At 46.9% G+C, this 861993-nt stretch overlaps 8 protein-coding genes across 12 annotated transcripts in view; 4 read left to right on the top strand and 4 right to left on the bottom strand.

The window, feature by feature from the left end:
• pum1 (pumilio RNA-binding family member 1) overlaps window positions 1-21977 on the bottom strand; it is a 152607-nt gene extending 130630 nt beyond the window's left edge. For 2 of the 3 annotated variants that reach the window (XM_085962842.1, XM_085962843.1), the window contains exons 1-2: window positions 21773-21970; window positions 20204-20342 (exon numbers count right to left, since the gene is read on the bottom strand). The gene's annotated coding sequence lies outside the window, so the exon portion shown is untranslated. Of the gene's footprint in view, window positions 1-20203; window positions 20343-21772 lie in introns of all 3 variants that reach the window. The other variant, XM_085962833.1, reaches the window with a different exon arrangement.
• Window positions 7848-9344, top strand: LOC147103346 (ras-like GTP-binding protein RHO). The gene has a single exon (XM_085962831.1). It carries the CDS (start codon window positions 8062-8064, stop codon window positions 8644-8646), a length of 585 nt encoding a protein of 194 aa, XP_085818957.1. The 5' UTR covers window positions 7848-8061; the 3' UTR covers window positions 8647-9344.
• A 20688-nt stretch (window positions 21978-42665) lies between the features above and the next one.
• LOC147103344 (ras-like GTP-binding protein RHO) lies at window positions 42666-45318 on the top strand. Its single transcript, XM_085962830.1, has one exon. It carries the CDS (start codon window positions 42772-42774, stop codon window positions 43354-43356), a length of 585 nt encoding a protein of 194 aa, XP_085818956.1. The 5' UTR covers window positions 42666-42771; the 3' UTR covers window positions 43357-45318.
• A 60206-nt stretch (window positions 45319-105524) lies between these two features.
• nkain1 (sodium/potassium transporting ATPase interacting 1) lies at window positions 105525-727223 on the bottom strand. Its single transcript, XM_085962829.1, has 8 exons — window positions 723451-727223; window positions 330109-330246; window positions 298396-298476; window positions 181915-182112; window positions 150716-150776; window positions 134641-134722; window positions 120978-120997; window positions 105525-109390 (listed from the first exon to the last, which is right to left on the bottom strand). The coding sequence occupies exons 1-8, from the start codon at window positions 723502-723504 to the stop codon at window positions 109359-109361; spliced, it is 666 nt and encodes a 221-aa protein (XP_085818955.1). The 5' UTR covers window positions 723505-727223; the 3' UTR covers window positions 105525-109358.
• LOC147103342 (uncharacterized) lies at window positions 727114-782269 on the top strand. Of its 2 annotated transcripts, XM_085962825.1 has the most exons (5): window positions 727115-727594; window positions 730641-730841; window positions 763884-763988; window positions 779718-779793; window positions 781943-782269. In XM_085962825.1, exons 1-5 carry the CDS (start codon window positions 727244-727246, stop codon window positions 782218-782220), a joined length of 1011 nt encoding a protein of 336 aa, XP_085818951.1. In that variant the 5' UTR covers window positions 727115-727243; the 3' UTR covers window positions 782221-782269. The 2 variants fall into 2 exon arrangements, with proteins under 2 accessions (XP_085818954.1, XP_085818951.1); XM_085962828.1 differs by lacking the exon at window positions 730641-730841 and having other exon boundaries at window positions 727114-727594.
• A 10934-nt stretch (window positions 782270-793203) lies between these two features.
• snrnp40 (small nuclear ribonucleoprotein 40 (U5)) lies at window positions 793204-832670 on the bottom strand. The gene is made up of 10 exons (XM_085962822.1): window positions 832475-832670; window positions 824549-824678; window positions 818745-818838; window positions 809832-809997; window positions 803770-803892; window positions 799455-799575; window positions 797148-797230; window positions 796533-796594; window positions 795780-795883; window positions 793204-793865 (listed from the first exon to the last, which is right to left on the bottom strand). The coding sequence occupies exons 1-10, from the start codon at window positions 832586-832588 to the stop codon at window positions 793816-793818; spliced, it is 1047 nt and encodes a 348-aa protein (XP_085818948.1). The 5' UTR covers window positions 832589-832670; the 3' UTR covers window positions 793204-793815.
• A 129-nt stretch (window positions 832671-832799) lies between these two features.
• On the top strand, window positions 832800-847408 carry zcchc17 (zinc finger, CCHC domain containing 17). 2 transcript variants are annotated; one of them, XM_085962823.1, is made up of 8 exons: window positions 832800-832890; window positions 835366-835509; window positions 835615-835672; window positions 836186-836286; window positions 837397-837488; window positions 838085-838185; window positions 841428-841552; window positions 846241-847408. In XM_085962823.1, the coding sequence occupies exons 2-8, from the start codon at window positions 835468-835470 to the stop codon at window positions 846439-846441; spliced, it is 720 nt and encodes a 239-aa protein (XP_085818949.1). In that variant the 5' UTR covers window positions 832800-832890; window positions 835366-835467; the 3' UTR covers window positions 846442-847408. The 2 variants fall into 2 exon arrangements, with proteins under 2 accessions (XP_085818949.1, XP_085818950.1); XM_085962824.1 differs by lacking the exon at window positions 832800-832890 and adding an exon at window positions 832897-833154.
• Window positions 847409-851047: 3639 nt separating this feature from the next.
• On the bottom strand, window positions 851048-861293 carry LOC147103339 (fatty acid-binding protein, brain-like). Its single transcript, XM_085963191.1, has 4 exons — window positions 861277-861293; window positions 858294-858525; window positions 852357-852458; window positions 851048-851407 (listed from the first exon to the last, which is right to left on the bottom strand). The coding sequence occupies exons 1-4, from the start codon at window positions 861291-861293 to the stop codon at window positions 851351-851353; spliced, it is 408 nt and encodes a 135-aa protein (XP_085819317.1). The 3' UTR covers window positions 851048-851350.
• Between the last annotated feature and the right edge of the window lie 700 nt (window positions 861294-861993).

Raw genomic sequence — 861993 nt, 5'->3', positions numbered from 1 at the left:
GGCTTGACACAAACTCAAAATGTCCCCTAATCAGCAACTGTAAGTATCGCAAAGTGTCCTGTCACATTACTCCTTCATTCCTATGATCAGAGATGGGGGAGGGGGAGTGGGAGAGGAGGGGAGAGGGGAGTGGGAGAGGAGGGGAGAGGGGAGTGGGAGAGGAGGGGAGAGGCAGTGGGAGAGGAGGGGAGAGGCAGTGGGAGAGGAGGGGAGAGGCAGTGGGAGAGGAGAGGAGAGGCAGTGGGAGAGGAGGGGAGAGGCAGTGGAGAGGAGGGAGTGGGAGTGGAGAGGAGGGGAGGGGGAGTGGGGAGAGGAGGGGAGGGGGAGTGGAGAGGAGGGGGAGGGGAGGGGGGAGTGGGAGAGGAGGGGAGGGGGAGTGGGAGAGGAGGGGAGGGGGAGTGGGAGAGGAGGGGAGGGGGAGTGGGAGAGGAGGGAGGGGGAGTGGGAGAGGAGGGGAGGGGGAGTGGGAGAGGAGGGGAGGGGGAGTGGGAGAGGAGGGGAGGAGGAGTGGGAGAGGAGGGGAGGGGGAGTGGGAGAGGAGGGGAGGGGGAGAGGAGGGGAGGGGGAGTGGGAGAGGAGGGGGAGGGGGGAGTGGGAGAGGAGGGGAGGGGGAGTGGGAGAGGAGGGGAGTGGAGAGGAGGGGAGGGGGAGTGGGAGAGGAGGGGAGGGGGAGTGGGAGAGGAGGGGAGGGGGAGTGGGAGAGGAGGGGAGGGGGGAGTGGAGAGAGGGAGGGGAGGGGGAGTGGGAGAGGAGGGGAGGGGGAGTGGGAGAGGAGGGGAGGGGAGTGGGAGAGGAGGGGAGGGGGAGAGGGAGAGGAGGGGAGGGGGAGTGGGAGAGGAGGGGAGGGGGAGTGGGAGAGGAGGGGAGGGGGAGTGGGAGAGGAGGGGAGGGGGAGTGGGAGAGGAGGGGAGGGGGAGTGGGAGAGGAGGGGAGGGGGAGTGGGGGAGTGGAGAGGAGGGGAGGGGGAGTGGGAGAGGAGGGGAGGGGGAGTGGGAGAGGAGGGGAGGGGGAGTGGGAGAGGAGGGGAGGGGGAGTGGAGGAGGGAGGGGAGGGGAGAGGAGGGAGGGAGTGGAGAGGAGGGGAGGGGGAGTGGGAGAGGAGGGGAGGGGGAGTGGGAGAGGAGGGGAGGGGGAGTGGGAGAGGAGGGGAGGGGGAGTGGGAGAGGAGGGGAGGGGGAGTGGGAGAGGAGGGGAGGGGGAGTGGGAGAGGAGGGGAGGGGGAGTGGGAGAGGAGGGGAGGGGGAGTGGGAGAGGAGGGGGAGGGGGGAGTGGGAGAGGAGGGGAGGGGGAGTGGGAGAGGAGGGGAGGGGAGTGGGAGAGGAGGGGGGGAGTGGGAGAGGAGGGGAGGGGGAGTGGGAGAGGAGGGGAGGGGAGTGGGAGAGGAGGGGAGGGGGAGTGGGAGAGGAGGGGAGGGGGAGTGGGAGAGGAGGGGAGGGGAGTGGGAGAGGAGGGGAGGGGGAGTGGGAGAGGAGGGGAGGGGGAGTGGGAGAGGAGGGGAGGGGGAGTGGGAGAGGAGGGGAGGGGGGAGTGGGAGAGGAGGGGAGGGGAGTGGGAGAGGAGGGAGGGGGAGTGGGAGAGGAGGGGAGGGGGAGTGGGAGAGGAGGGGAGGGGGAGTGGGAGAGGAGGGGAGGGGGAGTGGGAGAGGAGGGGAGGGGGAGTGGGAGAGGAGGGGAGGGGGAGTGGGAGAGGAGGGGAGGGGGAGTGGGAGAGGAGGGGAGGGGGAGTGGGAGAGGAGGGGAGGGGGAGTGGGAGAGGAGGGGAGGGGGAGTGGAGAGGAGGGGAGGGGAGTGGAGGGAGGAGGGGAGGGGGAGTGGGAGAGGAGGGGAGGGGGAGTGGGAGAGGAGGGGAGGGGGAGTGGGAGAGGAGGGGAGGGGGAGTGGGAGAGGAGGGGAGGGGGAGTGGGAGAGGAGGGGAGGGGGAGTGGGAGAGGAGGGGAGGGGGAGTGGGAGAGGAGGGGAGGGGGAGTGGGAGAGGAGGGGAGGGGAGTGGGGAGGGGGAGTGAGGGAGGGGAGGGGGAGTGGGAGAGGAGGGGAGGGGGAGTGGGAGAGGAGGGGAGGGGGAGTGGGAGAGGAGGGGAGGGGGAGTGGGAGAGGAGGGGAGGGGGGAGTGGGAGAGGAGGGGAGGGGAGTGGGAGAGGAGGGGAGGGGGAGTGGGAGAGGAGGGGAGGGGGAGTGGGAGAGGAGGGGAGGGGGAGTGGGAGAGGAGGGAGGGGGAGTGGGAGAGGAGGGGAGGGGGAGTGGGAGAGGAGGGGAGCGGGAGTGGAGAGGAGGGAGGGGGAGTGGGAGAGGAGGGGAGGGGGAGTGGGAGAGGAGGGGAGGGGGAGTGGGAGAGGAGGGGAGGGGGAGTGGGAGAGGAGGGGAGGGGGAGTGGGAGAGGAGGGGAGGGGAGTGGGAGAGGAGGGGAGGGGGAGTGGGAGAGGAGGGGAGGGGGAGTGGGAGAGGGGGGAGGGGGAGTGGGAGAGGGAGGGAGGGGAGGGGAGTGGGAGAGGAGGGAGGGGGAGTGGGAGAGGGAGGGAGGGGAGGGGAGTGGGAGGAGGGAGGGGAGGGAGAGAGGGGAGGGGAGTGGGAGAGGAGGGGAGGGGGAGTGGGAGAGGAGGGGAGGGGGAGTGGGAGAGGAGGGGAGGGGAGTGGAGAGGAGGGAGGGAGTGGGAGAGGAGGGGAGGGGGAGTGGGAGGGGAGGGGAGGAGGGGAGTGGGAGGAGGGGAGTGGGAGGGGAGGGGAGGGGAGTGGAGGGGAGGGGAGTGGGAGTGGGAGGGGAGGGGAGTGAGGGGAGTGGGAGGGGGAGAGGAGGGGAGGGGAGGGGGAGAGGAGGGGAGGGGGAGTGGGAGAGGAGGGGAGGGGGAGTGGGAGAGGAGGGGAGGGGAGTGGGAGAGGAGGGGAGGGGAGTGGGAGAGGAGGGGAGGGGAGTGGGAGAGGAGGGGAGGGGGAGTGGGAGAGGAGGGGAGGGGGAGTGGGAGAGGAGGGAGGGGAGTGGGAGAGGAGGGGAGGGGAGTGGGAGAGGAGGGAGGGGGAGTGGAGAGGGGGAGGGGAGGGAGAGAGGAGGGGAGGGGGAGTGGGAGAGGAGGGGAGGGGGAGTGGGAGAGGAGGGGAGGGGGAGTGGGAGAGGAGGGGAGGGGGAGTGGGAGAGGAGGGGAGGGGGAGTGGGAGAGGAGGGGAGGGGAGTGGGAGAGGAGGGGAGGGGGAGTGGGAGAGGAGGGGAGGGGGAGTGGGAGAGGAGGGGAGGGGGAGTGGGAGAGGAGGGGAGGGGGAGTGGGAGAGGAGGGGAGGGGAGTGGGAGAGGAGGGGAGGGGAGTGGGAGGGAGGGGAGTGGGAGAGGAGGGGAGGGGGAGTGGGAGAGGAGGGGAGGGGGAGTGGGAGAGGAGGGAGGGGGAGTGGGAGAGGAGGGGAGGGGAGTGGGAGAGGAGGGGAGGGGGAGTGGGAGAGGAGGGGAGGGGGAGTGGGAGAGGAGGGGAGGGGGAGTGGGAGAGGAGGGGAGGGGGAGTGGGAGAGGAGGGGAGGGGGAGTGGGAGAGGAGAGGAGGGGAGGGGAGTGGGAGAGGAGGGAGTGGGAGAGGAGGGGAGTGGGAGAGGAGGGGAGGGGAGTGTGAGAGGAGGGGAGGGGAGTGGGAGAGGAGGGGAGGGGGAGTGGGAGGGGAGGGGGAGTGGGAGAGGAGGGGAGAGGGAGTGGGAGAGGAAGGGAGAGGGAGGGGGAGAGGAGGGGAGAGGAGGGGAGAGGAGGGCGAGAGGAGGGGAGAGGCAGTGGGAGAGGAGGGGAGAGGCAGTGGGAGAGTGGGAGAGGGTGGGAGAGGCGAGGGGAGAGGAGGGGAGAGGCAGTGGGAGAGGAGGGGAGAGGCAGTGGGAGAGGCAATGGGGGAGTGGGAGAGGCAGTGGGAGAGGAGGAGAGAGGAGGGAGGGGGAGTGGGGGAGGGGGGGTGGGGGAGGAGGGGTGGGGGAGGAGGGGTGGGGAGGAGGGGGAGTAGGGGAGGGGGAGGAGGGGAGGGGAGTGGGGGAGGAGGGAGGGGGAGTGGGGAGGAGGGGAGGGGGAGTGGGGGAGGAGGGGAGGGGGAGTGGGGGAGGAGGGGAGGGGGAGGAGGGGAGGGGGAGGGGGGGAGGGGGAGTGGGGGAGGAGGGGAGGGGGAGGAGGGAGGGGGAGTGGGGGAGGAGGGGAGGGGGAGTGGGGGAGGAGGGAGGGGGAGTGGGGAGGAGGAGTGGGGAGTGGGGAGGAGGTGGGGGAGGAGGAGTGGGGGAGGAGGAGTGGGGGAGGAGGAGTGGGGGAGGAGGGGAGGGGAGGGGGGGAGGAGGAGTGGGGGAGGAGGGGAGGGGGGAGGGGGGAGGGGGGAGGAGGAGTGGGGGAGGAGGAGTGGGGGAGGGGGGAGTGGGGGAGGGGGAGTGGGGGAGGGGGGAGTGGGGGAGGAGGGGAGGGGGAGTGGGGAGGAGGGGAGTGGGGGAGGAGGGGAGGGGGAGTGGGGGAGGAGGGGAGGGGGAGTGGGGGGAGTGGGAGTGGGGGAGTGGGGGAGGAGGGGAGGGGGAGTGGGGGAGGAGGGGAGGAGGGGAGTGGGGAGGAGGGGAGGGGGAGTGGGGAGGAGGAGTGGGGGAGGAGGGGAGGGGGAGTGGGGAGGAGGGGAGGGGGAGTGGGGGAGGAGGGGAGGGGGAGTGGGGAGGAGGGGAGGGGGAGTGGGGGAGGAGGGGAGGGGGAGTGGGGGAGGAGGGGAGGGGGAGTGGGGAGGAGGGGAGGGGGAGTGGGGGAGGAGGGGAGGGGGAGTGGGGTGGGGGAGGAGGGGAGGGGGAGTGGGGGAGGAGGGGGAGGGGGGAGTGGGGGAGGAGGGGAGGGGAGTGGGGGAGGAGGGGAGGGGAGTGGGGGAGGAGGGGAGGGGGAGTGGGGGAGGAGGGGAGGGGAGTGGGGGAGGAGGAGGCGGGGGGAGGGGAGTGGGGAGAGGGGAGGAGGGGGAGTGGGTGCGGAGGAGTGGGGAGGAGGAGTGGGGGAGGAGGAGTGGGGGAGGAGGGAGGGGGAGGGGGAGTGGGGCGGGAGGGGGAGTGGCGGAGGAGGGAGGGGCGAGTGGCGGGAGGAGGGTGGGGGAGGAGGGCAGGGGGATGTGGGGGAGGAGGGGAGGGGGAGTGGGGAGGAGGGCGGGGAGGGGAGTGGCGAGAGGAGGCGGAGGGGGAGTGGGAGAGGAGGGGAGTGGGAGAGGAGGGGAGGGGAGCTGGGGAGGAGGAGAGGCTGGGGTGGCGAGTGGGCGAGGAGCGGCGAGGCAGTGGGCGGAGGAGGGGCGAGGCAGTGGGGGAGTGGGAGAGGCGGGCGAGAGGCAGTGGTGGGCGGTGGGAGAGGAGGGGTAGGGGAGTGGGAGAGGAGGGGAGGGGGAGTGGGGAGGAGGGGTAGAGGCGGTGGGAGAGTGGGAGAGGAGGGGAGAGGCCAGTGGGGGAGGAGGGGAGAGGCAGTGGGGGAGTGGGAGAGGAGGGGAGAGGCAGTGGGGGAGTGGGCGAGGAGGGGTGGGGGAGTGGGAGCAGGAGGGGTGGCGGGCGAGGGAGAGGAGGGGTGGGGGAGTGGGAGAGGAGGGGTGGGGGAGTGGGAGAGGAGGGGTGGGGGAGTGGGACGAGGAGGGGTGGGGGAGTGGAGAGAGGAGGGGTGGGGGGAGTGGGCCGAGGAGGGGTGGGCGAGTGGGCGAGGAGGGGAGCAGTGGCAGTGGGAGCGGAGGCTGAGAGGCAGCTGGCGAGAGGAGGCGGGGAGAGGCGGCGGTGGTGGTGGTGGTGGGGGTTGAACTCCAATCAGACATTTCCTCCTCGGCGATTTTTTCTTTTCTCTCTCAGTTTTGTTTTTTTCGGCTACAACAGGGACAAGATCCTCGGCAAATTGCAACATCTGCCTGGCCCGAAAGTCCAGAAACAAGAGCTGCGATTGGAGGAGGTTCCGCAGCCGTGTGGCTGAATGGTGAAAAGGGAATCAAACTGAAAGGAAGAGTACACAATGGAAGCAGCTATGCGCTGCCTTTTGAAGCCCTGGTGGTTGTGTGTGTGTATGTGCATGTGTGTGCTTTTTTTTCCTGTTTGCAAGCAAGAAAATAGGCAAATGCAGAAGCACAAATCCATACCCTGGCTACCGTTAAGTTGTATCAAAGAGGGCAGCGTGGCAATCGTACAAGATGCCAAATCCTTTTTTTATTTCTGTAAAGGATTTGCCCTCCCCTCTTCCTGAAGACTGTCACTTATGCTGGGGGACTGGGCACCCTTTGGTACACAATAACAGCAAAATACAGCGCCTTTAATGTAGTAAACACGTCCCAAGGAGCTTCCCAGGAGCGATAGTCAAACAGAAATTTGACACCGAGCCACATAAGGCGGTATTAGGACAGGTGACCAAAAGCTTGGTCAAAGAGGTCGGTTGCACTGTCCAAGTGTGTGGGTGAACTGGGGGTTGTGGGGGATTGAACAAACATCCCTCTGCTTCATGGAGCTCAGGGCTGGTCTTCCCCGGTATAGTTAGATTATTAAAACTCTCCCGGCGGCTCAGCTCTAATTCCACCGCCTCGTACAGGAGTGAGAACTCACTGCCTGAAAGGGCGGTAGAGGCAGGAACCCTCGCAACATTCAAGAAAGCATTTGGATGAGCACTCGAAACGCCATAGCGTACAAGGCTACGGACCAAGCGCTGGAAAATGGGATTAGAATAGACGGGACTTGATGGCCGGCGCGGACACGATGGGCCTCTTTCTGTGCTGTGTAACTCTATGAGACATAAGGGAAAGAAAGAAAGGACTTGCATTTGTGTAGCGCCTTTCACAACCGCGGGACGTCACAAGACGCTTTGCAGCCAACGAAGTACTCGTCACAGTTGTAATGTAGAAACCGCGGCAGCCAGTTTGCACTCAGCCAGCACCCAGAAACAGCAATGCGATAAACGTCCAGATAATCCAAGTTTTTTTTTTTAAGTGATGTTGGTTGAGGGATTAAATGTTGGCCCCAGGAGATCTCCCCTGCTCTTCTTCGAAATGGTGCCGCGGGATCTTTTACGTCCACCCGAGGGGGGCAGACGGGGACGGGGACGGGGACGGGGGGGGGGCCTCGGTTTAACACCGCCTCCGAAAGACGGCAGCAACTGGGCTGCTTCGTCGGACTTCAGCACCCCGGGTAAGGGTGGCGCGAGTCAGCTGCGAGCCCTCGTCCTGATCACTCAATGAGTGACCACGGTTGTAAGGGCGAGGCCTACAGCTGGGCTTCTGTTTCCGCCCCTATTTCCTGGAGCAAAACTCTGAGGGAAGGAGGGATGGGGGGGGGAAAAGCCTGCGAACGGGCTAAAGATTATAATCTTGACCAGCAAATCCGGGTGCTCCGAGGCCTGGACAGGAGGCAGTACACTTGGGGCACGCTCTATCTTTCCCGTAGCCAGGCAAGGAAAACCAGTCCCATTCAGTCACCATAAGCCAGTGGGCCTAATTATAAACAGACGATCCCTAAAGTTTCAGTAGCAATAATCCTGGAATCCCATGCAGTAAAAAAAAATGCAGTTCGGCTTATTTCGGTCGTAGTTAAAAAAAAAGCTTGCCTGGCAACAAAGATTTCACAGTGTGTACCGCTGTAACTACGGGGGAGGGGCGAATACACACTACGTTTATGCTGTAATCCATTCCAGTACAGCAGAGCACGGGAAAAAGGTCTTATGAGAGCAACAATTATATTTTAAAAAAACATTAACTGTGCAAGTCATCTCAAAAGGGAGTCTGTGTACACAAAGTTAGATTACAGCCTGGGCCTAGCCCAGCTGTTCTTTCTCTTCACTATCGCTGGCCAATCATTTCACCTTTTGTTATTTATGTCATGCAAAGTGTTGGCTCGCTCCCACGACCAGCAAAACCTGATTGGGAGGTCAGCATTCCAGCTCGCCTATAAAACCCAGGCAGTTCCACCTTGCTGTCATACTTCCAACACAGCCACATATCCGGAGAGTAAATTATCTACAGGCGGGCAAATGCGTCTGCTCTTGCTCACTGCGGCTTCTCCCTGACCGACAATTCTACCTGTAACGCTTTCTCTCCTGGGCATTTAGGAAAGGGAGTACGGTGACATCTTTGGACGCCAAACCAACGGAAGATCATGACGATGATAAGGAAGAAGCTGGTGGTTGTCGGTGATGGTGGCTGTGGTAAAACAAGCCTGTTGTTTGTGTTGAGCAAGGACAAGTTTCCTGAAGGTTACGTCCCCACTGTCTTCGACACCTACGTGGCCGACATCGTCGTGGACGAGAAGCAGGTGGAGCTGGCGCTCTGGGACACGGCCGGCCAAGAGGACTACGACCGCCTGCGGCCCCTCTCCTATCCCGACACCGACATCATCCTGATCTGCTTCTCCGTGGACAGCCCCGACTCCCTGCGGAACATTCCGGACAAGTGGATGCCCGAGGTCAGGCACTTCTGCCCCGGCGTGCCTGTGGTGCTGGTGGGCAACAAGAAGGACCTGCGGAGCGACGAGCGGGTCCGCAAGGAGCTGGCGAGGGGCAAGAAGGAGCCGGTGAGGTGGGAAGAGGGCCGGGCCATGGCGGAGAAGATCGGGGCCTACGACTACCTGGAATGCTCGGCCAAGCACAAGGAAGGCGTCTGGGAGGTTTTCGAAACCGCCACCCGGGCTACCTTGAGCGCCGCGGAGCCGGGATGCTTCAGCTGCGCGTGTGCCGTGATGTAGGAGGGGCTGGACTGTGATGGGCGAAAGACGAAGACATCCACTTTACCAAAGAGGGAAAGGCCTTACCTGTCAGAGCAGGAAATTCTCGCACCAAGGGGGGGGAGAGGGGGGAAATCACATGGGGAACTAGGACACTCTGCAAACAAGACGTCAGCCGTGGGCTCAGGGAGCAGCACTCTCGCCTTGGAGTCACAAGGGTGTGGGTTCAAGTCCCGCTCCAGAGACTTGAGCCCACAATCCAAGGCTGACGCTCCCAGTGCCAGTAGTGAGGGAGCGCTGCACTGTCGGAAGGTGCCGCCTTTCAGATGAGACCTTAAACCGAGGCCCCGTCTGCTCCCTCGGGTGGATTAGCAATCAGCCCTTGGCACTATTTCAAAGAGGAGCAGGGGAGCGCTCCCCCGGCGTCCTGACCAATATTTATCCCTCCACTTAAAATAACCAGATTATCTGGCCATTATCACATTGCTGTTTGTGGGAGCTTGCTGTGCGCAATTTAGCTGCTGCGTTTCCTACTTTACAACAGTGACGACACTTCAAAAGTACTTCATTGGCTGTAAAATGCTTTGGGACGTCCTGATGTCGCGAAAGGCGCTATAGAAATGCAAGTCTGTCTTTTCCTTTTAACAAATGTTTCAAGTGGCTTAAAATCATTTAAATATCTTCTGTTATGAAATAAAAGGAAAGAATTTTGTAAGACACCAGGTGACTATGTTATAGTTCGGTTGGCGTATAAATTTATTCGTGAGCTTGTACAGAACGACTACATTTTCTGTTAAAGGGACAGGCCACGAAGGAAAGGGGGTGTATTTTCTGCTGTTTTGTAATTTTCTGCCTTTATACTCACATCGTCCTCTTTGCTAACATTTCAGGGGCAGAAAATATACCCCACAGTGTCTCATTGGATACTTCCCCTTGCTTATGAAGGGGCGAGTAAGGCTGTGACAATTAGATCACATGTACTGCTAATTATTAGCTCATAGAAAATCAGATTTAATCCTCCTCATTGCACAGCGGGTAAAGGCAGCGGTTGGTGTTGTACTAGTTCAGGCCAGTTCGTGGTTTGATCTCTGGTCTGTGAGGAGTTGACTGATTTCAGCCAGAGAAGCTGCTGAGCGACAGAATTGGACCTGTACCTGTCGGGATCGGGGGAGGGGGAGAGGGAGCGAGGGGTGTGGGTGGAAATTGGCCAGGGGAGCCGCCAGACGAGCGGGGGAGGGGAGCCGCCAGATGAGCGGGGGGGGAGGGGAGCCGCCAGACCCAGGGGGGTGCGGTTCTCACCAGCTACATTCGTTTGCTGGCCTGGTAGAAAAGTTAAGCGGCTCCGGCAGCGGTTGCTTCTACCACCTCAGGTGCCACCGCCCCCGGCGAGACTAACTTGTTTCCTGTAGCGCTCCCCACACAGCGCAAGGCAATCAATGGGCAAGAAACAGGAAAACAGAAGAGGTTGGTCGGGGGTGGGGGGGGGGGTGGTGAGAGGGTTAATTACCCCACCCACCCTCCTAGTTACTGCATTGGTATGTGGGGGGGTGCCAAAATGATTCATTTAAGTTGAGTGGGCACTTGACTCTTTTTCTTTGAAAAGAGGAGCGGCCAGGGTTAAACATTAGCCTGTTTATTTGGATTGGGTCAGTCGATAGCAATGTTCACAATAAACATTCATCAGATCAAACTGCAGGTTCGGCATGTATACCTGCACACGTTTCCTGGGAGCTTTTGGGGGATTTTCAAGGATCCTTCTGACCAGTCCCACTCCAGACATGTTAATGATGGAGGATTGTTGCGATCAGCTGGTGTGCTGCCGCGAAACACGCCGAATAAATGGGCTGCTGCCTTTAAGCAAACAGTGTAAAACTATTTCTTCTTCACGGATGTGGTTTTTGCCACAGATTTTCTTCACAGGAAAATGACGAAGTAAAATGATGCTGTAACAAACAGGAAGATTTGAAAGGTGGGGTCACCTTCAATGTTCCCTTTCGGTGGAGCTTTGAACGTCCCACCCAGCCGGTGAGCCAGCTTTTAAATTTAAAAAACCCGCATGCGAGGAATTTTGAATGGCCCGGGCAGCCCATTAAAGGGGCCGCGCGGGCCGAAAGAAAATTATAGGGAACATCGTCACCTTGTAGGGCAATTGCACTGGCCTTGCACCTCCCAAGTGGAGCTTCAAATCCAGCCCAAAACTACTGGAATTAAAATCTCCGAACCCTCTGTTGGCTACAAGAATCCAATTGTGGTCGAACAGCCACTCCTCAGTTCTTGAGAAGACAGAAGTATACAGCTGTGGCTTAATCAGTAGCACGCCAGAGATTGAGCACATAATCTAAGCTGACACGCCAGCGCAGTACTGAGGGAGTGCTGCACTGTCGGAGGGGCAGTACTGAGGGAGCGCTGCACTGTCGGAGGGGCAGTACTGAGGGAGCGCTGCACTGTCGGAGGGGCAGTACTGAGGGAGTGCTGCAGTGTCGGAGGGGCAGTACTGAGGGAGTGCTGCACTGTCGGAGGGGCAGTACTGAGGGAGTGCTACACTGTCAGAGGGGCAGTACTGAGGGAGTGCTGCAGTGTCGGAGGGGCAGTACTGAGGGAGTGCTGCACTGTCGGAGGGGCAGTACTGAGGGAGCGCCGCACTGTCAGGGGGCAGTACTGAGGGAGTGCTGCACTGTCAGAGGGGCAGTACTGAGGGAGTGCTACACTGTCAGAGGGGCAGTACTGAGGGAGTGCTGCAGTGTCGGAGGGGCAGTACTGAGGGAGTGCTGCACTGTCGGAGGGGCAGTACTGAGGGAGCGCTGCACTGTCGGAGGGGCAGTACTGAGGGAGCGCTGCACTGTCGGAGGGGCAGTACTGAGGGAGTGCTGCACTGAGGGAGTGCTGCACTGTCGGAGCGCCGCATTGTCGGAGGGACAGTACTGAGGGAGCGCCGCACTGTCGGAGGGGCTGTACTGAGGGAGCGCCGCACTGTCAGGGGGCAGTACTGAGGGAGTGCTGCACTGTCGGAGGTGCCGTCTTTCGGATGAGACGTTAAACTGAGACCCCGCCTGCCTGCTCAGGTGGATGTAAAAGATCCCGTGACACTATTTCAAAAGAAGAGCAGGGGAGTTCTCCCCGGTGTCCTGGCCAATATTTATATCTCAACCAACATATAAAAAAATCAGATTATCTGACCATTTGTGGGGGCTTGCTGTGCACAAATTGGCTGCCGTATTTCCTACTTTACAACAGTGACTACACTTCAAAAGTACTTAATTGGCTGTAAAGCGCTTTGGGACGTCCTGAGGTCGTGGAAGGCACTATATAAATGCAAATTCTTCTTTCTTCTAAACTGCTAGCATCACTAAGAGTGGCCAAAGCAATGGCTGATGTGGGAAACCAGGTAAGGTATTGTACCAGGGTCAGCGTGTACACTATCTGAAAAAGGGTTTCTTTGTCACAAAGTGCATGTTTGAAAAGTTCTTTGTGGTTGGTGAGGACAGTTAACTTGTTCCTCAATGGAAGCAGTCACATGTCAGAACACAGGAGCAGGTGGAGAGAGAGAGAGAAGCGATAAGGTCTGCTGATGGCTCTCGAATACGAGAGGACTCGAGGAACAGCACCTCATCTTCCGATTAGGCACGTTGCAGCCTTCCGGACTCAATATCGAGTTCAACAATTTCAGATCATAACCTCGGCCCCTATTACATTTTTACTTATATATTTTTTTCCCACCCCTTTGTTTTGGGTTTTCCCTCCCCCACCTTTCCATTTTTTCTCTCTCCCACATGGCAGCTGTCTCTCATCCTGCCAGTACACTTCACACCTAATCTGAGCCGTCTTTTGTCTCCACTGTCCTATCACCATCTCGTCTGGTTTTGAATACCTCTTAATGTCTCTTCACTTCTTTTGTTCTATCGCAGCCCTGCCTTCGATCTATTTCATTTCCTTTCCAGTTTTGAAAAAGGGTTTCGACCCGAAACGTCGACTCTAATTTCTCTCCACGGATGTTGCCTGGCCTGCTGAGTTTTTCCAGCATTTTCTGTTGCTCTCGAATACGAGATCCCCTCTCCCCACTCAGTGTTGAGCTAATCCACACTGATCACAAGATCCGAGATACAATCCCTGGTCAGTACGGAGTTGAGCCGATCTTCACATGGTCAAATTGGCCTTTGAATCCCTATCCTAGGGAGGAGGGGGAAAAACAAATCAGGCAGGGTCCCAACACCTGATGGCTATCGAGGGACTCTGGCTGAAAAGTGAATGATTGTTCAATGAGGACAGGACTGGACCTGACTATTTCTCCCAGATAAGTCTCCAACATCCACTGGCCAGGGTCACACATAACAAATGGCCACTTGCGCCTCGTACCACCATGGAACCATAGCCCGGTATAAATCACCACACCATTGGAACCATTCCCCTGTATAAATCACACCATGGAACCATTCCCCTGTATAAATCACCACACCATGGAACCATTCCCCTGTATAAATCACACCATGGAACCGTTCCCCAGTATAAATCACCACACCATGGAACCATTCCCCAGTATAAATCACCACACCATGGAACCATTCCCCAGTATAAATCACCACAACGCGGGGCTCCCCAGCTAGTCCAGTATAAATCACCACAAACCCTGGAACCGTTCCCCAGTATAAATCATCACAAACCCTGGAACCGTTCCCCAGTATAAATCACCACACCATGGAACCGTTCCCCAGTATAAATCACCACACCATGGAACCATTCCCCAGTATAAATCACCACACCATGGAACCGTTCCCCAGTATAAATCACCACACCATGGAACTGTTCCCCAGTATAAATCACCACACCATGGAACCATTCCCCAGTATAAATCACCACACCATGGAACCGTTCCCCAGTATAAATCACCACACCATGGAACCGTTCCCCAGTATAAATCACACCATGGAACCATTCCCCAGTATAAATCACCACACCATGGAACCGTTCCCCAGTATAAATCACCACACCATGGAACCATTCCCCAGTATAAATCACCACACCCTGGAACCATTCCCCAGAATAAATCACCACACCATGGAACCATTCCCCAGTATAAATCACCACAAAAATCACCCCTCCAAGTCACACACCATCCTGACTTAGAAATATATCGGCCGTTCCTTCATCGTCGCTGGGTCAAAATTTTGGAACTCCCTCCCTAACAGCACTGCGGGAGTAACTTCACCACACGGACTGCAGCGGTTCAAGGCGGTGGCTCATCACCACCTTCTCAAAGGCAATTAGGGTTGGGCAATAAATGCTGGCCTTGCCAGCGACGCCCACATCCCAATAACGAATAAAAAAAAACACAGAAACAAACTCCATCCAGTATAAATCACCACAACGCGGGGCTCCCCAGCTAGTCCAGTATAAATCACCACACCATGGAACCGTTCCCCAGTATAAATCACCACACCATGGAACCGTACCCCAGTATAAATCACCACACCATGGAACCATTCCCCAGTATAAATCACCACACCATGGAACCGTTCCCCAGTATAAATCACCACACCATGGAACCGTACCCCAGTATAAATCACCACACCATGGAACCGTTCCCCAGTATAAATCACCACACCATGGAACCGTACCCCAGTATAAATCACCACACCATGGAACCGTTCCCCAGTATAAATCACCACACCATGGAACCGTTCCCCAGTATAAATCACCACACCATGGAACCGTACCCCAGTATAAATCACCACACCATGGAACCGTACCCCAGTATAAATCACCACACCATGGAACCGTACCCCAGTATAAATCACCACACCATGGAACCATTCCCCAGTATAAATCACCACACCTTGGAACCATTCCCCAGTATAAATCACCACACCATGAAACCGTACCCCAGTATAAATCACCACACCATGGAACCGTTCCCCAGTATAAATCACCACACCATGGAACCGTACCCCAGTATAAATCACCACACCATGGAACCGTACCCCAGTATCAATCACCACACCATGGAACCGTTCCCCAGTATAAATCACCACACCATGGAACTGTTCCCCAGTATAAATCACCACACCATGGAACCGTACCCCAGTATCAATCACCACACCATGGAACTGTACCCCAGTATAATTCACCACACCATGGAACCATTCCCCAGTACGGTGGCATAGTGGTTAGCACTGTTGCCTCACAGCGCCTGAGACCCGGGTTCGAATCCGGCCTCGGGTGACTGTCTGTGTGGAGTTTGCACATTCTCCCCGTGTTTGCGTGGGTTTTCTCCGGGTGCTCCGGTTTCCTCCCACAGTCCAAAGATCTGCGGGTTAGGTTGATTGGCTATGATAAATTGACCCTTAGTGTTAGGGGGATTAAATACGTGGGGTTACAGGGATCGGGTGGGATATGTGTTGGTGTAGGGGTTACGGGGATCGGGTGGGATATGTGTCGGTGCAGGCTCGATGGGCCGAAATGGCCTCTATCTGCACTGTGGGGTTTCTGTGATTTCTGTGAAATCACCACACCATGGAACCATTCCCCAGTATAAATCACCACCATTGAACCGTACCCCAGTATAAATCACCACACCATGGAACCATTCCCCAGTATAAATCACCACACCATGGAACCGTGCCTCAGTATAAATCACCACACCATGGAACCATTCCCCAGTATAAATCACCACACCATGGAACCGTGCCTCAGTATAAATCACCACTCACTATGAAATCATAGCCCAATGTGGATCGTCACCTTCAGGAGAAGAGGAAAGAATATTTGCGAGACGGAGGGAATAACTGAATGTTTGTTTCTCCTGGTACGCTGCTTTTGAATGAAGCAGGTCACTTGATTCTCAGGTCACAAGATTCTGAAGCAGGCCAGGGAGCTGTAGTTCAGACTGAACGGCAAACAGCATTCGGAGTGGCCTGCTCCGACTGCACAATGCGATACAGACAGCAAGCTTCATCTTCGTACAATAATAATGGCTTCAAGAGACAATTAGCAGCATTTCTGCAGAGAGATGGTGTTGAGGCATATTGCGAGAGGCGAGGACAGGGAGGTGTGACTGATCACTGAAAATGGGGCATGTTTGCTGGGCCTATCTTTTGCTGCCCCAATAGTCTCGGGCAAGGCAAGGCTGGGGCACTGAACATTACAATATTTAAAAGTCATTCCACTTCAGTTTCAAGAAATGATCTGTTGAACCTTCCAGTTGAAATGAAATAAAGTGTAACTTATTCAGTCTCTGCAGGCACCAGAATGCGACGCTGATCTGTTGCGACAGGGAGAGCACTGGGGACACAGTGCGTCCACACACAGCTCCTGCGGACACTCTGGAAATCCCACAAACCTCCACATGGGACAATTAAGAAGTTAAAAGTGCCCTAGACCGACCACAGCGGGCCCGGATGCACTTGTTCACTCTCCTGCTTTTTCCAGTTTCCTTCCCTCATCTCCTGAAGATAGCAGCTCGTGATTGGCTATTTGGTGCCTCAACCAACTGGCCATTATTCATCAGTGACCTTGGCAGCAGGCTATTTGATCAAGGGGGGTTTATCCAGGATCCAGACACCGCCAGCAAGAGCAGGATGGCTGGTTATTACCCGTCCCATCCCGCCACCCTCCCCCTTTCACCACCTCCGCCTCCCTGGCCTGATATTGAAGTCAACTGTAACACTCCAGCACCGGGCCAGGTGCCTGAGAACAGGAACCCAACTTGGGACTTTCCTGCTCTGTATGGTACAGAAGCCATGTGGTACACATGGCCCTGAGCCAGATTTTATTTGTGGTGGGGGGGGGTGGAGCAGGGGAAGAGAAGGGGGTTCATCTACATCCATTTTAAAACCTCCTACTCAAGGTGGTTTGTACAGAAGCTTCCCGTAGGCATGAAAGTAGAGTGGATCTGAGCAGGTGTTGACATTGGCACCGGTTACGTGCTCCATCAGGGCCCGTGAATGCCAGTCACTTATCAATTGGTAACTCATAGAATCATAGACATTTACAGCACAGGAGGAGGCCATTCGGCCCCTCGTGTCTGTGCCGGCCGACAAAGAGCTATCCAGCCTAATCCCACTTTCCAGCTCTTGGTCCGTAGCCCTGCAGGTTCACTTCAAGTGCATATCCAAGTACTTCTTCAATGTGATGAGGGTTTCTGCCTCTACCACCCTTTCAGGCAGTGAGTTCCAGACCCCCACCACCCTCTGGGTGAAAAAAATTCTCAACTCCCCTTTAGACCTCCGACTAATTCCTTTAGATCTATGCCCCCTGGTTATCGACCCCTCTGCTCCACAGGACCACAGTTGGTTAGCAGTCCTGCGATTGCCCGTCCATTTAGTGAAGACCAGCAAAGGTCCGTAATTTCTGTAAGGCTTTTTAAACAGAAATAATGAATGTCTATTTCTTTTCTCCGCCATCCTCCACCCCCCCCGCAATCCATTTTCAATTTCTCCTCCCTCCTCCTGAAAACACCAAGTCTTGTTGGGGTACAGTCCCACGGGCAGCAGGGTACCGTGCCCATTCTTCATGCGTAAGCCTAGACAGCGAGCGCCAGGGACTTGAAGGGACTCGCAAGCCGAGACTTGACCCATTCCTAACCCAGTGTCTGCATCAATCTTCCCTCTAATTTTGTTTGGCCCCGTGCGACCCCGTTAAGGGGCTGCGCGCACGCGTGGTTTTTGTACTGAAAAGATGTGGTAAACCACTGTTTGTATTCCACTGTGTACATGCCTGTACATGTCTCGGCTGACTCCTCCCACGAGTCCAGGTATAAAGGTGACTGCTCCACAGTCCCTCTGTATTCTGGACCGGTCGAACACTCGAGGCACACCTTCATTCTCTTGTTAATAAAAGCCTGTTAATTACTCGCTTAATCTCAGTCTTTTAAGTTATTGATAGCGCATCAATTTTATTAACAAGATTTTTATAATGGAGAAGATCCTCAAACCAGCATGCCTGGACTTAGATCATCGGGAGGCGGACTCATCCACCAAGTTTACTCACTGGCTTAGGTGTTTTGAAAAATTTCTGATCGCCTCCGCTGAAACGGTCACATCGGACGAGGACAAACTGGACGTCCTGACCTCCAAAGTGAACCACCGAGTGTACTCGGTCATCCAGGACGCGACCTCATACGCGGATGCTATCAAGCTCCTCAAGGACCAGTACACGCGCCCAGTGAACGAGGTGTCTGCTAGGCACCTCCTGGGGAGTCGTAAACAACAACCTGGGGAATCGACCGAGGAATACCTTCAGGCACTGTCTGTGCTTGGCTGGGCCTGTGGTTGTAAGGATGTAAAGGCCGCCGTGTACACAGAGGAACTTATCCGGGACGCTTTTGTAGCGGGCCACAGGTCCAATTACACCCGACAGCGACTGTTGGAGCAGAGTGACCTCGATCTCAACAAGGCCTCTGAACTCGCACTATCATTGGACGCAGCCTACCGGGGCATGGACGCCTACTCCTCTGCACCGTGGACGCCGCGGGGAACGACAGCCTGGGACACGGTAGGACCGTCAGTACCTGCTCGCTAGGGGTATTGCCACAAGCAGGACCACCAGTTACAACCCCCGGGGGAACGGACAGGTGGAAAGAAAGAGAGAATGCGACAGTTTGGAAGGCCGCCCTGCTAGCCTTAAAGTCTAGGGGCCTTCCGACCTCCCGCTGGCAGGATGTGCTCCCCGATGCGCTCCACTCTATTCGGTCACTGCTCTGCACTGCCACTAACGCCACCCCTCATGAGAAAATGTTTGTCTTCCCAAGGAAGTCCACATCGGGGACATCGCTACCGCCATGGCTGACGTCCCCAGGGCCGGTCCTACTGAGAAGACACGTGAGGACCCATAAAACGGACCCCCTGGTCGAAAGGGTCGACCACCTCCACGCCAACCCCCAGTATGCTTACATTGCGTACCCGGACGGGCGGGAGGACACAGTCTCCATACGAGACCTCGCACCCTCGGGGGCCGCAGTAACCCACTACCCCCCCACCCCCCCCACGACCCGATATCCAGCCCCAGCAGACGGCGGGCCTGGGCCCTGCGACCCGCTCGACACCTACGAGGACTACACACCAGTGCCCCAGCCTACGCGGGACTCGACGCCGGAAGCTTCACTACCCCTGCCGTCGCCACGTCGATCACAGCGGCAGACAAGTCCTCCGGAGAGACTCCAATACACTAACTTTTAATACACTTCACCCCGCCGGACTCATTTTTAAACAAGGGGTGAATGTGGTAAACCACTGTTTGTATTCCACTGTGTACATGCCTGTACATGTCTCGGCTGACTCCTCCCACGAGTCCAGGTATAAAGGTGACTGCTCCACAGCCCCTTTGTATTCTGGACCGGTCGACCACTCGAGGCACACCTTCATTCTCTTGTTAATAAAAGCCTGTTAATTACTCGCTTAACCTCAGTCTTTTGAGTTATTGATAGCGCATCAAAAGACGGTAAGCCGGCCGCGCAGGTCCACCGGAGCGCCGCGCGGCCTACAAGAAACGTTGGTCCGCCTGCGAACACTTCATAGAATCAGTCAGCTCCAGGAGGCCATTCGGCCCATCGTACCCCTGCTGGCACTTTACAGAGCTATGAATTAGTCCCACTCCCCTGCTCTTTCTCTATAGCCCTGCAAATTTTTCCTTTCAGTATTTATCAAATTCCCTTTTAAAAGATACTGCTTCCACCACCCTTTCAGGCAGTGCCTTCCCGATCAGAACAACTTGCTGCGTAAAAAAAATTATCCTCATCTCCCCCATTGGCTTTTTTGCCAATTATCTTAAATCTGTGTCCTCTGGTTACCGATCCACCTACCAGTTTAAACAGTTTCTCCCTAGCTATTCTATCAAAACCCTTCATAATTTTGAACACCTCCATTAAAGGTCCCCTTAACCTTCTCTGCTCTAACGAGAACAACCCCAGCTTCTCCAGTCTCTTCACCTAATCCCTGGCACCATTCTGGTAAATCTCCTCCGCACCCTCTCCAAGGCCGTGACATCCTTTCTAAAGTGTGGTGCCCAGAATTGGATGCAATACTCCAGCTGAGGCCTAGCATGCGTCATTGGACAAGGATCTGGAGCGGGATTTTTCCCCCTAACTCACGGGGCCTCAGGCCATTGATGAGCCTGTAGCTCCGCCCCATCCCCCCCGTCTGAGATCAGCCAACTCGACGCAGAGCAGAGATGAATCTTGGAACCTGTATTCTGTCTCAGCTCTTCACTGCCACAGAAATGTAGATTCTACTGAGCAAGTATTCTCAGAGCTACAGATACAAGCTGATCAACAAGACTGGCTGATATTTCTCCAGGAAGTAGTACATCGGGAGAATAGGATTCGTGAAGTTTGTAATGGATTATTATTAGTAGATGGCAATCTGTCTCTAGGGCTACTCGAAGGACCTTTACAGTACACGGTGTGGAAGGAAATGATAGATAGACCTCATGGGCCCAAATGGCCAATGCTTTGGCATATCGCTAAGACACACTATTGATGCCCAGGATATCAACTGAGGCAATATAAATTTGAGTTGTATTTTATGAGACAACAATCTGTGTTTATACATCGTGGCAAAGCAAGGTTACGTATTGTACAAAAACTCACGCGCCCCGATGGCTTGTTGGGTAACGGCACCGCCAGTCACAGTTCTACGTCACACGGACCAGAAGGTCTTGGGTCTGGATCCCCGAGTTTATGTGGAGCTAGCTCAGCTCAGCCAGGGTTACCATTGGGCTCAGGGACTCTGAGAGGGAAAAGAAGAAGAAATATATATATTTTTATTTTTATAAAATAATCAGCCAGTGATTCCCCCCCTCCTGGTCGCGATCCAGTGGCCTCTCCTGGAAAAAGTCCGTGAGTAGATGTTGGGTGAGGATCTGGCCTGTCTGATAATGCCTCCACAGTTGAATAGCCTGCCAATACTCAATTCCTGGCCTCACACATGAGGAATTGCCACTTAGACAAGATCCCGGAGGGTAGCCAGCGGACGTGGAACTGTATTCAAGCAAGAGAAGACAACAGGACGATGGGGGGAGGGAGGGGAGACATTGATCAAAATAATTTCACCCTAATTATAATTGGAGATAAGCTACAAAAATGTGACCCATGTTCATCTGGCCACTCTGGCTCCTCACCAATGGTCGACGCTGTTTGCGCCCAGTTTGCCAAAGGAAGCCCGGTCGAGCTTTCTCCCCACCGTCCTCCCAAAGTGTTGTCTCCGGCTGGAGTGCGGGACCACAGCGCTGGCAACCCTACGGTCCACTGCCCCGCGTCCACTCTTTACCCGGGAGCCTCGACAGCGACACTAATCAAAACATTGAGGTAGCTGGGAGTCCGCCTGGAAGTCTCTCCTCCGGATCGTGGCTGGTGGCAGTTAATGGAGGTCACACCCGCCTAGTGAAAGAAAGGCTTGCATTTACACAGCGCCTCTCAAGCTCAGGACCTCCCAAAGTGCTTTACAGCCAATGAAGTACTTTTTGAAGTGTAGTCGCTGTTGTAATGTAGGAAACGCGGCAGTCAATTTACGCACAGCAAGATCCCACAAACAGCAATGTAACCAGATAATCTGTTTGTGACTTTTATTGAGGGATATTGTCCAGAGCATCAGGGAAAACGCCCCTCCTCCTCTTCAAAATAGTGCTGTGGGGGGGGGGGGGACGAGAGTGTGAGTGTGGGTGGGGGGAGGCGGTAGGGAGGGGGGTGGATGGGGAAGCGGGCAGTGGGGGGAGGGGGAATCGTGGCAGCCAATTTGCGCACAGCAAGCTCCCATAAACAGCAATGTGATAATGACCAGATAATTTTTTTTAGCAATGTTGGTTGAGGGATAAATATTGGCCAGGACACCGGGGAGAACTGCCCCGCTCTTCTTCAAAAAAGTGCCGTGGGATCTTTTATGTCCACCCGAGAGCTTAACGTCGCATCCGACAGTGAGTGCGTGCAGTATTGCAGCACTCCCTTGGTACTACACTGGGAGTGTCAGCCTGGGTCTTGTCTCTGGAGTGGGACTTGAACCCACAATGCTCTGATGCAGAGGTGAGAGTGCTATTCACAGGGGGGCTGCAAGTGCCCACCCAGAGCTGGCAAAGTTGGCACGCATTTACCTGAACCTGTCCCCCCATTCCCCCATCCACCCACAGAGAACAGGACTCCCTCATGAGCTGCCTTGCCACTTACCTGTATTCAGAGTTGCCTCAGATCCAGGTGGAATGACATCAGTGAGTGTGCAGGCAGTATTGCAGCCTTTGTGACCTAAGCAAGTGTGTGATATCAACCATGTGACTGATGGAAGGTCATCACAGAGCTTAAAGCGTGCAAGGCCAGGGATCTCTTTGCATCCTCCAGCACACAGACTTTATTTTGGCAGAAGCACAAACAAGACAGCTACACTGCAACTCAGACAACAAGTGGGGAAAGGCAGAACAATGCATGCAATCAGCTAAGAAAGAGAGAGAGGAAATGAGCTCACAGGAAGTGATGTTACAGAGAAGGCAGTGCTACAGCCTTAAAGGCACACACACTCCTTGAATAATGTTGCCATTCTGTTTATATATTTTTAAAGCTACAAACATAGCTCCATGCAAATAATGTTGGTGCATTTTATATTTTAAAATTATGCAATTTTGCAGCACGGTTGTTTCATTATTTTCCCTTTCATTTCCCCCCCTCCTCCCCCCCCATTCTCATGCAGGTATTGACTCTTGCTGGGGAATTATTCCACACATGCTAGGAGCCCAACAGTTCTCTCTCCCAATTGTCCATTCTTCCTGTGTGACACTGTCACTGGTTATTTGACTGTGTAGGCCATCACAGTGGAGCACCACTCTGTCCTCAACGGCCATCCACAAATTGCACTTGGCAGCAAGGGCCACTAGATGGAGATCAGGAGCAGGAACACGGGCTGATTTTACCCCCTCCCCGAGCCCAGGGATATATCAAATTCAATTCGAATGTCCCGAGTGGTACCTCAGCTGAAAGTTCCCAGCGCAGCACGGACTGGGAACCAAGCCTGGGATATTCAGGTGTGCATGACAATGACAAACTCCAGTGGAAATTAGTGGGCACCAGTAGGTTGTACTTAGAGTGCAGGTGTGTCGCTGCCCCAATGGGTTCAATGCGTCCGTTCAGTGAGGTTAGCTGGGCCATGCAAATCAGGAAGGTCCCAGGTTAGATTTCCAACCTGTACTGAGGTAACCAATAATCTTAGCTGGGACAGTGGAAAGGGTGCTATTACTGGCCACAGCCCCCCTGGGCTAGAGAGGGAGAAACTGGGCCGGGCTCCTGCTCTTGATCGTTATCTAGAGACGCCTACATGGATGGACATCAGGTGAGGGCAGGGTCAGGCTTGGTCTGTGACCGCCCCCCTCCCCTCCCTCCCGCACTCCTGCAGTTGAATAGCCTGCTGACACTCACTATCAAGACTCGCTCATGAAGAACAGTCACTTGGACGAGATACCAGAGGGTGCATCCCAGGGTAGAGACAATGCCTTCAGGAAGAGAGGAAAGAACCAGGGCGAGTCAAAAAAATCTGCCGACTGCCCCTGGAAGGAACAAAGTGAGTGACACAATCTCTTTTACCACCTGCTCGTTCAGCAAATGACGCTCTAATGTTATAGAGGAAGTACAAAAGATGTTGATATTTTTGAAGTGTAGTCACGCTTGTACTGTAGGAACGCGGCACCGAATCTGTGTACCGCAAGCTCCCACAAACAGCAATGTGATAACGACCAGATCCTCTCTTTGTAGTGATGTTGGTTGAGGGATAAATATTGGCCCCAGGATGCCGGGGAGAACTCCCCCTGCTCTTTTTCAAAATAGTGCGGTGGGATCTTTTAAGCCCACCTAAGAGAGCAGACGGGGCCTCGGTTTAGCGTCTCATCCGAAAGACGGCACCTCCGACAGTGCAGCCCTCCCTCAGTACTGCACTGGAGTGTCAGCCTGGATTTTGTGCTCAAGCGGACTATTCTGCGGGACTTGAACCCACAACCTTCTGACTCAGAGGCGAGAGTGAGCCAAGGATGAATGTGTAATGTGTTCATACAACATCTTATCCCAGGGCGTCATTTCTAGGCCGAAAGTTCATTCTTATCAGAAAGTTGTGTAATATTAGCTCAAATGGAATCAATTTTTAAGGCAGATAATACATGAGGTTAAATCGTGCAAACAGATGTTTTTAAGAATGTAAAGAGTCCAGGTTGTACACAACAACCATTAGGCTGTAGTGCGATACTGTTACGACTTGGAGGACTTTCCTCTCCTGAAGGTGTTGAACAAGGAGCCATTCTACACGTATGAGCCGAAATGGTGAGTGTCGGCAAGCTATTGAACTGTGGGAGTCTGACCATGTCAGCGCTTGAGGCCTGCACATTCATAGGTTTCCCAGCAGAGGTCACTGTGGCCACCGGTAGCATCCCCATTGCCACCCAGGCTATGATCAGCTGACACAACGCACTTGCAACCTCGGGCCTTCCTGGCTGACATGGGTCAGCTCCACACTCAGCCATGCACACACCCACTGGGCTGTCAAAGGACCTTTGATGCCTATTCTGTTTAATCCTATGGCTTATGCCCACTTATATTCCCCCCCCCCACCGCCCCTGCAAGACAAAGGGTTTCGACCCGAAACGTTGACTCTATTTCTCTCTCCACGGATGTTGCCTGGCCTGCTGAGTTTTTCCAGCATTTTCTGTTGTTATTTCGGATTTCCAGCATCTGCAGTATTTTGCTATCGTACTAACAAAACAAAGTTGCCCTTTCCCGGTGCTTTCCCCCTCCCTGGGCACAGAACCGCCCCTCGAGCATTTGGCCCCGATTAGCAGGAAGTGCACACCCCAAACTGGCCCACACTAGAACAGCAAAGACTGTTAGCACTTTGCCAGGAAGCGGAGTCACCCCTGAGTAAACACATCCTCATGGCAGTCTGCTAAAGGTAGAAGTTGCCTCACACAGTAGGTAATAATTAACACGCAGTTTCCATAGCAGCCATTACAAGGAGTCAGGTGACTCGAGCAGAGTGAGACAGACGAACACAGTCCATCAAACTTACTTTATTTTCAATTAACTCAACATTGCCCCATTTGAAAAGAAAATGCAACAATGTAGAACTGCTACCCCCCCCCTTGCACCCCCACACCCCTCGCACCCCCACACCCCATCCCTCATTCCAAGGCTACCACAGAGCTTTTTGGTTAATGTACATATTCTCGGATTTCCTACTGTGCGGCTAACATTTGGATCAAAGACAGGAAGAAAGAAAGAACTTGCATTTCTGTAGCGCCTTTCACGACCTCAGGATGTCCCAAAGCGCTTTACAGCCAATGAAGTACTTTCGAAGTGTAGTCACTGTTGTAATGTGGGAAACGCGGCAGCCAATTTGTGCACAGCAAGCTCCCACAAACAGCAATGTGATAATGGCCAGATAATCTGTTTTAGCGATGTTGGCGGTGGGATAAATATTGGCCAGGACACGGGGATAACTCCCCTGCTCTTCTTCGAAATAGTTCTGTCGGCTCTTTTACGTCCACCTGAGAGAGCAGACGGGGTCTCGGTTTAACGTCTCATCCAAAAGACGGCACCTCCGACAGTGCAGCACTCCCTCAGCACTGGCACTTGGAGTGTCGGCCTAGCCTTTTGTGCTCAAGTCACGACCTTGAACCCACGACCTTCGAACTCAAAGGTGAGAGGGCTACTCACTGAGCCACAGCTGACAAAATAATTATTATTGGTAAATGAAAGACAAGAACTTCAAAGGCATGATTTGAGAAGTGGAATTGAACATAAAAATAGGAAATCGTGATAAAGAAATTAAACAGGTCTGAAAGAGGGAGCCTACTGGTGTAGCAACGCATTAACCTCCAAACTGGTGCTCGCAGTACCTGAACGAGGGGGAGGAAAACCGGCTGGTGAGTCACCCAGCACCATTTTTATGGATATTCTAGTGGCTAGTTTCAGTGTTTTTTGTGTTGCCGGAATCTTGCGACCGGTTTTGGCGTGGACATAGACCTGTCTCCTCCGCATTGAATGAAGAAATGGTGTGTGGAAGAGAGAACCAAAATAGTCAGAGGCACAAATAAATCAAACACGCCAGTGGGGGTGTGGGAGGAATCGGAGTGTGTTATAATTAACCGAGATTTTCGACTTGTATAATCACCGGAACTCTTCGATGGGATTTATTTAGGTGACGGCTAGATGCTGCAATGGGCATAGTGTTCGAGTGGTTCTCTAGGAGGCTGGGAACAAATGGACCAAAAGGGCCTTCCCCATCACTCCAATCCTGGGCTCTTGTGATTGTGTTACAGCCTTGTAACACACTTCTGTCCACCTGTTATTGTCTCTGTCACAGTAATCACAAAGATATGAATGATCAGTTTACAGAGACGCAGCTTAAAGAAGGCGTGCGTCAGAAAATGAGGTTAACTTGATCGTTTACTAAAGTCATTGCGTTGAACCTTTTGATGAAAACCTGATGTGTTTAACTTCTGAGTAAAACCTCAGATCGTTCTGAATGGATGGTAATTGCTCAGGACGACTCACATTTTCTGCTGTCAGTTTGCCATTATCTTATGTGTCTCTTTGGCATAATTCATGTTTTTTTGCAGCTTTAGTTAACAATGTAATCTCAGCACCAGCCGTCCAGCTTTATCTAATGTGAATTTTAGACTCCCGGTGACTCAGTGGCTAGTTGCATTGCAAGATGTGGTACTGAACCATAAAGACCAAGGAAGCTGGATATTTTCTCTTGTGCTGAATGAACCTGACCAGTGGTGGTGGTCGGGTGGGGTTGGGTGCTGTGGTTGACCCTAACTTTAGTGGACTTGGGAGAGGGGGGGGGCCGGGGGGAATCAGGTGGGTTTCCTGCTCCTGATTGTAAACCAGTGATCCTTACTGGATGGTGCAGGTGTGCAGACAACAGGCAAGGATGGAATCAGCCTTGGCTGTGAAGCCCCACATCGGAACATCAGAAATAGGAGCAGGAGTCGGCCATTCGGCCCTTCGATGGCAGGAATGACGTATGAGGAGAGATTGGGTCAATTGGGCTTATATTTGCTAGAGTTTAGAAGAATGAGAGGGGATCTCATTGAAACTTATAAAATTCTAACAGGACTAGACAGACTAGATGCAGGAAGGATGTTCCCGGTGGCGGGGGAGTCCAGAACCAGGGGTCACAGTCTAAGGATAAGGGGTAAGCCATTTAGGACTGAGATGAGGAGGAATTTCTTCACCCAGAGAGTGATGAACCTGTGGAATTCTCTACCACACAAGGCAGTTGAGGCCAATTCATTAAATATATTCAAGAAGGAGTTAGATATATTTCTTAAGGCTAAAGGGATCAAGGGATATGGGGAGAAAGCAGGGACAGGGTACTGAATTTGGATGATCAGCCATGATTGCATTGAATGGCGGAGCAGGCTCGAGGGGCCGAATGGCCTACTCCTGCTCCTATCTTCTATGTTTCTATGTTTCGAGCCTGCTCCGCCATTCAATAAGATCATGGCTGATCTTCTACCTCAACTCCTCTTTCCTGCCCTATCCCCATATCCCTTAGCTTCCAACAATCTATTGATCTGTCTTGAATATACTCAACGACTGAGCCTCCACAGCCCTCTGGGGTAGAGAATTCCAAAGATTCACCACCCTCTGAGTGAAGAAATTTCTCCTCATCTCAGTCCCAAATGGTGACATGGTCAAACAGTCCGCCGTCACTCACTTTCAGTTCAACCATGGAGAACGCTGGTAGGGGAAATTACCAAAGGGTGCTTGCTATCTTTGAAATTGGCAATAAAAGCTGATAAAGCTGTTTAAAAAATAGTATACAGGATCCCGGGTTTCATAAATAGAGGCATAGAGTACAAAAAACAAGGAAGTTATGCTAATCCTTTATAAAATTACAGATTAAGCCTCAGCTGGAATGTTGCGTCCAATTCTGGGCACCACACTTTAGGAAGGGTGTCAAGACCTTGGAGAGGGTGCAGAGGTGATTTACTGGAATGGTACCAGGGATGGGGGACTTCAGTTATGTAGCGAGACTGGAGAAGCTGGGGTTGTTCTCCTTAGAGCAGAGAAGGTTAAGGGGAGATTTAATAGAGGTGTTCAAAATTATACAGGGATTTTACTAATCATAGAATCATACAGCACAGAAGGAGGCCATTCGGCTCGAGGGGCTGAATGGCCTACTCCTGCTCCTATCTTCTATGTTTCTATGTGTCCTCTGATTACTGCCAGTGGAAAGTGTTTCCCTATTTACTCTATCAAAACCCTTAATGATTCTGATCTGGAGTAAATAGGGAGAAACTGTCTCCACTGGCAGTTGTCATTCTATAGTTGTTGGTCGTCCTGAGGCACATTGTCTGACTGGCCATTGTTCATGTGTGAGACTTGACACAGTGTTGTTTAAGCTCTCAGGTGTCGGAGTCATGACTTCATTTTCTTCTCCTCAACCGTACAGCCTCCAGGCAAAAAAACCACACTGACGTGCTGCCCCTGCAGTCGAATAGCCTACAGAAGCTCACTTTCTGGGCTTGCATAATGAACATTAATCACTTGGAGGGGCGGGGGACGCGGGCATTTATAGAAGTATAATTGAGCAAGGAAACAACACCTTTGGGGCAGGAGGCAAGAATATTGAAGGGAAAAGAGAAAAAGAATGCAAAATTAAATATTGCGATTTCGCCGCAGGAGAAAGTTATAAAGCGAACTACAAGGGGCAGTCAACTCAGATTTGGCACACACCTTGCACTCAGTAATTCATCCCTGTCAGATTTAATTGCTTGAGTGCAATGGAATTGGAAGCCAGGAACTCCCTGGATTTCCCTCCTTTCTCCCAATGGATTTTTCTTTGTTGGAGATTTAAACAATGCAAATATTCCTTGTTGCTATTAATCTTGTTTTATGCCTGTTGTTGCGATTCATTTATCACAGATGATTTAAATAAACTGGTCCCGTGTTTACCAATGTTCCCTGTAAACTGCGCATTGTTCTGCGCGGCCTGGTTCCTTTAAGGCGCGCGGTCCCTTTAAATTTCTGCCCGTGCGCGGTATTTACCGTGTAAAAGCCGGTGAGCGGCCTGCGCGGGACCTTGCAGATGGCTGCACGTGCGTGACGCAGCTTAGCGGGAGCACTGGTGTTCATGCTCCCGCCTATTCCTACAGCTCCATGCATTTTGTGTTTCTTTGTTTGCCCTGCCCCTTGACTCACATTGGGGCATCGGTGAGTGGTGCCATGGGCCTGGCAATGTTAGCCCAAGCTGATGTCCTGTGCAAAGCGCACTGCTGCACCACCGTGCTTGCCTGCACACTCAGGTTTGTCCTTCAATGATTCGGTCCCCCCTGCGCACAGTACGTTGGAGGGCAGGCTGTGCTGCAATGTGGGGCCTTCAAGCCCCAGATTTTGTTTGCGGTCCCTGAGAGGCTCCTCTCCACCGCACTCGTAAAAGGCTCTGTCTCTCAATACAATACAATACAAATCGCTTTATTGGCATGATAAGGTACATCTTATGTTGCCAAAGCATCAAAATACATTTATGGTTGAACACATAAACGCGGTTTCATTCATACAGTGTATAAACAGGTATATCCCTGAGTTTATAAATATATTTTCGCCTTGTTTATATATACTCTTGTCTTAGTTTACTGGTTGTCCCTCTGTTCATGGCAAGCTGTAACATAGTGTGCCGCCAGTGTTACACAGCTTCTCTCCTCCCCCAGTAGGAATGGGAGTTTTTGGTTGTCAGTCAGATTTCTGAATTCAGGGCATATTTGTGAGAATTTTTGATAGAAATTCTCTCTGATGCCCTGATATTTTCCACAGGCTGTGAGGAAGTGCATCTCTGTCTCAACTACTCCCTGACTGCAGTGAGAGCATATCCTGTCTTCTCTTGGCAGCCTGGTCTGCCTGTGTCTGCCTTTTTCGATCGCTAGGCTATGTTCGCTAAGTCTGTACCTTGTCAAGGTTCTTCTCAGTTTGTTATCCTTTACCATGGTCAGGTAATCAGCTATGTTGTATTGTCTGTTTAGGGCCAAGTAGCAATTGAGTTTGCTTTGGGTTTTTGTTGTTTCTGCCCAATATGACAGATATTTTTCCTTTTGCTTAGCGACGATTGTGTTGGGTCGAATTCTTTGTGTTACCCTGTCACTGTCCTGGGGCTGGTTATTGTTAGTATTGTTATTAGTTACTTTATTGAGTCCCAGGACTAGTTGACTGAGGGTATTCTTCTTTATGGTCAGCTCTTGGCATTTCAGGGCGTCGTAGTGATAGCATTGGGGGTTGCTCATTTGTAGGTGATTCCAAAATTTGGTGGCTCTTTTTTGGATAGTGATTATTAATGGGTATTGGCCTAGTTCCGCCCTGCATGCGTTGTTTACTGTTTTCCTTTGAGTCCGGAGGATACTTTTACAGAATTCCGCATGTAGGATCTCAATTGGGTGTTTGTCCCATTTTGCAAAATCTTGTTGTGTTAGTGGTCCCCAGACCTCACTGCCATAGAGTGCAATTGGTTCAATTACTGATTTGAAAATTTTGAGCCAAATGCTAATTGGGATTTCTATTTGGATTGATTTTTTGATGGCATAGAAAGCCCTTCTTGCTTTCTCTTTCAGTTCATTCACAGCCAGTTTGAAGTTCCTCTCCCTCTCCCTTCCAACCGCCCCCCCCCCCCCCAACTCAATAAGGTCGCTCTGGTTCTCCTTGCTTCCCCTTCAAACAGCTCTTTGTACTTGTGTGCCCTTTGACCTTGTGTGCCCTTTGACCTTCCCCTCCCCGAGAGGGCCAATCTCTCTTTTCCTAACATGCCTACTTAAAGGGACATAATTGGTCACTTTTTTAGTGAATGGGATTTTTTTTGAGAAACAATGATGCAAGTGTTTAAATGTTTTTGATTGGTTGCTGGTTTCGTGAATGTGAAATTGAGCCAATCAGATTACACTGTGCTCTTCACACGTTGGACACTTCACCAGATGCAAAACTGTTAATTATATGGATACGTACGGACATACTACATACAGGCGACATACTAACAACATATATACAGACTATAGACACATACATGATGCGACAGACAGCGGCTTATTAACGTTGACTCTATTTCTTCCTCTCCTCCAACACGCAGGAGTGTCGTTCGATGGGTGCCAGCCACCCTGCTCGGTGTGAAGCCCTTTGGCTATTCTTCATTTGCAAAGTCTGGTAGTGAGCATGAACAGGCTATTGCACTGCAGGAGGCATCACATGTTTGGCCTGCTCTTGTCCGCCCCCACCCGCCCCGCCCCCCTCACCCCCCACAGTTCCCACATGGGCACACATTCCATGTGCAATTTTATACAGCGCCTTTCACGACCTCAGGATGTCCCAAAACCGCTTGACAGCCAATGAAGTCCTTTTGAAATGTAGTCGCTGTTGTAATGTAGGAAACGCAGCTGGCTAATTTGTACACAGCAAGCTCCCACAAACAGCAATGAGATAAACGACCAGATCATCTGTTTCAGTAATGCCGGTTGAGGGATGAATATAAACGCACCTCCGACACAGCGCCGCGTTCCCTCAGGGCCGGCGCTGGGAGCGTCCGCCGAGGATTTGTGCCGAGGGCCACGGGGTGGAACTTGACCCCTCGACCTCTGAGCCCTGGTGAACAAACTGAGAATCCTTCGTGTGACTGCAGACCCTGAGGCCCGTAGCAGTGTTGAAAATATCGGGCAGGAAAGGCGGGTAGAGGCCTGTGCCACGAAGGGAAGAGTCTGCGTTATAATTAGCAGCACCTTGGCACAGGAGAAGGAAGCGTCTGCTGTGATGGAAAAGGACCAGCTAGCACTGGCTTTCCCCTCGCAGTCAATGGCAGCAGCGCACACTGCCCTCGGTTAGCACCTGCAGGCAGACTGTGCCCATTATCATCACATGTCAAGCCCAGCACTTACTTTGAATGAAAGACTAAAGAATGGAAATAACAGACCAGGAAATGAGCACAAAATAGCCTCTGAAAGAAACATTGAGAGAGAAGATGGGAGAGGCGGTTGGATAGTACTGCTTCCTGTTGGGGAAGGACAGTGACTGCTTGTTTCACAGAACGGTTGGTCATTTCTGCTTTTTTCTAAGATTTCCCTTTTTGGACAAGCATTCACCAAATACGCAAAGCTGAAAAGAAATTTCAGAAAGGAGAAAAAGGCAACAAAGGAGGGGCAGCCTCACAGGAGGAAGAAATCATTCATGCAAAGAGACTCAAATGATTGGACAGTTGAACGTTTTTAAGCACTAAATTCCCAGTTATTTGCACTGCTGAATTCAAATTATTGGATCATTGAATTAATTTTTTTAAAGTGCAGCATTTGGAGTCATCCAGAACTCCCCGTAGCGTCGGAAAACTTGCAGGAAGCAGACGAGCCGCGGCACAACCTGCATCCCCACACCCATCAGCAAGATGTCTTCAGCCCCTTAAACAGAAAAAGTGCGCAACAGAGCGGAAAAAGAAAAAGCAGGAAGCAGCTTCCTCCGTCGGAATCCTCTGCCCTCTGCGCCTCAGCCGGCGAAGACACGGGAGAGTTCGGCACTCGGACACTGGACCTCCCCCAGCCCGAACCAAACTAGCGCCAAATGCAGAAAGTGCCTCCTGTTCTGGGCCTGGCTTCATCTCATTGTTCGCAGCGGGGAAAGGAGAGCCGTACCATGATTTGATCGCTTTGATTTTAGAAGATTAAGGGGTGATCCAATTGAGGTGTTTAAGGTGATTAAAGGAGTTGATCTGGTCGATAGAGAGAAACTACTTCCTCTGGCGGGAGAATCCAGAACAAAGGGGGCTTAACCTTACCTAGAAAGGATATACTTGCCATAGAGGGAGTGCAGCGAAGGTGCACCAGACTGGTTCCTGGGATGGCAGGACTGTCGTATGAGGAGAGATTGGGCCGACTAGGCCTGTATTCACTAGAGTTTAGAAGAATGAGGGGGGATCTCATTGAAACGTATAAAATTCTGACAGGGCTAGACAGACTGGATGCAGGGAGGATGTTTCCCCTGGCTGGGGGGGGGGGTTGTCTAGAACGAGGGGTCACAGTCTCAGGATACGGGGTAGGACATTTAGGACTGAGATGAGGAGAAATTTCTTCACTCAGAGGGTGGTGAACCTGTGGAGGCCAAGTCACTGAATATATTTAAGAAGGAGATAGATAGATTTCTAGACACATCAAGGGGCATGGGGAGAGAGCGGGAATATGGTATTGAGATAGAGGATCAGCCATGATCATATTGAATGGCGGAGCAGCCTCGAAGGGCCGAATGGCCTACACCCGCTCCTATTTTTCTATGTAAAATGAGAGCTAGGTCGTTCAGGGGTGGTGTAAGGAAGCACTTCCTTCACACAAAGGGTGGTGGAAATCTGGAACTCTCGCCCTCAAAAAGCTGTTGAGGCTGGGGGTCAATTGAAAATGTCAAAACTGAGACTGATAGGTTCTTGTTAGGCAAGGGTATTAAGGGTTATGGAACCAAGGCGGGTAAATGGAGTTAAGATACAGATCAGCCATGATCTAATTGAATGGCTCGAGGGGCTGAATGGCCTACTCTAGTTCCTGTGATTCAGCTCCCATTTGCTGCTAGTGAGAGGTGTCAAAACACTTAGCGTGTCACGTGAAAACAGTCAAAAGTCCCCGGCAAGCTGGTTCCTGCCCGTGGAGATGAGATCAGCTTGTGTGTTTTCATCTATGATGAAACTACCATTGTACAAACAGGATATCGTGAGTTACAATCAGGGCACTCCTTCCTGCGTGGCCATTGGTCGCTATATTTAGTCTGTCAGTTTGGAGTTGAAATAGAGCAGCTGATTCCCCTCTTCAGCCTTTTGGTGCTTTCTCTCTTGAACAAACCGGACCTGTGCCTACACTAGCCCAGTGGCGGCCTGGCGCTCTGGCCACGCTTCTTGAATATTACTGGCAACATTTCAAGAGCCATTGATAAAATGAATTAATCCGGACTTAAAGAGGCTGGTTAAAAAAAGTGACTGCCGCCCCACCCCAATCAATTAAAAAAATATAAATATATCCTCAAACAAACTTCTCACGCCTACAGACCCTGTGCCTACTGGCACGGCATCATCGGGCTGAAGATCACTTTGGGGAGGAAGGAATCTTCAGGCTGTTCGATCCTCTTTGTCTTCCTCCTTCATGAGGCACCACCCCCCCCCCGCCCGCCCGCCCCCCGCCATGTTAACCCCCCCGGTCTCTTCTCAGAAGCTGACGGACTTGCTCTGTCTTTGCCAGAATTCTCTTCGCTCCTTCGCTCAAATCGCCGCCGTTTTGCAGTTTTCTTTCTTTAACCCCGTGTGTGTGTCTGACTTCCTTTGCCCTCTGGTAAACTGGCACGGTGAGGGATTTGCCCCGAAATTGGCAGTGTTGCACCCTAATACTTGTCCCTCCACCAACATCGCTGAAACAGACTATCTGGTCATTATCAGGTCACTGTTTGTGGGAGCTTGCTGTGCACAAGTCGGCTGCTGCATTTCCCTATATTATTACACTTCAAAAAGTACCTCATTGGTTGTAAAACACGGTGGAACTTCCTGAGGTTGTGAATGGCGCTATAGAAATGCATGTCTTTCTTTTTAATGCGGAATAGGTTCGCGGGGCTGAATGGCCTATTCCAGTTGCTGTGAAAATACGTTCTCAGGTTGGTTGATTTGTACATTGGCCAAGTTTATTAGCGTAGTAACTCTAAATGACTTCTGGGAGGAGCAGATGATAGGTCTATACACTGGCGGGGTTTGGAGAGCGTATGATTGGCTCCTGATTACTGTGCTGTGACCTCTGCCCCCTACTCATTCCCCCCACCACTGGAAGTACGCGTGCATGCACGTTGGGTGTGGATAGCATTGCGGTCGACTGTGGCTCACCGCCGACGCCAAATAACCTGCTGGCACTGACTGCCCAGGTTCACATGTGCCAGAGACTGGGTGCCACCTGTTTTATGGAAAGCCATGCAGGAGACGGTGCTTTCGGGAGAGGCGAGGGAGGAAAAAAAAAACAGGCAATAAAAGAAAGTGTGCATGTGTGGACAGAATAGCCTTGTCAGCACTCCCAATGTAGGGCTCGCTGTGGATCAGTAGCCCAGGACAAACCTCCCCCTTCAGTAGAAGATCTGCCTCGCCAGATTACTGGCACAGACTCTGGGCGCAAATCTACCCCGGGGTCTCTTAACGTGAGGTGAAATATCCGCACCTGTGGATTGGCTCACCTCCAGTTTATATTACTATATAAATAGAGCTTCATCTCACGTCCCTGACCCAGAAGAGTTGCCGAGGAACCGAACCTGACTACGACCAGAAAACAAGTCACATGTCAGCAAACTGCTTGCACCCTATTCTTGCATTGGAGGCAGTTCAGAGATGATTCACTAGGTTAATTCCAGAGATGAGGGGGTTGACTTATGAGGAAAGGTTGAGCAGGTTGGGCCTATACTCATTGGAATTTAGAAGAATGAGAGGTGATCTTATTGAAACATGTAAGATACTGAGCGGGCTCGACAAGGTAGATGCAGAGAGGATGTTTCCCCTCGTGGGGAAATCTAGAACTCAGGGGTACAGTTTTAGAATAAAGGGTCGCCCTTTAGAACTGAGATGAGGTGGAATTTCTTCTCAGAGGGTCGTAAATCTGTGGAATTCTCTGCCCCAGAGAGCCGTGGAGGCTGGGTCATTAAATATATTTAAGGTGGAGATAGACAGATTTTTGCAAGATAAGGGAGTGAAGGGTTATGGGGAGCGGGCAGGGAAGTGGCTTTGAGCCCAAGATCAGCCATGATCTTATTGAATGGCGGAGCAGGCTCGAGGGGCCAAGTGGCCTATTCCTGCTCCTATTTCTTATGTTCTTTATGTTCTTATATTCGAAGGTTCAATAATCGCCCAGGTGACGGGGAGGTAAACAGCACCTTTCTGTATAAACAAAAGAGGGTGTGTTCAGTAATTGGGCCAAAGGTCCATTAATTCCATGGGCTGAGTGCCATCTGCAGCTGGCACCGCTTCCTCGAACTAACCAGAACCGAAAAGAATGGTAATTATGAGATTAAAAACATGGGTGTAATATCACAAATCATCAAGTTTGTAAAGCCAGCATTACTCTGGCACGATGGGCCGAATGGCTGTATCGCTGCGTACGCTAAAGAACAGCTAAACTTGAATCTAAACGTGTGGCCCTGCATTGAAACCGCCAGCCCCCCCCACCCCCGCCCCCGCCCCCTCTCCTCAACGCCTTGTCTCCTGCTGGGATCCAGTTCCGTGGGTGCCCCCAGCCTTCCAGTCCCTCACACAACTTGCCATTCCTCCTGTGTGAGTCTGGCCAGTGAATTGTGTCAGCTGTGGCTCAGTGCTCTCGCCTCTGGGTCAGAAGGTTGTGGGTTCAGGTCCCGCTCCAAGGACTTGAGCACATGAATCTAGGCATGCACTCCCAGTGCGGTGCTGAGGGAGTGCTGCACTGTCGGAGGTGCCGTCTTTCGGATGAGACGTTAAACCGAGGCCCCGTCTGCTCTCTCAGGTGGACATGAAAGATCCCACGGCACTATTTCGGAGCAGAGCAGGGGAGTTCTCCCCGGTGTCCTGGCCAATATTTATCCCTCAATCAACATCACTAAAAAACAGATTATCTGGTCATTATCACAGCGCTGTTTGTGGGATCTTGCTGTGCGCAGATTGGCTGCCCGTGTCCCACATTACAACAGTGACTACATGCCAGAAAAGTACTTCATTGGCTGTAAAGCGCTTTGGGATGTCCCGAGGACATGAAAGGCGCTATAGAAATGCAAGTCTTTCATTTTTTTTTAAGGTTGGCAGCCCATTTAACTACAAAGGCCATGATTTGCTTGATTTGCCAAACCCATCGGGAGGCCAATTTAACGACAAGTTCGGTGTCCTTTGAGATGGCATTAGTTGTGATCCAAGATCACGTAACGGGCTGGGCCGCAAACAGGCTGCCATCATCTGGGTCGCTGACGTCCTTTAGGGAAGGAAGCCTGCCGTCCTTACCCGGCCTGGGCCTGTCTGTGGCTCCAGTGACACGGTTGAGTCTGAGGTGGCCTCGCAAGTCTTCTCAGGGCAACACCTACTCAGGGCAACTAGGGATGGGCAATAAATTCCCGCCTTGCCAGCGACGCCCAGGTCACAAGAATTGTTTTTTTCAGTTCACAGATTTTGTTGATTTATTCTTCCATTATTGACTTCAGCAAAAGGTTAAGCTGTGCAGTTACGCAAAAAAATCGTTTTGTTCTTCAGATTGCCGTTAGATAGATGACATTCAAAACTTGGACTTTAATCACTTGACAGAGTGGTTTCCTCGCCCCACCTGGTGAAGCAAACGCGCTGTCAAGATCTTTTTTCCCTTTGAGATCTTAAACTGATTGTATGTTGCTGTCGCTGTGGTCTTGCGCCAAGGGGTTGCTGCAGCCGGTGGTATTCCCAAGGACACCTGCTGGATTCGCCAAGGACAGCATCCCAGCGGACTCACCAAGCAGGTGGGGGGATTGGGATTGGCGCTGACCATGTGGGGCCTACCTACACTTTGGGAGACTGACAGCACCAAACCCCTCGCTGACACCAGTGTCAACAAGCAGCTAAGGAAGGAGCGGAGCGAGACCCGCGGCCTGCGAAAGGAAATGCGGTTTATTTTTAGGAACAGGGAAAGTTCGCTGAGCTTAAAGAGCCCGTCCCACCGACCCGCCTTCTCACCATACCCTCCAACCATTTCCCTCGCCAGAAGCACTGACAGTCTTAACGGACTTTCCGGGTAACTTATTCCACTGCCCTCTCACCCACATAATGACAGGAACTGCACAGCGTAACCTAGCTTACATGAAGCCCTGTGGGACGGTTCTGAGAGGTGGGAAAGGCTGCTATATAAATGCAGGCTTTCCCTTTCTACCCTTTAGGCAGAAACAGTCTGCCTGACTTCCTGTGTCATGTCCGTGTGTATGTCTTTCATAGAAACTCCGTAGCCAAATAACTCAGAGACTGCGGGCCCACCGGCCGGATCTGTCCCCTCACGTTTCCCTCAACCACTGGTTTCATCGCGCTTGTGCTGGTTTTTTAATTTAGCAAAGCAAGTAGATTACAGATGTAACAAATCGATAGAAATAAGAAAGGACTGGCATTTCTGTAGCGCCTTTTTTAACCTCAGGATCTCCCAAAGCACTTTACAGCCAACTAAATACTTTTGAAGACCCGCCCCACCACAAGCCTTCCCCTTAAGTGGAATAAACTTAGGGGGAAAAATTTGGTTGCTTTGTGCCTCCCGTTCGGGGCGTTAACGGGGCGCAAAGCAACTAGTGCCCGGGCGCGGCGCTGCTAACGCCTCCCGTGAAATTCAGCGGGAGTTTAGCGGCGGTGGTAGCCGGTAGCGCCCTGCGATGTTGCACCTCCGGCGATTACATCATCACCGTGCGCAGCGCCCCGCTCATGCCCCGGCCGCAAACTTGGCTCGCGCCCCCTGACCTGCCACCGGACGCCATGCCCGACAGGGTCAGGGGGGCGTTTTGCGGCGGCAGCGGCGATAATTAAAGGGCAGGTGCCGGGCGGCCATTTTTTTGGGGGGGGCCGCCTGCCAGCACCTGCCCCCTCTGGCCTCCTTCTGTTGGGTGCTGTCCGCGATCGGGCAGCCCGGCACTCCTCTTGAGCGCCGGGCTCTTTAGCTGGCACCCCGCTCCCCAATGGTCCAGCAGGGTCCCGGTGCGTGCTGCGCAAGGCCCCTCCCCTTTAATCAGGGAAGGGGGGCCTGCAGTACCACTTGTAGTAGCGCCCCGCCTCCTGCGGGGGCGCTGATAGTGCCCCGGAAAAGTTACTGCCCCAAAGGGGGCGAGAGTCAATGTTTCCCCCTTAGGATCTTATGAGGAGGAGACCTAATAAGATGAAGTGAGTCCGATTATTGTTTGGCTGATCACGCACTGATTATTGTGAGTTGCCCCACCTCGGGCTCTCGTATGCTCCCACTGACTCAGTACTGGCAGTCGGTCGGGGCCCCTGAGCTACGTGCAGCCTAAGAGCAGGCGTTCATCACCCGCCCCCACCATTTATATTGTGCTGGTTCCTGATTCGCCCGCGTCTGCCCCATTTACACTGCGGCGTGGATTCCGCAGGTATCGCTGGTACGGTGCTGTGCCTGGGGGTTTGTGGTTGGGGTGGCGGTGTGTGCCGGTGCTGCCCGGTGTCGGGGAGATGAGAGCAGAGAGCAGCGATGGTGAAAGCGCGGATACAGGCAGCCAGGGCAAAGATGGCACAGCTAACGCCAAGTCTCCCGCCACCAGCCGTTTACCTTCCCTATAAGTTCATCCCTTCTCGGGGAGAGCCCAGTGGCACTGGTGCTGGGTTGGTTATGTTACAGGGTTGTCTCCAATGGTGCAGTCACTATTGGGGGTCCACTCTTTAAAGTAAATGGAGTTAGCGGAGCATTTGGCAAATGTCGACATTTGTGTGTCAGTTAACAGCAACAACTTGCATTTATACAGCGTCTTTAACATAGTAAAACATCCCAAGGCGCTTCACAGGAGCGATTATCAAACTAAATTTGACACCGAGCCACATAAGGAGATATTAGGACAGGCGACCAAAAGCTTGGTCAAAGAGGTAGGTTTTAAGGAGCAACTTTAAAAGGAGGAGAGAGGCGGAGAGGTTTATGGAGGGAATTCCAGAGCGTGGGCCTAGGCAGCTAACAACACAGCCGCCAATGGTGGAGCGATTAAAATCGGGGATGTGCAAAAGGCCAGAATTGGAGGAGCGCAGAGGGTTCGGGCTGGTGGAGGTTACAGAGACAGGGAGGGGCGAGGCCATTGAGGGATTTGAAAACAAGGATGACAAAAAGATGAAAACAAAGGCAATAAACACATTAAACAGGCCTTTGGTTTCTGAATTATTTTAAAAAGTCACTTTTAACTGCACTCAAACTGTTAAAACATCAAACGGAGATGAGCTGTTCTGTCAGATTCTGAGGGAGATTTTGTGGCATCAAATGTAATAATGACTCAACTCTGCCACCTTGTGGTGTAAGCCTGGAGACCATCTGGCATCTTAACCCAGGATATGGAAGCATCTCTTTGCGTTACACTCTGATTGACAGTTTAATGAAACGTTGAAGAGTGAAAAAGAAAGAAATTAAACGCCAAAAAAAACATAATCATCGTAGGAATGGACAAAAGATCTATTGATTATTGTGAAATTCGGTGCTAGAGATTTATTTATCCTTGAGGACTCCGTGCTGCACCTTCCCTGTGAGAGGTGGTCACACAAAACATCAAGAACATTCAGGTGATAAAGGATTGATGAAGGCCTCATTTCGACCGTTTCTGTCTGCAATCAGAAACATTACTGTCTAGCTGCCCCTCACAACTCTTCACTGCCACAATAGAAAGAACAAACCTGCATTTATATATCGCCTTATCACGTAACCTCCCAAAGTGCTGTACAGGCAAGGAATTCATTTTGTTTTTTAAAAAAAAGTATAGTCACTTTTGTTACATAGGCAAAGACAGCAGGCGATTCCCACACAGCATGATCCCACAAACAGCAAATCACCAGTTAGCCTGTTTGTTTGGCGGTGTTGGTTGAAGGGAGGACTCTGGGACTGCTCCCTGCTCTCTGTTAGATAGTGCCATGGAATCCTTCATGCCCACCCGAGTAGGCAAGTACATGCTTGTCAAACGTGTTCTCAGAGACTTTTTTTGCCCTTCCTCATCTCAGAAATACTGAGCGGGCACTTCACCCGAAATAAGGTGTGTCAGCCTCGGCAGTCAGTGCCAACTGACTATTCGACCGCGGTGGCCACGACCCCATCCTCGCTCCGCGGACACCCACAAACACATCCGGTTCTGGCGAGAGGTCATCAGCCTGAAACATTGGGGGTAATTCTAACCTCCCAAAACGGGTGGGTTTGGCTACGGGTGGGAGGTTAAAATGCTAAAAATCTCAAACAGGAGCCCAACCCACCTCGAAGCTGCCCACTTCCGGCCTTAATGGAGGCAGGACGAGGGGAGAGCGACCAATCCGCTCTCAGGAGGCGGGTCGGTCATTGAAACCTTTTAAGGAGGCTGCGAGCCTCCATTTTAACAAGGTTTCTATTTTTAACTCACGTCGACCATGTTTCCCGGGCCTCAGGAAACCTGGTAAAATGTAAAAGGAGACGAGAAGGGCTGGATCCATCAGTTAAATTCCTTTACAGCACTGCTTGTGGGTCAGGAGGAGCAGGAGTATTTGCCCCAGGACCAACAAGGTAACCCTGTAAACACCCACCCCACCTCCACAATCTCGCCCCCCGCATCCCCGCGATCTCCCACTCTCCCCGATCCCTCGCGATCACCATCTCGCCCCCCCCTCCCGGGATCTTCCCCAACCGCCCTACGATCTTTGACCGCCCCATGATCTTTGAACCCCTCCCCCCACGACCTTCCCCGACCGCCCCACGATCTTTGACCCCCCCTGCGATCATTGACCGCCCCACAATCTTTGACCCCCCTACGATCTTTGACCGCCCCACAATCTTTGACCCCCCTCTGCGATCATTGAACCCCTCCCCCCACGATCTTCCCCAAACCCCCCAACCATTCTCTGCCCACCCACCGGGCCCCGATCTCTACCCCCAGCAACCACTAAACCTACCTGCTACTGGCCTGCGGCCTTTTCTGGAACCTTCCTCGCCCGACTGGCACCCAAGCCTGCCAATCAGACTGGCTTTCGGGTGGGGTATCTGTTTAAAAAAATCCCCGCACGCCATTGAGTTAAAACTGCACAGCGTTCGGGGAAACGCACACCTCCAGGTTTCTAGACCATAACCCCTTCCCCCCCCGCTCCGAAACCCCGTCCCATGGATATCGTGGCCGTTAACTCTGAGTTTCTCTCTCTCCACAGATGCTGCCTGACCTGCAGAGTGTTTCCAGCAGTTTCTGTTTTAATCCACAAACACATAAGGGTAGAAATCCGCCTTGGGCAGGAGTGTAAAACGGACGGTATTGAATCATCTGCCTGTTATACCTGCCGGCCGATACCCATTGACTGCGATAGTATTGGCCAGGGCGTAGAACAGGCGGCTGAAGAGATAACGCCCGATTAGCGCAATCACCTACTTTCCAGTCAAGAACCGGAACCAGCACTTGCTGTGTGGTGCAGTCCCTAACCACACAGCGCATTCACCAAATCAGCCCTCAGGGCGCATGACAGTAGTTTTATCATCTTACCAGGTGAAGGCTGTTTTCTATTCATTCTCAGCAAGGCCGGCATTTATTGCCCATTCCATAGTTGCCCTCGAGAAGGTGGTGGTGGGCCTCCTTCTTGAGCCGCTGCAGTCCATGTGGTGAAAGTGCTCCCACAGTGCTGTCAGGGAGGGAGTTCCAGGATTTTGACCCAGCGACGATGAAGGAATGGCCGATAAATGTCCAAGCCGGCATGGTGTGTGACATGGAGGGGAACTTGCAGGTGGTGGTGTTCCCATGCGCCTGCTGCCCTTGTCCTTCTAGGTGGTAGAAGTCACGGGTTTGGGAGGATTATTGTTTTTCGTCACGGTTTGGTACAACTGAGTGGCTTGCTGGATCATTTCTAAGGGCAGTTAAGAGTCAACCACAGGAAACAGATTTAAGGTATTTGCCAAAAAGCCATGGGATAATAATATGATATATATTTTTAATGCAGCGAGTTGTTATGATCTGGAACGCGCTGCCTGAAAGGGTGGTGGAAGCAGATTCAATAATAACTTTCAAAAGGGAAACTGGATAAACACTGTCCTTACAAAAGGGGGGAAAAATATGCAGGGCTACGGGGAAAGAGCAGGGGAGTGGGACTAAGTGGATAGTTCCTTCAGAGAGCCGGCACAGGCACGATGGGCCCAATGGCCTCCTCTTGTGCTGTGTGATTCTACAAATTACCTCAGGAAAAAAAGCTGTGCGGAAGAACAAAAGCAAGCTCCCGGTCATTTTAAAACCCAGTTCCTGGGCTCTGTGAGGGGGAGGGCGGGGTTTCACTGCTGTCAATCAGCGACTTGAAAGTGGCCCAATCCCTCTGCTCGGAGGGTTGAGTCAGAGAACCAGACAATCCTGATTGGGCAGCCGAGCCTCGTGCTGATTCATAAAAGCTGCCCTCCTTGTTGCTGAGGCTTGTAACACGTAGCACACTCGGGCCATTGAACAAAGAGTGCTGAGCTGTGCTGTGCTGACATTAGGAATCGGAGCAGATAAACCTAGAAGAGAGCATGGCCATGATAAGGAGGAAGCTGGTGGTTGTCGGTGATGGTGGCTGTGGTAAAACAAGCCTGTTGTTTGTGTTAAGCAAGGACGAGTTCCCCGAAGACTACGTCCCCACTGTCTTCGAGACCTACGTGGCCGATATAGAAGTGGACGAGAAGCAGGTGGAGCTGGCGCTCTGGGACACGGCCGGCCAAGAGGACTACGACCGCCTGCGGCCCCTCTCCTATCCCGACACCGACGTCATCCTGATCTGCTTCTCGGTGGACAGCCCCGACTCCGTCAGGAACATTCCGGACAAGTGGATGCCCGAGGTCAGGCACTTCTGCCCCGGCGTGCCCGTGGTGCTGGTGGGCAACAAGAAGGACCTGCGGAGCGACGAGCGGGTCCGCAAGGAGCTGGCGAGGGGCAAGAAGGAGCCGGTGAGGTGGGAAGAGGGCCGGGCTATGGCGGAGAAGATCGGGGCCTACGACTACCTGGAATGCTCGGCTAAGACGAAAGAAGGCGTCTGGGAGGTTTTCGAAACCGCCACCCGGGCTACCTTGAAGGTATCAAAGCCGGGATGCTTCAGCTGTCAGTGCGCGCTGTTGTAAAGGCGCGTCGAAACAAGTCGGAGCAGGGAAACGAAACTCCTGATTACTGAAGACAACTTGCCTCATGAGAACAAAACAATATCGGGGAGAAAGAACATTGTGGAGGTCTTTTCGGAAACTGATCTCGAGAAACAATGAGACTTACAAGAGATTGGATTGTTCTGCTGTGAAAGGAAGGATTTAACTTTAGACGCTCTGCAGATTGTGTGTGTCAATCAATCTGACGAGTTTAATAGCGCCTGGTCTTTTTTTTTAAACAAGGTGCCAGTATTGGAAGCTGCTGTATTGTGTCGGTACAAGCTGTTAATGTTCCTGAGTTCTGGGGCAGATTGTGTTATAAAAATAGATGACCTCGGTAAATGATCTGTATCCCCCCAGGCTGGATGTCGTTATGAATGGATGTGCAGCCAGGGGAGGACAGGGTGGTGGTGGGGTGTTCGTGCAGGGTTCAATGCACGTCCTGTACTGACCCTCGGAATGGGCTCTTGGTTTTTTTTGGGGTTCAGCCTGTTCTATCCAGGTGTGCAGTTTCTAGTCACACGATCTTCTATCCACTGACGTGGTTTCATTGCGTGCCGGGGCGCTCCGAGATGGGGGTGGCTAATTGCTGTTGGTGACGAGCGTGTGAGGGGGGGGGGGCGGCGGACAATATAACACCCAGTGTGAGGGCGGGCCAGGCCGGGCTCTCCGGGAGGAGAGCTGCTGTCCCATGTACAATTTTCAGCCTTTTACAGAATGTGGTTTTTTTTATTGTGAGAGAGATGAGCAGAAGATTTCTGTCGGTTCGTCTGTGTGAGAAGGTGAAATTATATTTATTGATGGGGGCCCAAGACATCGGATGAGAAAAGTTTATTAATGGGACACGGGTAGATGGTGGCACTGAATCGCAGAATCTGGCTGGACTAATGTTGCAACTTCAAACGGAAAGAAAGAAACTTCTAACTTCAAACAGCCCCAACTGGTTTTTGTTTTCAAGCATGAGATATTTAACCCCTTCCTTCCCTTCTCCCAACCACGGCTCAGTGAGTGGCAGCGTGTAACTGAGATCCCAGACGCAATCCATCAAGCCCTAGTCTGTACTAAATCGGCTGATTCTCACCGGCCAATGGTTGGGAGTGCTGCACTTGGCCTCAGAGCCTTTGGACGGGGTGGTGGGGGAAGGAACCAGCCGGTGGAAGGGGAGGGAGTGGTGGGGGTCAGAGAGTGCTAAGACCATTTGGACAAGGTACCAAGGGGCACCCAAAATTTGTGTGAACCCCACCCCCCGCCCCCACTCCACCACACCCCAGCAAAGCCTTTGGGAGAGGAGGGGAGAAAGTGGCAGGAGAATAAAAAATATATCGATCGTAGAAAAAAGACTTTCAGCAATTTGGAGGAAGACCATGTGTAAAGGCCCTTCAGGGCCCAGCTTTCAGCCAAGTTCAGGCTGAATCTTGACGTGACTTACTTGAGAACCGATTAACCTTTTTGCAGAAGGGCTTAGCCTGGATTTTCCGATCGGAGTCCTTGTAATAATATCCACATTTAAAATTAGTGGTGAACAGAAAATCCAGGCTAGGCCCAAGGTCTAACGGCTCGGACAAGGATACTGGAAAAAAAACCTTGGTTTTTGCCCATGAATGTGTTCTGATCGGCACCTCGGCATTATGGCTGACTTGAATTTATTATTTCCTGACTTGGATTTATGATTTTATTGGTTATTGATAAGTCTGTCTCCGCAGTCTGGCTCAGTGAGTAAATGCCCCCTGTGGTACAGGAAAGAAAGCCCTTGCGTTTATCCTAGGCCTTTATCCTATCCCTCAGGATGCTCCGAGCACTTCCCGGACCATGAATTTCTTTGAAGTGCAGCCTCTGTTGCTATGGAGGCACCGAGCCGCACAGGCCAGAACGCCTCCAGGTTCAACCCTTCATTTAATTTGTCTTGAGCTGTTTTTTTTTATATGGGTCTTCGAAGCAGGAAAGCCGGGGGGGGGTGGTGGCGGTGGGGGGGGTGGTGGCGGGAGGGGGGGGTGGTGACGGGGGGTGGGGGGTGGCGGGGGTGTGTAGCGTCGAAAGGGCCTCTGCCTACAACGCGGGTCTCGGGTAACCAACGGCAACCCCCGATGTAAAACTGTCTGATTTTTACAGCACAAACACCACACTTTGCGGCACCGATTGGCTTTAGTCTCCTGAGCTGGGAGAAGGGGAACGGGAGAGGGGTGAAGACCCAATCCTGATCACTACCCAGTGATCCCTGTGTGCAGATATACTTTGGATTGAGCCCAGCCTCAGCCTCCTACAGTCGAATAGCCTACGGACTCTCTCGGCCATGCATTACAGCAGTGACTACATGTCCAAAAATAGTATTTCATTGGCTGCGAAGTGCTTTGGGACGTCCTGAGGTCATGAAAGGCGCTTCTTTCAGTCTAACCAAAAAAAAACAGTGGTTACTTGGCCAAGGTACTGTAGGACTGCTGCTACTCGCGAGACTGGATCTCAGGGTGCACTGGGGAAAACACTCATCAATATATTCCTGTACAAAGGCCTCAAAACTATTTATTTCAAATGTTATTTAAGTTTTATTTGATTGTAAAAGTATGTAAACCACTGATTTTGTTTTGACACTGAATATAAAGGACCAAATTGAATGTCTTTCAAAAGCTGCTGAAAAGGAATATAAAAGACTTTATAACAATCTTTGTGTTCAGTGCAATCGTTTGTATTCTGTGTTTGAAATACGGCTGTTTTTAAAAAAAGAAAAGTGAATAAATGTGAAAAACACTGAATATAATTAAAAGCCCAGTGTGGTACAGTCCGAGTGAAGATGACTTTTGAATGGGAGATCGCTGAAGAGAACAAGTCTCACTATAGCTATGCGAGTTATTTACACACAACCCATGTGGGAAAAGAGACTGAGCAAGAACTGGCCTCCACATCCCTGAGCTAAAAGGAGAACTCGTCCACTCCTAATTATTGCCCAGTGACCCTGCAGGAAAGGCAGACGTTTGGCCATCCATTGAACACAGGTTTGGTTGTGACACCCTCCACGGTTGAATGTCCTGCCTATAATCATGGTCCAGGTTCACGCCCTGAAGAACGGTCACTTAATTGAGGTAGGCGGCGAATAGTTAATGGCCCACATCCAACCATAGCACAGCAAGAGGTTAATACCCCTCCACCCAACTGGAGCACAGCAAGAGGCCAGTGTTCTCAGGAAAGTCAGAAGTGAAATTGAGCAGGGGAAGAAACTTGCAACGCAACAACCATGAATTAGTGATACAGCAGTGAATGTATATAACCATATACACAGCCGACCATCAGAAATAAAATCAGAAAGCTTTTAGGTGTAGACCCTTAGTCAGAACTGGAATAGAAGTGACCCACTTATTAAGAATGGACAAGAGGCAAGAGTGTTTTATTCCAGACACAGACAGGCAGCAGCAGTTCAGAGAATGTTTGGCAGTGTGGTGTAATGTGTTTAAAATACACAAATATTCCCACCCACTCTGCAGCCTTCCGGACTCAATATCGAGTTCAACAATTTCAGATCATAACCTCGGCCCCTATTTCATTTTTTCTTGTAATTTTTCCACTCCTTTCCCCCCCCCCCTTTCCTTTTGTTTCGCTCTCACACCTGGCAGCTATCCCTTGCCCTGCCAGTACACTTTACACCCAATCTCAGCCTATTACCATCTCGTCTAGCTTCTAACACCTTTCATTGTCTCTTTTTTACTTCTTTTGTTTCTTTTATTCTTTTGTCCGATCGCAGCCCTGCCTCCGATCCATCTTTTCTTTCCAGTTTTGAAGAAGGGTTCGACCCGAAACGTCAACTCAAATTTCTGTCCACGGATGTTGCCTGATCTGCTGAGTTTTTCCAGCATTTTCTGTTATAAAAGGATGTTGTGTTTGATGACCCGATGGCCATCCTAATCCAGCGTCTTATGGTGGTTTTACTGTTGGTGCTCCCTCGTGAGGAGCCCCCGTTTGGACAAGGCTTTCTGACAAAGGCCGAATTGCATCTCAGCAGGGGTTGGCGCTTTGCGGATGTAAATGAGCTGATATGGAGATGCTGAACACTGTAATTATGCAGCAGGGAGACAATGATATCCCAGGAAGGAGAGCTGAGGAAAGATGGGAGATGCCGATAACAGAAAGAGCAGATGGTTACAAACAGTTCCGTTATAGTAAAGGGGTATTTATTTGATTTACCGTCCTTCATTTCTGGGGACAGTCTGTGTAAACCAGCAGAGAGCCCTGGTGTCTCGGAAGTGAAGCCCCTTCAATAAGCAGGGTTATGGGGAAGGAGCAGGGGAGTGGGACGTGTCGGATGGGCTCCACCACAGAGTCAGCGCAGACACGTAGAATCTTAGAACGGTTACAGCACAGAAGGAGGCCATTCGGCCCATCGAGCCCGTGCCAGCTCTCTGCAAGAGCGCTTCAGCTAGTCCCACTCCCCTGCCCTGCAAATTTTTTTCCTTTAGGAATTTATCTAATTTCCTTTTGAAAGCCATGATTAAATCTGCCTCCATCACCCTTTCAAGCAGTGAATTCCAGATCCTAACCACTCGCTGAGTAAAAAAGTTTTCCCTCATGTCGCCTTTGATTCTTTTGCCAATCACCTTAAATCTGTGTCCTCTGGTTCTCGACCCTTCCGCCAATGGGAACAGTTTCTCTCTATCTACTCTGTCTAGACCCCTCATGATTTTGAACACCTCTATCAAATCTCCTCTCCACCTTCTCTGCTCTAAGGAGAACAACCCCAGCTTCTCCAGTCTACCCATGTAACTGAAGTCCCTCATCCCTGGAACCATTCTTGTAAATCTTTTCTGCACCCTCTCTAAGACCTTCACATCATTCCTAAAGTGCGGTGCCCAGAATTGGACACAATGCTCCAGTTGAGGCCGAACCAGTGTTTTATAAATGTTCATCATAACTTCCTTGCTTTTGTACTCTATGCCTCTATTTATGAAGCCCACGATCCCGTAAGCTTTTTTAACCGCTTTCTCAGCCTGCCCTGCCACCTTCAATGACTTGTGCACATATACCCCCAGGTCTCTCTGTTCACGCACCCCCTTTAGAATTGTACCCTTTAGTTTATATTGCCTCTCCTTGTTCTTCCTACCAAAATGTATCACTTCGCACTTTCCTGCGTTAAATTTCATCTGCCACATGTCCGCCCATTCCACCAGCCTGTCTATGTCCTCTTGAAGTCTATCCCTATCCTCCTCACTGTTCACTGTACTTCCAAGTTTTGTGTCATTTGCAGATTTTGAAATTGTACCCTGTACTCCCAAGTCCAAGTCATTAATATATATCAAGAAAAGCAGTGGTCCTAGTACCGACCCCTAGGGAGCACCACTGTGTACTATCTCAAATCCTCTTGTAATTTGATTTGAAATTCTCAGCCTCGTGTTTAAAATCCTCATTGGCCTCGCCTCTCCCTATCTCGGTAACCTCCTCCAGCCCTACGACTCTGCGATCTTTGCACTCCTCCAATTCTGGCCTCTTGCGCATCCGCGATTTTAATCGCTCCACCATTGGCGGCTGTGCCTTCAGCTGCCAAGGCCCTAAGCTCTGGAATTCCCTCCCTAAACCTCTCCGCCTCTCCACCACACTCTCCTCCTTTAAGTCACTCCTTAAAACCAACCTCTTCAACCAAGTTTTTGGTCACCTGTCCTAATACAGGAAACTCTTTTAACCGGCACCTAAATAACCGGAAATCTCTCTTAACCAGCAAAATTCAGGAGTAGGTTCAGGTAAGTTTTACTTTATATTAGTGGCCGTGTAACCAGGGTTCCTGCACCTGTTGTCATGTAACAGGGACTCCTGGATCTGTGGCCGTGTAACCGGGGCTCCTGCACCTGTTGCCATGTAACAGGGACTCCTGGATCTGTGGCCGTGTAACCGGGACTCCTGCACAAGTGCCGTGTAACCGGGGCTCCTGCACCTGTGGCCGTGTATGGGGCTCTCGTACCTTGGTAAGTATACCTCTCTGTAATCCGGACTTTTTGATCAACCGGCACCACGCCGGTTCTGTCGGTGCCAGATAAAAAAGAGTTTCCTGTATCTCGTTATGTAGCTCGGTGTCAAACTTTGGCTGATTACGCTCCTGTGAGCTGTTTTGTGACATGTTCCTACATTAAAGGTGCTAGATAAATGCAAGTTGTTATTGTCAGAGCCCTGCATTGCCGCTTGTGTGTGGACCTGCTCAAGGCCAAAGAAAGGTCACCAGTGATGACCATTTAACCTTACCCGCTGGGCAGAATAGGGGCGGGTGGGCAGTTAAAATGCCCCCGGATTCTGACGAAAAGGCATTGACCTGGTATGTTAACCCTGTCTTCCTCTCTCCACAGGTTCTGCTTGACCTGCTGAGTGTTTCCAGCATTTTGTGGCTTTAATTTCACGCGTCACTACTGCAGGTTTCAATGGTTTTTGGAAAGGCCAGCAAGTATTTGGGGAGAATCGTCGATCTAAAGACTGGTTGAGCAGGTTGTTACTGTGGACAGTGACAGGCGTAGCATTGGCAGAAATACACCTGGCTCTGATCCAACCATTACAGGTAGGGGACTTTCCAACGCACGTTCACGGCCACTGGAGTTAGTTACAACATGGTGAAAGAATGCAGTTAATACTTAATAGTGTAACATATATGGGCCCAGAAGACACTCTGTGAATTGCTCCTTCCATTTGGTTAATTCTTCTCCTCCCATTCGCTCCCAAAATCTTTGCCTCCTTGCTGGCTACAACCTCACAGATGCCATTTGCCTTCCCCTCCCCACACCACTACCTTGCCGAAATGGCCATTCTTCCGTGTCAAATTATCTTTCTGAGAAGCGCCTTGGGGTTAAAAGGTGAGATTGAGTCAACTAGGCCTATATTCTCTAGAGCTTAGAAGAATGAGAGGTGATCTCATTGAAACATACAAAATTCTGACAGGGCTCGATGGGGTAGAGGCAGGGAGGATGTTTCCACTGGCTGGGGAATCTAGAACCAGGGGTCACAGTCTCAGAATAAGGGGTCGGCCATTTGGGACTGAGATGAGGAGAAATTTCTTCACTCAGAGGGTGGTGAATCTTTGGAATTCTCTACCCCAGAGGGCTGTGGCGGCTCAGTCATTGAGTATATTCAAGACAGAGATCGAAAGATTTTTGAATATTAAGGGAATCGAGGGATATGGGGATAGTGCAGGAAAGTGGAGATGAGGTAGAAGATCGGCCATGATCTTATTGAATGGTGGAGCAGGCTCGAGGGGCCGAATGGCCGACTCCTGCTCCTATTTCTCATGTTCTTATGTTCTTAAAAGGCATGATATATAAATGCAAGATGTTGTTGAAAAGGTTCACATCACATATGAAGAATGGCCCCTTGGGTCAGAGAGCAGAGCACTGCCAGCCTCTGTGGAACTGCACTCACCTTCAGGAATGATCGTCAGGTCATTATGGATGAAGAAGGCCATTTGTCCCATCTTGGATCATCCACTCACAATGACCCTATAGTACCCCCATTGCAGCAACCAATTGGTTTTGAAACCATTCCAGTGTTTCGTCCCTCTCTGGAGACTTGAGCATATTAATCCAGGCTGACATTATTGCAGTTTGTGGGAGCTTGCTGTGCGCAAATAGGCTGCCGTGTTTCCTATATTACAACAGTGACTACAATTCAACCTTATTTTCCTCATTGGCTGTGAAGCGCTTTGGGACATCCTGAGGTCAGAAAGGGGCAGTGTAAATGCAAGTTCTTTCTTTATTATTCTCCAGCAATTTTAGTTTTTATTTCAGATTTCCAGCTTTTGTGGTTTTTCTTTGTAAGGGAAAAGTCCCAGAGATTGAGTGGTAAAGTGTGCAGTGCGTCGGTGGAACACTGACTCAGAAAAGCTCAGTGTGAATGGATTGTGCCTGAGCTGCTTTCCTGCTGGGGGAGAACCTCCTTTATGAGTTAAATGCAAGGCAATTATTTGTAAAGCTGGAAAATTAGAATCATAATGAGGCTAAACCAAATTCCGCTCAGGAATTTTAACACAGGCAGTACCCCATTTATTTTAAATGAGTTAAAATTTACATTAAAATACAGAGAGGCATTTGTTAAATCTTCCTGTGAGACAAGCTCGAATCATAATGGCTATCCTTAAACCTCCACCACCAGTCAATTGACATTAAGAGCTTTATTTTAAACTGCAGTTTATTTGTAGTTCGCTTGGCCGGCCTCCCACCTTGCACCCTCCGTAAACTTGAGCGCATCCATCCAAAACTCTGCTGCCCGTGTCCTAACTTGCATCATTCACCCATCACCCCTGTGCTCGTTGACCTACGTTGGCTCCCGGTTAAGCAACGCCATGATTTTAGAATTCTCATTCTTGTTTTCAAATCCCTCCTTGGCCTCGCCCCTCCCTATCTCTGTAGTCTCCTCCAGCCCCACAACCCCTCCGAGATCTCTGCGCTCCTCCAATGCTGGCCTCTTGCGCATCTCCGTTTTCAAATCGCTCCATCATTGACGGCCGTGCCTTCAGCTGCCTGGGCCCTAAGCTCTGGAATTCCTCCCTAAACCTCTCCGCCTCTCTACCTCTCTCCTCCTTTAAGATGCCTACTTTTTTGACCAAGCTTTTGATCATCTCTCCTAATATCTTGTTATGTGGCTTGGTGTTAAATTTTGTTTGATAACGCTCCTGTGAAATGCCTTGGGCTGTTTTACTACATTAAAGGCGCTATATAAATGCAAGTTGTTGTTGTTGTGAAGGGTTTTAAAAAAGCATATTACATGCAAATCAGCCAGGGTTGGAACTCCTGATCCTTCAGTGACTCTTGATGGGGGTTGTCTTGACATAATAATAATAATAATAATCATAATCAACTTTATTGTCATTGTTAGTGCACAAGTGCAGTACAACGAAATGTAGGCTTGCGGCTCCTGAGAGTGTACATTTAGATTAAGACATTTAAACATTCAACATTCATTTGGCTTGTAATACATTAACATAGACATAATAAAGTGCATTGGCAGATGTGCAGGCTTTAGATATCAGGTGAAGATTGGGTTGGGCATGGCTTTAAAGATCCTGCTTTACCGCCTCACCTAGGAACATAGGAATTGCTAGACAAGTAAAGACCATAGAATAGACTAGTACAGCACAGAAGGAGGCCATTCAGCCCATCGAGTCTTTCGAAGAATCCAGTTAGTCCCACTTCCCCTCTCTTTCCCCATATCTCTGCAATTTTTTCTCCTTCAAGTATTTATCCAATTCCCTTTTGAAAGCTACTATTGAATCTGCCTCCACCGCCCTTTCAGGCAGTGCATTCTGAATCCTAACCACTCGCTGCGTAAAAAAGTTTTTCCTCATGTCGCCTCTGGTTCTTTTGCCAATCACCTTAAATTTGTGCCCTCTGGTTAGCGACCATTCAGCCACTGGAAACAGTTTCTCTTTATTTACTCTAGCTAAACTCTTTCATGATTTTAAACACCTCTATCAAATCTCCCCTTGGCCTTCTCTGCTCTAAGGAGCACAACCCCAGCTTCTCCAGTCTATCCACGTAACTGTAATCCCTCATCCCTGGAACCATTCTAGTGAATTTCTTCTGTACCCTCTCCAAAGCCTTCACGTCCTTCCTAAAGTGTGGTGCCCGGAATTGGACACAATACTCCAGCTGGGGCCGAACTTCACCCGACTCGTTCACCCACCTTTGCGTTTCACCGGGACTTTCTTCCGTTCCATGATCAGGACGTACTGAACCACCTCACTCACCTGAGACGTGCCGAGACCAGGGTCCATCTCGTTCGTCTTCTACATTCCCAGTATCGCATCATACACCGACAAAGGAGTTGTTGACTAATCGTGGCAATCAATCTCTATCAATGAGTCTACAACAGACCCAGATACTAGGTGAGGAAAGCCCCAGTAGTGGAGAGGATTGGGAACCACCGCTCTAAAGTCACCTGTTCCTCCCAAACACGCTACACTAACCACATGTCATGTCTCAAATTGCTTGTATACTGTATCCCCAAAATATCACGTCATAAAGGGATTCGGTTAAGCAATGAGATGAGATGAAGGTGGCAAGAGCAGCAGTCTGATTAGTTCAGAAAGTCGGCAGCTTTGGTATTAAGTGAACTGGGGTCATTACTTTTGTAAAACCTCTGATATTGTGGTTAGAGGAAGGAAGTGTAGAGCGTTGTTGTAGGAGGTCTAAGTGGACTCCAACAGGTATTTAATCAACCTCTATCACTGAGTCTACAACAGACTCAGATACAAGGTGAGGAAAACGACCAGTGGTGGAGAGCTTACAGAACCACAGGCCTAAAGTCACCTGTTCCTCCCGAGCATACTACACTCACCATGTCAGGTCTCAAATTACTCAGATCCCATACCGTCTCCTTTCAAATATTGCAAACTTGTGCACGATGCAATAAATCAATGACATCAGGAGCATCGTTACGTACTCCAGTCCACAATACATATTTCAGAAACGCAACCAGCTCTTGCCATACTGTAGCCAGATGCAAACCCAGACCAACACTGATTCACGGGAGCCCGAATGGAACTGCACTTGGTGCCAACTCGAGCTAGCTTCTGCTCTTTCCCCTTCTCAAGGTAGAGATGACGGAGGCTATCTGGCTTTCTAGCTCATTAAATGCCACTTGAATGACTCCATTACCCTACCTGGAAAACCATTCCAGATATAATTACACTGAGTGAAGAAATGTTTCCCGATACCAGGCCTGGACTTGCCATTTCCCCAAGCAATTCTTTTTATCTTCCTTTTTTCCTCCAGTTTAACTCCCTTCCTCAAGGTGTTGATTCCTTCCCGGGGTACGGGTCCGTAGGAACCTCTCCCAAAGGCTCATTCTTGATGCAGGAGCCTTGAGAGAGACTGTCAGCAGACTATTTGTTCACGAGCTGCATCACGGCCGAACGTGGTCCTGTCTCAACCAACGACCACGCACGCACACGTCACATGCACACATCACATGCGCACTCACACGCATGCCATATTCTCGCACGTCACACATGTACACTCAGGCAAGCAAACTCAGTCACAGACTCTCTTCCAAAAGCAGTTGTTGAACAGCAATCAGTAGCAGCTAATTTTATCCCCTTTCTCTAGCCCAGGTGCACTGGAGTCAGTTCTCCTGGCCTAACTGCCACTGTGGCTGAGATCAACTAAATCAGCAAGAACCAAGTACCAAACCTGGGATCCTCCTGGTCTGTGTGGTTCAGCTACTCATTTCCTTAACCAGCCTTTACTTCAGGTTGCTGGCTGACTGTGACAATGTGTAGAGAGGGCTCTGTGGGATCCATGGTGTGGCTTTCTTTCAATAACCACAGTCTGGCTCAAGTATTTCCGCTCCTGCCCCCACCCCCACATGTGGCTCGATATTCCTGGAGCATTTTCTATGTCTTGGCCACTGACTCATACCCTGAATATGTGCCTGAAAACAGGGCCCAAATAATTTGTGTCAACAGCACTCGTTTGGTTGAGTTACACAGAAACAGCTGGCATCACCAGTCAAGTACCCTGGGGAGCTGTCTTGATCGGACGTGGTTCTCAAAACAGTTTGTGTCTGGGGACTGGAGAAAGGCAGATGTTACTCTTAAAGGAGGAGAGGTTTAGGGAGGGAATTCCAGAGCTTAGGGCTTAGGCTGAAGGCTCGACCGCCAAAATCTAGAATTTGCAAGAGGCCAGGATTGGAGGAGCGCAGAGATCTCAAAGGGTTGTAGATCTGGAGGAGGTTACAGAGATAGTGAGGGGTGAGGCCATGGAGGGATTTGAAAACCAGGATGAGAATTTTTAAATCGAGGCGTTGCCAGACCAGGTGCCAATGTAGGTCAGCGAGCACATCTGTAACCTCATTGCCCGGTATATCCCTCACTCCCATTACCATCAAGCCAGGGGACCAACCCTGGTTCAATAAGGAGTGTAGAAGAGCATGCCAGGAGCAGCACCAGGCATACCTAAAAATGAGTTGCCAACCTGGGGAAGCTGCAACACAGGACTACATGCATGCAAAAAAGCAGAAGCAGCATGCTATAGACAGGGCTAAGCGATCCCACAATCAATGGATCAGATCAAAGCTCTGCAGTCCTGCCACATCCAGTCGTGAATCGTGGTGGACCATTAAACAACTAACAGGAGGAGGAGGCTCCATGAATATCCCCATCCTCAATTATGGTGGAGCCCAACACGTGAGAGTAAAAGACAAGGCTGAAGCGTTTGCAACCATCTTCAGCCAGAAGTGCCGAGTAGATTATCCATATCAGCCTACTCCTGAGGCCCTCACCATCACAGAAGCCAGTCTTCAGCCATTCACTCCACGTGATATCAAGAAACGGCTGAGCGCACTGGATACAGCAAAGGCTATGGGCCCCGACAACATCCCAGTTATCGTGCTGAAGACTTGTGCCCCAGAACTAGCCGCGCCTCTAGCCAAGCTGTTCCAGTACAGCTACAACACTGGCATCAATCCGACAATTTGGAAAACTGCCCAGGTATGTCCTGTCCACAAAAAGCAGGACAAATCCAATCCAGCCAATTACCGCCCCATCAGTCTACTCTCAATCATCAGCAAAGTGATGGAAGGGGTCATCGACAGTGCTATCAAGCGGCACTTACTCACCAATAACCTGCTCACTGATGCCCAGTTTGGGTTCCGCCAAGACCACTCTGCTCCTGACCTCATTATAGCCTTGGTCCAAACATGGACAAAGGAGCTGAATTCCAGAGGTGAAGCGAGAGTGACTGCCCTTGACATCAAGGCAGCATTTGACCGAGTGTGGCATCAAGGAGCCCGAGTAAAACTGAAGTCAATGGGAATCGAGGGGAAAACGCTCCACTGGCTGGAGTCATACCTAGCACAAAGGAAGATGGTTGTGGTGGTTGAAGGTCAATCATCACAGCCCCAGGACATCGCTGCAGGAATTTCTCAGGGCAGTGTCCTAGGCCCAACCATCTTCATCAATGACCTTCCCTCCAACATAAAGTCAGAAATGGGGATGTTCGCTGATGACTGCACAGTGTTCAGTGCCATTCACAACTCCTCAGATAATGAAGCAGTCCATGCCCGCATGCAACAAGACCTGGACGACGTTCAGGCTTGGGCTGATAAGTGGCAGGTAACATTCGCACCACAGAAGTGCCAGGCAATGACTATCTCCAACAAGCGAGAGTCTAACCACCTCCCCTTGACATTCAATGGCATTACCATTGCCGAATCCTCACTATTAACATCCTGGGGGTCACCATTGACCAGAAACATAACTGGACCAGCCACATAATACTGTGGCAACAAGAGCAGGTCGGAGGCTAGGTATTCTGCGGCGAGTGTCTCACCTCCTGACTCCCCAAAGCCTTTCTACCATCTACAAGGCACAAGTAAGGAGTGTGATGGAATACTCTCCATTTGCCTGGATGCATGCAGCTCCAACAACACTCAAGAAGCTCGACACCATCCAGGACAAAGCAGCCCGCTTGATTGGCACCCCATCTATCACCTTAAGCATTCACTCCCTCCACCACCGGCGTACTGTGGCTGCAGTGTGTACCACCTACAAGATGCACTGCAGCAACTCACCAAGGCTTCTTCGGCAGCACCTCCCAAACCCACGACGTCTTCCACCTAGAAGGACAAGGGCAGCAGGCGCATGGGAATACCACCACCTCCAAGTTCCCCTCCAAGTCAAACACCATCCTGACTTAGAAATATATCGGCGATCCTTCATCATCGCTAGGTCAAAATCCTGGAACTCCCTCCCTAACAGCACTGTGGGAGTATCTTCACCACACGGACTGCAGTGGTTCAAGAAGGCAGCTCACCACCACCTTCTCAAGGGCAACTAGGGATGGGCAATAAAGGCTGGGCTTGCCAGCGATGCCCACATCCCATAAAAGAATTTTTAAAAACTTGCTTTCCCACCTATCTTTGTATCATCAGCAAATTTGGCTGCATTACACTCGGTCCCTTCATCCAAGTCATTAACATAGATTGTAAATAGTTGAGGCCCCAGCACTGATCCCTGCGGCACCCCACTAGTTACAGTTTGCCAATCTGAAAAAGACCCATTTTTTCCAACTCTCTGCTCTCTGTTAGTTAGCCAATCCTCTATCCAATCTAATATATTACCCCCAACACCATGAGCTCTTATCTTGTGCAGTAACCTTTCATGTGGTACCTTATCGAATCCCTTCTGGGAATCCAAATACACCACATCCACTGGCTCCCCTTTATCCATCCTGCTCGTTACATCCTGAAAGAACTCGAGTAAATTTGTCAAACACGATTTCCCTTTCATAAAACCATGTTGACTCTGCTTGATTGGTTCAGCCTCAGACAGTGGCCTGGGAGAGAAAGCATCCAGTCTATAAACGGCGGGATTGTACCAACGGTTGGGAGGGGCAGGGCGAGAGTGGGTAAAAGCTTCAACGTGCAGAACTATTTTCAAAAAGTGGCTCGCTGCTATTTACTAGGCCTGAGTCGTGGAGCCAGGCATGTACCAAACACATCCCACAGGGGGAAAAAAATCCCAGAAAAACAAAACAAAAGTTTGAGGTACCTCAGGCTGCTCTCACACAGCTATTGACCGATCCCCTGCAATAACCTGCACGTATTGTATTTACGCATGGGAAGATTCAATGTGCATGAAACTATGTCAACTCCCCTCCTGGATTCGAGGTGCCGAGCCTCGCTCGGGTAAGGCCCCACACACCTCCGGCCTCGGCCAAGTCACCATCTTAATGTGTGATCCTAGCTGGGCAGGCTATTTAATTGTGGTGGGGGGGGAGGCGGCGGGGGGGTGGGGGCATCACCAATATTCCCACTAATTTTTTATTGGGGTGCGCAGCGCCTTTAGCGGGCTGCACGGCCCAGTCATATATCCGCGCATGCGCGGTTTTTCCACTGTGAAGCCGCTGAGCGGCCTGCACGGGACCTCCAGAGCAGCTTAACGGGAACATTGGGCATCACACTGAACCCAAACCTGTCCTCGCTTTATATCTGAACTTGGGCTCTTTCCACAATGGTGTGGGAGTCCTGGCCAATTTTTTTAACCCCCCCCCACCCCTCCCTATACAAGAGGCACTGAGGCTAATTGTAGCACCTTCGCCACAGCCTCTGCCCTGACCAACGAGTGCAGAATAGAAATGAAACCTAATGGGGCCGGTTTTGGGGCAGCACTCCACGTGAACCAAGAGGCCCAGAGTCCGGCATGAAATTACGCCTCGGGCCTACTTAGCATTTTATGCGCGAGCCACCGGGGTCTGTAGCGCCTCCGCAGGCAGCTCGCGCATTGCGGGTCACGATTGTTGGATCACCTGCCTTGCCGGCAGGGGATTGGTAAAAGAAAGAAAGACTTGTATTTATATAGCGCCTTTCACGACCACCGAACGTCTCAAAGCGCTTTACAGCCAATGAAGTACTTTTTGAAGTGGAGTAACTGTTGTAATGTGGGAAACGCGGCAGCCAATTTGCGCACAGCAAGCTCCCACAAACAGTAATGTGTTAATGACCAAATAATCTGTTTGTGATGTTGGTTGAGAGATAAATATTGGCCAGGACACCGGGGAGAACTCCCCTGCTCTTCTTCGAGACAGTGCCATGGGATCTTTTATGTCCACCTGAGAGGCAGACGGGGCCTCAGTTTAACGTCTCATCCGAAAGACGGCACCTCTGACAGTGCAGCGCTCCCTCAGCACTGCACAGGAGTGTCAGCCTGGATTTATGTGCTCAAGTAACAACAGGAAACGCTGGAAAAACTCAGCAGGCCAGGCAGCATCGGTGGAGAGAGAAACAGAGTTAACGTTTCAGGTCGATGACCTTTCGTCGAAGGTCATCCCTCAGCCTTTACTTTTCTAGAGAAAAGAGCCCCAGCCTGTTCAAGCTTTCCCGATAGTTATAACCTCTCAGTTCTGGTGTCATCCTTGTAAATCTTTTATTGTACCTTCTCCAGTGCCTCTGGCCATACAGTACCGTTTCAGAAAATGCAGAGTGCGTAGACGCTCCAGTGCAATTTTTTGTTCTTCCAAAACATTTGTCTAAAATCGTTTCCAATTATCCTCTCCAATTGTGCCGAGCTGAAGATTGATTTTACAAAGTCCAGTCCCGTTCCTCGGAATGCCAACGCTCAGTGTCACAGCTCACACGTGAATTAAATCACTGGACGCTGCCCGTGGAACTGCTCCTCAGCAAAGAGGCAACTCCTTCAGGAGGTGAAACAAAAAGGGTGGCAAGCAAAAATAAACCTGTCAGGTAAAGAAAGAAATTACGTTTATATAGTGCCTTTCACAAACTCAGGATTACCCAAAGCGCTTTACAGCCAATTGAGTACTTTTAAAGTGTAGTCACTGTTTTAATGTCAGAAACGCAGCAGCCAATTTGTGCACAGCAAGCTCCCACAAACAGCAACATGATAATGACTGGCTCAACTTTTTTTTAAAGTGGTGTTGGTTGAGGGATAAATATTGGCCAGGACACCAGGGAGAACTCCCTGCTCTTCTTCAAAATAGTGCCATGGGGTCTTTTACGTCCACCTGAGAGAGCAGACGGGGCCTCGATTTAACGTCTCATCCGGAAGACGGCACCTCCGACAGTGCAGCGCTCCCTCAGCACTGCACTGGGAGTGTCAGCCTAGCTTTACATGCTCAAGTCTCTGGAGTGGGACTTGAACCCACATCCTCCTGACTCAGAGGTGAGAGTGCTCCTGACCGAGTCATGGCTGGCGCTATTCCACGCTGTGACTGAAAAGTTACTTTTTAAAGGTGGGAGTTTTGTTTATTTGGCCCGGTGTCATTCTCGCAGTATCAGTGAGGTAATCAGGACTTGTTCCTACGAGCCAGTGAGGGATTTCAGGTGCTTTTTAGATTGAAAGGCAAAACGCTGTCGTTATAAGGCTGCTTTCAGCCAATCTTGGCTCCTGCAACAGTGGGTAAATGATGTGTGGAATAGAGACCAACAAAATCTTGGGTTCAATCCCTGATCCGTCAACAACAACAGCAACTTACATTTATATCGCACCTTTAATGTAGTTAAAACATCCCGGCACTTCACAGGAGTGTAATCAAACAAAATTTGACACTGAGCCACATCAGGAGGTATTGGGACAGGTGAGAGGTAGATTTTAAGGAACAGCTTAAAGGAGGAGAGAGGGGCGGAGATTTTGGGGCGGGAATTCTTAAGGCCTAGGCAGCTGAAGGCACGGCCGCCAATGGTGGGGTGAAGTAATTTGGAGATGCGCAAGAGGCTGGCGAAGTCCGACACAGGGAAAACCAGTCTTGGAAGTGGAGGCCTTAAACATGTGTTAGGCCCCTTATTTGTAATATGCAAAGGGTTAGAAACATAGAAGATAGGAGCAGGAGTAGGCCATTCGGCCCCTCGAGCTTGCTCCGCCATTCAATGCGATCATGGCTGATCATCCAAATTCAGTACCCGGTCCCTGCTTTCTCCCCATACCCCTTGATCCCTTTAGCCTTACGAAATATATCCAACTCCTTCTTGAATATATTTAATGAATTGGCCTCTACTGCCTTCTGTAGTAGAGAATTCCACAGGTTCACCATTCTCTGGGTGAAGAAATTCCTCCTCATTTCTGTCCTAAATGGCTTACCCCTTATCCTTAGACTGTGACCCTGGTTCTGGACTCCCCCGCCATCGGGAGCATCCTTCCTGCATCTAGTCTGTCCAGTCCTGTCAGAATTTTATAAGTTTCAATGAGATCCCCAAAATTGGGAAGGGTCTGTTGGTGTTTCAGTAGGTATTATGGCCCGATAAATTCGGCACAGCACCCATTTACCTGGCATGGTGTTTCAGGCATGGGCCCTGGATGCCTATGTTACTCCTTTTCCAATACGGTGGGAGACGCACTTCCTGCCCGCCATCTTGGGAGCTTAGTAGGCCAGTTAGTGCCGGATAAATGGGTGCTGTGCCGAATTTATCGGGCCATAATACCGACTGAAACACCAACAGACCCTTCCCAATTTTGGGGATTTGCGCAAATGAAATTGAAATATCTATAAAAATGTAATATACATATCTTCTATATATATAAACCGGTACGTCTCTCTGTCTGTCTCTCTGTCTGTCTCTACAATCAAAAGTTATAGAGCGTACCTACACGTATGTTATATCGAAAGAAACCTTATCGTTAGGGGACTCTCGTAGGCATATTTACTTTTTCGTCAGACAAAAATTGTTTGGACAGTATACAAAAAACGTTCAAAAATCCTCAAAAATCCACTCATTAGCGGTTGACCAATCCTACCTCTCATTAGCGTTGAGTGACGTGCTGCTTGACCAATCCTACAGTTCACTCACCTGATGGTTGACCAATCAGTGCATCATGGGCGGGTCCTAATCCTCCAGTCTCCCTAAACTTCGCCACCATTTTTTCCATCCCCACAGGGACAGCAGCAGCAAAAGAAACCCCCACATTGCGGCTCCCGATCCCGCTCCCGCCCCGCTGGAGCGGCAGGTAAGTTGGGCTCACTCGGGCCGTGCCTCGCAACCGCTGGGCCCGACACACACAGCGGTCGGGGGAATGGCAGCGGCCGGCCGTCCTCGGCCCTGAAGCGCTAGGCCCTGCACGGCCGCTATCACAACGGCACCGGGCCTCAGGCACTAGGCAGGGAGAGGGGAGGGAGGGGGAGGGGAGGGAGGGAGAGGACAGCACAGGGAGAGGGAGAGAGAGGGGGGACAGACAGGGGCAGGGAGACCGCGCAGCCCAAAATTGCCTTGGCAACGCCGGGCACCCCCAGCTAGTATTATTATGTATATGTTATAGTTCTTCATTTAAATAATTTGCATTTCTTGTTACGTACATCCCAAAGCACTTCACAGTCAACGAATTACATGGAAGTGTGGTCACTATTTTGTTGATAAACATAGCAGCCAATTTGCAAACAGCAAAGCCCCACAAAAAGCAACTGAATAAATGATCTGATAATCTTTGGGATGAGACGTTAAACCAAGGCCCCGTCTGCCCTCTAAGGTGGGAGTAAAAGATCCCACGGCGCTATTTCAAAGAAGAGCAGGGGGAGTTCTCCCCAGCATCCTGGGGCCAATATTTATCCCTCAACCAACATCACTAAAAACAGATTACCTTGTTATTATCACATGGCTGTTTGAGGGAGCTTGCTGTGTGCAAATTACAACAGTGACTACACCTCAAAAGTACTTCATTGGCTGTAAAGGGCTTTGGGATGTCCTAAGGTTGTGAGAGGCGCTATATGAATGCAAGCTCTTTCTTTCCTCGGATAACACCCAGGTCCATGGGAAGGAGAGAACACAGTGCCTTTAAGGGAGTTGCTGTGATAATCCTCTCACAGTCTGTGTACCATCACACTGCAGAAATGACTATCGATTACATTACACTTGAATCCTGATTCCTTGAAAGGGAAGAAAATCCCACTATTGCACAAAAATTGTTTACTGGATGAAGCCGGCGGATTTGTACAGAGTGATTCACATATCTGTTGTAGATTACAGGCCAGAACAGGCCTGGCCTGTGTAATGAGTCATCAAATCTGAGGCCGGTGTAAGGATGAGCAGGATATGCAGATAAGAAACATCTTACCTGCTTAATGTAACAGGAGTAAGCCAAGAATATAGACTGGGGCGGTGGTGGGCCAATGAGCTATAGCAGCTTGAGACTGATAAAGGTTACTGCAGACTTCAATCTGTAGTCAGACATTTCCCAAAGCAGCAATGACTCCAAGGCTTCTTCAAAAGTACTTTGTCTGCTTTACTGTCTGCTTTACTGTCTGCTTTACTGTCCGCTGTGGCTCAGTTGGTAGCACACTTGCCTCTGAGTCCGAAGGTTGTGAGTTCAAGTTCCACTCCAGGGATTTGAGTACATAAAGCTAGGCTGTGACACTCCAGTGCTGAGGGAGTGCTGCACTGTCGGAGGTGCCGTCTTTCAGGTGAAACGTTAAACCGAGGCCCCGTCTGCTCTCTCAGGTGGACGTAAAAGATCCCGTGGCGCTATTTCAAAGATGAACCGGGAAGTTATCCCCGGTGTCCTGGCCAATATTTATCCCTCAACCAACATAACAAAATAAAACAGATTATCTGGTCATTATATCATGGCTGTTTGTGGGATCTTGCTGTGCGCAAATTGACCACCGCATTTCCTACATTACAACAGTGACGACACTTCAAATAGTACTTCATTGGCTGTAAAGCGCTTTGAGATGTCCGGTTGTCGTGAAAGGCGCTATATAAATGTAAGTCTTTCTTTCTTTAATGACGTATTACATATAGCCATGGTAGTCTTGAGCTCTTTGATACCCCAATGAGTAAACACACTTCCTGGGATAGTACTGAGGCATGGAAACAAGGAAGGTGTCAGGATCCATTCTTATCCTGTGCTGAGGTAACTGATCTCAAGTGCTCTCAGTGCCTTTGGAGTAAAGGGCTGGGGAACCATCGAGGGGGCCTGCTCCTGATCACTATCCACTGACTCCTCCTCCACAAACTTGAGCTCATCCAAAACTCGCACCAAGTCCCGTTCACCCATCTCCCCTGTGCTCGCTGACCCACATTGGTTCCCGGTTAAGCAGTGCCTCGATTTTAAAATTCTCATCCTTGTTTTCAAATCCCTCCATGGCCTCGCCCCTCCTGTAACCTCTCTGTAACCTCCTCCAGCCCTACAACACTCCGAGATCTCTGCGCTCCTCCAATTCTGGCCTCTCGCGCATCCCCGATTTTAATCGCTCCTCCATCGGTGGCCGTGCCTTCAGCTGCCTGGGCCCAACGCTCTGGAATTCCCTCCCTAAACCTCTCCGCCTCTCTACCTCTCTCTCCTCCTTTAAGTCGCTCCTTAAAACCTACCTAGCTTTTGGTCACCTGCCCTAATATCTCCTTATGTGACTCGGTGTGATATTTTGTTTGATAATCGCTCCGCTCCTTAACAACAACTTACATTTATATAGCACTTTAACACAGTAAAAATGTCCCAAAGCGGTATAAGTTGTTGTTGTTGTTGAGTGGGTGTACAGGAAGACGCCATTGGAGCAGTACCTCAGGAAGAAGGGAGTTGACAACATACTTGACACACAAAAAATCATGTGTAACATACTGGGCACAAGAAATTGCTTTTAAAAATGGCTGAGGGGAACAAATTGCCTCCTTCACAGATTTGCATAGCAGGTTGTGGTTGGATTAAGGAGTGAACCAGTTTTCAAAAATAATTGATCATCAACTTCTTCACTGATCAGACCTTCTGGTTTCTTACTCACTTCCTGCTTTGTTGCTAAAAGTTCCAGACTTTCCTCATCCCTATATTTAGAAAAAAGCCACAGAGCTTGAAGGATAGTCAATAGAAGGAGATACAACTGAGACCTGAAGATAGTCACAAGGTTCAGGCATCAGCATTGTAAATCGATTGAGGAAAAGGAAATACGTGCTCGGAATAAAGGATTGGACAAAGGTCTCCCCTCTTTTCTCTTGAAGTTGTTGACTTATGGCTCCTTGAGTAGTGGCCACCTCTGTTACCTCACTCAAATGGCTAGTGTGCGTGCGTGCGTGCGTGCGTGTGCGTGTGCGTGTGCGTGTGTGTGTGTACACACTTAGGCCAGGGTTGTAGTCCATGCCTCATTTTCACTGAGGAAAGATGTGTGGGTTAGGTTGATTGGCTATGATAAATTGACCCTTAGTGTTAGGGGGATTAAATACATGGGGTTACAGGGATAGGGTGGGATATGTGTTGGTGTAGGGGTTACGGGGATTGGGTGGGATATGTGTCGGTGCAGGCTCGATGGGCCGAAATGGCCTCTATCTGCACTGTGGGGTTTCTGTGATTTCTGTGATTCTGTGAAAATGAGGTCACTCTGCCCACAACAAACATGGCCGCTCTGCCCACAACAAATATGGCCACCCATACTTTTTGGGGGGTATTTTATTAAAATAATGCAACAACATACACTCATCTTAGCAAGTTCCTTTTATAATTACCTTCATTGCACACATGTAATAATATTTTTCATTCAATGGGGGTGAAAATCCATAGGGCATCATTCCAGTATAAGTGTACTCTGGTTGGCTGGGTCAGAGTATGTCACATCATTTAAATAATATGGACATGCACTGGTGACACTAAGGAGGTATCTCGGGTATGTGCCTGCCCGAGGAGGCCGATAATTTCAGTGTCAGTACCTCCTTCAGGGAGTGGTAGGGTCGAACCCTCTCCCCTATGCTGGAACGATGGGCGCTGCAACCCATTGGCCCCCTTTATAAGGGTTGGGGGGGGGACGGAAAAGTGCGGCCAAAATTTTTTAAGATCTTCAGGCCACGATTCAGGCCTGGGCCCCAAAGTGGGCCTCACTCCCCCATCAAAAGTTGGGCCTGTTCCCACTTGGCATACCAGCTCTGTTGGGTTAGGATCAAAGAAACCCGCCTGGGAGTCTCCTCCCTCGGCCACACCACCTGTGATGCGGGGGGGGGGGAATCATGTTTGTGGGGAGGGGGGTGGGGGGAAGGAATGTTATATAAACGCAGAGAGCTGGTCCCACGTGTTTGCTGCGGAGACTCTGTATAAAGGCGGCGCTAAACACGACCCTATGGAGGCCTGTTCCCAGACGGATGGGCGGACTTCTCCACACGGAAGCACTTTCCCAGAACAGAATGCAGTGTGAGGCAAGCGGATAAAAGCACATTCTGCTGAATGCACCAAGGGTGGAACAGCTGCCTCATTGCCCTTAGGGGAAAGGTGGGGCACATTGTTCCCAAAATAGACGCAACTGTGATGCCAAGCATAAAGGGTTAGCTCATATTTAATTATACTTGAATACCTGTGGAATTTCGACAATCTTTTTTTTACACCCGCTTTCAATTATCTCACTTCTCTTCTGATTGCACTGCCTCCTGAGAGAAAGAATGCAAAGAACTTGCATTTCTATAGCGTCTTTCATGACCTCAGGATGCCCCAAAGCACTTTACAGCCAATGAAGTACTTTGGAGTGTAGTCACTGTTGTAATGTAGGAAACGTGGCAGCCAATTTGCGCACAGCAAGGTCCCACAAACAGTAATGTGATAATGACCAGATAATGGGGGAGAAATTGGGTGAGTAGCGCCACTTGTTAGCGCCTAAAGAGGCAGGCAGTGGCTGTAGCGCCACTGGCTGCGCCTCCCGCGATATTGAGTTGGGGCAATAATGGTGGCGTTAGCCTTTTGCGCTGCGCCGCCACCGATGACGTCATTGGTGTGCGCAGCGCCCCATTCGCGCCCCGTTCGCGATATTTGGTAGCGAACACTGCAGTTGCGCCGTTCACTACCCGCGCCCGGTTCACGGGGCCTTACTGTGCCGGCAGCGGCGCAAGTTAGGGTGGAGGTGCGGGGCGGCCGCCTTTTTCGGTGGCTGCCTGCCAGCACCTCCGTCCCCCTAACCCCCGCGGCATTGCTGGCTGTTTTCGAGAGCCCGGCACTTCTCCTCTGTGCCGGGCTCGTTTGCCGGCACTCGCGAGCGGGGATCGCGCTGTTGCAGGCCCCTCCCCCTTAACAGTGGGAGGAAGGCCTGCAGTACCGCAGCGTGCCGTAGCGATATTCAGTTTCAGCGCCCTAAGAGGGACGGGGAACGCCTCGAGCCTCGCCCCGTGTCCCTCGAGGGGCAATGAAACTGAATATCTGACGATCGCTGAAGCCTCGAATGCTGCGCTAAATCCTGCGCTCAGGCAACTTTTGCGCCACTTTGGCGCCCCAACCCAATTTCTAGGCCAATCTGTTTTAGTGGAGTTGATTGAGGGATAAATATTGGTCCAGGACACACCGGGGAGAACTCCCTTGCACTTCTTCGAAATAGTGCCGTGGGGCCTGAGAGGTGGGCATAAAAGATCAGTTTAATATCCCACCCGAAAGACGGCACCTCCGACAGTGGGACGGCACTGGGATTTTTGTTGGGCTATGCTTTGTCCAATTTTTCACCTGCTTGCCTTGATAGTTAGGGTCAGCGGGATATTTGACTGGGGTGGGAGAGAGAGGGGTCACAGGTCACAGTTGAGTCTGGACTCTCACTCCTAATTGTTGTCTGGCGATCTCTGCTGCAAAGTGTGTGGGGTCGATCTTGTGTGTGTGTGTGTGTGTGTGTGACTTGAATAGAAATAAAAATCAGGGAGAGATATAAAACGGGCTGCCGATTCGCTACCATCCGTTGTACACTGGGCGACAAAGTCAAAAACCTACCCCCTGCTGTGTGTAAGTTGTACATGAGGAATGGCACTAATGCTCGTTACCGGAGAGCATCCAGCTCCTGTGGAACTATAGCTCAGCAGACATCAGGAACCTCAGAAGAGAAAATTCCACAACAGAAAAAAATTTCACAGACAAGTTGAATAAGAAACTCCCTCCATTCTTTTCGTAAAACCAATGCTGCAATGTAGCCCTTTCATGTTTTTTTCCATCAGGGTGAATTGCACTAAATAAATGTTCCAACGCACTTTCCAAACTGCTGTAACCCCACCACAAAGAGCCGGCACGGGCAAGATGGGCCGAATGGGCTCCTTCTGTGCCGTTTGATCCTGTGATTCTAGGATCATGGTTCAGTAATAAACAGCTTTCAAACTGTTTCTTCAGCCAACTGTTCCCATAAGGTGGAGATACTGAATATTATAAGCAACAAAAAAAAACACACCCTCCTACATTTCTCCAGGGAAAAACTATTAAAGGTGACAGCTTGGTATTTACACAAACATTTGGTATGATGTCACCATCTCACCACATAATAAGGTTGCTTCCAATTGGTCAAAACTGACAACTGTTGTCAAGTAAGAAGCGAGTGTTTCTATTTTTAGATGCTTTTATGGAATTTGGTGCCGCTGTGTTTCATTAATCATTGCACATCAAATATGAAAAATCTGATGTAATATTGCATGATTGTAATAGGGTTATGTGAACCTTTAATAATGATATCCAATGACCGTTAAAAAAAAATGACAGCCTATTTTCAGCCTTTATGATATTCCGCATTTCCCTCCTTCCTCCCCCTGCCCCGTTAATCCTCAGCCCCAGCTCCCCGGCATTTTCCCACCTGTTCTCTCCCGGGCTCCAGCTTTGGCTCAGCACCCTCACTGACACTTGAGAGGCCTGTTCTAAAACTTCAGCTCTGCTCCTTCCCTCCTTTGTAGTAGTTTTTAAGAGTGGCTCATTGGCCCGTGGTTCTGTCTGGTCCTGTGCCCCCCACTGTTCATCACCCCTGCTGTACTCCCTGGCCACAAGTCCCTCTCCCCAGCTCGGTGTGAGCCCACACAACCCGCTGTGACCCTGTGCTCTCTGCCACCCGCTGAAAAAATGCGTTACATTTAGAATGGCAACTACCTACGCCATAGGAATCTATGTAGAAATATAATAATGAATTTAAAAAGGGGACTGAATTACTCCCACGTGCCTTGGTCCAATTATCCCCTACTATCTAACCCCCACTTTACCTGATGACTCACTCGATCTTGTGCAACGCCATGGGAGTTGTCAGAGATTGAGAAAGAGGGATAGAGAGAGAGAGATTGAGAGAGAGAGATTGAGAGAGAGAGATTGAGAGAGAGATTGAGAGAGAGAGATTGAGAGAGAGAGAGGTAGAGATAGAGATAGAGAGAGAGACAGAGAGATTGAGAGAGAGATTGCGAGAGACAGAGATTGATAGAGAAGAGAGAGAGAGAGGTAGAGATGAGATAGAGAGAGAGACAGAGAGATTGAGAGAGAGATTGCGAGAGACAGAGATTGATAGAGAAGAGAGAGAGAGAGGTAGAGATGAGATAGAGAGAGAGACAGAGAGATTGAGAGAGAGAGATTGATAGAGAAGAGAGAGGTAGAGATAGAGAGACAAAGAGAGGTAGAGATAGAGAGAGATTGAGAGAGATAGAGAGATTGATAGAGAGAAAGCGATAAAGAGAGATAGAGAGAAAGAGACAGAGAGAAATAGAGAGAGAGAGAAAAATTGAGAGAGAAAAAAAGAATGAGAGCGGAATGTGGCAGAGAGACTGTAACTGGAAGAGGGAAAGACTATTTTCTTGTTGTCATTGAGTAATGCCACAGGCCGATCATTACTCAATAATTCCTAAATGGAGATACAATCATTTCATTTCAATCTTTAAGCAGGGTGAGATCTAATTAAATGGCTAATTGTATCCTGGCCATGCCAATCAAGCTCCTTCCAAGGGGACCCTTTCTTGATTTAATTCGAGACTATAAGCATGTCTCTTTATTAGATTTGCTTATCATCAGTACAAAAATCCCAAACCTTACGCTTCGAGCTGTCATGTTCTTGCTATGAAGCTGTTCACAGACTGATTGTAATCCAGGATTGAATGAAAAAGGACTAATTTTATGCATGTTTAAAGCAACCAGTCGTTTATATGAAATACAATTATCAGAGAGTCTATTGACACCACTGTGTCAGCCAATGAGATGGAGATGGGGCAGGACTTATTGCCACTGTCTATTTTACAGCAAATTCTGTTTACTCTGCAAACAGCGATGCAAACAAAGCCTATTTAAACTACAGCAAACAGTCTACAGAGTCTATTTAAGAAGAGACTCTACGAACTAGAGGAAACAGAACACATAACCAAAACTGCAGCAACGTCTCCCGATAAAAGCAAGGTGATTTCTCCAGCTAAATACGGAGGATAGTTACATAAACAGAAATTATGGCCATAAAGTCAATCCCAGTCACTTACAGCAGTGAGGTCTCCAGGCGTGATTGACAGGGGAGTTACCCAATCGTCTCCGTTCTGGCCGGGAGGAATGGTGTCACTATACGCAGCCGACAGATATGTGATTCTGTTTGCAGCAGCATTGAACAGCTCAACCTGTGCTTACAAATCCCATCTTGCAGACTTGCCTCCTTTGGATTTAACCAGCTGTTGAACTGATGCATTGTCAACTACTGATTGGTAAGGGAATATCAGTGAATCACTGGATGGGATAGACTGGTCCCTTCAGCCTGATTCATTTATTTTTAAGATAATCATCAGGACGTTATTAGTGGTGTCCTTTTTGAGGGTGGCGGGGGGGGGGCGGTGTGGGTTGCTTGTTTGATGTCGCCAGTTCCACTAATTGTTGGTTTGTACAACACAGGGCACTTAAGGGCTGCTTTTCTCAACGTGCACCATTTTACACGGACACAGAAAGCCACGGGAGTGCACCTGTGATTTGCCGATCTACCGTTCTGGAGGCTGAGACGCTGCACCAGGAAAAGACGGCCTTTTAAAAAAGAAAAGAAAGACTTGCATTTATGTCGCACCTTTCATGACCTCAGGACGTCCCAAAGCGCTTTACAGCCAACTTTTGAAGGAAATGAAGCAGCCAATTTGCGCACAGCAAGATCCCACAAACAGCAATGTGGTAATGACCAGATAATCAGTTTTTAGTGATGTGGGTGTTGGGATAAATATTGGCCCCAGGACACCGGGGAGAACTCCCCCTGCTCTTCTTCAAAATAGTGCCGTGGGATCTTTTATGTCCACCTGAGAGAGCAGATGGGGCCTCGGTTTAACGTCTCATCTAAAAGACAGCACCTTGAACAATGCAGCACTCCCTCAGCACTCCCCTGAAGTGTCAGCCTGGATTTTGTGCTCCGGGGTGGGACTCGAACCCACAACCTTCTGCCCTGGAGACGAGACTGGAGTGCTACCCACTGAGCCATGGCTAACACGCTTACTGAATACTAGAATCTCTATAAGTGCTCCTCATATAATCATTAAACCATCATAAATCTTTGAGATGTGATAAATTAACTGTAATTGTTAAGATTTTAAAGTGCTAAATGAAATAAATTGAATCCCGATAATTTTATTGCAAATTAAAAAAGAAGTTTTTTAGTCAGACCAGCAAATTGTCACAAGACAGTGATGGAATTGGACATTTCCAATGGCTCAGGGAACAAGCCATCACCCAGTGTGTTGCTCCGCCTGATGGGAAAGAATGGCTCCCGGTTTGAGCCCAGTTCTGTACTTAGCCAGGGTTGGCAGCACCACTCGTGGTCTCTGCTCCAGGTATAGACGGGGAAAGTCCTGCTGGTGGCTGTGACCAAGTGCCCCTACTGACAAGTACATGTGTGAGGTCAGTGTGAGACTCCTGCATGAAGTCTGGGCAGTGAATGGGTATCAGAGGGCAGTGGGTATCAGAGGGCAGTGAGTGGGTATCAGAGGGCAGTGGGTGGGGTATCAGAGGGCAGTGGGTGGGTATCAGAGGGCAGCGGGTGGGGTATCAGAGGGCAGTGGGGTATCAGAGGGCAGTGGGTGGGGTATCAGAGGGCAGTGGGTGGGGTATCAGAGGGCAGTGGGGTATCAGAGGGCAGTGAATGGGGTATCAGAGGGCAGTGAGTGGGGTATCAGAGGGCAGTGGGTGGGTATCAGAGGGCAGTGGGTGGGGTATCAGAGGGCAGTGGGGTATCAGAGGACAGTGAGTGGGGTATCAGAGGGCAGTGGGTGGGTATCAGAGGGCAGTGAGTGGGGTATCAGAGGGCGGTGGGTGGGTATCAGAGGGCAGTGAGTGGGGTATCAGAGAGCAGTGGGTGGGTATCAGAGGGCAGTGAGTGGGGTATCAGAGGGCAGTGGGTGGGGTATCAGAGGGCAGTTGGTGGGTATCAGAGGGCAGTGAGTGGGGTATCAGAGGACAGTGAGTGGGTATCAGAGAGCAGTGAGTGGGGTATCAGAGGGCAGTGGGTGGGTATCAGAGGGCAGTGAGTGGGGTATCAGAGAGCAGTGGGTGGGTATCAGAGAGCAGTGAGTGGGGTATCAGAGGGCAGTGAGTGGGTATCAGAGGGCAGTGGGTGGGTATCAGAGGGCAGTGAGTGGGGTATCAGAGGACAGTGAGTGGGTATCAGAGGGCAGTGGGTGGGGTATCAGAGGGCAGTGGGTGGGTATCAGAGGGCAGTGAGTGGGTATCAGAGGGCAGTGGGTGGGGTATCAGGGCGGTGGGTGGGTATCAGAGGGCAGTGAGTGGGGTATCAGAGAGCAGTGGGTGGGTATCAGAGGGCAGTGGGTGGGTATCAGAGGGCAGTGAGTGGGGTATCAGAGGACAGTGAGTGGGGTATCAGAGGACAGTGAGTGGGTATCAGAGAGCAGTGAGTGGGGTATCAGAGGGCAGTGAGTGGGGTATCAGAGGGCAGTGGGTGGGTATCAGAGGGCAGTGAGTGGGGTATCAGAGGGCGGTGGGTGGGTATCAGAGGGCAGTGAGTGGGGTATCAGAGAGCAGTGGGTGGGTATCAGAGGGCAGTGAGTGGGGTATCAGAGGACAGTGAGTGGGGTATCAGAGGACAGTGAGTGGGTATCAGAGGGCAGTGAGTGGGGTATCAGAGGACAGTGAGTGGGGTATCAGAGGGCAGTGGGTGGGTATCAGAGAGCAGTGAGTGGGGTATCAGAGAGCAGTGGGTGGGTATCAGAGGGCAGTGGGTGGGGTATCAGAGAGCAGTGGGTGGGTATCAGAGGGCAGTGAGTGGGGTATCAGAGAGCAGTGAGTGGGTATCAGAGGGCAGTGAGTGGGGTATCAGAGGACAGTGAGTGGGGTATCAGAGGACAGTGAGTGGGGTATCAGAGGGCAGTGGGTGGGTATCAGAGGACAGTGAGTGGGTATCAGAGAGCAGTGAGTGGGGTATCAGAGGACAGTGAGTGGGTATCAGAGGGCAGTGGGTGGGTATCAGAGGGCAGTGAGTGGGGTATCAGAGGACAGTGAGTGGGGTATCAGAGGGCAGTGAGTGGGGTATCAGAGGACAGTGAGTGGGTATCAGAGAGCAGTGAGTGAATATCAGAGGGCAGTGGGTGGGGTATCAGAGAGCAGTGGGTGGGTATCAGAGGGCAGTGAGTGGGGTATCACAGAGCAGTGGGTGGGTATCAGAGGGCAGTGAGTGGGGTATCAGAGGGCAGTGAGTGGGGTATCAGAGGACAGTGAGTGGGTATCAGAGGGCAGTGAGTGGGGTATCAGAGGACAGTGAGTGGGGTATCAGAGGACAGTGAGTGGGGTATCAGAGGGCAGTGTGTGGGGTATCAGAGGACAGTGAGTGGGTATCAGAGGACAGTGGGTGGGGTATCAGAGGGCAGTGAGTGGGGTATCAGAGGGCAGTGGGGTATCAGAGGGCAGTGAGTGGGGTATCAGAGTGCAGTGAGTGGGGTATCAGAGTGCAGTGAGTGGGGTATCAGAGGACAGTGAGTGGGGTATCAGAGGACAGTGAGTGGGTATCAGAGGGCAGTGAGTGGGGGATCAGAGGGCAGTGAGTGGGGTATCAGAGGGCAGTGAGTGGGGTATCAGAGGGCAGTGAGTGGGGTATCAGAGGACAGTGAGTGGGGTATCAGGACAGTGAGTGGGTATCAGAGGGCAGTGGGTGGGGTATCAGAGGGCAGTGGGTGAATATCAGAGGGCAGTGGGGTATCAGAGGGCAGTGGGGTATCAGAGGGCAGTGGGGTATCAGAGAGCAGTGAGTGGGTATCAGAGGACAGTGGGGTATCAGAGGGCAGTGAGTGGGGTATCAGAGAGCAGTGGGTGGGGTATCAGAGGGCAGTGGGTGGGGTATCAGAGGGCAGTGAGTGGGGTATCAGAGGGCAGTGAGTGGGGTATCAGAGGGCAGTGAGTGGGGTATCAGAGGACAGTGAGTGGGGTATCAGAGGGCAGTGGGTGGGTATCAGAGAGCAGTGAGTGGGGTATCAGAGGACAGTGAGTGGGTATCAGAGAGCAGTGGGTGGGGTATCAGAGGACAGTGAGTGGGTATCAGAGGGCAGTGGGTGGGTATCAGAGGGCAGTGAGTGGGGTATCAGAGGACAGTGAGTGGGTATCAGAGAGCAGTGGGTGGGGTATCAGAGGACAGTGAGTGGGTATCAGAGAGCAGTGAGTGGGTATCAGAGGGCAGTGAGTGGGGTATCAGAGGACAGTGGGTGGGTATCAGAGGACAGTGAGTGGGGTATCAGAGGGCAGTGAGTGGGGTATCAGAGGACAGTGAGTGGGGTATCAGAGAGCAGTGAGTGGGTATCAGAGGACAGTGAGTGGGTATCAGAGAGCAGTGACTGGGGTATCAGAGGGCAGTGGGTGGGGTATCAGAGGGCAGTGGGTGGGGTATCAGAGAGCAGTGAGTGGGGTATCAGAGGGCAGTGAGTGGGGTATCAGAGGACAGTGAGTGGGGTATCAGAGGGCAGTGAGTGGGGTATCAGAGGGCAGTGGGTGGGGTATCAGAGGGCAGTGGGTGGGGTATCAGAGGGCAGTGAGTGGGTATCAGAGAGCAGTGAGTGGGGTATCAGAGGGCAGTGGGTGGGGTATCAGAGGGCAGTGGGTGGGGTATCAGAGGGCAGTGGGTGGGGTATCAGAGGACAGTGAGTGGGGTATCACAGGGCAGTGGGTGGGGTATCAGAGGGCAGTGAGTGGGGTATCAGAGGGCAGTGAGTGGGGTATCAGAGGGCAGTGAGTGGGGTATCAGAGGACAGTGAGTGGGGTATCAGAGGGCAGTGGGTGGGTATCAGAGGACAGTGAGTGGGGTATCAGAGGGCAGTGAGTGGGTATCAGAGGGCAGTGAGTGGGGTATCAGAGGACAGTGAGTGGGTATCAGAGAGCAGTGGGTGGAGTATCAGAGGACAGTGAGTGGGTATCAGAGAGCAGTGAGTGGGTATCAGAGGGCAGTGAGTGGGGTATCAGAGGACAGTGAGTGGGGTATCAGAGGACAGTGAGTGGGGTATCAGAGGGCAGTGAGTGGGTATCAGAGGGCAGTGAGTGGGGTATCAGAGGACAGTGAGTGGGTATCAGAGAGCAGTGGGTGGGGTATCAGAGGACAGTGAGTGGGTATCAGAGAGCAGTGAGTGGGTATCAGAGGGCAGTGAGTGGGGTATCAGAGGACAGTGGGTGGGTATCAGAGGACAGTGAGTGGGGTATCAGAGGACAGTGAGTGGGGTATCAGAGAGCAGTGAGTGGGTATCAGAGGACAGTGAGTGGGTATCAGAGAGCAGTGAGTGGGGTATCAGAGGGCAGTGGGTGGGGTATCAGAGAGCAGTGAGTGGGTATCAGAGAGCAGTGAGTGGGGTATCAGAGGGCAGTGGGTGGGGTATCAGAGGGCAGTGGGTGGGGTATCAGAGAGCAGTGAGTGGGGTATCAGAGGGCAGTGAGTGGGGTATCAGAGGGCAGTGAGTGGGGTATCAGAGGGCAGTGGGTGGGGTATCAGAGGGCAGTGAGTGGGGTATCAGAGGGCAGTGGGTGGGTATCAGAGGGCAGTGGGTGGGTATCAGAGGACAGTGAGTGGGTATCAGAGGGCAGTGAGTGGGGTATCAGAGGGCAGTGAGTGGGTATCAGAGAGCAGTGGGTGGGCTATCAGAGGGCAGTGAGTGGGGTATCAGAGGGCAGTGGGGTATCAGAGGGCAGTGAGTGGGTATCAGAGGGCAGTGGGGTATCAGAGGGCAGTGGGGTATCAGAGGACAGTGGGTGGGGTATCAGAGGGCAGTGGGGTATCAGAGGGCAGTGAGTGGGGTATCAGAGAGCAGTGAGTGGGGTATCAGAGGGCAGTGGGTGGGTATCAGAGGGCAGTGAGTGGGTATCAGAGGACAGTGAGTGGGGTATCAGGGCAGTGAGTGGGTATCAGAGAGCAGTGAGTGGGGTATCAGAGGGCAGTGGGTGGGTATCAGAGGACAGTGAGTGGGTATCAGAGGGCAGTGAGTGGGGTATCAGAGGGCAGTGAGTGGGTATCAGAGAGCAGTGGGTGGGGTATCAGAGGGCAGTGAGGGGTATCAGAGGGCAGTGGGGTATCAGAGGGCAGTGAGTGGGTATCAGAGGGCAGTGGGGTATCAGAGGACAGTGGGTGGGGTATCAGAGGGCAGTGGGGTATCAGAGGGCAGTGAGTGGGTATCAGAGGGCAGTGGGGTATCAGAGGACAGTGGGTGGGGTATCAGGGCAGTGAGTGGGGTATCAGAGAGCAGTGAGTGGGGTATCAGAGGGCAGTGGGTGGGTATCAGAGGGCAGTGAGTGGGCATCAGAGAGCAGTGAGTGGGGTATCAGAGGACAGTGAGTGGGGTATCAGAGAGCAGTGGGTGGGGTATCAGAGGACAGTGAGTGGGGTATCAGAGGGCAGTGAGTGGGGTATCAGAGAGCAGTGAGTGGGGTATCAGAGGGCAGTGAGTGGGGTATCAGAGGACAGTGAGTGGGGTATCAGAGGGCAGTGGGGTATCAGAGGACAGTGAGTGGGGTATCAGAGAGCAGTGAGTGGGGTATCAGAGGGCGGTGGGTGGGGTATCAGAGGGCAGTGAGTGGGGCATCAGAGAGCAGTGAGTGGGGTATCAGAGGGCAGTGGGTGGGGTATCAGAGGGCAGTGGGTGGGTATCAGAGGGCAGTGGGTGGGGTATCAGAGGGCAGTGGGTGGGGTATCAGAGGGCAGTGAGTGGGGTATCAGAGGGCAGTGAGTGGGGTATCAGAGGGCAGTGGGTGGGTATCAGAGGGCAGTGAGTGGGGTATCAGAGGGCAGTGGGTGGGTATCAGAGGACAGTGAGTGGGGTATCAGAGAGCAGTGAGTGGGGTATCAGAGAGCAGTGAGTGGGGTATCAGAGGGCAGTGAGTGGGGTATCAGAGGGCAGTGGGTGGGTATCAGAGGGCAGTGAGTGGGGTATCAGAGGGCAGTGAGTGGGGTATCAGAGGACAGTGGGTGGGTATCAGAGGGCAGTGAGTGGGGTATCAGAGGGCAGTGGGTGGGTATCAGAGGGCAGTGAGTGGGGTATCAGAGGACAGTGGGTGGGTATCAGAGGGCAGTGAGTGCGTATCAGAGGGCAGTGAGTGGGGTATCAGAGGGCAGTGGGTGGGTATCAGAGGGCAGTGGGTGGGTATCAGAGGACAGTGAGTGGGTATCAGAGGGCAGTGGGGTATCAGAGGGCAGTGGGTGGGTATCAGAGGGCAGTGGGTGGGTATCAGAGGACAGTGAGTGGGTATCAGAGGGCAGTGGGGTATCAGAGGGCAGTGAGTGGGTATCAGAGGGCAGTGGGTGAATATCAGAGGGCAGTGGTTGAATATCAGAGGACAGTGAGTGGGGTATCAGAGAGCAGTGAGTGGGGTATCAGAGGGCGGTGGGTGGGGTATCAGAGAGCAGTGAGTGGGGTATCAGAGGACAGTGAGTGGGTATCAGAGGGCAGTGGGGTATCAGAGGGCAGTGAGTGGGTATCAGAGGGCAGTGGGTGAATATCAGAGGGCAGTGGGTGAATATCAGAGGACAGTGAGTGGGGTATCAGAGAGCAGTGAGTGGGGTATCAGAGGGCGGTGGGTGGGGTATCAGAGAGCAGTGAGTGGGGTATCAGAGGGCGGTGGGTGGGGTATCAGAGGGCAGTGGGTGGGGTATCAGAGGGCAGGGGTGGGTATCAGAGGGCAGTGAGTGGGGTATCAGAGAGCAGTGGGTGGGGTATCAGAGGGCAGTGGGTGGGGTATCAGAGGGCGGTGGGTGGGGTATCAGAGGGCAGTGGGTGGGTATCAGAGGGCAGGGGTGGGTATCAGAGAGCAGTGGGTGGGGTATCAGAGAGCAGTGGGTGGGTATCAGAGAGCAGTGAGTGGGGTATCAGGACAGTTGGTGGGGTATCAGAGGGCAGTGAGTGGGGTATCAGAGAGCAGTGGGTGGGGTATCAGAGGGCAGTGGGTGGGTATCAGAGGACAGTGAGTGGGTATCAGAGAGCAGTGAGTGGGGTATCAGAGGGCAGTGAGTGGGGTATCAGAGGGCAGTGAGTGGGGTATCAGAGGACAGTGGGTGGGGTATCAGAGGGCAGTGAGTGGGGTATCAGAGGACAGTGAGTGGGGTATCAGAGGGCAGTGAGTGGGGTATCAGAGGACAGTGGGTGGGGTATCAGAGGGCAGTGGGTGGGGTATCAGAGGGCAGTGGGTGGGGTATCAGAGGGCAGTGAGTGGGGTATCAGAGGGCAGTGGGTGGGGTATCAGAGGGCAGTGAGTGGGTATCAGAGAGCAGTGGGTGGGGTATCAGAGGGCAGTGGGTGGGGTATCAGAGGGCAGTGAGTGGGGTATCAGAGGACAGTGAGTGGGGTATCAGAGGACAGTGGGTGGGGTATCAGAGGGCAGTGAGTGGGTATCAGAGAGCAGTGGGTGGGGTATCAGAGGGCAGTGGGTGGGTATCAGAGAGCAGTGGGTGAATATCAGAGGACAGTGAGTGGGGTATCAGAGGGCAGTGAGTGGGGTATCAGAGGACAGTGAGTGGGGTATCAGAGGGCAGTGAGTGGGGTATCAGAGGGCAGTGGGTGGGGTATCAGAGGACAGTGAGTGGGGTATCAGAGGACAGTGGGTGGGGTATCAGAGGGCAGTGAGTGGGTATCAGAGAGCAGTGGGTGGGGTATCAGAGGGCAGTGGGTGGATATCAGAGAGCAGTGGGTGAATATCAGAGGACAGTGAGTGGGGTATCAGAGGGCAGTGAGTGGGGTATCAGAGGACAGTGAGTGGGGTATCAGAGGGCAGTGGGTGGGGTATCAGAGAGCAGTGGGTGGGGTATCAGAGGACAGTGAGTGGGGTATCAGAGGGCAGTGAGTGGGGTATCAGAGGGCAGTGAGTGGGGTATCAGAGGGCAGTGGGTGGGGTATCAGAGGACAGTGGGTGGGGTATCAGAGGGCAGTGAGTGGGGTATCAGAGGACAGTGGGTGGGTATCAGAGGGCAGTGGGTGGGTATCAGAGGGCAGTGGGTGGGTATCAGAGGGCAGTGAGTGGGGTATCAGAGGGCAGTGAGTGGGGTATCAGAGGGCAGTGAGTGGGGTATCAGAGGGCAGTGGGTGGGGTATCAGAGGGCAGTGAGTGGGGTATCAGAGGGCAGTGGGGTATCAGAGGGCAGTGGGTGGGGTATCAGAGAGCAGTGGGTGGGGTATCAGAGGGCAGTGGGTGGGGTATCAGAGGGCAGTGAGTGGGGTATCAGAGAGCAGTGAGTGGGGTATCAGAGGGCAGTGGGTGGGGTATCAGAGAGCAGTGGGTGAATATCAGAGGGCAGTGAGTGGGGTATCAGAGCAGTGAGTGGGGTATCAGAGGACAGTGAGTGGGGTATCAGAGGACAGTGAGTGGGGTATCAGAGGGCAGTGGGTGGGGTATCAGAGGACAGTGGGTGGGGTATCAGAGGGCAGTGGGTGGGGTATCAGAGGACAGTGGGTATCAGAGGGCAGTGGGTGGGGTATCAGAGGGCAGTGGGTGGGTATCAGATGGCAGTGGGTGGGTATCAGAGGACAGTGGGTGGGGTATCAGAGGGCAGTGAGTGGGGTATCAGAGGGCAGTGAGTGGGGTATCAGAGGGCAGTGAGTGGGGTATCAGAGGACAGTGGGTGGGGTATCAGAGGGCAGTGAGTGGGGTATCAGAGGGCAGTGAGTGGGGTATCAGAGGACAGTGGGTGGTGTATCAGAGGGCAATGAGTGGGGTATCAGAGGGCAGTGGGTGGGGTATCAGAGGGCAGTGAGTGGGGTATCAGAGGACAGTGAGTGGGGTATCAGAGGGCAGTGGGTGGGGTATCAGAGGGCAGTGAGTGGGGTATCAGAGGACAGTGGGGTATCAGAGGGCAGTGGGGTATCAGAGGGCAGTGGGTGAATATCAGAGCCAGCCGCTGCTGTCGATTGTTTTGACAAAAAGACAAGAGAGATTATTTAAGACCAGTCAATGCCACCCCAGACCACACTTGGGAGAACACATTGGGCTAGAAGTAACCTGATGATATTAGTGTACAAACACAGGACATTCCTCTGGCCATTATTTTTGTGGAGGTTTTTCACCCATTTAAAATAAATTGGTTAATGTCTGCGTTAAAGAAGCAAGGGATGATCGAACCAACTTAGCCTTTAATATCAGCGACAGTCAGTTCTGGGCAAATGAGAAAAGCTCGAGATGAGAAAACTTCATTTAGCCCAATGAAGCCTGTCCCTCCATCACTCATCATGGCATTGCATTGTGTTTTGAAAGCGGAACATTTTGCCTCTATTACCTGGCTTGGCAGATTATTCCAAACGTTTGTCACTGTTTGAGTAACTACGCTTTCCTGATATCATAGAATCATAGAGTGATACAGCACAGAAGGAGGCCATTAGGCCCATCGTGCCTGTGCCGGCTCCTTGAAAGTGCGATCCAATTAGTCCCACTCCCCTGCTCTCTCCCCATAGCCCTACAAATGTTTCTCCTTTAAGTATATATCCAATTCCCTATTGAAAGTTATTATTGAATCTCATTTCACCACCCTTTCAGGCAGTGCATTCCAGATCAGAACAACTCGCTGCGTAAATTTTTATTTTCCTCATGTCGCCTCTGGTTCTTTTGCCAATCTGTGTCCTCTGGTTACTGACCCATCTGCCACTGTGAACGGTCTCTCCTTATTTACCCCACCAAAACCATTCATCATTAAGAACACCGCCATCAAATCTCCTTTTAACCTTCTCTGCTCGAAGCAGAACCAGACCAGTTTCTCCAGTCTCACCCTGTAACTGAAGGCTTTCATCCCTGGGTAGCATTCTAGTAAATCTCCTCTGAACCCTCTCCAAGGCCTTGACATCCTTTCTAAAGTGTGGTGCCCAGAATTGGACACCATACTCCAGCTCAGGCTTAACTAGTGTTTTATAAAGGTTTAGCATAACTTCTTTGCTTTTGTACTCTGTTCCTCTATTTATAAAACCAAGGATCCCGTGTGCCTTTTTAACAGCCTTCGCAACTTGTCCTGCCACCTTCAAAGACTTGTGTACATACACCCCCGGGTCTCTCTGTTCCTGCACCCCATATCTGTTTGAAATCTACTTTCACAGATTTCCATTTCCGTCTTGTGGGCCTGTCCTTGTGTACCTTGAAGTAATGATCAGTACTATTCAATATTTTATATACTTCAGTGAAGTGGCCCCTTAACCACCTTCTCTCTAGACTGCGTTATGCTTGATTAATCTTTCTCCAAGGCTGGTTGCTCTTTCCTAGTCCTTTCTAACATATGTCGGTGCTTCAGTGTGTCTAGTTAGGATCGACTTCACTGAGATCATTGACCTTGGGAGAAAGTTAGAGTCCAACCTACACCATCACACGAGACGGACCAGAGCACTAAACTCCTATCCCTTTATCTGCATTCCAGACTTGGTGTCAAGAGAGGTTACGTTCCTCTGAATGAGACCAATACCACTGATCATTAGGACACGTTCGCCTTTCACTGGTTGCAGCACAGTGGAGTTTGGAAACTGAACCTGGCACTTTCTGATCTGTGCGTTATAGTGCTGCAGTAGGAGTGGGGGGGGGGTGGGAAGGGGTGGTGAACGAACCCACTGGCCTATCATAGAAGGGATCTGTTCCCATTAAGTTATCCCCATCTCCGTCCCTGCCTCACCTCATCGGCAGCTGAAACCCTCATCCTGCCCTTGTTAGATCTAGCCTCAATGACTCCAATTCTCTCCTGGCCGACTTCGCACCTTCTACCCTCCGTAAACTTCAGCTCATCCAAAGCCCTGCCACCCGTATCTTAACTTGCACCAAGTCTCATTCACCCATCACCGCTGTGACGTTGTGCTCGCTGACCTACACTGGCTCCCGGTTGAGCAATGCCTCAATTTTAAAATTCTCATCCTTGTTTTCAAATCCCTCCATGGCCTCACCCCTCTCTATCTCTGTAACCTCCTCCAGCCCTACAACATCTCCGAGATCTCTGCGCCCCTCCAATTCTGGCCTCTTGCGCATTCCCAATTTTCATCGCTCCACCATTGGTGGCCGCGCCTTCAGCTGCCTGGGCCTGAAGCTCTGGTTATCCCTCCCTAAACCTCTCCGCCTCTCTCTCCTCCTATAAGACGCTCCTGAAAACCTGACCAGGCCTTTGGTCACCTGTCCTTAATATCTCCTTATGGGGCTCAGTGTCAAATTTAGTTTGATAATGCTTCTGTGAAGTGCCTTGGGACGTTTTATTACATTAAAGGAGTTATATAAATGCAAGTTGTTATTATCTAACTGTGCCTGCTTCTAATTTGCCCAGACTCTGGGTGACACACACACTGGTGCAAAAGTGGCTTTGTTAAGGTAAATCATGCTTGACTAATCTACTGGAATTTTTTGAGGATGTAACTGGTAAAATAGATAAGGGAGAACTAGTGGATGTGGTGTATTTGGACTTTCAGAAGGCTTTTGATAAGGTCCCACATAAGAGATTAGCGTGTAAAGTTAAGGCACATGGGATTGGAGGCAAGGTACTGACTTGGATAGAGAACTGGTTGGCAGACAGAAAGCAAAGAGTTGGAATAAACGGGTCTTTTTCCGAGTGGCAGGCAGTGACTAGTGGGGTACCGCAGGGATCGGTCCTTGGACCCCAGCTATTCACAATATATATTAATGATCTAGACAAGGGAACTAGATGTAATATCTCCAAATTTGCAGACGACACAAAGCTGGGTGGGTGTGCGTGCTGTGAGGAGGATACCGAGAAGCTCCAGGATGATTTGGATAGGTTGGGTGATTGGGCAAAAGCATGGCAGATGCAATATAGCTTGGATAAATGTAAGGTTATCCACTTTGGTGGCAGAAACAGGAAGGCAGTTTATTATCTGAATGGCAATAGATTGGGAGAAGGGGAAGTGCAACGAGACCTGGGTGTCCTTGTGCACCAGTCGCTGAAGGTAAGCATGCAGGTGCAGCAGACGGTTAAGAAGGCAAATGGTATGTTGGCCTTCGTAGTGAAAGGGTTTGAGTACAGGAACAAGGATGTCTTGCTGCAGTTGTACAGGGCCTTGGTGAGGCCACATCTTGAGTATTGTGTGCAGTTTTGGTCGCCTTATCTGAGGAAGGATGTTCTTGCCATTGAAGGAGTTCAGCGAAGATTCACGAGGCTGATACCTGGGATGGCAGGAATGACGTATGAGGAGAGATTGGGACGATTGGGCTTATACTCGCTGGAGTTTAGAAGAATGAGAGGGGATCTTATTGAAACTTATAAAATTCTGACAGGACTGGACAGACTAGATGCAGGAAGGATGTTCCCGATGGTCAGGGAGTCCAGAACCAGGGGTCACAGTCTAAGGATAAGGGGTAGGCCATTTAGGACAGAAATGAGGAGGAATTTCTTCACCCAGAGAGTGGTGAACCTGTGGAATTCTCTACCACAGAAGGCAGTAGAGGCCAATTCATTAAATATATTCAAGAAGGAGTTGGATATATTTCTTAAGGCTAAAGGGATCAAGGTATGGGGAGAAAGCAGGGACAGGGTACTGAAATTGGATGATCAGCCATGATCACATTGAATGGCGGAGCAGGCTCGAGGGGCCGAATGGCCTACTCCTGCTCCTATCTTCTATGTTTCTATTCTCAAAGTGCGCTTAGTTCTTTGTGTGTTTTGGTTTGAATGCGCAAAACTCTAAGTTCTGTTATAGAGAGAAATTCCAAGTCCCCACCCCCAAATTTCCAAAGCCCCATTGCAGGAGAACACTGCCACATCTGGAATTGCTCCCACTTCCGCTATCTTTCAAATAGGTATTCCCAGTGGCTATGCGCAGATGTGCAGCATCAATAATACTCATCTCACTGCTGTTTGTGGGATCTTGCTGTGTGTGAATTGGATGCCGCATTTCCTACATTACAACAGCGGTCACACTTCGAAAAGGTTGTAAAGCGCTTTGGGACATCCTAAGGTCAAGAAACTCGCTATATAAATGCAAGTAAGTTAGTTAGTTCCTTCCTTTGTTTCACTCTCTTACTTTTTTCTTTCTCTCTCGCTTTTTTTTAACTTTTTTTGTAATTCTCTTTGTGTGAAGTGCTTTGAGGCATTCCTGAGAGATGTGGGAAGGCATTGTATAAACCCGTGTACAGGAAACTCTCTTTTTACCGGCACCTAAATAACGGAAATCTCTGTTAACCGGCAAAATTCAGGAGTAGGTTCAGGTACGTTTTACTTCATATTAGTGGCCGTGTAACCGGGGTTCCTGGATCCGTGGCCGTGTAACCGGGGTTCGTGCACCTGTTGCCATGCAACAGGGATGCCTGGATCTGTGACTGTGTACGGGGCTCTCGTACCTTAGTAAGTATACCTCTCTGTAATTCGGACTTTCTGATCAACCGGCACCACGCCGGTCCCGTCGGTGCCGGGTAAAAAGGAGTTTCCTGTATTCCTCTTACTTTACAACCGTGACTACACTTCAAAAGTACTGCATTGGTGGCGAAGCATTTTGTGTCATCCAGAGGTTGTGAAAGGTGCTATAGAAATGCTTCTTTTCTTTCTTTCTCTTCGCATTGATCTGCACTTTGGCAGAAGGGAAATAAAATGGAGAAAGGAGGAAAATACTCCATTCACACGTCAGCATCAACATCTATCAGCATCAACATCAGCATCAACATCAACATCAACGTCAGCATCAACAGTTTGCACAAGCAGACAGTGATGACATTGAATAGCTAACCCCCAGAGGGTGGGGCTGAAAAGGAACACAACTGGAAATGCAGTGACGTGGGATTCCAGGTGAAATGTTAACCTGCCTGTTCTCTGTTCAGATCTCGTCTGACCTGCTATGTGTTTCCAGCGATCTCTGTATTAATTTCCAGGTGGCATGAGTCAATGCAGCCTCATCTATCCACAGGTAAAACCCCTCAATGACACAGATGTGTTAAAATTTCCTGTGTTGTGTATGCCTCTGTACCCTCAGGCAGGTTTTGAAAAACAGAATTGAATATAACACGTGATTTCTCTTTCGCTGTCACCTCCTCCAGCCCTACAATTCTCCGAGATCTCGGCGCTCCTCCAATTCTGGTCTCATGCGCATCCTCGATTGCCATCACCCCACCATTGGCAGCCGTGCCTTCAGCTGCCTAGGCCCCAAGCTCTGGAATTCCCTTCCTAAACCTCTCCACCTCTCTCTCTCCTCCTCCAAGACGCTCCTTAAAAGCTACCTCTTTGACCAAGCATTTGGTCACCTGTCCTAATGTCTCCTTATGTGGCTCGATGTCTAAATACACTCCTGTTAAGCGCCTTGGGACATTTTACTACTTTCAAGGTGTTATATGATGCAAATTGTTGTTGCGCTTTATTTCCTTATTGACCGATTGACTGTATAGGAATAATTTGAGACATGACGTGTGGTAAGTGTAGCGTGCCTGTGTAAGGGGTTCTCCTCTTTGGATCGCAGAGGTTTCTCTCTCTAGAGGCCTCTCTCTCCCTCTTGCACAGTAAAACCTTGAGTGGTTCGACCCACTCACCCCTTAGGTTCTAGACACTGGACTTAGATGCAGGAACTACAATGCAGAGAATACTCTTATAGAACAAGTTTAATGAAACGAAATGAAATTTTATTGCATAAGGAAAAACAAATCAAATGCAAGCAAATAAGAGGGTACATGGGAGGGAAAAACAAATCAAAATACAGTACTAACTAAAATAGATACAGGCATATTATACTTTACAAACGTCATCATGAAATGGGGAAACACACGGAACATCGAGGGACAACAACTCATGTTAATTATACCCAAAATGCCCACCCCCTTAAACCTATCTAGATCCGATTATGAAGGGCCAGAAACATGCTCACCAATCCAGTTGGAAAATTATAGAGTTTTGAAACAAGTCTGCGTTTTGATCCCCTCAGGCTTCCTGTTTCCGCGTGGTCAGTGGAGCCAGAGCAAGCTGCGCTACACTTCTCTCTCTCTCTCTCTCTCTCGAGGTGAAGGTCACGGGCAGGCTGGACACTGGCAGGCCTGGACGTCGGCGGGGACGGAGACCATCTGTTTGACCACGGTTGGAGAGGTCTCTAGCTGGTTACCATTTTCATATGGGTTTCCTCTGTAGGGCTGCTGCCCTTTTGTCTCGTCAGCGGCCCGGGGTTTGTCGACGATCCCCCGATGGTTACCCCGGGGCGGGACGCAGACTCGAATCCCCTTCTTGGTCGATGTTTATCCACGGCTCTCACAAGGACAAGCTCAAAAGCGTGTCTGGCTGATCGCTTCTTCTCTCATCGCTCTCCATGGCTACCCCGGGACCCCAAATATACTTCTCAAGAGAAGCCTTTATCTCCCGCCAAATCAAGGTTAGTCTTTGTTTAACTTTTGGCAGGCTTGTATCACAACGGGTTAGTTATTATATTTAAACTGCTTTCGGGATGGCCGATGATGGCCATCTCTGGTCTGGAATGACCTCGTATTGTTTTGAATGTCTTCTTGATGTCTTTAATGGGTCTTTGATGCTCCCCTTATGAATATAAAACTGTTTCCCTTTGTCTGGGTAAACATTTAGATGGCCTTTATCTACAGGCCGATCTGACTGGATCTGCATCCAATCTGTAGTGTATGTACCTGTCTACCTTTAAGGGAACTATTGAATGTAACCGTTCACCTTTAAGAGAACTACTTTAGGTGTGGCACTACTTGTTTGGCTTCTGTATACTGTAATACCGACAGTGACCACACCAGTATATAAGTGTTGTGGCAGGATTGCTGGGGCAGATTCGCCCGGACCTTCGAATAGTAAAGACCTGTTTGTTTGTTACTTCTGAAGTCTGTGTATTTATTAACTGCACAACCCACAGACTTTACAGTGGCGACGAGTCCGATCGTACCCTGCGGCAAGACTACCAAAGCAACGAAGAGCGTCGAAGAGAGGCAACCGCCCTCGGCGTGCTGCTGAAAGAAAACACGAGGCTGCAGCAGGAGGAAGGAGGAAGACTTTAGCAACAAAAGCTTCCATCAGCAACAGGCACTGACTACCCTTCTACCACGGTGCGGAGTGAGCCGATCAGCTGGAAACAAGGCGGCCGCGGAGACTGTGAGTAGGGGAAAGTGTAAAGAATATCCGGAGGATAAGGGCTGTGCACTCGACCACGGTCGAGGGGGAACGGAGCCGGTCAGAAAGTCGGGTCCAACGGCGTCGTGAGACAGTTGGACCTCGATCGGCGGGAAAAGCCGGGCAGCGACCGCAGCCACGAAGCGCTGAGACTGGGAGTAGGCGCGGGAAGAGAAACCCAGCCGCAGCTGGGGAGGGAAACACCGGTCTGCGAGAGGGCTGGGAGGCGAACAGGAACCGTGCGGGTGGGAGAGAGAGACAGAGCCGAGCAAGGGGAGAGAGACTGCGCGAGAGCCAGTCCAGCGGCTGAGCTGTTCTCCACCAACGGGGTACCCAGAGCCGGTGGAACCGAACGTGCGGGAGAGAGAGCGACAGAGCCGGGTACGGAGAGAGAGACTGCGCGAGAGCCAGTCCAGCGGCTGAACTGTCCTCCGTTAACGGGGTGTACCCAGCGCCGGTAGAGCCGTGCGGGCGGGAGGAAAAGACAGAGCCGAGTAAGGGGCGCTGTGTGGAAGCCAGCCCAGCGGCTGAACCTGTCTGCTGTGGGGGAAGCGTACCCCTTCCACCAGGAAGAAACGCGGGAAGCCGCCATTAGGCGGAGAAGACGACAGAAGCGGGAAACCGCCATTGAAGTGGGCGGGGCGAGAAGGAAAGAGCGGGAAACTGCCATTTTCGCGGGAAACCCGCCATCTTAGAAATAAACAAATAAATAAGAATATTTAAAGAAATACTTGTGTTGTACCCAAGGAAAGGAAGATGCCTAAGCGGGCGGACATCAACGAGTTCAATTCGGAGATAGAAGACTGGGCCACGTACGTAGAACGTATTGAGATACATTGTAAGGCTAACAAAATAGCTAAGGATGAAAAAGCTTTAACCTTACTTAACATGATGGGTGCGAAAACATTCGGGTTGTTGAAGCATCTTCTCTCACCAGCTAAACCGGCAGATCAGACTTTCGATGATATGGTAGCAGTGCTGAAGGATCACTTGAACCCCACACCGTTGATGCTGGCTGAACGAGTCAAATTCTATGCAAGAACGCAGAGGAAAGACGAAAGCAATGCGGAATACTTGGTCGAACTGCGTAGGCTAGCGAAATACTGCCAGTTCGGAGGGAATCTGACAGAGGCATTGCGTGACAAGTTCGTATGCGGATTGTCCAAAGAAGGAACGCAGAAGCGACTACTGGAAGAAAATGACCTCATACTGGACAGGGCTGTCCTAATAGCTGCATCGCACGAAGCCGCAGCGAAAGGAACGGCGGAAATGCAGCTAAAGGCGGCGGCACTAGGGGTGGACCAAATTACTTCGAGCACAATAAAATGCTACCGTTGTGGGAAGACAACACACGACCAGAATCAATGCTGGTTTAAGAACCAAGAATGTAGGAAATGTGGCAAACTGGGTCACATCGCTAAGGTATGCCGGTCAGGGAAGAAGACCAACAACCAAAGGAAGCCACCACAAGAAAAGTACAACAAGGTACACAAGGTGGCTGAGAAGAATTCAGACTCAGACCCAAACAGCCAGGAGCTGGGTAGTCTGAGAATTCACAATGTGAGTAAGGAAGCTGACCTACAAACTATCTGGGTCATACTAAAAATAGCTGGAGTCCAAGTAAGAATGGAGTTGGACACTGGATCAGCTCTATCAGTCATAAATCGAAGGGACTACCACCGGCTATTCTCTCACATACCCTTAAGAAATACCAAGTTCGTATTGCAGACATACACGGGGCATAAGGTATACCCCATGGGGAAGATAAGAGTCAAGGTGAGAGATAGGGGTAAAGAACACCCAAGAATGAACTTGTACGTATTATCTGAGGGGGGACCACCACTTCTAGGACGGGAGTGGATCAAGAGAATAGACATGGAATGGCACTATCTAAAAGCCATAATGAGTGAGGACTCGGTGCAAGCTATCAACTCAGATTCTGAAACGGATGACGATAAGACCAACGCAAATATGGAAGACAAGGCTAAAATGGACTTGCCGTCTATGGTGGAGAAAACGAAGACATGCATAAAGGCTTATGCTACCGAGAAGAATAAAGCTTCAGAGCAGAACTTCATTTTGACAGAGAATTCTGAGCCTGTTCAAGTTAAGGACTTATCCACGACGGAAGAACACCGAACTCGGACTCAAACTTATTTCAAAGTACGACAACAATTAGAACAGTTGAGTTACCGTCTCGTACAAGAGATGAAAACAATGGAAAAGTTCTGGGACACCGAATGGGAGAACCTGGAAAGACAGCAGAGGCAGCTAGCTCAAGCAAAGAGCGTCCATAGAGCCATCGTGACAAATTACCAATCACATCTCCCTTATGATGTTCAGGAGTTAGAATATTTGCATGATCTAGAGATACAGCATAAAGGCAAATCACGCTACACTGAGGATTTTGTTCTGCAATTGGAGACGGAGCTAGTGCAGGCAAGATTAAGAGAAGCTGAATCGCAGTGTGCACTTAAAGAGATGCAGAAAAAAATCTTGGACATGGAAAAGAGAAACGCTTCTTTACCTGATGTGAATAATGTGGCCATGTTGCAAGAGGAGCTTATAGGGGCGAAACTGAAAGAAGCTAAGCAAAGGATGTTGGAACTTGAAACACAGAACCAAATCAGCAGTAACCAGCTATGTCGAGCAGAGAAGGAGTGCTATGGTCTACATGAGAGGGTGCAATATCTCTCAGCCCAGAATAAGGGACGACTCACTCAGTTAAATGAAAGTAAACGGAAAATGGCTGAGATAGACTGCAAGAATAAAGAAGATTTGATGGCAGTGAGACTTCGAGAGGCAGATAGCATAGCAGCCTTGGCTGAACTCCAACAGGAAATTGCGAAAGAAGCAAATGAAGAGGAATCTTCAGGAAGCCAGGATGTTATTCCAGTTCTTCTCTACGACTCCTTACAAGCAGAGTGTGAGAAGTCGAAAGAACAGTATGAACAGGCCCAGGCTACAATTCTGGAGGGGGTTAACTCGGCAACCTCCGGAAAGCTAGTTTCAGTAGAAGCATATGAACAACTAAAGGTTGAACATGAGCAAGAAGTCCAAAGGCTGCAGGAAATTCTTGATGAGCTCAAGGCCAAGACAGACTCATCGGTAGAAGTTCCATCCATAGATGAGAAATTAGAGGTGAAAAACATGGCAGAACATGAAAGACAGGATGTCCAAGAACTCATAAAAATATTGAAGGAAACCCAAGACAAATATGAGGCGGCAATGACCGAGGTTCAACAACTTGAAGAACAGATTCAACTGGGAATCCTTTCAGTGGAAGAAAAGGAAACTGTAAGAAACTCAGAGACTGTAAGAATGGTCCCTGAACATGAACTAGAGAGCATCAGGGCGCAACTTTTCCGAGCGCTGAAAGCCAAAGTACAAGAGGAACAGAAGGTGGAAGCATTGGAGGAAAAGGTGGATGAAATGGAGAAGACTCTGATCCACCGTGTTCCCAGGGAAGAGTTAATGGTCAGCCAACTCCTTCATATGCTGAAGGACAAGACTCTGCAAGGGGAACAATCTGAACACGAGCTTCAATCTTCAGGGGGAAGGAGTTCGGAGCTCTCAAAAGTCACGGAGATAGCTGAGGTGGCAACACAGATTTTACAAGGATGCCAAAAGTACGTTGAATCACGTCAAGGTGAACAGAAGAATGTGGAAACAGTTACTTCAGTAGAAGGATTAAATAGCCTGACAACGCAATTCCCGATGGAAGGGAAGGTATTGAACTCACAAATGAGGTCCGTCGTGAAGGAATGGCAGATAACCCAGGAAGAGCGGGATGAATATGAATGCATGAAGAAGTCTTTTCAAGAAAGATGTCTAGGGAAGGAACCACCGTCAGCTAACGTACAGATGGGTGAGGAGGAAGAAGAAGGCTCTCTCGCTGGCCTAACTCAGGACGAACCCGAATATTACCATGACCTGTTGAGTGACACTGAATATTACGAGGATGTGGTCTGCCCAGTTTGTGATGAAAACTCCCAAAGTGCTGAAATCCGGATGAAGCACTTAAGGTCTAAGGAACATAGAGAGTTGGTGGCGCTACAGCTGGCAGCCGAGAAAGGAGCTCCGAGAGTTTCAAAAAGGCAGAAAAGAAAAAGAAGAAGCAGAAGATAATAACTGTCTAAAATAGTATCACTTCTACCATCTCAGGCGGGACACTACGAAAGGAGCTAAATTAGTTGAAAAACCGGAAATTAGCAAGACAGCCAGTTGGTTGTAAAAGTCCGCACTGCTGGTTCTACAGGACGAAAGTTCAAGCTGTTACGTCAAGAAAAAGGCTATGGAGGAGTCACGCTAGCCATGTGAACCGGCTACACCAAAGAGATACTGTTTGGAACGAGTCAAGATCAGAGACTGAATCTATGAACTGTTTCCGCAGAGACTGAACCTGTGAACTGTTCCACCGAGATTATATCTGTAAATTGTTATATGAAGTTGAAGATATGTATGTTTAACGGGGACTCTGTAAGTAATAAGCTAAAAAGGGAGGATTGTAGTGTATGTACCCGTCTACCTTTAAGGGAACTATTGAATGTAACCGTTCACCTTTAAGAGAACTACTTTAGGTGTGGCACTACTTGTTTGGCTTCTGTATACTGTAATACCGACAGTGACCACACCAGTATATAAGTGTTGTGGCAGGATTGCTGGGGCAGATTCGCCCGGACCTTCGAATAGTAAAGACCTGTTTGTTTGTTACTTCTGAAGTCTGTGTATTTATTAACTGCACAACCCACAGACTTTACACAATCCATATGCATGTGGCTGTGTCTGGTTTCGTTTTCTCCGAAACGGCCTTCCAGATCTTACAGGCTGAATCCACAAAGGCTGTCTGGGGACTGCAGGAACCATTTTAAAGTGTCCAGAAAGCTAGTCACAGGGTCTGGTGGCCATTTTGTGTGTCCCTTTTCTGGGCTTCTTTTAAAACAGTCTTTTAAAAGTAAAGGCCTCTTCTGCCACAGGACCCTTATCTGACAATATTAATTTTGCGGATCTTACACCTGGAAGCAACAGATGACTTTGGACCTATGGTTCCCAAAGCTCTCCACCACTGGGGGTTTTCCTCATGTCATGTCTGGGTCTGTTGTAGACTAATTGATAAGAGATTGATTGCTATGGTTAGTCAACAACTCCCATTATCATTGTATCACGCGACTGCCAGGATGGTAGAGGGTGAACTAGATGGACCTTGAACTCTTTTTGTCTAGCAATTCCCATATTCCTACGATATCCTGCGGTGTGCTCCGGGTGAGTGGTGCTCCCAGCTGGAGCCAGTTTTTCATGGTCTACCATTGGGAGACTGGAGCCATATTTCGCAGTGCTGGCTCATGGACTCTTACCTCCCAGAATGCAATTCAAAGCAAGCAGAAGCACAAAGCGGCCTGAAGACATTGCGGTGCTGGTTTCAGGAGGCTGCCGCTGGACTTGCTAATTGGCACCGTTCTACCCTGTTTACATTTCATTCTTTCCCCAAGCAGGCTCCGGGCAGAAGCAGCGTCAACACATTCGGGGACTGCTCATTAGGCCCACGACAAGGTAACAGGAGGAGGCCATTCAGCCCCTCGAGCCTGTTCCGCCATTCAATTAGATCCTGGCTGATCACAGAATCAGAGAATGATACAGCACAGAAGGCGGCCATTCAGCCCATCTGTCCTGTGGTCTGAGGCAGTGTTGGGAAGGGGACAGCAGACCGCAATGCTCTGGGCCACATTATGTACAGAGGCAAACAAACTGTTCATGGAGAAAAGATATTGTACATCTGATGCATCATGAGACATGGGAGTAAGTATGAAAAATGGACTTCCATTTTAAAATCCTAACCTTTGGATTACATTTCAGACATTCCCAGACCCTCCAGCAAGACACAGACTGTCTGCTCCAAAACCACACGGGTGGAAACCTTAAAATCACAAAGCAGTTCCAGCAGCAAATGTTTTGGTTCAGGTTTTTAAAGCAGGAACACCAGGTGGTGAATAGTAACTTCATCACACACCAGCAACAAAGCCCCTGCCAGCACTATCCCTTTAAACAAAACATCAAACAATGTTTAGTCCTGATGAACACCTCTTAATGTTTCATAAGTGGGTTGATTCAGGATTTGCCAGCTGACAGCCCCAGACTTCACTGAGTGTTAGGTAAAGAGCTCACCGACCCAAAAGCCATCGCCGAATCCCCCACCATCAACATCCTGGGGGTCACCATTGACCAGAACCTTAACTGGACCAGCCACATAAATACTGTGGCAACAAGAGCAGGTCAGAGGTTAGGTATTCTGTGGCGAGTGTCTCACCTCCTGACTCCCCAAAGCCTTTCCACCATCTACTAGGCACAAGTAAGGAGTGTGATGGAATACTCTCTGCTTGCCTGGATGAGTGCAGCTCCAATAACACTCAAGAAGCTCGACTCCATCCAGGACAAAGCAGCCCATTTGATTGGCACCCCATCCACCACCTTAAGCATTCACTCCCTCCACCACCGGCGCACCGTGGCTGCAATGTGTACCATCTACAAGATGCACTGCAGCAACTCGCCAAGGCTTCTTCGGCAGCACCTCCCAAACCTGCAACCTCTTCCACCTAGAAGGACAAGGGCAGCAGGCGCATGGGAACACCACCACCTCCAAGTTCCCCTCCAAGTCACACACCATCCTGACTTAGAAGCATATCGCCGATCCCTTCATCATCGCTGGGTCAAAATCCTGGAACTCCCTCCCTAACAGCACTGTGGGAGTACTTTCACCACACGGACTGCAGCGGTTCAAGGTGGCGGCTCAAGGGCAACTAGGGATGGGCAATAAATGCTGGCCTTGCCAGCAACGCCCAGATCCAGTAAGCAAATTTTAAAAAAGCACATTCGCAGCCCCTGTGAACACATTTGTGACGGCACAGAGTGGGGGAAGAAGTCTTCCTTTTACACAGAATTATTTTTGTCTCCCCTGCTCTTCTCCTGCAGGTAGGATTGCCCTGGAGTCTCCAGGAATTGAAGATTAATCTCCTGGACACTCACTGCCAGCAAGACCCGGGCAGAAAAATTATGATGATTTGTTTCTTCACATTCTTTCAACACTTTTGTTTATTAATTGTAGCAATATTGGAAATGGGGGAAAAAAGCTGTTTGATTGGGTGGGGCCGGTTGGCGGCGTGAGGTGATGTGATGAGATCTCCAGGAATAGGTCCAACCAGAGTTGGTAACCCTAAAAGAAAAAAAGACTTACATTTCTATAGCACCTTTCATGACCTCAGGACGTCCCAAAGCGCTTTTCAGCCAATGAAGTACTTTTGAAGGGTAGTCACTGTTGTAATGTAGGAAACGCGGCTGCCAATTTGCACACGGCAAGGTCCCACAAACAGCAATGTGATAATGACCAGATAATCTGTTTCGAGTGATGTCGATTGAGGGATAAATATTGGTCCCAGGGCACCGGGGAGAATTCCTCTGCTCTTCTTCGAAATCATGCCATGGGATCTTTTATGTCCACCTGAGAGAGCAGACGGGGCCTCGGTTTAACATCTCACCTGAAAGACGGCACCTCCGACAGTGCAGCACTCCCTCAGCACTGCACTGGGAGTGTCAGTCTAGATTTTTGTGCTCAAGTCCCTGGAGTGGGACTATGAACCCGTAACCTTCTGTCTGAGAGGTGAGAGTGCTACCACTGAGCCACTGACCCTACCTGCAGGTTGTAGGATACAGCCCTTTGGTACGTCATCCAAGCAGCCATATTGATGTGCGAGATGCAGTGTGTGCCAGGCTATTTGACCATGGGCGTATCACAAAGTTTACAAATGTGCAATTTTGAGGAGGGGCCAATGCCTACCCATGGAAGCTCTGGTGCTGAGGCCAATTGTAGCTCACCAGTTGAGAGCAACCAACCCATACAGAATGGGGATTAAACCTGGACCCTTTTGGTTTGTATAGCTCAGAACCACACAGGGTGGTGCCTTTACCCATGAGACCAACAAGGGAGCTCCTCTAAACACAAATAAATTGTTTATTGAACCTACACTAATCACCACTGTGGAACTGTTTATGGAACCGCTTACTTTCTATCCAGGGTCCAAGGGACCTGGCAGACCATAAGATATTTTTGTTAGGTAAGGGTATCAAGGGATATGGAGCGAAGGCGGGTAAATGGAGTTGTGGTGCAGATCAGCCATGATGTGATAGAATGGCTGAGCAGGCTCGAGGGGCTGAATGGCCTCCTCCTGTTCCTATAACTCTATCAAGTCCCTGGGCTCCACAGAGGCTGTATAATTTGCCCCGTCGTGAAGCTAATCCAATTTGTTTAATGTCTGGAGGAAAAATTCTCCCTGAAAATAATTGTCCAAAAAACACCACAGTTTCGGTCCAACCTCACAGCCAGTAACGAAACTGTGCCAATGAAAACATTTCCATTGTTCCAGCAAGGCAGAGCCTGTGAGTTCCTATAACCTTGGCTCAGACACCTACATGTCTGGGAACAGACTGTCTTTAAAAACAAACATCTGATTTCCCCCTCCAACTTTCTCACCTTTCCAGAAGTGACAAATGAAACCCTGACATGGGGACATGTTCAAACCAGCAAAAGAAAACCAGCGGAAACACACAAATATCTCCATTCTGGCCGGCAGTAATGGTGTCACTATACAATGCCGTGAGTAAACTGCGATTTTTTTTGTTCCAAGCGGGGCTGAGTTATGCGCGGTAATGATGGATATAAAATTAGGAGAAGTACTATTCAGTTTGCATTGGCTGGGAATCAAACACCAGTCAAACACATAGAAGGCATGAATTCTACAACTTAACCAGCATTGCCCATGCAGCTGATAGCGGGTGATGCCCCCGATCTTCAGGAGCAGCGGTGACAGTTTCTATTGGAGCATCAGTTTTTCTCATGAGTGGAAAAGTATTGTTTATGATGGCCTTCCAAATGCAGCACTGCAGATCTAGAAATTGAAGAGGCACGAAATTTGTCGATAACAAAAGAAATAGCAGAAAGGGTACTTAAGGAACCCCTATTATGGGGCATGGGGAAGCAGCAACAGCAACAACAACAACTTGGATTTATATGGCACATTTAACGTCGTAAAACGTCCCAGGGCGCTTCACAGGAACGTTACCAAACTAAATTTGACACCGAGCCACATAAGGAGATACTGGGACAGGTGACCAAAAGCTTGGTCAAAGAGGTCGGTTTTAAGGAGCATCTTAAAGGAGCAGAGGCGGAGAGGTTTAGGGAGGGAATTCCAGAGCTTAGGGCCCGAGGCAGCTGAAGGCACGGCCGCCAATGGTGGAGCGATGAAAATCGGAGGATGCGCGAGAGGCCAGAATTGGAGGAGACCAGATATCGCGGAGGGGTTTGTGGGGCTGGAGGAAGTTACACAGGTAGGAAGGGGGCGAGGCCATGGAGCGATTTGAAAACAAGGATGAGAATTTTAAAATTGAGTTGTTGCCGAACCGAGAGCCAGTGTGGGCCAGCAAGCGCAGGGCACAAGTGAACGGGACTTGGGACGAGTTAGGATACGTTAGAACTGGTGTCAGGCAGCTCTTCAAAGATTAGTATAGTCGGGTTTTTGGGTAGGTCATAGAGCAGAAACTGGTAGATACAGTGATGGGAACAGAGGAACAGGAGGAGGCCATTCGGCCCCTCGAGCCTGTTCTGCTATTTAATTAGATCATGGCTGATGTATATCTTAACTCCATTTATCTGCCTTGGTTCCACATCCCATAATACTCTTACCTAACAAAAATCTATCAATCTCAGTTTCAAAATTTTCAATTGACCCCCCAGCCTCAACCTCTTTTTGGGGAAGGGAGTTCCTGATTTCCAATAGCCTGCAGGGTTTTTCTACAGGGATGAACTCAGACTCCATCTTGGGATCTTGTTGCTGATGCTGGTATCTTACTGAAGTGGCGAATCATCCCGTGAGTCTAGATAGTGAACAGTAGCAGGCTATTTGACCACAGAGGGCATCACAGCGGAGTCTGACCCTGTTCTCACCCAATGTTCACTAGTCAGCAGTGAACGGCGATCAGAAGTAGCATTCCGGGTTGGCTTTTTCCCTCCCTAACCCAATTTGTTTAACAGCTGTCGCTGTCTTTCGGATGAGATGTTAAACCGAGGTCCCCGTCTGCTCTCTCAGGTGGACGTAAAAGATCCCGTGGCACTATTTCGAAGAAGAGCAGGGGAGTTCTCCCCGATGTCCTGGCCAATATTTATCCCTCAACCAACACCTAAAAACAGTTAATCGGGTCATTATCACGTTGTTGCCTGTGGGATCTTGCTGTGTGCAACTCGGCCATCACGTTTCCTACCTTACAACAGTGACCGCATTTCAAAAAAAGCGCTGAATTGGCTGTAAAGTGCTTTGGGACGTTCTGAGGTTGTGAAAGGCGCTATATAAATGCAAGTCTTTTTCCCCAATCTTGCTGTTGCCAAGGCCAATTGCAGCACCCCAGACAGATAATCAGGGGACTGAGCACAGACTAGGAATTGAAGAGGAGACCCTCCTGGGTTGTCTTGCACAGTTGCACACAGGACAGTGTATTTACCAACTAGACACCATCAAGGAAGCTCAGACCATGGGCAGACAGACTGACAGCTTATCTGCTCTTAATTAAAGTACAGTTACTCTTTAAACAGTTGGGCAGAAACAGTTTGGGAATATTAATTATTTTGTTCAGTCAGACCAATATTGTGCTCATGCCTTATTTAAATATTCAAACAGCTGGTGCTTTAGTTAATAGTGTGAAAATTGAAATTCAGCCTTCCCAAGGACAATGATTGCAAAGGTTAAACATGGCTGCCTAACATCAACATCTGCTTTTCTCTATGAAGAATTTTTAATTCGATATTACTTTGTGGCATTTTTTATTATTATTTATGAGGATTTTTACCCAAGCTGCAGGGAGACATTAAGTGCGCTGATGCAGACTATTAACAGTTGGTGCACCAGATGGCACAAAGCTATTATGTTTTGCAAATGTCCTCACAAGTAACTTTCCATTAAAACCTCTATTTTGTCAAAAATATAAGTCGTTCTGTATTCTTAAGTGTTGTGTGGGAAAAGACCTCTTGTAGAAAATGCGGCATTTTTTTAAAGGAGAACTTGTGTTGTCGTCTCTGGAATTCTCTCCCTTAACCCGACACCTCAAGCTCCCCACCCTTTAACATCCTCTTTAAAACCTGCCTCTTTGACCAAGTTTTTGGTCACCTCACATAATCTCTCCTTCTTTGACTTGGGGTCCATTAGCATTACACTTCTGTAAAGCCCCTTGGGTCATATTTCTACATTAAAGGCACTTTATGAATGCAAGTTGACATGAATCTTGTCATTCATGTGAAAATGACTTATGTAATAATACTGGGCGGCCTGCTGGTGGCGCTGTCCAGGGAGAGTATAAATACTCGGGCATGGGCCCAACTTGCTCAGGACATTCTTTAACAGGAACTAGTGAAGGACACAACTAGATCTCCATGTTGAAAAACAGTTGATTAAAGCCTTGTTTAACGCTTAGACCAAGTGCCTAGTAGTTTTCTTATGTCACAAGTTGTCATCGTAACTTCGGCAGCACCTCCCAAACCTGCGACCTCGACCACCTAGAAGGACAAGGGCAGCAGGCGCGTGGGAACAACCCCACCTCCAAGTTTCCCTCCAAGTCACACACCAACACGACTTGGAAATATATCGCCAGAATAATTTATGGTTCAAATTTGGCGCAGTATTGCAATAATGGCATTGTGCTGCTTGTGTATAGCGCCATAGTGACAAAGATGATCTGTGGTGTTCTGGCTATTCTCTGGCAACTGAGATAGAATCATAGAATCTTACAGCGCAGGAGGAGGCCATTCGGCCCATCATGTCTGTGCCGGCTCTTTGAAAGAACTATCCAATTAGTCCCACTCCCCCGCTCTTTCCCCATAAGCCTGAAATTTTTTCCTTTTCAAGTATATATCCAATTCCCTTTTGAAAGTTACCATTAAATCTGCTTCTTCCACCTTCCAGATCATAACTCACTGAGTAAAAAAAAATTCTCATCTTCCCCCCTGGTTCTTTTGCTAATTATCTCAAATCTGTGTCCTCTGGTTACCGACCCTCCTGACAGTGGAAATCATAATCATCATCATCATAATCAACTTTATTGTCATTGTTAGTGCACAAGTGCAGTACAACGAAATGTAGGCTTGCGGCTCCCGAGAGTGTACATTTAGATTAAGACATTTAAACGTTCAACATACATTTGGCTTGTAATACATTAACATAAACATAACCATAATAAAGTGCATTGGCAGATGTGCAGGCTTTAGAGTTTATTTGTGGAGTTCAGTAGGATGACAGCCCTGGGAAAGAAGCTGTTCCTAAATCTGGTCGTACGGGTGCGAATGCATCTGTAGCGTCTCCCAGATGGCAGGAGGGTGAACAGACTGTGGCTGGGGTGGGTAGGGTCTTCGATGATGAACCGTGACCTCCGTAAACAGCGTTTCTGGTATATGTGCTCTATGGTCGGTTGCTGGGTGCCAGTAATGCGTTGGGCAGTTTTGACTACCCGCTGCAGGGCTTTCCGGTCATAGTAGCTACAGCTGCCATACCATACTGTGATACAGTTCGTCAGGGTGCTCTCTATTGTGCAGCGGTAAAAGTTAGAGGATCAGGGGTGACAGGTTTCTCCCTCTCTACTCTATCAAAACCCTTCATGCTTTTCAACATCTCTATTAAATCTCCCTGTAACCTTCTCTGCTCTAAGGAGAACAATCCCAGCTTCTCTAGTTGGCTTTTCCCTTCCTTAAAGCAGGAGCACGGAGGCTAATTGGCAGCCCCCTGCTGGGATCGGCTACCTCAGTACAGACTAGGGATCAATCTTGGGACATTCCCACTCTTTGTGGCTCAGTTACTGGGTAAATTCTGGGGAGCCCTCGATTCCCATCATTAAAGCATCATTAAAGGGTAGATTTTCGCAGCCCTTGCACACGGGGTAATCATGGGCGTGCTGCCAGCAATATTACATTCACTGAAATCAATTGGATGGAAAATCACGGGCAGCACGGATGTCCACTAGCATGGTTGAAGTACGGCATCGGATAGAGGACTCAGAAAAGATGCCCTTAAATGTTACCTTCTGACGGTTTATTCTGGATGACCCTCTCTCGATCCAATCGCGTTAGGCTGCGCGTTTCTGAATGCATTATTCTTGCTTACTGAGATGTGAAATGTAAGGACAATATCTGTGGCGTCGCAGTGACAAGTAATATACATCAAGCTACTCCTGCGAAATAAATGGGCATGGAAATCAAAATTTGTTGATTGAGGTTAAAGCCTCTCCTTTGTCTCATTGGGATGGTCGGCAGGCAATGCAATTTTACACACACGCTTTGTGTTGTCACAGATGGTGCTGTGTCTTGTGTAATCTTCACAAATAATCTTTTTTTCCCCCTCTTCTTAAAAGGCAGTGCCGAGGATAGCCATGAGGCTGATTGCTGTGTCAGGGGTCTGAGCCAGGAGAAAGAGCCGCAGACACTCTGGGGGAGAAATTGGGTGAGTAGCGCCACCTGTTAGCGCCTAAAGAGGCAGTCAGTGGCTGTAGCGCCACTGGCTGCGTCTCCCGCGATATTCAGTAGGGGCGCTAATGGTGGCGTTAGGCATTTGCGCTGTGCCGCCACCGATGACGTCATCGGTGTGCGCAGCGCCCCATTCGTGCCCCATTCGCGATATTTGGTAGCGAACGCCGCAGTTGCGCCGCTCGCTACCCGCGCCCGGTTCACGGGGCCTTACTGTGCCGGCAGCGGCGCAAGTTAAGGTGGAGGTGCGGGGCGGCTGCTTTTTCAGCGGCCGCCTGCCAGCACCTCCGTCCCCGGCCTCCTAACACCCCCACCCCCCCCGCGGCATTGCCGGCTGTTTCCCGAGAGCTCGGCACTTCTCCTTGGTGCCGGGCTCATTTGCCGGCACTTGCGAGCGGGGATCGCGCTGTTGCAGGCACCTCCCCCTTAACAGTGGGAGGAAGGCCTGCAGTACCGCAGCGTGCCGTGCCGCAGCGCCACACGTTGCGCTGCGATAATCAGTTTCAGCGCCCTAAGAGGGACGCGGAGTGCCTCGAGCCTCACCCCGTGTCCCTCGAGCGGCACTGAAACTGAATTTCTGGCGCTCGGTATCACTCCGATCGCTGCGCTAAATCCTGCGCTCAGGCGACTTTTGCGCCACTTTGGCGCCCCAACCCAATTTCTAGGCCTCGATCTTTTCAGCTTTGGAAAGAGGCATCAGAGAGATAATTTGGTGAAGCTCAAAGTATAGGAATGTCGGAACAGAAGTCAGCCATTCAGCCCCTCAAGCCTACTCCACCATTCAATAAGATAATGTCTGCTCTGCACCTCAAACTCCATTTACCCACCTTAGCTCCAGATCCCTCGATACCTTTACTCAACAAAAATCTAGCGATCTCAGTTTTGAAAGCTCCAATTGTCCCCAGCATCCACGGCCTTTTGAGGGAGAGAATTCCAACTTTCTGCTACTCTTTGTGTGATAGAGAGCCTCCTGATCTCACTCCTGAATGACCCGGCTCTAATTTTAAGATAGTGTTCCCACGCTCATGATTCCCCAGCCAGAGGAAACAGTTTCTTCGTATCTATCCTATCAAATCAAAATAGTCAAATGCCAATTTAGAATGGATGCCAGGAAGTTCATTGAAGAAACATTTGGATGTTGCAAATGGGATGACTTTCTGATGCTTTTGGATGAATGAATTAAGATATCCTTAATTATCTTGTGCTTGTCTTAAGGTGCCGACTCACTGTGGTCTACAGTTCCACAAGTTACAACAACTCTCCGGCACCTCATCTGAATGGCCATTACCTGGACAGTGAGTGTCAGCAGACAGTTTGATCATGGGGTGGTGTTGGAGTTGAGCCCATCATCCATACATGTGCTTTCCATGGTTACCAGGAGCAGGAACCCTGGTTGATATTTTCCACTCCCTAACCGAGAGACGCTGCGATAAAGTGAGATAGTCGGCTCAGGGCTGAAGCCTGGACAGTTCCATGCTAGGCAGCAAACTCACCAACTGAGCCACCGGGGCCTCATCCAGGCAACACGGTGTCAACTTCACCTGGTTCATGGACGTATGACGACATCATCTGTCAATGATCTCATAAATCTGCAGCATTGAGTATAAGTCAGCTGCAGGACAGATCTGTCCGTCCAATGGCAGATCGAAGGACGTTCGAGCTGGAAGGGGCGCTCTAGTGTCAGCCGTGGCTCAGGGGTCACACACTCGCCTCTGAGTCAGAAGGTTGTGGGTTAAAGTCCCGCTCCACTTGAGCACAAAATCTAGGCCGACACACCCAGTGACAGTACTGAGGGAGTGCTGCACTGTCAGCGGAGCCGTCTTTCAGATAAGACGTTAAACCGCGGTCCCATCTGCCCTCTCAGGTGGACGTAAAAGATGCCATGGCACTATTTCGAAGAACAGCAGGGGAGTTCCCCTCCGGTGTCCTGGCAAACATTTATTTCTCAACCAACATTACTTTAAAAAAAAAAACAGATTATCTGGTCATTATTGCACTGCTGTTTGTGGGGGCCCTGGTGAGACCACACCTGGAGTATTGTGGACAGTTTTGGTCTCCTTACCTAAGGAAGGATATACTTGCTATAGATGGAGTGCAACGAAGGTTCACCAGACTGATTCCTGGGATGAGGGGATTGTCCTATGAGGAGAGATTGAGTAGACTAGGCCTATATTCTCTAGAGTTTAGAAGAATGAGAGGTGATCTCATTGAAACATAAAAAATTCTTACAGGACTTGACAGGGTAGATGCAGGGAGGATGTTTCCCCTGGCTGGGGAGTCTAGAACCAGGGGTCACAGTCTCAGAATAAGGAGTCGGCCATTTAGGACTGAGATGAGGAGAAATTTCTTCATTCAGAGGGTGGTGAATCTTTGGAATTCTCTACCCCAGAGGAGCTGTGGAGGCTCAGTCGTTGAGTATATGCAAGACAGAGAGCGATAGATTTTTGAATATCAAGGGATATGGGGATAGTGCAGGAAAGTGGAAATGAGTTGGAAAATCAGCCATGATCTTATTGAATGGCGGAGCAGGCTCGAGAGGCCAAACGGCCTACTCCTGCTCCTATTTCTTATGTTCTTATGTCTTGGCAAAAATGTATTTCTCAATCAACATCACTGAAATAAACCAGATTATCTGGTCATTATTGCATTGCTGTTTGTGAGAGCTTGCTGTGCGCAAATTGGCTGCCGTGTTTCCTACATTACAACAGTGACAACACTTCAAAAATATTTAATTGGCTGTAAAGTGCTTTGGGACATCCTGAGGTCATGGATGTTGCTATGTAAATGCAAGTCTTTCTTTTGGATAGCTTATTGTTAATCAGACATGAAAGAAGTACATGGAAGCGCTTTCTCAAATCAACACACAGTCTACTATTAAAACTGGCTGCAGCCTTTTTATTTATTTTCCTTCTGCTTTACAAAAATTCAGAGTGATAATCTTGTACAGCAACATTTTCAAAGATAATGTGTGGCAGAAAAAGCTGTGATACACATTCAATAGGTTCTCAAAAAAAAAAGGTTTTAAGGCGTCTGGACCAGTGGCTGTATTCACAAAACAGGTCCGAGCCTTGGGAAAGTGCTCAAACTGCTGCTTACTTACCCCCACCTTCCAGGAGCACCTCTGCTCTTTAGGAACACTGGACTGCTGACTTCAGTGGTCCGCTCTGGGGATGTACGGAGCGGAGACCTGGCCTTTCTCCACGGTGAGACTTCTGGTCGCCAGTGTATCTCCTGCGAGGTTTCAGGGCAGCACTGGTGGATGTAGGTCACCTACCTTTCTCCCCTCAGCTGGGACGGTGCATACTATAGGGAGGCCCAAGCCAAGGGGAACGGGCTCAACCACCCCAAAAAAGCAGTCCGCCACCGTTAAAAGACCAAGAACTAAAAGATCTCTTTTTGAGGACTTTCCTTTAGAGTCTGTTCAATTTAGCAACCTCTAAGGGAGATGACTACAGGTACTCACTGTTGGAATCCCACCCAACAAGCCCCTACAGTTACCTCAATATGCAAGCCAATACAAGACAAACATCACTTTTTTTTTAACCAGACCCAGCTTTCTTTTTAGAAGAGGGGGGAATAGAGGGTTCAACTTCAGTAACACTAACATTCAGGAAAGTCAAAGAATAATCCTGACAATTAAAGCTCGATGTGTCAACCTCCCGGTACCAACAGGGATCACAGACACTTATCCCTCTCCCCCCCCGCAAGAATAAAGACGCCTATTCACCAGTAAACAACCAGAGACTACTCTCTGAATCACCCACCTCAGCAGAACTGCTGGATTAAACAGATAGGCACACCCGCCACTAGACCGTCATGGTTATACAGATACATCCAACCCAGCCCGCCCCCCACCCCCCCGCCAACCACCCCACCACCCCCACCCCGATAGTCTATAAATGTCAAACAGCACAAAGACCACTAGACCTAAAGAACTGGATACAGACCACTGCCAGAATATCAAGAATGGGATGCCCCCCCACCCCATCCCCACTGGACAGAGAAGGATCAAACACTCCATATAACAGACCAGAAAGTCAACTTGGTTACTCTCACTCCTGACACAGATGGCAGTCGCTCGCCCACCAAATGCAATGAGGAAAGACAGGCACCAGGAAAGTTGTGGGATGCATAATAAAAGGTGCCCCGGATGCCTAGAAGAACATTTGTCTCCGCGTAATGTCTTTTCCCCTTAGACGACAAGTACCTCTGAACAGTGAGGGCATTTGACCAACTGGTCTTGAATGTGAAACCTTATATATTTTTTTATATAGACTTACAGCTACATTAGTAACCAAGACATTATGATGCAATGGGGAGTAAGAGTCAAACCAAAGTCACTAAGTGTACCAAGGTTGGGTCTACCTAAATATAGAAGCCTACGTAAGTTTGAACGTCACTTTTTCCACTAGGAGCAACTTCTGTGGTATCTCCTTGGGTGGCACCAAAATGCATTCATTTGTGGAATGGAATCTGATGAATGGCAGGCTGTTCCCAAAATCAAGGAACAGGGACACCATCACCAGCAACTACACCATCAGCACCAACCAGATAACACGGGGAATCCACAAAACTGCCAGATGTTAGATACAGAAAGATGACTTCCCTCTTATCCTTTTCAAACACTCACCAAAAGAATGGCCAGAGACCATGGCCGGACATCCACCAATAGGCAATTAAACAGCGGACCAGCTCATGCTTCTCAATGTACAACAGGCCTGTTATTTACATCACAGCGATCAAGCTATCGAGTCTATCTTCAGCTCTGTAATTGTCAAGACACGTTTTCCTTCTTCCTCATTGGTTAAGGAACAGAGGAACAGGAGGAGGCCATTCAGCCCCTCGAGCCTGTTCCGCCATTCATTGAGATCATGGCTGCTCTCTGCCTCAACTCCATCTGCCCGCCTTGGTTCTGTAACCAAAAATTTATCAATCTCAGTTTTGAAATTTTCAACTGACCCCCGGCCTCAGCAGCTTTTTTTTTGGGGGGGGGGGGGGGGGAAAGAGTTCCAGATTTCCACTCCCCTTTGTGTAAAGAAGTGCTTCCTGACATCACCCCTGAACGGCCTGGCTCTAATTTTAAGGTGATGCCCCCTTGTTCCGGACTCTCCCGCCAGAGGAACTAGTTTCTATCGACCCGATCAACCCCTTTGATCATCTTAAACACCTCGATTAGATCACCCCTTAAGAGTATTTCATTCTCTGTGCTTTTCCCCTTTTTGATTGCCTCTTTTCTACTTCAGTTGCTCACCGGTCATACTGCGCACAACCTTTCTTCCCAGTGTCAATTTTCTTCCCAATCTCACTCCAGCCAACAAAAAAACTCTAAGATGCAGCTGCCATGACAGTTCCTCGCCTACCTCGCCAATATACCCCTAAAAATAAAACGTATCACATGACAAACACATAGACAAAATTCACAGGATTACTCATAAAAACAATGGTAAATCATACAGTCACATGCAAAAGCACAAGCTGGTCGCACTGAAAATGTGTAGCGGAGACGTCCTCCATATATTGAGTCCACTCATTACCATATTGGTGCCTTGTTCCCTGTGTGGATTGGGCACCGTTAGCTGGGCTTGATTATTGTAAGGGTGAGACAACCAATGGAGCAGGCGATAGAAAGGGCTGCGGCTAAGGCATAAAGAGGTTCTGACCAGTTTTTGATCTGGAGGATGAACGTTTGGTGAAAATGTTTCAACACTCCGAAGGAAGGTGCAGGAGCCGAGGCAGCAGGAGGGCTTCCCCCTTTGATGAGGGAGTCATGGTGGTGATGCTCAAGGAGGTCCAGCAAAGGAGGATTGCCATCTTTGTGTCTACAATGGGGAGGGGGGCTCCTTCTCAAAATACTACTGTACGGTCTTCATACGAGGGGGTTGCAGAGAAGTGTCCTGTGGGGAGAGCAGATGAGGTAGAAATCCTCTACCGTCAGGAAGTTTACCAAGGTCAGTGTGCCCTGCATCGAGTGAAATGGTGTGATACACACGCAAGAAACAACTTTTTCATAAGCAGACGCATGGCAGACCTTCCAAACTGCCAAAGGAAACGTTAACTGATTGGATATGTGTATCTGAAACCCTTGGCACACTACCATGGCTTCTGACAACATGCTGTGCGTGTGTATTGTCTTGAACATAGCTTGGGAGGCAAGGTGACCACATGCATTGTGATGTCTGCGCTTTTCAAACTTTACCGATATGGTTCTGCTCGCAGGCATGAGGCACATACTAGACGGGAGAGAAAGGGACTGGTTATGGTCCCCTTCAGGGAAGGGAATCTAACACCCCTTACCCAGTTTTGGTCTACACGTAACTCCAGTCCTACTCAGTTGACTCATGCACTGGCAATTTCCTCGGGGACCTCCCGGTTGGTTGCCATAACTGTGGCTTGTGTGTGTATCTGGGGCTTCCGCCGATCTTCCACTGAATTTAATGCAGCCGATCAGGAGAACGCCCCAGGAAATTCCCGGTGTTAATGTTCATAGAAGCAGCCTTGCAAGCCACTCAGTTGTAAAGACAATTGCTACGAAACCCTACCTGACACCATATTCTAAGTACTTTCACTACAAGGAGTGCAACGGTTCAAGCAGGGAGGCCCAGGACCAACTTCTCAGGGCCACTAGGACATGACAATAAATGCAGCCTTGTCTACATCCTAAGAACAAATAAGAGCTGAAGCCCCTTATCTCTGGTGGAGGAAATGACCCTAAATTGGGCGGACACAGACTCCCATGGAGGAAATAGGTCAGGGTCCTGCAGAAGCCTGCGGGCTGGTACCCATCACTGAGGCGTATTCTTCCTTCCCTTGCCTGCTCCCGTGCTCAGTCACTCTCTCCTTCCCAATCTTTGCATGTGCTGCTACATCGTAACATAAGAACATAAGAAATAGGAGCAGGAGTCGACCATACGGCCCCTCGAGCCTGCTCCGCCATTCAATGAGATCATGGCTGATCGTCGACCTCATCGCGACCTCATCGCCGCTTTCCCGCCTGATCCCCATATCACTTCCAGTTCTGGTATCTTGTGAATCTTTGCCGAAAAAACTAACTGATGTCCTTCAGGGAAGGGAACCTGCCGTCCCTACCTGGTCACACATAACACACCATGCATTGCCACATCGCCTGCGTTAGCAGGTGTGTTGCTGGCACCATTGTAAAACTCGATCTACTCGCGTTTCCCAGAACGTTTCCCCAAGAAGCCAGGATGTCAGCTCCAGATAAAACCCGGCCCAGCCACTGACAGCAAGCAGCACCACTGAGTCCAGTCGTCTCGAACATCAGCACAAGATGCATCCTCTCTCGGGGATTTGGCCAGCGAGGATCAAGAAAGCACCACCTGGTGAAGGACTCAACACAGATGAGAAGGAACAAGAGGTTGAGGGAGGGAATTCCAGAGCTTAGGGCCTGGGCAGCTGAAGGCACGGCCACCAGTGGCGAGCGATGGAAATCGGGGATGCAGAAGAAGCCAGAGTTGGAGCAACGTAGAGATCTCAGAAGGTTGTAGGGCTGGAGGAGGTTACAGAGATATGATTCCTACTCAACCTCTCACTGACCACTTTGGAATGAATTTTCATTTGATGCCTGTAAAGACGATCACATTTTAGTAATGAAAATAGATTTGTGCGATTTGGTTATGGTTCGTTTGGTACTAATTTTAACAGGGCTGAAAATGCTCATCATTAAAGCTGGGTATCACTGGTCTTGGAGTGGGAAAAACACAAGCCTTACTAACAGTCCATCACACCATCTCATGAAAGGTTCCTCCTGTCTCTGGATCATCTGATCTAACCTAAGATGTAATGCTCACATTCTACCCCTAGAACTCCCCACAACTATCAATCTCACAGCACCCATATTAAACCACACTAATGGCTTTCTAGGCCAACATAAACAAACAAGCTGTAGGACCACGTGTGATGGCTGGGGTCCTCTTCACTGATTGGGTCTACAATTCGACTCATACTTTCGTACAATCGCAGTATGTTCCATGACTGAATCAATGCACCCCTTCAAAAGACCAACATAATATAAAAGCAGCCCACAATCACCACTCTCCAGGAAAGCAAGTACAGAACTCCAACCACTGACGTAACTAGCTTGTTGTGTTCTGGCGCCTGAGAATGCTATCACGCAATCTCGTGCCTCTTGGCGCTAGAGCAGGCTTGATGGGCTCCTCCTGTTCCTATGTCATCCTGCTCACCACATTAACACTGTGAAGCACCAGTTGTAATTGGAAGAACTGCAAAACAACTGTAAGGTTTCAGTGTGGACGAAAGCTTTTCACAAAGAGACTGAAATCACAAATGATTCTTTCCACTTGGACAACCTTCCCTCAAACCATTGGCCCCAATTTGCCTACTTGACTGGACAAGAAGGATTGTAGAACTAATGGGACTCTGCTTCAACACCCCACCCCACCCCTCTCCCCACCTGACCTTAACTAACCGTGACACCATCTTCATGGAAACAGGTCTAGTTAGACATTCGCCTTTCAAAGAGTGGTCTTGAAGAACTGCTTTGTGAATACAGCCAGTCATTGTGGACATCGAACAGCAGAGGGCGCCAGTGTACTTCTGTCTAATCCTATAAAATAGCAGATTCTCTGGGTTCTGTGAAGTATCTATGAAATTTACAACCGGTTACCGCTGAACTGTTTTCGTCTGAATTCCCTACAATCCTTCTGTTCTTTGACTCTCTCTCTCCGCCTCTTTTCCCTGTGCCTCTTGGAGCATTTCTTATTCTTTGACAAAATCCCCGAACAGTGTCTGCTTTTGACAGTTGCTGCAGACGATCTCCGTGTCTCACGATTTCAGCTCCTGCCTCGTTAAGACCAGGACGTCCCCTGTTTACCCTGACCTGGAAATTAAAAACAAACTGCAGTGGATTAAGCTCGCAAAAAGAAAATGGTCAGTTCAACTCCGAAACATCCCCTTAAAACTCGCAAAGGCTCATTGGGTAAGGGTTGCCAACTCGGACTGGACGTATTCCTGGAGGCTCACCAGACTGATTCCTGGGATGGGGGGATTGTCCTATGAGGAGAGACTGAGTAGGCTAGGCCTAAAACTCCAGTACAATTTGGACAGGTTGGGTGATTAGGCAGATGTATGGCAGATGCAGTATAATGTAGATAAATGCGAGGTTATCCACCTTGGTGGCAAAAACAGGAAGGCAGATTATTATCTGAACAACAATAGATTGGGAGAAGGGGAAGTGCAACGAGACCTGGGTGTCCTTGTGCACCAGTTGCTGAAGGTAAGTATGCAGGTGCAGCAGGCGGTTAAGAAGGCAAATGGTATGTTGGCCTTCGTAGCGAGAGGATTCGAGTACAGGAGCAAGGATGTCTTGCTGCAGTTGTACAGGGCCTTGGTGAGACCACACCTTGAGTATTGTGTGCAGTTTTGGTCGCCTTATCTGAGGAAGGATGTTTTTACCATGGAGGGAGTGCAGTGAAGATTCACCAGGCTGATACCTGAGATGGCAGGAATGACATATGAGGAGAGATTGGGACGATTAGGCTTATATTCGCTGGAGTTTAGAAGAATGAGAGGGGATCTCATTGAAACTTATAAAATTCTAACATGACTAGACAGACTAGATGCAGGAAGGATGTTCCCGATGGTCGGGGAGTCCAGAACCAGGGGTCACAGTCTAAGGATAAGGGGTAAGCCATTTAGGACAGAGATGAGGAGGAATTTCTTCACCCAGAGAGTGGTGAACCTGTGGAATTCTCTACCACAGAAGACAGTTGAGGCCAATACTTTAAATATATTCAAGAAGGAGTTAGATATATTTCTTAAGGCTAAAGGGATCAAGGGATATGGGGAGAAAGCAGGGACAGGGTACTGAATTTGGACGATCAGCCATGATCTCATTAAATGGCGGAACAGGCTCGAGGGGCCAAATGGCCTACTCCTGCTCCTATCTTCTATATTCTCTGGAGTTTAGAAGAATGAGAGGTGATCTCATTGAAACTTACAAAATTCTTACAGGGCCTGACAGGGTAGATGCAGGGAGGGTGTTTCCTCTGGCTGGGGAGTGTAGAACCAGGGGTCACAGTCACAGAATAAGGGGTCGGCCATTTGGGACCGAGATGAGGAGAAATGTCTTCACTCAGAGGGTGGTGAATCTTTGGAATTCTCTACCCCAGAGGGCTGTGGAGGCTCAGTCGTTGAGTATATTCAAGACTGAGATCGATAGATTTTTGGATATTAAGGGGAATCGAAGGGCTATGGGGATAGTGCAGGAAAGTGGAGTTGAGGTAGAAGATCAGCCATGATCTTATTGAATGACGGAGCAGGCTCGAGGGGCCGAATGGCCGACTCCTGCTCCTATTATGTTCTTACGTCAATCACATGAGCTCCCATCCGGTTAAACAACCTCCACCCCCCCACCGCCAGCTCCAATCGTTTAAAGACTAATAAACAAAAGTCTTCAAAGAAAATGAAAACACACAAGTTTTCTTAACGACCCTGTGATTTTTCTCCCGGGCGTTGCTTGCGGCAGTGTCCTGGAGATTAATCATTCATTCCTGGAGACTCCAGGGCAATCCTGGAGAGGGTTGGCAACCCCTAGTGAGCCGCACAGACCTGGAATTCCCAGGTTCAATCTCCCGTCTGTGCTGAGTCCTCAGCCAAGCCAGTAGTCGAAAGAACGACCGCTGCGCTGAGGACAGGAAAATAATCAGCCCGGTTTCCCAGTCCTGCTCGCTGTCTAGTGGCCCTCGTGTGGATATCAGGAGATAAGATCGAACTAGAATGTGATACCCCCATTGGCGAATAGCCCGTCAACATTCACGGTCTTGGGTCACTTATGGAAAAAAAAAGGCCCTTGGGCGATATACCAGAGGGCAGCCCAGGCTTCTGTAATTGTACCCGGAATGAATTAGCACCTTCAGGAGAGGAGGCGATAATAACCAGAGCACACAATCCATTCAGAGGCTGCAGCCCAGTTATTTGCTCGTGTATGCTGCCGGTGAAGGTGGGGCTGTAAAGAGCACTCAAATAGCAACAATGATTTTAGAACCGTCACTGGTCAGATCACAACGCTGGGCAAAGTGTGTGAGTTTAGTGTGTGGCGGATAGCGAGAATTCCTCCTCCCCTGTGTACACACACAAACACTCATACACACTCACTCACACACACACACACTCATACACACTCACACACACACACACACACACTCACACACTCATACACACACATACACATTCACACACTCATGCACACTCACACAAACACACACAAACAAACACGCACTCATACACAAACACACACACTCATACACAAACACACACTCATACATAAACATGCATTATCACACACCACCCACACACAAAACCACATGTCATGCATGCATAAATGAGCATTAAGACATACACACTGGCATTACCACACACGTAATGCACACACTAACGGACATTAACGCAAGGCCCTGTGAAAACCACACATGGGCATTCACATTCACACGTCCTTTCAACACACAGTTATACAGACATCCACACTCACACACATAAACACAGTCACGCACAGCCCACACACATATAATGTTATTTGAATTAGATTAAACAAGTGTGTAGCAAAGGCAGAGTGGTTTTAACAGGGGATTTTAACTTTCATATAGATTGGGATAAGTAGATTAGCACCTGTCAGAAAGGCAGTGAATTTCTTGAGTGTGTCCGGGATAGTTTTCTACAACAATGGCCCAGAAATTCGGGTCCCAACGCGTGAGTACGCATGGGGTACTCACGCGTAGGCCCAACGAAAGCGCCGGTTTTGTGCATGCACTGTGCATGCGCGGGAAACCGGCACTTCCGTTCCCCTGAAAGAAGGGGTTCAGAGGTCGAACGCGTGCGCCGGAGAGGCTGCGCGTGCACATTGAACTTACGTTTTTTTTGCAGGTTTCTCCGGGAGGGTAAGTCTCCAGCAGTTACACATTTAAAAAGCAGGCGTAAGGCCTGCTTTTAACAAGGTAAGTGGTGAATTAATTAAAATTAAAACATTTTTTCCACAGGTTTATTATTTTTAAATACTTTAAAGAAAGGTAAGTTTATTTTTAGCCCCATTAGAAAATGTAATTAATTTTTTCAAAAATTAAATTATTGTTTAAAATAGTTATTTCATGTAATTTATAGTTATTTTAAAAATGTGATTAAAAAAAAATGTATTTGAAGTTTTAGTGATGTTTTGGGGCTTATAGTATTTATAGGTTTGACAGCTCTTCCTGTCAAAATTATGAATGAAGCATTCCCTGCTATCATTGGCTCTCCATGGCCCATGTGATCCCAGGGGACGCATCGAACTAACTGCGCCCCTGGGATACACAAGCACTGTGCGCCAGCAGTTAGAAGAGGCCCAGGATCGGAATCCCACGCGGGCCCACAGCTCAACGGCCGGCGCGGTAGGTAAGTGCAGGTCGGGGGCTTGCACCCGCGGGAAGCCCCCGACCCGAATTCTGGGCCATTATGTCCTAGAGGCAACAAGGGGGTATGCCATATTAGATTTAGTAATGAGCCAGACTGAGTGAACAGCCGAACTGTGCATGAACATTTATCCAATAGCGGTCATAACGTGATAGAGTTCAACGTAGTGTTTGAAAGGGAGAAACGCGAAACAGCTGCTAAGATTCTATTAGGTAAGGCTGACTTCAACGGGATGAGGCAGAGACTGTCCACAGTAAACTGGGCAAATCTGTTAATGGGTAAAACGGCAGATGTTCAAAAAGGAATTTAATGTAATACAGAACCAGTTTATACCCCTGAGGGGCAAGAGCCCTACTTGCCAATAAAAAGCAGCCATGGATGACTAAAGGGGTAATGGACAGCATAAAACTAAAGGAAAAAGCACACAAAAATACAAAAAATAGCAGAGATCCTGGCGAATGGGAAAGATACAAAGAAGCAAAGGGTCACAAAACAGACAGTAAGAGCTACAAAAAAGGAGTATGAAAAGAAACTTGCAAGGGATATCAAAATCAAAATGAATTTTTACAATTACATTTGGAAAAGGAGGGAAGTCAGGAGCAATGTTGGCCCCTTAAAAACTGAAAGTGGTGATCTTGTCAATGATAATAAGGAAATGGCGGACATGTTGAATAATTACTTTGCGTCAGTGTTTACAGTAGAAGAGGATAGCATGCCGGAAATCCCAAGGAAACTAATATTGAAATCGGGGACAGGGACTCAATAAAATTAATGTAGGTAAAATAACAGTATTGAAGAAAATAATGGCACTAAAGTGTGACAAATCCCCAGGACCAGATGGCTTCCATCCCAGAGTTTTAAAGGAAGTCAGTGAGCCCATTGCAGATGCCCTAATCATAAACTTCCAAAGTTCTCTAGATTCAGGAACCGTTCCTTTAGATTGGAAAATTGCGCATGTCACTCCTGTTGTCGGGAAATTGCTACAGTCTATAATGAAGGATAGGGTGACTAAATACTTGAAAATTTTCAGTTGATTGGAGAGAGCCGGCATGGATTTGTGAAAGGTAGGTCATGCCTGACAAATCTGATTGAATTTTTTGAAGAGGTGACTAAAGTAGTGGACAGGGGAATTTTAAAAAAAATTTGTTTATGGGATGTAGGCGTCACTGGCAAGGCCAGCATTTATTGCCCATCCCTAATTGCTCTTGAGCAGGTGGTGGTGAGCCGCCTTCTTGAACCGCTGCAGTCCGTGTGGTGAAGGTACTCCCACAGTGCTGTTAGGAAGGGAGTTCCAGGATTTTGACCCAGCGACGATGAAGGAACGGCGATATACCTTCAAGTCAGGATGGTGTGTGACTTGGAGGGGAACTTGGAGGTGGTGGTGTTCCCATGCGCCTGCTGCCCTTGTCCTTCTAGGTGGAAGAGGTCACCACCATGCCACCACCCCCGGTGGGACAGGACATACCCAGGTAGGGTAATGGTAATGGAGGAGTTTGGGACATTGGCTAAAAGGTATGATTCTGTGAGTATGACGACGTCAGGCTGTTGCTTGACTAGTCTGTGGGACAGCTCTCCCAATTTTGGCACAAGTCCCCCAGATGTTGGTGAGGAGGACTTTGCAGGTTTGCCTGGGCTGGGTGTGGCGTTGCCGTTGATGTGTCCATAGCCGGTGCCGGTTTCATTTTTATTATTTTGTTTCGTAGCAGTTTTGTTACAACTGAGTGGCTTGCTAGGCCATTTAAGAGTTAAGAGTCAACTACATTGCTGTGGGTCTGGAGTCACATATAGGCCGGTTTCCTGCCCTAAATGAAGAAAATTAGTGAACCAGATGGGTTTGTACGACAATCCGATAGTTTCAGGGTTATCATTACTGATACTAGCTTATTTAATTAACTGAATTTAAATTCCCCAGCTGCCGTGGTGGGATTTAAACTCACGTCTCTGGATCATTAGGCCAGGCCTCTGGATTACTAGCCCGGTGACATTACCACTATGCTACCGTTGTCTACGGATGCTAATAATATGGATTCCAGAAGGCATTTGATATAGTCCCACATAACAGACTGTTATCTAAGGTAGAAGCCCACGGAATTGAGGGCAAATTATTGACCTGGTTAGGAAATTGGCTGAGCGGCAGGAGACAGGCAGTCGGGATAATGGGCAGGTACTCAAATTGACAGTATGTGGCTAGTGGTGTCCCGCAGGGATCTGTGTTGGGGCCGCAACTATTCACAATATTTATTAACGACTTAGATGATGGCATAGAAAGTCATATATCCAAATTTGACGATGACACAAAGATAGGCGGCATTGTAGGCAGTGTAGATGGAAGCTTAAAATTACAAAGGGATACTGATAGATTAAGTGAATGGGCAAAACTGTGGCAAATGGATTTCAATGTAGGCAAATGTGAGGTCATCCACTTTGGACCTAAAAAGGATAGAGCAGGGTACTTTCTAAATGGTGAAAGGCTAAAAACAGTGGAGGTCCAAAGAGATCATTAAAATGTCAGGAACAGGTACAGAAAATAATCAAAAAGGCTAATGAAATGCTGGCCTTTATATCTCAAGGACTAGAATACAAGGGGGTAGAAGTTATGCTGCAGCTATACAAAATCCTGGTTAGACCACACCTGGAGCACTGAGCAGTTCTGGGCACCACGCCTTAGGAAGGATATATTGGCCTTGGAGGGAGTGCAGCGTAGGTTTACCAGAATGATACCCGGACTTCAAGGGTTAAGTTACGAGGAGAGATTACACAAATTAGGGTCGTACTCCCTAGAATTTAGAAGGTTAAGGGGTGATCTGATTGAAGTTTTCAGGATATTAAGGGGAACAGATAGGGTCGATAGAGAGAAACTACTTCCGCTGGTTGGGGATTCTAGGACTAGGGGCATAGTCTAAAAATTAGAGCCAGATCTTTCAGGAGTGAAATTAGGAAACACTTCTACACACAAAGGGTGGTAGAAGTTTGGAACTCTCTTCCACAAACAGCAATTGATGTTGGATCAATTGTTAATTTTAAATCGGAGATTGATAGATTTCTGTTAACCAAAGGTATTAAGGGATATGGGGCTAAGGTGGGTAAATGGAGTTAGGTCGCAGATCAGCCATGATCTCACTGAATGGCGGAACAGGCTCGAGGGGCTCGATGGCCGACTCCTGTTCCGATGTTCCCACTCCCCTGCTCTTTCCCCATAGCCCTGCAAATTTTTCCTTTTAAAGTAGAGATCCAATTCCCTTTTGAAAGTTACAATTGAATCTGCTTCCACCGCCCTTTCAGGCAGGGTATTCTCGATCATAGCAACTCGCTGCGTAAAAAAGTTTCTCCTGCTCTACTTCCGACTTTTTTGCCAATTATTTTAAAACTGTGTCCTCTGGTTACTGACTGTCCTGCCATTGGAGCAGTTTCTCCTTATTTACTCTATCAAAACTCCTCATCATTTTGAACACCTCTATTAAATCTCCGCTTAATCTTCTCTGCTCTCGGCCCAGCTCCAATCCCAGCTTCTCCAGTCTCTCCACGTCCCCCATCCCTGGTACCATTCCAGTAAATCTCTTCTGCACACTCTCCAAGACTGTGTCAACCAATGGTATTAAGGGATATGGGCCAAAGGTTGGAGTTGGGTCGCAGATCAGCCATGATCTCATTGAAAGGTGGAACAGGCTCGAGGGACTGAATGGCCTCCTCCTGTTCCTATGTTTCTTCATAGTCGCTGGGTCAAAATCCTGGAACTCCCTCCCTAACAGCACTGTGGGAGTACCCTCACCACACGGACTGCAGCGGTTCAAGAAGGCGGCTCACCACCACCTTCTCGAGGGCAATTAGGGATGGGCAATAAATGCTGGCCTTGCCAGCGACGCCCACATCCCATAAACAAATATAAAAAATATCTATTGAGTAATTTAAGAATATAAGTAAAAGGCAAAAAGTTGCAAACATTGGAAATCAGAAACAAGAGCAGAAAAAGCTGTAAACAGACAGCAAATCAGTCAGTCTCTGCAGAGGAAACAGAGGGGTCGATGTTTCAGGCAGAGTCATTTGTCAGAACCCATTCCTCTCCAGGTCGCAGACTCACCTGCTGAGTGTTTCCAGCAATCTTGTGATTGATTTGTGAAGTCATTCCCCAGTCAGTAAATATCAGAGGGCGGTGAAATCAGAAATAAAAATGGGGAGCGATGTAAAATGGACCGCTGACTCGCTACCACTGGTTATACATTATCGCACAAAGTCAAAATGACCGCACCCCCCCCACGCCATCAAAATACTCCGCACATAAAACATAACCTAGTAAAATTTCACATTTTCACTATAAACCATACCAATTACCTGAACCAAAGCACAAGCACCATCTTAGATACCATCAGTAACACAGCAGGAGGCAAACATTAATCCATTTGTTTACTCTTGACTGTAACAATGGAACCCACTCAATGTTAAATTGATTATAATTATTATCTGTAGCCTGTTACTTAATGAGAATTCACAGTGATTTTACTGCAATTCCTTTTTTTTTTAAATGTTCTGCTTCCTCTCCTGAGTTTCAGGTCCTTGACTGCTGGCTGCTCTCGCCCAGCCAGGTACATTTCAATAGCAAGTATTGGCAGGCTATTTGACTGTGGGGGCATCATAGCCGAACCTGATCCAGACTTCAGCTGATGTCCATAGGTGCACTCTATGAGAGATGTTGATCCTCGTCCCCCCCTCCCCATTCCGTACTGTATGTACTTTTAGACCCACCTTGCAACCTTTAGGATTTCATAAATAATGCAGCTAATTTTGCAAGTTGAACTCTGGTACTGGAACCCAAACCACGGATTGGACTGTGGTACTGGAACCCAAACCACGGATTGGAATGTGGTACTGGAACCCAAACCACGGATTGGACTGTGGTACTGGAACCCAAACCACGGATTGGAATGTGGTACTGGAACCCAAACCACGGATTGGAATGTGGTACTGGAACCCAAACCACGGATTGGACTGTGGTACTGGAACCCAAACCACTGATTGGACTGTGGTACTGGAACCCAAACCACGGATTGGAATGTGGTACTGGAACCCAAACCAAAGATTGGACTGTGGTACTGGAACCCAAACCACGGATTGGATTGTGGTACTGGAACCCAAACCACGGATTGGACTGTGGTACGGGAACCCAAAGCACGGATTGGACTGTGGTACTGGAACCCAAACCACGGATTGGACTGTGGTACTGGAACCCAAACCACGGATTGGACTGTGGTACGGGAACCCAAACCACGGATTGGACTGTGGTACTAGAACCCAAACCAAGGATTGGACTGTGGTACTAGAACCCAAACCAAGGATTGGACTGTGGTACTGGAACCCAAACCAAGGATTGGACTGTGGTACTAGAACCCAAACCAAGGATTGGACTGTGGTACTGGAACCCAAACCACGGATTGGACTGTGGTACTGGAACCCAAACCACGGATTGGACTGTGGTACTGGAACCTAAACCACGGATTGGACTGTGGTACTAGAACCCAAACCAAGGATTGGACTGTGGTACTGGAACCCAAACCAAGGATTGGACTGTGGTACTGGAACCCAAACCAAGGATTGGACTGTGGTACTGGAACCCAAACCACGGATTGGACTGTGGTACTGGAACCCAAACCACGGATTGGACTGTGGTACTGGAACCTAAACCACGGATTGGACTGTGGTACTGGAACCCAAACCACGGATTGGACTCTGGTACTGGAACCCAAACCACGGATTGGATTGTGGTACTGGAACCCAAACCACGGATTGGACTGTGGTACTGGAACCCAAACCACGGATTGGATTGTGGTACTGGAACCCAAACCACGGATTGGACTGTGGTACTGGAACCTAAACCACGGATTGGACTGTGGTACTGGAACCCAAACCACGGATTGGACTCTGGTACTGGAACCCAAACCACGGATTGGATTGTGGTACTGGAACCCAAACCACGGATTGGACTGTGGTACTGGAACCCAAACCAAGGATTGGACTGTGGTACTGGAACCCAAACCAAGGATTGGACTGTGGTACTAGAACCCCAACCAAGGATTGGACTGTGGTACTGGAACCCAAACCAAGGATTGGACTCTGGTACTGGAACCCAAACCACGGATTGGATTGTGGTACTGGAACCCAAACCACGGATTGGACTGTGGTACTGGAACCCAAACCACGGATTGGATTGTGGTACTGGAACCCAAACCACGGATTGGACTGTGGTACTGGAACCCAAACCACGAATTGGTCTGTGGTACTGGAACCCAAACCACGGATTGGACTGTGGTACTGGAACCCAAACCATGGATTGGACTGTGGTACTGGAACCCAAACCACGGATTGGACTGTGGTACGGGAACCCAAACCACGGATTGGACTGTGGTACTGGAACCCAAACCACGGATTGGACTGTGGTACTGGAACCCAAACCACGGATTGGATTGTGGTACTAGAACCCAAACCACGGATTGTACTGTGGTACTGGAACCCAAACCAAAGATTGGACTGTGGTACTGGAACCCAAACCACGGATTGGACTGTGGTACGGGAACCCAAACCACGGATTGGACTGTGGTACGGGAACCCAAACCATGGATTGGACTATGGTACGGGAACCCAAACCACGGATTGGACTGTGGTACTGGAACCCAAACCACGGATTGGACTATGGTACGGGAATCCAAAGCACGGATTGTACTGTGGTACTGGAACCCAAACCACGGATTGTACTGTGGTACTGGAACCCAAACCAAAGATTGGACTGTGGTACTGGAACCCAAACCACGAATTGGATTGTGGTACGGGAACCCAAACCACAGATTGGACTGTGGTACTGGAACCCAAACCACAGATTGGATTGTGGTACTAGAACCCAAACCACAGATTGGACTGTGGTACTGGAACCCAAACCACGGATTGGACTGTGGTACTGGAACCCAAACCACGGATTGGACTGTGGTACTGGAACCCAAACCACGGATTGGACTGTGGTACTGGAACCCAAACCAAGGATTGGACTGTGGCACTGGAACCCAAACCACGGGTTGGACTGTGGTACTGGAACCCAAACCACGGATTGGACTGTGGTACTGGAACCCAAACCACGGATTGGACTGTGGTACTGGAACCCAAACCACGGATTGGACTGTGGTACTGGAACCCAAACCACGGATTGGACTGTGGTACGGGAACCCAAATAACGGATTGGACTGTGGTACTGGAACCCAAACCACGGATTGGACTGTGGTACTGGAACCCAAACCACGGATTGGACTGTGGTACGGGAACCCAAAGCACGGATTGGACTGTGGTACAGGAACCCAAACCACGGATTGGACTGTGGTACTAGAACCCAAACCAAGGATTGGACTGTGGTACTGGAACCCAAACTAAGGATTGGACTGTGGTACTAGAACCCAAACCAAGGATTGGACTGTGGTACTGGAACCCAAACCACGGATTGGACTGTGGTACTGGAACCCAAACCACGGATTGGACTCTGGTACTGGAACCCAAACCACGGATTGGATTGTGGTACTGGAACCCAAACCACGGATTGGACTGTGATACTGGAACCCAAACCACGGATTGGACTGTGGTACTGGAACCCAAACCACGGATTGGACTGTGGTACTGGAACCCAAACCACGGATTGGACTGTGGTACTGGAACCCAAACCACGGATTGGACTGTGGTACTGGAACCCAAACCACAGATTGGACTGTGGTACTGGAACCCAAAGCCCTTTTCCATGCACAATACATGAGGACCTTGGTGAAATAACACCTTGGGATGGGAGGGGGACTCAACAATCAGACCAATATATTTTCATGTATTATTTACTTCGGCAATAGAAAAGACTGCAGACAACTCCTGCTATCAAATGATACGAATGCTACCCGGAAGTGACATGAAGCATCTGTTTACTGATGGACCCAAAAGATAGCTTTGCCACTGCCTGACCAATCAACACAGAGAAAGCGTAAAGCTTTGAACGGAGGGTTACTGACCTGTGTTCCTGGATGGAATCCTGAAAGAGAAATACAATCGTTTAGTAACACCGTAAGTCAGTCAACCTGCCATGAACATTCTCAAAATTAACATCTATGTTATTTTTTCAGTTACCGTCAGAGCTTAATGTTAGGGATAAGTAATAGGTTTCCAGCCATCGTGCTCTTTAAAAGGTCACTGTCTTCATAAAGAACTGTTTGGCAAATCTGTTTATATTTGTAAAGGTAATGGAAGAACGCAAATAGTTTCAAATCCATTGTGAGGTCATTTACATGCGACAATATTGCAATGAAATCTCGCCCCATTTTGGCTCTCTGACAAAGAGGGAAAATAGTTTGTTGAGTAAATTTTCAAGATATCAGAATCCCTTTCAGGAGCCTTGTGGGAACTTTATGATTTAATGTTTCACTTCAGTAAACACTACAATGAACGTGATGTCATAACACACAAGATGCACCATCGAGGGACAGGGGACTGCACAGAGAATGACTCGGGATGTTTTCCACTTTTAGAAGCAGACACGTGAATCGCTCCATCTTAGCGGCAACAAATAGAAACGCTAATTCCTCTTGCCTGTCGATGGGTGAGTGTATTCCATTCGATTTCAACAGCAACAAAGGCAGAAAGTTGCCCAATTATCTGCAATAATCCTCACTTTGTGCATCGCAAGTCATTGAAAAACCAGTTAACTGGTCAAATAATGGACCGGAGAGCAGGAAGCAGCTCAATTAACTGACGTCTTCATTTCCTGATGGTCCTTGCTGGTGTTTATGCTCCACGCGAGCCTCCCCCTACCCCTCTTCATCTCACCCTATCAGCATATCCTTCCTCCCTCATGTGTTTATCTAGCTTCTCCTTAAATGCATCTATGTTATTCGCCTCAACCACCCCCTGTGGCAGCGAGTTCCACATTCTCACCAATCTCTGGGTAAAGAAGTTTCTCCTGAATTTCCCATTGGATTCAGTAGTGACTATCTTATATTTATGGCCCCTGATGTAAGAAAACTACTAGGCACTTGGTCTAAGCGTTAAACAAAGCTTTAATCAACTGTTTTACAACATGGAGGTCTAGTTGTGTCCTTAGTTCCTGTTAAGAATGTCCTGCGCAAGCTGGGCCCGTGCCCGAGTATTTATACTCTCCCTGGACAGCGCCACCCGCAGGCCGCTCAGTTGATTCATGTCAGCCCCTAGTTTAGGTCTCCCCCACAAGTGGAAACATCTCTGCGTCCACCCTATCCAATGTAATCAACCTCTGGGCTGTGAAGTCCAGAAAAAAGACTAAACTACAGTGGCCATTTCGTACCTGCCAGGAGTGCAGTGGGGTTAAAACTGCCCCTCACAAATCGAGGTTTAAGAACTGTGCGTCATTCGTATTGTGTAGTTTTGCATTGAAAATTCGACTGAAATCGATTTCTGGCTTAGGTCTGGCCTGATTTGTCCTTGTGGTGATTTAGGTAAACATCCAAACTGTGAGACTTGTGATTTGCCCATGGGGGGGGGCGGGGGGGGGGAATGTGCAGCTACGCAGCGCACTGGGGCTTTCCCACAGTTTACCACTCATCTCTTTCAAGCGCCCCCTCAGCTGATTCTGCTCAAAGTTCTTTAAAATCCTGCACGGTAGTGAGTGGTCCGGATGATTAGTCTTCAGCGGGAGTCCCCATTCACAGCCTTTGCTCGCCAACCAATGCCAACACTGACCAGTTAATGTAATAATTGAAACAAAATCCACATTGAATTAACTGGAGCTGAGCGGGTGAGCCAATTCAACAACAACAACAACTTATATTTATATAGCGCCTTTAACCTACCGGGCAGAAAACTGAATATCTTCCTCTCAAAGCTCATAAACAAAAGGGAATTGGATAAATCCTTGAGGGGGAAAGAAATTGCCGGGCTATGGGGGAACGAGCAGGGGAGTGGGACTAATTGGATCACTCTTTCAAAGAGCCGGCACGGGCATGATGGGCCGAATGGCCTCCTTCTGTGCCGAATGATTCTAACAAGCCTTTAACAGACTTTAACAAGAGGCACAACATTGAAAAAAGACAACAAAATGTCATTCCTTTTTATTGATAATGGCAAAAGGAATATGGAAGTTAGCTGCTGCGTTTCCTACATTACAACAGTGACTACACCTCAAGAGTACTTCATTGGCTGTAAAGCACTTTGCCACGTCCTGAGGTCGTGAAAGGCGCTATAGAAATATAAAGTCTTTGTTTTAGAAAATAAAGAAAATGATCGTTTCAGCTGATTTGATACCAATTTAATTTTAATTATTTTGTTGTGCTCCTCAAGTTGAGGGATATTATGTGCTGAGGGATGGAACTCTTGTACTTCAGAAAGCCAGTGTCAGAGTCGAGCTCTCCCAGGTAAGGTATAGCACAGTTAGACGCAGAATAAAGCAACCACTTCTCTGTCCCCTAAAATATGCCTCAGCCCCAGCCTGAGGAGAGCACCTCCCTCCTGCACCAGTGTGGCACTATCCCCAAGTTGCACACCAACCAACGTTAGGCCTGTCTGAGTGGCGATGATCAGTGCCGAATTGGAGCCCTTTCGCGCCATCAGCCCGTGCCAGCTAAGGACTGGGTTGAGATTGGCCAAACTGAATTCACATAGGACCCTTACAGCAAGAGAAGACTTTTCATCGCCTCAGTCTGACCTACGAACAAAACCAAACCCAAGAGGTGAAAGGTCGTTTTCTAACCACTGAGTCCCAGTACCCCCTTTCCCTCCTCTCTTCTCTTGGGGACATTTGCATCATCGTGGATGCAGTTCCAAAGGTGCTGGTAACTCTCGAGTGGCCACTTTTCTTTTGTGAGCCAGTGAGAGCGGAGAGCAGCACAGCCAAGAACAATTTTGTTGTCAGCCACCAATCACACACAAGAACTCGCATTTATATAGCGTCTTTAACGTAGTTAAACATCCCAAGGCGTTTCACAGGAGCAATTATCAGATATGATTTGACACTGAGCCACAAAAGGAGATACAGTATTAGGATAGGTGGCCAAAAGCTTGGTCAAAGAGTTAGGTTTCAAGGAGCATCTTAAAGGATGAGAGAGAGGTAGAAAGGCAGAGAGGTTTAGGGATGGAATTCCAGAGCTTTGGGCCTTGACAGCCGAAGGCACGACCGCCAATGGTGGGGCGAAGGAAATCGCGGATGCACAAGAGGTCAGAATTGGAGGAGCGCAGGGTTCCTGGCGGGTTGTAGGACTGGAGGAGGCAACAGAGATAGGGAGGGGTGAGACCGTGGAGGGATTTGAACACAAGGACTTCCCAGCAAGTCATGGGATTTGGATCAGGAAACCTGGCTGATTTTTCCCTCGCCCTGAATCAGGGGCGCCGATGCCAATTCTACTACCCATGGGTGAGATCAGCCAACTCACCTCAGACCAGAGATTCCTGGTCCACGTGATTCAGTGCCACACTAGGTAGTGTAAACTTAATTTCTTCTGGTTCCAGGGAGAGGGAGCATCTGTGAAATGCGGACCTGATGGGTGACTGATTTCCATAAAACAGCAAACATATAGGGGGAAAAAATTCGGTTGCTTTGCGCCTCCTGTTAGCCTAAGAGGGCGCTAATAGGGTGCAAAGCAACGAGCGCCCGGGCGTGGCGATATTTGCGCCGCTCGCAAAATTGACCAGACATTTTGCGGTGGCGCTAAACACTACCGCCACGATCTCCTGCGCCCACAGATCGTGATGTCAGTCGAGTGTGCAATGCCCTAGACCGGATATTGAGTGGCGCCCCCTGCCTTACCGCTTGCCGCTAGCAATGACAGGTTGAGGGGAGCGTTTTGCAGTCGGGAAGGGACTAGGGGAGCGCTATTTAAAGGCGACAGCTTCCTGCCTTTTTTTGTCGGCGACATTTTTGCACCACACATTCTGAGAGAGAGAGAGAGAGAGACTTCCGGAGAGATTCAACGCTGTGTGAAGGAGTTTTGGGTACTGAGCAGCACTTTGCAGGTTCATTTTGATTTGACCTTCCTTGCATCGATTTAGAAGAGACTATGGGGGCTGCACTCTGGGCTCTTTCCCTGGGTCTCTCCACTGTTCTTTCCAGCAGAATTGATGTACAGGTCACTCCAGGCCGAGATTCAAGGCTGCAATGAGCAGGGTGTGGATGGAGAGCAAGATCGACCCTCCCCTTTAAAAACTGGCCGGTGCCAGTGTGTCTGTGTTTCATTGCTGACTGACATCACATGAGCTTCGCTGCGCTCTGAGGTAGCGCCTCGCTCCTCGGCGTTAGCACCTTAAGAGAGGTGTGTAGTGCCTGATTTAGCGCTCCAATCACCTCATGGGGCGATAGAAGCCAAGTTTGCAGTCGGAGGTAATAATTTGCGGCAGGCGCTAAACTTTGCGCCCGGCCGATAATTGCGCCCCAAACGGGGCGATACCGAATTTCTCCCCCTAATAGAATCATCGAATCTTACAGCATAGAAGGAGGCCGTTCAGCCCATCGTACCTGTGCTGGCTCTTTGAAAGAGCTAATCTAATTAGCTCCCCTGCTCTTTCCCCATAGCCCTGCAAATTTTTCCTGTATGTATCCAATTTCCTTTGGGAAGTTACTATTGAATCTGCTTCCACCACCCTTTCAGACAGTGCATTCCAGATCAGAACAGCTCGCTGCATTATTTTATCCCCTCATCTCACCTCTGGCTCTTTTGTCAATTACCTTAAATCTGTGTCCTGGGTTACTGACCCTCCTGTCAGTTTCTCCTTATTTACTCTATCAAAACCCTTCATGATTTTGAACGCCTCTATTAAAACTCCCCTTAACCTTCTCTGCTCTAAGGAGAACAGTCCCAGTTTCTCTAGTCTCCCCACATATGTAGCAGAGAGTGGGAAATCTATCTGATCAAAGAGAAATAGTTTCTTTGCAAGTTTTCAGACCTAATATTAGTTTGACAGGAATAATAAAGGAGACAATTGTACAAAAAAAGGTCAAGAGTTCCACAGCTCTAAATACATCCCTCCCAACAATCTCCCACACTGTTTTGCCTCGACTTTAAATACTCTGCAGGTTACACATTAATTATATGCTATTTTCAAACATACTGAGCCGTGTGATAAACGAACCTCCTATCAGTAAAATATTGTGTTAGTAAATAACACTGAAAATATTAATTAAAATATAATTAGTGAGATTGCACTTTATTGCATATTTTGCTCTCCCTCACCCAGTACATAATTAATCAGAGCTGTCAACTCACACTTTCCCTGCTTGAACTCACAATCCATAGTGTTCCAACCCAGGGATCTCTCCCTCTCTCTCGTTGATATTAGAAAGACATATTATTGTTCACCCTAATCGCTTTGTGAAGTGTCAACTTGCATTAAAAGTGTCGTGGGTTAACCCCCAAAAATTGCTTTGTACATTTTTTAAAACGCTTTTTATGTTGGACAATCTGGAGATTTAATAACCCGTAAGTGGAAATCGGTTGCAAAATAGTGGATCCAGCGGAGGCCTATAAATTAAACTTGTGTTTGGTGGGACGTCACCTAAAATCACATCGAATGTCCAGCACAGAAACAGGCCATTCGGCCCAACTGCTCTGTGCCGGCGTTTCTGCTCCACACCAGCCTCTTCCCACCCTACTTCGTCTCACCCCATCAGCATAACCTTCTATTCCTTTCTCCCTCATGTACTTATCCAGCTTCCTTTTAAATATATCTGTGCTATTCGCCTCAACCACTCCCTGTGGCAGCGAGTTCCACATTCTCACCACTCTCTGGGTAAAGAAGCTTCTCCTGAATCCCCTATTGGATTTATTATTGGTGGCTATCTTCTATTTACGGCCCTTGGTTTTGGACTCCCCCCACAAGTGGAAACATCCACTGATGCTTCAGCTCCCCTCTGCTATCGAGTGTTGAGAGACAGGTCTTGGTGTTGGAACCTATCATCAGCGAGTTGGTGCTGACTGGGGTGAAGGATGGAGAGGACATCAACCCTTCTCTGTACAGCTCTTGCGCATCCCCTGGTGGCTACCTCTAGAACTAGCACAGGCAAAGGCCAGGCATGTCCACCCTCCCAGCTGAAGAGAAGCAAAGAAAGATATGGCGAGGAGATAATGTGAAACTAAGTATTTCCCTTCGTTTCCTTGAGGTGCTGACGCTTGCTGATATACAATTAGACGGTGACAGCCATGTCCTCGGACCTCACTCACCTGTCCGTTCCACTCCAGGGACTTGAGCACACAATCTAGGCTGACACTCCCAGTGCAGTGCTGAGGGAGCACTGCACTGTCGGAGGTGCCGTCTTTCAGATGAGACATTAAACCGAGGCCCCGTCTGCTCTCTCAGGTGGACGTGAAAGATCCCACGGCACTATTTGGAAGAAGAGCAGGGGAGTTCTCCCCGGTGTCCTGGGTCAATATTTATCCCTCACTCAACATCACTAAAACAGATGAACCAGCCATTGTCTCATTGCTGTCTGTGGGAGCTTGCTGTGCGCAAATTGGCTACTGCGTTTCCTACATTACAACAATGACCACACTTCAAAGGTACTTAATTGGCTGTAAAGCACTTTGGGACGTCCTGAATTTGTGAAAGATGCTGGTTTTGGTTGAAAAAGGAATGTTCGCCAGGACACCGAGAGAACTCTCTGCTCCTCTCCAACTAGTGCCATGGGATATTCAACCTCCGCCTGAACTGCTGGAACAGGCACACGGTCCCTCAGTCTGATATCTCATCCGAAGGATAGAGTTCCAACAACGCAGCACTTCCTCCATATTGCACTGTAATTGCTGTCTAGATTATGTGCTCAAGTCCCGGAGCGGGGCTTGAACCACCAACCTTCTCCGACTCACAGGCGAGAGCTCCGCCAACTGAACCAGACTGAGTAGAAGTTACGTGGAATTTACAGCTCGGAGACAGGCCACTTGGCCCAACTGGTCCATGCTCCCCACGAGCCTTCTCCCACCTCTCTTCATCTAACCCTATCAGCATATTCTATTCCTTTCTCCCTCATGTGTTTATCCAGCTTCCCCTTAAATGCCTCTATGCTATTCGCCTCAGCCACTCCCTGTGGTAGCGAGTTCCACATTCTCACCACTCTCTGAGTAACGAGGTTTCTCTTGAATTCCCCATTGGATTTATTAGTGACTATCTTATATTTATGGCCTCTAGTTTTGGTCTTCCCCCACACGTGGAACGATTTTCTCTATGTCCGGCCTATCAAACCTATCATAATTTTAAAGACCTCTATCCGGTCACCCCTCAGCCTTCCCTTTTCGAGAGAAAAGAGCCCCAGCCTGGTAAGTATAACCCCTCAGTTCTGGCATCATCCTTGTAAATCAATTTTGCACCATCTCCAGTGCCTCTATATCCTTTTTGTAATCTGGAGACCAAAACTCTGCACCGTACTCCAAGTGTGGTCTAACCAAGGTTCTATACAAGTTGAACATAACTTCCCTGCTTTTCAATTCTATCCCACTAGAAATAAACCCCAGTGCTTTGCTCCTTATTGCGCAAGCGTTTTTGGTTTTTTAATCCCTTCACCATTGGTGGCCGTGCTTTCAGCTGCCTGGGCCCTAAACTCTGAAATTCCCTCCTAAAGCCCGCCGCCTCGCTGACTCTCTCTCCTCCTTTAAGACGCTCCTTAAAACCTACTTCTTTGATCAAGCCATCCTAATATCCGCTTATGTGGCTCGGTGTCAAATTTTGTTTGAAAACGCTCCTGTGAAACGCCGCAGGAGGTTTTACGATGTTACGGCGCTATCTAAATACAAGTGGAAGTTGTACACAAACCGCACAAAGCCCTGGACATTTGTTGTGTCGTACATGGTGGTTTTTGAAACACAGCGCAAATGGGTTAGGAAGCTGTACTGTACGATGACCCGTGATGTTGACCTGTGCCATTTTCAGAGGGTACAGCCCCATGGTCATTGCAGACTGATCCTCAAGAGTGGACATCACAAAAAGAGCCAGGAGGGAGGCAGGCTGGAACAACAGGTCCATTGGGTTAAATGGAAGGGAGCCATTTTTAGTTCCTGGCAGATGGAAGAAGGGAGGAGAGCAGTCTGCTGAGGAAGGGGAATCTGCAAAGGAGCCAGAATGAGAAGCTGCCAGCACAAGAAGGATGAATCCGGAAGTGAGACTGGAACTGAGGGGGAAACGATAAAAGAAGTGAGAGTGAGAGTCAGAGAGACACACACACACAAAGTGAGCAAGGCAGCAAGGGTGGCGGTGCGGGGGGGGGAGAGAGACAGATAGAACAGAGCGAGAGAGAGCGAGGGATTGACAGAGAGAGGGAATGAGAGAGAGGTTAATATAAAATAAAGATGAGGGAAGAATAGGGAGTGAATCGTTGCATTTTACAGCACGGGAGGCAGTCAGTCCAGCCACTGCACCCGTGCCATCTCTCTGAAAGAGTTATCCACTTAATCCCATGCCCAGGGGCGGACTGGCCATCTAGGAGATTGGGAGATTTCTCGAGTGCCCCTGTGAATGGTTCCATAGCGCTGCATTATCAGTATCCCCCTTTTCCCGTGAGAATCCTGAAAAATCCCGTGCTCTTTCGGGAAAGCCAGCCCTCTCCTGCTCATTCCCCTACCCTTTCTTCAAACTCTTTCCAATGTTATTTTTCAAATATTTATCCACTTCCCTTTGAGAAGCTGTTCTGGAGTCTGTTGCCACCACTGTTTCTGGTCAGGCTTCCCATGTCCTAACAATCCTCTCTGATAAGGAAATTCTTCTAGCCTCTCAACAACAACTCTTTGCATTTAAATAGCGCCTTAAATGTAAATAAGTCCCAAGGTGCTTCACAGAAGGCCTCTGGTAACCGACGCCTGCCCCCTTCAACCTTTTGGTGATGATCTGACATTTATACCCTCTAATTATCAGCTCAGAGACCAGGAGAAATAGTCCTTCGCTACTGCGAGCACTTTTATCACAGAATCATAGAAATTTACAGCACAGAAGGAGGCCATTCGGCCCATCGTGTCTGTGCCGCCCGAAAAAGAGCTCTCCAGCCTAATCCCACTTTCCAGTTCTCGGTCTGTAGCCTTGCAGGTTACGGCACTTCACGCGCATACCCAAGTGCTTTTTAAATGTGATGAAGGTTTCTGACTCTACCACCCTTTCAGGCAGTGAGTTCCAGACCTCCACCACCCTCTGGGTGAAAATAAATTCTCCCCAACTCCCCTCTAAACCTTCTACCAATTACGATAAATCTCTGCCCCCTGGTTATTGACCCTCTGCTAAGGGAAATGGGTCCTTCCTATCCACTCTATCTAGGCCCCTCATCATTTTATACACCTCAGTCAAGTCTCCCCTCAGCCTCCTCTGTTCCAATCAGATCTCCTTTCAACCTTCTCTGTTCTAATGAAAAAAGCCCCAGTTTCTCCTCATCACTACACCCTTGGTATTCTTATGGTAAATCGCTTCCGCACCCTCTCCAGGGCTTTGACACCCTTCCTATAGTAAGGAGGCTATAAAACTGGACACAATATTCTAACTGTGGTCTAACCAATGATATGTACAGGGTTAGTGCTCCCTCTTTGCTGTTGACATCTACGCCCCCATTTATATAACCAAGGACCCCATTCACTTATTTTTATCACTTTATCTAATGAGTGAGAGAGAAATCCGACCAGGAAAATGAGAGGGAGAAGAGGAGAAGGAGAAAAAAAAGAGAGGGAGAAAGAGAATGGGGCAGTGGAGAAGAGAGATGAAAAACTAACTGGGTAAGAGAGAGAGAGCAAGGGAAAAATATAGCTTGGGATATAAGAAAAAACCATTTAACATTCATATTCAAGAACTAATTTCATGTTATTGTTAGTTTGAAATGATATTTATTATTCCAGTTTTAGTGTGCGAGTTCAAATATGGAAATTTATGCAGAAACATTGATATACAACCTGACACTGTTATTCATTCTTCAAAAGATTATACATTTCTTAGTGTCTTTCCCGATCTGGCCCAGTCTTTTTTAGAAATCTAGTCCAGGGCTCAAAGGCTTTGCAACGTGTTATTAGAAATATCCAGCAAAATTATATATTTTACGCAGCCGTCATATGAAAGAAAAGATGTGCCGATCTTACAAGTTGAAAGGGCCTTTCAAAGCTCAAAAGGATTAAACATGCGAACTGAATTTTAATTCATCAGAGTGCTGCAACAGGTGGGGGCTTCAATAGGTATTCAATGGACAGGATAAATATTAATAAATGGTACTTGTAATAAATGGCCAGGTGGGCTGTATATTAGTAATAGTGAGCTGTGAGTCCAACTCGCACATTTAATTGAGCTTGCCATGTTGCACACTACGGCAGAACATGATGAGGGAATTCAGCTATGTGGAGAGACTGGAGAAGCTGGGATTGTTCTCCTTAGAGCAGAGAAGGTTAAGGGGAGATTTATTACAGGTGTTCAAAACTGTGAGCGGTTTTGATAGAGTAGATCGGGAGAAACTGTTTCCACTGGCAGCAGGGTCGGTAACCAGAGGACACAGATTTAAGATCATTAGCAAAAAAGCCAGAGAGGAGATGAAGAGAATTTTTTTTTCACGCAGCGAGTTGTTGCAATCTGGAATGCGCTGATTTGAAAGGGTGTTGAAAGCTGCTTCAATAGTAACTTTCAAAAGGAAATTGGATATATACTTAAAAAGGGAACATTTGCTGGGCTACGGGGAAAGAGCAGGGGAATGAACACAGGACGAGAAAGGGGCTCTTCAGCAGGCAGCACAAGAACAGAGAGGGAACTATGAAGAGCTCCTCTGAGCCCCAGGGGCAGGCAGCAAGGAGCTCCCGGTGGTCATGTCCGCAGAACAGCTGCTTCTATCTGGGGCGGTGCGAAGGTGCAACTGTCCACAACGCAGAAGTAGACTTTCCAGATGTGCTGAGGCTGGCGGCTGGGAGGACCGGGTAAGTTTTTGCACGCCAGAGGCTTGAGCCCATAATCTTGGCTGACACTTCCAGTTCCAGCACTGAGGGAGTGGCTGCACTGTCGGAGGTGCCGTCTTTCAGTTGAGATGTTAAACTGAGGCCCCGTCTGCCCTCTCAGGTGGACGTAAAAGTTCCTACGGCGCTATTTGAAGAGGAGCAGGGAAGTTCCCCCCCGGTGTCCTGGCAGATGTTTATCCCTCAACCAATATCACTGAAACAGATTATCTGGTCATTATCTCATTGCTGTTTGTGGGAGCTTGCTGTGTGCAAATTGGCTGCCGCGTTTCCTACATTATAACAGTGACTACACTTCAAAAAGTACTTCACTGGTTGTAAAGACCTTTGGGACGTCCTGAGATTGTGAAAGGTGCTATAGAAATGTAAGTTCTTTCTTTTAACTATGCCAACTCTCCCGCTTTCACCTGATTGACGTTGGGATACGGTTACACAAGGACCTCCGGCCCTCCCTTGGGTAGATAGTCCTTGGCCTGACCCCAGCCATTGAGTGTTGGCGATCTATAGGGTAAATGTAGCCAGGCCCTGTGCCCTCACTGCACATCGATACACGTACATTTTCCAAGCGAGCTCGGGTGATTTTTACCCCCAACCGCACCCCCCCCGACCCCCGCACCTTCATGAACCCAGAAGTTATTGAGGCCAAGTGTGACACCCCCACCCCCACCCCGACAACTGATTTCCCAGCTGCGACCAGTCTTCTTAACTGATCAGACTGATCTGCAGGCCTTTAGTGCATCTTCCATGGTCGACTTCAGCATGGAGAGAAGCTTAGCGCTGAAATTTTAAATGACCCACGCTCAGCCGTGATCTAACTGAACGGCGGAACAGGCTCGAGGGGCTGACGGGCCTTCTCCTGTTTCCATTCTACAAGTCGGGGGCTCAAAAAGGCTTTAAAAGCTCCATTTTCATTCCAGGGGTTGCGCGACGGAACATGAATTATTTTGTTTGAAAAGCTGCACAGCAGATCTTTTCGATCCAGGGCCCTCTCTCGCCCCCACCCCACCTGCCTCCCAGTTTTTGGCCTTGGAAGTAGAGGGAATAAAACAACATTTTGCTGACGATGTGCAGTACGTTTCAACTTGGCCCCATTTATTTTTATTTTTTTTACGCGGTTCCTTGTTTTGCCAGCAGTGATCTTCTGGGAACTAATTTAGTAAACCAACGGGCGAGGAAGCAAATGAAGTGGCACTCGGAGCTGGTGATGCGGAGTCGGGCCCTCAGCACACTCGAGGAGTTAAAAGCCTCATTTAAGTGACAGCCAACTCACCATCAAGACCCTCTTCAGGCTGATGCGCGCCTCTGGGGATTAGCTTCAAATGAGACCTCTCTATTAAATTATACGGAAGGTATAAGTCACTCAGGCAGGCTAAACTGATTTCTTTCCGAAGCAAAGCAATTTGTAAGGATAGCGTGCTTAGATAAGGGAGGGGAGGGGGTCAAAGGGTGAGGAAGACGTGAGGCTGGTTGGAAGGATGAACAAAAATATGAGGTTATGCTTTTTTTAAAAAGCCCTAAATGATGTATTGTGATCATTAATTCAGAAATCACTTAACTCTATTACATCTGAGACCCCAAGCAATTGCCTACCCTCGTCTCTTTCGAAAGTACTGATTGGTGCCCGAGTTCGGTTCGACCCTGGATCTCAGCCAAGCGGTCACACTTCGTGCCTGAATTTCCCTTACCAAAGGGGAATTGGATGAATACTTGAAGGGGAAAACATTTGCAGGGCTATTGAGAAAGAGCAGGGGGACTGCAGTTAAGGGGAAGCAAGGCAAGCACATGAGGGAGAAAGGAATCGAAGGATCTGCAGATGTGGTTCGATGAAGTAGGGGTGGGAGGAGGCTCATGTGGAGCATAACCACCGGCATAGACCAGACGGGCCGAATAAAAACATAAAAACATAGAAGATAGGAGCAGGAGTAGGCCATTCGGCCCCTCGAGCCTGCTCCGCCATTCAATGCGAATGGCCTGTTTCTGCGCTATAGACTTGATGTAATAAATTAAAGTGTTTACGGAAAATGTTATAAAACACACAGTTGTTTTTTTAGTGCCCCTATGATTGTTCTCCCGGGTTGCTCGCGACAAGTGCCCAGGAAATTATTCTTTCCTTCCTGGAGACTCCAAGACAAGCCAGGAGGGTTGGTGACCCCATACACAACATGCACCTGAGCGAGGGACAAGCCCCTGTTTGCTGCTCGGTGCTTCCCTCGAACGGATCATTGCCATGTCGACACACATTCTGTCACCTCCCCTCCGCCACCCCCCCCCCATCCCACCGCGCAGACCGAGAACTGCGCCTGGACCCCCCATGGTTTGCATGGGATTGGAGGGCGATTTCCCCGTCGATATGCAGGTGGGGTGGGGGGTAGGGGGTGAACGTAACCCTTGAAGATCCAGCTCCTTCACAATGCCGATCTAATCGGTCACGGGAGCTGTGAGCAGAATACCTGCAAACACTTCTCCACGCCGGCACTTGTGTTTACGGTGTTCGACGTGCCACCAGCTCCGAGCTTTTTCTTTTCCCCTGTGAATGCCAATTAGCAACAGCTGCCACAGTGGAGAGAGTAATAACATTAAAAGATGTTCTCACAGACAGGCATTAAAAATAAAAAATGGATTATTATCCTTGGACAACATTCCCCGGAGTATCTGAGCAAGGTTTAAATGCTGAAATGAAGTGGTGGGGAGGAAAGCAACACAGCAGATTTTATTGAATCTGTAGGGACCATTGGAAATGTCCTTTTTTAATGTGTAAAGCACTTACGTGTACAGAGGCTGCAGCTGTAAGTGAGAAGTCTTCTGAGGGGCCTGATACCCATAGGAATCAAATCCTCCTATGAAATCAACTGGAAACACAGGAGAAACAATTAATATTTTGCAGACTGTGAATAATTAATATTTTTCAGAGCGTTGAGATGAGAGACATTCTCCTTTGTACCTTTCAGTTACGTCTTGTAAATTTCTACTTTTCTGCTATTGCCACACCTTCAACCAACACCTAAAAAAACCAATTTACCGGCACCGAAATAACCAGAAATCTCTGTTAACCGGCAAAATTCAGGAGTGGGTTCAGGTAAGTTTTACTTCATATTAGTGGCAGTTCCTGGATCTGTGGCTGTGTAACTGGGGTTCCTGCACTTGTTGCTAAGCAACAGGGATGCTTGGTCTGTGGCCGGAGTTCCTGCACATGTTGCTAAGCAACAGGGAAGCCTGGATTTGTTGCTGTGTACGGAGCTCTCGTACCTTTTAACTATACCTCTCTGCAATCCGGACTTTTTGATAAAGCGGCACCACGCCGGTCTCATTGGTGCCGGATAATAAAGAGTTTCCTGTATTCTGGGCATCATCTTATTGCTGTTTGTGGGAGCTTGCTGTGCACAAATTGGATGTCGCTTTTCCCTACAGTACAACAGTGACTACCTTTCAAAAGGTACTTCATTGGTTGTAAAGTGCTTTGGAACGTCCACAGGCCATGAAAGTGCCTTCCTTCATCACACGCCATTGCCAAAGAGACCGTAAGAGACCTAGGCCTAGAAATTCACTATGGCCCCGCCAGCTGGCTAGCGCCCAAAAGTTAGCGCTGGGCGGGAAGCCTATAGCGATCGTCAGATATTCATTGTTAGCGCCCCAATTCGGAACCGGGCGCTATACCAGGGTGTGCCCGCCTCCGCTTGGGGCGCTGACACTGAATATCAGCGCTCTTGGCGCCACTGCGCCAGGCGCTGCGGAGCGGCAGGCTGCGGTACTGCAGGCCTCCTCCTTCTCTTAAGGGGGAGGTGCCTGCAACAGGGAGATCGCCGCTGGATAGTGCCGGCAAATGAGCCCGGCACCACGGAGAAGTGCCGGGCTCGCGGAAAGCAGCCGGCAATGCCGCGGGGGGGGGGGGGTGTGGAGGAGGCCGGGGAAGGAGGTGCGGGCAGGCGGCCGCCGAAAAAGCGGCCGGACGCACCTTCCGCTTTAAAGCGCCCCACTAAGGCAGCAGGACGGCCCCGTTTTCTGGTCGCTGTTTGCGGCCGCTTCGGAGGAGGCGGCCGCAACTAAATATGGGGATCGGGCCGGTTTCGGGGCGGAACCGGGGCACTGCGCACACCGATGACGTCATCGGTGCCGGCGCAGCGCTAACGGCTACCGCCGCCAATACTGCTGCGCTGAATATCTGCGCAAACTCATTTCTGGCGCAAAATCACTCTTTAGGCGTTAACTGGGCGCAAAGCTGGCAGCGCCTTAATGAATTTCTAGGCCCTACTGTTCCAATTCTTTCTCGGGACGTGGGCATTGTTGGCAAGGCCAGCATTTGTTGCCCATCCCTGGTTCCCTGAGGTGGTGGTGGACGGGCCTTGTTCCAGCGGTTTGATACAACTGAGTGGCATAGCTGGGCCACTTCTGAGGGCAGCGAAGAGCCACCCACGTTGGTGTGGGACTGGAGTCACGTGTAGGCCCAGACTGGGTAAGGCCGGCAGGTTTCCTTGCCTGAAGGACATTCGTGAACCAGTTGGGGTTTTACAAGAATCTGACAGCTTCATGGTCACTTTTACTGACACCAGCTTTATATTTCCAGATTTTTTTCAACTGAATTCAAATTCTCCAGCTGCCACGTGGGATTTGAAATCACGTTCTCTGGATAATTAGCCCAAGCCTCTTGATTACTAGTCCAATAACAATTGGCAAAAACTTCAGAGGGGAAATGAGAAGAAATATTTTTATGCAATGATTTGTTATGATCCAGCCTGGAAGGGCGGTGGCAGCAGATTCAATGGTAACTTTCAAAAGGGAATCGGATATATATTTGAAAAAGAAAAAAAATTGCAGGGCTATGGGGAAAGAGCAGGGGGAGTGGGGCTAATTGGATCGCTCTTTCAAAGAGCCGGCACAGGCACGATGGGCCGAATGGCCTCCTCCTGTGCTGTAAGATTCTATTATCTGTTAGTTTTAAAAGTTGTTTCTGTCTTGATTAGTGTTCCAAACCCTGGGTACTCGACATGTTTTCACTCTCGGCTGAGTGAAGTGACACGGACCATGTGGTGTTTTACTCCAAGTCTCTCTACCTTTAGTTACCATACCTGGCGGAGAGTCTCACTCCTGCTTCATCAGTCAAACTTGCCTGGAAATAGGATTGGACATAAATGTCGCCGGAATGTTGTCACATTCAGGGTGGCTGACAGTGAATTGTTCATTCACTTTGTAATTCCTATCTGTTTAATTCAGGAGCTGTCCACTGAGCGGGAAGTACCTGCGGTATTGTCTTTCAGACGGGAGACAGGAATTCTATCAGGGCCTTGTAAATTGACACTGCCTGTTCTCCCTGGGCTGAGCATCTTCTTCTCACGCTCTGCATCTCCTGTTGTACAAGGTATTGGTGAGACCGCACCTGGAATACTGCGTACAGTTTTGGTGTCCATACTTAAGAAAGGACATACTTGCTCTCGAGTCAGTACAAAGAAGGTTCACTCGGTTAATCCCGGGGATGAGGGGATGGACATATGAGGAGAGGTTGAGTAGATTGGGACTCTACTCATTGGAGTTCAGAAGAATGAGAGGCGATCTTATTGAAACATATAAGATTGTGAAGGGGTTGGATCGGGTGGATGCGGGGAGGATGTTCCCGATGATGGGTGAAACTAGAACTAGGGGGCATAGTCTTAGAATAAGGGGCTGCTCTTTCAAAACTGAGATGAGGAGGAACTACTTCACTCAGAGGGTGGTAGGTCCATGGAATATGCTGCCCCAAAAAGCTGTAGAAGCTACATCATTACATAAATTTAAAACAGAAATAGACAGTTTCCTAGAAGTAAAGGGAATTAAAGGTTACGGGGAGCGGGCAGGAAATTGGACATGAGTCTAGGTTCGGATCGGTCATGGCCCTGTGGGTAGTGGAGTGGGCCCAGGGGCCGTGTAGCCTGATCCTGCTCCTATTTCGTGTGTCTAATTCTGTTAGATTCAGGAGATGGTTCTGGGATAGTGGATTGGCGGTTAGGATCAGATCAGCCATGATCTTATGGAATGGCGGAGCAGGCTCGAGGGGCCGATTGGCCTACTCCTGCTCCTATTTCTTATGTTCTTATGTTCTTATGTTACCTGGGTTGCTTATGCTTCCGACAGGCCAGTTTCGTAACAACAACTTGCATTTATATAGCACCTATAATGGAGTGAAACGTCCCTGGGTGCTTCACGGGAGCGACTATCAAACAAAACTTGACACCGAGCCACCCAAGGAGATATTAGGACAGGTGACCTAAAGCTTGGTCAAAGAGGCAGGTTTTACGGAGCGTCTCAAAGGAGGGTAGAGAGGCGGAGAGGTTTAGGGAGAGAATTCCAGAGAGGGCCCCGGCAGCTGAAGGCACGGCCGCCAATGTTGGAGCGATTAAAATTGGGGATGTACAAGAGGCCAGAATTGGAGGAGCGCAGAGATCCCGGAGGGTTGTCGGGCTGGAGCAGGTTACAGAGATAGGGAGGGGCGAGGCCATGGAGGGATTTGAACACAAGGATGGGAATTTTATATTTGAGGTCATAGAACCAAAGAATGATACAGCACAGGAGGAGGCCATTCGGCTCACCGTGCCTGTGCCAGCTCTTTGGTAAGGCTCTCCAATTAATCCCACTCCCTAATCTTTCCCCAGTAGCCCCGTAAATATTGAAATTTAAATTTAAAATGGTGCTGTCAGTCTGTCTTGGGTTTTTGTCTTTCAGCAAGGCGTGTCTTTGTGCTGAAGCGACCAGTACTTGGGGAAAGGTCCCGCTTACATCGCGGCCTGGATTTCTGAGCACTGGCAGCGAGCGAAGTACTGCACACCCGCACACGTCTCCACGTTGCATTCACGAGTTTACCTTCATTTCACATCACTTTGCACTGGGTGCCCTGATGGCAAAGTGTACGACTCAGCCACACAGACCTGAGGGCACAGGTTCGATTCCCGATCTATGCTGCTTTCTCAGTTAGAATGACGGTTAGGGACACTACAATCGGTGCTTCAGTGCGCGAGGAAGGGGAAAAATATCAGCCCGGCTTCCTGCTGTTAAATGCTGTCCACTGCCCATGTTGCAGAAGCGCACAGAGGACAGGACTGGCCCCGGCTGTGACCTCCTCCATAACTTAGCGAGGATCACAGCTGAAGAATGACGCCTTGGATTCCCTTGCGTTTAGAAGGTGGAAGGGGTGATCTAATCGAGGCATTAAAAGGATGCGATAGGCAATGTTCCCTCTAATTTTTTTTTGGGGTGCGCGGCCCCTTTAACTTTCCATTCAAATTTCCGGGCACGCACGGTTTAAAACCACGTGAGCGGCCTACGCGGAACCTCGGGGCCGCTGCGAGGCCACGCAGCTCAATGGGAACATTGGCGATAGGGTAGATACAGGGCAACTGTGGCAGGGGGAACTAGGCCAGTCAGGAGTGAGATCAGGAAGCATTCTTTCACGCAGAGCAGTGGAAATCTGCAAGCAGCGCCATCAAAAGGCTGCACATGCTGGGGATGAATTCAAATTTTCAAGACTGGGATTGATAGATTTTTTTGTTGGGTAAGGCTATCAAGGGATAGTGATCAAAGGCGGACAACTAGGAGTTGAAGTACAGAGCAGCCATGATGTAATTGAATGGTGGAGCAGGGTCGAGGGGCTGCATTGGATTGCTCCTGCTCTTCCTTCGTTACTATGGATGAAAAGAAAGAAAGAACTTGCATTTCTATAGCGCCTTTCACGGCCTCAGGACGTCCCAAAGCGCTTTACAGCCAAAGATGTTCTTTTGAAGTGTGGTCGCTGTTGTTACTTGCTACTTGATGCAGTGTTTCCATTCTTAGATACCACTGTTTTAGCACATTAGCCAATGCCTTCATCCATTAGGGGTTTGAGGGACCTCTCTGGAATGGAACTGAATCCCAGGCCTACAGCTCAAAGGTCTTCTTGAGATTTTAGATCGAGAAAGAGAGAGAGATAGATACACAGATAGATAAAACTTCATTTCACAAGAGTTCCTTTCATGTCCCAGGATGCCCCAAAGCACTTCACAAACAATGAAGCACTTTCTGAAGCTTAGTCACGGTTGTCATGTGGGCAAGCGTGGCAGCCAGTGTGCGCACAGCAAGATCCCACAAACAGCAGTGCGAGCAAAGACCGATTTGATCTGTTTTAGTGATGTAGGTTGAGGGATAAATGTTGGCCAAGACACTGGGGAGAACTCCCTGCTCTTCCTTGAATGGGGACATGGGATCTTTTATGTTCATCCGAGCAGACGGACTATGTCAATTATTCAGGAGGAATATTCATAACTGAGCAAAGCAGATGCATTGAAGGCAGTTCAGCTGGAAGTTCAATGTTTCTGTTTGAAGAATGTTCACAACCTCAAAGTTTACAGAAGGCAGCTGCTGCAGCCCACAGCAAAAAAACATAACTTTGTATTTCTACGTATGCAAGTTATTCCATGTAGGCAGCTAATCTGCCATGGATCTGGCACATACCTGGGCCATCTGTACCCATTAGAGATATTCATTAACATCTATTTGTGTGTTGATGGGATTCATTTTTAATGTTCGGAAAGAACAGCATCTGCCTCCGAACCGTATCTTGGTGAAATAATTGTATTCTGGGAGGGGAGGCGTGCTAGAAATATATTGGGAGAAGATCCAGCTTTGATTCCCAGCCTCTGCTGGGTTTGTTTTTCGATTCCCAGTCTCTGCTGGGTTCATGTTTTGATTCCCAGTCTCTGCTGAGTTCACTTTTTGATTCCCAGCGTCTGCGGGGCTAGTTTTTCAATTCCCAGTCTCTGCTGGGTTTGCTTATCGATTCCCAGTCTCTGCTGGGTTCACTTTTTGATTTCCAGTCTCTGCTGGGCAAGTTTTTAGATTCCCAGTCTCTGTTGGGTTTGTTTTTTGATTCCCAGTCTCTGCTGGGCTAGTTTTTAGATTCCCAATCTCTGTTGGGTTTGTTTTTTGATTTCCAGTCTTTGCTGGGCTAGTTTTTAGATTCCCAATCTCTGTTGGGTTTGTTTTTAGATTCCCAGTCTCTGTTGGGTTTGTTTTTTGATTCCCAGTCTCTGCTGGGCTAGTTTTTAGATTCCCAATCTCTGTTGGGTTTGTTTTTTGATTTCCAGTCTTTGCTGGGCTAGTTTTTAGATTCCCAATCTCTGTTGGGTTTGTTTTTAGATTCCCAGTCTCTGTTGGGTTTGTTTTTTGATTCCCAGTCTCTGCTGGGCTAGTTTTTAGATTCCCAATCTCTGTTGGGTTTGTTTTTTGATTTCCAGTCTCTGCTGGGCTAGTTTTTAGATTCCCAATCTCTGTTGGGTTTGTTTTTTGATTGCCAGTCTCTGCTGGGTTCGTTTTTTGATTCCCAGTCTCTGCTGGGTTTGTTTTTCAATTCCCAGTCTCTGCTGGGTTTGTTTTTCCATTCCCAGTCTCTGCTGGGTTCACTTTTTGATTTCCAGTGTCTGCTGGGCAAGTTTTTCGATTCCCAGTCTCTGCTGGGTTCGTTTTTCAATCCCCAGTCTCTGCTGGGTTAGTTTTCCAATTCCCAGTCTCTGCTGGGTTAGCTTTTCGATTCTCAGTCTCTGCTGGATTAGTTGGGGCACCAGTGGACATTTCAGCATCCCTGAATTGAGAGAGGAACTATCACCCGGGATTGCTGCTCCTGATTGCAATCTGGTGAACTCTGCTGGAAGGCGAGTGCGTGTGCGTGTCAGTGCGAGCGCGTGCGTGAGTGAATTAGTGCACGTGTGAGAAAAGTCTGCGTAGAAGTGAGCGTGCATATGAGTGCACGTATGGGTGTATGTGTGAGTCTGAGTGCGTGTGCGAGCGTGAGCGCAGGTGTGAGTGTGAGCACAGGTGTGAGCGTGAGCGCAGGTGTGAGCGTGAGCGCAGGTGTGAGCGTGCCTGTGTGGCGCATGTACACATCGAGTAAAACTAGCATGGGGCTCAGCTGCAATGTGCAGCTCATGGTCAAATCCCCTGCTGACACTCAGTGCCTGGCCTCACAGATAATCAATAGCCATTTTGCAAAAGGTACTGAAGGTCTTTTGGTGGCCGTGAGGTCAGTGATTTCACGAACAGACTGAAGCTGTTTTCTGGGTGGCTGGGCTAAGGTGGACATTATGGCCTTCCTCTGTATTAACCTTATGATCTCACACCTAGGAGAAGGGGAGAAAACTGGGAAACCACGACAACAACAAAAAAGATTCTATTACAGGTCGGTGTTTTTCATGAGAAAACGCAAAAGATCAAGAGCCTTATCCTGAAATAACCTTCAATAGAGATATGAGGATTCTAGGTTTTTCATTGGACGGCGTCCCTGTTGATGCAGGTCATATTGATTCAGGATTAAAGTCAGATACACAACAGGCACAGAGGAGGATGCAGACCTGACTCAGAGGTCTCTCTGAGCTGTGCTGATCAATATCTATTCAATACAGGGTTTATCCCATAATCTCTCTGTTGACAATGCCTGGAGATCGTTCCGTATCATTCAGCTTCATTAACAAAATGAGACAATCGAAGGAAATAGTTGTGTTGCCATCACCTTTGCAGCTGCTAATTGCGGGTGCGGGAGTGCCGTGGTTATGTTACTCGATTACTAATCCAGTGATGTTCAAATCCCACTGTGGCAGTTTGAGAATTTGAATTCAGATTTTAGAAATCTGGAAATAAAAAGGTGGTCGCAGTAAAAGTGACCACGAAGCTGTCGGATGGTCAGAAAACCCCAATTGGCTCACTAATGTCCTTTAGGGAAGGAAAGCTGCTGTCTGTACCCGGTCTGGGCCTATTTCTGACTCCAGTCCCACACCAACGTAGTTGAGTCTTCACCGCTCTCAGGTGTATCAAACTGCTACAAACACCAGTCAACAATAAATGCCGGTCTTGCCTGCGACATCCATATCCCGAGGATGAATGTAAATATTGCTCTGCGTTACTAGATGTGCTGACCTGAAGATGTCATATGGATTGCGAACAGAGCGAATCTTCCTCCTTAGTTCTGCTGCTGACGAGATGGTTATGTGACAAGTGGCTTCAGAATATGGCAATTCTTACAACTTTTCCTGGGCCAACATAATAACAATGGCTGCACTTCCAAAAGCAATTCATTGTGAACGAAGCACTTTGGGCCATTTCTGAGCGATGCGGTGAGGTACTATTTGAACATAATTTCTTCCTCTCATTATCTCCGCACTTTAATGAAATAAATCCGTAACTTCCATAAACAAAAATGAAAGTATGGTCAGGATGAATTACAGCAGTGTCGCTGCAAACTGATCAAAGTCTAGGATCTGTATGTTTGGCATCACTTCCATGCACACACGCACACACACACACACATACACACACACATACATATATATATACAACTTGTATTTATATAGCGCCTTTAACGTAGTAAAACGTCCCAAGGTGCTTCACAGGAGTGTTATAAGACACAAAAATTTGACACTGAGCCACATAAGGAGAAATTAGGACAGGTGACCAAAAGCTTGGTCAAAGAGGTAGGTTTTAAGGAGCGTCTTAAAGGAGGAGAGAGAGGTAGCGAGGTGGAGAGATTTAGGCAGGGAATTCCAGAGCTTAGGGCCTAGGCAACAGAAGGCACGGCCACCAATGGTTGATCGATTATAATTAGGGATGCTCAAGAGGGCAGAATTAGAGGAACGCAGATATCTCGTCGGGTTGTGAGGCTGGAGAAGATTACAAAGATACGGAGATAGAGATAGGTATACAAACACACACACATACATACATACATGTGTATATATACACACAAATATATACATCAATACTGACATAAATACACATTTATTCACACACACACACAAACACAAACAAACATGAAAAACAAACATACATAATGGCCCAGTAATTCGGGTCCCAACGCGTGAGTACAGACGGGGTACTCACGCGTGGGCCCGATGGAAGTGGCGGTTTTCAGCATGCACGGAAAACCGGCATTTCCTTTCCTCTGAACGCGTGTGCGCAGGAGTCTGGGCGTGCGCGCTGAAATTCCTGCTTTTTTTAAGCTTTGTCCGTGCGTGAAGGCCTCCGGTTTTTACACGTGAAAAAAGCAGACGTAAGGACTTAGTTTTAAAAGGTAAGTGGTCTATTAATTAAAGTTAGAATTTTTTTTCCACAGGTTTATTATTTTTAAAGAATTTACAGTAAGGTAAGTGTATTTTTAGACCCGATTTGTTAAAAAATTATTTTTTTCAAAAATTTGAATAATTGTTTAAAATAGTTCTTTACAGTTATTAATAGTTCATTTAGTTAGTGGGATTTTTTTAAACTTTTATTTGAAGTTTAAGTACTGTTTTGGGCGCCCGGAGTGTTCATGAGTTTGACAGTTCTTACTATCAAACTCATGAATGAACTTTTGCAACCTCCGATTGGTTGCCCAGTGCTCACGTGATCCCAGCCGGCTCATCGAACTAACTACGCCACTGGATCACACAAGCACAGCGCGCCGGGAGCTGAACCGGGCCACTGACAGGAAATCCATGCAGGGCCAGGCTTCAACTGTCGGCGCGCTATGTAAGTGTAGGTCGGGGGCTTGCACCCGCGGGAAGCCACCGACACCAATTTCTGGGCCATAAACATTTACACACACATGCACATAAACACACACACATACAAGCACACACAACCGCGCTCAAAAATACTTGAACAGATCATTCGCCAGTGACCTACCTACTTCTAAGACTGGTCCAGTTGCTGACACAGGGTCAGGGTGGAACGACAACACAAGTGAGGAGTTAAGCGGCCAATTAATGATAAAGAACAACGGCTTCACATCTTGAGAGAGGAAGGACCACGGTGAGGTTGCAGGAGCAAAGTCACAAGAAGATAGTCTATGTTATATTTTATGAAGGGTAGAGACAGACACAGAAAATAACAGGAGCGGGTTTATCGAATGTTGTGGTAATCAGTTGGAAATAATCTGTCAGGAATCTTGTAACAAGGCCGTTGCAATCTTTCGACCCCAACCTTCCAGTTTTATCCCCTCTCCTGCTTTATACCGGGTAGAAACATAGACATAGAAGATAGGAGCAGGAGTAGGCCATTCGGCCCCTCGAGCCTGCTCCGCCATTCAATGAGATCATGGCTGATCATCCAAATTCAGTACCCTGTCCCTGCTTTCTCCCCATACCCCTTGATCCCTTTAGCCTTAAGAAATATATCCAACTCCTTCTTGGATATATTTAATGTATTGGCCTCTACTGCCTTCTGTGGTAGAGAATTCCACAGGTTCACCACTCTCTGGGTGAAGATATTCCTCCTCATTCCTCCTCATTTCTGTCCTAAATGGCTTACCTCTTATCCTTAGACTGTGACCCCTGGTTCTGGACTCCCTGACCATCGGGAACATCCTTCCTGCATCTAGTCTGTCCAGTCCACAAGAGCCACGCTCGCCGGCTATGCTCCACGAGTCAACCTGGACGATAAATGTCAGGAAGCCTTTCCACTGTGGAGGGAGCGTCACAGTGGAGCCCAATATGTTTCCTCACCTGATGTGGACACACTCGCTCACAGACACTCGGATCTTTCCAGCAAGGGTCCTGGATAGTCACGAGGCCAAATAATCAGCCGGGGTTCCCAGCCCGAAGGCACCGAGTCCTATTAGAACACCATTACCCACTGCCTGGGCTGACACCACTCTGTAAATACTGTGACTACAGGAAGATAAAGCACACCCTATAAATTTAATGGTGTTTGACTGAAGGTACCATATAATTAGTTATAAAAAGAAATGTAGCAAGTATACAACTGTTCAAAGCCCGTCACAACCTGCACAGGACTGCAGGTGTTAACCATGCCATCACACCAGCAGATTTGTTACCTTTTTTTTAAAATGACGTTAGCCTGGAAATTGCGGTTCGGAGGCTTGCCGCCCACGTACGCCTCCGACCCGCAAGGAAACTATGTACAGGAAACTCTTTTAACCGGCACCTAAATAATCGGAAATCTCTGTTAACCGGCAAAATTCAGGAGTAGGTTCAGTTAAGTTTTACTTCATATTAGTGGCAGTTCCTGGATCTGTGGCTGTGTAACTGGGGTTTGTGCACTTGTTGCTAAGCAACAGGGATGCTTGGTCTGTGGCCGGAGTTCCTGCACATGTTGCTAAGCAACAGGGAAGCCTGGATTTGTTGCTGTGTACGGAACTCTCCTACCTTTTAAACTATACTTCTCTGTAATCCGGACTTTTTGATAAACCGGCACCACGCCGGTCCCGTTGGTGCCAGATAATAAAGAGTTTCCTGTACTTACCTGGTATCTCCGGAGCTCCGGACTCTTGCGGTCCTTGGCCTGCAGGCGCGCACCTGCGTAAAGGCCCGCGCATCCCAGGGGCGCACGCAGTTCGCAAGCGTCCCTGGGATCACATGGGCTGGGCCAGGCCAACCAATGACAAAGGAGGATTCCTATTATACTTCTGGAGATTCCATTTACCTACGGAATCCCCATAAGCTTAATAGAAATCAGCTAACAAATAAAATTTCACAACGCTGAAATAAAAATAAACGATCACAGGTTCAAAATTAATTAAAATACCCTTTAATTAAACATGTAAAATAACAATTTAATTTTTTGAAAAATAAATGTAAACAAAATTGACCTAAACTAATTTTAAATATAAGTGAATGTTTAAATCGTTTAAAGAAATGGATTTTAACATTTATTTAAACCCTTACGCTGGTAAAAGAAGGCCTTACGCCTGTTTTTACCAGGCATAAGGGTTTGGTGGGTATTTGTTGGGCAGTAGTTGGGCAAATAGCCCCAACCCAGCGCCAGCGAAAGTCAACTTCCAGCGCATGCGTACGATCTGTCATGGAGAAACTTGATAGAGCGCAAGTTCCGGGTTTTCGTGCACACGGAATCCCGGAACTCGCGGGGCACTTACGATGGCAAAATCCGGGCCAACATGATCCAACAAATAACAACAGAAATTGCTGGAAAAACTCAGCAGGCCAGGCAACATCCGTGGAGAGAGAAATAGAGTCAACGTTTCAGGTCGAAACTCTTCGTCAGGACAAATATTCTACGCCCCATTGCTTTGCGGTACTGTTTTGCTTTTATTCTTTGACTCTTTATTTCCTCTCCTCCTCTGCATGCACAATTCTTCAATCAAAGGAAAAGCCAGTAACCTGCTCCTGACTTCCTCCCACGCTGCTTTGTTCAAGCAGCTGTCCGAAGTCACAGGGTCATCCAGGATGATTAATCAATGGATGTTAAGCGCACGGCCCAGTTTTGGCCACCCACACACGAGGGAGAGTCAAAGCCATGAGGGAAGTGCAGAAAAGAGCCGCCACCAGCCTGATCTATCTTGTGAAACTCTCCAAGGGCTGGAGTTTTACAAGCCCTATATCCTGCCAAAACAGGTGGCATAGCATGTTATCATAGAATCAAAGTATGATACAGCACAGAAGGAGGCCATTTGGCCCATCGTGCTGGTGCCGGCTCTTTGAAAGAGCAAGTACATTGCACTGAGGCAATATACCATTGCAATATTTTATTGCTTCAGCTGCCTAGGCCCTAAGCTCTGGAATTCCCCCCCTTAAACCGCCATTCCATTTCTCCCTCCTCCTTTAAGTCGCTTCATAAAACCTACCTCTTTGACCAAGCTTTTGGTCACCTGTCCTGATATCTCCTTATGTGGCTCGGTGTCAAGTTTTGTTTGGTAACCCTCCTGTGCAGCGCCTTGGGACGTTTTACTACGTTAAAGGCGCTATATAAATGCAAGTTGTTGTTGTTGAGTGAAAGTGCCAAGAGACAATTTCATTGCAACTTACAAATACCAAGTCCGAAACAGCACAGAGGCAGCATAGCAGCGGGGGTAGGGCAGGAAGACCAGGATATTTGACTTGCTGGTGAGCAGAAACCTTAAGAACCTCAATAATTAATGTCTCCACATTGTGGGGCACAGAGGCGAGTGGAAAAAATGGACTTCTTTTATTAATTGGACTGTTTGGCACAGAGCCCGAGGGGCAGAGGTCAAAGGTCAGTATGGGATGGTAACATACAGTGACTTCTCAGGGCTGCAGTAGAGAATTCAGTAAATAGTCTTGCCATTTAAATGCTGGAGTCTGTTATATCTATTATATCGAATGATACATTCTGGCATTCACCTCCCAACATATTACCATATCAATGGGTTTCATCTGTAATATAGCACCAGATGCTGCCTTAAGTGACATTAAATGATTTTAAAGTGGTTTTAAATGTTAGCGTGGCTCAGTTGGTCGCACTTTTGTCTCTGAGTCAGAAGGTTCTGGGTTTGTCTCCTGCCAGTACTTGAGCAGGTAATCTAGGCTGACTCTTCAGTACTGTACACTGAGTGAGTGCTGCAGTGATCTTCTGGCAAGATGCTCAAGTGGTTCCCATGGATCACCTGACATTGCTCCGAACAAAAAAGCAGGGAGTTCTCGCGGCGGATAACATTCCTCCCGCAACCAACACCGCCAAAAGCAAATAACATCCGTCTTTCGGATGAGACGTTAAAGCGAGGCCCCGTCTGCTCTTTCAGATGGGTGTCAAAGATCCCATGGCACTATTTCGAGGAAGAGCAGAGGAATTCTCCCCAGTGCCTTGGCCAATATTTATCCCTCAATCAACATCACTAAAAACAGATTAGCTGGTCATTATCCCATTGCTGTTTGTGGGAGCTTGCTGTGCGCAGATTGCCTGCCGCGTTTCCTACATTACAACAGTGACTGCACTTCAAAAGTGCTTCGTTGGCTGTAAAGTGCTTTGGGACGTCCCAAGGTCGTGAAAGGCGCTATAGAAATGCAAGTCTGCCTTTCTTTATCTTGTGTTGTGCGTGTGGGACCTCACTATGAGCAAAATGGCTGCATTACAACAGTACCTGTACTTCAAAAGTAATTCATTGAAATGCTTCCAAGAGATAGAAACATAGAAATATGAGGAACAGGAGCAGGCCATTCAGCCCCTCGAGCCTGATCCGACATTCAATTAGCTCCTGGCTGATCTGAGCCTCAGCTCCATTATCCCACCTCTGTAAATTCCATCTGAAGGCCTCGACCAGATCACCCCCTCAGTCTCCCAAACTCAAACAAATACAATCCAAGTTTATGCAACCTGTTCTCATTATTTAACTTTCTAAGCTCCTGTTCTTTATATTTCTATGTCCCTAACCCTCGGAAACATTTCAGTCGAAACAATTGAAGTTGTTGAATGAAAATGTCGCCCTCTGTTGAAAGGCTCTGAAAGTCTGTGCCCAACAACAACTACTACTACTTGCATTTATATAGCGCCTTTAACGTAGTAAAACATCCCAAGGCACTTCACAGGAGCGTTATCGGACAAAATTTGACATCGAGGCACATAAGGAGATATTGGGACAGGGAAACTGGTAGGTTTTAAGGAGCGTCTTAAAGGGGTAGAGCGAAGTGGAGAAGTTTGGGAAGGCAAGTCCAGATCTTGGGGCTTGGGCGGCTGAAAGAAATGCGCAAGAGGCCAGAATTGGAGGTAAGTAGAGCTCTTGGAGGGTTGAAGGGCTGGAGGAGGTTACAGAGATAGGGAGGGGCGAGCCATGGAGGGATTTGAGCATGTTTGGAACTCCTTTCAATTCTCTATTCAGCTTCCCTGTGTAGTGCAAGTTATTTTCTGTCGCAGTTTCCCTCACCTGCTCCCAGGTTTCCACCACTCCAGAAGAGGCTGGAATGAACTCTGGCCAACGGAGCCTTTGCCAGTTTTTCTCTCTCCCTATGGGAACGTACCTCACGTCCACTTCGCTGCTCCTTTGATGACCAGGTGTACTGGGGACTTGGGCCTTTATAACGGTTCCAAAGGAGTCTGCCTGAACCCGAGTCCTGATGTTGTGCTGCCGCTGCCACCACCGCCCCCGTCAATTCCTGCATCGACTAACTTTACTGACTGAATGCCAAGATCAAAATGGTGTCAGCTACCAGTACAAAAAGTTCGGGGTTATGGGACAGGCTCACTGTTACTCCACGGCCAGGGGGCTGGGGGAGGGACAGAGGTTCAACAACAGTACAACACCAGACTGCCAAACCGATACCTCATGCTACGACTCGCGCACGTGGCTGGGTGTGTGTCTGGAAAAACATTAGTAACACAGCAGAACTTGGAGAGTACCGAGGGAGTGCTGCACTGTCGGAGGTGCCGTCTTTCGGATGAGACGTTAAACCGAAGCCCCGTCTGCTCTCTCTGGTGAATGTAAAAGATCCCATGGCACTAATTCGAAGAAGAGCAGGGGGAGTTCTCCCCGGTGTCCTGGCCAATATTTCTCCCTCAACCCACATCACCAAAAAGCGATGATCTGTTCATTATCCCATTGCAGTTTGTGGGACCTTGCTGTGCACAAAATTGGCTGCCGCATTTCCCACATTACAACAGTGGCTACACTTCAAAAGTACTTAATTGGCTGTAAAGTGCTTTGGGATGCCCTGAGGTCGTGAAAGGCGCTATAGAAATGCAAGTCTGTCTTTCTTTCTGTGATTGGGAACGAACAGCAAATTTCGGCTTTTATATCTCCCAACAAGAACCCGGTCTCATTCTGAAGCCTGGCGGCGGGAGCAGGAGCGGTTCAGACATTTTATTACTTCTTTCTCTGATCACTTTTGAGAGGATTGCTTCCGTTGAAGTGTTGCTTGTGCGCAAGACATCGGGGAGCAATTTTAAGTGGACCCGCCCACTGGGAAGCCGACAGCTCGGGAGCAACGCTGGTTTTACACCCCCACCCGAGAATACTCTCCACTGAATCAACGGTGGGGGGGGGCGGGGAAACCAGCGTTCCACCCGATCCCGTGGGTTTCCCGCCCGGAAAGTTGGGTTAAAATTGCCTCCCTTCCAGTGTTACTAAAGAATAAGGTGCATCCTGTGAGAGGAATACTTCAGGCACTTACAGCTGTCTTCCTCTTCCATAAAGACTTTGCTGATGTAGCAAGCGTAGACAAACCCGCAGAGCTGCAAAAGAACAAAAAATAGCAGAATTCATTATTTGCCACAATTTCAATTTACTCCCCCTCCCACTTGGCTGAAGGCACTGACTCATAGCTGGGGTACGAGCCCCGGCGGCCCTCCAATCCATTACCCCGACCCGAGCGGCCATTCTTCATCAGCGAGCCTGGAAAGCCAGTTTCGGCCTGCTATTTGACCACGGGGTGCGTCGCAGCCAAGCCTCACTGGGTCCCACCCGATGCCTGCGTGCAAGTGAACTTTCCAGCGGGGCGGGGGGTTGGGCGGTGGGGGGGTCAACGGATAGCAATCCAAGACCCTCGCTGACTTTGTTCCTTCCCCAAGAGCGGGAGGCCACTCACGCTAAGTGCTGTTCGTGGCTCCCTTACCTGTGGTCTGGCCGAGACCAGCTAACTCAGCATCTCATTGAAACTTATAAAATTCTAACAGGACTAGACAGACTAGATGCAGGAAGAATGTTCCCGATGGCGGGGGAGTCCAGAACCAGGGGTCACAGTCTAAGGATAAGGGGTAAGATATTTAGGATAGAGATGAGGAGGAATTTCTTCACCCAGAGAGTGGTGAACCTGTGGAATTCTCTACCACAAAAGGCAGTTGAGGCCAATTTATTAAATATATTCAAGAAAGAGTTGGATATATTTCTTAAGGCTAAAGGGATCAAGGGATATGGGGAGAAGGCAGGGACAGGGTACTGAATTTGGATGATCAGCCATGATCTCATTAAATGGCGGAGCAGGCTCGAGGGGCCGAATGGCCTACTCCTGCTCCTATCTTCTATGTTTCTATGTTTCAAGCAGCAATCAAACCTGGGACCTTATCACCCGAGGGAAAAATTTTAAAATGAATCAATCCGAAGTAACGCACGTCGAGTTATAAGCTGAATTTCAAATCAGCTGAGTGACGGTTACTGAACAGAGCAATTTATGCAACCAATGTCATATCGAAAGACCAGCAGCACATCACAAAGGCTCATTGTTACAACTAACTGTCATTAACCATCACACAATATAATGGGATGCTCCTTAAGGTTTGCCTGTGGCATGTTTAATAAGCCAAAAGACTTGAAGCAGAATAATGGATTTTCGCAGTATGCTGAATAATAAGCAACCCCCCTTTTCTCTTCTTTGTTTATTAATCTCTTTCTGTACACTAGTGAATTCTGTTCTATTGTTCAAATTTTAGGAGAGTAGGAGCCAATATATCTGTTGTTTAATGTATGTGGCACTAATACTTGCAGGCATATGTATTGAGTGCTGTTAGTGAAATTAGGGCATCCCGTCGACAGCTTTATTGCACTGAATTCACATTGATGCTTTAGACTGGCAGAATAATAACCGCAGAGGGTTCTACAGCTCAGTAATGTTTCCATCATCTGACCAAATATCTCATCTGTTAGGTGACACACAGCACTTGGCTCAGTTTGTAGCACCCTTGTCTCTGAGTTGCGAAGATTATTGGTTCAGGTCCCACTCTACAGCTTTGAGCACATAATACAAGCTGATACGCTAGCTCCTTACTGAGAAAGGCCCTGTATTGTCGGCGACATCCTTCTTCATTAGAGATGTCTCTGGAGTCCCCTCTTTTTTTTTGCCTGATCAGGTGGATGTTAAAGATCCCAGGTCACTATTCAGAGGCGGGCAGGGTGTCCTCCCAGTGTCCCGGCCATTAATTCTTCCACCACCAAAACAGATCAACTAGTCATATATTTCACTGCTGTTTATGGGTGCAAAATGGCTACCCTGCTCACGACACTTTAAAATGAAATTAATTGTGAAGTACTTTGAGTTTTTGAGAGTCACAGTAAGGAGCTGTATAAATGCAGCTCTTTCTAAATAATTTTAAAGGGGGTGCAGGATCAGAGAGACCTAGGGGTGTATTTGTACAAATCCTTGAAGGTGACAAAACAATTTGAGAAGATCTGTTAAAAAAAGCAGATGGTGTGGCGGAGCCACCAAGGGTCTCAGAACAATTAGTAATAATCCCTTTAACTACAGTGTAGTGCAGCCGTGGACTGCACCTTTAAACTGCCTGTTAACTGTACTGTATTGTGTTTTCCTGCACTCCACGTGACCACCAGTGGCGCGAAGAACGTGATGACGTCAGCTTCCAGAATCTTCCAGTAGTCGTCGAGTGCCCAGCAAGCTGATTAGACCTGTGTACCGTTTCTCCTGTAGTTTCCCTGTTAACTTCGTTGTTCATTAAAACCTGTTGATTTGATTCATCGAGTCGAATACCTTATTCAGATAGGAACCTCCGTTCCTACATTGGTGACCCCGATCTTGTCGGACAACTTTAGTCGAGGATGAACACGAACGCTGTCGCCCTTAAACTGCCGCAGCTCTGGGAACAGCAGCCAGCAGCATGGTTTTTCCAGGCAGAAGCACAGTTCGCTCTCCGGGAGGTCACAGCGGATTCGACCCGTTATTATTATGTGGTTGCCGCTCTCGACAGTGCCATGGCCTCGCGGGTCGTCAGCATCCTTGGCAGCCCACCGGAGGAGGGCAAGTATGAAGCGCTTAAAGCCCGTTTGCTACAGGTATTTGATCTTAATAAGTCGGAGCGGGCACGCAAGCTTATTTCCATGCCCGGCCTTGGGGACTCAAAACCGTCAGAGCTGATGAGTCAAATGCTCACGCTGTTGGGCGCGGAACCCCAATGTTTTTTATTCCGTGAGCTTTTCGTCTGCCAGCTACCCGATCCGGTTCAGGCGGCCTTGGCCAACACTGCCATCACAGACGGTGCTGAACTCGCTGCAGAGGCAGACAAGATATTTACTGTTACTCAGCAATGTTGTGCAGCCACGAGGCGCCTTTCCCCCACGCGAGCGAAGCCCAGCCCTCCCCCAGCAGGATGGTGCGCGTACCACGCCTGTTTTGGCGCCAAAGCTCGATGTTGCCGGCCTCCTTGCAGTTTCCCTCAGGAAAAAAAAAACTCCAACAAGCTCGCGTCCTCCCGGACGGACGACAAGGTCTGAAAAGCACGGCAAGTTAGCTATGGCGGCGGGCTCAGCGGGCAAACTCATTTACGTTACGGATTCCGTTACGGGCCGACGATTCCTGTGCGACACTAGTTCACAGTGCAGCATCCTGCCAGCTTCAAAGCTGGACCTACTTTCCGGCGGCCAGGGGCCTTCCCTCGTGGCAATAAACGGCGCTGCCATGCGTATGTTCGGTAAATGGACGGTAAACTTAACCTTCGCCGGTCAGCGTTTTGTCTGCGACTTTATTACAGCTAAGGTCTCACAGGCCATCCTGGGGGCTGATTTTTTCTGTGCCAACGGTCTGCTGGTCGACGTCCAACACTGCCGACTCATTAATGCGTCCACTTTCCACGCAGTGCCCTGCCACCGCAGCACCGCCGTGTCCTGGTCGGTGGCCTGTGCGGTTCCGTCGCAAGACGGGTTTACGCGCCTGCTCGGCGAATTCCCGGAGCTCACCAGGCCTACTTTTTCGGCTGCAGGCACACGGCACGGGGTGGAGCACCATATCTCCACGACCGGAGCACCTGTTTACGCTCGGGTGTGGCGATTAGAAGCCGGCAAGCTGGCAGCCGCAAAGGCTGAGTTCCAGAACATGGAGCGCCTCGGGATCATCCGGCGTTCGGACAGCCCTTGGTCCTCCCCACTGCATATAGTACCCAAACCAGACGGCGGATGGCGACCTTGCAGGGATTACAGATGCTTAAACGACGCCACGACACCGGACAGGTATCCTATTCCCCACATCCAAGATTTTTCGGCACATCTGGCTGGCAACTCTATATTTTCTAAAGTGGATCTCGTTCGTGGATATCACCAAGTTCCGGTGCACCCTCCAGACGTCCCCAAAACGGCAGTCATCACTCCGTTCGGCCTTTTTGAGTTCCTCCGCATGCCATTCGGTCTGAAAAACGCAGCTCAAGCATTCCAGCGGTTGATGGACTCTGTCTTACGGGACCTGCCCTTCATTTTTGTATATTTGGATGACATCCTAATAGCCAGCAAGGATACGACAGCTCACATGGCCCATTTACGTACACTTTTCGCCCGGCTCAGCCAACACGGCCTTATTGTCAATCCGGCCAAATGCAAGTTTGGAGTATCCAGTATTGATTTCCTGGGACACAGGATTACCCCAGAAGGCGCCGTCCCACAAGCCACCAAGGTAGAGGCAGTTACCGCATTCCTGCGGCCTCACACAGTCAAACCCCTGCATGAGTTCTTGGGGATGGTAAATTTTTATCATCGTTTCGTCCCCAAGGCGGCCCGGTTAATGCAACCTCTGTACGAAGCAGCCGTTAGCCTTTTTCAGCCGCCAACTGCGCAAGAACGAGCGAAAGTATAGCACTTTTGACAGAGAGTTGCTAGCCCTGTTTTTGGCCATCCGGCATTTCCGTTTCCTTCTAGAAGGCCATCCGTTCACTGCATTCGTGGACCACAAGCCGCTCACCTTCGCCATGGCCAAAACGGCGGAACCTTGGTCAGCTCGGCAGCAGCGCCACCTCACGTTTATATCCGAATTCACAACGGATTTGCGGCACGTGTCAGGCAAGGATAATCTCGTGGCGGATTGCCTTTCCCGGGTTCCAGTCCAGGCAGTCCACCTGGGCATCGATTTCGTCAGACTGGCAGAGGATCAACTGGCAGACCCAGAGGTACAAGCGTTTAGGACCATGCCTTCCAGTTGGCAGGTTGCAGATGTGCCGTTTCAAGCGGCAGGAACCACGCTCTTGTGCGACACATCCATGGGAGTGCCCCGGCCCATTGTGCCGGTCGAATGGCACAAGAAAGTATTCCAGGCAATCCACGGGTTATCTCACCCAGGGATGCGGGCTTCTCAACGGCTAATGTCCCGCAAATTTGTTTGGAAAGGCATGCATTTGGACGTCCGGGACTGGACAAACAATTGCGTCGATTGTCAAAAATCCAAAGTCCACCGTCACGTCAAGGCTCCGGTGGCCAACTTCCCGGTGCCTGAGCGCCGTTTCAACCACGTTCACGTGGATTTAGTAGGTCCCCTTCCCGGGTCACGTGGATTCACACATCTCCTGACGGTGGTAGACCGGACCACCAGGTGGCCAGAGGCGATTCCCTTGGCCGCTACCACCGCAGCAGACGTCGCCAGGGCGTTTCTTTCGTCGTGGGTGGCTCGGTTCGGGGTGCCATCGGACATCTCCTCGGACCGCGGTCCGCAATTCACATCAGAGCTGTGGAACGCAGTGGCACAAGGCCTGGGTACCAAACTGCACCGTACCACCGCGTACCATCCGCAGGCGAATGGTCTGTGCGAAAGGTTCCATCGGTCTCTCAAAGCGTCCCTCCGTGCCAGCTTGAGGGGACCCAACTGGGTGGACAGGCTCCCATGGGTGATGCTGGGCCTCCGGACAGCCCCAAAGGAGGATCTTCAGTCTTCATCGGCTGAGCTGGTTTATGGCCAGACACTCAGAGTGCCCGGTGACTTTCTCCCTCCACACACCGAACCATGGTCTGCAGCTCAACAGCTCCTGCTACATCAGGAGGCGGCTAGGAATTTCCTACCCATCCCAACCTCGCAGCATGACCCGCAGAGGGCTCACGTCCCGACAGAGCTCATGAGTTTGGACTATGTCTTTATTAGACAGGGCGGTCAAAGAGACCCGCTCAAGCCGCTGTATACCGGACCTTTTCGTGTCATCTCATCAGGGGAAAAGTTTTTCACAGTCGAAGTCGGTGGAAAGTCCGATACCATCTCTATCGACCGGCTAAAACCAGCCCACCTAGATCGGAGTGAGCCTGTCGTGGCTGCCCAACCGCCTCGCCGCGGCCGACTGCCATTGGCCGCCAGACCAGCCGTGCACCAGACCACCATCGAACAGCCCGATTCGGCCTCAGACGCGCCTGCACCTCTGACTACCGTTTCTGCCTCGCCCGAGACGCCGCTTCTGCCGCAATCCGGCACTGGTTCGTCTACTAACGCCCGTTTCCACTGCCTGAGTTTCATCGCCGTTCGGCCAGGATCATTAAACCTCCTACTTGGTTGACAATGTGCGTTAAAGTGGATTCTGGGGGGGCGCCTGTGGCAGAGCCACCAAGGGTCTCAGAGCAATTAGTAATAATCCCTTTAACTACAGTGTAGTGCAGCCGCGGACTGCACCTTTAAACTGCCTGTTAACTACTGTATTGTGTTTTCCTGCACTCCACGTGATGACGTCATGACGCCGATCACGTGACCACCAGTGGCGCGAAGAACGCGATGACGTCATGACGTCAGCTTCCAGAATCTTCCAGTAGTCGTCGAGTGCCCAGCAAGCTGATTAGACCTGTGTACCGTTTCTCCTGTAGTTTCCCTGTTAACTTCGTTGTTCATTAAAACCTGTTGATTTGATTCATCGAGTCGAATACCTTATTCAGATAGGAACCTCCGTTCCTACAATGGGATCCTTGGCTTTATTAATAGAGGAACAGAGTACAAAAGCTAAACCATTATAAAGCACTGGTTAGACCTCAGCTGGAGAATTGTGTCCAATTCTGGGCACCACACTTTAGGAAGGAAATCAAGGCCTTGGAGAGGATGTAGAGGAGATTTACTAGAATGGTACCAGGGATGAGGGACTTCAGTTATGCGGAGAGACTGGAGAAGCTGGGGATGTTCTCCTTAGAGCAGAGAAGGTTGAGAGAGATTTACTAGAGGTGTTCAAAATCATGAATGGTTTTGATGGAGTAAATAAGGAGAAACTGTTTCCAATGGCAGAAGGGTCAGTAACCAGAGGACACAGATTTAAGGTGATTGGCAAAAGAACCAGAGGCGACATGAAGAAACATTTTTTTATGCAGCGAGTTATGATCTGGAACGCGCTGCCTGAAAGGGCGGTGGAAGCAGATTCAATAGTAACTTTCAAAAAGGAAATACAGGTTGAGCGTCCCGAATCTGGACTCCGGGGCGATTGGTGGCAGGGGTCCGGAATCCATAAAATGTTCCGGAATCTGGACACCCTGAGGGAGGCTTACCAAAAGCGCAACCTGGGCCCAGGCATTTCTGGACTTGGCACGTGTTTCTGATGTCCGAAGTCCGGAAATATCGCAACCTGGGCTCGGGCGTTTCTGGACTTCGGACATCAGAAACACGTTCCGAAGTCCGGAAAAACCCGAAAACCGGCTTGGCCTCGGTCCCGAGGTTGCCGGATTCGGGACGTTCTACCTGTACTTGAAGGAAAAAAATTTATAGGGCTATGGGGAAAGAGCAGGGGACTGGGACTAATTGAATAGCTCTACCAAAGAGCCGGCACAGGCACGCTGGGCCAAATGTCCTTCTGTGCTGCAACATTCTATGATTCCATGATGATTCTACCTACTCTAATCCCACTTCCCTGTCATTTCCCCATATCCTTTTATACCCTTCCTTTCAATTACGTATGCAATTCATCTTTTAAGCATGAGAGCACTGAAGGAGGCAATTTGGCCCATCGTCTCTGCGCCGGCTTTTTTGCTCGAGCGATCTAAAGCTAATCCCCCATGTCCCGCTCCCTCCCCATAGCTTTGTATCTTCTTCTACTTTACTGTACCATTAAATTTGTCAATCATAACTGGCTTTCAACAAATCCGTGCTGGCTGTCGGTGATTAACCCCTGCATTTCCAAGTACTTACTATTGCAACATTATTCTGGACTCTGCCTCAATAGCTACTTGTGGCAAAACATTCCAAATTCAAATTACCCTCTCTGGGGAATAAAAATATTTCCCCCTTTATAGTTCCTGTGATAATCCTAAGTCTGTACCCCCTTTATACTAATTCACTATCCCGTGGAAGCAATCTTTTACTGTTTACTCTCCCAAAACCTTTCATGATTATCTATTTCATAATCTCTATTAGTTCTCCCCTTAACCTTCATTGTTCCAGTGAAAAAGCAACAATTTTTCAAGCATTTCTTCATACCTGGAACTTCTCATTCCTGGTATCATTCCAGTGAATGTTCACTATCTCCTTCCCACGAGTCTAATATCCTTCCCATAATGGGGTGCCCGGAACTGCCTACAATACTCCACCTGTGACCTAAGCAATGATTGGTGGAAACTTTACACCGCTTCTTATATATTCAAAATGCCCCTACGTATAAAACCCAGCCTCCTGTTTGTAAAGTTGTTTATTTTAGAAAAAAGAACAGTGAAAGGAAGCATGATCTAAATGGTAAAATTAACAGACTGGAGGAACAGAGAGATTGATGGGTGAAGATGTATAGATCATTAAAGAAGGGACCTCAGATAGAAGAGGTGATAGATGTGTGCACACACAAATACACACACGCACATACAAATACACATGCATACACAAATACACACGCACACACACAAATACACATGCGCACACACACACAAATACACACGCACACACACAAATACACACGCACACACACACACAAATACACACGCGCACACACAAATACACACGCACACACACACACAAATACACACGCGCACACACACAAATCTTCTTAGGCAGTCCCTCGGAACCGAGGATGACTTGCTTCCACATTAAAAATGAGTTCTCAGGTGACTGATGAGTCCAATGCGGGACCTACAGTCTCTGTCACAGGTGGGGCAGACGGTGGTTGAAGGGATGGGTGGGTGGGGTGCTTGGGTTGACGTGCGCTCCTTCCGCTGCCTGCGCTTGGCTTCCGCTTGCTCCCGGCGAAGAGACTCGAGGTGTTCGGCGCCTTCCCGGATGCTTCTCCTCCACTTTGTGCGGTCTTGGGCCAGGGATTCCCAGGTGTCGGTGGGGATGTTACACTTTTTCAAGGAGGCTTTGAGGGTGGTCCTTGAAGCGTTTCCTCTGCCCACCTGGGCTCTCTTGCCGTGCCGGAGCTCCGAGTAGAGCGCTTGTTTTGGGAGTCTCGTATCGGGCATGCGGATAATGTGACCCGTCCATCGGAGCTGATTGAGCGTGGTCAGAGCGTCGATGCTGGGGATGTTGGCCTGAGCAAGAACACTGACGTTGGTGCGCCTATCCTGCCAATGGATTTGCAGGATCTTGCGGAGGTAGCGTTGCTGGTACCTCTCCAGTGCTTTGAGGTGACTGCTGTACATGGTCCATGTCTCTGAGGCATACAGCAGGGCAGGTATCACTGCTGCTCTGTAGACCATGAGCTTAGTGCCGGGTTTGAGGTCCTGGTCTTCAAACTCAGGCGACCGAAGGCTGCACTAGCACACTGAAGGCGGCGTTGGACTTCGTCGTCGACGTCTGCCCTTGTTGACAGTAGGCTCCCGAGGTATGGAAAGTGGTCCACGTTGTCCAAGGCCTTGTCATGGATTTTGATAATCGGGGGGGCAGCACTGTGTGGCGGGGCAGGTTGGTAGAGGACCTTTATCTTACGGATGTTTAGTGTAAGGCCCATGTTCTCGTACGCTTCAGTGAAGGTGTTTACGATGGTTTGGAGTTCGACCTCCGAGTGAGCGCAGACGCAAGCGTTGTCTGCATACTGTAATTCGATGACACAGTCTGTCATCGAATTACACACACACGCGCACACACAAATACACACGCGCACACACAAATACACACGCACACACAAATACACACACAAATACACACGTGCACACACACTCAAATACACACGCACACACACATACGCGCACACACAAATACACACGCACGCACACAAATACACATGCGCACACACACAAATATACACGCGCACACACACATACACATGCGCACACACATACACACGCGCACACACACATACACACGCGCACACATACACACGTGCACACACACAAATACACACGTGCACACACACAAATACACACGCACACACAAATACACACGCGCACACAAATACACACGCACACACAAATACACACGCACACACACAAATACACACGCGCGCACACAAATACACACGCGCACACACAAATACACACGCGCACACACACATACAAGTACACACGCGCACACACAAATACACACACAAATGCACGTAAATGCACATGCACACACATGCATACGCACACATACATGTACAGATACACACGTGTGCGCACACAAACGTTCTTTGAAGGAAGATCTCAGGCTCTAACTACCTTTTATTTAACGCACACAGCGATCTTCCAATATTCAGCTTCAAGCACCAATTAATTTTTATCATTAAAGCCACAGTCTCAAAGCAGTTGTTTTCCACTTCAGGAGAACAGTCAATGATGGGTGTTGAAAGGCCTTTAGTTATCAGGTCGAGGTATCACACTTACTGCTGGCAGCAATAATCTGCAATCTGACGAACACAGTGGATTTCAAATTAATTTTATTTTTCTCCCTTTCTCGCTCAGGAACGTGCTGACTCCTTGTTGGGGTGCAGTTCCTTGAGTGGTGATTGTCCTCTGGTCACTTGTTCAAGTTCTCATGATTCACGAGCAATATTTGACAGTGAGGTCAACAATTTTTGGCTTTTTGGTGTAGTTTAGACTGAAAACTGGCAGGTCCTAAAACAGACTAAAATGAGAGTATACGGCTTGCAGCCAAATTTCCATCATTAGCTCATTCGTATAGCTTTAGGAAAAGCATTAGTAATGGAAGCAGAAAATTGCCTGCAAGTCTAATTTAAAGCTGTGGGGACAATTAAAGGGGAATGTCATACCTAGGTGACAAAAATTTTGAAAGGCTTTGGAGTGGATCTCAATCGATCCATCTGCCTTCACCAAGAATGAAGCGGAAAAGGACTAAGAAGAGACAGGCAAAAATAAAAGGAAAAGAACCTCGAGGCAAAGCTTTGTATCTGCAGGCAAGTGAGGGAGTTGGCCCCTGTCTGATGGCTGCTGGTTGTGAGGTCGATTGTGTTATGTATTGTGTGTTCTCCTCCCACCTGTGGTGGCGCTGTCACAGCAGATAAATGGTTGGGTGTTCTCTTGGTTAAGTTTAGCTCTCTTTGTTCGGAACTCTCCAGAACTTCCCTTTCCCTTCGAATAAAGCACTTCATGTTTGAATCTCTGAGTTCTGAGTTCTAATTGTGTCTAGGTAAAAAGGTACCGACACAATAAAGTGGCAACGAGGAGCGGACGAATCTGCGTATGTTACGGGTGCAGTGAGTAAACAGAAATTTAAATTTGAAACGTGAGATGGCTACTATAATAGGAAGCATCGGTGATTTTGATGAAAATGTGGCGCAGTGGAGCGCTTATATGGAACGTTTTGACTATTTTGTCTTGGCGAATGCGGTGGCAAACGAAAAGGTCGTGCCTACCTTTTTGAGTGTAATGGAGCCAAAGACATTCAATTTACTTCGCAGCCTTGTGCAGCCAGATAAGCCAGGAACTAAAACATATAAGCAACTAGTGGAAATTCTTGGAGCACATTTTTCACCAAAACCTCTGGTTATTGCTGAGAGATTTAGATTTCACAAACGGAATCAAGAGGAGGGGGAATCAGTGATGATGTTTACTGCTGCTTTAAAAAGGTTGTTGGAACACTGCGAGTTCAAGGAGGTGCTGAATGACACCATTAGAGACAGACTTGTGTGTGGTCTGCAAAGTGCAGCCACACAGAAGCGCCTTCTTACTGAGGACAACCTTACTCTTGAAAAGGCCACTGAAGTTAGTGTCTCCATGGAGATGGCAGAAAAGGAGGCTCACCAGTTGAGTTCAACAGGGAGAGTTCACAAGGTGTCGTCTGAGCCGAAAGGTGCGCGGAACGGCACGTTACCATTGTGGGAAAACGGGCCATCACGCTAATGACTGCTGGTGTACGGAGCTGGAATGCCGAAATTGTGGCAAAAAGGGTCACATTGAACGCGCCTGTAGAGGTAAAAAAAGAACAGACAGAGCTGGGAAGCGTGGAAGCAAAATGTCTGTATTTGGACAAGAGAGGAAAAAGAGTGTTCATTCAGTGCAGTATGATGGAACAAGCAAAACAGAGGGGAGCGACACCTCTGAGGAGGAAGAGGTGCACATACTGACGGTTGCAGGTGGTTCAAATGGCTACTGGGTGTCACCACTGGTGGAGGGACAATCAGTGCGGATGGAGGTGAACACAGGCGCGGCTGTGTCCCTTGTTTCAGACACTGTCTGCAACAAAATGCTAAAGCATCTTACCCTTCAGCCAACAAACATTGTGCTAAAGACGTATACCGGCGAACCTGTGGCCATGAGAGGTGCCACTGAGGTGACAGTTGAATTGAACGGACAGACTGCAAAACTGCCACTATATGTGGTAAAGGGAAATTACCCATCGCTACTGGGACGTGCGTGGCTAGAGAAAATCACACTGGACTGGCCTGCAGTCCGCATGATGTCAAAAGGGGAGTCAGGTCTGACTGCAGTGTTAAACAAACATGCAGTACTCTTCAATGGGGAACTTGGGAGCATGAAAAAGATCAGCGTGAGACTGGACATTAAACCTGACAGCAAGCCGAAGTTTCACAAAGCCCGACCTGTACCCTATGCAATTAGGCCAAAAGTTGAGGTTAACATGGAGGCCTTAGTCGAGAATGGAGTCCTGGAGCCTGTGAGCGTGAGCAAATGGGCCACACCCATTGTTCCTGTCCTGAAAAAGGATGGATCTGTTCGAATCTGCGGGGATTTTAAAGTGACTATTAACCTGGTGCTGTCTGCGGAACAGTACCCTCTTCCCCTCATTGATGATCTTTTTACGGGCCTGGCCGGAGGGCAAAAGTTCAGCAAAATAGAATTATGCCAGGCTTATCTAAAAATGCATGTCGATGACGAATCAAAGGAGCTGCTGACAATTGTGACACACAAGGGGCTATACAGGTACTGCAGCCTTCCGTTTGGAATTATGTCGGCCCCTGCTCTATTCCAAAGGGCAATGGATCAGATTTTGAGTGGACTGCCAGGAGTCCAGTGCTACCTGGACGACATCCTTGTCACTGGGACAAATGAGGAGGATCATCTTCTGAACTTGGATGCGACACTACAACGACTGAAAGAGTACGGACTCAGAGTTCGTAAAGACAAATGTGAATTCTTTCAGTCTTCAGTTGAGTACCTGGGGCATGTGATTGACACTACTGGCCTGCATAAGGCGCCGTCAAAGGTCAAGGCGATCGTGGAGGCCCCAGCACCCCAGAATGTGAGCCAGTTACGTTCATTTCTGGGGCTACTTAACTACTATGGGAAGTTTATTCCAGACTTAGCAACATTGCTGAAGCCGTTACATCAGTTGCTATGTCAAGGCAAAACATGGAAATGGACTGAACTGTGCAACGAAGCTTTCGCCCAAGCAAAGAAAGCATTGCTGAAATCGGAGGTCCTGACACACTTCGACCCAAAGCTACCCGTGCAGCTAGCATGTGATGCATCACCATATGGTGTGGGAGCAGTCATATCCCACATCATGCCTTCGGGTGAAGAGAAACCTATCGCCTTCGCATCACGCACCTTGAACAAGGCCGAGAGTAACTATGCGCAGATCGAGCGCGAGGCCTTGGGAATCGTTTTTGGAATTCAAAAATTTCATCAGTACCTGTTTGGGAGAAGGTTCACACTCCTGACGGACCACCATCCATTGACTTCAATCTTCGGGCCCCACACCGGAATTCCGTCTCTCGCTGAAAGCAGGATGCAAAGGTGGGCTTTAATGTTGTCAGGACACACATACGACATCAAATATCGCAAATCAGACTTGCACGGCAACGCAGATGGTCTCTCGAGGCTACCCTTGCCTGTTACTCCCCCAGAGCCTCGTCAGATAGACATCTTCTACTTTAGACAAGTGGAGGGAGCACCTGTCACTGCAGTTCAGGTGCGAAGGTACACCCGCAACGATCCAGTCCTGTCTGAGGTAATGGACGATGTCATTCGAGGGAGAGCTATAGGAGATTCTCCTAGTTTGAAACCTTACGTTTCAAAAAGAAATGAGCTCTCCGTCCAGGCAGGTTGTCTTCTTTGGGGACGCCGTGTCATCATTCCGCCACCTCTGAGGGAACCTATACTGCAACAACTTCATACAGGCCACAGTGGGATGGTTCGGATGAAGGAAATGGCAAGAAGCTACTTCTGGTGGCCAGGTCTCGATGGGAATATTGAGGAGAAAGCCAAAACATGTTCCCCATGTCAAAGGGTCCGGAATGTTCCACAGCTGGCAACCCTACACCCCTGGGATTGGCCTGCAGAAGTGTGGCAGCAAGTACATGTGGACTTCGCCGGTCCTTTCGAAGAGAAGATGTTTATGGTGGTTGTGGACGCTCGTAGCAAGTGGCCGGAGGTCGCTGTGATGAGGTCTACCACGGCAGAGAAAACAATTGAGAAACTTGGTGAGATGTTCAGCCGTTATGGCTCACCGGAACAACTCGTAAGTGACAACGGTCCACAATTTGTATCACAGGAGTTTGCAACCTTCCTGCATGTGAATGGTGTCCAACACATCAGGTCTGCGCCTTATCATCCCTCTACTAACGACCAGGCAGAAAGGTTCGTGCAAACTTTGAAGCACGCCTTGAAGGCATCGCAAGGTCAGGGCTCAATCCACCAACGTCTGAACAGCTTCCTGTTGTCCTACAGGAACGAGCCGCATGCCACAACCAAAACTTCCCCCACTTCGCTCATGATGAAGAGGCAGTTGCGGACAAGTTTTGACTTACTCAAACCTCCAAGGGCAGAGCAGGCTGTCCATCGTCAACAACAAGCTCAAGTTGAAAAGAGAGAGAAAAGAGCCAAGGAGAGACGGTTTCATCCGGGAGAGCACGTCCTAGCTCGAATCTACAACACTGAACCGAAATGGGTTCCTGCTACGGTGATTGCACAGACGGGCCCTGTGTCTTACACGGTTGAGACTGCTGAGGACGTCGTCTGGAGAAGACACACAGATCAACTGTTGTTAGGAGCAGAGACAGCCACAGAGGCTCCAACGGCTGGTTGGCCTGAATTGTTTCCGGATGATACCGCAAACCAGCATCCTTTGCCACAGTGCTCTTCTCCAACACAGGAAGTCAAAGAGACTGTTCCACCTGTGCAAACTCCTGACTTTCGACTGACACAGGCACCTTCTCCATCTAGGCCTGTGTCAATGCCTACTGCTGTGGAAGCCAGCGATGACCGGCGGTATCGTGTCAGAGAGCGGCGGCCTCCAAGACGCTTGGATCTGTAGGCTTAGCGACTTACCCACAAGACTGGGGCAGAATAAACCCCAGGGTAAAGTCAGGGGTTGAGGCAGTCTACCTCTACCCTAGGTTAGTTGAGTGCATTGAAAGTAACTTACCTGCTGAGGAATAGTGTGGACCTTCCATTTAAGAGGGGAGGAATATGTTATGTATTGTGTGTTCTCCTCCCACCTGTGGTGGCGCTGTCACAGCAGATAAATGGTTGGGTGTTCTCTTGGTTAAGTTTAGCTCTCTTTGTTCGGAACTCTCCAGAACTTCCCTTTCCCTTCGAATAAAGCACTTCATGTTTGAAGTTCTGAGTTCTAATTGTGTCATTCCATGGTCCCATCCCCATAGGACAGCATTGTGGTAAGCTGGAAAAGGGTGGAGCCAAGTTTTAGACCACGGCATCCCATAACTGTCACTGGATGTGCCAGGCCTGTGTTTCCCATTGCTGAGTTGTCTGCCCAGTAATGATAGTGCTGTGGAATTGGTGGCACAGTATAAATGGAATGATTCCAAAGTATCCCAGAATTGATTACACACACACAAACACAACATGCACAAACACGCAGATACACGCACACACAACATAAACACACACATACACAAACACACGCACACACCTACATAAACACGCACACAAACACAACATACCACACGCACAAATACACACACACACACACACAGATACATACATACACACAACATACACACAAAACACACGTGTGCACACAAGACACAGACACAAACACACGTATATATGCAAACACACATCACGCGCACACAAAACGCACATACTTTTAATTGAGATCTACCCGTTTGAAAACTGCATAATGTTAACATTTGGAGCCTTGCTGTGCACTTCACTGCTCAGTCACGAGGCTAGGCATTGTCAATCAGATAAGTCTGCAAATGACCTTTGCAGAGCAGGAAGTGGCTGCTTTCAATGAGCAGAAAACATTCACTTTGAAACATCTTACTCCAACACAGATGAAATAATGAAAATCCGTGACAGCCAATGCCCTCACGGATAGGGAGGTCATGACTGGCCAACTGTGTTTGTACTGGTAAACTGCCTGCTTTATGCCTGTTAAACCTCAGCAGCACCGCTTTACACATTTGGTGCTCCCTTAGCCTTGGTTCGCCCAACTTGCACCTAAGTTCTCTGGATCAGCTAAGTGGGATGTGTCCCTACGGGAAGAGAGTGCACTATGTATTGGGCAAATGGAAATTCTACACATGAAGCTTGGTTTGTACACTCAAAGATGGTGGTGGGTTTTCACGTGTTAAGATTCAGTTCAGTACAGTTGTAGTCCCCACATTGACATTGAAACTGGATAAAACACATTTGCTTTTTCAATTACACTTCACATATGATGGAATTTATATGTGGGTGCCATTGGCAAAGATGCATGTGCTGGCCATCTCCCACCCATACTTGTCCTTGGAAGGTGATGATGGGCCTTCTTCTTGAAATAGCTTTACAACTTTGTTTTAATTCATTCTCGGCCGTTGGATGTCTTTATTTATTGCCCATCCCTAATGCCCAATCTTAGTAACAGTTTGATACAACTGAGTGGCTCGCTGGGCCACTTCAGAGAGCAGTTAAGAGTCAACCACTTTGCTGTGGGTCTGCAGTCACCTATAGGCCAGGTAAGGATGGCAGGTTTCCTTCCCTAAAGAACATTAATGAACCAGTTGAGTCTTTATGACAATCCAACAGCTTCATGGTCACTTTCATTAATACCAGTTTAAAAAAAAATCAAATTCACAACTACCAGGGATTTCAGCTCACGCTCTCTGGATTATTAGTCCAGTAACATAACCACCACTCGACCTGTGTGATTAAGAGTCAATCTATTTAGTGAGGGTGCAGAATCACACGCAGGCTACACCACTTAGGAGTGAGAGGTTCCCTTTCCTGAAGGACATGAGTGAACTGGTGGGATTTTTATGCTTTCATGGTCAAAAATTATCAGGTTTATTCAATTCAATAAGTTGTCATAAGAACATAAGAAATAGGAGCAGGAGTAGGCCAATCGGCCCCTCGAGCCTGCTCCGTCATTCAATAAGATCATGGCTGATCTGATCCTAACCGACAATCTACAATCACAGAACCATCTCCTGACTCTAACAGAATTAGACACATGAAATAGGAGCAGGATCAGGCTACACGGCCCCTGGGCCCGCTCCGCTACCCACAGGGCCATGACCGATCCGAACCTAGACTCATGTCCAAATTCCTGCCCGCTCCCCGTAACCCTTAATTCCCTTTACTTCTAGGAAACTGTCTATTTCTGTTTTAAATTGATGTAATGATGTATCTTCTACAGCTTTTTGGGGCAGCATATTCCATGGACCTACCACCCTCGGAGTGAAGTAGTTCCTCCTCATCTCAGTTTTGAAAGAGCAGCCCCTTATTCTAAGACTATGCCCCCTAGTTCTAGTTTCACCCATCATTGGGAACATCCTCCCCGCATCCACCCGATCCAACCCCTTCACAATCTTATATGTTTCAATAAGATCGCCTCTCATTCTTCTGAACTCCAATGAGTAGAGTCCCAATCTACTCAACCTCTCCTCATATGTCCATCCCCTCATCCCCGGGATTAACCGAGTGAACCTTCTTTGTACTGACTCGAGAGCAAGTATGTCTTTTCTTAAATATGGACACCAAAACTGTATGCAGTATTCCAGGTGCGGTCTCACCAATACCTTGTACAACTGAAGCAATACCTCCCTATTTTTATATTCTATCCCCCTAGCAATGAAAGCCAACATTCCATTGGCCTTCTTAATCACTTGCTGCACCTGCATACTAACCTTTTGAGTTTCGTGCACCAGGACCCCCAGATCCCTTTGTACTTCAGTACTTTCCAGTTTCTTGCCATTAAGATAATAACTTGCTCTACGATTTTTCCTGCCAAAGTGCATAACCTCATACTTTCCAGTATTGTATTCCATCTGCCAAATCTCTGCCCACTTACTTAGCCTGTCTATGTCCCCTTGCAGGTTTTTTATGTCCTCCTCACTCACTGCTTTCCCTCCCATCTTAGTATCATCTGCAAACTTTGATATGTTACACTCGGTCCCCTCCTCCAAATCGTTAATATAGATTGTAAAGAGTTGGGGACCCAGCACTGACCCCTGCGGAACACCACTAGTTACTGATTGCCAGTCTGAGAATGAACCATTTATCCCAACTCTCTGCCTTCTGTTAGATAGCCAATCCTCTATCCATGCCAGAATATTACCCCCAATCCCGTGATTTTTTATCTTAAGCAATAATCTTTTGTGTGGCACCTTGTCAAATGCCTTTTGGAAGTCTAAATACACTACGTCCACTGGTTCCCCTTTATCCACCCTATATGTTACTTCCTCAAAGAACTCCAGCAAATTTGTCAAACATGACTTCCCCTTCATAAAACCATGCTGACTTTGTCCTATTAAATTATGATTATCCAAATGTCCTGTTACTGTCTCCTTAATAATGGACTCCAAAATTTTATCTACCACAGATGTTAGGCTAACCGGTCTATAGTTTCCAGCCTTCTGTCTACTGCCCTTTTTAAATAAGGGTGTTACATTAGCAGTTTTCCAGTCTGCCGGGACCTTTGCTGAGTCCAGGGAGTTTTGGAAAATTATTACCAATGCATCCACAATCCCTACCGCCACTTCCCTCAAGACCCTAGGATGTAAGCCATCAGGTCCAGGTGATTTATCCGCCTTGAGTCCCATTATTTTACCGAGTACCACTTCCTTAGTGATTTTGATCGTGTTTAGCTCCTCCCCCCCTATAGCCCCCTGTTTGTCCAGTGTTGGGATATTCTTAGTGTCTTCTACTGTAAAGACTGATACAAAATATTCACTCAGTGTTTTTGCCATCTCCATATTTCCCACCATTAATTTCCCGGTCTCATCCTCTAAGGGACCAACATTTACTTTAGCCACCCTTTTTCTTTTTATATAACTATAAAAACTCTTACTATCTGTTTTTTATATTTTTTGCTAATTTACTTTCATAATCTATCTTCCCTTTCTTAATCAATCTTTTTGTTATTTTTTGCTGTCTTTTAAAGTTTTCCCAATCCTCCCACTAGATTTGGCTACCTTATATGCTCTTGTTTTTAGTCGAATACTATCCTTAATTTCTTTACTTAGCCACGGATGGCTGTCTTTTCTTTTACACCCTTTTCTTCTCAGTGGAATATATATTTTTTGGAAGTTGTAAAATAACTCCTTAAATGTACACCACTGATCATGTATCATCTTACCCTTTAATCTATTTTCCCAATCCACTCTACTCAATTCCGCTCTCATACCTTCATAGTCTCCTTTATTCAAGCTTAGCACGCTTGTTTGAGATCCAACCTTCTCACCCTCTAATTGAATATGGAATTCAACCATGTTATGGTCACTCATTCCAAGGGGATCCTTTACTAGGACATTTTTAATTAATCCTGTCTCGTTACACAGGACCAGATCCAAGGTTGCTTGCCCCCTGGTCGGTTCAGTTACATACTGCTCAAGAAACCCATCCCTAATACACTCAATGAACTCATCCTCAAGGCAGCCCTGCCCAATTTGATTTGTCCAATTAATATGATAGTTAAAATCCCCCATAATTATAGATGTTCCCTTATTACAAGCCTCAACTATTTCCTGATTGATACTCCGTCCAACAGAGTTGCAACTGTTCGGAGGCCTATTGACTACGCCCACTAATGTTTTTTTCCCCTTATTATTCCTTACCTCCACCCAAACTGTTTCATTATCCTGATCTTCTAACCCAATATCATTTCTCTGTATTACAGTGATTCCTTCCTTTATTAACATAGCCACCCCACCTCCCCTTCCTTCCTGCCTGTCCTTCCTGATTGTTAAATAACCTGGTATGTTTAATTCCCAGGCATTGTCACCCTGCAGCCATGTTTCTGTAATAGCCACAAGATCATACCCATATGTAGTTATTTGTGCCATTAACTCATCTATTTTGTTACGAATGCTACGTGCATTCAGATAGAGAACTTTCAAATATGTTTTGTGACACTTAGTTCCTGCTTTTGCCCTTTTTATTACTTTACCTTTTACTCCATACCTTCTGCCCCTTCCTGACACGCTCTGGTTTTTAATTTCCCCACTGCTACCTAAGTCTATGACCTTCTCTGTTGTCATTTGTATTATTTGCTCTCTAGGAACCTCCCCCCAACTAGTTAGTTTAAAGCCCTCTCTACAGCCCTAGTTATATGATCGAGGTTTAAAATTGCAACTGCTGGTTCCTAATGCAGTTCAATAAATCATTTGGCTACCACACCCAATACCTATATAAGCAAGAAAGGTACCCTATCAGCAGCATGTCTGGGTCACGGTAAAGCAAGAAAAAGAAAAGTTTACTGCTAACATTACTCAGGGGCTTAGCCTATGCGTATGACTGACTTCTTATCCTGGCCAATATTTATCCCTCAACCAACATTACTAAAAACAGATTATCTGGTCATTATAAATGGAATTCTTTACAACAATTCTACTGAGATGGGCACAAGATGCCAACAGTGAGCATGTAGAATATTATTTTGATATTCCATTCTTCACTCCCTTTGCTGAAGCACCTATTTATCCGACACTGATGCAAGTGAAAATTACATTAATATTAAGTTAAATATGAAAGAGTTAAGAAATTGTCCACGGCGGAGACGGATGATTAGAATCTTTCACCAGTCCAATTCTATGGCTTTCCGAGATCTATTGAAATGATTAAAAATGTCAAACGAAAACTACTGAGTAAGGAGATCAGCCAAGCAATATTCATCATGTCAATCTGAATGAGGAAAGGGACTGGACACCCTGCATCATAAAGACGCAGTGATGTGGATTAGCCAGAGAAACCGTGCTTGGAAAGCAAAAATAGACATCTTGATTAAGAGAGCAGGAGTCGCAATTAATTTATTCGAGTTCTAACAGAATTAGCCTCTTATCATTTAATAATATCTGCCAGTGCCTCCAGCACATCTCTCTGCCAATGTGGTTGATCACAAATAATCCTCTTTACCACCTTGAATATGCAGAGGTCAGTGGCAGTGAACGATCATCACTATATCTGTAAAGAGGTGTCCTTCCACACACAAAAAAATTGGAGAAAATGTTTACAATCCGTCTTCCAGATGACACGTTACCTCACCCGGTCCTCTGTAATGACCATGACACTGGATAGAACTGACCTGCTCTTCTTTGAAATAATGCCATGGGCTCTTTACGTCCACCTGAGAGGGCAGCCGGGGCCTCAGTTTAACATCTCGTCCGAAAGACGGCCTCTCCAACAGTGCAGCGCTCCCTCAGCACTCCACTGGAGTGTCAGCCTGGATGGTACGATCAAGTCTCTGTGATTCAGAGGCACGAGTACTACCCACTGAGCCATGGCTGACACACGAAGGAATCAACTTATGTTATAAGCCTCTGTCTCGGAGGACTGCTGCAATATGAGACACCCAAACCCAGCATGAATCAGCACCTTTAGCACAGGAGGGGAGGAGAAAATTGGAGGTGGCTGGAAATGGGGGAGAGACAGACATTTGTGGAATAGGAGTAGATAAATCTCAATTGATATCTAAACGGTATCTATTCTATTTGCAGACAGGATGATTTATTCCAATACTGACAGCGGTTCCATGGAGATTCTATTTCTTCTCTGTAAACTTTCCACCATTTATGATATTGGTTGATGAATTCATAACATAATTCATTGTTAAAGTGTTCTGACTATAACCATCAGAAACTAGGGCCAATTTTCCTTTTAGCAAAATTTATGCTGCTTTTAATATTCCAGGGTATTTGACAATTTGGAAGGATAGACAGAAAGGAAAGGGAGGTGGGGTGGCTTTGTTGGTAAAGGATGGGATCAGTGCAGTGGTGAGAAGTGAGATTGGATCAGAAGATCAAGATGTAGAATCGGTTTAGGTGGAGATAAAAAATAAAAGGGAAAAAGTCTCTAGTTGGCGTAGTCTACAGGCCCCCGAACAGTAGCAATACTGTTGGACAGAATATAAATCAACAAATAATGGAGGCCTGTAAAAAAGGTACGGTAATAATCATGGGTGAATTTAATCTCCATATTGATTGGACAACTCAAATTGGCCATGGTAGCCTTGAGGAGGAGTTCATAGAGTGCATCGGGATGGTTTCCCAGAACAGTATGTAATGGAACCAACTAGGGAGCAGGCTATCTTGGATCTGGTACTGTGTAATGAGACAGAACTAATAAATAATCTCATAGTAAAGGATCCTCTAGGAAAGAGTGATCATAGCATGGTTGAATTTCAAATTCAGTTGGAGGGTGAGAAAGTTGTATCTCAAACCAGTGTCCTGAACTTAATCAAAGGCAATTACAATGGCATGAGGGCAGAACTGGCTAAAGTAGACTGGAAAAATAAATTAAAGGGTAAGACAGTTGAAATGCCGTGGCAGACGTTTAAGGAGATATTTCATAACTCTCAGCAAAAATAAATTCCAGTGAGAAAGAAAGATTTAAACAGAAGGGAGCACAAACTAAGAAAGTAAAGGATGGTATCAAATTGAAAACGAAGGCATACAATGTTGCTAAGATTGGTGGGAGACCAGAGGATTGGGAAATTTTTAGAAACCAGCAAAGGATGACTGAAAAAATAATAAAGAGAGAGAAGATGAATTATGAGAGTAAACAGGCAAGAAACATTAAAACAGATAGGAAGAGCTTCGACAGGTATATAAAAAGGAAGAGGGTAGTTAAAGTAAATGTTGCACCTTAGAGGATGAGACTGGGGAATTAATAATGGGAAATGGGGAAATGGCAGAGACTCTGAACAAATATTTTGCATCTATCTTCACTGTAGAAGACACTAACAACATCCCAATAATGGATAATCAAGGGGCCACAGGGAGTGGGGAACTAAAGACAATCACTATCACTAAGGAAGTAGTATTCGGTAAAATAATGGGACTAAAAGACGACAAGTCTCCTGGACCAGATGGCCTGCATCCCAGGGTCTTAAAAGAAGTGGCTGCAGAGATAGTGGATGCATTGGTTGCAATATACCAAAATTCCCTGGACTCTGGAGAGGTCCCAGCGGATTGGAAAACCGCAAATGTAACACCCCTATTTAAGAAAGGAAGGAAGCAGAAAGCAGGAAACTATAGACCAGTTAGCCTAACATCTGTCATTGGGAAAATGCTGGAGTCCTTCATTAAGAAAGCAGTAGCAGGGCATTTGGAAAATCATAATGCAGTCAAGCAGAGTCAGCATGGTTTTATGAAAGGGAAATCATGTTTAACAAATTTGCTGGAGTTCTTTGAGGAGGTAATGAGCAGGGTGGACAAAGGTGAACCAGTGGATGTGGTGTTTTTGGATTTCCAGAAGGTATTTGATAAGGTGCCACATAAAAGGTTACTGCATAAGGTAAGAGCTCACGGAATTGGGGGTAATATATTAGCATGGATAGAGAATTGGCTAACTAACAAAAAGCAGAGAGTCAGGATAAATGGGTCATTTTCCGGTTGGCAAACGGTAACTAGTGGGGTGCCACAGGGATCGGTGCTGGGGCCTCAACTATTTACAATCTACATTAATGACTTGGATGAAGGGACCGAGTGTAATGTAGCCAAGTTTGTGGATGATACAAAGATGGGTGGGAAAGCAAGTGTGCAGAGGACGCAAAGAACCTGCAAAGGGATATAGACAGGCTAAGTGAGTGGGCAAACATTTGGCAGATGGAGTATAATGTGGGAAAGTGCAAAGTTATACACTTTGGCAGGTAAAATAAAAAAGCAAATTATTATTTAAATGGAGAGAGATTACAAAATGCTACAGTTCAGAGGGACCTGGGGGTCCTTGTGCATGAAACACAAAAAGTTAGCATGCAGGTACAGCATATGGAATGTTAGCCTTTATTTCAAAGGGGTTGGAGTATAAAAGCAGGGAAGTCCTGCTACAACTGTACAGGGTATTGGTGAGACGACACCTTGAGTACTGCGTACAGTTTTGGTCTCCTTATTTAAGGAAGGATATACGTGCATTGGAGGCAGTTCAGAGACGATTCACTAGGTTAATTCCAGAGATGAGGAGGTTGACTTATGAGGAAAGGTTGAGCAGGCTGGGCCTATACTCATTGGAATTTAGAAGAATGAGAGGTGATCTTATTGAAACACATAAGATACTGAGGGGGCTGGACAAGGTAGATGCAGAGAGGATGTTTCCCCTCGTGGGGAAATCTAGAACTCGGGGGGCACAGTCTCAGAATAAAGGGTCGCCCTTTTAGAACTGAGATGAAGTAGAATTTCTTCTCTCAGAAGGTCGTAAATCTGTGGAATTCTCTGCCCCAGAGAGCCGTGGTGGCTGGGTCATTAAATACATTTAAGGTGGAGATAAGACAGATTTTTGCAAGATAAGGGATTGAAGGGTTATGGGGAGCGGGCGGGGAAGTGGCTGAAGATCAGCCATGATCTTATTGAATGGCGGAGCAGGCTCGAGGGGCCAAGTGGCCTATTCCTGCTCCTATTTCTTATGTTCTTATGTTTAAACAAATCAAACTGAGAATTATCGGCAGCTTTTATGATTTTCTCGCCAGCCCCCACCCTTGCTTGTCCAAGTCTGTTGAATTTTTTTGGTGATAAGAATACACTGTGCCGATGGCGCCAGTGAGGAACTGGCATCGGGTAGGTGTCAAGTTCAACAGAGCAAGTTAACTGAAGTTACACTGAAATGGTCACTGAAGTGTCTTGGATTAATAATTAGCTCTGCTTATTCAATCACACTGCTGGTTTCGGTCAGTCCTGCAATTCAATATCACGATAAAGCAACAGAAAAATAAATAAAACAACAACATCCCAGTTCTTCCTAAATCTTTTAAGGCATCCCATTGGTGGGACTCTTAGGAAATGGGGTTGTGGGCAAATCAGGTTAACGACGGGGCCTGAATTTCCTCGGACTTTCTGTCGCCGTAACCTCGGGACTTCTCGTTCCTGATGCAAGACCAATCATCTTCTTCTTCTTCTTAGGCAATCCCTCGGAACCGATGATGACTTGCTTCCACATTAAAAATGAGTTCTCAGGTGACTGATGAGTCCAACGCGGGACCTACAGTCTCTGTCACAGGCGGGGCAGACGGTGGTTGAAGGGGCAGGTGGATGGGGTGCTTGGGTTGACGTGGGGTGCTTGGGTTGACGTGCGCTCCTTGCGCTGCCTGCGCTTGGCTTCTGCTTGCTCCCGGCGAAGAGACTCGAGGTGTTCGGCGCCTTCCCGGATGCTTCTCCTCCACTTTGTGCGGTCTTGGGCCAGGGATTCCCAGGTGTTGGTGGGGATATTGCACTTTTTCAAGGAGGCTTTGAGGGTGTCCTTGAAGCGTTTCCTCTGCCCACCTGGGGCTCTCTTGCCGTGCTCTCTTGCAATCCCTAGGCCTGTGGCACACTGGATATCGAGGCTGCAAACTGGGCGGCGACCAGGAGAGAAGCGGGGAGGGTGACAGCAATCGAGAGGGAGGGAGGGAGGAGGAGGTCTTCGGAACCGCAGTGGAGCTGGGAGGAGCATTCCTGCACCTCCCAGCTCCACATTCAGGTTAAGTATTTTTTGGTAAGAAACTTACCTTTTTGGTACCTTTTAAGGACTGCTGGTTAAAAAGAAAGATCTTGCATTTATATAGCGCCTTTCACAACCTCAGGCTGTCCCAAAGCACTTTACAGCCAATGAAGTACTTTTTAAGTGTTGTAACGTAGGAAACGCGACAGCCAAGTTGCACACAGCAAGCTCCCACAAACTGCAATGTGATAATGACCAGATAATCTGTTTAAGTGATGTTGGTTGAGGGATAAATATTGGCCAGGACACCAGGGAGAACTCCTCTCCTCTTCTTAGCATCGTGCCATTGGATCTTTTAGGTCCACCTGAGAGGGCAGACAGGGCCTTCCGTTTAACGTCTCATCTGAAAGACAACACTGCCAAGAGTGCAGCTCTCCCTCAGCACGGCACTGGGAGGGTCAGCCTAGATCTTGTGCTCAAGTCTCTGGAGTGGGACTTGAACCCACAACCTTCTGACTCAGAGGCGAGAGTGCTACCCACTGAGCCATGGCTGACACCGGTGAGCTCAGGCTTCCTGTAGATCACCTTTCCCAGCACCGTGTTGTTCACGGCAGCCCATTTTTGCATAGGGGGCCTCAAACAGGTGAGAGCACCACCCCCGCTATGGCACGGGCCATGGACAACTCTTTTTCTGCCTTTACCAATATGGAGGGCGGCTCGCCCCTCCCCTTGTTTCCTCTCCACAAACCTCCCCCTGCAGATTCTGAAATACTGGAAGCTTCAACAAATAAAATTCCCGAAATGAATATTTTCTGGGAGGGAATGCCGCCAGACTCCGTGCCCCCAGAAAATAAATCTTAGTCCTTTAACACTTGAATTCTGTCGTAAAAGTGAAGGAATCAGCTTATCATACAGCACAGAAGGAGGCCATTCGGCTCATCGTGCCTGTGCCATTATAAGCCCGTGTCCTACTGCACTTTCAGTGTAGTTACTTGCTTTCATATGTTATGGACTTTTATTAGGTGTTCAGCTTTTCTGAAGGTGTTAGCTAGCTTTGGCTAGTTTTCCAGCTTGGCATGCATGCAACAGAGTTGTCCCGTCTGACATGCAGCCTTTGGGCCCTGGCAATCTGGCCTTCAAAGCACAGTATTACTTTCATTTATATTTATCATTCATTGATTTGTCCTGTTTGAATTTCATGGACGTTGAGGTTCAAAAAGGGCTGTGTTTGGTGCTGTTGCCTCGTTGGTAAATCTAAATCAGAACCCCCAAACCCGTCAGCATCAGCAACTGGAGATATATGTAAATTAATGGGAATCTGTATGTGGCCCAGGAGGGTCTACGGTACATATCTAAATGGCACACAAAGTCAAAAGGCTTGGGCAGCACAGGAGGAGGCCATTCGGCCCATTGTGCCTGTGCCGGCTCTCCGATAGAGCCATCCACAGTTAGTCCCACTCCCCCGCTCTTTCCCCATAGCCCTGCAATTTTTTTGTAAGGAGAGATCTAATTCCCTTTCGAATGTTACGATTGAATCTGCTTCCACCGCCCTTTCAGGCAACGGATCCCAGATCATAACAACTCGCTGTGTAAAAAAAAAACATTCCCCTCATCTCCCCCCTGGTTTTTGTTGCCAATTATTTTAAATTTATGTCCTCTGCTTACTGACCCTCCTGCCATTGGAAACATGACTGCGACACAAGAACTTTACCGCCTTCCTGTTATACAATAGGGAACAAACCCATTCTGTAAGATCTCCAACCAGTTGCATTCTCATTAGAAATAAATGGGAATGGAATCCGAGACAAAATTGATACACACAAGGTCACGATTAGACTTAATCTAAAGGTTCCTGGGAGAGTGGGCAAGCATGGACTGCAAATCTTATTTCCATATGATTCCCTCGCTGTTTAAATGTTCTATTTGCAATTGGTGCTAAAAGACTGAAAGCGATTGGCTTCTTTTTTTCATTTCCATTTGTGACACACACCTTTTGCTTATTGCCATGGCTACCCTTTGAAGGTCAATGTCTGCACTGAGTGGTGGAAAAATATAGACAGAAGATGGAAGAATATGTGCAGTGAATACCAGGGCTTCCTCCTGACTGCTGTTAATGTCAAAGGCGCAATCTCCCATCCACATTCTCGCTGGTTGATGGGGGCACATTTTCAATAGATTTTTTTGAGCAATTGTTCATAAATCATAATGTGCTCTCAAATATCTGCATAAAAATTAGCAGAGTGTCTGATTAAATTCACGTTGTCACAACTGACTCATCCGTTCACTGTGACAGTGATATTTTTAAACTATACTTTTTATAAATGTCCTCACATATTTGATGAAACGTAATTTTAGACGCAATAATAGGCATAACAGTAGGGCAGAGGGCAGAAAGGCTCTTGTGTATTTTATATACACAGCATAGGGGCAGCTTTGTTAAGGGTCCAGTTCCAGTGTGGCGCTTCACCAGCAAGTGGACAGGTCACAGAATCGGCCTTATACGGCCCCATCTCCGATACACGCTCCCTTCTAGCGAGGCTCCATGTGACGAGCAGAGCTTTGTATTGCCCCTTATACATCTTGTTGGGTTGTGCCTTTTTCCGTTCTCTCTTTTTTTCCCCCGTTCTCTCCCGTAGGCACTGTGGAAGCATTCCACCCACACGCACCAGCAGGTCCTCTGGGACCTCACCCGAGCGGCCATTCGTCGCTTATCCTTGCCGGGGTGAGTGTCAGCAAGGCCATTCCGCCACGAAGGGCATCCCGGCCGAGCTTGATGCTGGTCCTCCTCCGATCCTCGCCTCACATCCGCATGTGAAAGCGTCATTGGAAAGCAATCAGGCCCAGAACCCTGGGCTGGTTCCCGTCCCCTCCCTGTCCCAGGGTAACTGTAGCACCATGGTCTGAACCAGATGAAAGCCACTCAATCAGCAAAGTCCACGGGTGGAACTTTCAACTTTGGAGGGGGCGTAAAATGGGCAGTAGAGGATCGGCCACCTGTTATACACCTCGCTGGATTTTCCTTTCCATTGAGTTGAAAGTTCTGGCCTATGGCTGTTTCTGGTCCGTAAGGCTCAGTGCCACGTCAGACAGTACATTTACCCAATAAGCAATCTTAACTTCTATGGTGCATTGGATTTAAGTCACACAAAGCTATGTAAAACCGGTTGTCATGACTCTTACCATTCATGTAGAAATGACTCATGAGATAACACCGGGCGGCCAGCTGGTGGCACCGTCCAAGGAAAGTATAAATACTCGGGCGTGGGCCCAGCTTGCTCAGGATGTTTCTGTAACCAGGAACTAGTGATGTAGCTAGAGTTCATGGTTGTGAAACAGTTGATTAAAGCCTTGTGTTATACTCAAACCAAGTGCCTAGTAGTTTTCTTATGTCACCGGTAATAAAGGATAGCTGGAAATCTACTGAGATTTCATCCATTCTGGATACGCTACCCCTCAAAATGTAAGAAGTACTTTTTTTGTACTGTGTGTTTGCGTAGAGAAACAGGGTTTATGTGAACAGTGCTAAGTTTCAATCCTTGCTGACTTTTTGAAACATGACTCTTCTGATTTTGAACTTTTAAATCAAGTTTCATGCTATGTCCGGTACCCAGCACATCACACAAGTAGTTTCGCTGCAAAGTATTTTTTCTGGAGTTGGCCCAAACGCCCATTACAGTCACTGCTGTTCGGAGTCTGACTGGCAGCTCAATGCTCGTCCTTTTTTAAAATTTGTTCTCAGGATTTGGGTTGAACTTAAATCCTCTTTGTTGCTAGTTCAGGACCATAACCACTGTACAACTGTGTCCTTGATAGTCTGGATTGGTCCTCTGCACTATCCGTTACAATGATCCTGTTACCATAATCTTGAATCACGAGAAAATAGAGATGACCACATCCCACCGGGCAGCAACAATCAACTCAACACCTTTCTCCAACTTAGACACCAACAGTGGCAGCTTGTTTCTAGAAATAGTGGGCTGGATTTTGCCAATGGGGAGCTTTTGGAGGTGGGACTCCCACTTGTCGGGTTTCAGTCCCGCCTCCATCAACTTCCGGCCAACCCACGCTATTTTCCCTTGATTGACCTTGTTAAGCCCGTCCAGCGGGTTTAGCAGGCCAATTAAGGGAAAGCCGGTGACAGAGAACATCAACGTGTGACGTTTCATCTGTCAAATATTTTTGACAGATGAATTGTCATCGTTTGACAGCTCTGTGAAGCTGTCAAACACTGACATTCTCTGTAGTTTGATGAGTTCTTGAATTCAAGACCTCATCAAACCTCTTTTGCAGAAATTAGACGGTTGCTGCATTGGAGAATGCAACGGCCATCTGTCATCTCTGCCGCGGAGGCGTGAGACTCTCCACATACCCACCGATTGAAGCCTACAGGAAGAAACAAAGGTAAGTACACTTTTTCTAATACTTTGCACTTACCTCAGATACTCACCTCTCCACACTTGCACCCATCACTCACCTCCACGGCACACTTTTGGACCCCTCTGACCCCCGCAGACCCACTACTCGCCTCGCTGACCCTGGCGGGTTTCGGAGCCTTCGGGAAGCCCGCACTTGTGTGGGCAAAGCGGGGATAATCCTCGTATCTGCCCGTTAACTACCTGTTCACAGGCAGTTAAGTGGCTGTAATCCCTTCCCGCCTCCAAGGACACGGGACCCGGTGCGGGACGGCTACCCGTCTCCTGGCAAGATGGCACGAAGGCGGGTTGGGCACCCGTCCCCAGATTCTGCCATTTTCCCGGCAGTCCTGCCTCCAAACCTGCCTCCCCGGGGCTGGCATAATCGCCCCCAGTGTTTAAGTTAATTAAGGTTCCATTGGTTTCTTGAGCTGATGGCTTTTACAGCCAAAGCCAAAACTGGCTTCATAACTCTAATTTGTCCATTTTAAAATTTATATTTGAGATATTTTAGTATTTTCTTCCCTTCTCTACAGTCCCAACTAAAAGGGCAGGTTGGCAACTTTCTACAATTGCCCTGACCTATGCTTCTCTACTATTGGTTGGTAGGGAGCGAGGGAGAGTAGGCGGGGTGCAATGTTCCCCGTAAGCTCCGGGGGTCTCGCGCACCGGCTTTTAAATAGAAAAAAAACGCGCATGCACGGTATTTTGAGTGGGCCGCGCAGCCCCTTAAAGGAGCCACGCGGGCCCAAAACAAATTACAGGGAACACTGGCTGGGTGATTCGCCCTCTTTTCAAGTGAGGATGGGATGCACATTCTTGGCACTTTCCTCTGACAACGCAATCAAGACACGTCACATCAACTCCTACTTGACTTCAGATTTTCCTAGGGTCTCAAAACTGTAACTCCTGATGTCCGTCAATCTTTCAAAACCCGAAACACTGATCCTGATTTACCTCATCGTCTGTCCTGGTCTTCTCAACCTTGGTGGTTGCCTGCACTATGAGCCTTGGCCCTTCTCCAAAGCTTCTCAATTTGTAAAACAAAAGCTAAGATTGGTGTGTTCACACTCGACAACATCTATTGCTTTGAATTTCTTTGTGAATGGAAACTAAGGTCAACACCTACCGCAAGGAGGATCTGTAAGGAACTGCTGGTGACTTCAATATATTGGTAGTCAAGCAGGCACCCTGTCACTGTGATAACGTGGTGGTCTTCTGGGGCCTGGTCAGCGGGAGTCACTGGGGTCACTACACAGCCTGGTCCGTTCTCCATCCACCACGAGCGGTGCAGTGAGGTGTTGAAAGTCATGACAAAGTCTCTGTCCTACAGAAAAAAAACACAACAAAATCCATTCATCATTAAAATGTCGTTGGAAACACTTTGGGGGGAAAATTCATTTGGTTTGCGCCTCCCGTTAGCGCCTTAAGAGGGCGCTAATGGGGTGCAAAGCAACTAGTGCCCGGGCGCGGCGATGTTTGCGCCGCTCGCGAAATTAATTAGACATTTTGCGGCGGCGCTAAACACTACTGCCACAATCTCCTGCGCTGGCAGATCGTGACGTCAGACGAGTGCGCAACGCCCCGGTAGCGCCCCGGACCAGATATTGAGTGGCGCCCCCTGCCTTACCGCCTGCCGCTAGCAACGACAGGTTGAGGGGAGCGTTTTGCAGTCAGAAAGGGACTGGGGGAGCGCTATTTAAAGGCGACCGCTTCCTGCCTTTTTTTGTTGGTGACATTTTTGCACCACGCAGTCAGAGAGAGAGAGAGAGAGAGAGAGAGACTTCTGGAGAGATTCAACGCTGTGTGAAGGAGTTTTGGGTACTGAGCAGCACTTTGCAGGTTCATTTTGATTTGCCCTTCCTTGTATTGATTTAGAAGAGACTATGGGGCTGCACTCTGAGCTCTTTCCCTGGATCTCTCCATTGTTCTTTCCAGCAGATTTGATGTACAGGTCTCTCCAGGCCGAGATTCAAGGCTGCAATGAGCAGGGTGTGGATGGAGAGCAAAATCAACCCTCCCCTTTAAGATAAAAACAGAAAATGCTGGACAAACTCAGCAGGTCAGGCAGCATCTGTGAAAAGAGAAACAGAGTTAACGTTTCAGGTCGATGACCTTTCGTCAGAACTCCCCTTTAAGAACATGGCCGGCGTTCCAGTGTGTCTGTGTTCCATTGCTGACTGACATCACATGAGCTTCACCAGCGCTCTGAGGTAGCGCCTCGCTCCTCAGCCTTTGCGCCTTAAGACAGGTGTGAAGCGCCTGATTTAGCGCTCCAATCACCTCTAGGGGGCGATAAAAACCAAGTTTGCCGTCGGAGGCGATAATTAGCGCCAGGCGCTAAACTTTGCGCACGGCCGATAATGGCGCCCCAAACGGGGCGATACTGAATTTTTCCCCCACTATGTGGTATCAAATAACTCCCATCAATAATGTTCGCAAAAAAGTTGAGATTTTTCCTGTTGTACTCATGCTTTCTCACTAAAGTCATTGACAGGAGGAATTTCACCTGTGTGTGTCTCAACTGCATTAACTGGTAAATTGTCCAGAAAACAATACTTGCGATATCAGTGTGCGAGCACTTAACGTCACAATCCTCTGGTGCTATTTTAACAAAGGCATTAACTCCATTTACTTGAAATGGGTTAATCTCCCCATACTTCCAATCCCTGCCCGTCCACAGGCAGTACTCCTGTTGGTGTAGTGAGCTCCAGTGATAGTTGCATCTGATGGTGGTGTTGTTGTATTATGGTATGGGCTTAATAAAAAGGCTGCATATAGTGACACCACAAGTCCCGGCCAGAATGAAAATGATTGGGTAATTCCCCCGTCAATCACACCTGGACACCGCACTGCTGTGAGTGACTGGGATTGATTTTATGCACATAATTTATATTATATAACTATCCTTCACTCACTGCATTTTGCTGGAGAAATAATCTTGCATTCATCAGGAGCTTCTGCTGTAGTTTCAGTCATGAGTTCTGTTTGCTGTAGTTTGTAGACTCTGTTTGCCGTAAAATAGACTGCTGTAAACTAGACTTTGTTTGCTTTAAATTAGACTGTTTGCTGTAAAATAGACTCTGTTTGCTGCAAAATAGACTGTTTGCTGCAAATTAGACTCCATTTGCTGCAAAATAGACACCATTTGCTGCAAAATAGACACCGTTTGTTGCAAAATAGACTCTGTTTGCTGCGAAATAGACTCTGCTGTAAAATAGACTCTGTTTGCTGTAAAATAGACTGTTTGCTGCAAAATAGACTCTGCTGTAAAATAGACTCTGTTTGCTGTAAAATAGACTCTGTTTGCTGCAAAATAGTCTCTGTTTGCTGAGTAAATAGTCTCTGTTTGCTCTAAGTCCAGCAGTAAGTACCGACCCACCTCCAACTCAATAATTACTCTGTAATAAAAAGCCAAATTTAAGGCCAGCTGAACCCTACTTAACACAGAGTGTTCATTCACAATAAGCAAATGTAGACATGGAAGACATTAAAGGTAGGCAGCTAATCTTGCTTTTGGATAGGCTTTTTCTTTTCAGTAAAAAAAAAGCTTGTTACAGAACTGTGCGCTTGTAATTGACAGTTTCAGGAAGATTCTGGGGTGTTGTATGCTGTTTTTCCCTAGAGCCAGTGATTAGGGCATTAGCAAGTACTGGTTCTTAATAACATCGGGGGCGGGCGGAGGGGGTGGGTAAGGTGACTTATCTCAAAGTTTGTTTCTTAGTCTTTGATCTGTCTGAGTGTACCTCACAGTATTTCCGCAAGAACTCTAATTGGCTCCCAAAAGTCCAACAGGAATGACTACAAATATGTTGAGGTAAATTGCTGCAGTGTGGAGTTTGCTCAGCAAATTGGACCATGCTTTGTCAAACCTCATTATAGCGCAGTACCTCGGAGCCAAACATTATAACCAGCTATGTGCTGTAGGGAACTGATCATGCCAAATATATTGTGAAAACTTCGGATTGGATCGGCCATTCAGTGTTCATATAGGATATGAAACAGCCCCGCCCCACAATATTCCACCACTATCTGCGCACTACCAATAGTCCTTCACGAGTGTGAGAAGGCTACAACCTATGAGCGACACATACAGTTATGAAAGCCCTTCACAGGAGCGACTGAAGGACTATACTTTACTCACCTGCCTGTGGGCATTGTTAGGCCTGGATTCAAAATTACTCCAAAACATTACAAACGACACACACTAACAAAGGAGATTTCACACTCGCTCAATACAGTCCACTCCTGATAATTCAAATACATTTCTCGCGCTTAAAAAAATTTGGGTTATCCAATAATTCTGGAACCCACCACCTAATAGCGCCGTGGGAGCACCTTCACCACACGGACTGCAGCGGTTCAAGAAGACAGCCCACCAACACTCAAGAAGCTCGACACCATTCAGGACAAAGCAGCCCGCTTGATTGGCACTCCATCCACCACCTTCAACATTCACTCCCTCCACCACTGGCGCACTGTGGCTGCAGTGTGTACCATCTACAAGATGCACTGTAGCAACTCGCCAAAGCTCCTTCAACAGCACCTTCCAAACCCGCGACCTTTACCACTTAGAAGGACAAGGGCAGCAGACGCATGGGAACATCACCACCTACAAGTTCCCCTCCAAGCCACACACCATCCTGACTTGGACCTGTATCGCAGTTCCTTCACTGTCGCTGGGCCAAAATCCTGGAACTCCCTTCCTAACAGCATTGTGGGTGTACCTACACCATATGGACTGCAGCGGTTCAAGAAGGCGGCTCACCACCATCTTCTCAAGGGCAATTAGGGATGGGCACTAAATGCAGGCCTAGCCAGTGACGCCCACATCCCATCAATGAATAAAAAAAAATTAAGAAAATGATCTCATTAAATGGCGGAACAGGCTCGAGGGGCCGAATGGCCTACTCCTGCTCCTATCTTCTATGCTTCTATGCTTTACATGCCTTGCACTGGATATACTCCACATGTGCTCTTGGAGCTCTTAAAAAACCTGCATTACTAACATAACTGCAGTCTGACTCAGTGTTTGTACAGTGTAAACTGTTTAGAACAAAGTTGCTGCAGCCACAAGCACGGGTACTTTATATATATTTGTTAAACCAGTTTTGCATTCTTTCTCACACTTTGCTCTTGTCTCTAACCCACCCACGTGAATCTACTGCATTCACCTGTATCCCAGCTGCGACCGTCACCTGTTGTACATTAAACACAAGCACCACACACTGGAACTTTAATAACCCTTTTCAACAACAACAACAACTTGTATTTATATAGCGCCTTTAACGTAGTAAAACGTCCCAAGGTGCTTCACAGGGGCGTTATAAGACAAAAAATCTGACACCAAGCCACATAAGCAGAAATTAGGGCAGGTGACCAAAAGCTTGGTAAAAGAGGTAGGTTTTAAGGAGTGTCTTAAAGGAGGAAAGAGAGGTAGCGAGGCGGAGAGGTTTAGGCAGGGAATTCCAGAGCTTAGGGCCCAGGCAACAGAAGGCATGGACACCAAAGGTTGAGGGATTAAAATCAGGGATGCTCAAGAGGGCAGAATTAGAGGAGCGCAGATATCTCGGGGGGTAGTGGGGCTGCCAGTGCCACCCTGGGCTGCAGTTAACGGCTGCCCAAAATAATAGCACTGGCAGCACAAGTATATTGGTGCTGTTTACTAATTTAAATTAGCGCAGCGCTAAACTTACTGTGTAAGACTGGTTTTCTGGTGCTACTTTCAGCAGCAGGCCCAATGTGGCATTGGCGTAGCGTCCTTACAGCAAGAACAACCTTCTCTTAAAGCAAGGCTGTCATTTTAAAATGCAGTGTTGGTCCCTTAAAGAGGCACTGCCTTCTAAAATAAAAAACATAAAAATCATTTAAAAATAGGCAGTTTTATAGCCCTTAGAGCGCAACTGCCTTCTAAAAAATATATATATTTTTTAAATTCCCAAATGCCAGTCTTCAGCTCTTAGGGTTGAATTGCCTTCCGCACCTAAAAAAAAAGGGAAAAGTGCTTCAGCACTAACACAAATGGCTCAGCAAGCCAGGGAAGGGGCACCCAGGGTCTCGCACGCAGTACTCCAGCTTTGTGCAGGGGGTCAACACTGCAAGAGAGGTCTCTAACCACAGGGGCCAGGAGGCCCTACAGAAAAAAGGATGTGGGACCAGATCACTGAGGCCGTCACTGCCAGCAGTGTCACCCCCACGACCTGGCTCCAGTGCTCAAAGAAGCTTCATGACCTCAGACCAGTGGTCAAGGTCAGTGAATGCATTTTCAAAAACCGTCTCCTACCAACTGGATCACTAGCCTCACACACTGCTCAATGCACAACGCCCACCCCACCCCCACAGCCAATCACTCACCTACCAACAATCTGTACCAAACACGAGGCACACCTCCCATTCCTAACTTCACCTCACCCCCTTGGAGGAGACGGCGTTGGCCATTCTTGGCAGGGGCATGGCTGAGCCCTTGGCCAGCGGCGGGGCTGAAAGGATACAATATGCTGGTAGCCTCATGCGTTATCCTCCTTCTCGCATGCACCTCTTGCTTTCCGGCCCTCCCCTCACCAATACTCCACCCTTGTGCCTGCCTCATTTCACACACCCAAGAAATGCAGCCTGCCCAGCCAGTGGTTGACCAAGAAGAGGGAGAGGAGAGTGAAGAAGAAGAAGAAACACTGTCACTTAATTTCACACTCCCAGCCACCAGCTCCTCAAGGTCGACCTACAAGACCATTTGTGGTGTCCCCCACTGAAAGTCAGCAGCCTTCCACCAACCATACTGCAGCCACTGGGGTAGCACTGCGTGACATCCGTAGGATAGGTAAAGGTACACACAAGTCATTAAGGGAAAGCATAAGGGTGATTAGTTGATTTCTTGATGTCATATTGGACAGATAGATATATAAAGCTGGATTAGAAAGTTAGCTTTGTGGTGGTTTTTATTTCAGCATTGTGGCCAAGAGGACGCTGTGATGGTCAGTAACAGAGGGAAGGTAAGGTGTGGGACAAATGTTGAAAGGGGAATTTGGGTTGTGGTTACTGGTACCGTAGGCGGATGATTTCATCCCGGATATCCCGGCCAGAAAAGGGCTGTCTGGGTTGCATCCTTCCTTCTGCGTCTTCCTCTTCTGCGTCTTCCTCTTCTGCGTCTTCCTCTTCTGCGTCTTCCTCTTCTGCGTCTTCCTCTTCTGCGTCTTCCTCTTCCCTCTGTAAGTGGATGCTGGAATTCTGAAATAAAAGCAGAAAATGCTGGAAATACTCAGCAGGTCAGGCAGCATCTCGACCTGAAACCTTAACTCTGTTTCTCTCTCCACGGATGCTGCCTGACCTACTGAGTATTTCCAGAATTTTCTGTCTTCTCAGAGGCCTTCCTTTACCATCCGAGGCCTTGCAAGCATCCAGTAGCACTCCCCGCACACTTTAAAAACTATCTATTGCACCAAGCCACTACTTCAATAAAATATAAAAAATCCAGTCCACAAGCTTAAATGCAAACTTACCTGAAAGATGTGTGTGTCCCTTTAAGAAGCGCTGACAGCATCTCTGTCAGTCTGCTGAACGCTCGCTTTTCAGAGTGAGCTTAGGACCCAGCGTTAAACTCAGCGCAAAGGTCCAAGTTCGCAGAGCGTGGCGTCAAGTCGGCGTTGCACGATTTGCATGTCGGCAGATTTGCATGTCTAGGGCCAGTGCTGCTCACGGCAGCGCTATGGCCCTCACCAAAATGGCAGCTGCCGAATCCCACCCCAGAGGTGGGCGGAAGTGAGGCAGCTGCCATTTTGGTTCATGAAATGGGCCTTACCGGGTGGCGGTAAGTACCCGAATTTCTAGCCCATAGTCTCTAAGTGACTGAGAAGAGTTCACTGGATGGGGCATGAAAGCGGACTTTTATCCCATCAACTGGTCTTTAATATTTAATACCCTGCTCCAGATGGCCACAGACTCGGGTTGCCAACTCTGGTTGGACATATTCCTGGCGGTTTCACCACATGACATCTTGTCTCCAACTACCTTACCCCATCCTTCTGCCATTGGTCGCCTGACATGCCCATCCTCATGTGCCCCGCCTTCCCACGGCCAACTGGAAAGTGAACAGGCTCTTCAAAAGGCGTTTGATACAGTACCACATATTAGTCTTGTTCGCAAAATTGAAGCCCATGGGATAAAAGGGACAGTAGCAGCATGGATACAAAATTGGCTAAGGGATGGAAAACAGAGTTGTGGTGAGTGGCTGTTTTTAGGACTGGAGGGAGGTATACAGTGGAGTTCCCCAAGGTTCAATAATAGGAACACTGCTGTTTATGATATACATTATGACTTGGACTTGGAGGTACAGGGCACAATTTCAAAATTTGCAGATGACACGAAACTTGGGCGTGCAGTAAACAGCGAGAAAGATAGTGATAGACTTCAGGAGGACATAGACAGGCTGGTAGAAGGGGCAGACACATGGCAGATTAAATTCAAAGCAGGGAAGTGTGAGGTGATACATTTTGGTATGAAGAATGAGGAGAGACAATACAGGCTGAATGGTCCAATGTTAAAGGGGGTGCAAGAACAGAGAGACCCGGGGGTGTTTGTGCACAAATCTTTGAAGGTGGCAGGACAGGTTAAGAAAGCAGTTAATAAAGCATATGAGATCCTGGGCTTTATAAATAGAGGCACAGAGTACAAAAGCCAGGAAGTTATGATAAACCTATATAAAACATTAATTCGGTCCAATTCTGGGCACCACACTTTAGGAAGGACACGAAGACTTTGGAGAGGGTACAGAAGAGATTTACTGGAGTGGTTCCAGGGATGAGGGATTACAGTTACGTGGATAGACTGGAGACGCTGAGGGTTGTTCTTCTCAGAGCAGAGAAGGCCAAGAGCAGATTTGATAGAGGTGTTTAAAATCATGGAGAGTTCAGAATAAATAAAGAGAAACTGTTTTGAATGTCTGAAGGGTCGATAACCAGAGGGCACAGATTTAAGGCGATTGGCAAAAGAACCAGAGGCGACATGAGGAGAAACCTTTTTACGCAGCGAGTGGTGAGAATGCAGTATCAAAATACTGCGGATACTGGAAATCTGAAATAACAACAGAAAGTGCTGGAAACACTCAGCAGGTCAGGCAGCTTCGAGGAGAGAGAAAACAGAGTCAACGTTTTGGGTCGAGGACCCTTCGTCCGAGTGGTTAGAATGCACAGTCTGATCGGGTGGTGGATACAGATTCAATAGCAGCCTTCTAAAGGGAATTGGATAACTACCTGAAGGAGAAAAAAATTGCAGGGATGTGGGGAAAGAGCGGGAGGGGGGGGGAGGGGGAGTGGGACTAACGGGATTGCTCTTCAAAAGAGCCGGCGCAGACTCGATGGGCCGAATGGCCTCCTTCTGTGCTGTACCATTCTATGATTCATTACCCAATTGGCTGAGTCTTGGCTATCAGCCCAATAGCTTTTTTTCCTAAGTTCAATATTTTTGTGCAAAGTATGCAAAGATTTTTTTTTTTTTTTTTAAACACTTTTTTTTAATGCCCCTGTGACTTTTCTCCCGGCGTTACTGGCAGCGGCGTTCTGGAGATTAGTCTTTCATTCCTGGAGACTCCAGGCCAATCCGGGAGGGTTGGAAACCCTCCCATGGACAGAATTGATTGAGGTGTTAAATACCTGGGTAGAAAGGGCATTTGGGATAATGGAGAGTGGGCAGGGCATTGGGATGAAAAAGATGAAGAGCTGCCATGGTTAACAAAATGGTGGAAGACACTCGCCGGGTTGAATGACCTACTCCAGTGCCCAGTGTTCCTTAACCAATTTTGTTTTAAAGCATTTTTCCTGGAAAAATATGAGAGAAAATTTTTGCAGGCAGGAATGACTTCTCAAACTATTTTCTGCCGGGATCTATTTTAAAAGCATGGTACCCCACATTTAAAAAAAAGCTTTAGATTGAAAAATACATTCTCAAAGGCTCAAGGTTAAGGAGCAGAACAAAGTCATATTTGAAAAAGAAATCCAAACAGTCCCCCAGGAAAAAGCAGAACAATAACGTTTGCATAAGAATTAGGAGCAGAAGTAGGCCATTCGCCCCTCGAGCCTGCTCCGCCATTCAATAAGATCATGGCTGATCTTCTACCTCAACTCCACTTTCCCGCCCTATCCCCATATCCTTTATTTTACCTGAGATAAATTGTGAAATTGCTTATTAATCACTGTATTGAATGATCCAGCAGGTTTCAGTTCTGGGACAGGGAACGCTGGACTTGTTAAAGAGCTCAGGACCCTCCTCATAACTAAATCAACATATACTGTCTTTTATTACACTACTTGCTGATGTTCACTATGAGCTTAATTGCCCCACTGTGGGCTGTAGAAGCCCAAGAATGTCCATTCAATATTGTTTTTCCATCTCTTTTTATTAATGAAGTCTTTCGAGGGCAGCTGCGGTATCTTTGCACCAGGCCCACCGATGACAGAGTGCCAGTGTGAACCGACTGAATGCGCATTAACAGGTTTGCCACACTACGAGAAAAAACTTCACATATGCAAACACTTGCTGTCCTTCTGTCGGCACCTCACACTCACACTCTGTCTGACGCAAATGTCATGAAAAAAGGTGTAAACAGAATAAAGGCTCTTACTTGATATGTACAGAGAAACTCTTTTGGTATGGAACACACCCGAGCCAGAAATTCTGGTAACTATCCAGTCTCTGTGGGGAGACTGGAGAAGCTGGGTTAAACATCGAAACATAACAAAGCAGTTTATAAAGCATATGAGATCCTGGGCTTTATAAATAGTGGAAAAGAGTACAAAAGCAAGGAAGTTATGATAAACCTTTATAAAATACTAATTCAGCTGCAGCTGGAGAGTGGTGTCCAATTCGGGGCACCACACTTTAGGAAGGACGTGAAGACTTTGGAGGGGGTGCAGAAGAGATTGACTAGAATGGTTCCTGGGATGAGGGATTACAGTTACGTGGATAGACTGGAGAAGCTGGGGGTTGTTCTCCTTAGAGCAGAGAAGGTTAAGGTTTGATTTGATAGAGGTGTTCAAAATTATGAAGGGTTTTGGTAAGAGTAAATAAAGAGAAATTGTTTCCAATGGCAGAAGGGTCGGTAACCAGAGGACACACAGATCAAAGGTGATTGGCTAAAGAACCAGAGGCGACATGAGGAAACTTTTTTTTCACACAGCGAGTTGTTATGATCTGGAATGTACAGCCTGGTGGAAGCAGATTCAATAGTAACATTCAAAAGAGAATTGGTTAAATACTTGAAGGGGAAGAAATGACAGGTAAGGAGCAGGGGAGTGGGATTAATTGGATAGCTGTGCTGAAGAGCCAGCACAGGGACAATGGGCCGAATGGCCTCCCCCCTGTGCTGTGTCATTCCATGATTCTATTAACAGACCTACCCACTATTCAATCCAGGGTTCTGATTTCCAGATGGAAATAACAAGTAACCTTTGAATTTACTCAAGCCAATGTTTACTTAACATAATTAGGCGTTATACCCCTAAAGGGACACACACCGGCACTTTGACAGAATCATAGAATCACACAGCACAGACGCAGCCCATTCGGCCCATCATGCCTATGCTGGCTTTTCGAAAGAACTACCAAGTAGTCCCACTCCCCCACTTTTTCTCCATAGTCCTGCAAATCGTTCTTTTTCATGTATTTATCCAATTCCCTTTTGAAAGTTACTATTGAATCTGCTTCCACCACCCTTCCAGGCAGCGCATTCCCGATCATAACAATTTGTTGCGTAAAAAAAATGTTTCCTCATCTCCCCCCGGGTTCTTTTGCCCATTACCTTAAATCTGTGTCCTCTGGTTACCGACCCGACTGCCAGTGGAAACAGTTTCTCCTGATCTACTCTATCAAAACCTCCCATAACTTTGAACACCTCCTTTAAATCTCCCCGTAACCTTCTCTGCTCTAAGGAGAACAATCGCAGCTTCTCTAGTCTCTCCACATAGTAGAAGTCCCTCATCCCTGGCACCAGTAAATCTCCTTTCATAGAGAATAATATTGTGTTTTACGTGATATAATATTCCCGCCCTTGCACCCTGCAGTTCTAAGGGAGATGATAGACAGACAGGCCTGTCACAACCCACGGTGAGAATCTGATTGTCTCTCGATGCTGCTATCAGTTGGTTGAATCACAACATCTCAGATCCTGCTTAGAGCCAGCTGGGAAAGTCTTCAATTGTATTTTTAATACACATGTTAAAATGCAAATGACAGATTTTGCAGAACTATTACTTTTGACAATGATAGAAACAGAGTGGGCTGGATTTTCATTGAGGAGGCGGGTAGGAGGCGGGACTACAACTTTCGGGGTTGTAGTCCTGCCTCCAGCGAGTTCTAGCCAACCCACGCGATTTTGACTTGATTGACCTTGTTGAGCCCGCCCAGCGGGCTCAGCAGGCCAATCAAGGGCCACCCGGCAACAGGTGACGTCACAGATTGACATTTCATCTGTCAAGACCTTTTGACAGATGAAATATCAGCATGTCACATCTGGTTTGGACAATAAATTGAAGCTTATTGACTACCATATTTATTTATAATATATAACCAGAAAATGCTGGAAATACTCAGCAGGTCAGGCAGCATCAGTGGAGAGAGAAACAGAGTTAACGTTTCAGGTCGATGACCTTCTGTCACCGGCATGAAACCTTAACTTTGTTTCTCTCTCCACAGAGGCTGCCTGACCTGCTGAGTATTTCCCGCACTTTCTGTTTAAATTTCAGATTTCCAGCATCCGCTGTATTTTGCCCTTATTGACTACTAGTCTGAATGCCCGCAGATAAGACACGGATTTCTGCATTGGAAGAACAAATGTAGGAACGATGCATTAAACTGCCAGAGATACAGTAACAACAGCGTATGTCTCAATGGAAGATCACAGCGCAAATACCTGCACTTAAATTAAACATCGTAAATACATACTCTTGGTACAATGCACTTTTCAGTGGGTTGTTGTGAAAGATCTGACACAATTGCCACTTCCCAGAGTCAGTCTCCGAAGTCATTTGCAGCCCAGACCTCTCAGTAAAGCTCACTCACCATCTCTTTGTATAAAAGCGGTACCCTGTATGCCTTATACTGTGAATGCAATGTATCACAACGGTAGGTTAACAAAGAATAACCACATCTCCTATAAAATGCTGCCCTTCGTTACCTTTCTTCAGCTTTTAATGATCTGCCCACCTCAGGGCATTGCTTATATTACCAGTGTGATTAGACTGTGAAAGAATCATGAAGAGGAACTGTTTGATATGTAGTAACAAATCTGTGAACTTATCAAATTTATGGACAAGAAAGGACGCACTGGTCCATCTAGCCTGTCCTGTATATGTGATACCTCAGGCATCACGATACAGAAACTCCACACCCACCTGGAGCCATAGTACTAATACTACTGATACTATTACAATAGCAAAATACTGCGGATGCTGAAAATCTGAAATAACAACAGAAAATGCTGGAAATACTCAGCAGGCCAGGCAGCATCGAGGAGAGAGAAACAGAGTTAACATTTCAGGTCTGGGACCCTTCATCAGAACTGGAAAAAGCTGGAGATGTAACAGATATTAAGCAGGTGCAGAGACAGAGGCGGGGGCGGGTGGTTTAGGAGGGGAGGAAGGAATTGAAAGAACATACTGTACTTTTGTAAGAGGCAGGAAAGATAAAATGTTGCAAATGGGAATGGCAAAAATCATACAGCATGAAAAATGAAAAATACTGATACTATTACAGCTGATACGATGCGACTGCTGTTGTTGCTGCTGCTACAACAACAACCGGTACCACCACCACTGTTGCCACTGCAGCAGCGACACCAACGTGCTGTACAGAGCACCTTTAATGCGGAGAAAATGTCCCACGCTGCTTTCCAGGGAATGGAGACATAAATGAAGAGGGAATGAAAACAGACAGAAGATGACGGGCCCCCGAGACCGGGGTACCACGGGCGTATTGGACCAGCACCCCTCACCCTGGGACTGCAGGACCAGTGGCCGCTTTCATGGAGGAGGGGGAAACGGGAGGGGGAAAAAAATAACAGCTTGCAATTCTATATTTATTCATAAGAGGGGAAAGAAATGTCATGAGAATGTAAACACATCACTGGAACAAAATAATGAACAGTCTGACCTTAAAAAAAAGCTTAATTTGACTGACAAATAGACTCCAGTATTTTGCTATCGATCGCGGGTTTGCTGTTACCGTGTGAGAGGCAATTATGGGTGCATTAGAGGCAACCGAATAGTAAAAAGAAGAAATCAATGCAGAGCAATGTTGTCCTTACGTAACTTGGAAATTAATTTCCAAGATCTCGCACAACTGCGTGAAGGTTTGTTCAAAATGCTGCAGCATTGACGGTGTAAAACAATGAAGAGCAGCGTGGTACCCAGACCCTCACTGCAGCTTCCAACATGGTGCCTTGGCTTGAACAGCGAATTCTATCATATTGCCCATGGTGACACGAGACTTTGAACACTGGACCATTTAGTCATTAGCATGGCCTAATCAATAGCCAGCCACTATTTGGCCACTGTTGTAAATCATGGTGCTCCCAGCAAACAGTTTAAATGTAATTATTTGTAAAAAAATCAATAAACTCTCAGGCCGTCCACAAATTATACTTTTCGCCCTTCGTAGTTCTTGTAACATTACTGGCAAAGTCAACACGTATCGGGGGGGCAATTTGAACCAAACTCCCCAGGCGAGAGTTCCACGAGATTGGGTGGAAAGCCAGTTTTACCGTCCCCCCCCCAGCCCAACAATGTTGGCTCTTATTTTTTTTTGGGTGTGCGGCCCCTTTAAGGGGCTGCATGGCCCATTCACAGTTTCGTGCACACGCGAAACTTTACAATGAAAAAAAGCCGGTCCCGCGCAGAGAGGGCACCTTACCGGGAACGTTGCCGCCCAATATTACTCGCCGCTGATTTCAATGGAGAGTAAAATCGGCGTTGCACTCAATCCCGTCAGTCTTCCGATGGGGCGGGTTAGGTTAAAATTTCCCCCCATTGAGTTTCTTGGTGTTTTCTCTGTGACTTACTGCCCATTGAGAGCTGCTTCCCAGTTACGTTAACATTGTGAACCAATTCCGTGTGGCAGCAGTCAAGGCTGGCCCGAGCTAACCTGAGGCCACGTGCAAGACTCGCCACTGGGGGCTCCCACCACCCAACCGAAAGAGAGAAAATGACTTGCATTTATCACTTGCCTGATCACTTCTCTGAGATTTGAGCCAAGGGTGGAGCGATGAAAAATCGGCGAATGCGCAAGAGGCCAGAATTGGAAGAGCGCAGAGATTTCGGAGGGTTGTAGGGCTGGAGGAGGTTACAGGGATGTATGCCAGCAAGAGACAGCAACTTCAAGAGAGGAGGGAGAAGATTGTCCGGTGAGGGAGTGGGGGGAGGGGGAAATACTTCCAGGTTGAGAAAGAGCCGGGCAATTGAGTTGAGACTCTGCCGACTGAATCAATCGTCTCAACTCATTCCTCATCTCCACTTCCCTTTTCTCTTCTTTCTGCTTCCCATTCATTATTTTTCTGTTCAAGTCTCTCAGCCATTTGATTTCTTTCTTTCTTCATGCAGTGTCACTGTCATTTATTCCCATTTTTGTCTATGAAAGCTTCGTCTTTACTTTCCTCCCATTGTGTTTAATTATCTCTCTTCCTGGCTGTGCTTTACATCAGTTCATTGTATTTATTGCTGCTCTGGTTGTAAGAAGCTTGTCCTTTGGTTGGTTTCCGTTCTTTCCAACCATTGCCATATCTTCTCTAAAACCCCTTTTTTCCAGTTTGTGTTAATTTTTTTTCTTTCCTGTAATGCCCTCTACCACTTGATTCCTCACCCCCTCGCTCTGTTTTCCCCCCTCTGCCTATTCTTCACTTTCCCGCTAACTCTAGTCCCAATCTGAGCCGAACCACCCGGTGAGAACAAGGCGGGTTTAAGTCAATGCCCATTTTAAACTCCACTGTGAGGCTGCTCTGTAATAACAACAACAGCAACAACTACTTGCATTTATATAACGCCTTTAACGTACTAAAATGTCCCAAGTGCTGCACAGGAGTTTTAAAAGAGAAAAAATGTGACAATGAGCCACATTAGGATAAATTAGGGCAGGTGAACAAAAGCTTGGTCAAAGAGGTAGGTTTTAAGGAGCGTCTTAAAGGAGGAAAGAGAGGTAGCGAGGCGGAGAGGTTTAGGCAGGGAATTCCAGAGCTTAGGGCCTAGGCAACAGAAGGCACGGCCACCAATGGTTGAACGTTTATAATCAGGGATGCTCAAGAGGCCAGAATTAGAGGAGCACAGATATCTCGGGCGGTTGTGGGGTTGAAGGAGATTACAGAGATAGGGAGGGGCGAGGTCATGGAGGGCTTTGAAAACAAGGATGAGAATTTTGAAATCGAGGCGCTGCTTAACGGGTAGCCAATGTAGGTCCGTGATACTAGGGGTGATGGGTGAATGGGACTTGGTGCAAGTTAGGACACGGGCAGCCGAGTTTTGGGTGATCTCAAGTTTACATAGGGTGGAATGTGGGAGGCCAGCCAGGAGTGCGTTGGAATAGTCAAGTCTAGAGGTAACAAAGGCATGGATGAGGGTTTCAGCAGCAGATGAGCTGAGGCAAGGGCGGAGACGGGCGATGTAACCGAGGTGGAAATAGGTGGTCTTAGTTATGCTGCGGATATGTGGTTGGAAGCTCATTTCAGGGTCAGATATGACACCAAGGTTGCGAACAGTGTGGTTCAGCCTCAGACAGATGTAAGGGAGAGGGATGGAGTCAGTGACTAGGGAATGGAGTTTGTGGCGGGGACCGAAAACAATGGCTTCGGTCTTCCCAATATTTAATTGGAGAAAATTTCTGCTCATCCAGAACTGGATGTCAGACAAGCAGTCTGACAATTTAGAGACCGTGGAGGGCTCAAGAGAAGTGGTGGTGAGGTAGAGCTGGGTGTCATCAGCGTACATGTGGAAACTGACGCTGTGTTTTCGGATGATGTTGCCAAGGGGCAGCATGTAGACGAGAAATAGGAGGGGGCCAAGGATAGATCCTTGGGGGACACCAGAGGTAACGATGTAGGAGCGGGAAGAGAAGACATTGCAGGTGATTCTCTGGCAATGATTAGATAGATGAGAATGGAACCAGGCGAGTGCAGTCCCACCCAGCTGGACAACGGTGGAGAGGCATTGGAGAGGTATGGAGTGGTCAACCGTGTCAAAGGCTGCAGACAAGTCAAGAAGGATAAGGAGGGATAGTTTACCTTTGTCACAATCACAAAAGATGTCATTTATGACTTTGATGAGAGTTGTTTCAGTACCGTGGCAAGGGTGGAAACCTGATTGGAGGGATTCAAACATGGAGTTGCAGGAAAGATGGGCATGGATTTGGGAGGCAACAACACATTCAAGGACTTGAGAGGAAAGGGAGGTTGGAGATGGGGTGGTGTTTTGCAAGGGCGGAGGGGGTCAAGGGTTGTTTTTTTGAGAGGGGTGATGACGGCAGATTTAAGGGAGAGGGGAACAGTACCTGAGGAGAGAGAACCGTTAACAATCTCAGCTAACATGGGAGCCAGAAAAGGAAGTTGGGTGGTCAGCAGTTTGATGGGAATAGGGTCGAGGGAGCAGGAAGTGGGTCTCATGGACAAGATGAGCGTGGAGAGGTCAGGAGGGGAGACTGGAGAGAAACTGGAGAAAGATGTGAGTTCAAGGTTAAGGTGGGGGGAACCTTAGAGGAAGTTTGGCTCGGTGGGCATGGGGAAGGAAGGGAAGTGGCAGAGGCAGCTGAACAGATGGTCTCAATCTTAGAGATAAAGAAATCCATGAGCTCCACACACTTGTTGTCGGAGGTGAGGGTGGAGGAGACAGGGGAGAGGGGTTTAAGAAGACGGTTAGCAGTGGAGAATAGAAGCCGGGGTTTATTGCATTCCAGAATGATTCTGGAATAGTGAGCAATTTTGGCAGGCAAGAGCAGGACCCCATAATGCTTTCTGTGGTCCAGCCAGGTCTGGCGGTGAATGGCTAAACCAGTTGTCCGCCATATCCGTTCAAGTCTGCGTCCCTTGGACTTAAGTCAGTAATGATGAGGGCTGTACCAGGGGTAATGGTCAGGGTGAGAGAGTGTAAGGCCTAGAAATTCGGTTGGTAGCGCCGGCGCTGAGCGCCTAAAGAGACCTAGAATTGGGGCGATGCTCTATGTTGGGGCGGACGCTATGAAGATAGCGACAACTCAGATATTGACTATACATTTAGCGCCTGCGCTAAGTGTTTGCGCGCGCCCGCGAGCGCAAGCAGTTCATGACGTCATTTCAGTGTGCAACGCCTTTTAGGAGCGCCTGAGCGCATATTGGGTGGCACCCGGAGCCTTAGCGCCCAGCGCTATTAGTGACAGTTCGAGGGAGGGCTAACAGGCCCTTCTCGGAGTAGGGGGGCGCTATTTAAAGGGGACAGCTCTAGTGCAGAATCTTCTGCCACTTGGCCTGCTCATTGCGATCGTTGCTAGAGAGAGTTGGCGAGCTAATGTGGAGCGGAGTCCTGGGAATTTAGCTTTACAGGACTTGGGACCTTCAAACCTGTCCGAAGCACTTGCAGCACTACACCTAAAAGCCTTTTGACCAACTGGCATCGGAATGAGAGCTTGTTTGGAGGGCGACGGCCTCATCGCCCAACACTGTGAAGGGGCAGAGAGACGGCGGGAGAGAGGGCCGGGATTGGCCAGAAGGAGGAGGGGCAATGGAGGTCGGCCAGTCCGACGGGAAGCTGCGAGGGTCTTTAGGCAGCAGGTGACAAGCCTTGACATGTCGGAGGAGCAGTGTTAGTGAAGGCTCCGATTCTGGAGGGACATTGTTACTGATCTGTGCCACCTGCTTGGTCAGGATCTGCAGCCGCGTGAACGCTGCAGAACCTCTCTGTCCGTGATGGCTAAACTGACTGATGGCCTCCATTTTTATGCCAACGGATCCTTTCAGTCAGCCATTGGGGACATTGCGACTGTCGCTCAGGTTGCAGTCCACTGTTGCATCCGGCAAGTGAAAGATGCCCTTTATAGGCGAAGGCGTCAATTCATTACCTTCCCTCGGACCCTGCACAAGCAGGCGGAGGGCGCGCAGGGTGTTGGTTCTATTGCGGACTTCCCCATGGTGCAGGGGGCGAGTGACAGCACACACGTGGCTTTGAGGGCGCCATGCCATCATCCTTAGGACTTCCGCAACCGCAAGGGGTTCCACTCCCTCAACATGCAGCTGGTCTGTGACCACCGCCAAATCATCATGGCAGTCACCGCGCATTTCCCAGGGTGCAGCCACGATGCCTTTATCCTGCGGTTGACCTCAGTTTGTTACCTTTTTGAGGGGCTGCCTCGAAGACGAGGCTGGCTTACTGGGGACAAGGGCTATCCTCTCTGGCCATGGCTGATGACAACACTCCATGTGGCCGACACCCCAGCAGAAGAGCTGATCAGCAGCGGCCATCAGGCGACCAGGCACAGTAAACAGCACACTATTGGTGTTGTCAAAAAGCGTTTCCAATGTCTGGAACATTCAGGGGGATCCCTGCAGTACTCGCCGCAGCAAGTGGGACACGTCATCGTCGTCTGCTGCATGCTCCACAACTTGGCGATTCGACGCACCCAGCCAATTCCAGCTGTCCCTCAACGACCAGCAGAGCAGGCGGAGGAGGAGGAGTATGAGGAGGAGGAGGAGGAGGAGGAGGAGGAAGAGCAGGCGGAGGAGGAGGAGGAAGATGGAAGGGCTGCTGAAAGTGGAAGGGCCATACGTCAGAGGCTCATCTGGACTCGTGTCGACACCCCTGTGGCGGAATGATGAGAGTCTTAACTCATGCGCACTTTGGATGTTTGAGGGCCTCTGAATGCCAGCATCACTGAAACTAGTCACATGCACCATGCCACATTGAAACTTCTGTTTATTGGCACAAAAGTCTTTCATTACAGCTAAAAAACATAATGTCAACAGAAACCATAACTTTCAAAATAACTGTGAACTGTTCGGCAAAGCCGCAAAACTCAACAAACCTTCTGCAAATATAACAACAGGTGAGGGTGTCCTTGAATTTGGACAAACAAATGTCTCAGCACCTCCCTCTACAACTGGCCCCTTGAGGGAGAATGACTTCTCTTTCGCGCCCGGCCCCTTCCCTCCCTGCTGCTCCTACGTAATTGGACCCCAGTGGCGGGCTCAAGGCTGGGGGACGCCTGCTGACTGTCTGGAAGTGCAGAAGCCCCTGAGGGACGGCCTGGCCGACCTCTGGGCTTGGAGGGTGTGGACGCAGGATGCTTGATGTGACCATGGCTGGAAGCAGTGTGGCCTGCAGGTGGTGGCAGCTGCAATGCAGGCGTCCCAGCGCTGGCATGTGCAATGGTCTCCTGCCGAGAGAGGACACCTGCACCATGGTCGGACGACACACTGGCTATCTGAGGGGAGCGGCTCGGCTCATCCGCCACAATCGCAGGCTCCACTGATTCCTGGCCTTGTATGGGACTGGAAGGACCGGGGTGATCCTAACTGATGCAGAGAGGGTGGCTACAGTGAGAGATCGCGTTGCGTCAATCTGGCTGTGGAGGAGCCCAGCAAGTGACTGCGTGGCAACAGTGAGGACCTGTGTGCCAGGTGCCAGTGCTTCGGAGAAGGCCTGGACAGTTCTTCCCATTGCTTCGGACAAGGCAGGTGCCGACCGCTCCACTGCCTCGGACAAGCCCTGCACAGACCTTTCCAGGGATTGTCCGAAGCCCTGAACAGTCCTTTCCATAGCCGACTCAAAGCCGTGGACAGTCCTCTCCATTGTTGGGCCGAAGCCCTGGATAGTCCTGTCCATTGTTGCCCCGAAGCCCTGGATAGGCCTGTCCATTGTTGCCCCGAACACCTGGAGAGTCCTGTCCATTGTTGCCCCAAAGCCCTGGAGAGTCCTCTCCATTGTTGCCCCGAAGTCCAACATACTCTTAGCCAATGAATCTATTGACTCAGGCATCTTCTCGACTGCAGCCATCAGCTCTGTGTGTCTGACCCGGGCCTGTTTGCTCATCTCAGCCAGGCGACGCACCTCATCTGCACTCTGTGCAGCAGTCATCACGACCTGCCTTGCCCTCCGGGGAGACGGTGGCCGAACTTGCCTATCCCCCGTGCGTTGCTGCATGCCGCTTGGTCCGGCAACTGGTTCATCCTCAGAGTCCCCCCCCCCTCCCCTCCAGGGGACTACTATCCCCAGTCTGTAGATGTATCAGCTCCCCGGATTCTGCAACGGCTGGTCCGGATTCCTCCTGGTCCTCGCCTCCGGTGGCACTGGCACTGGCAGCTTCAGCGCATTGAGCCCGAGTTGGTGCTGCTTCATCTGAAAGTGGGAGGTGGAAGAGTGGCTTTAGCAAAAGGACAGCTTTGCTGAAAGGCATGCCAGATTGCGGCAAGGCTCTGACATGGCTGCACACTGAGGATGCATGCTGGCGGGGGGACCAAGTGGAAGGCAACAGGTGGAAAAGGTGAGAGTCTTACCCTCACTGTCGGTAATGGGGTCGGCAGATGCAGTGGTCACAGGACCAGACAGACGTCCTCCAAGTATCTGGTGCACTCTCTCCTCCAGATCCGTGAGAGTGACCACTTGTGGAGGTCCGCCACCGGTTCGACGCTGCTCCTTTCGGATCATCGCCAGCTTGGACTGCAGGGGAAAGAAGGGGAAGTTCTGTAACATGATGCCTTGAGACCTCATCGCATGCCCCCCATGGTGCAAGAGCCCTTACATGAGGCCTTGAGACATCATTGCATGCCCCCCATGGTGCAAGAGCCCTTACATGAGGCCTTGAGACATCATCGCATGCCCCCCATGGTGCAAGAGCCCTTACATGAGGCCTTGAGACATCTGTCCATGTGTGTGCCCAGAAAGGGCCATGGGTGCATGCTGACAGATGGCCATTGGGGCATCATTGCAGCAGGGTGCCCGAAGTCAGCTGCAGATGGAGGGAATCAGAAGTTTGCTAAACCATCACTCACCCTAACGATCCGTGTGAGGTCGTTGAATTTCTTCCTGCACTGAACAGGGGTCCTGGTTGCCATGCTGCTGGAGTTGACCCTCACAGCAACCTCCCTCCAAGATCGTCGGTAAGCCTTCTGATTCGGCCTCTTGCCATTATCCGGATACAGGACCTCTCGACGGCGTTCAACTGCAGCCACCAAGTGGTCCAGAGCCTCAGTGCTGAAGCGCTCTGCTCTCTGTCTAACCTTCTCCATGCTGAACAAGTTTGTAACGCCAGACAAGGGCGAGCGCCGATTCTGAGGCCTACAGGGCGTTGGGTGTTGAAGCTCAGGCTGACTGACCCACCCCTTTAAGAGCCGGCCGGCGCCTGGAGGTCTCGTGGTTTCCCGTAATTGAGATCACCTGCGCTGCGCCCGTCCACGTCGATATTGAGTAGCGCCTGAACTTTTGCGCCTTAAGAGCACCGTGCAACGGCTGAATTAGCGCCTCAATCCCCTTTGGGGGCGATGCAACCCAATATCGCGCCAGGTGGCGATAAGTTTTGTCTGGCTATAAACTTAGCGCAGCGCCAGTTCTAACGCCTCAAGCGGGGCTATACCCAATTTCTAGGCCTAATTGTTTTAATAGGGACTAGGACATCAAAGGTGGTGGTGAGGGTGTGGTTGAGCAGATCGGCAGCTGCAGAAATGTCATGGTGAATGGAGGGCCAAAGGCTGGACAGTTGGGATTTCATAAGTGCAGTTGTAAGAGAGTTGGGAGAGAGTTTTTTCCAGGGGCGGACACGGAAGGAAGTGGGGTTGGGGGAGGGTGGAAGGGGGATGTGGGTGGAGCGCGATATGAGGAAATGGTCAGAGATGCCCTTATCTGCGATTGTCATGATGGGAGCAGCGAGGCCATGAGAGATGAGGTCGAGGGGGTGACTGTGAATATGGGTTGAGGAATTTACATGGAGGGAGAGATTAAGGGATATAGGGGGCTAGTGAACTCAGAGGAGAGAGCGCATGATGAATTGAGAAGGAGGTTGAAATCACCGAGTTTTAGAAGTCGTTCGGTGCAGAGGCTGAGGGAGGAAAGCAGTGAAGATATGTCGGTAATAACATTTTAATGGTACTTGGGTGCGCGGTAGAGAACGAGAATTTTAAAGAAGAGGTGAGGGGTGGAATAAGGTGAGATGCTCAAAGGAGGAGAAAGTGCCGGAGGAGTAGGGGGACAGACCAAGGTGTGATTTGGTGATGAGAGCCACACCACCGCCACAGCGGTCTGAGCGGGGCAAGTGGTGGAAGGTATAGCCAGGCGGGGAGGCTTCATTTAAGGGTAAGGTGTCATCACCCCTCAACCAAGTTTCCGTCAGGGCCATGACGTCGATGCAATCATCCACGATAAGCTCATGGATGGCAAGGGCCTTGCTCGCATAATACTAGTATGTTAAACTTATATCGAATCTTGGTCAGACCACACTTGGAGCACTGTGCACAGTTCTGGTCTCCATATTACAAAAAGGATATTGAGGGTATTGGAGAAGGTGCAAAAAAAGATTCACAAGGATGATACCAGAACTGAGAGGATATACTTATCAGGAAAGATTGAACAGACTGGGGCTCTTTTCTGTAGAAAAGAGAAGGCTGAGGGGTGACCTAATGGAGGTCTTACATAGAAACATAGAAAAATAGGAGCAGGAGTCAGCCATTCAGCCCTTCGAGCCTGCTCCGCCATTCAATATGATCATGGCTGATCCTCTATCTCAATACCATATTCCCGCTCTCTCCCCATACCCCTTGATGCCTTTTGTGTTTAGAAATCTATCTCTCTCCTCCTTAAATATATTCAGTGAATAGCCTCCACAGCCTTCTGTGGTAGAGAATTCCACAGGTTCACCACCCTCTGAGTGAAGAAATTTCTCCTCATCTCAGTCCTAAATGTCCTACCCCGTATCCTGAGACTGTGACCCCTCGTTCTAGACCCCCCCAGCCAGGGGAAACATCCTCCCTGCATCCAGTCTGTCTAGCCCTGTCAGAATTTTATACATTTCAATGAGATCCCCTCTCATTCTTCTAAACTCTAGTGAATACAGGCCTAGTCGACCCAATCTCTCCTCATACAACAGTCCTGCCATCCCAGGAATCAGTTTGGTGAACCTTCGCTGCACTCCCTCTATGACAAGTATATCCTTTCTTAGGTAAGGAGAACAAAACTGCACACAGTACTCCAGGTGTGGTCTCACCAAGGTCCTGTACAACTGTAGTAAGACATCCTTGCTCCTGTACTCAAATCCTCTTGCAATGAAGGTCAACATACCATTTGCCTTCCTAACTGCTTGCTGCACCTGCATGTTTGCTTTCAGTGACTGGTGTACAAGGACACCCAGGTCCCTTTGTACATCAGCATTTCCCAATCTATCACCATTTAAATAATACTCTACCTTTCTGTTTTTCCTACCAAAGTGGATAACTTCACATTTATCCATGTTATACTGCATCTGCCATGTATTTGCCCGCTCACTCAACTTGTCTAAATCGCCTTGAAGCCTCTTTGCATCCTCCTCACAACTCACAATCCCACCTAGTTTTGTATCGTCAGCAAACTTGGCAATATTACATTTGGTTCCCTCATCCAAATCATTGATATATATTGTGACTAGCTGGGGCCCAAGCACTGATCCCTGCAGTACCCCACTAGTCACCGCCTGCCACTCAAAAAAGACCCATTTATTCCTACTCTTTGTTTGCTGTCTGTTAACCAATTTTCAATCCATGCCAGTATATTACCCCCAATCCCATGTGCTTTAATTTTGCACACTAACCTCTTATGTGGGACTTTATCAAAGGCCTTCTGAAAATCCAAATACACCACATCCACTGGTTCTCCCTTATCTATTATACCAGTTAAATCCTCAAAAAACTCCAGTCGGTTTGTCAAACACAATTTCCCTTTCATAAATCCATGTTGACTTTGTCTGATCCCGTTGATATTTTCTAAGTGTCCTGTTATCACATCCTTTATAATAGACTCTAGCATTTTCCCTGTTACCGACACCTTTAAAATTATGAAAGGGTTTGATAGAGTGGATACAGAGAGAGTGTTTCCACTTGTGGGGAAGAGCAAAACTAGGGGCCATCAATATAAGATAGTCACAAATAAATCAAAGAGGGAATTCAGAATAAATTTCTTTACCCAGAGAGTGGTGAGAATGTGGAAATCGCTACCACAAGGAGTGGTTGAGGCGAATAGTATAGAAGCATTTAAGGGGAAGCTAGATAAGCACATGAGAGAGAAAGAAATAGAAGGTTATGTTGATGGGGTGAGATGAAGTAGGGTGGGAGGAGGCTCGTGTGGAGCAGAAACGCCGGCACAGACCAGTTGGGCCAAATGACCTGTACACTCGATCTAACTCAATGTAGTACCCACACTAAGGCTGCTGTGTAATAACAGGGCCTGTTGTAAGGCTGCTGTGTAATACAGGGCCTGTTGTAAGGCTGCTCTGTAATAGCAGAGCCTGTAGTAAGGCTGCTCTGTAATAGCAAGGCCTGTAGTAAGGCTGCTCTGTAATAGCAAGGCCTGTAGTAAGGCTGCTCTGTAATAACAGGGCCTGTAGTAAGGCTGCTGTGTAATACAGGGCCTGTTGTAAGGCTGCTCTGTAATAGCAGAGCCTGTAGTAAGGCTGCTCTGTAATAGCAAGGCCTGTAGTAAGGCTGCTCTGTAATAGCAGGGCCTGTAGTAAGGCTGCTCTGTAATAGCAAGGCCTGTAGTAAGGCTGCTCTGTAATAGCAAGGCCTGTAGTAAGGCTGCTCTGTAATAGCAGGGCCTGTAGTAAGGCTGCTCTGTGATAGCAGGGCCTGTAGTAAGGCTGCTCTGTAATAACAGGGCCTGTAGTAAGGCTGCTCTGTAATAGCAAGGCCTGTAGTAAGGCTGCTCTGTAATAACAGGGCCTGTAGTAAGGCTGCTCTGTAATAACAGGGCCTGTTGTAAGGCTGCTCTGTAATAACAGGGCCTGTAGTAAGGCTGCTCTGTAATAATAGGGTCTGTAGTAAGGCTGCTCTGTAATAGCAGGGCCTGTAGTAAGGCTGCTCTGTAATAACAGGGCCTGTAGTAAGGCTGCTCTGTAATAATAGGGTCTGTAGTAAGGCTGCTCTGTAATAGCAGGGCCTGTAGTAAGGCTGCTCTGTAATAGCAGGGCCTGTAGTAAGGCTGCTCTGTAATAACAGGGCCTGTAGTAAGGCTGCTCTGTAATAGCAGGGCCTGTAGTAAGGCTGCTCTGTAATAGCAGGGCCTGTAGTAAGGCTGCTCTGTAATAGCAGGGCCTGTAGTAAGGCTGCTCTGTAATAACAGGGCCTGTAGTAAGGCTGCTCTGTAATAGCAGGGCCTGTAGTAAGGCTGCTCTGTAATAGCAGGGCCTGTAGTAAGGCTGCTCTGTAATAACAGGGCCTGTAGTAAGGCTGCTCTGTAATAGCAGGGCCTGTTGTAAGGCTGCTCTATAATGCTAATGCCGACAGGTGAAGTTATTCTACTGGAGGTGTCAAACCATCCCACGGGGCAGCTGAAGGATCAGCATGATCTTGGCTTAAGGCTCAATACAGCCAAACCATTGTTGCTATGGCAACTGAACAGTCTCGCTTCCAAGTAGCAAGACATTTCAAAAATATAGACCGGCTGCTCAAAGGCTTTCAGAATATTTATGTCTTCATTTTTTCCACGCGCTTCAGTGATCTTTGCTGGTGAATCTTATTAATGGTGTTGAAGAATTTTCACCAGCAGCGAAGCAAATGTCAGAACTCAGTCCATGATTCCCTCTTCCATCCCTGACCTGCCCCCTGCTTGGGTGTGGAGTTGGGGAAAAGGTGGAAACCCTGGGTTTAAACCATTGTTAAATGGTGATTCTTCAGTTAAAATTAAAATGGCAACATTTACTTTTGAAACTGTCCAAACATTTTGAAACTGTCCAAACATTTTGAAACTGTCCCTTCTCGGGATAAGGGGTCGGCCATTTAGGGCTGAGATGAGGAGACATTTCTTCACTCAGAGGGTTGTGAATCTTTGGAATTTTCTACCTCAGAGGGTTGTGGATGCCGAGTCATTGAATGTATTCAAGACTGAGATCGATAGATTGTTGGGCACAATGGGAATCAAGGGATATGGCAGGAAAATGGAGTTGAGGTAGAAGATCAGCCATGATCTTACTGAATGGCGGAGCAGGCGTGATAATAAGAACATAAGAAGTAGGAGCAGGAGTAGGCCATATGGCCCCTCGGGCCTGCTCCGCCATTCAATAGGATCATGGCTGATCCGAACCTAGACTCACGTCCACTTCCCTGCCCGCTCCCCGTAACCCCTAATTCCCTTATCAGCTAGGAAACTGTCTATCTCCGTTTTAAATTTATTTAATGTCGCAGCTTCCACAGCTCTCTGAGGTAGCAAATTCCATAGATTTACTACCCTCTGAGTGAAGAAGTCTCTCCTCATCTCAGTTTTGAAAGGGCAGCCCCTTATTCTAAGATTATGCCCCCTAGTTCTAGTCTCACCCATCAGTGGAAACATCCTCCCCGCATCCACCCGATCAAGCCCCCTCACAATCTTATATGTTTCGATAAGATCGCCTCTCATTCTTCTGAATTCCAATGAGTAGAGGCCCAACCTACTCAACCTTTCCTCATACGTCAACCCCCTCATCTCCGGAATCAACCGAGTGAACCTTCTCTGAACTGCCTCGAGAGCAAGTATATCTTTTCTTAAATAAGGAAACCAAAACTCCACGCAGTATTCCAGGTGTGGCCTCACCAGTACCCTGTATAACTGAAGCAAGACTTCCCTGCTTTTACACTCCATCCCCCTTATGGACCTTATGGCCTACTCCTGCTCCTATATTTTATGTTCTTAAAATGACTCCTACTGAAGAATGTCTGAGTCGCACTCAAATTCTCCCCCCATGCTCGGTATTCCACAATGAAGCAAATCAAAACAAAAGAAACAGATTGAAGTTTTTAAAAAAAAGCAACGTTTTGGATTTTTACACAAGAATGTGCTTTGAAACTACTAGCAATGTTGTAACTTAAACACAGCGAGGCCTTGAAAGTTCCTTCAATCCACAGCGCAGCAGAACAAAGCTATCAGCGTTCTTGTCGGAAACACTTGCAATCCAGTGACCTTCCAGCACCTGCTCGGGGAGCAGGGAAGCGGGGAATTGTGCTCAGAATCCTTCCGAAGCTCTGGAGTTCCCTCCCTAAACCTCCCCGCCTCTCTACCTGTCTGTCCTTTAAGACGCTTCTTAAAACCTACCTCCTTGACCAAGCTTTTGGTCGCCTGTCCTAATAGCTCCGTATGTGGCTCGGTGTCAAATTTTGTCCGATTACGCTCCTGTGTAGCGCCTTGTGACGGTTTTACCACGGTAAAGGCGCTATACAAATGCAAGTTGTTGTTCATGAGATTTTAAAATAAATGTATATATAATTATTGGTAAAAGACTGAGATGTTCAGTGCAGGACACCCATCAAGGTTGAAAAGAGTAAGAGAGAGGTTGAAGTAAGTCAGGGAGTGGTGACTCGGTGACGGCAAGCCTGGATTTTGAAAAGTCTGTGGCGTGCAGGCGACTGAGGGAGATGGGGGTCCCACTACTCTGAGAAAGTGAGCAGCCCACAATTTAGTTGGTTTGGCTAAATGCCAAGAATGATATTCTCTCTTTCCAGAAAATTAAGGAATGAATTCCAGCAGCTCTGGTGTGGAAGCTCGGCTGCAATTCCATTTAATTTTATTTTCCCCCTTGAATAAATTATTACATAGAAGAAGCAGACAATCATTTAGCCACAAAGCCCGAGTCTGTTGAACTCAGTAGACCTTCCCTCAGGCACTGAGTCATTCTTGTACCGTTCTACGTTTCTGCATCACATGGCTTGTTGTTAATCTATCCACAGAGGCTGCACACAAAGCTTGGCCCAAGCTCATTGAGCTTGTCAGTTAATGTGAATATATACAGAAATTAAAAGACCAAATGGGTTTCAATCTGTGCCCACCATGAAAGGGAAAAACCTGCAGGGCTCTGGGGAAGAGCAGGGAGAATGAGATTAATTGGCTAATTCGGTCAAAGAGCCGGCGCAGGCATGATGGGCCAAATGGCCTCCTGTCTGTGCTGTATGATTCTACCCTTCCATGATATCCCGCGCTGAATTCCTGTGTTTTCTCTTCTTCACATTCCCCCTTCTTCACATTCCTCTCTTCCTCTTCACGTTCCTCTCTTCCTCTTCACGTTCCCCCCTTCCTCTTCACGTTCCTCTCTTCCTCTTCACGTTCCTCTCTTCCTCTTCACGTTCCCCTCTTCACATTCCCCCCTTCCTCTTCACGTTCCCCCCTTCCTCTTCACGTTCCCCCCTTCCTCTTCACGTTCCCCCCTTCCTCTTCACATTCCCCCCTTCCTCTTCACGTTCCCCCTTCCTCTTCACGTTCCTCTCTTCCTCTTCACATTCCTCTCTTCCTCTTCATGTTCCCCCTTCCTCTTCACATTCCCCTCTTCCTCTTCACATTCCCCTCTTCACGTTCCTCTCTTCCTCTTCATGTTCCTCTTCCTCTTCACGTTCCTCTCTTCCTCTTCACATTCCTCTCTTCCTCTTCACGTTCCTCTCTTCCTCTTCACGTTCCTCTCTTCCTCTTCACTTAGAGATGTTGGATTACAGAGTCGCAGGTGCTAAAAGACTCTACTATTGTACCAAAATGGGCGATCTTCATGTGTGAGCCGAGATATGGAGTGTGGACAGGAAAATGCAGGCTCAGAAAAACAAAGGAGACTGCAGGGAGTGACGCTTTGGTCTGGGACTGCAGGACTGAACTCAGAAGAGCTAGTCTGTTTAAGTTAAGTAAGATGACCCACTGAAGTGGGGTAGTGTAGCGCGTTCATTATTTTACATTATTGTGTGAAGACAAGTGAAACCACTCAAAATGTTGCTCACCTGATGTGCTTAACTTTTTGCATCAAGCCTCATTTCACCACGTGTTCAGTCAGTCTGCCTTCAGCGAGATTGAAGCGATGCACATGTGGAAGACACAGATATCCGGTTCAAGGTACGGGGGAATAGTATTGTTACATCTCCGGGTCCCACTATCGTATAAGTAGATGTAGGATAGTCTAACTCAACTCCCACAAATATATGATGCTCAGACCACTTACGAGAGCGACTGATGTCACTGAACCTGAGAGGGTGTCAACGTCAGACCCGAATTCATAACTTCCCCCCATGGTGGAATAGCCCACCGACACATGGGGAAAATTCAGTTGTTTGCGCCTCCCATTAGCGCCTTAAGAGGGCGCTAATGGGGCGCAAAGCAGCTAGCGCCCGGGCGTGGCGATGTTTGCGCCGCTCGCGAAATTAACTAGACATTTTGCGGCGGCGCTAAACACTACCGCCACGATCTCCTGCGCCGGCAGATTGTGACATCAGTCGAGTGTGCAATGCCCCGTTAGTGCCCTGGACTGGATATTGAGTGGCACCCCTTGCATTACCGCCTGCCGCTAGCAACGACAGGTTGAGGGGAGCGTTATGCTGTCAGAAAGGGACTGGGGGAGCGCTATTTAAAGGCGACCGCTTCCTGCCTTTTTTTGTCAGTGACATTTTTGCACCATGCATTCTGAGAGAGAGAGAGAGACTTCTGGAGAGATTCAACGCTGTGAGAAGGAGTTTTGAGTACTGATGGTGTGGAGATGCCGGTGTTGGACTGGGGTGGACAAATGTAAGAAGTCACACAACACCAGGTTATAGTCCAACAGCTTTATTTGAAATCACAAGCTTTCGGAGCGCTGCTCCTTCTTCAGGTGAAGTGGAGAGATGTATAAAGACACAGCTTATATAATCAGAGAATAATGCCAGATGATTACAGGTAATCTTTCTAACTGCCATTTATCACACCTCGACAGAGAGATAATCACAGCAATCAAAGGTGTGAATGGTGTCCAAACAGGTCAGTCAGGAAAACATTACATCAAAGAACAATGAGGTGGGGTCATAAGGGGTCAAATGTTGCAGATGCTGGGGTCTGTATGAAAAACAATTGCTGGAAATCACAGCAGGTCCGGCCGCATCTGTGTAGAGAGAACCAGCCAATGACGACTCGAGTCTGGATGATCCTATGTCAGGTGGGGTTACATGTAGCGTGACATGAACCCAAGATCCCGGTTGAGGCCGTCCTCATGAGTGCGGAACTTGGCTATCAGTTTCTGCTCTACGATTTTGCGTTGTCGTGTGTCTCATAGGCCGCCTTGGAGAATGCTTACCCGAAGATCGGAGGCTGAATGTCCTTGACTGCTGAAGTGTTCCCCGACTGGGAGGGAACACTCCTGCCTGGCGATTGTTGCGCGGTGTCCGTTCATCCGTTGTCGCAGTGTCTGCATGGTCTCGCCGATGTACCATGCTCCGGGGCATCCTTTCCTGCAACGTATGAGGTAGACAACGTTGGCCGAGTCACATGAGTATGCACCATGTACCTGGTGGGTGGTGTCCTCACGTGTGATGATGGTATCTGTGTTGATGATCTGGCATGTCTTGCAGAGGTTGCTGTGGCAGGGTTGTGTGGTGTCGTGGTCGCTGTTCTCCTGAAAGCTGGGTAATTTGCTGCGAACGATGGTCTGTTTGAGGTTAGGCAGCTGTTTGAAGGCGAGTAGTGGAGGCGTGGGGATGACCTTAGCGAGGTGTTCGTCGTCATCGATGACATGTTGAAGGCTGCGAAGAACATGGCGTAGTTTCTCCGCTCCGGGGAAGCACTGGACAACGAAGGGTACTCTGTTGGTTGTGTCCCATGTTTGTCTTCTGAGGAGGTCTATGCGATTTTTTGCTGTGGCCCGTCGGAACTGGACACACGAATCTCCATCAAAGACGGACACCTCAGCACTTCACTCTACCGCAAGCCCACAGACAACCTCAGGATGCTCCACTTATCCAGCTTCCACCCTAACCACGTTAAAGAAGCCATCCCCTATGGACAAGCCCTGCGAATACACAGGATCTGCTCAGACAAGGAGGAACGCGATGGACACCTACAGACGCTGAAAGACGCCCTCGTAAGAACAGGATATGACATCAGTGAGACCATGCAGACACTGCGACAATGGATGAACGGACACCGCGCAACAATCGCCAGGCAGGAGTGTTCCCTCCCAGTCGGGGAACACTTCAGCAGTCAAGGACATTCAGCCTCCGATCTTCGGATAAGCATTCTCCAAGGCGGCCTACGAGACACACGACAACGCAAAATCGTAGAGCAGAAACTGATAGCCAAGTTCCGCACTCATGAGGACGGCCTCAACCGGGATCTTGGGTTCATGTCACGCTACATGTAACCCCACCTGACGTAGGGTCATCCAGGCTTGAGTCGTCGTTGGCTGGTTCTCTCTACACAGATGCGGCTGGACCTGCTGTGATTTCCAGCAAAAAAATGTTTTTTGTTTTTCATACAGACCCCAGCATCTGCAACATTTGACCCCTTGTGACCCCACCTCATTGTTCTTTGATGTAATGTTTTCCTGACTGACCTGTTTGGACACCATTCACACCTTTGATTGCTGTGATTATCTCTCTGCCGAGGTGTGATAAATGGCAGTTAGAAAGATTATTCTCTGACTATATAAGCTGTGTCTTTATGCATCTCTCCACTTCACCTGACGAAGGAGCAGCGCTCCGAAAGCTTGTGATTTCAAATAAAACTGTTGGACTGTAACCTGGTGTTGTGTGACTTCTTACATTTTGAGCACTGAGCAGCACTTTGCAGGTTCATTTTGATATGCCCTTCCTTGCTTTGCCAGCGCTCTGAGGTAGCGCCTCGCTCCTCGGCCTTTGCGCCTTAAGACAGGTGTGAAGCACCTGATTTAGCGCTCCAATCACCTCCAGGAGTGATAAAAGCCAAGTTTGCCGTCAGAGGCGATAATTAGCGCCAGGTGCTAAACTTTGCGCACGGCCGATAATGGTGCCCCAAACAGGGCGATACTGAATTTTCCCGCCATGGTGCGCGCGTGAATAATGGCCATGCCAGAGGGTGGCCCCATCTGTGGAAACACAGCCCAGCAAGGAGATGGGGAGAAAAGTGCTCACTCCCCAGTGCACGAAACCAGTTGCCAACCGGGTGGTGGTTTGTTTTTGGATCAGGCTGTTTCAGGAACTGAATCAAGCCTCGAATCTCCCCAGAGAAAAAAAACAGCATCACACCCCGTTAAACTGGTGCGTCCTCAAGCAGCCACGTTGCTGGGTTCTTCTGCAAACAGTGCAGCAACAATCATCATCTGACTGAGGCACAAGAATGTAAAGTTCAGGCACCATCCATAGATCTGGGTACCAATTGCAGGAGCATCAAGAGGGAAGTTATTGCAGCGGATGTACATTTTAAATCAAATTCTTGCTGTGCAAATACTCCATTACAGGTAAATAAATCATGGTGTAAACAGGTTAATCAATTGACGGTATCTCCAAGTTATTGGGAAGTACCATTCGGACACGGCCTCTACGTTTTGCTTTATCAAAATCAGCTGGAAACCCTCGGCTTCAGAAACATAAATGCAGATTCCCTTAAACAGCACAAAAGATACACTTCTCATCAGCATTAACGTCATGGCACTCAAAAAGCATCAATAAAGCTCTGGCAGTGAATACGTGTTTTTCAAGATTAACTTGGTGCTGTATATTCGTTGAATTTTCAATCAGTTTTGTTCTCAAAGCGACGTTGATGATGATGATATAACGGTGGAATTGCTATGCTTTGAGCATGTGCTGGAGCTGAATTAACCTCAGTACCGGCCCTTGTTTAAGCTCGGAGTCCGGGGAGACTGGCATCTATCTATTAGCTGTCTGTTGGCGTTTTCACAGCTATATCGGGCTCCCTTGTCCCGGTGGACCCTCTGATCCGATCCGTTGTGCGCCATCGCTGGGATAAAGGAATGAACTTTGGCCGTTCGTTCAACGCCCCACACCCCTGAGCCCAGATCTTCATCAAAGGTGATGCCATTATCACTTAGGAAGATGATTAATTAATGTACATATTTTTGAATTTGACTTGGGATTCTTTCTAATCCAAGATGAATTGTTAAGGAATCCATTTATTACGTGGCAGCATTCTGCAGTCTGTTAATAAATTCCATCTTCAGTGCTATAGCTGGGGCAGGTTCTGCCACAAACTGTTAACTAGTTGAGACAAGGTCAGAGACTGACCGTTAAGGGATTGTCTCTAACTTACATAGAAACAATAGAAGATAGGAGCAGGAGTAGGCCATTCGGCCCCTCGAGCCTGCTCCGCCATTCAATGAGACCATGGCTGATCATCCAAATTCAGTACCCCGTTCCTGCCTTCTCCCCATATCCCTTGATCCCTTTAGCCTTAAGAAATATATCTAACTCCTTCTTGAATATATTTAATGAATTGGCCTCCACTGCCTTCTGTGGTAGAGAATTCCACAGGTTCACCACTCTCTGGGTGAAGAAATTCCTCCACATCTCTGTCCTAAATGGCTTACCCCTTATCCTTAGACTGCGACCCCTGGTTCTGGACTCCCCGGCCATCGGGAACATCCTTCCTGCATCTAGTCTGTCTAGTCCTGTTAGAATTTTATAAGTTTCAATGAGATTCCCCTCTCATATGCAAATGCATATGCAAACTGATAAGAAAGCTTTCCACCGCACAGAGGGCTCTCTGTACATCTTGCTGCAGATTCTCCTCTTCCGTACCGTTCTCATACACAAACTGGAAGGCTATGTATTTGGGGATCATGCCCGACAGCGCCGGAGACGTGGGCTGGAGATTGCTGAAATGATTACTTGTGTCACTTTACAGATATTAATGCTGCGTGCCCAAGATGAGACGACCTTGTAGATCTCCAGCAGTGCCCGAGGCTGCAGTCTCGACTGCACTCTCAAAGGAAGCTCATTCTCAACATTTTAGCAATACTTTACAATAACTTGGTCACCAGATACACCAGGGTCTGCTTGTGGGCTTGGTGAAACTCGGGCTACACAAGGTCACCGAGAGAGGCGGCTTGCCTTTGTTCCGATCTCCTCCACTTGCCTAGGTGACATAGGAACAGGAGTCGTCCATTCAGCCCCATGAGTCTGTTTTATCATTCAATTAGATCGTGGCTGTTCTGTATCTTAACTCCATCTACCTGCCTTGGCTCCATAACCCTTAATACCCTTACCTAACAAAAATCTATCAATCTTAGTTTTGAACTTTTCAATTCACCCCCCACCCTCAACAACTTTTTCGAGGGAGAGTTCCAGATTTCCACTACCCTATGTGTGAAGAAGTGCTTCCTGACATCACCCCTAGCTCTAATTTTAAGGTTATGCCCCCTTGTTCTGGACTCCCCCCACCAGAGGATCGCTGGTACCACATGGACCCAGTTCATGATGTAATCGAGGTGTTTAAGATGATTGAAGGATTTGATAGGGTAAACTATTTCCTCTGGTGGGGGGAGTCCAGAACAAGGGGGCATAACATTAAAATTTCCGTGACTAGCAGGAACTGCAGGACGTCAAATGTTTCATTGAGTCCATCTTCAAATTGTTGTGTAACAAATTACTGATACGCACTTTGCCGGGTGAAATTCAACTTGGACAGGAACCCAAAATGGGCGGTATGCCATCTGCCGCCAGCTATACATCAATAATGTCATTGAAGTCAATGGAACTGAATATTGGACGGGACGTAAGACGGGCCCATTCTGCACCTCTGCCCCAGGCGAATTTCACCTTTTAGTTTAACTCGCAATGTATTGATAGTTTGCATCTCACTCGCTTGAAGCTGTTTTGGTGGCATTGGTCTCTCAGCCTGTACAAAACAGAACACTTCACGAAGTAAAGGAATATCGGTAAAGTCACATTATGGAATAGAGTATCAAAATAAAGTTAATCAGAATATTTTCTCTCCAAATTTCCTTCATCTCTGGCTGGGATGCTGTTCCGTGGACACCAGCCTCCCTTGCCCAAGTGGTCAATCTTTGTGTCTGAACCGGGACAGTGAGTGAAAGAAAGAAAGACTGGCATTTATATAGCGCCTATCACAATCTCAGGACGTCCCAAAGTGCTTCACAGCCAATGAAATTCTTTTGAAGGGTAGTCACAGTTGTAATGTAGGGAATGCGGGCAGCCAATTTGCCCACAGCGAGCTCCCACAAACAGCAATGAGATAAATGACCAGACCATCGGTTTTAGGTGTTGGTTGAGGGATAGATGTTACCCAGGAAACTGGTAGAACTCTCCTGCTCTTCTTTGAATAGTGGCCGTGGGATCTTTTACGTCCACCTGAGAGGGCAGACGGGGCTTCGGTTTAACGTCTCCTCCAAAAGACGGCACCTCCGACAGTGCCGCACTCCCTCAGCACTGCACTGGGAAGCGTCAGCCTAGAACCTGTGCTCAAGTCTCTGGAGTGGGACTTGAACCCACATGTGCTATCAACTGAGCCATCGAGTGTTGGTGGGTAATCTTAAAGAAGTGAACACAGCTCGAGCTTGATCCTGTCCATTCGCAGCAAAGATCACTGGACTGTGTTCAGAAACAGGAGCCCTGGCCTTCTGCCCCCATTTTCTTGATTGGGGAACACGGAGGCCAATCACATTGCCTGTAAGCTGCTCTGGTGGACGGCAGCTAACTGAGCACAGATGGGGGGAATCAAACCTGGGGCCCCCTCAGCCTGTGTGTGATTAAACTGGTCCCTGTTTGTGATCCAGCCCCACGACCTCCCCCCCCCCACCCCGAGATATCTGCGCTCCTCTAATTCTGTCCCCTTGAGCATCCCTGATTGTAATCGCTCTACCATTGGCGGCTGTGCCTTCAACTGCCCAGGCCCTAAGCTCTGGAATTCCCTCCCTAAACCTCTCCGCCTCTCTCTCCTCCTTTAAGACGCTCCTTTAAACCTACCACTTTGACCAAGCTTTTGGTCAGCTGCCCTAATTTCTCCTTATGTGGCTCGGTGTCAAATTTTTCTTGTCTTATAACACCCCTGTGAAGCTCCTTGGGAAGTATTACTATGTTAAAGGTGCTATATAAATACAAGTTGTTGTTGACATCAGTAAACCCCAATCAGTGCTCATAGACCAATTGCCCCAAATGAACATCCATTCATTAAAAGGCCTGAATCAGCTATCTTTTCATATTTAAAGGGAATTTTTTTTTTAGCATTCCCAATAACCTTTTACCCGCAAAAAAAAACTGGAGTTGACTAAAACTTGGATAAACCAAGATTTCTGAAAACTGGTTAAACTTGTATATTGTCGACAGAAGCTTTGCTGTTTCACTGAATAGTCAAACGAGAAATGTGATAAAATGACTGCAGGGAATTCATATTTCAGCTGCATGGGGCCAATTTGTGGCTGGATAATTCACTGGGGGCATTGTTATAGACAACCTGTGATATTGCCAGTTGGTATGAGATTCCAAGACATAACTGTGACTCAGGGTATCATGATATTGCTTGAGGAATCTTTCCCATCCAACAGTCGCATCACCACCTCTGTGGACAAATCCCTCAAGGCTAAAAACCTAACTCAGACTCCGAGATTGCAGGCAGCGGAATGACAAGCTGTAAAACTGATTTCTTGTCAGTGACAGAATGATTAGACTTTAATCTGTGTGTTGGTAACAAGAAATCGTTTCCACGTCTTCATTTGCTGTCTGCACTGTTTAAAAGTGACTTTGCTTTCTCAGTTTAGCCCTGGTGTGCTGTGGGTTTAAAAGCGCCTCTCTCCCTTTTTTGAAATTATCTCCACTCCTTCGCATCCTTTACACCTCAAACCTTTTGAAGCCTCTGACGGCCCAGTTCCTGTGCTGATTCCGACGTGATTTTCATGCTGCATCAGCGCGAGAACTACAGTGGAACTTGGAAGCTGTCTCGCACTGCTTTGGTTTGCTGCTGCCTGCAGGGCTCCTACATTCCCTGGTCCTCAGCCATACAGACTTGCACTCTCACCTGTCAGTCAGAGGTTGTGGGTTCAAGTCCCACTCTGCACTGTCGGAGGTGCCGTTAAACCGAGGCCCCGTCTGCTCTCTCAGGTGGACGTAAAAGATCCCATGGCACTATCTCAAAGAGCAGGGGAGTTATCCCCGGTGTCCTGGCCAATATTTATCCCTCAATCAGCATCACTAAAAACAGATTATCTGGTCATTATCCCATTGCTATTTGTGGGAGCTTGCTGTGTACAAATTGGCTGCCGCATTTCCTACATTACAACAGTGACTACACTTCAAAAAGTACTTTATTGGCTGTGAAGTGCTTTGGGACGTCCTGAGGTTGTGAAAGGTGCTATATAAATGCAAGTCTTTCTTTGTCTTTAGAAGGTCCCAGATTTGATCCTTGGACTGTGCAGTTAGCTCATCACAGCCACGCTTCCGTCACCTCCAGGCTTGACTTCTCAAATGTCCTCCTCGTTGGAGGACAACCCACACCCTACAACTTAGTCCAACACGTTACCACTCGCATCCTGCCCTGCGAGTCTCTCTCGCTCATCACCCCTGTCTCCCAACACATTGAACTTGACATCTCCATTTACAAATCCTTCTGCTGACTCGCGCCATCCTACCTCTGCAACCTTCTCCAACCCTACATTCCAGTTCAAGTCTTCCAACTCTGGCTTTCTGTGCACTCTCTCCTCCTTCTGCTCCACTGTCAGCTCTCCCTTCCCTACTCCTTGAGAATTCCCTCCCTAAACCCTTGCTACCTCTTGCTCCACCTTTGTAAGCATTCTCCAAGGCGGCCTACGAGACACATGACAACGCAAAATCGTAGAGCAGAAACTGATAGCCAAGTTCCGCACTCATGAGGACGGGGTGGACAAACGTAAGAAGAATCCTGAGATTGTGATAGGCGCTATATAAATGCCAGTCTTTCTTTCTTTCACTCACTGTCCCGGTTCAGACACAAAGATTGACCACTTGGGCAAGGGAGGCTGGTGTCCACGGAACAGCATCCCAGCCAGAGATGAAGGAAATTTGGAGAGAAAATATTCTGATTAACTTTATTTTGATACTCTATTCCATAATGTGACTTTACCGATATTCCTTTACTTCGTGAAGTGTTCTGTTTTGTACAGGCTGAGAGACCAATGCCACCAAAACAGCTTCAAGCGAGTGAGATGCCTCCGTGTTCCCCAATCAAGAAAATGGGGGCAGAAGGCCAGGGCTCCTGTTTCTGAACACAGTCCACTGATCTTTGCTGGGAGTGGACAGGATCAAGCTCGAGCTGTGTTCACTTCTTTTAAGATTACCCACCAACACTCGATGGCTCAGTTGATAGCACGTGTGGGTTCAAGTCCCCCTCCAGAGACTTGACCACGCTTGCGGTCACCTCCTCCCCCGACTCTGCTGCGACCGCTCAGCGCCATTTCTCCTCCATGGAGTGCCTTGGGACATTTACGACGGTAAAAGATGTTGTGGAACTACAAGTTGTTGCTGTTGAAAGGGGGCTGCAATTGTCCCTGGCTAGGGGTGGGGAGGAGGAAATCAGCCAGAATCCCTGCTTCTGACTGCTACCTGGGTGGAGAGTGCCTGCACATGGACCCAGGCCAAGGGCAGGGCAGGGTCAGGCATGGCTGTGATGCACTCCACAGTCAAATAGCATCACCCACATGAAGAATGACTGCTCGGGGAAGGTAGCGGAGGCCCAACAAGAGTTAACACCTTTGGGTGGGGGGGAAAGAAAATAGATGTCCAAAAATAAAATGCTCCATTTGAACCACAGATTCAGTGCCAAAACATGCTGTGTAAGCAATGTGTGTATCAAAGGCAGTAAGGATGAGTGCTCCCTCTGTCCCAGCGTTCATTGAATATAAAGTCTCTCACATCCAAGGAGAAAAAGAAAATAACCGTGCACGTGACCAAATACAGCTTTATTTTCGATGCAGTACAGTGCATTAAGTAATGGCAGCACACACTGTACGCTTTAATCTTATACTGCTGCTGAAAGTCTATTAACTCGCATTAATGGTGAATGTGGACGCTGTAAGTACATTTCGATACAGTCACTGCCGCACTATCTGCCCAGCCCAGACACAAGCTGCTGCTGTCACCCACATCTCACACAAGGGGGGGTGGGGGGGGGAAAAACCTCTTTAATCCCATTGGAACAGTGTCTGCACTTGTGCGATAATGGAGCATGCAGGCAGCAAGCTAATACTTAATACATTCGGCCAAAAAAAAACAGAATGCAGAAACTCATCCAGGTATTGCCAACTTCTCTACACCTTAACAAATCAGTCATCACAAGCCTGTAACTGAGACGTAAGCACAGGAGAAAGTTTCATTATCACAACCATGCATGCGGATTTGCTTTTTCCCCATGAATTTCACCCCAGGGTACATTAGTTCTGTAAAGTTCTACGTTGTGTATATTTCCTCAAGGCGATTTGCGGGATCTGCTCCTGGGTCAGTGCTGCAGTGCCGCCGATAGCTGCCAGTGTGATGGCATTGAGTTAAAGAGAGTCCCTCGCGCTGTCTTTACGCTCCACCTTTGTGAAGTATTTGCACGTTAATTATTCACCTCGTGAGGCGCAGTGAACTCTGGTGGTATATTTTCCACCTGCTTCCTTATTTTTCCTGAAGGTACTGTAGTCTTCATGGGATTGAAGGGGCAGTGACAGCGTGGATATGAAATGAGCTGAGAGACAGGAGGCAGAGAGTAGTGGTGAATGGTTGTTTATCGGACTGGAGGGAACAATACAGTGGTGTTCCCCAGGGGTCGGTGTCGGTACCACTGCCCTTTTTGAAATATACCAATGACCTGGACTTGGGTATAGGGGCCATCATTTCAAAGTTTGCAGATGACACAAAGCTTGGAAATGTAGTAACCAGTGAGGAGGATAGTAGCAGACTTCAGGAGGACATAGACAGACTGGTGAAATGGGCAGACCCATGGCAGTTGAAATGTAATGCAGAGAATTGTGTCGGTAACCAGAGAACACAGATTTAAAATAATTTGCAGAGGTGAGATGGCACATTTTTTTATGCAGAGAGTCATGATGATCTGGAACGCACTGCCTGAAAGGCTGGTGGAGGCAGATTCAATAGTAACTTTCAAAATACATACTTGAAAAAGATAAATTTACAGGGCTATGGGGAAAGAGCAGGGGAGTGGGACTAGTTGGATAGCTCTATCAAAGAGCCAACACAGGCACGATGGGCCAAATGGCCTCCTTCTGTGTTGTATGACTCTATGATTTAATGTTGAGTCAAATGTAGTTCTGCTTCAGTTAGCTGAGGGAGACCTTATTCTCATCTGATGGATGTACGTATGTGCATGTGTTCACACATATATGTACACACTGATCCAGGGATGTCAACATATATGTACACACACACATTCGAGCATGGATAATCAAATGCAATCAGGAGTTGGATCCCTGACATCCCTTCCTAGCTCGGTGAGGGGAGGGAGGGTTAAGGCCAAGTGTGACACCATATGTCCGCCTTGGCTCAGTGGGTAGCACTCTCATCTCTGAGTCAGAGGTTGTGAGTTCAAGCTCCACTCCAGAAACTTGAGCAGATTAACTAGGCTGACACGCCAGTGCAATAAGAACATAAGAAATAGGAGCAGGAGTAGGCCAATCGGCCCCTCGAGCCTGCTCCGCCATTCAATAAGATCATGGCTGATCTGATCCTAACCGCCAATCTACTATCACAGAACCATCTCCTGAATCTAACAGAATTAGACACACGAAATAAGAGCAGGATCAGGCTACACGGCCCCTGAGCCCGCTCCGCTACCCACAGGGCCATGACCGATCCGAACCTAGACTCATGTCCAAATTCCTGCCCTCTCCCCATAACCCTTTATTCCCTTTACTTCTAGGAAACTGTCTATTTCTGTTTTAAATTTATGTAATGATGTAGCTTCTACAGCTTTTTGGGGCAGCATATTCCATGGACCTACCACCCTCTGAGTGAAGTAGTTCCTCCTCATCTCAGTTTTGAAAGAGCAGCCCCTTATTCTAAGACTATGCCCCCTAGTTCTAGTTTCACCCATCATCGGGAGCATCCTCCCCGCATCCACCCGATCCAACCCCTTCACAATCTTATATGTTTCAATAAGATCGCCTCTCATTCTTCTGAACTCCAATGAGTAGAGTCCCAATCTACTCAACCTCTCCTCATATGTCCATCCCCTCATCCCCGGGATTAACCGAGTGAACCTTCTTTGTACTGACTCGAGAGCAAGTATGTCTTTTCTTAAGTATGGACACCAAAACTGTATGCAGTATTCCAGGTGCGGTCTCACCAATACCTTGTACAACTGAAGCAATACCTCCCTATTTTTATATTCTATCCCCCTAGCAATGAAAGCCAACATTCCATTGGCCTTCTTAATCACTTGCTGCACCTGCATACTAACCTTTTGAGTTTCGTGCACCAGGACCCCCAGATCCCTTTGTACTTCAGTACTTTCCAGTTTCTTGCCATTAAGATAATAACTTGCTCTACGATTTTTCCTGCCAAAGTGCATAACCTCACACTTTCCAGTATTGTATTCCATCTGCCAAATCTCTGCCCACTTACTTAGCCTGTCTATGTCCTCTTGCAGGTTTTTTATGTCCTCCTCACTCACTACTTTCCCTCCCATCTTAGTATCATCTGCAAACTTTGATATGTTACACTCGGTCCCCTCCTCCAAATCGTTAATATAGATTGTAAAGAGTTGGGGACCCAGCACTGACCCCTGTGGAACACCACTAGTTACTGATTGCCAGTCCGAGAATGAACCATTTATCCCAACTCTCTGCCTTCTGTTAGAGAGCCAATCCTCTATCCATGCCAGAATACACTGTCAGAGGTGCCGTCTTTTGGATGAGACATTGAACCAAGTGCCCTCTCAGTGGATGTAAAACATCCCATTGCACTAATTTAACAAGAGCAGGGGAGTTCACCCGCTGTCCTGCCCAACATTTAACCCTCAACCAACATCATTAAACAGAACAGATTATCTGGTCATTTACCTCACTGCTGTTGGTGGGATCTTGCTGTGTGCAAATTGGCTGCTGCCTACATTACAACAGTGACTACACTTCAAAAGTACTGCATTGGCTGTGATGTGCTCTGGGATGTGTAAAGCGTTACTGTCGAGAAATGCACGTTCTTCCTTCATTTAACAGCCACCCTGACACAAATGAGGGATCAAATTTAGGATCTTTGTAAGTTCTGTGGCCCAGTTCTACACCTTTTGGTCTCAGCTCATTAATGACAGGAGCATGGCTTCAGCTGGTACTATCAGTGAGGACTCTTCTGTTCGGCCTCAGGAGATAGGCTCAGTTTGCGAATTAGTGGCATGAACTAACTGGGACTCGAAGTCTTGAGAAAACAAATGGGTTCTTTTTTCACTTGATCAAAAAACAAAACAGAACTTTAAAGATTTCAGATGAGATGTGTCAAAGTTTGCATATGACATAGAATAACTGAGTAGTCTGGAAACCAGCTTAAAACTTTAAACAATCTGGAGAAGGTTGCCAGAAGGGTCAATTGACTGAAAAAGCATGGAATAGCCTCCTGGTTAGAACAGTAAGATCCATTTTCTACATTCCTGTCTCATTACATTTAGATTGCTGTTCCATCATTTGGTCAAACACTAAAGTCAACCCTGCCGCAGTAACGAGCAGCTTGCAGCCGACTCTCAGGTTCAATAGCCCTAAGGGAGAGGTGTGGTGTGTCACGACCTTCGTAACGTGGTATAACTGGGGCTGACTTTGTACAGCTGCCTGTATCCTAACTTGCACTAAGTCCCGGTGCTCACTGACCTACATTGGCTCCCGATCCGGCAACGCCTCCATTTAAAAATTCCCATCCTTGCGTTCAAATCCCTCCATGGCCTCGCCCCTCCCTATCGCTCTAATCTCCTCCAGCCCCAGAAACCTCCGAGATCTCTGCACTCCTCCAATTCCAGCCTCTTGCGCATCTCCAATTTCCACTGGCGGCTGGGCGGGGTGTAATAGGGGCGGCCAATAGGAACATAGGAACGGGTGGAGGCCATTCAGCCCCTTGAGCCTGTTCCGCCATTCAATGAGATCATGGCTGATCTGTATCTTAACTCCATCCTCCTGCCTTGTCTCCATATCCTGTTATACCCTTGGCCAGCAAAAATCCATCGATCTCAGATTTAAATTTATTAATTGTGCTCCAATCTACTGCTTTTCGTGGGCGAGAGTTCCACACTTCTACCACCCTTTGTGTGAAGAAGTGTTTCCTAACATCTCTCCTAGCTCTGATTTTAAGGTTATTTCCCTTTGTCCTAGACTCACCCCACCCAGGACTGCCATCGTTGAGCCCCCGCCAACATTGTGTTTTACCCTCCTCCCCGCCTCCCCCAACGTCTGACTCCGAGGCAAGAGAATACCAACTGCGCCAAGCAGAGGCATGGTGGCATCCTGCACGGTAGGCCTTGATTGTTTTACCTTGAGTTCTCAATAGAAAAATAATACACTGCCACAAATTCAACATCAGACTTTGCGATACATATAGGCAGGAAGTCTCAAGTGATGAAACATCGGTGTAAAAACATGACAACCGGCCTGGTTACTGGCTGGAAAAGGGTTTGTTGTGATTAGAGAAAGCAGTCACATTTGAGCTTTTGGGAGCTTTCCGGATAATAAGCTTATATTTACATTGTAAAATCTGGGTTTTCTCTTTCCCTTCTGTAAGCCACTTTAAAGTGAGCCAAGGGATTTCACAAATGATCTGCTTAAACTGATATTGCTTATCTTTCTCTGTCAGCCTCAAGATCCCATGAGATCAGAGACACATTTTCTAATGCCGCATTAGTCTGCTCTTAACAACATTAGCATTTTTAAATATTTAATTTTTGGTCTTTTTTTCCTCTCAGATAATACAGCCAAGAACATCTGGAAACCAAGGCAGTCAACGTTTAGCTCGCTGGGTCAAAGTCATTTATCATGGCCGCACGAAAAATAAAACCCAACTTTTGTCAGTTGCTGGGGCTTTTAACAGGGATGCCAACCCTCCAGGATTGTCCTGGAGTCTTCAGGAATTAAAGATCGATCTCCTGGACACTGCTGTGAGCAACTCCCGGGAGAAAAATCATAGGTGTGTTTAAAAATAATGGTGTGTTTTTTATTCCTTTTCTGTGTGTTAATTATAAAACTCTTGGAGATGGGGAAAAAGGCCGTTTGATTGGGTGGGGCGGTCGGAGGTCATGTGATGAAACCTCCAGTACGTCCAACCAGAGTTGGCAACCCTCGGCTTTAATGGGTTACTGAAGTTTTTATTGCCCTGTTAAGGTCACTGAAATGAAACAAGATGGAGCAGCCACCAGGCAAGACCCCACAAACATCAATGGGATGAATGACCAGCTATTTACTTCCGGTGCTATTGGTTGAGGGAAGATTGATGGCCAAGACACCAGGAGAACGCCCCCTGATCTTCTTCAAATGGTGCCAGAGGATTTTAAACATCTAACGGAACCCCAGAACAGGGCAGGGTCTGGCTCAATGTCTCATCCAAAGGTTGGAGCCTCTGACAATGCAGCACTCCCTCAGCACTGCATCACCAGTCTATATAACATGCTACAGGCCTGGGGTGGGGCTTGAATCCATGGGTGGCGGGGGGGGGGGCAAAATCCAAATGTGGCAGGGGCACAAAACGGGCTGTAGTAGATTTGCCGTCTGTTATACACCCCACCCGTTCTGTTCTCATTTGTATGTGAGCAACACAAACAAGACAGCATTCAGTGCCCATTTAATTCGCCTTGAGGACATTAAAAGTCAACCACATTGGGTGGGACTGGAGTCACACGTAGGCCAGACTGCATAGGCGTGAGAGGTTCCCTTCCCTGAAGAAGCTTAGTGGACCAGTTGGGTTTTTACAACAATCTGCCATTTCATGGTCATTTTCTGGTGCCAGCCCACAAATTAATAAGTCTTATTGAATTTAATTTTCATAACTTGCCATGCTGGGGATTTGAACTTGCAACTTTTGGGTTGTTAATGCCAGCACCATAACCACTAGACTACCATACCGCTCCTCTCCTTCTGGCACTCCTCTCACTGACATACAGTTCAATGGGCGTCGATTACGTGGGCCTGTATATTGACAGGCTATTCCATCATGGGAAGCACCACAATTCTGTCCCGATCCATTCCTTATAGAAATTGGTGGGATTGTTCACAGGCTGTCACATTACAGCAGAACACTTACCCGAGACATGGGCAAACTTGCACCCAGCTAAGATTTCTTTTTGATTGCAATTGCCCTTTGGTTTCAACATGTTGAAAAAAGTTCATGGAGTACAGTGTACCCAGCACAGTATACATGGTACCTCTGGTAGTGAGTGATCTTTACTGAGTGGCCAGGATTATGGACAACCCTGGGAACTGAGTGTGGGGAGTGCTAGTGATACTCGACCGTATTGCTGTGCTCACTAATTGCGACAGTGCCTGGTCACCGTTGGTTGTGCCAATAGGTCTTAACAGTTACCCTATTTTGGTGAGACAAAGCATGCTTCAGGTGCTTGGTAGGTGACTTATGTGGTGGCTGCTTTTGATGAAAGAAAGAAAAATATAGCCTTTGTGAAGGTTTTTAATGGCTTGATAACCTGGGATATACTGCAACCAAATACAGCAGATTTTATGACTTGTATAACTTCACTATACCTGTATACATAGGCATTAAAGATTCATATTTATGGGTGCATTGTTCCACTCATGAAACAAGGTTCTTCTTCTTAGGCAGTCCCTCGGAACCGAGGATGACTTGCTTCCACATTAAAAATGAGTTCGCAGGTGACTGATTAGTCCAATGTGGGACCTACAGTCTCTGTCACAGGTGGGGCAGACGGTGGTTGAAGGGGCGGGTGGGTGGGGTGCTTGGGTTGACGTGCACTTCTTGTGTTGCCTGCGCTTGGCTTCCGCTTGCTCTCGGCGAAGAGACTCGAGGTGTTCGGCGCCTTCCCGGATGCTTCTCCTCCACTTTGTGCGGTCTTGGGCCAGGGATTCCCAGGTGTCGGTGGGGATGTTACACATTTTCAAGGAGGCTTTGAGGATGTCCTTGAAGCATTTCCTCTGCCCACCTGGGGCTCTCTTGCGTGTCGGAGCTCCGAGTAGAGCGCTTGTTTTGGGAGTCTCGTATCGGGCATGTGGATAATGTGACCCGTCCATCGGAGCTGATCGAGCGTGGTCAAAGCTTCGATGCTGGGGATGTTGGCCTGAGCAAGAACATTGACGTTGGTGCGCCTATCCTGCCAATGGATTTGCAGGATCTTGCAGAGGCAGCGTTGGTGGTACCTCTCCAGTGCTTTGAGGTGCCTGCTGTACATGGTCCATGTCTCTGAGGCATACAGCAGGGCGGGTATCACTGCTGTTCTGTAGACCATGAGCTTAGTGCCGGGTTTGAGGTCCTGGTCTTCAAACACTCTCTTCCTCAGGCGACCGAAGGCTGCACTGGCACACTGAAGGCGGTGTTGGACTTCGTCGTCGACACCTGCCCTTGTTGACAGTAGGCTCCCGAGGTATGGAAAGTGGTCCACGTTGTCCAAAGCCTTGTCATTGATAATCGGGGGGCAGTACTCATTAAACAAGGTATGCCAGTGCTTAAAACATGAGTGAATACTTTATTTCTCATGTTGAGTCGACTAAGATTGCCAATCTAATGCAAACTGTGTGTAGTTATGGACAATGAGGAATAGGACTGAGACTTTCCAAACACATTGCACCTGGGACTCTTACATCCAGCACAGAAAGGGGACCTTTATCCTGTTGGTATGGGCTGAATTCAAACTCAGTATCCAGAGGTGGAAGGGCCATTCTAACCCACTGCACTATCCAGTTTCCGATAGAAACATGAGATAGAAAAGAGTAGGAGTTAGGAGTATTGGTTAGGCAGTACCAAACTTTGGTTTTAAAAGCTGGCAGATTGCGTGTGAAAGGTCAGAATCTGGGAAAGGCAGAGTAGGAAGCAGTGTGATGAGTATTGATTTTAACACAGTGAGGGGGTAGGGAGCAAGAAGAGCGTGTGGGATGAAATACTTGTGGCTGGCACGGAAGAAGAGAAGAGAGGTCAATGACGTACAGGACTCAGAAAAGAGAGAGGCAGGAAAGGTTATGATGGCGAGGACGAGGTTGAAAGTTCAAGGTGAGAAAAGAATCAGCTATCGGATGACAACCTTTTCTGCTGGATTCTGTCCAGGAGTGCGATGGGAGAGAACCTCCCAGATATGGGAGTAGGAATCAAGTTTTAGGCTTTAAGAGTTGTAGAGGGAGTACAGCACAGTGGTAAATGGAGTTGACAAATTACCCAATACAACAAAACCTCCTCATAAAAAAGAACATTGTATTTTATATATATATATGTAACAAATGCGCTGGAGTGATTTCAAGGCACTAATGTAATCCTGGGTTGGGATGACAGCCTATGAACCGATCAAGCTTCACTGTCACAATTTATAACATCATGTAAATCCTTTGAACAGATTAACTTCTCGTAATCACTTCCAAATGCCCCTTATTGTCTAGATATTATCTTAGACAAGCACACAGTAAACATAGAAACACAGACTGGATGGTCACAAAAGGCAGATTTCTTTCTTTTAAAAAAAAAAGCTACTGCAATACTGATTATAGCAAGAATGTTACTGACTGGCAAACAGATTGGATTTTCGTTACAGGCACTTGACGTTAGAATAAATCAACTTTGCCTTCGCTGTAGTGATGACCAGAGTTTAGAAATAGATTTCTTTTGTTACACTTAATTAGTTCTGAGCATTGGCAACATACATCGACTGAGCGGAGCCATGAATCAAATCGACAGCATCTCTCTGACTGTTCCCAACCACTGAGCTTACCCAGCTAAGCACATCTGATTGTCAATCAATCTTTCCTATGAATTTCTGGAAAAAAAGAAAAAACTATATACTCTATGTATACAGGCAGCTTTAATTTTCACTTCTGATTACTTTTTTTTATGGCGTGTACGGGTTGACAGGATCAGTCTGCTGTCAGTAATTCGAAGTCACTTTTAGTAAAATATAGCCTCATCGTACTGGAAATTACAACAAGCTTCGACATGCTCTGTTATTCAGTTGGCTTGAATTGGTCTCCACTGGTATCAGTAGAAGGAAGCCCCGGGGAGGGAGTCGGATTGAATTGAGAAGTGGCAACTGGGTTGGAGTCCGCCATTTGAATGCATTCAAAGCTGTCTGAGGTAAAGGCCGCCCCCGTTCCCAGTCACCAACAAAGGAGTTGGATATATTTCTTAAGGCTAAAGGGATCAAGGGATATGGGGAGAAGGCAGGGACAGGATACTGAGTTTGGATGATCAGCCATGATCTCATTGAATGGCGGAGCAGGCTCGAGGGGCCGAATGGCCTACTCCTGCTTCTATCTTCCATGTTTCTATGTTTCCCCCTTCTGCTCCTGACCCGTGCTGGGGTGCAGCTCCGGTCACCACCAGCAGTCTGCCCATGCCTTGCTCCCAGTTCGTTCTTCACGTTTTAGCTTGGGCAGTAAGCATCGGCAGGCTACGGGGGGAAGTGGGGGGGGGGGGGGGGAAGAAAGAAAGAGAGAAAGAGAAAGAAAGATAGATAGAGAATAAGAGAGAATAAAAGGGAGAAAGAAAAAAAGAAAGAAAGAGAAGGAAAGAAAGTGAGAGAGAGAGAGAGAGAAAGAGAGAAAAAAAAGAAAAAACGAGAGAAAGAATGAAAGAGAAACAAAGAAGGACAGAAAGACAGACGAAAGAAAAAGAGCAAGCGAGTATTTATATTGCACCTTTCATGGTGTCCCAAAGCGTTTTACAGTTTGATTCTGGCTGCAGTACGGTTCCATGAGTACTGGTTGCTCGGTTGTGCTCGCTGAAGTGGCATTCTGTGTATGTACGCGTTTGGACAGCCAGTGTGGCAGACCATCGGACTATGTGTAGGGGTCAGGGGTGGGGGTCAGGGGGAGAGAGTTAACACGGCCAGCCCAATCCTGCCCTCATCTGACACCCAGGAGTCAATGAGTGGCAATTAAGAGCGGGGAATCCAGCCGATTGTCCCTTGCCCTTGTTCCTAGTGAGCACTGGGGCTAACTGTAGCGCACTAACCACTATCCGACTGGTAACCCAGGAAGGAGCAGGCAATTAACCAGGCATTCTGGCCTGTATATCTCAGTTTCATTTACTGTTGTGTGATCTTCAGTAGGACCCTCTTCCCAAATATTTAAAGAGGAATCACCATGACCAAAGAGTTTAGCAAACCATGTTTGGTTTAAAGGTAGAATTGATGTGTGTATCTGATGAAATACAAATAAACAAAACAAAGGCTATTTTTTCACTTCGACAATACCTCACACGAGAAAGAAAATATTCGCTCCCATGTTTTTTTTAATCTCAATTGTTTGGTAACTTTTTGAGTTGATCAAGGTAGCACTGGGGATGAAAACACATCCTCATGCCCGGAGCCCAGTGTCAGCATCACACTCACACGTTCGATACAGAGTAAAGCTCCCTCTCCTCTGCCCCACCAGTGTATGCGTCAACACCAACCTCAGAAAAGCCCCCCTCCGACTACACCAGCCTGATTGGCTGGTTGACATGGAAAATGGGAAACATTTGGCTTTCTGAGTGCGCTCGCCAGTGAGCGCTGAATTAGGGACAAATTTGTGCCGAAGGCCAAGTGACAACCAGCAGGTAGGGGGGTTGGATTTGAGCCCAGCCCCCAGATTTGAAGGATCAATCTCTGGCTGCCGGTGCCATCCAGTCACCAATGATGTCTCTTTGGTGCAAATTTTCCTCTGTTTATCTTGAACCTCTCCGCTCCCTAAATACACCAACCCTTCGACAGGAGGTAGGGATTCTGCCACCATAAGTCTTCGGAATAATAAAATTTATTTCCTTCGCACCGCAATTTGTTAAACAGTCTTTAGGGGGACACAAATGACTGCCCGCCCCCCGGCCACTTATACAAATGTTTAAACTGAAAGTAACTTTATGCGTTGTGCTGCTCAGAATAAGTTTCTGAACTGATTTATTTATTGCCTGTGGATATGTTCATTAAAGTGAGAGCTGGCCATGCTGGGGAATTAAATGTCATCCATGCTGATCGTAGGTAAAGGATGCAGCGGTCAAACACAACGCAAAGCTTTTCTGTGTTACCCAGACATCGCTCCTCAGAACCAGCAGAACGGAGAGGGTTCAGAGGCGCTCCTACATGGAGGTGTTCAAAATGATGAGAGGTTTTGATACAGTAAATTGGGAAAACATCAGCCGGTCAGTCAGTAACTAGACGGTGATGTAAGAAAACTACTAGGCACTTGGTCTAAGCATTAAACAAAGCTTTAATCAACTGTTTTACAACATGGAGGTCTAGTTGTGTCCTTCACTAGTTCCTGTTAAGAATGTCCTGCGCAAGCTGGGCCCGTGCCCGAGTATTTATACTCTCCCCGGACAGCGCCACCTGCAGGCCGCTCAGTATTATTTCATAAGTCATTTCTTTCATGAATGACTGATTCATGTCAGACGGTATAAATATAAGAGCATCATCCAAACAACAACAACAACTTGCATTTATATAGTGCTTTTAACACAATAAAACGTGCCAAGGCACTTCACCGGAGCGTTGTCAGACAGAAATTGACACCGAGCCGAAGAAAGAGATATCAGGACAGGTGACCAAAAGCTTGCTCAAAGAGTTAGGTTTTAAGCAGCTACTTGAAGGAGGAGAGAGAGGTGGAGAGGCAAAGAGGTTTTGGGGAGGGAGTTCCAGAGCTTAAGGCCATCAATGCGGGGGGGGGGGGGATGAAGGTACCGGGGGGTGCACAAGAGGCCGGAGTTGGAGGAGCGCAGAGATCTCGGAGGGTTGTAGGACGGGAGGAGGTTACAGAGATAGGAAGTGGGTGAGCCCGTGGAGGGATTTGAAAACAGGATGAGAATTTTAAAATCGAGGCATTGCCGGACCGGGAGCCAATACAGGTCGAGCACGGAGTGGGGGGTGAGAGGTGAACGGGATTTGATGCGAATTGGGATATGGGCAGCAGAGCGTTGTCTGTTCAGTCTGGGTTGCCGTCGACTACATGAGACCTGATGCATCAGGAGCGAGTGGCACTCCATTAAACGCAACATTAAAGCAGGTTAGTACTTGGGGCTCTCAATCTACCATTGCAGGCCTTTCCTGTCACATTTCTCTTGGGCAACAAATCAAAATGGATGTGACAGCATTTCCACTGTGGACTTGCTGAGTTTCACATGGGAGGAACTGATCTATGTGTATGATTTTAGTGAAAATTGTGTGTGTTATTTTCTTTTGTCTCCAAAGCTATATTGGGCTGTCATTTTTCATTTTGGTTGTAAGTTTTGCATCTGAAAATAAAAAAATCGCTCCCATTTTAAAGGAAACATAAAAAGGCTAAAGCCAAGCTGGGATTGTTCTCTTTAGAGCAGAGACGATCACGGGGAGATTTAATAGAGGTGTTCAAAACTATGCGGGGTTTTAACAAATAAGGAGAAACTGTTTCTACTGCGGAAGGGTCGGTAACCATGGACACAGATTTAAGGTAATTTGCAAACAAAGCAGAGGGGAAGAGAAGGAAAATCTTTTTTATGCAGCGAGTTGTTGTGATCTGGAACACGCCGCCTGAAAGGGCGGTGGAAACAGATTCAATTGTAACTTTCAAAAGGGAATACTTGAAAAGGAAAAATGTGCAGGGCTATGGGGAAAGAGCAGGGGAGTGGGACTAATTGGATAGTTCTACCAAAGAGCCGGCACAGGCACAATGGGCCTATCTACTCTATTAAAACCCTGCATGATTTTGAACACCTCTACTAAATCTCCCCTTAACCTGCTCAGCTCTAAGGAGAACAACCCCAGCTTCTCTCGTCTCTCCACATAACTGAAGTCACTCATCCCTGGTATCATTCTGGTAAACCTCCTCTGTCCCCTCTCCAAGGCCTCAGCCCAGGGGACACAGTGGGTAATTGTAGCGCTTCAATCATTAATTGAGATTCTACGAAGGCCCGGACAATCTTGTCTATAGAGGTGACGGAACAAGACGGTTTTCTGCACTCTTTTAAAGAGACACCAGATAAAGGCACCCACTGGATAAGCCGCTCTTGCATTTAGACTTGTCAAATCACAGCACTTTATAAAACAGACGCATTGCTGCCCCATATGTGATAACCCAGTGATTTACTCCCCTGCCGTTAATGCTGCGACTGTGTATAAAGCTGCTTAAAGTTTGAGCTGACAGTTTATTTCCATTTTAATTAGTATGATGAATGCCGTACTTTGCAACTAAACGTGTAAATCAGTTTTATGTCAAGATTTGCACCTGTTTACAGATTTGTAAGCAACAGTAAAGCATGAAAGTAAATTGCTTCTTTAATACTGCACAATAAACTCTGTAAATCTTTGCTTATTAAGGGAGTGGCTCTTGTTAGCTGAATATAACACAATTCCAGTATTCATGCTTCTGTTCTATTATCCACCTGCTGACTATCTTCCCTGCGGAGGGGAGAGGTAGAAGGAGTTTCCTTGGGGGTGAAAGTCGCTCTAAGATAACACGCCTGGTGTTTGGAGTTAAGACAACCCTGCCTTGTGAGCTCGACAATCCACTATCTGAAGCAGACAGGTCCGCTCTGCAGTACCTCTGGGCTCTGTTGACATTCACCAGCCAGTATGGCTCACTCGTAGATCCTGTTATTAGGGGAGGGGCTAGGGGTTATTCCCACTCGGCCCTGGATAACCCTTCAAGCCACTGGCCTAACAGGCCATGTGCTCTTCGCTGGACCGGCACTGGGAAGCTTGCCAGTGCTCTGTGCTGGTACGCTGCCCAGTTTGACTTGGTGAAACCACAGTCTGCCAACCTGCACCTCAGGGGAGAGAGTCTGCACTCGGAGTGGGCAAACAGAAAATTATGCAAATGTAGCTTTGGTTCTCTTAATGGTGATGGGTTCCCCATGTGTCAGATACCCGACTGACCAAAATATGTTATTTTACAGACAGAAAATCACTTACCATGTGATTTATAATCCAGTCTTCTCAGCTAGTCTGACCCTCACTCATGTATATCATCCAATGTTACCAGTGAGTCTAGGCAGTGAGTGGCTTAGGCTGATTGACCATGGAGGGCATCACAGCTGATCTTGATCCTATCCTTACCTGAAGTCCACGCACACACACACACACATGTACATGCACACACAACACGCACACACACAGGAGTAGGCCATTTGGCCCTTCAAGCCTGCTCTGCCATTCAATGAGATCATGGCTGATCATCCAAATTCAGTACCCTGTCCCTGCCTTCTCCCCATATCCCTTGATCCCTTTAGCCTCAAGAAATATATTTAACTCCTTCTTGAATATATTTAATGAATTGGCCTCAACTGCCTTCTGTGGTAGAGAATTCCACAGGTTCACCACTCTCTAGGTGAAGAAATTCCTCCTCATCTCAGTCCTAAATGGCTTACCCCTTATCCTTAGACTGTGACCCCTGGTTCTGGACTCACCTGCCATCGGGAACATCCTTCCTGCATCCAGTCTGTCTAGTCCTGTTAGAATTTTATGTTTCAATGAGATCCCCTCTCATTCTTCTAAACTCTAGTGAATATAAGCCTAATCGACCCAATCTCTCTTCACACATCATCCCTGCCATAGAAACATAGAAGATAGGAGCAGGAGTAGGCCATTCGGCCCTTCGAGCCTGCTCCGCCATTCAATGAGATCATGTTTGATCATCCAAATTCAGTACCCTGTCCCTGCCTTCTCCCCATATCCCTTTAGCCTTAAGAAATATATCCAACTCTTTCTTGAATATATTTAATGAACTGGCCTCCACCGCCCTCTGTGGCAGAGAATTCCACAGGTTCACCACTCTCTGGGTGAAGAAATTCCTCCTCATTTCAGTCCTAAATGGCGTACCCCTTATCCTTAGACTATGACCCCTGGTTCTGGACTCCCCGGCCATCCGAAACATCCTTCCTGCATCTAGTCTGTCCAGACCTGACAGAATTTTATAGGTTTCGATGAGATCCCCTCTCAATCTTCTAAACTCCAGTGATTATAAGCCCAATCGACACAATCTCTCCTCATACGTCATTCCTGCCATCCCAGGTATCAGCCTGGTGAATCTTCGCTGCACTCCCTCCATGGCAAGAACGTCCTTCCTCAGGTATGGTGACCAAAACTGCACACAATACTCAAGGTGCGGTCTCACCAAGGCCCTGTACAACTGTAGCAAGACATCCTTGTTCCTGTACTCGAACCCTCTTGCTACGAAGGCCAACATACTGTTAAATCTGTGAATCTTAAGGTATGGTGTTCTTCAATAAATAAATAGACGGAGACTGCAGATTAACAATCAACAGGTGTTTACTGGATGAGGGTAGTCTAAAAACTAACAGTACAGATCCCTACACAGGGTTTATATACAGGTGTGGTCACTGCCGGTACTACAGTATACAGGAGCTGTAAAAAGTAGTTCTCCCCTTAAAAGGTACATACACTACAATTCCTCCCCTTTTAGATTAACAGTACCATAACATTCATTTAACAGTTAACACTTTTAACATGCACATTATCTGAAATAGTCCATTTATAAATTCAGTCTTTGGGGCGGCTTCCTGATCCTTTCTGGATAGCGCCTTTCCTGAGTATCTTGCTCTTGGTGTGGAGGCGATTCTGGCCCCCTGTCGTCGGTTAGTTCATCAGCTTCCGATGCTACTGTTTCTGGGGTAGATGCTACCGGTATGTCGGGTTCATCACCAGGTACGCGAGACATGGGGTTGACTCGTTCCTGTGACGCTAGGATCTGGTCGACATGGCGTCTCACAATGTTCTCTCCAACATCCACTGTGTACATTAGTGGCCCCTGCCGTGTGCATATCGTTCCGGGTTGCCATTTCTCTGTTCGGTAGTCGCGGGCCAAGACTGGTTGTCCTACATTGAAGCTCCTTGTCGGCTTCTCATTGATGTGCTGGAATTGCTTATCCTCAACATTTCTTCGCACATTTGGTCTCAGCAAATCCAGACGAGATCTCAACCTTCGGTTAAAGAACATCATGGCCGGGGTCTGGTTGTTAACTGCATGTGTCGCATTTCTGTAGGCTGACAGGAAATTGTCCACCTTATGCTGCAGTGGAATGTCGTCATCGCACATGGCCTTTACTGCCTTTTTAAAAGTTTGTACGAACTTCTCAGCCAATCCATTTGTGGCTGGATGATACGGGGCGGATGTGTAATGCCTTACCCCATTCCTTCTCATAAATTTCCGAAACTCTTCGGACACAAACTGTGGTCCGTTATCAGAGCAAATCTGCTCTGGCAAGCCGTTCCTGGCAAATATGGTCCGTAGGACTGCAATTGTTTTCTCCGTAGTGGTGGAGGACATTTTGATCACCTCAGGCCATTTCGAGCGCGCATCCACTGCTATTAAGAACATTGAGTCCATGAATGGACCAGCAAAATCAATATGCACCTGTTGCCATGGAGAGGAGGGCCACTCCCATGGGTGTAGAGGGGCATGTGGTGGTGCATTTTGGACCTTCTGGCATCCTGAGCAGCTCTTGGTCAGGTCCTCGATTTGCTGATCGATCCCCGGCCACCACACAAGCCCTAGCAAGGCTTTTCATTTTCACCCCTCCCAGATGGCCTTCGTGAAGCTCATTGAGCACTCTCTCCCTTAACTTGGGTGGAATTACCACTAGGGATCCACACATCACTGTCCCCTGGCATACTGACAGCTGTTCTCTTCTGGATGAGAATGCTGGCAACAGTGAGTCGCCATGTGTTGGCCATCCCTTCACCATCAAATCATATACCCGAGACAGTGTCGGATCATTTTGGGTCTCCTTCTCTATATCCGCGTTAGTTACTGGCAAGCGTTCAATTGTGGTTGAATAAAATATTTCGACAGGGTCCACTGCTGGTACTTCCTCCGCAGTAGGCAGTGGCAGGCGTGATAGCCCATCAGCGTTTCCATGCTGTTTCGTGCCCTTATACTCGATTTCATATTGGTTCGCCCCTAGAAAAAGGGACCATCTTTGTAGCCGTTGCGCAGTCATCACCGGAACGCCCTTCTTTGGATTAAAGATGGAGACAAGTGGTTGGTGGTCAGTCAGCAAGGTGAACTTCTGCCCGTGCAGATAGTGGTTGAACTTTTACACTCCCCATACTAGGCTGAGGGCCTCCCTGTCAATCTGGGCGTAGTTGCGCTCGGCTGAGGTTAGTGACCGAGACGCAAAGGCTACTGGCCTCTCCAACCCGTCCGGGAATTTGTGCGACAGCACCGCTCCAATACCATAGGGTGATGCATCACACGCCAACCGAATTGGTAGTGCTGGGTTGAAATGAGCCAACATCTCTCTTGATGTGATCAATTCTTTGCACTTCTGGAAAGCTCGTTTACATTCGTCATTCCACTTCCATGGTACCCCCATTTGCAGTAGGGTGTTCAGTGGGTGTAATACTGTAGACAAATTTGGTAAGAACTTATGGTAGTAGTTTACCAGCCCGAGGAACGACCTCAGTTGTGACACATTTTCCGGTGCTGGAGCCTGGACTACTGCCTCAATCTTTTCAGGGGACTTATGTAACCCCCCTTCATCAATAACGTGGCCACAATACGAGATCTGCTTCTGGAAAAACTCGCATTTGTGGTGATTAGCTCGTAGCCCAGATTCCTTCAATCTAGTGAGCACCTGCTCCAGATTGGCGAGGTGATCACTGTCATTTTCGCCCATGACCAGGATGTCGGCCAAATAACACTGGGTCCCTGGAATCCCTTGCAGGACTTGATCCATTGCCTTTTGCCAAATAGTCAGAGCTGATGCTACCCCGAACACCAGCCGATTGTATTGGTAGAGACCTTTGTGAGTGTTGATCGTGAGGTACTGTTGAGGCTTCTTCTACCTCCATTTGCAGGTGCGCCTGGGCCAGATCAATCTTAGTGAAGCGTTTTCCTCCAGATAGCGAGGCGAAAATATCTTCAATCCGCGGAAGTGGATATTGTACTGTGTGAAGAACTGGGTTCACTGTCACCTTAAAGTCCCCACAGATGCGAACCTTCTTTGGTTCCCCAGGCGTATTACTCAATGACCTCTTCATTACAGGAACGATGGGTGTAGCCCACTTTGGACAGTACTCCTGAACATTCCAAACCTTCCAGCTCTGCTTCGACGGCTGGGCGGATCGTATAAGGCGCCGGTCTGGCCTTAAGAAACTTTGGGCTTGCATTTTCCTCTATTTTAATTGTCGCTGTTATGCCTTTTAGTGTTCCGAGTCCCTCCTGGAACACTTCTTGTGCGTCAGTTAGCATTTTTGACAGTCGTCCAGGTGTGACGTCGTCATCCTTTTTGGCCTCTACCGTCAGTGCCTGTATGGAATGCCAGTCTAACTGTATCTTCCGGATCCATTCACGCCCTAGTAGTGGTGGTCCTCCATCTGGCAATACATATAGGTCCATTTTTGGTGTTTCCTGGCCGTTGTATATCACGTTCACCCTTAATTTTCCTTTGGGGTAGACTTTTTGCCCCGTGTACGTCTTCAAGACAATCTCTGTATCTCTCAAGGGTATATGTGAGAATAGCCGCTTGTAGTCCCTTCGGTTTATGACTGTTAGGGCTGATCCTGTGTCCAATTCCATTTTCACTTGGACTCCGTCTATCTTGAGCGTGACCCAGATAGTTTGGCGATCCTCCATTTTGATTACATTATGTAGTTTCAGACAACCCAGCTCCTTGCTTCCGGAGTCTGTATCACTTTTCTGTTCGTCTGAACTACTCTCCGTCACCTTATGTACCTTTTTGTACTTCTGCTGTGGAGATTTCTTGCTACTGGTTTTCTTCCCCGACCTGCAGACTCTTGCTATGTGTCCTGCTTTTCCACACTGTCTGCACACTTGGTCCTTGAACCAACAATCCTTCTGGTCGTGTGTTGTTCTGCTGCAGCGATAACACTTCCCTGCTCCATATGACATTTCATTGGTGCCATAATCTTGTGGTCTCCGTTGTATCTCTGCAGCGCCCCGTGCGGCTGCTTCGTGTGATACTGCCATGCTGAAAGCCTTGTCCAGCGTAAGATCCTTTTCTGATAGAAGCCGTTTCTGTGTTCCTTCACTTTGAAGCCCACACACAAACTTGTCCCTTAATGTATCTGCTAGTCCCATTCCAAACTGGCAGTGTTTCGATAGCTTGCGCAGTTCCGTTCAATACTCAGCATTACTTTCGTCTTTATGCTGGTTCCTTTTGTGAAACTTAAATCTTTCTGCTATCAGCAGCGGTGTGGGGTTTAAGTGGTCCTGTAGGATTTCCACTATGCTTTCGAAATCCTTATCCACTGGCTTCTCTGGGGTTACTAGGTTTCGCAGTAAGCCATACGTTTTTGCACCCATGGAATTCAACAAAACCAGTGCTTTCCTGGCATCTGGCACTTCATTCGCCTTGCAGTACACCTCAATGCGTTCCACATATGTCGCCGAATCTTTGACTTCATTGTCGAACGCTGTGACACTGCCACTCTTCGGCATCCCTGGGTGTGGTTAGACTGGCTAAAATGGCGTCTCCCGCACTTCCCTTTCTTCCCGCGCTCGCCCCTCTTCTCCGCTGCGGCTTCAAAAATGGCGTCTCCCGCGCTCTCCCTTCTCCGCGGCTCAAATGGCGTCTCCCGCGCTTCCTTTCTTCCCCCGTGGACGCTGCTCAGCCCTGGTGCCCTGGCTGTGCTCTGCGCGTTCCCCTGTGCGCCTCTCTCGTTGCCGCCGCTCGGTCCTGAACCCCGGCTGTGCTTTACCCTCTCTCTCTTTTTGTTTTCAGTCGACGCCGCTCGGTCTTCAACCCCCGGCTGTGCCCTGTGCGCTTTACCCTCTCTCTTACCCAGTCGACGCTGCTCGGCCTTTTCTGTGCCATCGGTTGGCTCCAGCCGCCGCTGTCCGGGAAGGGTCTGCGCTGTACCTGTTGCCAACCTGTTGTTGGATCGTCGTGGCTGGAGAACCAAGCCCAGCTCTCAACAGCCTCCCCTGCGATGCTCACTCTCTGCCGGATGACTGGGCGGTTGCTCGTGGTCGACGCCCGTGCTTCTGGCCTCGACTTTCTTCCACTGTCCTCCAGGAGCGAATCCCTGGGAGGAAATGCAGAGTTGCAGATAGGTTCAAATCGACCTCGTCGCCACTGTTAAATCCGTGAATCTTAAGGTATGGTGTTCTTCAATAAATAGACGGAGACTGCAGATTAACAATCAACAGGTGTTTACTGGATGAGGGTAGTCTAAAAACTAACAGTGCAGATCCCTACACAGGGTTTATATACAGGTGTGGTCACTGCCGGTACTATAGTATACAGGAGCTGTAAAAGTAGTTCTCCTCTTAAAAGGTACATACACTACACATACCATTTGCCTTCTTAACCGCCTGCTGCACCTGCATGCTTACCTTCAGCGACTGGTGCACAATAACACCGAGGTCTCGTTGCACTTCCCCTTCTCCCAATCTATTGCCATTCAAATAATAATCTGCCTTCCTGTTTTTGCCACCAAAGTGGATAACCTCACATTTATCCACATTATAGTGCATTTGCCATGTTTCTGCCCAATCACCCAACCTGTCCAAATCGTACTGGAGTTTCACGACATCCTCCTCACAGCTTACCCTCCCACCCAGCTTTGTGTCATCTGCAAATTTGGAAATATTACATCCAATTCCCTCGTCCAGATCATTAATATATACTGTGAACAGCTGGGGTCCTAGGACCGATCCTTGCGGTACCCCACTAGTCACTGCCTGCCACTCGGAAAACGACCCGTTTATTCCAATTCTTTGCTTTCTGTCCGCCAACCAGTTCTCTATCCAAGTCAATACCTTGCCCCCAATCCCATGTGCCTTAATTTTGCACGCTAATCTCTTATGTGGGACCTTATCGAAAGCCTTCTGAAAGTCCAAATACACCACATCCACTGGTTCTCCCTTATCTATTTTACCAATTACATCCTCAAAAAATTCCAGTAGATTAGTCAAGCATGATTTACCTTTTGTAAATCCATGTTGACTTTGTCCGATCCTGTCACTGCTTTCCAAGTGCTCTGCTATTACATCTTTTATAATAGACTCTAGCATTTTCCCCACTACCGATGTCAGGCTTACCGGTCTATAATTCCCCGCTTTTTCTCTACCACCTTTTTTGAATAGTGGGGTAACATTAGCTACCCTCCAATCCATGGGTACCGTTCCAGAGTCTATCGAGTTCTGGAAGATGACCAGCAATGCATCTACTATCTCTAGGGCCACTTCCTTAAGTACCCTGGGATGTAGACCATCAGGCCCTGGGGATTTATCGGCCTTCAGTCCCATCAATTTTCCTAACACCATTTCCCTACAAATACTGATTTCTTTCAGTTCCTCCCTTTCATCAGACCCTATGTTCCCCGACATCTCTGGGAGGTTATTTGTGTCCTCCTTTGTGAAGACAGAACCAAAGTATGTATTTAGTTGTTTCGCCATTTCCTTGTTTCCCATTATAAATTCCCCTGATTCTGACGGTAGGGGCCTACGCTTGACTTCACCAATCTTTTTATCTTCACATATCTGTAAAAGCTTTTACAGTCAGTTTTTATGTTCCCTGCTAGCTTACTCTCATATTCTATTTTCCCTTTCTTAATTAATCCCTTTGTCCTCCTTTGTTGACTCCTAAACTGCTCCCAATCCTCAGGATTATTGCTTTTTCTGGCCAATTTATATGTCCTCTCCTTGGATCTTATGCTATCCCTAATTTCCCTTGTTAGCCATGGTTGAGTCGCCTTTTTTGTTTTATTTTTATGCCAAACTGGGATGAACAAATTCTGTAGCTGATCCATTCGGTCTTTGAATGTTTGCCATTGCCTATCCACTGTCAACCCTTTGAGTGCCATTCCCCAATCAATCCTACCCAACTCGCTCCTCAGACCATCGTAGTTTCCTTTATTTAAATTGAGAACCCTTGTCTCTGAGTCAACTACTTCATTCTCCATCTTAATGAAGAATTCGATCATATTATGATCGCTCCGACCCAAGGGGCCTCGTACAACAAGATTGCTAATTAATCCTTTCTCGTTACATAATACCCAGTCTAAGATGGCCTGATCTCTGGTTGGTTCCTCGACATATTGGTCCAGGAAACCATCCCGTAAACACTCCAGGAATTCCTCCTCCACAGTATTGTTACTAATTTGGTTGGCCCAATCTATATGTAGATTAAAGTCACCCATGATGACTGCTGTGCACGCTTCTTTAATTTCCCTTTTAATGCCATCCCCAACCTCCGCCTTACTGTTTGGAAGTCTATATACCACTCCCACTAATGTTTTTTTCCCCTTAGTATTTCTCAATTCTACCCATGCAGATTCCACATCATCAGAGCTAATATCCTTCATTACAATTGTATTAATCCCTTCTTTAACCAGTAATGCTACCCCACCTCCCTTTCCTTTTTGCCTATCTTTCCTGAATATCAAATACCACTGAATGTTGAGTTCCCAGTCTTGGCCATCCTTGAGCCACGTTTCCGTAATCCCAACCAAATCATATTCGTTTACCTCTACCAGGTATCAGTCTGGCGAATCTTCACTGCACTCCCTCCATGGCAAGAACATCCTTCCTCAGATAAGGCAACCAAAACTGCACACAATACTCGCTGGTTATAATCGCCTTTTTCTCCTCCTGACCTCAGAGGTCATGTGTAACACCCCCAACCAATTCCCTTGCTGAGATCACCGAACTCAACATAGTGTGCGAGTTGAACCCGATTTCTGATTTGTACACCTTAGTGGAACCCTGTTATGGTGATCACTACTCAATGATCACAAACAAAGAAACAAAAGGCCCGAAAGTCTGCAGCTGTTCAGGGGGACTTTGCCCTAACTTTGGTCAGTTATGTTGGGTCCTGATCACGCACCAAAGATTCTGGATGGCCTTGTGGGGGCGGAGTGTCTGCCTGCCCCTTACAAGGCCAACAAAATAAGGGGCCAGGGCCATGCTGGTGGGGGGAGGGGGGGAACCTTCGAGCATCTGACCCTACTTAGGGACCCGGCATGTGGTTGGCGCTGATTCACCTGATGAGCGCCTTCCTTTCCTTGTGATCATTCAATACTAAATGAACTGGGAATGGAACCATTTCCAATTCAGGCGCCCAGTGTCGACATCAAACATTTCAAGAGTTGTAGCACAGCCAACTGCAAGGTAAAGTTCCCTCCATCCTGTGCCAGCAACACGCCCAAGCTCTGACCTCAGAGAGTACACTCTACTGCAATCATGCTACACTTCCATTTCCCGCACCAGCAACCCTTGTGATGGCTCAGAGTTAATTACCACTTGGTGTCAATGTAGCGCTAATTCTGTGTTCCACTCTCTTGCCTAAAGTCATTTTTGCACAGGAACCTTCCTGTGAGCAGAGAGAGGAGAATTTCAAGCCTAGATTGCACCGGTGACAGCTTCCCAGCCTCGCTCTCCCATCAAACTAATTCAAGAAGCCTTTCTCATCCCTGCCAGGACTGCACAAATCATGAGAACGGAACCAAGTTACTGGAGGGGCTCCGGGTGTGACACATCAGAAGGATGTCGTGCCCTTTTGTAAGATGATTAATTCATTGTTGGGGGAATGACTCTTCAGTGTAAGATTGATAGTGTAACCTCACAGCCCTCGCAAACCATGAATTTAAGCCAGATTGACACAGGAAGTTTCTTGTATGCAACCACTGAATCTGAAAATGGCAGGCCAGGGACCCATCTAACTAGATGCCATGACTTGGTGTAACTTAATCACGAGTTCCTCACTTACATTCTCTTCTCTTTTACTCTTTTTAACCTTAGGCATCCCACACTAAGGATCTCAACGCTTAACCTAGGGGGCTTCTCAATTGTAAGAAAATCTGAAGTGCAAGTCTGGCGGTCACATTGAAAGGATTTCCTTCAATCCACCTCCAAACCACTGGATGGCAGTAAATAGTTATGGATCATGATACATCTGCATATACATATAACACACACACGCACAAATATATATATAAAATACATGCACATATATACATAAACGTATACCCACACATATATACATACATATACACACACACATACATATGACAACATATACACATACATACACACACACACACACACACACACAAACACAGACATATATACACACAAGCATAAATAGACGCACACACACTCACACACTAACATACATATACAATGACACAGTATTGTTAGCGAGCCACTGGCTGCTCTCAGGCTATCCTACACTGCAACCAATCCCAGAAGATGTACTCCTGGACTTTCCTCATCATTTCCACTTGATGTCAGTTGATACCAGGGAAGGAGGGGGCAGCACGTTGCCCGACAAGCCATTCTCCTGTCTGCCTGTTGATTGTCGCCACTTCTGGGATGTCCCACCACAGATGACAGCAAACGTTGGATATAAGTAGGCAGAGAGTGACGCCACATCACATCTTCTGTCGTTGCTGCCATAGCAAGGCTGGACGCTTCGTCATGCTGGCAAGTTACGGGTATCCAGTGTTGCTAAGGACGGGCAGGAGGCCCTTTCCATCAAGGAGCCATTAAGTCATTTCTTCCACTTGTGATTTTGATATTTTACCCTCGAAAGGCCCCTCCACACATACTGCCCCACAAGCAGATGGGCTTACTCCACAACTGCAGCCCCTTGTCCCTCCAACCCCTGCCCTCAGGTGGGCTCCCCAGCGCAGTTGGGAATACCGCCAGGAGGAGCCTGCCTGAAAAATGCTAATGAGACTGATCCCAGGAAATTCTGCAGGGGTCAGCGTTGAGTTAAATGAGAGGGCCCCTCTCACCATGGTTTCCATAGTAATGGGCAGATGCACCTGAAGGCCTAGAAGGCTGTTGATGAGGTAACCATAGGAACAGGAATAGGCCTTTCAGCCCCTCGAGCCTGCTCCGCCATTCAATGAGATCATGGCTGATCATCCAAACTCAGTACCCTGTCCCTGTGATCTCCCCATATCCCTTGATCCCTTTAGCCTCAAGAAATATATCTAACTCCTTCTTGAATATATTTAATGAATTGGCCTCAACTGTCTTCTGTGGTAGAGAATTCCACAGGTTCACCACTCTCTGGGTGAAGAAATTCCTCCTCATCTCTGTCCTAAATGGCTTACCCCTTATCCTTAGACTGTGACCCCTGGTTCTGCACTCCCCCGCCATCGGGAACATCCTTCCTGCATCTAGTCCTGTTAGAATTTTATAAGTTTCGATGAGATCCCCTCTCATTCTTCTAAACTCCAGCGAGTATAAGCCCAATTGACCCAATCTCTCCTCATACGTCATTCCTGCCATCCCAGGTATCAGTCTGGTGAATCTTCGCTGCACTCCCTCCATGGCAAGAACATCCTTCCTTAGATAAGGCGACCAAAACGGCACACGATACCCAAGGTGTGGTCTCACCAAGGCCCTGTACAACTACAGCAAGACATAACAGAAAATGATGGAAAAACTCAGCAGGCCAGGCAACATCCGTGGAGAGAAAATAGAGTCGACGTTTCGGGTCGAAACCCTTTTTCAAAACTGGAAAGGAAATGAAATCGATCGAAAGGCAGGGCTGCGAGAGAACAAGAGAAGTGAAGAGACATTAAGAGGTATTCAAAACGAGACGAGATGGTGATAGGACTAGTGGAGACAAAAGACAGCTCTAGATTAGGTGTGAAATGTTCTGGCAGAATGGGAGACAGCTGCCATGTGGGAGAGAAAAAAGGGGGGGGTGGGGGGAATGGGCCAAAGCAAAGATGTGGATAAAATATAAGCAAAAATGTAATGGGGGCCGAGGTTATGATCTGAAATTGTTGAACTCGATGTTGAGTCCGGAAGGCTGTAAAGTGCCTAATCGGAAGATGAGGTGCTGTTCCTCGAGTTTACATTGAGTTTCCGTGGAACAATGCAAGAGCCCGAGTACAGTGAGGTCTGAGTGGGAATGGGGCGGTGAATTGAAATGACAGGCGACCGGAAGCTCGGGGTCCCCCTTACGGACTGAACGGAGGTGTTCCGCAAAGTGGTCACTCAATCTGCATTTGGTCTCCCCAATGTAGAGGAGACCACATCGTGAGCAGCGAATACAGTATACTAGATTGCAAGAAGTACAAGTAAATCACTGTTTCACCTGGAAGGGGTGTTTGGGGCCCTGGACAGTGGGAAGGGGGGAGGTATAAGGGCAGGTGTTGCATCTCCTGCGCTTGCACGGGAAGGTGCCGGGCGAAGGGGAAGGGGTGCTGGGCGTGATAGAGGAGTGGACTAGGGTGTCTCAGAGGGAGCGGTCCCTACGGAATGCTGAAAGGGGAGGGAAAGATGCGTTTGGTGGTGGAATCACTTTGGAGGTGGCGGAAATGGCAGAGGATGATCCGTTGAATGTGGAGGCTGGTGGGGTGAAAGGTGAGGACAAGTGAGCAGCAAGACATCCTTGTTCCTGTACTCAAACCCTCTCGCTACGAAGGCCACCATACCATTTGCCTTCTTAACCGCCTGCTGCACCTGCATGCTTACCTTCAGTGACTGGTGCACAAGGACACCCAGGTCTCGTTGCACTTCCCCTTCTCCCAATCTATTGCCGTTCAGATAATAATCTGCCTTCCTGTTTTTGCCACCAAAGTGGATAACCTCGCATTTATTCACATTATACTGCATCTGCCATGCATCTGCCCAATCACCCAACCTGTCCAAGTCATACTGGAGTTTCTCGGCATCCTGCTCACAGCACACGCGCCCACCCAGCTTTGTGTCGTCTGCAAACTTGGAGATATTACATCTAGTTCCCTCGTCTAGATCATTAATATATATTGTGAATAGCTGGGGTCCTAGGACTGATCCCTGCAGTATCCCACTAGTCACTGCCTGCCACTCGGAAAAAGACCCGTTTATTCCAACTCTTTGCTTTCTGTCTGCCAACCAGTTCTCTATCCAAGTCAGGACCTTGCCCCCAATCCCATGTGCCTTAACTTTACACACTAATCTCTTATGCGGGACCTTATCAAAAGCCTTCTGAAAGTCCAAATACACCACATCCACTGGTTCTCCCTTATCTATTCTACCAGTTACATCCTCAAAAAATTCCAGTAGATTAGTCAAGCACGATTTACCTTTTGTAAATCCATGTTGACTTTGTCTGATCCTGTCACTGTTTTCCAAGTGCTCTGCTATTACATCTTTTATAATGGACTCTAGCATTTTCCTCACTACCGATGTCAGGCTTACCGGTCTATAATTCCCCGTTTTCTCTCTACCACCTTTTTTGAACAGTGGGGTAACATTAGCTACCCTCCAATCCATGGGAACTGTTCCAGAGTCTATAGAATTTTGGAAGATGACCAGCAATGCATCTACTATTTCTAGGGCCACTTCCTTAAGTACCCTAGGATGTAGATTATCAGGCCCTGGGGATTTATCGGCCTTCAATCCCATCAATTTCCCTAACACCATTTCCCTACAAATACTGATTTCATTCAGTTCCTCCCTCTCATTAGAGCCTATGTTCCCCGACATCGCTGGGAGGTTATTTGTGACCTCCTTTGTGAAGACAGAACCAAAATATGTATTTAATTGGTCTGCCATTTCTTTGTTCCCCATTATAAATTCCCCTGATTCTGACTGCAAGCGACCTACGCTTGACTTCACCAATCTTTTTCTCTTCACATATCTATAAAAGCTTTTACAGTCAGTTTTTATGTTCCCTGAAAGCTTACTCTCATACTCTATTTTCCCCCTCTTAATTAATCCCTTTGTCCTCCTTTGCTGAATCCTAAACTGCTCCCAATCCTCAGGTTCACAGAAGAGAATGAGCTGATCTGCACCTCAACTCCATTTAACCATCTTTTCTCCATATCTCTTGATACCCTTACCAAACAAAAATCTATCCATTTCTTTCTTGAAACTCATCCTTGACATGAGGGAGAACAAATAATGCTGGCACCCCAACAATGATGAGTCAGCAAGGGGAAAAATTTGGACACAGGGTTCCTGGGAACCATATAAACTTTCCTCAAATAACTCTGGAATTAGCTCTTTCCCCCCCAAATCAAAATGCAAACACTACCCATGGGCAGGGCCACCGAACAAATCACATTATGGGATTTTTGTGTGTTTCGGGGATTGATCCATGATTTCAGGCATTTTTCTGTTAAAAACCAGTAGTTAGTTAGTTAGTGGTTAGTTGCCTGAACTGCTCAAATTGGGGATGACAATTTTGAGACATCTTGCAGTTGACTCAGTTTCTCCTCCCTTTGAAAAATGCTGCAGTGACGGAAATGCTCCTTAATGTTTAGGCACTGTGAAAGGTTACTGTGGTGCCCGTCACATCTCTGGGATGCCTGCGAGGCTTTGCCATCGAAAGGTCAGATAATCTAATAACGCTGGAAATTGAAGGATTGGCTGAGATGGGACACTGGGACTCGGCTTTTATTAAAGTACTGATGAATATTAAGGGGCACTGTTTCTGCAGTGTTATGTCTGTCAGGAGGATTTGGAGATCTGAATGTTTTTTTTTTGAACGATGTGGTGATGCTCAGGTGGCAAAGGTTGACTGTGTCAGAGAGTGAAACAGAGCGAATTGTTTGAAATTTCCTGCTGCCTTTAAGTCCCATTTCTTTGATGGACCTTTCTTCCCTCTCATTATCTCCACAATCAATCTCAACCAGCGATCTCCATCCGTTTTCACAGCCTAAAGATACGAGTTAATGGGCGAGCTCTTAATATGTATGCAAGAAATTCCTTTGTGCCCAACTTTAATGGGTATGCTTAGCTGTTTATCTTGAACGAGTTGGCGCCTGGGCCAGAGGAATTCCATACGAAGATGTTAATTGTCTGCCTGTTAATTTCATAAACAATCATTTCTAGGCTTTCCCCACAATCCCCAAAGAACATTATTAAAAAATGTAAAAAAAAAAATGAATGGATTGAAGAGTCGAGCTGATTGTTGCAGTGTCTCAGAGCAGGCGAAACAAGCTGAAAATAATAGGAGTAAAGAAGGGAGGAAGGCAGCAAGAAAGCCAGCAGAGAGAGAGAAAGCAAAAATAACATGGAAACAGCAACAAAGGAGAGGGAACAAAGGGAAATGAGAGGGGAGTGAGGCAAGGGGAAGACCGAAGATACTAATGAGGTTAGCTGCCCTTTACTGAAACCAGTGAAGCTGTACTGCAAAGCAAGAAGCCCCAAGTGCAGGGAAATAAAACATGACATGAACTTGAAAGACAAGGAAATTGTCATTGAAAGATTAACAATTGCAGAACAGTTGAGGAACAAGAACTTGTAATAAGCACATCACTGGCAAAAAGCAAAGAAAACCATTCATGTCATATAAAGTATTTAAACATTGCTGTTATATGCATCTTATTCCTGTTGTAATCAACCACCACCTAAACTGAAGGGTGTGTTGATGCGGTTGTGAAGGACACAAGCACAGTCACAAGATTGGTAAATGAAAAACCAGCAATTAGCTGTGTTTTATTTTTAGAAAACGGGGAAAATGGTTCACGTCTGGCAACATCTAAAAAACAAATGACGTTCAAAAAGAAAACAACGAAGAACAAAACCATTACCCGCCCCGGGTGGTTAGGAAGGCAGTCCTTAAATCAATTTTCTCCAAAAAACAATAAGCCAGGGTTACTTTACCACTGGATCTTTCTCAGCCGGTCCAGCGATCATATCAGGCTCTCAGAACTAAACAATATTCCACCCGGGTTCCATAGCAGACCTCTCTGTGGCAGCCGTAAGCTGGTCCTCAACAGCAGGGCCTGGCCTTTGCCTTTGCCTTTCCCTTTCCCTTTCTTTTTCTTTTTCTTTTTCTTTCTCTTTCTCTTTCTCTTTCTCTTTCTCTTTCTCTTCTCCTCAGGCACTGGCCTTCTCCTCAGGTACTGGCCCTAAAGGGATGCACCAGTTTGCCTTTTGAACTCCTGAGCTAATAGGTAGATTTGCCTCAGGTGTGTTGGAGGTGGGTGTGGCCTTCCTCTGAATTGGTGTGAGAGGGGGACTTTGTCTCCATCTGGTGGCCACATACCATCCATCCACCACAAACTGCCCCCATAGCTCACACTGTGTAACACACATGCAATGCACACATACGACACGCACGCGCATCACACACATCATACACATGTACATACACACACGCACACACACACATGCAGCACCTACACAGGCACCAACACCTGTGTTAACAATGTCCTGTAGTTAGATCGTTTAAGAGATTCTCTATGGCTATGTTTTTGAGCCAAGTGGGGACAGGGTGTGCTGTCACGTAGCAACACAAGCCACTTTCTAAAAGACAGTGAAAGAAGTCTGCAGGCTCGATTGAATTTGCAGGAATGGTGTAATTATTACAAGAATATCCCATGGGTGATTCTCCAACAGATGAGGGGCATCATTATCTGGTTATACTACATCTAAGCCAGGAAATTTCATCCTTCATTTATGCTCCTGACTGCTTGAAGCCCCGAAATTCTGGTACAACTCATTTTGTGCAATGCTTCTGATTGCAGGAATTCTTTTGCAAACTGTAGCTACATGAATACTCCAATTCTGGCCCCTTGCACATCCCCAGTTTCCTTTGCTCCACCATCGATGGCCGTGCCTTCAGCTGCCTAGGCCCTAAGCTCTGGAATTTCCTCCCTAAACCTCTCCACCTCCCTCTCCTCCTTTGAGTCCTCTTTGACCAAGCTTTTGGTCACCTGTCCGAATATCTCCTTATGTGGCTCAGTGTCAAATTTTGCTTGATAATCGCTCCTGTGAAGCACCTTGGGACATTTTACTGCGTTAAAGGCAAGTTGTTGTTGAAGAGCAAGTCCTGGGTAAAAGTCATAGTTCCAGTTAAAAATGAGAATGGGGTGGGGGGGAGCGGGGGGGCGGTGGAAGTTGAAGGACACAAGGGCACAAACACAGGTGCGATACCAAAGAACGATCTCAAAGATTGAGAATGTACAGGCACTTCAAAGGTGGGGTGTGGGCTGCAGGACAACAGAACAGATGCCAGTACTAAAACCTAAGCTGCTGGGAGACCAGCAGAGGAGCCGGCACGAGGCTACCGACTGGATGGAGGCCTAAACCTTCACAGCTTATTGTCGACAAGAGGTAAAAGGGAATTCCCATGGAAAATGATGCATGTAAGGGGAAGCTAGATAAGCACATGAGGAAGAAAGGAATAGAGGGATATGCTGATGGGGTTCGATGAAGTAGGGTGGGAGGAGGCTCGTGTGGAGCATAAACACCGGCACAGACCATTTGGGCTGAATGTCCTGTTTCAGTGCTGTAAATACTTTGTAATACTTTGTAAATGTTGACTTGAAATGTTAACAGAAAAGCATTGCTCAAAAATGTCAAGAGGAAGTGTACACATTAACAAGATATTAAATATTGCACAAGTGGACCTTCTGTGGCCAGGATAAGGCAGGTGCATTAGTGATGCTGTCTGTATAGGTTCTGGGGATCTGAAGCCACTGGAGATGTCAGCTGTGGCTCAGTGGGTAGCACTCTCGCCTCTGAGTCAGTGGGTTGTGAGCTCAAGCATCACCATCCTGTGACACACAGTCACTGGTGCAGATATACACTTCTCCAACTTATTGGTAGCTTCATAATCCCCAGCAGCTGCAGATCCCCCCCACCTCCTAGATAACCGTAGGTTGTATCATTCATAGAACAGTAGCCAAGGTGAATGCGCACATTCGGGGGGGCAAATTACGAATCGCAAGGCACATTTGTTGCATCGATCTCAAAGCTGGACCAGAAATGCACACTTTCAGTGCGTTGAAAATTTGGCTGTAAATATTTATGTAACCCACTCACGTAGAATGATCAGGATGAACTCACATTTAATACCAATGTATGACATTATCTCAGCTCAAATTTTTTTAAAGCCAATTTTGGCTCGAGTTGAAAGCGAATCAGCTTTTTGATGTTAGAATGTCACATACAGAACTCAAGATTGATCGGCTGAACACTGTCAGAGTTTCTAAAGACAGACATCGTGACTTGTCATCTGACTGATTTTCATGTGATGCATCTGCACCAGATCTTACTTCAATAAACTCTGTCAGCCTTGGCTCAGTGATAGCACTCTCACATCAAGTCCCACTCCAGAGACTTGAGCAGATAATCCAAGCTAACATTGCAGTGCAGTACTGGGGAGCGCTGCACAGTCAGGGGTGCTGTCTTTTGGATGAGATGTTAAACCGAGGCCCCATCTTCCCTCTCAGGTGGACGTAAAAGATCCCATGGCACTATTCAAAGAAGAGCAGGGAAGTTCTTCTGATGTCCTGGCCAACATTTATCCATCAACCAATGCCTAAAACAGGTTATCTAGTCATTTATTTAATTGATGTTTGTGGGACCTTGCTGTGCGCAAATTGGCTGCTGCATTTCCTACATTACAACACTTCAAAAAGTACTTTATTGGCTGTAAAGCGCTTTGGGATGTCCTGAGGTTGTGAAAGGCGCTATAGAAATGCAAGTCTTTCTTTTTTTTTAGCTAAAAGTAAAACAGTTACAATTTCTTGCCCTGTTGCAAGAAAACCTTCATCTTTCATCTGATTAGGTTCAATTTCCAAAGGAATCAAGATTTGAAAGTGGTGAGAAGCCACATATAAAACCCAACAATCACCCACTCAATGGTTTCAAAGACATTACGATCACAAGTTCCAAGAACAGATATAAGTAACCATCAATATCATTACTACACCCCCTTTTAGATCCCAGAGCTGATTATCAAAAAACTATCTACAGTAATAGAGGCAGGACAGGAATTTCTCAATCTTGGGGCCGATTACAAAGAGCAGAGCAGGATATTATAGAATGGTGTCTTTTGCATCCTCGGGATGTCCCAAAGGGCTTCATTGCCAATGAATTGAATGAAGTGAAGTCACTGCTGAGTAGGTAAATGCAGCAACCAACTTGCACATAGCAAGCTCTCGACAATGAGATAAATGTCAGTTCAGGATAAATGGCAGTGAGGACATTAAGGAAATTCCTCTGCTCTTTTCTGAATAATGACCACAAATTTTATGTCACCTCAACAGACAAACAGGGCCTCAGTTTAGCATCTTACCTGAAAGACGGCACCACCTGACAGTGCAGGGCTCCTTCAATGCTGCACTAAAGTGCCAGCCCAGATTATGTGCTCGAGTCTCTGGAGTGGAGCTTGAACCCACAGCCCTCTGACTCAAAGGTGAGGCTGCGACCCACTGAGGCAAGCTGACACTCCAAATTATAAAGACTTCTTTCTATTTTGAACAGTACACGAGTTGCCGCATTATCAACTAATATTCCACGTGAGATGGACATCTAACAGCAAACCCCACTGGCAGAGGAAACTTTCAGAGCCGAAAAAGACTTTGCTTAATTGCAGATCATTTTGTTTATACGTACTGCAATGTAGCTAGTTAGGAGAAGCAATTGAACAAAATCAGTGAGGTTGCATTTAAAGGGCAAACTTCATCAATAACAACACAATTTGTATCTGTATAGCACCCCTCGGATAGACCTTGCAGCACACGGCTAGCTGTGTGTAGTTCATCATCATCAGTGGTCAGACCAAGTCAGCTTCTGGCTCAATTCTCCCTCCTCCAAACTATTCTGCCCTGTGCTTCCCTCTTTAATTCTCCATACGATCTCCCATTCCTTAGGTGGCCCAGAAGCATCTTTCTCTTCCTCCCTCTTGGTCTTTATCGTTCCATTCGTCCTTCTAACACCTCTTTCAACAGCCCACCCCCTCTCAGCACATGCCCGATCCAATTCATTTGTCTTTTTCGTAGCCAGCCCTAACAACCTCAATCTGTATGTAATTTGAGTCATTCTGTGCGATAGTCTCATCCATTCCATTTGTTTTGGTAGGCTCCACTTCATGGTCTATGACAGATTGAGTCAGAACCCACATTGAGATGGAAAGGAGGTAAGAGAGGGTATGATCCACAGTGCATGGCTGAGGAAGATGGTGCAATGAAGAGCATGCACAACCTACTTGAGCATGCACCATGCCTTTTATTCGTGAGCTTTGCATTTCAACCCGTACTGTCATTTGAATTTGACAAGATTTTCTGGGCAAGTTTCTCCTCAAGCAAGGTCATGGGGTGGGGTGGGGGAGGGGAAGAATACTGACTGACCTTCTACAAATGATCACTCCCAGCACATATTGATTTGTCCAAAAGTTTCTGTTAAGTAAACTGACCACGTATCTCTTATGTTATTATGCCTTATGTTATTAAAGTTTCCAATTAATTGTCATCTCCCAACAAAGCAAATTTCAGATCTTAAGTCATGATTACGATTTGGAATGCACTGCCTGATAGGGTGGTGGATACAGATTCAATCTTAGCCTTCAAAAGGGAATTGGATAAATACTTGAAGGAGAAAAAAAATTGTAGGGTCAACTGTATTAAATGATGCAGAAAGATAAACTAGAATAATGCACCATGGTCACAGTCACAATGGCGATGTTGTCACTCACAGAATACCGTAATTCCTCATTTTTGAACAGACTCATTTTGGTGTTGTGAGAAGGGAAGAAGACTGGCGGGAGTTGAACAAAGAGTTTCAGGAAAGATGGGCAAACGGCTGGGAGGCGTCCTTCCGAGAGGAAAGGGAGGGTGGAGATGGGCTGGCAGAGAAGACGGTTGGGACGAAGGCGAAGGCTGGGTTTGGCAAAAGGTGGCAATTCCAAGTCTGCGTGAAGCATTCGCCATGGAAAAGAAACGTGCACGCATGCACACGTACTCACTGGCCCCTTCCCAATCTTCTCCCCCCCACCTCATGACACTGTGGTTGGCAGATATTGGGATAAAAAGGTCAGAGAGCAGAACCAAACCTGCATTTCTGGTTATCAAGCTCTGCTATAAAAGACCCAGGTCTTTTCCCCATCCCCATAGGCAAGCTGCTTTTCCTACAGAGGTAATGAAAGGATTAGCAACACAGAGAGCAATCTACCGTGTAAAAACTAGCATTCATTTTAAAACATTGTTTGAAATGATAACACCCACTGATCATTAAAGACAGTCTTAAAAAAATGCAAATTGTCGCACATACAAAGCTGATATTATTAATTGCTACTTGCTGATTGACCTCACCTTCTCTCCCACTCTTTCTCACCTTGGCGCTGACCTACACTATGGGCCTTGACCTGTCACCTAGATTCCTCAGAGCCCTCATTTGTCTTCATTGCTCGACAAGAGTCAGTAGATGCGAGGAGTGCGGCTGTGCAGATATAATAATAACATCCATTAATGGCAGCGATTAGGCTGTGCGACCTGTCTCTACCAGACGTGGTTGACTTGCAGCTTGAGTGCTTCCTTTAATTAGGATGGGGACATTCTCTTCAGCCTTGTGTTTCTCTTTTCTAGAGTGAAGAGCTGAAAGTAATGAATTGTTGACTGAAATTCTGCCGCTGTCAGCACGGATCGAAGATAGAAATTCAGGAATTTGTTCATCGAACGATTCCCAGACTGCCTTGTGAAAGAGTTGGAAGCATACTTGTACACCTCAGCTCAATCTTACCCCCCCCCCCCCGCCACCACCCGTTTTCTCTCATCCTCTCCAGAAAGCACTGACCCATTCTGGCATGGAGTTCCACATGCACAAGCAGTGAGCAGCAGCTGGATATTCAACCATGGGAGGAGTCACGCCCAAGCCCAACCGTGCCCTTACTCAACGTCCACACATGCACACTCTACAGCAGGAGTCACTGGATGGTGAGCAGGAATGGGAAATCTGGCTGATTTTTCCCCCCTCAGTGGCCCACAGGCACCGAGGTAAGGTTTCTACCCCTGCTTGGCTGAGACCAGCCAACTGATCAAAGGTCGGAGACCGAGCCCAGGACTGCCCTGGTGTGCATGGGCTCAGCTGTTTGTTGTCTTGACTAGTTGAGCCAATGGGAGAAAACAGAACGTTTGATCTTCTTGGACTCCCCGCCTTCCACACCTTGTGCTACTCTCCAAACGACAGGGAACGCTGACAACCTGCGAGCAGGCCTTGCCGGCACTGATCTTGAATGTGAGCGTGAGTCCAAGACGAGATGCCCTTTGACACTTTTCCCCTGGCTGATGGGAAAAGCCTGGCCTCTGCTCAGCACTGCCCCCTTGAGGTCACGGTGGGGGGGGGGGCGGTGGTGAGCACACAGTCACATGGTCAATTGTGCACATACAGCTGATCCCAATTGGCTGTGCATCGCTGAGGCAATTTGGTCACTCACCACACCACCCCACGAAGACCTGTTAAAATATCACACAAACCTTGTTGGTAAGGGAGCAGTTTTCAAGTGTTAATGCTCCTTTTCTGTAACTTATGATCTAAAAAGACAGCATTTTCAGACTTCACTTTCAAGACTAGTTAATTTTTGAAAACCAATATTCCCAAGGCAGAGATCAGCTCACCCCAAATCTGCTTTCAATTGATCTTTCAAAAGAAAACAAAAACACTACACTTTGCTCCTTAATCCTTCCACTAACCTGAAAAAGAGGATCCTTTGCTGATCAAACACTGGCCTCTCCTTGCTTTCCTTCACACAACTACCCATTTTCTTTTTCTCCCTTCTGACAATTTAGCATTGTATTTTGTTTAAAGAAAGATATTTTCACCTTGAATCTCCGCACAACAGAATGGAGCGACTGCAAATTACACAGGAGTGATTTTTTACATCAATGAACTGAACAATATAAATGGACTTTCAACAACCTTGCATGTCTCCCATTGTTACTTCAGTAATTAAATATTGGAAGCCATTTTCTCAAGTTAAATTGGCTTAGGAAATATTGGCACACTGGGTTAGACACTGTGCTCTCACCTCTGGAATTTGTGTACAAGTTCAGTCCAAGCTGTTGAGATGACCATCTCCACTGTCTCCTGACTGTATGACTGTAGGATTTTGACCCTTCATCGTCGCTGGGTCAAAATCCTGGAACTCCCTCCCTAACAGCACTGTGGGAGTACCTTCACCACACGGACTGCAGTGGTTCAAGAAGATGGCTCACCACCACCTTCTCAAGGGCAACTAGGGATGGGTAATAAATGCTGGCCTTGCCAGCGACGCTCACATCCCATGAACGAATTTAAAAGAAGAAATGGATTTGGGCAATTTCAATATCCTAGTGGGCACAAAACTGCCCCTAATTTGGCAATCTCATAGAGAGAGACTAAGTTGTTGGAAACAATGTCGTATTGGAGCTGTGTGAGGAACATTGCTGGGGGAGTGCTTGATGCTGATACTGGGTGGCTGAAATAGGAATGCATTCCATCTCCCAATTCTAACATCCCCCACCTTGATGAGCCCAAAAATTGACCAACAGAACGGCACTGTCGATTTGACCTTTGATGCACGAATGTTCATTGATCTCCACCTTCTCCATCTGCCTTTATTCTATGTCGGTCTCGCCTGCCGCACATATTTTCAATGCAATTCAATTAAAAAAAAGAACTTGCATTTATATAGCGCCTTCCACTACCCCAGGACGTCCCAAAGGGCTGTACAGCCAATGAAGTACTCTTAGAAGCGAAGTCACTGTTGTAATTAGCCAGCTCTCAATATAATGAGATGCCTGATATAGTGAAATGTTACCGCAGCAAGATGCAATTAGAGACTGCTTGATGGTATACACTATCTGTTGAGTATTTATTGGCTTGCAACGTAAAAAAAAGTCAGTATAATTGCAGCGGAAGAGGCCATAGGCGAATGGCAAAGTGCAGTACTGACTGATTAATAGATCTTTGATTGTGGTTTCTGAATATATAAATCATTTAAAAGCTGGACCCACTCACATTTTTCTAATTTGTGCTTTTATAAATGCTGATGAATTCACGCTAGGCAACAAGAGACTGTTTGAACCATCGGCCTTTTTCATGCCAACGGAAGCCAATGAAAACATTGTTGAGCCTGCCCAATATGGCAGCAAAACGCTCGCTGTGAAAGAAACTGGAAAATAACGCAAGTAAGTTCCTCCACATGAGGACACTGTTCTTAACGGAGTGGTGAGGATCGAAAGCTCAGTCACTTAGCATCAGAAATGGTGCCATCACTGGGCACCACAGAGTAAGGGAGGAACGCGCAAGTGAATTACAGGGGGTGGGGGGAACAACAGCCCCAAGACACAATAATATTATTGTACATCAAGCCCATAATTACAGAGCTGTTGTACTGTGATCTCATATAATCTGCATTATTTATCACATTCTCAATGTTGGAGGAATCATGTATAAGATCTTCGCGATAATATGGATTTTGTTCAGATCTACAGCCTGAAAAGCAATTAACCTGTGACCTCATCCAGTTCTGAGTTAACAGCAATTAGACTTTGTAGCTTTAAAAGGACCTTATATGTAGCCTTATAGGTCCCACCAACAGTGCTATAGAAAGTACAGAGTACTCTGGTTTCTGCGCTCCAATCACTAATTGGATGAAGGATAAATAGATTTTCTTTGGCAATCCTGTAGGCTTAGTATCTGGTGTGGTCATACTGTCACAGGCTCGAGCTATGGACCAAATGACCTAATCTCAGCTGAAAACCTCATTCATGATCGTTACCTCCTGACTCGACTATTCCAACACTCTCCTGGCTGACCTCCCTTCTTCCATCTTCCACAAACTTGGGCCCATCCCAAGCTCTGCTGCCTGTATCCTAACTCGCACCATGTCCCATTCACCCATCACCCCTGTGCTCGCTGACCTACATTGGCTTCCGGTCCACCAACGCCTTGATTTTAAAATTCTCATCCTTGTGTTCAAATCCCTCCCTGGCCTCACCCCTCCCTATCTCTGTAACCTCCTCCAGCCCTACAACCCTCCAAGAACTCTGCATTCCTCCAATTCTGGCCTTTTGCATCCCCCACTCCCTTTGCCCGACCAGTGGCGGCTGTGCCTTTAGCCGTCTAGGCCCTAAGCTCTGGAATTCCCTCCCTAAAACTCTCCGTCTCTCCACCTCTCTCTCCTCCTTTGACGCTCTTTAAAACCTACCTTTTCGGCCAAGTTTTTGGTCACCTGCCCTAATATCTCCTTATGTGGCTCGGTGTCAAATATTGTTTGATAGTCGCTCCTGTGAAGCGCCTTGGGATGTTTTACGATATTAAAGGTGCTATATAAATGCAAGTTAGTGTTGCTGTTGTGACTGTAAAGCACTTACAATCCAGCATTTCTGGCTTGCATATAAATAAAATGCTACCTTTTAATCATACCTCAAGATCATACTTTTGAAAACTCTTGCGAATAACAATATTAAAAAGATAATTATCCTGCATCGTGCTATTGCTATTTGAAGTTGCTTCCAGCTGTACTGAGCCGTTATGATAATCAGTAACCTTCTTACCCTCCCCAGAGGCACGATGATAGTGCTTTAATCAAAAGCCTTCCAATATTAATGACATACCCTAAGGTGGTCCTCTCTTGGGATCAGACTGCAGGTAAGTTAAAATATCTCTCGGCTCTTTAGGTCTGACTTAAGCTCAATGTCGTGCGCCAGGCAGCGACGAGTTTCTTTAACTCTTTCTGCTGTGGTTTAAGTGAGATATAAACACATCAGAACGTTCACTTCAAACCTCTCCTCTTGATAATTAATGCTGTGGTACTTTTTGCAACAACAAGTTCGTGCCTGACTGAGTGGGCGAGATATTCAAAGAACGCAATGAGTAGTCATTGGGCACAACAGACGCAGTGCGGGCAGGGCAGAATGACCTCCACGTGGAGCACTCTGCAAATCTGTACACTTCCCACATGTGGTGTGATTTGCACGCAACTTTACGCAGAAACTGAAAAAGTTAATAATGGGCCAGAAATTCGGGTCCCCACGGGTGAGTACGCGCTGGGTACTCTCGCGTAGGCCCAACGAAAGTGCCGGTTTTGTGCATGCACTGCGCATGCGCGGGAAACCGGAACTTCTGTTCCCTTAAAGGAAGGGGTTCACAGGTCGAACGCGTGCGCCGGAGAGGCAGCGCGTACGCCTGGAAGTTCCGTTTTTTTTGCAGGTTTCTTCGGGAGGGTAAGTCTCCAGGAGCTACACTTTTAAAAAGCAGTCACAAGGCCTGCTTTTAACAAGGTAAGTGGTGAATTAAGTTAAATTAAAACATTTTTTCCACGAGTTTATTATTTTTAAATACTTTAAAGAAATTTATTTTTAGCCCCATTAGAAAATGTAATTAATTTTTTCAAAAATTTAAATTATTGTTTAAAATAGTTATTTTATGTAATTTATAGTTACTTTAAAAATGTGATTTAAAAAAAAAATTATTTGAAGTTTTAGTGATGTTTTGGGGCTGAATTGTATTTATAAATTTGACAGCTCTTCCTGTCAAATCTATGAATACAGATTCCCTGCTACCATTGGCTCTCCATGGCCCACGTGATCCCAGGGGATGCATCGAACTAACTGCGCCCCTGGGATATGCAAGCACTGCGCGCCGGCAGTTGGAGGAGGCCGAGGATCGGAATCCCACGCAGGCCCACAGCTCAACGGCCAGCGCGCTAGGTAAGTGCAGGTCGGAGGCTTGCACCCGCGGGAAGCCCCCGACCCGAATTTCTGGGCCATTATCAGTTACTGGGTGGGTTGCTCTGGCAGTGCCGGCTCAGGCACAATGGTCCAAATGGTCTCGTTCTGTGTTGTTAATTTCCACAGTTTTTGTATGGTTCTATAGATTTCACCAGTAACAGGACCTCTACCATAAGAGCAACAACAACAACAACTTGCATTTATACAGCGCCTTTAAAGTCGTAAAACGTCCCAAGGCGCTTCACAGGAACGTTAACAAACAAAATTTGACATCGAGCCACATAAAGAGATATTAAGACACGTGACCAAAAGCTTGGGCAAAGAGGTAGGTTTTATGGAGCGTCTTAAAGGAAGAGAGAGAGGCGGAGAGGTTTAGGGAGCGAATTCCAGAGCTTAGGGCCTTGGCAGCTGAAGGCATGGCCACAATGGTGGAGCGATGAAAACCAGGGATGTGCAAGAGGCCAGAATTGGAGGAGCGCAGAGATCTCAGAGGGTTGTAGGGCTGGAGGAGATAGAGAGCAATGCAAATATAACAACTTGCATTTATTTAGTGCCTTTAACATAGTAAAACATCCCAAGACGCTTCACAGGAGCGTTATTAAACAAAATTTGACACCGAGCCACATAAGGAGATATTAAGGCAGGTGAAGTAGGTTTTAAGGAGCGTCTTAAAGGAGGAACGAGAGGTAGAGAGGCGGAGAGGTTTAGGGAGGAATTTGCACAGCTTAGGGCCTGGGTAGCTGAAGGCACAGCCGCCAATGGTAGAGCAATTAAAATCGGGAATGCATAAAAGGCCAGAATTGGAGGAGTGCAGATGTCCCGGAGGGTTGTAAGGTTAGAGGAGGTTACAGAGATAGGGAGTGTAGTAACCTGGGAGGTTATGAGTAACCTGATCCACCAGGTGGTGCTGTGTCAATTGCTCTCCTGAGTTAAGTCTGATCTGTACTGTTGTACTCTTTGTTTATGCTGCCTCATGGCAGAAGCTTTTATGTGCAAGGGTTGATTAAACCATGTTACGGAGTTAACCTGTGTCTGTCTCCATCTATGGCCAGCTCAAGATACCACATATGGCGACGAGAATAAAGGACGGAAGAGTTTTGGAGTATTCGGAAGAGGTGCTCGGGTTGGTTAGCAAGCTAGTCGGAAAAGCACGAGGCTAGGCCGCGGGAGTCGAAACGGAGTTTGATTTTTTGGCTGAAGTGACCGGACTCCAAGGATGGCAGGAACGGTAGGCTCCGTGGTACCTTTTGACAGCAAGTCGCAGTCTTGGGAGGAGTATATTGAAATACTGAGCCATTTCTTTATGGCAAACGAGGTGGACAGTGCTGAAAAGAAAAGGGCCATTTTACTGAGTTGTGTGGGAGCGCAAACCTATACACGGATGAGGAATCTGCTGAGCCCGGAGCGGCCAGGAGAAAAATCTTTTGACGAGTTGGTGAGTCTACTAAAGAATCATTTCAATCCGAAACCTAGTGAAATAGTACAGAGATGGAAATTCAATTTGAGGATTAGAAGGCCGGAAGAAAGCGTTACCGAGTATGTGGAGGAGCTTCGGAAGCTCGCACAGGACTGTAATTTTGGAAATGCGCTCACAGTCATGTTAAGGGACAGACTAGTATGCGGAGTTAACGACGACAGTATACAGCAAAGGTTGCTGTCAGAAGAAGGATTAACGTTTGAGACGGCACTTAAAAAAGCACAAGCCATGGAGATGGCTAACAAGGACATTAAGGACTTAAACAGTATGAGCAAGGAGAAATGGAGTAAACCAGGGGGAGGAGCTGTTTTCAAGATGGAAGCTGGCGCGAAAAGTCCACCAGTCGGGGTTGGGGATTGCTACCGATGTGGCGGGACGAGCCATTATGCAAAGGACTGCAGGTTTGCAAAGGCAAAGTGCCACAATTGTGGAAAAATAGGGCACTTAAAGAAAGTCTGTAAAAGGGCAGTGAGTGAGAGAAGCAGTGCTAAAGGGGCAAAGCATGCTAAAGGGAGGAGGGAGAAGTACACAAAGCGGGCAAATTACATACAAGAGGAGGAAGAGTCTAGTGAGTCGGTTTTCACTGTATACAGTATAGACACTTCAAGGCCCAACGTACCCCCTCTCACTCAGTATTTGATAGTGAACGGAGGTCAAGTAAAGTTTGAGATTGACACCGGATGTAGTGTAACCATAATGTCGCAGACTGAGTACGCCAAGCTATGGGGGGAAGCAAAAGTACCAGAGCTAGGTACATGCCCCATTAGTCTCAAAACCTACACAGGACAGAAGGTGGACATTTTGGGGGCGGCCGAAGTACAAGTGGAACACAAAGGAGTCACCAAAGAGCTTACGGTGGTAGTGGTAGCAGGGTCAGGGCCAAACCTGTTAGGGCAAGAGTGGATCAGTGAGTTGAGTGTGTACTGGCAGGCAATGAATAAAATAGAGGACAGTAGAGAGGCACTGCAAGGAGTGCTGATGAAGCATGAGTTAGTGTTCAAGGACGAACTGGGCACCTTAAGGGGAGCCACAGCCAAGATTCATGTAGCCAGTGATGCCACGCCTCGTTTCTTTAAACCAAGGTCAGTACCTTTTGCAATGAAAACCAAGGTTGAGGCAGAACTAGATCGCCTGCTAAGGGACAAAGTAATAGAACCAGTGAAATTTTCAGACTGGGCGGCACCAATAGTCTCGGTATTGAAGCCCGACGGTAACGTAAGGGTGTGTGGTGACTATAAGTTAACAGTGAACAGAGTATCATCACTGGAACAGTACCCCATTCTGAGAATGGAGGACATGTTAACATCGCTCGCTGGGGGAGAAAGATTCAGCAAACTGGACATGAGTCATGCGTATCAGCAGATATTGCTAGATGAAGAATCAAAAAAGTTTGTCACAGTGAACACGCACAAGGGGCTGTTCACGTATGCCAGGTTACCATTTGGTGTCAGTTCTAGCCCAGCAATATTCCAACGGACTATGGAGGGCATTCTGCAGGGCATTCCAAAGGTGGCCGTGTACTTAGATGATATTCTGCTAACAGGAAGTGACGATCAGGATCACTTAAAAACACTGGACAAAGTGCTACAGCAGCTGGAAGAGGCAGGGCTACGCCTGAAACGGAGTAAATGTAGTTTCATGGAGAAGGAAGTTACATTCCTGGGACATTGGGTGGATGCCACAGGCCTCCATCCATTACCAGGGAAAGTGCGGGCAGTGCAGGATGCACCTGCACCCACCTCAGTGACTGAACTGAAAGCCTATCTAGGGCTCCTGAATTATTATAACCGGTTTCTTCCAAACTTATCGATGCTGCTGGCACCCCTGCACAAACTGCTGAGAAAGGAGGAGCCATGGCGTTGGGGGCCAGAGCAAGCGAATGCGTTTCAGCAGTCAAAGGAGCTACTTCAGTCCAGTAGGGTGCTGGTGCATTACGACGAGAAGAAGGAGCTGATAATGTCCTGCGACGCATCACCCTATGGAGTGGGGGCAGTGTTGGCCCACCGCATGCCAGATGGTGCAGAAAAGCCCATCGGGTTTGTTTCACGCACGCTCACAGCTGTGGAAAAGAACTATTCACAGCTTGATAAAGAGGGGTTGGCCATTATATTTGGAGTAAAGAAATTCCATAAGTACATATATGGGAGGAAGTTTGTAATAAGTACTGACCACAAGCCTCTTATTAGCTTACTGAATGAGATGAAAGCAGTGCCTCAAATGGCATCACAGAGAATAATGAGATGGGCAGTAATACTAAGAGCCTATGAATATGTGATCACGTACAGAGCCGACAAGGAAAACGGAAATGCGGATGCTCTCAGCCGCCTGCCCCTCTCAAAATCTCCTCGCAGTACTTCCCCTGAGGAGCACGTCCTGATGCTGGATCAGGAGATCAGTCCCCTGATGACTTCAGCGCAAATCCAGTGCTGGACAGCCAAGGACCCCGTTCTGTCAAGGGTCCGTGAGTATGTGTTGAAAGGCTGGCCAGATCACCGTGAGGGACCGGAGTTCGCGCTGTACAGACAGAGACAGCACAAGCTCAGTGTCCAATATGGATGTGTGCTATGGGGAGCACGCATCATAGTCCCAGAGCGGGGACGCTCTACTTTGATGGAACAGTTGCATCAATCGCACCCAGGAATGACTAGAATGAAAGGACTGGCTAGGAGCTACCTGTGGTGGCCTAACTTGGATGCTGAAATTGAGTCAAAGGTAAAGTCATGCACTATATGCCAGGCCACAGCGGGACAGAGTAAAACCAACATCAGAGACTACTCCAATCTCAAGTGCGAATGAATCTGAGAATCCACCACAAGTGGAATTAAGACGTTCACAAAGGGTTCGCAAGCAACCAGAAAGACTTATACAAACCTGTTAAATTAGTCAGGGGTTAACCATGGTTAGAGCATACTGGTTAATTAAAACGTAGTACCTAGTAAGGGATATTGTTTAAGAATTGCATACGGCAATCTTAAGGGGGGAGGAGTGTAGTAACCTGGGAGGTTATGAGTAACCTGATCCACCAGGTGGTGCTGTGGCAATTGCTCTCCTGAGTTAAGTCTGATCTGTACTGTTGTACTCTTTGTTTATGCTGCCTCATGGCAGAAGCTTTTATGTGCAAGGGTTGATTAAACCATGTTACGGAGTTAACCTGTGTCTGTCTCCATCTATGGCCAGCTCAAGATACCACAGGGAGGGAGGAGGGATGAAGCCATGGAGGGATTTGAAAACAAGGATGAGAATTTTTAAAAGTGAGGCATTGCTCAAGCGGGAGCCAATGTTGGTCAGTGAGCACATAGATGATGGATGAACAGGTCTCGGTGCGAGTTAGGACACAGGCAGCAGAGTTTTAGATGAGTTTACGTTTATGGAGAGTGGAAGATGGGAGGCCGGCCAGGAATGCGTTGGAATTTTTTTTTTTATTCGGCCGTGAGCGTCGCTGGCAAGGCCAGCATTTATTGCCCATCCCGAATTGCCCTTGGGAAGGTGGTGGTGAGCCGCCTTCTTGAACCGCTGCAGTCCGTGTGGTGAAGACATTCCCTTGAATAGTCAAGTCTAAAGGTAACAAAGGCATGGTTCAGGGTTTCAGCAGCAGATGAGCTGAGGCAGGGGCGGAGTCTGGCGATATTACGGAGATGGAAGTAGGCGGTCTTGCTGATGGTGCGGATGTGTGGTCAGAAGCTGATCTCGGGGTCAAGTACAACACCACGGTTGCCAACAGTCTGGTTGAGCCTCAGACAATTGTCAGGGAGAGGGATGGATTCAGTGGCGAGGGAACTGAGCTTGTGGATATAGTAAGCCCTCATTATAATACCATTTTGGGTAACATAAAAGACTATTATAAGACTATTATTAGCGTGCAAAGTTAAAGCACATGGGATTGGGGGGTTTTTGAGGATGTAACTGGTAAAATAGATAAAGGAGAACCAGTGGATGTGGTGTATTTGGACTTTCAGAAGGCTTTCGATAAGGTCCCGCATAAGAGATTAGCGTGCAAAATTAAGGCACAAGGGATTGGGGGCAAGGTATTGACTTGGATAGAGAACTGGTTGGCGGACAGAAAGCAAAGAGTTGGAATAAACGGGTCGTTTTCCGAGTGGCAGGCAGTGACTAGTGGGGTACCGCAAGGATCGGTCCTAGGACCCCAGCTGTTCACAATATATATTAATGATCTGGACGAGGGAATTGGATGTAATATCTCCAAATTTGCAGACGACACAAAGCTGGGTGGGAGGGTATGCTGTGAGGAGGATGTCGTGAAACTCCAGTATGATTTGGACAGGTTGGGTGATTGGGCAGAAACATGGCAAATGCACTATAATGTGGATAAATGTGAGGTTATCCACTTTGATGGCAAAAACAGGAAGGCAGATTATTATTTGAATGGCAATAGATTGGGAGAAGGGGAAGTGAAAAGAGACCTAGGTGTTCTTGTGCACCAGTCGCTGAAGGTAAGCATGCAGGTGCAGCAGGTGGTTAAGAAGGCAAATGGAATGTTGGCCTTTGTAGCAAGAGGGTTCGAGTACAAGAACAAGGATGGCTTGCTGCAGTTATACAGGGCCTTGGTGAGACCACACCTTGAGTATTGTGTGCAGTTTTGGTCGCCTTACCTGAGGAAGGATGTTCTTGCCATGGAAGGAGTGCAGCGAAGATTCACCAGGCTGATACCTGGGATGGCAGGAATGACGTATGAGGAGAGATTGTGTCGATTGGGCTTATACTCACTGGAGTTTAGAAGATTGAGAGGGGATCTCATCGAAACCTATAAAATTCTGTCAGGCCTGGACAGACTAGATGCAGGAAGGATGTTTCTGATGGCCGGGGAGTCCAGAACCAGGGGTCATAGTCTAAGGATAAGGGGTAAGCCATTTAGGACTGGAATGAGGAGGAATTTCTTCACCCAGAGAGTGGTGAACCTGTGGAATTCTCTGCCACAGAGGGCGGTGGAGGCCAGTTCATTAAGTATATTCAAGAAAGAGTTGGATATATTTCTTAAGGCTAAAGGGATCAAGGGATATGGGGAGAAGGCAGGGACAGGGTACTGAATTTGGATGATCAGCCATGATCTCATCGAATGGCGGAGCAGGCTCGAAGGGCCGCATGGCCTACTCCTGCTCCTATCTTCTATGTTTCTATGTTTCTATATTAATGATGTAGACAAGGGAACTAGATGTAATATCTCCAAGTTTGCAGACAACACAAAGCTGGGTGGGGGTGTGTGCTGTGAGGAGGATGCAGAGAAACTCCAGTATGATTTGGACAGGTTGGGTGTTTGGGCAGATGCATGGCAGATGCAGTATAAAGTGGATAAATGTGAGGTTATCCACTTTGGTGGCAAAAACAGGAAGACAGATTATTATCTGAATGGCAATAGATTGGGAACAGGGGAAGTGCAATGAGACCTGGGTGTCCTTGTGCACCAGTCGCTGAAGGTAAGCATGCAGGTGCAGCAGGCGGTTAAGAAGGCAAATGGTATGTTGGCCTTCATAGCAAGAGGATTCGAGTAGAGGAGCAAGGATGCCTTGCTGCAGTTGTACAGGGCCTTGGTGAGACCACACCTTGAGTATTGTGTGTAGTTTTGGTTGCCTTATCTGAGGAAGGATGTTATTGCCATGGAGGGAGTGCAGCGAAGATTCACCAGACTGATACCTGGGATGGCAGGAATGACGTATGAAGAGAGATTGGGACGATTAGGCTTATATTTGCTGGAGTTTAGAAGAATGCGAGGGGATCTCATTGAAACTTATAAAATTCTAACAGGACTAGACAGACTAGATGCTGGGAGGATGTTCCCGATGGCGGGGGAGTCCAGGACCAGGGGTCACAGTCTAAGGGTAAAGGGTAAGCCATTTAGGACTGAGATGAGGAGGAATTTCTTCACCCAGAGAGTGGTGAACCTGTGGAATTCTCTACCACAAAAGGCAGTTGAGGCCAATTCATTAAATATATTCAAGAAGGAGTTAGATATATTTCTTAAGGCTAAAGGGATCAAGGGATATGGGGAGAAAGCAGGGACAGGGTACTGAATTTGGATGATCAGCCATGATCTCATTAAATGACGGAACAGGCCTACTCCTGCTCCTATCTTCTATGTTTGTATGCAAGAAACTCGTAGCACAAGCTGCTTCTATATTGGTTTCAGTCGAGTGTTTGTGAAACTCGGATTTCATGCAGCTGGCCGCAAAACCAGTGTAGATTTGCCAATTTTATGACGGCCAGGAAAAAGCTAACAACAAAAAAATAACAATTTGCATTTATATAGCGCCTTTAATGCAGTAAAACATCCCAAGGCTCTTACCAGGAGCGTCATCAAACTAAAATAGACACAGCCAAAGAAGGAGACAATAGGATAGGTAAAAAAACCTGTCTTCCTGGGACCAGAATAACAAGCCCAACAAGTTTGTGTTGGGGTTCTGGTTGGCTTCATGAGACCTGCACTTCGAGAACTGTGAACGGAACATCCCATTGCAACCAATAAAAGAGCATGTTGTGTCTCCTTGTGTTCTTACTGCTATATATAATAGACACTTTTAACTCATTTTTAGTTTACAGCTTTTACTGAGTGCTTTCATGATGTTGCTGCCGCATGGTGCGGAGTGATACAAGATGTCCGACCTTGCACTGTGCACTGCCTGACACAGTGTGCCGCATCTATATATATAAATGGATCGTTCTTTCTGTCTGTCTGTCCTTCTGTCTGTCCTCGGGTGTGCGTCTGTCCGGCTATGCGCTCGAAAGTTACAGAGCGTACCTACGCGTGCGTTACGTCGGAAGAAAGCTCACCGTTCCAAAACGATGATAAGCGTATTTACGTTTCGGCCGGACAAAAATTGCGCCTGCGGTATCCGAAAAACCTTCAAAATTCTGCTCATTAGCATCTCATTATCCGCTCATTAGCGACAGAGTGACCTCGAGGTCAACCAATCGTACGCCAGGTTCCTGGCGCGTGCAGCCGGGCCCTCCTACGGTCGAGTGACGGGACGATTGACCAATCCTACGCTTTGGTGACTTGACGGTCGACCAATCGGTGCGTGTGTGGGCGGGCCTTATCGTTCTGAACCGAGGTGAGTAGCCGCCATCTTGCTTCCATTCTTTTTCCTGCTTTCTGCGTCTTTCTTTTCAAATATACATTTCCAGCAAAATAAAATTGCTTTTATTAAATTGTTTTAAAAAAAACTTCATTCATTGGTAAATATTTTCTCTAACCTGAAGATTCTTTTTCCTACCTTTCCCCGTTTTTGTTAGGCCTCAATGCCTGGGCCTTTCTTGCCCAGCCAGGCCCGAGCTAGGTAATTGTCCCACGGCTTCTGCAAAGCTCCTCACCCCCCCCGGTGTCACGTTACCCGGGGCAACGGCGTCAGCCACGAGAGTCACGGTCCGCGCGCAGCAGGAGCAGCTGAGACGCGGCGTCTCTCTCTGTTCCCCGCTCGGCTCGGGCGGCTCCCCCCCCCCCGGTGTCATGTTACCCGGGGCAACGGCATCAGCCACGAGGGCCAGGGTGCGCGCGCAGCAGGAGCAGCTGAGACGCGGCGTCTCTCTCTGTTCCCCGCTCGGCTCGGGCGGGGGGGTGCGGGGCTCTCGGGAGTGCGGATCTCAGGCGGGGCTTGGAGAGCGGGAAGGGTTACCCCGGCAACTGGGCCTGCCGGCCGTCTCTCACAGCCACAATCGGCGGACTTGAAGCCAGCTCGGGAGGGCGGGGGGCCGGTGCTCGGGAGATCGGGCCTGCGGAGTGCGGTGCTTGGTTGGGGGGGGGGGGGGGCGGGAGATCGGGGGGGTGGGAGATCGGGGGGGGGGGAGCCTCGGGGGGGGGGCGAGCCTCGGGAGATCGGGGGGGGTAGGGGGGCGAGCCTCGGGAGATCGGGGGTGGCGGGGCTCGGGAGATCGGGGGGGGCGCTCAGGGACTCCCCCCCTCCCCCCTCCCCTCCCCCTTCCCCCACCCCTCCCCACGTGTAAGAGGAAGCTAACACAAATAGTCACAAGGGTAGTCACTTGGGTGTTTTGTTCTGCTGTATATTTGCCATTGTCACCCTTTTGTGATTTTATTAGACAAAAGTGATGGCAAACAGTTGAATTTCTGGCCTATGTGTTCTGGAAATGGATGTTGCACATTGAGGGCTCAGGGCGACTTGCATTTGTAATGATAATGCTGAGAGTGATAGGAAAGCACAGTTTATTGGAGAGATGATGTATGGCGTTTTAAGAAGGTCGTCCACACATTCATAGCCATATGCTAGCCACCTGTGGTTGAAGCGTAAGCTTACGCGAATCTGATGAGTGCATCCCTTGTATGACGGCCAGCAATGTGCTCGAGTGCTGCTGCATTGGCCACATCCGGCCCCGCAAGGCGTGCCTCCTCCTCGTCCTCATCCTCCCCCTTCTCCTCGTCCTCTTCTTCTGAGGATGCTCTGCACTGAGCCACTTGTTCCTCAGGGAGCGCTAAGCCACGCTGCTGTGCAATGTTGTGCAGGGTACGGCAGACGATGATGATTCTGGACACTGTGACTGGTGCATACTGCAGGGCACCGCCACATCTGTCGAGGCATCTGAATCGCATTTTGAGAAAGCCAATGGTTTGCTCTATGATGCTTCTGGTGGAAATGTGGCTCACATTGTAGCGCTCCTCAGCCTCGTTTGATGGCCTCCTCATCGGTGTCATTAGCCACTTTTTCAGGGCATAGCCTTTGTCACCAAGTAGCCATCCGGAAAGTTGGTTTGGCGGATTGAAGAGCTGAGGCACAGTTGACTGCCACAGGATGAAGGAGTCATAACAGCTGCCAGGGTATTTGGCACAAACATGCATGATGATATTCCTGTGGTTACACACCAGCTGGACGTCAAGGGAGTGGAAGCCCTTGTGGTTCACAAATACAGCTGGATTATGATGGGGTGCCCTAATGGCCACGTGTGCAGTCTACGATGCCCTGCACCCTTGGGAAGCCTGCCATATTAGCAAAGTCAACCGCACGCGCGGTTACACTTGCTTCATCCGTGGAGAAGTGGATGTAATTGTGCGCCTTTGCAAAGAGGGCATCGGTGGCCTGCGTGATGCAAGTGCGTGTGCGGCTGACTGGGAGATGCCGCTGATGTTTGCAGATGATCCCTGGAAAGAGCCCAAAGCATAGAAGTTGAGAGCGGTGGTGACTTTGACAGCTACAGGTAAGGAGTGTCCACATGCTCCTCTGGGCTCCAGGTGTTGGTGCAGCATTGCGCAGATGTCAGCGACGATGTCTCGCGAAAATCTCAGCCTCCTTTGGCATTGCTGCTCACTTATGTTGAGGAAGCTCATCCTCGGCCTGTAAAGCCGGTGTTGGGGATTTCTCCTGCGGCGAGGTGCGCTGACGCCCTCTGCCCTGTGTATCATCAGGTGGCTGAGGAGAAGGTTGGCGATCCTGCTGTTGCTGCTGCTGTTGTACCAGGTCCTCTCTCAACCTGGCTCGATTCACCTGGCATGTTTTTATGAAGGCGGGCAGCATGGTGAAAAAGCTCCAAAATCCGATCAGGCCTTTAAAATAGGATTATCCAGACAGTTAACAAGCTGTAACTGCCTTAACTGCCTCTCCCGCCATTTGGTGTCGGGTCAGTTCGGGAGCGGCTGAACCGACACTTGTCAAAGTCGCGTGGAGGCGGGATGGAGGCGGTTTTGCAGCCCGCCCACAGTTTTTCAGATTTTCGCAACAGACCCCACCTCCAAACCCGCCCTCTGAGGTCAATTAAATTTGCGGCCCTAGGTTCAGGTGCAAGTTACCAATCTCATGGGGGAGGGATAGCTTAAAACAAACATTGAACTGCATCTGGCATGGTTAAAAGATAAGAGGAGACACTGGGACACAAATCATTTGACAAGATGATATAGAACAGAACGCAAAAAAGAACAGAAAGCATCAGAAAACTGTAACGTCTGTGTGTAATTGAGACACGGACTGCAGAAGTTGGTTATAACAGGTGTTTACTGAATGGAGACAAAACTGGAACTACTATACAAAGTTACTGCACAGGCTTATATACCGGGGTGGTCACTACTGGTACTGCAGTATACAGGGGCTGCAGAATATAGTTCCTTCTTCAAGGTACATACACTACAATTCCTCCCCTTTTAGCTAAACAGTACATAACATTCGATTAATAATTAAATAACATATTTACAATTACAGTTGCTGTATACATTAGCTGAAGTTAATCAATTATAAATTCAGTCTTTGAGGAGGCTTCCTGATTCTGTCCGGATAACGCCTCTTTGGGGTATCAGGTTCTTCTGGCAAAGTTGATTCGGGATCAACGTCGTTGTTTGGTTCGTCTACTTCCAATATCACCGATTCTGAGGTAGATGCAATTGGTACTTCGGTTTCATCACCAGGTGTATAGGATCATGGTGTAGATTTGACGTTTTCCAGTGACTCTAGAATCTGGTCAGCATGGCGTCTTACAATGCTCTCTCCAACGTCCACGGTATACATTAGAGGTCCTTGCCGTGTGCAGATCGTTCCTGGCTGCCATTTCTCTGTGCGGTAGTCCTGGGCCAAAACCGGTTAACCTATCTTGAAACTCCTGGTTGGCCTTTCATTCATATTCTGAAACTGCCTGTTCTCCACATCTCTTCTGATGTTTGGCTTAACCAAATCCAAGCGGCATCTTAGTCTTCGATTGAAGAACATCATGGCTGGAGTTTGGTTGGTAACCGCATGTGTCACATTCCGGTAGGCAAACAAGAAGTTATCCACCTTGTGTTGTAGGGGTATGTCTTCATTACACATTGCCTTGATAGCCTTTTTGAATGTTTGAACGAACCTCTCAGCCAATCCATTGGTGGCTGGATGATATGGGGTGGATGTGTAATGCTTAACACCATTGTTCTTTAAGAACCTCCGGAACTCTTCAGACACAAACTGTGGTCCATTGTCGGAGCAAATCTGTTCAGGCAGCCCATTTCTGGCGAATATGGTTCGTAAGACTGTGATAGTTTTTTCTGTGGTGGTTGAGGACATTTTTATTACCTCTGGCCACTTTGAATGTGCATCCACCGCAATTAAAAACATCGAGTCCATAAATGGACCAGCAAAATCAATGTGTACCCTTTGCCATGGAGATGAGGGCCACTCCCATGGATGTAGAGGGGCTTGTGGTGGGGCGTTTTGGACCTTCTGGCATCCTGTACAGCTCTTGGTCATCTCTTCGATTTCTCTATCGATTCCCGGCCACCACACAAACGCTCTGGCTAAGTTCTTCATTTTTACCCCTCCCAGATGACCCTCATGAAGCTCATTGAGCACTCTATCCTTCAATTTGGGTGGAATTACTACTCTGGATCCACACATCAAGGTTCCTCGGCACACTGACAGCTGTTCTCTTCTCGGCGAGAATGCTGGCAACAGTGGTTCGCCATGTGCTGGCCATCCCTTCACCGTTAAATCATAGACCCTGGAGAGTGTCGGGTCATTTCGTGTTTCCTTTTCTATGTTTGCATTCGTCACAGGTAGACATTCGACTATGGTCGAGTGGAATATCTCCACAGGTGCTTCTTCCACCGTCGGCAACGGTAGGCGTGACAATCCATCAGCATTCCCATGCTGTTTAGTTCCTTTGTACTCGATGTCATATTGGTGTGCCCCTAGGAAAAGGGACCACCTCTGTAGCCGTTGTGCTGTCATTATCGGGACGCCCTTCTTAGGGTTGAAAATGGAGACAAGAGGTTGATGATCAGTTAGTAGAGTAAATTTCTGTCCGTGCAGGTAGTGATTGAACTTCTTCACCCCCCACACCAGGCTGAGGGCCTCTCTGTCAATCTGGGCGTAGTTACGCTCGGCTGCAGTTAACGAGCGTGACGCAAAAGCTATCGGCCTCTCTGAACCATCAAGGGATTTATGTGACAGTACCGCTCCAACGCCGTAGGGAGACACATCACACGCCAGTCTTATTGGTAGTGCTGGGTTGTAGTGAGCCAATACTTCTCTTGAAGTGATCAGGCCTTTACACTTCTGAAAGGCCCGCTTACATTCATCGCTCCATTTCCATGCTACTCCAGTTTGTAGCAGGGCGTTCAGTGGGTGCAGAATTGTGGACAAATTCGGCAAAAACTTATGGTAGTAATTCACCAATCCAAGGAATGACCTCAGTTGCGACACATTTTCAGGCGTTGGAGCCTTAACTACCGCTTCAATTTTGTCAGGGGACTTATGTAACCCCTCTTCATCAATCACGTGGCCACAATACGATATTTGTTTCTTAAAAAACTCGCACTTGGGGCGATTGGCTCGTAGCCCATGTTCTCTTAGTCTAGTGAGCACCTGCTCTAGGTTGGCAAGGTGTTCACTGTCATTTTCACCTGTCACTAGGATGTCGTCCAAGTAACACTGAGTCCCCGGAATCCCTTGCAGGACTTGTTCCATCGCTCTTTGCCATATAGCCGGAGCTGATGCAACTCCGAATACCAGTCGATTATACTGGTAAAGACCTTTGTGAGTGTTTATCGTGAGATATTTCCTAGAGGATTCTTCAACCTCCATCTGCAAATATGCTTGCGCTAGGTCAATTTTTGTAAAACGTTTCCCTCCAGATAGTGAGGCGAAAATATCTTCTATCCTCGGAAGAGGATACTATACTGTGTGAAGGACTGGGTTCACAGTCACCTTGAAGTCCCCACAGATGCGAACCTTCCTTGGCTCCTCAGACTTATTGTTTAACGTTTTCTTCATGACAGGAACGATGGGTGTCGCCCACTCGCTCCAGTCTACCTTAGTTAACACGCCTGCATTCTCCAGATTCTCCAGCTCTGCCTCGACGGCTGGGCAAATTGCATATGGTACCGGTCTTGCTTTGAAAAACTTGGGAATTGCATTCTCTTCTATTTTTATCGAGGCGGTTACGCCTTTAAGAGTTCCCAGTTCTTGTTGAAATACCTCTTTAGCGTTAGCCAAGATTTTTGACAATCGTCCAGGTGTGACGTCGTCATCCTTTTTACCAGCCACCGTCAGTGCCTGAATGGAGTGCCAGTCTAAACTTATCTTTCTGATCCATTCACGTCCCAATAACGGTGGTCCACCATCTTGCAGTATGTACAGATACAATTTCTGTATTTCCTTGCCGTTGTATTCGACAGGCACCCTTATTTTCCCTCTGGGGTATACTTTCTGCCCCGTATATGTCTTCAAGACAATGGATGTGTCTTTCAAGGGTATGTGTGAGAATAGCCGCTCATAGTCTCGTCGATTCATGACGGTCAGGGCTGATCCTGTACCCAATTCCATTTTGACTTGGGACCCTGCTATTGTGAGGGTGACCCAAATGGTTCAGTGATCCTCTTTTGTGATTATGTTGTGTAGTTTGAGACAGCTTAGTCTCTTGTTCCCGGATTCACTATCGCTCTTCTGGTCTTCGGAACTACTGTCCGTCATCTTTTGTACTTTCCTGTAGTTTTCCTTAGTAGTCTTTTTGTTGTCGTTAGTCTTCTTCCCGGACCTGCAAACTCGTGCAATGTGTCCCATCTTTCCGCATTGCCTGCATGTTTTGTCCTTGGACCAGCAGTCCTTCTGGTCATGGGTTGTTCTGCCGCAGTGATAACATTTTTCAAATCCCCGTGTCATTTCATGGGTGCCGTATTCCTGTGGCTTTTGCTGTATTTCCGCAGCTCCCCTTGCTGCTGCTTCATACGATACTGCCACGCTGAAAGCCTTATCTAGCGTCAGCTCTTTCTCTGAGAGTAACCTCTTCTGGGTTCCTGCACTCAGGAGTCCACAGACAAATTTGTCCCGTAGGGTATCTGCCAGTCCTGCTCCGAACTGGCAGTGCTTTGATAGCTTGCGTAGTTCCGTAAGGTAATCAGCATTGCTCTCATCTTTATGCTGATTTCTCTTGTGGAATTTAAATCTTTCTGCTATCAGCAGCGGTGTAGGATTTAGGTGTTCCTGTAGGATATCAACAATTTCGTTAAAACTCTTCGCCATCGGTTTGACTGGAGTGATCAGGTTCCGCAATAGGCCGTACGTTCTTGCGCCCATTAAGTTTAGTAGTACCGATGCCTTTTTCTCATCGGCTACTTCATTTGCCTTGCAATATACTTCGACTCTTTCCACATACATGGTCCAGTCTTCTATTGCATTATCGAAGGCAGTGATATTGCCAGTCTTCGGCATCTTGGAGATCTAAGATGGCGCCTCCCGTGCTTTGCCTTCTTCCCCGATTGAACAAAATGGCACCTCCCGCGCTTTGCCTTCTTCCCCGCTGGATTAAGATGGCGCCTCCCGCGCTTTCTGTCTTTTCCGCTGCTGCTAGCGCTGTTGCTGGCGTTTTTATGCCTTGATGGCGACGCCCTATGGTCTTCGCGCACTTCCCCCCCGCGCTGCTGCCAACGCCGCTCTCCGCGGTCCCCGTGGCAAACTGCAGCTCCTCGCGGCTTTCTGCGCTTCTAATTTCTTTTATTTTAATTACTGTTCCCGTCGTCAGAGCAGACCCTATGGGACACTTTCCTCCCTCTTCTAGTGTCTGTACGCTGCCCGGCTTCGTAGCACCGGCCGCGCCCTGTGTGCTCCACCCTCTCTCTCTCTCTCTCCTCTTCCCGACAACGCTGCTCGGCCCAGTTGAAAAGCCACCCGATCGAGCTCTAGCCCGCCGCAGCCCAGGAAGGATCAGTGTACTACCTGCCACCAGCCCGATTAGCTGGAACACCATAGACTGGATAACCAAGCCCAGCTCTCGACAGCCTCTCCTGCAAATCTTCGAATGCGATGAATCAGAGGGCGGTTGCCCACGGTCGACGCCCGTTTCTTCTGTTTGGTTTTTTTTCTTTTTGGATTTCTTCCTTCTGGCCTCGACCTCGAACAACTTCGCTTCAGGGATGGATCCCCGTGAGGTGGTGCAGAACTGTAGGTAAGTTCGGATCTGTTCGTCGCCAGTGTAACGTCCGTGTGTAATTGAGACACGGACTGCAGAAGTTGGTTATAACAGGTGTTTCCTGAATGGAGACAAAACTGGAACTACTATACAAAGTTACTACACAGGCTTATATACAGGGGTGGTCACTACTGGTACTGCAGTATACAGGGGCTGCAGAATATAGTTCCTTCTTCAAGGTACATACACTACAAAAACCACTATGGCACTGGGTCAGAATGTGGAAGAGATGAGACACAAAGGGCTCGATTTTCATTGTGCCGTGGAGTCGGGATTGGAGGCGTGCGGGGGGTTAAATTCCCGAAATCGGGGGTCCCGACCCCATCCCGCCCCCAACCCACCTCCATGCCAGTTTCAAATCAAGAGTTTCCAATTTTTCAAAAGCAATTTTAGATCACTTTCTATTTACACATCAAAGTTAACACGACATTGATTCCAGAGTGTCACGAGAATGCACATCTCCTCCAATGACCTCAGGAGTACATGGAGCATTTTGTTTCTTCATGTTTCAATTCCTTCTATATTCTCTGTATCCATGTCAGTTTCAAAGGAGGCGGGTATCCGCCCCCGCACTGGGACCCGCCTACCCGAGCTGGGAAGGGATTAGTGCCAATTAACAGGTAGTTAACAAGCAGTTTTTAGCCTAATCCCTATTTTTAAGCTTGAACTGTGGGATTCCCGACGGCTCCAAACCACACCAAGTTGGAGGAGTCGGGCCGTCGGGTTGAAGGACTTGGAGGGGTCGAGATGTCGGTGTTCAGGTGAGTGATGTGTGCATGAGTGCAAAGGTAAGTGTGTTTGGTGTGTCTAAAGTGATTAAATAAGTTTTACATACATTTTCTTACCTTTACAGCCTTCCTTCCTTTAGGTTCGGGGAGTCCCTCATCTCACCGGCACAGAAAGCAGAATGGCTGCGAACTGTCAAAAGTGACAGCCTTCAGCTTTCTGTGCAGGAGAGATTTCTAACTGAGTCTGTGGAGAAGGACTCATGTTTGAAGTAAGACTGTCAGTGTTTGACAGCTTCAAACAGCTGTGAAACGCTAATATTTCATCTGTCAAAAGGTCTTGACAGATGAAATTTCAGTCTATGACATCACCTGTTGCCGGGTGGCCCTTAATTGGCCTGCTGAGCCCGCTGGGCGGGCTCAACAAGGTCAATCAAGTTAAAATCGCGTGGATTGGCCGCATCTCGATGGAGGCGGGACTACAACCCTGAAAGTTGTAGTCCTGCCTCCAACCCAACTCCTGAATGAAAATCCAGCCCAAACACTTTTACAGCCATTCGTTTAAAAGCTGCTAAAATTCAAATAAGCCCTTTCATCTTCAGGTCAATGGCCATCGAATTCTGAGGAATATCCACTTTCCATAATTTTTTTTTGGATCAAATGTTCTTTTCCTCTGTGGGAATTTTACAAGTGCAAGTGCTAACATCATGTAATGAAACATTTATCAATTCAAATAACCAAGGGAATTATATAGGAACAGGAGTAGGCCATTCAGCCCCTCTAACCTGTTTCACCATTCAATCAGATCATGGCTGATCTGTACATCAACCCCATTTACCTGCCTTTAATCCATCCCCTGATACACTTACCTAACAAAAATCTATCGGTCTCAGTCTTGAAAATTCCAATTGACCCCAGCATCCACAGCCGCTTGGGGGGAGAGTTCCAGATTTCCACTGCCCTTTAAGTGGAAAAAATGCTTCCTGATTTCATTCCTGAATGACCTAGCTCTAATTTTAAGATGGTGTCCCCTTGTTCTGGATTTCCCAACCAGAGAAAACGATCAATTTTAGAGAGAGAGATGGGGAGAAAATGCACAGGGATCACCCCAGGAGGTCCAGGCTCCAGGGTCATTGATTAGTGAAAAAAATGGGGTAATTTTTCAATTAAATTAACGTGAGAAAAACCGAACAGGGCTAATTCCACACTCCCAGGGACAGTGGGAGTGTGGAATCATGGCCTGATGTCTCCTCTTGTGCTTTCTGCCCTGATGTCTGATCTTATGATTCTTGCCCTGTTGTTTCCCTACACTTCCTCGTGCTTTGTGTCCTGATGTTTTCCCTTGCTCTTCCGGTCTTGACTTTCTCTAATAGTTCTTTGTGTTTTCTGTCAAGGACAAGAACAAGGACAAGAAAATATTATTCGGCCCACTGAAGCTCAGCCCTTCAGTGCTCCAACTCCTGCATTACAGCATCAGCTGAATTTTGAATGTCCCTAGCGTTTACCTCAACTACTCTGAATTAGAAAGTTCTTACATTGAATTAGATCGAGTGTACGGCACAGAAACAGGCCATTTGGCCCAACTGGTCCATGCCGGTGTTTATGCTCTACACAAGCCTCCTCCCACCCCTCTTCATCTCACCCTATCACCATATCCTTCTCTTCCTTTCTCCCTCGTGTTGCTTAGCTAGCTTCCCCTTAAAGGCAACTATACTATTCGCCTCAAACACTCCATGTGGTAGCGAGTTCCACATTCTCGCCACTCTCTAGATAAAGATAGAAACATAGAAACATAGAAGATGGGAGCAGGAGTAGGCCATTCGGCCCTTCGAGCCTGCTCCGCCATTCAACGAGGTCATGGCTGATCATCCAAACCCTAGCACCTGGTCCCTACACCGACAGCCATCCCACCCAAGCCCTATCCCCATTACCCCGTAACCCCACGTATTTAATCCCCCCTAACACTAAGGGCCAATTTTTTATCATGGCCAATCAACCTAACCCGCACATCTTTGGACTGTGGGAGGACACCGGAGCACCCGGAGGAAACCCACGCAAACACGGGGAGAATGTGCAAACTCCACACAGACAGTCACCCGAGGCCGGATTTGAACCCGGGTCCCTGGCGCTGTGAGGCAACAGTGCTAACCACTATGCCACCGTGCTGCCCATTGGCCTTCTTGATCACCTGCTGCACCTGCATACTAACTTTTTGTGTTTCGTGCACCAGGACCCCCAGATCCCTTTGTACTGCAGTACTTTCCAGTTTCTTGCCATTAAGAAATAACTTGCTCTATGATTTTTCCTGCCAAAGTGCATAACCTCACACTTTCCAGTATTATATTCCATCTGCCAAATCTCTGCCCACTTACTTAGCCTTTCTATGTCCCTTTGCAGATTTTTTATGTCCTCCTCATTCACTACTCTCCCTCCCATCTTTGTATCATCTGCAAACTTTGATATGTTACACTCAGTCCCTTCCTCCAAATCATTAATATAGATTGTAAAGAGTTGGGGTCCCAGCACTGACCCCTGCGGAACACCACTAGTTACTGATTGCCAGTCTGAGAATGAACTATTTATCCCAACTCTCTGCTTTCTGTTAGATAGCCAATCCTCCACCCATGCCAGAATATTACCCCCAATCCCATGATTTTTTATCTTGAGCAATAATCTTTTGTGTGGCATCCCCAGCATCGAAGCTTTGACCACGCTCAATCAGCTCCGGTGGACGGGCCACATCGTCCGCATGCCCGATACGAGTCTCCCAAAACAAGCGCTCTACTCGGAGCTCCGGCACGGCAAGAGAGCCCCAGGTGGGCAGAGAAAACGCTTCAAGGACACCCTCAAAGCCTCCTTGGAAAGAGTGCAACATCCCCACCGACACCTGGGAATCCCTGGGCCCAAGACCGCACAAAGTGGAGGAGAAGCATCCAGGAAGGCGCTGAACACCTCGAGTCTCTTCGCCGGGAGCAAGCGGAAGCCAAGCGCAGGCAGCGCAAGGAGCAGACGTCAACCCAAGCACCCCACCCACCCGCCCCTTCAACCACCGTCTGCCCCACCTGTGACAGAGACTGTAGGTCCCGCATTGGACTCATCGGTCACCTGAGAACTCATTTTTAATGTGGAAGCAAGTCATCCTCGGTTCCGAGGGACTGCCTAAGAAGAAGAACAGCTGGCACCATGAGAAACACTGACATGTAGTGAGAAAGGCATTGCCAACTATGTATTTATTTAAATGACAAGTTCATTGGATAATGCGATGTGATGGCAGCGGATGGTTTACTCACAGTCTAATCAGCATTTTGGAATGTCAATCTGTCAGTGCATCCCGAAAACTAGTTGATAAACTGGGTGTTTGCATTTACAGTGTCAACAAACCAGGAAACTAGTGTGTAAATAAAGCAAGAGATTCTGTTTGTGGCAGACTTTATTTATGAGGTGCTGTACCTTCAGGTTATGATACTAGACTAATAATCCAGAGAATGTGAATTCAAATCACGTCCTTACCCAGTCTGGGCCTATATGTGACTCCAGTCCCACATCAACATGGTTGACTCTTAACTGCCCCTTTGAAGTGACCTCGCAAGACATAGTTGTCAGGGCAACTGGGGATGGTCAACACATGCAGGCCTTGCCAGTGCCGCCCACATCCCGAGAATGAATCAAACAAAAAGCTCAGAACCATTTGGTAAAACGCTATTTTCACATAAACATCAGGGAGCAATAGATCCTCCCTGTTTCCCAAATGAATTGACAAGGAAATATTGTCACACGGGATGAATATGGATAAGGAAGGTTATTCAGCCCATCTTAGCCTATCAATGCTAAAGGCCTACAAGCCCCCACCATCACAACAGCCACCTGTCTCTTGAATGTAAGGCAGGTCAATGAAGTCATTGATTGTCATGGACAGCAGAGGTCACTGAATTAATTCACGGGTGCATTAATGAGCAACAGCGACCTATCAGAACAATTGCCATTAAAATTGACTTTCTGCTTTCCATCTAGTTCTGTATTATCTATCTAGTTCATTATCATTTTACAATTTCACAGTCTGTTATCGATTTGAATGCAGCTAATCATTGGAAAGCATTTCAAGGATTCCTGAAAAAGGCCAACCCCAATTTTCAATGAACTCTATTCTGTTCTCCTTACACCATCTCTCCAAATTAGAACAGGAGCCAGTTATCCTGCCCAGCTTTGCATCACCACATGCCAAATTGGGAAGGAGCTCGTATCTAATTACTTTGGCACTTCTGTCTTGTGACACCACCATGCCACTTCTTTGTTTATGCCTTCTGAGTGGCTGCCACTGTATCCCGATAACACAGAGACCTACAGAAGACTCTTCGCCAAACCCTTCAACGTACAGTGAAAACACTCCACAACATCATTCACCGTAGCCCTTGGTGAACATAAAACTGCCCAATTAACCTTATCTTCCCTACACATCTCTCTCGACTCAACAGTGAATTACCATAATTACTTGCCTTGTACTGGGCACTTTTGATGCTACATCACTCAAAGCCTTGTACGCTGCGTGCGTCTCAAAGCAACTTATTTCTGCTCTTATTTTCCCTGCTGTCCTTCCCTCCCAATAACCTTCCAAAGTTTTAACTATATTTGGCGTAAATGACTCCTGGTTATGTTGCTCCCCGCATAATTTATTTCCTCTCCCTCCAACCACCCCTCGTAACCTTTCACTCGCCCTCATTTTACCTCTGTGAGCTTTGATAGCTTTTGACTTTCTAACTCTGAATACAATCAGGCCTGTGGGCCTTAATTAGACAGCAAAGGTTTCTAGTGTTATTTGGTGAAGCAAACATGCTATTTCAAGGTAATAGGTCTCCAATTGGGAGCCATAAAAATTGTGCGTTGTATGTGAAATTGTGATGTGGAAGATAGCTCTGTTATGAGGGAGATCTGCTTCATCCTTCCAGGCAGGAAGGTAATCTCTCTCCTTTTGTTGATGGTAATCAATCCCATAACTTGTTTTTTTTTAAAACTGCAAATTAACAGCTTAATGCTGAGTAGAGATGGATTTTCTCTGCTTCGGAACACGAGTAAAGGACTTGCTAAGCTCTAGCCACAATGCTGCTCCTGCAGGCTGCCCTCGAAATCTTCACAGTCTGCTGGGGAAAACAGGGATGTGGGAAAACTCTGTCCCTTCCCCACGTAACCCTGGGTCGACGCTCCCCGCAATGCTCTGCCCCCCTCTGAACAAATGACACGCTATTCCCATCTGCAAAGACAACGCGCACCCCATCTGGCTCTTGATTTCTCAGTGGGAGAGATGGTGGGAATGTTACTGAGGGAGGGGCTATCGCAACAACAACAACCACCTGCATTTGTATAGCGCCTTTAACGTAGTAAAGCACCCCAAGGCGCGTCACAGGAGCGATTATCAAACAACATTTGACACTGAGCCACGGAAGGAAATATTGCGACAGCTTGGTCAACGAGGTAGGTTTTAAGGAGCGTCTTAAAAGGAGAAAAAAGCTTAGGGCCTAGGCAGCTAAAGTCACGGCAGCCCACGGTGGAGCGATCAAAATCGGAGATGTGCAAGAGGTCAGAATTGGAGGAGCTGAGAGATCTTGGAGGGTTGTAGGGATGGAGGAGGGCAGCAATCATTCCTCAAAGCTTCTTCAGCCTGCAGGTTCCAAAGTAAAGTACTTCTACCAGTCTCGGCTGGCAACAGGTCTGCCTCTTTAAATTCACTAATTACCCTTGGTGCTACCCACTGAGTCAGAAGGTTGTAGGTTCAAGTCCCACGACTTGAGCACAAAAATCTAGGCTGACACTCCAGTGCAGTGCTGAGGCGCTTGTGTGGCACGAATGTTGCCTGCCACTTATCAGCCCAAGCCTGAATGTTGTCCAGGTCTTGCTGCATGCGGGCATGGACTGATTCATTATCTGAGGAGTTGCGAATGGAACTGAACACTGTGCAATCATCAGCGAACATCCCCACTTCTGATCTTATGATGGAGGGAAGGTCATTAATGAAGCAGCTGAAGATGGTTGGGCCTAGGACACTGCCCTGAGGAACTCCTGCAGCGATGTCCTGGGGCTGTGATGATTGACCTCCAAGCACCACAACCATCTTCCTTTGTGCTAGGTATGACTCCAGCCACTGGAGAGACTTTCCCCTGATTCCCATTGACTTCAGTTTTACTAGGGCTCTTTGATGCCACACTTGGTCAAATGCTGCCTTGATGTCAAGGGCAGTCACTCTCACCTCATCTCTTCAATTCAGCTCCTTTGTCCATGTTTGGACGAAGGCTGTAATGAAATCTGGAGCCGAGTGGGTGATAGGGTGAAATGAAGTAAGGTGGGAGGAGGCTCGTGTGGAGCATAAACACCAGTATAGACCTGTTGGGCCGAATGGCCTGTTTCTGTGCTGTAAATTCTATAAATGGTAGGTCACATTTTTTGGTCACCCACTGCTTTAACTGAATTAGTGCCACCTTCTGGCAGGAAGCAGGCACTGCACCAGTTTCAAGTAGAAAAAACCCACTTGGAGAGAATCAAATCCTTCAATCAATGTTTCCCTGGTAATAGTTTTTTTTGCCTAGTGGGCCTGTCATATAAAGCTGTACAAAAGCAGCAAGGTGCTAAATTGCAGTGAGCATCATATTTATTCGAGCACAGAAAACCTTGATGACATTGATACACCAACATGCGTAGGGAATATTCTGCCGGAAAAGCAAATCTGCTGCCTGTAAATTGGGCTTTGCACTGAACGCCTTGTGTATTGCGTTTCCCGGGACAATGAGTTCAACAGACTCTCACCTGTTCTGCAGTTTTTGCCAACAGTGCACTTCCACTGAACTCCCTTCAGGTCGAGTTCTGGCACAGGACCAGCTGAAAGAAAGCGTTCCTCAGCGGGTTTTACTTGAACAGATACCAGGTTAACAGCAATAAAGTTAACCCATGTCACAGAGTGTGTCGCTGAATATGCAAAGGCAGCATAAATGTCATAGGTGCAAGTTATTAGGAAGATAGGAAGGAACATTGGAACAGAGGTAGGCCATTCAGCCCCTCGAGCCTGTTCCCCCCATTCAATGAGATCATGGGTGATCTGTATCTTAACTCCCTCTACCCACCTTGGTTCTGTAACCTTTAATAACCTTGCCTAACAAAAATCTATCAATCTCAGTTATGATATTTTCAATTGATCCCCAGCCTCAACGGCTTTGTGAGGGAGAGAGTTTCAGATTTCCACTACCCTTTGTATGAAGGAGTGCTTCCTGACTTCCGGAATGACCTGGCTCTAATTGTACCTGAGGCAACATATTTTTTGTGGTCACTTTGCCATCCTATCAGCTCCTGGCATAATAATTGATTTCATTTCTGGATCTGCAGTGAAGCATTTCTAAGATGGATGCATTTACGTAATCTCAAATTTTCCCCTCTCCTGGTTTTCTCTCCTCCTCTTCTGAGGGGCTGGCTCATCCTGTGGTACGGTGTCTTCGCCCCCAAGTGGTCATTTTTCACGCGGGAGCCTGGACAGTGTGTGTCGGCACGTTACTAGACCATGGAAGGTGTGCCTGCTGAGCCTGATCTTCTGTTTACCCTACATCCACCCAGACACTCTACCCAGCAGGGGTTCAGTGGTATAGCAGGAGTAAGAACCCTGGCTGATTTCACCCTCTATAGCCCATGGACACTGAGGCCAAGTGCAGCTAACTCAGTACAGATTAAGATTGAATCTGGTCCTCTTTGGCTCATTAACACACCTTGTGGGGCAACTAGCCACTAAGCCAAGTTTCAAACTGTTGGTAGGATAGTGCCTAAGCTTGAGGTCATACTGACCTGTGTGCATGCCTAGAATCCTATTCTGAGGAGCAGAGTGGTGGAAATTTGGGCCCAACTCCCATGATAGCTTAGAGGCAACATCAGAAGGACATTAATGGCACATGGAATTTTTTAAAATATTCATTCATGGGATGTGGGCATCGCTGGCAAGGCCAGTATTTATTGCCCATCCCTAGTTGCCCTTGAGAAGGTGGTGGTGAGCCGCCTTCTTGAACCACTGCAGTGCGTGTGGTGAGGGTATTCCCACAGTGCTGTTAGGGAGGGAGTTCCAGGGTTTTGACCCAGCGACGATAAAGGAACAGCGATATACTTCCAAGTCAGGATGGTGTGTGTCTTGGAGGGGAACTTGGAGGTGGTGGTGTTCCCATGCGCCTGCTGCCCTTGTCCTTCTAGGTGGTAGAGGTCGCGGGTTTGGGAGGTGCTGCCGAAGAAGCCTTGGCGAGTTGCTGCATTGCATCTTGTAGAGGGTACACACTGTAGCCACGGTACACCGGTGGTGGAGGGAGTGAATGTTTAAGGTGGTGGATGGGGTGCCAATCAAGTGGGCTGCTTTGTCTTGGATGGTGTTGAGGTTCTTGAGTGTTGCTGGAGCTGCACTCATCCAGGCAAGTGGAGAGTATTCCATCACACTCCTGACTTGTGCCCTGTAGATGGTGGAAAGGCTTTGGGGGGTCAGGAGGTGAGACACTCGCCGTAGAATACCCAGCCTCTGACCTGCTCTTGTTGCCACAGTATTTATGTGGCTGGTCCAGTTAAGTTTCTGGTCAATGGTGACCCCCAGGATTTTGATGGTGGGTGATTCGGTGATGGTAATTGTAGTGTCCGAGTATCAATAATACACGGACTGCAGGAGAACAATAAAACAGGTATTTACTGAACAAAGGGTAAACGTCAGACTGAAGTACAGAAGCCTGCTAGGGCTTTTTATACAGGTGTGGTCACTGCCGGTACTGCAGTATAAAATCAGTTCTTCTCTTAAAGGTACATACACAACAATTCCTCCCCTTTTAGATAAACAGTACATAACATTCATTTAACAACTAAATAATAACTAATTACAATTACAATTTTCTCTGTACTATATACATCAACTGAAATAATTATTTATAAGTTCAGTCTTTGAGGAGGCTTCCTGATCCTGACTGGATAGCGCCTTTCTCGAGTATCCTGTTCTTGTGGTGGAGTTGATTCTGGCTCATTGTCATTGGTTGGTTCGTCAGCTTCCAATACCACTGCTTCTGAGGTAGACGCAATCTGTACTTCGGGTTCATTACCAGGTGCACATGCTCGTGGTATAGGTTTGCTTTGTTCCTGTGACTCTAGAATCTGGTCAGCATGGCGTCTCACGATGCTCTCTCCAACGTCCACTGTGTACATTAGTGGTCCCTGCTGTGTGCATATCGTTCCTGGCTGCCATTTTTCTGTTCGGTAGTCGCGGGCCAAGACTGGTTGCCCTATCTTGAAGCTCCGGGTTGGCTTCTCATTGATGTGCTGGAATTGCTTATCCTCAACATCTCGTCTTATGTTTGGTTTGAGCAAATCCAGGCGACATCTTAGCCTTCAGTTGAAGAACATTATGGCTGGAGCTTGGTTGGTGACTGCATGTGTCGCATTCCGGTAAGCAAACAAGAAATTATCTACCTTGTGTTGTAGTGGTATGTCGTCATTATACATCGCCTTTATTGCCTTTTTAAAGGTCTGAACAAACCTCTCAGCCAATCCATTTGTGGCTGGATGATATGGGGCAGATGTGTAATGTTTCACCCCATTATTCCTCAGAAACCTCCGGAAATCCTCGGACACAAACTTTGGCCCATTGTCGGAGCAAATCTGTTCTGGCAAGCCATTCCTGGCGAAGATGGTCCGTAGGACTGCAATAGTTTTCTCCGTGGTGGTGGAGGACATTTTGATGACCTCTTGCCATTTCGAATGTGCATCCACGGCGATTAGAAACATTGAGTCCATAAATGGACCAGCAAAATCAATGTGTACCCGTTGCCATGGAGATGAGGGCCACTCCCATGGGTGTAGAGGGGCCTGTGGTGGTGCATTTTGGACTTTCTGGCATCCTGAGCAGCTCTTGGTCAGGTCCTCGATTTGTTTATCGATTCCCGGCCACCACACATAAGCCCTGGCTAGGCTTTTCATTTTTACCCCTCCCAGATGACCCTCATGAAGCTCATTGAGCACTCTGTCTCTCAACTTGGTTGGAATTACCACTCGGGATCCACACATCAAGGTCCCCCGGCACACTGACAGCTGTTCTCTCCTTGGCGAGAATGCTGGCAACAGTGAGTCGCCATGTGCTGGCCATCCCTTCACCGTCAAATCATAGACCCGAGAGTGTGTCGGGTCATTTCAGGTTTCCTTCTCTATACTCGAGTTTGTAACAGGCAGACATTCGACTATGGTCACATGGAATATCTCAACAGGGTCCACTGCTGGTGCTTCCTCTACCGTAGGCAACGGTAGGCGCGACAGCCCATCAGCATTTCCATGCTGTTTCGTACCCTTGTACTGTATGTCGTACTGATGTGCCCCTAGAAAAAGTGACCATCTTTGCAGCCGTTGCGCCGTCATCACCGGAACGCCCTTCTTTGGGTTAAAAATGGAGACCAGGGGCTGATAATCAGTCAGTAGGGTGAATTTCTGCCCGTGCAGATAGTGATTGAACTTCTTCAACCCCCACACCAGGCTGAGGGCCTCCCTGTCAATCTGGGCGTAGTTACGCTCGGCTGAGGTTAACGAGCACGACGCAAAGGCTATTGGCCTCTCTGAACCGTCAAGGAATTTGTGTGACAGCACCGCTCCAATGCCGTAGGGAGACGCATCACATGCCAACCGAATCGGTAGTGTTGGGTTGTAGTGGGCCAATACTTCTTTTGAAGTGATTAGGCATTTACATTTCTGAAAGGCACGCTTACACTCATCACTCCATTTCCATGTTACTCCAGTTTGCAGCAGGGCGTTCAGTGGGTGCAGAATTGTAGATAAATTCGGCAAGAACTTATGGTAGTAGTTCACCAACCCAAGAAACGACCTCAGTTGCGACACATTTTCCGGTGCTGGAGCCTTGACTACTGCCTCAATCTTGTCTGGCGACTTAAGCAACCCTTCCTCATCAATCATGTGGCCACAATACGAGATTTGTCTCCTGAAGAACTCGCATTTGGGGCGGTTGGCTCGTAGCCCATATTCCTGCAATCTAGTGAGCACCTGCTCCAGGTTGGCAAGGTGTTCACTGTCATTTTCGCCTGTAACCAGGATGTCGTCCAAATAACACTGGGTCCCCGGGATCCCTTGCAGGACTTGTTCCATCGCCCTCTGCCAAATAGCCGGGGCTGATGCTACCCAGAATACCAGTCGATTGTACTGGTAAAGACCTTTGTGAGTGTTTATCGTGAGGTATTTCCTAGATGCTTCTTCCACCTCCATTTGTAGATACGCTTGGGCCAGATCAATCTTCGTAAAGCGTTTCCCTCCAGATAGTGAGGCGAAAATATCTTCTATCCGTGGAAGTGGATATTGTACTGTGTGCAGGACTGGGTTCACAGTTACCTTGAAGTCCCCACAGATGCGAACCATCTTCGGCTCCCCAGGCGTGCTGCTCAATGATTTCTTCATTACAGGAACGATGGGTGTGGCCCACTCGCTCCAGTCCACCTTGGACAGCACACCCGAACGCTCCAGACTCTCCAGTTCTGCTTCAACGGTTGGGCGGATCGCGTACGGTACCGGTCTGGCCTTAAAAAATTTTGGGTTTGCGTTATCTTCGAATTTTATCATTGCCTTTACTCCTTTTAGAGTCCCAAGTCCTTGTTGGAACACCTCTTTCGCGTCAGTTAGAATTTTTGACAGTCGTCCAGGTGTGACGTCATCATCCTTTTTGTCAGTCACAGTTAGTGCCTGAATGGAATGCCAATCCAATTGTATTTTTCGGATCCATTCACATCCCAATAATGGTGGTCCTCCATCTTGTATAGATACAGTTTCTGTGTTTCCTTGCCGTTGTATTTAACTGGCACCCTTATTTTTCCTCTGGGGTAGACTTTTTGCCCCGTGTATGTCTTCAATACAATGGACGTGTCCTTTAAGGGTATGTGTGAGAATAGCCGCTCATAGTCTCGTCGATTCATGACAGTTAGGGCTGATCCTGTATCCAATTCCATCTTTACTTGGGACCCTGCTATCATGAGGGTGACCCAAATGGTTCGGTGATCCTCCTTTGTGATCACGTTGTGTAACTTTAGACAACTTAGTCTCCTGCTCCCGGAGTCATTATCACTTTCCTGACCTGAACTACTGTCTGTCATTTTTTTTACTTTCTTGTACTTTTCCTTAGTAGTTCTTGTAGTGTTGGCTTTCTTTCCCGACCTGCAGACTCTTGCTATATGTCCCATTTTCCCGCATTGCCTGCATACTTTGTCCTTAAACCAGCAGTCCTTCTGATCATGGGTTGTTCTGCCGCAGCGATAGCACTTTTCTGCTCTATACGCCATTTCGTTAGCGCTGTATTCTTCTGGTTTCTGTTGTATTTCCACAGCTCCCTGTGCTGCTGCTTCGTAGGATACTGCCACGCTGAAAGCCTGTTCTAGCGTCAGGTCCTTTTCCGAAAGTAGTCGTTTCTGGGTTCCTTCACTCTGGAGCCCGCAGACAAACTTATCCCGTAAGGTGTCTGCCAGTCCTGCTCCAAACTGGCAGTGCTTCGATAACTTGCGTAGTTCCGTAAGATAGTCAGCATTGTTCTCATCTTTGTGCTGGTTTCTTTTATGGAACTTGAATCTTTCTGCTATCAGCAGCGGTGTAGGGTTTAGGTGTTCCTGTAAGATATTAACAATCTCTCAAAACTTTTCTCCATTAGTTTAGCTGGGGTAATTAAATTTCGCAATAGGCCGTACGTTCTCGCACCCATCAAATTTAATAATACCGACGCCTTCTTTTCATTGGCCATCTCATTGGCATTGCAGTACACTTCAATTCTTTCCACATACGTGGTCCAGTCTTCTACCTCGTTGTCGAAAGCAGTGATACTGCCACTCTTCGGCATCTTGGGTGATTTAAAATGGCGCCTCCCGCGCTTTTTCTTCTTCCCCAATGGAATAAAATGGCACCTCCCGCGCTTTTCCTTCTTCCCCTTGCTGCCACGCTGCTCCTAGCGTTTACAGGGTAATGGCGGCGACCCGTGGCTTCGGCGCGTCTCACTTTTCCTTCCTCTCGTTTTATTTTCTCTACGCTGCCCGGTTCTTGAGCACCGACTGCGCCCTGTGCGTTCCACCCTCTCTCTCTCTCTTTCCTCCTGACAACGCTGCGCAGCCCCTTTGCAGAGCCGCTCGATCGAGCTCGAGCCCGCCGCAGTCCGCGCACTACCTGCTACCAGCACGATTTGCTGAAACACCTTGACTGGGGAGCGAAGCCCAGCTCTCCACAGCCTCTCCCGCAATTCTCCATATACCGATGGATCCTTGGGCGGTTGCCCGCGGTCGACGCCCGTTGACCTGACTTCGACCTCCAAGAAGCTTCTTCTCAGGTAAAGATCCCCGTGAGGTGATGCAGTACTGCAGGTGAGTTCGAACCTGCCCGTCGCCAGTGTAGTGTCCGAGTATCAATAATACACGGACTGCAGGAGAACAATAAAACAGGTATTTACTGAACAGAGGGTAAACGTCAGACTGAAGTACAGAAGCCTGCTAGGGCTTTTTATACAGGTGTGGTCACTGCCGGTACTGCAGTATAAAATCAGTTCTTCTCTTAAAGGTACATGCACAACAGTAATGCCGTTGAATGTCAAGGGGTGGTAGTAAGACTCTTGCTTGTTGGAAATAGTCATTGCCTGGTACTTGTGTGGCACAAATTTTACCTGCCACTTATCAGCCCAAGCCTGAATGTTGTCCAGGTCTTGCTGCATGCGGGCATGGACTGCTTCATTATCTGAGGAGTTGCGAATGGCACTGAACACTGTGCAGTCATCAGCGAACATCCCCACTTCTGACTTTATGATAGAGGGAAGATAATTGATGAAGCAGTTGAAGATGGTTGGGCCTAGGACACTGCCCTGAGGAACTCCTGCAGCGATGCCCTGGGGCTGTGATGATTAACCTCCAACCACCACAACCATCTTCCTTTGTGCTAGGTATGATTCCAGCCAGTGAAGAGTTTCCCCCTGATTCCCATTGACTCCAGTTTTACTAGGGCTCTTTGGTGCCACACTCGGTCAAATGCTGCCTTGATGTCAAGGGCAGTCACTCTCACCTCACCTCTGGAATTCAGCTCTTTTGTCCATGTTTGGACCAAGGTTGTAATGAGGTCTGGAGCAGAGTGGTCCTGGCAGAACCCAAACTGGGCATCAGTGAGCAGGTTATTGGTGAGTAAGTGCCGCTTGATAGCACTGTCGACAACACCTTCTATCACATTGCTGATGAGTGAGAGTAGACTGATGGGGCGGTAATTGGCCGGGTTGGATTTGTCCTGCTTTTTGTGGACTTGGCAGTTTTCCACTTTGTCAGATAGATGCCAGTGCTGTAGCTGTACTGGAACAGCTTGGCTCGAGGCACGGCTAGTTCTGAAGCACGAGTCTTCAGCACGACAGTCGGGATGTTGTCGGGGCCCACAGCCTTTGCTGTATCTGGAGCGCTCAGCTATTTCTTGATATCACGTGGAGTGAATCGAATTGGCTGAAAACTGGCTTCTGTGGTGGTGGAGACCTCAGGAGTAGGCCAATATGGATCATCCACTCGGCACTTCTGGCTGAAGATGGTTGCAAATGCTTCAGCTTTGTCTCTTGCACGAGCGTGCTGGGCTCTGTCATCATTCAGGATGGGGATATTCATGGAGCCTCCTCCTTCCGTTAGTTGTTCAATGGTCCACCACCATTCATGACTGGATGCACTGCACAACATAAATGGGCTGGCAGGAGAGCCAGCATATCAGAGACCTACCTCAGCATAGAGGTGATGCTGAAAAAATAGACTTACGACAGAAAAACAGGTTAAAAATCACACTGTAACTTTAATACTGTCCAAGCTGAGAGGTTAACTATACCTTGCATTGATGCAAGTTCCATTCCCATTTGCACAGGTCAGAAAACTCCACGAAAAGGCACAATTTGCACACTGGATTCTGCGATATATATTGAAACCTATTGGAAAGAGTTCCTCCATGGTCTTGCCCCTCACCATCTCTGTAACATCCTCCAGCCCTACAAGCCTCCGAGATCTCTGCGCTCCTTCAATTCTGGCCTCTTGCGCAATCCCGATTTTCATTGCTCCACCATTGGCGGCTGCGCCTTCAGCTGCCTAGGCCCACGCTCTGGAGTTCCCTTCCTGAACCTCTCCGCCTCTCTCTCCTCCTTTAAGATGCTCCTTAAAACCTACCTCTTTGACCAAGCTTTTGGTCACCTGTCCTAGTATCTCCTTATGTGGCTCAGTGTTAAATTTTTTTTGATGACGCTCCTGTGAAGCGCCTTGGGACGTTTTACTACATTAAAGGCACTATATAAATGCAAGTTGTTGTTGGGATAGCCCTCCCCCCCCAGTCACATTCCCACAATCTCTCCCACTGCGAGAACAAAAGCCAGATGGGGTATGTGTGTTTTTGCAGATGGGAATGGGGTGTCATTTTACAGAGGGGGGCGGAGCCTGCGGGAGCGTCAATGTTTTAGTACATTAAGGGTGCTATATAAATGCAAATTGTAGTTGAGCTGACGAATATGGTGAATTGGGTTTCCGTTTACTCCGGTCTCCATGTTGTACGAGGCAGGGTCTGTTTGGCGATTGATGGCTCATGGATGTCAAACCAGAAGCATCGATCTGTGCTTCTCCACTTCCTGGGTCGTGCGGTTTGAGTGGAACCATGGGTCCAGGCAGGGAATATTTCCATCTTCCGTTTCACATGAAGTTTTGGGGTATCCTATTAAGTGGTGTGAAGAAATCTCAGAATTGTGCTTTATTTTGTCCGACATCCTTCGTGATTTGGGTTTGATGCTTACCTTCACCAACCTGTAAGACTTCTGGGTCAGCAGGTGACACCAGGTACTCAGTGCAAGGTCACCCGTTTTTCTCAGTTGTCGCAGGTCTTCCACATACAGTATTCAGAAAGCAGACAAGCAACAACAGATTGATATCTACATTTTAACAGCCATGGACCCTTCAGCACCAACACCCCTGATCTGAAGCTCAGCAGCTGAACCTGTGAACTGATGGCACACAGAAAGCTCACTACACCGTTTGTGTTGATGTCAGTGATTGATGGCTGGTGCCATCACCAATAAAAAAGGAAGCAACCAATAAACCGCAAATTAAACTGAATTTAAATGAAACTTAACAAAGCAAATTAGAATTTTGTTTCTGGGGGTGATGAAGCACTCCAGTCCCTTCAGCGTCCACCCGGTCGTGGAAGGCCTCCAGCGTACCAGTGGACACCACGTGCTCCATCTCCAGGGACACCCGGGCGCGAACGTAACCGTGGAACAGAGGCAAGCGGTTGGGCCAAACAACCCCCCCTACCGCCCGCTGCCTGGACCGGTTAATGGCCACCTTGGCCAGGCCCAGGAGCAGTCCAACGAGGAGGTCCTCTGATCTGCCCGCTCCCCTCCGCATCGGGTGCCCAAGGATGAGGAGCGTGGGACTGAAGTGCAACCAAAAATTGAGGAGCAGCCCCTTCAAAAATTGGAATAGGGGCTGCAACCACTCGCACTCTGTGTCTACACGGAACACAGACTCCTCTAGGCCGCAGAAATTGCAGGCAGCCTGGGAAGGAAGTTCACTCCAGGATGAGCTGGACATGGTAAAGGTTTGCTCCATGCTGCAGGGAGGCCGTTATAAATAGCGATTGTAGAATATGATGAGGAATCTAAACCAATCCACATACTGTGCGCATCCTGTGTCACAGGCATTATCCAATCATGGGAGAGAACTTAATTTCAAACGCCTCTGGTTACTGACCCTCCTGCCAGTGGAAACAGTTTCTCTCTATCTACTCTCATCAAAACCCCATATACAGGAAACTTTCGATTTACCGGCACCTAAATAACCGGAAATCTCGGTTAACCGGCAAAATTCAGGGGTAGGTTCAAGTAAGTTTTACTTCATATTGTCCTTGCCTTCCTCGATCTGTTGCTGTGCAAGGGTGTGGTTGCAGCTGTTGCTAAGCTACAGAGACGCTTGGAACTTGTGGCCATTGTTCTGCACTTATTGCTAAGCAACAGGGTTTGTTGCTTTATACAGAGCTGTCAGCTCTCCGTATCTTTTACTATAGCTTTCGGTTATCTGGAATTTTTGATGAACCGGCACCACGTCGGTCCCGTCGGTGCAGGATAAAAAAAAGTTTCCTGTAATTTTGAACACCTCTATTAAATCTCCCCTTAACCTTCTTTGCTCTAAGGAGAACAATCCCAGGTTTGCGGTCAGCTGTGTGCACAAGAGCCCCTTGTGCCAAGGTACTGAAGCTTGTAATATCGGGATAGCACAGGAATTCCATTGCGGAATGGACTCACAGGATGCCCTGCTAATCTCAGCAAGGAAAATGGGCACAGCTTACACTAGAAGTATTGTAAAGCCAGCTTTCTTGTAAAGGATAAAATACCAGAGACAAGGTGACGGAGACATTCATGAACAGAAATGCAGCAATAACACTGGGACTGTTCAAAATACAATGGATGCTGTGCAATGCTCCATTTAAGCTGTGTGGCCACGTGGGGTCCCGCGCAGTCGGTGAGCTGGCTTTTAAACTGAAAAAAACACACATGAACGGAATGTTGAATGGGCCGCGCAGCCCAAAATAAAATGACAGGGAACATTGATGCTGTAATAAGAACATAAGAAATAGGAGCAGGAGTAGGTCATGTGGCCCCCTCGAACCTGCTCCAGCATTCAATAAGATCATGGCTAATCTACTACATCAACTCCACTTTCCCGCCCGATCCCCATATCCCTTGATTCCCTTAATGTCCAAAAATCTATTGCTCTCAACCTTGAATATGCTCAATGACTGAGCCTCCACGGCCCTCTGGGGTAGAGAATTCCAAAGATTCACCAACCTCTGAGTAAAGAAATTTCTCCTCATCTCAGTCCTAAATGGCCGACCCCTTATTCTGAGACTGTTACCCCTGGTTCTAGACTCTCCAGTCAGGGGAAACAGCCTCTCAAGAATGTTACATGTTTTAATGAGATGACCTCTCATTCTTCTAAACTCCAGGGAATATCGGCCCATTCTATTCAATAGAAAGATTTCTTTTGGTGGGGCGATGTGAGATTTAGGAGAATCGAGAAATGAGCTTGGTTAGTTCGTTTGGCTTTTCTCATCCTTGACTTTTCTTATGTTTTATTTATTTACAAAATCATGGCTATCTGCTAAGTTGCATCTGCCTCCTCCTCTCCCCTGTCCCTCACTCATTCTACTCTCTCTGCTAATCCAACCCCACCCCACCCCACTACAGTTCTTGTCCTCTCCCCAAACCTTCTTCAGACTCACTCCCTCCAAGCAGCCCTGTGCCATTGACCCACTTCCAATAATTCAGCTCCTGACCACCCCTTCTTAGCCCCATGCTCATTAACATTGGCATCCTCTCATTTCTTCAGACATTTCTCCCACTCCTTTTAAAGTTCTTTAACATCTCATCACCCCACCTCAAAAAATGCAACCTAGACTTCTTTATCCCCACCAACGATCATCCCGTGTGTCGTCTGCTCTGTTTCCCCAAAGTCCTTGAATGTGTTACTGCTATCAAACAGTGTGCTCAGCACTCCCACCACTCCCTCTCGGCAGTCTTTGTGATGAAGAGGATATAGGGCCGGAAGGTCAGCTTGTGGTTGAAAGGCGGCTGAGGTTTTGAACAGTCTGGTTCAGCTTAAAATGCTGGTCGGGGAGGGGGATGGAATCAATGGTAAGGGTATGGAGTTTGTGGCAGGGACCAAAGACAATGGCTTAATTCTTCCGAATAAAAAAACTGGAGGAAATTTCTGCTCATCCATGACTGGATGTTAGAGAAGTAGTCTGACAACACAGAGACAGTGCAGGGGTTGAGAGAAGTGCTGGGTGTTGTCACTGTACATATGGAAGTGTACGTGTCTTCTGATGATATCGCCAAGGGGCAGCATGTAGATGAGGAAGAGGAGGGGGCCAAGGATAGATCCTTGGGGGACTCTAGCGGTAACGGTACGGGGGCTGGAAGAAAAACCATTTTGGAAGATGCTGTGACGACAATTGGATAGCTAACAGTGGAACCAAGTGACGGCAGCCCCGCTTAGCTGGACAGTGAAGGAGAAGCGTTGGAGGAGGATGGTGACATTGTGACTTTGATTAGGGCTGAAATCTAATTGGAGAAACAGAAACACAGAGTCACCAAGACATTGTGTAACTGTGATGGTGACTTGCAATCCCTTCCTGTCCTCCTTAACACTATTTACCATATAGAGGCTACACTATCTGCAAATGTGAGGGCAGTTTCCACATATACGCCAATGACACCCAACTCTGCCAGCACCACCAACTCCTGGGTTAATGCTGTACTATCTGATTGCTTGTCCAATATCAAGTACTGGATAATTCTTAACTTCCTGTGTATCAGCATGAGCAATGTCGCTCGGCTCTTGCCCACACTTTGGTGCCTCTGCCACAGGCTCCATTAAACCCATTGGCTGCTTGCTCAGGATGAGCCCAACAGAACAGATCTTTGATGTTCTGCTGAGCCTTGAGCTGTGTTTTCCACCCCTCATCCTGTCCACTGCCACCCGCCATTGTTATTTTCCCTGTTCTTGGGATGTGGGCACTGTTGGCAAGGTGGACATTTATTGCCCATCTCTGGCTGCCTTTGACAAGGTGATGGTGGGCCTTCTTCAACCGCTGCAGTCCGTATGGTGGAAGTGCTCCCACGGTGCTGTCAGGTTGGGGATTCCAGGATTTTGACCTAGCGACAATATCCTCCAGCATATTATCCGTTTAACCCATTCTTCACTCTCTCCACTGCCAAACCCTCATCCCCACGTTCACCTCCTCAAGAGCCGATTTCACTTACTGCCTCTGCTCCACCTCTAACCCGTGACAATTTCCAGCTAATCCAAAACTCTGCGGCCGAGTCCTCTGCCTCTGAAAGACCTGGTCCTTTCCCCAGCTTGAGGTCAGGCTTCTGAAAACTTATTTCATTTCTATTTTTTTTTCTCCCATTCACAGCAGAGTACCGGAGTTATGTAAAAATGAAAAGATAAAAGCTTCCTGACTCTAACTTCGTAACACTTCATCTCTATCAGTGCACAACTGAGGAAGATAGGAGCTGGTAAATGAGTGTTGGGTCGCGTGCTTTGATTAAGTACACTGTAAGAATCATCTCTTTGGCTCATAAGGTAGATAATTACCTGTGACAATTGCCCAACTTCTAGATAGAAGCAAATGATGAATGCGTTCCATGCCACCCACAGCACCAGCCATCCTGCATACTGCATAAAACAAAGGAGAAAAGACCACTTTAGATATTGAAAGCTCCATTCATATATAACGAATCTGATTAATTTCTAAATCTCTTGTTACAATTTCCACACAGTGTCAGCCGTGGCTCAGTCGGTAGCACCCTCAGCTCTGAGTCAGCAGACTGTGAGTTCAAGTCCCACTCCAGAGACTTGAGCACATAATCCAGGCTGACACTCTCAGTGCCAGTACTGAGGGAGTGCTGCACTGTCGCAGGTGCCGTCTTTCAGATGAGACGTTAAACCGAGGCCCCGCCTGCCCTCTCAAGTGGATGTAAAAGATCCCGCGGCACTATTTCAAAGAAGAGCTGGGGAGTTCTCCCCGGTGTCCTGGGGCCAATATTTATCCCTCAATCAATATCACTAAAACAGATGATCTGGTCATTATCACATTGCTGTTTGTGGGACCTTGCTGTGCGCAAAGTGGCTCCCGCATTTCCTACGTTATAACAGTGACCGCACTTCAAGAGTACTTCATTGGCTATAAATCACTTTGGATGTCATGAGGTTGTGAAAGGCGCTATATAAATGCAGGTCTTTCTATCTATATGTGACATGCTTCTTCTGGTAAATTGGGATGACAATCTGCAGGGAATTACCCGATAGTTTCAACTGCTCTAAAAGGCTAGAATTGTCACAAATTTGTTAGACACACGCTGACAGATATTAGCAGTGTAAAACCCTGGCTGCTTATTGCGCATCCTATTTAGTAACAGAGATTATGGCAGAAGACTTTTAACTCCGCTGAGATGCAGCATCCAATATTGTTCCATTCCTAATGGTGAAAACAGTTCACAGTAATGTTATTTGTAAAATCTCAGCAGGCTTGTTCTGTCTGCTGTCACAACTCCTAACAAAATGTATTGATCCCCTTGATGGCTCAGTAAGTAAATGCACCATGGGGCACAGCCTCATACAACCCAGCAAGGGCCCTGCCTGAGAGGTTTAACTTGGCATCAGTGCCCCTAGGCTTGGGTAGGGGAACAGAGAAATCAGTCGGCATTCCTGCATTTGATTGCTATCCAATGACCATAAGAACATAAGAAATAGGAGCAGGAGTCGGCCATTTGGCCCCTCGAGCCTGCTCCGCCATTCAATAAGATCATGGTTGATCATCGACCTCAACTCCATTTTCCTGCACTAGCCCCATATCCCTTGATTCCCTTAATATTCAAAATATCGATCTCTGTCTTGAATATACTCAATGACTGAGCCTGCACAGCTCTCTGGGGTAGAGAATTCCAAAGATTCACCACCCTCTGAATGAAGAAATTTCTCCTCATCTCAGTCCTAAATGGCTGACCCCTTATTCTGAGACTGCGATCCCTGGTTCTAGACTCCCCAGCCAGGGGAAACATGCTCCCTGCATCTACCCTGTCAAGCCCTGTAAGAATTTTGTATGTTTCAATGAGATCACCTCTCATTCTTCTAAACTCTAGCGAATATAGGGCTGGTCTACTCAATCTCTCCTCATAGGACAATCCCCCCATCCCAGGAATCAGTCTGTTAATTTCAGATCATAAGCTCGGCCCCCATTTCATTTTCTCTTGTAATTGTTCCACTCCTTTCACCCCCCCCCTTTCCTGTTGTTTCTCTCTCACACCTGGCAGCTATCTTTTGCCCTGCCAGTACACTTTACACCTAATCCCAGCCTATTACCATCTCGTCTAGCTTCTAATCTCTTTTACTTCTTTTGTTTCTTTTATTCTTTTGTCCGATCGCAGCCCTGCCTTCGATCTAGTTTCTTTTCTTTCCAGTTTTGAAGAAGGGTCCAACCCGAAACGTCAACTCAAATTTTTCTCCACGGATGTTGCCTGACCTGCTGAGTTTTTCCAGCATTTTCTGTTGTTATTTCTGGTAAACCTTCGTTGCACTCCCTCTATGGCAAGTGTATCCCTCCTTAGGTAAGGAGACCAAAACTATACACAATACTCCAGGTGTGGTCTCACGAGGGCCCTATATAATTGCAGTAAGACGTCTTTACTCATATATTCAAATCCTCTTGTAATAGAGGCCAACATACCATTTGCTTTCCTAATTGTTTGCTGTACCTGCATGTTAACTTTCAGTGATACGTGTACAAGGACACCTAGGTCCCTTTGAACAGCAACATTTTCCAAAAAACTCTGTGTGCATGTCCTCCAGAAAATATTGATTTTTGACGTCTTTATTTAGTACATTTTCCGGCATTTTGGAGTAGCTTTTTCATATATAAATACTTTATGGTTAGTGTGCACTACTTCATAACATGCAAAAAGAGCCCATACAATTAGAACACACAAAGCAGGCTCCACTGGTTCAGTGAACTCATCCACTGAGTAGGTGAGCTGTACAACTCAGGAGGTCACCAGTCTCCAACCAGGAACAAGAGGTCCAGTAGAAGTGGAACAGGCACCAGACCAGGAGAGGGAGAGATACCAGACCAGGAGAGGGTGAGATACCAGACAAGGAGAGGAAGAGATACCAGACCAGGAGTGGGAGAGATACCAGACCAGGAGTGGGAGAGATACCAGACCAGGAGCAGGATACCAGACCACGAGAGGGAGAGATACCAGACCAGGAGAAGGATACCAGACCAGGAGAGGGAGAGATACCAGACCAGGAGAGGGTGAGATACCAGACCAGGAGTGGGAGAGATACCAGACCAGGAGAAGGAGAGATACCAGACCAGGAGAGGAAGAGATACCAGACCAGGAGAAGGAGAGATACCAGATCAGGAGCAGGATACCAGACCAGGAGAGGGAGAGATACCAGACCAGGAGAGGGTGAGATACCAGACCAGGAGCAGGATACCAGACCAGGAGAAGGAGAGATACCAGACCAAGAGAGGGTGAGATACCAGACCAGGAGAGGGTGAGATACCAGACCAGGAGAGGGTGAGATACCAGACCAGGAGAGGGAGAGATACCAGACTAGGAGAGGGAGAGATACCAGACTAGGAGAGGGAGAGATACCAGACCAGGAGAGGGAGAGATACCAGACCAGGAGAGGGAGAGATACCAGACCAGGAGAGGGTGAGATACCAGACCAGGAGAGGGTGAGATACCAGACCAGGAGAGGGTGAGATACCAGACCAGGAGAGAGTGAGATACCAGACCAGGAGAGAGTGAGATAACAGACCAGGAGAGAGTGAGATACCAGACCAGGGGAGAGTGAGACACCAGACCAGGAGAGGGATGCCAGACCAGGAGAGGGAGAGATACCAGACCAGGAGAGGGTGAGACACCAGACCAGGAGAGGGATGCCAGACCAGGAGAGGGAGAGATACCAGACCAGGAGAGAGTGAGATACCAGACCAGGAGAGAGTGAGACACCAGACCAGGAGAGAGTGAGATACCAGACCAGGAGAGAGTGAGATACCAGACCAGGAGATAGTGAGATACCAGACCAGGAGAGAGTGAGATACCAGACCAGGAGAGAGTGAGATACCAGACCAGGAGAGAGTGAGATACCAGACCAGGAGAGAGTGAGATAACAGACCAGGAGAGAGTGAGATACCAGACCAGGAGAGAGTGAGACACCAGACCAGGAGAGGGATGCCAGACCAGGAGAGGGAGAGATACCAGACCAGGAGAGGGTGAGACACCAGACCAGGAGAGGGATGCCAGACCAGGAGAGGGAGAGATACCAGACCAGGAGAGAGTGAGATACCAGACCAGGAGAGAGTGAGACACCAGACCAGGAGAGAGTGAGATACCAGACCAGGAGAGAGTGAGATACCAGACCAGGAGAGAGTGAGATACCAGACCAGGAGAGAGTGAGATACCAGACCAGGAGAGAGTGAGATACCAGACCAGGAGAGAGTGAGATACCAGACCAGGAGAGAGTGAGATACCAGACCAGGAGAGAGTGAGATACCAGACCAGGAGAGGGTGAGACACCAGACCAGGAGAGGGTGAGATACCAGACCAGGAGAGGGTGAGATACCAGACCAGGAGAGAGTGAGATACCAGACCAGGAGAGGCTGAGACACCAGACCAGGAGAGGGTGAGATATCCGACCAGGAGAGGGTGAGATACCAGACCAGGAGAGGGTGAGATACCAGACCAGGAGAGGCTGAGATACCAGACCAGGAGAGTGCAAAATACCAGACCAGGAGAGGGTGAGATTCCTGACCAGGAGAGGCTGAGATACCAGACCAGGAGAGGCTGAGATACCAGACCAGGAGAGTGCAAAATACCAGACCAGGAGAGGGTGAGATACCAGACCAGGAGAGGGAGAGATACCAGGCCAGGAGAGGGTGAGATACCAGACCAGGAGAGGGTGAGATACCAGACCAGGAGAGGCTGAGACACCAGACCAGGAGAGGGTGAGATACCAGACCAGGAGGGTGAGATACCAGACCAGGAGAGGTAGTGGTAGAAATCTGAAACTAGGAGCCAGCCGCAAGAGCACAGGTTTCCATATTAACTAAGAACTTTACAATACTGCTAACTTGGTTCCGTTGTTAGCACTGTTCCCGCTGCATCAGAAGGCTGTGCGTTCAAGATCCACTCCAGAGCCTTCAGCACATAATCTAGGCCGAGACATCATTTCAACAATGAGGGAGCGTTTATTGGATGTGGACGAAAACTGAGCCCTCATCTGCTGTGCAGGTAGAATCATACGGGGGTGATTGCACTCAAGGTCAAATAACCTGCTGACATTCACTGTCCAGATTCACACATGTGGAAAAGCCAGTTTGCAGTCAGGGAACCATATCTCAACATGACACACGACCTTCAGTTCCACAGGTACTAGCCATGCTCTGGCATCTTGTTCAAGAGCCCATTATCATTTTATGTGCCTTGACAAAGCATTGCCAGATTGCTCTACTGTTGGGGCCAGCACTTCTCAGCCCAATCTGATCCTCACCCAAGTATCCAGCAGGAATCAATGGGGAGAAGAGAAACCGAGTGATATTCTTCCCTTTAGCCTAGGGGCACTGGGGCCAATTTATCCTGCTGTTGCCCGAGTCGTGATCACCTCACTCAGCATAGGCCAGGGATCAAGCTCGGGTCAACTACCATGGACCTAATTAGTAAGCATCGTAGAGGCAATTAGTAGTGGCTCATAGACAACAACAACAATAACTTGCATTTTTATAGCTCCTTTTAAAGTAGTAAAACGTCCCAAGGCGCTTCACAGGAGCGTCATCAAACAAAATTTGACACCGAGCCACATAAGGAGATATTAGGACAGGTGACCAAAAGCTTGGACAAAGAGGTGGGTTTTAGAGAGTGACTTAAAGGAGGAGAGAGAGGTGGAGAGACCAAGAAGCTGGGAGAGGTTTAGGGAGGGAGTTCCAGAGCTTAGGGCCGAAACAGCTGAAGGCACTGTTGCGTCCGTGTATAATAAAACACAGACTGCGGAGAACGGTACAACAGGTGTTTACTCAACGTGGCTCACAGTGGAGTTGATCTGTACAGATTACTAATCAGGGCTATATACAGGTGTGGTCACTGCCGGTACTGCAGTATACATGAGCTGTAAAAGATAGTTCCCCACTTAAAGGTATATACATTGCAATTCCTCCCCTTTTAGATTAACAGTACCATAACACTCATTTAACAATTAAATATCAAACTTATTACAATTAACACTTTTAACATGCAACATTAGCTGAAAATAGTCTATTTATATATTCAGTCTTTGGGGAGGCTTCCTGATCCTTTCTGGATAGCGCCTTTCCCAAGTGTCTTGCTCTTGGTGCGGAGGCGATTCTGGCCCCCTGTCGTCGGTTGGTTCATCAGCTTCCAATGCTACTGTTTCTGGGGTAGATGCGACCTGTACATCGGGTTCATCACCAGGTACGTATGGGCGAGGCATGGGGTTGAATTGTTCCTGTGACTCTAGGATCTGGTCAGCATGGCGTCTCACGATGCTCTCCCCAACGTCCACTGTGTACATTAGTGGGCCCTGCCGTGTGCATATCGTTCCTGGCTGCCATTTTTCTGTTCGGTAGTCGCGGGCCAAGACTGGTTGCCCTACATTGAAGCTCCTTGTTGGCTTCTCATGAATGTGCTGGAATTGCTTACTCTCAACATCTCTTCATACGTTTGGCCTGAGCAAATCCAGGTAAGATCTTAACCTTCGGTTAAAGAACATCATGGCTGGGGCCTGGTTGGTGACTGCATGTGTCCACCTTGTGCTGCAGCGGAATGTTGTCATTGTGCTGCAGCGGAATGTTGTTTGTACGAACCTCTCAGCCAATCCATTTGTGGCTGGATGATACGGGGCGGATGTGTAATGCCTTACCCCATTCTTTTTCAAGAACCTCCGGAACTCTTCTGACACAAACTGTGGTCCGTTGTCGGAGCAAATCTGTTCTGGCAAGCCATTCCTGGCAAAAATGGTCCGTAGGACTGCAATAGTTTTCTCCGTGGTGGTGGAGGACATTTTGATGACCTCAGGCCATTTCGAGTGCGCATCCACGGCTATTAAAAACATTGAGTCCATGAATGGACCAGCAAAATCAATATGCACCCGTTGCCATGGAGATGAGGGCCACTCCCATGGGTGTAGAGGGGCCTGTGCTGGTGCATTTTGGACTTTCTGGCATCCTGAGCAACTCTTGGTCAGGTCCTCAATTTGTTTATCGATTCCCGGCCACCACACATAAGCCCTGGCTAGGCTTTTCATTTTTACCCCTCCCAGATGACCCTCATGAAGCTCATTGAGCATTCTATCCCTTAACTTGGGTGGAATTACCACTCGGGATCCACACATCAAGGTCCCCCGGCACACTGACAGCTGTTCTCTCCTTGTCGAGAATGCTGGTAACAGTGAGTCGCCATGTGCTGGCCATCCCTTCACCGTCAAATCATATACCCGAGACAGTGTCGGGTCATTTCGGGTTTCCTTTTCGATACAAGCGTTAGTTACCGGTAGGTTTTCAACTATAGTCGAATGGAATATTTCGACAGGATCCACTGCTGGTGCTTCCTCCGCAGTAGGCAGTGGCAGGCGTGATAGCCCATCAGCATTTCCATGCTGTTTCGTGCCCTTATATTCAATCTCATAGTGGTGCGCCCCTAGAAAAAGTGACCATCTTTGTAGTCGTTGCGCAGTCATCACCGGAACGCCCTTCTTTGGATTAAAAATGGAGACAAGAGGCTGGTGATCAGTCAGCAAGGTGAATTTCTGCCCGTGCAGATAGTGATTGAACTTTTTCACTCCCCACACTAGGCTGAGGGCCTCCCTGTCAATCTGGGCGTAGTTACGCTCGGCTGAGGTTAGTGATCGTGACCCAAAGGCTATTGGCCTCTCTGAGCCGTCCGAGAATTTGTGCGACAGCACCGCTCCAATGTCGTAGGGTGACGCATCACATGCCAACCGAATTGGTAATACTGGGTTGTAATGGGCCAATACCTCTTTCGATGTGATTAGTGTTTTGCTCTTCTGGAAAGCTCATCTACATTCGTCACTCCACTTCCATGGCACCCCAGTTTGCAGTAGGGTGTTCAGTGGGCGTAGTATTGTAGACAAATTTGGCAAGAACTTATGGTAGTAGTTTACCAGCCCGAGGAACGAACTCAGTTGTGACACATTTTCCGGTGCTGGAGCCTTGACTACTGCCTCAATCTTCTCTGGGGACTTATGTTACCCCTCTTTATCGATAACGTGGCCACAATACGAGATCTGTTTTCTAAAAAACTCGCATTTGGGGCGGTTAGCTCGGAGCCCATATTCCTGCAATCTAGTGAGCACCTGCTCCAGGTTGGCAAGGTGATCACTGTCATTTTCGCCCGTGACCAGGATGTCGTCCAAATAACACTGGGTCCCTGGGATCCCTTGCAGGACTTGTTCCATTGCCCTCTGCCAAATAGCCGGAGCTGATGCTACCCCAAATACCAGCCGGTTGTATTGGTAGAAACCTTTATGGGTGTTGATTGTGTGGTTTTTTTTGATGCTTCTTCTACCTCCATTTGCAGATACGCCTGGGCCAGATCAATCTTAGTGAAGCGTTTCCCTCCAGATAGCGAGGCGAAAATATCTTCAATCCGCGGAAGTGGATATTGTACGGTGTGAAGGACCGGGTTCACTGCTACCTTAAAGTCCCCACAGATGCGAACCTTCCTTGGTTCCCCAGGCGTGCTGCTCAACGACTTTTTCATCACAGGGACGATGGGCGTAGCCCACTCGCTCCAGTCTACCTTGGACAGTACACCTGAACGTTCCAGACTCTCCAGCTTTGCTTCGACGGCTGGGCGGATCGCATAAGGTACCGGTCTGGCCTTAAAAAATTTTGGGCTTGCGTTTTCTTCAGTTTTAATCGTCGCCGTCATGCCTTTTAGTGTTCCGAGTCCTTGCTGGAACACTTCTTTCACGTCAGTTAGGATCTTTGACAATCGCCCAGGTGTGACGTCATCATCCTTTTTGTCAGCCACAGTCAGTGCCTGTATGGAATGCCAATCCAGTTGTATTTTCCGGATCCATTCACATCCCAGTAATGGTGGTCCTCCATCTTGCAATACATACAGGTCTAGTTTTGGTGTTTCCTTACCGTTATATATAACGGTCACCCTTATTTTTCCTTTGGGGTAGACTTTTTGCCCCGTGTACGTCTTCAAAATAATTTTTGTGTCTCTCAAGGGTATGTGTGAGAATAGCCGCTCGTAGTCCCGTCGGTTTATGACTGTTAGGGCTGATCCTGTGTCCAATTCCATCTTTACCTTGACTCCTGCTATCTTGAGAGTGACCCAAATGGTTCGGTGATCCTCCGTTGTGATCACATTATGTAGTTTCAGACAACTCAGTTCCCTGCTTTCGGAGTCGTTATCACTCTTTTGTTCGTCTGAACTATTCTCCGTTATCTTATGTACCTTCTTGTACTTTCCTTTGGTCGGTTTCTTATTGCTGGTTTTCTTTCCCGACCTGCAGACTCGTGCTATGTGTCCTACTTTTCCACACTGTCTGCGCATTTTGTCTTTGAACCAGCAATCATTCTGGTCGTGTGTTGTTCTGCCGCAGCGATAGCACTTCTCTGTTCCATATGACATTTCGTTTGTGCCATATTCTTGCGGTCTCTGTTGTATCTCTGTAGCGCCCCGTGCTGCTGCTTCGTATGATACCGCAATGCTGAAAGCTTTTTCCAGCGTAAGGTCCTTTTCAGATAAAAGCCGTTCCTGGGTTCCTTCACTTTGAAGCCCACACACAAACTTGTCCCTTAAGGTATCTGCCAGTCCCACTCCCAACTGGCAGTGTTTCAATAGTTTGTGCAGTTCTGTTAAATAATCAGCATTGCTTTCATCCTTATGCTGGTTCCGTTTGTGAAACGTGAATCTTTCTGCTATCAGCAGCGGTGTGGGGTTTAAATGTTCCTTTAGTATCATTACTGTGTTTCAAAACTCTTTTCCATTGGCTTCGTTGGGGTTACTAGATTTCGTAATAAACCATACGTCTTTGCACCCATTAAATTTAACAATACCGACGCTTTCTTGTCATCTGACACCCCATTTGCCTTGCAGTACACCTCTATTCGTTCGACATATGTAGTCCAATCTTCGACTTCATTGTCAAAGGCGGTGATACTGCCACTCTTCGGCATTTTGGGTGTGGTTTAAAATGGCGTCTCCCAATGGCTTAAAATGGCGTCTCCCGCGCTTTCCTTCCTCCCCCGCTGCTGCCGACGCCGCTCCCGGCGGTTCTCGTGTCAATGGCGGCGCCCTGTAGGTTTCGCGCGCTTCTCCTGCGCTGCTGCCAACGCCGCTCTCAGCGGTCCTCGTGGCAATGGCGGCGCCTCGTGGATTTCTGCGCGTCTCTCTCTCCCTCTTTCCGACGCTGCTCAGCCCCTGAACACCGGCTGCGCCCTGTGCGCTCTGCCCTCTCTCTCTCTCCCCCGTCGACGCTGCTCGGCCCTTTGCTGTGCCACTCGGTTGGGCTCCAGCCCGCCGCTGTCCGGGAAGGGTCTGCGCACTACCTGTTGCCAGCCCGTTTTGCTGGACCACCTCGACTGGAAAGCCAAGCCTGGCTCTCGACTGCCTCCCCCGCAATTCTCGAGTCTCTGCTGGATGACTGGGCGGTTGCCCGTGGTCGACGCCCGAGTCTCTGGCCTTGACCTCCAATCCACTGATCTCCAGGAACGAATCCCCAGGAGGTGATGCAGAGTTGCAGGTAGGTTCGAACCTGCCTCATCGCCAATGTTGCGTCCGTGTATAATAAGACACAGACTGCGGAGAACGGTACAACAGGTGTTTACTCAACGTGGCTCACAGTGGAACTGATCTGTACAGATTACTACTCAGGGCTATATACAGGTGTGGTCACTGCCGGTACTGCAGTATACATGAGCTGTAAAAGATAGTTCTCCACTTAAAGGTATATACATTACAGGCACGGCTGCCAATGGTGGAGCGAAGAAACTCGGGGATGTGCAAGAGCCCAGAATTGGAGGAGTGCAGAGATCTCAGAGGGTTGTAGGGCTGGAGGAGATTACAGAGACAGGGAGGTAGTGGAACAATTAAGTCCAATTGATCCAACAAATTTTACCCGTTGCATTTTTAAATTTTTTGCCTAGTGCGCTTGAAAAGGTAATTCGTCGCTACGAGGCATTCTGACATTATAAGGCGTGACATGAAAGAAAGAAAACTGTTAAGTATGGAAACAACTTTGACTCAGAGAAGTTGAGAAGCTTTTGGGCCATGCAGTCAGGCTGTGTCACAAGCGGAGGAGGGACAGTTACTTGATTTGTGAAGTATTGTGTGAAGCTCAAGTCTTTGGCCCCGAGTTCTAACTGAGTCTGTGCAGAATGACTCATGTCAGAACTCAGACTGTCAGTGTTTGACAGCTTCAAACAGCTGTAAAACACTGATATTTCATCTGTCAAACGCTCTTGACAGATGAAATTTCAGTCTGTGATGTCACCTGTTGCCGGGTGGCCCTTAAATGGCCTGCTGAGCCCGCTGGGTGGGCTCAACAAGGTCAATCAAGGGAAAATCGCACGGGTTTTAATGTTGATGCATGTTAATGTTGATATTAGACAGCTCTGTTTATATCTCAGCCAGACACAAAATTGGATTTGCCTCAAATTGACCTCAGGCTTCATTTTGGATTCCTTCACTGTTTACAGTGACAACTTGATTTAAATCCAGATTAACATGGAAATACATTCTCTTATGAAATATGCCTTCAGGAGGCTTATAAGTCTGTCATAAGTGACTAAATGATAAATCCAAGTAAGAATGGCCCTATTTATATATGTAACCAGGGGGCATAAGTTAACTGCAAAAAGACAGTTTGGGGTGCTGTGATTTAATGACTGATTGAGATTCATGGATGCAAACACTTTCTTAGCAGTCTTGATAGCTAATGTAAAAAGTAGAGAAAACCTTCCAACAAGGATTAGAAATGTATCCATGGTATGTCATAGCGAAGCACTACCTATTCATTGGATTGGGGTAAATTTTGCCGAACCTGTCAGGAAGAAGGCGGGACTTCCTCTTTCGGGTTTTTGACCCGCCTACTTCGACGTCCGGCCAATCCGTGCGATTTTCCCTTGATTGACCTTGTTGAGCCCACCCAGCGGGCTCAGCAGGCCAATTAAGGGCCACCCGGCAACAGGTGACATCACAGACTGAAATTTCATCTGTCAAGAGTGTTTGACAGATGAAATATCAGTGTTTTACAGCTGTTTGAAGCTGTCAAACACTGACAGTCTGAGTTCTGACATGAGTCATTCTGCACAGACTCAGTTAGAACTCGGGGCCAAAGACTTGCATTTGTTTAATATGTTGTGGGGATCCAATACATAGTTTATAGTGATTATTATTGGACCCACGTGTGACAGGATCGACTGCTGTTATCAGTAAGAATAATTAGAATACAAATGCAAAATGCTGCGGAGGCTGGAAATCTGAAATAAAAACAGAAAATGCTGGAAATACTCAGGAGGTCAGGCAGCATCTGTGGAGCGAGAAACAGAGTTAATGTTTCAGCTTGATGACCTTTCATCAGAACTAGTTAGAATTGTCATTTTGCTTAATAATTTATTCATATCCAAAATGTGATCCATTTCACTCAATATCAAAGTTTGAGGTATGAGTCATCAAAGAAGGCTATTTATCTCCTGCAATGTACTTTACCGTAACTGGTTAGTATATTACTACAGATTCTCAAACACAGAGTTTTTTTTTCATTCATTCATGGGATGTGGGCATCACTGGCAAGGCCAGCATTTATTGCCCATCCCTAGTTGCCCTTGAGAAGGTGGTGGTGAGCCACCTTCTTGAACCGCTGCAGTCCATGTGATGAAGGTACTCCCACAGTGCTGTTAGGGAGGGAGTTCCAGGATTTTGATCCATCGTGCTCAGTTCTAATCAGTCCTCAATGCTCTTAAACTATTCAATGAAACTCAGTTGAATGAAAATCTTATACTGCAAACATACTTATTAGAGTCAAGCTCTTTTGTGCGCAAATTTTCTAAAATATCATTATCACAGTAAGGATCCACACATAACACTGTGCACTGAATTTTATATATTTGAGATAAAGCAGACTCAAAGGGGTTGATTTTCATTCAGAAGTCGGGAAGGAGGCGGGATTACAACTTTCGGGGTTGTAGTCCCGCCTCCATCAAGATGCGGCCAATCCACGCGATTTTAACTTGATTGACCTTGTTGAGCCCACCCAGCAGGGAGCAGGTGACGTCACAGACTGAAATTTCATCTGTCAAGACGTTTTGACAGATGAAATATCAGTGTTTCACAGCTGTTTGAAGGTTGGGATGGGAATAGGGTCATTAAGGGATAGACAGGACATTAGCACAGGTAATGATAGAGAGATGGCAGAAATATTAAATAATTATTTTGCATCCGTATTTACCACGGAGATAGAACAGGTGAACATGACATTGGATGATGAGATTAGTAATGAGATAAGTGCATTTAAAATAAAACGAGGGGATGTACTAATCAAACTCAAAAGAGGATAAAACCCCTGGTCCGGATGGATTGCATCCACGCATTTTAAAAGAATCTAGGGAAAAGATAGTAGAGGCGTTAGAAAAAGGTGTAGTGCCAGAGGACTGGCGGATAGCTAACGTAATACCAATATTTAAGAAGGGGGATAGAACATGTCCAGGGAACTATAGACCAGTCAGCTTAACATCGGTGATAGGAAAAATAATAAAATTCCTACTAAAGGAGATAATAGAAGAACATCTAGAAACCAAAATATAGTAATGATGAGTAGTCAGCGTGGATTTCAAAAGGGAAAGTCTTGCTTGACCAACCTCATTGAATTTTTTGAAGAGGTAACAGAGAGAGTAGACAATGGAGGTGCCAGAGGATTGAAAAGTCGTAAATGTGACATCCTTGTTCCAGAAAGGGTGTAAGGACAATCCTAGTAATTACAGGCCGGTCAGTTTAACATCAGTGCTGGGTAAGGTTTTAGAAACAATAATCAGGAAAAAAATTAACAGGCACTTGGAGAGGTTTAAGTTAATTAAGGAGAGCCAGCATGGATTTGTAAAAGGCAGATTGTGTTTGACTAATCCAATTGAATTTTTTGATGAAGTAACAGAGAAGGTTGATGTAGGGAATGTAGCAGATGTTGTCTAAATGGGTTTTAAGAAGCTGGGGTTGTTCTCCTTGGAGCAAAGGAGATTGAGGGGTGGTTTGATAGAGGTGTACGAGATTATGACGTGTTTGGACAAGGTAGACAGAGAAAGACAGTCCTCATTAGCTGATGGTACAAGGACTAGGTGACACAGATTTAAGGTTTTGGGCAAGGGATACAGGGGGGATGTGAGGAAGAATTTTTTTTACACAGCGAGTGGTGAGGACCTGGAACTCGTTGCCGACGAGGGTGGTGGAAGCGGAGACGATCAATGATTTCAAAAGGAAATTGGATAGGCACTTGAGGGAAATAAGCTTGCAGGGCTACAGGGATAGAGCGAGGGAATGGGACTGACTGGATTGTTCTACCGAGAGCCGGCACGGACTCGATGTGCCCAATGACCTCCTTCTGTGCCGCAATGACTGTATATAGAGGCACTGGAGAGGGTTGTAAAGAAGATTTACAAGGATGATACCAGAAATGCGAGGGTATAACTATCAGGAAAGGATGAACAGGCTGGGTCTCTTTTGTCTTGAAAAAAGAAGGCTGAGGGGTGACCTAATAGAGGTCTTTAAAATGACGAACGGTTTTGATAGAGTGGAAACCGAGAGAATGTTTCCACTTGTGGGGAAGAGCATAACTAGAGGCCATCAATATAAGATAGTCACCAAGAAATCCAATAGGGAATTCAGAAGAACCTTCTTTACCCAAAGAGTGGTGAGAATATGGAACTCGCTACCACAGGGAGTGGTTGAAGCGAATAGTATAGATGCATTTAAGGGGAGGCTAGACAAGCATATGAGGGAGAAGGGAATAGAGGGTTATGTTGATAGAGTTGGATGAGGAAAGACTGGAGGAGTCTCAAATGGAGCATAAACGCCGGCATGGACTGGTTGGGCCGAATGGCCTGTTTCTGTTCCGTGTATCCTATGTAATCTTATGTATACTTGCATTTATATAGCACCTTTAACGTAGTAAAACAGCCCAAGGTGCTTCACAGAAGCGATTATCAAACAAAAGAAAATTGGCACCGAGCCACATAAGGAGATATTCGGACAGGTGATCAAAAGCTTGGTCAAAGAGGTAGGTTTTAAGAAGTGTCTTAAAGGAGGAGAGAATGGTGGAGAGGTTTAGGGAGGGAATTCCAGAGCTTAAGGCCCAGGCAGCTGAGGTCATGGCCTCCAATGGTGGGGTGAAGGAAGTCAGGATGCACAAGAGGTCAGAATTGGAGCACATAGCGACCAGAAGATTTCTTACTCACTTACACTTCAGGCAGATATTCAGATGCATTTTATAATATCCATTGGCATATTAATGTGTACACTTAGCTTTCACCACAATACCAGAGACATTAAATGTCGTGTGACAACATTCTGTGCAAAGGTTTCATTGCAAATCACAGCTTTTCAGGTTTTTCAATATTTATATGCAAATTAAACAATTTAAAGAATTTAATAATAAAAAAACACTTCAAGAAATGAAATGAGTCAGGCATTAGTGTGAAATAATAATTAGTGCATGCACACACACAGATGCAACCCCCATGTCTTCCTGCCTCGCACATTCTGTGATATATTCAGAACATGGCTCAAATTTAATTGAATTCAATTTAACTGTTTCACATCACCAACCATTGTTTTGTCAATGAGCTTTGATCGTTTCATAGCTGGTTTGTATTGTGAAATAGCTACAAATGAATCCAGTTCTTGTTTAACCGGATTGGCCCTGTTTATGTGACTGTGGCACATTTTCTGTAGCCTTTGACATGGTTGACCAAACCATCCTCTTCCAGTGCCTCTCCTCCGTTGCCCAGCTGAGTGGGACCGCTCTCACTTGGTTCCGCTCTTGCCTATCCAATCATAGCGCTCTCGCCTCTCAGTCAGAAGGTTGTGGGTTCAAGGCCCATTCCAGAGACTTGAGCACAAAATCCGGGCCACCACGCCCAGTGCAGTACTGAGGGAGTGCTGCACTCTCAGAGGTGCCGTCTTTCAGATGAGACGTTAAACCGAGGCCCCGTCTCTCCTCACAGGTGGATGTAAAAGATCCCATGGTACTATTCGAAGAACAGCGGAGGAGTTCGCCCTGGTATCCCTCAACCAATATCACTAAAAGCAGATTATCTGGTCATTATCACATTGCTATTTGTGGGACCTTGCTATGTGCAAATTGGCTGCCGCATTTCCTACATTACAACAGTGACTGAAGTTCAGAAGTACTTCATTGGTTGTAAAGCACTTTGGGATATCCTGGGGTTGTGAAAGGTGCTATATAAATGCAAGTTTGTTCTCTCTTTCTAAAATTGTAACCTGCATTCAGTGGTTATGTGACAGCGGCATATCACAAAATAGGTTTGGATGGAGAAAGCCCTCCAGACACGTGATCTCATCCTTCGAAAATACCAACCCTACTGACCTCCCATTGCAGGATTTAGCTGCTTCCTAAATCAGTTCTAGGTCTTGTCTTCAACCACCTCCCAGACAACCCGCTCCAGCTGTTCAGCATCGTCTGTGTAAAGAAATACTTCCTGGTGACTGAGCATAGTTCATCTCCCTAACACCATATCTGATGTTGGCGGGGTCAGAGAGAACTAACAAGGTAGTACTGTAATACAATCAAGAGGTTCCTGTGAGGTCATATATTTGGAGGAGAAATACAATATTGTCTTACTATCTACACAGCCTCAACATTTAACCTGTCACTAACCCAAAAGACTGACAACAAAAAACCCAGATTTGTTTCAAAGAAACTAAGAGGACTCAGATTATATTCTTTAAAGGGTTCAGGCTTGCCTATTTTGGTACCTGAACATTTGCTGTTTCTGAGGTTTGATGGTCAAAGAAGTAAGAAGACCTTGCATTTATATAACGCCTTTCATGACCTCAGGATGTCCCAAAGTGCTTTACAGTCAATGAAGTACTTTTTGAAGTGTAGTCACTGTTGTAATGTAGGAAACGCGGCAGCCAGAATTGAGCACAGCAAGCTCCCACAAACAACAACGTGATAATGACCAGAAAATCTGTCTTTAGTGATGTTGATAGAACGATAAATATTGGCCAGGATACTGGGGAGCAATGTTCCCTCTAAGGTGCGCAATCGCGAGGTCCCGCATCCGCTGCTCACCAGCTACTACCGCTGGAAGAGATACCGCAAAATTAAAGGGCCCGCACAGGAAACAAAAAAATTAAAGGGAACATTGCCGGGGTGAACTCCCCTCCTCTTCTTCGAAATAGTGCCATGGGATCTTTTGCGCCCACCTGACAGGGTAGACAGAGCCTCGGTTTAATGACTCATCTGACAGTGCAGCGCTCCCTCAGTACTACACTGGGAGTTTCAGCCTGGGTTTCTGTTAGGACAATAATCCTATTGTACTGCAGCTGAAAAAGATCACAGCAGTTGACAGCCAGACCTAGGTGGCTGCCCTCTGACATCCAGCAGTGGCCATTTACATTTGCTGCCACTGGCTCTTTGCCTCCGGAGGCAGGGAACCAACCCACCTTGTGAGGCGGCATTCGGGGCGAACTGTGGCTCTTTCGGAGACAAGGCGAGAAAACTGGCCAAAGGAAAACACATTAGGGCTCCAGGCAAACTCAAATCACTCACTCTACCATCAACATTGAAGGAGCAACGTTTAAAAATTGTGATTTTACCAGCAGCAACTAAAAATAAAAAGACTTTTCCTTTTCATAATAACATCTCAAACAAAAGATCACAAGGCACAGTCACAACTTGTAAAATTCATGCCATTTGATTTTTTGAAACTCTAACAGTATTCACCAGACAGGCATTGTAACTCCAAAAGAAGATCAATCACAACATCCTGAATTAACAGAATTGGCTAACGATGACTCAAGGCAGTGTGGAAATGTATTCCCTGTCACAACTCACAATTCCGAGCACCTGCAGTTTTGTTTACAAGATGTTGGTTGATGACAGGCATGAATGTATATATATATATTTTTCCCTTCTTCCCTCCCACATGGCAGCTGTCCCTCACTCTGCCAGTGCAATTCACACCCCATCTAGAGCCATCCTTTGTTCCTTAACCTGCCCCATTACCACCTCCTCTCACCTTGAATATCTCTTAATGTCTCTCAATGTCTCTTAATCTCTCCTGCTTTCTATCCTATCACTGACCTTCCCTTTTGTTCTTTCATCCCCTCCCCCTTTTCCCAGCCCCTAAACCTGTTCCATTTCCTGCTTTTTTCCAGTTCTGACGAAAAGGTCACCGACCTGAAACATTGACTCTGTTTCTATCTGGTTTGATTGACAGCCCTGCGTTCAAAAGATATGAAGGCTCTCAGCACTCAGCAGTTTTACATACCCCTACCTCAAAACTGAGATTGATAGAATTGTTAGGCAAGGGTGTTAAGGGTTATGGAGCCAAGGTGGATAGATGGAGTTAAGATACAGATCAGCCATGATCTAACTGAATGGCGGAACAGGCTCGAGGGGCTGAATGTCTACTCCTGTGCATGTATTCTTATGACAGTGTCGCACACAGCCCAGCTGCAAGTATGGAGTCCATGAGCCAGTTATCCATCATCAAATGGCTTCTACAGCCTCTGGAGGTGGGTGGGATGCAAACTATATAGTGAAAACCTTAGAATGGAAATCCTACCTGCGCCACTCAATTATGTGAAGGAATTAATGGATAATGTTACCAAATTTTCAATTTTTTTTAGCCAGCCAGCACAGGCATGATGGGCCAAATGGCCTCCTTCAATGCTGTATGATTCTAGCATTCTATGATTTAGCAGAAGTAAAGCAAATACTGGGGGTGGGGCGGGGGGGGGGGGGGAGCGGCGGATGGGTAAATTTAGCTCCAAGTAGCAAATAGACTACATCACTGCCCTGACCTCAAGCAAGGATTCCAACTTCTACCTCTTTCTGCTATTAGACTTGGCAAATTCTGATGCGCCTACATGTCAGCAGTAGAACTTACACCTTGCGATTAATAGTCAACATGTTAAAGTATAAGCCAACAGGTAAATGTATTGTTAAAATAGCAGACATAAGAATTTTATCCAAACATGCTAACGTGTTCACTTGCCAACAGTGCTCAGGGAGGTTTCACCCTCCGAGACTGCATCAGGTAAGACTGTGTCAGATAAACTGCTGTGGCTTCGGTTACGGAATTTTGTGTAAAATTACTCATTTAGAAGAGCAGAAAAACAATTAAAATCTGCCTCTGAACAGATTCACATCACTGACTGAAGAGGTGATTACTTCTAAACACTGTTCTCCTACACCGTCAACACCACAGTGCAGAATGGAACTAGTTGTAACTGTGGTTTGTCTACAATCACATGCATGGCAAACCTACACAAGTTCTACCAGGGGAGTCCAAACAAATTAATGTACCTACAGCTTCCTGCAGTGAGTGATTCTTTCAGGCTTTTGCCTATTCTCGGATGCCGTGCAACTCAAAGAGCATTTCTGTTTCAATTTATTACCCCCCCCCCCCAACGCACCTTTCCTCAAGGCAACACGTTCCCTGGGAAGTGGGAGCCGAGTGTTAGCTCATCCCGGTGGCCATGTTTCATACAGCTCGCCCCATTTTACTCTCCATTGAAGTTCCACCCAACCCCATGGGTTTCCCTCCTGGCGAGCTGAGTTAAAATTGCCCCCATCGTGTCCGCAGGCTATTCCATTGAGGCACCACAGCTTTACCAAATCCTCTCCGCACCCAACATCCACTCTTGCACTTTCCAGCAGGCTCGTGATGGATAATGATCAGGAGTGAGATGCCCGCTTGGGTTTGCCCTTCCCCAGAGTCGCTAAAAACCAGTTGAACCACCTCTGTGGCTATTCCGACTGGCATCAACTTTCTCAGCCCAGGCCGGGCACAAACGTGGGATCTCCCTGGTTCTATATGTCTCAGTATCACGCAGGGCAACACACTTTGCTGAGCCATCAGACGGCTCCTAAAGCTAATTAGAAACAATCTTGACCATGACAACATACTGAATCTCAATTTAACACACTGCCATCTACAATTTTCAGACCTGTTTCAGGCAGAAGTGGAAATGTGCAAGCATATGTAAGGGGCCCAACAGTTGTTTTAGGTGGCCATCTTGCCGGCTGAAAAATGGCCCAACCCAATATCAGGCTGGAATTCTTTCAGGCGTTCTTGGGACGCAGGATGTTGGTCTTCGAAATTAGCCTTCGTCGTGCCCGTTTTACACCCATAAAATGGGCGTGAGGTCCTATTTCTATCCCAGTAGTTTTGGATTCATTGGGCTGCTACATGGGACAGGGGAGAATAGAACTTCATAAGTGCGGCTTAAGTATGTACCACTGTGGCTTTCTGAGAGAAGCAGGAAGAACTACAGACCGATTCAATGCAGTCAACCTGACGTAAGAAAACTACTAGGCACTTGGTCTAAGCGTTAAACAAAGCTTTAATCAACTGTTTTACAACATGGAGGTCTAGTTGTGTCCTTCACTAGTTCCTGTTAAGAATGTCCTGCGCAAGCTGGGCCCGTGCCCGAGTATTTATACTCTCCCTGGACAGCGCCACCCGTAGGCCGCTCAGTATTATTTCATAAGTCTTTCTTTCATGAATGACTGATTCATGGCACAACCCACTTCGTATATAATGTAAACTTGATAATTGTGCTGGACAGTATCTTGCCTTATATCCTTTTGATTCTAAATATAATTTTATACTTCTCAATAAATCTGAACAGTGGTTAAGCCTGTACAAAATGATCTAGTAAATTCAAAGCTCCTGCCTTCTGAAGTGATCGGAGGTGTAGAGAGTTACTCTCCTGTGAGCAGTTTACTGGGATTTGAGTTCATTGTTAGATCTGAGCTGCACTAAAACAAATGTGACAGCGAATGGAGACATGGGTTTAAGTTCATAGAAGATTCGGCCTGTTTACTTCAGGAAATGCTTTGGGAAAAAGAGTCCGAATTGTTAAAAATTACCGTAATATCAAATGAGTATTAGGGTTACTCTATCCAATTGGCTGAGACAGCGGGCATTAACCACTCAATAAGAGCCTACATTTTATCAACTGCCAGAGCTCAATATGTGACTGTTCCACTAATGGTCATGAATAGCCTCCCAAGCATGTTTTACACTAGGACAGAGACCTTGAGCTGATTAAAGCGTTTGGCTTCAATTCACGCTTCAATCAGCTCTTTGTCCCCGGTCCATTGTAAGGCAGGTTCTCTGTAACCATAATGGTAATTCATCTAGCTGATGAAGGGCTTACGGTCACTTTTGGAAAGGGACGGTTACAGGAATCAAGTCAATATTCTATGCTGGATGTATCTTTGCTGAGACTGCACTGTTGGGCATCACTCCCAACAGATACCACCTGCATTGACTCCCGGTTGAGCAACACCTCGATTTAAAAATTCTCATCCTTGTTTTCAAATCCCTCCATGGCATCGTCCCTCCCCATCTCTGTAACCTCCTCCAGCCCTACAACCCTCCACGATCTCTGCGCTCCTCTAATTCTGGCCTTATGTGCATCTCCAACTTTAATCGCTCCTCCATTGGCGGCTGAGCCTTCAGCTGCCTAAGTCCTAAGCTCTGGAATTCCCTCCCTAAACCTCTCCGCCTCTCTTTCCTCCTTTAAGATGCTCCTTAAAACGCTACCTCGTTCTGCCCTTATCATCTCCTTATGTGGCTCTTGTGGTGTATGTAACCTGTTCCACCTTAAGAGATGTACTACTTTCTCTGGCTGCTGTATACGCAATACCGGTGGTGACCACCGGTATATAAGCACTGTGTAGTAAGATTGTATTTAGTATAGTCCTGACCTCCAACCAGTAAAGACCTGTTGAACTTTAATCTTGTAGTCTGTGTGTTATTAATTACAACTAGAACACACAGACTTTACAGTGGCGACGAGTCAGATTCTTACCCTGCGGCAGTTATATCCACGGCGGCTTCGTCCACAGAACGGACGTCGAAGAGAGGCTTCCACCCTCATCACCCTGCTGGAAGACACGTCGCGCGGCAGACATCGAGAAACCAGAGTGCAGAAGACATCCTGAACTCGAAGCCTCCATCAGCGGCTGTCAGCTATCTTCTTTCCACCTCGGTAGTGGGTAAGCCGGGCAGCGACGCGACCAGAAAGTCGGCCGCGTTGGCTGTACAGACGGGGAGGGAAGACGGAGGAATAAGGGCGGTGAGATCGATCGCGACCGGAGATAAGGGCCGGGCCGCATTCGGGCCGAAAGGCGCAGTGCGGGGACATCGATCGCGGCTGGTGATAAGGGCCGGGCCGCATTTGGGCTAAAAAGGCGCAGCGTCTGGGGGCAACTGAAGGCGCGAGAGCCGCGGTGAAGCGGAGACAGCGTCGGGGGATGGGTGAAGACCGCCAAGCGCGGGAAAACCGCCATTTTGTAGGCGGAGGACGAAGACAAGAGCGCAGAAACCGCCATCTTGGATAAAAATAAAAATAAATTAAATTGCAACGATGCCTAAACATGGGAACATTAATACCTTTGATAGCGACATCGAAGATTGGGCTATGTATGTAGAACGCATACAAAATTATTGTAAAGCAAATAAAATCCCAGATGAAGAGAAAGAACGCATACAAAATTATTGTAAAGCAAATAAAATCCCAGATGAAGAGAAAGCACTAACATTATTAAACTTAATGGGTGCGAAGACATACGGGCAATTGAAACACCTTTTATCACCAGATGAACCGGCGGATAAGACGGTCGAGGAGATTGTTACTGTCTTGAAAAATCACCTAAACCCCACGCCGCTGATGCTAGCGGAACGATTTAAATTTTACAGCAGAAGGCAGCTGAAGGATGAAAGCAATGCTGAATATTTAATGGAATTGCGTAAGCTAGCAAAGTACTGTCAATTCGGAATGAGACTGACAGAGGCGCTACGAGATAAATTTGTGTGTGGTTTATTAAAAGAAGATACACAAAAGCGATTGCTCGAGGAGAATGAGCTGACGCTTGAGAAAGCGGTCACTATGGCAGCAGCACACGAAGCCGCAGCGAGAGGCACGGCAGTAATGCAGCTACGGTCACCGGAACTCAGTACAAATAAATTGGGTTTGAGTACTGTAAAATGTTATCGTTGCGGAAAGACAACGCACGATCAGAACCAGTGTTGGTTTAAAAACCAAGAATGCAGAACGTGTGGCAGGCTTGGCCACATAGCTAAAGTATGCCGGTCAGGAAAGAAGACCAGCAACAAAAAGTCACCGCAAGGAAAATACATAAAGGTACACAAGGTGACAAAGAACAGTTCGACCGAACAGAAGTCAGATTCAGACGCTAGCAGTAATGAACTGGGTAGCTTAAGAGTACACAATGTTGGTAAGGATGCAGATCTCCAGACAATTTGGGTCACCCTTCAGATAGCAGGAGTCCAAGTAAAGATGGAATTGGACACTGGATCGGCATTGACGGTCATGAATAAGAAAGATTACAAAAGGTTATTCCAACATATTCCCCTACGGGATACGGAGATTATATTGAAAACATACACGGGGCAAAGAGTGTACCCTATCGGAAAGATAGAGGTAAAAGTGGTCCACAAGGGTGAAGAAAGCCAAGTAATGGACTTATATGTGCTACCTGAAGGAGGTCCACCACTACTGGGACGGGAGTGGATTAGGAAAATGAATATGGACTGGCACTCCTTGAAGGCACTAACGGTAGATTCCGGGGAAACAGATGTCAAACCTAAACGATTGTCCAGAATATTGGATGATGCTAAAGAGGTGTTCCAGCAGGGACTGGGAACACTGAGAGGAATTACGGCAAACATCAAGATTGATGAACATGCACACCCAAAATACGACCTACTGTAGAAGCGGAACTGGAAGCGCTAGAACGTTCAGGTGTACTGTCTAAGGTAGATTGGAGTGAGTGGGCTACGCCCATTGTTCCCGTTATGAAACGTCCTTCAAGCAACAAGCCAGGAGAACCAGGGAAGGTTCGCATCTGTGGAGATTTCAAAATCACCGTTAATCCGGTGCTTCACACGGTGCAGTATCCGCTTCCGCGGATTGAGGATATTTTTGCTTCATTGTCTGGCGGGAAACACTTCACCAAGATAGACCTGGCGCAGGCGTACTTGCAGATGGAGGTTGAAGAAGAGTCACGCCAATACCACACGATCAACACGCATCGAGGTTTGTACCGGTACAATAGGCTGGTTTTTGGAGTGGCATCGGCTCCAGCAATTTGGCAGAGGGCCATGGAGCAGGTATTACAGGGAATTCCAGGCACACAATGTTACCTGGATGATATTCTGATTACAGGTGATGGTGATGAAGAACACCTTGCAAACTTGGAACTGGTGCTCAACAGACTGAAAGAGTATGGACTTAGAGTTAATCGGCAGAAATGTGAGTTCTTCCAGAAGCGGATCTCGTACTGTGGTCATGTCATTGACCGGGAGGGGCTTCATAAGTCTCCTGACAAGATAGAGGCAGTTGTAAAGGCTCCCGCTCTGGATAATGTCTCTCAGTTGAGGTCGTTTCTAGGATTGATTAACTATTACCATAAATTTCTTCCAAATCTATCCACGGTACTGCACCCGCTAAACACTCTTTTACAGAAGGGGGTACCATGGGAATGGAGCGAAAACTGTAAGAAGGCATTTCGCAAAAGCAAAGAATTGATCACCTCAGAGGAAGTGTTGGCTCACTTCAACCCGACACTGCCTATTCGGTTGGCTTGTGATGCTTCTCCATATGGTATTAGGGCAGTACTCTCACACAAGTTGCCAAATGGCACGGAAAGGCCAGTCGCGTTTGCATCCAGATCATTGACCGCCGCTGAGCGCAACTATGCGCAGATTGATAGGGAGGCTCTCAGCCTTGTATGGGGAGTGAAGAAGTTTAATCATTACCTGCAGGGCCAAAAATTCACACTTCTGACAGACCATCAGCCGTTGGTATCCATTTTTAACCCTAAGAAGGGTGTTTCAGTGATGACAGCACAGCGTCTCCAGAGATGGTCCCTTTTCCTAGGGGCACATCAATATCAAATAGAATTCAAAGGTACGAAGCAGCATGGCAATGCTGATGGGCTGTCGCGCTTGCCACTACCTGAAGAAGAAGAAACGACGAAAGTTGACCCCGTTGAGTTATTTCATTCGACCATCGAGTGTTTACCAGTCACCAATGCAAGTATTGAAAGAGAAACCAGGAATGACCCGACACTGTCCAGAGTCTACGAGGTGACAGTGAAAGGATGGCCAACACGTGGTGATCCTCTGTTACCGGCATTCTCGGCAAGGCGAGACCAGCTGTCCGTCTGCCATGGTACTTTGATGTACGGGACAAGAGTGATTATTCCTCCCAAGTTAAGGGAAAGAGTTCTAAAAGAACTGCATGAAGGTCATCTGGGGGGAGTTAAGATGAAAAGTCTTGCTAGGGCTTATGTATGGTGGCCGGGTATTGACCAACAGATAGAGGAGTTGACGAAAAGCTGCGCTGGGTGCCAAAAAGTGCAAAATGCACCTCCGATCGCACCACTACACCCATGGGAATGGCCTTCAGCCCCATGGCAACGCGTACATATTGACTTTGCTGGTCCATTCATGGACTCCATGTTCCTAATTGCGGTGGACGCACATTCCAAATGGCCAGAAGTGATCAAGATGAATACCACTACTTCAGAAAAGACAATTGCGGTGTTAAGAACAATATTCGCAAGGAACGGATTGCCAGAACAGATCTGTTCAGACAACGGACCACAGTTCGTGTCGGAAGAATTCCAAAAATTCTTAAAGAAGAATGGGGTGAAACATTATACCTCTGCCCCATATCATCCGGCGACAAACGGGTTGGCCGAGAGATTTGTCCAAACATTCAAAAAGGCAATAAAGGCCATGAACGATGATCAGATTCCGCTACAGCACAAGGTGGACAATTTCCTAATGGCGTATCGAAACGCCGCTCATGCAGTGACTAACCAAAGTCCTGCCATGATGTTTTATAACAGGAGGTTGCGGTCCAGGTTGGACTTGTTAAAACCAAATGTGCGGAGGGAAGTGGAAAACAAACAGTTCCGGCATATTAATAACAAGTCCGCTCGAAGTTTCGAAGTAGGACAACCAGTGTTGGCAAGGGGCTATGGAAACGAAAAATGGCAGTCCGGAACAATTCGGGCCAGACAAGGACCTCTGATGTACACAGTAGATATTGGTAACAATGTGATAAGGCGTCATGCAGATCAACTGGTAGAATCAAGAGCAAGGGTCGAACCCATGGTTGCGACAGAGACAACTGTGGAAGACGTTAATGAACCTGAAGCATCGACCTCGGCAGGGACTGTACCTGATGATGACGTCCAATACATAGGAAACCAACAAGAAGAGTCACCTCAGCAACAAGAATCAGAGACCACTGAAAGGCGTTATCCAGACCGAATCAGAAGGCCTCCTGAGAGACTGAACCTTTGAACTGTTTATACCTGAAGTTATATATGTATATATGTTATGATGTTATGTTAAATGGGGATATGACTATTAAGCTAAAAAGGGAGGATTGTGGTGTATGTAACCTGTTCCACCTTAAGAGATGTACTACTTTCTCTGGCTGCTGTATACGTAATACCGGTGGTGACCACCGGTATATAAGCACTGTGTAGTAAGATTGTATTTAGTATAGTCCTGACCTCCAACCAGTAAAGACCTGTTGAACTTTAATCTTGTAGTCTGTGTGTTATTAATTACAACTAGAACACACAGACTTTACAGCTCTGTGTCAAATTTTGTTTGAAGCACCTTAGGACGTTTTACTACATCATATAAATGCAAGTTGTTGCTATTGTTGTATGTTCTCTTGCCCCTAAAAAAAACTGCCTTAATGCATTGACCTCTTTCAAGCATACTTTCCTGTCTGACCCAGGCCTACAACCCCCTGGAAACCTTTCTAATCTTTTCCTGCCCTTCTCTGGTCGATGTCTGCAGTTTTTTTCCTCTTATAAACAAGAGATATTACATAGAATTTACAGCACAGAAACAGGCCATTCGGCCCAACAGGTCCGTGCCAGTGTTTATGCTCCACACGAGCCTCCTCCCACCCTAAATTATCTAACCCTATCAGCATATCCTTCTATTCCTTTCACCCTCATGTACTTAATCTAGCTTCCCCTTAAATGCATCTATGCTATTATTCAGTTACTTGTGTTTCTAGCAAATAAATATTAGAAATTAACAAAAAGCAGCTTTTGATAACTCTACAATGTCTGGGATTGCCATTATCTTTGGCTAGGTCATTGACGTCAAAGCTCTTCTGACTCATTTAGTTGACCCCTGTTTCACTTTCCAGACATAAATTATTATTACTCCTCCAGGATGCATTCTCTCCTCTGTCGCTAGGACACCACTGAACCGTTACCACTGTGTGTGTGATTACCACAAATTGTGGCTGTTCATGTGTAATTGGACGTTAATGTAACGGGTGTTTCAGTTAATAAAAAAGAAACTTAAAATAGAAGTCATTTCAAAATCACACACAATTGCATCGACAGTTCACAATTATTTTCAAACTTGTTTCGAGCATTCAAGTTTAGGGTGTCTTATTTACTTCAACCAAGCACATTTATTAAACCAGGATCAGGAGTCTCATTCAGCATTAAGTTTCTTTGGTAGCACCTCCCAAACTCCACCGCCTAGAAGGACACGGGCAGCAGGCGCATGCGAGTTCCCCTCCAAGTCACACACCATCAAGACTTGGGCATATATCAGTCGCTGGGGCAAAATTCTGGAACTCCCTACCGAGCAGCACTGTGGGAGTACCTTCACCACACGGATGGTTCAAGAAGAAGGCTCACCACCACCTTCTCAAGGGCAATTAGGGATGGGCAATAAATGCCAGCCTTGTTAGCGATGCCCACATCTCGAGATGGAACAAAACAAATTAAGCCAAGGAGAACTGTTAACAGAAAGACCTATAGAGATGTGAAAATGGCAACCCAGATACCTCCAAGACTGAGTTATACAGCTCAGGCAATCAGAGGAGAGCAGCTTATTGTAGGCAAATCAGCTAGATCAAGTAAGATTTGCAATAACTATCAGCGAGCAGCACTTAGTCCTTTGACGGTTTTGATGGAGTGCGTCTATCCAAGTTGGGATTGCATTTAATTTGTTCAGATTAGGGAGGGTGAAACCCCCTCTGTCTTCAAGTTGTAAAACAGCAATTTATCATGTCTTTTAGAAACACTTCAGATATATTAAATCACTTTGAAGTTTAGTGACTGTGGCCACGGAGGGAAATGCAGCAGCCATTTTGCGCACCACAAGATTCCACAAACGGCACTGAGGTAGACGCACTCTGCCAAAACCGTCAATGCTGCCCGCTGATACCTATTGCAAATCTTATTAGATCTAGCTGATTTGCCTGCAATTATCTGCTCTCCTCTGATTGCCGGAGCTGTATAACTCAGTCTTGGAGGTATCTGAGTAAGCAACTGAGTTGAAACTAAAACCGTGAGCTGAGCTTTCAACTTCTGCGGGAGTGTAAGACGGGCGGTATCGGATCGCCCGCCTGTTATACGCTCCTGTCCGATCGTCCTTCCATTGAAGGCAACGGAAATGAAAAACCGGGCGGGGTGTATAACGGGCAGCCGATCCGATCCCGGCGGTTTTAGGTCCCCTCACAAGTTGAAAGTTCCGCCCAGTAAATACTGGAAACACGCAGCAAGTCAGTCAGCATCTGTGGAGGGAAGAGATAAGTGAAGGTTCAGACTTGCAGCCCTTCTACAAAAGAGTCTGCCCACAACAGTCTTTTCCATTTTTTAGTTGTTTTTAAGAAGCTTTTCGGCTGATCTCGAGCGACTCTGATTGCATTCACTCCAGCAGTGTTTTCTAATCATCAATAGTGTTGGCTTTGGTGCCATTTCGAAGAGTGAGCACACAGGGATCTATTCAGAAGTACAAGGCAGCTGGCTTCTAAATATTGAAGCCTTCCTTTGAATAGATTGACTGTATACACCACCCCAGCATATTTGAACAGGCAGTACCAGGGAGGAATGGGGTGCGTCCACTTGAGATAAGCTTCAACAATAGCCTATTTTCAACAATAGCCTATTTTCAACACTTGCACTGAAAAGTTGAACACAAATGCTTCTGGACTCTATTCCCATCTCCTCTCTTACCAATTCGATTATTGTTCTTGCCCCAATCATGAGGTATTGTCAAGTTGTGCCTTTTCTGTGCACTCCTGGATGCGGGGGGGGGGGGGGCGCGGGGTGGTAGATCTTGACTTTACGGGTTGATAGTGAATTGGTGGCCCGTTTTACATCCCTCCTGGTTTTTATTTCTATTGATTTCAATGTAAAAGGAGAGATGTAAAATGGGCTGCCGACTCACTAGCGCCCGTTTTACACTAGCGCACAAAGTCAAAATCTACCCTCCGGTGTGATGCCAAGGCTCCAATGGAACAATATTGCTGGTGTTTGTTGTGTCAATCGATGGTTAATGTGAATGTCCCCATCCCTTTTCCCATGGGCCAATGCTGAGCAGAGCCACTGAACAACACAGATGGGATAAGATGCTGTTTTGAGTCACCGCTTATTGGCGATGAATTGAAACAAAAACTTAGTAAAATAAAATCAAGGAAATCTTACAAAAATAAAATACAATAATATTCCTGCAAAATATTACAAGCCACTCATCTCAATCCTACCATCAGTTTGGCAGGTCAAGTATTGGAGTTAAGATGTTTTTATTTTTCTCCTTTGTTGCTGGGTCTTGTTGAACCACTCGCTGTCTTTGGCCAAGAGGGTGGTCATTTCCGGTTCTCAGGCCTCTGATGCTGCTCAATTTATTCACAAACTTTTCTGTCGAGGCCTGCACCCCAAGCGAGGTGTTGCTTTTCGTCTTCTCTCAGGAATGTCCCAACTGACTGCACTGTGGAAGGATGGGACGTTGGGCTTATACCAAAGATTCCTCACATACTGAGCTCTGGATTTCAAATTTGCCCGACTGAGAAGGTTCCTAATGGAGGACAGTCACTTCCCCACAGGTGGAGGGGGTGGCGGGGGGTGGGGGGGCGGACAGGTGGTGGGGAAGCAACCTACAGGAACAATATAAAATGCTGGAAACACTCAGCAGGTCAGGCAGCATCTGTGGAGAAGGAAGCAGAGTTAACGTTTCAGGTCGATGACCCTTTGACAGAACCTTCCATCACCGACCTGAAACGTTAATTCTGTTTCTCTCTCCACTGATGTTGCCTGAGCTGCTGAGTATTTCCAGCATTTTTTGATTTTAGTTCAGATTTTCAGCATCCGCAGTATTTTGCTTTTGTTTTACAGGACCAATAGTTCTATTAAACTGATGCTATACGATTAATTAGAGCCTTTCCAACTGCTCCACTTCCCAATAACTTTCTCTTCATTTCTTTGCCTAGAAAGTAAGAGGAGAGGCAACAATACTGAATCCCAGCATTGTCCCACAGTCAGGTGGGCTGAATGGAGGCCCAGGGACACATCAAACTGCAGGTCTGCTGTGGGCCACTGATGAAGGAGGTACAGACTGTAAGCGGTCCCTGAGCCATATTATGATTACTGTCACCCTACACTACAGGGCCCCCTTGGTGTGGTACAGTTCCACAGGGCAGTGAGTGCGTGGAATTGTACTTCAAAACAAGCCTGTAAGATTTTTCAAAACAACCATATTTATACTCCTGATGAAATAAAGTTTATGCATCAACGGATAGGTTGGCGCTTCCATCAAATTAGCAGACAAGCTATTGGTCAAATAATCAACTTCAGTGTCACTACACCGATATCACACACATTCATTTCTTGTAAAGTCAGCATTGAATGAGTTAAAAATACACACTGGTATTTATAGGATTGTATTTGCCTCCAGACTGTCTGCTGCACTCGATTGGCAGAACAAGCGGGCCTGAACTCTGGGCAGAGTGCACGGAGAATAGTGAGTCAGCTTCCTGAGATGCTGGTGTTGCCGGGACGATGACCTGAACAAATGTCAGGGGGCATATTCTAGTGGTAACGTCCAGCCCTCGGAGTGGCTGGGTTTCAATCCACGGTGCATTAATGTTGTGCTGGCATCCTTTCATAGAAACATAGAAGATAGGAGCAGGAGTAGGCCATTCGGCCCCTCGAGCCTGTTCCGCCATTTAATGAGATCATGGCTGATCATCCAAATTCAGTACCCTGTCCCTGCCTTCTCCCCATATCCCTTGATCCCTTTAGCTTTAAGAAATATATCTAACTCCTTCTTGAATATATTTAATGAATTGGCCTCAACTGCCTTCTGCGGTAGAGAATTCCACAGGTTCACCACTCTCTGGATGAAGAAATTCCTCCTCATCTCTGTCCTAAATGGCTTACCCCTTATCCTTAGACTGTGACCCCTGGTTCTGGACTCCCCCGCCATCGGGAACATCCTTCCTGCATCTAATCTGTCTAGTCCTGTTAGAATTTTATAAGTTTCAATGAGATCCCCTCTCATTCTTCTAAACTCCAGCGAATATAAGCCTAATCGACCCAATCTCTCCTCATACGTAATTCCTGCCATCCCAGGTATCAGTCTGGTGAATCTTCGCTGCACTCTCTCCATGGCAAGAACATCCTTCCTCAGATAAGGCGACCAAAGCTGCACACAATACTCAAGGTGTGGTCTTTCTTTCTTCCTCCACCCTGTTTCGTCCAATTTTCTTTTGTGCTGTAGTACTGATTTATTGACACAGGAAACCCTCCAATCCTTTATCCAAGCAGCCAATATGCCATTGCGGCTCCAGACAGCAAGTGTCGGGAGGCTTCTCGACTGTGGGAGATGCACAGTTGAACCTGATCCTCCTCTAGACCGAGTCCATGTGGACAAGCACCTTTTAGAAGGGGTGTGTAGGGGAGGTGGAGGTCACTGGATAGAGATTCGAAGTGGAACCCTGACCTATTGGCTTGGAGACACTTAGGGCAAGTTATGCACTCCACCATTGTCCATCTAATTCAACGCACACCAGGACACAACTTCTGGTCACAAGGTCCTGATCTGTACTGCACCAGAAGGGCCTCTCACTGATCATTCAGGTAGCATCTTTCAGTTTTTATTTCAATTCTAAATAGCAAATACAAGTCAAATGATGCACTTACCATAACTAAGTATTTTGGTCTGTACTGGATGGTTCCAAAGATACCCAGGATGATTGCCATAATGTATAAAAAGTTGGCCAGGATAGGGACCCACTGATAGCCCAGGAAATCAAAGATCTGTCTCTCCAAAGCCGCTACCTGAAACAAAATGAAAACAAATTGACTTCTCACACCGACATGTTGCACATTACAGCACCAACACATTGTACATTGACACACTGCATGTTACAGCACCAACACATTGTACATTGACACACTGCATGTTACAGCACCGTTGGCCTGGATTTTGCGGTGGTAGTGACGACGAAACTCTCAGTGTTTGCCATCATTACCCCTTTGAAACTGACTGTAACTTCAGGATTTAGCACATGCGCAGATAAATGTGGAAATCCTGAAGTTGCGGTCAGTCATTCCGTGCTCCATCACAGGCTGCGCTGTGGAACTCTCCACAGCCGGCACTCAGTGAAATCACTTGAACTGACCAAGAACTTTGCGGCTCTAATATCGCTATTAAACACCCCATAAAAAAATTACTTTGTTGAAATAGGTGCAACTGGGGTTTTAACGGCGTGTTGACTGCGGAACAACCGTTCTCGCCATGAAAAACTAATTTTATATTTGTGGAGTGTCAAATTTCACCATTATGATAGAAATTACAAGATTTTACAAGTAATAAAAAATATTTTTTTAAAGGTTGTTTACGATATTTCAGCTTTTAGCCTAAACCCATGTGTATGTCCCAATCTTTATTTCACTCGCTGTAACATTTAAAAAAAAGGAATGATAATCAGCGCTTTTTATTTCCTGGTTTGCTGTCTGTGCAAATTCTTCAATTAGACAGCTTGATGACATCACTGCTAATGTACACTGAGAATCCCCTTTTGACAGCGCTACAATCAAATTAAGGTCAAGAAAGCTAAAATTTTCGCCACAGAGATCGCAAGAACTTTGTGGGCAGCTTTCTTCCAATTCAATGGTGAACACGTTGCCTCACCGCTGACCGCAAAATCTGGGCCAATGTACATTACAGCACTGATACACTGTACATTACAGCACCGATACACTGTACATTACAGCACCGATACACTGTACATTACAGCACCGATACACTGTACATTACAGCACCGACACACTGTACATTACAGCACCGGCACATTGTACATTACAGCACCGACACATTGTACATTACAGCACCGACACATTGTACATTACAGCACCGACACATTGTACATTACAGCACCGACACATTGTACATTACAGCACCGACACATTGTACATTACAGCACCGATACACTACGCATTACAGCTCTGTCCTCCTGTATGTTGCACCTTCGACACACTGCCTGTTTTAGCTTCCACACATTGCGTATGACAGCTACAACATATGCTGGATTCACTGCTCTCAGAATGAGAACGGAAGAAAATCAAATGAGAAATTTCCATTTCCCTCTTCACGTCCCATATAATATCTAAGTATGCAGTTCTCCTCAGGTTTCACGCCAGTGAGATTAGACACGTCAGGGGAGAAATTTGACTTGTCGCCCAAATCAGGCACAATGTCGACAAAGCAACTGCTCCATGTGCCAATCTGTGCCCACCTGAGGCCCAAACCAAATTCACACAATTTGAATTAAAACAGCACAGCAATATTACACTAAAAGTTTCTAAAGCGAATCAATCAGGCCTGCAATATCCCTTACTAACCCCTTGTATCCTAGTCTCTGACATTCACCCAAGGTGTCATCCATCACCCTCGAAGCCTCTGTCCCTGCTCACATTCTCCATTCTTCCAACCCTGGCCTCCTGTGCAGTATGTCCACCCCTCGCTCATCCTTCAGCTGCCTTTGCCCTAAATTGCGGAGCACACCCCTTAAGCCCCTCCTCCTTGTTGGCTCTCTCTCTACCTTCAAAAGATTCCTCAAAACCTACCTCTTTGACCACACCTTCAGTCTTTTCCCCTAATTCTTTACCTACTACAGCAAGCAATAAATGTCACTAGGGAAGGAAGGGATGAGGAAACAAAGCGGTCACATAAATCACATAAGCCTCATTAAAACTTTAAGACTCAGCTCAAATCCCAAGGAAAATCTATGTTTCCATGGTGCTCCAGTGGGCACAAACTTATCCTAAATCCATTTCCATTTAAACAATGGATCGCAAGTAAATAATTCCTTGCACCAAATATAAGCAAGACATATTGCTGATTGTACCACTGCATGGAGGAATGGTAAATTGTCTCTGGTTCTTGCAAGGCACTTCACTGTCAGGTCTGAGCCTCAATACTGTACCACTCCTTCAATTTTGATACTCTCACTCAAAGTGCAGTGCTACCCTCCCATAGAATCATAGAATCTTACAGCGCAGAAAGAAAGAACAAACTTGCATTTCTATAGCGCCTTTTACAACCTCAGGACGTCCCAAAGCGCTTTACAGCTAATGAAGTACTTTTTTTTTTTGAAGTGCAGTCACAGTTGTAATGTGGGAAGGAGGCCATTCGGGCAGTCATGCCAGTGCTGGCTCTTTGAAAGAGCTGTCCAATTTAGTACCAACTTCTTCCCCATAACCCTGCAAATGAGTCCCGTTCAAGTACAAAGCCAATCCTGAAACAACAACTTGCATTTATACAGCACCTTCACCAGAGGCAGAATCAGACAAAAATGGATGCCAAGCCAAAGAAGGAGATATTAGAGGAGTGAGCAAAAGATTGGCCGAGGAGCTGAGTTTTAAGGAGAGTCTTAAAGGTGGAGGAGGAGGTTTAAAGATGTAATTCCAGAGCATCGGGCCGAGATGGCTGAAGGCATGGCCACCAATAGTGGAGCGGGGCGCACGGAGTGGAGCTGGGGAATGGGGCGATGCACAAAAGGCCAGAGTCAGTGAAACAGAGAGTCTGGGGAGGGGGGAGGAGGGAAATTGTAGGGCTGGAGGTCGTTACTGAGATGGGGAGGGGCCAGTTTCATGAAGGGATTTAAACACGAGAATGGGGATTTTAAATTGGGGGAGTTGGGGGGGACCAGGAGCCAATGGAGGTTAGCAAGGACAGGGGTGATGTTCAAGCAGTACCTAGTGCAGGATAGGACACGGGCAGCAGCGTTTTGGATAAACTGAAGGGGAACTTCTTCATGTGAAACCAAAAAGAAAAAAATAGCATGAAATCGATCCAAAGGGAAATCGGGTGGGGTGTATAACGGGCAGCCGATCTGCTACCACTGTGAAGCCCCCGCCAGCGTTAAAAGTTCTGCCCATAATTTCTTTGTAAATTAAAAAAAACTGCAAATTGTATCCAAAAACAGAAGTTACTGGAAAATATACAGCAGGTACATCAACATCTGAACTAGAAACAGCAGGAAGAAAGCTAATGGGGGAGAAATTCGTGTTTGCCAGTAAAGTTGCTGGTGTCACTGGCAACTGGAGTTAATGGCCGCAATGCCAATGGGGCAAGATTCATCTGGGGGCAGGAGATTGTTGGCGCAGTGCTTACCTTCCATGCAAAGCCGTTCTGGTGACATTGCTGGAGGCATCCGAGACCAAGTTCCTGTCCAGGAGCGGCGTTGCTACTTCCCACAGCCTCTGGAAGCGAGGCTGTGGAGCCCGCAAGGAATTGTGGGCAATGAAGAGGTCTGAGAATTAAAGGGGCCATGCACACTGAAGCAATACAAATTAAAATGAAGTGAAACAATATAGATTTCAGCCCTTCCTAACTTCAAAAAAAAAATTAGCATTAAAAAGTCCAAAATGTGAATATTCAGCTCTTACAGCAGAATTCCCTTCCGAACTTCAAAAATGAGAAAAATGCCTCAGCACCGACACAAATGGCTGAGCAAGCCAGGGAAGTGGTACCCAGGGTCTCGCACGCAGCACTCCAGCTTTGTGCAGGGGGTCAACACTGCAAGACTTGCACTCTACCCACAGGGGCCAGGAGGCCCTCCAGAAAGAACAATGTGGGAGTACATCACCGAGGCCGTCACTGCCAGCAGTATCGCCTCCCCACCACCTGGCTCCAGTGCCCAAAGAAGATTCATGACCTCAGACCACTGGTCACGGTCAGTGAATGCATCTGCAAAAGCCGTCTCCTACCAACTGCACCACGAGTCTCACACACTGCTCAATGCATGACCCCCAATCACTCACCTACCAACAATCTGCACCAATCACAAGGCACATAAGAACATACATAAGAACATAAGAAATAGGAGCAGGAGTAGGCCAATCGGCCCCTCGAGCCTGCTCCACCATTCAATAAGATCATGGCTGATCTGATCCTAACCTCAAATCTTCTATCACTCTGCATCCACCCGAACCCATGTGATCACCTGGGAGAGGCGAAAAACCAGATAAAGACCCAATGGCCAATTTGGGAGAAAAAAATCTGGGAAATTCCTCTCCGACCCATCTAGGCGATCGAAATTCTTCCAGGAGATTACTCTGTCCCTATATTTTCTACAGTACTTACCTTCTGTAAAGGCGATCTCCACCCCAGCCAGGAACAGGAATAAAACCATCTCCTGAAATCTAACAGAATTAGAACACAGTAGGAGCAGAACAAGGCTACACGGCCCCTGGGCCCACTCCACTACCCACAGGGCCATGACCATTCCGAACCCAGACCCATGTCCAATTTCCTGCCCGCTCCCCGTAACCCTTTATTCCCTTTACTTCTAGGAAACTATCTATTTCTGTTTTAAATTTATTTAATGATGTAGCTTCCACAGCTTTCTGGGGCAGCAAATTCCACAAACCTACCACCCTCTGAGTGAAGAAGTTTCTCCTCATCTCAGTTTTGAATGAGCAGCCCCTTATTTTAAGATTATGCCCCCTAGTTCTAGTTTCACCCATCATTGGGAACATCCTCACCGCATCCACCCGATCAAACCCCTTCACAATCTTATATGTTTCAATAAGATCGCCTCTCATTCTTCTGAACTCCAATGAGTAGAGTCCCAATCTACTCAACCTCTCCTCATATGACCACCCCCTCATCCCCGGGATTAACCGAGTGAACCTTCTTTGTACTGACTCGAGAGCAAGTATGTCTTTTCTTAAGTATGGACACCAAAACTGTATGCAGTATTCCAGGTGCGGCCTCACCAATACCTTGTACAACTGCAGCAATACCTCCCTGTTTTTATATTCCAACCCCCTAGCAATAAAAGCCAACATTCCATTGGCCTTCTTAATCACTTGCTGCACCTGCATACTAACTTTTTGAGTTTCGTGCACCAGGACCCCCAGATCCCTTTGTACTACAGTACTTTCCAGTTTCTTGCCATTAAGATAATAACTTGCTCTATGATTTTTCCTGCCAAAGTGCATAACCTCACACTTTCCAGTATTGTATTCCATCTGCCAAATCTCTGCCCACTTACTTAGCCTGTCTATGTCCCTTTGCAGGTTTTTTATGTCCTCCTCACTCACTACTTTCCCTCCCATCTTTGTATCATCTGCAAACTTTGATATGTTACACTCGGTCCCCTCCTCCAAATCGTTAATATAGATTGTAAAGAGTTGGGGACCCAGCACTGACCCCTGCGGAACACCACTAGTTACTGGTTGCCAATCTGAGAACGAACCATTTATCCCAACTCTCTGCTTTCTGTTAGAGAGCCAATCCTCCACCCACGCCAGAATATTACCCCCAATCCCGTGATTTTTTATCTTGAGCAATAATCTTTTGTGTGGCACCTTGTCAAATGCCTTTTGGAAGTCTAAATACACTACGTCCACTGGTTCCCCTTTATCCACCCTGTATGTTACTTCCTCAAAAAACTCAAGCAAATTTGTTAAACATGACTTCCCCTTCATGAAACCATGCTGAGTTTGCCCTATTAAATTATGTTTATCCAAATGTCCCGTTACTGTCTCCTTAATAATGGACTCTAACATTTTACCAACCACAGATGTTAGGCTAACAGGTCTATAGTTTCCAGCCTTCTGCCTACTACCCTTTTTAAATAAGGGTGTTACATTAGCAGTTTTCCAATCTGCCGGGACCTTTGCTGAGTCCAGTGAGTTTTGGAAAATTATTACCAATGCATCCACAATCCCTACCGCTACTTCCCTCAAGACCCTGGGATGCAAGCCATCAGGTCCAGGGGATTTATCCGCCTTGAGTCCCATTATTTTACCAAGTACCACTTCCTTAGTGATTTTAATCGTATTTAGTTCCTCCCCCCCTAGAGCCCCCTGTTTGTCCAGTGTTGGGATATTCTTAGTGTCCTCTACTGTAAAGACTGATACAAAATAATTGTTCAGTGTTTTTGCCATCTCCATGTTTCCCACCATTAATTTCCCGGTCTCATCCTCTAAGGCATCTCCCATTCCTAGCCTCACCTCACCCCCTTGGAGGAGACGGTGCTGGCCATTCTTGGCAGTGGCATGGCTGAGCCCTTGGCCAGCAGCGGAGCTGAAAGGATACAAGATGCGGGTATCCTCGTACGTTATCCTCCTTCTGGCATGTACCTCATGCTTTCCCACCCTCACATCACCACAACTCCATTCTTGTGCTTTCCTCATTTCACACACCCAAGAAATGCAGCCTGCCCAGCTAGTGGGTGACCAAGAAGAGGGAGAGGAGAGTGAAGAAGTACAAGAAGATGATTGATTTGACACTCCCAGTCTCCAGCTCCTCAAGGTCAACCAGCAAGGCCATGTGCAGTGTCCCCCACTGAAAGTCAGCAGCCTTCCACCAGCCATGCTGCAGCCACTGGGGTAGCACTGCATGACATCAGTAGGATAGGCAAAGGCACACACAAGACAGTCACTAAGAGAATGCATACGGGTGATTTCTTGATGTCACATTGGATGGATAGATGTATATAGATGGATTGGAAAGTTTGCTTTATGGTGGCTTTTATTTCAGCATAGTGGTCAAGAGAACACTGTGATGGTCAGTAACAGATGGAAGGCAAGGTGTGGGACTAATGTTGAAAGGGGAATTGGGGTTATGGTCACTGGGACCGGAGGTGGATGATTCCATCCTGGATATCCCGGCCACAAAGGGGCTGTCCAGGATGCATCCTTCTGTCTGATTCCTCCTCTTCTGCTTCCTCCTCTGCGGCTACCTCCCCTATGGCTTCCTCCTCTTCTGTGTCTTCCTCTTCCCTCTGCAAGCAGATGCTGTAAATCTGAAATGACAGCATAAAATGCTGGAAATGCTCAGCTGGTCAGGCAGCATCTTGACCTGAGACGTGAACTCTGTTTTTCCCTCCATGGATGTTGCATGACCTGCTGAGTATTCGCAGCATGTTCTGTCTTCTGAAAGGCTTTCATTTACCATCCGCGCCCTTGCAAACATCCAGCAGCACTCCCTACACATTTAAAAACTTTTCACATCCATTGCAGCAAGCTACCACTTCAATAAAATCAAACATTCCCAGTCCAAAACCTTAAATTTAAACTTATCTGAACAATGTGTGTGTCCCTTTAAGAGGCGCAGACATTGCCACTGTCAGCCTATTTGCACGCCAGGTTAATCAGCTGCACGCCGATTTCCGTCACAATGCAGTAATTTTGTTGGAGATGGCACTGCCAGTTACTGGCAGCGCAAAGGTAGGGACCAAAATGGCAGCTGCCACGGGACCCGCCAGCAGCTGGGAAAGAGCGGCGGCTGTCATTTTAGCGGCATTTAATGGCACTATGGAGTGGCGCTAAGGCCATGAATTTCTAGCCCAATGTTTCTGGTACAACCCTTCGTTAGAGCTGGAAAGTGAAAGATAAGGTAACCCCCACCAAACCAATATTGGGGGGGGGGGGCGGGGTGGGGAGAGAAAGAGAAGAGCAGGTAGGAGTGATGAACCAGGGATGTTGGTTCTCCTGTCACTGGGAGCAGTTGTTGGGTCGAATGTCCAGCAAACAGGTTTCTAGTAAGGTTGGAAAAAGTCAAAAACTTGAGAAGGCACGTGTGAACCTCCAAGAAGAGGCATCAGACTGCTTGGTCCTTCTCCAAATTCCAAACAGAAGTCCTTCTCCAAATTCCAAACAGAAGTCCTTGTGAGCTCCTGGACAGGTGTTCAGAATGGTTGAGTGCTGGAGCAAGATCAGGATACATACAGAAGGAGGTCTTTCCGGCTATGGCCTCTCCAGCAATCGTCCAGTTTGAGGGGGGGGGGGGCAGCGGGGGAAGCCGTGGAGCTTGTGTGAGGTGCAGTGTGTGAGTTGTATGATCTTGAGTTGGCCCTTGCACATTTTGATACGTGTGTGTGAAGCATTACTCCGCTCAGAGCCAATATCCCTCAAAGATTTCCTGTTGACTCACACCCGCTGGCTCAGTAGGATGGCCAAGCCCCATTCATTCAGTTGGGCGGGAGACTCAGCTCTGTGTGCAGGTCAGTAGAGCAGCTGAGTCCAACCGGCCACTGAAATGCCAGTGGGTGGGAGGAGATTGCAGCTGACGGTTGTGTTATCAGAGCTGACAGTCCTGTTTGCAATCTCCCAAGCATTCAGCCAACTGAGACACATCACAAACAGAATAGGCTGCAGTGACTTCTGTCAACGAATAAATCCAACAGAGAATCCAGGAGAAACCTTTTTACTCAGAGAGTAGTTAGAATGTGGAACTCGCTACCACAGGGAGTAGTTGAGGTGAATAGCATAGATGCATTTAAGGGGAAGCTGATAAGTACGTGAGGGAGAAAGGAATAGAGGGATATGCAGCCAATGGGTTAACCGGGACAACACGGTTTCAACTGAGGTGTCCCAGTTAAATAGCTTCTGCACTATTATCCAGTTCTGGCAGTGAACCTAAAGCAATAATTCATCTCCAGGTTCTGATGTTGGGCCTGAATAACTTGCACTTCATGTTACCATCCGGTCGTGGCCATCGCATTGTCACGTGATCCATTGGCATTCCTCGGCTACCCTATAAATAATATATATGCTGTGATATTACCCTGTAACGTATTACTGAAAAATAAGTTCCAATATCACTGCTGTCCTACTGTACAGGGCAGTACCGCTTCTATTGGCCATTGCTAATTCCAAAGGCAGTCCCACCGACAAAGAACCCAACAGAAAACTACAAATGATAGCAAAATACTGCGGATGCTGGAAATCCGAAATAACAACAGAAAACGCTGGAAAAACTCAGCAGGCCAGGCAACATCCGTGGAGAGAGAAACAGAGTCAATGTTTCGGGTCGAAACCCTTCTTCAGAACTGAGAAAAAAAAGGCAGGAAATGAAACAGATTAAAAGGCAGTTTGGGGGCTGGGAAATGGGGGAGGGGATGAAAGAAGAGACATTAAGAGATATTCAAGGTGAGACGAGATAGTAATAGGACAGGTAAAGAGACAAACAATGGCTTGAGATGAAGTGTGAAATGCGCTGGCAGAGTGAAAGACAACTGCCATGTGGGGGAGAGAGAGAAAAAAGGAAAAGGCACAAAACTACAGAAAACTACAAACAGTGGCGAGTGCTGTTAAATCCGTAACTATCACAATAACGCACTTTGTGGTTTATTCCAAGTTAGCAACTATCTCAAGGTTGAGATGGCCTTGATAAACGGTTGCAGCTTTGGTTTTGCGGTTTCTCGATGCCATCGCAATCCACAGTGTGCTATTGCCTTGCAAGTTGCTTATAGCCGTCTGCCACCCTGTATTAATTCATCCGTCCGTGTCTCTGCTTACTAGAATGCTCCCCTCATCCTCAACGCACTGTTGAAATGTCATTACCCAAGGATGGTTCATGACTGCTATCTTGGATCTTAATCACCTGCGAAGTAAAATACTTCAAAGTGATTGCTTAGTACAGCAGAAACCTCTCAATGAAATCACCCACTTGGCAGCCTGCAAGCGTCCCTCTGGCAGGCAGTCCTGCAGACACTGTGGAGGCAAGCACACAGGGGTGAGGGTAAATTCCACACCCCAGGAATGCCCATTAGCTTTTGAGGTCTACACTGCTACCGTTGGAAGCGTGTCCCGGTCTCCATGAGCTCGCTCCCCCAACCAAGAATGCAGTTTAAACAAAGGGCTAAACGGTGTTTAATTTGAAAATAGCAGCTGCTGCAAGCGTTACAAAAACATGAGTGAGCAAGCTAAACTTGGGGAATGCATGTGCTTGTAGCGTGACTTGTCCTCATTAAGAGGAGGGCTTAAGCGTCCGTTTCTGAACGAACACAGATTTATTTGCAGCTCCTGTCTGCAGGAGTTGAACCTTCAGTGAATAATATCAGCGGACTGTGAAACAAGGCAGAGGCACAATCACTGATTGGGAATGTTGCCCTACTATATTGTAATGAACCTCGGGAAATTCAGCATGATAAACGCACCTCATTTAGTTAAAAGCAACCCATTCAGAGTCTTGTTTACCTCATGGCAACAAATCCTCCCAGCTGTTTGGCAGTATTGGCAATAAATCTGGGCTGAATCAATAAACTAGCAGCATCTTAAAAAATTACCAGCATAACATCGCTTGTAACATTTATTATTTATCCTACAAATATAAAAGATTTAAGGCACATTTGTTACTCTTTCTGATGCTTGTTCCCCAGAGTTTTGAGTAGTTTGCAAATACCTGGATAATGATTCAGTACAGTGGCACTCATAGGGATCCTTTGGGCAGGATTTTCATTGGGCCGTGGAGGCAGGATTGGAGGCGTGTGGGGGATTAAAATCCCAAAATCAGGGGTCCCGACCCCATCCCGCCCCCGCCCCGCACTGGGACCCGCCTCCCCGAGGCGGGAAGGGGATTAGTGCCAATTAACTGCCTGTTAACAGGTAGGTAACAGGCAGTTTTTAGCCTAATCCCGATTTTCGTTGGTGAAATGTGGGATTCCCGACGGCTCCAAACCACGCCACCACGCCAAGTTAGTGAAGCGGGCCGTCAGGATGAAGGGCTTGGAGGGGTCGAGATGTCCGGTGTTCAGGTGAGTGATGGGTGCATGAGTGCAGAGGTAAGTGTGTTTGGTGTGTGTAAAGTGTTTAAAGAAGTTTTACTTACATATACTTACCTTTATAGCCTTCCTTCCTTCAGGTCTCGGGAGTCCCTCATCTCACCGGCACAGAAAACAGAATGGCCACGAGCTGTCAAAAGTTCCAGCATTCAGCTTTCTGTTCTGGAGAGATCTCTAAATCATCCTGAGAGGAAGGAATTAACCTGGAGTACAGATTGTCAGTGTTTGACAGCTTCAAACAGCTGTGAAACGCTGATATTTCATCTGTCAAAAGGTCTTGACAGATGAAATGTCAATCTGTGACGTCACCTGTTGCCGGGTGGCCCTCAATCGGCCTGCAAGGTCAATCAAGTCAAAATCGCGTGGGTTGGCTAGAACTCGATGGAGGCAGGACTACAACCCCGAAAGTTGTAGTCCTGCCTCCTACCCGACTCCTCGATGAAAATCTAGCCCTTTGTGTTTTCTTCCCCCTTAACTTTTGTGCGGATTAAGGTGAAGGAGGTTAAGGTCGGGGAATTAAACTGTTTGTCATTCCAGGCTCCCATTGCCTCCATCAAGCATCGGCAGGTCAAGTGTAGAAATTACATCGAATTTTACAGAACACAAACAGGCCATTCAACTCAACCATGGTCTATGCCACAGGAGCCTCCTCACACTCTATTTATTTCATCTAACCCTATCAACATATCCTTCTATTCCTTTCTCCCTCATTTACTTATCTAGCTTCCCCTTGAATGCACCTGTGCAATTTGCCTCAACAGAGACTCAGCAACCACGCATATGAATCACAAATAGAATTTAATATTCCACACACTGGTCCTTAAAAAACAGCCAATGTGGCACAAAACTGAAGGACATAAGGTGAGTTAAAGAAAGAGACCTCAGTTCGGTGGATGACTAGACTTTAAAATTATTGTCAAGTCCCAGGACACCAGAGGAAAAAGACAAATGAATGGAGCTTTCTGAGTCTTTCTTCAAGGTCAGTGAGCTAAAACCTGGAATTGTTTTTTATTGCCCTTCTCTGAATCTTTCCCACTGTCTTATATCTTTACATGGGTTGAGCGGCCACAGCCTTGCCCTTGGTTCAGCCATAGCAAATCGCCCCCATGTTACACTCACCAGGTGAGCAGCCAGAGCTACAGCCAGCCACTGTACAACTTTAGATCATCCTATAATACCTTATATTAGATAAATTCCATTAATGGGAGAAAGGAATAGAAGGATGGGGTTAAATGAAATAGGATGGGAGGAGGCTCGTGTGGAGCACAAACACCGGCATAGACCAGTTGGGCTGAATGGCCTATTCCTGTGCTGTAAAGTTCATGTAATTCTATATTAAAATATGTGGAATGTATAAGCAAATACAACCCATAAAGCATTTTGTGAGACCACATGTGTGTTGTGTATGTACCTTTAAGAGAGAACTGACTTTATACTGTAGTACCAGCAGTGACCACACCTGTATATAAAGCCATAGCAGGCTTCTGTACTTTCAGTTTAAGCTTACCCTCTGTTCAGTAAATACCTGTTATTATTATTCTCCTGCAGTCCGTGTATTATTGATATGTGGACACTACACTGGCGACGAGCAGGTTCGAACTCACCTGCAGTACTGCATCACCTCACGGGGATCTTTCCCTGAAAAGAAGCTTCTTGGAGGTCAAAGTCAGAGCAATGGGCGTCGAGGGACCGCCCAGGGATCCATCGGAGTTCGAAGAATTGCAGGGGAGGCTGTGGAGAGCTGGGCTTGGCTCCCCAGCCAAGGCGTTCCAGCAAATCGTGCTGGTAGCAGGTAGTGCGCTGACCCTTCCAGACTGCGGCGGGCTCGAGCGGCTCTGCAAAGGGGCCATGCAGCGTCGTCGGGAGGAAAAGAGAGAGAGAGAGGGTGGAGCGCACAGGGCGCGGTTGGTGCTCAAGAACCGGGCAGCGCAGAGAAAATAAAACGAGGGGAAGGAAAAGTGAGATGCGCCGAAGCCGCGGGTCGCCGCCATTACCCTGTAGAACGCTAGGAGCAGCGTGGCAGCAAGGGGAAGAAGGAAAAGCACGGGAGGTGCCATTTTATTCCATTGGGGAAGAAGGAAAAGCGCAGGAGGCGCCATTTTAATCCATTGGGGAAGAAGAAAAAGCGCGGGAGGCGCCATTTTAAACCACCCAAGATGCCGAAAAGTGGCAGTATCACTGCTTTCGACAACGAGGTAGAAGACTGGACCACGTATGTGGAAAGAATTGAAGTGTACTGCAAGGCAAATGAGGGGGCCGATGGAAAGAAGGCGTCGGTATTATTAAATTTGATGGGCGCGAGAACGTACGGCCTATTGCGGAATTTAATTACCCCAGCTAAACCAATGAGAAAAGTTTTGAAGAGATTGTTAATATCTTACAGGAACACCTAAACCCTACACCGCTGCTGATAGCAGAAAGATTCAAGTTCCATAAAAGAAACCAGCACAAAGATGAGAGCAATGCTGACTATCTTACGGAACTACGCAAGTTATCGAAGCACTGCCAGTTCGGAGCAGGACTGGCAGACACCTTAAGGGATAAGTTTGTCTGCGGGCTCCAGAGTGAAGGAACCCAGAAACGACTACTTTCGGAAAAGGACCTGACGCCAGAACAGGCTTTCAGCGTGGCAGTATCCTACGAAGCAGCAGCACGGGGAGCTGCGGAAATACAACAGAAACCGCAAGAATACAGCGCTAACGAAATGGCGTATGGAGCAGAAAAGTGCTATCGCTGCGGCAGAACAACCCATGATCAGAAGGACTGCTGGTTTAAGGACAAAGTATGCAGGCAATGTGGGAAAATGGGACACATAGCAAGAGTCTGCAGGTCGGGAAAGAAAACCAACACTAAAAGAACTACTAAGGAAAAGTACAAGAAAGTAAAAAAAATGACAGACAGTAGTTCAGGTCAGGAGAGTGATAATGACTCCAGGAGCAGGAGACTAAGTTGTCTAAAGTTACACAACGTGATCGCAAAGGAGGATCACCAAACATTTGGGTCACCCTCATGATAGCAGGGTCCCAAGTAAAGATGGAATTGGACACAGGATCAGCCCTAACTGTCATGAATCGACGAGACTATGAGCGGCTATTCTCACACATACCCTTGAAGGACACGTCCATTGTATTGAAGACATACACGGGGCAAAAAGTCTACCCCAGAGGAAAAATAAGGGTGCCAGTTAAATACAACGGCAAGGAAACACAGAAACTGTATCTATATATACTACAAGATGGAGGACCACCATTATTGGGACGTGAATGGATCCGAAAAATACAATTGGATTGGCATTCCATTCAGGCGCTAACTGTGACTGACAAAAAGGATGACGACGTCACACCTGGACGACTGTCAAAAATTCTAACTGACGCGAAAGAGGTGTTCCAACAAGGACTTGGGACTCTAAAAGGAGTAACAGCAACAATAAAAATCGAAGATAACGCAAACCCAAAATTTTTTAAGGCCAGACCGGTACCGTACGTGATCTGCCCAGCCGTTGAAGCAGAGCTGGAGAGTCTGGAGCGTTCGGGTGTGCTGTCCAAGGTGGACTGGAGCGAGTGGGCCACGCCCATCATTCCTGAAATGAAGAAATCATTGAGCAGCACGCCTGGGGAGCCGAAGAAGGTTCGCATCTGTGGGGACTTCAAGGTAACTGTGAACCCAGTCCTGCACACAGTACAATATCCACTTCCACAGATAGAAGATATTTTCACCTCACTATCTGGAGGGAAACGCTTTACGAAGATTGATCTGGCCCAAGTGTATCTACAAATGGAGGTGGAAGAAGCATCTAGGAAATACCTCACGATAAACACTCACAAAGGTCTTTACCAGTACAACCGACTGGTATTCAGGGTAGCATCAGCCCCGGCTATTTGGCAGAGGGCGATGGAACAAGTCCTGCAAGGGATCCCGGGGACCCTGTGTTATTTGGACGACATCCTGGTTACGGACGAAAATGACAGTGAACACCATGCCAACCTGGAGCAGGTGCTCACTAGATTACAAGAATATGGGCTACAAGCCAACCGCCCCAAATGCGAGTTCTTCAGGAGACAAATCTCGTATTGTGGCCACATGATTGATGAGGAAGGGTTGCATAAGTCCCCAGACAAGATTGAGGCAGTAGTCAAGGCTCCAGCACCGGAAAATGTGTCGCAACTGAGGTCGTTCCTCGGGTTGGTGAACTACTACCATAAGTCCTTGCCGAATTTATCTACAATTCTGCACCCACTGAACACCCTGCTGCAAACTGGAGTAACATGGAAATGGAGTGATGAGTGTAAGCGTGCCTTTCAGAAATGTAAATGCCTAATCACTTCAAAAGAAGTATTGGCCCACTACAATCCAACACTACCGATTCGGTTGGCATGTGATGCGTCTCCCTACGGCATTGGAGCGGTGCTGTCACACAAATTCCTTGACGGTTCAGAGAGGCCAATAGCCTTTGCGTCGCGCTCATTAACCTCAGCCGAGCGTAACTATGCCCAGATTGACAGGGAGGCCCTCAGCCTGGTGTGGGGGGTGAAGAAGTTCAATCACTATCTGCACGGGCAGAAATTCATCCTACTGACTGATCATCAGCCTCTGGTCTCCATTTTTAACCCAAAGAAGGGCGTTCCGGTGATGACGGCGCAACGGCTGCAAAGATGGTCACTTTTTCTAGGGGCACATCAGTACGACATAGAGTACAAGGGTATGAAACAGCAGGGAAATGCTGATGGGCTGTCGCGCCTACCGTTGCCTACGGTGGAGGAAGCACCTGCAGTGGACCCTGTTGAGATACTCCATTCGACCATAGTCGAATGTCTACCTGTTACAAACTCAAGTATAGAGAAGGAAACCCGAAATGACCCGACACTCTCTCGGGTCTATGATTTGACGGTGAAGGGATGGCCAGCACATGGCGACTCACTGTTGCCAGCATTCTCGCCAAGGAGAGAACAGCTGTCAGTGTGCTGGGGGACCTTGATGTGTGGATCCCGAGTGGTAATTCCACCCAAGTTGAGAGATAGAGTGCTCAATGAGCTTCATGAGGGTCATCTGGGAGGGGTAAAAATGAAGAGCCTAGCCAGGGCGTTTGTGTGGTGGCCGGGAATCAATAAAGAAATCGAGGATATGACCAACAGATGCACAGGATGCCAGAAGGTCCAACACGCTCCACCACAGGGCCCGCTACACCCATGGGAGTGGCCCTCATCTCCATGGCAACGGGTACACCTTGATTTTGCTGGTCCATTTATGGACTCAATGGCCTAGAAATTCAGTATAGCCACTTTTGGGGCAGTAATGTCAGGCGGTCGCTAAAGTTAGCGCCCGCCGGAAAGTGCAGGTCAGTTCGCCGAAATTCAGTAGATTTGGCCAAGAGTTTGGGCGAGCGCTGAAACTGGCGTTGCACTCTTATCTTTAGGCGCTAAGCCGGCGGTGCGGACTGATAACGCCGAGGCCGGGCGCAGCGCAGGTGCGGTCATGTTTTGATTGACAGCAGACACCCTGACGCCGGCCAGCTCTTAAAGGGGGAAGGGTCGACTTGGTCTGCAGCCACGCCCTGGATAGTGGAGCCCTGCAGCTAGGCCTGAACACTGCTGGTGGACCCAAATAGCGCCTGAAGCCATGGAGAAGGCCCGTGAATGAGCGCAGCGCTTCTCCCAGCATGCTTTGAGGGTGCCGGTTAGGGGGTTGGAAAGGTACAAAGAGATCTTGTGCCCGGACAGTGGCAAGAAGGCTCCCAGGAGGCAGTACAGGAGAGCCTGGAGGAAAATCGCCCACAGGGTGTCAGTCAACAGCGATGTCCCCAGGACTGGTGACCAATGCCGCAAGAAGTACAACGACCTCACTCGGATGGTCAAGGTGAGTACCCTTTCCAGTGTCCTCCTCATCCTTGCATGTGCACCTCACATTATGGGCAAAGGGACCTCAAAGGCCTAATGGCCAGCCCTCCTCCCGCAGCTATGGCACTGGCATGATCCTCAATAGCACTTTCTGCACTTAACACACTGGCCAAGCTATTCGACCATGGGAGGCAGTGCACACAACAACAGGCCACCACACTGGCCAAGCTATTCGACCATGGGAGGCAGTGCACACAACAACAGGCCACCACACTGGCCAAGCTATTCGACCATGGGAGGCAGTGCACACAACAACAGGCCACCACACTGGCCAAGCTATTCGACCATGGGAGGCAGTGCACACAACAACAGGCCACCACACTGGCCAAGCTATTCCACCATGGGAGGCAGTGCACACAACAACAGGCCACCACAATGTACTTAGAGGCCGTCCTTTCTCTTGCAGGCCAAGATGGCCCGGAATTTGAAGAGCCAGAATGTCACCGGGGGAGGCCGTGCCCAGTTCCAGGAGCTCAGTGAGCTGGAGGAGAGCGTGGCTCGACTCATGCGTGGCCGGGTGACTGGCCCTGTTGCCATTGGAGATGCCGACCCTGTGCTGCGACCCAATGGTAAGGACATGACCGTTTGGACCTCTCTCGTTCCCCTAGCGCATCAGATCTACATCCTTTGCCACTGTCCGACCAATGCGCTGAATGCCACCACTCATGCCTCCCTCGCTGACGCCCTGTCCTCACTCTAAAGCTACTCTTGTGCCTTCCTGCTTTCAGCTGGTGAGGAGGAGGTCCTTGAAGCTGAGAGTGCCAGTCCCTCGGAAGAGGAGGACGACGAGGACCAACAGGAAGGCGGCACATCGGGCGAAGCCTCATCCGCGCCAGGGGATGGCAATGGAGGGGAGACGTCTTGCCTGGAGGAGAGCCAGGGGGAAGTGCTGCAGGGGGGTGTAGTTCCTGGGACCAGTGGCGTCCAGGCACGTGGGAAGGGTCGGGCAGAACGGCGGCCTTCTCCCCAGAGGGGGCAAGTGTTGCAGGGGAGGCCAGTTCCTGGGCCCAGTGGCGTCCAGGCACGTGGGAAGGGTCGGGCAGAACGGCGGCCTTCTCCCCAGAGGGAGAGTCCGGCCTCCAGTCCGGAGACAGTCCTCGCCCAGGAGGTGCACCTCCTAGATGAAATGTCCGCGGATTCTGAGCGCCGCCACAAGGAGTTCATGGGGGTTGTGGGACAGTTGCCTCAGGCCATTGAGTCCCTGGCTCATAGTGTGGCTGCTTTTGGGGACTCACAGGCCAGGGGTGTCGAACAACTCGCGGCAGCACAGGCCAGGGGTGTCGACCAACTCGCGGCAGCACAGGCCAGGGGTGTCCAGCAGCTCGCAGCAGCACAGGACAGGGGTGTCCAGCAACTCGCGGCAGCACAGGACAGGGGTGTCCAGCAACTCGCGGCAGCGCAGGACGCGAGTCGCGAGTTCATGAGTGGTGCTGTGCAGACACTCACTGATCTGATGCGGGCACAGACCAGGGCAGTTCGGGCACTCACTTCTGCCACACTCGCTGTGTCGCGGAAGCATCGCCAGGGCACCCGCCGCCCTGCTGCAGCACAGCGGTCTGGCCTCCACCAGATTGCTGCGCTTGCTGCACTGGCAGCCTGGCCGAGTGCCAGTGTCTCTGGCGACCAGCGAGCGCCTGGCATCAGCCAGCTTGCCCCCATTGCTGCAGCCGCCACTGCAACTCCCCCAGCCAAGGTGCGACGAGCTGCTGCAGAGACTGATGCTGCCCAGCCACAGCTGCAGCAGTCAGCAGCCGGCCCCTCCAGGGCCGGTCCTCGTCTAGGCCGACCCCCAAGGGCATCTGCCGTCACGCATTCTGCCCCTCAGGAGCCTTCCCCCAGCCTTGCAACACCCACAGGGCCCAGGTTGAGGTGGAGCAACAGGTCGGGCAGGGGCCGCACAAGGCTGCACAAGGACTCGCCCTCGCGGCACACCCAGTAGAGTGTGGTGGCAACGGTTTTTTTTATATGGGGGTGTTTGTGTTGTGGGGGGGCTTATTTTGGTAAGGCCGAGGATGAAGGCCAATTGGATGGGCAAGTTTTGTTATTCCTCCCCAGGTTGTGGGAGTGAGATATTTTTGTGACTGTTTTTTGGGGGTCTTGTCTGTTTTTGTGTTTCATGTGGGAAGGGCCCTGAGTTTGTTAAATAAAGCTTTTTATTTATTCAGCTTGTCCAGGTGTCATGTTTCCAGTGGTTGTTGCGTTAAGCGGCTGAGGGCTTGCGGAGCGGCTGCATTCAGGTGCGTTCATTGCCACAAGCCATTCCCTGACAGGGGGCCTAGAAGTGTCGTTCAATAAGCCGCCGGCGGACGGCCCTTGGACCTTGTGGCTCCCTCCTGGGCTGGTACTCCTCCTTCTCCTCCTCATGGTCCTCCTGCTCGTCCTCCTGAGGTGGTGGTCCAACGTGAGGTGGCAGTGCCTGAGTCCTGCGGATAGCCAGGTTGTGCAGCATGCAGCAAACGACGACGAACTGGGAGACTCTATCCGGCGAATACTGTAGAGATCCGCCGGAGCGATCCAGGCAGCGGAACCGTTGCTTGAGGACGCCAATCGTTTGCTCTATGATGTTCCTTGTGGCTTGATGGCTTTCGTTGTATGCCTCCTCCGCAGGGGTCCTGGGCGCGCGGAGTGGGGTCATGAGCCATGTACACAAAGGGTAGCCCTTGTCCCCAATAAGCCATCCCCTTGGTGGAGGCTGTGCCTCAAACATGTCAGCCACAGTAGTCTGGCGCAGGATAAATGCATCGTGGCTGCTTCCTGGAAAGCGGGCATTGACAGCTAGGATGCGCTGCCTGTGGTCACACACCAGCTGTACATTGAGGGAATGGTAGCCCTTCCGGTTGCGGTAATTCTCGGCATTGTCGATAGGTGCCCGCATAGCCACATGCGTGCAGTCAATGGCGCCCTGCACCATGGGGAAGTCCGCGATCCTGCCAAATCCGACTGCACGCTGCTCCTGCCTCTCTAGGGTCATGGGGAAGGAGATGAATTGGTGTCTCCTCGCGAAAAGGGCATCGGTGACCTGCCGGATGCAGCGATGCGCGGCGAACTGGGAGATGTTCGCTATGTCCCCAGCAGCGGATTGGAAGGAGCCGCTTGCATAAAAGTTCAGAGCCACCGTGACCTTCACTTCCACCGAGAGAGACGTCCTGCACATCAGCTGTGGACGCAGATCTCTGTGAAGCAGCTGGCAGATCTCTGCAACCACCTCCCTTCTGAAGCGCAGCCTCTTAACACAATGCGCGGCAGTCATGGTGAGATAGGACACCTGCTGCCAGTATTCCCTGAGTGGGTAAGGCCTACGTTGTCGACGCCTGATGGCCCCTCTGCGTCTAGGCATGGCTGGCCCTCTCACACAGCGTCTGCGAGCCCTTCGCACATAATGCTGGAACTGAGGGTTGGAACCCCATACAGCCCCCATAATAAACTTGCAAACAGTGAAATCACAATGATTCAAATTTCCAAGCTCTGGCCAGAAGCCAAAAATACCTCTCCTATGTTGTCCCAAATCAGTAAGCTCTGTTCCTTGGTCTCTGTCCAGAAATCCAAAGCACTGAAGTCATTGCAGCAAAATGGCTGGGCTTTATAGGTCAGTGTAAGTGCCCTTTAATTAGCGCTCCCCGAGGCCCACAGGGCCTCTGTTGCGTTCCACTTCACAGTTCTTAACAGCGCCACGCCCACATTGGCCGGGCGCCACTGAATTTCCGGTTTGGGGCGCACAAACAGCGTTGCACGACGAAATGACGTCATAAGCTGCGTGCGCAGCTGAGCGGGCGCAAACACTTTGCGCCGGCGCTAAATGTCAACTGAAGTTGGGCGTAGGCGCAGATCGTTCTGCGCCCGGGCGCTAAGTGCCTAGCGCTGCAAATCTACCCCTCTTATGGCGTTAGCGGCTGGCGAACGCAACTGAATTTCTAGGCCAATGTTCCTAATCGCTGTGGACGCCCATTCGAAATGGCCAGAGGTCATCAAAATGTCCTCCACCACCACGGAGAAAACTATTGCAGTCCTATGGACCATCTTCGCCAGGAATGGCTTGCCAGAACAGATTTGCTCCGACAATGGACCACAGTTTGTGTCCGAGGATTTCCGGAGGTTTCTGAGGAATAATGGGGTGAAACATTACACATCTGCCCCATATCATCCAGCCACAAATGGATTGGCTGAGAGGTTTGTTCAGACCTTTAAAAAGGCAATAAAGGCGATGTATAACGACGACATACCACTACAACACAAGGTGGATAATTTCTTGTTTGCTTACCGGAATGCGACACATGCAGTCACCAACCAAGCTCCAGCCATAATGTTCTTCAACCGAAGGCTAAGATGTCGCCTGGATTTGCTCAAACCAAACATAAGATGAGATGTTGAGGATAAGCAATTCCAGCACATCAATGAGAAGCCAACCAGGGGCTTCAAGATAGGGCAACCAGTCTTGGCCCGCGACTACCGAACAGAAAAATGGCAGCCAGGAACGATATGCACACAGCAGGGACCACTAATGTACACAGTGGACGTTGGAGAGAGCATCGTGAGACGCCATGCTGACCAGATTCTAGAGTCACAGGAACAAGCCAAACCCATACCACGAGCATGTGCACCTGGTAATGAACCCGAAGTACAGATTGCGTCTACCTCAGAATCAGTGGTATTGGAAGCTGACGAACCAACCAATGACAATGAGCCAGAATCAACTCCGCCGCAAGAACAGGATACTCGAGAAAGGCGCTATCCAGTCAGGATCAGGAAGCCTCCTCAAAGACTGAATGTATAAATGATTATTTCAGTTGATGTATATAGTACAGAGAAAATTGTAATTGTAATTAGTTATTATTTAATTGTTAAATGAATGTTATGTACTGTTTATCTAAAAGGGGAGGAATTGTTGTGTATGTACCTTTAAGAGAGAACTGACTTTATACTGTAGTACCGGCAGTGACCACACCTGTATATAAAGCCATAGCAGGCTCCTGTACTTTCAGTTTAAGCTTACCCTCTGTTCAGTAAATACCTGTTATTATTGTTCTCCTGCAGTCCGTGTATTATTGATACGCGGACACTACAATGTGGAGCACTGAATCCAGCTGTGGTCGCTCAACCCATGCAAAGATATAGACAGTGGGAAAGATTCAGAGAAGGGCAATAAAAAATGATTCCAGGTTTCAGCTCACTGGCCTTGAAGAAAGACTCAGAATGCTCCATTAATTCATCTTTTTCATCAATAATTTTAAAGTCTAGTCAACCATTGAACTGAGGTCTCTTTCCTTAACTCACCTTATCTCCTTCAGTTTTGTGCCACATTGGCTGTTTTTTCAGGACCGGTGTGTGGAATACTAAGTTCTATTTGTGATTGATATGCATAGTTACTGAGTCTCCGTTGATCTCACTGAATCTTTGTACCTCTCTTCTGATATCTGCCTTTTCTACACCGTGCCATATCATCGAAAAAAATGAGACACTCTACTTTTAACACCTCGGCCCGAATCGTTTTCTCTTTCCCCTTTCTCTTTTGAAAATTAAAAATGGTAAATGTGAGTGCATTTTGTGTCTGTCATGTCACTTTTCTATGTCACACTCGTTTGTCCCCTTTAATTCTGAACATATTTCTCGCAGTTAATTAACATGTGCCAATTTCTCCCAACAAGCTTTTTAGAAAAAGTAAAGCCAGTCTCTTGGAATGTCCAGAGAATCTTGTTCACCAACAGAAGCTATTTTATTAACACTGGAGCCAGAATGTCTGCAATGCATTACTTAAAACAAACTTAGCAAGACATTTCATCCTGTATTCATCCTGGATAATGAAGGTCAAGGGAGGCATATCATTCACAGTTTTGAAATAATGAAGGACATCAATAATGTGGCCACAAATGAGGAAGAGAGAACTACAAAATATTACAAACTAACCTTAACTTAAAGAACTATTAAACAGACCCGACCCTGTGACTCAGGTGAAGCACGTAACAGGGAGTTGGGTCAGTTCAATTTGTGCTTCAATGGGGTGGGTAATGGAAGGAAATGGGTTTGGGTAGAATGATGGGAGTGGTCAGGCAAGGTATTGAAAGAAGACTTTATGAAAGAAAAGACTCTTGAGTTTAATGGCGTTTTCTCATCTCTGCTTCTTGTGCCCTTGAATTGGGCTGAATTCACTTTGCGTTACTTGTTTGGATTCCATGCTCACCTTTAATAAACCTTGCAAATGTGCAACTACATAGAACCAAACCAAGAGAAAGACATTTGTTTCTATTTGGTTCTGCCTGGATCTACAGGTCCACATTCTGAACACGAGCAGCCAACTTCTATCTGCCTCAGTACTGAATGGGTATTCCCCAATCAATCAGTTCTCTCGCCATTCTACACAAAATATTAGGTTGGCTTCAGTGCTTAAATTTTGTTTTCATTCAGATACGTCTGCGGAATGGACAATTAGGCAGGTCAATTTATATTTACCCTGAGTTTCAAATACTTAGAACCTTGGGTCCGTCTCATCGATAAAAGCATTAAGTTTAGTTTTACAAGTTGTCCTGCAAGACAAACCCCATGCCATCAATGTCTCCAGAATGTCCTGTCAGATAAATGTTTGTCGCCAATGAAAACAATCCTGTATTGATTCTGAATGGAAGCTACAGCTCCTGTTGTGTATTAAAAGGTTACTGTTATATCGACCCACACAATACACAACATGTTCTTTATCTGAAAGTAAATCAACACAATTATTTCTCGTTAATGTAAACCCTTGACAACATACATCTAAGCACTGATTCCATTTGTGGAATCGTGAGCTTGACAGAATAAATGATGCTATGAACTATTTGCTTCCACAATACTCAAAAATGCACACAATGTTGTATAATGCTTAACCCACACAAGTGCCAGGCAATGACAATCGCCAAGAAGAGAGAGTCTAACCTTCTCCTCTTGACATTCAACGGCATTACCATTGCCGAATCCCCCAACATCAATATCCTGGGGGGTCACCATTGACCAGGAACTTAACTGGACCAGCCACATAAATACTTAGGCTACAACAGCAGGTCAGAGGCTGGGTACTCTGCGGCAAGTGTCTCATCTGCTGACACCCCAAAGCCTTTCCACCATCTACAAGGCATAAGTCAGGAGTGTGATGGAATACTCTCCACATGCCTGGATGAGTGCAGCTCCAACAACACTCATGAAGCTCGACACCATCCAGGACAAAGCAGCCCGTTTGATTGGTACCCCATCCGCCACCTTAAACATTCACTCCCTCCACCACCGGTGTACCATGGCTGCAGCGTGTACCATCTACAAGATGCACTGCAGCAACTCACCAAGGCTTCTTCGGCAGCACCTCCCAAAAGAAAAAATTGGGCCAGAAATTCGGGTTCCCATGGGTGAGTACGCGCTGGGTACTCACGCGTAGGGCCAACGAAAGTGCCGGTTTCGTGCATGCACTGCGCATGCACTGGAAACCAGAACTTCCGTTCCCTTCAAGGAAGGGGTTCACAGGTCAAACACGTGTGCCGGAGAGGCAGCGCGTACACCTGGAATTTCCGGGTTTTTTTTACAGGTTTCTCCGGGAGGGTAAGTCTCCAGCAGCTACGCTTTTAAAAAGCAGTCGCAAGGCCTGCTTTTAACAAGGTAAGTGGTGAATTAAGTAAAATTAAAACATTTTTTCCACAGGTTTATTATTTTTAAATACTTTAAAGGAAGGTAAGTTTATTTTTAGCCCTGTTAAAAACCGTAATTAATTTTTTCAAAAATTTAAATTATTGTTTAAAATAGTTATTTTATGTAATTTATAGTTATTTTAAAAATGTGATTTAAAAAAAAAATTATTTGAAGTTTTAGTTAGGTTTTGGGGCCGATCTCTATTCATAGATTTGACAGGTCTATGACTGTCAAATCTATGAAACCTAGAAACATAGAAGATAGGAGCAGGAGTAGGCCATTCGGCCCCTCAATCCTGCTCTGCCATTCAATGAGATCATGGCTGATCATCCAAATTCAGTTCCCTGTCCCTGCCTTCTCCCCATATCCCTTGATCCCTTTAGCCTTAAGAAATATATCCAACTCCTACTTGAATATATTTAATGAACTGGCCTCCACCACCCTCTGTGGCAGAGAATTCCACAGGTTCACCACTCTCTGGGTGAAGAAATTCCTCCTCATCTCAGTCCTAAATGGCTTACCCCTTATCCTTAGCCTATGACCCCTGGTTCTGGACTCCCCGGCCATCGGGAACATCCTTCCTGCATCTAATCTGTCCAGGCCTGACAGAATTTTATAGGTTTCGATGAGATCCCCTCTCAATCTTCTAAACTCCAGTGAGTATAAGCCCAATCGACACAATCTCTCCTCATACGTCATTCCTGCCATCCCAGGTATCAGCCTGGTGAACCTTTGCTGCACTCCTTCCATGGCAAGAACATCCTTCCTCAGATAAGGCGACCAAAACTGCACACAATACTCAAGGTGTGGTCTCACCAAGGCCCTGTACAACTGCAGCAAGACATCCTTGTTCCTGTACTCGAACCCTCTTGCTACGAAGGCCAACATACCATTTGCCTTCTTAACCGCCTGCTGCACCTGCATGCTTACCTTCAGCGACTGGTACACAAGAACACCCAGGTCTCTTTGCACTTCCCCTTCTCCCAATCTATTGCCATTCAAATAATAATCTGCCTTCCTGTTTTTGCCACCAAAGTGGATAACCTCACATTTATCCACATTATAGTGTATTTGCCATGTTTCTGCCCAATCACCCAACCTGTCCAAATCGTACTGGAGTTTCACGACATCCTCCTCACAGCATACCCTCCCACCCAGCTTTGTGTCGTCTGCAAATTTGGAGATATTACATCCAATTCCCTCGCCCAGATCATTAATATATATTGTGAACAGCTGGGGTCCTAGGACCGATCCCTGCGGTACCCCACTATTCATTGCCTACCACTCGGAAAACGACCCGTTTATTCCAACTCTTTGCTTTCTATCTGCCAACCAGTTCTCTATCCAAGTCCTTTTGTAAATCCATGTTGACTTTGTCCGATCCTGTCACTGCTTTCCAAGTGCTCTGCTATTACATCTTTTATAATGGACTCTAGCATTTTCCCCACTACCGATGTCAGGCTTACCAGTCTATAATTCCCTGCTTTTTCTCTACCACCTTTTTTGAATAGTGGGGTAACATTAGCTACCCTCCAATCCATGGGTACTGTTCCAGAGTCTATCGAGTTCTGGAAGATGACCAGCAATGCATCTACTATCTCCAGGGCCACTTCCTTAAGTACCCTAGGATGTAGATTATCAGGCCCTGGGGATTTATCGGCCTTCAATCCCGTCAACTTCCCCAACACCATTTCCCTACAAATACTGATTTCTTTCAGTTCCTCCCTCTCATTAGTCCCTATGATCCCCGACATCTCTGGGAGGTTATTTGTGTCCTTCTTTGTGAAGACAGAACCAAAATATGTATTTAATTGGTCTGCCATTTCTTTGTTCCCCATTATAAATTCCCCTGATTCTGACTGTAAGGGACCTACGCTTGACTTCACCAATCTTTTTCTCTTCACATATCTATAAAGGCTTTTACAGTCAGTTTTTATGTTCCCTGCAAGCTTACTTTCATAATCTATTTTCCCCCTCTTAATTAATCCCTTTGTCCTCCTTTGCTGAATCCTAAACTGCTCCCAATCCTCAGGTTTGCTGCTTTTTTTGGCCAATTTATATGTCCTCTCTTTGGACCTTATGTTATCCCTAATTTCCCTTGTTAGCCACGGTTGAGTCACCTTTTTTGTTTATGCCAAACTGGGATAAACAAATTCTGTAGTTCATCCATGTGATCTTTGAGTGTTTGCCATTGCCTATCCACCGTCAACCCTTTGAGTGACATTCCCCAATCACTCCTACCCAACTCGTGCCTCAGACCATCGTAGTTTCCTTTATTTAAATTCAGGACCCTAGTCTCTGAGTCAACAACTTCATTCTCCATCTTAATGAAGAATTCTATCATATTATGATCACTCCGACCCAAGGGGCCTCGTACAACAAGATTGTTAATTAATCCTTTCTCATTACATAATACCCAGTCTAAGATGGCCTGATCTCTGGTTGGTTCCTCAACATATTGGTCCAGGAAACCATCCTGTAAACACTCCAGGAATTCCTCCTCCACAATATTGTTACTAATTTGGTTAGCCCAATTTATATGTAGATTAAAGTCACCATGATGACTGCTGTGCCCTTATTGCACGCTTCTCTAATTTCCTTTTTAATGCCATCCCCAACCTCCGCATTACTGTTTGGAGGTCTATGTACCACTCCCACTAACGTTTTCTGCCCCTTGGTATTTCTCAGTTCTACCCATACAGATTCCACATCATCAGAGCTAATATCCTTCCTTACAATTGTGTCAATCCCTTCTTCAACCAGCAATGCTAACCCACCTCCCTTTCCTTTTTGCCTATCTTTCCTGAATATTGAATACCCCTGGATGTAAAGTTCCCAGCCTTGGCCACCCTGGAGCCATGTTTCCGTAATCCCAACCAAATCATAATTGTTTACCTCTATTTGCACTGCTAATTCATCTACCTTATTACGAATGTTCCTTGCATTAAGACACAAAGCCTTCAGGCTTGATTTTTTAACGCTTGTAGACCTATTAGAATTATTATTTACTGTGGCCATGTTTGAAATTGGGTGGAGCCGCAAACGGGGCGCCAAGCTTGCCTGGGTGCCAGATTTTGCGCTGCGATCGGAGCAGCAGCGATCGCCGGAAATTCAGCTTGAGCGCCCCAAGAGGGACACGGGGCGAGGCTCGAGGCGCTCCGCGTCCCTCTTAGGACGCTGAAACTGAATATCGCAGCGCAACGTGCCGCAGCGCCACACAGCGCGCTGCGGTACTGCAGGCCTTCCTCCCATTCTTAAGGGGGAGGGGCCTGCACCAGCGCGATGAGCGATCGCGAGTGCCGGCAAAAGAGCCCGGCACCGAGGAGAAGTGCCGGGCTCTCGGAAAACAGCCGGCAATGCCGCGGGGGGAGAACAGGAGGCCGGGGATGGAGGTGCTGGCAGGCAGCCGCCGAAAAAAACGGCCGCTCCGCACCTCCACCTTAATTTGCGCCACTGCCGCCACAGGTAGGCCCCGTGAACCGGGCGTGATTAGCGAGCGGCACTACAGAGGCGGTCGCTGCCAAATATCGCGATCGGGGTGGTAGCGGGGCACTGCGCACACCGATGACGTCATCGGTGGCGGTGCAGCGCAACAGGCTAATGCCGCCATTAGCGCCCCAGCTAAATATCACGGGAGGCGTGGCCAGTGGCGCTAAAGCCACTGAGTGCCCTCTTTAGGCGCTAACTGGTGACGCAGCCCACCGAATTTCTCCCCCTTGATTTCTCTGACTGCCACTTTTGTTTTTCTCCTTCCTATCTTTTTCTTTTATCCTTGTTTCCCTTTCCTCTGCCCCCCTGCTCAGGTTCCCAACCCCCTGCCATTTTAGTTTAAAATAGGATAGAGAGTCCCTGCTACGATTGGCTCTCCATGGCCCACGTGATCCCAGGGGACGCTTCGAACTAACTGTGCCCCTGGGATATGCAAGCACTGCGCGCCGGCAGCTGGAGGAGGCCCAGGATCGGAATCCCATGCAGACCCACACTGCAACGGCAGGTGCGCTAGGTAAGTGCAGGTCAGGGGCTTGCACCCACGGGAAGCCTCCGACACGAATTTCTGGCCCATTGTGTTTTTCCCATTTTCTTTGAACAGTAATATTTATTCCTCAACAAACATCAGTAAAACAGATTATCTGTTCATTATCTCAATGCTGTTTGTGGGACCTTGCTGTGTGTAAAATTGGCTGCCACCTTTTCTACATTACAACAGTGACTACACTTCAAATGTACTTCATTGGCTGTGAAGCACTTTGAGATGTCTTGAGGTTGTGAAAGGCGCTATATAAATGTACGTCTTTTCTTTATCTGGCCCAGGCAGCCCAAGAATAATGTAGTGCCCAATTATCTGCTCACTGAATTCTTGCCCTTCACTATAGCTTTCTATAAGAGATAAACAATCTCAGATTACAAAGATATTTGCGGATGATACCAAATTGGGGGTTATAGTTAATACTGAGGAAGACTGTGACAAAATACAAAAAAAAATAATAAACTTGCAGAATGGGTGTGCCTTTGGCAAATGAATTTCAATATAGATAACTGTGAGGTGGTGCATTTTGGTAGGAAGAATAAGGAGGCCACATACTCCTTGGAAAATAAGGGCTCGATTTTCGGGGAGCCGTCAGGCGGGGTTTCAGGCGTGTGGGGGGGGGGAAATCCCGACTTTGGGGGTTCCGACACCATCCCACCCAAAACCCCGCCCCACGTAAGTTTCACGGGCGGCGGGTACCTGCCCTGCACTGGGACCCGCCGAAACCAGGCGGGAAGAGATTAGTGCCAATTAACTGCCTGTTAACAGGTAGTTAACAGGCAGTTTTTAGCCTAATCCCTATTTTGAGGGGTTTCGTGTGGGATTCCCGACGGCTCCAAACCACGCCAGGTAGAGCAGGTGGGCCGTCGGATTGAATGAGTTGGAGGGGTCGCGATGTCGGCGCTCAGGTGAGTGATGGGTGCATGAGTGCAAAGGTAAGTGTGTTTGGTGTGTCTAAAGTGTGTAAAGAACTTTTACTTACCTTTACTTACCTTAACAGCCTTTCTTCCTGTAGCCGTCGGGAGCGCATCACTCAGCCGGAACTGAAAGCTGAACGGCTGCGATCTGTGAAAAGTGACAGCCTTCAGCTTTTAGTGCTGCTGAGATTTCTAAATGAGTCTGCGCAGAAGGACTCATCTTAGAAATCAGACTGTCAGTGTTCAAACAGCTGTGAAACACTGATCTTTCTGAAATTTCAGTCTGTGACATCACCTGTTGCCGGGTGGCCCTTAATTGGCCTGCTGAGCCCGCTGCAAAAAAGATTTACAAGGATGATACCAGATCTGTGAGGTTATAACTATCAGAAAAAAATTGAACAGGCCGTATCTCTTTTCTAGAGAAAAGAGAAGGTTGAGGGGTGACCTGGTAGAAGTTTTTAAGATTATGAAATGGTTTGCTAGGGTAGACGTAGAGAAGATGCTTTCACTTGTGGGGCAGACCCATCGGGAATTCAGGAGAAACAGCTTTACCGAGAGGGTGGTTAGAGAGTGGAGCTCACTGCCACAAGGAATGGTTGAGGCGAACAGTACAGATGCATTTAAGGGGAAGCTAGATAAGTACATCGGGGAGAATAGTGAGTTATGCTGAGCTGGTTAGATGAAGAGGGGTGGGAGGAGGTGCTTGTGGAGCATAAACACTGGCATGGCCCTAGAGGGCTGCAAGTCCTGTTTCTGTGCTGTACATTCTATGTAATTCTGTGCAATACAATGTCAAGATCATTTTTCCAGCAATCTCCTGTTGTCAAGGAAGCTTGCAGGTTAGTTATTTAGAATCACAAAATGCGGTGCTGGTGCTTTTCTCCACATGAACTACCCAGTCCAATCCCGCACTCCTCTTCGCTCCCCATATGTCCTTTAGCATTCCTCTTTTTCAAACAACAACAACTTGCATTTATATAGCACTTTTAAGGTAGTATAACATCTCAAGGCACTTCACAGGAACGTTATCAGGCAATATTTGACACCGAGCCAACATAGGACAGGTGAGCAAAAGCTTGGTCAAAGAGATAGGTTTTAAGGAGCATCTTAAAGGAGGAAAGAGAGGTGGAGAGGTGGAGAGGTTTAAGGGAGGGAATTCCAGAGTTTAGAGCTTCGGCAGCTGAAGGCACGGCCGCCAATGGTGGAGCGATGAATATCGGGGATGCGCAAGAGGCCAGAATTGGAGGAGCGCAGCGATCTCGGAGGGTTGTAGGGCTGGAGGAGGTTACAGAGACGGGGGGGGGGGGGGGGGGCGAGGCCATGGAAGGATTTGAAAACCAGGATGGTAATTTGAAAATCGAAACGATGACTTAATTAGCTTTTTAAAAGAATTTATGGACTCTGCTTCAACAATGATTTGAGGCAGAGGATTCTATTCTGTGTCCACCCTCAGCGCCAAGAATTTTTTCCTAACCTATCGTGTAATTCTTTTTTTTTGTAAAGTATTTAAAATTGAACAAAAAAATATTGCTCAAAATATTTTAAATGGTTTATGAACAATAAAATCAGCCTAAATTTGCTCAGTAAGATTTGAAAAATATCTTTCAAAAGTGGCCGGAAATGCTCCTTGGGATTTGTTTAAGCAGGAGCGCCCAGGCTATCTGGGCCATATATAGAATGTGCGCCATGTATAGAATTCACAATCAATATTCCTACTAATTCACATAAATCTCAAATAGTGGGCATTGACAGGTCTTGATGTTCTGACACGGCACTAAAATAGCCCTTATCAAATCTTCTGTCCATAAAATTCAAACAACTTAAACCAGCAAATAAGAAATACAAGTACAAATGAAAGAAAGTCTTGCATTTATATAGCGCCTTTCACACCTCAGGACCTCCCAAAGTGTGTCACAGCAAATTAAGTACTTTTTTGAAGTTGTAATGTAGGAAAATGCGGCAGCCAATTTGCGCAAAGCAAGGTTCGACAAACAGCAACATGATGATGACCAGATCGATCATCTGCTTTAGAGGTGTTGATTGAGGGATACATATTGGCCAGGACACCAGGGAGAAGTCCCCTGCTCTGCCTCCAAATAGTGTTGCGGGATCTTTTTCGTCCACTCGAGAGAGAGAGAGCTGACAGGGTCTCGGTTTAACGAGTTATCCGAAAGGCAGCACCTCTGACAGTGCAGCACTCCCTCAGTACTGCACTGGAGTGTCAACCTGGATTATGTGCTCAAGTACATATGGAGCAAAGGCAGGTAAATGGATTTCAGGTGCCGATCTGCCATGATCTAATTGAATGGCAGTGCAGGCCCGAGGGGCTGAATGGCCTCCTCCTGCTCCTAATGTTTCCATGTTGCTACATAAGAAAGCATGAAATGAGGAAATGCTATTCATCCAGCAAACCCATTGACATGAATCAGCCATTCATGTGGAAATGACATGAAATAATACTGGGCGGCCTGTTGGTGGCGCTGTCCAGGGAGAGTATAAATACTCGGGCATGGGCCCAGTGTAACATTTGCAAATTGAATTATCATTGGCCCGCAGGCATCTGTAAGGAATACCTATTATATTCACATGTGATCACATGCTGAGTTGTCATTGGCCTGCAGACATCTGTAAGGACTACTATTGTTTTGGAAGATCCAGGCTAGGGGTCCTAACTCCATCTTTTCCCCACTGTGCTGTTATGAGTAAGATCAGACCTAATGCTTCATAAAAGAGTTAAACTGTAATACTCCGTTGTCCTGCAATTTATTATTTTTGTACAAAGTGTGCAAAACAAGACATGGGCCCCAATTTTCCCCCAGCCGTTGGGCGGGGTTTCAGACGGGCGGGGGCTGAAAATCCCGAATTTGGGGGTCCCGACACCATCCCGCCCAAAACCCCGCCCCACGTAAGTTTCAGGGACGGCGGGTACCTGCCCCACACTGGGACCCGCCGAAACCAGGCAGGAAGGGATTAGTGCCAATTAACTGCCTGTTAACAGGCAGTTTTTAGCCTAATCCCTATTTTGAGGGGTTTTGTGTGGGTTTTCCCGACGGCTCCAAACCACGCCAGGTTAGAGCACGCGGGCCGTCGGGTTGAAGGAGGTGAGTGATGCGTGCATGAGTGTAAAGGTAAGTGTGTTTGGTGTGTCTAAAGTGTGTAAAGAACTTTTACTTACCTGTACTTACCTTCACAGCCTTTCTTCCTGTAGCCGTCGGGAGTCCATCACTCAGCCGGAACTGAAAGCTGAACGGCTGCGATCTGTCAAAAGTGACAGCCTTCAGCTTTGAGTGCCGGTAAGAGTTCTAACTGAGTCTGTGCAGAATGACTCATGTCAGAACTCAGACTGTCAGTGTTTGACAGCTTCAAACAGCTGTGAAACACTGATATTTTATCTGTCAAAAACTCTTGACAGATGAAATTTCAGTCTGTGACGTCACCTGTTGCCGGGTGGCCCTTAATTGGCCTACTGAGCCCGCTGGGCGGGCTCAACAAGGTCAATCAAGGGAAAATCGCGCGGATTGGTCGGACGTCAAAGTAGGTGGGTCAAAAACCCGAAAGGGGAAGTCCCGCCTTCTTCCCGACAGGTTCGGCAAAATCTATCCCATGGTGTCAGAACAGGGATTTGAAATGGACATCGTTGGAGCTCCCTTACCTCGAATGAATTGGGAATCTTTGAACTTAGAGAGAATGGCGCAAGTTCAAGCAACACGTGGAGTTAATGTTCTCGGGTCCGTTGAAAAGCAAAGGGGAGGAAGAAAGATGCAGCTACCTACTCCTGTGGATCGGAGAAAAAGCGAGAGACATTTTTAACACATGGTCTCTCACCGCGGATGAAGCAAAGTTACTGAAAAGTTATTTTGACCGTTTTGAATCATATGTGATGCCCAAGACAAATACGATATTCGCTAGGTACAAGTTTCAGGAGAAAGTACAAGGAGCTAGTGAGTCATTTGAACAGTTCGTGACTGAGTTAAAACTACTGGCAAAAGACTGTGAATATGCAGAAGATAAAGATGAGATGGTCAGAGACCGCATCGTGTTTGGAATACATTCAGCTAAAGTGAGAGAGAAACTTTTGAATGTTGGGTCCGGGCTAACGCTGGACAAAGCTATGGACATAGCTAGATCGCACGAGATAGCCCAAGCACAGCTGAAAACCATAACCGGCACCACGAACATCTCGCGTAAACAGACAGTGCACGCAGTTAATAGACACACACCAAAGAACACCGCCCAGAGAGTGTGTTTCAGAACAGAAAGAACAGAGAGAGTTCTAAAAATGAGCGACACAGACATAAAACGCTTCAAAAACTGTGGATATTGTGGAAACCAGATGCATGGGGAAAAGGAGTACTGCCCTGCCAAAGGAAGGCAATGTGCTAAATGTGGTAGACGGAACCACTTTGCTAAAGTTTGCAGGACTGCTTTTGGAAAAGCAGTACACACAGTGAGTGACAGCCAAATGCCAGATAGAGAGCCAAATGCAGAGGAACTGTTTATTGATTCTGTGTCACAGAAAAAACAGATTTCAGAGACTGAGCAAGCCTTTGCCAATATTGAGATAGGAAAACAGGGCACAGAGCTTAAGTTTAAACTAGACACTGGAGCTCAGGTTAATGTAATTCCCCTGAGTGAGTATCACAGCTTGAAGGATGAGTGTGAGCTACAGCCCACCTCACACAGACTGACCAGCTATGGGGTGAGCAGCTCATTGTAAAAGGCACGTGCGTGATGAAATGCAAGTACAAAAAAAGCGACATGATGTTGGACTTTTACATTGTTGACACTCGAGCACCTCCAGTGCTAGGTCTAAAGGCATGTTTAGACATGGACCTCATCAAGCTAGTGCTATCATTGACAGCACTGGTTGAGAAGCAGACAGTCATGGAGGAGTTTGCTGACGTTTTCAAAGGAATCGGACTATTCCCAGGTGAATGCACTATTCACCTTGACCCAGCAGCAACCCCTGTGGTTTGCCCACCGAGAAGGATACCCCTTGCTCTACATAGTGGCCTGAAGGAGGAGCTGCAGAGCATGGAGAATACAGAAATCATCGTCCGGGAAACAGAACCGACAGAGTGGGTCAACGCGTTAGTAGTGGTTGAGAAACCATGTACAAGCAAGCTCAGAGTCTGTCTCAACCCCAGAGATTTGAACAAGGCTATCAAACACCCTCACTACCCTTTACCAACGCTAGATGACATCACACCCAAGCTAGTGGAAGCACGTTACTTCAGTGTAATGGACGCACGATCAGGATACTGGACTATCAAGCTCACGGAAGAGTCATCTAAGCTAACAACGTTCAACACACCATTTGGACGCTACCGTTTTCTGAGTTTACCATTTGGTCTTATCTCAGCTCAGGATGAATTCCAGTGGAAGATTGACGAAACCTATGAAGGCCTCGACAGAGTAGTCGCAATCGTAGACGACATCCTCATCTATGACAGGAACCTCCATGCGATGCTACAAAGATCATGGGAGAAAGGTATCCGGCTCAACCCCGAGAAAAGCATAATCGGATCCACCGAGATCAGTTATTTCGGGCATCGCCTCTCAACTGATGGCATTAAGCCGGATCCAGAGAAAATCTCCGCCATCAAGAAGATGGAGCCGCCGAAGAACCGCGCAGAGCTAGAGACAGTACTAGGCATGGTTAACTACTTAGCCAAGTTTGCCCCGAGCCTCTCCGAAATCAATGCACCCATGCGTCAGTTGCTCAAACAATCCAATGAATTCCTGTGGGACAAACAACATGACACAGCATTTCAGAAAATGAAAGACCTAATCACCAGAGAACCAGGACCAGTTCTTGCCTACTTCGACCCCAACAAAGAGCTCAGACTACAAGTGGACGCATCAATGTACGGACTAGGTGCAGTATTACTGCAAGAAGGAAAGCCCATCGGCTACGCTTCCAGATCTCTCACAGACAGTGAAATCAACTATGCTCAAATCGAGAAAGAGCTATATGCAATTCTGTTTGGATGTAAGCGTTTCCACCAGTACGTCTATGGCCGACAAGTCATTGTGGAATCCGACCACAAGCCCCTCGAGTCAATCATGAGGAAACCACTAGCCGCAGCCCCACCAAGGCTACAGAGAATGATCCTTCAGCTACAGAAGTACGACTTCATAATCATTCACCGTCCAGGCAAAGACATTCCTGTCGCAGACATGCTCTCCAGAAAGTCTCTTAGCTACCAGGACAGCAGCCTTAGTGAAGGCATGGATGTGCAGGCGCACATGGCGTACAACAGCTCACCTGTGAGTGACTCAAAACTGAAGGAGATCCGAGCAGAAACAGAGAAAGATGCACAACTCACACTGCTGAGCAAAGTCATACATGAAGGATGGCCTGAGGAAAGGGGAAATGCCCTCAGAGCATATCTGAATTCTGGAACCACAGAGACGAACTGTCACAAATCAACGGAATCGTCTTCAAAGGGGAGAAAATCATCATTCCTACCAGTCTCAGAGAAGAGATGTTGACAAAAATTCATGCTGGACATATGGGCATGGAAAAATGCAAACAAAGAGCACGTGACATTGTGTTTTGGCCCGGAATGTGCAAACACATTGAGGACATTGTCGGAAAATGTTCCATTTGTCTAGAACGCCGCCCATCAAATGTCAAAGAGCCCATGATACCTCACCGTGTCCCAGACAGGCCCTGGCAGGTCACGACAACGGATCTGTTCACATGGAACAACGAGGACTACATAGTGACTATAGCAAAATACTGCAGATGTTGATTACTACAGCAGATTTTTTGAATTGGACAAGCTTCACAGCACCACATCTGCAGCTGTGATCCACAAGCTAAAGGCAGCCTTTGCCAGGCATGGCATGGTAGAGACTTTAGTGTCAGACAATGGCCCCCAATACAAATCAAACGAGTTCGAGTCGTTTGCCAAGGCATGGGATTTCACACATGTCACATCAAGCCCACATTACCCTCAAAGTAATGGCCTTGCTGAAAAAACTGTCCACATTGCAAAAACACTCATGGACAAAGCCAAAGCAGACAAAAGAGACCCCTACATCAGTCTCCTTGAGTACCGCAACACTCTGGTTGACAACTTCAAGTCACCAGCACAACTGTTGATGAGCCGCAGACTTCACTCAATCCTTCCAAGCACCAACCAGCAGCTGCAGCCAGAGGTCGTCAGCTGCAAGCAAGTACATGCAAAACGTGTACAGAGACAGCAACACCAAAAGAGATACAATGACAGGTCAGCTAGACTACTGCCGCTGCTGCACAATGGAGAATCCGTCAGAGTCCAGGAACATGACTACTGGAAGCCAGCAGTCATCATCCAGCCAGCTGACACTGAGCGATCGTATCACATCCGCACCCCAGAAGGACAGGTGTACCGCCGTGATCGCAGGCACCTCCTGAACACCAAGGAACAACACCGTCATTCCGACGAGAGGATCAGTTCAACAGAGTGTGATGAACAGAGCAATACACAAAACACATCATACTTACCTGAACCTAAACCTGAACCAGAATTGTTGACCGATTCATGAGTATGCTCAGTTTCATACCACACAAGGTCGGGACGAGAGGTCAAGCCTAGAGTTATCCTTGACTTGTGAACTGTCAAAGGGTGTAGGCGGATCGCTGCCCTAAAAAAAACTGTACATCATTATTGAAATGTTGAGATGTTTTCAGTGCTAGTTAAATGCTGAGTTTACTTATATGTTTATGCTACCGAGAACATTATGTAGAAGAAAGGTTTAAAAGTAATGCATAACATTTTTCTTTTAAAAGAAAGGGGGTGTAACATTTGCATATTGAATTATCATTGGCCCGCAGGCATCTGTAAGGAATACCTATTATATTCACATGTGATCACATGCTGAGTTGTCATTGGCCTGCAGGCATCTGTAAGGACTACTATTGTTTTGGAAGACCCAGGCTAGGGGTTCTAACTCCATCTTTTCCCCACTGTGCTGTTATAAGTAAGATCAGACCTAATTCTTCATAAAAGAGTTAAACTGTAATACTCCGTTGTCCTGCAATTTATTATTTTTGTACAAAGTGTGCAAAACAAGACACCCAGCTTGCTCAGGACATTCTTTTACAGGAACTAGTAAAGGACACAACTAGATCTCCATGTTGTAAAACAGTTGATTAAAGCTTTGTTTAACGCTTAGACCAAGTGCCTAGTAGTTTTCTTACATCAGCCATTCCTTGCACTGGCCGCATATAATCTGTCCTGTCCTTTATCCAACACATTTCACCTCCTGAATGAAGATTCTGCAAAATTCCTCTTCTCTCCCCTCACAAGGTAAATCAAGCAAGACTCCAGACTACCCAACGAACCGTACACCTTACAACATTTATCCTGAAACAATTCCCTTCCTTGGCATGTCATTTGTAGGAGACATTAATTGGGATTTAGTATATGGTCACAGTGATTTCTACACAAGGAAATAAAATCTATACAATAACCAGACAGAGAGAGAAAATGAGCACGGATAGCAGAGAGAGAATACAAGAGAGAGGCAACAGGACAAATAAGAGCAAAAGAAAATGAAATCAAAAAGAAAATTGAACTCAATTGAGAATCAACGTGGAAGTAGTGCCTCCATATCTATAGGGATTCCTGAATTTAATGGGAACGGCAGTGGGAATCCAGACAAGGGCAGGAAATGACAAAAGTCACTAATGTATGCGTGTATGTGCTGGATTTCAAATCGGCTCCCTGTTGCAAAATGTTGACATCCAGAGTTATTACTCTTGCCTTGTCTACAGAGACCAGCTCTGGGACAATTGCCTCTCAGACTCAGACAGAAGAGACCCGACATAAACTGGAAAGAAAAACTATGAGGCAAAGAAGTAGCAGGAAGAGAAAAAAATCCCACTCCAACACCGAAACCGAGGTACTTAATAAATAGTTTGCATCGATCTTTACTAAAGAGAAGGATATTGATGATTCTTGAATTGGTTGAGCGTGAGATGAGTGATAAAAAGGAATTTTAAAAATTAGTTAATTAGGCTAATCCCAAGTTTGTGTCGTCAGTGAGGGTTGGTTTTGTATTGCTGTGGGGTGCAATTTGCCCCCACAAGTATTCATGGCTCCCATTTTATTTGTGGCATAGACTGAGGGTTATCATGAGAAGAATGAAAGGGGAAGTTAGATAGAAAGACTTGCATTTATATAGCGCCTTTCACAACCTCAGGACGTCCCAAAGTGCTTCACAGCCGATGAAGTACTTTTGAAGTGTAGTCACTGTTGTAATGTAGGAAATGCAGCAGCGAAGTTATGCACAGCAAGGTCCCACAAACAGCAATGTGATAATGACCAGGTCACCTGTTTTTAAGGAATGTTGGTTGAGGGATAAATATTGGCCAAGACACCGAGGAGAAGTCCCCCTGCTCTTCTTCGAAATAGTGCCGTGGGATCTTTTACGTCCACCTGAGAGGGGAGACGGGGCCTCGGTTTACCGTCTCATCTGAAAGACGGCACCTCCGACAGTGCAGCATGCCATCAGTACTGTACTGGAGTGTCAGACTAGATTATGGGCTCAAATCTCTGGAGAAGATTTTTGTTCCCACACAGATAGTCATTAGGATATGTAATGCTTTAACCTCAAGTGGCTTTTGAGGCAGAGACCATTTGAAAAGGAAAACTATTAAAGGACAGGAGGAAAGGGCAAGGAAATAGGATTAGTCTGGATAGCTCCAGCCGAAGAACTAGCACCAGCACAGGTACAATAGGCTGAGCGTCCCTACTACTAATGCTAAGCTGTCTTTCTCTTTCAGATGTTAACTGGCCTGCGGTGAATTTCCAGTGATTTCTACTTTAATTTTCGATTTCCGGCCTTCACAGTTTTTGTTCGAGTTCTTAATTCATGTGATTCACCGAATCATCGCAGGCGTTCATTCTCGCCCTGCTTAAAGCAGGAGACATGAGGAGATGGGAACGTGATACATTCTGCCTCCTTGTCTCTTGGAAACAACACATGCAGTACTAATAGAGCATTGAGAATCCAGGCCCTGAGAGGAGGCCTGCTGCACAGCTAGCCAAACCTGAGCACATGCGCCAAGTCTGGAATCACAGAGAGCGTTTAATTGTCCATAAAGTATCATCGTCACAGAATTTAAAGAAAGGATCATCTGCCAGGTTAGGTGCTGTGTGTAAATAGAATGCTTGCTCCTATGGCAGCACTGCACTTGATTAGAACCTGAGCGAAGGATTATAATAAGCATTGGTGTTAAACAACCCATCTAGAATCCCTATTGCACAGAAGGTAATTTTTTAAAAATTCATTTTATGGGATGTGGGCGTCGCTGGCAAGGCCAGCATTTATTGCCCATCCCTAATTGCCCTTGAGAAGGTGGTGGTGAGCCGCCTTCTTGAACCGCTGCAGTCCGTGTGGTGAAGGTGCTCCCACAGTGCTGTTAGGGAGGGAGTTCCAGGATTTTAACCCAGCGATGATGAAGGATCGCCGATATACTTCTAAGTCAGGATGCTGTGTGACTTGGATGGGAACTCCTATGCGCCTGCTGCCCTTGTCCCTCCACGTGGAAGAGGTCGTGGGTTTGGGAGGTGCTGCCGAAGAAGCCTTGGCGAGTTGCTGCAGTGCATCTTGTAGATGGTACACACTGCAGCCACGGTATGCCGGTGGTGGAGGGAGTGAATGTTTAAGATGGTGGATGGGGTGCCAATCAAGCGGGCTGCTTTGTCCTGGATGGTGTCGAGCTTCTTGAGTGTTGCTGGAGCTGCACTCATCCAGGCAAGTGGAGAGTATTCCATCACACTCCTTACTTGTGCCTTGTAGATGGTGGAAAGGCTTTGGGGAGTCAGGAGATGAGACACTCGCCGCAGAATACCCAGCCTCTGACCTGCTCTTGTTGCCACAGTATTTATGTGGCTGGTCCAGTTAAGTTTCTGGTTAATGGTGACCCCCCCAAGATGTTGATAGTGGGGGATTCGGCGATGGTAATGCCATTGAATGTCAAGGGGAGGTGGTTAGACTCTTGCTTGTTGGAGATAGTCATTGCCTGGCACTTCTGTGGCGCGAATGTTACCTGCCACTTATCAGCCCAAGCCTGAACGTCTTCCAGGTCTCGTTGCATGCGGGCATGGACTGCTTCATTATCTGAGGAGCTGTGAATGGCGCTGAACACTGTGCAGTCATCAGCGAACATCCCCATTTCTGACCTTATGTTGGAGGGAAGGTCATTGATGCAGCAGCTGAAGATGGTTGGGCCTAGGACACTGCCCTGAGGAACTCCTGCAGCGATGTCCTGGGGCTGTGATGATTGACTTCCAACAACTACAACCATCTTCCTTTGTGCTAGGTCTGACTCCAGCCAGTGGAGGAATTACACCCCAGGCCAGTCCTGTCCTCACCCCACATGCACAAACTCTCCGTTTTTAGCATGAGTCACCAGACTGCAATTGGGAATGAGAACCCTGCCTGCTTTAGAATCTTACAGCACAGAAAGAGGCCATTCGGCCCATCGTGCCTGAGCTGGGTCTTTGAAAGAGCGATCCAATTAAACGCCATGCTACTTGCCCATAGCCCTGCAAATCTTTTCCTTTTCATGTATTTATCCAATTCCCTTTTGAAAGTTACTATTGAATCTGCTTCCACCACCCTTTCAGGCCTTGAATTCCAGGCCAGAACAACACGCGGCTTTTACCACCCATTTATTCATCTTCCCAGCCCAAAGGCACTGAGGTTGATTGTGGCGCTCACAGAGTCTCTCTGGCTGAGCTCAACCATCTCAACGTAGAGCAGGGGTGGAACCTGGGATCTTCCTGATTTGTGTGGATCAGTTCCATACAATATAATGCAATTAGCAACTGAGCCATCAAGGCAGCTTCGAGTGCTTTCATTAACCCAACACTTTGTGCCGGAGCTCCGGGACAATGAGCAGCTGGGAAGTGCTGTTGTCTCAATCACCGACACTGTCCACTGGATACTGATAAGTCACAGTGACCTTGAATTGGCACCGACAAGAATTTTTTTGTTTTCCAATTCAGAAATTCCTTTCACCTAAAAATTCCAACCAATTCGAAAACAAGTAGCACAAAATATACGAGAGAAAAAATTTGAAATATTTTTCACTTAAGAAACCGGCACCTTTGAAACCATCCAAAAGTTCTCCAATTTTAGAAAGGCCACAACAAGCACATCCGTCTATAGTCATTAGGGATACGCCTCGCTGGGTTACCAGGAGACATAGGTGCATCAAACTTCTTCTCATTACTGCCAGAGACTGTATGCATACACGCAGCAAAACTATCAGGCAACGCTGAATCTGTCCCACTCCCTTGGACCCCCAAGAGCCCAGCTATACTAATCACCGCAGAACATATACCTAACCAGCAAGAAAACTGCCAGGGATTGGATGCAGAACCAGCCTCCAATTCCTCTCTCTTTGGGCATCAGTGATGTAGGTTGGGGCAGGGGGTGACGGGGCGGGGCGGGGTGGGGCGGGGTGGGTGAGACAGGTAGCAGTCCGAGTCACACCATGTGACTGACGAACAGGTTTAGCGGGTGCGCCGCAAGTATTCAGGTTCATTTTGAGGAATACTTGCAATTCTGTCAACTCTCATCATTACTTCCCTGTGACAGCCACTGTTGCTATGAATGAAAAAACAAATGAACCTCTTTGTGTCTCACTGTGTTGTGGGGAGGTGGCAGGGATACACAATCATCTCAATGGGTTTCGAGCCTGTGTTATTCTTTTCAATGGGCTGGCCTTGGCAATAATGGCACTGTAGCTTTAAATGTTAATTGAGAGACATCCAATCACGCTATTAAATCAAAGATCACATTTCGAACATTGAGGAAATACATGGCTGGACTTGGTAATCACTTTGCTTTTACCACCTTTTCTCACTGTATAGCCATTTAAATTGCCGTGCCGCACCTCTGTAAATAAAGAGCCTTTCCTGGGCTGGCTATTCCAGGGTAAAATGATGGCATTGTGTAAGCCAGTTCCTTTGCTAATTGGTGCTGATTATACCCAAGTAAAACCTTCTGTGCCACAACACACACTTTCTCCTTCATTACTGCCTAATTAGTTTGCTCCATGGTACACTAATCTATAATTCTTTGAGCAAACAATTCTGCTTAATTGCAGTCTCTTTTGTACCTCGTTGTTTATGTACCTAATTGTGGTAACATCTAAAAAACAGCACCCTCTCTTCCAGTTTGTCTCTGAAATAAAAACACTAATTATGGGGAGGTCCTTCAAGTTGTTCACTGGAGCAGACAGCTTCAGAAAAAAAACTATTTTTCTGGAATGCGAAGATGCTATTTTGATTTTAACAGTGCACTGTTTGTTCTCCATTTGAAACCATAGATGGTTTGAACTTGGAGCGCTATCAAAGCTAAACTGACCAATTTCCAACCAGGCAGCATGATTGTTATTTTTGTTTTATTGGTGAGAGGAACTGGTGAACAACAGGTCTCCATAAACTTGAGCTCCTCCAAAACTCCTGTAACCTATCCGCTGTCTGTATCCTAACTTACACCAAGTCCCATTCACCCATCGTGCTCACTGACTTGCATTGGCTTCCAGTCCACCAATGCCTGGAATTTAAAATTCTCATTCTCATATTCAAATCCCTCCATGGCCTTGCCCCTCCCTAACTCTGTAACCTCCTCCAGCCCTACAACCCACCTAGAACTCTGCGCTCCTCCAATTCTGGCCACTTGGGCGTCCCCGACTTCCTTCGCCCCACCACTGGCGGCCGGGCCTTCAGCCGTCTCGGCCCCAAGCTCTGGAATTCCTTCCCTAAACCTCACCCCCCTCTGTGTCCTGCTTTAAGACGCTTCTTAAAACCTACCTCTTTGGCCAAGTTTCTAGTCACCCGTCCTGATATAGCTTTCTTTGGCTTGAAATCAATTTTTGACTGATTACGCTCCTGTGAAGCACCCTGGGACCTTTTCCCACATTAAAAGGTGCTATATAAGTGCAAGTTGTTGTTGTTTTTGAATAATAGTGAAGAAAGTCCAGATTAATTCAGGCTTTAGGTTTATGAGAGTATCTAGGCATAGGAAAATGGCAATTGGTCCAACAAGCCTATCCCTTTTTGGTAGATCAGCCTCACCCGCCCAGCTCCTCACCAAGACTTTCACTCCCTCCTCTACAAATACATCCAATTGCTTCCTCAACCAATGGTTGCTGTCTGCTTCAGCAGCTTCGCCTCATACCTTATTCCACAAACCTACTGCCCTTTGTATAAAAAAAAGCCAGGCCTGATTTCCCTGCGGATTCCAAACTTCGTCATTTTCACCTTCAGTACTCAAATCTTATATCAAATGTCATCTGCCATTCTTCTGTAAAATCAAAGCTTCTCTTTCATCGACCTCCATTTCCTCACGTCTCACTTCCCCATGCAATGGGTCGTACAACAACCTTGAGGTCAGCGATAAATATGGGCAGCAAATGATTCCAGGACCATCAATCAATGGTGAAGCCTGCTGACTAAACAGCTCAGTGAGAACCATCACCATTGATAGCTCCCCCATGATTCCTTCTTCAGGTTACAAACTCCTCTTCAAGACCACAAGATTTCACGTTAGCCGCAAATCTCTTGTGTGGTACCGAATCAAAAACTTTCTGGAAGTCAAGATATATAACACCAATTCTATTATCTTCATCCAGTCACTCTGATTCCACCCCCAGAGAAACCCAGCAGGTCTATTAGGTACAAATACCTTTCATAAAGCCACATTCACTTAGATTTATAACTTTTATTATAACCAGATGCTGTTGAATTGCTTTTTAAAGAAAATATAATTGACTTCAATGTTTTTCCCAACTATAGATGTCAGGCTAACAAGCTTAGAATTCCCAGACTGGTGGTTCTGATTCTGACGCTTTTACAAGATTGAAAGCATATTATTCATTTTTCAGTCTTCTAATATTACCTATGCATTAACTGAGCGCTACACAATTTCTATCATAGCTTTGCTTTAATATCTTTTAATGCTCCTTCTTTGCTGTGACTCCATTCTTATTCTAGAATCAATTAGTTACTGACCACTCATTCTATCACACTGTTGGTTGTTCCCCGTTTGGCAAAACCTTACACATTTTCAATAAATGGCACAGCGCATGATGGCTGCTGACCCATGTCTCATGGCTATTCCCATTGGTCTGTCATTCCTAAATTGCACAGAGTCACTGTGTCGTCCTCTTTCAAACAAGTGTGACAGCCAGGGACACTTTTCAACGTGCTTGAACTTTCAGGGGCTCTTCTAGGGCTGGAGGAGGTTACAGAGATAAGGAGGGGCGATGCCATGGAGGGATCTGAACATAAGGATGAGAATTAAAAATTGAGACATTGGTGGATCGGGAGCCAGTGTAGGTCAGCAAGCACAGGGGTGACGGGTGAGCAAGACTTGGCGTCGGTTAGGATACAGGCAGCAGAGTTTTGGATTATGCTTATGGAGGTAGAAGATGGGAGACCAGCCAGGAGAGAATGGAATAGTTGAGTCTGGAGTTAACAAAAGCATGGATGTGGGTATCAGCAGCAGATAGGCTGAGGCAGGAATGGAGACAGGCAATGTTGCGGAGGTGGAAGTAGGTGGTCTTTGTGATGGAGAGGATATGAGGTCGGAAGCTCAGCTCAGAGTCAAATAGGGCGCCATGGTTGCGAATGGTCTGTTTCAGCCTGAGACAGTGGCCAGGGAGGGGGATGGAATCCGCGGCTAGGAAACAGAGTTTGTGGCAGGGACCGTAGATGATGGTGGACAAGCAGTGTGACAACCAAGAGGCAGCAGGGGGTGTCGAGAAAGGTGGTGGTGAGGTCGAGCTGGGTGTCGTCGGCGTACATGTGGAACCTGACGTCATGTCTTCGGATGATATCGCGGCGAGGAAGCACGCAGATGAGAAATGGGAGGGGATGAAATCGTTAATCCTTGTTCATTTTCTAATGATTTTGTGCTGCAGCTGCACGGTGCTTCAACTGGTTAATCTCACATCTGCTTTTGTAATCACAGGAAGCAAAACCCCACCATAACTGCCTCTGGACCAGAAGGTCATCTCCTGCTGCTGATGCTCTGCAAAGTGGCCAAGTAATTGCTGCCTGGTTACAGACTATTCCGATGCTGTCCCGGCTGGTCTCCCACCTTGGGGGTGGTTAAAGAGGTGTTGTAGCGCTGGGGAGGGTCAGAGGTTACCAGAGAATCTTAGAGCTACTTACAACTGGTACTCTCCAGGGCCATTCGAATAGTTTTAATTTTGAGGTGTGCAAAGAGGGGGATTGAAATATACAATAGAAGCTTCCGGACAAAGATTGCTCTTGAAGTACAATTTATTCAGCGAACAACGCCACAGTAGTCTCACGATGTGGCAATCCATGAAACTGTCAAAGAAATATTGACATGTATAGTAAGTGGGACAGCAATGAGTGACTGAAACAAAGGCAGTTATTGATTGTTTCGGTGGAGGGGGTGGGGGGGGAAGGGAAGCAGAGGTAAACAGCCATTTCCAAGACATTCAAGTTAAGTCCTGTCTAAAGGAACATATTCCATCAATTGCCTTCATATTAACTCATCACAATTGCAGAAGAGAAGCGCATACATGGATTTACGTCCGTCAATTTGAAAGGCTGAATTGAATAAATCAAGACGTTGTATAAATCATTGCTGTGAAGTGGAGTGTAATAGGGCAAGAAACTGGAGGTCAGGACTGAGGCACAGCGGAATTCTGATCACCCCCCGCCCGTCGCATTTGTTGGCAAGTCTTATGCTGTCATCTGGAATGTTCTCACATTGGGATTCTGCATAACAGAACAACAACAACAACAACAACTGGCATCAACAACAACAACAGGTATTTATATAGCACCTTTAACATAGTAAAACGTCCCAAGGTGCTGCACAGGAGTATTTTAAGACAAAAAATTTGACACTGATCCACATAAGGATAAATTAGGGCAGGTGACCAAAAGCCTGGTCAAAGAGGTAGGTTTTAAGGAGCATCTTGAAGGAGGAAAGAGAGGTAGAGAAGCGGAGAGGTTTAGGCGGGGAATTCCAGAGCTTCGGGCCCAGGCAACAGACAAAGCGTCTTTAATGTAGAGAAACACCCCGAAGCACTCAGAGGCATAAAAATGGTCGCCGAGCCAAAGGAGGAGATTTTAGGAGGGATTGCCAAATGCTTGGTCAAAAAGTTGGGTTTTAAGGAGGGTCTTAAAAGGAGGAGAGGGAGGTGGAGAGTCAGAGGGGTTTAGGGAGGGAATTCCAAAGAGCGAGGCCCAGCCAGCTGAAGGCATGGCCGCCAATAGTACAGAATGGCAACAGACACTGGCATTTTACCATCCATGAGCAAGGTATTTTTGAACTACGTTTTACACCATTACAGAATATCATAGAAACATAGAAGATAGGAGCAGGAGTAGGCCATTCGGCCCCTCGAGCCTGCTCCGCCATTCAATGAGATCATGGCTGATCATCCAAACTCAGTACCCTGTCCCTGCCTTCTCCCCATATCCCTTGATCCCTTTAGCCTTAAGAAATATATCTAACTCCTTCTTGATCACTCATAGGATGTTCAGCTTCATTTTGGTTGTTTCATTTCTCTCTTCTTTCCCAAAGTCACTGGCTCATACAGATTACAGCTCGCTGAGGGTCAGCGAATCTTCACCGCCTCACTCAAGTGGCGGTTCTTCACACCTGGACCTAGACAATGTATTTCAGAAGACTATCCCAATATAGACGTATCACCGCACCGGTCGATCCTGTTCTTATCTGACACTGTCCAGCAGAGGTTACTGTACAGCAATAAGGAGTGGGAACTCTAGTTGACTTTTCCCATCCCTAAGCTCAGGGATACCGAAGATGATTGTAGCACCTACATTAGCACCCAGACTGAGATCAGCTTCACACCACGGGCTAGGGATCAAATCTGGAACCTTTCTGGTCTGTATGTCTCAGTTACATGGTGCATCCCATTCAGCCACTGGGAGAAAAGAACTTTGTTCATTGAAGTAGCTGCATGCCACAGTTAGAGTCACTAAAAGAATACTGGTAATGCTACCTTTAAAATCAGTGTAAAATAAAACTATTGGCCTGCTGTCTCTTGAATATTTCTAGAACCGCCATTTTGGAATCACGATTCCAAGCAATGTTCCCATAATGCATTTGATATAGCACTGAATGTATCTTACTGGTCAGAACTGCTATAGGGTAATCATTCTAGCAACTTCTTCAGGTAAAAATTTCTCTTTCAGGACACAAGAAAAGCATATAGCTCCTTTGATCTCCTTGTGGTTTTCCAGATGGGATTAAATCCCGGAGTCGCCAGGAACAGTCTTCCCAAAGTCTCAAACCAGGTTCAGCAGCTGAATAACAGATTGCACTGCACCAGCTGCCGAGCATATTTTTGCATTTTTAAAACACATCAGTGCTCCAACAACATAATCCTGCACTGACACTGAAGGTGTAATTGGAGTTGTGAGCGGTTACCAACTTGTTTTAAGCATCTTGCAAGACTTTTGTCCTAATGGGCACATACCCACAAACCTTCCCATGAAACTGCTTCAGCTTTACAAGAGAGTAAAAGGTAGCGGGTTTGTGAGATGGCATCTTCTGAGAGCCGTTGCCTGCATGCTTTGCTACATGGGCCGATTTGTCTCTCCCTCCAGGACCACACAAAACATGGTATCATTATATTCTTCCCCTGCTGCTGAGGTAAGATATGCCCTAGATGCCCTCCATCCCCACACCAAGGGTCAACAATAGTGAAATGTTGTGGTAATCAGAACAGAAGGTAAGCCAGTAGAAGTTAGTGTGGACTCTTGCCACAGATCGATAAACATTTGCCCTCACGTACCTGAAGCAAAACATAGCAAAAATAGGCCTGTGAAAAAATCGTGTTCTTCTTTGTGATATCTTGAGACACAGCATAAAAAGAAAAGAAAGACTTGCATTTATATATACAACAGCACAACATGGCTTCCAGTAAGAACTGTACTGCACATGGCTTTATTATTATATACATCAGTAGTCCACCAGGTGGCTCTATTACATTCTTAACAATTTAAAAATCAATTTCCATGTTAAAAAAAAATCACCTGCAATGGTTTTGAGAATGGCTAATATCCTGGGCACATGAAGGCCCATCAAACAACCTCAGTGTTATTTTTCCAGTCTTGATAAAATACCCCGTGAAAGAAGCTAAAAAACAAACAGAAGCTATCCCCAAACAGATCTTCAATGGCCCCAACTTGACCTGCATCCACAGAGGCAAACTACTGAGCAAAGCACCAAGTTGTTTGAAGGTAAAATGGAAACAGCAATGAACAGGGCCAAGTGGGCAGAGTTCTTTTGCATAACAGCCCAAACCCAACAACATTCTCTCTAGATGTGACATTTCCATCCTCCTACTGTCTCCATGCTGCAGCCTCTCAGAGCACAATTGTCAAATTAAGCACTAATTAGTCCTGAATCCATGTTCCGAGAGCTTTCACTGACAGGATTTGGACAACAGCAGAACCGAGGTCAGAGTTGGAACTTCAGCTTTCAGAGAGAGAAAAGACAATGCATCTCGGCTGGATTTTAATTCAAGTCCAATGGGAGGAAAGTAATTTGGGGTGACAATACCGTGCAGGACTAAGAGAATTCGGCATTGTTGGAGGGACTTTGCTCAGTTGAAATGTTAAACCAAGGCCCCATTTGCCTGTTTAGGTGTCAGCCCGTGGCTCAGTGGGCAGCACTTGAGCCTCTGAGTCAGACAGTTGGGGGTTCAAGTCCTTCTAGAGAATTAGTACAAAATCTAAGCTGGCACGTTTAGTGTGGTATTGAGGGAGTGCTGCATTGCCAGACGTGCCATCTTTCGGATGAGACCTTAAACCGAGGCACCGTTTTGCCCTCTCAGGTGGACGTAAAAGGTATTATTTTGAAGAGGAGCAGGGGAGTTATCCCCGGTGTCCTGGCCAATATTTATCCTTCAATCAACATCACTGAAACAGATTATCTGGTCATTATCACATTGCTGTTTGTGGGACTTTGTTGTGTGCAAATTAGCTGCCGGGTTTCCTACATTACAACACTTCAAAAGTACTTCATTGGCTGTAAAGCGCTTTGGGATGTCCTGAGGTCATGAAAGACGTTACATAAATGCAAGTCTGTCTTTCTTTTTCAGGTGGACATTAAAGATCCCATGCCACTTTCACCGAAGACTAGGGCGTTCTCCCAGTGTCTTGGCCAACATTCATCCCTCGACCAACATCAAAAAAATATATTGGAGGCTGGGTTCTGCTGGAATCTTGCCATAACATAGGTGTTATAAATCTCATCATCATCAAGAAACTACTCATGAAATAACGCTGGACGGCCAGCTGGTGGCGCCGTCCAAGGAGTATAAATACTCAGGCGTGGGCCCAGCTTGCCAGGGACATTTTGTAAGACAGGAACTAGTGAAGTACAACTAGACCTCCATGTTCTGAAACAAGTTGATTAAAGCCTTGCTTTATACTCAAACCAAGTGCGTAGTGAGTTTTATTATGTCAATAGGTGCAAATTGGCTGCTGCGTTTGTCGACATAACAAGTGATTGCATTTTATAAGTAATTTGTCTGAACTGCTTTGAAACATTTCTCAGAAACATGATACGGTGCTGCAGAATTGCAAGTCTTTTCCTGTCTTAAGTATGCCTGAAGTCTTCATTGTTCGGTGTCCAAAGCTTATACATGTCAACGTTACAATTTGGAAATTAAGTGGTTTCTTTGTCAGGACCAGGAATTGATTATGATTTTTGTTGATTGATTGGGTTACTTTGTGCGAGCAATGACCTGTTTTGCTAGATTGAGCGTCTTATGCACTAACTGCAAAAACAGAACTCCACGCAAATACTTGCCCTGGAACAGAAATACAAAAACAAAACATAAGGGGATGTCAGGATGGCTGAATGATTTGTTCTACAAACACAGCTTTTCTGGGCAGGAACAGCAAACGAGGATTCAAGAGGACCATTTCATTAATAATCTGAGCATGCCTGGTTAATGCAATACATCACTGAGCACCTTCTGAAGCAACAGCTAATGAGCAATGGAACCATCAAGTACAACGGAGGCCCAATACAAACATATTCCATGAGCTAATCAAAACTGTAATATATTTACAGCAGAATTGGGATCTAATGAGCGGTTTGAGAACCCCTGCTTTTGACTGTCACATCCATTTGATGATTGCATGCAAACTGTTGCCTCCCCCCTCCCTATCTCTGTAACGTCCTCCAGCCCTACAACCTTCCAAGATCTCTGCACTCCTCCAATTCTGGCCTCTTGTACACCCCTGATTTTAATCACTTCACCATTGGCGGCCGTGCCTTCAGCTGCCCGGGCCCCAAGCTCTGAAATTCCCTCCGTAAACCTCTCTGCCTCACTACCTTTCTCTCCTCCTTTAAGACCCTTCTTAAAACCTACCTCTTTCACCAAGCTTTTGGTCACCTCTCCTAATATCTCCTTATGTGGCTTGGAGGTAAACTTTGTTTGATAACGCTCCTGTGAAGCACCTTGGGGTGTTTTACTATGCAGGTGCTGTATAAATGTGAGTTGTTGTTGTTTTGTTCACTAAAGCACTGTACTAAATCAGACAGTGGACCAGGTCTGATTTTATGGTACAATGTTCAATAGCCGGTTCTTTATCATTAGATGGTTTGTGACCTTGGTTCTGGTTTGGCAGCCAATCACTTATCCTAATTTGCTACCAAGGTAGATGCCATGGTCCACAGATGGTTGAGTTGTTTTGCCACTTTGTTTTGGGTATTGTCAGCTGTGGCTCAGTGGGTAGCACTCTAGCTTCTGAGTCAGAAGGTTGTGGGTTCAAGTCCCACTCCAGGGACTTGAGCACATAAAGCTAGGCTGACACTCCAAGGGAGTGCTGCACTGTCGGAGGTGACATCTTTTGGATGAGACAGTAAATTGAGGCCCAGTCTTCACTCTCAGGTGGATGTAAAAGATCCCATGGCACTATTTTGAAGATGAGCACAGGAATTCTCTCTAATATTTATCCCTAAACCAACATCACTAAAAAACAGATTATCTGGTCATTATCACATTGCTGTTTGTGGGACTTTGCTGTGCGCAAATTGGTTGCTGCGTTTCCTACATTACAACAATGAATACACTTCAAAATGTAACTTATTGACTGTAAAGCGCTTGGGGACATCCTGAGGCCGTGAAGAACGCTATATAAATGCAAGTCTTTCATTCTTTTTGTCTCAACTTTGCTTCCCAAGGGTAGCACAGAAAGAGTTCCTCCTGGGTATTTTAAATTAGCAAAGCTTGGCCCCCAGCGAGAACAGTGAGCTGGGCATGTTTCCAAACAAAGGCAGCTCAGGACAGCACTAGTTGCTTTTAATAGGCATTCCCCTGAGTTGTGAATTTGTCCCCGGCTGTGAAACATCAAAGGTTCTAACTTCTCATTTGATCCTTGCAATCAAACGCCCATTGATCAGTATAGTGCAAGTAGGGTATGCTTCGGGAAAGTAAAATTTGATCCATAAAGCAGCCTAATTACTGCACCCTGTTATCATTCAATGCGGAGTTCATAAGATCATTTATCATACAGCACAGAAGGAGGTCCATCATGCCTGTGCCGGCTCTTTGAAAGTGCGATCCAATTAGTCCCACCCCTTCGCACTTTCTCCATAGCCCTGCAAAGTCTTCTTTTTCAAGTATATATCCAACTCCAATTCAAAAACCTTCAATAGTGTAAAAAACATTTTGCAGGCTAAGAGTACAATTAACAAGCATAGACTGGGCCTACAGCAGGCTCCTGTACTACCGGTTTAATTGACATTGGACTCACCACAGCTGTGCAGCTGCGATATACTCCTGCCCTTAGTCTCTTTGTGCACTAACTGTGCCATTTTGTTAAGTTTGCAATATTTTACAGACAGAATGAGAATATTAAATCTGCAGTTTCGGTGGTTTGACACTGAAAGCATCTTCCGGGCAGTTTGCAAATAGGCAGCACGGAGTGAAACTCTATCGATTGCACTGTTCTTTTTTCAGTCAAACCAGAATTTTGCAAATAGATACTTAAAACACATTCATCAGTGCCCAATTGCCAAGAGAGTTTCCTTTAAGAACGCATTATCTAAGCCTTGGGCAAAACGTACATGAACCTAAGTACAAGTTAACTGGCAAGGAGTACATCAATATTAAGCCAATCAACTGGAAAAAGTGTTAAGTTGAACAATGGTACTCCTTGCAAAATGGAGAATAAATGGAAATTTATGTTTATTCTAAGTTATAATAATCCTGTCTGCACTCAGGGTCCTGGTCAATACAATTATCCTGATGAAAAATCATCTACCTGAAACGTTAACTCTGTTTCTCTCTCCACAGATGCTGCCTGACCTGCTGAGTATTTCCAGCATTTTCTGTTTTTATTTCAGATTTCCAGCATCCGCAGTATTTTGCTGTTCTTTTTATACCATTGCCTGGAATGAGCTTTGTAATGATGGGGTATGAATGTTTATAAATGCTTCCTTAATTTGCTCATAATTTGCTAATAAGCTCATGGTCTACAGAGCAGCAGTGATACCTGCCCTGCTGTATGCCTCAGAGACATGGACTATGTACAGCAGGCACCTCAAAGCACTGGAGAGGTACCAGCAACGCTACCTCCGCAAGATCCTGCAAATCCATTGGCAGGATAGGCGCACCAACGTCAGTGTTCTTGCTCAGGCCAACATCCCCAGTATCGAAGCTTTGACCACGCTCAATCAGCTCTGACAGACGGGTCACATTGTCCGCTTGCCCGATACGAGACTCCCAAAATAAGCGCTCTACTCGGAGCTCCGACACGGCAAGAGAGCCCCAGGTGGGCAGAGGAAACACTTCAAGGACACCCTCAAAGCCTCCTTGAAAAAGTGTAACATCCCCACCGACACCTGAGAATCCCTGGCCCAAGACCGCACAAAGTGGAGGAGAAGCATCCGGGAAGGCGCCGAACACCTCGAGTCTCTTCGCCAGGAGCAAGTGGAAGCCAAGCGCTGGCAGCGCAAGGAGCGCACGTCAACCCAAGCACCCCACCCACCCGCCCCTTCAACCACCGTCTGCCCCACCTGTGACAGAGACTGTAGGTCCCGCATTGGACTCATCAGTCACCTGAGAACTCATTTTTAATGTGAAAGCAAGTCATCCTCGGTTCTGAGGGACTGCCTAAGAAGAAGAATTTGGTCACTATTCCATGTCAGTTTGAGTATGTAATTTAGAGACACTCCTTTTACAGTACTTTACGTTGCACTTAGGCAACTGGACTCTCCAGGCTAGACGAGCTAGGAGGCTGTAAGACGCAGTTTGTAAGCAGTGTCTGAACTGCTGTATATAAAGCTCTTCCAAATTACATTACCTTGTATTTACAGCACAGAAAAGGCCATTCAGCTCAACTGGTTTGTGCCAGTGTTTATGCACCACAAGAGGCTCCTCCCACCTTACGGCATATATACTTGAAAAGGAAGATTTTGCAGGATTATGGGGAAAGTGCGAAGGGGCGGGACTAATGTCCTTTAGTGAAGGAAATCTGCCACCCTTGCCTGGTCTGGCCTATATGTGACTCCAGACCCACAGCAATGTGGTTGACTCTTAACTGCCCTCTGAAATGGCCCAGCAAGTCACTCAGTTTACCAAACCAGTATAAAGAAGGACCACGGACTGCAGAGGTTCAAGAAGGCAGCTCACCACCACCTTCTCAAGGGCAATTAGGGATGGGCAATAAATGCTGGCCTTGCCAGCGATGCCCACATCCCAGAAACGAATTTTAAAAACTTCATCTCACCCTATTAACATATCCTTCTAATTCCTTTCTCCCTCATGTGTTGATCTAGCTTCCCCTTAAATGCTTCTATGCAATTCGTCTCAACCACTCCCTGTGGTAGCGAGTTCCACATTCTAACCAGGCTCTCAATAAAGAACTTTCTCCTGAAGTCCTTTTTGGATTTATTGGTGACCATCTGATATTTATGGCCCTTAGTTTTGGACTCTCCCCACAAATTTTATTAAAGCTATTCATTTATTATCGGATTACAATATAACGTAAAGCTAGCTCAACGTATGTTGCACCTCACTCTGGTCAACACTTGGCTGATGGAATTGCGATTTTAGAAAGGAGCGTCACTTTTTCCACGGACGCAATCCCCCTTTTAAGATCAGCGTGTGGTCTCATTCTGTGAAAACACACACACGCGTTCGCAAGTCCAGTGTGAAAAGGAAACGGGTTCTGTTCTGTTAACAGGCAGGCATGAAGCTGGCGTGAAAATAACAAACAGTTTGAATAGTTCACTCGTAAACACAACACTCCAGGGCTGGCCTTCTGTCTAAGTGGTTGCCGACTACTCCGTGGACAGTTTTTCTGGTGAAGAGTCCCAGGTGGTACATATTATTCACAAAGTACTTGACTGCAACAGTATTTTCGAATACATTACTCTGCATAATATGTCCCGCCGGGGGCCAGTGTAAGTGGGAAATAAGTCCACGGTAAAGAGTTGAGCAGATGCAGGGAGACAATGTAAAATCCCTCGGTGCCCACACGTGTGATCGACGGGGTGGGCTTTTTTTTTTATAAGCTGACTTTTCTGAAGTCTTTATTACAGAATTCAACCTAGATAACGGGCATTCTTGCATTTATGCTGCATTACAGGGGAAGGAGAGTATGAGAAGCAAGCACAGTCCCACATTGAATGTCCCCTTGTTAGCCTTTCACTAAAACAAATGATGAACATTTACTTCATAAAATGTAATCTTTTTATTCTCAGAAGTCCTTGGGTGCTGCAATCATTTTGGTGCCATCATGACGAAGATATCCATTATGAAGAAGCCAGTCTAAGGCCTTCTTGCAATGTACCAAAACTGTCCTGACAATCAGCTGTCTCTGCTGGAGTGTTTTTTTAACCGACTTTTAGAATATTATTTTTAGAAGGTAAATATTTATAATTGTTTCAATTATATATACCGAGACTAAGGCAGCAAATTTAATTCTGGAGGCAGGACAGCTGGTTCCCGGGTTCAGGTCCCGCCCCCAGCTGCCTCCGCTCTGCAGACGTGGTTTTCCCTTGATTGGCCTTGTTAAGCCCGTCCTGCATTGAGGTGCTGCAAACACTGACAATCACTGCACAAAGGTGAACACTTGCACCAGCATGCAGGGAGGTTCCCTTCCCTCCCCAGGACACCAACTAACCTTGCACCTCCACCCAACCCTCTCTATCTACTTTATCACTTCCCCATCTCACTAACAACCCCAATCCTACTGCAAGCACACCAACTAACAACACATAAGGGTAGGCACTTGAGCGGTTTAGTCAATGTCCAAGTGAAGTTCCTGGTAATGTGTTACCATACAGTGAAATTTCTTTTTCAAAAAATGCCCCTTATTGGACAGATCTGAGCAGACCCTGAGAAGTGTCTTAATGAGTTCCAGTGATTGTTCAGTCATAACTCCACCACCCCCGCTATAGCGAGGAGTGTGCATGGAATGGCTTGGACATTAAAGGGACGCTTCACGGTGCTGGTGTGGGATGGTGTCAACCCGGCACATCACGTGACAGCCAGGGTTTACAGCGTCAAGTGAAGAAAATCTGGCCATGGTGATGCCATCGCTGGCCTCCCGGCCAGCAATTTTGTCAGAAGCTGATGTCCTGTGTTCAGTGCAGCATCAGGTGATGGCGGAGAAGGTTGGTGATGATAGTGTTGGGGATGATTGTGGAAGGATTCGGAGGACCAAGGCCTGATTGTTTCATTGGCTCCAATGTTGCTGGAATAGATGGCAGCTGCAGGTGAGATGACAGAAGCGATCTGTCACTGGTGAGAGAGGTTCTCCTGATGAGGTGGCCCTGGACATACAGTTGGATCTAAAAACTTGTATGCTAAAGAAATCTCTATATGTATTAAAAATGCAGTAACCAACATTTTCTGTGGCATCCTTGACACCACTTCTGCAGCTGTCCAAAAAAAGCCCAAGCCTGTTCAATCTTTCAGGAGAGAAGGGGGAAAATTACAGAGGAGGAATTATAACACCTGAACACAATTGAAGGGAAGGGCCCTCACATGAACAATTGAGCCTAGGGTAATTAACTGTACAAACCTAAACCTGGTCCTTTCATTTTGAACATCGATGCTGACTGACAAAGACTCCACAGGTCAAACGCTATGGGAACACTCCTGAATGCTATTCAGCATGTATATCATATAATCAGAAACCATTAAATTGCCCCAAAATATGTGTACCTTAATATGTCTTTCGACGTTCTAGACTTTCACCAAAATGTATTAATTTAGCGAGAGAAGATTCCATAGAAAGGCAATTATACCTCTTAAACTCTATCACTTTCGCTGCCTTTGTGCGCTAATTTGTTAATTATTCAGCATTGTGGAGAACAGTCTAAAGCGGTTTAGCTTTTAATAATACTCCAATGAGCAATGCTGCCTCAGCTGGACATTTCCATATTCTCTGCCCATATGCCGTTAGCGCACAGGGGAGATTTTCTCATTTCATCAGGAAAGGTTTTCTACAGAAAGCTCTCCAGTGGTGCTCAAGAGGTCAGCGTTCAGCATGGTTTGAGCCTCCTCTGTCATGGATGGACGTGACATGTTTTGTAATTCGGTCAGCTGCTGTTTGTAAAGGTAACATCAGTCACTGCGTCATTGGGCTGCAGTTCGATTGCACGTCTTGCAATCGGGTGGCACTGGTAACACTGCACACAGCGCGTGATCTTCCCGCTACCCTCCACAGCAGCCGGGGGAATAAGGATTAACTGAAGAATATCAGTGTTCAGAGAAGATGGCACCAACTAGCATTGAGGCAAATGCACTGGGCAGGATGTCCATTGTTTGTCCACCAAAAAAGACTGAGGAGTGACCTGATAGAGGTCTTTAAGATTATGAAAGGGTTTGATCGTAGAGAAGATGTTTCCACTTGCGGGAGAGTCCAGAACTAGGGGCCATAAATATAAGACAGTCACTAATAAATCCAATAGGGAATTCAGGAGAAACTTCTTTACCCAGAGAGTGGTTAGAATGTGGAACTCACTACCACAAGGAGTGGTTGAGGCGAATAGCACAAATACATTCAAGGGGAAACTAGATAAGCACATGAGGGAGAAAGGAATAGAAGGATATGTTGATGGGGTGAGATGAAGTAGGGTGGGAGGAGGCTGGTGTGGAGCATAAATACCAGCATGGACCAGTTGGGCCGAATGGCCGGTTTCTGAGCTGTAAATACTTTGTAATCTGAATATTGGTCATATTCGCCTCCCCCATATTCACCCCTCCTCTCCTGAAGCTGCGGACCCATGGGAGAGGGCTCCACGGGTGCTACAAATGGTTCCGTACCTCACTGTGCTTGGAATAGTGATTCTGGCACTAATGCCGATTCAGCTGGGTTCTGCTCCTTTAAGAACAATGAACTGTAAAATACTGTTCACTTCTACTTTCTTTCCATGGGTGATTTTCTGAAGGTGTTGACTCTTCCCTGAGGCACAGCTCACCAAGCGCTGATGCTCTCCCAAGTGCCCATTATTTACGTGCAAACCTTTAAAGTGAGTGTCAGTAGGCTACACGAACACAGGGGACACCCCAGTGAGCCCCGCTCACCGAGTATTGATCAGGAATGGGAATCTTGGCTGGCATTTCCCTTCCTAGCCCAGAGATGGAATTACCAGCTGTAACGCCCCGACCTCTTTAGTTGAGCTGTGGCTCAGTGGGTAGCACACTGGCTTCCTTGTCAGAAGGTTGTGGGTTCAAGTCCCACTCCAGAGACCTGAGCACATCATCTCAGTTGGCACTCCCAGTGCAGTACTGAGGGAGCACTGCGCTGTCGGAGGTGCCGACTTTCGGATGAGACGTTAAACCAATCAGGTGGGTATAAAAGATCCCACGGCACTATTTGAAGATGAGCTGGAGAGTTCTCCCAATGCCCTGGACAACATTTATCCCTCAATCGGCACTACAAATAGATTATCTGGTCATTATCACATTGCTGTTTGCGGAACCTTGCTGTGCGCAAATTGGCTATCACGTTTCCTACATTACAACAGTTTTCAGAGCACTTTCTAGATGTTGACTGGGAACAGGCCCAGGCTTGAGTGTGCTGCTCTCCATGGTTAAATAGCTAGCTGACACTCATTGCTCAGGCTTCCACATGAAGAAAGAACTAGCAACAACAACATGCATTTATATAACGCCTTTAACATAGTATCCATGGAATTGTACCCCAGTGTGAATCAGTTGCGTTAGGAGAGGTAAAGGTAAAATCGGAAGTGGCGGGGGGGAAGTGAAGAAAATGGTGCTCGTTAAAGGGGAGAAAAGAACACAATAGGAGGGGGTTCCTGCACGGTACAGCACACAGATTCCTCACATCGCCATATAGCTTTATCTCAATACAAAAGGTGACAGGGTAAAAAACAAACTTCTGCTGTAATCTGTTCAAAATTGGCAGATTATAAAAAGTAACCTTTCTGCTACCACTTGGAGAAAAATCAGCTGTGTGTCCGTGTCATTGTTTTGACCATTAACAGTAAGGCTTCTTCCTGACTTTCAGTAGCCATCAGCAGCTGAAGCTTGATAAAGTAGCACTCTCCCAAACCTAATACCAGTGGCTATTGATCGCGATAGAAAGGGTTGGATTGGATAATTGGGAATTACGGTCTGTCTCCAAATTTCCCATTTAGAAAGTAATATTAGCGGGAAAAAAAATACAACTGCAGGTTCCTTAACTGCACACTGCTGTTTCAATCAAAAGATATCCTTCTCTTCTGATATATGAGTAACATCTCATCCTCAATATTGGGGAGAGGGACCTGCACCAATCAAAGCAGGGTAGGTGTCGCCAGGCCTCCCCCAGGGTTAGGTACCTTGCTCACTGTGCGTGTGTATCAGAAAATCCCGAGCAGAGTGCGGTCGTGTTCCCATGTGTTCGTGGGTAGGGGGAGTGAGAATGTTCCCCTTGGAATAGGGACCCAGAGAATCGACTCCAACTGTTGAAGCCCGGTCCCTGCTTCACGCTGAGGAAGGCTGCCCACCCTCTCTTTTTATTTTAGCTGAAGGGCCAAGGTCCATGTCACAAGGCATCATCAGGATTGAAGAGATGAGGTGAAGTTTCTACTTGTGGAAGGAGTCCAAAACTAGGGGCCATAAATATAAGATAGTCACTAATAAATCCAATACAGAATTCAGGAGAAACTTCTTTACCCAGAGAGTGGTTAGAATGTGGAACTCGCTACCACAAGGAGTAGTTGAGGTGAATAGCATCGATGCATTCAAGGGAAAGCTAGATAAGCACACGAGGGAGAAAGGAATAGAAGGTTATGCTGATGGGGTGAGATGAAGTAGGGTGGGAGGAGGCTGGTGTGGAGCAGAAACACCGGCACAGACCAGTTGTGTCGAATGGCCTGTTTCTGTGCTGTAGACTCTATGGGCAGGATTTTCATTGGGCCGTGGAGTCGGAATTGGAGGCGTGGGGGGGGGGGGGGGGGGGGGTTAAAATCCTGAAATCGGGGGTCCCGACCCCATCCCGCCCCAAACCTGCCTCCATGCCAGTTTCATAGGAGGTGGGTACCCGCCCCGCACTGGGACCCGCTTCCCCGAGGCGGAAAGAGATTAGTGCCAATTAACTGCCTGTTAACAGGTAGTTAGCAGGCAGTTTTTAGCCTAATCCCTATTTTAAAGCTTGAAGTGTGGGATTCCCGACGGCTCCAAACCACGCCAAGTTAGAGGAGTCGGGCCGTCGGGTTGAAGAACTTGGAGGGGTCGAGATGTCGGTGTTCAGGTGAGTGATGTGTGCATGAGTGCAAAGGTAAGTGTGTTTGGCATGATTAAAGTGATTAAAGAAGTTTAAATAACCTTTTCTTACCTTTTCAGCCTTCCTTCCTTTAGGCCCCGAGAGTCCGTCATCTCACCAGCACAGAAAGCAGAATGGCTGCGAACTGTCAAAAGTGACAGCCTTCAGCTTACTGTGCAGGAGAGATTTCTAACTGAGTCTGTGGAGAAGGACTCAGGTTAGAAGTAAGACTGTCAGTGTTTGACAGCTTCAAACAGCTGTGAAACGCTGATATTTCATCTGTCAAAACCTCTTGACAGATGAAATTTCAGTCTGTGATGTCATCTGTTGCCGGGTGGACTTTAATTGGCCTGCTGAGCCCGCTGGGTGGGCTCAACAAGGGCAATCAAGTTAAAATCGCGTGGATTGGCTGCATCCCTGAAAGTTGTAGTCCCGCCTCCAACCCGACTCCTGAATGAAAATCCTGCCTGATGTAAAGGTAGTGACTCGTAGGCCCATGTACTATAGGAAGGGGAAGCTGAGGGAGAGCGTTTTTTTTAAGATCCAGAGAAAGAATGAGTTAGGAATTGGAGATGTTGCCTTGGCAGGGGTGGGCATGTTTCTGGACTAACCATTGTCAGAGCAATAGTGGGTGGTCATTTACCCATTTCAGAGTGGTGAGAGGCAACAGAAGCAAATGCTTTAAAAATTGGTGGATTTGCTGGAGATTTGTAGATGTGGGTGAAAATGGCCAGGTAGATAGAATTTTGATATTTTTAAAATATGAAAATGCAAAACTGTTGTGCTGGAATAAAGTGACTTTTTTTTTTAATTCAAATTTAATTCAAATTTTTCTGTGCTAAATGTCCGACTGTCAGCACTTTATATGCCTAAAGTCCTTATCTAATGGAGTGGCAGGAAGAGAATAAAAAAGGATGAATAACAAAGGATTTTAATCGAGATACACAGTGAAACAGTGAATGGTGCGCACAGTGACATCAGGACAAGGAGACATACATACATAGAACAGGAGGAGGCCATTCAGCCCCTTGTGCCGGTTCCACCATTCAATTAGATCATGGCTGATCTGTATCTTAACGCCATCTACCCGCCTTGGTTCTGTAACCCTTAACACCCTTGCCTAACAAAAATCTATCAATCTCAGATTTGAAATCTTGAAATCTGAGAGTTCCAGATACAATTGGTAAAAGGCAAAATCATGGGTGAGGTCAGGAAACACTTCTTCACACACATAGAGGGATTTATACCTGGGATTGGGTTCTGGGTAGGGTGCTGGAGGCTGGATTTTCATTGAAGGGTCGGGTAGGAGGCGGGACTACAACTTTCGGGGTTGTAGTCCCGCCTCCATCGAGTTCTAGCCAACCCACGCGATTTTGACTTGATTGACCTTGTTGAGCCCGCCCAGCAGGCCAATTAAGGGCTACCCAGCAACAGGTGACGTCACAGATTGATATTTTATCTGTCAAGACCTTTTGACAGATGAAATATCAGCATTCGACAGCTGTTTGAAGCTGTCAAACACTGACAATCTGTACTCTAAGTTAATTCCTTCCTGTCAGGATGATTTAGAGATCTCCCCGGAACAGAAAGCTGAATGCTGGAACTTTTGACAGATTGCGGCCATTCTGCTTTCTGTGCCGGTGAGATGAGGACTCCCGAGACCTGAAGGAAGGAAGGCTGTAAAGGTAAGTAAATGTAAGTACAACTTCTTTAAACACTTTACACACACCAAACACACTTACCTCTGCACTCATGCACCCATCACTCACCTGAACACCGGACATCTCGACTCCTCCAAGTCCTTCAGCCCGACGGTCCGCCTCGCTAACTTGGCGTGGTTTGGAGCCGTCGGGAATGCCACATTTCAACAATGAAAATAGGGATTAGGCTAAAAACTGCCTGTTAACTACCTGTTAACAGGCAGTTAATTGGCACTAATCCCCTTCCCACCTCGGGGAGGCGGGTCGCAGTGTGGGGCGGGTATCCGCCTCCTTTGAAACTGGCATGGAGGCGGGTTGGTGGTGGGATGGGTTCGTGCCCCCCCCCCGATTTCGGGATTTTAACCCCCCACACGCCTCCAATCCCGCCTCCACGGCCCAATGAAAATCCTGCCCAAAACCTGTGGAGTCATTCAGGAGCAATTCGAAGCCATAAAGTGAGGTGATTGTCGAATGTGTTAGTTGGGCTGAACGGCCTCCCGCACCCATTATTCCGTTTGTGATCTCCCACTTCAGTGATCTCGCCAATCAGTAACCCTACTCAAGTGTGAAAAACTGTCTGACTGCATTTGGTAAGTATCTGCAAGGATTGTATAACTGGAAAAGCATCATGTCCTCTGTTACTCTACAAGAACCTGAAAAAGTGTATGGTAAAACTAAATAAGCATTTGAAAAAAATTGAGCATACTGAATTTAGACAATTGAGTGAGTGGGCAAATACATGGCAGATGCAGTATAACGTGGATAAATGTGAAATTATCCACTTCGGTAGGAAAAACAGAAAGGCAGAGTATTATTTAAATGGTGATAGATTGGGAAATGTTGAGGTAAAAAAGGGACCTGGGTGTCCTCGTACACCAGTCACTGAAAGCAAACATGCAGGTGCAGCAAGCAGTTAGGAAGGCAAATGGTATGTTGGCCTTCAGTGCAAGAGAATTTGAGTACAGGAGCAAGGATGTCTTACGACAGTTGTACAGGGCCTTGGAGTACTGTGTGCAGTTTTGGCCTCCTTACCTAAGAAAGGATATACTTGCCATAGAGGGAGTGCAGCGAAGGTTCACCAGAATGATTCCTGGGATGGCAGGACTGTCATATGAGGAGAGATTGGGTCGACTAGGCCTGTATTCACTATAGTTTAGAAGAATGAGGTGTGATCTCATTGAAACATATAAAATTCTGACAGGGCTAGACAGACTGGATGCAGGGAGGATATTTCCCCTGGCTGGGGGGGTCTAGAACAAGGGGTCACAGTCTCAGGATACGGGGTAGGACATTTAGGACTGAGATGAGGAGAAATTTTTTCACTCAGAGGGTGGTGAACCTGTGGAATTCTCTACCACAGAAGGCTGTGGAGGCTAAGTCACTGAATATATTTAAGAAGGAGATAGATAGATTTCTAGACACAAAAGGCATCAAGGGGTATGGGGAGAGAGCGGGAATATGGTATTGAGATAGAGGATCAGCCATGATCATATTGAATGGCGGAGCAGGCTTGAAGGGCCGAATGGCCTACTCCTGCTCCTATTTTTCTATGTTCTATGTCTATACTGAAGCAATATTGAGTTTGTAAAATTACAAACAATAAAAGATGGCAAGTATTTTTAAAGCACAATTCCAAAGGGATTGCTTAAATGTGCGAGATGATTCACAATCCTCTCAATCAGTTTATACACAAGAGATTGTGACACTGAGGATTAATACTGAGATGCTGAGATTTCCAGCAATAGTGCTGGGTGTTTGTCGAGTTCTACAGCTAAGCTCAACCCCTCACATTCTTAAAATCACCCATATTATTATTATTTCCTTTCCCTCAATAAATGCTTTACCTGACCATAAAATGCATTAGAATAATAGAATCACACAACACAGTAGGAGGCTATTCGGCCCATCGTGCCTGTGCCGGCTCTTTGGTAGAACTATCCAATTAATCCCACTCCCCTGCTCTTTTCCCCATAGCCCTGCAATTTTTTTTCTTTTCTGGTTAAAATCCAATTCCCTTTTGAAAATTAAATTACTATTGAATCTGCTTCCACCGCCCTTTCAGGCAGTGCATTCCAGATCAGAACAACACACTGCGTAAAAAAACTTCTCCCCTCTGGTTCTTTTGTCAATTATCTTAAGGCCGTGTCCTCTGGTTACCGGCCCCCTTGCCAGTGGAAACCGTTTCTCCTTATTTACTCTATCAAACCCCTCATAATTTTGAACATCTCTATTTAATCTCCCCTTAACCTTCTCTGCTCTAAGGAGAACAGCCCCAGCTTCTCTAGTCTCTCCACATAACTGAAGTTCCTCATCTCTGGTGTCATCCTAGTAAATCACCTCTGCAACCTCTCTGAGCCCGATCTCATTCAAATGTAGGGGTAAACATAGAAACATAGAAGATAGGAGCAGGAGTAGGCCATTCAGCCCCTCGAGCCTGCTCTGCCATTCAATGCGATCATGGCTGATCATCCAAACTCAGTACCCTGTCCCTGCCTTCTCCCCATATCCCTTGATCCCTTTAGCCTTAAGAAATATATCTAACTCCTTCTTGAATATATTTAATGAATTGGGTAGATTTTTGTCATTAGCAATTAGGCCATGTGCAGAAAGGAAAATCCAGCAGGGAGGATCGCACGTCCCTTACAGAACCAACCAGATTTCCCTTCCACTAATTTGAAAACTTCTGTCCCAACATGTGCTGCTCCCCACTAGACTTTCCTACGAACATACGAACAACGACGGACAGGTAAAGACCATCTGGTCCATCGAGCTGGTCCCACATAACTGCGATAACTTGTGTATCACAACATATACACTCCACCCCATCCGAAACCTCTCCGACCCATCTAGGCGATCGAAACTAGTCCAGATCATGGGGTAGATTTTCCTGAACCTGTCGGGAAGAAGGCGGGACTTCCCCTTTCGGGTTTTTGACCCGCCTACTTCGACGTCCGGCCAATCCGCGCGATTTTCCCTTGATTGACCTTGTTGAGCCCACCCAGCGGGCTCAGCAGGCCAATTAAGGGCCACCCGGCAACAGGTGACGTCAAAGACTGCAATTTCATCTGTCAAGAGTTCTTGACAGATGAAATATCAGTGTTTGACAGCTGTTTGAAGCTGTGAAACACTGACACTCTGAGTTCTACCATGAGTCATTCTGCACAGACTCAGTTAGAACTCTCACCGGCACTCAAAGCTGAAGGCTGTCACTTTTCACAGATCGCAGCCGTTCAGCTTTAAGTGCCGGGTGAGTGATGGGCTCCCGACGGCTACAGGAAGAAAGGCTATGAAGGTAAGTACAGGTAAGTAAAAGTTCTTTACCCACTTTAGACACAGCAAACACACTTACCTTTGCACTCATGCACCCATCACTCACCTGAGCGCCAACATCGCGACTCCTCCAACTCCTTCAACCCGACGGCCCGCCTGCTCTAACCTGGCGTGGTTTGGAGCCATCGGGGAACCCACACGAAACCCCTCAAAATAGGGATTAGGCTAAAAACTGCCTGTTCCAAGATTGATTATATGGGTCAGGAACCATGGCTGTTTTCCCTCTCCCTAGCCCAGAGCACCGAAGCCAACTGAAGTGCCCAATCTCTACCTTCGCTAACTCACCAGTATTTGAACATGGGACCTCTGAGCTTTGTTGAGATACCTGATCTGACCCAAGGGGGAGATGTGGAACTATAATTGAGCCAGTGAGCCTGATGCAGGGAGGGGGAAAATCAGCTAGTGTTCCCACTCCGGGTCAGCTCTTCAGTGGCTCCTGCTGGAATGTGCGTGTGTATGGGTTCAGATAAGGACAGGATGGGGCTCGGCAATACTGGCTTGGTGTCACATCAAGCAGAGCCTTTAACTACAGGGTACTGGGAGAACTCATAGAACATCTCTTAAATTGCAGTATTTTTAATATATATAAATAATATAAATATATAAAAAATAATAAACCTGTTTCAGACTGGCGCAGTTAGGAACACTCTTCCCTCTGAGTCAGAGGTTATAAGGTCAAGATGCACTCCAGGACTTGGGCACATTATCTAGGCCGACAGTCCAGTGCAGTACTGAGGGAACGATGCAGTGACAGAGGTGTTATCCTTTGATTAAGGCATTAAGCGGAAGCCCAGTCTGCCTGTTCTGGTGATTCAGGTGGACATTGGAGGTCCCCTCTTATGATTCAAAGAAGAGCGGAGAGTTCTCCTAGTTTCCTGATCAACAACTTTCCCTCAACCAGCATCACCAAAAACAGATTACCTGGTCATTCATCACATTTGCTGTTTGTGGGTTCTTGCTATGCGCAGAATGGCGGCCAAGCTGGCTTACATAATCACTGCACTTCAAAGCAATTAGAATCATACAGCACAGAAAGAGGCCATTTGGCCCATCATGCCTGTGCCAGCCCTTTGAAAGAGCTATCCAATTAGTTGCACTTTACAATGGTTCTGAGAGATACTGTAAGGGATTTGTTGCTGAAACATGATCCCTCAAATAGTTAAAGACTTTTAAACAAATCTATTGGTTCAAAAAAAAACTTGCTTCAACTTGGGGAAATGTAAGCACTGTTGAAATATTCATGAGAAATTGCACATCACTAAATTATTGGCAATTAGAGTCTTGCAGTAGAAAGCTGATGGAGTGGCTTTGCATCGATTTTCTGTTCTAATCTCTTTAAGCTGATGCACTGATGTTGGTGCGATGTAATACATCGGGACTAGTATGTTTATATGTCTATTATTTGTTTTCTTAGTGTGATCACTGTAAATACTAGCATGGAAAATCTTGGAAGTGAGCAGGAAGATACTCCCTGCTAATTAGGCCTTTGACAACGTTTACCTTCTGGGCTCACACCTCAAAAACGTCCACCTGGGTGAGGTCCCTGTGCTCATGGAACTGACCCCTGAGCATGGAGTCAGCACCTTCAGGGGAGGAGGAGAGAAAAGAGAAGGAAAAATATGTCCAGCGATCCGATGAGGAGTTTCCACTTAATTTGACCATTGTCGAGACGTTTCTACTTTGGGGCAAGGTGGTTTAATGGTTATGGCACTGGACTAGCAGTCCATAGATCATGAGCTCAAATCCCACCGTGGCAAGTTCTGAAATTGAATTCAATAAATTTCGTAATTTGTGAGATAATGCCGCAAAAAAGAATAATTCAGAAAGCTGCTGGATTGGTCTAAAAACTCTTCAGGGAAGGGAACCTGCCTCCCCTACTCAGTCTGGCCTACATTTGACTCCAATCCCACAGTGTGGTTGACCTTGAATGGCTTCTGAAGTGTTCTAACAAACCATTCAGTTGTAAAGATAATCACTACCAGTGGTTCAAGAGGAAGGCCAACCTTCAGAGGGCAACTCGGGATGGGCAATAAGATTCTGAAGTGGATTGACAGGGTTGAGAGATGATCAGAGGTTGTTTCCCCTGGCTGGAGACTTTAGGACTAGGAGGCATAGGACAGGATTTTCATTGGGCCGTGGAGGTGGGATTGGAGGCGTGTGGGGGGTTAAAATCCCGAAATCGGGGGGGGCACGAACCCATCTCGCCCCCAACCCACCTCCATGCCAGTTTCAAAGGAGGCGGGTATCCGACCCGCACTGGGACCCGCCTCCCTGAGGTGGGAAGGGGATTAGTGCCAATTAACTGCCTGTTAACAGGTAGTTAACAGGCAGTTTTTAGCCTAATCCCTATTTTCATTGGTGAAATGTGGGATTCCCAACGGCTCCAAACCACGCCAAGTTAGCGAGGCAGGCCGTCGGGCTGAAGGGCTTGGAGGGGTCGAGATGTCCGGTGTTCAGGTGAGTGATGGGTGCATGAGTGCAGAGGTAAGTGTGTTTGGTGTGTGTAAAGTGTTTAAAGAAGTTTTACTTACCTTTACAGCCTTCCTTCCTTCAGGTTTCGGGAGTCCCTCATCTCACCGGCACAGAAAGCAGAATGGCCGCAAGCTGTCAAAAGTTCCAGCATTCAGCTTTCTGTTCCGGGGAGATCTCTAAATCATCCTGAGAGGAAGGAATTAACCTGGAGTACAGATTGTCGAATGCTGATATTTCATCTGTCAAAAGGTCTTGACAGATGAAATATCAATCTGTGATGTCACCTGTTGCCGGGTGGCCCTTAATTGGCCTGCTGAGCCCACTGGGCGGGCTCAACAAGGTCAATCAAGTCAAAATCGTGTGGGTTGGCTAGAATTCGATGGAGGCGGGACGACAACCCCGAAAGTTGTAGTCCTGCCTCCTAAATGAAAATCCAGCCCATAGTCTCAAGATAAGGGGTCGGCCATTTAAGACTGAGATGAGGAGGAATTCCTTCACTCAGAGGGTTGTGAATTTTTGGAATTCTCTACTCCAAAGGGCTGTGGATGCTGATAGATGGAGATAGATAGATTTTTGGACTCTAGGGGAATCAAGGGATGTGGAGATCGGGCAGGAAAGTGGAGCTGAGGTTGAAGATCAGCCATGATGTTATTGAATGGTGGAGCAGGCTCAAGGGGCCAAATGGCCGACTCCTGCTCCTCATTCTTGTGTTCTAAGCAAAATGCAGACTTGCCAGTGTTACCCACTTCCCAAGAGCAATTTTTTTTTAAAGAAGCCTTGTTTCCCCTCCTTCCACCCACTAACCCTGAAGGTTTTCTCCTGAAGGTGCGGACTCTTTGCAGGGATATTGTTCCATGGGCACTGGAGTGGTAACCCTTCGGTACCTCACCCATATCACCAGTCTTCATGTCCATGCCTTGGCCGTCAGCGTTGGCAGATTATTCAAGCACAGAGGGTCATTAAATATATTCAAGAAGGAGTTGGATATATTTCTTAAGGCTAAAGGGACCAAGGGATATGGGGAGAAAGCAGGGACAGGGTACTGAGTTTGGATGATCAGCCATGATCGCATTGAATGGCGGAGCAGGCTCAAGGGGCCGAATGGCCTACTCCTGCTCCTATCTTCTATGTTTCTATGTATCAGACCCAGGCCTGATCATGAGCTATGGAATTGCAACATGTGGGTCACCACTGGGATAAGAAATTTAACACTTAAAAAAAAAGTCAAGGAATGTTTTTCTAAAGACTAGTGGATCTCTCATTGTAGCTGATAGGAAGCTGGAGGAAATGAGCCAAAGTCCTGAAAATGTATTGATGAAATAAAAGTAGTGCCCGTACCGCGAGACTGTGTTTAAAGGCATTCCCAGAGTGCATACATTGCAAGCAGTTCCTTCTTTTTAATGCTACAGGTCTGAAAATCAGTTATGTTGCACTTCCTTCAAGAGTCTCCAAGGTATCATTGCCATTTTGAACAGAAGATGGAGACAATTGCATGCAATACTCCAAAAGAGGCATTACCAATGGATTATACACAGAAAGAATAATCTGTTTGAAGTTAAACTATACAAAGCTCAAAACTGATTACTGGAACAACAACTTGCATGAATATAGAGTGCCTTTAATGTAAAAGGTATTCCAAGATACTTCACAGAGGTAGAAAGGAATGGATGGCGAGTTTTAGAAGAGACGGACGAAAAGCTTGATCAAAGAGATGGTTTCTGAGAATGCTATTAAACGTAAAGGGCGGCGGGGGTGGGGGGAAGTAGAGAGATAGTTCGGGGTCAGAAGTTCAGTAGGGCTGAGATAGGTATAAGCGGAAGAGAAAGAGTAGAGGGAATACAAAGGAAACCAGAGCTAGAGGATCAAAGGGAAAACAAAGAAAGAGATAGAGTATGGAAGCAGGTTGCAGAAGCAGTTTGGGATGAGCTCACTGAATTGGATGCATTGGAAGAAGTGTAGGTCAGTGAGGGTTGGAGTGATAGGTTAGTAGACTATAGTAGGAGAAGATGTGGGTAGCTGAGTCTTGAATGATTTGGGGTTTGTGTACAGCCTGGTTCATGGGGCAGAGAAATGGAGTTGGTGGCAACTGTGCATGGTTTTTGCAGGAAGCCAAAACCGATCGCCTCAGTCTTTCACACGTTCAATTGGAGAAAATTCTGGCTCATCCGTGAGTTAATACCAGGCCTGCAATCTAATAGTGCGTAGGCGGTCATGGAGTCAAGGGAAGTGGTGGCGAGGTAGAGCTGGGTGTCATGAGCATACACATGGAAGCTGACTTTGTGTCTAGGAATAATGTCATTGAGAGGCAGGATATAGACAACGGAAGACTGGGAAGGGCAAGGACAGATCCTTAGGGAACTTCAGAGAGGGAGAAGCCATTGATGAACCATTCACTGGCAGCATTAGGGTAGGTAGGCGTGGAACACAAGGGCAGTTCCATAGGGCATGGATCACGGGGGATGTCGGACACGGTGGAAAAGGAGGCCAAGGAGGGATAACACATTGCGATCACAGTCATAGAGGACATCATTGGTGACTAACCAGAAGGGTCTATCTATACTGCAGCATTATACCACCTAATAATGGTGGTAGTGTAGAAACAGGGTTATAATGACCTACAATTAAGAAAGAAATACTTACATTTATATAACGCCTTTCACAACCTCAGAACGTCCCAAAGCCCTTTACAGCCAATAAAATACTTTTGAAGTGTAGTCACTGTTGTAATGCAGGAAATGCAAAAACCAATTTGCGCACAGCAAGGCCCCACAAACAGCAATGAGATCAATGACCAGATAATCTGTTTCAGCGATATTGGCTGAGGGATAACTATTGGCCAGGACACAAGCAAAGTAGCTTTACTGGCAAGGCAGATTTCGTCTATTTGGACGACAAGCATTTTACGTTGATTTGATGACACTAATTTTCATACTGTAACACTGAAATGCAAAAGAAAACTCCATAGAATGTAAATATTTTATGAAAAAGATTTTTTTTTGTCCATAGTGTTGAAGGATAGGGAAGGGATAACAATAGTGGATTACCGAATGGTTTTTCATTACAACTCAGTGACAGATAGAATGTGGAACTCGTTACCACAAGGAGTAGCTGAGGTGAGCAGCAGAGATACATTTAAAGGGAAGCTAGATAAACACATGAGGGAGAAAGGACTAGAAGGATATGCTGATAGGGTGAGATGAAGAGGGGTGGAGGAGGCTCGTGTGGAGCATAAACATTGGCATAGACCTGTTTCTGGTGCTGTACATTCTATGTACAAAACTTTGGTTGGAGAAGCAAGCAACCTCTCCCCAGGCCTCTGTCATTCTTTTTTCCTCCTTCAATCTTTTTTCATTCCCCTAATTTCCTGAAGGCACTGACTCTTTGAAGGGGGGTTACTGTTCCACAGGGTGGTGCCTGGCCTCCCGTATCTCACCCAACTGGCTATTCTTCATGTGAGAGTTCGAACAGTGAGCACTGGAGGCATATTCAACTATGGATGGCATCACAGCCAATCCTGGTTCTGACCTGCAGTCCACAGATGTGCATTTCGAGCAGGGGTCGTGGTGTAGCGATAAGGAGTGGGAACACTGGCTAATTGTCTCTTCCCTAACCCACCGTGAGCAATTGTAGCACTTCCGTCACCACCCTGACTGAGGGCAGCTAGCTCAATGCAGACCAAGGATCCAAACAGGAACAGCCAATGGCATGTTGAACCAGCTATGTGGAGCGATAAACAATCCACATGCAATCCCGGTGGAGAAACAGCTGCCCTTCACGCAGCCCTTGTGCCACAATACCCTCTTGTCTGCCCTTCCCCCTTACCATTTGAGATGGGGAGTAAAAGCTCAACTTATTCAGGTCCAGCCTTGTCTGTGGCTTTTAGTTTTTAGCCTTTAACCGTAGGCTCCTGTTTAACAGGTTAAAGGTCAAATGTCACCATGTGGCGTACCAATCACAGAAAGGACACAATCCGCTTTCCGATCCGTAGACTATAAATCAGGCGTCATGCCTTTAAGAAGGGTCACACCTTTAAGAAACTCGATCTGCAACATAGTTAAGCCCAGAGCGGGGGAGGAGCAGTCGAAGCTGTGCACTGATGAAAGGCAGTTGTACTTTGTGTAGTCTCTGACTCCATTTTGTGTTCAGCATGCAGCCTCAACAATTAAACCTTTTCTGTTGAACCTCTCCGAGTTCAGTATTTTTTGCTAGGAGTACGTAGACTCCTACAACCAACTGAATTGGAAATTCTTCTATTTGCTAGATTCCAGAGAACAGCAGACAAACATTGTAAATGATTCTGGCAAACGAATTGGATGATCAGATGACCCTGGATCCTGGTCAGGCACCCATGCTTGGGCAAACTCAGAGCTGAACTGGACTTATTAAAAAGTGGCAGCACTTCAAAGAAGTTCATTGTATGTGAAGGGCTTTGGGACATTTCTGAGGCATGTGATAAAGTGCAAAATCTTTCAATTTTTCTTTAATGTCATCAAGGAGAAAACATTAGAAATTTAAGAACAGGAGAAGGACATTAGACCAAAAAAATGTGTCTCTTCGTAACAGCTCAACTCCACCCACTCACCATGTGGCTCAGCTCCCCTCTCCAGAAACACATGGACCCAATTCCCCTGGTAACTCAGCCCACAGGTCTACTAGCCTCTTGGCAAAAAATGGTCTGCCTCATTTTCCAAAGAAGAAGCACATTTGCTTTCAGTGTCACTCCACTGGGAAGTGCCAAAGCAGGCAATGGCAGAAAGAGCTAGGGCAGGATTGAAGGTCGGCAACCGTCGAAGTTAATGTCAGGTGGAACGGTGTGAAGTCCTGGCCTTTAGTAAAGGATTGATGCCTTACTGAGTTGGAATAAGGCTTGCCTGTAACAGGTACTTGATGATTTAGAAAATGATAGACTCTGACAGGGCGCTGATGGGAACGGTATAAATGGAGCAAAGCTTTATGACTTCAGACACACAAGAAAAATAGCCATTTGGGAGAAATAATGAAGAGCAGAAGCTGATGCCTTTGGTAGTGTACCTAGCATGAGCTAGTACCGTCAGGAGAGGAGTCGAGAAAAGGGGCACAAAGTTAAGAGAAGTAAAACAAAACTTGCAGCCATTATATTGTATGATAAATGTGTAAGTATCCTACTTATTCAGAAGGCTGAGAGCTAACTGTACATGGGTTAACTATGCATGGATTTGTGTTAGTTCAAGTAAGTAACCTTTTTATTTCTGCATTTCGAGGAAGGAATAAAAAGAACATTTTTATTTTAGGTCACAGTTTGGCGCCTTCATTACAAAGAAGACCTACATTTTCATTAAAAATTTCAAGAGCTCTTGAAAGGTGGCTGAGGCCAGTATTCTATCTAACAAATCAAATTTCTTCCTTTTCACGGCCAGATGATACTCTATAGAATTGTTTTTCATTAGCTGTCGAAAGAGCCCGCTCTTAGTAAAGATACGATTCTTTTATCATTAAAATCCATCAGATGGGTGAGAAAATTAGCAATCTTTTTTTAATATATTCTAGCACTTCACCAAAATGTTTCAGATGTTTGGCTGGAAAATATAAAGGCCTCAATAAAAATTGGAACAGCAACTCTCAAGTTGAATTATTGTCGAAAGGTTTTTTTTATAAGGCTTCAGTATTTTAATACATGATATAAAATTCTTACTTTGAAATCGTTTCAAGGTTCTTAAGATAAGAAAGAGAATGAGGGGGAGTGAGAGAGTAAGAAAGAAACAAAAGGTATTAATACTGCACTGTATCGTGCCTCTTACAGCATCCCAATATGGTCACAGACAATGAATTATGCAGCTGCCATCTTGAGCACAGCAAGATTCCACAACCAGCAGTAAGAGGAATGACCAATGAATCTGTTTTTGATGGTATTGCGGAATGCTGGCCAGGACACTGGGTAACTCCCTGTACCTCTTTAAATATGCTCGGAGAATTTTCAGTGTCCACCTGAAGTAAGAATTGACATCTCACCCAAAGGATGACACCTCCAGCAATGCAGCAATCCCTCAGTACTGCGCTGAAGTGTCAGCCTTGGTTAAAACCAACATTATATACTGGTTAGTTATCTCATTGCTGTTGGTAGGACCAGGCTGTGTGCAAATTGGCTCCCACGTTTGCTTACATAACAATATTGACCACACTTCAGAACTAACCAATTGATTATGAAGCATTTGGAATGTCCTGAGGATGTGAAAGGTGCTATATAAATGCAAGTTCTTTCTTTCCCTGTAAGTGACATTTCTCGGTGGGGGAGCCCGATTGGGGAAGCAATTTCATGAAAGAAGTGCACTAAAATTGGAGTGGTCATTTGGCGTTAGTTGCACAGGGCCTTGTTCCATTTCAGCTGGAGACTAATATGGGAGTTCAGTTTTAAAATTTGATGCCCTAACCTAGTCAGAATAGGCTCAGCACGGCAGGAGCTGGATTTACTGTGCAGAGTGATACCTGCCGTTCTTGCTGGAGTCAGATTAAAGAACCCGATGAGCATCCCATCCACCTCTTCGGAGAAGCCCAATCTTCCTGTGTTGGCACAGATCTAGCTGTCTAGTGTGGCACTATCTGGGGGATACAAAACCCTTACATTTTTTAAATTAGAGCTAGGTCGTTCAAGGGTGACATCAGGAAGCACCTCTTCACACAAAGGGTAGTAGAATTCTGGAACTCTCTTCCCCTAAAAAGCTGTTAAGGTTGGGGGTCAATTGGAAATTACAAAACTGAGGTTGATAGACTTTTGTTAGGTAAGGGTATTAAGGGTTACGGAACTAAGGCGGATAGATGGAGTTATGGTATAGATCAGCCATGATCTAATTGAATGGCGGAACAGGTTCGAGGGGTTGAATGGCCTCCTCCTCGACCTATGTTCTGAGATGTGATTGTTGCTGCCACCTCTCCATTTTATGCCAGCTGCAAGGGGCACATTCTGTTGGTGCGATTCCATCAGGACAGAAATCTTTTCCACTTGGCGCAGAGAAGGTGATATTCCAATTCCCCCATCACCATCAGTCAACAGGGGCAATTATACCCAGTAACCCTTCTTCTGGTCTACTTAGATTATTGCTCATCAAAACCTAGAAAGCATAACCATTTTGGCACGTTATTTATGTCACTGTCAGTGCTACACATGAGCTTGCGTATGTGATTTAGAAACATTCCTTTAACAATCAGAATCTAACAATGTATCACCAGCAACTAGTTTCAGGCAGACTGAAGACTGAATTCGGTTAGGAGAGGATGAGTTGCATTTAAATAGCGCCCTTCATGTCCTTAAGACATTCCAAAGTGCTACATAGCTAATGGATTAGTTCTGAAGTGTAGTCATTGGGAGGAATATCAAAAGAAAGAACTTGCATTTGTATAGCGCCTTTCGCGACAGCAGTATGCCCCAACGCACTTTACAGCTCATTTTTTTTTTAGCAGTGTAGTCACTGTTGTAATGTGGGAAACGCGACAGCCAATCTGCACACAGCAAGCTCCCACAGACAGCAACGTGATAATGACCAGATAATCTGTTTGTTATTGATGTTGGTTGAGGGATAAATATTGACCAGGACAGTGAGAAGAACTTGCCTGCTCTTCTTCAGATAGTATCATGAGATCTTTTACATCCACCCGAGCAGTGGATTTAAAAGATGCACTCCCTCAGTACTGCACAGCACTGGTGCCATTCCAGTTGCTGCCATCATGCTGCACACTTGCAATAAAAGCCACAAATACAAACATGCAACACAACAGTCAATAGAATTTTAGTTTTGTAAAAGACTGAAGAGTTGATAATATATATTTGCATATACATATATTTACGTCCTATACTTTAGGCTGTGCACCTGTCAATAATAAGCTTTCTGTATGAACGGAAGGATCTATTGGAGTGAACACTGCATTAATTTACAGGGCAGCAAGGGCCTAGTTGATGTAATTTGTACTGATTAATTAAGTTGTTTTAATTAGCTGGCATCTCAACCTGTCACTGGGTTTGACAGTCAGCTGCTGAGATACACTGCTTCCCTCAGCATTCTACATTAGTAGCTTTCTTATAAATAACCTTAATTGAGCCTCATGTCTTTGAAGAATCTTTTAACCCTTATTCTCCTGATGGGTTCACAAGATCACAACCGAGTTGTGGATGAGGAAGATGAGGATGATCTTATTTTGACCATCCAAAAACGCCCTATAGTCCCCCTATTGCCGTATCTAATAGTTTCTTAAATGATTCCAAGGTTTTTTGCTTTCTCTCCACTATCTGGAAGACCATAGCATGTGTTCATCACACTTTGGAAGTGGATTTGGTCTTTGGCAGCAGTGCGAAACGGGTGACAGGGAATTGGCAGCACGTTATACACCCCATCTGATTCTCTTTTTGATTAAGATCAATTATAGCGTCACTACTGCCAGGGTAACTAAGACCACTGACCGCAGCGAAAACTGAGAATCAAAGCTGGGATCCTCGTGGCGTGTACGGGTTTAGTTCTCCAGCGGACAGTGCATTTACCCACCGAATCACTCAGGCAGCTCGTGATCTGCTATAAATGTAAAGAACACGAGGCAAGCTTACTGCCGGTAAAGGTGATGCAAGTGCAGTGATGTCATAGCAAGCATAATGTCATCTCTAGCTGGGTGAAGGCTGATGGTGCATGCATCAAAGTAACTGGTTGGATTGGGCTTTGTGTTTCCGAGATTCCAACTTGCTCGCTGCGTAAACGTACCCAACTCTTCCAGGTCTTCACCATCGTATTGTCCCACTGAAGTGTCAGTAACCCTTTAATGCTGACCCATCATGCACTCCCCAATAGTTTCAATTAGCAAAACAGAAAGGGTGGTGGAAATCTGGAACTCGCTCCCCCCAAAACGTTGTGGATGCTGGATCATTTGAAATTTTGAAGACTGAGACCGATAGATTTTTGTTGGGTTAGGGTATCAAGGGATACGGAGCAAAGGCGGGTAAATGGAGTTGAGATACAGATCAACCGTGATCCAATTGAATGGCGGAACAGGGTCAAGGGGCTGAATGGCCTCCTCCTGTTCCTATGTTTCGAAAACCAGTGAATAGCTGAATCAGACTGTGAAGATATCAGTACGATAGCAAAATACTGCAGATGTTGGAAATCCGAAATAACAACAGAAAATGCTGGAAAAACTCAGCAGGTCAGGCAACATCCGTGGAGAGAAATTTGAGTTGACGTTTCGGGTCGAACCCTTCTTCAAAACTGGAAGGAAAAGAAACTGGATCGAAGGCAGGGCTGCGATCAGACAAAAGAATAAAAGAAACAAAAGAAGTAAAAGAGATTAGAAGCTAGACGAGATGGTAATAGGCTGGGATTGGGTGTAAAGTGTACTGGCAGGGCAAAAGATAGCTGCCAGGTGTGAGAGAGAAACAAAAGGAAAGGGGGGGGGGGAAAGGAGTGGAACAATTACAAGAGAAAATGAAATGGGGGCCGAGCTTATGATCTGAAATTGTTGAACTCGATATTGAGTCCGGAAGGCTGCAGAGTGCCTAATCGGAAGAGGAGCTGCTGTTCCTCGAGTTTACGTTGAGCTTCCGTGGAACAATATAAGAGGCCAAGGACGGTGAGGTCCGAGTGGGAATGGAGCGGTGAATTAAAATGACAGGCGACCGGAAGCTCGGGGTCACCCTTACGGACTGAACGGAGGTGTTCCGCAAAGCGGTCACCCAATCTGCGTTTGGTCTCCCCAATTTGTGAAGATATCAGGTTTGAGTACCCCATGCCAATCAATCAGCTTTTTAAGCTGACAGTTGGCATTTTAAACCTGTTTTTGTATTTGACTGGGTTTGGAGATCAGTTAGACTGGATACCCTCAAATTCAGCACTGGGTGGCCAGGGCGGAGCCTGTCACAACCAATCAGATCAAGTGGAGGGTGTGAAGACCAATCAGGGTTGGTTGGAAAGCTGCAGGTGTAAGGAGCAGACTAGTGGTGGGAGTGGAAAATTGCACAAGTGAAATTTAAAGACACAGAGACAATTAAAAGGAAGCGCCACAATAGGGAAACAAATATTCTGAAAGTCTTTACAAGGCCAAAAGACAGCTCCACCCATGATTAGCCCTTGCTGTGCATGAAAGAGCCAGGTGATTAAGGAGTGTGAGACAAATGAAAGGAAAGGATCCCCAAAGTGCCAGTTTGAGTGACAGCTGACTGGTACTAATTAGTCTGCCATCCTTATGGTGCTCATTAGCAAATGAGACAGCTCCACATCTGGCTTTCTGCTGACTTGGACAGTTGTTGTCAGGCAGGTATGACAATGCCTGAAGGGATCTTGGTGGATGAGGTCAATCAGGCTTTGCTGGCTGATGATCACCCTGGTCTACCTTCTTTCACAGAATGGTACAGCACAGAGGGAGGCCATTCGGCCCATCGGTCTGTGCCAGCTCTTTTGAAGAGAAATCCCGTTAGTCCCACTCCCCCGCTCTTTCCCCATATCCCATGCACTGTTTTCTCCTTCAAGTGTTTATCCAATTTCCTTTTGAAGGCTGCTATTGAATCTGTATCCACCGCCCTATCAGCCAGCGCATTCCAAATTCTAACCACTCGCTGCGTAAAAAAGTTTTTCCTCATGTCGCCTCTGGTTCTTTTTCCAATGGCCTTAAATCTGTGCCCTCTGGTTAACGACCCTTCAGCCATTGGAAGCAGTTTCTCTTTATTTACTCTATCGAAACCCTTCATGATTTTAAACACCTCGATCAAATCTCCTCTTAGCCTCTCTGCTGCAAGGAGAACAACCCCAGCTTCTCCAGTCTATCCACATAACTGCAATCCCTCATCCCTGGAACCATTCTAGTCAATCTCTCCTGTATCCTCTCCAAAGTCTTCACGTCCTTCCTAAAGTGTGGTGCCCAGAATTGGACACAATACTCCAGCTAGGGCCGTTCTAGTGTTTATATAGGTTTAGCTTAACTTCCTGGCTTTTGTACTCTATGCCTCTATTTATAAAACCCAGGACCCCATGTGCTTTATCAACAGATTTTTTTAACCTGTCCTGCCACCTTCAAAGATTTGTGCACAAACACCCCCAGGTCGCTCTCTTCTGGTACCCACTTTAAAATTGTACCGTTTAACATGTATTGTCTCTCCTTATTCTTCCTACCCAAATCTATCACCTCACACTTTCCTGCTTTGAATTTCATCGGTCATGTGCCCACCCATTCCACTAGCCTGTCTATGTCCTCTTGAAGTCTATCACTATCATCCTCACTGTTTATTACCCTTCCAAGTTTCGTGTCATCTGCAAATTTTGAAATTGTGCCCTGTACCCTCAAGTTCAAGTCATTAATGTATATCATAAACAGCAGTGGTCCTGGTACTGATTTTGTATCCATGCTGCTACTGCCCCTTTATCCCATGGGCTTTAATTTTGCTAACAAGCCTAATATGTGGTACTTTATCAAATGTCTTTTGAATGTCCATGTAGACCACGTCATCAGCACTGCCCTCATCCACTCTCTCTGTTACCTCATCAAAAAACTCAAATCAAGTTAATCAAACACAATTTGCCCTTAACAAATCCATTTATTAGTCCATGCTTGTCCAAGTCGCTGTTCATTTTCTCTTCCTATGACACCACATCCTCTCAGCATCTACCCTGTCAAGCCCCCTCAGAATCTTATATGTTTTAATAAAATCACCTCTCATTCTTCTAAACTCCAATAAGTATAGGCCCAACCTGCTCAACCTTTCCTCATAAGACAACCCCTTCATCCCAGGAATCAACCTAAACTGCCTCCAATGCAAGTATATCCCTCCTTAAATAAGGAGACCAAAACTGCACACAGTACTCCAGGCGTGGTCTCACCAATGCCCTGTACAGTTGTAGCAAGACTTCCCTACTTTTATACTCCATCCCCTTGCAATAAAGGCTAACATTGCATTTGCCTTCCTAATCACTTGCTGTACCTGCATGCTAACTTTTTGTGTTTCATGTACGAGGACACCCAGATCCCTCTGTACCGCAGCATTGTGTAGTCTCTCTCCATTTAAACAATATTTTGCTCTTCTATTCTTCTTACCAAAGTGAATAACCTCACATTTTCCCACATTATACTCCATCTGTCAAATTTTTGCCCATTCACTTAACCTATCCATGTCCCTTTGCAGACTCTGTGTCCTCCTCACAACTTGCTTTCCCACCTATCTTTGTATCATCAGCAAATTTAGCTACACTACACTCGGTCCCTTCATCCAAGTCATTAATATAGATTGTAAATAGTTGAGGCCCCAGCACTGATCCCTGTGGCACCCCACTAGTTACAGTTTGCCAACCTGAAAATGACCCATTTATCCTGACTCTGTTTTCTGTTAGTTAGCCAATCCTCTATCCATGCTAATATATTACCCCCAACACCATGAGCTCTTATCTTGTGCAGTAACCTTTTATGTGGCACCTTATCGAATGTCTTCTGGAAATCCAAATACACTACATCTACTGGTTCCTCTTTATCCATCCTTCTCGTTACATCCTCAAAGAACTCTAACAAATTTGTCAAACACGATTTCCCTTTCATAAAACCATGTTGACTCTGCTTGATTGTATTATGATTTTCTAAATGTCCTGCTACTACTTCCTTAATAATGGACTCTGGCATTTTCCCAATGACAGACGTTAGGCTAACTGGCCTATAGTTTCCTGCTTTCTGTCTCCCTCCTTTCTTGAACAGGGGCGTTACATTTGGGGTTTTCCAATCCGCTGGGACCTTTTCCAGAATTCAGGGAATTTTGGAATTTGTTGCTGTGCCACGATCCATCTTGCGTTCCCCATCCTCAGTTACATTTCTGATTCCTCCTATTCGGAGCATAATGAAAGCAATGAATCAGGAACGTCCAGCCTCCCAGGACTCATTGTTCAGAGCACTTAATCTCTAATTCTGGTCCACAGTCCATTAGTGTTGATATTTTACAACCATAGTACACCTCTGTCTGCAGAACAGTGGCATACGGTTCAGAATACGTCTGAGGACACTTGTTGTGAGAAACCCATTGTCATTTGCCATTTTAAATGTGGTAGGGTTTGCAATTAAAAAAAAATCTATCAACAACATCCTCAGATTATGAGTGTTTTTTCAGAGCCATTGGTGCATCGGTCAAGGACGCAAACTAATTAGTAATCTAGCTGTTCCAACAAACAATTATTAGACAAAACCATTTATCTTATTGCTGTTTGCTCTGCTACTCAACCAGAACAGACCCAACTATCTGTGTGCATTGATTAATCTGGGCCTCGGACTCACCATTTGTCATGTGATCCTTGGCGTGCTCCTGTCTCCATATCAAATAAATTCAATATGGAGAAGCTTGTTAAATAGCGTAGGGCCAAACGTTCTTCGGTTACTGGGTTGATAGAAACCTTGAAGTCGCTGTTAAGAAATAACAGGGTCTTGAAATGTTTATACCGATGGATTAAATGTCAAATTTTTATTGTTGTGGCATAATTCCTGGTGCGTTTCTGTCAGAAAGTGATGGATGCACAAACCGCAACTGAAGTAAAATCTTTTCAAGCCTTGAAATTAATGAAAAGCTCTCCTGACAAGTTATGCTACAATTAACAAGCTTATTCGATACTGGATGGATTCAGCTTTGCGATCTGTAGGAAAGCCGTCCAGGAATTCAGTCATGTACAGGACACAGATGGCCCTTCTTATAAAAAAGGTCGATCTTGCATTTCTATAGCACTTTTCATGGCTTCACAGCCAATGGATTCATTTTGAAGTGCTGTCACTGTTGTAATGTAGGGAAATGTGGCAGCCAATTTGTGCACAGCAAGCTCCCAGCAACTGCATATGAGATAAATGACCAGATAATCTCTTATTTTAGTGATGTTGGTTAAGGGATAAATGTTGGCCTTCAAATAGTGCTGTGGGATCTTTTACATACACCCGAGAAGGCAGACGGGGCCTCGGTTTAACGTCACATCCAAAAGACGGCACCTCTGACAGTGCAGCACTCCCTCGGTACTGCACTGGAGTGTCAGGATAGAAATGATGGACTAGCACTCAATAGAAGCAGGTTCATAACTAAGTCAAGCATTATTAGCTGCCCACTCCGCCACCACATAGAATCTTGGTGTTATATGAGTTAAATGATGTTGTCAATCAATTCATGAAACCGTGTCAGCCGTGGCTCGCCTCAGAGTCAGAAGGTTGTAGGTTCAAGTCTCACTCCAGAGACTTGAGTACAAAAATCTAGGCTGACACTCCAGTGCAGTGCTGAGGGAGTGCTGCACTGTCGGAGGTGACGTCTTTCGGATGAGACATTAATCTGGTAGTTAGCAGGCAGTTAAGAAGATTATCCCCATTTTTCCAACAGAAGTGTGGGCTTCCCGAAGTCGGGGCGAGCAGTGGGTCTGCGGGGGTGAGAAGGGTCGAAAAGTGCGCTGTGGAGGTAAATGATGAGTGCAAGTGTGGAAAGGTAAGTATGTGAGGTGAGTGAAAAGTGTTAGAAAAGGTTTACTTACCTTTGTTTCTTCCTGCAGGCTTCAATCGTTCTGGATCCGGAGGCTCCGGCATCTCCACGGCAGAGATGACAGAATGGCTGCTGCATTCTCTGATCTGCTTTCTGCTCAGAAAAGAGGTTTGGTGAACCTTGAATACAAGAACTCACCAAACAACAGAGATTGTCAGTGTTTGACAGCTTCTCAAAGCTGTCAAACGATGACAATTCATCTGATGTTCTCTGTCACCGGCTTTCCCTTAATTAGCCTGCTCAGCCCGCTGGACGGGCTTAACAAGGTCAATCAAGGGAAAATAGCGTGGGTTGGCCGGACGCCGATGGGGGCGGGACTAAAACCCGACAAGCAGCAGTCCCGCCTCCATCACGTGCCCATTGGCAAAATCACCCCCATGATTTCAAAAAGTATTTCTTTGGCTGTAAAGCATTTTGGGGTGTCCCAAGGTCATGAAAGGCGCTATATAAATGCAAGTCTTTTTATATTTAAAAAAAAATATCTGTTGCTATAGCAACAGTTCCGTTGAGATCTCACTTGTGGCCCATATTGCCGAAACACGCAAACTGTGGCCGGGGTCTGCTCCCCTCTATTACGGGAGCTTCACCATAAGTGCAGCGGAAACCACATTCATGCATTTAAACAGAGTTCCCATCGCGTTACCAGTGCAGTTAAGGAGGTGTGGTAGGCACAACCATCCTTCTTTGTAGGACTCCAACCACTGGAGAGTTTTCACCCTGATCCCCAACTGACTTCAGTTTTACTAGGGCTTCTTGGTACCACACTCGCTGCCTTGATGTCAGGGACAGTCACTCTCACCTCAGGTAATGAGGTCTGGAGCAGAGTAGTCCTGGCAGAACCCAAACTGACCATTAACAAGCAGGTTATTGGTGAGTAACTGCTGCTCGATAGCAGTGTGGAATAATGGTGAACAAAAAGTTAATGCGTGGTCTGAAACTCTGTCCGGTATTTATCAGAAACGTCAACTCATTTATTTTAAAGGAATTTCAGATGAACACTTTAACTATTTGTACAGTAGTGCCCCATAGTGCTTGTTTAGCCCCGATGCTTATATTTAAAAAAATATTCACTTTATTTTTTTAAGTGGTCTCCACGGTAGTTATATTAAATTGGCAAAAAAACCTTCAAATTGCTTACTAGTTCTAATTAGAAATCACATTCCTCCATTTTATTGAGCCTTGGTCCTGTTAATCACTGGAAGCTGTTTGTGTTTTGCCTGTTTCATGCTCTGGGATTTTGGGCCCTTTTGCTAATTACTGGGTAGTCCCATGGAACCGCATATTTACATAAAGCTGCACGTACATCTCACTCAGCAGAAGCTCTCAGGAGGTTCCTAGGTATAATGTCATTGCCCCATTCACATAATTAACTGGTGATATATTGGTCCTGTCTTCAATCAATTATCAGAGGCCAAGCAATGGACTATGGAAGGCCCTCAAGGGGTATCTAAGGCCCTTTCAAGACACAGTTGCACACCAAGTGCAATTAATTTGTAAGCAGCGCATTTCAGAAGCTACTGTATAACTGGCATCTGGGCTCGGAGGGGGCAACAGGGGCTATCAGCCAGGGTTCATGCTCCTGGTCACTATCCAGTGCCCTCTGCTGGTATGTGGGCATAACCGTTAAGTGAAGATAAAATGGCCCAAAATTTACTGGGATGATATAACAGCGAGTTACATAAGAACATAAGAAGTAGGAGCAGGAGTAGGCCATACGGCCCCTCGGGCCTGCTCCGCCATTCAATAGGATCATGACTGATCCGAACCTAGACTCACGTCCACTTCCCTGCCCTCTCCCCGTAACCCCTAATTCCCTTATCTGCTAGGAAACTGTCTATCTCCGTTTTAAATCTATTTAATGTTGCAGCTTCCACAACTCTCTGGGGTAGCAAATTCCATAGATTTACTACCCTCTGAGTAAAGAAGTTTCTCCTCATCTCAGTTTTGAAAGGGCAGCCCCTTATTCTAAGATTATGCCCTCTAGTTCTAGTCTCGCCCATCAGTGGAAACATCCTCACCGCATCCACCTGATCAATCCCCCTCACAATCTTATATGTTTTGATAAGATCGCCTCTCATTCTTCTGAACTCCAATGAGTAGAGGCCCAACCTACTCAAACTTTCCTCATACGTCAACCCCCTCATCTCCGGAATCAACCGAGTGAACCTTCTCTGAGCCGCCTCGAGAGCAAGTATATCTTTTCTTAAACATGGAAACCAAAACTGCACGCAGTATTCCAGGTGTGGCCTCACCAATACCCTGTATAACTGCAGCAAGACTTCCCTGTTTTTACACTCCATCCCCCTTGCAATAAAAGCCAAGATTCCATTGGCCTTCCTGATCTCCTGCTGCACCTGCATACTAACTTTTTGTGTTTCATGCACCAGGACCCCCAGATCCCTTTGTACTGTAGCACTTTGCAGTTTCTCTCCATTTAGATAATAACTTGCTCTTTGATTTTTTCTGCCAAAGTGCATAACCTCACACTTTCCAATATTATATTCCATCTGCCAAATCTCTGCCCACTCACTTAGCCTGTCTATGTCCTTTTGCAGGTTTTTTATGTCCTCCTCACTCACTGCTTTCCCTCCCATCTTTGTATCGTCGGCAAACTTGGATATGTTGCACTTGGTCCCTTCCTCCAAATCATTAATATAGATTGTAAAGAGTTGGGGTCCCAGCACTGACCCCTGCGGAACACCACTAGTTACTGATTGCTAGCCCGAGAACGAACCATTTATCCCAACTCTTTGTTTTCTGTTAGATAGCCAATCTTCCACCCATGCCAGTATATTACCCCCAATCCCGTGATTTTTTATCTTGATCAGTAATCTTTTGTGTGGCACCTTGTCAAATGCCTTTTGGAAGTCCAAATGCACTACATCCACTGGTTCCCCTTTATCCACCCTGTCTGTTACGTCCTCAAAGAATTCGAGCAAATTTGTCAAACATGACTTCCCCTTCATAAAACCATGCTGACTCTGTCCTATTAAATTATGTTTATCCAAAGGCTCTGTTACTGTTTCCTTAATAATGGACTCCAACATTTTACCAACCACAGATGTTAGGCTAACTGGTCTATAGTTTCCAGCTTTTTGTCTACTTCCCTTCTTAAATAAGGGTGTTACATTAGCAGTTTTCCAATCTGCCGGGGCCTTTCCTGAGTCCAGGGAGTTTTGGAAAATAATCACCAATGCATCCACAATCCCTACCGCTACTTCTCTCAAGACCCTAGGATGTAGGCCATCAGGTCCGGGGGATTTATCCGCCTTAAGTCCCATTATTTTACCGAGTACCACCTCCTTAGTGATTTTAATCGTGTTTAGCTCCTCCCCCCTCCCCCCCCATTGCCCCCTGTTTGTCCAGTGTTGGGATATTTTTAGTGTCCTCTACTGTAAAGACTGATACAAAATATTTGTTCAGCGTCTTTGCCATCTCCATGTTCCCCACCACTAGTTTCCCGGTCTCATCCTCTAAGGGACCAACGTTCACTTTAGCCGCCCTTTTTCTTTTTATATAGCTGTAGAAACTCTTGCTATCTGTTTTTATATTTTTTGCTAGTTTACTTTCATAATCTACCTTCCCTTTCTTAATTAATCTTTTAGTTATTCTTTGCTGGCTTTTAAATGCTTCCCAATTTTCTATCCTCCCACTAGATTTGGCTACTTTATATGCCCTTGTTTTCAGTCGGATACTATCCTTTATTACGATAACAAAATACTGCGGATGTTGGAAATCCGAAATAACAACAGAAAATGCTGGAAAAACTCAGCAGGTCAGGCAACATCCGTGGACAGAAATTTGAGTTGACGTTTCGGGTCGAGCCCTTCTTCAAAACTGGAAAGAAAAGATAGATCGGAGGCAGGGCTGCGATCGGACAAAAGAATAAAAGAAACAAAAGAAGTAAAAAAAGACAATAAAAGGAATTAGAAGCTAGACGTGATGGTAATAGGCTGAGATTAGGTGTAAAGTGTACTGGCAGGGCAAGAGATAGCTGCCAGGTGTGAGAGAGAAACAAAAGGAAAGGGGGGCGGGGGGGAAAGGAGTGGAAAAATTACAAGAAAAAATAAAATAGGGGCCGAGGTTATGATCTGAAATTGTTGAACTCGATATTGAGTCCGGAAGGCTGCAGAGTGCCTAATCGGAAGATGAGGTGCTGTTCCTCGAGTTTACGTTGAGCTTCCGTGGAACAATATAAGAGGCCAAGGATGGTGAGGTCTGAGTGGGAATGGAGCGGTGAATTAAAATGACAGGCGACCGGAAGCTCGGGGTCACCCTTACGGACTGAACGGAGGTGTTCTGCAAAGCGGTCACCCAATCTGCGTTTGGTCTCCCCAATGTAGAGGAGACCGCATCGTGAGCAGCGAATACAGTATACTAGATTGCGAGAAGTACAAGTAAATCGCTGTTTCACCTGGAAGGGGTGTTTGGGGCCCTGGACAGTGGGAAGGGGGGAGGTATAGGGGCAGGTGTTACATCTCCTCCGCTTGCACGGGAAGGTGCCGGGTGAAGGGGAAGGGCTGTTTGGGGTGATAGAGGAGTGGACTGGGGTGTCTCGGAGGGAGCGGTCCCTGCGGAATGCTGAAAGGGGAGGGGAGGGGAAGATATGTTTGGTGGTGGGATCACTTTGGAGGTAGCGGAAATGCCGGAGGATGATCCGTTGAATGTGGAGGCTGGTGGGGTGAAAGGTGAGGACAAGGGGGAACCCTATCGTGGTTCCGGGAGGGAGGGGCAGGGGTGAGGGCAGAAGTGCGGGAGATAGAACTGACACGGTCGAGGGCAGTGTCAATCACGGTAGAAGGGAATCCTCGGTTGCGGAAAAAGGAAGACATGTCTGAAGCACTGGTGTGGAAGGTGGCATCATCGGAGCAGACACGGCGGAGACGTATTACTTTACTAAGCCACGGATGGTTGTCTTTTCTTTTACTCCCCTTTTTCCTCAGTGGAATATATTTTTCTTGAAAGATGTGAAATATCTCCTTGAATGTAGACCACTGCTCTTTTACCGTCTTACACTTTAATCTGTTTTCCCAGTCCACTTAAGTCAATTCTACTCTCATACCTTCATAGTCTCCTTTATTTAAGCTCAGTACACTGGTTTGAGTTCACGGTGCACGCCGTTAATAGTGCATAAAAACACACACACACACACACACACAGTATTTTGTGGCGAGGAAGAGACACGCCATGAGTTGCTAATGGCCACAAGTTGATGGACAATTTCCACCACTCCACCGTTGACCTTGTAAAAACTGGAGCTCGCCCTCAACCTCCACGTGAGTGTCAAGAAATTGCTGGATTTGCACCATAAATAAGAATTAAACTCCTGCAATGCCACTCAACCTCGGAGGCCCAGAGAGGGAACAATTGAAACTATCGAGTCTCACTCCTGCAGGTAGTAAATTGTTCCTAGAGGTTATTTAACTATGAACTTTTTTCAAAAAATGTCTTACTTTTCCTTTGCTTCTTTTTTCTCTCTTAATCCAATCTATCGTTCCCTCTCTTTATTTCTCTGTCTGTATCTAATTTGACTTTAATTCACCCTATTTCCTTCTCCGTTGTTCTCTCCGTTTCTTTCTCTATCCTTAAATCTCATTGGTTAAGGAGATAGACTGTTGGTCCCGTCGTTCACCGGTGTCCCAGATGCCCCGTTGCCCTTGCCGCCCCGTTATCAGCTCGCACGCCCAGCAAGTTACGGTGCAAAAAATAATTGGGCAAGGGGGGAAACCCAACTCACGGTACTCGCCGTGAGCTGCCCCGCTCCAGAAAATTTCAGGCTCTGCTCTGATGCTGTCCACAGTTGAACAACTCATCAGCAATGACCATCTAGGCTCACACGCGCAAGAGATAAAGGACCCAGCCAGCAAACCTAGGGAAACATTAATGGAATAACAGTGGCCTCCAGAAAAATCAGGGAGAAAAAGCGAGGGAGAAAATCAGGGAGAAAACTGAAGGAGAAAAAGACAAAAAGAAAAAGAAGAGGAATCCAGTCGGATAGTGAGAAACAATCCCAGAAGGAATGACTATTTTGTTCTTTGTACTGCCGAAGGTCTCACTTGAAACATGAACCTCGCTCCCCTGCTGTGCACGTCCAGCTCACAGTTTGCTTTAAGCCAAGAGATGTTGCTTCCCTCGTTAATCAATATATATCTGGTTTATTGTAGTGCAACGATGTACTGCTCCTGACAGATTCGGCACAGGCACAGTAGTTATTTTGAGTGTACATGATATCAAATGTGCTTTATTTTACCCATATTAATTAATGGATTTCTGCAAAAATGACTTGAGTGTAATTTGTAATTTGTACTGGATCATGAATATTTCCCCCCCCCCCACAACATATTGTCTATCGCTTTGGCAGCAAGACCCTTATTCCAGACATTCGGGGTATCTGCCAGCGAGACAGCTGAGCCTTACGTACAGAATAATTGACTATCCCTGTTGCGCAGCATTTTCAAACTCACTACGAACATTTGGTGGCATTTAATGGGGACCGTGCCAACACATATTAAAAAGTCAAGTCGCTGTGCAGATAAAGTGCCAACATGCAATTTTTTTTTATTCGCATTGTGTTGAGGCCGAAATGAATTGGTATTACAGCCCATAATGAGAGTCTCTGTCTAGTCATGTAGGCATGCATGGTCTTTGCCACTAATGAGAGAGCAAAAACATATTGGTGTCTCCACTTCTGAAGCAAGCAGAACATTTACTTTAAAATGATCTAATTAGCTCCCCAGTGGCCTGGGGTAAAGACACTGACTTTGCAGTACTAAGCCTAAGAACTTTGCAACGCAGGAGGTCCTTCGGCCCATCACGTCTGTGCTGACTCTTGGCCAGAACAATCCAAAACAAATACCATTGACCCTCTTTCTCCCCTTAGTCTTCTATCTTCCTCTACTTCTAATATTTATCCAATTTACTGTTTAAAAAAAAAATGCAACGGTCTCTGCCTCAACCACTCACCATAGCAGAGCATTCCGTGCTCCAATAAACCCAGTTAAAGAAATGTTTCCGAACACCAAAACAGATTACCGGCACAGATAATGGAACAAGAAATCGTAATGGGTTTCGAGAAGGAACCAGACAGGTTCTTGTCAACAAATGGGATTCAGGGTTATTAAAAATGCACCACAGGCATACTGTGGATAGGTGGGCTCGATGGACCAAAGGCCTTCTCCTGCCTGAAACTGGCACTTTGTTAATCTCGCAATGTTTCTTAGCGACAATTTTAAATGTGACATCCCTCATCATTGACCCCACCCTCGCTAAGGGTAACCTATTTTAGAAACTGCGATGAGGGTCGCACAATGGGCTAAATGTCCTCCCCCTCTGTGCTGTAGGATTCCACGTTTCTATAACTAATTCCTTTTCTATAGTTCTCTCTATCATGTGTTTCATAGCCTCCTCCAGTACACCTATATTCTCACTTCCACTATCATTTGAAAAGAAAAGGCACAATATTTATTTAATATCTGCACCATATTTTCATTATGTACAATTAGACCTTCACCCGTAAGCGGTTCTACCCTCTTCTCCTTAACTATTCTTTTACATTTGATATACTTAATAAAAGCCCTTAATATTTCTTTCACATTATCTGCTGGACCTTTTGCAATATTCCCTTTCTAATCTCCCTTTTCACCTCCTAATACACCTCTCTATATTCCTCATTATTACCGGCTGTATTATTAGTCCTATATTTTATCATATGCTTCCCTATTATATAGGAACATAGAAACAGGACTGGGCCGTTCAGCCCCTCGAGCCTGTTCCGCGATTCAATCAGATCATGGCTGATTTACATCTCAACTCTATTTGCCTGCCTTCAATCCTTTTTAAGTTTCAGTTTACCCTTTCAAGCTCTCTGTTTATCCACTGATCCCTATTCTCTGATGCTCCCCCTTTATGCCTTATAGGAATATATTTAGTTTATGCTCTAGCCAGCTCATATTTGAAGGTTTTTCACTGCTGAGCTGTCAAGCAGTTTACTAGAACTGTTTGCCCAGTTATCTGGGCCAGATTCCTTCTTATCTCGCTGAACTTTGACTTTTCCCAACCCATCACCCTTATTTTTGATTCTTCATTTTCCTTTCCCGTTGTTACGCTGAACCTAACGTAGTTTGGTCGCGAATCCCTAATTGTTCTCCAACCCTTATCAGGTATTTGCCCCACCTAATTTCCTGAAACTAAATCATGAAATGCTTTATTGCTTACGTCACACAGAATAAAGTCCCAGGTTCGACTGCCAGTCTGGGCTGAGTTGGCTGACTTCAGCTCGAGTAGATTTTTTGGAGCTACAATTGGTTTCAGGAAACCTGGGTTGGGTGTGAAACAGCAGCCTCTCTGGAAAGCACTGATGTACAGTGATTTAATTTTTTAATTAACTCCTGGGATGTGGGCATTGCTGGCAAGGCCAGCATTTATTGCCCATCCCTAGTCGCACTCGAGAAGGTGGTGGTGAGTGGCCTTCTTGAACCACTGCAGTCCATGTGGTGAAGGTACTCCCACTGTGCTGTTAGGGAGGGAGTTCCAGGATTTTGACCCAGCGACAATGAGGAAACGGCCATATACTACCAAGTCAGGATGGTGTGTGACTTGGAGGGGAACTTGGAGGTGGTGGAGATGACAGGTTTGGGAGGTGCTGTCGAAGAAGCCATGGCGAGTTGCTGCACTACATCTTGTAGATGGTACACACTGCAGCCACGGCGCGCCGGTGGTGGAGGGAGTGCCAATCAAGTGGGCTGCTTTGTCCTGGATGGTGTCGAGCTTCTTGAGTGTTGTTGAAGCTCCAGGCAAGTGGAGAGTATTCTGTCACACTCCTGACTTGTGCCTTGTAGATGGTGGAAAGGCTTTGGAGAGTCAGTAGGTGAGATACTCGCTGCAGAATACCCAGCCTCTGACCTCCTCTTGTAGCCACAGTATATATGTGGTTGGTCCAGTTAAGTTTATGGTCAATTGTGACCCCCAGGATGTTGATGGTGGGGGATTCGGTGATGATAATGCCATTGAATGTCCAGGGAGTGGTGGTTAGATGCTCTCTTGTTGGAGATGGTCATTGCCTGGCACTTGTGTGGTGCGAATGTTACCTGCCACTTATCAGCCCAAGCCTAAACATCATCCAGGTCTTGCTGCATGTGGGCATGAACTGCTTCATTATCTGAGGAGTTGTGAATGGAACTGAACACTGCGCAATCATCAGTGAACTTCCCCACTTCTGACCTTATGATGGAGGGAAGGTCATTGATGAAGCATCTGAAGATGGTTGGGCCTAGGACACTGCCCTGAAGAACTCCTGCAACAATGTCCTGGGGCTGTGATGATTGGTCTCCAACAACCACAACCATCTTCCTTTGTGCTAGGTATGACTCCATCTAGTGGAGAGTCTTTCCCCTGATTCCCATTGACTTCAATTTTACTAGGGCTCCTTGATGCCATACTCGGTCAAATGCTGCCTTGATGTTGAGGGCAGTCACTCTTGCCTCACCTCCGGAATTCAGCTCTTTTGTCCATGTTTGGATCAAGGCTGTAATGAGGTCTGGAGCCCACTGGTTCTGGTGGAACCCAAACTGAGCATCTGTAAGCAGGTTATTGGTGAATAAGTGTTGCTTGATAGCACTGTCGACAATACCTTCCATCACTTTGCTGATGATTGAGAGTAGACTGATGGGGCGGTAATTGGCCAGATTGGATTTGTCCTGTTTTTTGTGGACAGGATATACCTGGGCAGTTTTCCACATTGTCGGGTAGATGCCAGTGTTGTAGCTGTACTGGAACAGCTTGGTTAGAGGCGTGGCTAGTTCTGGAGCACAAGTCTTCAGCACGACAGCCGGGATGTTGTCAGGGCCCACAGCCTTTGCTGTATCCAGTGCGCTGAGCCGTTTCTTGATATCACGTGGAGTGAATCAAATTGGCTGAAGACTGGCTTCTGTGATGGTGGGGACCTCAGCAGGAGGCCAAGATGATTGGATGATAACTGGATCCAACTTACCTGTGATGTCTTCCAAGGCCAAAGAGATTGCCGACACTCACTGAAGAATGGCTACTTGATTGAAGCACTGGAGGGCTACTGCCATCCATGGACCCATACCCCAGAGAGGAGAAAATTGGGCTGGGGGTGGGGAGTGGAAGAAAGAACATCTCATACTACCATTAAAGATCCCACAACACAATTTAAAAAAGAGCAGGAGTTCTCTGGTGTCCTGGACAACATACATCCCTCAACCAACACCATCAGAAACATGTCATTCATCTCATTGCTGTTTGTTGGGTACTGTTGTGTCCAAGGTGGCTGTTGCATTAGCCTACACAATAACCACTGCTCTTCAAAGTAACTAATTGTATGTGAAGTGCTCTGAGCTGTTTATAAAATTCTAACAGGACTGGACAGACTAGATGCAGGAAGGATGGTCGGGGAGTCCAGAACCAGGGGTCACAGTCTAAGGATAAGGGGTAAGCCATTTAGGACTGAGATGAGGAGGAATTTCTTCACCCAGAGAGTGGTGAACCTGTGGAATTCTCTACCACAGAAGGCAGTTGAGGCCAATTCATTAAATATATTCAAGAAGGAGTTGGATATATTTCTTAAGGCTAAAGGGATCAAGGGATATAGGGAGAAGGCAGGTACAGGGTACTGAGTTTGGATGATCAGCCATGATCTCATTGAATGGCGGAGCAGGCTTGAGGGGCCGAATGGCCTACTCCTGCTCCTATCTTCTTTGTTTCTATGTTTAGGAGAGAGGTGATAAGGGTTTATATAAATGCAAACCTTTCTTCTGAGGGAGGGCAGGCAGTTCTCCCGCTGTCCTCGCCAAAGTTCCTCGTTCAAACCAAACCTACCAGAAATAGATTAACTGGTCATTCGTTCATTTGCTGTTATGGGGCCTTGCTGCGCACAATTTGGTTGCTGCGATTGTCTACATTACAACAATGACAACACTTCAAAAATAATTGACTGTCTGTGAATCACTGTGGGATGTTCTGAGGAGGTCATAAAACGCTATATAAATGTAAGCTCTCTATTCACCACAGAGACTGGCATACTCAGCCAACACATAAACTACTTGAACTCATTGCTCATGCTCTACAACATCACCTTAACCACATTACGGTTTCGCAACTCCTTCCTAACCTATTTACTACTTCACATGTGTTACTGGGAACTTCATTATCTGCTAAACGGAGGCACCAGAGACCCTGACTGTGTCGTACAGTTCAATAACAGAAAAATCTAATCCGACGACTATCTGTATTGCATTTGAAGGTAACGCAACGAGGCTAGGCTGTGATCCAATAGTTTCCTTTCAGGGTGCGTTAGTTGTGTTGCCGGTTTCCTCTCCGGAATGACTGATCGCAGCAGGGGCATTTGTCTTCTCTAACGCAGCAACAGATGTGGAATATGTCTCCCCATCCATTATCGTTGCCGTGCTATGTGTGCAGCGGCGTGTTGGAGCTTTGCCGAACGAGGGCATTTATCACTTGAACAGGTTGCTCAGTGACTGAGAAGAAGAGACCTGTCCTCATTAAACAACTGCTGTGCTTGGGCTCGGATGATGAAATCACTTCTCTGCCACCTGCCAGTTCCACCGATACCCTGAACACAACGTATATTTAACGTTCTCAGTCGGACAAATCTTTCGACATTAGCGTGCGCAACAATCTAATGTAAAAAGGCATTAAATCTCCAGCCCTTTCAGTTAATGGCCTTTCCATTCTCCCACTCACTGTATTCCACTCACAAGCTCTGATATACGGCCTGATTAAAAGCCACAATCCCTTTTTGTGCTAAATTGAACTAATGCATTTTAATCGAGTAACGGGTGTAAATAAAAAAAAGGTTGGCTGTAACTTTTCTGGAGGCTCTCATCAGGACGCTGTGCTCTGAAGCTGATAACGCTGTGTGTTACAAGGAGCAAGCTGCGGTAAATGTGCCATAACATAGCTTCAAATGTTGTGAGAAAAAGCCAGGAATCAGGAAAGACGAGGCAGCACTTAATTGATTTTAAGCACTTTTTTGTGTGTTCATCAAGATGAGAGATGTCAGTGTCAGAAACAGAAATATTTCCCCCATTTTTGGTATTCAGTGTCAACGTTGAACATTCTTTAGGTATATGTGGCAGATAGAGAGAGGCGTTAGCACAAAATCTAGGCTGACACTCCCAGTGCAGTACTGAGGGAGTGCTGCACTGTCGGAGGTGCCGTCTATGAGGCGAGAAGTTAAACCGAGGCCTTGTCTGCTCTCTCAGGTGGATATAAAAGATCCCAGGGCACTACTTTGAAGAAGAGCAGGGGGACAGGGGGAGTTCTCCCCGGTATCTTGGCCAATATTTATTCCTCAACCAACATCACTAAAACAGATATAACAACAGAAAATGCTGGAAAAACTCAGCAGGCCAGGCAACATCCGTGGAGAGAAAATAGAGTCGACGTTTCGGGTGAAAACCCTTTGTCAAGTTGTTGTTATAGATAACAGGCAGTGTCGGTCAACTCCCATAAAAGTAAATAAAAACAGAAAATGCTGGAGTTACTCAGCAGGTCAGGCAGCATCTGTGAAGAGAGAAACAGAGTTAATGTTTCAGGTCGATGAAAGGTCATCGACCTGAAACATTGGGCCAGAAATTCGAGTTGGAGGCTTCCCGCGGGTGCAAGCCCCCGACCTGCACTTACCTAGCGCGCTGGCCGTTGTGCTGTGGGTCCCCGTGGGATTCCGATCCTGGGCCTGCTACAACTGCCGGCGCGCAGTGCTCGCGTATCCCAGGGGCGCAGTTAGTTCGAAGCGTCCCCTGGGATCACGTGGGCCATGGAGAGCCAATGGTAGCAGGGAATCTGTATTCATAGATTTGACAGGAAGACCTGTCAAATCTATGAATACAATTCAGCCCCAAAACATAACTAAAACTTCAACAAAAAAAATTTTAAATCACATTTTTAAAATCACTATAAATTACATAAAATAACTATTTTAAACAATAATTAAAATTTTTGAAAAAATTAGTTAGTTTCTAATGGGGCTAAAAATAAACTTCCCTTTCTTTAAAGTATTTAAAAATAATAAACCTGTGGAAAAAATGTTTTAATTTAACTTAATTCACTACTTACCTTGTTAAAAGCAGGCTTTGTGACTGCTTTTTAAACGCATAGCTCCTGGAGACTTACCCTCCCGAAGAAACCTGCAAAAAAAACGGAAGTTCCAGGCGTACGCGCTGCCTCTCCGGCGCACGCGTTCGACCTGTGAACCCCTTCCTTTAAGGGAACGGTAGTTCCGGTTTACCGCGCATGCGCAGTGCATGCACGAAACCGGCACTTTCGTTGGGCCTATGCGTGAGTACCCAGCGCGCACTCACCCGTGGGGACCCGAATTTCTGGCCCAATATTAACTCTGTTTCTCTCTTCACAGATGCTGCCTGACCTGCTGAGTATCTCCAGCATTTTCGGTTTTAATTTCAGATTTCCAGCATCTGCAATATTTTCTTTTTCCCACAAAAGTAAGATGCTCAGACTACTTACTGAAGCTGAGATAGGATCTACAGCAGACCCGACGTCGTAACAGGGTCACCCCTTTGTAGCTCCGCTAACTCAGCTTCAAGCACCCTTACTGTGGCCATTGTCACCAAAACACCCTGGTCATGAGGCAGGCACCAAACACTATACTGGTTAGGGTTTCATGCATCATCATCCTGTGACTGCCACATTAGCAAAATGGGCAGCTGCCCCAACGGGTAAACCAGCATAAAATAACAAAAAAATAAAGAGCAAATTCATATGCAGCGCTACCAGTTCAGTGCTAATTGACAAGCAGTTTTGCTTTACTGGGCAGTCAAACCTACTGTGGAGGAAGATATGTGAAGATGAATGCGAAACTAATAAATGGAAGGGAGGAAGCAGTAAGTGCTGGGGTATACCACCAGCTGCTCAATGAATCAGAGCAGCAAGCACACATCTGTCGTGTCAGATCACAATGAATTTTAAATGTTATTGGGTCTTGGTGTGTCTGTGGCAAGTTCTCTCGGCAGGCAGTGATGGAATGAATGATGAAATAACTCTTCAAATGGTAGGTGGGGTCTGATTTTTGACTCAAGCCTGAAGCTTTACGTGCGCGCTTTGGAACCATTCCTTCCCTTTTATTTCTATTTATTAGATCTGTATTAAGCTTCAAACACGCTTCTCTGCAGTCGGTCCGAATCCACTGTAAAAAAAAAACGACTTGAAATTTGACACTAAATTGGTCGTGTCACTCAGAGCTTTGCTGTACATATTTCAGTGCTTTATGTTGGTTCACCTGTTGGTGCAGAAGCCCATCTTGATTATACGGCATTTCAAGACTGGTATAAATATTTTGGCACAACTGTAACCAATTCCCCGTCTATTATTTTGACAAAGGGGGACTGTTTAATGTCTTTGTTGAAGTGGCAGACAAAAGAATTGCTTGTGAACATATCAAGAGAGTGATACAGCACAGAGGGAGGCCATTTGGCCCATCGTGCCTGTGCTAGCTCTTTGAAAGAGCTCTCCAATTACTCCCACTCTTCCTCCCCTTTCCTCACGGATTTGCAAATTTTTCCTTTTCAAATATATTTCCAAATCGGCTTCCGCCACCATTTCAAGGCAGTGCGTTCCAGATCACAACAACTCGCGGGGAAAAATAAAAATCCTCGGGGGAGAAATTGGGTGAGTAGCACCACCTGTTAGCACCTAAAGAGGCAGTCAGTGGCTGTAGCGCCACTGGCTGCGTCTCCGGCAATATTCAGTAGGGGCGCTAATGGTGGCGTTAGGCATTTGCGCTGCGCCGCCACCGATGACGTCATCGGTGTGCGCAGCGCCCCATTCGTGCCCCGTTCGCGATATTTGGTAGCGAACGCCGCAGTTGCGCCACTCGCTACCCGCGCCCGGTTCACGGGGCCTTACTGTGCCAGCAGCGGCGCAAGTTAAGGTGGAGGTGCGGGGCGGCCGCTTTTTCGGCGGCCGCCTGCCAGCACCTCCGTCCCCGGCCTCCTAACCACCCCCCCCCCACGGCATTGCTGGCTGGTTCCCGAGAGCCCGGCACTTCTCCTTGGTGCCGGGCTAATTTGCCGGCACTCACGATCGGGGATCGCGCTGTTGCAGGCACCTCCCCCTTAACAGTGGGAGGAAGGCCTGCAGTACCGCAGCGTGCCGTGCCGCAGCATGTGGCGCTGCGGCATGTTGCGCTGCGATAATCAGTTTCAGCGCCCTAAGAGGGACGCGGAGCGCCTCGAGCCTCGCCCCGTGTCCCTCGAGGGGCAATGAAATTGAATATCTGGCAATCGGTATCACTCCGATCGCTGCGCTAAATCCCGCGCTCCGCCGACTTTTGCGCCACTTTGGCGCCCCAACCCAATTTCTAGGCCCTCATCTCTCCTCCTGGTTCTTTTGCCAATTACTTTAAATCTGTGTCCCGATTACCGACCCTCCTGCCAGTGGAAACAGCTTCAATGTGCCGACTCATTTGTTATTAATATCACACAGCACCACCTCGATCCTTCAGGGTAATAAAAGTTTGTTAACAGCAATGGCCATCAGAGTGAACAACACCAACAGTTTCAAAAGACAATTAATTAGGTGTGCTGGAGAGAGGGGGGATTGAGGATATGGCGAGAAGGTAGTGTCAGCCGTGGCTCAGTTGTCAGCAAGGTCTCCTTGAAGTTGTGCAGCCCACGTGGCCGCCCAGCGCTCTGGAGCTCCCGTGCAGCTGGCACACCGGTTTTTAAATGGGAGAAACCACGCGTGCGCGGTACAGGAAACTCTCGTTTAAACGGCACCTAAATATCCGGGATTTTCTATTAACCGGCAAAATTCTCACTCAGAAAACAACACCTCAATAACCGGCAATGTTGCCGAGTCCAAGTCCGAGTCTCCCGCGGTGGCCGAGTTAGTCAGTGGGGGTAGTTCTTCAAACTGCCACTACTCGGCTTCTTGGCGCTGTTGGAAGTCCGAACACCTCAATAACAGGAGTCTGACTCTCCCGCACTGCCAGTAGTCTCTTCTGATCCGCCATTTTACAGGGGTACTGTGTGTCTCCCACGCTGCTGGTAGTCATTGCATTGCATTACCCTCAACTGGCAGTACTGTACTTAATCAAGCATCTTCCACCATCCATTTAACACAACATTCTGTAGGTGAGTACCCAATTACTGTATACTGCACATTTCTTGATTTTAAAAAAATGTTTCTTTGTTTAAAAATAGCCTCGGTAGATAACCCTCTCCATCATCCGGAATTTTTGATCAACCGGCAACACGGCGGTCCCGTCGGTGCCTGATACCAAAGAGTTTCCGGTACTTTGAATGGGCCGCGCACCCAAAAATAAAAATCGAAGGGAACATTGGTTGGTCGCACCCTCGCCTCCAAGTCAGATGGTTGTGGTTTCAATTGCTGTATGTGGGATCTTGCTGTGTGCCAGTTGGCTGCCGCATTTCCTACATTGCAATGGGCAGCTGAAGGCACGGCCCACAATGGCGGAGCGATTAAAATCGGGGATGTGCAAAATAGAATAGAGTACTTAGATTTTTTGAATCGCATTTTAAAAATAGCAGGGGCTTCAGGTACTATACACGATGTTTGCCATAAGACTGTCTTCTGAGACTCCTGGCCATCAGCTATAGAAACCGAGATCAGCACTGCCTCGTGCTCCTATCTTGTGATTCTGAAACAAAACTCGCTCTGTCTCTGGTGAGGCTGAAACAAGACTCTCTATTTCACGTGCACATATATTTTATGTCCGCCAAGTTATTACAGCAATAAAGCTACTCCAGACATTTTAGTAGCTTTAATTTTGTATTGCTTAGATTAAATCATTTTGTAATTCATAGAATTTACAGCACAGAAACAGGCCATTCGGACCGACTGGTCCGTGCCGGTGTTCGTGCTCCACGCGAGCCTCCTCCAACCCTACTTCATCTCACCCCATCAGCATAATCTTCTATTCCTGTCTCCCTCATGTGCTTATCGAGCTTCCCCTTAAATGCGTCGATATAATATGAGTGTTTGTTTCAGTGTCACAGTGCTGTGAGCTCAAAACATTTTTTAAAAAGCCAATCAGGGAGACTGGAGCTTTTCTGGACTTGCCAGGACTCTATAGCCTGAGAATGCTGATCAGCTGAAAGGATGCATCATACAGGTAACTGGAAATTGAGAAGCCAGCGCTGTGAAAACAGCTCATGCTGACAGCTAACGTTTGTGTCGCAGCTATCTGGCAGAGAGGGCACAACTGTTGATATAAATAACTGCAGTTTAAAAATTGATCTGGCCTTCAAAACGGTAAAACACAGGAAATCAGACAAAGTGGGCAAGCAACAGGCAACCAGGGGTAGTTAGGAGAAAGTGAAGGATGTAAGAAGGAAAGAAAACAGTATCGGGGCAACAGGTGAAGCGACAGTGATGAAGAAGCAGCAAATATCAAGTACAGTAGTGGTAAAAATGCTAATTGCATAGAAGATAATTATGGGAGTGCCTCAATGGTGCAGTGAGTAAATATCCCACCCTGGATGATACTGATCCACCCAAACTGTGCAGTCTTGTTCAAGACCCACTGGAGGATTTGAGCTCGTAATCTGGGCTGACAATCCCGTGCAGGACTAAGAATCATAGAAGAGAATCATAGAATGGTTACAGCACAGCCATTCGGCCCGTCGAGCCCATGCCGGCTCTCTGCAAGAGCACTTCAGCTAGTCCCACTCCCCCGCACTTTCCCCGAAGCCAGGCAAATTTTTTCCCCTCAGGCACTTATCCAATTCCCTTTTGAAAGCCATGATTGAGTTTGCCTCCACCACCCTTTCAGGCAGTGCATTGCAGATCCTAACCAATTGCTGCGTAAAAAAGTTTTTCCTCATGTCACCTTTGGTTCTTCTGCCAATCACCTTAAATCTGTGCCCTCTGGTTCTCGATCCTTTCGCCAATGGGAACAGTTTCTCTCCATCTACTCTGTCCAGACCCCTCATGATTTTGAACACCTCTATCAAATCTCCTCTCAACCTTCTCTGCTCCAAGGAGAACAACCCCAGCTTCTCCAGTCTATCCAAGTAACTGAGGTCCCTCATCCCTGGAAACATTCTCGTAAATCTTTTCTGCACCCGCTCTAAGGCCTTCACATCCTTCCTAAAGTGCAATGCCCAGAATTGGACACAATACTCCAGTTGAGGCTGAACCAGTATTTTATAAAGGTTCATCATAACTTCCTTGCTTTTGTACTCTATGGGCAGGATTTTCATTGGGCCGTGGAGGCGGGATTAGAGGCGTGTGGGGGGTTAAAATCCCGAAATTGGGGGGGCACGAACCCATCTCGCCCCCAACCCGCCTCCATGCCAGTTTCAAAGGAGGCGGGTACCTGACCCGCACTGAGACCCGCCTCCCCGAGGCGGGAAGGGGATTAGTGCCAATTAACTGCCTGTTAACAGGTAGGTAACAGGCAGTTTTTAGCCTAATCCTGATTTTCATTCTTGAAGTGTGGGATTCCCGACGGCGCCAAACCACGCCAAGTTAGCAAGGCGGGCCGTTGGGCTGAAGGACTTGGAGGGGTCGAGATGTCCTGTGTTCAGGTGAGTGATGGGTGCATGAGTGCAGAGGTAAGTGTGTTTGGTGAGTTTAAAGTGTTTAAAGAAGTTTTACTTACCTTTACAGCCTGCCTTCCTTCAGGTCTCGGGAGTCCCTCATCTCACCGGCACAGAAAGCAGAATGGCCGCGATCTGTCAAAAATCTGCAGCATTCAGCTTTCTGTTCTGGAGAGATCTCTAAATCAGCCTGAGAGGAAGGAATTAACTTGGAGTACAGATTGTCAGTGTTTGACAGCTTCAAACAGCTGTCAAATGCTGATATTTCATCTGTCAAAAGGTCTTGACAGATGAAATATCAATCTGTGACGTCACCTGTTGTTGGGTGGCACTTAATTGGCCTGCTGAGCCTGCTGGGTGGGCTCAACAAGGTCAATCAAGTCAAAATCGCATGGGTTGGCTACAACTCGATGGAGGCGGGACTACAACCCCGAAAGTTGTAGTCCTGCCTCCTTCCCTCCTCCTCAATGACAATCCAGCTCTATGCCTCTATTTATGAAGCCCAGGATTCCGTAAGCTTTTTAAACTGATTTCTCAACCTGCCCTGCCACCTTCAATGATTTGTACACATATACCCCTGGGTCTCTCTGTTCACGCACCCCCTTTAGAATTGTACCCTTTAGTTTATATGTCCTCTCCTTGTTCTTCCTACCAAAATGTATCACTTCGCACTTTTCTGCGTTAAATTTCATCTGCCACGTGTCCGCCCATTCCACCAGCCTGTCTATGTCTTCTTGAAGTCTATCACTATCCTCCTCACTGTTCACTGTACTTCCAAGTTCCAGAGAGTTCGGCATTGTTGGAGGTACTTTCCTCAGTTGAAATGTTAAGCCGAGGCCTCCGCTGCCTTGTTTAGGTGTTAGCCGTGGCTCAGAGTTAGCACTCTCGCATCTGATTTGGAAGGTTGTGGGTTCAAGTCCCACTCTCAAGATTTAGCACAAAATCTAGGCTGACACTCCAGTGCAGTAATGAGGGAGCGCTGCACTAGCGGAGGGGCTGTCTTTCGGATGAAACATTAAACCGAGGCTCCGTCTGTCCTGGTGGTCATAAAAGATCCCACAACACTATTTCGAAGAAGAGCAGTGGAGTTATTCCGTGTCCTGGCCAATACTTATCCCTCAACCAACATCATTAAAAAACAGATTATCTGGTCATTATCACATTGCTGTTTGTGGGACCTTGCTGTGTGCAAATTGGCTGCCGCATTTCCTACATTACAACAGTGACTACACTTCAAAAAATGTACTTCATTGGCTGTAAGGTGCTTTGGGGTGTCCTGAGGTTGTGATAGGCATTATATAAATGCAAGTCTTTTTTTTCCTTCTTTATTTTAACATAAGGGATTGAGAAGGAAGGTAATCCACCATAACAAACTGTAATTTAATCACAGGGACAATATTACACCTGCAAGGAAATATTGATACAACTAATTATTCAGATCAATTTATAAAATTAGAGAATTTATACCCATACTAACGAGTTAGATGATCAATTGAGGTTAAGTGTGGATTTAATAATATCCTTCTACTTTGCTGAGTTATCATATCCCAGTGCAATTGGCCCATCTGTGACACAGACAAAGAAAAAGGAAGACTTGCATTTCTATAGCGCCTTTCACAACCGCCGGACGTCTCAAAGCGCTTTACAGCCAATGAAGTACTTTATTTTTGAAGTGCAGTCACTGTTGTGATGTAGGAGACGGGATGATTTGTAACTCAGCAGCCCGTATCGATTTGTTGCACAGCAATATCGGTCTGTATCACATCAGCGGCCATGTCAGTTCTCAGAGTGCCGTCGCTCAATTGGCTGAAGGCTGGAGCCAGTTTTAAACTAATCAGGGGGGAAAAATTGGGTCGCGCCCCCTTTGGTGCGCTAACTTCGCCAGGGCACTGCCGTTAGCGCCCTGAAAAAGTTAGTGCCCCCGCCCCCAAAATTCACCGGTAACGCCCCAAGAGGGAGGCGGGGCACTACTGGAAGCACCCCGCCTCCCTCTTCGGGCGGTGAGAGTGAATATCACGGCGCTACGTGCCGCAGCACCATGCTCTGTGGCACGTCGCACCGCGGTACTGCAGGCCTTCCCTTATTAAAGGGGAGGGGCCTAGTGCAGCGCGACCCGGGGCGCAGCTGGGCCACCAGGGATCAGAGTGCCGGCCAAAGAGCCCGGCACTCAAGAGAAGTGCCGGGCTCACGGAACGCAGCCGGCACTCCACGGGGGGACTGCTGAGGAGGCCGGGGGTGGCAGAGGGGGCAGGTGCTGGCAGGCGGCCAGCAACAAAAATGGCCGCCCGGCCCCTCCCCTTTAATTTGCGCCACCCTGGCCGCAGGTAGGCCCCCCTGACCCCATCGGACATAGTGAATTTCGCGGGAGGCGTTGGCGGCGCCACGCCCAGCACTAGTTGCTTTGCGCCCCTCTTCGGGCGCTAACGGGAGGCGCAAAGCAACCGAATTTTTAGGCACAAAAATCTAACTACCTCAGCCTTGAATATACTCAATGATTCAGCATCCACAGTCCTTTCAGGTAGAGAATTCCAAAGATTCACAACCCTCTGAGTGAAGAAATGTTTCCTCCTCTCAGTCCTAAGTGGCTGACCCCTTATCCTGAGACTATGCCCCCCAGTTCTAGACTCTCCAGCCAGGGGAAACAACCTCTCGGCATCTACCCTGTCAAACCCCTCAGTATCTTGTATGTTTCGATGAGGTCACCTCTCATTCTTCTAAACTCCAGAGAGTATCGGCCCAATCTACTCAATCTCTCCTCATAGGACAACCTTCTCATCCCAGGGATCCTGGCCAATACTTATCCCTCATGTCCTTTCTCAGATAAGATGAATTAAAAACATTTGTGTACTCATTTTTGGAAATGAGGATTATTAGAGTAATAAAGTTGTACCAGAGAGTGGAGTGATTTTATTATAATAATATTTTTGTTTGCTTTCACCATCATAGTGCGGGAGCTGAAAACCTAAACACAAAGGCTACTAATATTTCTCACTGTAGTAGCTCATCCCATAACATACACAGCTTGTTCCAATCTATTGATTTCAGGAAGAGCTGCAGAAAATCGAGAAACTAAAATGTGGACATTTTTTCTTGCAGCTCGACTCCTCACACAGACATGTCCACAGTCTCTTACTGCAGGTCGGTTAACAAAAACCTGCAGTCAGCCAGGACCATCCGTTCCCTCCACCACCTGCGCACCGTGGCTGCAGTGTGTACCATCTACAAGATGCACTGCAGCAACTCGCCAAGGCTTCTTTGGCAGCACCTCCCAAACCCACGACCTCTTCCACCTAGAAGGACAAGGGCAGCAGCTACATTGAAACACCATCACCTCCAAGTTCCCCTGCAAGTCACACACACCATCCTGACTTGGGCATATATCGGCCGTTCCTTCGTCGTCACTGGATCAAAGTCCTGGAACTCCCTCCCTAACAGCGCTGTGGGAGCAACTTCACCACACAGACTGCAGTGGTTCAAGAAGAAGGCTCATTACCATCTTCTGCCGGCCTTGACATCGACATCCACATTTCGAGAATGATTTTTTTAAATGGTGTTGGAGAGGAATGGGGACCATTTCTGACCTATAGGGCTAGATTTTTGGGGAGCCATCAGGCGGGGCTTCAGGTGTGTTGGGGGGGGGGGGGAAATCCCGACTTTGGGGGTCCCGACACCATCCCACCCAAAACCCTGCCCCATGTAAGTTTCAGGGGCGGTGGGTACCTGCCCCGCACTGGGACCCGCCGAAACCAAGCGGGAAGGGATTAGTGGCAATTAACTACCTGTTAACAGGTAGTTAACAGGCAGTTTTTAGCCTAATCCCCATTTTGAGGGGTTTCGTGTGGGTTTCCCAACGGCTCCAAACCACGCCAGGTTAGAGCAGCGGGCCATTGGGTTGAAGGAGTTGGAGGGGTCGCGATGTCTGCGCTCAGGTGAGTGATGGGTGCATGAGTGTAAAGGTAAGTGTGTTTGGTGTGTCTAAAGTGTGTAAAGAACTTTTACTTACCTTAACAGCCTTTCTTCCTGTAGCCGTCGGGAGCGCAGCATTCAGCCAGAACTGAAAGCTGAACGGCTGCGATCTGTCAAAAGTGACAGCCTTCAGCTTTTAGTGCTGCTGAGATTTCTAAATGAGTCTGCGCAGAAGGACTCATCTTAGAAATCAGACTGTCAGTGTTTGACAGTCTTGACAGATGAAGTTTCAGTCTGTGACGTCACCTGTTGCTGGGTGGCCCTTAATTGGCCTGCTGAGCCCGCTGGGCGGGCTCAACAAGGTCAATCAAGGGAAAATCACGCGGATTGGCTGGACGTCGAAGTAGGCGGGTCAGAAACCCGAAAGGGGAAGTCCCGCCTTCTTCCCGTCAGGTTTGACAAAATCGACCCCGTAGCCTCTGCACCCTTGACCCTTAACAGATATGCTGGTCTATGAGCTTCCATTCAGAGCTTGCCCAGCTGTGGGATGTCGACTAAGCTCAAATTTAGTTCTATTTTCTCTCTCTTTCTTGCTTTCCAGCAAAAGAAAAGTAAGAGAATGTTATTCAGAGGCAGCATTATCAGCTCCCACACAGCAAGTGAAAGGCTCTATTACATAGGATATACAGCACAGAAACAGGCCATTCGGCCCAACCAGTCCATGCTGATGTTTATGCTGCACTCGAGCCTCCTCCCTTCTTTCCTCATCTAACCCTACAAATAAAATATGACTACTTTACTACAGTTTTTCCTGTAGGGAAGTATCTGTCTTTGGTTTGGTAACTACACACAACTTACGTTTATATAGCACCTTTTAACATAGTAAAACATCCCAAGGCGCTTCACAGGAGCGTTATCAGAAACAAAATTTGACACTGAGTCACATAAGGAGATATTAGGACAGGTGACGGGTCAAAGAGGTCGGTTTTAAGAAGCGTCTTAAAAGGAGGAAAGAGGGGTAGAGAGGCGGAGAAGTTTAGGGAGGGAATTCCAGAGCTTAGGGCCCAGGCAGCTGAAGGCACGGCCACCAATGGTGGAGCGATTGAAATCAGGGATGTTCAAGAGGCCAGAATAGGTGGAGCGCAGAGGTCTAGGGGGATTATAGGGGTTGGAAGAGATTACAGAGCTAAGGAGGGGCGAGGCCATGGAGGGATTTGAAAACAAGGATGAGAATTTTAAAATCAAGGCGTTGCTTAACTGGGAACCAATGTAGGTCAGCGAGCACAGGGGTGATGGGTGAATGGGACTTGGTGTGAGTTAGGACATGGGCAGCAGAGTTTTGGATGACCTCAAATTTATGGAGGGTAGAACTAGAGAGGCCAGCCAGGAGTGCGTTGGAATAGTCAAGTCTAGAGGTAACAAAAGCATGGATGAGGGTTTCAGCAGCAGATATGTTGAGGTAAGGGTGGAGACAGGCGATATTACAAAAGGTGGGAATGGGACACCTCGAAAGACAGATTACCTGGTTATTTATCGCATTGCTGTTTGTGGGAGCTTACTGTGCACAAATTGGCTGCCGCGTCTGCCTACATTGCAACAGTGACTACATGTCGAAAGTGATTCTTTGGCTGTGCAGAGCTTTGGGACGTCCTGAGGGTGTGAAAAGTGGTGTATAAATACAAGTGCTTTCTTTTCTTAGTCCGGGGATTTGAGGCCAATTGTTCTGCCACACTGGCTGAGATCAACTATCTCGGCACAGACTCGGAATCTCACCGGGGATTACTCCTCATGCAGTGCTTCAGACACTATGGGCTCGAATTTCATCGGGCCGTTGAGGCGGGATTGGAGGCGTGTGGGGGGGTTAAAATTGCAAAAACTGGCGGGCGGGCCCAACCCCGCCTCCAAGAGGTGGGATAGGCCGTTAAGGCCCTTAACAAGCACTAAATTGCCTCTATAATGCCATTTTGATAAACCTTGGTGATTTTAACTCTTCTGACGTGAAGCACGCCTGTTCTGAAACACGACGGTGAAACCTGGCGGGAGCACAATTGGATTGCTGACTATTAGCTGCAGCTCCACCATTATTTAGGATATTTGATCAGCCATCATTTGCAGGTGGCAGGACTTTGTTGTCTCAGGTCTGGGGGAACTTTTAGAAGGCATAACCACAGCTGTGGAAGTTTGGAGCCTGACACCCATCTCCAGTGTGACCTCCTGGGAAACCCCTCTCGCCACCTTCACTGAGCGCTTCCTCAACTGAGGCATATACCAAGTAATCCTAAGCCCTCAATGTGGAAGTGCCATTAGCGAAATGACACACGCCACAACTGCAGCAGTAGCCATCAGATTTTTTATTTACACTAATCATCTGATGGGTGAAATTTGATATTTTATGTTAAAAAGCCAAGTGACTACCCTTGTGACTATTTGTGCAGTATCTTTCTCTTACGCATGCTCCTACTTGGTGCTTCCCCTGTGGCTTCAGCAGATGTGGAGGCCCCTTGCTCACTTTCTTGCTGCTCCTGTCTCGACACCTTTGGCGGGCATCCTCTGGGGCTGCGAGGGCTCGCCAACAGTCTGCTGCTCCTGTGCAGGGATTGAGACGCCGATCTCAGTTGGGTGTGGACTCCGGCGGGACTCTGACCGAGGGCTCTGCAGTGGCATGGAAGTGTGAGTGCTTGGAGAGGAGCCCCCACTTCCTTGATGTCTGCCACCAACTTCCCTCTCATGGGTCAGGTCCCCCTCAGCGCTTGCAAGTGGCTTGAGAGCACCTTGCTGCACATCAGGGGGGCCATGGGGACCTGTATCTGCACTGGCAGTCCTACTCAGAAAGACTTCCATGAAGGTCTGGTTTCTCTGTTCAATAGATGACCATCGCTCCTCCAGAGATGACATTCTATTCAGAACACTCACCATGTTTTCTGCACTCTGGCGACTTATCACCTCCATGGAGGTTGCCATCCTTTCCATGGTGATGCATTCATGCACCAATGACTCCACAAAGGCTCTGCTCATGTTTGCAATGGACTCCTCCATTCGCTCCACACTCGCAGCGACCCTGGAGACAAAACCTGCCAGAAACTCCTGCATCTGTTCCTGGAGTTCCAGCACCGCTGATCTTGCGGATGGTCCCAGAGGCAAATGGTCGACATGCAGCTGAGCCGAGCTGGCAGAGTCCTGCGCCCTCCGACTAGGACTCTCCACTGCTGTCCCTGTCTCCACCATCTGCTGATGCTCACTTGTGAGCTGTGATACACCAGGTGGCAACACTACTCTATCTCGCGAAGGTCCCACCGAGGTGTGAGTGTCTGCGCTGGTGCTGGGTGCGCAGAATTCTGCTGACGCTGCGCCCTCAGAGGTTGCAGCTTCCTCTGAGGAGTCTGGATGCTCAGGCTCTCCCTCCTGGCTAGTGGGGACGGGTGCTTGCGATGGTCCTGTGGGGGAGTAAAGGAAAGAGTCAGAGATGTGATGCCAAGGTTACATGCACATTGCATATTGCAGATGATCATAAGTCCATCTGTTAGAGCTTCAGAATCATTATCAGCGACTCATGCAATGTCAATGAGAGAGATGGAAAACGATTCTGTCACCAGCTTGCTCTGATGCACCCGTCTGTCTGTCCCCCACTTGCGCATCGTCCTCCACTCCCACGATCTCCAGGACCGCCTCCTCACAGGTGGTGAGCTGGGCCACTGAGGGTGGCCCTCCTCCTGTCCTCACTCTTTCCCTTTTATTGTGAGCTCTCTTTTCCTGCAATGAGGGAGACAAGTGGAGTTTGAGTGAGAATGAAGGAGTGAGTGCTTAGCTTGGATGCTTAGAAGGAGACAAAGATGGAGTGAGTTGGCAAGGCCAAGGACCCTCCCTGTGTGTTGTAAGTTGTAATTGCATCACAGTGATAGGGAGTGTGAGGGCTGCATAGTCGAATAGTTAGGTGAATGTGACCATAGAGAGGGAATGGGTGAGGGTGCATGGATGTCAGTGTCAAGTGGGATGTGGAGGAAGAGATTGCTAAAGCTGAGTGCTGGTGAGGAGAGGCAATGGGGATCAGATTGAGGGTGATGGGAAATTCATACTCACTTTTCCAGTGCGCAGAAGGTCATGAAATCTCTTCCTGCACTGATGCCAGGTTCTGCGGGTTACTGACAAAGAGTTGACCTCCTCTTGTCACCTGGATCCACACAGCCTTGGTTTGCTGGGGAGGCTTCTACCTCCCTGAAAAAGGGAAGAGCACCTCTTTATGTCCTCTTGCTCCCTCTACTAAAGCCTGCAGGGCAATGTCATCAAAGCGGGGTACAGACCTAGGTCTCTGGCTGGCCATTCTTCCTGCAGGTGCCGCTAACATGCAAGGGCAAAAACTTGGCAGTCTGCAGAAGAAGCAAGGCTTGTTGCAGACCTTAAATGCAGCAGCAATGATGACGTCATCGGAGGTGACTTTCAGACTGGAAAAACTCAATGGCCATGGGTTCCCACACGTTGGAACTCAATTGGTCAATTAAGTTAAAATGGCATCATTTTCCCACATCGATTTAGAATCGGGTGGCTAACATGAAATGCGGATTACACGACTGTAGTGTATGTGCCTTTAAGTCAGAACTACTTTTTACAGTTCCTGTATACTGTAGTACCGGCAGTGACCACACCGGTATATAAGCTGTGCGCATGCCTCTGTACCCCAGTCTAGAGATTACCCTCCTCCAGTAAAGACCTGTTATTTGTTAATGTACAGCATCCGTGTGATTATTTATCCACTGAACCACGGATCTAACAGTGGCGACGAGTGTCGATTCGAATCTACCTGCAACATAAAAAGAAAAAAAATAGTCGAGTCCAGGAACACGGGCGTCGACCACGAGCAACCGCCCAGCAGCCAGGCAGAGATCCAACTTCGCTGGGGAGGCTGTGGAGAGCTGGGCTTGGTTCCCCAGCCACAACGAGCAGTAAGAGACCGACGACAGGTCCAGAGCAGACCCTTCCTGAGCAGCGGCGGCTGGAGCCAACCGACAGCAGAGAGAGAGAGCCGAGCAGCGTTGACGGGGTAAGAAAGAGGGTGAAGAGAGCAGGGCGCAGCCGGGGGGTGATCACCGAGCGGCGTCGAGGAAAAATACTGCAAACCGGAGAGAGAGAGAGGGTAAGAAACAGCTGGGTTCTAGACGGAGCGGCGTCGACAAATATCAAGAGAAGAACGCGCAGAGCACAGCCAGGGATCACGGGCTGATCAGGGTCCGCGGGGCGAAGCAAGGGGAGACGCCATTGAGCCGCGGAGAAGCAGGGAGAGCGCGGGAGACGCCATTTTGTGCCAGCGGAGAAGACGGGCGAGCGCGGGAAGGAAGGAAAGCGCGGGAGACGCCATTTTGTGCCAGCGGAGAAGAAGGGGAAGCGCGGGAGGCACCATTGGTGATAGTTAACGCACAACCAAGGATGCCGAAGAGTGGCAGTATCTCTACGTTCGACAATAAAGTCGAAGATTGGGCGACATATGTGGAACATATTGAGGTGTACTGCAGGGCGAATGAAGTGCCAGATGCTAATAAAGCACTGGTTCTGTTAAATTCCATGGGTGCAAAAACTTATGGGTTACTGCGAAATCTAATAACCCCAGAGAAGCCGGTAAACAAGAATTTTGAAAGCATAGTAGAAATCCTACAGGACCACTTAAACCCCACACCACTGCTGATAGCAGAACGATTTAAGTTCCATAAAAGGAACCAACACAAAGACGAAAGCAATGCTGAGTACCTAACGGAACTGCGCAAGCTATCGAAATACTGCCAGTTTGGAGCGGGACTAGCAGACACGTTAAGGGACAAGTTTGTGTTTGGGCTACAAAGTGAAGGAACCCAGAAACGGCTTCTATCAGAAAAGGACCTTACGCTGGACAAAGCTTTCAGTATGGCAGTATCACACGAAGCAGCCGCAAGGGGCGCTGCAGAGATACAACGGAGACCGCAAGAATATGGCACCAACGAAATGACCTATGGAACAGGGAAGTGCTATCGCTGCGGCAGAACAACACATGACCAGAAAGATTGTTGGTTCAAGGACCAAGTGTGCAGACAGTGTGGAAAAGCAGGACACATAGCAAGAGTCTGCAGGTCTGGGAAGAAAACCAACAGTAAGAAATCTCCACAGGAGAAGTACAAAAAGGTACACCAGGTGATGGACAGTGGTTCAGACGAACAAAAAAGTGACACAGACTCCGGAAGCAAGGAGCTGGGTTGTCTGAAACTACATAATGTAACCGAAATGGAGGATCACCAGACTATCTGGGTTACACTCAAGATAGATGGAGTCCAAGTGGAAATGGAATTGGACACAGGGTCAGCTCTAACAGTCATAAATCAAAGAGACTACAAGCGGCTATTTTCACACATACCCTTGAAAGCTACAGAGATTGTCTTGAAGACGTATACGGGGCAAAAAGTCTACCCCAAAGGGAAAATAAGGGTGAAAGTGACATATAAAGGTCAGGAAATAACTAAAATGGATATATATGTATTGCCAAATGGAGGACCACCACTGCTAGGACGTGAATGGATCCGAAAGATACAATTAGATTGGCATTCCATACAGGCACTGAAGGTTGAGGCCAAAAAGGATGACGACGTCACACCTGGACGACTGTCAAAAATGCTAACTGATGCAAAAGAAGTGTTCCAGGAGGGACTAGGAACACTAAAAGGAATAACAGCAACAATTAAAATAGAGGAAAATGCAAGCCCAAAGTTTCTGAAGGCCAGACCAGTGCCTTATGCGATCAGACCAGCGGTTGAAGCAGAGCTGGAAGGGTTGGAACGTTCAGGAGTACTGTCCAAAGTGGACTGGAGCGAGTGGGCTACACCCATTGTTCCTGTAATGAAGAGGTCGTTGAGTAATACGCCTGGGGAACCAAAGAAGGTCCGCATCTGTGGGGATTTTAAGGTGACAGTGAACCCAGTCCTTCACACGGTGCAATATCCGCTTCCACGAATTGAGGATATTTTCGCCTCGCTATCTGGTGGTAAACGCTTCACCAAAATTGATCTAGCCCAGGCGTACTTGCAAATGGAGGTAGAAGAAGCTTCGAAACATTACCTTACGATCAACACCCATAAAGGTCTCTATCAATACAACCGGCTGGTGTTTGGAGTAGCCTCGGCTCCGGCTATCTGGCAAAGGGCGATGGATCAGGTCCTGCAAGGGATTCCAGGGACCCAGTGTTATTTGGATGACATCTTGGTCACGGGCGAAAATGACGGTGATCACCTCGTTAACTTGGAGAAGGTGCTCGCCAGATTAAAGGAATATGGGCTACGAGCTAATCGCCACAAGTGCGAGTTTTTCCAGAAACAGATCTCGTATTGCAGCCATGTCATCGATGAAGAGGGGTTACATAAGTCCCCTGACAAGATTGAGGCAGTAGTCAAGGCTCCAGCACCGGAAAATGTGTCACAACTGAGGTCGTTCCTCGGGCTGGTAAACTATTACCACAAGTTCTTACCAAATTTGTCTACGGCATTACACCCGCTGAACACCCTACTGCAAACAGGGGTACCATGGAAGTGGGATGATGAACTTAGATGAGCTTTCCAGAAGTGTAAAGAATTGATCACATCAAAAGAGGTGTTAGCCCATTTCAACCCAGCACTACCAATTCGTTTGGCATGTGATGCATCACCCTATGGCATTGGAGCGGTGCTGTCGCACAAATTCCCAGACGGGTTGGAGAGGCCAGTAGCCTTTGCGTCTCGGTCACTAACCTCAGCCGAGCGCAACTACGCCCAGATTGACAGGGAGGCCCTCAGCCTAGTATGGGGAGTAAAAAAATTCAACCACTATCTGCATGGGCAGAAGTTCACCTTGCTGACTGACCACCAACCACTTGTTTCCATCTTTAATCCTAAGAAGGGCATGCCAGTAATGACTGCACAGCGGTTACAAAGATGGTCCCTGTTTCTAGGGGCGAATCAATATGAAATAGAATAAAGGCACGAAACAGCATGGGAACGCTGATGGGCTATCGCGCCTGCCACTGCCTACGGTGGAGGAAGCACCAGCAGTGGACCCTATCGAGATATTTTATTCGTCGATAATTGAACGATTGCCAGTAACAAACACGGATATGGAGAAGGAGACCCGCAATGATCCGACGCTGTCACGGGTATATGAATTGATGGTGAGGGGATGGCCAACACATGGCGACTCACTGTTGCCAGCATTCTCATCCAGAAGAGAACAGCTGTCAGTATGCCAGGGGACAGTGATGTGTGGAGCCAGAGTGGTGATTCCACCCAAGTTAAGGGAGAGAGTGCTAAATGAGCTACATGAAGGTCATCTGGGGGGAGTGAAAATGAAAAGCCTTGCTAGGGCTTATGTGTGGTGGCCGGGAATCGATCAACAAATCGAAGACCTAACGAAGAGCTGCTTAGGATGCCAGAAGGTCCAAAATGCACCACCACATGCCCCTCTACACCCATGGGAGTGGCCCTCCTCTCCATGGCAACGGGTGCACATTGATTTCGCTGGTCCATTCATGGACTCAATGTTCTTAATAGCAGTGGATGCTCATTCAAAGTGGCCTGAGGTGATAAAGATGTCTTCAACCACTACAGAGAAAACGATTGCAGTCCTACAGACCATATTTGCCAGAAACGGGTTGCCAGAGCAGATCTGCTCTGATAATGGACCACAGTTTGTGTCCGACGAGTTCCAAAAATTCATGAAAAGGAATGGGGTAAGGCATTACACATCCGCCCTGTATCATCCAGCCACCAATGGATTGGCTGAGAGGTTCGTACAAACCTTTAAGAAGGCGATAAAGGCCATGTGCGACGAGGAAATTCCACTACAGCATAAGCTGGACAATTTCTTATTAGCCTACCGAAACGCGACACATGCAGTTACCAACCAGACCCCGGCCATGATGTTCTTTAACCGAAGGTTGAGATCTCGTCTGGACTTGCTCAGACCAAATGTGCGAAGAAATGTTGAGGACAAACAATTCCAGCACATCAACGAGAAGCCGACAAGGAGCTTCAATGTAGGGTAACCAGTCTTGGCCCGGGACTATCGAACAGAGAAGTGGCAACCCGGAACGATATGTATAAGGCAGGGGCCATTAATGTACACCGTGGATGTCAGGGAGAACATTGTGAGACGCCACGTCTATCAGATCTTAGCATCACAGGAATGCGACAACCCCATGTCTCGAGTACCTGGGGATGAACCCGACATACCGGTAGCATCTACTTCAGACCCAGTAGCAGTGGAACCCGATGAACTACCCAATGAAAAGGGGTCAGAATCGCCTCTGCACCAAGAACAAGAACCTCTGGAAAGGTGCTATCCCGAAAGGGTCAGGAAGCCGCCCCAAAGACTGAATCTATAAATGGACTTTTGTTATTGAATGTACATGTAAAAATGGAATTGTTATTTGAATATTAAGGGGGTATTATTAATCTAAAAAGGGAGGAATTGTAGTGTATGTGCCTTTAAGTCAGAACTACTTTTTACAGCTCCTGTATACTGTAGTACCGGCAGTGACCACACCAGTATATAAGCTGTGCGCATGCCTCTGTACCCCAGTCTAGAGATTACCCTCCTCCAGTAAAGACCTGTTATTTGTTAATGAACAGCATCCGTGTGATTATTTATCCACTGAACCACGGATCTAACAACGACCCCAGCTCGCCCCAGTATCAAAATCCAGCCCTATACATCTCCCATCGAATGGAAACAACACCTACACTTTATTATGACTTACCAACGTGGTAGATCAACCCCCTTTGAGTGCAGTCTTTTGATAAGAGCTTTTTCCCAGTGACAAGCTGTGTTAATGATGGAGACAGGAGAATGGAGGGAAAGTGTAATGCAGGTTTGACCTTCCTTATTTGCAATCTCACAACAGGGATTCATATTATAAGTTCCTTTTTTTCCAGCACATATTGAATACGGTTCCTTGCTAGCAGAGGCAACACATGACATGTCTCAGGAAATGCAATCCCTCAGGGCCTGATGGCCTCAATCCTGCATTGGCCAAACTGAGCATGTGTCAATTACCAGGTCAACTTTGCGCTCTCTATTGAATGCTCAATAGTAAAATTAACTAATACACAAATATTTGTCCACATTGTAGACAAAGAGCTTTTACTTTGAAGCACAGCTTAAAGTCATAATTGCAGGATCCCTCTTACAACACAGGCGGTCTTGATTCTGCAGGCTGGTCATCTGAAGTTCCTGCAGCGCACTGATCAAAGCAAAGCAATTTGTCAACTTTCTCCTCTCCTCCTCACCTCCTGGAGGTTCTGAGTCTTGCTGGGCTGCAGACTGCTTCCCCACAATCTGCTTCAAACTCCATCAGTGACGGAGTCAGGAAGGAGCCGGTTACACATCTAGCTGCCATCTCACAACTTGGCTCGCATTTATTTTCCCCTTATGGCAATCACCAAAGCGTCGGCATAGAGAGTGAGCGTTGACAGGCAATTGTACCATGTGGGGCGTCACAGCCAAGTCCAATGTTGTCTTCAGTCGAAGTCCACACAAAAACGCACGCGAGGTGTTTAAGATGATTAAAGGATTTGATAGGGTATAGAGAGAGAACAATCTATTTCCGCTGGTGAGTGGGGGGGGGGGGGGCGGGAGTCCAGAACAAGGGGGCAAGTAACGTTAAAATCAGAGCTAGGCTGTTCAGGGATGATGTCAGGCAGCACTTCTTCACACAAAGGGTAGTGGAAATCTGTATCTCGCTCCCCCAAAAAGTTGTTGAGGTTTTTATTAGGCAAGGGTATTAATGGATACAGAACCAAGGCAGGTGGATGGAGTTGAGATGCAGATCATAGAATAATAAAGCATAGAAAGCCATTCGGTCAATCGAGTCTTTCAAAGAGCAACCCCGTTAGTTCCACGCCCAGGGGGGGTGGAATTTTAAGCTAAACAAATGGGTGTGTTTAGGCTGTGTGGGAAGCTAAAGTGTTAGAAATCTGAATCCTGACCAGAACCCGTCTCCAAGCCGCCCACTTCTGGTTTTAACGGAAGTGGGATGGGGGGCGGGCAGCCAAGCCGCTCCCAGGAGGTGGGTCGTCTATTTAAATATAATGAGGCTGGAAGCCTCTGCTTTAACCTCCATTTTGAATTTAACTTTAGCTGGTCGGGTTTTGCAAGCCTCGTGAAACCCGCCAGCTACCGCAAGGCGCAGACTGCTGGATCCAGGAGGGAAATGCCTTTACACTTACCTCCTGAATCCAGAGTCCCAACCCAACCCACCCCCGCGATCGGAGACTCCCCCCATCCCCGTCCCCCATCCTCTGCTCCAGCCGCTGATCTGATCCTCTGGCCCCCGATCGTTGCCGATCCCCCTGTCCCCTACTCCGCCGACACCCCCCCCCCCCACCCCCAGCCCTCCCCCTGCTCCTCCAGCCCCTGATCCTCTCCCTGCTTCTACAGACCCTCAACCTCACCCAACACGCCCCCCCCCCCCCGCCAATGCTGGTCCTGGCCACCGATCTTCACCTAACTGCCCGCACCCACCCCACCAAGCTCCTCCATCCGCCCTCCGGCCCCCAGCCTCTCAATCTGGCTGGCTGCAGGTAGGAAGCAGAGGTTTCAAATGCAAATCAGGCCCTGCTGTTTTTCTGGGTTTCCCGACCGCTTCGGGGCCCCACCACCCCCAACCCACCTTCCCCTTTAAAATTCAGCCCCTCCACCTCCCCCCGTGTTTTGCTTTCTGTAATTAGAGCAAGTTTTTAATCAACCATGACCTAATTGAATGGCAGAACAGGCTTGAGGAGCTGAATGGCCTCCTCTTGTTCCTATGTTCCTTCCTATGTTTTCCAGCAAGGGTCACTGACTGGCAATCAGGGTCGGGGACTCTGGCTGATGTATTGAAATTCTGGTGTCTTAACGGCTGCCATAACTAGAAAATCAGTTAACTTGGCACAGGCCTGGAATCCAACATGGGGCCTTCTATTCCAGGGTGACCATACGTCCCCATTTTCCAGGGACAGTCCCCGGATGAAGGACTGTGTCCCTGGTCAAACAACGTCCCTGGTTCAGGAAACTCATCCCCGAATACGCACGGGTTCAAATCAGGAGCCATGTAACCCCGAGCTGCCCTGCAATTGGTCAAAGAAGCGGGTGGGGCAGGTTCCGATTGGTGAGAGGGATGTCAAGCTCCTGTTTTCAATCAGTAGAGGGGGCGGATTCACTGAGGGTCTTTAATTTATGCAGAGATCGTGCCCTGTGGCCGCAGTATGTGTGCTCCGCCCCCACCCCCCCCAACCACCAATGAATCCCCGTATAGTCCTGTGGAACTCGGTTGAAGAGAAATCAGCCCTGGAGCCAAAATGTCTGGGTAACGGGGGCTGCTGGTAAGCGGACTAATGAGCGGCGGCTGGAGCTGAGCCGTGAGGATGTCCCGGGAGCCGGATCGGAGCGTGCTCAGCGGCCTCGGATGGTGTGGGTGGGCATCGGGCTGTGAGGAGGGGGAGGAGCCGGTGATTGCGGCCGACCGATGCTGTGAACAGCGGCCACATTATTCAGACGGAAAGTTCGGCTGCTGCTATTTGCAGATTCAGTCTGCATCAAAATAACAAAATCAACTTGATTTTGCATTCCAAATTCAATCGTGAAAATAATTGCCCAGAAATTCGGGTCGGGGGCTTCCCGTGGGTGCAAGCCTCCGCCCTGCACTTTCCTAGCACGCCGGCCGTTGAGCTGTGGGCCCACGTGGGATTCCGATCCTGGGCCTCCTCCAACTGCTGGCGCGCAGTGCTTGCGTATCCCAGGGGCGCAGTTAGTTCAAAGCGTCCCCTGGGATCACGTGGGCCATGGAGAGCCAATGGTAGCAGGGAATGCCCAATCATAAATTTGACAGGAAGAGCTGTCAAAACTATAAATACAAATCAGCCCCAAAACATAACTAAAACTTCAAATAAATTTTTTTTTAAATCACATTTTTTAAATAACTATAAATTACATAAAATAACTATTTTGAACAATAATTTAAATTTTTGAAAAAATTAATTACAGTTTCTAACCGGGCTAAAAATAAACTTACCTTTCTTTAAAGTATTTAAAAATAAGAATCCTGTGGAAAAAATGTTTTAATTTTACTTAATTCACCACTTACCTTGTTAAAAGCAGGCCTTGCACCTGCTTTTTACAAGTGTAGCTCCTGGAGACTTACCCTCCCGGAGAAAGCTGCAAAAAAACCGGAAGTTCCAGGCGTACGCGCTGCCTCTCCGGTGCACGCGTTCGACCTGTGAACCCCTTCCTTTAAGGGAACGGAAGTTCCGGTTTCCCGCACATGCGCAGTGCATGCACGAAACCGGCACTTTCGTTGGGCCTACACGCGAGTACCCAGCGCGCACTCACGTGTGGGGACCCGAATTTCTGGGCCAAATGCGAAAGGTCTCGAACTATTGAACAACGGAACGTATAATATATCTACTTTTGTAATGTTCTTCCATATTTTAATAAGCAATAGTCAAAATCTGAATGCATTAAACAATATTACTATTTAATACCAATATGGGTCCAACAGTAAGAATTTCACTACCACTTTATTTCGTAGTAATGCTTGTATTTTTTTCATGATGTTGCGCTCAGCGAGGGAAGAGGTGTCAGTATTAGACTTTCATTCATCGTCTGCATCAGGTAGATTCCAGTCAAGTGATTCATGGGCCAAATGCCAAGTAGGTCTCTCTATTTTTTTCAGCAGTGTACTTAACTGTAGTGTATGTAACCTGTACCACCTTAAGAGGATACCTTAAGGTGATGGACTACTTTTTGATGGCTCCTGTACATTGTAGTACCGGTGGTGACCACACCGGTATATAAACCCTGTGGAGCAAAGTGTATTGCAGTTCAGCCCTGACCCTCAATTACTAAAGACCTGTTTAATTATTTCTGTAGTCTGTGTCCAGTTATTCAGCATAACTACATTTGGAAACACAGACTCAACAGTGGCGACGAGTCTGATCTTACCTAGCGGCAGTTGCATCAAAGGAAGCTTCGCCTCTGAAACGGGCGTCGATCAAGGACATCCACCCTCAACATCCTGCTGGGCACTGCATAGCACGGGAGGCAATCGGGAACCCGGGTTGGTTTCTGGCCACGAAGTCAAACATCAGTGAACATCCCTTCGACGACAGCGGCGGGTAAGCCCGATCGAGCGGCACGGGGGGGAAGTCGGCCGAGTTGTCAGTAAGAGAAGGGGAGGGAAACGACAAAAAGGGCGGAGAACACGACCACAGCCGGTGTCAGGGGCCGGACTGCAATCGGGGCAGAGACGCGCAGCAGCCAGAAAAGCGTTTATGTCCACAAGGACCGCGGGAGCGGCGGGGAACAAGAGCAGCAGCGTAGGGGAAAATAAAGGACCGCTGGGAGGCGAGAACGGCAACAGCGCGGTAATTGCCATTTTGAGTCGGCGGGGGAAGAAGACAAGCGCGGGAAAAGCCGCCAAGCGCGGGAAGCCGCCATTTTGAAAAAAAATAAAATAAAATAATAATCATATCCGAAGGAAAGGAAACTCAACAAGGATGCCAAAAACGGGTAACATCACTGCTTTTGATAGCGATGTGGAAGATTGGGCCACTTATGTGGAACGCGTCGAAGTTTACTGTACAACGAATGAGGTACCGGAGGATAAGAAAGCACTAACCCTATTAAACTCGATGGGTGCGAAGACGTACGGGTTATTAAGGAACCTTGAAACACCAGATAAACCGGTAGGAAAGAGTTTCGCGGATATTGTTACTATCCTGCAAGAGCATTTAAACCCCACGCCGCTGCTGATAGCGGAACGATTTAAATTCTACAAAAGAATTCAACTTAAAGAGGAAAGCAACGCTGAATTCTTAATTGAACTGCGCAAGTTATCAAAGTACTGTCAGTTCGGTACAGGACTAGCAGACGCACTGAGAGATAAGTTTGTGTGTGGGCTCCTAAGGGAAGGAACCCAGAAGCGACTGCTAGAGGAAAAGGATCTTACGCTGGACAAAGCTTTCAGCATTGCAGCATCGCACGAGGCAGCAGCACGAGGCGCTGCAGAGATACAGCAAAGGCCATTGGAATTCAGCACCAATGAAATGGCATTGGGCGCAGTAAAGTGCTATCGTTGCGGAAGGACAACGCATGACCAGAACCAGTGCTGGTTCAAAGATAAAGAATGCAGGCAATGTGGCAAACTTGGTCACATAGCGAGAGTATGCCGGTCAGGAAAGAAGACCAGCAGCAAAAAGTCGCCGCAGGAGAAGTACAAAAAAATACACAAGGTGACAGAGAACAGTTCGGATGAACAGAAGACGGATTCAGACTCCAGCAGTAAGGAACTGGGTTGTCTAAAAATACATAATGTGGGTAACACAGCAGACCACCAAACTATCTGGGTCATGCTTCGGATAGCAGGAGTCCAAGTGAAGATGGAATTGGACACTGGATCGGCATTGACGGTCATGAATAAGCAAGATTGCAAAAGGTTATTCTCGCACATTCCCCTGAGGGATATGGAGATTGTATTGAAAACATACACGGGGCAAATAGTATACCCCATCGGAAAGATAAAAGTAAATGTGGTCTACAATGGTAAAGAAAGTCAGGAAATGGACTTGTATGTGTTACCTGATGGAGGTCCGCCACTACTGGGACGGGAATGGATCCGGAAAATAAATGTGGACTGGCATTCCATACAAGCACTGACTGTAGATTCCTGTAAAGAGGACGACGTCAAACCTAAACAACTGTCCAAAATATTGGACGATGCTAAGGAGGTGTTCCAACAGGGACTGGGAACACTGAAAGGAATTACGGCAAACATCAAGGTTGAAGAACATGCAAACCCAAAATTTTTCAAAGCCAGACCGGTACCTTATGCGATACGACCTGCTGTGGAAGCAGAGCTGGAAGGGCTAGAACGTTCAGGAGTACTGTCAAAGGTGGACTGGAGCGAATGGGCCACACCCATTGTTCCTGTCATGAAGCGTTCGTTGAGCAACAAGCCGGGGGAACCTGGGAAGGTTCGCATCTGTGGCGATTTCAAGATCACTGTTAATCCGGTTCTTCACACGGTGCAATATCCGCTTCCGCGGATTGAAGATATCTTCGCTTTGCTGTCTGGCGGGAAATACTTCACCAAGATAGACCTGGCGCAGGCGTACCTACAGATGGAAGTTGATGAAGTGTCACGCCAGTATCTCACGATCAACACACATAAGGGCTTATATCGGTATAATAGACTGGTTTTTGGAGTGGCATCGGCTCCAGCGATTTGGCAGAGGGCCATGGAGCAGGTATTGCAGGGAATTCCAGGCACACAATGCTACCTGGACGACATTCTGATTACAGGAGATGATGATAAGGATCACCTCGCGAATTTGGAGCAGGTGCTCACCAGATTGAAAGAATATGGGCTCAGAGTTAATCGCCAGAAATGTGAGTTCTTTCAAAAGCGAATCTCGTACTGCGGCCACGTCATTGACCAGGAGGGGCTCCATAAGTCACCTGACAAGATCGAAGCTGTTGTGAAAGCTCCCGCTCCGGAAAATGTATCCCAGTTGAGGTCGTTCCTTGGGTTGGTTAACTATTACCACAAGTTTCTTCCAAATTTATCCACGGTGTTACACCCGCTGAACACTCTTTTGCAAATGGGAATACCATGGAAGTGGAGCGATGATTGTAAGCGGGCTTTTCAAAAAAGCAAGGCACCGATCACCTCTAAGGAAGTGTTGGCTCACTTTAACCCAACGCTGCCTATTCGCTTAGCTTGTGATGCTTCTCCATATGGTATCGGGGCAGTGCTCTCACATAAGTTTCCAAATGGCTTGGAAAGGCCAGTCGCGTTCGCATCCAGATCATTGACCTCCACAGAGCGCAACTATGCTCAGATAGATAGGGAGGCTCTCAGCCTCGTGTGAGGAGTTAAGAAATTTAACCATTACCTGCAAGGCCAAAAGTTTACGCTGCTGACAGATCACCAGCCGTTGGTTTCCATTTTTAACCCTAAGAAGGGTGTTCCGGTTATGACGGCGCAGAGGCTTCAGAGATGGTCCCTTTTCCTAGGGGCACATCAATATGATATCGAATTCAAAGGTACAAAGCAACATGGTAATGCTGATGGGCTGTCACGCCTGCCACTACCTACAGCGGAAGAGGCACCGGCAGTTGACCCTGTCGAGATATTTCACTCGACCATCATCGAATGCTTACCAGTCACCAATGCGGGTATTGAGAGAGAGACCCGAAACGACCCGACACTGTCTCGGGTCTACGATTTGACAGTGAAGGGATGGCCAGCACATGGCGACCCACTGTTACCAGCATTCTCAGCCAGACGAGAACAGCTGTCTGTCTGTCAAGGAACATTGATGTATGGAACAAGGGTGATTATTCCTCCTAAATTAAGGGAGAGAGTTCTGAAGGAATTGCATGAAGGTCATCTGGGGGGAGTCAAGATGAAAAGCCTTGCTAGGGCTTATGTGTGGTGGCCAGGTATCGACAAACAAATAGAGGATCTGACTAAAAGCTGCTCAGGGTGCCAAAAAGTTCAAAACGCACCTCCAATTGCACCGCTGCATCCGTGGGAATGGCCTTCAACCCCATGGCAACGTGTGCATATCGACTTTGCAGGTCCATTCATGGATTCCATGTTTTTGATAGCAGTAGACGCACATTCTAAATGGCCAGAAGTGATTAAGATGTCGACCACTACCTCTGAAAAGACGATCGCAGTTCTAAGAACCATATTTGCAAGGAATGGGTTGCCGGAACAAATATGTTCAGACAACGGACCACAGTTCGTGTCAGAAGAATTCCAGAAATTCATGAAAAAGAATGGGGTGAAACACTGTACATCTGCCCCATATCATCCGGCTACAAATGGGTTGGCCGAGAGATTTGTACAAACGTTCAAAAAGGCGATAAAGGCCATGAGCGAAGACCATATTCTACTACAACACAAGGTGGACAATTTCCTGATGGCATATCGAAACGCCACGCATGCAGTGACAAATCAAAGCCCTGCCATAATGTTCTATAACAGGAGGTTGCGGTTCCAGTTGGATTTGTTAAAACCCAATGTGCGTAGGGAAGTCGAAAACAAGCAATTCCAGCACGTAAATAACAAGGCCACTCGGAGTTTCGAAATAGGACAACCAGTGTTGGCCAGGGACTATAGGAATGATAAATGGCAATCCGGAACAATTCGTGCCCGACAAGGACCCTTGATGTACACGGTAGACGTTGGAAAGAACGTAATACGACGTCATGCTGACCAACTTGTGGAATCGAGAACAAGGGTCGACCCCATGTCTACGGCAGAGACACCAGTTGAAGAAGTTAGTGAGCCTGTAGCATCTACCTCAGACTCGAACGTACATGATGATGTTCAATCCATAGGAGATCAAATGGATGAGTCACCCCAGCAACGAGAACCAGAGACCCCTGAAAGGCGTTATCCGGCCCGGATCAGGAGGCCTCCTCAGAGACTGAATCTTTGAACAGTTTTGTGTGAAAGTTGTATATATGTTATCCATGTAATGTTTAAATTGGGGTGTACATTGTTAAGCTAAAGGGGGAGGAATTGTAGTGTATGTAACCTGTACCACCTTAAGAGGATACCTTAAGGTGATGGACTACTTTTTGATGGCTCCTGTACATTGTAGTACCGGTGGTGACCACACCGGTATATAAACCCTGTGGAGCAAAGTGTATTCCAGTTCAGCCCTGACCCTCAATTACTAAAGACCTGTTTAATTATTTCTGTAGTCTGTGTCCAGTTATTCAGCATAACTACATTTGGAAACACAGACTCAACATTAACCACATCACAAGCTAATCCCTGACTGCACCAGTGTGCACTTCCATTTCCCACACCGGCCATCCATGTAACTTCTTTGAGTGAACCTGGGAAATTAAAGCCAATTAGTGCCAAATTTGGGGCAAATTTATCCCCATTAGGAACTGGGTTGAGATGGTCACAAACTCGTCTTACTGAGGACCTTCACAGCTACCAGAGAGCGGAGATTTTCACCTTTTCAGTCTGGATTGAACTCGAGTCCCAGAACTGAAATGACAGTGTATTTACTCACTGCCGTCCATTTCTCCTTCTGTGCTTGCACCAGTTCAGCCAAACATCTGGAACTTAAAAAAAGATAAAAGAAGTCAAAAGGCCCTTCAGCCAGTGGAGCTTGGCCCTCTGGTACTGGAGCTCTCTCTGCCTCGGATCCAACTGCTCAGGGGAATGCTCAGAAGTTGGTGTCCTTGCTACCCTGCCCCGGAGAGCATTCCACACATCAATCATCCTTTGCCTGATGCAGTTCTTTCAGATATTTGACTTAAATTTACTTTTCTCTAGTAAAAGTCATGACTTCTGGTCCTACTAGCGTGGCTTACTTTAAAGTAATGTTCTGGATTTACCAAATGCGAGTTGTTTAATATTTTATGTACCGCACTGATATCCTCTCATCAACGGTCTTTCTATTGCCTGCAGAAGTTGAGCTGTGCTAATCTTTCAGAGCAGCTCACCCCCTTACACTTGGAATCATTCCCTCTGCATTCTTCCCAATGCTTGTCCTTTTGGGGAACGATGATGACGTTACACACAGTACTTGAAGTGTGGTCTGACCAGTGCAGTATATAATCTCAGCATGAGCTCAGTAGACCTGCATACCACTGTCCTGTTTGACATCAAGACATTGACAGAAATGCACCCAGTATTTCTCCTAGCTCCCTTTCAGAGTTTCTCCGTGCTGACTACATTCCAGGCACCGTGCACTTGTGTCACCAATGTTTTCACCTAATGTGTCATATTTTGGATTTGTTGGAATTACATAGCAGGTACAGCACAGAAAGAGGCCATTCTTATCTGAGGAAGGATGTTCTTGCCATGGAGGGAGTGCAGTGAAGATTCACCAGACTGATACCTGGGATGGCAGGAATGACGTATGAGGAGAGATTGGGTCGATTGGGCTTATACTCGCTGGAGTTTAGAAGAATGAGAGGGGATCTCATTGAAACTTATAACATTCTAACAGGACTGGACAGACTAGATGCTGGAAGGATGTTCCCGATGGCGGGGGAGTCCAGAATCAGGGGGTCACAGTCTAAGGATAAGGGGTAAGCCATTTAGGACAGAAATGAGGAGGAATTTCTTCACCCAGAGACTGGTGAACCTGTGGAATTCGCTACCACAGAAGACAGTTGAGGCCTATTCATTAAATATATTCAAGAAGGAGTTAGATATATTTCTTAAGGCTAAAGGGATCAAGGGATATGGAGAGAAAGCAGGGACAGGGTACTGAATTTGGATGATCAGCCATGATCTCATTAAATGGCGGAGCAGGCTCGAGGGGCCGAATGGCCTACTCCTGCTCCTATCTTCTATGTTTCTATGTTTCTATTCGGCCCAACTGGTATATGCCGGTGTTTATGCTCCACACGCGCCTCCTCCCACCCTACTTCATCTCACCCTATCAGCATATCCTTCTATTCCTTGCTCCTTCATGTAGTTATCTAGCTTCCCCTTAAATGCATCAATACTATTCGCCTCAACTACTCTTAGTGGTGGCGCATTCCACTCTCTGGGTAAAGAAATTTCTCCAGAATTCCCCAGTGGATTTATTAATGACTGACTATCTTATATTTATGGCTTCTAGTTTTGGTCGCTACCCTCCCCACAAAATTGAAGGTCAGCGAGGAGCAATTTAATTTCACATGGATCTTGGCATGGACATTTTGTACAACACTGGCTGTAGGCCTCAGTAGTCAAATCTGACTGGGCTGGTTCATAAAATGATGCCCTTCTCAAGGGCAACTAGGGATGGGCAATAAATGCTGGCATTGCCAGCGACGCCCTGATCCCACAAACGAATACAAAAAAAAAGTCGCAGTGATGACACCCAGTGGCCCGAAGCACGACTGGGCCTGGGCCTTAGATTAGATTTCACTTGGGCTTTAAAAGCTTGATAGTTATTTTAATTCATCGATTTAAAATTTCCAGTTTTGAAAGTGGAAGAGTAATGGCTCTTTTCTGTGTTTGATGTGGAGTCAGATTGGATTGGATTGGTCCCTGTTGGTCACGTGACTGATAATATCATGTGGCTCTCACACAGGCCAATCAGGCAGCAATTTAGAACATGGCAATCATACATTTATACAGACTGGAAAGTTATTAGAGATTTTCCTTCACTTAAAATGGTGTTCTGCCTAACCTCAGTTAAACTGGGTCATAAACGGACAATGCTCTTTTTCCGCCGCCTTCGTCTCCGTGCCCACTTCTTTGGCCAGGAGTCCTCCCCCCGCACAACTGACCCTTTCTCCCGCTTGCAGAATTCCCATTCTACCTGGACCCCTCCCCCTGGCCTCTTACCCTCTCTAGATCTTTTCATCGCTAACTGCCGCCGTGACATCGGCCGTCTCCATTTCTCTGCTCCCCTCACTCACTCCAACCTACCTCCCTCTGAACTTGCAGCACTCCATTCTCTTAGATCCAACCCTGACATTGTCATTAAACCCGCTGACAAGGGTGGTGCTGTTGTTGTTTGGCGTACTGACCTCTACCTAGCGGAAGCTGAACGCCAACTCTCCGACACCTGCTCCTACCTCCACCTGGACCATGACCCCACTACCGAACATCAAACCACCGTTTCCAAGACTGTCACTGACCTCATCTCCTCTGGAGATCTTCCCCCCGCTGCCACCAACCTCATAGTTCCCCAACCCCGCACAGCCCGCTTCTACCTCCTTCCCAAGATCCACAAACAGGACTGCCCTGGTAGACCCATCGTTTCAGCCTGTTCTTGCCCTACGGAACTTATCTCTTCCTATCTTGACTCTATCTTTTCTCCCCTTGTCCAGTCTCTTCCCACCTACATCCGCGACTCTTCGGACGCCCTCCGCCACTTTAACAGTTTCCAGTTTCCTGGCCCCAACCGCTTCCTTTTCACCATGGACGTACAATCCCTCTACACCTCCATCCCCCACCCGGATGGCCTGAGGGCACTCCGCTTCTTCCTCGAACAGAGGCCCGACCAGTCCCCATCCACCACGACCCTCCTCCGCCTGGCTGAACTTGTTCTCACATTGAACAACTTCTCCTTTAACTCCACTCATTTCCTCCAAATCAAAGGTGTTGCCATGGGTACCCGCATGGGTCCTAGCTATGCCTGCCTTTTCGTGGGCTATGTGGAACAATCTTTGTTCCAGTCCTACTCGGGTCCCCTCCCTCACCTCTTTTTCCGATACATTGATGACTGTATCGGTGCCGTTTCCTGCTCTCGCCCCGAACTTGACAATTTCATTCACTTTGCCTCCAATTTCCACCCTTCCCTCACCTTCACATGGTCCATCTCTGACTCTTCCCTTCCCTTCCTCGACTTCTCCATCTCCATCTCTGGGGATAGGTTATCGACCAATATTTACTACAAGCCCACTGACTCCCACAGCTACCTGGACTACACTTCCTCCCACCCCGCTTCCTGTAAGGACTCTATTCCATTCTCCCAGTTTCTCCGCCTCCGCCGTATCTGCTCCGACGATGCCACCTTCCACACCAGTGCTTCAGACATGTCTTCCTTTTTCCGCAACCGAGGATTCCCCTCTACCGTGGTTGACACTGCCCTCGACCGTGTCAGTTCTATCTCCCGCACCTCTGCCCTCACCCCTGCCCCTCCCTCCCGGAACCACGATAGGGTTCCCCTTGTCCTCACCTTTCACCCCACCAGCCTCCACATTCAACGGATCATCCTCCGGCATTTCCGCTACCTCCAAAGTGATCCCACCACCAAACGTATCTTCCCCTCCCCTCCCCTTTCAGCATTCCGCAGGGACCGCTCTCTCCGAGACACCCTAGTCCACTCCTCTATCACCCCAAACAGCCCTTCCCCTTCGCCTGGCACCTTCCCGTGCAAGCGGAGATGTAACACCTGCCCCTATACCTCCCCCCTCCCCACTGTCCAGGGCCCCAAACACCCCTTCCAGGTGAAACAGCGATTTACTTGTACTTCTCGCAATCTAGTATACTGTATTCGCTGCTCACGATGCGGTCTCCTCTACATTGGGGAGACCAAACGCAGATTGGGTGACCGCTTTGCGGAACACCTCCGTTCAGTCCGTAAGGGTGACCCCGAGCTTCCGGTCGCCTGTCATTTCAATTCACCGCTCCATTCCCACTCGGACCTCACCGTCCTTGGCCTCTTGTACTGTTCCACGGAAGCTCAACGTAAACTCGAGGAACAGCACCTCATCTTCCGATTAGGCAGTCTGCAGCCTTCCGGTCTCAATATCGAGTTCAACAATTTCAGATCATAACCTCGGCCCCTATTTCATTTTCACTTATATTTTTCCACTCCTTTCCTTTCCCCCCCCCCCCTTTCCTTTTGTTTCTCTCTCACACCTGGCAGCTATCTTTTGCCCTGCCAGTACACTTTACACCTAATCACAGCCTATTACCATCTCGTCTAGCTTCTAATCTCTTTTACTTCTTTTGGTTCTTTAATTCTTTTGTCCGATCGCAGCCCTGCCTTCGATCTAGTTCCTTTTCTCTCCAGTTTTGAAGAAGGGTCAAACCCGAAACGTCAACTCAAATTTCTCTCCACGGATGTTGCCTGACTTGCTGAGTTTTTCCAGCATTTTCTGTTGTTAATGCACAATAAATGCTTTGCAACGTGGACTTGTCAGCCTGTGCTTTGTTCTCCATCCGACAGACTGTAACTGCACTGTCTGTAACACTGTGATCAAACACCACACGCCTCCTCTCAAAAAGGCTTCATTCTTCTACTAAAATGCCACTCTCAGGCAGTTATCTTTCTGCAGAACATTCACAGAATAAACTTGCAGAAAAATGTGTACATTTTAAAGCTGAGTGAAGGCAGAGCTAAATCCTGATAAACGCACATTCTAAAACACGCTCCGTTATAATCAGGATGTGACCGATGTTTACTCGAAGAGCCCAGCACAACACAAATTTAGATTATTAACAATTACAAAAACTAAAATCAGCAAAAGAAACTGTGCAACACTTTTCATATTTTATTCATCATTCTTTCAGAATACTAAACAAAGGCAAAATCTAATAATTAAATCCATACACCCATCCTGATTAACAATTAACCAACTGATCAGTGTTTATTCAACTGGCTTCCATTCAACCCACATCATGGAAACGTGACCACATTACATCCAATTACAACCAATTATCATTATCTTCTGTTTGCAATTCTAATTGCAAAAACTGCCCAAATATTATAAATCCTTTCTAAATCAAAATGCAAAGTGATTTCATACACTGAAGACTTTCAGCTGCCAGTCACGGAAACTGGATGGAAGGAGCTTGCCGCCATCTTGGTCCCGCTCTCTCCCTCCCCAAACCATTCCACCTCAACCCCACCCCTTTGCGAACCCCTATCTTGTCAACCTTACACTCAAACACCTCTCCTAACTCTTCTGTTACCCGTCAGCATCCATTTCCCCCTTTTTGAAACATCTGGCGGGGGGCAGATGCTGTATAAATACAAGTTGTTGCTGTTGTTGAATGAGCTAAATTCTGTTTTCTTTGGGAGTTTCTACTCTGCCTGAAAGGGCGGTGGAAGCAGATTCAATAATAACTTTCAAAAGGGAACTGGATAAATACTTGAAAGGGAAAAAATTTGCAGGGCTATAGGGAAAGAGCAGGGGAGTGGAGCTAATTGGATCGCTCTTTCAGAGAGCCAGTACAGACATGATGGGTTGAATGGCCTCCTTCTGTGTTGTATGATTCTATGGTCACTGTGTGTCCTGTCAGTTGATGGGGAATAGAATCGTCCATACAAATAGGTGTTGGGTATATTTGGATTACCTAGGTTATTACCATGACCATGTCTCACAATTAAGACCAACAAGGATGTTTTGGGGTTCTGAAGTGGCTATCAGAGCCTGTTTACTCAATCCCAATCCCCCTTCTCTCTCATCCTTGTAATCACTCTCTTAAACTTTTTGTTCCTCCTCCATGTAGAGAGACAGAAGGGATCGAGAGATATGGCGAGAAGGCAGGTGGGCGGGATTGGGGTTTTCAATAAGGTTGGGTGGCGCAAATAGCTTTTCCTGTTGTGAAACACTTGTATGCTCCCAAATCTAAATAGAAAACCTACTTATTCAAAAGTAGCCCTCATATTGGTAGTTTAACAGTGACTGACGATGGAGGGATTTCAGCAGATATTATGCAAACATCAGTGGGTCTGAAGTGCAGGAGTCAATGATGGGAATGTCAGTTCACACTAATCTTTGGAATAAGTTATGCAGCACATCTGTGATTTTACTCCCCTTCCTATTAGATTGAAAATGATGATGACTGCCCCCAAGTAATGTCAATACTGTAGATGCAGGCACTGTGCTACAGGCGTACAGGAGTTATATGGTGGTAGGAATGAGGCAAATGTGGGGAGTGGCATCTCACCGTGTCAGCAAAGAGGGGTAAACCCTACCTGGAAATCCAAAGGATCCCAATAACACAGCCGCAAGAAGTAGAAAGTGGAGAAAGGCACATCTGCGCATTCTTAGTCTTATATACCAGTGTTACCTGACCACTTATTAAGTAATAAATCAATACGCTATGGTGAATTAGTTTAATTTAATGCTATTGCAATTATAGCTTTAGTCTGCCAAGAAAGCTATTGATGGAATAGACTTCCTGAAACTGCAGATACAATCAACAAGCTCTCACTGACAATCCACTGTTACTTTGTAACCTTCAATGTTTTTGTTCAATTCCTGCATTAATCGTTCATGATGCCACATCCAGTGTCTCTCTCCACAGCTGTCTAATCTAGTTTATGCTTGCTTTTCTTTACCAGCTGAACAAAATCACTTTCTATCCAATCCACAGACCCACCAGCAGACAGTAAATCACCTCAAATCCTTCAGTGAGTGAAAAGGGGGTGTTTAATTCTATTGCAGCACCAAATGGTATCGAACAGCTTTACAATGAGGCAGTCTCTCAGAGCATGACTTCCAAACAAGCCCGAATGCATTGAATTGAATTCTGCCCCATTCAAACTACTGGGAGCTAGATAAAGACTTTGAATATTAATTTGGCAATCTAATTAGGGTTGGATTTTGCCAATGGGGAGCTTTTGGAGGCGGGACTCCCACTTGTCGGGTTTCAGTCCCGCCTCCATCAACTTCTGGCCAACCCACGCTATTTTCCCTTGATTGACCTTGTTAAGCCCGTCCAGCGGGTTTAGCAGGCCAATTAAGGGAAAGCTGGTTGCAGAAAACGTCAACATATGACGTTTCATCTGTCAAAAATTTTTGACAGATGAATTGTCATCGTTTGACAGCTCTGTGAAGCTGTCAAACATTGACATTCTCTGTAGTTTGATGAGTTCTTGAATTCAAGACTCATCAAACCTCTTTATTTAGCAGAAATTAGACAGTTGCTGCATTGGAGAATGCAACGGCCATCTGTCATCTCTACCGCGGAGGTGCGAGACTCTCCGCATACCCACCGATTGAAGCCTGCAGGAAGAAACAAAGGTAAGTACACTTTTTCTAACACTTTCCACTACCTCACATACACACCTCTCCACACTTGCACCCATCACTTACCTCCACAGCACACTTTTGGACTCCTCCGACCCCCGCAGACCCACTACTTGCCTCAATGACCCTGGCGGGTTTCGGAGCCTTCGGGAAGCCCACACTTGTGAGGGCAAAACGGGGATAATCCTCGTATCTGCCTGTTCACAGGCAGTTAAGTGGCTGTAATCTCTTCCCGCCTCCAAGGAGATGGGACCCGGCGCGGGACGGCTACCCGCCTCCTGGCACGATGGCACGAAGGCGGGTTGGGCACCCGCCCCCAGATTCTGCCATTTTTCCGGCAGTCCCGCCTCCCCGGGGCTGGCAAAATCCAGCCATAGGTCTCCAAAGGTGTGGGAAATGTCTCACTAATCGAGAGATGGGCACCCTCCTGAGGATGGGTTTGGGGTTGCAGCTGAGGTATATTGTCGGAGCAGTTGGGGGAAGGGTTCAGTGCCATGTGATAGGTCTCTCAAGAGGGAATGACCCCCCCATGGTCAGTCACCAAAAAGCACACAATTTTCTCCTTCTTCCCCCCTCCCACCCCACAGAACTCTGGCGAAAGGTCATCGACCTGAAACGTTAACTCTGTTTCTCTCTCCACAGATGCTGCCTGACCGGCTGAGTATTTCCAGCATTTTCTGTTTTTATTTCAGATTTCCAGCATCCACAGTATTTGGCTTTTGTCTTCACGGAAGTGTTGGATTTATATAATATTGCAAAAATTCTGGATTTCCAAGAATAATGTAGTGTGAAGTCCTATTAAGTACCGAGTGAAAGGGATATTCGTATAACAGCCCGTTTTCTTACTGCCTGGAATAAATAGAGTAGTTTAACCATGCAATATTGCTGGATGCCTTGCTCAAATCCCACCACAATTGAGCAAGCAAGCATGAAAATCTACATACTACTGGCACATGGAATAAAGAATAGTTGTGGAATTTTAGCACAGCACCATCGAGCACCATGTTTGTCACCAATTACTGTGGGTTATTTTATTAGCTATGGAATTTTTATGGAGATTTTAACCTTTGACAAGTTGGCCCCTCCCATCAGCTGCCACCGTGCGTTAATCACTGTTTGTAATGATAGAAATAAAAGGGGGGTGCGGTCAAGCTGAATTGATGCCCTTTCCTGTAATGTGAAAAGCTGCAGGTTTGCTTCCCTCACCTTGATAATCAGTGTGCTTTGACTACCTCAGCAGAACAAGAAAAAGCGCTTTATGGAGGGCATATCGCTGAGCTTCAGCACTTGGTGAATACTTCAGCTGTGGTGGCAGTGAATAACGGCAGGGTTACCAGCTCCATTTGGCAGCCAGTTGCAATGTTTTAACGTGGAGTGTGACCAGCAGGTGACACCCCAACTGGGCAAACCCAGTGAAGTCAATCTTTTCCCCTGTCCATTCAATCCTTCACCGGAGTCTAGTAACATAGCCTGTACACTACTATACCTATTTTAACAGTGATTCCTCTTAAGAACTCATCAAAAAACTCTGCTGCCTGTATCCTAACTCACACCAAGTCCCGCTCACCCAATGTGCTCGCTGACCAACGTTGGCTCCCGGTCCGGCAGCGCCTCAATTTTAAGTTCTCATCCTTGTGTTCAAATCCCTCCATGGCCTCACCCCCCTCCCTATCTCTCTAACCTCCTTCAGCCCTACAACCCTCCGAGATCTCTGTGCTCCTCTAGTTCTGGTCACTTGCACATCCCTAATTTTAATCACACCACCATTGACAGCTGTACCTTCAGCTGCCTAGGCCCCAGGCTCTGGAATTCCCTCCATAAACCTCTCCGCCTCTCTCTCCTCCTTTAAAATGCTCCTTAAAACCTACTTCTTTGACCGAGCTTTTAGTCGCCTGTCCTAATATCGCCTTATGTGGCTCGGTGCCAAATTTTGTTTGATAATCGCTCCTGTGAAGCACCTTGGGACTATCTTACTATATTAAAGGCGCTACAGTATATAAATGCAAGATGTTGTTGTTGGTAAAATGAACTTGACTTTGAAGTTACGCAGGTTTCATTTCTGAAGTTCCACTGCTACAGCATCTTCACTTTATAAGATTGCCTTTGAACACACTTGTTTACCACAATCCGCTATATCCATTTACAGTAACTAAATAGAATTGCGCGCCTGAGGTTAACTGATTTAAACAATATCTTGTTTACGATTTGAGCTGCATTCCTGTGATCTGAATCTTTAGCTTGAGCTTTGCTCATTGGGTTCAACCTTGATTTAAATGTTGAGGGTGTGGCATTCCTACCTCCTGGCAAGTGTATTTCAATATAGGTAAGTGTGAGGTGGTGCATTTTGGTAGAAAGAATAAGGAAGTCACATACTGCTTAGATAATAAGGTGTAAAAATTGGGTGCTAATTTTAGTGCCCCAAAAAAGTTAGCGCCCCCGCAGCTGATTTTCCCAGGTAGCACCCCGAGAGGGAGGAGGGGCGCTACCGGAAGCGCCCCGCATCCCTCTTGGGGCGCTGCGAGCCAATATCGCCATGCTGCAGCACGTTGCGCCGCAGTACTGCAGGCCTTCCTCCCCTTATTAAAGGGGAAGGGCCTGGTGCCGCGCGTCCCGGCACCCAGCTGGGCCACCAAGGATCGCGAGTGCCGGCAAACGAGCCCGGCACCCAAAAATGGCCGCCCGCCACCTCCCTTTTAACTAGTGCCGCCCTGGCCGCAGGTAGGCCCCCCCTGACCCCGGCGGACATAGCGTCCGGCAGTAAGTCGGGGGGCGCCATCCAATATTACAGCCGGGGCGCAAGCGGGGCGCTGCGCACAGCGATGACGTCATTGCCAGCAGCGCTAACCGTTTGCGCCGCCGCTAACCTCCCACTGAATTTAGCGGAAGGAGCTAGTGGCGCCACATCCAGGCGCTAGTTGATTTGCGCCCCGTTAGCGCCCTCTAGGGTGCTAGCAGGAGGCGCAAATCAACCGAATTTAGCCCCCTAAGAGTCTAAATGGGGTAGAGGAGCAAAGGGACCGAGGGGTACAGATGCACAAATTACTAAAAGTAGCGACACAGTAGAGACATTGGAGAAGGTGCAAAAAAAGATTCACAAGGATGATACCAGAACTGTGAGGATATACTTACCAGGAACGGTGAACAGGCTGGGGCTCTTCTATCTGGAAAAGAGAAGGCTGAGGGGTGACCTGATAGAGGTCTTTAAGATAATGAAAGGGTTTGATAGGGTGGACATAGAGAAAATGTTTCCACTTGTGGGGCAGACCAAAACTAGGGACATAAATATAAGATAGTCACTAATAAATCCAATAGGGAATTCAGGAGAAACTTCTTTACCCAGAGAGTGGTTAGAATGTGGAATTCGCTACCACGAGGAGCAGTGGAGGCAAATACCATCGATGCATTTAAGGGGAAGCTAGATAAGCACATGAGGGAGAAAGTAATAGAAGGATATGCTGATAGGGTTAGCTGAAGTCGGGTGGGAGGAGGCTTGTGTGGAGCGTGGACCAGTTGGGCCAAATGCTATACCCTCTATATGTAACTCTATGTAACTGAAGCGAGTGAGAACCAGGCTTTGAGACCATTAAAAAAATTAATGCTAGCTTTTAAAGCTCCAAAGCTATAATTTGACAAGAATACATAGACATGGCCATCAGCTTTACTGGTTGCAACTCAATCTCAATCCAGTCTTGTTTTTACATTAGATGACAACAGAAAAATAAATCTGAGATCAACAGCAAGATGTTGAAGCTGAACAGAGCCATACAATCAAACTATTCCCATTAGTGACACTGGATCTGTCATGCACATTTTAAAATTCTGAAAGAGACGAGACATTTCAAAGTAATGATGTTCTAAAGGCTGTCACATCTGCAAACTTACTTCCCAAAGAGACACTTAGATAACTTGCCGAAGGCAAAGGAAAATCCTCACAACCAACAATTAAGGCTAAGAAGTCAATTGAATCCTTATTGGGAGAAGGCCATTTATGAAGCCATTTGGTGGGGGTTGTGGGGGGGGGGTGCCACCGTGCTGCCTCAATGAATAAAGTCCTTCTGATGGCATTGTGTTATGTAGTAGTCGTCGTAGGCCCTACTATCTGGTTGGGATGTCAGTGAGGAGACATCATCAGTTTAAAATAGTTGCTAAATGAATGAGGCAGGAGTTTGGGAGAAATGTCTTTCTGTAGCGGGTAATTGGAGCATGGAATGCTTTACCACGTGGAGTGGTTGAAGCAATGACCACTCCATCCTTTAAAGGAACGTTGGCTAAATATTTGAAGCAGGGGGAAATACATTGCCATGGAAAGAGTGGAGCAGTGGGCTTGACAAAGAGGACGCAGACACGATGGGCCAAATGGCCTCCTTCTGAAATAATAACCAAGAGTGAATTTGCCCACTATTTGGAGGGGACAGGCAATTGGGTCAGTAGTTTGAGGCCATTTGCAATTGACTCAACATAAAACATGATTGTTTGACAGCATCTTGCACTGAGTCTATACCTGTCTCATGAAAAGAGAAATAGTTCTGGCCAAGATATTAGACTCAGGAAGATAAAAATCAAGCGTATACAACAAATGTTAATCAATAGTGTCACACACTACAGCCATCGTATAAATGATAATCCATTTTCCAGCACCTTCCTTCCTCACCCATATAAAAAGCAAAAGAAAAATCATGGCACCACTCGGTGATCAATTTTGAGAGAGCCATCATCAATTTAACTATTTCTCACATGCCAAGTGAGACTCGAGGGCCATAAATGTTCACTAATGTATTAGTCAAAAGCAAGAAAGTAGGCATTTGGTAAACATTGGTGGTATAAGTACTTGGAACATTTTCTTTGTCCCACCATCTCCAGGCTTTTAAAACCCAAGCCTCGTGCCACCTAAGCACCACTTGTTGATGTACCTCATCGTCTCTCCTATCTCGGCTTTGCGGCGTGCCACTGTAAAGCCGCACAGGTGTTTCACCTGCATGTTTAGTAATAAATGTCTGGATAGATCAAATCCACTTGAGGTTCGAACAAATGTCACCTGGAATGGCCTCAGCAGGGAAATCCTCACCTCCATCGTGCTATGAAAATCATACTGAGTGCAGCCCATATTGTCAATTTAAATTGGAATTAAGTACATCATTCCGAATTTTTGGAGGGAAAGCATGGACTTGGGATAGGAGTTACAAACGAAACAGGCATATTTAAGAAAAGATATACTTGCTCTCGAGGCAGTTCAGAGAAGGTTCACTCGGTTGATTCCGGGGGTTGATTTATGAGGAACGGTTGAGTAGGTTGGGCTTCTACTCATTGGAATTCAGAAGAATGAGAGGCGATCTTATCGAAACATATAAGATTGTGAGGGGGTTGATCGGGTGGATGCGGGGAGGATGTTTCCACTGATGGGTGAGACTAGAACTAGGGGGCATAATCTTAGAATAAGGGGCTGCCCTTTCAAAACTGAGATGAGGAGAAACTTCTTCACTCAGAGGGTAGTAAATCTATGGAATTTGCTACCTCAGAGAGCTGTGGAAGCTGCGACATTAAATAAATTTAAAATGGAGATAGACAGTTTCTTAGCTGATAAGGGAATTAGGGGTTATGGGGAGCGGGCAGGGAAATGGACGTGAGTCTAGGTTCGGATCAGCCATGATCCTATTGAATGGCGGAGCAGGCCCGAGGGGCCGTATGGCCTACTCCTGCTCCTACTTCTTATGTTCTTATTATGTTCTAACCAATCTGTGTTGGTGTTTACTCTCCGCCTGCAGAGAATAAAGAAACAAGAAATATTTCCTCCCCCCTCCCCCCGACCCGTCAACATACAAAACCAAAAGTGTGAAGATAATCGGAATTATATGGTCATGGTTGTATAGAGGAAAGGTACTTCAATAAATTAACCATATGTATTTGGTAGATAGCCTACACCAAAACTTGATCAAAAAACTGGAAAATCTGTTGGTTGTTAGAAGATTAAGCTAATTGTAAGCTACAATAATATAGAGAAGTGGAACCAAAAATGTCTCCATTCTCTGCAGGATAAAACAGTAGGTCTGACCTTCTCTTAAGAACACTAGATTTGCACAAATCTACCAGGGTATTTTAATTTACAGATGGTGCATGAATCTTGAATATAGAGTTGATCAGGTTGGTTGGTGATGTGGGTCTAGGGTGAGCCTGGCTACTTAGCAAAATATATGGGTATCTAAAGGAAATGAGTAGAGCTTTCCTGTAGATGCTACCTTTTCCACTTCTAACCACAGTCTTTCACAAAAAGGCCAGATGAAAGGGTCAGCAAATTAAAAAGAAAACGGTCCAATTCATTCCTTCTACAGTGTCTGGGGGAGAAATTGGGTATGTAGCGCCATCTATTAGCGCCTAAAGAGGGCAGTCAGTGGCTGTAGCGCCACTGGCCACGCCTCCCGCGATATTCAGCGGGGGCGCTAATGGTGGTGTTAGCCTGTTGCGCTGCGCCACCACCGATGATGTCATCGGTGTGCGCAGCGCCCCATTAGCGCCCCAATCGCGATATTTGGTGGCGAACGCCGCTGTAGCGCCGTTCGCTACCCGCGCCCGGTTCACGGGGCCTTGCTGTGCCGGCAGTGGCGCAAGTTAAGGTGGAGGTGCGGGGCAGCCGGCTCTTTCGGCGGCCGCCTGCCAGCACCTCCGTCCCCGGCCTCCTGACCCCTCCCCCCCCCCCCCCACGGCATTGCCGGCTGTTTCCCGAGAGCCCAGCACTTCTCCTTGGTGCCGGGCTCTTTTGCCGGCACTCGCAATTGGGGATCGCGCTGTTGCAGGCCCCTCCCCCTTAACAATGGGAGGAAGGCCTGCAATACCGCAGCGTGCCGTGCCACAGCGTGTGGCGCTGCGGCACGTTGCGCTGCGATATTCAGTTTCAGTGCCCTAAGAGGGACGTGGAGCGCCTCGAGCCTCACCCCGTCTCCCTCTAGGGACGCTGAAACTGAATTTCTGACGTTCGTTAATGCTCCGAACGCTGTGCAAAAATCAGCGCCCAGGCGAACTTGGCGCCACTTTGGCGCCTCAACCCAATTTCTAGGCCTCTCTCTTTGCCTCAGTTACAAGACAAGATGAAGTCACACTGAAGCCTTTTCCAGTATTTATTCTTGATAAATAAAATGATTTACAGCCCACCGAGAGCTCTGCGCTCCACCAATTCTGGCCGCTTGTGCATCCCCGATTTTAATCACTCCACCGTCAGTGGCCGTGCCTTCAGTTACCTAGACCGTAAGCTCTGCAATTCCCTCTCTAAACCTCTCTGCCTTGCTTTGCTCCTTTAAGATGCTCCTTAAAACCTATGTTACCTTTTTTTTTATTCGCTTATGGGATCTGGGCGTCGCTGGCAAGGCCGGCATTTATTGCCCATCCCTAGTTACCCTCGAGAAGGTGGTGGTGAGCTGCCTTTTTGAACCGCTGCAGTCCATGTGGTGAGGGTACTCCCACAGTGCTGTTAAGTAGGGAGTTCCAGGATTTTGACCCAGCGACGATGAAGGATCGGCGATATACTTCTAAGTCAGGATGGTGTGTGACTTGGAGGGGAACTTGGAGGTGGTGGTGTTCCCATGCGCCTGCTGCCCTTGTCCTTCTAGGTGGAAGAGGTCGCGGGTTTGGGAGGTGCTGCCGAAGAAGCCTTGGCGAGTTGCTGCAGTGCATCTTGTAGAGGGTACACACTGCAGCCACGGTACGCTGGTGGTGGAGGGAGTGAATGTTTAAGGTGTTGGATGGGGTGCCAATCAAGCGGGCTGCTTTGTCCTGGATGGTGTCGAGCTTCTTGAGTGTTGTTGGAGCTGCACTCATCCAGGCAAGTGGAGAGTATTCCATCACACTCCTTACTTGTGCCTTGTAGATGGTGGAAAGGCTTTGGGGAGTCAGGAGGTGAGACACTCGCCGCAGAATACCTAACCTCTGACCTGCTCTTGTTGCCACAGTATTTCTAATATCTGCTTATGTGGCTCGGTGTCAAATTTTGTTTGATAACGCCTTGGGATGTTTTACGTCCAAAGCGCTATATGAGTGCAAGTTATATTAAATATCCACCTGGCAGAGTCGGACATCAGCTTGGTCCTTCTGATGGCGTGTTATTTTCTCCTGTTGACATGTCAAAGGTAGGGTAGTGAACCTTGGTTGGATGTATTCCTGGAGTTTCATCACATGATTTCCCACTTCCAACTGTCCCACCCAGTCAGACAGCCTTTTTTCCCCCCACCTCCAATACATTTACAACTTATAAACAAAAGTCTTCAAAGAAAATCAAAAAGTGCACAATTTCTTTTAGTGCCCCTAGCATTTCCTGCCACCCTCCCCGCCCACCCCACCCCAGGTTGCTTGCAGCAGTGACCTGGAGATTAATCTTTAATTCCTGGAGACTCCAGGGCAATCCTGGAGGGTTGACAACCCTAGTCAAAATGCATATTGAAATAGATGGCAATTTTCTGCAACTGTCTTGACTGTGCATAAAGTCAGATGCTTTTATGGGCAGCTCTTTTGATGTTGCCCATTTCACGGTGATGGTCAAGTGTGGACTAACCAGAGGGAGGCACAAGATAATTTGCTGATGAAATTCACAGAATCGTCCTCAGATATTACGACAAAGTGATCAAGCGATTTAATTTTTAGAAAAATGCGATTATTGGTTTCCTCCGTGGCAGTAACAACAGGGGAGGGAGGTGTGGAACAAGGAGGATCTGTTTCCTCCCTCCCCCCCACACACAATATTTATTCAGCCAAGGGTTCCTTTCTCCCTCTCCAAATGCCAGAATTACTCCTGCTAGCTCCCCAACTCTTCATGATTGTGTTTCTGATTTCCTCCTCAAAATTTGTAAAGATCGAACGCATGCTCAATAATACACGGATATTCAAGTTAAAAAACAGACACTAAGTACGATGAATGTATGTATAAGACTTGAGGTCTGTTTTTTTCTACATAGTACCTTTGAAGCAGACAAAATAATTGTTCAAATAGCTCATTTTTATCTTCCATATACTGGAATTAAAACAAAAACAATAAATCCAAGCAATACATTGGAAAAGTGATTATGAAGCCATTGGATTGTTGTAAAAACCCACCTAGTTCACTAACGCCCGTTAGAGAAGGAAACCAGTTGTCCTTCCCCACTCTGAGCTATACGCGACCCAGTCAACATGGTTGACTCTTAACTGCCCCCATGAAGTGGCCTCGCGAGCCACTCAGTTGTATCAAACCGCTAGAAGGTGGGAGCAGTTCAAGGAGAAGGCCCACCACCGCCTTCTTAGGGCAACGAGGGATGAACAATGAATGCCGACCTTGCCAGCAACGGCCACATTCCAAGATTGAATTAAAAAATAGAGCCGGTCAGTTAGATTCGGTAATGATAAAAGGCACGTTAATGTTTCACAAAACCGTTCCAACAAATGGCCTAATCCCAAATCGACAACCCAGCTTCTCTTGTTGCAGACAATGATGGCTCTACTGTGCATTTCCAACATTTTGTTAACATTTTGTATGCTATTGCTAAATTGGAAGTTGAAGGTTCTTGTAATTCATAACCCAGTTAAATTTGGCGTACTGTTATATTAGATTTTTAAAAATACAAATAGAAGCTTAAATGAAGTTAGCAACAGTGAAATTACACACTGCTGACTTTTGCATTAGTCAAGTGATGATATATTTGCAGATTCAGGTACTAGCCTATCAACTTACTGCTAAATTGTGCAAATACAATTGCCATTTTTTTCCCTGTAATCAGTCTGTACAATAACCAATCTCAGCTCAACAGGCACACGCCTGCCCCTGATTGGACCTTTGTGTTCACCCTACGGTGAGCAACCAGAAGAGAGTCAGTGCCAGGTAGATGCCAGCTTCAGATTCACACTGAATTCAACAGGCACTTTGGAACCAATTACTCGATCTGTTGTTGCTCAAAAGGTATTTTTTTCCCTCTAGGGTTCCGCTGCAGTGATTGGAATTTGATATAAATCTCATGCCACATGCAATTGGTTATTCATGCAATCAATCAGTCACAGAGGAAACACAGTGCCCGAGACTTTCAGGTCACCCGTAGCGAAGGTTAGATAGAATTCAGAGCTCCCTTACAACGTGATTCAACTACAATATTTCATGGACAACAAATTATATTTAAAGTTAGAATCTTGCACATTCCTGCCCACACATCTTCCTTTCTGTTGTCACAATTTTCTGTCAACCTTTTATGTAACATTTTCCATTTAAAATGGAAAATCCATAGGAACACTTTGACCAACATTTTACAATCGGGACAAAAAGTAAATTACAATATTTTGTCACACTTTGTTAATGCACCATTCAAATTACTCAATTTTCATTGAAAAAATGTTTATCCACCATTTTATTCTCAGTACTGAAATTATGAAGAGAAAAGAAAGAACAAACTTGTGTTTATATAATGTTTTTCACATCCTCAGGACATCCCAAAGCATTTGACAAGCAATAATAATATATATATATTTTTTAAAGTGTAGTCACTGTTGCAAGATAGGCAAATATAGCAGCCAAGTTCACACAGCGAGGTCCCACAAACAGCAATGCAATAAATGACCAGGTACTCTGTTTTGATGGTGTTGGTTTAGGGACGAATGTTGGCCAGAACACCGGGGAGAACTTCCCTGTTCTTTTTCGAATAGTGCAATGGGGTCTTTTACATCAACTGCAGGACAAGGGGACAAACTGGGAAAAGACAAGTTCTGGACCGATATCAGGAAGCGCTTCTTCGTAAAAAAATTGATCAATACTTGAAAAGATCTTCCAGAACTAAACATAAACACTCTAAAGAGTCTTTCAAGAGATAGTTGGACACTGTGATCGGGAGCGAGGGGGTGTTGGTGGAATTGAGGGTTCTAAACAAGCTAGATGGGCTGAATGGCTTTCTTTATCTGTACTTATCTTCATGATCCTTGTGAAGAGCTCAGTATTTTAAACACTGTCACCTCCAAGGTACCCGATAGTAATTTTTTTAAATGCGTGCTAAAGAAATTTGTCATAGTCATGGCTCTTCTGCCAAATTATAATGAATGAAAACAAAAATAATGAGAGAGAAACAGAGCAAACGAGATCAAAAGGAAAACAAAATAAAGTCATGAGGAGGAGCTCAGGGGATAGTGAGGATTGTAGAGGCCATTTTAAATAGAAGCATCCTTTTGATCAACTCGAGCATTACAGAGCAAACCCCACAAGAAAATTCCCAGATCATTCGATCAAACAGATACATGGGAGCTAAAGGAGCTTTGATGGTGGAAACCTGGCAGACCTGTATCTACAGAAACTGGAGATTGAATGCAACTGAACAAGTCACCAGATTTAATAATGAACTTTGATTAAAGCAAGCCCAGAGCTTATTGAAGTTAATGCTTGTGGGGGAGGACATGAATAAGCTGACAAGAATATTTATGGCAGATTTCATAAGTTTAATTACTCGAAGCAATTTTAATGATGCAGATTCGCTGTTGCTGAGAGAAGTACAGTGGTTCTTGGATTCCCTGAGATTCCCACCGATATTGATATTAACATGGTCTATTTGTCTCTTTTTTTTTGCTTTTACAACAATCCAACTAAATGTAATTGATATAACAGAGGACAAGTTAAAAGACTCGCCATGAGTTCACTAACTTATCACAAGCTTGTTTATTCCGAAACGTTTTGTAGTTATAAAATTCTCATCCTAAGGATAAGGGGTAAGCCATTTAGGACTGAGATGAGGAGGAATTTCTTCACCCAGAGAGTGGTGAACCTGTGGAATTCTCTACCACAGAAGGCGGTTGAGGCCAATTCATTAAATATATTCAAGAAGGAGTTGGATATATTTCTTAAGGCTAAAGGGATCAAGGGATATGGGGAGAAGGCAGGGACAGGGTACTGAATTTGGATGATCAGCCATGATCTCACTAAATGGCGGAGCAGGCTCGAGGGGCCGAATGACCTACTCCTGCTCCTATCTTCTATGTTTCTATATCTCTGTAGCCTCCTCCAGCCCTACATGAGAAGGTCTCAAACTTCTTTAATGTGTGCGTTTCAGGTGACCTCACACCCAACAACCTGGATCAATGTGAAGCCCACTTTACTTTGACTCCAACTGTGCAATGCTTATCTCTCTCAAATAATAAGATGCAACTGAGCCTGGTGAACCAAGAGCTCACTGATTAGATTTAACCTTCTGTATACAACTCAAGAGCACTCGCGTGTTGCAATCCGTGGGACCATTGCCCATTCCCTTGCTTATCTATTGGATATTTTTGGCACAATCATCAAATAGTACACTCAATAATACTTGTGTATTATTAATGTGCAACCTGCTCAGCCAGGAGTAGCTACACCAAGTCTTCTCTCAATAAAGTTGTGCGGAAGCAATGCAGCTAAGCAGGGCTTTTGTGAGGTAGCATGGAGTGAGTGATAGCTCTACGGAATGCTCCCACTTTATATACAAGTTGCGGTTAGGTTACGTAACAATACTTACATGAGGAGGACTAGCAATGGGAAGGATTTACATCCCATTGTTACGATTATAGTCAAGCCTACTTGAATGCAACTCAAACGTGCAAATCCTCAATATACATACAAGGCCAAGTCCATGTTCTGATCGTTATATATAGGTCCTTACTGCTAAAGTTGCCTTTGAATAAAGCTTAAATGTAAATCGTGAAATTAGCAGACATCAAGGGGTCAATTTTCTGGCAGCCGTCGGGCGGCTTTCCAGGAGGCTGGGGGCCGAAAATCGCCGAAAAAGCCCCCGCCCGCCTGATTCCCCGCCCCGTCCGACTTTCGGACCACCGTTTCTCTCCGACCCGCTTCAGTCCCGCCCGCCGCTGGCGGGACTGGCCGTCGGAACAGTAATGATCAATTATCACCTTGTTTAAGCCGATTTTAGGCTGCCCTTGCGACTTTCAGGGGTTCCCCACGCAAAACACGCCCGCGGGGAACCCCGCTGATGAGACCTGGCGTGAAGCTTGCCGGCTTGCTCGCTCTCAGCAGCAGGTCAATCGGAGAAGCTGCGATTTAAAGGGGCAGCACTTGTATGTTGAAGGACCTTGTTGTTGCAGGTTTGGGGCTACTTCTTCAAGGCTTAGGCACAGCTGTGGAAGGTTGGAGCCTCACACACTTCTCCAATGCGATCTCCTGTGAAGCCCCTCTCGCCACCCTCACTCAGCGCTTCCTCAGCGGAGGCATCTACGAGAAGCATGGGACGCCTTTTCTTCCTTCCCTTCTTGCCATTAGAGGATCTCCAGCAGCAGAGGTGGCAGCAGCAGAACCAGGAACAGCAGGATGAGCACCAGGAGCACCAGGTTGCTGCTCACTCACCTGAAGCTGCACAGGCCAGAAGAGGCCAGCGCTTGGAAGTGGCTTGAGAGCACCTTGCTGCGCTTTAGGGGGCCAGTGGGACCCGTTTCTGCACTGGCAGTCCTACTCAGAAGGACTTCCATGAAGATCTGGTTTCGCTGTTCAACAGATGGCCAACGCTCCTCAAGAGATGTCATTCTCTTATGAGCACTCACCATGTTTTCCGTACCCTGGCAAGTTATCTCCTCCATGGAGTTTGCCAACCTTTCCATGGTGATGCGTTCATGCGCCAATGACTCCACAAAGGCTCTGCTCATGGTCGCTATGGACTCCTCCATTCGCTCCACACTCGCAGCGACCCTGGAGACAAAACCTGCCAGAGACTCTTGCATCTGTGCATGGAGATCCATCACCTCTTCTCTTGCGGATGGACCCAGAGGCAGAGGGTCGACATGCAGCGCAGCTGAGCTGAGCTGGCAGAGTCCTGCGCCTTCCGACGAGGACTCTCCACTGCTGTCCCTGACTCCAGAATCTGCTGAGGCTCACTTGTGAGCTGTGAAACACCAGGTGACAACACTACTCTATGTCCCGAAGGTCCCCCCGAGGTGTGAGTGTCTGCGCTGGTGCTGGGTGCGCTTACTTCTGCTGATGCTGCGCCCTCAGAGGTTGGAGCTTCCTCTGAGGAGTCTGGCTGCACAGCCTCTTCCGCCTCCACAGTGGGGACGGGGGCTCTGGATGGTCCTGTGGGGGAGTAGAGGAAGGAGTTAGAGATGTAATGCCAAGGTTCTTCTGGTGACTCCCAGTGAGTTGGTATCTGCTGACACCTGCATCCATGCAGCATTGGTCTCAGTGGGAGGCCTCTTCCTCCCTGACCTAGGGAAGAGGACCTCCCTGTGGGCCCTAACCCCATCCAATAATGCCTGCAGTGAAGCCTCGTCGAATTTGAAGGCAGCTCGGCCTCTGCCGCTGTCAGCAGCTGGTGCAGGCTCCTCTGCCATTGTGCAAGAGTGGTTGAGAAGCCTGCAGAGGTGGAGAAGCTTGCTGGGCACTGTGAAAGCACCATGAATGATGACATCATACTGTGGGGATTTCTGACTCGAATTGGACAATTAGCAAGGCTTTCCACATGCTGGGAATTAATTGGCCACTTGAGGGAAAATTGCATGGAGCTGGCTGACACTTTTTTATGTGCGTCAGAAACCCCACATTCGGGGAAACCCGACCATTTCCCACACAAGCCGAAAATCGGGGCCCAAATATTTGTAAAGACTAATGTTATAAGGTTGTAGTGGGGCTTCACCTACACTATGGAGAGCGAGTATTCTGACTCACCTGCCCAGGCTTACGAACTCAGATTGGACATATTCCTGGAGGTTGCATCCAGCCTCCAACCGCCCCGCCCAGTAAAACATCCTTTTTCCCTATTTCCAATATTTCTATATTGGGAACCTCAGGAGGAGGCCAAGATGGATCATCCACTCGGCACTTCTGGCTGAAGATGGTTGCAAATGCCTCAGCCTTGTCTTTTGCACTCACGTGCTGGGCTCCGCCATCATTGAGGACGGTGCTGTTCATGGAGTCTCCTCTTCCCATTAGTTGTTTAATTGTCCACCAACATTCATGACTGGTTGTGGCAGGACTGCAGAGCTTTGACCTGATCCGTTGATTATGGGATCGCTTAGCTCTGCCTATAGCATGCTGCTTCCACTATTTAGCATGCATGTAGACCTGTGTTGTAGCTTCACCAGGCTGGCACCTCATTTTTAGCTACGCCTGGTGCTGCTCCTGGCATGCTCATCTACACTCCTCATTGAACCAGGGTTGGTCCCCCCTGGCTTGATGGTAATGGTAGGGTGAGGAATATGCCAGGCCATGAGGCTACAGATTGTGGTGGAATACAATTCTGCTGCTGCTGATGGCCCACAGCGCCTCATGGATGCCCAGTTTTGAGCTGCTAGATCTGTTCTTAATCTATTCCATTTAGCACAGTGGTAGTGCCACACAACACAATGGAGGGTGTCCTCAGTGTGAAGATGGGACTTCGTCTCCACAAGGACTGCGCGGTGGTCACTGCTACCAATACTGTCATGGACAGATGCATCTGCGACAGGTAGTTTGGAGAGGACGAGGTCAAGTATGTACCTTTAAGAGAGGAACTATCTTTTACAGCCCCTGTATACTGCAGTACCAGTAGTGACCACACCTGTATATAACACCGTGTAGTAATTTGTACAGTTAGTTCCAGCATACCCTCTGTTCAGTAAACACTTGTTATTACCGTTCTCCTGCAGTCCGTGTGTTATTTATACGTGGACACTACAGTGGCGACGAGCAGGTTCGAACTCACCTGCAGTACTGCATCACCTCACGGGGATCCATCCCTGAAAAGAAGCTTCTTGGAGGTCGAAGCCAGAGCAACGGGCGTCGACCGCGGGCAACCGCCCAGTGATCCATCGGAGTTCAGAGAATCACAGGGGAGGCTGTGGAGAGCTGGGCTTGGTTCTCCAGTCAAGGTGTTCCAGCAAATCGGGCTGGTAGCAGGTAGTGCGCTGACCCTTCCCGGACTGCGGCGGGCTAGAGCTCGATCGAGCGGCTCTGCAAGGGGGCCGAGCAGTGTCGTCGGGAAGAAAAAGAGAGAGAGAGGGTGGAGCGCACAGGACGCGGCCGGTGCTCAAGAGCCGGGCAGCGTTAAAGAAAATAAAAAAGGGGGAAGGAAGAATAAAACTAAGAAAATTAATTAACAAAAGAGAGACGCGCAGAAAGCCGCGAGGCGTCGCCATTACTATTTAGAACGCTAGATGCAGCGTTGGCAGCAGCGGGGGAAGAAGGAAAAGCGCGGGAGGTGCCATTTTAATCCACTGGGGAAGAAGGAAAAGCGCGGGAGGCGCCATTTTAAACCACCCAAGATGCCGAAGAGTGGCAGTATCACTGCTTTCGACAACGAAATAGACGACTGGACCACATATGTGGAAAGAATTGAAGTGTACTGCAAGGCAAATGAGGTGGCCGATGAAAAGAAGGCATCGGTGTTATTGAATTTGATGGGCGCGAGAACGTACGGCCTATTGCGGAATTTAATTACCCCAGCTAAACCAATGGAGAAGAGCTTTGAAGAGATTGTCAATATCTTACAGGAACATCTAAACCCTACACCGCTGCTGATAGCAGAAAGATTCAAGTTCCATAAAAGAAACCAGCACAAAGACGAAAGTAATGCTGACTATCTTATGGAACTACGCAAGTTATCGAAACACTGCCAGTTCGGAGCAGGACTGGCAGATACCTTAAGGGATAAGTTTGTCTGCGGGCTTCAGAGTGAAGGAACCCAGAAACGACTACTTTCGGAAAACGACCTTATGCTAGAAAAGGCTTTCAGCGTTGCAGTATCCTACGAAGCAGCAGCACGGGGAGCTGCGGAAATACAACAGAAACCGCAAGAATATAGCACCAATGAAATGGCATATGGAGCAGAAAAGTGCTATCGCTGCGGCAGAACAACCCATGACCAGAAGGATTGCTGGTTTAAGGACAAAGTATGCAGGCAATGTGGAAAAGTGGGACACATAGCACGAGTCTGCAGGTCGGGAAAGAAAACCAACATTAAAAGAACTACTGAGGAAAAGTACAAGAAAGTACAAAAGATGACGGACAGTAGTTCAGGAGTTCAGAAGAATGACTCCGGGAGCAGGAGACTAAGTTGTCTAAAGTTACACAACGTGATCGCAAAGGAGGATCACCGAACCATTTGGGTCACCCTCATGATAGCAGGGTCCAAAGTAAAGATGGAATTGGACACAGGATCAGCCCTAACAGTCATGAATCGACGAGACTACGAGCGGCTATTCTCACACATACCCTTGAAGGACACGTCCATTGTCTTGAAGACATATACGGGGCAAAAATCTACCCCAGAGGAAAAATAAGGGTGCCCGTTAAATACAACAACAAGGAAACACAGAAACTGTATCTATATATACTACAAGATGGAGGACCACCATTATTGGGACGTGAATGGATCCGAAAAATACAATTGGATTGGCATTCCATTCAGGCGCTAACTGTGGCTGACAAAAAGGATGACGACGTCACACCTGGACGACTGTCAAAAATTCTAACTGACGTGAAAGAAGTGTTCCAGCAAGGACTTGGGACTCTAAAAGGCGTAATGGCAATGATAAAAATTGAAGATAACGCAAACCCAAATTTTTTTTAAGGCCAGACCGGTACCGTATGCGATCCACCCAGCCGTCGAAGCAGAGCTGGAGAGTCTGGAACGTTCGGGTGTGCTGTCCAAGGTGGACTGGAGCGAGTGGGCCACACCCATCGTTCCTGTAATGAAGAAATCATTGAGCAGCACGCCTGGGGAGCCGAAGAAGGTTCGCATCTGTGGGGACTTCAAGGTAACTGTGAACCCAGTCCTTCACACAGTACAATATCCACTTCCGCGGATAGAAGATATTTTCGCCTCACTATCTGGAGGGAAACACTTTACGAAGATTGATCTGGCCCAAGCGTATCTACAAATGGAGGTAGAAGAAGCATCTAGAAAATACCTCACGATAAACACTCACAAAGGTCTTTACCAGTACAACCGACTGGTATTCGGGGTAGCATCAGCTCCGGCTATTTGGCAGAGGGCGATGGAACAAGTCCTGCAAGGGATCCCAGGGACCCAGTGTTATTTGGACGACATCCTGGTTACGGGCGAAAATGACAGTGAATACCTTGCCAACCTGGAACAGGTGCTCACTAGATTACAAGAATATGGGCTACGAGCCAACCGCCCCAAATGTGAGTTTTTCAGGAAACAAATCTTGTATTGTGGCCACGTGATTGATGAAGAGGGGTTACATAAGTCCCCAGACAAGATTGAGGCTGTAGTCAAGGCTCCAGCACCGGAAAATGTGTCGCAACTGAGGTCGTTCCTCGGGTTGGTGAACTACTACCATAAATTCTTGCCAAATTTGTCTACGATTCTGCACCCACTGAACGCCCTGCTGCAAACTGGAGTAGCATGGAAATGGAGTGATGAGTGTAAGCGTGCCTTTCAGAAATGTAAATGCCTAATCACTTCAAAAGAAGTATTGGCCCACTACAATCCAACACTACCGATTCGGTTGGCATGTGATGCGTCTCCCTACGGCATTGGAGCGGTGCTATCGCACAAATTCCTTGACGGTTCAGAGAGGCCAATAGCCTTTGTGTCACGCTCGTTAACCTCAGCCGAGCATAACTATGCCCAGATTGACAGGGAGGCCCTCAGCCTGGTGTGGGGGGTGAAGAAGTTCAATCACTATCTGCATGGGCAGAAATTCACCCTACTGACTGATCATCAGCCCCTGGTCTCCATTTTTAACCCAAAGAAGGGCATTCCGGTGATGACGGCGCAACGGCCGCAAAGATGGTCCCTTTTTCTAGGGGCACATCAATACGAAATAGAGTATAAGGGCACGAAACAGCATGGAAATGCTGATGGGCTGTCGCGCCTGCCGCTGCCTACGGTGGAGGAAGCACCTGCAGTGGACCCTGTTGAGATATTCCATTCGACCATAGTCGAATGTCTACCTGTTACAAACTCAAGTATAGAGAAGGAAACCCGAAATGACCCAACACTCTCTCTGGTCTATGATTTGACGGTGAAGGGATGGCCAGCACATGGCGACTCACTGTTGCCAGCATTCTCGCCAAGGAGAGAACAGCTGTCAGTGTGCCGGGGGACCTTGATGTGTGGATCCCGAGTGGTAATTCCACCCAAGTTGAGAGATAGAGTGCTTAATGAGCTTCATGAGGGTCATCTGGGAGGGGTAAAAATGAAGAATCTAGCCAGGGCGTTTGTGTGGTGGCCGGGAATTGATAAAGAGATCGAGGAAATGACCAAGAGCTGCACAGGATGCCAGAAAGTCCAAAATGCACCACCACAGGCCCCGCTACACCCATGGGAGTGGCCCTCATCTCCATGGCAACGGGTACACATTGATTTTGCTGGTCCATTTATGGACTCAATGTTTTTAATCGCCGTGGATGCACATTCGAAATGGCCAGAGGTCATCAAAATGTCCTCCACCACCACGGAGAAAACTATTGCAGTCCTACGGACCATCTTCGCCAGGAATGGCTTGCCAGAACAGATTTGCTCCGACAATGGACCACAGTTTGTGTCCGAGGATTTCCGGAGGTTTTTGAGGAATAATGGGGTAAAGCATTATACATCCGCCCCATATCATCCAGCCACAAATGGATTGGCTGAGAGGTTTGTTCAAACCTTTAAAAAAGCAATAAAGGCGATGTATAACGACAACATACCGCTGCAACACAAGGTGGATAATTTCTTGTTTGCTTACCGGAATGCGACACATGCAGTCACCAGCCAAGCTCCAGCCATGATGTTCTTTAACCGAAGGTTAAGATGTCGCCTGGATTTGCTCAAACCAAACATAAGACGAGATGTTGAGAATAAGCAATTCCAGCACATCAATGAGAAGCCAACCAGGAGCTTCAAGATAGAGCAACCAGTCTTGGCCCGCGACTACCGAACAGAAAAATGGCAGCCAGGAACGATATGCACACGGCAGGGACCACTAATGTACACAGTGGACGTTGGAGAGAGCATCGTGAGATGCCATGCTGACCAGATTCTAGAGTCACAGGAACAAGTCAAACCCATGCCACGATCATACGCACCTGGTGATGAACCCGAAGTACAGATTGCGTCTACCTCAGAATCAGTGGTATTGGAAGCTGACGAACCAACCAATGACAATGAGCCAGAATCGACTCCGCCACAAGAACAGGATACTCAAGAAAGGCGCTATCCAGACAGGATCAGGAAGTCTCCTCAAAGACTGAATTTATAAATGATTACTTTCAGCTGATGTATATAGTACAAAGAAAATTGTAATTGTAATTAGTTATTATTTAATTGTTAAATGAATGTTATGTACTGTTTATCTAAAAGGGGAGGAATTGTAGTGTATGTACCTTTAAGAGAGAACTATCTTTTACAGCCCCTGTATACTGCAGTACCAGTAGTGACCACACCTGTATATAACACCGTGTAGTAATTTGTACAGTTGGTTCCAGCATACCCTCTGTTCAGTAAACACCTGTTATTACCGTTCTCCTGCAGTCCGTGTGTTATTTATACGCGGACACTACAAAGTAGGTTTTTCCCTCGTGTTGGTTCTCTCACCAGCTGCCGCAGGCCCAGTCTGGCAGTTATATCCTTCAGGACTCAGTCAGCTCGGTCAGCAGTGGTGCTACCGAGCCTCTCTTGGTGATGAACATTGAAGTCCCTCACCCAGAGTACATTCTGTGCCCTTGCAGCCCTCAGTGCTTCTTCCAAGTGTTGTTCAACATGGAGGAGTACCGATTCCTCAGCTTAGGGAAGGCGGTAGGTGGTAATCAGCAGAAGGTTTCCTTGCCCGTGTTTGACCCGATGCCATGAGATTACATGGGATCGGAGTCAATGTTGAGGGCTCCCAGGGCCACTCCTGACTGACTGTATGCCACTGTGCTGCCATCTCTGGTAAATCTGTCCTGCCGGTGGGACAGGACATATTCACGGATGGTGGTGGAGGAGTTTGGGACATTGGCTGAAAGGTATGATTCTGTGAGTATGACTATATCAGGCTGTTGCTTGACTAGTCTGTGGGATAGCTCTCCCAATTTTGGCACAAGTCCCTGGATGTTAGTGAGGAGGACTTTGCAGTGTCGACTTTGCTGGCTGTGCCTTTGTCGTGTCCAAATCCAGTGCCTTGGTCGATGCCGGGTGCTCCATCTGTTTTTTTTCTTATTTTTGTTTTTCATAGCGGTTTGGTACAACTGAGTGGCTTGTTAAGGGCAGTTAAGAGTCAACCACATTGCTGTGGGAGTCACATATAGGCCAGACCAGGTAATGACGGCAGATTTCCTTCCCTAAAGGACATTAGTGAACCAGATGGGTCTTTTATGTCAATCCGGTAGTTTCATGGTTACCATTACTAAAGGCCTCTGTATTACTAATCCAGTAACAAAATCACAATGCTATCATACTCCACATCTTAGGATAAGCATGGATATGGACTGTTGGAGCCTATATTATGAATTAATATCAATGCGATCTTATCTGATACACAGCGTCATCATGCCTTGTTGCAGTGCTGTGCCTGTGTAAGTACTATTCAGGAACCTTGCTAGAACAACCATTGCACCCTCCTCCTCCTCAACTGTGTTACAGGTATTGCCTCCCTACACAATGGGGACAGTGGACATGTTTTTTTCCTTGCTGGTTATCACCCTTCCTCCCTTCTCCCAAGGACATTAGTAAGGGTCAGCTGTGGCTCAGTGGGTAGTGCTAGCGACTCTGAGTCAGAAGGTTGTGGGTTCAAATTCCACTCCAGAGACTTGAGCACAAAAGTTTCTCAACAGAAAAATAAATCTTAAAATATATATAACAATCACATTGAAAGTGATTCATTGTGCGAAGCATTTGGAGACACTTTGACATAATGAAGCATTATACAAACACAGCTTAAGTGTTCCAGTAGCAGTTGCCATCTGTTCTATGATCACATCATTACATCACCGATCACCTCCATCATTGTGCATTCCTTCATTAGCAAAGTGTTTTATAAAACAATTTGAGATTCGATTTGCATTAAATGACAGTGAAAGAGCAGGAAAAGCTAACCATTTTGTTTTAATCCCAAAGGCACAATGTCATCAGGTGGAAGTGACTCCGACAGAGAGTATTTTCTCTCAATACAAATTGGCCTGAGGTTATGAAAAGGTTCGCTTGCCCTGCTGCATGTTGGACAGTAGCAATGTCCTAGAACCATTTCAAAACGGTATAAGCATCCATCACAAATTTGAAACTGCCTCTTTTTATTTCCAATTAGAGGCAGACAGTGGCCCCGAAATTGGTTGGTGGTGCGCCCGTTTCACAGGCATACAATGGGCGTCTTAGCGTCCAATATGGCGGGTGGCAGTAGCGCGCACGAGTACCTTGCCGGTGGTGCGCCGGCCGCCACATTAGTAAAGGCTCCTGCAATAGGCATTAGGGCCTTTGCCTCTGCAAATAGGGGACCTAACACCGGTTTCAGGCCCCCTCTTACCAAATTCGTTAGCGACAGACCGCAGCAAGCTCCAAGCGTCATTGTTCTCAGGCACTCGGTAGCCACACCGACAGTACTTTAAAGAGACTGCAGGAAGCAGCCTCCCATAAGATGAGTTTTATTTACCTTATTGTGGAGCTGGGAGCAGCACTCACAGAATCATACAGCACAGAAGCAGGCCGTTCGGCCCATCGTGCCTGTGCCGGCTCTTGGAAAGAGCGATCCAGTTAGTCCCACTCCCCTGCCCTTTCCCTGTAGCCCTGCAAATATTATCCCCTTGTGTTCCACCCATCTCCGCATTAAATCAGCAGGCCGCCACTGGCCACCACTTGCCCCTTTCTGATTGCTTCCCAACCACCCCCTGCCCCCCACCCACCCCCCGCCTCCCTCACCACCCACCCCCCGCCTCCCTCACCACCACCACCCCCCGCCTCCCCAGCATCTGAGTCAGCCGATCTTCGTTCTCCCCGGGATCGACAAACTGCCTCTGGGGCCGCGACTGGCGCCCGCGATTTGCCGATAATAACCGAATGAGGTCAGTGGACCGACGTTTGCGTGATGCTGCTCTCAGCCACATTAGCCACGTACGTGCACTGCACCGGGATCACGTCCCAATTCAGGCGCGATCCTCCAATTTCTAGGCCAGGGTCTTTTGTACATAAGACGTAGGAGCTGGAGTAGGTCATTTGGCCCCTCGAGCCTGCACCGCCATTCAATAAGATCATGGCTGATCTGATCTTGGCCACTTCCCTGCCCGCTCCCCATCACCCTTGACTCCCTTTGTAACTTTATCACATCGGTTAACTGATTTAAATTGCTACTGGCTGCATCAGTGTAAATAACAGGTGTTTCCTGTAATCTGAAAGGAACGTATTATGAGTAAATTGTCAATGTCTGGAAACTTGTTAATGGAGTATGGGTCTCAGCAGGCACTAATGTGACTCCCTGCTGATTAGATCATAGGAATCATGTCGAACACTACACTCACATGTTTATTTGTATATTGTACAGAATAGTAGTTGTAATATTGGAATGCAATACTGACTTTGAAAGAATTGATAGGTTAAAAGTGTGCATTTGTTCATTTCAGCAGTATCTTGTAAATTCTGGTTTCTAGTCAGACAATACTCTGTTCAGCTCCATGTGCATGGGTTGTGATACACATATTACATTACAATTCAAAATGTTAAGCTAATAGAAAAAGTGGTTAAAAAAGTGTGAAGAGACACAAAATGTGATATTCCCAACACAACTTTTTCCAACAAGTATTAGTGATTTTCTTTTTACATCTGAAGACGATCTTTGAAAGGGCAACAATTCCATTGCAGACTTTTATACTGCACTTTGTAGTGTTTCATATAAGCTAGTCAAATCTGAGAGTTTAATATCGGTCATTCCAAAGTGAGATTGGAAGGTGTTAAATTTAGTAAGCAGATTGTTGGAAGTAAGGCCATTTGTTAATCCTTGGGCCATTCAGTTCTGCAAAGGCAGACTGCTGAAAAAGTGCAACGTCCCAAACATAGCAGATGAAATTCATGTATGGGAACAGTCCAGAGAGGAAAGGGTCTATAAAATACCAACATTTAAACTATTTTTGTTGTTTACATTGTCTTACAGATCAGCCATGATCTAACTGAATGACAGAACAGGTTCAAGGGGCTGAATGGCCTACTCCTGTTCCTATGTTCCTTACATTGCATGGCAGGCAAGGGTATTATGGGTTATGAAATCAAGGCGAGTAGATGGAGTTAAGATAGAGATCAACCATGATCTAAATGAATGGCGGAACAGGCTTGCGGGGCTGAATGGTTTTTTCCTGTTCCTACGTTGCTATGTACCGACATCAAATCTTAACCCGCAACCTTTTCCAACAAGCAAAACTATTCCACGTAAGTCATAACTCAATTTCTGTGGCACTCTTAACTTAATAGGCTGACGATTTCAAGGGTCCAAAGTTGTAAGATTCACCTCATGATCTTCTGGATTACATCCAAGTCAACAACAACAACTTGTATTTATATAGCGCCTTTAACATAGTAAAACGTCCCAAGGCATTTCACAGGAGTGTTATAAAACAAAATTTGACACCGAGCCACATAAGGAAAAATTAAGGCAAATGGCCAAAAGCTTGGTCAAAGAGGTGGGTTTTAAGGAGCATCTTAAAGGAGGAAAGAGAGGTAGCGAGGCAGAGAGGTTTAGGCAGGGAATTCCAGAGCTTATGGCCTTGGCAACAGAAGGCAAGGCCACCAAAGGTTGAGCGATTACAATCAGGGATGCTCAAGACGCCAGAATTAGAGGAACGCAGATATCTCGGGGGGTTGTGGGGCTGGAGGAGATTACAGAGATAGGGAGGGGCGAGGCCATGGAGGGATTTGAAAGCAAGGATGAGAATTTTAAAAATTGAGGTGTTGCTTAAACGGGAGCCAATGTTGAGTTTTGGATGACCTCAAATTTACATAGGGTAGAATGTGGGAGGCCAGCCAGGAGTGCGTTGGAATAGTCAAGTCTAGAGGTAACAAAAGCTTGGATGAGGGTTTCAGCAGCAGATGAGCTGAGGCAGGGGCAGAGTTGGGCGAAGTTACGGAGGTGGAAATAGGCATTCTTAGTTAGGGCGCAGATATGTGGTCGGAAGCTCTTTTCAGGGTCAAGTATGACACCAAGTCACTTGAGTTTCTGAATGTTGAATGAAAGAGCAATAGGTTGGACACATGGGCCTAGAAATTGACTATAGCCCCGTTTGGGGCGCCAGCCTCGCCAGGGCACTAAAAGTAGCGCCCCGGAAGCAGTTGCGGCTGCCCGCCGGAAATTCAGTTGGAGCGCCCCAAAGGGAAGCGCGGCGTTACTGGAGGCGCCCCGCATCCCTCTTGGGGTGCTGCAACTGAATATCGCTGCGCAACATGCCGCAGCGCCACACGCTGCGGCACGGCGCGCTGCGGTACTGCATGTGGTGTATGTGCCTTTAAGAGCCCCAGGTGTGCGTAATGCCGGTAATTGCCACTTGGGCTATATAAGCCTGTGTATTGTGTATATCCTTTAGAAACCCCCCCCAGACTTGCTTAGTAAATACCTATGAACCAACTCCTGTCTTCAGTGTCTTTATCTACACACGGACACTACAGTGGCGACGAAGTGGAAACGGACTTACCTGCAATTCGGCAGCACCTCAAGGACATGGATTCCTCCAGCGTCCAGAAGACTCAAGGAAGTAAGAGAAACTGTGGTTTCACCAGCTGGCCAAGCTGGTGACAGGTACTGCGCTAATCCTTCCTGGGCATCAGGCTGGAGCTCCAGCGGCGGGCTCTACAGCTGAGACAGGCAGCGAAATCGGAGGCAAGCAATAACGGACTGGGAGGGTGCACTCGAGAGACGGCCGGCGCGGCAAGCAGGTCAGCGTTTAGACCTCCGTCGGGAACGAGTCTCCAACAGTGAATAAACGGAAACCACAGTAAAACAGCGTTGTTATCGGCAGCAGCGGCGGGAAAGCGCGGGAAGCGCCATATCGTTGCTACAGAGAGAAAAAAAAAAGCGCAGGAAGCGCCATATCTTTTCTGAAATGCCTAAATCTGGTAATATTGAGGCTTTTGATGGCGAAATAGAAGATTGGACCACATACGTGGAAAGAGTAGAGGTTTATTGCACTGCAAATGGAATAACATGAAAAAAAAGCTTCAGTACTTCTGAACTTAATGGGCGCGAAGACATACGGGCTGTTACGAAATTTAATCACTCCAGCCAAACCAAAGGACAAGACTTTTAAAGAAATTGTTGATACCCTGCAGGAGCATTTAAACCCAACACCGCTGCTGATAGCGGAACGATTCAAGTTCTTCAAGAGAAATCAACACAAGAATGAAAGTAACGCTGGTTACCTAACCGAATTAAGAAAGCTATCAAAGTACTGCCAATTCGGAGCAGGACTATCGGATTATCTTCGAGGCAAATTTGTTTGCGGTCTCTTAAGTGAAGGAACACAAAAAAGAGTGCTTTCTGAAAAAGATTTAACATTGGACAAAGCTTTCAGTATGGCTGTATCATACGAAGCAGCAGCAAAAGGAGCTGCAGAGATACAACAAGAGACACAGGACTTCGGCACCCATAAAATGACACAGGAGTTCGGAAGATGTTATCGCTGCGGCAGATCCACCCATAACCAGAGGGACTGCTGGTTCAAGGGCAAAGCATGCAGGCAATGTGGTAAGATTGGACACATTGCATGGGTATGCCAATCTGGACAAAATAAATCCACTGACAGAAAACAAAAAAATCAATGAAGAAAAGTACAGGAAGGTACAAATGATGACGGACAATAGCTCCGAAGACCAGAATAGCGATAGCGACTCCGGAAACAAGAGACTAAGCTGTCTCAAATTACATAATGTACTTGCCAAAGAGGACTACCAAACCATTTGGGTTACCTTCACAATAGCAGGGTCCCCAGTTAAAATGGAGCTAGATACAGGATCAGCTCTAACCGTAATAAATCGACGAGATTACGAGAGGCTATTTTCGCATATACCTCTAAAAGACACATCCATTATCTTAAAAACATATACGGGGCAGAAAGTCTACCCCAAAGGAAAAATAAGGGTGCCTGTGGTATACAACGGCAAAGAAATACAAAAGTTGTATTTATACATTCTACAAGATGGTGGTCCACCGTTGTTGGGACGTGAATGGATAAGGAAGATACGTTTAGACTGGTACTCCATTCAGGCACTGACGGTGACCAGTAAGGAAAAAAACAATGATGACATCATACCTGAACGATTAAAAGACATCTTGGCCAACGCCAAAGAAGTGTTTCAAGAGAAACTAGGAACCTTGAAAGGCATCACCGCCTCAATAAAAGTGGAAGATACAGCAATTCCAAAATTTTTTAAGGCAAGACCGGTGCCATACGCAATACGTCCGGCAGTCGAGGCAGAGCTGAAGAATTTGGAAAATGCAGGCGTATTATCCAAAATAGATTGGAGCGAATGGGCAACACCCATCGTTCCAGTCATGAAAAAAACATTGAAAAATAACTCTGAGGAACAGAAAAAAATTCGCATCTGTGGGGACTTTAAGGTGACTGTAAACCCGGTCCTTCACACGGTACAGTATCCTCTTCCGAGGATAGAAGATATTTTCGCCTCACTATCCGGAGGGAAACGTTTCACAAAAATTGACTTGGCACAGGCATATCTACAGATGGAGGTTGAGGAGACCTCTAAAAAGTATCTCACAATAAACACACACAAAGGCCTGTACCAGTACAATCGACTGGTTTTTGGAATAGCATCAGCTCCAGCTATCTGGCAAAGAGCTATGGAGCAAGTCCTGCAAGGGATTCCGGGGACTCAATGCTACCTAGACGACATCCTTATAACAGGAGAAAACGACAACGAGCACCTTGCCAATCTGGAGCAGGTGCTCACTAGGCTGAAAGAACGGGGCCTACGAGCAAATCGCCCCAAGTGCGAATTTTTCCAAAATCAGATATCATATTGTGGCCACATAATTAATAAGGAAGGGTTGCATAAGTCACCTGAAAAAATTGAAGCAGTTATAAAAGCCCCAGCACCTGAAAATGTTTCACAATTAAGGTCATTCCTGGGATTAATAAATTACTATCATAAATTTTTACCGAACTTATCAACTATTCTACACCCTCTTAATGATCTTCTACACACAGGAGTGATTTGGAAATGGAACGAAGACTGTAAACGTGCCTTCCATAAATGTAAAGAACTTAATCACATCCGAGAAAATTTTGGCTCATTACAACCCATCACTACCAATCAGACTGGCGTGCGATGCATCCCCTTACGGCATAGGAGCGGTATTGTCCCATAGATTCCCTGATGGCTCGGAACGGCCGATAGCTTTTGCGTCACGCTCATTGAACTCAGCTGAGCGTAACTATGCCCAGATAGACAGGGAAGCACTCAGCCTGGTATGGGGAGTGAAGAAATTCAACCATTACCTACACGGACAAAAATTTACCTTGCTGACTGACCATCAACCCCTCATCTCCATATTCAACCCTAAAAAAGGTGTCCCCATTATGACGGCACAAAGACTACAGAGGTGGTCCCTTTTTCTAGGGGCACACCAATACAACATTGAATACAAAGGGTCAAAACAGCATGGGAATGCTGATGGTTTATCACGCCTACCGTTGCCAACGATAGAAGAGGCACCTACAGTAGACCCAGTAGAGATATTCCACTCTACCATAGTGGAATGTCTACCGGTGACAAATTCTGCCATTGAAAGGGAGACAAGAAATGACCCTACTCTCTCACGGGTCTACGATTTAACAGTGAAGGGATGGCCAGCACATGGCGACCACTGTTGCCAGCATTCTCGCAAAGAAGAGAACAGCTGTCAGTGTGCCGAGGAACCTTGATGTGTGGATCCAGAGTGGTGATTCCACCCAAACTCCAGGATAAAGTGCTAAAGGAGCTTCACGAGGGGCATCTGGGTGGAGTGAAAATGAAGAACCTAGCTAGGGCATTTGTATGGTGGCCAGGTATCGATGGAGACATCGAAGACATGACCAAGAGCTGCCTAGGATGCCAGAAGGTCCAAAATGCTCCGCCACAGGCCCCTCTACATCCATGGGAGTGGCCCTCATCTCCCTGGCAAAGGGTGCACATCGACTTTGCTGGTCCATTTATGGACTCAATGTTCTTAATCGCAGTTGATGCACACTCCAAGTGGCCGGAGGTAATAAAGATGTCCTCCACCACCACGGAAAAAACCATCACAGTATTAAGGACCATATTTGCCAGGAATGGGCTGCCGGAGCAGATATGTTCTGATAATGGACCGCAATTTGTGTCCGAAGAATTCAGAAAGTTCTTAAAGAACAATGGGGTAAAGCACTACACGTCCGCCCCATACCATCCCGCCACCAATGGATTGGCTGAAAGGTTTGTCCAGACCTTCAAGAAGGCCATCAAGGCCATGGGTAATGAAGACATAAAACTTCAGCACAAGGTGGATAACTTCTTATTTGCATATAGGAATGCAACGCATATGGTTACTAACCAAACTGCCGCCATGATGTTCTACAATAGAAACCTAAGATGCCGGCTGGATTTGGTCAAGCCCAACATCCGAAGGGACGTGGAGAACCGGCAGTTTCAGGGCATGAATGAAAGGCCAACTAGGGCCTTCCAGATAGGCCAACCGGTTTTGGCCCGGGACTACCGTACCGAGAAATGGCAGCCTGGAACTATCTGCGCACGATTAGGTCCACTGATGTATACCGTGGACATCGGAGACAGCATAATAAGGCGCCATGCTGACCAAATCATCAAGTCATCCGAAAAGGGACAACCTACACCACCACTCTATACATCTAACGATGAAGTAGAGATACCCATATCTACCTCCGATCCGGTGATACTGGAGCCCGATGAACCCGACACTGGCCTTCAAGCCGAATCAGCCTTGCCAGAAGAACCTACTACACCACCAGAAACTACTACACCCCCGAGGCGTTATCCGGACCGAGTCAGGAAGCCTCCTGAGAGACTAACTTATAATTAATTAATACAGCAATGTATATTATTTTGCATATAACATGTAATTAATAATTACTTAAAATATGATGTACTAGTTAGCTAGAAGGGGAGGAATTGTGGTGTATGTGCCTTTAAGAGCCCCAGGTGTGCGTAATGCCGGTAATTGCCACTTGGGCTATATAAGCCTGTGTATTGTGTATATCCTTTAGAAACCCCCCCCAGACTTGCTTAGTAAATACCTATGAACCAACTCCTGTCTTCAGTGTCTTTATCTACACACGGACACTACACTGCAGGCCTTCCTCCCCTTCTTAAAGGGGAGGGGCCTTGTGCAGCGCGATCTGGGGCCCAGCTGGGCCCCCGAGGACCGCGAGTGCCGGTAAAAGAGCCCAGCACCGAGGAGAAGTGCCGGGCTCTTGGAACGCAGTCGGCACTCCGCGGGGGGGGCTGCTCAGGAGGCCGGGGACGGCAGCGCGGAGAGGTGCTGGCAGGCGGCCAGCAACAAAAGTGGCCGCCCCGCACCTCTCCTTTAATTAGCGCCTCTACCGCCGCAGGTAGGCCCCCCTGAATCGGTCGCACATAGCGTCCAGCGTTAAATCAGGGGGCGCATCTAAATATCGTGATCGGGGCGTCAGCGGGGCGCTGCGCACACCGATGACGTCATCGGTAGCGGCGCAGCGCTAACGGCTAGCGCCACCATTAGCGTCCCACTAAATTTAGCGGGAGGCGTGGCCAGTGGCTTCCGACCCACTTAGCGCCCTCTTAAGGCGCTAACAGGTGGCACAGCCCACTGAATTTCTAGGCCATGGTTTCAGCAAAGGACAGGAGGCAATTTCTTTTCTTCAGGTAGAAAACAATTCCCTTCCAGTCTGCATTGCTTTAAGACCAGCCAGAATCCCAAGCACTCAATTTTCACATCTAACGTTCTTAGTATTAGTGAGTCACAAACCCAGGTGCAAATTCCGGTGGGATGACACCACTAGTAGAGAAATTAAAGCACAGCCTTAATGTGTACCAAGTTCAGCTAGCTGTTTGCTTATTGGAGTAAAATCAACAGGATGGATCACTAGTAGATTTATCTAGCACCTTTATAACATCGCTCAGAAACGTCTCAAAGCGCTTCACATACAATTATTGACTTTGAAGTGCAGTCGCTGTACTGTGGAGGCAAACACGGCAGCCGCTCGGCGCACAGCAAGATCCCACAAACAGCAATTCACTGAATGAAAGTTGATCTGTTTTTAGTGGTATTTGTTGATGGGGGAAATCACGGCAGCTTGAGAACGCCCTGATCTTCTTTGAATAATAGGCATAGGATCTTCAATGTGCGGCGGAGCCCCTGGAGACAGGCCGCCAGGGCTATGTCCTTTCTGAACAATGGAACCGCTGACAAAGCGGCACTCACTCAGCACTGCACTGGAGCGTTAACTTAGGTTGCTAGCTCAAACTCCTAATGAGGGGTTCATAACCCACGGTTGCTCAGGCCTAGAGGCAAATGTACTAACAACTGAGCCAAGTTGACCCATTTTAGGAGCGAATGGGAGGTAAAACCAAGCAGCTATCATTAGGTGATTCCTAACTTAGGTTTTAAAAGCCTGTAGATGGATTGTCCTGGCAGCAAGAGCTTAAGGAGTGTTGATTATCCAAGAGAAAGCTATTGGCAATCAAAAGGGAAATCTTCAGCCTAACATCTGTGCTAATTTTTTTTTAATATTCGTTTATGGGATGTGGGCATCCCTGGCAAGGCCAACATTTATTGCCCATCCCTAATTGCCCTCGAGAAGGTGATGATGAGCCGCCTTCTTGAACCACTGCAGTCCGTGTGGTGAAGATACTCCCATAGTGCTGTTGGGAGGGAGTTCCAGGATTTTGACCCAGCGACGATGAAGGAACGGCGATATACTCCTAAGTCAGGATGGTGTGTGACTTGGAGGGGTACTTGGAGGTGGTGCTGTTCCCATGCTCCTGCTGCCCTTGTCCTTCTAGGTGGAAGAGTTTGCAGGTTTGGGAGGTGCTGCCGAAGAAACCTTGGCGAGTTACTGAAGTGCATCTTGTAGACGGTACACACTGCAGCCACGGTACGCTGGTGGTGGAGGGAGTGAATGTTTAAGGTGGTGGATGAGGTGCCAATCGGGCTGCTTTGTCCTGGATGGTGTCGAGCTTCTTGAGTGTTACTGGAGCTGCACTCATCCAGGCAAGTGGAGAGTATTCCATCATACTCCTGACTTGTGCCTTGTAGATGGTGGAAAGGCTTTGGGGAGTCAGGAGGTGAGACACTCGTCGCAGAATGCCTAGCCTCTGACATGCACTTGTTGCCACAGTATTTATGTGGCTGGTCCAGTTAAGTTTCTGGTCAATGGTTACCCCCCCCAGGATGTTGATGGTGGGGGATTCGGCGATGGTAATGCCCTTGAATGCCAAGGGGCGGTGATTAGACTCTCGCTTGTTGGAGATAGCCATTGCCTGGCACTTGTGTGGTGCGAATGTTACCTGCCACTTATCAGCCCAAGCCTGAACGTCGTCCAGGTCTTGATGCATGCGGGCATGGACTGCTTCATTATCAGAGGAGTTGTGAATGGCGCTGAACATTGTGCAGTCATCAGCGAACATCCCCATTTCTGTCCTTATGTTGGAGGGAAGGTCATTGATGAAGCAGCTGAAGATGGTTGGGCCTCGGACACTGCCCTGAGGAACTCCTGCAGCGATGTCCTGGGGCTGAGATGATTGACCTCCAACAACCACCACCATCTTCCTTTGTGTTAGGTATGGCTCCAGCCAGTGGAGAGCTTTCCCCCCGAATGTAATTCTTCATCGGCAGAGGACTAGCTTGTTAAGCTCCTTTATAACACAGCTACACTGGGACGTGAGTACATCAGCCATTGTGTTATTAATAAAATCAGCAGGGGGGGGATCCATGACATTTTGTAAGAATACGTGGCCCATTTGCAGAAACCTCCGGCTTCCTCAAGTGCCACATGAATAACTTGTTTTATTCCAGCTATCCCACTGGCATCAAGCGCTCGGCAGGTAGGACTCTCGGCATTTTGACAATTTCATGACTCGAACTGCAGTTTGATTCACTGGTGCTCTTTTCACTCGGTTTAACTGCTAACCAATTAGCCTTCGGGAAATGCCACAGAAAGCTCACAAAAAGACAATGTAGCGTTCCCCAATCGTTGGCCATTGTTTTCCCCAGTTTTCTCTCTCTTCCTCACTCCACCATTGGTGGCCATGCCTCTGGCTGCCTAGTTATAGGTTAGTACTCCCAGAAAACCTTTTAAAAATCCCATAGTTTCACATATAGCTGTACAATGGGGATTGAGTTATATCTGTGCACCCAGGTCTAATTAAACCCATCGTCCAACCCCTCCCCACCCCATCACCTCAAGACTATACTTGGTCTTGACTCCTTCGGCTCGATTTTGTCAATGGGGAGCTTTTGGAGGCGGGACTCCCACTTTTTGGGTTGTAGTCCCGCCTCCATCGACTTGTGGCCAACCCACGCTATTTTCCCTTGATTGACCTTGTTAAGCCCGCCCAGTGGGCTCAGCAGGCCAATTAAGGGACACCCGGTTACTGGTGACGTCAGCGATTGACATTTCATATGTCAAGAGCTTTTGACAGATGAAAAATCAGCGTTTGACTGCTCTGTGAAGCTGTCAAACGCTGACAATCTGTCTTCTAACTCGAGTCCTTCTACTCAGACTCAGTTAGAGATCTCTCCAGACCAGAAAGCAGAGGCTGCAGCTTTTGACAGTTCAGCGGCCATTCTGCTTTCTGTGCCGGTGAGCTGAGGAACTCCCGGGAACTGAAGGAAGGAAGCCTGCAGGAGAAAGTAAAGGTAAGTAAAACTTATTAAAACACTTTAGACTTACCTCACACACTTACCTCTGCACACATGCATCCATCACTCACCTGCACAATGGACATCTCGACCCCTCCAACCCCTGCAGACCGACGGTCCGCCTCGCTAACTTGGCGTGGTTCGGAGCCGTCGGACAGCCCACACTTCAGGGCTAAAAATAGGGATTAGGCAAAAAACTGCCTGCTAACTACCTGTTAACTGGCAGTTAATTGGCACTAATCCCCTTCCCGCCTCGGGGAGGCGGCTCCCAGCACAGGTCGGGTACCCACCTCCTGGGACATTGGCACGGAGGCGGGTTGGGGGCGGGATGGGTTCCTGCCCCCGATTCTACAATTTTCCCACCACTCCCGCCTCCAAACCCGCCTCCTCGGGGCTTGGAAAATCGAGCCCCTTGTGTGCAACGCCATTGGGAGATTGCTTGTTTGTAATTTGCTTGTCATGCACTCCTCATTTAGGCATCCCCATTCCATGATATACAGTCCCCATTTGCCCGCTTTAAACAATAGCTGGTATAATGCGGTAGATATTAAGAAAATTACAAATCACACTGTCCTAAAGTAACATCCTCTAAAAGCCCTAACTGGAAACGATTGAGTTGCTGCTGCTTCCTCATCCAAATGTGTCTGTGACCCTCGTGGTATTTATGCTGGTCCAGACCACTGCATGAGTGACTACTGCCGCTCTTAATTCCACTCAGCGGAATCACTTTATATAATAAAAATGAAACCGACCTGTTCTGGTCAATTTGAAAGCTCCTCAACCGCTGCTGTCGAGTTTGTGAGTGTCTTTCAGAAATTAACATTTAATAAGGGGACGATTCAAATACACTTAAGTAGATAGTGGGCGGGAGCGGACAAAAAGGTGGCCTCGATCAGCAGCTTAAACTGCTTCAAATAGCCGGCCTGCTTAACACGGTTTGAGCAGCGCCATTGTACTTGACGCCTACGGTAATGTGAAATGGTTAGCAGCAATTGCCTGATGTAAGCGGCTGTCCAGGATGTGCAGGGATGGCGCAAGTGGTGGGGATTGTACTGTCACACCTTCAGCTGCACTCTTCTAATACTAGGTGGAGCTTCATCCCCAACAAGAGCTGGTTCCAGGGTCAAAAGGAAGTCACTGAATGGCTGCAGGGCATTCTGAGGATGAACAGCCAGAGGTCGTGGTCCATATCAGTACCAACGGCATAGGTAGGAAGAGGGATGAGGTCCTGTAGGCAGAATATAGGGAGCTAGGACAGAGGTTAAAAAGCAGGTCCTCAAAGGTAGTAATCTCCGGATTACTACCAGTGCCACGTGCTAGTGAGTTCAGAAATAGGAAGATAGACCAGATGAATGCGTGGCTGGAGAGATGGTGTAGGAGGGAGGGCTTTAGATTCCTGAGGAATTGGAACCGTTTCTGGGGGAGATGGGACCTCTACAAGCCAGACGGATTGCACCTCAACGGGAATGGGACCAATATCTTCGCAGGAAGGTTTGCTAGTGCTGTTGGGGAGGGTTTAAACTAGCTTAGCGGGGGGATGGAAATCTAAGTATAGAGTCAATAGGGAAGGAAAAAAAACTGGAATTGGAAAACAAAAACGTAGAAAGTAAATTGGAAGGACAGAGGAATCAAGGGCGAGATAGTAGTCAACAAGGAGGTTTGCCTGTACTAAATGGTATATACTTCAATGCAAGGAGTATAGCGAACAAAGCAGATGAGCTGAGGGCACAGGTAGATACTTGGGGCTATGATATTATAGCTATTACAGAGACGTGGCTGAAAGAGGGGCAGGTATGGCAGCTCAACATTCCTGGTTACAGGATTTTCAGACGGGATAGAGAGGGAGGTAAAAAGGGAGGGGGGGTCGCGGTATTGATTAAAGAAACTATTACAGCTGTGAGGAGGGATGATATATTGGAGGGATCATCAAACGAGGCCATATGGGTCGAATTGAAAAATGAAAAAGGGGCGATCACACTGCTGGGAGTGAACTACAGACCCCCAAACAGTCAGAGGGAGATAGAAGAACAAATATGTAGACAAATTTCTGAGAAGTGCAAAAACTATAGGGCAGTAATAGTAAGGGATTTCAACTACAGTACCCCAATATTAACTGGGATAAAATTAGTGTGAAGGGTATAGAAGGTGCGGAATTCCTAAAATGCATCCAGGAGAACTTTTTTAGCCACTGTGTAGCAAGCTCAACAAGGGAGGTGGTGGTTCTGGACTTAGTTTTAGGGAATGAAGCTCGGCAGGTAGAAGGCGTATCAGTGGGGGAGCATTTTGGTGCTAGTGACCATAATTCTGTTAGATTTAAGGTAGTTATGGAAAAGGGCAAGGATAGACCAGGAATAAAAATTCTAAATTGGGGAAAAGCAAATTTTGCTAAGCTCAGAGGAGATTTAGCCATTGTGGACTGGAAAATCAGTGTCAGAGCAGTGGGAGGCGTTCAAAGAGGAGATCCGAAGGGTTCAGACCAAACATGTGCCCTTAAAGAAAAATGGTGGGACTAACAAATCTAGAGCCCCCTGGATGTCTAGAGACATACAGGGTAGGATAAAGAAAAAAAGGGAGGCGTATGTCGGATACCGAGGGTTAAATACTCCAGAATCTTTAGAGGAGTACAGAAAGTGCAGGGGTGCAATTAAAAATGATATTAGGAAAGCAAAGAGAGCATGAAAAATTCTTGGCAAGTAAAATCAAGAAAAACCCAAAGATGTTTTATAAATATATTAAGAGTAAGAGGATAACTAAAGAAAGGGTAGGGCCTATTAGAGATCATGAGGGTAATGTGTGTGTGGAGGCGGGAGATGTCGGTAGGGTTCTTAATGAATACTTTGCATTTGTTTTCACAAAGGAGAGGGGCGAAGCAGACATTGCTATCAGGGAGGAGGAGTGTGAAATATTAGATGAAATAAACATAGTGAGAGAGGAAGTATTAAGGAGTTTAGCAGCTTTAAAAGTGGATAAATCCCCAGGCCAGGATGAAATGTATCCCAGGCTGTTAAGCAAAGCAAAAGAGGAAATAGCAGAGGCCCTGACCATCATTTTTCAATCCTCTCTGGCTTCAGGTGTGGTGCCGGAGGACTGGAGGACTGCTAATGTGGTACACTTGTTTAAAAAGGGAGAAAAGGATAGACCGAGTAATTACAGGCCAGTCAGCCTAACCTCGGTGGTGGGAAAATTATTGGAAAGAATTCTGAAGGACAGGATAAATCTTCATTTAGAAAGACACGGATTAATCAAGAATAGTCAGCATGGATTTGTTAAGGGAAGGTCGTGTCTGACAAACTTGATTACATTTTTTGAGGAGGTAACAAGGAGGGTAGATGAGGGTAGTGCGTTTGATGTAGTGTATATGAACTTTAGCAAGGTTTTTGATAAGGTTCCACATGGCAGACTGATCATGAAGTTAAAAGCCCATGGGATCTAGGGCAAAGTGTCAAATTAGATTCAAAACTGGCTCGGAGACAGGAAGCAGAGGGTAATGGTTGATGGGTGTTTTTGTGACTGGAAGGCTGTTTCCAGTGGGGTTCCGCAGGGCTCAGTACTGGGTCCCTTGCTTTTTGTGGTATATATCAACGATCTTGACTTGAATATAGGGGGTAAGATTAAGAAGTTTGCAGATGATACTAAAATTGGCTGTGTGGTTGATACTGAAGAAGGAAGCTGTAGACTGTAGGAAGATATCAATAAATTGGTCAGGTGGGCAGAACAGTGGCAAATGGAATTCAATCTGGAGAAGTGTGAGGTAATGCATTTGGGGAGGGCTAACAAGGAAAGGGAATACACATTAAATGGTAGGACACTGAGTAGCGTAGAGGAACAAAGGAACCTTGGAGTGCACAGATCCCTGAAGGTAGCAGGCCAAGTAGATAAGGTGGTTAAGAAGGCATACGGAATGCTTGCCTTTATTAGCCGTGGCATAGAATACAAGAGCAGAGGGGTTATGCTTCAACTGTATAAAACACTAGTTAGGCCTCAGCTAGAGTACTGCGTGCAGACCTGGTCACCACATTACAGGAAAGATGTGATTGCACTAGAGAGGGTACAGAGGAGATTTACAAGGATGTTGCCGGGAGTAGAGAATCTTAGCTATGAGGAAAGACTGGATAGGCTGGGTCTGTTTTACTTGGAACAGAGGAGACTGAGGGGAGACCTTATAGAGGTCTATAAAATTATGAGGGGCCTAGATAAAGTGGATAGAAAGGACCTATTTCCCTTAGCAGAGGGGTCAAAAACCAGGGGGCACAGATTTAAAGTAACTGGGGGAAGGTTTAGAGGGGATTTGAGGGAAAATTTCTTCACCCAGAGGGTTGTGGGGGTCTGGAACTCACTGCCTGAAAGGGTGGTAGAGGCAGGAACCCTAACCACATTTAAAAAGTACTTGGATGTGCACTTGGGATGCTCTAACCTGCAGGGCTACGGACCAAGAGCTGGGAAGTGGGATTAGGCTGGATAGCTCTTTGTTGGCTGGCGCGGATATGATGGGCCAAAATGGCCTCCTTCTGTGCTGTAACTTTCTATGATTCTATAAGAGAGCGTCTAGCCACCACCCTTTGATATTCAATGGCATTTTCATTGCTGAATCCCCCACCATCAACAACCTGGGGGTCACCACTGACCAGAAACTTAACTGGACCAGCTACATAAATACTGTGGCTACAAGAGCAGGTCAGAGGCTGGGTATTCTGCGGCGAGTGTCTCACCTCCTGACTCCCGAAAGCCTTTCCACCATCTACAAGGCACAAGTCAGGAGTGTGATGGAATGCTCTCCACTTACCTGAATGAGTGCAGCTCCAGCAACACTCAAGAAGCTCGACACCATCCAGCACAAAGCAACCCACTTGATTGACACCCCATCCACCACCTTAAACATTCACTCCCTCCATCACCGGCATACTGTGGCTGCAGTGTGTACCAGCTACAAGATGCACTGCAGCAACTCGGCAAGGCTTCTTCGACGCCACCTCCACCACCTAGACGGACAAGGGCAGCAGGCGCATGGAAACACTATCACCTCCAAGTTCCCCTCCAAGTCACACACCATCCTGACTTGGAAATATATCACCGATCCTTCATCATCGCTGGGTCAAAATCCTGGAACTCCCTACCTAACAGCGCTGTGGGAGTATCTTCACCACATGACTGCAGCGGTTCAAGGAGGCGGCTCATCACCACCTTCTCAAGGACAATTAGGGATGGGCAATAAATGCTGGCCTTGCCAGCGATGTCCACATCCCAGGAATGAATAAAATATAAATAGAGGCTGCAGATCCACATACCTATACCTACAGTATCACTAACACACTGTGAGGAAGAAACACCTTATCCTGACTTTCCACAGACAAAGCAATGGGAGATCCAGGAATGTAATCAGAAAGGTGGAATCGGACTTGCTCAACCACCATAGCCAGTGCCTATAATTTAACAATAATGACACCATGACTTTGCAATTCAATGCTCATGAGGTATTTAGGACCAACTGCACAATCTCAGCTGCAACAGTATTCAAGCAAACCTGTACTTAAGTTGTGCTCGAGACTGAATAAGCCATTTTAAATCCTGGCACAAGACGCTGCCGAGGGTGCCAAAATAAACTGCATGCAAAATCAATATGAACACAGCTGTGGCACTCACTCTCTCAGCTCTTGGCCCATCTCCTGTCTGGTCTAATTAACATCCAGGTATCCTCTGTGCTGTACTGTCTCCGCAAGATCTCTGCGCTCCTCCAATTCTGGCCTCTTGCGTATTCCCGATTTTCATCACACCACCATTGGTGGCCATGCCTTCAGCTGCCGAGGCCCTAAGCTCTGGAATTCCCTCCCTAAACCCCTCTGCCTCTCTCTCCTCCTTTAAGACGTTCCTTAAAACCTACCTCTTTGACCAAGCTTTTGGTCACGTATCCTAATATCTCTATGCGGCTTGATGTCAACTTTTGTTGGATAATGCTCCTGTGAAGCACCTTGGGATGTTTTTTACTATGTTAAAGGCACTAAATAAATGCAAGTTGTTGTTGTTGTCTCCTTCAGCTTTTACCTTCGCCTGTGAGATACATTCATACGGCCCACCCCCACCTTGGTTCTTGCAGCCCACATCCCTCAAACGCACCACAAAAGCCAGATGTGCCACAGCTTGTGTGGACACAAATATAGGCTCGGATTTTGGGTTACGAATAACGGTGAGGCTATCAGCGCTCACCGTTATTACGGAATAAATCAGACAGCAACTTCCGGCGTCCGCACTTGCGCAGTTAAATGTGCAAATCAGGAAGTTGCTGTCCGATTTGCCCTGCTCCTCCACAAGCTTTGCCACACAGGTACCTCGCCAAGAGACTCGGCATTACAACACATGAAGGGTGTGAAGTTGCGGTAGTTACCCACTGGTTACCCACCAAACACGCCAGAAAAACTTAGGTCTGGTGTATTCAGGTGTAAGTGAAATTTTACCGGTGTGATAAATCTTAATTACTGCCAAACAACCTCTCTGGCACTGAAAATTAACTTTTATAAGCGTGGAGTCTCATTTCTTCAGATTTCAATTATTGTTGCAGATTAAAAAAATATATATATATTTTTTTTAATTCCCTTTTTCTTTCTGTCTCTTATCTCTCTCTCTTAATCCCATCTTTCTTTCTGTCTCTTTATTTTGCATTCTGTACCTGATTTTATATTAAATTAAATATTCTAACTTTATACTTCCTGGTTCAGACTCTGCCTGTCTCAGTAAGGATTCTTCAAACTGACTGGCTGAAGAGACAGGCTGTTGCTTGCCCAGTTCACACACGCCACAGATCCCCTGAAGAGTGCGCCGTGCTGGAAAGGATCTCTAGAGACTGTAAGTTGACACTCAAAAGCCCACAAAAAGTCTGTCGGCAGCTGTACGTGTGATGAACAGCGAGTGCCGATCCTTCACCACTGACCGCAAAATCCGGGCCATAGTTTCTTTTAATAGGGTCCTGGGGGTGGGGGGTGGTGCCCATTACTCTGCACAGCACCCATATAGAGAGATTGATATCTGAGTTATTGGGCTGGATTTCCCTTTCCTTGTTGGAACAACCTTGGCTGTGATATTCACCGTAGCCAAACCTCTCCCTCTAAGCTCACACAAAGAATGGCCACTTGGTTAGGGAGCACAGGGTGGATTGGGCCTCTGGATCTGTACCGCAGCAGCAGTCACCACCTCCTGGGCAAGAGGAGAGAAAAACTAGAAAAATAAGAGACCATTTAGAATCATAGGAACAGGAATAGGCCATTCAGTCCCTCGAGCCTGTTCCGCCATTCAATGAGATCATGGCTGATCTGCGACCCAACTCCTTATACCTGCCAGCACAGAAGGAGGCCATTGGGCCCATCGTGCCTGTGCCGGCTCTTTGGAAGAGCGCTCCACTTAGTCCCACTCCCCTGCTCTTTCCCCATAGCCTCGCAAATTCATCCTTTTTAAGTGGAGATCCAATTCCCTTTTGAAAGTTACTATTAAATCTGCTTCCACCGCCCTTTCAAGCAGTGCATTCCAGATCATAACTCACTGCATAAATCAAAATTCTCATCTCCCCCTGGTATTTTTGCCAATTATTTCAAACCTGTGTCCTCTGGTTACCGACCCTTCGATAAAATAAAACTTGGTTAAATTAAATGTCTTTGAACCAGGTCATGGGAAAACCAGTCCAATTAAACTCAAAAGAAAAATAATTTCTGTTTTAACCAAATAAATTTGTAATGTTATATTTTCTCGTGGAAAAAATGGTAATGTCCCTTGCAAAGTACAGTGGAGCAAGAATCGAGAGATGGGGTAAAAAATCCTTTAGCCACAATTCAATATTTTCACACTGGCAGACAAACTGCAAAATGAGGTCCTTTTATACAGAGGGAGGGTGAAGGTCAGAAACCAAACACTGGTGGTTCAGTTAAAAAAAAACAAATGAACTTTAAAGGCTGATAATGTGACAGACAGACCCACTTGATTGACAGGTTATATTTAAATCAAAAGCTCAATTGACCTGCTGCTCACATATTCCACTGTCTGCCAGTTTGCTTATGCAATATAAATAGCTCCGTGAATCCCATACGGAGCCAAGTTCAAGATGTCACTGTCGTGTTGTTAAGTCGGTTGCTACGTGAGCTGCTTTCCCATGAGTCAAACCATGGAGGTGAATCGTGATATTCCTTCTCTCTTGCTGAGACATGCATTCTCCACCGTCAGTCCCTGAATGTTAACAGAGGGGTTACGATGTGATACTGCAATCTGACACCAGAGCCATCAGCAGCAGATTAAGGTGAGGTTTTCAGCGTTGGGTTATATACTCAACAATGTGTAATCTTGTACTCAAAAAATATAAGAACATAAGCAATAGGAGCAGGAGTAGGCCGTATGGCCCTTCAAGCCTGCCCCACCATTCAATAAGATCAGGATTGATCTTCTACATCAACTCCACTTTCCCACCCTATCCCTATATCCCTTGATTCCCTTAGTGCCCAAAAATCTATCGATCTCAGTCTTGAATATACTCAACGACTGAGTATCTACAGCCCTCTGGGGCAGTGAATTCCAAAGATTCACAACACTCTGAATGAAGAAATTCCTCCTTATCGCAGTCTTAAATGGCCGACCCCTTATCCTGAGACTATGACCCCTAGTTCTAGACTCTCCAGACAGGGGAAACAACCTCTCAGCATCTACCCTGTCAATCCCTCTAAGAATTTTATACATTTCAATGAGATCATCTCTCATTCTTCTAAACTTCAGAGAATAAACCTGGTGAGAAGCAGCAAACTGCCCAAGCCTGCAGGGAATGACCCAGTTGCAATAATTGACAGCATTCTTCTTGTAGTTCTTTATTTTCTCTCTCTCCCTTTTTCTGGTTTCTCTTGGTTTCTGCCTTCTTTGGCACTGCCTTCTCCAGATCCCTCTCACTGGAAGGTGAGCAAGAAATCTCTGTGCAACAGCCCAAAATCCATCGCAGCGGTGAAGTCCCTCTATTAAAACTATAGGGCCGAGAGGGCTCCCAACTATAAGAGTAGAGTTATGTTTCTACATTACTTTTATACAGAACATTAATTTTATACAGGATGGGCACATATAGATTATTAAATAAAATAAGCTAGGTGGATATTTGAACTAAAAGGGTTGTTAGGATTAAAACACACAGGCTTTTATAACAGGCTTTTGATCACAGCAGTGGGGAATACAAGAGAAGAGATTGTTGCAATATAAAAGGCAATAGGTCACTATAGAGCATACATCAAAGATTTTGTGCAATAAAGCTATGGCTCGGGGAAAGTAATGATAGGAAGTAACAGTATGGTACTGAGAGACACGAGGCCCTTCATCCCTGTCTGACAATCTGGAGGTGGGGGTGCATAAAACATCCAACAGGAAGCAGACCATATCGAAAATGGTATAAGAGATGCAATTTTTTTCCATAGTTAGGTTTTGCTACCTTCATGACCAGGTGGCATGAACACGCTTGGAAAAGCTATTTTCATGGTTCCTCACCTAATCCTACACACATGAGTGTTAGATGCAAGGCTGATGTGTGTTGCTCTATATGGGGTTTTATGATTAATGTTTTGTAACAATAAAAAAATGAAGTGAATCATGAGACATATTAGCATCTCTAGCTTTTCGAATCTGTTAAAAGGATAAGGAAGGAATTATCCAAACCCAACAAGCACCAACGAGTGGATGAAAGGCTAGCTCCATCTTCATGGTGATCTCTTGGTTTCTCTCACTCTCCAATTCGAGTAAGTAGGTTGGAAAAGATTATGGGCAAATGCAGGTGTGACATTGTAATCGCGGAACGATGGGCCGCGAGATCATGATCTGAAAGGCAAGAGTCCCACTGAGTACAATATTTTTCAATAGCAGCTAGCAACACTCCCACGTTTCATTGAAGCCCTGCGCATATTAACCCCAGCTGGACAAACTGGTTGTCTCACAATGCAGTCCCACTTGTGACCACCAAGAGCTATTTACCACGAGATGATGTCAGAAAGCACTGTCGGCCTTAGATGCGCTAAGCACAGTCAGAATAAAGTAATTCACATGGCAATAGCAGGCAGTAGTTTATCCAATGTCAACATAGATAGTGGAAATATGAATGCCCGACGATAAATTAATAAATCCTGAGGGAGAGATAAATAATTCATTGGCAAGGCAACTTGGATTGCCTGAGGTAGTCCCATTACAGGTGCTTAAAAGATACTGGATAAGGCCTCTAAGGCTGTTTCGGGCACACAATGGTTAACAGGCTTCTTTATTTGCTTTCTCTCTTCCCTCCCTCCACCGATCTCTCATATTCCTCGAGCTTTCACTTAGCTACTATTTCTCGATTTATCTGCTGCTCTTTTCTGCCCTGGTGGTGTCCTACACCATGAGCCTTGGCCTTAGCTTCTCAATCCAAATAAATAAAAACATGCACTACTGCTTCTTTCTATACTTCAGCTTGTGTGAAATACTGATCCAGATTAAGTGGGCTCAGAGAGCCTGTCAAAATGGAATCAATTAGTGCCTGTTGTGTACGTGTTGTCTATTCCCAATTACCAACCCAATTTCAATAAAGCAATCCAGCAAAAATCTAAGTGCCCTTTGCCAGAATTAATGGCTGATTGGGGAACAATTCATAGATTCTAATGGTCTCTTCCCAGCCATTATTCTTCTGATACAGATTTTCAATCCTGCGCATATAATAATTCTACCCGTGCCCACATCGTCATAGTATGAGATTTCAAACACTGAAAAGAGACTACTGCATTGCAATCACTCCCAGTTAATCCATTATTCTCTAGTGTAATCTCGTGCCAGTATTTTACCTCTCACCAGTAGTTGGGTGGGAGGACAGTGCGCGAGTTCACACTGCCTATTGGATGGGCCGATCCTAATGGTTTTATTCTTACTTTTCTTTTTTTGCCTATCCTAATTCTGTATTTGCTATATAATCCCTCGCCAGTATCCCATATTCTCTATATAATCTCACCAGTATCCTATAATCTCTATATAATCCCTCACCAGTATCCCATATTCTCTATATAATCTCACCAGTATCCTATAATCTCTATATAATCCCTCACCAGTATCCTATATTCTCTATATAATCTCTCACCAGTATCCTATATTCTCTATATAATCCCTCACCAGTATCCTATATTCTCTATATAATCTCTCACCAGTATCCTATATTCTCTATATAATCCCTCACCAGTATCCTATATTCTCTATATAATCCCTCACCAGTATCCTATATTCTCTATATAATTCGCTCCTCCACAGTTCCTAGTCTCTCGCCATTAGGGAAATATTCCAATTTGTCTTTCTTAGACTCAAAGTGGATGACCTCACACTTCCCCACATTGAACTCCATCTGGCACAGTTTCGACCACTCACTTCACCTGTCTCTGTCCTTTTGTAACTTCCTGCTCCCATCTGCACAACTTACTGTGTCTCCTAACTTTGGACCTTATTGTGCGTCTTAACCAGGTATCAAAGAGTATGCAAGACACATACTGAACATGGGTTTGATGCACAAAACCTATTTGATATTGTAAAACCCAGTGCCTCCTAGCTGTAGTACAAGAGTTAGAAAGAAGGAAGGAAGAATTTGCATTTATATAGCACCTTTCACAACATCCCAAAAGCCAAAGAAGTACTTTTGAAGCGTAGTTACCATTGTAACGTAAGGAAATGCGGCAGCTAATTTGCACACAGCAAGGTCCTACAAAGAGCAATGAGATAAATGACCAGCTAATCTGTTTCAGTGATGCTGGTTGAGGGATAAATTAGCCAGAAACTGGGACAAATCCCCTGCTCCTTTTTTGAAACATGCTATGTGACCTTCTATTTGCACCTGAGAGGGCAGACTGAGCCTCAGATTAGCATCTCAACTGAAAGGCAGCAGCTTGGACAGTGTAGCACTCCCTCAGTACTGCACTGATGTGTTAACTTAGATTAGAAAATGGCACAGCAGGACCTGCAAAAGCAGCAACAGAGGGCTCACCCAAGTAATACATCTGGTTAACCTGCTGCCTTCAAGACACTTCTACTTTGCTTTTCTTTGCCCTTCACTATGATCCTAATACAAAGCTGTCCTATTTAGCCATGATTGAATAACAACTTACATTTATATAGCGCCCGATGTAATAAAACTCACTACACACTTGGTTTGAGCTTAAAGCAAGGCTTTAATCAACTTGTTTCAGAACATGGAAGTCTAGTTGTACTTCACTAGTTCCTTGTCTTACAAAATGTCCCTGGCAAGCTGGGGCCCACGCCCGAGTATTTATACTCCTTGGACGGCGCCACCAGCTGGCCGTCCAGCGTTATTTCATAAGTAGTTTCTTGATGATGAGATTTATAACAGCGCCTTTAACAGGCGTCATTTGAGCTTTTGATTAACTAACTGCATCAAAACCACAGAGTTCCAAGTGTTCTGATGAAGGGCTAGACCCCAAGATATTAAACTACCTTTGCCCTTTCACATATTGTGTGTATTTCCAGCAACTTCTGTTTTTCTATCATTCTAGAATTAAGACTTTGTGCCTATTCCTTTTATTTTTTATTCCCATTTCCCAAACAAGGCAGAGTGTAAAACACCTTCTTGCGTTTCATGAGTGACAGCTCATGAATATCAAGCTCACTGGTTGTGTTATTAATCCAGATGGAGATTGCACCCCTCACTGCCATTGACTATGAGCGTGTCCAGCTTTAGAAAGAAATCATGATTCTTTCTTGGTATTCATTGTTTTAAAATTTTAAATATTTATCACAAATGAAACATGGATACTAAAGCCATTGCAATATCACTGACGAGAGTAATCCAATCTTGGGATTCAGCTAATGATCTCACAAGAACACAAATATCTGTAATGAAATGAGTTCTGGGCAGTCTCAATTCAACCTCCACATGCCGAGACAAAAATGTCCATATTTTGAGACAAAATGAGTGCACTTATTCAGATATACATGAGGACAAGTGATGCGAGACATTAAAATATTGCATCGTACAGTACTAGCTGCCTTTCCTAAATTGAGGTTGGGTTACAACAAAAGGATTTTTATCCTACATCTAACCCATACTACACGCAGCTTAATACTAAAACTGAAAGCAAAGAGTGGGGGAAATAGTTTAGTTCATGACATCTCAGGGCTTGATCGGAACAAAACTAGTTTTTTTTTTTAAAGATAAGGTACGATATTACTGGATGGTAACATTTTCTTCCGTTAAAGATTCTCTGGCTACAGCAAGCTCTTGCCCTGCATCAGCAGACAACCTATTTTTCAAACCCTGTGCAGAATAGTGTTGGTTATTCTTGGTTGCATATTATCCCATCTGTCATGACTGACTCTCCTTTGCAGTGTGACATTTTCTATCAATTTTTAATCTAAAAATCTAACACTTTTCTTTAGTTTCTGCAGGAGTGCAGGTCAGATGGGCTGCTGATTGCTGAATGACGTGTTTTATTTTATTTCACACCCGACAGCTTTACAACATTGAGCACGTAAAGTTGCAGGTTTAAACAAGAGACATTTCACCCCCACCCTTTGAAGAGCATTCCCATTTCATTTTGTGCTCTTTTAAAAAAAAAAAAAATCCAAAACAAACTTGTCCAATTATTTTTGCACAACTATTATTTTTGGGTGAATATACGTGTCCATGAAGGGCATCAGTAGGACACTGTTGCCACTAATGACAGCATCACGCATTCACAAAAGTTCCACTCACTGTACCCACCGGTCAGAAGCCCCGCCCCTGACCAACACTCCCCACCGCAGTCCTGTGATTCTGTCCACACCCAACAACTCTTACGACTTCTTTAAATGAGATTGCCGACTGACTTGCCAATTAGTCTCGATTTGTGGGCAGATTTGTTCTCTCGGCTCATGCCCACTTGGAATTGCGAGAAGGCCATCTGGTCCATCTCACAAAGGGGCCTTGCAGTCAATAGAGAGATACAGCTTCCATCCTATTAGTCTGGATTGGATGCAAACCCAGCTCCCAGAAATGAAAGGACAGTGTAGAATCTAGGGTGCCACCTCGATTTCTCACCCTCCTCACAAGTAGTCCTAGTCCTACATGCTCACTCCCACTGTTCCCATTTCAAAGTCAAAGAGCAACTTCCAAAACCCTTTATTCCCCTGCATGTTGGCATACACAAGGATATTTTCTTTAGAACAAAGGAGGTTAAGAGGCGATCTGACAGGGGTGTTCACAACTATGGGAGGTTTTGATGAATATGTTGGGGAAAACTATTTCCACTTGTCAGTGTATCAGTAACTAGAGGGCATAAATCAAAACTCACCCAAAAGAAAAATGAAAGGAGAGGTTAAGAATTTTTTTATTTAAACACAGAGGGTCATTAGGATATGGAATGCCCTATGAGAAACAGTAAATGGATAAACATTTGTAGAAGAACATTTTTTTAAATGCTACGGGGGAAAAGGACATGGCAATGTCACTAAGTGGATAACTCATTCCGAGATTCGGCACAGGTGTGACAGGCTGAATGGTTTCCTTCTGTGCTGTAACGTTCTGTGGGGTCGATTTTAACTTGCCGTAATCACAGTTAACAGTTATTGGCCCAGAAATTCAGGTCTCCACGGGTGAGTACGCATGGGGTACTCACCCGTAGACCCAATGGAAGTGCCGGTTTCGTGCATGCACTGCACATGCGCGGGAAACCGGAACTTCCGTTCCCTTGAAAGAAGGGGTTCAGAGGTGGAACGCGTGCACCGGAGAGGCAGCGCGTGTGCCTGGAACTTACATTTTTTTCCCAGGTTTTTCCAGGAGGGCAAGTCTCCAGGAGTTACACATATAAAAAGCAGGCGCAAGGCCTGCTTTTAACAAGGTAAGTGGTGAATTAATTAAAATTAAAACATTTTTTCCACAGGTTTATTATTTTTAAATACTTTAAAGAAAGGTAAGTTTATTTTTAGCCCCGTTAGAAAATGTAATTAATTTTTTCAAAAATTTAAATTATTGTTTAAAATAGTTATTATTTTATATAATTTACAGTTATTTTAAAAATGTGATGTTTTTTAAACATTTATTTGAAGTTTTAGTGATGTTTTGGGGCTTATAGTATTTATAGGTTTGACAGCTCTTCCTGTCAATTTTATGAATGGGCATTTCCCTGCTACCATTGGCTCTCCATGGCCCACGTGATCCCAGGGGACGCTTCGAACTAACTGCGCCCCTGGGATACGCAAGCACTGCGCGCCGGCAGTTGGAGGAGGCCCAGGATTGGAATCCCACGTGGGCCCACAGCTCAACGGCCGGCGCGCAAGGTAAGTGCAGGTCAGGAGCTTGCACCCGCGGGAAGCCCCTGACCCGAATTTCAGGGCCAATGTCCTCAAAATGGGGGTCTGTAAATTTACCATCCTGTTAAATGTCCGCACTCCGCCCAGTATCACTTTTACCGCTTGAAACAGCTCGGCACTGCGCACCCACCGCCTTCCCCCACCCTCAACCAGCGCGAAGCCCCTTTAAATATGCAAATCGGGGATCAGGGTCCTACAACCTAAAGCAAAAGTGAGATCTGCCAAATATTTTTTTTCCTTCGAGGCAGCGCCTCTGTTAACAGCCAATAAATTTATCAAGCGAGGAAAATTCAAACAAATCAGCTAGATCATTGTTGAAAAGTTAGTTAATTTCTTTCATACATTTTATATGGCATAAAAAGAAATCGAAAACCAACATGAACAATTCATGCCTAAAATTAAAAGATATATTGAGTGCGTTGATTGTTATCTGTGTGGCTGCCTTCTGAATTATCAACACTTGGAGACCCCAAGGGGAGCACATCCATTTATAACAGATTAGCAAAAAAACAACATAAGATATAGCAACAGGATTGTTTGATGCTCTGCACAAACTGCAGCCAATTTTGGTTTTGCTTCAGAGAAACAAAAGAACAAAAAAAGAGGCTTTGAATTTAAAATATAATAGAACCTTCAATTACCCAACATAATGGAGGTCCTCTGTCTCGGTGGATAATGGCCGACACGGTGGTGTCAATAGACACTCCAATTAAGGAGTCCTCACAAACCCTTTTAAAAGACGTATAGATGAGCTTTCTCAGTTTTATTTTAAATTGAAAGTTTTTTTTCCAAATGTTGGATAGATTCCGGCAGCTTCCTCTGGTCTCCCGATCCAAGATCCCAAATCCCACAAAAAAAAATTCTGTCACCCCCACCAGCTTCCATGAAGCCTCTGTCAGATGACAGTGTGGGGAGAATGGTTTGGTCAGCAATTGAAGTTCCCCTGTGGCTCCTGTATGTTAGATTAAAAATTCCATTAGATCGGACAGAAATTGAAAGTTAAGCAGCCGGGGTCAGGTTGGAGGGGTTAACAGAAGATAAAATCATTTGGCTGAGGTGGGAATGGAGAGAGTGGAACAGAGCTCCGCAGTGAAGCGAAGACAATACTTTTTCACCTCAGACCTGGGAGCATCAGGGTTGGGGATGAAAGGTCTCTCTGACGGTTATAAGAGTTCTAATTCAAATGAGTCTTGGCAATTGCCCCCAGCTCCTGCTGGCCTGAAGTCTACAGCACAAATCTGCCCAAAAAAATTCTGCACAAATTGGCAGTGCTCAAAAATATTGATGAAAAATGCCTCTTGTGAGAAATGGAAACATTGAACTCTTAACTGCGCTGTTGGGTTTTTTTCTGTGCATCGCTGTCGCAGTGAAACAGGAGCTTTAATCTATTATCAAGTCTGCGCTAGCCCAGGTCTGAGGGAGATTGACGCTGATGCTACAACAACTTGCATTTATACAGCGCCTTTAACGTAGTAAAACGGTAACAAAATTTGACGCCGAGCCACATATTTTGGCAGGTGACCAAAAGCTTGTTCAAAGAGGCAGGTTTTAAGGAGCACCTGAAAGGAGGTGATTGCGCTCCGTTCCCCAGCACCAATATCCTCACCATGGGTACAAAAATGAGGGCTAATTTCTCGATCCCTTGGACTCGACCTGTTCAATATTCTCTTTGCTGACCTCCCATTCTACACCTTCCCTTGTCTCACAATAAGTGTCCATCACCCCTGTCCCCGATGACCAAAAACTGGCTCCCTGGCCCTCGACATATTAATCAATATCCTCATCATCAAATCCCAGCATAGTCTTGCCCCACCCTATCCCTGCAACCTTCTCCAGGGTTCTGCACCCTTTGGTCCTCTGGACCTCCCTTTCTTAAATCCTGCACCTCACAATATTTCCCTCCTACTTTAAAATCCCTTTGTAACTGATGTGCCTCAATAAATCCGAGACTCAATGTTAGCGGAACAAAACAAGGCTTTTATTAACTTAGAAGGTAACGCACAGTGGAGAGGTATCTTCCATCCAGAGGTCTGCTGTACTGGATGTGAGGCAGGCTGGGCCTGCTTACATAGGGGCCAGGTATGGGCGGAGCCCTACACACAATACAATACAATGGTGAGGAAACGGAACTGAGGTAAGGGAAATGAAACTGAAACCAAACCACAGTCACAGGCAGAGAATACCAATGAGTGATGAATGGCATATTTCATCACATTCACCCCTTCTATAGATTTAGTCTGTTCGGGGGTTTGATAGTCCTCTGTGACCGACGTGGCTGTTGTGGTGCCGCGGGTGTCCCCGGTGGCCTCCTGGGTCTCTGCCGGGGGTGCCGCCAGGGTTGTTGAAGGGGTAGTTGGTGGGGGTACCGTTGGTCGATGTTCTTCCGGGGGTGATGAAAGAGTAGTGGGTGGGTAAGAGTTGCTGTGATCGTTGTTGCTGCTGTTGTCGTGGTTGTTGTCGTTACCGGCTGGGGCGACGTCTTTTATGGACACGGTGTCCTCCCTTCCGTCGGCGTGCCGGACATACGCGTATTGGGGGTTGGCGTGGAGTAGGTGCACTGACTCCACGAGAGGGTCCGTCTTGTGGCCCCTCACATGCCTTCGCACGAATACCGGACCTGGGGTGGAGAGCCATGATGGCATGGATACGCCTGAGGTGGATTTCCGGGGAAAGACAAACATTCGCTCATGAGGCGTGGCATTAGTGGCAGTACACAATAGCGACCGTATCGAATGGAGCACATCTGGGAGGACTTCCTGCCAGCGGGAGATAGGGAGGCCCTTGGTCCTTAGAGCTAGAGTGACTGCTTTCCATACTGTCCCGTTCTCTCGCTCCACTTGACCGTTACCCCGGGGGTTGTAGCTGGTGGTACGGCTCGTGGCGATCCCCCTGGACAGCATGTACTGGCGTAGCTCTTCACTCATGAAGGACGCCCCCCTATCCGTATGGATGTAGCTCGGCATACCGAACAGGCAGTACAGGCTGTTGAGGCATTTAATGACCGTGGCGCTGGTCATGTCTGGGCAGGGGAAGGCGAATGGGAAACGGGAGTATTCGTCCACAATGTTCAGGAAGTAAACATTGCGGTCGACGGACGGGAGGGGGCCCTTGAAATCTAAGCTGAGCCGCTCAAAGGGCCGTGTAGCTTTAATTAAGTGGGCTCTATCTGGACGGTAGAACCGAGGCTTGCACTCAGCGCAAGTGCGGCAGTTCCTGGTCAGAGACCGAACTTCCTCAATCGAGTAGGGTAAGTTGCGGGACTTTATGAAGTGGAACAGCCGCGTGACCCCTGGGTGGCAGAGGTCATTGTGGAGGGTCTGTAGCCGATCCCCGGTGGCGCTGGCACACATCCCTCGTGAGAGGGCGTCGGGGGATTCGTTAAGGGCCCCTGGCCGGTAAATGATGTCATAATCGAAGGTGGAGAGCTCGATCCACCACCTAAGAATCTTATCATTTTTAATCTTCCCCCTCTGTTTATTATTGAACATAAACGCTACCGACCGCTGGTCGGTAAGTAGGGTGAAGCGTTTGCCGGCTAGGTAGTGGCGCCAGTGGCGCACTGCCTCCACGATGGCTTGGGCCTCCTTTTCCACGGAGGAGTGTCTGATCTCGGGCCCTTGGAGGGTCCTCGAGAAGAAAGCTACGGGCCGACCCGCCTGGTTGAGGGTGGCCGCCAAGGCAAAGTCAGACGCATCACTTTCCACTTGAAAGGGAGTGTTCTCGTCCACTGCCTGTAGCGTGGCCCGCTCAATATCCCGCTTAATGCTTTTGAAGGCGGCGTGGGCCTCAGCAGAGAGCGGAAAAGAGGATGCTTTCAAGAGTGGGCGGGCTTTGTCGGAGTAGTTGGATACCCATTGGGAATAATAAGAAAATAACCCCAGGCACCTTTTCAGGGCTTTGGGAGTGTTGGGCAGGGGCAGCTCCCGTAGGGGGCGCAATCGGTCGGGGTCTGGTCCGATTTCCCCATTCTCCACCACGCTGCCTAGTATGCAGAGGCGCGTGGTGTTGTAAACGCACTTGTCCTCGTTGTAGGTGAGGTTGAGTTTTTGTGCGGTTTTCAGGAACCTCTCGAGGTTCGAGTCGTGATCCTGCTGGTTGTGACCGCAGATGGTGACGTTGTCGAGATAGGGGAAGGTTGCCTGCAAGTGGTGGTCATCGACCATGCGGTCCATCTCCCTCTGGAAGACCGAGACCCCATTCGTCACCCCAAAGGGGACTCTGAGGAATTGGTAGAGGCGTCCGTTCGCCTCGAAGGCGGTGTACGGGCGGTCCTCTGGTCTGATAGGGAGCTGGTGGTACGCTGACTTGAGGTCGATGGTGGAGAACACCCGGTATTGGGCGATTTGGTTCACCATTTCTGATATGCGGGGTAGCGGGTAGGCGTCTAGTTGGGTGTACCTGTTGATCGTTTGGCTATAGTCGATCACCATCCGTTTCTTCTCGCTACCCCTTACCACCACCACTTGGGCGCGCCACGGGCTGTTGCTGCGTTCAATAATGCGCTCCTTCAGGAGCCTGTCTACCTCGGTCGCGATAAACCGCCTGTCCTCCCAGCTGTACCTCCTGCTTTTGGTCGCTATTGGCCGGCAGTTAGGGGTAAGGTTCGCGAATAGCGAAGGCGGCTTTACCTTCAGGGTAGCCAGACCGCACACTGTGAGGGGCGGCTGGGACCCACCGTAATTGAGCGTGATGCTTTGGTGGTAGCACTGGAAATCCAGGCCCAAGATCATGCTCGCACATAGATTCTTCATGATTAGTACTTTAAAATTATCGTATACAGTTCCGTTAACAGACAATTGTACCGTGCAGTAACCCATAATGGTCGATGTCTGGGTTTTATCAGCCATAGAGATGGTACCCCGAGTAGGGACCACCTTTAGGGAGAGTTGTTGTACCAGTTCAGGGTGGATAAAACTCTCCGTGCTTCCACTGTCAATTAAACATTTAACCCTGCACCCGTTTACCTCGATGTCCACCATTGATTTGGATAGCGGGTGCGGCCTGGTCTGGTCCACTGTGACCGATGCCACTGTAGGGCCCTGGTCGAGACAAGATGGTGTCCATGCTGTCTGCTCACAAGATGGCGGACCCCACGAGGTCGGGCAAGATGGCGTCCAAGATGGCCGCTCCCACGGCACACACGCGGCGGTGGCGGGTTTTCCGGCGGGGTTCCCTCTGCACACCTTCCCGAAGTGCCCCTTCTTACCGCACTTAAAGCAGGTGGTGCCTTTCGCCGGGCACAGGTTTCTGGTGTGCTTCGGCTGCCCGCAGAAGTAGCAGTTGGGTCCCCGACGCGTCGCGGCTGTCGTAGGGCTTCTGGGGGGAGAGCGGGGCCCCGACGGTGTCGGGCTGCCGGGCGGGGAAGATGCCTTCCAAGATGGCGGTGCCCTTGGTGCACACGTGGCGGCGTGGACGGCACGGGCTGAAGAGTAGGCGTCCGAGTTTCTCTGGGCCACATCCAGGGATCGCGCTGAGTCCACAGCCTGTTTCAGGTCCAATCCCGTTTTTTCCAGCAGTCTCTGCCGGATGTAAGTGGAGCTGAGGCCTGTGATAAAGGCATCGCGAACAAGCTCGTCAGTGTACACTGCGGCTTTTGCATCTTGGCACTTGCAGTCTTTGCCAAGCATTTTCAGGGTGCCTAGGAACTCATCCAGCGATTCCCCAGGTCGCTGTGCGCGAGTAGCGAGCAGATGCCTAGCATACACCTCATTCGTAGGCTGCTGGTAATGCGCCTTTATGATGTTGCAGGCGGCCGGGTACGTGTCGGCATCTTGGATGAGGGGGTAAACCCGGTGGCTTACCCAATTCCGCAGAATTCCGAGTTTCATACTCGCAGCGTCCGTAGCGCCTGTGGCAGCTGCGGAATTGTCCAGGAAGAATTCCATACACATAAACCTGTGTCCGAAGCGTGCCGATGCGTCCGAAGCATGCTGGTCCAAATCCAAACGTTCGGGTTTCAAGAGTTGATCCATTGTGTTGAAAATTAAGTTAATAAAATTGATGTGCCTCAATAAATCCGAGACTCAATGTTAGCGGAACAAAACAAGGCTTTTATTAACTTAGAAGGTAACACACAGTGGAGAGGTATCTTCCATCCAGAGGTCTGCTGTACTGGATGTGAGGCAGGCTGGGCCTGCTTACATAGGGGCCAGGTATGGGCGGAGCCCTACACACAATACAATACAATGGTGAGGAAACGGAACTGAGGTAAGGGAAATGAAACTGAAACCAAACCACAGTCACAGGCAGAGAATACCAATGAGTGATGAATGGCATATTTCATCACAGTAACCAAACATTCAGTCGCCTCTCCTAATCACTACCTCCATAGTCTGTCCTTCCACCTATTTTCCACTTGTGAAGCAACTTGGAATGTTTTCTATCTTAAAGGTGCGATATAAATGCAAAGTTCTCCTTGTTGTAGAATTAGTCCTATTGATAGCATTCATTAGACTTGTATTTATAAAGTGCCTTAGCAGAGCCCTCACAAACATCTCAAAACATAGAAACATAGAAGATAGGAGCAGGAGTAGGCCATTCGGCCCCTCGAGCCTGCTCCGCCATTTAATGAGATCATGGCTGATCATCCAAATTCAGTATCCTGTCCCTGCCTTCTCACCATATCCCTTGATCCCTTTAGCCTTAAGAAATATATCTAACTCCTTCTTGAATATATTTAATGAATTGGCCTCCACTGCCTTCTGTGGTAGAGAATTCCACAGGTTCACCACTCTCTGGGTGAAGAAATTCCTCCTCATCTCAGTCCTAAATGGCTTACCCCTTATCCTTAGACTGTGACCCCTGGTTCTGGACTTCCCCGCCATCGGGAACATCCTTCCTGCATCTAGTCTGTCTAGTCCTGTTAGAATTTTATAAGTTTCAATGAGATCCCCTCTCATTCTTCTAAACTCCAGCGAGTATAAGCCCAATCGACCCAATCTCTCCTCATACGTCATTCCTGCCATCCCAGGTATCAGTCTGAAAGTCGCCTCCGATGACATCATCAGTGCTGTTGGATTTAAGGCCTGCAAGCAGCCTTGCTTCTTCTGGAGACTGAAAGCACCTCACGTATCATTTTAAAGTGAGGTGTATAAAATTATGAAAGGCCTAGATAGAGTGCATAGGAAGGACCTATTTCCCCTAGCAGAGAGGTCAATAACCAGGGGGCAGAGATCTAAAGTAATTGGTAGAAGGCTCAGAGGGGAGCAGAGGAGAAATTTTTCACCCAGAGGGTGGTGGAGGTCTGTAACTCACTGCCTGAAAGGGAGGTAGAGGCAGAAACCCTCATCACATTTAAAAAGTACTTGGATATGCACCTGAAATGTAACCTACAGGGCTTCAGACCAAGAGCTGGAACATAAGAACATAAGAACATAAGAAATAGGAGCAGGAGTAGGCCAATCGGCCCCTCGAGCCTGCTCCACCATTCAATAAGATCATGGCTGATCTGATCCTAACCTCAAATCTTCTATCACTCTGCATCCACCCGAACCCATGTGATCTCCCGGGAGAGGCGAAAAACCAGATAAAGACCCAATGGCCAATTTGGGAGAAAAAAATCTGGGAAATTCCTCTCCGACCCATCTAGGCAATCGAAATTCTTCCAGGAGATCACTCTGTCCCTATATTTTGTACAGTACTTACCTTCTGTAAAGGCGATCTCCACCCCAGCCAGGAACAGGAATAAAACCATCTCCTGAAATCTAACAGAATTAGAACACAGTAGGAGCAGAACAAGGCTACACGGCCCCTGGGCCCGCTCCACTACCCACAGGGCCATGACCATTCCGAACCCAGACTCATGTCCAATTTCCTGCCCGCTCCCCGTAACCCTTAATTCCCTTTACTTCTAGGAAACTATCTATTTCTGTTTTAAATTTATTTAATGATGTAGCTTCCACAGCTTTCTGGGGCAGCAAATTCCACAAACCTACCACCCTCTGAGTGAAGAAGTTTCTCCTCATCTCAGTTTTGAATGAGCAGCCCCTTATTTTAAGATTATGCCCCCTAGTTCTAGTTTCACCCATCATTGGGAACATCCTCACCGCATCCACCCGATCAAGCCCCTTCACAATCTTATATGTTTCAATAAGATCGCCTCTCATTCTTCTGAACTCCAATGAGTAGAGTCCCAATCTACTCAACCTCTCCTCATATGACCACCCACTCATCCCCGGGATTAACCGAGTGAACCTTCTTTGTACTGACTCGAGAGCAAGTATGTCTTTTCTTAAGTATGGACACCAAAACTGTATGCAGTATTCCAGGTGCGGCCTCACCAATACCTTGTACAACTGCAGCATTACCTCCCTGTTTTTATATTCCAACCCCCTAGCAATAAAAGCCAACATTCCATTGGCCTTCTTAATCACTTGCTGCACCTGCATACTAACTTTTTGAGTTTCGTGCACCAGGACCCCCAGATCCCTTTATACTACAGTACTTTGCAGTTTCTTGCCATTAAGATAATAACTTGCTCTATGATTTTTCCTGCCAAAGTGCATAACCTCACACTTTCCAGTATTGTATTCCATCTGCCAAATCTCTGCCCACTTACTTAGCCTGTCTATGTCCCTTTGCAGGTTTTTTATGTCCTCCTCACTCACTACTTTCCGTCCCATCTTTGTATCATCTGCAAACTTTGATATGTTACACTCGGTCCCCTCCTCCAAATCGTTAATATAGATTGTAAAGAGTTGGGGACCCAGCACTGACCCCTGCGGAACACCACTAGTTACTGGTTGCCAATCTGAGAACGAACCATTTATCCCAACTCTCTGCTTTCTGTTAGAGAGCCAATCCTCCACCCACGCCAGAATATTACCCCCAATCCCGTGATTTTTTATCTTGAGCAATAATCTTTTGTGTGGCACCTTGTCAAATGCCTTTTGGAAGTCTAAATACACTACGTCCACTGGTTCCCCTTTATCCACCCTGTATGTTACTTCCTCAAAAAACTCAAGCAAATTTGTTAAACATGACTTCCCCTTCATGAAACCATGCTGAGTTTGCCCTATTAAATTATGTTTATCCAAATGTCCCGTTACTGTCTCCTTAATAATGGACTCTAACATTTTACCAACCACAGATGTTAGGCTAACAGGTCTATAGTTTCCAGCCTTCTGCCTACTACCCTTTTTAAATAAGGGTGTTACATTAGCAGTTTTCCAATCTGCCGGGACCTTTGCTGAGTCCAGTGAGTTTTGGAAAATTATTACCAATGCATCCACAATCCCTACCGCTACTTCCCTCAAGACCCTGGGATGCAAGCCATCAGGTCCAGGGGATTTATCCGCCTTGAGTCCCATTATTTTACCAAGTACCACTTCCTTAGTGATTTTAATCGTATTTAGTTCCTCCCCCCCCAGAGCCCCCTGTTTGTCCAGTGTTGGGATATTCTTAGTGTCCTCTACTGTAAAGACTGATACAAAATAATTGTTCAGTGTTTTTGCCATCTCCATGTTTCCCACCATTAATTTCCCGGTCTCATCCTCTAAGGGACCAACATTTACTTTAGCCACCCTTTTTCTTTTTATATAACTATAGAAACTTTTACTGTCTGTTTTTATATTTTTTGCTAATTTACTTTCATAATCTATCTTCCCTTTCTTAATCAATCTTTGGGATTAGGCCAGGTAGCTCTTTGTATAGACACTATGGGCTCGATTTTGCCAGTGTGGGCGGGCTGGGGCGTGTCAGGTGTTTTTAGAGTCCTGAACCCGACTCCAGTGTGATGTGCGGAAAAAGAGCGATTTTCCCCTAATTGGGCACTTGATTTCCAGCGTGTGGGAACCCCTGGCCCAATGAGTCTTTTCATACAGAAAGTCGCCTCCGATGACATCATCAGTGCTGCTGGATTTAAGGCCTGCAAGCAGCCTTGCTTCTTCGGGAGACTGAAAACGCTTTGGACATTGTATGAAAGACTTCATTTACCGACCATGGCCACCAGCAAGCAAAAGTGTGCACCTTGATTTGATGAGCCCTCCCTCCAAGCTCTGGTGGAGGGAGCAAGATCTAACAAGGAGGCGCTCTTCCCTTCCTCAAGGAGAAAAAAGCCACCACAACAAACTAAATCTGCGTGGCTGCAAGTGGCCAGGGAGGTCAATGCCATCTCTATGTTCCGCAGAACTGACTGCAGTGCAGGAAGAGGTTTCATGACCTCTGCGCACTGGAAAAGTGAGTATGACTTTCCCTTCACCCTCAATCTGATCCCCATCGCCTCTCCTCACCAGCACTCTGCTTTGCCAACCTCTTCCTCCACATCCCACTTGACACTTACATCCCTGGACCCTTACCCATTCCCTCTTTCTCTATGGTCACATTCACTTAACTATTCGACATGCAGCCCTCACACTCTCTATCACTGTGATGCAATGACAACTTACAACACACAGGGAGGGTCCCTTGTCTCCTTCTAAGCATCTATGCTATGGAATCTCTACACTCACTCCTTCATTCTCACTCAAACTCCACTTGTGTCCCTCATTGCAGGAAAAGAGAGCCCACAATAAGAGGGAAAGAGCAAGGACAGGAGGAGGGCCACCCTCAGTGGCCCAGCTCACCACCTCGGAGGAGGCGGCCCTGGAAATTGCCGGCATCGAGGAGGATTCCCAAGTGGGGTCGGACAGACAGGAGCATCACAGCAAGCTGGCAACAGAATAGTTTGGCATCTCTCTCATTGACATTGCATGAGTGACTGATAATGATTCTGATGCTCTAACAGATTGACTTATGATCATCTGCACTATTCAATATGCATGCAACCTTTACTTAACATCTCTAACTCCTTCCTTTACTCCCCCACAGGACCATCAACAGCCCCCATCCCCACTGTCCAGGAGGAAGAGCCTGAGTTTTCTGACTCTTCAGAGGAAGCTGCAACCTCTGAGGGCGCAGCATCAGCAGAATTCAGCGCACCCAGCACCAGCGCAGACACTCACACCTCGGTGAGACCTTCACGAGATAGAGTAGTGTTGTCACCTGGTGTATCACAGCTCACAAGTGAGCATCAACAGATGGTGGAGACAGGGACAGCAGTGGAGAGTCCTCGTCGGAGGGCGCAGGACTCTGCCAGCTCGGCTCTGCTGCATGTCGACCCTGTGCCTCCAGGTCCATCCAGAGGGAGAGCGGTGCTGGAACTCCAGGAACAGATGCAGGAGTCTCTGGCAGGTTTTGTCTCCAGGGTCGCAGTGAGTGTGGAGCGAATGGAGGAGTCCATCGCTAACATGAGCAGAGCCTTTGTGCAGGCGTTGGCGCATGAACGCATCACCACGGAAAGGATGGCCACCTCCATGGAAAGGATGGCTACCGTAGAGGAGAGGATGGCTACGGCCATGGAGGAGCTTAGTCGCCAGGGTCATGAAAACATGGTCATTGTTCACAATAGACTGACATCTCTTGAGGAGCGACGGTCAGCTATTGAGCATAGAAACCAGACATTCATGCAAGTCCTCGGGAGTAGGACTTCCAGTACAGAAACGGGTCCTGAAGTGCAGCAAGGTGCTGTCAAGCCACTTGCTAGCTATGAAGTGGGGCTGACCCATGAGAGGGATGTTGGTGGCAGACAGCAAGGAAGTGGGGACTCCTCTCCAAGCGCTCACACGACCATGCCACTGCAAAGCCCTCGGTCAGCACCCCACCAGAGTCTCCACCCAACTGAGATTGGCATCTCAACCTCTGCACAGCCACAGGAGCAGCAGACTGTTGCCGAGCCCTCACAGGTTCGCAACCCCAGAGGATGCCCGCCAAAGGTGTCGAGACAGGAGCAGCAAGAAAGTGAGCAAGGGGCCTCCACATCTGCTGAAGCCACAGGGGAAGCACCATGTAGGAGCACGCGTAAGAGGAAGATAATGCACAAGTAGTCACAAGGGTAGTCGCTTGGATGTAATGTTATGTTTAATTTTGAAAAGTCATCAGATGCTTAGTGCCATTAAAAATTCTGATGGCAAACTGTTCCAGTTGTGGCGTGTGTCATGTCGCTAATGGGACTTCCACATTGGGGGCTTAGGATTACTTGCAATTGTCAGTATGGTGGTCAGAGTGATAGGAATCCGCAGGTTCCTGGCCATTGTCGAGGGTCTGATAAGAAGGTGCAAGGCAAAAGTGTTTGATTGTGCAGGCTAAGCAAATCTGGCCAAGATGAGTGCGTGCCTTGTATCCCGGGCAGCAATGTGCTCGCATGCTGCTGCCGCTGGTTGATGCGCCTCTGCAAGCTGTTCATTGTCGCTCTCCTCCTCCTCCTCATCTGAGGAGGATATGTGAGGAGCCACTTGGTCCTCAGGAATCTGCAAGCCACGACGCTGTGCCATGTTGTGAAGTGCACAGAAAACCACGACCATTCTGGAGACCCTGGCTGCTGAGTACTGCAGGACTCCACCTGACCTATCAAGGCATCTGAAGCGTTTCTTCAGCAAGCCGATCGTTTGCTCGATTATGGATCTGGTGGAAATGTGGCTGGAGTTGTAGCGCTCCTCTGCTTCATTGGAAGGGCTCCTCAACGGCGTCATTAGCCACGTCTTCAGGGGATAGCCCTTGTCCCCAAGTAGCCATCCGCAAAGTTGGTCTGGTGGACTGAAGAGCCGAGGCACACTAGACTGGCGCAGGATGAAGGAGTCATGGCAACTGCCAGGGTACTTGGCGCAAACATGCAAAATTTCCTTCTTGTGGTTGAGGGAGTGGAATCCCTTGCAGTTGACAAAAATACCTGGATTGTGATGGGGTGCCTTTAGGGCCACATGTGTGCAGTCAATGGCGCCATGCACCCTTGGAAAGCCTGCCAGATTGTCAAACCCAACTGCACAAGCAGTTACACTGGCTTGATCCTTGGAGAAATTGATGTGATTGTGCGCGATGGCAAAAAGGGCATCGGTTACCTGCGTGATGCAAGTGTGTGCGGCCGCCTGGGAGACACTGCAGATGTCTGCTGCTTATCCCTGGAATGAGCCTGAAGCTAAAAAGTTGAGTGCGGTGGTGACTTTGACGACCACTGGTAAGGGGTGTCCACCTGCTCCTCTGGGCTCCAGGTCTTGCTGCAGCATTGCGCAGATGTCACCCACAACCTCTCGCGAAAGTCTGAGCCTCCTTTGGCACTGCTGCTCAGTCATGTTGAGGTAGCTGATCCTCTGTCTGTAGACCCTGTTTGGGGGGTATCTCCTGCGCCGACGTGCTTCCATGCGCTGGCGCCTTCTGGCCTGTGCAGCTTCAGGTGGGTGAGCAGCAGCTTGGAGCTCCTGCTGCTGCTCCTGCAGTTGGTGCTGCTGTTGGTCATGGTTCTGCTGCTGCTGCGGCTGGTCTTCGTCCGAATCTGATGTCCAGGAGGAAAGGAAATAAATAGTTCCCATTCTTCTGGTAAATACCTCAGTTGAGGAAGTGCTCAGTCAAGTTGGGGAGAGGGTTTTCCCAGGAGGTCACACTGGAGATGGATGTCAGGCTCCAAACTTCCAGAACAATGAATATGCCTGCTAAAAGTTCCCCCAGACCTGAGACAACAAAGTTCTGCCACCTGCAAATGATGATTAGTGAAAACTCCTTTATAATGGTGGAGCTGCAGCTGTTAGTAAGCAGTCCACTTGACACCGGCGGCAGCAGCAAGAGCGGCCCTGGGTGGAGACTGAGCGCAGAGACCGAAGAGTTAAAGAGCGGGGAGTGAGAGCGGCTCAGACACACCAGTGGCAGCAGCGAGAGCAGCCCTGGGTGGAGACTGAGCGCGGAGACCGAGCGCGGAGACCGAGGAGTTAAAGAGCGGGGAGCGAGAGCGGGGAGCGAGAGCGGCCCAGACACACCGGCGGCAGCAGCGAGAAGTAAAAAGTAATCGAAGTGTGACGTCACCAGAAAGCAGGTAAGTGATTGGTTGGTGAGTATTTCTTTTTTCCAAACTTAATTTTTGTGGTTTAAAATTTCTAGGGTCTCTATTGTGTAGTGGGGAGTGGTAGTAAACAAGGGCCCTTGAGTATATCATTTAATTGTAGTGTAATTAGTGGTATTGATTTGATTTAATTTAATTTGAATTAATTAAAGGGTAAGTCATGGCAGCACAGCTCGGTCCCGTGGCATGCTCCTCCTGCACTATGTGGGAAATCAGGGATGAAGTGTCCCTGATGACCATGTGTGTGGGAAGTGTATCCAGCTGCAGCTACTGACAGACCGCATTGCAGTGCTGGAGCTGCGAATGGATACATACTGGAGCATTCGCGATGCTGAGGACATCGTGGATAGCACATTTAGGGAGTTGGTCACACCGCAGGTAAAGGCTGCACAGGCAGGAAGGGAATGGGTGACCACCAGGCAGAGTAGTAGGCACAGGCAGGTAGTGCAGGGGTCCCCTGTGGCCATCCCCCTTTCAAACAGATATACCACTTTAGATATTGTTGAGGGAGATGGCTTATCAGGGGAAGGCAGCAGCAGCCAACTTCCTGGCACCATGGGTGGTCCTGCTGCACAGGACGGGAGGAAAAAAGAGCGGGAGAGCTATAGTGATAGGGGATTCTATTGTAAGGGGAATAGATAGGCGTTTCTGCGGCCGCAAACGAGACTCCAGGATGGTATGTTGCCTCCCTGGTGCAAGGGTCAAGGATGTCTCGGGGTGGCTGCAGGGCATTCTGGAGGGAGAGGGTGAACAGCCAGTTGTCGTGGAGCATATAGGTACCAACGATATAGGTAAAAAACCAGGATGAGGTCCTAAAAGCTGAATATTGGGAGTTAGGAGGTAAATTACAAAATAGGACCTCAAAGGCAGTAATCTCAGGATTGCTACCAGTGCCACCTGCTAGTCAGAGTAGAAATAGAAGGATATTTCAGATGAATACGTGGCTAGAGGAATGGTGCAAGGGGGAGGGATTCAAATTCCTGGGACATTGGAACCAGTTCTGGGGGAGGTGGGACCAGTACAAACTGGACGGTTTGCAGCTGGGCAGGACCGGAACCGATGTCCTAGGGGGAGTGTTTGCTAGTGCTGTTGGGGAGGGTTTAAATTAAAATGCCAGGGGGTTGGGAACCTGTGCAAGGAGACAGAGGAAAGGGAAGCAAAGATGGAAACAAAACAGAGGAAGGAGAAAAGCAAAAGTGGAAGGCAGAGAAATCAAGGGTGTAAATCAAACAGGGCCACAGTAAATAAGAAGTCTAAAAGGACTAAGAGTGTTAAAAAGTCAAGCCTGAAGGCTTTGTGTCTTAATGCGAGGCGCATTCGTAATAAGGTGTCATCGACAGTGCTATCAAGCAGCACTTACTCATCAATAACCTGCTCACTGATGCCCAGTTTGGTTTCCACCAAAACGACTAGGCTCCCAACCTCATTACAGCCTTGGTCCAAGCATGGCTAACGAGGGAAATTAGGGATAGCATAAGATCCAAGGAGAGGACATATAATTTGGTCAGTAAAAGCAGCAAACCTGAGGATTGGGAGCAGTTTAGGATTCAGCAAAGGAGGACAAAGAGATTAATTAAGAGGGGGAAAATAGAATATGAGAGTAAGCTTGCAGGGAACATAAAAACTGACTGTAAAAGCTTCTATAGCTATGTGAAGAGAAAAAGATTGGTGAAGTCAAGCGTAGGTCCCTTGCAGTTAGAATCAGGGGAATTTATAATGGGGAACAAAGAAATGGTTGACCAATTAAATGCATACTTTGGTTCTGTCTTCACAAAGGAGGACACAAATTACCTCCCAGAGATGTTGGGGAACATAGTGTCTAATGAGAGGGAGGAATTGAATGAAATCAGTATTTGTAGGGAAATGGTGTTAGGGAAATTGACGGGATTGAAGGCCGATAAATCCCCAGGGCCCGATAATCTACATCCTAGGGTACTTAAGGAAGTGGCCCTGTTCCTGGGACTAGGGACAGGGTCACTGGCAAGGCTTGGAAGCTAAGCAGAGCCAGGCCTGGTTAGTACCTGGAGGGGTGACCATCAGGGAAGACCAGGTGCAGAAGGTCACGGAAGGAGCCCCGAGGAGGGGCGGTTGGTGGGAAGGAGCCACGGGAGGAGCGGCTGGCAAGCAGGCCCAGGCGGTGGGCTGAAGATTGTCGGACAGGAGGAATGGTGGAAATGGAATGGCGGCGCGCACCGAAGCAGCGGCTTTGCTTCTCCCAGTCATGGGAGCTTGCAAGATCACATTTCGTTGTTCATGTACTTGTGCAATGACAATAAAAGTTGAATTATTATTATTATTAGAAATAGTAGATGCATTGCCGGTCATCTTCCAAAATTCTATAGACTCTGGAACAGTTCCCATGGATTGGAGGGTAGCTAATGTTACCCCACTATTCAAAAAAGGTGGTAGAGAGAAAACGGGGAATTATAGACTGGTAAGCCTGACATCGGTAGTGGGGAAAATGCTAGAGTCCATTACAAAAGATGTAATAGCAGAGCACTTGGAAAACAGTGACAGGATCGGACAAAGTCAACATGGATTTACAAAAGGTAAATCATGCTTGACTAATCTACTGGAATTTTTTGAGGATGTAACTGGTAGAATAGATAAGGGAGAACAAGTGGATGTGGTGTATTTGGACTTTCAGAAGGCTTTTGATAAGGTCCCGCATAAGAGATTAGTGTAAAGTTAAAGCACATGGGATTGGGGGTAAGGTACTGTTTGGATAGAGAACTGGTTGGCAGACAGAAAGCAAAGAGTTGGAAAAAATGGGTCTTTTTCCGAGAGGCAGGCAGTGACTAGTGGGGTATCGCAGGGATCGGTGCTAGGGCCCCAGCTATTCACAATATATATAAATGACATAGACAAGGGAACAAGATGTAATATCTCCAAGTTTGCAGATGACACAAAGCTGGGTGGGTGTGTGTGCTGTGAGGAGGATGCAGAGAAACTACAGGATGATTTGGACAGGTTGGGTGATTGGGCAGATGCATGGCGAATGCAGTATAATGTGGATAAATGCGAGGTTATCCACTTTGGTGGCAAAAACAGGAAGACAGATTATTATCTGAACGCCAATAGATTGGGAAAAGGGGAAGTGCAACGAGACCTGGGTGTCCTTGTGCATCAGTCGCTGAAGGTAAGCATGCAGGTGCAGCAGGCGGTTAAGAAGGCAAATGGTATGTTGGCCTTCATAGCGAGAGGATTTGAGTACAGGAGCAAGGATGTCTTGCTGCAGTTGTACAGGGCCTTGGTGAGACCACACCTTGAGTATTGTGTGCAGTTTTGGTCGCCTTATCTGAGGAAGGATGTTCTTGCCATGGAGTGCAGTGAAGATTCACCAGACTGATACCTGGGATGGCAGGAATGACGTATGAGGAGAGAATGTGTCGATTAGGCTTATATTCATTAGAGTTTAGAAGAATGAGAGGGGATCTCATTGAAACTTATAAATTTCTAACAGGACTAGACGGACTAGATGCAGGAAGGATGTTCCCGATGGTCGGGGAGTCCAGAACCAGGGGTCACAGTCTAAGGATAAGGGGTAAGCCATTTAGGACAGAAGTGAGGAGGAATTTCTTCACCCAGTGAGTGGTGAACCTGTGGAATTCTCTGCCACACAGGGCAGTTGAGGCCAATTCATTAAATATATTCAAGAAGGAGTTGGATATATTTCTTGAGGCTAAAGGGATCAAGGGATATGAAGAGAAAGCAGGGACAGGGTACTGAATTTGGATGATCAGCCATGATCTCATTGAATGGCGGAGCGGGCTCGAGGGGCCGAATGGCCTACTCCTGCTCCTATCTTCTATGTTTCTATGAAGCCGCCAGGATTCACTGGCGTGTTCCAGAGAGGCGTGCAGAATGTGGGAAAAGGGTTAAAATCGGAAAGGCCTCTGAAAATGGGAATATAGAGGCAATTAAGTGGTTGTTAAGTGCCTCTCCCGCCTCTTGGAGGCGGGATGGAAACGGGGTCAGAAAATTTGCATGTGGGAAAATTGCTCGGAGGTGGGATGGAGGCGGGATCGGGCCCGCCCGCCATTTTTTGCGATTTTAACAACTCACACGCCTCCAACCTCGCCTCCTCGGGCCTGGCAAAATCGAGTCCAATGGGTCGAATGGCCTCCTTCTGTGCCGCAAACTTCTATGATTCTAAGTGCAGTGACAGTCATTATGTCGGCAAACACAACAGCCATTCTGACCACAGTAACACTCAACAAGAAGCAAAGGGATGACTTTTTTAGATTTATTGATTGAGGGAGAAATATAGATCAAAACACCAGAGGAACTTCCTCCTGTATTCAAACAAGGCCGTGTTCACATCTACCTGATCCACCAGACAAAGACCTCAGTTTAATGTCATCTGAATCACTGGAAGTACAGCACCCACTCTGTACTGCTCTGAAGTGTCAGCCCAGACTATGTGCTCAAGTCTCTGGAGTGGGACAAGAGTGCTACAAACTAAGCCAGGTTAGTAACACTGCCCTTTTCAAGCTTGGTGTTGTCCTCCAATGTCGGCCTTGGCCTTTCATCTTGGTTTTGTAACAAAAAAAATACATAGATGCATTTAACCGGAAGCTAGATAAACACATGAGGGAGAAAGGAACAGAAGGTCATGCTGATAGGGTTACAGGAAGAGGGATGGGAGGAGGCTCGTATGGATCATAAATACCGGCACGGACCAGTTGGGCCGAATGGCCTGTTTCTGTGCTGTACATTCGATGTAAACATACTCTCCATTTGTACCAGTTGAAGCTGAAAGTTAGAGCTCCCCTGCTGGCTGCATGAGTAAATGCACCGCCTGACGTGCTTCGGGGCCATATAGGCCAAGAGCAGCCCTGGGTGCGCCCCATGTCTACATGGCCACTCTCGTTGGCGGACCCCACGAGGTCGGGCAAGATGGCGTCCAAGATGGCCGCTCCCACGGCGCACACGCGGCGGTGGCGGGTTTACCGGCGGGGTTCCCTCTGCACACCTTCCCGAAGTGCCCCTTCTTACCGCACTTAAAGCAGGTGGTGCCTTTCGCCGGGCACAGGTTTCTGGTGTGCTTCGGCTGCCCGCAGAAGTAGCAGTTGGGTCCCCGACACGTCGCGGCTGTCGTAGGGCTTCTGGGGGGAGAGTGGGGCCCCGACGGTGTCGGGCTGCCGGGCGGGGCAGATGCCTTCCAAGATGGCGGCACCCTTGGTGCACACGTGGCGGCGTGGACGGCGCGGGCTGAAGAGTAGGCGTCCGAGTTTCTCTGGGCCACATCCAGGGATCGCGCTGTGTCCACAGCCTGTTTCAGGTCCAATCCCGTTTTTTCCAGCAGTCTCTGCCGGATGTAAGTGGAGCTGAGGCCTGTGACAAAGGCATCGCGAACAAGCTCGTCAGTGTACACTGCGGCTTTTACATCTTGGCACTTGCAGTCTTTGCCAAGCATTTTCAGGGTGCCTAGGAACTCATCCAGCGATTCCCCAGGTCGCTGTGCGCGAGTAGCGAGCAGATGCCTAGCATACACCTCATTCGTAGGCTGCTGGTAATGCGCCTTTATGATGTCGCAGGCGGCCGGGTACGTGTCGGCGTCTTGGATGAGGGGGTAAACCCGGTGGCTTACCCAATTCCGCAGAATTCCGAGTTTCATACTCGCAGCGTCCGTAGCGCCTGTGTCTTGCTCTCTGTGGTGCTGGTTGACCTGCAGCAGAGTGGAAAGTGGTGGTCTCCTTGACCAGGGAGTGGAGGAGAAGGAGAGACCCCAGACCACCACTACCACAAACCAGCAGCAGCAACAACTGAGGTGCCTGGAGAGAGAAGAGGAGAGGGAAAAAGGAGGCCAGCATTGACAAGAGGAGAGGCCTTTCCAGGAAGAATTCCATACACATAAACCTGTGTCTGAAGCGTGCTGATGCGTCCGAAGCATGCTGGTCCAAATCCAAACGTTCGGGTTTCAAGAGTTGATCCATTGTGTTGAAAATTAAGTTAATAAAATTGATGTGCCTCAATAAATCCGAGACTCAATGTTAGCGGAACAAAACAAGGCTTTTATTAACTTAGAAGGTAACACACAGTGGAGAGGTATCTTCCATCCAGAGGTCTGCTGTACTGGATGTGAGGCAGGCTGGGCCTGCTTACATAGGGGCCAGGTATGGGCGGAGCCCTACACACAATACAATACAATGGTGAGGAAACGGAACTGAGGTAAGGGAAATGAAACTGAAACCAAACCACAGTCACAGGCAGAGACTACCAATGAGTGATGAATGGCATATTTCATCACAGTAACCAAACATTCAGTCGCCTCTCCTAATCACTACCTCCATAGTCTGTCCTTCCACCTATTTTCCACTTGTGAAGCAACTTGGAATGTTTTCTATCTTAAAGGTGCGATATAAATGCAAAGTTCTCCTTGTTGTAGAATTAGTCCTATTGATAGCATTCATTAGACTTGTATTTATAAAGTGCCTTAGCAGAGCCCTCACAAACATCTCAAAACATAGAAACATAGAAGATAGAAGCAGGAGTAGGCCATTCGGCCCCTCGAGCCTGCTCCGCCATTTAATGAGGTCATGGCTGATCATCCAAATTCAGTATCCTGTCCCTGCCTTCTCACCATATCCCTTGATCCCTTTAGCCTTAAGAAATATATCTAACTCCTTCTTGAATATATTTAATGAATTGGCCTCCACTGCCTTCTGTGGTAGAGAATTCCACAGGTTCACCACTCTCTGGGTGAAGAAATTCCTCCTCATCTCAGTCCTAAATGGCTTACCCCTTATCCTTAGACTGTGACCCCTGGTTCTGGACTTCCCCGCCATCGGGAACATCCTTCCTGCATCTAGTCTGTCTAGTCCTGTTAGAATTTTATAAGTTTCAATGAGATCCCCTCTCATTCTTCTAAACTCCAGCGAGTATAAGCCCAATCGACCCAATCTCTCCTCATACGTCATTCCTGCCATCCCAGGTATCAGTCTGAAAGTCGCCTCCGATGACATCATCAGTGCTGCTGGATTTAAGGCCTGCAAGCAGCCTTGCTTCTTCTGGAGACTGAAAGCACCTCACGTATCATTTTAAAGTGAGGTGTATAAAATTATGAAAGGCCTAGATAGAGTGCATAGGAAGGACCTATTTCCCCTAGCAGAGAGGTCAATAACCAGGGGGCAGAGATCTAAAGTAATTGGTAGAAGGCTCAGAGGGGAGCAGAGGAGGAATTTTTCACCCAGAGGGTGGTGGAGGTCTGTAACTCACTGCCTGAAAGGGAGGTAGAGGCAGAAACCCTCATCACATTTAAAAAGTACTTGGATATGCACCTGAAATGTAACCTACAGGGCTTCAGACCAAGAGCTGGAAAGTGGGATTAGGCCAGGTAGCTCTTTGTATAGACACTATGGGCTCGATTTTGCCAGTGTGGGCGGGCTGGGGCGTGTCAGGTGTTTTTAGAGTCCTGAACCCGACTCCAGTGTGATGTGCGGAAAAAGAGCGATTTTCCCCTAATTGGGCACTTGATTTCCAGCGTGTGGGAACCCCTGGCCCAATGAGTCTTTTCATACAGAAAGTCGCCTCCGATGACATCATCAGTGCTGCTGGATTTAAGGCCTGCAAGCAGCCTTGCTTCTTCAGGAGACTGAAAACGCTTTGGACATTGTATGAAAGACTTCATTTACCGACCATGACCACCAGCAAGCAAAAGTGTGCACCTTGATTTGATGAGCCCTCCCTCCAAGCTCTGGTGGAGGGAGCAAGAGGTAACAAGGAGGTGCTCTTCCCTTCCTCAAGGAGAAAAAAGCCACCACAACAAACTAAATCTGCGTGGCTGCAAGTGGCCAGGGAGGTCAATGCCATCTCTATGTTCCGCAGAACTGACTGCAGTGCAGGAAGAGGTTTCATGACCTCTGCGCACTGGAAAAGTGAGTATGACTTTCCCTTCGCCCTCAATCTGATCCCCATCGCCTCTCCTCACCAGCACTCTGCTTTGCCAACCTCTTCCTCCACATCCCACTTGACACTTACATCCCTGGACCCTTACCCATTCCCTCTTTCTCTATGGTCACATTCACTTAACTATTCGACATGCAGCCCTCACACTCTCTATCACTGTGATGCAATGACAACTTACAACACACAGGGAGGGTCCCTTGTCTCCTTCTAAGCATCTATGCTATGGAATCTCTACACTCACTCCTTCATTCTCACTCAAACTCCACTTGTGTCCCTCATTGCAGGAAAAGAGAGCTCACAGTAAGAGGGAAAGAGCGAGGACAGGAGGAGTGCCACCCTCGGTAGCCCAGCTCACCACCTCGGAGGAGGCGGCCCTGGAAATTGCCGGCATCGAGGAGGATTCCCAAGTGGGGTCGGACAGACAGGAGCATCACAGCAAGCTGGCAACAGAATAGTTTGGCATCTCTCTCATTGACATTGCATGAGTGACTGATAATGATTCTGATGCTCTAACAGATTGACTTATGATCATCTGCACTATTCAATATGCATGCAACCTTTACTTAACATCTCTAACTCCTTCCTTTACTCCCCCACAGGACCATCAACAGCCTTCAGCAGTGGAGAGTCCTCGTCGGAGGGCGCAGGACTCTGCCAGCTCGGCTCTGCTGCATGTCGACCCTGTGCCTCCAGGTCCATCCAGAGGGAGAGCGGTGCTGGAACTCCAGGAACAGATGCAGGAGTCTCTGGCAGGTTTTGTCTCCAGGGTCGCAGTGAGTGTGGAGCGAATGGAGGAGTCCATCGCTAACATGAGCAGAGCCTTTGTGCAGGCGTTGGCGCATGAACGCATCACCACGGAAAGGATGGCCACCTCCATGGAAAGGATGGCTACCGTAGAGGAGAGGATGGCTACGGCCATGGAGGAGCTTAGTCGCCAGGGTCATGAAAACATGGTCATTGTTCACAATAGACTGACATCTCTTGAGGAGCGACGGTCAGCTATTGAGCATAGAAACCAGACATTCATGCAAGTCCTCGGGAGTAGGACTTCCAGTACAGAAACGGGTCCTGAAGTGCAGCAAGGTGCTGTCAAGCCACTTGCTAGCTATGAAGTGGGGCTGACCCATGAGAGGGATGTTGGTGGCAGACAGCAAGGAAGTGGGGACTCCTCTCCAAGCGCTCACACGACCATGCCACTGCAAAGCCCTCGGTCAGCACCCCACCAGAGTCTCCACCCAACTGAGATTGGCATCTCAACCTCTGCACAGCCACAGGAGCAGCAGACTGTTGCCGAGCCCTCACAGGTTCGCAACCCCAGAGGATGCCCGCCAAAGGTGTCGAGACAGGAGCAGCAGGAAAGTGAGCAAGGGGCCTCCACATCTGCTGAAGCCACAGGGGAAGCACCATGTAGGAGCACGCGTAAGAGGAAGATAATGCACAAGTAGTCACAAGGGTAGTCGCTTGGATGTAATGTTATGTTTAATTTTGAAAAGTCATCAGATGCTTAGTGCCATTAAAAATTCTGATGGCAAACTGTTCCAGTTGTGGCGTGTGTCATGTCGCTAATGGGACTTCCACATTGGGGGCTTAGGATTACTTGCAATTGTCAGTATGGTGGTCAGAGTGATAGGAATCCGCAGGTTCCTGGCCATTGTCGAGGGTCTGATAAGAAGGTGCAAGGCAAAAGTGTTTGATTGTGCAGGCTAAGCAAATCTGGCCAAGATGAGTGCGTGCCTTGTATCCCGGGCAGCAATGTGCTCGCATGCTGCTGCCGCTGGTTGATGCGCCTCTGCAAGCTGTTCATTGTCGCTCTCCTCCTCCTCCTCATCTGAGGAGGATATGTGAGGAGCCACTTGGTCCTCAGGAATCTGCAAGCCACGACGCTGTGCCATGTTGTGAAGTGCACAGAAAACCACGACCATTCTGGAGACCCTGGCTGCTGAGTACTGCAGGACTCCACCTGACCTATCAAGGCATCTGAAGCGTTTCTTCAGCAAGCCGATCGTTTGCTCGATTATGGATCTGGTGGAAATGTGGCTGGAGTTGTAGCGCTCCTCTGCTTCATTGGAAGGGCTCCTCAACGGCGTCATTAGCCACGTCTTCAGGGGATAGCCCTTGTCCCCAAGTAGCCATCCGCAAAGTTGGTCTGGTGGACTGAAGAGCCGAGGCACACTAGACTGGCGCAGGATGAAGGAGTCATGGCAACTGCCAGGGTACTTGGCGCAAACATGCAAAATTTCCTTCTTGTGGTTGAGGGAGTGGAATCCCTTGCAGTTGACAAAAATACCTGGATTGTGATGGGGTGCCTTTAGGGCCACATGTGTGCAGTCAATGACGCCATGCACCCTTGGAAAGCCTGCCAGATTGTCAAACCCAACTGCACAAGCAGTTACACTGGCTTGATCCTTGGAGAAATTGATGTGATTGTGCGCGATGGCAAAGAGGGCATCGGTTACCTGCGTGATGCAGGTGTGTGCGGCCGCCTGGGAGATGCCGCTGATGTCTGCTGCTTATCCCTGGAATGAGCCTGAAGCTAAAAAGTTGAGTGCGGTGGTGACTTTGACGACCACTGGTAAGGGGTGTCCACCTGCTCCTCTGGGCTCCAGGTCTTGCTGCAGCATTGCGCAGATGTCACCCACAACCTCTCGCGAAAGTCTGAGCCTCCTTTGGCACTGCTGCTCAGTCATGTTGAGGTAGCTGATCCTCTGTCTGTAGACCCTGTTTGGGGGGTATCTCCTGCGCCGACGTGCTTCCATGCGCTGGCGCCTTCTGGCCTGTGCAGCTTCAGGTGGGTGAGCAGCAGCTTGGAGCTCCTGCTGCTGCTCCTGCAGTTGGTGCTGCTGTTGGTCATGGTTCTGCTGCTGCCGCGGCTGGTCTTCGTCCGAATCTGATGTCCAGGAGGAAAGGAAATAAATAGTTCCCATTCTTCTGGTAAATACCTCAGTTGAGGAAGTGCTCAGTCAAGTTGGGGAGAGGGGTTTCCCAGGAGGTCACACTGGAGATGGATGTCAGGCTCCAAACTTCCAGAACAATGAATATGCCTGCTAAAAGTTCCCCCAGACCTGAGACAACAAAGTTCTGCCACCTGCAAATGATGATTAGTGAAAACTCCTTTATAATGGTGGAGCTGCAGCTGTTAGTAAGCAGTCCACTTGACACCGGCGGCAGCAGCAAGAGTGGCCCTGGGTGGAGACTGAGCGCGGAGACCGAAGAGTTAAAGAGCGGGGAGTGAGAGCGGCTCAGACACACCAGTGGCAGCAGCGAGAGCAGCCCTGGGTGGAGACTGAGCGCGGAGACCGAGGAGTTAAAGAGCGGGGAGCGAGAGCGGCCCAGACACACCGGCGGCAGCAGCGAGAAGTAAAAAGTAATCGAAGTGTGACGTCACCAGAAAGCAGGTAAGTGATTGGTTGGTGAGTATTTCTTTTTTCCAAACTTAATTTTTGTGGTTTAAAATTTCTAGGGTCTCTATTGTGTAGTGGGGAGTGGTAGTAAACAAGGGCCCTTGAGTATATCATTTAATTGTAGTGTAATTAGTGGTATTGATTTGATTTAATTTAATTTGAATTAATTAAAGGGTAAGTCATGGCAGCACAGCTCGGTCCCGTGGCATGCTCCTCCTGCACTATGTGGGAAATCAGGGATGAAGTGTCCCTGATGACCATGTGTGTGGGAAGTGTATCCAGCTGCAGCTACTGACAGACCGCATTGCAGTGCTGGAGCTGCGAATGGATACATACTGGAGCATTCGCGATGCTGAGGACATCGTGGATAGCACATTTAGGGAGTTGGTCACACCGCAGGTAAAGGCTGCACAGGCAGGAAGGGAATGGGTGACCACCAGGCAGAGTAGTAGGCACAGGCAGGTAGTGCAGGGGTCCCCTGTGGCCATCCCCCTTTCAAACAGATATACCACTTTAGATATTGTTGAGGGAGATGGCTTATCAGGGGAAGGCAGCAGCAGCCAACTTCCTGGCACCATGGGTGGTCCTGCTGCACAGGACGGGAGGAAAAAAGAGCGGGAGAGCTATAGTGATAGGGGATTCTATTGTAAGGGGAATAGATAGGCGTTTCTGCGGCCGCAAACGAGACTCCAGGATGGTATGTTGCCTCCCTGGTGCAAGGGTCAAGGATGTCTCGGGGTGGCTGCAGGGCATTCTGGAGGGAGAGGGTGAACAGCCAGTTGTCGTGGAGCATATAGGTACCAACGATATAGGTAAAAAACCAGGATGAGGTCCTAAAAGCTGAATATTGGGAGTTAGGAGGTAAATTACAAAATAGGACCTCAAAGGCAGTAATCTCAGGATTGCTACCAGTGCCACCTGCTAGTCAGAGTAGAAATAGAAGGATATTTCAGATGAATACGTGGCTAGAGGAATGGTGCAAGGGGGAGGGATTCAAATTCCTGGGACATTGGAACCAGTTCTGGGGGAGGTGGGACCAGTACAAACTGGACGGTTTGCAGCTGGGCAGGACCGGAACCGATGTCCTAGGGGGAGTGTTTGCTAGTGCTGTTGGGGAGGGTTTAAATTAAAATGCCAGGGGGTTGGGAACCTGTGCAAGGAGACAGAGGAAAGGGAAGCAAAGATGGAAACAAAACAGAGGAAGGAGAAAAGCAAAAGTGGAAGGCAGAGAAATCAAGGGTGTAAATCAAACAGGGCCACAGTAAATAAGAAGTCTAAAAGGACTAAGAGTGTTAAAAAGTCAAGCCTGAAGGCTTTGTGTCTTAATGCGAGGCGCATTCGTAATAAGGTGTCATCGACAGTGCTATCAAGCAGCACTTACTCATCAATAACCTGCTCACTGATGCCCAGTTTGGTTTCCACCAAAACGACTAGGCTCCCAACCTCATTACAGCCTTGGTCCAAGCATGGCTAACGAGGGAAATTAGGGATAGCATAAGATCCAAGGAGAGGACATATAATTTGGTCAGTAAAAGCAGCAAACCTGAGGATTGGGAGCAGTTTAGGATTCAGCAAAGGAGGACAAAGAGATTAATTAAGAGGGGGAAAATAGAATATGAGAGTAAGCTTGCAGGGAACATAAAAACTGACTGTAAAAGCTTCTATAGCTATGTGAAGAGAAAAAGATTGGTGAAGTCAAGCGTAGGTCCCTTGCAGTTAGAATCAGGGGAATTTATAATGGGGAACAAAGAAATGGTTGACCAATTAAATGCATACTTTGGTTCTGTCTTCACAAAGGAGGACACAAATTACCTCCCAGAGATGTTGGGGAACATAGTGTCTAATGAGAGGGAGGAATTGAATGAAATCAGTATTTGTAGGGAAATGGTGTTAGGGAAATTGACGGGATTGAAGGCCGATAAATCCCCAGGGCCCGATAATCTACATCCTAGGGTACTTAAGGAAGTGGCCCTGTTCCTGGGACTAGGGACAGGGTCACTGGCAAGGCTTGGAAGCTAAGCAGAGCCAGGCCTGGTTAGTACCTGGAGGGGTGACCATCAGGGAAGACCAGGTGCAGAAGGTCACGGAAGGAGCCCCGAGGAGGGGCGGTTGGTGGGAAGGAGCCACGGGAGGAGCGGCTGGCAAGCAGGCCCAGGCGGTGGGCTGAAGATTGTCGGACAGGAGGAATGGTGGAAATGGAATGGCGGCGCGCACCGAAGCAGCGGCTTTGCTTCTCCCAGTCATGGGAGCTTGCAAGATCACATTTCGTTGTTCATGTACTTGTGCAATGACAATAAAAGTTGAATTATTATTATTATTAGAAATAGTAGATGCATTGCCGGTCATCATCTTCCAAAATTCTATGGACTCTGGAACAGTTCCCATGGATTGGAGGGTAGCTAATGTTACCCCACTATTCAAAAAAGGTGGTAGAGAGAAAACGGGGAATTATAGACTGGTAAGCCTGACATCGGTAGTGGGGAAAATGCTAGAGTCCATTACAAAAGATGTAATAGCAGAGCACTTGGAAAACAGTGACAGGATCGGACAAAGTCAACATGGATTTACAAAAGGTAAATCATGCTTGACTAATCTACTGGAATTTTTTGAGGATGTAACTGGTAGAATAGATAAGGGAGAACAAGTGGATGTGGTGTATTTGGACTTTCAGAAGGCTTTTGATAAGGTCCCGCATAAGAGATTAGTGTAAAGTTAAAGCACATGGGATTGGGGGTAAGGTACTGTTTGGATAGAGAACTGGTTGGCAGACAGAAAGCAAAGAGTTGGAAAAAATGGGTCTTTTTCCGAGAGGCAGGCAGTGACTAGTGGGGTATCGCAGGGATCGGTGCTAGGGCCCCAGCTATTCACAATATATATAAATGACATAGACAAGGGAACAAGATGTAATATCTCCAAGTTTGCAGATGACACAAAGCTGGGTGTGTGTGTGTGCTGTGAGGAGGATGCAGAGAAACTACAGGATGATTTGGACAGGTTGGGTGATTGGGCAGATGCATGGCGAATGCAGTATAATGTGGATAAATGCGAGGTTATCCACTTTGGTGGCAAAAACAGGAAGACAGATTATTATCTGAACGCCAATAGATTGGGAAAAGGGGAAGTGCAACGAGACCTGGGTGTCCTTGTGCATCAGTCGCTGAAGGTAAGCATGCAGGTGCAGCAGGCGGTTAAGAAGGCAAATGGTATGTTGGCCTTCATAGCGAGAGGATTTGAGTACAGGAGCAAGGATGTCTTGCTGCAGTTGTACAGGGCCTTGGTGAGACCACACCTTGAGTATTGTGTGCAGTTTTGGTCGCCTTATCTGAGGAAGGATGTTCTTGCCATGGAGTGCAGCGAAGATTCACCAGACTGATACCTGGGATGGCAGGAATGACGTATGAGGAGAGAATGTGTCAATTAGGCTTATATTCATTAGAGTTTAGAAGAATGAGAGGGGATCTCATTGAATCTTATAAATTTCTAACAGGACTAGACAGACTAGATGCAGGAAGGATGTTCCCGATGGTCGGGGAGTCCAGAACCAGGGGTCACAGTCTAAGGATAAGGGGTAAGCCATTTAGGACAGAAGTGAGGAGGAATTTCTTCACCCAGTGAGTGGTGAACCTGTGGAATTCTCTGCCACACAGGGCAGTTGAGGCCAATTCATTAAATATATTCAAGAAGGAGTTGGATATATTTCTTGAGGCTAAAGGGATCAAGGGATATGAAGAGAAAGCAGGGACAGGGTACTGAATTTGGATGATCAGCCATGATCTCATTGAATGGCGGAGCGGGCTCGAGGGGCCGAATGGCCTACTCCTGCTCCTATCTTCTATGTTTCTATGAAGCCGCCAGGATTCACTGGCGTGTTCCAGAGAGGCGTGCAGAATGTGGGAAAAGGGTTAAAATCGGAAAGGCCTCTGAAAATGGGAATATAGAGGCAATTAAGTGGTTGTTAAGTGCCTCTCCCGCCTCTTGGAGGCGGGATGGAAACGGGGTCAGAAAATTTGCATGTGGGAAAATTGCTCGGAGGTGGGATGGAGGCGGGATCGGGCCCGCCCGCCATTTTTTGCGATTTTAACAACTCACACGCCTCCAATCTCGCCTCCTCGGGCCTGGCAAAATCGAGTCCAATGGGTCGAATGGCCTCCTTCTGTGCCGCAAACTTCTATGATTCTAAGTGCAGTGACAGTCATTATGTCGGCAAACACAACAGCCATTCTGACCACAGTAACACTCAACAAGAAGCAAAGGGATGACTTTTTTAGATTTATTGATTGAGGGAGAAATATAGATCAAAACACCAGAGGAACTTCCTCCTGTATTCAAACAAGGCCGTGTTCACATCTACCTGATCCACCAGACAAAGACCTCAGTTTAATGTCATCTGAATCACTGGAAGTACAGCACCCACTCTGTACTGCTCTGAAGTGTCAGCCCAGACTATGTGCTCAAGTCTCTGGAGTGGGACAAGAGTGCTACAAACTAAGCCAGGTTAGTAACACTGCCCTTTTCAAGCTTGGTGTTGTCCTCCAATGTCGGCCTTGGCCTTTCATCTTGGTTTTGTAACAAAAAAAATACATAGATGCATTTAACCGGAAGCTAGATAAACACATGAGGGAGAAAGGAACAAAAGGTCATGCTGATAGGGTTACAGGAAGAGGGATGGGAGGAGGCTCGTATGGATCATAAATACCGGCACGGACCAGTTGGGCCGAATGGCCTGTTTCTGTGCTGTACATTCGATGTAAACATACTCTCCATTTGTACCAGTTGAAGCTGAAAGTTAGAGCTCCCCTGCTGGCTGCATGAGTAAATGCACCGCCTGACGTGCTTCGGGGCCATATAGGCCAAGAGCAGCCCTGGGTGCGCCCCATGTCTACATGGCCACTCTCGTTGGGCTATGGGTGCCAGTGCCCTCTGGCATCTCACCCGATTGACTACTCTTCATGTGTGTGAGCCGAGCCAAGCGAGTGTCGGCAGGGGGCATCGCAGCCGAGCCTGGTCTTGTCCTTACCCGAGGTCCACACACACATGCACTTTCCTGGACAGGTCCCTGAGGTCAATAAGAGGGCAGCAGATACATGGGAACACCACCACCTCCAAGTTCCCCTCCAAGTCACACACCATCCTGACTTAGAAGTATATCGCCGATCCTTCATCATCGTTGGGTCAAAATCCTGGAACTCCCTCCCGAACAGCACTGTGGGAGTACCTTCACCACACGGACTGCAGCGGTTCAAGGCGGCGGCTCACCACCACCTTCTCAAGGGCAATTAGGGATGGACAATAAATGCTGGCCTTGCCAGCGACGCCCAGATCCCATAAAAACGAATTATTAAAAAAGAGCGCAACCAAACCTGGGACCTCCCTCTACATTTAAGTGCTCATTTAAAAAAAAATGGATGCTTCTTGTTTGAAGATCATCTCTTCTAGTAGCTATATGGAGGCTACTAGAAATCATTTTTCTAACCTTTTCCAGGATTTGGCCTTTAAATGCAGAATTCTCCACTGTCACTGACCTGGAATCTGATTCTGAGAGTCCATGGAGTAAGCACAGTGCATCTAGTGACTCAAGGCTGGCTCTGCATCATCTGTATCAGCTTATTTAACAAACTGATCCCGAATACAGTGCATGAATGACACTTCAATACATTTTACCATTCAACATTGATCTCCAGGCCTATAAATCAGATGTTCCTTATGGGTCAGTAGGTTTTTTTTTTAAACTCACCCAATTCCGTTTTCTATTTGACCAGGGTAATTGGTCAACAGTTAATAGCCAAAAATGTCATTTCGCTTCCATTCCTTGACAACCATCTGGAAAAAGCTTCAGATTTATTGAACAGTTTTTTTTTACTATCTGTATTTATATTTGGATATTGCTCATCCACTTTTGCACCGTCTCTCTCCATGCTTTAAGATGACTGTAAGACAATGGAAAAGATACGACACCCTATTACTGGCAACACTGATCAATATCCAATTCATATAATGGTCCCACAATGGATAACAGACTTCTGGTACATTGAATGTGTTTCTCACACCTCAGGAAGGGTACGCTAGCCTTGGAGGGGGTGCAGCGCAGATTCACCAGAATTATACCGGGCGTTAGAGGGTTAAGTTATGAGGGCAGGTTGCGTAAACCTGGATTGTATTCCCTGGAATATAAAAGATTGAGGGGTGATCTGATTGAGGTGTTTAAAACGTTAAAAGGATTCAATGGAATGTGATGGAATACTCTCCACTTGTCTGGATGAGTGCAGCTCCAATAACACTCAAGAAACTCGACACCATCCAGGACAAAGCAATCCACTTGATTGGCACCCCATCCACCACCTAAACATTCACTCCCTCCACCACCGGCGTACCGTGGCTGCAGTGTGTACCATCTACAAGATGCACTGCAGTAACTCGCCAAGGCATCTTCGGCAGCACCTCCTAAACCCGCGACCTCTTCCACCTAGAAGGGCAAGGGCAGCAGACACATGGGAACACCACCACCTCCAAGTTCCCCTTCAAGTCATACACCATCCTGACTTGGAAGTATATCACAGATCCTTCATCATCGTTGGGTCAAAATCCTGGAACTCCCTCCCCAACAGCACTGTGGGAGCACCTTCACCACACGGACTGCAGCGGCCCATCACCACCTTCTCAAGGGCAATTAGGGATAGGCAATAAGTGCTGGCCCTGCCAGCGATGCCCACATCCCATAAAAACAAATTTTAAAAAAAATTCGAAAGGGTAGCTGCAACAACAACTTGTATTCATAAAGCGCCTTTAACGTGGTAAAACATCACAGTGCGCGTCACAGGAGCGTTGTAGAACAGAATTTGACACCGAGCCACACAAGGAGAAATGAGGGTAGATGACCAAAAGCTTGGTCAATGAGGTAGGTTTTAAGGAGCTTCTGAAAAGAAGAAAGAGAGGTAGCGAGGCGGAGAGGTTTAGAGAAGGGAATTCTGGAGCTTAGGGCCTTGGCAGTTGAAGGCACAGCCACCAATTGTTATGCGATTAAAAATCGGGGATGCTCAAGAGGCCAGAATTGGAGGAGCACAGTTACCTCGGGGCGTTGCGGGGCTGTAGGAGATTACAGAGATAGGGAGGGGTGAGGCCATGGAGGGATTTGAAAAAAGGATGAGAATTTTTAAAATCGAGATGTTGCTTAACTGGGAGCCAATGTAGGTCAGCGAGCACAGGGGTGATGGGTAAACGGGGCTTGGTGCGAATTAGACAAGGGCAGCAGAGTTTTGGATGACCTCAGGTAGAACATGAGAGACCAGCCAGGAGTACTTTGGAGTAGTCAAGTCTAGAGGTAACAAAGGCATGGATGAGGTTTTCAGCAGCAGATGAGCTGAGGCAAGGGCCAAGTCGGGCGATATTACGGAGGTAGAAATAGGCGGTCTTAGTGATGGCGCAGATAGTTATGGTCGGAAGGTCAGTCTAGGGTCAACTATGACACCAAGGTTGCGAACAGTCTGGTTCAGCCTCAGACATATGCTAGGGAGAGGGGTGAGTCGGTGGCTAGGGAACGGATACAAAGAAATTATTTCCTCTGGTAGGGAAATCAAGAACAAGGGAACATAATCTTAAAAATTAGGGCTAAGCCATTTAAGAGGGAAATCAGGAAGCACTTTTTTCACACAATGGGTAGTATAAATCTGGGACTCTGTCCCAAACGCCTGTGGACAACTGGAGCTTCCAAGACTGAGATTAATACATTTTTGTTAGGCAAGGACATCAAGGAATATGGAGCTAAGGCGGGTAAATGGAGTTGCGATATGCATCAGCCATGATCTAATTGTTGGTTTTAGACTTCAAGGTGGATTCTAAGCACCAATGGTAACAATGATGCAGCAGCACATGCAGAATTCCTGCTTCTCCACAGTTGCTCAAAAGTCACATTTGTGATTAACATTCCTGACTGCAGATGCCCCCAACGTTGGAGTAAAGTCCAGTAATGTCAAACAACATGTCACTGGCCTTACAGACCAGAGTGAGAGCTCAGCCCATCCGAGGACCAGAACAAAATGGCAGCCAGGGGCAGCATTTTGACATTGGAGGGAATTGGAAGCAGAACCCACACGATATGGCTCCTGTAATGATCTATCAGTATGAGTATTGGAGGTTAGAGCAGGGGCGTCAAACTCAATTTACACGGTGGGTCTGATCTGACATCCTGGTACAGGAAACTATTTTTATCCAGCACCGACGGGACCGGTGTGGTGCCGGTTGATCAAAAAGGCCGGTTTACAGAGAGGTATACTTACCAAGGTACGAGAGCCCCGTACACGGCCACAGGTGTAGGAGCCCTGGTTACACGGCACTTGTGCAGGAGTCCCTGTTGCACGGCCACAGATCCAGGAACCCCAGTTACACGGCCACTAATATACAGTAAAACTTACCTGAACCTACTCCTGAAGTTTGCCGGTTAAGAGAGATTTAGGTGCGGGTTAAAAGAGAGTTTCCTGTACTTGGTGTGGGCCACATTCAGCAAATGATATTTGGACACACTGTGAGTAAGAAATTGGCATGTGTTTCACCCGTTTTTTGGGCATAAAACGGGCGCAATGTAAACCAATTTCTGGGCCCGAAGTCCTGCACCGGCATACTGGTCCTCTCTGGTTTAAAGCAGACCTGGTGGCTGCCTGAAATCAGCGTTGGCTCAATTTAAACACGCAAAGAAGGGCCCCGCGCCTCTTTTAGAACCCTTCTACAAAATGTGCGGAAAAACTAGGTGGAGCATGCGCCGTGCAAGCTCCCAACAAGTTTTTCCAGCTCTACAGCAGCCTAAAGAGCGGTACGTAAAGGGTCCTTAAACATGTATCGCATGTTTTTTTAGGCATCCAGTTTTGCCCAGATGGAAAAAGTCAGTCTGCAAGACAGAGATTATAAGCCAGCAGTGAGCTGCTAAACGTGAAGTTGTTTAAAACCAGAATCAGTGATCTCCCATGAGGTATCAGAGATTTCGCTGGTTTGCACCAACAGCAGTAGTATACTAAGGAAAAATAATTTGTATTTATGCAGCATCTTTCATGTCTTCAGGGTGTCCCCAAACCCCTTCACAGGCAATTACTTTTGAAGTGTCGTTACTATTGTTACGTTGTAAAACATGGCAGCCAAGTTGCGCACACAGCAAGGCCCCAGAAACAGCAATGATGTTCTGGTGGTGTTGTTTGAGCGATGAATGTTGGCCAAGGCACCAGAACTCCTTTGCCCTGTTTCGAGTAGTGCCATGGAATCTTGTGCATCCACTTGAACAGGCAGTCTGGGCCTTGGCTTAATGACTCATCCAAAAACGACAGCACTCCCAGCAATGCAGCACTCCCTCAGGACTGCATTAAAATGTCAATCTAGATTACATGCACAAGACCTGGAGTGGGACTTGAACGTACAACCTTCTAACTCAAAGGCAAGAGTGCCACCTGTAAGTCAAGCTGGCCTTTCTACATAATAGATAATGTATGGTTAAAAATCTACCATGGTGCTGGTCATGGGGTGGTGTAGATGAGAGAGTCATCCATGTTGTATTGACACAGATAGAAATAAATAATTTCTTGGCCAGCTGGAGGTAATTAAAGTAATCCAGCCTCAATGGCTGGCAGGAAGTAAATGAATAATAGAATGAAAATAGGGCAGCAGAAAATAAATAAGGAATCGCCACACCAAGAGTGGCAGCAACAGTAAGAGTCAAACCTTTGAGATCTTGGAATCCACTGAAGAGGAATGGAAAGGTTGAGGAAGGACAACCTGGAGAACTTCTATCCAGAGATCTTCTCGGAGATTAGTGAATATTATTTACGTGTTTTTTGTTTGGTTGCTTGGAAATTTGAATGCATTAGAATGCTTTGTGCTCTACCAATCGCAAGGACACACGTACATACAGTATAAAACTCCAGTGCAGGACTGACGGAGTGCTGCATTGTCGGAGGTGCCATCTTTTGGATGAGACGTTAAACCAAGGCCCCGTCTGCCCCCTCCCCTCCCCCCCCCCCCCCCCGGCCAGGTGGATGTAATCGAAGAAGAGCAGGGGAGTCATCCCTGGTGTTGGCCAATATTTATCCCTCAATTATCATCACTAAAAAACTGATTATCTGGTCATTATCACATTGTGGTTTGTGGGAGCTTGCTGTGTGCGAATTGGCCACTGTATTTCCTTCATTACAACAGTGATTACACTTCAATAGCTGTAAAGCACTTTGGGACATCCAGGAGGTTGTGAAAGGTGCTATACAAGAACATAAGAAATAGGAGCAGGAGCCAGTCATTTGACCCTTCGAGCCTGCTCCACCATTCAATATGATCATGGCTAATCTTTGACCTCATCTCCACTTTCCTGCACTATCCCCATATCCCTAGATTCCCTTAATATTCAAAAATCGATCGATCTCTGTCTTGAATATGCTCAATGACTGAGCCGCCACAGCCCTCTGGGGTAGAGAATTCCAAAGATTCACCACCCTCTGAGTGAAGAAATTTCTCCTCATCTCAGTCCTAAATGATCCCTTATTCTGAGACTGTGACCCCTGGTTCTAGACTCCCCAGCCAGGGGAAACATCCTCCCTGCATCTACCCTGTCAAGTCCTGTAAGAATTTTGTATGTTTCAATGAGATCACCTCTCATTCTTCTAAACTCTAGAGAATATAGGCCTAGTCTACTCAATCTGTCCTCATAGGACAATCCCCCCCATCCCAGGAACCAGTCTGGTGAACCTTCGTTGCACTCCCTCTATAGCAAGTATATCCTTCCTTAGGTAAGGAGACCAAAACTGTCCACAATACTCCAGGTGCGGTCTCACCAGGGCCCTTTTTATATGCAGTAAGTCTTTCTTTTATATATACACACACACACAAATATATAACACCCATACGTGCATATACATGCAGATCTACTCATGCATGCGCACACCAGTAGATCTCCTACAGCATTGCTCATAACAAGACAGATTTTATATGAAGAGGGCAGTTATGCCAAATGATATTATCGCAACTTAAAAAATGGGGGTGGCACTAGGGTCCGGTAGTACTGAGACAGGGTCGCAAAGTTTGGGAGCACTAGAAGTAAGAGGAGGGGGGGTTCCCCACGGTTCTGGAAATACTGGGGCAGGACCTTGAATTTTCTATCACTAAGGGGGCAGGCACTGGAGAGCTAGGAACACTGGGACCAGTTCTGGGATCAGGGAATACGGGTAATGCAGTACCGAGGTTTGTGAATACTGAGGTCTGAGAGTGAAGGGAAAGTCTGGGGATGGGATTCTGAGGGCCAGCTGGACTGGGGAGAGTGTGTTTTGGAGCATTGGAGAATGACAGTACTGGGAGTTGCTGGGATCTGGCAGGACTGGGCAGGATGGTATGACTGAGGACCCCGTCTGCCCTCTCAGGTGGAGGTAAAAGATCCCATGGCACTAGTTCGAAGAAGAGCTAGGGAGAGCTCCTCGGTGCCCTGGCCAGTAGTCATCAACAGCTTGCATTTATGTAGCGCCTTTAAAGTAGTAAAATGTCCCAAGGCGCTTCACAGGAGCATTATCAAACAAAATTTGACACCGAGCCACATAAGATGATACTAGGCCAGGTGACCAAAAGCTTGGTCAAAAAGGTAGGTTTTAAGGAGCGTCTTAAAGGAGGAGAGAGAGGCGGAGAGGTTTAGGGAGGGAATTCCAGCTTTTAGGGCCTCAGCAACTGAAGGCACAACCGCCAATGGTGGAACAATTAAAATCGGGGATGCACAAGAGGCCAGACTTGGAAGAGCGCAGAGATCTCTGAGGGCTGTAGGTAATGTTCCCACTAATTTTCTTTTGGGTGCGCGGTCCCTTTAACGGGCTGTACGGCCCATTCAAATTTCTGTGCGTGCGCGAATTTTCCACATAAAAGCCGGTGAGCGGCCTGTGCAGGACATCCAGACCGCTTCGCGCAGCTGAACGGGAACATTGGTTGTCGGGCTAGAGGAGGTTACAGAGATAGGGAGGGGCGAGGCTATGGAAACAAGGATGAGAACTTTAAAATTGAGACGTTGCTCAACCGGGAGCCAAACATCAGTAAAACAGATTGTCTGGTCATTACTGTATCTCATTGCTGTTTATGGGCGCTTGCTGTGTACAAATTGGCTGCCGCGTTCCCTACATTGCAACAGTGACTACACTTCAAAGGTACTTCATTGGCTGTGAAGCGTTTTGGGGCGTCCTGAGGTTGTGTAAGGCGCTATATAAATGCAAACCTCCTTCTCCAGTGCAGTCTGGCAGCCTTGTGAGGGGTTTGGGGGCCGAGACAAACCCTTGGCTCTTTCTTGAAGCATCAGACTCAAACCCCCTCAACCTCATTCCTGCCAATCAGCCTCCTCTCCGAACATCGAGAGGCCCCTTAGCACCCTCAGGTATCCCCGCACCATTTGCCCCATTGTCAACTGGTTCCCATCAATAATTGATGCAAAATTGTGGATTTGCCAGGAGCACAGTAATGGAAAATTCAGGGTACTATTAGTGAGTATCCGAACTTATGCCTTTAATAAACTTAAACCTCAAAAACGGTTCAGAAGCAAATTAAATATATGGTAGAACCAAAATAAGTAGTTGAGTGACTAAAAGAAAAACCATCCTTGATAAACAATCTCCTTCTTTGCTTTTCTAACTCGCATGATCACAGGTACAGCTACTCACAGGCGATCTGTCAGAGTAGTTCACTGCATTTCCAAATAAATGTCATCACTTGCCCGAAATAAAGCTTTGAAAATTCAATCTCCAGTTCCTTTCAAATTTGTAAAAAGCCCAAGAAACTCTAAACTCCTCACAGAATTGATCCCTGGGATGAGAGGGGTGTCCTATGAGGAGCGATTGAGCCTGTACTCTCTGGAGTTTAGAAGAATGAGAGGTTATCTAGACAAGGGAACTAGATGTAATATCTCCAAATTTGCAGACGACACAAAGCTGGGTGGGCGTGTGTGCTGTGAGGAGGATGCTGAGAAACTACAGGATGATTTGGACAGGTTGGGTGATTGGGCAGAAGCATGGCAGATGCAATATAACGTGGATAAATGTGAGGTTATCCACTTTGGTGGCCAAAACATGAAGGCAGATTATTATCTGAATGGCAATAGATTGGGAGAAGGGGAAGTGCAACGAGACCTGGGTGTCCTTGTGCGCCTTCGCTGAAGGTAAGCATGCAGGTGCAGCAGGCGGTTAAGAAGGCAAATGGTATGTTGGCCTTTGTAGCGAGAGGGTTTGAGTACAGGAGCAAGGATGTCTTGCTGCAGTTGTACAGGGCCTTGGTGAGACCACACCTTGAGTATTGTGTGCAGTTTTGGTCACCTTATCTGAGGAAGGACGTTCTTGCCATGGAAGGAGTTCAGCGAAGATTCACCAGGCTGATACCTGGGATGGCAGGAATGACGTATGAGGAGAGATTGGGACGATTGGGCTTGTACTCGCTGGAGTTTAGTAGAATGAGAGGGGATCTCATTGAAACTTATAAAATTCTGACAGGACTGGACAGGCTAGATGCAGGAAGGATGTTCCCGATGGTCGGGGAGTCCAGAACCAGGGGTCACAGTCTAAGGATAAGGGGTAGGACATTTAGGACAGAAATGAGGATGAATTTCTTCACCCAGAGAGTGGTGAACCCGTGGAATTCTCTACCACAGAAGGAAGTTGAGGCCAATACATTAAATATATTGAAGAAGGAGTTGGATATATTTCTTAACGCTAAAGGGATCAAGGGGTATGGGGAGAAAGCAGGGACCTGGTACTGAATTTGGATGATCAGCCATGATCGCATTGAATGGCGGAGCAGGCTCGAGGGGCCAAATGGCCTACTCCTGCTCCTATCTTCTATGTTTCTATGTTTCTATGTTATATAAGATTCTGAGGGCGATTGACAGGATAGATGCTGAGACATTGGCCGGAACTTTCTGTACATGGCGGGTTGTGAACCCGTTCCTTAATTCATTCCGCTCCAGAGATCGACTTTCTGTTCATGGCGCCTATTAAGGCAGCCCTGCCCGTTACCCAGCCCTATTAAATGGTACGGGCCTGATGACATCATCTATGGCGCGTTTTCAGCCGGGATATTTAAAGGAGCCCTGGCCACATTGCAATTGAAGGTTCAAAGTGTCAACTGTGGCTCAGTGGATAGCACACTCGCCTCTGAGTCAGAAGGTTGTGGGTTCAAGTCCCACTCCAGGGACTTGAGGACATACAGCTAGGCTGACACTCCAGTGCAGTGCTGAGGGAGTGCTGCACTGTCAGAGGCGCCGTCTTTCGGATGAGATGTTAAACCGAGGCCCCGTCTGCTCTCTCAGGTGGGTGTAAAAGATCCCAAGGCACTATTTCGAAGAAGAGCAGGGAAGTTATCCCCGGTGTCCTGGCCCAATATTTATCCCTCAACCAACATAACAAAAACAGGTTAACTGGTCATTATCACATTGCTGTTTGTGGGAGCTTGCTGTGCACAAATTGGCTGCCGCATTTCCCATATTACAACAGTGACTACACTTCGAATAGTACTTCATTGGCTGTAAAACGCTTTGAGATGTCTGGTGGTCGTGAAAGGCGCTATATAAATACAAGTCTTTCTTTTCTTTTCATCTAGGGTTGTGCAGTGGTGCAGTGGAGTGTTGCAAAGACTTGGAAACATTGGATTGCACAGAGGCGGAGGGCTGCACCCAGGTTCTCAGATGACTCCCTCCATATGCTTGTGGAAGGAGGGGGAGCATGCAGGGAGGTCCTCTTCCCTTCAGATGGGCGCAAGATACCTCTCCAGCATCCCAAATGAGCCTGGTTGGAGATTGCAGAGGAGGTGAACAGCAGGGATGTGTTCAGGAGGACCAAGCTGCAGTGCCGGAAATGTTTCAATGATCTCATTAGATCAGGAAAGGTGAATGCAAAGCCACACTCAAGTTCATCCTGCTGTGCCGCTCATCACATCCCCGTCATTCTGCCTTCCCAAGCCTGCTCCTGCACATCATTACTCACGCCAACATACCTTGCACATCCACCCATCCCTCTCTCTATCTACATTATCACATCCCCATCTGACTAACCACCCCTCACACTCACCCTCATCCTAATGCAACCACACCAACTAAAAACACACAAGGTGCTCTCCAGCTCCTAGCTAGCAGGGAAGTGCGGGTGGCCCATGAGAGGGATGATGGTGAGAGGGCACATGGAAGTGTGGGCTTCTCTCAAAGCACACACATTTCTCCCCCGTTGTCTCCCCCTCAGTCAGAGCCCTAGATGCCTCCTGTGATCGCGATGGCCGAGTCTGCCTCTGCACAGTCGCAGGAGGAGCAGACATTGGCGGGGCTATCACAGGCTCCAAGACCCAGAGGACTTCCGCCAAAAGTGTCTATGCAGTCACAGCAGGGATGTGAGTAGGCTGTCTCTACCTTTGTTGAAGCCAGAGGGGTAGCACCTCGTAGAAGCACGCCCAAGAGAAAGATGAAACACAAGTAGATGCACAATGGTGTTTTAATAACTGTTTGTGTTAAGTTCCGTTAATCTGATGTCACAGATAAAAATTATTTTCACCACTTTCTGGTCATGGCCAATTCTGTCTGCAACTTTGGAAGTGGCTTAGTGAGTTGGAGTGAATGGTGAGATATAACGTTACCACCAGCAATGGTGGTCATTGTGAAAGGAATGGCCTGGTCATTGTAGGGATGCTTTATGGTGTTGCTGTGGAGTGTTGGGAGCCTGGTACAGCTTATAGCAGCAGTATGGGTGTAATGCCTGAAGTTAAGTAAATCTGACCATGATGAGGCCATCCCTGGCTTCCCAGGCAGCAATGTGCTCGGGTGCTGGTGGGATCTGGACTGCGTGATCCTCCTGCTGCTCCTCCTCAACTTCCAGCTGATGCTCCTCCTCCTCTGAAGAGGCTCGGCGCTCAGAGTCTTGTTCTTCATGCAGCGCTATGTTGTGCAGGGCGCAGCAGACCACGACGATTCTGGAGACCCTGGTGGGTGTGTACTGAAAGGCTCTTCCAGATCTGTTAAGGCATCTGAAGCGCATTTCAGTATGCCCCTTGTCTGCTCTATGACACAACTGGTGGAAATGTGGCTTTCATTATATCTCTCCACGGCCTCGGTACTTGGTGTCCTCATAGAAACATAGAAGATAGGAGCAGGAGTAGGCCATTCGGCCCCTCGAGCTTGCTCCGCCATTCAATGCAATCATGGCTGATCATCCAAATTCAGTACCCTGTCCCTGCTTTCTCCCCATACACCTTGATCCCTTTAGCCTTAAGAAATATATCCAACTCCTTCTTGAATATATTTAATGAATTGGCCTCTACTGTCTTCTGTGGTAGAGAATTCCACAGGTTCACCACTCTCTGGGTGAAGAAATTCATCCTCATTTCTGTCCTAAATGGCCTACCCCTTATCTTTAGACTGTGACCCCTGGTTCTGGACTCCCCGACCATCGGGAACATCCTTCCAGCATCTAGTCTGTCCAGTCCTGTCAGAATTTTATAAGTTTCAATGAGATCCCCTCTCATTCTTCTAAACTCCAGCGAGTGCAAGCCCAATCGACCCAATCTCTCCTCATACGTCATTCCTACCATCCCAGGTATCAGCCTGGTGGATCTTCGCTGAACTCCTTCCATGGCAAGAACATCCTTCCTCAGATAAGGCGACCAAAACTGCACACAATACTCAAGATGTGGTCTCACCAAGGCCCTGTACAACTGCAATAACAACAGAAAATGCTGGAAAAACTCAGCAAGTCAGGCAACATCCGTGGAGAGAAATTTGAGTTGACGTTTCGGGTTTGACCCTTCTTCAAAACTGCAGCAGGACATCCTTGTTCCTGTACTCAAACCCTCTCGCTACGAAGGCCAACATGCCATTTGCCTTCTTAACCGCCTGCTGCACCTGCATGCTTACCTTCAGCGACTGGTGCACAAGGACACCCAGGTCTCGTTGCACTTCCCCTTCTCCCAATCTATTGCCATTCAGATAATAATCTGCCTTCCTCAAGGGTGTCATGAGCCACGTCTTCTGTGGATAGTCCTCGTCTCAAAGCAGCCAGCCGGAAAGTCTGTTTGGTGAAGCAAAGAGCTGAGGGAGGGTGGACTGGTGAAGGACAAAAGAGTCACGGCAGCTGCCAGGGAATTTGGCACACACATGCATGATGATCTTCTTATGGTTACAGACGAGCTGCACATTATCAACCGCAAGGGCTTCCACTCCCTCAAACACACCTGGGTGATGATAGGGTGCCCTGACGGCCACATGTGTGCAGTCAATGATGCCCTGCACCCGTGGGAAGCCAGCCAGAGTAGCAAAGTCGATTGCCCGCTTAGTAACACTGGCTTTATCAGTGGAAAAGTCGATATAATTTCCTGACTTATCAAACAGGGCATCAGTGATCTGTTTGATGCATGTGTGGGCAGCCGACTGCGAGAAGCCACAAATGTCTGCTGCAGATCCCTGGAAGGAGCCTGGAGGTGAAGAAGTTGAGGTCACTGGTGCCTTTGACAGCCACTGGTAAGGCGTGTCCATCCGTTCCTCTGGGCTGCAGGTCTTGCTCCAGAAATCTGCAAATATCGGCGATGACCTGGCGCGATAGCCTGAGCCTCCTTTGGCATTGCAGCTCCAACATGTTGAGGAAGCTCATCCTCTGCCTGTATACCCTGTGTTGTGGGTATCGCCTCTGGCACGGTGCAGCCCTGCACTGATGCCCGCTGTCCTGCGCAGCATCAGGTGGTTGAAGAGAAGGTTATTGGTGTTATTGGTGCTGCTGGTGTTGGGGCTCATCGTGGTCCGATTCCAAGGGCCAAGGTGAGACAGTATCAATGGCACCCATGCTTATGTAATAGAATGCAGGTCAAGTAGACAGGACAGAAGCAATCTGTTAATGGTGTGATAGGTTCTACCATGAGGTGACAGTGGATCCCAACTTTGCTGAAAACATTTGCTACCTCGAGAAAGCTAAATCTGTGCTGACAATGCACTCAGCAACGGCATCTGTTTTAGGGAAGTAACCAGGTGTTAGGTGGGAGTTTTCATTGTGCTTTCCATGCTGTGCAGTAGTGAGTTCCATCAATGACCACTGAACTTCTGCCTCAGGTTCACAGACGTGGTTCCCGAGCTGCATGATTCCCATGGTCATCCAGTGAAATTGGCAAGGTAGGGTTATACAGACACTCAAGGGTCTGACAAGTGCTTAATAATCATCTAAATTAGCTTGACTGCCTCTGCCATTTGGGTCACTGATGCGTTGGCAAAGGCGCCTGAGGGAAAGGCGCGACGACGGCAGGTGCCCAACCCGCTCAGAGGTATTTCAACTTTCACTCCAGGCCCGCCTCCAATCACATCCGCACAGACGTCAGAAAATTCCAGCCATTGTTTCCCCTGGCTGAAGAGTCCAGAACTAGGGGGCATAGTCTCAAGATAAGGGGTCAGCCATTTAAGACTGAGTTGAGGAGGAATTCCTTCACTCAGAGGGCTGTGTATTCTTTGGAATTCTCTGCCCCAAAGGGCTGGGGATGGCTCAGTCGTTGAGTATATTCAAGGCTGAGATCGATAGATTTTTGGACTGTAGAGGAATCAAGGGCTATGGAGTTCGGGCAGGAAAGTGGAGTTGAGGTAGAAGATCAGCCATGATCTTATTGAAAGGTGGAGCAGGCTCGAGGGGCCGTATGCCTACTCCTAGAAACATAGAAGATAGGAGCAGGAGTAGGCCATTCGGCCCCTCGAGCCTGCTCCGCCATTCAATGAGATCATGGCTGATCATCCAAACTCAGTACCCTGTCCCTGCCTTCTCCCCATATCCCTTGATCCCTTTAGCCTTAAGAAATATATCTAACTCCTTCTTGAATATATTTAATGAATTGGCCTCCACTGCCTTCTGTGGTAGAGAATTCCACAGGTTCACCACTCTCTGGGTGAAGAAATTCCTCCTCATCTCAGTCCTAAATGGCTTACCCCTTATCCTTAGGCTGTGACCCCTGGTTCTGGACTCTCCAACCATCGGGAACATCCTTCCTGCATCTAGTCTGTCTAGTCCGGTTAGAATTTTATAAATTTCAATGAGATCCCCTCTCATTCTTCTAAACTCCAGCGAGTACAAGCCTAATCGACCCAATCTCTCCTCATACGTCATTCCTGCCATCCCAGGGATCCGTCTCCTGCTCCTAATTCTTATGTTCTTAGTACAAGATGACACATCCTTCAACCACTGGTGATGCACAGATTGCACATTCAAAAAACCTGCAAACTACATATCCTTAGAATTCACAGACCGCTTGCTGGGAAATAGAAAAACTGCACATACTCAGAGTGCATAGATTGATTAAAAAGCTCCCACTCGCCATTGTGAAGAAAAATTATCCCATCAAATTCCACACCTTTGAGGAAGGTATTGATCAAAAACTTTAACAAAGATATTAAAAGACACAAAGGACAATTCAATGGATAAATTTTACCATGTTACTGTAACATATATACTTTTATTTGGTTTAAATCTTTATTTTGGATATTAGAATTTATGTTACCTGAAAAAAAATGGCAGCTGACATTTTATTCAAAAAGCATTTTGATTGGTTTATCAACAAACTGACGACAGAATACTTACATATGGTTTTCCCATTATAAAACATTTACATACACAATCTCAAAAAGTTTCCATTATAAATGTTGATTTTAAAAGTCTTACAGGAATTGCATGTGTTGGAACATGGGACATAAAATGCGAGAATTTTTTATATATAAAGACAGAGAAAATAACGGAAGAATTAATGGGGCAGGTAGCAAAACAAATTCTAACAGAGGTTTGTTAAAATGTGGAATTCTAGGTCACAAACCATTGTTGAAGCAGAATCTATTTTAAAGGGGAATGTGTTGGTTGTTTGAAAAAGAGGTGCATTGAATGGTCTGGGGAGTGAGCTGGAGAGTGGGAATAGATTGGGGAGAGAGAAATACTGGCACAGACTTGATGGGCCAAACATGCTTTAACATTGATATGATTCTATGAGGGAAAGAGAGAGAAAGGAATCTTTTCTTCATTCAATTCAAAGGAATCCAAAAAAAACAAAAGAACACAGGGGCTAAGGGGCGAGTTCATTCAGAGAGGCAGCACAGGCATTGTGGACTGAATGGCCTCCTTCTGTGCTGTAAAATTCTATAGGTTTCAGTGCCTGTGAAGGGAGTGCATTTATTAAGGGTATTAAAGTGAACATTTACGCAGATGCTGCCCCATTCCTTCTACATTCAGAGTAGGAACATTCATGTCAGTGATTACATTTTACAAGTACTTCATTGACTATAAAGCACTTTGGGATGTCTTGAGGATGTGAAAGGCGCTATATAAATGCACGTTCTTTTTACTTGAGCTTTCAGTTAGCACTATTAAAATATAAATATTTTCAAATCTAATCACAATTGATTCCCCTCTTCAGTCCCTGCCTCCCTCACATTTAAGCTGCTTGCCCTCTGCCCTGCTCACAGAGACAACATTGTGAAGCTCCCGCTGTACTGAAGAAAATATTACAGAGCTCCAGATCAGCAGCAACTGGCCCTGACAGGGCAACATAACATGGACGCCTAGCAGCCATTTTGGGTTGGTTTTGAAAATGGACGATAGCTTTCCCCACACAAGAAGCCGTCAACTCGTTCAGAGCACGGCTGATCAAAGCGAGGATAGCCGGCAATGGAAGAGCAGTCTGCGCGGCCGTTTCAGACTGACATTCGACAGAAGTAGGGTTGCCAACTCTGCTCGGACAATATTCCTGGAGGTTGAATCACATGACCTCCTTCCCTCAACCGCCCCTCCAACCCACCCGCCATTGGTTGCTCGCCATGTCCATCCTCACGGAGCCCAATCGGAAAGTGAACAGACTCTTCATTGCCCGAGTGGATGATTCTGGACGGTCAGTCAAACAGCCATTTACCCATGTCCAATATTTTAATAACCAGTAAACAAAAGTGTTCGAAGAGAATTTAAACGCGTAACACAATCTTTTAAATGACCCGATGTATTTTCTCCCGGGTGTTGCTTGCAGCAGTGTCCTGGAGATGAATCTTTAATTCCTGGAGACTCCAAGCCAACCCCAGACAGATGTGGTCAACCTCTGCCTCAGCTGCTGGGCTGTAGCATTTTACACAGCCAGCTAAACAAAACGTGAAAAAAATTAACTCGCTCCACCAAGCACCCATCTAATCATGGAAGTGATTGCCTGATTCACCTACGCACAGGATTGCTGACATTTAGGCTTAGAGTTTGCAGTTGTATAACAGTGCGTATTTAATAGATGCTTAATGGCCCAGAAATTCGGGTCCCAACGTGTGAGTACGTGGTGTGGAGTTGACGTTTTCCAGTGACTCTAGAATCTGGTCAGCATGGCGTCTTACAATGCTCTCTCCAACGTCCACGGTATACATGAGAGGTCCTTGCCGTGTACAAATCGTTCCTGGCTGCCATTTCTCAGTGCGGTAGTCCCGGGCCAAAACTGGTTGACCTATCTTAAAACTCCTGGTCGGCCTTTCATTCATATTCTGAAACTGCCTGTTCTCCACATCTCTTCGGACGTTTGGCTTAACCAAATCCAAGCGGCATCGTAGTCTTCGATTGAAGAACATCATGGCTGGAGTTTGGTTGGTAACCGCATGTGTCGCATTCCGGTAGGCAAACAAGAAGTTGTCCACCTTGTGTTGTAGGGGTATATCTTCATTACACATTGCCTTGATGGCCTTCTTGAATGTTTGAACAAACCTCTCGGCCAATCCATTAGTGGCTGGATGATATGGAGCAGATGTGTAATGCTTAACACCATTGTTCTTTAAGAACCTCCGGAACTCTTCAGACACAAACTGTGGTCCATTGTCAGAGCAAAGCTGTTCAGGCAGCCCATTCCTGGCGAATATGGTTCGTAAAACTGTGATAGTTTTTTCCGTGGTGGTTGAGGACATTTTTATTACCTCTGGCCACTTTGAATGTGCATCCACCGCAATTAAAAACATCGAGTCCATGAAGGGACCAGCAAAATCAATGTGCACCCTTTGCCATGGAGATGAGGGCCACTCCCATGGATGTAGAGGAGCTTGTGGTGGGGCGTTTTGAACCTTCTGGCATCCTGCACAGCTCTTGGTCATCTCTTCGATTTCTCTATCGATTCCCGGCCACCACACAAATGCTCTGGCTAAGTTCTTCATTTTCACCCCACTCAGATGACCCTCATGAAGCTCATTGAGCACTCTATCCATCAACTTAGGTGGAATTACTACTCTGGATCCACACATCAAGGTTCCTCTGCACACTGACAGCTGTTCTCTTCTCGGCGAGAATGCTGGCAGCAGTGGTTCGCCATGTGCTGGCCATCCCTTCACCGTTAAATCATAGACCCGTGATAGTGTCGGGTCATTCCGTGTTTCCTTTTCTATGTTTGCATTCGTCACAGGGAGACATTCGACTGTGGTCGAGTGGAATAACTCCATTGGATCCACTGCAAGGTCGTCTTCTTCCACCGTCGGCAACGGTAGGCGTGACAATCCATCAGCATTCCCATGCTGTTTAGTTCCTTTGTACTCGATGTCATATTGGTGTGCCCCTAGGAAAAGGGACCACCTCTGCAGTCGTTGCGCTGTCATTATCGGTACGCCCTTCTGAGGGTTGAAAATGGAGACAAGAGGTTGATGATCGGTTAGTAGAGTAAATTTTTGACCGTGCAGGTAGTGATTGAACTTCTTCACCCCCCACACTAGGCTGAGGGCCTCTCTGTCAATCTGGGCGTAGTTACGATCGGCAGAAGTTAACGAGCGTGACGCAAAAGCTAATCGGCCTCTCTAAACCATCCAGGAATTTATGTGACAGTACCGCCCCAATGCCGTAGGGAGACGCATCACACGCCAGTCTGATCGGCAGTGCTGGGTTGTAGTGAGCTGCATAGTGGTTAGCACTGTTGCCTCACAGCGCCAGGGACCCGGGTTCAAATCTGGCCTCAGGCGACTGTCTGTGTGGAGTTTGCACATTCTCCCTGTGTCTGCGTGGGTTTCCTCCGGGTGCTCCGGTTTCCTCCCACAGTCCAAAGATGTGCGGGTTAGGTTGATTTGGCTATGATAAATTGACCCTTAGTGTTAGGGGATTAAATACGTGGGGTTACGGGGATAGGGTGGGATATGTGTTGGTGCAGGCTCGATGGGCCGAAATGGCCTCTATCTGCACTGTGGGGATTCTGTGATTGTGATTCTGTGAATACTTCTCTTGAAGTGATTAAGTCCTTACTCTTCTGAAAGGCCCGCTTACAGTCATTGCTCCATTTCCATGCTACTCCCGTTCGTAGCAGGGCGTTCAGTGGGTGCAGAATTGTCGACAAATTCGGCAAAAACTTATGGTAGTAATTCACCAATCCGAGGAATGACCTCAGTTGCGACACATTTTCAGGCGCTGGGGCCTTAACAACCGCTTCAATTTTGTCAGGGGACTTATGTAACCCCTCTTCATCAATCACATGGCCACAATACGATATCTGTTTCTTAAAAAACTCGCACTTGGGGCGGTTGGCTCGTAGCCCATGTTCCCGTAGTCTAGTGTGCACCTGTTCTAGGTTGTTAAGGTGTTCACTGTCATCTTCACCTGTCACAAGGATGTCGTCCAAGCAACACGGAGTCCCCGGAATCCCTTGCAGGACTTGTTCCATCGCTCTTTGCCATATCGCCGGAGCCGATGCTACTCCGAATACCAATCGATGATACTGGTAAAGACCTTTGTGAGTGTTTATCGTGAGATACTTCCTAGAGGATTCTTCAACCTCCATCTGCAAATATGCTTGTGCTAGGTCAATTTTTGTAAAATGCTTCCCTCCAGACAGTGAGGCGAAGATGTCTTCTATCCTTGGAAGAGGATATTGTACTGTGTGAAGGACTGGGTTCACCGTCACCTTGAAATCCCCACAGATGCGAACCTTCCTTGGCTCCTCAGACTTATTGCTTAACGTTTTCTTCATGACAGGAACGATGGGTGTAGCCCACTATCTCCAGTCGACCTTAGACAACACGCCTGCCTTCTCCAGATTCTCCAGCTCTGCCTCGACGGCTGGGCGAATTGCATATGGTACCGGTCTTGCTTTGAAAAACTTGGGAATTGCATTCTCTTCTATTTTTATCGAGGCGGTTACGCCTTTAAGAGTGCCCAGTTCTTGTTGAAATACCTCTTTGACGTTAGCTAAGATTGTTGACAATCGTCCAGGAGTGACATCTTCATCTTTTTTACCGTCCACCGTCATTGCATGAATGGAGTGCCAATCTAAGCTTATCTTCCTGATCCATTCACGTCCCAATAACGGTGGTCCACCATTTTGCAGTATGTAGAGATACAATTTCCGTATTTTGTTGCCGTTGTATTCGACAGGCACCCTTATTTTTCCTCTGGGGTATACTTTTTGCCCCGTATACGTCGTCAAGACGATGGATGTCTCTCTCAAGGGTATGTGTGAGAATAGCCGCTCGTAGTCTCGTCGATTCATGACGGTTAGCGCTGATCCTGTATCCAATTCCATTTTAACTTGGAACCCTGCTATCGTGAGGGTGACCCAAATGGTTCGGTGATCCTCTTTTGCAATTACATTGTGAAGTTTGAGACAGCTTAGTCTCCTGTTCCCGGATTCACTATCGCTCATCTGGTCTTCGGAACTACTGTCCGTCATCTTTTGTACTTTCTTGTACGGTTCCTTAGTAGCCTTTTTGTTGTCGCTGGTCTTCTTCCCAGACCTGCAAACTCGTGCAATGTGTCCCATCTTTCCGCATTGCCTGCATATTTTGTCCTTGGACCAGCAGTCCTTCTGGTCATGGTTAGTTCTGCCGCAGCAATAACATTTTGCAAATCCCCGTGTCATTTCGTGGGTGCCGTATTCCTGTGGCTTTTGTTGAATTTCCGCAGCTCCCCTGGCTGCTGCTTCGTACGATACTGCCACACTGAAAGCCTTATCTAGCGTCAGCTCTTTCTCTTGAGAGTAACTTCTTCTGTGTTCCTTCACTCAGGAGTCCACAGACAAATTTGTCCCGTAGGGTATCTGCCAGTCCTGCTCCGAACTGGCAGTGCTTTGATAGCTTGCGTAGTTCCGTAAGGTACTCAGCATAGCTCTCATCTTTATGCTGAGTTCTCCTGTGGAATTTAAATCTTTCTGCTATCAACAGCGGTGCAGGGTTTAGGTGTTCCTGTAGGACAGCAACAATTTCGTTAAAACTCTTCGCCTTCGGTTTGGCTGGAGTAATCAGGTCCCGCAATAGGCCGTACGTTCTAGCGCCCATTAAGTTTAGCAATACCGATGCCTTTTTCTCATCGGCTATTTCGTTTGCCTCACAATATACCTCGACTCTTTCCACATACGTGGTCCAGTCCTCTATTGTATTATCAAAGGCAGTGATACAGCCAGTCTTCGGCATCCTGAGAATCTAAAATGGCGCCTCCCGCGCTTTGCCTTCTTCCCCGATTTAACAAAATGGCACCTCCCGCACTTTGCCTTCTTCCCCGCTGATTAAGATGGCGCCTCCCACGCTTTGCCTTCTTCCCCGCTGTTGCTAGCGCTGCATTCCGCGGTTTCCATTGCAACCTGCAGCTCCTCGCGGTTTCTTGCGCGTTTAATATTTCTTTTTTTTATTATTTTCCCGTCGTGGAACAACCCTGTGGGACTCTTGCCTCCCCCTTCTCGGGTCTGTACGCAGCCCGGCTTCGTAGCACCGGCCGCGCCCTGTGTGCTCCACCATCTCTCTCTCCTCTTCCCGACAACGCTGCTTGGCCCCGTTGCAAACCACCCGCTCGAGTTCACGACCGCCGCAGCCCAGGAAGGATCAGTGTACTACCTGCCACCAGCCCGATTAGCTGAAGCACCGTCGACAGGAACCAGGCCCCGCTTTCAACAGCTTCTCCAGCAATCTTCAACTCCGCTAACACGGGGCGGATGCCCACGGTTGACGCCCGTTTCTACTGCTTCTTTCTTCCTTCTGGCCTCGACCTCTGCTCACTTCGCTGCAGGAATGGATCCCAGGAGGTGGTGCAGACTGTAGGTAAGTTCGTATGTGCTCGTCGCCAGTATTATGTCCGTGTATGATTGAGACACGGACAGCAGGAGTTGAACAAAACAAGTCTTTACTGAAAGGAGTCAATTGGGAAACTGAAACTACAGAGGCTTACTAGCGCCTTTTATACAGGGGTGGTCACTGCCGGTACTGCAGTCTGAGACCAGTTATTCTCTTAAAGGTACATACACAACAGTTATTTCATGTAATTTAGTTATTTTTCAAATGTGATGTTTTATTTAAAAATGTATTTGAAGTTTTAGTGATGTTTTGGGGCTTATAGTATTTATAGGTTTGACAGCTCTTCCTGTCAAACTTATGAATGAAGCATTCCCTGCTACCATTGGCTCTCCATGGCCCACGTGATCCCAGGGGACGCATCGAACTAACTGCGCCCCTGGGATACGCAAGCACTGCGCGCCGGCAGTTGGAGGTGGCCCAGGATCGGAATTCCACGGGGGCCCACAGCTCAACGGCCGGCGCGCAAGGTAGGTGCAGGTTGGGGGCTTGCACCCGCGGGAAGCCCCCAACCCGAATTTCTGGGCCAATATTTCTCCAGGCCAGTGTAAATCATAAACAATACCACACATGTTGAACCTGGGTAAAATATCAATTAGCTCTTGCAGCAGTGGGCAGCTGGTGGATTGATTTTAATAGAGATAGCGAGGTAGATATACACATATAGCTAGAGAGATAGAGATAAATATATAGATGTATATACGTATATAAATATATTGACCTAGATGCAGATATAAAGAGAGGGGCAAAAAGGGAAGAAAATATTTATTGTTTGTGGCGGTACTCAGGATAAGAAATGACCGAGTGCAAGACATCGATTTATTAAGTGAGTGAGAGAGCTTACATAACTCATGGCAGAGCTGGTACTCCCCTGCTAATCACTAGGGAGAAGGGAAAAGTGACTTATGAATATATTATAAATCATCTTAAGACATTCAGAAACATGATTTATAATATGTGCATAAATATGCTTTTGGAGTAATATCAATTTAATTTTCACCGTTGGACAATGAATTTTCTCATGGGTACAAACCAGTGCCTCGTATTTATTTATAAAGATTTTTTTCCTTTAATGAGTCCAATTAGTTCCCCCCGTCTGTGCTGAGTTAGCTGGTCTCTGCTGGCGTCACTGGAAAACATTGTGGTTTTCTTGGCTCAGTTGGTAGCACTCTCATCTCTAAGTTAGAAGGTTGTGGGTCTGAGCTCCTGACCAGGAGTTTGATTCAGTCATCGAAGCCGGCACTCCAGTGCAATGCTGAGAGTGTGCTGCATTGTCAGAGGTGCTATCTTCCAGTTGAGAATTTAAAACAAAGGCTCTGTCTTCCATGGCACGACTGTCCAAGCCAGAGTTTGTTGTTCTTGATTCCCACTGCTATCTAAGGCAGCCAGGAGCAGAAAGTGGGTGTAAGTCCCATTCCTCTGGAACTCCACCCACTCCCTACACATTTTCTGGTGGATGGCACCAGCAGTGGTGGAAGCTGCCAATGCTGGACAGCAACCTTTCATCGCCCCCAGATGAGACAGAATCATAGAATAGTACAGCACAGAAGGAGGCCGTTCGGCCCATCACTAAAACATGATCTGGTCATTATCACATTGCTGTTTGTGGGAGCTTGCTGTGCGCAAATTGGCTGCCGCATTTCCTACGTTGCAACAGTGACTAGACTTCGAAAGTACTTCATTGGCTGTAAAATGCTTTGGGACATCCAGTGGTCGTGAAAGACGCTATAGAAATGCAAGTCTTTCTTTCGAGTCTGCGCCGGCTCTTTCGAAGAACAATCCAGTTAGTCCCATTCCCCCACTCTTTCCCCATATCCCTGCAATTTTTTCCTCTTTCAAGTATTAATCTAATTTCCTTTTGAAGGCTACTATTGAATCTGCCTCCACCACCCTATCAGGCAGTGCATTCCAAATCCTAACCACTCGTTGTATAAAAAAGTTTTTCCACAAGTCACCTCTGGTTCTTTTGCCAATCACCTTAAATCTGTGCCCACTGGTTATTGACCCTTCAGCCATTGGAAACCGTTTCTCCTTATTAAATCTATCTAAACCCTTCATGATTTTAAACAGCTCTCTCAAATCTCCTCTTAGCCTTCTCTACTCCAAGGAAAATAACCCTCAGCTTCTCCAGTCTATCCATGTCACTGTAATCTCTCATCCCTGGAACCATTCTAGTCAATCTCTTCTGTACCCTCTCCAAAGCCTTCACGTCTGATGTACGTTAATGGTTGTCGGGACAGTGGTGAGCATGCTGGTGGTCACTGCAAAATCCAAATTATGGTACATCCCAATTCAATCATTCATGAAATACTTACTTGAACAGTGAGCATCTGGTGGCAGCACTACCAAATGCGCTACACCTTTGACAGTGGGACATCATTAACGGGAAACAGAAGGTGGATAATGTTCAAAGCCCTCAACAAAACAAAAGAATATTTAGTAACTGATGAGTTTAATTCATAAGCAAATGCCAGGGAACAACCCTGAAACTGTGCATGTCACCCACTCACATTGTAGCAAGTCCTTAATAAATTAATTAGGCAGTGGGGCATCTGGCTGTTTGCATATGCTGCTTTAACTAGCTAATTATCAATCATCAACAACATAATGCACAGACAGCCTGGTACCCACCAAAGATAAAGTGCCACTTTTCCATTAGGGATTTGATCTTGGAGGCCAGGCATCTCATATCAACTTAATTGCATTGTCATCCAGTCGCAACATAAACATTGAAGGAAAGACATAGTGACAACAGGGTGGCAAGTGGTTCTCCTTCCTGGTTACAGTTGCCAGAACTGGTTCCGACTTGGATTCCGCTTTCATTCCCTCAAAGTTGTTTGACTTCCTGAATCCGAGGCCAAGTTATATTTGGCAATTGGCGTTTCCACCATGGGTTCCAGGCTCCAATTGCCAATGAAGACAACACGAGGGCAACTGAAACTAGACTGAAGTTACAGCAGACCTAACTAAGCCAGAGGATGCTCTCAAAGTCTGGAGAAGCTCAGTTGCATTGGAACTAATGTGTTGCTGATGCAGTAAAGCAGGTGGGGAAATTTGATAATGGTACAGAAATCCTGAGTACAAAACAGGAAATCCCTGTTTCATGATTAAGGAGAGCAATCCCCCCCCCACCCCCCCCACCAATGGTGATATGAAGGATTTCAGTGCAGCATCAGCATTTTGTATGTGCGGGTGAGGTAGAGAACGTTCCACTGAGCTCACAATTCACTAAATAGGCACATTTGTTGAGGCTGATCCAGATTAAACCAGAATGGTCCCAACCATCCTCGTGTCCTGTGAAGTGTCTTGGGGTGTTTTGCTAAGCTTTGCTACATTAAAGGCGCTATATAAATGCAAGTTGTTGTTGCTGTCAGTATAAACAAGGCGTGAATTACATCCTCCATTCCCAATTGATCTCGAGTCCATTTTCTCGTCACTGCTGGAAAATCTTTTGAAAGTTACTCCGCAGGTATTTCTCAACAGTACTAGCTTAGAAAACATCTCTGCAAACCCTGCAACAGAAGGTACTTTTCCCTATTCCATGGATTTATATAGAGCCTTTCACGACCTCAGGACATCCCAAGGTGTTTTACAGCCAATGAAGTACTGTTTCAAGTGCAGTCACTGTTGTAATGTGGGAAACGTGGCAGCCAATTTGCGCACAGCAAGGTCCCGCAAACAGCAACGTGATAATGAGCAGATAGGTGAATGTTAGTGATATACCTATCAATTCATCCAATGAAAAGCGACGAGTTAAGAAAGTAACTATAGGTTTTTATTGGCTAAATAACAGAGCCCACCCTCGTGGGTGATCGGATCCAACAAGGAGGAATACCAGCCAGTCGACCACCTTTATACCTGGGCAGGTAGGTGGAGCCATGGGCGGAGTCAGCAGTGTTCAGCCCAGGTATAACAGCGTGACAAGTGGCGACCTCGTATGGTGATACAACAGTGTGAACAGTGATAACGATATAACAGTGATAACTATAGTGTAACGATAGTGAACGACAAAAGTGGTTTACCACAGTTAGGTGAATGTTGGCTGAGGAGCAAATATTGGCCAGGACACCGGGAAGAACTCCACTGTTCCATGTGATCTTTTACGTCCACCTGAGGAAGCCTCGGTTTAATGTCTCATCAGAAAGACGGCACCTCCGACAGTTCAGCACTCCCTCAGTACCGCACTGGAGGGTCAGCCTAGATTATGTACTCCAGTCTCCGCAGTGGGACTTGAACCCACAATCATTTGACTACTTTTTAGGCATGGGCAGATGCTGGCACAATAGTACACATAATCAGTGAAGACTTCGGGCAGGATTTTCATTGGGCCATGGAGTCGGGATTGGAGGCATGCGGGTGGTTAAATTCCCGAAATTGGGGTCCCGACCCCATCCCGCATCCAAACCCGCCTCCATGCCAGTTTCAAAGGAGGCGGGTACCCGCCCCGCACTGGGACCCGCCTACCCGAGGCGGGAAGGGGTTAGTGCCAATTAACTGCCTGTTAACAGGTAGTTAACAGGCAGTTTTTAGCCTAATCCCTATTTTGAAGGTTGAAGTGTGGGATTCCCGACGGCTTCAAACTATGCCAGGTTAGAGCAGGCGGGTCGTCGGGTTGAAGGGCTTGGAGGGGTCGAGATGTCAGTGTTCAGGTGAGTGATGGGTGCATGAGTGCAAAGGTAAGTGTGTTTGGTGTGTCTAAAGTGATTAAAGAAGTGTAAATTACCTTTCCTTACCTTTTCAGCCTTCTGTAGGAGTCTCTGCACTCCTAGCAAAGAATCTATAAACTCACTGGAAGTTAACAAACTGAGTTTAATGTATTAAAACTTCACAAAACAAGAAAATGCAGGAGAAGCTCTAAACAGGTCTTTTCTCTATCACTCCACACGAGGACTTGCTGGCCACGCCCTCTACCTCTGACGTCATGACGTCATCACGTTTCCCGCCGTTGGGGACGTCACATGACCCACGTGATGACGTCATCACGTCAGATCGCGATTTTGTCGATCTAGCTCTGTTTAACCAGAGCCAACATTGAAAGGTAATAAACATGATTAAAGGCAATTATATAAGTCCCTGTGAGTCTGTTAGTGGCTTTGCCACATACGCCCCCCCACAATTCTCTTTAACGAAAAGAATCAATCGCTGAGGAGGTCGGACGAGTCTATTGGACCGATTCCTAAATTCCCAGAGGGGAAAACGCTGAGCAGGCGGCGAGCTGGCAGGTAACACGGCGCTGTCAGGTGTGGCGGCGGCTGGCGGCCGGCCGCAGCGCGGAGGTTGCGCCAGCTCGATCGGTCGTTCGAGGTCCAGGTGCGCAGGCTTGAGGCGATCGACAGAGATGTGATCCGGCTTGCCCCCGACGTCAATCACGAAACTCTTGTCCCCTGTCTGCAAAACCTTGAAGGGCCCGGCATAAGGAGGTGCGAGCGGGGTACGATGGCCATCTTGGCGCACAAACACGAACTTGGCTTTTGACAACTCCCCCAGGACGTTGGACGAAGGCAAACTGTGCTGTGAGGTCAGAACTGGGCGGAAACAGCGGGCCGCATCCCGGTGGGTCTCTCTTTGCCTGGCCGCGGACCATGGTCGCGTAGGGGATGGCAGGAATTCACCCGGGACTCGAAGCGGTTGCCCGTAAACCATCTCCGCCGACGACGACTGGAGATCTTCCTTCGGCGCCGTGCGGAGTCCTAACATCACCCACGGCAGTTTGTCGACCCAGGATGCATCCAGCAGGCTGGCCCTGAGCGACACCTTCAAGGAACGGTGGAACCGCTCGCACAAGCCGTTCGCTTGCGGGCGATAGGCCGTAGTGCTGTGGAGTTTAACGCCCAACACGGAAATCACCTCATTCCAGAGTTCGGACGAAAATTGCGGCCCCCGATCCGACGAGATATCCACAGGGACACCAAAACGGGCTACCCATGATGAAACGAAAGCTTGAGCAACATCCGCAGAGGTGGTGGACGTCATGGGGACCACCTCCGGCCACCTCGTGGTGTGATCCACCATCGTCAAAAGGTACGTAAAGCCCCGGGAAGGTGGAAGCGGGCCCACTAAGTCGATGTGAATGTGATCAAATCGCCGCTCCGGAACCTCGAAGGTGGCAAGCGGGGCCCTGACATGCCGCTGCACCTTGGCCCGTTGGCAAACAACACAAGTGTTCGCCCAGTCTCTGACGTCTTTGCGTATTCCCCTCCATACGAATTTGGAGACCAGCAGCTTTTGCGATGCCCGCACTCCAGGATGCGATAGGCCGTGTATGGCGTCGAAAACCGCTCGGCACCATTTAGACGGAACGATCGGACGGGGTGCACCCAGCGAAACATCGCAGAGCAGAGCAGTACCTGCGGAATGGAACGGCACATCCCTCGGCTGGAGGCTGGTTGGAACCGAACGAAAACCCTGGGTCTCTGGGTCAGCCGCTTCGTCAACCGCCATCTGTGTGTAGTCAATGCCCAATTGGACGGCGGCACGGGAGAGGCAATCGGCGATGACGTTGTCCTTACCGGCCACATGCCGGATGTCGGTGGTGAACTCCGATATGTACATCAGCTGCCGTTGCTGCCGAGCCGACCATGGTTCCGCAGACTTGGCCATTGCGAACATCAATGGCTTGTGGTCAACAAATGCGATGAAGCGTCGTCCTTCGAGGAGGAAATGAAAATGGCGGATGGCCAAAAACAAAGCCAACAGCTCTCGATCGAAAGTACTGTACCGGAGCTCATGCCGTTGTAACTGGTGGCTAAAAAAGGCCAGAGGTTGCCACGCACTGTCGACCCACTGCTCCTGGACGGCCCCCACCGCGTAGTCTGACGCGTCCGTCGTGAGGGCGATGGTGGCTCCCGGCAGGGGGTGTGCTAACATGGTCGCATTTGCGAGCACAGCTTTCATCTCCTCGAAGGCGCGATCCATGTCTTGCGACCATACCACTGGCTCCTTTCCCGTCGTGCCCCTGAGGGCCTCGTAGAGCGGACGCATGTGCTGTGCTGCCCTGGGGATGAAACGATGATAGAAGTTCACCATCCCCAGGAACTCCTGTAAGGCTTTCACGGATTTCGGTTTCGGGAACGCCGCGATTGCCTCCACCTTGACTCGAAGTGGCATTGCCCCAGTGGGGGTTATGCGGTGGCCCAGGAAATCGAGTTGCGCTAGGCCGAAACGGCATTTGTCCGGGTTAACGATGAGGCCGTGCTGCTGAAGCCGGCGGAAAAGGACCCGCAGGTGCTCGAGGTGTTCCTCCTTGGAGGTGCTGGCAACCAGAATATCATCCAAATAAACAAATAAAAAGTCAAGGTCCCGCAGGACTGAATCCATGAGGCGCTGAAACGCCTGCGCCGCGTTCTTAAGCCCAAAGGGCATTCGCAGGAATTCGAAAAGTCCAAAGGGGGTAATTACCGCTGTCTTTTCAACATCTTGAGGGTGCACTGGCACCTGCTGGTAACCACGGATGAGGTCGATTTTCGAGAAGATGGACGTCCCCGCCAAATGGGCTGAGAAGTCCTGTATATGGGGAATGGGGTAGCGGTCGGGCGTCGTTATCTCATTGAGGCAGCGATAATCACCACAGGGCCGCCATCCTCCGCCGGGCTTGAGGACGATGTGGAGCGGGGAGGACCAGGGGCTACTGGACCGACGGATGATCCCCATTTTCTCCATCACGGCGAACTCCGCCTTCGCTGCCGCTAGCTTGCTGGGCTCTAAATGTCGCGCCCTGGCATAAACGGGAGAGCCGGTAGTCGAAATATGATGCTCCACCCTATGCTTGACGGTCGGAGCCGAAAAGGTGGGCTTCGTCAGCTCGGGGAACTCCTCGAGGAGACGGGCGAAATCATCGGGCTGTGGCTGCGCACATGAAATCGTGTGTGACGCAGACGTGCTGCGCGCTCCTGAAATATCGTCGAGTGTGGCGGCGCGAACGAGGCGTCGATTTTTCACGTCCACCAACAGGCTGTTGGCGCCCAAAAGGTCAGCATCCAACAGGGCCTGCGAGATTTGAGCGGTGACGAAATTCCAGGTGAAAAACTGTCCACCGAAACATACTTGGACGAGCCGCGTTCCGCAAGTGCGGATCGAACCCCCGTTGGCCGCTTGCATAGGGGGACCCTGACCGCCGGAGCGAAGGTCGATGACCGAGGCGGGAAATATGCTGCATTGCGCCCCCATGTCGCATAGAAAACGACGGCCCGAGATGGAGTCGGTTAAGTAGGTGAGATTCCCGGAAGCGCCGATCGCCATCGTGGCCGCGGGTGAACTACCGGGGCCGGCGTGCTTGACTCGTGGCGGTCTATTCGACGGTCTGGTAACGAAACTGCATGGTGGGCGGCAGCAGCGGGCCTTCGGGCCGAAACGAGCATGGTAGTAGCAGTAACCGGTCATCGGAGGCGCCGTGGTCGGAGCCGGGGCCGGGCTCCTCGTGGCGGGGCGTTGCGCAAGGGCGCAGTCTTGTTGCCGGACCGCGTAAATCTTATCCGCCACTTCGGCGAGCGCAACGCAGTCTGCGGTTTCTGCTCGGGCGAGGGCCGCCTGGACTTGCTCGGGGAGTTGAGTAAGGAACAGCTCGCGAAACAGGAAGCACTGGGGCTCGGACCCCAGGAGAGTCAGCATATGGCTCATAAGCTCCGAGGGTTTGGAGTCACCTAACCCTGGTAGCGTCAGTAAACGGCGAGCGCGCTCCGCTTTGGCAAGACCAAATACCTGCAGCAATCATGTCTTGATGGCAACATACTTGTCAGCATTCGGGGGACTCTCCAGAAGGCTGATGATTCTCGACGCCGTCGAGCTATCGAGGGCAGAGACCACGTGGAGATATCTGGTCTGGTCCTGTACGATGTTGCGGAGCTCAAATTGCGCCTCGGCTTGCACAAACCAAGAGGCCGCCTGTTGTTCCCAGAATTGGGGGAGCTTCAAGGCCACTGCATTGGCCTCCATTACTGGCCCGTTCTCTGCGTTCACCGCGAAAAACGATCGCGAGGATTCGGAGTCACCAATGTAGGAGTCTCTACACTCCTAGCAAAGAATCTATAAACTCACTGGAAGTTAACAAACTGAGTTTAATGTATTAAAACTTTACAAAACAAGAAAATGCAGGAGAAGCTCTAAACAGGTCTTTTCTCTATCACTCCACACGAGGACTGGCTGGCCACGCCCTCTACCTCTGACGTCATGACGTCATCACGTTTCCCGCCGTTGGGGACGTCACATGACCCACGTGATGACGTCATCGCGTCAGATCGTGATTTTGTCGATCTAGCTCTGTTTAACCAGAGCCAACATTGAAAGGTAATAAACATGATTAAAGGCAATTATACAAGTCCCTCTGAGAGTCTGTTAGTGGCTTTGCCACACTTCCTTCCTTTAGGTCTTGGGAGTCCCTCATCTCACCGGCACAGAAAGCAGAATGGCTGCGAACCGTCAAAAGTGACAGCCTGCAGCTTTCTGTGCAGGAGAGATTTCTAACTGAGTCTGTGGAGAAGGACTCATGTTAGAAGTAAGACTGTCAGTGTTTGACAACTTCAAACAGCTGTGAAACACTGATATTTCATCTGTCAAAACCTCTTGACAGATGAAATTTCAGTCTGTGATGTCACTTGTTGTCAGGTGACCCTTAATTGGCCTGCTGAGCCTGCTGGGTGGGCTCAACAAGGTCAATCAAGTTAAAATCGCGTGTATTGGCCGCATCTCGATGGAGGCGGGACTACAACCCCGAAAGTTGTAGTCCCGCCTCCAACCCAACTCCTGCCCTTCATGTCCGTATCATTGCTGTTTATTGTATTTCTAGATACAATAGATGGAATAAGCTAGCTTGCCACACATTCCCAATGGATTTCGCCACCCCCCCCCGCCCTCTTCCTCCACCAGCAGCGTGGCAGGTGCTCTGATCTTTGTCCATTTTCTCCTCTTCTTCACCAGCTATGCTGCTACCATTCTGACTATCTGACCTAGTTTTTGCTCCTCTTACTTCCTGCCAACCAATTGTGGGAGCAGGAGATTTGTACCAAGTCTGAGCCCTCTTTACCCAGATACAATACATACTCATTCTCTATATAATAATGCATTGTTCTCTGTACAATATATCCTGTGCAATGCTCTTCACTAATCTGCTGAAAGACACAATCTTGTAATGCCAGAGTTCACCTCAAGTGATGCTGTTATTTGCTCAAATGCTGTTATACCCTGAAATGTTTAACACAGCACCCCTCCTCCTGATGTTACTAGTCAAATCGGCACAGAGGCACAATGGGTTTTCACACTTCCTCGTCAGTTCCAGGGCATGGGTTTGAATCCTGTTTAGTGCGGAGGTGATTAAAATCCCCTCTCTCTTCTGGGTGCAAGAATGTGACATTAATTGGGGCAGCCTCAAAGAAGGATGGGAGATGGGGAAGTTGAAAAATTCATCCTACTGAATTTATCATGTTAATTTAAGGAAGTTCTGCTAAACTTTTAGAAATCACTGGTTAAGCAGCTGGACTCCAATTCTACACACCACATTTTAGGAAGGATATCAAGGCCTTGGAGAAGGTGCAGAGGTGCCAGAGATGAGGGACTATGTGGCGAGACTAGAGAAGCTGGGATTGTTGTCAATCGAGCAGAGAAGGTTAAGGGGAGATTTAATAGAGGTGTTCAAAATTATGAGGGGTTTTGATAGTAGAATCTGTTTCCACTGGCAGTAGGGTCGATAAGCAGAGATCACAGATTTAAGATAACTGACAAAAGAGCCAAAGGGGAGATGAGATGAGGAGAATGTTTTTTTATGCAGTGAGTTATGATGATCTGGAACACACTGCCTGAAGGGGTGGTGGAAGCAGATTGAATAGTAACTTTCAAAAGGGAGTTGGATAAATACTTAAAGGGGAAATAATTGCAGGGCTATGGGGAAAGAGCAGGGGTAGTGGGACTAATTGGATAGCTCTTCCAAAGAGCCGGCACAGGCACAATGGGCCGAATGGCCTCCTTCTGTGCTGTATGATTCTATGGTGTAGTAAGACTAAGGCACGCTGAGGCAAAAATGCCACTGTGCTGCTCCTGGTGTGTGCATGAAAAGAGTCCATATCAGGAAATTCCAGCCCACCATTTTCCATGTATTAACTTTTAATGGACTCAAAGTCACGGGCTGGGATTTTGTAATTTTGCGTGTCAGGAACTGTGCAGTGGAATTTTTACCGCATTGTTATCACGGAGTAGCTGGCTGTGTTCTGTCTGTTTACTGAGTGCTTGAGGCCGATACTCCACTGGAAAATTCTGTTCCTTTCGACAGCACCCTTCACCTTATCACAAAAAGGTGAAAACCCATTGACATGAATCTTGTCATTCATGTGGAAATGACTTAGGAAATGATACTGGGCGGCCTGCTGGTGGCGCTGTCCAGGGAGAGTATAAATACTCGGGCATGGGCCCAGCTTGCTCAGGACATTCTTTAACAGGAACTAGTGACGGACACAACTAGATCTCCATGTTGTAAAACAGTTGATTAAAGCCTCGTTTAATACTCAGACCAAGTGCCTGGTAGTTTTCTTACGTCACCCATTGTTAAAAATTCGATACGTTGTGAAATGAAAATGTTGCAAGTTGTGAGAAAGTTTCTGTTGGTAAAGGACAGAAGCTCCTCTTTAGGTTGTCTGATCAAAGACAAAAACACCTTTAATTTTCGGCAGGGGCCCAATTAAGAATTAACTTCTTCACCAATCATTTCTTAACCCAGCACATTTCCCAGCCAATTAGAGGAAGCGGGTTTGATGACATCATTTGATGACGTGTTTCCTTAAAGGGACCCTGGCCAACTTTATTTTGACATTTCTGCTGTCAGTGTTCTACAGCATTGAGGTGCTGCAAACACTGACAATGACTGCACCCAGGCTCTCCCATGACTCCCTCCATGGAGGGAGTCACAGCACACAGGGAGGATCTCTTCCCTCCCCATGGACGGAAGAGACCTCCTCAGGACACCAACACAGCCTGGTTGCACATTGCACAGGAGGGTACAAGCAGGGATGTCGTCAGGAGGACCTGGGTGCAGTGGCACAAACCTTTCTGTGATCTCAGTAGATCACGAAACGTTAGTACAAAGCCACACTCACCTTCACCCTACTGTGCCTCTCATCACATCCCCATCACTCTGCCTTCCCTACCCTACTCCTGCACATCCTTACTCACACCAACTTACCTTGCACCTCCATTCATCCCTCTCTATCTATATTATCACATCCCCATCTCACTAGTCACTCCTCACACTCACCCTCATCCTAGTGCAATCATACCAACTAACAACACACAAAGGTAGGCACTTGGGTGTTTTATCCAATGTTCATGTAAAGTTTCTGTTAATGTGGTGTCAAACATTGAAACCTTTATTTTCAACACTTTGCATTCTCGGACAATTTGTGTGAACCTTTGGAAGTGGCGTAGTGAGTTGCAGTGAATGGTGAGACATAACGGTACCCCCCGCAATGGTGATGAGTGTGAAAGGAATGGCTTGGGCATTGTTGGGATGATTTACGGTGTTGGTGTGGGGTGGTGCCAACCTGGCACATCATGGGGCAGCCAGGGTGTGCAGCGTCAAGTGAAGTAAATCTGGCCATGGTGAGGCCATCCCTGGCCTCCCGGGCAGCAATGTGGTCGGGTGCTGATGCCCTCGGTCCTGTGCAGCATCAGGTGCTTGCGGAGAAGGTTGGTGGTGTTGTTGTTGGTGCTGCTGGTGTGCCTAGTGCTGCTGGTGTTGGGGCTGGTCGTGGTGGGATTCTGAGGACCAAGGTGAGAGAGTATAAAGGGCACCCATGCTGATGGAATAAATGGCAGGTGAAGTAGAAATGACAGAATCGATCTGTCAATGGTGAGAGAGGGAATGAGGTCAGACTGGATGGAGACTTGTGTAAAGACTTGCAGCATGGTGAATCTGTTGTGGAAATTCAGTGAGGAAGAGCTTGTGGCTGAGGGAAGATATCTCTGTAAGGTGGGAGCTTTTAATGTACATTTGAAGCTGTCAACTCAACAGCTGATTCAATGGCCACTGAATTCCCGCCTCAGCTTGACAGACATGGTCCCCGGCCAGCGTGGACCCCATGGGTGAGCTGTCAAATGCAAAGGTGAGCTGAAATTCATTTTTAAGTGGCTCTAAACAAGCCACTAATTACCTGAATTGGGTCCCCCGCTGTGAACCCACCGCTGCGTGTCGGGTCTGCTCAGCGCCGACAGACCTGAAGTCGGGAAAGGCGCATGGCGGCGGGTTCACAGCGGGGTCCCGACCCGCTGGGGAAAAAAAACATTTTCCCACCCGACCTGCCACCGAAAAATGTCAGCCTTAGTGATTGAACCAGCAGCAGTTCTCAAGATTATGACTGAAGATCAGTTTGATGGCCTCGTTGGAGAGAAGTAGAACATGTCAAACATTGCTTTGCAATTAACTTGTCTAGGGCCAAGCACAAGGCATAATATGAAAGATGATTGTCAGAAACTGCTTCATGTTATGACATCAAAGCAGAGATGGAATTCATGCACAGCACTTCACTCCTCGGTATTGACTGTTCTCTATATATTACAATTCTTTAACATATGCCCTATTGTTCCTTCCTAAGAGCTCTTTACTTTAACCAGACTACTAACACCACAGAAACATAGAAATCCGCATCTATCCCGAATGGGATCATTCACATTTCCATGGGGAGACAATATTTGAACTCTCCCATGCCTCGCAATGCATTGAAAGAACTTAGGATGTTACTGTCCCATTGTGGACATCTCACATTAAGAACCAGAACAAGTAACAACTTACATTTATATAGCGCCTTTAAGGTAGAAAAAATGTCCCGAGGCACTTACGTTTCTGTTGTTATCCTGTAACTTAATCACAGGCGTATATCTTGGTTTTCTGTGGTGCAGTAGTACTTATTTCAGAAGTGCCACTGCTAACATCATGGAATGTTCCAGCACAGAAACGAGCCATTCACATCACCAAGGCTGCACGTAGACTAATCCCATTCTCCTACTCACTACCCAAACCTTTTAATATTCTTTGTTTTCAAGCAGGTATCTAAATATCCTTTGAAAAGTACTTATAGTCTCTGCTCCAACAATGGTTTATGGCGACACTCTAGCATCTGTGCAAAGAAATGTTCCCTAACCTCCCTTTAATTCTATTTGTGATTATCTTAAATCTATGCCTTCGATTGCTGTCTTGCTGAGCAGTGGAAACAATCTATCACTAATTACCCGATCGGACCGCTTCATGATCTAAAACTAGGGGTCCTAAATATAAGATAGCCCAGCCACTAATAAATCCAATAAGGAATTCAAGAGAACATTCTTCACCCAGGGAGTGGTTAGAATGTGGAACTCACACCACAAGGAGTGGTTGAGGCAAATAGCATAGATGCATTTGAGGGAAAGCTAGATAATTACATGAGGGATAAAGGAATAGAAGGATATGGTGATAGAGTGAGATGAAGTAAGGTGGGAGGAAGCTTGTGTGGAGTATAAACACCATAGCATAGACCTGTTGGGCTGAATGGCCTGTTTCTGTGCTGTATAGTCAATGTCATTCTATGTAATCTTGAAGACCTCGATCAGGTTACCTCTCAACCTTCTCAGCTCAGTTGAAAAAAGCCCCAACTCCTTAATGGTCTCTATCATCCTAATAACATCCTACAGTGTACATAATGAGGTGCCCAATACCCCAACTGCAGTATAACTAAAATCTTGTATGAGTCAACATTACCTCCCTACTTTCATATTTTATGCCAATATGTACAAACCCAAGGATTCCATTTGCCTCTTTTATGATCTTATCTACTGTAACTGGCTCCTTCAATGACCACACAAATGTCCCTCTTCTCCTCCACCCCATTTAAAATCTTTACTATTTAAAGTGTATTTTCTTTTCATATCCTCATTTTGTAAGTGTACATTGATCTACGTTGAACTGTAGTTACCACTTAACTGCCCATCCTGTTGGCTTAGCGATATCCTGAAACTCTTTCACAATCAGTCATCTCAATTTCCCACATCCCTCAATTTGATATCATAAGCAAATGTTGATGTTGTTCCCCCAATTCCCAAGTCCCGATCATTTGTGTACATACAGTAAATGTATCGCCCACTGAAATATATGGATTCATGCAGGACACTCTGCCTTACTGAATCCCAAATGCTGGCTCCAGCAAACTAGTTGTCTAGATACAGGTACTGTGGACCTACTGCAGCTACAGGTGCATTGTGACCACTGGAAATATATATAGAAGGTATCTATTTCCCTGGAGTTGTGGGAGAAGGCGAGTTGGAACTAATTGTCTGAGACAGTTTAGGAGTGGGGGTGTCTATGTATTGAAGGGGCAATTTCCTGCAAATCTAGGGAGAGTTTGAACGAGGTGTCCACTGCTCCTGGCAATTTTGGGGTAGGAGTGAATTTGCACCCAAGGGGAGGCCCCTGACCTTGGAGGCAAGGCTCTGTCTCCAAGGTGTCCCAGCAGCCTGGCAGAATCTAGGTATTCAAGAAGTGTTTCTGTGCCAGTCTAGGGAGGAACACATATGCACGGTCTATTGACCCGACTCTCCACAATCTTCATTTCACAAAGAGCAGAATTAACTACATTCTAATGGAAAAACAAAGTTTGAATGTGGATCCTCTGGGGCTGGGGGGAGGGGACCATGTGGAAAAGGATCACAATCCAAACTCTCCCCCACCATAAAACAAAATGGGATCAATCAGCCCTCGTCATTTAGTTAATGTATGTTCGTTCCAAAGCAAAATGGACATCTTGTTCAAGATCAAAGTAGTGGCTGTTCGTAATTGAAAAGACCTGTAGCTGATGGAAGGGAAGATTTGTTCATTTCCTCTGATAAGGAATCGTAATTAACAATTTTCCATTGAGAAGAGACAGTCAAAAGGAGTGTGTTGATGAAACTTCAGACTAAGAAGCAAACGGCTGTGCCTGTGAATAAATGATTCATTTCCAAAGGCTGGAGTGATGCAGTGTTCTAAGCTACCATCAATCAAGCTTTTCCTCAAGTTCTTCCTTTATAGCCAAAAGGAGGGCGAGAACAAAATGTACAACACTTGAGCAAGTCCCGGAACAGTGAGAGCAAATGTTATATGAACAGACACTGTGAGTGTTACACGGTAATAATTCAAATCAAATGTATCCGATGGCATCATCGGCTCTCTGACCAGGGCTCCAGTGTTTATGAACGTCACTGGAACAGTGGAGTTAAATTACTGTGATAAACTCTGTCAGATATTTGTTATAATTCATACTCTATAGCTTATTTAAAAAGATACTTGTTTCTTGCGCTTGGTTTAAGATTTCTCCCGCCCTGCTAGGTTCCACTTTGCTTTCATTTTATGAATCGCTATATTGTGAAGAGTGAATCCCACACTGAACCCCCCCCACCCACGACATTTATTTATGATGGGCAAAGCACCAACTATCAACCCACGAGACTATAAAATTAAAGAACAGGATGGACGGTGGTATATAAACAGAAAATGCTGGAGATACTCAGCAGGTCAGGCAGCATCTGTGGAGAGAGAAACAGAGTTAACGTTTCAGGTCATTGACCTTTCGTCAGAACTGGGAAAAGTTAGAGATTACATCGAATGTACCGCACAAAAACAGGCAATTCGGCCCAACCAGTCCATGCCGGCATTAATACTCCACTCCAGCCTCCTCCCATCCTTCCTCATCTAAATCTATCAGCATAATTTCCTTCTCCCTCATGTGCTTATCTAGCTTCCCCTTAAATGTAGCTATACTGTTCGCCTCAACTGTGCCCTGTGGTAGCGAGTTCCACATTCTCACCACTCGCTGGGTAAAGAGGTTTCTTCTGAATTCCCTATTGGATTTCTTGGTGACTATCTTATATTGATGGCCTCTAGTTTTGCTCTTCCCCACAAGTGGAAACACTTTCTGTGTCCAAAACCTTTCATAATTTTAAAGACCTCTATTAGGTCACCCCCTCAGCCTTCTCTTTTCAAGAGAAAAGAGACCCAGCCTGTTCATCCTTTCCCAATAGGTATAACATAGAAGGTATAGGTGTAATAGTTTTTAAGCAAATACAGAGGCATGGAAAAGTGGGGGGAAGGAGGCAAGAACAAAAGGGAAGGCCGGAAGGCAGGAGAGATTAAATGACCAGCAGAATCATTGCTAGCACCTGCTGTCTGAAAAAAAATGGGAGCAGTGATTATGATCTGAAATTGTGGAACTCTATGTTGAGTTCGGAAGGTTGTAAAGTGCCTAATTGCAAGATGAGGGGCTGTTCCTCGAGCTTCCGTTGAGCTTCATTGGAACAGTGTCGGAGGCTGAGGAGAGTGGGAGTGAGGCATAGAATCAAAATGGCAAGCAACCGGAAGCTCAGGGTCACGCTTGTGGACTGAACAAAAGTGCTCAGCAAAGCGATGGAGTGTGGGTTGTGCGTGGGTTGACACACTGAACTTTCACCTCTAGGACCCGAGTTTGAGTCCAGCCCTGACGAACAGAAAGCTTCCTCTCTCTCTCTCTGCAGAGTGGAACGATCCGACTTGAATAGCATTTTGGCCTCAATCTGGCGCCTAGTGGCACATGTTCTTAGCACAAAACTGCCCAGGTTTCTGTACCAAATGGCACTAAAATTGTAGCGTCACTCAAAGAAGATGCACAGATACCGGGAAATGCTTCACCTTTAAAGCAAGGGGCGCTCCAAGATTTGGGTTGAGGTATTCTGTTGGGCAGATTCGAGGAAATTTATAGTGGGAGATCGGAAGAACCTTTGCGGAACTTCCAGGCCATAAAATTTTCTTTTAGTTTGGGGAAGGGGCAGGGCCAATGAACTGTCAGTGAAAACTGCCTCCTGGTATCAAATCATGCACAGGTGGTAACACCACCGTATTTTCAAAGGATCTGGGGCTTTCTTCGTATTAAGTGAGGGCATCCAAGGTAAAGAAATAACATTTTCAGTCCTTAGTACCTTCAGGGCCATTGCTGTGAACAGCAATGAAGATCAGGGCTGACTGCAGCTGACTATTGTGTGATGCTTTCTCTTCATGAAGATGAATTGGTGGATAAAGAAAATATCAGCATAATGAAGACTGGATGGCACGATGGGTTTGATTCTGACCCTTTATCCTCTTGGAGCTGGAATTGAATCCAACCCAGATGAAAGTCTCCCATCTGCTGGCTGTAACAGTCCAGTGTGAAATGAGTTTGGACAGTTCATAGGAACATAGGAACAGGAGGAGGCCATTCAGCCCCTCGAGCCTGTTCCACCATTCAATGAGATCATGACACTTCTGTGACCTAACTCCAAATACCCACCTTTGCCCCAAAGTTCAATCCAGATCTCAATAGGCATGGAACCACAGCATAAAACTGCCCCTAATTGGCTTGTAACTCAAGGATTCACAGGATGGTTGGTGTGGGAAATGGAAAATGTCATACTGAAGCAGTATGCCCTTCTAAGGCTGGGACAGCATAGAGGTTCCTATTTTCTATCAGCTAACCCCGGTCTCCCAAAGATTGTCTCTCCCCAGCAACCAACATACTCATCTCAAACAGCACAATCTTCATACGAAAATGTCATGAACAACATAAAATTTTACAGCAAAGAAGGAGGCCGTCAGCCCACTACACCGGACTGATTGAGTTTAGTCTCATTCTCCTGCCTTTTCCCCATATCTTTGGTTTCAGATATTTTTCCACTGCCCTTTGAGAAGCTATTATGTATTCTGCTTTTCCCCACCGTTTCCGATAGATCATTTCATGTCCAAGCAATCTTTTTGCATTAAAAAATTCTAACTTCTCCCTTCGTTCTTTTGGTAATGATCTTAAATTTATGCCCTCTAGTTAACCACTAACTGACAATTTGGTTTATCAAAACCTCCCAGAATTTTGAACACTTCTATCAGCTCTCCTTTTGACCTTCTCTGTTCTAATGAAAAAGAGAGTCCCGGTTTCTTTAGTCCCTCATCATAATATCGTCATGGTAATTCTCTTCTTTACTCTCTCTATGGCCTCGACATCCTTCTTAAATTAAGACACCCAAAAGTAGACGCAATATTCTAACTGTGGCCTAACCAATGATTTCCATGGGTTTAATATGACCTCTGTGCTTTTGTATATACCCCTATTTATAAAACCAGCTGCTTTTTTTTTTAAAAAGGTAAATGGCTTTATCCCACCTTTGAAGATTTATGTGTCCGAGTCTCTTGAGTAGTGCTAAGTTCCCAGCCAGCCTGGTTGCTGAAAATGTAACAATGTAGCGGTACCACCGAATGTCTCTTGTTTACTGTACATAATTCCTTTTAACTATGTTTATATAGAGTTTGCATGTACGGGGCGTTGCCCCTTTAAGAACGCGACCTAACGCGATGACGTCACGTCGCACATCACGTGACCGCCCAAACGCGATGATGTCACGTCGCACATCACGTGATTACCCAAACGCGGGCAAACGCGATGACGTCACGTCGCACATCACGTGACCGCCCCAAGCGCGGGCAAACGCGATGACGTCACGGCGCACATCACGTGACCGCTCCAAGCACAGGAAAACGCGATGATGTCACGACGCAATCCACGGGACTGCCTAGTCAGTCCTCATGGCGTCCCCGTCGGGTGAAGACCTGCTCCACGGCTCTCCTGCATTGATCTCTGTTGTTCTCTGCAATTCGTCGAATCTTACATTAAAGACCTATTTGATTCTTCTCCTGAGTCGACCTCAGTTATTAGTTAGGAATACATCAATACCTACATTGGTGACCCCGAATTCCTACATCGGTGACCTCCGACATTGGTGAATTCCTACAACAACAGCAACTTCCAAGATGTTTCCGATCTGTTTTTCCTGCATAGTTCACCCTGTTCTGTTTACTATTTCACAAGCCACATTGGGAGGAAACCTCCTCCCAATAAATAAATGTGGATTATTGACAAAATAAAAACAAGGGAAGGAAAATAGACTGGTCAAAATGCCAGAAATGATTCATTCTCACATCAGGTCACGTAATTCCTGCTCAGCTTAGCGTACAATTGTACTTCACTGTTGAAGTACCATAAATAGAAAATGGCACCAAAAGTCAGTTGAAATTAAGATAATGCGGGTGGTAACTGACTCGAGCAAAGGGGAAAAAAATCACAAGCCTCCCTATAATCAAAACACTTCAATCAATAGCCTGTATGTCACTATATCGCATTGCCTTATCAGAAACATCGACTAAACATGTACTGAAATACAAGGCTGCATGCTCTTTAGCAAATCCTATCACTCTGGAGATTATGGTTGGAAACAAATTGGCTGAAGGTTATCTGAGCTTGATTGAGATACATCGATGATATCATAATCACGCTCCAATGTTTTTAACCTGACCACAAAACAAATGTGCGCAATTGGAGGCTGGGGAGAAGTAGGGGTGGGGGGGGTAAGTATGGTGGGCAGTGATAGAGGAAGGTTAATTCACTGTAAAAACCGCCCAACCCAATAAAAGAGGTTGTGTATTATATCTTGCCAAACTTAATTGAGGACAGTCTGAAAGAATGACTGATTTGATCTTTTGCCATCTTCTACAGCGATTAACATTTTATTGAGCTTTTACACATTCCCTATGGGATATTCATTTAGGTCCGTTCCTGTGGCAGACAGAAATGCATTCAAAAGACATGCATATGAGAAAAAATGTGCATATAAACATATATGCATATAAACAGCAGAGTAAGAGAGGCTATTTATATTCCAAACGCAACCACTTATAGCTATTAGAGCAAAACAGAACTCACTGCAGAATTGGGGACAGTGGTCCCCTACTGGTGGAAGGTACCAAAAACAATATAGCTGTACAGAGCTCTGGTTAGATCCCAGCTGGATTACTCCATTCAGTTCCGGGCACTACACCTCAGGAAGAATATATTGGTCTTGGAGGGGGTGCAGCGCAGATTCACCAGAATGATACTGGGGCTAAAATGGTTAAATTATGAGGACTGATTCCATAGACTAGGCTTGTATTCCCTTGATTATAGAAGATTAAGGGGTGATCTGATCGAGGTATTTAAGATGATCAAAGGGGTTGATGGGGTAGAGAGAGAAACTACTTCCTCTGGTGGGAGAGTCCAGAACAAGGGGGTGTAACCTTAAAATTAGAGCCAGGTCATTCAGGGGTGATGTCAAGAGGCATTTCTTCACACAAAGGGTAGTGGAAATCTGGAACTTTATCCCCCAAAAAGCTGTTGAGGCTGAGGGTCAACTGAAAGTTTCAAAACTGAGATTGATAAGTTTTTGTTAGGCAAGGGTATTAAGGGTCACGGAACCAAGGCGGGTAGATGGAGTTAAGATACAGATCAGCCATGATCTAATTGAATGGCAGAACAGGCACGACTTCTATAACAATATAACTGGATTTCACCTCAGTCCATCAATTTGTTGCTTAGAAATTGGCAGAGAATTTGTGTTGGTGAGTAAAATGGTTCAAATGTATCACTTTCTAAACAGCAAGCAGCTTTCACAGAACAAAATGAGATTTACCGTGTATTGCTTACATTTGCAAAATTACTTTTAAATTGTTCAGGAAAATGGAATGAGAGAGAGATATGATTTCTAGCATATTGCCTGAACACATTGAACCAATTTCCATGTGTTGGATTGCCTATGCTGTTAACTTTAAATTTTCTATTCCCCCCTCCTCCCCTTTACCATCCCCAAGTTAGCACAGCAAGTTTATGAAAGACTTTTATAGGGGTCATAAATATAAGATAGTCACTAATAAATCCAATAGGGAATTCAGTTGAAATATCTTTACCCAGAGGGTGGTTAGAATGTAGAACGTGCTTAGAATGTAGAACGTGCTACCACGTGCAGTGGTTGAGGCGAACAGCACAGTTACATTTAAGGGGAAGCTGGATAAACACATGAGGCAGAAAGGAATGGTCGGTTCTGCTGATAGGATTAGATGAAGAGGGGTGGGCGGAGCCTCGTGTGGAGCATAAACACCGGCACAGATCAAGTGGGCCAAATGGCCTGTTTCTGTGCTGTACAGTCTATGTAATGCTACGTAACTGCCGAGGATCATCGTGCTCCTCCCCAATGTGGTTGGAAAAAGCAGGGGGAGAGGGGACGTAAATCAAATAGCAGTTAGGTGATGCCAGGTTCCAGTAAATAAGGATCCCGGCACCAAGGTTAATTGGAATGGGAAGCACCAACTCATGATCGTGGACCCACACTGCGCTGCTATCCTTGGTTCACTGTGCGGGAAATGGGTGGCAATGGTGCATCTCGTCGCTCTGTAGCATGGCACCTTGGACCTCCATTATGCTGCGACACCATCCTTGGGGTAGGGTATGATACTTTCACTCATATAAACATGGAGAGCTTCTAAGTAATAAAAGACTTGCATTTATATAGCGCCTTTCATGACCTCAGGACCTCCCAGAGGGCTTTACAATTTTGAAGTGTAGTCACTGTTGTAATGTAGAAACGCGGCAGCCAACTTGCGCACAGCAAGCTCCCACAAATAGCAACGAGATAATGACCAGATCATCTGGGTTTTTTTTTTTTAGTGCTGTGGGTTGAGGGTTAAATGTTGACCAGGACACTGGGGCAAACTCCCTTGCTCTTCTTCGAAATAGTGCCATGGGATTTTTTACATTTCACCCTAGAGAGCAGACGGGGGCCTCGGTTTAACATCTCATCCGAAAGACGGCACCTCCCGAGAGTGCAGCGCTCCCTCAGCACTGCACTGGGGAGTGTCAGCCTGGATTTTGTGCTGAAGTCTCTGGGCCCACAACCTTCTGACTCAAGAGGAGAGAATGCCATCCACTGAGCCAAGGCTGACAATTATGATGTTGGTTAGAGGTCGCTTGTCGTAGCGAGAGTGGAAGATTCATTGTATTGTAAAGGAAAAGGTGCACTTGTGCGAACTGTAGTAAGGCTGTTTCCATGAGAAAATAATGCTGGAGCAAAACTCTGAGCTGTAACAAATGTTGCTGATGTAATCTGTATTGCTTTTCATTCGTATAATCATTGTGAAATCACCCACCTTATTCTGCAGAGGAAGTGACTGAGAACTAGACCAGATTCAAATAAACGCAAAATATATTAAATAGAATATTGCATTTTGAAGAGTTTAATGCTTTTTTAATTCCACCCCCGAGGCAGTCTGGAATAACTCATTTGGGTAGTCATCACTTTAAGACGTAGTACAATTTATTTCTTGCATTCTCCATCAAGTTAAGTGAGAGCATCCAATTAGTATCAAATGTGTGGACAGCACTGTGCTGGGAACTCATTTTGACTGGGAAATGAGGACTGTTCCAAGCATTCACACTAGATCTTTAATGAGCCCACTGTCCAGTGACATTCTCGGCAATGCCAGATTTTTTTTTCCCTGAATCCAAGTCTTGGAGGATGAAAGGGCAAGATTCTAAACACACAGTGTTGCTCACGGTAGTATTGATTGCTGTTATAGATCGGAGCCCATAGGGATCTAGATGTGCAACTCCCCCGCCCCCCCACCACCAACACTAGCCTTTTCCATTATTCCCTGTGTCATGTTACGACCCCAATAGATTTTCAGTTGGTGACAAGAATTTCTTCCCCTCCAAGTCTTGTAAGAAAAATAACAAATTAAAAAACATTCAGTTGCAAATCAGGCAGAACACCTGCCCCCCATGTGCTACCCTCAAAATTACCAGCTTGAACGAAAATGGTTTAAGTCTAGTTCCAAACGTCCATTAAGAATAAAGAAGGGCTGATAATTGAGAAGACAGGAGCTTCCTTCAGAAAGATGTCGGCTGTGGTTCAGTGGTAGCGCTCTTGCCTCAGAGTCCGAAGGTTCTAGGTTTAAGCCCCACTCCAGAGACTTAGGCACATAATCCAGGCTGCTCACTCTCGGTGCAGCACTGAGGGAGTGCTGCACTGTTGGAGGTGCCATCTTTCGGAGAAGACGTTTAACCGAGGCCCCGTCTGCCATCTCAGGTGGATGTAAAAGAATCCCACGGTCACTATTTTGAAGAGAAGGGAAGTTCTCCCGGTTTCTTGGCCAACATTTATCCCTCAGCCAAACATCCAAAACAAATTATCTGGTCTTTTATTTCATTGCTGTTTGTGGGACCTTGCTGAATGCAAATTCGCAGCGGAGTTTCCCGCAATACAACAGTGACTACACTTCAAAAGTACTTCAATGGCGGTAAAGCGCTTTGGGACGTCCTGAGGTTGTGAAAGTTGCGACATAAATGCAAGTCTTTCTTTCTTCCTATAGGAAGGCTTCATTATGTTCATTCCCCAGGAACGGGGGCAAGAGTTGGGATGAAAATCCTGAAGACAATATACGTTACTCAAAAAGAGTGTTACTCAGGAGTTATATTTAGCCTTTTCAGGGAATTGTGGGAGAGGGGAACGGAGGGGTCCTAAATTGTCCCGAGAAGTGCGTTGCCACAAAGTTGGTGGAAAAAAATAGAAGGCCTGGAAATTAGAATGTGCGGTATCATTTGAACCCTTAACATGTCAATACCAAATTCCTCTCTTATTTTAATGGAGTCATCAACCCGTTTACTTTAAATGGGGGAAACCATATTAGAATTGCAACAATAGAATTTGACATGAGCGCATCTCAGTGGAATTCTTTTGTACTGGGTCCATGGTCTTCAATATCTGGCCATCTCTCATCTGCTCCCCAGCATCCCAATGAGGTTTGCCTTGTTGATAGAATAAGTGAGACAGCAGAAGCGTTCGGGCATTTGCCCTACCATGTGTGAGACTTGTGTAGGGTTTAAAAAGGAAGTGCTACTGATATCCAGGGTCTTGCAAAGTGGCCGTCTGAGCCAAATGGGTGAGTGAAACATCTCCTATCCCAGATTAAACTGGATCTGAGCTGGACAGATGCTTGAGAGAGGGGGAAAAAATGTTGTCACAACCAGGGTTTTGCTGAAATAAAAACAGAAAATGCTGGAAATACTCAGCAGGTCAGGCAGCATCTGTAGAGAGAGAAACATAGTTAACGTTTCAGGTCATCGACCTGAAACGTTAACTCTGTTTCTCTCTCTACAGATGCTGCCTGACCTGCTGAGTATTTCCAGCATTTTCTGTTTTTATTTCAGATTTCCAGCATCTGCAGTATTTTGCTTTTGTACCGGGGTTTTGCTGGTCAGGCACATCCCGCACACGATGGCAATGTGGTAACTCTACCAAAGTTGCTTTGCTTCCGGTGTTCTTGAAGATAGAGCAAACGCTCATCTCCTTTACAACAGTGGTCACTGGTTACACCTGCTGTCCGGTCCTTCTAATGCTGACCTGAAGCCAACACTCTTGTTAGCTACCCAATCACTCTTTGACCTTGTTAAACCCAAGCCGTACAGGCAAACAAAAACCACCACCGCCACTCAACACACATTTACACATTGGACACATAGGGCTGGATTTTGTCAATGGGGAGCTTTTGGAGGCGGGACTCCTACTTTTTGGGTTGTAGCCCCACCTCCATCGACTTGTGGCCAACCCACGCAATTTTCCCTTGATTGACCTTGTTAAGCCCGCCCAGCGGGCTCAGCAGGCCAATTAAGGGACACCTGGTTACTGGTGACGTCAGCGATTGACATTTCATTTGTCAAGAGCTTTTGACAGATGAAAAATCAGCGTTTGACAGCTCTGTGAAGCTGTCAAACACTGACAATCTGTCTTCTAACTTGAGTCCTTCTACACAGACTCAGTTAGAGAGCTCTCCAGACCAGAAAGCAGAGGCTGCAGCTTTTGACAGTTCAGCGGCCATTCTGCTTTCTGTGCCGGTGAACTGAGGGACTCCCGAGACCTGAAGGGAGGAAGCCTGCAGGAAAAAGTAAAGGTAAGTAAAACTTATTAAAACACTTTACACTTACCTCACACACTTACCTCTGCACACATGCACCCATCACTCACCTGCACAACGGACATCTCGACCCCTCCAACCCCTGCAGACCGACGGTCGCCTCGCTAACTTGGCGTGGTTCGGAGCCGTCGGACAGCCCACATTTCAGGGCTAAAAATAGGGATTAGGCAAAAAACTGCCTGTTAACTACCTGTTAACAGGCAGTTAATTGGCACTAAACCCCTTCCCGCCTCAGGGAGGCGGCTCCCAGCTCAGGTCGGGTACCAGCCTCCTGGGACATTAGCACGGAGGCGGGTTGGGTTCCTGCCCCCCGATTCTGCAATTTTCCCACCACTCCCGCCTCCAAAACCCGCCTCTCAGGGTTTGGAAAATCGAGCCCAATGTATTACATTAGATTAAAGGCAATCAGTTCACAGCTGTGAAAATGGACATCAAGCAGAGATTCAAGAAGAAATAAGGGAGACTTCCCAAGAAACGGGCATCCAGAAACATTTGATTTCTGGTCTGTGGATAATCCAAAATGTTTATGCCTAATTGTTTTAAAAACATAACAACGGGTGTTCAAAAAAAAACCCTTCTTAGCAATTTACATAATCAATGCAGTGTAAAAACAACACAGCATGATTTATCAGCGCTACTATAGATAGAGTCTACGTATACAGAATGAAACACTATCGTACAGCAGCAGAATAGGGGGAAGAGGGTTATTTTCAGGCACTGCTGAAGTATTTCCAGTAAATTGGGATGCAGGTTAATTATAGGGACGTGGATTTCTGCAGTGAACACAAACTGCAGCGGAAAGTAAGTGTCGACATGTGTATATAATGAGCACAGAGTTTATTCAGTGGTTGAGGGATCTTAACTAGATACACAGGAGGCGAGAGCAAGAGCCTGCAACTGCGTGCAAGGAAACACAATTGGGGAATGCTACTAACGATCTCTCCAGCCCCAAGCCATTGACAATTTTTTTTAAAATCAGATGTGTGCAGTTTTGGTCGCCTTATCTGAGGAAGGATGTTCTTGGCATGGAGGGAGTGCAGCGAAGATTCACCAGACTGATACCTGAGATGGCAGGAATGATGTATGAAGAGAGATTGGGTCGATTCGGCTTATATTCGCTAGAGTTTAGAAATAATGAGAGGGGATCTCATTGAAACTTATAAAATTCTAACAGGACTAGACAGACTAGATGCAGGAAGGATGTTCCCGATGGCAGGGGAGTCCAGAACCAGAGGTCACAGTCTAAGGATAAGGGGTAAGCCATTTAGGCCAGAGATGAGGCGGAATTTCTTCACCCAGAGAGTGGTGAACCTGTGGAATTCTCTACCACAGAAGGCAGTTGAGGCCAATTCATTAAATATAATCAAGAAGGAGTTAGATATATTTCTTGAGGCTAAAGGGATCAAGGGATATGGGGAGAAAGCAGGGATAGGGTACTGAATTTGGATGATCAGCCATGATCTCATTAAATGGCGGAACAGGCTCGAGGGGCCGAATGGCCTACTTCTGCTCCTATCTTCCATGTTTCTATGTTAATAAAAACTTCATATTGGTTGGCACAGTAGGGTCTGCCTGTGCCACGCAGCACCAAGGCATAGATTCATTCTACCCTTTCCTACAGGGTCAATCGCCAATCTCAGTTGCACCAATGGCCCGGCAACGCCTAGAATTTAAAATGGTCTTGTTTGCAAATCCCTCCATGGTCTCGCCCATTCCAAACCCTTCACAAACTGCGTTCCTCCAATTCTGACCTCTTGCGCATCCCCGATTTTCATCATCCCACCATTGGTGGCCGTGCCATCAGCTGCCTAGGCCCTAAACTCTGGAATTCCCTCCCTAAACCTCTCCGCCTTTCTATCCTCCTTTAAGACGCTCCTTAGCAACTACCTCTTTTGGTCGTAAGGTGTGGCTCTGCGTCAAGTTTTGTTTGATAATCGCTCCGGTGAAGCGCCTTGGGGATGTTTTACAATGTAAAAGGCGCTATATAAATGCAAGTTGTTGTTGCTGGGAGAAGGCTTTGCCTGATGCGGTACAGAACCCTGGAGTGGGATAGCAGTGTCTCCCCAAGCCAGGAAAGCTGAATGGGGGCTGGTGTGGGGGGAGGGGGGGGGGAAGAGGTAGGGAAGTACAGAGTCAGGGTTCTCATTCCTGATCACTATTCAGTATCCCATGTCAGAAAGTGCACATATCAGGTGAGAATCAGATTGGATTTAATTATGATGGCTCCCATGGTTGAATGGCCTGCTGCTGACACTTGCCTTCCAAGGGCACACATGAAACTATTGCCACTCGGGTGAGGCACCATAAAGATGCTGGCACCTGGAGAACCAGTAAGACCCACTATCTTCAGAAGAGGCCTCTTGCGCATCCCCCGATTTTCATCGCTCCACCATTGGCAGCCATGTGTCAGCTGCCGAGTGCCTAAGCTCTGGAATTCCCTCCCTAAACCTCTCCACCTCGCTCTACCTCCTCCTTTAAGATACTCCTTAAAACCTACCTGTTGGACCAAGCGTTTCATCACCTGTCGTAATACAGGTGGACTACCTTTTATCTGAACTTCCGAAAACCGAAACCCTCTAAAAACCGAAGGTTTTTTCGTTCAGCGTAAGTCGTGCGCACGACATGACCAGAGTGACGCACGACTTACGCTGAGCAGAGGGTCAGCGTAAGTCGTGCGCACGACCCCGACCGACGACCCCCCGCCGACCCCGACTCCCACGGACCCCCCCCCGCAGACCCCCCCGCCGACCCCGACTCCCGCCGACCCCCCCGCGGACCCCCGCCGACCCCGACTCCCGCCGACCCCCGCAGACCCCGACTCCCGCCGACCCCCCCCCCCCGCCGACCCCGACTCCCGCCGACCCCCCCCCCCCCGCAGACCCCCCGCCGACCCCGAGCCCCGCCGCCGACCCGGACGACCCCCACCCCCGACCCCCCACCAACCCCCCCGCCGACCCACCCCCGACAAATTTCCCAGTCTTATAAAATACCTTCCGAAATCCGAAATTTTCTGAAAACCGAAACGCGGCTGGTCCTGAGGTTTTCGGATAAAGGATAGTCTACCTGTATCTCTATTTGCCTCCAATTTTGTTTGATAACGCTCCTGTGAAACGCCTTGGGATGTTTTACTATGTTAAAGACACTATATAAATGCAAGTTGTTATTGTTGTTGTTGAGGAGGGGGTTGAGGAAATAGTGTGGGAGAGAAGGGGAGCAAAAAAAGAATGCAAAATAAAAAAAAAACCGTATCAAAGCAGACTGTTCTTGCACATGTACCTTCTAATAGGTTCCAAACTGGCATCAGCAACACCCCAAGAACAGGTCACAAGCCTGTCCTCCTAGCCCAACGTGAAGTGTTGGAGAAATAAATGAAAAAGCTATTTATTACAACATTCTTCCCACAACCAAAAAAAAATAATTAAGTTGTCATTTATCTCGTTGCCATTTGCAGGATCTTGCTGTGTGCAAAATTGCTGCTGCTGCATTTGCTTACGTAACTTCGAAGTATGTTAGAACCGTAGAAACATACAGCACAGAAGGAGGCCATTTGGCCCATCGTGTTTAGGCTAACTCTTTGCTGGAGCAATCCAAAATTAACCCCACTGCCCTGCTCACTCTGCGTAGCCCTTTTTGTGCCTAATTATTTCAAAATCATAGACGCGTCTAATATACAAACTTCCACTGCTTCAAATATTTACCCTCTTTTCCCTTAAAAGATGCAATGTTTTGTGACTTAACTACTCCCTGTGGCAAAATATTCCATGCTCTAACAACCCTCTGCAGAAAGAAATATTCCTCAACTTCTCCGCTCACTCTGTTAAGGACATTTTTAGATTAATGGCCCTCGTCACCTACTCCCCAACCAGACAGAATTGTCTTTCCTTATTCGACCTATCCGAACCTGTCATCGCTTTGAAAACCTCTATTAAATCTCCTTATTGCCTTCTCACTCAAGTGGAAATAACCCCAACATCTCAAGTCTTTCCTCATCACCACTTTTTGTACATTAATTGCTTTTTTTTGCCCCAAAAAAGTGTGTGCATAAACACGAATATAAAACGTTTATTCCCCGAGAAACAGCTGATATATTAGATAGAATTCTGGTGAAGATGCAAATTGAGTTCCATATGCACAGCTGGGATCGTTGCCAGGTTCCGATAATCCAGATGTTTTAATTTCTAGACCGTCACTCTCAGAAACCAATCTGTGTGATGAAGATTCGCTTAAACACACTACGACAGCCAACGCAGCATTCACAAAATGATGAAATGGAATAAACAGCCCTTCATTTCAACAGCAGACGGAATTCTTCATAAATGGGCGGACTGCATCATCGTTCCCATTTGTCTGCTTAAAAAGGCCAGGAAATTGCATTAGGGCCTCGGATTAACAGAGCAGAGCTCAGGACTGATCTTATTTTGATTTCTTCTTTCACACTCCTAGCTGCTGACAACATATAAAAATAAAATTGGCTCACTTTTGCACTGATTCAATTGAGGGACGTCAGCATCAAGAATTCCAGGTCAGTTATTGCACACCCGGCATCAGAGTAAGGGGTGGAGGCCTGCAATTGGGTGGCACCCCTTTTGGGGTGCTAACATCGTCGGAAAAGTTAGCGACCCCCCGCCATAAATTCAGTAGTAGCGCCCCAAGCAGGAGGTGGGGGGCTACTGGAAAACGCTCCACCTCCTGCTTGGGGCGCTACTACTGAATTTCGCAACACTACGTGCGGCTGCGCCGCGGTATTGCAGGCCTCCTGTACGCACTAGGGCCCTGCTGGGGTGCCGTGAAAACAGCCCGGCACTCAAGAGGAGTGCCAGGCTGAGCGATCGCGGCCTGCACCCCGCATACAAAAGTGAAACGGGGGCAGGCGCTGGCAGTCGGCCAAAATTAAAATGGCCACCCGACACCCGCCCCTTTAACTTGCGCTGCTGCAAAAACCGCCCCCTGATCCGGTCACACATATCGTTGGGCGATAGGTCAGAGGGCGCAAGGGAAGTTTGCGGCCCGGGGCGCTACCGGCTACTGCCGCCGCTAACCTCCCGCTAAATTTCGCGGGAGGCGTTAGCGGTGCCGCGCCTGGGTGCTAGGGGCTTTGCGCTAACGAGAGGCGCAAACCAACCCAATTTTTTAAGGGTTTCACTCCATACTGCCTCAACACTACACCTCAATAGCCCCGACATCAAGAGCACCAATGTTTCATTTCTATTTCCCAGTCCTTTTGCCCTTTCTGAGTGAGGTTATCAACTTAGCTGAAATTTGTGTTGGATTGTATACAGCTTTAGGTAGCGAACTCAGACCCATTAAATTGGTTAGAGACTGCCCACAGACATTTCAGTTGTGTCTCTCAGAGTCAGCAGGTCACCAGTCTCTGTTGAAATTGAACCCATATTCCACAGGTCAAAGAGGGGTGAGAGAGAAAGAGTGCAAATGAGAGAGAGCAAAGTACCTATCAGGTAGATCACAACTGGGGGAGCTGGGCTACAGGAAGGGGTCATGTGTAGAAAGCTTGTAAATTAATTTGAGCAATAGCACAAAGCTTCCAATTGCCAAATAAAAATCATTACCACTTACATGGCCCCCATATGGTATAGAAAAAGGACTTCTCAACGGTAGCAGTTCTTCCATTGTTTTGAAAGACCCAGCACACGAGTGTTGCAGAATGATTAAAGACAGGCTTATTCACAACATCTGGTCCTTTATATCATGTTATGGGATCTTTTACATCCACCCGAGAGGACAGATGGGGCCTCGGGTTAACATCTCGCCTGAAAGACGGCACCTCTGACAGTGCAGCACTCCCTCAGTACAAGAGCAGCACTGAATCTCAGCCTGGTCAACATGCCACAGCCTGGCAGTGGGTGCAGAGCTACATGGAGCAGCTAGTAGGGAACTGCCACAGGTGAAGAATGAAGGGCCACAAATGACTCCGTTCCACAGCCATAGAAGAATATTCGCAGAGCCAATAGATTTGTAAAGTGATTAGAAATCGAAAATCCCCAAACTATTTTTTCATCTGCACTCAAATGTACTCACGCTTGACCCACCTCAATGCCCCACATTTTACCAATTTAACCTTTTAAGCAAACACCTCTTTGGACTTAAACTCTAAGATTCCTGCTATTATTATGATTCCCACAATACAGAAAATTAAAAGTTCGAGAAAACAGTATGGGCTTTGCAAGACCTGCCACTGAAGATAATGGTATAGAATAATCTACGCAGTGTAATGTTTGGCTGACATGCTGTAAGCTCCTAATAAGTGACTGATTGTTATGGTTAATGGGTTCTTCACTGAGCAGGTACACATTTAATTATATTACATAATCATCCCTACTGTTGCTATTAAAATGCTATTTTATACATCAAAATGTATATGAATTCTCATTCCTCACACTCATCATAGGAACGTAGTTGGATCATTACCTTAGAACCCTTTTACATTCCACAGACAGATTTAAGACTAGTACCCGCTTCACTGCAATCCAGAGTTATACTGCTGGCTCTGCGGCACTCTGTAGAGCTCTGTGTGTATGTGCTCCCACTTAAGGTGCTGGGTAAATCCTTAGACATTAGTCATGAGGTGACTGTGCTAGTTCTGTTAAAACATTAGCCTAGAAATTATCATATAGGTGCTTGGTTCATGTTTAGTCTTTGTCTTCATATGTCTCAATTCTTATACCTCCTGTTTTTCCTAATCTTGTCTTCGAATCATTTCAAGTGACATGCTACATTATGGGCAACTCCCAAACCCGCAACCTCACCTAGAAGGACAAGGGCAGCAGGCATATGGAAACAACACCGCCTCCAAGTTCCCCTCCAAGTCACATACCATCTTGACTTGGAAATATATCGTCGCCAGGTCAATATCTTGGAACTCCCTCCCTAACAGCACTGTGGGAGCACCTTCACCACACGGACTGCAGCGGTTCAAGAAGGTGGCTCACCACCACCTTCTCAAGGGCAATTAGGGATGGGCAATAAATGCTGGCCTTGCCAGTGACGCCCACATCCAGTGAATGAATATTTTTCTTTCTTTTTTAATTTGCTGTTCATTTCAGTTTCTCAATGCAGAATTAATTATGTGCATTACACTCCCTTCATGGTTTAGTGAGTGCGGGGGCGGGTGGAGTTTGGGCAGGAAGTGTTTAGTCATGATGCTCTGGCCAGGCTTGATGGAGCAACTAGTCTTTTCCTGCATCAATTTTGTATGTTCTGTATAATGTGGTATCAAAGCAAAAGATCCCAAGTTTGATGCCAATCTGTGCTGAGGTAGCTGGTCTCAGCAACCCATCCGTTGCCCAACTTATAACAATCGGCCTTTGAACCCCTGGACTAGAGAGGAAGAGGTGAAAAGAAATCAGCCCAGCCCAGTCCAAAAATGTGCGGGTTAGGTTGATTGGCTATGATAAATTGACCCTTAGTGTTAGGGGGATTAAATACGTGGGGTTACGGGGATAGGGTGGGATATGTGTTGGTGTAGGGGATCGGGTGGGATCTGTGTCGGTGCAGGCTTGATGGGCCGAAATGGCCTCTATCTGCACTGTGGGGTTTCTGTGATTTCTGTGATTTCTGTTCACACTCGCCATGGCTATCCAGTGATCCCTGCTGGACAGTGAACATGTTCAGATTTGGGAGGAAATCTGGCTTGGCTGTGACATCCTTTATGATTGAACAACCCAAGACTTTCCATCTCAGTTCTTTCATGAAGAATGGTGGCTGGGCAAATTATGGGAGGGGGTCCCAGTGTTTGTGGAACTAAATCCCAACATGGGTCAGTGATTTCAGGAGAGGATGGGAGAAGATTAGAGGGGGAAGGTGGGGGAAACGTGTACTGGCTGTCATTGATTGGGATGGAGCTAGTGTTTTGTTTATATTTAACAAGCCAGGTGCTAGCCTTATCCATACAAAAGCAGGATTCCACCATCCCACGCTTCCAGCCCCACTCAATAGGGAGCATAGGACAGAGAAAGGGCTATAACATCACACCCCTACTTTTCCATCCAGTGCTCCACGATTTCCTGCTGGGGGCAAGGCAGCATAAAGCCCCCCCTCCCTCCTTAGAAGGGATCATAGGTTTTTTTTGGAAGGGGCAGTGACACAACTGCAGCACATCATTTTGTTGTCACCAAGCACAGCCAGTGTGCTAGCAACACTGCACCGTTGAGTCATTGTGCCATGTACTGGCATACAAACAAAGGAAACTATATCAATGACGTTTTAGTGGCAACAGTGCTCCTTCAACACAGTCCCCAGTGAGTTTTGCTGTGTTCATGTGCTGGTCTCCTGGGCTCTATATCCAACTCAATATTCAGCAACCGGTCTATTAAGACACAAACTTCTGTGCAGCACAACAAAGGCAATTACTTTCCAGTGGCACTGCTAACCCCTGTGGTACTGTTCTGCTTTAATCAGTTATCTGCTAGAGTCTAGTTAGTGTAAATATTGTACTCTAAACTCTTCATGAAGTACCAAATTGCTCTGTTAGTTCCTCACACCCACGCATGAGCAGAAATATCTGAAGACAATGGGGTAGATTTTTCAACCTGCCGCCCGTGGTATAAAACTGGTTGCAGTTATAGCATCTGGAATCTGTAATACAGTCAGCAGACCCGAGGTATACTGCTGCTTGTGGTTTGCACTGTTAGTGACAGAGATAGCTCTGCACATGCACAGAGCTCCACACTCGCCTGACTAAATTTTGTTAAAACATCGAGAGAGAAATGCTCACGCTCATGATCTCCTAACATTAAAAACACTAAGAAATGAGTCTATGAAATGCCTGGCGGGTGGGGGACAGGGGTTCAGCAGACAACCTGGGCACTTTAACGTGCAGTTCACACAGAGCTGAACTTATGCTGCATCATAGGGGAGGCTGAGAATTTCCTGGATCACACAGCCACAGAGAGCTCAGGGCAGTAAGTGGGTGGCCATCCGGCAGGGTAGGAAGAGGCAGGCAGTGCAGGAATCCTCCGGGAGTGTGGCACTCACTAACCGGGTTTCAGTATTTAATGCCGGTGAGTGCGAGAACACCTCGAAGGAATGCAGTCCGGAGCATGGCATCCTGGGGCAAAGGATTGCACGGAAGTGGGGGGGGGGGCAGGGGTCACAGCAAAGTGTAGGAATGCAGTGCTATGTTGATAGTGCAAGATGAAGTATAGTATGGGTATGATATAAAGCACGTAAATTAGTGTGCAATGGATACGGCAGCTGTGGGCATCGGTGTTTGTTTTATGCATTTAAGAGGATAACACGAGGGAGAAAAGAATAGAAGGCTATGCTGATAGGGTTAGAAGAGGAGGGATGGGTGGAGGCTCGTGTGGAGCATAAACACCACAGACCAGTTGGGCCGAATGGCCTGTTTCTGTGCTGTAAGTTCTAGGTTAGTGTTTATCCTCCACATGAGCAATAGCCCTACCCGTGTGCTTGCTCTGTTCCCATACCACTTTACTCCCCATTCCTTCACCCACCTATCTAACCTATTCTTAAATGTTGACATGGTCTCTGGTTTCAATCACTAAATCCACAAGTGCATTCCACAGCCTCACAGCCTTATGTGTAAAAAGGTTTCTCCCGCTCTCTGTCCTAAATCGGTCACAAATCTTACACCTCTGTCCCCTTGTTCTAGTCTTCTCAAGCCACTGGAAGCAGTCTGTTTCTGTATATTCTGCCCATCCCTTCATAATATTTGTACATCTCCTATCAAATTACGCTTATTCTCCTCTGTTTTAATGAAAACAGCTCCAATTTTTCAAGTCTTTTCGCATATTTGTATTTCCTTAGACAAGCCAACATTTCAGTGAATGCGCAGAATGCCCTTTCTATTGCCTCAACATCCTTCCTATAGCATGGAGCCCAAAACTGCACACAGTCCTCCAAATGTGGTCTTACTTCATATAGATCCACGGTTACATCTCAACTTTTATACTGCTAAAACTCTTGCCATGAAACTTCATATTCCATTAGCTTTTTTATGGACTTATCCACTTGAGGTGCTGCTTTCAATGTCTTGTGATCCTGAATCCCCACATCACCCCACTTACCACATTTAAAATTATAATTATTATTTTATTTGTTTTTAAACAAAAAATGTGCCGCCTGTGGAGACAACAGTGGAGGCGTAGCAGCACCACCAGTGGTTGGAGGGTCGAATTACAGCATGATAAATTGACTGTGGCAGTTGTCATGAGAAATGCGAGCACAAGAATCTCTAATGGAAAATAGTTAAAAGGACAGAATGTATGGCTTTAAAATTGGGACACAATTACATCTGTGTACCTTGGTTCCATTATCACCTCCCCAGCTTCTAACCACCACTTCTGCAGACTGCACCATGCCTTCAGCTGCCTGGGCCCCAAGCTCTGGAATTCCCGCCCTAAAACTCTCCACCTCTCTCTCCACTCCTTTAAGGTGCCCCTTAAAGCCTGGACATGGTCATGGACCAAGCATTTTAGTCACCTGTCCTAATATCTCCTTATGTGTCTCGGTGTCAAATTTAGTTTGATAATCCCTCCTGTGAAGCACCTTGGGAACGTTTTACTACGTTATAGGCGCTATATAAATGCAAGTTGTTGTTGTCTTAACACTACCTGTAGTTACACTAGTATACACACACATACACAGCCCAGTAACACTTAGATTTTTTTTTACTAAAGACACAACAAAGCCTAGAACAGGATGCCTCTGACCTCACCCATTTCTTTGAATTACTTGCGCAAACTAGCAAATCTATTCAGAAGCGAGTCCATCTCGCTGCTGGTGTCGAAGTCCTGCGGCAATAAACAAGCTCATGTTTTATTCATCTTGTTTTATTCATCGGCTTCATTTTCACCATAACATATTTCTGTAATCAAGAAATCAGGTCCTGCAGTGATCCCGCGTGCCTCTGTGTTGGCTGTCACTGTGCTGGATGGTAGATGTCAGCTGGTTACTATGGAAATTGTTGTGGCACTTGGACCTGTCAAGGCTGTATTCCCTGTAGAATATCTGGCGAGACGTTTAATAATTAGGATAATGTGTAACCCAGAAAAGACGTTCCAATTCAGCTGTTTTCGCTCAGGGCTTTGATATTCCGAGGCGAGAGCCCCGTTACAGACAGGGAAAAAAAAGGAGGCAATGGTTTTCACGATAAAAGAAAACTGGTCGACAAGAAGAAAGATTTTTTTTTGTCAGTGTGGCCGCTCAAATCTGATTAAAAAAAGGATGCCTGCTCGCTAACAAGCTTCCAGTTTGGGTGTTGCGATGTCCACAAGCACTCAAACACTGGATTTCTTCATCAGTGAGCAGAATGTTATATAATTTCAGGGTATTTCTAGTGTTCTAAAGACGTGTAATGTTTCACAAAGAACAGAAAAAATAAAAATTGATCGACAAGAGATGTTTTTTTTTATCCCCCCCCACCACGGAACAGCAACAAAGGACTGAGTGAAAGGTTCCTGCCTGATTTTACAATGCTCATCTTCAGACTGGGAAAGATATTTTGCCCCAATGTTTTAATGGCTTGGGCTGAAGTAAATTGGCACAAGGGCCGATGAACCATTGACCTTACACAGCTTCCAGTTTTAAGCAGCTGGAGTAGAGCACAGATCTAGGGTTGCCAACTCCAGGTGAAACAGCAATTTACTTGTACTTCTTGCAATCTAGTATACTGTATTCGCTGCTCACGATGTGGTCTCCTCTACATTGGGGAGACCAAACGCAGATTGGGTGACCGCTTTGTGGAACACCTCCGTTCAGTCCGTAAGGGGGACCCCGAGCTTCCGGTCGCCTGTCATTTTAATTCACCGCTCCACTCCCACTCTGACCTCACCGTCCTCGGGCTCTTGCATTGTTCCACGGAAGCTCAGCGTAAGCTCGAGGAACAGCACCTCATCTTCCGATTAGGTACTTTACAGCCTTCCGGACTCAACATCGAGTTCAACAATTTCAGATCATAACCTCGGGCCCTATCATATATTCTTTTTTTTTTTATCCACACTTTTTGTTTGGCCTTTTTTTCTTCCCTCCCACATGGCAGCTGTCCCTCATTCTGCCAGCGCAATTTACACTTCATCTAGAACCATCCTTTGTTCCTTAACCTGTCCCATTACCATCTCCTCTTGCCTTGAATATCTCTTAATGTCTCTCAATGTCTCTCAATCTCTCCGGCTTTCTATCCTATCACTGACCTTCTCTTTTGTTCTTTCATCCCCCTCCCCCTTTTCCCAGCCCCTAAACTTGCTTTCCATTTCCTGCTTTTTTCCAGTTCTGACGAAAGGTCATCGACCTGAAACGTTAACTCTGTTTCTCTCTCCATGGATGCTGCCTGGCCTGCTGAGTTTTTCCATCGTTTTCTGTTGTTATTCTGGAGGTTTCATCACATGACCTCCCACCTCCAACCACCCCTCCCAGTGAATATCCAATATTCTGATAACTATTAAACAAGTGTTCGAAGAAAATAGAAAAAAATACACGTTTTTTGAATGCCTTTATGATTTCTTTCCCGGGTGTTGCTCGCAGCAGCGTCCAGGAGATCAATCTTTAATTCCTGGCAACCCTGCAGAGATTGGAGAATTAGGTGCAGAGGTCGCCACGCCAATTCACGGCATTCCTGAACTGTTGTTGACTAATTTTACATCAGCGATCAACAGGGAGGCCTGCAAATTGGGCAGGCTCCGACATCCTACGCCCAGTTCATGATCCATGCTCCCTTTGAGCAAGGCCCCGCACCTGGAGCCAAATTTACTCTTGCATCAAGCCCACGCAACACCTGAACTGGGAAAGTTTGATGTCGACACAGGCTGCAAGGAGCGGAAGACCACTCTGCTCCCCATTAGTAGGCATCCTTTCACCTTGAAACAAAATACAGGAAAAGAAAGAAAATAGCCATTTTTTTTCTTTCTAGCTTGCTATAAAAATCCTCTTGTTCTACAATGCAAACATTTCAAGGGTTGCATTCAAACTCGAGATCCACAGAAAAAAAAATGTCTGATTGTGTTCTGACATCTCTCCACAGCTATATTTTCCCCTTGACTGACTTACAATTTCAGGGTGCAGCTAGATTGCTCGTAGCGACAGGAGAGCAAATTGTCTTGAAGCGGGTAAGGGTTGCATGGATGGGAGTTATGCACCCATGCTGCATGATTGTGCTCTTTGATGTGCTGGGCAGTATGTAACAAAAACTTGTATTTATGAAAAGAAAGAAAGACTTGCATTTATATAGCGCCTTTCATGACCACTGGACGTCTCAAAGTGCTTTACAGCCAATGAAGTACTTTTGAAGTGGAGTCACTGTTGTAATGTAGGAAACGCGGCAGCGCACAACAAGGCCCCACAAACAGCAATGTGATAATGACCAAATCATCTGTTTTTGTGATGTTGGTTCAGGGATAAATATCGGCCAGGACACTGTTATGTTCATTAATAACTAGTCATTTTCATTATGAACAGCTAGCTTGAGCTAGTCACTTTATTCATGCCATGTGGACTTGTACAGCATCCATCTTGACTACTGCCTTGTGGGTAGCCTAGTGCATCATGGGTAGCCCACTCTTATATACATACAGCTAAACATACAGCAACATACAGCTCCACCTAGTGTACCATTCTAGAATGACAGGTTACTGATCATTACAGACACATAGAAACATAGAAGTTAGGAGCAGGAGTAGGCCATTCGGCCCTTCGAGCCTGCTCCGCCATTCAACGAGATCATGGCTGATCATCCACACCCTAGCACCCAGTCCCTACACCGACAGCCATCCCACCCAAGCCCTATCCCCGTAACCCCGTAACCCCACGTATTTAATCCCCCCTAACACTAAGGGTCAATTTTTTTTTATCATGGCCAATCAACCTAACCCGCACATCTTTGGACTGTGGGAGGAAACCGGAGCACCCGGAGGAAACCCACGCAAACACGGGGAGAATGTGCAAACTCCACACAGACAGTCACCCGAGGCCGGATTTGAACCCGGGTCCCTGGCGCTGTGAGGCAACAGTGCTAACCACTATGACACCGGGGATAACTCCCCTGCTCTTCTTTGAGACAGTGCCATGGGATCTTTTACGTCCACCTGAAAGAGCAGACGGGGCCTCGGTTTAACATCTCATCTGAAAGACAGCACCTCCGACATTGCAGCACTCCCTCAGCACTGGCACTGGGAGTGTCAGCCTAGCTTTATGTGCTCAAGTCTCTGGAGTGGGACTTGAACCCACAACCTTCTGACTCAGAGGCGAGTGTGCTACCAACTGAGCCACAGTTATACAGCGCCTTTAACATAGTAAAACGTCCCAAGGGGCTTCACAGGAGTGTTAGCAAACAAAACTTGACATCAAGCCACGCAAGGAGATATTTAGGACAGATGACCAAAAGCTTAGTCAAAGAGGCTGGTTTTATGGAGCGTCTTTAAAAAAAAGAGGTGGAGAAGTTTAGGGAGGGAATTCCAGAGCTTAGGGCCCAAGTGGCAGAAGGCACGGCCACCAATGGTGGAGCGATTAAAATCGGGAATGCGCAAGAGGCCAAAATTGGAGGCACGCAGAGATCTCCGAAGGTTGTACGGCTGGATAGGGTTACAGAGATAGAAACATAGAAGATAGGAGCAGGAGTAGGCCATTCGGCCCCTCGAGCCTGCTCCGCCATTTAATGAGATCATGGCTGATCATCCAAATTCAGTACCCGGTCCCTGCTTTCTCCCCATATCCCTTGATCCCTTTAGCCTTAAGAAATATATCCAACTCCTTCTTGAATATATTTAATGAAATAGAAACATAGAAAATAGGTAGAAGCATAGAAGATAGGGTGGGCAGAGGACATCTGCCAGATGGATCCATCTGTTGTCCATCGATGCACCAAGCAAATGCCAGACAGAATGTTTGCAGGAATTTAATGCCTTCACCACTTTCCCTGTTTAAATAAGGCATAGACTTCACAGCAGTACAATTTTACACCTGACAACTGAAGCTGTCTTCAGCAAACCACGGACCTCAACACACTAGCTTTGATGGGAACTTTTAGTGCCTCAGCGAGGATTTACTGTATTATTAATTATTAGTCATTGAAGTAGTTTCATAACCAATTATAGTTTTACAGGCTGCATATGTGTCAAACTGATATGCTGATAAAAATATAAAAGAGGGAAGGGAAGGGGGCACAGCTTTTTTGTTAGCAATTATATCCTGTCACAGCTATTAAGAAGGTAGTAACATGTTGATGCTAGTGTTATGAAGGGGCAGCACAAAGTGGCAAAAGGTGATTGAGGGAGCCGAGCTGATAAATTGTATGGGGAGTGTATAAATTACATTGTTTGGAGTCTTCTCCTCGAGACTGAGATCCCTCACTCTGTCAATGACTTACTAACTGCTTGCAGATGGGGGATTTTGCAGACACTCAATTTAGGGAAAACTTTGGTATTTGCAATGTTCAGAGTTTTTCCACATAGATGCATTAAAATCCTTGAGTTGGCAACCCTGTCGGAATCAATGGGGTAACAATATTACCGGTTGTTCTTACTTGCTCCAGAGGTGGCGCTGTAATCCCCCTCGGCCTGTTACAACAAACACAATGAGAAGATGCACTGGTTCTGATTTTAGGACTGACCCCCACTAACCTGTCAGTGGATCTGGGTCACTTGCAGGAAGAAACTTGCTGATCTCCCAGAGGGTGTACCTAAAACACAAGTTCAATTTAAGTGAAGGGAATTACAGCCTCAACCGCATTTGTGGCTGTTTGCATCTGTCTGAACGCTGGATGTAGGGGCTACCAGTTAGGGCCTTGCTGTTCCAAGTTTGCTGAAGGGGGCTTTGGGGACTCGATGGAAGAAGATGCCTTCAGAGCACAAAAAAACAGACCCCGTCAGAAAATATATCCACACACAAATAAAAGTTCCTGCTGGCAGCTCCCCCTCTGACCCCAGTCGGGCGTGATTCCCCCCGAGAAAGACCAGGGAGTCTGCCTCCTGCATGGGAATTACCCCAGGGCAGGAAATGTGGCCAAAGTCACAGGCCTCTCCATGTCTGGCAGAAGTCCTGTCCCACAGGCGATGCATCTCCATTGGAAAACAACTTTGAGCAAGACCGGGGAAACTCTTATTTATCTATATTACGTATACATCCACACACACACACACACACACATTATTACATATACACACTTTTGTCAAATTTTATTTTACCCCAATTAGTTAAAATATTTTAGGAAAAAATCTCATTTAAATAAACTCTTAAAAACAAACCCATGCCCATGAACTATTATACACAAGCATCATAATTTAACTTACTGCTTTAATAAAATAGTTTAAGAACGATGTGCAATGAAGTTTCTGGGCCAAGCCTTGTAGGAGAGATCGTTTCATTGCACAGCCCCCAGTGTTTCTTCTGTTACTTGTTTGGTACTAGTCTTCATTCTGGTGCCTATGGGACTGTTGGATCATGCGTGCAAGGCCAGGCATCGGAGACTGGGTACTCTGTGCCAACTCCCATTATACACCAGAGGGATCCCCTCCATTGTAGCGGATAATGGAGGTCCCATTGTACACCAGAGGGATCCCCTCCATTGTAGTGGATAATGGAGGTTCCATTATATCTGCTCAGTTCTAGTTCCCTAATTCATTGATCAGAGTTGCTTTTGAAAGGAACCAGAAAGATGGAGGCAGCCAGATTTTTTATTATAGAATCACAGAATGGTACAGCACAGAAAGAGGCCATTCGGCCCATTGAGTCTGCGCCGGCTCTTTCGAAGAGCAATCCAGTTAGTCCCACTACCCCTCCCGCTCTTTCCCCATATCCCAGCAATTTTTTCTCCTTCAAGTATTTATCTAATTCCCTTTTGAAAGCTGCTATTGAATCTGTTTCTACCAGCCTAACAAGGCAGTATATTATTCTGTAGACTTATCCAGATTTCCCATTTCAAAAAGAAATTCTATTAAAAATAATGCTTTTGTTTAGGAAAAGAAGAGCATTTCATAGAAATGAGAAGAGGATGGAGACAAAAAGCACCACCAGGTAGAGGACCAGTTAATTCCTGTTACTTCAACCCCATGACTTCAAAAATAGAAGCCAATTAAATGAGGGGGAGTGTCTCGCAAGATCATCAAGGAAAAGGAAAACCTGAGAGAAAACCAGTCAGACCACAAGAGATACTATTCTCTTTGGATATCTCTTGGACAATAATCTCTGCTGAGGAAGCTTTAAGAATTATGAACAGATTAGGCACTCGCCTCAGCCAGGCAGTGACTGTAGATACACACAGACTAATACTATCATGGTGCTCATCTACACAATGTACAATATCGGAGTGTATGTGCAAGAACTGGCAAGTTATGGTCTACACACACACTCACACACACACAATTTCCCATTTCATAAAAGGAAGTCAACTGAATCATAAAATCAGGGCAAAATGTGTATTACATGGGATATACAGCACAGAAACAGTCCATTCAGCCCGACCAGCCCATGCCGTGTTTATGCTCCACTAGAGCCGCCTCCTATCTTTCCTCATCTAACTATCAGCACCCTCTATTCCTTTCTTCCTCATATGTTTATCTAGCTTCCCCTTAAATGCATCTATACTGTTTGCCTCAACTACTCCTTGTGATAGTGAGTTCCACATTCTCACCACTCTCTGGGTTAAGAGGTTTCTTCTGAATTCCCTATTGGATTTCTTGGTGACTATCTTATATTGATGGCCTCTAGTTATGCTCTTCCCCACAAGTGGAAACACTCTCCCTGTATCCACTCTATCAAAACCTTTCATAATTTTAAAGACCTCGATTAGGTCACCCCTAAACCTTCTCTTTTCAAGAGAAAAGAGACCCAGCCTGTTCATCCTTTCCTGATGGGCATAACCTCGCAGTTCTGATATCATCCTTGTAAATCTTTTTTGCACCCTCTCCAGTGCCTCTACATCCTTGTTATAATATGGCGACCAGGACTGTACACAGTACTCCAAGTGTTCAAGGTTCGATACAAGTTTAACATAACTTCTCTACTTTTCAATTCTATCTCTCGAGAAATAAACCCTAGTGCTTGGTTTGCTTTTGTTATGGTCTTATTGACCTACATCGCAAGTTTTAGTGATTTGTGTATTTGTACTCCCAGAGAACCCTTTGCTCCTCTACCCCATTTAGATTCTTATTTTCTAAGTAATATGTGGCCTCCTTATTTTTCTTACCAAAATGTAATACTTCACATTTATCTATGTTGAAATTAATTTGCCAATTATATATGGCCATACTTTAGGTGTAAGTCTTGTTGTAATTTGTTGCTGTCAATCACAGAAATCACAGAAACCCCACAGTGCAAATAGAGGCCATTTCGGCCCATCGAGCCTGCACCGACACATATCCCACCCGATCCCCGTAACCCCTACACCAACACATAGCCCACCCTATCCCCGTAACCCCACGTATTTAATCCCCCTAACACTAAGGGTCAATTTATCATAGCCAATCAACCTAACCCGCACATCTTTGGACTGTGGGAGGAAACCGGAGCACCCGGAGGAAACCCACGCAAACACGGGGAGAATGTGCAAACTCCACACAGACAGTCGCCCGAGGCCGGATTCGAACCCGGGTCCCTGGCGCTGTGAGGCAACAGTGCTAACCACTATGCCACCGTGCTGAAACGTTAACTCTGTTTCTCTCTCCCACAGATGCTGCCTGACCTGCTGAGTATTTCCAACACTTTCTGTTTTTATTTCAGCTTTCCAGCATCCGCAGTATTTTGCTTTTGTACACTCTCGGGAGCGCAAGCCTACATTTCGTTGTACTGCACTTGTGCACTAACAATGACAATAAAGTTGATTACGATTATATCCCTACTCTGGGCTTTCTGTCTTTCAGCCAGCCAGCTAGTCATTCCAAAATATGCATCCTTTCCCCTTATTTGCCCGAACCGGCTCAAATCAAATTGCTTCCGATATTTAGTTTGGAGCGGATTCCCATGGGTTGGATAATGCCAAATGAGGCCGATTCACCAGCCACTGTGGCGATGTGCCTGACCTAGAATCATCGGATATGGAGACAGCCTCGCAGTACTTTCAAATGTTCCCGTTTGCTGCTTTAAACAATGCTCATCATCCCGTGAAAATGTCTTTTAAAAGCGCAGATCCGACCAGGCAGCAGGTGCTTCTCGTTTGTGACCACTTGCCGATGTTTCCCCCGAGGATACGGTCCCGCCCTTTCATTAGCTGCATTCTGTGAGCTGTGTTCCGAGTGCACAGTCTGACCTCCGTGCACGCTTTGGATTGAAGTCGCTGTTCCATCAGCCGACTGCTATATTGGCAATTTGCTCGACGCGAGAATAATGGGCACAATCCCGCCCCCCCCAACATGCAAAAAAACAAAATTAGTAATCCTGGCATAAAACGGGCACCGTGACCTCCCTTCAGCGGGAGATTCCAGGGCACGATGTGTTTTTATGTCAGGTTGCGGTTCCCCCAACACAACAGCGTTCAGCTATCACAGCCAGTCCACGGGACAGAGAGAGGGTCTGCCTCGTGTACAAAGCAGCTTTCCCTCAGAGCTGCTGTACCTGGAGATTCACTCCGACAGAAGAAAGACTTGCATTTATATAGCACCTTTCAGGACCACCGGAGGTCTCCAAGTGCTTTTGACTGTTGTAATGTGGGAAACGCGGCAGTCAATATTGCAAACAGTAAGCTCCCGCAAACAGCAATGTGAAAATAACCAGATAATCTGTTTTTGTTATGTTGGTAGAGGGAGAAATATTGGCCAGGACACCAGGGATAACTCTCCTGCTCTTCTTCGAAATAGTACCATGGGATCTTTTACGTCCCCTGAGAGAGCAGACAGGGCCTCAGTTTAACGTCTCATCTGAAAGACAGCACCTCCGACAATGCAACACTCCCTCAGCACTGCACTGGGAGTGTCAGCCCCTGGAGTGGGATTTGAACCCACAACCTTCTAACTCAGAGGCAAGTGTGCTACCCACTGAGCCACAGCTGACACATATTAAAGAAGGCTTTGCTTTGTCCCAAATGCCATCTGCATACACTGAGAAGGAAGCCTCATTAAGAACCCAGTACGGCGCGGAGACCATTGTGCAGTTAATCAATGAATGGCTGCTTCACGCTTTCCTTCCCCCTTAGAGTACAGAGGAACCGATGAATTCACAATATGGTCAGAGCCAACTATTATTAAAAGGTCCAGAATCTGCGTTAATTTGCATATTCATGAAAATCTCAGCGGTGATACTGAAACAGCGGAGAAACTCCTACCTGAGATTTTTGTTCTCTGCAATGTGAGATTTAGTTTTTTTTAAATTACAGTCTCTCATTTGCATAACTATTGTGGCATTCACCAGGCTGCCTCTTCCTTTAATGAAAACTAGTCATTGCTGTACTATGTCTGTAATAGAACTCTGAATGTTAAATGGAAGTATAAATGGAGGTTAAACAGCCTCCGAGGTTACCTGATGGAAGGTGGCACAAGGAAGCCGATCATGAACAGCTATCCCCAATCAGCTATCGTGGGACCACTCCAAACGCACGATAATAATGACCCCCCTCAGACTCCTTAGCCCCCACTCCTACTGGGCAATCTTCAAGGACACAGATCCCAGTTTGTTGGAGGTCCAGGTTTACCTACCAATTTGCACACAGTAAGGTCCCACATACATCAATGAGATAAATGACCAGGTAATCTGTTGCAGTGATGTTGGTTGAGAAAATAAATATTGGCCAGGACTACCCACCTGTTCTTCAAATGGTGCCCTGGGATCTTTGACAGCCACCTGACGGGGCCTCGGTTTAATGTCTCATCCCAAAGGCAGGACCTCCGACAATGCAGCACTCCCTCAAGTACTGCACTGGGATGGATAGTCTGGATTATTGTTCAAGTCTCTGGAGTGGGGATTGAACACTCACCCTTCTAACTCCAAGGCGAGAGTGCTATCAGTGAGTCACAGCATTGGCATACAATCCTACATTTAGAAGTGGATTTGGTGGGTTCAAGATTTTTCCCAAAATGGATGGCAATTAGTGTCGCACAGCGATGACATCACCAAGCAGACATGATCAGCTCCATATAATCTGAGATATTACCATGGATCAAAAACAGTTTATTAAGTACGGGGAGAGGGGATTTAGTGTCTGCGAGGTGTAATGAAATTGTAAACCCGATCTTTTTGAACAGGTTCAGAGTTTTATTACACATAACACACAAAGGATATCTTTCACCCCACCATGATTTTCTGAAAGCCCTTCCCACCTCAAAAATATAGATTTAGATCAAATATTTGTTGAACTAACCTCTTTATGCAGTGTAACAGTTTATAAGCCATTGCAGGCTACATATCCAAGTGCGAATTCCATATCAATTTACATGACCACCAATTGCAAAGTTTGATAAATCAGGTGTCGAATTCAGATAAGAGAATTATTATTTTTTTTTTTTACAGCACTTATCAACTACCTCAGAAATACATGCTAACGCATTGCCAACTATATGCGGTAGATGGTAATAGCGGTTGTAACAATCAAATAACAACTTGTATTTATATTGGCCCAGATTTGGCTGAAAACAAATAATGGCATCTGACTGATGCACACCATGCACAAATCATCCAGCATCCTGTGGCAAGGAAGAGATACCCAGTGAACTGCAAAGCACAAGATTCTGGACGATTTGCAAAACGGCATCTCCCGCTTAGCCGCCCTGAGATTTTCATGAGATTGCTGCATTTGCACATTAATTGCCCATTAAACTGGCCACAGAAAGTTAAGTCTAGTAATTAGCAGCGCAAGTACCTTTGTAACAATGTGATAATTGTTAATGACTGCACAATCAACCTCTCTGGCCCAGAAAGTGAACAATCACAAGTGTGGAGTCTCGTTCCTTCAAGTTGTGAATTGTTGTTGGAGATTTTTTTTAATGTAAAATTTTAAACATGCATGAACAAGTCTAACAGGGCATACCGTGAGATGCACCACTCCAGCAAAATCTAGACCTGGTGGCCTTTAGCATAGTAAAACATCCCAAGGCGCTTCACAGGAGCATTAGCAAATAAAAATTAACACCAAACCACATAAAGCGATATTAGGACAGGAAAGCTTGGCCTAAGAGGTAGGTTTTAAGGAGTGTCTTAAAGGAGGAAAGAGAGGTAGAGAGGCGGAGAGGTTTAGGGGGGGAATTCCAGAGCTTAGGCCCTAGGCAACTGAAAGCACAGCCACCAATGGTGGAGTTGTGGAAATCGAGGATGAGGCTAGATTTGGAGGAGTGCAGCGATCTCGGAGGGTTGTAGGGCTGGAGGAGGTAGAGATAGGAAGAGACGAGGCCATGGAGGGATTTGAACACAAAAATTGTAATTTTAAAATCACAGCATTGCCAGACCGGGAGCCAATGTAGGTCAGCGAGCACAGGACTTGGTGTGAGTTAAGATACAGGCAGCAGAGCTTAGGATGAGCTCAATTTTACAGAGGGCGGTAGGTGTGAAGCTGGCCAGGAGAGCATTGGAATAGGCAAGTCTGGAGGTAACAAATGCACCGATCAGGGTTTCAGCAGCAGATGGGCTGAGGCAGGGGTGGAGACTAGCAATGTTAGGGAGGTGGAAGTGAACGGTCTTGGTGATGGAGAGGATATGGGGTTGGAAGCTCAGCTCAGGGTCACATAGAATGCCGAGGTCCCAAGGCTGGCTGAAGTCTCCCACTTTCCAACCACCTCCTGTAATTGTTAACAGTGCACACCGCTGACTGAAGCTACCTGAAGACCTGACTTTGCCTGAAATCATCGGCGCTTTTAAATCGCTAAGTTCTGAACGACCCTAAATAGCCGGCATGCTGAACACTCCTTTGTAATTAACTGCTATGGTGATGACAAGTGGTTAGCGCCATTTGTCCGATTATGGATGGCTGCCTGTGATAAGCCTGGTCAGTGTAAGTGATGGGGCTGCACCTCAAAGCACTTCACATGCAATGACTTAGAAGTGCAGTAACCATTAGTAGGAACAACAAATGTGGCAGCCGTTTTGCACACAGCAAGATCGCACAAACAGCAGCGAGAGGAACGATGTTTTTTGATGGGAGGAATGTTGACCTTAGTTAAGAATTCTTGCCAAACTATCAGTGCTCAGTTTGAAGCAACATTTAAGTTTGCTACCAAAGCAGAGATGCTCCTGTTCTGCCGTCTTAACTTTGCCAGAAGTGCAACGGAACCCCCGACGGACGGAGCGGGAGCAGGTCCGAGGAAATTCCAGGCCAAAAAGTTTCCCCTGTAAAAAGGTGACCCCACTGTTGGATCTCCTGCCTGTAGCACTTTAAGACAATGCCACAAAAAACAATGATCCCACTTTATAGATCCCACCAACAAGCTCAACAAAGCTAGAACAAGTGATTAATTTCTATAACATGTTAAATTCATGTTCCTACACGACCTGTGAAACTGGATCGGGGAAGTCTGGTTGGACCTGGGCTCCAAGAATAGAAAGCATTTAGCACCGTGTCTAAATAAAGTCTCAACGTGTCCTTCTGATCTGATATATGAGCTCGCATGCGTCTGCACTACAGCTAACTATCAGTTTACTAAATAAAGCACCTCAGTGCTGATCCCAGCTAAATTTAGACAAAGGCACAAGTTTGCAATCAGTATTATTCGTCTCTTTTGCCAATTTTACCTCCCCTCCTGAGGACGGTGATCCATGGAGTCTCACCGGTGGAGTCGGCCCTCTCCAGGTTGCCTCACCCACGTTGCCCTTCTTTGTAATGCCACTGACTATTGGCAGGTTACTTTTCTGTGGGACCATCCCAGCAGTTCGGTCCTCACCAGATGTCCACAAGCACGCATTTTTAAACTGGTTAGTGTAATGATATCAGCAAATAGAGATGGTATTTGCCTGTTCGATTATGATGCCTTAACAGCATGTTTGCATGTATTGATTGCTTGTGCCTGACCAGCAGAGGGCATGTGACAGAGACAAGCAAGGCAGTTCAGTTTAGTTTCAGTTTCGTTCTAGATGCATCACTAGCATGCTGTCTCCTGTAAATGCTGTATAAAGAGTTGAACAGACTTTAGATTAAAAGACATTCTCTTTCATAAATGTCTCGTCATTGAACCCACAAACAAAACAATACAGTTAGTGATCAAGAGCAGGAGCCTTGTTCGATCTTTCCATTTCCCAGGCCACAGGGCCCGTGACTCAGCTGTAATGCCTGATTACCACACTGGGCAGTCTAATGCTCAGTGTTGGGGAAACTGACAAGTCTCAGATTCAATTTTGAGCATTAGGGGATTCTTTCGGAGTGCACTAAACTTTGGCTAGAAATGCATATTAATATTTCAAATGATGTCATGTCAAACAGCAGATGAGTAAAAGCTAAATCATCCCCAAGGCTTCAAATATTTCCAGAAAGCATCCTCCACACAAGATTTGTTTAGCCTGTTTTGAACATTCAGTTAAATACTTGTTAGAGTCCACTTAGACTTCCTACATCAAGCCTCTGTAGTTCCTTCCTCCAACCACAATATCAGAGGTTTTACAAAAATAATTACCCCAGTTCACTTAATACCAAGGCTGCCAACTTGCTGAACAAATCGGACTGTTGGTCTTGCCCCTTCATCTAGGTAAAGATCTTCCACATTCATTGCTTAACCAAATCTCTTCATGACGTGATATTTTGGGATGCAGTATCTTGATTAATTTGAGATATGACGTGTGTTAAGCGTAGAGGCTCAGGAGGAACAGGTGACTTTGGACCTATGGTTCCCAAAGTGTTCTACCACTGGGGGTTTCCTCGCCTCGTGCCCAGGCCTGTCTAATTGATAGAGATTGATTTCCATGATTAGTCAACAACTTCATTTTCATTGTATCATGCGGCTACCAGGATGGTAGAAAGCAAACTTGATGGACCGTGGTTTTATTCCATCTAGCAATTCCTATGATCCTATATGCTAATTTTTTTATGTATGAAATTTCCTTGTCACTTGGCAATTGTCTAGTGATCGGTTGTATAGTTTTCTGTCCAAGGCAGTGTTGTGTCCTGCCTTGCTGTGTACTGGGTGTAAGAGAGACAATCACTGGCTGATCATTCAGATCTTTGTAAAGTATTGCAGCATTTACCACAACCCAACTCTAAAACTATGGCCGGAATTCTCTCAGTCTACACTCCCCAGCCACTGATTCATTTTGAACAGGTGGAAATTGCCAACTGGGGAGCATGGAAGCAGTAAATCTCCTATTTCCGGTCCCAGTATGCGTCAGACACTGCAAATTTGAAATAAAAACAAAAAATGCTAGAAACACACAGGTCAGTCAGCGTCTAAAAGAGAAAGACAGCTTAATATAGTTTCTGCAGAAAGGTTAGCTTATCGTTCTCTCAGATTCTGACTGACCCACTGTGTGTTTTTCCAGCATTTTCTGTTTTATTCCAAAATATTTCAATCTTGACCTTGAGATTTAGTCTCCAGATTATTGTCACTATGCTGGCATAATGACATCAACTGAAGCTATCAGCCAAATGCTAATATTAAAGAAAGAACAAACTTCAATTTATATTCTGACGAAGGGTCATCGACCTGAAACGTTGGGCTCGATTTTCCAAGCCCTGAGGAGGCGGGTTTGGAGGCGGGAAAATTGCAGAATCGGGGGACAGGAACCCATCCTGCCTCCGTGCCAATGCCCCAGGAGACGGGTACCCGACCTGTGCTGGGAGCCGCCTCCCCGAGGCGGGAAGGGGATTAGTGCCAATTAACAGGTAGTTAGCAGGCAGTTTTTTGCCTAATCCCTATTTTTAGCCCTGAAGTGTGGGCTGTCCAACGGCTCCGAACCACACCAAGTTAGCGAGGCGGGCCGTCGGTCTGCAGGGGTTGGAGGGGTCGAGATGTCCGTTTTGCAGGTGAGTGATGGGTGCATGTGTGCAGAGGTAAGTGTGTGAGGTAAGTGTAAAGTGTTTTAATAAGTTTTACTTACCTTTACTTTCTCCTGCAGGCTTCCTTCCTTCAGTTCTCGGGAGTCCCTCAGCTCACCGGCACAGAAAGCAGAATGGCCGCTGAACTGTCAAAAGCTGCAGCCTCTGCTTTCTGGTCTGGAGAGCTCTCTAACTGAGTCTGAGTAGAAGGACTCAAGTTAGAAGACAGATTGTCAGTGTTTGACAGCTTCACAGAGCTGTCAAACGCTGATTTTTCATCTGTCAAAAGCTCTTGACAGATGAAATGTCAATCGCTGACGTCACCAGTAACCAGGTGTCCCTTAATTGGCCTGCTGAGCCCGCTGGGCGGGCTTAACATGGTCAATCAAGGGAAAATAGCGTGGGTTGGCCACAAGTCGATGGAGGCAGGACTAAAACCCAAAAAGTGGGAGTCCCGCCTCCAAAAGCTCCCCATTGACAAAATCGAGCCCGTTAACTCTGTTTCTCTCTCCACAGATGCTGCCTGATCTGCTGAGTATTTCCAGCATTTTCTGTTTTTATTTCAATTTATATTGCTGCTTTCATGCCCGCAGGACGTCCCAAAGCGCTTCACGGCCGATGAAGTATTTTGCATTGCAGTCACTGTTGTAATGTAGGGAATCACAATTTGTGTACAGCAAGGTCCCACAAACGGCATTTGGGACTTAGGAGTCAGTGATAGGATAGGGGCCCCGAATGTGTCGGACACTGTGCAAGGAAACACATGGACCATGGTGTTCCAGAGGGACGGAAATGTGTTAAGGGATTGCCTAAATGAATAAAATTAAGAAAAAAGTACTGGTTACCATAAAAAGATCCTTTACCAATCATATCTCCTAATTGCTGGGAAGAAATATAATTAACCATGTAGCTTATATCATTTATCCATTTTATAAATTCTTTAATAGTAAAATCGGCAATGGTAACCTTAAGGGCAGTTAAGATCACTTGGGTGATATAGAGCACATATACCAGAAACGCTGTTTACGGAGGTCACGGACCATCATCAAAGACCCTACCCACCCCAGCCACAGTCTGTTCGCCCTCCTGCCATCTGGGAGACGCTACAGATGCATTCGCACCCGTACGACCAGATTTAGGAACAGCTTCTTTCCCAGGGCTGTCATCCTACTGAACTCCACAAATAAACTCTAAAGCCTGCACATCTGCCAATGCATTTTATTATGGTTATGTTTATGTTAATGTATTACAAGCCAAATGAATGTTGAATGTTTAAATGTCTTAATCTAAATGTACACTCTCGGGAGCCGCAAGCCTACATTTCGTTGTACTGCACTTGTGCACTAACAATGACAATAAAGTTGATTATGATGATTATGATTACAGTTTTTCTTTTACTATCCAGGCTGATGTCTTCTTTAGGCAATTATTGTGCAAGGAAATTTGCAATAAATTCAGATCTTTCCTTTCATGTCAATTGTGTCATGTTGCCACCTGCTTTCAGCCCTTGTAATTCTGATTTGAGGTACTGTACTGATCGACCTCAAAAATCGACTCAAAACGGTTTCTTGAGGTTTAAAAATCTAATCAACCATGAAGTAAAAAGCATCCCCGTGGATTGGAAGGTAGCAAATGTAACTCCGCCGTTCAAGAAAGGAGGGAAAGAGAAAACAGGGAACTGTAGGCCAGTTAGCCTGACATCAGTAGTAGGGAAAATGCAAAAATCTATTATGGTAACAGGGCACTTAGAAAATCATAAGATTAGACAGAGTCAACACAGATTTATGGAAGGGAAATCATGTTTGACAAATCTATTTGAGTTTTTGAGGGTTTAACTGATAGGGTAGACAAGGGGGGTAGACAAGGGGCGTTCTTGTACACAAATCACAGAAAGTTAACATGCAGGTACAGCAAGCAATTAGGAAGGCAAATGGTACGTTAGCCTTTATTGCAAAGGGGCTGGAGTACAAGAGTAAGGAAGTCTTGCTGCAATTATCTAGGGCTTTGGTGAGACCACACCTGGAATACGGTGTAGTGTTTTGGTCTCCTTATCCAAGGAAGGATATACTTGCCTTAGATGGGATGCAACGAAGGTTCACCAGATTGGTATCTGGGATGAGAGGGTTGTCCTATGAGGAGAGATTGAGTGAAACGGGTCTATATTCTCTGGAGGTTAGATGAATGAGAGGTGATCTCATTGAAATGTATGAAACTCTTAGAGGGCTTAACCTGATAGATGCCGAGAGGCTTTTTCCCCTCTTGAGAGGGTAGAGTCTACAACTAGGGGTCATATTCTCAGGATAAGGGATCGGCCATTTAGGACCGAGATGAGGAGAAATTTCTTCACTCAGATGGTGATGAATCTTTGGAATTCTCTACCCCAGAGGGCTGTGGAGGCTCAGTCGTTGAGTATATTCAAGACTGAGATCGATAGATTTTTGGGCACTAAGGGAATCAAGGGATATGGGGATCGGGCGGGAAAGTGGAGTTGATGTAAAAGATCAGCCATGGTCTTATTGAATGATGGAGCAGGCTCGAGGGGCTGAATGGCCGACTCCTGCTCCTATTTCTTATGTTCTTATTCTCACACTAATCAGAATGTACTAATATCAACAGTAAAAGCATCTGTGAAGAGAAAAGAGGGTTTGGGTGTAATCGTTCACCAGAAGAGGAGGGATTGGATCGAAAACATCTTTTGTCTTTTCAGTTGCTGATTGACTTGTTTTGCTTTTCCAGCATTTTTCATTTGTTTTTCAGCAGCTGATTGTAGCGATTTAAAGAATGTGACAATACCTAAGTTAGTGCTCTCATAAGAAATAGGAGTAGGAATAGGCCACTTGGCCCCTCGAGCCTGTTCCACCATTCAATAAGATCATGGCTGACCTTGGGCTCAAAGCCACTTCCCCGCCCGCTCCCCATAACCCTTCACTCCCTTATCTTGCAAAAATCTGTCTATCTCCACCTTAAATATATTTAATGACCCAGCCTCCACGGCTCTCTGGGGCAGAGAATTCCACAGATTTACGACCCTTCGAGAGAAGAAATTCCTCCTCATCTCAGTTCTAAAAGCGCAACCCTCTATTCTGAAACTATGCCCTCGAGTTCTAGATTTCCCCACGAGGGGAAACAGCCTCTCTGCATCTACCTTGTCGAGCCCCCTCAGTATCTTATATGTTTCAAAAAGATCACCTCTCATTCTTCTAAATTCCAATGAGTATAGGCCCAGCCTGCTCAACCTTTCCTCATAAGTCAACCCCCTCATCTCTGGAATTAACCTAGTGAATCATCTCTGAACTGCCTCCAATGCAAGTATATCCTTCCTTAAATAAGGAGACCAAAACTGTACGCAGTACTCCAGGTGTGGTCTCACCAATACACTGTACAGTTGTAGCAGGACTTCCCTGCTTTTATACTCCAACCCCCTTGCAATAAAGGCCAACGTTCCATTTGCCTTTTTGATTACTTGCTGTACCTGCATGCTAACCTTTTGTGTTTCATGTACAAGGACCCCCAGGTCCCTCTAACTGAAGCATTTTGTAATCCCTCTCCATTTAAATAAAAATTTGCTTTTTTATTTTTCCTGTCAAAGTGGATAACCTCGCACTTTCCCACATTATACTCCATCTGCACAATGTGTGCCCACTCACTTAGCCTGTCTATCTCCCTTTGCAGATTCTTTGAGTCCTCTGCACAACTTGCTTTCCCACCCATCTTTCTATCATCCGCAAACTTGGCTACATTACACTCGGTCCCTTCATCCAAGTCATTAATGTAGATTGTAAATAGTTGGGGCCCCAACACTGATCCCTGTGGCACCCCACTCGCTATTGTACCACACACATTAGTCAAATCTCTTGGTTTGTGGAGTTTCTGAAATGTGTTCTGGTAAAGTTGGCCAGGGCCTACATGAAAATGTAACTTTTGTTCACCCAAACTAAATACTTTTTAAGCAAGAGTCACTTTCCTCTCCTCATTCTTCATACAACATCCTTTAAGGTAATTGGCAACACAACCAGAGGCGAGATGAGAATTTTTTTTTTATGCTGCGAGTTATGATGATCTGGAACGTGCTGCCTGAAAGGGCAGTGGAAGCAGGTTCAATAGTAACTTTCAAAAGGGAATTGGATAAATACTTGAAGGGGAAAAAATTTGCAGGGCAATGGGGAAAGAGCAGGGGGGAGTGGGACTTGTCCTGAATCTTATCATTCATGAAGAAATGACTCATGAAATAACACTGGGCGGCCAGCTGGTGGCGCCGTCCAAGGAGTATAAATACTCGGGCATGGGCCCAGCTTGCCCAGGACGTTTTTGTAACCAGGAACTAGTGATGTAATTAGAATCCCAAGGTTGTGAAACAGTTGATTAACGCCTTGTTTTACACTCAAACCAAGTGCTTAGTGAGTTTTCTTACATCAGGACTAATTGGATATCTCTTTCAAAGAGCCGGCACAGGCATGATGGGCAGAATAGCCTCCTTCTGTGCTGCATCATTCTATGATCTATGATCATGGGCAACAAATATCGGGGAGCTTTTCCACTATGGGGGCATCACAGCTGAACTTCATCTGGTCTTCACTGGACATCCACACACCGCACTTTCAAGGGGTCAATGGTCCTGCAACCAGCTGTAAAAACACCTCCTGATCGAGGCTAGTTCTGGTGCTCCTGCCACGTCCCCAGCTGTAACCATCTAATTTGGCATAGACAGGGAATCACACCTGATTCGGGGATGCGCAAGAGGCCAGAATTGGAGGAGCGCAGGGATGTTGGAGGGTTATAGGGCTGGAGGAGGTTACAGAGATAGGGAGGGGCAAGGCCATGGAGGGATTTGAAAGCAAGGTTGAGAACACACTGGATCTTACAGTGGGCTTTAGACAGTCTGGTGACTGAAGTGCAAAGTTCACCGTAACAGTTGGACACAACTGATACTACCCCGCAAAGTGGTTCTTGCAGGTCAGTTCAAAACTAATAAACAAAACAGACCTTCCAGATAAGCAGAGCGGTAGTTCTTTAAACGTCAAAGTGTATCGATGATAGGTTTCGATTCACAAGAGAGTTAAATGCAATTACTGTGGGTGCAAGGGGAGGAGAACACATCGACATAAACCACAATTTGATTGGAGGGAAGAGGACAAAGAACCAATAATTGGTTTCTGTGGCTAGCGGTTTGTGATCATTTTTCATGCATCTTTTTTAAGTGGCTGCATTATTAGATTTCAAGATTGTACTTGTGGAATTGTACTCAGCAGAAAGGTCTGCACGGCCCTTACAATTAGGCCTGAATCCTGTGAAACGTGAGCTGTGGATGGCTGGCCTTGACTCAGTCAACTGTTCCCTGGGAATGCCGAGTTTCCCAAAATGTTAGAATTCATCGAATGCGTCAGCTTGCTTGCGTGTTGAAGATGCTGCCATTATCCCATTTCACAAACGGTGCAGTTATACAGCCAGCGAACAGAACATTTCTGCTCTATTTCCCTCCCTCCTCCCCCGCCCCCGGTCTACAATTTGGAAGGGGAAAAATAAAATGTCAAATGTACCATTCCCCCCTCCCCCAAGTGATATCAAGGCAAGAGGCCTTTCCCACTCGGTCCAGCTTGGTTACCATAGTAACAATCATTTAACCTCACAGGAAAAGAAAATCTGCATGGCAAATACATTCCGACACACACATTGGGTGCAGAGAGAGAGACTGAGAGACAGACACAGACAGACAGACCGAGAGACAGACAAAGAGACCGAGAGACAGACAAAGACAGACAGAGAGACAGACAAAGAGACCGAGAGACAGACAGAGAGACAGAGAGGGGCCAACAGACAGAGAGCGAGAGAGACAGAGCGAGAGACAGACAGAGACAGAGAGAGAGAGACAGACAGACAGAGAGCGACAGAGAAACCGAGAGACAGACAGACAGAGACCAAGAGACTGAGAGGGGCCAACAGACAGAGACCGAGACAGAGAGAATGTAAAGTGACCTGGATGATGGAGCTCGGCGATGAATCATGTCAGGTCTGTTCAGATAGCCAATCCATCCTGGAACTCTGAGCTGCGTGACAATAATGAAGAGAAGCCTAGTTTGCCCTTTAACCCGAAGTGTGTCAGTGCTGCTTGGTGTTGTACAAGCCCATATCTCATGTCATGATTGGAATATTAACAGCTCTGCAAATATTCCCCAATAACGAAGACAACAGAAAATGGACAGGAGAAGGCTAGAGCCGCTTTATCGAACATTCTGTGTCACCTCCTCGATGGGTGTGCTGTAAGACATGAGGAACTGCATCAGGACAAAGTCCCGATACCTTCCTTTGCTGTAAAGTGTTATTTCTTTTGCACCATGAAACATACAGGAAAGCTTCGACCAATAGCTCAGCCACAGGTAAAGCTAGCACCAGATGTGGTACTGAGCCATAGGTGAGGAAGGGACATACGAGCATAGGAATTTCTAGACGAAAAAAGACCAAGGTCCATCTGGTTCACATGCCATCATCCTGGTAATCACATGTTACAATATATAATTGAGTTGTTGGCAAATCATGGCAATCAATCTTGATCAATTAGTCTACAGCAGACCCAGACATGAGGCGAGGAAAACCCCCAGTGGTGGAGAGCTTTGGGAACCATAGGTCCAAAGTCACTTGTTCCTCCCAAGAATGCTGCACTTACCACAGGTCATGTCTCAAATTACTCCTATACTGTCTCACAAAATATAATTTGCTAAAAGAAATCTAATTTGCATTTGAATGAATCAACACGATCTGCTCCCACCGTCTCACTAGGGAGCCTGTTCCATAGATTGACCACTCACTCACCGCAATGACGTTTCCGCAGATTACCCTCCTTCAAGCATTGGCTGCATCCTCTGGTTCCACCGTTCTGGTCAAGGTGGAACAGCTGGTCATGTTCTACAGTATCTAGTTCTTTTAGAATTCTAAAAACAGCAAATCACATCACCTCTCAACCTTCTCTTTTCCGGTGAAAATGAAACTAAGTTTATGTAATCGCTTGTCATAAACCAATCCCTCCATCCCCTCAATCATTCTGGTTGTTCTCTTCTGTATCCTTTCAATAGCTGCAATATCCTTTTTTTACTGTGGCGACCAGAACTGTACACAGTATTCCAAGTACAGTCGCACCAATAATTTATAAAGTGTCAGGATTCACTCACTATTTACGTTTTAATACATCCCAAAGCCTGATTTGCTTTACTCTGCCACCGAGCATTGTTGCAATAGCTTCAATTTGTCAATTTCATTTTCCATACACATTATTTTCATCCATTTAAGTAATAGTCCCTGCCTAGATTTTTTTTGTCCCCTTATGTAGCACTTTGCATTTCTCTACACTGAACTTCGTCTGCCACCTGTCTGCGCAATTCCCAAGTATACTCAAATCTATCTTCAGCTGCTTCATCAATGACCTTTCCTCCAACATAAGGTCAGAAATGGGGATGTTCGCTGATGACTGCACAGTATTCAGTGCCATTCACAACTCCACAGATAATGAAGCAATCCATGCCCACATGCAACAAGACCTGGACGACGTTCAGGCTTGGGCTGATAAGTGGCAGGTAACATTCGTGCCACAGAAGTGCCAGGCAATGACTATCTCCAACAAGTGAGAGTCTAACCACCGCCCTTGACATTCAATGGCATTACCATCGCCGAATCCCCCACTAGCAACATCCTGGGGGGTCACCATTAACCAGAAACTTAACTGGACCAGCCACATAAATACTGTGGCAACAAGAGCAGGTCAGAGGTTGGGTATTCTGCGGCGAGTGTCTCACCTCCTGACTCCCCAAAACCTTTCCACCATCTACAAGGCACAAGTAAGGAGTGCGATGGAATATTCTCCACTTGCCTGGATGAGTGCAGCTCCAACAACACTCAAGAAGCTCGACACCATCCAGGACAAAGCAGCCAGCTTGATTGGCACCCCATCCACCACCTTAAACATTCACTCCCTCCACCACCGGCGTACCGTGGCTGCAGTGTGTACCATCTACAAGATGCACTGCAGCAACTCGCTAAGGCTTCTTCAGCGGCACCTCCTGAACCCGCGACCTCTTCCACCTAGAAGGACAAGGGCAGCAGGCGCATGGGAACACCACCACCTCCAAGTTCCCCTCCAAGTCACACACCATCCTGATTTAGAAGTATATCGGCGATCCTTCATTGTCGCTGGGTCAAAATCCTGGAACTCCCTACCTAACAGCACTGTGGGAGTACCCTCACCACACGGACTGCAGTGGTTCAAGAAGGCGGCTCACCACCACCTTCTCAAGGGCAACTAGGGATGGGCAATAAATGCCGGCCTTGCCAGTGACGCCCACATCCCATAAACGAATAATAAAAAAGCTCATCTGTTCAGCTTTGGAGTTTACCAGCCTTCTGTGCTTCCTAGCTCCAGATCATTTATTAAGATATTGAAGAAAAGTTGTCCCAAAACCGACCCCTGTGGGGCCCCAGTGATAGAATCCAGAGGGTTCAGGATTGCTATCAGCCAACCAATATGTATCCATTGTAAAATATTTCCACTGAATCTTTATTTTCAGTGCCAGTCTTTCCAGAGGAACTGTATCAAAAGGCTTTACTGAGATCCAAGTACAGGAAACTCTCGTTTAAACGGCACCTAAATTATCCGGAATTCTCTATTAACCGGCAAAATTCATACTCCGAAAACAGCACTTCAATAACCAGAAATGTTGCCGAGTCCGAGTCTCCCGCGGTGGCCGAGTTAGTCAGTGGGGGTAGTTCTCCAAACTGCCACTACTCGGCTTCTTGGTGCTGTAGAAGTCCGAACACCTCAATAACTGGAGTCGGACTCTCCCGCGCTGCCGGTAGTCTCTTCCAATCCGCCATTTTTTTGTGTGTCTCCCGTGCTGCCGGTAGTCTCTTCCGATCCGCCATTTTTCTGTGCGTCTCCCGCGCTGCCGGTAGTCTCTTCCGATCCGCCATTTTTTTGTGTGTCTCCCGCGCTGCCGGTAGTCTCTTCCGATCCGCCATTTTACTGTGTGTCTCCCGCACTGCCGGTAGTCTCTTCCGATCCGTCATTTTTTTGTGTGTCTCCCACACTGCCGGTAGTCTCTTCCGATCCATCATTTTTCTGTGTCTCTCCATCTTTATCGTGAATTATCTCCCCCATCTTGCATTATGGGATTCTGTAGGTGAGTACCCAATTACTGTATACTGCACATTTCTTGATTTTTTAAATTTTTGTTTGTTAAACATAGCCTCGGTAGATAAACCTCTCCGTCATCCAGAATTTTTAATCAACCGGCACCATCCCGGTCCAGTCGGTGCCGGATACCAAAGAGTTTCCTGTACACCACATCCACTGCCTTACCCCATCAAGCTTCTTTGTCACACCTTTAAAGAAAACCAGCAAATTAGATTGACAAGACCTCCTCTTCATGAACCCATATTGACTATCTTTTATGATTTTATTTCTATCCAGACGCTCCATGATCTTATCTTTAATAAAGGTTTCCATAACTTTACCCACAATGGACGTCAATTTCAGTGGCCTGTAGTTTCCTGGGTCACGTTAGCTACATTTGTAAATTAGAAGTAACATGTGTCTTTCTCCTGTCCCCGGGCACCTCTAGTGTTCAATGATTTCTGGAAGATTTGTGCCATAGTTCCTGCAGTTTCCTCAGTTAAGGATCCTTGGATGCATCTTGTCCAGCCCCCGAGATTTATTAACCTTGAAGTTTGCATAGCAGTTTGGCAACCATAATGTGAATAGTGTCACACTCACAACTTACCTCGGCAACACCCTCCGGTTCCCCTTCCAAATCAAATAAGTTACCCATCTCCTCCTTGGTAAAATCTGAGGCCTAAAAACGTGTTTAGCACTCTTGCAGCCTATGTAGCATCAGTTGTCATGCACTAATCTACAATTGGCCTCACTCACGTTTGTTGGACTGTGGAGGTAAATAAAAAAGATACCACACGTTCCTGCTCCTGAATGCTATCTAGGAACCTCTCTGGAGTGTGTGAGTGTTTCTATGTGCACTAGACTCAGCTGTGATGGCTCCAATGTTCATGAGTCACTACCTACACTAGGGACAAACAGATAGAGCACATGCCAGAGGAAGGGATAGACAGAGACAGACAGACAGAGGAGGAAGAGAGAGAAAGAAAAAAAGACAGACACAAAGAAAGAGACAGCAACACACAATCAAGCAGAGAGCGCGCGAGCGCGACAGAATTTAAAAACAAAATAAACTTGAGCAAAACACAAGGGTACCACTGAGTGATGGTTGCACATCTTTCTGTCTTCTCAGATGAACATAAAGATCCCACGGCACTATTTTGAAGAAGAGCAGGGGAGTTCTCCCTGGTGTCCTGGCCAATATTTATCCCTCAACCAACATCACTAAACCAGAGGGTGCGAAATTCAGTTACGCCCCGTTTGGGAGCGGTAACCAAGTTAAGGCCGGACATTTATCGCACGCGCGGAAGTACCGTCCCGGCCACTAAATTCAGCCTACCACCCCACACAGGAAGTGGAGTGCAATCTCGGGCGCTCCACTTCCTGTTCGGGGGGGTTAACCGAGGCGATGTCAGGGCGCGATCGGCAGTGTTCCACGGAGCGCTTCCGCGTTTCAACGCCCCTCCCCTTCAGTAAAAGGGGAGGGCCGTTGCACACACTGCAGGGCCTCCCATAACCCACACTAGGCCACCAGGGCGACGTGGTGCCAGGCTGCGCAATGGCGGCCAGGACCACGCCACGGCCCACCACGGAGGGCCGACCTGGAGGTCGGCCAATAAAAAGAAAATGGTGGTGCGGGTCGCGGCCGCACCTCCCCTTTAAATGCCGCCCCGTGAGCGGAGGTCAGCCCGGTTCGCAACCCGCGAGGCTGGCACCGATATTGCCCGCAGCAGCCTCGCGGGGCGCAGCCAAATTTCTGTCGCAGGGCACTAAGGGGTCGTGGCGCACGGTGAGAACGTCATCACCGGCAGCGCAGCAGCCTGGGGCACTACCGGTGGGGGCGCGGCGCTATTGGCTAGTGCCTTAGCAACGCCCCGCTGAATTTCTCGGGAGGCACTTTTTTCGCCCCCCGCCACCCCCTCCCCCCCCGGGCGATAAGTCCTTTGCGCCCCATTAGCGCCCCCTGGAGGCGCAAAGAAGCAGAATTTCTAGCCCTCTAGATTATCTAGCCATTATCTCAATGCTGTTTGTGGGATCTTGCTGTGTGCACATTGGCTGCTGCATTTCTTACATTACAACAGTGACTACATTACTAAAAAACTTCATTGGCTGTAAAGAGCTTTGGGACTTCCTGAAGTCATGAAAGGCACAAAATAAAATGCAAGTCTTTCTTTTTTTTTTTTTTTAAAAACATTTACCTTATGCCAGTTGTTTTGTGTGTGAACCATGTTAACTCGCCAATACCAGAGACAAGTGAGTTATAGATGGCCTTTTACAGGATTGAGAGAACAACTGGAGCCCATCTGTAAAAATTATGAGCAAGTGGTTCTGAAATTTACACTCGCAAGAATTTTACACACATCAATGCTGACCACAGCAGGTTCATATGTAAACTACACTTCAATATCTGACCCTCATGAAGTGCAAGTCTCTTGGGTTGGGATTTGGTGCGAGGGGGTGGAAAAATACCTCCCGCCCTTCCTCCAGCTGTTTTGGACAGCTTAGCTTTTCTCTTCTAAAAGAAGCAAGCGCTATTTTTCCCCACAGCTAGTATACAACTGTGTTCATGCCAGAAACAAATGTATACTATCAGCTTAAATTTTTAAAAGCTGTCCCAGATTGCCACACATACACAAGGTGGGAGTGCTGATCCAATACCGACACATACCCAGACACGGTTTGTTAACATTCATAATCAAAGACAGGCAGTTATTTTCATCCACTCGCTCTCTGATTAAATGTTCCACTGATACGGTCAGTGAAACACCACCATCCAATCTGACCACACAGTATAGCTGGAGGTTAAAGCAATGGACATCAATTCACAGCAACTTATGATCTGATGATATAAAGGTGTTGAAAACATCTGATGCACTCTGTCTTAAAGAAGCACTTCCATAAGATATGGTTGTCTGCTTACTTGGATGTAAAGCAGGTCGGATCCCAAAACATAGTTAACAATAACCAACCAGCTGTATATGGAATAACAAATTAACCAACTGTAGGTGGACTAACCAGCCGACTGGCCTTGGACTAACCAGTCGACCGGCCATGGACTGACATCTGACCCCCCATGGACTGACCATCCGACCGGCCTTGGACTGACCATCCGACCGGCCATAGACTGACCATCCGAACCCCCATGGACTGACCATCCGACCCCCCATGGACTGACCAGCCGACCGGCCATGGACTGGCCATCCGACCCCCCATGGACTGACCAGCCAATCCCCATGGACTGACCATCTGACCCCCCCATGGACTGAACATCCGACCCCCCATGGACTGACCATCCGACCGGCCTTGGACTGACCATCCGACCCCCCATGGACTGACCATCCGACCCCCCATGGGCTGACCATCCGACCCCCCATGGGCTGACCATCCGAACCCCCATGGACTGACCATCCGACCCCCCATGGACTGACCAGCCGACCGGCCTTGGACTGACCAGCTGACCGGCCATGGACTGACCATCCGAACCCCCATGGACTGACCACCCGACCCCCCATGGACTGACCAGCCGACCCCCCATGGACTGACCAGCCGATCCCCATGGACTGACCACCCGACCCCCCATGGACTGACCATCTGACCCCCCCATGGACTGAACATCCGACCCCCCATGGACTGACCATCTGACCGGCCTTGGACTGACCAGCCGACCCCCCATGGACTGACCATCCAACCCCCCCATGGACTGACCATCCAACCCCCCCATGGACTGACCATCCGACCCCCCATGGACTGACCATCCGATCTGCCTTGGACTGACCATCCGACCCCCAGGGACTGACCAGCCGACCCCCATGGACTGACCATCCAACCGGCCTTGGACTGACCATCCAACCCCCCCATGGACTGACCATCCGACCCCCCCCATGGACTGACCATCCGACCCCCCCCATGGACTGACCATCTGACCCCCCCCCCCCCCCGTGGACTGACCATCCGACCCCCCATGGACTGACCAGCCGACCCCCCCATGGGCTGACCAGCCGACCCCCCCATGGGCTGACCAGCCGACCCCCCCATGGGCTGACCAGCCGACCCCTCATGGGCTGACCAGCCGACCCCCCATGGGCTGACCAGCCGACCGGCCATGGACTGACCAGCCGACCGGCCATGGACTGACCAGCCAATGACCAATACTCCTTCGTATTGGCTGCTAAGCCTTCCACAATTGCTGGAAAAGGTCCCTAATGGCATCGCTGGACTTGCAGAAAGGCAGAGCTCAGGCAGCCCATGGCCGGGAGAGATGGTAGCATGGTCACCACTGACAGTTATCATTGATCGCTTTAGGTGAGTTGCAGCAATTCTGGGTGTAGAAGCATCACCTTATTTACCTTAAAAGGACTGCCACTGACATTCGGGCTGTTGGCTGTAGCACAGTAATGTAATGAGGCCGACAGCATCTTGCTGAAAGTGCAGCCTCTACTTATCTAGCCTGTTTCCAAGCTTCGACTACTTTGTGGATTGAATGGTTACTCAATGATAAATAGCAATTTATTCTTAGTGCCTAATTCCGAATTATGCCAGCAAACACACACACAAAGTAGGAGTCTAGTAACAGCTAATAACAGGTTCAACAAAGTGACAGCTGTTATCAGCATTTACAACTTTGTCATTTCTGTGAATTATCTACAAACACACTTTTTTTTTCCTTGACTAAACCTGTTCTGTTGTTTGTTTTACCAGAATCAAGGTCAGGTTTTAGCAGCCAGTTAAACCCCCCAATGCTATTACACATTAAGTTTTGGGAATGAAAGATAAAGCTAGTTGACAACAAATCAACCACAAGGTACATCTTCACCTAACTGGGGTCATTATGGATGATTAAAAAAAATATGATTGTCGGAAACTAATGCATTTTCTAAGTCATGTCAGTAAGCGAGGTTTAAATTCCACCAAAATTATTTCAATATGACAGCTGCTGGTTTTATAGGCAGTAAAATTAACAATTATACCCATCTTCACTCAGAGGGTGGTGAACCTTTGGCATTCTCTACCCCAGGGGGTTGTGGATGCTCAGTCGTTGAGTATAATCAAGACAGAGATCGAGAGATTTTTGGATACTAAAGGAATCAAGGGATATGGGGATTGGGTAGGATAGTAGAGTTGGGGTAGAAGATCAGCCATGATCTTACTGAATGGCGGAGCAGTCTCGAAGGGCCGAATGACCTAATCCTGCTCCTATTTCTTATGTTGTTATACTAATTACATCTAGATCTACTTCAGGTTAGCATCACTTCCCATTGAGAGCTGTATGTCCCTTAGAGGGTGAGACCGGGAAATTAATGGTGGGAAACATGGAGATGGCAAAAACACTGAACAATTATTTTGTATCAGTCTTTACAGTAGAGGACACTAAGAATATCCCAACACTGGACAAACAGGGGGCTCTAGGGGGGGGGGGGGGGGGGGGGGAGGAACTAAATACGATTAAAATCACTAAGGAAGTGGTACTTGGTAAAATAATGGGACTCAAGGCGGATAAATCCCCTGGACCTGATGGCTTGCATCCTAGGGTCTTGAGGGAAGTGGCGGTAGGGATTGTGGATGCATTGGTAATAATTTTCCAAAACTCCCTGGACTCAGCAAAGGTCCCGGCAGATTGAAAAACTGCTAATGTAACACCCTTATTTAAAAAGGGTAGTAGGCAGAAGGCTGGAAACTATAGACCTGTTAGCCTAACATCTGTGGTTGGTAAAATGTTAGAGTCCATTATTAAGGAGACAGTAACGGGACATTTGGATAAACATAATTTAATAGGGCAAACTCAGCATGGTTTCATGAAGGGGAAGTCATGTTTGACAAATTTGCTTGAGCTCTTTGAGGAAGTAACATACAGGGTGGATAAAGGGGAACCAGTGGACGTAGTGTGTTTAGACTTCCAAAAGGCATTTGACAAGGTGCCACACAAAAGATTATTGCTCAAAATAAAAAATCACGGGATTGGGGGTAATATTCTGGCGTGGGTGGTGGATTGGCTCTCTAACAGAAAGCAGAGAGTTGGGATAAATGGTTCGTTCTCAGATTGGCAACCAGTAACTAGTGGTGTTCCGCAGGGGTCAGTGCTGGGTCCCCAACTCTTTGCAATCTATATTAGCGATTTGGAGGAGGGGACCGAGTGTAACATATCAAAGTTTGCAGATGATACAAAGATGGGACAGAAAGTAGTGAGTGAGGAGGACATAAAAAACCTGCAAAGGGACATAGACAGGCTAAGTAAGTGGGCAGAGATTTGGCAGATGGAATACAATACTGGAAAGTGTGAGGTTATGCACTTTGGCAGGAAAAATCATAGAGCAAGTTATTATCTTAATGGCAAGAAACTGGAAAGTACTGTAGTACAAAGGGATCGGGGGGTCCTGGTGCACGAAACTCAAAAAGTTAGTATGCAGGTGCAGCAAGTGATTAAGAAGGCCAATGGAATGTTGGCTTTTATTGCTAGGGGGATGGAATATAAAAACAGGGAGGTATTGCTGCAGTTGTACAAGGTATTGGTGAGACCGCACCTGGAATACTGCATACAGTTTTGGTGTCCATACTTAAGAAAAGACATACTTGCTCTCGAGTCAGTACAAAGAAGGTTCACTCGGTTAATCCCGGGGATGAGGGGGTGGTCATATGAGGAGAGGTTGAGTAGATTGGGACTCTACTCATTGGAGTTCAGAAGAATGAGAGGCGATCTTATTGAAACATATAAGATTGTGAAGGGGCTTGATCGGGTGGATGCGGTGAGGATATTCCCAATGAAGGGTGAAACTAGAACTAGGGGGCATAATCTTAGAATAAGGGGCCGCTCTTTCAAAGCTGAGATGAGGAGAAACTTCTTCACTCAGAGGGTGGTAGGTTTGTGGAATTTGCTGCCCCAGAAAGCTGTGGAAGCTACATCATTAAATAAATTTAAAACAGAAATAGATAGTTTCCTAGAGGTAAAGGGAATTAAGGGTTACGGGGAGCGGGCAGGAAATTGGACATGAGTCTAGGTTCGGAATGGTCATGGCCCTGTGGGTAGTGGAGTGGGCCCAGGGGCCGTGTAGCCTGGTTCTGCTCCTACTGTGTTCTAATTCTGTGTTAGATTTCAGGAGATGGTTTTATTCCTGTTCCTGGCTGGGGTGGAGATCGCCTTTACAGAAGGTAAGTACTGTAGAAAATATAGGGACAGAGTGATCTCCTGGAAGAATTTCGATCGCCTAGATGGGTCGGAGAGGAATTTCCCAGATTTTTTTCTCCCAAATTGGCCATGGGTTCTTTTATCTGGTTTTTCGCCTCTCCTGGGAGATCACATGGGTTCGGGTGGATGCAGAGTGATAGAAGATTTGAGGTTAGGATCAGATCAGCCATGATCTTATTGAATGGTGGAGCAGGCTCGAGGGGCCGATTGGCCTACTCCTGCTCCTATTTCTTATGTTCTTATGTCAACTTAGAGGTGAGAGTGGTACCCACTGAGCCCAAGTCAGAAGTTTGTGGGCTCAAGCCCCACTGCACAGACTTGAGCACATAATCTAGGTGGAGACATCAAAGCAGTATTGAGGTAGTGCTGTACTGTCGAAGGTGGCATTTTCAAATGAGGCCCCTTCTGTCCTCTCAGGTGGACGGAGAAGAACCCATGGCACTTTTTGAAAAGCAGTGGCGTTCTCCTCGGTGTCCTGGACAATATTTATCCCTCAACTCATAAATAGAGGCATAGAGTACAAAAGCAAGGAAGTTATGATGAACCTGTATAAAACACTGGTTCGGACTCAACTGGAGTATTGTGTCCAATTCTGGGCACCGCCCTTTGGGAAGGCTGTGAAGGCCTTAGAGAGGGTGCAGAAAAGATTTACAAGAATGGTTCCAGAGATGAGGGATTTCAGTTACGTGGATAGACTGGAGAAGCTGGGGTTGTTCTCCTTAGAGCAGAGAAGATTGAGAGGAGATTTGATAGAGGTGTTCAAAATCATGAGGGGTCCAGGCAAAGTAGATAGAGAGAAACTGTTCCCATTGGTGGCAGGGTCACGAACCAGAGGACACAGATTTAAGGTGATTGGCAGAAGATCTGAAGGCGACATGAGGAAAAACTTTTTTACTCAGCGAGTGGTTAGGATCTGGAATGCACTGCCTGAAAGGGTGGTGGAGGCAGATTCAATCATGGCTTTCAAAAGGGAGTTGGATAAGTACCTGAAGGAAGAAAATTTGCAGGGCTGCAGGAAAGGGCGGGGGAGTGGGACTAGCTGAAATGCTCTTGCAGAGAGCCAGAACCGGCTCAATGGGCCGAATGGCCTCCTTCTGTGCTGTAACCATTCTATGAACCAACATTACTAAAATGGATGATCTGGTTATTATCTCATTGCTGTTCTTGAAACCTTGCTGTGCACAAATTGGCTGCCACGTTACAACAATACCCATTCTGAGGTCGTGAAAGGTACTGTCTTTCTTTCATTTTGGCCTGTGCCTTTGTAGTTAGTATCACATGCACTTCTCTGTGGTGTGGCTACACATGTTCCATTCTAGAGTTTGCAATGACAACCAGCCCATTCACTTCAGCACATTCCATAGCTTAGCATTGGGTAAATGTAGCCAACAAAGTGATCGAGATAGGCAAGAGCACATTGTAGGATGTGAGAGCGAGAGAGAGCGGAAAAGAAATGCAGAGGAAAAGAGAAGACTGAGAGACTTGCATTTACATAGCGCCTTTCACAACCTCAGGATGTCCCAAAGCACTTTATAGCCAATTAATTATTAATTTTTTTGACGTGTAGGAAACACAGCAGCCAATTTGAACACAGCAAGGTCCCACAAACAACAACGTGATAATGACCAGATAATCTGTTCCAGTGATCCTGGTTTAGGGATAAATATTGGCCAGGACACCAGGGAGAATTCCCCTGCAATTCTTTGAATTTCAGAAGGCTTTCGATAAGGTCCCGCATAAGAGATTAGCGTGTAAAGTTAAGGCACATGGGATTGGGGGCAAGGTATTGACTTGGATAGAGAACTGGTTGGCAGACAGAAAGCAAAGAATTGGAATAAACGGGTCTTTTTCCGAGTGGCAGGCAGTGACTAGTGGGGTACCGCAGGGATCGGTCCTAGGACCCCAGCTATTCACAATATATATTAATGATCTAGACGAGGGAACTAGATGTAATATCTCCAAGTTTGCAGACAACACAAAGCTGGGTGGGCGTGTGTGCTGTGAGGAGGATGCCGAGAAACTCCAGTATGATTTGGACAGGTTGGATGATTGGGTAGAAGCAATATAACGTGGATAAATGCGAGGTTATCCACTTTGGTGTCAAAAACAGGAAGGCAGATTATTATCTGAATGGCAATAGATTGGGAGAAGGGGAAGTGCAACGAGACCTGGGTGTCCTTGTGCACCAGTCGCTGAAGGTAAGCATGCAGGTGCAGCAAACGGTTAAGAAGGCAAATGGTATGATGGCCTTTGTAGCGAGAGGGTTCGAGTACAAGAACAAGGATGTCTTGCTGCAGTTGTACAAGACCTTGGTGAGACCACATCTTGAGTATTGTGTGCAGTTTTGGTCGCCTTATCTGAGGAAGGATGTTCTTGCTATGGAGGGAGTGCAGCGAAGATTCACCAGGCTGATACCTGGGATGGCAGGAATGACGTATGAGGAGAGATTGGGTCGATTGGGCTTATACTCGCTGGAGTTTAGAAGAATGAGAGGGGATCTCATTGAAACTTATAAAATTCTAACAGAACTAGACAGACTAGATGCAGGAAGGATATTCCCGATGGCCGGGGAGTCCAGAACCAGGGGTCACAGTCTAAGGATAAGGGGTAAGCCATTTAGGACAGAGATGAGGAGGAATTTCTTCATCCAGAGAGTGGTGAACCTGTGGAATTCTCTACCACAGAAGGCAGTAGAGGCCAATTCATTAAATATATTCAAGAAGGAGTTGGATATATTTCTTAAGGCTAAAGGGATCAAGGGATATGGAGAGAAAGCAGGGACAGGGTACTGAATTTGGATGATCAGCCATGATCGCATTGAATGGCGGAGCAGGCTCGAGGGGCCGAATGGCCTACTCCTGCTCCTATCTTCTATGTTTCTATGAATAGTGCAATTGGATCTTTTACCTCCATCTGAAAGACGGCATCTCTGACAGTGCAGCACTCCCTCAGTAATGCATTGGAATACCAGCCTAGAGTTTGTGCTCAAGTCTCCAGGCTAAAATTAATTAGTATAGGAAGGGTAATGAATGAAGGTATAGGAACACAGCCCAGTTCCATTTCCATGCTGTTCATAACAACATCTGCCTCTAGTTACATGCTCCAGCATCTTTTTGGATGCATCCGCATCGTAACACATTAAGTTGTACTTTCAAATTAGATACAGCAATTAATTCTGCAAAAGTGTCCAGATCATTTTTAAATGTGCAAGCCAGTTTTAAGAAGTTCTACATTAATCAATCAACAATTCAGAAGCCAATGTGCTTCTGCTTAAAAAAGTGTTTACACTGACAGATCTTAAACCAATCGACAACCGTCATACCCTACCCCTACCCCGCCGCTCCCCAGCCCCCCATTTTGTCCCAATAACTTTATGAACGTTGGACTACACAGGATGAGAAACAACCATCCTTCTCCATTGGCCAAAGGTCAGAGCCATTTTACCTCACTTTAGCTCTGCTGCCTTTCAATGGCCCTGATGGTCAAGGACTTGCACGCTACCCTCCTAAAGTTTGTAAGAACCTCTACTTCCACTGCCTCCCTAAGTCAGATCCTCTCACCTGTGTGAAGAAGTTATATCTTAATCTTAATTTGCTCGTCTAAATCTGATTCATGTTCCTTATCCTAGAGCTTGTGTTTATATTGAACACCATTCTGGGATACAGTTTCTATATTCCCTTGAAGATCTAAATCACAGATCCTGAAGCTAACACCAGGCTCACCCAGATTGCAATTGAGAATCGTGAGAAATCTCAATCCTTGATCGAAAGTAACGATGATCCTCAAAAGGGGCTTACTTTTAGGATAGGGGGAAATGGGGAAGGAAGGAGAGCAGTGTACTTTCATTGTCAAATATTTCCCACCCCCTTCACCTCATTCTCCAGTACTCATTCATACAAGAAGGAACAATCTGTTTATTGAGTGTTGCTCTCCTCCTCCCTTTAAGTCATTGACTCCTTGCTTGGGTATGGTTCTACAGACAACAGGCACCTTCCTGCACCTCATCCAAGGGCCCATTCCGTATCTGCATTCTTTTCGAACTGGCACCGTCAGCGATTTGATTTGATTCAATACCAGCTTGCGCTGGATTTCAAAATGACCAACAGATCAGTAGCCTCGACTCAGTCAGGCTGATGATCCTTGTGGAGTCAAATTGCAATTGTAGGCAATATAAATAAAAACATAACTGGGAGGGCAAGAGACCTCTTTACTTATTGATAGTTAGATAATAAAGACCAAAAATCCCATTTAGCTTCCTGTGCTTCTCAAATCCGATTATTACTGTGCCAGTCTACATGAGAAATTTAGTATTGTAGTCAGACATTTTATGGTACTATATTGATTTTTCTGACTTCTTGTTCCAAAGGGAAGAAAGAAAAAAGCTGATTGGTTTGTAGAGGTGCTTAGTGCTTCAGTTTTTTATTGGTTGATATTAAGAAATGCTCTTGTTGCTGTAAATGAATGAGGAGGTGATGAGGACGAGGAGGCTAACAGATAAAACAAATTACCCATCACTGCTATCCACATCAGACTGTTCAGAGACCCATTTACATTCATCCCAATATTCTCCATGTATGGTAATGGCACTAATTTGTTTGTTAAGTCAAATGTCAATATGCTCAACTCCTACCCCAGAGAGATCGATGGTTACTTTCCTGCTGTTAGCAGCGGCCTAAATGAACATAATTTTAAATACGATTTGGGGGACTTCCGCCCTGGAAGGCACCAACGTTAGTCAGGACACAATTTCGTGAGCAGCGCTATCTTGCCCAAGTGCACTCCCCACTGACCTATGAATGACCAGAATAACCTGCTGGGATTTACAACTTAATAAGCTTAAAACACATCCCAGAGTTGGACGGCTTTTAGTGATGACTGTTTCACTTTGACTGGATGTCTTCACCGAGTAGCCGTCTATTCACGTTAAAATGACTCTTGCTATTGCTTGCCACCCACAATTAATTTGCCCAGGTCTCGCAATCTGCCTACAGTGCACACCAAGCCCTGTAGCTTGAACATATGACTCAAAGTACCGTCTGCCTGCTCACTGCAAACAGTGAAGCAGTTCATAGTCAAACAAACTGCTGTGCCTAACAATATTGGATTTACTGAGCAGAAACCACTGTGAACATTCTATTACTGGAACCAACATCATACAGGTTAAACTGTAATCAGATTCGTAGAATTACATCAAATGTACAGCACAGAAACAGGTCGTTTGGCCCAAATGTTTATGCTCCACACGAGCCTCCTCCCACCACTCTTCATCGAACCCCATCACCATAACCTTCTTTTCCTATTCCCTTCTTCCTCATGTGCTTATCTAGCTTCCCCTTAAATGCATCCATGCTATTCGCCTCAACCACTCCACGTGGTAGCGAGTTCCACATTCTCACCCCTCTTTGGGTAAGTAATATAACCTCTACGCTACTGTACCCCCGCATTCAAATTTCAAGATTCACGTTCCTTTTCTCGCACTTGGCAACATTTCTGCCCGTCTCATCTCAAACCAAGAACGAGCGAGAGGGGCAAAGAGCAAGTTGGATTGCATCTCCAGTAAATTCTCATTGCCTCTGGTGCTCTGCTCCCTCTCTCACACAAACAACCGACAGTGACAACATTTCTTCTGAGGCAGACTTACAAATGTAAATGAAGAAGAAAAAAAACTTCAAAACAAGGACACTTCAATCAGCGATTTCTGAGCACAATTATCTTCCCAAGTTCCAAATCTGTGCAGCATTGTACTGAAAAAGTCAGACGTCACAACATTTTCAATAAATTGCACGCTGGGAGTGCGTCCGTCAAGTGAGCACTCATTGCATTTTCTGATATCAAACAATATTTTCATTAACTGTTGACTATATCATTTCAGTTTGCCTCTGAATTATTTCTTCTCTCAGCAATTAGTCTGCTGACCAAACCTTTTTTTTTTTAAAAAAGATGCCACTTTAGCTTCAAACCCAACATCATAGCTTAAGGCACAAAAGACTACTGAAGGAGATTTGCTGTCTAGAAAAACTAGAAAGAGAAAATGGGACTGCGAGCTGATTATGACCAGGGCTGTGAACTAGAATTGGAATGAGATACCCTTTGGCAAAGATAACCATCAACAGAAGGCAGATCAACACCTCTTGCTGTCAATCAAGGGATTAATACAATTCCTCTCCCCCAAGGAATCCCATGGAGCTTTGGGATGAGATTCGTAGCGAATTTATCCTTTGTTACACTAACAGGCAGACGGTAGATCTTCCTAAATTCAACCAATGGTTCGTGTCAATGCATTAATTGTGTTTCAGCCCCATGGCAGGCAATGGTCACCACATTTCTTGGATAGGATTCATGCCAGCACCACTTCAGCTGTATTACAGCAGTGCTGGCAAATCCAGAGCAAGCGTATCTCTGGGATAAACACGAATCTAGATGTCAGATTTATTAAAATGAATGTTACGGGCGGGACCTTATTTTCTTTCAATAAGTCCTACAGAATGGAATGCACTGTCAGAAAGGGTAGTGCTAGCACACTTCTTAAGCTTCAATAGGGAATTGGATATATACACTTGGAATTTATTTTTTGCGGGGTGATGGGGAAAGAATGGGGGTGCGCAACCAATGGTTAGCTCTTCCAAAAGAACCAGCATAGGCACAATGGGTCGAATGGCCCCCTTCGACATAAGAACTAGGAGCAGGAATAGGCCACTTGGCCCCTCGAGCCTGCTCCGCCATTCAATAAGATCATGGCTGATCTTGGGCTCAAAGCCACTTCCTTGCCCGCTCCCCATAACCCTTCAGTCCCTTATCTTGCAAAAAATCTGTCTATCTCCACCTTAAATGTATTTAATGACCCAGCCTCCACGGCTCTCTGGGGCAGAGAATTCCACAGATTTATGACCCTCTGAGAAGAAATTCCTCCTCATCTCAGTTCTAAAAGGGTGACCCTTTATTCTGAAACTGCCCCCGAGTTCTAAATTTCCCTACGAGGGGAAACATCCTCTCTGCATCTACCTTGTCGAGCCCCCCTCAGTATCTTATATGTTTCAATATGCTGTACGAGACAGTGAAAGCATACATTTTTTCCACAAAAAGCAGTCTCTCTCACTGGAAATAAACGAGACTTAATTATGTTTGGTGCAAATTATAAAGAGATTAACCACTGTGAAAAATGTGGACAACCAAAAACTGGATGGATGAGGAAGACCAGCCTGACCAAGATTGGCCTGACTGTGGGACTATCTGGTGCCTGGTTGGGTAAGAACAGAAAAGTGAGAATAACTGCAGCTTCGGACTTAGTAACCTCAGCAATCACACTCAAACCAAACCCTTCAGCTTGGAACCTGACCTACAGCCTGAAAAGCAAATAAACTCTGCTTGATCTCACCCTGCACAATTCTCTCATCAAACAATTCAACTCTGACTGATCTGACACTCTTGACTTCCGATTTAAGAACATAAGAAATAGGAGCAGGAATAGGCCACTTGGCCCCTCGAGCCTGCTCCGCCATTCAATAAGATCATGGCTGATCTTGGGCTCAAAGCCACTTCCCAGCCCGCTCCCTTCACTCCCTTATCTTGCAAAAATCTTTCTATCTCCACTTTAAATGTATTTAATGACCCAGCCTCCACGGCTCTCTGGGGCAGAGAATTCCACAGATTTATGACACTCAGAGAAGAATTTCCTCCTCATCTCAGTTCTAAAAGGGCGACCCTTTAGTCTGAGACTGTGCCGAGTTCTAGATTTCCCCACGAGGGGAAACATCCTCTCTGCATCTACCTTGTCGAGCCCCCTCTGTATCTTGCATGTTTTGATAAGATCACCTCTCATTCTTCTAAATTCCAATGAGTATAGGCCCAACCTGCTCAACCTTTCCTCATAAGTCAAACCCCTCATCTCTGGAATTAACCTCGTCTCTGAACTGCCTCCAATGCAAGTATATCCTTCCTTAAATAAGGAGACCAAAACTGTATGCAGTACTCAAGGTGTGGTCTCACCAATACCTTGTACAGCGACCTAGACTTAGTGACATTAAAACAGACATACTAAAACCTCAGCAGCAGAATAACACGTTGTGTATTGCATAGTATAATATTCCTGACTGGCTCACTGTGAGCAATGCCATGTAAGGTCCACTAGCATATATCATAGACACATACAGCGTAGAAGGAGGCCATTTGGCTCATCTTGCCTGAGCTACCAATTAGTCCAACTCCTTTGCTCTTTCTGCATAGCCCTGCAATGATTTACTTTTTAAGTATATATCCAGTTCCCTTTGAATCTGCCTCTACCACCCTTTCTGGCAGTGTGTTTCAGATCATAACAACACGCCTTGTAAAAAACGTCTCATCTCCCCTTGGCTTTTTTGACAAATCATCTTAAATCTGTGTCCTCTGGTTACCGACCCTCCTGCCAGTGGAAACAGTTTCTCCCTATCTACTCTACCAAAACCCCTCAATTTTGAACACTTCCATTAAATCTGCCCTTAACCTGCTTTGCTCCAAGGAGAACAATCCCAGCTTCTCTAGTCTCTCCACGAGTCTTTTATCCCGGTAACATTCCAGTAAATCTCCCCTATACCCTCTCAAAAGACCCCGACATCCTTCCTAAAGTCTGGTGCCCAGAATTGGACACAACAGTCCAGCTGAGGTCTAACCAGTGGTTTGTAAAGGTTGACCATAATTTTTTTGCTTTTATACTCTATGCCTCTATTTATAAAGCCAATAATATTTAATTAAAAAAATAAAATCCTAACTATGGAATGGTAGGTGGCTGTGGAACGAGACAATGGGGTAATTTTAACATTTATGGCATAGTTACAGCACAGAAGGAGGCCATTCGGCCCATCAAGCCCATGCCGGCTGGCTGCAAGAGCACTTCAGCTAGTCCCACTCCCCCGCCCTTTCCCTGCAGCCCTGTAATTTTTTCTCCTTCAGGTACTTATCCAATTCCCTTTTGAAAGCCACGCTTGAATCTGCCTCCACCGCCCTTTCAGGCAGTGCCTTCCAGATCCTAAACACTCGCTGCGTAAAAATGTTTTTCCTCCATTTATCACCAAGTGTAAAACAGGTGAGAGTGAATCAGCAGCCCCTCCTCTACTCATTACCCGATTGTCTTTCCCATAAATGGTGAGAATTTCTTTGTTTCAGTTTCCACTTACATAAAATTACGGAAATTGAAGGCTGCTTGTAAGTAATACTTTGCTTCAGTTACGGTGCTGTAAAATGTGAACTGCCTCTGCATGCATACATTGCAAATCCTGCCAGGTGCATTATTGTTAACGTTTGTCCTGCTTTGTCATTTTCATCCATTTCCATAAGGTGCAAAACAGGCGGTTGATTCGCTATCATCCGTATTTCGCTCGGTGATAAAAGTTACAATTGCTCCCAAGCAGTTTAAATCTGGCCTGTAAATAATAAGAAAAAAAAACTGGATTGTAATTTTTGTTGACCTGTGACTGGTTATGTTGTCGGCACTGGAGATGCACTGATTTCGCGCTACAACCTTTCATTTTCACTTGGCTTGGTTGACAGGGGGGCTACAGATTTTGCTAACAAGAGGATGGGCTCTTTTCTAGGCGAAGAGGAGCCCTTTGTGTTTCACATAATAGGAACAAGGTGGGATTGTGAATCACAATGAGGCCGCGTCCTGCCGCACTTCAAGCACGGGGTCAGTGTACGACTGCGGGTGCTGTGCGCGCCCTTAAACCCTACAAGGCTAACTTGTAAATCCACGCTTACAATCTGGGGTTATGCGGATTGTTTGACAGCTTTACCGTTTTTTTGTAGCTGAACCATGTTAAACTCTGGGAAGAAACAAAAAGGGGAGGCTGATAATTGTAACTTTGCTCGCCACGCAGCGTTCCCAGAAAGCTCTTCCGAGATTCCCAGGGCTAGGATAGATCTTTTTCTTTTTCCCCAGAGGCTGATGCTGATGGATGAGACAGCAAGGTCACGCACCGATCCATCAAAACTTTAACAACTGACGTTGTGCCCTGGAACAGAAACAAACTAATCTGCACTCCCAGTGACAGATTGATCCATCAGTGCAGCTTCTGCCATGGTCAGATCGGTGGATTATGTTTTAATGAGAAAACACCAACAGAGAAAGGGGGAAAACCTACAGCTTCATCCGTGTTTTCAACACAGCTCAGCACCTTGAGGAAACAAAGTGCAAGCTATGCTTCTGTTGCGTTATTTTCTTTACTTTGCTGGGAACTGACGCCTGCAGGAATGTACCAGGCAGAGGGGAGGCATTTTCACAACCCCCCCCGCCCCCCAAAAGGTATTTTGCTTTTAAATTGAGAAGCCCAGGTGAAAGGTCATGGTCTATAGGTCAAGGACACTGCCAAAGTTGGGAAAAGTAGGCGAGATGGAATAAAATTAATCAAAAAGTCATGCTTCAGGGAACATCATTGTAGTGTATGTACCTTTAAGGGGAGAACTACTTTTTACAGCTCCTGTATACTGTAGTACCGGCAGTGACCACACCTCTATATAACCCTGAGTAGGGATCTGTACTGCTTAGTTTTAGAGCAACCCTCATCCAGTAAACACCTGTTGATTGTTCTTTGCAGCCTCTGTCGATTATTTGAAGGACACACTACCTAAAGATATCCAGATTTAACAATCATCCTTAGTTTTTCCAAGCTTGGAGATTGCAAGAGGAAGGGAAGACTGGGAAGGTGTGAGTTTGAATTGGAGTGAGTGCGTAAGTGTGAGAGAGTGAGAGAGTATAAGTGTGTGAGAGTGAGTGTGTGTGTGTGAGAGAGTGTGTGTGAGTGAGAGTGCATGTGAGAGTGAGTATGTGTGAGAGAGAGTGAGTGCGTGTGCGTGTGAGTGCATGAGAGAGAGTGAGAGAATGAGAGTGAGTGTGTGTGAGAGTGTGTGTGCGCATGAGAGTGAGTGAGTGTGTGTGAGAGTGTGTGTGCGCATGAGAGTGAGAGCGTGTGTGAGAGAGTGAGTGCGAGTGCGTGTGAGAGAGTGAGAGAATGAGTGAGTGCGAGAGAGTGTGAGTGCGAGTGTGAGAGAATGAGTGCGAGTGTGAGAGAATGAGTGCGAGTGTGAGAGAATGAGTGCGAGTGTGAGAGAATGTGTGTGTGTGTGTGTGTGTGTGTGTGTGTGTGTGTGTGTGTGTGTGTGTGTGTGTGTGTGTGTGTGTGTGTGTGTGTGTGTGTGTGTGTGTGTGTGTGTGTGTGTGTGTGTGTGTGTGTGTGTGTTCCACAGTTTTGAGATCCTGGAAGAGAGAAGTTAAGAGTATGAGGCAGTGCAGTGAGTTTCAAACTTGGCACGAGGTTGCAAGAAGATCAATCAGCACAGCAGCCATTTTGAATCACCTACAAGCAGAAGTGGTCGGGGGCTCGGAACCAGTTGCACTCTCAGGACAGTCAATGGTCTGTATAGCCATGGGAAGCTAAGAAGAACAAGAATCAGGTAAAACGGGAGGGATCTAACAATATTATACATGCTGTGTCCATAGTTTCCAGCCAATTTCAGAATCATTTCAACCAAATGCAGAAACATTCTGGTTTGCCAAACCTAATGGTAGCTAAACCTTTCACCAGATGTCACCATTGCCTCTGCATTAATTCATTTTTCACCATGAATTTTTCATTAGTGCAAACTGAGCTTTTCACTCTCAGTTCTATGAATACATTTTGCAGCAATCCTGCTGATCAGTTCTCTCGAACGGCCTCTGTTTTCAGTATCTGCCGCATGAGAAATTCTCTGTGTCCTTTCCCCATGGCAATATTCTACAGAAGAGACCGTAACTATAGCCTTAGAAGTGAGACCAGACAGAGAAACAGCCCAAAGAGGATATGGGCAAAGATGTGACAGCCCAAATATTGAGTATCAATTAGAAAGGGAAAGGAAAGTTCTAGTTATTTGTCATGACTGCATATTATGCTTCTGTGATACGATGTAATGACCAAGGTAGCTTTACACTGATAATTAGTACCCTGTTTCTGAACACATTGACAATAAGTACATCCCGTCATGCCAGACTGAGATTTTCAGCTCATTAATTACGCTCCTTTCTTTTTTCTATTCTCTCAGTTTACCAGAAATACCCTGGGACATTTCAGAGGCACATGTTTGGTGTCCTCAACCTAAGAACAAAAGTCTGTCAAAGGCTGAACACCCATCTCCATAAGCTTTCACCGTCCTCAAAATAGTTACTCGGTCAAGTTTCTATTGTTAGTGGTGGAGTCATTGTTATAGCAGTTCTAGGAAAAGGAGCAGGCCATTCAGCCCCTCAAGTCTGTTCCACCATTCAATTACATCGTGGCTGATCTGTACCTCATCTCTACTTTTCCGCCTTTGCTTCATATTCCTTGATACCCTTACCCAACCAAAGTCTATCCAGCTCAGTCTTGAAAATTTCATTTGACCCCCCAACATCCACAGCCATTTGATGGCGAGTTCCAGTTTTCCGCTAACCCTTCAATGAAAAAGTGGTTCCTAATTTCACTCCTGAACGGCCTAGCTCTCATTTTAAGGTTATGCTTCCTTGTTCTGGATTCCCCACCAGAGGAAATAGTTTCTCTGTATCTACCCTATCGAATCCCTTTCTTATTTTAAGCACTTTGATTAGATTACTCCTCAACCGTCTAAACTCAAGGGAACATGAGCCAAGTTTATGCAATCTGTTGTAGCGGTTCGTGTAGCTAAAGGGAATTATGTATCTCAATGTAAGGGACAACCAGTGGTACTGCCACACAGGCCCCCCCAGAATTCGCTTTAACAAAAGTCCAAGGATGAGATGGTCTGACGAACTGGTGGTCACGGCGGTCGTGCTGTCTCGACTTGGTAGGCGAGGTATGAAGATGCTGCTCGTGAGCGGATCCTTACGCATGTCGTGGTGAATAAAACGTATCTGTCAGGCGAAGGACCGTGGAGACGTGCGAAACAGCAGGCCTTGTCAGTGACGGGCAGGTTGGGCGGACGCGGGCGATGTCTCCGTTGATGGGTGAACGGAACCTTCGGGAGGCTGGAACGCACGGAACGGTGCGTGCCATAGTGCTACGACGTGAACACAATGGAGGGTGAAGAGTTGCTGCGTTGATCAGTGATCGGTGAGGCTAGCAACTTTCACATGGCTGATCGCGGCCACAGGATGCCCGTTGGACCCGTCCTCGATGTGTGCAGCTTCAGTCGACGTTTGCGTTTGTTAAAGGGAAAACTGGAGAGAAAGGGCGGCAACGGTCCAGGTTGTTGTTGCTTTCTGGAGGGGTTAACTCTGCCTGGAGGGCGGCAACACTTGTAGATTTAGGAGAAAACAGCCGGGAGGGCGGCACGCTTTTGTTCACGCCGAATCGTGCAGTAGGTAACACAACCAGCAAGCTGAAGGGCTGGTGCGTCATCGGCGGGGAAAGAGTCGTCGGTCTTCACGAGGGATGGGTTCTCGTGGTTCGCGAGGGATGGGTCCTCGTGCGCGAGGAGTGCGTCCTCGTGTTTTGCGGGGGTGAGTCCTCGTGGTATCCCCGCGGGGCACGCTCCGATCTTGTGGGCCCGAACATGCTGTACCCCGCGCTTGGAGAGATGTATACTTGCTGTTGCTTTGGATGTAGAGGCGGACGATCCGTGTGGCGGTAGAGAGTCGAATACGGAGACCGTGAGCACGTGCGCGGTCTGTGCCGCATCGATGTTCTCGGCGAACAGGGCTTCTACCTGCATAAAGCACGAGGGAGACCGTGGCTCCCTGGATTGCGGTAGCGACAGCAGAACGGCTGATGCTTCCATAGTGCACTTCGTTTGTGAAAGACGTTCACAAACCTACCAATTGTAGTGCTGGTGGATGACGGTTGCCGTTGGTCGTGCTCTACCTCTGTGACATCGTTCGTGAAAAACGGGCTCACCTCCAAGCTGCGCTTCCATTGCGAAGACGTTCGCAAAGACGAGGTCGCTTTTGGTGGAATCGGTGTTAGGCGGTTGCTGTTCCGTGGTTGTTCGTCGGTTGTGCGTTAGTCGTCTTGTGGGAAGACGAGGGTCAGGCTGCGTGTTGCTACCGTGAAAATCGTTCACGGATACGGGTTCACCAATTGTAGCGTTGGAATTGATGAGCTCCCGTACTCACGTCGTGGGGTCACCAATGTAGCGGTTCGTGTAGATCGCCACTAAATAAGAGAGTTTGACTTCGACGAAGTATAAATAAGTTGTTTATTTACAGGAACAGGCTAATTACATCAGGTAAGATGGCTGACTGTAGGAGCACTTGTGGTATAGGTCTTGTCCCAGCGGGGACTCCACGAGGACTGAGTTCGCAGTCCTGTGGGGAGCGTGACGACGTCATCACGCTCTGCTGTGTGTTCCCGCGCTTTGGGCATCACGTGATCGCGTCGTGACGTCAGTGCATCTCCCCGGCATAGAGGCTGGCCGTTGAGGCCGAGGTCGCGAGGCCAGGCTGTGCTGGTGCTTGCCGTGGGAGATTGCGTCGCTCCCGTCGGCCGGTCGTTGCGGCCGAAGACGCTAGGCCGGGCTGTGCCAGCGGCCGTCCTGGAAGGCCGAGTCGGGCCGGCAGCCGCCGCCGCCGCACGCACGTCACGTCGTACGTGACGTCAGCACGCTAGGGCGCGTCTTAAAGGGGCAATGGCCCCAAAAGGTAAGTTAAACATACAGTAAGGTAAGTTAAAGGGAATTATGTATCTCAATGTAAGGGACAACCAGTGGTACCACCACACTGTCATCATAATTTAACCTTGCATCGTTCTGGTGAATCTGCGCTGTACTCCCTGCAAGACCAATACATCTTGCCTGGGGTTTGGTGTACAAAACTGAATGCACTCCCTCCACCATCGGCTAACTCAACACAGGTTTGGAGTTGAACGTGGAACCTTCCACCATGGCGTACCGTGGCTGCAGTGTGAACCATCTACAAGATGCACTGCAGCAACTCGCCAAGGCTTCTTCGGCAGCACCTCCCAAACCCGCGACCAGCAGGCGCATGGGGAACACCACCACCTCCACGTTCCCCTCCAAGTCACACACCATCCTGACTTGGAAGTATATCGCTGATCCTTCATCGTCGCTGGGTCAAAATCCTGGAACTCCCTCCCTAACAGCACTGTGGGAGTACCTTCACCACACGGACTGCAGCGGTTCAAGGCGGTGGCTCACCACCACCTTCTCGAGGGCACTTGGGGATGGGCAATAAATGCCGGCCTTGCTAGCGATGCTCACATCCCGTGAATGAATAAAAATAAACCTCATCATTTCCTCACTTTTGACTTCCAACCCCCTGGAGATAATGTGGGCCCTGGGGAAGCAAGGGACAGCTACACCATCAGCAGGAACTGGGCAGTAATCCATTCCTCTCCATTTTCGGGTTGCTACCGCCTTATTTCCAGCTTGCAGGAGACCTCAGAAATCTCCCCCTCTATGTCTGCACATATTCACTTTCGGGTTAGGGTCAGGATCACTTAACAGTGGTTAGAAACAGAAATACTGGGTAAACAATGCTCTTCCTAGCCGAGGCCTGCTGAGGACAGTGGTAGCCCCCTCACCACCCTGGCCGAGATCCACTAACTCAACACAGATTCAGAATTGAATGTGGGACCTTCCTGATCCTAGTTCAGTACCACGCTGGGCAGAGAATTTATCAAAGTGAACCATCAGGGGTGCTTACAACTGTAATTGATAACTTTGTTTAGTACCTAAAACAGCTGTCGTGCTCAGGACTGGAGAAGCAGCGATCATAGAATCTTACAGCACAGAAGGAGGCCATTCGGCCCACCATGCCTGTGCCGGCTCTTTGAAAGAGCTCTCCATTTAGTCTCGTGCCCTTGCTCTTTCCCCTTCCCCATAGGCCTGAAATTTCCTCCCCTTCAAGTAATTATCCAATTCCCTTTTGGAAGTTACTATTGAATCTGTTTCCACCACCCTTTCAGGCAGCGCATTCCAGATCACAAAAACTCACTGCGTAAGAAAAATTCTCATCTTCCCAGGTTCTTTTGCCAATTACCTTAAATCCATGTCCTCTGGTTACCGCCCCTCCTGCCAGTGGAAACAGTTTCTCCCTATATAGTCTATCAAAACCCCTCACGATTTTGAACTCCTCCATTAAATCTCCCCTTAACCTTCCCTGCTCAAAGGAGAACAATCCCAGCTTCTCTAGTCTGTCTAGATAACTGAAGTGCCTCATCCCTGGTACCATTCTTGCAAATCTCCTCTCCAAGGCCTTGACATTTTAAAACACCCAGACAGCGGAGCCAACATTCGACTGAGAAGCACAGCCTCGGCTTATAACAGACAGACAGAAATGCGGAGGTTGGGAAGTACAATATCTGAAATTGGAGAGGAAATAGTGTATTTGTTTCAGTGCACTGTGGCGTTTTACTTGGAGCTGGTGTACTTGGTCGCTGCCTTTGTCTCTTCCAACTCGGTGTGATTGGCCAGCTCCCCGGGCAGCAGTTGTGGATTGGCGGTCTGGATCTCCCAGGATCTGATGGTCGCGCGCTCGTTGTGATGGGCCAGGTGGGAAGCCTCACCCATGATGTGCTCATAAACATCGTTCACAGAGGATTTTTGTGATGCTGGCGGGAGTGGCTCAGTGAAAGGGGGATTACAGCAAGCCTCATGCAGGAAAGACTGGGGCTGTAGATGGAGCTGGAGGTACAGATCAGCCATGATCGAATTGAATGGCAGAACAGGCTCGAGGAGCTGAATGGCCTCCTCCTGTTCCTATGTGGCCTACTGGCTGTGGAAAACACAGGAATCCAGTCAGGATTCCTTCCTTGAACACTTAACAGGTTGGTCCACTCTAATATAGCCACACGGTATAGCGAGTATCTAATGTTGTGCTGCTCGTGTGTTTTCGGAGCCTTTTTGGATTCCCCACGCCACTATTTCAAGAGATTATATAACCAAGGTGTACTGTCTGAATAGTCTTTCAGTGCAATTGATGACCTAGCCCTATTCTCCAATACATCAGCAGCAGTCAGATCATGGGATTACAGTTAGCTCTAAATAAACAACTCTAAAGAAACACTTTCTAAAACCCAATTTACAGAGGAGATTTTGTTTCCAGGGTGTGTAATTGCCAATGTGAACCCCATTAACAATGTTTTTCCCAGTCTGAAACCTTGTACAAAAATTCAATCCTGGAGACTTGCACCGAGACCTGTTCCAAGGTAAATTTACCTAGCACAACATGTAGTCTCATTCTACTCATCAGTCCTGGGTGAGCTAACAATGAATTGCTTTACATACTCATTATGTTCACTGAATGAAACATCAAGAGCTCCCTGCGAGTGTTGCTAATTTGTCTCCCTCGTTATCTGTATACAGTTCCTTCTCCAGGTGACGGCCATGTCGGTTGGTGGCACACTTGTCTCAGAGTCAAAAGCTTGTGGGTTCAAGTCCCACTCTGGAGACACAAAATCTAGGCTGACACTGTAATTAAGTGCTGCGCTGTCGGAGGTGCCATTTTTCAAATGAGACATTAAACCAAGGCTCTGTCTGTCCTCTCAGGTGAATGTAAATGATCCCATGGTATTTTTATTAAAGAAGAGTTTTTCCCCAGTGTCCTGGCCAGTGTTTATCCTTCAACCAGAATCGCTAAAAAAAAAGTTGATCTGGTCATTATTTCATTGCTGTTTGTGGGGCCTTGCTGTGCACAAATTGCAGTGTTTCCTACATTACAACAGGGACTATGCTTCAAAAGTACTTCATTGGCTATAAAGCACTTTGGGACATCCTGAGGTCGTGAAAGATGCTATAGAAATCCAAGTTCTTTCTTTTACCCTATTATTCAGGACAAATCATGTATTTGGCAAAGAATGTAATTTCAGTCACTCTGAATTTGGCAGAGACCTCGTTCTCAGAGTAAATAACTTGCATTTCTATAGCACCTTTCATGACCTCAGGACGTCTCAAAGCGCTTTACAGCCAATGAAGTACTTTTGAAACATAGTCACTGTTGTCGTCTTCTTCTTAGGCAGTCCCTTGGAACCGAGGATGACTTGCTTCCACATTAAAAATGAGTTCGTAGGTGACTGATGAGTCCAATGTGGGACCTACAGTCTCTGTCACAGGTGGGGCAGATGGTGGTTGAAGGGGCGGGTGGGTGGGGTGCTTGGGTTGACGTGCGCTCCTTGCGCTTGGCTTCCGCTTGCTCCCGGCGAAGAGATTCGAGGTGTTCGGCACCTTCCTGAATGCTTCTCCTCCACTTTGTGCGGTCTTGGGCTAGGGATTCCCAGGTGTCAGTGGGGATGTTGCACTTTTTCAAGGAGGCTTTGAGGGGGTCCTTGAAGCGTTTCCTCTGCCCACCTGGGGCTCTCTTGCCATGCCGGAGCTCCGAGTAGAGCGCTTGTTTTGGGAGTTTCGTATCGGGCATGCGGACAATGTGACCTGTCCATCGAAGCTGATCGAGCGTGGTCAAAGCTTTGATGCTGGGGATGTTGGCCTGAGCCAGAACACTGATGTTGGTGTGCCTATCCTGCCAATGGATTTGCAGGATCTTGCATTACCGTTGTAATGTAGGAAACGCAGCAGCCAATTTGCACACAGCAATCTCCCACAAACAACAATACAGCACTGCAGTGTTTATAGCACTAGACTAATAAGCCTAGAGGTTGTGAATTCAAAGCTCACCATGGCAATATTTTGAGCGGGCACCAGGAAAAGCTAGCTTGAATGTGCCAGACTGTTGTAAAAACCCAACTAACAAGAAGTTAACCTACTGCCATCGCCCAGTCTGGCCTTTGTGTGACTCTACAACAACAACTTGTATTTATATAGCGCCTTTAACCCAGTAAAACATCCCAAGGCGCTTCACAGAAGCGTTATCAAACAAAATTTGACACTGAGCCACATGATGAGATATTAGGGCAGATGACCAAAAGCTTGGTCAAAGAGGTAGGTTTTAAGGAGCCTCTTAAATGAAGAAAGAGAGGTAGAGAGGCGGAAAGGTTTAGGGAGGAAATTCCAGAGCTTAGGGCCTAGGCAGCTGAAGGCACGGCCGCCAATGGTGGAGCGATGCTCAAGAGGCCAGAATTGGTGGAGTACAGATTCCTCAAAGGGTTGTAGGGCCAGAGGAGATTACAGAGAGATAGGGAGGGGTGAGGCCATGGAGGGATTTGAAAACCAGGATGAGAATTTTAAAAAATCGAGACTCTAGTCCCACACTACTTGGTTGACTCTTAATGCCACTCAGCTGTAAAAACAATTGCTATCATGGCAATGAGGGAAGAGAAGTGAAAGCAGCTTCATCAGCGTTACCCACGTCCCAAGAACAAAATAAAAATGAAATGAGTGCAGGAAGGGCCACGCAGTCTATAGTGTTCAATAGTCTGGGGGGCCTCGCTGTTAGCCAACAGGGATCGGGATTGAATCTTTGGATCGTCGCCTCTTTAAATATTCTAAGATGTACAGTCAATGAAGATTACAAAAGAACTTGCAATCAGTCCAACCCCTGCCAAGGGTTCTTTTCAACTTTACGGCAAGCTGACTCATCAATTTCTTATTAGAGCAAATTCCAAGGATCAGTCCTATAGAAATCGGTTATATTTGTCATAATAAAATATAGATAGGTGCATTAGCGCAAAATGTCTTTCAAAGGCTTTTCCGCTCCAACTCCTCTTGCTCTGAAGCTGCGACTCCAAATTTGAACAGCCCAACTTTATGCTCACCAAGGTTACCATAGTAACAATAGAGATTGATTGCTGAAAGGTCGCACATGGCAAAACTTTGATATGACATGAAATATTCTTACATTCTCAGTTTTACAGCATTGGTTGCAACTTTGTAAACTTAAAACGACAAACTACTAAAGTGAAGTATTGAGTTACCTTTTAATGTTTGGATTCGTAGACATCAAAGTCCAGTTTTAAGATCACTAGCAGCGACTACTTTTGTATCAGGCCAAGTGACCCCTGTTCACTTGCACAATACAGATATAATATGACACAAACTTACACTCACACATAGCCCAGAGATTGTTTCCTAGTGTAACACCCTTATTTAAAAAGGGCAGTAGACAGAAGGCTGGAAACTATAGACTGGTTAGCCTAACATCTGTGGTAGTTAAAATTTTGGAGTCCATTATTAAGGAGACAGTAACAGGACATTTGGATAATCATAATTTAATAGGACAAAGTCAGCATGGTTTTATGAAGGGGAAGTCATGTTTGACAAATTTGCTGGAGTTCTTTGAGGAAGTAACATATAGGGTGGATAAAGGGGAACCAGTGGACGTAGTGTATTTAGACTTCCAAAAGGCATTTGACAAGGTGCCACACAAAAGATTATTGCTTAAGATAAAAAATCACGGGATTGGGGGTAATATTCTGGCATGGATAGAGGATTGGCTATCTAACAGAAGGCAGAGAGTTGGGATAAATGGTTCATTCTCAGACTGGCAATCAGTAACTAGTGGTGTTCCGTAGGGGTCAGTGCTGGGTCCCCAACTCTTTACAATCTATATTAACGATTTGGAGGAGGGGACCGAGTGTAACATATCAAAGTTTGCAGATGATACTAAGATGGGAGGGAAAGTAGTGAGTGAGGACATAAAAAACCTGCAAGGGGACATCGACAGGCTAAGTAAGTGGGCAGAGATTTGGCAGATGGAATACAATACTGGAAAGTGTGAGGTTATGCACTTTGGCAGGACAAATCGTAGAGCAAGTTATTATCTTAATGGCAAGAAACTGGAAAGTACTGAAGTACAAAGGGATCTGGGGGTCCTGGTGCACGAAACTCAAAAGGTTAGTATGCAGGTGCAGCAAGTGATTAAGAAGGCCAATGGAATGTTGGCTTTCATTGCTAGGGGGATAGAATATAAAAATAGGGAGGTATTGCTTCAGTTGTACAAGGTATTGGTGAGACCGCACCTGGAATACTGCATACAGTTTTGGGGTCCATACCTAAGAAAAGACATACTTGCTCTCGAGTCAGTACAAAGAAGGTTCACTCGGTTAATCCCGGGGATGAGGGGGTGGTCATATGAGGAGAGGTTGAGTAGATTGGGACTCTACTCATTGGAGTTCAGAAGAATGAGAGGCGATCTTATTGAAACATATAAGATTGTGAAGGGGTTGGATCGGGTGGATGCGGGGAAGATGTTCCCGATGATGGGTGAAACTAGAACTAGGGGGCATAGTCCTAGAATAAGGGGCTGCTCTTTCAAAACTGAGATGAGGAGGAACTACTTCACTCCGAGGGTGGTAGGTCCATGGAATATGCTGCCCCAAAAAGCTGTAGAAGCTACATCATTACATAAATTTAAAACAGAAATAGACAGTTTCCTAGAAGTAAAGGGAATTAAAGGTTACGGGGAGCGGGCAGGAATTTGGACATGAGTCTAGGTTCGGATCGGTCATGGCCCTGTGGGTAGCGGAGCGGGCCCAGGGGCCGTGTAGCCTGATCCTGCTCCTATTTCGTGTGTCTAATTCTGTTAGATGCAGGAGATGGTTCTGTGATAGTGGATTGGCGGTTAGGATCAGATCAGCCATGATCTTATTGAATGGCGGAGCAGGCCCGAGGGGCCGATTGGCCTACTCCTGCTCCTATTTCTTATGTTATGTTCTTATGTTCATCGGCCCTCTGAACGGTTAATGAGTATGACCTCCAACTAAACTGGGTTTAGTTAATACATTGAAATTTTTTTTTTTTTTTTTTATAAAATAACAGCAAAATAATGTAGATGCTGGAAATCTGAAATTTAAACAAAATGCTGGAAATACTGTGTCTTGTTTTGCACACTTCGTACAAAAATGACAACGGAGTATTACAGTTTAACTCTTTTATTAAGCATTAGGTCTGATCTTACTCATAGCAGCACAGTGGGGAAAAGCCTGGCATTAGGACCCCTAGCCTGGGTCTTCAAAACAATAGTAGTCCTTACAGATGCCTGCAGGCCAATGACAACTCAGCATGTGATCACATGTGAATATAATAGGTATTCCTTACAGATGCCTGCGGGCCAATGATAATTCAATATGCAAATGTTACATACTCGGCAGGTCAGGCAGCATCTGTGGAGCGAGAAACAGAGTTAACGTTTCAGGTCAATGACCTTTGTCAGAACAGTTGTGACAAAAGGTCATCGACCTGAAACGTTAACTCTGTTTCTTGCTCCACAGATGCTGCCTGACCTGCTGAGCATTTTCTGTTTCTATCCCAAAAGCATTGATCGGATCTGGGATTCCCAGCTCAGTGGGTGAATCTACTGCGTGGTCGGGGACTGAGCCATTCGGAAGGAAGGGGCTGGGAATGACCCCTGAACTGTGCCAAGATGGCTGCTCTCAGTCAAGGTGGCAGTGATGGGCCACATTTAGTCGATGTCCTCAGAGCAGCGGAGAGAAAATAAGACAATGGAACTCCTGATCACATACAAACATTTAATGGCCTCGTACTACATTCCTGTGCATGATATTTTCACACATTGACCTGTTTATTGTTGATACCTCAGTGTAGAAATGGTGCACACAGGGATGTAGTACAAGCACATTAGGTGTTCGCACGTGAACTATGCTCTTGGAGATTCTACACAAAAATATATAAGTTTTAAAAATTCATTCTCGGGATGTGAGCATTGCTGGCATTTATTGCCAATACCTAGTTACAACTGAGGAGGCTCGCTGGGCCACTTCAGAGGGCAGTTAAGAGTCAACCACATTGGAGTGGGATTGGAGTCGTACGTAGGCCAGACCGGGTAAGTACGGCAGGTTTCCTTTCCTGAAGGACATCAGTGAACCAGTTGGATTATTAACGACAATCAGACAGCTTCATGGTCACTTTATTTCCAGATTTAAAAAAAAAATTCAAATTCTCAAATTGAACTCCCGTCCTCTGGATTATTAGTCAAGGCCTATTGGGTTACTAGCCCAATAACATAACCACTACACTAGCGTAGCCTTCTGAGGTATCAAGCAGGGTTCTACGTCAGACAGATATCCAGTGCCTCTTATGCAAAAGCGCATATAAGTAAACATCAGGTAAGGAGCGGGTCAGACTCTGCTGTCATGCCTAATCCACCCATAGCTAACCAGCTTGACAACATTAACTATGCAAAGCACCACAGGGCAGCTGGCAACCATGGCACCATGCCCAGAATGAACTACCATCTTCAGGACACTGCGGGAGGAAATCAGGGAAGAGTTGGTACAAGGTGTGCTCTTATTTCAAAATCAGCTGATTAGCAAAAAAATCACATAACCAAAGCCATGCATCAATCGCCTTTTTTGGTGCATTTTAAATGGAGTCAATATTTTTTTTTAAACTTAATCAGCTCAAAAACACCAATTCCCAGTGCATCATTAAAAAACCACCCGCTCCTATTTTCTTTTTTGGTTCAGTTTATTGACAATTTACCAAGTCTGTTCATTTGCAACACAAAGACGCCATCTCCCCTCTCCTCCTCTTCTCCCCACCCCCTCTCTCCATAAAAATGACAGGGTATTCATATCTGTCCATCAACTTAAAAATTCCCTGAAGTCATATTGACCAGAAGATGGATAAGGGAAGGGAGGGAAAAAAGCCAAGGCATTAACATTTGTGTGAATTTTGATATTGGTTCGGAGGAAAGGCAAAGGATAAAGCAGTACGAGTTTGGAGTTGCTGCCTCCAGGCATCTTCTATGAACCAGGCCCCGCATCCATCAAGGGAGACAAGAGCCTTGAACCTCGGAAACGTACACGGACTTTAAAAAAAAACCTTTAAATGTAAATTAATGGACACCATTTGAAGTGTTAATCAATCCGTTATTGAAGTTGACATTACTGCATCTATACGAGGCAGAATAGATCTCAAAATAAAAAAGTCTATGTACAGACAACATTCACCTCAAACATGTAAACCGTGCATAGAGCCAACTGTGGAGTCATTTCAGTATCTGAGTTGGCTACATTTATGCTTCGTTTACATCGAAACATCTGTGCAAAAAGCAACAAAAAATGTTGAAATAACAACAGAAAATGCTGGAAAAACTCAGCAAGTCAGGCAACATCCGTGGAGAGAAATTTGAGTTGACGTTTCGGGTTTGACCCTTCTTCAAAACTGGAGAGAAAAGGAACTAGATCGAAGGCATTCTGCAGTATTTTGCTATCGAACAAAAAATTTTGCTTTTCTTTACCACAATTTATTGACTATCGCCCACTGAAGCTCTCATTGCCCCAAATCGGAAAGCCTCATTCTTTTTTGGTGCACCACGAAGGACTGTTACGTGATTCATTTGCTCGAAATTTACAGATATTTGCCATCGCTCTTACAATGAGCTATGGTATGTTCTGCAGACTAGCTAGTATTAGCAATAGGTGCCAGTCTTGGCTCAGTGGGCAGAACTCCTGCCTCGGAGTCAGAAGCTCATGGGTTCAAGTCCCAGTCCAGAGACTTCAGCACGTAATCTAGGCGGACACTCCAGGGCAGTACTGAGGGAGCGCTGCACTGTCGGAGGGGAGATGAGACATTAAACCAAGGCACTGTCTATCCTCTCAGGTGGACGCAGGAGATCCCACAGCACGATTCCAAGGAGAACAGGAACGTTCCCCTCGGTGCCCTGGTCAAGATTTATCCCTCAACCAATGTTACTAAAACAGATTATCTGGTCATTATCTCATTGCTGTTTTTGTGGGAGCTTGCTGTGCGCAACGTGGCTGCCGCATTTCCTACATTACAACAACGACTGCCCTTCAAAAAATACTTCATTGGCTTTAAAGTGCTTTGGGACGTCCCGAGGTCGTGAAAGGTGCTACAGAAATGCAAGTTCTTTCTTTTCGCATGCATTTCAAAATGGCGACAGGGTGGCAGCGAGTTATCAACAACATTCCCTCTTCGATGCGCGGCCACGCAGCCCAGGACCGGCTTTCACAATGTGAAATTTCGCGCAGGCACAAAACTTTGAGGGAGGCGGTGGCGTAGTGGTTATATCACTAGACTAGTAAGCCAGAGGCTCAGTCAAATGCTCTGAGGATATGGGTTCAAATCCCACCACGGCAGCTGGTGGAACTTAAATTCAATTCAATTTAATTCTGGAATTAAATGTTAGTCTTAGTAATGGCGACCATGATTCGATTGTTGCAAAAACCCATCTGGTTCACTAATGTCCTTTAGGGAAGGAAATCTGCCGTCCTTGCCTGGTCTGGCCTACATGTGACTCCAGACCCACAGCAATGTGGTTAACTCTTAATGCCCTCTGAAATGGCCTAGCAAGCCATTCAGTTGTAAACAACCACTACGAAAAACAATACTGCAGCGGTTCAAGGCGGCGGCTCACCACCATCTTCTCAAGGGCAATTAGGGATGGGCACTAAATGCAGGCCTAGCCAGCCAGCGACGCCCACATCCGATCAATGAATAAAAAAAAAATATAGGCCGCACAGCCCATTAAAGGGGCCACACACTCGAACTTAAAATATCAGGGGGAACATTGGTCATCAGTAGTGCATCTTCATTATTGAGACCTCACTGCAAGTTCTGAAGCCAAAACTCAGAAGAAAATAATCTATTTTTCAGTAGTAACCAAGGAGGAAAAGAACAATGGGTCCCAGCTGTGTTTTAGCTTAGAGATGCTGTACACTTGTTTTCATTGATCATACAGGTAGCAACAATCAACCTGCCTTATGTAGCTAAGAGGCTATGAAAGCACAGCAGTTTAGCACGTCAATATCTTGATATTCACAGCTTAATCTGTGAAGAAAAAAAATCTGAGCTGAGAGGTCAGAGATGGTGGGACCGCTCAGTGGAAGAGCAATGGCAGGCAGAGAGCTGGAGGAGTTGTCAGAGGGGGACAGGGTGCAGTGGCGAGGGCTGGAAACACCTTAGCCCAGCCCGATTGTAATGAACGGCTGAATAATCGCCGCAAGACTCTGCACGAGTACGAGAGTCGTGCAGGGGCAGAGTCTTGGCAGGCTGATTGCAGACCAGGATACAAGCGTTCGAGCCGAGACCTCACACGGGTTAAGTGCTGACTATTTCTACCTGTGCCAGCTGCCATTTTAGGCTGAGCCTATCGTGCGTGCAAAGCAGCGTTAACACGCTTATGTAGCGCACTGCATGCTTATACCTTACAACAGAGAAGTTCCTTTTCTTAAATCCGAAAGAATCATACACATGGATTATTTCTACATTTGATCAAGTGATTGGATGGATTGTATAACCAGATTTTCGCAGATTTGTCAAGTTTTTACAGAGTGTAAGAAGCAATAAGGTTGTGGCACAATTGATGCTTTTAGATAGCATCATTAATCATGCAATATCTTTTTACTGATGTATCCCGACATGGCAGGAGCTTGCAAGTTCCAAGGTTACCTTCCTGACTCACTCCGATTTATTCCTTACCTCAATGCCCGTTACTTACTGGGCTTTACCCAAAGAAAGACTTGCATTTCTATAGCGCCTTTAATGACCTCAGGACTTTACAACCAATGAAGTACTTTTGAAGTGTGGTCACTGCTGTAATGTGGGAAACGCGGCGGCCAATTTGCGCTCAGCAAGATCCCACAAACAGCAATGTGATAATCTGGTTTTTGCTCAAAAGTGATGTTGGTCGATGGGATAAATATTGGCCAGGACACCAGGGAGAACACACCTGCTCTTCTTCAAAATAATGCCATGGGATCTTATTCGTTCTTCTGAGAGGGTAAACGGGGCCTTGGTTTAACATCAACAAAGCAGCACTCCCTCAGTGCTGCACTAGAGTGTCAGCCTAGACTTTGTACTCACATCCCTGGAGTGGGACTTGAATCCACAACCTTCTGACTCAGAGGCGAGGGTGCCGCCCGCTGACACATTTTAAGTAAGCTAGGGCCTTGCAAATTGCCAGCGGCTCAGGTTTGTCCTAGTAGATATTTAGTAACAGATACATCAACAATTTCTCCATCTTATTTCCAAGTTACAAATGGTTGATTACGACTATACTTGATCAACCATTAGCATCTAAAGCGAATACAAGAGAATGCAAGAAAACCACCCCAGGCATAACAAAACATACAGGAAGAGAGAGACACGGAAGCAATTACAATGCTGTAGTCTTTCATCAGGGCTTCCAGTTGTTGTTACAAATCATTGAAGCTTCATTCTCGTGGTATAGAAGTCTTTTGATGGAAATCATCTTTTACACTCTCTCCCAGATATCTGTTATTCTCTCCAATAGCAAATCACAGCTACCTCCTTTTTGAAAGCTGGAACAAGTTCTTGTATATTTTGGAGAGTTAGGTTTCCTGCTATGATTGCTGCCTTTTGTATTGCAGTCAATCAGTATTTGAACAATAAAAAAATACCAACCTTTCAAACTGCTCCACAAGAGAATTTGTACAGCGGAGCATCAACAGACATGACAAATCAAATATGCTCCTTGCTGATCTGCAGTTTCTCTGCTTGCAGCCAATCCCTTTAAACTGTCCATTTGACTGCATAGTGATGAGACACTTATTGCAATATCTTCATTATCTTTACAAACACTTCCAACAGGTTTCTTTATTATGGCTCATCATGTATACTTGACCAGTGAAGACAGTCAGAACAGACTACGAGAAGCATTGCATAAAGAACATAGAATCAGTCTTGTTGCCAAGGAGACACATAAATGAATCAGTTTGCACTCGAAATTTGGCTGCATGCACACGATTTCATCTTAAGGTCTGGTACAGGGTGAATATCTCCTTCATTTTCCAAGTCAACATTGCAAATAACATAAAAAGGACTACCAAGCCATCAAATCCATTGTGCAGGAGCCTCACGGGCCAGAGACATTAGACGAGCTGATAGGGGCCGTCTTCAGGGAAGAACAAAACAATCAATGAAGGCTTCAGGCAATTTTACTCTGCTCCTTTTTTTTGCTAAGATCTCTTCCCCTTCCCCCCACCCCCCCTCCTCTTTCCTAATAACCTAGCTGTCCTTGGAGCAATTGGAAATCCTAAAGTAAACATTAACTTTGAAGAAGATGGCACCTGCAGTCCAGTTAAACCCCAGGCTCAAATCTCCTGTATCAAAATTATAAAACAAAATATTGATGACTCGCTCTATTCATTTGTTGTGCGTCTCTGGAAAGACCAAATTCCCTACTCAATTACTACAGCTGTGCTAGTTTAATCTTTATTATTCCAAATTCTTGTTAAAAACCAACTCTTGTGGCTGTAAGAATTAAAAGCCAGACTCCTTCAAGTATTTACGAATATAGGAACAGGAGTAGGCCATTAAGCCCCTCAAGCTGTTTTGCCGTTCAATGATATCACGGCTGATCTGTTTCTCAACTCCAACCACCCACCTTGGCTCCATATCCCTGAATACTATTGGCCAGCAAAAATTTATCAATCTCAGGTTTCAAATTATTAATTGAGCTGGCACCTACTGCTTTTTGAGAGAGAGCGTCCCACACTTCGATCACCCTTTGCATCAAGGAGTCTTTCCCAACTTCCCTCCTAAATGGCCTGCTCTGATTTTAAGGCTATATTCCTTTATCCTAGGCTCCCCCCACCAGCAGAAAAAGATGAACTGAAAAATTGTAAATAAAGTGCTTGGAGCCCAACTCGCCAAGGCTTCTCCACCAGCACCTTCCAAACCCACAATGTCCACCACCTCGAAAGACAAGGGCATCAGGCGCATGGGAGCACCATCACCTCCAAATTCACCTCCAAGTCACACACCCTCCTGACTTGAAAATATATCGCTGTTCCTTGATCATCCTGGAACTCCCTACCTAACAGCACTATGGGAGCGTCTTCACCACACGGACTGCAGCGGTTCAAGGCGGTGGCTCACCACCACCTTCTCAAGGACGACTAGGCGTGGGGAATAAATGCTGGCCTTGCTAATGGTGCCATTATCCAGAGAATGAATTTTTAAAAAGGAAGAGGAAACAAACAAATACAGGTAACGTATTGACTCACAAATCACTGACTCATGCCCTTGGCTGGAAATCATGCTTAGGTAAAGATTAGACCAGGATCTTGCTTGTTCTTTGTCGTTCCCCATTATAAATAGGCAGCGGGCTAATTCAGCACTCATATGATTGGGCGGGGTGGGTGGTGGAGATGGAGATGTGTGGTTCTTCTTTGGGGTGGGGGATGTGGTGTGGTTTGGGGGGGGGGGGGGGGAGATGTGCGGTGTTTTGGGGGAGATGTGCGGTGTTCTGGGGGGGGGGAGATGTGCGGTGTTTTGGGGGGGACGTGCGATGTTTTGTGGGGGGGGGGGAGACGTGCGGTGTTTTGGGCGGGGGGACGTGCGGTGTTTTGGGGGGCGTGCGGTGTTTTGGGGGGGAGATGTGCGGTGTTTTGGGGGGGGGGGGAGATGTACGGTGTTTTGGGGGGAGCGTGCGGTGTTTTGGGGGGGCGTGCGGTGTTTTGGGGGGAGGGGGATGTGCGGTGTTTTGGGGGGGGGGGAAGATGTGCGGTGTTTTGGGGGTGGGGGACATGTGCGGTGTTTTTTTTTAAGGTGAGGGGTGTGCGGTGTTTTGGGGGGGGGGGGTGCTGTTTTTTTTTTTGAGGTTGGAGGGGTCGGGGGGGGGGGGGGGGGGGCGCGATGTGCAGTGTTGTAACAAAATAGGATTGTCACCAACATGGAAACAAAAAGAACTAACTTGAATTTCTATCGCACCTCTCACGACCTCAGGACATCCCAAAGTGCTTTACAGCCAATGAAGTACTTTGAGTGTAGTCACTGTTGTAAAGTAGATTTAGTAAATATTGTATCCTCTTAATTTGCTTTTTAACCCAACACTTATTTGAAATTGAGGTATAGCAGGAAGCACTCGCTGAACAGTACCTGGGGTGGTGATTGATATATACAAAGTACATAAAAATATAGAGCAATGGGTAGACAGGATAGAAGATAAAATTGGAATTAAAAATACAGACATCTCTAAATGGCCTCCAGTTACAAAAGAGTTTAATCTGAGGACCTCATCGCAACAAGATGAAAAATAACTTTTGATTTAAAGATTAACTTTCTGGATCCCTCAGAGAAAGAACAACAAAGCTGCAAATGATGAGGATTTCAGAGCACAAGCGAAAGTCAAGTCAGTTTGCAATCATTACCTGAATCCCAGAATGAATTCCCAGCCATTAAAATCTCTCAGCTAGTTATGCATAGATTGTGTTTTATTTTAAATGAACATCTGTATCAGCAGCTGGTGGAAAGCTAGAGCTATCAGACTGGAGAGAATATTTGGAGCTCATCACGTCTCAACGTACAGTAAATTACCTTGAATGGCAATGATTGCTGTTACGTAGCAGCCATTTTGCTCACAGCAAGATCCCAAAATCAGCAGCGAGATGAATGAGTAGTTTAGTCCGTCGGTGGTGGAAGGGGGAAATGTTGGCCAGGGCATCAGAACGCCCAGCTCTTCTACCATAGGAGCTTTCACATCGCCTCAACCACAGAACATCTCAGCCAAAGGATGTCACCTCTGGCAATGTAGCACTCCCTCAGTACTGCACCCAGAATATGTACTCAAACTGGAGCGGGTTTGAACCCACAACCTACTATCTCAGTGAAGCAAAAGGAGAAGTTTCACCATTAGGACCCTTATGGAAAAAAAGTTGCAGAAAATGTTTAATATTACATAGAATGTACAGCAGAAAAACAGGCCATTCGGCCCAACTGATCCATGCCAGTCTTTATGCTCCACACATTCCTCCTCGCAGCCCTCCTGATCTGGCCTAATATCTTGGACGTGGTTTCTGTTGATTTTTACCACCTCAGTTATTAAGTGTGCTGGTGTGAAGGAGTTGAATTAATACAAAACGAGATACAGCCAGTAATCTGAAAAAGGTGCTTCAGCAATCACAATTTCTTCTGTGTATGCTAATTCAACGACATCACTGGGCTCAGCCTTGGCTACAAGCCACTTACTCCGATTAGTGCTCACGACAGAAGAAATGAAAGCCCCCAACATAAATTGGCGGACGCAAGCAAAAGAACATGAGATTTCTTTTGAATTCTATGGGGCTGGTGTGATTAAAAGGGACAGTTATATCCTTTTGTGGAACATTTAATGCAGCATGAATTACTGGCACGCTCTGCCTTTTAAAAACTCCAATTTGACAAGCACCATATTGACCAGCAGGAAAACTTTATGCTGCAGCAGATGTAACATTGTATTACCGCATCTTCATTTGCATAGAGTAAAAGGAACTTTCATTCAACTACTAAGTCACTTTTGCAATACCCATCAAGCAGAAGAGGTTAATAACCAGGGGGCATAGACTTAAAGTAATTGGTAGAAGGATTAGAGGGGAGTTGAGGAGAACTTTTTTCATCCAGAGGGTGGTGGGGGTCTGGAACTCACTGCCTGAAAGGGTGGTAGAGGGAGAAACCCTCATCACATTTAAAAAGTACTTGGATATGCACTTGAAGTGCCGTAACCTACAGGGCTACAGATCAAGAGCTGGAGAGTGGGATTAGGTGGATAGTCCTTTGTTGGTCGGCACGGACACGATGGGCCGAATGGCCTCCTTCTGTGCTGTAAATTTCTGTGATTCTATGATAAAATCCTTTGCTGCACACCTCATGCTTAAGGCCTGCAAAAATTACAGGCCAATACATTTCTTTTTAAATCAGTTTCACTATTCCACTTTCACTAATCCTGTCTGACAAAAAATATCGGCAGGTTCACAGAAGTGGGAGTGTTGCAATCAGGTAGGAGCAGATGTCATGAAGCAGTGTTAACCCCCAGGTGAACTGAAGTATCTCGCAGTGCGAGGTGTGCGCATCAATCACAAAGCTCTAGACATGGTAAGCTGGTGGGGGGGGGGGGGGGGCGTTGGAAGGTGTAGATCTCCCAACTTGCAACCCAGGCACGAAACTAGGATTGCGGATGATTTCAATGGAAATGAAAATCAGGTGGTTTCTATAATGGGTGATCGAGCCGCAATCCCAGTTTTACATCAGGGTGGCAAGTTGGGAAGTCTAAGATCACTAACCAGAGTAAGTCTGCATGGATCACTCTATGAAGACCGGAATCATTTAGGAGGGGCGGGGGGGGGGGGGAACTCAAGTGTCAAGCCAAACAAAAATCCCTGAACATCTGTCCAGGCAGCTCACAGGTTGCAACAAGAATGTTGATCCAGAGAATCGATCAGGCCTGACCAGAAAAGCGCCGAGTGTCAATCTCTGATACCTGAAGGATGCAGATAAAGAAATGCAATCATCTGGGAGCTTGGAGAATCCAACAGAAAAGAAGTTTGAAGCATCAACAGGGGCCTGAAGAAGCACGTAGTGGAAAATGATGCCAAACTGTCTGTAAAAGCCTGATTATGTTTGGGGAGACAGTGTTAGATGGGAGTTGATTAGTGGTTTCAATGCTTGTGTGTGTATTGTGATGAGTTAATAGCAGGGGTCAAGAACATAAGAAATAGGAACAAGAGTAGGCCATTCGGCCCTTTGAGCCCGCTCTACCAGTCAATAAGATCATGACTGATCTTCCACCTCAACTCCACCTTCCCGCACTATCCCCATATCCCTTATGTCCAAAAATCTATCGATCTCTGTCTTGAATATACTCACTGACTGAGCCTCCACAGCCCTCTGGGGTAGAGAATTCCAAAGATTCACCACCCTCTGAGTGAAGAAATTTCTCCTCATCTCAGTCCTAAATGGCCGACCCCTTATTCTGTGACTGTGACCCCTGGTTCTAGACTCCCCAGCCAGGGGAAACATCCTCCCTGCCTCGACCCTGTCAAGCCCTTTAAGAATTTTATGTTTCAATGAAATCACCTCTCATTCTTCTAAACTCTAGGGAATATAGGCCTAGTATACTCAATCCTCCTGATTGGTTCCTGGGATGAGGGGATTGCGCAGTCTAGTGAACCTTTGTTGCACTCCCTCTAAGACAAGTGTATCCTTCCTTAGGTAAGGAGATCAAAACTGCAATAAGACTTCTACACTCTTCTACGCCAATCCCTTTCTAATCTTCTGGGTGGGCGTTGCATTCTGTACAGTGAAAATGGTGGGACTGCAGAAATGAGAATTTGAAGTTTGCCTTCAGCTTGGGTTCAATTGATTTTGTTTGAAGTAGAGGTAGTTCATCCATTGCTATCTCACGCCAAAGAGCCAGGGCAGTATGGATGAGGCTAAATAGCAATGGTGCTCCAACATAAAATTCCTGTCTAACTTGCTTAAATAGTATAACAGAGTCTGTGCATTGTAAACTCAGTTGAGATCAAGTTAATTTAGGCTACTATTGTAATGGTATCAACCACAGTCTAACTGCTAACAATATTTACTGAAACCATAGTTAGTTGACCCCACTACTAATTCATCATCTGTGTTTAACAGAGGAAGCAGGATAATTAATTGATTTAAAGCTCCACTGGGAGCACATTGTCTTTTTTTCCCCAAAACAAAGAAAAATGAATGACAAGATGGTTAATTTGCAAGTAATCAGAACTTGGCAATTTACTGTAAGCTATTAATGGAGGTTTGAAAAGCCATGTCTACAGAATCAATGTTATTGATTAATCTAGCACAAACTTCATGTGATTTATGATTAATCACATCTTGCTGGTAATATTTCACATTCCTGTGCAGGGTTTTCAAATGGGCTGGCGTGTCCGTTTCCAATTGGGAAACGAGCAAGCAATCTGCATGGGACTATTCACTTCAAATTTGCTGTGACTCAGGTTCACCTGCTTTAAACCAATTCTGACCTAACCAACCACTCAGCTGGTGAACACATTTCTGTTCCCTCCTCAAGCCCACCATGAATTTGGTTTGTGTTTTTCATGTTACATATTTATTACAACATCTCGGAGCCACATTAAGGAAAGCCCGTGCTTGTTGTTCATGTTTGTGTTTCGTCCCAACAAAATGTTGCCAACTCTGGCTGGACATATTCCTGGTGGTTTCGTCACATGACCTCCGGCCTCCAGCCGGCCCCGCCCCCCACACTCTCGCCATTGGTCGTCTGACATGTCCAACCGCATGGTGCACAGCTTTCCTACACGAATCGGAAAGTGAAGAGACCCTGATTGACTGACAGTCAAGAATCATCCAAACAGCCTTTCCTCCCCACGTTCAATATTTTTATAACTAGTAAAGAAAATTATTCAAAAGAAATTTTTGAAAACACAATTTATGCCCCTGCAATGTTTCTCACAGTAGTGTCCTGGAGATTAGTTTTCAATTCCTGGAGACTCCAGGACAATCCTGGAGACTGACAACCCTTTCCCAACACTACACCAACCACTGCCTTTTCTACTTTGATGGTGAAGGTTAAAAGACTATTTCTCACCATATTGTGACTTTTGAGGTGGGCTAAACTCTGGAACAACCAAGAATATCCTGTTTGGCAACTGCAACCACCACGACGATGACTTTATATAGCACCTTTAATGTAGTAAAACGTCCCACGGCACTTCACAGGAGTATTATAAGACCAAACATTTGACACCGAGCCACATAAGGAGAAATTAGGGCAGGTGACCAAAAGCTTGATCAAAGGGGTAGGTTTTAAGGAGCGTCTTAAAGGAAGAAAGAGAGGTAGCTAGGCAGAGAGGTTTAGGCAGGGAATTCCAGAGCTTAGGGCCTAGGCAACAGAAGGCTTGGCCACCAATGGTTGAGCGATTATAATTAGGGATGCTCAAGAGGGCAGAATTAGAGGAGCGCAGATATCTCGGTGGGGGGGGGGTGGTAAACCACTGTCATACCTGTCTGTGTCTGTATGTGTATTCCACTAGGTACAGGTCTGGACATGCCTCGGCTGACTCCTCCCACTATTCCAGGTATATAAGTGACTACCTCCCAGTCCCTTAGTATTCTGGACGGGTCGACCACTCGAGACAAGACCTTCATTCTTTAGTTAATAAAAGCCTGATTGTTACTCGCTCAACTTCAGTCTTTTGAGTAATTGATGGCGCATCAGGGGGGAGTTGTGGGGCTGAAGGAGATTAGAGATAGGGAGGGGCAAGGCCATGGAGAGATTTGAAAACAAGGATGAGAATTTTGAAAGCGAGGCACTGCTCAACCAGGAGCCAGTGTAGATCAACGAGCACAGGGGTGATGGGTGAACGGGACTTGGTGCGAGTTAGGACATGGGCAGCTGAGTTTTGGATGACCTCAAGTTTGCGTAGGGTAGAATGTGGGAGGCCAGTTAGGACTGCGTTTGGTTGCCTGAGGAAGAGTGTTTGAAGACCAGGACCTCAAACTCAGCACCAAGCTCATGGTCTACAGAGCAGTAGTGATTCCTGCCCTCCTGTATGCTTCAGAGACATGGACCATGCACAGCAGGCATTTCAAAACACTGGAGAGGTACCACCAATGCTGCCTCCGCAAGGTCCTACAAATCCATTGGCAGGACAGGTGCACCAATGTCGGTATTCTCGCTCAGGCCAACAACCCCAGCATCGACGCTTTGACCACGCTCGATCAGCTCCGATGGACGGGCCACATCGTCCGCATGCCCGATACGAGACTCCCAAAACAAGCGCTCTACTCGGAGCCCCGACACGGCAGGAGAGCCCCAGGTGGGCAGAGGAAACGCTTCAAGGACACCCTCAAATCCTCCTTGAAAAAATGCAACATCCCCACCGACACCTGGGAATCCCTGCCCCAAGACCGCTCAAAGTGGAGGAGAAGCATCCGGCAAGGCGCCGAACAACTCGAGTCTCTTTGCCGGGAGCAAGCAGAAGCCAAGTGCAAACAGCGGGAGGAAGGAGCGCACGTCAACCCAAGCACCCCACCCACCCGCCCCTTCAACCACCGTCTGCCCCACCTGTGACAGAGACTGTAGGTCCCGCATTAGACTCATCAGTCACCTGAGAACTCATTTTTAGCATGGAAGCAAGTCATCCTCAGTTCCGAGGGACTGCTTAAGAGAAAGAGGAATAGTCAAGTTTAGAGGTAACAAAGGCATGGATGAGGTATGGTGTTTTCACTCTAAAGACACCATACCAGCCATAAAGGTAAGTCCACACTATAATAAATCCATAGCTACAGGACCTTGGGCTCTTCTGTGCACAAGGGTGAGGGATGAAGAGGACATTTATTTTAAGACTGCTTCTCAGTTTTTCAGATGTGGCATTAAACCGAGGTCCCATCTGCCGTCTCAGGTGGATGCAAAAGATCCTATGGCCACTATTTTGAAGAAGAGCAGGGAGGTTCTCTCCCGGTGACCTCGGCCAATATTTATCCCTCAACCAGCATCACTAAAAACAGATTATCTGGCCATTATCACATGGCTGTCTGTGGGGACTTTGTCATGCGCAATTTTGCTGCCGCGCTTCCTACATTACAACAGTGACGACACTTCAAATAAGCACTACCTTGGCTGTAAAGGGCTTTGGGACGTCCCGAGGCCGTGAAAGGGGCTGTATAAATGCAAGTCTTTCTTTCAGTTGAGTCAGGGCACGCGTGGCCCGTGCACTGGATTAGCATATTAGCATATTGGCCCAGATTTTGTGGTCAGCGGCAAACGAACGGCGCCAACCGTTCATTACACTGCCACTTGTCCACAGACTCTCTGTGGGCTTTTGCACTGGAAGTTACGATGATTGGAAAGCCAAAACAGCGTGGCGCCCTCTACAGGCAATCTGGGACCTGTGTGAACAAGGCAGACAACTGTGCCTCTCCTCAACCAATCAGACTGAAGAATCCTTGCTGAGACACAGAGGGCTGGATTTTGATACTGGAGGCGTGTAGGAGGCGGGACTACAACTTTCAGGGTTGTAAACATAGAAACATAGAAGATGGGAGCAGGAGTAGGCCATTCGGCGCTTCGAGCCTGCTCCGCCATTCAACGAGATCATGGCTGATCATCCAAACCCTAGCACCCGGTCCCTACACCGACAGCCATCCCACCCAAGCCCTGTCCCCGTAACCCCACGTATTTAATCCCCCCTAACACTAAGGGCCAATCAACCTAACCCGCACATCTTTGGACTGTGGGAGGAAACCGGAGCACCCGGAGGAAACCCACGCAAACACAGGGAGAATGTGCAAACTCCACACAGACAGTCACCCGAGGCCGGATTTGAACCCGGGTCCCTGGCGCTGTGAGGCAACAGTGCTAACTACTATGCCACCGTCCCGCCTCCATCGAGTTGTGGCCAACCCACACGATTTTCACTTGATTGACCTTGTTGAGCCCGCCCAGCGGGCCAATTAAGGGCCACCCGGCAACAGGTGACGTCACAGATTGACATTTAATCTGTCAAGAGCTTTTGACAGATGAAATATCAGCGTTGACAGCTCTGTGAAGCTGTCAAACACTGACAATCTGTACACTAAGCTAAATCCTTCCTCTCAGGCTGATTTAGGGATCTCTCCAGAACAGAAAGCTGAATGCTGCAACTTTTGACAGCTCACGGCCATTCTGCTTTCTGTGCCGGTGAGATGAGGGATTCCCGAGACCTGAAGGAAGGAAGGCTGTAAAGGTAAGTAAAACTTCTTTAAACACTTTACACACACCAAACACACTTACCTCTGCATCCATGCACCCATCACTCACCTGAACACCGGACATCTCGAACCCTCCAAGCCCTTCAGCCCGACGGTCCACCTTGCTAACTTGGCATGGTTTGGAGCTGTCAGGAATCCCACACTTCAGGGATAAAAATAGGGATTAGGCTAAAAACTGCCTGTTAACTACCTGTTAATAGGCAGTTAATTGGCACTAATCCCCTTCCCGCCTCGGGGAGGCGGGTCCCAGCACAGGTCGGGTATCCGCCTCCTTTGAAATTGGCATGGAGGCGGGTTGGGGGTGGGATGGGTTCGTGCCCCCCGATTTTGAGATTTTAACCCCCACACGCCTCCAAGGCACAATGAAAATCCTGCCCAAAGCGTCTAAACCAGGTTTAGAATATTTAATTCAATGCCAAATCATGTACAGAAAGCGAAATAAAGAGAGGGAAATAAAGATGGGAGAGATAAGAGATGGAAAGAAAAAAGTAAAAAATGTTTTATTTAATTTTTTTTTTTTTAAATCTCCTAAAATCTGAAGGAAGGAGACTCCACATTTGTAAAAGTTAATTTTCAGTGCCAGAGAGGTTATTTGGCAGTAATTAACCACTTACCATGGTGTTAAAAATTCAGACACACTGGAAGGGACAAGCCCTAACTTTTTCTGGCGTGTTTAGTGGGAAGTGGTACTTGGTAAAATAATGGGACTCAAGGCGGATAAATCCCCTGGACCGGATGGCTTGCATCCTAGGGTCTTGAGGGAAGTGGCGGTAGGGATTGTGGATGCATTGGTAATAATTTTCCAAAACTCCCTGGACTCAGCAAAGGTCCCGGCAGATTGGAAAACTGCTAATGTAACACCCTTATTTAAAAAGGGTAGTAGGCAGAAGGCTGGAAACTATAGACCTGTTAGCCTAACATCTGTGGTTGGTAAAATGTTAGAGTCCATTATTAAGGAGACAGTAACGGGACATTTGGATAAACATAATTTAATAGGACAAACTCAGCATGGTTTCATGAAGGGGAAGTCATGTTTGACAAATTTGCTTGAGCTCTTTGAGGAAGTAACATACAGGGTGGATAAAGGGGAACCAGTGGACGTAGTGTATTTAGACTTCCAAAAGGCATTTGACAAGGTGCCACACAAGACTATTGCTCAAGATAAAAAATCACGGGATTGGGGGTAATATTCTGGAGTGGGTGGAGGATTGGCTCTCTAACAGAAAGCAGAGTTGGGATAAATGGTTCGTTCTCAGATTGGCAACCAGTAACTAGTGGTGTTCCGCAGGGGTCAGTGCTGGGTCCCCAACTCTTTACAATCTATATTAACGATTTGGAGGAGGGGACCGAGTGTAACATATCAAAGTTTGCAGATGATACAAAGATGGGACAGAAAGTAGTGAGTGAGGAGGACATAAAAAACCTGCAAAGGGACATAGACAGGCTAAGTAAGTGGGCAGAGATTTGGCAGATGGAATACAATACTGGAAAGTGTGAGGTTATGCACTTTGGCAGGAAAAATCATAGAGCAAGTTATTATTTTAATGGCAAGAAACTGGAAAGTACTGTAGTACAAAGGGATCTGGGGGTCCTGGTGCACGAAACTCAAAGTTAGTATGCAGGTGCAGCAAGTGATCAAGAAGGCCAATGGAATGTTGGCTTTTATTGCTAGGGGGATGGAATATAAAAACAGGGAGGTATTGCTGCAGTTGTACAAGGTATTGGTGAGACCGCACCTGGAATACTGCATACAGTTTTGGTGTCCATACTTAAGAAAAGACATACTTGCTCTCGAGTCAGTACAAAGAAGGTTCACTCGGTTAATCCCGGGGATGAGGGGGTGGTCATATGAGGAGAGGTTGAGTAGATTGGGACTCTACTCATTGGAGTTCAGAAGAATGAGAGGCGATCTTATTGAAACATATAGGATTGTGAAGGGGCTTGATTGGGTGGATGCGGTGAGGATGTTCCCAATGATGGGTGAAACTAGAACTAGGGGGCATAATCTTAAAATAAGGGGCTGCTCTTTCAAAACTGAGATGAGAAACTTCTTAACTCAGATGGTGGTAGGTTTGTGGAATTTGCTGCCCCAGAAAGCTGTGGAAGCTACATCATTAAATAAATTTAAAACAGAAATAGATAGTTTCCTAGAAGTAAAGGGAATTAAGGGTTACGGGGAGCGGGCAGGAAATTGGACATGAGTCTAGGTTCGGAATGGTCATGGCCCTGTGGGTAGTGGAGTGGGCCCAGGGGCCGTGTAGCCTGGTTCTGCTCCTACTGTGTTCTAATTCTGTGTTAGATTTCAGGAGATAGTTTTATTCCTGTTCCTGGCTGGGGTGGAGATCGCCTTTACAGAAGGTAAGTACTGTAGAAAATATAGGGACAGTGTGATCTCCTGGAAGAATTTCGATCGCCTAGATGGGTCGGAGAGGAATTTCCCAGATTTTTTTCTCCCAAATTGGCCATTGGGTCTTTTATCTGGTTTTTCGCCTCTCCCGGGAGATCACATGGGTTCGGGTGGATGCAGAGTGATAGAAGATTTGAGGTTAGGATCAGATCAGCCATGATCTTATTGAATGGTGGAGCAGGCTCGAGGGGCCGATTGGCCTACTCCTGCTCCTATTTCTTATGTTCTTATGTATCTATCACGTAAGTACCCCAACTTCACATTGTGTATTTGAACGCCGAGTCTCTCAGCGAGATACTGTTATAGCGAAGCTTCTGGAGGAGCAGGGCAACTCAGACAGCGACTTCCTGATTTCCACATTTAACTGTGCAAGTGCAGTCCCAGACGTTGCTGTCCGATTTACAGTTAATAATGGTGAGCGCTGGTAGCCTCACTTATTTTTACCGTAAAATCCGGGCCATTGTGTCATGTACTGGGAGATCCGGGTCCGAATCCCAGCATTTACACTCGGGCTTGACCCCTCGTGCCCACATGGCTGGGTGAAAAAGATGGTCAGGCTGCCAAGTACAAACACTGCGCACCTCATTCAGCTCAGCCAAACATGGTACAATTAGCAAGAGGGGGAAGGAAGGAGAAGGCCCACCTTGGGTGTGTACCAACCCTACCAACTGGCCCGAAGGACATCCTTAAAGTTCAACCATTTTGACCATAATCAGAAATAACATGGTGGATATAAAATCTAGAAAAGAGAGATAATTCTAGAGAAGATTCCCCTTACAGTTCATTGTGGGGGCAAATTTCAGCAAAATGGTTGTGTTTAACAGAACTTTGAGATCTGGTTATTTAACATGCCATCACTTGTATATTTCAATTGGAAAAAAAAAATCCTGGAAGGGTTGCATTGAATAAATCAAACTGAAATTCCCTAGCAGCAAATAAAAAATTCTGGCTAAGTCGTTGCACTTAAATAATATGTTTGTGCCAATGCCATTTACGAGCAGAAGGCTGGATCTCCGAACAATGTCAGGAATTTTCTTCAATAAACAAGTCATTGATACAAAGCCAAGCCCAGTGACTTCCACACAAGACTTAAAGAAAGAAAGACTTGCATTTATATAGCGCCTTTCACAACCACCGGACGTCTCAAAGCGCTTTACAGTCAATTAAGTACTTTTGAAGTGGAGTCACTGTTAGAATGTGGGAAACGTGGCAGCCAGTCTGCGCACAGCAAGGTCCCACAAACAGCAATGTGGTAATGACCAGATAATCTGTTTTTGTTATGTTGGTTGAGGGATAAATATTGGCCAGGACACCGGGGATAACTCCCCTGCTCTTCTTCAAAATAGTGTCATGGGATCTTTTACGTCCACCTGAGAGAGCAGACGGGGCCTCGGTTTAACGTCTCATCTGAAAGAAGGCGCCTCAGACAGTGCAGCGCTCCCTCAGCACTGCACTGGAGGGCCAGCCTAGCTTTATGTGCTCAAGTCCCTGGAGTGTGACTTGAACCCACAACCTTCTGACTCAGAGGCGAGTGTGCGACCCACTGAGCCACAGCTGACACTTAAACAAGAATGTATTGTGATTCTGGTGAAGACTTGGCAGAAGGATGATGCCACTCAAGCAATACTTTCTCAATCTATTGCTTTTCTGGTTTCCAGTGAACAGAGCAAAAAAAAAAGGCCTTTTTAAAAAAAAAAGTTATGTGCTATCCCACACACCCCTGGGGTATTTCTGCTCCAATGGTCCAGGTTGTTTTTTATACTTGCACAATGTTGCTATATTTCTTTGAATGAGACATGGAGCATGAAATGCAAGGGAATTTTTACATGCATCGGATTACATGAATGTGCCTCATAACTGTTTGCAGTAAAGACACTTCAAAAGTGACTCATTGGCTGGGAAACGCCCGAGGGCGTGAAAAGCGCTATAATCTTTCTTTCTTATTTCTAATCTTTTGGTGCCGGAGGTGTGTCATTATCTGGTACCATAAATCAGTGATCCCATTGTTCTGCATACATCTCAAGTTGCTGCTATTAACAGATCTTGGTGTTCCGATTTAGCATTTATCCCCCAATGAGTCATCAACAATTAAGCAGCCTTGTCCAAACCTGCAGGCCAACAAAGCTCAAGCAGGAAACCAACCAGTTTGAAGTAGGACCTGGTTTCTGAGCATCAAGGGCCAGATTGGCAGCTTTTAGGGCTGTATGCCTCGCACCAACGCTCTTCTCAATCTTCCTTGCTGCAATGCTCCATCTCACCCTCAGTAAGCTCTCCACTGGAGTGGAGCTAATTTACAGAATCAAACGGGAAACTGTTCAACCTCCGTCGCCTCCAGTCCAGATCCAAGGTCATCCCATCCTCGGTCATCGAATTACAGTATGCAGACGATGCTTGCGTCTGCGCTCACTCGGAGGTCGAAGTCCAAACCATCGTAAACACCTTCACCGAAGCATATGAGAGCATAGGCCTTACACTAAACATCCGTAAGACAAAGGTCCTCTACCAACCTGCCCCCGCCACACAGTGCTGCCCCCTGATTATCAAAACCCACGACAAGGCCTTGGACAACGTGGACCACTTTCCATACCTTGGGAGCCTACGGTCAACAAGGGCAGACGTCAATGATGAAGTACAACACCGCCTTCAGTGTGCCAGTGCGGTCTTCGGTCGCCTGAGGAAGAGAGTGTTTGAAGACCAGGACCTCAAACCTGGCACTAAGCTCATGGTCTACAGGGCAGCAGTGTTACCTGCCCTGCTGTATGCCTCAGAGACATGGACCATGTACAGCAGGCACCTCAAAGCACTGGAGAGGTACCACCAATGCTGCCTCCGCAAGATCCTGCAAATCCATTGGCAGGATAGGCGCACCAACGTCAGTGTTCTCGCTCAGGCCAACATCCCCAGCATTGAAGCTCTGACCACGCTCAATCAGCTCCGATGGACGGGTCACATTGTCCGCATGCCCGATACGAGACTCCCAAAACAAGCGCTCTATTCGGAGCTCCGGCACGGCAAGAGAGTCCCAGGTGGGCAGAGGAAATGCTTCAAGGACACCCTCAAAGCCTCCTTGAAAAAGTGTAACATCCCCACCGACACCTGGGAATCCCCGGCCCAAGACCGCACAAAGTGGAGGAGAAGCATCCGGGAAGGCGCCGAACACCTCGAGTCTCTTCACCGGGAGCAAGCGGAAGCCAAGCGCAAGCAGCGCACATCAACCCAAGCACCGTCTGCCCCACCTGTGACAGAGACTGTCGGTCCCGCATTGGACTCATCAGTCACCTGCGAACTCATTTTTAATGTGGAAGCAAGTCATCCTCGGTTCCGAGGGACTGCCTAAAGGAAGGAAAGGATGTGACCCTGAGACAGCAAGTTGAACTCCCTTGCCCTATAATAGAGGGACAAAAGGGATCTAGGGGTACAGATACACAGATTAAAATAGCAACGCAGGTTAACAAAGCCGTAAAATTTGCAAACAAAACACTAGGGGTTCATTTCTAGAGGAATAGATTACAAAAGCAGAGATGTTAAGTTAAAGTTGCATCAAACCTTGGTTAGACCACACCTGGAGTACTGTGCACAGTTCTGATTTCCATATTACAAAAAGGATATGGAAGCACTGGAGAAAGTGCAAAAAAGATTTACAAGGAGGATACCAGAACGGAGCAGGTACAACCATCAGGAAGGACAGAACAGGCTGGGGTTCTTTTCTCTAGAAAAGAGAAGGCTGAGGGGAGACCTGATAGAGGTCTTTAAGATTATGACGCGGTTCAATAGGGTAGACAGAGAAGATGTTTCCACCTCTGGGGAGAGGGCGGGAGTCCAAAACTAGAGGACATAAATAGAAGATTGTCACTAATAAATCCAATAAGGAATTCAGGAGAAACCTCTTTACTAAGCGATTGGTGAGAATGTGGAACTCACTACCACATGGAGTGGTTGAGGTGAATAGCATCGGTGCATTTAACGGGAAGCTAGATAAGTACATGAGGGAGAACAGAATACATGGATATGGTGATGGAATTGGATGAAATAAGGCGAGAGGACACTCCTGTGGAACATAAACACCAGAGTAGACCAGTTGGGCTGAATGGTCTGTTTCTGTGCTGTAACTTGTATGGATTACCCTTTTGGTGCCAGATACTGACGAAAGATTATAAATGGAGATGCAAGTTACATTCATGTAATCAGAATATATTATTTTTCCTGGTCGAACAAGCACAGATGCACTGCAAGGAAATCTGCACAAAATCGATCAGCTTTTGGAAGAGAAAGTTGGGTTAATGCTTCTGGTGTGACCCTTCATCAGAACTAACTCATGCCTGAAACATTTGTTCAGATTCCGACCAACCTGAATTTTTCCATTTTTATTCCAGATTTCCAGCAATTCACGGGTTTTCTTTTTATCTCCAGTACAAGTTGATATTGATCGGAAAGGTCACTCCACGTTGTTTCAGACAAGCCACGAATTACATAATGCGAAGCCATGTTCATGCCAGAATGAGCACTCATGTCCTGTTCACACAGTAATCAAATTATGTACATCAGCTGTACTTTCTGAAAAGTGTTTTTAATTTTGTAAACGTGTAATGGCCCAAAACTTCCTGTGGCAGGGCGAAGCATGGTGCGCGCTGTTCGTTAGCTGGAAGCATCTCTGCAGGGCCAAGCAACTGCGTATCTCCTTAACCAATCAGATTGAAGGGTTGTGAAATTAACAGAGCAAGGACCAAGAAGGAAGTGCAAGATAGATGAATGCAATGTCAAATCAGGTAGAAAGAGAGAAATAAAGAGAGGGAAAGAAAGAATAGATTGAGAGAGAGAGAGAAAAAAAGAGACAAAGAAAGGGTAAAAAAAAAATCTCCAACAATTAAAACCTAAAGGAATGAGACTCCATACTTTCAATAGTTAATTTTCAGTGCCAGAGAGGTTGACTGACAGTAAATAACATTCATCACGCCCTTGAAAATGGTACTTCGACTTGAAGTGGCTTGGCTTTCTGTGGCGAATTTACTTTGTATCTACCACGCAAGTACAGGAACTTCATGCCGCCCAATGCATTCGAATGAGGAGCCAGACAACGAGATGTCATTGCCGCGAAGCTAATGGCAGAGCAACTTTAGGATTTCTGCGTTTAATCGTGCATCTGCCCTCACGCTGTGACATTTGCGCATAAATAATGGTGAGCGCCATTAGCCTCCTCGTTGTTACTTTGACAGCAAGTTTAGGGCCATTGTACGAAATTAAAATGGTGCTAACCAATTCTGAGTTCCACAAATCACACTGACTGAAATGTCCATTGTGCTGAATTAATGGGACTCATTGTGGGGAGAAATGACGTTGGAGCTCCCCATTGCCCTCGGACACTGAGAAAGGGCTCCCATTATGGCCATAACCATTACTGATGCTTGTTGTGCTTGCAATACCTTCTGTGACATACAGTGAATTGAAAGAGGTGGTGATGTAGACAAAGACAAGGTCCAAATTTATCTAAATGTGTAAAGCAGATACAAAATGAAAAACATGTCCAAATAAGAGGTTATGTTTATGGCTGCTTTGATGTTTGGGGGCGACAAACCTAAAGAATATTGCAACTATGCACAGTAGTCAAAGTAAACAATCGACAGCCCAGTATTGGCTCAGAATGCAAGCCTTTGGCTAATAATGTCTCCATGCATTACACATATCCCTCAGGTAAAGCCACATATGACTTGGCCCATGGGATAAAGGCAAGAACAGAGGCATTTCTATCCACCGGTGAATAGTCTGTCCTCGGCCCTTGAAGCAATCTGCTTCTATTGGGACGACACCAGTGTCCTGCCCTCCACCGGAACACAATGGGGCGCTTGGGGAAGAGCAGTGGAAGCATTATGTCGAGCGTAAAACAAGCTGTCAACAGAGGCCTGAACCAGAGAGGAACTCATGTCACTAGTACAGGTAGCTGGGGAGAAAAGAACATCCATTTATAAAAACAAACTTTAAGCGCAATACTCCATTTCTACAATACACTTTCCCCATTTTAAGAAAGTAGCGTCTGAAGACAAGTGGCAAGAACATCTTGCAAGGGAAGGATAAAAAGAGCAGTGGCTTTTAAGAAGCTTTTCATTACTAATCATTTCCAACAAAGACTGGTGTAGTCTAAACCGTTTCTTTAGATTGGGAAATGTTGATGTACACCAGTCACTGAAAGCAAACATGCAGGTGCAGCAAGCAGTTAGGAAGGCAAATGGTATGTTGGCCTTCATTGCAAGAGGATTTGAGTACAGGAGCAAGGATGTCTTACTACAGTTGTACAGGGCCTTGGTGAGACCACACCTGGGAGTAGTGTGTGCAGTTTTGGTCTCCTTACCTAAGAAAGGATATACTTGCCATAGAGGGAGTGCAGCAAAGGTTCACCAGACTGATTCCTGGGATGGCAGGACTGTCGTATGAGGAGAGATTGGGTCGACTAGGCCTGTATTCACTAGAGTTTAGAAGAATGAGAGGGGATCTCATTGAAACGTATAAAATTCTGACAGGGCTAGACAAACTGGATGCAGGGAGGATGTTTCCCCTGGCTGGGGAGTCGAGAACGAGGGGTCATGGTCTCAGGATAAGGGGTAGAACATTTAGGACTGAGATGAGGAGAAATTTCTTCACTCAGAGGGTGGTGAACCTGTGGAATTCTCTACCACAGAAGGCTGTGGAGGCCAAGTCACTGAATACATTTAAGGAGATAGAAAGATTTCTAGACGCAAAAGGTGTCAAGGGGTATGGGGAGAGCGCGGGAATATGATATTGAGATCGAGGATCAGCCATGATCATATTGAATGGCGGAGCAGGCTCAAAGGGCAGAATGGCCTACTCCTGCTCCTATTTTTCTATGTTTTCTTCAATATTTTGGTGGATGTTTTGAAGTTCTGACAGCCAACCTGTAATATCAGCCCAAAATGTCAAACTTCCCCGTGCATCAACAACTCCCACAATCGTCTCAGAAGAACATAAGAAATAGGAGCAGGAGTAGGCCAATCGGCCCATCGAGCCTGCTCCACCATTCAATAAGATCATGGCTGATCTGATCCTAACCTCAAATCTACTATCACTCTACATCCCACCTGAACCCATGTGATCTCCCGGGAGAGGTGAAAAACCAGATAAAAAACCCAATGGCCAATTTGGGAGAAAAAAAATCTGGGAAATTCCTCTCCGACCCATCTAGGCGATCGAAACTCGTCCAGGAGATCATTGTCCCTATATTTTCTACAGTACTTACTTTCTGTAAAAGGTGATCTCCACCCCAGCCAGGAACAGGAATAGAACCATCTCCTGAAATCTAACACATAATTAGAACACAAGTAGGAGCAGAACCAGGCTACACGGCCCCTGGGCCCGCTCCATTACCCACAGGGCCATGACCGTTCCAAACATAGACTCATATCCAATTTCCTGCCCGCTCCCCGTAACCCCTAATTCCCTTTACTTCTAAGAAACTGTCTATTTGTGTTTTAAATTTAATTAATGATGTAGCTTCCACAGCTTTCTGGGGCAGCAAATTCCACAGACCTACTACCCTCTGAGTGAAGAAGTTTCTCCTCATCTCAGTTTTGAAAGAGCAGCCCCTTATTCTAAGATTATGCCCCCTAGTTCTAGTTTCACCCTTCATTGGGAACATCCTTACCACATCCACCCGATCAAGCCCCTTCACAATCTTATATGTTTCAATAAGATCGCCTCTCATTCTTCTGAACTCCAATGAGTAGAGTCCCAATCTACTCAACCTCTCCTCATATGACCACCCCCTCATCCCCGGGATTAACCGAGTGAACCTTCTTTGTACTGACTCGAGAGCAAGTATGTCTTTTCTTAGGTATGGACACCAAAACTGTATGCAGTATTCCAGGTGCGGTCTCACCAATACCTTGTACAACTGCAGCAATACCTCCCTGTTTTTATATTCTATCTCCCTAGCAATAAAAGCCAACATTCCATTGGCCTTCTTGATCACTTGCTGCACCTGCATACTAACTTTTTGAATTTCGTGCACCAGGACCCCCAGATCCCTTTGTACTACAGTACTTTCCAGTTTCTTGCCATTAAGATAATAACTTGCTCTATGATTTTTCCTGCCAAAGTGCATAACCTCACACTTTCCAGTATTGTATTCCATCTGCCAAATCTCTGCCTACTTACTTAGCCTGTCTATGTCCCTTTGCAGGTTTTTTTATGTCCTCCTCACTCACTACTTTCCTTCCCATCTTTGTATCATCTGCAAACTTTGATTGTTACACTCGGTCCCCTCCTCCAAATCGTTAATATAGATTGTAAAGAGTTGGGGACCCAGCACTGACCCCTGCGGAACACCACTAGTTACTGATTGCCAGTCTGAGAACGAACCATTTATCCCAACTCTCTGCTTTCTGTTAGATAGCCAATCCTCCACCTATGCCAGAATATTACCCCCAATCCCATGATTTTTTATCTTGAGCAATAATCTTTTGTGTGGCACCTTGTCAAATGCCTTTTGGAAGTCTAAATACACTACGTCCACTGGTTCCCCTTTATCCACCCTGTATGTTACTTCCTCAAAGAACTCAAGCAAATTTGTCAAACATGACTTCCCCTTCATAAAACCATGCTGACTTTGTTCTATTAAATTATGTTTATCCAAATGTCCCGTTACTGTCTCCTTAATAATGGACTCTAAAATTTTACCAACCACAGATGTTAGGCTAACAGGTCTATAGTTTCTGCCTTCTGCCTACTACCCTTTTTAAATAAGGGTGTTACATTAGCAGTTTTCCAATCTGCCGGGACCTTTGCTGAGTCCAGGGAGTTTTGGAAAATTACCAATGCATCCACAATCCCTACCGCCACTTCCCTCAAGACCCTAGGATGTAAGCCATCAGGTCCAGGGGATTTATCCGCCTTGAGTCCCATTATTTTACCAAGTACCACTTCCTTAGTGATTTTAATCGTATTTAGCTCCCCCCCCCCCCCCCCAGAGCCCCTGTTTGTCCAGTGTTGGGATATTCTTAATGTCCTCTACCGTAAAGACTGACAAAATAATTGTTCAGCGTTTTTGCCATCTCCATGTTTCCCACCATTAATTTCCCAGTCTCATCCTCTAAGGGACCAACATTTACTTTAGCCACCCTTTTTCTTTTTATATAACTATAGAAACTTTTGCTGTCTGTTTTTATATTTTTTGCTAATTTACTTTCATAATCTATCTTCCCTTTCTTAATCAATCTTTTAAGAAAAGTATCTCATCTCCGACAGCCGTGCAGATTAGCGAGGTTTTGAGATTGTAAATTTGGGATACACATCCCTTTCCACCTTGCAAATAGGATTCCCAGTTCACAATCCTGATAATTAAGTGTCCAGAGTTCAGCACATATGTGCTACCCTGCAGAAAATTAACAAGTTGCTGAAGTATAGGTGGGAAGGAAATAAATCCCAGAAATGAATGTGCAAAGACCTGTCTGGATTTGTAAGAACAGCACAGGGTCAAAGATTAGTGTCAGCCTATATTTTTCCCCTCAAGGAAACCTTACATTATTGCAGTAATAGAATCCAGGGGATTGGGTGTCACAGTAAATTAGGATATACTCTCAGAGCCAATTTTCAATGCTGTTAACAGCAACTTCCAAAAAAAGTGTTAGGACAACACATAAAAAGTGTCAAAGATTCCAGCCTCCTCACCATGTACAACCAACCCAATCACATGATCCTGGACAGTGTGAAAGTTTAATTCTTGTGTCTAGTAAAGTTGCAGAATTAATTAAAAGTTTAGGGGGGGCATTTTAGCAGTTTTCAGACAGGCAGTGGGCATGGTCGATAGCGCACCCACACGACATCAATGTGAGGCCCGGAACTCATTTGAATACGGTTGGCAGGCTTCCCGCGCAACGCAAAGACCCATCCACTTGGGAGAGCAGGATTTCCGGTGGGCCGCTGCACACAGAAGCCTTTTCTGCCTGGTTCACTTGGATGTCAATGATTCTATGCAGCATTCACAGAAGAGAGGTCCTGCCCAACATTCTTCCCTCACCGAGAATAGATTGGTCGTTCAATCATCTCATTGCCGTTTGTGGAACCTTTCTGTCTGCAAAATGGCCGTCATGTTAGCCGACATAATGGAGACTGCACTTCAAAATGGAATGCATTGCGTGTTTTCAGATGTTTATGAAATGCAACAGTGCTGCATAAAAGGCAATTTCTTTCGATTTGTGCTCAGAGATTAAGTTTAATGTCCAGGGCTATATGGGCCAGCTGGGCATTCAAGAAGCACAACCTGACAACATATGCAGACTTCCAACTGTGCTTGGTTCACGAATAAAGCCCATTCTAGTGTTTGAAAGATTTCCAAGTATTTGTGCATTTCTACAGTACACCATCTGATGAGGGTGTCTCTTCCACTAGTTGATATTAGCAACTCGTGATCAATAGAAAAAACAAGATGTGTTGTGTAGTCCTGTGAATTATGCATCAGGTTACTTGGACAGTCTTGTGGGTGGGCGAGTACTTCAAGGGATACAGCTGTCCAAACTTGCATTATTTTTCCGACGAAAGGTCATCGACCTGAAACGTTAACTCTCCCTCTCTCCACAGATGCAGCCTGAGCTGCTGGCTGAGTGTTTCCAGTATTCTCTGTTTTTATTTCAGATTTCTGGCATCCACAGTAGCTTGCTTTTGTTCCATTGTTTAGTGGCTCTTCCTCTCTGTTTTCCTTGGAAAGCCATGTGGCCAAGGCCTCGGTTCCTATGGCAGCAATGAACTTGTGCGTCCAAGGCATTGATTTTCTTGGAAATTAAGCACGGTTCCATGGGTGTATTTATTTACTAGGGTCAGGAGGGGCTAAAAAAAAAAAGGAATCTAATCTAAACTCAATCAATTATTCCAAATGTTCATCTTTACTCTACATTTCAAATTCTGATAAGTTTTCCAGACTAGGACGAGCAAGTTTGCCTTGGTCTTGCTATGTTAAATGTAAGTTGTTGTTGGTTTGCCAATTGGCACAGTCATCTCCTTCTGCTAGAAATGGGACTTGCTCATTTAGAATAACTGCAACTGAACTTCTGCAACTATTACCATCTGTAAAGCAACAACCTGCATTTACATAGCGCCTTTAACGTAGTAAAACATCCCAAGCAGTGCCCGAATCCTTGGGGAAATACTGAAAAACTATTCACTGAGACAATTCACGCAGAATTCAATACTGGGCGATCAGGGAACAAGACATCTGGTCCCATTCAAAGAACTGTACGTAGAAACGTATTCAGGCCACCCAAGGCACCAGCGAACCTTGCGACCCCAGGGGAGGTCTCAAAAGTTCTTGAGCAAGCTCAAATACCCTTCACCCCTTCTTAGGTTGGATGCTGGTGTGAAAGAGATTAAAACGATTCAACACCAACCAGAAGAAGTAGTATCTTTCACACAAAGAATTTCTGTCTTTATTACATATCACAAACTATGGAATGGTAAAATAATGAAGGCTCCATTCTCAAAAACAGTGAAAAGGCAACAAAACACATCCTTGGTACATCGAGCACTTTTGAAAGTAAACAGTTAGGAAGATGTAATCTGCTGCGAGATTTCTCACACCAATTCAAAACTCCTCGAAATAGCCATTAGAAATTAAACTGTATTAAACAACTTGCATTTATATAGCGCCTTTAACATAGTACAACATCACAAGGTGCTTCACAAGAGCGATTATCAAACAAAATTTGACACTGAGCCACATAAGGAGCTATTAGGGCAGAAGAGGTAGGTGTTAAGGAGCGTCTTAAAAGGAGAGATGGAGAGCAATGTTACCTCTAATTTTTTTTTGGTGTGCGATCCCTTTAAATTTGCTGGGCGGTATCTCTTCCAGCGGCAGCAGCTGGTGAGCGGCCCGTGTGGGACCTCCCGATCGGTGCGCGGCCACACACCTTTGGGGGAACATTGGCGGAGAGGTTTAGGGAGGGATTTCCAGAGCGTAGGGCCCTAGGCAGTCGAAGGCACCGCTGCCAATGGTGGAGCGACGAAAATCGGGGTTGCCAATTGGCCAGAATTAGAAAAATGCAGATATCTCGGAATGTTCCCTGTAATTTTTTGGAGGCTGCGTGACCCAAAATTCTGCGCATGCACGTTTTTTTCCCCCAATTTAAAAGCCAGCTCATTGGCTGCGCGGAAGCTCAAGAGCGCCACGCAGCTTAAAGGGAACGTTGGTTGTAGGAGGTTACAGAGATAGGGAGGGGCGAGGCTATGGAGGGATTTGAAAACAAGAATAACAATTTTTTAAACGAGGCATGCACTCTATTTGAGAGAATAGTTAGCTGATTGTAGTATGTACAGGAAACTCTTTGGTATCCGGCACCGACGGGACCAGTTGATTAAAAATTCCGGATGATGGAGAGGGTTGTCTACCGAGGCTATTTTTAACAAACAAAAATTTAAAAAAATCAAGAAATGTGCAGTATACAGTAATTGGCGGATCAGAAGAGATTACCAGCAGCGCGGGAGAGTCAGACTCCTGTTACAGGGGTATTGAGGTGTTCCGACTTCCAACAGCACCAAGAAGCCGAGTAGTGGCAATTTGGAGAACTACCCCCACTGACTAACTCGGCCACCGCGGGAGGCTCGGACTCGGCAACATTTCTGGTTATTGAGGTGTTGTTTTCGGAGTGAGAATTTTGCCGGTTAATAGAGAATTCCGGATATTTAGGTGCCGTTTAAACGAGAGTTTCCTGTACCAAGCTCTCGGCTCATTAGTGGAGAGGCAGTCAGCCACACTATTCTTGGACACTTCATGTCTCAGTCGGCATAGCCTCCAGTTTCCCCTATTCGAAGGGCAGCTCACCCAAACTGACAGACAGCCCCGATGTCAATATATCGCAGCCTGCAGTGCGAGAACTACTACAAACCCCGGAGACCTCGTGGGGAACAAAAGCGGCATAAACATGGCAGCAAATTGGAGAATAAATTTACTTGTCAAAAAAATAGCCTCTGACAACCTTGTCGCACAAACACTTTTACAAACATGGCTGTCACCTTAATTATTAACGGCTGCTTTGCAAATGATTTATTAGCTAATTTTCTGCAACAGGTCCGTGCCAGGAGAGAATGGCTGCCATTTTTCAACGGTGGGATGCACCATCAGTGGCTCGGTGTTCAAGCAGAAAATTGTGGCATTTCTTTCTTTGTTTTATTTCTCCCCCACTCTCCCAAGAGCACTAACTCAAGGCTGTCTGACCTTTTGGAGCAGGATCCCTTCACGCAAGCACATTTACAAAATAAAAGCGAACCGCATTGAATTAACAAGTTGACTTTTTAAAGTAGGAAATTGTTCCCAAGGCACCTCCCAGGAGCGTAATCAGACAAAAATGGACACAGAGCCAGAGGAGGACCTATTAGGAGCGGTGACTTGGTCAAAGAGGTAGGTTTTAGAGGAGGAAAAGAGAGAGAGAGAGAGAGAGAGAGAGAGGTTTGAAGAAGGAATTCCAGAGCTTTGGACCTAGACGGCTGAAGGCATGGCTGCCAAGAGGCCAGAGTTGGAGGAAGGCAAAGATGCCAGAGGGTTGTAGGCCTGGAGGTTGTTGTGTATGTACCTTTAAGGGAATAACTGGTCTCAGACTGCAGTACCGGCAGTGACCACCCCTGTATAAAAGGCCCTAGCAGGCTTCTGTAGTTTCAGTTTCCAGGTTGTCTCCATTCAGTAAAGACTTGTTATAATCAACTCCTGCAGTCCGTGTCTCAATTATATACGGACATAATAGAGGTGGTTACAGAGATAGGGAGGGGCAAGGCCATGGAGGGATTTGAAAACAAGGATGAGAATTTTAAAAGAGGCATCATCAGAACGGGAGCCAGTGTAAGTCAGCGAGCACAGGGGGTGATGGGTGAACGAGACTTGGTGCAAGTTAGGATACGGGTAGCAGAGCTTTGGATGAGCTCACGTTTCTAAAAAGGTGGAAGATGGGAGGCTGGCCAGGAGAGCGTTGGAACTGTCAAACCAAGAGGCAACAAAAGCCTGGATCAGGATGGATTTAGGGCGCATTTACATTCTCAGGCCTATTTTCTGGCGGTACGCTACTACCAGATATGCACATAGAGAAACCAGGAGGGGGTTGCCCATGAGATTCAGATATCCACAGTTATCTGACAGTTCAACAACAACTTGCATTTATAGAGCGCCATCAGTACAATTGCAGTTTTCGACTCATCTCGAATGTCTTCCAGACAATGCAAGGAACTTTCATGGTGACTAAACCTCTGTTCCATCAACTGCAAGGGGTCACAGCAAACTGTGGTACACGACCAGTCCTGATCAGACCAGTCATCTGGCAAATAGATTGGCTTCAGCAATCGGAAAATTGATCAACAGTTGCTCGAGGGAATTGTTGAGCCTCCTCTGTGCTGCCCCTAGTTATTGGCACATCTGAAAGCAGCAAGTAACATTTTTTAGTTGATGGTCTTTCATTTTTTTAAGCATCTTTGGACCACTGGCGTGAGCTGTAATCTGCCCTGTATGAGTTGCAAGGATTGAAGTGTGTCAGAAGATATTGCATTTGAACTTTGTGATGAGATATCTACTGGAGAATGTCATTAGAGAATGAACTTCAACATTCACATCCAGCTCTAACTGTAAGCAAGAGCAGAAGCATGAAATGACCAGACATTCAAACAATGAACAGCAATGGTCAATTGTAGACATCGGCTGGGAGACAGGGACTTCATATAGCATTCAAGGACCAAAAGCTTGGAGACATTACCACCCCACCTCGCCACCCACCTTGGGTGAGCCAAGGTTCAGATCTGTGACAAAAAATGTAGCCAAGGTTAGCCTGGTATTGTTTAATTCTGTCACCATACACCAAGGGTTTAAAACCAGCTATGAAAGGGTTAGGACATCGAGAAGATGCTTCCACTTGTGGGGGTATCCCAAAACTAGGGGCCATAAATACAAGATATTCACTAATAAATCCAATAGGCAATTCAGGAGAAACTTCTTTACCCAGAGAGTGGTTAAAATGTGGAACTCGCTACCACAGGGAGTAGCTGAGACGAATAGCTTAGATGCATTTAAGAGGAAGCTAAATAAACACGAGGGGAAAAGGAATAGAAGGCTATGCTGATAGGGTTAGATGAAGTAAGGTGGGAGGAGGCTCGTGGGGAGCATAAACACCAGCATGGACCAGTTGGGCCGAATGGCCTGTTTCTGTGCTGTAAATACTGTGAGATTCTATGTAAACTCGCAGAAGAACATTCCATCTCATTTTGTTACAATTGTCAAAACGATTAAGTCAGCTTGGCTGAAGAGAGGCATCCAAAGGAGGGGCCAAGCTATTCAATTGAAATGCAAGCATTGTGTGAGATTTATCCAAACAATGTGTTTGATTGGCAGCCTTATCTAAATTGAACAGACAGTTATATAAATTCTGCATGGTCCCAGAAATTCTCTGAAGGTGTTCAGCAGCCTATCTTTTAGCAATTCACTGAGACTGTCTGAAGCCTTGAACTCACTGGATAGGTTCCATGGCTGCTGAGAAAAGGCAAAGAATATTATTTGTATCATAAGTTTAACACGTCAGTTGCAACTATCAATTTCTGCCACACAAAGAGCTTTATTGAAAATTTGTACGCGGTATGTGGGCGATGCTGACATGGCCGCATTTATTGGCCATCCTGAATTGACCTCAGACGGTGGTTGTACTGCTGCTTCAAGCAATTGTTCAAAGGCAAGGTAGGTCATTTCAGGAGGTCAGTGGTAAGAGGAGAGGGGGCAGAAAGAGAGAGTGTTTAGTCCTGATGTTCCGGCCATCATTGTGTGGACAAGCTTGATGACCAGCTGGTATTTCCCTGCCCGTCAATTTCGTATGTTCAACCATGCAATGTAGACTAGTTACAAGTCGGCCAGACCAAATAAGGGTGGGAGGTTCGCCTCCCTTGAAGGTCATTAATGAACCAATTGAATTTTTAAAAACAATAATCTGCCAGCTTGCAGGGTCATGGGTGTCAGCCGTGGCCCAGTGGGTCGCACTCTCGCCTCGGAGTCAGAAGGTCGTGGGTTCAAGTCCCACTCCAGAGACTGGAGCACTAAATCTAGACTGACACCTCTGCAGTACTGAGGGAGTGCTGCACTGTCGGAGGTGCTGTCTTTCCGATGAGACATTAAACCGAGGCCCCGTCTGCCCTCCGAGGTGGATGTAAAAGATTCCATGGCACTAGTTCGAAGAGCAGGGGAGTTCTGGTGAATATTTGCCCCTCAACCAACATCACAAACAGATTCTCTGCTCACTATCACATTGCTGTTTGTGGGAGCTTGCTGTGCACAATTTGGCTGCCGTGTTTCCTACATTACAAGAGTGACTCCACTTCAAAAGCACTTTATTGGCTGTAAAGGGCTTTGGGATGCCCCAAGGTTCTGAAAGGCGCTATATAAATGCAAGTCTGTCTGTCGTCTTTATTTCTTTTCTGATTCTAGCCCAATTTGTTGAACTCAGTTTGGCAACTTGCCATGACATGATTTAAACTCTCAACCTCTGGCTTGCTAGTCGAATATCATCGCCACTACTCTACCGTAACTGAGCTTGAACCACTACTGTAAAATTAATTATAGAATCATAGAAATTTATGGCAAAGGAGGAGACCATTTGACCCATCGTGTCTGTGTCGGCCAAAAAGAGCTATCCAGCCTAATCCCACTTTCCAGCTCTTGGACCGTAGCCTTGTAGGTTACAGCGCTTCAAGTGCATATCCAGGTACTTTTTAAATGCGATGAGGGTTTCTGCCTCTACCACCCTTTCCGGCCCCGACCAGCCTCTGGGTGAAAAAAGTTCTCCCCAACTCCCCTATAATCCTTTTATCAATTACAGGAAACTCTCTGTTAACCGGCAAAATTCAGGAGCAGGTTCAGGTAAGTTTTACTTCATATTAGTGGCCATTCCTGGATCTGTGGCTGTGTAACTGGGGTTCGTGCACTTGTTGCTAAGCAACAGGGAAGCCTGGATTTGTTGCTGTGTACGGAGCTCTCGTACCTTTTAAACTATACCTCTCTGTAATCCGGACTTTTTGATAAACCGGCACCACGCCAGTCCCGTTGGTGCCAGTCCCGTTGGTGCCGGATAATAAAGAGTTTCCTGTACTTTAAATCTATGCCCCCTGGTTATTGACCCCTCTGCTAAGGGAAATAGATCCTTCCTATCCACTCTATCGAGGCCCCTCATAATTTTATACACCTCAATCAAGTCTCCCTTCAGCCTCCTCTGTTCCAAAGAAAACAACCCCAGCCTATCCAATCTTTTCTCATAGCTAAAATTCTCCAGTCCTAGTAACATCCTCGTAAATCTCCTCTGTACCCTCTAGTGCAAGCATATCTTTCCTGTAATGTGGTGACCTGTGCACAGTACTCTAGCTGTAGGCTAGCTACTGTTTTATACAGTTCAAGCATAACCTCCCTGCTCTTATATTCTATGCCTCAGCTAATAAAGGAAAGTATCCCATATGCCTTCTTAACCACCTTATCTGTCTGTACTGCTACCTTCAGGGATCTGTGGACAAGCACTCCAAGGTCCCTCTGTTCTGCTACACTTCTCGGTATCCTACCATTTATTGTGTATTCCCTTGCCTTGTTAGCCCTCCCCAAATGAATTACCTCACACTTCTTCAGATTAAATTCCATTTGCCACCTTTCTGCCCACCTGACCAGTTCATTGATATCTTCCTGCAGTCTGCAGCTTTCTTCCCATCAACCACACGGCCAATTTTTGTATCATCAGCAAACTTCTTAATCATGCCCCCTACATTGAAGTCTAAATTCTTGATGTATACCACAAAAAGAACCTAGTGCTGAGCCCTGCAGAACCCAACTGGAAACAGCCTTCCAGTCACAAAAACACATGTCGCTCATTACCCTTTGCTTCCTGCCACTGAACCAATTTTGGATCTAACTTGCCACTTTCCCTTGGATCCCATGGGCTTTAACTTTTCTGACCAGTCTGCCAGGTGGGACCTGGTCAAAAGCCTTGCTAAAATTCATGTAGACTACATCAAACACGTTACCCTCATCAACCCACTTAGTTACCTCCTCAAAAAATTCAATCAAGTTAGTCAGACACGACCTTCCTTTAACAAATCCATGCTGACTGTCCTTGATTAATCCGTGCCTTTCTAAATGAAGATTTATCCTGCCCCTCGGAATTTTTTCCAATAATTTTCCCACCGCTAAAGTTAGGCTGACTGGCCTGTAATTACTCGGTCTATCCCTTTCTCCCTTTTTAAACAATGGTGCAACTTTAGCAATCCTCCAGTCTTCCAGCACCACACCTGTAGCCAGAGAGAGGATTGGAAAATGATGGTCAGAGCCTCTGCTATTTCCTCTCTTGCTTCTCTTAACTGCCTGGGATACATTTCATCTGGGCCTGATGATTTATCTACTTTCAAAGATGCTAAACCCCATACTATTTCATCTCTCACTATGTTTATCTCATCTAATATTTCACACTCCTCCTCCTTAACTACAATGTCTGCATCATCCCCCTCTTTTGTGAAAACAAACAAAGGCCACGATTTTTCCTATCAAAGCGGCTTGGGGGCAGGACAGCTGCCTTTCGGATTCCAGTCCCGCCCCCAACGACATCAGACGCACTTTTGCATCAATTGGCCTTGTTAAGCCCACCCTGTGGGCTTGCCGGCCAATTAAGAGGAAGCTGGTGTCAGATGACGTCATCTGATGATTTTCTTAAAAGGGCCACGCACTATTTTCTTTTTTAACATGTGATTTTTCAGCGTTTGACAGCATTGAGGTGCTGCAAACACTGACAATCACTGTACAAAGGTGAGCCCTTGCACCCAGGCTCTCCAGTGACTCCCTCCTTAAGGCTGGAACAGATGGTAGCTGCAGGTGAGGTTACAGAAGCGATCAGTCACTGGAGAGAGAGGTTCTCCCAATGAGGTGGGAATACACACATAATCCAAAACTTGTAACCTACAGAAAAGTGTAAATGCATTCAAAATGATTTGCCCAACATTTTCTTACCTCAAACTCAGTGTACCATTGGATCCTTCACACCAGTTCTGCAGCTGTCATCAATGCAGAAACATTACAGCAGACTCACAACACGCCACACTTACCTAGCGTGGTGTCCAGACATCGGGAAGCCCGCAGTAGACTTGTCAAAATTGCAAAAAGCCTCAACTGCCAGTTAACAAGCAGTTAAGTGCCTATAATCCTCTTCGTGCTGCTAGGTGTCGAATCCATGAGCAAATCGGGGACCCGACACCTAGGAAGATTGATTGGAGGCAGGTTGACAGCGGGTTTCCAACCCGGTCAATCTTTGTGATTTTGCCGGATGTCCCGCCTCTAAACCCGCCCCCCCGAGTGCCAGCAAAATTCCAGCCAAAGTATTCATGAAGCACCATACCCACATCTTCTGGCTCAACACACAGGTTACCTTTCTGGTCCCTAATAGGACCTATTCTTTATTATCTTAGTTATCCATAAATGTGCAGTGACTATTTGCTTATTCTTCTACCGTTTAATAAATTTTATAGGTCGCTAAAGCCCAAGTCTAGTGCAATGGATCTTGAGACAGATGTGATAAAACCAGCAGCTGAAATACACTGGCATGGGATCTCGGTTTATTCCCCGAGAACGCTACAGATTTATCTTGTTACATGGGCAAGTGAAAACACTCTCTGGGATATAGGGAACTAGAACTCACCTATGAGTACATGTCTGTGGTGTTAAGGCCAAAAATATCTGAAGTTAAAAAGAGAGCGAAGAGAGACAAACCCCCCACCCCGCAAAATGTAACAGAAATTGCAGCATTGATTTGACTGTTACCTGGGGATTAGGTTCTGTTAAACAGTGAACAAACTGCCTTAGTTTAAGATGCTACATCCCTGTTACTACAAAGCTTTGAACCATTTAGTTTGAAAAAAATGGGGTTGTTGACCTTCTAAAAACAAAAAAGTAGGATGAGACAAATTCATTATATTTTCCATCACACTGCACTTCCTCCTAGTTATTTTTCCAGCTGGTTTCTCTCCCTCCTGATTCACTTCTCTGCAGTCAGTCTATGAAAATGTTATTTTCCAGAGTCAAACTGGTTATCAGTCAGGTGCAAAAAAACAACCCTTTTTTACTCGACGCTGATTTTTTTTAATGGAAAGCCAAACTTCAAACAAAGCGTACGGCAAACGTGGCTGAATGTGGACTTCAGCCAGAAACACTGGCAGCAGCCATGAATTTGCCCCACTCTGGCCTTTCTACTTGTTAAACCAACTGAACAGCCACTGCTCCAGACCCAACTAAGTAACCATTTTGACTCTGAAAGATAACAGACTGGATGAACTAAAACCAGGAGGGCGAGAAAGCAGCAAAGAGGACAAGCCTGGCATTCATCGCCTCCCTGGTTGTTTTTAGAAGGCAGTCACTCCCATTTTTGGCAAAACCTCCCAAAAGATGAAGCTTCTGTTGGAAGTGGCTGGGGGTTGTAAATCATGCATCACTCCCAGCTTCCTGGCGCTCAAATATGTCAAATGCACTGTGTAATTCAGAACTCCATCAAAACATGCAATAAGTGAGATTCGTATTTGGTGTGGGGAGGCACGTTTTGGTAAAGCTGTTCCACCATCAGCGAAAGGAAAGAAGGAGGAAAGGAAAGGAAACTTGCATTTCTGTCGCACCTTTCATGACCTCAGGACGTCCCAAAGCACTTTGCAGCCAATGAAATACTTTTGAACTGTTGTAATGTAAGGAAACGTGGCAGCTAATTTGCCCACAGCAAGATCCCACAAACAGCAATGAGATAAATGATCTGTTTTAGTGTTGCTTAAGGGATAAATATCGTCCAGGAGACTGGAGAACTCCCCTCGTCTTTGACTAGTGCCGCAGGATCTTTTACGTCCACCTTAGAGGGTGGACGGGGCCTCGGTTTAACATCTCATCTGAAAAACAGCACCTCTGACAGTGCAGCACTCCCTCAGTACTGCACGGAAGTGTCAGCCTAGATCCTGCGCTCACAAGTCCATGGAGTGGGGCTTGAACCCACAACCCCTCTGGCTCAGGGGGGGGGGGAGAAGAGTGCTGCCCACCGAGCCACAGCTGACACCTCTATTGTTTTCTTCAACTTTTCTGCCCTACTGGATAATGATGGTTGTATGAGAGAGAAGAGAATATCAGGGTAAATTAATTTCAGGCAAATGCAGGAGAAAACAAAGCAGTAGAGGAACTCAGAAGTTAAAGAGCTTCAGTAGTTGCTTCATCGAGGTTTGTGCACCAGGTGGTACCTTGTGAAGTAAAACTACCCCATCCAGTTGGGCAGGTTTTGTCAGTTTTAATTTTGACTGATCCGATTAATTTTGGTTGCCACTCCTGACCAGAGCCCATTACTTCTTCCTTTTTTTTCTTCTGTGCCCCTCTTGGGCCCTTGTCTCCTGTTGCATCTGCTTCCCCGTCACCCCAGGTCTGCCACCTTTCATTTCCCCCCTCAGGTAATTCCTACCCCCCATCTCTCTCCCCCAATCCCTTCCTAAACCTCTCTACCTCCTTGAAGACCCTCCATAAAGCCTATCCCATCAACCAAGCTTTTTGTCAACCCGCCTCATATCTCCTTCTTTGGCTCGGCATCCATTTTTGTCGGATTACACTTCTGTGCGCCGCCTTGGGGCGTTTTTCTACATTAAAAGGGGACAAGGACGGAGTCAGGGGACTGGCGGGGGGAGGCAGGGGAGAGTGAAAGTGGACTGGGGGTCAGGGAGAGGGCGATAGGGCACAGCCTTAGGACACCCTGCTCCTCCTAACTCCACCTGTAAGGCAAGGCGGGGGGGGGAAATTTGCTTACATAAGAAATAGGAGCTGGAGTAGGCCATTTGGCCCCTCGAGCCTGCTCTGCCATTCAATAAGATCATGGCTGATCTGATCTTGGCCTTAATGCCACTTTCCTGCCCGCACCCCATAACTCTTGAATCCCCTTTAGTTCAAATGTATGTCTATCTCCACCTTAAATATATTCAATGACCCAGCCTCCAGAGTTCTCTGGGGTAGAGAATTCCAAAGATTCACAACCCTCAGAGAAGAAATTCCTCCTCATCTCCGTTTTAAATGGGCGACTCCTTATCTTGAAGCTGTGCCCCCCCCCAGTTCTAGATTCCCCCACAAGGGGAAATATCCTCTCTGTATCTACCCTGTCAAGCCCCCTCAGAATCTTATACATTTCAATAAGATCCCCTCTCATTCTTTTAAACTCCAATGAGTATAGGCCCAACCTGCTCAACCTTTCTTCATAAGACAACCTCTTCATCTCAGGAATCAACCTCGTGAACCTTCTCTGAACTGCCTCAAATGCAAGTATATCCTTCCTTAAATAAGGCAGACCAGAACTGTACGCAGTACTCCAGGTGTGGTCTCACCAGCGCCCTGTACAGTTGTAGCAAGACTTCCCTACTTTTATACTCCATCCCCCTTGCAATAAAGACCAACATTCCATTTGCCTTCCTAATCACTTGCTGTACCTGCATGCTAACTTTTTGTGTTTCATTTACAAGGCCCCCCAGATCCCTCTGTACCACAGTATTATGTAGTCTCTCTCCATTTAAATAATAATTTGCTTTTTTATTTTTCCTACCAAAGTTGATAACCTCACATTTTCCCACATTATACTCCATCTGCCAAATGTTTGCCTACTCACTTAACCTCTCTATATCCCTTTGCAGACGCTGTCCTCCTCACAACTTGCTTTCCCATCTATCTTTGTATCATCAGCAAATTTGGCTACAGTACACTCGGTCCCTTCATCCAAGTCTTTAATATATATTGTAAATAGTTGAGGCCCCTGCACTGATCCCTGTGGCACCCCACTGGTTACAGTTTTCCCAACTGGAAAATGACCCATTTATCCAAACTCTCTGTTTTCTGTTAGTTAGCCAATCCTCTATCCATGCCAACATATTACCCCCAACCCCGTGAACTCTTATCCTGTGCAGTAACCTTTTATGTGGCACCTTATCGAATTACTTCTAGAAATCCAAATACACTACAACTACTGGTTCCCCTTTATCTACCCTGCTTGTTACATCCTCAAAGAACTCTAACAAATTTGTCAAACACGATTTCTCTTTCATAAAACCATGTTGACTCTGCTTGATTGTATTATGATTTTCTGAATGTCCTGCTATTACTTCCTTAATAATGGATTCCAGCATTTTCCCAATGACAGATGTTAGGCTAACTGGCCTATAGTTTCCTGCTTTCTGTCTCCCTCCTTTCTTGAATAGGGGCGTTACATTTACGGTTTTCCAATCTGCTGGGACCTCTCCAGAATCCAGGGAATTCTGGTAGATTACAACCAACACATCCACTATCTCTGCAGCCACTTCTTTTAAGACCCTAGGATGTAGGCTCTCAGGTCCAGGGGACTTGTCAGCATTTCGTCCCATTAATTTGCCTAGTACTTTTTCCTCTAGTAATAGTCTTTATTTTAAGCTCCTCCCTCCCTATAGCCCCTTGATTATCAATTATTATTGGGATGCTTTTAGTGTCTTCTACCGTGAAGACCGATACAAAATATTTGTTCAAAGTCTCTGCCATTTCCCTGTTTCCCATTATTAATTCCCCAGTCCCATCCTCTAAGGGACCAACATTTACTTTAGCTACTCTCTTCCCTTTTATATATACTTGTAGAAGCTCTTAGTGTCTGTTTTTATATTTTTTGCTAGTTTACTTTCATAATCTATCTTCTCCCTCTATTATTTTTTTTTTAAGTCACCCTTTGCTGGTTTCTAAAAATTTCCTAATCCTCTGGCCTACCACTAATCTTCACAACGTTAACTTCCTTAGTTAGCCATGGATGGTTCATCCTTCTCGTAGAGTCTCTCTCACTGGAATAAACCTTTGCTGAGAGTTATGAAATGTCTCCTTAAATGTCTGCCACTGCTTATCTACCGTCTTGCCCTTTAATCTATTTTCCCAGTCTACTTTAGCCAACTCTGTCTTCATACCTTTGTAGTTGTCTTTATTTAAGTTTAGGACACTAGCTTCAGACCCAAGTTTCTCATCCTCAAACTGAATTTGAAATTCTATCATGCTATGATCACTCTTCCGTAGAGAATCCTTTACTATGAGATTAATTAATCCTGTCTCATTACACATTACCAGATCTAAAATAGCCTTCTCCCTGGTTGGTTCCACAGCGTATTGTTCTAAGAAACCATCCCAAATACATTCCATGAACTCGTTCTCAAGGCTACCCTTGCCAATTTGATTTGTCCAATCTGTATGAAGATTAAAATAGCCCATGATTATCGCAGTACCTTTCTTACAAGCCCCTATTATTTCTTGATTTATACTCTGTCCTACAGTGTAGCTACTGTTAAGGGGCCTATAGACTACTCCCACCAGTGACTTCTTTCCCTTACTATTTCTTATCTCCACCCAAACTGATTCTACATCTTGATCTTCTGAGCCAATATCATTTCTCACCACTGCACTAATCTGATCCTTTATTAGCAGAGCTACCCCACCTCCTTTTCCTTTCTGCCTATCCTTCCGAAATGTCAAACACCCCTGAATATTCAGTTCCCAGACTTGGTCACCTTGCAACCACGTCTCTGTATTGGCCATCAGATCATACCCATTTATTTCTATTTGTGCCGTCAACTCATCTATCTTGCTACAAATGCTGCGTGCGTTCAGATAAATAGTTTTTAATATTTTCTTTATACCATTTTTACCTACTCTGAAGCTATTTGCTGGTGCACACTTGTTCGTACGCTCTGTCTCCTCCTGTCACACTCTGGTATCATTACCCCTATTGCTACACTGCACTATTGCCTTCTCCTTTCTCAATTCCCCTTCACCTGAACCCTCTCCCTCCCTACTATTTACTTTAACATTCTAATCTGCTTATCCCTAGGCCAATTGGTGCGTGGCTCAGGTATCAATCCAGAGATTATTACCTTTGAGGTTCTGCTTTTTAATTTGAACCCCCAACTCCTCAAACTCTCAGCAGAACCTCATTCCTAGTTCTACCTAGGTCATTGGTTCCTACGTGGACCACGACAACTGGATCCTCCCCTTCAGATACCAAGTTCTTCTCCAGCTGTGAGGAGATGTCTTTAATCCTGGCACCGGGCAGGCAACATAGCCTTTGGTACTCGCCGCCACGGCAGCAGAGAACAGTAACCCTCCCCCTGACTATACCGTCGCCTACCACTACCACATTCTTTTTTACTCCACCCCCCACCCCACTTGAATGGCCTCCTGTACCACAGTGCCGTGGTCAGTTTGCCCATCCTCCCTGCTGTCCTTGTTCTCATCCAAACAGGCAGCAAGTACCTCGTACCTGTTGGACAAGGTCCAGGGCTGAGGCTTCTCCATCGCTACATCCTGGGTCCCCATACCTTCCTGACTCGCAGTCACACCCTCCTGTCCCTGACCACTGACTAACTCTAAAGTACTGCTTAACCTAAGGTATGTGACTGCCTCCTGGAACAGAGTGTCCAGGTAACTCTCCCCTCCCCTGATGCATCACAGTGTCTACAGCTTGACTCCAGCTCAACGACTCTGAGCCGAAGTTCCTCGAGCTGCAGGCACTTACCGCAGATGTGGTTGCTCGGGATCTCGTTGGTCTCCACCAACTCCCACACGCTGCAGGTACCACACACCACCTGCACTGCCATTTCTATCTAACCTTATTTTTATTTATATAATTAGTTAGTTATTATTCAAACCATTATTTTTAGTTTTAATTAGTTAATTTTGTTTAAGTTATTAATTCAATAAAGTTATAGTAGTTAATACACTCCCAGTTCTGAATTTAATCCCCTTACCTGGAGAGAAAGAGCTGTATTACTCACCTTACCTTGTCTTTGGCAGCCTCCAGCAGTCCCTTTAACTGCTGATTAGGTCACTGTAGAGCCTGGAAATTAGTCAGCGCTTGCACAGCACAAGCTCCGCCTAGTTTTTGATTTCAGAACAGAATCCTCAGAGGTGTTAGCCCCCCTTTCATATGATAATGAGGGGTCCAACGCCTGTATAAGGCGGCTGCCAGAGGTGCCTAAATATCACCCGAGCCAATATGGTTTGAGAGAGACCGTTTGTTAAAGTACGCACGCTTCATACCTTCACCTGACTTCTCGGTTTGCTATTTCAATGGCGAGGTTAACCGGTTTTGTTTTAAATGGGTTAATACGTTTGTGAAAATAGCACAGAGCAGGGGAGTGGGATTAATTGGATCGCTCTACCAAAGGACCGACACAGGCACACGGGCTGAATCACCTCCTCCTGTGCTGTATCATTCTATGTAATGCAGCCAAAATGTTGTTTGTGAAGCAATGGTGACCATATGAGCGATGTCCTGGGGCTGTGATGATTGACCTCCAACCACCACAACCATCTTCCTTTGTGCTAGGTATGACTCCAGCCAGTGGAGAGTTTCCCCCCCCCCCCCCGATTCCCATTGACTTCAGTTTTACTCGGGCTCCTTGATGCCACACTCGGTCAAATGCTGCCTTGAAGTCAAGGGCAGTCACTCTCACCTCACCTCTGGAATTCAACTCCTTTGTTCATGTTTGGACCAAGGCTGTAATGAGGTCTGGAGCAGAGTGGTCCTGGCGGAACCCAAACTGGGCATCAGTGAGCAGCTTATTGGTAATTAAGTGCCGCTTGATAGTGCTGTCGACGACACCTTCCATCACTTTGCTGATGAGTGAGAGTAGACCAATGGGGCGGTAATTGGCCGGATTGGATTTGTCCTGCTTTTTGTTGTCAGGACATACTTGGGCAGTTTTCCACATTGTCAGATGCCAGTGTTGTGGCTGTACTGGAACAGCTTGGCTAGAGGCGTGACTACTTCTGGAGCACGAGTCTTCAGCACGACAGCCGGGATGTTGTCGGGCCCATAGCCTTTGCTGTCGAGGAGATTTACCAGAACAATACCAGGGAGGAGGGACTTCAGTTATGTGGAGAGATTGGAGAAAGTGGAATTGTTCTCCTCTTGGCAGAGAAGATTAAGGGGAGATTAAATTAGAGGTGGTCAACGCCATGAAGGGTTTTGATCGAGTAAAGAAGGAGAAACTGCTTCCATTGGCAGGAGGGACGGTGACCAGGGGACATTTATTACACAGCGATTTATGATGATCTGGAATGCACTGCCTGAAAGGATACTGGAAGCAGATTCAATAGTAAATTAATAAAAGGAGAAATTTGCAGGGCTCTGTGAAAAGAGCATGGGAGTGTGACTAGTTGGTTGGCTCTTTCAAGGAGCCGGCCCAGGCACGATGGGCTGAATGGCCTCCTACTGTATGATTCTATGACAGTATCTTGTAAAACTGTGCCCCACAGCTGCCCCACGAAACAGGGTGCATTTTATTCCCAGTTTGTGATTTTCTGCAAAATGTCATAGCCGTCCAAGTGATGCTCTCTGCAGCCACGCAGCCCTTGCGCATTTAATAGATTGTGGAAGGTAATTCAATAACACACTATTTCTTGAAATGAAAACCATCCGGAGTGTAATAAAGATGAACGAGTCACTTGCAGCTGTTCATTTTGCAAATTCTGACACTTGGAGGTTTTTCCCCTTCAAGCAGTCCTTAACCTAATATGTAGTCAAGAGAGTAATTTCACATTACCACACTTCACACTGTGCAACAAAGGAATCCATCTATCCCAAGAAGGCAAGCGTCTACTCAGAACCCTTTGGCTGTTTCAATCCGACAGAGAAATGCTTCAAGTTGTCAGGAAATATATTTAGTCACAGCCATCTAGTGCTCTGCCCATTAGGATTACGCACAATGCCAACTTATTAAAGCCAATACAATTGGCAATAGGATATTTATTATTGCAGTGGAACCCTTCAATAATGAAAATGTGTTTATCTTAACTAAATGTCACTGTACACAAGGTTCAGTCCATCAGAGGTTAGTTGACTTGAGTTGTGGGGGGAGTACATGTGAAGCAAGATAAATAGTAAAGCTGACTGCTGGATTAGGGTCGAGCTGTAGCAAACATTGCAGCAACCCAGGAAAGCGCTTCAGGGACTGGCTTTCTGCCCCAAGTCGTATGAAGAGTTAAGCACTGCAAGTGCACAAAAGAAGTCTCATTATAAAAGTGTACGAAAAACGATAATTATAAAATTAACTTTCTAAAATATTTCTGCACATGACATTGTACTGTAATAACAAGATACTAAAAACAGTGGGCAGCCAGGTTTGTTGTGGGCAGGGCAGCCATGTTTGTTTCAGTAAAGAAAAAAATTGATCCTGGCTATTGCCCTGGATTGGAATGGGGAAAATATTTATAAGCATATTTTACAGCAGCTTTTAAATCAATGATTGTTCAGTGTTGTTATATAATGAGCTGACTTTGTGACAATGCTGTCTATTCAACATGACATGATGTAATGTTACCGGCGTCCATCTTGAAAATGGATTTCCACTTTTAAAGCCTCATTTCTAACAGAGAGATGTACTCTACATTATATTGAGCACAGTTCCCTCTACAGCTGTACCTCTGCTTTAATTTATACTTGTGTTGAAAAAAAACCAGGATTCTCTCAATTTATTTTCAATGCTTTCATTATACAATAGAAAATTTGCATACTGCACTTGTACAATTGAAGAAAGCATGGGGTTAAGTAGAATTAATTATATCTCCTATTTGCTATGGAAATTGTGATCCAATTGTTTAACATACACATTTTAAAAAAGGAGGTAGACTTTGTCCTTAATTACTTGGGATTCAGACATAAATTGTGGTTTCTTTTGAGTGGAGGTTACTACCATAAAATAAAATGTGACTTAAGTAACTTAAGAGTTTAGTTAGAACATTTTCCATTTTCCCCACTGTCAGTTCAGTTTCGCATTCTATTCGATTGGAGCAGGCTACAATTAAATTTTACAAATGAACGTCCCAAGATCGTGAAAGGCCATTTTTCGTATTGTGATTTCTTGCTGCTAAATTTTAACCGCACTGAACGTGACACTATATGCCAACAAAACACCAATACAAAGTTTCCAATAGATTATGCTCCACTAATCAACTGTGCAGGCTTCACTGAGTGGAGATAACTTATTTTCGTGCAGTATTTCACTATGGTAAATCTACAAAAGATGAATCATCTCCGCCTCTGTGATGCTCAGATGGTACAGGGTGCACGTGAAAGCAAGGAGGAGGCACCGCGAGCAATATATTGTATGAGAAATGAGCAGCGACACCAAATGTTGTAGCAATAAAATCCTTAAAACATCCAGATTTAAAGCCAATCAGAATACTGAAATGGTCCCAAAGGACAAATCTTCTTAGGCAGTCCCTCGGAACCGAGGATGACTTGCTTCCACATTAAAAATGAGTTCGCAGGTGACTGATCAGTCCAATGCAAGACCTACAGTCTCTGTCACAGGTGGGGCAGACGGTGGTTGAAGGGACGGGTGGGTGGGGTGCTTGGGTTGAGGTGCACTCCTTGCGCTGCCTGCACTTGGCTTCCGCTTGCTCCCGGCAAAGAGGCTCGAGGTGTTCGGCGCTTTCCCGGATGCTTCTCCTCCACTTTGTGCGGTCTTGGGCCAGGGATTCCCAGGTGTCGGTGGGGATGTTACACTTTTTCAAGGAGGCTTTGAGGGTGTCCTTGAAGTGTTTCCTCTGCCCACCTGGGGCTCTCTTGCTGTGCCGGAGTTCCGAGTAGAGCGCTTGTTTTGGGAGTCTCGTATTGGGCATGCGGACAATGTGACCCGTCCTTCGGCGCTGATCGAGCCTGGTCAAAGCTTCGATGCTGGGGTGTTGGCCTGAGCAAGAACACGGACGTTGGTGCGCCTATACGGCCAATGGATTTGCAGGATCTTGCGGAGGCAGCATTGGCGGTACCTCTCCAGTGCTTTGAGGTGCCTGCTGTATATGGTCGATGTTTCTGAGGCATACAGCAGGGCAGGTATCACTGCTGCTCTGTAGACCATGAGCTTAGTGCCGGGTTTGAGGTCCTGGTCTTCAAACTCCAAAGGACAAATGCAAAGCTGGTGAGCAAAGAAACCTTGAGCGAAGCAAACATTTAAACACATGCAGCGCCTTTCACAACCTCAGGACATCCCAAAGCGCTTTACACCCAGTCAAATACCTTTGGAGCGTAGTCATTGTCGGAAGATAGGAAACTCGGCAGCCAAATTGCACACAACAAGCTCCCACAAACAGCAATGTGATAATGACCAGATCATCTGATTTACTGATCTTGGTTGAGGGATCAATACTGGCCAGGGGAGAACTTCCCTGTTCGTCGAATAGTGCCATGGCATCTTTTACATCCACCAGAGGGGGCAGACGGGGCCTCAGTTGAGCGACTCATCCAAAAAATGGCACCTCCGATAGTGCAGCACTCCCTCAGTACTGCATAGATTGTGCTCAAGTCACTGGAGTGGGACTTGAACCCACAATCTTCCGAGAATGGGAGTGCTACCAACGAAGCCACGGCTAACACTTGTATCTATTTCACTCTCCAATAGCTCTTTGCTCATGTCCCAAATTAAGCCAATGGTCAAATGTAACTGAGGTCAAATATAATCAGAGAAGCACAGTGCATCCGGAGAGCGAATTTGTGTAATAGCTACTTCTACCAATTTCACCTGGTACAATGATCACTGATCACCCTGTTCCCAGTCTCTCCAACCTATTTACTCACTACGCCAGTGCAACATTCATTACATTAACACACTACTACTGTATATTTAATTTGCTCGATATTGCTGTGCCAGATGTTCCAATGCCATACCTGTAGGCTCATTGAAAAGAAAGACTTGCATTTATACAGCACCTTTCATGATCACCGGACATCTCAAAGCGCTTTACAGCCAATGAAGTACTTTCGGAGTATAGTCACTGTTGCAATGTAGGAAATTGGAGCGCAATGCTTCACGTTCAGACATACCGTGACTTACTTTAAAATATCCCTATTATCTTTCAAGCCACAGCACAAAAACCTCAACTGAAAACATTATAAATCTTCGTCAGCATCTCCCAAACCCACAATTTCCACCACCTGGAAGGACAAGGGCAGCAGATGCATGGGAACACCATCACCTGCAAATTCCCCTCCAAATCACAGACTCTCCTGTCTTGGACATATCTCGCCGTTCCTTCATTATCGTTGGGTCAAAATCCTGGAACGCCCTCCCTAACGACACTGTGGGAGCACCTTCAGCACACGGACTGCAGCGGTTCAAGGCAATGGCTCACCACCACCTGCTCAAGGGCAAATAGGGATGGGCCAGTGATGCCCACATCCAGAGAATATTTTTTTTTTAATCTGCAAGACATCTGGGTAACAGATATTGAAACCTATTGCCTAAAGTTTTGGCACCCAACTGTAAGGAAATGGTTTGTGCAGGATGTTAAAATATTATCCTCTCACCCTTCAGGGGCTCAGGTTTCAATCTAGACAAAAGAAAATGTGTGGAACGTATCGCAGATAAATGTTCAGGGTCATGAGTGACACAAGTGTTGGCAACCTCACATTCAGCTCCTCTGAAATAGGACTCCACGGTACAAAAGACTGAATCAGGAACTTAACGCTTAACCTTCCTGTTCTTGCGAAAGAGAGTATATGGGGATTAGAAGAGCCAGACAGAGGACAGCATGTTACTAAAGCACAGGGACTGACTGCTTCATCAGATAGTTGTAAACAGAGCAAATAGCCTGCAAGGCAACAACCAGAGTCACAGGGCTCGATTTTTACTGAGCCGTGGAGTCGGGCTTGGAGGCGCACGGGGGGGTTAAAATCCCGAAATCAGGGGCCCCGACCCCTTCCCACACCCAAACCCGCCTCCATGCCAGTTTCAGAGGAGGCGGGTACCCGCCCCGCACTGGGACCCGCCTACCCGAGGCGGGAAGGGATTAGTGCCAATTAACTGCCTGTTAACAGGCAGTTTTTAGCCTAATCCCTATTTTTGATGTTGAAGTGTGGGATTCCCGACGGCTCCAAACCACGCCAAGTTAGAGGAGTCGGGCCGTCGGGTTGAAGGACTTGGAGGGGTCGAGATGTTCAGGTGAGTGATGTGTGCATGAGTGCAAAGGTTTGGTATGTCTAAAGTGATTAAATAAGTTTTACATACCTTCTCTTACCTTTTCAGCCTTCCTTCCTTTAGGTTCCGGGAGTCCCTCATCTCATCGGCACAGAAAGCAGAATGGCTGCGAACTGTCAAAAGTGACAGCCTGCAGCTTTCTGTGCAGGAGAGGTTTCTAACTGAGTCTGTGGAGAAGGACTCCGGTTAGAAGTAAGACTGTCAGTGTTTGACAGCTTCAAACAGCTGTGAAACACTGATATTTCATCTGTCAAAACATCTTGACAGATGAAATTTCAGTCTGTGACGTCACCTGTTGCCGGGTGGCCCTTCAACAAGGTCAATCAAGTTAAAATCGCGTGGATTGGCCGCATCTCGATGGAGGCGGGACTACAACCCCGAAAGTTGTAGTCCCGACTCCTGAGTTAAATTCCCCCCCCCAAGAGTCAGACAGGACTCGGGATTAGAAACCCAGGAATGGCCTACAACAACAACAACATTGCATTTATATACCACCTTCAATGAAGGAAAATATCTCAGAAATTACCGCACAGAAGGCCATTCGACAGACCAGGCCAGCGTCAGTGCTAGCCCTTCAAATGGAGCTTTCCAATAAGTGCATTTTGATGGGAAAGATGTGCGGCTGGTACACCAACTTTTGCGAGAAGGTTCTGTTTAGCTGGGCTGAAGACTTGTACTCGCTGATGCACGAGAAACAGAGACAAAATATTAAAGTTGTTAACCGCACGATACCACACAGCTTCAGCAAGGCACCGACTTTAGTGCGAAGTGTTTGGCCAACGCAAAACGTAACACAATGCAATAAAGCCAGCCAGTCAACAAAAAATGCATCATCTTGGTGAAATCAACGCTAGCAGTTCTTTCTGCCCATGCAAGGCAGTGTCTCTTTAAAGCTCTTCAATGTCTGGTAGTCTTCCACCATCAGCAACCACAAAAGGAAATGATCCACAACATTTCTAATAAAGCAGACATTATTTCTCATGCTCCACATATTCAAACTATTACAAATGCAATTTTTCTTGTCCTTATTTTGAAACTAATAGAATGCAGTGAACCTATCTGCACTAGATCGAAACTGGACAGGATAAATAATTTCCCTTAGCCCTTAAGTTTATAATTTTTAACATGCGTGGCTGCCTCATAGATATTGCCATTGAAATAATCAGAAATTGTTTTGTTGCTCACCTGTCAGGTTGGTTAGTGGAGCACTGTGCAACCAGCAAAGCTAAATATTGCAAGCTTGTCTATTTTCTACAGTAAAAATATCAAAGAGAAAGCGAGACTTGCATTTATAAATTGGACCTTTCACAACCTCAGGACATCCCAAAAGGCTTCACAGCTAAATGAAGTACTGTTGAAATGTAGTTACTGTTGTAATTGTGATAATGACCAGATAACTAAATCAGTTAGAAATCTGAAATAAAAACACAACATGCTGGAAACACTCAGCAGGTCAGGCAGCATCTGTTGAGAGAGAAAAATAAAAAGAGTTAACGTTTTAGGTCGATGACCCTTCATCAGAACTGGCCAGATAATGGGCTGGATTTTGCAGGGGGTCAGCGGGCACAATCTGTGGCGGGTCGGGTGAGAAAGTGTTTTTTTCCCCCCCAGCGGGTCGGGACCCTGCTGTGAATCCGCCACCACGCGCCTTTCCCCGATGTCGGGCCGTCAGCACTGAGAAGACCTGACACGCAGCGGCGGGGTGGCAATTAAAAATCATTAGTGGCTTGTTTACAGCCACTTATCAGTGGGTTTCCCCCCCCCCCCCCCCCAGCTTTTTGGATTTGACAGGTCGCTCACCTGTTTCCCGCTGTGCCAAGACCTCATCTGTGAAGCGCATGTGTGAGGTCAGTGGCCATTGCATCAGCTGATGAGTTGACAGCTTCAAATCAAAGCTCCCAGCTGATTGAGACATGTTCCCTTAACCACTAGCTTCTCTAAACTGCATTTCTACTACAGATTCCGGATGCTGCAAGTCTTTACACAAGTCTCCATCCAGTCTGACCTCATTACCTCTCCCACCACTGACAGATCGCTTCTGTCATCTCTACTTCATCTGCCATCTATTCCATCAGCATGGGTGCCCTTGAAACTCTCTCACCTTGGGTCTCAGAATCCCACCAAGATCAGCACCAACACCAACCTTCTCCACAATCAACTGATGCTGCACAGGACCGAGGGCATCAGCACCCGACCATATTGCTGGCCAGGAGGCCAGGGATGGCCTCACCATGACCAGATTTACTTCACTTGATGCTGTACACACTGGCTGCCACATGATACACTAGGTTGGCACCACCCCACACCAACACCATATAGCATCCCTACAATGCCCAAGCCATTCCTTTTATACTCATCAGCATTTTTGGGGGGGGGGGGGGGGGGGTGGTTGGTTACTGTTATGTCTTGCCATTCACTGCAACTCACAAAGCCACTTCCAAAAAGGTGCACACAAATCTGTCCAAGAACGCAAAGTGTTGAAAATAAAGGTTTCAATGTTTGACACCACATTAACAGAAACTTGACATGAACATTGGGTTCCGCCAGGGCCACTCAGCTCCTGACCTCATTACAGCCTTGGTCCAAACATGGACAAAAGAGCTGAATTCCAGAGGTGAGGCCAGAGTGACTGCCCTTGACATCAAGGCAGCATTTGATCGAGTGTGGCATCAAGGAGCCCTAGCAAAACTGAAGTCAATGGGAATCAAGGGGAAAACTCTCCATTGGTTGGAATCATACCTAGCACAAAGGAAGTTGGCTGTGGTTGCTGGAGGTCATTCATCTCAATCACATGACATCACTGCAGGAGTTCCTCAGGGCAGTGTCCTAGGCCCAATCATCTTCAGCTGTTTCATCATTGACCTTCCCTCCATCATAAGGTCAGAAGTGGGGATGTTCGCTGATGATTGCACACTGTTCAGCACCATTCGAGACTCGTCAGACACTGATGCAGTCCGTGTCCATATGCAGCAAGACCTGGACAACATTCAGACTTGGGCTGACAAGTGGCAAGTAACATTCGCACCACACAAGTGCCAGGCAATGACCATCTCCAACAAGCGAGATTCTAACCATCTCCCCTTGACATTCAATGGCATTACCATCGCTGAATCCCCCACTATCAACATCCTGGGGGTTACCATTGATCAGAAACTGAACTGGACCAGCCATATAAATACTGTGGCTACAAGAGCAGGCCAGAGGCTGGGAATTCTGCAGTGAGTGTCTCACCTCCTGACTCCCCAAAGCTTTTCCACCATCTACAAGGCACAAGTCAGGAGTGTGATGGAATACTCTCCACTTGCCTGGATGAGTGCAGCTCCAACAACACTCAAGAAGCTCGACACCATTCAGGATAAAGCAGCCCGCTTGATTGGCACTCCATCCACCACCTTCAACACTCACTCCCTCCACCACCGGCGCACTGTGGCTGCAGTGTGTACCATCTACAAGATGCACTGCAGCAACTCCCCAAAGCTCCTTCAACAGCACCTTCCAAACCGCGACCTCTACCACTTAGAAGGACAAGGGCAGCAGATGCATGGGAACATCACCACCTACAAGTTCCCCTCCAAGCCACACACACCATCCTGACTTGGACCTGTATCGCCGTTCCTTCACTGTCGCTGGGCCAAAATCCTGGAACTCCCTTCCTAACAGCATTGTGGGTGTACCTACACCATATGGACTGCAGCGGTTCAAGGCGGCAGCTCACCACCATCTTCTCAAGGGCAATTAGGGATGGGCACTAAATGCAGGCCTAGCCAGCGACGCCCACATCCCATCAATGAATTAAAAAAAACATTGGGTAAAACACCCAAGTGCCTACCCTTGTGTGCTGTTAGTTGTTATGATTGCATTAGGATGAGGGCGATTGTGAGATGGGGATGTGATAATAGAGATAGAGAGGGATGGGTGGAGGTCTAAGGTAAGTTGGTGTGAATAAGGATGTGCAGGAGTAGGTTAGGGAAGGTAGAGTGATGGGGGATGTGATGAGACACACAGCAGGATGAGGTTGAGTGTGGCTTTGTACTAATGTTTCATGATCTACTGAGATCATTGAAAGGTTTGCGACACTGCACCCAGGTCCTCCTGACCACATCCCTGCTTGTGCCCTCCTCTGCAATATACAACCAGGTTGTGTTGATCTCCTAGGGAGGTCTCTTCCGCCCATGGGAAGCATATAGAGGGAGTCATGGAAGAGCCTGGGTGCAGCCCTGCACGTCTGCAGTGCTAGTCAGTCAGTGTTTGCAGCACCTCAATGCTGTAGAACACTTGACAGCACAAATGTCAAATTAAGTTGGCCATAGTCCCTTTAAGGAAACCGGCTGATGATGCGTCATCAAATGACATCATCAGACCCGCTTCCTCGAATTGGCTGGAAAACGCGCTGGGCAGGCTTAACAAACCCAATTTCGGGAAATTCATTTTAGAGGCCGGGATGGAAACAGCAGTGGGGTCAGGACCCACCACCGACATCGCCCACCACAGACCCGCCGAGGTTAGTAAGATCGCAGCCAATTTGTTTTTAGTAATGTTGGTTGAGGGATAAATATTGGTCAGGACACAGGAGAAAGACTCACCTGTTCTTTTAAATAGTGCCATGGGATCTTTTACATCCACCCAAGAGACCAGACGGGGCATCAGTTTAACATCTCATCCAAAAGATGGCACCACTGACAGTGCAGCACTCTCAGCACTGCACTGGGCGTGTCAGCCTAGATTTTTTGCTCAAGTCTCTGGAGTGGGACTTGAACCCACAACCTTCTGACTCCAAGGTGAGAGTGTCACCACTGAGCCATAGCTGACACTCAAGTAAATACAGAGAAAAAAAGCTGTACAAATATCCTACCAACTTAAAACGTGGTCTTTAAAATAAAAAAAATTGTTGCAAAAATTTCAGTTCAATTTATCTTTACTATCCCACCAGTGGGAAACAGAGAAAGCCAAGCTTGTCGTGAGGCTTCTTTCTAAGACATTGTGCCTGTTGTGCATTCGCAAAATGGTGGCTTCGGTCATGCGCCTCACTTCATTGGTTATATTACTATTGGTCCATTTCACCCAAAGCCCAGTTCTACTGAAAACATGAAATGTATGGTCTTGGATACGCGGTGGACATTCTACATTGTGTTTTTTTTTTAAAAAGCCAGGAGAAATCAACACGCTTAGTTCCATTGGAAGAAACTGGACTGTTGCTGTGACTCAATAGTCTGGTTATGGCCCAAATTTAATCAGCATTTTCTTCCCTTCTCGACAGGAAAAATGAGGTGTTGCTGATGTCAGTGAACCCAGCTGCTCTAGAGAAAGATGTGAGTAATGGTATTTCTGTGAAATACAAGGAAGAACAAACTAGCATTGGTTTAGCGAGCTCATTCAGTTTGATGTTGTTTCACCCAAGGCCAAATTCAGGCCAGAAAGAAGCCAAAAAAAGACCATTAACTGGCCAAAAGAACTCAAAAACTCGGTTGTCCACCTCAGTATAACATATTTAGACATGGAACCAGCATAGTCTTGCTGTATATCCAGCCACCTTCATTCCAATGCCTTTGCCAGCAATTATTTAAAGTTCAATTTTTACTTGAACGCCAGAGAAAAGATGCCATCAGGAAGAGATGGCCACACGTTGCCAAAGAAATACAATTCAATTCTTTTGTCTCGTATCTCGAAAGAACCACTTGCTGCAGTTCCTAATGATGATATAAATGCTATTCCTTCCTGATGGGAGTTATTACCTCTTCATTAGATGGTTTGCTGCAGAAACCACATAAAAACTATACAAATTATGTGCGACGCCTCAAAGACTCAGCTGTCGGTTGCCACAAGACACAAAGACCTGATCATCCGAATGGATCGGTCACGTCATTTAGATTTCCAGAGTGCTTGGTGGTATTTTGATGAACTAACAATTCTTCAATATACATTACAGAATTGGCTTTACGTTGCTGGCAGTGGGGCGGTCAAGTTCAGCCAGCTAACCGATTAGGTAACCTCTTCAAATGTAAGCATCTTTAGGAATTTGTATCCATTTGCTTTTCATTTCCTGCATAGACAGAGATTGCACAGGTTTGGAGACACACTTCAGCTTAAAATGAAACTCTCCATCTCCCCCCACCTCCTTACTTTTCAGTATTGTATTCAGCAAACATTGAGCAGTTTTTTTTTCTCCAAACCAGTCATTTGTATTTCCAGAAGGCTTGATCGCGTTTGAGGAGTCTGATAAACCATCCTTCTCTCAGGCCCAGCCTCCCAACTTCCCTCACTCCCTCTATCCCGACCTTCAGGGTAAAATACCTCGGGTTTATTATTCACACATCAACTCCACTAAAATTATCACGTTCCTGCAGTGTAGCTAAACTCTTAACTTCCAAGACTCCATCTTTACTGATGGGAAGGACAAGAGTCGAAGCAAGTATAAATGAAACTTATTGAAATGGTGTATTCACAATTTGATGGTGTGTCAGCTTGAATCGAGTCAAGTCTCCGGCAAACATTAAAAAAGGGGATTGCCAAATGTTGAGAAGACCAACATTCATATTAATAAATTACCCCAATGACATGCTTATTGCTGCACGATACAGACATTGCTTTCTTCACTGAAGAGTTAGTTACAAGACCCCATTTTAACCTGGAAGCGGTGAGGGCAGGGGTTAAAATTATGGCCGGGTGTCAGAGTCCGATGACTTAATTCGGATCCAGACACAATTTTAACACTGAAATACGCAATTCACGCAGTCACCAGCATAAAATCGTGCCAGAAGAGGCCCAAGCACGCAGAAATTTTGGCAAGGTTCCTTGTGGCCGAGAAATGCTCCTCCTGGTCCAACAAGGAGACGTTGGGCCTCTTCTGTCCCAGGCTTTAACCGACAACCTCCTCCCAGCACGATCGGTCTGGAGCCCCGCTGCTGCTTGACTTACCTCACCATGGACCATTTGCTTCCATCCCCAGGTATGTCCAGCTCAAGCCCCAATTCCCACTCCCACCCTCTGGCCGTGACGTCACTGTCGCCAGTTTCAGGTAGGAGACAGAGCTGAACGATTTAAATAGAGAGAGTTAAAATTGCCTGTGCCTCACACCAAGGGGTCTGTGGTTTGGGGAGGGAAGGTGGGGAATGCCCTGCGCATCACACGCCCTAAAGCCTCCCCTCCCACCACAGTTAAAACTTTCACAGCAATATATTGGTAACTTTGAATTAAATATCCAATGAAACAAAAGAAAACAAAGTCATTCTCTCGTCTCCCGCCTTTCACTGTGCTGACTTTCATGGCGATAGTTCCATGGCTTTCATTACCTTGCCCAAAAGTGCCATTCTTCATGTGCGAGCCTCAACAGTAACTGTGGGAGTCCACTCACCAGGGGCTGGATTTTCATTGGGCCGTGGAGTCGGGATTGGAGGCATGTGGGGGGGTTAAAGTCCCAAAATCGGGGGTCCCGACCCCATGCCAGTTTCAAAGGAGGCGGGTACCCGCCCGCACTGGGACCCGGCTCCCCGAGGTGGGAAGGGGATTAGTGCCAATTAACTGCCAGTTAACAGGCAGTTTTTAGCCTAATCCCTATTTTCATTGTTGAAATGTGGGATTCCTGACAGCTCCAAACCACGCCAAGTTAGCGAGGCGGGCCGTCCGGATGAAGGACTTGGAGGGGTCGAGATGTCCAGTGTGCAGGTGAGTGATGGCTGCATGAGCGCAGAGGTAGGTGTGTTTGGCCTGTGTAAAGTGTTAAGTTCTACTTACCTTTACAGCCTTCCTTCCTTCAGGTCTCGAGAGTCCCTCATCTCACCGGCACAGAAAGCAGAATGGCCGCGATCTGTCAAAATCTGCAGCCTCTGCTTTCTGTTCCAGGTAGATCTCTAAATCATCCTGAGAGGAAGGAATTAACCTGGAGTACAGATTGTCAGTGTTTGACAGCTTCAAACAGCTGTGAAACGCTGATATTTCATCTGTCAAAAGGTCTTGACAGATGAAATTTCAATCTGTGACGTCACCTGTTGCCGGGTGGCCCTTAATTGGCCTGCTGAGCCCACGCAAGGTCAATCAAGTCAAAATCTGGCCACAACTCGATGGAGGCGGGTTGTAGTCCCGCCTCCTCAATAAAAATCCAGCCTGTCTACACACACACACACACACACTCCAACAGAAGTCACTGGATAGTGATCTGGAGCTGAAACCTTGACCGTTTCCACCCCCTCCCCTACACTTCCTACATCAGGGGCATTAAGGGACAATATTAACAACCCACCTCCTGCTCCAGCCGAAATCAACCGACTTGAGCAGACCAAGAGTCAAACCTGGCTTCTTTTGGCCAGTATGGCTTTGTGCCAAGTTTGGTAGCGTGTCTCTCTCTCTCTCTCTCTCTCTCTCTTCCCATTAGGGTTTTAGTGGAGCTCATCCAGTTGGCTTCGGGGGAGCTTATTGGTTTATGTTTGTGTTGCAGCAGCTGCTCGGTGTATAAGCTAGGCAATTCCTCATAGCGTCTTTAAGGCAAAGCATGGCGTCGAATCTCATTGCCTCGTCCAGCTATTGCAGCACAACAACAACGATTACTTGAATTTCTACACTGCCTAGCGTGGCGTTGCCACCCAACCTCCTGACTAGTGTCAGACAAACTAGAGTAATAGAAAGCAACTGCAGAGCCGCCACTACATTTGAACCAGGGTCACGGAGTTACACAGAACACCAAATAAAGGAGGAGGAGAACAAGCCGCCTTGGTGGTCTAACACCAGTGTTGTTGATTTCTTGCTGCACTGCCCTGCAGGCATTAGTGTAGCTCTTGGCCAAACACAGAAAGCAATGTCTGTTTGGCTGCTCCCAACGGCAGAGAAGTGCTCGAAGTAACAATAGCAATTCGCCCAGCTGAAGATCTCAATCTAAATGGCATCAATATCCGTGGCTTAGTTTAGAGTTATGGAATACATGTTGCCAGGAAAGAGGCAGTATTATTCTATGGAAAGGGAATACTTTTATTTCCCAGTCGGATGATGCTGCACAGGAGTCGAATGATAAAGTACATGTGGGAATCATCACTTACTGGAATTAACGGCAAGACGCGCACAGAATTCTAGAGCTAACACAAGGGCTGTGCTAAAGTTCAAGGGATCACTAATATTTGTCCTCTTGGGTTTTTTCCGCCTCTCTCTGGAGTGATCATTACCTGGGAGAACAGTCCATGAGGTTGCACACTCTTGTAGACGGGGAAGGCATTGATGGGTCTGCAGACTTTTCACCCCCCATTTACTTGCTCCCGTGTAATAGACGGAGCTTCTTCCACTTCTGTCACAGTCACGTTATGCAACCGAGAGTTAAAAATGGACAACATAAAACTGAATTGAAAGCATTTCTCAACAGAATATCTTTGCCGCTTTTGCAAAAGGGAAACTTTCTGCGGTGTCATTTTCAATCCAGTTGTTGTTCAACTGTAGTCACCAGTCGGATAAGTCGATACTCCTCCCAGGTATCATCATAAATTCATTCACATCACCGTTAAAAAGGATGAAAACAAATGTGTGTTTTTAGTTCAATGCGAGAAAAAATTCGACATATTCTTGCTATACTGTTTGTTTCATAAAGGAGAAATAAAAATCAGTAGACAATGTTACTGTAGCTAACGTTACCCCACTATTCAAAAAAGGTGGTAGAGAGAAAACGGGGAATTATAGACCGGTAAGCCTGACATCGGTAGTGGGGAAAATGCTAGAGTCCATTATAAAAGATGTAATAGCAGAGCACTTGGAAAACAGTGACAGGACCGGACAAAGTCAACATGGATTTACAAAAGGTAAATCGTGCTTGACTAATCTACTGGAATTTTTGAGGATGTAACTGGTAGAATAGATAAGGGAGAACCAGTGGATGTGGTGTATTTGGACTTTCAGAAGGCTTTCAATAAGGTCCCGCATAAGAGATTAGCGTGTAAAGTTAAGGCACATGGGATTGGGGGGCAAGGTAAAGAACTGGTTGGCACACAGGAAGCAAAGAGTTGGAATAAACGGCTCTTTTTCCGAGTGGCAGGCAGTGACTAGTGGGTTACCGCAGGGATCGGTCCTTGGACCCCAGCTATTCACAATATATATTAATGATCTAGACAAGGGAACTAGATGTAATATCTCCAAATTTGCAGATGACACAAAGCTGGGTGGGCGTGTGTGCTGTGAGGAGGATGCCGAGAAACTCCAGGATGATTTGGACAGGTTGGGTGATTGGGCAGAAGCATGGCAGATGCAATATAACATGGATAAATGTGAGGTTATCCACTTTGGTGGCAAAAACAGGAAGGCAGATTATTATCTGAATGGCAATAGATTGGGAAAAGGGGAAGTGCAATGAGACCTGGGTATCCTTGTGCACCAGTCACTGAAGGAAAGCATGCAGGTGCAGCAGGCGGTTAAGAAGGCAAATGGTATGTTGGCCTTCGTAGCGAGAGGGTTTGAGTACAGGAACAAGGATGTCTTGCTGCAGTTGTACAGGGCCTTGGTGAGACCACATCTTGAGTATTGTGTGCAGTTTTGGTCACCTTATCTGAGGAAGGATGTTCTTGCCATGGAGGGAGTGCAGCGAAGATTCACCAGGCTGATACCTGGGATGGCAGGAATGACGTATGAGGAGAGATTGTCTCGATTGGGCTTATACTCGCTGGAGTTTAGAAGAATGAAAGGGGATCTCATTGAAACTTATAAAATTCTAACAGGACTGGACAGACTAGATGCAGGAAGGATGTTCCCAATGGCGGGGGAGTCCAGAACCAGGGCTCACAGTCTAAGGATAAGGGGTAAGCCATTTAGGACTGAGATGAGGAGGAATTTCTTCACCCAGAGAGTGGTGAACCTGTGGAATTCTCTACCACAGAAGACAGTGGCCAATTCATTAAATGTATTCAAGAAGGAGTTGGATATATTTCTTAAGGCTAAAGGGATATGGGGAGAAAGCAGGGACAGGGTACTGAATTTGGATGATCAGCCATGATCTCATTGAATGGCGGAGCAGGCTCGAGGGGCCGAATGGCCTACTCCTGCTCCTATCTTCTATGTTTCTATGACATACCAATCCAGGGGTTCTGCTCGTTCCTGGTTGTGAGGGGTGTTACATTGGTCTAGGGTTTAACTCTCCACTTCTGGTTTGGGAGGGGAGGGGCTAAAATAGAACGGGTGTCTCACCCACTCCTTTCCTGCCCCGATCTGACCGACTGCAATTTTAAATCACAGGCAGCATGGACACCTGTCCCAACAACTTACATTTATATAATCACCTTTAACATAATAAAACGTCCCAAGGCACTTCACAGGAGCGTTATAAAAAATAAAAAAAAATCGACAGGGAGCCACTTATGGAGATGTTAGGGCGGATGACCACAAGCTCGGTCGAAGAGGTAGGTTTTATGGAGCATTTTAAAAAAGAGGAAAGAGAAGTGGAGAGGCGGAGAGATTTAGGGAGGGAATTCCAGAGCTTAGGGCTGCTGAAGGCATGGCCACCAATGGTGGAGCGATTAAAATAGTTGTTCAATAGGCCAGAATACGCAGAGCGCAGAGGTCTAGGGAGATTATAGGGCTGGAGGAGATTACAGAGATAAGGAGGGGCGAGGCCATGAAGGGATAAAGCCAGCAGGGACCTCTTTAAATATGCAGATCAGGCTCTGATGACAGCATTAGGGCTCAGTCTGCCATTTCAGCCCAAGGCCTGAGCGAGGGTGCAGTGGTGGTTTCCCTGCCAGGCCAAGCCTGCCAGGAGCTGGATCGAGGGCCAGTACAGGCTCAGTAAGGGAAGTCTAATTTTTTTTTCCTTTGTGGGCCAGGAGGAGCAGGACTGAAACTCAGATGAAAGTTAGTAACTGTATTGCTCTTATTTCACTAACTGAGCTTGCTTCTCTATAAATTTATATCTTAGAATAAATTAAGCATTTGTAGTTTACCCTGAAATATACAGTCTGTCAACGTGCTGTTCTTCCACCTACCAGAAAGCTCAAAACGTACAGTGGGTAACCACATTATTTCTGGCATATATCTCAGCTTTTTAAAGGGTAGATTTTTAACCTGCGTGTCTGCTACCTCAGTCCCTTGCTGCACAAGATGAAATTCGGTTCATGGGAGGTGTGGGCCTACCTATAGAAATTGTCTTTTTGCAGTTATCATGAATAGTGTGTGTTGGGAGAGAAGTTCACTGGAACAGTGTCCATAGTGCAAATAATGTGATCAACAACAACTTGCATTTATATAGCGCCTTTAACATAGTAAAACGTCGCAAGCCGCTTCACAGGAGCGATAATCAAACAAAATTTGACACCGAGCCACACACGATGATATTAGGACAGGTGACCAAAAGCTTGGTCAAAGCGGTAGGTATTAAGGAATGTCTTAAAAAGGTGGAAAGAGAGGCCACTTACACTTACTTCACCGACTCTTACTTCTACCATATAATTTTGACTCGCCATGAGCAACACCACAGGAGATCCAGGTATAATATCTTCCCTCCTTCCCACTGAAGGGAACGGAAAGCAATTCTCGGGGATTTGCATATTGACAGCGAGACAGTGACAGCTGCAAGCCAAACATACACTGCTGTTTTCTTATCAACACAGTCTTTTTGCTTTACCAGTAACTGCAGTACTTGAAATGCCACAGCCCGGAAGTCCATGGGGATTAGAATAATATCACATTCAAGAGACCACTAAAGAGCCTTAAGACATCGCTACTCTCTTGGCCCTATTTACTGATGGCAGTTTTAATCACAATCAAGGAGGGGGGGGGGGGGTGAAAACTAGGTGGCTTTCTGCCCTGCCCGCTTAATGGATTGAGGTATCTACTTTGTTTGATGGTGTGCATTCAATTCAGCAATGCAAATGGCCTTTCTTGGTATATAAACCCAGGCTCTGTACTGCTATCACATCAGCTGGAGAACAAATGGATTAAAGAGCAAAACATTTGTTCTTTACGACCAAGTATGAAGTGGTAATTTAGTGTCGATTTTTCTTTAAAAAAAAGTAATAAAGGTCATCGGGAAATTGAGCTGAAGAATTCAATCAAGCAGCTTGAACGCATTGGTCAAACCTGATCTGACGGCTGAAAGATTTTGTTCGGACTCAACTGCAGTGGAATTAGCAGAAATCTTTCATCCGGGGATCAGGGATTTGCCAACGGTGTAATAACTCTACATGATCAGTCAAGGATGTGGACAAAAATCAAATATTACAGCACTCTGAGCAGAGAAGAATTTCGAGACGACGTAATTGAAGTTTTCAAAAGAGCATTCACAAAATTGATCCGGGCAAATTGTTTGCATTGGTGAAGGGGTTTAAATACCAGGGGTAGAAGCTAAAACAGAGAAAGTTAGAAGTGAGAGGGGAAGTCAAATACAACTTTCCACCCAAAGGGTAAGAAGAGTGTAAACCAAGTTACCAGAGAAGGCCACTGAGGCAGACAGTGTAAGTGCATTGAAGAGACAATTGGATGAGTTTCTGGTGAGAGAAAGGATTTTGAGCAGTAGAAAGAAAGACTTGCATTTACATAGCGCCTTTCACGACCACCAGACGTCTCAAAGTGCTTTACAGCCAATGAAGTACTTTTGAAGTGGAGTCACTGTTGTAATGTGGGATACATTTATTAAAAAGGTAGTGGAGTACATTTATTAAAAACGCAGCCTTGTTTCTTAATGTCTATTGTCCTTTTCCTGTTCCTAAAAAACTCTAACTCATTTTGGACATGACAAGATTGTCTTAGGTAGGATGGCTAGAGGTTGAAATAACTGTTGTGCGTGTTATCATGGAGCTGACATTAATGTCCATGATACAGATAGTATAGTTTTACATCTTCATTGCTGTACGTGATATGCACTGCGGATAATGAGAAATGTGTTCCCGTACAGTAATCAATATTGTAGTTTCAGTTTAATGGGAAAACCTGACATCAAGATGAAGTATTGCCATAAATCGGTGTCAGACGGTTAGCCTGTTTTGGTAACATGAGCAGGGAAGGGTCTGGCCTGAAACGTGGCCAATGTTGTCACCCCATAAACACCAACCAAGACACCAATTATTTCATCGCAGCGCTGAAAGAACTAGCATTTTTTTTGCTGTTTAGTGTTTCAGTAGTCTCAATTGCAAAAACTTAAGGGATCTCATCATATCACTCCACACTTATTATAACAGCTCTAGGAAGCCAAATGTTTTGCGGATTATAAACAACATTCACTTATAGGGACGAAGGTATAGAAATATAACCTGAAAAGGAGCCAACACCTGGCAGCCTTCCAACAGAGACAGTGTCAAAGCTGAAAGTGTGCGGTAGAGGTTTCACAGGTCAGAGACCTCACAGAAAATAATTGGTACTGTGAGCAGAGTCTGCCTGGGTCTCCAAGCATTGAAAGATTACAGCCAGGTGATTTGGAAAGTTGACTACTGCAGAATCGTTTATTTGCTTCAGTTGAAAAAAGTATTCCCTCTGGGAAAACTTACTCTCAAGAACATTTAGTCTACCCCCCCTATCAAGGCACAATCGCTTTCTCGCTGCACAAAAAGTTGCCCCTCCCAAAAATTAATCTACAGACTCAACATGCATTTGCCGTTTTAAAACTGTTCAGTTAAGACGGGCTGACCTACTCCATTTCAGGGCTGACCCACTCCATTTCAGGGCCTGATTACAGCCAATGGCCTCGCCGTAGAGTCACGGGGCAAAGTTCACCTTCAGCGAGGACACAAATGGGCTGTACAAGATCAGCCAATCATGCGGGGCGGGTACAACAAGCGGGTACAACATTTTGCGCTCCAGCCAAAGTTGAATTTTGCGCCCAGTAGAAACTAGTGTAGAAGGAGGCTGGCCGCAGTGCTTGCTCCACATCAGAACAATCTACTCTAATCCCATTGCCATGCTCTTATTTTCGACATACCCTTCCCCTGACCTGCATCATTGGGGAAGGAAGTGATGAATCGAGATACGAGAAACAAAACCACTAAAGTAAACAGAACTTCCCCACCCTAATGTTGTCCCACCCATGATTACAAGCTAACAGTGTAATTATAACAGAAATGGATTCAGAAAGACTGGAATTTAAGCATTCTTAATTGGACCCATCAGTTTAAGTCTCTAAAGAAATGACGAGATTAATTATATTCTACAACATCAGAAACATTTTGACGCACTAAGTATGAGGATACTGCTTCAAATGACTGTTAGCTTGGATACCCTGAATACTAATAGCTGCAAGTATCTTTAAGATTCTTTGCCTCTCACTACAAGAAACCAAAATCAAAGTCTCATCAATTAATCTTGTTGGAGGCATGAAGAGTCCTGGTGCTGAAGGGGAAAAAAATACAGGATTATATCATTCTGTCCATCACTTTTGTTGATTCTGCTCCTGAAAATGGCTTTGTGGTCCTACATTTTCAAGGGCTCCAGTACGCAGGAGCAAACTTGCATTTATATAGCACCTTTCACATCCTCAGGATGTCCCAAAGCGCTTCACAGACGATGAATTACTTAATAAAGTGCAGCCACTGTTGTCAATTTGCACACAACACCATCCCACAAACAGCAATGAGACGAATGACCAAGTAATCCATTTTGGTGAAGTTAGTTGAGGGACAAATGTTGAGGGAAGATTTCCATGATTTTCTACCAAAAAGAGTCACAGGATTTTTTTTATGCCCACCTAAACACGTTTTAACACCACATCCAAAAGATGGCACCTCTGACAATATAACAACTTACATTTATAAAACGCCTTTAACATAGTAAAACTTCACAGCAGTGTTATCAAAACAAAATCTGACACCAAGCCATACAAGGAGACGTTAGGGCAGATGACCAAAAGCTTGCTCAAAGAGGTAGGCTTTTTAAAAGGAGGAAAGAGAGGTAGAGAGGCTGAGGGGTTTAGGGAGGGAATTCCAGGGCTTCGGTCCCAGGCAGCTGAAGTACACAGCACCGAACTATCAGCCTCGATTACATGTTCAGGTCCTGGAATGGGACTTAGATCCACGACATTCTGAGCCAGAGAAGAGAACCAAGCCGATTATAGGAAGAAAAACAGGCAAAATTGAAAATACAATGTTGTCAAGCAGTGAGAAATACCTCAACATGATAGAGACAGGTATTAACTATTCAAATGCAATAAATTGGGAGGAGGAAGGCTTTGCTGACCTTTGCCCCAACCCCAAGTACTCCCTCTCCCATTGGGATGACTCAGGAGCACACGCACACATGGGAACTGTGCAAATTAATGGTATACTCATTAGGCAAATTACTTGATTTTATACATAATGTAAACTGTTCAGCAATGTCATTAGAAGACTGTACTTAATGAAGAATCTAATTGTGAAATAGCATCAGTTCTTTACTTCCCTTCCCTCAGTAACATCACAATAGTCAGTGTTGACATTCCATATTATAATATTCTCAAACACTTCAATGTTTCATTAACAGTCACAAAGCTCAACACCATCCAATACAAAGCAGCCCGTTTGATTGGCACCCCATCCACCATCTTAAACATTCACTCCCTCCACCATCGGCATACCGTGGCTGCAGTGTGTACCATCGACAAGATGCACTGCAGCAACTCGCCAAGGCTTCTTCAGCAGCACCTCTTCCACCTAAAAGGACAAAGGCAGCAGGCGCATGGGAACACCACCCCCTGCAAGTTCCCCTCCAAATTACGCACCATCCTGACTTAGAAGTATATCGGCCGTTCCTTCATCGTCATTGGGTCAAAATCCTGGAACTCCCTCCCTAACAGCACTGTGGGAGCACCTTCACCACACGGACTGCAACGGTTCAAGGCGGCGGCTCACCACCACCTTCTCAAGGGCAATTAGGGATGGGCAATAAATGCTGGCCTTGCCAGTGACGCCCACATCCCATGAACAATTTTTTTTTTTTAAATTCAGGCTCCCTTTGCTCAATAGATAAGGGTAGGCAAGTATACCTTTTAGTAGAAAGCATCTCAATACTGGGTTAACAGCATGAGCCATTTGAAGACTGAGGAAAGAGAATTCTATTTAAGAACCAAGCACCAGGAAGCTCTTCTGCGATGTGAGTGTATCTTGCTGCACAGAAACAAATAACTGCTTGAGAGCAGAACTAATGTTACTGAAGGCTCGAACCAACAACAGTGGAACAAAGGGAAGGGATGAACAGGAGGCCATTCAGCCCCTCGAGCCTATTCCACCATTCAATTAGATTATGCCTGATCTATATCTTAACTCCATCTACCCGTTTTGGTTCCGTAACCCTTCATATCCTTGCCTAACAAATATCTATCAACCTCTGTTTTGAAAACCACCTCCCCCCACCCCACCCCACCCAGCATGAACAGCTTTTTGGGGGGGGAAAAAAAGAGAACGTTCCTCCAGATTTTCACTACCCTTTGTGAAGAGGAGCAGTGCTTGCAGGAGAGGATCCAGGGCTGTAGGAGCTTGCAGAGGCCGGGTGGGGCAAGGCAGTGGAAGGATTCATAGACAAGGCCAAGGGATTTTAAATTGAATACGATGGGTGCCTGTGAAGGTCATGGCTGATAGCAGTGATGGATGAATGAGGCATGTCGAAGTACAGAACACGAGCAGCGGAATTCACGAAGGGGAGCGGGCGGAGGCCAGCTACGATGGTGATGGAAGAGTTTAGCCTGGGAGTGTCCTCGGTTTATTCTCAATCCAAGAGCAGTCCTCCATTTACCTGCCATTTTGATTCCCTACATGCCGCTACCCGATAACCTTCATCCAGTTGGACTATTTTTTGACCCACACGGACCTGTGACACTATAATTTTGCACGTTTCCCCCCCCCCCCTTTAATAAAACTTGAAGTCAAATGCTCCCGACCAAGTGATTAATATGGAGCATCTACAAGAGAAAGATAGGTTAGAATGCCAGGTGGGTTTTGATCTTGCATCTTACTGGAACTATGAACTTACCTTTCTCTTTCAGAGGCTGACTTGGCCCTCTATATTTCCAATATTTACTGGGGTTTTTTCCCTTGAGTTCCAACTTACATTTTGTCTGTTCTGATTAACTTAGTTCTGAATTGATTTGCTCCATATCCCTTAATATCCTTACCTTTTGTTAGGTTATCAAAGGATATGAAGCGCAGATCAGCCATGATCTAACTGAATGGCAGAGCATGCCAGAGGGGCTGAATGGCCGACTGCTGTTCCGAATAAGCAAAAGGAGACAATTGAAAGCTTCCTTTTTCTTGATATACTTAAGAAACAATTGCATTTATGCTTGCATTTTTTGGCCTCGCTACTCCCATAGTGTTAATCACAGATAAGGCCATCTCTGACCACTTCCTCGTATCGCTCTCCAGCCCACATCCCCCTTCCACCCTCCACAACCCTACTTCCTTCTGTGTCCGCCCCTGGAAAAAACTCTCCCAACTCTCTTACAACTGCACTTATGAAATCCCAACTGTCCAGCTTTTGGTCCTCCATTCACCATGACATTTCTGCAGTTACCGATTTGCTCAACCACACCCTCGCCACCACCACCTATTAAAACAATTACTCTCGCTCACCCTGGCTGTTCCCCTGGTACAGCCCTCATTATCACTCCCTTAAGTCCAAGGGACGCAAACTTGAACGGATATGGCGGACAAATGGTTTAGCCATTCACCGCCAGATCTGGCTGGACCACAAAGCATTATTGGGTCCTGCTCTCATAAGAAATAAGAACATAAGAAATAGGAGCAGACCATTTGGACCTTTGAGCCTGCTCTCGTCTGCCAAAATTGCTCACTATTCCAGAATCATTCTGGAATTTAAAGATAAACCCCAGCTTCTATTCTCCACTGCTAGCCATCTTCTTAAACCCCTCACCTCCGACAAGTCCGAGGAGCTCATGGACTTCTTTGTCTCTAAAATGGAGATCATCCGTTCAGCTGCCTCTGCCACTTCCCTTCCTTCCCCTAGCCCACCGGGCCAAAATTCCTCTAAGGTTCCCCCCTGCCCTAGCCCTGAACGCACATCTTTCTCCAGTTTCTCTCCGATCTCCCCTCCTGACTTCTCGCTCATCTTGTCCATGAGACACACTTCCTGCTCCCTCGACCCTATTCCCATCAAACTGCTGACCACCCAACTTCCTTTTCTGGCTCCCATATTAGCTGACATTGTTAATGGTTCTCTCTCTTCAGATACTGTCCCCCTCTCCCTCAAATCTGTCGTCATCATCCATCTCCTCAAAAAAAACAACCCTTGACCCCCTCCATCTTTGCAATCTCCAACCTCCCTTTCCTCTCCAAAGTCCTTGAACGTGTTGTCACCTCCCAAATCTGTGCCCATCTTTCCCACAATTCCATGTTTGAATCCCTCCAATCAGGTTTCCACCCTTGCCACAGTACCAAAACAGTTCTCATGAAAGTCACAAATAACACCCTCTTCGTCCTTCTTGACTTGTCTGCAGCCTTTCACATGGTTGACCAACTTTCTCCAACGCCTCTCCACCATCGTCCAGCTGGCTGGGATTACACTCACCTGGTTCCATTCTTATCTATCTAATCATAGCCAGAGAATCACCTGCAGTGGCTTCTCTTCCCGCTCCCATATCGTTACCTCTGGTGTCCCTCAAGGATCTATCCTTGGCCCCTCCTATTTCTCATCTACATGTTGCCCCTTGGCAACATCATCTGAAAACACAGCATCAGTTTCCACATGTACATTAACAACACCCAGCTCTACCTCACCACCATTTCTCTCAACCCCTCCAGTTTCTAAGTTGTCAGACTGTTTGTCCGACATCCAGTTCTGGATGAGCAGACATTTTCTCCAATTAAATATTGGGATGATGACCAAAGCCATTGTTTTCGGTCCCTGCCACAAACTCTGTTCCCTAGCCACTGACTCCATCCCTCTCCCTAACATTTGTCTGAGGCTGAACCACACTGTTCACAACCTTGGTGTCATATTTGACCCTGAAATGAACTTCCGACCACATATCCGCAACATAATTAAGACCACCTATTTCCACCTCTGTAACATCGCCCGTCTCCGCCCCTGCCTCAGCTCATCCGCTGCTGAAACCCTCGTCCATGCCTTTGTTACCTCTAGACTTGACTATTCCAACACACTCCTGGCTGGCCTCCCACATTCTACCTTGAGGTCGTCCAAAACTCGGCTGCCCGTGTCCTAACACGCACCAAGTCCCGTTCGCCTATCACCCCTGTGCTCGCTGGCCTACATTGGCTCCTGGTTAAGCAACGCCTCGATTTCAAAATTCTCATCCTAGTTTTCAAATCCCTCCATGGCCTCGCTCCTCCCTATCTCTGTAACCTCCTCCAGCCTCACACCTCCCCCCATGGAGATATCTGCGCTCCTCTAATTCTGGCCTCTCGAGCATCCCTGATTATAATCGCTCAACCATTGGTGGCTGTGCCTTCTATTGCCTGGGCCCTAAGCTCTGGAATTTCCTGCCTAAACCTCTCCGCCTCGCTACCTCTCTCCTCCTTTAAGATGCTCCTTGAAACCTACCTGTTTGACCAAGCTTTTGGTCACCTGCCCTAATTTCTCCTTATGTGGCTCGGTGTCAAATTTTTGTGTCTTACAACACTCCTGTGAAGCGCCTTGGGACGTTTTACTACGTTAAAGGCGCTATATAAATACAAGTTGCTTTTGTTTTACACTGAAACACTTCACAGTGCAGTGCACAATTGATGAATCTTTGGAGGGCAACAGCTGTTGATGCGTCATGTGGTCTCTAGCAGACATCTAGGAAAGACCACCAATTGGGGCTTGCTAGACAGTGGCTTCTGACAACCGCCAGGTCACACTGAACCCCAGCATTTGCTGAATCCACAAAGTCAGCTCTGACCTGGTCACATTTCCTTTCAAATGTGACCGCATTAAAAATTCATACAACAGTAATGGATTATTTTTGACATCTACCCAAAATGGTTATGGTTATCCCCCCCCCCAACCTTATTCTTAATCATACAATATTTTTACACTCAAACTGCAACATCTCTTCCCAGAAAAACATTCGTGTGTCTGAGCATCCACTAGATTCTGCACAACACGATGACTTGGGTCTCCTGCAATTGTTTAACTGCAAATAAAAACGATGCAGGAATGACTCACAACCTGTGATTGGACCCAGTCAAATCTACCTTGTAAAGTCAATATACACCCACTACACAATCATCTCAAACAGGCCGTGCCAAAATTTAAACCACCTTTCATAAAAATAGAGTTTTCATTCCAGCCTGTTGTTACCCGATTGTTACCTATTCACAGTGAAACCAATAAATCTATTGTCTCTTGACATAGGCAAGCTGTGGTAATACCCTTGTCCCACTGGTGCTGGTTATGGTCGAATCACTTTGTTATAATTAACGGTAAGTGCAGTGTGCGAGTGTATATCTGACACACACCCTGTGTGGCGGCTTTTGGTTACACTGATAAGATATTTGCCCCTTGCAGTTGGAGCTAGAGACCTCGAGGATAGAATAAAGTGCGGTCTTGCAACTTGTAACCATTCTGAGCTACATTAGGAGTCATAATTGAATAAATGTTTCCTTTTCCAACATTACTGTGTGAATGGTTCCAGATCTGGTCAGTTTCTTCAACACTCCAATCTGTTACAGTCCACATTTAAATACCCAACCGGAGGGATTCCACGCTGGAACCGAAACATGAAGTGGCAGATTGAACCAGTGCCACTCGCCTTTCAATAAAACACGCCAGAGTCGACAACTGGCAGGAGCACAGACTTAACTGAACCCCTCGCTTCGGAAACGTTAAATGTATCCCTCGTACAATGTAACCTGGCCAAGCCCCGCAGCCGAGCCGAGCCAAGACAGCTGCTGTGAGCCAGCGATAGAAAAACTCAACTCGCATCGTTCGCAGCACTGGCGCATCGACAATGAGTTTTTAAATGTCTGAAATTAATCTTTCAGCGTCGCGCCCCTGCCCCATTGAACACCGACAGACTGAATCGGTTCATTCCCCGAGAATCGGGAACTGAAAAGTACAAAAAAAAACACACACACATTGGCGAGCGATACGAAATCCAACTCATTGGTAGCGATCGTTAATGCTCGCTATTGAAAAGAAGATTAAAAAAAGGTAAAGATTTTCAGATAATGGGAAATAATCAATTGGGGAGGGACTAGGCTGAACGAAAACTCAACACGGAACACACACACATATGAAATATAATCATTTGAGAGCTGGAACCCAGTGCCTGGAAGCCCGCCGGTAGATCCGTATTCCTCCCACTGGGACAATAACCGCGTTTATTCTCAAACCAGCACACATCCACTTTGCTTCCAGTACAGAAATAGAAAGTTAAAAAAAAAAAGGAAATCCCTTAACTTACCAGCTGCAGACTGCAGAGTACGATCAGTGTGCAGCGCCCATTGCATCTCCCCATGGTCCCAGGTTCTGGTCACTTTCAACAGCAAAGATGAACCTGAAACGTTTCCACTGAAACAGCCGAGGTTTGTGTCACAGTTACTCACGCCCAACACTCCTGTTTCTGGCCAGCATGCTCCGTCTACCATTCACACAGTCGCAAGGTGAATGATCTGCTGGACCCTGGACAACCCCTGGCTGGGTCCCTCGCTCCTCATTTCCTTTTCATAGTCTACTGCCGAGGAGCGAGCAGGTTATGCCCCCCCACACAGTCTGCCACACCTTCAGAAAGCGTTCAGATGTTGCTATCCATGTCTTTATCTCTCCGGGCAGGGGACCCGTCGATCTCCGGGATGCACAGAGATCTAAACAGTGATGCTGTTTAAACTCAACCTGTCCATCGACCCCCCCCAGCCAGGGTGGAGAGAGAGGTGAGAGAATACACGGGGTCTTGTGGGCGGCAGATTTCGGTTCCTCTTTCTTTTAACTGGGCGCCGCTCTGTTCAAAACACAATTAACACAGGCTCTGCAGTCAAAAGATCAAACCACGTGGCTCGGGGTGTGGTGGGACTCAAACCGCGATTTATTTAACTCATTCATGGAGGGGGCTTCTGAAATGTCCCCCTCCCATCAGATCTGCTGCTTTATTCCACTCCTAGTCACCCAGACATTTGTAAATGCCCATTTATAGTCTTACTTTATCCCGTGACATCTAGTTTTGTCTCTTTCTCCCCCTCTAGTCCCAACATTTTGGTTTCATTTATATTTTTGTTCTGGCAATCCCGTAAACTCATTCGCCCCTTATTATTCTTCCTCTTTAAAATTCAATCTGATGCATTCCCAGCTTTCTTTGTCAATGTTTCTCTGGGTTTTCTCTCTCTCTCTGGTTCCTATAGCTTTCTAAACAACTTGTCCCCACAGTCTTTGTCATTCTGGGTTAAGACATATTATTATACATCTGGAAATTGCAATTGGAAATAATATTTTAAGAAACACCAGCTCCTTTGATCACGTCCAGCCCGGATTTGAAGCGAGTTCCTGGTGCAGCAACTGCTGCCCTCTAGCGGGCAGTAACTTCCAATGCGAATTATTGCTATTAAACAGCTTGGGATAAAAGCGACAATGAACTTCAGTCTAACAAGTGTCATTACAAGACAAGTCGAAATACTTTTCTGTTGTAGATGCTGTTTATCCGTCCTCTTCATTTTAAAAAAAAACCAATACATTTGCGTCCTTCGCTGTTTTTAAGCAAAGAGCGAGGTCCTATTTACACCAACAGTCAATAAAACTTGAGTCAGTGCCCGCTGGAAGGAGCACTTCGAAGATCACCTTAACCGAGACTCTGTCTTCAACGTGAGTGTCCTCAACTCCATCCCGCAGCATGCTACCCACCACCATCTCAGCACCACCCTAGCCCGGCATGAGGTTGAAAAGGCCATCCAACAACTGAAGAACAACAAGGCCTCAGGAGCAGATGGGAATCTCTGCCGAGGCGCTAAAGCATGGCGGAGAAGCACTACTGGCGTGAATTCATGAACTCATTTCTCTTATCTGGAAGGAGGAGAGCTTGCCAGAGGATCTCAGAGATGCCGTAATTGTGACCATCTTCAAGAAAGGTGACAAGTCCGATTGCGGTAATTACAGAGGAGTTTCCCCGCTGTCTGCCACAGGGAAAGTCATCACAAGAATCCTCCTCAATCGCCTTCTCCCAGTGGCTGAAGAGCTCCTCCCAGAGTCGCAATGCGGATTCCGCCCACTAAGGGGCGCAATGGACATGATCTTCACCGCGCGCCAATTACAAGAGAAATGTAGGGAACAGCACCAACCGCTGTACATGGCCTTCTTTGACCTCACAAAGGCCTTTGACACGGTCAACCGTGAGGGATTATGGAGTGTGTCCTCCTCAAATTTGGCTGCCCTCAAAAGTTTGTCACCATCTTCTGCCTGCTTCACGATGACATGCAAGCCGTGATCCTGACTAACGGTTCCACCACAGACAAAATTCATGTACAGACCAGGGTCAAGCAAGGCTCTTTCATCGCACCAACGCTCTTCTCTATCTTCCTTGTGGCAATGCTCCATCCCACCTTCAGTAAGCTCCCTGCTGGAGTGGAGCTAATTTACAGAACAAACGGGAAACTGGTTAACCTCCATCACCTCCAGTCCAGATCCAAGGTTATCCCTTCCTCTGTTGTCGAATTACAGTATGCAGACGACGCTTGCATCTGCGCACACTTGGAGGTCGAACTCCAAACTATCATCAACACCTTCACCGAAGCGTACGGGAGCATGGGCCTTACACTAAACATCCATAAGACAAAGGTCCTCTACCAACCTGCCCCCACCACACAGTACTGCCCCCCGATTATCAAAATCCATGACGAGGCCTTGGACAACGTGGACCACTTTCCATACCTCGGGAACCTACTGTCAACAATGGCAGACGTCGATGACAAAGTCCAACACCGCCTTCAGTGTGCCAGAGCAGCCTTCGGTCGCCTGAGGAAGAGAGTGTTTGAAGACCAGGACCTCAAACCCAGCACCAAGCTCATGGTCTACAGAGCAGTAGCAATACCCGCCCTCCTGTATGCCTCAGAGACATGGACCATGTACAGCCGGCACCTCAAAGCACTGGAGAGGTACCACCAATGCTGCCTCCGCAAGATCCTGCAAATCCATCGGCAGGATAGGCGCACCACGTCAGTGTTCTTGCTCAGGCCAACATCCCCAGCATCGAAGCTTTGACCACGCTCGATCAGCTCCGATGGATGGGTCACATCATCCACATGCCCAATACGAGACTCCCAAAACAAGCGCTCTACTCAGAGCTCCGACAAGGCAAGAGAGCCCCAGGTGGGCAGAGGAAACGCTTCAAGGACACCCTCAAAGCCTCCTTGAAAAATTGCAACATCCCCACCGACAGCTGGGAATCCCTGGCCCAAGACCGCACAAAGTGGAGAAGCATCCGGGAAGGTGCCGAACACCTCGAGTCTCTTCACCGAGAGCAAGCGGAAGCCAAGCGCACGTCAACCCATGTACTCCACCCACCCTGCCCCTTCAACCACCGTCTGCCCCACCTGTGAGAGAGACTGTAGGTCCAGCATTGGACTCAGTCACCTGAGAACTCATTTTTAATGTGGAAGCAAGTCATCGGTTCCGAGGGACTGCCGAAGAGAGAAGAGTATTGAGTGGTTTCTTGTTAAACAGGATGGTGCAAGTAGTTAGGCTACCGCAAAATAAACAGCTACGGCAAAATAAACAGAAGCCACAACAGCCTGGAGAGTTATTGATTGGTTTTAATTGTCTCAGATTATTTTTAAATCGCCTGATTTCTTTTTGTCAGTGGGCAGGATGTTCAAAAGTCCGGTGAAAGCTCCTCTGCGGCTGGTGATATTCGAGTTGAAAATAAATCTTTCAGCTACCAGCTTGGTGACGCGGGCTTGCTTTCTGTGGCGTGACCGATTCTGCAAACTTCTTACACGCGGTGTCACTTTAAGTATGATTTGACTTCTTTGCAGTTGATTTGGATCTCTTCCACCCCACCCCCCATTTGGAAATCACAGGGAGGCGGGGCGGGGGAAAGGAGTCTTGCGTTGAAATTTGGGGTGTAAGCATAGAAATAATTATGATGGGGGTGGGGGGACCTTTGTATTGCCGGCTGACGTCGCCGAGGAATCTTCAGCACCAGCTCATTGTGATAAAGTTCACCCCAAGTTCTTTGCCTTTGTTCTAGAACTCTAATTTTTGTGACATTAGAAATGAGCCTTCGCTCAGAGTCAAACGTCTTTTTAGAAAACACAGAAAAGAGAAAAAGGAAACATGAGCCCCCGAGTAACACGAACGTGATCCAAGGTCACCGATCCCAAATGTCTTTCTGGTGTGGAGTCCTGTTTGTGATAACCGCAACCTTCTCGCTGAACTTACTCTTCAGTGGGCCGCTGGACGATGCTGCTCCAAAGTATTTACTGGGTTCGCTCCACCAGCCCGTTAGAAACGAGGCAGCGCCCAAAGCCTCCAGTATGGACCTTATAAGTCCACCTGAGTTCAGGATCCATCACCCCTTTACTGCACTGCTGCCTGCAAAACAGGCATTTGAATTCCAGCTTGAAGTAAGTACCCAGTTTGTGGGGGGTCAATACATTAGAACTTGTTTTAAACAATCTGAAATTAGTTTTATGGTTGAGATATAAAGATCTCCATTCATGTGGCACCTTATCGGGTTCGGCGGAGACCTTTCAAAGCCTTTCATTTCACGTGCAATTAATTATGTTGAAGTGCAGTCACACGTGTAGGCAAATGCCGCAACCATTTTGCACAGCAAGATCCCGCAAAGGACAATCAGCATTTAATCTGTTTTTGGCGGCGTTGATAGCAGGAGAAATGTTGGCCCAGGATAACTGCCGCCTTCAAATGGGTGCAATGGGATCTTCAACATCCAACTGAACGGCTGGAACAAGCAGACGGTCTCACCTGGCCCATGTCCAGTTGGCATCACAGGCAAAAGCATCATCATTATCTCTTCCTTTTTGCCAAGTGGGCAAATTGAAAAAAATAATACTTTCTAGTATCCAAAGAGGTGTTGCAGTTGAAGCCTCTTCATTGAGATGCCATGGGTGGAACTACACTGGTCTCGTTCATTACAGTATTGCAATTAAGCAAAATTCATATATATATTGGGAATCATTTGGTACTCAAGAAAAATCTCTCCTATAAAGTCCCTATTAACTGCTCCAATTACAACATCGATAAACATGGTTACTTAAAATTATGATTTGGCTCTTGCAGTTAATCAGCAGTTCCAATCATGCAAATTCGTTTGACCATTTCCAATCATCCAACAACAGCTGCTGGATATGAGGTGAGCAGTAAGTAGTCAAGGAGGCTGGTCAATCAATAGAATTGAATTTGGTGGAGCCTGATGAAGTAACAATGAAACATTAAGGCCAGATTTGAATTGAGTTTGTTATTGAGTTGTGGTGAAGTTCAGAGTCGGCTGGTTCGTGCTGTATTTTCAGACATTTAAGGAATCAGCAATACATGTAGTAAGAGATGCTAATTTCTAAGTGCCCTAGATTATGCGGGCAGGGTTATACATTCAACTCCGCAATGAACTCCAACAACTCAATCAGACTAGGCATTGCCACATAAAACTAGGAGCTAAACTGGACAACAAGGCTAGTTGCCATAAAATAGATATTTCTGTATACAGTGTTGACCATTGATAACAGATCTTATTCATCTGAAAAAGGAAAGGACTTCCATTTATATAGCGCCTTTCATGACCTCAGGACACCCAAAAGTGCTTCACAGCCAATTAAGTACTTTTAAAAGTTCAGGGCTATGGGGAAAGAGCAGGGGAGTGGGACTAATTGGATCGCTCTTTCAAAGAGCCGGCACAGGCATGATGGGCTGAATGGCTTCCTTCTGTGCTGTATTATTCTATGATTCTATGATTTAAAGCACATTCACTGTTGTGGGGATGCGCAGCAGCCAATTATGAGGTACACAGCAATGAGATAAATTGGCTCGAGTGGGGCATGGACTGGTTGGTCTACGTTCTGTGTAATTCTATGTAAATTACTATAATAATTTAATTTTGGTGGTGTTGGTTGAGAAGTTGGCTAGGACACCAGGAGAGCTCACCTGTTCTTCGAATATGCCATGGGATCTTTTATGTCCTCCTGAGAGGGTAGATGGGACCTCCTATTAATGTAGCTTCTGAAAAACGGCACCTCTGACAGTGCATCATTCCTTCAGTACTGCAATAAAGCGTGATCCTACATTATGTGCTCAAGTCTCAGGAGTGGGGCTTGAACCCACAAGCATGCTGCCATTGAGCCAAGACTGCATCATAACTGCAGCTCTTTATTTGACTGCAAACAACAGTGCTTCTTGTTGTTTCATGCCACATTCTTTCAATTACTACACTTGGGAAGAGCAGTTTTGGCCTCTGGGTTCAAGTTCCACTGCAGGGCTTGAAGGCATAATCATCTAGGCTGACACTTAAGTGCAGTACTGAGGAACTGCTGCACTGTCAGAGGTGTGCCATCCTTTGGATGCAAAAATTAAACCAAGGCCTCATCTGCCCTCTCAGGTGGACGTAAAAGATGCCACTATTCCAACAAGAGCAGGGGCATTCTCCCCGGTGTCCTGGCCAATATTTATCCCTCAATCAACATCATTAAAATAAAACAAATTATCTGGTCATTTATTTCATTGCTGCTTGTGGGAGCTTGCTGTGCGCAAATTGACTGCTGAGTTTCCTCACATTACAACAGTGACTGCACTTCGAAAAGTACTTCATTGGCTGTAATGCACTTTGGGATGTTCTGAGGTCATGAAAGGTGCTATAGAAATGCAAGTCCTTTGGACTAATTGGTATGTTCAGCATGGTAATTTCAAAAACAATGAAAGTCTGTTGAGAGTTAGACTGGGTGTGCCTGGAATTACCTGATAACATAATTTATGTATTCAGGTGTCAATATGAACATCATAAAACATGGAACAAGGAAAAATATTTGATACATCAAGCCTGTTCCTTCCACAGTCTGAGTACAAGCTACCCTATGATGGACGATACCCTTCTTATTTCATCTCCTGGAAGATAGTCCTGCAAGATTTCCCTCTGACCCTCAAAGATAATGAAACCAAAGACATCACCCCTCTGATGTGACACCTTGGCTCAGCTGAATCAGAGGTTTGTGGAATAGCCCTATTCAAGATTTTAGCATAGGCTCTGAACAGTGCAGTACTGAGCGAGTGCTGCCATGTTGGAATCAGGGTCCTTTAGATGATGCATTAAACTAAAGTCCCCGGGTTTTAATGGTTCAGGTGGACGTTAATGATCTCATGGCATTATTTGATGAAGTTCTCCAATTTTCCTGGTCAACATTCCTCCCTCAACCAACACCTCCAAAAAGAGATTACGTGCTTGTTCACCTCAGTGGTATTTATGGATTGCTGTCAACATATTTGCCTACATAACAACAGTCTCTGCAGTTGAAAGGAATATTATTGTGTCTAAGACAAAAACATGGTACATCTTGAAGTGAAAAGCTGAATCTTAGACCAGGCAACCATGATCGCTGTTTGATCTGTGGCCTTTTAGTTTTAGCAGCAGTAATCATTTTTTTCCCATCTACTCATTCTTGCAAGGTGCCACAAGAAGACACAATAATGGAAACAGATCAAGAACCTTCTGGAGAGACGGGTCTATCTGTCATAGAGACTAGTCTATCTGTCATAGAGACTAGTCTATCTGTCATAGAGACTAGTCTATCTGTCATAGAGACTGGACGTTCTGTTGTGCAAACTATCGCAATAGAGTCAAATTGGAATGAAGATAGTCAAGGGAATGTGAGTATGCTGATTCAAAGAGCTTGCATCCTTTTCTTAGCCACCTACTCCACCTGATGTCCTTGTGTTGATGATTCTCTGTTCTGCTGCTGTCTCTCTTTCTCTTTGTTGCATCTCTCCTTTAACATTTTTTTCTTCTCTGTCTGTGTTTTTACTTTCCTTTCGATGAGGGGTGGTGAGTGGTTTGGGGTGGGGTGGCGAGAAAGGAGCCACCGACGGCTGCAGGCTGCATTTGGGGTGGGGGTTGCAAGGAAAATGTGGATCTCAGTGGCTCCGTTCATCCCCTTCCCAATGCTTCCTCTACCTCATCGTTCCAATTACATTCCCTACCCTTTCACCTTCCCATGACCCATTCCCCTTTCTACCATCCCCTCACCTCCATCGCTACCTCTTCCTCTTCAAAAGACCCACTTAACCCCTGTATGCTCTCCTTGCTGCTTGCTCCACTGTCACACACCTTACCTTTAACTCTCTATCGACTCTCCCCAATACAGTCAGCTCCCCCCCGCAAGCCAGAAGCTGTCTCACCCTCAATCAGTTTCTCTCCTCTCCTCCCCCTCCTACCCTTCCTTCCTCTCTGTTTACCTCAAAGAGGTTTCATTTGTTTTCAAAATCCAACAAAAAAAAAGATATACAGTATCCTCCTGTCTCATTGGTGTTAGAAATTAGAATCTCTCTCCTCACAGGTGTACATGATTACAATTGACCTTTTCCAAATTCAACAAACCTCAGGCAGATAATCAGTTGGCTTCAACATTCAACTGCTTTTTTGAAAATTAAAGTAACATTAAATGTAGAAAGACACACACACACTCTCTTACCTCCTTTTCTCTGACCATATAACAGTCTCTCTCTCTCACATCTCTCTCTGACCAGAACCCTGTCATTTTTATCTCTCTCTCAGGCTGACATACACACACAGCCTCTCTGCTATTTTTTTTTACTCAATATAAATTTTACCCCCATAAAGCTTTTGAAATTTGTCCTCTTGTTTTTCAAACTTATTTGAAGAAAAGCTATGAGGCAGAAAGTGCTAGAAGGTAAAGAAAAATATCCCACCAGTACAACTGACTGAATGCATCCTGAGAAAGTAGGTACACTTTACATGCTTAGAATGCACAATCCGACTCCAGCTCCCAGTGACAGGTTTTGGGCAAAAATATCAAGTCCAAGCCCAGGTTTTTGGAGATGCTGAGGCCTTCAAATAGAAATTTTAATAAAAGCATTAAAAGATCTAAAAAGAGAAGCCAGTCAGAAGGTCACGGGTTCAAGCCCCACTCCAGAGACTTGAGCACATAATCGAGGCTGACACTTCAGTGCAGTGCTGTGGGAGTGCTGCACTGTTAAAGGTGTCATCTTTCGGATGACCCCTCAGGTGGATGTAAAAGATCCCATCGGACTATTTAAAGAAGCCCAGGGGGTTCCCCCGGTGTCCTGACCAATTATTATCCCTCAGCCAACACACACAAACAGATTATCTGGTCATTTGTGTCATTGCTCTCCGTGAGATCTTGCTGTGGGCAAATAGGCTGCGGTGTTTGCCCAGACAACAGCAGTGACTACACTTTGAAAATACAACATTGGCTGTGAAGTGCTTTGCAATGCCCTGAGAATGTGGAAGGTGCGATATAAGTGCAGGTTCATTCATTTGTTTTTCTTTCTATCTTTCTTTGCATTTAATCATGTTATTGTGAAATATGTAATTTTTTGAATTTTTACTTTGGTTAAACCCTTATTTTTGAATTCTGAAATTTCAGTCACTGAGAAAAAATGTCAGTTGGGAAAACATATTCAGAGAATATTTTAAAACAAATGGATATGCAGTGGCCAGATTGCCAAATCATTGGTGATATACCATAACTATAAAACGGCAGCTATTGTCACACCATTCATATTGAAAATTCCTATCACAATGCCACCTGCAGTGCAATGAAACACGGAATTTAATATATACGGTGTCAGCTGTGGCTCAGTGGGTAGCCCTCTCACGTCTGAGTCAGATGGTTGTGGGTTCAAGTCCCACTCCAGGGATTTGAGCACAAAAATCTAGGCTGGCCCTCCAGTGCAGTGCTGAGGGAGTGCTGCACTGTCGGAGGGGCTGTCTTTCAAATGAGACGTTAAACCGAGGCCCCGTCTGCTCTCTCAGGTGGACGTAAAAGATCCCATGGCACTATTTCGAAGAAGAGCAGGGGAGTTATCCCTGGTGTCCTGGCCAATATTTATCCCTCAATCAACATAACGAAAATAGATGATCTGGTCATTATCACATTACAGTTTGTGGGAGCTTGCTGTGCGCAGATTGGTTGCCGCGTTTCCTACATTACAACAGTGACTACACTCCTTGTGCTTCATTGGCTGTGAAACGCTTTGAGATGTCCGATGGTCGTGAAAAGCGCTATAGAAATGCAAGCCTTTCTTTCTATATAATAGATTGTTTATTTCAGCAACACAGTGTGTCAGTTCAAAACATTAAAAAATGCTTGGCCTAAGAAAATACACATTTCCCTTCTTCTGCTGGCAATCTTAATTGTTAAAATTAAGTAATTACTTTGAGATTCTCATTTGTTCTTTAATAAGTTACTTCAATGCACTTATTATGAAGCCAGTGATTGGCATTTTAACTAAAGTGTTTTTTCTATTGCTGCTTATTCAGACAATCATCAAATTGTCTGGTTTCCCCATAGCAGCCATTTTACTACCGACGCCCATGCCAAATGGAGTTGAAACACAATGAGGAAATTGTTCTGTTTGTTACACTATCCGTTCTTCTCTCCATTTCATGGCTTCGTTTGAAGATTAGCAGGGAATTTTCGCCGGGCCCTCGCCAATATTTCTCTCTCAACTAATGTCACCAAAAACAGATTATCTGCTCATTCGTTCATGGGCTGTCTGTGAGATCTTGCTGTGTGCAAAATTGGCTGATACATTTGCCTACAGACTGCACTTCAAAAAGTGTATGTGGAGCATTTTAGGGCATTAAGGAGATGATCGCGCTCTACATCATTATGAGTTCTTTTTTACCAGTTCATTGACTAGTGACCATAAATATAAGATGGTCACTAATAAATCCAATAGGGAATTCAGGAGAAACTTCTTTACCCACAGAGTGTGGTTAGAATGTGGAACTCGCTACCACAAGGAGCAGTTGAGACGAATAGCATAGATGCATTTATAGAATCATAGAAAGTTACAGCACGGAAGGAGGCCATTTCGGCCCATTGTGTCCGCGCCGGCCAACAAAGAGCTATCCAGCCTAATCCCACTTCTCAGCTCTTGGTCCGTTGCCCTGCAGGTTACAGCATCCTAAGTGCACATCCAAGTACTTTTTAAATGTGGTGAGGGTCTCTGCCTCTACCACCCTTTCAGGCAGTGAGTTCCAGACCCCCATAACCCTCTGGGTGAAGAAACTTCTCCTGAAATCCCCTCCAAACCTTCCATCAACTACTTTAAATCTGTGGTTTTTGAACCCTCTGCTAATTGAAATAGGTCCCCTCCATCCACTCTACCCAGGTCCCTCATAATTTTATACACCTCAATAAGATCTCCCCTCAGCCTCCTCTGTTCCAAGGAAAACAAACCCAGCCCATCCATTCGTTCCCCCATAGCCAAGTTCTTTGGCAACATCCTTGTAAATCTAAGGGGAAGCTAGATAAACACATGAGGGAGAAATGAATAGGATATGGTTAGATGAAGAGGGATGGGAGGAGGCTCGTGTGGAGCATACAGACCAGTTGGGCCGAATGACCTGTTTCTGTGCTATAAATTCGATGTAATTCTATGTAATTGTTGCTTACCCAACATATTACAGCACTCTCTTCTCATTTATTTAGGCCGATTGCATTGTCATTTATGTTTCTCTTTAAGAGTTATAGTAAATGATGTCACCATAAGGTGCATTTATGCTTCTCCTCTCACCACATTGTTTCAGGAGAGTGACCTCTGTGTGCCACTTTGCTGCCTTTACATTTGGACAGTGAAGCCAGTGCCTATAGGTGCCCTGGGCTCCACTTTTATACGGAGACATAGAAAGAGCAAACACATTGGGCTGAAACCGGGTCCCTTGCCCTCACAGAAGAATCGTAGGCACATATTTATGTGAGTCTACAATGCCTCCGTTCCTAGAACTGGGGCTTGTCTATGCTGTGAAGTGCAGCCAATGGAGTGTGATGTCTGTAATCAGTTTAAAAGTACCCATAAACTTCTTCTGAGGTTACGGATACCACTCAATGAAGCATAGGCGATCTTCGGCAGAATTAGTTGCTTTTATAGTGCATAAAAATTGATGAAGATCTTTCGAAAGGCCTGATATATTTTGTCAATCAAGTAACTAAACCATTATGGTGGAGTGGAGGGAAGATTATTGTAACTGGAACGAGAGAAAGAAAAGAAAGACTTGCATTTATATAGCACCTTTCATGACCACCAGACATCTCAAAGCACTTTACAGCCAATGAAGTACTATTTGAAGTGGAGTCACTGTTGTAATGTAGGAAACGCAGCAGCCAATTTGTGCACAGCAAGGTCCCATAAACAGCAATGTGATAATGACCAGATCATCTGTTTTTGTTATGTTGGTTGAGGGATAAATATTGGCCAGGATACCGGGGATAACTCCCCTGCTCTTCTTCGAAATAGTGCCATGGGATCTTTTACATTCACCTGAGAGAGCAGGCGGGGCCTCGGTTTAACGTCTCATCCAAAAAACGGCACCTCCAACAGTGCAGCGCTCCCTCAGCGCTGTACTGGAGTGTCAGCTTAGCTTTAATGTGCTTAAGTTCCTGGAGTGGGACTTGAACCCACAACCTGATTCAGAGGCGAGGGTGCTGCCCACTGAGCCACAGCTGACACTGTCAGAGAGGTCCCTATTTGCATCACATTATCTAGTCTTCTTCAATGTGCAAAGGGACTCAGGAAGGAAAGGAAGTGAGGCCAGCAAAGATTCTACCTGAAAAATGTTATTTGCGTGAATGAGTTTTGTTCTCATCAGGGTGAAGGATGTTAGTCCAGAAGAGTGGAACATTTTTTTTCACCTTTTCCCGTTCGGTGTCAGGATCAAGCATGCCCAGATCAAGTATCGAGTCACCAGCTTCAGAGTGAAGCTCCATCTGCTCCAACAACATGGCTTGGCTCCAGCTTGTGAAGTCCTCAGATCCTTTCAGAAAGTGTGATTTTATTATTTTCCTTTATGAGCTCTCCGATTGAAGTTCACAATTTTGCCAAACGACGGGCAGTTTTAAAGTGTGAGTCCACGCTCACTAGAAACTGGGTTGACTCTGACCAAAGAGATTTTACGTAGCGCTGTTTATAAGTAGCAGAGAGAGGAGACTTTCATCTCGTGAATCTGGATTAGATTCAAACCGAAGTCTTGGTGATGAAAGGACAGTGTGCTGATGCACTGCACTAGTCAGTGCTTTCATACCTATTCTTATCATCTAAAAGGATTTATGCACAAAAGCATATATATAGCACCAGAATGTCACATCCATTGAAGCACTTTTGAAGTGTAGTTACTCTTGCATTGTAGGAAACGCAGCAGCCAATTTGCGCACACCAAGGTCCCACAAACAGCAATGAAATAAATGACCAGATAATCTATTTTTTACGTGTTAGTTACATAGAATTACATTGAATTTACAGCACAGAAACAGGCCATTCGGCCCAACTGGTCTATGTTTGTGTTTATGCTCCATATGACATTTCTCCTGCTCTACTTCATCTAACACTATCAGCATATTTTTCTATTGTTTTCTCTCTCATGCACTTATCTAGTTTCCCCTCAAATGCATCTTACATTTATGACTCTTAGTTTTGGACTTCCCTACAAGTGGAAACATAGTTGAGGGATAATGTTGGCCAGGACATCAGGTGAACCCCCCATCTCTTCTTCAAATAGTGCCGTGGGATCTTTTACGTCCACCTGAGAGGGCAGACGGGGCCTCGGATTAACGTCTCATCTGAAAGACGGCCCCTCCGACAGTGCAGCTCTCCCTCAGTACTGCACTGGGAGTGTCAAACTAGATTTTGTGCTCAAGTCTCTAGAGTCAGGCTTGAGCTCACAACCTTCTGACTCAGAGGCAAGGGTGCTATCATGGAGCTAAGGCTCACATTGTGGCAGAGCCACCAAGGGACTCGTATATGTATGTACATAATTGCCTTTAACAGAGTGAATCGGTACCTGTATTTGTTTGCTGTATGTAAATAACGCCGTCCCTTTACGATGTAGACCGAACGCGATGACGTCATCACGCAGGTCAAGTGACGTTCCCAACGGCGGGAAACGTGATGATGTCATGACGTCAGCGGGGAAGCTTCCAGAATCAGTCCTCGTGGAGTCAGTCTTAAGCAAACACCTGTTGTTTAGTTCTCTTGCGTTTTAACTGTTACTTCCATCAGTTTGTATTAAACATCGTTTAATTACCAGAGTTGCCTGGTCTCAGTATTTCAGATAGGAATTTGGCAATTCCTACAGTGGTGACCCCGAATCTTCGCGGACGATCTTCGCGGAGGAAGCGAGACGCAGTGACACGATGGATGCGAACGCAGTGGCTTTGAAGCTCCCTTGGTTTTGGGAACAACAGGCGGCCTCCTGGTTTGTGCAAGCGGAGGCTCAGTTCGAGCTTCGGAATATCGTGGTGGATCAGATCCGGTATCTCTACGTGGTCTCTGCACTCGACAGCTCCACGGCTTCGAGGATCATCAACCTGCTGGAAAACCCCCCGGCCGACAGCAAGTATGATACCCTTAAGGCGTGGCTACTTCAGGTTTTCGGCCTCACGAAGGCAGAGCATGCACGACGATTGCTCACGCTGCCCGGGCTAGGCGACTCCAAGCCGTCGGAGTTAATGAGCCAGATGCTCACACTCCTCGGGTCCGAACCGCAACGTTTCCTCTTTCGGGAGGTGTTCCTGAGCCAGTTGCCCGAGCAGGTACAGGCGGCCCTCACACGGTCGGAAACCGTGGATTGTGTGGCGCTTGCGGATGAAGCTGATACTATTTACGCGGTCATACAGCAACACTGCGCCGCCTCGAGGCATCCTTCCCCACGGGACCCCGCCCCGACGCCTCCACCATCCGCCTTGTGTTATTACCACGCCCGTTTCGGCGCGAAGGCCAGATGCTGCCGCCCGCCCTGCGGTTTCACGCCCAAGGCAACCAAAAAATACCAGCATCAGCTGCGCGAAAGGAAGACCGAACCTGCAGTATGACCCACGGCTGCGATGGCGATTGGCAGCTCCGGGAAGTTACTCTATATCACCGATTCCATCTCGGGCTGGCGATTTTTGTGCGACACGGGGGCGCAGTGCAGCATTCTTCCCACATCGGTCCTCGACATCCGGGCTGGGAGGCGCGGGCTTCCCCTCCAAGCCGCCAACGGCAGTGCTATTCGTACATTCGGGAGTCAGCGGATCAAGGTGTGTTTCGGCGGGCAACACTTCCAATGGGAGTTCATCACCGCCAAAATTTCGCAAGCGATCCTCGGCACGGACTTTTTATGCGCCAACGGCTTGTTGGTAGATTTAAAAAATCGTCGACTGATCAACGCCGCCACTTACAACTCCATTCCGTGCGTTTGAGGTTCAGTCGCATCGCACGCGGTCTCCTGCGCCTTGCCAGAGCTCAACGAATTCACCCGCCTTCTTGGCGAGTTCCCGGAGCTAACCAGGCCCACCTTCTCTGCAACGTCCGCCAAGCATGGTGTGGAGCACCATATTACAACGACCGGCTCCCCAGTCTACGCACGGGCTCGGTGACTAGAAGCCAGCAAACACGTGGCTGCCAAGGCGGAGTTCGTCGCAATGGAGCGGTTGGGGATTATTCGCCGGTCGAATAGTCCCTGGTCTTCGCCGCTCCATATTGTCCCTAAACCCGGCAGCGGCTGGCGGCCCTGCGGTGACTACCGGCGCCTTAACGAATTCACGACCCCCGATTGGTACCCCATACCGCACATACAGGATTTCTCCGCACATTTGGCAGGAACTTCGATCTTTCCCAAGGTCGACCTTGTTCGTGGGTACCATCAAGTGCCTGTACACCCCCAGAACGTCCAAAAGATGGCGGTCATTACCCCCTTCGGCCTATTTGAGTTCCTTCGAATGCCTTTTGGGCTCAAAAATGCGGCACAGGCGTTTCAGCGCCTAATGGATTCGGTGCTGCGGGATCTTAAGTTTTTATTCGTTTATCTCAATGACATCCTGATTGCCAGTGCCACCAAAGAGGAACACGTCAATCATCTTTCGCCGCCTCCATCAACATGGCCTAATAATCAACCCGGCCAAATGCCAGTTCGGGCTACAGCAGCTGGACTTCTTGGGCCACCGCATCACCGCGGATGGGGCGACGCCACTTCGGTCAAAGGTGGAGGCGATTGCAGCATTTCCGCGGCTGCAGTCCGTCAAAGCCCTCCAGGAGCTCCTGGGTATGGTAAATTTTTATCATCGTTTTATTCCCAGGGCCGCGCAACTTATGCAGCCACTCTATTGAGACCCTCCGAGGAAAGTCGGGAAAGGAACCCCTGGTTTGGACGCCTGAGATGGTTTGTGCCTTCAGGGACACAAAGGCCGCTCTTGCAAATGCCACAATGTTGGCGCACCCACTGCCTGGAGCCACCATCGCTCTGACGACCGACGCGTCGGACTACGCCATAGGAGCCGTGCAGGAGCAGTGGGTCAATGGTACGTGGCAGCCACTGGCGTTTTTTAGTCGCCAACTGCGCAGTAATGAGCGCAAGTACAGCACGTTCGACAGGGAGTTGTTGGCGCTGTTTCTGGCCATCCACCATTTTCGTTTTCTGTTGGAAGGGCGCCACTTCACCACGTTTGTGGACCACAAACCATTGACGTTTGCTATGGCCAAGACTGCCGAACCGTGGTCAGCTAGACAGCAGCGGCAACTCACCTTTATTTCAGAGTTCACCACCGACGTCCAGCACGTGGCCGGCAAGGACACCGTGGTGGCTGATTGCCTCTCGTGGGCGACCGTCCAAGCCGTCCAGCTGGGAATAGATTATTCACACATGGCTGCCGACCAAGCAGCCGACTCGGAAACTCAGGCATTCCGTACCGACTCCTCTTGACTCCAGCCAACGGATGTGCATTTCCACGCGGCGGGCACCTCCTTGCTCTGCGACGTCTCATTGGGGGATCCCCGCCCGATCGTTCCGTTTTCTTGGCGGTGGAAAGTTTTTGACGCCATCCATGGACTTTAACATCCTGGCGTGAGGGCGTCTCAAAAGTTGCTGGCATCCAAATTCGTCTGGAGAGGAATGCGCAGGGACGTCCGCGACTGGGCTAACACCTGCATCGTTTGCCAAAGAGCCAAAGTGCAACGCCATGTCAAAGCCCCCTTGGCCACTTTCGAAGTACCGGAGCGCCGTTTTGACCACGTCAACGTCAACCTCATTGGGCCTCTTCCACCGTCGCACGGGTTCACACACCTCCTATCGTCGACCGCACCACAAGATGGCCGGAGGCAGTCCCTCTGACGTCCACCACCTCCGCGGACATCGCCAGGGCTTTTATTTCCTCATGGGTTGCGCGGTTCGGTGTCCCAACAGATATTTCCTCAGACCGCGGCCCGCAATTCTCGTCTGACCTTTGGAACGCTGTAGCTTTAGGTTTGGGCACCAAGCTCCATCGCACCACGGCCTACCATCCGCACGCAAACGGGTTATGTGAGCGCTTTCATCGGTCGTTGAAGGCGTCATTGAGGGCCACCCTCCAGGGCACCACATGGGCAGATAGGCTGCCTTGGGTTGCGGACAGCACCAAAGGAGGACTTGCAGTCTTCTGCCGCGGAACTTGTGTACGGCCAGCCACTCCGGGTGCCAGGCGAGTTCTTGCCATCACCACGAAGCCGTGGTCCGCAGCCGCCCAACTAGACGCCCACCGGGAAGCAGCCCAGTGTTTCAAGGCAATTCCGACGTCACTTCATGGTTTGCCTGCCTCCCACGTTCCAACGGAGTTGATGCAGGCCAGGTTCATTTTCGTTCGCCATGATGCCCATCGCAGTCCACTCACACCTCTTTATACGGGCCCTTTCCAAGTATTGCAGGCAGGTGCCAAGAGCTTTTTGGTCGACATCGGCGGCAAACCCGACCACATCTCAATTGACCACCTCAAGCCCGCGCACCTGGATCTCGAGCAACCAGTCGAGATTGCACAGCCACCGCGTTGTGGTCGACCACCTGCTGCTACCACGCCTGACCGGATCGTTCCACCGGCCAGCTCCTCAGCTGCCCAGCAATTTCCTCTCCGGGAATATAGGAGTCGTTCGAACAGGCTTGTCCAACCTCCTCTTCGATTGACTTTCGTTGTTAAGGACAATTCTGGGGGGGCGCATGTGGCAGAGCCACCAAGGGACTCTTATATGTATGTACATAATTGCCTTTAACAGAGTGAACCAGTACCTGTATTTGTTTGCTGTATGTAAATAACGCGGCCCCTTTAAGATGTAGACCGAACGCGATGACGTCATCATGCAGGTCACGTGACGTTCCCAACAGCGGGAAATGTGATGACGTCAGCGGGGAAGCTTCCAGAATCAGTCCTCGTGGAGTCAGCCTTAAGCAAACACCTGTTGTTTAGTTCTCTTGCGTTTTAACTGTTCCTTCCACCAGTTTGTATTAAACATCGTTTAATTACCAGAGTTGCCTGGTCTCAGTACTTCAGATAGGAATTTGGCAATTCCTACAACATCAACTGTGTGAGCCAAGAGCATCTGGCCTATGGTAAGTGTGTTTGTAATTCTGCTCAAAGCTGTGATTTGTCATTGCCTCAGACATATCCAAAGCCTCTGACCATTTCCCTTCCAATCACTCTATTTGTGCTGTGGTTGATGCCTCTTCATCCAACTCTTTTGCCATCAACTTAAGGCTTCCTCGGGTCTCTGTTCTCTCTCCTACTTTATTCCTGCTCCATATTAAAGACCTCCATTCATGATCCAATCCAATCCACATTCATCACTGTGTGCCCTCAGTGTCTATAACCTCCATTTCTCTCACAGTATAATGGCTAAATCACGACATCTGGGTCTGCACACCCTTTGGTGGGGCAGTGAACACTTTGGGCTGGATTTTCATTGGGCCGTGGAGGCGGGATTGGAGGCGTGTTGGGGTTTAAAATTCCGAAATCGGGGGTCCTGACCCCGTCCCGCCTCCATGCCAGTTTCAAAGGAGGCGGGTACCCGCCCCGCACTGGGACCCGCCTCCCCGAGGCAGGAAGGGGATTAGTGCCAATTAACTGCCTGTTAACAGGTAGTTAACAGGCAGTTTTTAGCCTAATCCCTATTTTCATTGTTGAAATGTGGGATTCCCGACAGCTCCAAACCACACCAAGTTAGCGAGGCGGGCCGTCGGGGTGAAGGGCTTGGAGGGGTCGAGATGTCCGGTGTTCAGGTGAGTGATGGGTGCATGAGTGCAGAGGTAAGTGTGTTTGGTCTGTGTAAAGTGTTTAAAGAAGTTCTACTAACCTTTACTTACCTTTACAGCCTTCCTTCCTTCAGGTCTTGGGAGTCCCTCATCTCACTGGCCCAGAAAGCAGAATGGCCGCGAGCTGTCAAAGTCTGCAGCCTCTGCTTTCTGTTCTGGGGAGATATCTAAATCATCCTGAGAGGAAGGAATTAACCTGGAGTACAGATTGTCAGTGTTTGACAGCTTCAAACAGCTGTTGAACGCTGATATTTCATCTGTCAAAAGGTCTTGACAGATGAAATTTCAATCTGTGACATCACCTGTTGCCGGGTGGCCCTTAATTGGCCTGCTGAGCCCGCTGGGCAGGCTCAACAAGGTCAATCAAGTCTAAATCGCGTGGGTTGGCCACAACTCGATGGAGGCGGGACTACAACCCCGAAAGTTCTAGTCCCGCCTCCTACCCGCCTCCTCAATGAAAATCCAGCCCCCTCTGTTTCTTTCAATTATGTAGGCCCTAAATAGTTTAATGGATAGTAGCAGAATGTTTAGTAGAGATGTTAACCCATTCATTTGAAACATTCACCTATTACTATCCCACAGCGTAATTTCAGGGTCATGGGGCTAGAAATTGGGGATCACTCCAGGTGGGGCGCTAACTTTGGAAAAGTAGGAAAAGTAGCGCCAGGCACTAATGATTCTCTCCTGATGGGAAATTGAGCTTTAGCGCCCGAGAGGGAAGTGGAGTGTTAAATCAGACTTCCCTTAGAGTGCTAAAGGGAGTGCGAGCGGCAGGGCGCTGAGCAATGTTCCGTGCAGAGCTGCCGGTTTTACAGGCTCCTCCCCTCCCTTAAAGGGACGGGCCAATGCTGCAGTCAGTGAAGGCGAGGGCTGGGAATGGTCGTCCACAGCACCTGCGATACGCACATAGCAGCCCCAAGCACTCTTAAGAGAGAGTGTAGGGGCTGATCAATCGCTGGCTGGGAAAAAAACCCCCAAGTTACAGCACACTGGGGACATTATTAAATTTTGGCCTACCCGACCCGCTCCCAAAGTAGCCGGCCGCGGTGACAACGCTTCCTGCAGCTGCCGTTGTTGACGCCCGGCGATGCTGCAGGGGGGCGGAAACGAATTATACATCCGGGGCGATAATGGGGCGCTACGCACCGGATGACCTCACGATCTCCGGGGCACAGGAGATCGAGGCAGTAAGTTTTAGCGCCTGTGCTAACCCACCATGGAAGTTCGTGGGCGTTGGTAATTTCACCGTGCCCGGACAGTAAGCCCTTAGCGCCATCCTACTGGGTGAGCGTGAGGCCTGTCTGGACGGATGAACGAACGCACGCATGCACGCAGGTAGACAATGACACGCAGACATGCACAATGGAATTTACACTTGAGCGAACGAACGAACGGAGGAATGAATGACTGAATGTTTGAGCGATGATAGTAGGACTGGCGTATACGGGTTCGTTCTTTTCTTGGTTTATTAAATAGTGGCAGTTTGTACTGTAAACATTATTGATTTACCTGTAAAAATTTATTATTGTATTTATATTGTTGACCATAAAGCTGTTTTTGAGGCTTTATTTTTTTTTATTGTGGTCAATGAATGTAATGGATTTACTATGTAATTGATGAGTTGTATGAGTACTGTTGTACTTGAATGTCAATTTTTTTTTTAAAGCCCTTAGCGTCCCGCTATCGCCCCCCGGAGGCGCTAACGGGAGGCGCAAAGGAGGCCAATTTCTCCCCCATAGTTCCTTAATATCGCTCAAGTACCATGAGCAGCTACTATCACTTAGTTTTGATGGTTCCTTGCTTTCATCCTTCTTCCATTGGCATTCTTGACTTCACACTCTCCTCTGACCTACACTAAAACTCCCACATCTTCTCCACTGCTAAAGCTCCCTCCAAGATTTGCTTTATTTTCTCTTTTGTACTAAACACATCTTTTCCCCAAAACCACAGTATTATACCCAAGTCTGTTCAGGACTTGAATTTCCTTTCCACATCAAGGGAGGTAATACCTCTCTTGCACTCCAGGGCAAAATACAAGAAAAAAGCTTGTGGTCTGGTTGGCAATCCTCTTACTTCTAGTCTCCAATCTCTCTACCTCTGTCAGAACCTTTCTTGTCTCCAGTTATTGATAATACTATGGCTAATACTCACCTGAAGCTTGCTCTCCTGCTCCTTCGATGCTGCAAATTTGCCATCTTATACCCTGCTCCAAATCCACAGACCCCCTGCTATATTGAAATCACGATGAATCACAATGTTTCATATTCTAACTAATTTTTTCCCCCCAGGATCTCAAAACTGTGCAGTGCCTTCCCTCCCTTGGTCTTCCCTTCCTACAAGTTACGGGTTTCTAAAAGGCAAACTTGGTGTGACCTAATCACTGCTTCCCAATTGACCTCACCTGTTCTCCTGCTTTTCAACCTGACTGGGCCTTGGCTTTTCACTCGGGTGTCACCAAAGGAATAATAACAAAAGTCCCACGATAAGAGTTTTAAAAAAAAATCTAAGAAATATCCAGAGCAGGCAAATGAAGAGGAGCGAGAAACATCAAGAAAGGAAGTGGTTTCTCTGACGGATGATATAATTCTCTTCAGTAACACACAGAAACAAACAGGTTGGGTGCTGAAGTTAATCAGCCAGTTTAATGTCACAAACTGGATGGAAGATGAGACACCGATAATGTTTGGAATTCATTTTGTTTCTAGCTGCAGCCATTTTGTTTCTAGCTGCAGCCATTTTGTTTCTAGCTGCAGCCATTTTGTTTCTAGCTGCAGCCATTTTGTTTCTAGCTGCAGCCATTTTGTTTCTAGCTGCAGCCATTTTGTTTCTAGCTGCAGCCATTTTGTTTCTAGCTGCAGCCATTTTTTCCCCCCAAAACGTTTTGTGTTAGGTGTTGATTTGATAGTGAAAATTATTCCCGCGTTTCCTCTGAATGCTGCGGCACCTATCAGAGAGGAATCACTTTGTACAGAGGACAGTCGGGGAGCCTGTGAGCATTGTTGATGTCAAGAGGGGTTGTCACGACTTTGGGGAGGAAAACTAACTCGCTCGGACTGGGGGAGCTGTGCGTCATTTTCACTGTTGTGCAATGCGAAGATGTCACAGTAAAGGACAAGATTGATGTGTTTGCTGCATTAATAATGTTTTGTAGTGCAAACATTGGCATTGTCACTCCAAGACTGTGTAGAGCAACTTTAGAAACCCACCCACCCAATCGTGGCAAATTTTATGCAGGAAATCTCACCATCAAGACCCTTTAAAGTATCAAGGTTTTTTTTTGCTGTTGTGGGTTTGAGGCAGAAGCAAACAGTTGGGAAAAGCAGAGTGAGCTTTACTCTCCATCTAACTCTTCCTGTACCTGACTCAGGAGTGTTTAAACTGAAAGTGTTCCAGCCCCTAGCACCGTCATCCCGCACCTTTGATGAGTAAAACATTCAAAAAAGTAGCTGAAAAACTTAGGATTAATTCATCGTTTTGCTTTACTGGCTGTTTTGTAACCTGCCCTTGGATGAAAGATGGGTGAACTTCTGGGCAACTACTTTTATCGGGAGGATAGAAATGAATTATAATCTTTTACAAGCCTGCCTTTTTTTATATCACTCAACTATTATGGAGGGGGAGGTGGGCGCAGAATCTTTACTCAGGAACAAGGAACCCTCAATAATATAACTTACCCATAACTATTGGCAGAAAAAGATGTTATGGCCACTCAAATAGTTGATACAGAGTGCACAACCTAAAGGAATAAGAATCCCGAGAAAGATTTTGGAAAGAGTGAGCTATATAAAAAGGAGAGCACTGAGCACAATAACTCCATTAGAAGGAGAACAGATGAAACAGATAAGAACAGGGTAAGAAACTGGACCAAATTATGATCTGCAATGCACTGCCTGAAAGGGCGGTGGAAGCAGATTCAATAGTAACTTTCAAAAGGGAATTGGATGAATACTCGAAGGGGAAAAAAATTGCAGGGCTATGGGGAAAGGGCAGGGGGAGTGGGACTAATTGGATCGCCCTTTCAAAGAGCCGGTACAGGCACAATGTGTCAAATTGCCTCCTTCTATACTACAAGATTTGATGAAATATGAGATCCTGATAATGGGGATGATTTTCCCTGATGTAAGCCCCCAAAGTGTGGACTAAGTGATATACAAAGTCAACAACACTGGCTTGTTATAAGAAAGACAGACCCAATAATTGAAGTAAAAACGGTTTATTCAGGCCTGGGGAGCTATGGCTCTTGCGTCCCAACACAAGGCTCCAACTCCACCGAATCTCTTGAGGTTCACACAGTTATACAAAAATTAAGGCCCTGCCCTAAAGGCGGGGATAAGCTTATTAGCATATACAGAATTATAGTTAAATTGTAATTATAAAACCGTGACATTCCATTCTTCCAGTCGCTTACAAATCTCACATTTCGTTATCAGTTGGTCCTGTTACTTTCTCATGACCCAGGGGCCTCAACTTTATTACTTTACGATCGTCCATTTGCTGTTGTCAGATGGCTTGGTCTTTTTAAGTATTTCTCTAAGATAGTAGATCTTTCCAAAGCGGGCAATCCGCAGATTTTCTGTCTCTCTCTCTTAAATTATTTCTACAGAGCAAAAACACTTTAGTTAGTTAAAAGAATAGAACCCTATTGAGCTTCACACTTAACAAACCCTTAAGTGCAAAGGTGTCGACTCGCGTGGCCGAACCCATATATCTCTCCCTCTTTCTAAGGGGTTGTTTTGACAGTTTTAATCTCTCAGCAGTTACCCCGTAGTCCTGTTTAAACCTTATCTGGGTTTATACAACTTTTACAGACTTCTATTGTTCAACTCGGAGCACGAATTAACCTATTCCCTCCATTTTGTATATTGGTGTTACAGATGAATCCTGGTTTGTTTTTCCTTATTAAATCCAATTTTTAATATCTTACTTCAATCCCCCCTTTTGACCTTTGGACAATTGCTCCAAACAGGTCAACATGTATTTCCACTTCCTGGTGTCTGCCAGAGCGTGCACTCCCTGGCCTTCTACCAGTTTAGGTTATACATGTATATATATCTTATCAATTTGGAGGCCGACTTCCCCCTCTGTGGTATGGTGGTCTTTCCTTTACGGTGGTCTTTCCTTTAGGGTGGGCTTTCCTTTATGCACTCCGTCCGGTGTAACCATTCCCGGGGCCCCTTAGACCCTACACTAATGGTTGAGGCTTTTCTGCCCAAAGCAGAAGCCCGACCAAATCAACATCAGAGGAGAGAGGTAAAAAATAATCAGAGTGTGACGTCACCAGGGAGCACGTAAGTGATTGGTTGGTGAGTATTTCTCTCTTTTCAGTACAAGCTTGAATTCTGTGGTGTTAAATTTCTCGGGATTAAGGTGTAGTGGGGACAGTTGGTAAATAAAGCGCCCTAGAGTATATCTGTAACTGGGGTATTGAATTAATTTTTAAATTAATTAAAGGAGTAAGTCATGGCAGGAGAGCTCAGACCCGTGTTCTGCTCCTCTTGCTCCATGTGGGAAATCAGGGACGCTGCCAGTGTCCCTGACGACCATGTGTGCGGGAAATGCATCCAGCTGCAGCTACTTGTAGACCGCATTGCGGCGCTCGAGCTGCGGGTGGATGGGTTGTGGAGCATGCGCGATGCTGAGAGGCTCGTGGATACCACGTTTAGCGAGTTGTGCACGCCTCAGGGTAGGGCAGCACAGGGAGTGACCATCAGGCGGAGCAACAAAGGCAGGCAGGTAGTGCAGGGAACCCCTGCGGACATCCCCCTTTCAAACAGGTATACCGCTTTGGATACTGTTGAGGGGGATGACTCACCAGGGGAAGGCAGCAGCAGCCAACTTCCTGGCACTGGGGGTGCTCCTGCTGCCCAGGAGGGGGGGAAAAAGAGTGGGAGAGCAATAGTGGTAGGGGATTCTATAGTAAGGGGAACAGATAGGCGTTTCTGTGGCCGCAAACGTGACTCCAGGATGGTTTGTTGCCTCCCTGGTGCCAGGGTCAAGGATGTCACTGAGCGGCTGCAGGGCATTCTGGAGGGGGAGGGTGAACAGCCAGTGGTCGTGGTCCACATTGGTACCAACGACATAGGTAAAAAGAGGGATGAGGTCCTGCATCAAGAATTTAGGGAGCTAGGTAACAGATTAAAGGGCAGGACCTCAAAGGGTGTAATCTCTGGATTACTCCCAGTGCCACGTGCTAGTAAGTATAGGAATGGGAGGATAGAGCAGATGAATGCGTGGCTAAAGAGTTGGTGTAGGGGGGAGGGTTTTACTTTCCTGGATCACTGGGCCTGCTTCTGGGAAAGGTGGGACTTGTACAAGTCGGACGGGTTGCACCTGAACCAGAGTGGGACAAATATCCTTGCGGGGAGGTTTGCTAGCACTGTCGGGGGGGGTTTAAACTAACTTGGCAGGGGGATGGGATACAGAGGGAAGCTGAAATAGGGGGGGATGTGCTGCCAATTATGGAGGAAAAAACAAGTCAGCTTGGTAGACAGGGCAAATATATAAGGGCAAGGCTGGATGGCATCTATTTTAATGCAAGGAGTCTTGCAAATAAGGTGGATGAACTGAAGGTGTTGATAAACACATGGGAGTATGATATTGTTGCTATCACGGAGACATGGTTGAGGGAGGGGCAAGACTGGCAGCTCAATATTCCGGGGTACAGAATCTTCAGGCGAGGCAGAGGGGGAGGTATAAGAGGAGGGGGTGTCGCAATATTAATTAAGGAGTCAATTACTGCAGTAAGGAGGGATGATATATTAGCAGGGTCCTCTAATGAGGCCATATGGGTGGAGCTTAAAAACAAAAAGGGGGCAAGCACTTTGCTGGGAGTGTACTATAGGCCTCCAAACAGTCAGGGGGAAATAGAGGAACAGATATGTAGGCAAATCTCAGAGAAATGTGCAAATAATAGGGTAATAATAATGGGGGATTTCAACTTCCCCAATATTAACTGGGATAGTCAAAGTGTGAAAGGCTCAGAGGGTGTAAAATTCTTAAAGTGCATCCAGGAGAGCTTTTTGAGCCAGCATGTAGAAAGTCCTACAAGAGAGGGGGCGGTACTGGACCTAATTCTAGGGAATGTGGCCGGCCAAGTGGAAAAAGTGCTAGTAGGTGAGCACTTTGGTGATAGTGACCATAATATGGTAAGATTTAAGGTGGTCATGGAAAAGGACAGGGATGGGCCGGAAATAAAGGTTCTAAATTGGGGGAAGGCCGATTTTAATAGGATAAGGCAGGATCTGGCCAAAATGGACTGGGATCAGCTACTTGTAGGAAAATCCGCATCGGAGCAATGGGAGGCTTTCAGAAGGGAGATTGAGATCATACAAGGGCAACATGTTCCCATAAATGTCAAGAGTGGTTCCAAAAACCACAGGGAACCGTGGATGTCAGGGGATATACGGGAATGGATTAGGAAAAAAAGGAGGGCTTTTGGTAGATACAAAAGGCTAAAGACGGAGGAAGCCCTAGAGGAGTACAAAAAGTGCAGGGGGATACTTAAAAAAGAAATTAGGAGATCAAGGAGGGGCCATGAAATAACACTGGCGAGCAAAATAAAGGAAAATCCGAAGATGTTTTATAAGTATATTAAGGGTAAAAGGATAACTAGGGAAAAAATAGGGCCCATTAGGGACAAAAGTGGCAATCTGTGTGTGGAGCCGGAAGATGTAGGAGGGGTTCTAAATGAATTTTTTGCATCTGTTTTCACTATGGAGAAGGACGATGTAGACATAGAAATAGGGCGGGGGGACTGTGATATGCTCGAACATATTAACATCGAGAGGGAGGAGGTATTGGCGGTTTTAGCTGGCCTAAAAATGGATAAATCCCCAGGCCCGGATGAAATGTACCCCAGGCTGCTGTGTGAGGCAAAGGAGGAGATTGCGGGGGCTCTAACACATATATTCAGGACCTCTCTGGCCACAGGGGATGTGCCAGAGGACTGGAGAACCGCTAATGTAGTACCATTATTCAAGAAGGGTAGTAGGGAAAAACCGGGGAACTACAGGCCAGTGAGCCTAACATCAGTGGTAGGAAAATTACTGGAAAAAATCCTGAGGGACAAAATTTGTCTCCACTTGGAGAGGCAAGGATTAATCAGGGATAGTCAACATGGCTTTGTCAAGGGAAGATCATGTCTGACTAATTTGATTGAATTTTTTGAGGGGGTGACTAGGTGTGTGGATGAGGGTAACGCAGTGGATGTGGTATACATGGATTTCAGTAAGGCCTTCGATAAAGTCCCGCACAGGAGACTGGTCAAGAAGGTAAGAGCCCATGGAATCCAGGGTGCCTTGGCACATTGGATACAAAACTGGCTTAGTGGCAGAAGGCAGAGGGTGATGGTCGAAGGTTGTTTTTGTGACTGGAAACCTGTGGCCAGTGGGGTACCACAGGGATCGGTGCTGGGTCCCTTGCTGTTTGTGGTCTACATTAATGACTTGGATATGAATGTAAAGGGTATGATCAGTAAATTCGCGGATGATACTAAAATTGGTAGGGTGGTAAATAGCGAGGAGGGTAGCCTCAGTCTGCAGAACGATATAGATGGGTTGGTCAGATGGGCGGAACAGTGGCAAATGGAATTTAACCCGGAAAAGTGCGAGGTGATGCACTTTGGGGGGTCTAACAAGGCAAGGGAATACACAATGAAGGGAAAGACCCTAGGCAAGACGGAGGGTCAGAGGGATCTGGGTGTGCAGGTACATAGATCCCTGAAGGCGGCGGAACAGGTGGATAAGGTGGTAAAAAAGGCATATGGGATACTTGCCTTCATTAGCCGAGGCATAGAATATAAGAGCAAGGAGGTTATGATGGAGCTGTATAAAACACTGGTTAGGCCACAGCTGGAATACTGTGTGCAGTTCTGGTCGCCACACTACAGGAAAGATGTGATCGCGTTAGAGAGGGTGCAGAGGAGGTTCACCAGGATGTTACCAGGGCTGGAGCGCTTCAGCTATGAAGAGAGACTGGGCAGATTGGGTTTGTTTTCCTTGGAGCAGAGGAGGCTGAGGGGGGACATGATTGAGGTGTACAAAATTGTGAGGGGCATAGATAGGATGGATGCTGAGGAGCTTTTCCCCTTAGTAGAGGGGTCAATAACTAGGGGGCATAGATTCAAGGTAAAGGGCGGGAGGTTTAGAGGGGATTTGAGAAAGAACTTTTTCACCCAGAGGGTGGTTGGAGTCTGGAACTCACTGCCTGAAAGGGTTGTGGAGGCAGAAACCCTCACAACATTTAAGAAGCATTTGGATGAGCATTTGAAATGCCATAGCATACAAGGCTACGGGCCAAATGCTGGTATATGGGATTAGATTAGACAGGGCTTGATGGCCGGCATGGACACGATGGGCCGAAGGGCCTCTATCCGTGCTGTATTACTCTATGACTCTATGACTCATTCCCACGTGGGGTGTGTGACGTGCCAATTCGAGACTGTCATCACACACCAATCCTCATTCACCACCCTCCTCCTGCCACCTCCATCTTACGGTTGGCCGGCCCGGTCATTAATTACCATGCCCAATTAATCCCATATAATTTCAGGGCTTCCCATCGCGTCTTACACCATTTGCCTTGGAGAGGCGGGGGAGTTGTCCATTCTTAACATCGCTACCTGCCCCTCCTCAGGCTCTACTTCCTTCACCGCACCAATTTCGGCCTTACTCATTCTGGCACAAAGGCACTGGAGAAATAAAAATACACAATATATCAGAATAACAATCAAGAGGAATATCATTATGCCTTGTACCACCGAGGCGCCCACAGTCCCCGACCATCCTGGTCCCCAATTATCAAAATATGAGGAAGTGGGTGAGTTTCCTCTAATGTTGTACTGATGTCTTTTTGTTGTTTCTTTAAGCCTTCTTCTATTTTATGATAGTACTTTAAAATTTCCTTTGTTTCCTGCCGTAACTTCTGCCAAGCTTCCTCTAACTTAGGAATTGCCTTGGGCTCTGGTATGACATAAGTTTCAACCCTTTTTAGTAAGTCTCATATTATCAAATGACCAGGTTTTCCTATCTGTATAGGTATCTTTAGACCAATACAACGGTTTGGTTGGGGAATGGTATAAGCCATATCTTGATATTCATATTTCTGTTCAATTGTGGTGACACAACATGTCCCATTGTTCCTTGATGCTACCCAGGTCCGGTGTATCCCCTTGGGTGAACCTCGAGGGTGCAATTGGTAATTTTCGCAAATCCGCACTCGGATGTGTCTCCCTCGGTGGGGGGGTGAGTGCACACCCATGTCCTTCCCTTGTGGTGGCACCCATCCACTACCACCCCCCTTTAGGTTTTATTCTTCTGTTTATTATCTTCATCCCTTTCCCAAAGTGTCTTGGTAGGGGCATGATGATATTTAACCCACTTTCCCTTTGTACTTCTCCTATATTAATCACATCGTATCGGGGTTGTCCCCCTTCTGGGAATTGTGGGATGGCCAGTACAAAGCCAATCATCTTAGTCCATGGGGTCAGACAATCACCTGCCCGGTATACTTGTCCCATTTTACATTCCTTACATAGGCTTTTATTTGTGTCAATCCAAGTTTCCAGATCCTTATTAGTAATCCAATCAGGGATCTGTCCATTATTTATTTGCCTCATATTATGCTGAGCATTCGAGAATAGCCATGAGCCCTACGTGGCACATATTAGTTCCTTATTGTTTTGGCGAGAAGCATTATTAAGTCTATTAATAATTGTATTGATTGTTTCTGCATGGGGGGCTACTATCTCTTCCACCCCCGACAATTGCATTATTGTTTGGTTTCCCTGCCAGTGTCAATTGCTGGCTATTTCCAGTAGCTTGTTTTAGTAACTTCTCTATTTTTGCTTGTAATTCTTCTACTCCTTCGTTTACTCCTTCTATGTCCAAGCTATTAACTGTTGCTAACCCGGCCGCATACCCTGCTCCGGTCGTTTCCAATACTCCCGTTTCTTACATCTTTGTAAGATAGATTTTTCCTGTGGATCCTCTAATTGTTTTACCCACAGGGAGTTCCAGGTTTGTTTTGTATCTCAAAAGTACTCATATTAATGGCAAGCTTAGTAACTCTATGTGCTACACTAAAATACACCTCATCCTGTGTTCTCCTTATTACTAATCCCCCTCGATAATGGCAATACTTATATTTATCCCTAGAATCAAGGCGAGGACGCTCTATCTCATTCCGGACGTCCAATGTTCCTGTAATTACAAAAAGGGGGCTGGTCGTCACCAGCCAGTTAGAATTATTCTGCTCTTATCCATTTTATCAGTTCAAAATGCTGTACATCTGGTTCATTTCTTGTTCTGTGGCTCTGTCCCCAGACATACCTGAAGATGCAAACTATGGCATATAATATTATCATCATACACAGCCTATTATCATCATACACAGCCCTATCATTGATATATGTAGTAACTCCCCTTCCCATTCTTTATATCTTCTAGTATACTCCTCACTCTGTCAAAAAGGGCACCATCTCTGGTTTACTCATTGTCTTTCTTATATATTTTTAACTGAGTCCAGTGTTTCCACCTTCCTTTACCCGTTCCAGACCCATCTACATGAGCACATGTGTCATTATTCATTAATACTTCATAAGGTCCTGACCATCTGGGTGCTAGCCCTGGTTTGGCTGGTATTATTTCTGCTATCACTTTGCTATCTATTGCTAAGACCTCCTTCTGGTCGTCCCGTGTATCCTGTTCTCGATCCCGTATAATCTGTTGGTCTTTGGCCTCATGTCTCTAACTATCTGTCCAGATTTATCTTTGGGTAACAGGACAGCTTCCCAAGCAGCCTCCCTGCCGTTTGAGACGGTGCTGCAATTAGTTTATAAGATAACTTCCATTTATCAAATCCTAATTTTCCTTCTATCACTGTGGGGAAATATTAACTCAACATTAAGAAATTTACATTTAATAATGTCCAATATCTTTAAATTCTGTTCAGTAATACTGAAGTTGTTACTTGGTGAACTCAAACAGCTGTCAGTGGAAAGGGTTAACTCCTTCGCAGGCTTTTGAAGGTGGAGCTAAACATTATTGCGTCACTTCACGCAACCCAAAAAACATCCCTGACTGAAAGACAGTTGTGGTTTCACACTTTGATTCAACATGAACATTTGGGCTTCATTGGTCAGATTCCCTCTCTCAATTGCTCGTTTAGCTGCCCATCCTCTTGTGTGCTTTAATTTATTATTATGCACTCTTTGGGTAGGAGAGAGAGGTTCCTACTAATTCCTTGGTTATATTCTTGTCTCTTACGGGTCTTCTCCTGGTGTCATATATCCCTGCCTACTCCCGCTATCATGTAATCAGACACCACCCCAAAGGCATTCCGACTATCTATATAGGTTTACACATTTTCCTTTGGCTACCCCCCTTTGATCAAATCCTGTATAGGCTGGGCCATTTCTACTTTGTTTCCCGGGCCTGCCTGTTTGTTTGACTTATAATCTGGGGGCCAGTACACTTCATTCGCTTTAGGGTCGACTAAAGCTCCTACTTCTCGCAGTATATCTATCCCTAGGATTGTTCCTTCCGTGTTCTCGCATACCCACAACTGTGTAGGTATTATTATACATCCAATTTGTAGTAAGACTGTTTCACTCTTATAAGCCCTGATTCTTCGTCCACCGATTCCTGCTATACTAACTGAAAGTTTCGTTCGGGGTAAGGGTAAGTCTGTCAATGAGATTGTGGCTCCTGTGTCTATTAACATTTTTTCACTGTCGGCCCCCTACCAATACGTCAACAAACATCCTCGGATCCCCCTCCCCTCTCTGGCGCGGTCCCTTCCTGCTGCCATCCCTAGAAGCTTGCGAGCAATCAAAGCACGCAGCCAGTCCTAATGCCCCTCCCATCTGTTTTTGGGCATTTGTCTCTTCCCTTGTGTCACTATGTATCCTAGGTAGACTACTTCATCCTTCCCTACCTATACCTTTCTAAGGTTTAACTCTAGTCCCGCCTTCTATAAGGCTTCCAGTACCATAGTCAATTAAATATTGTAAAGGGACCTGCCACTATCAGATATTCTTGCGGAGTGGAGTTATCTTATTCAATTCGGACTACACCAATTTACATCAACCAGAATTTCACTGTGGCCACAATGAAAGTCTGGTTTTAATAGGTTAATTTACCTCATAACTTCAAGGTTAGATCTTAGACTGAAACTTAATCTTTCATTAAACAAACTTTTTGTTGCTCTTCTCAGTTTTTACACTCCAGCTTAACTTAAATTGTAATAGGTTTTTTTCATTCTGAGGGCACAATCTTATTTGCACATTCTTAAACTTCCAAAATCCCCGACAAGACAAAGGGGTTAAATGCTTTTACTTTAACACAGAGAAGTGGGTGGAGCTACAACACACAGCAGACAGTTCTTTTTCTTAACGGACAGATTTTCAGACAAAGGAATATTGAATCCTCTTAAACATTCCTAATCAGGAAAACATCCACACTCACACATTTTTATACAAACTGTAATTTCAGCATATGTCTAAGGTTCCTTTCACTCAGCAAATCTCGTGTTTTACTTGTCTTGGTACAGATGCTAATAACTTCCATGTTGGTAAAGCTTTAAGTTTATCTTTTCCTTCCTTTTTAAATCTGTGACTCAACAGCTTTCCCTAGTTTCCAAATCCCTGTTTGTTTGTTTTTTTTTGCTGGGGTTTCAAATTGGTTCGCCTGCAAATTAGATCTTTTTCCTTCTTTATCTCTCCCTTCTGTTTCAATTCCATACATTATCTGTTGCCTCTTTATCTTTAGCTCCTCCCCACCAAGCCTTTGGCTCTCTGCACAGTTTCTTTTTATTTCCCAGGAGTCGGGTTATAGAATCCAGGTCCTTTGAGGATTCTTCTTCCACCCTCTTAGTCATAACTAACTGCTACGTTTAATGCTTAATTCACGGTATTGGTGAATTAGGTTTGTACGCTACGTTGTTCGCCGCTATAGCGTCACCTTAGTTAATTTCTTGCTTTCTGTTAGTCACTTCGTTTTGTTAGACACACACCAACCCTTTAGTTCCGAGGTTTCGGTACTGTGGGATCTGTAGCTCCCGGCGTCCTACTTGATCCTGGCCATCACGTGGGACTACTGTCCTCTTAATTCAGGCTCAGGCTAGGTGCTGGGGACAGACCTCACCCTTGTCCGTTCTAACCTCTTTATGACCGTAGGGTTTTCTCTCATTCACTCACCACGGTGCACCCATTCATTCAATTGTTGAGATTTCGCCGTCTCACGGATTTTAGGGAACTATCTGCCCCTAACTGAGGTATCACCGCCTCATGGTCCTTAGGGAACTACCTGCCCCAAAGGTTGGTAGGGAACTACCTGCCCCTACTGAGGTTTTCCCGCCTCACGGTCCTTAGGGAACTACCTGTCCCAAAGGTTGGTAGGGAACTACCTGCCCCTACTGAGGTTTTCCCGCCTCACGGTCCTTAGGGAACTACCTGTCCCAAAGGTTGGTAGGGAACTACCTGCCCCTACTGAGGTTTTCCCGCCTCACGGTCCTTAGGGAACTACCTGTCCCAAAGGTTGGTAGGGAACTACCTGCCCCTACCCCTACTGCAGTTTACTTTTTAACCGCCTTCAATTAAAGGTGTCTTTCTTTTTATAGTTCTTTTATACGTCGATTCTGACTCAACGTCTCGCCAGCGATTAACCCCTAATTTTACAGGTGGTAATTAAAACATACTCACCCGTCTTAGGTTAACGCTGTCCGAGAGTCTGGTTCAGAACGCACATCCCATCCTCGTCGCCAATTGATGTAAGCCCCCAAAGTGTGGACTAAGTGATATACAAAGTCGACAACACTGGCTTGTTATAAGAAAGACAGACCCAATAATTGAAGTAAAAACGGTTTATTCAGGCCTGGGGAGCTATGGCTCTTGCGTCCCAACACAAGGCTCCAACTCCACCGAATCTCTTGAGGTTCACACAGTTATACAAAAATTAAGGCCCTGCCCTAAAGGCGGGGATAAGCTTATTAGCATATACAGAATTATAGTTAAATTGTAATTATAAAACCGTGACATTCCATTCTTCCAGTCGCTTACAAATCTCACATTTCGTTATCAGTTGGTCCTGTTACTTTCTCATGACCCAGGGGCCTCAACTTTATTACTTTACGATCGTCCATTTGCTGTTGTCAGATGGCTTGGTCTTTTTAAGTATTTCTCTAAGATAGTAGATCTTTCCAAAGCGGGCAATCCGCAGATTTTCTGTCTCTCTCTCTTAAATTATTTCTACAGAGCAAAAACACTTTAGTTAGTTAAAAGAATAGAACCCTATTGAGCTTCACACTTAACAAACCCTTAAGTGCAAAGGTGTCGACTCGCGTGGCCAAACCCATATATCTCTCCCTCTTTCTAAGGGGTTGTTTTGACAGTTTTAATCTCTCAGCAGTTACCCCGTAGTCCTGTTTAAACCTTATCTGGGTTTATACAACTTTTACAGACTTCTATTGTTCAACTCGGAGCACGAATTAACCTATTCCCTCCATTTTGTATATTGGTGTTACAGATGAATCCTGGTTTGTTTTTCCTTATTAAATCCAATTTTTAATATCTTACTTCATCCCCATGGAGAAAATTCAAACAGCAAATACAAGAAAGTCAATGGCAGTCTCGGCACAAAAGCACAACGGACTGATACTTATGCAATGTTGCAAATTCTGACCTGGAGGTAAAGCTTTTACCCCAATAGAGTAAAATCACTAGGTTAGCCAATTATTGGAAGTTGTGCCCAATATACGTCAGCAAAGGGGAGGGGAGGCAGTGTTTAGTCTCGACGCTCCGACCATCATGAGTGTGGGACAGGCTTGATGGACCAGCTGGTCTTTTCCTGACCGTCAATTTCATACGCTCGTATTAATGGGTTAAGATTTTTTACTAAACATTTTGTCATATCCATGTCTATTGTAAGTTTACGCGATCACGGAACGAACATTTAGAGAGTGCTGAGTTTTGGTTGGACCCATCCCTGCTCTACAGGGTAGTACTCTGGATTGGAGCCACTTCAGCCGCAACGCTCGGGGATCATTTCTGCGGCCTGGAGGAAACGATTTGGAGGAGGGGACCGAGTGTAACATATCAAAGTTTGCAGATGATACTAAGATGGGAGGGAAAGTAGTGAGTGAGGAGGACATAAAAAACCTGCAAGGGGACATAGACAGGCTAAGTAAGTGGGCAGAGATTTGGCAGATGGAATACAATACTGGAAAGTGTGAGGTTATGCACTTTGGCAGGAAAAATCGTAGAGCAAGTTATTATCTTAATGGCAAGAAACTGGAAAGTACTGAAGTACAAAGGATCTGGGGGTCCTGGTGCACGAAACTCAAAAGGTTAGTATGCAGGTGCAGCAAGTGATTAAGAAGACCAATGGAATGTTGGCTTTCATTGCTAGGGGGATAGAATATAAAAATAGGGAGGTATTGCTTCAGTTGTACAAGGTATTGGTGAGACCGCACCTGGAATACTGCGTACAGTTTTGGTGTCCATACTTAAGAAAGGACATACTTGCTCTCGAGTCAGTACAAAGAAGGTTCACTCGGTTAATCCCGGGGATGAGGTGATGGACATATGAGGAGAGGTTGAGTAGATTGGGACTCTACTCATTGGAGTTCAGAAGAATGAGAGGCAATCTTATTGAAACATATAAGATTGTGAAGGGGTTGGATCGGGTGGATGCGGGGAGGATGTTCCCGATGATGGGTGAAACTAGAACTAGGGGGCATAGTCTTAGAATAAGGGCTGCTCTTTCAAAACTGAGATGAGGAGGAACTACTTCACCCAGAGGGTGGTAAGTCCATGGAATATGCTGCACCAAAAAGCTGTAGAAGCTACATCATTACATAAATTTAAAACAGAAATAGACAGTTTCCTAGAAGTAAAGGGAATTAAGGGTTACGGGGAGCGGGCAGGAATTTGGACATGAGTCTAGGTTCGGATCGGTCATGGCCCTGTGGGTAGCGGAGCGGGCCCAGGGGCCGTGTAGCCTGATCCTGCTCCTATTTCGTGTGTCTAATTCTGTTAGATTCAGGAGATGGTTCTGTGATAGTGGATTGGCGGTTAGGATCAGATCAGCCATGATCTTATTGAATGGCGGAGCAGGCTCGAGGGGCCGATTGGCCTACTCCTGCTCCTATTTCTTATGTTCTTATGTTCTTATGAAACAGTGCACCCAATATATTTGGAGTGAGACAGGTTACAGCCCTTATTCCGTTAATCGAAAGGGGCTGCTCCTAAATATTTGGTCCCCTTCAGCCTTAGGCCTCTGGTCTTCGGCCACCCAGTTCAAGCAAGGGGGCAGGGGGCAGGTCATCCACCAGTCCAGGGTGCATGGGATCCGCATGGAGGGTCACCCTGACTGCCTGCCTCCCTTTCGCGGTTTTGTTTGCACCCGGGTGGCTCTGGAGAGGGATAGAAACATGGAACATAGAAATATTCTCCTCATTTCACCTCATCTTTTGCTAATTACCTCAAATCTGTTTCCTCTGCTTGCTGACCCTCCTGCCAGTGGAAACAGTTTCTTCTTATTTAGAAACATAGAAGATAGGAGCAGGAGTAGGCCATTCGGCCCCTCGAGCCTGTTCCGCCATTTAATGAGATCATGGCTGATCATCCAAATTCAGTACCCTGTCCCTGCTTTCTCCCCATATCCCTTGATCCCTTAGCCTTAAGAAATATATCGAACTCCTTCTTGAATATATTTAATGAATGGGCCTCAACTGCCTTGTGTGGTAGAGAATTCCACAGATTCACCACTCTCTGGGTGAAGAAATTCCTCCTCATCTCAGTACTAAATGGCTTACCCCTTATCCTTAGACTCTGACCCCTGGTCCTGGACTCCCCCGCCATCGGGAACATCCTTCCTGCATCTAGCCTGTCTAGTCATGTTAGAATTTTATAAGTTTCAATGAGATCCCCTCTCATTCTTCTAAACTCTAGTGAATATAAGCCTAATCGACCCAATCTCTCCTCATATGTCATTCCTGCCATCCCAGGTATCAGTCTGGTGAATCTTCGCTGCACTCCCTCCATGGCAAGAACATCCTTCCTCAGATAAGGCGACCAAAACTACACACAATACTCAAGGTGTGGTCTCACCAAGGCCCTGTACAACTGCAGCAAGACATCCTTGCTCCTGCACTCAAATCCTCTCGCTATGAAGGGCAACATACCATTTGCCTTCTTAACCGCCTGCTGCACCTGCATGCTTACCTTCAGCAACTGGTGCACAAGGACACTCAGGTCTCGTTGCACTTCCCCTTCTCCCAATCTATTGCCATTCAGATAATAATCTGCCTTCCTGTTTTTACCACCAAAGTGGATAACCTCACATTTATCCACGTTATACTGCATCTGCCCAATCACTCAACCTGTCCAAATCATACTGGAGTTTCTCTGCACCTCCTCACAGTACACACGCCCACCCAGCTTTGTGTTGTCTGCAAACTTGGAGATATTACATCTAGTCCCCTCATCTAGATCATTTATGTATATATATTGTGAATAGCTGGGGTCCTAGCACCAATTCCTGCGGTACCCCACTAGTCACTGCCTGCCACTCGGAAAAAGACCCGTTTATTCCAACTCTTTGCTTCCTGTCTGCCAACCAGTTCTCTATCCAAGTCAGTACCTTACCCCCAATCCCATGTGCTTTAACTTTGCACGCTAATCTCTTATGCGGGACCTTATCGAAAGCCTTTTGAAAGTCCAAATACACCACATCCACTGGTTCTCCCTTATCTATTCTACCAGTTACATCCTCAAAAAATTCCAGTAGATTAGTCAAGCACGATTTACCCTTTGTAAATCCATGTTGACTTTCTCCAATCCTGTCACTGTTTTCCAAGTGCTCTGCTATTACATCTTTTATAATGGACTCTAGCATTTTCCCCACTACCGATGTCAGGCTAATCTCTTAGTGTCCACTGAGATGCTTGAGGCCTCCCACGGCATGACGTCCATTGTAAAACCGCCGAGGCAAATCAGATCATGATTTGGTGTGGCTTTGTTCTGTTAATATCTCAGCTTGAATGGACCGGGTGAGAATATTGTCTGAGTGGTGCCCTCCTCCTAAACAGGCGGCACTTGCAGTGGTGATTTTGATTAGGTTTTGGTCTATCTCAAAATAGTCCGAGCACTTGGCAGAATGCTTGGGCAATAAAAGTTAGGAAAGAACAGATTCCTCGCCCTGGTGCTTCATCAGTGTCCTCCAAGACAACTTCTCTGTAAAGACAAAAGGACAACATGCAAAATATCACCAGCGAATGTATTTTCACTGAGGATGAAGAAAGACTGCTGTAGACACCACACTGGAAGAGAATCAGATGTGCCAGTTAGATGGAGCTACAGAATATTTACAAGGGAGTTAATGCACGCAAATTTACTTAAGATACAATTTTTAAGCGCAACTACATTTTTCGATACTTGGTTGCTGAGATTTCTCCCTTGGGGGAACCAACTTGAAATAGCTTCCAGCCATGTTAGCTTTATATCAGTGGGACTGAACCGCCTGGTGTGCTTAGCAAACTTTGAAAACTAAAGTCAAACTTCTTTCTTGTCATCTTTTTTTGAGGCTGTTAATACATTTTAATCAGTCCTATGGAATCCACTGAATTGGGAAACACATTGCAGTCATGCTTCATGCATAAGTTCAGCTCCCTGAGGTAGGTCGGATTGATTGGACTCTCAAGAATATATCTTTGCAATGGTGAGTTGAACCAAATTGAAACGAGTCAGGTTCTGTGAAACGTAGCAAATTCTGCTTCCTTCTGAACTTCCTTTTTGTCCTTTATCATTACATGATGAACAGAAATTAGCATATGGAAAATACTTCATTAAGGCAAGCAATTTGAATAATTCCAACTAACTTCTGGTTGAATGTCACAATTAACTCCCAGCAGTAGCTGTTCATCATAATTTACAGATTTAAACAACAACTTGCAATTAGGCATCGCTGCTCATGTGCAGAAAGATGTCCGAGCATTTTCTGATAAAGAAGGATACTGTGGTAATAGAGCAAGACCAGGGGTGGGGTGGAGAGGCTAGGATGAAGAGCTATACCACTGCATAACTGTTGCAAATGTCTTAATACACACAATTTGGCACCTCACCCCCCACACTAATTATCTTTTTGGTACACAATACTGTTCTGCTGGAGCCACATTAACCTTTCAATGTTTCGTATTACCAGGTATTTAATGAGTCTACGGAGAAATTTGTTCTAAATGTTCTCTAGAGGATGATGCACCAGCCACAAAGGGTCACCTTTCTACAAACCACGGTCGAGAGTTTGGGAGTGCTTCTAATTTGAAGAGGCATGGTTTTTGGTGACCTGCCTATTGTAAGCTGTCATTCTCGCAATGTGACAGTCAAGGACCAGGCAGAGATTTTTTTTTAAATTGGTTTAAATGTTTTTAAATGTTGATCCTTCTCCAGTATTTCCTCCATTCCCGTGGACAGCATTTAACCTCAACCCTGAGCTTCGTTCATAATGGTACAACTGAGCAGAGGGTGCTGGACACAAGCCGAGATCCCATCAATCCATAGCAAAGCTTCCACATAATGTATTACCTTTACTGATTATTTATTCTATCCTCCAATTTCCACGGCTTTGCTCCTTATGCTCTCAAAGTACCAACTCATAGGTTTCATTTGGTGGAGGAGGCCCTTGAATACTCCATTGCAGGTGGCTATTCTTCGTACATGGGTCTGGAGAGTGAGTGTCAGCAGACTATTCATCTGAGGGGGTGGAGGGTGGGGGCAGGGTGAGTCTAATCTGATCCAGTCCTCATCTGATGCATTTCAAACATGGGAATGTTGAAGCCAATTCTAGCCCTAGAACTGTCATCTCAGATGAGGCTGGTATCTCAACACAAGCCAAGCAATAACTGGGCGGAGTGCCTATTGACACCATTCCGTCAGCCAATGAGTTGTACTGTGTCAGCCAATGAGTTAGAGGTGGGGCGGGACTTCTGTCAGGACTCACAGCAGTCTATTTTACAGCAAACAAAGTCTATTTACTCAGCAGCGTCTGTTTAAACAGTGCACTAGAGCAAACAGTCTACAGAGTCTATTTAAACAGAGTATCTACCAACTATAACAAACCAAACTCATGACCGAAACTGCAGCAATGTCTCCTGATAAAAGCAGGGTGATTTCTCCAGCAAAATGCAGTGAGTGGAGGATAGTTACGTAAAATTAATCCCAGTCACTTACGGCAGTGCGGTCTCCAAGTGTGATTGACAGGGGAATTACCCAATCATCTCCATTCTGGCCGAGAATAGTGGTGTCACTATATGCAGCCATGAATGGGAGATCCTTTTGGGCTGTATGGCTCAGTAACACAATACATACCTATTGAGTCCAGGAATGTTCACTTAAAAATGAATGGTATACGTATGCATTGCTTTAAAGGTTATCATTCTTTGATGCTCTATGTTTCTTTAATTCATTGTTTTGTCTAAGGAAAAACACAAAAACTAAAAGATAAGGGCAGGAATGATGTGGACCATTTTGATTAAAAAATGAATTTGACGCCGGATAATCCTAATGGTCTGGCATTCCAATTCTGTTAAATGTGACAATCTTTTCTTTCATCTTCTTGTGTCAGATGATCGTAAGTGAAGTGCAGTCAGCAGAATCATTCCAAACATGTCCTGCAAAGGATGCTGCATCAATCAAACCAGAGCCAGTGGTTAAAGGAAGTCAAAAGCCTGTGAGTGTTTCTAATTGATAATAATATTGCTTTACTGGCTCAGCTGTGTTAAACCGTCATTCAAATCAAAGGTCAAGTGGCAACATTGGTGTTTTTGCATAGATGTGAAGGAAAATGGTTCTGGCATCCCCAGGGTTGCTTACCATGTGGTGAGGCATTGAGTCAAGGGGGAGAAATTCAGTATCGCCCCGTTTGGGGGCAGTAACTTTGAAAGCTGGGAAACTTAGCGCCAGACGCTAAGGATTCCCAGCTTTTTAATAAATTGGGTTTTAGCGCTCCAGGAAGGAAGTGGGGCAGTGGTGGTGCAGCGCTGCACCATGTCCCGTGCAGTGCTGCTGAGATCCGAGGCTCCTTCCCTCCCTTAAAGGGAAGGGTCATCGCTGCAGTCTCTGCATTGGGACCAGTTAGCTGGTCCCCGACGGCGGCCGCGATCCGGCCCGATCAGCCCCACGCACTCCAGCAGAGCGCCGGGCTGATCGATGGCGGCCCAGGAGAAAGAAAAAAAATTGAACAAAAACATTTCAGAAATTTAGGTAATTACCTCGGCCACTTCCCCTTTAACTTTCGCCCCCGAAGCTCCCGGCCTCCCGATCACCGCCTCCTGCAGCTGCCGGTGGTCATCGCCCCGGCGATGCTGCAGGGGGTGGAACCGAAGTTCGGGTCCATGACGCTACCGGGGCGATGCGCACGGCAATGACGTCACGATCTCCGGGCGAAGGAGACCGTGGCGCATAGTCTTACCGCTGCCGCAAACCGCTCGCCGAAGTTCACGGGAGTCGTTCATCTCGCCGCGCCCGGGCTGTAAGTCGTTAGCGTCCCGTTATTGCCTCCCCCCCCCCCCCCCCGCCGGGGGGTGCTGACGGGAGGTGCTAACCCACCGAATTTCTCCCCCCAAGAGTTAGCTGATCACCATCGAGGTTAATATTCCCATGCTAGGGAGGAGGCGGTATAATCAGTCATACTTGCCATGGTAGCATACTGGTTATGGTACTGCACCTGCATCTCTGATGCTGTGAGTTCAAACTCACCATGGCAAGGTGTGAAATTGAATTAAATAAATCTGAGCACCGAATAAGAAAAGAAAAGTTGTTGTGTTATTGGACACTAATGTACTGCCACCTGTAAGCGGCCTTACCTACATCTGACCCCAGTCCCACATTACATGGTTGACTCTTCAAACTGCTGCCCAGAAGTGCAATGTGCCTGGGAGCCCCCCAAACAATTGACCAACCTGCCAACACTCGCACTCTAGCCTCTAGAAGACTCAGCAGTCTAACCAGAGGGCCGCGTGTGGAACTCTTATCACAGCATAAGCCAGCACCTTCAAGGCAGGAGAGAGAAAAAACCCAACAAAAAGTGATGTAACTAGTGGGAAATAAAGGCAGCCTCATTTATTTCAGGAATATATGGTTCAGAAATACGTAGGTTATGTACATTCTTATGGTTGTAGAGGAAGGGCCCAGTGGTGAAGAGTGGCACGAGCTCACACACCCTGTACCAGTAATCAAGAAAGCTACTGTCAATACCAGCACAGCAAATGGTGGCAGTCGGAAAAAGTGAGAGAGGCATTGGCTAAAAATCTGCTTTTCACATGTGAGACATGGGCACTGTTATAAATCTCATCATCATAAAGAAACTACTCATGAAATAACGCTGGACGACCAGCTGGTGGCGCCATCCAAGGAGTATAAATACTCGGGCGTGGGCCCAGTTTACCAGGGACATTTTGTAAGACAGGAACTAGTGAAGTACAACTAGACCTCCATGTTCTGAAACAAGTTGATTAAAGCCTTGCTTTATACTCAAACTAAGTGTGTAGTGAGTTTTATTATGTCAGGCACCATGGAGACATCCCCTGCTAAGCCCAATCCTGTCATTATCTGAAGCCCAGATATGGTTTGTTTTCATTGGCTAGCGTTCAGGAGCAGAACCCCTTGGTTGACATTCCCTTCCTGTCTGACGATGCCTCAACTGTCACCACAATTGATGAATATATCCCCCCCGCCCAGTACACCCTACAATGGAAATAAAAACTTCTCTTCACTTTTATGAATTCGCAAAGGAGCAGGAAACAATCTTGGGATGCAACAACAACACAGAATTCCAAATGCACCAGGTGAGCAGCAAGTGTGCACAAGGTGAACGGCTGCCCATTAGCAAAGGTGGAAAATAATATAGGTTTGGCTGTTGGCCAATCAATATTTCAATCAGTATCAATTAAATCGATCAAATATTAGAAGGTAGCTTGAGGGCATCCGAATATAAATCAAATTAAGTTAATCTAACTGTGTATATCAGTGAGATTACAGTTCGGAGTAGTGTGTGCAATTTTGGCCACTCTACCTTTAAAAGGGCACAGATATCTAGCGAGGAATAACAACTCGCATTTATATAGCCCCTTTAACGTAGTAAAACGTCCCAAGACGCTTCACAGGAGTGTAATCAGACAACATTTGACACTGAGCCAAATAAAGAGATATTGGGACAGGTGACCAAAAGCTTAGTCAAAGAGGTAGGTTTTAAGGAACAACTTAAAGGAGGAGAGAAAGGTAGAAAGGTGGAGAGGTTGAGGGAGGGAATTCCAGGGCTTAGGGCCCAGGCAGCTAAAGGCACGGCCGCCAACGGTGGAGTGAAGGAAATCGGGGATGCGCAAGAGGCCAGAATTGGAAGAGCGCAGAGGTCTTGGCGGTTTATAGGGCTGGAGGCAGTTAGAGAGATAGGGAAGGGTGAGGCCATGGATGGATTTGAAAACAAGGATGAGAATTTTAAAATCAAGGCATTGCTGGACCGGGAGCCAATGTAGATCAGCGAGCACAGGGGTGATGGTTAAGCGGGACTTGGTGCGAGTTAGGATATGATAACAGAGATGATACAAGTTTTTAGCCTCTATGTTCTGCGGAGATGCTCAGAATCAAACGATAGGTGTGGATTAATTAAAGAAACCAGCACGGATTTGTTAAAGGTAAATTGCGTTTAACCAACTTGATCGCGTTTTCGGATGAGGTAACAGAGAGGGTTGATGAGGGTAATGCGGTTGATGTAGTGTACACGGATTTCCAAAAGGCATTCGACAAAGTGCCACATAATAGGCTCGCCAGTAAACTTGAAGCCCATGGAATAAAAGGGACAGTGGCAGCATGGATACGAAATTGGCTAAGTGACAGGAAACAGAGAGTAGTGGTGAATGGTTGTTTTTCGGACTGGAGGAAGGTACACAGTGGGGTTCCCAGGGGTCGGTACTAGGACCACTGCTTTTCTTCATATATATTAATGACTTGGACGTGGGTGTACAGGGCACAATTTCAAAATTTGCAGATGACACAAAACTTGGAAGTATAGTGAACAATGAGGAGGATAGTGATAAGACTTCAAGAAGACATAAACAGGCTGGTGAAATGAGCAGACACGTGGCAGATGAAATTTAACTCAGAAAACTGTGAAGTGATACATCTTGGTAGAAAGAATGAGGAGAGGACATATAAACTAAATGGTACAATCCTAAAGGGGTGCATGAACAGAGAGACTTGGGGGTATATGTGCACAAATTGTTGAAGGTGGCAGGGCAGGTTGAGAAAGCAGTTAAAAAGGCTTAGGGGATCCTGGGCTTCATAAATAGAGGCATAGAGTACAAAAGTGTGGAAATTTTGATGAACTTGTATAAAACACTGGTTCAGCCCCAACTGGAGTATGGTGTTCAATTCTTTTTATTATTCTGGTCTCCACTACAAGATCGCTTTACCCTGCGGCAGCCAGCAGGATTTCTCCTCCCAAACCGACATTAAACCCTCCTCTCGATCGCCTCTGCTCCCGGCCCCGAGATTCCTGACCTCCAGGCTCCCCAATCTCCCTCACCACAGCCTCGGCCTCGACCTCCAGGTTCCCTGACCTCACTCCCCTCCTGGCCACTGATCACTCCCTCCCGCAGTGCTGTTCATAGGGGAATGAGGTCCGAGGCTCAATATCCAGGGCTCCTTGGACCCTACCATTCATGGGTAAGTTCCCTGCACGAGGGGAGCGTCCAAAAATGGAAGCTCCTGAATTTCTGGGCACACCTAATTAGGAACCATTGTTGGTTGTAGATTTTTAAGCCTAGATTTTTTGCTATTATCGTAGCTTAGTTCCAAGTGGCTAGTAATGAATTTTAGACAGACTTAAATGCAAGTATTCTGCTTGCTCCCAATTTTGCAAGGTTAGCTGTTTTACACAGCTCCAGCTCCAGATTTGGAGGGGTGAATCGAGCACACTTGTGGCTGCAGAAAATTGCATGTAAGTGAAATTTAAAGGGAAGGTTCCAATTATAGGGTTACAAAAATAGTGAAACTGATCAGAAAAGCTCAGAAACCATCTCAATCCATTTGCAGCCTTTGGCCAAGGATGCAGGGGGATAGGACTAAGAAGTGACAGCAAGAATTAAGGGAAAGAAACAACTTGCATTTATATAGCACCTTTAATGTTGTTAAACATACCAAGGCACTTCACAGGAGCGTTATTAAACAAAATTTGACAGTGTGACACAAAAGGAGATATTAGGACAGGTGATCAAAAGTTTGGTCAAAGCGGTAGGTTTCAAGGTGTGTCTTAAAGGGGTAGAGGTGGTAGCTTTCTAAGTTTTAGAGGTTGTGGGTTTGGGAGGTGCTATTGAAGAAGCCTTGGCAAGTGGCTGCAGTGCATCTTGTAGATGGTACACACTGCAGCCATGGTGCGCCGGTGGTGGAGGGAATGAATGTTTAAGGTGGTGGATGGGGTACCAATCAAATGGATTGCTTTGTCCTGGATGGTGTCGAGCTTCTTGAGTGTTGTTGGAGCTGCACTCATCCAGGCAAGTGGAGAGTATTCCATCACACTCCTGACTTGTGCCTTGTAGATGGTGGAAAGGCTTTGGGGAGTCAGGAGGTGAGACACTCGCCGCAGAATACCTAGCCACTGATCTGCTCTTGTTGCCACAGTATTTATGTGGCTGGTCCAGTTAAGTTTCTGGTCAATGGTGATGCCCCCCAGGATGTTGTTGATGGGGGATTCGGCGATGGTATTGCCGTTGAATGTCAAGGGGCGGTGGTTAGACTCTCGCTTGTTGGAGATTGTCATTGCCTGGCACTTCTGTGGCATGAATGTTACTTGCCACTTATCAGCCCAAGTTTGAATGTTGTCCAGGTCTTGCTGCGTGTGGGCACAGACTGCTTCATTATCTGAGGAGTTGCAAATGGAACTGAACACTGTGCAGTCATCAGCGAACATTCCCACTTCTGACCTTATGATGGAGGGAAGGTCATTGATGAAGCAGCTGAAGATGGTTGGGCCTAGGACACTGCCCTGAGAAACTCCTGCAGCGATGTCCTGGTGCTGAGATAATTGGCCTCCAACAATCACAACCATCTTCCTTTGTGCTAGATATGACTCCAGACAGTGGAGAGTTTTCCCCCCAATTCCCATTGACTTCAATTTTACTAGGGCTCCTTGAAGCCACACTCAGTCAAATGCTGCCTTGATGTCAAGGGCAGTCACTCTCACCTCACCAAGGAATTCAGCTCTTTTGTCCATGTTTGGACCAAAGCTGTAATGAGGTCTGGAGCCGAGTGGTCCTGGCAGAAACCAAACTGAGCATCGGTGAGCAGGTTATTGGTAAGTGCCGCTTGATAGCACTGTCGACGACACCTTCCATCACTTTGCTGATAATTGAGAGTAGACTGATAGGGCGGTAATTGGCCGGATTAGATTTGTCTTGCGTTTTGTGGACAGGACATATCTGGGAAATTTTCCACTTTGTCGGGTAGATGCCAGTGTTGTAGCTGTACTGGAACAGCTTGGCTAGAGGCGCAGCTAGTTCTGGAGCACAAGTCTTCAGCACGACAGCCGGGGATGTTGTCGGGGCCCATAGCCTTTGCTGTATCCAGTGAGCTCAACCATTTCTTGATATCACGTGGAGTGAATCGAATTGGCTGAAGACTGGCTTCTGTGCTGGTGGGGGCCTCAGGAGGAGGCCGATATGGATCATCCACTTGGCACTTCTGGCTGAAGATGTTTGCAAACGCTTCAGCCTTGTCTTTTGCACTTGTGTGCTGGGCGCACCCATCAATGAGGATGAGCCTCCTCCTCCTATTTGATGTTTAATTGTCCACCACCATTCATGACTGGATATAGCAGGACTGCAGAGCTTAGATCTGATCTGTTGGTTGTGGGATCACTTAGATCTGTCTATAGCATGTTGCTTCCGCTGTTTAGCATGCATGTACTCCTATGTTGTAGCTTCACCAGGTTGGCACCTCATTTTTAGGTATGCCTGGTGCTGCCCCTGGCATGCTCTTCCACACTCCTCAATGAACTAGGGTTTGTTCCCTGGATTGATGGTAATGGTAGAGTGAGGAATATGCTGGGCCATGAGTTTACAGATTGCTGTGGAATGCAATTCAGCTTCTGCTGCGCCTCATGGATGTCCAGTTTTGAGCTGCTAGATCTGTTTTGAATCTTTCCCATTTAGCATAGTGATAATGCCACAAAACACGATGGAGGGTGTCCTCAGTGTGAAGACGGGACTTCGTCTCCACAAAGACTATGCGGTGGTCATTCCTACCAATACTGTCATGGACAGATGTATTGCAACAGGTAGATTGGTGAGGACAAGGTAAAGTAAGTTTTTCCCTCGTGTTGGTTCTCTCAGTGGTGCTACCGAGCCAGTCTTGGTGATGGACATTGAAGTCCCCCACCCAGAGTACATTCTGTGCCCTTGCTACCCTCGGTGCTTCTTCCAAGTGGTGTTCAACATGGAGGAGTACTGATTCATCAGCTGAGGGAGGGTGGTAGGTGGTAATCAGCAGAAGGTTTCCTTGCCCATGTTTGACCTGATGCCATGAGACTTCATGGAGTCTGGAGTCAATGCTGAGGACTCCCAGGGTTACTCCCTCCTGACTGTATACCACTGTGCCCACCTCTGCCGGTGGGACAGGACATATCCAGGGATGGTGAGGGAGGAGTCTGGGACGTTGGCTGAAAGGTATGATGCTGTGAGTGTGACTATGTCTGGTGGACAGCTCTCCCAATTTTGGCACAAGTCCCCAGATGTTAGTGAGGAGGGCCTTGCAGGGTCAACTGAGCTGGGTGTGCCTTTGTTGTGTCTGGATCCAATCGATGCCAGGTGGTCCATCCGGTTTTATTGTTATTCATTGTGATTTGATACAACTTGCTAGGCTATTTCAGAGAGCAGTTACGATTCAACCACATTGCTGTGGGTCTAGAGTCAAATATAAGCCAGACCAGGTAAGGACGGCAGATTTCCTTCCCTAAAGGACATTAGTGAACCAGATGGGTTTTTATGTCAATCCAGTAGTTTCATTACTGATACTAGCTTTTTATTCCATTTTTATTTATTAATTTATTTAATTAATTAACTGAATTTTAATATACATTGCTGCCAAGTAGCTGAATTGAATGAAATATTCAACAAAGGAAGATTCCATTTAACACTTTAAATGAGCAATCTGATATCATTTCACGCGAGGAACAAAGACAATTAATCCTCTTGGAGGTAAATGAAGCCTTATTTGGGAGTATTGCTATATATACATTGAATGAATCTAAGCAGCACTGATATCACAATCTGTGACAGGCACACTGTGTCATTGTACAACAGATTAAGCTAAAGTGCACTGTTGTTGAATATTCTTTCAATTCAGTTGCAGGATGAGGGAAATAGATTGCATTGGTTTCAATAAACACTGCACAGAGCCCTTGGGGCAGCTGCTGCTGGAGTGGTTACCAATATCTTTTAATCCCGGGACTTACATCATCTTCCAGCTACTTAATCGCTGAAGTTCCGCCTGGCTCCTCACAAAGTGAATTTAATGCTGTATCCAAGATCAGTCCTGTCCAATTGCTTCCATAGTGTAAGTTCATGATTTTTCAGTTTATAAACCAGTTTATACACCAACAGAATGCTAAACCATGTCTAGTTGCAATGACAGTTACTGCACTAAAATTACAATTACGCTGATGGGTTTGCATCTAATAGCGGATGGTACATAGCTGACAGTGAGCTGTGAAGGTATAATTCGGCTGAGCGGTTCTGATGAAACTCCAGCAGAATCCTGAAACTGAAGTACATAATTAAAGCTACCGCTGGAGGTAACTTTCCCAAGAGCTCAATTGACAAACCCACATCTTAGTGTGGAATACAGACAGACGAGGAAGGTCTCAGGTACAATCCCTTGTCTGTGCATCCCAGGTAAACATACATCATCTGTGCTGAGTTGGTGGATCTCAGTCAGTGCAGCAGCAGGGGCCAGTATAATTGGCCTCTGAAACCTGTTCCATTATCAGATTACAGCACGGTAAATTTACCTAGCGCATGTAGTCTCATTCTACTTTTCAGTCCTGGGTGAGCTAACAATGAATTGCTTTACAGACTCATTACGTTCACTGAATGTAACATCGAGAGCTCCACGCGAGTTGTGAATTTGTCTCCCTCATTATCTGTATCTAATTCCTCAGTTGTCAGCCTTGGCTCAGTGGTAACATTCTTGTCTGAGTCAGAAGGTTCTGCGTCCACTCCAGAGACTTGAGCACATAATAAAGAAAGAAAGACTTGCATTTATACAGCGCTTTTCACGACTTTAGGACTTCCCAAAGCGCTTTACAGCCAATGAAGTACTTTTGAAGTGTAGTCACTGTTATAATGTAGGAAACGCGGCCGCCAATCTAGGCTGCTACTTCGGTGCAGTACTGAGGGAGTTCTATGCTGTCGGAGGTGCTGTCTTTCGGATGCGACGTTAATCTGAGAACCTGTCTGCTCTCTCGGGTGGATGTAAAAAAATCCCTTGGTACTTTTTGAAGAAGAGCAGGTTGTTCTGGCCAATATTTATCCCTCAACCAAGATCACTAAAACAGATCATCTGGTCATTTATCTCATTGCTATGTGTGAGACCTTGCTGTGCATAAATTGGCTGCCGCGTTTCCTACATTAAATAATTACTGCACTTCAAAGGTACTTGATCCTGAAGTCGCTATATAAGATGTCCTTCCTTCCTGTTTAGGGTTGCTGCGAGGAGAACGATCCCCAGTTTGATAGGTAGTTTGGTTATGCTGTCTGAGCCCTGTATCGACTTGTATGTGGGTTCAATGATGAAACATTCATGAAAGAGAATGTCTTTTAATCTAAAGTATTACAACTCAGTTAACAGCATTACAGGAGACACCATGCTAGTGATCCATCTAAAACGAAAGTAAAACTAAACTGCTTGTCTCTCACATGCCCTCTGCTGGTCAGGCATAAGTAATCAATCAGGCAAACATGCTGGTAAGGCATCATAATCAAACAGGCAAATACCATCACTATTTGCTGATATCATTACATCTCCCTTTCTTAAAACAAAAGTATTTTACTTTTAACTAACAACATGTTTTCTTTGTATTAATCTGCATTTTAACTGTAACACTTAATGAACTTACATTATCATCATGATCAAGGTTTTTTAACCTTGCTTTGTGTTCACATGAAATATGTAAATACACTAGAACTTGAAGAAAGAATAAGATAACATTACTTCCTTCTATAACAATAGTCCTTAAATTTGCTCAATGAGTCTCTCAGGAGGCTTCACGTGTCTTGAGGATTTTCTGATTGATTGTCCTTGAATCTGAGTTGTTGCCTCCGATGATGATTTCTCAGCTGTGTGATCAGGTTGTTCAACAGTATCAGTCTTTTGACCTGCTGTGTGATCAGGTTGTTCAACAGTATCAGTCTTTTGACTTGCTGTGGCTGGTCCCATGAGAAGATCTCGACGATTTCTTCTCAGAACAGCACCCTCATCTGTCTGTATGGTGTATGATCTTGGTTGAACTTCACTCAGGACAGTTCCCTTCTGAGTCCATATGTTTGTTTTGTCTTTGAACCTTACTTGGTCACCAGTGTGGAGTTCAGGTAGGTTTTGTGTTCCTCTGTCATAGTAGTACTTTTGCTTTTCTTTCTGTTCTTTGAACTTCCTCACTTTCTCCCCCTCTTTTGTTTTCAGGAGGTTCTCCGGGATGGGTAGGTTTGACCTTAGCCGACGTCCCATAAGGAGTTGGGCTGGTGACATACCACACTCGAGCGGCGTTGTGCGGTATACAAGCATGCTCTGGTATAAGTCAGTTCCACTGTCTTTTGCCTTGTACATCAGTCTTTTCACTGTCTGGACCGATTTTTCCACTAGTCCATTGGACTGTGGAAAGTGAGGACTTGATGTTGTGTGGACAAAGTCCCACTCTTTGGCAAAGTGTCGGAAACTTGCATTGTAAAACTGGGGTCCGTTGTCTGTGAAGACCTCGCTTGCCACGCCATGTCTGGAGAATATGGCTTTCATACATGTTATCACAGCATCTGCAGTGGTGGTGTACAGTCTACAAACCTCTGGATACAGGGAGTAATAGTCTGTGACTACAAGATAGTCCTTCCCTTGACACACGAATAGGTCAGCGCCTACCTTCTGGTAAGGTCTGTCTGGCGCTGGGTGTGGCTTTAGTGGTTCTACCGGATTGCTTGCTCGATATTTCAGGCATATTGTGCAGTTTGACACCTCATTTGTCACATCTTGGTTGATTCGTGGCCAGTACATCACCTCTCGTGCTCTTTTCTTACACTTTTCGATTCCCAGATGTCCTCCATGGATCCTTTTTAGCATCTCTTTTCTCAGACTCTTTGGGATAACTATTTTACTTCCTTTGTAGATGATGTCTTCGACCACTGATAGTTCCGCCCTGCAGTTCCAGTACTCTGCCATGTCAGGTGAGCAGTCTTGCTTCATGTTGGGCCATCCATCCAAGATGCTTTTCCTCAGTCGTCTCATTGTTTCATCTTTGTTTGTCTCAGTCTTTATGAGCTCCATTTTTGCATCTGCTATGGGCAGTGCACTTGTGATCATGTCCACGTAGGCGTTCACTTTTTCATCCATTTTGGTGTTTGCGGGCTCACTTGGGTCAACAGCTCTGGACAACGTGTCTGCTGTATACATCAGCTTACCCGGTGTGTACGCAACATTCAGTGTATAGCGTTGCAGCCTGATCATCATTCTTTGTATTCTAAGCGGACAGCTATTTAGTGGCTTTTGGAACAATGCAATCAAGGGCTTATGGTCAGTCTCTACACTGATTGCTTGTCCTGCCACAAACTGGTGAAATCTTTCACAGGCGTATGTGATGCTGAGCAGCTCCTTTTCTATTTGAGCATATCGCGTCTCCGCGTCTGTCATTGAGCGCGATGCATATGCAATAGGTTGCCAGTAGTCATATTTTTGCAGAAGAACGGCACCGAGCCCACTCTGTGATGCATCTGATGGGTCTCGCTGGGTCATAAAACCTCAGAACTGGTTCCTCTGTGAGCAGTTTCTTTAGATCGCTCCATGACTTCTCATGCTCATGATTCCATTCCCATTCTATGTTCTTTTCAGTTAGTCGTCTCAGTGGCGCCATCTTTTCTGAGAGGTTGGATATGAATTTACCCATGTAGTTGATCATTCCATTAAACCTCTGCACGTCCTTTTTGCATTGTGGCTTTGGCATATTCTCAATGGCGGACACCTTTCTGGGATCTGGTCTGATGCCCTCACTGCTAAGGATATCTCCCACGAATGTCAGTTCTGTCACCCCGAGCTGGCATTTCTCTCTATTCAGCTTCAGGTTTGTTTTCCTTGTTGCTTCCAGCACTTTTTTCAGTCTCTCGTCATGCTCAGTTCTCGTGGTTCCCCATACTATGATGTCATCCATTGATGTATCAACTCCCTCCAGGTGCTCATAGATCATATGGATAGTTTTGTGATACACTTCAGGAGCTGAGGCAATGCCAAATGGTAACCTTAGGAATCTGTATCTGCCAAATGGACTGTTGAACGTGCACAGTTTTGAACTTGCCTTGTCCAATTTCATCTGCCAAAATCCTGATGATGCATCTAACTTGCTGAAATACTTTGCATTTGCAAACTGTGACATGATTTCCTCACGTGTAGGAAGCTTGAAGTGCTCTCTCTTTATTGCTCTGTTTAGATCTCTTGGATCCAGGCAAATTCTGAGCTTTCCATTCTTTTTGTCCACAACGATGAGGGAACTCACCCACTCAGTTGGCTCATCTATCTTCTGAATCATGTTCAGGCTTTCCATCCTGTCCAACTCTGCCTTCAGTTGCTTTTGAAGAGCAAACGGAACTTTTCTGCATGGATGTATGACCGGTGTCATACTTTTATCTACTCTGATCGTGTGTTCTCCTGGAATGCAGCCTAGACCCTGAAATAGGTCTTTGTACTCTTTCATGAGTTCATCATAGACTGTCTCTCCTTCGCTTTCCACAACGAGGACTCTCTTTACCAGGTTCATTCTCTCACAGGCTTTTAAACCTAGTATGGCTTGCACATCCTTTGGCACCACGATTAATGCTAGCGTGTGCTCTCTGTCCTTGTGTGTTACTTTGACAATGCATCTTCCTTTCACTGGTATATCAGTACCTGAGTATCCTGTCACTTTCACTTTTATTCCATGTATCTTTGGTCTGGGTGTAATTTTCTTAAAATCAGTCTCTGATATCACATTAACTTGTGCTCCAGTATCCAATTTAAATGGAATGTGTATGTCATTCACTTTTAGTGTCAACATCCAGTCTCTTTTTTCTTTTTTGTTTTCAGACACAACATCTACATAGAACTGCTCTATCTCGCTTTCATCTACTGCATGGACCTTGCTTCGCTGCGCTTGGTTCTTACAGCAACGGGCATAATGGTTGTTTTTGTTGCAACTATTGCATGTTTTACCATATGCTGGACACTTTTTTGGTGTATGCTGTGTACTGCATCGACTACATGACTTTCGATTGCCCCTTTCATTTTTGTTCGCTGGCCACGCCTCTTTTTTCACATTGGCGCTCTTTTTGTTAAACGGTTTGTGTCCGTTCATTCTCACTGCATCCACGTTGCAGCTATTGTCACTGAACAGCTCCTTTGCCTGCGACTTCACAGTTTCTGTAGCCCTACACAGTGCTATGGCTTTTCCCAGGTCTAGATCTTGCTCTCTTAGCAGTCTTTCCCTTAGACCATTATCTGGAATACCACACACCAGTCTGTCTTTTATTAGCGAGTCTGTCAGTCCCCCAAATTCACATGTTTTGCTTCGGTTTCTCAGTTCAGTCACATACTGATCAATAGTCTCTCCCGTTTTCTGTACACATGTGAAAAATCTATGCCTCTCAAACGTCACGTTACGTTTAGGTATGCAGTAGGCCTCAAACTGTTCCATTATTTTATCTAACTTCATTTTGTCTCCATCAGCAGCGAATATGAAGTTATTATACACCTCCAGCGCTTCATCACCCACGACATGTAAGAACACTGACGCTTTCATTTTATCACTTTTCTCGTCAGCTCTGATTGCTGATAAATACAACTCCAAACGTTGTTTGAACCTTCTCCAATTTTCAGCCACATTACCTGTCAACTGAAGCTTCGCCGGTGGGTGCAAACCTTCCATTTTTCCACTTCGTTAGCTATTCTCCAATGGTAAGTAACGATGTTCTCTTTTGGTTTGCTAATATGTGGAGAGCTGATTTAACTTCAGATTTTTCCTCTTCATCTCTTTCAATCACTTCTGACATCATGCATCGACTTGTATGTGGGTTCAATGACGAAACATTCATGAAAGAGAATGTCTTTTAATCTAAAGTATTACAACTCAGTTAACAGCATTACAGGAGACACCATGCTAGTGATCCATCTAAAACGAAAGTAAAACTAAAGTGCTTGTCTCTCACATGCCCTCTGCTGGTCAGGCATAAGTAATCAATCAGGCAAACATGCTGGTAAGGCATCATAATCAAACAGGCAAATACCATCACTATTTGCTGATATCATTACAAGCCCCACCCCCCAACATTGAATTGCCTCCAAAAGCTTGCTGTCCAGGCTCACGGGTGGGAAAAATCCCACTTGGGAAAGGGTATTGGCAGGCTACCCCAGCAAGGAGTTAATGCTTCCAGCAGAGGGGAAGAGAAATAAAACTGCCAACTACTTCTTCTGTCAAATGCAGAAATGTTCTAAGTTTGTTAAAATAAATTTCTTTTAGACTTTCTATTCCACTATTATACGGTGGGCAGGTGAAGACCAGTGGAAGTAATGCCTCGTAAAGGATGTAATAAAGCAGATGAATACATAGGACTTGTTGTTTTGTGATGTTAGGTGACAAATACTATGTATTGAGTTTATTTTGGTGGGGTGGGGGAGGGGGGTGAAGGAGGGAATGCAGGTATTATCAGTGATTCAGAACATATTAGAACTTAAGAACATAAGAAATAGGAGCAGGAGTAGGCCATTTGGCCCTTCGAGCCTGCTCCACCATTCAATAAGATCATGGCTGATCTCCTACCTACAAAGTTCAGTCCAACAATTGGCAAATGCACAGCATAGTGTGGAATTGAGACACACAGACCAGGAAGGCCCCAGGTACAATCTCTTGTCTGTGCATCTCACAGTGCATTCCCATTATTCTTTGTCAGCACAACTGCCTTGTGAATGCAGTTTTTCAAGGTCTTTTCTCATGAGTGAAAGACATTGGAAAGGAACCATCAGCTGATGCAATATCCTACTTAGGCTATGCAGGTGCGAATTACACATGGGCCGAAATGGCCCCTACCTGGGGTTCCTGCCATATCTGGGGCATCCACAACAACTCACCATAACACAGAAAAATTGTATACAACCGCTAGATTGGCCTCATTTAAGTGTAGCATATTGTGATATGTTTTACTTTGTTATTAATGCAGTGTGTAAACATTCTACTGGCCTATTTCTTCATGCATTTTACTACACATTTGTGTTTTAATGGATGGAGGGGGTGGTTCTGTGAGGGGTGCGGAGGTGACTCCTAATGTCCTTGCTGCCCAGTGCTTCACGAATTCTTAATCCGTCTCAGACTCCATGTATATTATTGAGCTGGATTTAACTTTTTCCAGGTTGCTGTGCATGACTTAGACCATTAAATGACTATTTATAGGTGTGCATTATTGCCTATACATTCATAAATAAGCCTTTAGGATCTTGACCAGACCTGTGAATACAACGTCAATATGTTTAACATAGTCACAGATTGTACAAGAGGGCAAAACCTCAAACTTTGAAGAGAGAGGGTGAAAAGACTGTACGCAGCGGGTGGTGAATGGATGCCAAGGAGCATGCCACTATGACTTGCCATTGGAATTTCCTTCCCTTTGAGGATAGGCTGAGCTTGTGCGCAGCACTTTTCTCCCTGGAAGCTGAACCCAGAATTTATCGTAACGGGAACAACCACTTTCACCCACCCGATTCCTAGCATTCACTAGCATGTCGCATTGGAGCACAAATACAATGTGCTGCCTACTAAAATGAAAGCTGGAATTGTTGAGTGGAATGAGTAACAGAAAGTTTTGAGTTTGGTATTTTTGAGAGCTGCCAGATGTAATGACGTAGATTTGACAAATTATCGCCCCCCCCCCCCCCCCCCCCGCTGCAGAGCTTTGCATGATGGACATCGGCCATTCAGGCGCAGAGGTCAATACACCCAACACAATTTTCTGTCCAGTAAAATTAATGGGTGCAAAATCGAGGCCCCGCTGACCTCCGACACCAATTCTTAGCATGTGCTCCCATTGCACAAAGTTCTCCACCACGAGCACAAATTCATGAAACCTACCTCCATATCACTTCTTAAAAATGATGACTCACATTAAATACAAACATTGTTGTGTTTCAGGTCAGCCAAGTCATCTGCCTGGAGGAATGTAGAGACACTTCTGCAAAACATGAATCTGTCACGTCAACAGAGAAAGGTAATTTTATACAAAAATACCTATCCTGACTTGGAGGCTCCGACTGACAATATTCTGACTGGTTTTGCAATTGTAGATCACGTTAGCCGATCTGGGCAAATATGGGTATATTTGTGGTAAATGCACGGGGTAAAGTTGTTCATGTTATTCCCATAAGAGGATGCAACAAGTAACAACTTACATTTAGGATAAGCTGATCTCCTGTACGTTGTTCATGGTAATTTGAGAGTTGGAGGACAATTATGTTCCTTAATGTGGTCACGATCCAAGCTAGAGAGTGCACTACAGCAGGGGGGAGAGCACAGGACTTCGAAACAAATATCACTAGACCTGAAGAGAAGGAAGGGCTGGTTATGATTTTCCTTCAGGTAACTATTAACTTCAAAACTAACTCATCAGGGTTGTGAAAAAACATTAGTTTATTCAGTTTGAACACATGCGCAGTTGCAAAATTTCCATTCGTTACTAAAAGAAAATAAAGACTTGCATTTATATAGTGCCTTTCATGGCCACTGGATGTCCCAAAGCACTTTACAGCCAATTAAGTACTTTTTAAAGTAGTCACTGTTGTAATGTAGGAAATGCGGCAACCAATTTGCGCACAGCAAGCTCCCACAGACAGCAATGTGATAATGACCAGATAATCTGTTTTAATGATGTTGTTTGAGGGATCAATATTGGCCAGGACACCGGGAATAGCTCCCCTGCTCTTCTTCGAAATAGTGCCGTAGGATATTTTATGTCTACTTGAGAGAGCAGACAGGGCCTCAGTTTAACATCTCATCTGAAAGATGGCACCTCCTACAGTGCAGCACTCCTTCAGTACTGCACTGAAGTGTCAGCCTAGATTTTTGTGCTCCAGTCCTTGGAGTGGGACTTGAACCCACAACCTTCTGACTCAGAAGCGAGAGTGCTCAGAATGCTCCCTAAGACCTCAAACAGGACTAATGTTTGTAGTTAATCACTCCCTTGCCTGATGATTCATTGCTAGAGGAATAGAATATAAAAGCAGGGAGGTAATGTTAAATTTATATAGAACCTTGGTTAGGCCACACATGAGTACTTTGCGTAGTTCTGGTCTCCACACTACAAAAAGGATACTGAAGCACTGGAGAAAGTGCAGAAAAATTTTACAAGGATGTTATCAGAATTGAGAGGATGCAACTGTCAGGAAAGATTGAACAGGCTGAGTCTTCTCTTTTCCAAAGAAAAGAGTCCAAGAGGAGAACTGATAGAAGTCTTTTAAAATTTATGAAAGGTTCAATAGGGTGAATGTGGAGAAATCGTTTCCACTTGCGGGTGAGCCCAGAACAAGTGGGCATAAATACAAGATAGTCATTAACAGATCAAATAAAGAATTTAGAAGGTATTTCTTTACACAGAATGTGGAACTCATTGCCACATGGAGTGATTTAAGCAGATAGCATTGACACATTTAATAGGAGGCTTGATGCATACATGAGGGAGAAGGAAAAAGAAGGATACGGGAGCAGGATGGGAAGAGATAATTAGTGGTAGGAAGGTCGTGTGGAGTATAAACACTGGCATCGACCAGTTGGGCAAAATGGCCTGTTTCTGTGCTGTCGATTCTATGTAGCCCATTTTACATCTTGATAGCAGCAGGGATGTGAAAAACTGTGGTGGTAGCTGCCCCGAAACCTTTCTTGTATATAACTTCCAATCAGAAGGCTGCAGGTGGGAAGTTTATTTTTTGTATGTTCAATCAGAAATCAGGATTTTTCTTTAAATCACCAAAATATTTTTTTTGATTGACAGCAAAATTGTTCAGTCACAGTTCAAGTGCCATGACCATCATCCCAAGGCACCAAAGGGCATTCTCTCAATTAACATTCCTCCCTCAACCAACACCATTGAAAACAGATGAATGGTCATTAACAGTTGCTTTTTGTGGAATTGTGCTGTATGCAAAACGGCTGCTGTACTTGCTTGCCTGCCTAACAGCTGCACTTCAAAGTAATTCTTTGCATGTGAAGCCATTCAAGATAAGGCCCCATATAAATGAAAGTCGTCTTTCAGCTGCGTACAACCAACTCAGATTTGCAGGCTTATTACTGTGCGAAGTACTTTGTATTGCTGTATTAGGATTTATTTGGACATAACAGCCACTCTTTCTTGTTTTGTTTTACAGAGTTCCACAAAAGTCGTCCACCACTGAACCCAATGCAACAGTACCTAGAGCGCGAAGTCATTATAGTACTGGCAGTCCATTTAACACTTGTCCTCTCTGTTCTAGTAATAGGTTGCAGGTGCTTGTGCATCCAAAAGAATAACATAAACAACGATGTCGACGTGGAAGAGCTGATAGTGACTGTAGGTTTAATTAGCTGTATAGCAGTCTCATTGATTGCACTGCTGGGGGCTACCATAATTTTATTCATCCGTATATTGCTCGCAAAGTTCCCGTAGCTCTACTTCGCCTTTCCAAAGCAATAAATCATTTAGTTGATGCAACACACCTTCATAGTTGTTTTATTTAGATTATTGACAGCAGGAGAGGTTTTGGCACTCGTCACAAAATATTTTTAGGTGTATTAAGTGCCTACATGCAAGTTACTTAAGAATCTAAAGATAAGCTTTCGAGACAAGTTTTGGTGTTACGTTTTACTCCATATGTACATGCCAGAGACCTGGTGGATACATACATATATGTGGGTTGAAGTCACACTCCAGAGACTTTAGCACAAGATCCAGGCTGACACTCCAGTGTAGTACTGAGTTAGTGCTGCAAGGTTGGAGGTGCTGTCTTTCGGATGAGATGTTAAACCGAGACCGCGTCTGCCCACTCAGGTGGGCGTAAAAGATCCCATGGCACTACTTCAAAGAAGAGCAGGGGAGTTCTCCCCGGTGTCCTGGCCCCTATTTATCTCTCAACCAACATCATTAAGAACAGATTATCTGGTCACCATCACATTGCTGTTTGTGGGACCTTGCTGTACACAAATTGGCTGCAGCGTTTCTTACAATACAGTAGTGACTACACTTCCAAAGTACTTCTTTGGCTGTAAAACACTTTGGGACATCCTGAGGTTGTGAAAGGCGCTATATAAATGCAATTTCTTTCTTTTTATGTAAACAGTGAATCCAACTGAATAATGCATGAGCATCATACCTCTGTATGTTCCTACCTTAAATCAGCGTGTCCCACTGTTAAGCAGTGACACAGCAAAAGGCAGCAGTGCAGCACGAGACCTCTAAGCCAGCAAAATGTGATTTTCCAATTCTACTTGACACTCCCGAGGCAAACATCAGCCGGGTGCCCTTATAACACGTTACAGATGGAGAGGTATGCTAAGGATCATATTGTATCCTACAGCAAGGGTGTCCAAACTACTCCCCAAAGAGACATTTCTGGCCCTCAAGCCCTGGAAGTTTGGCTCATGAAGCTCCGTTCTATTTGCTTTGACATATCCCGCTATGGGTTTGAATTGGATGGTGTGGAAGAAAGGGCTGTTTTTAGTACTGTTGTCTGACTGGTGAATAAGTCCTAAATCAAAACACCAGGATCTGTTGGTTTCCACAGCTTAAGATATATGCAAACTTGTGAAAGACTAATTTAAACTACAGCATGCACCTAAATGCCAACAAAGACAAGCTCACACTCTCCTATCCAAAAGGCCCCAATACATTTTCTGTTTATATCATGGGTATAAACAAGATATAATTTTTTTTTTTAAAGTCTAGTTTGGAAATGGAAGAAGGGCTTTATATTTTGGTAATGTAGCACTTGTGACGTATTAGAAGACCTAAAGTTCCCTCAGAACAATGCAGAAATATCATTCGGCTCGATCATGATGGTCACGGCAGTGACTTCAGGGTCTATTTTAATTGGTTAATTCAGGTCCCTATGCTTATTAAGTGATTGATAAGAAAATGTTTGCTACATGATTTCCGCTAGCGTTCAGGTGAAGGGTAGGCAACTGTTAAAGACCGAGAAGAGTCTGGGTGGTACAATGGGTGAGCAACAATGCCCTTTCACCTCTGGGACCTGGATTCAAATAAAGCTCAGACTGATGGGATGTAAGTTTGCTCTCTATGCTCATTGTAAGGGTCTTGCAGGAAATGAGTTTGTGGAGTCTTATCCCACTTACGGAGATCAGGTCAAAGCTCAAAACTGTCTCTTTAAGTTGGCAATCTCACTTAAGAGGCCACAGGCCACTTGATGTTGAAAATGTAAAACCATGGCAGTATAGGGTGTTCTTCTGTGGCTGGAGTCATTGCAGAATGGATAGAGGTTTACTCTGCATCTAAATATATATATTGGGGTTAGCTGAAGAGAGATGGGAAGAGGCTTGTGTGGAACATAAACACTGGCCTGGAACTGCTGGGCTGAATGGCCTGTTTCTGTGCTGTAAATACTTTGTAATACGACACCTGCCCTGGGAGTGCTTGAATGCAACACTGGATACATAGATTGGGAAAATGCTCCATTTCCCAGCACTAACATCCTTTGCCTTAATGAGCAGAAGAATTCATCCAAAAAAATCTATTTAAACAGCAAACATGTTCCATTGCATCTATATAAAGAAAAAAAAACAGTAAAAAAAATTACCTTATGACTGATCAATGCAGCCCTAAGTAGAAAAACAAACAATCCATTTATTCTGATTTAATCAGAATTCCAGTGGGACACCAAATCAAATCCCATTCACTCCCAACACACTGACTTCATTATCTAAGTGGTACCTAAATTATGTTTAACACAAGGCATGTCAAACCAATCTGCTGTCAAAATTCACCTAGAGGCAACACATTACAGAGGCCTAAATATTTTATTTCTCATTTCTAAAGTTTTTTTTACCGTCTTTTTAGATCTTCCCACAGCATTGTGCATTCCCTCAAGTTAGTTGAGGACTTGATCTCTTCCAACACAACTTTTGAGGTAGCTATATGGAGTGCGAAGGCATGTCTAGGTGGCTCACTCAAAAGGAAAAACTATGGCAGCATGTCATGGAGGGGTAAAATGTAGCTTTACACCTGCGTTTTCCACATTAAATACCAGGACCGAGGAGTTCATTTTAAGGGAGAGTACGAGGGAAACCGAAAACGGCCGAAGAACCCGGCAATGCCGGGAACTTAACGGCAGGACCATATCATTTTCTTGCTCTGTTTCCCGCCCAGCATCCAGACAAATTGGCAGCCTGGCCGGCAGCTGGGAGGGAACGCCAGCGACAGGAGGCTGCAACCAGGGACAGTCACCGCATATCAGGAGGGGAGGGGTGGGTAAGGTCAGTGATCACAACGGGGAAGAAAGGTTCTATCGGAGCTGAGGGGAGAGCAGGACCATCAGAGTGGGGGGGGGGGGAAGTCAGCAATCATGGCGGGGTGGGAGAGCGAAGCCACGATCGGCAGGGGCAGACTTACGTGATGGGATAGAGAGCCACATATTCAAGTTTGTCGATGACACAAAGATAAGCGGCATTGTAAGCAGTGTCGATGGAAGCATAAAATTAGAGATATTAATAAATTAACTGAATGGGCAAAACTGGTAAATGGATTTCAATGTAGGCAAGTGTGAGGTCATCCACTTTGGACCTAAAAAGGATAGATCAGAGTACTTTCTAAATGGTGAAAAGCTAGAAACAGTGGAGATCGAAAGAGACATGGGGGTTCATGTACACAGATCAGTAAAATGTGATGGACAGGTACAGAAAATAATCAAAAAGGCTAATGGGAATGCTGGCCTTTACATCTAGAGGACTAGAAGGGGATAGAAGTTATGCTACAGCTATACAAAGCCCTTGTTAGATCACACATTGAATTAAATTACAAGGAGAGATTACACAAACTAGGTTTGTATTCCCTAAAATTTAGAAGGTAAAGGGGTGATTTGATCGAAGTTTAAGATATTAAGGGGAACTGGTAGGGTAGACGGAGAGAAACTATTTCCGCTGGTTGGGGAGTCTGGGACCAGAGGACAGAGCCTAAAAATTAGAGCCAGGCCTTTCAGGAGTGAAGTTAGGAAACACTTCTACACACAAAGGGTGGTGGAAGTTTGGAATTCTCTTCCGCAATTGGCAGTTGATGCTAGGTCAATTGTTCATTTCAAATCAGAGATGGATAGATTTTTGTTAACCAAAATATTAAGAGATACGGGGCAAAGGCGCGTAAATGGAGTTAGGTCACAGATCAGCAATGATCTCATTGAATGGTGGAACAGGCACGAGGGGCTAAATGACCTCCTCCTGTTCCTGTGAAGGCTTCCTTGAGCTTGGGGGAGCACGCCTGCACCTCCTGGCCCACAAAGAGTGCTGGAAAAGGCACTTATTTTGTGGAGCTGAAGTACCCGCCTCGCTTTCATGGTCGGATTTCCCGACGCCGGGAAACCTGCACAGCAGTGAATTTTAAATTGGCTCCCAATTGCACCGTGGGAGCCTATTTTAAATATGCTAATGAGGAGGCCTCTCCCTGGCGGGACAGTCGGACACCCCGATATCCGCTGCAGTAAAAAAGGCGGTGGGAGTGTGCTAGGGACACGTTCACCATATTTAAATCTGTAACCCCCCCTCTCTCGGGGAGTTAATGTCAAGGCCCTTATTTTTTCCCCGCAATGGTGCAACAGAAACATCAAACAAAATCCAGGGCGCTCTCTCTCTCTCTCTAGCCCTCTTACGCACCATTTACAAGCCATAAAGCAGAATGGATAGAGGCCAAGAAGGATGTCACCAGTCCATCCTCTCAGGCAGGATCACGTGAGAGACCATCAATAATATATACTTAATGGTCAAGGATGAACCATCAGCAGGGGCTTTGGAATAAGTTTCTCACAGGATCCCATTAGGGAAGTGCATATCGAGATAGGAAGTTCACTTTTGTATGTACTAGCACTCAAAGAACACAATGCTGGCTTTCTAATCTTTCTCGTCTTACCCCAAGTCTTCAAGGCTCTCTTCTCCTAATCTCAAACAGCACCGAGGATAGACAAGAGATCCCATGATGACAACGAATGCTGCCTGGGTGCAACACGTGCCAATGTTCTTGCAAAAGGGACTAATCCTAGAACTGCCCAAACTACTCCTCCGTCAAATACGAGGCAGGATGGGGCTGTTTTTCAAGGTACGCAGGCTGTGCACGTACACCAGTAGGTGCTGCAGCAGCAGTTGGCTTCCATGAGTTGGCATTTATATCATTACCCGAGTTTCTTCCCCATGTGGCCAGTTGTAATGAGCACAATTTGAATTGCAGACTTTGCGTTCTTGTGTTCAAACACAAGTGGCCACTTTCCCCAAGATTATTATTGCTGAGTTATCGCGTCTCCGAGGGCTGCTTTCCTTCCTTCTGGAAAACTAAACAATTTTGGCAGGCTCTAAAATAGTGCATTAGCCAGGACACGTAAAGGGGCATCGAAATTAGGCTCACCAAGGGTTGAAACAGTAACACAACAAATTTACTTTTTAATGCACTGTAACAGCTCATAATCCAAGCAGATAGTAAACAGAACCATGGTTCCAGTCAAAGTATTTTTTTTAAAGCAACAAGCATCCTTCAAATTTTGGACACACACAGCAGGCCAACCAGTATCTGACTCTGTTTCGGGTGTGTACTTTTCTTCATAAATGTTCTTGAAATATAGTCAGTTTATTCAACAGAGGCTAACTGACCTGCTGTGTTTATCCATCTTTTTCTATTTTAACTTCAGATTTCCAGCATCTGCAGTATTTTTTTTAATCCAACAAATTTTGCTGATTGCTTCTCTTGTTTATGGGGTTTCCAATTTTTGGTCCTCACTTGTCACTTTTCAATTGTGAGCTTGTTTTTTTTGTGAATGAATATTTTCCAAGTTTCCCCATTTGTTCTCCTGCCTCCTCTTCATCTTAACAGCACTTTAGAGGTTATATTTAAATCTCATCAGCTCTTTACAATAAAACACTAAGGGCTAGATTTTCAGTATAGACAGTTTTGGGGTGCTAACCTTAGCGCCCGCCCGAAGTTAGCGCCCGCCCCAAAGTAGCGCCCCGTTGCCGGAAATTCAGTGGCTTCGCCCTAAGAGAGTGGTGGAGCGCTAAAAGAGGCGTTCCACTCCTACCTTTAGGCGCTAAGCCGGCGGTCCAGAGGGATAGCGCCCAGGCGGGGCGCAGCGCGGGTGCGGTCATTTTTGCACTGACAGCAGACCCCGTGGTGCCGACCAGCTGTTAAAGGGGGAAGGGACGAATTGGTCTGCTGCCACGCCCTGCACACTGCAGCCTTGCAAAGAGGCCTCAACACTGCTGCTCAGCCCCAGGGAGTCATGGCAACGCCAGAGAAGGCCCGTCAGCGTGCCCTGCGCTTCTCAGAGGGTGATCTGGACATAATGGTCACAGCTCTGGAGGTGAGGCGCAAGATCTTGTTTCCAGAGAGTGGGAGGAATCCAACCCACCATGACTACACCAAAGCCTGGAAGCAGATCGCCCAGAGGGTGACGTTCATCGGCGAGGCCCCCAGGACCCACAAACAATGCCGTAAAAAATACAACGATCTGACCAGGATTGTGAAGGTGAGTAGCCTTTCCAGTCTCCTGCTCATTCTTGCATGTACGCCTGACATGATGGGCAAAGGGACCTGAAAGTCCTATTGGCCAGCCCTCAGCCAGCAGCATTGGGACAGTCATGAGCATCAAATGGCCATTCGGCACTCTACACTTTGGCCAAGCTATTCCACCATGGGAGGCAGTGCACAGTACATCAGGGCTTCACTCTGTCCAAGCTATTCCACCATGGGAGGCAGTGCACAGTACATCAGGGCTTCACTCTGTCCAAGCTATTCCACCATGGGAGGCAGTGCACAGTACATCAGGGCTTCACTCTGTCCAAGCTATTCCACCATGGGAGGCAGTGCACACTACATCAGGGCTTCACTCTGTCCAAGCTATTCCACCATGGGAGGCAGTGCACAGTACATCAGGGCTTCACTCTGTCCAAGCTATTCCACCATGGGAGGCAGTGCACAGTACATCAGGGCTTCACTCTGTCCAAGCTATTCCACCATGGGAGGCAGTGCACACTACATCAGGGCTTCACTCTGTCCAAGCTATTCCACCATGGGAGGCAGTGCACACTACATCAGGGCTTCACTCTGTCCAAGCTATTCCACCATGGGAGGCAGTGCACACTACATCAGGGCTTCACTGCGCACTTACAGCCCGTCCTTTCTCTTGCAGGCTAAAGTAGCGTTTAATCGCCAGGCCCGTGCCAGGGGTGGCCGCGCCAAGCTGCAGAAGCTCACTCGGCTGGAGGAGCGCGTGTGTGTGCTCATGGGAGCCCGTGTGATTGTCCCCACAGCGTGCGGTGTATCCGACCCTCCACTGCCCGGCAATGGTAAGGACCTCGCCTTTTGGCCCTCTCGCGTCGCACTGGCCCATCCGAGCTACCTCCTTTGCCACTGTCCCACCAATGCGCTGAATCCCACCAGTCCTAACTCCCTCGCTGACGCCGTCTCCTCACTCTGAAGCTACTCTTGTGCATTCCTGCTTTCAGCTGGTGACGACCAGGACCCTGAAGCTGCCAGTGACAGCACCTCCGACCAGGAGGAGGAGGAGGAGCAAGCCGGACCTTTGGGGGAACAGTCACGTCCCGCAGGAGAGGAGGAAATGCTCGACACCTCCTCACTGGACGAGTGCCTGGAGGAACTGTCGCAGGGCAATGCAGCTTCTGGGACCAGTGGCGTCCAGCCACCCAGCAGCCGTGCGCGTGGCCCGCGGCCTTCCCCCCAAAGGGGGGGAAGGATCAGAGGGGAGTGCTGCTGCTCGGCACACTCGCCATCACCAACGCGGCAAGGGTCCCCTAGTTCGGCCCCCTCCTCCCCAGCGGGAGAGTCGCGACTCCAGTCCGGACACCTTCACTTCGGAGGAGGTGCGGAAGCTGGATAAGATGGCCGACGACTCGGACCGGCGCCACACGGAGCTCATGAGCGTGGTGGGGCGCATGCCTGAGGCCATCGAGTCGCTGGCGACCAGTGTGCGCGAGTTCGGGGCAGCAACTGCCGCGAGTGGCCGCATGCTGACTGATGCCGTCAAGACCCTGGCGGATGTGATGCGCGTGCACACCAGGACCACAGGGCCACTCACTGCTACCACACGCGCTGTCTCAGGCAGGCATCGCCAGGGCAGCCGCCGCGCTGGACCATCCCAGCAAGCCGCCCGTCGGCTGATTGCTGCGGATCCTGCAGTGCGGGCCCGGCCGAGTGCCACCGCGCCACAGCACCAGCCAGCGCATCCCAGACGCCAGCTGGCCCACATTGCGCCATCCGTCGCCGCCATTCCCCCTCTGGGGCGTCAAGGGCAAGCGGCTGCAGCTGATGGTGGCCAGGCTCAGGTGCGCCACTCAGCAGACGGCCCCTCGAGGCCCAAACGCCGTGTAGGCCGCCCCCCAGCGGCATCTGGCGGAAGGGCATCTGAGCCTCAGGCGCCTTCCCCCAGCCTCGCAGCAGCCACTGGGCAGAGCTTGCGAAGGAGCAGCAGGCCGGGCAGGGGAGGCAAAAGGCTGGCCAAGGTCTCGCCCTCGCGGGCCACTCAGTAGAGGGTGTGGGCAGCTTTCCTTTAATATGGCGGTGGCCATCTTTATTTTGCCCATGGTTGTGCTTTTGGAGGGCTTATTTTTTGCGTTAGGCCGACGTTGAGGCCCGGTTTGAAGAAAGGTGGAGTGGCTCCTCCCCAGTTTGTGGGAGTGAGTCGTTTGTTGGGCTTTTTGTGGGGCCCGTTTATTGTTTTTGGGGATTCATGTGGGAAGGGCTTTTCATTTTTGTGCAATAAAAAATTATCTTTATTCATGCAGTCTCCATGGTTGTTCTTCTTAGTGTTTGTTGGCTTCGCCGGCTGAGGGCTTGCGGAGCGGCTGCATTCATCTTCCCTCATGGCCCCTGGCCATTCCCTGACAGGGGGCTTAGAAGTACCGTGTAATAAGGTGGCGTCGTGCGGCCCTTGGCCCTGGTCGCTCCCTCCTGGGAACGTACTCCTGCTCCTCCTCCTCCTGAGGTGCTGGTCCAACGTCAGGTGGCAGTGCCTGAGTCCTGCGGATAGCCAGGTTGTGTAGCATGCAGCAAACCACCACAAATTGGGAGACCCGGTCCGGCGAATACTGGAGAGCTCCTCCGGAGCGATCAAGGCAGCGGAACCGCTGCTTGAGGACCCCAATAGTTAGCTCGATGATGTTGCGGGTGGTTTGATGGCTCTCGTTGTAGGCCTCTTCAGCAGCGGTCCTGGGCGCGCGGAGCGGGGTCATGAGCCAGGTGCACAAAGGATAGCCTTTGTCCCCGATGAGCCATCCTCTTGGGGGAGGCTGTGCCTGGAACATGTCATGCACAGTACTCTGCCGCAGGATAAAGGCATCGTGGCTGCTGCCTGGGAAGCTGGCATTGACTGCCATGATGCGCTGCTTGTGGTCACATACCAGCTGCACATTCAGAGAATGGTAGCCCTTCCTGTTGCGATACTGCTCGCTATGCTCCAGAGGGGCCCGCAAAGCCACATGCGTACAGTCAATGGCGCCCTGCACCAAGGGGAATTCCCCGAGTCTGGCAAATCCCAATGCGCGCTGATGCTGGCTCTCGAGGGCCATGGGGAAGGAGATGAATTGGCTTCTCCTTCTGAACAGTGCTTCGGTCACGTGGCGGATGCAGCGATGCGCGCCATACTGGGAGATGTTTGCTATGTCCCCAGCAGCGTATTGGAAGGAGCCGGTGGCATAGAAGTTCAATGCCACCGTCACCTTCACTTCCACCGACAGAGACGTCCTGCACCTGAGCTTTGGCCGCAGATCTCGGCGAAGCAGGTGGCAGATCTCTGCAATCACCTCCTTTCGGAATCGGAGCCTTCTAACACATCGCGCGGCACTCATGTTTAGGTAGGAGCGCTGCTGGCGGTATAGCCTGACTGGGTAAGGCCTACGTGGCCGACGCCTGTAGCCCCCTCTGCCTCTAGCCAGGGCTGCCCCTCTCACAATGCGTCTGCGAGCCCTACGGACATGGCGCTGCAGCTGCGCGTTGGCACCCCATGCAGCCCCCATCAAATCCTGGCAAACAGTCTAATTTCCAAATGGCCACTTGCAGCGCTATGGCCTGAGTCCAAAAATACCTGGCTCTTGCTGCTTGAAACCAGTTAGCTATCCTCCTTGTTGTGTCTCCAGAAATGCGTTGCACAAGACTGTTTTCTGAAAAAAGGATGGCCTTTATACTGGAGAGGACGTTCCCTTTAATTAGCGCCCCCCGGGGCCCGCGCTGGTTGTGTTGCGTTCCTTTTTCCAAACGCTCCGGCCGCCCGCCGCACAATGGGGCGGTCCGACTGAAGTTTGCAATCGGGGCGGCCAAAGGGCGTTGCACGAGGATGTGACGTCATTTTCTGCGCGCGCATCCGGGCGGGCGCTAAACTTTGTGCCGGCGCTAACGGGCAACTTAATTTGGGGCGGGGCGCAAACTGCGCTGCGCCCGGGCGCTACACGCATAGCGCCCGGAAATCACTTCTCTTAAGGCGCTAACTGCTGGCGCAAGCGACTGAAAATCTAGCCCTAATAGTTTGGACTCTTATTAAAAAGTGCTGAGTTAAGCTGCATAATCACAATAGAAAGTACAAGTGTTGAACAGCAAAATGGAGCTGGCTCTGTATTAGGAGGCCCTTCATAGTCCACACACTGGTTACCAAGAATGAATTTTTGCCTTTGTTCAGAAACGCATAAATTCAGGAGTTTTGCAGAAAGGCTGGAAAACAGACCAAGGCTTGGCTATGCCAGGTCCCAACCTGTATTGCTTCAGACCGTGACAAGGGGCGTGGCTAAGGACACTAAAGCGGGTGTTTCCTAGGCCCCAGCCTCTCTGGTGTTGAACTGGCAGCCAGTACACTCAAGAGGAGGCTGCTATTCTGGCTGAAGTAGAGCGCTACTCGATCTCCAAAGCCAGGTCATCCAAAAATTTTCTTCCATTGATAGTATCGGTCCCCTTCTCGGAATCCAGCACCCCCTCCAGACAGTAGCAGGCATCGGATATACCTGTCCGTGTGAGCTCATGGGCACCTGAGGTGTACCGCCAGAGCTGGAGTTACCCACCATGAGAAGACCTCTCACCTAGGGACAGCACAGGGCCAATCCCAGCAAAACCACCAGGATCATTGACGAAGGTTATCCCAAGTCAGTGGTACTATACAAGATAGCTAGCTGCTCAGATTGGATTTTTAAAATTAAACTAGGATCAGTAAAATTTAAAGAGGTGTGAAATAATGAAGGTATTTCCCTTCCAGCACTGGGCACAGAAAAAATAAACAGGAAATGATGATTACATTCAATTACTAGTCTCAAACTAGTAATTGGTTAAGTATTCAGAAATGTAAAACCTTAAGAGAACAAGCGTCACCCATATAACAGTATAAATCTATTTAACTGTTTGATACTTGGAGAAGAGACAAAACGCGAATTACAGGCTGAACGGATAAAAAGTCAGGACACTTCACAAGTCATACTCTCTTCGCATCCATTTCCAGTGACAGTTGTAAGCAAAAGAAGTGTCAATTTATTTCTTTTGAATATAAAAAAACCCCACAAACTATAAACGGTCTGTACAGCCATGATATAAAACCGTACACAGGCCAGGCTTTACAAATACAAACTGTGTAGATTCAGATTCTGCAGTGCTGAGTCTGTACTCACACTGCTCTCTACGAGAACTATACAAACTGGTCCAGACCTTCAAAAAACAGCCAGGCTCATTTGCCAAGTCATGAAACGTGCATTAAAACCACCCGTGGTTGGGTCAGCTGTCAAGCAATGTTCCCTCTAAGTTGCGCGACCGAAGGTCCCACACAGGCTGTTCACCGACTTCTCCATTGTAAATACCGCGCAGGTGTGGAAATTTAAAGGGACCGCGCACTAAAAGAAACAGGCCGTGTAGAACAAAGCGCAAGTTACAGGGTACGCTGTTGTCAAATATATATAATAAATATATATATTAAATTAACAGCATTACTTTTCTTCTCTGGTAATTGAACATTTTCTGGGCAGCTGCCAGTTGAAGTCAGATGTGTTCCTCTGCACGGACTTTTCCTCTTTATTGTATCTCTCCAATGTAGAGTCGTTTGTCACTGGATGCCGAAAGAACTGTTGGAATAAGAAAAAAAATGTAGATTTCTGTCAAGCTACACTTCACCTCAGATGCTACAAGCAGTTATAGTTAAATTAGAAAATTGCATCCCAGTCCTTGTTCCGAAATATCGCACCCAACCTACCGATCTGCTTCACCGACTCCTGGTTAGATGGCAGAAAAAAAAAGTCCCAATGTACAACAAAAAAAAAACCTGTGGACATTGTTAGGGCCACAAGACTTGTGCACTAATTCACAAATCAATAACCCATGGTCATGGTCACTAGTGAGGTTCATAATTCCAGCAGAAAGACTGCCAGAAAAAGTGCCTCTAGTGAAATGTCAAATACAACATAAACACAAAGTCAAAACAGCTCCCTAATTCTTCAACCAGTTCGATAACATCTTCATATTCAGTGACATTATTAGATTACATCTGCCTCCATAAAATATTCAGAAAGGACAAAATCAGTCATGAGTTAGTTTTCCCAACCATGTTTAATAGTAATTACAGTACTACATGGTGATTTTAATTAAAGTTTTGTAAACAAACTCAGCGTGTGGTGCAACAGGATAGGTTCAAGCAGTGTTAAAATGTATTACAGCATCTTTTACAAATATGGAAAGAAAAACACAAATAAAAGCAAGCATTTATATAGCATCTTTCATGTCGAGATGTTCCAATGCACTTCGTAGCCAATGAATTACAGTAAGATCTCACAATGAGAAGTGACTAGGCAATGTGTGTTAGAAGCCGGGACACCAGAAGAACTCCCTGCTTTTGTTTCAATAGTGCCATGTGATCTTTTGCAACCACAGTTTAATGCATCTGAAAGATGGCACCTGCAACAATGCAGCACTCCCTCAGTGCTGCACTGAAGTGTCGGCCTTTATGGGGCAGAACTTCAGTCCGTCCCTTAGGCCACTCGTGTTGCGGGGCATGGCTAGGGACTCCAGAGAGGAGCCCTTGGCTTGGCCCAGCCTCTCTGATGTTGAACTGACAGCCATTATGCTCAAGAGGAGGCATTCCGGCTGCTATCCTGGCTGAAGTAAGTGCACGCTTGGACCTCCAAAGCCAGGTCACAGCAAGATGGCACAAACAGCAAATGAGATAAATTACCAATAATATTTAAATTAGGCATATAATCACCATATAATTAGCATTCATTTTGTAATTTGAGATTAGAAAGAGACATAGCTGTGATTTTAAACCCTATTTGAAGAACCATGAATATGAAGTTTTTGAAGATTATGAAAACAGGATGCACAGTATCAGTATTAGAAGGTTGCGAGTTTGAGCCCCACAGCAGCCCTCGAGTATACAATGTAGATCTACAGTCCAGTGCCTTTGCCCCCGCTCAGCTCACCAACCTTCACCAGCTGTACATGCCTGCTCACGCCTATATACTGACCTATTCCTTGCCCCATGATTTATCGGCTCCATCAGCAGATGCTCTTTCACCTCCTGGAACATTTTCCCCAAAACTCTCCACCTTACCAACTCCATCCCCACCTTTAAAAAGAGTTTGCTCTTCAAAACATACTTTGGTCTCCCGTCCCTCAACTTATTTCCGGTTTTTCCCTTTGGCTTGGTATCCACTTTTTCCTTCTGCTCCTTAAAATGAATTGAGACATCGGCCTGTACATGAAGGATGCTACTGAAATGTATAAATAACACAAAATTCTGGAAATACACACCAGAACAGTCAGCCTCTGTAGAGAAAAAAAGATAGGTTAACATTTTGGGTGTGTACCCTTCATCGCTCAGCCTACTGAACGGTACACACCCAAAATGTCATAGGTTGTCTTTTCCCATTACTGATGTTGAATGACCGGTGTAATTCCAGCATTTTCTGTTTCTAAAGAAGTGTTAGTAGTAATTATAATATCTATCCTGGGTATTAAATTGTTGGTCACAGTAAGACACTCACTGATTGGTTCTTCAGGATGAAATGCCACCTCATTCACTGAGCCTGCGTGCCCTGGTAATTTATACAGGATCCTTCGTGACGTTGTATCCCAGACATAAACAAATCTGAAATAAATAATGCAATCCCTTAGTGCTGATGGGTTTAATGTTTAAAAAAAAAAGATCTTCAACAACAATTTGCATTTGTATAGCGCCTTTCAACGTAGTAATCCGTCCCAAGGCGCTTCTGTAAATTAATATAATCTGCAGGAATATGTGGAGCTGTACTGCACGAAAAAAATGATCTTAATATGACACCATATCTAGTGAGTATGGCTGTATTATTTTCAGACTGCATTCCGTGTCTCCTTTAAAATGATCAGATTTAGAATCTGTAGACTTTTGGCACAACATATGCTACTAGGCCATGAACAATTCTGAAGTCATATTAAGCTGTTGCGGCATTAAGTTAGCACCATTTTTTCCTCTCAAAAGGGTAAATTTCATTTCTCCATAGAATCTGTGTTTAAACAATTTCCTGCACCCATCATCCCCAACATTCAATAATGGTGTTTTCAAATGCAATTAAGTAAAGTTATTAAATTGGCAGAAGTTATCATAGGGAGCTCCTGGCATCATAAAATTAATCACTCAAATCAGCGAGTGGAAATCATAAACATAATTCATCAACAATGCATATGTATGATCACCCATTTCTTTCAAAAGACTGATTATCTCACATTTATTATCAAAGTACTTATGAAACAATATTTACCTGTCAGCAGATCCAGCTGCTATTTTGCTTCCATCAGTCGACCATGAACATCTCAAGAGATTCTGAAAGAAATTGTATAATGTCAAGTCTGGCACAAGAGGACAACATACTACTGGGGGGGACGAGGGGAAAGACACAATAATGCTGAGGGAATGTGACTCTGGTCCCCAACTCCCAACCCAAAAGCTCACCCACTGCTGGACTAACACAACACTTCCCATTCCAAATTATCCAAGTGAGGCTGGCAACTTGCACTAAATTATTAATTTTACACTAAAAGACTCCATCGTGATGGTCTTTTGCATTTACCATCATTATCAGCTTAGAAATGAGTAATCTTTGAATTTTTCAAGCTATTATAATTTGATAAAAATAAAGAACTGAAAAATGTCCTCGCTTAGGCTTCATTTTATGTTGCCAGAGAAAGCACAAAATGCTACTTATTAGGACCATTGTATATTCCACACCACAGACTGCATTCCTGCCTCTTGGGAAACATTATTCTCAAGCAGAACATGCAAGTGCCACTGCAGTCTTCTAAGAAGTCCTCATGTTCTTTTTGATTTACCAAGTTAATACACAGCTTTATTTTTTTTTTTTTTTTAAAGTCCTTACCTTTTCAAAGTTATGCACGTTACCCTGGAATATTTTCACACATCTCTCTTTGGGAGCGAATGGACGCACATCCCAGACTCGCACTGTAAATCCAATCACAAAAATCAACGTTTTGGCAATTAACTTTTCTTTTGATTTAGAAACACACCCTTTCTGACAACTGGCAGGCAGAACTAATACAAATCAGAGAGCCTCATGCGCCATGGTTTATTATGTGGCTTGCATCAATCTTCATTCAATTAACTTGATGCACAATAACCTCAATGATGAAAATAAAAACCCAGAAAAGCTTCCCCCAATGGTTCAGCTCATTATAGCCAAACCATACAGACCTGTAAGTTCCCAAGTGCAATCCCTGACCTGTGTTGAGTTAGCCAATCTCAGCTGCGGCATTGTTAGTGGAGCTATAATTGGCATTAAGGGCTGTGCATTCGGGAGGAAAAATCCAACTACAGTTCCATTCCTTATGACTATCCAGCAAGCCCCACACAGTGAGTCTGTAGATATTGGGTTCACACAGGATCATCCTAGATTGCATTGCTCCCCCTCCTCCTCCCCGAAACCCTCCTGTAGTCAAATAGCTCATTGACACGGCTCATACATGACAAATGGCCAATTGTGCAAGATACTACAGAACAATTGGCGCCAATGGAATTGCACCCCAAAAAAGGAGCCATTGGTTTCAGTAGAGAAGACAGGAGGGGAAGTGAATTGGTGGGGAAAATGTTACAAAGAACAAACTTGGGTGTACTATAAGCAGAATGTATGAGAAGACAGCAAAGGGTACCGTCTGATCTACAAGATGCACTGCAGCAACTCGCCAAGGCTTCTTCGGCAGCACCTCCCAAACCTGCGACCTCTACCACCTAGAAGGACAAGGGCAGCAGGTGCATGGGAACACCACCACCTCCAAGTTCCCCTCCAAGTTACACCATCCTGACTTGGATGTAGATCGCCGATCCTTCATCGTCGCTGGGTCAAAATCCTGGAACTCCCTCCCCAACAGCACTGTGGGAGTACCTTCACCACACGGACTGCAGCGGTTCAAGGGGTCTCACCACCACCTTCTCAAGGGAAACTAGGGATGGACAATAAATGCTGGCCTTGCCAGCGACGCCCACATCCCATGAACGAATAAAATAAAAAATAATCTTGTGAGCAGCTAAGCCATACAGTCCATTAAGATCACAGGTACGATTTCCAGTCTGTGCAGTTAGCTATTCTCAGCTGGTACAGCAGTTGGGGTACACAGTGCTCCTGGTAAGAACTGGCCAGGGTCTCCATTCCTGATCACTATGTGGGGAGCCCTGTTGGAAGTGTGTGTGTGAGAACTAGAACATCTAACAGACAGTACACTTGGTCCGGTCTACTTGGTAGCACGCTCGCCTGGTAGTCAAAAGGTTGTAGGTTCAAGCCTTACTCTAGGACCTCAGCGCATAATCTAGCCTGATACTTCAGTGTAGTACTTGCTGGAAGCACCATCATGTCTGCCTGTCCCTATAGAATGCTTCAAAGAGGAGCTTGGAACTCTGTGTCCTGACCAACATTAGAGGTTATGATCGGGAATGCACTGCCCAAAAGGGTGGTGAAAGCAGATTCAAAAGTAACATTCAAAAGGGAATTGGATATAGACTTGAACATGAAAAATCTGCAGGGCTATGGGGAAAGAGCAGGGGAGTGAGATTAATTGGAGAGCTCTTTCAAAGAGCTGGCACAGGCACGATGGGCCAAATAGCCTCCTTCTGTGTTGTATCATTCTATGAGTCGCTGTTTGTGGGATCTTGTGTGCAAAGTGGCTGACATGTTTGTCTTCTTAACAACAGTGACTACATTTTAAAGATAATTCAATGGATGTGAAGTAACTTTGGGACATGCAGAGGATGTGATAAGGCACTATTCGAATGCAAGTTAGGACTTTCTACACTTTGTCACTCTTCCAAAAGGTCTAAAGGAATCAGATGTATGTTACCTCCTGTCCGATTTAATTAATCTGATTATTTAATGCTCTCAGGGTCTTATAAATAGAATATAACAGTTAACCACTTCCATCCCTCTTTAAAAAAAAAACACACTTAATACCTGTACGATAGCAAAATACTGTGGATGCTGGAAATCCGAAATAACAACAGAAAATGCTGGAAAAACTCAGCAGGCCAGGCAACATCCGTGGAGAGAGAAATATAGTCAACGTTTCAGGTCGAAAAGGTTCTGACGAAGGGTCTTCGACCTGAAACGTTAACTCTGTTTCTCTCTCCACGGATGTTGCCTGGCCTGCTGAGTTTTTCCAGCGTTTTCTGCACTTATTACCTGTATTGTCCATAGAATTAGAAAGAAGGTAAGAGCCATCTCCACTTAGAGCCAAGCCAGTCACAGAGTCTGTATGACCACGCATGGTATAAATTAACTTGTTTTGTCGGAGGTCCCAAACCTAACAAGAAAAAAAGTTGAACTTTAAAAAAATAATTTCAAGTCAGTAACAGGCATGCCACAAACAATATTTGGGTACAAGTAGATACAAAATTAAAAAACGTTTCAAAATTAACCACAGCAGAGATTTTTTTTAAATTTTTGGAGTCTACTGCATTGTGATTTACAAGATCTTCTACTATGCATTTTGAAAAGTTATACTCCGAGTTGTGCAGTTTGTGTCAGAATGTGCAAGTCTCCCTGATAATTTTACAAGCCCACATCAGACATGTTATAGGGATACTCCTTGGCTTTTTGGAGTCTACTGCATTGTGATTTACAAGATCTTCTACTATGCATTTTGAAAAGTTATACTCCGAGTTGTGCAGTTTGTGTCAGAATGTGCAAGTCTCCCTGATAATTTTACAAGCCCACATCAGACATGTTATAGGGTTACTCCTTGGCTATCTCAAATATCCTTCCTTGCCAACTTTCTCAACCAGTGCAAACTCATCCTAGCCAATATCTATTTGCAAAACAATTGGTACATGAGCTCCTCATTTTTGGCAAACATTCGGAATGATTTCATTCTTTGAATGAGGTTTATCCTCCATACAATGGATTCATGCAGTATCCTAAACAACAAGGCTTCAGGGGGGGGGGGGGGGGGGGGAAGGGGGAGAAAGAAACACAGGCCATGAGCCCTTCAAGATGTTCAAATCCAGGAATCTTCTGGGATTCCTTCACTCATCCCATTTCCCCCCAGTTCTTTTTCCTTTAAAAGCAGTTCAAAACTCAAATAAACTTGGAGGACAAACTGTATTCAAGAAGATGCCCATGATAAAGATAGGAAATTATTTTCCCCATGACAATTTTCTCCCATTCTAAATATAGTTGCTTACTTCTTACAGGGCTACTTGCTACTATAAAGTCCTCTGACTAGACTCTCGTGACTGACAGTTCCAGACTGAGTGGTGAGCTCAAGCTCACAACTGGACACTCGGCTATAGAGAGTCTGTCAAATGGGCTACAGAAAATTGCGGTCATGCCCCTCAAACTGAACTTATCTTCATCTCAGGTATAGTCAATCAAACATATTACTTAAAAAAATTTCCTAGGATATCAGAGAATGCTTGAATTGAATGGCATGGTCGGAGAAGCCCAATGTTCTGTTCCAACCACTTAGATCAACTTGTGATTTCAGGAAATTTAGCACTGCTCCAGTCAACTAACTGTCAGGGGCAGTGCTTTAGACAGAATATGCTTAATGCTCTGCATTTAACAGGCAGTAACATGTTTAGCTACTCTTTGTCCTCCAGGTGCCTTTGGTACACCAGGCCATAAACACATTAACCGATTTTATCTTTGTGACCAGCAAGAAGGAATCCAATAAATCAAAATCCTCAGACAAAAATGCTTATTTTTTTGTACATAATAAAATATGATCCACCCAAGGCATCAGATACAGCTTCCCAGCTATACCATTTTCCTGATTCTGAGGCTAGAGAAGTTGGTCTGGCCAAAATCAAAAGTGGGATTACTTTTCAAAAATGATGAAAGTAAAGAATTTAAGGGTACTCAAAGTCCTTGGCTTAAAAAGGAGAGAATATAAAACATAAACACAGAAATAGAGTTTTACTCGGGCTTGATTTTTCAGGCTTCCCCACAAAGCTCAAAAATCTAAGCTCCCCCTCAATGTTCAGTGAAGTTATCCTGCGAGTGGCTGAACCATGCAGGCCAGGAAAGTCTAGTGCGAGTTCCAGCCTGTGCCGACGTAGTTGACCTCAGCTGAATGCTACAATTGCCCACAGAACCACACCATGATTTGAGGATTAGAAAAAGGAAAAGCTGGCCAGTGCCCCTAGCCCTGGCCACTACCTGCTAACCCCTACTGGAAATGTCCGTGTGTAGACGCTGGGTGAGAACAGGATGAGACTCGGCTGTGACCCACAATAGTTGAGTAGCCTATCAGCACATCAAGAATAGCCACTTGGGCACGCTATTGGAAAAATCATACTTCAATCAAGGAGTCAACACCCTCAGAAAATAAAACGGATGAGAACAAATAAGGAATTCCCTTAAAAAAAGACAGGTTCTCCTACCACTACCAGGCATCAATAGCGGCACAATAGGTTGCAACAACCACTATTGTCACTTTAGCAGAACCAGAACATTGGAGGGTCGTTGGTTATCACTCAGGTCTTGAACAACAGAACTTCGCGAGTCTATTCTAGAAAGTGAACAGCAGATATGTTTTTCCATAATCTGACACATGTGGGTGTTTGGCATGCCTGCTAAAAGAATCCGCCACAAAATACTCAGGTGAGATACTGGTAATAATTAAGATTTAGTGCCAACCGCAGCATTACCAGATCTGAAGTGAGTCAGGACTAAAAGCAGAAACAGGCACCGTACAATCTGCTCACTGATTTCACATCAGTGATGTTCTTTGTCAGCAGACACAGTGCCAGAGGGCCCACTTCTGAAAAAGTTGGGAGCATCAGCTGATCAGTATGCCAGGAGGTCTGCGATGGGTCCACAAACCTTGGGATGTGCATTCCCATATAGAGCAGTGGTGCCTATAAATTGAATCCATATAAAACATCTCTCAGGACCACCAGGTCAAACCTGGACAATAGGCAACTGGGCACTTAGAAACTAATAGTAAGAGAGGCAGTCAACATGGATTTATGAAAGGGAAATCCTGTTTGACAAACCTATTGGAGTTCTTTGAGGATGTAACTAGTGGAGTAGACAAAGGGGAACTGGTAGATGTGGTGTATCTGTATTTTCAGAAGGCCTTCGATTAGGTCCCACACAAGAGGTTGGTGAACAAAATTAGGGGTTAATATACTAGCATGGATTGAAAATTGGTTAACAGACAGAAAACAAAGAGTAGGGATAAACGGGTCTTTTTCAGGGTGGCAGGCTGTGACTAGTGGGGTACCGCAAGGATTGGTGCTTGGGCCCCAGCTATTCACAATCTATATCAATGATTTGGATGAGGGGACCAAATGTAACATTTCCAAATTTGCTGATGATACAAAGCTAGGTGGCAGTGTCAGTTGCGAAGAGGATGTGAAGAGGCTTCAAGGGGATCTCGACAGGCTCAGTGAGTGGGCGAGAACATGGCAGATGGAATATAATGTGGATATATGTGAAGTTATCCACTTTGGTAGAAAAAGCAGAAAGGCAGAGTATTTCCTAAATGGTGAAAGATTGGGGAATGCAGATGCTCAAAGGGACCTGGGTGTCCTTGTACATGAGTCACTGAAAGTGAATGTGCAGGTGCAGCAAGCCATTAGGAAGGCAAATGGTATGCTGGCCTTCATTACTCCTGTACTCTCATCCTCTTGTAAAGAAGTCTTACCAATTATATAGGGCCTTAGTGAGACCACACCTGGAGTACGGTGTACAATTTTGGTCTCCTTATCTAAGGAAGGATATACTTGCCATAGAGGAAGTGCAACAAAGGTTCACGGGATTGATTCCTGGGATGGCGGGACTGTCATATGAGAAGAGATTGAGTAAACTAGGCCTGTATTCTCTTGAATTCAGAAGAATGAGAGGGGATCTCATTGAAGCATACAAAATTATTACAGGGCTTGATAGGGTGGATGCTGGGAGAATGTTTCCCTTGGCTGGGGAGTCTAGAACCAGGGGCCACAGCCTCAGGATAAAGGGTAGGCCATTCAGGACTGAGATTAGAAGAAATTTCTTCACACACAGGGTGGTGAATCTTTGGAATTCTCTACCCCAGAGGGCTGTGGAGGCTCAGTCATTGGGTATATTCAAAACAGAAGTCGATAGATTTCTGACTAGTAAGGGCATCAAGGGATATGGCGATAGGGCCGGTGAATGGAGTTGAAGCAGAAGATCAGCCATGATCTCATTGAATGGCGGAGCAGGCTCGTAGAGCTGAATGACCTACTCCTGCTCCTATTTCTTATGTTCTTATGTAGGCTATTGCTAAAGAAACCTACCTGTTAAACCCAGGGGCAAAGACCACAGGTCAGCATTCAACTACACACCTGTGCCTTCCTGAAATTGGCCCCGGGGGAACAAAGAGAAATAAAAAGTCATTTTATCGAAAAAACATTGCAGCTTTAAATTTTAATAGCGATTCTAAAACTCAGCATTGCCATTTTTTTGTTGATTAGTTCAATTTTACACTTTCATGTGGCTAATGAATTATTCACTCTAAGGACCATCTTACCTTAATGTCATTATCGATACCACCAGAGATAATCTGGTCACTTGTATCGTTAAATGTTGCCGCTAGCACTTGGTATGTGTTCTGAAATGTATGGATAGCAGCCTTCTTCCGGATGTCCCATAGCTAGGGTACAGAAAAAATGTTATTTAGATGTAGAAATACATTTTTAAAGAGACGACAAAAGAGAGAATAAGACAGGCACAACAATGGATAGGGAAGAGATAGATAGGGGAGGGAAAAGAGGGAGAGCAAACAAGCGATCGAGGAGGAGGAAAAGAAGCAAGCGAGGTGGGAAAGGAGAGGAGCGAGCGGGGGGGGGGGGGAGAGGAGCGAGCGGCGGGGGGGGCGAGGGGCGAGCGGGGGGTGGGGGGGGGAGAGGAGCGAGCGGGGGGGGGGGGGAGAGCAGCGAGCGGGCGGGGGGGGAGAGGAGCGAGCGGGGGGGGGGGGGGGAGAGCAGCGAGCGGGGGGGGGGGAGAGCAGCGAGCGGGGGGGGGAGGGCAGCGAGCGGGGGGGGGAGAGCAGCGAGCGTGGGGGGGAGAGCAGCGAGCGGGGGGGGAGAGCAGCGAGCGGGGGGGGGAGAGCAGCGAGCGGGGGGGGAGAGCAGCGAGCGGGGGGGAGAGCAGCGAGCGGGGGGGAGAGCAGCGAGCGGGGGGGGGGGGGGGAGAGCAGCGAGCGGGGGGGGGGGGGGGGGGGAGAGCAGCGAGCGGGGGGGGGGGGGAGAGCAGCGAGCGGGGGGGGGGAGAGCAGCGAGCGGGGGGGGGGGGAGAGCAGCGAGCGGGAGGGGGAGAGCAGCGAGCGGGGGGGGGGGAGAGCAGCGAGCGGGGGGGGGGGAGAGCAGCGAGCGGGGGGGGGGAGAGCAGCGAGCGGGGGGGGAGAGCAGCGAGCGGGGGGGGGAGAGCAGCGAGCGGGGGGGGGAGAGCAGCGAGCGGGGGGGGAGAGCAGCGAGCGGGGGGGGAGAGCAGCGAGCGGGGGGGGAGAGCAGCGAGCGGGGGGGGAGAGCAGCGAGCGGGGGGGGGAGAGGAGCGAGCGGGGGGGGAGAGGAGCGAGCGGGGGGGGAGAGGAGCGAGCGGGGGGGGAGAGGAGCGAGCGGGGGGGGAGAGGAGCGAGCGGGGGGGGAGAGGAGCGAGCGGGGGGGGAGAGGAGCGAGCGGGGGGGGAGAGGAGCGAGCGGGGGGGGAGAGGAGCGAGCGGGGGGGGAGAGGAGCGAGCGGGGGGGGAGAGGAGCGAGCGGGGGGGGAGAGGAGCGAGCGGGGGGGGAGAGGAGCGAGCGGGGGGGGAGAGGAGCGAGCGGGGGGGGAGAGGAGCGAGCGGGGGGGGAGAGGAGCGAGCGGGGGGGGAGAGGAGCGAGCGGGGGGGGAGAGGAGCGAGCGGGGGGGGAGAGGAGCGAGCGGGGGGGGAGAGGAGCGAGCGGGGGGGGGAGAGGAGCGAGCGGGGGGGGGAGAGGAGCGAGCGGGGGGGGGAGAGGAGCGAGCGGGGGGGGGAGAGGAGCGAGCGGGGGGGGGAGAGGAGCGAGCGGGGGGGGGGAGAGGAGCGAGCGGGGGGGGGGAGAGGAGCGAGCGGGGGGGGGAGAGGAGCGAGCGGGGGGGGGAGAGGAGCGAGCGGGGGGGGGAGAGGAGCGAGCGGGGGGGGGAGAGGAGCGAGCGGGGGGGGGAGAGGAGCGAGCGGGGGGGGGAGAGGAGCGAGCGGGGGGGGGAGAGGAGCGAGCGGGGGGGGGGGAGAGGAGCGAGCGGGGGGGGGGGAGAGGAGCGAGCGGGGGGGGGAGAGGAGCGAGCGGGGGGGGAGAGGAGCGAGCGGGGGGGGGAGAGGAGCGAGCGGGGGGGGGAGAGGAGCGAGCGGGGGGGGGAGAGGAGCGAGCGGGGGGGGGAGAGGAGCGAGCGGGGGGGGGGAGAGGAGCGAGCGGGGGGGGGAGAGGAGCGAGCGGGGGGGGGAGAGGAGCGAGCGGGGGGGGGGAGAGGAGCGAGCAGGGGGGGGAGAGGAGCGAGCAGGGGGGGAGAGGAGCGAGCAGGGGGGGAGAGGAGCGAGCAGGGGGGGAGAGGAGCGAGCAGGGGGGGAGAGGAGCGAGCAGGGGGGGAGAGGAGCGAGCAGGGGGGGAGAGGAGCGAGCAGGGGGGGAGAGGAGCGAGCAGGGGGGGGAGAGGAGCGAGCAGGGGGGGAGAGGAGCGAGCAGGGGGGGGAGAGGAGCGAGCAGGGGGGGGAGAGGAGCGAGCAGGGGGGGGAGAGGAGCGAGCAGGGGGGGGAGAGGAGCGAGCAGGGGGGGGAGAGGAGCGAGCAGGGGGGGGAGAGGAGCGAGCAGGGGGGGGAGAGGAGCGAGCAGGGGGGGGAGAGGAGCGAGCAGGGGGGGGAGAGGAGCGAGCAGGGGGGGGAGAGGAGCGAGCAGGGGGGGGAGAGGAGCGAGCAGGGGGGGGAGAGGAGCGAGCAGGGGGGGGAGAGGAGCGAGCAGGGGGGGGAGAGGAGCGAGCAGGGGGGGGAGAGGAGCGAGCAGGGGGGGGAGAGGAGCGAGCAGGGGGGGGAGAGGAGCGAGCAGGGGGGGGAGAGGAGCGAGCAGGGGGGGGAGAGGAGCGAGCAGGGGGGGGAGAGGAGCGAGCAGGGGGGGGAGAGGAGCGAGCAGGGGGGGGAGAGGAGCGAGCAGGGGGGGGAGAGGAGCGAGCAGGGGGGGGAGAGGAGCGAGCAGGGGGGGGAGAGGAGCGAGCAGGGGGGGGAGAGGAGCGAGCAGGGGGGGGAGAGGAGCGAGCAGGGGGGGGAGAGGAGCGAGCAGGGGGGGGAGAGGAGCGAGCAGGGGGGGGGAGAGGAGCGAGCAGGGGGGGGGAGAGGAGCGAGCAGGGGGGGGAGAGGAGCGAGCAGGGGGGGGAGAGGAGCGAGCAGGGGGGGGAGAGGAGCGAGCAGGGGGGGGAGAGGAGCGAGCAGGGGGGGGAGAGGAGCGAGCAGGGGGGGGAGAGGAGCGAGCAGGGGGGGGAGAGGAGCGAGCAGGGGGGGGAGAGGAGCGAGCAGGGGGGGGAGAGGAGCGAGCAGGGGGGGGAGAGGAGCGAGCAGGGGGGGGAGAGGAGCGAGCAGGGGGGGAGAGGAGCGAGCAGGGGGGGAGAGGAGCGAGCAGGGGGGGAGAGGAGCGAGCAGGGGGGGAGAGGAGCGAGCAGGGGGGGAGAGGAGCGAGCAGGGGGGGAGAGGAGCGAGCAGGGGGGGAGAGGAGCGAGCAGGGGGGGAGAGGAGCGAGCAGGGGGGGAGAGGAGCGAGCAGGGGGGGAGAGGAGCGAGCAGGGGGGGAGAGGAGCGAGCAGGGGGGGAGAGGAGCGAGCAGGGGGGGAGAGGAGCGAGCAGGGGGGGAGAGGAGCGAGCAGGGGGGGAGAGGAGCGAGCAGGGGGGGAGAGGAGCGAGCAGGGGGGGAGAGGAGCGAGCAGGGGGGGAGAGGAGCGAGCAGGGGGGGAGAGGAGCGAGCAGGGGGGGAGAGGAGCGAGCAGGGGGGGAGAGGAGCGAGCAGGGGGGGAGAGGAGCGAGCAGGGGGGGAGAGGAGCGAGCAGGGGGGGAGAGGAGCGAGCAGGGGGGGAGAGGAGCGAGCAGGGGGGGAGAGGAGCGAGCAGGGGGGGAGAGGAGCGAGCAGGGGGGGAGAGGAGCGAGCAGGGGGGGAGAGGAGCGAGCAGGGGGGGAGAGGAGCGAGCAGGGGGGGAGAGGAGCGAGCAGGGGGGGAGAGGAGCGAGCAGGGGGGGAGAGGAGCGAGCAGGGGGGGAGAGGAGCGAGCAGGGGGGGAGAGGAGCGAGCAGGGGGGGAGAGGAGCGAGCAGGGGGGGAGAGGAGCGAGCAGGGGGGGAGAGGAGCGAGCAGGGGGGGAGAGGAGCGAGCAGGGGGGGAGAGGAGCGAGCAGGGGGGGAGAGGAGCGAGCAGGGGGGGAGAGGAGCGAGCAGGGGGGGAGAGGAGCGAGCAGGGGGGGAGAGGAGCGAGCAGGGGGGGAGAGGAGCGAGCAGGGGGGGGGAGGAGCGAGCAGGGGGGGGGAGGAGCGAGCAGGGGGGGGGAGGAGCGAGCAGGGGGGGGAGGAGCGAGCAGGGGGGGGAGGAGCGAGCAGGGGGGGGAGGAGCGAGCAGGGGGGGGAGGAGCGAGCAGGGGGGGGAGGAGCGAGCAGGGGGGGAGAGGAGCGAGCAGGGGGGGGAGAGGAGCGAGCGGGGGGGGAGAGGAGCGAGCGGGGGGGGGAGAGGAGCGAGCGGGGGGGGGAGAGGAGCGAGCGGGGGGGGGGGGGAGAGGAGCGAGCGGGGGGGGGGGGGGGGAGAGGAGCGATCGGGGGGGGGGGGGAGGAGCAAGCGGGGGGGGAGAGGAGCGAGCAGAAAGGAGAGAGAGAGACAGAAGAGATAAAGAGCCCAAACTGTCAACCTGTCTCAGTTTTTGTAGTAGGGAGTGTTTTACAGGGAGAGAATTTCTTTGTTTTTGTCCAAAAGCATTATCTAGTGTAAACAATTTATGGGAGTAACATATATTGGACTACGCTGAAAGATGGCAATTGTAATATATTCCTTTGGAACAGTGCCCTATGAGCAATGTGTACATTGCCATTAAAAGATGTGCGACTTTCCTTACGCACCTTTTCACATCATGTTTTTCAAATTTCAGCAACTATAATACCAGTCTAGGGTTTTACTTACATCACAAGTGCATGCAATTTGACCAATATATTTTTCCAATTTTTGGTCCTCTCCTGAAGTCATTGACCTTTGCTGGGGTGCAGCTCCACAGTTGTCAACAACCTTGCTCAAATGACAATTCTTGGTGTACGAGGCTAGACAGTGGTTGTCAATGGGATAAGGTGACATAGCCAGCCAGATCCCATTCTCACCCAACACATACTTTCTAGCAGGGTGCAACTGGATGGCATTCAGGAGCAGAAATCCTGGTAACCTTGCTCTCCCTTGTCCTGGCACTGAAGCCAATGCTAACCATGCAACTGCAGCCCTGGCTCAAATGAGCAAATTCAGTACAGACCCAAGGCTGAACCTGGGACATTACTGGTCTGTTTGACTCAGCTATTCACCGGATAAACTCACTGAGCTAGTGGCAGAGCCCCATTCCCTGCCAAACACATCTATCCAAAGGAGAGGGTAATACATTTGTACTGGTGCCTGCTCAGTCCTTGCCAGGATATTTTTATCCCTACAAGCTTCTGCTTTAGAATTTCTGAATTAACCCTTCAGTTTTTAAGCCCCGTGAACCACCACTAGGCTGAAAAACACATTGGGGGTGATTTTCATTCAAAAGTCAGGTTGGAGGCGGGACTACAACTTTCGGGGTATTAGTCCCGCCTCCATCGAGATGCGGCCAATCCACGCGATTTTAACTTGATTGAGCTTGTTGAGCCCGCCCAGCGGGCTCAGCAGTCCAATTAAGGGCCACCCGGCAACAGGTGACATCACAGACTGAAATTTCATCCGTCAAGACGTTTTGACAGATGAAATATCAGTGTTTCCCAGCTGTTTGAAGCTGTCAAACACTGACAGTCTTACTTCTAACCTGAGTCCTTCTACACAGACTCAGTTAGAAATCTCTCCGGCACAGAAAGCTGCAGGCTGTCACTTTTGACAGTTCGTAGCCGTTCTGCTTTCTGTGCCGGTTAGCTGATGGACTCCCAAAACCTAGAGGAAGGAAGGCTAAAAAGGTAAGTACAGGTAATTTAAACTTCTTTACACACAAAGACACACCAAACACACTTACCTTTGCACTCATGTACCCATCACTCACCTGAACACTGACATCTCGACCCCTCCAAGTCCTTCAACCCGACGGCCCGACTCCTCTAACTTGGTGTGGTTTGGAGCCGTCGGGAATCCCACACTTCAAGCTTTAAAATAGGGATTAGGCCAAAAACTGCCCGTTAACAGGCAGTTAATTGGCACTAATCCCTTCCCGCCTCGGGTAGGCGGGTCGGGTACCTGCCTCCTTTGAAACTTACATGGAGGCGGGTTGGGGGCGGGATGGTGTCGGGACCCCCGAATTCAGGACTTTAACCCCCCGCACGCCTCCAATCCCGACTCCACGGGTCAATGAAAATCGAGCCCATTATGTCCCAAACTACCAATATTAAATTGCAATCACCTTTACTGTTCCATCATCGCTCCCTGTACAGACTAACTGTGGTCCCCGTCTGGCTGGGTAACAGGAATTCACAAAGGAAGTGTGGCCTTTCAATCTCTTGATTCTTTCGCCTGTTTCACTGTCCCACACTGCTACAGTTTTATCTGTTGATGCTGAAAAAAGCATGCTGAAGACAAAGCAGAAATATTAACCCAAATGCAAGACAGCCTCAAAACACTAGATCAACAAAGTAAATCAGTGAACATTAAACCAGTTTTTAAATTGGGGTAGATGGGGGGGGGGGGGGGGGGGGAAGAGAAGGTGGAAGAATATCATCATAGTTTTTTTATTTATAAACTCTGCTTACTTTATTTTACTTCATTTTAGTGAAATCTAGTTACTTGTGCTTCCTCTTTTTCTGACTGCATTTACCACACAGTTTATCAATTACTGGTCACTGCCACAGCCCACAGCTCAACCTCCTTGAAGTGTCCAGGGAAGCATCCAGTTTAGACTAGCAGAGATGAGAATTGATGACACGCAAATATGATTTATATTCAAAGGTGAAGAGGCAAGGATACCAATATGGGAAAAAGAGATAAATTAGATGGGTCAGATGACTCAAAATTTAAAGACCTGTAGATTGAGGGAGGAAGGGAAGGCAGGCTAAGTCGTTCTATAATTTTGAGATCCATGGAAAGAAAGAATGAGCTAGAGTGGGAGATGGTGAAATCAACACAGTAAGGATAGGAAGGGGAAAAGTGTGTAGGACGGTGTATTTGGTTTGTCAATTCCAAGGAGCACAAAACTGTTCTACAATACCAGATATATAGGAAACTAAGAGTGTAAGACTAATGGCAAGGTATCGAGTCAGTCTCATTAAAATTGCAGCACTTTCTCACAAAGGAACACAGGAACAGGACTAGAAAAGAAGATTGCAACCTATCCAGTTGGTCCCAAGTTTCAAAGACCATACTATCCATTCCCACGAGGGGGAAAGGTAGGGCAACCAAAGTCAGAGCTCGCTGGATGACAAAAGAGATAGAGAGTAAGATGAAGCAGAAAAAGGGGGCGTATGACAGATGTCAGGTTGAGAATACAAGTGAGAACCAGGCTGAATATAGAAAGTTCAGAGGGGAAGTGAAAAGGGCAGAGAGAGAGTATGAGAATAGACTGGCAGCTAACATAAAAGGAAATCCAGAAGTCTTATATATAGGCATATAAATAGTAAACGGGTCGTAAGAGGAAGGGTGGGGCTGATTAGGGGCCAAATGAAGACCTACGCACGGAGGCAGAGGGTATGGCTGAGGTACTAAATGAGTACTTTGCATCTGTCTTTACCAAGGAAGAAAAGGCTGCCAAAGTCATAGTGAAAAAGGAGGTAGCTGAGATACTGGATGGGATAAAAATTGATAGAGGTGGTATGAGAAAGGCTGGCTGTACTTAAAGTAGATAAGTCACCAGGACCGGATGGGATGCATCCTAGGATGCTGAGGGAAGTAAAGGTGGATATTGCGGAGGTACTGGCCATAAAGGACACAAAAGGCATCAAGGGGTATGGGGAGAGCGCGGAAATATGGTATTGAGATAGAGGATCAGCCATGATCATATTGAATGGCGGAGCGGGCTTGACTCCTGCTCCTATTTTTCTGTTTTCTAATTTTCCAATCCTCCTTAGATACGGGGGTGATGCCAGAGGACTGGAGAATTGCAAATGTTACACCCTTGTTCAAAAAAAGGGTGTAAGGATAAACCCAGCAACTACAGGCCAGTCAGTTTAACATAGTTAGTGTGGAAGCTTATAGAAACGATAATCTGGGAAAAAATGAACACTCACTTGGACAAGTGTGGATTAATTAAGGAAAGCCAGCACGGATTTGTTAAAGGCAAATCGTGTTTAACTAACTTGATTGAGTTTTTTGGTGAGGTAACAGAGAGCACTGATGAGGGCAATGCCGTTGATGTGGTGTATGTGGACTTCCAAAAGACGTTTGATAAAGTGCCACATAATAAAAACATAGAAGATAGCAGCAGGAGTAGGCCATTCGGCCCTTCGAGCCTGCTCCGCCATTCAATGAGATCATGGCTGATCATCCAAATTCAGTACCCTGTCTCTTCTCCCCATATTCCTTGATCCCTTTAGCCTTAAGAAATATATCCAACTCTTTCTTGAATATATTTAATGAACTGGCCTCCACCGCCCTCTGTGGCAGAGAATTCCACAGGTTCACCACTCTCTGGGTGAAGAAATTCCTCCTCATTTCAGTCCTAAATGTCCTACCCCTTATCCTTAGACTATGACCCCTGGTTCTGGACTCCCCGACCATCGGGAACATCCTTCCAGCATCTAGTCTGTCCAGGCCTGACAGAATTTCATAGGTTTCGATGAGATCCCCTCTCAATCTTCTAAACTCCAGTGAGTATAAGCCTAATCGACACAATCTCTCCTCATACGTCATTCCTGCCATCCCAGGTATCAGCCTGGTGAATCTTCGCTGCACACCTTCCATGGCAAGAACGTCCTTCCTCAGATAAGGCGACCAAAACTGCACACAATACTCAAGGTGTGGTCTCACCAAGGCCCTGTACAACTGTAGCAAGACATCCTTGTTCCTGTACTCGAACCCTCTTGCTACGAAGGCCAACATACCATTTGCCTTCTTAACCGCCTGCTGCACCTGCATGCTTACCTTCAGCGACTGGTGCACAAGAACACCCAGGTCTCTTTGCACTTCCCCTTCTCCCAATCTATTGCCATTCAAATAATAATCTGCCTTCCTGTTTTTGCCACCAAAGTGGATAACCTCACATTTATCCACATTATAGTGCATTTGCCATGTTTCTGCCCAATCACCTAACCTGTCCAAATCGTACTGGAGTTTCATGACATCCTCCTCACAGCATACCCTCCCACCCAGCTTTGTGTTGTCTGCAAATTTGGAGATATTACATCCAATTCCCTCGTCCAGATCATTAATATATATTGTGAACAGCTGGGGTCCTAGGACCGATCCCTGCGGTATCCCACTAGTCACTGCCTGCCACTCGGAAAACGACCCGTTTATTCCAACTCTTTGCTTTCTGTCCACCAACCAGTTCTCTATCCAAGTCAATACCTTGCCCCCAATCCCATGTGCCTTAATTTTGCACGCTAATCTCTTGTGGGACCTTATCGAAAGCCTTCTGAAAGTCCAAATACACCACATCCACTGGTTCTCCCATATCTACTTTACCAGTTACATCCTCAAAAAATTCCAGTAGATTAGTCAAGCATGATTTACCTTTTGTAAATCCATGTTGACTTTGTCCAATCCCGTCACTGCTTTCCAAGTGCTCTGCTATTACATCTTTTATAATGGACTCTAGCATTTTCCCCACTACCGATGTCAGGCTTACCGGTCTATAATTCCCCGCTTTTTCTCTGCCACCTTTTTTGAATAGTGGGGTAACATTAGCTACCCTACAATCCATGGGTCCTGTTCCAGAGTCTATTGAGTTCTGGAAGATGACCAGCAATGCATCTACTATTTCTAGGGCAACTTCCTTAAGTACCCTGGGATGTAGATTATCAGGCCCTGGGGATTTATCGGCCTTCAGTCCCATCAATTTTCCTAACACCATTTCCCTACAAATACTGATTTCTTTCAGTTCCACCCTTTCATCAGACCCTATGTTCCCCAGTATTTCTGGGAGGTTATTTGTGTCCTCCTTTGTGAAGACAGAACCATGGCGGCGCTGGAGCTGCGAATGGACTCACTCTGGAGCATACGCGATGCTGAGGATCTTGTGGATAGCACATTCAGTGAGTTGGTCACACCGCAGGTAAAGGCTAGCTCAGACAGTAAATGGGTGACCAAAAGGCAGGGTAAAGGCAGGAAGGTAGTGCAGGAGTCGCCTGCGGTCATCTCCCTCCAAAACAGGTTTACCGTTTTGGGTACTGTTGGGGGAGATGACTTATCAGGGGAAGGCACCAGCAGCCAGGTTCAGGGCACCATGACTGGCTCTGCTGCACAGAAGGGTGGAAAAAAGAGGGATAGGGCTATAGTGATAGGGGATTCAATTGTAAGGGGGATAGATAGGAGTTTCTGCGGCCGAGACCGAGACTCCAAGATGGTATGTTGCCTCCCTGGTGCAAGGGTCAAGGATGTCTCGGAGCGGGTGCAGAGCATTCTGAAGGGGGAGGGGGATCAGCCAGTTGTCGTGGTACATGTAGGTACCAACGATGTAGGTAAAAAGAGGGAGGAGGTCCTACAAGCTGAATTTAGGGAGTTAGGTGCTAAATTGAAAAGTAGGACCTCAAAGGTAGTAATCTCTGGATTGCTACCAGTGCCACGAGCTAATAAGTTTAGAGAGAGTAAGATAGATAAGCTAAATACGTGGCTTGAGCAGTGGTGCAAGGGAGAGGGATTTAAATTCCTGAGGCATTGGAACCAGTTCTTGGGGAGGAGTGACCTGTACCAAGGGGACGGTCTACACCTGAACTGTGAGGGAGCCGATGTCCTCGGGGTAATATTTTCTAGGGCGGTTCGGGAGGATTTAAACTAATTTGGCAGGGGGATGGGAACCTAGGTAGTGGAAAAGAGGGAAGTCATATGAAGTCAGAAATAGATGGTAGAAAGGTGAGAAGCAATAAGCAAAGGAGAGAAACACAAAGGGCCAAACTAATTCATAATGAGAGTGTGAAAAAAGCAAGCCTGAAGGCTTTGTATCTTAATGCTAGAAGCATTAGGAACAAGGTGGATGAATTAGTTGTGGAAATAGAGGTAAACAAGTATGATTTGATTGGGATTACAGAAACGTGGCTGCAGGGTGGGCAAGGCTGGGAACTTAACATCCAGGGATATACAATATTTAGGAAGGATCGGCAAAAAGGTAGGGGAGGTGGGGTAGCATTGCTGGTAAAGGAGGGGATTAATGCAATGGAAAGGAAGGATATTAACTCGGATGAAACGGAATCTGTATGGGTAGAAATGAGAAATAGCAAGGGGAGGAAAACGTTAGTGGGTGTGATATATAGGCCTCCAAATAGTAATATGGAGGTGAGGGAAGGCATAAAAAGGGAAATTAGAGAAGCGTGCGATAAGAGCACAGCTGTCATCATGGGTGACTTTAATTTACATATTGATTGGACTACCCAAATTAGTAAAAATTCTGAGGAGGAGGAATTCCTGGAATGTTTTCGGGACGGTTATCTGGACCAATATGTCGAGGAGCCGACTCGAGATCAGGCCATTTTAGACTGGGTATTGTGCAATGAGAAGGGACTTATCAGCAATCTTCTTGTACGAGGCCCCTTGGGTCAGAGCGATCATAATATGATCGAGCTCTCAGTCGAGATGGAGAGTGAGGAAATTGAATCAGAGACTAAGGTCCAGAACTTAAATAAAGGGAATTACGAGGGTATGAGACGGGAATTGGGTAAGATTGATTGGGTGGTGTTTCTGGGGGGATTGACAGTGGATAGACAATGGCAAGCATTCAAAGATAGAATGGAAGAATTCCAGAACATGTTTATACCGGTTTGGCATAAAAATAAACCTAAAAAGGTGACTCAACCGTGGATAACGAGGGAAATTAGGGACAGCATAAAATCAAAAAAAAGGGCATATCAACTGGCAAAAAAAAGCACCAGACCGGAAGATTGGGGACAGTACAGGATACAGCAAAAGAGGACAAAGGGATTAATCAGGAAGGGGAAAATAGAATACGAAAGTAAACTTGCAGCAAACATAAAGACAGACTGCAAAAGCTTTTATCGGTATATCAGGAGGAAAAGACTGGTAAAATCCCAAGTCGGTCCCTTGCAGTCCGATTCGGGAGAATATATAATGGAGAATAAGGAAATGGCAGACCAATTAAACTCATACTTTGGTTCTGTATTCACAAAGGAGGACACAAATAACCTCCCAGGAATATCGGCAAACATAGGGACTAATGAGAGGGAGGAGCTGACAGAAATTAGTATCTCTAGGGATATGGTGTTGGGTAAGTTGAGGGGACTGAAGGCCGACAAATCCCCGGGGCCTGATAAACTACATCCTAGGGTACTTAAGGAGGTGGCCCTGGAGATAGCAGATGCTCTAAGGATCATCTTCCGGAACTCCATTGACTCGGGAACAGTACCCGTGGATTGGAGGGTAGCTAATGTTACCCCAATATTTAAAAAGGGGGGTAGAGAGAAAGCAGGGAATTATAGACCAGTAAGCCTTACATCGGTTGTGGGCAAAATGCTAGAGTCCATTATTAAGGATAAAATAGCGGAGCACTTGACAAATGGGGAAAGGATCGGACAGAGTCAACATGGATTTACAAAGGGTAAATCGTGTTTGACTAATCTGCTGGAATTTTTTGAGGAGGTAACTGGTAGAATAGATGGGGGAGAGCCAGTGGATGTGGTGTACCTTGACTTCCAGAAAGCCTTCGATAAGGTTCCACACAAAAGATTATCATGCAAAATTAAGGCTCATGGGATTGGGGGCAAAGTATTAACGTGGATAGAGAACTGGCTGGCAGATAGAAAACAGAGAGTTGGAATAAACGGCTCGTTTTCGGAGTGGCAGGCAGTGACCAGCGGGGTGCCGCAAGGATCTGTCCTGGGACCCCAGCTGTTCACAATATATATAAATGATCTGGATCAGGGAATTGGATGCAATATTTCCAAATTCGCTGACGACACTAAACTAGGAGGAGGGGTGGGCTCTGATGAGGATGTCAGGAGGCTACAGTGCGATTTGGACAGGTTGGGGGAATGGGCGGATACGTGGCAGATGCACTATAATGTGGATAAATGCGAGGTTATCCACTTTGGGGGTAAAAACAGGAGGGTAGATTATTATCTAAATGGCAATAGATTGGGAGATGGGGAAGTGCAGAGGGACCTGGGTGTTCTTGTGCACCAGTCACTGAAGGAGAGCATGCAGGTGCAACAGGCGATTAAGAAGGCAAATGGTATGTTGGCCTTCATATCAAGGGGGTTCGAGTATAGGAATAGGGATACCTTACTACAGCTGTACAAGGTGCTGGTGAGACCGCATCTGGAGTATTGTGTACAGTTTTGGTCGCCCCATCTGCGGAAGGATGTTCTTGCCATGGAAAGAGTGCAACGGCGATTCACCAGGCTGATACCTGGAATGGCGGGAATGACCTACGAAGAGAGATTAAATAGTTTGGGCTTGTACTCACTGGAGTTTAGAAGATTGAGAGGGGATCTCATCGAAACATATAAAATTATGGCAGGCCTGGACAGGCTGAATTCAGAGAGAATGTTTCCAATGGCCGGGGAGCACAGAACCAGGGGCCACAGTCTAAAAATAGCGGGCAAATCATTTAAAACAGAGATGAGGAAGAATTTCTTCACTCAAAGAGTGGTGAGCCTGTGGAATTCCCTGCCACAGAGGGCTGTGAAGGCTAATTCAATAAATATTTTCAAGAGAGAATTGGATATATTTCTGAAGGCTAAGGGGATTAAGGGTTACGGAGAAAAGGCGGGGACGGGGTACTGAACTGGTAAGATCAGCTATGATCTCAGACGAAGATCAGCCATGATCTCATTGAATGGCGGAGCAGGCTCGAAGGGCCGAATGGCCTACTCCTGTTCCTATCTCTATGTATCTATGTATCTATGTATTTAGTTGGTCTGCCATTTCTTTGTTCCCCATTATAAATTCCCCCGATTCTGACTGCAAGGGACCTACGCTTGACTTCACCAATCTTTTTCTCTTCACAACAAAGTTGAAGTCCATGGAATAAAAGGGACAGTGGCAGCACGGATACGTAATTGGCTAAGTGACAGAAAACAGAGTAGTGGTGAACAGTTGTTTATCGGACTGGAGGAAGGTACATAGTGGTGCTCCCTAGGGGTCGGTACTAGGACCACTGCTTTTCTGGATATATATTAATGACTTGGACGTGGGTGTACAGGGAACAATTTCAAAATTTGCAAATGACACAAAACTTGGAAGTATAGTGAACAGTGAGGAGGATAGTGATAGACTTCAAGAGGACATAGACAGGCTGGTGGAATGGGCGGACACGTGGCAGATGAAATTTAACGCAGAAAAGTGCAAAGGGATACATTTTGGTAGGAAGAACAAGGAGAGGCAATATAAACTAAAGGGTACAATTCTAAAGGGGGTGCATGAACGGAGAGACCTGGGGGTATATGTGCACAAATCGTTGAAGGTGGCAGGGCAGGTTGAGAAAGCAGTTAAAAAAGCATACGGGATCCTGGGCTTCATAAATAAGAGGCATAGAGTACAAAAGCAAGGAAGTTGTGATGAACATTTATAAAACACTGGTTCGGCCTCAACTGGAGTATGGTGTCCAATTCTGGGCAGCGCACTTTAGGAAGGATGTGAAGGCCATAGAGAGGGTGCAGAAAAGATTTACAAGAATGGTTCCTAGGATGAGAAACTTTAGTTACGTGGATAGACTGGAGAAGCTGGGGTTGTTCTCCTTAGAGCAGAGAAGGTTGAGAGGAGATTTAATAGAGGTGTTCAAAATCATGAGGGGTCTAGACACGAGTAGATGGAGAGAAACTGTTCCCATTGGCGGAAGGGTCGAGAACCAGAGGACACAGATTTAAGGCAGAAGAACCAATGGCGACATGAGGAACAACTTTTTTACGCAGCGAGTGTTTAGGGTCTGGAATTCACTGCCTGAAAGGGTGCTGGAGGCAGACTCAATCGGCTTTCAAAAGGGAATTGGATAAGTACCTGAAGGAAAAAAAATTGCAGGGCTACGAGGAAAGGGCGGAAGAGTGGGACTAGCTGAAATGCTCTTGCAGAGAGCCCGCACAGGCTCGACGGGCCAAATGGCCTCCTTCTGCAACCATTCTATGATTCTATACGCTTTGATATAACTCAATCATTTCTTTAGTCAAAAAACAAATCAGCTCTCTTTCAAATGTGACAACCCAGTACAATATTACAGTACCTGCCATCTGTGTTATAGTGCAATTCCATGACCGCTCCACTGTGGCCTTTCAATGTAGCATAATTATCACAGTCTCCATACACATTCCATAACACTGAAGAGAGGGCAAGAGACAAACACATGAAGGGTGTAAAATACACACAGCCTTTGTGGATTTTACAATACATTAAAAAAAGTTATCAATTTATTAGATTAACGTGGCTCTATTTCACAAGCTTTCTCATGGTTCTGTCTTCACAAAGGAGGACACAAATAACCTTCCAGAGATTTCAGGGAACATAGTGTCTAATGAGAGGGAGGAATTGAATGAAATCAGCATTTGTAGGAAAATGGTGTTAGGGAAAGTGACAGGATTGAAGGCCGATAAATCCCCAGGGCCTGATAATCTACATCCTAGGGTACTTAAGGAAGTGGCCCTAGAAAGTAGATGCATTGCTGGTCATCTTCCAAAATTCTATAGACTCTGGAATAGTTCCCATGGATTGGAGGGTAGCTAATGTAACCCCACTATTTAAAAAAGGTGGTAGAGAGAAAACGGAGAATTATAGACCGGTAAGCCTGACATCAGTAGTGGGGAAAATGCTAGAGTCCATTATAAAAGATGTAATAGCAGAGCACTTGGAAAACAGTGACAGGATGCATGGCAGATGCAGTATAATGTGGATAAATGCGAGGTTATCCACTTTGGTGGCAAAAACAGGAAGACAGATTATCTGAACGGCAATAGATTGGGAAAAGGGGAAGTGCAATGAGATCTGGGTGTCCTTGTGCACCAGTCGCTAAAGGTAAGCATGCAGGGGCAGCAGGCGGTTAAGAAGGCAAATGGTATGTTGGCCTTCATAGCGAGAGGATTCGAGTACAGGAGCAAGGATGTCTTGATACAGTTGTACAGGGCCTTGGTGAGACCACACCTTGAGTATTGTGTGCAGTTTTGGTCGCCTTATCTGAGGAAGGATGTTCTTGCCATGGAGGGAGTGCAGCAAAGATTCGCCAGACTGATACCTGGGATGGCAGGAATTACGTATGAAGAGAGGTTGAGTCGATTAGGCTTATATTCGCTAGAGTTTAGAACAATGAGAGGGGATCTCATTGAAACTTATAAAATTCTAACAGGACTAGACAGACTAGATGCAGGAAGGATGTTCCCGATGGCGGGGAGCCCAGAACCAGGGGTCACAGTCTAAGGATAAGGGGTAAGCCATTTAGGACTGAGATGAGGAGGAATTTCTTCACCCAGAGTGATGAACCTGTGGAATTCTCTACCACAGAAGGCAGTTGAGGCCAACTTATTAAATATATTCAAGAAGGAGTTAGATATATTTCTTAAGGCTAAAGGGATCAAGGGATATGGGGAGAAAGCAGGGACAGGGTACTGAATTTGGATGATCAGCCATGATCTCATTAAATGGCGGAACAGGCTCGAGGGGCCGAATGGCCTACTCCTGCTCCTATCTTCTATGTTTCTAAAAACACAACCTGCAAATGATGGCCCATACACTTACACAAAGTTTTTTGGGGCCAGCAGGAGGGATAAATATAAGGCAAGAAATAGTAAACTTTAACAAAAACTGAAAATTCTGGTAACACAGCAGGTCAGGCAGCATCATCTGTCGAGGGAAGTTAACGTTTGGAGGCTCACATGGAGCATAAACATCTGCATGGACCCGTTGGGCCAAATGGCCTGTTTCTGTGCTGTAAATACTATGTAACGTTTGATGATGGGTCCACACCTCCAGCATCAACTTCTGTTTTCTCTCCGCAGATGCTGCCTAACCTGTTGAGTGTTTCCAACATTTTCCGTTTTTGTTTCCGATTTCCAGCAGCTACAGTTGTTTGCTTTTTTGCCATTTTAAAATCATCAGGGATGGCTTCAACTGACCAACATTTTTACAGATCAGTAAGATTTGCTTTCTATACTGGAACCAATTTAATATATTTGCAAACTTCCCCATTATTAGCAGTACCTCCTATACAGGTAGACTATCCTTTATCCGAAAACCTCGGGACCAGCCGTGTTCCGGTTTTTGGAAAATTTCGGATTTCAGAAGGTATTTTATAAGACTGGGAAATTTGTCGGGGGTGGGGGTCGGCGGGGGGTCGGGGTCGGCGGGGGGGTCGGGGTCGTGCGCACGACTTACGCTGAACAAAAAAACTTTCGGTTTTCAGAGGATTTCGGTTTTCGGAAGTGCGGATAAAGGATACACTATCCCTTATCCGTAAGGGTGGGGGTCGGGGAGAAAAGAATATTGGACAGGCCGCTGCAGCTATCGGACGGGCCACTGTATTGTTGGGTTCGCTCTCCCGGTATACCTCCTTCACACTGCCTGGCTCGGCCTGCAATCTCCTACCCAGGAGGGAACTCAGTGACCCTCTGCCCTGCTCAGCGTAAGTCGTGCGCACGACTTACGCTGAACGAAAAAACTTTCGGTTTTTAGAGGGTTTCGGTTTTCGGAAGTTCGGATAAAGGATAGTCTACCTGTACTGTATTCCTAACAAATCCACCTCTACAGCCAGTATTAGTACCACTCGGATGTGTGGCCCTGAAGCTGGATCGATGCCTCAAAATGTTTATTTTGAATCAACACCTGGCAATCCAGCTCAGGATCAATGTCCCACTGTTCCGAGGATAGTACAATACGAATACAATATTGCCATTTGGGATATTCTGGGGGCCTGATAATCTGCATCCCAGAGTACTAAAAGAGGTAGCTGTGGAAACAGTGGATGCATTGGTTGTCATCTTCCAAAATTCTATAGATTATGGAACAGTTCCTGCAGATTGGAGGATGGCAAATGTAACCCTACTATATTTAAAAAAGGGAGAGAGAAAACCGGGAACTACAGCCTAACATCAGTAGTAGGGAAAATGCTAGAGTCTATTCTAAAGGATGTGATAACAGGACACTTAGAAAATATCAACGGGATTAGACAAAGTCAACATGGATTTATGAAAGGGAAATCGTGTTTGACAAACCTACTGAGTTTTTTGAGGATGTAACTGGTAGGATAGATAAGGGAGCACCAGTGGATGTGGTGTATTTGGATTTTCAGAAGGCTTTTGATAAAGTCCCACATAAGAGGTTAGTGTGCAAAATTAAAGCACATGGGATTGGGGGTAATATACTGGCATGGATTGAAAATTGGTTAACAGACAGTAAACAGAGTAGGAATAAATGGAACTTTTTCGGGGTGGCTGGCGATGACTAGTGGGGTACCACAGGGCCCCAGCTATTCACAATATACAGTAATATCAATTATTTGGATGAGGGAACCAAATGTAATATTTTCAAGTTTGCTGATGACACGAAACTAGGTGGGATTGGGAGTTGTGAGGAGGATGCAAAGAGGCTCCAAGGCAATTTAGACAAGTTGAGTGAGTGGGCAGATGCAGTATAATGTGGATAAATGTGAAGTTATCCACTTCGGTAGGAAAAACAGAAAGGCAGAATATTATTTAAATGGTGATAGATTGGGAAATGTTGATGTACAAATGGACCTGGGTGTCCTTGTACACCAGTCACTGAAAGCAAACATGCAGGTGCAGCAAGCAGTTAGGAAGGCAAATGGTATATTGGCCTTCATTGCAAGAGGATTTGAGTACAGGAGCAAGGATGTCTTACTACAGTTATACAGGGCCTTGGTGAGACCACACCTGGAGTACTGTGTGCAGTTTTGGTCTCCTTACCCAAGAAAGGATATACTTGCCATAGAGGGAGTGCAGCGAAGGTTACGGGGTAGGGCATTTAGGACTGAGATGAAGAGAAATTTCTTCACTCAGAGGGTGGTGAACCTGTGGAATTCTCTACCACAGAAGGCTGTGGAGGCCAAGTCACTGAATATATTTAAGAAGGAGATAGATAGATTTCTAGACACAAAAGGCATCAAGGGGTATGGGGAGAGAGGGGGAATATGGTATTGAGATAGAGGATCAGCCATGATCATATTGAATGGCGGAGCAGGCTCGAAGGGCTGAATGGCCTACTCCTGCTCCTATTTTTCTATATTTAATGTTTTATTTCAAATACGCTACAGGAAAAATTGCATTTCAGCTCAGATGCTTTTGTGTGCTACACAATTCATCAACTCAAACCAGTCCCAATATGACCATCATCAATGATAGATACAGCTCAAAATATTCACTACGGACACAACCCAAGTTGAAAGAACAAAGCATTACATTTGCACTGCTGGGTATTTTAAAAGTGCAAATGAGCAGAATATGAACATTTTATGTATCATAGGAACACGGGATTGGGAGCAGGCCATTCGGCCCCTCAAGCCTGTTCTGCCATTCAATCAGTCCATGGCTGATCTGTACCTCAACTCTATTTATCCCCCTTTGAACAATATTCCTCGATACCCTTACATGACAAAAATCTATTGATCTCAGTCCTAAAAATTTCAACTGACCCACCATCCACACAATGTTCCTTCTAAGCTGCGCGTGGCTATGCAGTAATCTGAAAGGTCCCGCGCAGACCGCTTGCCGGGAAAAGAAAAAACTGCGCATGCACGGAAGTTTGAATGGGCTGTGCAACCCCTTAAAGGGGCCATGCACCTAACCAAAAAATTACAGGGAACATTGCCACACATGCGCAGAAATTTCAAGGGATCGCGCATTAAAAGAAACAAGCCGTGTAGAGCAAAGGGCAGCTTACAGGCAGCATTGCATCCGCAGCCCTTTGGTGAAAGGAGAGTTCCAGATTTCCACAACCCTCTGTGAAAAAATTCTTCCTGATTTCATTCCTGAATGGACTAGCTCTAATTTTAAAATTGTGTCCACTTGTTATTGATTCCCTCATCAGAGGAAATCGTTTCTCTGTATATGCCCCGTTGAATCCCTTTATAATTGTAAACATCTCTATTAGAACACCTTAAACTGTCTAAACTCAAGGGAATACAAGCCAAGTTTACGCAACCTATCCTCATTTTAACCCTTTAAACCCTGGTGATTCTGTGATGTACCCTGTCCAAGGCCAATATATCCTTCCGAAAACTGAACATACAGGAAACTTTGGTTTATCCGGAGGTTATATGTCCAGAATACTCGATCTAACGGCAAAAATCAGGAGCCGTTTTCTATAAGTTTTTTTAGTTTTCGTTGCTTTTTTTCCCCCCCCCCCAGTCAGGCACTGCAAGGTCTGTAGCTATAGCAACAGCTTCAGCTAGAGATGCTTGCAGCCGACTGTTTAGAAGCTGTTGCTAAGCAACACAGTGTTTGTTGTCAGATACGGAGATGAAAACCTCCGTATGCTTCAACATTAACTTTGTACGTCTGGCAGTTTTGATAGATCGGCAATAGCTCGGTCCCGTTGGTGCCAGATATCACAAAGTTTCCTGTAATACCCCAGGTGGGGTCTGGCCAAGGCAATGAAGCATTACTTCCTCACTCTTCAATTCCAATTCCCTTGAGAGAAAGGCCAAAATTCCATTTGCCTTTTTGATTACTTTTAGTAATTTGTGCACATGGAAACCAAAATCCCTTTGCTCCTCCACAATTCCTAGTCGGTTGCCGTTAAGAAAGTATTTTGCTGTGTCTTTCTTGGATCCAAAGTGGATGACCTCCCACTTCCACCACTACACTTTACTGTAATATCACCAAAGGATGGCATTTGAACTTTGGTTGCCATTAGTATAATGGGACAAACAATTGCACCACCATTAACAAAATGATCATGACCTTGTATAATAAGCAGTTCCAAAGAAATTCAAGTTTACTTATAACTACTCTACCAAGTACTGTAGCCTATATGGTGGAAAATGGTTGAAAACAGAAACAAGATAAAATAGTCTCTCTCGCTTACATATGAGTCGGTCAAATCCTGCAGATGCCAGTGTTGATCCAGTTGGGTGGAACTTACAGCAGTAAACCTCTCCTTCGTGACCTGTTAGAAGCATTATAGGAGCTTGAAGACTTGATGTTCTTGGGGGACCCTAAATGATTTGCATAAAAGCAAAATAGGAAACTAGATCAGTATGATAGCAAAATACTGCAAACGCTGGAAATCCGAAATAACAACAGAAAATGCTGGAAAAACTCAGCAGGCCAGGCAACATCCGTGGAGAGAAATTAGAGTCGACGTTTCGGGTCGAAACCCTTTTTCAAAACTGGAAAGGAAATGAAATAGATCGAAAGGCAGGGCTGGGAGAGAACAAAAGAAGTAAAGAGACATTAAGAGGTATTCAAAACAAGACGAGATGGTGATAGGACTAGTGGAGACAAAAGACGGCTCAGATTAGGTGTGAAATGTTCTGGCAGAATGGGAGACAGCTGATCAGTATGTTTGTTCCACCCCCCCCCCGCCCAAAATAAAAGCCCAATATGAACACAACTCAAATGCAAACACTTGCCAAAGGGCACACACCAGCAGAACTGGAACCAATACGCACGCTCTGCTGATCCACTTCAGATCAGTACAACATTTAGAAACTAGATCTCACCCTGCTGCACCCTAACAATCACCATGTTACAGCCACAGTTGGGACCAGGACTGCAATATGCTTCAAATTTTTTTACTTTGCCTCTGGCAATTTAATATGCAAACTGAGCACAAGGACAGGGGTGTCCCAGCTTTTTGTCCTTATGGGCCACAAAGGTGCACCCCATGGAGCCTTCGGGCCAGGAGTAAATTTTACATTTTTCTCGGGGACGGTTGCATAGTGGTTATGTTGCTGGACCAGCAATCCAGAGGCCTGGACGAATAATTCGGAGGCGCGAGTTCAAATCCCACCACGGCAGCTGTGGAATTTAAATTCAGTTAATTAAATAAATCTAGAATAAAAAGCTAGTATCAGTAATGGTGACCATGAAACTATCGGATTGTCATAAAAACCCAGCTGGTTCACTAATGTCCTTTAGGGAAGGAAATCTACCGCCCTTACCTGGTCTGGCCTATATGTGACTCCAGACCCACAGCAATGTGGTTGACTCTTAACTGCCCTCTGAAATGGCCCAGCAAGCCACTCAGTTGTAACAAACCGCTACAAGAAACAATATGAATAATAAAACCGGACGGACCACCCGGCATCGACCTTGGCACCTGCTTCGGACACGACAACGGCACACCCAGCCCAGTCAACCCCGCAAAGTCCTCCTCACCAACATCTGGGGACTTGTGCCAAAATTGAGAGCTGTCCCACAGACTAGTCAAGCAACAGCCCGACATCGTCATACTAACAGAATCATACCTTTCCGCCAATGTCCCAGACTCCTCCATCAGCATCCTGGGTATGTCTTGTCCCACCGGTAGGACAGACCCACCAGGGGTGGCAGCACAGTGGTATACAGTTGGGAGGGAGTGGCCCTGGGAGTCCTCAACATTGACTCCGGACCGCATGAAGTCTCATGGCACCAGGTCAAGCATGGGCAAGGAAACCCCCTGCTGATTACCACCTACTGCCCTCCCTCAGCTGATGAATCAGTACTCCGCCATGTTGAACACCACTTGGAAGAAGCACTGAAGGTAGCAAGGGCACAGAACGGACTCTGGGTGGGGGACTTCAATGTCCATCACCAAGAGTAGCTCGGTGGCACCACTACTGACCGAGCTGGCAGAGTCCTGAAGGACACAGCTGCCAGTCTGGGCCTGCAGCAGGTGGTGAGAGATCCAACACGAGGGAAAAACCTACTTGACCTCGTCCTCACCAATCTACCTGTTGCAGATGCATCTGTCCATGACAGTATTGGTAGCAGTGACCACCGCACAGTCCTTGTGGAGATGACGCCCCGTCATCACACTGAGGGCAGCCTCCATCGTGTTGTGTGGCACTACCACCGTGCTAAATGGGATAGATTCAGAACAGACCTAGCAGCTCAAAATTGAGCATCCATGAGATGCTGTGGGCCATCAGCACCAGCAGAATTGTACTCCACCACAATCTGTAACCTCATGGCCCGGCATATCCCTCGCTCTACCATTACCATCAAGCCAGGGGAGCAACCCTGGTTCAATAAGGAGTGTAGAAGAGCATGCCAGGAGCAGCACCAGTCATACCTAAAATGAGGTGCCAACCTGGTGAAGCTGCAACACAGGACTACGTGCATGCTAAACAACGGAAGCAGCATGCTATAGACAGGTCTACAACCAACGGATCAGATCAAAGCTCTGCAATCCTGCCACATCCAGTCATGAATGATGGTGGACCATTAAACAACTGACGGGAGGAGGAGGCTCCATGAACATCCCCATCCTCAATGATGACAGAGCCCAGCACGCGAATGCAAAAGACAAGCTTGGCCAGAAGCGCCAAGTAGATAATCCATCAGCCTCCTCCCGAGGGCCCCACCAGCACAGAAGCTAGTCTTCAGCCAATTCGATTCACTCCACGTGAGGTCAAGAAACAGCTGTGCGCACTGGTTACAGCAAAGGCTATGGGCCCCGATAATATCCCGGCTGTCGTGCTGAAGACTTGTGCTCCAAATCTAGCTGTGCCTCTAGCCAAGCTGTTCCAGTACAGCTACAACACTGGCATCTACCCGACATGGAAAACTACCCAGCCATGTCCTGTCCACAAAAAACAAGGCAAATCCAATCTGGCCAATTACCGCCCCATTAGTCTACTCTCAATCATCAGCAAAGTGATGGAAGGTGTCATCGACAGTGCTATCAAGTAGCACTTACTCACCAATGCTCAGCTTGGGTTCCCCCAGAGCCACGCGGCACCAGACCTCATCGCAGCCTTGGTCCAAACATGGACAAAAGAGCTGAATTCCAGAGGTGAGGTGAGAGTGACTGCCCTTGACATCAAGGCAGCATTTGACAGAGTGTGGCATCAAGGAGCCCGAGTAAAACTGAAGTCAATGGGAATCATGGGAAAGACTCTCCACTGGCTGGAGATGGTTGTGGTTATTGGAGACCAAGTGGGGATGTTTGCTGATGATTGCACAGTGTTTAGTTCCAATCGCAACTTCTCAGATAATGAAGCAGTCCATGCCCACATGCAGCAAGACCTGGACGACATTCAGGCTTGGGCTGATAAGTGGCAAGTAACATTCGTGCCACACAAGTGCCAGACCATGACTATCACCAACGAGAGAGCGTCTAACCACCGCCCATTCAACGGCATTACCATCGCCAAATCCCCCAACATCAACATCCTGGGCGGTCACCATTGACCAGAAACTTAATTGGACCAGCCCCAAAAATACTGTGGCTACAAGGGCAGGTCAGAGGCTGGGTATTCAAAGGCACGTGTCCCACCTCCTGACTCCCCAAAGCCTTTCCACCATCTACAAGGCACAAGTAAGGAGTGTGATGGAATACTCTCCACTTGCCTGGATGAGTGCAGCTCCAACAACACTCAAGAAGCTCGACACCATCCAGGACAAAGCAGCCCGCTTGATTGGCACCCCATCCACCACCTTAAACATTCACTCCCTCTACCACCGGCATACCATGGCTGCAGTGTGTACCATCTATAAGATGCACTGCAGCAACTCGCCAAGGCTTCTTCGACAGCACCTCCGAAACCCGCGACCTCTACCACCTAGAAGGACAAGGGCAGCAGGCACATGGGAAAACTATCAGCTTCAAATTCCCCTCTAAGTCACACACCATCCTGGCTTGGAAATATATCACCGTCCCTTCATAGTCACTGGGTCAAAATCCTGGAACTCCCTCCCTAATAGCACTATGGGAATATCTTCACCATGTGGACTGCAGCGGTTCAAGGCAGCTTCTCAAGGGCAGTTAGGGATGGGCAATAAATGCTGGCCTTGCCAGCGACGCCCATATCCTAGGAACGAATTTTTATAAAATTAAAAAATTTGAAATCCACTTTCCCCTTAAACTGCATCGTCACAAGTTTCTGATTCTAACAGACCTTGGTGTTGTGGCTTATGATTTACCCCTGAATTCAGCAGCTGTGCCAAGAGCAGGTCTTTCTTAATCTTCAGACCCACAAAATTCAAACAGGACAAACCAGCACAAGAGAAATATAAAACATAAATAGAAATAAAGAATTTCCATTTATATAGCGCCCTTCACAACCTCGGGACATCCCAAACGGTTTTACAGTCAATGAAGTACTTTTGAAGTGCAGTCACTGTTGTAACTTAGGGAAACATGGCAGTCAATGTGCGCAAAGCAATGTCCGCAAAACAATGTCCCACAAATAGCAACAATAATCAGATATGTTTTAGTGTTGAGGGATAAAGATCAGCCAGGGCACTAGGAGAACTCCCCTGCTCTTCTTCAAATAATCCACCTGTGAGGGTAGACGGGGCCTCGGTTTAATGTCTTATCTGAAAGATGGCTCCACTAACAGTGCAGCACTCGCTCAGTACTGCACTGAAGTATCAGCCTAGATTGTGGGCCGGATTTTCTGATCGGAGGCTTCCTGTGGGCAGATGCCTCCAATTGGAAAAAATCTACAAACTTGCCTGCTGGCTCCGTAAGTCCTGAGACTTCCGATCCTGGGCCTCTGCTCTACGAAATGTGCAGAGGCCCAGGTATCCCAGGGACGCATGTGGTTCGCAAGCGTCCCTGGGATCATGTGGGCCATGGGGAACCAATCTGTCAAAAGTATGAATGGGGATCACTTAAAAAACATTTAAACATTGAATAAACTTTTTTAAAAATTACTTTTAAAATTAGTTAAAGTTACATTAAATTAAGTATATAAACAAAAATGTAATTTTTAGAAAAATATAATTATTACGGGGCTAAAAATAAACTTACCTTTTCTAAAAAAGTATTTTTAAATTATAAATGAGTTGAAAAAAAATCTTTTAAAACTCTTACGCTGGTAAAAGCAGGCCCTACGCAGGCTTTTACCAAGCGTAAGATTTTTAAAGGTTTTCAGCGGGCAGAGGTTGTGCAGAAAGCTTTTCCCGGGCATGTGGATGATCTGTCAAGAGAATTCTTGACAGATCGGAAGTGCCGGGATTTAGGGCATGCACTTCACATGCCTAAACCTGGCACTTGCGAGGCCCCTACAGGTGTGTACACGCCTCGTACGCACCCGTGGGGGGTCAGAAAATCCGGCCCAATGTGTTCAAGTCTCTAGTGTGGGACTTGAACCCATGATCTTGACTCAGATGCGAGAGTGCTACCTCTGAGCATCACTGGGCTTCAAGCGTTGCATGGCTTATAGGCAGTTTGGGCACGTGTGTTACGGACCACACAAGTACAGATGCCACTGTGGGGGTGACGTAAGGACTATGGGCTATAAAATCCTCTGTAGGAGCCAAGTTTTCTCTTTGGCATTGATCATGTGACGGAGCTAGTTTGCAATTTGGAAGAGGCTGTGTTGGAGGTTTCGCCATTATAAAAAGCACTACACTAACCATTGTCTAAACTCGCTTTACTACACCGCTCATCAAGCTCAGACATAAACCGTGAAATTCACCCCCACTACCGAACAAAGGGCTCGAGTCTCAACCAAAAATCCTGTAAAAAAAATACCGCCTGCTGCAACTCAGCTGCTGAACTTTAATCAAATTGCTGCAACAGTACAATAGTAGCTCCATGACAGGAGTTAAAATTAAACTGCAAATGCTAGAAATTTGAAAGAAAAACAAAGTGCTGGAAACACACAGCAGGTTTGGCAACACCTGCAAACAGAAAAGATGGTTAATGTCTTGGGTGTAGTCATTCATTGGACTTCAGTTCTGATGAAGAGGCTACACTGAATAATGACACTTCTACACAAGGCGGCTCATGAAAACAACACAATACTTTCTGCACGCTTGCACAAATATTAACCCCAGCACTATTCAATTGAATCTACATCCAGGTCACTATTCCTATAAAAAGAGTCAGTTTCCAATTACCCAAGTCAGCAAATAATGGTAAATGCAAAAATGGCAAACTGTGTTTCAGTAACTTAAAAAAGTTTTTAAACAAAAGCTCAGGAATGCTGAAAATCTGCAATAAGATGCCAGAAATGCACACCAGGTGAATTATCAACCTAAAACCTTACTAACTTTAAAAATGAACATTTCCACATCCTACAATAACTAGGTTTAAAAACTGACTTTCAACTTGCCTCAGTTGCTGGCACTCTCATTTCAGTCAAAAGAACAAACAAAGCAAACTATGGCGGCACGGTGGCATAGTGGTTAGCACTGTTGCCTCACAGCGCCAGGGACCCGGGTTCAAATCCGGCCTCGGGTGACTGTGCAAACTCCACACAGACATTCTCCCCGTGTTTGCGTGGGTTTTCTCCGGGTGCTCCGGTTTCCTCCCACAGTCCAAAGATGTGCGGGTTAGGTTGATTGGCCATGATAAAAATTGGCCCTTAGTGTTAGGGGGGATTAAATACGTGGGGTTACGGGGATAGGGCTTGGGTGGGATGGCTGTCGGTGTAGGGACCGGGTGCTAGGGTTTGGATGATCAGCCATGATCTCGTTGAATGGCGGAGCAGGCTCGAATGGCCTACTCCTGCTCCTATCTTCTATGTTTCTATATAGTGCCTTTGCATTCTCAGGATGTCCCAAAGCCAATGAAGTACTTCAGAATCTTAGTCACTGTTGCAATGTAGAAAATGCAGCAGCAATTTGTGCACAGCAAGGTCCTACAACTAACAAGATAAAAGGATCAGATCATTTTTTTTTCGTGGTGCTGATAGAGATAAATGTTGGCTAGGAGAGGTTGAGGGTTCAAGCCCCACTCCAGGACTTGAGCTCATTGACTAGACCAACACTCCATTCCAGTACTGAGGGACTGCTGCACTGTCAGAGGTGCTTGCCCTTTAGATGACACATTGAATGACATTCTAACTATTTGCTCTAGTAGTACACATCGACATTAAAGTAAACATGGACATTTAGCTGTGGCTCGATGTGTAGCACACTTGCCTGAGTCAGAAGGTTGTGGGTTCAAGTCCCACTCCAGAGACTTAAGCACAAAAATCTAGGCTGACACTTCAGTGCAGTACTGACGGTTGCACTGTCAGAGGTGCCGTCTTTCAGACGAGATGTTAAACCGAGGACCAGTCTGCGCTCTCAGGTGGACGTAAAAGATCCCATGGTACTATTTCGAAGAGCAGCAGGGGAGTTATTCCCAATGTCTAGCCAATGTTTTTCCCTCAACCAACATCACTAAAAAAAATTATCCGGTCATTATCACATTGCTGTTTGTGGGAGCTTGCTGTGCGCAGATTGGCAACTCCTACATTACAACAACGACTATATTTCGAAAGTACTTCATTGGCTATAAGGCACTTTGGGATGTCCTGAGGTCTTGAATGGTGCTATATAAATGCAAGTCTTTCTTTCAGGGTGCTGCCTGTACCGGCGCCTTTGCGATGACATCACGCTGACTGGAAGAACCGGCAGACACTCCCACCACCACCGCGCCGAAAGGCTCAAGCCGTGAGCTAGAATTGCGGAAATTTACAGCACAAAAGGAAGCCATTCGGCCCATCATGGTCATGCCGGCCAAAATAAAAGAGCTATCCATGCCGGCCAAAAAAGAGCTATCCAGCCTAATCCCACTTTCCAGCTCTTGGTCTGTAGCCTTGTAGGTTCACTTCGAGTGCATATCCAAGAACTTTTTTTAATGTGATGAGGGTTTCTGCCTCTATCATCCTTTCAGGCAGTGAGTTCCAGACCCACGCCGCCCTCTGGGTGAAAGAAATCCTCAACTCCCCTCTAATCATAAGAACATAATCCTTCTACCAATGACTTTAAATCTCTGCCCCCCTGGTTATGGACCTCTCTGCTCGGGGGAATGGGTCCTTCCTATCCAATGCACTCTGTCTTAGGCCCATCTTCTGGAGCCACTCACCGCCTGAAGCAGGGCCTGCTGCGGGGGGCCCTGCGCCGCGGCCGCCGGCTCACTGCGAGGCCGCTTGGCCTGCACCAGCGCCATCTCCTGCGCTTTGCGCTTCTGATCGATCATTCTCTCCGCTCGCCGGCACCGATCCCACCCGCTGGCTCAAAGACTCGCTCGACCCCTGGCGCCGCCTCGTCGCTAAGGCCAAAACCCGCCCACCTCCCAACAACGCGACTCCTCATTGGGCCGCTTGGCGTTATCCCGCCTTCTCCCATAGGTTGATCTCTACGTCAATCACAGCCACAGTAGGCGGTGCCCGCTAATTCTCGCAAACCGATTGGTCAATGCTGCTGTCAATCTACCAGCACTGAGTAAGCCTCCTCACTATTGGCTCCTGCTCGGGGAGGCCGCAAGATGGCGATGCTTTGGTTTGTGCTTCAGCAGTGGATTTTATTCATTGTCATTTCCCCCTCCTCTGTATCTTCAGTTAATTTAATTTTCTGATCAACTCTGCTATAGTTTAACGTGCAGTTATATTGCAGCAGCTTTTAGCTGTAAAGTGTGACGTGCAGCTACTAGACTCAAGTTATACCGCAGGCTGTGCACCAGCAGCTCCAAATGAGTCCCTGAGCTACTTTGAAAACACGGGTTCACACCAGCTGCGAGTTGCACAGCAGCTGGTGTACGGTGAGGTGAGAACGAGATGGCCCGTTGAAGGGGTTCTCCCTCCACTTGGCTTTAGAGTGGGATCTGATAGCTGAGTTATCCTTTCACGTTAATTTCCCACATTACAACAGTGACTCCACTTCAAATAGTACTTCATTGGCTGCAAAGCGCTTTGAGACGTCTGGTGGTCGTGAAAGGCACTATATAAATGCAAGTTTTTTTTTTAACGCGTAACCAAAGCTGCTGCTTATCAGAGCTACAGTGGCGATATAACCGCAGCCTTAGATAGGTGCCAACCTATCGCTGAGGTGGGTTGGCAAATATGAAATCACAGTTAAGAACTGTGGCCTGTAATTTGCGGTCAGCGGCGAAACAAAGGCGCTTGACCCGAAGAAAACTGCCCGCAGAGACCTCGCGATCTCTGTGACGAGAAGTTTGCCTTTTTCGACGTTTAATTGATTACAGCATTCTGTAATGGGAATTCCTAGTGCAATGCTGCAGTGATGTCAACAAGCTGTCTTAAGCAGCCAATCACATTGCGGAATTCTTACAGACTGGAAACCAGGAAACGTGAAGCAGCTTTTATCCGGACTTTTAAAAAATGTTACAGAGATCAACATAAAGATTGAGACTTTCACATGGGGATACGATAGAAGCTGTAATATCATGAAAAAACTTTTAAAAATTGTAATCTTTATCATAATGGAGAAATTTGACACTCCACAAATATAAAAATTAGTTTTTCGGGGCCAGAATGTTTGTTTACCAGTCAATACACCGTTAAAACCCTAGTTACACCTATTTCAGTAATGTTTAATGGGGTATTTAACAGCGATATCATGCAGAAAAGCCCACATTTTTGTCAGTTTCACTAATTTCACTGATTGCCTATTATTGGGGGTGTGGGCACAGCGCAGCCAGTGTCGGAGCAGTGAATGACTGATGGCAACTTCAGGATTTCTGCATGTGCTAAATCCTGAAGTTGCGGTCAGTTTCAGAGGAGTAATGACGGCGAACGCTGGTAGTTTGTCGTCATTACCCACCACAAATTCTGGGCCAAAATGTCTGAAAAGTATTGGGTTGCACTTAGAGAGCAATGCAATCAATGTATTATGAAAATACTTTAGAATTGAATGGCACAGGGGGTAAGAATTCCTCTGGCCACTGGCAACATCATAAATGTGTTTGTGACGATGTCCTTTGTTCAGAATTTTTGGCAAAATCATAAACACTTTCCCCACGATAGCCAGAGGAATTCTTTATCCCTATGATTTATGTTTCCTGAATGTGTTCATTTTAATGCATTGATGAAGTTACATACTTAATCAAAGACTTTTTTTTGATGCAGTCTATATATAAATCTAACTAATTGGCTGGGTGTGTGCATATTAATGTTGAATTTTGATTGCACACCTGACTAATATTATTGCTTTTACGTTGTACTATGATGCTAATTGGTTAGATGTCCATTTATTGAAGTATCCACGTGGTGAATATGATACTCCTTTTCATGCTGCAGAGTTCAGTAATGTCACTAGTCAGTATGCAGGATCAGAAAGAAATGTAGCATTACACCATAGCAGATTGGGACAACAAATCATTTGGGTTTTGAGAAGAATGTTGCAGCCAGTGAACTACAAAAATCATCAGTTAACATAGGCAAATGTAGTATATTCAGATTGTCGGGCAATTTCACTCATGTTGCAAACACTTAATTGATTTGGTTGTTGCAGTAGAGACTCAACTGGCTCTACCAATACTGATGGTCTAAATTCATTTTTCAGACTACTTACTCTTGATTAAAGGAAGCATATAAAGTTCAGAATGCCACTGCTTCTATTTCCATCAATGAGGCTGACTGGCTAATTCGTGAACAACATTGGGAGTAAAAAAAAAACTACATCGGGAGGCATTGAGTGTTCGATTCACTCCAGAAAGACAGTTTTTCTTTGTAAAAGGCCAGCATAGCAAAATAAATAATCTGACGTAATGTGACAATAATTTTCCCCATAAGAGTTGCCTGACCATTCATTGTAGGACATTTCTGGTTTGGGATTATTGTGTGTTATTTTAGGGAACGCTTGATTACCATTGAGTGAGGTTTCATTTTCTGCAGTAGTTCATGAAGACCCATCACTACCTACTCGGGGATGAGCAATAAATGCAACCTTGCCAGCATCGCACCACATCCTGAGAACAAATATTTTTTTAAATTGTGTATGTTTTTCTTCATCTAGAACTTCCTGAAAAAGCGTGAGAAATAAACCTTTACCAGGAATATGGCCATCATCTGAAGAAGGGTCTTTCTCTTCCCTTTGTGTGCTGCAGGTTGTATAAAGATGGAGGACTTGCCTGAAATATACATAATCTTCCAGGGCGAGGTACATCTTTCAACATGCACACAGATTGTTGCTTTAAATATACACAAATTTCTTACTGTTTTTATTGCCTGTAAAATTTTAAAAAATCTCAAATTAATTTTTCAGGTTGCATCTGTAACAGAGTATGGAGCATTTATCAAAATTCCTGGTTGCAAACGGCAAGGTACATTATCCTACCAGTTTTGTACACAGTATAGATATATCTTACCGTTTTGTATTTAAATATATGCAGACAGCACTATTGTTAAGATACACAAATCCTTTCCACTCACTGAATAATGCTAAATGTAAAATAAAAACAGAAAATGCTGGAGATACTCAGCAGGTCAGGCAGCATCTGTGAAGAGAGAAACAGAGTTAACGTTTCAGGTCGATGACCTTTCGTCAGAACTGCTAAATGTACGTCATCTTTTCTTTTTATTGTTGTGGCTCTTGCCAAATTAGATACTCGCTGTTCTATAAAATGCCTGATCAATATTTGCTACCAGTCGTGTATGTCCCAAACTAGCGTTTCCAAATTCAAACCAACAAACTCCGCGGCATAAATCAGAAATAGAAATGGAGCAGCAAGCTGTGCCATACCAGGATGAGTCACTGGGCTACGTGGGCCGGATAGCCAAGGGTCGTGGGCGCTGTAGCTAGGATCAATTCACTGAATGCTTGTTGTATTTTGCAGGTCTTGTTCACAAGTCGCATATGTCAGCATGTCGGGTGGATAATCCGTCCGAGATTGTTGATGTTGGAGAAAAAGTCTGGGTTAAAGTAATTGGGAAAGAGGTACGGCAACTATCCCTAGGCTTTCTCAAAGCTGCATGTGATTTCGAGACGAATTTTTTTCCCAGTTCCATTCTTCTGATGATCTGTGGGGACGATTTCCTCCTTGTGCAATGTGCAACAAAATTAAACACATATTTGTTACAAATGGATTTACAATTTTGTGCCACACAGTGCAGATAAAAACCTCTCAAAACGAGCATTTTTATTGACTCATTTTCTGACATTTTTACTAGATAAAGTAAAAGGAGTTTGGAGGGGACATGTATTGTGTAAAGCAAGTAAAATACACCTGCTTTTCTCACTTTTCTTGGAGGAGCTTATAGATCTGGTGGATTAGGGAGGCAGTGGCTGTTATCTACTTGGATTTCAGTGAAGCATTTGACAGTATCTCACATGAAAGATTGATTCACCAGGTGCATGGAATAGATAGCAAAATATTAGGCAGGATTGATACATGGCATTTGGAGATTTCAGTGTGGAAAATGGTTGCCAGTGGAGTCCCACGAGACAGATGTTATGGTTGCTGTTTAAATTTTTATGAATGACTTAGAGGACAGAATATTGTTCACGGTGTCTGAGATTAGAGTGGCCCCAAACTGTGTGCAGCGACCAATGATGCTAACCATTGTGCGATAACCCAAAGGGTCCTGGACAGGCTAGATCAATGGGCAGAAAAGTGGTAGGTGGAATTCAACACGGGTAAGTGTAAAGTGATAAGAATAGGTAGAGAAATCGAGGATGTGGAGTACACATTAAATGGTGTTTGGAATCCTGTAGCGTGGTTTCCTACAGTTGAACTGGTCCGCCAGATATTCTGAAGTTGCAGCTCCTGCTGTTTTCAACAGAGCTGTGATGGAATGCATTCCATAATTGACATTTTTAAAAATATCTAAGAAATATGTGGAAAGAATGTCAGTCCTCTTATATAACAAGGAGAGTACTGGACCAGAATGTAATTCCCCCTGCACCCTTCTTTCTCCTTTAGCTAATCTGTCCCATTTCTTCTGCAAGATATACCTAACTTTACATGTTTGTGTGATTTTTTTTTTTTTTAATAAACCTTGTGTATATAAGATACCTGACTAATTAAAATCAAGCTTTTGTCTTTAGGTGAAGGATGGCAAAGTCAAGCTTTCTCTTTCAATGAAGACTGTCAATCAAGGATCTGGGAAGGACCTCGATCCTAATAATGTTGCTCTTGAGTATGTGTTTTTGTTAATGGCTTTGACTTGTTTGTTTCTAAAATGCACTGTGATAATTGTGAAAGATTTGAGCACTGATATAATGATCTAATGCTAGGTTTCCCAGAGCTCGGGGTATTTGAGCATTTGGCAGATACTGAAATCCTTCTCCCACACAATGTTTTTAAATTTCTGTAGTCAAAACAAGTAATTTGGTTAATGGAAAAAGATGAATGCAGCCTCAGATTTACCATGCTACACTGTACACAAAAATGGAACATAACTCTTGTGGATGGAGGATGCTCCTCCCTCAAATAGGGTGGAGCCTATTTAAAAACAAAAGCAAAATACTGCGGATGCTGGAAATCTGAAATTAAAACCAGAAAATGCTGGAAATACTCCGCAGGGCAGGCAGCATCCATGGAGCGAGAAACAGAGTTAACATTTCAGATTGATGACATTTCGAAGGGTCATCGACCTGAAACATTAACTCTGTTTCTCTCTCCACAGATACTGCCTGACCTGCTGAGTATTTCCAGCATTTTCTGTTTTTTATTCGAGCCTATTTAAGTTTTTCACGGGGGATAAATTCCACCTTTCTGTGATTGCGTTTGCAGCCAGGATGAGAGACGGAAACGCAAGTTCAAAGACTTTACGGGGCAGAAGATAACACTTGAAGCTGTTCTAAACACAGTCTGCAAAAAATGTGGCTGTAAAGGTACTTATTACATGCATAATTGCTCTTGTTTGCTGTTAGGAGTTTTATTATAAAAATATACTAGCTTAAATTCACCCTTCGGGAATCCAGGTAAATTGTAGTTGCTGTCAATTGTAGCTGAAATCAATTGGAGGTCAGTAAATTGATTGTAAATTTTAAGCCCCAGGGCGATAAATGAGTTTCTTTCTCCTTTTAAGATTGTTAACCATCTACGGGTGCAAGTGCACTGCGGCTGTAGTGTTGGTACAGAGTAGTTTGCTTTTGCACTGATGCTGCAGTTATAGTGTAAATGCAGCTTGAATCCGGAGTCTGGACCCAATCTGACACCAGACTTAAAGTGAGTGAGACTCCCTGACGGAGTTGATCTCGCTTTGCTTTGTTTGGGAGTCGATTTGAGTCTTCATACGTAATTTACACTCCGAAGTTTAACACTGGTGCAATGTGGTTTCAGCTTTGCACCAACTTTAAACCTGTGGTGTGTAAATGCACCCTGCGTCACAGTGCAAAGTTTGGTGCGTGGTGTCTGGAGTAATATAAAATATATATAGGTTCAGTGGATTTGCAGACCAGTGCTCAGTGAATTCACCTTGCAGGGAATTGCTCAAGAATGCTATTGGACTAGGATCCCAGTATAGGCAGTCCATTTCTCCCAGAGGAAGAGGATAATAACAGGACAGTGAGCCATTGGCTGAAGAGTAGAGGCCTGCAAAATTCGGGAAGAAAATACATTTATGCACCCAAAAAATATCTGAGCCGATAACACCACAGGTCTCATTTAAGCACAAATAACTGAAAGGCTCTAAATTTGAGGAAAAGTGGTAAAGATGGGTAGCATTTTAATAACTTCTTCAGTGAACTAGTTTTAAAAATTAATGTAGCTGTTTGTGAGTCCTTGGAACTTGGCTACTACTGTAAATTCAAATATTACGGACAGCTGTCAGCTTTGTGATGCCGGAGAGATTTTTACCTGGAAAATCAAACTGGTGCTGCAAGCTTTAATTTGGAGAGTGGCTGCCACTTGGGAGGGCTCTTAACGTGGTGAGATCCTTTTAGTGTCTGGAAGCTTTCAAAATACACCCTTTTCTGTCCAGAATCATCTCAACCTGGTATATTTATGAAACTCGATATTGTAAACTGGGATTATAAGGATGTACAGGGACTTTAAATGTTCCTTCGTACCTAGTATTTTGAAATAAAATTAAGTGTTTGCTGCAAACAGTGATATTGTGCTGATGTGCATCTGCTTTAAAATGTTACTGTATACATGGATAATATAGATATCCCCAGTGAATGAAAAGGCAGTCGCACAGAGGTTTGGATGATGTTTTGTGGTAGCTATCTGAAACCTAAGATGTGTTATTGCCTTAACGGTGAATCATCACTAAATTTACCACCTCGCACAACTTCTGCAGTGTTGTGTTGCGTGGGGGCGGGATGCTGTGAGAATGGACTGATGGTGATTACAATGATGGGACGTGTACAGAGTCTGCTCTTTTTATGTGACTCGGAGGACAGACATTGAGCAGGATCGAACTGAAGTGTTCGAGGGCAGACATAATTTGATGTTTTTTTGCAGGTAGTTTCCCATACAATGAACACTTGAGCTCAGATATTGGAATCTGGTGAAAGGGGACTGAGCACTTCTTGGACAGAGAGACGATTGTAATGACTGTGTCAGCCCAGGATACTCTTGTGCACTTCCCCAGGTTACTTTGCATTATGGAGCACCTTTAACATGGAAAAATGTCTTGCTGAATACAGAGCAACATTGTTAGAGGCGAGGCAACCCTGTCTAAGAGGTAATGGCCCAGAAATTCGGGTCCCAACGCGTGAGTACGGACGGAGTACTCATGCGTAGACCCGATGGAAGTGCCGGAATCTTGCATGCACTACGCATGCGCGGGAAACCGGCACTTCCGATCCTCTGAACGAAGGGGTTCAGAGGTTGAACGCGTGCGCGCGGGAGTCTGCGCGTGCGCGTTCAACTTCCTTTTTTTTCCCAGGTTTTAACGTGCGGGTAAGTCTGTACATTTTAGAAATGTAAAAAGCAGCCGTAAGGACTTCATTTTCAAAGGTAAGTGGTCAATTATTTAAAAGTAAAACATTTTTTCCACAGGTTTTTTACTTTTAAATACTTTAAAGCAAGGTAAGTTTATTTTTAGCCCCGTTTTTTTATAAAATTATTTTTTTCAAAAATTTAAATTTTTGTTTAAAATTAGTTATTTAATGTCATTTATAGTTTATTTACAAAGTGTGATGTTTTTAAAAAATTTATTTGAAGGTAAAGTACAGTTTTACAGCCTCAGCATTTCTACGTTTTGACAGGTCTATCTGTCAAGACTTATGAATGGAGCATTCCCTGCTCCGATTGGCTGCCTGTTGCTCACGTGATCCCAGGGGACGCTTCGCACTAACTACGCCCCTGGGACACGCCAGCATAGCGCGCTGGCCTCTGGGACAGGCCTCGGAGAGGAATTCCACGCAGGCCAAGAGGTCAACTGCCGGCGCGCTAGGTAAGTGTAGGTCGGGGGCTTGCACCCGCGGGAAGCCCCCGACCCGAATTTCTGGGCCATTGTGTGTGGCATGAGGAGATAAAGGAGACAGGGGGAAACAATAAAATCAAGTGTGCAAATCGTTCAAAGAGCCGAACGCCTCTTTGTTGCGGTATTTAAACCCTCCTTCAGTGCCCTGCTGTTGATTGCTATCCATCGACTCCTTTTGCAGCTGTGTATGTGTGAACGTTAGGACCAGTGCCTATGGAACTATACTCCAGAATGAACCAAAGCCTTCGGGAGGGGAAGAGCGAGGATAAAGTTACTAGGGAGAAATAAGGCGGAAAAAACCTTCTTTGATGGCTGCATTCACTATGTGTTGGGGTTCTAAACTGGACAGACCACGGAGGTCCCAGTTCTTTGCTGAGTTCACCACTTGGAAAGGAAGGCTCACTGTCCCCTGACAAGGAAGGGGTAAATTGGTTAGGTGACGGACTGACGGTACTTGGTGACTGACCCACACACACACTGGAACTATACGGTTAAGGGCAGGATCAAACCCAGTGGTGATGGTCTCTGTGGTCAAATAGCCTACCGTGTCCAAGTTTACTTAGTTCCATTTGTGTTAAGTGGACAACTGCATTCATTCATATAAATGTGTCACATTGCATGACGTGTGTAGTAGCATCTTAGCATTTAATAAGAGTGCATCATAACTTCAGAAGGACTATAACTTTGTTTTCCTTCCAGGACATTTTGCAAAAGACTGCTTCATGCAGCCTGGAGGCGTTAAATATAGCCTAGTTCCTGATGATGAGGTGGAACCAGCCGACTGTTCCAGCCAATCTGAATTTCAACCTCCAAAGAAGAAAAAGGTAGTTATTTATTCATCAGATGCAGGCTCGGCCTATAATTCCAGCCATCTTAGAGCATTGTCATCACCAGCATGCAAAGCACCAGATAGTTTAGTTAGTCGGCATGATTCAATGACATGTTATTTGGCTTGTATTTGTCTGCATGGATATTTGTTGTTGTCACCAAGTAGGCGAAGATTTGATGCGCATTGTCCCTGTACAGTTCGAAAGCGGTTGAGAAGCGCCCAATCCCAACATGGCCAGTTGAATCCTGGTTGACGGTCCTAAGGGTCGGAGATGATGTAGTGATCTATAGGAGCATCCGCTGTCCACTATTCTTGCCAGCGAGTTGGTAAGAAAAAGTCAAAGGAACCGGGGAAGGTTTGGGTGTCTCGGTTAGGTGATCAGAACAAATCATTGTGCATTGGCAACATGAATTATTGACAACATGATTTTGTCACTGATGTGCCTTCAATAACCACAAAACTAGAAGTTATAGACTTTAACAAGTTGGCTTTTAATCACTAAGATCAGAGCTAACATCTCAACACACTGACTGGCTCGCAGGAATGAGTCATACAGATCCTGGGATCTTTATGTAAGAGAAGTCAGGGGCAGAGCCAAGACCTGGAACCTTCCAGGTTAGTCAGGAAAGAGGAAGTGAAACTATACACCGTGTGGGGGAGGGTAATATACATGAGTGCAAAACGAATACAGGCAAGAACGAATACAGGCAAGACAAACAGATTTCATTACAGTCACAACGTCTATTCACCAATTTTGTAGATTAGTGACCGGTGGAGGGTGGCGCCCTATTATATAGGATGAGCATGATATTTAAGAAGTTGACCATTTAGGATGAAAGTTAGTTCACGAGGTGCACTTGCATTGTGCAAGTGAAAAACGGAGGACGCAGTCTTTGCGGTAGTTGGTTGAAGATGCCATTTCAGTCGGTACTCCACCATAAGTTTCATATCATTAGTGGGCTCCAAGGTGGAAAAGTCACTAGTTTTGAGTAGCAAAGACAAAGCACAGATGAATTTCCACGGTCTGGCCTCGGGGTGGTTATTTATGCAGATTAAAAGGGAGTGGTTCTAGAACTGATGCTTGAGGGAGGCCATTGAATTGGTATCTCCGGTAGCTGGTGAGGTGAGCCACTTGTACTCTGCGACGGCGGCCCCAGGCAGTAACTCAATCAAGCAGCTGATCCAGTATGGCAGACCTCGCAATATCTTCGCCAGACGATGAATATGTGAGACAATGCCATAGGCTGCTGTTAAATTGAGGAAGAATTAAACAGTCTTTTAAAAAAGTTCTCCAATACTCAAATCTGTATTTGTGGTGCTTGTTTGAAGGAAAGCATGAGAAAGTGTTATTACAAACACACTTTAATGCTTTTTACAAGCAGCAAGTATGGTGGACTGCAGTTTGATAAGTTCCTGTACATGTCTCTTGCTTGTAATCTTGATAGCTTTCATAAACTTTCTGTCAAAGAAAACCAAATCCACCATTTCTATCTTCTCTGATTAAAGTATTAATCTTGGTAACTGCATTGTTCAGTCAGTATTGACTCTTATGTTTTCTCTTCGACTGATTAGGTCAGCACTAATGCTGAGTCTTTTGACTATTTGGATTACTTGGAACAGCTTGCCAATCTGCTGACTGGTCAGCAGTTCAGCTAATCGCCAAGACCTTTTTTCTTCTTTCCACTTCTAACCCTTTCACTGTACCTGTCTCCTCACTCTTGCTTCTTCTGTCCACTGTCTTGTATCTCCTTGCAGAATGTTGCAGATTTGGTGGGGGTAATTCTGCGGTCCTGCACCCCCAGTGGGAATCTATGCTTGTAGGGAATAGGGTCAGAGTTAGGGCTACAGCATACATTTAGTTTTACTGACAAAAAGAAAGGATAATTTCTTGCCTTCAGTCCTGCAAGATTAATCTAACCTGTTTTTTTAAACAACAGTTCACTAGCTTGATTCCTAGGATGAGAGGGTTGTCTTAAGGACAGATTGAGTAGATTGGGCCTATACGCTCTGTAGTTTAGAAGAATGAGAGGTGAACTCATTGAAACATAAATGATTTTGAGGGGGATTGACAGGGTAGATGCTGAGAGGTTGTTTCCCCTGGCTGGAGAGTCTAGAACTAGGGAGCATAGTCTCCGGATAAGGGGTCGGCCATATAAGACTGAGATGAGGAGGAATTTCTTCACTCAGAGGGTTGTGAATATTTGGAATTCTCTATCCCAGAGGGCTGTGGATGCTGGATCATTGAGTGTATTCAAGGCCAAGATAGATAGATTTTTGGACTGTGGGGGAATCAAGGGATATGGAGATCGGGCGGGAAAGTGGAGTTGAGGTGAATGATAGGCCATGATCTTATTGAATGGCAGAGCAGGCTCAACGGGCCGTATGGCCTACTCCTGCTCCTAATTCTTATGGAAGCAACCTCAAAGCAACTAATAATTTGGAGTGACAAGTAATTGTTGAGGTAAAAAAATGCTTGTCTAACATGGGAGAAGCACTTTGTTTATTAATAATTGGCTTTCATCATCCCCGGAGATTGTTTTCATAAGCTTTGTTCACAGACAACTCCTGTTACTGCTTTAAGGATTCCTGAGTTTCAAATAAAAAGATAGTGATCAATATTTTGCATGTGTAACCCACAGGGTCATGTACCCAGTAACCACTTACTAGGATAAATATATTCATAAATATTTCACTGGCAAAGGTGGAACATCGCCTATTGAAAATGGGGTGCTATCTAGGAAAAGAATATCTAGAAAAATGAAGGCTTGGATCAGGATCATATCAGAAAGTAAAAGCTCCACATGAATATGTTCCTTACTGCAAAATTGTATTTGAACACTTAATGTTCATTAATTTGCAGCAACAGCATATCATGCTCTCCAATACACCCATGGCTCAGTTTTCATATGTTGCACCCATCCACACATGACTGCTTATATATACACAGAGACTGGCATGTAATCTCCATTTGCCTGGCTCGCCTGTTCAAAAGCTAGGATAGGCTCTGAACCAGCTATCTCTTGCACAAAGACCTACCTGCTAGGCTTTTGCACAGAAGTGGCACATAAATGGCTTCTCCAATGGCTCCGCTGGAAAGGGTTGTATATAACTTTGCCATACGAACCGAAAGGTCCCAAATTCGATTCCTGGTTAATGCTGATTTTGGCCAGGGTGGCATTACAGGTACTACAATTGGTTTTTGTGTGCTTGGCCTAGGGAGGGCAAAATTAGACAGGGTTCCCACTAATTGCTATACATTGCGCCCTGCTGGACGGTGTGTACATGTGTACATCAGTTGAGGAAATGATTGAGTTTGATTATAATGCCCCTGTAGTCAAATAGCCTACCAGTGCTCATTGCCTATGATCACACATGAATGTCCTCTTGGGCAAGATACTGGAGCAGTGCCAACCCCCCGTGGAACTCTGCCCCAGCATTTCAGTATCTTGAGCATGAGAACTGGAGAGAGAAAAAGAAATGGCAGATATTAAATCCCCTTCCCCTCTCACCTCCCCATACACGCCTACAATGCTTATTACATTTGTAGGCTTATTTGGTTCCATCCTGCAGGTACCCTGTGTCACATTACAGTACAGTGCAACTTTAAGGTTCATCATTTAGTATAAGTAAAAGACTGCACTGTGCCTTGTGGTCATATCATTTGCACTTATGGCAGAATTCTTTGCAAGTAAAAATGATTGTTTCCACTAACTGCTGAAGCAGCTGTTAACAAAAGGAAGCGTATGTTCCCATGAAGGTACTATATGTCAGTTGTTTCCATGAGGGTATGCATTCACTTGGTAGGATTAAGAGCTTAGAATGACTTTATAGTATCCAGATATGGGGAAAATATGTCCCCTATAAGTACTCATTGTACATACAAGCCTTCCAGTATCATTGCATCATCCAATTTAAACAAACTTACATTTATTAAGATATATATAATGATGAACAATAAGCTTTTAATTGTGCACTGCTAATGTTAACCAGGGAGTTTTACAAAATAACAGCTCTGCATATAAAAAAGTAATTTGCATTTATATAGATTGTTCATTATATTTAAAAACTTATTCAATTCTGATGGTTATATATGTTATCAGAGTCTGGTAGATTTAAAGTTGTTAATTTAGAAGGAAACATTTTCTTGTGCATGGGTGACTCAAGAATCCAGTCACTGGTTCTGATGGTACCGCTTCTGTCTTACTGTTATAATTAATAGATATTTATAATTAACTTTCCTGACTTAATAAGCTTTCTCCAGTTGCACAGAAGATGGTAAAGCCTGTTATCTAATCTTCAAATCTTGAGATATTTTTCAAACCTGTCATACAAATATTTTGCAAGTGGTTCAGTAGCTGTAACACGACAAAATGACACACCTGAGTATCGATCTGATTTGCTGCTGCTAATGCCTAAGGCGGAATACTTGCATTCTTGTTTGGGGTAAAGAGGAAATGCAACCGTGGCTCTGATGTGGTGGATGAGTGATGGTAACTGTGTCCATGAGATATTCAAGGACTGGATCATGTCACTCTCACAACAGATGAGATTTGTGTAGATTTGGAGGGTTGGAACGACTGATGAAATTGAAGAAAAATATAAATATAGCCCTGCCTGTAGTCAGAAAGGAAATGGCAGCTGTTTCACCAATGTTGGTGCAAATAAACATTTGATCTTCTGCAGGAACAAGAAAAGGAGAAACGGAAGAAGAGTAAAGGAAAGATAGCTTCCTCCGAGTCCCATTCTTTTGAGATGTCAGACTCAAACAGTGAGCAGGACCGTGCAGATACCAAAAGACACAAGCATTCGGAAAAGACTGAACGATTACACAAAAAGAAAAAACATAAAAAACACAAGCATAAGGAATCCAGAAAGAGAGATTAAGGAAGAGTATCCGGTGTAGAAAACTGGAAGTTGTGTTTTTTTGTGCTCAAGGTTGTTGCTATATGAAACTTGGAGGTTGAAATGATGTGATTTTTTTTTCAGAATAATTGACTGTTATGTATTGTATTTACCCGTAGGCTTAACTAAATTTGAAATACGCTGAATGTATTATTCTGTTGTCGCCTCATAGTGGCAGTGCTTTATTATTTTATTACAAAATGAAACAGTTCATATAGCAGGTTAGCAGCTCAACAAGTGGCTGAGCAACATTAATATAGGTGGCGTAATAAAATCACTACGCACTTGGTTTGAGCATAAAGCAAGGCTTTAATCAACTTGTTTCAGAACATGGAAGTCTAGTTGTACTTCACTAGTCCCTTGTCTTACAAAATGTCCCTGGAAAGCTGGGGCCCACGCCCGAGTATTTATACTCCTTGGACGGCGCCACCAGCTGGCCATCCAGCATTATTTCATAAGTAGTTTCTTGATGATGAGATTTATGACACTAGGTATACTCCGATTTAGCTCCTCGGTTGGAACGCATCCAACCTCACAGTACGCGTGCGGAGTATCGATGAGTGGACAACATGCCGGTATGGTTTTTTTTCTTTTTTCTAAAAGAGTAAAAATCAAACCATTCAGTGCGTTCTGTGTATGAGGAGAAAATGAATCCACATCATAGTAAGCCCACAACTGGACTGTGCAATTGTGAGCATCCTACTTCAAAAGAGGCATTAGGGACGTCCAGGAGAAAGTAGCATTGATGATTCTGGGGCTTAAGAATAAACAAGTTGGGAGAGTACAGGATGCCACAATTTATATATAATCTGTTGCTGGGCCTAGTGAGCTGAATGGCCCTTTGTTATTTCATATTTCACGTCACAGAAGACCCATGATGAAGGTTCCAGTCGTGAGAAAATTGAGAGGTTTATTTCACAATTCATAATAAACCATTACTGGCACAGTATTAAGACATGTGTATTTTAAAGCGGTAATTTTTCATGTAAGGTTATGACACATGGGGATGCTCAGAATGGTGTGGGGAGTTAGCTACAGAGCAGCTTGTGAAGTTTAGCCTGTAGCGAATAATTCCAACGTCTCTCATTTGTTTTCATTTATGTGAAACAAGCATTATGAAAAGGGCACCTCTTAACTGTATAATAAAGGTTCCAGAATGTAAATAGCACCAATTGAAATCTGTCTAAGAAGAGCGCTGCCTGCCACACGAGCGAAGAAGTCCTGATAAAACCCAGTTTCCAATTACTGTAGAACAAAAGCAATTTCTGGTCACCAGTGAGCTATCGAACTTTGAACAAATTGATACGTGTTCTTATTATGAAAATCGTTCAGGAAAAATAACCAACACATTTGCAAGTCGGTCATCTTTGTTAACAACCAATCGGAGCTGTGCTGCTGACGTACAACCAACGTGGCTAATTAGAGGTAGGATTTCCACCCAAACTAGTTTAAAACTGGTGGCTTTGTGGAAATTGCCCACTAATGTGCTCTTAGACAATCGAGCAACAAAGGTGATAGCCAACTGATGGCAATTTATTCACAAATGGAGGATTTGGAATATATGGGATAGGGAACAAAGGCAGCTAAATGGAGTTGAGGTACAGATCAGCCATGATCCAACTGAAAAGCGGAACAGGCTCGACTGGCAGAATGGCCTACTCCTGTTCCTATATATCTGATACCCATCAGAACAAATGATGGATGAGATGCAGATAAGTGAGGATGTAGGGCGTATCCAATGGCAGTCTAAAATTCCAGTTCATAATAAATACATGTAACCAACTTGGATGTTAGCGATAAGCACAGTGACAGGAAACTGAAAGGGGGAAGATGCAAGGCTGCATACTGTGGGTTGATAAGAACATAAGAAATAGGAGCAGGAGTCGGCCATTTAGCCCTTCGAGCCTGCTCCGCCATTCAGTACGATCATGGCTGATCTTCTACCTCATCTCCAATTACCTGCACTATCCCCATATCTCTCGATTCCCTTAATGTCCAAAAATCTATCGCTCTCTGTCTTGAATATACTCAATGACTGAGCCTCCACAGCCCTCTGGGGTAGAAAATTCCAAAGATTCACCACCCTCTGAAGAAATGTCTCCTCATCTCAGTTCTAAATGGCTGACCCCTTTATTCTGAGACTGCGACCCCTGGCTCTAGACTCCCCAGCCAGGGAAACATCTACACTGTTGAGCCCTTTAAGAATTTTATGTTTCAATGAGATCACCTCTCATTCTTCTAAACTCTAGAGAATATAGGCCTAGTCTACTCAATCTCTCCTCATAGAACAATCCCCCCCCCATCCCAGGAACCAGTCTGGTGAACCTTCGTTGCACTCCCTCTATGGCACGTATATCCTTCCTTAGGTAAGGAGACCAAAACTGTACACAATACTCCAGATGTGGTCTCACCAGGGCCCTATATAATTGCAGTAAGACATCTTTACTCTTATACTCAAATCCTCTTGTAATAAAGGCCAACATACCATTTGCTTTCCTAATTGCTTGCTGTACTTGCATGTTAACTTTCAGTGATTTGTGTACAAGGACACCCAGGTCCCTCTGAACACCTACATTTCCCAATCTCCATTTAAAAAATACTCTGCTTTTCTATTTTTCCTACCAAAGTGGATAACTTCACATTTCTCCACATTATATTCCATTTGCCGTGTTCTTGCCCACTCACTTAGCCTGTCTATATCCCCTTGAAGCCTCCTTGCATCCTCCTCACAACTTACATTCCCACCTAGCTTTGTATCATCAGCAAACTTGGATATATTACATTTGGTCCCCTCATCCAAATCATTGGTATAGATTATGAATAGCTGAGGCCCAATCACTGATCCTTGCGGTCCCCACTAGTTACAGCCTGCCAACCCGAAAATGACCCGTTTATTCCTACTCTGTTTTGTGTCTGTTAACCAATCCTCACTCCATGCTAGTATATTACCTCCAATCCCCTGAGTCCTAATTTTATTTAATGACCTCTTGTGTGGCACCTTATCAAATGCCTTCTGAAAATCCAAATACACCACATCCACTGGTTCCCCCTTATCTATTCTGCTAGTTACAACCTCAGAAAACTCCCAACAGATTTGTCAAACACTATTTCCCTTTCATAAATCCGTGTTGACTCTGCCCAATCCTATTACTATTTTCTAAGTGCCCTGTTACCACGTCCTTAATAATAGATTCTAGCATTTTCCCTACTACTGATGTCAGGCTAACTGGTCTGTAGTTCCCCGTTTTCTCTCTCCCTCCTTTCTTAAATAGTGGGGTTACATTTGCTACCTTCCAATCTGCGGGAACCGTGCCAGAATCTATGGAATTTTGGAAAATGACAACCAATGCATCCACTATCTATGTAAGAAGTCACACAACACCAGGTTATAGTCCAACAGCTTTATTTGAAATCACAAGCTTTCGGAGCGCTGAAGAAGGAGCAGCGCTCCGAAAGCTTGTGATTTCAAATAAAGCTGTTGGACTATAACCTGGTGTGTGACTTCTTACATTTGTCCACCCCAGTCCAACTCCGGCATCTCCACACCATGTCCACTATCTATAGCCAACTCTTTCAAAACCCTAGGATGTAGGCCATCAGGTCCAGGAGATTTATCGGCTTTCAGTCCCATTAATTTCTCCAGTACTATTTTATTAATACTAATATCTTTCAGTTCCTCATTCTCGCTAGACCCTTGGTTCTCCACTATTTCCAGGAAGTTTTTTGCCTCTTCTTCCGTGAAGACAGACACAAAGTATTTGTTTAATTTCTCTGCCATTTCCTTATTCCCCATTATAATTTGTCCTGTCTCAGCCTGTAAGGGGCCCACATTTACTTTTGCTAGTCTTTTCCTTTTTACATACCTATAGAAGCTTTGACAGTCTGTTTTTATGTCGCTAATTTACTCTCATTCTATTTTCCCTTTATCAATTTCTTGGTCCTCTTGCTGAATTCTAAAATCCTCAGGCTTACTATTTTTGGCAACATTATAAGCCTCTTCCTTTGATCTAATACTATCTTTAACTTCTCTTATTAGCCATGGTTGGATAGCGGTGTTTGGAAAAGGAAAAAAGTTCAAGGATAGAATTCTGAAAGTAAATGGCGCTAGTCAAATACAACTAGGACTACTTGGGGGATAAAAGAAATTTGGTAAAGGAGACGGGCTACATTTATATAGGACAGGGGCTCACGACTGATGACAAATCTAAGATGTCGGCTGGAGTGTGTTACAAAACAGTAAAAGGGTTGAAATGCCATAAACCATTTAAATGGTTTAGCAACATTCTCTCTACCCAAGATGTGTTAAGTCCTTTAAAAATACTCCAGCCTATGTGTTCTTGAGCATATATACTGGTAGAGGCTGGTGGGTGTTTTCTGCATTCTTTTGGCAGATAGCAGGTGTGGTAGACAGCACTCTACTGCAATTGAATCATTTGATTTCGTAAACACTAAAATGACCAGGTTTCAATTATTTATTGAACTGCAATAAAAAAAAACCTGAACTATTACCGGTGGAAGTTTTTCCAGTGAACAAGTTCCACAACTCTGGATATTTAACAACTTGCAAATAATTGTATGAGGCCTTCAGTTTGAACACGCAACCGTTTTATTAGATGGGTAGGAAGAGGAGTACAAATAAAGTCTTGGGATATCCAAAAGGTTTCAATTTTGTTTAAGAAAAAAAACTTGGTAGAACCTGCAGAAATCCACAATTGTTCTTAAACAAATATGATTTATTGTAAATGCTTTCAGGTTTGCGAAAAGAATGACATATGAAAAGTACAGTAGCTTGCCACATGTTGACAGGAACGATGCTGCTCCCTGTTGATTGATGCAATGAATGTTAGGTTATGGCTGCCCAAATAACAGGAATCTGAAGAAAGGAGCTTCCTCATGCAGTGTCCCTCTCATATGTGCGAACAGAAACCACATCATTGAGGGAAAGAGTCTAGGAAAAAAAATACCAAAACGATCGGTCAGAAAACAAAATTTGGTGAGATCAGGTGTGCACACTTTAGTTTAAATGCAAAGTTATGCAAAGTGCATTTTCCTTAGCTCAGAGTCTGCCGGTTGTAAGGATCCTATAAAAATCAGGTTTACCTGTGTCAATCCAGTTCTTAGAGGGCATGGGCCAACAACACAAAAACTGGCCTGAATGGACTGCAAATTGACAATCCCACATAGACACACCCCGGATGGATAACATGGGAAATGGAACACTGGACACTTACGCACTAGGGACTAGAGATTAAGTAAGGGAAACTTTACTCTGTATCTAACTGGTCTATACCCGACCTGGGGTGCTTCATACTGACACTGGGCTCCGTTCCCCAGTGTTCACTTTGATGAGCACATAAATTCACCAAAAAAGTGCAACTTTGTACTTTGATTCAGAGGTTGTAGCTAAAGCACATTACTGGGACAAAGCAGAAGGAGCTTCACTGAACTGGAGGGTGCTTGATGCCACCAACCATTCCTGAAACCCGTGCCCCAACTTCACCACCTCAGGTGAATATAAATCCGAATTTGAAAGCGAGTCACGTTTCTCAATTGTGATAAGGTGCTACAGGAAACTCTGTTAACTGGCAAAATTCAGGAGTAGGTTCAGGTAAGTTTTACTTCATATTAGTGGCCGTTCCTGGATCTGTGGCCGTGTAACTGGGGTTTGTGCACTTGTTGCTAAGCAACAAGGATGCTTGGTCTGTGGCCGGAGTTCCTGCACATGTTGCTAAGCAACAGGGAAGCCTGGATTTGTTGCTGTGTACGGAGCTCTCGTACCTTTTAAACTATACCTCTCTGTAATCCGGACTTTTTGATAAACCGGCACCACGTTGGTGCCGGATAATAAAGAGTTTCCTGTATATAAATGCAAATCTTGCTCTCTTTCTTCAACGTACCAATATGAGCTTCTCATCTTTGACTTCTCGGATAAGTGTTGTTTGTTTTCCATCCCACTTCTGAACCTGAACCAATTTGTCACCTTTCAATGACACAACTGTCTGGAACAACAACAGCCAGCATATTACTCTTCTACAGTTGATAAACAGAGGTTAGGTCCTCCCCTCCACATTCCACAAAAGGTTCTTCACACTCAATGTCCAATATTTATAACTTCACAAGTCGGCCTCTCACAATTACACTCAATACATGCACACACTCCGTTACAGTTGTGTTAGGAACAGTTTCCCCCTTTATTTACTCAGGTAGGTTCTTCAATCAATTTTTTCAGACTATCTTATTGTGCGGGTTTTTAAAAAAATGTTTATTGTGATCTAAATTTAAAAAAACAACGCTGTCATTCTAATCAGACTGTTCATCAAGGCGTTGCCACAATTTGGGGGTTTTGTATAAATATTCTCGTTTTGGCAAAACTGGACACTCCCATAAGTAGACCTTGAATGTCCTATGATCAGAGTAAACATTTTACTGCACAAAAAATCAGATCCTAATACAGAAGCAGGTAATGTACTGAAATATGGCACGTGTTCTCTTTACAAGGGGTGGACTGAAAAGCACCATCAAGACGAGACACAACTGCAAAGCAACAAACTGGTTTATTTTACATTAAATACATGAATGAACAGAATACAGTTTTCAAAGTGAGATCTGTCAATTTCCCTGCTTCATGAAAGATGACAAGTCATTACTGACAATCTAATTTCACGTCAACTATTCCAAAATTAATAGGCTCTGGCTTTGCACTACAGGGCTGCACAAGTTCACACACCCATTCTATGTCAGAGAGAGCTAGCAAGAGCGAGAGGGCACGCGAAAGAGAGAGGGCACCCCTCAGGGCTGCGAGGTCAAGGGATTGAACCACCCCATCCTTAGAACCATAGGCAAACAGCATATCTCTCATTGTTTAATTGACCATCACCATTGAATAGAGGCATTCTTCACTGATAAGTAACTTAGGATGCTCGTCATTGATTGGTCATTTTAACTAACTGACTGACTTCCTGCGATATTTCCATTATTTCAAAGCTACAGAAACTTGTATAAACAAGCGATTTTGATGGCAACCACTTCAATGCCACCCATGAACCATTCCATCACAATGGCATGAAATATTTTGAGACTGTACACAATGATGCTTCCATTCATTTGCTAATTGAAACTCCAAATGACTATAGTAACCAGTCTGGATGGGTCTGCTGGCTTAAAGTTAAGATAACCAGTTGAACTTAACATTACAGAAATATATATATTAGTAAAATTCAATTCAGGCAATACAGGTAATGACCAAACTATTACAGCTGTCAATTGTACCATTTGCAGAAATTTTACACCGGAGATCTTCACCCCTAATCAACATTAAAGACATTGCTCTGGACAGAACCAAAAAATAATCAACTTCCTAACCCATTACGTCATGCAAGTAAACTTAAGTTTGAACCTTATTAGTCTAATTGGACATGACAATTTAAACAAATGGGCTGATAGTCCTCAGCAATCACTAGAACTCCGTGTTCTTCTTCTCTGTTGTAGTATAACATTGGGATTCTAACACATTTAGAACACCTATATTGATAAGTGTTCTTCTGCATTCATTTATGTACACAAATTTAACTCAGTTAAAAATAAAGATACTGTGAACTGTAGTACAAACAGAAAAAAAAGAGTCTTGTATACTTACAGAACAATATTTATCTAGAGTCAAAGCCTCTGCATTATTCTGTCAGGTCCATTCACTGGTTTGATATGGTGGCGATTTTAACGCTACCCAGTGGAAACTGGGTGGGTGGGCAGTTAAAATGGAGCAGGTTAGAAACCCACTCGAAATGCATCCATTTCCCACCACCTGAAAACTTAACCTACAGGCAGCTGAGGAGCCTTCCTAAAGAGGGCAGGAGCTCTTGCATTTATACAAATTGGGGTCCTATTCCCGTTTGGAAACCCACTCCGATTTAAAATCCTTATTGTTTTAAAACAAAGGGCTGTCATAAAATGGAAACTTTTCAAGTTGGAAAGAGGTTGCAAGTGGGGCATGCCTGCAGTCAGTAAGCGGGGACCCCATGCTATTTACAAATGAGCTGAGCAAAGATATTGTAAGAAATATCTTTGGGACTCTACTCATTGGAGTTCAGAAGAATGAGAAGCGATCTTATTGAAACATATAAGATTGTGAAGGGGTTGGATCGGGTGGATGCGGGGAAGATGTTCCCGATGATGGGTGAAACTAGAACTAGGGGGCATAGTCTTAGAATAAGGGGCTGCTCTTTCAAAACTGAGATGAGGAGGAACTACTTCACTCAGAGGGTGGTAGGTCCATGGAATATGCTGCCCCAAAAAGCTGTAGAAGCTACATCGTTACATAAATTTAAAACAGAAATAGACAGTTTCTTAGAAGTAAAGGGAATTAAGGGTTACGGGTAGCAGGCAGGAATTTGGACATGAGTCTAGGTTCGGATCGGTCATGGCCCTGTGGGTAGCGGAGCGGGCCCAGGGGCCGTGTAGCCTGATCCTGCTCCTATTTCGTGTGTCTAATTCTGTTAGATTCAGGAGATGGTTCATTGATAGCGGATTGGCGGTTAGGATCAGATCAGCCATGATCTTATTGAATGGCGGAGCAGGCTCGAGGGGCCGATTGGCCTACTCCTGCTCCTATTTCTTATGTTCTTATGTTCTTATATCTCCAAGTTTGTAGGTCATAGCAAAATAAAAGACAGTGCAATTAAATGAGAAACAGTGCAACTAGAATGAGTGTTGCGGCATTTTTATGAACAAATGTGTGTTTCTGGTGAGTAAAGGGATTGAGGGACATGCTAAGAAGGTGGGGTAGAGATCATTCAAAAAAGGGAGCAACCAGCCGGACCCTTTTCTCTTCCTGAAAATTCTCTTATGTTTTGGATAGCAGTTATATTACAGAAGTTTTAAAAAATCATCTGTTTTTTTTAAAGAAAAGACTGCTTGTTTAAGACTGCTTATTAAACAACTCTCAACTCTTAAAAGTTTTTAAATCCCTATCAGTTCTAACATTAAAATGAGCTCAGCCTAAGTTACAAGTATGAAAATGTTATGCTGCAAGAATTCAATCTGTATCACTCGTTTAGATGCTGTGCACCATTTCCAATATCACGCCTGGACCATGGATCGGGATCAAAGGTTATAGGAGCAAATATAGACAGAGATGAGGAAAATATCTCACCTGGCATCATGATTCCTTTGTTACTGGTAAGTGTGAATGATGTACATGTGGCAAATATTGGAAAGTTTTACTTCATTACCTTTGGGGATGAATTAACTATGTAGGACTTTCTCTTAGATCATCAAATATGTGGGAGGGAGTCCAGGAGCAGGTTTGATAAGACAAATGGCTTTTGGTTAGTCTTTTGTAACAATGCAAATATGCATGTCATTTCATCCACAACCCCCCCCCCCCCCCAACCCCACACTGTTCAAATCTGCTGAATTCATCATTTGCAATACATGTTTCTGCTGTCAGTGGAGACAGATTTACTGTCAAATGCACAGCAGGAATGAGGTTCTAAGCCGATTGGTGCAGGCAATTTTTTCTCCCCGTCAGTTTAGTGAAGTCAGATAAGGTAATTTGACAGTCCAATTATTATCGATATCTGTTGAAATACAAGCATTGTAACTGTATCATACCATATTGCAAGAACAAACAAACATTCATAAAACCAATACAATGGAGTTTCTAGTACCGACATTCCTATTATCCCAATTATCCAACAACAACATGCAGTCATATAGCACCTTTAACAAATTAAAATGTTCCAAGGCGTTTCACGGGAACGTGATCAAACAACATTTGACAACGAGCCACATAAGGAGATATTAGTGACAGGTGACCAAAAGCTTGGTTAAAGAGGTCGGTTTTAAAGAGCATTTAAAGGAGGAGCGTGCGGTAGAGAGGTTTAGGGAGGGAATTCCAGAGCTCAAGGCCTAGGCAGCTGAAGGCACGGCCGCCAATGGAGGAGCGATTAAAATTGGTGATGCGCGAGGCCAGAATGGTCTTTCATTACTTAATTGTCATTAATTTATTCAAGGCTTCATTCCAAATGCCTAATTTTTAATTCCAGTCTAGAAGTGTAACATTTTGAATATTGTATTTCTATTTCACGTAAAACTCATTATTTTGTTCAGCAACTGATAAACTATTGAAAAATTCAGACTTTCACTACATTGATGTTAGTGACAGTTTCACTGACTACATATGTTGATTGTTCAGTGCAGTTAGGATATGGAACTACCACCAGTTATCACAGAATGACAAGTATATCACACGATTCTCAACGTCATTTCAAAATTATCAGTAACTCCATAGTCAGTACTCTGCAGACGTTCTTTAGTTACTCATATCATGGCTTTAAGGGGAAAAGAATGGTATGCCACTCTTGAAAAATACCAGTGGACCTCCCGTGGCGTCCGTCCTAAGTCGGAGGGTATATAGTTTTATAACGCAAGTCTGTTAAACTCTGACAGTAACTGCAACAGGGTCAATCTTCCCTTCCCTCACTCACTAGCACCTCTTTCCTTTAAAAAGGAAGTTCTCCTTAAACACTTCTCTCTCGCCACCCCACAAAACAGGGTATCTCTGCCTTCCACTTAAAATCTCTCCCTCTTCCTCATGGTCTCTCTCTGCCATTCCTCAACCAGGTCCTCAAGATGGTTTTTCTTCAAATTGAAACAGAATATCAAATAGTGTAACTCATCTTTATCTAATTGCTGTTCCAGTCAAAGGACAGCAAATGATTTCTGTACTCTCTCTCGCTCTCATTACAGCATTCTCTCTTTTGAAACATTTTCTTGCTGTCTCTCTGGGTGTTTTTCTCGGATTGCAATTTCTGTAATATTTTCTATACATTCCTCATTCTCACTCCCCTGCAGTTCTTGTATCATTTTCTCCTGTTCCCTGGGTCCCTGCTTCTGTATGTATGGGCCTCTGCACTATTTTCTCTCTCTCGAGATTTCTATCCCAATTTTTGCAGTTTTCGTAACATTTTCACTCCCTCTCTCTGGTTTCTCTGCTTTTGCCTATTGTGTACCGTCTCGGTTTCTAACTTCCTGCTACTCTGCTGCCATCTTAAGACTTTCGTGGTCACTCGAATGCAACTAAATCAAAAAGTAAACCAAATAATCTCTCAGCGTCTCTCGCACACATACACACCATCAAAGGCATAGTAAAATTGGAAGGGCGTACCTTTTGTTTAAAGCCCTCCCTCGTTCTATAAATGGGAAAAAATATAAATTTAGAAGAATGTCTTTATTTAAATGTGGTGCAACCCCAGCCTGCAGTTTGGATGCCTGGGTTCAGTTGGCTCCTGGGCAGCTAGCATGGCAGTCTCAAGTTATTCCCCTGATTGTTTCCAATAAAGCCACTCCATGATGCGCAGGCTTTTTCCCGTTGGTGATGTCATGAGGCAGTCTAGCAGTGAAGCAATTCAGAAGACGACTGTTTTGAAAAAATGTCAAACCAGACTATTGTATTTTTTCCAATATAAATTCAAACATGGCAGTACTTTTAAACATAAAGTAGTGTTCTGAGACGTTCCTTTCCCTTCAACCTGCTAATTAAAATGCATGATTGTAGAAGTATCATGGATACTGCTGTCCATCCCATCCATGCATTGCTCATTTCAATACAGGTCTCGTGTTACATGCCATAGGTCCAGATGTATCAAAAGCGCCTTAATTACATGTGCAGACAAAATAGTGCTGACTCTGCCAAAATTAAGACTGAGGTATGACTCTTTTACAGTCCACGAATTTGAATTATAATTCTCTGAAAGTACATAATAGTTTTGTTGAGCATGAAGTGGCACGAGGGGGTGGATGGGGAGTAGACAGTGTACCCTCCGAGGTACCCTTACCTTGCAATCTCTATCATCTACGGTATGCTCATCGAACGGTTTGTCAAGGTGGAAGACGAGTTCAGTGTTTCTGAAGGTGCTCAGGGTTTGCAAAATAACACAGTCGCCGTCCAACTTGATGACGGTGGTGGGTTTAAGGACATTGCCCAACTGTCGGATTGCAAAGCTCACCTCTAAGATCAGGAAGCAGAAACAGCCATAAATATAGCAATAATAATGCAACCGGTGCAAACTAGAAGTTCAACGCTGTACATTACTGATGATCCTAAATAAATAACGATCATAAATACGTGGCAAATACAAATGCACCACACTATTGGGCAAATCATAAACCTAATGATACATCATTCATATAAATATAGCTGTAATTCATTGCTGCGAGTCAGAAGTATTATAACTACATGCTCACAGGTAAAATGTGAACGATTTAGTACTCGGGGCTGAAGCACGTCCTCAAAAGGCCGCAAACCTAGAGAAGGGGAGGCCTAAGCTGGAGAGCCGAGTATTATAATAGATACTATAACTGGCAATCGGCACCCCATGCCACTGCACTCAATATCCCACCCTCTCCACCTCTGGCACACCACGGCTGCAGTAGGTACTACCCAGTTTGCACTGTGGCAATATACCAAGATTAATTCAACAAAAACTCAACAGTGCAACTTCTGCCACAAAGGGACGAGAGCAGCAATGTCAGGGGAACACTGTCATAGAAACATAGAAGATAGGAGCAGGAGTAGGCGATTCGGCCCCTCGAGCCTGCTCCGCTATTTACTGAGATCATGGCTGATCATCCAAATTCAGTACCCTGTCCCTGCTTTCTCCCCATATCCCTTTAGCTTTAAGAAGTATATCTAACTCCTTCTTGAATATATTTAATGAATTGGCCTCCACTGCCTTCTGTGGTAGAGAATTCCACAGGTTCACCACTCTCTGGGTGAAGAAATTCCTCCTCATCTCAGTCCTAAATGGCTTACCCCTTATCCATAGACTGTGACCCCTGGTTCTGGACTCTCCTGCCATCGGGAACAGCCTTCCTGTATCTAGTCTGTCTAGTCCTGTTAGAATTTTATAAGTTTCAATGAGATCCCTTCATTCTTCTGAACTCCAGCGAATATAAGCCCAATCGACCCAATCTCTTCTCATACGTCATTCCTGCCATCCCAGGTATCAGTCTGGTGAATCTTCGCTGCACTCCCTCCATGGCAAGAACATCCTTCCTCCGATAAGGCGACCATAACTGCACACAATACTCAAGGTGTGGTCTCACCAAGGCCCTGTACAACTGCAGCAAGTCATCCTTGTTCCTGTACTCGAATCCTCTCGCTATGAAGGCCAACATACCATTTGCCTTCTTAACCGCCTGCTGCACCTGCATGCTTACCTTCAGCGACTGGTGCACAAGGACACCCAGGTCTCGTTGCACTTCCCCTTCTCCCAATCTATTGCCGTTCAGATAATAATCTGCCTTCCTGTTTTTGCCACCAAAGTGGATAACCTCGCATTTATCCACATTATACTGCATCGGCCATGCATCTGCCCAATCACCCAACCTGTCCCAATCATACTGGAGTTTCTCTGCATCCTCCTCACAGCACACACGCCCACCCAGCTTTGTGTCTTCTGCAAACTTGGAGATATTACATCTAGTTCCCTTGTCTAGATCATTAATATATATTGTGAATAGCTGGGGTCCTAGGACCGATCCCTGCGGTACCCCACTAGTAACTGCCTGGCACTCGGAAAAAGACCCGTTTATTCCAACTCTTTGCTTCCTGTCTGCCAACCAGTTCTCTATCCAAGTCAGTACCTTACCCCCAATCCCATGTGCTTTAACTTTGCACGCTAATCTCTTATGCGGAACCTTATCGAAAGCCTTCTGAAAGTTCAATTACACCACATCCACTGGTTCTCCCTTATCTATTCTACCAGTTACATCCTCAAAAAATTCCAGTAGATTAGTCAAGCACGATTTACCTTTTGTAAATCCATGTTGACTTTGTCCAATCCTGTCACTGTTTTCCAAGTGCTCTGCTATTACATCTTTTATAATGGACTCTAGCATTTTCCCCACTACCGATGTCAGGCTTATCGGTCTATAATTCCCCGTTTTCTCTCTACCACCTTTTTTAAATAGTGGGGTTACATTAGCTATCCTCCAATCCATGAGAACTGTGCCCGAGTCTATAGAATTTTGGAAGATGACCAGCAATGCATCTACTATTTCTAGGGCCACTTCCTTAAGTACCCTAGGATGTAGATTATCAGGCCCTGGGGATTTATTGGCCTTCAATCCCATCAATTTCCCTAACACCATTTCCCTACAAACACTGATTTCATTCAGATCCTCCCTCTTATTAGACATCTCTGGGAGGTTATTTGTGTCCTCCTTTGTGAAGACAGAACCAAAGTATGTATTTAATTGGTCAGCCATTTCTTTGTTCCCCATTACCTGCAAGTTATACATTATCCTGACTTGGACATGTGCTGCCAATCCTTCGTCATCACTGGGTTCAAGATCCTGGAATTCCCTACCTAATACAGGTGCACTATCCATTATCCGAAACCCTTGGGACCAGATGTTTTTCGGAATTTGGAATTTTTCAGATTTCAGAATGGTATTACGGGTAACACCGTAGCGGGGGTCTGGGCAGCACCCCGTAAGCAAACACATATCGATAATGAGAGATGCTTCCTTTTCTGCTGCTCACTGTTACCCATAGGGGTATCTGTAGCTCTTTTTGACATTTTCACAAATCACAAAAAAACAAATAATATCAAAGAGAGCAGCAGACGCGCGTGTGACAGCGCTGAGACACAACTGATGCCTCACACCTGCGTGGGTCAAACATCGGCCGCGTCGGGTCATGTTTGGCGCCACTCGGGTCATGTCGTGCGCACGAGTTACGCTCCACGAAAAAACTTTCGGTTTTCAGAGGTTTTCGAATTTCGGAACTGCAGATACGGGATAGTCTACCTGTACCATTGTAGGAGCACCATTGCCAAAAAGTACTGCAGCGGTTCAAGAAACACCATCTTCTCAGGGCAACTATGGATGGGCAATAAATGCAGCCTTGCCCAATGCCACCCACATCCTGAGCACGAGTTAAAAAAAAAAGTTGGTAGCACTCTTGCCTCTGAGTCAGAAGGTTGTGGGTTCAAGTCCCACTCCAGATACTTGAGCACAAAATCTAGGCTGACACTCCAGAGCAGTACTGAGGAAGTGCTGCACTGTCAGAGGTGCCGTCTTTTGGGTGAGAATTTAAACCGAGGCCCCGTCTGCCGTCTCAGGTGGATATAAAAGATCCCACGGCACTATTTCAAGGAATAGCAGGGGAATTTTCCCCAGTGTACTGGCCAATATTGATTTCTCAAACAACATCACTAAAACTGGTTATCTGGTCATGATCACATTGCTGATTGTGGGATCTTGCTGTGCACAAATTGGCCACTGCATTTCCTGCAAAACAACAGTGACTACACTTCAAAAGGACTTCATTGGCTGTAAAGTGCTTTGGGACATCCAGAGGGTGTGAAAGGTGCTATATAAATGCAAGTCTTTCTTTTATAAGATGAATAAAATAATGTATTCAAGTATTGGTCAAATAAAACTAATAGATCTATACTACTAACAATAGATACGCAGACACAAATACATCTTAGAACTGCAAACCAGATATATTACATCACCCTTTCTCCC

This window comes from Somniosus microcephalus, chromosome 20 (assembly GCF_052327205.1).
Source record: "Somniosus microcephalus isolate GS21.2 chromosome 20, FLI_Smic_1.0, whole genome shotgun sequence".
Taxonomy (NCBI): domain Eukaryota; kingdom Metazoa; phylum Chordata; class Chondrichthyes; order Squaliformes; family Somniosidae; genus Somniosus; species Somniosus microcephalus.
This window is presented reverse-complemented; position numbering and strand designations above follow the sequence as displayed.

Excerpts from the sequence above, each read along its gene's own strand:
- LOC147103346 (XM_085962831.1), top strand. The coding sequence starts at position 8,062 with ATGACGATGATAAGGAAGAAGCTGGTGGTTGTCGGTGATGGTGGCTGT.
- LOC147103344 (XM_085962830.1), top strand. The coding sequence starts at position 42,772 with ATGGCCATGATAAGGAGGAAGCTGGTGGTTGTCGGTGATGGTGGCTGT.
- nkain1 (XM_085962829.1), bottom strand. The coding sequence starts at position 723,504 with ATGGGGAGATGCAATGGGCGCTGCACACTGATCGTACTCTGCAGTCTG. Across the intron at positions 330,247-723,450 it reads TACTCTGCAGTCTGCAGCTG|GTAGCGGCTTTGGAGAGACA; the intron begins GTAAGTTAAGGG and ends ATTTTGTTTCAG. Across the intron at positions 134,723-150,715 it reads TATGGAAGAGGAAGACAGCT|TTGATTTCATAGGAGGATTT; the intron begins GTAAGTGCCTGA and ends CTGTGTTTCCAG.
- LOC147103342 (XM_085962825.1), top strand. The coding sequence starts at position 727,244 with ATGAGCCTTCGCTCAGAGTCAAACGTCTTTTTAGAAAACACAGAAAAG. Across the intron at positions 763,989-779,717 it reads TTAAAGGAAGTCAAAAGCCT|GTCAGCCAAGTCATCTGCCT; the intron begins GTGAGTGTTTCT and ends GTTGTGTTTCAG. Across the intron at positions 779,794-781,942 it reads TGTCACGTCAACAGAGAAAG|AGTTCCACAAAAGTCGTCCA; the intron begins GTAATTTTATAC and ends TTTGTTTTACAG.
- snrnp40 (XM_085962822.1), bottom strand. The coding sequence starts at position 832,588 with ATGATCGATCAGAAGCGCAAAGCGCAGGAGATGGCGCTGGTGCAGGCC. Across the intron at positions 818,839-824,548 it reads AGGATTTGACCGACTCATAT|TGTTATGGAATGTGTATGGA; the intron begins GTAAGCGAGAGA and ends CCCTCTCTTCAG. Across the intron at positions 795,884-796,532 it reads GCAGCTGGATCTGCTGACAG|ATTTGTTTATGTCTGGGATA; the intron begins GTAAATATTGTT and ends TATTTATTTCAG.
- zcchc17 (XM_085962823.1), top strand. The coding sequence starts at position 835,468 with ATGGAGGACTTGCCTGAAATATACATAATCTTCCAGGGCGAG. Across the intron at positions 835,510-835,614 it reads ACATAATCTTCCAGGGCGAG|GTTGCATCTGTAACAGAGTA; the intron begins GTACATCTTTCA and ends TTAATTTTTCAG. Across the intron at positions 841,553-846,240 it reads AACCTCCAAAGAAGAAAAAG|GAACAAGAAAAGGAGAAACG; the intron begins GTAGTTATTTAT and ends GATCTTCTGCAG.
- LOC147103339 (XM_085963191.1), bottom strand. Across the intron at positions 852,459-858,293 it reads TAGATGATAGAGATTGCAAG|ACAGTTGTGTCATTGAAAGG; the intron begins GTAAGGGTACCT and ends TTGTTGTTCCAG. Across the intron at positions 851,408-852,356 it reads AAGATGAGAAGCTCATATTG|ACTCTTTCCCTCAATGATGT; the intron begins GTACGTTGAAGA and ends TTTTTTTCCTAG.